General features: G+C 38.3%; 1 protein-coding gene, 1 non-coding gene and 1 pseudogene across 4 annotated transcripts; 2 read left to right on the forward strand and 1 right to left on the reverse strand.

The window, feature by feature from the left end:
* Positions 1-44,373: 44,373 nt before the first annotated feature.
* PDE4D (phosphodiesterase 4D) lies at positions 44,374-973,305 on the reverse strand. 3 transcript variants are annotated; one of them, XM_036761379.1, is made up of 15 exons: positions 972,984-973,305; positions 310,974-311,165; positions 271,547-271,583; positions 259,946-260,019; positions 252,913-252,962; positions 113,749-113,861; positions 72,005-72,098; positions 67,106-67,278; positions 66,056-66,154; positions 64,982-65,146; positions 61,542-61,641; positions 52,666-52,820; positions 51,186-51,308; positions 50,589-50,771; positions 44,374-49,384 (listed from the first exon to the last, which is right to left on the reverse strand). In XM_036761379.1, the coding sequence occupies exons 1-15, from the start codon at positions 973,247-973,249 to the stop codon at positions 48,959-48,961; spliced, it is 2,250 nt and encodes a 749-aa protein (XP_036617274.1). In that variant the 5' UTR covers positions 973,250-973,305; the 3' UTR covers positions 44,374-48,958. The 3 variants fall into 3 exon arrangements, with proteins under 3 accessions (XP_036617274.1, XP_036617291.1, XP_036617284.1); XM_036761396.1 differs by lacking the exon at positions 972,984-973,305 and adding an exon at positions 449,112-449,359; XM_036761389.1 differs by lacking the exon at positions 972,984-973,305 and adding an exon at positions 374,853-375,028.
* On the forward strand, positions 594,292-594,394 carry LOC118835017. Its single transcript, XR_005009384.1, has one exon. It is a non-coding gene; the product is annotated as a U6 spliceosomal RNA (small nuclear RNA).
* On the forward strand, positions 826,569-828,670 carry LOC118851836 (annotated as a pseudogene).
* Positions 973,306-985,550: the final 12,245 nt, after the last annotated feature.

Raw genomic sequence — 985,550 nt, forward strand, 5'->3', positions numbered from 1 at the left:
ACCAGCAGGCCTGAAATCACAGGATAGTTCCCAGGTCTGAATGCTTTTTTTTTCGTCCTTCCTTTGCTTCCATTATTCATTTGAATAGCTAGGTCAATATATTAGGCCCACGGCTATTTGCTAACTCTGTGTGTGTGTGTGTTTATCGTTAGTCTTTAGTCCTAATATCCGTGTACAACTCCAGGCTGCTATGATTCAGTAAATTGAATACTGTGACTCTTAGAAAGAACACGGATGGGTCAATACCAATGTTTTTACTTCTGCAAAATCATGCAATAAAGGTAACAATTATCTTCAATTTAAACATTGAATATTAAACTAATGGTGCCAAGCCTGTAAATGGAAGCCTAAAGATGCCTTGCTAAGCTTGCCACTACATGCTCATTACAACTAAACCATGTTGCAGAGAAAATACTTCATATACAGAGTATGTTAAAAGTCAGTGCAGTTTTAGGCTATTAAAGCTTATACCTACACTAACACCACAACAACTATTTTACAGAAACACCATTGTGGTTCATCATCTCCCTCCATCCCCACAAATCAATAGGGCATGTACTTCGAATAGTTTTTCTGGTAGCGGTCAGGAGCTATGCTGAACTCTCCAGGATCTCTTAACCCAGGCCCGCACAACTTGCACAAAGGATGTTTTCCTCTACATTTTTTCACAGGCCACATGAAATCCTTTGCTGGGTCACAGGTTGAGAAGGCCTACCTTAATGCACTTTGCACAGCCAATAGCATACTCAGGGGAGGTGGCAAGGGTTGACCAGGTTATGAAGCAGAAGTTGTTTCAGCTTAAAGGTCTGAATCCAAAACTTTGGCTTTATCAGCACCAATTAATTTAACCAGTCCAGATCCTAAAAGTTCAGGTCTGTGTCATCCCCTTATGTAGTTAACTCCAGCGGCTCCTTATTACCTCCAGGATCAAATATAAAATCTCCTGTTTGGCTTTTAAAGCCTTTCATAACCTGGCCCCGTCCTACCATTTCAATCTTCTTACATTTCTTTCCAAGTATTCTTCAGACCAGTGATACTGCCTTCATCGCTCTTCTGCATAAAAGATATTCCATCTTCCCACTCTGTGCATTTTCACTAGCTGTCTCCCATACCTGGAATTCTTTCTCCCCTTTATTCAGCTTCTTAAATTCCTTACCTTCCTTCCAGTCTCAATTAAAATCCCAACTTTTTCTGGAAGCCTTTCCTAGTTCTCCTTCATGACAGTGTTTTCCCTCCAAAATGACCTTCAATTTACCTCATATATACTGCATCTATGTTATACAGGCATACCTCGTTTTATTGTACTTTATTGCTCTTCTCAGTAGGCAGTTGGAGAAAGTCAAGAGAGAGATTACGGATGGACGAACAAGCTTGAAAACCGCCTGCATAGAGATGATGGTTGAGTTGAGTTGTTTTTTTTTTTTAACAATTTGAAAGTTTGTGACAACTCTGTGCCAAGGAAGTCTATCAGCACCAACAGCATTCGCTCACGTCGTATCTCTGTGTCATATTTTGGTAATTCTTGAGATATTTCACTTTATTATTATATCTGTTATGGTGAATCTGTGATCAATGATCTTTGACATTACTACTGTAATTGTTTTGGGGCACCACAAATTGTGCCCGTATAAGATGGCAAACTTAATTGATGAATGTTGTTAGCGTTCTAATTGATACACTGACCATTCCATCTTTCTCCTTCTCTTCTGGCCTCCCTGTTCTCTGAGATGCAACAATATTGAAATTAGGCCAATTAATAACCCTACAGTGGCCTCTAAGTGTTCAAGTAAAAGGCAGAGTCAATCGATGTGGTAAACTTTATTATTTTCTTATTTTAAGAAATTGCCACAGCCACCCTAGCCTTCAGCAACCACCACCCTGATCAGTTAACAGCCACTAACATTGAGGCAAGACCCTTTACCAGGAAAAAGATTACAACATGCTGAGGGTTCAGATGATAGCATTTTTTAAAGCAATGAAGTGTTTTTAAATTAAGATATGTACATTTTTTAAGACATAATACAACTTCACACTTAATAGACTATAGTATAGTGTGAATATAACTTTTATACACACTGGGAAACCAAAAAATTTGTGTGACTCACTTTATTGCAATATTTGCTTTATCATGGTAGTCTGGAAGCAAACCCACAATATCTCCAAAGTACACCCGTACGTATCTAAGATATACATATCTGTGGCATAGATACCTTGGCTTTTTTTAATCTACCTCCTTCTTGTCCTCTTTTCAGCCTTTTATACTACTGATCCCACTTTTTTGGATGCTCTTTTCTCTCTAGGTTTTGTGCAACATTTATTTCTCCTGGTTCTCTTCCTACCTTTCTAATTGCTCCTTCTCAGTTTCCTTTGCTGGATCATTATTAAGGTCACACCCATTAATCATGGATGTCCCCTAAGGCTCCATCCTGGGCCCTCTTCTCTTCTCTTCTCCAGCTACACTATTTCACTTGGTAATCTCATGAGTTACCATAGATTCAACTATAGTCTCTATGCAGGTGACTTTCAAGTCTATTTGTCCATCTCTAATCTCTCTCTTGACTTTCAGTCTTGTATCTCGAACTATCTATTAGACATCCTGAACTGGAAGTTCCATAGATAGCTTAAACTCAACATGTCCAAAAATGAACTCACTATTTTTCTCCCCAAACCATCCCCTCTTCCCTCTGTACTACCAAGGATACCATCATCCTCCCATTCACCCAGACTCCCAACCTAGGTGTCATCCTGGATTCCTCATTCACTCTTACTCCCCATACCCAATTAGTTGCTAAGTCCTGTTGCTTCTACCTTCATCATATGTCTTGGATATGCTCCCTTCTCTCTTCTGACACTGTCACTACCTTGTATAGGCCCTCCTCCTCTCAATTCCAGGACTATGTATGAGCCTGCTGGTTGGTTTCCCTGCCTCAAGTCTCTCCCCATTTCAGGACATCCCTCACCTACCTATCACGTCGATATTCCTAAAGTGCAAGTCTGATCACGTCACCTTCGCTATTCAATCAACTCTAGTGGTTCTCTATTGCCTCTAGGATCAAATATAAAACCCTGCATTTAGTTTTTAAAACCTTCCATAACCTGACCCCTTCTTACCTTTCCAGCCTTCTTTCCCTTAATTCCCTCTATGGACTCTGCAATTCAGCATCATTGATCGCTTCGCATTTCCTCCAACTAGACATTCCATCTCTCTACTCCAGACATTCTCATTGGTTGTCCCCCATGCCTGAAATTCTCTTCCACCTTATCTCTGCCTCTTGGCTTCCCTGACTTCCTTCAAATCTCAGCTAAAGTCACACTTCCCACAAGATGTTCACAGCCCTTCTTTATCTTAGTGCCTTTCTCTGAGGTTATCTACAATTTACCCTTTATATAGCCTGTATGTACATAGTTGTTTGTATGTCATCTCCCTCATTATATGGTTTCTTGAAAGCAGAGACTATGTTTTGACTTTCTTCATATCCCCAGTGCTTAGTGTGGTGCCTGGCACACAATAAAGGCTTAATAAATGTTTGATAACTGAACTGAGAGTTTTAGAATTGAGAGGATGAGGGCCTCTACTAGGGTAGTAACAGTGTATTATGGTAATTAGGATGGGACTTTTTTACTGTTTTCTCTTTTGGAGCACTTAGGTAATCAAGTGCCTTTGATGAGTCTGGCCTTTGTTTCTTTGATTAAATGGGGAGTCTTTGATGACCTACTTAGGAAACAAGAAAGCCTAGTTGACATAGGTTTGAGTTGCATGGTTGTGATGCCCTTTGACCCGGAACAGGGTATATAAACTCAGAAGTCAGCATTTTGTTTGGGACTCTCACTCATTGTAAGAGTGTTACGTGATCTGACCAGATGAGACTCTGGGTAGAATTCGACCCAAGCCTTCTTTCAGTCCGAGGAAAAGCAAAGTCTATTAAAGATCCGCCTTATTGGGTAGACTCTTAAGGAATCTCAGCACTGGCTAGACTTTTAAGGAATCTGAGAATTTGTGTCACTAATGCAAGTGGGCCAGATTGAATCTGAGCCCTTTCATGGAAACAAGATGGATCTTAGATACAGAAAGACTGTGGGAGGATCTAGGGGGTGGCCAAGTAGTCTAGGGTGACAGGAGAAGGAGTCTAGGGAGGATCTTGATGGGAGTGGCCAGTAGGCTGGGGTGACTAGAGGTCACAAGCTGGGAACCAGGAGAATAGGGTTTAAAATAGGATCAAGAGTGGAAAGTAGCCAGAGGCAATCCAGAGATTACAAAAGGTGAAGGCCTGGGCTAGGTGAGGAGTAACAGGGAATTAGGCATAGGGATAATGAAAGGCCAGTTGAGGGGATTATAGCCTCAGGCTAACACCAGATCAAGTGGGAAGATTCAAGGAGAGTTCAAAGGGGTTTCCAGAGCCTGTACCTCCTAAATTGGAGATACAAGACTGAAAGTCAAGAGAGAGATTAGGGATGGACAAATAGACTTGAAAATCACCTGCATAGAGGTGATCATTGAATCAATGGTAGCTCCTAGATTACCAGGTGAAATAGTATAGATGGAAAAGAGAGGAGGGCCCAGGATGGTGTCTTAGGGGGCATCTATGATTGGCAGGTGTGACCTGAATGATGGTCCAGCAAAGGAGACTGCTTGGTGGCTGAGGTATTATTAATATGTACACTTGACACTCACACCTGATTTAGTCTATATAGATTCATCTACATACCAGAATGCATCTTGTCACCCCTGTGTTCTAGCTGCTGTTCTTTGACAGGAACAAAAATTGATCACCCAGATCACCTCAGGCCACTGTTGTTCTAGTGCCTAGGTATAATCAAATGATGATGTCTATATTTCCAGATGTCATTACTGAAAATAAGAGTGCGTATTTGCTATAAAGGGAGCTATTGATGGAGTCCTCATACATACCAAAATAGAAGAAAGCATGCATTTGAAATTGCAGATTCTTATTTGGAGTAATCATGTTTTTGCTTTGTGTTCTCCTTGATCACTGGTTCTCAAAACATGGTCCTTTGACAGCTGATACATTAGCTTTGGAGCAGGCCTGCAGGCCATTGGTACCAACTGAGGCAGAAAAAACTTCATAATCACTGTTCTGATCATGAGCGATTAAGGACTATAGGTAAGGCAATAGTAAAAACACTTAATCATCTTCTTTATTATACTTTGTTATAGAAAGGCTTGTTTTATTCCATAAATTAAAAATAAAATGTTAAAAAATCACCAATAATTATAGCTATCATTTACATAGTGCTTTAAAGTTTGCAATGTGTTTTACAAATATCATTTCATTGGTCTTCACAACAATCCTGGGAGGTAGGTACTCTTATTATTCCATGAGAAAACTGCAGAAGGTAAATGACTTACCCAGGATCACACAGGTACTCAGCATCTGAGGCTGAATTTGAACTTGGGACTTCAGGTCCATCTACCACCTACCTGGTCTAGTGAGGTGGGACAGGCTGGGTTGATCCCCAAGAAATCAGATAAGACCAAGCAGATCCATGACATTTTCAGGGCAATCTCTGGATCCTGTGGTCTTAGCACCCCTGTACATAGATGCCTTAATCCCTTCCAGAAGGTTTCTGGTTGCCCCAAAAGCTAAAACAGCACACACCTACCTGCCAAGGTCCAGCCCTATCTGTTCAGCTCCTTTGAATTTAAATAGGTCACTTTAAGGCTCATCCACTGTCCTTATCCACTATCTGGGGCCTCTTGTCTACATGAAAATGCCTTAGGGTTCACCATGTGGGACAACTCTGGACACTACTAAACCAGAGAACAGTTTAAGAAGGGCATGCATTAATAAGGTAGAGAACATCTGAAGGGGGATAATAAGGATGGTGAAGTACCTTGAAACCTCGCTATTTAAGAACTGGCTGAGGGAACCAGGGATATGTAGCCTGGTGAAGAGAAAACCTATGGGGGACATACTTGCTGCCTTTGAGTATTTAGAACACTGTCATATGGTAGGGGGATTAGATGTGTTGGTAGTCCTGGGGAGGGGGAGAAGGGTGTGGGGACTGGGGATGGCACAGAATCAGGAGCAATGGATGGATGTTTCAAAAAAGGAAAATTTAAGCTTGATGTTAAAAAATATTTTCTAACAATTGGAGACATTCAAAAGTGTGCTGTGCTGCCTTAGGTGAGTTCTTTCTCACTGGGGATCTTCAAGTAAAGACTGAATAGCCACTTAAGTATATGAAGTAGGAGCTTTTTTTTTCAGGTGTAGGTTGGACTAGAAGACTGCTGAAGTTCCTTTCAGTGCTAAATTTCTCTGATGATTTATTGCTCCTAGAGCTATGGGACTGGAGTCAGGAAGGAGAGAGAGAGAGAGAGAGAGAGAGAGAGAGAGAGAGAGAGAGAGAGAGAGAAAGGAGGAAGGAAAGAAAGGAAGGGGAGGGAGAAAGAGACTGAGAGAGAAAGAAAGAAGAAGGAAAATGATGAAAAGAAGGAAAAAGGAAAAAAGGAAGGAAGGAGGTGTTGACCTGAGAGCTTTTTTAAAGTAGGCAAACAGCTAGGTGATATGAAAATTCATATTGTTTATTCATTTATTCCCTTAAAGCATAGCAGACATACATGTATAGAGACAAAGTCTGGCTGCCTGAACAGAAGAATGAGAAGGTTTAAATATTTTTAGAACAGTCACAATTCAGCATATTTGTTTACTCAATTTTATGATCCCCATGTATGTTTAACCATGATACAAGACAAGGATTTTCCTTAATGTAATAGGTTGTAAATACAATAAGACAAGAGAGTTGACAAAGTGTCAACTGGAATTACAACCCAGCTTTTCTGTGTTTAATTTACCATTAACATTCCATAACATAGTATATGCCCATAAAATATTAAGCAAGATAGTTTCTTGGGATTAGGGTCTCATCCTTTAATGGTTAATAGGTAGAGTAAAGAATGCTCTTAGGTCAGCCCAATCTGGTCTTGTTGACATAGGAAAAGGTATTCTCTGAGCAAACTTCGGAGAACAAAGAAACTTAGGTCCAGGCTCTTCTTCTAGTTGATCATTAATTCAGGCTCTGGCCCTTACTGAAAGTTACAAAAATGATATTAAATGATATTAATGATCATCAGAGGAAACAAAGAAGAAAGAAAAAAAGCCCCTCCTCTCAAGAACCTTGCAGTCTGAAGGATGGAGTGATGAGACAAGGGAAGATACACTATTCTAAACAAACAGGTATAAACAGGATAATTTGAGGGGGAAGCAAACACAGACAACTCAGTAGTTTGGGAGAGACTCCTAGTAGGATGGTTTATGACCTGAGCATTTAACCAGTTACTAACAGGGATTATTTAAGAGGTGCTACTGCATCCATTTCAAAATTCACCCCAGCCATTCTACTGCTTTGGGATTTCAATTTTATCTTCAGAAGGCTCTTCTTAATATGCAAATAATGTCTGTTGAAAGATTATTACATTTGCTTCCCACTTCTCCTGTGTAGATTAGTTTCTTAGATAAGGGGAGAATGGAGATGGAACCTAATGGAAGAAATTAATCTGGAAAAAGTGATATAGAAGAAAAAAGAACCAGAAGTATTACCTTTGCTACGATTCTTAACCTTTTTCTGTGCCAGGAACCCCTGTAGAAAAGTGGTAAAGGCTGTGGATTCCTTCTCAGAATGTTTGTAAATGCATAAAATGAAATAAGGAAATGCATTATATTGAAATAAAGATATATTTCTTTCCCATCCAACGTCACAGACCCCCTGAAATCTATCCAGGATCCATGGCCTTTTGGACCCCAGGTTAAGAAAACCCAGCAGCTTGAATGTATGGGGTAAGAACTGGGAGACTGAGCCAACCCAAAGTAGTGCCAGAAAGCTAAAAACTCTAAGTAGTATAGGGGAGTAGAAAGTACATATGAGGAATGGGAAACAGCTGGTTCAAAGGCAAGACAGTGGAAAGGATGGAGACCAGGAAGCACCGGAGCACACAGATTAGTCTGGCTAAAACACAAAGTGTAAAGACTAATATGTAACAATCCTGGAAAGGTATAGGGGAACCAGGCTTTGTTTTTGACAAATAAAGGCTACCCTAAGAAGAGGAGGGACTCTTTGGTCCACCACTTTCTGGGATCCAGACCTTAGGAAGATATGGATGGCTTACTTTGGGACATAATCACAATTAATCTTCTCTATCCCTTCCTTATTCCATTCCTTGGACCAATCCAATGGAGCCATGAGGTTTCTGTTTAATCAGGGAAGTGCAATTTGGGAAATGGTTCAGGTTCCCCTAATTGGTGGTTTCCTTTTTCTGGGGATGGTTCAGACAACTCTCTGTTAGAAAGTGCTTGAGGGGTATAAAAACAATGTTGCTTGCCACTGCTGTGGCTGTGCAAGACCAACAACAGAATCACACAGAAGGACTGCTAGCACAAGTCCTTTGATCTGCAAGAAAGGAAATATATCTTCACTTTTTTTCTCTTTTTCCAGACATTTTTTTCATACTCATAGTTCATCTAGTCAGATTGAAGCTATTGCAATTATTCACTGCTATCTTCTTATCTTTAACCTCTCTTCTATTTTCAACCTCTGCTCAAAGTACTTGATGGTTTGTCAGCTGGTTCTGATTTAATTCCTATATCAATAACCAGTCATTTATTATTTATTAAGATATAGTTAATTCCATTATTCATGATAATACCTTGTGTTCACTACAACCAGCCCCTTCTGACTCACTCCTTGGAAAAAATTATTTACAACCAATAAGCATTATTAGGTTTCCGAGCAGACTATAATAAGTCCAGTAAGAAATTGTTCCAGTTGCCTCCATAATCCATGACCAGGCAATCATTAAACACCAGGACCTGGGCCATACCCTTTCTTTTCTCCCTCCCCTCACTGTCTGGAACCATAAACCTGATTACATTAACTTTGCCATTGTTCCTGGATGGGATGTGTCAATGTTCTCCCCTTTGGTCCCATTCACTTTCCTGGTATCGTTTTAAAGCATTTGTGTAGGGCCTACAAGCAGCTAGACAGCCCAGTGGATGGAGCAGGAGGCCTGGAGTAAGGAAGACCTGAGTTCCAATTCAACCTCTGACACTTAATTAGCTGTGTGACCCTTGGCAAGTCATTTAACTCCTGCTTGCCTTAATCCACTGGAGAAGGAAAGGGAAAACTAGTATCTCTGCCAAGAAAACCCCATGCACAGTATGGTCCATTGGGTCATGAAGAGTCAGAAGTAACTGAATGACTGAGCAGCAACAAAACATCTACAATGTGCCAGGCACTGTATTAAATGCCTTTTTTAAAAAAAACATCATTTGATCCTCACAACAACTTTGAGAGGTAGGTGCTATTATTTCCCCTGTGAAAATGGATGCCTTGATTTACTTGAGCCCCCAATTATCCAGGTAACCAGGAAGGGCTATATGAGGACTGTCTGTATTAGATAAGACACAGAGTGGCTTGACATACCAACAATCCTTTGTGGTGACTGAGAATAAACTTAGCTGGACATGCAGAAGATCAGCACCTCTGAGGCCAATTAAACTCATACCATCCTTGAAGCAGACCCTGAACCATCTGATGGTGTATGAACCTTCAACAGACATCCTTATCTTCAGAGACTCCCCTCACTGTCGGTTGTGGGGCTCTTGGACACAACTCTCAGGGCCATAGCTCTGACACCTGGAGTACTTAACTCCCCGTCTTGGACCTTCCCCTCCCTTTGAAGGATTCCCACCTTTCTCCCCAAATTCTCTCCCTTCCTTTGTTTGAAAAGTATAAATATCTCACTCTTTCCAAATGGGCTTTGAACAGGGAGTCAGTGTTCTCACCTGTTTCAGCTTGCAAGCTTTTTCTCCTCAGGCAATAAATGCATTTATAATAAGAGTAAACTGTGATCAGACTCTACTTCATTCCAGGTCCCCTTTTTTTGGACCTGGGGTTTCTTCCATTTAACAGTTCATGGAGATTTTTCTTTAACACCCCCATTTTATGTTTGTAGAAACTGAGGCAAAGGTTTAGTGACTTGCCCAGAGTCAACCAGCTAATATCTGAGGCTGAATTTGAACTCAGGCCTTCCTGACTCCAGGCCCACCTCTCAATCCACTGTGCCACCAGCTGCCCCTAAACTTTCCACTCAAGTGCTCCCACCTCCACCACCACTCCCTTATATATTTTACTTCCCTTATTAAATGTAAACTCTCGGAGGGCAGAGACTGCTTTTGCTTTTTTATTTGTATGCCCAACACTTAGTCTGGTGCTTGTAAGAACTTAGTAAATGCATTTTCATTCATTCAGAGCCATCTAGAAAGGTGTCTAGCAGGCTTCCTGTATTGGGAATCAAGATGGGCTTTTAGTACTTATTCAACCAAGTGCCCTTGAAGAGTTGGGCCTTTGTTTCCTTGATTAAATTAGGAGTCCTTGCCTCAAGGGAAAGCTTAGTTTACATGGGTTTGAGGGACATGTTTGTGACGTCAGAGGCTTTTAGACCATGTGGGTTTAAGTCGCATTTTTGTGACAATTTTAGGTCACATGAGTGAGTCGAATGTGTGACTCACCTTTGATTCTGAACGAGATATATAAATGCAAAGGTTAGGTTTCTCTTTCGGATCTCTGAGCCACAGCAGGAGTGGTGAGTGACTCTGAGCCAGCCTTGTCGAACTCCTGGCTGAACTCAGATGTTGATGGTTCCTTGGTGACTATGAATTGTATTTGGCCTGTTCATAAATGTATGTTCGTAATTTGTTTGTATTTGCTCTAAAGTTCAGGGTGCTGTTTTTTCCCCCTGAACTAAGTTAATGATATTGGTATGTTGGATTAAAGTAAGATTGTTAACCCTTTAACATTCCTTTCCTTAGTAAAGCAGATCAAAAGAATTGGGCTTGCAGGGTTCTTGTTGTTGGGCTTGTGTTGGTTTTTCACCCCCGCAGAAGCTGCTAGCCAAATTGTTGAAACACTTCCTTGCTTTAAAATATGTACCCTCCCCTCAACTAGCTAAAATTCCACCATTAGAAATGCAATCCTTTTCATTTTGAGAGATTTTCATCTTCAAAACCTTCTATTAAAATGCAGTGCCTACAGAGGTACACCTTTACACTTTAGGGATGCTGGAGGAAGGTTAGGGAACAGTACAGTGGAAAGAACACTGTATTTATAGGCAGAAACTCTGGCTCAAATCCTTGTTTTACCATTTCCTGCTGCAGGACTGTGGATAAGTCACTTCACCTCTGGGGCCCCAGTTTCTTCATCTGTAAAGTGAGGCTGTTGGACCTCTGAAGTCCTTTCTATCACTAAATGTAATATAATAGAAGGACTTGGTGGAAGGAGACACTGGGCAGTGTCTAGGGATGGGTGTGGCAGGTAGTGGAAGAGCTGGAGACCAGAGAAGGATCTCTAAGAGGGAGGCAGGAGGACCCCAATGTCAAACTTTGCCTTTCACAATTTTGCCCAACTGCTTGTTCTTTCTCTAGCTTTCAAAAAGGCACCAGATAGCTGCTACAGAATCAGGAGAACATGGTAGCTGCAGAACTGGGAGAAGTTCCAGTCCTACTTGGCTGCCAATCATCTTGGGTGCCATATAGCCCACCTACTTTCCCTTTGTGGGGTAATGGCTAAATGTACACCTCCCAGAATTCCTCACTCAGGGATGACCTGGCAAATGTATCATAATAATAATGATAATAATAATAATAGCATTTATAAAGTGCTTTTAAACTATTATTTCATTTAACCCCATAACAACCCTGCAAGATAAGTGCCCTTCCATTTATGCCCATTTTACAGAGAAGAAAACTGAGGCGGACAGGTTAAATCATTTGCTTAACTAAGATAACAGAGCTAATAAGTATATGAGGTCAAATTTGAATTCAGGTCTTTCTGACTTCAGGTCCAGCACTTTAACCACTGTACTTGATAGCTGTTTCTATCTCATCCTTACTTCATCAACATTACCAATCGGCTCATTTGGGCCAAATGGGCACAGAAAAGTTTGGTGGGTAAAGTTTGACTTTAATTTTAAATCTTGACCATCACCGAGGCCCAGAAGGTCCAGCTATGTTTGCAGCTTTAATATCTTGGTGGTGGGTGGAGAAGAGGGGGAGGCCGTCTCTTTATTGGGAAAAAGAAATGTGGAAAATGCTTGATTTTCCTCATGACCATCACAGATTGACAATCATATCCAAACACAGCTGAGCTATCACTGCTTATGCCCTAGTGCAGGCTGAGCCTTTGTGTACTGCTGAGCTGCGGTGCTATTTGCCAGTTGGCCAGAAGAAAGGAGAGTAGTCTTAGCCAGTGGCAGAGCCCTTCCCATCCCCATCTGGTGACTGGGACTGGATGGGGGTATGTGTTCTGTATAATGGACCAGGCAGGTCTTTTCTCCCCTCTGAAGCAATAACTTTTCCTCAGAAACCAAAAAGGAGACTACCTCTTAGCCCGAGCTTTTAGGGTAAGCTAGTCACAGCTGGACTGGGCTTTTGGCAATATGATTTTCAAATGACTTTGTTACTTTTACTTTGGGACGGTTGGATGTGTTGAAGTTATTTTGGGTTGTATTTTGGTTTGGTTTTTTGGAGATGGGAGCAGGAGGGAAGGGAGAACAGGGAAAGTGGAAAAGAAGGATGAATCAGTAGGAATCTTATCTTCTCAGTCAGGCTTTCCATTCAGTAATGTCATTTTAAAATCTCCGGTAGGTGGGAGAATAAGCTTCTGAAACTCGAAATTGCAGCTACAATTTAGCTTTTCACTGTGTATGCCTGTGTGGGGATCTGGCAGCATTTCCTCTTTAAGAAAGCATCTGTCAGTTGGCTCTCACCTTGCTTAGTTTATCCTCAGTTTCTGGGGCCTCTTGGCTTGTTTCAAGGATTCTTAATTTTATCTCTTGTATTAGGCTCTCATTCGTGTGAGATAAATCTGGCATGCTTTCCTGCCACAGTGAATCAACAAGCATTTATTAAGCACCTACTATGTGCCAGGTGGTGTCCTAAATCCTGGATATCCAAAGGCAAAAGAACTTCTCTCAAGGACATCAGAATCTAATGGAGAAGACAACATGCAAACACAACTATGTCCAAACAAGATATAGATGGAATAAATGGGAGATAATCAACAGAGGGAAGGCTCTAGTATTGGGGGAGAATCAAGAAAGCCTTTTAGAGAAGGTGGGGTTTTAGCTGGAATTTGAAGGAAAGACATGGCAATGAGAAAGTAAAGAACTCTGGGCATGAGACACTGCCATGAAAATGGAAGTCCCTTGTTGATATCCTACTTTTGATGCTTATTGCCTACCATATGTGACCTTGGACAAGTCATTTAATCTACCCAGGTCTCAATTTCTTCATGTGTAAAATGGTTGGTTGTTGTCCTTCATTCTTGAAGAGGACCAAAATGACATCACTTTGTTGGAGTCAAGGTACCACGTGTCTGACTGTGGCTGATCAGAGCAGTACAAGCTTACAAGGTTCTACCACAGGTCATGCACAAATAATCCCTATGAACATTTGGGGTAGGTTCTCTAAATTTGCTCTGCTCACATTTCCTTTGAGCTACTTCAATTTTGCTTTGCTTATAGAACATTGAGCCTTCTTTGAAGCAGTCGTGTCATGCTGGCCAGTCCTTTGCCAGTGTCTCCCATGGTATGTACTCGATTCCAGAGCTCTTCAGAGAGAGCTTTTGAGAGTGTCCTTGTAGCACTTTTTGTGACCACTATGTGAGCAATGTGTGAGTTCTCTGTAAAATAGTCTTTTAGGCAAACATACTGCCCATCAGAGTTGTGCTCTCAGGTAAAATAGAGTTGTTCTAGATGGTCACTGATCTGCCTTCTGGCTCTAAAGGATAATCCTATAATTTTTTCTTATTTTAAATGGTCGATTCCTGTAACTCAATTCTTCCATTTCTGGCTTCTCAACTAGATGTTCCAACAGCCTGGTGACTAATCCCTGGTTGAGTGATACCTGTGGACTAGAGACTGTCTGGTTTTTCAGTTTTTCTGGATCCTGTACTTTTAAGCAACCTAAACCATGAAACAAATGAAAAAACTCCAAGAGAAAGAGCTTCTGTGTAATTAATAATCAATTTATTGATTAGGCTAGGAGCAATCAATAAATTGGTAGTCAATGGTTTCTCTTGGTAACCAAAGACTCCCAATAGAGACCCTGAAATATCTTTCTGAAAAGGAATGCCCCTGACAAGTGAAAATCAACCCTGATTGGTGGACATATAATGAGAACATGGGCTAGAAATCTTCATCTCTTCCTGCTGAGAATGCTTGATCATGAGACACAGCCACCTCCAGCAATCTGGACAGGGGAATCCACCTCCAAACAGACCTTTCTGGATGGTTTTTTTCTCTTTAATGAGCTGGGTCATCCTCAACTCTAATGGAGGGGAACTAGGATAGGGGTTCCTTTCCCCAAAGTAAAGACTCACCTTACCTTGGATTCTATTTCTACTGTAAACAAAAGTTAGATCTCCTAGTTGGGTGGGATCCTGCCCAAGATTGAAGAGCATGTTCCTAGATGCCTAAAAATGATCTTATCACTCTGTCTCCACCTTCAAAACTGACTTCAACAAGAGCTGGACCTTAATGAGGAAATAAAGGAGAAAAGCCTGGATCACAAATTAATAATTAGTTATTAATAGAATAGTATAACAATTTATCTCAACCGAAGACCATGCCATCTATTGGTTCTTGGATAAATGATCAATCCCATCTTGAAATAGCAACAGTGATATTTGATAATTTCACATAACCTGGGCTTTGCACATAACAAGTTTCCAAAATAGGAGAGAAAAAAAGAAACCACCATATTATGAAGCTTGAAAAAAAAATCCTTTTTGCCCTGTGGTCTGGGTAAGTGGGTGGATTTAACTAAACCATACCTAGAATCCCCAAACTCTGCTACTCCCTCTTTATGGTTGCCAAAATTGGGGATAGGGAGGAAGGGGGTTGGGGAAAGACTCTGTTAATGCACAGGTTTCACACCATACCAAGGACGAAAATCCATGCTCAAGTCTAATTGCCCCATGTCTTTCCAAATCTCTCCGGATCTCTCCAATTCTGACAGCGGCAGGTCTTTCTCTTCTCTTTAATAAGTGAATAATAAAGATATGACTCAAATCCACAATAGATTGACCCAATTAAATCACCCAAAATGCTCAGTGAGGTTTCAATGGTTTGAATGGATACACGTTTTCAGGAACAAAATATATTTTCTTAAAAAGGAAACATCATCCAAAATCCAAAGGAAGACCTCATCCCTCACTTCATGGAGTTTCTCAGGCTTTCCTGATTAAGCTCCACTTAGGAAAAAATTTAATTGAAATCTTCAATCTCTATACAAACTTAGAATGAATGGTCCCAGTCATAATACAAGAGAAATCCATTCTTCCCGGGAAGAGTAGAGGCTTGAGAGATGAAGGGGTATTTACCATTCTTACCCCTATTACCACACACCTGGTTTGGATGTTTTGATTGAAATAATGGAGCTTTGGACAAATCAGTCCAAGTTTATACCCAGCTGTGCCTTAGTTGACCTTGGACTATATAGCAAAGAAGAATCAATCTGGCATCACTTTTTGAAGCAAATGAAGGAGAAAACAGGGCTGAGGGAGTGGCAGCAAGAAGCCATTTTTAATCATCTGGGCATGAAATGATCATTACTGTGCCAAAACTTTGGAGGTTAAGAAGACAAGAAAGGCTATAGAAAAAGTGTCATAAAATATAAAGAGTCAATTTAATAAACATTCACTAAGCACCTATTTTGTAAAAGGTTCTGCAGTAAGTGTTGAGAATATAAAGGCAAAAAATAAAAAAAAAAGCTCTTTCTTCAAGGATATTACATTGTAGGAGAGGAGAGAGGAAAAAAAATTTTAAATGATAAATTTTTTGTCTGGAGTATGGAGCAGAGGAAATGGTTAAAAAAAGAACTGATATTTTCAAAAGCATTTTTATGCTTCTTTTTTTAAAATAACATAGTTATATTCAGAAATGCCCTTCCCGTCCTCTTCTTCCTAGTGATCTTTCAAATCGGAAATATTTGTTCATATCTTTGATCATTTATCCATTGGAAAATCGCTTTTGGTTTTATACATTTGTATTCATTTTCTATATATCTTGAATATCAGACCTTTATAAAAGATACTAGATATGTAAATTTCCCCCCAATCAACAGTTTCCCTTTTCCTAGCTGTAATGATTTTGTTTGTGCAGAAGCTTTTTGATTTCATGTGATTGAAGTTGTCTTTTTCATCTTAATCTGATTTGGTTATGAATTTTTCCCTTACTCCAAGTTGTTAAAGATACCTCCTTTCATTTGTCTCTATTTTTTAAAAAAGATATAGTTTCTTTCAATGTGGGTTTTATACTCATTTAGAATTTGTTGTGGTATATATTGTAAGACAGTGATCTAAATCCATTTTAGGTTTTTTTATTTTTCCAGCAGTTCTTGTTGAATAATTGGTCCTTCCCCAAGTAGCTTATTTTGGAGTTCATGAAACACTGGGCTATTGAGTTTTATTGCTTCTATTTCTCACTTATCTGTCTTTTCTACTGTCTACGTTTCTAATTTTTTTTAACCAATAACAGGAATTTTTCTTCAGAGAATGATAAGACTATGTGATTCGAGGGTTTTTTGTGCTCTTAATAAGATTAATTATGCTAATTTACTACTGTTGGCTATCCTGACATCCTTGGTATAAATCCAACTTGGTCCTGATGATGTTTTTTGCATACATGGCTGCCATCATGTTAGAAATTTATTTAACATTTCTTTAACAATATTATTAGTGAGTTTGGTCTATAGTTCTACTTCTTCCCTCCCTTGTTAAGACATTTGGATAAATTTTGTTTCACTAAAAATTTTTTTAGGATGTTTTCTCAATTCTGAATAATTTGTGTAAAACAGGTATTAATTGCCCTTTAAATAATTGATAAAATGCAACTGTAAATCTATCAGGGGTGGGAAACCTGCAACCTCTAGGCCACATGAATCCAAACTTCACAGAACAACTTTGTTTGGATTCAGTCAAAGGGAAGCACTTGAGGACCTAGAGGACCACATGTGGCCTCAAGGCTGTAGGTTTCCCACCCCTGTAAGTGATTAAAAAAAAAGACCATAAAATTAGAGCTGGAAGAGATCTTGAAAGCCATCTACTCCAACCCCCTCTTTTTATATATGAGAGAATTGATACCCAGGGAAGTTAAATGTCCTTAGAATTGCCTAAGGCCACGTGGATAGTTAAGTATCAGAGACAGGATTTGAACCCATGTCTTCTGATCTGAGTCAGAGTCTCTTTCACACACACAATATGCCTTTTTATCTAGAACAAAGTTGGTTTGTTTGCTTTGATTTTGGGGGGCAGAATAATTCCTTTGTAGTTTGTTCAGTTTCACTTTCTGCAAAGTTGTTTAAGATATCTATTTCTTGTTTGATTAATCTAGTTTTACATTTTAGTGGTTAATCACCCATTTCCTTTAACTTCTTAGGCTTGCTAGTATATAACATGCTATACTGTTTTTCTTGAAGAACCATCTATTAGTCTATTTACCAATTTCATAGTCTTTCTGTTTTCCATTTGATCTACATATTTCACCTTTAATTTTTAAAATGTGTTCTATTATGATTATTTTAGGGATAAAGATAGAACTGAGCTTGCGATCTCATTGATATAGCTAATTCCCAGGTAAGAAAACTACCTCTATAAATGCCACCTTCTCAGTAACTTATTGTCTTAGAGAGTTACCTAGAATATTGAGAGATTAAGTGACTTGACCACAGTCACATAGCCAGGAAATGTCAGAGGGTAGACTTGAATGCAGGTTTTCATGGCTTCATCTTATCCACTATACCATACCACATTTTATTATTTTCTGATCATTCGGGGTTTGTTAATTTAATATTCTAGCTTTTTTAAAAAAAATGTATTCTCAGTTTACTAACGCTTTCTTTTTCTATTTTATTAATTTATATTTTCAGCTATGTGGTCAGACTCCAAGAGTAATCATTAGTGTTTTGATTTCATCAGGGCAAGAGGTCTATAGTGAAGTGACCCTAGGACCTATACTGCTTAACATTTTTATCAATGACTTGGCTGAAGGCTATTTAACTTTTCTTACTAGTTTGACAACTTGGCAGGGTTTTTGTTGTTGTTGTTGTTTGCTTTTTGCCAGATCTTCGTCCTTGTTATGTCTATTCACCATGGACATCCTCCAAGGCCCTGTCCTTGGTCCTCTTCTCTCTTGTCTCTTGACTATCTCATTTGATAAACTCATGAGTTTTCATGGCTTCGTCCTAGATCTATTTACCCAGTCCTGGTTTTTCTCCCCAGCTTCTGTCTCCCATCACCAGCTGCTTGTTTGACATTTTGAACTAGATGTCCTATAAGCATCTCAAATGCAACAGGTACAAAACAAAATTCATTATCTTTCCCCAAAACCTTTCCCCTCTTTTGAACTTCCTTATTGATACTGAGGAGACCCCCATCCTTCCAGATACCCAGATTCATCATCTTCATATGACTCTTCACCTTTGCTCTTCCTATATATCTAATCAATTTGCCAAATCTTGTAATTTCTTTCTCCATAACATCTCTCCCATATATCCCCTTTTCTTTACCCACATAACCACCATCTTACTTCAGGTCTTCATCACATCTCCCTTAGATTATTTCAATAGCCTTCTAATTGGTCGCCCTGCCTAAATTCTCTCCTTATTCTAATCCATTCTCCATTTAGCTGCCAAAGGAATTTTCCTATAGCGGAGGTATCATCTCCTTACTCAGAAAACTCCAGTGGCTCCCTATTACCTATGGGATCAAATATAAATTCTTTGGAGTTTAAAACTCCTTTCAGCTTGGTCCCTTACTACATTTCCAATCTTCTTACATTCTAATCTCCTCCATGTGCTCTACAATCCAGCATACTGCGCTACTTACTATTCTTTGCACATGACACTCCATTTTCTATCTCCTTGCCTTTGTGTCAGCCGTTCCCCATACCTGAAATGTTCTCCCTCCAAATCTCTGAGTCTTGGAATTCCTGAAGACTTTTTTTAAGGTTCAACTCAAATGCTGTCTCCTTCTAGAGGACTTTCCTAGGAATCTCAGCTGCCAGTGTCTTACCCTCTAAGGTTACCTTCCCTATCTCCTGAATTTATCTTTTATTTTCTGACATAAATCTAATGTAAGTCCTCCATTAGGATGTAAGTTTACTGAGGACAAAAACTTTCTTTTTGCATCTTTGGTGCTTGGCATGGTATCTGACATGTAGTAAGTACTTAATAAGTGCTTTTTGATTCATTGATTGCTTTCAAGGTTGCAAGGTTGAGTTATATGAAAAACAACTACTTTGCTATCTCACTCAGAATCTTGGTCTTTTTATCAGGACTGCTTGGTAGTTCTCTATTATGTTAAAGGTCATTTAACCCCTCCCCCATACTCAGTTTTGCTGGTAACCTTGATTGTAAGCCTAGATCCTTTGCCTTCTGGAATATCATATTCTAAGCTCTCCCTCTCGTTATAGTGGTGGCTTCTAAATCTTTTGTGATCCTGACTATGATTCTTTGGTACTTGAATTTTTTTCTGTCTACCTGTAATATCTTTTCCTTCACCTGAGAGCTCTTGATTCTAGCTATAATATTCCTGGGAGTTTTCATTTTGAGATCTCTTTCAGGAGGTGACTAGTGAATGCTTTCAATTTCTACTTTGCCCTCTGGTTCTAAGATATCTGATCATTTTTTCTTTATAATTCCTTGGAGTATGATTTCTAGACTCTTTTTTATGTTTGTGGCTTTTAGGTAGTCCAATGATTCTTAAATTATTTCTCCTTCATTTGTTTTCCAGGTCAATTATTTTTTTCCTGGGAGATAGATCTTGCATGTTTCTTTTTTTCAGTCTTTTGACTATTTTATTATTTCTTGATGTCTCATGTTGTTATCCATTTGACCAATTCTAATTTTCAAGGATATTTTTCTTCACTAAAATTTTGTGCCTCTTTCTCCAAGCTGTTAATTCTTTTTCTATTTTCTAGTTTTCATTTCTTTTCCCATTTTTTCCCTCTACCACTTTCATTTGATTTTTAAAATCATTTTTGGTGTTCCTCCCTCCCTCCCTCTCTCCCCCCATCCCACCCCCCACTTATTCTAAGTCTTCCAGAATTTCTTGTTGGACTTTTGTCAAAGCTGCATTTTTCTTTGAGTTTTTGCTTGTAGATTTTTTTGGAGTCTTTCTCATCTGTGTCTGTGTCTTGAGCTTCCCTGTTTCCAGAATAGTTCTTTATGGTCAGGTTCTTTTTTATTTGCTCATTCTCCCAGCTCATTTCTTGACTTTAGATTTTATGTTGGTGCTAGGCTCAGTGTACCTCTGGAATGATAGAGGTGTTTGTGGGTTGAGAAGTCTGGTAACTACCCCAGCTCACTGATTCAGGGTGCTAGGGCCTGTTCCTCCAGGCTCCCTGTCTGATTGGTCAAAGTGCAGCTCATGCTGGGCTCTGCTCCACTCCGCTCCCAAGTCCATGTGATAGACCTTACCCCGTGACCATCCAGGCTGTCCTGGGCTGGAGCCCTGCTTCCCTCTGCTATTTGCATAGGTTCTGCAGTTCTAGAATTTGTTCAGAGCCATTTTTATGGGTGTTTGGAGGGACCTGGGGGGTGGGAGGGGAGCGGGATCTCACGCAAGTCCCTGTTTTCCAGCTGCCATCTTGGCTCCACCCCCCAGAAATACCCTATTTTAAAAAGATTTAAGAAAGCCTACAAATATAATCATATATGTAGTATGACAATGAAGGACTAAATAAAAATCAAAAACAATTTTTAAAGGAGCAAAGATATTGGATGTTACTACATGTCTAGGATGAAGTAAACAATACAGGTGGACACAGAATTTGACTCTGAGTTTTGTGTCATATTAAATAAAAAGTGAATTCAGTGGGCTACAAAGCTTTCATTATCTGATAAAAGGAAGTGTACAGACTTAATTTCTTCATCTTTAAAATGTGTATGTTAATAACACCTACTTCACAGAATTTTGGTGAGAATAGAATTATGTATGTATGTATGAGTATAAATATATGTATGAAATATGCGTATATAAACACTCATGCGTGTGTGTGTGTGTGTATAAAAGGCCTTGCAAACTTGAAAATGATATCTAAATGTAAGCTATTATGATTGTTGGCAATTGACCTAAATGTCAGGAGAAATTTGTTATGCAAGTCCATTTTTTTTATCCCTAGTATCCATAGACCACATGAGAGGATGCTAATTAATTATTCTTTATCTCCACAAAGAACAGCTTCCAAAAAGGGTTAAATTAAAGCCTAAGAGATTTATTTAGATGTACTAATTTACTTTATTTTAAGTATTGATAAACATTTGAAAGGAAATATTGATGAATTAGTGTAGATTTTAGAATATCCTCAATTTAAAAAAAAGAAAAAGAAAGAGAATGGTAGCTTCTTATCTGACTGAGACCATTTAAATGAGGTCTTAAGGAGAGAAGAATGGCTTGGAGACCTCTGTGATTCTCTTATCCTAGCCTTAATAAATACAATATGTCTGATAAGGTAGCATTTAAATAATCATGCACAGAGTTATATCCACTATTCTGCCACGTTCATCTCAGATATCGTCATTTCTCTTAGCACAGAGACATAACTATGGTGATAATTGAAAGACAACCAGTCCCCAGATGATACCTTTAATCCTTAAAGTGTATAATTATCCCATGAAAATCCCAGCTGGTTGTTGTCTTCTGGCTATTATTAGCTTTCTTTCAGTTTGATAAGTAAGTACACACTAAAAGTCCTTTGCTGAAAATCACTGGTTTCTCTATCAGTGTGTCTGAAATCTGAGATCTGTGGTGATTCATTTGCTCCTTGAGCTAGAATAAACCACATTCTGGCTCTCCTTGAATGCAAATCGTGATTCTAAATGAACCTAGACTTCACTGTTACTCTCTTTGTGCCCCCAGAAAAATAGCACAACTGTTCTCTTGAACAGTTGGGTTTTTTCCAAGTTTGAGGCTTTATACCATTGACTCGGTCTCACTTCAGCATTTGGGAGGCTTCTGAGTAATTTAACGTTTGGGTATTTCCCATTGTTCGAATCTATCTCAACCCTGCCATTTTAAAGTTTTCTTATCTCATTTGGGTTCCCATGTCTTAATATACTGTCTATTAGACATGGTAACGGATTTCATTCAAAACTGTCTTTCAGTGAAGAGCCAGGTGGTTGAGATAGGGGGAAATTTAATTGTTTCCCAAAAACACAACAAATTTGCATGTGTGTATGTGTGTGTGTGTGTGTCTGCAAGTAGTCACCTGTGTGTGCAGGGATGGTGGTAAACCATAATATAGCTGAACATGTCCAGGATTGTGATGTCATCAGTGATGAAGATCATCCACTGATGAAGATCTCAAACCCTCTACAACTTACGGGAGAACAGCTATAGCTTAAAAAAACATATCACTTTGGGGACAACTTAGTGGTGAGCCTCTCAGAACTTAGGCTGGTCCTCAGATAACATTCAATACTTCATGAAACTCCATCCTCAAAGGTCCATGCTATTGGCATGACCTTTAACCCTGTGGTCACCTTCATGCCACAGTGTAGCATTAGAATAAAATTTTAGTGAAGGAAGTAGTCATAGCTCTCATTTAGGGAGTACTTTACAACTTTCATCACACAAATTGGGTGATGTAAGTAGTATAAGAATTATTAGCCTCCTTTTACAGACAAGAAAACTGAAGCTTAGAAAAATTAATCTCCTTGTTCAGTCACATACCTAGTTAATATTTTAGTAAGGTGTGAGCTTATGTCACGATTCTGTTCTGTTACACCATGCTAAGTAGTTTTCTCTATATGACCCTGGCTAAGGTATTGAAATAGTTAATGGCCAAACCCTAAAACAATAAGAGAAAGAACTGTTCTGTACCAACTCTCCTAATAGCTCACTAGAAATACCATTTGTTAGTTTTTGATACATAGTAAAAATAACCATTGTCTAAATTCTCATCATTTTTAATGCTCTGTTCCAAACATTATCTAGGTGATATTAATACTATTGTGGATATTGATATAGATGTTTAGGCACAAAATTCCCGAGTTCTTCCACACACATGACAACTAGAGATATTAACATTAGCCACAGTTCTCACTTAACTAGTAATTCAGCCCCACCAAATTTAGCTCTCCAGATTATTTTGTCCCTTGAGACCTGCCACATTCTTATCCTGATTCAGCTACAAAATCTATTTTCTCTATATTTTAAATACCAACATTACTGGATACCTTGGGAGAAAAAGAGTTGCAGAGCTAACTTTAGTGACCGATAATTTTTTTCTTCCACTTGGCAATTCTAACTGCCTCATTTGTATCAGCATGAGGAAATAGAGGCCATAAATATTAAATAACCTGTCCAAAGTCACGTAGAAATTAGTTAACTAGTAGAACTGAGTTTTGAACCCACATCCTCTGACTCCAGTTCTGGAATTCTTTCCAATAATCCACACTATCTCTCCCAATAGCCTAATAGAAATACTATTTGTCAGTCTTTGACACTCAGTCAAAATAGCTATTATCTAAATTCTCATCACCTTTAATGTTCTCCTAATGTTTTCCATCCTGTTTCCTCTAAGGCAGGAGTTCTTAACACGGAGTCCACTGACCCTCCAAAGGGTCTATCTCTAAATTTCAGAGCATTTGTGGCTTTTTACCTCTCCCATTTACCTTACAAAACCTTACTCTTTGTCTGCACCATGACCTACAGTAGTCCCTTGACTCCTCATTTATCTCCAAGGCCATTTCCCTTAAAGTGGTCACTCTCTCCTCTTTTCCCCACCTTGGCCCCTTGGTGAACCAATTAAACTCTGCTCAGCTATCATCTTCTTTTGAATCTTTAGTCCCCTTATTGTTTTACCACTTGTGTCCTGCCAAGCCTCAGCCCTGGATCACTCCCATCATTTGCTGCTTTTGCTCCGACACACATGCTGCTGAACAAAGGTGGAGAAAATCATTCATCCATTCTGACTAGTTCTACCACAAATTCATGTTATGTAACCTTAACTGGACTCTCACTGCTGCTATGAAATCCTATTCTACCTTCCTTATCAACTCACAATCCCACTCTCCACAACAGCTCTTCCAAACCTTTTCATCCCTCCTCAAGACTATCATGGCTCCCCTTCCCCCCAACTGAGAACCTTCCCTCATGTTTTACAGAAAAAATTGAGATCATTTGCCATGCTCTCCATCTTCTCCCTCACCTTATATCACTCAGATGCCTTTTACCACTGTCTTCTCCTTCACCTCCATCTCACATGATGAGGTGACTTCATTCCTTATCAAGGCTAATCCATCTACTTGCTCAAGCAATCCCATTCTATCCCATCTCCTCTGACTGATTGCTTCCTTTATCATCCCCGTTCTATCCCTGTCTACTGGATCATTCCCTACTGCCTACAAGCATACCCATGTCTCCTCCATCCTAAAAAAAAAAACTCTTTCTTGATTCTTGTATTCCCATTAACTATTGTCTTATATCTCTTCTGCCTTTTGGCTATGCTCCTTGAAAAAGTCACCTACAATAGGTACCTCCACTTTCTCTCCTCTCATTCTCTTCTTAATCCCTTACAATTTGGCTTCTGATCTCATCATTATACCAAAAGTGCTCTCTCAAAAGATATGAGAGAAAGGGAGAGGAGAGGAGAGGAGAGGAGAGGAGAGGAGAGGAGAGAGAGAGAGGAAGGAAAGAGAGAGCAAGCGCAACTAGGCGGTACATGATGGCCTGGAGTCAGGAAGACTCATTTTCCTGAGTTCAAATCTAGCCTCAGACATTTACCAGCTGTGTGATCCTGTTCACCTTTCTCATCTGTAAAATAAATTGGAGAAGAAAGTGGCAAACTACTCCAGTATCTTTGCCAGGAAAACCCCATGAAGTCACAAAGAGTAGAGCACAAGTGAAACAACTGAACAACAACAACAAAATACCATTATCCCTTCCACATTGTGACTTTCTCCATCATGGTTTAAATATATCATGGATTGGCATAAGAAATTAAATGGGAATTTTATGGGAGTTTTGCAGAAGCCATAGATAACACACAAAAGCCAGAAGACAACACAGAAAAAGTTTAGAAACTCAGAAATGCGCAAAATATATGTATAGTATTATATAATATCAACCCAAATTTTACAATAAGGTACTATAGATACCCCATAAAAGAAAAAGAAAAAAAATCAGACTTCTTCTCTGGTACAAAGGGAGGACCAAAAAATTTTATGTGGATTTTCCAGATAACAGCAGCACCCTCCCCTAACCCTGTGATGTGGAAGGGATAACAGTAGTTCACTGAGCAAGAAGGAGAGGGCAACATGATCAGACTATATTTCATAAAATCACCTTGGCAGTTGAGTGGAAGATAGATGAAGTGGGAAGAGACCTGAGGCAAGGAAACCAGTTACAAGGCATCGCAACTGTGGAGGTAAGAGTTAATGAGAGCCTGAACTAGGATTGCGATTGTATGAGTGGAAAGAAGGAGGTGCACATGAGATATGTTGTAAAGGCAGAAGCAACAAGATTTGGCAGAGACATTCTCTAACTTTGCAACTGAGGACATGCCAGAATGTAGGAAGGTACAGAGATGCTATTGAACTCATGATAAGCTTACTCCCACATCCTATTTCTTCACAGGTCTCCTAATGAAGGGTTCACCCTGAAAAGAACAATTAAGTATGACTAAGGACAAAGAACTAAAGTCTGCTCAAGTAATAGCATAGCCTGAGGGTGTGTTTTGTGTCTTATTTTTCGGTTTTGGCCTATGTAAAGCAATAGATTGTGTAAGCTATCTGCAGGGGAGGGAAGGGAAAGGAAATGATAGGGGCTTTCCATACATTAACAAAAATGTGTGGGAATTCCTTCTTGCAGAATCAAATGAAAATGCTAATTGGAAAGCCAAGGGTTATTGTGAATGAGGCATTGGGGAGGGCCTCAGATGAGGACCTTGAAGGGTATACAAATGAAATACACCTACACAAACTTTTGCTATCCTAGAGAACCCCACAAATAAGCATCAGAGCAGTGCCAGATCTAAAGGCCACTGACTTTTAACTATATGGTCTATAATTAGGTAGTTTTCCCCCTCACACTTTTCTATAACACTAAATGCCTCATAGCATGGTTAAAGGGAAAACCATCAGTAGGGATTAGGAAACGAGAAAAAACTGAGGGGGAAAAATCAAAAGAATGGGGAAAAGGAAAAACAAGCAATTCTTTTGGCTGTCTTCTGAGGCACAATGGAATCTGTGGACCAATGAATGAGGCATGTCTCATGTCCCCTTCCCCCCCCCACATTCTATTCCCATAGCCAGTGCTTTCATACAGATCTCCATCACCTCCCAAGTGGACCACACAATAGAACCTTACCAGACCTCTCAACAGCTCCTCTCTCCTCCCTCCAACCCATTCTTCATACCTCATTCACACCTAACATCCCTTATTCATGGAGCCAGATGTGTCATTTCTCTACTCAACAGTCTTCAGAAGTTCCTCATGATCCAGTGACCTGTTCAAACTTCTTTTCCCAGCATTCAGGACTCTCCATAATTGAGCACCACCCACCTTTTCTTGTCCCACACTTCTCTCATCTACCTAGTTTACTTCACTCAAGCCAAACTGTACTACTCTCTACCCAACCTTCACCCTCTCCACCATACGGCTAATGCTTTTCCACCTGAGGCTTGGATATACTGTTGTCTCTGCCGCAAATATCCTCCTTCCCAATTTTCACAAATATTGCAGCTAAGTGGCACAGTGGATAGAGCGCTAGACTTACCAGGAATTGTTCACTGTTCAATCATTTTTCAGTTGTGTCTGACTCTTCATGACCCCATTTGGGGTTTTCCTGGTAAAGATACTGGAGTGGTTTGCCATTTCCTTCTTCAGCTCATTTTACAAATGAGAAAACTGAGGCAAACAGAGTTAAGTGACTTACCTAGGGTCACACAGCTAGTAAGCATCAGGCTGGATTTGAACTCAAGAAAATGAGTCTTCCTGACTCCAAGCACAGCACTCTATCCATTGCACCATATAGCTTCCCTGCTGTCAGGAATACTTGAGTTTAAATCCCAATTCAGACACTAGTTACTTTACCTCTCTCAGCCTTTTTTATCACCTATGAAATGGGATAACAATAGCACCTCTCTCACAGAGTTATTGTGAGAATCAAATGACATGATTATATGTAAAGTGTTTCATCATCATCATCATCCACTCATTAGTTTCCTACTCAGTTTTAAAAACCCAACATAAATGCCATAGTTTTTGTGAAACAACCAGTAACTTTTTCCTCCCTCTTATCTCTCATGTCATTTTTGTGCCTCTTGGACACACATTAATATATTGTTTGATATTCTATTTATTAATTTGTGTGTATGTGTGTTCATTATCGTACCCTCACCAGACTGTAAGCTCCATATAGTCAGGATTACACCTAATGTAAGCTATATATTTCCCCAAATTCTTAGTGTATTAAATGCTTAATGCCCATGGAGTTTTGTTGCAAATCTGACCATGTGACACCTATTCAATCCAGAGGCTCCCTATTGATTCTAAGATAAACTCTAAACTCTTCTGTTTAGCTGTTCAAACCATTCACAAACCTGATCCCAATCTATCTTTCCAGACTCATTGGACCTTACTCTTCATCTCATACTTCTGGTCACACTATCTCTCTCTTCCTCATACAGCACACTAAACTTACATTTTTAACCGACTAGAATGTACTCCCTCCTCTCCTTCCTCTCAGATGGTCCCTTTCTCCCTTTAAGACACAGCTCATTTCCTGTCTTCTGCATAAAGACTCACAATACTTTCAACTGCTAGTGCTTTCTTTCCCAAACTGATACTTAACTACTTTGCATACGTTCATATTTATTCACATTATACTTATGTGATACATACATGTGTGATGTACGTGTTGTTTTCTCCATTAGAATGTAATCTAGTTGGGGGTATAGATTATCTTATTCAATATATTTGTTTCCTAAGCACATAGCATACATGATAGGTGCTAAATGAATACTTGTTAATTGATTGATAATGATGTCTAGATTTCCCAAGGAGAATCTTCACAGCAGTGATCATATCTTTGTCTCTGTGTCATTGTTGTTAAATTTTTTATTGATTTCATTCACTATGTCATTGAAAAGAGACCAAAAAAATGTGAGGAGAGGTGAAATCTGGTATGGGCCCTCTGGCACCATTTGAAAATCTTTGAGATGAAAAATGGGCGCATATAAATGCCCATTCTCATTTCTTATCCCAAGATGGCACCTTATATATGCACCAGAATTGTCCCATACCTATCCGAGGGGACCTTTTGTGTTGGAATCTGATGCCAACTTAGAAAGGTTGGAAGCCAGAAAAGCAAGAGCTATCAGAGGCAGTATTTTCAGAAACATTGAAGAAACGCTGGGTTTTGATTTAGAGGACCCGGATCTAAAACCTAAATCTGAGATCCATTACCTTTTTGATATGGCATAAATCACTTAACCTCTCTGGTCACCTTATTTGTAAAGCAAGAAGATATAAAGCATCTGTCAAGGAAAGGAGTCAGATGAATGCTAAGATTCCTCCTAAGAATCTTAGATCTAAGATCCTGTGAATCTATTGTATTTACCAATCCAAAACTTGATATTAATATTTTTATGCCATATGTAAATTGGAGTTTTTGTCTTTGAAAGTGGTCTGCCACACTGCTGGGTTGTTAATGGTAAATTTTGATTTTGATAAATTTTTGCTAAATTTTGTAAATTTTAAACAGAAAACTACAAAGAACTAATCAATAAACCTTTTTAAGTGCCTATTATGTGCCAGGCACTGAATTTGGCACTAGAGATATGAGGAAATAAAAAAAAAGAAATACTCCCTGCCCTCAAGGATCTTATAGTCTTTAAAAATGGTGAGGCAGGGTCCTGAAGTAGAAGAATATTAGATTTGGGGTCAGGGTGTCTGTTTCAAATCCCAGCTCTGCTACTTACCATCAAGGCAAAACATCTTCTCTGTTTCAGTTTCCTCTTGGGTAAAATGAAGAAGTTGAATCAGATATTCCATAAGAGCTCTTCCAACTCTGTATCCTACAACCTTGGAGTCTTTGAGAAAAGCCAGCCCTGGATGGAGTATTCTTTGTTTTTCAGTCATGTCCAACTCTGCGTGATCCTATTTGAGATTTTCTTGGCAGAGACACTCCAGATAGTAGTTCACCATTTCTCTCTCCAGCTTATTTTACAGCCAGGGAACTAAGGCAAACAGGGTTAACGGACTTGACGAGGGTCACACAGCTGGTCTGAGGCCAGATTTGAACTTGGGAAGATGAATCTTTCTCACTTCAGGCCCAGCACTCTATCCACTGTCCCACCTACCTGCCCTATGTAGTACAGTATAAAAAGCCTAAGAAAGCAGGGAAAAGAATGAAGGGCTTTGCTAATTGTGGGGTGAGGAAAAAGCCGTGATTACTGACAGGAAAGAGATAAATACTACCAGACTAGAAGAAAAGCATTGAATCAATTGTCAAAAACACTGAGTTTTATTGCCAGCTCTGCCATACCTAGCTGTGTGACTTTGCACCCATCAATTAACCTCTCTGGGTCTAAATTCACCCATTGGTCACCTGAATTCATCTGGCAGGGCCAGGTGTGGTCTCTAGAGGGTGATAGACTAGATGCTTGGCACCAAACATTCATTTACCTCTAAAATTCTATGATTTGCTGCTTAGGGGCAGCCCTGAGGATATACACACATGGGCCATTGTGCTTACTCCTATACAAGACTACTCTTGCTAGGCTTGCAGGGGTAAGTGGCTTTCTCTGCACCCCTTACATATATCTATACATTGGCACCAGTGCAACACTAAAGTTGTGACCATTGCTTGCCCACATCCTGCCCATAGCTTGCCCACCTCCATTTCCAATTATACATTCCTTGAAAAATATCTTTAAAACACCCTTTTCTGAACAAGTCATTGTTGGTAATACACTGCAGACTATGTATTCACACCCATTTCTCTTCTTTGCCTTTTTTGAAGCTCCTAACTTCTTTTGACCAAAATCAAAAGCTCCAGTATCTTAACATAATTTTGCCAAACTATTGTGTCTCAAAGATCTCTTAAGCCCTGTTCAGTCAATCAGAAAGCATATATTATCATCTACTGCATCCTAACCACTGGGGTAGGTGCAGGTGAAATCAGACAAAATGATAGTCTCTGCCTTCAAACAGCTTATATTCTATTTAGGGGAGATAGTACAGATTCACATGATCATAGTGCTACAAGTAAATGTAAGGTTATTTGGCGAAGGGGAGCTGGAGCACTTTTAGCAGCTGAGTGGATTGATTTCATGGTAGCTAAGCCTCAAAGAAAACTAGGGATTATAAGAAGTGACATGAAAGAATGGCCAGTGCGAAAGACACAGACAGAATTTGGAGTATCATGTCTGTAGAAGAGCAAGGACAGTCTGGCTGGACTGTAGAATGCATGAGAATGCATGAAGGAGAGTACTTTATTAAGGGGAGCACTAGAAAAGTCAATTAGGGTTAGATTGTAAAGAGCAGTCAATGCCAAATAGAGAAGCTTGAGGATGACCTTAGAGGTGATCGGTAGTTAACTGATTTTATTAAGTACAAGGAAGTGGCCAGTACTTTAGGAAATCACTTTGGTGACTGTGTGAAGGTTTGACCAGAGGAGGGAGATGTTTGAGGCAAGGAGATTATTTAGGAAACAATTGTAATTGCTCAGGAAAAAGAGGCAAGGAGGGACTGAGCTAAAACAGTGGCCTTGTGAGCAGAAGAGAAGGAAATGGGTGCAAGGCATGCTGGGGAAGTAGGATCAGCAGGACTGGACAAATGATTGGTTGTCTGAGGTGAGGAGGAGAGAGGAGTCAAGGAAGACAGTGATGTCAACAGAAATAGAAAAGTTGGGAATAGGAGGGGTGAGTTGTGAGGGAGAGAAGATAATTAGCTCTGTTTTAGACCTGTTATGTTTGAGATGATTCAAAATGATCAGTGGGCAGTTGATGATGTGGGAGTAGAGCTCAGGAGAGGGATTTGGGTTGGTGCAGCTTGGCATAGAGGTGATCATTAGGTGCATGGGAGATGAAGGGATCACCGAGAAAGGGAATGGAGAAAGAGAAAAGCACTTAGGACTGAGCCTTGGGAGATAACCATAGGTGGCAGGATACAGACCTTTGTGTTATATTCTACACTTAACTAATAGAAAAGCATGATCCAGACGTAATCCAAACATTTCTCAAAAATGTCCTGTTTGTTCTATGGGCAGATAGATTAAGAAGTATCAGGGCAGAAAAGGATATCACCAAGCCTCAGCTCCTTACAAAGCCTCCTGCCTTATCGCTTTGGTCATGTGGGACCCTGGGGTTGACTGAATTCAAGTCAGCAAATATCTGAGTGCCTACTATATGCAAGGAGGTGGAGGTGGAGGGAACTGCCTGTGTGGAGACATTCATTGGCTCGGTTCTCTTCCCTGGCATGAATATTTCTCACTGCCACCCTTCTCCCTCAGCCACCCTCTCCAGGAAATAGCTTTTCTCTGCCTCCTCAGGGCCATGGAAACTGGTTGGGGGGGTTGGATGTTGACATTCTACTCACCCCATGTTCTACAAAGGTACACAATGGACAGGGTGCCTGGCCCAGAAAACAGTCTCCTCCATTCCTGATAGAGACTTTCCACAGAAATGCCCCCTGCCTCATTTTTACCCAGTTGACAACAGAGCCTTTATAATCTGTTCCTCTGAATCATGTCTGTTCTGCCCTCCAAACTCCAGACCAGTCTAGGATGGGGGAGATCCATGGACAAGGCATCTCTTTATTCAGGAAGCAGGGTGAAGTTGCACCATTCCTCTGCTGCCACCCAGGAGGCTTATTTGCATACCTAGCTGCACATCGTCTGTCGGAGCCCAGCAGCTGGGCTGGAAAACAAACAGGAAGCAGCCAGGGAGAGAGAGAGACAGAGACGAAGAGACACGCTATGTGCGACATTATCTCTAGATCCACTCTATTGTGCTAAGAGCCCTTTAGGAAAAATAATATATAGCCCATTCTAAGAGGGTAATCTGGGCTGCCCCAAAGGTCAGAGGGTTCTACTTGTGTGGGGTGCACATGTGTGTGCTGAGGGGGCATGGGAAAGGCAAGCAGCATGGCATGAGGAGGGGGTTGCCAGAGAACTTCTTGGCAGTGCCTAACAGTGTTCCTTTCACTGTGTTAGCACATGTGGAAATAATGGCATAATGAATAATGTGAGCAGAAAGTTGAAGCTTAAAATAGATTCTTTAATTATATATAGTGATATAAATAGTTATATGTATAGATCTATTATTTACACTGGTTACAAAGTCACAGAATTTTAGAGATAGAAGAAACCTCAGTCATCCAACCAAAACCTGAATTAAGGACCCCTACTACTTAATATACTTAATGAGTGGTCATCCAACCTTTGCTTCAAGTCTTCCTGTGCCAGCCCACTCAACTTTTGGACATCTCCAGTTGTTTTTCCTCATATCAAGTCTAAATTTGCCTCTTTGATTCTGTAGGATCAAAGACCTAGAGCTGGAGTGGACCTAAAAGACCATGTGGCTCAGAGCACTCATTTTGTAGATAAAGAGACCAAGGCCTGGTGGGGGGAAGAAGGGATTCGCCCAAGGTCACTTAGAGAGATTCACCCAATGACCTCTAAGGTCCGTTAGAACCAGCCCAATCTCTTTCACATGACTGACCTTCAAGTACTCAAAAGTCCTTGGCCCGGAATTTCTAGGACTATTTCCCAGCTAAGCACACTCTTCAACACTGTTCCAAAAAATAAACATTTAAAAAAATTAACAACGATTAAGTGCTTTTGTGCCACCAAAATACATTGGCTTTGAATCAGCCACCCACTGTGGCTGGCAGGCACAGAATAAGGCTCCACAATGGGATTGGGGTTGGCTGTAGAGCTCCCATTGATATAGCATTTTAAAGTCTGCAAAATGCGTCATGTCATTTGATCTCATTCGCTTCTTACAGCAACTCTGGGTTAGATGTGTTATTGTTATCTACATTTTACAGGGGACAAAACTGGCACGGACATTAAGTGACCTGCCCATAGTCATATAGCCAGAAAATATCTGAGGTAGGATCTGAAACCAAGTCATCCTGACTCTAAGTCTATTTTGCCTCTTCAAATAAAGGTAGAAAAGAGAATCTGTCCAGTTACTTGTGTTCTGATACTCCAATCATTAACTTTATCTCAAAAACAGACATTTTCATATTTAAGAGAAATAAGATTTGGGATTTTAAAAATCCCTGCTAATGAAGCAGGATGGTAAAGTTTGAAGAACTAAAGAAGTAGCTGTGTGAGTAGAGAGGAGATGAGTATGAGGAAGGTTATAGAGGTAGAAATGGTAAAATTTAACAATTTTAGATAATACGGAGTTAGAGAGGGTGAAGAGTCTAGGGTGATGTCAATGCTTAAGAAACCCAGGAGACTGGAAGGGCGGTGTTTCCTTTGGGAAAGTTTTGGACATGCTGAGCATAAGATGTCTCTGGGTTATAAATTTGAAACATATAATCGTCAGTTAGTGATGTGGATATAAAAATCAGGGGAGTGGTGGTGGGGTGGAGCTGGATATATCGTTCTGAGCATCTTCTACTTAGGGATGATGATTAGACCCATGAGAGCTGGTATGGTTCTAGACATACATACATACAAACATACATCTATACACGCAAACATATTTGCATGACTTCAACACACATTCTTTAATTCTTCATCATGAAACCACACTTTTATCACATTGAATATTAAATTTACCTTTGCCAAATGATACATTTTCCCCAAATATATCTTTGATTATAGCCCACAGGTTTTAATGGGGTTTAAATAAGGCTGATTCTCAGGCCACTGAAGTATATGGAAAGAGAGAGAAGAGAACTCAGAAAAGAACTTTGGAAAACACAAATGCCCCCAGTATAATATGTATCACTGGTCCTAAAATGGCTGCCCTGAAGATACCACCACCTCCATTTAAGGAAAGCTTTCACTTGGAGTCAGAAAACCTATGTTCTGTCACAGAAAACTTGTGTCACTACCTTGATCCCAGATAAATCACTTAACCTCTCTGCCCCTTAATTTCCTCCTCTATAAAGTGAGGTAGCTAGACAAAATAGTCAGCTCTAAGTGTATGATCCTTCTTCCTGCTTACAAATCAGACCCATGAGATGCCACCTTTTGTAACATGAGGATGACTCACTGTTGTGAAAAGCATGCTTTGAGTACTTCTTTCAGGGGGTTGATGGAATGACACTGGCCTCTTATTCTGTCTATTCTTTCTCCCTCAACCTCCTTTAAGACCTAGGGCAAGTATTTGCCAAGTGGGTTCAAAATAGTTTTCAATTATCGGGTCTTCCTGAGTTCAAGAATGCCCCTCCATGCACTGTACTACATTGACACTCTACATATAATATATGTACCACAGAAATGTAAGTGATTGTTACTTTCCCCTGACATTTACTACTGAGCAAAGTAAGCCCAAACTCCCCTACCAGACTTTTAAGGCCCACCATGATTTGGACTCATCCTATATAGCCTTACTTAGCCTCTTTGCCCATGTCTCCAGTGAGCCTAGTGCCTGCTGCCCTTCTAAATATCTAAAGACTATTTGTCTACAAAGGATTAAACGAAATGCCTTTGTGAAGTCACTGCTGGTCCAACGCATAGTTATTAATCACTCTTATGAGTAGGCATCATATATCATAGAATTTCTTTATTCCTCAGCACTGAAAACAATGTTAGATCCTGGGAACTGTTCATCAAATATAGCAGTATACAAGTTAGTATAAATTTCAAAAATTAAATTAGACATTCAGCATATTATACAACTAATTAAAAACCTTATAATTGGTTACATATTTAAAAAAACCTTTAACTTAAAATATCCCTTTGCTAAAATACCTTGTTTTATGTGATTTGGCACTGAGTTCACAAGATTTCAATGCACATTCTTTAATTCTTCATGATGAAATCACACTTCTATCACATTGACTATTCAATTTACCTTTGCCAAACGGTATATTTTCCCCAAGTCTAGCTTTGATTATAGCCCACAGGTTTTAATGGAGTTTAAATAGGGCGGATTCTCAGGCTCCTGAAGCATATCTATACCCATATGTTAGAAAAAATAGCTTAACTTTTCATGAATTATGAAAAAAATATCATGGAAAAAAGGCATGTTAAAAGGTCATGTTCAAGTATTCCATCTCTATTTGGGAATTTTTATAATTCCAGAATAATTCTGTTTATTAGAATTTCAATATATGCACCAGAATTCCCCATTCACTCAATGGGGACAAGATATCCAAGCCTACTGAAAGTAACTTCCCCCCTTTCATATTTAGGGAGGAGGATGAATATTTTGCGCTCTGATGAAGTTACTCAGATCTTACAGGCTCACCTGGACTTCTTTTGACAATCATTTTGATATATCTTTGAATGAAATAATGAATTGCATCAGTAAAGATGACCTTTTCCCAATCTTCAGTAATATACTATTCTTTGCATTGTCTTGCCCCTGAAATGATTAACAGCTATTGTTTTGTTTTTGCTTTTTTGTTTTTTACTGGCCTTGTTACTGTTCTTCCAGTTTCAAAAAAGCCTATACAGCAATGTAGAAAATGTTTCATTATGAGCTTGAATGATCTTTGAAATACTTCTGTGCAGCAACGGCCAGTGCAATATCTCAAACAGTCATTGAAGTGTGCTCTTCAAGAGCTAAAATTTCTGCATGTTTCCTTGGAGTAATATCCATTCTTAATAACTACTGAATTAAAAGCAGAACAAAAGGAAGCAATGAACTACATGTATACAGGTAGGAAAAACAAGTTGATCCTATTTCTTCTGGTAAAGGTAAACCAGTATCAGCCGAAATACATCCATACAACCATGGCCATCACAAAGTAAAATCACAACAAAATGATCGTCCCAAGTGTTTTGTACCCCATTATATTTGGTGATTGATCGAACCCATCCAGGAAGTAAAAAGTCAAGTGACAAGAATAGTTCTCTAGCCACCTCCTCAGCCTCTGTCTATTTCCACTGGAATTTCTGCCATCCCTACCTTCCACTAAGTCTTCTACCCTCCTGCTCCAACTGGCACTCCAGGACCTGCCCTAAATTCTTATTCGTTCTGTGCCCAGTTTCTGCATGCTATTTTCCAGTTTTTGCAGCAGTTTTTGTTAAATAGCGAGTTCTTATCCGGGAAGCTGGGGTCTTTGGGTTTATCAAACAGTAGATGACTATAGTCATTGACTGCTGTGATCCACCACTCTACTTCTTAGCCAGTACCAAGCAGTTTTGATAATTGCTGCTTTATAACACAATCTAAGATCTGGTATGGAAAGGCCACCTCTCCTAGAATTTCTTTTCACCTAAATTCTTATTTGTTGAGAATCACTGACTTCCAGGGGTATGCTGCAAACAGCTCTTACAACCCACTATTTTCAATATGAGCATTTACACCCAGAAATAGACAAACGCTACAAATCAGGGCTTAGCTTATTGTTTATTTGATTGTCTAGGCTTAAGACTGTGGGGAAAATGTTAATGACACAGATTAAACTTGAAAGTATATTGTTCTTTTGGGAAAGCTGGTTGTTAAATGTTTACCAGCACTTCCTGTCTCACCCCCAGACCTACCACATTGGACTCTAGCCAACTCTCTACTATGCGTGTGTACCTTTTCCTCCCTCCTTCCATTTTGCAGCACAGTAATTGATCAAAAGTTTTTTATTCAGTAGTTTCATGTCTGACTCTTGGTGACCGCATTTGGGGTTTTTCTTGGCAGAGATACTGGAATAGTTTTACAGATGAGGAAACTGAGGCAAACTGGGTTAAGTAACTTGTCCCAGGGTCACGCAGCTAGTATCTGAGATCAAATTTGAACTCAGGAAAATGAGTCTGTAGGCCAGACACTATCCACTGTACCACCTAGCTTCCCAGTCAATCAACAATACCATTCCTGAAAAGCACCTGCCAGTCAGTAGTCCTAAGATTCCAATCAACATCCCTGTGATTTCTCAGACTAAAACATCCCACCGTGGCCACCACTCATTTGCTGTGTTGTTCTCCCTTTTAAATGCAAACTCCCTAAAGACAAGGGCTGTCTTGCTAACACAAAGTGCTTAGTAAATTTTTTTTCTTCTTTTTCATGCATTTATTCATTCATCTCTAACCTAACCACAAGGGAGAACTTCATGGGGACCTCCATGATATAAATAGACATTCCCAGGATCATTTCATTTAGAGTAGAAAGATCAGCTAATATGATCTCATTTTTATGGAAACTGAGGTCTACACAGGTGAAGTAATATTTCTAGGGTCACAGTATTTAGGAGCAAAACTGGAATTCAAATTCAAATCTAGGTCTCTGTCTCTAGGGTTACTGTTCAGTCTTCTTCCTACCAGGGCAAAGAATGAATGAACATAGATAGACCAAGCGTAGACACTACACTCAGTGCTGGGGAGACAAGGTGAATGAACATTTTTTTAAAAGTGCTTTGTAGGTGTCAGGCACTATGCTAAGCACTGAGTGATACAAAGAAACACACATTCCCTGCCCTTAAGGAACCAGCATCCAAATGGAGAAAACGCTCTGAAGATAAACAACTAGGTCCATACACAGGGTGTACAATGTCTGTGGAAAGCATATTTGACAGAGACACTGCTCTCGAAGACATGAGAACTGAATACAAGGTCCTCAGGTGGGAGGGGAAGATCCTAGGCCTTCCTGAGGCCACTGCTATAGAGGAACCAGGGCAGGGTTGGGCTAGGAGGGAGCTCGCTGGTTGTAGAGGACCCTGGGATCGCACCTGGCCAATGGAAAGAGTCAGCCTTTTTAATCTTCATTGCATTTGGTTCAGTTTAATCCTCCCTAGGTCTACTACACTAGGGGAAAGGTGGCCCATATCCTAGAGGCTTCCCCCTAGATCCCTCAATATTAAAGAGAAGGTAGAGGGTACAAATAGTGGAAGGTGGGGGTTGGCTCCCTTGAGCTAAAGGACACAAGACTATACCTGTGGTGTAGTGGGCTTGACCCTGTCCTGGGAATGGGGCACAGAGGTGAGAAGTAGAAGCTCAAACTAGGTGAGTGAGATATAATGGAACTGTGGTGTAGGAGTGAAGAGAATTGCAAGACAAGGAAAAACCATTTAGGGGAGTGATACCAGAGATGTTGAGTGCCCTGGGTCAAAGTTCTGGTCACCTCACCGCAGTTATGACCCTGGTTCTCATTAGAACTATTTTCTAAGGTTCGCTACCCACTCTACTTTCCTGCCCAGCCCCCTCTCTTCTCCATGTTTGCTGGTCCCTCATGTCTTTATCCTTGGAAAGAAAAGAAAGGAAAAGTAAAGAAAGAGCCAGGCTGTATAAGTAAAACTCCACTAGTAGCTTTCCTCCTCTGCTTCATTTCCTGTTCTCATTAGACAAGTACTCTGCTGTCTCACTGACGCTACCTGGTATTTTCAAATCTCATGGTCCTACAGAGCAGGGATGGTGTCTTTCATCTCAGTCTGATTTTATTATGGTGTCTCAGAGAGTTTCCAACGCCAATGGGTGCAGAGTAAATATCGGGGATTAGATTACAAGCTGAAGAGCTGTCCGGGCAGTTTGTTTTCTTGGGGTCCCTCTGTTCTTTTCCTGCCCCTTGATCCCGCATGATTCTGCCCAGGGCCCTGGCAAACCTCATCAGCATCTTTGACACATTTTTCAGCAGTGGAAAGAGGGGTCTGGGTCTGGAGGTCTCCTCCCCTCTATGAAAAGCCACAAAAACAAAAAGTATTTTGTCTCCTTGTTGGAGAAAAAAATGAGCAAAGTGTTTCAAAGCGCCAAGGTGTGAGACTGAATGGTTTCTTAATTAATGCAGGGCCGAAGTCAGGGAGTCTAAAGCTTCACAGGGTTGGAGGAGTTTCATATGATCCTCGATATGTTGTTGTTTTTGTTAAAGCAAAATAAAAGAAGAAACAACCCTTGTTTCTAAGACACCATGGTTCTGCAGCCAACAGAGTTGCTTTGGCTCCAGCCTTGAAACTTAGTGATTCCTCCTAGTTCAGAAGGGTCTCCATGTAGTCAACAATGCTGAAGAGATAATCTGCTTGGGAACTTACTCCTCTGTGTCAATGTTCACATCTCCAATCTTTCAGCTTCTCCTCAGACACAGGTGCATCTCTAGCAAGGATTCCTGCAGAGACTTGTTTTCAGGCATGCTAAGTCTACCTGGAACAAAGGCCCCTCCTCCTCTTCCTCCTCACCACAGTGCCTTCTTATACCTCCTTCCTTCTCTTTCCTGACCCACCTTTCTCTTTTTTAGATGTTCTTGTCCTTTCTCCTGTCCCATCCTGGGAAATAGTGGGAAGGAATAGGGATTAGAGTTAGGAGAACTTGGTGAGGTTGGGATCTGGGATCAGTTATTTACTAGCTTGTGGCCTAGGGCAAGGTCATATCCCCAAGGTCACAGTCCCATTAGGCTTCAGTTTCTTCATCTGTAAAATGAAGCGCTTGGTTTTTATAATCTTGTTACTGTAAAAATCAAACCTTTCATCTTATAGGACTTTGAATGACTTAACTGATCAACACACTAACCAAACGTGATTCCAAAGGACTAATTGAAGCATGCTAACCACCTTCCAACAGGGAGATGATCTTAAGATGCAGGATGAGATGTATAGTTTTGGACATGACCAAAGTGGGAGTTTGTGTTGCTTGACTATGAGTATTTGTTACAAGGGTTCTTTCTCTTCCTTTCTTTCTCTACTTACTTTTTCTTTCTTTCTTTCTCCTTCCCTCCCTTCCTTCTTTTCTTCCCTCCTTCCCACCTTCCCTCCTTCATTCCTTCCCTTCTTTATTCCCTCCCTCCCATACTCTTTCCTTCCTTCCTTCTTTCATTCCTTCCCTCCCTCCCTCCCTCTCTCCTTCCTTCCTTCCATCCTTCCTTCTTTCCTTCCTTTTCATCAGTAGATTTGGACAACTCCTTCTGATGAGAACTGAATAGGAGAGACCACTTGGAAAAGGGTTCAATATTTTAAATGCTCTCCAGATGTTCCCTGCCACAAAAGCTCACCTTTTAAAATCAATAGTCTCCTGGTGAATTAAGGAATACTGTGGAGTAATGGAAAAGTATATTATGGAGATAAGTAGGCTATGGTATACTGTCACTGGTATGGGGCAAATAAAAGAACATGAATGATCATAAAATGGAATGGGCTTGGCATATAGGAAGAGTTTAGTAAATGCTTATTGACTAACTGTTTTAGTCATATAATGAGACTGATAGAATAACAGATAAACTTCCTGAGTCTTTTTTAAAGAACCAGAATGAAGTCTCCAGCATGTAGATGTGGACACAAGATGAGAAAAGAGGCTTCATCATCACTGATATTAAAACAAAGTATGGATATAGCTTCCATTTGTGTACTGTGTGATCTCAGGTGAATCACTATCCCTTTGAGTCTCATTTTTTAGCTATAAAGTGGAAATCAAAACAATTTCTATTGCTGGTAGCAAAGTATCAAATCATACTAATTTCACTTTAAAGTTGAAAGGACTACATGTATGTATGTATGTGTATGTATATATACATAGATTATGAAAACATGTAAATCTATATTATGTTTATGTGCATACATATATGTGTACATATATAGCAGCTAGGTGGTGCAGTGGACAGAGCATTGGGCCTGGAGTCAGGAAGATCTGAATTCAATTCATCCTCAGACACTTTACCAGCTGTGGGACCCTGGGCAAGTCACTTAACCCCTATTTGCCTCAGTTCTTCATCTGTAAAATGGGGACACACTGGAGAAGGAAATGGCAAACTATTCCAATATCTTTACCAAGAGTATCCTATAGACAATGTCCATGGGGTAACAGAGTCAGACATGATTTAACAATGGAACAATATATATACATACATACACCTAGGTGGGAATGCAGTGTTTTAGATGCCGCTTAGTTTGCCATTACATTGAAAGCTGGCCTCAGAACCAGAAAGATGTGGGTTAAATTCTCCCTTTTATACATACATACTGGCTCTGTGAACCAGGACAAGTTTTTAGTTGTGGAGAAGAGTACCAGGGGAGGCATTTCCTCACTGGTGACATCCCCCTATCAATGAAACCACGGGTATGATCCCTATCCTTGAAATGCTCCAAATATTATGTTATTGTGCATGAAATTAAGAATAGGTACATTGAGTGTAAGAGGGCTCTCTACACAGGCCAGTTAAGGCTGAACATATGCTGATCTCAGAAACAAAGGAGTAGGTAAAGCCTGAGGATCCATAGGAAAGACGATACTAGGGGCCGCTAGGCAGGGCAATGGATAGAGCACTGGCCCTGGAGTCAGGAAGACCCGAGTTCATATCCAACCTCAGATACTTACTGGTTGTGTGACACCAGGCAAGTCATTTAAGTCCAATTGCCTCCAAAACAAACAAGCAAAAAACAAAAACAGAAAAGAAAGTACTATATCACATAGGTGGTATGCTGACACTGCATACATATGTGTTCTTTATCCTTAGCTGATGAGTATTTGTGGTGAAAGGGTCTAACCAGAGTTGACATTTGGTATGTCTATGAAGAGACTTGGAGGTTACCTTGTACTCCTGCCTACTCACAGCAGCTCTGAAGATGGGTTGGTTTAAGGAATTATCTGTGGCTTTCCTTTATTTTTGCCTTTCCTCCTCTAAAGTCTTAAACTGATGACTCACCAAAGCATAGAAGTGACCTGGGTCTTCAAGGCCATGCCACTTGAGTACAAACAGGGAAGGTAAAGCTGTAAAGGTTTTGAGCGTGGGTCCAGTGACCGCTATGCCTGTCATTTTAGCTAGATTTGGGGAGACTCCACCCAAGCTTAGCTTGCAGAGCGGTGAACTCTTCTGTTCCAGTAACTCCTGAAGACCATTTATTTACTGAAGCTTAGAGGGTTACCATCTGCATCAGGAGAAGAAGTACCCATAGAAAATAAATCATGGAGCCAGGTTGGGAGGCATAAAAACGTTCCACAGCTAGCATTATCACAAACCACTATTGCTACTACTGGCAGTCAGATAAAAACAGAGGAAGGAGATTGACGAGCATTTGGCAAAGGCGATGGCTGAGTGGATCTAACACACTTGCTTAATGTTAGTTTTATATACCTGTATGTGTGGGTATGTATATGTGTGTGTGCACATGTGTATATATGTATACAATATGTATATATATATATATGTATGTATGTATGTATGTATATACATTTAACAAGCTCTCATCCAGAATCCAAACAAACAAAACTCTGCCAATAAACAGAATGCTTTCTCCTTCCAGGACTGTATAGTAATAATAATTCATGTACATGGGGTCCTGGAAGCAGACCTGGAATTAGGGGTAGGCAAGGTAAAGAGCCACTCAGAGCACAACACACAGAGAACACCACAAAAAAGAACCCATTTTCATGTTCCTTTTAATAAATCTCTTTAATGCCATAAAATTCTCTCTGAGCCACGTAGGTATTGATTTGATGATCAGTTAAAGTCTGACATGAGACAAAACCCAATGCCCCATTGTGATGCCAGGGGTAATCTCAAATGTTAGGTTTGACCAAAATAAGCAAGCCCCACCAGGTCCTGCCAAACTGAAAAGACTTCTAAAATGGACCCAGAGATGTATGTACTTTATGTATCTGTTGTCTGAAAACCAGTTTAGCTAAGTTCGGAGACTTATCACCAGAAGGAAGGCTGGTAGATGTTATTGTTTTTCCTATATAACAACTCATGAAATCAACTATTAAAGCTTGGAGGGACTGCCAACAACATGGATTGGAAGGAGGACCCACAGTGATGAAAACACAAACTTCTGAAATCCTAAATTACGCAATGTTAGAGCTGCAAAGAGGGGAGCTCTTTGAGGGCAAAGACAATTTGATTTTTGTCTTTTATCCCCAGCACTTAACACAGTTTCTAGCATATAGTAGGTGCCTAATCAATGCTTATTAATGGAGGCTCAAAGGGCTGAAGTAACTTGTCTAAGGACACACACACACACACACACACACACACACACACACACACACACACACACAATGTTAGTTACTGAGTCAGGCCAGTATGAGCCGTAGAATTATATGATGTTAGAAGTAGGGAAAGGGACCCTGGCAACCACATAGTGTAACCCCTTCATTATATGGAGGTGTTCCCTTTGTCTCCCAGGCCTGTGCTTCTCCCACTATGTCATGACATCAGAATCCATTAAACTACAGTTTTAATGTTTTTTTGCAACAAGAAGTAAAAGCCAAATATCCCTTTAGATGACAAGCTCCCATGACTTCTGACCCCTCATAATGACTAGATAGCCAGAACGAGCCCTTTATGACTATATGTGTACATATCTTCCAAAAAGAATGTAAGATCTTTGAGGTCAGGGTTTTTTTCATTTTTATCTTTATATCTCCAGCATCTAGCATATTATAGGAAGAAGTAAAAAAGGAGGGGGGAGGACACTTACTAAGCACCTACTGGGTGCCAGGCACTGTTCTAGGCACATGACAAATATTACCACATTCTATGCACTTATAAGATGCTTATTGACAGTTTAGATAAGACAATGTTCCAAGTGGCCCCCAAGTCTGGGACAGGTCCTCACAAGGGACTTCATAGTCAAACTAGTCCAACCTATACTAAAACAGGAATCCTCTCAACAGCCCTACATGGCCATCTAGTAATCAATCCACTCTCATGTGCTATAGTGAAGGACCTCCAAGCTTTGGATGGATATTAACATGAAGTGCAGCTTTCAAAACTCGCCCAGGGTCCCGGCTCTACCAAAGCACCTGAAATGCCTCCTCAGTTATCACATTAACAAAGTCCATGTTCCTACATTCTTCTTCTTTGAAAATTGGCCATGAGGTATGGCAGTTTTCTCTTTACTTGAATGTTTGATCCACTAGGGATACTCCTCATAAACTAAGACTACTACCTTATTTTGTCATGAAATTAAATTCGTTTGGAGATCTTTTTTTTTTTTAATAAGGCAAATGGTCAATACCATTTGGCTTTGATTATACACAAATGGATAGAGTGCTAAGCCTGGGTTTGGAAGGGTTGAGTTCAAATCCAGCCTTTGACACATAGTAGCTATTTGACACTAGGCAAGTCGCTTAACATCTGCCTCAGTTTCCTTATCTAGAAAATAAGGATATTAATAGCACCTACCTTCCAGGGGTGTTCTGAAGTGAAAGAATTTTTGTAAAGGGCTTCATAAACTTTAAAGCACTATGCAAATGCTTATTATCATTATTACTGTTACGACTAGGTTTCCCAAATCCCTAAAACATCCATGGAATGACTGTAAACAGAATGATCTTTTATTTGCAAAAGACAGAGTCATAAATAGCTAGGCAGAATCAACCCATGCTTTTATTTTCATTGCATATAAAAATTTCATATGAAGGTATTTGATGTACAGTACTATCCCATGGGCTGTAAGAGAGGCTAAGAAACAAGAGAATCATTTGTAATGTTCACACACAAGTTGCCACTCTGAAGACATACCCAAAGGAAAAACCAAATTAAAAACAATGAAAACTGTCCAGGATTTTTTGTTTCTTTGTAGTTATAGTGTCCCTTTTATACTGTTTAAAACAAAAGTAATCAAATTCCTTTGGGCCAGGGCTGCTAAAATCTACAGTTTGTGTCAAAAAAGGAGGCTCTGTTTTTCCTTGAAAAAGAATCTCTCCTTTCACTGAACAGTCACATGTTTTGAGGGCTGGGCATTAGCGGTAGGAAGAAGAGCTACCCACATTTGACACTAGGAAATTCATGCAGCACTCAGGAGTCGGCCACCAGAAATGGTTAAATTCCAAAATTTCAAAATACCAGCTATACTGAAACACATCTTGAAGATGAGTCCTTTTTGCTCTGTGTATTTCTATTCTATGTAACCTCTGTGAGCAGACAGATTCATATACATAAAAGGACAGGTTAAGCTGCTATTTACTAGAGAAAATTCCTGGGCTAAAAAAATAATAATAATAATCTTTACCGTATGAGGAAACAGTGGTTAAAGAATAATAGCTCTTGGAAGATGAAAAAAATAAATAGCTATATGTAAGTATAATTTGTGATTCTCACTTCCCTTAATATTCATTTTCCTATGTGCTATTGAAGTCAAGAAAGTTTCTTATTGTTAGCTCTCTAGTGTGTTCATCTTGTAGTGTTTTAAAATAAGTGAATAGTTTCAAGGGACCGATTGAAATTGTTCCTGATCAACAGCAGAAGAATTGTGTCCACAGTGCTGTTCCATTTGCAAGTAGAAGCTAATATGTCAAAAGGGGGTTAAATTTGCCAAGGTTGGTTGTGGTTTTGTAAAAAAAAAACAGCTATTGCTCATAATCCAATCAGCTAAAAGTAACCTGGTTGGAATGCCCAGCCCTAGCCCCACTGTTACCTTACTTTCAAATGCAGCAAAACAGAAGAAATATTGTTTAAAGTTAAGGCACAGCCCTGGGACCAAAGACCTGCAGCTTTTTAAAAATTTATTTATATAACTTTTATGTATTTTATAGTTTTCCTTGAATCTTCCATAAACAAGCCCTAAGGTGACAGAGACTATGTTACAGGAGGGAAAAACATGTACAAGGAGTATGTATACACACCATTCGTTCTCTCACCAAGAGTTTCCAAATATACCAACACCACCCAGTCATGGGGGATGTTTTAATAAGAACTGATAATTTACAATTAACATTACAGTATATACATTACAATAAATACATGGTTGTAAACAGACAAACAAGACTGTATTACAGGTAAGGTCATTTGGTGAGAAAAAAAATGTATGGCACAAAAAAAAAATAAATAACGCATTCAAAAATTACCATAAAGCTTTCTGTAAAATCCATTTCATTCAAGTTTTTTTTTTCTCTTTGCCATTTGTTCTTACTATACTATCGCATCATGAATTTTAACAATAACACCAGGAAAACAATGAAAATAAAAATAGCATTACTGTGTTAAGTAACTTGCAAGCTAAAGTGTACTGGTTTTAGGCAAACTTGGATTCTTTTCTTCCCCATACAGTACCCAAATGTTCCCCTTTCTTATGAATTTTAAAAAAAAAGAAAGCCACCGATAGAAGGAATTATTTTTTTTTCCTCCTAAAGTAGCCATTTGATGTTAGAGCACACTTTGGCAAGAAGGGGGATAAAGAGGATTGTACGATGCATTAGATCCCTAGCTCTATGTTGTTAGGCCCTTTCAAAGGTATGATTGTCCATCTGTGGTTCTCTTTCACAGCATGGGGGCATTTTTAAAAGTACTTTTTTTTCCTTTTAGTGCAGCTATGTAATTGTTTCAGATCTGTACCTGTTTAGGTACTTATATTGCTTCTTTAAAATTACAGGCACTCTGTGGGGGAAAAGCCCTATGGATTATGGGGATGAAAGGGACGTGCCGGAAAGAGAAGAAACCACAGACAGGATCATGAGGAAGCTCCGCCTGTCCTTCCTTCAGTAAGTAGGAAAGACTTTTTTTTCAAACTCTGAAGCCCAAACAGAAAGCAACAACAAAATGCTATAGGTGCAGTCACTGATCAAAGGGGGGTGAGATTGGAGAACCCTTGCTTTGTTTGTCATTGTTGTGGGGTGAGGTACATGTGAAGAACAGGGTTGATAATCACTTAAGGGGCTGTGATCAACTGCAGGGAAATCTCTCATCCAGAAGGTGCTATGTAAACATCAGGATGGCTCTCTGAAGGGAGGCCAGAGAGACACTGCCCTAGCCCCAGCCCCAGCTAGCACATAAACTGTTGGAATTATTCCTCAGGCCTGCGATGTGACTTCTCATGGTGGTCCTTGTTCAGTTGGATTTTGTTTTATTTGTTTCTTATCCCATCACTGGGCTCCTTCATTCTTCCTTCTCCTTTCTTGGCCATCTATTTATAGATCCTCTTTAAAAACAGCTTGAAGTCCAAGGTGTTTATCGAATACCCATAACCCCAGAATTATTTGACTTTTTTTTTAAACTATAAACTCCCCTTCAAGTTCTATCAGCCTCTCAGAGATCTCGGTGAAATTTCCAAGGGCTGAAGCAACAAGGACCAAGCAGAGATACCTTTTGTTTTCTCATGTCCTACAGTAGGACCTTAATGTCTTCTCTGAGACCCTATGGCTCCTTCTCTGCCTTCACCAAGGGTTAATGCTGACAAATAGGCCATATACAACGCCAACCAGAGGAATCACCAGCTCCCTTCTCTCAGGGGGTACAACTAAGAATTGGTAGATTTCTTCTGCCTTTGCCATTTGTGGCCATGTAGAAGCCCCTTCCTACATTTAGCATGGATTTAAGAAATCTGGCAGGTAGCAAATATCTTTTACGAATTTTTCTTAGCTCTCAATTCAAATTGATGCGGCCTTAAATCTTTCAGCAAAAGTCACAGAAACCAAACTGTACTGGTTCAGTTAGGCCTGCCAACGTACAGACACTTCTTTTAAAATTCCTAATGAGTCACTTAGCCGGCTGACTAGTCATCCCCTTTCTCTAGAAACCTGACGACTTCCCTTTGAGTTCCAAACAATATACAAAACTGAGCAACATGACCCAACAAACTTCCTTCTAAAGCATAATGATTCTACTATCCTGACCAGACAGACCTTTCCTATTTGCCTTGGACAAAGGTTCCAACATGTTTGGAAGGAGCCTGAGACAACAGCAAAGCCTCCATCCAAGGACTGGTAGCTGGCTGTGACAGAATATAAGCATGGAGCATCATCCACTTTAAAGCATGGTTCTTGTGCATTTCAGGAAGGGCTCTATGTCTTGTTTAACACACAGCTCAGGAGGCACATCTCTAGCTTTGCTCCACAACCAACCAACTAATGTTTCTGTGCGGTTTGCTCTCAGAAAAATTAGAGAGCCCATTGAAGGGCTGCACAACCAAGGTTTGCTCACTCTACTATGAAGGGAAGTGCTCAGGGGAGTTACAATTCTGCTCATTTGGGGGAAAAAAATTACCACAAGGGTCTATTACAACTCAGATTTTTGTTTTTTATGGAAGTCATTGGCATATAAAACAATGAATTGCTACAGATAAGTTAATTGCTATGAACTCTAAGGTGCAAAAAAATATTAAATTAGAATTATTTATCCAGTGTAGCACAGATCTGTACTGAAAACTTGCAAGTTACTCCTTAGGGGGAAAAAATAACCAGTGGCAGATGAAGTTCTGAACATATTATTTTTAAATAGGGGATACCTCAATACATTTAATATTAATAAAAGTAAGCTCTACAAAAGATCTTGTTTTACATATCATACAAAATGTAGAGGTCAGTGTAGCCCTTTGAGCCACACTGTTCAGTCATATATAACAGGAAGACTTGAAATTAGAAAATTTTGCAATTTCTGCGGCTCATCTTCCTCCTGGTAACAGACTCCTGCTGTGTCTCATCACACCTTGTTTCCTCCATTAGAACCTCAGTTTGCTCTGGCTGTATTCTAAAAACTTCACAAAACTTCATGTCATGTAATACCATCTTATTTTCAAAAATATTTTAAAACAAAGCAAAATAAACAAAAAAAGAACAAACCCCAAACTGTATCAGCCTTTGGCTGACAAGCAATCTACTCCCACGAAAACATGGTGGAGCAGCCTAGCTGCTGAATCAGCTCTACCAAGCTGAGATCTTGTTAAAATGCTTTTCATGAAGACGTCCCCCTTGTTCTGATGCCATGGAGGTGAAAATCCTGTTTACAATATTCCTGAGTGCCGAGCTGAGTAATCAGGTTCAGTTTTGTTCGACAAACGTGTCCTGGCAGATGACAGTGAGGTGTGACCATGGTTGTGGCATGTGACATGCACTTTGGAAACCATTTTCTACTTTTTTTTCCCTTAAAAAAAAAAGAGAAAGTGAAAGTCTTCATACTGTTTGTTACGTGTCCGGGGAATGCTCATTTTCTATTGCACAAGGTTCTGCCGGGCCCTCTTCCTCCTCTTCTTCCCCCACTGCCTCCTCCTCCACCTGCTCATCAAGAGGGATTTCAGTGGACTCCGAGTCTTGAGTACAAAGAGTTTTGGAGTCACTGCAACTGGTGTCTTCCTCCACCGGACTGCCACTGTCCTTTTCTGTATCTGACTCGCCATCTTCCTCCAAAGTCAGTTCAAACTGAAATTTCTCAGTCTGCCCTTGCCTGCCTTCCTCCTGGTCATCAGGGGCAGGAGAAGGGCTCTGAGGAATTGTGCTCTGGTACCATTCACGATTGTCCTCCAATGTATCCAAGATGTCCTGTGCATCGGGATGAACGAGGTCTGCCCATGTCTCCCAAAGAGGATGAACGATGTAGTCTATGAATCCCACCTGTTTCAAAAATATGATATAGAAATTATTAGTCAAGAGGAAAGAGGGTGAAAAATCATTTGGATTATGGCCTCTAACCCCTATTCCTTATAAGCTAAATAACCAACTATCATAGCCCAGTTCAAGGGCCACCATTCAAATATTTCGCAGGTGAGCAAGTGGAGGTATCAATGCTACTCGGTAAATCAGTCAGTCCATCCATAAACATTTGTTAAGTGCCTACTGTGTCCAGGCACTGTGTTAAAAACTCATCTAAACAATCAGATCGAGTGCTCTTATAAGTATTTAGGAGGCTGCCACATGTCGGCATGGATCTCCACAATGGGTGGGTGCTGCCAAATAGTCTACCGTACCAGCAGCGAATTCAGCTCCATCGCTTCAGGGGGTATAACTAAGCAATGATAATTCTCTTCTGTGCTTAGTAACATCACAAGCATTACTTGTTCAGAGCCTACGGTATGCCAGACAAAAAGTGAAACAGAATTTGTCCTCAAGGGGCATATATTCTATTGGGGGAAACATACATATACAAAAGGAGATAGAAGACAACGTATGCATGGGGAAAGGGGAAGTCTAGGTGGACTTTGTGTAGAAGGGGGCACGTGAACAGAATTTCGACGGATAATGAAAATTTTTAAGAGGCAGAAGTGAGGAGGAAGTGCATTATAGGCAAGGGGGACAGCCATGGGGACAGAGGCACAGAGATAAGAGAACCATGTATGATGAACTGTTAAAAGGCCAGTTTTGGTGCATCATAGAGTATGTGAAGTATGAGTATGTACAATAAGACTAAAATGGTAATTTGGGGGTAGATTGAAAAGAAATATGAATGCCAAAATAGAGGTGTTTATGCTTATTCCTAGAAGTGATAGGGAGCCACTGGAAATTACTCGGTAGAGTATGGGAATATGGTCAGACCTATGCTTTAGGGAAATCACTTCGGTAGACTGGAAAAGGGAGAGACTTGAGTCAGGAAAACCAATTGGACCTGGGCAATTTAGGGTATTCAGGATTAATGCCTTTTTCGTTTCTTCATGAGTCAGAGCAGGTAAATGAGGTCACTGAATCATAAGCATGTACGTAAAATTTAGCTTGCTAAAAAATATATTATTAAAAAGGAAAGTTTATGTTTTGGGTCTGTAGAAGAAGCATCAATATGAGAACAACAACCTCATCCAATGGTATGTCTCAAATGAATGATTACCTGTGACTTTTCTACCGAGGGATTGTGCTTGTCACACATGGGACTTATTTCCATTCCCCTTTCCCGTTCCCGGTCTCCCTGGCGAAAGAACTCCTCCATTATCCGGTCTGTCCACTGGCGGTAGAGCTGAAGAGGCTTCGTTGGATTGCTTAGATCTGCACAGTGCACCATATTCTGTAGGACCTAAAATAGATAAAGATATTCTCTGCTCAGCACCGGCTGCTACCTGATCACACTGGGAAATCAAGTTTTCTTTTCCTCCACTGGCACATTCAATGACTGTGAAGCTTCAAAATACATGTAGTGTAAGATTTCTTAGGAATAGCAAAACCATGATGCATCTGTGTGGTGTTCACACCTGCATTAATAGACACAACTCATCCCAGATATGCTGAGGGAGAAAATGTTGACGGGCAGGATTAAGACCAGAGATGTTTATATGGTTAGGAAAGGAAAATGCAGTAAATCCAAGAGATATCTCAGAGTTAACCTTAATTCTCAGGAATAAGATCCTGTAGACAGACTTTGCTTTGAACCACAAAGTAAGGTGAAGAGAAAGAGGAGAGATGGACAGAAAGAACTAAGATGCTATCTTACCTGAATCCTATCTGAGTAATTATCAAGAAGAAGAACCCCAGAGCTTGTAACTTTCTTGGTTTCAACCATCGTTTTCAAATCAGCCAGTAGATTCATGTGTTTAGACATGTCTGTTGCAAGTACCTTAAGGGAGAAGAAAATATTCTATTAAACATAAAAGTATGCAAAAATATTTCACCGTGCTCTTTTTAAGGGAATTTTTCTTTTCTCGTGTGTGTTGTGAAGCCCTAGATAACCACTAGGGCAGCCACCATATAAACAAGTTAGTTACAATATAAGCGGGGAGAGGGGGGCGGGGCGGGAATCCACCTTGCTGCAGAGAACCATCCAACAAGCCAATGCTAACCACTTCTGCTTTGGAAAAAGTGCCAATAATGTGCATGAGAAATATTCACATTTGCTTTGCAATTTCTATCATCCACTGGATTAGGAAAATGTTAATGGAATATAAAACTATACAACTACACTGAGACAATAAATTCTCACTGTATAGAACTGTGGAAATGCTAGGCCTGGCAACTTGAGCTGACTGCTAAAATCACAAGGCATTGCATGGAAGGCCATCCCCACTTTGAGTGGACTTGAAAGTCTGGATACTGGCTTTTCTTGGCATCTGCCCCTTACTTATATCAGAATATGAAGGAAAAAACCTCTGGGTAAGTGAAGTTTCTAATGAATGTGGCTCTGCCCAGGGAAGGGAAGATTTACAATACACAAGGGCAAAAAAAAAGTAAATGTGAGTTGCTCATAGAATGGATAACAGAATTAGTAATGAAATAACAATGATTTTGTTGTTCAGAAGTTTCAGTTGTGTCTGACTTTTCATGACCCCATTTGGGGTTTTCTTACAGAGATACTTGAGTAGTTTGCCATTTCCTTCTCCAGCTCATTTTACAGATGACAAACTGAGGCAAACAGGGTTAAGTGACTTGACCAGGGTAACACAGCTAGTTAGTATCTGAGGCCAGATTTGAAATCAGGTCTTCCTGACTCCAAACCCAGTGCTCTATCCACTGAGTCACCTCTAGTGTAATATGAAATGATAATAACAGCTAGCATTTATTGAGCACTTTAAAGTTTGCAAAATACTTCATATAATATATGTATGTACATATTTACATGTATTTATACACATATATGTTTCTAATCTCATTTGATCAAAGAGTTACTGCTCCCTGGGCTTGCTTGACATGTCCTTGGGGGATGAAATCTGAATGATGAGTTACTGGCCATTCTTATTCTAAACAATGGTAGGTCTGCTGACTATGGAAAACCCATCACAAGAAATAAGTCAGTATCTGGCAGTCCCAGGTGGCCTCCTCCAATAGAAAGGAAGGACAAGCACAGGTGTGGGAAAGACTGCTACCCAGCATTTCATGAACTGCATTGTCATCTAACTGTAAATGGTTTGACCCTAGACATTAGCATAATCTGCCCCTCTGTTTCAGTCTATTTAGAGGAGGATGGAAGCATTACTTACAATGTCAATGACCATCTTTCTTAATGATTGTCTTTGCTTTTTGGTCAAATTCTGGAAAATGTCACAATTTTCCTCCTGCAGCAACTTGAAGCCCACAGCTAAATGGTGGTTCTCCAGGACTGATGAGTCATTGTACATCAAGGCAAGTTCAGAATCTGGAAGAAAACCAGGAAGCAGAAAGATAAATGTAGCTTATCCCCAGCATACTTTTTATTTTTTTCAGATGTTGATCTGCCTTGGAGTTAGGCCTATCCCCCTCCTCAGCATCCCAGACTGAAAAATCAAGTTAGGGCTTCACCTATCATTGACATAACAGGGCCAAGAATACAAAGTAGTGGAAGAAGTCTTGGGCTGTGCTGTCAGGAGGCCTGGTTCTTAGCATGGTCCCTCCTGCTGACCAGCTCTGTGGCCCAGGGCAAGCCAATTAACTTCTCTTGAGCTTCAATTTGCTGTCTATGAGAGGACAGTGGACAAGGTTATATCTAAGGTCCTTTTTTTCGGTTCTTTAAAAAAACAACCCTATGGTAACCGTATAAGCCCTGTGTGATAAGACACTATTGTTAATTTTTTGCAAGCTGACAGAAAATGAGTTGTTTAGTGCCTTATCATTGGGGAGAGAGCCTTAAATTGTGTACAATGGAGGAATCATGCGATTGGTGGGCTTGTAATCCAACTAATTTAAGGAATTCAAATAGTTACTTTGCACATTTAAATGTTAATATTGACTTTAAGATTTTTTTTTCTCCATTTTAGACACTTTTCAAAGCGTAAGCTTCACCACTGGAGTACTTGTTCTTACAAGGATGATGCCAGGGATGGTAAAGCACCACTACACCGTATTTCCCCCAAGTGGGCTTCACAGAGGAAATCTAGTGTTAAGCTTCCTTTCTATGACCTCATTATTCCTCCTGCTGCAATCACTGGCCTGGACACGTGAATCTTCTGCATGAAGAAATCCTGCATAAATAAACCCTTTCTATAGCTAGTACAGGCCCAGAGCTAAGATGATAGGAAGAAGCTAGGGGCATTAAAGCAAACAAACAAGACTATCAGTGAATATAGCATTCTCTCTTTAGACTTGTGAAGTTTGGGGTGAAAAATTTCCACTAACAACCCATATGAGCACCTTCTCTACAATTTACAATCCATGGGAGTTGCCTGAGGCATCTGGAGGTTAAGTGACTTGGCCAGGGTTGTAGTGTTTGTCCTTCACTTTCCAAGACGACCATAACATCAGGAAAATGATGGCATGACTTGTAGTTGACTTTGATTTGAGTGAAGGAGGGCTGTGCAAGGTCACCAGCCTCACTTTCTCCTCCAGAGCCATCTGGGTCCAGTGGTCTGATATTCATTAGGAGGACTAGAGATGACCCAGGATGCATTAGGAGACCCTGGTCCTTTTAGGCTAAGGTCTTTTCAGGTTCTCACTTTGAGGGAGGTAATGCCCATTCAGTGAATAGGCCTCTTTAAGAAGTGAGTCAAGGGATGGCCCCTTTAATAAGAAAAAAGAAAAAAAAATCAAAGTGGGAGGGGAAGACCCTCAGGGTTGGTGGTTAAAAGAGAAACAGGTACCATTGACATTCACTCTGAGCCAGGAGGGCCCAAAATACAGCTTGCGCGGGGACCTACTGTGGTCCAATCTATGAGCTTCAAAGTGAAATGGGTTTAAGGTTTTTTTTTGAGAAAGAGGGAGGGAGAGAGAGAAGGAAGGAAGGGAGGGAGGGATCTAGTCAGTAAATACCAAGTTAACTGGGGAGCTTCTGGCCATCAAAATTTACCTTCCTTTGGAGGGGAGAAGGAGAAGGAGAGGACGAGCTGAGTTACCCAAATGGCTGGGTCCCCATTCAGGCAGCTCAGACTATCCACCGGAGTCAACTGCAAGTCATGCCATCATTTTCCTGATGTCATGGTCCTCTTCAAAAACGAAGGCCAGGGTTACAGGGTATATGTCAGAGTTAGGACTTCCTGACTCTGAGGTCAGGTTTACTCTATCCACTCTGCCTTGGTGCTGGTGCCTTTCCACTGTATCCTTTCCCCAAGTGAGCCAGAAAACATCTTTCCCTATAGTCTACAAGTACACTTACTTGAAAAACTATCATACTCATTTTTGTTTTTGAGCCATTTCAGTCATGTCCAATTTTTCATGACCCCATCTGGGCTATTATTGCCAAAAATACTGTAATGGTTTATCATTTCCTTCTCCAGCTCATTTTACAGATGAGGAAACTAAGGTAAACAGGGTAAATTGACTCCCCCAGGGTCACAGAGCTAGTAAGTGTCTGAAGCTAGATTTGACCTCAAGAAGATAAGTCTTCCTGACTGTAGGCCTGGCACTCTACTGCACCACCTAGTGCTATCTAAATGTTGAATATTATTATCATTATTAATTACCATTATTCATTTCTTATGGAATGAGAACTGGAAAGGAACTCAGATCATCTAGTCCAGCATTCCTCTTTTACAGATAAAGGAAACTAAGGCCCAGAAAGGTCAAAGGTTTTGCCTGAGGTCACAGAAGTAACAACTGACAAGGCTGGGACTTGCAACCAGGTCCTGTGTCTCCAAACACATAGCATTTTTCCCTTCTGCCTCACAATCCTGCCAACTGCTTCTGGTTGCTCAGTTAATCTAAATTCTATACACCTGGTTAAGATAGGAACCATGGAAAATTAAGACAGATAAACATACTATAAGAAACTAAACAACCATTTAAAATATCATTACTACAGGTTGTTCAAATATAAAGCAAAACCCCTGAGAAAATTATAATTATAATTCAACCCCATAAGGGAAATCTCAATGAGATTTTTCTTAGGACCATTTACAATATTTAAGAACATACCAAATTTAAGCATGTGCTTCACAAAAGCAGGATATATTCATAGCCCACTCATCAGGCTTCTGGCAGACTATGCTAATTTCCTACATTTGAATGGTGAAAATAATTGGTGTGAATGAAGCTGCCAATGCCCTTTGACAGGCCTTAAGTTTTCAATGCCATCACCCTCATTAGGCTGTTGTCTTCTCTTACAGAGACTATCAGTTTTCCAACAAGGCTTCCAAGTTCTGTTCCTTCTAATTCAGCCTATATCCTAACATGTAGCTTTGAGCCGATCACTCTTTAGCTTAAGGCACAAAATCTTCTAGGTAATGTGAGAATGTGAGAATGTAAACTCCTTGTGGGGGGGGATTGTTTCACTCTTATGTCCCCCCAGTGCCTGAAACATAATAGATACTTAATAAATATTTGATCACTGATGTTCTAAGGGCCACAGATATCTTTCCACTTACCTCATAGTATATCCTTTTATATATCTTAAACTGCAAAAAAAAAAAAAAAACCTAACCAAAATCAAAAGCCTACAACTTGGCCTACTCAGTATCCCCCAAAGTATCTGGCATCTGGCCATCTTCATGGCTTTATCTATGTTTTCCTATCTATCTAATTTCAATCTCTGGATGTTGAAATCCTGCACATTCTTCAAGGCTAAGATCAGATGCTACCTCCTCCCATAAGTCTTTCCCTAGTCCCTCTAGCTGAAAGTTCTCTCTTTCCTCTTAGCTACAAAACAGGGCTATGAGAGTTACCAGGAATGCTTTGTAGTGTCACTATTTGCAAATGGTCTTATTTTCCTTACCTAGATTCTAAGTCTTTGAGAGAGGATATGAATTTAATTTATGTATGTTCTGTGTACATAGTGGGCGTTTTGAGAGGAGAAACATGGGCAATCTGGGACTATTTGTATAGGAGGAAACTTTTTCCACCATATAGCTAGAAGGAGGAGAAATGGGGTCAGTGGATGGACACTAGAGGAAGCAGATTTCAGCTCAATATAAGTAATAACTGGAGCGGTCCAACAACGGGACACCTTAAAGGGCTCTGAGATCATCAATTCATTATGCCCATGGCATACTGATTCCCAACTCAGTTCTGTGAGAAGGGCATCTGGGGCAGTGAAGCTTGCTTACAGTGAGTGAAGGCTACCAGCAAACCTAAGGGCCACAAAGAGTTGTTGGCATCTTTTAAAGCCATATTGGGGAAAAGACAAAAAAAAACCAAAAGGACAGTGCTACTGCTCAGGGTCTATGGGATGGTGAGCACAAAGGACAAAATGTAGAACTGCTTGACCATTATTTTGTGTTTGTTTTCTTGGACAAGGAGAACAAATTTTGGACTGGAAATGACAGAACCAAAATGGCTCTCAAAGTGAGTACAGAGAAGGCTGCCATTTATGAGTTCTTGAGACTTGATGTGGTTGCTGAGACCCTGTCAATGACCTTAGAAAAGCTGTGAAGAATCGGAGGGGCTACAGTATTGGGTGAAAGGCCAACAGGCAACCCGAGTTTCAAAAAGAGGAAGCAAATAAATTGTGTGCACTAAAAGTTTGACTCTGATTCTGGGCAAAAATCCTAGAACATATTAAAGGGATGGTTAATAAACATTTAGAAAAGCAAGTAGTGATCACAAAGAGTCAACTCAGCTTCATCAAGAACAGGTCACATCAGAATGACTATGTCTTTTTTTTTTTTGGACAGGGTTACTATAATGGTAAGATAAAAGTCCAATAGTGTTAAATATAGTTTACCTTGGTATAATAAAGAATTTGACAAAATCACTCCTGCTACTCATGAGACAGAGTGATGTGGGGTAGACAACAGTACAATTAGATGGATTTAGGATTGGATGACTAGTTTGGCTGAATCCAAAAAGCAGCCATTGCTGCTTGAACGTAGAATTAGAAGACAGAGATGACAATAAGCTGTGAAGAATGGCTAATAATGATGGAGTCTGGATCCAGAAAAATAATGAGAGCCTAGAACACTGGGCAAAATCTGATAAAATGAAATCTAGTTAAGAATGAAGTAAGGCCTTTAAAAAAATCAATTTCACAAGTACAGTAAGGGAAATGTCTGGCAAATATTAAGGACCTAATAAATATTTTTTTAAATTCATAGAAGATAGGGAGGATATGACTAAACAGCTGTTGATTTGACAGCTGAACACTTATCTCAGTATGGACTTCAAACTCAATATGAATCAACATATTGTAATAAGGTGACCCAGGAGATAGCCTGGACTAGGGTGGTTAGCAGTGCTCAACTCTGATCTGGTCAGTCTACATCTAAAGTCCTCTTCAGTTGTAGGTGCCATATTTTAGGAAGGACAATGATTATCTAGAGAGAAAGGTTCAATGCTACTCAATGACTATGGTAAGGTTTTGGGTTTGAAGGTATGCAAAACATGTGACTAACACACTGGAAGCATGCAGGCCAAGTCTTTACACAAGAAGAAAAGATGGATGCATAGTAGAGAGGGTCTGGAAGATGACAACTAGCATGGTGAAGGGTTTCAAAATCATGCCGTATGAGAAGTGGTTGAAGGAACTTGGCATGTTGAAACTGCGGAAAGAGAATCACTCAGGAGGATGTGACATATGTATTAAGGGATTCCCTCCACAAAAAGCTACTTCCTCTGAATCATCAGAAAGGACAGAATTAAGAAAAATGGGAGAAATTACAAACAAGTAAATGGGGAGGGGAGAGGATAAGGAAAGGGTACATAGAGCTACTCTGAAGTGGAAAGGGAGAGAATGAGCATTTATGTAGTGCCTACTATATTCCTGGTACCATGTTAAGTGCTTCATAAATACTATCTTGTTTGATCTGATTCGTAAAGTACTGAATTACCCAAGAAACACTGGATGAACATGTTTTAGGTATGTTGTAAGAGGGCCTCTGGGTAGGGGGACAAGGGGTATGGGTTGAACTTGATGGATAAAGAATCACAGAATTTCACAGTTGGAAGGGACTCAAATCTTACACTGATGATCCTGAAGTATCAAGTATAGATTAAATTAATGTCGGATCAAAGAAAGAAGCCACGTTCTGCAGTCTTTGATTCCCCACTGCCTTTGAAATCCTTCATCGCTTAGTCATAGATACAAGGTAATATGTCACCTGCTAGAAACAGAAAGGCAGAAAGAAAATGCGGTCCCAGCCCTTACAGAGCAAGCATTCTACTGAGGGATACAACATTTAAACAAATAATTAATTACAAGATAGTTTGAGAAGGGAGAGAACACTGCCAACTAGAGTGATCAAGAAAGGCTTCTTCTAGAAAACAGGGCACTTCTGTTCAGTTTGGAAGCAAGCTAAGAGCTCTAAGAGGCAAACGGAGTTGAAATTTGGACATGAGTGATGGAGGGAATACCAAATTCAAGGGACTTCAGAGTAGCTAGTTGGGTCAGAAGGAGAGGTGTGTGAAGAGTGTTCATACACTTACTCAACAAGTGCTTATTAAGTGGCTCTTACTGTGTGCTGAGGATACAAAACCAAAATCAGAGAAAGAAAGAGTCCCTACCTTCAAGGAAATTACATTCCATTAGATGAGGAGACTGACTCACAGAGAGGCTGAGTGACTTACCAAAGATCCCTCCACTAGTTAGTGTCACTCTTGGTTTAGTGTTATTTTCACTGTTACCTTGCCCCCTCTACGTTCTATAATCATTGGCACTGTAATTTTATGAGTAAGGGAAACCATGAACATGAAACATGTGGACAAAGAGGGTTTACTGTTAATTTAAATCAACCACATAATTCTCATATTTGGACTATGATGTCATGAATTACAGCTAACCCGATAGGGCCCCCATTGTTACCCAACATAGCCAGTGATCCCTTTTATCTCTTGGTGATTCATTTTTTTAAAATGCCATTTCTATCAGTGGTCAAAAGTGAGGAACATAGAACAAGCTATAAAGGAGCAGTACTTGAAGACCACTCAAATATCCCATTATCCATATGACTTTTTCCAGTCCTATTATAGATTACTTCTCAGTAAGTGTTCAACTGAAGTAGAAACAAATGATCCCTACTATGCTAGAGTGATATTTTTGTATTGCTAGCTTTAAAACATTACTCTTCTTAAAAGGCAAAGTTGAATATAAAATGGAATACAATGCAAAGAATAATATTTGGAATCAGAGGATCTGGGTTCAAAACACCTCAACCACTTACTATCCTTTGTGATTTTGGTCACTGGGCCCGTTTCCTCATTATATGATTCAAGAGGGTAGACCCGATGGCCTCTGGGTCCCTTTTGGCTTTAGATCTATGATACCATTGGTTCTTAGCTGACATTTCATTAAAAAAAAAAAGAATCAAAACTCATTCCACAGAGGTGACAGCTCAAATGGCAGCCCTTCAGTGGGTTCTTATTTAAATGTCAATAGCAACCCATAATTGCTCTGAATTCTCAGAACAAAAAAATCACACACAAGTTTAATACTGGTCACAGATGTGAAATAAGGCAATATAAGTCCCATAAAGTATCTTATAAATAAACATATTTTCTTTTGTGTTGCTGTGAGCCATTATCCTATGGTAATACCATATTGTTATTTATGAGTTCTCAGGAAAAGGAGTATTCACATCTGCCATTCCTAAATAGTTTGAATAGTAAATGGTGTTCTGTGCTCCAGTTCTCTCAGCCTGTTCTTCTGCCAGGCTGCTGAAATGCCCTTGCTATCAACACATCTCAAAAATTGGGTGACATTCCCAATCCTCTTTTTTGTGAGTGAGTCACTAAATTGCATTTTGCTATAGGGCAGCCCTGAGGCTATTAAATGATATAAAAATAGATCCAAATAATCCCAGGGTATGTGTTAATCCCTCCCAAAGAAGGGCTAAAGCTGAAACTCTATCTCTAAATTTGGCTGCACTGGTTGGTAGGAAGGATGAATTCCTACTAGGGCACTGAAAATGCTGTAAATATGTGCATATGGGTTATGAGAAGACAATAATCCACAAATTAATCACAGAAATGAAAGTCAGGGAATACCAAAAGCTCATCCAGGTCCTTCCACTTCATTGATAGGAATCAGATCATTTAAAATTGTTTTACATTTTAGCTTCCTCTGGTTCGGTAAGATTAACTAATCTGTCATTTCAGTTTATTAATTTGAAACACCATAGGAATATCACTTCTACTATGACTGAACACCCTTTCATAACCCTGTCATTTGAACAATCCCTGTTGAGAGGATTTCTGCATACCATGCAGGATGGCACGGTAGAAAGAAAAGTAGGTTTGGAGTCAGAAGACTCAGGACTAAATCTTGGTTTTGTCACCTATGATTTGTGTGACCCTGGGCAAGACAACTCTGGGTTAAGGTTTCCTCGTATGTAGTGAGGGGGTTGAGTTCAATGATTTTTAAGATTCCTTCCAGTTCTAAACTAATCACGCTATGACCTCTCAGATCCCTTCCAACTGTAAGACCTAGATTTCTGACACTGGTTATGAGCTACTCAGGACAGATTGCCTGTAGCAAAAGAAAATTATTTGTTAATGAAACAGCATATGAAAAAAGAGAAGCTTTTGTCTGTTTCACCATGAGAAAAGTACCAAATTGGAAGAACACTAATATGAATTCTCTAATTTTATTTTCCATTGGGGACAAATTTCCAAATCTGCACGATTTTATGCAGCAGCTACCTATGTCTGTATCTATCCCCAGGCTTTCCACTTGTGAATAACTAACTCCAGGAAAACAATAAGAAACAGCTATTTAGAGAGGGGTGCTAGAATTCAGCTCTTGCTAGCTCTGGTTCACATCATGTGTCTGGTACAGCATGAAGGTAATTTACATAATTAAATTACATAAAAAGAAAAATGATTAAATGCCATTAGTCACACATCTTGAAAAGCAGGGCCATGTGGAGGGCTACAGAAAACATTTGATTTTCTCATTTTCCACAGAATCGTTCCAAAATACCTAACTCGAAGTAACAAAGTCCTCTTTTCTCTTGCTCCCACCCTAGCATCCCCTTTCAGTCTCCATCCCCCAAAGAAAAGAACCAGAATTGACCATACATACTTGTATTAATCAGGAACTGGTTTGAAACCCCAGGGTGATCCACATCATGTATTGCACTGGCAAAAATTGCTGCAAGAATCTCCAAATCTGTGAACACTGCCTGGAAATCCAAACATAGATAAGATCAGTGATTTAGGCAAAAAGCCTGACAATGATTAGTGGACTGAAAACTGGGTTTCCCAAGAAGGAGGAGGAGGAAACTTCAGATGTTTTAATATGGTGATGTGGAAGGCAGAAAAGGCCTCACTAGCCTATGGTCATTTGTAAAAATATCAGTAATAGTAAGCTGGCGCTGTCTCATTCACAGGATTGCTATCAAAGAAGTACTGGGTAAATCTGAGTGATGACGGTGATAACAATGATACATGCCTGTACCTTTAACTACATTCATGAGGGAAAAAATATTTCAACTCTCTTTTTGTGCTCTCAATGAGGAAATTAATAGAACACTACCAAAAATTGGGGTTTTCACAAAAATAGTTTAAATTGTAGGAATGCTTTACAAAATGTTCCTCGATACATCCAAAAACTATAAAAAAAGATCACTGTATTATTTTCTGATGTGACAGTGGTAGTACTTTAATGAGAAACACTATAGACTATAGAAATGAAGAATGAAAGAAATAACTTTAAAAATAAAAATTAGCAAAATAATTAGAAGTGTTTTTTTTCTCTCTCTCTAAAACCATTTGGAAAAGTAAATTGCTTCACAATTTACTTACATATTTTAAGCTCTTCACCAACTGGCCCATCGCTACATTTCTACTCTATTTTACTCCCCCCCACCACCCCCGTCCAAGTACACTCTGACTCAGCAACTTACCTATAGACTAAATTCTTTCCCAACTCCTTTCCCAGTCTTGCCAGCTGTTTGTGACTGCCCTTTGATCTACTCTATCCTATAAGTATTCCAGTTATTTTACATGTTGTCTCCCCCATTAAAATGTGAGCTTCTTGAGAGCAGAGACTGTTTCTGCCTTTCTCCATATCATCAGAGGTTAGTACCATGCTTGACGCATAGTAAGGGCTTAATAAATGCTTGTTGTTTTGGCTTGATCATTTGAAAGAATTTCTTATTCTAAGGTAAAAATCAAGGGTTGCTTTTTCCAATGCATTTTATAGAATGAGGGAATAAACCATTCATTACTTATCCATAAACTATTATAAAAATTAGCTGCTCTCACATACTGAGAGAGGGAGATAGGGAGAGATAGAATGGGGTGGATTATCTCGCATAAAGGTGGCAAGAGGAAGCAGTTCTGTGGGAGGAGGGGAGAGGGCAGGTGAGGGGGGAATGAGTGAACCTTGCTCTCATCAGGTTTGGCCTGAGGGGGAATACCATACATACTCAGTTGGGTATCTTACCCCACAGGAAAGAAGAGGGAGGAAGACAGAAAAAAAAAATAAAAGGGGGGGATGATGGAGGGGAGGGCAGATGGGGGTGGAGGTAATCAAAACAAACACTTTGGAAAGGGGACAGGGTCAAGGGAGAAAATTCAATAAAGTGGGATGGGTTGGGAAGGAGCAAAATGTAGTTAGCCTTTCGCAACATGAGTATTGTGGAAGGGTTATACATAATGATACATGTGTGGCCTAGACTTCTTAGGGAGGGTGGGTGGGAAGGGAAGAGGGGAGAGAATTTGGAACTCAAAGTTTTAAAATCAGATGTTCAAAAAAAAAAAGTTTTTGCATGCAACTAAAAAATAAGATACACAAGCAATGGGGCGTAGAAATTTATCTTGCCCTACAAGAAAGGAAGGGAAAAGGGGATGAGAGGGGAGGGGGGTGATAGAGGGGAGGGCTGACTGGGGAACAGGGAAACCAGAATATATGCCATCTTGGAGTGGGGGGGAGGGTAGAAATGGGGAGAAAATTTGTAATTCAAACTGTTGTGAAAATCAATGCTGAAAACCAAATATGTTAAATAAATAAATTTAAATTTTAAAAAAAATAGCTGCTCTCTTATAAAGGCCTTTCCTCAAATATATAGGGAACTGAACCAAATTTATAAAAATAAGAGCCATTCCCCAAATAATATATGGTCAAGGGATACAAGCAGGCAGTTTTCAGAAAAATCAAAGCTATCAATGGTTGTATGGAAAAATGCACTATGGATTAGAGAAACGCAAATTAAAACAACTTTGAGAAATAACTCCACACCTGTCAAATTGGCTAACATGACAGAAAAGGAAAATGACAAATGCTGGAGGGGATGTGCAAAAATAGGGACACTAATGCATTGCTGGTGGAGTTGTTAACTGATCCAAACATTCTGGAGAACAATTTGGAATTATGCCCAAAGGGCTATACCACTGTGCATACCCTTTGACTCAGCCATACCACTACTAGATCTCTAGCCCAAAGAGATTAAATAAAAGGGGAAAGACCTATAGGTACAAAAATATTTATAATAACTTTTTTACAGGGGCAAAGAATTGAAAACTGAGGAAATGCCCATCAACTGGGGAATAGCTGAACAAGCTGTGATATATGGTTGTGATGGAATACTATTGTACTATAAGAAATGATGGGTGATAAGCAGGTTGGTTTCAGAAAAACATGGAGAGACTTATGTGAACTGATGCAAAGTGAAGTGAGCAGAACCATGAGAACAGTATATACAGTAAAAGCAATATTGTACAATGATTAGCTGTGTATAACTTAGGTTTTCTCAGCAAGAGAATGATCCAAGACAATTCCAAAGGAACCATGATGAAAAATGCTATCCACCTTCAGAACGAGAACAGATGAACTCTGAGTACAGATTGAAGCATATATTTTTTCACTTAAAAAAAGCAACTAATTGCTACTGGACAAAAAAGGTAAAGAAAACAAACTTTCCTAAGTCCAGCAGAAGATGTCACATCTCCCCTTTTGATGTATGACAATGATGTCAACTGAGTCACTTCAATGAAGAGACAGATTAAAAGTTGAATTTTCCAAATGTGAAAAACTGACTAAAGGGACTATAAACTGACATATAAACCTTAATAGAATGATCTCAAAAATCTTGGCTTTGGTTCTACAAGGCATTTCTACAAAATCCAATTAAAAACTTGCATGAAGTGATACTGAAGTAAAAGGAGCCAGAACAGCAATATACACAATGACTAAGATAAATCTTAAAAAATAAATAAATGAAAATAATTAAAGGCAATTAATTCAGAAAGAGAGCAATGACCAATGCTGAAGCTGTAGGTCAGGAGACAAGAGATGCCAAATGGGACAGATTCAGACAGACACAGAGGATAAACAAGTTGGTTTTGCTTGATTATTTTCCTTTGTTGCAACAGAAATTCTGAGATGTGGATGAGGAAAAGGAAATGCAGAGAAGTGATGATGATGTTTAAAAAAACCCAAAACATTAAGATATTAATAAACAAGGGACCTCAAAATTTAGAATAGAGCTAAATTTGATAATGGAGAAAAAGGAATTTTACCTCCAAAGCAGGCGTGGATAGTAGCACATGAGTGGACTGAACTACATCTGCGGCATGTATGTTGTTGTGATACGCCACATCAGCATGGTAATGGTCTTCTAGAGTCATCAGGTATGTAATTAAAGTATCTACTGGAATTTTGAATGTTTTTAACAAATCCCGTTCCTGGGGAGAGGGGGAAAAAACTGTCAATATATTTTTTGGTTTGTTGTTTTCTTATAAAATTTTTGTTTTTTAATTTTGAAGCTTAGCAAATAAAAGTGATTTGGCCAAGCTCTCAGAGGAAGAAAGTGGTGAGGGTAGGATTCAAACTTCTGGTCCTGTGACTCCACGTTGAGGAGACCAAAACTAATGTTTGGTCAGGAAAGTGGAATCGAGGAAGTCACTGAAGAAGCCCTGGGCACATGAAAACCAAATCATAATTGAACCATCCTTTCTGGTGGCCACATGGGTCCGGGTCAAAGCTCTTTCTTTGGTCTCTGGAAATCAGCTATAGATGCCAAAAGGATCACTTTTTCATTTTAATGGAAGAAGTAACAGGTCATTCCAATTTCTTTAGCAAGAGGGACATACTGCCTGACTCCAACATATGAGCATACAGCTGACCACCCCAGCTCTATAATGTTTCTTGCTATAACTCCCTATGAATATCTAAATATTTGAAGCTGGGTGTTCTCATAATGAGAAAATGAACTGGAAAAAAGGAAACAGGGCATCAAGGATAGGAATAAAGGTCAATTTTGGGGTAATGCAGTGGGGTTCTGTGGAACCTGTTTTATTTTAAGTCAGCTTTCAATTCAACTATTTACAAATTATCTAAAAACTTGATTTTTACTGAGTTTCCATCTTTTCACACCCAGTATTTTATGAAGAGGATAGAAATAACAAAATTGACTAATCTAGGTTTTGCCCATCCTCTGTTCCTCTATTTACTTCCTCTCAGAAGGCGATAGTATGTGGTTAAATACCCCCCAAATGGAAAAATGAGGGATGGCTCAGGGAGGACACACAATTTAGGCCCTGCACAGTCAGCCCTGAGGATAGAGGGCTGTGATAGTTCTCTAGCTGCCGTACCTGAAAAATGGTGTGCATGATAACTGTCAGAGGTCGATTCCCAGAAAATTCTGCTATTTTGAAAACATGAAGACCCCATTTGTTCACGTCTTCTAATTCCTAGGGTTAGAGAAAGATCAATATTTGAAAACCAAGGTTAGAAAAGTAGACTTTTCAACAATCACCACCACCCCACACCAGTTTTCAAAGAGTTGGTTTTCCCTGAGAGATAAACAGACTGAAGGCTGAGAGGAGTGTGAGGCAGGGAAGCCAGTCGAGTGATGAGAAAAAGAAGAGGTAGGAATGAACACTCCTCCAAAGTGCAAGCAACTGTCCATCAAAGGTGTGCAACATGGACTAGAACAATTATTTACTATTATTGCTTGTTATAATATCATTATGATTATTATGTTATTATTATAATAATACTAATATTAATAGCTGATATAGCACTTTAAGAGGCCAGCTAGCTGGCACAATAATGGATAGAGCATTAGGCCTGGAGTTAGGAAGACCTGAGTTCAAATCTGAATTCAGACACTTACTAGCTGTGTGACCCTGGCCAAATCAGTTAACTCTGTTTGCCTCAGTTTTCTTATCTGTAAAATGAGTTGGAGAAATGGCAAACCACTCCAGTATTTTTGCCAAGAAAACCCCAAATGGGGTCATGAAGAGTTAGATATGACCAAACAACCATCAATAGAACTTGAAGCCTTTGAAAGCACTTTACGTGAATTATCTCATTTGACCCTCACACCTGTGAGTACTACAGGTATTATATCATTTTACAGAGGATAAACTGAGGTTCAGAGAAGTTAAGAGACTTGTCCACATTGACAACAGGTTTTCTTTTCACGAAAGCCAAATAATCAAATGTAGGCATGTGCCAAATGGTATCAGCTAAAAATAAAAACAAAAACAATGTATTTTGCATCTGCAAATGCTTTTTCAAGCCTGCAAGGGAGCATATGTGTCAAATTTATTTCATTATCATGCTCAAAAACAGCCACTGCCACCACCACCACCAAACTACTAAGAGGCACGGTGACCTTGGGGAGTTCCTGATCTTACCTTGGCAAGTCCATCTTCTTGATCAGTTTTCACTCCAAATCGTGGGATACTGGAATTTGTTAAACTGGAACTGTGCATCAGCTTCTTGACGCCACTGATCTGGGACATCGGCCTTTTCTTCTTCTCTTTCTCCTTCTGGGTGGGAGAAGGAATCTCTACTTCATGTTGCTTGTCTTTTAAAACAAAATAAGGATACCATGGAGTGAATTTCCATTATCATCAGTAACTCCTTGTGGTTTTTCTCATCTTAGCACACAATTTCCAGCTGAACATGGCATGTCCCACCAAGGGCTTCCAAAAACCCAGGAAGTAAATTCTTGTTTAGGGGATTACACTGAGCAAATCTGTCATTAAATTTATATTCAGTAACCAAATATACAAAAGAGGATATAATAATACACAAGAGATGGTAACTCATAAACTGCATCTCCCTGTACCAGTTTTGAATGTATCAGCTATCAAGTGAACACTTATATTTTAAGTGTGTGTGTATACACATATGTTCACATGCACACATATATACACACACTTAGACATGTACAACATGGAAATAAAATTTGATTTCATTAGAAGTTCATGAATCATGATAATTATTTCACTATTTAAAAAAAGGAAAAAAGGCAGAAAATAGAAGCCTGAATATACTTGATAACAAATTGAAATATTTTGGAGGAGTTGGGGGTAGTGGTAGCACAGGGCTCCTTCCTTAGGCTTTTTCCAGATTTTAAACTTGTGAATTCATTTTTTAAATACAAAACCCTGCATATGTGATAGATAATTATGTTGCTTTTATTCTTCAGTTCAATAAATATTAATAATGTACCTACTGGGAAAAGGATTTGTGGGGAAAAGCATAATACATGCTGGGCTCTAGGTAGCGATAAAAAAGTTTATATGAACAAAGTTTAGATAAAACAGAGTCCCTGAGTTCATAGCTCAGAAAGGGGGATAGGGCATATATAAATGGAAAAGATTGCCACCAAAGGGGGGGGCGAGAGAGAGAGAGAGAGAGAGAGAGAGAGAGAGAGAGAGAGAGAGATCCAAAATGAATGTTGTTGTAAAATAATGAGTATGGCTCAAAAGGAGAGATACAAGAAGACATTCCCACTCCTTTGTAGAGGTGAGGGGTCCTAAGTGTTGTATATTTCATATATTGTCAGACTTTTTCACCATACTGATCAGTTATCCTGACTTTAGTCCTTTTTGGGTTTTTAAAAAGTACAATCTGCTATATGGAATGGCTCTCTGAGGAGCAGAGGAGTAGGGATACAGAGGAAACTATGGTGATATTTTAAAAAGACATCAGTTTCTTATTGGCTAGAAATTATTTATCATCATCATCATCATCATTATTATTTTTATCATTATGTCTTAGTATCAGGAAAGACTTCGTGATGGAGGTGGTATTTGAGATGGAGGTTCAGGATATATACAAAAATCCAAAGGCAGACATTTTCTCACTTGATCAAAGAAAAGTTACTGTTTAAAGAAAGAGAAGTCTCAGAAGCAAGACTGAGTTGGGAACTGAGTAAATCAGTGCTAATGAAGCACAACATGATGGGCTATTAGATATAATTTTGTCTAACTGTGCCTATTACACTTTCGGACTTCAGTATAACTCAAAAGTTGGACAGGACAAAGTGAATGTTTTTTTAAAAAAAATTGATGCTGGACCTTTTTATTATTTTTTAATTCCAATCACTGCATTGAATGACTGTACTTTAATTTTGATTTAAACTGATAAATCATACATTAGGATAATTGGATCCTAAACTGTATTCTGCGTGTGATTCATATGAAAAGGATTTTGTGTTTTGGGTGGGATGTCCGTAGAGATTATTCCTGTCATTAATAAGCTAACAATACTAGAAAGAGTGGTTGCTGGTAGAGCTTTCCCTCCTGTTTATCATCCTCCAGGGCTTCCTCTCCACTCCTCCACCCTCACCCCCATTTGAAATTCAATTAGTAGTTTCAAAATGCCCTTCCCGCTTGAAAAAAGCTCGTTCACAGTTTGTGCTTTCAAACAGTAGAACATTCTTGAACATAAAAAAAGGAGAGCGTGGGCTTTGAAGTCAGTTTACTGGAGAGGGTCACATGATGGGAACAGAAATTGCATTTTAGATGAATTCAATTTCACTTCTGTTGCTTTATATTTCTTAAATGAAAATACCCAATACTCACTAGAACTTATCACGAATTCTCTCCAAAAAGGCCATTCATCACTGAGTGTTTAACCTGTATTTTTTAAACTCCTTATGCTCCTTCCTTTGGATATTTTTTAAAGGGGGCATAGCCAATGCACTTTAATAATGGCTAAAGTTATGTAAATCTTGATGTTGATGGCTCCAGTCATGCTCAAAATCTCCTTCCATCAGGGAAGAGGGACTTTTAAGCTGATTTGTCACATTTATTCAATCTGCATAAAGCATACATGCCTCAAAGATTCCCAAGACTGTCAGAGAATTCAAAGGCATTTCCTAATTTAAAAAACAATGAGAAAAGATTTCCTGGATAAGGAGGGTGGGAGTCATCTTGTTAATAAAATCGTTGGCATTATGTATTACCCTTTCCCTCAAAAACAATCCCCTCAAAAAGTACACTACTCCTAAAAGCAAGAGAAGAATACCATTTTACAGATATCATTGCCTTAGCTCCTAGCAATTGTTATTTACATACAAAAAAAAATGCTCTTAAGAATTCAATGGAAGGGCAGCTAGCTGGTGCAGTAGATAGAGCACTGGCCTGGAGTCAGGAGGACCTGAGTTCAAATATGACCTCAGATATATACCAGCTGGGTGACCCTTGGCAAGTCACTTAACCCCAATTGCGTCAACAACAACAACAAAAAAACAGTCAGGTGTTACTGTCATCTTTGTATGCTCCACAATGCCTACCAAAATACCAAAAAAAATGTTTGTTGAATGAATGACTGTGAACTAATTTTTCCATTTGTCTAACTTCCTGAAGGAAGAAGCTGTATAGGGAAAATAAGGCACGTGAAAAGAATGCTTTCCCCACCCTAATGGTAGGCTTTGAAAGTATGATTTATATTCCATGCTAGAGCCAACATTTTTTCTGAAGCACACAACTGAAATTATAAGAGCTGTTCCCTGATTTAATATCTAATATTTTAACGGCATATAAACATAGAAAGGCATATTGCTCAACAAGGTTTTGAATGAGAACAGCTTCTAAAGCCATTTCTACTTTTCCTAGTAGATGGCGCAACTATAAAGACAAAAATCTTTTTGTCTTCTTTTCACTGAGTTTTTCTATGGCACGCTGTCATGTCATGTCATTCCCCCAATCCCCTATTAAAAGGAAGGGCCAGCCTATGCGGGGACTATCTCATTTTATGCTTTCACAAAGGTCCTAAATCTGACCCAATAAAGGTGCTACCTTTAAAGCTAACTTCAATGTTAACCTGAATCCATAGACTGCTGATCAGTCTTTTTCTTTCTGGACTGAATAATAGCACTTTATGTGGTGGATTGGGTTTGTTTTTTTTTTACTAGAAAAGGAACTACATTTTGGCAAACTTTTCTCAAAACCAAGCCTGTTACCAATACAAGGTCAGAGATTCTTAGCTGAAGACATTTTCATAGCAGTGGACTCTTCAGAGCCTGAGTCAGTATAGTTTATCAACTTTTCTATCTCTAGACAGGAAATTTCAATGTACCGTTCATTCCCAGTAATCTGTGTCAGTGGGCTTTTGTTATTCAAATTAGATTTCATCAAAATAAGAACCTTAAAATGTGTACTAGATATTTTCTGTAACAGATGGGATTTTCTCACACTAGATGTCTACTGAATGAACAGAATGAGTAAGGATTTTTAGAAATACATCTTTAGTTGGTTAAGGCTAATGTATGACAAATTATTTTTCCTCACAGAGTGATTGATAAATATTAAAACCTTACTCTGATTATGTTCTTTCTCTTGCATGATGACACTGTTTAGTTGTTGAGAGCATTATGTTGACCATACCCACATGACTTCACGCCTCCCAGCCTCAGTTTCTTTGTACATAGAATAAGAAAGTTGATGATTTCTTACATTTCTAAATATTACAATGCTATTATTTAATCCATATAGAAAATATACTCAATTACAGATTGCTAAGTTAAACTGGCAATAAGGACAGGACCTGTGATTTCACAGATACAGGGAATTTGCAGGTAAGGATCAAAGCAGACCCCAGCCTTCCCTGTATCTTACTGTCTTAGAGAGAGATATCTACACTAGAGCACAGAGAAATGCCTTGCTCAGGCTCATGAGGCCAGTATCAGAGGTAAGACTTTAAGCCCAGGTTTTCCTGGTCAGCTCTCTAGCCATGATGCCACATTGTCTCTCAATTTAGAGTAACCTATACAATATGTAGTTATATGAAAACCCAGCAATACCCTTTTAAGTATTTTTACCCCGAAGTACAGCAAAGTGGTAAAGTATACAGAGTGTTGGACCTGGAGATGGATCTAGAGACAGGAAGATCTGAATGTGAATCCTGCCTCTGATAACTTACTGGACAGGTGACCCAGGGGCAAGTCACTTAACCACTGTCTGCCTCAGTTTCCTTATCTGTAAAACAGAGATAATAATCACTTCAGCCTCAGAGGGATGTTATGAAGAGCAAATAAGATGAGATAATATATAGAAAATGCTCTGCAAACCCTGAAGCACAATATAAATGCTAGCTATTTTATATTAAGTATACATACTCAAGAGAAGACAACCCACAATGGAAGGTAAATGGAGATTTGACTTCTTCACATTCCTTTATACTAAGAGGGCAATATGATGAAAGAAAATAAATGGAACTGTTTCTTCAATTGTTATCTGAAGGAACTGAGTCCAAACTGGAAAGCACAAATGAACAGAGTCCCATATTATTGGTCTTACCTAAAAATGTATTTGAGATATATTCGGAGACTTGATTTCCAGATCGGCTCATTTCAGAAAGGTGGGTAAGCTCCCGGTTGAGCATTCTCTTAAACTGAAAAACAGAAACAAAATTATATATAAGTATTGAGGAAAAAAACATAAAAATCAAGCAACAATTTATATGCCATGGGGACGGCATCCCCACTCTGGCACTGAGCTGCTGGACACTGTGGACCAGTGATATGTTTTTGCAGAGGTTTAATTTCCTCAACTGTAAAATAATGATTCTAGACTAGATGAACTCCAAGAATCTAAGCAGCCCTCAGATATTATAAGTCTAAAACAAATCAATTCTATGTCAATATGTCTATTGCATTTTTAAATTGTCTAAGTTTCTCAAAAACATGAAAAGCTAAAGTAGGAAAGAAAAACAAATAAAAGACAAGCCCTAGAGTATACATACATATTTTAAGCCAAATTCAGAGACACTGAGGCATTTCATATAATGGTTAGAGTCAGAAAAGGTAAAGTCCTTTTGAACCTAAAGGTTCAAATCCTATCTCTAACGCTCCTTGTCTATGGGACCAGAAGCAGGTCATTGAACCTATCAGTGAACGCCTATGAAGAACACTCTAAGATCAGGGTTCTTAACTTTTCTATATCTGTCCTGGACTCCTTTGGCATTATGGTGCAACCTATGGGCCTCTCTCAGAAAGTTTTTAAATGCATAAAATTTAAAATACACAGAATTATTAAGAAAACCAATTATGTTAAAATAAAGATGTATTTTTTTTCCCTATTCAAGCTCACAGACACCCAAGTTAAGAATTCCTTCTCTAAAACATTAAGTTCCAGAAGAGGTGCTGCATTGGTATGAACTGAGTACACATATTACTTTTCCTTTACCAATGAAATTGCGAGTCTGGGTAAAAAAAAATACAAAACACGAGACAGTTCATCTACTTCATTTTCATTGTTAGCTTAAATAGACTGTGTACAAATAACATAAGAAAAACATTTGGTCTGTTACCTGAAAGTATAAATTTTTTTTTAGAACAAGCACAATTGATTTTTGACTTATTGTGTTAGTTATTAGACTTATTACATGCATTAGTTTCAATCATGTAAAAGCCAGCTTAATGTTTCACTTGAAAAAGTAGTATACATATAACATAATACTCCAGTAGCTGGAATATAAGGATGATGATGATGATGATAACCACAATAATAGCTAATGTATTAAATGCCTACTATGTGCCAGGCACCGTGCTAAGCATTTTACATCTGTTGTCTCAATTGATCCACACAACAACCCTGGGAGGTAAATGCTATTATTAAAAATTTACAGATAAGGAAACTGAGGCAGAGGTCAAGTGACTTGCTAGTAAGGCTGGATTTGGAATCAGGCTTTCTTGATTTTAGGACCAGGGTTCTATCAAGTATGTGGATGAAGTGTTAAGATTTCATAACTTATTAAAGAACTTCATTTGCTAGAACTTACTGCCCTTCTTCCATAACTCAAATATCTAAAAATCACACATACAGAGTCAATTATTTCTATACTTTACTATTCTTTAATGTATTTCACTGGTTCCAGAGTGCCTGGTTATCCAAAAAGGATATGAAGTAATACATATGAAATAAGAAAAGGGTTCCTGGAATCTCCTACTCCAGAATGGCCTTCAACAGTCCTCTGATCTGATGGGGCCTACCATCTTGTTGTACTCTAATGCCCATTCAGAATCATCAGCTTTCTTGTTCTCTCAACATTCCTTGTAATTTAAATGAAATAAAATGAAAACAACTGGACAGAGTAGGCACTCTAGTATTTGCTGAATAAAGGAAAAGACTTCTCTAATGTCATTTTTTGAGTCACTCTTTTTGTAAATACATCTGTACTCCACCTGGATAAAAAGAGGTATGTGGGTGACTGAAAGACTAGATTCTATTTCTGGAGGAAACTAACTTAAAATTAACAATAGCTAACATTTAGAGAATTCTTTGAGGCAGCAAGATGGCACAGTGGATAGAGCGCCAGGCCTGGAGTCCAAAGGACCTGAGTTCAAATCCAGCTTCAGACATTTACTAGCTATGTAACCCTGGGCAAGTCATTTAACCCTGTTTGCCTCAGCTGTTAAGGGAAATGTCAAAACCCTCCAGTATCTTTGCCAAGAAGACCCCAAATGGGGTCACAAAGAGTCAGACACAACTGAACAACAAAGAGAATTCTTTAAAGTTTGCAAAGAGCTTTATGCAAGTTATCTCATTTGATCCTCAAAACCAAGTGAAATAGGTGCTATTAAACCCATCTGACAGATGAAGAACCCTGAGGCTTGGAAAGGTCAGATGACTGGAACAAGCATTTAACCCAGTATTTTACAAGGATTTGAACTCAGGTGTTCCTTACTCTAAGTCCACAGTTCCATCCACTATTCCAGCAATACTCAAAGTATGGCTTAGGGAACCCCTGAGGATCCCAGAGACACTTTCAGAGGGTTTTATGAAGTCAAAACTATTTTCATAATAATGTTATTTGGATTTCTAATGTATTGATATCTATAATCCACAATAAAAAAAGCTTTTTGGAGTCATAAATAATTTTTAAGAATATAAAGTCTGAGAACCACTTCACTATATCATCCTGCCTCCAACAAATTCCCTTGGCAAATCACAGTTTTCATTTTTGATCCGTACGTGCCCCCAAATTGAGTAAAAGAATTTTACTATAACCACAAAATATTGTAGTAAGCTGCTAAAAATAAAATTCGGTCTAAATCATTAGAGTAAAAACCAAAAAAAATGATTACTGTTACCACAGTCTCTTCTGGTAATAAATGTTATATGGGTTGACTCTCAAAAGAGCCAAAACATTTGTTGCTGTGATTGTGAACCTCTTAAAAGAACGATTTCCAATTTTTGATGCCTTCAGGGAGTCTACTCATCAAATCATTTCTAACAGAGTCTAGATATTTTTGCCCATCTTTCACAATGTCCCATTTTCCATTGGAGAATCAATAAGCTATTTTTGAAAAAGCATTACTGAGTACTACTATGGGTCAGGCACTGGGCTATGTGTTGAGGACATAAAATAAAAAAAATAAAATAAAACTGTCCCTGATCTCAAAGAGTTTACAACTGGTGAATACATGTAACAATGATAAGTTTTTGCCAAATAGACTCACAAAATTATGGATTTAAAGCTGGAAGTGACCTTGGAGGGCACATACAATGCCCTTATTTTAAAAACGAGGGAATTGAGACAAATTAAGTGACTTGTCCCAGGTCACACAGATGGTAAGTTATTATTAAGAATTAGAACCTAGATCTTTCTGATTCCAAGTTCATCACTCTACTCAGTATACCACAGTGCCTAGATAAATAGAATGCACAGTATTCCTTAATTAATTTCTGTGCCCCTGGTTAAATACTTTGTCAAAGACTAGAAGATACAAAGATCAAGTACCTGAATATATTTGCACCAGTAATACATGCTCAATGGGACCCCCTCCTGTTCCACATCCCTTAACATTTCCACAGAGCCTCACATAACCTTTAAACAGAGGTCTCTTCTTTAGTCCCTGTAATTCATGCTAAGAAAATTAATATCTTCAGTTTGATGAAGCATAGTTTGGTATATAGGATCTGAAGCCGGGCTGACTCAGGTTCAAGCTCTTGCTCTAACTCTAGTCATATGATTCAGGAAAAATGACTCAATTTTGAGTTTTCTCTTCTCTTTAAAATGAGAATAAAAACACTTATTGATACATACTTCACAACGTTGTTGGGAAGGTACTTTTCCAATTGTAAAGCCTATCTCGCTTTATTTCAAACATACTCACTTTCTTAACCAAATTCTATGTGACAACCTCAGAAGCAGGCATCTGAACTGAATCTGCTAAGCCCATTTCATTCATCTTTATAAACTAAGATCTGTAGGTAGTTTTGAAGAAGGTGAGAAGATGCCATGCTAATACAGAAGCAGCTACATAGTGATCTAGGACTCCCGAAGGGGATACAGGACAACCCAGGAATAGGAGATAGACACATCAGTTCTCCCAAATCCTCCCTTCAGGTCCTCCTCCTATCCCTCGATGTCATGAAGCAACACTGTCCAGTCTCTAAGTAGAAGCAAGCCTAGCTTTTCCACAAAATCACTTTCTGACCTTTAGCCAACACACTCGTACATAGTCAAGCATTCCTTCTGAAATACATGAAAGTACTCCATGACTTTATTCAAGGCCGAATTTATATAAGCAGAAATGCTTAGAAATGTATCACTTTTAGGAAGATGACTAAGTTAAAGAATTGGGTGTAACTGTAAATGTAACTGGCTTTTCCCTGAGCTATTTACACTTTCTTGGTAGGCTTTTGTACATTTTGGGGCTATGTACATGACAGCAAAATATTTTTTAAATGCAGTTCAATGAATGAACAGGACACTATATTCACAGGACGCATTGAATAGGATACTACATTCAAAATAGCCATTGACATAATGAAATTCCTTTTTTTCTTTTTTGCTGGCTGTTTCTGCATTGTGTAGGCATGACCCCCAAGGGCTGACTGTGCTTGTGTCCTAAATAACAAAAAGAAAAAAAAAGGAGAGAAAACTCTTTTACTACATGACAGTCAATTTACCAAGACCATGGCTTAATATGCCATAATGGAAACAATATTCATTCATAATATATTTTTACATAATTGTTGGTGACCTTCTAGCAAAAAGTTTTAATAGTCTGAAAAAACAAACAGGATTACTTCCCAAAGACAAGACAGATTCCCATGAATCAGTAACATATAGCTTTGATTCTAATGTGTGTGTGTTTGTGTGTGTGCACAAAATTTTTAGACCAAAGAAACTTAACTACATATCCAAACAAAACATCCTCTGTGTTCACTTCTGCAGGCATTTCCCATCAGAGCAGATACTACAAAAACTAGCTCCTGCATGTTTCTAATCATTCTGTAGGGTATCCTAAAAGTGTTAGTGGACTTTTAATCTATTAAAGCTTAAAACTGCACTAAGGCTTTTGGGACAATACAGTATGACAGTGTACTAAAGCTTACCACAAACATTTCTACTCACAGATGGATATTCATACCTCATTAAAATAATAGCACAAGCATATAATTTAATTCCTCTTTCTGTCTTGAGAAAAGTGAATAAAATGGGGACTTTTTTCTCATGAATTTGGTGTGTCAAACCTGGTTACAGTTTCGGTCCAATAGATTTAGGTAAATTTGCCCAAAAGAAGTTACCAAGGGAACAATAAAATGTATCGGGTATTTGCTATTGTTCTAGAAAACTATCCTCTCCCCAGACTATTTTCTGTATGATTTAACATGATTATTTCTACTCTTGAATATGCTGAAGACATCATGGAGAAGTAAAGCTGCAGCAAAGAAAAGGAGGGCAATCTGGAAGTAGAGGTTTTCAAGTCCTTTGTTCTATCATGCATCAGGCTGTCAGTGCTGCACAGCACCTAATGAATGAGGTAAGGTGAAAACACACCCATATCGGCATATCATTTTGCTCCTTAAACTCAGAAAACCTAACTCATTTTTTCATGAAGCAAAAATTCATTACTCATTCTAATGGAAGGAAATGGCTATGTAAATGATATGTGTGTTACATGTGTGTGTCTAGTTAAACTGTGGGACAAACTAACATATTCTTGGATTGAGATCTCTGGACCACTGTAGCTCCATAGCCATGCCTTGATATACAGCACATACTGTATAGTATCTTGATATACAAGGAAAGAATATTCAATTCAAACATTAGAGACACATTTCTTTTTTGTTCATCTGAATAGACTGCATTTGTAACATTGTACAAATAAGAATATAAGAAGTGCTAATGCACAATACTATCTGAATAACTGGTACATCACTTTATTTTAAATGAAGACATCATGGTTTAGTAGACTTTTTTCTTTCTTTTTAAAAACAGTTTTGAAAATAATATAACTTAGAGAATTGATACACAGAAATAACAACTTCCCAATCAGTATTTTCTTCCTTAGAGGTAGTTTTTGAAAGTGATGGCCTGAAAATCCTTTCCTTACTCAGGTTTTTAGAAATAGTGTTTGTAACTTGTATTTCTTCCGAGTTTTGCACGTATCAAGTAGAAGCAGGTTAAGGCCCTGAGGTGATTTGAAAGATTCAAACCGAAATTCCATCTATCTTAAAATCAACAAGAAAACAAAATTTAAAGGGTAGGGGAAGGAGGGGGTGGAGGCGGGGAAACAAATGTTATCTACTTTGGCAAGAAAAGCCAAAGGAAGTCCTTCTTGCATTCTAGGAAATCTAACCACAAAGGGGAATCTTCCATTGAAAGAGCAATGAGAGAGATAGAAAGAGGCTTGGAGGGGGGATGTGGAGGGAAAGGGGGGAAGAGTTGGGGAGAGAGACACAGACAAGAGAGACAGAGAACCTTTTAAGTTTCATGAGCCCAGGGTAAAGAGAAACTGTTTTTGGTTTCCAGATGAACTGTGACTAGTTCAAAATATAAGAACATTAGTTTCCATAGCAATGTTTTCCTAAGAAAAGATGGGCAAAGGGATTCAAAAGAGTTGTTCCACCTCTGGCTTCCTTTATTGAGACCAGATCACCATGTTATTATTATATCCTACAACAAAGGATTCAAGAAAACCTACTAGGCATGAAAATGCCTAGGCTTCCTTTAGCATATCAATTTATTTCCTTTTCATTATGATTTGGGATAATACATAATAATAACAATGCCATAATGCTTTACAATTTTACAATTTACAAGAGTTACAGTTGCAAGGTAGATGGGAACAGATTTTTATTTTAGCAATCTATTCAGAAAATTTCAAGATAACCTGGATAAAAAAAAATTATATGGCTTTAAGCCAAAATAAAACAAAGAAAAAAACAGGAATCAGTGTTCTTCATTATGCTGTTTTACTGATTTCATATCCCATCAGTGTATATGTGAATGCACTTAGGCTTAAGGCTGAATTCATTCAACAGCACAAATAAAGTGGTCTAATAGTTTTCTGGGGGAAGGGTCTCAAATGAAGATTTACTTTGGCATTTTACAAAGAATAACTGAAATCTATAATGTTTGACAGAGAGATAATGTCTCATCTTTCAAAAAAAGTTACTTTAACTATATACTGTAGTTGAACCCACTAAGAGTTATGTAATAAATTGCTCTTTTCCTTTCAAACTCTTTAATCCTATACTTCTTTGCACATGGCTAATGTACCAAGTTAAATTTAAGGCATATGTAGCCAAATCAGGTTGCTTAGAAGCTTAGACAGTATAATCCTTATGTCTTTGTCAAATTCCATATAGTCTCTTTTTTAGAGAAAAAGAGCAACTACCACACAAAATTATATACATTATTGTCAAAATTCGAAATCATTATCCTTTTTTGTAGTTTCTCTGCACATAAATCACATAACTATACATAAGTTATGTATACCCACAAATTACAATAAAAATGTAAAAAATTGAAACAAAAAATCCTACCTTTATGTAGCCCCAAGACACTGACAGTAAATAGTTTGCTTCAGGCATTTTTGATTGATTATTTATATTATTATTAAGTTCTGAAATATTTATTCCTTTACAATACTCAATACTCTCAACCTCCACAAACCAGAGTGCTTTGTTGGGTCGTTAAATATTTTTTATAATTAAGTATATATAAGACATTCTGGCATAAAATCCCATTGTGCAGTCTTCTGGTTGAATAAATGCCATTTGTAAAAGTCCGAAGTGGAATAAAACGCAAGAACTAGACTGAATAAAGAGGCTGCATGAGTTGAAGAAATAGCTAAAGATCTAGGGGTCTGCATCTTTCCCGGAGAACCAGGACTCAATGAATAATGTATGTCAAGATGCTTGGCTGCTGGGAAGACTTGCTCTGTCAACAGCTACCAAATAAGGACCTGCAGGGAAAGCTGTGAACAGTGTCAAGAAATCCCTCCCAGAAAGCCTCAACTAAGAGCCAATCACATTTCATGCTAAAATATATAGGAGTAAGGATATAGATTCAATGTATGCTACTTTCTGATTGGCTGGCAAAGGGTGAATCTCTTGGGGGTGGGGAGGGAAGGGTATTTTCTCCTTTTCTCTGGTAAATGCTATGTAATAATCCAGGGATCCCTGCAGCAGGGAGGTTTCCAAAGAAAGATCTCTCTTGTCAGGATGAATAATGTCCTTAAAAAACCTAGAAATATTTCTAAACAATTCATTCTTCATCAGGAAGGATTCCTAATAATGTTTGCAGAAGGAGATGTTGACAAATCTTTATATTTTCTTCTCTTGCCTCAAAAAAAAAATCAAGTCCTTTTAATATATGGCAGTCAAATGCTCTAATGGTGGGAGGGGAGGAAGTTCACCACCACAAAATAAATAGATTTCCCTGACAGTGAAGTTGGCTCCCCAAAGTCCATTACTTAATACACAGGGTGACTACACAGTAACAAGACTAGTTCCCATAAACCAGAGAATGGAAAATCATTCTCATTAGAGCACTTTATGGTCACACCTCATATGGGTGTAATAATTGTCCAATTTTTCCTAACGACATACAATTATAATCCAGAGACTTGAAGTAGAGTTTTGCCCTGGGATGGCTGGGATCATAGGTACTGATTCCATCTTTAACTCCTCTTCCTTTTAACCCCACTCTAATGCCACTGACTTCTCCTCTTGCTCTTACCCTAAGTAGTAAATGAGGAGGGAAATCTGCTGCCTCTTAATGTGAGTCAAAAAGAGGGCAATGTAAGGAAGAGGTAAGAGAAAAGAAATTTCAGTAAAGAGTTTTATGGCAACAGATAAGGGGAAGGGAATAAGCATTTATTAAGTGCCTACTACATGGCAGGCATTATGCTTGGTGCATTATGACAATTAGCAAGTATCTGAGGCTGATTTTGAAACTCCAGGCCCAGAGCTTTCTCTACTGGGTCACCTGGCTGTCTTGAGGCAACAGGAAATAGAGTAAGGGCATCCTGGAAACATTTGCCTCCATTTACATACTTTAGGAAATGATCCTGGTTTTGTTAAATGCCCTGGAAGCTAAACAAAAATCCTCTGACTCACACTTGACCTCTGTCCTTCTCAAAAAAAAATTTTAAAGCTAAATCCAGGTAACAGACTTAATATGTAGAATGAAATATACATTTTTGGATATGGCTGATGTGGGAATTTGTTTTATTTGACTATGCATATTTGTTATAACGTCTTTGTTTTTCTTTTTTTCCCAATAGAGGGCAGGATAAATCTAATATTGGGGAATGACGGAACATTCCTTTGAAATGATAGTTCTCAATTATCAAAATGGCAGAGAAGGAATACCTCAGATAATTTGAATAATGTTTTTTTTTTCTTTTTTGCACACTGAGTGGTTTACATAATTTGTAACAGCAGATCTGGCTCTTCATTTATGTTTGTTAGAATGTTAGGGTTAATTTGCTCTAATGTTAATTTATCTGCATACAAGCCTACTGAGGGAGCAGGGATAACCCAAAGCAGAACTATCTAAGTGACAAATACCCAATCTGTAAACGTCTTATGAAGATGGCACCCAAGACAGCAGTCAAAAAAGCACTGAATTTGGGAGTCAGAAGACCTGGGCTCAGGACATGACTCCAGCATTTGCTAACTGGGTGAACTTGAACATTTTTGTCTATGAACTTCCATTTGAGGAGACATGGAAACAGAAATAGCTAGTGACTGATGACTCTATTAAGTACAGCCTTTGACACCAAAGGGATGCTACCAATCTTTGGCCTAGACACAACTGGTATATTCAGAAGTGCCCATGTTTCACATACCCTGAAATGGAACACTGGTAAAGGGCTACTCTAGCTGTTTTTATTGACCTTGGCATAAAACCCCACAGATCCTAACCTCCTTAGGTCACCTAAACTTAGCCTACAAAGCTCTGGGCAGGGCCAATATCCTGCTTCATGTCTCCAAATTAGAACCAATATGGAGGTCCACAATGGTGGTGAGGTGGTACACAGGCATCTTCTGCACCTTCAGTATTCTTTGTACACTAAAACAGGTTATATGCTCAGAATAAACACCACAGTTATTAGTTGATACTAAGGGCGTCTCTGAACCTTGAAATTCAGGACTTATGTGGCAAATGTACATATGAGCGGCTAGTTATACAATACAGCAGTAACCCCACTCCTTAATAAACAAGCTGTCTTGAGCCACTACAACAGCCAAATGGCTATTAAAGAGAATTGACATTTTTTCCTTATATCTTCCTTCCTTCTACTTAATCGCACCTTTGGCAACTTCTCACACTTACACACACACACACACATGCACACACACACGCATGTGCATGCGTGAGCGCACACACACACACACGCGCGCGCGCATGCATTAACCCTTTTACTCTCCATCACCTTCACCTCTTAATTCTAACTCTTGCTAAGTTACTTCAGAAAAATCACTTTCCCTCCCTTTCATTCCATGTCTTGGCCCCCAAACGGCCACAATTACAGCTGATAAGCGTGCGTAAAAGTAGTACTAGTGATATATCTGTATCAAAGAAAGGAAAGCTAGAAGTTTTTAAGTGAAATTAGACATCGTAAATGACCAGAGCCAGTGACTTCTGCAGTCCTTAATGGTCCAGAAATCTTCAAAAAAACCAAACAATCCTCATCTATCTTTATCTAATTCCTTTTTTTTTCCATTCACAAGGACCCAGTGATTGTTTCTCTCTTTTGGTAATTACTTATGTTGCAATTTGAAGTGGTTTTCAATAATAAAAGCATAATATTTCAAGCTACATCGTGGCTTAAATAAACTTTGTTAGGTTAGTCTGGGTACCTAATCACCAATGAAAACATTTATGTGGGAAAATATCTATTTCAAATTCTAAACAACTGCCTTATCAAAACCCTTTTTAAACCCAGGTTTCATATAGGGCTGATAGTACTCTCAGGGATTCCTACACCTATAAAAATGTCCAATTTAGCCTCAAAATACATACATGTACACACAGAAACCACCACGTTGCTTTGAGCCCCTTCGAGAGGAGGGGCTACTCATGAATCATCAGCTATGTCCTATTAGCTCTGTGTGCACTCTTAGGTGCATAGAGAACTTATAAACATTTCTGTAAGATTCCTGGGTCCCATGGAAGGATATGAATAAATGCAGCATGAGAAGGAATGGAGGTGCTACAGTCAGAAACAGGGGACATGCACTAATAAGATCCTGAATTTATTGAACTAAATTGGTGCACTTCTTATTTTCATACTTAATTACTTTAATCACTGATATTTTAGAGGGAAAAATAAATGTAGTGTTTACAAAAATCTAACTCCTTAGTAAAAGTATGTTTGTTTAAAGATTATACTTATATACATTTTAAAAAAAATATTGTATTTTAATCATGCATAAAGAGAGACTATTTGGATGGCAATGAAGAGGATTAAAATGAAGCAAAATACATTGAGTTGGACGTGCTAAGAGCTGAGGGGCCTCAACATATAAGGACAGGATGAAAAAACAGAGGATGTTTACCCTAGAAAAGAGAAGATGTAGTGGCTACATAACAACTGTCTTTGAATATGTAGAGGGGTGTCGCGTAGAAGAGGCCAGCTAGGTGGTACAGTGGATAGAACACCAGCCCCGAAGTCAGGAAGACTTAAGTTCAAATCTGGGCTCAGACACTTAAAAGCTATGTGACCCTGGGGAAGTCACTTAACCCCATTTGCCGCAATTTCCTCATCTATAAAATCAGTTGGAGAAGGAAACGGTGAATTGCTCTGGTATCTTTGCCAAGAAAATTCCAAATGAGGTCACAAAGAGTCAAACAAGGCTGAAAAACAACTGAATAGAAACATATAGAAGAGAGACTAGATTAGTTCTAGCTGGCTCCTTAAAGGGGACTGCCAAGCAATGGATGGAAAGTGTAGATGGGAAAAGCAGGCTTGATATAAAGCAAGATATAGTAGTGATTAGAGCTGTTTGGGAGCCCATTGGGAGGTAGTGGCTTCCCTTTCATTAGACATGTTCAGGGAAAGGCAAGATGACAACTGTTTGGAGATGTTATAAAGGACTTCTATCATCTATACTCAGCACTGGCTAACTGTATACATCTTGAATGCTCAAATTCAGGATGCAGTCAGTGAATAAATATTAAGCAACTATGATGTGTCAGGCACTGTGATGAGTCCTAGAATTCACTGAGGAGTTGGAGACTGGAGTTCTGAAAAGCAACAGTGCTTTTCATGCAAGGTGGAAATTGGATAAGGTTAAATTGTGGCTTTTAATAGAAGTAGTTTACTCAGCCTCCACAGAAGCCCCACACCATATGCTTCATCATGGGGTAGAGGTGACCCTGAATTCCCAAAGCCTACATCATTAAAGCACCAGCTCTGAGACATCCTACATCAAGCTGGAAAGGCTTCAAATATGGGCCTACTGTGTGTGACTTGTGTGTGTTTGTTAAATGAGGACCCTCCTAGCTAAGTTCAGAGACCCTCAGCATCAGAAGGATGGCCATCAAGGGCCATTTTTTTCTGGCCACAGAAACTCACAAAACTATCTATCTAGTAATGATTTTTTAAATGTATTTTATGTATAAATGTTTCCCTGGACAGAATGTAAGTTTCTAGAAGACAGGGACTTTTCACTTTTGCATCCCTCGTGCCTAGCACGCAGGGCAGCTAGGTGGCTCAGTGGATAGTGCCAGGCCTGGAGTCAGGAAAACCTGAATTCAAATTCAGCCTCAGACACTTACTACCTGTGTAACCCTGAACAAGTTACTTAACCCTGTTTGCCTCAGTTTCCTCATCTGTAAAATGAACTAGAGAAGGAAATGGCAAAACCACTCCAGTATCTTTGCCAAGAAAACCCCAAATGGGGTCATGAAGAGTCATACATGTCTAAAATGACTGAAAAACAACAACAAAATGCCTAGCAGAGTGCCCAGCACACAAAAGATAAGGGACTGGTCTGTGACTTCAGTGATATAGGCAATTCCCTGATAAGGAAAGTCCCTCTACTAAGGTCCACATCTTCTCTGCAACCTAAGAGTACTTAGAGAGTTCCCCAGGGCACTGAGAGGTTAAAAGACTTATCCTGGGTCTCTCAGCTTGGTGCATTATCAGAGGCAGGGTGTGAACCAAGGTCTTGTTACCTGTCTGGCCTCTCTATCCACTGTGCCCCAATGAGCATACACAGGCACTTAATAGATGCATGTTAATCGACTGGAGCTAATGGACTTGTTAATTGATCTGTGTTAGTAGCCAGAATACCCACAAAGACAAAATCACAGATCTTTTTAAGTAAGCATATTCTACAAATGTGAAAAGATTTTTTTTTCCTTGATACTCTAATCTCCCAGCTTTTGTTCCTAGAATGCTTTCCCTCCTCATCTCCACCTCTTGGCTTCTCTGGCTTCCTCCAAGACTCAGCTCAAACCTCACCTTCCGCAAAAAGCCTTTCCTGGTCCCCTCCATCAATCACTTCCTATTTGCCCTGTACGTGTCTTGTATTTCCTCCTGCCATGAGGGAATTGCTGTCTCTCCACCCTTCTTTGTTGTATTTTCATAAATATGCAAGCTTCTGTTTGGATTTTGGACTCTTTGCACGTGCATAGGGCTCCACATGCACGTTCATTTCTCTTGTAACAAACCCAGTTTTTCACGTATGTTTTGTGAAGTGATTTCCTGCCGACAGAACATAGGTGTTTGTATGTTGTCTCCCTCCTTTAGAATGTGAGTTTCCAGAGAGTAGAAACTGTTTTTGATTTTCTTTGTATCTTCAGCTCTTAGCACAGTGTCAGGCACATAGGAAGCACTTATTAAATCCTTATTGACTGAATTCATTCTAGAGCAGGGGTGGGGAAGTGGCCCTCTAGGTCCTCGAGTCTAAAGGCAGCACTTGAGGACCTAGGGGGCCACATGTGTCCTCGAGGCCACAGGTTCCCCACACCTGCTCTAGAATGAGAAACGATCTGGGCCTGGGCAGTAGGTAGAAGTGCATTTCTTATTATTCTTATAAATAAAGAGAAAAAAGAAGTTGGAGAATGAACTTGCTGCATGGACCAAATATTTTAAATTTGTCAGGTTGGCCTGAGAGAATGTATTTACTTTTTTAAGAAGTTTGATGGCAATGCAGCATTCTTATACTTTCTTGTCATACACTCCCCTCCTTGATTCCCTGCAAACTCTTAGAACCCTCTGCCTCTACTGAAAATATCCTCTCAAAGGTCATCATTTTATTGTCAATCTTAATAAGCTTTTCTCCATCCTCGACTTTCTTGACCTTTCTGCACCACTTGACTTCTGAGACGACACTGTCCTGGTTTTCCTCATTTCTTTCTAGTCGCGCTTCTCTGTCTTTATCAGTTTCTCTTCTTCACCCTTTAAAGATAGTGTTCCCCAAAGGGGCTCTGTCCCCAAACTCTCTGCTCATCTCTCTCCTCTTCCTCCTCACCTCTAACCGTGATGTCTAATGCTAGGATGACGTATCTATCACCTTTATGCAGACTCCCGATTCTTGCTTCACCCTTCTCCCAAGCTACAGATCTGCATGCACCATGGACTTCCCTATCCAATTACCTTGCTCATACTTCAAGCTCAACTGAGCTGCTCAACTGAGCTCAGCCTCCTTCAATAACAACAAATCTGACCTTCCTTCTTGATATTGTTACTTCTGTTCCTGGCACCACATTTCACCAAGTCTTTCATGTTCAAAACCTTGGCATTTGAGGCGATACACTGGATGGATACCGGGCCTGAAGTCAGGGAAATCTGAGTTCAAATCTGGCCTCAGACACACACTAGCTGTGTGACCCTGGGTAAGTCAGAGCCTGGGTTTCCTCAACTGTAAAATGAGGATAATAAAAGTACTTGCCCTGTGCGGTTATTGTGAGGATCAAATGAGAAAATATTTGTGATAAAAGGCTTAGCACAGTGCTTGGCATGGAGTAAGTGCTATATAAATACTTACTCCTTTCCCTTCCCCTTGGTGCTATCTTTTTAACTGACTGAATGGAGGAGAAGAGGGGAAGGGAAAGTTAAGAGTCAAACACACATCAATTCTCTGCAGCGTGTCTAACCCTCTCTCTTTCCACTAGCAGCAAGATAGACTGGAGGAAGGAAAAAGTCAAGGTAGGCACCCTCATCAATTTAGATATGAATGAATGCCTCTCAGGAGTTCTTTAAAAAAAAATATTTAGCGTTTTTATTTTTCCCAGTTACATTCAAAATTAATTTTAACATTTGTTTTTAAAACTTTGATTTCCAAATTCTTTCCCTTCCTCCCTCCCCACCCAACCCCCTCATTGAGAAGCTATCAGGGGTCCTTAACCTTATTAGCCTTTTAAGTGTGTGTGTCAAGGCTTGGTAATCTGGCAAAGTCTATGGATCCTTTCAAAGAACAATGTTTTTAAATGCCTAAAATAAAATGCATAGGATTACAAAGGAAATCAGTTATAATGAAATAGCTATCAAAAAATTTAAAAAGACAAATTCACAGACTACAGCTGAAAAACAAGGCAACTGTTTTCCTGCCTTTCCTCTCTCCTCCTTCAATTTAAGTTCCATATCATTATCAGATTTTCCTGATACACATGTCTGACTAGGTCACTCTTCTGCTCAGAATCCCTCCATGGCTCCCTACTTTTTAACGACTAAAGTTCAAACTGGCTGGCCCGCCATTCCAAGCCTTCTAGTGACACAGCTAACCTTTCCTTTACCTCAACCTTATCTCACAGTACTGCACTCCATGTGGGCTATGACTTAAATAAACTGGATTATTTGTCATCCCTTCTTCCATATATTCCATGAGCTTTCTCACTTCATATTGTACTTTGCTCCTGCAACACCCAGCATAACTATTTAATAAATGTTTCCCTCAATAGAATGCTGGGATTTTTGAGAGCTAGAAAATTAACCTTGTTAACATGGGATTGTAAATATTTACACTTAGTGCAGAAAATACAGGCCTGATGCTTTACTCAAATAAATGAAACCATTTACATGTCTATTATTGTTACTGATGGTTGTGCTCCTTCCATCATATCACACGTTACTGCTGCCTTTTGAAAACATTCCTTAAGTATCTATGATTAACCTGTTCATCCAAGATGGGTCAGCTCCCATGATAACACAATGTTTAGCTTCATTAGTTTGGGGAAGTGAAATAATTTGGTTTCTTAAAAATTAAATCTAAAAAAGCTAGCTTTAGAATGTATGGCGTCATGTATGTCTTTATATAGCACCTCAGTGTCAAACTGGACACAGAAAGCTACAGTAATCTCTGAGCTGTGATAATAAGGGAGTAGGACCCTGTGAAAATTAAGGATGTAGTAGTTTTACTTTTTCTGGAAAAACATATTAGTGATATCATAGCATTCTAGTTATGGAGATTTTTCTCCCTAAATGGGAAGGATTCTTGCTAGTCAGGAACAGCTTACATGATTTTCTTTCTTAAAGAACTGGAAAGAGCCATCTATTTGACATAGGCAAACTTGGGTCTGAACTCTGACTCCAGAACTTATTTCCTGATTATATGAGCTTAAGCAAACCATTTAACTTCTTTCAATCTGTTTTTGCACCTGTAATGAAGCCTCATCCTACCTCTAACAATTTCCGGTAGGAGCAAATGAGACTTAATGGACTAATTCCACAATAAATATTTATTAATTGCCTACTGTGTGCATTAGGGGCAGCTAGGTGGCACAGTGGATCAGGAAGACATCTTCATGAGTTCAAATACAGCCTCAGACACTTACTGACTGTGTAATCCTGGACAAGTCACTAAACCCTATTTCCTCATCTGTAAAATGAGCTGGAGAAGGAAATGACAAACCACTCTGTCTCTTTGCTAAGAAAACCTAGATGGGATCACAAAGAGTTGGGAGTGACTGAAATTACTGAACTACATCAAATGTGTCCTATGAACAGCCATATATCTGCAGATGATTATCTGAGCGGGAAAGACAGTATCATTCAAAACAACAATTCTCTTCATCTGACCTCTGGAGGCCATCCATTCCTAAAGACAAAGGAAGGGTGAAATACCAGAAAGAGAGGTCCTACATTCAGATTCTGCCTCTGTCATTACCTGTGTGTCATTAATCTCCCTGGTCCTCACTTTCTTCAATTTTAAAATGATGGGATTAGACTAGATAGTCTGTTAGGACCTTCCCAGATTTGTTTAAATCTATAACCCCAATGACAAAAATAACAAATATAAATCTACATACAGCAAACCAATATCAAAGTTTCAGTCTTTGAGTTCCAAAATATGTCTGACCTTTTGACAAGTGGGTTTAAATATCAACGTATTTGGTAAGACTGACTTCAAATCATTACTTTTGTCTATACTTCTATAGATGACCTACAAACTACAGGTAAAATACTATAAATCACTTGACCAAGTTCCAGATTCCTCTTCTGCAAAATGTAGATAATCTCTGGATCCCTATCTCACAAAATTGTTTTAAGGAAATGGTTTCACAAACCTTAAACCTTAAAAGTGTTCCCAAGATTTGTGATTATTATGAATTCTAAGGAACAATTTATATTCTTTTGCTATATTGGAATCCTTATACTAAACATGCTTGAAAAAGTGACTCATTCACTAATATTTGGAAATCTTTTGGGTATAAAATCTGTCAGTCGCTATACATTTATTAGGTGCTTATGTGCTAGGCACTATGGTAAGCACTGAGGATACAAAGAAAGGCAAAAGACATTCTCTGCTCTTGAGGAACTCACAGTCAAAAGGGGGACATAGCATGCAAACAACTATGTACAAACAAGCCATATACAGGATGAATTGGAGGTAATCAAACAGAGGGAAGTCACTAGATTTAAGGGAGATCAGGATAGGCTTCTTGTAAAAGATGGGATTTTAGCTGAGATTTGAAAGGAGCCAGTAAGCAGAGATGAGGAAGGAAAGCACTCCAGGCATGGGACAGGGGATGTGAATGTACCCTAAATCAGGGCACAGAACGTCTTGTTCAAGGATGCCACTGATCGTAGAATACATGGAGAACTGGGGGAAGAAGGTTGATAATTTAATCCTACAAGCAATAGGGAACTACTGAAATTTATTGGGGGTGGGGTGACATGGTCAGACATGTGCTTTAGGAAGGTTACTCTGGCAGGTGAGTGGAAGATGAACTGAAGTCAGGACAGACTGGCTGGAGACCAACCAGCAAAGCTAATGCAATAGTCCAGGCACGAGGTGATAAGGACCTGTGCCAGAATGCTGGCAGCAGTCTAGCACAGAAAAGGCCTAAAGAAAAAATGTGCAAAGGATTTTTTGTTCCAGAGGCATTTGTTTCACCATCTAAAAATTTCTTGTTTGTAGTATATATGATCTAGATTTGTTATTTTACACCTTCCATATATAAGCTATGAGAAGGTATTGAAGATATTATGGACCAAAAGCCAAAAAAAAAAAGTGCAAATCAAGCTTTCAGAGAGCCCTACCATATGGACCGCTAAACATGATAATGTGATAATGAGTCTCAATTTTAATTTGCTAAATTTCCATTTTTCATTTGTGTGTGTGCATGTGTATTTTAAAGAGGAGAGGATTATGGGCCAGAGTAACACTCAGCTTTTAAATAACATAATTACAAAACACTGCTCTCATGAAAAAAAAGCATACCCAAAGAAACCTGTCATTTTCAGAGATGTGTATTATAACCATTAGTTTATCGTATTCAAGAATTAGTTTTCAACTGGCAAAGTAACAAAAGCTTATCTCAATAGCTACATAATAAAAACTTCTATTAGGAATTTTTTTGAATAAATCAACACCTAATTTTTTATCTTATAAAAGTCACTTTCTCGTGTTAATGCTAATGAGATTTTAAAATGAAATCTATTGAATCTTTTTGTTTGTACTGCCCTCTAGCGATGACAAATCCCAGGCAGATGTACCCGGATTCATACAATGGAGACATTCATAAAAATTCAGCAAGCTAATCAATTTCTGTTATGAGAATGATATTTAAAAAGAAATATTAAGTGGGTAATTATCCCTGCATATAAAAATAATTGTCTATCGGGGGGAATGAAAGGGACCATTGAACATTAACCTGAACTTTTATGAATTAGAAAGGAAAATGCTAAAGGAAAAATCTTCACCATTGTTAAGTGCTTCTAGCAATCTAAGTAAGGCTTGCATGGTCTGATATTTATATTCACGGGTTTTTTAAATATTATTCTGTTTCTATCATCAAAGTGAATATTTTCCAAATTTTAAGTTTCTATAATAAAGGAACTTAAAGTCTCATGTTTCTCTGAAATCTTACAATGTCTAATATACTGTTCTGAATACCCTGGTTGCTCAATAAATGTTTATTGACCATTGCTCAACTATTCCATTTGTTAATTTTTTTCCCTTTTTAAAAATCACGTATTCAAATGTGACTGTAAAGGTACATGTGAAATTGAAATGCTGTTGGCCAATTTCAGCCTGTGGTTTTTAATAACATTCCTAGGAATAACTGAAGAAATTACTTCATCAGCCACTGAAATGAAAATAAGACATAGAGAGAAATGCAACTCAAATACACATTTTTTCCCTCCAAGATTGTAAGGCACTGGATAGAAGGCCAGCTTTGGAGTCAGGAAGACATGGGTTCAAGTACCCCTCCCTCTGCCACACACTGTTTTGTTCAAGCCAACAGTGTTACAACCACTTAGTGCCACAGAAAACAGTCTAAGACTCTCAGTTACAGTACAATATACTACAGAGACCAAACGGTGTAACTTTTTCTGAGAATAAATTGTGTTAGATAAATAAGTTTTCCAAATAAATTCTTTAAGTACAATTTAAAATAACTTCAGTTATGTCTGACTCTTTGTGACCCCATTTGGGGTTCTCCTGGAGTGGTTTGTTATTTCCTTCTCCAGCTCATTTTACAGATGAAGAAATTGAGGCAAACAGGGCTAAATGACTTGTCCAGGGTCATACAGTTAGTAAGTGTCTAAGGCCAGATTTTAATTTGGGAACAGGAGTCTTTCTGACTGGGCCCAGCTGCAGATCTTTCTAAAATGCATTAAAAACAGCCCTACTTTCTTAAAATTTACAGAACATTATATAAGATTTTCTAATTGATTCAGGGTCATTATTATGAACTATTTTACTATATTATGATACTGTTTTCAGTGCATTTGCTAAAAACGAATTCATGTCATTGGTGCTGAGTCCAGTTAAAGGGAAGTAAATACAAATGAACCAGCAAGGAAAGTATGCTAGAAACTTAAGCACATGCTTCCCACCAAATGGCCTTAAAATACTACAAAGCAGTTACCCCCAAAATACCTCCAGTACACTGTAAGTTTTCAAATGCTGCCTCTAATGTGAATGCCTAGCCAAACCAGGGTCCCTAGCCCTGACCTCTCTTCTGAGCTCCAGTCCTCATTCTCCAAAATTTCTACCAGATAGTTCTTAGATGCTTAGCTAGCAGCTCAAATTCAACATGGCTTAGGTTTAATTCATTATCTTCCCTATCCTGATCTCCCCCTCCCTGACACTCAAGTGAAGAATCTCAGAGACGGCTCATCTCACAATTTTGCTCATCACAGCAGCATCCAGCTGCCATTGCTGGCTCATCTTGAGCTCTGTGTAGTCAACTGAAAACAAACAAAAAACCAGGTCTGTTTGCTAGATCGTTCCCTATCATGTAACTGTGTAATCATATATAAAAATATAAGAATATATAATATATTTATATATGCTATATAACGTATTAATTATATATAATAATATATATGAGGGGAGAAAGAGAGAAAGGGGAGCAGTGGGGGAGAGATCGAGCAACTAGGTGGCTCCACAGCTAGCTAGGTGGATAAATTGCTAGGCCCAGTCAGATAGACTCATCTGCCTGAGTTCAAATTCAGCCTCAGATACTTATTAGGTATGTGACTCTGGGCAAGTCATTTAAAACTCCTCATACAATAGGATCTCAAAACATTCACCCTTTCAGCACAGTCCTCTGGAGTCAGGCTTATCAACTCAAGCCCTTGCAAGGAATCTCCCAGGGCCCCTACTATGGGCCCCAGGAAACCACTCCCATCACTTTCACCAGCCTGTTTTCCTTCAGGCCTTTGTTGCTCCTGGGGCTCCACAGAATCATAACCACACAAAGTACAAAGAGCAATCCAAAAACTGGGAAACATTCAACCACCCCAGTACCCCAAAATGCCGTACTTTCCTTTTAATCTGCAGATCCTGCCATGACTATGACAACAATCAGCACACAGAAAGCTGCCAACACAGGTTCTTTTGATCTGCGTTACTAAGGAAAGTAATGTTAAGGGGTTAACAATCTTATTTCGATCCAACATACAAATATAATTCACTTAGTTCAGGGGAAAAATCCAGCACCCTGAACTTCAGAGCAAATACAAACCAATTACAAAATCAACAGACAGACCTTGTCTGGTTCAAATCTCAATACATAATTACCAGGGTTTAACAAAGTCCCAACATCTGGGTCTACAAGCTGGAGGGCTCTGAACTACAGCTGCCCAGAGTCTCCACATCAACAGACCTCCAAGAGTGAGAGCCCCCAGCAACTAGCTCTGTTCTTTCTTTTTGTACACTCTTTAGCCATCATCAAACGTCATCTGAGCGACCAGAACTCAGGGTCCTACTATTGGCTCTGATCTTAGCAACTCCCCGTAGGACCCTGAGGGCTTTATGCCCACATAGGCTTAGCACCTAGTAGGTAGGAGTTTGGGCCTGGGGATTTGTACCTAGTAAGCCTCAATCAAAGATACTTAATTAATCCATCATTCTAAAACAGTAAAAAAGTCCCAACTTAATTGATATTACACCCTGGTTGCCTCAGTTTCCTCATCTGTAAAATGAGCTGGAGAAGGAAATGGTAGATCACTCCAGTATCTTTGTCAAGAGAATCCCAAATGGGGTTACAAAGAGTCAGACACAACTGAAAACAGCTAAACTGAATACACACACACACACACACACACACATGCACGTGCATATCTTTACCAAATTCCTGCCTCCTCTTTTACACATTTTTTAACCCCCATCTAATTAGTCACCAAGACCCATCAATTTCAACTCTTTCTTTGCAGTATCTCAGCCAACCACCACTCCCCCACCCCAGTCTATTCTCATTGATAGCAGCACTTGTAACATCACCTTTGTATGACTATAATGGGCAAGTCACTACCTCTTTGGGCCTCAGTTTCTTCATTTGTAAAATGAGGAGATTGGACTAGATGGTCTCCAAAAGGTCCCTTCCAGCTCTAAACATATCCTCCTATGAACAGCCTCCCAACTTGTCTCTTTGCTTTCTCTGAACTCGTATCTGTTCTACACCCCTAACACCATATTAACATTCCCTAAAGATATACTAACATCACTCTCTCCTCATAACATTTAATAATTCTTCAGCATTTATAAAACTCAAGTTTCTTGACTTTAAACAGATCAGAATAGGGACCTTCAACTTGTTTCCAGGCTCATCAGCCATAAATTCCTCCCTTACTTCTCCCCCTGTTGATTATGGCCAGATTGGCTACTTACCATGGCTGCAGGATTCCCTGCAATAGTATTCCTCCATCTCCTCTCCACTTATTTGAATCCTACCCATTTTTCAAGACCTAGGTCAAGTCCCAAACCGGACCACCCAAGATTCCTTCATCTTTCTCCCTTGAGCTCTTAATTTTATTGTCTTCTCATGCTGGCTATAATTCTCTGAGCAGGAACAAAGTATGTGCCTTTTTTTTTTTGGAAGCATGTGTTTCTTAATACCGTCCCTCCCCACCTGCATTTTGCACAGTGCTAGTCACCTCAAATCAAAAGATACAGGATTATAGATTAAATAATAATAGCTAGCATTTGTATAGCGCTCTAAAGTTTGCAAAGCACTTCACAAGTAATTTCTCATTTTATGCTCACAACAACCTGAGAGGTGGTGCTGTTCCATTATTTGTCAGTCCTGTCCGACTCTTTGTGACCCCATTTGGGGTTTTCTTGGCAAAGATACTGGAGTGATTTGCCATTTCCTTCTCCAGCTCATTTGATGGATGAGGAAACTAAGGCAAGCAGGGTAGCAGCTGCTGTGGGAGTGAAAAACCAACACAAGCCCAACAACAAGAACGCTGCCAGCATAGGTTCTTTTGATCTGTTTTACTAAGGAAAGTAACATTAAGGGGTTAACCATTTTACTTTAATCCAGCATACAGACATCATTCACTTAGTTCAGGGGAAAAAGCCAGCACCCTGAACTTCAGAGCAAATACAAATACAAAGATACATTAGAAACAGATCAAATCACAATTCATAGTTACCAAAAAGCATCAACCTCTGAGTTCATGAGCCGGGTCGCTCGACAACGGCTGGCCCAGAGTCATGAGCCACTCCTCCTGTGGCTCAGAGGTCCAAGAAAGAGAAAGCCAACCCCTGGTTTTATATCTTTTTCAGGGTCAAGGGTGAGTCACACACTCGACTCACCCACGTGACCTAAAATCGTCACAAAGAGGTAACTTAAACCCACGTGGTCTAAAAGCCTCTGATGTCCCAAACATGCCACTCAAACCCATGTAAACTAGGCCCTCCCCTGAAGCAAGGAGGTCACCAAGGACTCCCAACTAATCAAGGAAACAAAGGCCAAACTCTTCAAGGGCACTTGGTTGAACTGAGTGCTAAGAGCCCATTTTGACTGCCAACACAGCAAAGTAACTTGTCCAGGGTTGCACAGCTAGTACGTGTCTGAGACTGGACTCTAGGCCAGGTACTCTATCTACTATACCACGTAGCTACCTCATTTAGAGCTATAAGGTACCTTAGAGGTGAGGGAAATGATTATTAAATGACTAATTATTAATATTGGGGAGATCCAACTTGACTTGTGTATTTTTTGTCAGAAGCATCTAGAAGCAATTTATAACATGCTAAGAGGTCTTCCTTATTTAAATTGATCTCCCACACTATACATTTTGGCATTTTCCTTCTAAACACAATGCCTTTCTGTTTATCTGTGAAGATCTTCAAGAACACGTGTATTCTGACCTTATACTAGTATAGACAGAATTCATCCAGAGATCAGATCAGCACACAAAAGTCAAATGAACAAAGCAATTCAGTGGTGTAAGATAACCCCAAAAATGTGTTTTAGGAAATTGATCAAGAGCAGCCAGAAAAGCAAAAACTTAGATTTGTGGTATGATCCACAAAGGAGGCAAGTTCTAAAAGAATCTTTTTTTTTGCACATCTGTTGGGAGCATATATTAGGCTTCATTATGAGGCTTTTGAAATGATATAGTCTGTTGGTTGAAGATTATTAAGAGTTTGAATCCTGTGAGACATAGCAGGTATATGTGTGAAATCAAATCTACTTGACTTTTTCAGCCTTTTTCATTGTAATTTTTATATAAAATAAAGCCATTCATTGACATTTCTCAAAAAAAAAAATACTGGGGAGATGCAGGATTTTTTCCCTTCCTATTTCCTCATTCTCTACTAGGTCAAATCAGCCTCTGAATAATAGGATTGATAATGAGATTGCATTTAACATTCTCCTTAATCTTGTTCAGAGACTCCACCCAACTGGAGAAGCCCATTGTGTTCTACTCAGGCTTGGGGAGTAGGGGAGGGGTGCGGGGAGGAGATGAGGAGAGGAAGGAAGAAGAAGAAGAGGAAGAAGAGGAAGAAGAGGAAGAAGAAGGAGAAGAAGGAGAAGGAGAAGGAGAAGGAGAAGAAGGAGAAGAAGGAGATGATCAATTGCCCAAGGCTAGGGGTGGTCTGGGTGTAAGAATGACATAATCAAAGTCACTACACCCAGCTCCTCATTAGAATAGGCCCACCTCTCATGCTGCCTGTCAGTAATACCCATTCTTCCAAGGCATATAAGCTTCAAGAGGCTGCCATGATCTTGGTTTACGAGAGATGGCCAAATGACCCATCCTTTTATTAATTATTCACTAGCCATAATTAATAAGATGATTAATTACCCAGAAATTATGTCTCAAACTTTTTAATATATCACAGAGGTCATCAAGTTCAACCACCCCCTCACTTTACATGTGTTAAAAACTGAGCCCTGGAGAGGGTAGCTCAGGGGTGGGGAACCTGCAACCTCAAGGTCATATGTGGCCCTCTAGATCCTCAAGTACCACCCTTTGGGGATTTGTTCTGTCGCATTTGGATTCAGTTAAAGGGCCACCCTTAAGGACCTAGAGGGCCACATGTGGCCTCGAGGTCACAGGTTCCCCACCCTTGGGTGAGCTGATTTGCTGAGAGTCACAGAGCTAGTAAATGCTTGCAGCAGGATTCAAAATCAGGTGTTCTTGACTTCAAGCCCAGAGCCCTATCTACTACACACACCATTTAGCTACCATAATGGCTTGACTAAACAAAAGCCTGGATGTGATTGTCTTTATAGGAAAGCTTTAAGAGCCTTGGGTTTCAATGTCTCCAGCAGACTGAAAACACCAAAGAAGATCAAACAGAAGAAAGCAGAGCGTCAATTAAGGCAGCCAGGACACACCTGAGCAAAACATTTTATCTGTTCTAAAGAGAAATATTGACTTCAGGTGCCCATTTCCTGCTAATGCATCTTATTGAATTCCAACTACCACAGATTTTTAGTCACCCAGGAAAATTAAAATTTTAAGGTAACTGCCAACCAATACCAAGAATCCCAGGAGCCTGCTTGTTCCGATGTCATAGAAGTGGACAAAAAAATGATTCTGCTTAACATCGCACTAAGTAATATAGAGCACTACATCCCCACTGTAATCAGGGTTAAAAGGGGCTCATCTCATCTCAGCCCTAAAACAAACTACACCCCTAGGGAGTTTCTTCTTTGGCTCAGCCAATATGCCAACCATGAGGGACACTAAGGCCTGATCTAAAGCTGGGATGGATCCAAAGGCCATCTTGTCCATTTCCCTGCTTCTCAGCAAATGGGTAGAGAAAAGGGGGATGGGGTCTGTTTTCGGTTCTTATTTCCTCTGCCCTCAAGAAGTAATGCTAAGTAACTATGATTGATATTTGACACTCAGTGATCACATTTTCTATGTCATAAGAAAAACGCAAAGTCCTTTCCAGGAAGGATTTCACTTATTTTTAAAACATTTTTTAAAAATTAAAAACACACAAGCAAAGCCATCAGATCGTTTTACAAAAGTTTTCTAGCTTGGATGTATTCACATAAATTTTTTAAAGGATATTATGATTAGGTAGTTAATGGCTATGTAAATAAGAAAGTGTAGTCACAGAATGCTAGGTAACCTAGCTCACACTAAAACAAACTCAGTCATGCAGGCAGGAGATAGTGAAATCCCATAAATCATCATGCCTGGAGATTAGCAGTTCAAAGGCACATGCAAGCTGTTTCACCCAGGCTTGTAGCTTCAGGCTCTACCTGCACATAACTATCTTTGTGGCAGGGCAGCTAGGTGGTAAAGTGGATAGAGCGCTGGGCCTAGAGTCTGGAAGACTCATCTTTCTGAGTTAAAATCTAGCCTCTGACGCTTCTTAGCTATGTGACCCTGACACTTAACTGTTTGTCTCAGTTTCCTCATCTGAAAAATGAGCTGGAGAAGGAAATGCCAAACCATTTCATCCTCTTTGCCAAGAAAACTCCAAATGGGGTCACAAAGAGTCAGACGCAAGTGAATAACAACAATAATACTTGTGGCATCATATAAGTCAAACCTTAAAGTTTATTAATAGTTCCATCAAGGTTGGAAAGGACTTATACCTAGAAAGTGAAATGTAAAGTTTACCATAATCCAGGTGGGCAAAATAGGATTAGGTTGGGGGTGGGGGGAGGGGGTGATGCCAGTGGTTGACTGCTCCTCTGGCCCACTCCCCTTTCCTGCTAACCCATTTAACCTCCCATCCCACAAGAAAACTATCCACTAAAGAGTCAATGTATTTTCCTTATCCTCAATGTCTGGTTTCTATAATCTCCCATATAAAGCCTTCTCAATTCCACTCCCATCCTACCTAATTCTGTAGCTGCCTCCTTATTACCCAACATAAAATTTGGCCCCTTTGGCTAACTCCATTGTCTTCCCCTGCAGTGAGCCTCACTCCCAGCCCAAACTAGACTACAATGCATATTCTATCAGGAATCATAACAGACTATGCTCTTGAACTTTAGAAGGGTCTCATACTCCTGGCTGCAAAATATCAAAGATGCAACAGGTCAGGGCATGGAAGGGGAAGTGGGAAGGAGAGAGGCAGAAAGGGGCTGGCCCTGTCAGTGGAGGCTAAAAAAGAGTCTAGTAGAGTTTCATTCCTTAAAGTCAACTACCTCAATCACCAAGATAATACCCAATCTCTACTCTTTTTTTCCTTTTATGACTGGCCTTCATTTTTATTTTATGTTATTTCACCTGTATGTGCACATATGCATATGCCTATGTTTGTGCATACTGATAGACCCACAGGGATTTTATGGAACAGAGAAACAATGGGTGAGCCATGTAAAACTTAAGATCCTGAAGGCCAAGGATGATGTCTGTCTGCATGTCTCTCTCTCTCTCTTTCTTGTCTTTGTAAATGCGGGACCTAGCATAGTAGGTTATTAAACCTTAAAAGGTTTGTTGAATTTAATTCAAGGTAACAAGGATAGCAGACAATAGGTAGCCTTGGAAACTAGATCCCAGGGGACCAAAAGAATGGGAGATCCAACGCTCAATGGAATGAGTTTCTCAGTTGTTTAGAGAGAGATGAAATCTACTATGCTCATATTCATTACTCTTGAAATACTCAAACACAGTAGAACTTTCATTCTCTAAGCTCCCTGGGTCAGTGCCTCTTCAAAGCAGACCCTCTGCCTCCCTCCTTTTAATATCTTTATACTTGCTCTTCCTCATTCCCCAAAGTCAATCCCACAACTAACCCTTAACAAACCCTTTTAGTTGTTTAATCTAAATGAGTTCCTCCTTGAAATTACTCCTTTCTACCTCAGAACAGTGCCAAACCTGATGCTAGGTGCCCAGCCTAGCACTGATGGATCTCTCAATCCTACTTCTTTCCCCATGCAGCCTCCACAGTAAGCCCTCATCTTTCCTTCACTCTGCATGTATCCTCCCCAAAATCATAAGTCTGTCCAGCCCCTGCCACTACTCCCACACTGTGTGGTTCACTCCAGCAGGTAAACTTGTTGGCATGCCCAACTAGGGTCAGCTCAAAATCCAGTGTGCCATATAGACAAATGCAAATCAAAGCATGTATCTTTGTGTTGCAAAATTCAGGCCTAATATGCATAGAATCCCTTCGATGAAATGAATCTTGCTGAAGTTACTGTTATTACTTTTTCAGGTTCAGTATTCACCTTAGAGAAGAAATGATTATTTTGTACTTTTAAAATGCCAACTGGGAGATCACTGTAGTTCTTCCATCTCCTTCTTCATTGTGCATATTTACACTTCATACCAACCTAAAGATTTATACCTAAACGTAACATCTTTAAAACAATATCTCCCATAACAGAAATATTCTCTGTACATTATCTGAAGGAAAGAGGGTTTTCTCCTTCTGTTTCTGCGGCATTTATACCAGCTGTGGTAACTGACTTCTCAAATATAATTTCAAAAGGAAAAAAAAAACGCAAAGGATGGGTAGTTTCCCAGTGTGGGGTTGCACCAATGCAGACCCAATTGTCACTGACTTAGTCAATAAATTCTAGGAAGTTGCCTGAGACTCAAAGGTTAAGTGCCTTGTATACAGCTAGAAAGTTTCAGAGGTGGAATTGGACCCCAGCTATCTTGTGACTCCAAACCTAGCTCTCCACCACTAGGTCTCAATCAGGCACTTCTCTCTCTAGGTTTGATTCCTAACTCAGCTGCTGTTTGAACTTAGACACAAGTTGCATCTTTTGGAGTCTCAGCTTAATGCATAAAATGAGAGGGTTGGGCTAGAGTACTTCATGTTCCCTTGTAGCACTGTCTGCCTTTTGAGCCCTATTTTAAACCATTCCCGTCTTCATACTCCAACCCTCTAACTTAATAATGCCTCATTTTCTTGCCTTGCTGTCAAAGTTCCTGGGATGCTTCTCTGATTCCTCTCTGTTAGAAATGAACTTGAAAACTTCCCTCAAACCTAGAGAGAAACTCTGCATACACTTCTGCATACATCTGTGTTAGCATGTGTTTATGTGCTGTTCTCAAAGGAATGTAAGTTTTGATCACTGTAACCTCTCAAGGTATCTTGGGGTTTACATGTTAGATTTCTTTCTTAAGGACCATGCCTTAAACCCAAATCACTCTGGCTCTCATTGTTTAGCCAATAATAGGTCCTTGACTAACCCCCTACTTGGTCTCAGCTTAGTCCCTTATGGCTCAGAGTGAATGTAAACAGCAATTGTTTCTGTTTTGGCCAGAAACCTTGAGGGTCTTCCCCTCTCAGACTGATTTTTCTTTGGACTAGGTAAAAGAGGCCATTCTTTGCCTCATTTCTTACTTAGTCTCAATGTCTGAATGAGCATTGACTCATTCAAACTGAGACTCAGGAAAGTCCTTAACTTAAAAAGGCCAAGGCCTCCCACTGCCTCCAGTGCCATCTCCAGTTATCCTGGTCTATATCCTGTCACTGGACCCAGATGGCTCTAGAGGAGAAAATCAGGCTGGTGACTCTGCACAGCCCTCCCTCACTTAAATCCAATTCACTTACAAGTCATGGCATCACCTCCCTGATGTCATGTTCCTCTTCAGGAATGAAGGACAAACAACAGCAGGTGTTTCCTTAAATTAAGGTGCCAGCAATAGCAGAATGAGCCATCCAACAGCAATGGGAGCAAACAGGTGTAGCTACTAGGAGATCAATATGTAGGAGAAGATTGGGATGCTTGGGAATCTGGGTATGCCCACTTAGAAAACTGCATAGAAGTTTTGGGAAAGGCAAACATGGGAACCTGCACAAAACACTCGTTTGATCTGGCCTGGGGAGAATGCCCAGTATGTTATTTTTCGCTTGAGTAAATAATGTCCAGTAAAAAAGTGAATTAATAGCATTAACTCAAAATTTTTATTTGAGCTCAGTTAATACATATATCTTAAAAGCAGAGGTATAAGGGATGGTATGTAATTTTTATTTCCCACCATGGGCACAGAACGAGCTATCTATTTCTTGCCTCTTTCTTACAAACTTCTTACTTAAACTAACCAAAAGGGAGACCCAAAAAATACTTATCTAAGTATGGGCCATATTAAACCCTCCCAAAAGCCAGGATTTAAATTTTAAAAAAAAAATAGTAATTAAAAAAAAGATGTGAGATTCTAGGGTATGAATATCTTTGTAAATCAAAGAAGATATTCTATGTCTTAGCATATCTAGACTATAATACTTGGAAAGCAATTCTGCACTCAGCTGAGACTTTATTAATTTAACCAACTCCAGAGCATATATTGAAAGTAGTTGGGCATTGACATAATTAGGAAAGTAGTAGTTTAAAATTGACATCTTATTTCCCAAAATTTGATTTGTATATTGTATAAAAGTGTAGCTCCTCCGTTGAATGGACTCTCATTCCCAGCCCCGCCCCTCAGCCTCCAAAAAGCATATTTCCTCCTCAACACAGAAATAGAGGAAAACGGAAAAGGTTATAGGATCCAGAACACTAGTGTAAAAATCTCTCAAATGTAATTCAATTAAATCCATTTCAACAAACACTTATTTAGGTCTAGATTTTAGTACAGGTATAAAGAGAGAAACAAACTACTCAAATCATCTCCATCATTGTCTCAAAGAATAAAAGAAAGGAAAAATCAGTTGGCTACACTGCTTTTATAGGTTCAAACTGGGACAAAGAGGACTGACCTTCTCTCCACTAAAGTTGAATATTATAGAATAAAATTTAATCTACCAGTATTAAAGAAATGAGATTTTAAAGGCTTTATACTACACTAATATTTCCAAAACACCTGGAGTTAATGTGATTACCAATAATGCATAAGCTAAAAAAGGATTTTAAAAATCTGAAATCTTAGGTCATCAAAAAGCATTATGCACAAGATGTCCCACCCCTCTCCCCATGCCTATAATGTATTCTCTTCCCATTATCTCCACTAGCTACTGGTACTTCCTCCTTCAATTATCTCATATATATTTTGTTTATATTTCAGTGCATATAGTTTACTTCCCCTGACAAAAGGCAAGCTGCTTGGGGCCAGGGACTATTTCATTTTTGTTTTTATATGCACACTGCCTAGCAGAATATCTGTCACATAGCAGGAACATAAGTTTGCTGACTGAACCTATGTATATTTAGATGAAGAAAATTTTGCTCAAAAAATTGAGATGCCACAAAGGATATAGAGGAATAAATTCCCTAAAAATTCTGTTTTTTTAATGTAAATGCAATGGCATTAAATATCACTCTTGACCACTATAAATAATCTTGACATTCCAACAAATTAAGAATGAATGAATGAATAAATGAATGAATGAAAAAGCAAAATTTAAGTGCTTACTATATGATACATAAAGCACTGTTCTAAATGGGGGAGGGGCATGGTGATGGTTTAAAAATGAAAAAGCAAGATCTGGTTGGATCATAAGCAAATTAGAGGAGCAAGGAAGAAGTTACATTTTGGATCTATGGATGGAGGAGCAGTTAATGAGTAGACTAAAGAAGATAAAATGGACAATTTTGATCATACACTATTAAAAAGTTTTTGTGGGAAGAAAACTAATGGAGCTAAAATTTAAAAAAAAAAAAAGAAAGCATTAACTAGGAAAAGAACATTTGATGCAAATTTCTCTGAAAAACCTCTCATTTCCAAGATAATGAACAGATTCAAATATATAGGAACACATTGAATTTTCTTCAACTGATAAATGAGCAAAGATTATGAGTATACAGTTTTCTAAGGAAAAATTTCAAACTATCAATAACCATACAAAACAATGCTCCAAATCACTAATAATTAGAGAAATACAAATTAAAGCAACCCTCACAGCCATTATATTGGCAAAGTGAAGAAAAAAAGGAAAATTATAAATGTTGGATGGGCTGTAGAAATACAGGCTCATTTAGTGAACTGTTGGTGGAGCTGCAAAGTGGTCCAACCATTCTGAAAACTATGGAATTATGCCCTCAAAGTTATTAACTAATGCATACCCTTTGACACAGTAATACTAATACTAGGGCCTATACACCAAAAAGATGAAAAAAAGATTTTTCCAAAATGCAAAACATGTGAAATGCAGAGGCCAAAAATATTTATACTGGCTCTTTTTGTAGTGGCAAAGGTCGAATCAAGGGAGTTTCCATTAACTGGGAAATGGATGAACAAATTATGATATACAATATTAATAAAATGGAGTACTATAGCACTGGAAGAAATGACAAAGGGAATGGGTTTCCCTGGGGAGACATGTATGATCTGATGCAGAGTGAAGTCAGGAGAACCAGGAGAACAACTTCATATAACACTGAAAATACAACTTTGAAAGACTTAAGACATCTGATCAATGCAACGACCAGCCATGAATCCAGAAGACCAATGATAAAGAATGCTACCCACCTCCTAACAGGAAGGTGATGGACTCACTCAACATGAAGAGTAAAACATATACATGATACGTGCATAAATGCATACACAAATATATGTGTATATATGTATATGTATAGTTTTTTTAACATACCAATTTTTTCTTGACTTTTGCTACTAGGTAGAAGGGAGAGAAAATAAAGGTTTGTTAATTGCAAAAAATTAAAATTAAGGCCTCAAGGAGTTCATATTCTAATGGAGAAGATAATACATATGAAAGTATAGCTGCAGAGGAGACAGAAAGACCCAGATGACTCCACTATAATGAAAGCAAGACAGATGGTAGCACATCTTCTTTAGAAAATCTCAGAAAAGGTTTAACCCTAGATAGAGTGATAGAAAATCTAATGGGATCCAGAAATTATGTGCATTGGATTGATAATCTTTCTTTCATCTTTTGAAGTCTCCACAAAAAAATTTCCTATAATGGCCACTGTGGACAGGACTCTGCTTTCTAGTCCTTCCTTGTAGATTTTAATACTGCTTCATTCAAATACCATTGATTTTTTGTAAGTTTCTTTCCTAAATGGCTATTTCATGGGAAATGTTTGAAATTAGTTTCTTTGCTGATTATCTAGGATTTTCTAAGTAAATCATCATGTCCTCAGCAAACAGTATAGTTTTGTTTTATCTTTATGTTTAACTGCTTTCTCTTCTGTTATTACTACTGATATTATTCCCAGGACTACAATCAAATAACAATAATGAAAGGGGCTTCCTTGCTTTACTCCTGCACATATTGGGAAAGCTTCTAGTGTTTCCTCATTGATAGAAAGCTAGGTCTCACACAACATATCCCAAAACCTGTTCTACTCTCTTAACTGTTCCTCTCCCCCTGCTCCCCACCTCCTCAATCTAAGTAGAGAATTTCTCTCCTCCTCCTCCATTAATTTCTCTGTTATCCACCTTAATATTTCTTTTTATCTCAATAAATCTTATTCCTTCCTTCCTATCTCTGAGAAAGTGCTAAGGCTAAATTTCAAGCTGTGCTCCCCCTCAGTTATCATTTTTAAAAGTCTTACACCTTTATTGTTTTTCTTTTTACTGGATTCTTCCTCTATAAATTTATACTTAAGTTTCTTTTATCCTTAAACACATTTCTATCAACACTAGTACCTTCCTTGAAATACTCTTCATATTTCTCTTTCCTTTCACCACTAAACTTCCAAGAAGGATTTGCATTCCCCCATTTACTTCACAATTCACTATTTTTTATTAGACCTTTGATTTCATTGGTGAAGGATCTCCCAATAAGGAATTCTCTCTATCAATGCATATAGACTCCTATTCTGCAGATTATAGTAGTAGAGAGTTGCTTGAGGCAACATGGAGTAGTAGTGGTGGCCTAAACGGATAGAAAACTCACTGCTGAGTATGGAAAACATAGATTCAAGTTTTACCTCTATGTGACTCTGAGTAAATCAATCATTTAACGTTTCAGTTCCCAAGTTAACTCTCTAAGATCTACAACTTGAAATGTGGCTTCTGCTTTTACCATTCAACTAAAACTGTTATCTAGGTTATCAATAAATTCTTAATTGCCAAATCTAAAGATTCTTTTCAATCCTCCAAGATATCTCAGTAATATTTGACAATAGTAACTAATGTTGTTAACTCATTCTTAAAACTTTTTCCACAACTGGTTTCCATTATATTCCACTATCCTAAATGGACTCCTTACCTTTTTAACCTTTGAGTTCTATGTCCTTAGCAGATTCCTATGTAGCTCTTGATTCCTATCTCTAGTCTCTCCTCACTGCCCTGCAAGTTCAAGACTTGCATTTCCAACTATTATACAACTGTATTTGAATGTCAGCTCTTCCAGTATCTCAAACTCAGCATATTCAAACTAATCTTAAAAAAAAAATCACCTGTTTCCCTGCCCCCACACCATTTCTTCCTCTGGACTTCCCTATGTCCATTCGTGATGTCAGTCAGGCTTAACATTTCTCTAAAATGCATTTTTTGTTCAACAAGAGTGAGGAACAACTCGATTTTTGAGAACAGGCCTTCTCTTTGCTGATGAGTTAGCCACACTTACTGTTGACAGAGAAAGGAAGATGTAGAGTGGCAAAAGTAAAAGCTTTCCAACTACATCTTTTAGTAAGAAAATTCTTGCTGCCTATCAACTTGAGAAAGCCTAAATTTTTGCCTTAATAAAGATTTGCTTTTTTTTTCCTTTTGACAAACCGCAATTCTGGAAGAAAAAAAATCTTATTCCTGCATTGCAATCAGCATCAGACAATGTACAGCCTTTTTGATAAAAACAAGTGTGGACATCTATAGTTACTGCTAACCCTAAGCTAGACTGAAGCTACTGGTACTATTAATGGTTCACTGGCAAACCCCTCATTATTCCTAAAAACATGGAACCCACAACCAAAGCAGCAACAAGGAAAAGCAGCATGATTTATAAGGGGAGTGTTAATATAGCCAGGGAGAGAGGTGAGGATGAAGTTATCATATAAATTAATAATCTAATTCAATTTATTTCAGATTGAATGCATCAGAAATTTTTGTTTCTTACCAAAAACAAGAGTAAAATTTGCTTTCTTTTCTGGAGAATGAAAGCAGCTCCCATTTTTTATATTTGTAACTTCTCTGTCAAAACTGGCATGAATTCTGAAACAAAGGGCTCAACCATCTCTGCATTTCCTAGAAAGATCAGAGAATAAGTGGGAGCCAATTAAATGATCACATCCACTGGCCAGCTGTGATGCCAATGACAGCTATTATTACATAAGTAATGCTTTCATATCACAAACCACATAGAACTGCAGATTCAACCAACAGCCCTTTGTTGCTGAAAAGTAGCTTTCAGATCCAGTATATTGCAGAAGAGAACTGAAAGTTATGGTTTTAACAGATTCCTTCTTCAGTATTTCATGTCCAGCATATCATTTAATTTTAAGTAATAGCTAAAATCTAAGGGACTGACATTTAAATCCTTTAAAATTGGATGAAAGTATTATCCATCCTCCTCTCTAATTGGAAACAGGTTAATTTAATCCATCACTACATTAGAGGAAAGGATGCTATTTTATCTTGGCCTAGCCTTGTACTTTGGAAAAATGTAATAAAAAAAAGGAGCTAGCTATTAAACTAAAGCATATCGTCCTTAACCAAAGCATGCTGCTCTTAACCAAAAAAGCACTCCTCTCCAGAGATGGTCCTTTTTCCCTATGATTACTAAGTTTATACTAAAGGATAGAGACACTATCAATTTAAAAGTGGATGCAATCTCCCTAATAATGTTCAATCAGCCCTCTGAATCATGAAATTAAATACTTCAATTACAATCTGTGATATGAAAACTCATGGTTACCAACTCCTGAAGGTGCAGCTAAGTTTATGATAACACAGCCAAGGAAAGATTGTTTTCTTCATTTGTAATAAATTAAAATCAGGAGCTTTAACATTCAGAGAAACAATATTAAGTTTTTATGGTATAGTCACTGTTTAATAATTGGCATTATTACTTAACTTTGAAGAAAAGAAAGAAAAGATAAAAGCATTCTTTTGCTTTTAAAAGCAATGATTATTAGACCTGGTGAAGTCAATCCAGAGTAGTCTGCAGATATCCCAAAGGACATTACTAAATTTTGAAACAAACAAACCAAAAACCCTTAACAACATGTAATTATTTTAATGTGCTATTTTTTAAAATTTAAATAACCAAACATCACTTTCAGTAAAGGAGTCGACATCCTTTCATAAAACAATGGATATGACTCTTGAAAAGACTGGGAATCACTAGTACGCATTTCCAGGAAGAAAAATGTTCTCTTTAGGCAAGTTGATTGGTTGATTCACTCTCCAGAACCTACAGCCAGAGAGGTATAATTATTTCCTGAGGGAGGGAGGAGAAAGTACAAGAATTCTAGCTGAAATGGCACTGTGATGTAGCCGCATGTAGGGAATCCCCAAACCTGCCCTAAAAGGCTTATTCATAATCCCTTTCCAGAAAGAGAGTTCTAATGTATACTATGCATTGCTTCTTACAAAACGGCAGGGGGAGCACATACCTACTATACACTGGGAAAAACTGCAGAAGTCTCAACTATTGGCAATACAAACAGTGGTGGATTGTTCGTTTAAAAAAAAAAAAGAAATCAATCCCTCCCCCCAAAAACCCCTTTCATAAATGAGGTATGGCCACATTTGCAAGACTATCCCTAAATAGTTAATTTCTCTGAAACCCAGGAACAAAAAGGAATGTTTTAAAGGCTGTCTGAAATCCTACTTAAAAACCCCCTTTTAACTTGCAGTGGGCTAAGCTTGTTTATGGCTTTACTCAGTCTATAAATTGCCCTAAAACAGTACTGAGACCAGGAACAAAATTCATTCTGAGGGTAGCTTGCTGCTTTGCAGGACTCCAAGTGACCTCACTTTCATAATCGATAGTTAGTGCACCATCACAAATATCTTTGATGACTGAGCCAAGTGTGTTCCAGGTTACAGGAGGATAAAGTTTATATTGGTCTAAATAACAGTCATCTATGTTCTGTACATACTTTAGTTCCTCCCAACAAATTTCCATCCATCCACCTCCATTTATCTTTAATAGGAAAGGAAAATAAGTCTTTTGGGAATTAGCTGGTCTTTTAATATGTGATTCATCATAATCTTTCCAGAACCTGCCTCCAAGAATTCAGGCTCACCTCCCCATTTAGATGAGGCTCAAGGACAGACAGGTGGTTACCAGGTAGTGAATTTTTTTTCTAGCTACAGAAACTCATGAAAATAAATAGGGCACCAAGGGGTTACAATGTCCATCACTAGCAGGGAGTACTCACCCCAACAAAATCATGAATCATTGACACAGGAAAGGTCAACGCTATCATGTTTGTTTGAAAGAACAAGCAAAATTCAGGAGTGCAAAAGAAATTGCACAGGTAGATGGTGGCAAGGAGGAAAGCAATGAAGGGAGGAGGGAAAAGACACTTCACTCTTGAAATTCTGCACTAAAGATCTATGGTGATGCCTTATTGTGGCATTCAGGTGATTCTCCTTTCTCAAAGACTATGGACAAGTACAAGCTCTGGCAGGTCCTAACAAGCTGGAAAGCAGTCAAGGACAAGCTGATGACAGACTCCAAGAACTGGCCTAGCTAAGTCTAGAGAGGCAAAAATCTCTGCAAGTCTGGATCATTACCAGGAGATCAATCTTTTTCAGCTAGAGCGACTCATGAAGGTCTGCAAAGGCTGCAGTTTGTGTTGGTGCCATGAGCCACACTTGGAGATCCCTGAGATCCTGAAGTAACTTGTGGATTGGAGGACCACAGACCTAGACCACAGAGCAAGGAAGCTCACTAGGGAACCTATCTTATTTTACAGATGTGGAGAATGAGGCTCAGGGAGGTTAAGTGACTTGCCCAAGGTCACACAAGATTCAAGAACTCTATTTCAGCTTTAAGGTAAAACAATGAAAAATGAATTCATCTAAATTCCCTTTGCTGGTTATTTGAGCACTAGCAACTAAGGAAAAAAAAGACTACAATACCAATTCAGAGTAATTTGTATAACTATAGACATGGTCATTGTTGGAATCTCAATTAAGACTGACAATGAGCCTGTCTACATTACACCAATAAAGCTGGCAAACATTAAGATTATTTGGGCATTTGGGCACCTAGGTGGTGCAGTGGATAGAGTACCAGGCCTGGAGTCAGGAAGACCTGAGCTCAGATCTAGCCTCGGACACTTCCTAACTGTGTGACCATGGGACAAGTCACTTAACTCTTTTTGCCTCAGTTTCCTCATCTGTAAAATGAGCTGGAGAAGGAAATGCAGACCACTCCAGTATCTTTGCCATGAAAACCCCAAATGGGGTCATGAAGAGTCGAACATGACTGAATAATGACAACAAATTTAGGCGTATACTACTCTACACTTTCAAAATGTGAAATTCAAAGGTTCAAAGCAGCAGTCAAAATACACAGAAGACCCATATTCCTTAGTTAACACAGGCTTTCTATTAACTTGCATCCAAACTCAAAACAGCTTTTCTAAGCTTGGTCAGATGCAAATTTGTACAAATTATCTCTGGCAGATTAAATGTGTTTATGGGCTTAAATGTGGTGGATGTAATTGTTCAAATAGAATTAGATCTGGAATCTTTTGCCCCATTTTGCTTTGCCACTTTTGCCCACACAGCCTATGCTGCAGGGAGGGTAGGACCAAGGAGGAGAAGGTGTGCAAGTTGGGAGAGGAAAAGGAAATCAATTAACTTCTCTGTCTCAATTTCCCTAACTACATTTATTTATTTATTTATTTATTCATGTATTTCTTTTTTAGGGAGGGGAGGTTTGGTAAGGCAATCAGAGCTAAGTGACTTATCCAAGATCACACCTCTAGTAAGTGTCTGAGGCTCTATGTTTACTGACATAAGGCTATTGTGAGAAATAATTCATTATTGCTTCTAAATCACAATATTAAAAACTGCTAATTAGTTTGGTTCTCCTTCAATGTGTATTTTAGGCACAAATGATACCATTCTTAATTCAAGTATGTTACTGTAAATAATTAACCCTTCCCCCTCCCCAAGTCTAAAGTACAACTTCATTTCCATTTTGAACATTTTTGATCTACTACCAACAAAATAATTTATTGATCAAGCATAATAAGTTCTTATTATAGTCTTTATGGAACATTAAAATGGTTCTATTTTTCTTAGATGTTTTCAAATATAAATACAAACTCTCAAAATCACCTGAAATAGATAGAAAAAAATATAACTCCTTCCAAAAACACAAAGGTAGCAAATCTGGAAGGAGAAATCCTTAAAAAAAAATTTGAATACTGTATAAATTTCTCATTTCAGGTTTAAGGTAAGGCATCATTCTTGCTGACCTTCAAATAAGTTTTGTCAACTCAATTTATTTCTTGGGTTACATTTTACTTGTAGCCTAGTTTTTCAAAGTCTCTTTCTTTTTTACTTCAATACACATAATAAAAGGATTGTCCTCTAAGAGAGCCATGTAAAACCGAATGAGCTTTTTGTAACTACATATATAATACTTAAGACATTTAAAAAGCCAAGTTTAATCAGGAGCATTAGCTTAGGATGACAGCAGTCAAAAATCATTGTATAAAATATAATCAAACTTAAAATAAAGATTGACCCACTAGAATTATTTAAAGTTGACCTTTCATTCACAAGACAAAGTTCTCTCAATTTCCAGGCACAAGACACCTTTACTTACTATATTAAGAGCATTCTATCCACTCTGAGGCTAGCTTCCACAGGACAAATCTAGCTTCCAATCCAAAACAGTGACTTCTCTTGAGCATTAATTTGAAGGCCTACTCCTGTTTTATCTATTGGCTTTAAAAGGGTGGAAGGTTTCTAACCAAATAAAACCCAAAAAGCATCTCCTTCCATCCACAAACAGCTCAATCAAATGACAGCTTACAACATTTACAGTATCAGCAGCGATGGGACTTTTAAAATTCACAGTAGAGTTATCCTGGCAAAGCCATAGGACTAATGCTATGGATTTTCAATGAAGGCCATCTGGCCAATCAAGTTCCTTTTGCTTAAACAGTAAGTGAATGACTATTTTGAAAAATGAAAGATGAACACTAGATTATTCTCTAAATGCTCCTAATAACCCTTAAGGTCTAGATTTTCTGTTATAGGACACAGCATAAACAAGGGGTCACAAATAAATGAGAAGAGGAATATCTCAATGGTGCTGCATGGAGTGAAACCTGATCAGTTGGACAAGGAATAGAAGATACTGCCATGGTGATGGGAAGGATGGATTAATTTTGATGGTAAATTTAGAAATGGTAGACACACTTTAAAAGACTAAAAGTTTTTAAATCACTGTCTTATGCAGATACGTATTTGAGGGAAATCTGAGTATAGAGAATATACTAGAAAGACCACTTAATTTTACTGAGTAGCAATTTTACGTGAAGAACAATACACAACCAGCAAAGAGAAAAAGGTTACAAGATAAAATCAAGTAGTTGCCAGGTTATGGTAAAAAAAAAAATAAAGCATACTGGGAAGAGGGAGGAGGATGAAAGAAGAGATGGGGAGGGAGGACGAGAATATTTGCCTGGTTCATAGAAACTATGATAGAAAAAATGTGAAATAGTGTATCTCCTTACTTTCCAACCAGGTCAAAATTACTTAGTTGAAATTTCTTACAGGGTGACTATGCTTACTTCACTGAATCCTTACAAATCAAATTTCCAAATCATGACTAGTTCTTATTGGCTGAATCCCTCAACCATCTGCATCCAACATGTGCATACCTCCGTTGCCTTTTTCCTCAGCCAAATATTCACAAAGGATAGGACATAAAAGCAACTCTGGACTCATAACTAAAGACCAAAACATGAACCTAGATTTCTTACCAGTCTTGCCTCTAATGGATTACTTCACAACCATAAACTCCATTAACAAACATGGTTACAAGGGCATACGATCCTCTAGTGCATGTGGCCAAAAAACCTAATCAAAGCCATCATTATTACTAAATAATCCAAGAAATTAAACTTTATTTTGTACTAAAACAGAAAAAGCTATGATAAAGTTTTCTAAATTTCTCTTTGTACCAAGATGATTACTTGATTTCTTATGGCCAGACCATATGTTCTTATGACCAAGATTCTGTTTCATTGTGTACACTAATAATTAAATGTGGACTATTCTGCTGCCAATCCCCCCCCCCCCCTTTCTGCCAATGATTCTCAGCAGTTTGTTCAGGAATTTGCTGGGTTTTTTTCCTTGAAAAAACACAACAATCTAAGTTAATTCAATGAATGACTCGAAAAGTGTTTTGCAGAAGGAGAAGAAATTCAGGCACCAACCCTCATAGAGAATGACAAAAACCCTTTACCTATCAAACTTTGCATCTACGGGCCAAATGACAGTCTTGGCTCAAGTAGCAGAAGCCAACTGTTACTTAGAGAGAATAAAACAGGCCATCCAATGTGACCTTAGGGTGAGGTAATTAATCAATAGCAAATATGCCTTTGCAAAAAAGAAAAAAAAAAAAGAGAGGGAGAAGGTGAGCTCAGGAAACTCTCCAAGGGAGTTGAACTACTCCTAAAAGGATACAGACATTTTAGCCCCACACAGATGCAAAAGGCTGGGTGGTAGGGGGCATTTTAACCTGTGTGAAAACAAACAGGAATAATGGAGAGGGGAAAGCATGCAGGAATCCTAGCCACTTTTTGTGACATCAAAGGTTGGCAAAACGAGAGGGTTATCCCTTACCTTGTTTGAGGCCATTTCACTGACGGAATGCCTGGTCTGCAGGGTCTCTAGCTGGTCCAGGCACCAGTCCAGCTCCTCCAGGGTCTCGCTGGCCAGTTTCTGGTAAGCCTCCTCTGCGAAGAGATAGGGAAAGGGGTACTCAGTTCTGAAGCGCTTCACGGGGCTACCAGCCATCTCCAAAGGGGCCATCCTGCCATACCCAGCCATGCTCGGATGCCCAGTGCCCACACATGAGTGCTGCTCCTTCATATTGTTAAGCCAGGCACCGGGGGAAGAGAAGACTTTCTGCTGGGGAGGCAAACAGCCTCTCGGAGGGAACCCCAAAGTCTCTCCAGCTTGGCGCCCTCCAAGTTCAGGTCCAGAGAGGGCTTGGAAACTCCAGCAAATAGTTTTTATTTTGTTGCTTTAGTTGGGTTGGGTCTGGTCGGGGTTTCTCTCAGGATGCCTTTTAGACGGTGTTGAGGGCACCAAGTCTCAGTCAGTCATCTAACCCAATTTTAGCGTACAGGGCCGGATGGGAGGTGCTGGGGTGCTGTTTTGTTGCCAGGGCTGTTTGTCCTCTGTCTATCAGAAACTTGCTTCTTTGTACCCAAAACTAATCTCTGCTCCCTTTCCTCCTCCTCCTCCTGAAAGAGGTCTGGGTGATGCAGACAGTTTTCCCTAGCCTGGAGACCGGCTACACCTCCCCTTTTCCTCTTCGACTATCCCCTTCTCCCCTCCCTTCTCCTCCTCCTCTCTCCGCCCCCCCTCCAACCTCCCCCCACCTCCCCGCCCCCCGGCCGCCTTAGCGACTTCAGGGAGGCACTTTCAAGCAGAAATGAATCAGCTGCTGCCGGGTGTAAGCGGCCACCACGTTTCCTGTTTTCTTTCTCAACTCCTCCTTGCAGCAGCGTCTGCGGCTGCCTGGGCTGCTGCGGCTTTCCCTGAAAGCTGCCCTGTCCCCTCTCTTGCTGACCCCACCAGCCCTGCCTCAGGCCCTCCTACTACTTCACCCCTCTACCCAAAGAAAAGGAAGGGTAGGGGAAGTCAGAATTGCAAGAAAGTCCCCTTCTGTCCTCCGGGATCCTTTCTGCTTGGGTCTCAGTCTCAATTGGCAAGCGTCTCTACGGGGCATATCCTAACAGTGGCTGCAAGCAGAGCATCCCAGCTGAGCCCGTAACCTCCCTAGGCATCCTTTGAACCAAGACAGAGAGGGATTCTGTGTGTGTGTGTGTGTGTGTGTGTGTGTGTGTGTCTTGGGGCGAGGAGGAAAACCCGGCGTGGAACCAACAGTAGCCTTTGCCAGTTGCCACCTCAAAGCTGAATCGGACAGGCGCGAGCAGACACACGCACACAGGCACATATACACACGCGCACTCGCATGGCTCCTGCCTGGCAGAGCACGAGACAAAAAGCACCTGCTCCAGGAAGGTACCCGGAGTGCTCCGAAGATAGTTCTCTGTCTTTCTGTGTCACTCTCCCTCTCTCTGTCTACCTTCCTCTGTCTCTTTTGTCTCTCATCTTTCTCCCTCTATCTCCCTCCCTCCGTCTCTTGTCTCTGATCTCTCTCCCTCTTTCTCCTTATCCTGCTCCTCATTCTCTCCTCTCCTCCTTCTCCCTCGCCTCCGCTTTCCCCCTTCTCCCTTCTCTACTCCATTTCACCTCAGCTAGGAAAAGTCCATTATTTCTCCATTTCCAGCACTGCTCCTTGGGAGTGCCTAAGAAGCTTCACAAATATTCGAGATCTGTACTACCTTGGATCTTTGGTTTTAGGTGCCCCAGTTTGTTTGTTTTTGGAGTGACTGTTCCAAGCCAAATTTCCATGCTGCAGGGATGTTCTGGACTAAATGCTTTCTTTCCTAGATAAACCTTCCCAGAGAACCCTAAGATCCTTAAATAGCAAAGAGAATCTACTTGAGGTTCGAGTCTCAATGCCTTTGAATGTCCTCCAAGCAGTTGTATTTTACGTATTTTATATAAGCATATATCATATAAATATATTCATACATCTGAGCACTGCATATCAATATAGATGCTTCTGATGAGGCAGGGGAAATTTTGAACTTTCCCCCCATAGTCTCTGCCCACCCCCTTCCCACCTGATCCTATACCAAACAGATTTTCAAAGAAAAATAGAAATGTTTAAGTATTTACTATCGCTACCATTCATAGAATAATTACAAACATGACAAAATGAGAAAAAAGAAAGAAAATATCTAAAAGTCATATTGCAGCATGTTTTCTTACCATTTTTAGAGGCTGATCCTAAGGAAGAGAAAGGGGGTATATGTATTCTTTCCTCCCAGAAACTGATCAACTGCAGGAAAACCTGACTACATTAGCAGTGGGTGAGCAAACCCATTCAGAGAAAAGAAATCCAAATTCCCAAGGTGAAGATTCTATTTCATTGAACTTTTTATTCTCACTTAGAAAGCATCATTTGAAAAGGCCTTATATGACTTTTGTGGCATGCCTTTTTTTCTTCCCCAAATTAGGCTACTAGCATAGAAACAATTATAGAACTTAATTTTTTAGACCCTGGAAATAAACAGTGAGTGGCACATTAAGGAAAGGATCTTATGCAAATGAACCTCAGAATCCTGGGACCTTGATACTTCCTTATAATATCACTGGCAAAATGTTAAGAAATATTTTAAAAGTAATTCTAACACTAAGACACAGCACCGTCTGCTTTTCCCTGGGGGTACCCTAGAGGAGAAGAGAGGCAGTCAGTTGTAGCAGGAGCAGCATTGATCTTGAAAGGTTAGGGGATGGTGATTCTAATCTTGGTCTAATACTGACTCTGCCACTTACCAAGTACATTACCATGTTCAAATTATTTCACCTTTGTGAGCCTCAGTTTACTGGCGAGGTGATTGTGAGAAGCAAATGAAATAATATACGCACATATAACTTTATAAAGAGGTAATGTGATTCTGTGTATATAGTGATATATCATTTAATTTATCAGAAAAAAGAAATCTGCTTAAATTAGTTAAAATAATACCAGGCATAAAGTGGGGGATTGTTAAAGAAAAATCTACCTGTTTTCAGCTAACTTACGGGTACTTATTAAACTGGTGATTAATTGGATTTACTTCAGCAAACAATTATGCTTTAAAATCCAAACATCTAAAATCTATTCCTGGATTCAGGAAGGCAGTGTTCAAATCTTCACCCTAACATATGTAGCTGGGTGACCTGTAAGAAAATCATTTAAACTATCAGTGTCCATGGGAATTTTATATGGGAGCTACTTTGTTGGAGAGACCTTCCACATAAGGACTTCTCCACAATGACAAAATTACATATTCCAAGACCCTTACTCTGGTATCAAAAAATCAAACAAAAAAACACAAAACACCATGCTTCATGGATTGGGGGGAGGAGGAATGGGGTAAGGTTAGGGATAAGAGTCTCCTTGCCCAGGCTGGAAGTATAGGGGACACTTAAGGACTATTACCTTCACTGATCAGTGGAAGCTTTGAACTGCTCCTGTTTCCCACTTGGACCAGTTCAGCCCTTACCATATTGATTCCTGACACAGTATAGACACTATTCAGTTTATCCAACTGCAGCTCAGAACTCCCCAGCTTAAGCAATCCACCAGTCACAACCTCTCTAGTAGCACGGATGATAGGAGTGTGCCACCACTCTTGGTCTGCTGAATGGACTACTAAACTCAACCTTCAGTATCTAGAATGCATTCACTTAGGCTATGTCTAGTGTCTAAACCAGGAGTTCTTTTTTGTAGTCATGGACCCTTTTGCAATCTGGTAAAGCCTATGGACCCTATCTCAGAATAATGTTTTTAACTATATAAAATGAAATATATATTTCTACAAAGGAAACCAAAAAAATATAGTCTGTAGCCAGGAAGACAGTGACCACCTGCAATCTAGCAGTAGGGCTAATAATTACAATAATTTTGAAATAAGGGCTATAAATATTTCAAGATATCTACAAACACGATAATGTGACATGAAAACACATCATTTCTATTTGTGACAATATTTGCAATTGAAGAAAATGCCAAATTTTAGTTAGAGGTTAGTGAAAATAAAGAAATATTTTCCCCCATCCAAGATCATGGATACTCTGAAATCTATCCATGGAAACCTGAGGGGATCTATGGACCCCAGGTTAATAAATCCTGTGCTACAACATGACTAATGTGGAAATGTTTAACATAATAGTACATGTATAGCCTATATCAGATTGCTTGCTGTCTCGGGGAGAGGGGAATGGAGGGAGGGAAGGAGAAAAAAATCAGAATTCAAAATCTTATAAAACTGCATGTTCAAAATTATCTTTATGTGTACTTGGAAAAAATAAAATACTATTAAGTGGGAAAAAAATAAATACTGCACTGGTTCAATAGTTCTCAAAGGCGGATCTCCAGACCAATCTCTCCCACTTTAAAAGTGACCAGAATTTAGGTATGGGGAAGTGATATAGGACTTCATTCATGAAATCACAAATCCAGACGAGTTTATATGTAAATAGATAGAGATGGATAGATACATGTATATGTTTGTCTGCGTGGGTACCAGTCTGCTTCACACAGTTTTTTGTTTGTTTGGTTTTTTTTTTTAATTGTGACAGGAAGAAAGAAAAGAGAATAAGTTGCTTGAGTTCAAGAACAGTGTTTCATTTCTTTCTTCATATACACAATGTGTGCCATAAAACCAATGTTTAGTAAGTACTCACTGATTGGGATAAGCCTGGACCCACGACTACATTCATCTAAGGAATGTCCTGATGAGTAAACTCACTCTGCAAATGCAGGTAGACATATTCTTTGTAATCTACAGTCTTAGAGAGTTCCCTATAGCACTGAGAAATTAAGTGATTTGGGCAAGGGACACATAGTCAGTGGGTATCATAGGAAGGAAGTTAATTCAGATCATGGCTTCAAAGCCACTTCTCCATCACACTACTTTCACAAGGAGATAGCATTTAACAACAGGGCAAGGAAGCAATTTGCCTTTGATGCTGTTAACCTACAGACCAAACGTTCTGCAGCTTATATTAGCTGGTCAGTAAGCAGAATGCTGATGCTGAGAATCCTACAGAACTTTCAGAGTTCCCTCCCAGCCCTGACTTCTCAGTGGATATCACTGAACCTTACTAAACCACCAGCAAATTGACTCTAAAATTCTTAGGATTATAATAAGCACATTTAGACAACGTCAAGTATCCTATATCATCATAATGAGTCATAGTCATTCTAGTATAGACAAAAATTATGAAATTTATTTTTAGATTTTACAGAACACTTCTCTACCACCATTAATAAGCTAAAGAATCCAAATATTGTCTCTGGAACGAGGCTCAGAGAGTCATCACTTAGAAAGCGTCTGTGAAAACCCTTCTATTTTAAGTGCCCAAAAGATTTGTCAAATAGCAGTTATTGAGAAGACAATTACCAGGAACTCAAATATGATAAACTACAGTGGATGTAGGACAGGAGCTCTGGAGGGACCCATTCACAATGGGTTACACTTGGCAAGTATTCTTCTAACCACACTTGTTTTTTTTCTTTTTTTTCCCAAAGCACCAGGGTACTACATAGCAACCCACAGGACTGCTTAATGATCTTACTAGCAAGCAGTCTTTAACTTTTCTGAAATTTAGATTCCCTTCCCCTCCCACCCCCCACCCCAGTTCTTAATGATCTGAAGGGTTCTCTTGAAACACTTCCTGAAATGGTGCCATGGCCATCCCTAAAAGATGCCAAGGAAGCAGCCTCCTTTTGAAAAGAAAAAAAAAAGACCCTCCGGTTAGCAGGAGGTGGAGGTAATATATCCTTGTGAAATGTTTGTCAAACTTTCTTCCTATTCTGTTTGGAGACTAGGAATATTTATGTTGACCAACTTGGTGCCAGTATTCTTTAATTAGGTGCACTTAGCAAGATGAATGTGACTATTGGGATGCTTCTCTGCCTGGACTCCAAGAGTTTGAGTTCAGTAACAGCTTGAACTACTTCTACCTGCCTAAGTCTCAATGGCATGGATATTTTCCCTTGCTCGGGGTATAGGGGGCTGGGGTGGGGGAGGAGAAATGTCTATTGGCAAATTATTCTACATTACTATAAAAATATGAACTCTACTATCAGTGAAGGCCATGTTTTAAAACTACTGCAGAAATTCTGAAGAACTTTGCTAGCACCAGATAAAAATCGTCTGCCTGATAAGGCTATCTTTTCTTTGTTTATTAACTTTCACTAAATATTTTCTAAGGTTAAGCAATGACAGATTCCTATACCAACTTTTCTGACCCCAGCTTTTCTCATCACTCCCTCCCACTAAGTATCTACTCTGAGGAGGAAATGAAAAAGTTTTTAGATGTTGGTAGAGCTGACAGAAAAGAAATTGCATTTGACCATGGGCATGGCTTGGTCCTCAGAGAGCTCAGTAGAAGACTGACGGAAGAGAAGTAGCTTATTTCTAACTTTTCTCTGGCTTTTAAGATATTCCTATATACATGTTTATCTGATGGGAAATACATGAAGGCATTGGCTTTACTTTCAGAGAGCACATGTAACAGGTTTAAGCAGAGCTTGCCAGTGGCAAGTTACTGTCTAATTTCTAGGTATTTTCTGGCATCAAGTCCTTGTTTTGAAGTACTTTAAAATCTCCTAAAAGTGTAAAATTGCCTTTGGTACTTCTAAAGTTCCAAAGGGAGGATATATATCATTTTTTTCTGCAAAAGTTTTAATTTTTTTTTGCCTCCTCACAATCGACAAATAATTCTTTTGGGATTGCTTGAAGCCCTGGTAGGATTTTATTAAAAACTTAATTTAATGAAGACTGATATCTTCTGATGGCCTGTAGGTCATCAACTAAGATAAAATTTTTCAGTAAGGTTTGACTGTCTAAGTTATGTAATGATTGCTTTGCTGAAGATTATTCTTATCTTAAACAGCTAACATTCAAATCATAAAGAGGTGGCAATATAATTCTTTAATTAAGTACCCACAGAAGGCTTGGCATAAAGCATTACCCAAGGGCTGGCTGCTTCCTGTAATCTGAGGAGGCTGGGAAGATTCCTCAACGCCAAATATCTCTCTCAACCTGTCAGTCACTTAAATTTCACCATTAGTGATTCATTGCTTTGGGTTCTCTAATGCTTTTCATCTTGGAGAGTCCCTGGTTAAGATGCAAATACCTCTAGGCATAATATCTTAGCATAATGTGTAAACAGGTTGGGGAGGGGTAGAGAAAGTGAAAAAACCTGACTGTGGGGGGAAGGAGATACCTAGAGATGGTTAGGAATCTCTGAAAGGCAATGGGGGTTCAATTTCACCCATTTTTTGTCTGGAATGTTCAGTGCCATCCAGAATTTACAAAGGACATAAATAATCCACCTTCTTTCTATATTAAACAGCATCCATTTGACATCTATCTTATTTATAATTGAAGCTGACAGTGACTTCTTTTGAATAAAACAATGGATGGGGAAGGCAGTTCCTATCTTGGAGCAATATCACTAGCTGATGACCAACTGGCCTAAGAGACTTTTTAGTCCTTTCCAGTACTTTGTTTATATAGAATTGAAGAGGATTGCTGACAAAGAGGGTTTTGCTGGAAATTTCATTTCATTAAAACAAAACCAAACATTTTACACAGCAAAAGTGGGGGAAGAGAGGAGGGGGGAAAAGGAGGGGCGGGAAGGTAGTGAAACCACAGCCAGTAATCCAGCTATTAGCATACTGTTGTCTGCTTTCCTATAGAAAACTGCTTTGAGGTATGAGACTTTGGGGCATTTTTTTTTTGCCTCATAATTCCAATTTCGAGTTACAAAAGCAGCTAGGCAATGCACAGAATATTTTACCAATAAAATAAAGGGGTTGTACTAGGGTAGGGGTTCTTAATGTTTTTCTTTTTTTTGGTCTCATAGACCTCTTTGGAAATTTGGTGAAGCATATAGGTCCTTTCTCAGAAGAATGTTCTTAAATTCACAAAATAAAATGCATAGGACTACAAAGACAACAAATTATATTGAAAGTTATCTATACCTATATTAAACAAGTTCATGGACCCCAGATTAAGATCCCTTACAAGATATGATTTCTAAAATCTATTCTGCCATTTTCTGATTTATGTTAACAAAGTGAACTCCTGAAGGGCCATGATTATCTTTTGCCTTTCTTTGTATCCCCAGCATTTAGCACAATGCCTGGCACGTAGTAGGCATTTAATAAATGCTAGATGACTTGACTTGATTCATTGTTCATGGGGTTGGTTGAAATTGATCTCAGCTGAACCAGGAGAACATTGTACACTGTAACAGCAATACTGTAAGGATGATCAACTGTGAAAGATTTAGTCACTCTGATAAAGACAACGATTCAACACAATTCCAAACGATCCATGATGAAAAATGCTACCAATCTCCAGAGGGAGAAGTGATGAACTCTGAAAGCAGACTGAAGCATACCTTTTAAACTTTATTTTTCTCCTTTTTTCATCTGTGTTTTCTTTTGCAACATGGCTAATATGAAAATATATTTTGCCTGCCTTCACATGAATAATTGATATCAAATTGCTTGCCTTGTCAAGGAAGGAGGAGGGAAAGAAATGAGGGACAGAATTTAAAACTCGAAATTTAAAAAAAATAGACGTTAAAGTTTTAGCATGTAATTGAGAAATATTTAACCAAATAAATAAAATATATTGAAAAAAATGAAATCGATCCTGATTTCTTCTCTCAACTCATTTCTTCAAGACCCAGTTTAATTTCTACTTCTTCCATGAAGCCTAGCTTTATTATCCTGAGTCTATCAGGCAGAAATTCTCTCTCTCTCCTTCCCATAGGACTTTGTACCTCTTATTCCATTTTCATATTCTGTCCAATATTTTAGTTATTTGTGTAAAGAATTTATCTTCCCTATTAGGCTACAAAATATGCATCTTATTTGCTGTATCTCCAAAACTCACAGAGTAAGAATAGGACATAATAACCATTCAATCAGTATTTGTTCAAAGAATAAATGGATTGTTCTTGATTGACCTTGATAAAGTCATCTGACAGGGAAGTTGTAGAAGGGAATCTTGCACTGGGAAGGAGCTAGAAGACCTTTAAAGTTTCTCCAATGCAAAATCCTGTGATTTTAAATCATATAAATTCAGTGTCTGTTTTCCAATTTGTTAAATGGGGAAGCCGTGGCAAATTATAAAATTAATAAATATAAGTCTTTTAGACACGTCAATACTCCCTTTCTCACTTTAACCCCCAAAATCCAACCCCATATCTGCCCCTTGGCATTGTAGATTTGCCCATTTCTTCTCTGTTTTTATGATTACTATGCAACTCATCTCTATATTTTATTATGCTCAAAAACTATACAAAAACCCATGAGCTGGTTTCAATTTTAGTTTCAATTTCTTCTCCTTCCAATTCAACGTATATTGTCATTCAGTCATTTTTCAGCCATGTCTGACTCTTTGGGACCCCATCTGATTTTTTTTTTTTTTGGCAAAGATACTGAAGTGGTTTGCCATTTCCTTCTCCAGGTCATTTTATAGATGAGGAAACTGAGGCAAACAAGGTTAAGGGACTTGCCCAGGGTCACATGGTTAGTAAGTATTTGAGGCCAGATTTGAACTCAGGTCATCCCAACTCCAGGTTGAGCATTTTAAACACTGTGCCACCTGAAAACAATTACAATGCAGAAAACTAAGTGTCCTTTGTTGATGTAGGCAACTGGTTGCCTTGATCCCTTGTTTATCAAAAATCCTACATTCCCAGGTGGTATTGCTCAGAGAACTTTTGGAAATGAGTCTCTTTGAGTAGAACATGTCTTTGGCCTTGGCTCAGTAAATGGGCAATTCAGTTATTTTATAGGAATTTAAATATAGGTTTAAAAACTTAAATGAGCTTCCAAATGGAGTCATAGGATCAGCACTTTAGAGCTGGAAGGGTCCTTGAAATCCAACCCCCTCATTTTATAGATGGAGAAAAGTGAAGCCTAGAGACACAAAGGCAATAAATAAGCGGCAGAGTGAGGAAGTGATGCCAGATTCTCTAAGTCCAAAACCAACATTCCTACTACTATAATCAGGGATTTTGACACCCCTGTTTTGTTCTATGATCAGCCTCTTCAAAAATACAGCATTGTGTGTGTGCATTGGCGGAGGGGGGCGGGGTTGGTCCTAAAGACCATTATATCTCTATTTACTTTTTAATTCTTATTATTCATGCTTTAACATATTCAAGCTTGTTAAAAACTAGTGGCCTATTAGCAAACTTGTATTTCTTAACACGTGTTTGCGTTTCACAACAAGCCTACATTAGAAGATATCTAAAATGCACCCTCTCTTCTGGAGTGTTCATCCATTTGCAACCTTACTAAGTACAGAAAAGTACTTTTCTGAGTTTGCAAAACAACCTCTTGGTAGATGAGGACCCGGGCAGCAATGCACTTACCCAAAGGAATGCATGTAACAATTTGTCAGCCTGACAGAAGTTGACGGTCAGGTCGACTTCAGAATTCTTTAGACTGAATTTACTGCCATACACCATTCCTCTCTCAGCTCGCTGATGCTGGGCAGGTGGGAGACTAGAATCCAGGAGGTAGAAGGGAACTTGGGAAGTCACAACCACCCCTAAGTCACCCAACATGCTGCTCTTTCCTTGATCTTAACTGGCCTCCTTGCTGTCCCTCCTATGTGATATTCCATCTCCATCTCCGCACCTGTACATGGACCAACAGGTATTCCTTCCTCACTTCCAACTCAGAATTCCTAGCCTCTTTCAAAGAGCTACCTCCTATAGAAGTTCTTTCCTGACCCCCAAAGAGACTATTCCTTTCCCCTCCCCACCCCACTTCTGGAAAATTACTTGGTAATTATATTTTTATCTACTTTTTTTTTTTTTTTTTTTTTTGCTTTTTGGCAGGGCAATTGGGGTTAAGTGACTTGCCCAAGGTCACACAGCTAGTACATGTGTCAAGTGTCTGAGGCCGGATTTGAACCCAGGTCCTCCTGACTCTAGGGCCGGTGCTCTACTGACTGCGCCACCTAGCTGCCCCCTATCTACTTCTATGTATGCATGTTTTCTCCCCTCCCTTCTGTAGCATGTTAGTGGCTATATCTTTATTTTTTGCCTACTGTCTCCCAGTGCCTGGTATTGACAGACAAATAATAATAATAATAAATGCTTATTAATTGACTGAATCATTCTAATTCCAAGTTCAAGGCCCTTTCCTAAGTTTAGATCTGAGGGAATTGGCTCAAACTTATCATGTTCAGAGGCCTCTGACTTGAGCTAATTCCCCAAATCCATAGACCTTGAGGAGCAATGTGGTGAGAAAGGAAGGCACGGCCCTCTCAGCCTCAAGATCCCCAGTGATGGACTGGAATGTACGGAGCAGCTTGGAAGGGGGTTAAGGTTGAAGTAAGAGCCCACATGTTCCCTGATCTTTGTCATCCTAACCCACTTCTGAATATATCTAGAGTCTATCGGAGCAAGCTACCTAGGTGATAACTTTCCCTAAATTAAAAAAAAAACAATTAAGATTTTGAACCTAGTAGGGGCTATCTTCCTAAGGATATACAAAGGGAAATAAGTTATTTGGTAGTGCAGATGAACAAGGGACAAGAGCTGGAGAGGGAGGTTTTGCTAAAAGGTCTTCATTTCCAATCAGGGAAGCTTTGGGACATCACCCAGGACTCTGGCTCCCTCATATCTCCTGAAACACAGACTCAGAGAACACATGACTGTAAGGGACTTTAGACATCATGTAGTCTAATCCTCTCATTTTACAGGCTAGCAAATGAGGCTTAGAGCAGTTAAGCTACTTGCAAAGAGTCATAAAGCTACAACATGTGAAAGGCAGGCAGGTGGCACAGAGGATAGAGCGCAGGACCTAAAGTCGGGAAGACCCCCCTTCAAATTCTGCTTCACATACTTATCAGCTGTGTGATCCTAGGCAAGTCATTTAATCTGTCTCAGTTCATCTTGAAAGATGAGGATAATAGCACCTACCTCCCAAGTTTGTGAGGATCACATGAGATGACGATATTTGTGAAGCACTTTGTAAACCTAAAAGTGCTATTAAATATTAGAACTGGAATTTGAATGCTTAAATCTGATTCTCCATCATCTGACTCCCCAACAATCCTTTCAGCTTCTTTTCTTATTGCTGCCCAATATGTGTCCCCTAACTGGATAGTACAGTTTTATGTGTTGATTAGTCTCCAGAGTATCTCTTCGAGAACTCCTGTTTCTCAGTAGCCTATTTCTATTTTCACTACGCATTCTATAAACTTTATAGTACTAAGTGAATGTATTATTATTAACAATAATAATATTATGCTGTGTTGCTTACCTCCCCTAAAGGAATGAGTTGCATGTCTTTTGTCAGGAGGGGCAGCAAGATCCCTTCCTATTTTGTCTTGTTATGCCATTTTACCCAGTATACAGCAGACAAAACTCAATGAATGAAGGAAAATACATACATCTTACCTATAAAAAACAGTTCTGCCTAACTCAAAAACAATTCGCTGTCTAGAAGAAACCTGATAATTGGATGAACCCAAATATGCAAAAAAGATGGAACTACTTTTGATTCCCTGTCAAGTGTTCTTTATGTTTCATTTCACTTGCTGGTAAGAGCCCAGGGATCTTTTTTTTTTTTTTTAAGGAGAAAGACCTTGTCTTTCTGTCAGATATGTAAATTTATGTTAATAAAAACACAATATAATTACTAGGGTTTCTGTGGACTCTAAAATTCACTCAGTGCAAGCTCATGTTTCTATAACTTCCTCAGACAGCCAGGACAAGGCCACTTTGTGCTTTAGACATGGTTTAAACATTGTGTTTCCCTAGTCCCTACATTTAAAAATTTGGTTTGCCCTCCCTTCCCCTTACTGTGCTGATCCCTCAATTTAACAGATGAAACCTGACTTAGCATAAAATAAGGACATAGACACTATGGAGAACACAATTTTATGTTCTACCACATAATATTTATGAAATAATATTTTAAAGTCTCCCTCATTATGATGTTGTACCCAGAGTGGCTGGTCACTCCATTGCCCGTCTCTAGTTCTCACTCTGCTCCCATATTGAATTTCACCAAAATCTCTTAAAAACTATCAACGTGCCCATTTGAAATCTTTTATCCAATTCCATTTGGATTAGACATGACAGGCTGAACCATAAATCACATCTAAAATATTTCTTTGTGCCCTCTAGTACTGTCCCAGATTTAATGAAAATCAGTCAACTCCTTCACAAGTCACCATGAAACACACATCCACGTGTAAAATGCCACGTGGTAGAGGTTTAAACCAAGACCTCACTTCAAACAGTCAATTAACTTGCAGGAGCAAAGTGTTCTCTAAGGTGCTGACAACTCTGAACTGTCTGCCATGGCTGAGCACTAGTCCATTACACCTCTTTCTATATAAACAAAGAGAGTGAAAATTGGGGGGTTGAATGAAGGTGGTAATTGATGCAAATCCTATTAAGTCACAGTGCTAATTAAATTCTCAAACAACAACAGGCTATGCTTTTTCCTTCTTTTGCCACAGTACACAGGGATATATTTTTGTGCTAAAAAAGAGAAAAAAGAAAGAAATGCCATATACCATTTGAAGTCCATGTTTGATTTAAACTAGGCAAGAATTTAAATATAAAGATCTTGGGGTGATAGTTTTTTTTAAGGGACAGCTATGGAAATTACATCATGTTCTGCAACAAATCACCATGGACCACCAAGGAAAAGTAGAAGTAAAGGCAATCAATCAATCAACAGACATTTATTAAGAGCCTACCACAGGATTGGGGAACCTGTGGCCTAGAGGCCACATGTGGCCTTCTAGGTCCTCAACTGCAGTCCTTTGACCGAATGCACACTTCACTTTGGATTCAGTCAAAAAGCCGCACTTTGTATTTATAGATGCTGATGAGAGCAACGGCATAAGCATTAAGGTGATAAAGGTGATAAAAGTAATCATTATGATCATCAGTCACCATCCTTCTGTCTGTCCATCCATTATGTTCCTTGGAGTATCTGTCCATGTAAGACCCTCCCATCTTACAGATGAGTGAACTTAAAAAAATTGTCTTAAATTAAAGTAATCTCCATTTAACAAAGATTTATTAGGTGCTGTAATATGCAAGCTACTGTAATTTCTTGTGGGGGAAAAACACAATTCCTCAGAACACTATTAATTTAAGAAATGACTGATTTGGAGGTAGCCTGAAGGAGGGGGAGTTGGAGGGGGACTTCAGGACCAACTTTAGGGAGAAGAAGCCCCAGAGCTGAGTTTCACAGAAGGATGGTAATGAGATCAGTTAGGGTTGGGAATACATTCCAAGCATAAGGAGGTAGAATGCGTGTGTTCAAAGGTGGTGGAAGGATAAATGAAAGCTGGCAACAGTGACTTATCAAGTTTAGTTATAATATCATACCCAGCTAAAAGAATACCATGAAATATGGCTATAAAGAAGGGGTGCAGCCATACCATAGAGTGCCTTTAGGGGCTCAGTTTATGTTTTTTTGTTTTGTTTTGACAATAGGGAGCCACTGAAATTTTCATAGCCAGGGGAGCAACTTGCTCTGACCTGTGGATTAGGAAGAATATTTTGGAGCCTATCTGTATGATAGCTTAGATCACAACGAGTCCACTTTGGAAAACCTCACAATAGTCTGAAGAAAAAGAAATAAAACCTTGAGTTAATCCAGTGACAGTGGGCATAAATAGGGTCTATGGAATGTAAAAAACAAACTGGCCACTCTTCTCAATTCCTCTTTTCTCCCTAAATATATGGGATTATTTATTATTCACCTTAAGTAGACAGATCCCCAGTGAGGAATCATTTGAGGAGCTGTGGTCTATTCACAAATATTTTCCTCAGTGGCCTAAAATTTCCATTGTTTAAATTAGTCAAAAATTCTATAACAAAGCAGGGAGCATTTCCCCTCTAGGAAATCAAAGTTAAAATGGACATAATATTTATTCTCCTCTACCTGTGTGAAATTTCTGAATGGAGGATGAGAAATCAAAATACGAAATAGTCCACCACTGCCAATATGAAAACATGATGAAAACTGAAGTATAAGATAGCTGTGAACAACCATCCATACCCATCTCTTCCCCAGCTGCAGGCCCTAGGGACAGAATGAATCCCAGGTAACAACTTTCAAATTCTGAAGGCAAAAGACATGAGGAAAAAGTCAACAGGGCTTCCATTCCAGTTGTTACACATAGAGAGCCACTGAGCTAGATACTACCTATGATTCGTTCCTTCATTTACCACTGGATTGTTGCATTTCTGTCTCTGTATCCCCCGCACTTAATATAGTGCTTTATACAGGTGCCTGATTAATGCTTGTTGCTGTTGTTCAAGGTACCATGCTGGGAGACCTCTATACAGTGGAATGCAATCTTTTGTCCCTCTGAAAGGCTGTTGGAGTTACAATGCTCTCTGCAGGGACTTTGGAAGCAAAGCTGTAAAGCTGGTCTCTGCTAAGTGCCTTGCCTACTTTCAGGGACCTCCTTTTGTAGACTCCTAATGCAATCAAGGTTAGAATTGGATGGTCCCTGTTTTTGTCTTGTTCTTCCTCCCCTTCTTCGCCAGGGAAATTTGACAACTTGTATATTGTTTTGTTAAGACCCTGATATTTCTTTGGAATACTGGGGGAATGGTTAATTTTCCTGAATGTATTATGGCCTTTCTCTAGATACCAGTTAATCCATAAAGAGTGATTCTAGTGCTGGGAATTTCAGGTAAATCCATGGGTATCAGGTGCAACATTTCTTAAAAGCACCCTCTTAGGAGATAGGGAAAAATAGGCATACTAATACACTGTCACATCTGTGAACTAGTTCACATTCTGGAGAACAGTTTGGAACTTTGCCCAAAGGACCCAGCAATACCACTACTAGGTCTGTACCCCAAAGGGATAAAAAAAGGGAAAAGGATCTACATGTGCAAAAATATTTATACCAGTTCTTTTTTATGATAGCAAAAAAGCAGAAACTGAAGAAATAACCATTAATTGGGGAATGGTTGAACAAGTTGTGGTGTATGGTTGTGATAGAACAGTATTGTGCTGAAAGGAATAAAGAGGATGGTTTCAGAAAAACCTAAAAAGACTTATATGAACTGATGCAAAGTGAAGTGAGAAGAATTAGAACATTGTACATAGTAACAGCAATATCGTAACAATAATCAACTGCCAAAGACTTAGCTAATCTAATCAATACAATGATCCATCACAACTCCAAAGGATTTACACTGAAAAATTCTATCCACTTTCAGAAAGGGAACTGATAGACTCTGAGTACAGACTGAAGCATACTTTTTTTCTTTCTTTACTTTTCTTGCCTGTTCTTGTTTGTTTGGGTTTTGGGGGGAGTTGGTGGGGGGCGGGGAGTGAAATGTGGCAATATTTTGTATGACTTCCTACGTATAATGAGTATTGCATTTCTTGCCTTCTTATTGGTTGGGGGAAGAGGTAGAAAGGAGAAAATTTGAAACTGAAAATAAAAATTAAAAACAAAAACAAAAAACACCCTCTTAGTACCTCTTAAACCACAACATCTAGGCAGTTGTCTATGCCATCTATAATCAGAGTAAAGTTGGCCTCACTTCTCAACCTCCTGGAGCAAAAAAATAAAATAAAACAAAAATACAAATAAAAAATAAAGAGGTCACTACTCCTCCAAACCTGAGACTTGCTGAAATCCACCTGGTCAATGAAGAATCTAAACAAGGATTGTTATTTATTTCTAGCCATGCTTTTTATTAGCATATATGGAATATCAGAATTTTTTTCTTCTGTGTTCTGCATACTGTACTCTGGTTTTCCCTTTTCTTCTTATTTATAGGATGTCAGAAAGGAGCACAGATTCCAAGTAATTTGATAGATGGTCACCCCCAATACTTCTTAATTCAATTAGTACTAGCATTCCTGGAAGGCTCAAATTATGTAAATGAGTAAATAAGCAAACAAACAATTTTAAATCTAGAAATTCTGATTTTGAATAGAATGACACTGCTGAGTTCCAAAGAACAGTTCAGATGGCAGAGACAGGTTTCCTGAGTGGAAAAAAAAATAGTAATTTGGGAAACAAGTTTTCTGGGCCAAGAGTGGCTAGATAATTCAGTATTGGAGTCTTTGTTATTTTACTATGCTATCTAGTATTAGTAAGGGAATCAGGGAAAATTTTGGTTACCACTTTGCAGGACTTCCTTATAAAGATATTGGCAAATGTATTCAATTTGTGAAAAGAGCATCAGAAGTTAATCCTAGAAATGTTCCTCTCTTGTGACAAGATCAGTTTTAATCTTATTTTCCTTCCAAGGCTTATGATAAGGTTTTACACTTAGGAGTAAGTGCCTTTCTCTTTTACAAACAATTATGCCTTACATCCTGTGTTTTTCAGTTTGTTTTTGTTTTTTTAATTGGAAATTCACCACCCCAGGACTTGGTCTTCTCTGACATTTTTCCACAGCCTTTAATAGGCTCTTGATAGTCAACTGACCATTTCAGTAACTCTTGACTAACAGATGTATGTACTTTACACCTTATAAGCATTGCAGTTATGGCTTTCTGTACTGCTTTTTAGGCCAGAATACTGTGAAATCCATTAAAAAGTATAAAAGCTCACTCCTTTCCCCTTTTGAATATTTCCATCCTTGAACAGAGTTTATGGTGCAGATTAATCTACCTTCTTATAAATGGTCCAGTGCTAGTCAAAATCTATCAACTCTGTCCACTTAAGAGTGAAAGAGTAACAAAAATCAAATGCTACTGGTGAGGGTAGAATGACACCTTAATTTTATCAATAACAATCATTTAATTTGTTCTTTTTATGACCAGGATATAATTGTAGTTGGCTTTAGTTTCATTTAATGAAGCAACATGTTAAGGTAGCTCATGCTTTCAAGAACATTTAGAAAAATCTTGTTTAGATTTCTTCTTTGAATCTAATTGGATTAGAGATCAGGTCCATACATGCCATTTCTATATTTATTGACAAGAAAAGACTCCCTCTGTGTCAGCAAAGAATTATGCACTCTTGACTTTGTCTCCTTTAATCCCAGGCATTTCAGGAAAGTTAAAAGGAACTAAACTAGTCTCCCCCTCCAACCCTTTTCAAATCTTCCTATTAGTATCTATTAAATTTTGGCATACTTGCTGGTACACAATCTTGTTAGAACAAGTACTTGTGAGACTTCTGCGCTTTCTCGCTTTCTCTCTCTCTCTCTCTCTCTCTCTCTCTCTCTCTCTCTCTCTCTCTCTCTCTCTCCCCAAAAGTTAGAAATATTCTTGAGATTCCAAGTTTTATTTAGGTGGGAGTTTGTAGGAAAAGAAAGAGACCTAAGCAAGCTAACTCCCCTACCTACTTCCCTAGGTGGTATAATGAATAGCATGTGGAATTTGGGAGTCAAGAAAATCTGAGATCAGTTCTCCCCCTTAGACACTTACAAACTTGGTGGCCTTGGACAAGGCACTTAACCTTTTCTAGTCCCACTTTTTTTATCTGTAAAATGACAGGGTTGAGTTTGATGATCTCTAAGGTCCCCCTTCCACCTCTACCACCAGGATCCTATGAACTACTGTATGTAGCTTAAGAAAATTATATCAATAGCTTTGCAAAACCATGCAAACTATTAAGTTTATAAAAGACCATCACTAATGTTGTTGGTGGTGTTCAGTCCTTTTACCATGTCTAACTCTTCATGTCCCCATTTGGGGTTTTCTTGGCAGATACTGGAATGGTTTGCCATTTCCTTCTGCAGCTCATTTTACAGATGAGGAAACTGAGGCAAACAGGGTTAAGGGACTTGCCCAGGATCACATTGTTAGTAAGTATCAAAGGCAGAATTTGAACTCAGAAATATGAGTCTTCCTGACTTCAGGCCCATTATATACCTACCACCAGTAACGGAAATCTTATCCCCAAATGGTCCAGTGCCATAGCTTACTCCTGTCAACAAGGAGCTGATTCATTCTTAAAAGACCTGGCTGTTAGGTGACTGATTCTCACTTCACTAAAGATTTTTCTGATCGTTGTGGAGCCATAAATTGTTAGGTGAAAGCCTGCTACAAGAATGTGAGGAACTAACACCTGAAAATCATCTGATTAAAAAAAAAAGGAAAAGAAATCAACCTACACTCCACAAAGAACTAGCCTGGAGCCTTCCAATACAGACATTTGCATTACCAGTCTGACTTGGAAGTAAATCAAGCCTGGAAGCTGTTTTGATGGCCCTAAATGGTGGTTTCTCCACCAGAAAGAATAGCTGGCTTTCTTGTTAAGAATTTTTAATTCCACCAGACCTTTGCCTCCATTTGTTTACATATTCTAACATATGGATGTTTACATATGTGTTCCTGTGATTCAATAGTCACAGCACACATTGCTCTTGTTATATCATTAAGAGCTGGAGGGATTTTTTTTTCCGCATTGTTTCTTTTCATGAGCTGTCAGATCCCTCCTTAACCCACCCCACTCATCACTTCAGTGGAAACCATGTATAGTATAAAGGTTTATGCATTTCTGCATTGAGGATATGTCAAAATGGCCTGAGTATTTCCAAGTGTTCTCTATTTTGAAGGCCAAAAAAAATTGTTTTCTGCATACATACATACTTACAAAACAGATAACACAAGGAAATGTTGCATAGGTGGGTGATCCCATGATATAATCATAAAGATTACAGATGTACAGAATGCAAGGCCTACCCTAAGGACCACAATATCAGTCTGGATGATAGTGTACAGGGTTTATAGGATAAGTGTCTAAAAACTCACATATAGAAGCCCCTAAAACCAGTCAGTTTTTAAAACTGAAGACTAGAAACCAAGTACAAATTGTTTAGGCCAGTTTTTTTTTTTTCAGATGACCCTCATATCTCAATAAAAATAAACTTACACAGCATTTTACATGTTGGGTTTTTTTTCCCCCTAGGTGCTATTTTACAGAAAAGTTAACTGAGACTGGAGAGAAATCAAAGTGACCAGCTTTGCCCATAGACCACAAATAACAAGTGTCTGAGGCAGGAAGTGTTGCAGGCCACCAAGAAAGACTGAACAAAGAGGATGAGCATAGGGAACGTAAAAATTTCCCCTATTTTTACTTACTATTCATTCTTTCAACAAGCATTTATTAAAAGCTTTAGTCTATCCTAGGCCCTTGGGATAGAAATCTTCCTCAAGGTTTTTATACAAAAATGTAGTATTGTTCTACTTTTGACTTTACATGTTAGCCAACTTTATGCTTGTGAACTATAGAAAAACCGAGGAATCAAGGATTTGCTGCCAGACAAATGTAATAACTAGTGAAACAATGTGTCTTAAGAATCTGTGAAAAGATCTAAGCAAAGATTGTGAAAATACATCGTCCTGTTGCTCTTTGGAAACAAAGCTACCCCCTTTTGCCCTGAATTTCAAATTGGATTTAAACTAGTTCATAGAATTGAAATTTATTAACAAGATATTCTTATACCACTGTAAAGACAAATGGATCGCTTAAATTTTGTCCCATAGGAAACCAGGCCAAAACTAACTCATTTGGAGCCAGGGTTTCAAAAGTGGTGACCAGGCAGAAAACCCATGCTTTGTTTTGAACACACTGGGTGTTACTGATCTCCTGGCTGTGAAAGGTGGTTCATTCTCTGAGGAGGTGAAGTTTTCACTTGCCTGGACTCTCTGATCCATGCCAGGGAGGTCTCACTGTGATTGGCCAATGTACTAGATAAGTCATTTCTGTTTACAGCAGAGAGAAGCATTAGTCACACAAAGGATCGGCCCTAGACATCATCTTTCTGAGTCACCAAAGTTCCCATTACACTTCCTTATTATATTGCCTCAGGAAATTATCCTCCAGGCTACTAAACTTTGAGCCTGTATTCAAAGGATCAATCTGTAATTAGCCAAGTAAGTTTCAGAGAAAAGGTCTAGGTTAGTGAGTACTTTAAGATGAAAAACAGGTAATTAAACTTGATATCCATCATCAAACAAACCCATAAAACAACTGTAGTTGCTCTATCTGTCAGATTTAATTTGACACAGAGAAGATCAGCCTCTCCAGCCAGTCAATTTCCAGTCATTACTCTATTAAAAGTCAAGATAATCAGTTCTTTGACAGGAGTTGAGGGAAAGAATAAGGAAGTAAGGGAAAAGAGTTAATAGTTGAGCAGGAATAGGGCTGTCTCAATCCTTTTCCTGTGGAATTGAGGTCTGAATTTTATAGAGATGAAGATCATTCAGAAATCTGAAAAGGCAAGGAGGAGACAAGAACAGGGTGATGCATTAGGGAAAGAAAAGAAAAGAAAATGGATCCAGTCAGGGAACCTAGATTTGACTCCTGGCTTAGCTATTTACTAGCAGTGCGAAATTGAGCAAGTCAATTAAAAAAAAAATTAATTTAACTTTTCCAGTTAGCAAAAATCTATTTTTTGTCTCCTCATCTCTCTCCTCTGATTGAAAAACAAAAGCAAAGCCTTTGTAGTAGATATATATAGTCAAGTAAAACAAATTACTGCCATTGGTCACATCCAAAAACATGTGTGTCACATTCTGAACTTTACCTCTCCATTAGGACTGGAAAATCATTCCATACCATGTCCTAATCCTTCAAATGAAGTGGTTGGGCTAGGTGACTTCCTCTTCTTCAAAGGTCCTTTTTAGTTTTAAAACCAAGTGATACTTTTTATATCTCCTTCTTTTCTCTTGGAACTCTGCTCTAGGAAAAAAGAGCTTATTGTCTATACTAAGAGGAAAATTTTCTACTCTTCCTACCATCTCATTATACTGAATTCTGCTCTAAAAGAGATAATTTTATAGCAAAATATTCCAGCATGGAGGTGTGAAAGGGAAAACTTGCATGGCATATACAACAATAGCTAAAAGATAGACAAGAGTCAGAAGTTTTAGAAGGAAGAAAATAGAAATATGGACAATATTTTGCTCCAATTAGGACACATTCAAAAATATAACAAATTATTACATACCACATATCTAGTTTACAATGATGAAAATAAAAGTAACCTGTCAATTTTCTTGAATAAATAAGTCTAGTTAGTATCTGCAAATCATAGCTTCATGTTGTGGGCCAGGATAAACTAGAGATCTGATTTTAATAAATTTGCCACATGGTACATTTTTTTTCATCCATGTAAAATTTGGGGGAAAATATTTTACCCAATTATACAGAGGGCAGAAGCTATTTTTTTTTCCATTTTTTTTTCTTTGTTTCCCTAACAACTAGCACACAGTGGGTGTTTAGTGAATCTCAACTGATGTTGCCACTTTTTCTACTCCACACGTACAGGGCTAGGCCACAACAGAAATACCAGAATTAAGGTAACGAGCCACATAGCTTGAGTCTCTTATAAGCTTGAAATTTTTTTAAAATGAAAACAGAGACTGTGAACAGATAAAATATTCTAACTCAATTAAGTCATTTCAAACTAAATTGAATTAACAAATATTTCTGGAACATTTATTTATTAACAGTACTGTACAAAGCTCTTGGTGAATAAATGTGTCCAAGTTCTGTTTTGCTTTCTCAATTCAAAGGAAATTTAAAAACCCAAACAGCAACACCCCCCCCCCCCAAAAAAAAAAACAGCTGAGAAGAATACAGGACATCCATTTTTTCTATTTCTATAATAATGCTTCTTTATCAGTGATACTTATTAATTGAATATGGTTATACTCGGCTGCTTTACATGTGAAATTTTTGCTGCCACTGTTCAGTTGCATCAGATTCCTTGGGACCCCATTTCAGGGTTATAATGAATCTAAAACTCAGTAATATTAAAACAAAAAGGTAATCAAGAGAACTAACAAATTATGTTTCTAAAAACTTAGGCATGGTAAGATGGGTGTACATGACAGGTAGCATGGAGAATTATCTAGATATCTGGCCTTGGAGTCAAGACTTGATTTCAAGTATCGCCTCAGACTTATGCTGACTGTGTGATCCTGGGCAAGTCACTTAAGTTCTGAGTGCCCCAGGCAACTCTCTAAGACTGTATGTTATAGAAAAGCTGCCTACCTCCATTGGGAGAGGGAGTTTTCCTTTCTAAGAGTTCTCAATATGAATGAAATGTCAGGTCCTGTCCCTATTCCCAACATTTATTCATATTCCTTATTAGCAACCAGAAGAAAAATATCTATATATTGTTGCTTTTTATCTTTGATACTTCTAGGACCAGTCATCTTGGCTTGGGATCCAGTGCTTAAAATCAACTTTCAAAAGGTCTTCCTTCAAGACTCAGTTCAAATCCCACATTCTTCAAAAGGCCTTTCCCAGGACCTCATACCACTAATGCCCTTCCTAGATCATCTCCCATATTACTCTGTATATTTCTTAAGAAAAAAATATGTATATGGTTGTTTTCCTGTTGTCTTCTCCATGAGAACATGAGCTCTTTGAGGACAGGAAGGAAGCATGTTTTTTTGTTTGTTTTTCTTTATATCCCCAGTGCTTAGTTTGGAATCTGGCACATAGTAAGCACTTAATATTTGCAGAATAATTTTATTTTTAAAAAATCATAATTGTCTTATAAATTTAATAACTCAAAAATTCATAGAAATTGAAGTTGAATGCCAAATGATATATCTAATCTGAACTACTTATATTTAAAAATAATATACTTTCAAAAAATCTGCATAGTACAGTTTTTATTTATTTAAAAAAATATATAGTTGCTGTATATATTTGTTCTGCTGACGCTCCTTTCAGGTAATTTTATGTATGTCTTCACATTTCTTTTTTTCTTCATATTTGCATTTTTACGTCATGGCAATATTCCATTGCACAGGTATCCTTTTTAAGTCTAATTCAAATGTCACCTTTACCAGAAAGCCTTCCCTGATCAAACCTTTGTTGGTAACATAAAACCTTGATGCTTAGTTTGAGCACTGTACATCTTATTGAGATCTCTCTAAAAGTTTAAAGAATCCATGATTTCATCAGAGTAGGCATAAGCTCAGTGAGAGAGATCACTACCTTTTCATGCATCATCAGATGGTCTGCGAGAGTTCTTTGAACTAGAGGTCAATCTTATAATGACAAGCTGCTCCAGATTTAGCTAGGAGAACCCCTGTCTTTGAAAACAACTGAAATTTTTATGGTGATTTCCAGTTTCTAAAGCATTTTTTCTACATTACTTTTGAGGGCTTTATGACCTAGGCACTACAGTTATCATCAACCCCAATTTTTTTAGAGGTAGAAATTGCACTTCATAGATATTAAGTGATTTGCTATGATTGTGATTAATAAGTACTAGAGGAGACATTTGAACACACGTCTTCCTGACTTCTAGCCCAGCCCTCTATCCACAACACCATGTTACCTTCTACTTCAAGGCCATTCCCTTGGTAGGACCAATCAAAATTTGCACAAAAACTCATGGCTTCCATGATAGGGTGCTAGAATAGGACTTCTGTGGAGGCTTCCTTACCCCACTTTTGGCTCCTTGAGGTGTTATTTTTACTTCGGAAAATAGATTTCAAGGGACCAAAAGTTGGTATAGGGAGTGGATGCTCTCACCACGATTTCAATCCTTATATGTCACCCCTCACCCTCAATCTTCCCAATAAAAATAAATGAATGAATGACGGAATAAATGAATAAATAAATAAATTATTTTGAAAGTTCCTCTGTTCTCTCTATTGATTTTGCCATGGAAAAGGGAGCTCATTTTTCTTGCTGATGGGAAACCCATTCCTCCCCCATGGTTCTGTCCATGAACAGTACCAATAACAGCAGGCATAACCAACATATTGCATAAGACACTCCGTGTGACTCACTCTTCCAGATGGCCCTTGTTAGGCTTCATCCAGATTCCACTCTTGGCAATACTAAAGTGATTTAGGGTGTTGGGGGGATAAATAACCTTCTCTGTTAAGATGGGTGATTTCAAAGCACACTCAGTTGTCTGTGGTTGGTCAGGCACACAGTGATGAGTCAGCATACAGGTCATGAATTAATTAAGGCAGATCTGATGGAGTATAACTTCAGCTCTTCTGAACATTCCACCAAAATAACTAAATCAGACAAATGGACTTTAAAAGCTTCCACTCTTCACTTTTGCTGGGACAATGGTGAGTGGGTGGGTGGGTGGGGGGTGTAGCTGATTAGTTAGCGGAAGAAAAATTTCTCCCTTGAAAAATCTTACAAATTTATTAGGGAGTTGTATGAAGAACATTCGTTGCTATTATATATGTGTCTCTGTAGAATGAGTATGGAGCAAGGATGATGGTTAAGGCACATGGATGATTAGGACTGGGATGAGACTGGTGGTGAAGCACATAGAAAAGAATGGGTATTGGATGGTGGGGCCTTGAGAAACAGAACAAAGAAATAATCATCACGCCTCACTGTACATGAAGTGGAAAGGAGAAAGAAGAACTAAAGACGGATCCAAGGAGAACTAGAAGGCCCAGACTAAGCAAATTCCCACTGTTTCAGTCAACTGGGTGTCTCATCCAGGGCATAAGATTTCAGGAATTCATGCTGCCTTATACAATGAAACCAAAGGAGTCATAGTTGAGCAACGGTGCCAATTTTCACCATTCCTTCCCAGAAAAAAAATATATCAATGTCTTCTGGGATAGTTAAAGCAGCAGAGGGCTAAAACATTCCATCAGTGATAACCACAGGAAAGCAGGAACAATAGATAAGAGAGGGAGCCTTCTCTTGGTCATCTTTAAGTGTCTGAGGGGACATCCCAGTGATGTTTCATAACAAATGAGAAATATAGGATTGGATTCCAGACGAGAGCTAGTGCAACGAGGGTTTCTGTTTCCATAGGTGGTCAGTTGAAGCCAAGTAATGCACAAGTTCTCCAAGACCAGTTCAATTCAACGATTATTAAGCATCTGTTACGTGCAAGACATTGGGGATTCTAGCACCAAAACAATTCCTGATGTCCGTCAATTGGGGAATGGCTGAACAAGTCATGGTATTTGATTGTAATGGAATATTTTTGTGCTGTAAGAAATAGCAAGCAGGATGATTTCAGAAAAACCTGGAAAGACCTACATGAACTGATGCAAAGTAAACAGAACCAGAAGAACATCGTACGCAGTAACAGCAATATTGTACGATGTAGAATTGTAAATGACTTCGCTATTCTCAGCAATACAATGATCCAAGACAATCCCAAAGGTCTAATGATGAAGCATGCTATCTGCCTCCAGAGAAAGAACTGGTATGGTTTGAATACAGACTGAAGCATGCTATTTTCATTTTTTTCCTTAATTCTTTTTCTTTTGAGCCTTTGTGCACAAAATGACTAATATGGGAGTGTTTTACATCATTGCATATGTATAACCTATATCTGATTGGGTACTATCTCAAAGGAGTGGGGCTAGAATTTGTAACTCAAAACTTTAAGTAATAAACAAATGTTTAAAAATTGTTTTACAATGTAATTGGGGGAAAATAAACACAAACATATATACCATCTCTGACCCCAAACACACACACACACACACAATACTTGACCTCAAGGAGCTTCACACATCTACAGAGAAAAAAAAAGACAATGTAACTTGAGGAGGGAGAAGGCACCAAAATCTGGAGAAGTCAGGACAGATTTCACATAGTCTCTGTATTGGAGGAAGCTAAGAACTCTAAAAAATGGGAATGGAGATAGCAAATAGACTTCTGAAGATTTCTGAGCAGGGAGTCATATAATTAAGAAAGTAAGTGTGGTGAAAAGAAGAGTAAGAAACCTAGTGAATATATGCAAATAAATGGGATAGGGCTATCATGATTTTAAACCTTTATAAATAAGAAAATGAGAATGTCCAGATTGGTGGTAGAAGAACTGGGAAGGAGGAGATAGAAAGTATTTTATTCAAATAATAAAGGGAATTGTACAGTACATGTATCTGATGACTCACCTCATATTGGCCTAGCTTACAATATCAAATTTATTCCCTGGTAAAATTCCGTTAAACTCTAGATTGAATTGACTGAGCTCTTTCCATTTTATGTTCTGTATTCTTTTCCCTGTTTTTCCATTTGCTTCATGGCAGCAGACAATACTTTGCTCTCAGAAAGGGATGTCTGGCATAAATCAGAAATATTAATCAGCTTCTTTGATTTCTTTCTGATAGAAAACTTAGGCAAACTTAATCAAGCTCCTTTTATTTATAGTTCTTTATGTGCCTTTATGGCTTCAAGAAGAAAAGACTTTCCATAACTCAACTCATTTTCTCACCGTTAAGACCATCTACCAATGCTTAGCACTCTGTAGAAAAGATATCTGTCTAAATAGTCTAGGTTTTTCTTTGGCTTTCTAGGTAATTTGGGATGTTTATTGCTGACCTGCATGGAAAGAGCTTCCTCATTCAGGAGTTCCTTTTACTGATCCTCTAGTTCCTTCCCTATCCCTTTGGTATTAATGTAGACACAGAGCATATAAAATATTCTTAACATTCTTAAGGCCAGTATTAGATAGATATAGGTGACAAATTAGTAGCACTTCATTTTTTAAGTTTTCCTTCCCATTTTTGGAAATTTTATATTGATTTTTTAAAAACTGCCATCACTTCCCAATAATTCTATTCTGACCTTTCACCCCACTGAAACTTCCCTTGTAATGATGAAATAGAATGAATTAAAACTAATTCACAGATCTGAAAATGTATGCCGCATTCTGTACTTAATGTCCATCACCTCTCTATTGAGAGGTGAAAGGGGAAAGGGAACTTTTTAGATGCCTTTGTGCCAGGCACTGAGCTAAGGACTTTACAGAGATCACATTTGATCCTCATGACAACCCTGAGAGGTAGTTGCCTATTATTACCCCTATTTTACAGTTGAGGAAACTGAGGCAGACAAACAATTAAGTGATTCATTGTCAGTTCTCTGAAGTCAAAATTGATCACTACACTGATGAGAATTCTAAATAAAATCTTTTCATTTTGTTTTCCTTTACCTTACTGTCTTTCAAGTTGGCCTATTCAGTTATATGAAACTGTTTTCATTTTTTTTTAAATGAAGACCTTTTTTTCTTATGGATATCTACCTAAAATAATAGCAATGTGGGTGTGTGTTCAGTGACAGGAGATCACTACCCCTTTCCATGTCTTGTCAGATGGTCCATAAGAGTCGTTTGTACTACAGGTCAGTCAACCTTATAGTGATGAGGTGCTTCCAACTTAGCCAAGAGAGTCCCTCTAGTAGAAAATAACTGACATTTCTATGGGGGTTGAGGTGGGGGACACAAACATTTAGCAGGCACCTACTACATGCCAGTCACTGTGCTATTCCACTTTCAAATATTACCTCATTTAATTATCACAACCCTGAGAGGCAGGTGCATGACTATCTCCACTGTACAGTTGAAAGAACTGAAGCAGAGATAAAGGACTTACCCAGGGTGACACAGCTAGTTTATGTCTGAGGCTGGCTTTGAGCTCAGGTCTTCCTGACTCCAGGCCCAGCACTCTATCCACTAGGCCACCTAGCTTCCTCAGGCTTATAAAGCGCTCTCTCTCTCTGTCTCTGTATGTGTGTGTATATACACACATACATATACATATATATACACACACACATATACATACGCATATACATGTATATGAATATCTGTGTATATACACATACATATATGTACATCTGTGTATAAATGTATGTATGTGTTTATATGTGTATGTACATATGTGTGTACATATATGTACATACAGATATATAGATATAATACATATATGCATATATGTATATAAATGTGTGTTTGTATATAGATATGTATGTGTTTATATGTGTGTATGTATACACACACATGCACATATACACGTGCACATATATGCATATGCATACACACGTGTGTGTATGTGTATGTGTGTACATATTCCCAGTGAGGACCCTGTGACTGAGGTACTACAGTTATTATCACTACCAATTTACAGAAAGAAACTATGTCTAAGCGATTAAGTGACTTGCCTCTGGTCACAGAGTTAATAGGTTAAAAAAAATACCATTTGAGGTTGGGAATCAAACCAGGCCTTCCTGACTCCCAGCTTAGCTCTCTATTAAGGATCTGTTTATTACACTGTGTTGCCTTCTATTTTAACCCTTATTTACCTATGTAAGGATTACCAAAATGTTCACCGTATTGGCATCTCCTTTAGAAACACAGGGCCTCCAGACCATGATGAGGCATCAAAGCAGGACTTTCCCAGGGTCCCCATCCCAATTTTTGGTGCTTTGAGGTGTCGGGTTTTTTAAAATTCTCCTTTGAGAAACAGGTTTCAAGGGATGAAAAATTGGTATGAGATTCCTGCTCTTGCCACTAGCTCAGTTCTTATATCCACCCTCCCCTCCCTCAGTGGCCATTTCTCCTTCATTTCATCACCATTCCATGGCTCCTCTTCACTTCCTGATGTTCCTAAAAATTGTTTCAGTCACCGTAGCAGAGCACGATTCTGAAATTAGTCTGCTTTTCTGCAGCCCTCATGGAGTGATCATAGATCTGAAGCCAGAAAGGGCCTTAGAGATCATTTAATTCCACCTCCACTTGAACACCATGCTGAGCGTGAGCCCCTGGAATAAGCTGCAGGGAATGGAGAGAATCCAATGTCAGCTTCTTGTGGTTCAGGCTCCCCTGGCTCATGTTTGAAGTTCCCTCTTATACATCATTCCTTTGCACTCCATTATAGTATGTGCTTTATATGGATGTTTATAAATATGATGAAATTGCACATTTCTTTGATGCTAAGTGGAACCCCTGGAAAAATTAAAGGAAACTTCATTCATATGAATAATGCCCTAGAGGCTAAAGATTGAGAACAAGTATTTACAAACTTAATAGAAAATCCCTAGTATTTACCCTGTGCAAGCAATTAGGCTTGAGTATATCACTGCACAACCTCTGAGAACATCAATACTCTGAAAAGCTCAGCCGAATTGTCTGAAGCCCTTAACCAAATGAGGAAAAATAAAAACAAATATAATACCAGCATTCAGCAATCGCAAATGGAACCTGGGGATCACCAGGTGATCATTTTATAAACAGTTATGAGTTTGACAATTTGTGTACAGTTTGTTCAATTTGGGTGGGTGATAAATATGATTACTGCCCTAAAGTTGAAACAAATGTCATTTGGTAAGGGCAAAAATTTTTTACTTAGCAGATGGTATCACTTTCCTTGCCAACTCATTCATGAAACTCCTATGATGCACTGACAGAAACACTCTGGAACCCAGATGTGTGTGTGTATACACACACATATACGCCCCACACACATAGCCGAAGTTTGTATGTAGATATATACCAAATGGATACAAGGTAGGTTTTGGTGGGGAGGAAGAACGGATGATGATAGCAGAAAGGGAAGATAAGACCAGATAAGTCTTAAAAGAAACTAAGTATTCTAAGAGGCTAGAAAGAAAGGAAGTTCATTTCAGGTATGGGGAATGTAAGGCATAGAAATAGGAAATGGAGTCTCATGTATGAGAAACAGTAAGAATGCCATTTGGACTGAACTGAACAGTACATGGAAGGGACGAATTCAATCCAATCAACATTAATTAAATGCCTACTATATGCCAGGCACTTTGCTAAACATTGGGAATACATTTAATAAAAAAGGAAGACAGCTCCTGCCCTCAAGGAGATTATAATCTCAAATCTTAAAACTAAAAGAAGTATAAAGTCAGAAAATGTAGGTTGAGGTAAGGTGGGAAATGGCTTTAGATGCCAAACAGAGGCATTTGTATCTGCTCCTAGAGGTATTAGGGAGTCACTAGTGTTTAACTACTAGAGGAACGACTTAAAGGTTGTGGCCTTGGCACTGACCCCGTGTCAGTGGCTCCAACTTTGCATGTCAGCAAGGTTTCAATGTCTTATAAAATGAAATTTCTTTTCAGATAGAATAATTTAAAGTACAATGCCCCAAATACATTTATATAGTGGTTTAATGCTTACAAAGTGATTTTTACATGTATCTCATTTGAGCCTCACAATAATTCTCTGACGTAGGTACTACAAATATTATTTAATCACTCAATCAATAAGCAATTTTAAAATGTTATTTAGTTTTCATATATTTATTGCTAAGTACCAGGTACTGTGGTAGGAGCTAGCAATATGGAGAAAAAAGATAAAAGTCTTTGCTTTCAAGACATTCTATCTGTGTGTGTGTGTGAGTGTGTGTGTGTGTGTGTATAAATTAAGGCTCAGAAAGGTTAAGTAATTTGCCTATGGTCACAAATATATTCATACTAGGATTGCCACTACCATACAAATTAGCAATTGGTAAGATTCTCCCAGCTAGAAACCTAGTAAGATTTTGTTTCACCATATCCTTGTGATTTGGGTGTGGAACATTTAAACAGATTAGAAAACTACTCCCAAAATTTGTAATTATAAAGGCAGGGCTATCATGTGGTGCAACTATGATAAAAGTGGATATAAGAAATAAAAAGAGCTGTCCCATTTACTTTTCTAAACAAAGGTTCTCATCTGAGTTCTCTCATATTTGCTTCCGGCTTTTAAAATGTCACAAGGGATGCTATATCATTTGCATTTCCTTCCATATATCTGGAAATAGCATTTAGCCCAAAGTTGACAAAATCCATGGCTTCTCATATAGAAACCCAAAACCTAACAACTTTAGGAATATGTTGTTTAAGGAAATACTCTTCTTAGGAGCTTCTGAAACTACTTAAGTCTTTCTATCCCAATTGACACCCACCATGTTTCCCGAGAAGTCTTCTTGTGAATACCTAATGACCAAATGATTCAGTTGCCTTCTCACCCCGGAGCATCTCTGTTATGCTGGTCCCTTCCCCAGTGATGAGTTCCTATAGGACCCTCCATTGTGGAGATGGCCCAGGATGGTATTTCTCTGGGCTATGCTTCTGACTCTCTATCATGCTTCCTGGCAGGGTACCTGCTTATACCCAACCCCCATCTTTTGAGGTCCTTTTTACATGTTGTCATCACCCATTAGAACTTAAGTTCCTCATGGACAAAGACTGTCTTTTTGCTTGTCTTTATATCCCTAGCCCCTGACACAGTGGTAGGTAAGTACTTAATGAATGATTTCCATCTCTGAAGCTGATTCATTTTAAAGTCATGGGGAATATAGAGCCTGTAGAAAGATAAGCATAATGCAAAGATGGGGGCAAATGTAAAATAAGATAATGTGCTCTAGGAATATACAAGATGATAGATTTAGACCTGAAAGGTACCTTAGAAGTTATCAAGTCCAATTCACTCATTTTTTTAGATGAGGAAACAGAGGTCCATCCAGACTCAACCAGTAAGTGTCTTATCTCAAGTAAGATCTGAACCCTGGTCTTCCTAATTCCAAGTTCAGCGTTCTGTCCACTATGTCATAATGAAGGAAAGAACACAACTGACTTAGATGATTAGGAAAATTTCCTAGATAATATGCCACCAGGGGTGAGCCTCAAAGGAAGGGCATGAATCTTAGAGGCAGAAATGAGGAAGTTATATATTCAAGACTTTGGGACAATACTATATGACAATATAATAAAGTATAGGACATGATCGCTATTCCTAATGCCAAGAAACTTTATAATGTTGGTGAGACAAGATTTACTTCCATGAAATAACTAAAAAAAATACGAAATAAAATAAAGCAATAGAAGGTGGCAGAAAATGTTGTAGGAGACCAGAGTCAGGAGAGACATGTGGAAGCAAGAGTTGGCGAAGAAGATTCTATGGGGGTGGGGGGGGGGCGTAACTTCAACTGTATCTTAAAGGATGAGTTGGAGATAGAGAGAAGAGAGGAGAGAATGTCAAATAGAGGGAGGAGAATCAGTAAAGATTAAGAGATGGGTATGGAAGGAGGGCAATCGTATTTGAATTTGTGGATGGAATGAAAAGGGGAGAAATGTGAATAAGTTTAAACAGGGCCAGGTTGTGGAGAGATGTAAAGCCTTCTACCGAGGGATGAGAAACTCCAACTGAGGCTTGGGTTTTATCTCATCAGCAAAATCATTGCAAAATCACAGAATTTCAGAGGTAGAAAGAACTTGACAGGCTACCTAGTCCAACTCATACCTGAACAAAGTTTGCATTAGGAATTCTACGATGAAAGTGATGCTTTAGGTAGGACAATTACTCTGGTAGGATGAGTAGGATGGATTAGAAGGAAGAGAGGTTGGGAATAGGATACAGATCACAATCACAGTAATCTAGGCATGAGGAGATGAAGGTCTGGACTAGAGCAGTGGTGAATGATTGTGGGAATGAACGAAAGGATCCAATCTTTTCTTTCATTACTCTTCCACATGAAGTCTCTAATCAGGCTCCCACAGCCAGGAAATCTCACTACCCCTATTCCTACCTTCCAAACTATCTTCAAAAAACCAGGTAAATTTCTTACATCATTCTCTTTTTTTGTTCTTCCTTGTATCCTGAAATGTTCATGTTTAAGTTCAGTTCATATTAATAAATAAAATTTAATTTAAAAAAATTCCTAGCATTTCACAACCACTTTGGGGGTTGGAGGGTGGGGAATGCTACACACCATGAAGAAATGATAAGCTCAATGGTTTTAGAAAAACATGGAAAGACTTGCACAAAACAATGAAGAGTAAAATGAGCAGAGCCAAGAAAACACTGTGTACAGTAACAGCAATATTGTTTTAAGAAAGGCTTTAAGCAAATAAGTTTTGTCTATTATAAATACCCATATTAACTATAAAGGACATATGAAGATAGGTGCTGTCTGCATCCAGAGAGAGAACTGATAAAGAGAAGTATGTATAGAATAATTATATATATATACATATCTATCTATCCATCTATATATCTACCTATTTGTGTCTAATTGTAGCTATCTACAGTGGGGGGGGAGAAAAAAAGAAATTTATATGATAATTTTGTTGTATATTTGAAAGGAATAGCAGGTTATACGTAGTAGATTTGTAGTTTCATGTACAATCTTTTTATTGCACTATGTTATGGAAATGCTTGCTTTTTTCCATAAATTGAAAAAAAATAAAATAAATCAGCAGTGTAAATGGAAACAAAACAAAAAAAAGAAACAGCTCTGTTTCATTATGATGACCTGGTTCGGCCCTAGAGAAAGGCTGAGAAGAATGCACCTCTCTCTCTTCATTGCAGAGGTGGGGGACTTCAAGTGTGGCATACTGCACATGCTTACAGACTCAGTCGATGTGTCAGTTTTGCTCAAATGTTTCTTTCTCCTTGTCTTTGTTACAGGGAATGACTTGCTAGAGAGTAGGGTAGAAGGGCTACATTTTGAAATGAATGTGATTTAAAAACCAAAACATCAATAACAGATTTTTTTAAAAGAAAAAAAACCCCAGTTGAAGTAATAAAGCACTGCGAAGGCATTAGACTCCTGGAGTTGATCTCTCTTCCTTTTGCCCTTCTTGTCTGTGGCATATATGTGACATTTCATTACACACTTTCCAACCTTGGTCTCTGTTTCCTATAAAGTGCGCTTGTCTACCTTATGAAACAATAAGCTTTATAGGGAGCAAAAGCTGGCTCTAGTAGGCCTCCTTTTATGTCCTACCGTACTGTGGGCTTAACACAAACTCTCTAAATTGAGCTAACTTATTTTGCCCTCGGGGAGATGGTCCAATACTCAGGTTATTTATGCATATGCATTCACTTCTAAAGAAGCCCCCTGGTGTGTGGAAATCTTGAGACTGAGTTAACAAGCCTTTGGGCAAGGTAAAGTTCTTCCTGTGTAAATGTGCTCAAGGCATGGAATTTGTGAACTCTCTTCTAATAGAAAGGAGGAAATTTCTGTGGGTCTAACCCTTCAGTTCAATCCTAATGGTGGCATTGAAGTCATTAAATCAAATCAACATATTTTTATTGAGTGCTCCCCATGCACAATTCATCACCTGTGTTTCAGAATCTTTAGGAGCTATCAGCGATGTTCTCCTAGATGACAGATAAACAACTGACTTGAGTAAGAAATGCAGGTAAGACATCTCCTGGAAAGTCAACAGGAAAACAGAAGACTGTTTTTTCATTCTAAGTAACAGATTGCATTACCTGAAACTAAAAGAGAAATTCAGTGGCACAGCCAGGTGGCACACTAGATAGAGCACCAGAACTGGAGTCAGAAAGACTTATATTCCTGAGTCCAAATCTGGCCCCAGACACTTATTAGATGTGTGACCCTGGACAAGTCACTTAACTTTTTGCTTCAGCTTCCTCATCTGTAAAAATGAGCTGCAGAAGGAAATGGCAAACCACTCCAGTATCTTTGCCAAGAAAACTCCAAATGGGGTTATGAAGAATTGGACATGACTGAAATGATCAAAAAATATCAACAAAAGAAAAATTAGAACAGTGAAAAAAGAGGAGAAAAAATAGATTCTGGTTAAGTTTGAGAGCATGGTGACTTTTTCCTGTGAGCTGGGAGGCTGGGTATTGTAATAGAGTGAGCATTGGCCTTGGAGTCAAAAACAAACCTGGATTCTGTCTCTTACTGACACATGAACTTGGGAAAGTCGAATAGCCTCTCTGGACCTCAGTTTCCTCTTCCATGAAATGGGGATAATAATTCGTCAGTTATTTTCCATATATTGTTTTAAGAAAAGTGTTACCAAAGTATGAGTTAATGTTATCAGATAAAAATTGATTTGTAGGACAAACATTAAAAGGAGGCAAGGAAAAAAGGAGTCAAAATTGTAATTGTTTGTATACAAAGTCTAATGATTTTAAATGATCAAAACCAAATACATTTTTGATGATAATTTAACTAGTTTCTAGTAGAAAATGGCAGATACAAAATACCGATGTTACTTGCTTATTAAGAATGCCTTACACATCTGGGTCATTCCAATGAGGTTTAGACTATGGAAACCCCCTTGAGCCCCACCCACTTGATCTGGCTTTTCAGGCCCAAATAGCCTAGCCTAGCCTTCTGTAGTCAGGTTTCCTCTGGATTGTCTTCTGGCTGTTTCCCACTCTTGATTTTGATCAAAATATTTATACCCTAGCTCTGTTACCCTTGCCCTCTATTGTCTGTCATCTCCACGCAGCCTTCAGCTATTTCCCACCCTGGAGCCTGACCTCACCCCAGTCACCCCAGTCTGCTGTAAACCCCTCTTCTAGTCATCCCAGACTACTCAAGACCACCCCTCCATCCCTCCTACAATCTTTGTGTATATAATCTTGCCTCCATGAAGGCTCTCAGATTCAATCTAGCTCAGTAGATTGAATCTGGCCTGCTTGTGAAAACAAGCATCACAAATGGTGAGATTTCTTAAGACAATCCAATGTGGCAAATCCTTAATAAACTTTGTTTTTCCTTGGCTGAGAAGGCTTGAGTTGAATTCATTCGGCAAGGACCCAGCATGCCGGTATTTTGTGGTCTCGAGCACCCCTCAACCCCAGACATCAACAATTCTTTTCAACTTTCAAACTACTTTCATTTATTCTCTTGTATATAATCCTGGGACTATAGATGGCAGATTTTATACCCATTTACAAATGAAGAAACTGAAACTCAAAGAAGTGAAAAGGACTTGCCCAACCAAGGTCACTCGACTAGTCACTGTCAGAACCAAGAATCGAACCCAGTTCACCTGTGTCCAAGACTAATGGCATTTCAGTCTGATGCTGAGTAGGTATCATGAAATCTGTATATGTCATCCCAGAGTTTGAAGTTGGCAAAAGGCAGCATTTAATCAGACAAAACAATATGGGGAAAAGAACTGTATAATAGCTTACCTTAGTATTATTAACATTAGTTAAACAGTAGATGTTGACATTTTTAATTTAAATACATTTAAATAAATAACCCTGTAGCATGTTTGAGGAAGAGTAGAGATAATTATTCTGGTCTCCTGACTCACAATCCTGTGTTCTTTTCACTTTTCCCATCTTTCATCATCTATTGATACTGCTTTTGTACTCCCCAGACTCCTATGGCCAGACTTCAATGCTTGGAAAGGTATCCCCTTCACTGACACAGACCACAACCATTTTGTGTCATTGTAGATGGCTTCTGCTATGGCCAAAATATATTCATGATTCCATGGTCAACCTGCTATTGTCTTTCTCTGAAATTAGCTAGGCTAGTGCTCGGATGTGAGATGACCGTCTCACCTAAGCTGTAGATGAAGCCTTTCTTACAAGGCAGGGCCTGCCAAAGCTTGTACTTCACTGCCACAGCAATCAGACTGGGCTGTTAGAAGGGAATTATACCCATATTAGGACCTAGAGTTGGAAGGCCTGGGTTCAAATGCTACCTCATTCACTTACTAGCTGTGTAACCAGGGGCAAGTCATTTTATCTCAAAGAGTCTCGATTCCTTAACTGTAAAACTGAGATAATGTGTATACGACTGACTTCATAAACTTGCTGAGAAGAAAGTGATTTCCAAACCTTAAAGGGATAATAAATGTGTTATTATTATTATGACATACAGAGTTAAACCAAATTATTTTGCCTTTAGGGACTACCAATGCTTTAGCAAATGAGGAAGCTAGCACAGCTTGTAAATATGAAGCAGGATTCGAATTCCCCCTTCATTCTAGGCACAGTGCTCTATTCCCAACACCTAGAGGTGCAGATAGAATTTCCATCATGCTGCAGATGTAAAACTATGAAAATTCCATCATTTTGCACAAAATCATGAGTATAGAATTCAAACAGATGATTTATAAGTGAAATGCATATCTGATAAACTATTTAACCAGTAACAATGAAATGCGCCTTAGTGACATTTGGAATTGGAGGGCCAACACAAAGAATCCAATAATCTGAGGGCTCCCTTTTTTTCTTTAATGTTAATTTTTAAAATGACATCTTTTGTTTTACATCGCCTTCTTTTCTAAGTATAGAGTCCAAACTCATACTCTATCTCCCTTACTTAAAGTCACAAAAAATAGAGAAAAAAAACATTTTAGCAAAATTAGCCAACACATCAACCAACTCTGACAGTACATACAATGTGCCCTACCCATAGTCTACCACTGCTGCAAAGAAGCAAAAAAGGCTTCTCATTCTTTAAAAAAAAGGAAGTAGTTTACATTTTTTCACCATTAAAAACAAGCTAACAAATACATAAACAAATAAAGCCAAGAAAGATGTTCTTCGGTATTATATATAGCCAAATTTCATTCATTCAAAAAGTCCTTAGAACTATCCAATTTCATGAATATGCACATTGGGCTAATACTTATATGATCTTTCCTACAAGTCCTCCTCCACCACTGCCCTTGCAGTCTCTGCTCTATGCTATCCTACCCCCTCTTATGCAATAGTCTTCCTACAGCTACAGGAGACCCTCAAGAATAGAGTAATTGTAAATAGATGATTCTACAGATCATTCTCTGGCTTACTCTCTTTTACAGAGACTACATAATTTTTCCCTATGTATGTATCCAGCATCTGCTGTATGTTTAGCTTTATTGCACATAGCTACCTGCCTTGAGGACTTAACCTTTTCTCCTCTAGCATTCCTGCCCTGCACTTTCTCCCCCCAATGCCCCACACCCACGCCCCAACTGGCGAGTTCCAGACATGCAATTCACCCTATCAGGTCAGCTACTCTAGCCATGCTTCAGTTAACTTTCCCACTCTCTTTTTATTAGCTACCTCGAAACCATGAATCAATGTACCTTGACCTCCTCTCTTCCACTTTCCAGTTCTGTAACCATAATTAAATCAATACTGTCAATATTCCTAGAAATAGTGTGTCAATCTACTCTCCTATGGCTCCAGTGACCATCCCTATAACTTTCCTAACCAAAATACCCCTAGCTGGCTCCCACTTTGGAGACCAGTGTTACTAGAAGCTGAAAGTTTTTGAGTAGGGGGAATGATCACAGGGATGTCTGAAAAAAAGATTAATTTAGCAACAATATGTAGGATCAATTTCAGAAAAAAAAAGCTAGCAGAAAGGGAGGCAAGTTAGGGGACTAATACTTTGGAAATGAGGTGATAAAAACAAGGAGAATAAAGGCTGGGGAAAAAACTGAGAAAAAGAATGTCTTGATTAAAAGGGGCCTGCAGACCTTTAGTATAATTGTGTAGAATGTAAGCCTGGAAATTTAATTACAGGAGGTTAAGTAGGAAATGGCTGGTGAGGAAAAGGAGGTAGTTGAGTATAAACTGCTTGGTCAAGAAAGGAAAGAGAGTTTGAGGGAGGCAGTAGCAAATTGCAAAGTTCTGTGGTTGGATTTCCCCCCAAAATTTGTAAGTCCTGGCCATGGTTTTAGGCAGGCCAGAGAAAAATGGGAGACACTGAAAATTTCAGTGACAAGTAAGTTAATGGAGAGGATAACATCTTGGGAGTCATGAGAAATGAGCCGGGTTTTGAAATTAAGCTGGGAAAAAAGATCAGAAGGAAAAAAATAAAAGATGGGTATAGGAAAAGATATTTCGAGGTGAAAAAGATATTTTGAGATGGAAAGGAGTCGATATGGAAATTCATGTTGGGTGGCCTTAAGCTCAGTAAAGCAGGTGCAAAGGTCATCTTCTATAATTGGGCTTTGGAAAAAATCCCAAACAATTGTAATGGCAAGTATAATGGGGAGAACCAAAAAGATGTAAATAAAAGAATTGCTAAGTAGCAGTGAGAGCACAATTAAAGTTAGCCTGAATTTTAGTGAGGTAGGTATAGAGAAGGGGATCCCTGCTGATCATTTGTTACTAGTTAGCCTCTTTACCTTTGAGGTCAACACTTGCTTCTAATTAAACTATCCCTAACTGGATAGGGTCAACAGAGGAAAGAGGTTTCCATGTGGAGATAAATGGCCATATGTTATCTGACTGGTCTTGAACACAGGAATCATGGGTGGTTTTTCTTCAGGCATCCATATGAGATCTGTCTGTGAATGCCATTACCCCACAGAAAAGGAGAGGCAAAGGTAAACTTACAAAGAAACCAAAACCAAGTATAAGAGAAATGTGATGTAGTAGACAGACAACTGAGAGTCAAGAGATCTGGATTCAAATCCTAGCTCCAGCACTTATTTGCTGTGTGACTGTGAGCAACTTAAATTCTTTGAACCTTAGTTTTTTCATCTTTAAAATAGAGACAACAGTAAGCATTCTTATCTACCCTTGGGTTATTGTGATGAAAGTACTTTTAAATAATGAATTATATAACTGTGAGCTGTGATTAATAATATTAACAGCAATAAAAATACGTGCTTATAAAAGCAGTTTTCATGGTACAGTGATGAGGCCATGATTTCATCCGTGGTCACTGCATCTATGGAGGTTACCTTTGTTCTTCCAGAACCTTGCCATATCCTGTGTCATTATTATCCATCCTATGCCATGAATTTTCCATAAAGGATCTATGCAAGAATATATTATGCTTCAGCCAAAGTACAAAAAAAGAAACAAGGATAGCAATCCTGATCTCATACAAAGCAAAAGCAAAAATAGATCTAATTAAAAGAGATAAGGAAGGAAACTGTATCCTGCTAAAAGGCACCATAGACAATGAAGCAAAATCATTACTAAACATATGCACCAAGTGGTATTGCATCAAATTCTTGGAGGACAAGTTAAGGGAATTAAAGGAAGAAATTGACAGCAAAATTATACTAGTGGGGGACCTCAACCTCCCCCTCTCTGAACTGAATAAATCTAACTGCAAAATAAACAAGAAAAAAGTTAAAGAGGTGAATAGAATTTTAGAAAAGATCTATACAGAGTGCTGGAGGCCTCTCTCTGGAGCTTTCAGTATCTCCAAGTTTCAATGTGACACTTGAGCAGTCCATCTATTGTCTCATCTTTGATATATGATGAGTTCACATCCTTTTCTATTTATTCAGGCCCGTGATACTGTTATTAATGAAACAAGTCATCAGTAACATGGCACAGATTTTTGTTGTTGTTCAGTTGTTTCAGTCATGCCCTACTCTGCAGGACCCCATTTAGGGTTTTCTTGGTAAAGATACTGGAGTGATTTTCCATTTCCTCCTCCATCTCATCTGACAGATGAGGAAACTAAGGCAAACAGGGTAAAGTGACTTGCTAAGAGTCAAGTAAATGTCTGAGGCCAGATTTGAAGATGAGTCTTTCTGACCACGGGTCTGGCACTCTATCTACTGCACCACCTAGCTGCCCATGCTGCAGATTAATTATGCTTATCAATGTGTCCTTCGGTTGAGTTCTTTCTTGGAACCTCCAAATAAAGAAGTACTAGAACTCTTTTGGCCATTTGCTTGGGAACACTCTTCCTGCTCCCTGACTCTGAGAAGCTCCCCTTTTACATGTTGTCTTCAGGTCTTTTCACCACTAGAATATAAGCTCCTTGAAGGCAGGGATTGTATTTCTTTTTATTTATATTCATATTCTCAGGGTTTAGCACAGTGCTTGGCACATAGCAAACATTCAATAAATGCTTTATTTAATATATTTAATATAGTTCATTATAGTCTAATTATTCTAAGAGCATTGTGTTCTATGGCTTGACCGTGATAAAATTGGTGTTAAAAATGATGACAAAAGTAGGTTCCGAAATTTTAAAAGATATGGCAGAGACATTTTAAGTACTGTTTTCTTAAAGTGCAAGGGTCTAGTTTATTACAGAACACTGATCACTTTTCCCTTGCATTAGGGCTATGACTAAAGGTAACCCCTAGAGAGTAAATATGTGGCATCAATTCTATAGTGCATGTGTGTAGAAATAATTATGTCAATTCAACCAACATTTATTAAATGTCTACTGTATCTAGAGCACTGTGTTCATTATGAGGGAGATAACAAGTTTAGATAAGACAAGGTCCCTAACTTCTTGGGGCTTACATACAACCAAATGTGGTATTCATAAGTGTCTAAGACATGTAAAGTATTGTCTGAAGTCTGATCAAAGAAACAACGGTGTATATGAGCAATGCCATTGGGAAAGAGATCAGGAAATGCTTCCTGGAAGAGGTGGAATTTCAGATAATTAAATAGTCTCTTGTACCAAGACAGCTGTCTTTGAACATCTCTACTATGCAACCTCCTCATTTCTGGTAAACTAATTAACAATAAATAAAATCTGTCAAATGATTTTTTTCTATTATCACTTCAACTGTTGGGTTCTCAGTACAGTAACCTTGACTACCAATAAAGAAGAAGAAGGAGGAAAAAAAACCACCACCACCACCACCACCACAACAACAACAGCATACTAGTGTTCCTGCCAATTAGCAACATGGAAAAATCCTTCCTTTACTTCACTTACATAATGTGGTGAATGTTTCATAATGTCCACACATTTGTTTTTTGACTATATGGCCCTCAAGTATATTACGTATTTTACCAATCTGCAAAATGAGAAAAGTAATAATACTTTACCCATGCACAGGAAAAGAAATAAACATTGGAATAAAAATAAGGAGTGTTTCAAAGAGAATGAGGCAATTATGCTTTTGGATCTGTTCATCAGTATGACAGATTTAGAGCTATAAAGGACTTTAAAAGCTATCTAGTCCACTTTGTCCCATTTTATAACGGAAGAAACTGAAATGAAACGCCTCGCTCGTGGTCATGTAGATAGTCTCAGAGGTGAGATTTGAACCCAGATTCTCTTATTCTAAAACTGGCATTATAGCAATCGTTTTGAGGATGTTTCTAAAAAGAGAGAGATCATTTTGATTCCCCTGAAAATATATTCATTCATTCGCCCCAAAATACCTGCTGACAATTTGTTATGGTTAAGTCATGGTGCTAAGTACCATGAAGGGTACAAAGGAATGGAAGATAGGACCCTGCCCTCAAGGAACTTAATAAGGAGGATAGCCAGGTATTAGAGTAGGGGGCCATTCGCAGAGCAAGCTGCAAGTGATACAGCTAGAGGAAAGAAGGGAGGCTCAGAAGTGACCTTGTGTTCCAAATCCACTGTTCTGGGAAACTTTTGGGGCCTCGGAGATGGGGTTTGAGAGCAAGAGCTAGCTTGGAGGTTGACTGGGAAGCCTTCAAGATGAGTGGGTCACAAAGAACATTCAGAGTCTTAAGAGATGGACAGGACCCTAGCTTTATCTAGTCCAGCATCTTCCCTTTAAAGAAGATGAAACTGAGGTCTTGAGAGACACCTGGTCACTGCCAAGGCCAGGACTAGAACCTTGGTCTCCAAGCTCTCAGTCCACTACAACATACTGATGGGTTATGATGACTGTATTAGCAGGACACCCTACTGTAGCTGGAGTATAACAAAAATAATGATAATTGATAGCTACCATTTATAAAGGGCTTACTATGTGCCAGGCACTGTTCTAAGCATTTTATAAAATATAATCTCAATTGACCCTTACAACAACCTGGGAGGTAGGTGTTATTATTGTCCCCATCTAACAGTTGAGGAAACTGAGGCAGAGAGTGAATGACTTCCCCAGAGTCACATAGTCAGTAAGTGTCTAGGGCTGTATTTATAACCAGGTCTTCCTAACTCCAGACCCAGCACCCTCTCCACTATATCACCTAGTTGACTCAGTTATAATATTGCCTGTGGTTCAGCTAACATCATGCTATGAGGTACCACAGTATGATGAGGAGATAGCGAGGTTAGGATGACTATAAAAGAAAGAAAGTGTAGCACACATGAGTATTAGGAATTAGGTTGCCCTACAAGTACAAGTCAAAGTCTTTAGAATTGATCATATATAAATATATGTATATATGCATGCATGTGCATGTATGTACATGCGTTTTACATATAAAAACACATTATATGCAAACAAATGGGAATGTGTCTTCAAAAGCCTGCAAGATGATTTCTTGGCTAATAAGAAAGGAAGACTGGGTCTATGTTGGCTACTGTATGGTAATAAGGAAGGAAAGAGATCTTTATGCTTTTGAAAAGGAACATAGCACTGGCAACCATGGGGAAAAAATACGATTACTGACATACATCAGTTGGTAAGCAAAACCAAACCAAAGTAAACAAAAAAGAGAAATAATAAGATTCAGAGAAAAATGTGACCACATGACTGTCAAGTGTCTTGGTTGTGAATAACCACAGTTTAGCAAGAATTTGTGGTTGTGTTTCAACTAGCAAACAGTCTCACATTATTTAACCAATAACAATCTTTGATTATCTGGAAATAGTCTACAAATTTCTAGAAAAGTGCAACATAAAAGTTTGGAATAGGGACGTCTGAATGTTTGGAGTCATCATAGGACTGATTGTTGACACAAACTTCCAGTCACTAATGTTTAAGAACACAATCAAACACCTACCTTTCCACTAAATTAATCAATCAAAATACAGTATAACACTAAAGACTGAAACAGTTGGCAATGGGGCACTACTGAAACAAATGGAAGCAGGATTTAAACATTGTCTTACAGAGTGAACTTGTACAAATGAATGATCTCTTCTTTGTGTAGAATTTGTAGACCAACACCTAGGTGGCCTCCTTCTACTAAGTTTGTTCCTCTTCAGTCTTTGGCACAACAGTGAGCCAAGCTTTTATTTATTTGCTTTAAAGATGGAAGAAGAATCCATGCAAGGGAAAACTACAATGATGAATGCCTACTGATAAAATCTTCCAGATGGGAACTGTTTTTAAGAAAGGTCAATTACAAACCCCTTGTCAGTCCCTTTAATGAAACACTTTAATGACCTCCTTCCTTTCCCCACAAAATTTAATCACAAAAACAACTTAGTCTCTGAATGACCCAGTAATCCTGATGCTCACATTGCAATGACAGACCCAGAGATCAAAGTGGAGGTGTTCTGAGGAGCTCCACTTTCCCTCTTGCTACAGACTGACAACTATGACCTTGCTACTATCCTAAGATCAAAAGTGTTTCCAGCTCCCTAATCCTATTTCTTAAAAGTAAAATGTGCACATAGACATACATTCATATACCTCATAGCTTTATTGACTAGAAAAATGCCTAACTTCTCCTTCCTCTACCCTGATTTCTATCAAACATAGAAGCAGAACCTCTAAGTTCCATATATGTTGGTACTTTCATATATCCAAGTCCCATTAAGTGACTTGGCAAATTTGTGGCTCTCTAAATTACTAAAACTGGAGAAAGGAGAGCTGTGACAAGTGCTAGTTTAAAAGGCAGGGCTGGTTAAAAAAAAAGTTTTGGTGGGTCACATCTTTTAAACAATGAAAAACAGGTCACAATCAAGGAAAGGTTCCACTTGATGGTAAGTGGTCCAAAATGACTGGTGATACAATGCATTTTCAGTGATGATGTGTCTGCATGTAACCACAAGTACAAATGCCAAACCAAATTCCAACTAGGTCAGGAGCCCTAAATCAGATTTCAGTGACTTCTCTTGCTTTTACCTGTGTCCGATGACGCAATTCTTCACACTGTAGGGTTTACTGTCAGAATTGTGCTCATTAACACCAGCTTCCGTCCTGCTGGGCTACCAAGGGAAGATTGTTATTTTCAATACAAACACCACAAGTCCATTCTGCCTCATTCCATGCAGGTACCTGTCTACCTGATCACTACACAGCCAAGGAAAAGCTGCGATAGTTCTATAAAATGACAGCAAATGATGCAGCTTGCAGGAGGGCAGAAAGTTACAGATTCTAGAACAAAAAAAAGTGCATTTGTCTCTTTTGAGTAGACTACTGTTTGCAAGTTAAAAAAAAAAGCAACAACAACAACCCCACACTTCATTCAATAAAGTTGGCTTCCAGTCAGGTCCTACTCAGATACCTCCTCAAGGCGTGGAAGTGACCCTGGGTTCCTATATAAATGTTTTATTAGTAAAGCACAAGCTCTAACAGGCCCCACCATGTTGGAGAAGTCTTTGAAAAGAGGGTAAGAGGCAGACTCAATGTCTATTTTCTGAGGTCCAGACTAACTTCTTGGGAAAATGCTTATCACCAGAAGACTGGCAATCAACTGATAAGCATTTCTGGCTACTGTGACTGTTGAATAGGAGCCATCAAGTAGTGAAGAGAATACCTACACCTGGGAAATAACTTCCTTGGAAGTGCCCCAGGACCATAGCTGTTGCACTATTCCAAAGTAGAATTATACTGTACTCTCCAAATGGATTATTTCATTACGTTTCATGATTATTTAGATAAGGCTTGAATGGTCTTGTTTTCAGTTGTGCTGTATTTCTATCTTAGAGCAGAGGCTTCAGTTGTCCATCTGCAAAATACATCACTTGGTGGAGCTCTCTTTTGCAAGAAGCATTGCCTAAATACCCTTAATCCATCCTGACTACTCCTATAGTCTTATAAAGTTTATTAACTAGTTTTACACTTATTATTTTCCCTTGTTTTTATTCTTTAGCTGTTTCATGTATATTTGGCTTACATCCCCAACTAAAAACCAACTAAGTACCTTGAGAGCAAGGGCTGAGTTTTCTTTTGTGCTCTCCCATAGTACCCAGTGTTTGTGGAAAAGCAGCAAAGGAAGCTTTTTCTAGTCTCTTCTCCCTTATCTGTAGTAAACAGGCTCCCTGTGAAGTTACAATATGGATTTAATGCCTTTACTGTAAGACAATCCATGAACTTGCTTATATACTTTTTTCCTTTTCTTTTTCTTCCTGAAAATTATTTTGGAAACTGTATTTCAATATAATTAGATTTCTTTGTAATACTATCAGTTTTATTTTACTCATTTAAAAATGTTACTCTGAGAAGGGGACCATAGGTTTCACCAGACTGACAATGGACACACACACACACACACACACACACACACAAATTTAAGAAGCCATGCTGAAGAGCATCTGGCTCTCTCACCCCAACATTCTCAGTCCTCTTCTATCTCATACCCTCTACCACGTGCTCTGTGATCCAGTGACACAGGACTCCTTCCTTTGTCTTGAAGAAGAAACACCATCTCCCAACTCCAAGCACTTCAATGCTGTCTTCCATCCCTGGAATGTATGCACCCCTCCTCTCCTCTTGCTGGCTTCCCAGGCTTCCTTCAAGTCCCAGCTCAAAGCCCACCTTCTATAGGAAACCTTTCCTGAGCCCCCTCAATTCTAGTCGCTTCCCTCTGTTGATTATTTCCAATTTAACCTGCGTAAATTGTGTATGTACATAGTTGTCTACAGGTTATCTTCCCCATTAGCTTGTGAGCTCTTCCAGTGCAGGAACTTTTTTTTTTTTACCTTTCTTTGTAGCCTCAGCACTTGGGACAATATCTGGAACACAGTAGGTGCTTGATAAATGTTTATTGACTGCTAACTAAAGCAAGACCTGACTTTCGTTTATTCCGTAACCAAGTAAGAAAACACCTGTCCCTTCTGATTATGTCTAATACTAGAGATTAAAACCCTCAAATTTACAAGATTAGATAGGAGGAGGAAGGGATAAACATAGTATTAAATGGAGTTAAGCTGTTATAGGCCACTAATTTGTTAGTATCTTCCATTAGGAGTATAGAGAAGGACATCTGACTTTCCTGTTGGATTGAAATAAAGAGAACACATAATAATCCTATTGCCAAAAGCCTTCCCATCTGGATGAAGAAGTGACTAGAATTAATTCATCAATTCCCTTAATTTTTTAATGTTATATCTACATTGGCAAAGGGAAGTCGACAACTAAAGCAATTAAACCCATAATTCAAACCTAAAACACATTTGCCTTCAATCCTCAAACAACTGAAGGATTCAAAAGGGAACAAAAATTATTCAGATGATTCCTGCTATTCTCTACCTTTCATCTTCAGGGTGCAAAGGGGCTGAATAAAATTTGAGGGATTGAAAAGAATTGGGTATTGAAACAGAGGTTGTGCAAAGAAGTGTCCTGGGTGAGGTCCCTGAACCTCAGAGACTACAGATTAAACTGCTGCTATCTTGAAGAGCCTATTATCTTAGGGGATGGCTGGGTGGGGCAGTGGATAGAGCACCCAGCCTAGAGTCTCAAGACGACTTGAGCTCAAATTCATCCTCAGACACTTACTAGATGTATGACCCAGGGCAAATTACTTCATCCTGTTTGCCTCAGTTTTTTCATGTGTAAAATGAGCTGGAGAAGGAAATTGCAAACCAGTATCTTTACCAAGAAAATCTCCAAAAGTGGTCATGGAGAGTTGGTTGGACATAACTGAAATGACTGAACAACAACCAACAACAAAAATATTGCAGAGGTCAAATTTGGAAGAATGTTTCCTAAGTGGTCACTAAAAAACCATTTAACTTTCTGAGAAGAGGGGGCAGGTAAATTCTCTGTACAGCTTACTAAAGGGTCAGAGGAAATGTGTGTGGAGGGTGAATAGAATGGACTAACTAACTTTATTCCCAATAGCAAAGGAAAAAAAAAATTATGACGCTAAATTGTATGTAATTTGGAGAATTCTGAGAATATCATAATGGATGAATGGGCTTCTTCTGCTTCACCCAGCCTATTTAATAAACATACAAAGACTCAGCCAACAGGAAACTCAGCTTGCCACTGCAGACGAGTAAAACACTTTGAACTACAGGCAGCCTGCACACCCAAATTACACAGTGTGACACACACACGGTCTTTGAGCGGTTCCACAATGCAGAAGCCAATTATTCTTGGCACATACTCCCATCTCGCTGTCCAAGTCAACATCACTCACATGTGGAACTTTGCCACATCAAATGAACCAAGCCATAAATTCCATAAATCCTTAGAGATGAAAGTCAAGTATGTGGAGAAAAAGAGTTTTCACTGCACATAATATATAGAATAAAAGGCATCATGAAGTCAGTTTGAAGGTGTTACCGCTATGTCTATTTAGGAGAAACCAGGAAAGCAAAATTCTGACTTTGGAATTTTCCAGCATAAACTCCAGTTTTCCAATGTAAGGCACAGGTTCTTTTAGAGAAAAAATACAATGTATTTACAGGTTGTGATAATGGTGCGAATTAATTTATGTTTAATTCATAATAATTGAATTTTACTATTTCTCTAATGAGGAGGGGGCACAGACAAAAATGAAGAGGATAGGATAGTGCTAAATGTTTCCTAAAATGAAAAAAACAACAACAAAAAAAACATGCTTAAGGGTTTGGGTTCTTGGGTTTAAAGCTTTTCAAGATTTATTTCCATATTTATCTTGGCCATTGTTAACTTCAGCCAACTTTTGATCAACCTATAAAAATGTGAAAAAAAAAAGACGCAGAAACATTTTTTTTTGAAATGCTACTCATTAGTAATTTCACTGACAGATGTAGATACATGCAAATACATCTAGACACCCATAATTCTCACAAGTTCTCTTCTGAACTAATTTCTAATGTGGTTCCAATTTGGGTATAAATAAAAGGAGAGATGAATAAATAATCCATTAAAGGGATAGGCTACTTGTGGATAATAGAAAATTGTCTTTATTTCTCTCTCTCTGTTCTGAATTTAAAGTAGGGGAAACCAAAAGATCTGATCTTATTACTGGATGTACCATATTCTCCAACAAGCTTTGGGTGAGGGGAGGGGCAAGGTTGAGGTTCCTGGTACCTTCCACTGAAGTAAGTATAATTTGAGAAACTGCTGTTGTGGGCTCAGTGACGGGGCTAGAAACCTTCCTCTGTTTGTTATCCAAAGAATGTACTCCAAAAAGGCTGTCCTTTTTACAAGTAAGCTTTTAAGAAGGAATGATCTCAATGCTTTAGTTGTACCACACCAACCAAAATGCTGTTCCTTCTTCTGAAAATGAATTAAATTAACAAAAATACTCAGCTGGATGGCACAGCAGATAGAAGGCTGGGCCTGAGTTCAAATCTCATCTTTAGACACTTACTAATTCTGTGAACCTGTGCAAGTCACTTAACCTCTATTTGCCTCAGTTCTTCATCTATAGGATGGGGATTATAATAAGCCCCACCTCCCAGGATTGTTGTAAGGATCAAGGGAGATAGTAACTATAAAGCACTAAACACAGCATTCGACGCATAGTAAGCACAATATAAATGTTAGTTATTTTTATTATTCATTATATCGGCTATAGCGTAATCATGCTACTGAGATTTTTTTCTTTTCTTCACAAAAAAACAAACTTAGAAGCATGAATTCCCTTTTAAAAGCCTCTTGTTTTCATACTCACTGTACTAACTCTTTCCTACACACAGTGTACCTGGCACAAAAGAAAATGCAAATGAACCTAGATTATACATACTTCATTACCGTAATGAAGGTCAACTCATTAGATCACTGCATATTATGAGTTTTCAAGGCTGAACACTCCAAACCCCAAAGTGAGAGATTTCCTCTGTGAGTTTTTCCATAGTAATTCTCTGGAAACTGCATCTGGGTGCCTAGGTTTTACAAGCTGAATATGTCTGAGGGGAATGAGCTACATGCCTTTCTGTAAGGTTTGGCAGGCAGCAGCAGGCTGGCTTGGTGTATGTATAGGTGTGTAAATATATGTGTATGTGTTTGAGGGAAAGAGAATGTGTACAGCAAAGAGAGAGCAGGAAGAGTCCCAGATAAACAGAACTACTTAAAAGGAATTCATTTTTTTTTTTAGTTCTAACAGTGGCCGTAACACAATTGTGTTGTGAGGGGCAGCTTGGCATAGCGGAGAGAGAGCTGGCCTTGGAGCCAGGAGGGCCTGGGTTCAAACTCTACCTGTAGACACAGGCAAATACTTAACCTCCTAGGACCCCAGACAACTCAGGGGCAGAATGGCTGCTGATCTGCATTGATAGAGGGGGTCTATGGTTATCACTACTCTTTTAGTTACAGAAAAAAAAAAGAACCAAGGTAGGTGTCCATCAATTGGAGAATGGCTGAACAAACTGTGGTATAGTAATACAATGGAATTTTATTATATCATGAGAAATGATGAATAGAACAAAATTTTATAAAAATACGGAAAGGCCTGTAGACAAGATGCTAAGGAAAACGAGCAGAACCAGGAGAAGAATTTACATGATGATCTCAATTTGAGGGAAGACTTTGAAAGACTTCAGAATTTTGATCATAGCAATAACCAATCATTACTTCAAAACATTGATAATGAAATGTATCTCTCTCCTTCCAGCCAAGAGATGATGGACTAGAGATACAGTGGAACACATGCATTCTCAGATATGTTCAAAGTGCCTGTTTTTTTTCTCTTGACTAAACAAATTTGTTATATGCGATGAGATATAGGGATGGGATGGGTTTGAGGAGAAGGTTGATTAGCAGGTAATGATATTCCCCTAAAAACATTAATGAGACTTTCTTAAATGCACGGAAAAGCTATACAGAAGCAGCAATGTTGTTACTACCTCCTTAAACTTATTACAATTCTTAAAAAAAAAACACAGAAAAACTACAGATTCTTACGCAGTTCTTTGCCATTGGAATGTTTGTGTTTATTGATGATTGTTAAGTTCACAATAAAACTTTTTTTTAAAAAAAAGATGCACAGTAATAAAAATGAAGAAAGATCTATTAGCAGACCACTCTAAAGCTGATCTAAAAAAAAGCAAAACAAGCTCTGGAAAACAAATCAGTTTGTCAACCTAAAAAGATAATTATACAGCCCCAAATCACCCCTGTGTTGTGGCCTGGGAGTGGAGGAGGGGAGTCAGGGGTGGGAAGGTACAAGAACAAGTGCTTTGGCTGAATCCAAACTTCACAGAACAAATCTCCTTAATAAAAGGATTTATTCTGAAAAACTGGGACTCAGTTAAAAGGCCACACCCAAGGACCTAGAGCACTACCCCTGACACCCAGGTGTTACTTAGGCACAAAGAGACCTTCCCACCCCAGGATATTCAGGGATGGGTGATGTGATCTCACAAGCGACCACAACTAGAGATCAGGAAGCTTTGGCCCCTAATGAAATAAAATCTATTAATTTTCACATTTGCCATTCTTTACATCTTCATCACCACCACTATCATCATAGCTAGCATTTATACAGCACTTTAAGTTTTGCAAAGCATTTATAAATATCATGTCATTCAACCATCACAACAACCCTGGGAGGTAGGTGCTATTATTTATTATACTCAATTTACTGAATACTCCATTCCATTCATATACCATCTTCTGTTCGGCCATTCCCCAATCTTTTGGTACATGCTGGGAGACTATGTGGTAAGATAGAAAGGGTACTGGACTCGGAGTCACAGGACATGGGTTTGACCTAAGCTATGTCACTGATTACCAGAATGACCCTGGATAGTTCCCTTCTCCACTTGAGTTTCTTCCTCTATAAAATGAGGAAAAGATAGATGAACTCTAAGATCCTGTCTAGCTCTAAACCCATGGTTCTGTTTTGCTTTCAGCTTTTGTTTATCACAAATAATGCCACTAAGAATATTTTGTATATTCTAGTTTTTTCCTGCTGTCCACAACCTCTTTGAAATATATTTCCTGTGCTAGAATCTTTGAGCCAAAGAATGTGACAGATTTTTTTATATGAATTTGAAATGTTTTAAGCAATAAGGACCTTTGGTAATAAAAACTGATGTGAAGAAGGGAAAAAAATTGCTATGGAACAGTATATATGACAGTAGGATAAATTAATCCTCAATTGGACAACAATGCAATTTAAATGTAGAGGGGATTAGGGAAAATTAAAGACCCTTATCAACAAGATGGTGGCTATGGCGACCATGGAAAAGTCTGGACTTGTTTGTGTCTAAGGATCATAAAAGCAATACACACTTTTTTAATGAAAAGTAATTTTAATGATTTAATCAATGAACCAACAAATGTTTATTAAGCATTTACTATATAACGGATAGTATGAGGGGTCCTGGGGATAAAAAGCTAAAGAATGAAATAATCCTTCATCTTTTAGAGCTTCATTGGTTCATAAGGGTGCCTTCCTTGAGAAAAGCCTCTCTAGGTCGACTAGAAACTCTCACTAGGGAAGTAATAATGTGATGATAAAACAGAAACAAAGCTGAGCCTGTGATGCAGTACATAGAAATACTGAAAATGACAGATGTTCTTCCTGAGAAATACGGAAATGTTGTTGTTTGTCAGCCTCGGTTAAGAAAGCACAGGTGGATAAAGTTGTCACAGAGATGTCCGAAAATATGCAAATGAAATCAGTGGATGGTGGAGATGAAGTCAACATTAGACACCAGAAGTAGTCAGAGAGACATCAAGAAAACCAGAAGAGTTTCTGCACATGTCTAGTATCTGCAGCACACAGTGACTGCTCACCCAGTAGAGAAGTCACATGATCCATATAATAATTTGAGAAAGGAAAGTTGAATGATAGCAAAGTAGATAGAGCTGGTGCATAGGAGACCAGTATAATGTTTGCATTGTTTTAAAAGTAACTGATGAAAATTTTATTGGTTTGTTTGAAAAAAAGAATTTGACTTTTTTGTGTTTCAGAAAGTACTTGGCAGGGATGGGGACTATTTTTCCAGTAAGGAAACTCTTTATGAATGCAAGTTGATATTTTTTCCCTGTACCTTAGAGGTCAACAGAGATGCCTAGAATATTAAGAGGGTATGTGACTTACCTAGGGTCACAAAGCCAGTAGGGGTCAAAGGTACAACTTGAATTCAAGTTTTCCTGGCTTTTAAGGCTAGCTCCCTATCTGCTATTTGAAGCCACCTTTCAAAGTATACCTAAGCTGGTAAAAATGATTCAGAATAACTATTTACTAACATGACATATGAGTAACTTAAAATGTGCATTAGAGTAACTCACTGAACAGCATTGTGATGTTGTGGATAAAATGGTAAACCTGCAAACAGGAAGACCTGGGTTCGAATCCTGCCTCTGAAGCTGATTAGCTGTATGACTAGTTGAGTCATGTGATTTCTCTGAACCTCAATTTCCCACCTATAAAATGGGGATAAGAATACTTCTACTCCTGCTTCACAAAGATGCTACGAGGTCCAAATGAGATAATACATGACAGTACTCACCAACCTCAAATAATACAGGAACAATTTATAGTACACATAATAATCACTATGTGAATGCCAGTTATCATTGTCACCATTGTCATTAGTAAAACACAAATGAACAGATTGGTCTGGGTATGATAATTGTTGGAACTGGTTCCTATATTGTCAATTCTTTTGGACCCTATATTATGTATTTTTAAACTTTCTTTATGCTAGTGTTATACCGTGATGGGCCCAGAGCAGGCACTCAGGAAATACGTTTTATTGCTTTTTAAGCCAAAATAGGTGATCTGCCTTTCCTTGAAAATCCTGTCAATGGGAAGAATCGATGAGAAAAAGACTTGAAAATAATTGAGTCAAAATGCGACAAAAAGAGATAACTGCACATAAAGTGAAATTTTAAAGACAGGAAGCACGTCAGGGACCATCTTGTTCCCTGTCTTCCACCCTGCCATTTTACAGATGAGGAGACAGGCCCATTCTTCATCCAGGACTTTTCACTAGCAGACTGAGACACGTCACCGAGGGAACTCTTCACACGCTCCTCATACAACTGTGTGAGCACCTCCTTTCTTCTACTTTAGAAAGTAACCTCAGGGTCACTTTTTATACACAAGACCCCCATGCCATCAGTCCTTTTGGTTTTCATTTAAAAACCACGAGAGATAGGAGCAAGCCACACCACCAGCCACAAGGAGCAGGGATAAACCCCCCCAGAGGCAATGCTGCCATCTTCCCTTCTTTTTGACATTGTTCTAGATGCTCTGTCTTACCAGGGGCTGGTGGAGAGAGAGGGAATGCCTAATAAGAAAGTAGAAAGGGGAGTGGGTTGTTTGTCTGAGCATTGGGGCTACTTTGGTGTTCCCACAGAAGCTAAGGCTGGCTGGTGCTGGGCATGTAGCCTGCCACCACCGCTGAGCCTCCCTCTCGACATCTGGAGTGAAAGGACAATGATCACACCTTTGGCTGTATACCACAGAGAACTGAAATGACGTAAAAGACCATTCATAAATCAAAGGATAGATTCAGTGTGTACAAAAAGGAAAGCTAGCTCCACCGAAATTTCTTTGGGGACAGGAGAAATGGAAGAGGTTTAGGAAACAGGCTTAATTTCCATGTTTTGACCATCAACACAGCTTTTTCTAGCTTCTTCTTGGTGCCTGCTTGTTGCTGATGTTTCCCTCGTCTCCCTTCCTCTAGTCTTCTGGTACTTCATCCAAACCAGTTAATGATGACTAAGCCATGAGGCTTCAATCATTTCCCCCTTGTGGCTTACTCCATGGTTTCACAGGGAATAGTTCCTGCATGAGTTTTAATTTATTTCCTTTTAGGCTGTGACTCTTTACGAGAGTGATTTTGAATCTACAAAGTGGTCAACAAAATGTGAGTTCCTCCTTGTAGGGAAGGTTTTGCTGGTTTGTAGGGATATGTTAGAGAGGTATTTGGCATCCTTTAATTCACCAGGAAGCCCCTTAGAGCATGGCCACGCTCAATTCAACTCAATAAACACCAAGTGCCTACTATGCGCCAGGCATAGTTTCAGTTACTGGGGATACAAAAATAAAAAAAAAACAAATGGAAGGTGGGCAAGGAATACAATAGATACAGAAATAAGTAATTATAAAATCATCTGAGGAGGGAGAGAGTTGGAACTGAAACTAGGGCAGGCCTGCTGGGGATTTCTTCCAGGTGCCAAAAAAAAAGGGGGAATACTTTCTCCTCTTTGTGTGTACATGTGTGCATGTGTTGGGGTGGAGACAGTATACATCTTCCTCTTTTCACACTTTTTAAGTCTTCCACTAGCCTTCATTCTGATCCATGGGGCAGAAGGAGAGAGTGATACAGTGGGATTGCTATATGGGGAAAGAGAGGAGAGAGAATTGATGCAGGTATAGGTTACTTTAGGGTTCTCAGGGTTCTGGGATATAGGAGTTTGACTATCATGGAATGCAGAAGGGCTTCACTCAATCAGATACTGCCCAAAGAAAAGGTGAGCTTAGCTCCTAGGGAGCCCCAGGACTAGCCTAAGGGTCAGCAGGATTCCTGAAGTTTAAGGGCAGGGGTCAGGCAGTGAACTCCTAGAGGAAAGAGGGAGACAGAGGCAGGGAGATCTCAAATTGCAAGTCAGATGTTTATTAACTATGTAACCATGTCACTTAACTTTTCTCAAATTCAGTTTCCTTGTATGCAAAATGGGCTTACTAATACCCATAAACTTTATTTTACAGAGATGTTTGTTAGCATGGTTTGTATCCCTCTCCACCATCATCATTCCCTCCACCCCCTCTCCTCTCCAACCTACCCTCCACCCTGAAAAAGGGAAATTCATCATCATGGAGTCTTCTCTAGCTTTGGTACTCACACCTCATCAGAACCTTCCACAGCCTCTGCCCCAGTGATTGGATGGCTGGAGAGTGGAGCAAAAAAAAATTCATTCCAAAGACTCCATATAAAGAGGGTTCAGAAACCCAGCAAATTCTTCATTTCCCATCAGCTACCCCAGCAATGGGTACTTCTCCTTCCCATCTCTTTTTGGGTGCTGTCCTCCTCCCCCGCCTCCCCATAAACACAATGGATTACAAATTCCTTGAAGGCAGACTGTCTTTCCTTCAATTTGTATTCCTAGCCCTTAGGACAGTGCCTGGCACATAGCAGGTACTTAATAAATGTTTATTTTAGTGGATGTTATAAAAATCAAATGAGATAACTATAAGGCACTTTGCATACCTTAAAGCACTATAGAAATATTAGCTATTTTTATCTGGAATATATATGTGTATGTATATATATATATATATGTATCTAGAATACATGTATATGTATGAGTATGTATTAAGATGTATGTGTATGTATTAAGATACACACATACACATACATATACACACAAACAAGCAACAGAGTGGGTAGAATTCTGAATTTGGTGTCATTAAAACCTTAGTTAAAACTATGCCTTTGACACTTACTAGCTGCATGACTCTGGGCAAGTCACTTTCTTATTTTATTTCTTTATGCCTCAACACCCTAGGTCTTATCTAAGATCAAGGATGGACTATTATCTCTACTTATGGAGAGAATTCTCACACCAGGAGTTTCCTACATTGATGGAGTCACAGATTCATTGTGTATTTCATATTATCCTCTCATATTATCCACCCACTATGGGAGTGGGTGTAGAGCTCAAAGAAGAATTGGCTGTTGAATGGTGGGGGAAGGAGGAGAGTCTGGAAGTGACAGTGATAATGTAGAAATATGCCTCCTCACCCTCCTGGCCCAGTGTGCTGCAGGGCATGAAAGATTCTACATACAATATTGGAGGGGAGAGGCCAGCGATGAACTGGATTCAGGGTGAAACCAGGTCCCTGTGAGGGCAAAATAACGGAAAGGGGCATGAGAAAAAGAAATGGACCATGAGAAGAAGCTTGTTAATGACAGAATGGTGGTTCTGGAGGGCACAACTGAAAGGAAGAGACAAGCAGAATTAGAATTCTAGGCAGACTGAGCTGAGGTTAATGAGTGCAGGTGAGCACGGAATGAGATCTGGGGGAGCCATGTTTTTGCCTAGGCAGCCCCAAAACTCTGAATCACAGGAATACAGACAGGAGGAGAAAAGGCCTTGCCAGCCACAGGATGGTGAATTTTTTCACACTTTGCCTCTTCTTATGCTACTCCATATGCTTGGGATACCCTTCCTCCCTGACTCACTTGTGGAATTCCTAGCATCTTTTAGAGCCCAACTCAAATGCCATATCTTCCATGACACCTTCTCTGATACCATCATGTGGGTACCAACCTTCTTCTTTGAAATGCGTGGCTTTGTTCCATTAGCCTTCCTGTGAGTCAAGTTCCTGAAGTTTAGCATGCAGATTTTGTGACATAAAGTTGGGCTGCTTAGAGGCCTTTTAGCATCCTCCTTGTTTCTTGGTTATGTTCTAGATCGGTAAAGTTGTCACATATCTTAATTCATTATCATAGCTGATATACAGGGTGTTCCTAAAGTCTGGACACATGGGAAATATGGAGTTATTGCATCAAGTTCATGTGAATCTTGCAAAGCGCATCAACCTTTGCATCACAAATGATGGAAATCATATTGAAGATGTAATTTGTTAATAATCCAATTAAATAAAATGTTCTTGAAAATTTCATTCATTTCATTTCTTGAAAATATGCATTTTTGCCTCTGTGTCCAGACTTTAGGAACACCCTGTACATTTACTATGTAGTAACATACTGAAAAAACCTGCTATAACTCCACCAACATATTGACATGTATCAATCCTATTTCACAAGACCAGTGTTAGGAAGGGATTCTGTTTATTCAATATTCAATTCAAGTATTCTCATCTTCCTTTATAATATTGATTTACATAATATACAAAAGAAGAGACAGTAATAGTTTTTAAAATGATATTTTAATTAAGCAACATGCATTCATTTTGTTGCTGCTGTTCAACCACGTCCAGCTCTTCCTGACCCCATTTGGGGTTTTCTTGGCAGAGATACTGGAGTGGTTTGCCATTTCCTTCTCCAGCTTATTTTACTGATGAGGAAACTAAGGCAGACAGGGTTAAGTGACTTGACCAGAATCACAGAGCTAGTTAAGTGTCTGAAGCCAGATTTGAACCCATGAAGATGAGTCTTCCTGGTTGCAAGCCCCTCCGTTCTATCCACTGCACCACCTAGCTGTCCCAAGTACACAGTACGGACTTAATAAATGCTTGGGCAGCTAGGTGGCATAGTAGATAAGAGTACTGGGCTTGGAATCAGGAAGACTCATCTTCATGAGTTCAAATCTGGCTTCAAACATTTAACTACTTCTGATTCTGGGCTAGTCACTTAACCCTGTCTGCCTCAGTTTCCTCATCGGTAAAATGAGCTGGAGAAGAAATTGGCAAACCACTTCAGTATCTTTGCCAAGAAAACCCCAAATGGGGTCATGAAGAGTTGGACATGATTGAAATGACTGAACAACAACTATGTACTTGCTGGGCATTGAAATGTTACAAAATGAAAGGAACTTATATTCTGCTGGTTTCATTGAGCCCCATTACAATATAAATAAAAAGAACTGAAAACCCTACGTTGTTTAAAATTTTTCTCACAGAACTTATGTCCTAACTCCATTATTTGCTTTATGTAGACTTACAACTAACAAACTGAAACTATATATAAAAAATTCAATGGCAAGAAACTGAGAACTGTGCCCAAACTTGTTACTGGCTTGTTTTTATCTCAGCTTAGAGAGTTGAGAGACTGCACTGTATGTACTTTCTGGAATGGGGGCAAGGGGAGTCCAAAGAGTTTAAGTGGCTTCATGTATACAATTACCGCTAGCGAAATCTAAGCCAGTTAGGAAAGAAGACATCATTTTCAGAATTTCCATCATTTCATTATACTCAGTCACTCTGAGGCTATTTTTTTTATGGAGATGCTATATGTAATTACTCTACACAGTAAGACTTAAAACCAATTATTTTGGTTTTTAACTTGGTTAACCTTGATTTACTAAACTCTGTGAAAACCTGCACAGACAGGTTTAGAAAAGGCTAGTTGCAAAGGACATGCACAAACCTGTTTAGAGCATCTATGGACATATGATTTCCTGCTTTCCCCCTCTTTTCTCAATTTGAGTTCCATAAATATCAGTTTAACTGTAATAAAGAGAAGCCACGATTATTCCATTGTGAAGGCACAAAGAGATATGTTTATGAGACACCACTCGAAAATGATTTAAGAGAGTGAGAAGGAAGGTGCCCTGCACGTACTGCATGACAGCAGGAATTCTGGGGAAAAGTGATACCAGCTACAAATGTTTGGATGGTAACTTGTATTCACGTACAAGATGTAGGAGAGGAACAACTCGAAAGCCAGCTTGGCCAGCAGGAAAAACCAAGATAAGGGAAGGGAAACACAAAACACGAGAGGAAAAGGAAAATGAAACAACAGGGATGAGCACATCAGATGGCCTCATCCTATCATAGAGAACCCATCGACAAATTACTAGCAAGTTTTGAAAAACTTCAAAGGAAAAAGAAAACATTCTGCTAAGCTCCAAATTACCCGTAATTTTCTGTTAATAATAATAATAATTTACACTTAGGATCATAGTTTTAGAGCAGGGAGGGATCTCAGAAGCCATCTGGTCCAACCCCTCATTTGAGAGAGGAAGAAACTAAGGTATAGGAAAATTAAGTGATTTGCCCAGGATTACACAGGTATCAAGTGCTGGTGGCAGGAATAAAAACCAGAACTTCTGACTCAAGATCCTGGATTCTTTCTGTTGTGTCACACTGCCTGTAACAGCAACAACAACAACAAACAACAACACCCCACCAAAGTCCATCACATTTCAGTCATTTCAGTTGTGTCTGACCCCATTTTGTGTAATATTTTGCCATTTGCTTCCCCAACTCATGTTACAGATGAGGAAACCAAGTGACTTGCCCAGGGTCACACAGCTAGGAAGTATCTAAGGCCAGATTTGAACTCAGGGAGATGAGTCTTCCTGACTTCAGGACCATCTCTCTATCCACTGTCCCATTTAGCTACCCTTCTGTCAGCACATTATTCATGTTGTGGCAAGGGCGATGGCGTGTGTACATGTGTGGTATGTGTGTATGTGTGTATATGTGCTTGCATAAAACAGTAAATTAAAGGAGTGCCAGTCAGGGTGATATATAGTGGGTACTCTATCTGGCCCAGAACTACTTTAGGGACTATGAAGACCTGGCAGGATCTTTGAAATACTGGCCAATGGGCTTTGGTGATACGACTAACCCCATTAGCAATCCTGCCAGTGTCTGAAAACCTCTCCCATGAATCTAAAAACCAGAGGGGGTGCCATAGAGTTGGAAGCTGACACTACTCAAATCTGCCACGATGAACAGCTTGATTAGGAAGACAATAATTTTAATAATAGTTTTAAGTTCTCATACCACAAGAAGGCAAGATAAGTTGGAACAAATCAGAACTAACAATACCCTACCCTCTGAAATGCTTGAGTGTTGATGGTGAGAACCATTAAAGCAGAAAATGAAGAATCCACATGAAAGAGACTGAAGACACATGTGTCTTTAATATGTGCCAGTGCTACTCAGAAAACAAAAGACTATCTGAAATTCTTAATTTTCTTAATAACAACTGAAAGCAGAGCCCCAAAAGGTTAAGGTGATATAAGAAGCCAAAGCAGTTCAAAGAACAAAACAAACAACTTAATATCATTCAAAAATTATGCTAGAGAAGCTTGAGAAGCAAAGAAATTAGAAGAGATAGAACCCTAAAAGAAGGATGTAGAAAATTTCTAGTTGTCTATCTAGACAAGATGCATCTTCCTTTTTTCTCCACTTTTCTGCAAAACTGGAAAGTCACAGGTTTGGATAAGATCCATGATTACTGGTTCAAATGTTCTGTAGCAGTGTATAAACTACTAGCAAAGCATTTCTTAGTTTTCTTTCTGATTCAAATCTGATCTCATCTTTTTTAAAAGAAATCATCACATTTATTACCAAAAGATGAGAATAACTGTGACTTCCCCAATAAAAGTGAATTATATGTTTATGTATGTTATGGAAAACACTAAGCTTATAACATTAAAACCCCCTATAAACATACATACACACACACACATGAGCGCGCACGCACACACACACACAAACACACATACACGTTGGTCAAAGAGCAAAAAAGGTTGCAGAGATGCCAACCCTAAGCACCATAACATTTACATGACATTTCTTCATTATTACAAAAGCAGTAGTTCCACAGTCAATGCTTAAGTTATGTACTGCATATTATGTACATATGTAAATACATATATATATATATATTAAAATTCAAGTATACTGAGAATGCTAGCACCTTTTACATTCACACGGAAAATTGTTCTCTTTTGAAAACATGCTACCCACACAATAGCATGAAGTACATCTGATATAAAATGTGGTTTTTTCTAGAACACAGTTTAAATCTGATATGATTCTACTAAGCATTAAATCCATGATCATTCCTCTTAAAGAGAAGTGAATATGGCTTTTAAATCAGAGGGAGTTCTGCCCAAACATTACCAAAATATTGTATTAAACACTTAATGTATATGATTCGTCAAGTTACATAACCCCCATGGAAAGTATATTAAATGGCTACTTTATCCCAAAGAAACTTTTTTCCAGCAATAACAAAATGCCCCTTGGACTTGATAGGTGGTGAAATTTTTAATGTGCACCAACGAAGAAGAGAGACTGAAGACTTTAAAGCTTGAATCTAGAGGTCAAATTGGATAAAGATGATACTTGATTTCTCTAGCAAAACACATTCAGCATAAAGCTATCTAGGAGAAAGTTGATGTTATGTATATTTAAAAAAGAAAAGAAAAAAACTGACAGGCATCCTGAAATCAAGATGAATGTGAAGAACCCATTTAAAATCATTAAAATTTATGCGATACCAGCATTAACATACACTTTTAGCATAGTAAAATAGACAACAGATTTGTGTTCAGATAAAAACCCATACAACGTTAATGATGAACTAAAAACTCATCAACCCATTGCGGCTATAGAAATGATCAATACTTCCTCACCAAAAAGGAAATTTAAATTTTTTTTTAAATTTTATTTCATAAAGAAACTAAAAAAGCACAAAACAAGTATACAATATGTGGCTGGATTTGAACATAACTGAAAGTGGTTCATCTCTGAAAAGAAGTTATGAAATAGTTAAGACATAGGAGTGGAATAAAAAATCTATTCAACAGCGACATCCATGTGAATTCAAGAAACTGGAACAAATGGCTGAATTTGTTTATGACAGTAATTCAGGAATAAGTCATTGCCACCAGAAATTATAGAAGAGCTATCCTAAAGATATCCAGACCAGGACAGATTGTGCAATGACATTGTAGAAACTGTGCAATAATACATCACTGAAGAGGCAAAAATTTAGCATCCACTGGATGCCTGGAAAGATGTGATCAAGGCTATACATCAGAAACTCACTATTCTTTATACATGAATAGATAATAAATATTAATTCCACAAATACAAACCCTGAAATACCATTCAGAATTCAACATTTCACTCCTCTGCTCACAAACCTCTTGTAGCTCACCATTACCTACAGAAAGAAGTCCTAATATTATAGACCTTTGGCAAACACACACACACACACATATTTAGATATTTATTTTTGCCAAATGATGTGGAGTAGAATTTGGTATGATATGAGTCTGCTTTGGATGTTCTTCAAGGGAATTTCTTAGCATAAGTGTGAGAAAGAATCTGTTAAATTCATTCAGAGACTGAGTGCTATACTAGAAAGAGTAAGAATGTGGGCTTAATTCCTGCCTCTGATACTTTCTAGTGTGTGACCTCAGCTCACTTAGTCTTTCTAGACCTGAGCTCAGTTTTCCAATTCCAGATCTAGACTATATTCCCGGTGACCTCCAGTGAGAAATGTCAGGGCATGGGCCCTCAAAAAGGCCTTGTTCTATCTACAACTTTATCCAGACCATTGCTGTTCTCCCCTTCTCTGTCTTGAAGTCTAAATCATCATCCTTTATAACCCTGTTCAGTGACCATTGTTCCTTTTTGTGTCTCCATGTACTTATCACTGTCTCTCTTTTTTTCTCCTTTAATCCCTACCTTAGCTAGAGAGATTCTATTTCGTAAAAACAAATAAGAAAAACCTGACCATGTTTGTAAAGATCTTCAATCTTGAAAATTACACCTCCCTATTTGCTTTGTGTTGTGGGGGAGGAGGGGCCCTGAAGAGAGAACATAAGAGCTCAGGGAGGCAGGTTGGGCATGAAAGGCTTGCTGACATCATAGGGGTTAGGCGAGTGGGGGAAGGGGAAGAGGACAATGAAATAAAGAATGGTGAAAACTGATTGTTATAGGAAAAAAAAAGATAAAAACATAAAAAAGAAAAGAAATTTACATAACTATTATATATTTTAAAGGGATAGCAAGTTGTACATCATAGATTTACAGTTTCATGTACAATCATATTTTTTATTATACTATGTTATGGAAATGCTTGTTTTATCCCATAAATTAAAAATAAGATAAATAAATGGGAAAAAAAAACATCATGGGAAGAGAACTGAGCTAAGAGTCAGCAGAGTCCTGGGTTCTCCACTACAAAATCAAAAAATATTGGCTCCACAAATGACTTCAAAGGACATATGATGTAACTTCTTCCTTTTCACAGATGAAGAAACTGAAGCCCTGACAGTACAGTGATTTCTTTAAAGTTGCGTTGCTGACAACTAACAGGGCCAGGAACTGAACCCAGTTCTTAGGACTTCTAGAGTCTAGGAGTCATAAAGAAGTCCAGAGCTCTTTACATTCTGCCACATAGCCCTTAATGGACAAGGCAATTTACCTGAATCTCAGTTTCTTTTTCTGTAAAACAGGGATAACAACGCCTTCCTTATCTACCTCTTAGAATTGTGTTTGGGTCAATTGTGATGATGTACATGCAACTATTTTGCTAACTATAATAAGCTATGTAAAACCAAGGTATTATTATTAAATCCCCAGATTCTCCACAGCGTTTCACTACCTCATCCCTTAAGATATATGTTCAAAGAGTATCTAGGCTTCACTACATTCATACAGGTGAATTTTTGTCTGGATTGCCTAAATTCTATGGCAAATGACATTTAACGCATCAATAAGCATTAATTAATTTTAAGAGTGTGTCTGAAACATTAGGACCTAATTTTCATGTATCAAAACTTGCCATTATTACTGGCGTGTGTTGGGCCTATGTGAGTTGGACAATGATTGAGATATTTTGGACCCCAAAACTTTTAACTTGAATTTTCTGGAGAGTCCATGCAGCACAAATTCATTGGATTCCTATTCAATCCTGCTTCAATTTTATGAATGGTATAACTGTCATAATACAGACCAAAGTGAATATTGCTTAAGATATGGTGAATTTTGGTCCATCAATGCTATCTTCCAATAAACAAAATTAGTCCAGCAACTTGCCCATTGGAGGCAATATGGTAGAAAAGAAAGTGTGCCACACTTATAGATGGAGCACAAGCAGATAAAGCTCTGCTCTAAAAGGGAATATCAATTCCCAAGAAGCTGAAATATCTTGAAAAGCATTTCATTCTACTACATTTAGTTTATTTTCAGCAAACAAGATTTGAAAGTGATAAATGAAATAGTAGGGACCTTAGAAGAAAAGCAAAAACGAAAATATTGTTTGCTACCTGTGACAAAAAGAAACTGAAACGTTTGGACCTAATTTTCATGTATCAAAACTATACACACACAAGCACAGATGCACACACGTGCACACACACACACACACACACACGCACACACCCCTGAAAACATCAACTGACTATAACATTGGCTAACATTTATATAGTACTTTAAGGTTTGTAAAAGCACTTTCCAAATATCTCATTTGATTCTCATAACAACCCTGGGAAACATACGCTACTACCCCATTTTATAACTGAGGAAACTGGAACAAAGATCAAGTGACTCATCCAGGGACCCACAGCTAGTGTCTGAGATAGGATTTGAACTCAGATCTTCTTGACCCCCAGGTCCAGCACTCTATCCACTACACAAATAACAGGTGACTTTCATATGGTATTTCATATTTCAAAAAAGCACCTCATGTATATGATCACATTTGGTCTTCCCAGCAACGCTATAAGCCTATGGGACTAATTTCCATTTTACAGATGAAGAAACAGGCTTAAAAAGGCTAAGCTGGCCAAACTTGCCAGTATCAAGCAAGTGGCAGACTCAGAACTCAGGCCCAGTTTGGTCTCTTTTCACTATAACAGGTGATTTAAAACACACACACACACACACACATACACACACACATAATTTTTTAAAATCCCCATTTAATCCTAGTGCCCTAGAGTTATTTTTTTTCTTATTTGAGGGGATTTCACTTCATGAGATATTATTTGTAAAGTGGTTAATACAGCACCTGGCACATAGTAATCACTATATAAATAAATACTTATATCTTTCCCTCCTTTCTTCTTCATCTTCTAATTCCTGTCCTTCATTTTTCCATTGAATAAAATGGAATTCAATAAATATTTGTGAATCATAAAAATTTGTGAATTTACTATGTACAGGGTGCTCTACTAAAGCCCTGATCCACTGTTTCATCATTCAGGGTTGATAACACTGGGTTCTCTAAGGCTGAGCAAATAAATCCCATGCCCTATCAGGTCCTACCAATGTGGAGAGGCTTCAAGTATAGGCCAGTAACCTTCAATAGCTTTTTTTAATGTTGCTTAGCTTAGCCTCAACCAGTAGTGGAGGCATTATTTTCTTCATGATCTGACAGAAAACCCAATAATCAATTAAAAAACCAATCATATCCATTGGCAGTGGCCCAGGTAACTCTCTAAGACTCTAAATTGTACATGAGTTGTATATCTGCATATGTGGATGAAGGTGACATTGGAAGTCAGTGTGTCAGCCAGTCAAACATTTAGTATGTACCAGGCACTATGCTAAGTGCTGGGTATACAAAAAGAAACAAAACCAAAACAAGGTCCATGCCCATAAGGATCCCTCATATTCCAATGAAGGAAAAAGTATGACAATAATTAGTTACATGAAGGGGAGATTGAATGGTACTAGCTACCAAGGGCTTGTGGGGGAAGGAGGGACCCAGTAGGAAAGACCTCATGCAGAATAGGAGGATTTGAGCTGAGTTTTGATGGAAGCCAGGTAAACTAAGAGAGAGAGAGGTGAAGGAGAGCCTTCCGAGCATGAGGGGAGCCAGTGCTAAGGCCCAGAGATGGGAGATGGAGAGGGCCATAGAGCTGAGTCACAGAGTGAAGTGTAAGAAAACTGGGAAGATAGTAAGGGGACAGGTCATAAAGAATGCTAAATACAAAACACATGTCTCTGTAAGTAACAGGAAACATTGACGTTTATTAAGCAGCGAGGAGTAGAAGGATGTGATCAGACCTGAACATTAGAAGAATCGCTTTGGTAACTCTATGTAGGGCAGATTGGAATGAGAAGAGATTTAAGGCAGGGAGAACAATGAAAAAGTTTTTGCAAGAGTCTAAAAGAACAGTGACTCGGGCCTGAATTAAGACTGATAGCTGTGTAAATGGAGAAAAGGGGATATATTCAAGAGATGTTGTTAAGATTAAAAATGACAAGATTTGACAGTAGAACGGATGTCATATGCAAGAGTGAAGTTGTGTTTGTCCTTTGCTTTCGAAAGGACCATGTCATCAGGGAAATGTTGACTTTGATTTGAATGAGGGAGGGCTGTGCAAGGTCACCAGCCTCACTTTCTCCTCCACAGCCATTTGGATCCAGTTGATGGGGTTTAGACTGTGGGAACCCCCTTGAACCTCACCTTGAATCTTCCCACTTGATCTGGCTTTTCATGCCCAAATAGCCTAGTTTAGCCTAGCCTGGCCTAGCCTTCCATTGTCTGGCTACCTCTGGATTGCCTTCTGGCTGTTTCCCACCCTTGATCCTGATCCAAATATCTACACCCTAGCTCTATTACCCTAGATCTCTTATTGTCTGTCATCTCCAGGTAGCCTTCAGCCACTTCCCATCCTTAATCCCATTCTCTTGGTTCCTAGAGTCTGACCTCATCCCAGTCCCATCAAGCTCCTCCTTAGACTCCTCCTCAAGACCCTCCCTAAACCCCTCCTCCCATCACCCCAGGACCACCCTAGATCCCTCCTACAATCTTTGTGTATATAAGTTTCATCTTGCCTCCATGAAGGCACTCAGATTCAATGTAGCTCAGTAGATTGAATCTGGCCCACTTGTGAAAACAGGCATCACAAATGGCAAGATTTCTTAAGACAACCCAATATGGCAAACACTTAATAAACTTTGTCTTTTTCCTTGGCTGAGTCTAATTCTTTCAGCAGGACCCAGCATGTCAGTATTTGGGGTCTTGAGCATCCTTCAACCCCAAACCTCATCGCAGTGACCAGATATTCATCAGGATGACTGGAGATGACCCGGGATGCAATGGGAGACTCTGGAGTGAGGTAACACCCATTCAATGAATAAGCCTCTTTAGGAAGTGAGTCAGGGGATGGCCCCTTTAATTAGAAAAAAAAAATCAAGCTGGGAGGGGAAGACCCTCAGGGTTGCTGTCCCAAAGAGAAACAGTTACTTTGGACATTCACTCTAAGCCAGGAGGGCCCAAAATACAGCCATTAAGTGAAGCTTGGACAGGGACCTATTGTGGTCCAATAGCCTGGGAGACTGGAAGGATGGGTAGTACCTTGATAATTATAGGAAAGCTGGGAAAAGGGTGGGGGGGTGGGGCTTGAGCAAAAAGATGAGTCTTGTTTTGGACATGTTGAGTTGGACATGCCTACAAGATATCCAAGTCAAGAGATCCAAAAGGACAGAGACAGATCAATGAAATCACAGATGTGGGTGTAATGGCAAGCAAAATGAGACAGGTTCAGGGGGATCTTTTTTGTCTTGGAGTGTTTCTCAGCACTAAGACAATGGAGAGTCATTGAATTGTATATGATGTGGTGCTGGTGGTTGGAGCTTTCCCACACTCAAAATGGTGAGCCTTGGAGCCCTGAGGGGCCCAAGATGGGTATATAAGATTCAATGTTGGTGTTTGACTTTTGGGAGTACACTCACTGAAAGAATATGGGAGATGAGACTCTGGGTAAGCTGTTGAACCCGCACACTGCGCCCCCCCCACCCCCATCGTTTTTGTAACCCAGACAGATAGATGTTGGTGCTTCTCTGGTAACTACGAATTGTGATTTGAATCAGACAAGGTCTGTCGATGTTTGTAATTTCTGTTGGTATTTGCCTTGAAGTTCAGGGGCAGTGATCTTTTCCCCTGAACTCAGTGAATGATATATGTATGTTTGATTAAACTGAGATTGTAAACCCCTTAAAGTTGCTTTCCTTAGAAAAGCGGATCAAAGAACCTGTATTAGTGGCCTTCTGTGTGCTGGTTGTTGTTGGTCTTACACAGCCACAGTAGCTGCTAGCAGATTGTTGCTACAGTGGGAAAAAAACAAACAAGCCCTAAAATTAGTGAACAGTGGCCTCTTGGAAAGTGGAATGGTGTGATAGAACAAGCATTGGATTTGTGTTTAGAAGGTAAAGATTTGGTGCAAATGCTAACTTTTCCCCTAACTGCCTGTGTAATTTTTTGCACATCATTTCTAAGGACCACAGTTTCCTTATGTATAAAATTGTGGATTTTGGACAAGATGAACATTAAGGACCTTTCCAGCACTAGATGCTTTGTGGTCCTTTTTGCTGTGCTACTTTCTGTAAACCCTCTTTTCAGTCAAATTCTACAGCTTTGAGAGTTGATGAACGTTGAATCCCCTCTGCATCTCATCTCCTTTGTTCAGTCTCCTACCTACATATCTTTCTTTAACATCTGCTCTCCATGCCAATTCAATTCAAGAGAGTAAACCACTTTCAACACATGTTATCACTTTCCTTTTATCTCCTTCCCATTATGCTTATGTTTACAAATCCTCATTTTCCTTTCCCAATTTCTCTAATTCTATATTTTCTTTCCACCTCCCAATACCATATATCTTATTCCTGGGTTGCCTGACATCATTGTCATCATCATAGCTCATAGCTTGTAAAGCAATTTCATCATCATTCATTTCAATGTTTTCCATTTCTCCATTTCATTCCTATTGCTATCACAAATGCTCAAATCTTCCCATTTCATCCTTTAAATAAACTTGCTCTCTTAGTTTTTGCAATTAATGTTGTAAAACATTGCATTATTCCTGGTAACCTCTTCTCCCCAAACCTAGACACTCCTTAAAGTTCAATGCAAAAGCCATCTCCTTTATGTAGGCTGGCCTAACCACCTCTGCCCCGATTGGTAACTCCAGGCATCATCTCCTTTATTTTCTTCCTCAAAACTTCCCCCCACCTCACCAACAACTTGGACTCTTATCTCTAGAAAAAGCCTAAGATTCAATAAGCAAGTTTTTTTTTTTTTAATCTTGCCCAGAGTCAGGGCTATACATTATTTACTAGCCACAATTTCCAAACCATTTTACACATAAGGAAATTGATGCTGAGAGATGTAAAATGTCTTGCTCAGGGTCACACAACTAGTGTATGAGACAAGCTTTGAACAAAACTAGGGTTTTCCTGACTCCAAGTCAAACATCCTATCTACTACACCTAGCTGACCCTAAATGTCAATTAATATTATGTACTAAGAACTAAGCAATGTCATATGTCGTAGTGGTAGTTCCAATTACAAAGGGAAATACTATATTGTGAATGTAGTTAACCAACACCCAGAATTCCTCCTCAATATTTCCCATCTTTGGATAAATCACAGCAACTACAGTTTGGACAGGGTGGTTACCTTACTTCCATAGCTGCCTACCCCATGGTTAGATGAGCACACATCATCTAATTCTTTTTTAAATTTAATTTATTTATTTTTGGTTTTCAACATTCATTTCCACAAAATTTTGAGTTAGAAACTTTCTCCCCATCTCTACCCTCCCCCTACCCCAAGATGGCATATATTCTGATTGCCCCTTTCCAGTCTACCTTCCCTTCTATCACCCCACTCCCCCTCTTATCCCTTTCCCCCTTACTTTCTTGTATGGCCAGATAGATTTCTATACCCCATTGCCTGTATATCTTATTTCCCAGTTGCATGTAAAAACAATTTTCAACATTTGTTTTTAGGACTTTGAGTTCCAAATTCTCTCCCTTCTTCCCTTCCCACTCACCCTCCTTGATAAGGCAAGCATTTCAATATAGGTTATACATGTATCATTATGCAAAACACTTCCATAATAGTTATGTTGTGAAAGACTAACTATATTTCCCTCCATCCTATCCTGTCCCCCATTTATTCAATTTTCTCCCTTGACCCTGTCCCTTTTCAAAAGTGTTTGTTTTTAACTACCCCCTCCCCCAATCTGCCCTACCTTCTATCATCCCTCCCCTTTATTCCCTTCCCCCCTAGTTTCCTGTAGGGTAAGATATCCAATTGAGTGTGTGTGTGTGTGTGTGTGTGTGTGTGTGTGTGTGTTATTCCCTCCTTAAGCCAAATACGAGAAGAGTAAGGTTCACTCACATCATTTAATTCTATCTTTTATTCCTGTTCATGCCTTACTAAATTAGGTCAGACTATGGGGAAAAGAAAGATTAAAGGCATCCCTAATCCCCAAATCCCTGATAATTCTTCTTTTAAGGAAACAACTAATTTGTGAAGAATTTGTTTCTTTGTTTTCTAAATTATTCCTTTACTCTTAGTCTCTACCGTATGTCAGTTGATCCCCTTCCCTTCTTGTTAAACTGCATCCCTAGTCCAACCTCCTAGCACCTCCTGGTATAAATATACTATTATACCTAGCTCACTCCAACCTGACATCTCCAGAACATAGCCCGGGCTACTGAGCCCCAACATGTAGCTTTATGTTTTGGTGCCAGAAAGGGGTGAATATTCCTTAAATGGAGGAAATGCTTAATCAAATTAAAAAGGCTCTGTGGCTGAGGCACTCTCTTGGGATGCCAGAAAAAAAATCACTAGAGAGAAGGAATTTGTAGGTAGGAAGAATTTGGAACCATTGCAGGGCTAGAGTGAAACCGAGGCATCAGGGAAACAGTACTCTGTTGGGGGAAGTGTGAGGGTCTAATTGGAAGTTCATTCTCCTCCAGGACCTTACATTTTTATATGCCATATAATGGTCTGGATAGCCCTATTTGCGTAAGATTCCCACTTGTGGCTCTGGAGACTTCGCATATATAGGAGTAGATGGACATGACTGGATCAAAGAGGCAGATTCTTGGGATTAGAGAAGAGAGATGGAATGATGTGGCTGATAAATGGAGAGAGCAGCAAAGGAAATGAAAGTCATTGGCAATATGATCTATGTCTGATGGGAGTAAATTTTAGAGGCAGTCTCAACACTGTTTGAAGTCAATGAGGGTTCTGCATGTGAGCTTCAGAGAAAATTGAAAAAAAATAGGCTCACATAACTGAGCTTTACAGATTTCCCATGTCCCATTTCAATGCACAATGAAACCCCTATGTGGATTATGTATTATTTCACTCCTATTTTTCTACACAGAAGATTGGGTTAAGTAAAGACCATAGATGTACTTTGCTTCCTTTATTCACTTCTTCACAAGAGATCTTAGAAACCCATCGGAAATCAGATTTGACTCTCTGTTGACTAACACACTATAGAAGAATTCTATCTAAAGTATTTGTAGATATGACAGTAGATATGCTTAGCTTTCCTTTACATAAAATGGTAGTAAAAGCCTTGGTTTTGAACCTCCCTTCCCCTGGTTAGCTGTGGGCAAGACAAAACCTCTTTTGGAGCCCTCCTTTTGTAATTTGTAAAGTGGGGATAAAGAATATTTGCATTCACAGGGGGGTTGTGAGGCATACCTATCAGGATTATAAAAATGTGATCTATTGATATTGTCTCCCTTATCTAGTCCCCCCATGCCAGTCTTTTTAAGCAAAGATTTTATATGCAATTTATCGAATCTACATTTCCTGTCCAAATTTTGTTTTTGTATGCACATAGACCCATGCTTGTTCATCTTGTGAGATATATTTGAGACTGTGAGTGAATATGCTTGTGCTCAGATTTCCACACCTCAGAATTGGCCTTGTCTAGAACCTCTGAGCAAGGCTATGGATGTGCAAAGACAGGTTTACTTGATTGTATGGGCTTGGGATCCTGCCAGTGCCTGCTCTAAAGTAAAAGTACATTATACTGCATATCGTCATGAATCCACACCAATACTATGTTACTCTTACAAAGATTTGGAAGAGCCTGATGCTGGCAAAGAAGGAAACAACTGGGACTGGAGAGAGGGGGAAGACCAGCGGAAAAGAGAACAATTGACACTACGAAGCTGTTTTTGAACTCTCTCTCTCTCTAACCTCAACAAAATTTTCCTATCCAGGTAGCTATTTTCACTTACGATGGCTGCTGTTGTTCTTGGATCTGGCTGTGTTTGTGAAACCAGACCAACTGCACAGCATAGACAGTATTCCCTTCCCAAAAACAATAACTTTATTATTTTAATTTTACAATTAAAACAACCTTTCTGAGGGCACAGTGAATTAGTATGACATTTGGGGGAAGATCCCCTTACAAGCAGGTCTTCTGGCATATTTTATATCTCTAGTTAATCTATTCCTCCACATACACACAGCTAAAATGTATCTTTTTTAGCTCAGAAATTTCATTCTCAGTGGCTTATATTTTCTCCTGTGGCTCAGGGCCTCTGTTCAATATCTGGGTGGCATGGCTCATTTTCCCTGAATTCAGATATTTTGACAAAATTAAATTATCTTTTACTTTGAAGCTAGTGTGAGCTTTTAAGTTTCTTCCTCAAACACATTCAGGGGTGGAGGGAGATAGGAGGGAGGAAAAAAGAGAGGAGAGAAAGAGAGGGAGGGAAGGGGAAGGATGGGAAAGAAATAGATGGGGGAGAGAGGAGGGCAAGGAGGGAAAGAGAAAGGGAGGAGAGAAGAGAGGGAGAGACAAGGGGAGAGGGGGAGAGGGAGGGGGACGGGGAGGGAGAGAGGGAAGAGAGAGAGAGGAGAGGGGGGAAAGAGAGAGAGAGAGAGAGAGAGAGAGAGAGAGAGAGAGAGAGAGAGAGAGAGAGAGAGAGAGAATGAGAATGAGAATGTTTTAAAATACAGGAAATGCACAGAAAATGTAGAGTTCAGCTGGAGCCACTGCTTCCCCATGTTCTTTTCTCCCTCCCCCCAGCACCAGCTTTTAATTTTCAAAAGCTCTGCAATTGCTTGGTGTGGTTTCAAGAGCAGGGGTGCCATTCTGCCTGATGATGGCTCTGCTGACGTCAATGGCATTCTTATCATGCTTAGTGCGACATCAGAAACCAGCCCTCAGAGGCTACTCTTATTCAGGGCTTGAGTTTTCAGTAATCTGTGGAATGGAATTCTGAAGCAAAAGGGAGTCAGTCCTCCTTCCCCTCCTACCACCCTATCTTTAAGCACAGCACCAAGTAAGCCAGTAAGTCCATAGTCAAAAGTGCAGCTTGATACAGACAGGGTCAATGCTACAGAACCCTTTCAGGTACTGAGGAGGACACTGGAAATAATGGTGTCAGGAAAGAAGAGGCCCCTGAGAGAGGGAAGAGGGCTGATAGAAAATAATTAATTAGCTTTCATAGAAGCTAAATACCTGCATGTGTATGTATCTCTCTCCCAGTCAAACCTAAAAGAGACTCCCTGGTGAGATCAATGAACACTGCTTCTGATTATCCACTAGTTTCTGCTAAGAAATGATCTATGGTTAACCCTCCAGTGCACTGCATAATCCCCAGTCTTCCAAACATTCCTAGCTTAGATCCGAAGGACACAGGAGTCAGGACTAGCTCCCAGAATAAAGTCCAGATTCATCTCTTCAGAGTGCTACAAAGCCCTTCTTTCTGATTTTTCATGAGGATGAAGGGGGAGAAAAAGCAGTAGCTAAATAAGAGATTAACATTTAGCATTTTTAGTAAATACTCATGGAGCTTTAAGAAACAGTAGCTTAAAAGATGCATTTAAGAAAAAATAACAATAGATGCTATATCTGCTGTTCCATTTGTTTTCATCAATTTGAAAAAAATGATTAAAAAAAGGCAAGCATATTTTTCCTTAGGGTGAGAATAATTTCTTAGTCTAATGTAGGGATTATTAACCAGGGTGTATTGACAGATTTCAGGGGTTCCATGAATTTGGATGGGGGAAAAATACATCTTCATTTTTCTTCACCTCTAGCTGTAATTTAACATTTCCTTCAATTAAGAATATGGACAGCAAATATTATGAGAAGGGGGCCAAAGATTTCACCAGACTGTCAAAGAAAGGGAGACTGTAATGCTGTTTTGATTAAGAACTCTTGATCTAATTCCACACACTAAAACAATTTTGGAGATAAATAGCTGTATTCCAATCAAGGTGGTTTTCAGATTTTCAAGGTTACTGCAGGCAGAGGTGGGATGGGCTGGGGATGTGAATATCCACTTTGCAGCTGTCTCTGCCTCATATCCCAGGTACAGAGAAATCAAACGGGACTCTGGAAGGTTCTAACAAGATAAAATCTACCCCTAGGAGAAGATGTATCTAATTGTGACAAAGGAGAAGGCTCAGACTTCTCTGGCTTTGATCCTTAGCCTCGGGCATTATTGTGGCTCAACACAATAAGACTGCTTTCAATTGGTTTGACATTCGATTCTCTTTCACTAGCCTATTAAAGAAATTCTTTGGAAGCTATTATCATGCTTAGGAAAACTGAGGACTAAGAGTCCACAAAGGTCTTGCTTTCTAATTTTTACCCTAAAAACAAGCCACATCTCAGATGCAGGTAATTAAGTCATTGAAGAAATCATTTGTTATATGAACTGTGTAATCCACAACTCAATCAACAACAATTTATATTCTTGGGAGTTTAATGCTAAAGAGTTCAACAGAATTAGAGTTGAAAGGGACTATTTAAGATCATGCATTGATGGCTTAGAAGAGTTGATTGTTAAATTCTCAGTATGGGCATCTACACCTTAGAAACAAGCAAATATTAGAAATGAAGGCTTAATTGTTTTGTTAATTGTTTAGGCTTAAGAAAGTGATGGGAAAATGCAGATTAAATTTAAAAGTGTATCCTTCTCACGTTCCCCCCCAGAGAGCTGGTTGTAAATCATTTACCAGCATACTTCTGACCTAATACTACCTCCTTATTTAATAGATGAAAAATTGAGGTCCTGGGAGAAGTTAGTGGCAAGAGAGAGGATTAAAACCAAAGCCAACTAAGCCTCAGTGAATGGTTTGAATTTTTTTTTTCTTGGCAACACTGTCCTCTGCAGCCATTACCCCACCTTATACTGCCAGTCAGCATCTGTCCTGGGATAGGCACCTAGGTCCCTTAAAGCCCAGTCCAGCATCCCTTTGTCTATATCACATTGCCTTATCACAGGCTTTTTAATTTACATTGGAATGATCATATATAATGGGCTGCTAGGTGGTGCAGTAGAGAGGAATGCTGGACCTGGAGTCAGGAAGACTTTTCTTCCTGGCTCAAATCTGGCCTCGGACACTTACTAGCTGTGTGACCCTGGGCAAGTCACTTCATTCTGTTTGCCTCAGTTTTCTCATCTATAAAATGAGATGGAGAAGCAAATGGCATCTTTGCCCAGAAAACCCCAAATGAGGTCATAGAGAGTTGGAAATGACTAAAAATGACTGAACAACAACAAATGGAAATGGAGGAAAGGACCAGGTTACGGAGGGCTTTAAAAGTCAAAGGATTTTCTATTTTATCCGGGAGGTAACAGAAAGCTACTACAGTTTGATAAATGGGAGGGATGATTATGATCAGTCTTGCACTTTAAGATCAGTTTGACAAGGAGATCAGGGGGCTCATCAGTGGCTATTGTTATAGTCTAAGCATGAGGTGATGGGAACCTGCACCAGGATGGTAGAAGTGTAAGAGGAGAGAATATGTAAGAGATGGAAAAAAAAATAAGACTGACAAGCTTGGGCAACAGACTGAGTGTACAGAGTGGAGAGTCAAGAACCAAGGATGATGCCCAGCTTTTGAAGCTGAGTAACAGGAAAGATGGTGGTAGCATCTTCCTAGCTCTAGGCTGAATTGCCCAAACACTCCTTCAAATCAATTTAGCTTTTTAGTCATCAACTGAGCTGTGCCTAGGTCATAACTGAAGATGAAAACCTTGTATAGTAGAAGAGTCTAGACTTTTTTTTTGTTTACTAATGGTTCCAGTTTTCTTAAATGAGTTTCAATTTTGTGTCTAAATCCTGGGTAATCCTTCCACATTGCTAAATTAAAATACATTGCCAAGATCTTTAATATAGCTGAAGGCTGAATGTTGCTTTCTTTTTTGTTTTTAGGGAGCTTTATTCTATTCCCAGGAAAAACATCATAGTGGAATGAAAAGAAATGAGTTAGGCATAGAAGTTGGATGGTCAAAAATAATAAGAGAACCTGGCCAAAACTGAATTTCTTTGGGCTCTATTTATTTGAACATAAAATTCTCATTATTTGCTTTCATCCCCCAAACATATTCTTTTTAGGGAAGAATACTATGATATTAAAATAATTAAAAACACTAATAGTCAGAATTTATATGGTACATTAAGGCTTGTACAATGCTTTACATATGCTACCTGATTTATCCTCACAATAACCCTGGCAGTTAGGTGTTATTATTATCATTCCCATTTTACAGATGAAGAAACTGAGGCAATGATGTGACTTGCCCAGGATCACACAGCTAGTAAGTATTGGTTATCAAATTTGAGCTCAGGTCTTTCTGAATCTAAGTTCAGAGCTCTCTCCACCAAACCACAATTTCCTCCTGTAATTCATGTGGCAGCTTCCATGTTGGTTCACTTATACATGCAGGTGACATAGTGAAGTGGGACAATGGGGACAGATGGAGAAACAGAACAATTAGTTTTCCTTCCTCGGAATAAAGGAGTGATTTATTCATCGTGTTATTAGAGCTGTTCAGAGTAGAACAATCATTTTTAATGGATCTTCCTAGAAAATCAAGGAAATGTGAACAAATTGTGGCTCTTCAGTCATCACTATGAACTTTTATGGAAGATAGCAGGAGCTGATTTTACATGGAATGCTTGACTGATGAATATCAGGTAGATGAAGGGGCATGCTGGTAAATGTTTAACCACCAGCTTTCCACAGTATAGCACACACTTAAATTTAATCTGCATTATTAACATTTCTCCATTACTTAAGTCTAGAAATCAACAAAACAATAAATGAAGCCCTAATTTGTAGCATTTGCCAATTTTTAAGGTATAAATGTTTACGATGAAAATTTAACAATCATCTCTCCAGCCAATACATGCTAATTCCATTGCATCCTTTGGTAGACATGACAGTTCTGTACTCATTTAACTGCAGCATTTGGGGTATTATTTTAAAGTTGCTTGATGAGAACAACCAGAGAACTAACCAGTAATTTTTGCACCAGGGAAAGCAGCACCTCGGGGCTGTTTGAAAGTACTAACCTTAAGTATCACAGCTGGGAAAGAAAATCTACTAATGGCAGCTTCTCATTTAACACATTCTTTCTAACCAACAGCTGCTAAAAAGCTTTTGTTTCTATTCTGCCTGAAGGACTGTGAGTGTTCTAAGTGCCCAGTAAATTTCAATGCCCTGGGAAAAAGTCTCAGTCTCATTGCCCTAGGGAAAATTCCCAGTCTCACTGCTCTAGGTAAGGCACCACGAGAAATTCTGTAAATTAATGACCATTGCTCATCCACTGTGAATGGACTAAATTAAAACAATTGATAATTTGCACTCTTAAGGATACCTTCCCCCTCCAAAAAAAGGTATTTGTAACACTGAAGATAAAGCAGTATAAGGATCTTAAACTTAAACCCTGACCTAGATTCACAGAACATAGAATTAGGTTTCAGTGCTTTGCTGGTAAGTTTGGGATAGTAACCCTGCAAGTCATAGAATACATAACTTTGGAACACTGTAACTATAAAATAAATACTCTACTTTATCATCCATAGCAAAAGTTGGCTACTAAAATGAATCTTCTTTGCTCAGCAGAAACTAATAAATCCATATTTTGTCTTGGAGTAGAGTTTTTCGTGTGTGTGTGTGTGTGTGTGTGTGTGTGTGTGTGTGTGTGTGGAGGGGGGGAAGGGGGAACCCCTTCTAGTAATGTAAACTGTCACCTGCTTTGCAACTTCCTGTCTTAGAGACTTCCCAGGAGTCCTGAGAGTTTAAGTAGCTTGCCTCAGATAACACAGCCAGTGACTCCAGGAACATAACTTGGACTCAGGCCTTCATGACTTCAAAGCCAAGTCTCTATACATGCCTCTCTAATAATCAACCAAATCAATAAGCTTTTATAAAGTGCTTTCCATGAGCTTTCACAGTAAAAATTTCAATCTAAAACAAACGATGGTCACATCTGCTTAAATATGATATTGTGAAATTTCCAGAGTAAATGGACAGTATGGTTGAGGCACCCCTTGGTTGAGCTGATTTTTAGGAAAATCCAAATATCGGAGTAGGCTGGATGTTACCATAGAAACACCACTCTGGGGACATTAATACCAAACCTGCTTTCTCTGACCATGGCATTGTGATAAAAGTTCTTGAGTCTCCCAACAAAATACTTAAGGCTTGATCACCTAAAAGACAATAAAAATACTTCCAAACATTTTTCACCATACTAACTTTTCAGGAAGGTTTATATCTGTGTTTCCACTGAGAAAAAGTTCTACTGTAACTCAGATCAAACTATTAGGTTGTGTTATTGCATCATAGTAAATAACTTCTTGGCTGTAAAGAAGAGGGAAGTATTTTCAGAAGTGAATATACATTGTACGTTATAAAGTACTTTAACTATATCTTAACAGAATGTGGTATTTTCCCAGTGCTTGGCCTGGTTTCTATTTGTACTTTCTTCCTCCTTACAGTCACTCCCCCTTCTACTGAATCATTTTTTTTAAAAATTTCCCCTTCCTGTTATCATCCCTCACTCTGCATTAGCCTCCCCTCCCCTCCCCCAATCAATTCTTTAATTTTCTATTTAAATATTCCAACTCTACACAAGGGCTTATGTGCTTTAGGATGAAAGACTTAGCTGAATCCAACAACAACAAGAAATACCACTATTACTACTATGACTATCACTACTACTACTCCTACTCCTACTCCTCTTTAAATTTAAGCATCATGTAAACATCCTAACAGAAAAACAATGTCAGAAAATTGGTGTTGCACATCAAATAATTAAAACTAAAGCCATAAATAGGGTAGAGTGACTTGGGCTTTACCCACAGGGCTCTGAAATTTTGAGGGCACTGAAAACATTTGGACTCTTTCGATAGGGACTTGAAATTTATTTAGTAAGAATAATTAAAATAAGATGAGAACTGATGGTGGGCTTCTTCCTTCAGGTGGCTGCACTTCTGATGAGCTCTCTTTGGCATGGCATGTTCCCTCTCCAGCACCACTGGGAGACCCAATGTCCTGGGATCTCTTCCCATATAGAAAAGCCCCAAGATTCAATGTCTCTACCTCTCTCTGCCCCTAATTTCCATGCTGCTTGCCCTAGGCATGGTTTATGGTACTTGGTAGAATTGCTACTTATTGTTCTGGTGACAGCACTTAACACAATGTGACACTTGGGAACAGCATCTCATACCCATGTAAGATGAGGCAAAGAATCTAGAGCCACGTTTCCCACTCTGTATAACTTCAGAATGTGGTGTTTAGATAGAATCATCTCAAGGTTAACATATGCAACATGTGTACTTCTGGTGATGAAGCATCAGTCCCTCCTCTCTGTGGGAAGAGTTGTCTCAGAATCCCAGTTATACCTGCAGTAGTCTAAGGCTATGGCATTCTTCCAGGATTAACATATCTGCCCTAAGGGAAAAAATAATATTCTTTTCTCAACTCTGTTTCCAAAGTATTAATAAGCCCTTTGCCACCACGGAGGCAGACCACCAATGAAAATTTTCAGAAATGATGAAACACATTAAACATGCCCCATGAAACTTGACGGCACCAGCTCCTGCAGGAGCACAGCTAGCCTGTTCTACTGAAGGGTCATCATTGGACTGGAACAGGACAAAACTGTTTATTACATCACTGCGTACTACATGAGTCAAGGAATGTATTGGCTTCTACCACTCTGTTTATCCCTTTGGCTTGACTGGAGACTCTTTTTCCATTCCTTTCTTCCTTGTGAATTAGGTGTATACCACAAAGAAAACAGTACTTAAAATTTTCTATGTTGCACGAAACCCAGAAAAAACAAGGGAATTACATATTGTAGGTCAGGTAGGAAACAGAGGAAGCCCCATGGCAAACATTCCTCCTTAGACTCTAATGGAAGTATTGTACTAGATTCTTTACGGAGACTGAAGATTGGATGATAAATCCCATTGCCTGAAGTGGCGATAACTGAGACATCCGATGTAACTCCCTGAACTCATCAGTGCTGATGCTAGTGAATGCAGAATATGAAATGACAAAAGGAGGGAAAAAATATAGAAGGGTAAGACAGTGAGAGGAAAATGAAATAGTAATAATAATACAATAACAACGATACCTAGCATGTATATAGCACTTTGCGGTTTGCAGAACACTTTACAAATGTCTCATTTTTCTTGTTGATCTCAATATTATCTCATTACCTCACAATAACCAAGGGACCATGGGGATACCATTTTAGTATCCCCTTTATTAGCTGAGATAGCTAAGTGATCTGTCCTAGTAAATATTTGAGTCTGAATTTGAACTCAAGACTCCCTAATTTACAGTAAGATGAATTAGATTTTTGCTCTTACTATCCCCATGACTTCCTATCATCATGCTTGCTTCCTGGCTACTACCAGTTGGTAAGTACTTAGTGGTTTCTAAGGCCACTGAGTATTTCCTCTCCCAACACAGCACTAAGGTATGACTGAAAGAATATCTGGAAGAAGAAGCTTTCTGCTCTGAGGACAAACTATCATTAGTTCTTCACTGTGTAACTTCAATGACAACCTTGAATAATATAAATGCTGTCCTCCTACCACTGCCTGCAGGAAAGAGGTTTTTTTTTTCCTTTGAAAAGCTATATTGCTTTGAATTTTGTTTACAATGTGGTGGGATGCCAAAATACAATCTTTAAAAGCTGTTCTCTCCTCCTTCTACCCAATCATCCCCATATTTGGTGGGGGCAAGGAGAATAAGTTCCATTTTTGCATCACAATACATGTCTAGTTCTGTTGTCTGGATTTACGTACGTAATTGTTTGTAACTGCAGTTTTCTCCCAATATAGAATTCACGTAGGGCAATATATGAATTCACACATTATAGGACCTGGATCCTCTCATCCCTCCTCAATATAATGATGATGGTCTTTAGCTTCGGTACCTCTGGAAATCATCATTCTTAGACTTATGGAACACTTTCTTTTTTTTCCCTCAAGGCACTGCATTTGTAAGCTCTGGTTAGGTTTTCAGATGTTTTTTAACCCTCAGTTTCAATATTTTATTACTGCATTTCACATAAGGACATTTGCTGAATTGGCTTCTCGCAGGTGGTTTGGTTTGTGGTCTATTTTAATAGCTTTGAGCCCAAAGACTCAGCTTTTGGTTGAGATGAGTTACATAATTCATGTGCAATTCAAAGATCTAGCAAGAGGATTTTCCTAAAACCTAGAATGACCTGGGATCCAGTCATACCTAAGAGACTGGTCTCTCACCTAATTTCCTGTGACTTTCTGTAGACAAGACTGACTGGAATGATCTTATCTTGGAAATGAACTCAAAGTCAGTGGCAGGGCTTGAATCCTTGGAACATGTTCTTCTTGGTGGTCTGTGAGAGAGTGTGCCTGGTGATCATCCAGTTACATGTAAGGCACATTTATTTCTGTTGGTATTCAGTTCATTTTATTTTGGTTTGGTTTGTTTTTTTGTTCCTAGCAATCAAGCCATTTTATGAGTACTTTGGCAAATGGCAGTGATGGTTGTTTTCTCTAGGAAATTTTTAACCTTTCATACACAGTAGAGAAGTCAGAGACACAATATATTCACGTAAGTGTGGTCCCAGCTCTCGGGCAGCTGTCATAACCTTTTTAGTTCTCCTGTTCCTCCTCTCTAATTTTCTGTGGAACAAGGAAGGGAGTGCAATGAGTCAATGATAGTAAGGTTAGTTTAAATTTTAGGTCACAAAGTAAAACTTTGCCAAAATCCGCCAGCCATCTTTCAGTCTACCCCTTTCAGAAGCTCCTGGGTGCTCTGGGGGCCCACCCCAAATGTGGAGTTTTGCCACTGGCTACACCTTTGAGTCTTGTAAGTCAATATCATGTTCTCACTTTCCTTAGAATTCTGGTGAAATGTGTTCCAGGAGGAATGACAGATCAGGTTAGCTTCCACATCTCTATCCTGATAAGAAAGAAGACATGTGAAAGGAAAACTCCCGTCATCTGCTTTCCCTACTTTTCCTTCAGAGCTACTGACTAGCATTAGAAGACATCATAAAGCTGTGTGATTGAATACACTAGAAATTCATTATTCAAGCTCATCTGAGTCCTCACTATATAGAAATCTCTTTTATTAATTTTTGATAGCCACTCCATCACACTCCACATAGTAGCTAAATCTATCCTCAAGTCATACCCCATTTAATTTAGTAGATGACCTTGACTCCTACATTGTTCAGAAAATTGAAAATATCTTTTGTGGGTTTAGTCCTTGTCACAACACCTCAAAACCACTCTGAAATAATGGATCATCATCCATTCTCTTCCCCTTTGCTCTATTTTCAGAAGAAGAAGTGACCTCTGCTAAGGGCAACCCCTCTACTTGAGTCCTCCATCCCATTCCTTCCCATATCTTTTGAAAATTTGTCCTGTGAACTATTAGACCTCTTCCTTCCTTCCTTCCTTCCTTCCTTCCTCCCTCCCTCCTCCCCCCACTTACTCCCATTAACTTTTCCTCTGCTATTTATAAACATGATTGATTTCACTTAAAAATATAGATTCTTTAAAAAAAAAACTTCAGAATCCTTTAAAAAAATTTTCTCTTGCCATCCCTTCATGCTATTATTTTGTAGCTCTCTTCTCATTAACTTAGAGTTGTCAATATTCTCTGCCTCGACTTCTTTATCACCTCATTAGCTTGCAACCTGGCCCCATCACTCTTATTGAAACCGCTTTCTCAAAGGCTATCAAAACCACATAATTAGTAAATCCACACCTTTTTCTCAGTCTTCAAACTCCTTGATTTTTCTGTAATATTAAAAAACTACTAACCACTTCCTTTGGATAGATACTCTTTTCTCCCTGTGCTTTCATGACACTTGTCTCTCCTGGTTCTATTATCTTTCTGAATATTCTTCAGTCTCTTTCACTGATTTATCTTTCATCAATTAATGAAGTGTGGGTATCTCCCAAGGCTCTCTCTTAGACCCTTTTCTCTTCTTCTTATCACTCAGATGACATCTAAACTTCTACATCCAGCCTTAATCTCTCCTCTAAATTTGATTCTCACTTCTGCAACTTCCTGCTGGACATCCCACCTGAATGATACCCCTGTATCTTAAACTCAACATATCTCACACCGAACTGTCATCTTCCTGCCTCCCCCCCACCCCATAACAACCCTTCTTCCAAACTTCCCCATTCTACATTTCTTTAAGTAGTACCACCACACTCTCATTCACTCAGGACCAAAACTAGAGTGTCAATTCTGATTCTTCCTTTGCCAATGCTCTCAAATTCAGTAAGTTGCCAAGTCCTGCTGTTTCTATCTCTAAAACATTATTTTACATTTATTGCCTCTTCCCCATACATGCTACCACCATTCTGGTTCAGGTTCTCGTTAGCTCTTGTTTGGACTATTGTAATAGCTTCCCAACTGCTTCCAGATTACAATTTATCCTTTTAAAAAAATTTCATTGGTGATCTTGCCACCCCTCTGTAGCTATTTCTCTCCCCCTACAATAGAAGTATCCCTTGCAATAAAGAAGTTGAGTTAAGCACAAAATCAGACAGTAGTCAGGTCTGACAATGCATGTCTTATTCCACACCTATAATCCATGACTTTTTTGATGAGAGCTCCAATCCATTCTTTGTGGATGGTAAGTACTTAGTGGTTTCTAAGGCCACTGAGTATTTCCTCTCCCAACACAGCACTAAGGTATGACTGAAAGAATATCTGGAAGAAGAAGCTACCAACTACTCTTCCTAATGCACAAATCTTATTACAATGGAATCAAATCTTTAACAATGGTTAAGTGTGATAGTGAAAAGTTGCATAGAGTTAAAATTACCTTTGTAAAAGTTAAAATTACCTTTGTAAATTCCTTCAATTGCTCGTTAAATATAGTATGGTATCTTATAGCTTAAAAGAGGTTACAGTCTCTTTTGGGATAGCTAGGGGGCAGTCTTTTGGGGAAGCTAGGGTAGAGTGTTGGATTGGAGTCAAGAAGACTCACCTTCCTGAGTTCAAATCTGGTCTCAGATACTTACTAGCTCTGTGACTATGTAACTAGCATGTTAAATCAGAGAAGAACTTATAAAGGTCCAAAGCCAAATTACATAGAGGGCTGAGAGAGCTAAAACTATCATCTCTAGTCAGACACAAGAGACTAGCTATGTGACTTGTTAAGGGCAAATCACTTAACCCTGTTTGCCTCAGTTTCCTCATCTGTAAAATGAGTTAGAGAAGAAAATGGCAAACCACTCTAGTATATTTGCCAAGAAAACCTCAATTGAGGTCAGGAAGAGTCAGCACAACTCAACAACCACAACAACAGCAACAACAACAGAAGGCAGTCTACTGAAGAGCAGATGGATCTGAGACAGTTGACAAAGCAACAATTTAATGGAAATTTCTGTCACAACCAGCTGCTAAGCTATTGATGAGGGAGAGAAAGAAGTCAGGGTTTCTACTTGAATAGAATAAAATGAACACAGGTAAATACTATCGGATCAAAATAATGATTTGAGGGAAAAGGATTTTGAAAGCATTTCACAAATGAGAGTTATTATGTTAGAGGGTGAATATACCACCACTTAACTACTTTTTCTTCTTGCTTTATCATGAAGCAAGATAGGACCCACCAGAGTTAAAAGGAATGCAGTAGGGGCCTTCCAGCTAACCTAGAATGCTGTGAAGTCCAACTAAGGTGATCCATCTCATTAACTCCACCAGCAGAAGCAGAGTAACACACTATGGGTATGATGAAGAGGATCTAAAATCACATTCAGCACAGACAGATTCTCACTTTGTGAAAGGCTATTAGGAACTGAGACTGACTGAAGCAACAACAGAATCACATCTATCTCCTATCTCACACTTGCTCTAGGGTATAGAGTCATTGAGTGGACTGGCAGGCAGGAGCAGTACTTTTTAGCATGAAGAATTCTATTCATGCAAATTCAGTGTCCATATAGGAAAACTATGGTGCTGCCCCAAAACTTTCAGTATTTCATCTAATTAAAAAGAGAAATGTCTTTGTCTCTGGTAGGGAGACTCAGTTTTTCCTCTGGCCAAAAAAGAGCACTGAAGCAACAGCAGTCTGGACAAAAATGCCGATTTAAAAGACAGGAATACAGGGTAAGTAGGTAAGAACAATGGCCCGAGTTCCTTAGCTTACTTGTTATTCTAGTTAAAATCTATGTGCACATTAAATCAGAGAACTTATGAAGGTCCAAAGCCAAATTAGATAAAGAACTGAGAGAGCTAAAACTATCATCTCTACTCAGACACAAGAGCCAGAAAAAGACTTAATTTTAGTCTGAGACCATGCCATCTGGCTTTTGTTAGCTGAGTATAATAGCTATGACTAAAGAGCCGGGAGCTGGCCTTTAACAGAGATAGAAGTTCTAGCCATCAGGCCCTCAATGAATGGAGCTGAGGGCACCAGGAGGTGGCTCCAAAGAGATGAGACCAGAAGTTGGTCACAAGAAGCAATGCCCAGAGAAGACTATGTACCCAAGTGGCAGTAGCTACCACAAGACCACCCAAAACCAGTGGAGAAAAAGCCATCTGTGATAGTGACTAGTAGTCCCTGTTGTCACCATGTGACCTAAAGGAAAATAACTATCATAATAAAGCAGGCCCAGTGAAAACCATAATGATATCACCAGAATACTTCCATGGTCCAGCTTATCAGACGGTATCCATGGTTCTATAATAGCAGGGGTCATGAGTTGCTCTTCAACACACAGGTCCTATGAGTATGTTCTTCATATAAGATCCTTATGTGTACCCAATTTTTTTAGATCCATGGCACAGTGGATAGAGTGCCAGGCCTGAATGCAGGAAGACTCATCTTCCTGAATTCAAATCTGGCCTCAGACACTTACTAGCTGTATGATCATGTGCAATTCATTCAACCCTATTTGTCTTAGTTCCTCATCTGTAATATGAACTGGAGAAGGAAATGGTAAACCACTCCAGTATTTCTGCCCAGAAAACCCCAAATGAGATCATGAAGAGTTGGACAAGACTGAAATGAATTAACAGCAAAAATCTCTTCAGTGACAGGGTATATATTTGTTGGAGAATGTGGCCTGGGGGTGAATCTCTTTCATGAAGAGAATGTTCTATTGAGATTTCTCTTAAACCATTTCACTAAAGAGAGAACCAAGTTTTTGCTTGCCAGTGGGGGCTTGTAAGCCATGACTTCAAGTAGACACAGATTGACAGAGTACCTTCAACCTGTAATTACTATTTTGGTGACCCTGTGTATGAGGAGAGGATACAGCAGGTGCTACACTGACATTTAAAACCCTTTATAAGCTGGCTCCAAGCTATCTTTCTAGTGTTATTCCACATTCCCCTTTCACACACGCCGCATTCCAAATCAAACTGAACTAACAGTTCTTCAAACAAGTTGTGTCCTGCTTTTGCACATTTATGCAGCCTTTCCATTATACCTACAATGTATTCCTTCCCTCCATATCTCCAAGAATCCTTTCTGTTCCTTCAGGACTCAGCTTATGCACCACCTTATCCATATTCTCTGATGCCTCCAGTGCAAAATACTATTTTCCTCTTCAAACTTTCCCGGAGTACTTCAGTCTACATCTCTTTAGACTCCCTTAGGCACTAGCTTATATTATACTTATCTGAGTATACATTGTATTCCCTCTGTTAGACTATCAGCTCCTTGAGGACAGAGAATGCCACTTTTAATCACTGTATCTCTGTAACAACAATGTGGCTAGCAACTGCTGCTGAGGTGTAAGACCCAACAAAACCAGCAACAAGAGCTGCCAGCACAGGTTCTTTGATCTGCTTTTCTAAGGAAAGCAACATTAAGGGGTTAACAGTCTCACTTTAATCAAACATACATATATTATTCACTTAGTTCAGGGGGAAAAGCCAGCACCTTGGACTTCAAAGCAAATACAAACAAATTACAAACAGAGACAATATAAACAGAGCAAATAATACAATTCAACAGACAGGTTTTGTCTGAATAAGACATCACATATATAGTTACCAAAAAGAGAAGCACCAAGATCTGTTTTTCTTTTTTAAAGCTGGGGGGTGGGGGGGGGGAGGGGCGGAGTCCAGCAGCAACCCAGAGTCTCCACACCAATACTCTTCCAGTGAGTGAGAGCCCCAAACAAAACACTAACCTCTGAGTTTACATATCCTGCTCAGGGCAGGAAGACTTCACACCTAATCATCAAAAGGGTGTGGGCCTGGGGTTAGCACCTAGTAAGACTTAATCGAAGGCACTTGATTACTTTAGCATTCTCAAGGAGAATACAGTAAAAAAAATAAGTCCCACCCTGCTTAACTTTACAATCTCCAGGTACACCTTACAAGGCACTAATAGATACCTATTAGATAGGCACATAATAAATATATGACTTGAGTTGAAACAAGATGCAACAAGTAGCAATGGCTACAGGATATCCCAGGATTCCCAATCAGAATTTTAAACAGCAGCAATCCCTGACCTTATATGTAACTTTTCAATATTAGCTCAGTATGCAAAGGCATATATGACAGCACATATTTCTGGCTACCCAGACCTTGTACATCTCTCATTTTTGTTTAGACTTTTAATTTTCTCCGAAAACAAATTATTTTTTGCATATATTGGACCTTTATTTCTGTCTTTGGCTTACTCAGGCATATGCCCAGGAGAGGGATTGTTGGATCACAGGCTACGAACACTTTAGTCCCTTGCATTATTTCCAAAGCAGTTCATAACCACACTAGTATTAGATTAATGTGCCTGTATTCCCACAATTCCTCCAACCTTGGCCGTGCATATTTTTGGCATCTTTGTCCATTTACATGGTATAAGGTGATACTTCGTAATTTGCATTTCTCTTGCTATTAGTGATTTGAAGCAAGCTTTCATATGGTTATTTATAGTTCCAATTTGTTCTTTTGATCATTCCATCATGTCATATTTATCTATGTATTTTCCTCAGCATTCAATACCATAACTTTTTCACATAGTGGTATTCAACAAATGTTTGAATTTGAACTTGATTTGACATGAGCATTAATATCTATCTCAATTAAACAATTACTATTAAATATCTTTAGGCAAGAGGGGTGGAGAGGGGGATCAGAAGTAGCCCCTTTTTCTTCAATGTCCACAAAAGAAGCTCTTGTTATGGGTGGACATTATCTCCTAGAAACTCTCATGGTCTTGTTCCCAACAGGGGAATTCTCTGTGTCTAGGGTATCTGTGTTTCAGGATCATATTACAGTCAACACCTAGTTACATGTGGTAATAGGATACTGGATAAAAGAAATCTACGGAAAAATTCTAGAACCTCATTTTAGCCAACAGTTAGTCAACACTCAAACACCTACTAGTTCTGTTGAAAGATAGTAATGTCAAATGATTAGACCCTTTTATAAAAGTAGACATAAATGAAAAGTGAATGGGTAGGTAAAAGAGTAACACAAGCCAAGAGAAGGAGGCTCTGTGAATGGTCTGGATTACCATGAAGTCATCAGTCCAAGAATACTATGATACCAAAAATACCAAACTATTCTCTTCCAGGCACGCCTCATCAATTGACCAGGAAACACAACCTTTTAATGATATTCTTTGTCATTCTTTAACTTCCTTCCAGCCAACCTCAGATAACTCTAATGGAAGTGTAAGCATCTCTTTATGTTCTTCTCTGCCCTCTAAATGCACAGATACTTGAGGCATAAAAACACATACTAATAAAAAAAATATGTGTGGCTTTAGAAATCATTATCTTTCTATTTCACTTGAAATATTTATAAGTAGAGGAAGAAATGAGGCTTTAGTTTAGGTTGTAAGGTGGCAAAGTCACAGGACCACTAGAAGGCAATAATCTGTATACAAATTGTGTATACTAATAAAATACAAAAGCATTTAGTAGCATAATAAAAAGTGTTCTTACCCCTTCTCCATAGCATTACTCTCCTAATTTCAGACTGAACATTGGTTACATATGCCTATATGTATATGTATATATGTCTCTCTCTCTCTCTCTCTCTCTCTCTCTCTCTCTCTCTCTCTCTCTTCCCTCCCTCCCTCCCTCCCTCCCTGAGAAGTTGTGAAGTTGTGGTTGCTAAGACCAAAAAGTCCAGGACCATTCTCTCTGCCAACAATAGGTGCTATCTGTGACTCACCACCTCATGAAAGTCAAGCTTCATTCTTTCTTCTGCTTATAAATATTTAAATGAAAGATAATTATTTATGAAGCTGCACAACTTTTAAAAATTATTAGCTATTTTCACATTCAGATCTAGAGAAGCTATACTTCTCTATACTTTTTTTTCTCTACATACGCACTAGAAAGAAAACATACAGCTCCAATTCTGCATAATAATAGAGCTGAGCTCTCAAGAGGATACAGCTACTCCCAGCCCCCATCTTATCCTGGGTTTCATTTCAGATATTTTTTTCTTATTTTTAAAAATTATTTTACCTTTATAGTCAGCATAATTTTTCACAATTTCAATAAATCAAAAATCATTTATTAAATATGTCCTACATAGCATGTAGTATGTATACAATGGAATAAATGTTAGATTTAGAGGTAAAAGTCCTGAATTCAAACCTTACACTCCCTTTGGAACTTTGGGTGAATCACTTCATCTCTCTCAGGCTTTGTTCCCTCATATGTAAGATGAAGTGATTGTACCACATGACCTTTATCTTCACTTCCAATCTTTAAATCTGTGACCCAATGTACCTGGCACTGCTATTTATTGGGGAGGTAAAGACCAAAATGAAATCTACTGTCCTCAAAGAGCTTAAATTCTACCAGAAGAGACAATATTTACATAGATTCTTTCAATATGATATCTCTTTCACAGAGTCGTTGTGAGAAAAGTATTTTGTAAGCCTTGAAGTGTTGTATAAGCAATTTTATGATTCTTTATGAGGCTCAACAAGGCAGCTAGGTGGCACAGTGGATAGAGCACTCAGCTTAGAGTCAGCAAGACTCGAGTTCAAATCTAGCCTCAGACACTTACTAGCTATGTCACCCTTAGTGGGTCACTTACTTAATCTCTGTTTGCTTGAGTTTCCTCAACTGTAAATCAGAGGTAATAATTGCATGTAATTCTCAAGGTTGCTATGAGGATCAAATGTGATGATATTTGGAAACATAGTTCCTGGTACACAGTTGGCACTTAATAAAATGCTTGTTAATAAATGCTTTCCTTCCTGTCAAAGTGTTTCATGCCTACTTCTCTATGTATACTCATAAGGCAAGGCTATAACACAAAGAAACCCTTGACTATATGCTAGCTGGTATGTTCTCCCTTTATTTTTTTACATGTAATTAATTCTTTAGATGATAAAGAGACTGTGAACTCCTTGAAGTCGGGACTTGTACCTCATGCTTTTATTTAAAATTCTATTTTTATTCAGAACTTTAAAAAAAATCACAAACATGAACATTTTTATGTGCAAAGAAAAAAAGGATTATATAAGAAGCCATGAATTCTTATTATGTATAGCATGTTTTATATATTTTATAATTAAATTTTTATTTAACATTTATATGTGAATATGAAATGTTTTGTAATTTAAATATAGTTATTAAATTTATGTATTTTAAATATAATATTCAACATGATAGTATGAAAATTGTCTTCTTGTCCTCTTCTGAATTTCTTGCTGTTTTTTTCTGTATTTTTTTGATGTTTGTATTAACACTTTTTTCTTTCTCTGAATCTTTTTGTTTTATATCACTATTGTAACCCATCCCTTTCTCCCCAAATAAAAGATCCTCCAGTTGCAAATGAATATAGTTAAGGAAAACAAGGGGCAGCTAGGTGGATAGAGCACTGAGCTTGGAATAAAGAAGACTCATCTTCATGAGTTCAATTCCAGCCTTAGACACTTAGTAGCTGTGTGACTCTGGGCAAGTCATTTAACCCCATTTGCCTCATCTGTAAAATGAGCTGGAGAAGGCAATGGCAAACCATTCTATATCTTTGCCAAGAAAACCCCAAATGGTGTCACAGAAAGTTGGGCATGATTGAAAAATGACTTAACAACAAGGAAAACAAATCCACTCATCATTCACGTCTGGAAATACACACACACACACACACACACATATTATATATGTATAATTCTGCACCTCCAATCCATCATCTCCCTCCTAAGAGTTGGTAAAAATGTTTCATCATAGTCTTCTTGAGTCATTATTGGTTACTGCACTGATCAGAGCTCTTAGGAATCTAAAATTAATTTTCTTCACATGATGGTAGTCATTATTTAGATTGCTCTCCTGGTTCTGCTCATTTCATTCTCCCTCAGTTCATGTCAATCTTGACAGGTTTGCCTGACACTCTCTTTTTTTCATAATTGTGAAACCTAGAATCATAATCCCTTGGATTTGTAGACCGTAATTTGTTCAGACATTTCCCAACCTGCTTTGCTTCCAATTCTTTGCTACATCAAAAAGTGTTGTTATGACTAGTTGGGTATGGATGTGTCCTCTCCCTCTGTCTTTGATCTCTTTGGTGTATGTGCCACCATGTCTGTGGGAATGCATGGTTTAGTGACATTTGGGCATAGTTCCAAATTGTTTTCCAGAATGGCTGGAACTTTTGGTAACTGCACTAGCAGTTTATTTAGTATTTCAACTTTCCAACTGTCATTTTCCCTTTTTGTCATCTTTGCTAGTGCCCTTATAAATGCCAGCACTTCCCTTAGTGACTACATCAGTGCAAAATAAATTGTAGATTCTCAAAAATTCTTGTCTATTTACTGTAGGTTATAGAGAAACTTCTATTATTATTACTAATACTAATAGTTATTATTGTATTATTTATAATAAGGGGCAGCACAATACAGGGGGATAGTGAGATAGCCCTGGAGTCAGGAAGATCTGGGTTCAAATTCTGTCTTTGACACATACTGGCAGTGTGACTTTGAGTAACATAACAGAACATGGAGTAACTCTCTAAGATTCAAAGTTGACAAACAGTTGCTGATCTGTATTGGTAAAGGTGTTTTCATCACTCAGAGTTCGCTTTATCAATGAAATCACACTCTATAGCCCTAACTATTAATAAGAGCTTTTGTATACTACAGAATTGTTTTTTGATAGAGAAGACATGGCTTCCTTATTTAATTCTCAAAACAGAAATTACTTTCTCTTTTAATGTTTAAATTGCCCATGAAGTGATGATGATTGGAAGAAACAGAGAAAACAACTTTACTTAATATGGAATAGCCATTGAACTCTTGGCATACTCATATTCTAGATATCCTCAATCCTTCTTTGCTTAAAAACAACACTGAAATTGTCCAGGATGGACAGACACATCCAGATGGGCTTTACTCTGCATTGCTGGGGGATGACTGCACATCACCTGGAGTTTGGGGAAAGGCTGCTGAGTAAGCAAATTAGCCCCAAGCCCTTCCTATTAAGCTCTGATAGAAATAATATAACTTTTTAAGAATGTGTCATCTTGGATAATAAAATTAAACAAAATAGCCTGCTGATAATGTAAAACTGGGTTAAAATGAACACTAAGGACCATCTTGATGGGGAAAGGAAGTCACCAAAGAATAGCCTGAGGAGTGCATGTGCAGAATAATAACAATACTAATAATAGTTAGCATTTATAGAGTACTTTAATGTTTGTAAAATGCTTTGCATATATAAACTCATATGATACTCATGATATCCTTATGAAATAGGTGCCATTATTATCCCCATTTTACAGATGAGGAAACTGAGGCATAGAGAAATTAAATGACTTGTCCAGGAATACATAGGTATTAAGCATCTAAAGCAGGATTTGAACTCAGATCTTTCTGCCTCCAAGTTTCTCGCTCTATCCATCGTGTCACTCAAATGACATTATATAGGGCTTTAATGGTTACAGACCACCCTATTATTGAATTTGAAAATTTAAGAAAAATTGTGGCTCAAGGAGCCTAAGAGAGATTTGCTTCTGGTCACACAGTGAGTACCAGAAGCAGGAATCTGAAGGATTCAAGCCCAGCTTGCCCTGAGTACAAGTCTACCATTCTAAGTCTCACATTCTTCTGGTAGAAGCGGTGTGAGGCAATCCTGCCATTTGCTGGGTGCCTTAACCCCACCCTTAAGCCTATAGCTCAATGTGGGTATGTCGTTATTGTCAGTCATTTCAAAAGCCCATTTTGGGCTTTCTTGGCAAAGACACTGAAGTGATTTGCCGTTTCCTTCTCCAGGCTATTTTACAGATAAGGAAATTGAGGCAAAACAGGGCTAAGTGATTTGCCCAGGGTCCCACAACTAATAAATGTCTAAGGCTAGATTTGAATTCAGGAAGGTGAGTGTCCCTGACTCCAGGCCCAGAATTCTACCCATTGTGCCAACTGGCTGTTCCCTGGCATATAGTAGGAAATTAGTAATGTTTGTTGACTTGGCTTGACTTGGGGCCTTTTTTATAACACCATTGGAAAAAAAATCAATGACATTTCTCCCAATAGCTGCAAGGGATTCCTCAAAGTTCTGATCAAGGTGAGCAATTCAATGTCTAGTGCCCTTCTGATGCTAGGCACACTCTGAGGACAGTTCCAACTACAATCACAGAACTATTTGCTTTCTGACAGAAGTAGCTTTGCCTGTGTGGTTGCAACCCCAACCTTAGTTCAAGTCTTCATTACTTTTCAGCTGGACTATAAAAATAGCCTCTAAACCGATCTCCCTGCTTCCATTATCTCTCCACTTTAATCCATCCTCCATGCAGCCATCAAAATAATCTTCCTAAGGCATAGGTATGACCATGTCACTCACCTGCTCAGATATCTTCAGTGGCTCCCTATTTCCACTAGGACAAAATAAACATATCTCGCCTTAGAACTGAAGGGCCTCTGGTTCTAACCTACTTTTCTAGCCTCATTTATATCAGACTGGGATATCTGAGTTCCTCAAACTCACATTGATATAGGCTGTCCCTCATGACTAGAATATACTCCCTCCTTTCTCATCTCTACCTTTTCTTATCTTTATATGTCTTCAGAGCTTAATTCAAATGTCAAATCTTTTATGAAAGCTTCCCTGATCTCTTCAGTTTGCTAATGTTCTCTCCCTTCTTAAAAGTATCTATGTTTATCTATGGACGCATCAAATCTCCACTGTCCAGTATCAGCTCCTTAAAAAGAAGAGACTGCTCTGCTTTCATCTTTAGATGCTCAATAAACATTTTCTGAACTTAAACAAAACTTCCTTCTGCTATAGCTAGGATTAGGATGAAGGGATCAGTTAGAAAAAAAGTGATCTATGAAATAATGTCAGATAAAGGAAAATATTAGCAGATAAAGCTAGGTGGCACAGTGGATAGACAGGCAGACACTCATCTTTCTGAGTTCTAATCCTGCCTCAGGCACTTACTAGCTGTGTGACCCTCGGCAAGTCACTTAATGGTTTGCCTCAGTTTCCTCTTCTATAAAATGAGCTGGATAAGGTAATAGCAAGCCACACTAGAATCATTGCCAAGAAAACCCCAAATGGGGTCATGAAGAGTTGGACACAACTGGAAAACAACTGAACGACAACCAAAAAAAAAGCTTAGGAAATACTGGATTAGATAACTCAATCAAGTATGGTTCTTTGCCTAGACAACGATTTCTTTGAAAAAGATCAGGGTGTTTGACTTAACTTAATATATGTCCACAATGTAACAAGACAACCAAAAAAGCTAAGGCTATCCCAAGTTGCAATTAGGGGGGCACCTGTGCCCAGAAGGAGGAAAAGGAGATGATAGACCCCATCAGCAGTTTACAATCTAAAAGGTGGAGTAATTAGTAATACTAGTAGAAGCAGCAGTGACAGCAGTAGTAGTAATACTAGTAGAAGCAGTAGCAGTAATAGTAGTAGTAAACAATCACACAGCATTTTAAGATCTGAAAAGCACTTTACATATATTATTTCGTTTTACCCTCACAACAGCCCTGGTGGTGATAATATGATCCCCCGATTGAATATGCAGAAATTTAATCACACAAAGGCTAAGTGACTCGCCCAAGGTCAAGCAGCTAATTAATTAGTGTTGGAAGCAGGATATGAATCCCTATCTTCCTTATCAGAGAGTACAGCAGTCCTCTACGCCACCTTGCAGCCAACACAGCCTCACGACACTCATGTTTAAATCTACATCCTGTATTTTTGGAATGATTCACACAAACCTAAGCAGGTCCAAAAAAGACATGACCAGAGTAGCAAGTGAGCTGAAGCCTATGCCATAGTGGGACAGGTTGAAAAAGCTGGAGACTTTAGCCTGGCAAAGGGGCTATGAGATCTCTTTTTCAAGTACTTATAGGCCTGTCACTTGGAAGAGGGACTAGACTTGGTCTGCTTGGCCCTGAAGAGCCAAACCAGAAGCACTGTGTGGAAGATGCAAAGAGGGAGACAGTCTCCTCTCCCTGAGGACCAGGCCTGAGGGATGTTCAAAACCAGAATGTGCCATTTGGGAGGCAAAGAGTACACTTCTGAAAACAGGCTTGATGGGCACTCATCAAGGGCATGACAGAAGTGGCTCCTTGGTCAGGTATGGGTTGGATTACTTGGCCTCTGATTTCTTTTCTACCTCTTGAGTTTCTATGAATTTGTGGCTGAAGAAAACGTTCAGTAACTGGACTTTTTCCATGAATGAGAGCATTCAGTTGGGAATACTTGGCTAACACAGCTAAAGGCTTTAATTATTTCTAGTTACAAGGCACAGTGAGGTTTTCTAGCAAGCAAAATAATCTCTTATTCTTTGAAATGTTGAAGTAAAAGTCCTTGGGGAATCTCTTTAGTTACAATTCCCACATCAAGATTGAAGCCAAATGTCAGGACCAGTTACTGTTCTGAGTTTGTTCATGAAAAAATGATGCCTTCTCTGATTTGAGAATCGTATGCCTGATGCAAGCCATCCTGAGCATATGTTTCTCATGATGGCTTTGGTACTTGTTTCACAAGGACACGCGCACACGCACACACACACACACACACACACACACACACACACACAAAACACACGCAGAGTGACCATCTCATTGAAATAAAACTAGCACTATTTGGTTTGGCGACACTTTCTGAGACTACAATGAAAATAGTGCTCAGTTCCATTTATCATTGGAGCATTGATTAAAGCTGGAAAAGGCCTTAGAAGTCATTTAGTCTAACCCTCTCATTTTACAGATGAGAATACTGAGACCTAGAGACATTAAGTAAATTGCCCAAGGTCACACAGTAGCAGAGACAGAATTTGAACTGAGGACTACCACTGTTTCCACTGTATTATACTGAATCTAGAATAATGCGTTCCATTATTTCTAAATTTTCTTTAATCTTTTCAAGTGTTCAATTATTTTCTTTATACCTTCTTTCAATTCTGAGTCAGGAGTTAAAGGTCAATCATTTTTGTCAGTCATTCACCTTTAGCCTGTTCCTAATGGGTAGATGAATTAGGCTTTGATAAAACCTACTCACTCATCACTGTAGAGGGCAACACCATCCTCCCAGTCCCTAATGCTCATAACCTAGGAGGCATCCTTGACTCTCTACTATCTCTCATTCCCCATATTGATTTTACCTTGGCAAAATCACTTGAACACTTCTCCTTCTCTTCTATGACACTGTCAACCATGCTGGTACAGAGCCTTATCACTTCATGCCTAGACTACAGCAATAGTGGGGCTGCTCATCTCAAATCTCTCTCCACTCCAATCCATCCTCCATCTGGTTACTAAAGTGATTTTTCTAAAACTCAGTTCTGCCCATGTCACCCCCCTGTTCAATAAACTCCAGTGATTCCCTATTGCTTTCAGGAACAAAATAGAAAATGCTCTGTCTGGCATTCAACATCCTTCATAACATAGCCCCTTCCTACCTTTCCAGTCTTCTTACACCTTGCTTGCTGCCAGGTATTCTGTGATCCACTGACAATGGCCTCCTGGCTATTCCATGAACAAGACCCTCCATCTTTCTGCTCGGTGCATTTTCTCTGGGTGTCCGTCATGCCTGGAATGCTCTCCCTCTTCACCTCTGCCTCCTGGCTTCCTTTAAGTGTCAATTAAAGGCCTATCTTTTACAGGAAGCCCAACCCCTCTTAATTCTAGCACCCTCCCTCTGTTAATTATTTCCTATTTATCCTGTGTATGGCTTGTTTGTATGTATTTGTTTATTGTCTACCCCATCAGATTGTGAGCTGCTTGATGTCAGGGGCTACATTTTGCCTCTTTTGGTATCCCTAGTGCTTAGCACAGTGCCTGACACATAGTAGGTGCTTAATAAATGTTTCTTGATTGATATGTGTGCACACACATGCACAGGAAGGCTAGTTTCCATCTTTTAAACTATTTAATGTTATTAAGAAACCATTGTGAAAATGTGTGCAACCACAGGCCACATAAAAATAAACTGTTATGTGGAAAATATATATCCCCTTTATAAAGAACTATTCCAGTTCAGCTGACACTGAGATGTTGGGATCAAATATAAACCATCTCAGATTTCACTCTGACAATGGATGAAAGCAGTTTTACATGCTGCAGTTCTATCAAGTGATCCTGTTGCTTTAAAATTTTTAGACGGTGCTCAGGGTCTGAGTACACTTCCAGCCCAATGCCTCACATTCTTGGCTTGCAAATTTTAGTCATGCCGCATCCCACAACATGCATTTGCATACTGTTATGTCATAAAAATATGGGAATTAGCTGATTCCTTGAAATAAGTAGTTGCTTGGTTCCATAATGTCTCTCTTGATTGGAATAATAAAGTTATGTCCTAAAAGCTCGCTCGGCAAAAATACCTTACGTAAACAGCAATGGGAAACCTTAATAGCTCCTGAATTTTCCATTGTGGTAGGCTACCTTCTGTTGCACTATTGTCAATTAATCAATCAATCAGCAGGCATTTCCTAAGTCCAAACCAGACCCTGTGCTGTGCTGAGAATGTCAAGGAAGGCAAAATTCAAAAATGGTTCTTGCCCCTGAGGGGTTTACAGAGTAATGGGAGAGACACATGAATAAATAGATTCATGTAACATACATATGGAAATGGAAGAAAATGATCTTAGTGAGGAAAGCTCAAATGTCTAGAGGGACCTTGATGATCAGTCAGAGAAGATTATTTCAGAGAGAAAACTTAGCAAACAATTTAGCTCCTTCATTTTATTATTTTCTCCAATTATTGAATCAGTTTTCTCCAAAACAGTAAGAAGTTTGCTGCATTCTAACAGTTGTGTTTTTTTTACCCCAGTATGTCATTAATTATTTTGGTGAGGGTGGGGGGTAGGAAATGGTAAATTACAGAGACCTTATCATTGTGGCACAGATAATCTCCCAGGAGCTGGAGAAATATGAATATTTCACAATGGTCAATAACATTATGCTTTTCATTATAAAGGGTCCAACCGATCTCAACTGTATACACATAAATTTCAAGTTCTCAATTGCACTTTTTGCAGGCAAAGGGACAGGTGGCAACTTATATGAAATTATTTCAAGAGGCTCTGAGAAAATCCACATCTTTTCCCCCATTCCTCCAGTCCATCATGTATTGATCACCTAATCAGCTGATATCGGTAATTCCACAACTAAATTCCTTTCACCCTGCAAAAATACAAATACTACTTGCAAAAATAACACATAAGGCCTTATTATTTGCATACGCCTTTCCTGGAATGAATTTATCAGCTCTCATTTGAAAGAGAGAACGATGAAAGCAGCCCAAGTATGCTAGATGCCTAGAACAATAAGTATAGCAACAATTCCAATTCATACAGAGTGAGAGTTTACAAAGTACTCTCTTTATAACAACCCTATGAGGCAGGCAGCGTTTTTTTTTTTATCATCCCCGTTTCTGGAGATGATGAAATTGAAACTCAAAGGGGCCTAGGAATTTGCACAGGGCCAAGAGAATTGCGATTAGGATTTTTTGTGCACATGGCAAGTTTCACAAACCATATCTAAGGGGGAGGGGGGGCACTATCCTATAAAGAGGTAGAAGCAGAGACCTTGGAATACAGTTGTGAAACCACTGTTAGGGAGGTTGCTGTTCAGGAGCAGGAGATTTGAAAAGGAATGAGGAGATGCCCACTCCAGCCCTCAGTCTAGTACCTGCCAGAATGTGCTATGAGCATTCTCAAAATTAGGCACCCTGGGGCAGCAGGTGGGAACAATGGACTGAGTGCTGGGCTTGGAAATAGGTAGACCAGAGTTCAAATCTGGCCTCAGACACTTGCTTGCTGTGTGACCCTGGGCAAGTTACTTACCCTCTGTTTGGCTCTGTTTCCTCAACTCAAAATGGGGATAATAATAGCACCCACTTCCCAGAGTTGTTTGGAGGAACAAATGAGATACCATTAGTAAAAACATTTAACCCAGACCCTATTACATAGTAAGTGCTATATTCCCTTCCCTTCCTAGAGCAAAGTTCTAGTTGTTACTCTTCTACATGCCATAAAGCTAGCAGTTATCACGTTCTGATTCAGAAGACTTAGTTTCAAATTTGAACTCTTTTTCACTCATCATGTGACTTTAGTTAGCCAGCTGCCTCACATGTCCAATGATGCACTGGCCTAGATTATTTCTATAATGTCTTCTAGTTCTAAAATTATTTGAGTGATGATGGAATGACAATGTTATAACTGCATGTCAGAAAACTTACTCAGGCAACGGAGGGATAGAGAGATGGGGCAAAGAGCCGATTTTAAGCAGGAAGACTAGTGCGAAGGTTATTACAGTAGAATGAGCAAGAGATGATTAGAGTATGAACTGGGCTGTGGCATTAGTAGCGAAGAGGAGGCAGACACAAAAGATCTTATGGCGGGGAATGAACAGAACTTGGCAAATTGTTTGATGTAGGAAATGTATGAAGGAAAGGGTTGAAGATGATTAAGATTTTGAGCCTGAGTGACAACAAGGAGGATGGTGGTATTGTGGGAAAAAAAATTAGGGAATTTAATTTTACAAATGAACTATAGGATTCTCAACTTACCTCCAAAATCTTGTTAAACTCAAGACTCCAGTTAATAGAATTGGACCTTTTTAGCAAAATGTTAATTTCTGGGATAACTATTTTATAACTGCATAAGGACCAAAAACATTTCTAACACACTTGGTCAAACTTGCTCCAAGAGACTTATGAAACAACAAACATCTCAAACTCTTTCGCAGACATTTAGGCTTCAGCCAAATCTTGAGGGCTTGAGCTGGGCATCCCAGATCTATAGTTAGAAGAGATCTCAGAGGTCATCCAGCAAGATGGATTCATTTTGCAGATGAGGAAACTGAGGCAACTTGCCCAAGGTCACACAGATAACAGACTGGGTTTAAATTCAGTCCTTTTGACTTGAGAGTTGGTTTCTTCTGTACTGTACCATGCTGCCTCCTAGTCATTTCTAACTGTGTTCTAAAGTCCATAGACATCCACAAGCATTCATATGACTCAAATTAATTATAATTATCTCATGAAAATTGTTTTGCTTTAAAAAAAAATACAAACTATTTTACTTCCCAGAAGTTAAAAGAGCTTCCTTTCATTTCCCACCACACCCACCCTTTCTTATTACAACCAAGAAGTCCTATTTCACTAGTATTGAAATTGAATTTGAATTCAGAAAAGTTGGAAGTGAATGCTAAAGTCTGAATATAAAGGATCAGAAGGAGGATAAAGCAAAATCAGTCAAAGAGACATAAAGTACCCTCCTATGCTTTCACTTTCATTCACTTCCAGGATTCCAGGCCCTTTTGTAAAGCACCCGGCAGACACAACTGTGAGAATTGCCAGAGATTTCTCAATGACTTCTGCAAAAGGAACTTCCTTAAACATCAGTACACGTAGCAGAAATATCACAAAGACACGGAGGTGACTCATTCAGAGGATTACTTCATTGGAAGTAGACAGGAAATCATTTTTGCCTCAGTCCTTTTTCAGCCAAGTCTGGGATATCTTCTACAGACACACCAAAAGTTGTTGAAAGGGCATCAGATGACTGTCTTAGTCTCTTTTTGAATTCTTGTACTTAGTTAGCAGAGTGCCTGTACACAATGCACACAATAGGTGCTTAATAAATGTTTACTGATTAGGTGTCAGGAATCTTGATTTTTGGACCCAGTTCCATCACTAATTAGCTGTGTGACCTTGGGAAAGTCACTTGGTTTCTCCATTCCTGTTTTCTCATCCATAAAATAATCAATTTTCACCCACTGCTCCTAGTTTTGCCCTCTAAGGGATAAGAAGAAGGCAAATCCTGCTTCCACATGGCAGTCATCTGAATTCTTGAGGACAACTATCATGGTTGAAGGAACTGAGGAATGGGAAGACAAAAAGTCATGGATGGGATCTGAATTTGGATTCTTGCCTTTTGATTTCAGCCAGTTTCCTCAGGGACCCTGTGTGGTGTTTTCTTGATTTTTTTACTATATTGATCTTCTATTTTTCCCATTTTTAGGTTATCTGCATATATAGCTATTTCTTAAATGCCTTTTCAACTTCGCAATTATTTGTTACAGGCATAGCATTTTACAGGGCCTAAGTATTATAAAGCTATTAATAATGGGAAGAAGACTTATAGTGTTCAAATTCAACACTATCTCTGTTTCCAAGTAGCTTACATTCTACTGACCAGACAACAAAAAATGATACATGAATGCAATAAAACATAATTATTCTGTAAGAAATGATAAAAAGGACAATTTTGGAGAAACCTGAGAAGACTTGTATGAACTGATGCAGAGTCAAATGAACAGAACTAGAGCAATTTAAATAACAATAACAGCAAAGTAAAAGTATCACTTAGGAAGGTGGATAAATGCAATGAACATTTATGATTCTAGGTGGACCAGTGATAAAGCATACTATCAGCCTACTAACAGAAAGGTGATGAATTCAGGCTGCAGAATGACCTATATATGTTTTGGACATGGCTAATGAAGGAATTCATTGTACTTCATTATGCAGACTTGTTCCAATTAATTTTAAATTTTTCTCAATTACAGGTAAAAAATTATTTTACCAATCTTTTTTAGAATCTTGAGTTCTAAATTCTCTGCCTGTCTCCCCTCCCTCCCTCTTCCTTGAGAAAGCAAGTAATTTTATGTAGATTATATGTATGTAGTCATGCAAAACATTTCCAGATTAGCCACATTGCAAAAGAAAACAAAGACAAAAAAACCTAAAAAGAATAACGTTAAAAAAGTGCGTTTCAATTTGTATTAATATACCATCAGTTCTTTCTCTGGAGGTGGATAGCATTTTTCACCATATGTCCTTCAGAATTATTTTTGGATCAGTGGTGAGAATAGCTAAGTCATTCACAGTTGATAATCATACAATATTGCTGTTACTGTATACAATGTTGTCACTTTGCATCAGTTCACATAAGTCTTCCAAGGTTTTTCTGAAGCCACCTGCCTGTCATTTCTTATAGCACAATAACCACATACCACAACTTGTTCAGCCATTCCCCAATTGATGAGCATCCCCAATTTCCCATTCTTTGCCACTACAAAAAGAGTTGCTGTCAGTATTTTTATACATATAGGTCCCTTTCCTTTTTCTTTGATCTCTTTGGGGTATAGACCAGTGGAGGCATTACTGGATCAAAGAGTGTGCACAGTTTTATAGCCCTTTGAACATAGTTAAAATTGCTCTTCAAAACAGCTGGATCAGCTCACAACTCCACAAATAGTGTCTTAGTGTCCCAATTTTTCCACATCCCTTCAAACATTTGTCATTTTCCTTTTCTATGATATTAGCCAATCTGATAGGTGTGAGGTGGTATTTCAGAGTCATTTTAAATTGAATTTCTGTAACCTATTGTACTTTACTATGCATATTTGTTACAAGGGTTTTGTCTTTCTTTTTTTCCCCCAATGGAAAGGAGAATGGAAGGGAGAGAAAACAGATTTTTATTCATTGAGAATTTTTTTTTAAATGAGACACATGGTGAGTATAACTAAGGCTACAGCATATTACCAAAATAACTTGCCTGCAAGAAGCAGTGTACGAGCTGCCAGGCAAGAACGTAGATTCAGAAAAGGAGAGGCACAGTCTTTTGATCTCCAAAACAGCATGGCCAACATGTATTGTTGTAGAGGTAGAATCAATATCAGTCATATCTGTCCCCTTCTCTTCACTCATGTTGTCACTAGCTCAGCTCAGGACCTCATCAACTCTTCCTTGGACTACTGGAATAGCCTCCTATTTGATCTTCCTATCTCTAGTCATTCCTGTCTTCATTCTGTCCTCCACAAAGCTGCCAAATTTATATTCCTAAAGCAAAGATTTGACCATGACTTATCTTAACCAAAATTTTCAGTAACTCATTACTGCCTCTAGGATAAAATACAAATTCCTGTGCTTGATTTTTAAAGTCCTTCAAAAATTTCATTCAACTTCTCTTGTCAGCCTTATACAAATGATGGCAAATACATCATTCCCCTTTACATACTTTTCATTCTAGGCCAATTGGCCTAGTAGCCAATTCTCCAAAATTGACTTTCATTTCCCATCTCTGCCCCTTTGCATAGTCCATCTTGTGGCATTCCTGGGATGGACTTTCTTCAATTCTCTTCCTCCTGTAACTCCCAGCTCCCTTCAAGGTACAACTCACTAGATACTTCCTACAAAAGGCTTTTTAAAATTCCCCCAGTTTTTTAGTACTTCCTTTCTCCTGCTCAATCACTTAGTATTTATTTTGAATTTTTACTTTACTTATCTGTGTATTGTCCTTTCCCCCTCTCCCAGGTAGAATTAAAGTGCCTTGATAACAGGGATTTTCATTTTAAGTTTTATGTCCCCAGCTTAATAACTGCTTATTGAATTTAATTGAACAATCAAGGTCCAGTAAATTGGAAAGTGTTCCTAGTGAGTAGTACCTTGCCCTCAATTTCCCTGCTTTTGGTTACAATCTTTAATCAGGTCTGATATACATAAGAGAAGGCTGACAGATGATTTTTATCAATTTAATCATTGTTGATCATTTTCATACGTGTGAAGTTATGTTGAAGTATCTGACCAATTTTTCTTTAAGAGCAGAACAATAAAAAATGGGCTTAAACTCTGGTAGAAGAAGTGAGTATTTAATACAAAGGAGAAGTCCTGCTAATATGGAAACATTTTTACATGATAGCATGCATAAACTATATCAAACTGCCTACCATTTTCAGAAGAGGAGAGGGAAAGGAAGGAGAGAGAAAAATTTGGAACTCAAAATCTTGTAAAATGGAAGCTAAAAATTTTCTTGAGATGTAACTTAAAATTAAAATACTAATGATGATTTACTTTAAAAAAAAAGAAAAGGTCCCTAATAACCTACTCCAGAAGCACCCCAGTGCCTCAACTGAAAAATGCACAGATGGAAATATCTACAGTCACCTTGGAAGCATCTCATCAAATATCATCATCATCCAGTTGTTTCGTCATGTCCAACTTTTCACAATCCCATTTGGGGGCTTTCTTGGCAAAGTTACCGGAATGGTTTGCCATTTCCTTCTCCAGCTTATTTTACAGCTTAGAAACTGAGGCCAACAAGGTTAAGTGACTTGCCCAGGGTCATACAGCTAGTAAGTATCTGAGGTCATATTTGAACTTAGGTCTTCCTGACTCCAGGCCTGGTGCTCTATCCACTGCATCATCTAGCTGCTCCATCATGCACTAAATGAAAACTAAGTCTTGGAGTATATCATTGTACCTCTGGGCAAATCCTTAGATGTTTTTAATTAAAGTAAATATATTTTACAATAATGAAAGAAAAGTAATATGCAAAGTTAGTATAAGAAATATAACACAATTTAAAAAATATTTCCTTCCCCCCCAAAAAGAAAGAAAAAAAGTACGGTGAGAAATAAGGTAAAAAGAGTGACTAAGGAACATTTGGTTTTTGTTTTTTACATGATCCTTCTACACGTAATTAAAGCAGACACAAAATCTTTGCATCCATGTGTTCAAAAATTGTCCTGTGGTCTAGATGTGTTATTAGAAGAAGCAATGGAGAACAGCTATTTACAATAGTGGGAGAAACACTGAAAATGCATATAAATGTCTTTAATACTAAGAAATTAGTTTTTTTACGTGGAGGAAAGGGTTAATAGGTGTGTGTGTGTGTGTGTGTGTGTGTGTGTGTGTGTGTGTGTGTGAGAGAGAGAGAGAGAGAGAGAGAGAGAGAGAGAGAGAGAGAGAGAGAAAGACAGAGGCAGAGAGAGAGCATGTTCAAGAGATCACAGAATATACAGCTGAAAGTGATCTTGGAGAGCATCTACAAAAAGTGGGAAACCATGTGGCCTGCCACATGGTTCCCCACCCCTGAATTCTAATTTAACTTTGAGTTACAGAGGAATAAACAAATTGGGGCTAGAAGTAAAATTACTTGGCCAAGGTCACAAGGTGATGAATTACACAACTGGAATTTAAACTCAGATCCTTCTAATACCAGAGCCATGCTCTTTTCATCATACTATGAAAATGGCTACACTCTGTCTTATCCAAATTATATAACTACACATGAGGCAAATTGTTGAGAGATGTTATGCATTTATATTTCCAAATAAATTTGGACTGGTTTTTCACATTGAGATGCTATTTGGAATTGAGCAGTAGGATCCTAGGTTGAAAACATAATTGGATATGGCTCCCTGCTGGAGAAAGTACATGAAAATAAAATAGAGTGCCTTTTGTTTGCATATGTGTCAATTTTTTACATTAATAAAGTAGATATGAATGTTGAGGTTCATAACCTTCAGAAGTAAAAAAGTATTTCTTCAAGTTAGAATTATAGGAACATTTCCATCCTCTATCCCCTTTATCACTATCCTTTCTGTATAATTTCTTAATTTAATTTAACTAGGGTACCTACATATTCATTTATTTATTTTTTAAAACAAAGGATTTCTTTTTTATTTCTGATTGACAAATCCCTAGAATAATAGGGAAAAAACAAATAGAAAGTCACAAGTGAAAAGGAGGAAATTGAATTCATGTCAACTTTAGGAACTTTTTTGGTTTGAACTGGAAAACAATGACTGTATAAAGAAACCATCATTTCTTGAAAATTTATGTCTCATTGGGGAATAGCTGGGGGAAAATGTGATATATGAATAGAATGTTATTATTCAGGAAGAAACGATGAATATGTGGAATTTAGAAAATCTTATAATATGTTTGAACTGATGCAGAATGAAGTAAGAATTGGAAAACCAATACACAAAATGACTACAAAAAGGTAAACAAAAACGTTCCAAAAAGAAAAAAAATTTCTAACTTACCAAAAAAAAAAAAAAGACCAAAACTCCCAAACCCAAACCCAAACCCTGATAATGGTCCTACAGAACAGATCATGGAACACAACTCTCTCCTCAGGGCAGAGAGTCATGGGCCTACTAGACCCAAATGGTACATGCAATATCAGATGTGCTCCCTGTACTGGATGTTTTTGCTTTAATGTTTTCCTTTGTTCCAATGGAGGGTTCAATCTAGATGGGAAAGTTTTGCTGTCATTGTTTTTCAGAAACTGACTGTGAGGTAAAGAAGAGAGGCATCAGTAAAACAAAATTTGAAAGAAAGAAAGCTTATGTCCCACGACAGTGACTAAGTATCCCTAAGAATAAGACTTGTTTAACAATTTTGAATGATAAACTACTCCCTACTGATTCAGGTAAACCACTAGTTCAGCTACATTTTTTTTTCACTCAATTAACATGATTGAACTGAACAAAATACTTCGTTTTAAATTTCACTCAAATTCAACAGTTTAATCGATTGTTTAGTGATTTCAATAATCTCTTATCATTTTTCACCTGAAATTACAGAGTTTTCCAAAGAACTAAAATGACAAGTAATCCAGAGGGTAAGACAAAGGGGCCTGGGCTACACAGTGTGTCACTGATGGGGAGTTGGGGACAAGAAGCAGTACAGCAAACAGTACCACAATGTGAAACGAGATGCCAGCTCTAGTGGTTTGAATCATAAGAACACTAACACACATTTATGAAGCACTCTGAGCTTTGAAAAATCACTTCCCTCACAATGAGCCTATGAGATAGATAATGATAAGCACTATCCCCATTATACAGATGAGGCAAACTGAGTTTTGGAGAGGTGATACAACTTACCCAACATAAGTTGTTAAACAGAAAGTGTCAGAGCTGAGACTTTAACACAAGTCTTATTGAGTCCAAGTCCGGCATTCTCCCCACTATACTTTACTGTCTAGTACACCTGAAGAATTAAAGGAATGAAAAATCTGTAGACCTCTGAGCAGACTGCCTATGGAGCAGTGATGGAATAATATGGACAAAAATCACACAGGATAAGAAGTTGTCGACAGGTCGTGATCTGGGGCAGTGGAAGGGGCATCCAAACTGATGAAGTCACTTATTCTTCAAAATATCAAAGTAAATGAACTAAACATTCTTTGTGGCACCAAAGATAAGTCTTTATAACAGAGGTAGCTTTGCCTCATGGTGGATAAAGCACTTGGCCTAGAATACGGAAGACTTGAGTTCAAATTTGGCCTCAGAAACCTATTAGCTGTGTGACCCTGGACAAGCCATTTATCTTATGTCTGTTCAATTTCCTCATCTGTTAAAAAGGGCATAATAACAGTACCCACCTCCCAAGGTTGTTGTGAGCACCAAATGAGATAGTATCTATAATGCACTCTCTATATGTCTTAAAAGCACTATTTAAATGCTATTATTATGATTATGATTATTATTAGAGCTTCCGGTGAGCATCAACTACAAGTTTTTAAGCTTCCTTATTTATCGATCGAGTTTTCATCTTGGTTTAGTTGTCTTTAATAAAGAAAACAAGACCTTTGGCTTAGTTTCTGCCTTCTCCCCCGCTAACTCTCTTTTTTCTTCTGTAAACCCTCCCATGAAGCTCTTTGACAGCCTCCAGGGAGATGAAGTAACCAGGTTATATTAAACAGCTCTCAAAAAAAAGTACCTTCCTTTGTATGTTTGGGTGCAATTTGCTCCTCTACATCATTTAATTCTCTTGTCTCTTTAAGAAAGAGAACTAACTACTCTAGGCCTTTTACACCATGTTTTTTATTGGGTTTACTTAACATGTGATCATTTTCAGATGGCTGTCTGATCCAACAATCACTTGTGTAATTTGGAACTGAGTTATTTCCTGTTTCCTTAGCACAATGAATGAGTTGGCACTCAGAGGAACAATTCCCATCCTTACATCCTTCGCTCAATGATTTATTATCTTTACTCACAGGGAGAGTCCATCCTCAGTTTGAAGGAGCTGAATAAATGTCATTGTACTGTGTGGATTCCAAATTAACTGAATTTCCTATATCATCTGTTCTTCCTAGAATAATTTTTTGTCAGTGGGTCGCATGTAAAGAACCCCTTCCTTCTGGTCTTGCCACGATACACACAGAATTAGGGTTCCATCTCAATGCCTTGACACTTACCTACCGCCCATACAATTCTTGCATTTTCAGTAGGACTTTGGATGGTTCTAGAGCTATGCATTTTGCCTGATTCCTATTTAAACATTCTCAATAATAACTGGATGCTTTTTGGACAAAAATAGGAGAGACGCATTGTATTAGAATCTTTTCTTCATTCTTCTAGATTGATTTAATAGCCTATAGAAAAAAATCAAAAAACGAATATCTTTCTACTGCTATGAAGACAATGGCTCAAAGACATCGATGATGCTTTACAAATACAAAATCAAAAACTTATCCTTAACAGGACCTGTAATTCTTAGGTGGAGTATGGATGTTCACTAGAAGATACCCGATCTATTTCTTCATGACAGTTTGTATTTAATCCCGGACTTACCATAAATTTAAAGGACTAATGTTTTGGCCAAAAAAGTAATTCTTTCTCCCCTGTTCTGCTAGCAGAGTATTCCCACAAATATGGTATAGAAAAACAAAAGTAGAAAAACATGTTAGAAAGGGGTAGTAGAAACACCTGTGCATGGATGTAGGTACTATGAAGTCGGAATCAATAGAAAACTGAAAGGTAAGATGAGTAACATTATGTTCTTTCTATATTATTCAGACTTTAGCAAACATTAGAAGGATCCTTGTAAGTAAAAAAAAAAAAAAAGGATGCTGTTTTGATCACAGTCTTCCTCATCCCTCCTCCCTGCCAACTATTTCTCCAGGAATGAGTGCTGCACTCTTCATTAGTGCATTCAATTTAGCTTTCAAACCATAGAGAAGCTGATTCTAGCATCAAACAACACCATTAAAAATACCACAAGGCAACCTTGGAGGGGCTCCAGATACAAATAAGAGCCCAGGGACACGTTGGGATGGTTCTGAAGCCCTGGGAGGGAGCTGAAGCAAGGATTTTAGTTCTCAGACCCATGGAGAATTTCAGGGACACGGAAGAGAAGTCTTTCACGTCATTCTCTTAAGGTCCCAAAAAAGCCTCTCTTTGACTGCTCATGTGAGTGAGTTGGTTGTATGCCTCTCAGCAATGACCCTATCCCATGAGTAGGTCCTCTGTGGTTTTGTAGGCTAGACAAGAAACAGAACATTCCCTTCCAATTCCCTTGGATTCATCTTTGTTCACATTTAAGACTAAGAGTAACTACCTCAAAATTATTTGGAAAAATCAGCCCCTCCCTCGCCTCTTTGCATTCATGCTTGATGAGGGACCACAGACCCATTAGCATAGTTTTTTATTACCTGTACATCTTTATTATACCATCTGAAGCAATTACTACATACTCTTCAGGTGAATTACTGACTCTAGGGGACTTTATATATACATACATTATAGGCACATTCACACACATATACAGTAATCAACAGAACTACAGCTACTCAAGGGGCCTGGGGCAATTTAAATTTACACAAGCATTGTGGAAATCAAACAGGTTTAGTGGGCCGGTAGACTATTTAGTGCTTGCCATGTGGGAGGTCTGGATTAAAGAGCCTTCTAGCTTGTGACAATGGAAGGGCTTTGGAGAGGGAGGAGCAGTAGAACAAGATGAAGCATTTGGCAAAAAATAGGAGAAATACCTCTTGTGCTCAGTCTTGTCAGCTCTCCTAGACCAGCCATGATCTTTCAGACTCATCCCACATTGTCCAGATCATTGGCCTTCTCTTCCCTGCATTCCAGATGCTGAAGAAACAGATGATGTCAGATAAGGAAGGCTCTGTTGCTGGCCTCTCTCAGGCAAACTGTGAAGTGCTATCTATTTCTCTGTGTGTTACCATTATCAAAGTAAGCTAACACAAGGGCTTTGTGGATTACAGGGAAAAAATCCAAAACACTAGCTACAGAGTCTTTCAGAGTGCTTGGTACTTTGCTCATAGTTAACACTAGAAAAGGTAAAGTGGTATAACTGAGGGAAAAAAATGATCATACTGCTTTGAAAAGGGGAAATGAAGACTCTTCCATCTTACCCCTTAACCTTCTACACCAGTTGCCTGGAAAGATGTTTCAAGGAAATGTAGCTCAGAGTTCAAAACCTAAGTGTGTAATTGGACTCTTCTTCATATCTTATTTTCTGGTCTAGGAACCCTAGGGTTAGATTGCTCATGGCCTAGAATTTACTCCCTTGAAGAGCCACATTCCTAGAGAAGAGTATTAGTTTGTAGTCACTAGAGGCTGTGAAGAGATTTGATTAGGGTTCCTCTAGGCAGGAAGCCTCTTTAAAACCAAACTGGCTAAGCTCCTTGAATGGAACTGGACCGTAACATAGAAGGTCTGTTGGGTAGACCCTCCCCCAACTTTACAGGCAGTGAATTACAGACACAACTCTGATCTGGGGAGGTAAGTAGAAGGTGAAAAGCAAACAAAAGCTGGAGCCTGGAGAGCCAACCAGCCAAAGAGAAATGAGAACAGAACAGAAGTCTCCGGGGAAGTGGACAAAGCACTGGGCCTGGAGTCAGGAAGATCTGAGTTCAAATTTAGCCTCGGACACTTACTAGCTGTGTGACCTCTGTGTTTCCTTCAGTTTCCTCAAAAGAGGAAATAGGGCATATAAATAGCCCCATATAATATAAATACAAAGGGAATATAAATAAGAATAGTAGTAGCACCGACCTCACAGAGTTGTCATAAAGATCAAATAAGATAGTGATTTCCAAGTGCTTAGCACAGTGCCTGGCACATAGTAGGGACTATATAAATGCTAGCTATTGTTTGTTATTGCTGGTGTTGTTAAAAAGAATCATGATACTTGGGGAAGGAGGAATAATGGAGAAGGGGAGGAGTGATTTGAGAAAAGGGGAAAAGAGGGGCTTAGACACAGAGGTAGGAGAGGAAAATATGGTATATTCTGAAAACCTAGGTTTCAATCCATTTTATGATACTGGGGAGTTATGTGACTGGGGCCAGTTGTAATGTTAATGCAATAGGAAGATCTTTCCCATCCATTAATAGGCCAGGGTGACCTGCTTGAGTCACAAGAGTCTGAGTCACATGAGCCTGTGGTGGGAGGAGCTTGCTGAAGGGGTGGGGCAGGAAGGGGTGGGGCAGGAAGTTGGAGTGAGTTGGAACTTGGAAAGAGAGAGGAGGCAGAGAGGGCAGAGCAGCTAGCGGGAGTGAGAGAGGGAGTGATTTTTCTTGAGGGTGTTCATTTGCAGAGAGGCCGGAAGAAGGGAAGGCTTGGGGATGGCAGTACCCCTTCATTGATAATGCATATAGATTTCCTTGTTCCTATGAGGGATTTGTCTTTCTGGTGTTTGAATAAATGTTTTGGTTTCGTTTTCAATGGAGAGAGTCTGTTATATCTTGCAATTCAAACCTACACCAGCATGTTCATAGCAGCCACTGTGGGTATGGCATTGATGATATACCAGTCCATAAAGCTATGTATCAGCCAAAAAGCATTTGTTAAGACCTTGCTATGTGCCGGGAACTAGGTTATGTACTGAGGACCGAAAGAAAAACAAAAACCTGCCACCTGCCCTCAAAAGGAGATCACAATCAAAGGGAAGACAACATGTAAATTATCTAGGTACATACAAGATATACACAGAGTAGATGGAAGGGGATCACAGATGGGAAGGACCAGGCACAAATAAGATTTACATTGGCTCTTTACAAAAGCCAGGATAGCTGAGGCTGAGGTGAGGAGCAAGAAGTTCTAGGCATGGGGCACAGCCAGTGCAAAGAACCACTAAATGTGGAGTCAGAAAGCTAGCGACACAACTTAGATAAGTCTCACTGAACATCAGCTTCCTCATTGGTCAGATGAGGCTTCTCCTCTCTTCCTCTTCTCCCTTCCTCCCTACCTCCCTCCTAGTATTCCAAGGTCTTTTCTAGCTCTAAATACGTGGATTCCAAGATCCTTCCTTTCTCTAAGCCTCTTTCTCCTCAACTGTAAAATGGAACCAATATTATTAACACTGCCTACAACCTCACATGATTATGAAGAAATTACTTTTAAATGTTAAAGACAGTATATAAATGAGAGCGATTATAATTGTTGTTAAAGAGTGAACATGGGAGGGGACGAAACAAGAGAAAGGAGTGGGAGGAAAAAGAGGGGTACGAGGCAAAGGAGAAAAGTAGAGAGAAGGAGAGAAGAATGTAGAAAAGGAGAGGAAAGAGGAGGATTTTAAAGGAAGAAGATGGAAGAAAGGGAGAGAAAGTTAGAGAAAGAAACGTTTACGTGTAGAACTTGAGAGCAAAGAGGACGTAGTAGAGGACCAAGAGCATTCCTTTCCTGATGTCATAGAACATATCTCTATATATCTTATCTGTTCTCTACTCACTCCAAGTAATAAAGTTTGTAACACTGAAAAGCACTATCATAATGTCTCATTTTTCTTCTCTTACGTAGTATGAAAGTATCTTAGAAATTCAAAGACTTCTCTAATATTTCCCAACTTCCTACTTGGGAATGGGGAATGATTTTGATCACATCTACATTGGCCAATGGACCAATCATCCAAGGCACCACTTTGTTGTCACTGGGTTTTCCCTCCACTGTGAGAACTGGTTGTTTGATTTGACAGAAGTGACTGGTTATTTTGGCAATGTGTGGACTCTGTCGTAGGCACTGGGGAAACAGTCCCAAATGTATTTGCTGACGCCTTTCCCCACTTCTTTCCACAACACAAACCACTTCCCTTTATTTGAAGTCATTTTTGCGCTTCTCATTACTACCACAGCTGTGGTGGTACAGGGATGGGGGTGTTAGGCTAAGCAGAGAGCAATTAAAGGAGTGCTCAGTCCAAGACTAGGGATGACACAACAGACTTGGCCCAAAGCAGAACAGAAAGAACACATCAAGTCTTTCTTCCTTTTCCTGAAATTGACAAAACCAAAAAGTGGAAGGGTCAACTAGATTATCAGAAAGGTTACATCAAAACTGAAAGGAAAAAGGGGAAGAATCTGAAAAACAATTATTAGAAAGCATGCACTACATAAACCATTGGAGGACACACACTGTTCCACACTGCTGTGAAGGTGATTGAGTCATTTCCTTGGCATGCTAGTAACCAAAACTTCAAGTGAAGCAAATATACGCCTTGGTGGCCAAGTAATAGGCCACCATGGAGTGAACTGTGATTGATCTATCAAGGGCAGCAAGGTCTTTGGACAGAATTTTACTGGAACAGAAGAAGCATGTGCTGCTGGTAAATACTGGTCAGTGAAACACAACAGCTTAAGCACTAATCAACCCAACCACACTTTTCCCCCCATGTTTTGTTCTTTTAAAAGTAAATTAAGAATACTTTCTCCCTCCTGATGCAAAAATAGAGAAGAGGTTCTCAACAGGAAGAACCTCAGTAGCTTGGTTTGTACTCGTTTTAAGCATTGCTATAAATTCTAAGGGCACAAGTAAGATCATAAGGTTCATTTTACAGATGAGGGAACAGAGTCATAAGAGTAATGTGGTTAACCAAAGATCACACAGGTCATAAGTAGTAGAGCTAGGGCTCAGATTGAGGTCCTCTTTTTTCTTCTTTTTCAATGCTTCCTTCTTTTTTCCCATCCTTTCTCCTCCTTTCTTTTCTTTTTTTATCTTCTTTCTTTCCTCACTTTCTTCTCTTACTTTCCTCTCTTCCCTTCCTCTTTTCCTTCCTTTCTTCATTCCCTCCCTTCCCACCTTCCTTCCCTCCTCTTTCTTTCCTCTCTCCTTTTTTCTCTTTCTTATTTTTCTTCTCTCTTTCATTCCCTCTCCTTCCTTTTCTCTCTTTTCTTTTTCTTTCTTCTTCTTTCTTTTTTCTTTCTTTCTTCTTTCTTCTTTCTTTCTTTCTTTCTTTCTCTCTCTCTCTTTCTTTCTTCCTTCCTTTCTTTTCTTCTTTCTTTCTTTCCATCCTTCCTTCCTCCCCCCTTCTTTCTTTTTGACCTATTATTTTAGAGGATGACAAGAGTGTCATAGCTCACCCTAAATCATCTACTTTAACTAGGATGATATGCAAAACAACCCAAAACAATCTGAATATTCCTTATGAATTAAAAAGACAAGGTGACTCTAGTTACAGAGAACACAGTACATTCTTCCAAGAAAGGGCTAAAATTATAACTCCTGATGAAAGTGAGAAAGTGGAAGAACAGTAGTACTGGACTACTGAATATCCTAAAAGGGAAGACAAAAGACTTTAGGAAGGTCATAAGATGGAGAGTCATCTGAAAGAAGACAGGATCATAGACAAAGCACCAGAAGGGATGTTGGAGACCACTGAATTCAACCCTCTTGTTTAGAGAAAAGGAAATTGAAACTCAGGAAGATTCAGTGACTTGACCATGGTCACAAAGATAGTAAGCATCAGAAGAGGAACTCAAACCCAAGTCTCTTAACTCCAAAGGCAATGTGTTGTTGTTTTTCCACTAAGCCTCTTCGGGTATTGTGGGCTGAATTTGTCTGATATGGGGTGGTGTTAATGTAGAGAAAGAAAGAAAGGAGAGGAAATTGCTTTTAAAAACATTTTTTAAAAATGTTAGCGAGGAAAAGGAACTGGGCAGAGCTCTCCATTACTCATTCTCAGAATCAAGCTCCCTAAACTTAAATATGGTTTAGCATCAGGAAGAGCATGTGCAAAGGACTGAGTCCCTATTGGCCAGTCGCCAGTTACACTATTACATCCATTCCACCTCATCCCCACCCCACAAAGTAGAAGACAAAGCACTTGTCCTCTTCTTTTGTACTTTATGACTTGTATCCACCCTCCCCCATCACTGAAGAATATAGATGTCAATTGTGGTGTTTGTATCTAGAATGACAAGTTTCTGGGGTTTTTTTATACAGTTTTATACAGTTTCAGTGGGTTTCAGAGCACCTACCAGTCAGCACAAAGGGATGTCAGCTAAAATTGAGTGCATCATTAGCCCATGGTTGTTGTCTAAGTAATTGAATGACAGTGGATCAGAAGGACATCAAGATCTAAGGTCAAATGAGTTTCAAATGTTGACTAAGTTATATGAATTCTACCCTATCCATTACGCCAAAGCCAAAGATGATAGCAAAGGATTCAATGCCAAGTTTAAAACAGGTGCCATAGCTACAGGAGTGGAGGCTCATCATTACTGTGCAGAGGCTGATCTTGATCCCTCTACTTGAAGTTACTCAAAGACTGTCCTTTAAATACCTAACGTCCAAATGAAACAATCCAATTTTACAAATATTTATTAAGGGTTTACTACACGCAAGACATTCTGAGCTGCTAGCCATGTCATACCCAATATATATTAAAGAAAAATGTGTACGATTATTAAAAATAACTAGACCTGTGAAAACTGGCAACAGGTCTATATGTTATAGTTTTAAAGAAGAGATTCTTAATATAGGGTCTGTGAACTTGTTTTCTTTTTTACTTTAATAACTGTTTCAAGATAATTATTTTCCTTTGTAACTTTATATATTTTATTTTATGCATGTAAAAACATTCTTCTGAGAGGGAATCTATAAGCTTTACCAAACTGCCAAAGAGATATGTGATTCAAAAAGTGTTAAGAACTTTTGGCTTTGTGAGTTTCCTGTGGCATCAAGAAGTTAAAGGGATTTACCTGTAGTAACTAATAATTAATATGCATCTGGGGCAGACCTTGGACCAGGTGTCCTGGTTCAAAGACCAGCTCTTTATTCACAAGACTAGATTGTACTGGGTCTTAACCTTGTTGTGAACTTCATAAGACTTTACAAGTGGGAGTAACAGTCAAAATAATGTGACATAAATGTGCCAAATCTGTGCTGTTTGTTAGAACACCACTGACCACGCACATAATTAGGATGAAATTTAGTAAAACTGCCAGAAACAAAGGCTTTTGAGAAGCAAGGCTTGAGATGAAACTTTTCTTCCCAGTTTTCACCTGTGCTATGACTGAAGAGAAATAAAGCCTCATGATACAGGGAAAGCAATAAAGTCATCAAACAGCTAAGAAAGACCAGAACCATGGAGAAGGACTGAGGAAAGAAACAAGGAATCACTTCAGGATTTAAGGGGTTCTTTGATAAAGAAAACTGAGCAAAATTCAACAAATAGAAAGGATTGACTGCAAAGTGGAGGAAAGAAAAGATATGACACCCTGCCCCGAGATATTCTAGTATAGAGAAATTTGTGTTCAACTGGGTCTCCTGAACAAAAATATGGCAGCAAGGGGCAAGTCAAACGCAGAATAATGAAGGTTCCAGAAAAAAAGATAATTAAATATACTTCCCTCTTCATTACAGAAAAGTTGGGGGGGGGGGGCAGGCTACTGGAACAGAAGCATGTTATAGTAGCAATTTAGACTTGAAGATTTTTCCCTCCCATTAATAGACCATGTGACTTGCCTGCATCACAGGAAGCCTAAGTTACGTGTGGTGGGAGGAGCTTCCTGACAGGAAAAGGAAGTTATGTCACAGGAAATACAGAGAGTGAGAGAGAGAGAGAGAGCGCAGTTATGGCTGCTAATGTGCTAATGGCTACCCTCATGATAGTTAGAACCTGAACAAGCTGATTTAGCTGTACTGTGAGTTTGTTTGGGGGAAGACCCCAGAGAGGTCCATGTTGTGATATTGTGTATGGAATGTTCTACTGCTCTGATAGACTGGTTAAATAGCTTGTGGGACATGGTCCTCTGGTGTCTGAATAAATGGTTTACTTCTTCTACCTGCTATGTGCAGAGTCTGGTATACTTTACGATACAGAACAACATAGGCATCTTGACAATTATCACCTACATTGTTATTATTACCTTACTGATACACATGTAAACACCATCAGATATAGTCACTGTATCTCATTTTCGCTAAATTGTTACTCTTTGCCACAAGGGAGGATTCAAGTTAGAGGGAGAAGGTACCACCCTGGTCTCTATGACTATGACCTAAGGACAAAATGTCTATAAAGATAGATCGCTAGTTTCAGTAATTTCATTTTAATAATTCAGTTTTACGGGAAATCTATGATGTATAGTTAGAAGAAATTAAAGGTAGGTAGTATAATATAGTTGACAGAGTGCTAGACCTGGAATCTGGAAGACCTGGGGTTTGAATGCTGCCTCAGGGACATATTAGCAATGGGAATCTGGGCAAGTCACTTAAACCCTCAGCCTCAATTTCTTCAGCCATAAAACAGGGATATCAATAGTACTAACCTCAGAGAGTTATATGATGAGGAAATGGTTCATCTATGTAAAGTGCTCTGCAAACACTGATGAAACTGTCAATCCAAATAGAAAAGCCTAAAATTCCTCCTTTCTGTGAAGAATCAATAAACTAATTGTTTTATAAGAATATTCTTAGGAGGGGGCTCGTTTGGGTGTTTGTTAAAAGGTGACTGTTGTGCTAAAGCACAATATATCAAAAATGTAAAAGACAAAATTAGATTAATGAGTGAATAAATGAATGGATGGATGAATGAAATGAAAGGTCTCTGACCTCTAGAAGCTTCAACACTCTCGATCACCTTTTACTTTTCATAGGTTAAACTTTTAAGAGTAAGGACACTTCCTACTCTTAGAATTATCCTGTCTCTTTAATTCTCTGACCTTTGTATTGTAGTAGGCAAAATAATAGGCACCTTCAAGGCACAGGAATAACAGACAGGCATAGACAAATGCCTCTGCTAACTTAGTGTGGGCTCTAGTAAAACTGGAAAAGGATTCCCAGCCCTGAGTCAGCCATATAATCAAAAGTCTCTGAACACGTTGCTCTCCCTAATATTTTGTTGCTGTAGGCAACCATCAACTCCACATGAAGACTCCTGCCAACTGGAGACGATGGCTGGCCGATAGAGCCAGGATTTTTCTTTAACTATTTGTTTCCCAGCCAAATTATAAATGCAGAATGGAAAATAGCATCAAAGCTAACCCATGCAATTCCAAACCAAGAAGTATAACAGTACCTTTCTATCATATGTAAATAAGTGTATTTTCTTTTAGTTAGGTTTTCTATAAATGTAGTTAGGGAGTAACGAGATAACAATCTATAAACATTTAAAAGAATTACAGAATTTTACGAGCTAGGAGGGACTTCTGAGATAGCCTTCTCATTTGACATGTGAGGAAACAGGCCTAGAATAGCGGAAGTGACTTACCCAAGGTCAAACACAGCTCGTTAGTGGCACAGTGAGAAGGACAGCGCAGGTCTCCTGGCTCATTATTTCCAATGGTTCTTCCACACATTTCAGACACTTGGTGACAGATGCAAAATGAAAGCATTTAAACAATGATGCCCCATGCCTCCTCTAAGAGATGATAGTTGAGGAAAATGGCCAGGATTGGTGCTATCAAGGCCAATTTTAAGTCAGCAAGGCTAGTGCTTGTCTATTCATCATTCCCATGACAGAAAACTGAGTCTCTTATTGTTCCTGAAAATAGTGCATACATTACTGAGTAAGGTACTCTCTAAGATCTGTAAAGTAATCAAAACCCAATTTAAATCTCCCCTACTTAATGAATCTTCTCTGATTTCCCCAGCTGGAAATGAGCTCTACCTCCTAGGAGCCTCATAGCCCTTACCGTCCACAACATTCACCTGATATTTACCACTTACTGTCTTTATTTTTAGGTTTCTTGTTTCCTCAAAGTCACTCGTATAAATTCCTTCAGAGTGGGGACCGTCAATCTTTTTATCACCCAGAATGCCTAACACAGTGCCTCACGTAGAGCAGTATTTGCTAGGTGGGCCTGAAGTCGGGAAGACTACTTTTCCTGAGTGCAAATCTGGCCTCTGACAATTATTAGCTGTGTGACCCTGGGCAAGTCACTTAACCCTTTTTGCCTCAGTTCCTCATCTATAAAATGAACTGGAGAAGGAAATGGCAAACCACTCCAGTATTTTTGCTACAAAAACAAACAAACAAACAAAAAAACCCAAATGGAGTCACAGAGTCAGAGAGGGCTGAAAATGACTGAACAAGCTGACTGTCTATCAGACTTGTCACTGTTGTTGAGTTGTTTCAGTCATGACTAACTCTCCCGTTACCCCGCTTGGGGTTTCCTTGGCAAAGATAACAGAGTGGTTTGCCATTTCCTTCTCTAGCTCATTTTGCAGATGAGGAAATGGAGGCAAAGAGGGTTAAGCAATTTGCCACACAGCTAGTAAGCGTCTGAAGCTGGTTTTGAACTCAGCTCCTCCTGACTCTAGGGCCTGCCCTCTATCCACTGTGCCACCTAGCTGCTTGTTGATCAGATTACGATGTTTATATTGATTACTGCAGTATAATAGCATCTTACTTATCTGAAAATCTCTTACATCACTTTACCTCAGATATTCAATGAGAACCCAGAAGTAAATTTGAAAAAAACATGTAATTGAATGGCTCAAGTATTTATTTCTTTAATAAAAGAGCTTCTTAAACTCATTGCTCACAATGATTAAGTATATACTCTTTACTTTTTACACACAGTCCTAACAAGTAGAGTTATTTGGTTTCCAAGAATACAGTGGATCATTAGAAGTCTTCCACTGGAAGGTGGGTGGGGGCACTGCTAGAGGGAGGCATAGTGACATTGGCTGCATGAAATAACAGCTAACCACCACTGCCAGCAGGATCAGGGTTTTCACAGCTTACACTTGACAGCTCCTCAGCTCATGGTGCCCTGGGGCCTAGGAATACAGACATGGAACAGAATATAAATGGCCTTCAGAAACTCAGCTGGCTTCTCTATTCACAATAGTCACTGGCTGCAGGAGTGATATCCCCTTGAGTCCTTCTACATCAGAGCCTTTGGAGCCTGACACAGGCAAGACAGGTCCTCCTGAAAGAGTCCCTCAAGAGAGCCAGAAACCCTGGAATGGGTGGTGGAAGTCCCTGCTAGTCTATCTATCTGTAAGCCAGTGAAGTGACGTGGACTTGTCTAGTTGCTAAGGGTGACAGCCAGTCAAGAGACAGGGCCCTGGATGAGGCAAACTAGGCTCTTATCTGACAGTTCTGCTTGAGAGATTTTGTCATCATAAGTTAGGAGAAACACCTAAGGAAAGAAAACTGACTCTCTCTGACAAAGGAGAAGAAAGGAAAACCATCATAATGAGATGCAAAAAAAAAAAAAAGTATAACAGTTTAGAGTTACCTAGTATGGGGTAGATCCAATCCAGCAACTTTTGATTAAGTATATACTTAAATATAAGACCAGGCACTAAATGCTGGAGCCGCAATGAAAAATGAAAAAAATTTAAGTCCTGCCCCTAAGAAGCTTATATTCTGGGCGGGGAGGGATGCAATGGGCAAACAAATAAGTATATATTTGACAATTTGGGAAGGGGAAAAGGAGAGTACTAACAACTATGGAGATCAGGCATCATTTCCGGTGGAGATAGGCCATGTGAGCTGAGCCTAAATATCAATAACCATGGAGATATTTTTGGCACAGTACAATAACTGATTACGCAGTATGGTGCAATGATGAGCCTGGGTCATCTACACAACGTTAAGACACATTAATGGGATTCGCAGTTTAAGAAAATATGGAAATGGGAAATGCATGTTTAGAAAGGCTTCTGTGAGGATGGTTAAGAGCCTCAAGGAGTAAGAAATACACTGCAATGGAAAGAGAGATGAATTGGGAATCAGAAGATCTGGGTTCAAAATCTGCACTTATAATGATGAGTAAGTTACTTAGGCTCTGTCCATCAGGTTCTTCATCTGCAAAAAGGGGGAGCAGGACTAGATGAGGGGACCCTAGAGTTTGCCCACTGCTCTGAAGCTAGGATCCTGTCTTTGTTATCTGGAGAATTCACTTAGTAAAAGACCTCATTCCTGAACAATGCTAGCTAAAGAGGCATTTCAGTATTATTACCATTTTGTAGATAATTGATACATAGAGACAAATTACTTTCTGAGGGTCACAAAGTAAACTAGTGAGAAATGTAGGGTTAGAACACAGAACTTAATCTATTTTTTTCTCTGATACATTATGAGGATTTTGTGGTTTCATCCATACCCAGGTTCATCTGAAATCCACTCACTCAAGTAGCACAATTGCCAGTCTTGGCAATTCTTCCTTAGTAAATATGTCACAGGTGTCCTTTCCTTACCTTTTCTTTCTTTTTTTTTAAAAAAAATGTTTATTTAATTTTTAATTTATGGAATAAAAAAAGAATTTCCATAACACAGCATAATAAAAAGATAATTGCACATGAAACTGCAAATCCATTATGTTCAACTTGCTATTCCTTTTTAAATATATAATAAAGTTATCATGTAAATTTCTTTTTTTCCCTCTCCTACCCCACTTTAGCAATGGCTGCCATTAGACACAAATATGTGTGTATGTATGTATATATATATAATGTATATGTACATATGTGTGTATGTATACATATGCATGTATATATGTACATGTATGCATATGTATGTGTATCTATCTGTATCTCTATTTACGTAAAATTATTCTATACATACTTCTATTTACCTTTTCAACTCTCAGTACCCTAGCTTGGTACCATACCCCTTCATACTAACACAACTGCAAGTTTCCTAATAAGTCTCCCTGTATCCAAACGTTTTTCATTTCTAGTCCATTCTTTACAAAGTTAATCTTCCTAAAACACTGCATGCAGTCATTCCTCCCCTTTACCCACTCTCAAACTTTCAGAGGTTCCCCAGTGCATATGGGTAAAAATCCAAACTCGTTGGCCTGGCTTGCAGGGCTTTCCATAGTCTCATTGTGGCCTATTTTTTCTGAACTTTTCCATGATGGGTGTAACTATTCAATTCAACAAACAGTTATATTATTCCTCTACTATGTTCAAGGTACTGGGGACAGAAAGAGAAAAACCAAATGGTTCCTGGCCTCAAAGAGCTTATATTTTATTGGTAGGAGTAACCAAGGAAAGCCTGCCATGCTCCTCACATATTTTGCATTAAGATGGACCTTTGGTGCTATAGTGGGCTTGGTTCCCTTAGACCTCCATTGCTCTTCTGAGAGCCAGAAGCAGAGAAAACCTGTCAACAGTCTGACTCCACCCCCAGTGTCTATGTGAAGACAGACTGGGCTATATTACACACAAATGCATGTTAAGCATGCAGGTGTAATCACCCTCCAATTAATAACTGTATTTTGTAATTGCATAGCAGCTTTCATCCAAAGATTTCAAAACACTTGGAAAATATTAACTTAGGAATCTCTTTTCAAATCCTGTGAAAGATATGTTCCATTCATTTTATGAGCTAAGAAACTAAAGCAACAAATAGTGGTGATCCTGTCAAAGGCCCATTGAAAATGGTATATATATATATATATATATATATATACAGGCTCAAAAGCCCAGCCATTCCAGGGAGCTCTTCCTCCAGTATGTTCATGTTTACAAAATTTTAAGCAAAGTCACTACTCCATTCATTCCCTTTGGTGAATTCCAAGGTTCCCAGCTCTCCGGCGTGGGCTCTGTTTGCAACCTGGAGATGCATGGAAAAGCAGTGATTCTGAGAAGTCATTATCATAGTGATTTCATTGAACCTCACTTTGTAGTGACCAACCTAAAGGAAACTTATAGGCAAATCAGGCAAAGAATAAAACAGCAGCTTGTCATCCTAATCTTTTGCATCCTTCGGAAACTATTATTGCTCAAACCTGTAGCATTGAAATGTTTCTCCAAAAAGGGCCACAAACCAATCTCTTTCCTGTTTACCTCTTCAGTCTTTTCTCACTCTCCTTCCTTAGAAGGACTGATACAACCCCAGATAGCTGAATCTCAGAGATATATGAGGGGCCTTCCCAATTTTTCTATGTGCTCACACAGTTTAAATCTCATGTGAAATAAATATGGCTCACATTTGCATGAGAAATGTCCATCAGACTATATTTGGCATTTTGGTGTCATATTGATTTTTTAACTGCCCCCATACTCTTCATCCCCTGTTTCTTTGATGTTGCATTTTGACTGAGTTTTTTTTGTGACTACTCCTTTCAATCTACCTCTTTTTTTTAATGGTATACAAATTAAATTCGAACAAAATGAACAGCACTCTCATATTGTTTCAAAATCAGGCATGTTCCTGTGATTTGCCTCAGATGGAAAGCAAAGCCTTCCAAAGGGAGGAAGTTTTAATTGCTTGCACATGAAAATATAGTGACTAAGTTTGTGTGCACAATTAGGAATTTAAAGATGCCAAAAAGAGCTGGCCATATCAACAGGCAGACATTTCTTCAGGCCTGTACAGTGGCTATTGCATAGAGACAACAAAACACAAACAGGAGATAGGAAACCATGTATGGCATGCGAAATGAAACCGACATTGCTTCCCTGGGCTTTCTCTAGGCTTAGCTTTCAATTCAAGAGGAGGTAGTTTCTTCATTTCTCATGTTCTAAGTGTCATGGTATACATGGGAACAGATGATGCTCAACCGTTCCTTTTCCTAGAAAAATACAAGCAAACCTTTTAAAATAAATATTACCAAGGGAGATAGGTCTCAGTCACTCTTGGATCATGAAGGTCTAAAGGCAGCACACGAATACAAGCCTTCTTTCCATATGGACAACAGCCCTGCCCAAAGACTCACCTTGCCACAACCATGGGAGTGTTCCAGCTACAGCAGTCACTGCTTAAGATCTGCTCTTACTCTTAACTGCCTTTGCAGTGAGAATGAAAGATCGCTGGTTTGGGAGTCAGAAGATCCAAGTTCAAATTCCATTCCTGTTGTTTAATTACCTACCTTTGGCCAAGTTAGAGAGTTCCCCTCTCTCAGTTTCCCCACCTATAAAATGAAGAGACTGGACTAATGACCTCTAAGATTCCTCCCAGAATGAAACTCCTAGGAATCTCTTCCATGGTCACTTTACGCCTTGTCTCACTCCCTCACCCGTATTTTGGCCCGTCGATATTTCATGGAAAGATGCCTATTTTTCTCTCCAGGAGCTGCTGCCTCTATTCTTCTTCCTTCCTTTTCCCAATCTCACTGCCTTGACTGCAAGAGTGTGGGGGGAGGAAGTAGTGGGGAGGGAGGAGGGCCTAAAGAATCCAGTTCTCACAGGAGATTTGAATGGAAGGAGCTACATCTCTGGTGTCCAAGCTGAAACTCAGACAGAGTTTTCTCTTAGACACAATGTTAAACATTGTAGCTAGGTTCTATAGTATGAGTTCAGCCTTATTGGTTAAATGGCCTTTTGTAGAATAGCTCTGAACCCTAAAAACCCTGTTCTGAATGTCAAACGAGGACATTTCAAACTTTGAGAATAAAACCTGTTTATAAACTGGAAACTTGGCTGTATTTTATTCTCAGAGACCTCAGGATATTAAAAAAAAGTCATTTTCTCATCTCTTTACTCCTATCTCTAACTACTACAAGGAAAACTAATTATCAATGATTTGTTAGACAGGGGTCAATTTATATTACTATTAAGCTACAATCACAGGAAAAACAAAAACAAAACGTATCCCTCTCTTTGATTCCTACCTCTGTAAGCAAATTATATGGCAAAACAGAAGAGGGGCCAACCTGGAGTCACAGGACTGGAATGAAATCCCTGTATCTGCCATTTACTATCTGTGTGACCTTGGAAAAGTCACTTAACTTCTCCACACCTCCGCCTCCTCATCTTTAAAATGAGGCCAATGAACTAGATGTCCTTTGAGGTTCTTTTAAGCTCTAGATGGCAGCTCTATGGCAGCCAGATGGCACAGGAGAAGATAGAGCAATGGAGCTGGAGTCAAGAAGACTTGAGTTCAAATCCAACTTAAGACACTAGATGTGTGACCCTGGGTAAATCACTTAATCTTTGTCAGCCTCAGTTTCCTCATCTGTAATATAGAGTTAAGAATAGCATCTACCTCTCAGGGCAACTGTAAGGATAAAATGAGATAATATTGGTAAAGCACTTTGAAAACCTTGAAGCACTATATAAATGGGAGTTATTATTATTGTTATTATTGAGAATGGGGCTTGGAGAACCCAGATAACATAGCCAGGAAGTACTTAAGAGAATAGCAAAAATTCGATGACAGCTCATATCTAGGGGATCTGATTTGGGGACGCCTCCACCGGATTCAGCTAAGCTACATTTCTGCCACTCTGAGAAAGTAGGTTCTCTCCTGGTTCTGCAGGTGAGAGAAGCCTATATGAGCAGCTGCCCAATTCTCTAAATCAAAGATCTTACTTGGGGCCTAATTTCTATAGAATTCTGTCCTAACTCACTAAATAAAGGGAGGGTAATGCAGCATTGGGAAAAGAGCGCTGGCTTGGGAGGCAAGCAAACTACGTTTAAATACTACTTTTGCTACTGGCTCCCTGTATGACTTGGAATCAAAGCATTCAATCTTTCTAGGTCTCAGCTTCCTCCTCTTTAGAATGAGTGGAAAGAGAGAGAGGGAGACATTGTATTTGATGATCTCTAAGCTTCTTTCCATCTTAAGCCTATAATTACAATTGTTTTTCCTTCTTTAATCTTCTCAGGGCTTGCTGTCCTCCACCCTTATTCCCAAGTTTACTTTAGGGAGTGTGGGGAAGTAGAAAGAACATTGGACTTGTAGCTAATATACCTGTAGACAAATCCTATTTCCACAATTTACCAACTACGTGACCTTTAACTTACTTAACACCTCTCTTTCCTCACATGTTTGGGGGAACAAAAGGATACTATCTACCTTGACCTCCTCACAGAGCAACTGATCAAATTAGTCTCTTCCATTCTCATTCTCCCTTTCCTTCTCCCTCTCCCTCTCCCCCTCCCTCCCTCTCTCTCTCTCACTCTCTCTCTCTCTCTATAATATATATATACATACACATAATGCATACATATGAATATACATATAAAGTATGTGTATATATGCGAACACATGCACACATATGTGTGTTCTCTAACTTTAATATACTCTAGCTATTTTTCATAAGGTCATAGATTTAAAGCAGAAAGGGACTTTGATCTAATGCTCCATTTCACATATGAGAAAACTGAGCTACAGAGGAGAGGAAACAAATAACTTTTTCAAGTTCACACAGTAAGTGGCAGAGACAGGATTTGTGCTCAGAGCCTCTGACTCTAAAACTGGATACCATCCTCCTGCACTGCCTCTGTTTTCTTCTCTCTTGTGCAGCTGGACCCACATATCATTCCCCTTAGGGGTCTTAGTTTTCTCTGTATACCTCGGCACAAGCACAGTGCCATGCACATAACCGGCACTCAATAAACGATTATTGATTATGATGTGCATAATACAAATAAGAGGTATCTATAACTCAAAAGCTTCCCTTAAAATGGCTAAGTGAGAGAAATAGTATAACTATTATCATTCCTACTTTATAGATGAGGATATTGAGGTTCGGAGAAGTTCTGTGATATGACATGCCTAAGGACACAGAACTACTAAATGGCTGAATTTGAAACCAGGCCTTCTCAGTCCAAATCTCCTGCTCTTTCCCTCACTTCATGAACTCTCAGAATTCCCCAGAAGACATATACAAAGGGAGTGTCTCATTTCATAGGAAGGAGGATTTTACTCTTTCTATGTAAATATCATAAAAATAATCAGAGAACCTAATTAAAGCATCTGTTTTATGTGCCAAGGCCCAACATTTCTAGCTGATTTATATAGACATCATCCCTGTTTACATTCTAAGAGGGAAGACATCCATGTGGTAGTGCGTCAAAAATAATAGCAAAAGACAACAGAATTAAAATCCTTAAAGCTCGAACAATAAAACAATTCACAGTGTGCATGTCAAGGGTGGTTACGTTTGGGGGTTGGTGAGGCAAGGAAGTAGCCATGGAAGTTTCGTGCCCAGACAGGGCGAGACCAAGAGAAGCAATCATAAACACATGTAGGACGCTGAGGTACATATGCCATGAGAAGAAGGGAAGGCCTCACCATGGAATGGAGGTGATCCTGGGTCTGCAGAAGCTAGGACTGCAGAGCATAAACTCTGGTACATCCTCTGGAAAAATGTCAGCTTCAAGAAGGTACAGACCCCTTCCCTTTTTGTCTCTAGAGCCCCAATGCTTAGCACAGTACCAGGTACACAAGAGGTACTGAAGGAATGCTTGGTAAATTATATAGAATTGAATCCTACCAAGATGGAAAAAGTGTGCATCTGGCAATAGCAACCTTAGTGTGTTGGTCAGCTGAGCCAACCTAGTCAAGGAAAGAGTCTTATCAGCATAACCTTAGCTACTGGGTAATTGTATGGAATCTGCTTTCATAGAGGGAGTCCCTGGATACAGTGAAAAATATGCTGAAATTGGGGTCAGAGGAGCTGAGGTCAAATTACAGCTTCGTGATATTGGGAAGGTCACTTAATCTCTCTCTGCCTCAGTTTCCTTATCTGTAAAAGGAGGGGGGTAGACTAGATGGCTTGTAAGGTCCATTCCAGCTCTATATTTATGATCCAATGAACATCTGTGAGATCAACAAATCCTGCCTGTGTTGCTTCCTACACCTGTGTGACCCTTAGAAAAAAATTTCACCTTTCTTTGCCACAGTTTCCTCATCTTTAAAATGAGGGAGTTTGACTATGAGATCCCTTCCAACTCAAGGTCTGCAATCCCATGGTCCTATGGTCCTTTAAGTGCTGAAATAAGCATGAGGCACAAAATTACTCACCAGCCTCCAGGCTTTAAAAGACAAAAAATATCTTCATTTGTGCCAGTGAATGGCTGACCAAGGCAACTGGTGAACTTAGGACTGTCATTTCCAGCAACTCAAGTGACCTTGGAAATTGAGCAAGAAGTCTCGCTTTGGTCAATTCTCCAAGAGTGTTGCAACCTCTGAAGTACTCAGTATTTGAAGAGGGTGGCTTACTCCAATCTTATCTCCCACAATGGTTAGAGTTGGTGGGTGGTGGGACAACTGTAGTCATGCTGACACATATGTGTCAGGAGAGAAGATTTCAAAGTCAGGGAGTACTCTAGTTGGAAGAGACCTTGAGATGTCATGTAACCTATGATGGCTTTGAGATTTGTATTCCTTTCCCACTCTCCCCCTCCCTCTTCACCACCACCCCCATCATTCCTTTCCCCCCAGCCCTACCCGATGCACACAAAGAATCACCAAATACTGGAGCAAAAATAGATAAACCAGATGCCATCCAGTTCAGACCATTTTCCAAAATATGAATTCCTTTGATAATAGCACAAAGTCTCTCCTTGAAGCCACCTGTCCATAACTTCCACTCACTTGTCTTAGTTTTACCCTTTGAGGCCAAGTCTAATCCCTCTTTTATGCAGCCTTTCAAATATTTGAAGACAGCAATCATGCTTCCCTTTGGTTTTCACTTCTTCAAGCTAAATATGCCTTGCTCCCTCATCTGATCCTTTTGTATGGCCTGGCAGATGTGGGTTGTTCCAGAGAAGAGGAGAAAGGTAACCTATAAGCAAATGACTTCTGAGATGAAGTGTGTCATTTTAGAAAGAGGAAAAGGAAAGAAGGAAGAAAGAAAGAAAAAGAAGAAGAAAGGAAGGAAGGAAAGGAGGAAGGGAGGGAAGGGGAGAGAAAGAAAGAAAGAAAGAAAGAAAGAAAGAAAGAAAGAAAGAAAGAAAGAAAGAAAGAAAGAAAGAAAGAGAGAAAGAAAGAAAGGAAGGAAGAAAGAAAGAAAGAAAGAAAGAAAAAAAGAAAGGAAGGAAGGAAGGAAGAAAAAGAAAGGAACAAAGAAAGAAAGAAAGGAAGGAAGGAAGAAAGGAAGAAAGGAAAGCTTAACATAGCCATTTGGCTGTTTTCAGTATTTTCTAAGGGAGTGAAAGAAGAGAGTGAACCTCCCTATTTCTTTATACAATAAAAATTCTTAATGCAAACATCAATCATTGGAAGAATACAGAAAACAGCAGGAAAAAAATTGGACAAAGAGCCATTTGAATTGTTTTGCCCCACCACAGTCATTGTGTTTCTCAGCATGTTGTGTGTGCAGAATACTTTGTAAGTAATAAAAAAAAAAGGGTGGGAAATTTTGTGGATAAAGAGAGAAATTAAAGAATGCATTTTTTTTTAAAAAAAAAGCAACTTGGTACTACGTCAGAGAAGACAAAAAGTACACAGTAACTAAACATCAAATTTCCCAAACTGCCCCCTCCACAGAGAGCCGGCACATGATACTTAATTTTCTTTCTTTGTGCCTAGGAGGAGAGGATAAACTCATCCAATTAGAACCAGGCACATGTTTTGAATGACGATGATGATGACGAAGGTGATGACGGAAATGACAGTGATAATATTGTCACCTTGTATATATTTTCAACAATCTCAAAATATTTTACACATATTATCTCATTTATCCCAACTGCCTCATTTTGTTAAGTAGAGGTTAGAAACCATCATGCACATTGTACAGGAAGTCTTGGTGCCTTCTCAGCTACAAAATGAGCCAGTGGCTACAATGAAAGCACGAAGGACTCTGGGTCTAATAAGGCTATGTTCCAACTCTGTGCCATGTAGAAGGTATAGCAAAAGTATGGAAGGGAGTAAAGCCCAAGCCCCCAAGCAAAGTAATGTCTCTGGCTAGTTAATCAGTAAGTAGGAAGCTGATTTTAAAAAATGATAATAATAAACTGTTCAGTCACAAGCTCAGGAATGCACAGATATAACTTCATTCTCTTTACCATCTCCATGCAGATGATTCTCAGTTCTCAACATCTAGCCCTGATGCCTCTTCTGACTCCTATTCCCACATCACCAATGATCTTCCAGACATCTCTACCTGGGTGTCCTGTAGGCATCTCAAACTGAACATATCAGAACATTGTCTTCTCATTGCCTTCCCTCCCCCAACAGACCCTCCTCTAAACTTTCCTATTTCTGTTGAGAGTGATACTGTACTTCTGGATACCCAAGTTCACATCCCAGGAGTAATCATTGACTCTGGACTTTCAATCATCATTTATGTATAATCAATTGTCAAATCTTGTCCATTCTACCTTCAGTAATATCTCCTGCATTTGTCCTCACTCATGTGGGCACAACACTAGTTCAGGACCTCATCATCTCTGCCAGGATCACTGTAACAGTTTTCTCTTGGTCTCCTTACTTCCAGACTTTCACCTCCCTAATCCACCCTCTATATAGTGATCAACATAATTGTCCTAAGCACAGATGTGTCCCTGACACTTCCCTGCTGAAGAATCCTCAATGGCTCCCTAAGAGTTGTTAAGTTAGAATAAAACTCCTCAACTTTGCATTTAAATCTCTTCACAGCTTGGCTACAGACCAACTTTCCACACTGATTTCATTTTACTTCTGCATATACTATCTATAGTCTAACCAAATCTTCTTCCTGTTTCCTGAACTTGGCATTCCTCTTTTACTTCCATGCCTTTAGGGTGACAAGCTTGTTCCTCATTCATTCCTGGTCCACTTTCCTCTTTCACCTCTATCTCCCAAATCCTTGCTTTCCTTCATGATTCAAATCCCGTACCATTTCTACCCAAAGCCTTTCCTGATGCCCCTAGTTGTCAGCACTGCCTTCCCCTTATAAACATCTGGTAGTTTCTCATCTGTGTACGTGCTAGAGACCCCCAGCATTTGCTCATCTGTGTACATGTTACAGTCCACCAGTGGAATGTAAGTTCTTTGAGGACAGGGCCCACTTTTGGTTTCATATTCCAGGATACAACTAGGATAGAACTTTGAAGATAACATGGGTTTCCCAGGTGCTGGTTGAATTGATAGCTCTTCCCACAGGCCAAAATTTCAAAATGCAAATATAAAATATCCCATGATCATAATCATTAGATTTTCAAAGTTCTTCCCATATGACCTAAGACCTCCTAGTTTAGTGCTAAACCTCAGAGGCAGTAGGGCCAAATTAAGGTAAATAATAGCTTACAACCCAGTCATCTACATTTATACAAACCTTCCCAATCTGCCTAACGTATATCTCATTTGATTCTTACCTGTTGAAGAGGATAAAAGAAAAACTATCTCACCCATTTTACAGATGAGGAAACTGAGGCTTGGAAAGGAGAAGTGAATTTTGATAGTCCCTTAGCTGTCTAATGACTGCTGGACGTGCGGTCGAGACCCACATCTTCTGAAGACAGAGCTGCTTTTCTTTCCATTACAATCCAACTCCCTAGTAGCTTTATAAGACTGAGATGAAACAACATGGCACCATAGACCCCAGAGAATTCCCATGTATTTGATGCTGAGCTAATTAACCATTAATTCTATGCAAAATGACACATGAATGTGGCTTTATTTTATGTTTAGTCAACAACTCCACAAGGTTGCAGAATTGCTCCTGTTTCTCTTTCCAGTGAGACTGTCAATGACCTTGGTTTACCTGTCTTCCATCAGGGAACAGGCCATTATCTCATACTGGGTCCTTCTCTCCCCCACCACAGTCCCAGGTCCCAGAGGTTTGGTCAAGGGAGAGCAGCGATGCTTTATGAAGAAATTTATCAAAGAACGAGAGAGCAGAAAACTGCCATTTACAGAGAATCACCTCCCCGGATAACTAACCAAACAATACCTTCTCACATTTATATGGTATCTCATGCCTTAAAAAGTACTTTGTTATGGAAATGCTTGTTTTATTCCATAAATTAAAAAAAAGTACTTTCCTCACAACAATCCTGTGAGGCAGGTAGCACGTGTTACTATTCCCATTTTAGCATTGAGTAAACTGAGGCCCAAGACAACAGATGAGTTGTGTAGTCACTAAGCTGGTAAATATCAGAGCCTAGTTTGGAATTTGAGTTCAAGTTCTTCATCCACACTGTCTCTCATAACAAAACCCTGCTATAGCTAGGTCCCAATCAGAGTGAATAATTAATCCCATGAAGTGTCCAAATTATTTGAATTCACACTGCATATTTCCATTGCACTTGAATTAATTATCATATTTTACATAATTATAACTTTGAATAATCCAAATTCAGGTACATGTGACCACTTCTTGACAATCTCAAATCAATTATCAGATACAAACTTTAGAGGAATTCTCACCTGAAAGAGTCTGGGATTTAATTGTTTTGGCATTAATTAAGGAAATTCTTTAACAAGCCAAAAAAAATGTGCTTCACTCTGAATTCATTCATTCATCTTCTCTGTAGTCAAGGGCTAAATGTCTCTTGCCCAATCAGGGCTGAGTATTAGGGGCTCTATCACACTTCTCTTTTAAAGTGATACACACTATTCTGCTTGGATTATATCTGTGGCTCTTAATTTTGTTTCTCTCTCAAGAAACTGCTGCCATTTTTATTATCACATGTGAAGCTACGCTGCTGTCCTCCTCTCTCCCTCCCAAAATGAACCAGATAGTTCAGATAGTTTAGACATAAATGAAAAAAAAAAACATTTTTCCTGAGACTGTTACAGTCATTTGGTTCCCGGTCAAGAAGTCACTAAGTTTTTTGTTTTGTATTTTCTAAGTAATGCAACTCTATTTACTCAAAAAATCTATTTCAAAAAAGTCAGCTCCTTCCACTTAAAAACCATAGAATATCTTTCTTGTCCCCACAACTAGAGATATGACAAAGATCATAGATATAGAACTGGAAGGGACCCCACAGGCCATCTGGCCCAACTTTTTCACTTTGCAAATGAAGTAACTGTAGTCCAAGTTCATGAAGAAACTTGACTGAGGTTATCTAAATAGCAAGAGTCAGATATACGATTTGAATCTAAGTCCTCCAATTGTAGAGGCAGGGCTCTTTCCAATGCATCAAGCTGCCTCCCTAATTGCAGAGTCACAACAAAAACAATTAAACCCCAAACCTTATGCTCAAATAATAAACTTGGTTAAGTATATTGAAATAGGTTTGTCATCAGTTTTTTTGTGATGGAAGTCCAAACCAAAAAGTAAGCCTAAATACGTGATGTTTCCTTCCAATAGAATGCTGGCTGGTTGAGGGCAAGAATAGCTCTGCTTTTGCCTTTGTGATCCCCCTAGCACAGTGCCTGGCAAACAGCAGTAGGCACTTAATAAAGGCTTGCTGACTTGAATGGTTCCTGGTGTTTGGTGACATTTAGAACAATACTTTCATGGCACTGGTTTGTTTCCGTGTCCTCTTTCTTCACTCTAAGTCCTTTAGACATTTTATCATGGTAGCTCATGTAGTCTCCTCCTACAGACTTTTCTGATTACCTCTCTTATGTCTTTGCCATTGCATGTTATTATTACCTGTCTTTCCCGTATTTATAAAACCTATCTTTTCATCTCTGATCTCATTTTACCATCAGACATTCAGGCAGTGTGATATAGTGGGACAAGTATTAGAACTGGGTTCCTGCCTCTGACATTAGCCATGGAACCATGGGCAAGTCATGTAACCACTGTGAGCCTCAGATTCCTCATCTGTAAAATGGGGATAAATAATATTTGCATTACTTACTTCATAGAATTGTTTCAGGGAAGTTCTATGAAAACATGAGGTTTTGATTTTTTTAAAAAATCACACCAAGATTATCATTGGGGAAGGGGAGAGAAAGAAAGGGGGGTACATAATAATATCCTAATAGCTTCATACTTCAAATATTTATGGTTTCATTGGTGTGAATACTTCCTCTCTTGACATAGACTACTTGATAGATGGTGTTCCAGAGTTGTCATGGGCAAAGAAGCACCTTACTCTGAATCTAGGCCTATGATGAACCTATCTGTATGTAACTAGACTACTCCTCTAATGATAGGCCCCAAACTCACACTTTACCAGTTTAGTAGAAGATGCCAGAGCTTCTGATCTGCTGGTGTAACAACAAGGTTGCTAGCAGCTGCTGTGGGGGTGAAAGACCCAACAAGACCAGCAATAACAGCTGCCAGCACAGGTTCTTTGATCTGGTTTTCTAAGGAAGGCAACTTTAAGGGGTTAACAATCTCACTGTAATCAAACATATATATATATATATATATATGTATATATATATATCACTCACTTAGTTCAGTAGGAAAAGCCAGCACCCTGAACCTCAGAGCAAATACAAACAGGAATTACAAACATACACTATATAACAGAGCAAATAAACATGAATCAACAAACAGATTTCTGACAAAATCGCAATATACAGTTACCAGAGAAGCACCAATACACCAATATCTGGGCTTTTTTCATAACTGGGGGCTCTTAACAATGGCTATCCAGGGTCTCCACACCAACACTCTTCCAGTGAGTGAGAGCCCCATACAAATTGCTAACCCCTGAGTTTATATACCTTTCTTAGGGTCCAAAAGCTTCACATGTAATCAGCAAAAGAATGTGGGCCTGGGGCTTAGCACCTAGAAAGACTTAATCGAAGGCACTTGATTACTTTAGCATTCTAAAACAGAAAACAGTAAAAAAAAAAAAAGTCCCACCTTAATTAATATTACAGCTGGCATAGTTAAGAATCTAGTGTCACTTCCACTATTTAACTTTAATGGGAGAATCTATCTTAATGCTGAGTTATATATTAGATGTGTTGAATTTGAGATGCTGATCAAACCATCCCAGTGGAGATCTTCAAAAGGCACTTGATAATGCACTAATTCAAGAGAGGGACTAAAGAGAGATATATAGATTGTGGAAGCATCTTGGAACATACCCCAGCTCCAGATTCAGAGGAGGTGAGTTCAGATCTTAGCTCTGACAATTCCTACCTGTGTGACCCTGAGTAAGTAATTTACCTTCAATTTCCTCATCTGTGAAGTGAGGGTATTGGACTAAATGGTCTTTGAAGTCCCTTCCCTCCCTAGAGCTGAGATGATCCTATCTAAAGAGAAAAAGCAGGAACTGGGCTAAGTGATTTCTAAGGTCCATTCCAGCTCTAAATCCAAGATTTTATTCCATTTAGCATAATTGCCACTGTATGTTCCATATCTCTACACCTGTGAAGAGTGAATAAGCCATGCATTTATATTCTCTGTGGAAAAACATGGATTTTTAAAGTCAAAGATCAAAAGCTTCGCATTGGGCTCTCTCATACTTGCTCTTCCCAATTCCCACAACCCTCACCTCATCTCTGCTTTCCTCTCATTTCTCTCTCTCCACACACACACACACACACACACACACACACACACACACACACACAACAAGTATATTGTATAAATATTTTTTTTTAGTTCTTTAAGGGTCTAGAGCAAGTAATATATGCATATAATGCACTTTTATATAATTTACAAGTCAACGGTGCTTTGTAGATTCTGAGAAGTCTGTTATATAAATAGAAAGGACTTTGTTCTAACCTGAGTCAACATGGTGTAGCAGAAAAACTATTGTACTATGAATCATCCTGAGACCTGAGTTTTAGACTTGTTTCTGTTACTAACTGGCCATGTGACCTTGGTTATGTCCCTTTGTTTCTCAAGACTTCATCTCCACATCTGCAAAATTAAATGGTTGGATTAAATGTTACTCTCCAGCTCTAACATTCTATGAATCTATGAAAAACACTGCACATCTAGAACCACGTATCTCCAGCAACCTGTTACTTCCAAACAATGTAATGATAAGCTGATTCATTTCTCATTTGGGCGCCATCTCCAGACATCCTGATCTATATCTAGCCAGGGTTCAGATGCTTTCAGAGGAGAAAATGAGTCTGATGACTTTGCACAAGCCCTGTCTCACTTAAATCCAATTCACTTGCAAGTCATGGCATCACCTTCCTGATGTCATGGTCCTCTTTGAGAACAAAGGATTAACATCTCTCATTTTGAAAGACACCTCTTAAAGCAGGTTCTAATAGGTTCCATAATCTTATTTATCTTAATTTATAAAATATTTTTATATTTATATTTTATTTATTTATTTTAATAGTTATAAAAATGTTTTAACAGAGGGAGCCTGGTGTTGGGCAACGAGCTGTAGATTCAGAATTAGTAAACCCAAATTCTCTTTTTGATCCTGCCACTAACTAGCTGTGTTTTGACGTTTAGCCTTTCTGGGTCTCAATTTCCTCAACAGTAAAATGGAAGTACTGGATAGGATCAAGGGTTCTCAACCTAGGGTCCTTAAACTTAAAATAAAAATTATTTTGATAACTGTATTTTAGCACAATTGGTTTCCTTTGTAATCCTATGCTTTTTATTTTATTTAAAAATATTATTCTGAAAAGGGGCCCATAGGCTTCCTTAGACTAACAACCTCCCCCTCCCAATTCTCACCCGCCCACCCACCCACAGGCCATTATGTTACAAATCCTTGGATTAAAAGCTCTCCAAGGTCTCTTTCTGTTCTAAAATCTAATGATGCCTTAATTATCAAACAAAGGAAGAAAGGTGTGAATGCAGTGTATTTGGGAGTTTGTTATTTGAAGATTGTTATTAGTTATCACATCATAGGATATCGTAGAATGGACAAATGATGATTTTTGTTGGTTAAAATCAGTCAAGAAAGAGATGCTCAAAAAACACTGTCTTCAAAGAACCATGGGGGCAATTTGAAATCAGGCTGGCACTGCTTGAGGCCATCTAGACTAGAGCAACCACCATGAGTTGTTCATCTTCTGTTCTTTGCTGCCCCCTCATGTTTCAACACATACTTTAATTTTTTTACTCCTATCGTAGACCAACACACGGGTGTCTTCTTGCTTTCTACAAAAGCACATTCCTCAAATATCATGTGTAATACTTAAAATAATAATAATGAATAATAATAACAATACTCTGTCTTAAAACATACAAGGGAAGCTTCATGTTTTAAATACCTCTAATATTTTCTAGCTTCTAACAAAACTTTCTTTCAGATCCTTTATTCACTCTTAAGTTATAGATGACTGAGTACACATAACAGTCTCACATTTTACCTCAGGAGAGAATTTAGAGGTGTGGCATGAGGGGCTCAGTCCCTTAAGTCATAGTGGTGGGAAGCACTGTTTGGGCACCTACCTACAGGACAGAAAGTTAGCCATGCCAGGACCTCAGTAAGTTCACAACAATGGCCAGTACCCCGGACCTACATAACAAACAGGCTCCTTTTACAGTGAGTGAGTGAGTGAGAGAGGGAGAAAGAGAGAGAGAGGCACAATCCTCTCATTTTAAAGATAAGAAAACTGAAGCCCTCACATAAGAAGTAGATCATTGAAAGGCCACATTAGAAGGAAGTGGTAACCAAGATAATTGGGATTTGAACCCAGGTCCTTGAATTCCAAATCAAGGATTCTTTCCACCATGCAATCAACACAATTATTCATTTGGGGGGGGGGAGGGGAGAAATGACTTGCCTAATGTCACACAGCTATTAAGTGTGTCAAGTGTCTGAGGCCACATTTGAACTCAGGTCCTCCTGACTCCAGGGCTGGTGCTCTACTCACTGCGCCACCTACTTACCCCAACACAATTATTCTTTAGCAAATAGGAGGGACCTCTGTATTCTGTCCCAATAACATGTCCTTGATGCCTATAACTATTACTCCTCCTTATAAACAAACAAAAACCTCACTTGGACTTATTTTTATTCATAATTGCTATAGACATAAATTTCTCATAAGTCTAAAAATATGAATGCTATGATTTGAGATCTATAATATATAGCAAAAGAACACTGATATTATTCCATAAATTTCTAATAGCAAAAGAAAATAACAAGGATTCAGAATCTGATAACTTAACAAGGACTTTAAATGAAAATACAGGCAAAGGCCTCTGATAAACCCCTACATGGATCAGAGGTCTATCTGAATCAAGTTCTCTCACACACTAATATATACTTGGAAGACAATAATACAGTATTTCATGGTTGTACACTAAATGTCACCAACTTAAACCTTGCTTATAGTCTAAATCTCTTAACCTCTGAAGACCCAATCCCAGAACAACCTAAAACACTACCTTCTACTACCCAGATGTTAGATATCATCAGCATAGCAGGAAAACATCAAGAGGAGGGACATTTGTTTTTTGACACACCAAGTCTTCTGCTCATATGCTTTTATTAAGCCAAAATCCCTCGTAGTTCAATACTTATCAACATAAATGACACCAAGACTAGACATATCATTTTAGAGACTAACACTGATACTGTCTCTCAAAATACAACTGTTGGAAAGCCAGCAGCAATTATTGCAACATGGAAGGAAAAAGAAAATTGCACCTATAAAGAATTTCATTGAACAAGTATTCCCAAATACCACCTTCTAAGGAAACAACTTGAGCTGACCAAATAGTAAAAAAAAAAAATAATAATAAAGCAAGAAGGAAGTGGCTTTTTGCTTTTAGTTTTCAAGAATTGCAGTATAATTTTTTTTACACCAGTTTTTTTGGAGGTCAAGTGTCTTTCTATATACCCTATTTTAGATCCAAAGAAATTAGTCTTACCTGTTATAGTTGCTTTGTTGATGGATGGTTGGTTGCACATGGGTGATCTTCTGGCGGAAAGAAAACAAAATTAAGGATTAAATATGTGGTAAAAGGCAATTTGTGTGTTCTCTGAGTCATTTCAATGATAATATTTTAGTTTAAGAATTATGTTAGCATACACACACTGGGACTAGAATACATAGGCTTGCTTAAATGATGCTTTCTCTTGTAGTGAGTAAAGTCCCTGTTTGATTTCTACGCTGCAGTTCTTGTTAGGCATGAGAGAATAGGAAAATATTAGGTCCTACAGTGCTAGACATACGGGGAAAATCAAAAGCTACTGTACTTGTCATCTAAAGACTTGGTGGAGGGAAAACTGTTATCATTGGCTTCATTCTATAATAAATGTTGGTTAAACTCCATTCAATTGAGGCAGAACCCAGAGAGAAAATCTAGAATTTCTATTTATATATAAAAAAAACCAGAGTAGGCCCCAGAGTGCTTCTATACTACTGACTGGTACTAACCAACTTCCTTTTTTGTAAATTTTCACTAGTGCTTTGATATTAGTGTGTATTCATTCATTTGGTTATTAAACATCTATTAATGCCTACTGTGCCCAGGACACTGTGATAAACCTGGGGGAAATATGTTCCAGGGAAGTTATTAAATGTAATTCTATCTGGAACCACAGCTTGATCAGAGAGGAAGTGTCTCATGGTGGGTAGTTATTCTTAACCTTTTTTGTATGATAGCCCCTTCTGACATTCTAGTGAAGCCTATTAACCCCTTCTCTGAACAATGTTTTTAAATTCAAAGAATGAAATCTATAGGATAAGAAAGGAAACCAATTTTTGTTGTTTTTCAGATGCTTTTTCATCATCATATATGACTGTTTGTGACACTACTTGGGGTTTCCTTGGCAGAGACACTGGGGGGTTTTGTCATTTCCTTCTTCAACTCATTATATAGATAAGGAAACTGAGTCAAACAGGGTTAAATGACATGCTCAGTGTCACACAGCTAATAAGTGTCTGAGGCCAGATTTGAACTCAGGAAGATGAGTCTTCCTGACTCCAGGCCCAGTGCTCTATACACTGAGCCATCCAACTGCCTATTGAAATACTTATCAAAATTTTAAAATACTAAATTTAAAACTATTAAAATTAAAGATATCAATATTTAGACTTAAAAATATTAATTAAAATTTAAAATATTTTATAATATTTTGATTTTAAATACTTATCAAAATATTTTTTAAAAAATTTTACAGACTCCCATTTTAAGAACCCGTTGCCTTAGATGACCCAGGACTCAGATCCTGACTGGAACATACTAGTTTTGTGACTCTGGGCAGTTTTTCCCCTTTTAGTGCCATGAATGACTTTCTAAGGTCACAAGTGAAGAACAGTTGCCTATCTACATTCACAAGAGGGCATTTCCTCAGTGGGAGGCTCCATGCACGGATGAAATTATAGGCCCAAACTAACTGGAATCACAATACCTTGCAAACAATGTTTACTGTGCTAAATACTTGCTGCTGAGCTGACTTGTATCAATATTGAAGTGTGATATATATTCATGTCATTTTATGTCTTTAGATTGGAAGGAGATGGTGCTATCATGAGATGATATGGCGCTTTTTCAAAAAGTGGTCTCCTTTTTCAAACACGATAATGGAAACCTTTTTTTGTTTTTACTTTCCTCTCACCATCTATAAAAATCTCTGAGGGTTTCCTTCTCTTGACTCCTCTTCATAAAGCTGGCCTTAACTATATGCTCAAGGATGAATGATTTATTCTGGCTGTATGACTACACACCACCGTTCTGTGACTTGCACAGGTCACCTAACTCTCTGAGCTTTTATTTCCTCTTCTATAAAATAAAGGGTTGGACCAGATCAGGGACTTTTACTTTTTTTTGTGTCACAGACTTCTTTGGCATTCTGGTGAAGCCTATAGGCTTTTTCTTAGAGTAATGTTTTGAACTCACAAAATAAAATATACAGATTTACAAAAGAAATCGATTATATTGATGTGCAGCTATACAATAGGGCAGCTAGGTGGCACAGTGTGTAGAGTGCTGAGGACCTGAGTTCAAATGCTGCCTCAGTAGCTACGTGATCCTGGGCAAGTCACTTAAGCCTGTTTGCCTCAGTTTTTTCATCTGTAAAATGAATCTAGAGAAGGAAATGGCAAACCATTCCAGTATCTTTGCCAAGAAAACCCTAAACAGCATCAAGGAGAGTTGGACACAGCTTACCAAAAACAATAATAACAAGGGTTATACAAAAACAAGTTAACAGACTCTAAGTTGAGAATTGGTGAAGGAGAAGATCTCAGCTCAGAAGACATGATTGTCCATAGAGATATTTCCACCAATAACAGAGATCATAATCCCTTGAAAGCTGACAAATTTATCACCAGGGACAATTCATCTAGTGATGATGATCTCTGAACTTAGCCAGACTCATCATCAAATGACAGGCAGACACAGTCTGTTTCTAGACCCATCACTAACACTTAACTGGCTTGAAAAGACCATTAGAACTTGTGCTCACCTCCACAGGCCACAATGAAGTACTAGATAGGACGTTAGTGGACATTTCTTCTAGCTACTGCTATTGTGTGCAGCTAGGGAGTGCAGGAGTTAGAGTGCTAGGTCTGGTGTCAGAAAGACTGGAGTTCAAATCCAGCCTTACTAGCTGTGTGACCCTAGGCAAGTCACTTAACCCTGTTTGCCTCAGTTTCCTCATCTGTAAAATGAGCTGGAGAAGGAAATGCCAAATGTCTACAGCGTCTTTGCCAAAAAACAAACAAAACAAAACCCAAAAAGAGTGATGAAGAGCTGGATATGACTGAAAATGACTAAAACAAGAAATGACAAGTGCTATTGCTAACCTTTCAGTGACCATCTGAACTGATGCTAAATGCAGGAATCTGGTATGAAGACCCTATTAAATATACTCTTGCAAGGTATCCGATGTCAGGTAAAGAGGCATTACGTGGAGGACAAAGAGCATGGGACTTAGTATCAGAAGACCAGGATGCATCCTCCAGCATTATGGGGAAGTCATTACTCTTATTAACTTCTATGGACTTCAGTCCCTTTATCCAGTAAGTAGGGGTAACAATACATGCACTGCCTAGCTCCACAGGGTTGGTGTGAGGAAATCATTGGGTAAAGTACTAAAAGGATTGTCACTAGAAAACAAGGCAACAGTCCAAGGATTTTACTCTGCCCAAGGTTCAGAGGACCTTTTCTCATAATTCATAGGCACTCTCCTCTATAGAGCACTATACTTCCTTTTAAGTTTTATTTGATTTATTTTTAACACAGATAAAAGTTCTCTTAAGTACACCCTGACTGACTTCTGAGGGTTTCTTTAGTTTCATATGAAATAACAGATGCTGCTAGTGGCAATCTACTTTTCAAACAGGAGAACAAAAGTGATTTGAAAGCATAGTATGAACTCCCAAATATTATACTTTTGCTACTGCTTCAAAATACATTTGACTGACACAAGAGGTGATGTACTGTCTTAAATTTATAGATAATAATAATAGTCCTAAAACACTAAGAGCTAATATTTCTAAAGAGATTTAAGGTTTCCAAAGCACTTTCCATACATTATCTCATTTGATTCCTATGACTTTCTGGGGTAGATGCTATAATTATCCTTATTTTACAGATGAGGAAACTGAGGCTGAGAGAAGATGAGTAACTTGTTCAGGGTCACAAAACTGGTATTTGAGGTAGGATTTGAAATCAGATTTTCTGGACTCCTAATCTATCACTGTACCTGCTACATTACCTAAGTCAGGTCAACATCCTCTGCCTCCCAAAGGATGTTCTTTTACCCCTTTGATTGTTCAAAAGAATGGTTTTCTCTAAGAAAGGTACTAGACATATTTGAAAACTAGAATATACTAGTTTTGAGTTATCAGTTTATACCTGGGAAGATGGAATTATTGGCTATATGCTGTCTCTCTCTGAAATTAACTCCACATTCTCTCTACTTAAAATAAAATTCCTATCTGAGACCACAGTGAATGTCAGTACTTAATCACCGGATATTTCAATATTTCAGCACACCACCAAATTAAGCTTTTGAACCACAGTCACATATCTCTTTCTGGAAAATGAAATGAAACTGATTTCCATTCAGAAGAAAAGCTTTGGAGAACAACAACAAACAACAAAAATCTAACTTAGAGAGACTTCTTTCAGCCACAGTTTGTACCCAAACCCAACACCAGACGACAGTCATATTTTCCATGAAAAAAAATGTTTTAAGCATAAAAAGATGCCACTACCAAGACAAGGAAAGAATGAAGAAAATAACAGAAAGAAAACAAAGAAATCAACCTTAGTTCCATTTAATGCTATCTCTTTAGGCTTCCTGGACCTCCTTCTTGTATTCTCAGAAGCTGGATGAGACAAGGGAGACCATAACCAGTTCCCACTGTCTGTGGAATTCTGGGGTAGAGTTGAAACATTCCAGTGACACAGCTAATGGCTAACCTCTGTAGGCCGAACAGGTGGCATGAACAACTTTGAAACTTTGCCATGTGATGGGACTGGCAATCCATCTCTGACACTCTGAGAGGCTGTGATTTCTTATCAGTCTAGAGGATAGATCTAGAACAGGTTGTAGGTAGGTCCTTCTGCAGGAAGACATAAAAGGCCGATCCAAGTACTCACCTGAAGTTTGCCTTAGAAGCTAACTTGGTTTTAAAGTTAATGTAAGAAGGTTGAAGTCCACTGCAAGGAGGGTCTATGGCTCAGACACATGACTGTGTCTTTCCTTTGAAATCTTTATGTCTTTGTAAGCCAGATGGGGACTAAAATACCATTCAAATTTCTGATTTATAGAGTATAGGCATCCAAACATCCTTTAAGAAAAAAGTCTAGGTACCATCATATCTTCATAACTGGATGACCAAGCCTGTGCCTACTCATAAGCTTTGGTGGAATTTCAGAATCAGAAAGGAACTTAGAAACTATGTGGTCCAGGGGTTCTTAACATGGGGTCCATGAACTTGTCTTTTTTAAAAAAAAATATTTTGAAGATCGTATTTCAATATTATTGCTTTCTTTTAAAATATTGTATATTTTATTTGGGGGATTTAAAAACTTTCTGAGAAGTTCACAAGTGTCACCAGACTGCCAAAGTGGTGCAGGCTACAAAAAAGGTTCAGAACCTCTGATCTTGTCCAACTTTCTTATTTTATAGATGAAGAAACTGAGGCACAGAAAAGTTAATGGACTTGTCCGAGGTTATATAGCTAAGAAATAGCTGAACTTGAACCAAGATCTGCATGTCTATGACTATCTTCCTTCGACCAAACGATGAAGCTAGCCTAAAGCTATCCTCTAAATTAACCTAAAGGCATTTGTAAATTTCTTAATTACCATACTCTGTGATGAGTTTCAGAGACAGATTTTTTTTTTAAATTTAATGTCATATTACCATTCTTGGGTGCATCTAGGTAGGGCAGTGGATAAAGCACCAGGCCTGGAGTCAGGAAGACTCATCTCCCTGAGTTCAAATCTGACCTCAGACTTTAGCTGTGTGACCCTGGGCAAATCACTTCACCCTCATCTGTAAAATGAGCTGGAGAAGGAAATGGCAAATCACTCCAGTATTTTTGCCAAGAAAATCCCAAATAGGGTCACAAAGAGTTAGACACAACTAAAACAATTCAACAACAACAAAGCATTAGTGTTTAACAAAATTGGGGAGTTATTATTTTCTTGATTATAGTGAGGTTTCAGGCAGGGCACTAATCGTATATTTTCAGATAGCCTAGAAGGATGGACAGATTTCACAGATTTTAAACCTGTAAGTGCCCTCCAAAGTTATAGTATATGTGTGTTGATAATTATTATCTACATCATATATTGTAGGCCTTCAGGTTCTATATACTGTTTTAACCATTAGTTGGCTAAAATATCTACCACAAAGTACCCTTTGTCTTCCTTCTCCCTATACATGGCATTTGAAGAATAAGCTATTTGCCCTGATATCTTCTCCAAGGACCTCACTTCTCTATAATAGAGAGGAATGTAGCTATTGTAAAATGTGATAGGGTTAATTTTCATTCCTTTGTAAGAAAATGTGGGTCATCTAGTTCAGAATACTAACCTTTAGGAAGTAAGAAGTAGCTCAAATGTGAAACTATGTAGCATTAATTTTAAATCTGAAGAACATTTAGTTTCCTGTTTATGTTTTCTTGGCAAATCTTTAGAGATACATGCCTAACTTAAAAAAAATTCTTTCATTTGTGATTTCCTGTGTCTTCAAGTTTATCAATCTTTAAGTAATGAGCCATTTCTCAAATTATTGAATTATTCAAATTATTGAAATGATAGTTGCATATTTTTAGTACCAGGGGCATAGCATAATTTAAAATGGTTTATTAGTCTGGGCCAAATGTGATTTTACCATTGATCCAGTTTCAAATTATACCAAATACATATATGAATTAAACTTGAACTTAGGCATACAAATTTTTTCATTTGATCCTAAAAAATTGGTTCTGCCTTTTAAAAATTTAATTGTCAGTAAAAGACATCATTTCTAAAGGCCTCTCTGCAGTTTCTTTTCCTTTACATTCCATGAGAGAATATAAAGCTATGATATAAATCACAACTAAAAAAAACAAACAACAAACTACACGTATGCTTGCTCATCTGATTTTGAATTCAGTCAAAGGCCCAAGGGATCAATTACTAATGGTTAATTTATAGCAAGTCAGAAATATAAAGTTACCCTGAGTTTAAATAACTGGGCAAAGAACAAGACAGGCCAAGTGACTGCTGACAGATGGAATCCCTGGGTTCAGAGGTCATATTGTTCCACTTCTGCCATAGAACCATCACTGCAAAGTATTTATAGAAAATGGAATGGCTGTCATATGACTTCATTTGAGTAGGTGGCTAATAATGGAACAATGTCATGAAATCCAATCTTTTACCTTGGGTTCAATCAAGTGAGGAAAACGTTCATTCAAAAGTACAATGAGGAGTTGGAGAAAGTACAACTTACTTGCTAGGTGCTCGGTCTTGTAAATTGGTTAATGCAGCAAAGTTATTCCGTACAGTACGCAGGCTGGCCAGGACCTGCAACAGAAAAAGACAGTTGTATAGTTTTAGTACCAGGGGCATATTATAATTTAAAATGGTTTATTAGTCTGGGCCAAATGTGATTTTGCCATTGATCCATTTTCAAATTATACCAAATACTGAACCTGAGTCTCTTAGCACTGAAGCTATTACTGCCTGTTTGAAGATGGGAATCAGTCATTTTTCAGCCATGTCCAACTCTTTGTGAACCCATTTGGGGTTTTTCTTGGCAGAGACACTGGAGGAGTTTGCCATTTCCTTCTCTAACTCATTTTACAGATGAGGAAACAGAGGCGAACAGGGTTAAGTGACTTGCCCAGAGTCACACAACTAGTAAGTCTTCGAAAACAAATTTGATCAGGAAGATGTCTTCCTGACTTCAGGCCTGGTGCTCTGTGCACTATGGCACCACCTAGCTTCTCCACCATATATTCCACTGAGATACATTTAGCTCAGACTGTAAGGGCTTCCTCTGACTTGTTGTCAGTGGAACTGCTTTCACCATATTTCTGGGTTCCACATCTACCTGGCCGTTGCACAACAATAATACATGCTAGCAATGCCAACCAATGCTACTGTCTCTGATCACAAGAGGCAGAATGGCAAAGTAGAAAGAGCTGGATCCAGGGAAATGAATCCCACCTCAGACACTCACCAGCTACGCAGCTAAGGGCAAGTTATTTAATCTCTCTGAGCTTCAGTTTATTCATCTATAAAATAAAGGAGTAAACATTTTTTTTTAATTTTAGTAAAATAAATTAAAGAGTTGGAATCCAATATCTTCTAACTTGAAATCAACAATCCAGTGATCAACATCCCTTCCCATAATTTTGTATTTGGGTGGAACTGAAAGAAGGACAAAGAGGTTGGAAGCCATATTGGAATGAGAAACAAGAGTCAGATAGCTATCTTTTTCTTCTTTCTCCCACTGGCCTTCTTCTGTGTGTCCCAATTTCCACTAGAACTGGGTCCAGTTTAAATGTGTCTTAAATGATCTGCATTCAAGAAAGAGATGTCTTAGCTTAAAAGTTACAGCAGTGATAATTGTGGTACTATCAAGTTGGAATAATGTTTAGTCACTTAAATCGAGATTTTCCTTTATCATTTGTTGACCATGGTGTGAGGGACACACAAATTTCCAGATGTCCACAGGATCCCAGGAAGCCTCCCATATTTTCAGATTCAGGAAAATGGGTTAAGATCTCAGCTCAGATTCTAACTAGCTACATGATCCAGGGAATATGATTTAAACTCCACTGAAAGGAGCATGAATTCTTCAAGGTCACTAAGGAATTGCTGACTTCATGGGCATAGTGTTGCAAAGGAGTTATCCTTTATAAGAATCGTAAGAGGCTCGTAAAAGTGCCTATTTTATGGCCATGATTAACTTGGATACTTTCGAGAATTGGATTAACATTCAAAATATTGCCAACTCTGACCTGCTTGCTCCCTGAGTGACAGTCCTTACGTCACCCATGTCATGCTACGCATTTCCACCTGGATGTCCTAGCTGGCTACCCAAATTCAAAATACAGACAAATGAAGTCATCGACTTCTTACCTAAATCTTCCCTTTCCCCGGCTTCTTTAACTTTTGATGGCAGTCACCTTGGCCATCTTGAGTCATCTTTGATGCTTAACTCTTTCTTTTATTCCAAGCCCTAGAAAACTACCTCCAGGCCAGCCCCTCTGCTCCACCCACATCATCCTCACCCTCTCTGCTTCCACTGTTAGCATCTGCTTCAAGTTCTCTTCACTTCTCGCCTGAATCACTGTAAAAGCCTCCTAACCATTTGTGATTCCTCCAGTCTTTCCCTTTCCAGTATAGTCTTTAAACAGTGGCCAAAATAATCCTCCTAAAATATAGGTCTGTCCACGCCACTCCTCTGTTCCAAACCTTTTTGGTGGCTCCCTTCCTATTGGCTATAAAATAAAATATCAACTCCAAAGGCTGACATTTAATATTCTCTATAATCTGACTCTGAAACACTTTTCCATAGCCTCATTTCACTGTGCTCCCCTTTACACATTTTATATTCCTTGTATGCCCTCTCCCACCTTTATATATTTGGACAGGCTGTTTTCCAAGTCTGAAATGTATCTTCATCTGTCCCTATTGAAATCCTTAAGTTTTTTCAAGGTATAGATCTGCTGTTACTGTTTCCACAGAGTCTTCCACTTTTTTCCAACTCCCAGCTGCACCCTGACCTGTTCATCCTCCTTATCCCCAATTCAAAGTGGTCATTTTCCTTCTCCAATCTTGCTAAAATACTCTGTATCAATTGTTCCTTCTCCCCTTATATTATACCTTGCATTTTACTTATTTTTGCATGTCACATCTAGCTGTTCATCGTCCTTAAAAAGTTATAAGCTCCTTAAGTGCAGGGACTGTTATTTTTTCCCCATTATACTTCCAGGATTTAGCATAGTGTGTCTTCCATATGGTAGATGCTTAATAAACATTATTTACTGAATGAATGGGTATATCCCAACCCTCAGAAATTGGCTTATAGGAGATAATTCAGATAACTAGCTACCTTCTGACATCCAAAAGTGTAGATCTGACCATGTCCTCCTCTTGCTCAAGAAACTCCCGTGGTTCTCTATCTGCCTCCAGGATCAAATATAAAATTCTCCATTTGGCATTCAAAATTCTATGTAACCTGATCCTTCCCTACAATTGCAGTCTTCTTACAGCTTACATTCCCACTGCCTTTCTCCTCCCTCCCCCCTCTACAATTCAGTGACCCTGGCCTCCTTGTTCCTTGCATAAGATACTCCACATCCTGACTGTGCATTTTCACTGGCCATCCCCCATGCCTGGAATGCATTCCCACCTCATCTCTGCCTCCTGGCTTCCTTCATATCCCAGCTAAAATCTCACTTTCTATAGGAAGCCTTTCCATACCCCTCTTAATTGTAGTGTTTTCCTATTTTTGATTATTTCCAATTTATCTTGTATATAGCTTGCTTAGAAACAATTATTTACATGATGTCTTCCCATTAGACTGTGAGCTCCTTGGGAGCAGAGACTGTCTTCTATCTCTCTTCTACCCCCAGAACTTAGCAAAGTGCCTAGTATATAATAGGTGTTAAATAAATGTTTATTGATTGCCTGAATCAAATAACTTCACTTCTTGGACATAAAGCCTTGACTGTTGTAAAACTAATCCATATAAGTTATTCTGTATCATTGAAGTGTATATTTTATCAAACAGTCAGTGAAGAGTTCAGAATATAACCATCCTACCAATCTGTAAGTCCCTTTTCTAGGTAAATATTATTATCTTGATATACTTATAGTGCCTGACTAGCAAATAACTGCTAAGAGAACTTAAATCACAACTGGATGAATACTATAATAACATTTTGCATTTGCATAGTCCTTTGCAGCTAGACTTTACTGAGTATGGGAGCAATGTCAAATTTGTGCTTTAGGAAAACCACTTTGGCATCTCAGTGGTGGATGGATTGGACATGAAAGAAACTTGATTCAGGGAGAAGATTTAGGACTGCTGCAATAGTCCAGGGCAGAGGTAATGAAGTCCTGGTCCTGAGCAGTAGTTATTTCAGTAGACAGAAAGGGATAGATGTGAGAGATGCTGTTGGGGGAGAAACGATAAGACTTGGAAACTGATTGCAAATGAGTCCTCCATGAGTATGTATCACTATAGAAGCAGGGCAAGCAATTGCTTATATCTCTAATTCTTGAGAGAGAATAGGAAAAACCTAGCCTGTGGCTAGACGAGGTCTCTCTCTCCTCTTGAATGAATCCCTAGAGCATACACATGACAGCTTCTCCCCTCTATTTTCCTTCAGTGTCTAATGGCTACTGACCAAAAGGGATCACTCAACTTTTCCTCAATAAAAATGAAGTTTGAAAAATTAAGGCTCTTTCCTTTCCATCTCTCCTTTCCAAGGAGCAATGGGAATAAGTTTTCAGCGTCCTGGGAATAACAAGGCTGACAAACACATTAGGAAAGAAATACTCAACAGAGTCATGGAGGATCTCTGCTCACAGACGGCTCACACTCCCATGGGGAATGGCTAATTTAACTATCATCATTTAACAGATATAGCCTGAAGCCTCTTTTAGGTACAGAATTTTCTTTGGTAATGACAGAAACAAAAATAAATTCCCTATAAAAAAAGAGAACTGACCCAGGTTCCATTGAACAACTAAATAATTCTAGGCTCATTTTTTATAGCTCAGTGGCACAGTGGATAGGAAGTTGAGCTTTGAGTTAGGAAAACCTAGGTACAAGTCCGTCTTCAGATATTTCCTGGCTGACTGATCCTGGGGGCAAGTCATTTAACCTCTGTATTCCAAAGATTTTTCTCATCTGTAAAATGGGGATATGAATAGCACCTGCCTCGCCAGGAAGTTTTGAGGATTAAATGATATATCATAGATGCAATGATATATAAACTTGAAAGACCTATATGAATGTTACCTATTGTTATTATTGTGAAAAGTAGAATTATTTTAGTAAGGAATTTATAAAGACCCTGATAGAAATCTGGCTGAAAATCTTTAAAAATATGTTGAAAAAGAACAATTATGCAATTGTAGTTCTTGTAGTTACATTAGACAGTAGTCTCATTGTAGTTACCACACAGAGTGGTAAGTTAGATTTGGGGTCAGGGGAGCAGGGTTCAGATCATGCCTTTATAAACTTACTGTCTGGATGACCTTGGTTCCATGACCAATTACTTATATGGTCTTGGGCAAGAAGCATAATCTCTCTCGGTCTCAGTTTCCCCATCTCTAAAGTTAGTGGTTTGGAGCTAGGTGACTCCCAAGATTCTTAGATCTAACATCCTAGGACCTACTTAAAGAAATAGCAGCTCTGTAACATATACTCTGTGCAGAATTTCAACTCTCTGCCACTAGATGGCTTCCAATCACACACCATGAACATTTAATATAACGGAAGTAGAACAGGGAGGCAGGGGATGCTTTTGAAAGAGCTGATTTCCTTTTGTATCTCCAAATAGATGCAAAATGTGGAAATAGCATCAATTGTGAAGGGGAGGACATCTTTGTGATTAGAAACAAACTCCATCATATAGATACACACAAGAAAGCTATTTAGGAGGTGTAGGTATAATTGGACAAGGCACTGGAATTAAGAGTCAGAAAGGCCTGAGTTTACATCCTTCACAAGACATTAATGAGCTATGAGACCCCGGTCAAGTCATTTAAGCTCTATATGCCTCAGATTCCTCATCTGTAGATTGAGGGAGTCAGACTGAATAGCCATAACATTCCTTCAGAATTCCTTTAGAAAGCTAAACTGATAATCTTATGATTCTACTTTAATTAATTTAATTAATTAATGTATCTTAAAACATTAAAAAATGTGTAAGTCATGACTTCAGCAAACATCACAGCTCTTAGAACTAGAAAGGACTTGGTGATCAAACAGTCTCATGGCTTCATTTTAGCGACGAAGACATGGGGGCTTAGAGAAGTTCAGTGACACACCTACTCACTAAGTAGGAGAATTAAAATTTGAACACAGATCCTCTGACTGCAGAACCACTCTTCTTTCCATTGTACTAAGATGTTTAGGGTCAAACCAAGCTGATTCTTGTCAGGGTCCTCTTCCATAATCTATCTGGGTTCATTTCAGTCATTTTCAGTTGTGTCTGACTGTCCATGACCCCATTTAGCGTTTTCTTGGCAAAGATACTAGAATGGTTTGTCATTTCCTTCTCCAGATCATTTTACAGATAAGGAAACTGAGTCAAACAGGGTTAAGTGACTTGCCCAGGGTTACACTGCTAGTAAGTGTCTGAAGCCAGATTTGAACTCAGGAAGATGAGTCTTCCTGACTTAAGGTCCGGAGTACTGTGCACTATGGCGCTACCTAGCTAGGTAAGTCTATTTAAGGTGGCAACTAATTGTATTTTTTAGGCTATTTTAATTAATGCTAAAACTTTTCTGTGGACTTAAAAAGTTCTCAAAACTCATCCTGACAATGAAAAGGGCAGTTATTGGGTCCTTATCATCTATATTCTATTTCCTGAGTCCTGTCTCTGAAACAAACTGGCTATATGACCTTAGGCACATTACTTACACTCTCGATGCCCTGGGCAATACTTTAAAACAATAACATACAGTAAGCCCTGACTTTCATTAATAGAGAAAAGTTCCTCTCCTGGGAATTCCCTACATCAGTGAATTCAAAGGTTTTGTCCAAAAAACAACCTATATTTTCAAGTCTTCATTGATTAAATAATTTAAAGGCTTTCCCATTAATTCAGAAAAGTACTTGGATGTCCCTTCCATCTGCCTTGATCAAAGGCTCAGTTTCATTTGGCATTGCAAATTCCCAGACAGGAACTCTAAAGAACTGATGGGGTGTTTGTTTTTGTTTTTGTTTTCATTTATTTATTTATTTATTTTAGCTTCATGGTTCCCCAAAGAGTTTTATGATTTGAAATGAAAAATAAATACAAGGTAGTCAGACTGTAACAACAGGACTGCTGAGACCAGGGGCTGCCAAGTACAAAGAGGCTTTTCTTCCATTTTCATCAGCTTTGTGTCTCCCGGAGGCTTCTCTATGATGCCCAGCCAACTTACCATCATACTTCTGAAGGGAAAATGCCAATTTCAAAGCAAGTAGGAGAGCTGTGGGATTTATCAGAATGACACTTAGATTCTTCTGTCTGGGGAATTACCTGCTGAAAGGTCTCTATCAGAAACACCAGGAGAATATTTCAGAAAAGGAATCAGCTAAAATATTTGATGGGATATTGTCAATTTTTCTAAGGTTTAAGGTGATTTTGAGCTTCCACAGGAGATACTTGGAGAAACAAAGAAGGGAAAGAGGAAAGGAATTTTGTTTAAACCTTGGGAAGCTTTTTCTAACCTTGACTGTTGCTTAAACATTTGGATACTAGTTAACACTTACACAGCGCTTACAAATTCACCTTAAACATAAAACTCTGCGAAGCAGGTACTGCAAATATTAGCTCCATTTTACAGAAGAGGCCAGTGAGACCAAAAAAGATAAAGTAACTGATGTGTGATCTCCCACCTAGAAAATGTTACACGTGGGATTGAAACTCAGTCCTTCTTGAACTTCAGGTCTAGCATTCTAACAACTGTATCACGCTGAATTTCCAAATTACTACCAAACAGTCTATAATTTTCTCCAAGTGTCTTCCTCTATCTGGAGTGTTTATGGTATGTACTGTGGTCCTCTCCAGAAATAATGATGATAATATCAACTCACATTTATATTATGCTTTTTGTAGGGGTATAAACTCCAGATCAGTGCTATCAAACTCAGATAGAAATGGATCTTTGTCTGGCTACACACTGCCTTAACACACACACAAACACACACAAACACACATATACACACACTAAGATGATCTCTGTTGTGGTGTATTTTTGTATATTTTGCTAAATATTTTCCAATTACATTTTAATCTGGTTCCTGCATACAGGAGTTTTGCGGACTTCGTGTGGACCTAATGAGTTTACATGTCCTTTCAACACTATGATTTTGTTATTCTTCATTCAGTAGGAAAGGATTAGGAGAGGAAACATTTCATGGTGTACACAAACACCTAAGCTTGATGACTGTAAGGGAAACTTAGATTACAAATGGGACTCCTTGGCCAGAAAATAAATATAAGATGGATTTAAAAGATTCTTAACCAGGGTGGGGAACCTGTGGCTTCCAGACCACATGTGGCCCTCTAGGGACTCAAGCGTGGCCTTTTGACTGAATCCAGACTTCACTGAACAAATCCCCTTAAAAAAGGATTTGTTCTGTAAAACTTGGACTCAGCCAAAAGGCTGCACCCAAGGATGAGGAGGCCACATGTAGCCTCAAGGCTGAAGGTTCCCCACCCCTCCTTTATCTTAACTGTGATTTCTTTACAATGGATAGTAAAAACAAGGTGATGGTATTAGAGATAATGATAGTGAATTTCTGTTGCCTGGCAGAGGGAACAGAAATCTCTTGGTATGACTTATCTGTGACTGGACAAGTTTCTCTAACATTCACAAATTCAGCTAGGCTAGATGTGGCCCAAACTAAGGTGTTCACTAACTTGGAGATAAACAACTTGCTTTCATCACTACCATATTTAATACTGGTCTGAAAGGTCCTGGAAGGTAGAATGATTTCTATTAATCACTCTTTGTAAAGTATCTAGTGACTCAGGCACTTTATAAACACCCACTTATCTCAGACTGTAAGACCACAGTTAGAATTCTATCTGTTTTATCTGTATATATATGTTAAGTACAACTGAGAACCACATCAAGCATGCTACCCACCTCCTTACTGTGATGGGATGGAGTCAGGGAGAAGAAAAAACAAGGCATACATTTTGAGGCATGGCCAGTGTGGGAAATTTGTTTTGCTTGACTATGCATACTTGTTATGAAGGTTTGGTTTTTCTTTCTTTTTCTTTTTCTCCAATGAGGAGAGATGCGAAGGTGAAATGTTTGTTAACTAAAAATAATATTCAAGTTTGTATGTTGTCTCCTCCATTAGATTGTGAGCTCCTTGAGAGCAGGGACTAGCTTTTGACTTTTTTTTTTTAAGGTATCTCCATCCTTTAGCACAGTGCCTGGCACATAGTAGGTGCTTAATATATGTTTGCTGACTGACAAGTAGAGCCAGATCTGCTTTATCTGTACTTTGATACACTCTAAGATTATTTACTCATTATCTTAGATACAAAGTAGTGGTCTTTTCATCTCCTCCATTTTCATAATATATCCTTTTATTTACTGATTGCCAGAAGGTACTCGAGACCAGGATTGGTCATACGACAAGAGCAAGGAAATCAGACGAACCAATGAAGGTTTTTACTACTCCCCCTGGGAATGTTAGAAGGTGGCTTCTACCAAGCTGGGTGGATCATATTCAGAGGATTTACAGGAGGCACAGGGACAAGAAGTGTTCAAGATGAGAAGGTGCCAATAAGCTTTGATATTCACCGTTTAAGGGAACACAAATATTGATAATATCTTTTTATCTTGGCTACTTGAGTACAATGAAAATGGAATGACCATAGTTGAAGACTTATATGATATGTTTTGAGTTTTGAGTTTTAATCAAGGGGCCATCCCTTGATTAACTTCTTAAGGAGGCCTATTCACTGAATGGGTGTTACCTCACTCAAAGTGAGAACCTGAAAAGACCTCGGCCTGAAAGGGCCAGTCTCCTAATGCATCCTGGGCCATCTCCAGTTATCCTGGTGAACATCAGGCCATTGGATCCAGATGGCTCTGGAGGAGAAAGTGAGGCTGGTAACCTTGCACAGCCCTCCCTCACTCAAATCAAAGTCAATTGCAAGTCATGTCACCATTTCCCTGTTCTTAGAGAACAAAGGACAAACACCACAACAAGTTCAGGACGTGACCAAATCACAAAAAAGTGAACTTTCTTTTTGACAATGAAACATAGTACTACATAGGCCTTCAAGAAAATTCCTCAAGCATATGCAAACTTATATGTTTATAAGTGATACTTAATTCTACACCAGATTTAAAATGTACTTGAGCATCATAGGAAAACACAAGGTCCCACATTTCTTTCTGTTAATATTAGATATTCTGGGCTTATTTCAAAATAGGAAAGGACAAAAGCAGCAACATGGAGTAGTAGATTGGGCACGGAATTGAAAGAGAGGAAGACTTGGATTCAAATCTCACGTTAAACACTTACTGGTCATGAGACCCTGGGTCATTTACTAAACCAATCTGTGCTTCATCTGTAAAAGGAAGAAGTGAATTTGATGGTCTCTAAGGTCCCTTTTAGCTCTAAATCTATGATTCTGTGAGAATAAAAGACAGTTTGGGACTTTTTGAGATAAAAAGCTTTTGGTTTGAATAATAATAATAATAATCTCTGAAGAATTCAAAGGATTGGGATGACAAGCTGCTTTATTTGCTTGATGTTAATATCCCTTTAAAACTAGAAGTGAGGCCTTAGTTAAGTTGAAAGAACAAATACCAGATTCTACCTGGTATAATTAAAAGAATGCTCAATAGGGATTCCACAGACCTGGGTTCAAGGCACAGGGCTGCTTCTAACTCACCTGTAAATTATTTTATATCCTTGGACATAAATTTTCTCATGAGACAATCTCCAAGGGCCCTTCCACCTATAGTTGTTGAGATGATTGGAGAGGAAGTGTTGATTTCCTTTTTTCTAGTTATGCCACAAAGCAGGAAAGATTAAACCATCAGAAATCAATGTGTATCTTATTCTCTCTCTAGTGCCTCAAGAGATGGATGACTTGTATTCCAGGGATTAATAATGATTATCATTAACTTGTTTCCTAAAGGAGTTTATATCTATTTCCCACCCCTCCCCCATTTTTTTTTTTTTTGGTCTTTAGACATGACATTAATCACCATCCTGTGTTAGAACAACCTTGTATGATTTTTTTTTCAGACAATTTAAGGTCAGCTTATTGGACCTAGATTATTCTGGTTTATATGTGTGCATATCTATCTTTCCATCTATCTATCTATCTATCTATCTATCTATCTATCTACCTACCTATCCATCCATCTGCCTATTTATCTGTACTTGTGTGTATATGTATATATATGTATATGTGTATGTATATATGTATGTGTGTATATACATATGTATGTATATGGAGAGAGAGAGAAGGAGGCAGCATGATCTTATGGGTAGATAGTGGACTGGTTTTTGAATCAGGAAGATGAGTTCATGTCCTGCCCCTTAATTATACTAGCCATGTGACCATAAGATGACAGGTTTCGTCAGAGGGAACAATTTTCATTTGTGGAAGAAGTTTCCACACCCAGAGTTTCTCATACTGATAAAAAAAAAATCAAAGAATCATAGCTCTAGGAATGGAAAGAAAGTCAGAGGCCACTTAGTTCAACTTCTCACTTTAGGAATGAGGAAACAAGCCTTGTTAAATGCCTTAAAAAGGTCCAAGAAGTAATGTTAGAGGCAAGAAATCACAAGTCTGGATCAAAAAATTAAAATTTTTAGAATTTGAATAGTGATAACTAGTGATTTAAGAAAAATCTTATACTGACCCCTTCTGGGTAAAAATGATGTCTTAAATGAGTGGAAGCAAAGTGCAACTAAAAGTAGCATAACAGTAAAAATAAGTACATTTATCTTAAGCTGTGTAAGTTGTATCAATCTCTGATCTAGCTTTCTATCTCTTATGGTTATAGCAGAAAAGCAAAGAGAGCTCTGTTGGTTAGATACAATGTCCTTGTTGCATAAATCATTTTGAGGAAAATGGACCTCCAATATCTTGGTTCACATAAAAATAAATGAAAGATTAACTAAAAGTCTTCTGATATGGATAAAAGCTATCACTAAGGTCATGCTCTTTTGTGTTCCTTTTTCGTTATCTAAATAGTATCCTATTTAGTTATCAAATCCATATTTAAAAACAAAGAATTCCTTCCCAGTCTCAATTCTAGCTCCCAAATTTACTTCCAGGTTCCTAAGAAATCAGGTCATGGATAAAATCTCCACAGAAGTTGTGCTTACCTGAGCAAATGGAGTCACGATCAAGTCATCTCCATGTCTGAAAAATAAACCAAATTCATATTAGAGATTAACAATGCCCTTTTGGCTCTTTTTCAACATGAAACTACAAGTTCCAATTATCCTGAGTCTTCTTAGTCAAATGCCATTGTTTCGTTTCTTTAGCATCTGCCTTCCCTAGCCATTGGGTGTATGGTGCAATTGGAGTGTGGACAAAGGGTCATTAACCTTCCTATGTACAGAAGATATTAAAACAATTGTCCAGCCTCCCCACACCTCCATGAAAGAATGTAATTTCTGCAAAAATCCAAACAATTTCAATACAATTTATCAATCAGGTGGAGGAACAGACGTACAAGGTGTCAAACGGCACAGGCGTTATCCAAGCCATTCTCTTGGCCCCATATTCTTCTCTGCAAACACATCCAATTATTCTTGGCATTGACAAACAAGGGGTGCTTCTGGAGTTGGGTGGGAGCACCCACAGGGCCAGGGAACATCTAAGTATCGGAAGCGATTAGCCTTGAGCTTTCCTAGTTATCACTCGTGAACCCACGGATGAGCTAGTAACTGTAGATGACTGGGGACTGCATCATGGACTAATAAAAACCTAGTAAAACTTTTGAACTGACTCACATACCCGCTGTTACAGCGAGTGTTACCTAGTGTGTGCTGTTGCTGCAGCAACCTAAACCACACCATGCCCGGTGATGCTGGCGCAAGGTGTCAGCCTGACGTGCCTCGGAGGGGGAGAGGGAACAGACGGGGAATGTTTCTGATTTATTTCGATTGTGCAACATACTACTTTGTGGAAGAGGGGTCACTTGGTCCCAAAGCTATTTCATAATCTTTCCACACCCTGCAGAGGCTGTCTGAAGGATCTCAAAAATCTACATGGGAATTCCCCTCTCCTCCTCCTCCCCCCTCCAACTTGGCTACCAGGATTTGGAATTCCAAGGAATGACATCAATATACAAATGTAGTTATTCTTTACAGCAAATTTCACAGACATGATAATTAAATCCCTTAGCTCACTGAGGAACAATTTGAAAAGAACTTAGAATGACCTGAAAACCGCTCTCAAAACTCGGTTATAGGAGAAACGGCACAACGATGATATTAACGTAGGCACACAGTTGTTGCGTTTATTGGCAAATCACATCAACTTCTCGAAATTAAAAATGTAGAAAATAAAAATCAGGAAAAGGTCAGAAAACTATATAAAAGAACAGTTAAGATACTTATTTTTTTGGAGCAAGCTAAAATGACAGCATTAGTCTCTACAAATGACCTGCCATAACAGATGGTTGTTCTACTTGATAGTTTAGTAGTTGGTTACATATATATGTATATCACAAAAATAAAAATCTTAAGGCCTTTGGCCTAATCAAGAAATTGAATATGTCTATTTAATGAAGATACAAATATAATAATAGGAAATCATCTATTTAACAAGCTTAGGAAATTGAGAAATAAGAGCACTTATTAATAAATTAATTTTAACATGACAGAAAACGGGATAAGGAGTTTTTCTAGTAAATGTAGGGAATCTATTTACATATACTCAAGATCTCTAGAAGGACAACTTAGGGGAAATTGTGAGGAGAAATTATGGAAGAATTAAACATTGGGAAACCTATACTCTGCCCATATATATTTGTTCAGTCACTTCCAACTTTTTGTGACCCCATTTGGGGTTTTCTTAACAAAGATTTTGGAGTGGTTTGCCATTTCCTTCTCCAGCTCATTTTACAGAGGAGGAAACTGAGGCAAACAGGGTTATGTGACTTGCCTAGGGTCACACAGCTAGTAGGTGTCTGAGGCCAGATTTGAACTCAGGAAGATGAGTCTTCCTGACTCAAGGGCTGGCCCTTTATCCACTGTGCCACCTATCTGCTTGCCCCATGGATAGGTGGAATTAATGTAAATGCAGCTAAGTGATTTAGTGGATAGTGCACTGGTCCTACAATCAGGGAGATCTGAATTCCAATACAGGCTCAGAACTTTCTTGCTTTGTAACCCTGGGGAAAATCACTTAACCTTTACATGCCTTAATTTTCTCATTGCTTAAATGGGCTAACAATGGCCACTGTCTCTCAGGGCTGTTGTAAGGATGAGTTAATACTTTTAAAGTACTTTGCAAACTTTAAAGCACTATTTAAAAGCTAGTTATCATCATTAATATAGTAAAAATGTCAATATTATCTGAGTTAATATAAGCTAACTTCAATTTGAATACTCCAGTGTTTATAATAGCAATACTACACTATTTAAAAATACTACAAGCTAAGAAACAATAGAATCTAAATAAAATAATAATAACACAAAACATAAAAACACAAAAATAAAGAGGTGAGAATCTCAAGAGGAATTATAAAAGCATAAATTAAGGGATCTTGTCTATGATATTTTAAAATGTCATAAAGCAGACATTATCAAAACTATACGTAAACTAGAAAAACAGAAAAATGAGACAGAATAAAGAAGACCCAAAGAGAACTAAGTATCCATGAGAGATTAATTCTGGATCAAACCAACATCACAAGACACTGAAGAAAGGAATTATTCAGTAAAAATTACTGGAAAAAAACAGATAGCAGGATGATGAAAAAATGAATTTTGAAAGGAATCCTAGTAGCCACTGAATCTAACATGAACAAAAGAACTCAATTTATAATACAAGTAACAAGTGGTCATAAAGCCCTTGTTTAAAGAGGAACCCTGCACCAAGGCAACCAACCCTTTTACCTTCTTCCTAACTGATTTCTCTGGGCAGTTAAGTTGTGCAGTGGATAGAATGCTGGGCCTAGAGTCAGGAAGACCTGAGTTCACATTTGTCTTCATTTCCTAGCTGTGTGACCCTGGGCAAGTCACTTAACTCTGCTTGCCTCAGTTTCCTTTTCTGTAAAATGAACTGGAGAAGAAAATGGCCAACCACTCCAGTATCTTTGCTAAGAAAACCCCAAATTGGGTTCGGGGGTCACAAAGTTAGATATGACTGAAAACAACTTGACAGCAACAAAATTAATTTTCTATCCTGCTTAATAAAGCAGTTGTTGCAAATGTCGTAAGCCCGCCATAGCAGCAACTCTCAGCTGAGGACCCCAGCCCCTTCCTCTCCCTTTTTCATCTCACAACCCTCTCCCCTCACCACTTTTCCTCATACAGGGAAGTATGTTCAGCAGGAGGGCAACTAGTAAAGGGTCTTGACTTCGGTGTATATGAAGATGCTTGAAAGGACTTTATTTCTCTTCATGTCCTCTACAGCTCTCTCCATCCTTGTCCCCTTACACTTCTGATGACCCATCTTCTATCCATTTGCCTTTATCTGGCTGTCTCCCATTCCTAGGGTGCTATACCTCCTCATTTCCACTTACGATCCCTGGGTATTGTAGAGACTCAGCTCAAGTGCCACCTACTAAAGGATACATATGTATGCATGTATGTATGTATGTATGTATATTTGTATATATGTAGACACACATATATGTGTATTTATCTATAAATACATGTGTGCATACATACACATGCATGTGTACAAATTTTGGGATCACATGTCATCCTGGTATACAATTTTAATGGGACAGAAATATGTACATATGCAAGGATGTATGTATTTAGACTCACACACTTACCTTCCAAGTTTTTTATATATATAAATGAACATAACACCTCAGAAATGATCTGCCCAGGGCAGAGAACAGAAGAACTATCACCTCCTTGTTCCTGTAAGCTAACCTCCAAGAGAAGATTACATTAGCTTCTTTGACTATGGGTTTCCACCCATATTTCCTATCATATAACTATAATAACATCGAATTAGATTAGAAGTTCTTAACCTGAGGTCTGCTGACTTGGAAAAAAAATATTTTAGTAACTTCTGCACTTTGGTATAATTGTTTCCTTTTGAATCCTATGTATTTTATTTTATGCATTAAAAGACATTCTGAGAAAGAGTCCATTTTCTGGGAGAAGTGCATATACACACATCTACGTACATGTTGTCTGCTCCGTTAAAATTGTATACCTGAATACTATATGATTGCAAAATTTGGTAACTATATCAGATAAAATCTAACACCCAAACTCTGTAATGAATTGATGCAAAATGATAAAACCCCTTCTATAATGGATAAATGTTTACAGGAGATAGAATAAGATAGAACTTATTCTACAACGGATAAACAGTCACAGGAGATAGATAGCTCATAGTCATTCAGTCATGTCTGACTCTTCATGACCCCATGGACTACAGCATGCCAAGCCCTTTTATCTTTTACCATTTCCTGAATTCTGCCCACGGCACTATCTAGCCATTTTATCCTCTGCCATCCCCTTCTCCCATTGCCTTCAATCTTTCTTCAAATAAGGGTCTTTTCTAATGAGTCTTGTCTTTTCATTGTGTGGCCAAAGTATTTAAGCTTCAGCTTCAGTATTTGTGCTTCCAATGAGGGGTCTAAAACCAATCAGTTGTTCCATGTTCAGTTCTAACTGTGGCTTCTTGACCTACATACAGGTTTTTCTGGAGACAAGTAAGATGACCTGGTACTCCCATCTCTTTGAGGACTTGCCACATTTTGTTGTGATCCACACAGTCAAAGTCTTTAGCATAGTCAATGAACCAGAAGCAGATGTTTTTCTGGAACTCCTTGCTTTCTCCATAATATATCAAATATTGGCAATTTGATCTCTATTTTTCATGTGTCTTTGAACAGGAGGGGAAAGATAGATGAGTAGAAGGATAGATATCTCCTGTAACCATTCGTCACACACATACATAATGTACATATATATGCATATTTGTATACAAACTACATGTATATATTGTGACATATAGATCATATATCTAGGTATATAGCATAACATGAATATTTGTATATTCACATCCCATGTGTACATATTAGGCATACATGTACAGTACAATGCATGCATGTATGGTATACGTATGTGCACGCATATTGTGTGTATGAGATATGTATATGCAATGCAATGTATATGTATAGTTTTGTGTAATATAAACACACGAACTGACCATTTCCGAAGAAGAAAACACAAATTGTTAACAATCAGTTGAAAAACTGTTCAAACTCTTAATAGAGAAATGGAGAAATGCATATCAAAGAAATTAATGGACAAATGCAAACACTTATGAGGTTCTGCCTTATGCTACTTAAAATGGCAAAAAAAAATTAAATTATAAAACTCAGGAATGGCAAGGCTGTGAAGAGACAGGCATACTTTTACACTGTTGATAAAGCTAGGAATGATATGGTCCTTTTTAAGAAAAATCTGGCATATATATCAAAAGTCACTAAGCTGATCAAAGGCAGTGTGATGGGATGAAAACTACAAAAGACAAAATCAGAAGGCATGGTGGGAAGGGGAATTGAGTTATGGCTCTGATGCTGAAAAATTTCCTTGTGTGTGACCCTGAGCAATTCCCATAAGCTTTTAAGTACAATATTTAAAAAGGGCCTAGCAGGACTTTGTACTGCCCACTACAGAGGGTTGTTTGGGGACAGTGTTGCTAAACCTTAGAGGTTATATGGACCTGGTCTGATAAAATAATATCAGATACTTTGACCCAGTGATACTCCTATTAGGATGATATCCTAAACATGTTATTAAGAAGAAAGAAAGACTTATCTATTTAAAAAAAAGGTACCTCTGCTTTATTTGGAAGAGACAAACATGGAACAAACTATTTGTCCAGAGGCTAGAGAATAATAGCATGAACTGTGGCATGCTAACACAACGGAATATTATTGAGTCTTAAAACATGACCATTATGAAGAATACCAAGAAGTATAGGTGCTTAGCAAATATCTGAAGTGATTTAATGAAGAAAGCAGAATTAAAACACGTACACTCTGACTATAAATAATAAGATAAAATGTATTTATGACTTCAAGGTTTGGAACGCAATTTACATGGTACCTTGTTTATTGTTATTATTATTGTTATAATAATAAATATAACATTTATAGGTCACTTTAAGGTTTGCCAGATGTTTCACAAATATTTAATTTTATCACAAAACAACCATGGGAGGTGGGTACCATTATAAGAGTCCTCATTTTACAGATGAAGCAGACAGAGGTTATGTGATTTGCTCAGGGTCACAAGCTGATGGGACTGAGCCTGGATTTGAACAGAGGTATTTATTCTTGACTCCAGATCAATCTAGCACTCTATCTGCTGTACCATGTAACTTCATGAGCCTCATAACAATCCTATGAGGGAGTTTGCTATTATTATCCTTCCCATTTTATAGACGAGGAAAACTGAACTTGAGAGAGGTTAATTTATTTGTCCAGGGTGACACAGTTAGTGTGTGAGGCAAGATTTGAACTAAAGTTTTCCACACTAGGTCTGAATTCTCCATTCTAGCCACTACAACCTTCTAGCAACCAGTAACCAGTATACAGATAGGCAAGGGACTAGAAGAAGAATGAGTAAAAGAAAAATGTTACTGCGCTGTTAAAGTTTATTATATGTATATTTAATAAAATGTAAAAATTTGGAGTTTAATGTTTTATTTGAGATTTTATTCTTCACATCTATTTACTTGGTTAAAATTAGTTGAGATTGTTTTATTTTTATTTTAAAATTATTTTAAAAGAATGCACAAAAAAATTTAGGGATATACAGGATGTCCTCTGAGTATTTTTATTGGAAAAGTAATCATACAAATTAGACAGCACTTAATTAGATAATTCAGTTTCTCCTCCTCTATCCCAGTAAGTCCATAACCCTTTTCACCTAAATTAGTCAGATAATTAAATCTAAAGTGCTTTTATCTGGATCATCCAAAATAATTGACTCAATTTATCCCTTTTCTTTATAATGCATAACCAGAAAGAATCTGGAGACAAACTTATTTTGTCAGTGGCTTTGTAAAGAACCCTAGAATTGCATCCTGGTCTCCAATTATCCAGTTCCTTTCAAAAGAAATGATAAAATTATTCCATAGATGTTGAAAGGAAGGAAGGAAAGAAGGAAAGAAGGAGGAAGGAAGGTGTAGTATTAATGTGATGGAAGATCTTCTGTGCCCCCCCTCCCCCATTCAATAGCCCTCAGGTGGGCCTAAGTGGGCAAGCTTGATTATACCTTTGTTTGTAAGTAGACCTAAAGCCCTTACTTACTAGGTGTTAAGTCTGTGTGGGCATGAAGCCCTCAGGGCTCTAAGGGGAGTTGCTAAGACCAGAGCCAATAGTATGTGCACTGAGTTCTAGTCAATCTTGAATTCAGCCAATCAGAGACCTGAGTTCTAGCCAATCGGACTCTGGCTAGAACTGTATAAAAGGAGAGCCCAGACTTGGAGAGGAGAAGAGAATTGAAGAGCAGCAGAACTGAGAGGAAGACATTGAGGCAGCAGACATCAAGAGGGCACTGAAGAACAGACATTGCGAGAGCCAGTGTCCTCAGGGCTGCAGAAGACAGTGCTGAGCAAAGAGTTAGGATTCCTGAGTGATTGTTTACAGGAAGGCTCTAGCAGGGGGGAAGGTTACAGCATGACTTGGTTCCTTGCTATAACACTGTGCTATAATTTCCTTGTCACGACATTGAGGTGGGCTTACTGGTTTTGGAATATAATTGCTACTATATTGAATTGGGGATATTGGTTCTTGGATTTGATCTTCTGGAGTCTAAATAAATGTTATATTTCCTCTACCTTCTACATAGAGAGTTTTTCATACTTTGCAATTCTGAACCATTCAGGCATGTTCGTGGTCATCCTTGAGGTCATGAATCTTGCCTTAGTGATATAGAAAGAAGGAAGGAAGGAAGGAAATAGAGGGAGAGGAGGAAGGAGAGAGAAGGAAAGAGGGAGAAAGGAAACAACATTTACTAAGCACCTACTATGTGTCGGGTACTATGCTAAACACTACAAATATTTTCTTATTGGATCCTCAGGTAGGTGCTATTATTAGCTCCCTTGTATAGATGAGGAAACTGAAGCAGACACAGGTTAAGTGACTTGCTCAGGGTCACGCAGTCTGAGGACACATTTGAACTCAGGTCTTCCTGAATCTAGGATCTGCATTCTATGACTAGCTGCCTCTAAACAAAGGCATGATTTCCCAAGCCTAGCATGAGTAAATTTCATTGACCTGCTGAGTAAATTAGTAATTGGGATAAAGGGATGAGAAGCCTTCCTTACCTGATATTTAGGAAAATAACAATAGCTCAGATTTATTTAAAATATAGAAATCATTTTCTCACAAAATCCTCATTAGGTAAATAGTATAATTATTACAGTCCTTTTTTGTAGATGAAATGACTAAGACCTAGAGATGTAAAAGGATATGATTTGTTCAACATCACAAAAAGAAACAAAGAACACATTTTTTCAGCCTACCAAAATGAAATACTTTCCAAAGCAGTGGTACCCAACAAGCAGCTGACACCAAAACTGGTCTTGATTGGTATTGTTGTGATAGTCAGCATTGCCTTGAATACTGACAATTCCCATCAAGTGCCCCACACAAAATATATAAAAAAAATCTTTTTAAATATAGATCGTTTCCCCAAAGTAACAGTGTCTGGGTAACAATGGATAAATTACTTCATTTTCCTGTAAGTTGGTAGGGATTGGAGTATGGAGATAGTCTCTGAGGTCTGTCTTAGATGAGGCACTCTTGGCCCTCTGATTCTGGATATAATCTAATTTTTGCTGACTACCTGATTTAAATTTATATGCTTAAAAATTATCCAGACTGCCCCTATTGCTATATCAGCTTGGTCCAGAGGCACCTGATCTGCTACCAAGGTGCTTGGCCTCATCCTGTTTCTGTCTCTTACATCCATCACTGGTTTCTGAGCCCACATGTTCTCATTTCATTTTGTTGGCTCGTTTCTGGGCAGTTTTCCTGGTTTCTTCAGCCCTGGCTTGTGAAGGAGCCAAATCTTTCCTGTTCTGATCATCTGACATTCTAGTCTCTACTCCTTCCCATCCCTGACCCTACTGGTACCTGAGCTGACATCCTTCAGGTAGGAGCAGACAGCAGCAGTCATTCAAGTAGACTGCTGCTGCCCTCTGCTGGCCCCATGGAAATCTAAGAGCACTGGACAGCACTCTAAGTTATTACCATATCCAGGAGAGCTTCACCTGAAGGAAGGCAAGCAGGGGCTTTGAACGTGGGAAGACATCCTCAGGTTGTAGATAAGGAAACAGCCCCACAGGGCTGTTACTAAGATCACACAGGTAGCCAAATTATGTAAATAACATGTCTTTGAGTAATGATGAGACCATGTGCTCTAGGGAAGAGAAACTGGATTTGAAGTTAGAGGACCTGTCTTTGATGTCCTGGCGTTGGCGGTAGCTGACTGTGTGACCCTGATGGCATTTTCCCATTTCTGTGGTTGTGTGTGGAGGAAGAAATTGAATTAAGTGACCTCTAGGTCCCCTTTCAGCTAACAATCTCTGATCTTAACCTTGAATATAGTTTTCTTCAAGCAGTTATGTTTTGACAAGAGTCAGAGCAGCATTACTACTTATGGATTAAAGAAGAAGCCTGCCCGCAGGGAGCATTCATTTTGGTAGGTTAAACATATGTATTCTTTGTGTCTTTTTGTGATGTTGAACAAATCGTATCATTTTACATCTCTAGGCCTTAGTCTTTTCATTTACAAAAAAAAATGACAGTAATAATTATACTATTTACTTAATGAGGCTTTCATGAGAAAGTGATTTCTTTATTTTAAATAAATTTGAGCTATTACTATGTTCCTAAGTATCAGTCAATGCAAACTGCTACTCTGATTCACGACTTCAGAGTCATGGTAATTTTCTTTTTCCCACTAAGTGAGTATTTCTCAGGTCATGATGGAAAGAAATAGAGAGAGACCACATCCTAAAAGCAGAAGGAATCACAGAATTAGCTGTGTCATTCCTCTTTGGCTTCAAACACATTAATATTTAGAAAAGGTCAGGGCAGCTGCTTCCAAAACAAATAAAACAGAAAAGGGAGGATTTAAGCTGGTTTCAAGGGGCTAAAATCCAACTGCCTATTAGACTGACCACTTATCACTGGGATAGTGCAGGCAAGGACAAGAGAAAAACTGATCAATCCCTTCAGGGAGCAGTCCCACAGGCTGATAAGAGCTGATACAGATAACATTCCAAGGTTTGAGGAGTGTTTTACATGTTGTCTCATTTGATCTTCACAAAAATCCTGGGAAGTAGGTGCTATCATTATGCCCATTTTAGAGATGAGGAAACTGAGGCCAACAGATTAAGTGACTTACCAGGATCACACAACTCATAGGAGCCCAGGGTAGGATGGGAACTCGGGTCTTCTATTCACTATGCAAACTGTTTTCTGTCATTCTCACATAGCTTTTTTTTTTTAATCTCTACATTGCATATTTATATAGTTAGAAATATTTTAAGAAGGCGGGGCAGGGAGAGAAAACAAGAGGGAAAGTCAGATAGCTTCCTCCACTGGCCCCCAAATTCATTCATTCTCTTTTTAAAAAGCATTGATCTTGGGATCTGGCAGATTTTTCACTCCTAAGGTGCCCTATTGAAGGCAAATACCTCTGGATCTTTTGAAAACCTCTTCTGTGAATTAGTTAAGCTTTAGTTGAGGTCAGCTACTTGACACAGTGGATTAAAGTGCCATGTCTGGAGTCAGGGAGACTCATCTATCTGAATTCAAATTCAGCCTCAGACACATATTAGCTGTTAGCTTGGGCAAGTCACATCAACCTATTTACCTCAGTTTCCTTGTCTGTAAATTGAGCTGGAGAAGGAAATGGCAAACCACTCTGGTATGTCAGCTAAGAAAACCCCAAATAGAGTCATGGAGAATTGGACATGACTAAGAACAGTTGAGAATATGTCCTAGCTGGAGTGGGGAACCTGTGGTCTCCAGGTTACATGTGGCCCTCTAGGTCCTCAAGTGAGGCCCTTTGGCTAAATCCAAACTTCACAGAAGAATTCCCCTTAATAAAAGGATTTGTTCTGTAAAACTTGGACTCGGTCAAAAGGACACACCCAAGGACCTAGAAGGTCACATGTGGCCTCTCCATTATAAAATTTTACTCCTGGCCTCTTATGTTTTATAATCAAACATTACAAGCTTTACCTTCCTAGGACTCAACTCTCAATTTTTATTTAGAGACCTATCACCAACATGTAGTTAATTTCTGTGCTGTAGTTAGCCATTGAACTTATGTGAAATCAATTTGGTTCTATGGTTTTTTCAAAGAATTAAGATGAAAAAAAATGTGGGCATATTTAATAGCAGTTACAACTCTTTTTGTAGCATTTCATTCCTAAGAGTATTTGTTTCCTCATTAAGGCAGAGTAGGAACAAAATATTGAGGATGATGCCAGGGCAACAATTCTCAAAATGTAGTATTGGTACCCCTGAGGATAGCAGGTCACTGAGACCTTTTCAGGAGGCTGACTGAGGTCAAAACTATTTTTATAATACTACTACGATGTCTTAATTTTTAACATGTCAAATATCAATAGATATAACCACACAAACAAAATCTCTTTTGAGGGGGGCGGCGCTGTCCTCAATTTTTAAGAGGAATAAGGAGGTTCTGAGACCAAAAAGTTCAAGAACTGTTATTCTAAGGCATCTTACTTAAGACATTACCAAAAGATACAAGTTGCTTAAATTTTCTCAGCCTCCGTTTCTTGTAAAATGAAGAAGATGGACTGAGTCCTCTATAGTCCCTTTCAGGTTTAAATCTATGATCTGATGATTTTTTACAATATTTAGTCCTTTTAAATTGTGTTTTATTTCTTTTTCCAAGTGTAAAGGAAACTAACCAAACCCAGCCTTTTGTTGCTTGTTTCTCATTATCTGTATGTTGTTTTATATTGCTTTTTAAAGATTTTTTCATTTTAATGTAAAGGTAAAAAAATCCCTTCTATTTAAATTATAATTGATGGAATTAAATTTCTGTCCCCAATAAAGACTTGTTTTTAAAATGTACTTAAAACTTTGAATATATTATGACTTTACAATGTAAAAAAATAAACCTTTATCTAAATTCTGAATTCAGCTCTTAAAAAAAATACCGATTTTTTTTCAATCAGAAATGCTAAAGAATACAGAAAAAGTAAACATGTCAACATGTTTTGAAAATATATACATATGAGCGCCTGTTTCAGTTACATCTTAAAATGTGCTTCCGATAAAAGAAATTTTGAATGGGTATTTAAAATGTACAGAAAGCTCTTTTTGGTACATGCTGTTTGACTTTTGACTTGTTCATTTGCTCCCTTAGAAAATGAATGATGGACTATGAAATTGAGGAATTAGGAATTAGCATCCCTGGACACTGAATGATTTCATTATATATATAATCACATCTACTTATCCATTCCTAACTTCTCTGCTGATTCCCAGCCTCACATCTCTAATTGCTTAGAAAACTGCATATTCCATAGACATTTTATACTCACCGTGTCCAAAAGTGAACTCACCTTTCCTTGCACCAAATGCTCCCATTTTCCCATCTTTCCCATTATTGTGGAGGGTACCACCATCCTCCCAGTTCCCCAGGCTAACGATCTAAGTATTGTCCTTAATTCCTCACTCTCTCTCACCTTCTATATCCAATTTGTTGTCAATTTTTATCTTTGTAACATCTCTCATACACCTTCCCTTGTCTCTTCTGATATCACGACTGATACCCAGTGCGGCCCATCACCACTGCAATAGCTTGCTGCTTGGCCTCATTGCCACAAGTATCTCCCCACTCCAGTCCATCCTCCATTCAGCTGCCAAAGTGACTTCCCTAAAGAGCAGTTCTGACTGGTCAGCCCTCCTCCACCCCTACTCAATAAACTGCAAGGGCTCCTTATCACCTGCAGGATCACATACAAAATCCTCTGTTTGATGTTCAAGGCCCTTTATAATCTGCCCACCCCGCTTCTAGCCTTCTTATACATTTCACCTTCCTCCCCACAGATATTCCAGGCATTTTCTCTGGTTCCCTCTGCTCCCTGCCCACTCCCACTCCCCCCACTCCGTGCCTGCAATGCTCCTCCTCCTCCTCATCTCTGCCTTTTGGCTTCCTGGGCTTCCTTTAGGTCCCAACTAAAATCCCATGTTCTACAGGAAGGCTTTCCTAATCCTCTTTAATTCTAGGTCCTTCCTTCTGTTGATTATTTTCAACTTAAACTGTATAGAGTTTTACATAGTTGTTTGCATATTTCCTTCTCCCTCCCACACCCCAAATTAGAGCAGGCCTGCCTTTTGCCTTTCTTTGCATCTTAGCACCTACCGAAATGCCTGGCCCACACTAGGTATTTAAGGATTGTTTTTGATGGATAAATTGAATGATTAATTTCTTACCATTTAACGGAAGAAATTTTCTGTGACTGCATTTCGTAGTACTAGAAATTTCTGATTTCAATTCAATTCAATCCTTTGATTTCAAATCTTACACAGCTATGCAGTCAGTGCTGGCTAATACCAACTAAGCTCATGGTTCTAGAATGACAAGGGCTTAAGAGCTGTCTTATGAGGTAAATTCCAATGAACACACCAATGTCAACTGGGTAACATGGAATTAAACCCAATGTGAGGGACTTCTGATCTGGAGAAGAGAGATTCTTCCTCCGTTAGGGAATTTAGCTAACAAGCTCCAGTGATATATTTTAAGAAAAAGACATTGGGTTTGGGGTTGGAATGAAGAAGATGCAGACATTGGGTTACTGGTGCTGCATTTTGAGTATCCCAGTCATAGTGGATCATCAGTTCTCTAGCTTCATGACCTGGAAGTTCATCGCTTTATCCTTGCTACTAGGAGTGGCAAAATCAAAAGTAATCAAAGGTGTCATGCTTCCTAACAAAGAAACAGGGCTCCTCTATTCCATTGAGTCTGGCTGACAGGACGTATGGTGACCTCAATAAATGAACCACTGAATCTCTTATAAAGGAGGGAAAACAATCATTCTCAGGTTCCTGCCACTCATTTTTTTTCTTCAGCTGGAAACCGAAAACTGACCAAGGAACTGAAAAGAAGCCCTCCAGAAGCAGCAGGAGATAAATCCAAAAGAAATGTCCATTTTGGTGGCTATGCTCCTGTTTCATACTTTAAAAAGAGAAGGCCCTTCATCACCTGAAATAGCAACCTTCCAAGAAAAGGATCTGAAAATAGAAGTTCACGATCTAGTTCATTTCATAAAATGTAGGGAACCAAAATGGCAAACCGACCTTGCTACTTAAATGCTAAGCTAGAAACAAGCCTATTAAACATAGAAAAGCATTTGGCTAAAGGACAATTTATGATTTATTGGTCAAAGAATGCTTATGAATTGAAAGTACTACCTACTTGGGCTACTAATGCTATAGCTAAATATCAAGTATTGTAAATTCCATCATGTGAGAAAGGTAGATTAATCTATTACATTACATGGGGCAGCTATGAGGTGCAGTGGATAGAGTGCTGGGCTGGGAGTTAGGAAGACCAGGTTCAAACCCAGCCTCTGACACCTACTAGTCATGTAACACTGAGCAAGTCACCACCTCTGTTTGTCTCAGTTTCTCCCTCTGTAAAATGAAGTGATAATAGAGCCTACCACCCTGGGTTGTAGTGAGGATCAAATGAAATAATAACCGCAAAATGCTTAGCACACTGCCTGGCACATGGTAAGTGCTATATATGGTAGCAATTATCACTAATAATAATAATAATATTACTACTACATTGGATAGGGAGATGCCCTTGAGCCAAGTTCTTTCTCTCTACTTCAATTTTGCCATCTGAGAAATGAGGCAGACACTATCCATCATAGTATCTCTTCATAGGAACGTAATTATGATTAGAGGACCAAACAAACAAATGAAAAAGCAAAAACATCTTAGGCTTTTCAAAGGTAAATATGATATAAATAATAATATAATATATAATATAAAATATAATACCATTTAGAGTTCCATAATGCCTTTCTACCCAAGAAATCCAAGCACTCCTATCACTATCACATATGGTGCTTAAAAACTCAGAAGATCACAGATGTTCCACAGGAGCACAGATTTAAAGATGGAAAGGACCTCGGAGGTGATTTTACAGATGAGGTAAGCTGAGTCCACCAGAAGATGAAGTTCTGGTCCAAGGACATATGGGTATAGCAAGTGGCTGAACAAGAATGTGAACCAGTGTCTTCAGACTCCAGATTTGTGCTTTTTTACTCACCATGATGGAAGGTAAGGAAAGATAAGTATTATTTACTCCCTCTAAAAGATAAAGACATTAATTCAAAGAGAAGATTCTTGACAAAGGCACAGAGTTAATGGTGGGGCCCCGGCAGGGGTATGTTGGTGAATGTTCAACAATCAGCCTTCCCCAAAGCAGGACATACCTTTAAGGTTAGTCTGCATTATTAATATATTTGTCTAGACAATCAACAAATCCTCAACAGAAGCTTGGATTCAATCAAAGGGCTGCTCTTGAGGATCTAGTGGGCCACATGTGGCTTCACAGGTTCCCCATCCCTGGTCTAGACCATCACAAACCCTCAACAAAGTCAAAAATTAAACAATCTAGTGTTTGCTGATTTCCAAAGTCTAAACACTGACACATTATCTCTCCAGGGCAGAGAGAGAGCTGTCTGCAGCCCACTCCTGGACCCAGGTAGCTTGATTACCCAGCTCGATGTGCTTCCTACCTGTGCCAGCTACAAACAAAAGGTACAGCACAGTATGACAGAAAGAGAATTGGCAGATGACCTCTCTTCAAATCCAAACTCTGATGCTTATTACCTGGACAACTCACTCAAATTCCCTAGGCTAAAATTTCCTCATCTATAAAAGGATGGGGGTGGGGGAAGGGTTCCATAGCGGGGGTGAACCAGACAGCCTCTGATATACCTTACAATTCTGCATCCATGATCTTAAGTTATTGCATATTTATAAAACTCTGGCACAGTGGATAGAGTGCTGGGCCTGGAGTCAGGAAGACCAGAGTTGACATCTGGCCTCAGGCACGCATTAGCTGTGTGACCCCTGGCAACTCACTTAACCCTGTTTGCCTCAGTTTCATCATCTGTAAAATGAGCTGGAGAAGGAATTGGCAAACCACTCCAGTATCTTTGCCAAGAAAACCCCAAGTGGAGTCACAAAGAGTCGGACACAACTGAGACAACTGAACGACAACGTTTGAACATTAAGCTTTGCAGGCTTTGAAATTTTTAAGTCGATCTTAATTTGAATTTAACATAATGACTAGTAATGTAATTTTAAAGGGAAGATGATGTGAAGTGGACACAGTGCAAGGCACTGTGGGTAACAACGTACAATAACAAGAGCAAACGAGTGACATTTATACCTATCAAAATAGCACGATGATCCAAATGCAGGATGAGGAATCAGGAAGATCTGAGTTCAAATCCATACTCAGACACTTACTGGCTGGGAGACCTCAGCCAAATCCCTTAACCTCTATCTGATTTGGTTGCCTCACCTAGCTCCCACTGTTGCTGTGAGGATCAAATAAGATGTCTGTAAAGTGCTTTGCAAACTTTAAAGTACTACTTAAATACCAGCTATTTTAAATATTATTATTTATTACTATTATTATTTAAATATTATTTGAATATTATTATTCTAATTTTACAGATGAAGAAAGTAGAGGCTTGGAGTGTTTCAGTGACTTACCCAAGGTCAGAGACGGGAATCTAACCCACACCATTTTATCCCAAATCCAGTGTACTTTCCACAATGATACAATAGTCACTGACCTCAGGGATCTGGTAGAAGTGGGGCAGAAGAAATAAATATACATAAAGAAATATAACAGAGCAGTAAGTGGAAAGCAAGAGTACAAAGTAGCATACAGACGGAGAAGGAGAGAAGACTACCAGATGCATTGTGGTTGGACAGCAATCAGGACCCCATCTTAAAATCTCAAATTTATTTAAGGAGCCTTGATTGGAATATAGTCATTGTCAATAAGTATTCAGTAAGCATCTACTATGTGCTAGGTAGGCCTTGTGCTATACACTGGGGATTATTACTAAAAAAGACAAAAAAAAAACAGGCTGCGTTCTCCAGGAGCCTAAATTCTAAGCAGAGGTTCCCAAAGTGGGAGATATCACCTCTGTGGGGGGGGCACTAGAATGACCCAGGGAGGTGGGGATAGCATTGGGTACAATTGTGGGTGTTGAATAAAAATATGGGGGGCAGTGGAAGCATGAGAAGAGAAGAGAAGACCATTTGTGTGACAGAGTTAAAGTTCTAGCGATTACATTATTTTCCAAATAAACACACAAAACACAAGTTATAATCCATCAGTGGTCAAGTTTGCTGACAGGTCTTAACAAGCAAGTGTTGGCAGGCAAGCGTGCTGCTCATTGCCAGGAAGGCCAGCATGCATCGGCAGGAATATGTGTAATGTGTAATGACTTGTTCACAATCCCATACTATATGGTTACATGATGCAATATTGCATCATCAAAATTTTAATGCAGAAAAAACCAAAAATTCAAAATAAACTATTAAATTTGAGATGCATCATTAAAAATACATTTTTGGAAATCATACAAATTTCAAAATAATCATTAAAGAGTTAAAGAAAGTAGATTTCCAGGGGAGTGCTGAGTGATTTTGTTTTTTAAAGGGGCAGTAGGCCAAATATGTGTGGGAACCTCTGGTCTAATAGATGACTACATGTAAATAACTGTACAAATGATAAACACAGGGGCAGCTAGGTGACACGGTGAATAGAGCACCAGCCCTGGAGTCAAAAGGACCTGAATTCAAATCCGACCTCAGATACTTGACATTTACTAGCTGTGTGACCTTGAGCAAGTTGTTTAAGCCCAATTACTTTGCCTTCCCCCCTCCAAAAAAAAACCCCAAATGATTAATACAGAGGCATTAAGATTAAGGAGGACTGGAGAAAACATTCTTCAACAGGTTGGATTTCAGCAGAGATCTGAATAAAACAGGAGATTGAGATCAGAAGGGAGAACATTCTGGGCAAGAGCTATAGCCAGTGAAGACTCATGGAGTCAGGCGATAGTGCCCTCCTGAAGAAGTAGCCAAGAGGCCAATGTTACCATGTCAGAGTACATGGAAGGGAATAAAGTATAAGAAGTCTGAAAAAGCAAAAGTCGTCAGGTTTTCATTAGTTTTTATTACATCTGAAAATGGAGATTCTCCTTAATCTTCTGTTTTCTGTATTTGCAGCAAAGAAGCTATTAAAATTCAGGGCCCTTGAGCATCTTAAATTCCTTACCTTCCTGGGAAAATATTATCACTTTGTGAATTTAAGATTTTGTTGTTGTTGTTCAGGCATTTTTTCAGTTGTGTCTGACTCTTCATGTCCCCATTCTTGGTAAATATACTGGAGTGGTTTGCTGTTTCCTTCTCCAGCCCATTTTACAGATGAGGAAATTGAGGCAAACAGGGTAAAGTGACTTGTCCAGGGTCACACAGCTAGTATATATCTGAGGCCAGATTTGAACTCGGAAATATGAATCCTCCTGACTTCAGGTCCGGCATTCTGTCTACCATGCCACCTAGCTTCCCTTAATATAATTTTTACTGAGCTTTATTCTCAGGAATCTGCACATAAACAGATAACTTCTACTCTTTCACTCCCTTTTTTGAATTCTAGAATGTATCTCCATGTCTCTTTTGTTAATTTTATCTGCAGGAATATTTCTGGTCTAATTCAATTTTATAAATTAATAAATGCTCTCTAATTCATTAACTGAAGCATTATTGTTCACACCCCCCTTTTTTTTAAATCTCCAAGCTTTTAGCTGGTCCTTTTAAAGAGAATCAAACTGGTCTGAAATTCTCAATTGCTTAATTAACTTCCCTGGGTTAGCAGCAATCCTCTATCTAATATCCTTTGTAAATCCTTTATAGTGTCACTTGCTTCTACTGGGTGTCATTAAAAGGCTATAACCAACCTTTATTATTTCTATGTTAGTTCACATGGAACTTTAACTGGGGTACACCTGTATAGCATTAAGCAGCCTAAAAATGAAGATGTTGTGATAAAATTCCTATTCAAAACTAGAAGCACATCTTCTATCATTTTTACACTGTAAGCCCTTTACTGTTATGAATAATGCATATAATAATTCATGCAGAAAAAAGAGAGTAAAAAGTAGCTATCGATTTCTAAAATCGAAAACACTAATTAAATGATTTTTTCCTTTCCTTTCTCAGTGGTACGATGATTGACAGATGAAGCTGTCAAAATTTCGGCAAGGCTACATAAATCTGAGAACACAAGTCAAGTAGAACACAGAATTCTAAACACAACTGCAGCTGTTAACCTTTATAGACAGAAGCCATGAACTACCTTATAATCACTGTATACTAAGAAAAAAACAACTGTAAAACATCTTTTTCTCAATAGGGAATCTCATGCGCATGCTCTCAACTTAGATCAGAGCACCTTGATTTTCTTCCTTCCTTTTTTAAAATGAGAAAAAAAGCTTTAATGACCAAAAAAAAAAAAAACCAACAACAAACTCCACAAACTCACTTCACTACTATCAACTACACTTAAATGACTATTTCGTATATCTTCAAAATGAAAATGTAGTTTTGAATGCATATTCTAAAAGAGACAAATTATTTTGATGCATATTAGTGACTTTATAGAAGCCATTCTCTCTAACTTTACCTCAGTTTCTCCATCTGTAAGATGAGGGAGTGGGACAAGATGATATCAGCACACCACGTTGAGCTGGCTCCAGCCTGGGCTTCATTCCATCCAGGTATCTACACGGACACCAGGGCCTGCCATATTTTGTCATTTGCTCTGTTGTCGCCCATCTTTCCTCACCAAAAGTAGTGACCTTCCAGACCCAACCTCCTAAGACCCAGCCCACCCATCCCAAATGGGGAGGGGAATGGAAGAGAGTTAATCCACTCAACTGTGGGACTCATTCTGGGGTGAAGTGATTATAGACCTTTTATAGGAGGTTCTTTGAAGTCTGGGCTTAGGCCAAGCATTGTTATTAATGCAATATAACACACAAAAGCATCTGGAGGACCTCCTCCATGACACAACATGACTTTGGGGAGCGTAAGTTTCCCTGTCGCGTGCCTCACTTAATATCAGCAATCAGAGGCAGATAACAAAGGTACCTCTGTCATTAATTTTTACAGGTATCTGGAGATTTCATACCTTGATGCTCTCAGATTTGTGTCACCTGCAAAATGGATTTCTTTTGTGTGTACTTGGTCTAACTTAACTGTTATTCTTCAAGCCTTTTTTTCAGTGTCATTTCTATTTATTTATGCAATACATCAAGGGCTAAGGTGTTAGGGTCCATAAGTGGTAGCTCCACTGCCATTGGCAGAGAAAAATCTTTTAAAGGTTTTTGTGGATCTTTTCCTTTTTTCATCTGTTTGTTGGCCTCCTTCCTGTATCATGCTTAAATTCTCTTGGGATGATCTAGTTTGACAAAATTTTTATAAACTCATTTTTCCTTCTAATACCTCTCACTGTTTTATACAGAGATGCTGCTAATTTTTTTTCTACCACCCTCTTTGGCAAGATTTTTACAAATGGGTTTATATTTTAAACTGGTATTGCTCTTGGCTGCTGCAGATCTCTACTTGGCAGTAAATTCAAGAGTTTGCTGGCAGAGGTGCTTTCTGGGCTTTTTTGGCCTTCTCATTATGGCAACAGATTTATATTGACTTAATTTTTCTTAGGAAAGTTGATAGTCTCTGGGACTGTATATAGACAGCTTATTCAGAAAGGACTCATTAATAACCAGTCATTTCTTGCCAGTTAGAAGACAATCAATTTCCTTTTTTGTGATATTATTTAGTGCTCACTATGTCTAGTGCCTCCTGACCCTCTTCTTAAAGTATTCATAACGCGGATACAAGGCTTTTTATAGTCTATAAGCCTTTAACTTCTCTTCTTTCTTTCTCTATATTTGCTAATGTGTTTTTATCCACCCTCCCTTCTGCACAGAAATTACCAAGCATTGAAAAATATGGTTTCATTCAGCCCCTTACTGCATTTTTGATAGAATTTTTCTATCTCCTCATTTTCCTGCAATGGATGGTGGTGCAAAGATCACAATTATTTCCTTATTAATTTTTCTTTTTGGAAAATATTTATCATTTGTATTGTAATACAAGATGACCAAGTATTTCATGAAGCAATGTTCTGTTGTTTTGAGGATGCACAATAAAGCCAATTCTACCAATTCCTTTATCCATGTTAGCAAGGAAAACCTGTGAGTCTTTCTTCCATTTACAACTCAAGGACATGTAGCTGTCTTTGATTTTTTGATGAGTTGTCATAAGGTGGAAAAAATAATGGACCTGGGAGTCAGAGGACCTTGATTCAAATTCTACCTCTGCTAATTACTAACTTTGTGACTTTAGGAAAATCACTTAATTGCTGTGGGACCCCCTTACGTCATTTATAAAATGAGGAGGACGTGAACTTGATGGCTATTATTCTATGAATAGGGAATAAGCTTGTTTTGTTTGAAGGAAGAGAGGAGGATGAAATCAGGAAAAATGAAATGAAGTTGCAAAGATGAAGATTTAGGCTAGATGTCAGAAATAACTTCACAATTCAGCTCTTCCAAAAGTGGGATAGGCTGCCTTGGAAGCTTGGATGGGGGGTCTTGCTCACAGGAGAGCTTCAAGAAGTGGATGGGTGACCACTTATAAAAGACATTATACTGAGGATTTGGGTTGCACAAGGCAGGGACCACTGATATCTTTTCCAATTCTACTCAATGTAGGATGTGTATGTGCATACATTTGATGGAGGTAAAATTACTTAATCTTGTCCTTCAGAAAGAATGTCATAATGGCTAGGGTTTAGTTCCTCCAACAAAGGGATCAGAAAAGATTCCTCACAGGGGCATTAATGTTACACAATTTTGGTGGCCAAGGAGAAGCTAAGACCTATGGACAGAGAATATTGAAGGGAGGAGGGCAGAAAGACTAATGTTACTGAGAAGCATCTGAAAGTACTCTGTATGTTCTAGGGGCAAATTCCTACTCTACTTGAATGGATTAAGGGTTTATGAAGCACCTATTTCATGGACGTGTGCAGCATAGGAGTAAGGCAGAGAAGGTATATGATGGGTGTATATCAGGGCTGGAGTTTGGCAAGGCTTAAGTACTGATAATACTTAGAACAAGAGATGTCAGGGAGAAGACAGAACACAGTTGAACTGTTTAACTATATAACTATGAGGGGACAAAAGTTAAAGCAGAGACAGTGGTCCAGGAGAGTAGAGAGGGGATGAAATGATGGAAATAATGAAGAGGTTTAGAAAGAGTGGAGATATAACAATTCTTCAATGATCACTAAAGCAATTTTGCCCAGGTGAATCATCAAGACACTCGATGTACTGAACAAGTGTAGTTTTGGATCACAGTTAAGATATTCCATCTCCTTGATTCACCCAAAGGTGCACCAGGACCTACAATCAAGTGCCAATGTCCTCCAAATACTTGCCAACTGGCTGAGTAAAATCAATCACTGGACTCCTTCCTTCCTCCCACCCCAAGCCCAAGAGCATCTATCAGAGATCAACAAAGGAGAAGATAAGATGTGCTTTGCAAATAGATGAAATTATAAACTTAGAACTTCATCCCATGGCCCTTTTCCTGTGAAGGCTAAGGGATAATACTTCTACATTCTTAGCCTCACTTTAAAAATGAATTTCTCAAGCATTTGAAACATCCAGTGTCCCCCATAGTGAGGAGACAGCCATGTATGTCTGTAAAATGGGAAGAGATAGAACCAGTACAACTAGAAAGGAAAAAAAGTATTTCAGTAAATAAATTGAATTGGAAGTGATTTTTTTCACATTTAGAAATAAAAACAAAAGTGAGTAGAAGATTAAGAGAACTGTATCTCAATAAAGGGGGTTGGAGGGAAGCTTTCATCTAGCTTTGTAAAAGTCTGCTAGCAATACTGGGAACATTGCAGACTGAAGTCCGGAAATATATGTGCACAGGAAAAGAGAAGTGAGCATTAAAAAAGTGAACATGTTATCAATAACATATTTGCTATAATTCTAGGCAAGTTGACTTTTTAAAAATCACTTTGGGAACTTTAGAGCATAAATTAGAAGGCAAATGTTCTGGCAAATGCACTCATCTTCACTGCCAGTCACATGCAAAAAGTTTAAATGTGAATTCTAAAAACACAAAAACCTCGTTTAGTTTGACTTAGCTAAGTACAAAAGAAAAAAAGTCATAAATTTCTGGGCAGGCAGCTTCAATGAAGCTGTGTTAGTCAGCCAATAAGCATTTATTAAGCACCTATTATGTGCCAGACACCGTGCCAAGCAAGGTTTAGCTTCTTTTGTATCTGGGAGGGGAAGGAGCTGCCCAAAGAGACCTCAGACCTAGGATCTCATTCCTTATCAGAGAATCTTTCCTGGCCTTACTAGAAAACAGTGCTATTAACTAAACCACAAGAACTGCTTCCTCTTCCCTACAATGGATCTATTCTGTCCTGTTATGCTTTTATTTGTTTGTCTCCAAGGGAGGGGACTACAGGAGTCAGTGCCTTAGAGAGGGTGGCTTGGGACTCATTGAAGCATGTTACTTCTGACCCATGGTCAGGAAAGTCCCTGAAACCCAATAACAACTAGGGAAAAGGTGATCTAAAGCCTGCTAAACAGAAAACCAGAAATAGAGATGGAACAACTGGGTAGCTCTTTGTTTGTCCTTTATTCAGATGTGAGACCAACCATAGAGTACACCATAAAGCTGATTGCATTATGTGTCTAGAATAGCTCTAAAGCTCATATTCCAGTAGTGGCTTTTTGCTGTAATCTGGTTTCCACATCTGTTAAGTTTCTCTTATATTTAGTAATTTTGTAGAGATGAAAGAATACCACATTAATAAAAGTCCTTGGTTTTAAATCTTATCTCTGTCATTTACCAGCTCTTTGATCTCAGCCAAGTTGCTTAACCTTTATGAGTTTCAGGCCCCTCATCTGTCCATAGGAATCAAGTCACAGAATCATGCCAACTCCTTCTTGCAGAATTGGAAGCAAACTCCGAGGTCATCTTGTCTAACACCTAAGTATGAATCCTGTGTCCAAGATGCTGAACAAGCAATCAGGCAGTCCTCTATCTGAAGTCCTCCAGGGACCACAGTGCTCTTCCTCCTCATCTCTAAGCCCTCCAGTTTTGGCAGAAAACAGCATATTTCACTTTTGAATGGTTCAGATAAAGAACAATAAAGAAGAAAGAACATTGAAATTTGGAATTGTATGGCTTGCATTTCAGTTCTAACTACTTTCCAATTGTGCGACATTGGACAAGTGACTTTTACTGCTCTGTGTCTCAGTTCTCTTTCCTGTTCAATGAAGAGGCTAGGTTAGATGACTGACAAAAACTTTTCTAATTATAAATCTACTGTCCAAATCCAGGTCTTCTGACTTCAAATCCAGTGCACTATCACGGCTATAGTATTGTGAATTTTCTCTTAGTTCTTAGTTGTTTTGGCTGTATCCGACTCTGTTATCCAATTTGAGATTTTCTTGGCAAACATGCTGGAGTCGTTTGCTATTTCCTTTTCTACCTTATTTTTACAGATGAGGAAACTGAGACAAACAGGGTCAGGTGACTTGCCCAGAGTCACACAGCTAGTAAGGGTCTGAGACCAGATTTGAACTCAGAAAGATAAGTCTTCCTGACTCCAGGCTCCAAACTCTATCCATTGCACCACCTAGCTGCCCCAGAATTTTCTTTAGTAGATCTTTTTAAAAGTACAAAAGATTTTTTTAAAAATTCACTTTGATGTTAAGAATATGCTGAGTAAAATTTTGGCCCCAAAGTCAACAAGTAAATGATCTGTAAAAACAAAAACCTTTTAAAGAAACTGGACAGAAGAGAAGATAAGCTCTGGAGTCCAAAGAACTGGGTTCAAATACTACCTTTGACATTTGCTTTCTGTGCAGAACCATTGAGTTCATTTAGCCTTGTTGGGTGTGAGTTTCCTTATTTGTGAAATGAGGAGATTGGACTATAAAGCCTTCAAGGTGCTTTCCATCTCTAGATATACAACCTTATGATAGTCCTATGTATAGGGAGCGAAGAGAAGCTACATCAAAACAGGCAGATATGTGATTTGCATAAATAACACATTCCATGATTCCAAAAAGTCAGAATTGTCCTTAAAACATTCAATATTTTGTTTAGAAGCAGAAGAATGTGTGAATGACATCCCAGAGCACAGTAATGACTCCAGTAGTAGGAAGGAACTGCCACAGATGTACAAATGGTAGAGAACTCCAATTACACCACTTCCATGGAAGCATAAACGTAGGAGGGGTGCAAAGAGAACGTGGTCCTGAGAATTCCATCCTAATTGACAACATCAGTTTCTTAGGGCATTAGGTCCTTCTTGGAATGATCCAGGGGACTCGCCCTTGTCAAGAAAACAGTTCATGTGAAAAATACCTCTGGGCGACAGTAGACTATAAGGTCAATATGAGTAAGTCATATGATTGAGGGAGCCAAAAGAAAAAGGGAACCTAGGTGAATCAATAAACATATATTGTTCCAGACTGGGAAGATGATGGTACTTGTCTACTATGCCCTGGTGAGGCCACATCTGGAGCATTGTTTTAAGTTCAGGTAGCCACATTTTAGAGGGAACAATGACAAACTGGGGTGTGTCCAAAGAAGGGCAGTTGGTCAGTACAGCAAGGAATTTAAAACCAAGCCAGACAAAGATTAAAGAAGAAACTGTGGTTGTTTATCCAGGAGATTAAAAGACTTAGAGAGGCTTTGACAGGGATGATACTGAAAAGAATTTTAGATTTGTTTTGTTAGGTTTCAAACTTCAGAGGACGAATGGCAAAAGATTTCATCTCTACTTAAGGAAAAGCTTCCTAACAATGAGATCAAAGGATTTAGATTTAGAAGGATCTTTGACATTCTCTTTTCCTACTCTTGCATTTCACAGTAGAGGAAACTAAAGTCACATAGTTCCCTAAATAGCAGAGCAGGGATTAAAAAGACACAAATCTTCTGTCCACAAATTTGATTTTATTTTCACTATCTCACATGTTTTCTGAATTGTCCAAAAAATGAAATGAAGTGCTATGGTAGATAATGAGTTCTCCATCTGTAGAAGTCTTCTAGTGTCAGAGGACTGGATGACCACTTGTCAAGTATTTTTGATCAATTAACTAATAAGCATTAAGTGCCTACTGTGTACTAGGAACTGAGTGAGACACTGGACTGTGTACAAGATTCATACTTTGGCTAGAGGCATGACATAACCTCTGCATTCCCTTCAGGCTCTACAAAACTATGATTCTATAATGTTATGCCTACTCACAGAAATTGAAATTATGCTTTCTCTCAGAATATTTCCCAGAAACCGCCACCATCAAGATATAATGCAAGATGGATTTTTATTTAGTTATGTATTAGCTTAGCTTCTCTAACTTCTTTTATAGAAGAATTAGAGGGAACAGGAGAACGGGACAGAGCAAGACAAAGTAGACTTACACACCACCGTCTCTATAAATTTAATTTCATATGTTTCCATTTCAATGGGAAATAAAGATCTTGGACACTTGCTACACACAGGCACAAAACAATCAAGTTTTGGGGAAGCCTTTTAATTCAGCCATTGGAGCACACGATTACCATTAGGAACTCTTTCTTAGTTACTTTTCCAGCCACTTTCTTTGAAATCAGGTCTCTAGATTTTTCCCCCTCTTACAAATGGCTCCCAGGGATAATTTTGTTTGTTTGCTTTTATTACAATCAGGCCAAATTACTTCTCTCTTCCTTGCCCTATCAATCTATCTAACAGAATTCTCTGCAGCGACATAGGGGAGCTTTACACAGGAAGTAGAGAGGGCAGGTATTTGGTGAACCTAAGGGAAGGTCACATGGCTTCGCTAGAGACACCCAAGGGAATATAAAGGAGGATATAGGGATGGTGAAAATGAGGGATTGCGACAGCCTGACCACATTTCAGAATGGAGCAGAGACTGAAACCCCAAGGGTGATAATGAGAAGGTTAGGGAAGGGATACCACAAAGCTGTCTGAGAGCTTGAGGTACAGTGGTCTGTAAGCCATAGGAGGAAATGGAAGTCCCTGAGGGCCTTGTAGGAGGTTCTAGGTCACAAAGGTGGGAACCTGCAGCCTCAAGGCTATACGTGGACCTCTAGGTCCTCAAGTCTGGCCCTTTGACTGAGTCCCAACTTCACAGAACAAATCCCCTTAATAAAAGGATTTGTTCAGTAAAATGGGGACTCAGTTCAAAGGCCACACCCAAGGACCTAGAAGGCCACATGTAGCCTCCAGGCCACAGGTTCCCACCCCTGTAGGTGGATGCACATAGTTACACTAAACTCAAAGGAATACTCCTCCTGAATCCTGTCTTCCCTCCAACTGGATCAGGGCAGCTCAGGGAGCAAAACAGCACAAGTATTTTCTAGTTAAGTGTAGGATCCTTTCAAGCTAATCTGATTGAAAGCTAGAATTTTCTACCATAGAAGCTTCCATTCCCCAAAGACCAAGAAATAGGTATTTGGGGCTGGGGGTAGTGGGGGAAGTGTTGCAGAGATGGAGCAGAGAGTGGAAGAATAGGAGGAGGGGGAGTGGCTACGGTATAGACATATTCTTGGGCAGAGAAAGACAAGGACAGAAAAACCAGGCATTTTTCTAGACACTGCTACAATTCTAGTCTGCTTACTTTCGGGCAGGGATTCTACATTATTTAGATTAGTATATAAATGGATTTATTTTAAAATGATTTAAATTGAGACCTTTTAAAAAAACTCATGGATCAAATTGGAGGGTGGTTGATGGTTTGGATAAAAGTTTTATAATCGCGTCGCTACACAACTGTCTGTTTCAAACCCTTATCTTTACTATTAGGTGATATGAGACGGATCACAGAAGTGTTTAGTGGGGGGTGGGGAGCAGTGAAGCTCCCTCAAAGAGGGAACTGATAAAAATAAGGTATCAGGTGGACAAGTAAAGTATAAAAATATTGAAGTGATGAAAAGAATGTCATGAAATCAAGAAATAAAAAAAAAAAAAAAACAGATTAAATACCAATCAAACTTTCTTGGCGTGAGACCTTTCAGACTCCCAAGAGTCTTATCAAAGGAATGGCAAATGGAGAATGCCCTCTAATCAGGTATTATTTTTTCTTTCTTGTGCAAGTGCTTTTCAGGCTTCAAAATACTTTCTACTCTCCAGGAGGCAGGAGAAAGACTGTTTTTGACTCATTTTGCAGAGAAAGAAATTAGAAAATGTACATGATTCATTTCAGCCAATTCTGGGGCAGAGCTGGATCAACAATTCACATTTTCTTACTCCTCTCATTTCGCTTAAAAAAAAGAAAGACACATAGGAGTTCTCTCTCCTATGTGATTAATCCTCCAGTTAATCATCAGCCCTAACTATTTTGAGCTTAATTCTTTAGACCTCACATCACAGGGGAAAACCTGGCACTGTCAGGAGGGGCAGTCCTGACAAGCCAGTAGATATATTCCCATTAGATTAGTTAAGACTTTTTTTAGCTACCATCTCTGACTGTGACTACTTTGTCATTGAAAATGAGTGAACAGTAGGACATAACTAAAGGATTATGGGATTTGGGAATTAGTACTAGAAGGGACCTTGTAGATTATCCCAACCAATCCTCTCATTTTATCGATGAGATTAAGGTCCAGAGAGACTTGCCTATGGTTGCACAAGGAATAACATGGTAACCCTCTCTCTCTCTTATCTTCAATCTCTCCCAGTCTATTGATTGCTTCCCTACTACCTACAAACCCAACAAGTCTTCCTCATCCTCAAAAACCCCTTCCTTGATCTGTCCAACTCCACTAGCTATCATCCTATCTCTGTCCTCCCTTTCACAGTTAAGCCCCTTGACACTGCTAATCGATACCTCCATTTCCTTTCTTCTCACTCGTTGCTTAACTCTTTCTTGCTTAACTCTTAACTCTCCTGCTTTCTGGTTTCCAAATTCATTATTCAACTGAAACTGCTCTCTCCTAAAGTATCACCAAACCTAACAACCTTTTTTATCAGCCCTCATCTTTTCTGACCTCTCTGCAGCCTCTGGCACTGTTGATTGCCCTTTCTCCTCAATACTCTGTTCTCTCTAAATTTTTTTTGATACCCCTCTCTACTGGTTCACCTCCTGTCTAATTTCTCCTTCTCTGTTTCCTTTGCTGAATCTTCATCCAGGTCATGGCAGCTTTCGAGAGTTATCCCTCAAGACTGTCCTGGTATTTCTTCTCTTCTGTGCTGATGATGCTTAGGTCTATTTGTTCAACCATAACGTCTCTCTTAGCCTCCAGTCTTGCATATCCAACTGTCTATTAGACGTTTCCAACAGGATATCCCTTAGTCGTCTGAAATTCAGCCTGTCTAAAAGTAAACTTATTATTTTTCCCTTTAAGCCTTCTCCTCTTCCTAATTTTCCTGTTCCTGTCATGAGCACCACCAACTTTCCAGTCACCTAGGCTGACAAACTAGGTATCATCCTCCACTTCTCAGTGTCTTTCACCCCCCACCCATCACTAATCCATTGCCAGATCCTGCTTTTCTTACCTTTGTGATATTCCTTCAACCAATCTCCTTTGACACTACTACTACTCCCATACATGCCCCCATTATTACTGTTTGGTCTCCCTACCTCAAATCTCTATCCCTTCAGTCCATGATTCACTCAACTGTTAAATCAATCTCCCTAAAGCTCATGAGTGACCACGTTACCCCTCATTTGATAAATTCCAATGGCTCCCTATCACGGCCATGATCAAATATAAAATTCTCTGTTTGGCTTTTAAAACCTTTCATAACCTGAAGGAAGGCCTCTTTCTATCTTTTGAGTTTTCAAATAACTCTCTTTTATCCACATATTCTACAAACTAATGACACTGGCCTCATTGCAGCTACTTGAAAAAGGCTCCTTACTATGGGGATTTTCAATCATCTCTCCTCCATGCTTGGAACTCTCTCCTTCCTCAACTCGGCTTCCTGGCTTCCTGCAAGTCTCACCTAAAGTCTCATTTTCTGCAAGAAGCTTTTCCTGGACCTGTCTTTCCTCTGAGATTACATCCAATTTGTCTTGTAAATATGTAACACGTTACTGTTTTCAGGTTGTCTCTTCCATTAGATAGTGAGCTCCTTGAAAGTAAGGAATAGTTTTGTCTTTCTTTGCATCCCCAATGCTTAGCATGGAATCTGGCACATCTGACTTTTAAATTTTGCCAAGCATTTTATATCTATTACTATACCTCTATCTATTATTTAAATTTATTATAGCAATAATAATACTTATTGAATGTTATTATCTCCATATCCATTGTCATATCAATTATGTTGATGTGTATATTTATGGGTAGGTTCTTAATAAATGTTTGTTGTTTTGATCAGCAATATGAACCCAGATCTTATATTTCCAGATCCAGGGCTTTTCCTACTATACCACACACACACACACACACACACACACACACACAGAGTGGCATATATGGCATATATAAGTACATATATATAGACAAACATATTTTCTTTTTCAGGGCTAGGAACAAAATAATGAGGACAATGCTTTTTGATTCAATATAAGACCAGAGCTCTAGAGCTTAAAGTGACCTCACTGCCCCATTTTGTGGAGAAGGAAAATGAAGCTACATGAGATTGTCTTATCCAGAGTCACCCAGGAAATGTCAGAGGTGAAATCCGGACGCAGATCCTCTGACTCCAAAGCCAGAGCTCTTTTCATTGTACCAATGCTCCCCCTAATGATATCATTCTTCAAATGTGTTCCTTTTTTCCCTTCTACTCCATACTACTAGTGCAATTAGATATCCAAAATGTCATGAGACTAGGTTGTCTGTCTCCTAAATCATTTCTGGATACTTGATCTAGACCACAAACACTTCAATTGCTTTCATTTCAATTCAAGGCAATAAATGTTTATTAAATATGTATTATGAATTAGGTATTGTGCCAAATACTGGAGAGGTATAAGGATAAGTGAAACCTACTCTTTGTGGACAAAGGCATAAATGCATTAAATTTAAAAAATAAATTTGTTGGCAAATCACTACAAGACATCTGAGAGACAGATCACTTTTGGTTGAGAGAAATCGTAGTGGGCTTCAGCAAAGAGATAGCACCTGAGCTAGGCTTTTTAAAGGCTATAGCTTGGTATTTCTGCTATCCAGTTTCATAAGTGCCATTCCCTCTTTTCCTAAATATCATGGAGGGACTTTGCTTGGGTCAGAACAAAATGTACTCAGGGAGTAAATTCTGAAGAGCTGTGCGCCTATGGGTTATTTTAGTCTTCAGGTGGTTGTCCACAAGAAAAAGTCCAAAGATACAAGGAGAAGTGAATAATATTTATGATAATGATAACAACTCACATTTCTATCCTGCTTTAAGGTTTACAAAGCACTACTTTCACAACAAACCTATGAAGTAAGTAATGATGTCCTGCTCTGCCCATTGGCCGGAAATCATGGGAATTTTCTTGGCCTGAAAGATAGATGGCCCAGAATGATCCTGGAACTAAGTAATCCAACCCAATGAGATTCAAATACAAACTGCTAATTATTTAAATGCCTACTCCATGTAATATAATGTGATAGATACTGGGTATACAAAGACAAAACTAATGGATCTTGCCCTAAACGAACTTTTGTTCTACATGAGAACCAAGCAGAAATTGACCAAGTTTACTGAGGTTAAGAGGAGGAAGGTGGGATGGGAAGGAAGAAATAGAAGGAAGGTGGGTACTCTCTTGCCTAATTTTTCTTCCTTAATCTAATAATCTAGCATAAGACACATCCCTGTTGTGGTGGGTGGTATTATTCCTTTCCTTGGTTGCATATAACCCTATGAAAATATAAGTAAGGAAGAAGGGCAATCTAGATTTCTTCCTGACTACATTTTGGTGATTTTGGGACCAACTTTATCTTCAACAAATTCAGCATTCATTTATTTAATGCCCCATATCTTCAGAGCCCACAACCATGAAAAATGATAAAAGTTCCTGCCCTCAAGGAATTGACAACCTAGTAAGAGATGAGATGTATACACAGAAAGCTACAAAGAAGTTAGAAAACTTAGAAGGATCAAACAAAGTAGTTGGGAAACTGAGTAAGGAAAGATCCTTTCCAAATGGTCCAAACACTAAGAAGATTATGAATTTCTGAATCAACCTATAGCAATAAGAGGAAAGGCAAACTCTTCTAGAGAAAATAGCATCCACAAAAGACTAAGACAACAGCTAGTCTATTTAGATTATTAACAATTTTATAACACTTTCTATAAGAACACATTTCTGCCAATTCTGAGTTGTTTTTTTTTTAATAACAATCTTGATTCTGTTTATAACCTATCTGAAACTTGACTACATCGAACCTAGTGGCTTCTAATCTTTATGACAAAAGTACTCTTCTGAAGGAAATATGACTCAGCCCTTAAAGAAACGAAGACTCACCTTTGTTCAGCCTTTTTGCAATTGCTGAACCAAGCCCCTTAATCCAATCATTCCTACTCTACCCAAGGATCTGGAACACCCAATTTCATATTTTTAATGAATACAACCTATGAATTAATTTTGCTAGATCACATGCTTTTAAAAATAACAGTTCAATCTAACTCAATAGTACTTGGATAATTTCAGGGTAAAGAAAATGAGAAATGTTTCTTTAAAAATAAATCAATGGGCTGGTGGTAGAATGGAGAAAAAATAGTTTTCAGAAGTTGTTCTAAGGATTTTCAGAGCTTAAAGGGCTGAAAAGTACTATGGGGTTATTAAATCAATTTATAGAGGGAATCCTGCTGCTTAAATCTCTTGCATAATTTCTTATTCACCCTGTAGTGAATATCTCCATTTATTTTTAACTACATGAAGTACCCTTGTATACGTTGCATTTGCATACATACATATACAGTTGGTTTTGTCAGGGTGAAATGCAGCAGCAGCAGGAATCTCATATAACTGTAGGAATAATTTCCAAAAATACTTGAGAAATCACTAAAAGGAAAAAAGCCACATAAAATTCTATAATTACCCATGACCTTCTATGCTAGGATTTCCATGAAATCATGGGGAACCAGTCAGTTGTCTAACTGTCCTAGTTTTTATAAAATGTTTGCTATTATTTATAATAGCTCAAAATTGTCCTCTCAATTTCAGGCTCTTAATGTATTCATACTAGAAATTAATATTTCCTCAGACTTCCTTTTCTTTATTTTTAATACAATTGTATTGCTCCTTGTATTCAAGTCTCTATGAAATATGCCGGGGTAACCATTAACCTCCTTTTTTGCTTGAAACTATAGAACTTACAATTAGTAGGATTCTTCTAATGAAATACCTGTGTTAGACACTGAAAATGGTTCACAAACCTGCTTCTTTATTTTCTTTTAATGTTACAAGCAGTCATTTTACATTTTAAATAACTATTTTTTTTACAATTAAAATGAAACTAAAATGAGTTTTAGCTATTTCTAAATAATTTGGGCAAAAATATTAATAAAGACATTAGTGTCACCAATTATTTTGGATGTTTTGTTACAAAAGCTTACAGGGCCAGTCCTAAAATTTTTGGAAACGGTAAAAGTGGAGAAGTACTGAACTTAACATTTATTGACTATCCCACAACAAGCTTTAAATGGATCTTGCTAAAGCTTTGGTGGAAAAGCTAAATTATAGGGCATTATAGAAAAACTGCTTCTGAAAACTAGAGAGGATTATACATGGAAAATGGTATTTTTCTGCGCATTAAAGAAATTATATTTAATTTTCTTGGCAAAGGTACAATCTTCCTTCTGTTCCCAGATTTACATCTCCAACTGAGAATTTTGGAATAAGAATTCCAAGCTTCCGTTCCTGAACTGGTCAATGAGTTGTTAGGGAGGTTAGGGTGGTGACTACAATGGGTGTAGCCCACTCAGAAACCATGGAAATATTGCAAGGGGGCCACAAATTCATATGTGAATCTACAGAGGAATAAACATGCTTTTTGTAGACAGAGTAGATGTTATAATTAATAAAATTTGTATTCATTTAAAAGCATTACTGAGTCCATAGTAGGTTTAAGTCATCACATATTTTCTCAATTAATAAACTGATTCAAGTCAACAAGCATTTATTCAAGTACCAAGCACTGTGATAAGTTCTGGGAACACAACTGCAAGCAGAAAGAAAGACAGTCCCTGCCTTCAAGGAGGTTACATTCTAATGGGAGAGGAGAACACATAAAAGGTAGCTGAAAAGGGGTTAGAAGGATGATAGAGAAAGTCTAGAGTGTCGAGGGTGGAGCTTAGAAAGGAATGAAGACATGGCTTTCCTGGGTGCTCTTCTTAAAATGTAGATTGGGGAGATACTGGCTAATCAGAGTAAGATGTCACAGGAGCAAAGTATCCTTTCAGTGTGAGAAACCCAGGGCTGGAGTGAACTTCCAGGGCAAGGAGGTTTCTGTGAAACTATAGCTAGGTCCCAATTAATGTAAATAACGAATCCAATGAATTATTTTTGAACTTGAATTTGCTCACATTTGAATTTGCACTGCACATTTCCATTGTGATAGAACCAATGACTTTATTTTACATCAGTATGAATTCCAATATACGTCACCACTTCACAGGGTCGCATTCATATTTACCCATTTTTAGTCTTTTATGGAAATTCTCTAAGTTGTTGTAGTTGTTGTTTTCAATTGAAGAGACGGAGAATCATTGTGCATCTCAGTTTCCCCACAAATAAAATGAGGATGAAATAAAATATAGCAGATATGAAAGTTAACTCCACTGTACAATATTTATCGACCTTACTTCTAATCATACTCCTCTTTTCTCCTCCTCCTCTCATTCCTCCTCCTCCTCTGTCTTACAACCACAGACTATTAACTACTTCAGATATTTGTTAAATGGGGATTAAAACCATTTTTGCTCTTGGGTATGGCCGGAAATTACTTATGATGAATTGAATTGCCAGGAAAAAATTGTTTAAAATATGGTAGCAGTTATAATTGAACCTGTTAATTATTTAAGTATTTATAAAAATATTCATATGTCCTTAATAAATATCACAGCTTATATACCACCAAGTTTTCATGGTCACATATGTTTAATTATTTACTAATTCATTCCACTAATCTCTCTTGAGTGACTGCTATATTCAAGTGCTTATGGGGAATATTAATAAGAACATTTATCTAAGATTTTATATGTACAAGATCTCTCACACATATTTCTTTCATTTATTATCACAACTCCCTGATGTCTTTTACCGAGGAGGAAAATGAGGATCTGATAAGATTAAGTCACCCTCCCAAATGCAATATTTCCTTTTGTCAGGCCTGTGAATATACAGAGCACCTAGTCAGGAACCTTCCTCTACCAAAATAGATTGTCGTCTGGTCTACAATTGACAATCCTAGAGATTTGTCTGGGGGTACCAAGAGTGACTTGCCCAGCATCACACAGTTAATGTGTGTTAAATGAAGGACTTGAACACACATCATCGTTATGCCAAGGTCAGCTCTCTATCTCCCACACCACACTGCCTCTCCAAGTACCTGTAGCCATTTCTAGACATTAGCATCCTCCTTGAGACGTGGTGGCTCCAACTCTACCCATCCTCCAAATGTGATGTAACTAGGGCAGACTAGAAATGTATCTGGAGCAGCAGTAGAGTCGTAAGACCAACCACAGTGTTGTTATAGTTTATCTATGGAAGCATCATCTAAAGCAATGGGGATTTCCTATCCCAAAGAAGCGATGTGTCAAACCTGTTGCAGCAGAAGCAATATTAATGCAGATGGAAGTGAATAATAACATCAGTAATAAGCACAAGAAACAACAGTCACATGAAAATGTAAAATTCATAAAGTTGAGAAGCCTCAATATAGCAATGTATATAAATGACTATATATGAATAATATATATAATAGGCATGAGCATACACATATCACATGTATATGCCTGCATGGACACATATGTATATATACACATGTGTCAGACATCTATATTTATGTCTATCTCATATATACATAATTATCTGCATATTGTTGTTGGGGATAGGACCATGTTTTTGTCTTTCTTTGTATCCTCAGTAATTAGCATAATGCCAGACACATAGGAAGCATTTAATAAATGTTTGTTGATTAAATGACTGATTGACACCTATCTTGCCCATATGAAACAAGTAGGAAGATCATGAGGTGACAAAGCTAAAGAAGTAACAGAACCTATAAACAGCAAGCAATTGTTAGCTGTTCACCAAGATGTGTGCCATATCTTAGATGAGCTTATTATTAACCCACTGTTTTCAGCATCTATAGGAAATCTATTAAGGTGGAGGGTGTAAATCAGCCCAGCTACCAAGGAGATTTTCGTAGGGTGTGTGTGTGTGTGTGTGTGTGTGTGTGTGTTCATGTCCATGTTAACAGCAGCAATAGCAGTGTTCAAATAGTGAGTATCATGCATGTAGTAAGTATTCAATGAATATTTGTTGAACAGAATTAAATTTAATATCTTATATAAATTCTAATGATGGATGTGTATATATATGTATATATATATATGAGATATTACTTGAAAGTGTTTTGCAAACTAAAAAGCAAAAAGAAATAAAGAAAAAGCAAAAAAGAAAAGCAATAAAGAAATTTATCATAATTTTATTGTTGTCATCTTATTACTGATCTGACAAACTTCTACTAAAGAAAGGTTGTTGTAGTTTTTTGGTCATTATTAATGCATTCATTCCTATGAAACATTTTGTCTTATAAGAAATGTGAGCCAGATCTGATGAACCTAACAAGAAGAAATGGAATAAAATGAAATATAACAACAGAGAGACAAAGAAATGATAATTAGATAAAAAATATGGTAACCAGATATTTACATCGGCTATGAACATTTGTTACTGTCATTGGTACCATGATTCCCTGACAACATTCCAAGAGGCAGTGGACAGAGCATTAAAGAGAGAGCCAGAATCCATACAACTCTGAACCACTTACAATACTTTTCTAAATCTCAGTTTCTCTGTCTATAAAATAAGGATAATAATTTCTGCCTTGCCTCTCTCTCAGTGCTCCTGCCAAGATAAAATTAATTTCTGTACGTGAAAGCACTTGAACGCTGTTAAGTTTTATATAGATGTAAGCAATCATTATTGTTATTTGTTTTTCTCTCCCAGTAGAATGCTTAAATTATTCAAATAAAAAACGCTCAAAATTTGTTTTTGTGCTGGACACTAAACGTAATAAATAGACTTGGCTTCAGGATGGAAAACAGCTAGGCAATGTGGTATAGAGGAAAGGACACTGACACAGCAATCACATTTGATACCAGTCTTGAAAAAGGAATCCTGAATCCTAGGCCACCATGGTGCCTGAGCTTCAGCTATGCATCTGAAAATAAAAGTCCCAGAGCCACTGGGAAATGAAGAAGAAGAAAAACTGAAGAGAAATGAAGACACAGCACAAAACAGAGTGAATACTTTAAACTGAAATGTGCCATTCAAAATCCATGGTCAACTCATACCTACTCATCATTTGTAAAAGAATAAGGAGAGATGGGGCAGCTGGGTGGCACAGTGGATAGAGTGCTGGGCCTGGAGTCAGGAAGACTCACCTCCTTGAGTGTCTGAATGACCTCAGGTATTTACTAGCTGTGTGACCCTGGCCGGGTCACTTAATTCTGTTTGTCTCAGTTTCCTCATCTGTAAAAATGAGCTGGAGAAGGAAATGGCAGATCACTCCAATATCTCTACCATGAAAATCCCAAATAAGGTCACAAAGAGTCAAACATGACTAAAATGACTGAATGACAACAAGAACAAAAGGATAGATTCCTCAATCTTTGCAGTGCAATAGATTAGAAGGATGTTCAATTTGTATTGGCTATCTCAGCAAGCTCATAAGTCCATGCATATTGTGGAAGAATCTGCACATTAAGATGTTTGTTCCTAATTTACATGTTTTATATCTCAGCATCACGGAACCATCCCATGGCACTCTACTGGGATGTTACTAAATTCCAACTTGATTTTGGGATGATAGTAAACAGACTTTCATGTTTTATAGGGCTTAATTTTAAGATAATAAAGAAGTATTGTTGCATAATGGTTAGAGATGGCCTTGAAGCCTGAGATCAAACTCATCCTCTGACATGCACAGGCTCTGTGACCCAGGGCAAGTCACTTAACCTCTCATTGCTCTAGGTACCTCTTTAAGACTAACCCTTGCAAAGCAGGTGTCTGCCTGCATTGGTGGAGGGAATTTCTCACCTGGGATATCTCTACACCAAAGAAATTACGAGTCTAATTCTATCCCTTTTCCTAATTGTAAAACATCCATTTATTATTTGGATATTGCTTCCAGGGATATAACTTGACAAAGTCATTTTTAAAATATAATTTTATGCATTAGTGATTTTCAATCTGAAGGTGTCCCTGGGTGCTCTCTACCGAAGACTTTCTCTCATAAAAAGCAAGGGTAATGGTGCTAGAAGGAAGTAGGCATGCATAGCATAAAAAATATGAATTGTAGTGGGGGTGGAAGGGTCAGTAATAGTTACCAAACTAAAAATAAATTCACTTATTACATGTAGATGGTACTATCAGTTTTGGTTGGATTGAAATGATCATTACTAGGTTTTCAATTCTGATTTTTCTAGTATTGATTCTAGAAAGTAAACTTGAGATGATTAGGAGTAAGGAAAAAAAAATAGTTTCCCCCAAAAAACAAAACATTACAGGACTTAGTTATCAGACGGTATGACGTAGCATTCCGAATTTCAATATATGTTTAAAAAACCTAATTTTACCAACCTAGGCCACAGAGTCAGTAAAGAATGTTTATCTCAAGTCTTTTCAGTGATTTGACCAATGAAGGCTGCAGCTATACAGGCCATGGCGTTGGGGACTTTTCAAATGATGCTGCTCTCTAAAGAAGCAATTACAGTGAGAGAGATCGTCTATTCAAACTGGGAAGTTTACATCTTTTCAAAATATAAAGGAAAATGACCACATGGCAAGATGATACAACTGGAAATAGGATGATAACTAGAGCTAGAAAAACATTTTTTTTTTAAAGAAAGGGGTTAGCATTTAAAACTTTTATCAGCTAGCGATCTTCCTTGAGAAAAATGCATATTATCTGATAAAATTGTCAGTGTCACCACAAAAATGTGGTGCCCATGCCAATTCATAAACAAAAATGCTCAACACATGTCCAAAGAGTCCTTTATTTCTCATTCTCTTGAGAATATTCTCAAGTTGAAGCTGATGTTAATTACCCGCATTAATGTACTCTTATTTATTTCCCCCCTCCCCAAAGAAAGAATTCAGTTGGATACAAATGGCAAAGATTGATCAGGTGGTATTTGGTCCCTGGTCCTCGCAAAAATTTCATGCTAATCATTGACAATGTTCTCATGTCCTTCACTGTAAAAGACTCATCCCCACACTTACATATCACTGGCAATGGAGGAGTTCCTTGACATGGACTTTGGAGAGAGGTCATAGTCACTGTCTGACCGATACAGGAAGGACTCCCGGCGTTGGCTGTGGACAAAATTAGCCTGGAGAATTAGCCCTGATCCTGGGCTTGTCATGGGATCCAAGGGACTCCGTCCCGAAGATGTGCCATTGTCCACGTCGAAACTGAAACAGAAGGAGAAATATTTACATTGCTATGTGCCCTTGGAAAGCAGTAATCAGACTAGCAAAAAGAAGTCGTCAAAAATCATCAGTGGGAAAATTTACAGCTGATGCATGTGTTCAGAAAATCAATAACAGTGGTTTTGATAACACTGAAAATGTGTTGTACTTCAGTGACACTCAAGAAAAAGAAAAAACATTATCGACATTTTTCCCCCCGTTCTCCTAAGCTTTTGGAAAAATAACTTTCCCCTGAAAAAACACAAGTCATAAGGCATAATGCAGACCAAAGCTGTCAAATACACAGTCTGGACTGCAATGTGGCCACATTGAGATTAAAATATAATTGAGAAATATTTAACAAAATAAATGAAAAAAACAATAGAACATAATGTTAATATGTGGTTTTCTAAGTCAATAGGTGGCCTGCAGAAATCCTTATGTAGAGTTTATTTTTCCCCATTTCCGTTTGATTTTGACACCACTGGGAAAGATGTTTAGCAACTTCAAGAAAAAAGGAACTACTGTAACAAAGAATACTACTACCTAACAATCCTTGCAGAGAGATACACTTTGTGTGCCATTCTTTTAAAAGAAAAATAACAAAGTTTCAACTGAATTCATTTCAACAAATATTTGTTGAATACTTCTATAGACTACAGAGTATACACTGGAATTATAAGACCTTGTCCTCAAAGAGTTTACATTATTTAGTTCTAATATCCATAAAATATCTTTGCCAACTAGACTCACCTAAAATCAAAGCATAGCTAGCCTAATTTCAGAAAATCATAGTAACAGGGCAGTGGGGGGAAGGAGAAGAAGAAGAATAACAAGGCATATCGCAGTACTTTGTGCAAATTAGGGGAACGAATGGGAAGACATTTACTAATTGTTACTATATGCCAAGAACTGTGCCAAGCGCTTAGTATAGAAATAGGGGAAACGAGACAGTTCCTCCTCTCAAGGAGCTCAGATGCTCACATTCTAGGTGGTGGGAGAAAACTTATAAAAGCATTCAGTTGGAAGGCAGGTAGGAAGGCAGAAAAGTCCTGAGGGTTCATCTATGGGGCAAATGGTAGGGTCCAGAGGAATGAAGGGCAGAGCAGGAGGACAAATGGGAAGGCTGTGAAGACTGTGGGATGCAGTGGCAAGGCAGGTGAGAAGGCTTTACAGTACTCAGCCTCACCAGAAGACTTGTAGTTAGCTGGTGACTGCCGGCTCATCTAAGCTCCAGGAATATGGCTCTTTTGGCCAGCCTTGGGTTTACTGGGGAGGAACAAAGGGAAGGCAAAGGGAAAAGACAGTCCCACAATTGTAACTTTTCCTACCTGATCAGCTTCAATGAGATGTGGCTAGTTGTGATTCTCAGGGGAAGGATGGAGGGAAGATAAATTATAAGGATGCTTCCAAGGGCAGTTACTTCTGTCTGGCAGCCCAGATGGAGCCTTAGATGCTTAATAAATACTTGAATGAATGATGAAATAACCCTCAAACATTATTTTACTCAATAGTTAATCAATTCGCCCTGCACTACAACTTTCAGCCAAATATTTAACACATCACTCATTGATAATAATAATAATAATAATAATCCTTTGTTTTCTTTAGTTCACACTGAACAGATTCACTGTTGATGAAGGAAAACAGGAAGACAGATACTTCACCAATGATAATTCCCAAAGGAGAATGTTGACTAAGAGACAAGAGCGGCTAGTAAAAGGTGAAAAGCTATTTTCCCTTCCCTATACATACAATCTACCTTGATCAGTCACAGAACAAACATTCCAAAGTAGATGATGATGATCCCAGGTATCTTGAATTCGGTACTTCTTTTTAAGTAGAAAGGTGGGGCTATTTTAGCTAAAATAAACAAGCTTATGGTTTCTTGTAGATTTCTCTCATTTTAGAGTCATATTAAACTGAATTTAATAAACACTTATTAAGTACCTGCTATACCCTCTCCTAGGAGTAGATGTTAGGAATGAGAAACAAGACAGAGTTCCTACCAAAAGCTTCAAGACTAGAGATCTCATGTTCCTCTACCCCAATGCAGGATGCCCTACTTCCCATTTGCTTATCTGGTACTACAACATGTCCTACACACTACTGTTCCCATAATTTCTTTTCTGTCACTTGCCCTATATGTAATCTCCTTTAGGGAAATCTTTCCCTGCTTTCCAAGATGACAATTAGCCAATAGCATAAACTAATTGGACTAATGTGCTAAAGGCAAAAGACTCTAGGAGTTTTTGAATACTATTCCTCCATTGCCCAGTCCATACAAGGGCCATCTAAGGATAATAGTGTTTGTTTGGTTACGGTATTATATTCTATTAATTTTTTATGTTAATTCTCAATAATGGAGAGAAAAGTTAATCAGCATAATAAATGTGGGAAAGCCTTCGTTAGCCACTCATGTCTTACTATAAGTCAGAGAATTCATCCTGTTAATAAATTATCATGTTACATAGGCCTTTATCCAAGTCACTCAAAGATGTGATTTTAGTTTTAGAGAAAAATCTGGGGATTATTATAATAGAACAGCCTATTGGTCAATCAAATCAAGAAGCATTTATTAAACTCAGTAACGGTGATTAACATGTCCAAGTTCACAAAGTCAATAAAAGGCAGATTGAGAATTAGAATTTGTGACTTCTGGATACTATCACCAATTTTATATGCTATATCATTCTGCTTCACCATGTATCTATACAGTCTGCTCACACATATCTCACATAATAACACTAATGGACTGGAAATTTGAAATGCCACAGCAGTTTCAAAATATTTAATTCAAAAATCCTCATAAAATGGATAGAGGAAATCTAAGGGGAGTTGTGGTACACACAGGATTTTTGGCAAAAAATAAATTATATTTCCTGGTGGTTGCCATTATTCCAGTATATATCATACACTTGTTATAGTTGAAAGTGGCCTTTAAGCTCATTCAAGTCCAACCTTTTATTTTATAAAGAAGGAAACTGAGTCTCAGGGAATTTAAGTGATTTGCTTAAGGTCATACAGGTAACAAGTGATATAGCTAGTACTTGACTCTAAGTCAAGACTCCAAAACTAGTTGGGGTTCATATACTTGCCAGATACACTAAACATGTCCTACAAGTTGTGACCAGATTCCACAACTAGTCAAAGATGAAGAAAGGTGGCCATAGCAATTAGTCTCATTCCTTCACTCACTTTGTGGTTTCCTCTCAATTTCAGCCCATCCCAACATGGAACATCCCTCTGTGGTTTAGGAGCCAAGTCACAAAGAGTTGAATAAGATTCAAAGAAGGAAGTGACTTGCTCAGTGTCATAAAGCTTGTATCAAGAATGGATTTGAATAAAAGTCTTCCTGATTCAAAATCTAACTCTCTCTATATACTAACCATATCATGTTTTAAAGATATTTTAACTATTTGTTTCTTTAAACGAGGAAGCGATGCATAGTGAATAGAAAGCCCATCCGGAGCTATCATTTTTCCTATAACACAAAGGTTCTGAAACCCTGGGCAAGTCACTTAACTTCTTAGTGTCACCAAGCAAATCTCAAAAAACAAAACTTGTTGCACAGATTCTCATAGGTAAAAGGATTTTCCTTATTAGAAGCTCCTCATACCAACAACATTGTAGATTTGTACAAAAAAATCCACTTATGGCATATATTATTTATTAAAATATTTTTAAAACATAATATCATTAGTTACTAGAAATTAAACTTGCTTTGGGGAGTGACTGAACAAACTGTGGTATATGATTGTAATGGACTATTACAGTGTTTTAAGAAATGACAAGCAAGATGATTTCAGAAAAACCTGGGAAGACTTACATGAACTGATGCACAGTGAAGTGAGCAGAGCCAGAAGAACATTATACACAAGAACAACAACACTGCACAATGAAGAACTTTGAATGACATGGCTATTTTCAGCAATACAATGATCCAAAACAATCCCATAGGACTCATGATGAAAAATAGCATCCACCTCCAGAGAAAGAACTAATATTGTTTGAATATAGACTGAAGTTTTCTTTCTTTCTTTCTCTCTTTCTTTCTTTTCCTTTTTCTTTCTTTCATTCTTTCTTTCTTTCATTCTTTCTTTCTTTCTTTCTTTCTTTCTTTCTTTCTTTCTTTCTCCCTTCTTTCCTTCCTTTCTTCTCCCTCCCTCCCTTCCTTGCTTCCTTTTTTTCCTTCCTTTCATCTTCTTGCACAAAATGACTAATATGGAAATGTTTTACATGATTGCACATGTAAAATCTATATCAGATTGTTTACCATCTCAGGGAGGGGGGAGGAAAAGGAGGAAGGGAGAGAATTGGAACTCAAAACTTTAAAAAAAAATAAAAAATATTTGCTGATTGAGCAAAAAAAAAATTACAACTGCTTAAGCAGGCTGTTATCCATTACACTGAGGAAAGTTGGAGGTGGAGGCTTCTTTGACGCTTTTGAACTTATCTCTACGGTGAATACATTTTGTCCTCTAGGAAGGAGTCATTTTAGAAATAGCTGAAAAGTCTATTAAAAAGTCATTTGCAGGACTAAATAAACTATTTCCTAAAGAAGCATGAAAAGCAACCTCTCACAAATCATCCTGCAGAGATAGACTGGATAAAGTCAGGAAAGAACAAATGGCCATGAGAGATTGGTTGCTGATAGGAGAGCATTGTCTGTGTGGAAGCTTTTCAGTTTCATGAAATCAGTTATTTATTCTGTCTTCTGTAATTGTCCCTGTCCCTTATTTGGTTAAGAATTTATCTCCTAAAAATCACAATTGATTAGAGAAATGCAAATTAAAACAGCTCTGAGATAACACCTCACACACCTATCAGATTGGCTAATGTGACAGAAATGGAAAATGATAAATATTGGAGGGGATGTAGGAAAACTGGGACACTCAAGTACTGTTGGTAAAGTTGTGAACTAGTCCAACCGTTCTGAAGAACAATTTGGAGCTACACCCAAAGGGCTTTAAAACTATTCATATCCTTCAACACAAAAATACCACTACTAGATCTGTATCCCAAAGAGATCAAAGAAAAAGGAAAAGGACCTATATGTACAAAAATATGTATAGCAGCTCTTTTTGTGGTGGCAAAGACTTGGAAATCAAAGGGATGCCCATAAACTGAGGAACAGTTGAACAAGTTGTGGGAAATCTGGGGATACTTATATGAACACATGTAAAGTGAAGTGAGCAGAACTAGGAGAAAAGCATATACAGTAACAGCAATATTGTATGATGATCAGCTGTGAATGACTTAGCTATTGACAGCAATCCAATGATCCAAGACAATTCTGAAGGACTTATGATAAAAAAAAAAATGCTATGCACCTCCAGAGAAAAAACTAATGAAGTCTGAATGCAGATTGAAGCACGCTTTTTAAAAAAAAACAAACTTTTTTCTTTTTGGTCTGTGTTTTGTATGACTTTGCAAGTATAATCTGTATCAAGTTGTTTACCTTCTCAAGAGGCTGGGGAGGGAGAAAAATAATTTAGAATTCAAAATTTAAAAAAAAATGAATGCTAAAAAATATTTTTACATGTAACTAAGAAAAAGAAAAGAATTTATCTCCTACCTCTAGCTGCAAGAAGGTATATGATTTGCTTCTCTCTTAAATTTTTTATGGTATGATCTTTTATATTAAGGTCTCATCCATTTAGAATAGATTGCAGAATATGGTGTAAGGTACTGTTTAGGCCAAATTTCTGCCAGACTGCTTTCCCAGCTTTAAAGCCAGTTTTCATCAAATAGGGAGTTTTTCCATGACTAATTTATGTGTTCCAATTTATTGACTACTAGGTTATTGAGATCATTGTTTCTGATTCTCCCTTATCTAGTTTGGTCAACTAATCTCCTGATTTTTATCTACTGAATCCAGTGTGTCAGGCATCTCTCCCTGATGAATGTCATAAGCAGTTTGACAAACATGCCAGGTAGTCTTTATTCAAGATATTCACAAAATTTTTAGACAACACACAGATAAGAAGAAAGTTCTGGGCCATTCCATTAGAGACTTCTTTCCAAGTTAATATGAAACCATTAGAAAATAATAGCCATAACTACTACTTAAGACTGGTCATTCAACCAGTTACAAATCATGTACTATCAATTAATCCATCTCTTTCCATGAGAAAACCATGAGAGACTTGGTTAAGTACTTTTCTAAAATCTGGCTAAACTATATAATCTTTCTCTTATCTACTATTCTTGGAACTTGGTCAAAAAAGAAATGAAATTAGTTTATTCTTGAAGAAGTCATGATGTGTCTGTGTGATCAATATTTCCTTTTCTGGCTGTTCACTAAGCATTCCTTTAATAATAAATAACATTCTTGAGACATTGAAATCAATCTCCCTAACCCATGATGCGCAGATTCCATTCTGTTCCTTTTTTTTTTTTTAACCTGGACTTAAACCCTATTCCAATCCTATGGCACCTCGTTTGTTCTTCATAAATCTTCAAAGATTAATGAAAGTGGTTTAGCAAATGCATTTGCTAGGGTTTGGTTTTCAGGTTTTTTTTTTGGTTTCTTTTTTAGTATCATGATACTAAGTCTAACGACTCAGATACATCAAGGACAGCCAGGTAGCCTCTTACTAACTGCCTCCTTGCCTCCTTGTCTTGAGTTTGTATTTTCAGAGCTTAGCACAGTACATAGCATATAGAAGGTACTTAATGAATGCTTGTTGACTTGACTTGACAGCCATGGATAAGTGGTTTGATCCTAAGAGATGGAGGAAGCTTCATGTAGAGGAGGAAAAGCAAGAGATCTTAGCCATAGTCTGCTAAAGTGGAGAGATTTGTCCTGGATCTAGAGAACAAAAGTCCTCAGCTACTACCAGTAGCTATTCAAATGCAAATGGAAAGGATTTGTCTAACAACCCAGGGTTCATTTTTCTTCCAAAGGTAGACCATTTAGCATAACACTACAAGGTGGCACAGTGGATAGAACACTGGGCCTGGAGTAAGGATGACTTGAGTTCAAATCCAGCTGCAGACAACTGCTAGCTGTATAACCCTGGGCAAGTCACTTAACCTGTTTGCATCAGTTTCCTATCTGTAAAACAAGCTGGAGAAGGAAATAACAAACTACTCCAGTATCTTTGCCAAGAAAACCCCAAAAGGGGTCGTGAAGAGTTGAAAATGACTGAAATGTTTCAACGACAACAAAATAAGGTGGGAGACTTGTACAAGGCCTTGAGGCACTTTTAATGTACAAGAATATAGGAGTGTGCTTCCCAAATCCCAAGTTTATTTCCTTCTTGTGTAGGTTCCCTTAGGGTAGTGTTAAAAGATTCAAGGTCTAAATAGATCCTCACAAATATAAAATAGGATTCATCAGAAAGCGGGAAATGAATCATATTGATTGTTTATAGGTTACTGTGAGCCTTTTTTGTGGCCTTTTCTGTGGTATGAAAAAAAAAAGTTTAGCTTTTCTCTTATATACACTGATATGTTACCTAGAGTGTTCTCACTGGACCTGAGGACTCTTTTGCCCATATTTATGAATCGATTCTGAGGTTGTCCTAGGAAACTCTGGGTGGGGAAAAAAATGAGCCCAACAAAAGGTCAAGATTGAATTCAGTTCTTCTAAGCATGTAGTTTGGAATGCTGGGCCACAGGCTACCATTGTCGTTCTCTACGCAATATTAAATGTCTTACTCATTCTAACTAAGAGCACAACCTGTTGTTTAGAGGAAAGCCCAGTGATATTTTCTGGTTTTAGATTTCTCAGCAGGGTCAAACAGCTGTTCTGGAGAATTCCCACCATGTAAGTTCTTGACTAAATCTCGGAACTGAATGACTATCTTGTGATAGTCGAAGTCAATCTTTCATTAGCAGCTTTTTAGGAGTGAGCTATGCAGATGTTTATCCTGCTTAACAACTACAAGTGTCTTGCCTCCAATCTAAATAGGTCACTCTTGAGAGGAGATGATCTTTCGCTGCTTAAGGGGATTATACAGTTAAGTGATACTATGCATGGTAGGCTGCCCTAATGCGTATATTCGCACGCAGAACAGGCATCTAAGAACAGGAACATTTCGCCCTGTGTTTTCACAGATGGCTTTTATAAACAACAACACTGTTAAAGTTGGCACCAAGGTGAGGGGTGTAAACTTCTTTACGAGTAAAAATATCAGGTGACCTTTGGAAACATACTTGTTACGACATTTGGTTACAACTTGTATGCTCCAGAGTCACCCAGTGTAATAAATAAAGACGATGCACACGAAAAAGGGGAGCTAAGTTGGATATCCTGGCTGGCGCTTTTTCAGAGAACTGTTTTGCAAGTAGCAGTGAGGAGTGAGGTAGGCTTTGCTTAATTAGTAAAAACAAAAGCAGTTGGTGGATGGCCAATTCCTGGAACGTGCACATTCCATTGCAAAAGAGAAAAAGTAAAACCTCAGGCAAAACTATGAATTCCCATACTTGAAGCTTGGAGTTAGATTTGGGGAGTGGGTATGGGAGAGAGGAAGAGAGGGAATGTTATTATTACTTTTTTAATTAAAGTTTCTTTATCATTGAAGAAAAGGCAGCTAGGTGGATCAGTGGCTGGAGTGCTGTATCTGGAATCAGACAGTCAGGAAGAGGAGTTCAAATTTAGTTTCTGACACTTAAAGCTCTGTGACCATGGGCTCTTAACTTCTGTCTGCCCCACACATGTACTTATAAAAATGAAAGAGTAATCAAAAAAAGTGATCATAAAAGAGAAAAAGTGAAAACGTGGGCAGAACAGTGAATTCCCATATTCAAGGGCTGTAGTTAGACTGGGGGTAGGAGTGGAAATAGAGGAAGTAGGAGGAAAGGGAATGATTTCTATTTCTTAAATTAAAAATAAAATTCTTATTATTGAAGAAATAACCAAAAAATAGGACTCCTCCATGTGTTGGGGGAAGAGAGACATTAAAATGTTGTAGCACTTAATGAGGTGCCTCCCCTATGAAGTGAGGTAAGATTATGGTTCCATATTTGATTATCATGGATTCTTAACCTGGAGTCTGGGAACTTTAAAAAGAAAAAAAAACATATTTTGATAACTATAGTTCAATATAATGTTTTCTTTGTAATCTTACATATTTTATTTTATGTGACTAAAAACATTATCCAAAGAAGAGGTCCACTGGCTTCATAAGACTGTTAAAGGAGTCCATGGTACAAAAAAAGTTTAAGAACTTTTGATTCAGATCATAAGACTATTTTCACCAGTAAAATCAAGCTGAGAAGTAGTGTGTCTTAGTAGACAGAGAAGTTCCCTTGAAGTCTGAAAGACCTAGATTGGAGTGTAGCTTCCAACACACTGCTTTGAATCTCATTGTCTCAGAGAACAGCAAGGAGCAACTGAGAGCTCCAGCTCTCAAGTAAAAGGTTGTGTTTATCCTTCGTTCTTGAAGAGGACTGTGACATCAAGGAGATGATGACATGACTTGCAGTTGACTTGGATTTGAGTGAGGGAGGGCTGTGCAAGGTCACCAGCCTCACTTTCTCCTCCAGAGCCATCTGGGTCCAGTGGCGTGATATTCACCAGGATGACTGGAGGTGACGCAGTATGCAATGGGAGACTGGGGCCCTTTTAGGCTCAGGCCTTTTCATGTACTCACTTATGGTGAGGTAATGCCCATTCAGTGAATAGGCCTTTTTAAGAAGTGAGTCAAGGGATGGCCACTTTAATTAGAAAAAAAGATTTTAAAAAAATCAAGCTGAGATGGGAAGACCCTCAGGGTTGCTGTTCCAAAAAGAAACAGTTACCACTGACATTCACTCGACCTACCTCTGACACTTATTCTGCATGTCTCCATGGGCAAATTGGTCTTTGGGCCTCAGTTTACCTCTTCTGCCTCTCTGAAATGAGGGGGTTGGATTAAATGGTCTCTGAGGCCCCTATCAGCTCCTAATTTATGATTCTGTGATCTTTAATACCCATAAGAGGCAGAACAAATACCATTCGACAATAATAAAGTTTTCTGATTCCTTCATGAATAAAATCTCTGGTCCAGACTCTCATCCCCTTCAAATAAATATCCAAGTAGCTAAAACAAAATCTCATTTTTGGAAGTAATTATTCTGAATACTTCCTCTCTATTAAATCCTGGTTATTTGTATTAACTCTAAACGAGTACAGTCAGAAATCTACTAGAGAATTCATCTTAATGCAAGAAAGACCTTCTTAAAAATAAAATTTTACATTTACATAGTACCATACATTTACCATGCCCTTTTCTCATCTACCCTTTGAGACAGGTAGTACAATTACTTCCATTTGCATATGATAGATGAGAGAACTGATCATTAGAGGCATAATGTGAATGTCACAATGTCATATATTCCTAATGTTTATAATATTCATGTCCTTTTTTCAGAAGCACCAAGATGAAAAGAACACATTTAAAGGCTCTCACAAAATAGCAAATGACACCCAAGATAATGTATTTATTTATCATATTCAGTTCAACAAGCATTTCTGTACACCTACTACGTGTAAGTCCTGACTATTTATAAAGGCAATTCTAATTCTGGTTCTGATTTAATGATGAGTTCGAAACAGGGGCAGCTAGGTGATGCAGTGGATAGAGCAAAAGGCTTAGGGTCAGGAAGACCTGAGTTTAAATATGGCCTCAGACACTCCCTAGCTGTGTGACCCTGGGCAAGTCACTTCACCTTGTTTGCCTCAGTTCCCTCATCTGTAAAATTAGCTGGAGAAGGAAATGGCAAACTACTCCAGTATCTTTGCCAAGAAAAGCCCAAATGAGGTCACAGACACAACTGAACTGACTGAACAACAATCAAAACAGGAGCTATTTCATTACTTGTACTATAATTCTCTCTAGCAATTTCTAACAAAGAGTATATATTGATATGTTTTCCTTGAAATGTTTTGAGACCTTGGGATAGTCTAAAGAATGTTATCCATTGCCAATTTTAAAGAATAGATTTATATACTCTTATATTTGAAATGATCCAGTTATGGATCTGAAATGTGGTAAAGAACCATTGAGTATCATAGAAAATTATATCAAATTTGAGTTTTTACATAAACAAAAGCAATGTAACTTGAAGAAGAAGAAACAAAGTTGTCAAATGGGAAAACAACTCTACATAAAAGCCAAGCCACACATCTAAGATATGTAGAGATCTGACAAAAATATATAAAACAGAGAGCTATTTTTCAGGAGATAAGATGTCAAAGGACATGGATATTTTTCAAGAAAATTTAAGCAACTTGGCCAAAATGATGAAAGATGGAAATAGTACTTTAGAGAAAGGAAGAAGATAGGCATAAAACACAATTTTGGTGGAGTGTGCATTGCTTCAACCATTCTGTATAACAATATGGAATTATGTGAGGAAAGCTACTAAATTGTTTATATATGTTGACCCAGTGATGCCAGTGCTAGGCATATAACCCAAGAAGATCAACAACAGAAATGCTCATACACATAAAAATATTCATAGCAGCACTTTTTGTGGTAGGAAAGGACCTGAAAACAAAATCCAAGCCCATTAATTAGACACTGTGTCAAATCACTGAAGACTATAGAAGGGGATGTTATCACCCTGTAGGAAATGACAAATAGAGACAATAGGAAGTACTCCAGCAATATGATGTAGAGAAAAGAAAGTAGAACCAAAAACAATATACATGACTTCAATAATTCTAATGGAAATGACATTAAAAGGCAGCTAAATTCAGATGAAATACAATGACCAATATTGCTTTTTCCTTCCTCTGGGGGCAGACAAGGAATTATAGATGTTTAATTTTGCATATGGCAAAAATCACCATCACTGGGTCCACTGGTTTTGCTTATCTCTTTTCTATCTCTCCATAATGCCCCTCTTTAGGGATATTATTGGCTACTCTGGGTTCAGTGATCATTACTATGGAGACAACTCCCGAATCTCCTGCCCAACTATCTTCTCTGAATTCTTTTCTCATAATACTATTCACCCACTGTACATTTCCCTCAGACATCCCTCAGGCATCTCAAACCCAACATGTCCAAAACATAACTCAATATATCTTCTTCCAACCTCATCCTTCCTACAAACTTCCCTACTTTTGTTGATGGCACCAGCATCCTTCTAGTAATCAGGTTCACAGGTTTGGAGCCACCATGTCTTTTCCACCTTGATCTATCAACCACTATTTCCAATCAGTTGCCAAGGCTTGCTAATCCTACCTCCAAAACATATCCCATGTCAGTACTCTTCTCTCTATCTGGTTGAGATCCCTTTCATTGCTTGTCTGGATGATTAAAATAGTTTCCTAATTAGTTTCCTTGACTCTTCTTCCCTCTCTAATCCATCCTCCACATAGCTGGCAAATTGATAGCCCTAAAACACAGATCTGACCCTATCACTCTCATCCCTAACACTCCCCCAAAATTGAGTTATTCAATGACTCCCTATGACTTCTAGAATAAAATACAAATTCCTTAACCTAGCATTTAAAGCTTTCTACTATTTGGCTCCCATATTTCTTTCCAATCTAATTTCAGATGACCTCCTTCACAAATTTTCTATTGTAGTCAAACAAGCCAGCTGTTGATCATCTATGATATTCCATCTCCTCCCTACATGTATTTGTATAAGTCTCATGTCTGGAATGTGTACCCCTCCTCATCTCCACCTAATATAATTTCTAATTTCCTTAAAAGCATATCTTAGATATTTTCTCTTCTATAAAACTTTTCTTCATCCCCCCAATTATAAGCCCTCTTTCCCCCTTAAGAGCACATTTTATATACACGGTTGTGTATGTGTTGTATTTTTCATCCCCAGAAGAATCTTCCTGAGGGCGGGGGTTGTTTTCTTTTTTTTTTATCCCCTAGAGACTAGTTCAGTGTTTTGCACATAGAAAGTGTTTAATAAATATATGTTGAAGTAAATTAAACAGATTCTTGGGGTTCTTTACTTGGTGGAGGGTATAAACACACAGGGAAATAACCATGGTATTAAAAGATTTACTTGAAAAAAATCTCATAAAGACACACAGTAATATTCATGTTCCTCTGACAAACTGTTAAAATCCTGGGTTGCAGTATAAAAAGTGACTTATACTTTTTGAATGAGGAATCCAAAATGGCACTTGGAGCTCTAAGTATACTATAAACAAAGCTATCTGGGATAACAAGGTCTTCAAAGCAGGAAAGATTTTTTTAACTGATTATATAGATCATGCCAGAAACCTCAGATGTTCTGCTTCTAAGTTGGAAATGAAAATATGTTGTTGCCATACACATAAAATACCACCCTGAATTACAATTTTAGAATTTGGGAGGTAGTTTTCCTGCAAAAATAATTTCAGCCATCATACCACTTACACCAAATTAACAATAGTCATTAATAATTACTTTTTAAATACGCCCATTGTCGCAATCCAAAAAAAAAAAAAACAAAAACAAAAACAAAAAGTGGCCATGTTAATTAAATTACATGTCGCTATCTTGTGTTAAAATTAAATAATCTAAAAAAAAAAACAGATGAACATTTACATTCGGATTTAGATGTTTTGGGTTTTGTTTTTTTTTTTTTTAACCCACCAAGATCAAATACTCTGGAATTCTTCCATTTTCTACATTTCTATAAACTTCCAATTATATTTTTTCAGTCACCTTCCACAGCTTATATCTTTAGTTATGTAGAGTTTCAATCTTTTAACTCATCTACTTTTTTCCTATAGTAACCCTCATCACAAGAGTATAAACTGAACTGCACAAAGAAAGAAAAAAATTCTTTCTAGGCCACATCTGTGCTTGTGTTTCCTTTGGCTTCTCTGGACAGAGTTGCCCTTTAAACTTGCAATATAATTATGAGTTCTGAATAATGTGTGTGCCACCATTCCCACTAACCCCACCTCACCCTGCCACTCGGACAACGCACCACTCCTAAAAAAATAATATTTTGGAGCAGCAGATGATGTCTTTCCCATCTGGCATTCCCACAAACTGCATCTATTACTCAATGATGCATTAAACATTTGATGGCTTGTCATTTTAATTACAAAGGAATTCAGTTTTGACTGGCTTTAGAATAACCATCTAAACAAAAGATTAAATGTCTTGGATTGGTTTTAATCTTGCCAAGTTTGAAACCAAAATGGATTTTCACTTGAATGTTTCAGAGGAGTACTAACTTTGGAGATGTTATCTATTTGCAGTGAGTGTGATGTCCAAAATCTTTGTAAAGTACTTGCCACTTGGCTGAGATGAATATGTTTACATGTACTTAAAAACTTAAATGCGACTTTCTAATGGAAGACCCCAAACATAGCAACTAGGTTTAATAATCTTGACTTTATCCTGTCATGATACAATAAGACTGTCCATTCTCAGTGACACTGAGGGAGAGATGGCACATTGCCAGGTGCTTAAATCCATTCCAATCTGTCATGGTTCAGGTCTTGTAAAAGACAAGATTCTCCCATTTCATAGCCTACATTAGGAAGACAAGGACAAAAAAAAATGCCCATTTCCTTGAGGAATGAGGAATGAGGAATGAGACTTTGTATTATAATACAATTCCAATGAGAGGAATTAACCCTAGTCTAGGGCAATGGATTGCAAGTCAGATCACAGCTTAGGCCAGTTCTATGAAATTCGGATACAGTCAAAGGGCCACACTTGAGGACCTAGAGAGCCACAGGTGGCCTTGAGGCCCAAAGGTTCCCCACTCCTGGAGCCTTAGTCTGTCCTGGGCTACTTAACAGCCGGCCATGGAGCTTCAGGCAAACTACTTATCTTCTCTCAGTTTCCAATTCTTCCTCTATAACATGAGAGGTTAGGACTAGATGAACTCTAAGGTCCCTTATAATTTGATGGCATTTAGTCAAATTTTTTTAATATTATTTTATTGATATCTTTTATTTTGAGAAGTAGTGAGGCATCACAACCCTTTGAGTCAGGACATCAGTCCAAGTCCTACTCCTGATGCATAATAGCTTAGTAACCCTGGACAAGTCACTTATCCTCTCAGTGACCCAGGTAACTTCCTAAAATTATAAGCTATACAGAGCATGCCAGTCTGCATTTGTAGAGGGAATTTCCCATGCTAATTAAACCATAGGTACGGTTCATTTCTCACCTTTTATTTCTTTATTTTTTTGAGGGGGGAAGGCAGGGCAATTGGGGTTAAGTGACTTACCCAAGGTCACACAGCTAGTAAGTGATACTTGACAGTCTAAGGCTGGATTTGAACTCATGTCCTTCTGACTCCAGGGCCAGTGCTCTACTCACTGTGCCACCTAAGTGCCACTTTATTGTTTTTAAAGAGGCAATTAGTGTTAAGTGACTTGCCCAGGGTCACACTGCTAGTAAGTGTGTAAGGCTGGATTTGAACTCAGGTCCACTGCTGTGCCACCTAGATGCTCTGCCTTCTATTTTTAAATCACATTTATCTTACATATTTTTCTTCTCCCTCCCCTATAGAGGGACCATGTCTCCTAACAAAGAAATAAAGTTCTGGTTCATCCAAACTAACCAACACGTTGACCATGTCTGAGAAAACATGCAGCATTCTCAAGGGAGGATGGGAAGCTCAGCTCTAATATTTGAATGTTCTAATTGGACCCAGCTATCTTACCAATCACTATATTAGCTTTGTGCTTTGTATACTCCAATTGCATGGAAATTATCATCCTTTACTTATCCAATCTTTCTTGTCCTTTTTTGCCTTCATACATTTTTACACAATATTAGTTAAATTTTTTAGTCATTTCCAGTCTTGCCCATCTCTTCATGACCCCTTTTGGGGTTTCCTTGGCAAAGACACTAGAGTGGTTGGCCATTTCCTTCTTCAGCTCATTTTAGAGATGAGGAAACTGAGGCAAACAGGTTTAAGTGACTTGCCCAGGGTCACACAGCTAGTGTCTGAGGCTGGATTTGAACTTAGAAAGATGAGTCTTTCTGACTCCAGGCCTGATGCAGTAGCTCTCTATTAAAAAAAAGAAGAAGTAACTTTGAGAAACATGAGGGACCATATTATTCCTATTTATTAGGTAAATGAAGATTTCAAAGCTGCCGTAAAGGGTGCTTATAAAACAAATCCTAGATCATAACAGTATAAGGGGAGCTTCTGGGGAGTGTGTGTGAATCTGCACGTTGAAAGAAAACAGAAACATGAATGTGTAGGAATCTCCAATCACAATGGCATTGTTGGTCCTAGGAATCAGTTGTTGTATGAGTGTCTGTATGAGTTGGGTGTATGAGTGTGTGTAACTGAAAGAAAACCAGGTCATGTATTATTCATTTAGCAGTGTGGTTACTGTTGATGAAATCTGTTTATTTGGGGTTTTCTGAGTAATAAAAGAACCCCCCCCCCAAAAAAAAAAAGTATCCTGGAGCTAGGAAATGGCCCTGGCTTAAGGGTAGCTTAATTGTATACTGTATTATAATACAAAGTCTGTATTCCCACTCAAATTCCTCACATGATTCATAGATGGCTTTGACCTTCAGACTGATACTATCACAGATTACAGCATTTCAAAATAACAAAAACACTTCCACTGTGGGTACTGAGGTTTACACTGCCCCTTACCACCACAAGGGTCCTATTTTGGGCAATGAGGATTATGGGAAATCACCTCTAGATACCATATGTTTCCAAACTAAAAATCTAACCATAGGGGGCTGATGGAAAGACAGCAGGTTCCCTGATCATTCTGACGGCAGGTGGGCCCTTCTTCAGGACTTTGACTGGATCTCCCCATGGAAGGTATGGGGCATACCCGTTGACAACTTCGCTAAGGCAACTGAGAATGTCTCCCAGGCATTATGCATAGCTTGGTTGGCTCAGGCTGTGTGGGGTGGAACCACTTCTTTGGCTAGGCCTATAATAGGGAGTTTTCATTGCAGAATCAGCCCTTTCCCCTTCTTTGTGGGGAACCAGAGAAAGAGCTAAGAACAGAGCCCAGACAAGAGCCCTGAGAATAGGATTTGGTCCCAAGATGTCCTGAATGACAGGCTTCCCCCATCTCTTTTCCCTCTAACCCCCAACCTAGGAATGACCACAGTTTGCTCTTAGGTCTTTGGTCCCAGTGTGATCTCTCATGATCCCCTCTCCCCCTTTCTCTTGTCTGTGAACATGGACAAAGACTGATTCTATGATTCTGCAATGAAAGTTTCTGTTTATAAGCCCATCACAAAGGAGTGGCTGAAACCTGCAATAGCTAGAGCCAACAAATCATTCCTCTAATGACCAGGAGACGTACTTTGTCCTCTTAAGGAAGTTTTCAAGGGCTGCATCTCCCATGTTCCCAGCAAATTCCCAAACAAAGGCTCAGCCTTCTATAATCTCATCAAGTTGACCAGGGAAGTTCCCTAATGTATCCCTTACATAACTTTGGGTATAAAAATCTACTAAAATAGTGACTTCTTTTCAGGGAAGCTACGATAACAAAAAAGAAAATTTATCGCAGGAGAAGTTATCAAATAAACTTGCCACTTGGGCTCTAGGATGCGAGAGGGGCTGTCTGCTCCAGGGTTAACCTCAGTAACCCTCTCCTATTGTCATCTTTAAAATGGGGGATACATGACCTCTAACATTCCTTCTGACTATAACGTTCTATGAGTCTATCAGTGCTGTTCATGTACGCGTGTGCATATGTATGCGTGTACGTATATGCATATATATGTAAATGTGTACATTTCTGTGTATGTGTTTAGAATATCCTAAGCTGTCATTACAGCCTCAAATTCTGACCACCCACTAAGGGAGATGAAGTGCTTCCTTTTAGCACAAGAGTTCTTAATCTGGGGTTGGTGAACTTGTGGATATGTTTAGGTGTATGTGTATGTTTACATACATACATATATATATATATATATGTACACACACACACACACACGTGTGTGTGTGTGTAATAATTTTTACAATAAAATTGGTTTCTTCTGTAATCCTCCCCAAACTACTAAAGGGGTCAGTCGAAGAAGGAAGTTAGGAAGGAAAGTTAGGAAGGAAGGTAGGTAGGTAGGAAGGAAGGAAGGAAGGAAGGAAGGAAGGAAGGAAAGAAGGAAAGAAAGAAGGAAGGATGGAAGGAAGGATGGAAGGAAGGAAGGAAGGAAGGAAGGAAGGAAGGAAGGAAGGAAGGAAACAATCATTTGTTAAGTGCCTATTATGTGCGAGATGATACATTAAGCTCCTTACAAATATTATCTCATTTAATTCTCACAACTCTGGGAGGAAGGTGCTATTATTAGCCTCATTTTAGAATTGAGGAAATTGATTCAAACAGAGATTAAGTGACTTGCGCAGGGCCATACAGCTATTAAGCTTCTGAGGCCAGACTTGAATTTAGGCCTTTTAAACTCCAGGCCTACCTGGCACTCTATCCACTGTACTACTTAGACATTTAGAGTGGTGGTGACATAAAAAAGGTTAAGAGCTTCTGGTTTAAATGTGATACATCTTCATAAAACTTCTAAGGAGTTTGATTAGGGAAGTATAGAACATAGACAAATGTGCATATAGCTGTAGTAAAGAGAGAGATGGAAGGACAGGATGAAGAGGAGAAGCAGCGAGGATCCTGCCATAGCTGAAGATTACCTACTGCTGAATTGTTACTGTATTGGATATCTCTTCCCATTGAGGATCTGGTACTTCCCAGCTTTACCTAAGGTTCTCTTAACCATGGTTATAATACCTGGCAAAACAACTTTGTGCCTTTCTCAGACAAGAATAAGCCCTTCTCTCCTAAGGACACTGGTTTCACTTTAGTGATTTTAAATCCTTGGATTTTGATTTTGACCTTCAGCACCACACTGACAAGTGTATTGGTTCTAACCTTCTGGTTCTTTCAAGTGACTATACTACTAAAGCAGAAGAAGAATAAGGCACCTCTAACCTGGCAGGGCTAGGGAAGAGGGAAGACAAAAGTCCATCCTATGGCATGAATACTGAGGACAACATTATGAGGAAATGTTAGTATAGAATAATGATCATTGCTAGCTCTTCCATTGGCTTAAACCAACATCTCCTTAGGTGTGTATACATACATACATACATATTTTTTTTCAGGGGAGCTGTGTGTATTTGACAATCCTCCACTTCATCCAACTTTGTTGCCATCTCCAAACACCAAGCCTCATTTGTAAAGAGTGAATGTCTTAGAGAAAAGACAGGGCAATCACACAGCTTCTCATGGGGAGAGAAAGCAATCTTGCTATGTTGGGAAATTTGTACACTGCTTAGGGGATTGAGAGCTTATTCCAGTCAGCGCCTGGGGCAACCTGCCAGCTCCCAGGAGGGGAGAATGCCAAGCCCTCTACAAGGGAAGACTCTAGTTTTTTGAACAAGATTGTTTCTCCTTCAGGCCTGGCCATCATTTCCCCCAAATTTTGCCTTCTGAATTTTTTTTTCTCAGATTTTGTAAATGGCAGAATTACTGTCTTATTTTTAGAACCTCTCTTCCCCCTGCAGGCTAGCCTAGCCTTAGTTTTCTCACTCCAAGGGAAATGTGCAACCCTACAGGGCAAGAAGCACTCACTGTCCTAATTACATACACGTAGCATAATGCAAAGAACTCTCAACTTCAAACACCTAGACCCATCAAAGGATCTAATCGAGTAGTTCTGATGGCAAAGGCGGCAGAGTGATCGCAGTAGACATACCGATGATTGTTGGCCAGGCCCCAGATCCCTACCAACTTCTGTCCTGACCACCATGCAAGAACAGGGATTAGTCATCTCCCTGGCTGCCGTTCCCTCTCCGCACGAACCACCAGCCCAGGACCAAGAATCCTGGGGCAGAACGGATGTGGTTAAAGCCTAGAATACTTCAAACATATCTTGGCCAACTACACTCTGTAAGCCACCAGGCCTCAGGACTTCACAGATCCCTGCATTCACAACCAGGTGGGGACAGAGATTGGCCATCTGTCCTGACACCTACACATCTCTGCACCTCTGCCTCCCTTTCATTTCTTGCTCAGTGACCAATAATCAAATCAACACTACCGCTGGTTTCATGAAAAGTGTCACAATCCATTGCCCCATGGTTCCATTAAGTTATCCTTGTGCCCTCGGTCCTCGGCTGACTTCTCTGGCCATTACTGCCTCTTCCCTCATGTCCATCCACACCATCCCCACCTCTCCCACTCTACCCTGTCCTTCCACTGTGCTTTCAAGAACCCATGTTCAGTTATCACTTCCCTTAATATTACTTGTACTCACGACCTTGGAAACTACTTTACATAGGTTTAATATTTGATTTGCTACATATGCGTTGGCCCCTCCAGTAGGATATTAGTTTCTTGAGGGCAAGAACAGTTTCATTTTTGTCTTTGTACACACAGTGCCTGACACATACCAGTGTTTAACAAAGGCTCAATGAATTCAATTGAGATGTCATAGCACACCACTACTACCTGTAGTGTTCTAAAATCCATCACAATGTCCTTTGCCAATCACCCCATTACAAGGCTGAGCCTATGCAACTAACACATATCTGTATGCCCAGTGCCAACCACAGTGCCTTGAACAGAAAGGGTACTTCACTTAATAAGTATTCACTGAAATGAAGTGAATCTCTCGAAGATAATTTGAAGGCCTAGAATGCCATGGATTATCTTGTTATTTGTAGGTATGTCCTAATTTAAAAAGAAATATATATATAGGATGTAAAAAATTGATTTTATGAAATAGATAACATAGCAAATGCTTAATCAAAGTACAGATAATTCACTATAAGGATTCTTTTAAAAGGTTTTCTCTTGGTAACCAGAACAAGGGAGATGACAGTCCTTCTATATTCTGCCTGGGTAAGATATTATGTGGATGCTGGGTTTTTTTTTCAATTCTGGCCATCATATGTTAGAAGGTAGGTGTGTGTATGTATGTGTGTTGGGGGTGATAGATTGAAGGGTTGCCCATAGGAAGTCATCTAAAATGGTGAGGGGACTTGAAATCAAGCCATAAGAGGACTGGGTTGAAGGAATTGAGGCATGGAGAAGAGAAGATGGCATAAGAAGACTCTAAGTATCTGGAGGTCTCTGCATGGAACAAAGATTAGACTCACTCTTCTTGGCCCCAAGAAGAAGAACTATGGATGGAAGTTGCTTCACATTGTGGCACAATTTGAGGAAGAGGAAAGTCCTCACAATCTGTACTCCCTCAGTAGGTATTGGGGACTCTATTACCTGAGGCCTCTACACTTAGATCTGATGACCATTATTTGCGGTTATTGCAGAGCAATGTTGTCAAACTCAAACAGAAATAGCTCCCTCTAGGCTGCATATTGATGCTGAAAACCATAAACTAACATCACGTATGTTGCATTGCAGTTGGTTTTTTTTGTTGTTAAACATTTTTGAATTACATTTTTAATCTGATTCTGGCTGCACTTGGTTGTTTTGCTGGTTACTTACATGAGCGTATGATACCTTTGTTGTACAGGATATGGCTCTCTCCCAGCACTGAGATGCTATGATTCTACATGCTTCTTATAACTGTCTTTCATCTAACACCATAATTTGAGAAACCAATGAACAAAGGCCTTGGACAACTCAGGGCAGCCAGATGGAGCAGCGGATAGAGCACTGGCTCTGGAGTCAGGAGGACCTGAGTTCAAATGTGGCCTCAGACACTAGCTGTGTGACCCTGGGACAAGGCACTTAACCTTCTTCTCTGCCATTTGTTCCCTCATCTGTAAAACTAAGAGGTAAAACCAGATGGCCTTTTTAGTTCTAGATCTAGGATCCTATAGAAGATTAGCTGCAATTAATCACTAGTCCTGAAAATTTAAAAGATGTCTAATCCAGGTGTTTTAAATTCCTACATGAACCAAAAGGAAGCAACATATGCCTTTACTAAAAAAGGCAGATTTCAAAAATTCTGTTAAAATTCTGTCTTTTAAAGATACACAATCAGTGAAAAGAGGAATAAAATTAGAAGTTCATTAAGGAAAATAAAGTTAACACTAAGAATTAAAGTATTGTTAAAATTAATTAAGGGAGAAGTAAAATGTCTGATTCTGGTATCTCAAGATGATTCTGCTGAAATATTTGCAAATTACTCTTTTTAACATTACTCCCTTCTGGTTGGGGGGGGAAGAGGGGAGGAGGATACTAGCACTACACCACTGTACATGCAGTGGGCAGCCCTTGGAAGTTCAAGGTAACCTCACATTCTCTCAGGTATAAATAGCAATTGTACTGCTTCCATAGCAGTCACTACCAAGTAACCCAGGAGTATCCTGGCCAAAAGAAGAGGAGCCACTTTAGATCCTCCAAAAACCAAAGAGCTATTGGTTTTTAGCATCATGCTGAAGGAGTCAAGTGCTAGTCTAGTTTGGACAGATAGTTTGGTGCAGAGGAAAGAGTGGAGGACTTTTCTTAACTTCAGTTTCTGGTTCTGCTCCTCATTGGCTTTGTGAACTTGGGCAAATGACTTCACTGATCTGGGCCTCTGTTCTCCCATCTGCAAAATAGGATCGATAATATTTATATATTCTACATCACAGGGTTGTTATAAGGGCAATGATTTGGAAACAAAGGAGTAATATAAAAATGGGAATGATTATCACTCTTACTTGTGGTTAAAGTCCTCTACCTCACTTTTCCCAAGGTTCAAGGTTCAAACTTGGCTTTGCCAACTCAAGACTTCAGAAAAAAAGGCATTTTACAAACTCTTCCAAAGAGTACTGGAATTACTTGGTTTCATCACATATGGCTGGAAACAATAAGGCTGGACCTGGTTTTAAACTCTGAGGTTATAAAAACATTTTGTCAAAATTTTCTTTTTCACATTGAGATACTTTTAGAGACTGTTGCTACTATGGAAAATTTCCTCCATAAACAGGCACAGTTTATAATCAATTGAGTTTCTGTAGGCAGGTAGAAGCACAGAATTTAGAGTCAGAAAAGACTTTAGAAATGATCTAGGTCTGTTACAAAAAAAAATAACACCAGATATCGTTTTCAGTTGTGACAAAGAGTCTTCGCTAATTTTAGCAGCAGAATCTAAAGCATGTTTTATTTCTGGAAGGTGAAGATGTGTTATTGCAGAAAGGACCTGAAATTCAATTACAGGCTCCACCAGCAACCTAAGATGTTCAATCAGCTGCAAATAGATACCGGGCTTACAAAATTCTGCTCCAAATTTTACAGATGTTTTCTTGCTAGAAGAGGAATTGAGGAGATTCAATAAGTAATTTGCTGCTGCTAACAATGATGATAAATAATAGTAACTGGCATTTAAATAGTGCCTATTATGCGTCAGGCATTGTGATAAGTGTTTGCAAATATTATCTCATTTAATCTTCAAAATGACTATGTGAGATAAGTGACTTAAGGAAACAGAGGCAAACAGAGCTTAAGTGGCTTGCCCCAGGACACACAGCTAGGCAACGTTTGAGCTCAGGTCTTCCTAACTTCAGGCTGAGACCTCACTTAAATCAATTCACTTGCATGTCATGGCATCACCTCCCTGATGTGATGGTCCCCTTTAAGGACAAAGGACAAACAACAATATCCTAATTATATATTAAGATTTACAAATCATGCACATACCAAAAAATAAAGAAAGTCCTGATGTTATTGTTTCAGAAACCATGTGAGCATCAAGTGATTTCACTAGAAGGCCCAAAATGTAACCCTATGAAACTATGTTGGTCTAGTCAGGACCTGATTTCAACATTCCTAAAAAGTGATCATTTACAATTCAATGACTGTTAAAGTTTTTGAATTTAATTTTTTAAGTTACTAAATTTTGTTACAGTTGTTTTAAAAAAATCTCTATTTAAAAGTCACTCTTTAGTCACTCTTTCTTTAAATAAAAATTTTCCTTATACTTTGGGATCTCAAAAGGCACATTATTCAGTGTTGGTAGTCTAGGGGAGGTGGTGGGTTATGTAGCACCCAGAATTCTGAGGTTGTAATCCAAAGATACTTAACTTCAAATCCTCCTTTGTGATAGTTTAGGGACATTGGATCTTGCCCAACCACCTCACTTTACAGTTGAGATAACTGAGGTCCAAGGGGATTAAGTGCCTTGCCCATCATCACACATAGTGTGTGTTCAATATGAGATTTGAACCTATGTCCTTTTGATTGCAACATCAGTGGTCCTGGCTAAAATCCCACCTTCTGAAAGAAGCCTTTCTGATTCCCACTTAATGCCTGTGCCTTCTTTCTGAGATTAGCTCCAATTTATACTGGATATAGCTTATTTGTACATAATTGTTTGCATGTTGTCTTCCCTCATTAAACTGTGAACTCACTGAGAACAGACTCTTTTTTTTTTTTTTGCTTTTCTTCATCCCCAGAGCTTAGCACTGTGCCTGGAATACAGTAGATGCTTAACAAATTCTTGTTGACTTGACTTCCACTAAATTACATGGTGGGCTCAATTCCCTGAATACTGCCACATATGCTCTCTGGGGTCTCACCTCTGAAATGAGGTCTCACCAATACTATTTCTCACATTCTCTTTAGCTTAATTAAAGTCCTACAATCACGAGCCATTGATTCTCATGGATAACTTAAAGAGGTGGCAGGTAATCGATTGATTCAGAACAGACATTAGTCTAGCAGATTTGTATAGTGTTTGAATGGGCAAGTAACCAAATATGCAATGAGTTTGCAATGAGCTGGTGGAAATAAATGGTCAAGAGACCCAAAGAGGTGAATTTTACATCAGTCTCCTCACAGTCTACTGTTTTTCCCTTCTGGAATCAGTGTCAGCCTCTCAGACACTAAGGCAGCCAAGAAACTGTTTTCTGTTTACCTCAAATTTCTTTTTATAACTGCACCATGCAAGCAAAAGTAGAAAATGTTGCTTTTAAGTGAAAATTTAAGCTGGTAACAAACTCTTCATAGAATTGAAGCATCTTAAGAAAGGCTTAGTCTTAGTATACTTGTCATATTACATTGCAAACATTTGGAGAAGCATATTTTTGGGATGTATACATATACATCAACTTTCATCTTGCTGATAACTCAAAGACTTAAGGAAAATGCTAACACATTTGGACATATGTCAATTATTAGAACCTATGCAGTAGTTGATACAGGAAATAATAGCACAAGAAAAGGAAGGGATAAACAAGTTGTGGTATATGATTGTGATGGAATACTACTATGCTATAAGAAATGACGAGCTCGATGATTTTGGAAAAATATGGAAAGGCTTGCACAAAATAATGAAGAGTGAAATGAGCAGAATCAAGAGAACATTGTATACACCAACAGCAATATTGTTTTAAGAATGACTTTGAGCAAGTAAGTTATTTTTTCTATTATAAATATCCCTAATTAACTATAAAGTACATATAAAGAAAGACATTATCTGCATCAGTAAAAGAACTGATAAATAGAAGTATGTATAGAATAATTTTACACATACATACATATATGCACATATATGTATATGTGTATGTATGTGTGTACATATATACATATATACACATACATATATACATATATATGCATGTGTGTATATATGTGTATATATATGTGTGTGTATGTGTGTGTGTGTGTGTGTGTGTGTATACATACATATTTGTGCCTAATGGTAGCCATCTCTAGAACAGGGTGGGGGGAGGGGAAGGGAAGGAAAAAAATAGCATGATAATTTTGTTGAATATTTGAAAGGAACAGCAAGTTATGTATAATAGATTTGCAGTTTCGTGTACAATTATCTTTTTTATTGTATTATGTTATGAAAATGCTTGTTTTATTCCATAAAATAAAAGTAAGATAAAATAAAATAAACCATTAAGAAATACCTTTGATATTATCCGTGGGATTTGTTTAACTGAGGATACTCACCCATACTAAACAAGACTGCAAATATTTTTGCAGAATCATCCATGTTTGAATAACACAGTGACATGGAACCTAACCAAAATGTACCAGTCTTTTTGTCCCTGGATGCTGAGATGAACCTCTCAGACAAGGAATGCTCAATGGTTTCTTTTAAACCACTGGCCATAAACATGTCCCTCCCTCTGTTTTATCTCATTGTGTATACCTCATAAACTTATGTTAGAAAATGAAAAGAATACTTGACATTACCAGGGCTTGTTAAATGAAGAAAAAGTCAATATTAGTTGATTGTAAAGTTTCATGATCACTTAGCACAGAAGACAGCTCGTAACTTTTTAGTGTTCATCCCTATTGTTTAATACGTCACGTAAATAGCTAAACTATGTAGCAGGGCAATTGGCCATGTATTTGGCATTGGTTTTCTAACAGTGACCAGAGCCTTAGTTCCATTCAAAAACCCCTCCTGCTGATGACACAGCAAATCAGAACAAATATTAGTATGAGAACTCCATGTCTGTGGGGCACCTAATAATGGACAGCAACCTTCTAGCAGGAAATTTTGCTAGCTTTAGGTATGCATGAGAGGCAAAATAATCTTAAAAGAGACACAAGAGTTGAAGTGGCTCACTCATTCGTGTCAGAGGCAGGCTTTGAACTGAGTTCTTCCTGACTCCAAGGCTGGCCATCCATTGTGAACATAATACAAGCCTAATTTTCTTCCGTGTGCATTCACACATTCTTGTTAGGGTAATAATAATGCCATTTCTTTGTAGATGACTTCTCACTTTTCAAAATGACCTTACATATGTTATCTCATTTAAACCTCACAGCCCTCAGGTGAGATAGTCAAGGAGAAAATTATTAACCCCATTTTAAAGATGAGGAAAAAGAAGATCAGCTGTGATAAGAGACCTGTCTATGGCTATTAAGTAGCAGATGAAGAATTAAAACCCAGGTCTCCTGACCTTTAGTCCAATACTCTTACATATGACAATACACTTTTAGACCCAAAAGTGACTGGAGGAGTGCAACAATGATACAGTTTAAGGAGGGAATTCTATGTTCCACAGACAAGGAGAGAGAGAGGAGCTTCTATGATTCAGTATTGCAGAGACTTTGCAAGGAAGGATAAGATGATATAAGGTTGAAACTCGAGCTTAGGGTAGGGGTGAGGGTGCATAAGATAGGGTAGCTTTGGGGTTCAGAGGGGAAAGTCCTTTCTTGGTGGGAGCCTAAGGGACCAGGAGACACTTTCCTAGGCTATATCTAGGATTCAGGGTAAAGTATACCCAGTTTGATTAAGCTATGGGTTTATGTACAGAAAGGTCCTGTCTAAACTGCATACTGCTGCACCCCGATAATGAGGGCTGAAAAATATTTAATGGGCTGAGATGCAGGCAGACTAGCCTAGTATATCCATGAAGAACTTGGCTAATATCAAGGTCAAGACCAGAAAGAAGAAATCTGGGACCCAACCTAAGTCAGTTACATATAAGGTAGGAGGAAGTACAAGAGTAAGCAGAGATATCTGCAGTCACTATTTATACACCAAGATTAAACAGTAAGACAAGACAGGGGGAAGCATGGAGGTCAGGATCAGAGGGAAAATAACAGTTTTCCTCTGAAAACAGTGATGGTAATGAAGCCAAGAAAGAAAAGGTGAATGGGAATGGAAACTCAGTAAAGACCAATAGCTGGTTGAGTTGAGACTGGATGACGCAAAGGTGAGGTGGTATTACAAGGCTGAGGTGTGTGCTGGGAACAGTTAGGGGGTGGGAGACAATAACTCTCTTTAGCCCTAAGTCCTAGGAGAACCCATAAGTCAACAGTAGGCTACAGCAACATCACAGGATTGTATCTTCTGTGCAAGTCAGGCTCTACCTGCAAATTCTGATGTGTAGGCCAAAGTCACCTGCCTTCAAGCGACCTTGGCATGCACTATAAGCTATAATACAGTTTTTTTCTACATGGACAATTTGAAGTTAGCTCACATAATCAGAGCTGGCAGCGTTTGTGTGCCCTGGGTGAAATTGCAAAACTGTATTTCCTTTGTTCCTATTCTACTGAAATGCTTTGTCCCTTACCTTGACTTGTCACAAAATAAACACTTATATGTCACTGACATATCCCCTTCAGGATCCACCTCCCTGGGAAGGGATTAGGTGGAGGGATTAGACTAGTTCTGTTGGCCCCAGGGGGCAAAACCAGAAGCAACTGGGGTTGGGGAGGAGGAAATACAAAGAAGGAAATTTAGGTTTGATGTCAGGAAAAGCTTCCTAATGATTAGAGCTGTCCCCAAGGTGGAATAGACAGCTTTGGGATATGGTGGGTCCCCCCTCATTGGTGGTCTTTAAGCAGAGACTTGTCAGGACCACCTGACAAGTGTTTTATAGTGGGGATTCCTTTTATGTATGAGTTGAACTAGATGGCTGCTCTCAAATACTGTAATGCTGAACATGGAATTTCTGACATTCAAAATAAATACATTTATAAAGAGTAATATTTCAGGATTCTTACAAGAATCAAAATTGCAGGTGATCCAAAGGGTAATGGGATAATGTATGATGGTACAAGTTGACTGTAGCATATTACCCCACAATCACATGTATGCAATATCATCAAGAATATATATGGCCAAAAAAGAGAGTGGCCCAGAAATGTAGCAATGAGTGAAGGAAAATATATAGACAGCCTGACTGTCACACTAGTATCTACCAAATTTTAAAAGAATCAGCTCTCTAGCTCATTGGATAGATCCTTTTTGGAGGATATATAGAAGAATTTGAACAGGATGAAACAGCAAAAATAGGTTATTATCTATAAACCCATGGAAGAAATGACTACAGTGATGAGATCATTGATTTATTTTTTAAAAAGGACACTAAGAAGTATCTTGTGTCCTCCCCGACCACCCCTCATCACTGCCACCCCTTCACCCATTTGTTGCACCCTTAGTAGTAATCTACCCCAATGGTAGCTTTGAACACAAGCAATCAAAATAAAATGGGAATCAACCTTGGTGCTAGAGCAGAGGTAGTGGGATGCCCTTCTCACCTCACTAGAGGTGAGTGAATAGGGGTAGGGGATGTTGGACGTGCTGCAGACCTGGGGTAGTTTGGCTGAACTGAGTCTGTCATAGACATCTCAAACTCAACATGTCCAAAAGAGAACTCAGCATCTTTTTTCTGATGCCCACCCCTGTCCTGAATGCCTCCAGTTCAATCAAAGGCATCACCAACCTTTAGGATACTCAGCTCCCCAACCTCAGAGTCAACCCCCATTCCTTACTCTTCCTCATCTCAAATCAGTTTCCAAAGTCTTATCAGCTTTAATTCTGCAACCCCTTTTGCATCCATCCTCTTCTCTCTCTCCACACAGATTCCATTGTAATTAAGGACTCTGCAACCACTTGCTTGGATTATTGTTACAACCTCCTAACTGGTTTTGTGGCCATTTAGCCTTTCTCCTCTCTAATCCATTCTCCACATAATTGCTGAAGTGATTTACCTAAAGCATAGTTAGGGCCCTGTCACTCCTCAACTCAATAAACTCCAATGACTCCTTATTATCTCTATGGTCAAACACAAACTATTCTGTCTTTTAAAGCCCTTCACAACCTGTCTTCAATCTATTGTTCTTGCCTTATTATATATTATTATTTTTACATGTTTTGTTGTCCCCCCAAACTACCCTCCTTGCTGTCCTTCACACATGCCTTCATCCTGCATGTCCTGGATTGTCTGAGATACCTATAGTTTCTTATATTTTCAGTATATACGATAGATCAAAGAGCAAAATCTACTTTAAAAATAAAAGGACAACATCATGAATATCTACAAAAATGTAAATTACCCAGATTAACAGAAGAAGAAGAAAATACTTAAATAATCCAAACTTAGAAAAGCAAATTGAACAAGCCATCAATGAACTTCCTAAGAAAAAATCCCAAGGGCCAGATGAATTCACAAGCAAATTCTACCAAGAATTTAAAGAACAATTAATCCCAGTACTATAGAGACTATTAGGAAAAATAAGTGAAGAAGCAGTCCTACTAAATTCTTTTTATGACACAAATATGGTGCTAATACCTAAACCAGGAAGAGCCAAAATAGAGAAAGTTATAGAGCAATTTCCCTAATGAATATTGATAAAAACTTAAAACACTAGCAAAGAGATTATGGCAATATATTACAAGGATCATACACTATGACTAGGTAGGATTTATACTAGGAATGCAGGACTGGTTCAATATTAGGAAAACTATCAAAATAATATGGTTATCTCAATAGATGCAGAAAAAGCCATTGACAAAATACAACATCTATTCCTATCAAAAACACTAGAGAGTATAGGAATAAATGGAGCTTAGCTTATCTCAAAATAAGTAATATTTATCTAAAACATCAGCAAGCATTATCTGTAATAAGGATAAGCTAGAAGCCTTCAGAATACAATCAGGGATGAAGCAAGGATGCCCATTATCACAAGTATTATTTAATATTGCACTAGAAATGTTAGATATAGCAGTAAGAAAAGAAAAAAAAAGAAATTAAAGGAAATAGAATAGGCAATGAGGAAACAAAACTATTCCTCTTTGCAGATATGATGTTATACATAGAAAATTCTAGAGAATCAACTAAAAAACCACTTGAAATTATTAACAACTTTAGCAAAGTTGCAGGATACACAATAAACTGATGTAAATCATCAGCATTTCTATATATCACCAGCAAAGTCCCAGCAGCAAGAGATGGGAAGAGAAATTCCACTTAAAATATCTGTAGACAATATAAAATACTTGGGAGTCTACCTGCCAAGACAAACCCAGGAACTATATGAACAGTTATAAAACACTTTTCACACAAATGAAGTCAGATATAAGCAATTGGAAAAAATATCAACTGCTTATGGGTAGGCCAACCTAATATAGTAAAAATGACAATTCTCCCTAAAACAATCTATTTATTCAGTGTCATACCGACAAAAACTATCAGAAAATTATTTCATAGAGGTAGAAAAAATAATAGCAAAATTTATATGCAAGAACAAAACCTCAAGGATATCAAGAGAAACGTGAAAAAAGAAGGCAAAAGAAGGTGATCTAGCCATACCACATCTCAAACTATATTATAAAAAGGTAATTATCAAAACAATCTGATACTGGCTAAGAAAATGGTAGATCTGTGAAACAGATTAGGTAAATATTACATCATAGTAAAAGACCGTATTAATCTAGTATATGATAAACCTAAAGATCCAAGCTTTTGGAACAAAACTCATTCTTTGACAAAAACTGCTGGGGAAACTGGAAAACAGTATGACATAAACTAGGAATAGACCAACATCTCATACCATATACCAAGATAAGGTCAAAATGAGTACATGATTTATATCTATAGGATGATATCATAAGCAAATTAAGAGAGCATGGAGTAGTTTATCTGTCAGATTTATGGATAAGGGAAGAATTTAGGATCAAAGAAGATATAGAGAGTATTATAAAATTGATAATTTTGATTATATAAAATTTAAAAGTTTTTACACAAATAAAACTAATGCAACCAAAATTACTAGGAAAGCAGAAAACTGGGGGTAAAATTTGAAACAAGTATCTCTGATAAAGGTCTCATTTCTCAAATATATAGAGACTGAGTCAAATTTATAAAGAATACAAGTCATTCTTCAACTGATAAATGGTCAAAGGATAGGAAGAGGTAGTTTTAAGACAGAAATCAAAGCTATTTATAGTCATATGAAAAAATGCTCTAAATCACTATTAATCAGAGGAAGGTAAATTAAAACAACTCTGAGGTACCATGTCACACCTATCAAAGTCTCTAATAGGATAAAAAAGGAAAATGTTAGATGTTGGAGTGGATGTGGGAAACCTGGGACACTAATGCACTGTTGCTAGAATTATGAACTGACCTGATCATTCCAGAGAGCAATTTGGAACTATGCCCAAAGGGCTATAAAACTGTGCATATCCTTTGATCCAGCTAAAAACCACCGATAGGTCTATATCCCTAACACATCCAAAAAAGGGAGAAGGACCCGTTTGTACAAAAACATTTATAAGAGCCCTTTTTCTGGTGGCTAAGAGTTGGAAATCAAAAGGATGTCCTTTAATTGGGGAATGGCTAAACAGGCTGTGGTATATGATTGTAATGGAATATTATTGTGGTATAAGAAATGACAAGCAAGACGATCTCAGAAAAACCTGGAAAGACTTAACATGAACTGAGGCATAGCAAAGTGAACAGAACACATTAAGAGCAATTTTGTTTGATGAAGAACTGTGAATGACTTAGCTATTCTCAGCTCTACAGTGATCCAAGACAATCCCAAAGGACTAATGATGAAGCATACCATCCGCCTCCAGAGAAAGAACTGATATTGATATAGATAAACAGATATAGACTGAAGCATGCTATTTTTCACATTCTTTCTTTCCCTTTTTCCTTTTTATTCAAATCTTCTTATACAAAATGACTGATATGGAAATGTTTTACATAATTGTACATGTATAAATTATATCTGATTGCTTACCATCTTGGGGAGGGAAAAAGGGAGAGGGGGGAGAAGGTACAAAATTTGGAACTCAAAACTTTAAATTAAAATGTTAAAAAATTTAAAAAAATAAAAAAGGACATCATTTTATTGCTAAAGTGAATGTTTCTATGCCTGGAATGTACTGCTTCTTGACCTCCATTTCTAATTTCCTGGAATGCTCAGCTCAAGGACTAGCTTCTATATGAGATCTTTCCTGAGCCTCCCAATTGGTATTGTTTTTCCCATAAAAAAGGACAGATGTATATATACTTATTTAGGTACATATTTTTGCCCCAGATAGAATGTATGCTCCTTGAGGGTACTATTTCATAAAAATATATATCCTGTTTGATTGGCATTTTGTCATAATAGAGGATCTGATGGGCAGGGAGAGAGGATACATGAAATAGTGACTGGCATAAATAGCAAAAGGAAGAAATACAATTTTTAAAAGTTAGAAAATGAGTTTACAAGTGGATCACAATTTTAGACATATTCTTAATACCTTGTTGTGGGTTTGTTTTATTTTTTCTGTAAATGTCATCTATGAAAGCTGCCACTGGTTTCTACATATTGGTTTTCTTTGTAATCGGTGATTTTAAAAATATTCAAGTGGTGAGGCTGAAACAACTCTGAACTGGAAATTTAGAGAATATACAATAGAAGTCAAAGTTGATCTCTTATATTTCTAGATTTAATTGAAATAACATGGAATCTTGAAAAAAAATATTTATTTAAAGTTGAACCATAGTGAAAAAATATGATTTAATACATATGTTCATTTGATAGAAAAGGAGTAGGGAACCTTCTGTTATAAACTATGAAGAAGTGACAACTTCTCATAAAGACAGGCTGCTTTTCTGTGGAATGACAAATAGTCTTGCTAAGCCCATTTCCCAGTATGAAAGGCAGTGTGCAGTAGTTGATGGAAAGCTGAGCTTGGAGCCAGGAAGATCAGTTCAAGACTCACCTCTGACATGTACTGGCTGTGTGACCCATGTCAAATCACTTAGACTTTCAGTATTGTTGGGTAAATCTCTAAGATTATAAATTGCTGACTTGCATAGGTAAAGGGAATTTCCTCATCTGGTAGTTCCTTACACTAAGCAGTCAGTCACATGTCTTGTCCTATTCCCTATCTATGCTCCCTACATTTCCTCCCTAAAGCTTTTTTCTCATAAAGCCTCTATACAGGCACTAAATTTTATACATTGATAATTTTGGCCTGTGTTTTAAGATCGGGGACCACAAGACACAAAACCTAGCAGAACTCTACGATGTCCTGCCATTATTCACAGCTATCTTGCCAGGTCATGCTGTTCCGCCATTCAGCTGTGGGCTTGTGCTCAGCTGTCTGTAGTAATGTCGCAATCAGACTGTAAATCAGTGCAACTTCACGTTCCCTAATCAAGTTTAAAATATAAATGTCAGAGAATCCTGCTATTCTCTTTTGGATAAGACAGTGCCGGGGAATCTCAAAAGTTGTGCAACGTCAAGTGGGGACACTCTGCCAAAGGAATTAACCATTACTCCACAGCTGTGAAATCTCTATTTCTTTCAAAAACATCATCATTACAATGAGTGTCTACACTAACAAAACTAAATAATTCTTCTGCCAAAAAGGACATTTATAGTGAATGCAATGGAATCTTAATCTCACAATGCAAGACATCAAATCAAGTTTTGTTTGTTGCAATCACCAACATAAACGAGGTCAGGAATATAATCCTAATGGGCAATCTAATTTTATATGGAGCCTGCAATACTTTGTTGGCTGAAACTTTACTAATTTTATTTCCAGCCATTCTGTCATTTTCTTCCCCTCTTCCCAGGCCCTAATTACAGGTAATGATCAAGGAAAAATACACTTGGTTCCTTTTGTGACTTTTCATCCATTTCTGTCTTTTTAGTTTTAGGGATGGTTTTTACCTTTTCATCCCAACTAAACTGTGCTGAATCATTCCCAAGAGAATGAAGGAAAATCAAGGCACCTCTTTTGCCCTTCTTAAAAACCTCACCTAATGGCTGTAGACATAACCTTGCCCATTTTGAAATTAGAAGAAATAAAAAATGGTGAAGTTTTTCATATTTAGTTAATGTATTGGTTTTTCCTATTCAAGTTCAAATTTTCCTAAATTACTCTGTCTGGATCTCTCCTTTGCATTTAGTACATTCTGCTGTTGTTTACTTATTTTTCAGTTGTGTGTGAGTCTTCATGACCCCATCTGGAGTTTTCTTGGCAAAGATACTGGAGTGGTTTGCCATTCCCTTTTCTAGCTCCAGATATGGAAACTGAGGCAAACTGGGTTCAGTGACTTGTTCAGGACCACACAGCTAGTAAATGTCTGAGGCTGGCTTTGAACTCAGGAAGGGGAGTCTTCCTAACTTCAGGCTTGATACTCCATCCACTGCACACCTAGGTGTATATATTTCTATTTATCTATTAGAATGCAAGGGCCTTGTGGTCAGGGACCATGTTGATTTTAATCTTTACTTTCCTAAAACCTAGCAAAATGCCTTGTGTCTAGTAGGTGTCTTTAAATAGTTTGACAACTCTCACAAAGGATATACAAAAATATTTATAGCTCTTCAATTGAGGTGGCCAAGAAATGGAATCTGAGGGGTGCCTATCAATTGGTGAACTACTGAACATGTCACGGTATATAAATGTGATGGTATACTATTGTGTTATAAAAACTAATTAATACTATTTTGGCTCATAAAAAATGAAAAAAAGGCACTGGGTACACTCATTATTAACAGTAGGTTGGTAACAGAAAAGCACATCTTACAGTAATAATCAATCTATTTTGTCCTAAGATAATAAATGAAGTCAAACCAGAGCAACTTGTTACCTTCTGGAATGTCACAGGAGAAAGAAGTTTATATGGCTGACCATCTTAACAGTGAAGGATGGTAGACATGAGGGCACAGGTCAAGAACAGATCACTTGGATCATCATTTCCCTGAAAATTACCAAGAACATACATTTCTACTCTTAAGAACAAAATAGTGGTGACCCAGATCTGAGTCGATATTATGAAGAGTTTTATGCTGGAAGACAATCAGGATTTGGACTGTAGATATATCATCAATAGGGCCCAAGATTGGTCAAAATTTGCAATTTCCAGGGATATAAAGCTATGGTTACCCCAACAGCTATAAAAATTCACCAAGGCTCAAGCTTAATGAAAAGAAAAATGCTAACATTGATCTAAAGAAGGTGTTCTTAACTTGGGGTCTGGGAATTTTTAATTATATAAATATATTATATAATATTATATAAATACATATACATATATGTACACATAAACTATTTCAATATGATAGGTTTCCTTTGTAATCTTACGTATCTTATTTTATGCACTCAAATACATTATTCAAGGAAGGGTCCATAGGTTTCATTTGTTTGTCAAAGGGGTCAATGACACAAAAACTTAAGATCTAAAGTCTTATCTAAAGGCTAATATTTCCAGACAGGTCCGATTTAAATCAAAGGTTTTCCTAAGCAAATAATTAATTAAAAAGCATAAGAAGTCCTTTTTATGGAAAACTAAAAAAGCAAAAACTTAATCATTAAATCTTCCTGGTGATAAGTCATCAGACTTCATCAGGTGGCTGGTTTTCAAAACCTCTATATAGTGAGAATGGCCCCGCCATTGTAGTAGTCATAGAGGAAAAAGATCAAGAGAACTTCAGCTCCAATTAAGATGAAAGGCAGGGCATTCATCAGAGAAAACAGAAAAATGCAATGGTGCTCAATGTTACTATGTATCTGTGTGTGTGTGTGTTTCATTCTGCAAAGAGCTCTCCTACACTTGAGGTTCTCCTTTGGTATATTCATCCACTTACTTTTTTCTAAACCCTCTGGTTCACAGAGGAAGTTTTTGTAGGTGTCTCTTATCATGGAGTTTTCTTTATTACTGAACAATTTTTTTTGGTATGGTCAAGGACAAGACTTATAAATCTTGACTGATAGCCAGAAGGAGCCCTATGTGACGATCTAATCTCAACCTCTTCATTCACCAATGAGGGAACAGAGAAGCAGAGAGTGGAAGAGACTTTTCTGAGGTCCTCCAGCCCATGAGTGGAAAAGGCAGGATTTAAATTTAAGACCCCGACCTCCAATTTCAATGGTAATTTGTCTAATTTATGTGCATTTAAAAATGAATAGGGTTCCAGCTTCCACAAAGTAGTGAGTTCCTCATCACTGGAAATGTTCAAATAGATCCCAAAATAATAGAAGCATGAATTTTGACATGCTGAATGACAGCCTGCCTGGGATATAGTGTAAGAGATTTTTGCTTTAGGTAGGGCAGGAGCTAGATGGTCTTCTTATTTTCTAAGACTTAAAACATAATAAACAAAGCTGAAATAATTTGGATGATAGTCTAGGCAATGATCTTGGATTGAATCAGAATTTTCATTAGGAATAACACCTAACTTACTAGTTAGGAAGTCAGTCAACAAAGTGCTTCCCAAAAAAGACAAAAACATTAGAAAATATTGATGAAAGTGCCAGATAGAGGAGAGTAAATGGTATTTTTTTTAATTTGAGACTGATGTTGTTTATAGCTGGGGCAGCCAGGTGGTACAGTGGATGGAGTACTGGGCTTGAAGTCAGGTAGATGAGCATCTTTCTGAGTTCAAATTCAGTCACAGAGACTTACCAGTTGTGTAACCCTAGGCAAGTCACTTAACCTTGTTTGCCTCAGTTTCCTCAACTGTAAAATAAGCAGGAGAAGGAAATGATAAACCACTCTAATATCTTTGCCAAGAAAACCCCAAATGGGGTCACAAAGAGTTGGACATGACCAAAATCACTCAATAACAGAAAGTTTTTCCACCAGGCCATATCATATCAGCAATTCATCTCTAACTTGTAGTCTTAGTTGTTTAAGGCAGTGGTGTCAAATTCAAACAGAAACAGTCCTGCTGGCAAGATACTGACTTAGAAAACCACAAGTTAACATTATCTATATTGTTTCATATTTTTATTTATTCTGTTAAACACTTCAGAACTACATTTAAATTTGGTTTGGTTTGTGCATGCAGCCCACTGGCTGAAATTTGACCCCTCTGGCTTAGAATACCAAGAAATTAAGTTACTTGCTCATGGGGCTGGCCCTCCATCCCTTACCCCACATTGCCTCTGGGTTAAAAACAAAGTTTTAAAAAGATCAATATTGGTTTTCACCGACCATACTAGGAACATGTTTTTACTAAATTTTCATTAAAGTTCAAATATTTATTTAAAAGAAACATTCTGACTGATTTTTAAAGTGAATAGTTACGGTGTTCAGGCCATATCATATATAGTGTTTATTAGCATTTCCATCATTATTTTTCTTTCAAAGCACCTCATTACATGATATGTTGTACATACTGGAGAATGTATTATAGGAATATCAAAGCTTCAAAATTTACATGGATACCCTTAATATGGAAGCAGCTAAAATTCTTTAATAACCAAAACAATAAGCCCACCATCATGATCACTAAAAACTCAGTAAAACATAGACAAAAAGATACCAAGCAGATTTTCCATCAGTTTTCAGAGTTACAAATTATTTAAATCAAATCTCAATTGTAGATGACCCTTTACCAACCAGGCCCAATATTCATCCTTCATACTGTCTCAGATCCTTTTGAATATTTACTAGTTCAGCTCTGTGATGTTCTAATATATAAAGAAACATAAGACTACCTGAACAGTCAATCTCTGGGAGATTTTAGCAGGTCCTGTTTGGCCCCAATGTACCAAAAACTCCAAATTCCTCAAGAAACAAGTCCAATGATCTAATACAGAGCATAAGAATAGTTCAGTCTAGCTACCTACAGGGATGTGGGGCACCCATGTTCTGTACTAAATTTCTGGGTCAGTTTCTCAAGTATGTCTATCTTAGTACGCATGATTATCTTTGCATTTTATAAAGGCATTCTTGGAAATCTCCTAAAAGATAAAACACTTCAGAGTTTTATTAATGGAGTCCTAAAATCATTAAATTTCAATAAAATTCAGCTGCTCAGTGAAGACAGTGTTTCTGCCTCATAATGGCTAATTCAATTTAATAATACATATCTCAAGTGATTAGGTCCCCCAAGACATTTTGAATCATAGAATCTTGGAGTTGGAATGTGCTTCTTTAGTCATCTAGTCTAAATTCCATTCAAATCATGATTCTTTTGAACAACTAGACCAACAGTTGTCTTCCAGCCTCCACTTGAAGTCCATGAAGCACATATATACAAAACTAGACAAAACTCACTATTCCTCAGGAAGAAGCCCATTTCATTTTAGACATCTCTAAATTTTCAGGAAGTGCCTTAGAAAATCTCTGAATCTTAAAAGTGGAGAGTCTTTCAAAATTATCTATATCATGGGTCTGTAAATTGTAGCCATGGCTCAAATTGGCCTATAGAGGGCTGTTTTTGTTCAGCCAGAAACCAATCTTAGCTCATGGGTCATACGAAAACAGGTGGAGGGCCTTATTTATGCTTGGCTGAAGTTTGCGGATCACTGATCTCTACCAATCCCTTTATTTTACATATGAGGAAAATAAGGCATACAAACTTTAAATGTATGGGAACAGGGGCACCTTTTATCAAGGCCTATGTGTCTGGTATTGTGCAAGTGTCAAGGATACAGACTTTAAAAAGAACCCATTCCCTGCTCCCCACCCCAGCTTACACTCAATAGAAGAAAACAGCATATATAGGGGAGTGATGACCATATGTCATAAGATATGTTTTAGCCTGGGAAGTCAAAGATATAGTGAATGGATTACAGGAAAATTGATTGGAACATCTTTTTGAGAAATAGTTCTGTTGATGTAATTACTGTTCTCAAGGAAAGAGGTAGAAAATGAAAGGGTGGGAGGGAGCCCCCAGATGGCCAGAGTGGATTGTGGGTCTAGGGCAACTTGATATGGTGAACTCTCAGCAATCAGGAGTACAAGGTCTCAGGACAAGATTTGCCCAACATCACAAAGATAGTAAATAGCAAAGCTGGGGACTCCTTTTGAGCTTAAATCTGCCTTAGTATACTTTTTCTGGTCTTTCTTTTGCCTCTTGGGACAGGTAAAACAAGCCTATACCCTCTTCTACATGACAGCTCATCAAATATTTGAAGTCTGCTTATCATACCTGCAATAAATTATTTCTTTTCCTTGGTAAACATCCTTGGTACTTTCAACCTATCCTATGGAAGACTTTTATTTCTCTTCACCAGCCTAGCCCCCCACTCTAGACATGTTCCAGCTTGCTTACATCCCTTGGTGATTGTTGCTTGCTTCATTTTTAGGATATGAGTCTTAAACATGGCATTTATATACAAATACAAATAATTCCTTTTCCTAGTCAGTATGAATACATGTTAAGCATACTTAGAATTACCTGGCCATGGTTTTGACTTCCTCCTCCACCTGCCTTTAGAAGAATGACTAACAGGATCCCTATCTCCTCTTCCATCTCTTTATTTAAATCTATTCCCTCAAGAGGCATAACTACAGCAATATGTTTTTGGGAACCATCATTTTTCTCTTCTGATAGTTTTATATTCTGTATCTGGGTCCTAATAGGCAAATAAACTCCAAGTAGAGCTAGAAACATCTTTGCTCTAACAGAGTGTTCAAGAAAAATTAAGAGATTCAGTTGCTATTCAGTACAAGAAATCCTTTTAGGAAGTCAGAAATGCGTGGTGCATGTTATGCCCTTATGTAGTCAGAAACCAGATAAGCAAGCTTGAAATCTGTAATGAAATTTGACACTGAAGGAATTTTGCATTTTTCATTTTACTCATTTTGGCTCTGACCATTCTGGCATGTGTAGGCCTGTAGTCTTCCTCCTACACAAACATGCATACACACACACACACACACACACACACACAGATATACACAGAAATATACACATAGCACATATCATGCTTCATTTTATGAAAAGACGTTACTATTTTGAAGGGAAAGCACTGTCTCTTAGACCCGTGTTTATTCTTTACATACTGAAAATCCAAGCAAATAACTAATAATAATGCTATCGAGAAAGACATTCAAAAGTTCAGTGAATATTTATATGCTTAGAGCATCTTCTATATATACAATTATACTCAAAAAAATAACAAAGAAAGTCATAAAGTCATAAAGTGAAGAAAAATGGTAAGGTTTCTCCTGGTACAAAAGGCCATTAAAAAAAGTTATAGGTCATTCCATGTAAGAAGATATGCCCGGTGTGTGAAATACTGAAAAAGGGATAGAGACATGAGGATGAAGTTAGTCAAAATACAACTAACACATACAAGCATTTCCTGACTCTTAACTGCTGGCTGTATGAACTGTTGCCTAATTCTATGATGTATGTTCTACAATGATATTGTAGATTTATAAAACTGGTCACTGGATTCTAGAACAAAGCATCATTCCCTATATGAATCCAAATACTTAGTCTATTGTGCTCTAAAGAATCATAACAGAATTTGGTTCTTTGGCAGGTTCCTGATTATAAAATGCTTAGTTCACAAAGAGAATGATTTTTTTCATTTTCCTATGATATTCATAATCTTTAAAAGGAAGAAAATCATTCTGAAGTAGGATGTGATTACTTATGGACTGGACCTTTAATTTCATCAGTACAGTATAGGATGCTCTGATGGGGTAACTCCCTCTAACAAACTAGATCAACACATAACCTGCAAATGTACAGGGTGTCCCTAAAGTCTGGACCCATAGGAAATCTCATTAATATCTCATTAACCATTTCATCGAAGACTGTGTTCAGTGACTTCTTTTTCTGGGGTATGCTAAAGGAGAAAGTGTACTCAATGAAAATCACAGATGCAACACACAATTCAATGCATAAAGGGTGAATGTGCTAAAATTGACTGCAATATGGAGTTATTGCATTGAGTTCAGGTGAATCTTGAAAAGTGCATCAACCTTTGCATCACGAATGATGGAAATCATATTGAAGATGTTATTTGTTAATATTCCAATTAAATAAAATGTTGCTGAAAATTTCATTCATTTCATTTCTTGAAAATGTGCATTTTTGCCTGTGTCCAGACTTTAGGAGCACCCTGTACAGTCTTTGAAAGATGCCTGGGTCACTGTCAGGTTAAGTAACTTGACCAGGGTCACAGTGCTAGGGGTAAGTCAGAGATGGAACCTGAACCTAGGTCTTCATAGTTTCAAGGCCAACTCTCTATAACTATACCAGGCTGCTTCTCAAAGTAGGCCATAACTTTTCAGTTAAATGGACATCCCTTTCCAACTTCTGTGCAGTATTTAAAGTAAAGTTGACTGACATGACACCTGACATTAACTATGGATTCCAGTCTTTGCTAATTAGTACAAAAGGCTTCATGAGATTGCTCTGAGACTTAATTGCCTCATAAATGCAAATATAGACATGAGGGAGTAAGTTGTGTTCAACAACGTAACAGCATAGTCGGTTTATTTATAAAGCAAGCAAAGAAGTCTAGAATTGCTGGTTTCTGAAAAGACAAAGCTGGACACACCAAGTGGTTAAACACAGTCCTCCAACATCAACAATTTAATTTAAATAGCACCTATTTTAAAAAAAGGAACAGGGTTCTGGAGCCCATTTTTGACAAGTCATTTGGGCTCCAGATTAGATTTTGTTAAAGGTTAGTTTTATGAGTCACATATGTTTAGAATTGCCTAGTCCTTAGCTATCATTTTCTTGTCTGACTTTTGTTGGCTTGTTGACCACACTTAAAATTTCAAACTTCTAATTTACTAATTTCGTAACCTGCAAAGTGACATAAATTGAGCCCAAGATTTTGGAGACAAAATGGACTTTGGTCAGTTTTCCAATTTACTTTAATCAGAAATAGAAAGCCAATAATAATTAGCTAACATAGCCTTGCATGGGAGCCTAATTAAACATAGTATCTATAGAGTGAAAACATGCCTCTAGTTGGGGGTGGGGAGGGAGAATGAATTTTGGCTTAAAAACGTGTGTGTGTGTGTGTGTCTGTGTGTAAAATTAATCATATAAATCAACAAAGGTTTTGTTTTTTCTTCGCATCTTCCCACACTTAATCCAAATGTAGTTGGCTGGGGCAGTGGGTGGCAGGGAAATCACTAGCTATCAGGAAATAATGAAGAATATATTGATTTTGCATATACTATATTAAGTTGTCATTTAAGCAAAAACATCACCATGTATTTAAATTGTGCCCCTCCCTCAATAAAATGAATTTACGAAGGAAACCTTTACCTTTTATTAGCTCAGAGATAAAGAGATGTCTGGATCCTCTGCAATGCAATGATGGTGAGTGACGGTAGGGGGGTAGGGAGGAATTTACACTGATGGAAAGAGAAACAGTCTAGTACAAACTTATGGTTATCCTGAGTGCTGCATATTGGGCTCCAAGCTGCTTCCTTACCCAGGCAACACAGAGATTGATAAGGTATAAGCCCTCAATAGCTAGAGTCACGTGGCTGAGATGGCTTTAAGCTTCAGGGTACAGTTGAACTGTGTATCATTTATGTCATTCATTGCAGAGGTTTAGGGAAACTTTGGTCTTCGGTTAAACACGATAACCTATAAAGTGCCATTTAGCTGTAAAAGCTACATGATTTTATAACAAACTATGAATATCCTTTGTTGGATTAACAGAATTCCTGACTGAGCACAAGGCTAAAGCACTAGTATGTGGCACTCTGCTTTGTATTCTCTTTGTACAGAGTTGCATTTGCCATGGTAGACTTGTAAGCTCTCTGAGGGAGGTCAGGGACTATGACAGGTCTTTGTCTTTGTATCTACAGGATCATAGATTTTTGAGATGGAAGAGACCTTAGAGGTCAACAATATAACTTCCCTCCTTCAATTTACAGATTGGAAAACTGAGGCCCAGAAAGGCTTGAGAGACTCACAAGACAGAAGTGGAATTTGAACTCAGGTCCTTTAACTGCTTCTAACTAGTTCAAATCTGGCCTCAGACACTTACTAGCTCTGTGACCCTGGGCAAGCCACTTAACCCTGTTTGCCTTAGTTCCTCATGTGTAAAATGAGCTAGAGAAGGAAATGGCAAACCACTCTTGTATCTTTGTCAAGAAAACCCCAAAGGGGGTCACAAAGAGTTGGATACCCCTGAAATGACTGAACAATAACTTCTAACTGCAAATTCAATTCTCTTTTCATTACAACAAACTCTCTACTCTATATCCAAGGACTAGCACAGTGCCTTTACATATAATAGGTGTCAAATAATTGCTGTATCAAATTAAGTATAAGCCAATGATGGCTACTAACAGTTTAAATTGTATTTGCATTAAATAAGGCCCTGTCTTTCATGCCACAGACCCTGATAAATTAACAGGTTTTGCTAAGCTCTGTGATGATAAGTCTGATGACCATGATAACATTTATTCTTTTGGATAGATTTATAAGGCAAAGGGAGTTATTAATTTGTTAATTAGACTTCCCAGTAGATACTGGTGAACACGTGGTCTTCGGTTATAACATAGTTAAATAAACAAGCTCTTGCTAAAAATTATACCTCAATGGGGAGAAAAAAACAAAACATGGTAATAATTAAAAGAATTAAGTTTCCAGTCAGTCAATAATCATTCATTTTTAAAAATTTATTATCAGCCAATAACTGTGCTAAATGATGTGGAAACAAAGAAAGACCAAAAAAAAGAGGTTTCCTGCTCTCTTTTAAGCTGGAAATCTTTCATATACTGCTAACTCGGCCATTACTGGCTGCTGTCTATCATATAAACACCAATACGGCACTCTTCCTAACGACTCCTCACAAGAAAGTTTGTGTAATGGGGGAAGACAACACATAAATGGGACCTAGAAGTGGGGAGGAGGAGGGGGGAGGATGTGCTGTGGTCTACAGCCTGCACAATATTACTATCCATAGTTTGGAAGTGACTGAGTCAATGGAGGCCTAGGTTGGGCCAAGATGAAGTGAAAGCTCATCTATCAGAAAGTTCATCTGTTCATCACAACAAAGTTTGTCAGCAGGGAAAGACTTTTCTGACTGAAGTTACTGAGCCAAGTAAGGGGATGGGAAGACCTGCTCAAACAGATGTTAGCACAAATCCTTGAAAAAGTAGAGCAAGGATCTATTTCTTGGAGTCACAAAGACAAAATTCTTTTAAGAGAAAGTCTTTCCAAAATTAAGTCCTTAAAATATTTATTATATTATAATTATTTGATGATACAAAATTAGCTAAATTAGGATTTTTTAATCACTCAAGAAATATTTTAGGCTTTTTACAAAAATAAGTGTGATTTCATTAACTGGTCACTATTAAGCAGGACTGAAAAACCTCCCCAAAGTAGATGATGGAGGATGCAAAATTTGTGAGAGTCAACTCTGTGGAACGACAATTAATACTATAAATGCCCTGGAATATTTTTTCCAAGGTTCTCTATCTCAAGTTCAGTCACATCTCAGCCTCTGGACCATACTCTGCCTCTGAGACACCAGGTTCTGATGGATGAGCTTTCACTTCATCCCCCACCTCCATCCCCTTACTCCTAGGTCCCCTTCATATGTTGTCTTCTCCCATTAGAATACATAAGCTCCTTGAAGGCAAGGACCATCTTGTTTTCTTGTATTTTTATCCCTAGTGTTTAGCACAGTGTCTAGTCATAGTAAGTCCTTCATAAATGCATACTCTAAATACACTGAACTACTTAAGAGCAGGGACTGACTTTTTCCTTTTTTTTCCCTCCTTAATAACCCCAATGCATAATACAGTGCCTGGCAGTTAACAAATGTTCATTCTCTCTCTCTCTCTCTCATTCTCTCTCTCTCTCTCTCTCTCTCTCTCTCTCTCTCTCTCTCTCTCTCTCCAACCCGCCCCCCATAAAAGTATGAAAAAGCATCACTTGGTTTCCTACTATTGTAGGTTTTATCCTTCTAAGTACTAAATAGATATTTATGTTATGATAATATAATTTCTCTATCTCCCTACTGTGCTCCATTTTTGTCATTTCTGGCCATTTTGGCCTAGTCCCTTGAGGCGTCTCAGTAATACTGATTTGCATAGAAATACAAGGGAAACCACTATTGAAATACAATTATCAGAATATTCGTTAAGATAAGATCAGGGAGCCCAGGTTAAGAACTTTTGCTCTAAGGGGGATGGGGGAAGTATGCACTTTTTTTGTTCGTTCTCTATGACAGGAAAGAAGGGCGTGTGGTTAAGTTATCAGGCTGGAACTGAAAAAGGCAGATCAGGATCTTGTGTGAAACAGGCCAAGAAAAATCCAGGTCTGGGTAACAGGAAATTGGGGTAGGAAAAGCACTATCATTTCAGCTTCAGAGGCAGTGTCAGAGTAAATAAGCCTGTGGAGGGAGGCTATTAGCAGGAACAAGGGCACCTGGGAATCTCAGATATCTATCTGCCCCAGGAGTATTGGTGAGGATTCTGGCTCTCAGATCCCATACCGTTTCCCGCAGGGTTCTGATGTTATTCTAAAGGTGTCACACACAGGAGAAAGAACACTATCCTGGAACTAAAGAGACTGGATTTTAGTTGCAGCTGTATCACTGTGTAACTCTGAACATATGTAACCTATAATACCTCTCTGAAACTCAGTCTTCTCATATATAAAATGAGGTGGGTGGATGAGATCATCTATAAATTCAAGCCCAGCTGCAATGTTCTATGAAACTGAGAGGTCCTACTACCAACAGATTGTTCCTTCTCTTAGGCCAATAACTCCTGTGACCAAATTTCAATAGAAGTCTACTCTCCTTCACATCACGCACTTTACAAGGTTTTGCTAGCCATTATGCCTGGTGAAATTGTGCCCATGGCATAAATGCTCTGCTCTGGGATAAGCCAAAGAGGGTAGCATCTTCTGCCAGGACAGTGATTAACCTTCTGGATGAAGAAAGGCCTGTGGTATTTTTGTCACAGAGTTTCCCTAGATTTCTCTTATTTGAAATGTCATAAATGTGATTCTTTGATCCTTATACATACACCTTGTCACAGAAGTCAGCTATTTCTTATTGATACCTGTGTACACCTATAACTCTCAAATAAGCCATAAGAAGAGGGAAGATGTGGAATAAGAGAGAGAATGTGAGAGTTAAGATGACAGAGACCTAAGTTTAAATTCCACCACTGATACCTACTTGCTGTGAGCCTCATCCCTTACTTGTCTGAGTCTCATTTATGAAATAGGAATACTAATGCCTATAATAACTCTGTTAGAGAGCTGTTGTGCAATGAAAATATTTTATATATATAATGTTCCTTCGAAATGTGTGTGTGTGTGTGTGTGTGTGTGTGTGTGCATTCCTTTGAAATCATTAACAGGTTCTAAAATTGTCGGTTATCATAAGGTCAACCTGCTGAAACCATTTATTATTTTATGCATCTTGAGTAAGCTCTACAGATGGATAATGAGCTGGATGCAATACAGAGAAGGAGGATATGGGACTGCATTGCCCTGTATGAGGCAGCTTGGTGGTACAGTGGATAGAGCGTTCAGCCTGGAGCCAAAAAAAGACCAAGTTCAAATGTGATCTCAAACACTGACTGTGAGACTTTGGACAAGTCACTTAACCCTATTTGTCTCATTTTCCTCAGTTGTAAAATAATCTGGAGAAGGAAACAGCAAACTACTTCAGAATCTTTGCCAAGAAAATTCCAATGGGGTTGTGAAGACTCAGACACAACCTAAACAACTTAATAACAACAATAACATTGCCCTGTATAGACCTTTCCTTCCATCATCCTAATGGGACTCCATCACATGTGCCAGTCACTTCAATGTAAAAAAATTTCCAATGATGTGAGGTGCCTGGAAATTATGGAACACTAGGATCTCAGAAAGGGCAGTCCCAAAGAGCAACGAAAAAGCACATAGTGGATGTAAGCTGGCTACAGCATGTTACCAGATGATTTGCGTAAGAAGTAACATAAAAGTCACTAAGGATATGTTTGGTCAGAAAAGGAGGAGATCCAGTCATGCAGTAAAAATGAGAGATAATAGAGGATCAGTGGTCAATCAGTGGGTCAAATAATATTTATTGGGTGCCTAGGACATGCCAGACATTGTGCTAAGCACTGGATGACACACTGGTAATATGGAGATTGCAAAAGAATGCTATAAAGGAATCCAGACCATTTCCATGGAGGGCTTACTGGAAAACACAGACAAGAATCACACAGAATGGGAAGTGTGGAAGACTTCAGAGCCTCATCTGTAGAGAGAGTTCTCACACTGAGGAAACCATTTATCTTTTCAAATATCAAAGTAACAGAAGGAATGCAGAGCAGAAATACAATCTACTGAAAATCCTTAAATCTCATTTCAGTGACTAACTTCCCCACCAATTTTTTTTTCATATATAGGAGGATCAATATAATTTCCAACTCCATTCCTCATCCACCTTATGGAGAAATTTTAGAGGGAAGTTAAATGCTCCAAGAATAAGAAAGAAAGGTAAGAGAAGGGAAACCAGCTCTAACAGCTCAGGGGAGTCACTTATTAAATTTTTAGTGTTAGCATTTAGACTTTGGAAGTCTAACAATCAAGGATTTAATTATTGTGTTGTTGATGGTTTAGACTAAAGAAAGTGATGGGAAAAAGTTAAAACTAAAGATTTAACTTAAAAGCATATTGAGTATACATACCTCCCCTACCCCTATCCCCTGTGAGCTGGTTGTTAAACATTTACCTGTTAAACGTCTCTGAGGGAGACTCAGCTAAAGTCAATTGGCTGAACAAGTGAAGTAACTAACTCTAAGAAATGAGACCTATACTCAGACCCATCCTTCCACATCACAGCAAGACTTCCTCTATGCAATTCTGGTACTTAAAGGCAGAAAAGTATGTTTCAGGAAGGGAGTGGGACACAGAGCTGGAAGGAAGAGTATGAGGGTGGAATTCAACAGTGTAGAATTGATCAGAGCTGGAAGTAAAGAGCTAGAAAAGGGCCTAAGAAAGAAAGAGCTGAACATGACCCCTGCTTGCTGCTTTGGGGAGGATCCTGAGATGGAGGGCTCAGTCAAAGCAGCATTACATGGCATGAGAGAGGCTGTCTCAGACTATGAAGGGCCTCTTAGCCTTGCAGACCTCTAAAAGGAAAGGCCTGTTTTTAAGTGATAAACTTGTATCAGCAGGGGCCGTACAATACATGTATATACGTATGTATATTTGTATTTTAAGGTTCCAGTGTTACCAAGCCCTCCACCACCACCTGCTTCCTCTGCATCAGCTCTTCCTTTCACACCCATTTATATGAGATAATTGCTCTTTTTTACCTTTTCCTTCCCAATGTTGTTTTTTAGAATGACCTGACTACTCAACTCAGCTCCAACCTTTCTTTCAAACTACCCTAGTATTAATGACAGTCTTAAGAATACTGATAACATTTTCATATATAAGAAGTAAACAGTGACCTTAATGAATCCCTTATAATTAGTCTTTAATGTTTTCCTTATATTTCTTCTGGATATATATACATACACAGACGTGTGTATGTATACACACACACATACACACACCCATGTATTCCATTTAATTCTGGTCTTTTTGTTACAAATGCCTGAAAGTCTTTCAGTTCATTAAATATCCATTTTTTTTTCATTCAGGATTATACTCAATTTTGCTAGATAAGTTATTCTTGGTTGCACCCCCAGCTCTTTGAAATATAATGTTTGCATCTGTGTCTGCCTCAATAGCATAAGTTAAATGCCTACAACATTCAACTTGAGTGTCTAGCTAAAACAATTTGAGTCACAAGAACTCTCACATACAAATAGGAAATGCCCTGCCACAGAACAATGTAGTGACATCAGAAATGATAAGAATTATTTTCTACCTGGTAGTTTGGATTTCTGTTCTATCTAGGTATAAACAAACAGTAGACTCATTTCATTAAAAAAAAGAAAGAAAAGAAAATCAATATGATTGTGCCATTCTTGAAAATGATTAATTAGACCAGAGGATCAGATAAACTCTGACCATTCATCTTTGGGAAGTCTCAAAATAATTACATGTTGTAGCTATATTATTTTAGGGATGCTCTACTTTTAACCAGTCACTCTACAATCCTACTGGTCTTCTCGTAGTTCCTCAAACAACATTCACTCTCCTATATCTACATCTTTGCACTACTTGTCCCCTGTGCCTGGAATGCTGTCCCTCTGCACTTCTGCCTCTTTGTTTCTGTGGCTTCCTTTAAGACTCAGCTCAAACCCCACCTTCTGCAAGAAGCCTTGCCCTGTGTCCCTTACAATGCCCATTCCACCTCCAATCCCCTATTAGAATGTTTGAGAATAGGGGTAGGGGTTGTTTTGCCTTTATATCCCCAATGCCTAGCATAGCACCTGGCACATAGTAGGCACTCAGGGAATGCATTTTGACTCATTAACATACAGATGAATCTGGTCATAAAAAAGCATTTTTTTGTTGCATGAATTTAGAAAAGGTTGAAGGATAACTTGAAAAAATCTTCAGTTATTACATCCAGCTTTTCTTTACCCTTACTAAGAATTAGAAGGAAACAGTTTGAAACTTAAGCAATAGAGATTTAGGTTAGATAGGTGCAAGATCTTAAATACTTGGGTTATAAAACAGTAGGGCAGGTTTCATTAAGGAAATGGTGAAAGTTTTGATTGTCAGTTTCCTCCTTCCTCTTTTCCCTTATCACTCAAGCTGTTCCTTAGTAGAGAGTAAATGAATGCAATGATATTATTCACTGACTCTGCCCCTATAGAATATCACTAATTCTTTGTGTACTGTGGCTTCCTGGGAAGGGCCATGGGAATAATAAGGAGAGGCTATACAAAACTATTGACATCCTCCACTGCTCGGAGTGATGTGACACAACAAAAAATGTTAACCTGGTCCATTTCTGACGGGCCTTGGGCTCCATCAAACACAGAACTTGTAGGAACTGTCTTTCCTTCACTCTCAGTTCTTTCCCAGGAGTGCCTCCTTCTCTTACTCTGTCCCCTGAAAACATTTGGTTCCAGAGGAAAACCAAGTTTAACTACAAGATACAGAGGAGACTAGACAGGCCCATCACGAACACCACCATGTTCACTTTATATAGGTGTCTCCATGTCTTCACTCTCCTACTCTTCCACTCCTCTTTCCATTAGGCCATGACCTAATCTATTTTATCTATTTTATCTATTTTACTCCATTCTTCTCTTCCCTCTTCCCAGGCCCTGAGTCCAAATATTATATATTTTGTCCCTCTTTTGGTCTCTAGAAGAAGTCATTTCCCATAAGATCTGTTTCTATTACATTCTAAAACTGGAAGGGACCTTGGGGATCACCTAGTCCAACCTTCTCATGTTAAAGATGAGATAACTGAGGACAGACTGGTAAAATGATGCCCCCAAGACCACACAGGCCACAGCAGAAACAAATTCAAACTCAGCTCCTCTAATTCCCAAACCCGTGCTTTGTCTACTCAATTCTGGCCAAAATTGTACTGCTTGCACATTCATTTCTCTAATAAACTCAGTCGCTGTCCCAGGGAAAGTTGTTCTTAATTATTCTACCTTATTCCTGTTTTTCTCCAGCTCTCACATAAGTCCTCTGAAAACTTCTGTCCCTGTGCCCCATACTTTTAATCACCTCTCCTCCTCCTTTTCTTTCTTCTTTTTCTTCGTCTCCTTCTTCCCTTTGTCCTTCTCTTCCTCGTTCTTTTTTTTTTGAGGGGGGGAGGCAAGGTGATTGGGGTTAAGTGACTTGCCCAAGGTCACACAGCTAGTGTGTCAAGTGTCTGAGGCTGGATTTGAACTCAGGTCCTCCTGACTCCAGGGCCGGTGCTCTACTCACTGTGCCACCTAACTGCCCTCTCTTCCTTCTTTTATTTTCATCATTTTTAAATTAAAAAAATATATATATATATTTTTCATTAAATATTTCCCAGTATTATTAAAAAAATTTTGACATTCATTTTAAAAAAAATTGAGTTACAAATTTGCTCCCTTCCTGCCACCCCTCCTTCACCCCTTGAGAAGGTAAGCAATATGTCTTTAATCATCTCTTCTTTAATGATCTCTCCACTTGTTTTCTGTCTGTACATTTTTCTCTAAAAACACCCTTTATTCTCTCTATTGTCATCTTCCTGATCTTACCCCTAGTATTATATCTCTGTGTCTCACTGAATATTCACATATGCACAAAGAATATGAGAAATCTGTCTTGGGGGTGGAAATGGATTTTGGTGGGGGAGGATTGTCATTTTCCAATTTGCACTCATTTTAAGGAATAGGCATTGTGCTCTTTATATAAAATTTGATAATGTCTAGAAATTGTCATTACTATCGTTTTGACCTCCTATGTAGCACTGGATTTGGTGGGATGAGATTTATTCCAAAGAACAATATAGGCAAAGTGGTAACATTGCACATTAAGATGACACACACTTGTGAGGAAATCAGGACCAAGAAGAGGAAGTGGGGAAGAGATCAGTGAAAACAGAAATATCACAGACCACCTAACAGAAAAAGGACATAGATTGGAAGAATTTAGGAAGTGGATGACAATTACTCTTTTCATGGAGGCAAAAAATCTGGACACTGAGGGGATGCCCATCAATTGGGGAATGGCTGAATGAACTGTGGTTTATGAGTGTAATGGAATACTACTGGTCTACATGAAATGAGGAAATAAAGGACTTCAAAGAGACATGGAAATGCATATGAACTGATGCAGAATAAAAAGAACAGAACCAGAAAACATTTTATACTATAACGTCAATATAATAAAAATAAATTTGAAGAATTGTATAAACTGATAAAAAATGAAATAAGTAGAACCAGAAGAAATTACAGAACAGCAACAACTTTTAACATCTGAAGAACTCTGATCACACAAACACAGAGACCATCCCTGATTCCAGAGGACCAATAATGAAGCATGCTATGTGCCCCGACAAAGTAATAGACTCAGGATGCAGAACGACATGTGTGTTTTTTGGAGGTGGCCAGTAAGGAGATTTATTTTGCTAGACTATGCACATTCATTACAAGGAATTTGTTTTTCCTTTCTCTCCCCTGCCCCCAGCAGATTTGGAGTATGAGAAAATATAGATTTCTATTCATTTAAAAAAAGAAAATTTAATTAAAAAAAGACAGTAGCAAAAAAAAGGGAAAATTTAGTTTTAATGTAAGGAAAAGAGGTCCTAAAAATGTGAGTTATCCTAAAAGTGGAGTAAGCTGCCTCAGGAGAAAGCAAGTTCTTTCTCACTAAGAAGTCCTTAAGCAAATGCTGATTAATCATTTGTAAGGTAAAGTGTAGAAAGGATTTCCTCAGATGTGGAAGGTCAGACTAGAGGGCCCCTGAGGCTGCTTCCTCTGACAAGCCAGAGTCACCAATGAGCTGCTTGCTCTTACCATCAATATTGTGTTTAATTTTCCCAAGTTGTGAGTCCCTAAGTGCGCTGCATGAAAAGATAGCTGATGCTGCATGAGAAAGAATGCATGAAAACTAATCATTCCCTATAGAGTTTGCTGTTCTAATCAAATAAAATCCACAACCAAAGTTAATCTGACCTCTGTTTAATCATACCCATAATCATTATTGGACTGTATGACAACGAGGCATAAAAGGTATTTACAGAAATGACTATAATTAGCATTCCTGACTCACCAGCCAAACCAATTTAATTTTTTTTTTATGTTTTGTCATTTCTTCATTATCTACTATCAACATTCATGCTCATGATTCTCCCTGAATCCATACACTGCTCATCACAAGCCCCTGAACATAGTAGGCACTTCATAAATGGTTGCATTGAACCCAAATAGATCATTATTATCATCACCTACTAAAAACAAAGATTCCCCCAGGGGTGGGGAACCTGCGGCCTTGAGGCCACCCGTGGTCCTGTAGGTCCTCGAGTGCAGCCCTTTAACTGAATCCAAACTTCACAGAACAGATCCTCCTAAATAAAAGGATGTGTTCTGTAAAATTCAGACTCAGTCAAAAACCCAAGGACTTAGAAGGCCACATGTGGTCTCGAGACCACAGGTTCCCCACCCCTGTCAGGTGGTACTTCCTAACAGGTGGAATTCCCTTGCCCTTCTGTTCATCCTTTAGGACTGAAAAGCGTACCCTTTTTTGAGGTTCATGACTGATATTTCTTCATAGTCAAAAGCTGATATACTTTATTTTATTAGACACCTAATATGTGCCAGGTCCTGCGCTAATCGCTGGGAACGTAAATACAAAAAAGAAAGACAGTCTTTGCCCTTAAGAGCTTAAAATCTAATGGGATAAAGCCACACACAAAAGAAAGCTGAAAAGGGAGGGTGAAGGGAAAAAATCCTATTTTCATCAATTGAACACTGTGACAATATAAGATGGGTAATGTGTAGGCTAAAGTGGGCCACAGTACACACTACAGTCTGTTTCCCACATTAAATTAAGCTCGTTACATTGCTAAAATTTCTTGTATGCCTATATAACCAACTCTCAAGTTCCATAATTAGAGTAACCAAACTGTTAAATATACTTCATTCACAAATGAATCAGCTGTTTCTGAATAGCTGACAATCTGTGGACTGTGTATCTTGGTGAAAACCCTCATGAACAACATGCTGCAGACCATCAGAAATCATGCACCACAGAAGCCAAAAGTGTCAGAAAAAAAAATACTGCTTTAAAGATCAATCACTTAGAAAATACCTACTATCTTTAATAAGTAGGCATAGCAAATGTGTAGGTTACTAGAGCACATTAAAGTGAGAGTACCCAAAAAGAGATCTCAAAAGTGGTCAGTTTCCACTGGCAATTTACTAATACATTTTTCTGGCAAGCAACGGGTTATAAATGCTAATGGACAGAAAGCTTTATTCATTTGTCAAGGTTCTACTATAGCTACTAGAAAGAATTTCCCTTTGATTTCTTAACGCTACTATTCATGGTGAGGCCCAGTATAATTAGAAAATAAAGATTTGCATTTTTAAGGAATTGCATTATATGGTATCACTCCATTTTAATATCACTCATAACCACATTTCCCCCTTCAGAAGATAAAGCAACAACATCTTTGGTAAAGTGAAAATGCTGGATTTGAAGATAAGAGAACATGAGTGAATCCTGGGATTGCCACTTGCTACCTGGGTAATGCTGGGTCAGCCACTTAAACCTCTCCATTCCTAAATCTCCTTACCTGTAAAATAAGAGGACTGGAATATATAATATCCAAGATCCATTCCAGCTTATCAGTGATCAATGATTCTTTCTAGTTCCCGCATGTCTGATTTATTTAAAGATCAATAATTAGAAAGAGCATTTATTAAGCACAATCTATTATATGTCAGATACTGTGCTAATAGCTGGGAATACACACACAAGAAAAAAGAAAGCTCCCCCACCCTCAAGCAGCTTACATTCTAATGGCAAAAAAGAATACATAAAGACTGAAAAATGGAGGCAAGGTGAAAAAGCAGTCCAGACATTCAGGGGTTGATCTGGCTAGAAGGGAGCACGGTGCATGTGGTTATTTCCTCAAATGCTAGCTCTGCCTAATCTGAAAAAGAGGTCATAGAGTGGAGGCCTCACTAGCCTAAGAAGGCCCCTGGGTCAGAGGTGGACAAGAAAGTATTACTACACCATTCCAGAAATTGCCATTGACAGAAAGCAAGTCAGATATTCATTTTTTCTTTTCCTAATTTCATTACTATCATAGTGTTTTTTATTTGTGTCCTACCTTGGTAAATCAGCCCAACTTCAACATTTGTTTTCTTTCTACTTGTGCTTAACTTTCTTATGCAGCTTTCCACACATCTTAGAAGGGAGGTGCTGTCAATATGTTTGCAGAATTTACTGGATTGGTTTGACTTATGAAGGCTATAAAAGGGTCTTTCTGCACATTTCAAAGGCAAACTTGAAAAGTTAATAAAAGCCCTACTGTTATGTCCATTTCTCATTTTTAACATTAATATCTCATTCTCCTTGCCTTGTTTCATCTACCTCAGTGTTTGTGATCCTTCATCTATTACTACCTATGTAATCTTAGGCTAATTACTTAAGCTTTCTAGGCCTGTTAGATTATTTGATGTAAATGAAGGGGATTTGAGAGAAAGGACCTATAGTTACAAAATTATTTATAGCAGTTCTTTTTGAAGTGCTAAAAAAAAATAGAAATTAAGGGAATGCTCACTAATGGGGGAATGGCTGAACCCAAATGGTATACAAATGTAAGGGAATATTGCTGTGCAATAAAAATAAGATAGAAGAGATGATTTTAGAGAAACCTAGAAAGACTGGGTACTGAAGCAGAGTAAAGTGAGCAGAATTTGGAGAATGAAGCAGATATTTTCAGAATGGCCAATATGGGAATTTGTTTTGCTTCAATATTTGTATTTGATAGGAGAGTTTTGTGGAAAGGAGTGGAAGAGTTGCAGACATAGAGGGGTGCTAAAGATATGGTTATTAAAATTTTAAAATAAAATAAAAATCCAAAGAACAGGAGGAAAATCAGTATGTAATTCAGATAAGAAGGCCAACTTTGAAAATAATTCTGATTGTGATATATGACAAAGATCATACTCTATGACCAGGTGGGATTTATATCAGGAATGCAGGACTGGTTCAACATTAGGAAAACTATCAGCATAATTGACCATGTCAATAACAAAAACAATAAAAATCATATGATTATATCAACAGATGCAGAAAGCCTTTGACAAAATAGAATACCTACTCCTACCAAATGTCCTAGAAAGCATAGGAATCAATGGAACCTTTCTTAAAATGATAAGTAGCATCTGTCTAAAATTGAGAACAAGCATTATCTTTAATGGGGATAAACTTGAAGCCTTCCCAATAAGATTAGGAGTGAAGCAAGGATGTCCATTATCCCCCTACTAATCCATATTGTATAAGAAATACTAGCTAATAATGAGAAAAAGAAATTGAGGGAATAAAAATAGGTACTGAAGAAGTAAAACTATCACTCTTTGCAGATGATATGATGGTTTGCATAGAGAATCAACTTAAAAAAACTAGTTGAAACAGTTAACAGTTTCAGCAAAGTTGCAGGACATAAAATAAACCCACATAAATCATCAGCATTTTTATATACTACCAACAAAATTCATCAGGAAGAGATAGAAAGAGAAATTCCATTTAAAATAACTGCAGACACTATATAATAGCTAGGAGTCTAGCTGCCAAGACAAACCCAGGGATTATACAAACACAATTACAAAATACTTTTCACACAAATAAAGACAGATCTAAACAATTGGAGAAATATTAATTGCTCGTGAACAGACTGAGCTAGTATAATAAAAATGAAAATCCTACCTAAGTTAATTTACCCATTCAGTGCCATACCAATCTAACTACCAAAACATTAGTTTATAGATCTAGGAAAGAAATAGCAAAATTCATCTGGAAGAACAAAAGGTCAAGAATCCTAAGGGAATTAATGGAAAAAAAAGTTAAGGAAGACAGACTAGCAGTTCCAGATCTCAGACTATTACAAAGTGACAATCATCAAGACAATTTGGTACTGGCTAAGAAATAGAGTGCTGGGTCACCTGAACAGACTAGGTCCACAATACACAATGGTAGATGACCATAGTAATCTAGTGCTTGACAAACCCCCGAACCTAGGCCTTTGGGGTGAGAACTCAACGTTTGACAAAAATTACCAAGAAAACTGGAAAGCAGTTTGGCAGAAACTAGGCATTGACCTACGTCTCACATTGATTACCAAGATAAGGTCAAAATGGATAAATGATTTAGACATAAAGGGTGATATAATTAAAAAAAAATGGAAAACTGAACCTGTCAGATTTGTGAATAAAGGCAGAGTTTACAACCACACAGAGAAGATTACAGAAAGTAAAAGAGATAATTTTGATTACGTGAAATCAAAAAGCTTTTGCACAAACAAAACTAATGCAGTAAAAATTAGAAGGAAAACAGGAAACTGGGAAAAATTTATAGTAATTTTCTCTGATAAAAGCATCATTTCTCAAATATATATGGAGCCAAACTTAGAAAAATAATAGCCATTCCCTGGTTTGTAAATAATCAAGGATTTGAACAGACAGTTTTCAGAAGAAATAAAAACTATCAATAATCACGGGAGAGAATGCTCTAAATCCCTACTACTTAGAGAAATACAAACTAAAACAACTCTGAGCCCCCCTCCGCCATGTCTTTCAGATTGGCTAACATGACAGAAAAGGAAAATGACAAATGCTGGAGGGAATATCCAAAAATTGGGAAACTAATGCACTCTTGGTAGAGTTGTGAACTAGTCCAACCGTTCTGGAGAACAATTTGGAACAATGTCCAAAGGGCTTTAAAACTGTTCCTAGCCTTTGACCCAGAAATAACACAACTAGGACTCTATGCCAAAGAGATCAAAGAAAATGGAAAAGGATTTATCTGTACAAAAATATGTATAGCAGCTCTTTTTGTGGTGACAAAGAACTGGAAATTGAGGGGATGCCCATCAATTGGGGAATGGCTGAACAACTGCAAAGTGAAATGAGCACAACCAGTAATAGCAATATTGTAAGGGTATTTCAACTGTGAAAGATTTACCTATTCTCATAAAACAATGATCTAAGACAATTCCAAATGACCCATGATGAAAAACGCTATCCACCTTTACAGAGAGAACTGGTGAACTCTGAATACAGATTGAAGCATATTTTTTTAGACTTTCTCTATTTTATTGTTTTATTTTGCTTGTGATTTCTTTTGCAACATGCCTAATTTGGAAAAATGTTTTGCAGGACTTCACATGTATAATTGGCATTAAATAGCTTACCTTCTCAAGGTGGGGGGAAAGTGGTAGGAGGAAGGGAAAGAATTTGGAACTCAAAATTTTTTTTTAAACAACACTTAAAAGTTTTTTACATGTGATACGGAAATATTTAATGAAATAAAAACAATTTTAAAAAGAAAAAGAAAAAATAATGTTGAATTTATTATATTCTAACAAATGAAAAGGAAGCTATAGATAATATGGATTCACATCTTCATGTTCAATTCTTTCGCTGTTCTCTTTTATATATGGAAATGTTCACCTTATTTGGTGTTTGCTAAGAATTTAAAAAGAAACCCGCCAAGAACATCAATAAAACTAATTAAAAAAACTAAAATAAATTAATTAAACAAGTAGCTTTGATAAGAATGCCTTTGAAATCTTTTTCAGCTCCAAGTCTATGAGCCTATGATCTTTCCCTGCTTCCACTAAAGTTCTATCTAATCATACTGTGGAGATACCCAGTGTGTCCTCGAGTGCTATACCAGTAGACTTTAAGTTCTGACAGGTCCTACTTTGAAAAGTTGGTGACCTACTATGTGTCACCTGAGAACTCTGACTGAGTTCAAAGAGAGTCATCACCAGAAAGTTTGCTAGTAGGTGATTTGTACATTTAATTGTTTATTTTTAGCTATAGCAACTAATGAAACCATATCTTTAGGAAACATAGGGTTATGAGCTGGGTTTATAGGATTTGTCCTTAACAATGAAATCAGGGATCTTTTCAAGTTCTTATCTATATGCAACTTTCTCCAAGTTTACTAAGATACCCTCTGAAGACCTTATAGTCAACTTATCTCAGTTTTATTCCCCTAACATTTGGATGAATTCCTGACCAATTTCGTGACATTACCCCTTTATGATTAACAATTATTTGTTCTAGGATTAGATAAAAAACTGTCAGAAAGTTGTCTAGTGACAAATGTCAATTCTTTTACTTTTACAGAAAAGTTAGACTAAAGAATTTTTCATTCTCTCCATACAGATAAACAAGTCCATCAGTTCTATGTGTTTAACATTAGTATGTCTCAACAGGATAAAATTTTCAAACAAACGAAGTCTAAAATAATTTTTTAAGGGGAAAAAAAAGAAGACAAGACTACCTCAGTTACACAAGTAAACTTGAATGTCCTCCAACTTTTTCTCATTTGAAACTTCTCTGAAACTATTCTGAAATGTGAAGTTTCAGAGTAAAAGTGAGTCTACCATTTTGTCCAGATTTGTAAACCAATATCAAGAGTATGCCAGAATACCACTGCTAGGTCTATATGTGAACGACATCCATAAAAAGGGAAAAGAATCTATTTGTACAAATATATTCATAGCAGCTCTTTTGGAGAATTGGAAATCAGAGGGATACCCATCAATTGGTAATGGCTAAACAAGCTGTGGTATGTGATCGTAATGGAATATTATTGTGCTATAAGAAATGTCAAAGAGGATTATTTGAGAAAAATCTTGAAAGACTTATATGAACTGATGCATAGTGAAGCAAACAGAACTGGGAGAATGTTATACACAGTAACAGCAATATTGTTTGATGAAGAATCATGAATGACTTAGTTATTCTCAGCAATACGATGATCTAAGACAATCCCAAAGAACTCATGATGAAGCATACCTTCCACCTCCAGAGAAAGAACCCATATTGATTTAATACAGACTGAAACATGCTGTTCTTCCCTTTCCTTTTTTCCTTTACTCAAGTCTTCTTGAACAAAATGATTAATATGGAAATGTTTTACATAATTACACATGTATAACCTATATCTGATGGCTGAGCATCTCAGGGAGTAGGGAGGGAGAAAAAGGACAGAGGGATAGGATTTGGAACTCAAAACTTTAAGTAAAAATGTTTTTAAAATGGAGAATAAAAGAGTATGCCAGCCACTTTCTGAGATAAGGGAGGAAAAAACAAACATGAGTGGCCTCATAACCACTCTATTTTTCAATAACTTTCTAATAATGCTAAAATGATCTTTATCATCCTTCAAGATTTATAACAACCGGCCAAAAGATATGCATCCTGGGTTCATTTACATAATGATTGTAAGACTCACCCTAATAATATGATCATAAAAGATTACAACATTGTCACAAGCCTAAACAAACCTTGAAAATAGTTACTTACTGACACAATTCTCAATTTATGCTGAGCAAGTACAAACAATTCAATACTTTTTTAACTAATAAAAACTTTTTAATGTTTGCAAGATGGGAAATGTTTGTACTTATTGGTATAGCTAATCTAAACCAGCATAAATATCATAGAACTCTTAATTCTAATGGTACTTTAAACCAGAAGGTTTGTTATGTTTAAGGGTACAAAAGAAAATTATCCAGAAAACAAGTGAAAATACGATACATCCATTAACTCAAACTAGGTAAAATAACCCTTTGGTTTTTGCAATCAGCAAGGCTCATATTTTCTTCCCCATAGGGAAAAGGGGGACAACATGTCCCATCTTTGTAAAAAGCCAGTCTACTGTAGTCAAATTCATACACATAATCCCCATAAGTACTCTGACCTCAGAATTCTGCAAATACCAAAGCTATTATTCCTAGAAGAAATCCAAAATGAGACAAATTCTTCTCTCCTTAATTAGGCAACTTTACTAGAGTTCCCTGGATGTGAACATAACACTCATGTTCATAAGGACAGCTAGGTGATCACGTGGCCCGGAGTCAGGAAGACCTGTGTTCAAATCCTACCTCTGACACTAACTGGGCAAGTCATTTAACCCTCTTTGTCTCAGTTTCCTCATCTGTAAAAGGCACTGGAGAAGGAAATAACAAACTATTTCATTATCTTTGCCAAGAAAACCCCAATAGGATTATGAAGAGTCAGACATGACTAAAATGACTGAACAAACAACAAATTTGTTCACAAGTTTCTTCCTATTTAACATTTAAGTGCTTATTTTTTATAACAGAATTTTATAAATCTTTTTACATAATTATTTTTCATACCTATTCATGATTGTCCTAAACTATATTATTTTTGGTTTTTTCGGTATCTAGATTTAGTAATGATAATAAATAGCATTTATACAGCACTTTAAGGTTCATAAAGTGCTTTAAAAACATTATTCATTTGACCCACACAACAACTGTGGGAGATAGGTTCAATTATTATGGCCATTTTGCAGATGAGGAAATTTAGGTAAACAATGGTTAAGTAATTTGCCCATAGTTCCACATCTGGAGCATACTTTAAACATAGATCTTCCTGACTTTAGGTCCCAGCATTCTATCCACTGAACCACCTAGCTATCAAGATACCCAAGTATATAAAGATACCAAATGTACTTTATACCTTATCATCTCTTTCTCACTATAGTATTTATAATAACAATTCAAAGTAGCCTGGTCAAAAGTGGAAAAATATCTAATGCCTAGAGTCAGTAAGAACAATTAGCAAATCCATGAAGTAGAGTTCTTTTTATATTTATATTAGAATAATCTTATGTTAATCTAAAAAAAAATCTCTACCCGTTAATTATATTAAAAAGGTAATTGAGCCTGGACCTTTGATGTGAAATGCAAAACATGAAATTCAAACATACTTAAGGAAATTGTGGACTCTAATGTAACATGCATGTAACAGATGAAATATCTTGTAATTAAAAAAAAATAAACACGTATAAGCAGGACCCCAATTCCTAAGTCTGCTAGCTGTTTTTTTCCTGCAATTGACACAGATAGTATAGAGATATATACATGTATCCTTGAATGCCCTCTATTGTACAGAATACAACCCAGAACATTTGAAAGTACTTTGAAAACAGTAAGGTTTTATGAAAATATAAAGGATTACCATCACCATCTAGATGAGATGACCCACGAGAGGAATTTTGGTGAGGAGATGGAGCAAAAGAGTTGATTTGGGAGATTTTTGTGGAACCAAACTCAAGGACCTATGAGTACATATAATGTAGGTACTCATAAAAGAGACATTAAGTAAGATTAGGCAATGTTTCAATTAGGGTTTTACACAAGATTTAAGTGCAGTGCGCAAATGGATAATTTGTTATTTATTCTATATAAAAGCTGAGAGTGGGATGCCGTGGTGTAATGGTCAGCGATCTGGTTTTGGGAATCAGGAAGACCTTGGTTCAATCCTGAATCTGACACATTCTTGTTATGTGACCATGTACAAATCACACAATCTCTCAGTCCCCCAGGCAACTCTAAGTAACCAAGAAGTTGTTAATCTGCACTGGTGAAAAGAGGTTTCTTCCCCCCCACCCCCCATTCCAGGAGTTTCAGAAGAAAAAAAAATAGGGCTGAGGAAATAGTGATAAATAGCAATTCCACTAAACAAATGTTAGAATTTTGACTGTCAATCATTTTATCCCTATCATTTGTGTGTATACATGTGTGTGTATGTGTGTTTGTGAAAGAGAAAGAGAGAGAGAAAGAGGGAGGGAGAGAGAGAGAGAGAGAGAGAGAGAGGAAGAGACTGAGTGGGGGAAATAAATAAGGACTGGAGGGGTATGTAAGTAGTTATATTGACACCTATTCCCCCCATTCTAATTTTTTTCTTTATTGACTTTATTTCAGACTAAATAGGAGAGGGGCTAATAATTATTTTTAAAATCAATCTAACAGGATTGGAAAGAACACGGACTATGTGGAAGTTACAATGAAAAGAGCATAGACATACAATCAGAAGACCTGGGTTTAAATCCATCTTCTGACTCTTACTACCTGTATGACCCTGGGCAAGTAACTTAATGTCCTTGTACTTCATTCCTCATCTATAAAATGATACAGTGGGACTAGAGAGCCTTTAAGATTGCTTCTAGCTCTAGAGTCTAAGAAATGACATAAACGCAATTACAGAAAGCTTTATAAAACTTATATAAAAACATTCTGTAAGTGACTGTGAAGATTCTCAATAAAAATTTTGAATGTAAAATTAATCTACTTTGTATTATGATAGAAATTTTCAGTTAAATGATGTCTAAAACTTTCTATAATAAATACAAGGAATAGATTTTTTAAAAAATCATTAAAATATGGGTTAGATACACAAATAATACAAAAAGTTTGATAAAAGGATAATTACATATTATTTCATCACCATACATTTGATTAACCATTAGGGTCATTCTTTAATTTTGTTATCTGAATAACTTGTACTAACAAAATATCACTTTCAAAATTTGTTAGGATGAATGTCTTGGAAGAAGAAAATAAGGCAAAGACTTGTCAACTACCAAGCTGCTTAGGCAGCAGGAATAAAGTTGAGAGAACAAGTAACCAGAAACAGACAGTGAAAATGATCAGCTTCACTTTCCCCAAAGGCAACATATATCTGCATGATTCCTTTCTGCTTTCAAACTTAAATTATGATCAAATGTCACATTTCATAGGGCGCCTCTAGGTCCACTGGGCAGCTAAAAGCAAAGAGCGAACGCCACTTTGCATAGAGCACATGGGACTGGGCACCAAGCAGAGGGAATCTAGGAGCCTGTTACCTTTATCTCGTGGTACAGACTGTTAAAATTAGATCTAACTCTTTTGAGCATCTCCCATAATCACTCGGCACTCAGTTAATACCTCAATCCTGGAAGGAGAGCAAGGAGATAAGTATGAAAGAAAAGCATATTACCCAATTGCCTCTGTAGTCCTCAGGGAACTAGTAGACCGGGATCTCGGTTTCATAATAATGCTCATCGTGAAAAGAATGCCCCAAAGATTTTGAGTCATCGATTTCAGGGGGTCTCGCTACCAAGAAGGCTTTATACATTCCATTTCGACGACTGGGCTTGCTGAAGAAATCCAAGGGTCCTGAAGCCCACAGCTCCTGCTCCCAGACTGATTCATGAAGAGGAGAACCAAAGCATTGTAGCACCATTCATTCTTATATTCTCTCCCCCCGCCCCGCCCCCCCTCCAAAGTGACTCCCGTGCTAGGCTGTGCCCAAGTGACAGAGTTTCTTTTCACTCTTGTATGGCCTGGGGAGGAACTGAATTTTGAATCTATTCTTCATCTAGGTCACAAGGGGAGCCAAGATAGCTGAAAGAACCACTTGATCTTTCTCCCTCTCCCTCTTCCTTTCTCTCTCACTCTCAATTTTTCTCCCTCTCTCTTTTTGCAAGCTGCAAGCCTATAATAACAGGTTTCAAGGTTGCCAGCACTGCAGAAGCACCTTTGTACAGGAAGAAGGAATAAAAAGTCTGGAGGTAAAGTAACGCCAGCGAGCTGTTGGGGAAGTTTCACTTCAGTACTAGTCCACTCCCGAGGAGCAAAGAAAACAGCAGGGGGAATTAAACTGCAGACACTTGAGGCTTGCCAGCTGCTTTACCTGCTCCCCCCCCCCCCCCCCCCCAAAAAAAGTGTGTCCTTTTAACTCCCTGCTTAGACCCTGCCTCCCAGTCTTGGTAAATGGGAACTATCATTCAATCTCACCAGGCAGAAAGTATTCCTTAAGGGCTTTATGACGTCTGTAGGAAGGCAGTTCAAAACTGCCTGGAAGTGAGAGAGAGGAGGGGAGAAAACCCAGAGCTTGTCGATTGCTGAAATGATAGGAAGCTAAGAGACCGGCAGCAGCCAGAGAGTACAACAATAAACCAGGAACGTAGTTACCCAGACCTTTGGAAACACATAAAATCCTTTCCTTCACTGGGTGGGCACATTGTTTGTACTGGTTGGGAAAAGATTTGGTTTTTATAATAAACATTCCCTCTTGTGTGATTTATTTTAATTGACCTAAAGCACTGGCCATCCATTTCCCACCTTGGACCAAATTTTCTTTTCAGAAACTATGTTGGAACGGTCTTGGCAGGTTTCCAAGTTGAAAAGATTTAATGAAAAACGGCCCATTTTTGGCCATTTGTAGATGTGTGAACAGCCTCTTAAAGAACGGGTAAAGATTCAGGAGAATCTTTTTTGGCATTAATGCATTAGGCAGTGTTGGAATGTTTAAACTGAAAATCCAATGCATTAGTTAATGTTGGGCAAGTGGCTATAAGCCCTGGAACTGTGATCCTATCTTAATGTTTTCAAATCTCTATTTCTTTTGATTACAATATATGAACTTCCATAGAAGTTCCTTTCAGAGAGCACTCTGCATTTTATCATTTATTTTAAGAGTTCCTAGGTTAAAAAAAAAATCAGACTAGATACATAGGAAAACCCTTTTGTCCTGTAAAGGCTTTTCTCTCCTATCCTTGTGACAGGAATAACTTTTATTAGGGTTGGAAACAGACTCATGCTGGCCAAAAAGGTCCCACAGGACAAGGGCATCAGACCACCCTCTCAACTAGGGAACAAAAATTAGAAAGGATATGTTCCCCAGTAAAAGCCAACCCTAAAATTTTAACATATGGATGATCAAGCGAAACAAGGTTAAGCATTTTGATTTCTGAAATGACATTAGTGAGTATGGTGGTGCTTCAGTCTGACGTCAACTGGGTATTTATTTAGCATTTGCAGACAGGATGTTGGAGTGCAATTGTGACCCACCCAAACAACTTGGAAAACTAACGTACCAAGGCATTTTGCCAGGGGCTGAGGCTACTTATTACATCAAACTAAACCTCAACCTGGTGTCAGATCCCACCTTGATATACAATTTTCATTTAGACTTCTTTAGGTGACCCTAAGACCCTTGAAGACAGGTGGTAGTGAGCTTGAAACAATTAAATACTCTGCCTTTGTTTGGGTTGTACTTCTCTGATTCTTCCTTTAGGATTTTTGCTTTTTAATCCATATAAAATAGTCTATCAACTTTCTCCAGGGGTAAATGGCTCATTCTTTGCTCTATCACGTGCTTGCTACATTGCTGATACTAAAGAGTCAGGAGGACCTGATTTCAGATCCAGCCTCAGACACTTAATAATTGTATAACCCTAGGCAAGTCACTTAACAAATAGCAAATTTTCAGAAATTTCAAGAGAAAGTTTGGTGAGAGAATATGGCTAAGCCTTTTTCTTTTTGGTCTTGATTTGCCCCTAGCTCCAGAAAAAAAGAATCTTGGGTGGGGTGAGGGGAACTATGTAAGGCAAACAAATAATGAACACCTTTTATGGGTAAGAATCTCTTGTGAGTACAGTATCAGAAAAAAATGTTAGTAGTTAGAACACGGTATCTGGATAACATGATCTCACACCACCCTACTTACCCAACCTTCTCACCCCTCTCCAATATACTCTTCTGTTCTGGTCAGGCTAGTCTCTTCATTTTACTTTCTGCGAATACCGTCTTAAAACTTTTGCCACAGGACCTGTGCTCCTGTAACCTCTTCAGCTTAGAATGTTCTCTCCTATCTGCTTCATGGTTTAAACATTTAGTAAGATCCAAATCAATTTAGGTCTCCTCCAGAACTGTTACAATTTTGTGTGTTATTGTTTTTTCTTTCTCTAAGTCCTTTTATAGTCTTTGTTCTCCAGATCCCTGGGGGCAGGGAACATGTTTTACTTAGCTATGTATAAATAAAATTCCTACAGATAGCTCCATAGGCTCCTATTTGCAGATAACATGAGCTCCATAACACTATAATCCTTCTTCAATATGGTCCACAGTTATTTAAAAGAAATATTTTGTCATCCACAAAAGGAAAAGTAAATGGGTTAAGAATTCATAAGAATATGAAATGTGGGCCCAGATTATGACATGCAATAACAATGGATATTCCATTGAGTTGGTTCATTAGTTCAGAAATCTCGGACAGGTACAGTAGATAGACAGTGAGCTGACCCCAAAACTGAACAGGAAAGACTAGCATACACTGGAATGGGCAATTATTTTCCATGATCCTATGTGCTTGCTTCTATAGAAACCCACCTTTTCCCCCCATCTTTTAAAACCAATCTTCTCCTGGTGATACTATACAGTTTCAAATCATAAAACACTTTGATCTCCAAAGAATCAACATTGAAAGTGACCTAATAAGCAATGGAAAGCTATAGGTAGATAGAAGTAGGTTACAGTTTAGTACCATTAATGACTTGAGTAAAAGAAGGGGTACAAAAGACAGTGTTAAGGGCACAAACGGTAGGAAAAAAGAGTTAGGTCAGTTACATAGTATCAAAAGAGCTATAGGAAAGTTCCAGTGATTGGATGGTCCTATCTATGGAAGATTCCTGGAAGACCATGAGAAAGACTATTACAGGATGAGAAAGTGTAGTTTGTCTGTAATCCTTATTATTTAGGAGAGAATATCAACACCGATGAGGTTGCAAATTCACTGAGGCGTCATTTTCATAATGATGGACTGGTTGAATCCTAAGATCTTGTGTAATTTTTTTCTCAGCAAAGTGAGACATAATGCTGCCTTTATAGAGGAAGAAGGAAAAAATACTAATTCAGGGGGAAAAAAACAATATTAAAGACAAATAAAAAAAAATACAGAATGTAAGCTGCACTAAGATTGTTGGGACACACTGTACAAATCCAGCTCTCATGACTCTAAATGTGAGTGGATTAAACAATCCGATAAAATTAAAGAATAATAGATTGGATTAAAAAAAACCCTCCATAATTTGTTGCTTATAAAAGCACACCTAAAAAACAAAGACATATAAAAAATAAAAATGAGGGCCTAGGAAAAGAAAAAAATTACTATTCACCATGTGAATCCAAAAATCATGCAATCATGATTATCAGTCAGAACAAAAACAAATATTCACAATATAAAAAGAAATAAATGAGAAATTACATTATGCTAAAAGGAACCATAGACAACAAACCAATGTCAATGTTAAATTTATTGTTCCAAATTTCCTAGCGTCTAAACTTATAAAGAAAGAGTAACTGAAAAAGGCACAGAAGACTAAACAGTAATAAAACAATGGCAAGATATTTTTATTGTTCCTTTCTCAGTTTTGGATGCATCTAAAAGATACATAAAAGGGAAACAGGGAATTGAACACACTGCTGGAGAAACTAAAGCTATGAGACTTGCAGTGTCTTCTAAATGAGACTGCTAAAGAATATACATATTTATTAGCAACACAGAGAACTTTTACAAAAATTGAATATATATTAGGACACAGGAATCGTTCAAATAAATGTAAAAAAGCAGAAGCAGTCAGTGCAAAGTATGAGTTATGATCATAAAATTTACTAAGAGGCATTAGTTAAACAGAATGCATTACACACAACAAAAATAAGCATAGATGACAGGAATAAGCACAGTGGATAGAGTGCTGGGCCTAGAGTCAGGAGGACCTGATTTCAGATCCAGCCTCAGACACTTAATAATCGTATAACCCTAGGCAAGTCACTTAATTCTGTATGCCTTAGTTTCTTCATTTGTAAAATGAACTGGAGAAGGAAATGGCCAACCCCTCCAGTATTTCTGCCAAGAAAACCCCAAATGGTGTCACAAAGAGTCAGGCAGGACTGAAACAACAACAAACAATGCCTAGGATAATAGGTACTACATAAATGGTAGCTATTAATATTATTCTAAGAATGACCAATTCCACCATATTATTACTTAGATATCTTCATTATTTTCTTTGTATACTACCTGAGTAACCCTGAACAAGTTATTTGACATTTCTGTCTTTTAGTTTCTTTATCAGTAAAACAAAAGGGATGGGACTAGATGATGCCTGAGGTCCCTTTTAGCTCTTAACAGTCTATCATTCACGTGCACTGTTCCAAATCTGTCCTAAGGTCACCTTGTGAATTGCAGTAGAGAGCTGGCCATGTTACGTCTTGCAAAAATTCATCCTGACTGTACAATAGGATCATGTCCAAGAACTTTCTTATTCTTCAGGTCCCACCTGCATCAATAAATTCCCTAACAAAAGAGGTTACATTCTTATAACTTGGCAGCGATAGGCAGGTAGTGGAAGGTGTCATGAAGTAGGAAGCCTAGATTCAAATCTTGGCTCTCACATGCTACTTGGAGGCAAGTCACAGAGGGTTGTGACAACCATACTCTTTCAGCCAATATGGCAGCAAGACAATGCCTCTTAAAGTCTGCCTGGGGCTATGGAATCTGAAGGCAGTGTTAGGTGAGCAAGCTTACATAGCTCCTGATGTATTATAAAGCTGAGGCTCTCCAGACCTGAACAAATTACCATTATGGCAGAAGATTGTTGTCCAGCACTAGGGGATAGACTTTTAACTCATACAATAGAGTTCATAGGCACACCATTTCATCACTCCTCCAGGGGGCTGATGCAACAACAGGAATTCAAATAACACCTCCTCCCCGCAAAAAAGATTAAAACATTGGATTTTCACTGACATCTATGAGAAGTTTCCTTTTTTTTTTGGCTGCTTTATAAAGTATCACTAGCTAACAGATGATTTGTGATTCAGAATTAGTTAAAAAAATTGTTAGATGCAGATTTTATTATTTGTCTACAAATTATCTTCTCTGGCAAAAGGTTCTGAAGACAGCTTACCCAGAGCTCATATTTCTGCCTATGATCAGAAATGATAATGTGAAATGCTGTTTGGAAAGGAATTTTGGAACATTTTGCACAACAGCATATAATAAAACATATTAAAACAAGTGAAGGGCCATTTCAGGAATCCCAGTGGCACAGTGGTTCCAATGCCCTTTTCTTCATCTTCATCCTCCTTGACTTCTGCAGCTTGTGATGTTATTAAATACGTCCCTTCTGGATTTTCTCTCTTCCTTTGGCTTCTGTGATATTTCTCTTCCCTGCTTCTTTTCCTGCCTGTCAGACCCTATTTGGGGTTTTCTTGGCAGAGATACTAGAGTGCTTTGCCATTTTCTCCTCCAGTTTGTTTTACAGATGAGGAAACTGAGGAAAACAGGGTTAAGACTTGCCCAGGATCACACAGCTCTAAGTATCTGAGGCCAGATGTGAACTCAGGAAGATGAGTCTTCCTGATTCCTGACCCAGAGCTCTATCCACTGTGCCTCCTAGCTGTCCAAGAATTTTGATAGTCAAGAAAATATCTAGAATTCATCCCTCTGATTATTTGTTGATCTGCATTTTATTAGCAAAATTTAATTTGCCTGAATAATTTGTGTCTGTCTATTTGTACACAGACAGACACACACAGTTTATGAGAGGCCACATGGCACAGTAGATAACAAATTGGCTTCAAAACCATGAAGAGCCGGGATCCCCGCCTGCCTCCGACCCAGACTGGTTAGATGTTCCTGAGGAAGTCACTCAGTCTCTTAGTACCCTATTCAACTCTAAACTGCAGAGAAGGTGCCAAACCGTATTAAGGGGGAGACTTTCATCATCAACACAGTTGCCTCTATCAGTGAAATCACAGGTACAGTTGTTAATCCTCTTTGTATATTTTAAAGCTGTTACAGGAATTTTTAAAGGGATATTTAGTTTTAAGAGCCAGAAAGAAGTAACTGTTTTGCTTTTTTTTTTCTTTATTAGCTGAGTATGACAAGTGAGCTTGGAAAGGCCGTGCCAAAATATATTCCACTCTCAAGGCAGATGGTTATTACATACAACTGGGTAGAAATTTTTTTTTAAAGTTTCCCATTCAACACATGAAATTTGAACTTTCATTCAAATCCACCGTTCCCTATTCACAATGACTCAGATTCTCCTAGTGCCTAAGCTACTCCCTAGTTGAAAGAAAAATTTTCCTTTGAACACTGTCAGTTATTTCTTGTGTTGTGCTATGGAAGTATTTAATACATTGAAATGGCAGAGGCAGGAGATTTAATTTAGTGACTTAAAACTGTTCTCTCAGTTTTGGGAGGTGCAGAACTACCCACTAGATAATACCAAAGGTACTACAAGAAGCAAATGAACAGCCATGGTGGTGTGTTAGTCATGAAGGGAGCAAACTTGAATATTTTGAGAACAGTAGTGGACCATTTAGTACACTGTCTTGTACTAGGTGGATAAAGCATCAGGTCTGGAGTCAGAAAGACTCATCTTCCTGGGTTCAAATAAAGTCTATGATACTTACTAGCTGTGTGACCCTGGATGAGTCACCTAACCCTGTTTACCTCAGTTTCCTTATCCATAAAATGAGCTAGAGAGGGAAATGGCAAACCACTCCAGTATCTCTATGAAGAAAACCCCAAATGGGGTTATGGAGAGTTGGACACAATAAAAAAATGACTGAATACAACAACTTGCTAACACATTAAGCTATATCTTTACAGGTAGCCAAGGTCAAGTCAGGAACTGAATTAAATGCTTATTTACCTAGAACTATACAAAATGGGGATGAGGGGGGAAAGGGGGGGATGGGAGGTAGAACTAAAATCAACAGACTCCTCCTTTGGAGTGAGCTTAATCTAATTGGAGGAAATAACATGCATACTTGGAGATCCTGTCTCACATTAGCACATCAATGAATGTGTCTCAGGCAATCTTTAAGACAAAAACCTCAAAGCAGCTGCCTGGCCACCCTTCTCTATATGGGTTGTCTCTCCATTAGAATGTGAGCTTCTTAAGGGAAAAGACTTTCTTGCTTTTGAATTTATATCACTAGCATTTAGCACAGTGCCAGACATAATAGTGAAGGTTTATGTTCAATAATTCTTCATTCCTTCATTCACACATTCATTCATTCACTGGATGAGAATTTCTTCACTCTCAAGTTCCCTACACTAGTGAAATCATAACTCTGGACCAAAAAAAGAAAAGAAAAAGAAACCCAACCTCTGTGATCAGGTTGGTTTGAGTTCTTCCTTCACCGATGCAGCCAACAATCTTTTGGTCCATTTCAACGGGACAGGTAGGTGACCCAGTAGGTAGAAAGCCAAACTTGGAGTAAGGAAGGCATAAGCTCAAAACTGCCTCAGATACTTAGTTAGCTCTGCGACTTTGGGCAAATCGTTTGACTTCTCTCTGCCTGAGTTTCCTGGTCTGTAAAATGGGGATAGTAAGAACTGTGTGTGTGTGTGTGCGTGTGTGTGTGTATGTGTGTGTGAGTGCACTTTAATATATGTTAGAAACATTCCCATAGCTAGGTGGCACAGTGGATAGAGTTTTGAGCCTGAAATTAGGAACACCTGAGGTCAAATTCTACCTCAGATACTTACTAGTTGTGTGACCCTGGGCAAGTCACTTAACTGTTTGCTGCCATTTTCTCATCTGTAAAATTCACTGGAGAAGGAAATGGCAAACCACTCCAGTATCTCTGCCAAGAAAACCCCAACTGGGGTCACAGAGACAGACACGACTGAAATGTCTGAACAACACCATCAAAAGATAGCACTGCCATTATTCAAGCTGCCTGCTATCTATTGCTCTTGAACTGGAGCCTATGTGGCCTAGTCTATGCAATTAAAAACATCAGAATGAAAAAGCATCAGAGTCCTTCTTGTAGATAGGGACCATTTAAAATTTGGTTCTGTGCCCACAGAGCCTAGTGTCTTGCATACAGCAGGAGCTTAATAAATGTTTGTTGGATTAGACTGGAATAGATCTAATGCTTTGTAATGCTTTGGTGTTGAAAATAAAGATTTTGTAGTACTTGACCTAAGTGACTGTATAAATCAAAAGTTAAGATGGTTTAAAAACATACGATCATCAAATTATTTGTGTAGCACTGTTCTGAGAGGGCACAGACTTTAGGGATGGTCTTGGTATTGACCCAACCAGTCAGGTCCACTTCTGCTAATACAGGATATATAATGGGAAATAAAAAGAGGGTATTTTGTGAGGGATGATGGTTACTTATTTACTATATTAGGCCATTTTTGTGCCATCATTCACTTGTGCTAGGTACCTTTGGAAGTTGTAGCTTCCCCTTTAAGCCAGTGTGACATCGTGACAAGGGCACTAGACTTAATGCAGGGACATGAGTTCGAATCTCAGAACTAAGGTTAGGCATGTAGTCCCAGATGAGTCACTTAAACTCTTTGAGGTAACTTGTCTTTGAGTTCCCTTATCTGTAAAATGGGAATCATATAATTTGTGGTAACTATCACACAGTATTGTTATGAGGGAAGGTATTTTGTAAACCTTAAAGCACTATATAAATATAAAAGATTAAATGAAATTCTTGTCTTTATACTAAGTTAAAAAACTCTTCTGTCTGACATCTAAAGCCCACTGGGGTCTGGTTTTTACAGGACTTGACTAATTTCACATTACTCCTTTCCGAGTAATTTACATTTTAACCAAAGTACCATACTTGCTAGCCCCTGTACTTAATGTACCATTTGCTACCATTATGCTTTACAAAGTGAATTCTCCATGTCTAGAATCCACTCCATCCTCATCTCTGCCTCTTGAAAGTCTACATCACTTTAAGGATTAGCACAAAGGTCACCTCCTGGACAAGGCCTTTTCAGATCACTCAGTTGCTAGTGCCCATGGTAGGTACCTCCTACCCTGAAATTACTTCATATTTACTTTATATTTTGTATTTGCATTTTTGCATTTGTATTCATTGTTTAGACCTGTTCCTTGAACATAGTAGAGTCTTCATAAAAGCAGTGTTAGACAATTTATTCACTCTCAGGTAGATAAATATTGGAGTTAATTTCCTTTTCAGAGACAGAATGCTCAAGACAGAGAAATGTTAAGGTAATTTTCCTAAGGTAGGACAAGTCCCTGCAATGAACTTATAGGATATCTCCCTTGCCACTAGACTACCATACACAATAGACGAGGCCAGAGTTTGTATTAGAAGGAAAAAGGATTTAGGTTTTCTAAGGTCAAATGGAGTCTTTTGCTTTGTAAGCAGCACACAATTCAAATGATGCATACGTAGCTCAATGCTTTCCTTTGGGGGAAAAAAAAAGCTACCAGTATTGCAAGGAACATGGCTTTTTTGTTCAATGTAAAAATGATGGAATTATTCTGAATAAGTAAAAATGTGCAGGGTATTTGAGTACAGATATACCGCATACATTTTTCAAAAAGCCATGAATACATCAGAGTTTCTCCTAAAATTCAATGGAAACCCCTGGAAACAAAAACACAACATTTGCCCCAAGGGTGGCAGTATCTACTCCAAGGAGTCTGAGTCACTCATTTCCACCAAAGCTCATCATTAGTCTATTCCAGGGTGAGAAACTTATGAATATCACATATCTCCAACTATTTACAGAGAGAATATTTCTAAGAACATTTATCTTTGAGAGGTGGAGCCAAGACGGTGGAGTACAGGCAGCAACCCAGCTGAACTTTTACAATACTCCCCTCTAAGCAACTTTAAAACAACTGCTCAAATCAAATTTTGGATTGGCAGAGTCGACAAAAGGTCAGAGTGAGACATTTTTTCCAGCCTAACACGACTTAGGAGATCAACGGGAGAAGTCTGTGACGCCGGCATGGGGGATGGCCCAGAGTGCATCAGCAGCATAGGACAAAAGCAGTGGCAACAGTGGCAGCAGCAGCAGTTTTGGATGTCTCAGCCCAAATACTGTAAGGGGTTGGACAACTGTTCAGAAAGAGATTACAGATTCCTTTTGCAGGCATAGTTGATGCTGATCGGCAACTCTACTGCCAATACACAGTTGCGGGTTACAGTGCCAGAGTGGAGAGGAGGGCCTGTGGTTGGTCACAAGAGTGCAGAGACTCTGGCCTCAATTCCGAGGCAGAAAGGCATGCTAGCACTTGTGGCTGGAGAAGAGCAAAGACCTGGTCACAGTTCTAGGGCCGAGAGAAATGCTAGAGCTTGCAGCTGCAGGGAAGCAGGGGCCCTTCCTGGGTGAAGACCAGTCCAACCATTCTGGAAAACAATTTGGAACTATGCCCAAAGGGCATGGTCTCTGACCCAACAATATCACTACTATGTCTGTATCCCAAAGAGATAAAAAGAAAAGGACATATATGCACAAAAAGATGTATAGTAGCTCTTTATGTGGTGGCAAAGAATTAGAAATTGAGGTGTTCTCATCAATTGGGGAATGGCTGAACAACTGGTGGTATATGATTGTGATGGTGCACTACTGTGCTATAAAATATGACCAGGTCGGGGCAGGTTCAGGAAGAACATGGGAAGACCTATATGCTGAAGCAAATTGAAGTGAAAAGAACCAGGGGATCACTGCACACACTAGTAGCAGTGTTGTAATGATGATCAACTGTGAAACACTTGACTATTATGATCAAAGACTCATGATGAAAAAAAATGCTATCCATCTTCAGAGAGGGAACTGTTTGAATTCTGAGTGCAAACTGAAGTATCATTTTTTTTCACTATCTTTAATTTTTTTTTTGCTTTTTTATGATATAGCTAATATGGAAATGTCATATAATTTCACACACATAATTGATATTTTGCTTGCCTTCTCAGTGGTTGGGGAGGGCTGGAAAGGAGAGATCTTGGAACTCAATTTAAAAAGAAAAGAATGTTAAAAATAAATAAATAATGTTTTTAAAAGACAATGGTTATCTTTAACAGCACAACAGAGCTATCTTCCTTTAACAAGACCACAAGGAGAATGAGTAGAGATCAGCCTGATAAACCTAGTTAGCACTACCCCTCAGTCACGTAGAGGAACTGGATGGCCTTCACACTAGTCTCAGTGTGACGGTCAGAAAAGAGGGTGTCACTAAGACCCTTGCTTTATAAATCAGGCTAAGAAACCTCAGAATAATGTGAAGAAATAAAAAAGAAAGTAAAGGAAACTTTTAGAGATGAGAACACAGCATGATATCTTCCTTGCTCAAACATCAGTTATTGTGAAATAAAAAAGACAATCCTAGTCGCATATTTGAGACTATTTATGACCATAGGGAAAAATTGATATTTATTTAAAATTTTACAATAAAAATTTGGATAACATAGAAAAATGAAAGGTATGACTATTTGTCATCAAAGAGATCATTTTGCATTTTGTGAGCCTTGTCTTAACAATTTCTCTCCAAAATAGAGCACTACACAGTGGAAAGGGAGCTGGGAAACTGTAACATATTCTTCAACCATTACAAGAACACCGATGTATCAGGCAGCTTCATCATTCACTATCCCTCACCCTGTGACTGTCCCCCAATCCCCCCTACCAGTCATATATGTCAATTTCTGATGACATCTTTTATGTCATTCCTCCTGTAAAATTCCTCATTTGTAAATATATTGTCTGTCCGTTGTATGTGGAACTAATTTGGAACCAGTCCTTTATTCCCTTCAATTCATTGGCAAGGATGAAAGAATGCCCATTGATACGGGTTCTAGAATAGATTTTTTTTTTAACGATGTATAAAACAACCAGTATTTATTAACCAACTGAATATACCACGTACCCTTCCACTCTCACCCTCCAAGCTTGGGATAGTTTAACCTCTCAGTTCTCAAGAGAAGTTTCAAAGACTATCAAGTTCAGACTCAGGCAGTTATCAAGCTAGGCAGTTTTTTGTTTGTTTTTGCCAGGAGCTACCCACACCTTTGAAATGACATATCCTGATAAATCAAAAAAGAAAAATAAACAAACCAACCAGAAATGGAAAGGATATAAGATTTAATCTTTGCTCTAAAGAGAATTGCAATCTAGTTAGGAAGATATGACATATACCCATGAAAAGTTAACTGATAATACATGACAACATTGATACATAAGTGGCAAATGATGCAGGCAACTGTTATAGTAGGGTAGAAGACAGAGACATATCATTGTGGGATATATGCTGGGCAAGGAAAGTTTCACAAAGCCTGTAAGAGGGGGCTTGAAAGTAGGACTTAAAGGCAGAAAGAAGGGGAGGAGGTCTTCAAGGAATCATTGAATTATGGATAGAGAGCTAAAAGGATTCTCAAAAGCCATGTATACCAAAATCCTCACATTTTACAAATGGGGAAACTGAGGTCCAAAGAGGTTAAGTATCACATTGGTAATAGGTGGCATGGGCTGAATCTCAGGGAAGAATAGTATAAGGAAAGATGGGTTTCTGGGAATGTTCAAAGCATAGTAATACTTGGAGAGGTATATACAGTTTAATCATTTCCCCTATTCACATCAGTACCAAAAGTTTTTAATGAGATTTAAATGTCATGCTAATCCAGGCTCAACATTTTAAAAGGAAAATGCAATTAGCTAGAGGACAATTATCCTATTGTGATATGACCATCACATTTACATCCCTACTGTGTTGTAGCCATAAGTTAGACTATTACTTCACCACTTCAGACTTAGAAATGTTAATTGACAATGACATTTAAGAGACATTTCTTACAGAATTCAAAAGACATTAGTCATTTTGTTTTGAAAGTTTGAAATAGGGTAAAGGCCTTTTTTAAAAAGTACAGAGTAATTAATCAGCATGCAAAAATGCTTTTTGTCTCCCACTCCAAAAGCTTCTACCTATAAGACTGCTGAAATAAATATTTAAATACATATTTGGAGCCACATTCGCTATATTTCAAGTCATCTCATCTGTGAATCAAATACATTCTCAGTACGAAAGAACAATATCACCATATTCCATTGGTTTGACCGATATGACCATAATTCAAGCAAAGTATTTTTCTTTCCTTATGAAAAATATGCAGGTGTCTAACTTAAAATATAGATGTAATAGTAATAGTAGCAAAAATACCCCCCCCAAAAAAACAAATGGGGAACCTTTTGTAATGTAACTATTCTTGGTTCATAAAACAACTTTTTATCAATCATGAGATTAATGTGGGAGAATATACGGGAAAAGAGAAAAGAGACTGTAATACTTTTATTATGTTCCTCCAGCTTTCAAATCTTTCCTTCAATTCTTCAGAATGCAGAAAAAATGGATTCTGTTGTGCTGGTAAATGTAGAAGAAAAGTTCAATAAAATTACACATTGCCCACCTGGTACTATTGAGCCAACAAGAAAACTACAAACTTGGGTGGCAAGGATTCTCCATCTATCAGAACAAAGTACTTGCTGAACTAATGTAAATGCAGAGCTACTATAAGAATTGACTTTTACATAGGTCACAGCCCTCCTGTAACAAGATTTGCACACGTTAAGTGAAATAACTTGAAGACTGCTGAGATTTACAAGACAAAGAAAAAGAGCCTCAACTGATTCCAATTGTCCATAATCAAGTCTTTTTAAACTTGTCCCCTTTAGTCCTTTCTAATTTTCTTGGATATTTATGAAAGGAGGTGCTCATAGAGGGGTATAATGAGACCTCCCTCATCCTTGACAATATCACAGTTAACAAGTGAAAGTTCATTGACTCCTTGAATGGGAGGGGACAACATCTCCTTTCGGTTTAGTTCCAGCAACCAGTGTCTAGGTGGTTGACTAAGGGGCTGACTTTGTATTATGAGATGGGTAGGTCCCCTCTGATTCAAAATCATCATCTCCAAAGAATCATGTGAACAGGGTTGAGGATGTAGGTTCCTGATCCTGAAAATCCTTAATAAAAACAAACACCTTAGCCTACAGACTGCAGAATATAGAAAGCAAATTATTGCCTTGGCTAATGAACTAAAGAAAAGCCTTGAATCCTAGCAAAAATCCTCATGTGACTTATGACTAGAAGCAGGCAATGAAGCTTCAAATGGATCTTGGATGCGTACATGCATACAAGAACTCTCCTCCTTTCCCTTCCCCCCAGTTCCCTTCTAGTCAATGAAATAAACTACACCATTTGGGCCATAGTCTGCCCTAGTTCTTGGTCTTGGTTTTCTCTTTCAGATGACAGACATATGGGGAACATAGCATTTGCTCAACTTCTCCAAGGGCAAAGATGGATAGAAAGTTACTATTCTAGAAAACAGTATCAAGTAGTTTTTGCAGTTTGAGGACCTGGGTTCAAGTTTTATCTCTGCCACCTGTATGACCTTAGGCAAGTAGTTTAATGTCCCTGGATCTTGAGTTCCTCATCTGTAGAATGACTGGGCTGAATTGGGTGATATTTAAAGTCCCTTCCAAGTCCAAAGCTATGATCCTTTCATTCCTCCTCTTTTGTGCTCACTGCCAGGAGCTGGGAGGTCTATAACACTTCATGAATCTAGGACAGGCATCATTTTTGCTAATCCATTGTGATCCTCTATTTTTAAAATAATTTTTATTGATATCATTTGTTTTTATAGCACTTAAATTTTGAGGAATAAATTATCTCTTATATTTCAAGGATTGTTGTTTATTCTATTTTTAGCTCATTGGAATAATTTTTTTATTTGTGTATTTGTAATGAACCAGTAATTTCTTCTGGCTTTCTTTGTGCTTTGTGAGTTTCAATTATTGAGCTAATAATTTCCCTGTCCATGTGCTTCATGATGCCCATTAAATCTCAATTTCTCTGCTCTTCTTTTTTTCTCAATGTCCAGATCCTAAGAGTACTAGGCCCTAAAGACTTAGGGTGTCATCAAGTTCAGTAAAATTGCTAGTGGAGGGGAGAAATGCCTCTTCTTGTCTTAGGATATTCAATAACAGGTGGTGGGATAATGGAACAGGGAGAGAAGACTGATTTTGTTGGGCTCTGACTACAGTTTTGATGAGTAGCTATGCCTTTTATAGTGAGGGGATCAGAAAAGGACTACTAAGAGTGAAGGCATTCTTTAGTGTATGTGTGTGTGTAATATAGCATGTATTTAGTGTGTGTATGTGTAATATATATGACATATAATATACGGCACACAAACACATATGTACACACATATACATAGAAATATACAGACATATACACATACAGACAGAAATATATACATATATACACATACATATACATATACACAATATGCATACATAAAACTACACATATATACATATGCACATATAATAAAACATAGAACTGAAGAGGTTTTTTGATCATTCAATGTGTGCCTAATTTTCAAAGAACTGATACGATGAAAGGTATTGTATTTGGAATCTAAATGCCTGTGTTCCAGTCTTACTTCAAACAACTTCTACCTGTGTGAGCAAAGGAAAGGAAGGTGTTTAATCTTTGTGAGCCTCAAATTCTTGACTAGTAAATGAAGCACCTGACATTGAAATTGAGAAGCCACATCTCATTGTGGATAGATAGAGCACTGCTTTAGTTGACCTTTTCCTAGGTTTTTGTTATTGTTGTTTTTGTAGTTTAACTTTCTCGGTGATCTTGTAGACGTGGGCAGTCTGACATATGAAGCATTGAAATGGGCCTTACATACCTCTGAATTTTTTAGTCCTAGAGAGAGGCTGAAATTTGCATTTAAGAATAAAAAAAACAGTACCCTCCTCCCTCCTCTCCCCATTCCAGACTCATCTGGCCTTTTCTAAAAGCAGCGATGAATGATACTTGCTGTGGTTTTCTCTTTTCAATTTTTATATTAAATTTTCTCTCATTTAAGATAATAACTTTGAAGGAATGGTTGACAGTGGAATTCTGAGTCTGTGGATTTTATCACCAATACCCAGCTGCTTTCTCACTCCGGGACCTCAGTGCCAAGGCCCTTCTAACCCAACCATCCCTTCCTGCTTTTGCTGATTTTTTTTCCCCTAGGGCCTATACGGTTCTGGAGGAGAAAGTGAGGCTGGTGACTTTGCACAGCCCTCCCTCACTTAAATCTAATTCACTTGCATGACATGGCATCACCTCCTTGATGTCAAGGTCGTCTTTGAGAACAAAGGACAAACAACAACCACAACAATCTTCTCCAGGGCCTCTTTACTGGGGGAGGCCCCATTTCCCTTCCAACTCTGCTATTTGTTTTCAGACTTTGATACCTCCTTAACACACTTTTACCTTTTGGCTCACTGTTGTGTTTTGACTTCCCTCATCAGAATGTAAGCTCGTGTGGGCAAAGTCCACCTTTCTTTTTGCTTATATTTGTATCCCCATTACTTAGCATAGTGCTGAGCACATAGTAAGCATTTAGTAAATGCTGGTGATCTGCCGGCTAGTTGGAAGGGTTCTTGAGTTGTAAAATAATTAGCTGTGGGAATAGCCACCTTTTTTACTACAACAATCATCAGGGAGTGACTGCTTTTGTTTTGGAAGTAGGAGAAAATTCCCTTCCCTGAGAACTCTGAAAGACCTTAGCTTTAAAAGGCCAAGCTTTCCCATGGCATTCTGGGCCATCTCCAGTTGTCTTGATCTGTATCTGGCCACTGGATGCAGATGGCTCTGGAGAAGAAAGTGAGGCTGGTGACTTTGCACGGCCTTCCCTCACTCAAATCTAATTCAATTGCAAGTCATGTCATCAACTTGCAGATAGAATGGTCCTCTTCAAGAATGAAATACAAACCACACAACCACAATGTTTAAGATATAGGCTAGTTTTATCTTAACTTTCAAAACTAAATAATATAATACTGACTATAGTACCTTTGGATGTAATTTCACTTTTGGTTAAAAGTGCCATTTTCTAAGGAAAAGAACTTATTTATGCAAAAATATTTATAGCAGTCCTTTTTGTGGGAGCAAAGAATGGGAAACTAAGAGGATGCCAATCAATTGGAGAATGGCTGAACAAGTTATGATACATAAATATGACAGAATATTATTGCGCTGTAAGAAATGACAAAAGGAATGATTTCAGAAAAGCCTGGGAAGACTTATGTGAACTGATGCAAAGTGCAGAGAGCAGAACCAAAAGAACATCCTACGCAATGAAAGCAATGGTATAAAGGTAAACAATTCTGATTTAGCTACTCTGATTTAAAATGATCCAAGACAATTCCAAAGGACTCATTATGAAAAATTCCATCTACTCCAGAGAGAGATTTCTCTGCTTTCTGTTAGATTAATCTAAATCCAGAGTTTAAGAAATCAGAGTAATTACTCCTTTGCTTGCAGAACCTGCTGCTATGTATTATTCTACTGTGACAATGAAATTCCTGTACATGCTGTTTTATTGCATTACTTTAGTCAGGAACAACCTTGTATCAGAATAAAGGATTTTACATCTCTGAGAGTCAGTTTTCTCTCTATAAAATGAGAAAGTAGTCCCTCTATTATTCACCTCACAAGGTTGTTGTGGGGATCAATTAATATGCTTCATGTAAAGTTTTCTGCAAATTTCAAAATGCTATGTAAATGTTGGTGATTATTGAGTGATAGAATTTGAATTCCCTCAATTCACAGTGTTGAGAAAAAAAACTAGTTTTCAAACCATAAAGCATTACATATGAACTACTGTTATTACATAGTAATATGGATAGAAAATTCATTCAAATTATATGTTGCAACATTTTCAAGCCTATTGACTGAATGAAATGGGGAAAAATATTTGGAATCAGATGAAACAATCAAGTTTATGAAATTCAGAGAATGATATTCATTTTATTTATTTTTTATAACTTCTAGAATTTTTAATTTAAAAAATCTTTGAAGGGATCAGCTCAGGTAATTTTTCAATATTTAATGTTTTTCTTTAAGTTGATTTCATTCATTAAGCAGTTGCTGATGATGTTCTTGGTAGTATGAATACTGGTGTCTCAGTGAGGGAGAGGATAAAAATATGGGGTTAACAACTCAGATATAGGACATGGCAAGAAAATTCCAGTATGCCTGGAATGATTTATTCTTACTCCTGGTTTGCACATATAGCCATCTTTAGCTCTGATATTAGGCTATCATGTTTTCAAGTCAACATAAGCAGACAAGAAGGAGAGGATACGTTAACATGTTATGGTCTGCTGGGTTGGCAGCAAGGAAGACATCTTGCCATTTTATGCCACTTACATCAAAGATAGCTCCACGTGATGATCTCTGTCATGGAATTAGTGTATGTTATATCTCTGTATGGAGGAAGGAGGAGTCAAGAAAATTAATTGTTGTTGATGACTCTCAAATTCGTCCTGGTAACTAGACTGAGGGTAAACAGATGTCTGACCAGCTGCAAGGTACATGTTGGCTTTAGTTGAGTTAAGCTGATGGTATCCCTGCATATGGGCAAGGCTGAGATCTGACACTGCTAGAACAAAGGCTACTTTCCTCTAGGAAGCAATCTCAGATTTCAGGTTTGTTTGTTTTGTTTTGTTTTGTTTTTCTCAACATGCTGTGAGTATCCTTTTGACTATAAATTATTTCTGAGCTGTCTCCAAAACAGTGGACACTTAATAAAAGCTCTTGGCTAAACATCAAACAAATACCATCACCCTTAGCTGAGGGCCATGGAATTAGAGCAGAATTAGAGGTAGAATCTGAACTCAGATCCTCTGATTAGGAGCCCCATGGTCTTTCCAACGTACCACATGGCCTAGGGAGCTGTGTGAAGCACATAGAAGTAAATTGCTGTGGTTAACATAGCTAATAGGTGTCACAGGCACAATGTGAAATCATATTATTCCGACTAGAAACCCAAGACCCTATGTCTCATGCCAAGCTGACTCTATGTCATTAGAATAATCGGTATTTATTGAATAAAAGGTATTTCTTAATTTAAAGTACTTTTGCAATCTGCATCTTAATACCAAGGAGTAGATTAGGTCTTGGGAGAATTTCATTCACAAGTCACAATTAACTATAACATATAGAGTGTATGGATGCCAGGGAGGTAAAGTAGATCATCCCCTATGAACAAGCAGGCATGAAGCACATTGCTTGTAGGAAGCAGGATACTATAAAAATATTTTTTTTTTGCTTGCTTGATTTTCCAGTTACTTCCCTTGAGGTTTTGCAGCTGGACATTTTCAAAGCTGAGAGCAAAGACTGGCTCGTAAACTAGTCGTTATAATTTCAGAGATTCTCTTCTCCAGTGTTATGACATTTGATTCAATTATTCCTCAAACCAAAGTTATGCTTAATCTGAACATTTGGGAGCCTGGAATGTCTCTTCTTAACCCCTAAGAAAGCAGAAAGGTCAAAGAAGTTAGAAGAATTTTTGGTTGACATTTGAGCTAACTGTGCTTTAGAAAGGGAAGGGAAGGGAAGGGAAAAGGAATGAGGACCTTAAAAGAGCTTGCTATATGCCATACACTGTGCTAAGCACTTTTACAGATATTATCTCATTTGATCTTTACAACGATTCTGTAAGATAGTGCTAATGTTATCACCATTTTACAGTTGAGGAAACCGAGGCACATGGAGGTTACATGACTGGCTCAGAGTCACATAGCTAGGAAGTATCTGAGGCTAGATTTGAACTCAGCTCTAAGTTCAGCACTCCAGTTACATCAAGTAACTGTTTTTGGAAAATCTCCATAATGGAGTGATTGATGTTGGATAAGTAGTAAGAAAGAAAGAAAGAAAGAAAGAAAGAAAGAAAGAAAGAAAGAAAGAAAGAAAGAAAGAAAGAAAGAAAGACGTATGCCAAAGTCAAACTGGCAAACTTTTTGTATGCCTAGATGGACAACAACCACTTTCATTTCCAACCTGGGTTTAGGCACACAAGGGGCGATCCCTACATATTACTTGACTTAACAGCAAAACCAGATCTACCCAATGAAATCAGCCTGTTTGACCCTGCAGAATGCAAATTTCTAGCCAAGACATTTAATTAGTTAGAACAATCACTAAATCTTCCTGATGAGTGAGTGTAAGAGTTGGTCTTACTTAAACAAGAGATGTCCTCAGGCCTCAGGCTATCATTAGTGGCATCAGATCCAAAGGTGAAAGCCAAAAAGTCCTGAGCCGGATGGATCTTCACAAGTATGGGGACCTTTAGAGCCACTCAAGTTTGCTCTACAGGGGGATTCCTCTTAGGGAGCAACAAAAACATGACATAGCTTGGGTGAGCTTCCTGCTTTAAGCAGTGCCTCTCTGGGGCTGCTGGACACTTCAGGCTTTGACAGCCGTTTAATAAGTTTCTAGATAACAAGGAAACAGGAAGAGCATTGGTATGGATCCCAGTTCTGGCACTTGCCAGAAATCACTGAGGCAAATCATTTAACCTGTCCGCCTCTGCTTCCTCATCTGTGAAAATAAAGGGGTTGAACCAGGTGATCCTGAAGCGCCAGCTCTAATGACTATGAAATGGAAAGGAGAATGGATAGAGTATTGGGAGTCAGGAAGATTTGGGTTCAAATCCACCCTCAAACACTTAGTAACTTTGTGACCCTGGGCAGGTCACTTAACGTATCACCCTTTTTCCTCATCTACAAAACGTGGATACTAATAGCATCTACCTCACAGGGTTTTGGAGAGGATCAAATGACACATTCCATGGAAAGCTCTGTAAATCTTGTAAAGCACTATAAAATGTGGTTATTGTTACATTTCTAATGCAGAGAAGCCTTTTATTAAAGTGACAGTGTAGGAAAAGCTGTCAATCTGAAACACAAGGAAAGAAACGGAATCCTGGAAGAATAGATGTAAAAATCAAGACTGATCACTCTTGACCTTGGCTCTTGGATCTCATCAAGTTAACTGACTGCTTTGGTGGAAACGGTCCATATTGACAGTCTCCTTCTTTCTCTTTTCATTGCTCTTTTCCAGTCCTCGAAATTTCCAAGGCTGATTACAAAATTCTCAGATGGCCATAAACTACTTCAGATCAATACATATAAGTTTTCCAATCTGCAAGTCCCTAAAATCAAGTAGTAGCCAAAACCCACTACAAATGGTCACACAACAGGCATATTCCAGTGGAAAGCAAAAGTGGTCAATAAGATAGTGTGAGGGACCCCAATAGGTAAGAGATGGTGACCCCATTAACCACAGTCCTAAGTTAACACCATGGATCTTTGGGCAGGAGCAAGGGCATGATTAGCTGATTCCTAGCTGCAATTAAGCAATCTAGTCAGAAGTAAAAAAAGTCAAAAACTCAAACCCATGTGGGGAAAAAAAAAATCGTTCTCTCATTTTTTTCATCACCTCTTACAAAAAAAAAAAAGCAATAGAGAGACGGGAAAAATCCTCTTTGGTCAAGATCATAGAAACATTTATCTCATCTAGCCAGATCATAAATTTAGAAGGTTATTGCAAGTCCTGGTCCTTGTATAGTAGAAATATACCAAGAAAGTAAAATTTCTCTCTTTGCTGCTAATATTATAGTAGCTTATAGAAGTCTGTATTTATCGACAATTTTGTTATAGCTGAACTTGTATAATGTCATCAAAGACAGCATTATTAGAACAGGAGGGAAAAAAAAAACAGCCTTCCTACTTTCCTTCTTTCCTGCCTGCCTTCTATCCTATCTCTCTTTCTCTCCCTGTTTATTTTCCTTCTCTCCCCTTTCCCCCTTCTCTTCTCTTTTTTTCCCTTCCCCATCTCCTTTCCCCCTACTTCTCTTCCCCTCACTCTTTTTATTCCCCCAAAGGAAAGTAAACCCAATCAAAAAGGGGTGGGGTTGAAAACTATGCACACATGAATTTTGATTTGGCTCTAGACTCAGGCTCTCCAGGACTGTTATTATAATTTTAAAGCGAATGGAACCTATCATGCATGCAAGACTTATCTCTGACCTTTAATGGTAATTTTACAGATTGAAAAACCACCAGAATCCTCAGTTGTGGAAAGGAAAAAGACATTTGCTCACAGACTGTCGCTCTGCCTTGGCGGGTGGTAATTTTCCATAGATGAGAGGAAAAAAATCATGGAAATTGCACAGTTATGGTTGGCTCTGGATTGAACCTATATAAACCTACTGCCAAAACTTTATATTTATCCTTTTGTGTGGATAGGATATCAACCTAGCACATTTAAAGAAGATGTGACTAATTTTCTGCAAGGTGGCCTGTGATCCCTAAACTGACATAGTCTGGCTTTCCAGAGATTACTTCATGCCATCCTGGATGCATTTGTAATGGTATAATCAGGAAACCTCCTTCACCCTAGCCAAAGTACATGGTAGTGTGTGTGTGTGTGTGTGTGTGTGTGTGTTATGTTTAGCTCTATTATACATTTAAATGAGAATAATGTCAAATTTCTGTTGGGAAAAATTGCAAAAGCATTTGATCTAAAATGATGCCCAACAATTACTGGTGGTGGAAGCCATAAATATGAGCTCCCTGACATCCCCTTCTAGTCAAGGAGGGTCCTAACAACGTGCTTTTCCAGCCTCTAGTTGGGGGTGGGTGGTTTGGGGACTGAGGTTTTCCATCCCTGATTGGGGTGGAGTACCTTTCAAGCTATCAGCTACTTCCAATAGGGCTTAAAAAAAAAAGTGAAACAACATCACTTTGAAAGTAACCTAGCAAAACTTTTGCCAGGGGACATAAAGGAGCAAACAAATCCACACCCATAAATACCAGGTGAGTGTGTGTGTGTACCTGGCAGCTTTTTCTCTGTCCCACCCCCAACTATCAATCTCCCCTCCAGGTCTCTGTGCCTGCTATTTTTGAATGCTATTCTACTCTATAGTAGCACAAGTCCTAGCTGAAAGGCACGTTTGTGTGTGAGCTGGGCTGGAGGCAGGTAATAGGATGAAAATGAAGCCCTCTGGATTTTATGTAGGCTGGCCCATTCTTTATAAGGGGAGAAACTGGCTGACATTTTCATTTAAGTGGATTTAAATTAAAAGCATGGAGCACATAGCTGGCACAGTGGATAGAACATTAGGCTTGGAATCTGGAAGGCTCATCTTCCTGAATTTAAATCTGGCCTCAGACAGTTTACTAGCTGTATGACCCTGGGCAAGTTGCTTAACCCTGTTTGCCTCAGTTTCCTCATCTGTTAAAAGAGCTGGAGAAGGAAATGGCAAATCACTCCAGCATCTTTGCCAAGAAAATCCCAAATAAGGTCAGGGAGAGTTGGATATGACTGAAATGACTCAACAACAGCAACAACTTATAAGTACTTATTTGGAATTATAAGAAGGAGTAATAATAATTGTAACTGAAATATATTCTTTACTCACTTGATAATTCACATTTATAAAACTCTCTTAGACTTAGCATTTAACTTACAACAACCCCGTGGAGTGTGAGGTACAAGTATTATTGTACATACGTATTGATTGTACATTGTAAATATGACCACACATTGTACCGTACCCATTTTAAACCCGAGAAAAACAGGGCATAGAAGGTGACTGGCCTAGGGCCACACAGTGTCTAAGCTTCTCAGATATAAATGAACACACAACAAGCATTTATTAAGCACTGACTTTTTGTACAAAACACTACGGTAATGTATAATTGATACTGAATGAAAAAAATTTTAAGAAAAGGAGAATCCTGAATCACTTCTCTAAGATTAACAAAAAAAAGAAATGCTTCTTAGTAGAAAAGCTCTAGGGATGGCCAGTTGTAGATATAAATCTTGAAGGAAGCCTGTGTAGGGATCTAATTAAAAGATAATTTCAGAATTTACTATCAGTGATTACTATTCAACATCTGAAATCTTTGGAATGTGATCCCATTTGCCAGAACCAGAAGAAAGGATAATGATGAAGAAAATGAAGCTTTTATTTTCATGATGGAAAAATCTAATGAAAATGTGGAAAGAAATTCTTAAAAATGCTTAAAGGTCAATTATTAAAAAAAAACAACTAGGAGATTTTACAGTACCAGGAAAATAATAAGCATCAAATAACTACTTACTCCTTTATTGATCTGTTGATCTCATAACAAAACTATTTTATATCAATTAATAAAAATAAATTCATTGAGAATTTTTATCAACTAAATAAGTAGAAGAAATGACTGAAGTCATAATTGAGGGATTTGATCATATACAAGAGTTGTTTTATTTTTGCTTTTGTGACATATGATTATGTCTGCACCTAGAGATACACAAATGCACATATATCTACATGTATCTATATATCTGTGTCTAGTAGGTATAATATGATATGACATATGATATAAAATAACATGACATCCCTTTCACGTGTTCCTATCTCTCCGCTCACATAGCCACTAGGCCTTCATCACCTCTCACTTCAATTACTACAATAACCTTCTAACTGGTATCTTTGCTTTCATCTCTCCTCTTTCCATGTCATCTTCCACTCAGTTGGCAAAGTAACTTCCCTAGAGTGGGTCTGGTCACATGACCACAGTCTCCAACTCAATAAACTCCAGTGGCTCTTTTTCTTTTTTTTACCTCTAGGATCAAATATAAAGAAAGACCTTTGTTTTGTATTAAAAGTTCTTTATAACCTGGCTGCTTCCTACCTCTCTAACCTTCTTATATTTTTCTTCCTTTCATGAACTCTACAATCCAGAAACATGGGCTTCCTTGCACTTCCACGCCATCCTCTCCACATGACTCTCCATCTCCCATCTTGATGCCTTTGTAAGGCTGTTTCACTTATCCAGAATGTGTAACCTCTTAGTCTCTGCCTCTGAATTTCCCTGGCTTTAAGACTCCCCTCCAAGGTCACTTCCTCCACAAAGCTCTTCCAGGTCCTCCCAAGGCTCTCCTGGATGGCAGCATAAACCCCTCTAAGGGTACCTTCTATTTACTCTGTATTTATCCTCCATCGTCTGATTTATATATATTGTCTCTACCATTAGAATGTTAGTTCCTTAAGATCAGGGAATATTTTTTTTTTCCTTTTGTCCCCAGAGCTTAACACAGTACCTGGTGTATAGCAAATCCATAATAAATGTGAGATACATACACATATTAAATTAATCAAAGGAGTGAGACATCTGCTTTATGTCCTCTTCCATAGTCTTTTTGGTTTTCTTCTATGAGCTACAGAATGGATTCTCAGAAATGGCCAGCATCTTGATATATTTTGCTTGTTTATACCTATTTGCTAAAAGACATGGTTTTAATTTGGAAGGGTGGTACTAGTGGGTTAGAGGGTAATACTGGATATATAAGAAAGAGCATCTGTATTAAACTTTTAAAGATCACCATGGACACTGCATAAAATCACAACTTTTTGCCTCTGTGCCTTTTTTCTGGTTTTCTTCCATGTGTGGAATGCCTTCCTTCCTCACCTTGGCTTCTAGCTTCCTCTAAGACTCAGCTCAAATCCTACCTGCTTTAGGAAGCCCAAGGCCCTCTAGGGATAATGTCAGATTATCTTCATCTAACCTGTATATACGGCAACTAGGTGGCTCAGTGGATAGAGTGCCAAGTATCTAAATTCTTTCAAAGCTGTTCTCTCTATAATGTTGTCAATGTATAAATTGTTCCCCAAGTTCTGCTTATGTTGCTTTGCATCAGTTCATAAAGGTCTTTCTTGTTTCCTCTGCAGAAAATAAAAAACATTGCCATTTAAAATGATAAATACCAGGGAATTTAGAGATCAACAATTAGTAATTTTCAGTAAAAGACTCAGAGGTAGCTAGGTACTACAGTGAATAGTGTGCTGGGCCTGGAGTCAGGAAGACTCCTCTTCCTAAGTTCAAATGTGTCTTCAGACACTTACTAGCTGTGTGACCTTGGACAAGTCACTTAACCCTGTTTGCCTCAGTTTCATCATCTGTAAAATGACCTGGAGAAGGAAATGGCAAACCACTCCTGTATTTTTGCCAAGAAAACCCCAAATTAGGTTACAAAGAGTCAGACACGACTGAACAACTCTCTCTATATATATCTTTTATGCTCTTAGTGACATAAATGTCTTCTTCTCCATTTGAATATGAGTTCTTTGGGGGTAGGAGCTATGTTTTTACCTCTTTTTTGGCATCTCCACAATTTAGCACCATGCCTGGAATACAACAAGCACTTGGGGTTTTCTAGGCACCATCATGGGCACCTGTACAAAATCTCACAGGCTCCTAGAAATTTCTCCTTCCTGAAAGGAGAAGGAGGCTCAGAGAACAGAAGAGAGAATGTCTATATTTTATGCCTGTGAACTTGTCAAAGCAAGTTATGAACTTATGTTCCTATAATAGGAAACCCTCTGCTTCCTTCATTTTCATGTATTTGATATCAAATGCTGGGACAATGGGAGCTGTGGGCTGAATGCCAGCGCCACTTTAACACTATACAAGTCCTGCCAATTCTCATTATGTGTGCAAGGAGATGATAGGTATAATCAAGAAAACTGCAATCCTGCATGGTCTCAAATAATCTTCTTCAGAGATTATTTTTTTGGGGGGAAGGGGGAGAGAAACAAAAGTAACAGGATTAAATTTCATCTCTATATAACCCTGGCAATGCCATTTCATCTCTCCAAGTTTCATTTTACTCATCTCTAAAATGTAATGATTGCAGGATAAGATGGCTTTCAAGAATCATCTCAGTTCTGAAATGTGACCATTTGATGAAACATCTCTCTTGATCCCCTGTAGAAGATCATTGTCTACAATCAGGTTTTCAATAAATGTTCACAGAATTGTATTGTGAGGCCTTCCTCCCTACCCTATCCTCTCTACCACTACAGAATGTGAGGACAAAGCAGGATGAAACAAGATCATCAGTTCTCTGGGCCTCAGTTTCTTCATCAACAAAATGATTACGTTAATGATTACATTGGATTAGATAAGCTTAGAGTCCCTTCCACCTGAAAATCCTATTACTCTAAGATTTTGATGATAGACTACGCATTACTTTTAGTAAATATTTTTCCAGGATTTATATTCTTAGGCCAATTTCCCATGGGCCACACATAGTTTTATAGCCTACTTTTTTCATAAAATTTTAACAATTCAAAATATTTTTATACACATGGAGCAACTACATTGCAAGCAATGCTTTGGAGATGGGGAACTCAAAGAGATAGTATCACAAAATTCTCCAGTCAGATGAGTCTTTGAACTTTCTAACTGTTTTATTAGCTTCTGAGAAAGAAAAGTCTGAAGATCATCCATCTTTCCAATTGGAGGGGTGGACATGCCTGATGTCTGTGTGTACGCCCTCCTGCTCCCTTCCTCCATGACCCTCTGAGCTCTAGTTGAGGACTGCGGGATTCATAAGCAGAGGAGCAACTCTTTCCCGGCTCCTTCTCCCCACCTCCCCCACCCCCGACCCCATCTTAGTATAAGATAGGGTTTGCAGTTTATCAGGAGGGAGCTTTGCTTCTTTCCTCATTTTCTGTTAAAGGAGGAAGGAGAGTTAGCTCAAAGTTTGTATCTGCATAAAGTTGGTGGGTAATTTATTCCTTGGCCCTTCCTACCTAGAGAAGAATGTAGAGTTTAGATGCAGGGGTGGGGAACTTATGGCCTTGAGGCCACACATGGCCCTCTAGGTCCTCAAGTGCTGCTCACAGAACAAATCCTTTTATTAAGAAGCTGCTTCTTTTCCTTATTACTTGCAGCTGAGGCAGCTGCTTCCTTATAAATGATTCCCCCACCCTCCAATTGCTTACCCTTTTTGTTATTCTTTATGAATATTTCAGCCTTCCTTTACATTAAAAAAAAAATCTGGTCAAATTCTTATCTGGTGTGACGAATGACAGCAATGGGTAGAGATTCAGGAAGAGGTTTTCATCCCTAGAGAGAGAAGGGAAATGCATCTCTATTTCCACCAAGAGGGAGGGAAGACAGAGGGGGAGGAGTAGATACTGATTCCATCAGGAAGTTCCAAAAGCAGGGAAGGCAAACTGATATCAGACCCCAAAGCAAGCACAGACTTTCATCAGCAGAAGAACTGATAAAGAGAGAGAATAATATAGATATAAATCCATAGACCAAGCGTTCTTAACTTTTATCTGTCATAAACCTCTTTGGCAGGTACCTGAAACATACGGATCTCTTCTCAAAATAATGTTTTTAAATGCATACAATATGTGGGATTGCAAAGGAAACCAATTATGCTGAAATAGTTACAATTTTTTTTATAAATAAGATAATTGATCCCAGGTTAAAGAAACCCCATCCTACATGTAAGTGAGATAAGTCCTCCAATCAAAAGCAAACCAAGTCTGGACAGGACCAGTCCCACAAAAGATTATCATGCTTTTAATGGGATTTCCACCCCCCTAAAAACCAACACATATGTCTTCTGTTAGTTCAACCTTTTACACACACAGTCATATTAGAATTTGTTGAATTATTGTTCATATTACAAAGGGCGGCTCTAACTTTTAAAAATAGGGATTCATCACCGATTCCTGCAAATAATTAGCTCTCTTGTAGTATTTGAAATATTAATTAAACTAAGGAAATTACTTACAATTTTAGGGGAATTAATCCATTCCATTATTATATCAATACATGCAAGACTCAGGAAATCTTCGCGGAGAAAAACATAGAGAACGAGCGAAAGTGTCCTTATGATCCCCTTCATAAGGTAATATTAAGGAACTATCTCAATAATACTTTGTTATATAGTTATTTTCAGTCATATTAGATTCTTCGTGGCCCCATTTGGGGTTTTCTTGGCAAAGATACTGAAGCGGTTTGCCATTTCCTCCTCCAGCTCATTTTACAGATGAGGAAGCTGAGGCAAATGGGGGTTAAGTGACTGGTCCAGGTCACAGAGCTAATCAGTGACTGAAGGTAGATTTAAACTTAGGAAGAGAAGTCAACTCAAAATAACACTTAGCCATCTTTTAATCATGTCCTTCCAAAATTCCATTAACAAAAGGTCAAGGACCTATGACGTCATATCAATAAGTAGTCTCAACGTTTCTACACTGCAACGGAAGTATGTGAATATGAATAGGACACAAAGGTGCTTAGATGATCAACTCTGTCATGGTCATTATATTTACAAAAATGGATTAAGTATCTTTTAACTTCCACAAGTAGTTGTGATTAAGACTCCCCAAATAAAATGCTAGTTCACTTTTCCCCTGTGTATTTTCTGGTTTGAGGAAAAGAAAGATGTGGAGAAATAGGAGAAGATCTAGAACTTCTTTGATGCTCCTTGAGTGGGGGGGGAGTGGGGGGGGGAGAGTTCTGGGAATAATGACTATGAGGGTATCTATAATACTTCCTTTTAATTATGTTATAAATCATCACAGCAACAATGTCACTAGGACAGTCTTCATTTGCAAAAACCAAAATAGTTCTTGTACACACACAAAAAAATGGACATACACTGCATATGCAGAAACAAATACAGGAACATACTAATATAAAGAGTGTGGCTAAGCCTGGCTTTAGACACTACAGACAGACAGACACACACATACTATATATGTATGAATATACACATGTACAAATACATGTGTGTATAGCCACACACATGTATGTATAGTATACATGTCTTCCCCAACAGAAAATAAGATTTTTTGAAGTAAGAGCTGTTTCACTTTTGTAAAGTCCCAACTGCCTAACCCGGAATTCAAGGTCATCCACAACCTGACCTCTGTTTACCTTTTCAGCTTTATCTCCTGCTGTTCTCACTATACGACCCTTCATTTGATTCACAGTGATCCATTCATTGTTTGTCACACATGCCTTGAACCTTCCCAACTATTTCTTTCCATTAACTTGCTTTCACTCCTTTCTTTTGGCATTCCCTTCTTTTCACCTCCTTAGAAAAATCCTCTTCCCCTTACCACAGTCATCTTAAATTCTACCTCTTTCCTGGAGTATTTTGTGACTCCTCCAGTGAGAAGTAATACATCTCATCTCTGAACTTTTATAACACTTATTATCTATACTACTCATATGACAACTAATACATTGTTTTGTACTATTGTCATGACTTGGCTCCTCAAGTTTTTGGAGACTCAGAGTCTTACATTTCTGAGTATTTTTCATCATGCTTGCCACAGTGTGTTGTCCATAACAAGTACTCAATTAATGTCTGCTAAATGCATGCATGTATGCATGGATGGATAGATAAATGAGTGAATGAGTGAATGAAGAAATTCCCCTCCTTAGAGGTCAATATAGAAAAAGGAAACAAAATAAAAATCACCTCAGCACAAATGGACTTGGGTGCTTCTCCAAAAAGAAGCCCACACAATGGAAATGGCCCCTTAACCCTGCAGTGCTTCTATCGGAGGGAAAGGTGCTAGCATGCATGTGCCTTCTAAAAAAGTTAAAAATACCTCACGTGTCTGACTTAACGGACATGCCATTTTTAGCTGTCTCTGTCCTCTTTGTGATGCCTTGACTGGGTCAATAATTAGCTAGGCAGCCTCTAGGGCTGAGCAAAGGAAAAGTGTGGGGAAGAAGTGCAAATGAACTGCTCAAAAAAAGCCCTGAGGCACAAGTCACAAGTGCACTTGAGGCTTACTCTATCAAAGGAGATCACATCAGGTGGGCAGAGAAATGAGAAACTGAAGATTAATGAGCTGGAACTTGGCCCAGTATGGGCTGATTTAATGAAACCCACCGTTAATGTAAAACATTTTCGCCTTTTGCTTTAGCCAGGCACATTTTAAAACTCTGATGGTGCCTCAAAATTAAGTCCTCCAACTGCATCAGTACTCTGCCTTTCACTCCCAGCTCTCTTTCAGGATCTGGAGAGAAAGAAAGAGGGTGACAAGAGCTGAATGAATAGAGAGAGCACCAGCCTGGAAGGCAAGAGACCCAGGTTCTAGCCTTTGCCATTATTTCCACTGCGTGACCTTGGTTAAGGTATTCACTTCCCCGGGTTTTGATCTCCTCATCTATCTAATGGATATAATAATGATGTCTGTCTTACCTACCTCATCTGGTTGGTGTGAAGCCTGGAGGAGATAGTGTGAACTTAACATAAAAAATTATGTGCATTTCTACATGACAGAAACACTAAAAGGGGATTACGTATGGCACCATGAATTTCTTCCAAACTCCGTACTTTTTACAATAAGTATGTGATAAACTATATAAATATATTATATGATAAATATAATGTAATAGACAATTAATAATGAATATTATATAATTATAATAACATAATAAACCTGTTGTTTTCAAAATTGTCCTGTTTGTGCTTCCTTCTGTATTCCTCTGTGTACCTTAAAAAATGGTTCTGTGGCCCTCCTCCATTTTTTTTCACTCTAGTAGATAATGCATTCTAGAGTATTTTGAAATATAGTACTATCCAAATACAAGAATATTGTGAAAATTCTGTTATAATCTCTATAATCATTGTGACTTGCAAACGAATCATCATTCTTGCTGGTGAAACACAAGTTTGGGTAGGCCCTCCCAGCTCTGAACATTTTTGTGCAGGGGCTTGGGAGAGAGATTGAATGCAGTCCAGCATAATTGATTCTGGTCCAGCATAACTTGCTCTTGAGAAACTCACTGTCACTAGAAGGCTTGCCATCAGGGAATGTTTTTTTAGGCCATGACAAGATTGGAATAGGGAAGGAATGGGATTGGCTTCCAAGGAATTTCATTACTCTGACATCAGAATGAGAAGTGATAATCATTTAAATCAATTTAATTACTTCAATAAGGGCCAGAGCCTGAACTAATCAACCAGAAGCAAAGCCTGGACCTAACAGCTTCTTTGTTACCTGAGTAAACTCAGAGAATACCACTTCTTATGTCAACAAGCCCAGATGGGGCTGACTAGAGCATTCTTTCCTCTGTCCATGGCCATTAAGGATGAGACCCTTAACCCAAGACACTATCTTGAATAATGGGACTTTTTCTTATCTTAATATTTTATATAAATATATCATGTTATGGTATGTTAATGATAAAGAAATGATAAAGAAACAGATGTCCTGGATCGTAATTTCAAATGACATTTTGTCAGCTCTCTTAGCTTACTGTATTTACAACCTATCCAATTAAGAAATTCCTTTCTTATACTGTGATTAAACATGCATGGAGATCATAAATTTTGAGTGATACAGACATGCTGAGTTAGGACTCTTCTGAAATGCATTTAAGTCTTCTCATTCTTTTGTTCAGACAGTCAGGTTTCATCTTGTTCCATACACGTGTGTATTCTGCTAGTTTTAAAGGAACAAACGATACGAATTTACATATCACCTAGCTTGCTTGCCTCCTTTAACCAAACTTTCAGGTCGACAGAAGACATGGATGAGTTGCAACCGGCATTGGTGGATCGAATACCCACATCACTAACATCACAGATGCTTTGAGGTACTGAACTGCAGCAAGTAATATTTGGAACATGAGCAGAAGCCGAGTAGTATAACATGTGTTGAACTGGACTATCTATACTCACAAGGAATTATAGTATAAACAATCCAAAAATCTAAATAATACTGAAGTCGGAATCACAGAATTTGAGAATTTTTTAAAGACCCCGACAACTAGATAGTTCATTTAGGCTGGCTTGGGGACTCCTACTATTGTGTATATGAGTTGGGCAGGAAGTGGGTGGTGGTGGTAGTGAATTTATCTTCCACGTCATAGGATAATAGAAATTAATTTTTTTTAAAAAATATGTATTGTTATCTTTTGTTTTTATAATGCACAGTCATTTCCCTTTAACCGCACACCCACCCTTAATGAATTTATCTTAGTAATGAAAGAAAATATTTAAGCAAAGCCAACTAACACAGTGACCATTTCAGAAAATATCGGATTTGACATCTCTACTTCTCTGAGAACCAGAATGTTCATTAGAATTCATCAGTATATGACAGCTTCTTGGCCTCTCTGCAACCTCTGACATTGCCAACCTCCCTCTTTTCTCTTGAAACTCTCTTCTTGCTAGGTCTTCATGACACTCTTCTCTTATGATTCTCCCCTACAAATCTAGACTGTTCCTTCTCAGCCTTCTTTGCTGGATTTTCATCCAAGTTTCACCAACTGGGGGTGACCCACAGAGATCTGACTTTTCTCTTTTCTCTCTATGCTGTTAAGGAAACTGAGTCCTAGAGAGGCTAAATGACTTGCCCAATGTCATACTGCTAATGAGTAGTAAAGTCAGGATCCAGGCCTGTAAATAAAATGAATTTTCCATGATATGAGATTGCTCCATAATTTCTGGTAGTGAGCCAATGTCTTCTGTGAGCTTCTAAATGTTATCTTTTTATCTGAACTACTCTATGCCTAAAAAGATCCAGGATTGAAAATATATGTCCAATTGACAACTAACATACCCTTTTCTGTCCTGGATCATATCTTTTGAATATTTCTGTCTTTCATCTATGAGGCCATGGTCATAGATCCTCTCTAAGGCAACTTTAAAAGCTATTATGACATCTAATGTATACCAAAAAGAAGTGATTTACTAATTCAGTGCCTTCTTCTGACCTAAGAGAGAGTTGGGTGAAAACAAAATGTCTTTACATTGTCTGAATTAGATTTAATGGACTATAAAGAAAACCATCCCTGAGTTTTCTATTGCAATTCAAACTCTGCTACCTCAAACTGCTTTAAGCTGCTTCTTTTCATTTTCTGTTCATTCATCTGCTTCCCTGACTCAACTTCCCTCATTAGAAGGGCAAAGAAGAGAAGAAGCACTGAGCTGCAAAGTCACTCTTAGAACTCATGGCAGGGAAAGAAAACAAAACAAAACAAAAATCTTCCACATAGAAAGTTGTCTGTCAGTCAAGACGCACAATTAAACTTAACCCGTCCGGAGTGCTTGAAGGTAAAGTATTTGAATGACCTGAATTTTCTTGTTAATTAAATTAAATCCTTTTTCTTTTGTTTTTGTTTTTATAAACTCTCTTTGCTAAAAATCTTTGGAAAATGTATTTGTTGCCTTACTGAGTAATTGGATTCTTTGAGGGACCTCTGACCTCATCATTGTGAATGGACAAAAGACGCAGGTAAAAGATGTCCATGTGCTTCTCTAGATCCTAAACCCAATGTTCTGGAATCCTTCTTCTGGTCCTCTTGACATTGTATAGAAAGCAATGAAGTCTATCAGTTAACCCCTCTGTCTCGATATAGCTAGCCCTCCTTTTTCAATCATTCAGCTTCCTGATGGGGTTGTTTTATGCTGATTCTCTAGCACAGTTCTTAGTGGGAAATGCATTAGAACTTATTCACACCTACCACGTATCTTTCCAATGCCCTTTAAATAACTCAGTTTTAATTCTTCATAGACTGAGGTATTCTGTGACACAGGGGGCCTACAGCATCACTGCAAAAAATATTGCATCAAAAGATGGGCCTTTAGTATAAGGAGAACTTTAGGGTTACTAAAAATACTGTGTAATTTCCCAACGGCAATCCAACCCACTAGCCAACTCTTGTTAAATTTGAGGTCCTCCTTCATTGTCCAATGAAGGTGTCTGTTTGAAATAGGGATCTCGATGGATCTATTCTTTGGTTTTCTATTCAGTTTTTCATGGTAGCCTAAACAATAGGTATTCTTAATCTACTTAGCTTTTCCAGGGCAAATGTCAAACCAAACTTGTCACAGTGATTGTAGATCTCATTTAGGAAACTGTAGATGGTGAGGACTTCTAGATATTTTTGTTTGTGGATGACACTGTACTTGAGTGAGCTGAATTATAAGGACCAAGCTGGGTCCTGAAGAGGAGTTAGGAAAATACAACTTGCTCTCTTCTTTGAAGAGGTGGGGATCTATGCATGTGAAATACTATATATGCTATCAAACTTGATTGATATTGAATAATTTTGCAGATTCTTTTTTTCCTTCTTTCTTTTTTGTTTTAAGGATGTCTCTGGGAGGTGTGGGTGAAGGAGGAAAGATATACTAGTAAATGGAAGTTACATAAAAACAAAGATAGTAATTTTTAAAATGTATAGTTGTACATAAGTAATGGTCATTACCATTTTTATTTTCTGGTAGGGTCATGAGGAGGAGGTTAGGAAACTTCCAGTGAGAAAAAAAAAACCCTCCACCTATCCTGATCAATGAATATTCTATAATTTATAGTCTTGTTGAGCTGCCTGGAGCACTGGGAGGCTAAGAAACCTGCCCAGGATCATACATATAGCCAATTTTTGCGAAAGTCATGCTTGAATCCAGGCCATCCTGAACCCAAAGCAGTCCTCAATCTACTCTGCCATATCCTTAATTGCCTATCAAAATCAAATGAGTCAAATCTAGTTTGTAATTAGCAAACATTATGTTGTCTTCTAAAAGCTGTTGCTGTTATGAGTAAATACCCTGGATAAAAACCAGAAGTCCTATTTTTAATATGCTTTTCCCATTAATTAACCAAAAACATAAATAATTTGTGAGCAGTGAATACGCCTAGCATTATAACTGAGGAGCAAAAGGGCAACGGCACTCACTAAGTAACATAAGGCAAGGCCAAAAAGCTTTCCTGTCTATGAGTTAGACAAGTAATTCTAGAGCTTTTGATTTTCCTCAGGAGACAGCATTTAAGCTAATCTGGTGTAGGACTGAAATATTTCATTGAAGTCAACTTTTCCTTCGTAAGTGAAATTCTACCCCTTCCACAGCTCCTAGGCAAAAATGTGAAGTGGGTGCTCTTGGTCTTTGGAAGTCTAAACCCTCCCTTTTCTGTTTCTGGTTTCTCTCTCTCTAGTATTTCCCCCTAATTTTCTCTTAGAATCTGAGTTTCCTTTAATGGTTCAACCCAAGTGACACATCCTATCAGTAAGGCCTTTTTCTGGTTCCCACCGCTGCTAGTGTCCTACCTCATCTCAGAAATGATTTTGTATTTACTTTGTAAGTATTTCATAGGTATTTATCTGTGCGCATAGTATGGTTGTTTTCCTTCAACAGGATGTAAGCTCTTTAAGGAGACTGTTTTGGTGCTTTGAAGGAAGGAAGGAAGGAAGGAAGGAGAGAAGAAGGAAGGAAAGGAGGGAGGGGGAAGGTGAGAAGGAAAGAAGTAAGGAATTTGACACCAGTTATCTATACTGGTATGAATTTGTCTACTTGAGTTACTTGCATTTTGAGACATCTGATTATACCCTGTTAGACAATTTTCAAGTCATAGTTATCAGGAAAGGGAGGCGTTTGTTCACAAAAATATTCTCCCCAACTGCCTCCAAAATAACTTCACACATGTATGTAGTAAGTTGATTTTTAGTGCCATTTTGGGGGGCTCTCTTAATTAGAAATTAGTCAATCACGAATCCACAATAATCTAGTGGATTGGCAAAGCAAGTGATTCAGGGTTGAAAATGAGCCCCCTCCTTTTTTGGGGGGAGAGGAGAAAGGTTGTTAAATCATGTAGACAGAACTCAAATGTTAACTTTACATATGAGAGCTAGCAATGGTGTGTCCAATCCCCCGATCATGTGTCATTCAACTTTTTTCCTTTTTTCGGATTAGTTAGATACTGTTGATTTGTCCTACAGGGACTTTCTTTTTACAATACTAATATGTGTTCTCTTATCATTTCTTGTGATCTCTGTCATATACCTTTGAAACTAGATAGGCACGTGGCTTGGGAGGCATTATGGTATAGTGAGAATTCTTCTGGATTTAGCATCAGAAGACCTGGGTTCAATGCCTGAATCTGGCATTTACTACCTGTGTGAGCCGGGGCAAGTGACTTAATTTCTCGCAACCCCTGTTTCCTCACTTGTAAAATGAGGAAATTGGAGTAGCTGATGTTTAATGTATTTTTTCTCTTCTCAGTCCACAACCCTGCCATGGAGGGGGAGGAACATGGGACTTAGAGTCAAAATTTTGGGGTTGTCTTCTCTCTGTCATCGTCTGCCCTTGGTTACATGGACTTATCCTCTGTGAGGTTTAGTTTCCTTCATCTTCAACATGAAGGGGTAAACTAGATGAACTCTTTATCAGCTCTAATGGTGGCTGTTGATGATTCTAATTTGGCAAGTGAAGATCCAGAAACAAAGAACCTTGAAAAAGTTTGCTGTGATTCACATTAGCGGAGCCTATAGGCTGGAATATTCCTACCTTAACATCTCCAGCATTAGACCCATTTTCCACATTTTTCATTATCTATGCCTGACACATCTCACTATTGCTGCTTCTCCCCTCTCTCTTAAGCAGTTTGACCCAGGATGCTCTGTGAGTTGGAGTAAAACACCAACGAGGCCAGGGCTAGCTGTCTGGTCCTTATATAAGCCAGTTAGTTTTATACAAAGAAAGACTGTTTCACAGCAGCAGGCCATACCCCTAATCATGGCCAGTCATTGTTTTTTTTTTTTTTTTAAGCATGTCTAAAGTCAGTCTAACTGTCTCTGTGCAAACCTGTCATCACCTCTAACCAAACCACAGAATGTGAGAGCTGAAAGGAACCGGAGTAGTCATTTAGTGTATCCATCTGAAAGATGAATAAACAGCCTCAGAGAAAGTAGGTAACTTTCCTAAAAGTTCACTCAGCTGGGATTTGAACCAGGTCCTATAGCTCCGAAATGCATCGTTATTACCACTGTATCACAGTGTCATTTTAAAATCACCTTTTCTTTGCCTTTTAGGTATCATCATTGATTTGCCTCATTTTCTTCATCTGTAAAATGAGCTGGAGAAGGAAATGGCAAACCATCCCAGTGTCTTTGCCAAGAAATGCCCAGATTGGGGGAAGGAGGGGGTCAGACACAACCGAAACATAACCGAACAACAACTGTTACTCTCTATTTGAAATAAAGCATAAGAGACCATTCAATCAAATGGAAAGAAAAATTTGGACTATTTCTTTAAAGTCACTACCTAAAATTACTGAGCTCCATGAGGGGGAAGGCCAACATTTGTATGGTCTCAGACTCAGGTATGAGACACAGTTCAAAGCGCTGAATGAAACAGCCATGACAGTGCTTGAAGATTCCTGAGATTCTAGTTTTGTTTTTTTGTTTTTTTAAAGCTAACTTTTATTTTATCTCTAAGCTTAAAGGCTGAATAGAATGGGCATTTGCATATACACAGTAAAACAAGAGGGGACAGGGTCTTATGTGGAACTGTTGTTCTTTATTGTACAAAACTTGCTATTCTTTTTAAGTCTATAATGAGATCATTTATGAGTTTAAAGGTTGTTCTGCTTTGCTGGCCTTCTTCCTGGCCTTCCTTCTGTTCTTTTCTTTCCATTTAAAATGCCTTAATGACCACGTCTTTCTTCTATCTTTCCCCTTTTCCTTTCTTTCTTTCCCTTTCATTTTTTTTTTAATTTTTTTTTTTTTTTTTAACTCTCCTCCTTTTTTTTTTTTTTTTTTTTTGCCTTTCCCCTATGCTCTCACCCTCCCAATCTCCCACTGGAAAAAAAGAAGAAAAAAAAAAAAAGGAAATGAAAGCCCTTGTAACAAATATATATTGTCGAGAAAAACAAGTTACTGCATTGACTGTGTCTGACAATATGTGTCTTGTTCTGCATCAGATTTAGATTTTGATCTTCAGGAGTAAGAGGTACCATTTTTTTTAATAGAGAATCTCAGGTTACAGTCTTGTCAAATCCCAAAGTGCTCTAATTAAATTAAGGAATTTCTCCTGTGTCTGTTAGAACAATATTCTCCTCTAATGCATATGCTAAGGTTATTTCAAAGGGTAAATATTAGCTTTACCATTTAGTATTAAGGTAACATTTGTACTATGAACACATTCTGAAGCCCTTACTCAGCAGTCATATTACATAAATGCAAATGAACATAAAATCTATTATATTGAAAATAACAAGGTTAATGGACTATTAGCAAGAATGTACATTTTAGGACCTGAAGGTTGTCATTATACACATTCACGGTTGTAAGCTTAATTAAAATTTAACCTTACTATTGAGAGTCAATGTGGGAAGCCTTGGGTTCAAGTTTACATCTGATACACTGTCTGTGTGATTGTATGAAAAGGTCTCCCTTCAGAGGGAATATAGTTTTTAGTCTTTTAGTGGCCTGAGGCAATCCAGACTACAAACTGGATTCCCTCTGAAGGCTGTCGCATAGATGAATTTTAAAAAGTACCTTCCTACTAATTTGATGAACAATCTGTAACAACAACATTGCTTGCCACTACTGTGGCTGTGTAAGACCAATAACATCAACACACAGAAGGGCTGCTAGCACAGGTTCTTTGATCTGCTTTTCTAAGGAAAGCAACTTTAAGGGGATAACAATCTCACTTTAATTAAGCATACATATATCATTCACTTAGTTAAGGAGAAAAAGTCTGCACCCTAAACTTCAGAGAAAATACTAACAGAAATTACAAGCAGAAATTATAAACAGAGAAAAATAACATAAATCAACAGACAGGCTTCTATCTGTCTTACCATAGCATTACATACATAGTTAACAGAGAAAGAAGCACCAGCATCTGGGTTTTCAAAGCTGGGGGCTCCAATGGCTATTACCCAGACTCTTCTGGCCAAATCACACAACACTCTTCCAGTGAGGGAGAGCCCCCAAACTAAATGCTAACCTCTGAGTTTATATACCCTTCTTAGGGCCCTAAGGCTTTGTACCTAATCACCAAAAGGGTGTGGGCCTGGGGCTTCACACCTAGTAAGACTTAATCAAAGGCACTTGATTACTTTAGAATTCTAAAAGAGAAAACAATAAAAAAAAAAGTCCCATTTAATTACCATTATACCATCCTTTTTTAAAAGGACAAAAGATGAACCTCTTTCTATCTGAGCCCAAGAGTTCTATTTTCTGAGTGGAAGAAACTTTTACTTCCTTACCACCACCCACCCCCTAAGTACCAGCTCAAGGCTTTAGCCTCGTCCATCAAGTAAACACTAGGAGCAGGTAAGTGTGCCGTCCTTTCAAAACTCAAATGCTCTCCTAGGAGGGGAAGAACATTGACACTAAATTGTATATTACCTGAAAAAATTAACTGATTCATTCAGCAAACATTTGTCAGGCACCTACTAGATATGATAGTAGATGACTGGGACAGAGGAGTGGGGGGTGAGTAGAGGAAAGAGAAGCAGAAGCAATCAGATTATTTTTAATCCTAACATTGAACATTAACAATTAATATATCCTACAAAATTTGGGGAGATTTGATGAGAATAAGAGAAGGATAACTTTGGAATATCAGGTATTTCCTGGATGGACACCAAAAACAAAATTTGGACAAAGAGAAGCATGAGATCAGTGGACACCTCTCCCACAGGGAAGGATTGTGTTGGGAACTTAAAGAGTCCTTTAGGAAGAAATGGGAAGGTACCCAAGATAAACTCAACCTACTCTGCAGTTGGTAGGAATGACTGGCCTCTCATCTATAGGGTTGCTTGTCCAGATGATGGCTGTGTCTACAATCAGGACATGTGTTGCCACTCCCAGGGCATCTATCTGAAGACAAATGAAGAATGGACTAAATCCCTACTCCAGTCACATTAGTGAGAAAATCGATGAAACTGTAATCAAATAAAACACTTCAAGATAATCAATGCTGCAGCCTCAGGTTTGGGGATATGATACTAAAGAAAGCTAATTTAGGCTCTGAAATTAGTATCCTGCTCCTGTTTGGAATCAGTAGCTGTGAATTCTAAAGCAAGTATCCTACTCCCTCCAGCTGTCCTTGACAGAGACAGAGGTCAAACAGATTCAAACCATTAGGAAGGAGACAAACTAGAAAGGCCATGCATGGTTCAAGGAAAACAATTGTCAGAATTCATGAACAGAAAACAGATTCTATTTTCTTCCCTTATGCCATTAATGAATACAGAGGGCTAATTTAACATGGTTTTTTGGCCTTTTTTCCCCCTCACAAACATTATGTTCACAACCAGTATCTTAATTTTTATGGTATACGCTTTCTTTAGTCTCTTCTCCAAACTTTTCTGAGATCGGTTTTAATAAAAGGTAGTTGTCCAATATGCCACTGGGCATCAAAAAATTCCCTGTATATCATCAAAGATGAAAAAAAAGATGGAAACAGTCAATATTGGAAGGACTGTGAGAAGTTAGGGTCACTGATACCCTGTTGAAACTGGGAAGTAACCATCATTCTGGATCTCAATTTAACATTCTGTAAGAAAAGGGACTTAACTGTCCATACGCTTTGACCCAGCAATTCCACAACTAGTTATATATCCCAAGAAAGATAAAGACAGAAGCAAAGATCTAATATATACCCATATAATCATGGCACAACTCTTAGGGGTAGCAAAGGACTGGAAACAAAGTGGGTGCCCATTAATTAAGGAATGCCAAAAACAAAACAAAATAAACAATGTATATACATATATATATATATATACATATATATGTGAGAATACAATTTTGAATATCACTGTATAGTAAGAAATTATAAATATGAAGAATTTCCAGAAACATGGGAAAATTTATAAGAATGATATAAGGCAAAATAAACCAAATCAGGAGGACAATATACGATATGACTGAAATAATGTAAATGATCAAGAAAAAAGAAATTGAACTCTGAATTGTGGAAAAACCAAAAGAGATCCTAGAAAAGAGGGGATGAGATACACTTCCTTCCTACGACAGAGAGGTAGGGGACTGTTGGGACAGAATGTTTTTATTCATTCCCAGATAAGGTTTCTATATTTGAATGTTTTTGTTTGATGGTTTTTCTTTATCACAGGGGAAAATTCAATTTTGAGGATGACAATGAATTGTACTAGGAAAACAAAAAGCATCAATAAAATGAACTTTGAAGCATTTTCTGAAAGAATAAAAATAGAACTAAATTCAGTATATCAATACACCAAGCTCCCTGGTCTACAAAGGAGTGATTTGACAAAAAAAAAAAACAAAACAAAACAAAAAAACTAAATGAAAATCTGTACTGTCCATTCAGGTTCAAATCCTGGCTTTATGATTTTACCAAAAGGATCACAAGCAAGTCACTTAAACTTCCTGGTCCTCAATTTCCTTGTTTTGTTTTGTTTTGTTTTTTTTTAAAAGGGTGATTTATACTACATTTCCAAGGTCTTTTTCATCTCTAAGTTCCATGATCTCTCCCTAGAGATTGTGAAAGATCTGACTTTTAGGGACATATGGACTATTATTAAACAATCTTTTCAAAAAAAAAGGATTGTTATTTCTTATTTTACTTTATGGTTATGTAAATACATATTAGAACAGGGTTTTTTTTTTGTTCTTTCAAGGTGAATTTTCACATTTAAAAATCACTTTTATGACTTATAAGTATATTCCTTACTATATGACTAAGAGAAGAAAGGAAGGGAAAACACGTTTATTAAGTATTTACTATGGGCTAAGCAGTTTACAAATACTATATCAGTTGATGCTCACAATAATTTTGAGGTGAGTGCTATCATCACTCCCATTTTACAGTTGAGGAAACTGGGGTAGACAGAGTTTAAGTGACTTGCCCAGAGTCACACAACTAGTAAGTGTCTGGAGCTATACTTGAGCCCCAAGACTAGTGCTTAAACAAACAAGGGACAACAATAACAACCACCAGCTTCTTACAGCTTCTGCCCCATGGAGACATTTTTGTTCATATTCCTGAAACAAACTCTTCTGAAAGAAAGGCTTAAGTTCACTTTATTTATTGATTACTATTTGTATTACTTCTGTAAAGTTATGCTGAAAAACAGTGAGAAATGTATGTGTTTAAAACACTCAGTATACCTATGGTCTTGGAGTCAGAACTCCTGCATTTATATTTATGGGAAAGTGGAGACACCATTGGAGTCGGAGTCAGAAAAACCTGGGCAAGAAAAATCTTGCCTTAAATTGGGAAGATTTCTAAAAGTCTTCTCAGTTTCCTCATCTACAAATGAATGAATATTATTACTTATTTATTGATGAATATTTGTAAATAAATGAAAAATAATTTATTAAGTACTCTGTATAAAGCACTATGTTGCAAAAAAAAAACTATGTGTTGCAAGAAAGAAAAAAAAAAACCTAGACATCCTTTACTATCAAGGACCTCATATTTCTTTTGGGGGAGACAACATATAAAAGAGGCTTCAACTAGTCAGGTAGAAGGTCCCATGATCCTTAGGGTAAAGCAGCAAAGCTGGTTGCAACCCATCTTTTTAAATGTCCTTTCCACTGATAAAAACATATTCATTTCTGGTGCTGCAGCATTTGACAGTGCTCAGGACTTTGGTGGCAAGAATCTTTTCTCTTGGGTTTTCATTATAAGGATTACAATCGCACCTACCTCACAGGGTCACTGTGAAAATCAAATGAGATAATATATGCAAATCATTGAGTACCTTATGTTACATACAAGTTGTTGCCATCATTGTAATTATTGGCTATATGACCATGGCCGAGGCATGTAAACTTTATGAAACTTAGTTTCCCCACATTAAAAAAAGGAGTAAGTATACACCCACTCTGATTTCTCAGAGTTGATATGAGGAATAATGATGAGATGTTGTTAGTGTATAGGAGGTATATAGTCTATGAGCTGGGTATTTCTGCTTTATATTGAGGAGACTAGCATATCTGAGATTTGAGTCTAGGCTTTTCAGTTTCCAGCCTGGAACCAACAATCCCCAATCCCCATTCTACATGTTTTAAAAGATGGTGTATTCCTTTCAAAGTCACACATGCACTATCAGAGAATTATCGGATTTCTGAGCTGGAAGGCACCTTTGTCTACTTTAACATATACACAAGAACAGAATTCTACTTTGATGCACTGGACAAGTAGTCACTAAGACGACTTTCTTTTTTTTTCCTTTTTCCTCACTAAAAGTCTTGATTTCCATCTGTCTTAATGATTCTAAACCAACTCTCTGTGTGGCTAAGGGTATGTCCATCCGCTGGTTGGCTCTGATTGGAGATAGAGATTCTCAGAGGTTTGCTTTCTTCATCATTGAAATGGAACGTGTCATTCACTCCGGATTACGGTGAACAGGACTGAGTAAACTCAGTCCTGAGTGAGGCCATTAAATTTCATGGTTGATTAAAACTGTTCTTCACTGTGTCCTACCTTCCTGGAAGTCACTCTGCCTCTTGAAGGTTAGGCCAGTGGAGTAGAGGTTTTGATAGATTATATCACTACACAGACAACAAGTGATTCTCCAACTTACTTTTTCTTTTTCCCTTAATAAAATGTAAACTCCTTGAGGATCAGGTAGGTAGTGTAATGAATACAGTGCTGAACTTCCCAGTTCAAATCCAGCTTCAAATACTTAGCAGCACTAGGACCCCGGGCTTAATCTCTGTCACTTAATCTATGTCTCACTTTTCTCATTAATAAAACAGGGATAATAATAGCATCTACCTCTCAGGATTGTGAGAGTAAAATGAGATAATATTTGTAAAGTGTTTTGAAAACCTTAAAACACGATGTAAATGCCAGTAGCTATTATTGTTATTGTGATCACTATTATTATTGATCTCCATCACCTAAGTGGCTGGCATACAGTAAACATTTAATAAATGTTGGATGATTGGTTGGTTTTATCAAACTTGAAAAATTTTGAGTATGGGAAGATCGATTTTGTATGTAGATAATCTAAGAATGAGCCTGACTAAATTCAGAGAGAGTCATCGCTGGAAAACTGGTCACGATATGATGGATTTATTTTGGCCACAAAGACTCATGAAAATATTTAATCCAGTGAGGAGGGGCCTGTCATTTGTATCAAGGGAGGGATTATCAATGCTGATGAAATAAAACAGCCATGGATCTTTTCAAATTCTTGAAACACCGAAGATTCATGCTAAATGTTGCCCCAAAGTTAAAAGGTTAAGCTTAAAATAGCCTCTTGGAATTTAATTTCCTAAAGAAATGCATCCAGGCAGTGAAGCTATGTGGAAAAACATTTCTAAGAGCCTTCAATGGTTTTTGTCAAAATAGGGGCATTTTGAAAAATCATCACAAACCCAACAAAAATAAATCATATGTCTTGGCTTCTAGAAGTAATTAGATGGCAAAGGTCAATGTTCATTTATTTATTTATTCACCTATTTATTTATTTATCTATTCATCCATTTATTTATTTATTTATTTATTTATTTATTTTTGCATATCTGAGTACAGAATGGATATTAGGAGACATTGGATAAGAATAATAGCCATTTATATTATGTCTTACATACATTATCTCATTGGAGCCTAAGAGCAATCTCGTGAGTTAGGTAAAATAAAAGACATTATTCCCATTTTATAGATGAGGAAACTGTGGCCAAAAAAGTTGAGACTTCCTAACGGTCATAGGGCCTGCCAAGTCTGAATTTGCACTTGGGTCTTCCTGACCTCACACTAACAAAACAACTCTATCCACTATGCAAGGCTGGTCAATTAAGGAAAATAACATTTTCTTTTTCTCTTTGTCCACTAAACTTCAAGATTAGCATGCTGAGTTTGACTGAAAGTGATTGCATCATTTCCTGTCCATTATTCTGGGGGTAGTTAACACCCACACTTAGTGTTTACCACAGACTGGAGTGACAGGATTTTGCATGCCAAAAGAGGTGTCACTGCTGCAGTTCATACATTTGTTTGTATGAAATGAACAAAATGCTATTTCAAAAAGAAACAGAATTAAGGCTGCAGAAGGTTTACATTCAATTGGCTGAAACTGATCATTCATCACCGTGAGCATTTTATTGCCCTTCAGTAAAGTTTTGTATCCATATTCAAAAGCAGGAGTCAGGGCCAAGGGAATTCATAAATCCCACCATCTTGGTGTCAGATGCAACATCTGATGAGGAGCTGTACTGAAGGGTGGGATGTATTTGTAAATAACAGGAAAGGTTAAGAGCACATAGGAAAGACCATTCATTAGACATGGAACCTGAGTTCTTTTTCCAACTCTGCTACCAACTCACTGTGCAACTTTTTGGAGACCACTACATTTCCATATCTATAAAATAAAGAGACTGTGCTGAATCATTTTCAAGGTCCCTCTCTTCCATACCTTGATCTCTGGATCAAAAGTCATTTTTTTCCCCCAAACTAGAGCTTCAGACACAAGATGATTCTAAGTAGACATGAATGTTAGCTAATGGTGGACATATATAAAGTATGGGCTCTTACAAAGGAGATAAACGAAACCCACTTTAGCCCAAGGGTTAGCTTTCCCTGATGTTTCCCACTCCCAATCTTTAAGATCTAGTATATTAACAAGGGGCAGGTAGGATTTTAGGTGGGACTTGAAGGAAGCCAGGGAAGCCAGGAGGTAGTGATAAGGAGGAAGAACATTCCAGGCATGAATCATGGCCAGCGAAAATGTTGGGAGTTGGAAATAGAGTGTCTTGTTTGAAGAATAAGGAGGCCAGTGTTACTGGACTGAAGAGTCTGTGGGGAGTTATAAGGTATAAGAAGACTGGAAAGGTGTTTGTCCAGGTGGGAGGAGCAGGTTTTGAAGGACTTTGAATGTCAAAGGATTTTAGATTTGATTCTGGAGGTGATAGGGAGCCGCTGTAAATCAGAATGGTGTAGCAAATAAGAAATGACAAGCAGGATGATTTCAGAAAAACCTAGAAAGACCTACATGAACTGATGCAAAGTGAAGTGAGCAAAACCAGGAGACCATTATACACATTAACAGCAACACTGTAAGATGAATTGTGAATGACTTATTCTCAGCAATACAATGATCCAAGATAGTCCCAAAGGATTCAGGATGAAAAATGTTATCTGCCTCCAGAGAAAGAACTGATATCTAAATACAGACTTAAGCATAGTATTATTCCTTCCCTCCCTACCTCTCTCCTCCCTCCCCTCCTTTCCTTCCTTCCCTCCTTCCTTCCTTTTTCTGTTCGAGTTTTCATGTACAAAATGACTAATACAGAAATGTTTTATGTGATTGCACACATATAACTTATACCAGATTGCTTACCATTTCAGGGAAGGGAGATGGGAGTGAGGAAGGAATAGAATTTGGAACTCAAAACTTAAAAAAATGTCAAAATTGTTTTTACAGGTAATTGGGGGGAAACAAAGTATTAAAAGAATGGTACAGCAAATTCATTTCAAGGAGAAGGACTGATATAGGGAACTCAAAATGACCTCTACCAACGTGGGTTGGCACTTTCTCTCCAGTTGAGTTTTAGACAGTCGCCTATAACACAGAGAGGTTGCATGATTTCCCTGGGGTTACACAGCCAGTACTGAACCCATATCTTCCTGGCATTGAGGCCAATTCTCTGTCAACTATATCACATTGCCCCACAGTATAATCCTATTTGTTTTCCATGTCAAATCCAAAGCAAGTAAGAATCTAAAATATTTTGTAGAATACTTTTGAACAGTTAGATGTTATTAGCTCTCAAGACGCTGCAGCACATCTTATTTCAGATAGCAAACTTCTTTGAACTGAGCAGGGAAATATTTTTTGAACTCTAGATAACAAAAGCAGAGATGACATAAAAGCGAAGTGATTAGGAGGCTATTTGGGGACCTCCAGCCGCTGTATCATTGGTTTCTAGGTTACCAGGGAAGGTGCTGAGCACAGAAATACCACTGAGTATCAACTGGCCACTCTAGGCTACCTCCTCATTTGGCAAAGTCAGACTACTAAATTAAAAATTAAAAAGACAGCTCACCAACTTAAGACAGATATTTTAAACCACTATAAATCTCTCATGCCACTGCTCCAGATATTCATGCAAAATGTATTTTCATAATCCCAAAAGTATTTGTAGCATCACTGATTTAAAAACTGTTGGTAATAGGAAACATTTTCAATTCATGGATGACTTGACATTTTCTTGTGTTACTTGTTTTCTCCCATGATTGCTAGCAGTGCCATGGAAATTTTGAGGGTCTCAGACATGGTACAATTACATATCAGTTTCCTAGGAACTACCTTTAGAAGCCATTTATAGCATAATACCTATTAATCGAGTGCAACTTTATTTAATTCAATAAAAATTTAATGAAACACCTAATATGTACTAGTAGCTACGGTAGGGATGGGGCCAGGAGGACAAAAGGAATTCATTTCTGCCCTCAAGGAGCTTAAGTGTTTTATGTTCCCAACCCTGAATCCAGGGGTGAGAAATCTGTGGCCTCAGGTCACATATGGCCTTCTAGGTCCTCTAGTGTGGCCCTTTGACTGAATCTGAACTTCACAGAACAAATCCCCTTAATAAAAGGATTTGTTCTATAAAACTTAGACTTAGTCAAAAGGCCACACCCAAGGACCCAGAAGGCCACATGTGGCCCCAAGGTAGAAGGTTCCCCACCCCTACATAATCTTTGTCCATTATCATCTTCTCTGATCTGTTCCCAAGGGAGTTGAGTCAACCTCAAAGTAGACTGCTAATGGTCTCAAAAGTTTATACCAAGTAAATAAGAAAAACCAAAAAGAGAGAGAGGGAGGGAAAGAGAAAGGGAGGGAGGGAGGGAGTGAGGGAGAGAGAGAGACTTATAAATCCTTAAGCCACTTCCCTAGCCATGAATCCACAAGTTATACATGTCTACAGGAGACTTGCAAATATCTATTAAAAGGGAAGCAGATTTGGTTTCTCAGCTGATTGTGATTTCTGTAACTTCTGTCTTTGAGAAGCATCATGGCACAGTGGGAAGAAAAAAAAAAGGTGTGGACTTGGAATTCAGAAACTTAAGCTCAAGTCTGGCCTAAGAACATTTACTAATTGTTTCTCCTCAAACAAGTCAATTCCCTTCTGTGAGCCTCATTTTTCTAATGAATAAAATGGGAGGGCTGGACTAGATGACCTCTAAGGCGCCTTCCAGCTCCAATGTTCTTTGAAGGCTTTTGTTTTTTTTTGAGAATGAGCTAATAATTCTGAATGCTTAACTATATTTCCTATCTACATTTAAATCTCTCTTGGTGGGAAGAAACCTTTAAGTTCTTGCTAGAATAATAGTGAGAAGCACAAACATAAATTATGCATTTAAAAAAATCTTTATTTTATAGGATTTTGTTTTGGAACCAGAATCTTGATAAGAGTTGACTTTGTACTTCATTTTTTGTACCATTTGGCTAATACTGAAAATATCTTTCCTTGTTCTATGGAAAATCCACAGAAAAGCCTTCACTGTAAACTTTATCTGTGACAAACACCAGCCTCTAGAACATAAGGTGCCTCTTGATCTGTCCAACTCCAGTTGTCTTGTTCATTCTTTCATATTGATATTAGTAGTCTCCTAGCTGTTGAGATGACAAATGCTTTTCTTCTATATGCCATAAATAACTACAATCCTTGATTTACTATTTCAAACAGCTTGTGGACTACTTTTTTTTTTCACTTCTCTCTCCTCATTTATATGTCTAACTGTAAAAGCAATTTTTAACATCAAGGTGGTATTTCCCTTTTAATGTCAGTTGAAAAAAATACAGCTACTGTAACAGTGGTAGAAGCACTTGACAAGCCAGATCAAGTAGGAGTGAGTATGTTACCCTCTACCTGAAAATTATACATGGTTAGCTCTTTAAAGGTCAGCCGGGTACCATTTAGTTAAGTACAGTTCTGCACCAAAGCCCTAAACCAGTTATCACATCATTTAAATGTAGCCAGGGGACAGTTTACTTACCTAATGGTTCTGGACTAGCAGTTATTATAAAGTGCCTTTTATTCCATGAACCTCAAACTCATATTTTTTTTTTCAGGGAGAAAAAAAGGATGTTCTAACAAGACTGAAGTGCTTAAAGTGAGGAAGCTAGAACCCAGGCTTTCTGACTAAACCCCACTACCTCAGTCTATGCAATGGTTTAAATGATTTCTACGTAGTACAAACCCAAATGAATGGGAAACCTACATCAGGAATCAACCTTAACTTAAAAAGGCCAAGGTCTCCCACTGCATCTGGGGTCATCTCCAGTCATCCTGGCTTATGTCTTCCCACTGGACTCAGATGACCCTGGAGGAGAGAATGAGACTGATGATTTTGCACAGCTCTGCCTCACTTGAATCCAATTCACTTGCAAGTCAAGGCATTGCCCTCCTGATGTCATTGGTCCTCTTTGAGAACAAAGGACAAACAACAACAAACAAGCTATCCCACTATAACAGATAGGCACACTAGGCAATTTTCTGCCTGTCTTACGTAGTTGGTCCTCTATAGTGCTACTGTTCTTTGCAGTGACCCATGCTTCAATACAGAGACTGATTAAATTCCAAATTTCACAGCATGGCTTCTTGGATAGGGACTTCGGAGGAGAGTAGTCTGATTAAATGAATTCATTTTTTTAGGTATTACTGACTTGTTTATGGAGATACATACTTTAAAAGAGCATTTAATGCAAATGAATGTCTAATTCTTGGTATTTTAGGCAGTGAGTGGGATGTATTTGTCTTTACTCAGCTATCAAGAATAAGTCTAGTTTTTCCAATCACTGCTCACACAAACATACATATCCACATCACATGTGTGAAATATATATGTATACACACATTTATTTATATACATATGTGTGTATATGTGTATGCATATATATGTATACATATATATATATATATATATACGTATATATGTATATATAGAGAGAGAGAGACAGAGAGAGAGACAGAAACAGAGAGAGACAGACAGATAGAGACAAAGTCAGAGACAGTTAGAGATAGAGGGAGTGGCAGAGACAAAGAATGTACCAGAAAGGATATGAAAGGACATCTAGTCACAGGATCACGTATTTCCACTTGGAAGAGACCTTAAAGATTATCTAGCCCATTCAATCTCATCTTGCAAAAAAAGCCAGACAGAATTCAGATTCTCTGGGATCAGAGCTTGGGTTCTCTGTCTGTCCTGTACTCTACCACTCTGATTTTCACTGATAAGGAAACAGAGGCCCTGGGAGAAGAACTGAGATGCCCACGGTGACCCTGGTGGTTGGCAGGATAGTCAGTGTTCTGTTCTCAATTCAGTGGATTTCAAATCTTCCAAAAAATAAGTAACTGCCTCTTTTTATTATATTTTAATTATATATATGTAATCATGAGGAAAGTATCTTGTGAACACAAAAATTATTTCAACACTGGTATCTTCTAATAGCAAACAAAATTTATAATCCAAATAAGAAAGTAGTAATAGTATTTGATATTTGTAAAGTGAATTCAAGTTTATGATTGTATTATTCTACAGGTATTATCACATTTGAGCTTCATAGCTCAGTCAGCCTGACCCCAATTCCAGCCTCCTATCCATGACACCAAATCCAATTTGTTTGTATGGTGAGTTGGAAGCCAAATGGTTAAAAAAAATTAAGTTCTCAAACCGGATTTTTGCCTAAGAAAAGCTATATATGCTTAGATTATTGACTTCTTATGACACAAAATAACTGTTTACATAGAGGTTGCTGGGTTATTTTTTTAAGGAATATTTTTAAAGGAATTTATAGTATAAACATTTCCTTTGGATTGAGAAGTTCTCTCACAATGACTATAAATAAATATTTCAGGGTTTAGACTAGCAATAGAGGGCAAAAAAATGAATAGGCCCATCCTTTTCTTAATATAATTTACTGTTAAGGTGCCAGAGGGTAAATGAAACATCATGAAGAATGATGCAATAATCAATAAAGTCTAACACATATTTCAATGATGCTAAAGTATTAACTGATAAACATCATATTCTTTTACTATTATTCTAAGATACTCATGAGTTTTTCTAGGAGCACACTTCTATTTATTTAACAAATATTTATTGGGCACGAGTTCAGGGTAAGGTACTGTGCCAAGCACTTTGGGGAATGCAGAAAAAAATCATATTCCATCCCTGCTGCCTTCATGGAGTTTCCAATCTACTCTGGCAAATCACAGGGTCATAAGGTCAGAGATTTAGAGCTATAAAGGGCCGTAAGAGGTCATCTCATCCAAACTCCTCATTTTACAGGTGAGAAAACTAAGATCCCAAGATGAATTTTTCACTTAAGAAACAGATACATATGACTATATTTTTGGCTTCAAATGATACCAAAATAAATGTTAATAGAAAAGTAGCGTTCTTTTTCCAGGAGTTATAATTCCAATATTTTCTTTTGATTTGATTCTCAGCTATTTCCAAAGAAGTTATATGACTTGCTTCCAAGGTCACAGAGGTAGTAATTAACAGAGGTGACATGCGAACCCATGTTGTTTGGACTCCAGTGTCAGTGCTTTGCCTGTTCTACACATGTGCAAATAATTACAACATTAAAGTGGAATGAAAATGCAATAGAAGAGGCCAAAGTAGATTGGAAATTCATAGGAAAGAAATATTCCTGGGGGTAGTAGCTGGGGTGGAGGAAAGCAGGGACAGGATCAGGGAAGGTTACAAGGCACACATCTCACAGGGGAAGTAGTTAAGTTTGGCTGGAGCATCATATGTGAAAGGAAGTAGTAGGAAACAAGGTGAGAACAACAAGTCAGATTATCGAGGGTCCACCATTGTAGGACACAGAAGCAACATGAGGAACTTTGGGAAGGTTTTTGGCCTAGATCTCCCAACTATCTCACCCTGACTAAATACCATGGAACATCATTATCAGATTAAATACCTTCTAGTACGCTAAGATTTCCAATTGTTAGAGTCTACACTGCCACCCCGATCCCCCAAATTATTCTGCATTGACTTTTAATATATTTTGTATGTTTATTCCTGTGTTTTTGTTATTTCTGCCAATAACATATAGCGTTCTTAAGAGAGTAAGGGCAGTTTTGCTTTTGTCTTTGTATCCTCGGGTCCTAGCACAGTGCCTGAATAAATAAATAAGCAAACAAATGAATAAGTACAAAGACAAATAAATAAATGAAAAATAATTAAAAATTAATAAGTATTTGATTATTTGATTGATTTACCCTTAGATTTAACAGTACATTAGTATAGCTTACTGAATCAGTCTTATTCTGAAGTGTTGAAAAAAAAATTCTCCTGGCCCCTGACTTAGTATTACTTTCTGAAGTCTTCACCTATAAATTGCCCAAGGAGAGATTCATTATGGGTTTTTAGGAGATTGTCAAACAACTTTCTTGGCGGTTAGAAATTTTGCTAGTGTCAAAATATAACATTGGGATATTGCTCTATTGGATACATATTTGGAAGAAGATAGTGAGTCCTCCCTAAGCTTCTCAATAATCTTCTGGGTCTGACTGATGTTATAGTAATGAGACCAATGAAGTCTAAGTGGTCTCCATGGAAGTGAGAACTGGAGTGCACTGGAATGCCCTAAACAGATGAAAGGGGATTTTCTACTTGACTTCATGCTAAGCAAACCATTTGTAACTCATGCAAAATTTCCATATTGAAAGTTATAGACCTCAAAGTTTGAGGCTAGACTGTCTGATACAATATTCTAAGGGATTCATATGTATTTTTCTTCCTTACCCACTAGCAATATAAATTCTAGGTGAACAGGGCCTTCCTTTTCCATAACCTAGAATTTTTAGTACAATGCTGGGAATACACCATGTAATACATGGGAATACACCATGGGAATACACTAGGTAATGTTAACACAACTTGAAGATCTTCCCCACCACTTTATGGGCTAATGTGACCTGCTTTGAACTTGAGTCACATAGAAGCCTGAGTCACATAAGCCTGGGTCATGAGAGGGTTGTGATGCCCTCTGGCCCTAAAGAAGGGTATATATACTCTGAGGTTAGCATTTTGCTTTGGGGCTCACTCATGGGAAGAGTGTTTGTGTGATATAGCCAGATGAGACTCTGGGTAGCTGTTAAGGAGCCCCCAGCTTTGAAAAACCCAGATGCTGGTGCCTCTCTCTCTGGTAACTATGTATGTATTGCTTTTGGTCAGACATTCGGAAGCCCTGTCTATTAGTCTTTGCTGTTTGTATTAGCTCTGTTTATATAATTTCTGCTTGTAATTTCTGTTTGTGTTTTCTCTGAAGTTCATGCTGCTGACTTTTCCCCTGAACTGAGTGATATATATATATATATATATGTATATGTATATATACATACATATATATACATAGATAGATAAAGATATAGATATAAAATGTTTGATTAAAGTAAGATTACTAACCCCTTTAAAGTTGCTTTCCTTTAGAAAAGCAGATCAAGGAACCTGTGCTAGCAGCCCTCCTGTGTGCTGGTGTTATTAGTCTTACACCCTCACAGTAGCTACAAGTAACATTGTTGTTATAACCTATTAATGGACTGAAAAAGTAAACCAACTTCCTTCATTTACCACACATCTTTTTTTTTAAACATTTTTGTTTGAAGTTTTGAGTTTCAAATTCTAGCCCTCCCCTCTCTTTCAGAAGGCAAGCAACCATATTTAGGTTATGTGTGAGCACAAAACATATAAAACTTCCATATTAGTCGTTTATATGAGAAAGACTCAAACAAGATTAAAAAAATGAAAGAAAGAAAGTGAAAAATAGCGTGCTTCAGCCTACATTCAAACAATATCAGTTCTTTCTCTGAAGGCAGATAGTGTGCTTCATCATTAGTCCTTTGGGATTGTCTTGGATCCCTGCATTGCTGAGAACAGTTAAGTCACTCATAGATCTTCATCAAACAATATTGCAGTTATCACCTACAACAGGGCTGTCCAAACTTAGTTTATATTAGGGCTGGATTAAAATAAAATAATTATTCGAGGGCCGCACCCAGAATAAAAATTACAGTACACTAATAGAAAGTGGGGGAACGCATGTCATCAATATGACAGGTGAAGGCGTGAAGCACAAAAGCAAACACAAAACAACAAAATGACAACACAACAGTATAAAGGTAGGTGCATACTGACTAGTCTGCATCGTACAGACGGAATGCATCCCACAGATCGATTGAAAGTTCCATGTGATATGTTCCGTCCATAATACTGCTTAAAAACACCAAAGAAAATTAACATCAATGAGATTATTTATTAGTGATGGAATTAAAAAATCTAATACGCATTCCATGCAAATTATTATTTTATTTTTTAACTTGTGAAAATTAAAACCCACAGGTGGGCTGCATAAAATTGCACTGCGGGCCGTGTGTGGCCTGCAGGCTGTATTTTGGACAGCCCTGACCTACAGCATGCTCCTGGTTCTATTCACTTTGTTTTGTTCATGTGTGTCTTTCCAGGTTCTTCTGAAAGCATCCTGCTTGTCATTTCTTACAGCACAATAATATTCCATCACAATCATTTACCACAACTTATTCAGCCATTCCTCAACTGATGAGCATCCCTTTGATGTCCAATTCATAACCACCGCATAAAGAGCTGCTATAAACATTTTTGTACAAATAGATCCTTTCCCCCCCTTTTCTGAATGTCTGAGATACAGACCCAGCAGTGCCAGAAATCTCTTAAAAAATATTAATCTCTTTATTCATTGTTATTCCCTAAAATGATATTGTTGTTGTTAAGTTGTGGCTAACTCTTTGTAACCCCATGGACAATACTGCCCATTGGGTTTTCTTGGTAAATACTGGAGCGGTGTGCTATTTCTTTTTCCAGTGCATTAAGGCAAACAGGTCAAGTGACTTGCCCAGGGTCACACAGCTATTAAATGTCTGAGGCTACATTTGAACTCCAGATCCAGCGCTATATCTACTGAGTCAATGATATTTTGCTACGTATTATGAGCCACATTATTTCTTGTACTGGCTAAGCTACTATCTACAGGTAATCTCCTCTTTCTGAAAGAGAAATTCTTTCAAGGTAGAGTCAATTCTTGGAGGATAATCATCTAGCTGGCTGATGATTCAGATTTCCTATTTCTTCCCTCTTCCTGCCTTTGGGACATTTCAGTCCTCGGTCATACTAATACCTAAGAACATGTAGGGGACACTGACAAAGAAAATTCAGTCAGGTAATGTTGTTTCTTATTAATAGCTCTGTCTGCGGAAAAGATTAATGGACTAAGCAACTGGCAGCAGCTAAAAGAGAGATCTGATTACATGAAGAGTTAATCCTGCCCTGTTGAATTCATCATGGAGAAAAAAATAACAATGATGGTTCAAGCAATAATGATAAATGGCATCTGCATGGCGTGTTAAAGCTTCATTGTGCTTTCTATATATTATTTCGTTTGAGTCTTACAACTACCATGTGTGGCAAATAGTTATTATCCTCATTTTAGAGATGAGAAAAGTGAGACAGACAGAACTTAAGTGACTCATCCCATAGAGAGTAAGCCTGCGACGCAACAGTCTGAACTCCACGTCTTCTTTACTCCAATTCCAGCTCTCAGTCCACTGCAGTCCATCTGTTGTTGTTATTCAGTTGTCTTCAGTCATGTCAGAGTCTTCCCAACTCCATTTGGGGTTTTCTTGGCAGAGATACTGAAGTGGTTTGCTATTTCCTTCCCTGGCACATTTCACAGATGAGGAAACGGAGGCAAACAGGGTTAAGTGACTTGCCCAGGGTCACCCAGCTAGTAAGCATCTAAAGTCAAATTTGAAGTCAGGTCTTACTGACTTCAGGTCCAGCACTTTATCCATTGTGCCACTGCACTATACTGCCTCTCTCAATGATTGGCTTAAAAGAAAGAATTCCTTCCCCATTCATCTAAAGGCCAATCAGATGGCCTGAAATTTGCATTGATAAAGCTTCCAAGACAGAAAAATTCAGATTCTCAGCAGGCTCTATGGGCTCTGATCTAGGAAAATACTATACCTGTAGGATTTGGGAATGAAATCCAAAGAGGATACCCTCCTGGGGCTGTTAAAATACATATAAAACTGGAATAAGTTAGACACTATAATTCAACTCTCTCTGGACAAACAACTCCACAATATCTTCACATATCTTGCTCTGTCCCAGATTTCATAATTGACGTGATTTTGACGCTGTTGTTCAGTCATTCAGGCGTGTCTAATTCTTCGTGACCCCATGGACCATAGCACGTCAGTACTGTCCAAGTTTTTCTTGGCAAAGATACTAGAGTGGTTCACCATTTCCTCTTCTAGTGGGTTAAGGCAAACAGACGTTATGTGACTTGCCCAGGATCACACAGCCAGTAAGTGTCTGAGGCTAGATTTGAACTCAGGAAGATGAATCTTCCTGACTTCCGGCCAGTATATTACCCAGCTACCTGTCAAGAAGACCTAAGTTAAAATGTGCTCCCAGACAGTTACTAGCGGCGTGACCTTGGGCAAGTCACTTAACATTGTTTCCCTCAGTTTCCTCATCTGTAAAATGAGTTGGAGAAGGAAATCGTGAACCACTCCTCCAGCATCCCTGCCAAGAAAACCCAAATGGGGTCACAAAGAGTCTGAAACAACTGAAAAACAACAGAACGACTTCCTGACTCCAGGCTCAGTGCTTTATCTACTAAGCCACCTAGCTGCCTCCTTTTGATGTTGTATATCACACTTTAAAATCCATGAAATAAATCATTTTTGGGGCTGCTGTGACTCTCCGTTCTGCTCTATCAGTATCATGGAAATGAGGCAGGCATCCAAGCAGCAACTGACATCCGAAAACTTTAGTAGATGTTTCTTTTCACAGGGATGTTCGCTAAAGTTAATGATGATATTTTGACATAGCATAAAGACTAACTTGTTTATTTAATGTCCTAGAGGCCTAAGATACATCAACAACTGTTTTGTAGTACTCCTTAGAGAACAGTAATAACAAACCAACAACAACATCTATTTGGGATTTCAGGTTTGCAAAGCACTTCACAGATTCATCTCATTTGATCTTCACAACCACTCTGAACTCTCGGTGCTATTATTATGCGCGTTTTACAGACGAGGAAACTGAGGCAGAGAATGGTAAAGTGACTTGGCCCAATGTCACAGGGCTAGTAAATGTGTCTGAAGACACGCGTAAACTCTGGTGTTCCTGACTCCGAATCCAGCACAACCCCCTGAAACAACTAACCATTCTCATTAAAACAAAAGGCATCAGTAAAACTTTAAAGTTTAAAACAAACGGAAAATGCTTGTTGAAGCCAACACAAAAATTTAGCCCTTTAAAAGACTCCCAAATCCTAAACTCGCCACTTCCATTTCCTTTCTTGGGAATTTGTCAAGTTAAGACTGTTCTTCTCTACCATGTTCCCTCATTGAACTTAGCTCTGGATTGGGAAGAAAAGCCCTAAGTGTGCTCTGGTTGCTGAATATCTCAACCAAGGAAGAAGTAAGTAGAGCCCACAGCTGGATACAGGGACTCTTGTGATTGATTCATTAAACAGCAAGTATTTAATGAGCCCTTCCTTATAATGTGCCAGGCACTATGCAAGGCCCTGAGTCTACAAAAAACAAAAGAAAATCTTTAGATTAGCAGACAGAGATTGTCCAGGATCATGTAACTTGTAAATGTCCCAAGTAGGACTCAAACTCATGTATTCCAGAAGCCAACTCCCTGGTCTATCCAGGACAACACCTTACTTAAAAAAAGAAAAAGTGATTACCAAGTAAAACACTCTAAGCAACATTTTTCAATTTTTTCAGCAAACTATTCTAACCAAGAGCTGAAGAAAGTATAGAGGGAATACACCTTTTTTTTTTTTTTGCCTCCTTCTATGGGATTGACATACATTGGGTAATTAGAGGAATGTGCATATTTACCTTTCAGTTCTTCGAAGATCAGGATTGTGCATCAGAAAGTTTGATTTCTGAAGAAAGGATGTGTTCTTTCCACTAATCCATGACATAGGTCAGAGCACTACGTTAGTGTCATCAGATAAGCTGAATTTCTGGTTGCAGTTGCAATACTTACCAGGTCTAATTGGGCAATCACTTAGGTTCAGTTTTTGCATCTATGAAATGAGGATAACAAAACCACCCCTGCCTCAGTAACAGATATACTACATGGAATAAATGGAAACCTGTGTGCAAAAATTCTGTGTAAATACACAGAAGGGCATAATTATCTTCTTATGTATTACTATTGTGTTCACACATCAACAGGAAGAATAAATTCCATTGTTTGAATATGAACTGGAAGCTGGATGACTGATTTCTAAAGTGAAAAGCAACTGTATTGATTTCCCAGCATGCAAGCATATTAAACACTTCTTTTTTAGTTTGACTCAAAATATTATGAATCATTTTTTCTGCCTAAAGTCCTTTCTAGGCTTTTCCCATTTGTAGTGTGCAAGAGGTCAAGACCTGTAGAGACTCCTGGAAAAATGGATTAAGGGTGGTAATACCCAAATGTGGGCAGCTAGGTGATGCAGTGCTGGGCCTGGAATCAGGAGGACCTGAGTTCAAATCCAGACTCAGACACTTACTAGCTGTGTGACCCTGGGCAAATCACTTAACCTGCTTCCCTCAGTTTCTTCATCTCTAAAATGAGCTAGAGAAGGCAATGGCAAACCACTCTAGTACCTTTGCCAGGAAAATCCCAAACGGGCTCATGAAGAGTTGGTCACAACTGAAATGACTAAACACTAACCAGATTTTGAACAAGATATACCTCATTTAGTTAAGATCCGTAATTTCCCCATTCTCTGATGGAATGACCATCGGTACCCACTTAAGGACAGGAAACCTTTCGCATTCAAAGGACATTAGGGTATTGATCATGTGAAGTTTACTTTGATTACTGGGCGGGTGGTGGAGAATTCTTGAGTGACAAAGGAAGAAACTGAATAGGTTTAGGTGATTATCCTTCTATTAAATGTAAGCCGAATGAAACTGAAATAGTAGCTATCATTTAAACATATAATGGCTTTATGGTTTGCAAAACACTTTATATATGTTATCTAATTTAATTCATTTGACACATCTGGGAAATGGGGGCAACTATTTTTCCTATTTTATATATGAAGAAACTGAGACTGAGGCTAAGTGACTTGTCCAGGGTCTCACAGTTAGGAAGGTCTCAGACTGGATTGGAACTCAGGTTTTCTAGTCTCTACATCCAACATTCTATTTACTGAGCCATCTAACTGCCAAACTCTATTTTAGCATAACGTAATCTTTCCCTAGTTCAAGATTGCTACAAATGTTACCTCTCAGACTGTCTTCTGGTAGATATCTGAGGGAGATTGTCAATTTGTATATTTCTCTCTCTGAGCTAAAAATGTTAGAATTTATTATAATGTTCAATAAATAAAAAAATATTTCTGGCACTCACGCCCAAAACATAGGCTATATTATTAATACATATATATTGATACCAACCTCTGCTTTTCCCATTGTACTTTTCAATAAGGAGTGGAAAATGTATTTCCAGAATATCCCTGTCCCTGTTCTCTGGGAAAGAGTTTGATGACATCGAATTAATTACATAATGGGATAGGGCAGGTCAATGAACATTTATTCAGCACCTACTGTTTGCCAGGCACTGTGCTAAGCACTGGGGATACAAAGAAAGGAAAAAGATAGTCCCTATTTTCAAGAAGATCACAGTCTAATGGGGGAGACAATCTGCAAGCAACCATATATATATACAATATACGCTCAGAATAAATTGGACATTATCGACAGTGGGAAGGTACTGAAATTAAGAGGGCTTTGGAAAGGCTTCATGGAACAGAAGGTGGGATTTTAGCTGGGACTTGAAGGAAACCAGGAAAGTGAGAAGGTGGAGATGAGGAGGGAGAGCATTCCAGGCAGAAAGGACAAGTGAAATTAGCCATAATTTATGGAGATGAAATATCTTGTTTGGGAAACAGCAGGAGGCCACCGTTATCACCCCTAGATTTAGAGTACAAGGCTCTGTGTGTGTGTGTGTGTGTGTGTGTGTGTGAGAGAGAGAGAGAGAGAGAGAGAGAGAGAGAGAGAGAGAGAGAGAGAGACCGGGGTGGGGGGAAGGGTAAAAATGTAAGAAGGCAGTAATGAGTGCTAAGTTTTAATGTTGCTATTAACTGCATTTAGCCAATCTCCATTTTGTCCAGTTACTATAAACACTCTTATTAGCCAAAGAAAAGAGAAAAAAAGTTTGAAAAGTTCAGTGTATCTTATTCTCCTAAGCAAAAGTCCTCCCCTGTGCCTCACTCATACATGTCCTTACCATGTCTTTCCTTACCATGTCTTTCCTTCTTTCTTTTTCTTTCTTTCTTTCTCTCTTTCTTTCTTTCTTTCTTTCTTTCTTTCTTTCTTTCTTTCTTTCTTTCTTTCTTTCTTTCTTTCTTTCTCTTTCTTTATTTCTTTCTTTCTTTCTTTATTTCTTTCTTTCTTTCTTCATTCCTTCCTTCCTTCCTTCCTTCCTTCCTTCCTTCCTTCCTTTCTTTCTTTCTTTCCTTCTTTCTTTCTTCCTTCCTTCCTTCCTTCCTTCCTCTCTTTCTTTCTTTCCTTCTTTCTTTCTTTCCACACACATATATACATACACACATATACCTATACATATCATCTATCGTTGTAACTTTATGTAGGCATAGTGGTTACTAGAGCTCATGTGTTACACTCATCTAATCCCTCTCCCCACTCCACCCCCCCCCCCATGCTCTTCATATAAACTCCTTAGGGGCAGGCACTGTTTAGTGCTGGGATTGGAATCAGGAAGATTTCCAGATGCTGTCCTGGGTCCTCCTCTCTTCCTCCTCTGTACTTGTTGATTTTACCAATTCCCTTGGGTTCAATGATCATTTCTATTCAGATGATTCTTTTTACCCAGGTCTAACCTCCCTCCATACTGCCAGTCTTGCATCACTAAGTCTTAATAAAGCATCTGAGACATACAACATGTTCAAAACACAACTAATCATCTTGTTGTCCTCATCCTTTCAATTCCCTCACCCCTAAGCATTCTCTTCATCCCAGCATCTTCTATTACCATCGAGGGCATCACTGCCTTCCCAGTCACCCAGACTCAGTGTCATCCTCCGCCTCTCACTTGCATTCACCCCACATGGCCATGTTGTCATCGTCTTCTTGTTTCTATTGCACCATCTGTCTTAGACATCCCTTATCACCTTACCACCTCATCCTTGTACTGTTACATTAGTCTGCTGGTTTGTTTCCCTATCTCAAGTCCATCTATCACTCAGCTGCCAAAGTGACCTTCCTAAAGCATAGGCATGACCACGACCTACCCTCATCCCACTTAATAAACCCTAATGCCTCCCTGTTACCCACAGGATCGAATATAAAATCCTTAGTTTGTCTTTGAAAGCCTTTAACAACCTGGCCCCTTTCTACCTTTTCAGTCTTCTGACACTTTAGTCAGTTCCTCATATTCTAGCCCACATCATCATGAGCTGACTTGTACTCTTCACACCCAACAAGCACACCATTTCCTGACTCTGAGGCTGGACTCTTGGGGAAGGAGGAAGCTGTATCCCATGCCTCCAATGCTTCCCCTTTCCATCTCCTTACTTCCTTCAAGACTCAACTCAAATTCCATTTCCTGTAAGAGGTCTTTCCTGGTACCTCCCCTCTGAGATTATGTGGCCTGCATTTTGTACATACATAGTTGTGTGCATGTTATCTCTTCCAATAGAATGTGAACTTCTTGGGGGCTGGGACTATTTTTGCCTTTCTTTGACTCTTCAGGGCTTAGCACAGTCCCTGATACATCTTAAACTCTTATGCTTAAACAAATGCTTGTTGACTGTGGACTCTGAGTCCCTGCCTCACACACTTACTAGTTCTGTAATTTGGGCAAGTCATTTAATCTCCATCAGCCTCAATTTCTTCCTCTGTATAAAAGCAGATAGTAGCACTCACCTCACAGGGTCGCTGTGAGGATTAAAGGAGATGACATTTGTAAAGCGCTCTGCAAACCCTGAAGTGCTATGTGAATGTCAGCTATGATTAGCTGTTATGTTCCTGGCACCTATCATGCTACCACACCCACAGAAGGCATTTAACAAATGTTTGTTGTACCGAATTGAATGAATGAATAGAAAAGATAATTTAACAACTGCAGCAGATCAAATAACAAGGTCTAGAAACAACATTTACAGGCACCTTAGCCATAATTTGGTTTAGCTAGGGGCAGCTAGGTGATGCGGTGGATAGAGTCAGGATACAGCCTGGAGTCAGGAAGACTGATCTTCAAATCTGGCCTCAGACACTTACTATTTGTGTGATTCTGGGAAAGTCACTTAACCCCGTTTGCCTCAATTTCCTCATCTGTAAAATCAGCTGAAGAAAAAAAATGGCAAACCACTCTAGTATCTTTGCCAAGAAAACCACAAATAGGTTTGTGAAGAGTTGGATATGACCGAAAAGGACTGAACAGCAACAACAACTCATAATTTATATCATAAATAGCTTAGTCTGGCCAGCGTTACTTTGAACCCATGTTTTTTTTTATCATCTGTAGGATTAATTTTTTGAATGCTCTATGTTTGTATAAACTCACGAAGGGTGGTTTTTGGAGGCAGATGTTAACAAATTTATTGTGCCCCCCCCCCCAAAAAAAAAGCCTCCTGCAACATACATAATGCTGCTGTTAATTTTTATTCCTAAACTTCGTGATTCTGTGATATGTTCTACATTTTAATTGACTCTATTCTTCCCTGTGACCCACATACTTTAGTTCTTAAGCTGACATACGAGGCCAAGATGTACTCTGGGGTTCACTTAAACCTTCATCAGATTCCTTTTGTGATTTAAGTTCTCAGGTCTTTGTGAATGTGATAAAACAGAAGGCCAATTAACTTAGTGGGTTGAAACATGATGTAAATGAGTCGAACATAGATTAAGAGGCCAATCTCCATAAATGCCAGTTCATTTTTTCCTATTTCTTTGCACCCAAATTAAACACTTTTATACAACTCTGCCAATCACTTCACAAATTCATTCATGTGAGCACAAAATCCTAGAAATTAAGGCTGGAGGGGGCCTAAAAATGATTTCACTGATTCCTCTTCATTCTGCAGATGAGACAACAGAAATACATGCAACCAGAGCAATACATGAAGCAGAGCAAGGACCAGGACCGAGGCCTCCTGATTTCTAGTCCAATGTCTTACCCTTTGCATCGTACTGCTTCTCACAAGGGAGACTAGATTTAGCACCCACTTGTCACCACTATTGGAATGACTTCTATTTGGTTCTTGAAGGCTAGGCCAGCAGGGACAAGCTCAGGCAGGTTCTAAAAATCTGAAAAGATGTGCCAGCCTGGCTAAATACAGAGAGGCTAAATACAGCATGCTGACCACTTGGTGATGAATTCTTTGGCCCCAGGAATACATGAGATAAAGGAAAAATATAAAATGGGCCTCGGTCATCTATGTAAACCCCCATTCTTCTACAATGACAGCAATACAAAAGAAGAGGCAGAAAATGCTAAGAGTCACACAAATTTATCAGTCAATAAATATTGACGTAACTGTGGTTTCTCTATGGATGAAATCCTTGTCCTATCACCTGGTTGATTTACTCCCATAATTGATTCTCCTTTTTGCAGATCACATTGTGCTGAATGCATCAATCCCTGGAATATTATAAAGCCTCCTTAGGGAGAGCATCCACCACTCTTAAAGTACAACTATCCATGAGTGGAGGCAGAATGCCTATTGTCCACATTATGCTATTGATTATGATACACTTTTAAATGGGAAGCCTATTAAGCTGGTCTATCAGTATGAATATCATGGATAAAATCTATAGGAAAATAATAAGCTGGGCCCAAAATTGAATGGGAGGGAGAAAGAGGGTGGATTGCATCAGAAAAACTGTATGATGTTTCCAGTGATCCCAAACTTTCCTCAGAAACCAAAGTTCACTCTAGTATTATTCTGGTGATAGGATGTTCCTGCAAATCATGGACCACCTTAAACTCTGAAGAGTCCAAATTGAGAAGAATTGAAACTGGGTGACATCCCTAACTTATTTCTCTCCTTCACTTATTGCCAAATCTAGACATTTCTACTATTACAACATCTCTAGAACATATGTTTTACCTCCAGTCATAGAGGAGAGGGAGGAAAAAAAACAACCCAAAACATTCTTAAGCACCCACTATGTGTTGGGCACTGTGCAAAGCATTATTTGTAATTATAATATCATTTGATCCACACAAGCCCTAGGAATTAGGTGCTATTATTATCTTCATTTTGCTGAGAAAAATGAAGTAGGAAGAGGTCAACTGATTTGCCCAGGGTCTCAGAGCCTCAGTGTCCCCGCATTTCAAATAAGAGTAGTTTTACGGGACCCCTCTTAATCAGCTCCTAACACTCACCAGCCTTGAACTTAGGCTGTATATATACGTACGTGCGTATGCGTGTGCGTGTGCCTGTGTGTGTGTGTGTGTGTCTAGGGCTATGCTCATTTCTTACTGGAGAGTCTGGAAAGTAGAACCAGGAAAGGAAAATCTCAGCTGTGTATTTCACAGAGCTGATGAGAGGAAGGTGCTTCATAAACTTGATAGAGCCCCAGAAACAGGAGCCATTAATATTAGATACAGTTGAATGAGTGTTTTCGTGACGTACACAGGAGTTCTTACTTAGACTGGGCAGTCTATCTACTACTCTGGCCAAGTTCTGCCTTCCTTCATTTTACTCCATTACTTCCAATTTCACTCTTTGGAACTTAGTTAAAGCACTCATTGTCCTTAGGATATTTGCCTTTTGAATATTTTAGGTTTAACTTGATCCAAGTGGTACAGGCTATGTTCAGCTCATACTCAGTCCTTTTTTCTTTTTTCTTTAACATTTTGATTAGTCCCTTCCAAATGTTAGCCTTTCCCTGGTAATAAAGCATAAGGTTTAACTACTTTTTTTCCTTCCTCTTCTAAAAGATGGAACCATTGAAGATTTTTTTTTTTCCTTAATGAGCCCTGCTGAGGAGGGCAAAAGTTATTCTTAGCCTTAAAATCCCCCCAAATCTGAAAGAAGACCATGAGCAGTTCTCTGAGGCATTTTGTTTTGGGAACCAGGATATAAAGATGTTGAATTATGTTGGTAAAGTAGGAAATGCAGGAAGAAATACTTCTGGAGTAGATAGATTAAGGACAAGGTTTTGGAATAGAACTTAAAGGTCACCTGAAGGTTGGGAGGTGGAACTTCAGAACTGGTATTCAAAAGCAAACAATTACATGAATAAGCAAAAAATAAAGTCCTATACAACTCCAATCTTACAGGTAAAGAAAGAGAGACTCAGTAATTTAAGGGAGCTAGCTGCTCACAGTCACATAGTAAGTACATTTTAGAATTAGTATTAAAAGGAAATCAATTTTATGAACAAAGGAAATAACACTTATTAGTAATAGCTATTTAAAATGCCAATTTTAGGTATAAACATTTCTTAGGGATTCATTTCAATATGAGTTTCTTAGGTACTTACTATGTTCTAAGCATTGTGCTTGGTCCTATGAATATCAAGACAAAATAAAGCAGCCCCTCAAGGATCTTACATTCTAAGTGAGGAAACAAAATGGAGGCTTTTTTTCTGAGTTGGTAAACTAACATTCCTAGTAAGGAAAGTTTAACTTTTCATTGCTATGACAGAATAATTAGGTCTAAAACAGGATGGAGCCAACCTCTCTACTTCAGAGCATCCCTCACCTACTCAGTGCAGAAGGCAAAGGAGAGTTTTGGCAGTAATAACCATATGACCAATTCTGTCCTCCAGATGGGAAGGGCCAAATGGTAGCCCATGGAGAATAAGGAGACTGCGTCAGGGCAGCACAGATGACAGAACATCTCTTTTTAGATTTTCATTTCTTAACTAGAAAGAGATTTAGTTGTTTATATTAAAGACTTTTTTAAAAAAAATCAGCCTATTCTTTCATGGTAGAGAACAGGTAACATGTGCTTTGAGTATCGTTTAATTTCTCCAAAGCTCATTTTTCTTTTGAGATCTGAATGTGTCCCTGAGCTTTTAAATTAAATCACTAGGTTTACCTAATTGTCCTTTCTCTCTCACTCTCCTTTCTCTTCCCTTCCCTACTTCAATCTTGTGGTTCAATACTTTTTTTTCAGTTGTGTCTGATTTTTGTGACCCCATTTGTGTTATTCTTGGAAAAGATACTGGAATGTTTTTCCATTTCCTTCTCTAGAATATTTGACAGATGAGGAAACTGAGTTAAATAGGGCTAAGTGACTTTCCCAAGGTCACATAGCAAGTAAGTGTCTGAGGCCAGATTTGAATTCTGGAAGATGAGTCTTCCTGAGTCCAGACCCAGCACTCTACCCACTGCCCCACCTAACCCTTGGATTTTAATCTGGACCTTTGATTTCATTGATATAGTGAAATCTGAACGAGAATTTTCTTTGCCAATGTAGATCTTCATCTGCTTGACAACTTATCATGTTATACAGTTGTTTGGAGAGTGAAGAGTTGACCAGGATTATACAGCCCACATGTGTGGCAGGCAGGACTTGAACCCAGGTCTTCTTGTCTTGAGGCTAGCTCTCTATCTCATAGCAGTAATAGTCTGTCAGACAAATGCTGTCACCAAGTCAATATCTGCATTTCTTAATTTTCATGGAACTACCGTAGATGATTACAGTTAAAGGTAAATAAATTACTAAGCAGTTACCTTCTCAGTTCTGCTAAAGATTTAAAAAAAATTTCTTTCATAATTTCTAATCATTACTGATACCACAAATATTGGAATGCTCAACCGTTCTCCTTTTTGTTCACCCTTTGATGCACTGTATGCAGAGGGAATAGATTTGCTTCTTAACAACTTTGAAAGTTCATAGTAACATCACTAACAGACACATTTTGTCATACTGCCCTGTATGTGGCCTGAACTTCTTGGCTGTGGGATCAGGATGCCTCAGCAGAAATGTGGAGAAGCCATCTTTGTGCTGTCGCCAATGTAATAAGCATAAGTTCGATTAATATTTATTAAGCATTGGGACATAAAATAATGATAACTCATATTTATATAACAATTTGCATAAATTCAATTTAATTCAACATGCATTTATTAATGACCTTTTCTGTGCCAGGCATCATTCTAAGACATGCAAAAATAAAAATAGCCCCTGAACTCAAAAGGGCTACATTTCACATTTATTAGGTAAGGTGCATATGGATGATTTACAATATAACATAATCCTGGGCAAAACATTTAACTTCCCAGAGTTTTAGACAATTCTCTAGGAATAGAAATTGAAGAAAAGATAACAGCCTTAAATGGTAGTGGGAGTCTCTGTACCTAAGAGTTACTTGTGCCAATGAAATCCTAATAAGTCCCTATCTCTATTTTGAAAAAAGCTTTGTTGGGGTAGGACAGCGATTATTTTCCCCAGATTATAGGTGAGTAAACTCATCCACAAAGAAGCTCAGAGGCCTGCTCAAGGTTATATGACTACTCTGGCTGAGCCAGAGCTCTACCGCAGGTCTTCTAACAATCCAGTGTTATTTCCACTCCATCATACAAATTCTATCACTACTTAGCCCTATCAGTATTCTATTATAAAGATGCTAGAGACATAGCCTACAGGAGATGGAACTCTTTCTACTGAGTTCCATTCACTATCTAAAAAGGAGTTACGCTATTATGAAAATGGGCTGATGGTGGTGTCTCCCAAGGTGGAGGCCCCTCAGGTGACTACAGTAGGCATACCAACTGGAGACTCTTAAATTTCATGGTCATATATCAAATTTATTTTTTCAGTATGTAGAACGAAGTTTTTGGTTCCACATTATCAACAGTCACTTTCCACAAAAGTAAAGCATTTTCCATTTCCTCTATATTTTGTGTTCTTCAAGATAACATCAAATTCCTATTGTGAAAGGTAAGGAACCAAACAGGAGAGATGTTTCTCACTGCTTTTTATGTTGGTGACAGGAGGGATTGCTTTGTGTGAGACAGTATGGAAGAGATGTAGACAAGACTCATCTCTACTCTTGCCATGGTGGTCCATGAATCAGTCCTTTGCAAAAAAAAAAAATTCCCAATGTCTTACTAAGGATTCATAAACTTTGATACCTGACTTCCAAGGGGTTCCAAAATCTGCTCTGATACCACCTATCCAAACTCACCAAGGGAAGCAACAGGTGAAGGTGAATATTAGATCAGGCATCAGAAGACTAGGGTTCCAGGATCAAGTAATCATTAACTGGTTGGCAGGATTTATCTTCTCTGTTCCTTCATTTTCCTCAAATAAAAAAAGGAATGAGTTCATAGAGGTGGGGAAGAGGTAGAGGGAAAGGTATAAGCATTTCTATGGTGCCTACTCAGTGCCTGGCACTGGGCTAAGTGCTAGGTGATCTCTGAAAACTTTTCTACCCTTAAAATTCTAAATTCTACTCCCCCAAATCTGATAGGTCATACCAAGCTGAAAAGGTTTGGAATAGAAGCCAGGCAATGGGTGATAAATTTTTCAGCCATTGCAACTATGACCGTTTACTATTGAGGCCACTTATAGACTCGTAGATAGAGCATCAGGCCTGGAGTCAGCAGGACCTAAGTTCAAATTTGGTCTCAGACACTTATTAGCTGGGTGACCCTGGATGAGTCACTTAACTTATGTCTACCTCAGTTTCCTCAACCACAAAATGGAGATAGTATTAGCACCTACTTCCCAAGGTTTTGTGGGGATCAAATGACATAAAATTTGTAAAGCACTTAGATGATCAACCCAAGCTGCATTGTTGGAAGGTATACTCATACTCAGTAATTAGTGAAGCATTTAAGTATAAATTGTGAAGTATTTAATATCTAGGTATTTAAGTTTTGAAGTATTCTAAATTGCATCTTAGTAGATTAAGTCCATTGTTTTACCCTGTTGTGATCTTCTTGGATCCTCATTCTGTCATCCCATGTGCTACCTACTTCTCAAAGCTTTGTATCATTTGCAAATTTGAGTTATTGCTCAGAAGAGGGCTGAGGACAGATCCCTGTGGCATCCCACCAGGGAAGTAGTTCTAAACCTTTGCAAGTATAAGAACCCTTTTTAATTAAAAAAAAATGTTATAGATCCTTACCTGGCCCCATGGCATGTTTGTAGTTGTTTTATTGGTATCCTTGGATTGAAAAAATATTTTATGACAAAAATTACTTTGCTAATTCCTTAAAGTAAGTTGTAGTTTTGGTAAATCACAATAGTATCTCTATAGATGCAATAATATATCTTTTAAACATATGTATATGAGATATATATATATATATAAATATGTGTATATATATGTATATATACATAGAGGGAGAGAGAGGGAGGGAGGGGGAGAGAGGTAGAGGGAGGGAGGGAGAGTGGAGAGGGGAGAGAGGGAGAGAGGAAGAGAGAGAGAGAGAGAGAGGGAGAGAGAGAGAGAGAGAGAGAGAGAGAGAGTCAGAGAGAGATTTATTTAGTTCATAGAAGACATCTTTATTTCCTATACTGAGTCAAACTGTTGTGTTGTTAATAAAAATAAAAATGAAAAAGCTCAGTGCCTATGAATTTGTGGACCTTGTACAATAATTTTGTAAGCCACCCTACCCTTCTATCATAGACTTGAAAGCACTGTATTAGAGACTTCTTTCCAGGTTAATATTAATTCACTGATCACTACTCTAGGTCTGAGCACCATGTCTAGAGACAGGCAGACTTAAGTTCAAATCTGGCCTCTGACATTTAACCCTCTTTATTATTATTATTTTTTATTTATAATTTTTTATAATTTATATTATATTTTAAAATTTATAATTGTATTTATTTTATATTTATTATTATTAACCCTATTTGTCTCAGTTCCTCATCTGTAAAATGAGCTGGAAAAGGGAATGGCAAATCATTCCAGTATCTTTGCCAAGAAAACCCCAAATGGGGTCACAAAGAGTCAGACAGTACTGAAGTGGCTGAACAACAAGAAGAACATGTGTGTGTGTGTGTGTGTGCATGTGCGTGTGCATGCGTGTGTGTATGTGTGTGTGTGTGTGTAGGACACAAGTGAAATGACTCAACCACAACAAAAAATCCACTTTATTGTACGATAATTTACCCCACACATCTTTCTAACCTATCAGCAGGATAGCAAGACAGGAGGAGTCACTATGCCAAATTTTTAGATGAACTAGATGAAACTTTTAGATGAACATGGTTCTTAAGAATCACTCCTTCTGTTTCTAAATGTTCAATAAATATCCCTTCAGTAAGACACTCTAGAATTTTACCAATAATCATAAAAAGTCATATAGTATACTCATAACATAGTCATATGATAAAGTCATAATATATAATTAGTTTAAAGAATCTACCTTTTTCATTTTTTTTAAACTGAGACACAACCATTTCCATCACTGCAGGTAGGTACCTTTCTCCTCTTTGCTATGATTTTGCCATGATCACTAAGGGAATCTCAGCAATCACAGTCACCATTTCTTTCAGTGCTCTTGCAGGTAGTTCACCTGGGCCTGCTAGCTTGATCCTTTTGGAGTTCTGGGTTCTTTCACCATCTCCTCACTTGACTCTCAGTTTTCATAAAATCACAGATTTAGAGACAGAAGGGACTTTATAGCTCAAATAGTCCAAACCCCTTATTTTATACATGAAGAAAGTGAACCCCTTAAAACTTCAAACAGATTGACCAAGAACTGATCAAGAATGGCCTGGTAAAAACTGTAGAGCCAGAATTAGGGGTTACCAGGTCACTGGCCTCCCAAAAGAGAGTTCTCACTCCTACAACATGTTGATTTTCAGTTCTCTATTTACCGTTTTTTGTTCTCTCTAAACTCCATGGCTTCCTATTGCCTCTAGTATCAAATATAAGCTCTCGTATTTTGTGTTTGAAGATCATTACAATTTGGCCCCAATTTACCTTTCTTACCTTATTCTACATTACTCCCTGTCCCATACTCTACTGGTTCATCAAGCCACATCTTTACTTTGTTTCTTATATATGTGTATTTATTATATTTACCATGAAAGTCCACCTCCTATATCTCTTCCTTGCCTTTGTACACACTGTCTATCCCCCATGTCTGGAATACACTCTGATCTTCCTTCTGATTCTTAGAATCCACTTCTTTCCTTCAAAACTCTGTTAACAGGTCACCTTACAAGTGAAGTCTTCATTATCTCTCTAGGACCCATTCTCCTTTCTATGCCCACCCCTATTTGCCTTGTATTTATTTTATGTGTGCTCATTTACGTACATGTTTTTCCTCCCAATGGAATATATGCTCCTTGAGGACAGGGACTGTTTCATTTTTGTCTTTGTATCCCCACATAATAGATGCTGAATAAATGAAAAATGGATAAATAAAGGATGCTGAAGAAATAATGAATAAATGTTGATTGATTGATCTTAGATCAATACACTTCTTAGAAACTTAATAAAAGCCATTCGTATGACCTTGGACAATTCATGATACCTCTCTGGGCCTCAGTTTCTTCCTCCATAAAATTAGGGCATTCAACTGGAGATCCTCTAAGGTTTTATTCCAGCTCTAAATGTTATGACCCCATGGATCTAAAGTACCCAGTGACCTTGATTTTTTAGTTGACTGGGCACGGTGGCTGAAAAGATATAAATGGAATCCTAATGGCCCGAGAGAGTTACTAAGCCCCCTCCCCCATTAGAAAGTCATTTTGTCCTGGCAAAAACAGAAACCAATTTATGTTAGACTATCTAATACGGTGGTGAAAGGCCGAGGTATTCATCACATAGTGACTATTTCAGATTTCAGACGACCCGTTCTAAACACATACCTTTTCAAACACTAAGCATCAATCTTACCACCTTGCTGGGAAAATAGCAGGCATACAATAAATCCTCACAGAATTGAATTAGATTTCAATTCTAATAAATGAAAACTTCAAAATATACTAAAATATTAAGTCCAAATAAAATATATCCACTACAAAGAAAATAAATGTTTATTAAGAAAATGAAATGTTTAGCATTTGGTTTATTTTAAAAGGTTAAAGGTATAGTGCATTCATTTTTTGATTTTGAGAATTAGGGAAAAAAATCAAGTTACATTTATATATCATATAATAAATAAGTTGTATCCTTTGAATCGCCTGATGTTTATTTTCTAAAATTGTAACAATAGACAAAATTTTACAGTCAAAATTAACAATGTAATGTACAAGAGATCCTTATGATGAAGTTAAAGAAATAATCAACTCTTAATCAATTTCATAGTGCTCAGACATAATCAGATCCAAGAGTTATTGCTGATGAAATTTAGGAAATATTGCTTTTTACTCAGGAATTACAATCTCAACCAATATTGCAAACTTTCAAGATGGAGTTACCCTATTCCTAAATTATTTTCCAAAAAACATACATTATTCTGTCAGCCCTAATTTGTCTATGGACTGTGGCTGCCCAACCAGAAATCTAAACTGTGTTATATATCAATATTTTCATTCTTAATGCTCAGTCCACCTTAGCAGACACAAAAAGTATACTTATTTCCACAAGATTCTTCTGTATCTAGTGGTTTGCTTTAAGATAGCTGTAAACTTGATAATTAAATTACTGTTTTACTATTTTTCACTTTGTCCAGAGGAAATGGCAGTGGAAGTGAAGCTTTTTCATAATATTTCTAGAATCCTTCTGAGAACGGAAGATTAAAATACTACTTTGAAATCATGGCTCTTACATTGTCACTGTCAAGCATAACCCAGCTTATGAAAAAACTTTGATTCCCTCCCATATGGAGATATCCTGGACAACTTCAAAACATACTTTCTCAAGTTCCTTTTCATACCTGAGGGACTGGAAAACCTTCCCTTTCTTTTAAAGGTTTATTTAAAACTGACACTGCCAATTTTACATCACACTGGGCTTGATATACACCTTCATTTCCAAATGAACAATAATGTGACTTTTTTAAGTTCAAAATTTTAATTTTCATCAAACTCACCATTATAATCACTCACTTCTATTAGTCCATTCCAACATAATCAAGACTATCTCAAAGACTGTATTTTATGATCTCATATATACATTTTGCCAAATGCTATATGAGTTAAAGAAGGAATAGCATTTCTTCTTTCCAACATGCCAAAGGTCATCTGCAAAGACCCAACAGCTGCAAGTCAGCCAGAGAAACACTCTCCCAGCTACAACAGGGAATAAAGGTACCTGTAGGATTTGGAGAAACACAATCTCATTTTGGATCGTGGAGACAGACGGGGGATTGAAGCTCCAAGGGGATCCGAAACAAAAGCCATTTGTAGAGATAGTTCCAAAACAGCTCGGAAGAAATGGTCATTCGCAGATGGTGCCCAGTCCTATGGTTGGCCAGGGCCCCCGTTCCCCGCATGAAGCGCTTGTAACTGAGTAAGGGAGTTTCCTCTGCATGACTGGCTAAGCTGCCCTGCCAGAGAGGTAGCCTGCTCAGCTCTGCTCAGGGGTTGGAGGGGATAACCAGGATTTCCTGCTGCATGACACTTTCTCTTTGCAACAGGGATTGCTCCATCCCAAGCCCTTATCTCACCGTTAATGTGAGAAACACTCCCTTGCAAATTTGTTTTTGAATATAATGCTGATTAAAGAGTAAAGCTGCAGTCTACCCCCGAAAAGGAGAGCAAAAAAACCCAGAAGGTCAAAGGCACAGTCAGTTGAACTTGTAAATCCAGCGTGAATCTTGAAAAACAAAATTAACAGATGACTTCTCTTTCAGACTCATGATGGGGATGGTCTGAATTTCATATAATATCATCTTCATTTACGCCAGTCTTAGAGTTTGTTTATATAGTTATTTGCTGCATTTAAAAAAAATGGTGTGATGATCAGAGAAATACCAGTAGCTATTCTGACTACTGGCAAAGTTAATAGGAGAATATAAACAGTCTGGTTACTTTCAGACTTTTTCCTCAAGCAAGCAGTATCTCTGAGGATATTACAGTGACTGTCTTGGATAACTAAGACCCATTTCCTATTCCTTGGCACCTTTAAACTTTCTAAGAAATCTTTTCTTGCAGATTATGAGACTGATAAAGGCAAACAAAACTTCTCCCTGTTTTTATTAAGTCCAAGCTAATTTGGGGTAGGAACATTTTAAGATTCGGTACAGTCAGGCACCAAGAAATCCAATAAAATCACTAAGGGGCTTGTTCACCCTGGGGATTTCATAGTGCGACAGCTCATGTTAACAGCACATCATTCCATCAACCCCCTGTTCAAACACCATTCTGCTAGTGACCTCAGCTGTAAACTAAGAAATAGCTCCACTTCTCTTGGATAAGATTAGAACGGGCTGGAATGCAGAAGAATCATTTAGCCTTCTCTGGACTGTAGCAAATCCACAATTAGGGAAGCTCAAATGCAGTGAACACTCATCTGCCTAATTCAAACAGTTTCCCCTGCTCTCTTACATATTAAAAATCTGTTCCCCTACTTTCCTTAGTAACTAAGACCAGGATCATATATTGCCTATTTCTTAAAAGTAGGTTACTCTCTTTTCCCAATTAAGAAATTTTACCTCCTCCCAAACTTTTCCCCTTTATCCTTTTAGCTGCTATTCATGGTTGGCTTCAAATATTGGCAGACTAGGAGATTACATACGTGGTATACTGGAGTGCTGGGGAGGGAGGAGAAGAAAGTCCACATCTTCTCTCATGTCCTCCATAACAATATATGAAATTTCACTATCATCACTTCATTCCTTTGTGTTCAACACATCTAGGTACTAAGATTAGTACTTAGACACTTACCTGTTTCCTCCAATAAAAAGCAAACATCCCTGAGAAGGGTAACACATCCGCAATGAAAATATCATGTGAATTAGTTTATCCATTGAGATCTCCCATAATATTAAAAAGGATCTCAGAAATGATTTAGTCCAGACCCCTCATTTTACAGATGAAAAAATGAGGCCTTGGAAGTTTAAGTTACTTGCCCATGCTTATACCTAAGTGAATGGTAGAGACAGGATTTGAACCCAGATCCATGGACTGACTTTTTTTCAGCATTCTTTCCACTGACCCAGGCAGCATTCACTTGGAAGCAGAGCAGCTGAAATCAGGAGCAGGGAAGTTGTGGTGTACTGTGATAGTACTGAAAAAGGAAAAGATGGCCTGCCAAAGATGGACTACCTCCTTTTTTTTTTCAAAATATAAGCATCCCCATTTTAACAATTCATCAACAGTAACTGAAAGGCACCCCGTTAGAAGACCAGCCTAGCAGTCAAGAAGACGCGGGTTCAGATCCTGTCTTTAACACATGCAGATTCTGTGACAATCTGCAAATCACTTAACTTCTTACCACTCCAGGTGACTTTTAAAAGTGGAGAGGGTTTCTGATAGAAATCATGCCCCGTGATAGTGAAATCATAGTTCTGAAGTAAACACACAAACGTACACTCACACAACCACAACAAACAACCCCTTTCACCCTCAACATATACACAAAAAACTATTAATATTTGATAGATGATGGACACTTCACAGGTTTCTAATATTGAAGATTGTATCTCATTTGACTAATGTAAGAAGTCTTACAGTATGATTATAATTTTATTTTTCTTGGTAATATGAGCCCCAAGCAAGGGCATTTTTTGAATAATAACTAGCTACCTTGGTCTCTGGGACAATGCAGTAAACTTTTTATAAAGGTTTTAATGCTAATTAAGATGTGAATGGTTAACTACTACCTTTAAAACACAAGGCTCTAACATCCAGAAGGGAGACATAGACAGAAAGTATCATGTGCTTACTTTTCAAAAAGGAATATAGAGTTCGGGAAAAAAGGCCAAGTTTTTCCTATTACGATTGCCAAATATGTTACTTCTTTCAAATGACTTTTAGAACACAGACCTGGTGAACAGCTAAGCAAGATCAAAGAATATCTACTAACATGGAATTATGCAAAGGAAATAGGAGCTTAGCCAATTTTCTCCTAATGAGAAACTAGGTAAAAGAACAGAACCTTTCCCAATGATTGTTTTTCTAATTTACTGCCCCCCTCCCCTTCCCACCTCCTTCATAATATTACACATAATCTCTCTCAAGTTGCCAGGTCTCAACAAGGTCATAGAAATAAGCTACTTACCATTGAGATTACTCATGAGGAAAGCTAAGCCTTGATTTCAAATATAAATACCACCATCACTTTTTCAGGGACTGTCTGGATCATTGCAGAATCATGAGAATTTATGCAACTAGAAAAAAAGTTCTAAAGGGAAAACAAAAAGGTATTTTCCCAGGCCATAGTGTTGCCTTCATTGGGGTTCCAATCAGCTATTTTTAAGTTCTACTTTGTGGGTACCAAAAGTTACAAAGGATAAGAAGTATAAATATTTCGATTACTTAGAATACTGTCAACTTTTAAATCATTTATTTTTCTGAGGGATTTTAATAAACACAGAGTTGAATGGACAGAAAGAATTAGTCTGTATACAAGGACAAATTTTTTTTCCCCTAAAATCCAAACCCAATTTAAGAAACTAGGGAGAAGTAGCTTCTAATGAATGCTGAAGGTCCAAATCTCTCCTAAAAACCTAAAATACAAATATTTTGTGCTCTTGTAGCACAGTTTGGTAAATGGGGTGTCTTCTATCTTTCAAACTTTGTGGGACTTTGGATCTGAGTCAATTGCTGTCACAAAGTGACCAATCAATCAAGGATCATGTATTAAGCTCTTGCTAAGTGCTTGGCACTGTACAATACACTGGGGATACAATCATGGTTTCTGGGATCCAGCAGGAGGGGCAGGACTCAAAACAGAGAAGTCAGCTCGAGAAGGAGAGTCCAACGAGAGACACTTTCTTATAGTAAACACAAATCACTAATGCCAGAAAACTCCACTCTCTGTGGCATGCAGATATTTATTTTGTGATAAGGAGAGTAACAGGTATGGCAATGAATGTTCAAATCTGCCATGGGGCAGCAGCACTCAAGGGGTGTAACTGTCAAGACTTGCCCAAGGTACACAGATGAGAAAGACCTCATCTAAGATTTGCCCAACGGAAAGATCCCTTACAAAAAAAAAAGCAGAAAAAATAAACTGCCATGTTGCAAATTTATTCTCATAAGGAAAAATAAGTGGAAGGCAGGGCAGGGCAGAGTTTCTGAACATCCTATACATAATTTCTAAAGAACTAGGCCTCTGGACTAGTACTGTTGTCATTAGGAAAAAGGGGAAAGCAGGAGATTTTCGTCTTTAGCAGAACTTCAGGGGACAAAAGGCTGACCCTAGAGGGTCGGTTATGTTGAAATATATTGCCTCAGGAAACCAAAACAGGCAGAAAGATGGGTTTGAGGATAATGCCTTATTATGAAATAGTGGTTGATAGCGGTGCATGACAGATAATGAGAAGCTGAACCTCACCTATATTTGGGTTCAATTTGGCAACACACAATTAAAAAAAATAATTTGACAAACTCCCTTTGTGTGAGGCTTTGCTGAAAATAAGCGACATTGAAAAAATAAAATAAAAGGTTAAAAAATTTTCAAAAAATATATATAAAATTTAAGTGAAAATAAATGACATTTATAAACCATTTGAAAGGTACTAAGCACTTTCTAATACATTACCTCATTTCAGCCCCACAAGAATGCCATGAGGTAGATAACTATGGGTATCATGATATGTGTATAATCTCCATTTCACAGGTGTAGAAGAAGAATGAATTGTCCATATGTTAGAAGAAAAATATGGAAAACCAGGCCTTTCTGAATCCAAGTCAAGCTAGTTACCTACTCCACAACAAACAGCCCCAATGGATTCTGTCACAAAGAAAACAGACAATAGGCCCAGTAGGCAAGTGAATAGTAGGCCCAGTATTCACCCAGTACAGGTAATGGATTTGCAAAACAAGGGTCTTCATTATACTAACTAATGCCCATAATCAACTGCAAAGCATTTCCTGTGCCAATCTGAGGGCTATACACAGCTAAACCCCAGTCAATGGTAAGTGTGTGTTGTTTCTAAATACATCTGCAAAATACAAGGTTTGTTTATTTAGTTTACAATTCAATTCAGCCCTATTTTGAAAGGATGTGTAACTGTATCCAAGTTTCTAAATACCCAAGAGTCTTGCATCTCGGGTTGGATAAGAGCAATGATGTCAGAAAAGCATAAAGCCAGGATTTGTGTGTTTATACACCTTTGACCTTTAAATTCCCACTGAGGTGAATGAACATCTTCAAAGTATTCCAAACTAGGTCTGTGGTTTTGAACTTCTAAAACATCCTTCTTTGATTCTGTAGGATTTAAAGTCAAACAAATTTAAGTTAAACCCAGCAGGTCCCACCCTCCCCAACCCTCTCTCCATTTTGCTACAGGTGGGACAAAGGAAGAGGAGCTAGTCTCCTCTCCCAGGATGATCTCAGTGAACATAGGATCAGATGGTCCTCTCAGACCCTATTGATGTGTAGGTGAAAGGGAAGGAAAAGAGTACTCCCAAAGATCCCACCTGGTAGAACAACTAGGATTATAAAAAAGCACAAGCTTCAGATGCAAACATTATAGTCTCCTACTTTTATATCCTTTGCAAATGGAAGAAGGATTAACTTTGGAGCCAAAGGACCTGGCTGTGAATCTAGCCTCTGTTAATTATTACCCAGGACCTTGGCCAAGTCATTGTCTCTCTTTTGGCCTCAGTTTCTTTATAAAATAAAGGGGTTGGACTAGATGACCTCTGAATTCCCTTTTCTCTCTAAATCTATGGCTCTGGGATCCGACATAATTTTAAGGAAGTAATTCATCAGATAAAATGTTAGTTTCCTTTAGTTCTTGTTTAGTTGTGTCTAACTCTTCGTGACCCCATTTGGGGTTTTCTTGGCCAAGATACTGGAGAGGCTTGCAATTTCCTTCTCCAGCTCATTTTACAGATGAGGAAACTGAGGTAAACAGAATTAAGTGACTTGCTCAGAGTCACACAGCTAGCTAGTAAGGGTCTGAGGCCAGATTTGAACTCAGGAAGATGAGTCTTCCTAATGTCAAGCCCCCTGCTCTGTGCACTATGGCGCCACCTAGCTTCCTTGAAGACCTTTAAGTCACAGCTAAAATCTCATCTTCTACAGGAATCCTTTCCCTTAATCCCCTAATCTCTCTTAATTCTAGTGCCTTCCTTATCTTAATTATCTCTTCTTTATTCTGTATATAGCTTGTTGAACATACTTGTTTGCTTGTCTTCTCCATTAGATTCTAAGTTCCTTAAGGCCAGGGTCTGCCTCTCTTTGAATCCCCAGCTCTTAGCACAGTGTCTGGTACACAGTAGGCATTTAATAAATGTTTATTGACCGACCGATTTAATATTTCTTTTTGCTTAATTGCTCCCTTTACTTCCCCAAAATGATGGCTGTTGTTCATCAAATGAAACAAGACCAGAAACATCAACATTATCCTGATTGAAGAATAAACTATAAGTCCTTGGACATACAGGGCTATTCCTTAATCAAGCTTCAATAACAACAACCAAAACTCTGGGTTTTTTAATTTGACAAAAGGGCAGTAAGTAAATGGTTGCCTTTTTACAACAGCAACAAACAACAAGAAGAAGGAGCTAACTTTATATAATTATTGGAGGAGGAAATGGCAATCCATTCCAGTATCTTTGCTAAGAAAACCCCAAACAGAATCGTGAACAGCTGTTTATCAATGAAAAACAACTGACTGAAACATTATAGGGCGATCTGATTTTCTTGAGATGGAGCAGTAAATTATATTTTAAAATAGTTAATTCTAAGCTAATGCTTTTAATTAATCTGAGCAGCAGATGAAAAGGCGGTGCGTGTTTATGTTATGTCCTAATTTGAACCTTGTTTATAGGAACATAAAATGTAAGAAAAAAAATTGAAAGGAAAAAATTAACTAAAAATAACTGACAGGCTTCTTCTCAATAACCAATCCTGAGCTCAATAAATTTAGAAAATTTCCATTTATTTTCCAACAAGTTATGAGTTCCTGAAAACAGGTTGTTTAAAGAGAAAACATTTCACAGCCTTAACAGTAGCACATGTTATTAGGAATGCTGACTCTCTACCAAATAAGCATACACATGGCTACTTAGGGCCTTTCAGAAATATTTTAACAAACAGCCAAGAAGTGATGGAATTACCAGGCAGAGAAACCAAAAGATTCTCTAGGGAGAAGAAAAAAAAAAGCAAAAAAAAAAATTAAAAATGAACAAAAACAACAAACACCAAACCAAAAAACAAACTACCAAAGAATCTCTAAATAAAAACAAACCATTTCATGGATTAACATTTGTTGCCAAGAAGTTTTTTCCATGACCATGTTTGGTATTCCTCCATATAAATAGAAAAGGGGCAGGGAAATATTTGTTATAACATTTTAAGATATGTAAGCAGAAGGCAGTGTGATATAGACAGGAGAACAGTCAGAATTGCTGCAAGAAAGAATCTGGGATCTTTGAGGTGATCCAGTGTAACCTTCTCATTTGGAGGTTTATGGAAAGGCCCACAAGGCAAAGTGACTTGGCTAAGGTCACAGAGTGAGCTTGTGGTAGGGCCATGACCAGAATTCAGGTTTCTCAAGCTTATGCTTCATCTTTTTAAAGAAAAAAAAATATTTAAAGGTTTTATTGCTGTTCTCTCCTAAAACCCTCCAATCTCCAAAAGAAGTCTTTTACAGCAAAGGGGTTCAGTTTAGGAGAACAAGCCAACAGTATGGAGATGTCTGAAACCATGTGATTCATTCCACATGAGGAGAGTATATTTCCTCATCAGTCCTTCCAATGCTATTTCCACAATGTGTTTTATCCTGGGGCATAGTTCTGGTTCCATCATTTATTAGCTGTTTACTTGGGCAAGAGAGTGAGGGATGGGGAGAAGAGAGATGGGGAGAAAAGAGGGGAAGGAGGGGTGTACAGGAGGAGAGTGAAAGGGGGAGGGGGAAGGTCAGAGGGGAAGAGAGAAGAAGGAGTGGAAGACAGAAAAAGAGAGAGAGGTAAAGACAGCGAAAGAGAGGGGGAAGGAGGAGAGAGAGGAAGGAGAGAAGGAAGTGGGGAAAAGGGAAGGAGAAAGGAGGTAAGGAAAAGGGAGAGGGAGAGAAAGAAGGGAGAGAGAGGGCGAGAAAAAGAGAAGGAAAGAGAAAAATGGGAGCAGGGCACAGAGACAAGAAACAGACAAAAACACTATAGACTGGTTATTCCTTTCTGCTGAATGGAGGGGAAGTCAGATGACAAATCATCTCCAAGAAAAACAGGCTAAATCAGGGACAGATGAAGAGTAACAGGTGGGCTGGTGGGAGATGCAGAATTCAAGGTCAGAGGGTAGGGGGTTGCTGAATTTGACAACTTGAGGTAGGTGGGTGCTTAGTGCTCTGAGGAGTGAGAGTCACCTCAGCCACACCTCTCTCTTGATGTTCTTGTGTGAGCACCAGAAAGAGGGGAAGTTTAATCCAAGTTATGAAAGAAGTAGGTTGTGCACTGGTAGAATGTGTAAGAGAGCAAGCAGAATCATGGAGGCATGAATGAACAGCGGAAGGTGGCAAGCTGGGGGAAGAAGAAAGAAATGAGCTTGCCTTGGAGGGGAGAATTCATGTGGGAAATAAAATGAAGTAGGTCAAGAAAGATTATAGTTGTTGAAGGGCCTTGAAATCCAGGATAAGAATGGATATGTCTGACATAATAGGTCACCACTGATTCTTGTTCAGGGTTTGCCAATTTGTTAATTTAGGATCATGAGTTTTCTAGAGAGGAAGGAAAGAGGGACAACACAGTAAAGTCAGAAGAAGCAACAAATAGTGAGTGAAAATAACAATAGATTTGGAATCAGAAGACCTAAGTTCAAATTCTGTTTCTGTTATTTACTTTCTGTGCAACACTAGTCAAATTCACTGATCATACTGCACTATGGAGGTCACATTCTGGTTAATTTGATATTGGGGGAGGATGTGGGGTAGAAGGGGAGGTAGCTTTCAGGATGTACATCTATTGCTTCTCATTAAAAAAAAAAAAAACTGTTCGATCCATCTGATTTTCTCGCCATATATGTTCTTGTGAATACGTCTTGGGTCATTTTTCATGGTCAAGTTTTCCCTGGTAATATGCTTTTGTGTCAGCCCCTACCATGTGCCTTTTCATTGCCCTTTGGGAAAACTACAGTTTTGATTCCTCTGAGATCATAGTGTTCAATGATTCAAGATCAAATAACATCAGTGGAAGAATGTTGACATTTAAGAGATGAGAATATTCCACATTAAACTGGAGGAAAGAGATAATGAATCGGAAAACTTTTTAAATCACAAAGCCCCACGCAAATGTGAGGCATTATTAAGCTTAATGGGATAGTAAAAACCAAGACTAAAAAATCAAGACTGGGCTATAATTCTCAGTGCCCACAATATGAATGCACTAATGATGCTTTAGAAATAATCCAGGAACTCTTATTTACCATATTACTAATTTGGAGTCTCCTTTGGCAACGATGAATTATTGTAACATGGGTGGAACAAGTGTTTGCTTTAGACTCATAGGGCCTGAGTATCAATCCTACCTCTGACTGCTTACTCCTTGTGTACTCTGGGGCAACTCTTTTGATTTTCCTGGGTCTCAATTTCAGTAAAATGAGGGAGGTGAACTAAATGACCTCTGAGGCCCCTCCTAGTTCTAGCTCTGTGATCTTATGATCCTAATAGGGCTTATATATTATAACAAAATTCCCCTGAGTATATCAAATGTCTAGCTATGATTTTATAATTGTTTTCTGCTTCAGGGGGTAGATGAATTGCAAAGGCTTTCTGTTTGTATAGCAGTTCAGTCATTTTTTTCAGTCATGTCTACCTCTTCATGACCCCATTTGAGGTTTTCTTGGCAGAGATACTGGAGTGGTTTGCCATTTCCTTCTCCAGCTCATTTTACAGATGAGGAAACTGAGGCAAACAGGGCTAAGTGACTTGCCCAGAGTCACACAGCTAGAAAGCATCAGAGGCCAGATTTGAACTCACAGAGGAGTCTTCCTGATTCTAGGCCTGGCACTTTATCTGCTGTGCCATTTAGCTGCCTTTCTATAGTGGGGATATCAGCAATTATAAAAATAATATGGAATAGTCATTCACAAGTGAAGAGACACTGACAATGGACACTGAAGAAAAATTACTTTTGTGCATTTTGTGCTTTCACATTTCTCTAAGTATAGTAAGTTTAGGTTTAGTGAAGTAATCATAACTGTGATTTACTCCTTTAGTGCTTTCCCTCAGTTAATTATCACCTATTTATCCTGTATATAGCTTGCTTTGTATAAATTTATTAGCATGTTTCCCCCTCCCCATTAGAGTGTAAGTTCCTTGAGGGCAGGGATTGTCTTTTGATTCTTTTTGTACCCCCAACATTTAGTACAATGCCTAGCTCTTAGAAGGTGTTTAAAAATGTTGATTGCTTGGTTGACTGGTAATAGGAGATAGCAGCTGGGCCTGTGATTTCTCTAGTATGGAGAGCTCCCAGGTGAGGAAATTCCCTCTATCAATGCAGGTTGGCACACTCTGCAGCTTATAGCCTCATAGGGTTGCTGATAGCAGAGAGACATTACACAGACAGTATGTGTCAGAGATAGGTTTTGAACTCAGGTCTTGCTGGCTTTCAGGTCACACCTCTCACCTCCGTAGTGTGAAAAACACAATTATAGATTATACTGGCTGTCAGTTTTTGTACTCACTGGCCTACCACATCCCGAGGTTACTGATGGTAGAGAAATCCAAGTATGGGATTTGTCAACTATGAAGGGGCATTACTATTGGGTGTCTGTTTTAATATCAAAGAAGCACTTTGGCAAAGTGACCACCACCAGGCAATAAATGCTTCTTCTCTAACAAATGGAACAGAGTCACTTTCCAGAGTACAGCATTCTCCTGTGGTTGCTGAGGGTTGGACTGCAAAAGTCAAAGCTGATATACACTCCCTTCTTCCTGGATGGTGACCCCCTGTCAAGGGCAACTGATATCTCAAAGGCAGCAGGAGAAACCTAATTTTAGTCTTCTGGAAATTGAAGAGCTCATGCAAATGATTACCAAACACTTCTGACTCCTGTTTGGGAGCAGCCTCCTTGAAAGGGAATTCAGAGAAAGGGAAATTGTTAGAGAGACACAGGGAGGAGGTCAGAGCCTCAGGGTGCAATGAGTTTGTTCTGGAGGATTTCACATTTGAACCTTGGTCAGTGTTAAATAGATGCCTGGTGAATCAATATAGGTCGTACTAGGAAGAAACAACTTTTCCAAATCGGTAGAACAAAGATGCATCATAGATACATCTCTGAGAGAACCATATAAGGATCTGTGTTAATTGCTAGTTAAAAAGTCTATTTTAATGCCACAAATGCTGCTCTTGGATCAGATTATTCCTTAAAAACATCTCTTGTTTAAAACAAATTGTAATGGGCTTCCTCAGTCCAACTGTCATTTATTGTTTTGATTGGGTTTTAAGTAGTAATCATCCAAGAAACCTTTAGAATTCACATTCAAATGGACATATGCTGCTCTAGGACAAAGGCCATGAGGGACAGGGCTTAGATGCATTAGAACTTGAGACCTATGATTCTGTGATATTAAGTTAAGAATCAGATGAACCTCTGAGTGTGAGTAAGGAGACACTGATGCTCCCTCCATCCCCTGGAGCCATAGGCAGAGTCAAGGCCCAGGGGAAGGAGTCAGAAGGAGATCCCTGACTGCAAAGAAACAAAGATCAGTGCCAGGGGGTAGGCCTAAGGGAAATCTTCTCAACTTCTAGCAAATAGAGCTCTCCAGGCTGAAAGGAAGTCAGTTGTTTTATTCCCTCTGCTGAGCTGGTACTAGAGGTGTTATGGATGGATAACTCTTAGAATGCTGCACTGCTAAATATTTTGATACATTCCTGATTACAGATCACAGAAAACAAATGGAATTTTTTTGAGGGTGAAAATTTTGTTTAATCTAAAAAGCCAGTAGCCATTTTTTTCTCTCACCTGCTGTCCTAACTCTTTATCTTCCATCCTAGAAATCAAGTTTTATCACAACAAAAACAAATGTGTCATTGTAATGGTAAAGTAAATGGGAAGATCTTTCCCATCCATTAATAGGCCTATGTGACCTGCTTAAGTCACAAAGAAGCCTAAGTCACATGAGTTTGAGTCACATGAAGCCTGTGGTGGGAGGAGCTTGCTGAACAGGTGGAACAGGAAGGGGTGGAGCAGGAAGGGTGGAGCAGAGCTGGGAGGAAGTTGGTCAGAGCAGTCAGAGCTGGGAAGGAGAGAGCAGGCAGAGAAACTAGAGTGAGTGAGAGAGGAAGTGATTTTGCATGAGGGTGTTTGTTTGTGGGAAGGCCCTAACAGGGGCATGGCCTTGCCCCCTACACTGTTATCGTGTATAGATTTCTTTGTTGCTATGTTGGATTTGGCATTCTGGTGTTTGAGTAAATGTTTTAGTTCTGTCTTCCATGTGGAGAGTCTGTTATATTTTGCGATTCAGAACTACGCTGACATATTCACAGCTGCCGTGGGTGCCGTGAATATCGCATTGGCGCTACAGTCAATTGATACAAAAATATAATTATTTTACTTTGAAATAAAAATTTTCTTCCCTCTAGCTGTTATTTTCTTTGCCTTATGGATTGAAAAGAAAAAAAGCACTGAAACAACTGACCCAGCTTGGTCCTTCAAGTGATTCTTAAATCCTAGTTTTTCTAGGGTTAACAAATGCACTCTCAGAACAATGAAAGAAACAATCACATCAAGACCCTTCCCAAGGTTTCCATTAAAAAAATACTGATGTTATGTGACCTGAAAGGGACTTCAGAAGTCATTTGGTACCTGAACAACAATCACCTTCAATAAACGCTCATCCAGACATCAATAAAAAGCCTCTACTGAGGGAAAACCTATTATCTGCCAAGGCAATCCATTCATATCCAAAAGGTCAAATCTAATTGTTAGAAATTTTTTTCCTTACCTCAAGTCTAAACTTGCCCCTCTGGAACGCTAACCACTGATCCCAGAAGTGTTGGCTGGAGTCAAGCGGAATGAGTCCAATTCCTCTTTTATACATAGCACTTCAAATACTTGAAGATAGTAATCTTCTGTCTCCCTTTCCCCCCAACTATCCTCTCCACTTCTACTCTCTAAATATTCTCTTCCCTTGTGAAAACATTGTCATTTCCTTAAAATACTTTCTGTACAATTCTTCATCATTCTGACTGCATTCCTATGGACATTCGCCAGCTTGTCAATGCCACGGAATCTAGAGGCAATTGATTGGTGTAGTAGATAAAGCTCTGGATCTAGAGTCAGGAAGTCCTGAGTTAATGTGGCCTCAAATACTTCCCAGTGGGTCTGGACAAGTCACTTTTCTATCTGCCTCAGTTTCCTCAACTGTGAAATAGCGGTAATAACACCACTGTTTTCCCCCTGGTTATTGTAAGGATCAAAAGAGGTAATAACTGTAGAGTTATTATCTTAACTCTTAAGTAAATCTTAAAGCACTATACAGATGTTAGCTACTAGAATATTGTTGTTCAGTCATTTTCAGTTGTGTCCAACTCTTCACAGTCTGGTCTGGGGTCTGAAGTTTTCCTGGCAAAGATAGTAGAGCAATTTGCTATTTCTTTCTCTAGTTCATTAGCTTATTAGCCACTAATAATTGATTTTAGTGCTCCAGATATGATCTGTCCAGGGCAGACTACAATAGGAATACTACATCCCATGTTCTTAAAACTTCCTCTCCGTTGACACCACACCACACACGCTCTCTCTCTCTCTCTCTCTCTCACTCTTTCTCTCTCATAGTGTACACAGACTATCTAGTCACGTTTCCCCCGTCCTGTACTTGTGAAGTTCATTTTTTGGCACTCAAGAAGTGAGTTTTCCATTCATCACAATTAAATATCGCCTTATTGGGTTCAGTCCACTGTTCTAGCCTCTCAAGATGTTTTTTGAATCCTATATGTTGGCTATCCCTCTCAGCTTTGGGTCATTTGCAAATCTGACTTTACAGAAGACTTTACAGAAAGGCTTCTTCTAAATCATTAAAAAAAACCTATTAGCATAAGGCTAAGGACAGATCTCACGGTGATCCACTAGAGGCCTCCTTCCAAGATGACATTGAATCATTAATGATTATATTTCAAGTTTGGCTACTAAAGCAGTTTAGAATTCACCGAACTATATTTTCATTTACAAGATCACATCATTCCACTTTGTCTACATTATGAACTAGTTTATTACATGTTTTGGTAAAATTGAGATAAACAAATACCCATCGCATCATCATGATCTACCAATCTAGTAACCCTATAAAGAAAGGGAATGAAGGAAAGAAATGAAGTTAGTCTGGCATGATACCTAAATTAGTGTTCCTTCCTTTCTCAAATTACATAGATTATTTACCACATGTTGTATGCCTCCGTTAAGCTCCTCAAGGCCAGGACCGTATTTTTTTTTTTTTGTCTTTGTTTCCCCAGGGCTTTGTACGATAAGGGCTTAAGAAATGTTCTTCAGACTGAATTACATGATGTGTTCTTCATGAAGCCATGAGGATTCATAGTGATCACTGTTTCCTTTTCTAGGTATTCACAAACCACCTTTTTAATGAGGCATTTTATAATTTTGCCAAGAATCATACTCAAGCTCACTGACCTATAGTGTGCATAGTCTACATTCTTTCCTTTTTTGAAATTAGAATGACATCTCCTTCTTCATTCTAGCTGTATCCCTCTCTCTCTCTCTATGGTTTGTCTGTCTTTCCCTCAAGACCTTTCAATGATTCTTGATAATGCTTCAGCAGTTACATCCATTGGTTCTGTTAGAACTCTGGGATAAAGCTTGTCTTGGACTGGTGGCCTTTATTAACCACATTTGATTTGCCGGTTCTAGCCCAAGAATCAGTCTCCTTGGCAGAATTCATCTAACATTTTACTTAAATATGAAATACAATCCTATTCACAAACTGTTACTTGAAATTCAAATCAAATTTATTTCAAGTTTTGAAAAACTTAAAATTCTTTTTTCCCTGTTACATGAAGTATCACATATTACTTCATGGTTCTTCTGAGAAAAGGAAAATGAAGAGTTAAAAATAAAAAGGCCTTTCCAGTGAGAAATACAGTCTAGTGAGATGCAGATATCACATAAGTGAAAGGTAGACATAGTTAAAATAACCAGCATGATTTGCTCAGGATTCCTTTTGTTCAAAACCTTTCCAAACTGCCCTTTGTATTGCTTAGTGAAGGAAGAGTGAACTCCTTAGTCTGGCATACAAGGCCATTAAACATTCTGGTGACAGTCTGATTATCCTGTCTTATCTTACCCAGTTCCCTTTCATATATTCTATACTCCAGCCAGACTCAAACACTTGCTTATTCTCTTTCCAATGTCGCACTTATGTTTATGCTACTCCCTATGCTTAGACTATATTCCTGATATTCCTACCTGTTGAAATCCCTTCTCAACTTTTAAGACCCCGGTCGGGTACCATATCTTCTACGAATCCTTCTCTGATGCTCTAAGCTGGAAATAATCTCTTTAGAGGTCTCATAGCAACTTGCTATGCCTAGTCCATGGGAGAGGAACCTGTGGCCTCAAGGCCATATGTGGCCCTCTAGGTCCTCAAGCGTGACCCTTTGACTGATGAATGTCTAATGGGTATTGCAGTTATTTATGCATCGAAATTCTTTCATGTTAGGATATAAGATCCTTGTGCATCTTAATATTCTGTGTTATAGAATCATAGATTTCAATGTGAAAGGGACTTCAGAAATTACCTTGTCCAACCCCTTCACTTTATAGATAAGGAAACTAAAGCTCAAGGGAGTTAAAAGTCACACAGGCAGAGCCAGAATGTGAACCCAGATTCTCAGATTCTCAATCCAGCATTCTTTCCACTGAATATCCCATGGCCTTAGCACAGTACAGGGGCATGATGAAATCCAGAGGAGTGAGCCAGACTGAAATGATGAGATGGCTGCCCTGGGTCACCCCCCTTTAAAGGGAGGATCTCAACTCACCAGAAGTCTACTCTCCACCTTCTCCAATCAGAGGGAGGGAGGGGTCATAACATCAGGGTCTACTGAGGGGGTTAAGTTTCAAGGTTGATATGATCTTGCAGAAAGATGAGTTTCTGGAGACCATGATGAAGTACAGAAACCAAGCAGGGTGGGAAATGAAAACACAAGGCCTCCTCTAAGAGAGCAACAGTGATGAAGAGACATGTGGTAGTTAAAAGCAGAATCACAGGAGCAAAGATCTAGACCTGGAAAGGACCTCAGAGTCATCCTTGTCAAGTCAAGTCAATGAGAATTTGTCGATCACCTAGTATGTGTCAGACACTGTGCTAAGCTGAGGATCCAAGGACAGGCAAAACACAGTCCCTCTTCTCAAAGAAGTGAAGGAGAATTGGGTGGGGCGTGGGTGGGTGGGAGAGACATGTACATAACAAAGTACAAACAAGATATAGATCCAATAAATTGGCCTTGGGCCTTAGGGGCCTCCCCCTTAAACAAGGGCTTAAGGAGACTTAAGGACTTCTGGCAGAAGGCAAAACTTTAGTTCAGACTTGAAGGAAACCAGAGAGCATAGAAGATGGAGCTGAGGCGGAGAGAGTTCCAGGCATTGGGGACAGCCAGAGAAAATGCCAAGAGGTGGGAGATGGTACATGAGGAACAGCAAGAAGGCCAGTGTCACTGCATTGCAGACTACATGGGTGGTGGAGAGAAGCAGGGTGTAAAAAGACTGGCAAAGAATCCAGGTTATAAAGGGCTTTAAAAGCCTAACAGATTTTTTTTTTGATCCTGGCAATAATGGGGAGCCAGTAGGGTTGCCTAAACAGGTGAATGCTACAATCAGATAGCCAACTAGTCCAATCCTTCATTGTACAGCTGAGGGGACTGATGACCAAAGAGGCTGCCAGTGACTTGCCCAAGGTTCACACATTTGAGGTTCAGAGGCAGGATGTAGGCTGAAACCCATCCCCACCAACAACTTTCGAGGAAATAGCATAAAAACCTCATTGAGAACACATAGGAACAGAAAATGAGGTGGGTCACTTGTGTAGTGAGAACGAGAAATAACAAACAGAAGGACCATTAGAGTTCTGCCCCGGTATTTCTGAAATGTTAGAAAAGTTTCAAGAAATTCAAGAAATTTCAAGAAAATTTTAAAAATTCAAGAAAAGTTTCCTTCGCTTCCTGTGATGGATAGATTATCTATGGAGCATTTATGGAAGGACATAGATTAAATTTTCACAGGATGAGAAAACATTGAATAAAGTATTGGTTGGAATCTTCATGGGTGAGACAGGGCCCACGCCATCAATGAGATGTAATGACAACAGCTAACACTTACAAAGTACCCCCTATGTGCCTGGCACTGTGCTAAGCACTTTGCAATTATTATCTCACTTGATCCTCACAACACCCCAGTGAAATAGGTGCTATGATCATTCCCATTTTACAGACGAGGAAATTGAAGCAGACAGAGGTTAAGTGACTCACTCAGGGCCACGAAGCTAGGGGAGTGTCTGAAGCCACATTCTCACTCAGGTCTTGTTGACTCTAGGTACAGGACTCTATGCACTAGGCCCTCTCGACAATTCAAGTAGCAAAATGAAACCTGCTATTATTCCCTTCTGATCAATGACTTTAAAGAAACCTCATGGTACCTTTGTTTTTGTACCTATAGAAGAGAATTAATACCTGCCACTTAACTCACTCATACCTGCCTTTGAAAGTTTTCTGAGAGCTCTGGGAATTTAAAACACATTAGACTGTTTCATATGAATCAATTTTCATTTGTCATTTGAGGATATGAACTCATGGGTTAAGTTAATTTGCTAAAAGGGAAAGGCTCATGAACGTCAACATTGCATTAGACCATCAGATGTACCTATAAAAGAGTATTAGTCTACCGTAAAAGACTTTCTAAACAGATGGTTAATTCAATGCATTTAACCAAAAAGCCTATTAAAAAAATCCATCGAATTAGATTTTTTGACTGTCATGACTGACTAGTTGCCAGGACATCAGAGCCAATCAATTTCTCAAGACTATCATTCTGATAGAAATGTAGGCAAAATCTCAGATGATGAAATAAAATAGTCTTCTTTAATCATTGAAGGAAGGTAGCATAGGAGAAACATAAAATTCACAGACATTTCTCAAATGCGTACTATATGTGAGCAAGAAAATGGATTTCCTTCCCGACAAAATTTGGAGCTTTGAATCATATAATATTTAAACTATTAAAAATGAAAAAAGAAGAATTTCTATACAAAAAGTATAAGACAAAGGCTGACTCTGAAAGCAGGGACTTTATTTTTCCTTTCTTCATATCCCTCACACTTAGCACAGTGCCTGGCACATGATAAGTACTTAATACATGCTTCTTGATTGACTGATACCTGAAACTAGTCACATTCAGCCCCTGAGTGAGCACCATTTATTATGTCCCTAACAAAAAGGAGTCAAGGTCCTTCAGATGAAATTATGTTTTAAAGCTACCTCTAGACCCACACAAGTAAAATAAGGTTAAAATTAAAATGAAAGGTCAATTTAACAACAGCCAGCACTTATATTGCACTGTAGGGTTTGCAAAGCAGTTTGCACAAACACACATTCATATGTGTGTGTGTGTGTGTATTTTTTGTTGTTAAGTCATTTTTCAGTTGTATCTGACTTTTTATGACCCCCCCCCCCCCCGCCCCACTTAGGGTTTTCTTGGCAGACACTATAGTGATTTGTCATTTTCTTCCTCATACAGCTAGTAACTGTCTGAGGCCAGATTTGAACTCAGGAAGATGAGTCTTCCTAACTCTGGGCCTAACACTCTATCCACTATGACATCTAGCTGCCCATATGTTCCTATCTGTGTGTCTGTCTATCTAGCTATCATCTTAAAGAAATCTCCAAAATAGGCATTCTGAAGTTGGGATATTTAAAAGAGAAACTGAGTTATAGAGGTTAAGAATCCTGGACAAACCTTAGTAGTCACTTTACAAGTGTTTGGTTCTCAATTAGCCTACTAATATCACTCATCAGTCGGTTTATATCATATTATGTGGTAGCTATAGCTATGGGAAACGGGTGACAGTGAGGGTAAGAGGGAAGGATGTGGCTCATGGTCTCATAGCCTTAGGTCTATTTCAGTAACAGCTAGCCCCACTCTCAGCTACCTTTCTTCTGTATCTCTACCTCCCCCTTACTTCGGCCAACCTTCTCTCTCACTGAATCACTTGCCTATGTCTCCCAGCCGCAAAGACTTCCCCTGGCACAGCTGAGAAGAACTAGATCACCAAGAATTCACCAAGCCCGGGGGATGGCCCTACATTTTACAATCAATAATACAGTGAAAATGGATTTCCTCATGTACAAAATACTATCATTTTCATGTAAGGTGACAAACTCTTGTCTTATTCTCATGGTCCAGCAATGACCTGAAGATTGGTTGTCGGTCCTTAAATGTTTTTCCAATTTAAAACTCTTTAATTAGATTATACACACACGCGCATACATTAAAAGTAAATTCAAGTACCGTTAGCATCATCCTATTTTAAATCCCATGAAACCTAATACAAAGAGTAATTATTCTTTTGAATTTAATATTAATCAATTGATTAATATTTAGAAGAAAAATCAGTAGAAAAGAGCCTTGGTTTATTTATTAATAAAGTGTTTCTGAATGGGTGTAAGGAAAAAAAATCCCTATGCACCCATCAGTGCCATAGATGATGAGCTGCATGCCTCTACAGTAGAGAACATCCATATGCCTCTAATTCCATCAAGCCATAGGTTAACCACTTCAAGTTCTTGTGGCTGATGAGGTCATTGGATCTGCACGACTAAACTTCAGACCCATCACGTATACTGAGATTATAGAATTCCTCTTGAGGTCACTTTTTCAGAGCTTTGAGACTCTAGGCCTTTCTCTAAAATATACTTTTGTGCCCTCTAGTGGTAAAACATAAAAACCAAAGTGTTCATTTATCATTACTATTATTATTTTCTGCCATTTCTTTGCTTCTAAAATATATTTAAGCAACTACCATTTTATTATGATACAGTTGTCAGACTATTTTGGCACTCATCAGTGGAAGTCATTACTAATTCAGAACACAAATAGCTTCAAAATGATAAAAGCTTTACTCTTCATTCAAAAGGGTGGGAAAAGATTGTTTCATATTTTAAACAGAAGAAAAAGCACAAATTCTGCTATGTATACACACATATACATATGCGCACACATAGATATGTCTATATGCCTGTACGTATGCAGGTATATGTGTGTGTATGCTATGTTAATCACACTAACAGTGGAAAACACAGACCTATGAGCCTGAGAAAGCAATATCCTTAAAACCGGTCTTTTTCTCCTATCGCATACATGCACATATATATGCATATTCATACCCTAGTGACACAAATATAACAGTTCAAGTTTACTCAAGCATCTCAGCATTCAAATTATACAATTTTCATACATTGTTCCTCAAACATTAAAACACTTGATTTTTTTTTTTTGGGGGGGGGCTGATGATCAAATTCTAGAATGAAAGAATAATGATCAAAGTCATTAATTAAGAGCCAATGTCTGTCATCAATCAATCTTTCTAACTTCCCTCTTTTTGTCCAAGGACACCACCATCTTTACAATCACTCAGATTCACAATCTGGGCTTCATCCTTAGCTCTTCATCATGCTTCAGGCTACGTATACAGTCAATTTGACCCTCACAACCTCTCTGGAATCCTTTTCTTTCTTTCCCTTTTCATTCTGCTACCATCATTCAGACCCTCATCATCTCTTTGTAGGACTTTTACAATATCCTCTTACTGCTATCTGAAAAAAATCAGCTAATGTCCTTAGATGTGACAAGTTACACAAGCATTTCAGCATATTCACACTTTGAGGCAGGAACTCATATATATATATATATATATATATATATATATATATATATATGTATACATATATATATAGAGAGAGAGACTCATAAATATAAAATCGCCATTTCTGATGATTATACTATTTAAAGTTATGTGCAAACAGGACCTCGAATTTTTTCCCCAACTTTAGCCTCTGTTTAAACTTCAGCTATAATAAATCTTTATTTTTAACAGGTATGTGATTTCATCTGGGTAGGGAGCTCCAGGTAAGGAACTTCCTCGACCAAAAGAGATCATCACCAGCTCTGCAATTTCTAGTCTTAGAGAGGGTTGCCTGGGGGTGGCTAGCCTAGAGAAGACTTTTGAGAGTCCCTTCGACAGCAAGGAGATCAGATCCTTAATACTTAAAAGAAATCAATCCTATTCGAAGGTAAAATACTGAAGCTGAATCTTAAATACTTTGGTTATATAATGAGAAGATGGGACTCACTAGAAAAGACTAAAAGATGGTGGTATTGGAAAGACTGAAGGCAAAAGGAAAAGGGGACAGAAGAGGATGAGATGGATAGACAGTGTCATGAAAGCAACAAACATGGGCTTGGACGGACCTAGGGAGATAGTGGAGGAGAGAAGGGCCTGGTATTCTATGGTCCATGGGGTAACAAAGCGTTGGATACCACAACAACAGCAACTGCTTTGTTAACTCACATACTTAAGATCTGCCACTCAATGATTTACAGCCTGAAGCAGTTTGCAAACATTGTTTTTTTAAAAAAAGTCTCTCTTTACGTTTCATGTCCACCATCTGAAGCAATTCGAATAAAAATGAAAATGATAATATTCATACCTCTTTTCTGTAGGCAAAGAAAGAAAACATTTCCAAACTTACCTGAAAAGAAAAGCAAGAAAAAGAAAGTTACTACATTTGTATCATTAACCAGTGCTGTGATTTTTATTTTTCAGCAAGATAAGAATAAAACAGGCATCAGACAGGCAGGCAGTCATCTCTTAATTGTCTGATTATCCACAATAAACCTGCTTTTCAGTTCTTGGTAATGCAAATAAAAATGTAGGAGATAAAGTCCTTGGAAGGCCCATTCAATACATTTTGTTTATTCATCTTCCTCTCCCTCCACTCCCCACCCCCTACAAAGTTGGAGAGGTTTTAAGCCAAAATGCTTAATTACATCGGTAACTCCCAGCAGCACACAATTAATAAGTTAGAGTGTGGAGGGTTCTTAGCATTCCAGCTCCATTTTTGACCATGAGGTTCCTTGCTGGGAGGTGATTTCTGTTTATTTTTAGGACAGTGTGAAGTCCAAGGAAGATCTCACAGGATCACAGTTCTAGAGCTGGAAGGGGCTTTAAAAGGTCATCTAGTCTAACCTCTTAATTTTGCAGATGAGGAAACTGAGGCCCAGACAGGTAAAGTGACTTGACTTGCCAGATCTGGGCACAATATAATCTGGAAAAACTGAACAACTTTCAAGTTTCTCCAGCTTCAGTTCTTCATAGTGTGGCTGAATTACTTTCTTGGAAGTATTATTAACTTCTCTAAACATTGGGTGTATTCACATACAGATGCTGGCTCAGTAGTACATCCTAGAGCAAAACAGAAGTTAATTTTTAACTACTCAGCATTGGGTGTTATCTTTGTCATAGCTTCCATTGAATAATGCAAATTATTCAAAATGTGAAGATACATTTTAGAGGCAGGAGAATTCATAAAAAAGTAAGATATTTGATGCCAGACTCAACAGAACCATTGTCTTTGCTCTCAAATCAACCCTTTTTCTGACCTTTCTTCAGTCATCAAAAGCCAGACTTCCATTCACCAAGATTTGCAGTTTAAGAGACATCCTTGACTCCTCCTCTTCCTCCTCCCCATAAGTGTTGTTGTTTGTCCTTCATTCTCAAAGAGGACCAATGATTTCATGACCCATTTAATTAATGCCAAGTTCTGTCATTCCACCTTCATAATATCTCTTCCATTCTTTGCTTTCTATACCTACACCACTTCCTACATCTCATCCTTTCTTTCCACTCCCTTGACCACTACTCTAGTTCAAGTCTTCATGATTTTTCTCCTGGACTCTTACTATAGCATCCTAAGCAGTCTCTCTGGCTCAAGTCTCTCTCTTCTGCAATCCACCCTCCATACAGCTGTCAAAGTGGTCCTCCTTTAAAACACAAGTCTGACTATGTCTTTCCCAGCCTCAACAAGCTACAAAGGCTCACTATTGCCTCTGGAATAAAATAAAAACTCCTCTCTTTAAGGCCTTTTCTGATTCCCTCCCCCTCCCCAGCTGTTTCCACCTCCCCACAGCTGTTTCTGCTTCACCCCCATCCATAAGGTGTGCAAATGCCCTTATCTTTACTTTGAATATATTTAGTGTAGGCATCTAGGTGGCTCTGTGGTAAAATATTAGGCCAGGAAGACCCAAGTTATAATCTGGCCTCTGACATTTATTAGCCGTGTGACCCTGGGCAAGTCACTTAATCTCTGCCTTAATCCACTGGAGAAGGAAATGGCAAACTACTCTGGCATCTTTGCCAAGAAAACCCCACAGACAGTGTGGCCCTGGGGTCATGAAGAATGAGACACAACTCAGCAACAGTATTTAATATTTACTTATGTGTACACTTGTTTCTTTCGATGGAATATAGATTTCTTGAAGGCAGCTCTTAGTGTATTACCTGGCAAATAGTCAGGGCTTGATAAATATTTTAATTGGTTGACCTTAAAATTAGTAGTCTCTTGATAAATTGGTGGCTGGTACAAAGAATAAATTTGGGTTTTATAATTCTGAGGTGAATGTTCTATTCACAAGATTAAATTGCTTTATATATATATATATATATATATATATATATATATGTATGTTTATTAGACAAATTAATCTAGAGAGTAGAACACATACATATGTATATATGTGTATATATATGGTATATATATATATATATACACACACACATACCTATATGTATGCACACACATATATTATATACAGTGGGCCAATTTACAGCACTTTTCCACCTAAAATCAAAGTCTTAGCAACGTGACAATCAAGGAATTTGCATTCTGCCTTTAATCTAGAATCTTATGCTTTGATCCTATAATCTAACCACGTGCCTTTCCTTCCCTAGAGTATTTTAGAAGACCCTTTAAATCCCCAACAAAACAAAAACAAATCGATTGCAGAAAGAAGCAAATAAACAAACATAAAGAAACAAAACCAAAATCCAACTTACAAAAATACAGCTTTAAAGTGGCTGGAATCAACAATAGCCCAAAGCAGTATTAATCTAATTGGGTCCATTTTACAAGGAGGCTAACTAGGTGGCCACTTAGATTTCAAAATTTGTCCTCATTTTTCAGAGCCTGGGATTTTAACCTAGGTTTTCTTGACTCCAAGTAGAGTGGTCAGCTGCTAATCTGTGCTGCCTCTCTATTGCCCTGCCTCCCCTCCTTTTCTTTTGTCTTTTTATTCCCAGTATCTAGCCGTCTGTGATATACAGTTGATGCATAACAAATTCATGTTGATTGACTGATCTTTATTTGTTGGTCACTAATTTTTGTTCTGTGATGTTAATTTTATTTGAGAATTAAAAATGTCATTTTAAATAAATCATTAATTCAAGCAAATTTTTAAAGTATCCATTTTATGTGAACATTTAAAATATACGCATACATATACATATACACATACACACACACATATATATATATCCATACCTTGTACCATGAGCTGTTATCTTTAACCTAGTTTCTTTTTGAATGAGAAACTCAATTTGTCCAGCAGATGTCTCTCTATATTTCTGAATATGATTTCTAGAAACAATAAGGGTTCATAATACAAAATACTTATTTCTGACATGCCCTCTCCTATTTAAAATAAGAATTTTTCTTTATACATTATTACTATTCTTCTTCTTCTTCTTATTAGACAGGCACATGGAGAACTGGCCCCAAAGCCAGGACTATGCATACTTAACTCCTAATTGTGCCACATATCGTCTGAGTGGCCCTAGGTGAGCTACTTAACTTCTCAGTGCCCCCTTGAGAACTCTCTAAAGACTAAGTGTTGTAAGTAATGTACTGCCACCACATTGGTAAAGGGAGTGTCTTCACTCTGGAGATGCCATACCTATCCCAATCTTTTATTGCCATGATGGATTAAAAAACAAACAAAACAACTGACCCTGACACACATCTGTCACCATAAAGGTAACAAATCTGATTAATGGATGAAACATTCATTTGCTCACTCAGCGATGGCTGCCATTTTTTCAGTACCTCAAGGTTTGCAATGTACTCTACACATCTTATCTCATTTGATTCTTACAACAACATCGTGAAGTAGGCAAGGAAAAGCTAGGAGACTTTCTTAACGTCATATAGCTAACAATTTTCTGAGGTGGAATTTGAAGTCTTATCTTTTTTGAGGTGAAGGCTAGCATTCTCTTGGCTAAGCCCATGCTCCAGTTACTGAGCTCAATCTGATCATGTAACTAGCACTGTGCTGGGTATGAGTGGGTCACAAAAACCTTTTACCTTTGAGCATCTTACGATTTAGTTGGGAGAACAAGGACTATATGAAAGAGTTGAGCCACCATTCAAGGCAACCACAACAGCAACAACTCACATTTGTAGAAAGCTTTAAGGTTTACAAAGTGCTTGCCATGTAACAACCCAATGTTATAGATGATGAGGATATTAAATTTCATGCTTTGCAGAAGAGGAAATAAGGACTGAGACATGCCCAAGGTCCCAGAGCTAATTAGCATTCTGGTTAGGTCTTCTGACTACAAGGTCAGTGTTTTATCCTTTGTGAAAATGTGCTATGAATGATTACTCTCAGTTACCCAGAGCTTGGAGCAGTAGTGGCTATACAGGATGACAGCTTCAGGATTCAAACAGATACTCAGGCTAGAATAAAAAGGGGCTGGAACCAATAAGATAAAAGTCCTATACTCACATATAAAAATGATATATGCCGCTCAAAGAGATCTGGCTTAAAAGCAGTTCATGTGGAGAAGGGATTTTTAATGGCCTGCAAATTCAGCATGAGTCAATAATATGATTTAGCTGCTCCAGCATGCCAGTTTGCTCTTAGATTTCATTAATAATGATACCTTGCCCAGAAACAAACAAACCCATAAACAAAAACAGAAAAAAAGGAATAGTTTTACTAACTCTGTATTCAGCACTGGTCAAGCCCAGAGGGGGAAGTCACAATCTTCTTTTTTCTTCTCCCCATCCTCTTCCTCCACAAAACCCTGCCAGATTGTCCATTCCCTTGCCAGGCACACCCCTTTCAGAGGGTATCATCTCACCTGCATGGGGAAGACTATGCTCTCCATCCCACTCCAACAAAGCCATCTGGATTGGGGACTACTATTCCACATGGGATATCAGTGTAGGATCAATTGGGAGAAACAGCTAGAAAGAAGGTTTGCTGCTGGGCTCACTATACTCATGGCCTCCCTCTTGTGTCCTCTCCCCATCCCTTCCCCCATAAGTAAACAGTCCTAGCTCTCTTCCAGTCTATACACTCATCTGCCTTCCTTTTCATTGCGCCCTTCATAATCTTCCTCTGTTGGGATCCAATGGAAATAATGTTTGATTTGGAGTTGTAGGACCAAAGTTAGAATCCCAGCTCTGCCACCTACCACCTATGTGACCTTGGCTAAATCGCTTCACCTCTTTGGGACTCCATTTCCTTGTAAAATGATAAGATGGGACTACATGATCTCCAAGGTCATTTCCAGATCCAAATCCAATAAACCTTAGATATCTTTAGATGTACTCACTGAAGTCTCACCTTTATCTGAAGGCATCATCCCATTCAAGGGTTTGGCTGCTCCTCTCCTCCTCCCAACACATAGGCCAGGAGGATGAGCTGACACTGACCTTTCTTCCCACTGCCAATTTTTGACCCGCCTTCTGCCGCTACTCCTTAGCAACCACTTCTATTTTCACTCCATCATGGGTGGATTCTTGTTACTATGGACTTCCAGGTCACTCTACCTCCTCCCCAACAGAAGTTCAGTACTACTCTCACAGACTTCTCCACTAAACTCTTTTCAAGAATTTAGCAAACTCCTACTATATGTATGAAGATAAAACAGAAAAAATCCTTACTCTTGAGAAGTTTATCATCCAACCCAAGGAAATGACATACACATATACTGTTGTTGTTGTTTAGTCATTTCAGTCAGGTCTGATGCTTTGTGACCCCATTTGGGTTTTTTCTGGCAAAGATACTGGAGTGGTTTGTCATTTCCTTCTTCAGTGTATAGTTATATACAAAATTGATATGAGGCATTAGCACTTGGTGGGATCAGGAATGACTTCATGTAGAAGTTGAGCCTTGAAGGAAACTAGGGATCCTGAAAACATCCACAAGAGTGGTCAAAATTTAACATTTCCCCTTGGTAACTAAATTGCCCCAAGTGTTAGAATTCCTAGAATTCCCAATCAAGTCCACATCTGGGATATTTTGTCCAGTTCTGTCTGGAGTACCTCTAAAAGAGTGATCAATATAAAAGATTTTGGAAATCATGCTTTATGATGAGTAATTGGTAGAACTGAGCACGTTTACCCTGGAAAAAGGAGAAAAGACATACCAGCAAATTGGTTGCTGATGCTACATGGCTCATGTTGATGAGCAAAAATACCTCCAGTGCATTAATGCCTGTTCTCATGACTCTTCTGAACATTTTGGTGTCATGAGAGTACCAGATCATCTAATTCACATAGTTACAAAGACACCATGTGCCAGCAAAGCCTACTAAAGGGGCAGTAAAAAGATACCTTTTCCCTCCCATCCAATTACTATCAATTTCTTCCATGTACCTCATTATTTCTATTCTATGACGTTATCCAGTGCACTCATACTGCGTCTCGCCTGGGCTTATAGTGAAGTAGACTTGTAAGATTAACGGATGCCAAGGACATCACCTCTGCAGCTGTTGGCGAACTAACCCTGTCCAATGACCTCATCCTGTAAAGTTGCTGTGTGAATACTCTCTCCAGTGTCAGAGGATCTTGTCACAGCCTCAGGATAAGACTGTCTTGTCTATGTGAATGTGGGTGATTAGGTACTTTCATGACATCAAGATGCTCAAAGGAGTCATGTGAACAGGCACAAATTCACTGAGTGTGTGCCCATCAATGTGTTCCAGATAGCACCAGCAACCAGGATGCTGGCAAGTCTCTTTTTTCCAGGGTAAACATACTCAGTTCTATCAACTCCTGATCGTGAGGCAAGATTTCCAGACCTCGTTATCGTATTGATTCAAGAGTAGGGTACTATCATGAGACTCCGGTAGTCTTACATGTTACACAGGATCACTGGTCTTCAGGGCTTAGGTAATCCTGTTGTTACCAGACTTTATAGCAAATATTGTTGGCTGATGATGAGGGAGGTCACACAGACCACTGTCTAAGGTAAAGCTATGAGAGAGCAGTGATAGAGTGGATCAGTTGCTAGATTTGGACTAAGAACCAGGTTCCAATTCTGTCTCAGACACTTACTAGAAGTCACTTAACCTCTCCCTGTGCTTCAGTTTCCTTCTATATAGAACGAGGAGATTGTACTAAAAGCTGTCTAAGGTACTTTGCGCCTCTACATCTATGACTTCTTATAGAAAGTAGGATTTTAGCTAGGACTTGAAGGAAGCCAGGCTGGACAAAAGGCAGATTATGAGAAGTGAAAGAATTTCAAGCATGGAAGATAGCCAGTAAAGAGTTGGCAGGTTATGTATGGTCAGTAAAAACAAAGGTGAGGGGGTGGAGGGTCAGTGGACTGGAAGCTCCACATAAGGCAACAATAGTGTGATATGTCAGTCAATGGGGCCATCGCCAGTTGTCCTGACCTATGTCTTGTCACTGGACTCAGATGACCCTAAAGGAGAGAGTGAGGCTGATGACTTCACACAGCTCTGTCTCCCTTAAATACAACTCACTTGCAAGTCAAGACATCACCCTCCTCGTGTCATTGGTCCTCTTCAAGGAGCAAGGACAAACAACAACGTCAGTCAAAAAGAAGAATATGCTCTCAGGCTGCATTATGAGAGACACAGCATCCAGACCTAAGGGAGGGACAGTCCCTCTATATTCTGCCATGGTCAGACTCCATCCCGTGTTTTGTGCTCAGTTCTCAGCACCCTATCCTAATAAAGACAATGAGGTACTTGAGAGCAAGCAGAAGACAGAGGTGAAATGCCCTCAGATCATGCCAGAGGAGACTTACTGGAAGGACCTGAGGATGTTTCACTGGGAGGAAAAAGACTAAAGGGAGACTTGGTAATTGTGTTCAAGTATACGAAAGACCGTCCTGTTGTAGAGGGAGGACACTTCTTCTCCTTGACCCCAGAGGGCAGAACTAAGAACAATGAGGAGAAGATGCAGAGATGCAGATTTAGCCACAGTGTAAGAACAACTCCCCAACAGCTTCCTGAAAATAGAATTGGCTGCTTTGAGAGAGACTGATTCTGGGTGCTCCCCTCACCTAAAGAGGCCTTCAAAAGAAGTCTGGATGATCATCACTTATTGGGGAGGTTACACGTCATTCCTTTGAGGACCTTTCCAAATTTAAGATTGTGTGGGTGTGTGGGGGTGTGTGTGTGTGTGCGTGACACCTGCATATGTTCACTTTTATTTGCCTTTACCTCTTAAGGGCTTAAATTTTTAGACCTTACATATTCATTTCCTCTCACCAAAGTTCATTTTACTTTCCACCTCTGGAGGTCTGGATTGCTTTCCTTAGAGGCAATAAAATACAGACACTTTATGGCTGGCAGGATGACCCATAGATTTCTCCTATCTCTCTCTGACAGACAGAGGACCGACTGAGGGTGGAATGGAGTGCAAAGCATATGTTATTGGTGAGGCCTCTGCAGGCTTAAAAAAATGGATGTGACTCCAAAGTATTCTGCAGGTTCATTGCCCATCTTCATTGTCATTGTCATGTTCCACAGGAAACTGGCAAATCACTACACATGGTGGGCAGAATCTGCCCCCTTTGCCCAACAGATGATTGCAAACATCACCTCACCACTGGCAGTCCATGGGCATCATGTCTCTTTGTTTAAAACAGGCTTTGGAGCCAGAAAGGTCTGCCAGATCTAAACCCTCTTGCCCGATAAGTGTGATGATGATAATGATGACCATTAATATTAAATTGCATAGCAGAGCCTGTAATAATTTGCATTCAGAGTGACCATGCACTAGGGATGGACTATGAAAAAGAAACAGAATGGCACACAGTTTATTGACTATATAATCTGAATTATATAGGCCAAAAGAACTACAAAGAGAAAGCAGTCATGTAATTGTTGGCAACTTTTTTTCTTATTCCATATCTACTAATTTCCATCAATAAGGCAAAGTTCAGAAACAGCACAAAATGAATTGTACTCACACACACACACAAAGGTTGCTTTGAGCAAGGTTTTGAAAGTCAACGTGGTGGCCTAACAGAGGAGGTAAAATAGAGAGTCTTCTCGCTGATAATAGCAAATGCATGTGAGTGTGTACTATTAAACCACAAGATTTTTCTTGCTGTTCGCTCATTTTTCATTCACGTTCAACTCTTCATGACCCCATTTTGGGTTTTCTTGGCCAAGATACTGGAGTGATTTGCTGTTTCTTTCTTCAGGCTCATTTTATAGATGAGGAAATGGAGGCAAACAGGGTTAAGTGACTAGTCCAGGATGACACAGCTAGTAAGTGTCTATTGTCAGATTTGACCTCAGGAAGGCTCTAGATCCAGCACTCTATCCACTGTGCCACCTAGCTGTTGGTCATTAAAATTGGGGAGTAGAAACTAATAAGGTGGATCATAGGCTAGCTCCAAAGGAGGCCAATGCTGATTAGGATGAAAACCACACAGCCAAAGTTATACCAACACCCAAAACATCACCTTCTAGCTCCTTTAAGCTTAGCATTTCCGTGTCTTTGTAAAGCACCTTATCTTATCTTGATACTCAAAATGGAGAGAACAAAGCTCTCACAGAAAACCTGATCATTTCTGAAATACAGGAAAAAGGCAAGATGTTACATCCATTCTCCCTTCCAAATTCCTGTAACATTTTATAAGCTGAATAGGCTTATATCCTCCAAAGCATGGAGGATTTGGGCAGCCCTCTAGAAACTGGTTAGAGTGCGGGGTGGGTTTGGTACAAGCCGAGAGAGTCAGTGTGCATCTTCTAGTTAATTTAATCCGAATAACTTTAGCAGGTGCATTATGCACAAGACATTGTGCTAAACCATCAGCGGGATAGAAAAAGGAGAAAGCTAAAGAACAAAGCAGGAAAAGCTTGAAATGTCCTGAAATATTTCCTGTCAATCTGAAGTATGTCTCAAGCACCCACATCAGGGTCTGACTCCTACCTACAAAGGCCAAAAAAGCAATCTCGGGGGAAGGTGGGACATCTACTCCCTCTGCCATTTGTGACTGTTGTGGTCATTTCAGTCATGTCCAACTCCTTCTGACCCCACTCGGAGTTCTTCTGGCAAAAGTACTGAAGTAGTTTGCCATTTCCTTCTCCAGCTCATTTCGCAAACGAGGAAAGTGAGGTGAACAGGATTAAGGGACTTGGCCAGGGTCACACTGCTACTAAGTGTCTGAAGCCAGATTTGAACTCAGGAAGATGAATCTTCCTGACTCCAGGCCTGGCACTCTGTGCACTATGGTGCCACCTCACTGTCCCATAGTATATTAATATTATTATTGTTAATAACAGCAACAACAGAAACGATAGCTATATTGAATTGGAAAAGGTCAGACTATCTTCCAAAGTTCAATTCAATTGAATACTTCAACATGTGTAGTACCTAGAATCCTGGACTTTAAGGTAAGAAGACCTGGGTTCAGATTATATCTCAGTCCTGCCTGAGAGGTCCTAACTGTGGGACCCTAGGAAAATCACTTCAGTGCTCCTTGCCTCAGTTTCTTCATCTGTAAAACAGGGTCAGACTTGATGACCTTTAAGATCCCTTCAGGCTCTAAATTTAAGATTTAAATTTAAGAGCTATGTAAAAATACCCTCTTAGGTGCTGAGGGAGGATGCTAAAAAAGGATTACACAGTCTCTTTGGGGAACTCTGCCACGCACACATGAAATGATTAAGCAATAATGCCATATGTATATGATAATTGCCAAACATCAGTGGTATGTTCCAGTTAGCAAAGAGAGACAATCATGCAATCTGGAGTTGGTTAATGGTGGCTTTTGACTGGGTCAGGACTACTTTCAGCAATCTAGAGAAACCTATAGATTCTTTCTCAGAATAATATTTTTCAGTATATAAAATAAAATAATTAGGATTATAAAGGAAATCAATTATACTGAAATACTATTATCAACATTAAAAAAGATCACAGACCCCCTGAAATCTACTTATAGGTCATAGTTGGGGGGGTATCTGTATACCTCAATTTAAGAACTCCTGGTCTAGGTAGAAATTAGGCTGGGTCTGGAAGGATGATTAAGATTTGAATAAATGGAATGGAGTAAAAAGGCATCCCAGTAAGGGAGAACATCAGCAAAAGCTCAGAGGTGGGAATGAGAATATTATGTTTCTGGGATGACAGGAAGGCTAGAACAGGTAGAACAGAGGGAGCAGAGGATAGTAAGGTTAGATGAGTGGGTGTGTGGGGTCAGACTGTATAGGCTATTGAATTCTTCCTCCTTTTGTGTGCAAGCACACATATACACATATTCTATCTCTGTCTATCTCTCTTCCTCACTCCCTCCTTCCCTCCCTCATTCTCTCTCTCTCTCTCTCTCTCTCTCTCTCTCTCTGTCTGTCTCTCTTTCTCTCCTTGCCTCTCTCTCCTTCTCCTCCTGTTTAAATATCTGAATTCTTTTTCATTATTCCATTCCTAAAAGGTTGCCTTATTGTATGTAGCATTTTCTTACCCTGTGCTAAAACTGGGGAAGAATTCATCCTAAGAGTTTTCTTTCCTCTGTTGGAAAGGACAAAATATTAATTAACAGTGAGGGATCTAGCACTGCCCTGTGACATACATCTTGCTAGTCTATCACTTTCTGTCTAATAATGCCCTTCACATCTAGTCATGGTCACAATGGTGCTCTTGCTGCTGTCATTGATTGAAACTGACAACAAAAAGGACGAGTGAACAGCCCAGGAGCTGTTCGTCATCACTGCCTGGCAACAGAAATAGTGTCTCCCTGGGGGAAAAAGCCAGGGAGTGGCATGGTTTTATTTATTTACTTTTCTGTAGGCACATCTATCTTCCAGGCAGACCAACAGAGCCATAAACAGAATGAATTCCCTGTTAATTAGAAAGCGATTCTACTGGGCAAGAGACAGGGTTGCTCAGCCAAAGTAAGGACTGCTCACAAGTGGGTGTTTTTTCAGTCAACCTCGTGAAGGTCAAAAGGATTTTCTGGATGCTTTTCAGGCAGAGAAAACATGCAGAGGGGACTGTGCCATGGTAACTCAAAATAGGAAGTATCGCTATAAAGTACTGAAACTGACTTTATGAGCTACATGTGGGAAAATTTGTTTGATTAATTTAAAATCACACTGCATAATCATACTTCATTTAGGTAACAACAACAATAGCAAGAATTAACTTATTTAAAATATGAACTAAAATGTCTCCAGTAATAGTTTATTTCTTTATGACTTATACCCCATCTATTTCTAAAAGAACCAAGAGCACATGGTGAAATCTAAATGTATCCTTAGAATGGATGCTCGAAAAGGACTGTATACTCTATTCCGAACAGCACATTACATATTATTGTGCCCTGTTATTAAATAACATCTCCAGGTGCATAACCTTGGGCATACCTGGAAATCAGGTACAATGGTGCCTGCCCTGCCTACATTGCAGGGTTGTTGCAAAAGTCAAAGGATATGATGGACGTAAAAGCACTTACAAACTGTAAAATGCTATATAAATAGGATGGGGATATGGGGACTGGATTGATGATTATTATCAAGAACTTGCAGGGAAAGTCCCTTTACCAATGCAGGTACCAATTTTACCAATGCACCTTTTCACAATTTATAGTCTTGGAATTGCCTAGAGCACTGATAGCTTAAGTGTCTTGCCAATGGTCATATGGACAGCCAAGGTGTGAACCTAAGTCTTTGTGGTTTCACAGCTGGCCCTCTTCCATCATATTATTCTATTGCTTGTCATATAAATATGTCATTACTGTTGACAATGTTACTACTGTGGTCTGGGAAGATTTTGGGTATGTCTAATATTAAATTATAAATTGTATATTCTTTTCACTGCTACTCCCCTTCTCTCCTCTTCAATTCTAATCCATCAGACTGACTCCTGGATACCACAGCCCACCACACTGGAGAAATTTTATCAATTCAGCTTTGTAATTTCTTCCTAAGACTGACACACCCTGATTGATGACCGAGTGCAAACTCATCTAAGTTCCTATAACTAGTTGGCCCCAGAATGTGCTTTACATCCTATCCATCTACAAGGAAATGAAGGCCTGTTTGAGCAATTTGCCATATTGTTGTTACCAAGCTTGAATCCTGAAAGGACATGGTAGTTAATTTCTTATGGCTCCACTCTAATTCCCCAGATGAAAATTCTCCTTTCTGGCTACTACTCCCCTGTAGGTATCATCATTCCCATTAGAAAGTAAGCTTCCTGAGAAGAGGGACTATCTCACTTCTGTGTTTGTATTCCCTCTGCCTAACATAGTACACGGTAAGTACTTCATATCTCACTCCTTCATTTATTCCTCCATTCCAGTAAACTATTAACAGTTAAAGGCTAGGTACAGATATGCCTATGAAAATAGTATCTGGACAGTTTGTTCAGTAATGTCAGTCATGTCTGACTCTTCATGACGCCATTTGGGGTTTTCTTGGCAGAGATACTAGAGTGGTTTGCCATTTCTTTCCCTGGCTCATTTTACAGATGAGAACACTGGGACAAACAGGGCTAAGTGACTTGCCCAGGTCACACAGCTAGCTAGTAAGGGTCTGAGGTCAGATTTGAACTTAGGAAGATGAGTCTTTCTGAATCCACGCCTGGCACTCTATCCACCATACCGCCTAGTTGCTCTCTAGTTACTAAAGTAAAAAAAATATTTGACATATTTTTAAGTTTTGCCATTTTTACTTCAAAAATTATTCATGGTGTTCATTACTATGAAATGTCAAATCTTTAGAAGTATTGAACTTCCATGACATCCTACTATGATTACACACCGTAGCATGGAAGTGATCCTGAGATACCAAACTCTTGCCAGTACAGGCCAAGCCTGCAAGTCCTACCCACCTGAAAAAGGCATCTATGATAGTCCTGATCAACCATTATTTATTGAGTGCCTACTGTGTGCAAAACACATGATACTTAAAATACCTAAAAAGGTCAAAAACGCAGTCTCTGTTCTTAAGGAGCTCACACATTCTAATGGGGAAGACAGCTTTAAAACAATGAGAACAACAAAACTTTACATACAAGATATACACCCATGTGCTTTATGTTTTGCAAAGTGTTTTATATATAATAGTATCCAATTTCATCTTTATCTTCACGAAATCTATAAGGTAGCTATTACTATTATTATCCCAATTTAATAGATGAGGAATTTGAGGCAGACAGAAGTGACTGGCTCAGGGTCACACAACTAGTAATGTCAGAGACTACATTTAAATTCAGGTCCGGAGCTCTGTACCAATGGGCCATCATTGAGCTGCTTGGAAGTGGAATGCAGTCGACAAATATCTAAAGAGCAACTTAGGTAAAGTTAGCAATGGTCCATCACCAGAAGTTTAACCACCAGGGGATGAAATTTTTTAGCCACAATTACTCATGGAATCCTCTGGGAAGGTGTGAAGGGCTTGTGATCTGCACTGGTAGAGGAATAACTACATGGAGGGTATTGACCTTTCCAAGCTTAGAAGATTAGATATGTGGATTGCTTCACATATGCTGGAAATCTCTTCTAGTCTGTTTCGTACAGAGGCCAAATCTTTGCTTTACAATAGCCACAATTCTTTCTAAAAGAAAAATTAGAGAAAGGAAGAATGGAGAGGGCTTAATTTTTTGTGAGGGATGTTTATAGGCCTCCACAGGATATAAATACAAAGACAGTTACTACACTGATTCCCTCTGATAACTTAGCAGTAGCTGTAAGAACAATCCCTGGTACCTTCTAAAAAGTAACAAAACAGCACATAATTCACGTTAAACAGGACATTTTTCTCTCAATTACAAAATGTCACCATATGTTACACACAACCCAAGCACTCTGAAGGCTGATGCTTATTGTCTTTGCTAACACATCGAATATTGAAATATAATAACAAAGACTCCAAATTAATAGGAAAGGAGTTTGAAGAGTCAAATGGCATCAAAAGGTTTTTCCCTCCCCGTCTACACTCAAATACCCACACATACCATTCCCAGAACACATACTGGTGAGATGCAGATATGAAAGACCCATTCACAAAGGAAACTGAAGATGTTGTGAACAGCCTTTGCAGGGAGCCAAGATGGAGAAGTACAGGCAGCAAAACTCTCGACATTCCCTGCTTTTAAAGTAATACCTTAAATCAAAATTTATAGTGGCAGAGCCAATACATCTAAGAATACCTAACCAGCAAAATTAAATATAATCCTTCAGTAGAAAAAATAGATATTTAATCAAATAAAGGACTTTAAGCATTCCTGATGAAAAGACCAGAGCTAAATAGAAAATCTGACATGTAAACACAAGACTCAAGGAAGTATAAAAAGGTGAACATGACAGAGAAATAATAAAGGACTTAATATGTTTAAACTGTTTGCATTCCTATTTAGGAAAATGATACTTGTAACTCCTAAGAACTTTATCATTATTAGAGTCTACATAGAGAGAAGGGCAACCAAGTGGTACAGTAGATAGGGTCCTGGATTTGGAATTAGGAAAACTCATCTTCATAAATTCAAATCCAACCTCAGACAATTATTAGATGTGTGACCCTGGGTACATCACTTAACTGTTTGCCTCAGTTTCTTCATCTGTAAAATGAGCTGCAGAAGGAAATGACAAACCACTCCAGTATTTTTTGCCAAAAAAACTCTAAATGGGGTCACAAAGAATTGAACACAACTGAAAAATGACTCAACAACAAAAATAAACAACACATAGATAGCGAGAATGATTGTGAGTTGACTGTGTTGGGACAACATCCAAAAAAATGAAAGAATGAGAAAGAGGGATGCAGTCGGAGAAAGGGAAAGGTAGAGGTAGAATGGGGAAATTTTTCTCACATAAAAAAGGCAAGCAAGAAAGCTTTTTCACTGGAGAGGAAAATGGGGGGGTGAGCAATGCTTGAATCTCTCACTGGAATTGGTTCAAAGAGGGAAGACTATATATATACTTATTCAGTTCAGTACTGAAAACTATCTGATTCAATAGAGAAATAGGAAGAGGAGGGGATAAAAGACATAGAGGTGGGTTGACAAAGGGGAGGTCAATTAAAAGTGATTAAGGGAGGCAATGGTCAGAAGCAAAACAGACTTTTGAGAAGAGACAATGTAAAAAGAGGGAGAGAAGAATAACAAAAAAAAAACCAAAACTGAAGACAGCAAAATGAGCAAAACCAAGATAAAATTGTATACAGTTACAGCTTGTTTTAAGAATGATATTGAGAAAATAAGTCATTTTGACTATTATAAATATCCAAATTAACCATAAAGGACATATGAAGATAGATGCTATCCACATACAGAGAAAGAACTGACAAATAGAAGTTTGTATGGAATAATTTTACATGTGTATACCTATTTGTGTCTAATGGTAGCCATTGCTAGGGTAGAGGAAGGGGTAAAAAAGGCAAAGTTAATAATCATGAACTCAGGCAAAAGCAAAAATAAACCTAATTAAAAGATAATCAGGGAAACTACATTTTGCTAACAGGTACCATAGACAATGAAGTAATATAAAAAATTTACATCAAGTTCCTCTGATAAAGACCTCATTTTTCAAATATATAGGGAATTGAGTCAAATTTATAAAGATAATAGCCATTATCCAATTGATAAATGGTCAAAGGATATGAACAGGCAGCTTTCAGAAGAAGAAATCAAAGCTATCTATAGTCATATTAAAAATGCTCTAAATCACTATTGACTGGAGAAATGCAAATTTACAAAAACTCTGGGAGACAATCTCATACCTGTGGGAAATGACAATTGGTGGACAGACTGAAGGACAGGTAGATTAATAAACTGTTGGCAGAGTTATGAACTAGTCCAATCATTCTAAGGAACAATTTGGAACTATGTCCAAAGGCTATAATATTGTGTATATGATTTGACTCAGCAATACAACTACTAGGTCTATACCCCAAAGAGATCTAAAGAAAAGAACCTATATGCACAAAAAATATTTATAAGAGATCTTTTTTGTGGCGGTAAAGAATTAGAAATTGAGGAGGGGCCCATCAATCGGAGAATGGCTGAATAAGTTGTGGTATATGAATGTGATGGAATACTGTTGTGTTATAAGAAATGATGAGCAGGTGGATTTCAGAAAAACTTGGAGAGACTTACATGAACTGATGCTGAGTGAAATGAGTAGAACGGGAAAACATTGTGCAGAGTAACAGCAACATTATGTAGTGATCAACTTTGATAGATCTAGCTCTTCTCAGCAATACAATGATCTAACACAATTAAAAAAGATTCATGATGGAAAATGCTATCCACATCCAAAGAAACAACTATGGAGTCTGAATGCAGATCAAAGCATACTATTTTCTCTTTTTTTTCTTTTCTCTTTCTTATAGCTTTTTTCTTTTTGTTTTATTCTTCTTTCACAGTATGTCTAACATGGAAATATGTTTAATATAATTGTACATAGCCCATATCAGATTTCATGCCATCTTGAGGAGGGGAGAGAGAGAACAAAATTTGGAGCTCAAAATCTTATAAAAGTGAATGCTGAAAACTATCTTTACATGTAACTGGAAAAATGAAATATTATTAGGCAGGAAAAAATAATTGGAAATTGAGGGGATGCTGATCAACTGGGGAATGACTGAACAAGCTGTGGCATATGATTGTGATGGAATGCTACTATGCTATAAGAAATAATGGGGGGGGATTCAGAAAACACATGGGAAGACCTATATGAACAGATGCAAAATGAAGTGAGAAGAACTGGGAAATCATTGTGCACAGGAACAGCAATGTTGGAATGACACTGGCTGAGAAAGATTCAGCTATTCTGATCAATGCAATGATCCGAGGCAGTTCCAAAGGACTCGTGATGAAAAATGCTATCCACTTCCAGGGAAAGAAATGATGAAATCTGAGTGCCAACTGAAGTATAACTCTCTAGCTTTCTTTCTTTTTTTGGATGCTTTTTTATTTTTGCAATAGGGATAAAATGGAAATGTTTTGCATTATGTATAATGGATATAAAATTTGCTTTCCTTCTCAGTGGGTGAAGAAGTGGGAGGGAGAAAATTTGGTACTCAAAATTTAAAAAAAGAAGAAATAAAAATAATATACATATATTTTTAAAATAGCCTTTGTGGGACTTAACTAGTTTTTTTCTTTTCATAGGTTGGAATCCCACATATTCAAGAACACAGATTTAGAGCTAGAAGGGCCATTATAGGCCGTCTATCTAGTCTAAGCCTATCTTTTTACAGATAAGGAAGCAGAGTAGCCTACTGAGTGATTTGTCCAAGGTCCCAAAGGTCTCAAACAGCAGAATCAGGATGTCGTCTCAGGTCCTCTGACTCCAAATTCGGCATCCTTTGCATCAGACCATACTGCCTCCCAGAGAAGTTAAGTGACCTGCCCCAGCTCACAAAGGCCATTAGCTACAGAGCTCTCATCTGAACTCATGCCCCCTGGTTTCACAACCAACATTTTTTCCACTGCCTCATGCTCTTCTCTTCTTCATCTCACTTAGCAACTCCCCAGTACCAGGGAGCACAAGTGCATGGCTTGTTGTGCTGAATGATCAGTTCATGGAAAAATATTAATGATTAACTCTTGTTTAAGCAGTAGAGCAAGAAATAGTAACTTTCTACTGATATTTCCATGTCTCAACAATGTGTTTAACTGACATACTAAGCAATTACAAGGCAAGAAAGGAAGGAAATGTTTAGTTGATTCTGGTTTCTCTCTTCTAATTACTTCATCCCACCACTGTAAGAGCCTCATATATTCCTGACCCTGGTGAAGAGTCATAAATCCCTCGCTTGACTTGGCATGTCCACTGTCATGCAAAATTAAAGCCTTCCTTGTCTGAGTGAACTCATAATGAGTGAGCAGAAGACAATGCACTATGTCTCAATATGTTTTTTTTTAACGACACTAGATACTGTCAAGTCTCTTTCTCTAAATGAGAAACTACCTATTTTAACTATGCTTTTTTTCCTCCAAATCCCTTTTATTCAAAATGCTATTGTCCATCTTCTTTTTGTTTTTTAATGCATTAGGAAAAGCCCTGATCCAATCTATAGCCCATGTTTCAATCTCATCCCACATCAATTTTGTTCAACAAATGCTTATTCAGCACCCATGATAAGAAACACTGCGATATAGTGGAGTCCAGGAGACCTTGGTTCAAGTGCTGCCTCTAGCATTTATTAGTTGTGTATCGTTGGACAAGAATGTCTCTGAGCTTCAGGTTCTTCATCTGTCAAATGAGGGTATCGTGAGGCCCAGATGAGACAAGGCAGGTAATACACTCTGCAAACCTCTCAGTGCTCTGTAAGTAGCTACTAATACGGCCTAATGCACATCCTAGAAAGCAATCAAAGTCTGCGCCTCTCTGGATGTGTACTGGATGATGCAACTGTGAGGTTAAAGCTGAAGGCGAAATAAAGAAGAATGCAAGGTTCAGCATTCATTCACCTTCCCTTGACCTTATTACAAAAATGTCTTCTTTGTCCTCTCCTCATCAGACTGGCCCAGAACTTGAAATTGAAGGGATGTCCATCAATTGGGGAATGGATGAACAAGTTGTGGTATATGATTGTGATGGAATACTATTGTGCTGTAAGAAATGACAAGCAGGATGATTTCAGAAAAAAAAAACCTGGAAAGACTTACATGAACTGATACAAAATGAAGTGAGCAGAACCAGGAGAACATTGCATATAGTAACAGCACTATTGTAAAATGAACAACTTTGAATGACTTACCTATTATTCACAATACAATGATCTAAGAAAATCCCAAAATACTCAAGCTGAATAATGTTATCTGCCTCCAGAGGAAGAACTGATATCTGAATACAGATTGAAGGATACTATTTTTCACTTTCTTTTTTCGTTTGAGTTTTCTTGTACAAAATGACTAATATGGAAATGTTTTACTATGTATAAGCTATTGTTTATTGTCTCAGGGATGGCAGAAGGAAAGGAAGGAGCAATAGAATTTGGGACTCAAAATTTAAAAAAAATGTTAAAATTGTTTTTACATGTAATTGGGGGAAAATAAAATATTTAAAAAAAAGAGTGGGAGAGGATTCTGGGAAGATGGGGAAGTAGGTCAGCAAATTCCAAGCTCTCAAGATTTTCCCCCACCAAAAAGTTAAAATAGCACCTTAGAGTGAACAAAGTTGGGTGGAGACAAAGAAGAATAGGGGCACAACCAGGATCTTCCAGGGACAGTTTGAGAAGATCTGAAGAACCCCAGGACTAGGTTTGGTCCGGGTGAGGAGTAAACACTTCCAGGCTAGGTTCCATTTTAACAACAAGCAGCAAGCCTTGGGGTTAGTTGGTTTGAAAGGCTGCCTTAGCCCCAGCCACTGGAACTTTTTATCCCAGGATAGTGAGGGTAGTAGTGCCATTTGAGCCCAGAAAATTGCGGGAACCTCTCCTGACGAGGAACGCCAGAACCAGTTGTGCTGTGAAGAGCGGTGGGGGCAAGAAGGAACCAGCACACACTGGGTGAGTGCAGAAGCAGTGGGGCAGAAAGCCCCTGTCTGTGGGCACTTACAGGAGGTTGGAGTTTTGGCTTTGGTTCCAGGCTAGAGGAGAGAACTAAAGATCTGGGGCAAGAAGCACCATTTCCCATACCTCAGGGCTAGAGGTGATTATAAAAATCAAGTTAGTACCACCAAAAAAAATGCATAGGCAAAGGAGAAAGAATCCAACCATAAGACTCAGCTGTGTTGTGAGGAGTGGTGGGAGTGAGAAAGAACCAGCACACACTGGTGAGTGCAGAAGCAGTGGGGTAGAAAGTCTCTGGCTGTGGGCACTTAAAGAAGGTTGGAGTTTTGCCTTTGGTTCCAGGCTAGAGGAGAGAACTAAAGATCTGGGGCAAGAGGCACTAGTTCCCATACCCCAGGGCTAGAGGTATTACTACAGAAAAAATGCATAGGCAAAGAAGAAAGAATCTAACCATAGAAACCTATTATCGGAATAGAGATGACCTCAGTTCATCTTCAGAGGAGGATATTGAAGAAAAGAAACCCCCAAACAGCAATGTCAAATGGTCACTTGCCCCAAAAGAATTTATAGAAGATCTCAAAAAAGACTTTAAAAATCAAATGACAGAGATAGAGGAAAAACTAAAAAAAAAAATAATCCAAGAAAAACAAGAAGGTTGTGAAAGGAAAATCAACCAATTAGAAAAGGAGATCCAGAATCTCAAGGAGGAAAATGACACCTTGAAAATTAGAATTGGGCAAAGTGAAGCCAGTGAAATTATAAATTATAAATCATGAATAATGAAAAAATAGAAGAGAAAGTGAAACATCTTACAAGAAAAACAACAGATTTGGAGAATAGATTAAGAAGAGAAAACATAAAAATAATTGGAGTACCTGAAAATCATGATCAAAAAAAGAATCTTGATACAATAATACAAGATATAATTAAAGAAAATTGTCCTGAAGCATTACAACAAGGCAGGGAAGTAGAAATAGAAAAAATCCATTGCACACCACTTAAAAGAGATCCTATGAGGAAAATTCATAGGAATATCATAGATTCTAGGACCCCCAGCTCAAGGATAAAATATTAAAAGCATCAAGATTTAAACAATTTAAATATGGTGGCACCACAATTAGAATCATACAAGACCTAGCAGTAGAGACATTAAAGGACCGCAGGTCTTGGAACACAATATATCGAAGAGCAAAAGACCTGGGGCTCTGGCTGAAAATATCATACCCTTCAAATTTCAGTATTATCTTGAAGGAAAAAAAATGGACATTTGATAAACCCTCAGACTTTCAAGACTTTGTTAAAAAATTCCTCAACTTAATAGAAGATTCGACATACAAGAACAAAGAGAAACATAAGGTACACACCAAAAACTGACTATAAGGGATTCATAAGAACAGACTGCTTACCTTTTATATAACATAAAATGTAAAATATATGTCTAACATTCATATTAATAATTATTGAGCTATGACTATGACATGAATTTAAAAAGTAAAACCATTTAGAAACAACTAAAAACAGTAACTATTTTATACAAAAGAGGTGCAAGAAGAAGAAAGGATACAGAGGATTTAGATGAGGGAAGAAGGCTGGTAGTTCTAGTAACCTACTTTCATCAGGAATGGGTTAAGAGGGAATAATACATATATATTTAGAAGAGTATAAAAGTCTTCTAAATTTAGAAGAAATAAAATGGTAGGGATTTAGTGGAGGGGGAGAGGACGAGGGAGGGATTAGGACAAAGGAGGGATTTTTAGAAGGGAGAATGAGGGAAATGGTAAAGGGTGTTTAGATTAATGGTAACAGGAGGATAGGGGAGGGATCCTTGGAGAGGGGGAAGGCAAGTAATAGGAGGACAGGGTGGTTGGTGGAGGAGGGAGGTAGGCAAGTAATAGGAAGATGATGTAGCAGGTAGAAGTTCAGTAGAGAAGGCAGGAAGGATAGGAAACAAAAGATATGTACAATATAAAAAATAAAGATCAGGAGTATATTATGTTTGGGAAAGTATATGTCTATATGCGCATGTATATATGTATAAGTGTATGTATATATTTGCATGTGTATGTATATATCAAGAAATATCTAAATTACATTGTAGCCTTCTGGGGGGGTTGGGGGGAGGGGAAAAAGAACAAAGTTAAAAAGTGCACAGCAGAGAACAAAAGAAAACACAAGGAAGAAAAGATGGACAACTCTCAACACAAGGTATATTATTTACCATACAGGCTTTCTTGAAATGAAAATTTATTGTTACACATTTTGAATCTTCTCCTATGTTCTGCTATGCACATGACATGCTTTTTTCCCCTTTCTTACTTTATATTTAAGTTTCAATATTTAAGTTTATGATATGTTTCTGTTTCTTTTCACTATTTTGTATTTGTTTTGGTAAAATAAAATAGAAAACTGTTTTAAAAAAAAGAGTGAACCAGACCCACTGACTAAGTAATACTTAAACCAAACTGTGTTACATGACCATAATGGAATAATATTATTCTATAAAAAATGAGGTGTGATGAATGCAGAGAAGCACGGAAAGCCTTATATGAACTGATGCAAAGTGAAGTAAGCAGAGTCAGAAAAAAAAACCATACACAATGACTACAATAAAGTCAATGAAAAGAATCACCACCAGAAAACGATCAAAACCAAATGCTGGGAAACTAAAAAGAACAAGCCAGCCTCCAAAGAAGATATGTGAATGATGGCCTTCTCCAGGCCATCAGGGGGTTAGGAGCCACAAGTGTGGCAAAGGGAATTCAACATTGCATGTCAGATTTTTTTAGAATGTGCTAATTCCTTTCTTTTCTCTTCCACTTAAAAATGTTATGAGGGACGATGCTCTATGAAGAGAGAAGGGAAAAATATGCCAGAGGAAATCTAGTTAAGAAAACAAAAGATATTTTAAAAGAACCTATTTTTAAAAATCCAGTAAGACAGCAAAAATCATTAGTCAATTTGAGTACAAAGAAGGGATGATGCATTGGGTTTTGTACACTTGAGGTTTAGCATGTTCTTTCATTTTACTGGCTATTGCATACCCAACCATAATAAGTTGTGAAATTATATATTTCTTGTTTTCCTTGGCTCCTAGGGTAATTTAAAGTAAATTATTTCAAATGTTTTCAAAATTCCTACTGATGTTTTTTATTAGACTATTAGCAAACCTGCTTTTGGAAGCATGTTTAGAAAACACACATAGGAATACACTGTTTCCCACTCCAAACCACATATTTGGAATAAAGTGGGCCACACAAAGTCTCATAAGAACAATACTGTATTCATTGCAGTTGACTTTTAAATCCTTTTATTGGGTGCAGGGGCTTGGCTTCTTCCAGCTAAACCACTACAGCATGATTAAGTGGAGTCCATAATGCTACTAGCAGAAAAAAACAGGGAATATGGGGGATGGCACGAGAAACAAAGAGCTCAAAACCCAGAACAAGGTAGACACAGCAAACAAGAATTGAGGTCAGAAACACAGATGATGAGTCAGGGTGACAAATCAGGCCCAGCTCAGGTGGTCAGAGATGTCAAATTAAGGTCAAGAATACCAGAAATCCCCTGTAGATAATTTCTTATATCTGCAGAGCATCTAGAAATACTTTTATAATCATTTATCTCACTTGAACTTTGCAGTGACCAGGTCAGGAACACAAGAATGCTATTAATTCTCCCATTTCATGGATGAAGAAATGAAGGCTCAGAAAAAATTATTCACCTTTTCAAGGTCACATAGTTTTTCAGTTGTAAAGCCCAGATTTGAACCAGGGATTCTTTCTGTTTGTTTGACTCCAGAGTAATGTTCTTTTATGTTGTTCTGGATGAAAATCTTTTTTTTTAAATTGCATTATTTACTGAATACCTCTTACTATATTAGGCACTGAAGATATAGAGACTAAAATGAAATGATTCAGTCATGAGATTAGAGCTCCTTTGGTCTTAAGAAGTTTACATTTTATCAGACAAAACAACATGTACATATATAAGTATATACAAAAATATATACATATATACATATATATATATGTGTGTGTATATATATATGTGTATATATATATATATATGTGTGTGTGTGTGTGTGTGTGTGTGTGTGTGTGTGTGTGTGTGTGTATTTTTTTTTCAGGGCTGAAACTCATGTTTTTGAGCCAAAGCCAAAAACAAGAGAATGCAATCAATTTGCTAAGCCAATTTTTTAAGGAGTTAAGTAACTCCAAGGTAACCATCAGCAAAGGGAGGGGAGAATAGTCTAAATTTTAAAATATAAAATATAGTGAAATCAGAAAGTACTTTGAAATCTGAATCATTTGTCCACACCATGTAGCATTTCCCCACTCCCTCTCCACACAATCCTGTCTGTTTCTCTTTGTCACCCCTAGATGGTCCTGACGATTTTAACACTGAAGATCTGGGAGAAAAGACACACTAGTGTATTATAGCTTTTTGGTCTAGATAACAACAGGAAGATATTAATTCAGAGAGCAAGCCTAATTAAACATATCACCAGTTAACCATAATTAAAAATCTAGACAAAGTCTACTTTTACGCAGAAAAAGATAAAGTCTAATGAAAATTTACAGGTCAATGATAAAAAGAAACATCCCATATACATCAAAATATTTATAGTAGCCAAAGACCTAGGAGAAAAATGAGATGTCCATTGGTTGAAGAACAGCTAAACAAATTATGGTGCATGGATGTAATGGAATATTACTGTACTTTAAAAATGAGTATGATGAATTCAGAGAAGCATGGATAGACTTACATGAACTCATAAAGGGAAGTAAACTGAGGCAGAACAATAAACTACACAATGACTTGAACAACGTACATGGAAAGAACAAAAACAATAAAACAGTTTAAACTTGATGCAAAATCATGACACATATTATTGCACCATCAGAAATGACAAAAGGAATAATTCCAGTGAAACCTGGGGAGACCTGTATTAACTGATAGAGGAGTGAGCAAAACCATGAGAACAACTTATACAATTACAAAAACCACATTAAAGACATAGGACTTTGAAAGACTCAAAGAGCTGTTATCAACGCAGTGGCCAACCACAACTCCACAGGAATGATGAAACACGCTGCCCACATTTTGGCAGAGCAGTAATGGGCTAGAGGTACAGAACAAGATGGACATTTTCATACAAGGCTAACATGTCAGTCTGTTTTGCTTGATTAATAAGGGTTTTGTTTTTCTGTTATCAATGGGAGATAGGCATTCCAGAAGGGAGGCAAGAGATAAGGTTGCCAAAAAAAAAGGAAGAAAGAAAAGAGAGTCATTGCAACATTTAAAACAAAATGCACAGAAGAAAGGAAGGGAATTTCAGAAGGAAACACAGATAAGCTGGACAGGCTTGAAAGTAACAGAACTTATTATATACTTCTGAAAAAAAGCAGGCTACACTTATTTAATAGAGATTCATGGTTTCATGCACATCTCTCTATCCTACTCTGTATTTGGGAAAACTTGGTTTTTTGGAGGGAGGGGGGATGTTTAAGTGCCAAATTTTTTTAAAAATGACTGTATTTAGCTCCAAAAACATATGAAAAATCTCCTTACCACTTCTGATCCCCACCTAATTCTTTGCAAAGGTGAGTGACTATGGGTATTGAACAATACATACAATATAATTTTTCCATCTGTGGATTGGTTTTGATAAACTGTTTTTCCCCTCTTTTTTTTTCTTTTTTGGTGTAAGGGATTTCTCGCTAGGAGGGAAAGGGCGAAAGAGAAACACACACAGTGGGAAGTGCAGGTGATGAAAGATAACAATTAAAAAGTATTTTAAAATTTGATGACATGGGGCACCTAGGTGGTACAATGGATAGAGAACTGATCCTGGAATCAGAAGGAACTGAGTTCAAATTCAACCTTTAGACACTTACTAGCTGTGTGATCCTGGGTAAGTCACCTAGCCTCGATTGTCTCAAAAAAAAATAGGCTCAAAATATCCTAGAAGGCAATGAGGATTTGCATTTTGGTTTTTGTTGAACCCCATTTTTCTTTTTTTGCTCCTTTCTAGGGTTGAAGCAGTTCACTTTTGCTCTGAGATTTTTCCTAGTGGACTTTGTGGCCCAACTATTCATACAGTAACTCCCCCAGCTTCCTGCTACAACCATCATCTGAATCAAAATACATAAGAAGCTGGCTAACAAATTACCATTTAAGTATGGAATTAATGCTATAATAATGTGTGGGAGTAAAGAGGGAGCAAAATCAGACAAATTTGAAAAAAAGTGTCCAAAATTCCATGAATTATCTTTCTTTTTCATTCAAATCAATTCAACCAATATATATTAGACACCTGATTGGGCAAAGTGAAATTCTAGGTCTCATCTGGATACAAGGATCCTCAAGGAGCTTATAATTTGCTTGGAGGAGATGATAAAATTGTACATAAAAAGCAAATAATAACATAGTTCAGTGGCAAATGTAAAAAGAGAATGTAGAGTTAAGTACCTAATGCTTAGTAGTCCAAAAAAGCATAGGGGACCATCGAGATAATTGGGTCTATCCCTTTATTTTTATAGCTAAGGTCCCAAAAAGCCAAGAGAGGTAAGGTGACTTGCCAAAAGCCTCACAGATTACAAATGGCATTGTAACAAATGAACCGATGGAGGATTTAAACCTTAGTCCCTCTGTCTCCAAAAACCAGCACTCTCTCCACTACAATAGATACTTCATATGTGGTTTCTACATAACACTAATACTATCATTTAAGGGCAGAGCTAGGACTAAAAAGAGTCCAGGTCTCCTAATTACCTAACTAAAGCTATTTCCACTATACCATGTTGCATAATAGAATTCTCTGGGTTTTATTTTGTTAATATTTTGCCTGTGACTTTTCCAATTGTAAATGATGCAAAAATCGGTTGCTGTCGTGTAACCACAGAGAAGGGAACACAGAGGTTAGAAGATAAGAATTCAACTAGATGATTCAATTAATGGAAGCATGGACTGGGAGAGATTCTACCATGCTTCCCTTCCTTCCCCTGACACTCAATATGTAGGCTTTAAGGAGGAGTTATACTAAGTAGCTGGTCTTTACTCAGCTAAGCGGCCTCTTGCTTTGCCATTATCTCAGCTTTCCAGTCTTGCTACACTCTTTGACAATTAGAAGGCAAAACAATCCAGTTACAAGTTTTTGTCTTTGAAGCTTTTCTATTTGTTTCTTTCTCCTAGGAGAACTTTTATTTTCTACAGCTGTTTTATGTCCCGAGGCAACAAGTTCTGTCATCTACTGTCAGTCACAAGCTAGAATTGACCTTATCAAAGTATTCCCAGTGAGAATACGCCAAGTCCTCTGCAGAACCAGCTTGTTCATAGTATTTTGCCATTCCTTGAACTGTAAAAAACAGCTGGCAACAAAGAGGAGTTTTCTCCACAGCCCTCAGAGAAAGATTTTCAAACACCACTTCATAAGCTAAAGAAATATTCAAGCGTACACTTGTGTTTCTTATACCCTTATGATGCATGCCATCTGGTGGTCAACGTTCTCTCTTCCTGGAATGGTCTCCCATCTTTTTTCCTATTTGCCTTTTAAATCTCAACCCAATGTGAAGACCCTAAATTCTTCCCAACAGCCTTGCCTGATACTCCTAGCAGTCAATAAGTTTCTCTGTTGGCCTTGTCTTAGAATTTTGTGCCTAATGCATTAAAAAAATATATTTTTTTTACTCTGAACTTAAAAATCACCAAGAAAAGTAAACATTTCAATATGCAAAGAACAAGGAAGAAGATTATATAAGAAACTAAGCTTTTGTTACATTGTTTTTGGAATAAGTTTATATATATTAAATTTAGTGGACAGTAATAAACATGCCATAAAAAGAGCATCAACAAAACATTTTTTAAATGCACTGAAGAAAACCAAGAAATAGAGAAGAGGATACAAATGAACTTGTCTTTTCTCTAAATTGCAAAGTACATAACTACAGAAACATATCCTTTTTAACTTTAATATCTTCCCAACACCTAGCACTCTTCTCCGGCACATAGCAAGCCCTTGATAAATGTTGATTTATTTGGTTTAATGAGGAAAGTGAAGCCTAGGTGGTGTAGTGGATAAAATGCTGGGTCTATAGTTAGGAAGACCTGAATGTGAATCTGCTGTCAGATACTTACTAGTTGTGTGACCCTGGCTAAGTCACTTAACTATTGTCTACCTCAGTTTTCTCAACTGTAAAATGGAGAAAATAACATCATTTACCTCCTGTGGCTGTTGTGAGAATCAACTGAGACTATCTTTGTAAAGCACTTAGCACAGTGCCTGGCACACAGTAGGCACTTAATAAATGCTTGTTTCCTTCATTTCTTCCTTCCTAAAGAGGTTAAGTAATTTATTCAAGGTCATCCAATGGTAGGGAAAACATTCTGATATTTTGATAATGCAGATGTTTTACACTGTGCAAATGCATTTAGATTAATCACTCATCAAGGGAGAAACAGAAAATTCCCACTATCTGTGTTCTACTGGAAACTGTAATTTAAAGAAAATGAATATAACAGTTGTCTAGTCATCACTAGCCTCTAGCCTTTAGATTATCTTAGATAACTGGATTTACATTAAATCTAACTACAAAAATGCTGCTACAATTTTTTTTAAAGCAAACAAAACCTATAATAAGTAAAAGACTTTCAAGCATCAGCTTTTGGCCTACTTTTTTGAACATCATTTGGTAGCAGAATTTAGTACCACAAACTAATCTGATCAGCCCCTTAATTCATTTGTAATAGGATTTGATCTGTATTCTTAATGAAAATTTTCAAGTGGAGCAGATGCTCTTAAATACTTCCATGTGCTGGAGATAGTGAGCAATAAGTTGACTGTATATTCCTATTTGCCAAAGGTAAAACCACACAGTGCACACTATGTCCCAAGGACACATGGACTACAGTGAAGTATGGTGCTGTAGAGAGTATACTAATAAAGTCCTTACATTGATAAGATAATTAAAAACAAAACAAAACAATTTCCTGATGAGGGAAAGGGAAAGCTTGGGCCTCTAGAGTCAATGGTAAACACATACATTAGGAAGGGCATTAAATACCTTTTAAAACAGCTTTAATAAATACCCAAGCTCCAGGGACAACAACGTCTCTAGCTACTGATGAGAGCATCTTCAAAATGATTCAAAACCATCCATATTTAGAGAACAACAAGATATTTCCATCTGGGTGTTTAGGAGTTGTCATTTTTAAAAAAAAATTTTTAAAGCTCTTTTTAACATTTTTGCACCAGTTGAAGCAAATCAGGAGAAAGAAAGCAGAGGAAACTCAATTATACAGCTGACTTTCATTGCCTGGATCCCAATGCTAGGTTCATGTAACTATTCTTCCCGGGAAACTGATAAACAAATTGTTTTCACTGGTCATCTCTCTTTGTTCCTGGATAATCTTGAAATCATTTAGCTCTATTAACAGTGAATAAACCTTCAATTGTGAGCATCTACTTTGACTTCCCCATCTTCTTGGTTCTGGTGCAGTTTAAGATTAGGTACACATTTTTTTCTATTTAATATTTATCAATGTGAACATAATAAAGTACAGATGCTCTCCTATCAAGCACTCAGCATCTGTTCATCAGTAGCTGGTTTTTAATATTTACTTTTTGTAAGCCATTTGTTAGTTAAGTTTTAAGATCCAATAATCCAATAATGACTATTTGACTTGGCTTTTATTTCAAATTCGTGCAAAGTTGGGGGAAAAATGAACGTAATTCTGCTGTATACTTGTTACTTGAGTATCTGAGAATTTACCATGGGCCTAACTGATCTTACCAATAAAATATTCAGAAACAAGGGCTGATTTTTTTTTTTTGGTAAATGACTGATGTTCCATTCAGAGGTTGGCACAGTAGTACCTACCACTGAAGTGAAAGTGGAGCTGAGGTTTGAAAATAAATCAAATCCAGGAACAAGCCAGCATCGATTGATTGCTACTTTGAGAAATAAAGCCTTGAGTACATCTAAACTTGAACTTCAATTATACATACTCCTACATTTTGAAATTAAATACATTTCATGGCAAGAAACTAATTACTGCCTGGGACAAAAATAAATGAATGGACTTCCCATACAGTCTTTCTTCATGATCTAGTATAGGCCTACAAAATGTTTGAGATTCAAAAGCTCAGGGTTGAGTATGGGTCCAGGCTATTCATTTGCTTTGTTTTGTGACAGTGATGTTTCTCAGGCTCAGTCCCTATAAGAAAGTCTTGGATGTCCTTCTGATGGATGGGTTTTATGTTAGTCATCTGGATAACCACTTATTTCTGTGGGAGTATGATGGGGACATGCATATCAGGGGGTATGACTGGATCACTGCCTTGTCCTGGAAGAGGAGCTTCAGTAGCTCAATGAAACAATGAGCTATCATGTGCAGGATTAACCAAGGCAGACAAGTCATAGTGGAGAGTTCTGACAAAAGGTGATCCACTGGAGAAGGAAATGGCAAACCACTCCAGTGTATTTGCCAAGAAAACCCCATGAATGGTGCTAAAATGCTAAAAGATGTAACACTGGAAGATGAGCCCCTCAGGTAGGAAGGTATCCAACATGTCGGTGGAGAACAGAAGGGCCTGGTGCATACTATGGCCCATGGCATTGTGAAGAATTGGACACAATTGAACACCAACATAGTAATGGGGTTCTGCCTCACTGGAAATTAAATCATGGCAGAACCCTGAGGCTATATGGTACCGTGGGAAAGGTGCTGGCTTTGGGGTTAGAGGATTTAGCTTTGAATCCTGTCTTTGCCACTTATTACCTAGGTGACCTTTGGCAAGCCATCTAACCTCCCTGGGCCTGATTCCTCATTTGTAAATTGAGGGCATTGGGCTAGATGACCTCCAAGTTCTAAATCTGTGACACCATATTTATATAGTAGAAGTTAAGCTGAATTGAAGATTGAAACACTTCTGCTTATTGCCACACAGACAACCATTAGCAAATAAGTTGGTTGTCAATATTTATTTCACCAGAGGGTGCATTTTCCCCTGCCCATGGCAGCTCCAACCTTAACCTAGCCATTGTTTGTGAATTTCAGGCCATTGTTTTTGGCCTTTATCTTTTAGGTCTTGGGGGTAGAGAATATATTCCAATGATATTAAATTGTCCCACTGGTTTAATGCAGCAGGTAACTTACATCAGGGTTAGTCTTTGCCTAATGACCTTAGAGCTTGAAATGTGGTTTTTCCTATTATTTTGTTCTTGTTATTCAGTTGTTTCATTTATGTCTGATTCTTTATGATCCCTTTTGGGGTTTTCTTGGCAAAGGTGCTGGAAAGATTTGCCATTTCCTTCTCCAGCTGATTTTACAGATGAGGAAACAGGTAAATAGGGTTAAGTGACTTGCCTAGGGTCATACAGCTAGTAAGTGTCTGAGGCTACAATTGAACTCAGGTCTTCCTGACTCCAGGCCCAGGGCTCTACCCACAGCACCACTAGCTGCCCCTCTCCCATTAGAGATGTGACATTAATCTTTCTGTTCTGCTATATAATAAGGCTAATTCTCATATCTGGCCTCAGATGAGACATCACGGCCACAAGGATCTGGATTAGCTGATATAGATGGAATGGACCGTATCTTAAAGGAGAGGTTGATGAGTGATGACAACAGAGCTACACTTGACTAGTGGCAGGGAGAAGCAAAGAATGTAACTATTCTTCCCACTGACAAATCTATTGGAGAATGTGAGTGAAATATTGACCATCACTGGAAACAGTGGCTAGTGATTCAGTATCTGCTGGAGAAAGGCACATTTCCAAACCTGTCCATGTTCCAAAATTTCTTTTTTTTTTCCTCTGGAGAGAGCACTAGCACCCTCCTGGTCAGCTGGGTTTGTAACCTTCCAGTTATCCTTGACTCTTTTCTCTCCCTCATTCCTCCAATCCAACCAGCCATCCTATCTTTTAAGTGCTTTATCAACAGTAATCTTCCTCCTCCATTCTTCTGATAGGCCTTCATCACCTCTCTCCTCACTTCCTCTAGCTTACAGTTTGTCCCCTTTCTCTATTCTCCACACAGTGGCCTGAAGAATTCAAAGGCACAAGCCTGATCATATCAACCTTCACCTCAAAAACTTTTAGTGACTCATTACAGGAAAAATCCTTAGTCTGACATTTAATGACCTCTACAATCTGTCTCCTACCTCTTCAGTCTTATTTCACAATGCTTCTTTCTAGGAACTTTCCATTGCAGTCGAAGTGCACTACTAGCTGCTCACCAAAATGGGGATTCAAATCGTTGCCTCTGTGCATTCACAAAAGCCCTTGCACATGGACACACTGTGCTCCCTGCCCCTGTCATCCCTTCTTCTCAAAAATCTTGTTTCCCTTTCAAATTCAATCTCAGGTGCTATCTCCTCCAAGGAGCATTTCCTGATGCCCCATGTAATGACAAAGTGGGACGTTTTGCTGTTTTTTTTTTCTTTCAGAGTGCTTCTTAGCACTAAGGCAATCAAATGCTTTGATTGAATCTCACCTTTGATTGTAGCAAGAGTCTTTGATGACCTACCTAAGTCACATGAGTTTGAGTAACATGGTTGTGATGTGATGCCCTCTGACTCTGATGAAGTATATATATATATATATGTATATATATATACACATATATATGTATATATTCACACACACACATTATATATATATATATATATATATATATATATATATATATATATATATATATACACACACATATATATGTACTCTGAGGCTAGCATTTTGCTTTGGGGCTCACTCAGTGGAAGTGTGTTCATGTGATTTAGCCAGACAAGACTCTGGGTAGCTGTCAAGGAGCCCCCTAGCTTTGAAAACCCAGATATTGGTGCTTCTCTCTCTGGTAATTATGTATCCATTGCTATGGATGGATAGTTAGAAGCCCGGTCTGCTGATTTGTTATTTGCTCTGTTTACATAATTTCTGCTTGCAATTTCTGTTTGTGTTTTCTCTGAAGTTCAGGGTACTGACTTTTTCCCCTGAACAAAGTGAATGATATATGTATGTTTAATTAAAGTGAGATTGTAAACCTCTTAAAGTTGCTTTCCTTCAAAAAAGCAGGTCAAAGAACCTGTGCTAGCAGCCCTCCTGTATGCTGGTGTTGTTGGTCTTATACCTGCATAGAAGCTGCTAATAATATTGGTGTTACACTCACTCCCAAACTGGGGGGTTCTTCCTCCTGAATTTTCTTTATTTGTGTACATATTGTGTTGCTCCTCTAGAGCACAAACTCCTTGAGGGTAGAAATAGTTTTATTTTTGCCTCTCTAGCATCTGGGCAGCTAGGAGGTACAATGGATAGAGAGCCAGGCCTGGAGTCAGGAAGACCTGAGTTTAAATCTGGCCTCAGACAGTTAATAGCTGTGTGACTCTGGGCAAAGCACCTAATCCTGTTTGCCTCAGTTTTCTCATCTGTAAAATGAGCTGGAGAAGGAAATCACAAACAATTACAGTATCTTTGCCACAAAAACCACAAATGTGCTTACTAAGAGTCTAATAAAACTGAAACAACTAAACAACAACCTAGTACCTAGCACAGCACCTTGCATGAGACAGTCAGTTAATTAATGTTCTGTAGAATTGTGCCAGCCCACATATTGAAAGTTTCCAAACTCACAGAAATCTCTGAAAGAAGAGAATGACATGTATAGGTCAGTGCTGTAGGGTCAAGATCCAAGGAGGTGTTTGATCTATGAACATTGGGATTTACAGCTTTGTTGTGACTACAGACAAGGATTCAAGGACACTGATAGCTTGCCACCACAGGACCACACTGGAACCAGAGGGTTCAGGTCCTGGACAGAGGCTTGACATTCAGAACTTTTTTTGGATCATAGGTTTAAAGCTGCAATGGACCTTAGAGACCAGTTAGTTCAGTCTCCTCACTTTAGGGATAAAGAAACATGCCCAGAAAAGTTATGTGACCTTCCTAAAGTCACACAGTTACCAAACAGAACACCTGAAGTTTGAACCCAGACATTCTCATTCTAAAGCCAATGCTTTCCCCAACATCATGCTGCCTCCAAGAAGACTTCACTGACTAAATACCATCCTTTCAGAGGAAAAGACATAACCTCTACTTTTCCAAATATACTACAAGTTGCCAAAATGATCAAGAGTTCTTTTGTTAGAAGAATATGGAAATTAAGATGATAAGGAGATATACTATTGTTTTTTTTTCATTTGTTTATATCCATGGGTCAAAAAAAGAACTTGGGGGTAGGAATGAGTGGAGAGAAAGAGAGAGGGAGAGGGAGAGGGGGAGGGAGAGAGAGAGAGGGAGAGAGAGGGGGGGAGAGAGAGAGAGAGGGGGAAAGAGAGGGAGAGAGAGAGACGGAGGAAGGGAAAGAGAGAGAAGAGGAGGAGGAAGAGGAGAAGGAGCATGGGGGAAAGAGTGAAGACAAGAAAGAGAGGGAGAAAAAGAAGGCAGGAAAGAAGAAAACAGAAAAGGAGGAGTGAAATAAGAGAGGAAAGAAGGAAATAAAGGAAGTCAAGTCAGGAAGGAAGGATAGGAAGAAGGCAGGCAAGAAGTAAGAAAGGCAGGGATGCAAGCAGGAAATCAGAAAAGAAAAGAGAAGAAAGTCACAAAATGTGCAAAGCTGTTAGTATTCATAATGTTCTTGCTATATACATGATAAATTACCATGGTAACACTAGTATCACAGGATACACATATTACATCTGATCCCAGCGTACAATGTTCAGAAATAACAGCACAGTCTGTGGTGCTTGTATTTTTAGCCAGGGGAGGGTCAATTAACAATTTTGCAAAATTATGTATCCACCCAAAGGGTTTAGGGTATAATTCCTGACTGTTAAAAAGGATTTTGAGGACTTTTTAGCTACTAAAAAAATTAAAACAAAAAGCAACTCTAGGGCCTGAGTAACTTTAGTACCAATCTATGACTCAATGAGGCATGTTCACATTTAAAACACTCCACACCTCCCTATGATCTGAAGGTTACTTTCTTCTGAGCTAATTTCTTGTAAAATCTATGTCTTACTCATATATTCCAGGTAATTCTTGTAAAATCTATGTCTTACTCATATATTCCAGGTAAACTCTTGGTTATTTGGACCTCTAAGGAAAAGCAGTTTAGTGGAAACAACATGGATCCCTTGGGAATCAGCAGATCTGGATTCTAGTCCCAACTACTTATTTTCTGTTTCATTTTGGACAAGTCACTTATACTCTCTAGGTCTGTTTCTCAATCTATAAAGTGACAGGGCTGAAATATTTAAGAGTTAATGATTGGCAAAGGGAGACAACTGAATCCTTCAACTTTTTTCTTAGAGCAGTGTGTGTAACACCCGTGTAAACTTCAACCTCTTTAGTCTACATGGACAATTTTCATTTTCTAAACTCCCACTGCAATTATTTAGTAATTAATTGGCATCTAATTGTACAGTACATTTAAGTCTTATCTCCCCAACTACTCTGTCATTTCAGCAAGTGTGGTGCCATCTCTAATACTTCTTGGGATCTCCACAATGATGCACAATGATGCCCATGTGCTGAGCTTAGGTCAGAGCTTGAGCAATTCAATTCATCTTCCTGGACCTATCTGTCAAATGAGGGAATTTCACTTGGGATCTTCAGTCTCTCAATCTACCAACCTCTTGATTTTGGTTGATTGAAAACATCAGAGAAGGTAGCTTGCAAGGCCTGCAGAAATTTCAGCTTCTAAAAAGCTTAGATTAGTGAAACTCTCTTTGGGGTAAGGCTTCTCATCAATCCACTACAAACACAGATAAGATAAAAACACTCAATTGCTATTCTTGCAACCAGAATCCCAGAATTTTAGAACAAGATGGGACCTTAAAGATAATGTAATTTCCTCTATATTCTCAGTAGGACCATCAACGTCTATGTCATTGAACCCACAATAACAAACCTAAAAGTAATATCTTTACTTAGCACATCTAACTTGATCCCGTTTCCTCCTTCAAAATTCCTCTAAAGTCCTACAGCCATAGCCTACATTCCAGATTTAATCCTAAATTGCTTAGACCACAGGTGTCAAACATGTGGTCCATGTTTCCATAACTCTTATAAGAGCTGCCCAAACCAGATTAAAATGTAATTTGGAAACATTTAACCAAATAATTAAAATAAAATACAATATAGATAACATTACCTTTTTAAAACTAACTCAGTATGTGGGCCAGTAAAGGTTCTTATAAGTGGATTTTTTTGTTTGCTGTTATTAGATTGTTTCAGTTGTGTCTAACTCTTTGTGACTCCATTTGGGATTTTCCTGGGAAAGATTCCATTTTCTTGTCCAGCTCATTTTACAGGTGAGCAAGCTGAGGCAAACAGAGTTAAGCGACTTGCCCATGGTAGCGCAGCTAGCAAGTGACTGAGGTGAACTCACCAAGAAGAGTCTTCCTAGCTCCAGGCCTGGCACTCTGTCCATTGCACCACCTAGCTTCCCTATAAAACACTCTTTGAATGACTTTTGTAGCAAAAGCAATTCCTAGGAAATTCATTTGTTCCATAAAGTAATGGGAGAAGTAAGGAGAGTAATTTTGCCGAGAGGAGTAAGGTTTTTATTTTAATATATGCAATTATGCCCAGAAAAGTGACTAATATATAAAAGTCATCTTAATTTTGTCATTCCTCTTGTCTTCTGATGACAATGAGTAATTAGAGTTAGAGTACTTCACTTATTTCCATACCTTCACTTTCAGCCAAGGAGAGAGAGACCAGAAGGGGTGATTCGTTGACAGCCACATGCTGAATCAATTCAGAAGAAAATTAGTTGGTTGATCTTTATGATTGGTGTTATCAAGTCTTAGTAATGGATTAGAAAATGGAGATTTTTTTTCTCCAACTCATATCAGAAAACATGGGCCCTCATTTCAATGAAGCCAAGTATGCAATGATGCAGTGCACAGAGGACACACAATTTTTAATTACATCTACAAAGAACAAATCCCCTACTCAGAACTGAGCTAATCCAAACATTTTTTTTTTCTCCTTGAAAGAAAAATTGATGTTTTTAATCATTTGAAAGTCATTATATCTTGTAACTTAATGGTTCAGGAAACAACTCTTAGGCCTGGCACCAAGGCGTGATGTCAGCAGTGATGGGGGACTTCAACTATCCATATATCTAGAGGCGCTTTGCTTTCTAAAGAAAGGAAAGCAATGAACAATTTCCTGATTTGCATCAATGACAATTTCATCTATCAAAAGATAGGGGAAGCATTGAGGAGAAATGTTATTTTGGACCTGATTCTGGCCAACGGGGAACAATTGGTAACACAGAAGCTGTGAGAAATTAGGGGAAAAGTGATAACTATATTAGATTTTGTGAGAGAAGGAAGAGAGAGGCAGCATGGTCTGATATGGATACTGTATTTTGGGAGAAGAGATTTTAAATCACCCAGAGAACAAAATTCTGCTGGTCAAGTCAGCCTAGATGGGAAGCTCTCTAGAATTAAATCCTGAAGATGTGCACAAAAGCACTTCCAGGGAGGAAGAAAAAGGGAGCTGTCTAAAGACAAGAACCTATGAAAGGAGCAACCTACTGACTGTGATTTTTAAGAACTATATATGGGAGGTGGCAGCATATGGAACCTGGGTATAAAGAAAGGGCACCATCCTATGCAAATAGGGTCACGTAACACCGAAGCTCAGAATGCTTAGGGCACAGCTGGCAATGACTTCTATGTACAACAACAACAAAAGGGTATTTTTAGCTGTGTTGTGGGTGAGAGGAAGAGCAAAGGAGGGCTAGGCTCATTGCCCATCATGAATGAGATGATGGTAGCCAACGGTAGAGGGATAGTAGAACAGGCTGCTTATTTTGTTTTGTTTTCCTATAAGGAAAACTTAGAGAAAGTTTTCTTTCCCTAAAATTTTAAGAATTATCGGGATACAATTAAAATGATTGACAGGGAGTTGTTTCAACAATCCAGCTAGCAGCTTCTGTGGGGGTATAAGATTCACTCACAGCCAGCACCCAGAAAGCTGCCAACAGCACAGGTTCTTTCGATCTGCTTAATTAAGGAAAGCAAGGTGAAGGGGTTGACAAGCTTACTTTTAATTAAAATATCATTCAGTTAGTTTAGGGGAAAAAAACCAGCACCCTGAACTTCAAAACAAAATGCAAACAAATTACAAACATCAACAGATTTTTGTCTGATTCAAGTCCCAACAGATAGTTACCAGAGTTCAACAAAGTTTCAACATCCAGGTTTAGAAGCTGGAGGGCTCCTTAGCTACAGCTGCCCGGAGTCTCCACATCAACACCATCTCCAGAGCCCCACACAAATGGCTCTGTCCTCCCTTCTTATAGGGCTTCAGACATTAAACATCATCTGAATCACCAGAGCTCAGGCTCTGGTGATTGGTTCTTGAGTTGGCCCCTCCCCTTAGGACCCTGGGAGGTTCACATCCACGTGGATTACATTAACACCTAATGGGGTTTGGGTTTGGGGCTTAGCACCTAGTAAAGCTCACTGAGATAAATTGAGTCACTCAAAGAAAACAAAGGCCATTCTGGTTACAGGAGTTTAAACCTGTTTAGACATTGAGGAGAGTGAAGAGAGCAGTGTGTTACCCGCAGTAAGGTTTACTTCATTACCCGTAGGCGAAGTAGATCCAGACATGCTGAAGGAACCAGTCAATGCAATGACTGAGCCTCTGCCAGTGATTCAGACATGGGAGGCAGGTGAGCTAGGAGTTGATCACAGGCAATCAATTAATTAACAAGCATTTAGTAAGAACCTATTTACGTGGCAGACACTGTCCTAGGCACTAGGGATGCAAGGTACAAATGAAATATTTCATGTCTACATTCTAGAACATATCATTAATGGGTTGGCTTATTAGGATTCCAAAAGAGAAGCAGTGATCATGAATATCTGGAATAGTTTCACTAAGAACAAGTTACTTTATGCTAACCTCATTTCCTTTTTTGACAGTTATTAAAATAACTGCCCAACCCATAAGCCCTCTGTCCTCCCCCTGCCCTCCCACCAGATCACAGGAGGGCCTGGCGTGCTATTGTCCATGGGTTCACAAAGAATACGACGTGACTGGACAACAACAAAAATTAAACCAAAAGATAAGAGAAATGCAATAAACAGTTCGCTTAGATTTCAGCTCTCTCTCACACGGTCCTTATAGATAAGGTGGACAGAGGCAGGTAGGGATAGTAGTAGAAAGAGCGCTAGACCAGGTTCAAATCTTCCCTCAGATATGTAGCTGTGTGACTTTGGGCAAGTCAACCAAGCTCTGACAGACTCGGTTTCTTCATCTGTAAAATGGGGATGATAACAGCATCTTGGCTATTGTAAGGATCAAATATTATATGTAAAGTGCTTTGCAAACTACAGGGTGTCCCTGGACACATAGGGAAAATGCATATTTTGAAATATTTGGAATATTAACAGACCTTAGTCGCCTTGACTTCTTTTTCTGGGGTATGCTAAAGGAGAAGGTGTACTCAATGAAAATCACAGATGCAACACACTTGATTGAATGCATAAAGAGTGAATGTGCTAAAATTGACAGTAATGTGAAATTATTGCATTGAGTTCACGTGAATCTTGCAAAACGCATCAACCTTTGCATCACAAGTGATGGAAATCATGTTGAAGATGTTATTTGTTAATATTCCAATTAAATAAAATGTTGTTGAAAATTTCATTCATTTCATTTCTTGAAAATATGCATTTTTGCCTGTGTCCAAACTTTAGGAACACCCTGTATAAACCTTATGCGCTAAATACATATTAACCAGAATTATTATTCTTAGACAAGAATACAGTTATGTATATTTAGAACTGTTTGAACCATAGTAACAGTAGCCATTAATGGGTCAATATCTAGAAGACAGTCTCCAGTGGAGTGTCTCAGGGGTCTGTCCTTGGCCTTATATATAATTTAACAATTTAATCAATGACTTGAATGAAGGCAAAATAATCTATTATCAAATCAGCAGAACATACAAATGTAACCTTGGTGTCAAAGACTCCCTTCTAACATGAAAGGTCCAGGTACATTTATACCTAATATTGCCTGGATTACTGCATGGCTTTCTAATGGAATCCCTGACTCTAGCCTTGCTAACACCAGCCCCTCTTGAGCTGGGAGGTTACTCTTTCTAATACCTGGTGACATGCTGAAAAATTGCAGCACTCCACAATCAGACACCAACCTGCATTTCCAGATTTATGTTCCATTACTCCCCAACACTTCAGTCAAATTGGTTTACTCACTTTCCCCTAAAAATGTCATGTACTTGTTTGCTGCCACCCTTTTATTTATGCCATTTCATTCTCTGGAATATCACCCCTACCCCACCTAACTGAAGTGTACACATATTTCAAGATGGACCTGAAATCTCATCTCTTCTATAAAGCCTATCCTGACCATTTGAATTTAAAATGATCTCTGTCCTCTCAGCTCTTATAGTAAATATTCACAAAATTAATTGGAAAATTATCATGTACACTCCTCTGATGCTTCTTTTATCACCATCTTGACATGTAATATGTGACTTTGCTCATACAGGTTTTAATGTATTTGTCTTGTCCCAACAATATTATGAGATCTTTCTTTTGTGTTCTTATTTCTTTGCATGTCATATATGCTCAGTGAATATTTATGGACATCTTTATACCTAACTTAGGTAAAAGTTTTGGGGCTGGTATACACGACAGAAACATCTTTGACGGACATTAGATACAAAACATTTTCACTGTTAATTTGTATTTTTATTTTTTAAAATGACAAGTGAAATGGTATTAAATTCATTGCAGGGTTGGGCCCTTAGGTAGACTGTCAAAAGGCTTTTGTTCAGCCACCATGGCCCTGGGAACATATTAAACCATTAATAAACACTTGATGGTGGATTAATAGAATGAGTCCCCTCAAGATGATAAAAACAAATATTTTGAAACAAATATGGAAAAAAGATCAGGGCACAGCTCCCATAGGATTACCTATGTACCTCATGCACTATTTTATTGACTGTCAAAGAGCTCGGTGGGACTGCAGTAGACATGAATGTAGTGTTGCCACAGTCAGAATATCAGTAACCCTGCACACAAGCCTATCTCTGTTTGGAATCACAGTGCTGTAGGTCTGCGTTAGTTTATATATCCTGTGTATTGAAGAATGCCATGTAGATTCCCAGGCATATGCTTCCGAAATTCAGACATTAAAACCAACCATACAGCTAGGTCCCAACAAGTGTGAATAATGGTTCCCCTAAAGTGGTTACATGTATTCAAGTATGTGCTTTTTGAAGTCATAATTGTGTAAATATAGTAATTGGTTTCAGCTCAATGGAAATATGCAGTGTGAATTCAAATAATGTGACCATTTCAGGGGATGTGCTGGTTATACTAATCAGGACTGAGTTGTATTTAATCATAGATTTTAAAACAACTTTTGGAGAATTTTCCCTAGATCAAAGACAAAATAAAACATATAAAATAGGATTTTCCTTTTAGCTGCACTAAAAGATAGCCTCTGATTATTTCTTGGAAAATTTTTTTCTAATCCAAGTTGATGCTTACATGATGCCTAAACATCTAGAAAGGAAGTGAAAAAAATGCAACCATTTACAAGTGAGGCCTTTGGAATCCATATAGTTTGTGCAGACAGAGATCAGATTTGTGGTTTTATCCATATAGGAAATTCCCAGATGATGAAATTCTCTCTATCAATGTGGGTCAGCCCCTTCTCTGAAATTTATAGTTTTAGGGAACTGTCCAGAGCACTAAGAAGTGAACCAGGGCCACAGAACCATTACATATTACAGCTGGAATTGAACTCAAGGCTTCCTGGATTTATGACCACCTTTCTCTATCCACCAAGCCATGACTGCCTCCACTAATTGAATTAATAAAATCATTGGGATGTTCTCAGCATGCACCATGATGTTTTTAGCCATGCTTTCTGTAGCCAAAACTTCTGAGATCTGAACCATTCATTGAGATTCTTCCTGAGAACTGAAATGACCCATTCCTCTGAGTCTGACCTTCATGGAGATTGGTGGCAGCAATTATTACAAATACAAGTCACAGAAAGATCAGTTCTTGTTCAACCCAAACCAAGAAGTAATTATTAGTCATTTCTGAGGCTCACTGAGGAAGTTTGAAAAGCTCTGTTTAGTGAACACAGAGGGCCTCACTTGGAAAGGTTATTCCTCTCTTTACCCTACAATTTTCTGTTTCTACAGTTTGCTATTTGGCATTTATGTTGCATTAAGATTTGACAAATACAGACACATGGACACACAAATACACACAGAGGTTTGGTCAAAGTTCCACAGAAAATTGGCCTAAACAGAGCTGATAATGTATCCTCTTAATATTAATGAGTTTCTACCTATTTATTCTCTCCCCATCCCATTAAAAGAAAACAATACTTATCATTTAACTTGGGGCTAGCTAAGAAAGAGGCCATTTATTCCTACTCTTTTAAGAAGATGGCACTATAGATTGTAAACAAATATTCATTCTGGGAAAAAATCTCTGCCTACTGAGAACAATTAAAGACAGAACGTACTGAATTGGAAAAAAAATGCTACAAATTATTTTAAAATATTTGCATATTCTTCAAATTAGAAAATTGAATTAGAACTGAATTCTGAATTAGAAATTTTTAAAAAAGATTTTAAAAAGATTTAGAAAGTTTTATACATATGTATAAAATATGTATTTTTATCATATACAATAACTAAAACCAAGCTAAGAAAAAATTTTACCTAGTAAATGTCCTTAGAGGACTTGATTAATCAAAAAATAAAGTGACTAATAATTAGTGTGCCATATATAAATGATGATTCTATGATGTCTCAAAATAGTGGGTTTCATGATTATAACTTCAACACTACTAATTATTTATAAACACGCTATTTTCCTTAGATGGTATAAAAGTAAACTTCAAACTCAGACACCCCTCTTTAAAGGATAAACTACCAATCAGTTGAGCTTTATTTAATATTTTCTCTATAATCACCAAATTTTTCTTTTCCTGGAGTATAAATCCAAAAAAAAATGAAAGGTATAGGGAAATGACTGTCATATCTGACTAGGAAAGAATTCATCATTTCTCCCCAAAGAACTTGCAATTAGCCCTTTACCACTTTTAATAGTCTTTTCCCCTCTCAGAACATAAAGTGCTTTTCTGTTAATTTATCATACCATGAGGCAATGCCAGCCGTCAGTATGTTCAGACTCATTGATTGAATCTATTTTTATGGACACTGAGGAACCACTAATCTATGAATCACAAGCCATTTCTTAGCTCCCGCCACTGTCATTACTAACGAATCATTTCTATGGATACCATTTGGGAAAATGAATAGCTTGATGATTGGGCAGGAATCTAAATAGATGTTGTATGCTTTTCCTCAAAGAGAAAGATGTCTTAGTAATAGATCAGTGTCTTAATTTCAAATTTGGCAACTGCTAAGCCATCTTCCCTTATCCTTAACTGGGGGTGGCACAGAGAATCAATCCAAAGACCCCCAATCCTCACCTATGGTATCAAAGAAGACTGTTGAACTAGGTCATCTTCAAGGCCCCTTCCAGCTCTGACATTCTATGTTCTTATGATACCTCATTTAGAGTTGGTTGGTTCTGGGAGGAAAGAGGCATTACTGGAATGATGGAAGTAGGAAATGGGCCATGGGTTACTTAGAAGATTTCTACCATGTTCCATTTTGTTGGGCTGGTCATGATTCAGCTCATGGTCCCCAGTCTCTGAAGCTCCTGTTCTATCATCAACAGAAGGGAGGCTCTGATCTCCTCCCTCTTCATCTCTATTCTCAGTTCAGGTGCCTTTTCTGATTTTCTTAACTGTTCACTTTCTCTCTCCTTATTCAAATTCCTTTGCGTTTACTTCTTTATGTACATTTAATGATTTGTGTAAACAGGCACCATGGTGCAAAGGAAAGAACATTAGATTTTGAGTGAGGAAAACTGAGTTCAAAACCTTCTCTGACTCTTGCTACCTGTGAGAACTTGGTCAAGTCATTTAACTTCTCTGGGTTTCAGATTTATCTTTTGCTTCTACAAAAAGAGGGGGGTGGCTTAGGTGACCCTACAGTCCCTTCTACATCTAAATATATGATCTTTTGTCATATCCTCCTACCCCAATACCCACCCCTAGTATAATTCAAGGTTCTTTAGGTCAAGAACTGTTGCTTTTTCATCCATAGTGCCTAGTCCAGTAATCATAATCAATCAAGAAGCATTTATTAAGCACTTATGATGTGTCAGGTACTGTGCAAGAAGCTAGGGATACAAAGACATAAATGCTTTCAAGGTGTTCACATCCTACAGGGAGAGATAACATTTTTGTCATAATACATACTTAATAAATATTTAATGAATATAATTGAATCTATGTGATAAACACAAAGAAATATTTTCCCCTGATTCCATATTGTTAAAAATATTAACTACTATTTATATAGGCTCTCTGAGAAGAGGGTGAAGACAGAGTTTTGCAATTTGTGGAAGCCATTAAAAAATCTTAAAAAGATAATTGAAGTTGATTGATTTAAAGATATAGCCAAGAATGATTTGCAGAATCACAGATGGTGAGGCTGTCCTCTTATTCATCAGCATTCAATTCAGCTGAAGATTTAGTAATGCTAACTGTTTGGATAATAATAACCTCAGTGAAGCTCTTGAATTGAGTATTCAGTTCAAATAAATGGCTGTGTTATAGCCATTTGAATATAATATGCCTCTGAATCTTCAATTTAGAAGGTACTTCCCCTGTGTTCAGAGAGAAACATTAGCGACTTGTTCACATTATTCTGTCAGTGAGTCATTCTTGTTTAAGGATGCACTTGGATTTAAGCTGAGTTCTATTTTGCACATGTAAGTGAGATTTGCAACTCCAGCCTCCACATAAGTTTTAGGGGAACATCTTGGTTCTCTGAATCCTTTCAACCATCCTCTTCACTGAGGAGGGTAAAAAAAAGAGTAGCTATTTCCAAATAAATAATTCTCAACCTTTTTGCAACTAGAAAGGTAATTCCCTTTATGGAAAAGCACAATGCTGAGAAAATAAACTTTGGCACACTATTTCTGATATATCATAAATAAGTCCCAGTAAACATCCTGAAAAGCATCCTGGGTAGAAATCAATGACCTTCCAAACATAATGCCTTTAGGATTTTCAAGCGGTCTCATTTCAAATGAAGTGTTTTCCCAGCAGATATCACAAATGCATCATTTCAACTACAGGTTTCAAAAATAACAACTTATACAGTGAATTACTAAATCCTAAAAGGAAATTTTTTTTTGAAAATTTCTCAGTGATGTTTCTTTCTTTTTTCTCTTTATTTATTTTAGGAGTCAGATTCAAAGTGGGCTATTACCAAAGCAATATATAACTTGAAAAGACAAATGAGGATCTCATATATTTTAAAATTCCAAAATCTGTTTAGCTTGCAAAATAGCTGTGGAAAACATCTGAATCTCTGACTTTTTCCAGTATCTGAGGCAGGGGGATCTTAATTAGCCTAGACATTCTTGCTTTATCCAGATTTGAGGATAGCCCTGTCGTATATGAGCACATAAAATGATTTACATGGCTATTGCTCTTCCACAAAATAGAAAAATTGAGCTGGGTGACATGTAATACCATGGTATGTTCATTGCATATGAGTTTGTAATATTGGGCTGTAGAACCTAAAAGGGATCTGAGAGGCTGTGAATCTACCACAAAAAGGTTACTAGTGTTGTGGGTTAGAGGAAATAGTTTCCTTTTTATTACTTGTCTATATTGCTACTGCAACACTATACTATATAATACTATATTGCTGCTGCATATTAACATAAATGTTTCCTGACTGCTTTGAGGTACTAGAATGGAAAAAAATGTCTCAAGGTGGAGCAAAAACGGAATAAATGTCCTCCTTCCACCAAAAAAAACCCCAAACAAACCAAAAACCAAAACTCTAAAACATCAGTGGTTTCACCTTAAATGATCAGCCCTTCCTAATGAAGTCAGAAAGCAGTTTTCACAGTTAAGAAACAACCTCTCAGTCATTTTTACAAATTGGACAACAAACTTTGGCCATGATCAACTACTTGAATATGCTAGCTCTATTGAATAGTGGAACATGTACAATATAGCACATATTTTAAAATGTTATGTGTGTGCAAAAGGAGGAGCAAGGAAATGAGATACTAGTTTTTCCTCCAAAATCTGTGAAAAGAGGGGGAAATGATTTTTTTAAGTCCTTGCAACTACAAGTCTAAAGATCTACCTGGCTAATGTAAGTAGCCAAGACAGGTCCAATGCTCTTAGTAAAGTCATGGCATCATAAAACCATATGATATAGAGTTAAAAGGAACTTTGAAGGCCATCAAGGCTGAACTCCTCATTTTACAGATGAGAAAAGAAGGGCAAGAGAGGTTAGGTGACTTTCCCAAAGTCTCATAGCTAGTATCTGAAACAGAATTTCAACCCACACCCTCCTGACTCTAAGTCAAATGTTCTATCAGTGCTAGAAGAATGGTCCATTCTAAAATTCTGACATCTTAGATTAAAGGTAAGCAACCATTGAAGTCCATGACCAAATATAGCTAGCCTGCCCTAATATTGTTCAGAAAAAACAAACAAACAAACTTGGGAACAAGTGAGAGAAATTCATTCGTGGGCATAAACTAGGTTTGTGTCTTTCTAGTAAGCAAAATCTAGCTCTCAACTTTGCAATTCTTCATTTCACTAAATACGGCATGCAGAAAGGTAGTAGATGGAAGCAGGGCTATGAGAGAACAGATGCCTGGAACGCTGATCCAGAAATCACTATTTTGTAGGGGGAATACTTAACACTTTCCCATCCACTTAAACACAGCAGTGGTGATATGAAAATGAATGGTTCTGAAGAGTGTATGTTCCTGAAGCAACACTGTATAATATGACTTATCTAACCTAACAGCTGGGAAGCTGGAATTAAAAACTAATTATGAATAACACTGCTTCATCACGTCTCTTGAAAATCTTTTTCTCAGGGGGATGGCTGGTGGATCTCCAGGTCCTAGGAACCACAGCTCACACAAATTCAGAAGCTTCAGGGAACCAAAGCCCAGGAAAATGGCTAAGTTTTCCTCTTTTTCTTAAAGGGGTCAAATTTTCACTTGAGCTAAAAGGAAAGGATTTTTCCACTATCCCTCTTCAGCTAATTGTTCTCAGTTCTCCACTAGTGCAAAATTGTAAAACTGCCATTCACCACAAGCCCCAAATTAGCAGACTTCAACGTTGAGAAGTGGGGGGGGGGATTGACAGCACAAGATTTCCCTGACAATTATAATAAAGGAAAACACATTACCGTCTCCTCTGCTGCTTAATATCAATTGGCTTGTTGATAGCATAAGGTGATCCATGAATATAAGCACTCCGGAATCTGGCCACCTTCTCCAGAGTCAGGTGCTCACAGCTAGATGGTAAACTCATTTTATCCAAGCACAAAGGAATAAAAAAAAAAAAACCCTAATAGGCAAAGAGTAACATTTCCTGGAAAAGCTGGGAATAAGATGCCAGATTATGGACTTCTTTCCAGCTGTGCTGCTCACAGGTGGCTTGGGGCTCTTTTGCTCAGAAAGCCAATTCAGCTTTCTCTCAGTGCCTAGATGCATTAGTTTGCTTTTTTCCTTATGGATACAGGAAGCTCATTGCTTTTTTTTTTCCTACTCGGAGTCAAGCTTCAACCAATTATTGGCTGAGCAGATGAAGTCGAAAGTGCCTGGCTTCACAAAAGCCTTCCCTCCCTCCCAGTCCTGTTTCTGAGTAGACAGTGAGCCTTTAGTCCATTTTTGTCTTGTCTCTAAAAGAACACCAACTAAATTTAGCAGCCCTTGGTTAATCGGGGGTATTTATCTATGCATCAAACATACCTCTGCTAGAAGGGAAATGATCAAGTCAGTGGTACATTTTCAGAAAACTAAATTACTTTTCAAACCCATTATAGACATTCAGAATGATGAAACAGGCACATGGAAATAATTACAGGTAGTTTTCCAATTTTCTGGTCAAAAATTACAAGTCTAGGCATTTGAGCATTTGCTGGCTGTTCAAACAGGAGCCTTCTTTCATAAATCACTGCTGTGTATAATTGCACAGCCATCTGACTTCTAACACAGCATCCCAAGCAATAATGCTTTCATCCTGACATTCTGACACAGATGCTTAGCTCCTCTCCTAAGAAATGTTTTCTTTCTAAACATCTAATAATCAAATAGTAATAATAATAACTGCTAATATTATTACATACAATTATATCTAATGCATAATATTATATAATAATAATAGTACTTTAAAGTTCACAATATGTTTTATACTCCTTATCTTATTTGATTCTCAACAACAACACTAAGAAGTTGGTACTATGGGATCTATTATCTGCATTTTATAGATGAAGAAGTGAGGCAGAATGTTTCTACCCAAGGACTTTTCCATACCGTGAAGGGGGAAGTCTTCATCAACTTTGATATAAGCTGAATGTTCATAATAACAGATGCAAGCTGGGGGAAAAAAGGAGTGGGGAACAAAAAGTCCCACCTAAGTCTTTTTTTTTTTAATCCTACCTTCCTTAAACAGCCATTCATATAGTTTAGTTTTAAATATCCACAGTGTCCTGGTCCTCCTTCTTTGTCCTTCCTAAACTGTGGTGTCCAGAAACGAACTCTGCTCAAAATGTGATCTGACCAGAACATTTTACAGTAAGACTGCTATTAACTTCCCTTTTTCTAGACACTCTTTTGCTATTGCTAATGCAAGAGAGCACATTAGTATTTTTGGTAATCATGTCACACCACTAGCACCTTGCAATCCCTTTAATTTTTTTCCCATTATTTTCACATGAATTACCTAGCCACATCTCCATTATTCTGTTTTTGGATTGTTGATTTTTTTAAACTCAAAGCAGGACTTTGCATTTATTCTTAATAAATTTCCTCTTATTATGACTGGCCCATGAATCTATCCTTGAGGTCTTTCTGAAACCTTACCCTGTCACCTAACGAGTTAGTAATGTCTCCCAGCTTTGATTCATCATCTCTGTCTTCATTCAAGTCTCTGAGAAGAGTGTTAAAAAGATCAGGGCCAATGTCAGAGTATTGTGGAATTCCAGTAGAATCCTATCTCCAGGGTGAACTCAAGCCAGTCCTAGGTCCAATCATTCGACGAGTCAGTCAGCTAACATTTTTTAAAGCACCTACTATGTTCTAAGCACCATGCTGAACCATTTGGGATACAAAGAAAGATTAAAAATAGTGCTAGTTCTCAGTGAGCTCATGGTCACCTGCATCTACCTAACCATACAAAAATCCAGTCTCTATCTCCATACCTTGCCTACAAGGATATCACAAGAGAGGCCATCAAATGCCTCGCTGAAATACAGATATACCGTATCTTTCTGAGGCATTATGGTTCAGCACAAACTGAATTGGACTTGGAGTTGGAAAGTCTTGGGTTTTAATCCCACCACATTTTACTAATTAGGGCGATCCTGAGCAAGTTACTTCATCTCTCAGTTTCCTAATGTGTAAAAGAAGATAGTAGACTGTCCTACTGTTGTAAGATAGTATATATTAGGCACTTCACAAACCATTACAGTAATGTATACATATCCATTATTATCATGGTCGTTATTATCCTCTCTGGCATTCTCCTGATTTACCAGTCTAGTAACTCTGTTAACAAAGGAAATTAGGTTAATTAGTTTGACATGAATTGTTCTTGATGAATCCATGCTGACTCTTAATGATCACCACTTCCCCTCCTAAGTACTTAACAAATCTCTGAGAGATTATAAATAATATTTCCTATTTTTGGAAACTTATTCCTCAGTCACAGTCTTCTTTAAATTTGACCTTTTTATTTTTTTTTTACAGGTTAGGGAAAGTAGCATGTACTAATCTGCCAATATATATTAATAGTTTACACTTTTAACATTTGTTGACTTCTGGCCATGTCAAGATTGAGGAAGATAATTTGGTATTTAAGATTACTTTCTGTTCGGCAAATTTTCAAGAATGTGTAAGGGAGAGAGTTTCTATGCCATCTTAATGAAATCATAAAGTTCAGAAATTTTTATTAAATGGATCAGTCAAAGGTATAAACCAGATGCAAATAAGCCCATAATAAATTCAAGATGAATGAAGTTCTCTGATCTTTAAATAAAGACAGATGATGCCACGTAGGAAATATTTTGTGACTGGCTAAAAGAATCAGACACACTTCTGGACCTTTATGTAACACAGCAGGCCAGATCAGAATTACACATTCCAACAGCGGGTCAGCCTAGTAGTATAGGAACTCCAGCCAAGATCCCGAGAGGAAAGCACCCAGAATAATATGAGTTTAGCATGTTTGCAATGCAAGGGATTGGGACCACTTGTGATGGAGAGAAGTGGAGGATGTGGACAAAGTACACCAATCCTTAGATCCCAGCAGAAAGCTATACATAAGGGACATTTCATGAGGACTCTATAAAATGAGAAAAGGAATCCCAATAATAAGGTGCTGCAATTAATCATTTGCCATGTGTTATTTATTATTTATAATAATATATAATGTAATAATTATATATATATAATTTATAATTAATTTGCTATACATTTTCTCTACACATATTCCTGATTATCACTTTACTTTAAATTTGAGCCCATTCTGTCCAGGGACCCTGTACATACAAGGGCAAAATATCCACCTGGTTTGGGAGTAGGAGGGATCATTTCTGTGACAGCTTTCTTTACTATACCTGTTTAATATTCCTTCTAAAAACCTAGTTGAGGTTACTGACTGATAATCAATGGCAGGCATCTTCACCAGGGACTCTTCAGAGTTACCTATAGAACCCTGAAAAGATGAATAGTTAACTTCCCCCTAGAGACCAACCCCACCAATGCAGATTGGAATTGGAATAGTACATCCTCATATTCCACTATGCATCCACATATCACAAATTTGAGACAACTGGCTTTTAAAGGCAACATAATAATTCAGTATAGAAAATGGGTGAAATGCAACACAATGATCCAAGACAATCCCAAATGACTCATGATGAAAAATGTTATTAGTCTCCAGAGAAAGAACTGATATTGCCTGAATACAGACTGAAACATACTGGTTTTCACTTTTTTTGAGTCTTCTTGTACAAAATGACTGAAATGGAAATGTTTTACACTGTTGCACATGTATAACCTGATTGCTTACCATCTCAGGGTGGGGGAGGGGAGGGGAGGAAGGGAGGGATGGAATTTGCAACTCAAAACCTAAAAAAAATGTTTAAAATTTTTATATATAATTGAAGGAAAAATAAAATATTTTTAAAAAATTTTTTGGAGGGAGGAAGGCAGGGCAATTGGGGTTAAGTGATGCGCTCAAGGTCACACAGCTAGTAAGTGTGTCAAGTGTCTGAGATCAGATTTGAACTCAGGTCCTCCTGACTCCAGGGCAAGTGCACCCCCAACAAAATAATTTTAAAAAGAAAATGGGTGAAATTTTTAGACTAGATATTACCTAAAATTATGTTAGAGTCAGTGTTCTTATAAAAGGAATGACATTTTGAGTGGTTTTATAGACAGCTAACTGAAATAAATCCCTGTTTTCCACATTTCAATCCATCAAAATAATTTATTAGAAGGAAACTGGAAAGAAGGAAGGAAGGGCAGAAGGAAAGAAAGAAGGACAAAAGTAGAAAAACATGCAATTATTGTGTCTATTATGTGCCAGGCACTGTGCTAAGTTCTTTACTCTCATCTGATCCTCTTAACAATCCTGGGGGGTAGGTGGTATCATTATCTTCCTTTTATACATGAGAAAACTGAGGCAGATTGAGATCAGTCACACAGCTACCAAGTGTCTGGGGCTAGTTTTGAATTTAGGTCTTTCTGACTTTGGACCCAGTGCTCTACCCACTGTGTAACCTAGCTGCCAATATAAGAATTATATATATATATATATATATATATATACACACACACACACACATATAAAACACATGGAGAGATACATTCAATCAAGCATCTTTTAGTCTTGTTTGCTTCTATTTTTTATTTAGGAAACTTCTGGATGGTGCTACAGGGAGCTCAGGGCAAGACGCAAAGAAACAAAAAGCTAATATGCTTAGCAGGTTGATTTATTTTTGCTCTTACACATAATAGAGATACTCTGCATCTTCTTAGCATTCACAGTAGGCACTTGGACTGGGAAAGGGATATATTTGCAATCCTAGAACTCCCAGAAAGCCCCTGGGCACTGACTGAAATGAGAAAAGGCAGTATCTCTATTAGTGGAAACTGAACTGGTATAATTTTCATGCATGCTAGGATAAAGTCCTAGGGCCATAAATTTAGAATTAGAAGGGCCATCTAACCTAGAGGTGTCAAACAGCCAGCCAGCCAACAGTACTCCCAAATGCAGCAGAACTAAATTAAAATGGAATTAGGAAATTAAGAAAATAAATAAAAATTCAACAGAACTTAGATAATGATGATTTGTGGCTTTCTAAGTCAATATGTCATTGTAGGAATCTTTATGTACAGTTTTGTTGTTCTTCAGTCATGTCTACCTCTTGGTGACCCCATTCAGGGTTTTCTTGGTAAAGATACAGGAATGGTTTGCCATTTCCTTCTACAGCTTATTTACAGATGTGGAAACTGAGGCAAATAGGTTTAAGTGACTTGCCCAGGGTCATACAGCTAGTAAATATCTGAGGCCACTTTTGAGCTCAAGAAGACAAGTCTTCCTGACTCCGGGCCTGGTGCCCTATCCACTGCACCTCCAAGATGCCCTTCTGGACAGTTTGGTGATTCCCAATTCTGAGCTTGAATCCACTTGGTCCATTTAGCTGCTTTAATTTTACATGAAATCTGAGTCTCAGAAAAGTTAGGTGCTTAACTGGATATCACATAGGTGTTTAGGGTAAAAGATGATTTAATCTCAGTTCTTCTAACTCCAATCCTATCCTCTGGACAAACCATATCATATGTACCATGTTGCCACCTACAGTTGGAAGTCCGAACAATTTGCTTAATGTACCATGTTTTAATTGGTCAAAGTAACTCACACCAAAAGAATAAATTAAAAATAACATGTCGCAACAACAATGTTACTTGCAGCTACTGCGGCTGTGTAAGGCCAATAACATCAGCACACAGAAAGGCTGCTAGCAAAGGTTCTAAAGAAAGCAACTTTAAGGGGTTTACAATCTCACTTTAATCAAACATACATATTGTCATTCACTTAGTTCAGGGGAAAAATTCAGCACCCTGAACTTCAGAGAAAATACAAACAGAAATTACAAGCAGAAATTATATAAACAGAGCAAATAAACACAAATCAACAGACAGGGCTTCTAGCTCTCTGACCAAGACATTACATACATAGTTAACAGAGAGAGAAGAACCAACATCTGGGGTTTTCAAAGCTGGGGGGGGGGGGTGTTTCTTAACGGCTCCCCAGAGTCTCATCTGGCCAAGTCACAGGAACACTCTTCCCATGAGTAAGCCCCCAAAGCAAAATGCTAACCTGAAAGTATATATACACTCTTTAGGGCCCTAAGGGCTCCACACCTAATAAGTGAAAGGATGTAGGCCTGGACTTAGCACTTAGTAAGTAAAGGGTGTAGGCCTGGGGCTTTCTTGTGATTTAAGCAGGTCATCAAAGACTCTTGATTAGATCAGATTGAATCGAAACAAAAGCAAGACTCAAAGGCACTTGATTGCCTTAATGCTGAGAATGTTAGAAGTATTACCCCTAGTGCAGGAGTTCTTTGCATTTTTGTCTGTTCTGGACCCTTTTGGCAGTCTGGTGAAGCCAATGGACAACTTCTTTATTTTATTTTATTTTTTAGAGGGGGAAGGCAAGGCAATTGGGGTTAAGTGACTTGCCCAAAGTCATATAGCTAGTAGGTGTCAAGTGTCTGAGGTCACATTTGAACTCAGGTCCTTCCGACTCCCGGCCTGTACTCTACTCACTATGCCACCTAACTGCCCCCAATTAACCACTTCTTAAAATCATGTTTTTAAATGCGTAATGTGGAGGATTACATATAAAGGATTACAAAAGAAACTAATTATACTGAAATAGTTATCAAAGTTTATATACATATGTATGTGTGTGTATGTATGCATACACACAAACACAAACATACATGCACACGCACACACACAAGAACCTCTGTTCTAGGGTATGCGACGTCACAAATTAAAAGAAAAAAATATATACACGCAAACCCACTGAGTGCAGGGCCTGCAGTCAGGAAGATTCATTTTCCTGAGTTCAGATCTGGCCTTACTACCTGTGTGAGCCTGGGCAAGTCACTTAACCTTGTTTGCCTCAGTTTCCTCATCTGTCAAATGATTTGGAGAAGGAAATGTTAAACCACTCCAGTATTTTTGCCCAGAAAATCCCAAATGGGGTCACAAAGAGTTGGACATGATTGAAACAGTTCAACAGCAACAATACATAAGATCGTCAAGTGAAATGGCCTAAAAGAAGAAGAGGAGAAGGCCCATGGCATAGCCCTACATGATTCCCATGGTTAGTAGCCATGACATAAATGAAGAGCCAGCAAAGGAAATTGAGGAGTGATCAGAGAGGTAGAAGGAGAACCAGGAGAGAGTGGATCCAAATCTGCCACTCTTTGCAGTAAGCAGGCTTCCACTGTTAGGCAATATCTCACTTAGTTTAACCACTGTGACTAAGTTAATTTATCTATTCACCTTTTTTTTTTTAATTGGCCAGATTGGTTATTTAAAGAATTTACACAAAGCACATTATTTATTCAATGATTTGCTTGCCAGTTATATGTGCTGACAGTGGCTTTTGGGGAAAACAGCTTTATGTTTCTCATTAGTTAGGTCCTATGTAGAGAAGATAGAATTTGAAGATGGTAAAATCTAAGAAAATAATGACTTATTATGCTATGTGACCTTATCCTCAAATCAGTACATTTGAGAGCTCGAAAGGACCTTGCAGCGCCTAGCCCAGCCTCCTCTGATGGGGAAACTGAGGCCCACAAGGTTTAGTAGATTTGCATAAAGTCACACTGATGGTGCAATCAATGTTAAAATCCAGTAGACTTCTACTAATCCTCGTTTTCTCTTCCATGCTGCTTCTCTCTCTCCTGAATCCCAAAGCTCTCCCTTAAACTATTCTAATGCCAACAAGGATGATATTTTGCTCTAGAAAGTATGGATGAGAAAACAAATGATTTTAACACAATGCTCTTAGAAAAAAAACCAAAAAAACAACCCAACCTAACCATATAGATACTCCAAAACCTCTGCTTCACTTCCCACACATCTATCCCACCAAGAATTCGCTCTGGCTGCCAAGATGGAACTACTGCCAACATTCAGCATAGGGAACCTTCAAGAGTGGGAGCAAATAGAATAAATTAAAGTAACTTAAAAGTTACTTTACAGAAAACCAAATGTTTTATACTATTATAAACAAAAAGTAGAGGAACTAAAAGTTGAACTTACTTATTAACTGGTCACAAATAACAATGGTATATTGGGTATAAAACCTGTTGTGTGTTTGGTGCGGTGCTCTTTCATTTTCCTATTAATTAATTCCATTATTTCTTTATTCAGATCTATAACTAAAGTGAGGAGGTGGTAGTGATAGCTAGGGTTTTGCGCAAAGGGATACTGTTTTGAAAGACCTAGAAACAATAGGGCTTAGCCCCCCACTTAGTAAGAATAGGACAGGGATCCTAGAAAACACTAGAAAAGAAATAGCCACCAGTTGATGGGCTAAGGTAAATTTTCTCCACTTCTCCTAGTTTCTATTTGCGGTACTCTCCCCAGGTACAATGAATTCCTAGTTAACTCAAAGTCTCTACTTATGCATTTATGGAACATTTACTTAGCCTATACCATGCATTAGCTAGCTGCTGCCTCCAAAGAGCACCAAAGGATAGTGAATATGTATGTCTCACTTTAGGGGTTGAAGAGCGCTTTATCCATATTCTCCCATTTTATCTCAATTGAGATACTATAGCTATGTATTTGGTGGCGGTGAAGCACATCAAACTGTGGACAAATAGGAAAATAACAGTCATGGGAGTCAGATGAAACTTCCTAGGAAAGGTGAGTCTTAAGCCAGGTTTGAAAATTAGGGTGACTAGAGACTGGTGAGGAGAGCATTATAACAGAAGGCAATGCTTTGTAAGCAAAGGTCCTTTGGTGGAGGTGGTGGTGGTGGTGGTTGAGTTGTTCAGTTATGTCTGACTCTTTGTGACCTCATGTACCATGGCACACCAAGTCCTATCTCTCGAACTTTGTCCAGGTTTATAATCATTGTTTCCATGAGACTATCCATCCATCTCATCCTTTGCCATCTCCCTTTCCTTTGGCCTTCATTCTTTCTTAATATCAGGGTCTTTTCCATTGAGTCCCATCTTCTTATTATGTGGTCAAAGTATTTAAGCTTTAGCTTCAGTATTTGACCTTCCACTGAATAGCTTGAATTAACTTCTCTAAGTATTGACTGATTTGATCTCCTTGCTGTCCAAAGGACTCTCAAAAGTCTTCTCCAGCACCACAATTTGAAAATTTTGATTCTGTGGCTCTCAGCTTCTTTAGAGTTCAACTCTCACAGTCATACATTACTACTAGAAAAATCATAGCTTTGACTATATGGACCTTTGTTGGCAAGGTGATGTCTCTGCTTTTTAATATGCTGTCCAGATTTGTCATAACTTTCCTTCCGAGAGGCAAGCATTTTTTAAAAATTTCATGGTTTCAGTCACCATCTGCTGTGACTTTTGAGCCCAAGAATATAAAATCTGAAACTGCTTCCATTTCTTCTCCCTTTATTCACAAGAAAGTGATGGGACCATCAAGATTTTAGGGGTTTTTTTGATGCTAAGATTCAAGCCAGCTTTTACACTCTCCTCTTTCACCTTCATCAAGAAACTTAATTCCTCTTCCCTTCCTACCATCAGAATTATATCATCTGCATATCTGAGATTGTTTATATTTCTCCCAGAAACCTTGATTCTGGCTTTTGATTCATCCAGCCTAGAATTTCACATGATGTACTCTGCATATGAGTTAAATATGGTGACAATGTACAGCCTTGTCATACTCCTTTTCCAATCTTAAACCAGTTGTTCCATGTTCGGTTCTAACTGATGCTTCTTGGCCTGACAAGTAAGATGACTTGGAGGCAAGTAAGATGATCTGGTATTCCCATCTCTGAGGATTTGCCACATTTTGCTGTGACCCACACAATCAAAGGCTTTTTTTGTGTAGTTAATGAAGCAGAAGTAGATGTTTTCTCTAGAACTCCCTTGCTTTCTCTATAATATAGCAAATGTTGGCAATTTGGTCTCTAGTTCCTCTGTCTCTTCAAAAACCAGCATGCTCTTCTGGTAATTCTTGGTTCACATATTGTTAAAGCCTAGCCTGCATAATCTTAAGCATGACCCAGCTGGCATGTGAAATGAGTGAAACTGTTCAGCAATTCGAACATTCCTTGGCATTGTCCTTTTTTAGGATTGGGGTGTAAACTGATTTTTTTTTCCAATCCAGTGGCCACTGCTGAATTTTCCAAATTTGCTGGCATACTGAATGTAGCACTTTTACAGTATCATCTTTTAGGGTTTTAAATAACTCAGCTGGAATTCTATGGCCTCCACTAGCCTTTTGGTTAACAATGCTTCTTAAGCCCCATTTGACTTCATTCTCCATGATGAAGACAATACTGCAGAGCACCAAAAGGAGACTAGCTTGACTGGTGCAGAGAGGACTATTTGGGAGGCAGCAAGAGTGGAAGTGGGGTAGATATTGGGTGGGGATGAGGTCAGTGACTTTATACCTTGGATTTTCTGACAAAACCCTCATTTCAAACAGTCTGTCCCATTGTCTAAATTGGATCAAATGACTCTAAGCATTCATTTTTTGTTCAGAAAATAATGGTCATCATGACCATAGCCCCTAGAAAGCCTGAGCATGCTTTGATTTGACATACACATTTCCCTCTTGTGAACAATTTTTCTGCAACAATGAATCATTTTACTCATATATATTGACCCCTTCTTCCATTTTCATAGTCATCAGAGAGAAGAGGTTATTTGTTGCCCACCTAAATCTAGGTTCTATCTTAAACAACTTCAAGCTCTGAGATGATACCTGATAGTGTAATGAACCCACCCCAAGTCCTCACTCTAATTCTATGCGATGTTTATGTCTACATCTAAATGAAGGCAAATCTTCCAATTACTAACAAAGTATTCAGGCAAAAGTCCAAAAAAGACAGCTTGCCTCAGATTTTCAAACCTCTTTCTAGGACTCTCAAGTACTGATTTCAAAGGGAGGAACAGTAGATGATGCAGATAGAGGCCAACCTGTAGAAAGATGGGTTATTTCACATCCTCACCAAGATAGCTAGACAACCCTGCCATGCCTTCACCAATTATTGCCTAATAGTCAATCAATTGTCTCATGACCAATCAACAAGTATTTGTAAGTGCCTACTCTCTGCCATGTTCCATGCTGGGCACTCTAGATACGGAGACAAAAAATTTGACAGTCCTTGCCCTCAAGGATTTACATTCTATCTGGGAGAGAATACACACACATTATAATTAAAATAAATATAGGGTGATATTTGGTGGGATGGGGGGAACAAGGAGGGTACTACCAGCTCATGGGAAAGGCTGCACATGAAATATTATGCTTTAAGTGAATTTTGAATAAAATAAGGCATTCTGAGAGTTAGAAGTGAAGAGGACACTCCATGAACAATCAAAATATTCAGATACCACTACTCTAGAGCTTCATAAAGTAAACCATCCTCCCTGATAAATTTTACAATTTAATTAAATTCCACAAACATTTATTAAGTATCTTCTACATGACAGATATTGGGACTAAGCACTGGTGATAAAAAGCAGAGAGAGAGAGAGAAACAATATCAGTCCTCATTCTTATCTCCTTAACCTCCCTGTCTCTCTGCAGCCTGACACTGAATACTCTCTGCTCTCTAGGTTTTGGGACATTGTTCTCTCTTGGTTTTCCTCAGATCCCTTTGATCACTGTGAGACTTCTTTGCTAGCTGTTTATCCATTGCCTTTAGGATCAAAAATTAAGTCCTTTGTTTGGCCCCCTTTCTTGCCTGTTCTACACACTTCATTCTCTAAACACTGGCCTATACCATCTCCTGAAACCTCCCTCTCCAATCTCCATGCTTTCTGCACTTGCTGTCCTCAACATCTGGAATCCACCAAGGAAATCCACCTCTGGATTTCCTTGACTTCTTTCAAAAAATCAACTTAAATTCCAATTACTCCAAGAGCCTCTTACCTATTCTTTCCTCTCCAAACCCTCCAAGATGCTAATTGCTTTCCTTTTCAGACTGTTTTCAGAATGTTTTGTAAATATCTAGTTGGGGCAGCTAAGTGGCACAATGGATAGAGCACTGGGCCTGGAGTTAAGATAGACCTGAGTTCAAATCCTGCCATGGATAGCTAGGTGACCCTAGACAAGTCACTTAACCTTGTTTGTCTCAGTTCTTCATCTGTAAAATGAGTTGGAGAAGCAGAGTGAAAACCTCTTTGTGAAGAAAAACCCAAATGGAAAGTCAGATACAACTGAATAACAAAGGTCTTATCTATGCCTAAGTTTTTAAACTGTTCACATGTTATCTTCCTCATTAGAATGTAAATACCTTGAGGGCAGGAACTGTCTTTTTGCCCAGATTTTTATACTCAGCTCTTTAGAGTAATGCTTGGCATATTGTAAACATTTAATAAATGCTGATTGACATTCCAGGGGATATCAAGCTTCTCAATTTGCCTTCCAATGGAATGAAAAAAAAGATCTAACTCCTCCAGTTTGTACATTTAGGTCTTTGTTGATTCAGTGATCTAATATTATTCAACCAATAATAATCCCAGGGTATACTAACAACTAAATGATATTGTAGTTCATTTGAAAACCAAAGAAATGGCTGTTCCTAAGTGACTAGGAGGGATTTTCTTCTTAAATCTGATCAAATAATCCCCAAATGCAGGTAACATATAATTTGAAGACATTTATAGAAAACTCAGAGTGTCATTGAATAAATAAGAGTAAATTAACTGTAAGTGGAATATGGATGTTATGAACAACTCTGATTACTTGCCAATAGGAGGCAAAGACTGAGATTTTAAATAAAGGAACCTTTTTATTACTCCCTCCCCTTAATGACAAATAACCAGCCCTATTCACATTTCTTCTTTTAGCAGTCTGCCTTTTGCTAGTGTCTATCTTGGGCTCTCCCACTAATATGAGATTTGATATCCTCTTAGTTCATAAGAACATAGATTCAGAGTGGTAGAGTGCAGAAGGGATGTTAGAGGTCAACCTCATTTGACAGATAAAGAAACTGAGTCCTGGAGGAGTAAAGGGATTTGTTCAAGGCTATATATACAGCTTGTGGGAACAGAATTTCTGTGTAGGTTGGTTTTGGCCAATTTACAGAGATAGGTTTATTTGCAAATAGGCAGATTATCTCAGCCCAAGCACAAGGAAAATAAATAAACAACTGTGTTCCTACTACACACAGCATGTTTTGTTGAAGTTGGCTTAAATTCCAAATCAGAACTAGTTGCTACCATCTCCCTGTGGGAGATTTTAACCATGTCCCAGTTAAAGCAGAGTCACTTCAAAGGAAAAATAAGACATAATTTTTTCCAACTTTTAATACTTTTGGGTATCTTTTCTTTTCCAGAATGTTGAGTTGAAGAGGGTAGGTAAGCTTCTGGATGGAGGATGAACTTTGGTAAGTGGGCTACCTTGAGGAGGAGAAGATGTAGCTGTGGCTTATAGGCATACCATCAACAAGGTCCTTTTAAATTCAGACAGGCACGTTCCTATTTTGAAAACTTTTAGGTTGTCAAGCTAAATTCTAATAAAGACATGTTTATTTCTTTAAAATATAAAATTTAATAACATCTAGCATTTATTATGGCACTTCAAGGTTGGCAGAGTTGTCCATGTTTTCTCAATTCATCCTCACAAAAGAAACCTGTGAAGTAGGTACTATTACTGCAGAGGAGGGCTCTGAGGCTGAGAGATTGACTCACACATCTTGGTGCTATCTGAGGCAGGATTCAAACTCAGATCCTTCTGACTCCAAGTTCACCACTCTAACTACTATAATACCCTCGTGTGATTCTGGGCATGTCATTTAACATCTGTCCGTCCATTTCCTCCTGATCGGTACGGTGAGGATAATAATAGCATCTGCACATCAAAGAGCTGTTGTGAGGAGCAAGTGAAATATTATATTTAGGAAGTGTTTGGCGAACCTTAAAGTACTGCGTAAATGTCAGCTATTATTATTAATTAAGCAAGTTTTAGATTGATGTGACGTAAGTAACCAACACAGCATTTCTCATCACTGGGTCTGAAAAACAGACATAAGCAATAAATCTTTCTCTGTGAATTTTAATGTGTGAGCTACTATGACCTTTGTCTGGAACAGGAAAGATCAAGCCAGGTATAAACCATGAGGCTGGAGTCCAGTCAAAAGGGTTTATCAACTGCTACTCTATATGTTTATAGTATAGTATAGCATGGCACAGTATAGTATGGTATAGTATGGGGCACAATGGAAAGAGGACTTGGTTTAGAATCAGGAAGACTCACCTTCCTGAGTTCCAATCTGGCCTCAGACACTTACTAGCTGTGTGACCCTGGGCAAGTCACCTAACTCTGTTTGCCTCGGTTTCCTCATCTGTAAAATGAGCTGGAGAAGGAAATGGCAAACCCCTACAGTGTCTTTGCCAAGAAAACCCCAAGTGGGGTCATGAAGAGTCGAACATGAATGAACAACAAATAGTCTAGCCTAGTATAACATACGATAAAAGAAGAAGAGCAGGGAACAAGAGAACAGCAGTGTGTGTGTGTGTGTGTGTGTGTGTGTGTGTGTGTGTGTGTGTGTGTATAGATATGTATGTGCACATAGACATACACAAATGTATATATATATATATATAATATATATGTATATATATATGCATGTGTAGTATGTATTTATATATCCCTCTTAGGTAAGAGATATTATCAATGATCACTACCATTTCCCTGATGAAGAAACTGAGGTTGAAAGAGGGTAAGGGACTTGCATAAGGTCACAAAATTAGTGGCTAAGGTAGGATTGGAAATCGTGTCTTGCTGTCTCTAGGATTAGGTGAGCAATGAAAATTAACCAATCACAGTATTCAGTCACTCAGCTGATAAGAATTCACTTATTAAGTACCTACTAGGTGCCAGGCACTGTGCTAAGCAGTGGGGATGCAAAGAAAGGCAAAAGACAGTCCCTATTCTCAAGATAGTGCAGCTACTTTGTACAATGGATAGAGCGCTGGGCCTGGAGTCAGGAGGATGTGAGTTAAAATCTGGCCTCAGACACTTAGTAGCTGTGTGACCCTGGGCAGGTCACTTAATCCTGTTTGCCTCAGTTTTCTCATCTGTAAAGTGAGCTGAAGAAGGAAGTGGAAACCACTCTAGTATCTTTGCCAAAAAATCCAAACCAAACCAAAACAACAACAAAAACAAACAAACAAATCAGCAAAAAAACCCAAAACAGATCACTGGAAGTCAGAAACTGCATGAAACTCCTGAACAACAACAAAATCCTAAAGGTGGTCCTTATCTCATGGGGGCAACAACATGCAAAACAACCACGCTTAAACAGAATATATACAGCAGTCTTTGAGAGTGAGAAATTACTATGAATGAGATAAAATAATTTGTAATAGAGTAAGGGAAATAATAAAATCTTGGAAGAAGGAACGAAATCAAAGTAACACTTAGGGAAACCAAGAAGATGTAATTTAGGCCAAACGAGGCTGAGGATAGACTCAGCTGGTTTCTTCAAAGCTCAGCTCAAACATCACCTGTATTGTGACTCCTTTCCTGATTCCTGCTACTGCTAACAGCTCCTCCCCTACTATCTTATATCTACTTTGTATCTATTTTGTATATATCAATACGTTCATTATCTCTGTCAATTGAGTATTAGATTCTTTAGCACAAAGACAATTTCATGTAGTCTTTGTACGCCCCACCCCCACCCCTCACAGTGCCTGACAATGGGTAGATACTTAATGTATGCTTGCTAATTAATTGATTGATTGATTGTGAGGAAAACAAACAGCCACGTTGGAGAATGATTGTTCAAGTATAAATGTGAATTTAATAATCATAATTTATATGTCACTTTAAGGTTTCCAAGGTGCTTTACACACATTATCCTAAAAAAACCCTCCTGATCTGAATGCAGAGCAAAGCAGACTGTTTTCTTACTTTTGTTTTGTTTTGTTTTTTCTTTCTCATGGTTTCTCATTATAATTCTTCTATACAACATGACTACTGTGAAAATACGTTTAATAGGAATGTATATGTAGAGCCCATTTCAGATTGTAGGCCTTCTTAGGGAGTGGGATGGAAGGGGAGAAAATTTAAGACTTATGGAAGTGAATACTGAAAATGAAAAATAAATAAATTAATAAAAAGAAAACAAAACAAAAAACCTCCTGGGAAATAGATTTTCTTCTCCATCTCAATTTTACAGAAGGGTAAACTGAGGCAACCAGAGGTTAAATGCCTTGCACAGAGTCATACAGCTAGTAAGTATATGAGTAATATATTAACACTGAATCACTGCTTTAGCTCTTCAACTTAAAAGCAATCCTGACACTGGAAACTTGGAAGTCGTCTAGTAAACTCATTTTTACAGATAAGAAATCTGAAGCCCAGAAAGATTAGAGACTAGTTCAAAGTCACAGGAGTAAGTGGAAGAATTCAGATGTAATCTTTCTATTATTTTCAGTCTTTACTAGGTGTCATATGATTCTAGGTTCCATAACTATAAAGAAACATTTAGAAAGCTGTCAAAGATGAAAACGTATCTTATAAGAACAGTTAAAACATAAAAATTATTTAGCCCAGAGAAGACTGGAAAGGAATTTAGTAACATGATTTGGGGAAATTTTGTGCTTTTTATTTTATCCCCAAACAAAAGGTATTATTCCCATTCATGGGAGAATAAGCAAAAGAAGGTGTGTTTAGATTATGACAGGAAAGGATTTAGAGTAGCTTTGAGAAATATCTTGATAACAATGAGATTGATTATAAAGAATAAACTTGTAAATGTGTTGATAAGTCTAAAAAAAAGGGTAGGGGCCACTTATTTCACCTACTTGTCAGGCTGACCTTTCTGAAAGGACATCTTGTCCAAATCTGTCGTTTAGGGAAACACATACCTGTGTTAGCTAGGCCAAGAACAAGATTCTTAACCTACTTAAAAGTTATATTTGCCTTACATTCTCTGTGGTGGTTGTTGTTCAACTGTGTCTGACTCTTCATGACTCCATTTGGAGTTTTCTTGTTTTGCCATTTTCTTCTCCATCTCTTTTTATAGATGAGGAAACTGAGGCAAACAGGGTTAAGTGACTTGCCCAGGGTCACACAGCTAGTAACTGTCTGAGGGCACATTTGAACTCAGGAAAACTGAGTCTTTCTCACTTTAAGCCAGGAATTCTACCCAGGGTGACATCTACCTGCCCTTTATATTCTCTACTGAACCAGAAGCAACAAAATTTCTTTGACCTACTTTGCAATTTTCTAGATCTTAAAAATATTAATAAAGATGTTATTATTGAGAACTTTCAATGAGTTTAGCACTGTACAAAGCTGCAATATATAGGAAAGAAATCTCAGAGGTGGTGTCTTGTCTTCAGACTGCTTGCTGTTTCAAAGGCAGCATAATGGAAAGAAAAACAGGCTTGAGACCTGAAAGTTGGAAGTTTCTGATACTGCTTCTTACTAGCTCTAAGTCAATGGACAACTTTTTTTTTTTTAACTTTCTGAACCTTGATTTCCTCAACTTTATAAAAGTATTTACAGTTGCCCTACCCAATTCACAAAGTTCTTGCAAGGAATGTACATTACAAAAATAAGAATAATTATATTGTATATTATGTATAATATTATACTATATATTATATATATTATAAAAACAAAAATAAGAAATTAAATGAGAAATGTGAACTTTTATCATGCTGAGAAACAAAATTTACATAAATGAAGTGAATAGAGAGTATTAGAAAGTATACAATCAAGTCTTAAGTTGTATGGTTCAGACATTTGAAGGGAGGGTCTGAATTCATGATTTTCATTTTCATTGGCACAGGAAACTTCAGGTAAGGAAGTTCCCTCTACCAGGGGATACTAGTAACTGTTCTGCCACTTCGAGCCTTAGAGAGCTGCCTGGTGCTCTAGAAGCTTGAGTCCAGCATCACACAGTGAGTCCATGTCAGATGTAAAGCTTGAACCCAAATCTTGCAGACTCCAAGTCAAGCTTCCTACCCCTATGCCACACCACCTCTTAGTGACTGGAGGTGTAATGTTCTTTAGATATTACAGTCATTAGCTTCTCTAATAGGCCAGGAAAAATTACTTTGGTACAGATCTCTGGAAACCTCTCCAATTTACAACAAATTTCTAAAGCCAATTTCAGTAGACAAGAGAATTTTTACTCAAAATAGACTCCTATTTGTTCTTCGAGTTATGAGCAAGACTCGTATAGTTGGTTTCCAACTGGCATCGAAAAGCAGATAACAGTAAACATTGTGTCCAAAAAGCTGATGAGCATCTATGCCAAATGTAGCATATTTTTGCATTTTTAAAATTTACATAAAATAAATGGCAGAATTCCTGAACCTTGTGTACTGAGTCTCATCAAAAGCAGTAGTTCAGTTGCTCTTCCTTTGCAATATGAGAAAATCAATAGAATATATAGAGAAGGAGAGAGTAGAGGTGATCATCTGTTATCAATGTCACTGCCATCATTACTGATGCTAGAGTGAAGAATCTATAATCTCTTTCTGTATGATTATTTTGCTAAATTTTGCTTAGTTATATTTTTCCCTTTTGTTTATTTTTTGATAAAAAAGAATGGTTGGATTGCATGAGGAAGGGGAGTCATAACTGAAGGTGATATAAAAATCTACTAATAATTTATGTACATGAAACATATTTAATTTTATGTGTATGTGTATACATGCATATGCATGTATATAGATATATATGTATATATACATACATACGTATACATACACACGTATATGCATATCTAGCTAGCTAGCTATCTTCCGTCTTGTTATGTGGCAAATTGGTGTAGAAAATATGAAGACCTTCTCTCCCTCTTCTTAATCTCCTGATCTAACTATCCTCTTGTCTAAAAACATTCAGATTATGATCATTATCTCTTCCCCAAACCTACTCATTCTTATGACTTCAAGATTTTGGTCACTGGCCTCACCCATCAACCAAGTCACCCACCCCTATCCAAACCTTAATGTTTGGTTCTTTCTTCTCTCTCACCACACATATCCTATCAGTCACCAGGTCTTGCCTATTCAAAGTCTCTCTGCATCCTTTTTCATATTCGCCTGCTATCACTCTTTTTTTGATGTTGCAAAAAAGTTAAAGTGATTTTTTGTGTCTTGCAATTATCTCCAAATCAATCTTACTGCTTCCTATCCTTTTCTCCTCTGGTCCATTCTTTCTATTATTACCAGATTTATATTCTTTATGCAACAATCTAGTCACATGATTTCTTTGATCAAAATCTCCAGGGGTCTACCAAGTTCAGCAAAAAAACTCCTTATTTATTATTATTATTTTTGGTTAGCATTTTAGGCACTTCATGATCAGGCATGACAATATGTTTCTCACCTACATTTGTATCATCACTTCCATACTGCATTGCAGTCTAATTGGATAAATGCTTCCTCCCACATTTGCCCCCTGTGCTGTCCTGGTTCGATGCCGTCCTCGTGTTCCCTGTGCCTAAAATGGTCTCTATGTCCCTACCCCTCCTGCCTATTCAGGCCCTTCTTCTTCCTTACATGCTCAATTAAAATGCCGTCTTCTTCAAGAAGCCTTTTCAGATTGCTCCAGTTGCTAACAATTTTCCCTTTGGGCATCACATAACATTTTACTTGAACTTCTCATTCAATTACTGTATGCTATACTTATACAATATGTATCTTGCGTATGTAAGGACACTCTCAGGGTCTCTCTCAAGAATTTTGGAATTGATCGTGTGACACGGGAGACATTGGCACAGGACCACTCAGCATGGTGAACCCTCATTAGAGAAGGTGCTGTGCTCTATGAGCAAAGCAGAATTGAAGTAGCTCAAAGGAAATGCAGGATGCCCAAGTTTGGAGTATGCACTCCAAATGTTCACACAGACTATTTGTGCCTGACCTATGGTAGAGCATTCTGAGCTCTCATTGGCCTGATCAGCCACAGTCAGACATAGTGAATCTTGACTCAAGCATAGTGATGTCGTTTTGGTTCTCTTCGAGAATGAAGGACAGCAACTATACATATGTATCTTATTGCCCTCCTCCTTTATCAGGCCTAAACTTTGTACTGCCTCTATTCCAGGCATAATATACTGCACACAGTAGGCACTGAATATATTGAATTAAATGAAAAAATAAATTTTGTGCATGTGTCAGATGCGCTCAGTGTATTGGTTCTGTTAAATTGTTCTTTCCATCTTTCTTTCTTTCTTTCTTTCTTTCTTTCTTTCTTTCTTTCTTTCTTTCTTTCTTTCTTTCTTTCTTTCCTTCCTTCCTTCCATCCATCCAGGAAGGTTTCTGGGAGTTAGAGGAGGCATATGTTTGGAAATGATTATAAGTAACAACTAAAAGACATTAATTAAAAAAAATACTAAATACCCCAATGTCTAAGATTTCAGACTTTTCCCTTCTTCATTATGCTAAAGAAATTTTGTTGGTAACATCAGCTACGGCCTACCTTCAATGCTCTTGGGTGAATATCAATTAGTCAGTCAGTCAATAAGCACTTATTAAGAGTTTACTGTGTGACATGCACTGTGTTAAACCCTAGGGTTATAAATACAAGCAGAAATAATGACAGACCTTGCCCTCAAGAAGCTTACATTCTAAAAGGAAAGACAACACTTTTGAAAAGTGGGGTGGGAGATGCGGCATGACAGAGAAAGTGCAGAGTACATTCTGGATAAGAATGCAGACATGTCTGCCCTAGGGGCACTCCTTAAAAGGAGGTTCTATAAGGTTTGCTTATCCAATAGGAGCAAGAAGCGCCAGGGTCAGAAGATATTTCCAATGGGTCAGTTCCATGGCTGGAGTGAGCTTCTGGGATGAAGAGATTTCTGGAACGTGTTAGAGAAAGTCCAGAATACAACCTGGAGAGGAATGAGGTAGCGATTTGGCAGAGTGGGTAGCCTGATGGATCTGGAGCTAGGAGGATGTGAATTCAAAGCCTGCTTCAGACAGTTACTGGATGTAAGAAAAAGACAGGTTATTTTTCTTAGCCTGTTTCCTCATCTATAAAATGGAAACAATAAAAGTGCCTACCTTACAGCATCATTTTGAGGATCAAATGAGACACTTAGACTTTGCCTCTAAGTACACTCACTAGACACTCCTCAGTCACTTACCAGCTGTGTGACTGGGTAAGACACTTAAACTCTCTCAGCTTCAGTTTCCTATCTGTTAAATGGGGTTAATCACAGCTAAGGTTTTTGTGAGGATAAAATGCAATAATATTTGTAAAACAATTTGTAAAACTTAAAGCTTTATATAGATGCTTGCTATTATTAATATTAAGTGAGATAATAGATGTAAAGAATTTTGTAAATTTAAAAAGTGCTGTACCAATGTTAGCTATCATTATAGACATCAGAAGGCCACAACTAATTTTTTTCAATGCTGATTCAGCTTCCTTGTCAACACTATCTTGGTGTGTCTCCATGTGTCTCTTCTATTAAGACTCATATTAATCCTTCAATCTGATAAACTTCTTCATTAGAGAATTATATAATTACATTATAATTTTAGCAGATTCAAAGAATACAAATGGTCATGGTTCTGCCAAGGGTTTATCCACAGGAAATCTGGATTGAAATGATTACTCTTTGGGTAGCCATTTCCCCATGGATTCTTGCTTGAATCAAAAAGCAAAATATCTAGTATAACTTATTTATTATTATAACATAATAAAGTCAAAGAGTAACTTTACATTTCTGATCAATGGGCCAGCATTCTTGATTATCATTGCCCATCTTCCTCCCCAAGATGTCCAATCCAGTCTATATTGGACTGAAAGTAATTATTTCCTGTCTGAACTTATTCTGAACCTTAGAATTACTGTCTCTGAGTCTAACCATATATGAAACAAACAAACAAAAAAATTGACCTGACAAGGATAAGAAAGTTAAGATAGAAGGAGAAACTTTACAAATTAATGATTAACTTTCAGAGGTCTAAATAATTTCTAGAAATGTAGGCACAGTCTTCTGGGAAAATGGAGCCTTCCAAAGACAATATAGCAACAGACAGTTGACAGGATGAAACTAGCTAGTCTTAACTGCCTGACCAGGTGGTTAAAGGACTGTTGATCTCATCTCTTGGCTTTATGAAAATTGTTGAAGGGACAAAATGGCATGTTGGATAGTGCATTTGTAGTCAGTATGACATGGGTTCAAATCCTGCCTCAGACACTTAGTAGCTCTATGACTCCACGTAAGTGATTTAACTTTATTTTCCACATACATGAAATGAAAAAGTTACATTCAAGGGCTTCTGAAGTCCTTTCCAGTTTAAAAATCTACAATTTTATGTTCTTATAGTCCTGGCAGAAGTATTGTAAGAAAACATCAACTTATTAAGTTCTAAAGACTTAGCAATTCTTTTATGCTAACCTTATCATTTACAAAAAAAGACATAAAGAAAGAGTAACTTGGCCATTTTGAAAGAAATATTATGGGATTAGGAGCTATAGTTTACATGGCATTGAGTCCAAACTTCACATTTTAAAGATGAGGAAACTGAGGTACAGAGAAGTTAAGTTATTAGTCCAGGGACACATAGAGTCTAGGGCAGAATTAGTACTCATTCTTCTTGACTGCAATTTCAACACTATCCACTATGCCACCTAGTGGAAGGCAGGAAGGAAGGGAGAAAAGAAGGAAGCAAAGTAGGTACGAAGGAGGGAAGGAAGGAATGAAGGAAGGATGGAAGGAAGGAAGAAGGGAAGGAAGGAGGGGATGAGGAGGGGAAAAGGAAGAAATGGAGGGAAAAGAAAGTAAGGTAGGAAGGAAGAGAGGAAAGGAAAAAAGGAGGAAAGGACCAGAGAAGGGAAAACCACTAAAACAGATCCTAAAGGTGATCACTTTGGTTCAGCCATTAGAGAACAGAAAAAGTCCAAGTTTTGAGACCCCCATAATTCATCGTGTGACTTCTATCAGAGGAAACATAAAGGCAAAGATCTCCATGGATGCAAAAACAAGTTATTCTACTTAGGTTTACAATCCCACAATAGCATTTCTGAATTTCATAGATTGTAAAGTTTTTCCAAGATGGGATCTATTAACTCCACCCCACTGATTTTGTCTATCAGTACATATATGTTGGGCAGATGTCACAAATTGACACTGGGCTAGCAGCAGAGCTGAATAAGGTGGGGAGATCAGGCTGGATCTCATTTGGGAAACAGTATAGTCTATTCAGTGGTCAAGAAGAGCTCAATGCAATAATGTCTCATCTTTTTAAGGCCAATATTTTCTTGGCTATGCTATGGCTACAAATGATGGAACATTACCTTTCAGGACAATCACAAATACAAATGACTCAAAATGCAACTGACTGATTTATTATGAGAGTAAGCAGACTTCAGGATCCTTCCAAGGTGAGATCAGAGACATGTATGACTGGAAAAGGAGATGGGTTGATCACCCAAAGAAAGGTAAAGATAACAGACAGGCACCTCAGGTATTGTGTAGGTATCAGTGAAATAGCAAAACAAAACAAAAGAAAAATATTGTAGGAGAGCCTCCAAAGCATTTGATAAATCTTCCATGGGACACCTAGGTGGTACAGTGGATAGAATACCGGGCTTAGAATCAGACATCTTCCTGACTTCAAATCCAGGCTCTGATATTTACCTGCTGTGTGACCCTGGGCAAGTCACTTAACCCTGTTTGCCTCAGTTTCCTTATCTGTAAAGGGAGTGGAGAAGGAAATGGCAAAGCACTCCAGGGTCTTTGCAAAGAAAACCCTAAAGAGGGGCTATGGAGAGTTACTGAACCACAACAAAGTAGAAAAACAAATCTTCCACAGAGAATTCATGGAAAAACATGGATGAGAATTAGGCTCACAAGATTAAAGAATTTGGAACTTCAAACAGATCATAGAGATCATCTTGTCTAACTCTCTCATTTTACAGATAAGAAAATTGAGACTTGGAGAACTTGAATGGCTTGCCCAACAAAATAAGAAGAGGTTGCAATCTGTACCACTGGATGGAATACATATAATAATGAAGCCATGGATCCAATGAAGCTTTTAAGATATATTGTCTCTTCCATGTGAAATGGGACAAAACTCTAGGATTGCAACCAAGCACCTGTCAAAGTGCTTGAGCAGATTCAAGGCTTTGGGGTCAGGAAGACCCAAGTTCTAATCCTGCCTCAGAAACTATATGACCCTGACCAAAAGGTTTAACTTCTCTGTACCTCTTTTTCCGCAATAATCTTAGCCTTACTTACAGGTACCCTTGTGACCTACCACCGCAAGGAAGTAAGAAAGCTTCCAGTCTCGGTAAGCAGTAAGTCTGGCTTCTAAGCCTTCAAAACAAGATGGTAACTCTCCCTCTTTCAGGCATGCTATTTGGAGCAAAGAGATCCCTTTTTAGTCAACACATTAGGAACTCAGAATTTAACCAAGTATTGATTATAATTCAACACTCTGAAAAGGCTTACTTGGAAATCTGATGTCTGAAGGAGTCCTTTTAATGAATGTGTTAACTATTTATTACCCTCTAGGTTCTTTCTATCAAGTTAAATCATCAAAAATTGAAATTCCCCATTCAGATTACTATATTTCAGCTTCCTTTACAAATGCCCTCACTGAGGTATGATGTAATTTTTCCCTTGTGTTTTTATGGAAGATCATTATTGGATGTGTGCATCTGTATAAGCTTTTCATCTTCTGTAAAACCAATTTTTAAAATACTGTATACTATGATACTAGTGTCCTTGAACAATAAACGCATATGATAAATTCCCATGATATGTCACTGTCAGGAAAAAGACTTTCTCTCTAGATGATCTAGAACACAGGTGTCAGACAAATAAATATCCACAATACTAAGTGCTGCCTGAACCAGATTAAAATGTATTTGGGAAATACTTAACAAAAAAATACAATAGAACATAGATAATGTTTTCTAAGTCAATATGTAGCCTATAGGGATCCTTATGATGGTTTAGAGTCTCCTGTTTCTATTTGACTTTGACACCAATAATTGAGAATGCCTTCTTTTATTCAACCATAACAGCAATATAACACTTTTTACCTTAGCTGTCAAAAGTCTCTGTGTTAAATTCAGTGTTCCATTGCAGTTAGTTACCATTGGTGGAATCTGTTTCAAAGTTCCAAATGTTGTCTCCCACCTCAAATTTTCTCAAAGGACTCAGTGTATCTCCTTTGCCCTTACAACGCTATTCTTAATGAGTTTTTATTTTAAAAATAAATTTAAAATGTTATTTTCAAACAGTACTATTTCTATTTATCATTTCTATTATTATTGTCACTAAAAATAACTAGAATATCATAACAATGTTGCTAGCAGCTGCTGTGGAGGTGAAAGACCAACACAAGATCAACAACAAAAGCCCACAGGAAGGCTGCCAGCACAAGTTCTTTTATCTGCTTTTCTAAGGAAAGCAACTTTAAAGGGTTAACAATCTCACTTTAATTAAACATACATATACCATTCATGTAGTTCAGGGAGAAAAGCCAGCACCCTGAACTTCAGAGAGAATACAAACAGAAGTTACAATCATACATTATATAAACAGGGCAAACAAACAAGAATCAGCAGACAGGCTTCTAGCTGTCTGTCCAAGCAATACACAAACAATTACCAGAGAGAGAAGCACCAACATCTGGGTTTTCGAGTCCAGGGGAGGGGAGTGGCTCCTACGGCTACCCAGAGTCTCGTGTGGCCAAATCACCAACACTCATCCAATGAGTGTGCCCCCAAAGGCAAAACACTAATGCCTGAATACACACACACACACACACACACACACACACACACACTTCTTCAGGGTCAAAGGGCGTCATAACCACGCCACTCAAACCCATGTGAACTAGGCCTTCCCTTGACATAAGGAGGTCATCATAGACTCCCAATTCAATCAAAGATTCCTCAGTGCTGAGAAGCTCTTCGAAACAAAGACAACAAAAGTCTCACTTTACCTGCCCTATTCAAACAAAGGCTAGACATTAAAGGCACTTGACTGCCTTAGAATTCCAAAAGAGAAGACAATAAAAAAAGTCCTACCCTAATTACCATAACATATATAAGTGTGTGTATACATATACATATACATATATATACATATACTTACACATACACATACACACACACATACATACATACATACATACATACGTATGAAAGATGACTGGTCTGGGCCCTTCCTTAAAATGAAGGCTCTGAGGTGACTTTATCAAAGTGATTCTAAATTATTGTGCTTTGGTCTGCACCTCCACATAGAGTGCTCAAAAAGGTAAGAGGATATTGATGCCTTCGTTGGGATGAAGGACAAATAGAAACCTGCAGCTACAAGCTTGGAAATCAGCCTCTAGGAGACACCTATGTATGTATGTATGTATGTATGTATCTATCTATCTATCTATCTATCTATCTATCTATCTATCTATCTCTACTTTGATCGGTGTGTACCATGATACCAAACCTTTTAAGATAAACATGGATTTAGAGATAAAGGACTGTGGGTACAAAATATTATATATACATCAGACTCAGTTGATACATATGATGATTTGTTCTGATGAACTACTTTTTTCTGTTTTTTTTTAACTTTTTGTTATTGGGGATAGATGTAATTAGTACCTTTAAAATATAGTCCTCTTAGCAATATATCGTGGGTGGATTGATATCTATACATAAATAGCTATAGATATATGATAAATTTAGGATATATACACATATACATACATATCTACATCTAAAATCTACATATGGATATCTATATATAAAATAAAACTATTATACATGTACATATAATTTATTTTATATACAGCTACAGGTATATGTATATATACACATATCTATATACAAATAGCTGTATAGAAAATAAATTTATTATATATACAAATCACATATAATAATTTTATTTGATACATAGCCACATATATGTATGTATGCATATCTACACAGGAAGTTATATATAAAAATAAATTATACGTATATGCATGCTTATATAATAAGTTTATTTTATATGTGTGTATAAGTACATAATAAATTCATCTATATTACTTTGCTAAGAGGACTATATTTTAAATTTACTGACCTAGAACGGACTTAACCCCCAAATTGGCAGATAGAAGGCATTTATTCATCCTTGCTGAGAACTAATCCCTTAAAATAACATAAGTTGTTTGCCTTTCCTGGTGACTGAAATGCAGAAGTGAAAGAAGAATCTGCCTTTCAGTTATTAAAATAAAGGGCCATGTCACTGTGGGTGAAGCTAAATCAGATGGGGCTGAAACATATGGTCAGTTTGATTTGCCACGACTTGTCTGCTTGGCAGGGACCTAGACATAGTGTTCCCAGCACTTGTGTGTCATTAAAGTGACCCTGTGTTGACTAGACCTACTAAATGTTTTGGTCCAGTTTCAATTTGGCTGCAATTGTGAAGATTCAGCCCAAATGATTTTTAAAAGGCACTTTAAGACTGAGCCCGTGTGGCACCAGACCATAACTGATTCATTCAAGCCAGCTGTTTGACGTATGTGCAAAAAAAACCCAATTCATTGATTGATTCCAACCCCAACACCTGTCCCTGTTACCCCCCCTGCCCCCCAACTTTTGAACCAAACATTTGGACAATGAGTAGGCCTAATGGACATATGAGTTATTTGGTCTGCCTTGTTCTGGCTCTGAATACTCACCACCAACAGATTTCACAGGTTGATGGTTATGCAGCATTCTTTAAAAATAGTTATGTAAAAAAGACATGAATCACTAAGATATGAAAATAAAAGTCATTTCTGCCTGACAAAACTATCCACCTTTAATGAATAGAGAAAACAAAGGGGATGAAGGATGGTACCCAGTGCCACTGATTTCTAAGGAAATATCTAATGTCATCCATCTTCATTACATAAACCTTGTTATTAATTAATTTAAGGAAACTCACTTTTTTTTATAAAGTGTTATGAATAGTGGCATACAAATATATACATACATATATACATTCTGATCACCAGTACTTGTTTTTGATATTTTGTTTAAAGAGAAATATTAGTTTCTGAAAAATATTACACACCATGTTTATTTCTATATTTATGTCTATTTCTACATTTGCATTCATAACTGTGCTAATGGCATCTAGCTTGGGAACACTAAAAAGCCTCTTCAAATCCAAATTCTTTTAAAAGAATTTTATTTATATCTTTTGTGTTTTTTTCAACAGCTTCATTTCCAAACATATCACTCCTTACTCTCCTACATTACAAGCTAAACTCTGTAACCAAAAATTTTAAAAAAGAGAAGAGAAAAAATTAGTTCATGAAAATTAATCAAAAAATTGGCTAAATCTGACAGCAGTTGCAATACACATACGCACATATATTATATATACATATATATATATACACAGACATTTAATAGCTTAAAACTGTACTAAGACTTTTAGAACACCAAATATATTTAAATATACACACCATGAATAAACTAAGCCAATGAGCTGCTCTTGTCACTTCCCAGTCTTGATATGGAGATGGAGATAGAGGTTGGCAGGTAGGTAGATAGCTAGTCAGCTAGCTATATACATATACACATTTCATTTCAGTCATTTTTCAGGTTGTGTCTGACTCTTTGTGACCCATCTGAGGCTTTCCTGGCAAAGACACTGGAGTGGTTTGCCAATCCCTTCTACATCTCATTTTACAGATGAGAAACTGAGGCAACCATGGTTAAGTGACTTGCCCGAGGTCATCCAACAAGTAAGTATCTGAGACTGGATTTGAACTCAAGAAGATGAGTCTTACACACACACAGAGTTCTGGCATTTTCCCCCTCAGCCCTCTCTCTTTCTCTCTCTTTTTTCTTTCTCCCCATTCTCCTTATATTTTCACATGGATATGTATTACACACACATGTGTATATGTGCGTATCTATGTAGGTATGTATGTTCCAAAAATCTTAGGGCAGTTTTAATTTATTAAAGCTTAGAATTGCCTAAGTCTTTTGGGGCTTTTTGTAGATATACTTTATGTATACACAGATACACATATACATACATATATGCACATATGGTCAGTTTGATTTGACACGACTTGTCTGCTTGGCAGGGACCTAGACATAGTGTTCCCAGCACTTGTGTGTCATTAAAGTGACCCTGTGACAGTGAACTGGGCCCAGAATTGAATAGGAGGCAGGGAATGAGCTGCATCACATTTGAGAGAAGGAAGAATGATGCTGTCAGTGATCTCTAGTCGTTCATTACTGCAAGAGCCCCTCTTTTGGATCTCCATAGTCTCCCAATCATAGCTGCCTCACAGATATTACCATCTCAGAAGATTGTAAAGAGATTCAAAGAGCAATGGAAAACTATAAGCAGACACTATAGTACCAAGGGAAAAGTTTTAGACTTGGCCACACAAGGCCTGGGTTCAAATCTTGTTTCTGATGTTTACCATCTATGATTAGGGGCAAGTCCCTGAGACTCTGTTTCTTCAACTGTAAAGTGAGGATTATCTTCCTTCTTAGGTGGTTATGAGGAAAGGCTTTTGTTTTCTTTTCTCTTTTATTTTTCCCAATTGTATGTAAAAACAATTTTTAAAAATTTGTTTTTTTAAGTTCTGAATTCTCTCTCACCTTCCCAACCCTTCCTTCCATTGAGAAGGCAAGCAATTTGATACAGATTATACATGTATAGCCATACAAAACCTATTTCCACATTGTTCATGTTGTGAGAGAAAACACAATTAAAAAGCATGAAAAAAATAATGTGCTTCAACATGTGTATCCAGACTCCATCAGTTCTTTCTTTGGAGGTAAATAGCATTTTTTTATCATGAGTCTTCTGAAACTGTCTTGGATTATTTTATTGCTGAGAAGAGCTAAGTCATTCACAGTTGATCATGGTAAGATATTGCTGTTACTGTGTACAATGTTATCCTGGTTCTGCTCACTTCGTTTTGCATCCATTCATATACATTAGAAAGCACTTTGTAAAACTTCAAGGATGCATGTCGTTTAACCAAACTTCAAGGAAACTCATAACGCCCTAGTCACTAAGAGTATAAGTGGCAAGACAGGGTCTCTTTGCATTTAGAGAAGAAATTTCCTCTCTCAGAGCTCTCTACACTCCTGAAAATCTTGGTCTGAACAAAAACAGATCAACTTAAAAATATTATGTGATTATCAATTATGTAAAGCACATCAAGAAAATGTATGACAAGAAAAAGGAGGCATATAAGTCATGCTGCAAGTATCTGAACTTACAATGTAGTAGCTACACTCCTTGAAAGAAGATAGGAATGAGCTATCTAGGTTAAGGAAGTAAAATGTGGAGGGGTTGTAATCGGCACACGTAGAAAGACCACCCATATTGATGAGACCATGCATCTATCAAAGTGTTGAAGGATATATGTTTGTATAAATACATAAAAATATGTGTTTCTACATATATATTTGTACGCATGTAGATGCATACATGTATTGGTTTTGTAAAGGAAGCTTGGACTGGTTGTTATACAAATAGGTGGATAAATATATATATATATATATATATATATATATATATATATATATATATATATATATATATATATATATGCATATGTGTGTAGCTTTCTTGGAATACTGCTGTACATTGGCTCCTAGCTATGTATTTGATACTGGTGTATTTAGATCTCTGTGTGTATGTGTGTCTGTCTGTCTGTCTGTGTATACACAAGGTATATCTACAAGATGTCCCAAAAGACTTAGGGCAATTTTAAGCTTTAATAAATTAAAACTGCACTAAGAGTTTTGGGACATATATACTTACATATATACACATATATGTGTGCATGTGTATATTATATATATGTACAAAAATACATGGTGGGTAGGGAGAAAGATGAAAAAAAGAGGGAAAGAGAGAGGGGTAAAGGGGAGAATGCCAAAACTAGAAACCATAATCTCCTGAATCCAATCCAGTGAATATGTCCTGTTTCACATAGGAAAAACAGGGGAATCTTAATAAGAAGAAAATCACAGAGTTAGACCTAGGGTCCAGAAGATCCAAGTTTGAATCTGGTCTCAGACATTTCTTAGCTGTTTGATCCTAGGGGAGCCACTTAACCTTTTAGCCTTGGTCTCCTCATCTGTAAAATACGGATGGGAATAGTAGTTTGGATTTAGTTATTATTTTGGTAAATCAGTGATTACTTAACTTCTCATGAAATAATACTCAAAGGTAAAATGATCAGTGCTTCCTCAAAGTACTTAACTTTAAAAGACATTTTGAATATTTAGTGTTGATTCTCATTTCCCCCTTCCACAGCTTCTTTTCTTCCTTATGTCATCTCCCCCCCTCACTCCCATCATTTTCACAATTTTCATTTTCTGGCACAGTTTATATGATACCTAAACCAAACCTAATGAAGGATGACAGATTCTTTCCAACAGCCTTAGGATGCCACCTACCCCTGAGAGGACAGCATGACAAGGAGAAGCCATCTTTTAGGCTGTCATTGGCCCTAGAGAAGGAAGGCACTGCATATAGCCCTTTATGGTATATATTCTTCATAAGAATTATCTCAAGGAGGAAAAAAAAGAGGAAGAAGAAGAGGAAGAGGAAGAAGAAGAGGAGGAGGAGGAAGACAAGGAGGAGGAGGAGGAAGAGGAGTGGATTCCTCATTGCAAGGTCTTTTCAAGAATAGGTTCAATAGGGTGTTCATGCTTTGGGTAGGGGTTGGGCTACATGACCTTTGTGGTCCCTTCCAACTCTGCTATTCTCTGAGTTTATTTCTTTTTAACTTTCTTCAATTCTTCATTTCCTCTTGGCTTTATCTTTCACAGTGCCTCAGCCACTCCCCATAAGCCTTGTTTGGGGAACATGAGAAAAGGCTGAGGATGAGAAATGTTTGCATTTAAAACATTAGGGTGAATCCCGTGTATGGAATCATTGCAGCAATAATTCGTAACATTCATAGCTGCAGTGATTGTGGTGACGAATCAAAGTTATTTTTCCATGAGGATAGAGATGACTACTGATCAGTCAGTTGTTTTGGTCACACTGGAATATACACCATTGTCAGCAATAGATTCAAATATTAATGATAAATACAAGCATAGTGACATAAAGCATAATAAATAACTGAATGGGCTGAAAATATTAATGTATCCTCCCTCCAAGGACTCTCAATTATTTCTAGGGAATGATAAAACACTGGGGAGAATATAGTTCACTGAAAATCCAATTTGAATGGGAAAAAATAGATAACTTCCACTCTATCTCAGGACCAGAATTTACCCAGGCACCAATGGGCAGGGAGATGCTAACTTCCCAGGAGGTGGGGATTCCTCTCCAAGACAACCACAGTCCCCTGTGTTATTATTATTAGGTTCTCCTTGGAGGTATAAGGTTCAAGTACTCCTCCAAACAGCGCCACTGAATTCAGACTATCTGTGGACCCTATACCAAACTCTCTCTTCTCAACTGGACTGTTCTCTGTGCTTGCACAGACACCCCTAACCCACTCTATTTACCCCAGGCACAGCTAGCAAGTGTCTGAAGTAGAATTTGAACTCTAAATACTATACTGTATTCACTGAGCCACCTCATTCTTTGTATTTGAAATCCCAGCCATAATCAGGGTGTCTGGCATACAGTAAGTGCTTAGTAAATGCTTGTTGAATGATTGATAATTTCTCTTCTCTGTCAATCATATTCTACGAGCAACCCAGTCACCCCCAGGCAAGATCAAGGAGCTTAATTTGAAGAAAAAGTGACATGAAAACTCTCTGATTCAAGTTCAAGGCCTTGATTGGGTAGACCCCTTGAGGTCCCTGAGGTCAAATAAATTTGTATAATAATGCTAAAATGCTTTAATTTGAATATTGCAAATATGAATAGACATAACCAGGGGTGTGCTGGAGCCAGCTCTAACTGGCTAGGGAAAGCCTATTCATGAAATTTTCAGTGTGAACACATACACTTCAGATCTGGAAATAGCTACAAAATCAGGGCTAGACAGTTACTAGAAGCTAACAACAACAATAGAGATTTCTCTAGCACTTTAAAGTTTGCAAAGTGCTTTATATCCATTATTCTGTTTGAGCTTCACAGTACCCTTGGATATAACCCACATAAACAAAAGCTCTTTGAGGACAGTGTCCTCAATAATTTTTAAATGTGTAAACATGTCCTGGGATGAAAAAGTTTGAGAATCAAAGGCCTAAAAGAGCTCTAAGCTCTCTTGAAGCTCTAAGTCTAATGATCCTATGTTGAGTAGACAAAACTTGAACCAAGAGACAGAGAGGGAAGATATCTGAGGGAAGACAGTCCAAAAAAAACAGATGAGTTTCTTTGGACTATGTTAAGGGATTTTAATGGAAATTCCCACAAGGAGATGAACTTGTTTCAGGTACCCTATGGATCTTGAGGAGAAAAAGTATTCCTTTATCAAATGACTCAAGTTTTGACTGTGGCAACTGGCCAAACAACCAGTAATTAAGTAAAATCTGCTGATTAACTCCCACTAGTTAATTAATTCCTGGCCCTATAGGGCAGCTATGTGGTACAGCGGAAAAAGTGCCAGAGTCAGGAAGACTCATCTTACTGAGTTCGAATCTGGCCTCAGACATTGGTAACTGTGTGACCTTGGACAAGTTACTTAACCCTGTTTGTCTCAGTTTCCTCATCTGTAAAAGGAGTTGGAGAAGGAAATGGTTAACCACTTCAATTTCTTTGCCAAGAAAACCCCAAAAGTGGTCATGAACAGTTGGACATAACTGAAAATCACTGAAAAACAAAAATGTAAACAAAGGCTAAAAATTCTCAATAAGAAAAAAAATCGTGGTAGAACCAGTTTCCAAAGAAATTAATTAGGATCCACTGAGGATTTTTAAGGAAGTGCTTATTTTCACACATATAGTTTCTTAAGGAGAAAGCAGCCATATTCTCCTAATCTCACTGTTTTTTAGTAATATCATACGCAATAAAATGGGTGGGAAATGTGTACAAATTAATTGTAAAGCATTGTACAAACATATAACTATTGCGGAGGTTTGTAAGTGAAATGAAACATATAGTACTTAATTTAAAAATCTGATGCTTGAAAACCATGAAAAACAGGTCAATGACTTGCTAAAGGAGACCCAAAAAATACTGAAGAAAAGAACACCTTAAAAAACAGACTAACTCAAATGGCAAAAGAGCTCCAAAAAGCCAATGAGGAGAAGAATGCCTTGAAAGGCAGAATTAGCCAAATGGAAAAGGAGGTCCAAAAGACCACTGAAGAAAATGCTACCTTAAAAATTGGAGTGGAGCAAGTGGAAGCTAGTGACTTTTTGAGAAATCAACAGAACCAAAGGAATGAAAAAATGAAAGACAATGTGAAATATCTCACTGGAAAAACCACTGACCTGGAAAATAGATCCAGGAGAGATAATTTAAAAATTATTGGACTACCTGAAAGCCATGATCAAAAAAAGAGCCTAGATCTCATCTTTCAAGAAATTATCAAGGAGAACTGCCCTGATATTCTAGAGTCAGAAGGTAAAATAGAAATTGAAAGAATCCAACAATTGCCTCCTGAAAAAGATCCCAAAAAGAAAACTCCTAGGAATATTGTCACCAAATTCCAGAGCTCCAGATCAAGGAGAAAATACTGCAAGCAGCCAGAAAGAAACAAGTTGAGTATTGTGGAAACACAATCTGAATAATACAAGATCTAGCAGCTTCTACAATGAGGGATCGAAGGGCTTGGAATATAATATTCCAGAGGTCAATGGAGCTAGGATTAAAAAAAAGAATCACCTATCCAGCAAAACTGAGTATCATGCTCCAAGGCAAAATATGATTTTCAATAAAACAGAGGACTATCAAGATTTCTCAGTGAAAAGACCAGAGCTGAATAGAAAATTTGACTTTCAAACACAAGAATCAAGAGAATCATGAAAAGGTAAACAAGAAAGAGAAATCACAAGGGACTTACTAAAGTTGAACTGTTTTGTTTACATTCCTACATGGAAAGATGATGTGTATAATTCACGAGACCTCAGTATTAGGGTAGCTGAAGGGAATATATATATGTATATATATATATATATATATATATATATATGTATATATATATATATGTATATATATATATACACACACACACATACATATATATATATATACATACACACACACACACACACACACACACACATATATATATATATATATATATATATTTTTAGACAGAGGGCACAGGGTGAGTTGAGTATGAAGGGATGGTATCTAAAAAAAATAAAATCAAATTAAGGGATGAGAGAAGAATATATTGAGAGAGGGAGAAAGGGAGAGATAGAATGGGGCAAATTATCTCGCATGAAAGTGGCAAGAAAAAGCAGTTCTGTCGGGAGGGAAGAGGGGGCAGGTGAGGGGGAATGAGTGAATCTTGCTGTCATCAGATTTGACCTGAGGAGGGAATAACATACACACTCAATTGGGTATCTTAGCCCACAGGAAAGAGGGAGGAAGGAGATAAAAAAGGGGGGACAATAGAAGGGGAGGCAGCTAGGGCGAGGAAGTAATCAAAAGGAAACACTTTTGAAAAGGGCCAGGGTCAAGGGAGAAAATTGATAAAGGGGGATAGGATAGGACGGAGCAAAATATAGTTAGTCTTTCACAACATGAGTATTGTGGAAGGGTTTTGCATAATGATACACATGTGGCCTATGTTGAATTGCTTGCCTTCTTAGAGAAGGTGGGTGGGGACTGAAGAGGGGAGAGAATTTGGAACTCAAAGTTCTAAAAGCAGATGTTCAAAAAGAAAGTTTTTGCATGCAACTAGGAAATAAGATAGACAGGCAATGTGGCATAAACATCTATCGTGCCCTACAAGAAAGTAAGGGAAAAGGGGATGGGGGGGAGTGGGGTGACAGAAGGGAGGGCTGACTGGGGAATGGGGCAATCAGAATATATGCCATCTTCGAGTGGGGGGGGAGGGTAGAAATGGGGAGAAAATTTGTAATTCAAACTCTTGTGAAAATTAATGCTGAAAACTAAAATATTAAATAAAAAAAGAAAAAAAGAAAAAAACCATAAAATCTGATGCTTTATGGATTTTCCTTGCCTTTTCTGACAAATTTGGAAATTCTGACAAAAATGAAAATCAGCCCTCTGATAATCCCATTTTTACACTGAGTCAGCCATATCATAGGAGAAAGAATATCAACTTTAATACTGACCAATTTTGAGGAAAAACTTTCATATTTTAAAAAGAATAATTTGGAGTACAATGAGAGGAAATATAAAAATAACTGGTTTGAGTCCTTACTGTAATGGTATATATTAACATTAGATATGTGAACTTGAGGTCTCCTTAGGGTCTCTGTTTTTCCAATTTAAATAAAAAGATTGACCCAAATAATCTCTAAGATTTCTTTCATTCCTGGCCTGGAAATCAAGGGACCTCATAAGGAGGAGGGAGGGAGAGAGAGAGAATTGGGGGGGAGGGTAGAGAGAAAAAGAAAGAGTGAAGAGAAGAGGAGTCAGGGAAAAGAGGGAGGGAGGGAAAGGAGACAGGGAAAGGAGAGAGGGAGAGGGAGAGAAAACTGAAAGAGACAGAGTCATCCAGGCACACAGAGATAGAGAGAGAATGAGAATGCGCTCTCTCTCTCTCTCTCTCTCTGTCTCTCTCTCTCTGTCTCTCTCTCTCTGTCTCTCTCTCTCTGTCTCTCTCTCTCTCTCTCTCTCTCTTAACGCCAGAAGTAACTTTTAAAAAAAATTAAATCCACTTTATTTTCTCAGATGTAAACAACTGTATACAACTTGTAACATAAATGTAATGAAATCTCTAGGAAAAAGGGCAACATTTTTACCTCTTATTCATTCCTCAGGTAGAGGGGACTTTTTTTAAATGGGCATACTGTGAGATTTAAGCTAGAAAAAATGGATATTTAACTGGTTAAACTGACTCTATTTCAGCCAGGTACAGCACAATAAATATAGGCTGCATCATTTTTTTTAAACAATTGTTTTACCTTTAACAACTACTATTAAAAAAATAAGATCGGTCCTTACATGTGAAATTCTAAAAGACATGGTTGTAGAATTTTGTTGTAGTCAGAGATAAAAAGATAATGAGAAAGTGTATGTTAGGAACTAGGGATACAAATACAAAAATTAAATGATCTGTATTCTCAAGGAGCTTATATTCTAATTGAATGGGAGAGATAACAAGTACATTTAAAAATATATGCAACATTGACCAATAGTGACTCTAAAAGACTGATGAGGAAGTATGCCTCCTACTTATTATTATATAATGAATTTAACCTGTTACTTTCAAAAATGCATGCAACAGTAATATAATTTAATAAATACAAATACATGCAAAATAGCTAAACATAAGATAGTTTGGGAGAGAAGGTATTAACAACTGGGAGGATAGGGAAAGACCTTGCAGAAGATGGTGCCTGAGGTATATTTTAAAAGGAAGAGAAGGACATTAGGACATTAGGAAAGGGTCATTCATTCCAAATGGGGGAAGAAACTGGTACAAAGCAAGGGGACAGGAGAGAGCATCATGTGTGAATATCAAAGAGAGGCCAGTTTGGCTGGATCACAGAGTGCAGGAGGACAAGTAATGTTGAATGAGGTTGGAAAAGTAATCTTGAGACAGGTTGTGCAGGGCTTTAATAGCCAAACAAAAGTTTACATATTATCTTAAAAAGAGTTGGGAGCCATTAGAGTTGGTTCAGTAGGGGAATCATGTTGTCAGATACGTGCTTAAAGAAAAATCACTTTGGCAGAATGGACTGGAGTGGTAAGAGACTTGTAGAGAAAGACCAATTTGGGGGCTATTGCAATAATCTAGGTGAGAGGTAATGAGGGCATGAACCATGTGAATAAAGAAAAGGGGCCAGATGTGGCAAATGTTGCACAAGAGGCAAGATGTGGCAAATGATTGGCTTAGTGTGATGTGGGAGGATGAATTTTGAACCTGGGACGTTGGAAGGATAGTGGTGCCTTCTCAAAGGGAAGAACTTTGACAACTGCATAGAATGTCACATGAAAACAGATATAAGAAAGGAAATTCCAATAAGGTGACTGTCTAATACCCTTTTAAGCATGATGTAGAGAAAAATGTAGCACTAAATAAGAAACTGGATTGATTACCTCCAAATCCCTTTGCAACCCTAAAATTCCAAGGCACTACAAAATGCCTAAGGCAGCCCTATAACTTTGACTCTTAAAGATCATGTTGCAATGGACTGGCTTAAGGATAAGAGCGTCCATTCTAACTCTGTGCTACCTCTATCAATAATCTAAGTGTTTTGACCATTTGGATTGAAAAAATCAGTCAGTTCCATAAAGCAACAACAATAAAAAATGACCTGGTCCGTTCTCTCCAACAATCAGTTTGATACCTTCACTCCCCCTACCCCGAATTAGGAATTAAATGTTGCCACATCTTCCATGATGCCTTTTTTCTCTAACCTGCCTCCCTCAAGAAAATTATTAGTGTTCTATTTTTGAATTCTTCCATATTTCAGTCAGTCAATTAATTGGCTGAAACATAATTCTATAGAGTTATAAGGACCCAGGGGCCATGTAGTCTACTTTATTTTACAGATGAAGAAACTGAGGCTCAGAGAGGTTAGGTAACTTACCCAAAGTCATATAGAAAATAAGCACCCACCCTATCAAAATCTCAGATCTGAGATAATCCAATATGGAAGACAGCCCTGTTACTTGGATTATTTTCCATCAACAGAGTACAGAGCAGAAGTTCTTCACCTGGGGTTAGTGAACTTGTTTGTCTTAAATTGTATTTCAAAATAATAATACTTATATTTTTTTTAAAAATGGTTTTCGTTGGTAATCCTATGTATCCCATTTTATGCATTTAAAAACAATATTTTGAAAAGGTGTCCATAGGTTTCACCAGACTGCCAACAGGGTTCCTCTCTCAATCTCTCTCTCTCTCTCTCTCTCTCTCTCTCTCTCTCTCTCTCTCTCTCTCTCTCTCACACACACACACACACACACACACAGGAAATGAAAGGAATATGGGTTAGTATGCCCTAGAATGTGTGAAACTTGTAACCTCCTTCCCTTGCCATATGATGAATATCACACTAAGCTGGGCTGCTCTTCAGATCACCTGGAATAGACCAACTGCCTTTTGCATCATCTGATAAATCATTAGCTGCTTTAGAAGAGCAGAATTGCAAACAAGGGCAAAATGCTGCATCAGACTATGGGTGAGGCATTCTTGTGTTCCATCACCTCCTTTTCATATAGATTTAACATACACATATTTAAATGCTTTTCTGTATCCATCTAGTTACCATATAAGCAGAGAAAAGGACTGAAGTTTTGTGAATTATCCATTCAATTCAATTAATATTTATTACGCATGGGGGTGGGGGGAAACCGCACTACATCAGTCAGAGGGGAAGTATGGTGCAAGCAAAGGGATGACCCTGGGAGGTTACACCTGGGCTCTGTCATTTGGAGGTAAGACACTGTTGTCATTAATTTGGCTTCTCAGATACAAAAAAATATGATAAAATACAAAGAAAATGGAATTTGTTGAAATTAAATGGAGAATGGATAGATACAGGTTTCTATCACGTAGGAAAGCAAGTTGTGCAGTACAAACATGCCTACCCTGCAGGCCATTTCCATTTCCCCCTATCAGCATGAACCCTTTCTGTTTGTTGGAAATTCAAAACCTTACAGATGGTAGATGTATCTACAGAGAGAAACTAGAAGTGAGATTTAAAAAAAAAATTGGTGATGTATATAAGTAAAACCACAGTCTTAAATTTGGGGGGAACTTTAGAGTCCATCTAGTTCTATCCTTCTCAATGTATGGCAATAAAATGGAGACCCAGAAAGATTAGTGACTTGATTAAGGTCACAGAAGTAGGAAGTGGCAGAGCTGAGATTTGAACTTTGCTCCTCAAACCCAGTGCTCTTTCTATGGCATCTCAGGCACACTTTCTTGGCAATGAAACAAAGCAATAGCTCCTTATTATTAAAATTCACTAAGTGTGCCAAGGCGCCTTGGGAAATTAATTTTGAATGTTCTTGTGGACTACTCAAGGGTGTCATACCTTCTCCTCCCACTGAATTATACATTAATTAAGCTTTTTTTTCTCCTTAATTCAGGTGACCACAGATTCATCTCTGACCTCAAAGGAGTCCCAGGAAACAAGGATGATCATTCCCTTTGTTTTGATTTTCCACTGCTCCCTTGTCATCTGCTATACCTCAGTTCAATTAGCTTAGGGGAAGATTTTGCCAGGAAATCGTTCTGTGCTAGCTGGGCCAAATTAGCAGTTCAACTTTCAAGTTTCAGCCAAAAGAGGTTTTATTAAGTCACTGATTCAGTGTCTAGAATGTATTTAGAACCTTTAGAGGTCTCTGAAGCACATGCTGAAAATTTTCAGGAACCACATGTATAAAAAGATAAGGATAGAGACTGGATTCACAATTTTCCTCATAGAGGGTACTCCCAGCTAAGGAAACTCCCTCTACCAATGCAATCAGCATCTTCTCTGCCATTTATAATCCTAGAGGGCTGTCTACAGCATTTGTGAGATAAAATGATGTGCCCAGGGTCACACAAGCAGGGCGTGTCAGGAGTAGGACTTGAATCCAGATCTTCCTGGACTCACATGTAAAAAGATATGTGTTAAAAACATGTTCAGTGTGAGAGAAACCTAGAGCTATACTAATCTTGGCCATTCATTTTACACACAAGAAAACTAAAACTCAGAAAGGGTCTATGACTTGCCTCGAACAACACAGGTAATATGTGACATAACTGGTATTTTAGTGCCTCCAACTGCAGTATCCTCTCTAGGAACTAAAACAAGACTTAAATTACTATAGAGTAGCCTGCGGACTCAATTTTAATTTGGTAACAGGATCCTAAATTGATTAACTTTTTAACTACCTAGTGGCCATCAATGACTCTATGCCTTTCCCCTGAGAAACCTCCTTCTTATCTCCAGAAACTCTTATTTGGGTATTTTCCATAAACCTAAAGTATCCCATGTTTTCCATGGCTTAAACATTTAACTGTTTGTGGAGGTCACCATCCCCATTCATTCATTAACTTACCACTGGCAACTAGAAACTTTGGCATACCTTCCAGTAATGAACTAGGGCTGGATATGGAAAGTACCTGACCCCTGGTCATTGTTCTAGGCAATGGAATCTTCAATCAGGGGAGAAAGGACCTGAATTTAGCCAGTTGTGGCTGCAGTATCATAGTTCTGTCTTATGGTCCCTTTTTTTTCCACCTAATAAGGCAATAATTTTTGAAGTCCCAGGTCTATATGCTGGGAAAGGATGCAAAATTAAGCAGAGGATGTGATCCCTGCCCTCAAGAAGCTTACATTCTACCGAGAGAGGTAGAACTACAATATATAGGTAACATTAGACAGTATTAATTGTACTGAGTAGTACCAACCCAAAGAGTAATACAAATTCAGAGGTTTGAAAGACAACTAGTGGCTAGGGTAGCTTGGTAGACAGCTTCATGGTAGAGGTATGGCTTGAGCTGGGCCTTGAAGTCCCCAGATCCAAGGTAGGATTTTGATTGGAAAGAAACAGAAGAAAGCTATCTTAAGGGAAGGGAACAAGCTGGATTAGCATACAATGAGTTCAGGATGGTACTTGAGAGAGAACCTCTAAAAACCCTTGCATCTCCCCTTTTTGTCATCAAGTTGTATGTGGTTGTATGGTTTGTCCTTTATTCTCGAAGAGGACATGACTTCAGGGAGATGATGACATGACTTGCAGTCGACGTTGATTAAGTGAGGGAGGGCTGTGCAAGGTCACCAGCTTCACTTTCTCCTCCAGAGCCATCTCGGTCCAGTGACCAGATATTCACCAGGATGACTGGAGATGGCCTAGGATGTATTGGGAAACCCCGGCCCTTTTAAGCTAAGGTCTTTTCAGGTTCTCACTTTGAGTGAGGCAATGCACATTCAGTGAGTAGTCCTCTTTAAGAAGTGAATCAAGGGATGGCCCTTTTAATGAAAAAAAAAATCAAACTGGGAGGGGAAAACACTCAGGGATGCTGGCCAAAAGAGAAATAGTTACGATTTACATTCCCTCTGAGTCAAGAGGACCCATATTAAAGAATATTTATTTGTATCCACAGATTTAGATATCAAATAAACTTCACTTAACATTAAATAGATAGAGTATGTTTTAAAATGATAGCCTTGTGAGTAGGCAAATAAGAATTTACATAACATACTTGTCATGCTTATTTAACCCTTTAACACAACAGAGTCTCCAATAAATTGGTCATGCTATCAATATGAGTATTCCTTCACTTCTCACTATAGTTCTTCCAGCCCATCCTGATTATAAAACTCACGAAACCAATGGATATACAAAGAGTGTATCAATAGCAATGTGCTAATAAATGTTTAACAAGCAGCTCTTAGGGAAAAAATATATGCAAAACACAACCACAAATTTAATCTATATTATTAATATTTTCTCCATCACTTCTTTAAGTTTAGAGTCCCAGGAGTGGGGAGGTTGAGGCCTCCAGGCCATATGTGGCCCTCTAGCTCAAGGGTAGCCCTTTGACTGAATCTAAACTTCACAGAATGAAGCACCCCAATAAAAGGATTTCTTTTCTGTAAAGCTTGGACTCAGTCAAAAGGCTCCACCCAAGGAGCCTGTAGGTTCCCCACCCCTGGAGACAATCAACAAAAAAATAAACCACGCCCAGATTTTTCGTTTGCTGATTTCCAAGATATAAATGCTTGCACTGAAAATTTAACAATTGGCCCTTTGCAGCTGATCCAAGCACATCCCTGCATATACCCTACAAAGAGCTCTGAGGTAATCGCAAATATCACTACTTTTATTTAAAATGCATCTACAGTCATTTTTTCAAATATACAGAGGCAGAGGACCTTATGCAAAGGAAGAGACACTAGCTGTAAAGAGTTCAGGCTAACTGGGTTAGGGTTGAACAGTCCTCTCTTATTGCCCACCTTCTGCTTACTTGTTCGCAAAATCCTTAAAAATTCTTTTGTATTCAATACACAACATGCATTTATTCACGATCATTGTGTCACAGAATTGCTCAAGTGGATAGTTTCAAACCTATACAGAAGAAAATTAAAGGAGGGAGGAATTTCCATTTTTAAAATTTCTAAATCATTTTCAAAACCAAAAAAAAAAGCACCTCAGTAATGTTCACATCTGTTTCCGATTGGGCCTTTTTGAAGGGAGAGGGGGATGAAGAAACAACATTTAGGTGATTAATTTCCAGTCTGGGACTGAAGAGCAGGCTCTGTACTGTGGGTTGTTCATCTAGCCAATAAGCAGGTGCAGATGAATATTTCATGAACATTTGCTATAATCTGCTCTTTCCTCTCATAACAACAAAATCCCCAGTCTCTCTTCCTGTAACAGTGGTCCCTGTCATCACGAAAACAAGATGGGGGAGGGGTTAGAGCATCATCTGGGAATCTTACCAGGGTCGTGTACTTCCTTTTACCTTCTCGCTTTTTTACTTTTTTAAATAAGCATTTGCTATATCACAGGCAGGTGCACTTTTTTCCCTTCAGCATTAAGGAAGAGGAACAGGAAAAGTACTTACCTAAAAGAAAAAGACAAAAAACAAAAAGGGAGAAAGGTCAAATTGAAATCAGAGACAGGAATAATTACCTGAAAAAAGAACAGCACACTATTCATATGGCTGCATCCCATCACCCCACTAAGGTGAGAGGAGGCCAAGGTACACAAATATACCAAGAGCACGAAGCTTGGGGAGTTAGAAGTGACCATTTATATACTTTTAAAAGGGAATATGGTTTGTTTTCTTTTCTGGCAAAGATGGAATTGTTGCTGAAAGATTTGTCTTCAGTCCCAGGAAGCTCACTCTATAATATCTGCAGAAAACCCAGCAAGCACCGATTGAGCAAATACTTGCTTCTTCCAATATGGTAGCACATGGCAGAAGATCTATATTCTCACTCCAGCTCTTCTTCCAGATCTAAAGTTTGACAGGTTGTTAGATTTTGCTTTCCTCAGTTTGGCCATATGGCTATAAACAGAAGGCAGCTTCACTTTCTCCTTTATTCTCACTGGAAAGCTATTAGATAAATGATGGACTCTCTGAGGAACCATTATCATTATCTCATCATCATTTAACATATTTTCTTCTATATGAACCTATATTGCACTACCGTGCCATATTGCTGCAGGTAATCTTGCCCCCTTCCCCTTCTAGGTGTGAGAATGGTAATTAAATCAACCAGACCATATCAGAATGACAGGACAATAGCTTCCTCTAAGACTTCAATCACTGCTCTCTCTGACCTTCCAGTCTAAAATATTTCCTCCTGGCTCCACACCCCTACATGTATTGTACTCCTCTATTAGGATATAAGCTTCTTGAAGGCAGAGATTGTCTTGCTTGTACTTATATCCCCAGCACCATGTGATTAACACATAGTAAGTATTAAATCTTTCTTTTATTTCATTCATCTATTCTTAGACTCAGAGTTGGACAGAGTTAGACTAGAGTTGGACGGAGCACAGAGGTCTTCCCAATTGAACAGAAGCTCCAAAATGGTTTTTGACTTTGTGTTTGTATCTCCAGGGCTTTGTATAGATTGGGTTCTTCTTAATTGCTTGCAGAAGGGAACAGAATCAGCCCTGATTTAAATCATGGATCCTCTCTACATTCCCAACAAATGGACATGAAGAGCTGGTTGGTGGGCTTCCAGGAGGCAGGGAAAAAAAATCAGTTTTCTTTGTAAGTCTGCATGCTAACACAGAACACTGAATTTGGCATTAGGAGATCAGGGTTTGTATCCCATCTCTGTAATGTAATATTAGTATGATCTTAGGGTAAGTCATATCAACTTTTTTGGGTATCAGTTCCCTCACCTTTAACATGAAGAAGACAGTCCTGCTTGTCTTTACAGGATGGTTATGAGGACTGAAGGAGAAAATATGGTATCTAAGCACCCTGGGAACCATAAATTACTATGCAAATATAAGGTATTACTTTTATTATGTCAACACAGGTATACACACAAACAGATGCAGTAAACACAGAGAAAAATAATTCCACAGAGGTAGAAAACAACGTAAATGAATTACAAATGCCTAAATACTTGTGGTAGGAATGGAATGTATATGAATGGATGCATATGTGTATGACAGCAATAGAAATAAACTATCTTGTAGCTGCTGCAATATCCCAAATTCTCTTTAGTGGAGAAGGTAAGAAGCATGCTTGTCAAAGGGATGGAGGAGGAGAAAAGCTCAACACTAAATAGTTTGAGGAATAAGCATTAAAGTTATGGAATTTTTCAAAATGAGCTACCAAAAATGTCCCTTCCTGACCACTGACTCTCTTGTCCCATTCCTTAGGGTAGCTGTGCTTTGACAGGTGAAACCAAGCAACATCGACTGACCAGCTATAAGAAGGGAATAATTTTACATCAAGGGCCATGCTACAAAGTCCAGAGGCTGACTGGTATTCAGAAACAAGAAAGGAAAACATATGTTGGCAACATTAGGAACTGTAGTTTTCTTGCCAGGAACCAGGCAAACAAACCTGTATGAGGGACTGAGAGCTCTGCCCACACCAGGAGTAAGGAGGACCTGAGTTCATATCTGGTCTCAGACACTGTGGACAGCGTGTGACCCCAGGCAAGTTACTTAACCCTGTTTGCTTCAGTTTCCTCATCTGTAAAATGATCTAGAGAAGGAAATGGCAAACCACTCCAGAACTTTGCCAAGAAAACTCTAAATGGGGGTCACAGAGAGTCAGACACGACTGAAACAACAACAACAACAACAAAGGATTGAGAAGGTAAAAGCTGTCCTTCTTTAGGGGGCACCAGTCTTGACTTTATATGTGTCCTTGCTTCATATTATCTCAGAACTGAAAGCAACCTCAGGGACAGGAGCAGGAGATTCCCATCTTTCACTATGCTGATCTTTCTCATCAGCCGCTGGTGAGAATTTTTCAAGAAAAAAAAATCTATTATTTCTGATTGACCTTTTCATTAAAAAATAATAAACTTCTTTTAATGAATAATCTTGAAGGCAGAATACAAAATTTTATTTTCCAAGCTACCAAATATTTTATTCCTGCTCATGAGATGCAGTCTCTTCTTCAACTCATAGAGGGCAGTCTTATCATTTTAGCTCATGCTGTGGACAAATGACTGCACTAAACTTGGAGAAAAGTAAACTAGAAACATGAAAAGATACATTATTGTTTACAGTGAATTAAGTCCTGAAATAGCCTCAATTATCACGTAGTAAAATTCATTGTGGGGGATACTATTATTACATATGTCTTCATGTATTTCAGTTCTTACTATTTGTATAAGAAGGTTTGTTTGGGTTTTTTTTAAACACATAACTACTTTACTGATACAAACTGTTACTGGGGTTTCCTTTAAAAGATCTGAATTTGAGCTTTAGTATGGTCGCCTGGCAGTGCGTAGAATTACAGCTTAAAAGAATTTTTGAGATCATTTAGTCCAGTTCTCAAACTATAGCCCATGGACCTTTTGGAGTTCCCCAGTTCAAAACTATTTTTAGAATAGTACCAAGATATTATTTGCCTACTAAAATACTCCTATTTCTAACTACATATCTTTGTGATGCTAGATTTTCTTCACATACTTCAACCAAAACAATGTATTGCAAAAAAGTGAATACAGAAGCAAATATGAGAACCAGCTATCTTTAATTAAGCCAGACATTAAAGAGATTTGCAAACATATGCAAAACAATGCCACTCTATTTCTTTTAAAAAATATAGTTGTTTTTATAAAACATATTATCATGGAAGGGGGTTTAATACTATAATTTTAAAATGAATAAGCCAATACTTTAAAATTTTTCATTTCTAATATGGTCAATACCAATAAATATAAGCCACACAAACAAAGTTCCTTGGAGTCTTTAGAAATTTTTATTTTACCTATGAGAAATCTGATGCCCAGAAAGGTCAAGTAAGTAGCCCAAAAGGAATGATCTGAACCCAGGTCTTTCTGACTCTACATATAGCACTCTATCTAGTACTCCATTCTGCTTGTCTTAGACACAAGGACAGTAAATACCAAAGTGAGGATCTGAACCCAGATCATTGTTTTTAATATTCTATTGATGCCTTAAACAAACACCATAGTCACTTCCTAGTGACTCTCTCCTTTTCCATCATCTTACCTCATAGCAATGAAGTACAATTAAGACGAAATAACAAATAAATCGACACATTAGCTACGTAGGACAATATCATTCATTTTTCTCTTCTAGTCTACTACCTCTATAGGGGCAATAGGTCTCTATTTACCATCAGACCTCAAGTCACCCCTGGTAGTGATTAGAGTTCTGGAGGCTTTCAACCTAATAACAACACTGACAATAATAATAGATAATTAGAGCTAGCTAGCATTCCTATAGCAAGGTTTGTAAAGCACTTGATGGGTAACTAGGTGACACAGTGGATAAAGTGCTGGCCCTGGAGTCAGAAGAACCTGAGTATAAATCCAGTCTCAGACACTTACTAGCTGTGTGACCCTGAGCAAGTCACTTAACTCTGTTTGCCTTAGTTCCTCAATATGTAAAATGACCTAGAGAAAGAAACGGCAAACCACTTTGGTATCTTTGCCAAAAGAAACCTCAAATGGGGTTAAAAAGAGTTGGACAGAATGGAACAACAATATTTATCATTATTATTATTAATTATTCATAGCCCATGTGATTGTTGTGAGTAAAGAGCTTTATAAACCAAAAAGCATTGTACGAATATGAGTTGTAGTTCTTATTTTCATCTTAGTGTTTCTTTTCTAGTCTGGACAATCAAAAAGGGAAATCTGAGTCTTTTTTTTGCACTTTTTATACTCTAACATGCCTCTGTTCACAGAGAGTGCATGAGCCAGAGAGCCTAAAAATTATGTTTTAGACATTCAGTGCTTATTTTACTTCTCTGGAGTAGAAAAAAAAATAATTACATCACAGGATTAGGCCAGATTGCCATACTACAGGGAAAGAGATCATCTTCCAAGTCAAAATACTCTATGGCATAAGGAGAGAAGAATTAAATAAAAAAAACCATCTAAGATGTCAGGAGAAGACGGACTTAAATCACTCAGCATGACTATTTAGAAATTTCAGCGTAAGGTATGTAAGGCTTGATCTTGCTTCTATACGATGTGCCGATTCTTTAGGACACTCACTTTTGCAACTGCGTAATAAACTTGACTTTTAACTTCACCCCTCCCTAGTCTGAAGAAGTTATTTCTCACAATTAGTATTCTGGCTTTATGCATGGAGACAAGGAGACACATCCAAGAGATAGTGTATAGACAGAAAAGACAAAATGAGGCGACTAATTAGCTATGGAGGGGGTGACAGGGAGCGAGGAGTCAAGAAGAGGGAAGAAGGTCTGCGATAGTTGCTGTAACAAATGGATTACACAATCAGGGAGGACTAACAGGATTGTCTTATGAGAGTGAGGCCCGGTAGAGAGTGGATGACAAATTTGTAGTGGAACTAGCCAGCCGTGTTGTGTGATTTTCTCTGGTTTTCTTCAACAGCGCACGGGTAGAGATGGATGGTGAGAGCTGTGCAGCTGTGGTTTGGCTCTGATAGAGCAGCAATAGGGCAATGAAACAAGGGATTCATGTATTTGAGGGATGATCATGGGGAAGGATTAGAATTGGTTGTTTGGGCCTCAAAAGTGAAACCAGAAGCAATAGGTGGGAAGAATCAGAGAGGCAAAGGTAAGCTTGATGTCAGCAAAGTCCTCCTAACAATTAAGAGCTGTGTCAAATGGAAGGGGATACATGCTGGGTCCCTCCCTCACTGGAGGACTTCAACATGGCTGGACAACTCCTTGTCAGATACGGTACCACAGGGATTCCTGTTGGATATGGGTTAGACTAGGTATCCACTGAAGTTCTTTCTATCTCTAATAACCTGTGTAATATTTATCCCACTATTTGTTCATCTCAGAAAATATCTACTTTTCGTAAAAAAATTTATTTTCATTGAAGTGTCATTCATGTTAACATGCAACAAGTTTATTACTCTAATTTTTAAATGAATAAATATTTTAAAAATTCATTAGTTTTGTTTTTAATATGGTAGATATCAAGAGAAAAAAAACTATATAAACAGAAGCTTTTTGGAGTCCTCAGTGACATTTAAGAGTGTAAAAGCATTCTGGGGTCAAAAAGTTAGAAACCCACTAATCTAGTTTAACCCCCAGTTTTACCTGTGAGTAAACTGAGGCTTAATGAGGTTAAGTCACTAACCCAAGGTCACCTCCTAAGAGGCAGAAATGAGAACTGGACCCAGGTCCTCTGGCTCCAGGCCTAACCTTCAGAGGTTTCATGGCTAAGAACAATAAGGGAAAAATGAGTTGGAAAAAGAAGACTAGAAGAAAGGTAAGAAGACAGGCAAAAAGACAATATCTGGGGGAGAAATGGGTCAGGGCAGGAGATATTGGCAGATGGTATTAAATTCAGGCGCCAATAAGTGCCACTGCTCATGTTCTTCAACTCACAGTTCAATCTATACATTCTTGTTTATATCCAATACAACAAGGGCTTCCATTTATTCCATAAACACACGCACCCTTCCTTGTTCATATACACAATCAATTTAATTCAACAGATAATTTTTAAGCTCTTAACTTGGTGCCAGACAAGAGGCAACATGACATAATGGAGAGAGACCTGACCTCTGCTTCATGAAACCCTGCCTCTGACAAACACTGGCGGCATGGCTGCAGGAGAATCACTTAACCTCTCCATGCCCCTGACAATTGTCTAAGACCAAATCATAAGTCATAGAGCAGCTCTGCAGAGGTACAGGGGTTCCCTAGACCAGTGAAATAGAAGGTCTTGGCCAAAGAAACAAAAAAATTGAGCTAGACCCCGAGGATGTCAAGCTGAAAAATGACCCCTGACCCTAAGATGCTTACACAACACACACACACACACACACACACACACACACACACACACACAGCAGAAAGACAAAAGGATTGGATGCCACGGATGGGTCTAGCCTGTGGAATGTAGAAGATAGTGAGTTTTTTAAAAAATAAAATAATAGGGGAAGCTAGGTGGTGCAGTTGATAGAGCACCTGCCCTGGAATCAGGAGGACCTGAGTTCAAATGAGGCCTCAGACACTAGTGTGTGACCCAGGGCAAGTCACTTAACCCCAGTTGCAGAAAGAAAGAAAGAAAGAAAGAAAGAAAGAAAGAAAGAAAGAAAGAAAGAAAGAAAGAAAGGAAGGAAGGAAGGAAGGAAGGAAGGCAGAAAGAAAGAGAGAAAGAGAGAAAGAAAGAAAGGAAGGAAGGAAGGAAGGAAGGAAGGAAGGAAGGAAGGAAGGAAGGAAGAAAGAAAGAAAGAAAGAAAGAAAGAAAGAAAGAAAGAAAGAAAGAAAGAAAGAAAGAAAGAAAGAAAGAAAGAAAGAAAGAAAGGAAGGAAGGAAGGAAGGAAGGAAGGAAGGAAAGGAAGGAAGGAAGGAAGGAAGGAAGGAAGGAAGGAAGGAAGGAAGGAAGGAAGAAAGAAAGAAAGAAAGAAAGAAAGAAAGAAAGAAAGAAAGAAAGAAAGAAAGAAAGAAAGAAAGAAAGGAGGGAGGGAGGGAGGAAGGAAGGAAGGAAGAAAGGAAGAATTCAGTGGTTCCTCAAACTTCATTTAAGGAGAGGGCACAAGCCTGGCATCTTCTCATTTCTCACCTGGTAGACTCAATTTCCCTTTCTTCCCAATCCCTATGGTTTTCAGATTTTTTTAAATGTATTCCCGCCCATTAGACTATAAGTTCCTTTACATCAGGGACTGTTTTTCTTTTTATATCTGTATCCCCAACACTTAACACAGTGCCTGACATATAGTAGGTGCTTTAATAGATGTTTATTGATTTCTAAGTATTGACAGTTTTTCTAACACAAATACCTAACATTCCTTCTTCTAACACGAGCATTCCTCTAAGAGGCAGGATGTGCAAGTATGACTATCTTCACTCCATGTCTAGCACTCTCTCACCTCTGCCATGTTGCTGCTTCAATCTGGGACAGATTTTGGCCCTGAGGCAAGAATAAAAAGGAGGCAGCATGTTGTAATAGAAAAAGCCATAGAATCATAGCCAGACAATCTGGGTGCTAGTCCCATGTCTAGCTAGAACCTCAGTTTCTAGGTCTGTAAAATGAGAGGCATGGATTGCTGAGGTCCTTTCCAGCTCCAGGAATCTGTGAGTACTTCCATGAGTTGTATGACATACCACGGAAATAACAGCTTGAATTTGCTTTTTGTCCCCTAACTAGGCTGCAAGCTCCATTGGGGCGAGGGCACATTATTTGGAATTTCTATCTCTTCCAAAGATAGCTTTAGAGTCCCTTTGAAAGCAGGAGTTGTTATATTGATTCAGATGCTTCTAATACCTAGCCTACTGTCCTATATTTGTTGCATGTATAGTATAGGTTGAAAAGATGAAAAAGGTAGAGGTTAAGAGGAAATAGCAAAAGGTGGCACAGTCAATAATAATTCTGAACCAAGGGTATCATATCTAATGTTTCCTCACATTAGAAATCATTCCCTTAGCTGAAACACCTCGACTTCATAGGATGACAGTGTTTTAAAACAATGTACCCGAAAAGCTGCTTTAGCTCTCAGCCTCATCATCTGATGTGTGTCATTCATCCCCAGAAAATGCATGAGTGTGACCTTTATATCACCTTGCCTTTTAATTTCCCTTTCAAAATAGCATTTTGATGAATTGTTGTGACAGGTCACATGAGTCTCTAGATGCCATTCATAAGACTTGACTGTCTATCTACAGCACTCAAGGCAAGATTCCTTATCCATTCACTACTGTCAAAAGATACCTGACTTAAAATGTCTCTTTTGAAGAAGAAAGGCAATCCACATGAGTTTAACTTAAAAGGCTAATATTTCACAGAAGGGTAGATTTTCTCTGAAACTAATTATAAAGTTCCCTATGCCAGAATTCTTGTTAACTGTTTTTTTTTTATTTTTTTCATAGCTGTACAGCTCTTGAAATGACCAGACAATAGAAGAATAATTTGTCATAAGCTGAATACTAAGTAAACTGTGTAATTTCACTGTAGGGGAAAAAAACCCAAGAGACAAGAGCTATATTAAAAAGAATGTTCCCCCAGCATGGGAAATATATTGTTATAATCCGCAGTGTTAAGACACAGTAAAGTAAGTGAAGCAGAGGGAAAAGTATTGGAGTGGGATGGGTGGGAGGAGGGGGAAGTGATCCATCTTTTCTTACCTTTTTGATCCAGCTATCTCAATACTGAGAACATAACCTGAGGAAGTTGAGGAACGGAAGAAAGGCCTGACATTCATCAAAGTTTCCTTAGTAACCCTTTCTGTGGTAAACTAAACAAACAAACAAATGGTGATTCCATGGATTGGTAGATGGCTGGACAAACTGTGGTATGTGAAGGTAATGGAATATCATTGATTAAGCTAAATACGCTTTAAGTCAATTTTCTGGTCTAGGTAGCAAGGCATTTAGCCTGGAGAAGGCCAGGGACTGAATGACCCTATAATGTTATAACCCACTTTGTAGGGACATTCCTTCATTAATTCATTCAATAAACATTTATTAAGTGCTTATATATGCAAAGTACTAGGGAAGCAAAGAAAAAACTTCCCCTGCCCATAAGGAACTTAAGTTATACTTTGTTGTTGTTGTTGAATGGTTTCCAACTCTTCCTGACCCCATGTGAGGTTTCCTTGGGAAAGATATTGGAGTGCTTTTTCCTTCTCTAGCTCATTTTACAGATGAGGAAACCGAGGCAAACACGGTTAAGTGACTTGCCCAGCTATGTTCACATAGCTAGAAAGCATCTGAGCCCAAATCTGAACTCAGGTATTCCTGATTCAAGGCTCAGCACTCTATCCATTATGTAACTTAGCCGTCCACTAAATTATACTAGGAAGATGCAATATTTACCTAAACACCTATGTTCAAACTAACTTGAGGAAGGAGGGGCCACCAACAACCATACTTGAACAATAAAGGCTGTCATAGCTCCTGAGCTGAGCCATGAAGATAGAGTATGTCCCAGATGTTAGTGTTAAGTGGTAAGAAAAGAAACTGATGAAGACCTAGAAATATATGATTCACACATGTAAACATTGGTATTTCCATGAGGATATTAGCTTCAGTACTTTCTAAATAATGAGCTCCAATTTCTCATATTCCTGTTATTTTAACTATGGCTGCCTAACATAACTATTCTTCCAAGATAAGATCTTCTTTGACTGTCAAGTTTAATAGCAACAAAAGTCTCCATGAAGCAATGCTCACTTGGGACTGCATTCACTTGGAAAAATTTTTTTGGTTTCGATTTTGTAGAAAACCTCTTAGCAGGTGTCCAAATATACATCTGTCTGCCAGTGCCCTCTCCCCTCCTTCATACCAATTTCTTGGCATAATGCATCACAGCACCTGGGAGAAGGGCTTCAATGAATACAGTCCTAACGGAGCAAGGAACCAAAAAGGAAATATATCTGCTTCCCAACATTTTGCATTATTTTTCTTTCCTAAGAGAAGAAACTTGAGTCTACTGCTTGCAAACTGTGCTTCCTAACAGCATTAGAAAATGTCTGTAACAATAAATCCATTTAGAAGGTAACTGACATTGCAATAAGATTTAACAATTTGTAGGAAAATATTAGGAGGAAATAGTGACACGTGAAAAGGAGCAATCAGAATATCAATCTGCAGTCACTAGCTGGGGGGGAACACAGCAATTACACAATGATCTGATGTGATAGTTGGGGGAACATTTTAAGACAGCTGCGGAAAACCACCTACGGAAAATTAGCATGAGAATATTAATGCTGCTATTGAAAAAATTCCAGTGGCAATATTGAGATGTACATTTCTGCCAGCTGCTTAATTTCTATGACTGACTAGGAGAAATGATGAAATTCTGCATGACTGCTGTGAGATGAAGAGATGGGTATTTGTGGTTAGTAAATGCACAGTTTTCCTTGAAAAAAAAATCACAAACTTGATTTGCACCTTGTGGTAGAAGAGTCAGGCTCTATGGGGGATAAGCATACAACAAAGGCATTAATTACTGACTTACAGTGCAAAGTCTATAAAAGAGATGATCAATTTGAAAAAAGAAGGCTTTCAAACTGAGGACTATGCAAGTTATTTTGGATATAAGAGGAGATCCATCATAGGATGCCCTCTTTTACAAACCAATAGAATCAGGGATGGCTAAAACAAGGGTATGAGTTAATTGAATTGGGCAGGCACTTGAAACCAACCTTCGAAGTGAGGGCAGAAGTATATGTGGGCACATCTGGTAATTACCATCATATAAGGTTTCCTCTCTTTAAAAAAATATTCCATCACTGCTTGCTGCCGCATACAATTCTTTCATTTTTTCCCATGAACATGACAAATTCAGAAATTTTATGATAATTCACACATGTGCAGGGTTGTGTTTAATCTTCATACTATATATGAAAAAGAGAGTTTTCTAAGAACATTAACAACTTAAATTTAGTATTGAATGAACAGGAAATCAGGGCAGTAACTTTTTTTTTTTTGCATTTTCAGTCCATAGCACAGTGTTTTGCACAAAGCTCTGCTATGTAGGATAATAAGTCTAAAGTAGGAATAATAAAATAATAAAAGTGGAAAGGTACCTCATAGGTCCCTAAGAGTCCAACCCCATCATTTTAGAGATAAGGAAATTGAAGCCCAGGGAGGGTAATTGACTTGACCAAGGTAATACAGTGAGTAACTTTTAGAGGCAGCACTGGTTTCAGATGCTCTGTAACCCTCACAAAATCACTAAACTCTGTTTGCCTCAGTTTTCTCAACTGTAAAATGGGGACATATACATAATATATAACACCTATATATGTGTGTATATAGACATACATACACACATTCTCTGTGTATATATACATATATATCTATATCTATAGATATATATGTGTGTGTGTGTGTGTGTGTGTGTATAAAATAGCACCTCTCAGGGTTACTGTAATGATCAACTGAGAAAATATTTGTTAAGTGCTTAGCATACTGCCTGGCACACAGTGGGTGCTTAATAAATGCTTATTTCTTTCCTTTCTTCCTCAATAAATATTCCTCATTGCCTTTTGAAGATTTAAAAGGAAGTATTAGAACTACTCAAGAGAACAAACCATTTTCTAGAACTTTTGACGCATTCAACATGGATAGAAATAAAAACCAAAAATTTCATAGCATTCTTGTTCTATTAAAGTAGCCACCTGAAGGACTTCTACTTGAACCCATTGTTAGTAGTTTGAGATACTACATTTTAGAGGAAAATTAAAATTTTCAGGTTTTCTGTCAATTCTAACAGGTCTGCTTCCAGACAGGGCAAATCGCTGAAGTTTTAGTAATAATGGATTGTAAATCAATATCATGAAATAGGCAGGCTATCTTTTAATCTGGTTAGCTAAGAAATTATAAAAGGAAACAAGAATTTTAATTTTGAAAAGATAAACTTTTATGTGACATTTCCCTAAAACAATCATATATGCTAATATATATTCCCAAGTATATACAATATATATAAAAATTTTCAAAACCAAAAATTGTCTTCAAAGGAAGTTATTAGAGAACTATAGTTGTTTCCCTCCAGGGATGGGGAACCTGTGGCCTCAAGGCCACATTGGACTCTCTTGGTCCTCAAGTGTGGCCCTTTGACTGAATGCAAACTTCATAGAACAAATCCCCTTAATAAAAGGATTTGTTCTATAAAACCTGGACTCAGTCACAAGGCTGCACCTGAGGTCCTAGAAGACCACATGTGGCCTCCAGGCTGCAGGTTCCCTACCCCTGTGAGTAAACCTTTCTCAGTGAAGGAAGAACTAAATGGGCAACCATTACAGGAATCATTCGCTCTGACATTTTCTAGGATGTCATTGAAGAAATCCTTATTTAAGTGAGAGTAGGACTCCTTGAGTTCTGAGGAGCCTTCCAGTTCTAAAATTTGGTGAATCTGAGGTTGCCTCCAGAGAATAAGCCTCTGGAAAAGTCTGTATTCAAACAGCAGAGTCGTACACCTCTCTAAGGTGTTTCCTTCATTCTGGTCTTGAGTCATTAGCAGTAACCAAAGGCATATGTAAGAAAATCCATCACCTAGTCATGGCAGGTACTTTCTGTGTGTATATGTCAAGATTTTTTCCCCCATACTGAAACAATTTATTGGTGTGAATAAAGCAATGCCTCTCTCAAAGGAAACAACAGTCTGTTCTAGAGGAGGCTGGTATTGTTTTTTTGGGTTTGTTTTTTTCCCCTCAGATTTGCTAAAAGACCCAAACTGTGCTGTGGTATTTCAAAATCTGAACTCACTAAAAAGGGTAACAATACTGAGTAGGGCTAGCTTTGCAGTTATTTTTCTTCCCATTTTCAACACCGGTCACCATATTTCGTAGTATATTATATTGTATTCCCCTTGGGGGAGAAAGATCTTTTTAATAAGAGTATGCATTGAGTATCTGTAAAATGTGGACAATTTTTGTATATTCACATAAATGCTGTACTTGTCTTCCTCTATAGCATCTGTAAGCTCCATGGTCACTGAGGTATTTCATTTCTGTCTGCAAGTCAAGAGGAAATGGATTCCAGAACTGCCTCTGCCATAACCTGGCTGGTATGGTCCTGGGCAAATCAATTAATGTCTTGGTGCCCCATTCAGGTTTTTAGGGGTTTAAGTTGCAGAGCAGGTACAGACTTGCATTGTGGGGGTGGGGGGGTGGCATTTCCCTACTATCAGTTCTCTATGTGAAGGCACAGGGACCACTAAAAACCAAAAAAAAAAAAAAAACCAAAAACCAAAAACATGGAAAATTGAACCATTGCACTGAAAGTTGTGAGAGCTGGATTGGAGTCCCCACAGTTACAAGTTATGTACAGTTAGGGAAGCCACTTCACCACTCTGAATCACATTTTCCTCTCCTGTAAAATGGGAAAAATACCTTCACTACATTCCTCACATGGTTTAAGAGGAAAATTTTTTGGCAAACCTCTCTGTTACATATAAGCAAGAGATTCAGCTTTGCCTTTTGCTAAGTGTGTAACCTAGGAGGCAGCTGGAACCTCAGTGGATAGAGCACTGGCCCTGGAGTTCAGGAAAACCTGAGTTCAAATTCAGCCTCAGATGCATACCAGCTGTGTGACACAGGGCAAGTCATTTAATGTCTGATTGCCTGACAAAATGGATTCACAGGAGAAGGAAATGGCAAACCATTCCAGTATCTTTGGCAAGAGAAACCCAAATGGGGTCATGAAGAGTCATTCACAACTGAAATGACTGAACAAGAAGTGTGTAACCATGAGCGAATCTATTTAATCTCAATATCTCATTTTCCTCACTTAAAAAATTGATGAAGATTAGAAAAGGTCTCTAAGAAATTTTTTTAATTTTAATTTTTTAATATTCTTTCCAGCTCTGGTTTTATGATGACCTTCTCTTGGTCAAGTACCAGAGGTTTCTTCTAGAACTCTCAGCCACTATCTGACAGCACTGACTACTCTCTTTATATTTAATTTTTCTTTCCCATGACACTATGCTCTTATGATTTTCTTTTTTATTTTTTTGTTGGGTGCTACTTTCTCCATTGACTCAATAAATATTTCTTAGGTATTCACTATGTGCAAAGCACAAAATCTTCTTTAAACACTCATTGATTGCCGATACCCTTCAAGAAAGCTCATACCTAGATTTCTTGCTCCCACTACATCAGGGGTTATTAATCTTTCTTTGTGTCATGGACCCCTCTGGTAGTCTGGTGAAGCCTACCAGGAAGGAAGATTCCTTTTCCAAATAATGTTTTAAAACATTTAAAACATGAAATAAAATGCACAAAATTACGAAGGAAAGCAATTATAGTGAAATTATTAGATTTTTTTTTTTGAGTGTGTGTGCCTGAGTGAGGCAATCACATAGCTGGTGAGTGTCAACTGTCTGAAGCTGAATTTGAAGTCAGGTCCTCCTGACTTCAGGGCCAGTGCTCCAGAATATTTTTTCCCTTGGTTCCTAGGTTAAAAACCTCTCTACTTGATTTGATTTTCAGAGAATTCATCTACTCAGATGCTCTGAAGTATCAGCTTCATGTATCTGACTTTAAAAATGCCTCCCCCTGGTTTTTCTTATCCTCCTAACTGCTGCCAAACTGGGGGAGAGGGTACTGGGAGAATGGCATTTTCCCATCAAATGTATTCTTGTTTTGCTTTTATATTCAAAAGCCCATATACTAAACAAACATCGTGTCTGTGGTAGTTACTAAGGAAGACAAAAAATTTAGATAAGACCTGGATCCTGCCTTCGTAGAACTCTTATACTCCTAGTAGAATGAGACTCAAATATAGATAACTTTAATACACAGTAATACATGAGAATATTGGAGGGTATAGGTCTTCCTGATCTGGGACATTCAAGGAAGGCTTCATGGTGGGGTGATATTAGAGCTCATTTTAGAGTGTGAGTAGGCATTTGAAAGGCAAAGAGGGGGATGCAAGACATTCCAGGTGTAGGAAACTGCAAAGAAGTAGAAAAGGGGCATATTCATGGGTAGAATGGAGATGAGTATGGTGTCATAAGTAAAAGGGAAAAACTGAGAAGTCAGGGAGGTATCACTGGTGGAGGGCCTAAAACGCCAGGCCAAGTAACATGAACTTTATTCTCTAGGTGAAAGAAAGTTACTGAAGGAACCTGAGTAGACTGACCTGGATAGATCCATGTTGACAAAAGGATGTGAATGAGATTACTAAGGAGGAGAAGAGAGAGAGCAGAGAAGAAGGACAAACTTGTGGGGGCCATCTACATTGAGGCCTTTAAGAAACTGAAAAGAATATGAAGAACCAATAAGAAACAGAAAAACAGCAGTTAGAAGAGTAGGAGCAGAACCCAGAAAACATGACTAAGATTTGATGACCTCTGAGGTTCCTTCCAACTCTGGGATTCAGGAATTCTGTATTATCTTTGAAACTACCGATCTAGGAAAATTCCTTTACTCTTTGAAGAGTACTCTTCCAAGAGGATCAAGAGTTTCAAAATTACCAAAGTGAAGGAAGAAGGAAGGGGTGGGAGGAATTGGATTTAGTTATTAGGAGGTAATTGGTGACTGTATCCTATTAAAACATTTTGGAGAGCAATATTGCCATTTGCAAAGAAGAGTTGTATAACTGATCACACATTTTGAATTAGTGATTCCATTGCTAGGACTTCATCCCCAAACCATCACAGAATAAGGATATTTTCATACAAAATTATTCATAGTCATTTAATTATAACATTAAAAATATTAAAAATTACCTATGTGTTCAACAAGTAGAGAATGACAATGAATTATATCATAACACAATCAAATATTATGGAGTCATAACATGATAGCTATGAACCTTTCATAGAAATATGGAAAGACCTATGTGTAGTAATAGAAAGTGAAATAGGCCTCTTAGAACAGTATGAACATTTACTACAACAATATTCAAAAGAAAGAAAGTGAGAGGTAGCACAGTTTCAGATAGAACTGGGAGAGGACAAAAAAGCACTGTTGTCTGTTCTATGTTTGGTGCTGCTATTTTGTGGGGCCAAGTGAGGACTTATGCAAGATTTTACCCCTTATTTTGTGTGTTTGCTAGATTAAATGGTTTTCTTGATGGTAAGATGAATAATAAAAACTTTTCAAAACTGTATTTTATTATTGCTTTGTATAGGACCACTTCAAATATATCACTCTGAGATTTCCATTGTCTGACATTGGATAGTCAAGATTTTTTATGCTGAGTACTGACGTAAGCAGACAGCCAGAATTTTTTTTTTTAAAGATCAGTGGACTTTTTTTATCTTAAAATTTAAATATTTTATTATGAACTTAATTATCGACAAACAGAAATGTTCAAACAAGCAAAAAACTATTGAAAGGAGTGCTGTATATGAAACTGTGAGTGTCTGTTGTATAGCTTGCTTTTTTCAAAGTGACATTAAATTTAACAAGGTAGGAACAAAATTGTTGAATTTCTTCCACCTCTTTGCTTTCTCTTGTGTACTTTTAGATTTTTTTTTTTGCATCTGCCACTTCCCAATAATTTACTCCACTCTTCAGCTCAATAGACATTCCTTTGTAACCAGTGGCCTTCTTTTTGCAAGTGAAAATTATTTCTGAAGATCGAGTTAGCATTTTTTTACTAAAGAATTAGTCTTAAGAATGCCTAGAAAACAAATATTGATTTTAAATAGTTATTAGGAAATCACTATTTAATAAATATTTGGTCCCTTTTCCAACTCTTATTCTACAATGAAATAGTAATTAAGTATTAAATCCCCAGACTGTGGGGTTCCACAGGATCACAGGAATGGTATCCTTCTTGTGTACATCTATCCTAACACTAGACCCATCACATGTGTTTGATCAAACAGGCTTGAATAGATTCAAATACTCCTAGAGGCTGGATCATTTCTAAGACTTCATTTTTTTTACAGGAATTCTATAGAATTCAGCCTGGGGCATATCTGAAAACATAGTTTCACTCAAAGTGAATCTTTCTGCATCCAGTTAGACCTGAGGTCACCCTAGGACCTGGAGGGCTCCTGAGCTGTCACCATTTGGCAAGCCTAATCTGGGATCATGTTGATGGGTCTCATCTGTACCCAGGGCCAAATTGCTTTTCTGGCTTAATCTATTTTCTTTTACACCTGAGGCTTTTGAATTGCAGCTAATTTGCCAAGATGTAATACAGGATCTAGGTTCACAATGATTATTTTCTATGTCCAGCATATAATGGGACCTGGAAAGCTAAAACTAACCATCCATCAACTGTTTCTAGGTTTAGCCTGACCTGACTTAGAAAAATGATTTTGTCTTTGACAGCTATAGACTATATAATGATCTCTATTTTCCACCAGCATGTTCAAAGCAGAATCCTAATGAGGTAGTCACAAAGGTAGTATGTTTGTTTGTGTGTCTGTATGTCCGTCTGTACATATGTGATACAATATAAAGAGGGATGGATTTGGAATGAGAGGACCTGGGTTCAAATCCTGCCTCTCTCTGCTACTTATTACCTGTGAGACCTAAGGCAAGTCACTTAACATTTCTGGGCCTCAGTTTCCCCACATGTAGAATGAGTTGGTAGGAAAACATGATCTCTAAGGTCACGTACAGAATTAAACATGTTATGACACTTCTAAATCAAAACAGATAAACTGGTAGAATTAAAATGTGTTATTCTGTTTTTTGTCCTATCCCCTTCCAACAGTGAAAAACCAAGGCTACTGCTCCAGCCATGCCAGGATATCAATCCTTCACCTGACTGTTATTTTTTGATTCATCTGATGATTCCTCAAACCTACCACCAAAGAAATGGAACTTGTATGTGGACTCATCAGTCACTCATCATCAAGACACCGTGGTATTAGAAGACAAAAAAAAACTTCTCTCTGCAATGTCTTTCCACCACAAATCTTAAAGAAAATGTCAAATTCTTGTTGCCATTTCATACTAGAAGTGTCTTTGTCAAGATGTTTACCCATGCACCATTAGTTCCATAGGACCACAGATTTAAGACAGGAAGGACCTTAGATGTCTAAGTCCCTCAAGTTTTTAGTTAAGCAAACTGAGGCCTGGAGAAGTTGAGGGACTTGCCTCACAGAGGTAAGAAATAGCAAAGCTGGGATCAGAATGCATTTCCTCAACACTGAATCAGCATGTTTTACTGATACCATAATGTACTGAGAAAACAATAAAAATTCAAAAAGATACTTGTTAATTAATTGGCTGATAGGTATTATGTTGATAGTCTGGACCTCGGATCTAATAAATGAATCAGTGATGAGTTTAATTTGGGTCAAGTATCAATAATCTGGCCTCTGTTTTCACAGCATGATTTTGCTGGGTTTTTAGAGGAGATGTCTGACACTAGTCAAATAATTTTGGAGAAAGAAAGAAAAAAACAAGGCCAAGAAATTAACACCTAGCAGTATCTATAAAGCAATGTTTTAGAAATATTGTCTTCCCTTGACAGTTGTTCGCTTCCAGAGAATAACTAAGCTATTGTTCCTGGCATATTTTTACAGTCACACTTTAGTAGTTTGCAAAATGAATATCCAGCCGCAGTAATGGATTGTCTAAAGCTATCTGCAATATTCCCAAAGAATTACTTTTAGAACAGAAATAGATTTTTTAAGTTGTAGAAAGAAGACACACATTTACAAACACACACACACACACACACACACACACATACACACACACACACACACACACACCATGCTTTCATTTTGCAGGAGACTAGAGCCTAAACTGTCAGAAAATGATTAACGCAGAGATGTCCTCATTACTTTCAAAAGAATGCACAGAGAAGCTGAATGCAGAATTGCCTTGGGCATTCCCAGTGCTCTGACGTCAATTCATATCAAATTCAGATAACTTGTTCTGTCAGCTGCTTGGTTCTCTTGGGTTTTGTGAGAATCCAGCTCTCTTTAAAATTTCAGTCTACACTGCAACGCCCTGGTACCAACTTTGAAATATTGGTAGAAAGGGTTTGCAAACCTTCCTTAATCTCTTTTCTCATATCATTATGGAAGATTTACATAATATGACAGACTCCCTTCTTATTCCCTTCAGTTACATTTACCATTTTTATGCAAAGGATTATTCTGTTTTGTTTTTGAGGGGGGAGGGGGATTATTTAACTTGGTTTTAGGAATAGAAAAAAAACAGCACCCTGCTGAAATTGAACTCATATAGATTCATGAATGTGATTTAGTTGACAAATCTATAACATGTGCCACCTATGGGTTTCTCAGAGGACTGTTGCCTAGGAAACCATATTCCTTGATTCCTCCATTTGCCCTCCCCTTCTCTGCCTCACCATCGTATGTGACACCATCAGAAGGAACAGGGTTTCCATGGTTGCTGCTATCAAACAAAGGAAAGAAAAGAAAAACGGAAATGGGAAAAAAGTGAATTAAAGATAATTCCATTAAAGATCACAAATGAGAAAGACATTCTGTTGTTTGACAAAGCACCACATCTGAATCCACAACTTGGCAGTGCAATCTTATTATATAGATGTTGCCTCTGTCAGATTAGAGATTCTTTACAAACTCCCTGGGAGCTCCTCTGGTATCTGATAAAGGATACAGCATGAAAACCCCAAAGACCTAAAAGTAATAACGTCATTTCTTAACATTAAATGCCCAATATTTAGAACATTTAAATGAAAGCTGTCAGTGAACATTTATTAAGTAGCTATTGTGAAACAGACATAGAACAAGGAACCATGGGGGAAATAAGAACACTCCAGAAGACATGGTCACCACCCTCAGGAAAGGGATGATGTAATGATAATTTTATTTTTCATAACCTTGAGAGTTTACATTGGATATTCATTTTTACAGTTTTCCATGCCACAGACAGTCCAAATACCAAGAGCCATTTAATCAAATAGCAAAGTAGGACTAGGTGTTGGCCAATTCTGCAATTGCCTCGGGCATTGCATGCAGGGGGCATGATGAGACAACTTTTAATACAACCTTTTATAAATGCACATATTTTTATGAAGGATAATTTCACCCTCCATGCCATCTATTTTCTGATATCATGGGTATGGGTGCAGGTTCATAGTGGAGTCTCAAAAGCCTTTGGCTGATAGCAAGCTATTAGGGGCAGGCACAATTTCCAGGTTGGTCTACTTTTCCAATTGTGTTTGAGGCACCAATGCCTTGTCCCTCCTCTACCTACTGATGCTCTTACAAGGACTTCCTTTCCCAAGAAGTACCAAGAAAATGGGGATGATAACCACATTTTGGGCTTTTTTTCTTACTAGTCTTTCTGAGCAGCTGGAATATTTTCTAACATTGTGTTTTGTGAAGAGCCTAGAAAACAAGTGATGCTTGATTAATATTGTGTATTATCAGCCTATGATTCTTTCCTCATCCTAGGGCTAAGAGAAAAAGGCTTTTAGTTGCTTAACACAGAGGCTGATAAAGCCTTTGGTTTGTATGGGGATAAAGAAGGAAGGAAGGAAGGACTATAACAGAAAAAGACCAGAGGTACTTTGACATCACACAGAGTGCTGGATTTGGCATCGCAGGGCCTTGGTCTGGATCTGAGCTCTGCCTGTATGCATGCCCAACATCATATGAATGTACCTCTTCATCAAGAGGTTAGAAAGTACATTGATGAATTCAACATCATGCCCATTTCCTCTTCTTTAAAATGAGAAGGTTTAGATCAAATGACTTCTAAGTTTCCTTCAAACTCTAAAAGCATTTCTGTGACTTTCTGTACTGGTCACTGTGAGCTAGTGTTTGCTGCTGTTTACTCCATTGATAATCTAGGTTGTTAGAGGAAGACGGGTTTCTTCCTTCTGAGGCAATTATTCATTAAAGTGGTATTCTAGATGAGCAATTCTCAAAGTTTTGATCTCAGGATGCTTTTACACTCTTAAAAATATTGAAGATCCCAAAGAGCTTTTTTTTAATATGGGTTATATCTATCAACATTTACTGTATTAAAAATGAAAACTTCTTAGTATTATTATGGAAATCATCTTGATGTCATGGGCCCCCTGATCTAGGCTATGCCTTTTAAATTTTCCCATCTTCCTTCCATGACTTCCTTTTGGCAATTTCACTGTTCACTGGATGGCAGGACATCTTAGAAAGATTCCAACAAAAACAAACAAGATCAATGAAAAAGAGAAGTTTAAAAGATATTGCAATTCATTGTGCTTTTGTTATATATTTTAATTATATATTAAACATTTGAATCATTTAACTAATTAAAAGCAGAGGAATTGTAAAGAACTATACAACCTACAAGATTTGAAATAATGAATTTCAAATAATTTAATCCACATAGTACAAAATAAGTATGCTGTTTAAATAGAATCTGAGAGCATCTCCAGTGGAAGCAACATTTTTCTCTCAATGTGGTCTACACTGTACTTTTGCAATAAAAGTACTGATGGTGGCATCAATGTGTGCATGGAAATGGTCCATTAAAATCAAGGTATTTACTTCTATGAAAAGCACTTGGATTTATTTCGGCAGAAGGGTAGATCACAGCATTGCTGATATGGAGCTGGAAGGGAACTTATAAATCTAGTGAGTTCAACGTCTTTATTTTTCAGATGAAGCAGTTGAGGACCAGATAGGGAATGGATGTTATAATAAAATATAATCATGGAAAGCAGACAAAAAGAATTGTATTCAGACCTTTCAAATTGCCCATGAAACACTCTATAAAACTAGTTTCAGGAAATTAGGATGCACTTGAATACGAAAAGAACGAATTGCCAAGATGGGATATTTTTGGATACATTAGGATTGATAGTTCAGCTGGTATGTAAAATTTAAGGGTAAGTGGGAGGGGAGCAGATGTAGAAAACATCTGTTTTTCCATTGGAGATGAATCATAAAAGGAGAAAGATGGATTAACCTTTTTTTCTGGTAGTTATACTTCTGTGTGTTTGTGTGTGTATTAGTGCTAGCCAGTTTATGTGTTTTAACATTAGTAAGGCCCAGTGGTCCACTTCCCCTCCCCCACACTTTCATCTCCTGTGGTCTCCAGTTAGGTTGTTTTGTTTTGGCACAGTAATACAACCCTGAAGAAAAATGTTTGTAAGTGTGTCTCTGTTAATGTCAAAATAGTTCTTTAATTAACTGCAATCTAAGTAGAAGAGATGCATGGAAACGGTTCATTTTTAACATTCTTCTGAAGGCTAAGGAGGGTCACAGTGGGAGGCTTAAAAATTATAACCAAGGAAATCTCTAGTGCAAAATAAACAGAGCTACTATCTAATAAGATTTTGAATTATTGGTTATTTTAACAAATGCCCATGTTCATCAAACAAATGAAGTCCAGGGCTTGCGTCTGAAGGGAGAGGAGTTCAAAGGAACAATAGAAAGGGGTGTCTGTGTGTCATTATGCTCATCCCATGGCTCACTGGGAATCCTGAGGCTTAAAGGAAGGAAAAGAAACTGACCTGCCCTTCCTCCTCTAGAACTAAGGTTTGGGGACCTTCCATTGGAAGGGGCAAAAAACTTTCAGTTGCTGGAACAGCCCTTTTCTGTTTTTAGTGTTGCAGAGGCTATAAGAGGTGATTAATCCTGGGGATGAAGATGTATCAAGGCCAAGGCATGTAATATTTCTGAAACACCTCCTTAAGGCAGCATTTATCCAAGGAGTAGGGTGAACAGAATTACAGTGGACAGTGACTAAGGTGCATAGAGGAGCAAGAAAATGACAGAGAAGTAGCAGAACAATGGAACAGCTTCATATGGAATATTACCACTAGAGCAAAAGAATAACAGAAGACAATGGCTACAATAGTAGAGTATAGGGGCAGAGATAGTAACTTTAGCATATGATGGTTATGATAATGTAGCATCAGAGTAAAGAACCATGGAAGGTAGAATGCTGTAGATTCTGAAAGGAAGAATCTTTTAGTTCTGATGCAAGAAAGATAGCAGAAAGGCTAAAACCCTTTCCATCTCTGGAACATGAGCTTTCTAGGGGGTCACTCCTTTCTCTGTTAGTGTGTGAGTCTATGACAGACTGTATCCACTTTTGCCTGGGGCACTGGGAATGATTCTATTGCTTATCTTCCCCACTGTAATTTACTTTGATTTTCCTTCTTAAATAAATACCCATGGTAGGCTTTTTTGTTTGTTTGTTTTGTTTTATTTTTAAGTGATTTAGTTTCCTTCCTGTTCTAGGTAGAGTATGTAGTTGTCAGAGCACAAGCCATACATTTTTCTTTTACTAAACCCCAATAATGGCATGATTCTAAAGTTGAGTGGAATACCTTACGTACTACCCTAACCCACCTATTATTTGAGATCTTATAATACAAAATGTTTTTTTTTTCAGTTTGTTTGTTATGAGCCAAAGATTGACTCATAACATTCAAAGTTGTTTCAAACAGCATGGGCATGTCCTCCGGAATTATGAGGCTTTTCTATATTAGTGACTAACCCCCTGCCCCCTTTTATTCTCTCATTTTAGTGATAGGGCAGGAGGTAACAAATTGTGTTCTTACCCAAAGGCATACATAGGGCTAGAAACTGCCGGAAACAAGAGGTAAAAAGAAAAAGAGAAATAGCAAATAAAAGGGAAGGAATATGTTCAACACAGGGAGGTGAAGGATTCCGGAAGTACTGCCTACATTTTGCAGCAGGAAAATGGCCCAGAAATAGTGGAGAATCCTAAGGATACCTTGTTACCTCATCTGAAAACCTGGTAGATCAACTGGCTATGCTATGGAGCTGAGAGGGTAATACATATTTTTGTTGTTGTTAAGTCATTTTCAGTTGTATCTGACTCCTCATCATCCCATTTGGGGTTTTCTTGGCAAAGAAACTGGAGTGGTTTACCATTTCTTTCTTCAGCTCATTTTACCCATGAGAAAACTGGGTCAAACAGGGTTAAGTGAGTTGCCCAAGGTCACATAGCTAGTTAAGTGTCTGAGGCTGCATTTGAACTCAGAAAGATGAGTCTTCCTGACTCCAGGCCTGGCATTCTATCCATTGTGCCACCCAAAATGAATGAGAATATCCCTCTAAGTATAAGCAGATAATTTCTGTCAAAAAAATCTTCTTAGCTAATACTCTGAAAAGATAACATTTCTTTTTAATATATGAAAAAGTCTAAAATGCAAAATACATATATAGCAATATTGAACTTCTTAGGAGCTTTGGAAAATATATTATGATTTTTGTTTTTTTCCATGTTCCTTTATGATTTTATTAACACAGTCCAGTTACTCTTTTGGTACCCACACAATTTTAAGAGAAGCAGAGTAGGCCTGCAGCAGGTTAGGGGGAGACCTGTGGAGGATTTATGGGACAGCCCGGATAATGGTCCCATAGAATGAGAAAACTCTTTTTGGAAGGGGTAACTACACAGATCAGATCTCTTGAAACCTCAAAGTAACAAACTCGTTTGCTAAGGGAATAGCTGCTGTTGTTCGTTGTTTAACAAGGAGATAGATGCCTTCTCATTTAACTGGTGATAATAATGGTCTTCCCAGCTATAAAAGAAGGGATCTAAATTTTTAAAGTATGTGTTTAATAAAACTTCTGTTACTTCTCTTATGATAATGAAACAATAAAAACAACATTTATCAGAGTAATGTACTTGATTATGACTATAAATGGAATCTAGATACAATTTCTCAAGTATTTCTGTACCTACAGGCACTTTTCTACACCGAACAAGAAACTAATTAGTTACTCATAAGTCAGATACATTTTTCTTTCTTTCCTCTCTCCTAACTTAACTATTCTAAAAGTAAACATTAGATTGAATCATGCATATGTATGTGTACATATATTTTCTAAATTATACATACATATATTATGCATGTGTATATGCGCACACATATGCATACATACATATACATACATATGTATATATGCTAGCCATTTAGTTGAAATACTTAACTTAATTCAACCATTGGTCTTTTCTCCCCAACATTATTAATTCCCTCTTTGATTGAATTCAACCAGTCTAAACCAAATTATGTGTATAGAAATGTATTCAGCATTTACAGCAAGTAAAAACATTCAGATAACTGTAGAAACCACTGGTACTCTTCTAAAATTAAACTAAATGTTTAAAGATTTGTATAAAATAGACCTTTCAATTTGAAGTTGATTCGGCTCAGTGGTTATTTACTGACCACCCTGACCTGTGAGGCATACATACATGGCCAAAAATTGGTTCCTATTCTCACAAAGATTGCAGTCTAGTTAAATCAGTTATAATAAACTTAAAAAAAAGCAACAGCAGCAGCTAAAAATACATTTTAAGAAATTTCTATATCTACCACATAAGTTCTTGAAAATAATGTTTAAATGATTTGGAATATAAGCTGTCTCAGGCCAGGGACTGTTTTCTTTGTTTTTTCTTTATTATTATTAATATTTATTATTGTTTTATTTATCGTTATAATTTTTTCTTTGTATCTCCAGATACTAGAGTATCTGTCACATTATAAATGCTGACTCAGTGTTTGTTGACTGAATGGAGGACGTCATGGTATTCCTTGGATATGATGTTCAATTACCAGTGTTAAACAGGGGAAAGTTTCTTCAAGGTCACTGAATCCAATGTTCTCATTATACAGGTGAGGAAACTGAAGCAAAGCCAAGTGAATTACCCGTATCACGCCAGTCAGCAAGAAGCAGAGCTGGTATTTGAACCCAGGTTCTAACTGCAAATTCACTGTCTCTTCCATTATACCACTGCATATTGATTAAGTATTACTTGAGTTTATATAATAGAGCTAGATGCATCCCACTATCAATGAGGTTGAAAATAAATATTGTAACAAATCCATCCCATGTTTTAATAAACTCTAGCATAAGGAAACTGAGCATGCATATTGTTCTCTAAAATAATTCAACTGCAGATATGGTATTGCCTAAGAAAAAGTCTTCCTCATCTTTGGTGAATACTTTTATCATTTTATCAAGAATTTCACATACTGTTAAAAATATATATACATACATACACATACTGTATATATATACACAAGTGTGCATATATGCATGTATACATGTACACATACATACAACACACATGTATTATATGTATATGTGCACACGCATGCATACACATATACACTACGCGTACATGCATACATACACATACATATGTACACACACACATATATATATTTATATGAATGATATATCGATACTGTGGAATAGGCAGAGCAAGTGTGACCCCATTTTAAAGTTGAGGAGTCTAAGGATATGAGAGGCCCAGTGATTTCATTCAAGTTTTCATGGCTATGAAGTGCCTATGAACTGTTCCAGGAGAATATAAACTCCTTGAGGGCAGGGACTTTTTCTTTCCCATTCCCCCCAGTGCACCCCTAGTTTCTAGTACATTGCTTTGCTAACCCTAGATATTTAATGATTGTCTATTGAATCAAGTTCAACCCAGATCTTTGGACTCTTTATAAATATTTCTATCATGATATGTTTCCTTGAGTTTCTTTATGTTCTTGATTTGAATAAGGACTTTTGAAAGCATCTATTTAAAATTCAAGTAACCCTTAGCACTTGAAAAGATGAACAACCAGTATTTTGGAGTACCTTTTAATGTCATCACTTAAATGCAAGCATGAATAGGTGAGTCTCATGGGACCTCCTTTTTCGTAGCTAAAGACTACAGCGTTATTATACGCATGACTTCTGTATTTGTTAGGAGCTTAGAATATACTGAAGCAGTCAAATTTGGTATTCATTATTTTTTGGCAGGTAAAAGAAAAAGGCACTAGAAACAGAATTCTTATTTGCTGTTGATAAAGGATATGAGAATAGAAAGAAAAATTAGCTCCTTTTATTAAAGCTCTTCCTCTGTATCCTGCTATCTCTTTTCTTTTAAAGAATACTTGGTTGGGGCAGCTAGGTGGCACAGTAAATAGAGCACTGGCTCTGGAATCAGGAGGACTTGAGTTCAAATCTGACTTCAGACCCTTGACACACTAGCTGTGTCACCTTGGGCAAGTCACTTAACTCCAATTGCCCTGCCTTCCCCCCTCCAAAAAATAAATTAAAAAAAAAAGAAATAAAGAGTACTTGGTAGACCTTCAGACCTAGGGGTCAGTTACACTTAGAGTATATTTAGTTTCTATATATAATTAAAAGTGTGATTCCTCCAGTGACTCCTTAGGGAAGGCCATTCACTTCCTCAGTCACTGAAATATCCTTTAAGGCTGCAAACAGATCCCCTTCTCAAGCTCAGATTAGCTTGGGAAGCTACCTGGAAAAAGCCACCTCATGTTGTGGAATTATAGCATTCTGATGCTAGGAAGATATCAGTATCAGTAAAGTTCCCACTCAGGCCAGCCAATGGCTAAAGAAAGGAAGGTAGGTCAAAAGAAGTTTTGTTGTTGTTGTTCGGTGGTGTCTGATTCTCCATGACCCCATTTGGGGCTTTCTTGGCAAAGATGCTGGAATGGTTTGCTATTTCCTTCTCCAGCTCATTTCTGAGCTGGAGGGCCACACAGCTAAAATATCTGAGGTCAGATTTGACCTTAGGTTTTCCTGACTCCAGGGCAGTTAGGTGGCACAGTGGATAGAAAGCTGGGCCCGGAGTCAGGAAGATTCATCTTCCTAAGTTCAAATCTGTCCTCAGACCCTTACTAGCTGTGTGACCCTGGTCAAGTCACTTCACTCTGTTTGCCTCAGTTTCCTCATCTGTAAAATAAGCTGGAGAAGGAAATGGCAAACTACATCAGGATCTTTGCCAAGAAGACCCCAAACAGGTTCAGAGATTGACTGAGAAAACAACTGAACAACAACCAACTTCCTGACTCCATATTCTGCCTCTATCCATCGAGCCACCTAGCTGCCCACCAAAGAGGTCATAGTCACACCCTAGAAGGCCTTCTCGCTCCTTCACACCTGACACTCGGTGAGGTCACCAATACCGAGTCCACAGTTTGTCATTACCTATGAAGTGACTAGTTGGTTAAAAAATTCATAAACTGCATTGATTGGTCGATGATAGCATTTATACATTATGTTACCAGTGTGCATCCTAATGAACATCTAAAAAGAAAAAAAGTCACCTAGACCTCTCGATGTATTAGGTTAATTCATTTATACCAATTTTGTATTTACTTTACATTAAATATGATGCTTCATCTAGTAGAATGGAAGCTACATGAAGGAAGAGACTGTTCATTTTTATCCCAGTACCTAGAACAGTGAATGATGGATATCACAGTTAATAAACGCTTATTTAAATGAGTTGTTGACTTGAATGAGGGATTCCAGATCTTAACCCCAGTCATCACTCTGCATCACTCAGGGAAAAGTTCTTTGGTGTGCCCAAGCAGGAACTGAGCGCATTACTAAAAATCCACATGTTTTTGATGGCCTAAATTAGGCTCCATCACCTCTTGCCTGGACTCTTGTTACAGTCTCCAAATTGGTCTCCTTGTCTCAAGCCTCCTGCCACCTGAATTCATCCTCCATATCAAGTGATTTTCCCTAAGTGGAGGTCATTCCCCTCTCAATAAACTCCAGTGGTTCTCTATTACCTCCAGAATCAAATATAAAATTCTGTTTGTCTTTCACAGCTCTTCACAATCTGGTTTCAACCTACTTTTCCAGCCTCGTACACATTCTCCCCAGCCATATTGGACTTCTTGCTATTCCTCATCTTTAAGGTGTGTGTGCCTTTGCTCTGCTGTTGCCTCATATGTGGAATGTTCTCTCGTCCCTGGCTTTCTCTGGTTTTCTTCAAAACTCAGTTCAAATGCAACCTTCTATATGGGATTTTTCCATTCACTCCTTGGTTCTCTCCTCCCAACTAGCTGCTAGTGCCGTCCTTGCCAAGGTTACTTTGAATCTATTTAGTGTCTGCTTTGTACATATCTACAATGTACATACCTATACATGTGTGGCTTATCTTCCCCCATCAGAATGTAAACCCTTTCAAGGCAAGGACTATTTAACTTTTGTCTTTGAATCCCCAGCACCTAATATAGTGACTGGCACATAACTGGTGCTCAATAAATGTTTGTCGATTGATTGGCTGATTATGGTATCTTAGGTATTATTGTACATATATGCTGCCCAGAATATCCTGGGAATGGGCTATCCCCACATAGTGGTACTGGCATTTGAAGTTGCCTAGAGCTGACCTCCACCTGGTAGTAGGTAGAGGTGAGAAGTCCAATAAAGTCCTTTTTATCTTACTTGCTCTATTTCCTGCTTCGAGTATTTGTAACTGTATCTTATAACCTACTCTAATCACACTCTGCTACAGAGATAATCTATTAGTATATACCCTACTCAAAAAAACTGGCCCCAGTTGACCTTCCTCTCTATACCCATTCCCATCAATCTATACACCTCAATGGTTTCAGCTTTAGTGTATATAGGGACCCACTCACCACCCACCTATGCTCCCTAAAAACTGTAAATCCACACAGATGGAATCAGCCAAAATGGTATGATTTTCCCCTTTGGTGTCAGCTTGACTGCCTTATTGCCTAGAGCTTACTGCCAGCTATGACAATGGAGATGCAAGCATCCTTCAAAATCTCCCAAGGCAACTTTTTGTAAAGGCAATCGATGGCTCTGAAAATATATTGTATACCACAAGCTGTCTCCCTAACTATTCAGCCACTTACACCTAAAGCATTTTTTTCTGTTAAAAATGTTGTATTCAAGTATGTATATGTACATATACATCTATCTATCTATCTATATACCTACCTATCTATCTATCTTTTTGAAAATACAGGTATAGACATATTTTACCCACCTACCTCAAATATGATAAAATGGTTGTGTTAAAATATACTTGCAGAAGAACAGGGGCACTTGAAAAGAATAAGAATCCTTTTTTGAAAGTAGGTAGCCTTCTATGCAACATTTGGAAAATTAAAGTAATATTGGAAATTATTAAGATCTCATTCTTTTTTTTTGCCATTCTTATTCCACAGCTAAAACAATTATTAAATAGCCAGTCTCTTTAAGCTATAAATAGAGAGCAAATGATTTATTTCTCTTACAAAAGAGCAAATCCACATGCAAGGGACCAAATGGTAGATGCTCTAGTGATTTAAATGTATAATTGGAATGTTTTATAAGCATCTTTAATGAGTGGGCAAATTACTAAGGGCTGAGACACAAGGGACAGCTACAGATTAATATAGCAGGGTATTTTAGGATCCAGTAGAGTGGGAGGGTAGACAGAATCCATGTTTATTTTTGAAAATACACTAGTGTAATGTTTAAGCTACTTCATAAGAACATATTACCCAAGAAGGGGATACTGATTCTCATTATACTACGGCATCATGAAGACAAGTAAAAACATGTTCTTCTTATTGTCCTTTAAGCAGTGACCCAATCACATTCAATCCTATTACAAATCACTATCTTTATAATCTTAAAGAACAGTGCTGTCAAAAACTAAATGGTTGAGCATAAGCATATGGCAGGCAGCCCTGACACTTACAGACCCAGTTATGATGAGAGAAATGTTTCCATAATGGAAGACTATGTCTGCAGTATGAAGCTGTAAATGTAATAGGACACAGTGAGATACTATAATGATGTAAGTGTTGCTACCTGGTGAGCTGTTAGAACAACAATAGAGAAAAAAGCATCTCAGTTGTCATAAGCCCTTGAACTAGAGCTGCAGATATAATTGTGTGTCAGGCATGTACTAAAGTAGTGTTTCAGAGGCTGAACAGCTGGTAAACTTTGGAGGGGCTGCCATGCTAATGTGATAATGAATTATTTATCTCAACATTAACCATTAGCTAGAACTGGGTTAGATTTTCAGACCTTGACCATCTGCTGGGGGAAAGTCAGTGTCCTAAGTAAACACACAAATTAGACATGCCAGCCTAGACACAAGACCTGAAAAGCTCCTTTAAAAAAAACTCTTAAGTTGGCTTGGATCCAGGAAGACCTGAATCCAGCTCCTTCCTCTTGACACTTTATAATCTGTGTGACAAAGGGTAAATCACTTAACTGCTTTGTGTTCTAGTCAACTTTGTAAGAATATATATTAAAGAGCAAGTGTTAACCTGCATTGGTTGAAGGCATTTCCTCAAAGAGTTTGCTATATCTTTTTTTCTTTCCTTTCTTTTTTGAGGAGGGAAGGCAGGGAAATTGGGGTTAAATGACTTGCCCAAGGTCACAAAGCTAGTAAGTGTGTCAAGTGTCTGAGGCCGAATTTGAACTCAGATCCTCCTGACTCCAGGGCCAGTGCTCTACTCACTGTACCACCTAGCTGCCCCATGAGTTTGCTGTGTCATTGAAATCACAGATACAACCCTTATGCTACATGGAATGTAAAAAAAACATGGAAAAAGAAGAAAGATCAAATGAGATATTGGAGTTTTTCTTTTCTTTTTTACCCACAATTTTCTTATCTTTGATTGGTACTGATCAGGCTTGCCTAATATCCCTTTCTGTGTGAGCACCTCTAATTATTACAAAGAATCATATGTCATTGCCAATATTTTACAGCAACCTTTTCAAATAGTAACAATCACAATTCAGATCTTTGAAATCCCTGACAGGAAAAGCATTAGAGAATTTCTAATGTTCTAAAAATCCAACAGCCTTCAACACTAGGAAGACCACAATTTAAGAATACCTTGAACGGCTAAGGTGTGTCAATTGTTGAAGTGGATTTGTTTACCATAAGACAAAGAAAATAGAGATACTAGGATGAAAATGTTTATTTCAGAGTAAAATTACAATATCTGCTCATAATTATTTGTATTTAAAGTGCATTTTCACAGACAGAAGAAAGCAAATACTTATAATCAAATATATTTTGCTGTTACTTGATGTTTCTGGTCCTTCTAGATTGGAAAAAAGAAAGATCACTGGTTACTGAAGTCATTAGACTAATGGCCAAACCAAATTGATGTGGAAAAATCAAAGGATGTCAATTGGAATTAAAAAATAAAATAATGCCACCTCACAACTTCTCTTTGATTAAAAAATTACAGTATTTTAAAATAAAAATCCATTAGAGATCAAATTTCCTTACCTGCTAAATAATCAGTTCTCACTGAAGCACAACTGGCCAGTGAGTCCACTTACCACAACTAGGAAGACTATATTTCTACATAATTTAAAGAAACTTCTGGAAGTCAGTCCTATTTCAGGCAACATTGCCCATATACTGAGACATAAACAGAATTTACCCAAAACAGTGTCACCCAATTAACATGGAGAACAAGTACAAAAAAGATTAAGAAGTATTTTGTTCAATTTGGATGTCAGTTGAATACAGATTGGAATAATAGGTTAAATTCAGTTAGTGGAATGGAAAGGGCTAATTATATTTTGTACTCCACTCCTTTTATCTCACAAAGGCGCTTTTCTACTTTGTCTCTCTCTTTATGATATCCTCCACAGAATACCACAAATATTGTTCTCTGCTGTAGAAACTGAGGCACATATATCAATTTTAAGCTAGGATAGGTGCTCTTAACCCAGAGTCCATGAACTTAAAGGAAGCTTTCTGGTAACTATATTTCAATAGAATTGGTTTTCTTTGTAATCTTGTCTAATTTATTTTGTGCATTTAAAATCTTTATTCTGAGAAGAGGTCAGTCTGTAGCCTTTACCAGATTCCCAGAGAGTCCATGGAACAACAAAAAAAAAAGTTCAGGAATGTCTGATGCTTGCTTTGGCAGCACATATGCTAAAATTGGAATGGTACAGAGAAGAGTAACATGGCCCCTGTGCAAGGATGACACACAAATTCATGAAGCATTCCATATTTTGAGAAGAAAAAACTCAACCATAGGTAACTTCTATGGGGATAGAGATGATCTGGGTTCATATTCAGAGGAAGATAATGGAGCTAAAAATGTAACTATTTTTCAGTGAGAAATATCAAAAGGTCCAAAGCACAAAAAAGAGTTCTTGGAAGAATTTAAAAAGGACTTTAAAAATGAAATAAAAGAGATTGAGAAAAAATTAGAAAAAAAAATAAGACCAATCCAAGAAAATCATGAAAAGAAAGTCAACCAACTTAAAATAGGGAATCAAAAACTTAAGGAAGAAAATCATTCCTTGAAATCTATAATTGGGCAAGGGAAAGCTGATGTTTTTTTAACTTTTTTTTTATTTTTAGTTAACAACACTCAGTTCCACAAGCTTTTGAGTTCTAAATTTTCTCCCCCTCCTGCTCCTCTTCCCTTCCCCCAAGATGGCGTTTAATCCTATATAGATTCTACATATACCTTCGCATTAAACTTATTTACACAATATTCAAGTTGTAAAGAATTATAACCAATGGAATGAATCATCAGAAAGAAGAAACAAAACCAAAAATGAAGAAAAAAAAGAGAGAGCAAATAGTTTGCCTCAATCTGCATTCAGACTCCCTAATTCTTTCTCTGGTTGTGGATAGCTTTTTCCATCATGAGTGTTTTGGAGCTACCTTTGAACTCTGTATTGCTGAGAAAAAGCCAAGTCTATCAAAGTTAGTCATCACAGATACTGTGTGTCTGTAATCATGTATAATATTCTCCTGGTTCTGCTCCCCTCACTCAACATCAGATCACATAAGTCTTTCCAGGTTATTAAGAAGTTCATCTGCTCCCCATTTCTTATGGCACAATAATATTCCATTACATTCATATACCACAACTTGTTTAGCCATTCCCCAATTGATGGGTATCCCCTTGATTTCCAATTCTTTGCCACCACAAAAAGAGCAGCTATAAATATTTTTGTACGTACAGGTCCCTTTCCTACTTGTGTGATTTCTTTGGGATACAGCCCTAGAAGTGGTATTGCTAGGTCAAAGGATATGCACTTTTTTATAGCTGATGATGTTCTAAGACACCAGGAAATATTCAAACAAAATCAAGTGAATAAAAAAATACAAGAAAATCCACAACATCTCATCAGATAACAACAATTGATTAGGAGAACAGATGGAAGAAAAATAATATAAGAATAGTCAGACTACCAAAAGTGTGATTTTTCAAAAAAGAATCTTGACATAACATTACAAGAAATTATCAAGGAAAATTGTCCTTAAGTTTTAGAACAAGAAGGTAAATTAGAAATAGAAAAAATCTACCAACTGCTACCTGAAAGAGATACCAGCGAGAAAACTTACAGTAATATCATAGACAAATTTCAAGGGTCCCAGGTTAAGGAGAAAATACTTGAAGCAATAAGAAAAAAAAACAATTTAAATATCATGGAGCTACAATAAGGATTACCCAAGACTGAACAACTACTATGTTGAAGGACAGTATGTCTTGGAATACTATATTTCATAGAGCAAAAGAACTGGGGTTATGACCAAGGGTAACTTATCCAGCAAAGTTAAGTATAATCCTGAATGAAGAAAAAAGACATTTAACTAACTGAAAGACTTTCAGATATTTGTGACAAAAACATCAGAACTGATGGCAAAATTTGACATATAACATCCAGGAGAAACATAAAGTAAACATTAAAGACCAATTATAAGGGACTCAATAAGGTCAAATTGTTTACTCCTTATATGTGAAAATATTATCAGTATTTTTATGACTGTAATCATTATTTGGGTAGTTTGAATGAAAGGCTTGGCCTGAGCAGAGTATGATGGGGTAATTCTAAAAAAAAAAAAAACTGTAGGGAGAGATAACAAGGAGTAATTACCTCATACAAATGAGGCACAAAAGGAAAAAAAAAACTTATATAGAAGAAGCTAGTGGGGGGAGGGCGGATAGTACTAGAACCTTACTCTCATTGGTAATGGGTTAAAGGGGGAACAATATATGTATCTAGAAGGATATAAAAGTTCTAAATTCAGAAAGAAATAAGAGGGCAAGAGGATGGGGGATGGGCAAGGGAAGGATTCTTAGAGGAATGGGTAGGTTAAGGAATGGGAAGGCAAGGTAACAGGCCAGGTAAAGTAGAGGAGTGAGGAAGGATAGGGTAAATAGGGTGAGAAGGATAGTGAGGAAAATACACAACAAGAATGTGAATGGGATAAACTTATCAATGAAACAGAAATGGATAGCAGATTAAAAAGTTGAATCCAACAATATGTTGGTGTCAAGAAACACAATAAAAATGAGAGATATACGCAAAGACAAAATAAAGGTTAGGAGTAGAATTTATCATATAACAAAATTTGAGTAGAAATCATTGTCTCAGACAAAGTTAAAACTAAAATAGATTAAATCAAAAGAGAAAAAAAGTAAAACCACATGATGTGTCAGCAATATCACTCAATATTGTTTTAGACCATTTAAAATAACTTGACATTATAAAATACCTGAGAGTATACCTTCCAAAACAGACCAGGAACTATATGAACATAAACACAAAATACATTTTATGCAAATAAAGTCAGATCTAAATAAGCTAAGTAATATTTATTGTGCATGGGTAGGTAAAGCCAATAAAAAATGACAGTTTTACCTAACTAATCTATTTATTTAATGCTATTCTCAATTAAATTACTAAAAATTATCTTTTTTGAGATTAAAGAAAAATAATAACAAAGTTCATATGGATGAATAAAAGGTCAGGAACTTCAAAGAAACCATGGGGAAAAGATGTAAAGGAAGTAGATTCCGTGGTAGCAAACCTTAAACTATACTATAAGGTATGAACATTATTGAAATGTAAAATAGACAATTTTGATTACTTTAAATTAAAATTTTCTTGTATAAATAAAATCCATGCAGCCAAGAATAGAAGGAATGCAGCAAATTGGAAAAAAAAAATTCTCATAAACAATCTCTCAGATAGGATGTGATTGGGTGGGAATACTGCTATGGTGTAGAAAAGGATGAGCTGGTTGATTTAGAGAAAAACATGGAAAGACTTGGAATTATGAAGGGAGAGGATCTCCACCTCCAAAGAAACAGATGATAAGTGGAAATAAGCATAGTATGGTCTTACACATATGTGTATATATGTGTATGTTTATAGATATCTACATATGTGTATATATACATATATATATATGTGTATATATGCATGTATATATGTATGTGTGTATCTGTGCTTAATTGTATCCTTCTTTAGGGTGGGGTGGGACAAGGAAGGGGAAAAATAAAGTAAAAAGTACACAACAGAGCAGCAGAGAACAAGAAAACCTACAAGGAAGCAAAGAAAAGCGGGGTAGCTTTGAAAACAATGTGTAGGATTTATTATAGAGATTTTCTTGAAATGGACATTAATTGTTTTATATTGAATCCTCTCTTCTGTTCTGCTATGTACGTGGCAATTTTTTCCCTCATTTTGTATTTAAATTTAAAACTTATTAAAAAAAAGAATGTCTGAACTTGGGAGAAAAGATCTGAATTAAACTCTAATATGTATTATTCCTAGTCTGAAATCACAATCTCTTAGAGGGAATCCAGGTAATTTATGAGCACAACGAAGGAATAGGTTGCTTGCCACTAAGACATTTCATTTGACAGCTGTGGAAGATATTTTACTAACTTTTTTTTTATTTTGAGTGACATATTATGAATGTTATACATTAGGAAAAAAAGGATCTAGAGACAACTAAGGTATTTTTGATTTGTCACAGAAAGTTAAGATTGGGAATCACTAAAGTCTGCCTAGCCCTCACTTGACAGTTAAAAAATGTGAGAAAACCTAGTCCCAGAAAGAAATGAATTACCCACAGCTATATTACTAATAAATGACAGGGTTAGAATTAGAATTCAGATCTTTGGGTTTTGTGGAAAGTCTACCATACATATCTGTGGAGTCTTATAATAGCATAATGCATCTGAAAAAGGAATTAAAATATTACTCAGCTATGGAATACTCTGAGCTTGGGTTATCATTCAGGTGAAGGAGAAGAAATACTACTCAGGCTGAGTTTTAATGGCAAACTTTCAAGAAGCTAAGTTACTCAAACCTTAGAAAGCCTAATTTTATGCGCAGGCAGTGGCAAAAGTTCAACAGATCTGTCATCCTTAAGCACTTCTAAGAAAATTACAGTTGAGGTTGTGATTAGAATTTTAAAAACTAGTGCTTTCAAGCAAAAAGGAAAATGACTCCAAGGAACTAACCAAATCAATGACTTTGTTCATCCCTCAGGAGTGTAGTACCACATCTCATGGAATCATTAGGGAGACACTTAAAAATGGAGGTGCTACAGTCAAACACAGTTCTTAATATGGAAGGGTTGGGGAAAGGGATCAGACCTATGATTTTCATTGGTGTAGGGAACTTGTAGAAGAAGCAAACCCTTCTACCAGCATGGTTTAGTTTCCCAGAGTACTGAGGAGATGAAGACATTTACTAAGGGACACACAGTGAGGATGTGTCAGAGGTAAAGCTTTATTTAGCTCAGATGTTCTTGGCTCTCTATCCACTATACAACATTGCTTTTCTTACATTAATAACTAGATTAAAATGACAGCTAAATTCCTATGTACTAAGATATTAGGGTTTTTTTATAAAGAAATTATTTTGGCTGGAATAGAATGTACCTTATTGTGTGTTCAGAGGGTTATTTTTATTATAAGTAGTTCAAACAACTTGAAACTTTGCAGCTCAAACTTATGAAACTCTCATATTGTTTTTGCTTAGTTTTCAGGACTATGTTTTTTCCTTATATTCTGATTTTTCAGGGAGCAGAACCAAGGCTAAAGTAGCACACAAAAACCTGAACTCTTTTCTAAACATCATCCTTACCAAAATATGGTAATGATAATTTTAAAAGAAGAATAAAGGATTAAGAAATAAAGAATTAAGAGTTTCTTTTTAATATAACTCTCCACAAAGAACCTTGATGCCTAAAACTCAAAAAGGAAAGTACCATTAGACCAAAGCTCAAGAGTTGGAGGCCACCTTATCCAATTCCATTATTTAACTGTTGAGGAAATTGAGGCCAAGGAAAGTTAAGTGACTTACCCAAGGTTACACAGGAAATGGCAGTGATTGGAACCCATCCCTTGTGACTCCAGAGTCATGTTGGGACCATTCACTATCACAACCTCTACTATTATCACTTACAAAGCTATGTAATTGCAAAGAATTCAATTAACCTCCTAGTGCCTCCACAAGAATGAAAATTACAAATGTGATGCCAATTTGCATCACTGGGGGTAATTTCCATTCTTGGAGCTCCTTTTACTGGTGAATTCACTGGTTTTGACCAGTAGAGATAGATGATAGGTAGAACATATTATTTCACAATTTAAATGAGAAGAAGTTATCACTTATATATATATTATATATATATATATAATATATATATAAAACTATATACACACATTCAGTTCATTTTCCCTCCTCTATGCAAGGCTATTTACTTAAAATTACCCTGAAAGTAAAATCAAAGCCGTGTCTTCTGAGATTTTAGAGTGAAAACAAAAGATAGACTTGAATGGATTCGATCAAACAATTAGATATGAATTATTTACAAATCAGTTGTTACTAAGTTCCAATGTCGAAGGAAAAAAAAGTTGCTTGGGCATTCCCCCTTTGTTTTATGGTCTCACTCCCATGATGTTCACTTCCATCACCACTAGCTCTGTCCAGCTCCCTCATTCCAAAAATTCCTTCAAGAAAATAGAAAGCCTAGGGAAATGGTATGCAGGAGGTAGTCAGAGGAAACTACAGGTTCAATACAGCTGGCAGAACTTGAGGGAGATTTTAATGGTGATATTATTATTAACAGTGATTGAAAACATCCACCAGCTTAATTCTAAATTGGTTCTGGCATCAATAGTATTCCTGGATTATGTTTAAACAGCATTATTAGCATAGGGTGCTGAGAAGAGCCAGAAACTACTCTTCTTTACACCCACCTTTGATTGGCCTCTTACAGAGAATTAATATAAGGGTATGTGGCACCATTTCTGAAGTGAATGTCAAGGAAATTAGCATGGACAGGGAAGGAAAAGATTTTCAGTGCCGAAAGCTGCACATGTTAAAAAGTTGGGAAACCAATGTGGAACTTTACTTTTCTTTCCCCTGAGCTGGTAATTTCTTGTTTCTTGGTAATTTATGAGCCTTATACAGCTTCTGAATACTGGCCAGTTCCCACTGAAGCTAGGGTTCTTAACCTTTTCTTTTTTAAATAACAAACTCCTGTCAGTCTAGTGAAACTTGAGAACCTCTTCTCAGAATAATATTCTTAAATGTCTAAAATAACATGTATGCAAGTACAAAGAAAACCAATTGTACTGAAATACTTGTCAAAATACTTTTTAAAAAATAATGTTCACAGACCTCAAGTTAAGAACTTCTGCATTGAAGAACACACAGTTTTTTGTTGTACTAGAGTTCAAGAAAAACCTTACTTATTACAAAAAAGATGACTGGTATAAGCACAAAATAATGTTTTTTTTTCAGTCACAGAATCACAAAACTGCAGAATTGGCACCAATGGCCATTGGGTCCAACCCACACCAAAAAACAAAACAAAAAAGCAAACCAAAGCCAATTCTCTCCACAAAACAGCCTTACAACTGGTCATCCAGCCTTTGTGTGAGGATCCTCAATTTAGAGTTGAATAAATATGCAGTTATATGATAGCAAGACAAGTGAACAAATACTTTTTAAATTATTAATAGAATTTGGAAACATAGTGACGAAGCACCTATTTACTTCTTACAAGTCACCGTGACAGACACTGTGGGTGATATAAAGAACAATGAGAAGTGGCCACAATCCATAAACTTATATCCTTGTTGAGAAAACAAGACATAAATTTGTGATGAATTTTTCAGGATTTTAAAATGTTCTTCCATTAAAGTAATGCAACTACCCTTTTATGGTAAAATCAATAAGCAGTACTAAAGCTATGACTTTTATTTGAAGAATTTAAAGTCTGCCCTCATGCTCTAATGTTATGCATTTTTTCATTTGTTGTAATAAATTTGTAAGTAAAATGATGCATTTTTTGGCTATGGTCTTTTTCTTTGACATGCTATCATTTTAGACCTCATCTAGTCATCACCAACTTAGAGAAAAAGAAATTATAACAGCAAACAGCAGGGGGTGCTCAAGGACAATTTGGACAACAGGTAAGAAGACCGGAAATGGGACAGAGGCAAGGAATAATTGAGAGACAGAGGAATATGGGGACTAAATATATGAGAGTTAGAAAAAAAAAGTTTAAAATGCAGTTTAAAATTCCATGAAGGAAGCTCAGTCTACATGATGCAGTTATTCAAATAATTGCCTCCCCCCCTCACATTTTATTAAGCATTTGGTTTTGTGTAAGCATGGCCTCAAATTGCATTAATACCAAGAGAAGGAACATATGCAGAAAATTTGAAAACAAACACAATTATCTGGTATAAAGCTGACTGAAGGGCACTGATTACAAATCTAAATCTACAATGTACTTTTCTGATGACCTTTTATTTGGTCTATGTCATCACACATATTCAAACCCTGAAGAAGAATGACATGAATTTTGAAAATTAGAAGGCACTGAGATGACATATAGAAAGATTAAGAAGCTTTTCTAAGACATGTGATCTTTTCTGTGAGCTCATCAAAGTGAGTACTTTCTCCATTGACCATTTCAGAAGCTGAGCTAGATAGCTATTTTTACGTTGGATTGTTACCTTGTTTACCTTTTAAAGGTAAAAAACAAACAAACAAAAAAAGACAAAACTCAAGATAGTTTATAAATTTCAAGTGCTTAAGAAGTAGTTGTCACAACACCCCAGGGAGATAGTTAAAGCTTAACCAAGGATTAATATGCAGTTCCTTCCAATTCATCACTAGCTGCAAACAAATCATTAAAACATGAGTACAAGAGAAAGTATGTTAATTCTCTGGAAAACTGCTAAGGAAAAGATGTCCATTTTGAGAATGCAAGAATCATTTAGGTAACTCTAGAACAAATGGAAAACAATTAAGGGCAGAAATAGGTCAAAGTACTATCAATGAGGGGAGTGGAGAAGCTAGACAAGGAAAGGGAAACAAAGAGGAGAGGGAAGGAGGGAGGGAGAGAGGGGGGAGAGAGAGGGAGAGAGAGAGAGAAAGAGAAAGAGAGAGAGAGGGAGAGAGAGAGAGAGAGAGAGAGAGAGAGAGGGAGGGAGAGGGAAGGAGGGAGGGGGAGAGAGGCAGAGAGGGAGAGCTTACAAAATATATAAATGGTGATCATAACTATTCTTTCATTATAAAAAGCAAAAGCAGAAGAATAAGGAAAATGTTCCTTCTACTGACAAGAGAAGGAGACTTCTGAACACACACAACAGGGATTTTTACATGTACAACTTTAACTTCTTTCTTTAACTTTTGTGTTAACTGAAAAGATCAACTATTACCACTTAGTCTAAGTGTCACTTGCAACTGAAGGATTAAAATCAAGCTAGATAAGAAACAAAGCAGTCAAGTACTCTGAAAAGCTAGGTGTACTAAAATCTACAGTATATGCTGATGTTCATTGGGAGTTGAAATACTATTGTGAAATTTCTGGCATTACTTTTGAAACTTCACTGAAAGCATGAAGAATTCCTTCAGAATAGAAAACATTGTGTTCTTTAAGGAAAAAAAAGCAAAAACCTGGTCATTGTACATATATCCTTTAACACAGGTTTTTGAAATATTAGGAAATTAGAAAATCTACATTTTCTCAAGGGCCATATGAAGTGATGTGAATCAATATCTATGGCTTGTATTCAGCTGGTGTAAGACTAATTTAAGTTTCTTCACATGAGAGAGGCACAGGCTATAAAGATCAAGACAGAATCAGCACATAAGGAAGCATTGCATACTGGAAAGAATATTATATCAAGAGTTAAAGGAAATGGATTTGAACTACTTAGTATCTCTGTGCCTATGGGAAAGTCATTTGACCTCCTAATTCTAACAAGAGTTGGCCCCAAGAAGGTCAAAGAAAGAATAAAAAGTCCTAAATATACCAAAATATTCTCAGCACTACTTTTTGTGCCAGCCAAAAATTAGAAAGAAAATAGTTGTCATTTAACTGGGAATTGACTGAGCAACCTGTGGTATATGAATGCAATGGAATATCATATTGTATAAGAAGTGGCAAATATAAGTAATTCAGAGAAACATGAGAAAACCTGTGTGAACTAGTTCAGATTGAAGTAGGCAGGACCAGGAAAAGCTAATAAAACCACACAAACAAAAACAATGCTAAAAGGCAGGGATGTCAGACATGGTCCCTGGGTTGGCTGGTTTTACCTAAATGATTTTCTTTGTTACACGAGCAGGTTCAATGGAAGGTAAGGGGGTGGACAGATTGTTGAGGTAGATATTCAGGAAAAACAAATGTGGTATAAACAGAGGGGGGAATAATAAAACTAAAAATACATTAAAGTAGAGCAAATAAGATGAATCCAGAAGAACAACACCTATGACTACAATAATACAAATGAAGAGAACACTACAGAGTAGCTGAACTTAGTTTAAAGGCCATGCATGACCAATGCTGGATCTACGGGAGAGATGATGAAACAAACTTCCCTGTCCTAAGTAGACAGGTGGGGAAGATGGGTGCTGGAAATTGCTTACAGTGATCATACATGGTCATTATATTGGTTTGTTTTGCTTAACTGTTTCTTTGTGTCTGAGAAGGCTATATAGATCAGGTCTGTATCTATAGTATTAAAAAAAGGCATCACTAAAATATTAAAAAAATAAAATAACATTAGGGGGTTAGATAAGAGCTTCTCTATAGACTGCTCCAGCTTTAAATGCCAACAGAATCATGGAATAGCAGCAAAAAGGCCTTTTACCCTAACAAGTACAGGTGTCCTGCTTTTGCTTAAAGACCTCTTTGGTTTTAGGTGGGATAAACTTGAATAATGCTTTGGTTTCCATCTCATAGGACATTAAAATTTCAATTTAGAAAGACATAGCCTTAAAAAAAGAAAGACATAGCCTATAAGATTGGATTTCCAACTGTTTCATAAATTCCAAATTTTGGAATGCTTGTTGAAATACTGAGTCCTTATGAGGCAGCTGGTGGTACAGTGGACAGAGGGGTGGGCCTGGAGTTAGGAAGAGCTGAGGTCAAATCTGGCCTTAGACACTTATTACTGTATGATTCTGGGAAGTCACTTAACCTCTGTTTGCCTCAGCTATCTCAGTTGTAAAGTTGGGGTAATAATAGTACCTACATTGCAGGGTTGTTTTGAGGATCAAGTGAGATATTATTTGTAAAGTGTGCTTAGCAGAGTGCCTGATACACAGCAAATGCTATGTAAACACTTAACTCTCTTCTCTTCCCTTTCCTTATGAGACCAGTTGCAGGGCCAAGAGAAAAGTAAAGATTGCTGTGCTAGTGGATTAAAACAGTACAGAAGAGTTTCATGACCTCAGAAAATCTGAATGCATCTATCTGAACTCAATGACACAGCTGGTGGAAGGGTAGCAGATAAGCATAATTATCAGCAGCTCATCATTGACATGTTGGATAGAAGAATTAAATCTCTAAAAGAGGCTACCACATTTGTGGAATCTCCATCTCTAAAGGTCCTAAAAATATTGCAATAATCTCTGAAAGGTGGCTTAAGTAATCTGTTGCCAACAAGAAGAAAACTATGCCTGATGATTTGGAGATTCCTTACAACTCTATCTAAATTATGAAATAATGAAGAGCAAAATGAGCAGAACCAGGAGAACATTGTATACAGTAACAGCAATATTGTTTTAAGAACAACTTGAACAAAAAAGTTATTTTGACTATTATAAATACTCAAATTAACTATAAAAGACATATGATGAAAGACACTCTCTGCATCCAGAAAAAGAAATGATAAATAGAAATATGTACAGAATAATTTTGCATACGTGTACCTATTTGTGTCTAATGGTAGCCATCTTGGTGGGAAGGGAAGAAAAAAAGAAATTTACATGATAATTTGCTGTATATTTGAAAAGAAGAGCAAATTCTGCAAAGTAGATTTGCAGTTTCATGTGCAGTCATCTTTTTTTTTTATTGTAGTCTGTTATGGAAATGCTTGTTTTATTCCATAAATCAAAAACAAAATAAAAAGAAACCAAAAAACTCTATCTAAAAGAGGAGTTATAACAGTGAGTCAGTTGATGCCAAGAACTTTTAGAGATACTCTTCATCCTTTGTTTCAGGACTAGAGATGAAATTTAGTAGCTTGTGAATCTAAATCCTTAGGGAAAAAAGTGAAAGTTTTTTTAAAAATATTCCAACTTAAAATAATTATAAGACCACAAATTCTTCTCAGGGAAAATGAAGGAAAAAATCAATATTATTTTGTGCATTTAACATTGGATTTTCCATTAGAGGTTAGTCAGTCAAAAAGCATTTATTAAGTGCTTACTTCATATTTATTACCATGCTAAGCACTTGGAATACAAGGAGAAGCAAAAACAATCCCTGCCCTCAAAGAGCTTACACTCTAGTGGTGGAATAAAAAACGAGCATAACTTGGTGAATACAAGATATATACAGAGCAGTTAGAAGGTACTGTCAGAGGGGAAGACCAGGAATACATTTGATACAAGGTAGGATTGGAGCTGGGTCTTGGAGAAAGTTGGAAATGCCAAAAATTGGAGGTGAAGAAGAGCATTCCAGGAATGGAGGCCAATCAATGAAAAGGCACAGAACCAGGAGATAGATTATTGTGTGTGAGGAATAATGAGACCAATGTGGCTGATTCTTGAAGTTCATGAAAGGAGCAAACTGGAAAGGTAGCAAGGGTGCCAGGTTGTGAAGAAGTCCCAGAACAAAGAAGTCTTTTTTATCCTAGATGTAATAAGGAGTCACTGGACTCCTATTGGGGATAATACGGTCAGAATAACACTTTAGGAAAATCACTTTTGGAAGCTGAATGGAGGATGGATTGGAGTGGCAAGAGACTTACGGGAGGGAGGAGACCAATTAGAAGGCTATTGCAAAAGGCAAAAGGTAAAGAAGGTTTCAAACAGCCTATGATTGCTATTTGAGAGGAGAGAAGGAGACATTTTAAAAAATATATTTTTCTTTATTTCATTAAATACTTCCCAATTACATGCAAAAAATTTAATATTAATTTTTTTTAATTTTGAGATCCAAATTCTTTCCTTCCCTGTGGCTTCACCTGCCCTTTGAGATGGCAAGCAACTTGACACTGATTATCCAGGTGAGGCCATGCAAAACATATTTCCATATTAGCCATGTTGCAAAAGAAAACACAGATTAAAAAAAACACCAAGAAAAATAAAGTTAAAAAAGTATGCTTTAATCTGCACTCATAGTTCATTAGTTCTCTCTTTGGAGGTATACAGTATTTTTCATGACGGATCATTTGGAATTGTCTTGGATCATTGTCTTAATCAGAGGAGCTAAGTCTTTCACAGTTGATCATCCTTAAAATAATACTCTTATGGTGTACAATGATCTCCTGGTTCTGCACACTTTATCCTACATGAGTTTATAAAATTGAGAAGCGGACATATACAGGGGATGTTGCAATAGTAGAAACAACAAGATATATTAAGAGCTTGGATGTAAGGAGTAAGAGGGAAGAGTCAGAATGACACCAAGGTTATGAATGTGTGGGATAAGGAAGATGGTAATGCTTTGAAAGCTACAGAAAAGATGGGAATAAGGAGGGTTTAGGGAAGAGAAGATAAGTAGGTTCAGACATGTTGATTTTGAGATGTATAGGGGGCAACTAGCTCAGGATGTCCAAAAGATAGGTGGTAAAACAAGGCTGTTACTGAGCAAAGAGATTAGGGCTGGAAATAAAGGTAATGATCTGAGCTGATAATCGAATCTATAGGGAAACAAGAAAAAGGCGAGGGATAGAACCTTGGAGGACATCTATAGATGTTAGGTGTCTCCTAGAGGTGGCTACAACAAAGGAGACTGAGAAGAAATGGTTAGGTATGTAGGAAGAGAATCAAGAGAGAGGAGTATCATAAAAATCTAGAGAGAAGAGAGTATCCAGGAGAAGGTGATCAATGGTGTCAAAAACTACAAAGAGGTAAAAAAAATTAGGATAGAAAAACAGCCATTAGATTTGGCAATTAAGAGATCACTGATAAATTTGGAGATGGCAGTTTCAGTTGTATGAGGAGATAGAAAGCTAGATTGCAGAAAGTTAAGAAGGGAGCTGGAAGAAAAGAAGTGAAGGCGCCATTTGAATGGAGCCGAAGGCTGGAGAGTTCCTAATCCTCTTTACCCAAACTCCTCCATTATCAGTCTTATTAATGTAGAGTACAGGTAATATAGCATTTACTGGAATAGGTCATGGCAAGGGCTGGGCATGGCATTTACATCCGTTGAAAGATGCTATAAAAATTTAGGCTATTGTTCAAGTTTGGATAAGGGAATCTGCTCCAACAAAAACTTATTATCAAAGAAGAGCAATGTGACCGTACAAGCAAGAATGAAACAGTACCAAGGACAAACCAAAAAAGTTATTTCTATTTTTGGAAATAATCTAGGTTATGTAAAGTTTAATTAGGTGGAGAAAATAATGTCAAATAAGGGAACTCAAAGATTTTGTTTGCATTGTACATACATTTTTTATTAGTCAGATATGTCTATATTCTTAGTAATTTCAATTGTACACGAGGATCAGGTCTATAAATATAATTGAGGGGCACATGATGAAGTTTAGAGACAAAGTATTAGGCAATGCATGGATTACTAACCTTGTCTCTCATGCATCTGATGTACCACTATATACATGAATAAAAAAGGATAATTTTCCCAACATCTCACCCCCAATTTATCTTAAAAAGTGTACCACTCAAGGGTGGCAATGTAGAGTGATTTCATGGTATTTTCTTAATCCTTTTATCTTGCCTAAGTTAATCTCAATATTTTCAACTATAATTAAACCAAGAGAATAAGCAAGGCTATTAAATATTTCAAAACCACAGGCATTGAAAAGGAATAGAGTCTGATTAAATGCAAATGGCATCGAGAATAATATTAATGCAAGCTAGAGCTTCCAGGAAACAAAATTTTTCTGGATAGTCTCATTTTATTGATGATTATTCAACAATAGCTTTTTTAAACTTGGAGCTCATATATGTTTTAAAAATATTTTGATAACAGCATTTCAATTAATTGCTTTCCATCATAATTCTATGTATTTTATTTTATGCATTAAAATTATTCTGAGGAGTCTATGTAGGTTTCACCAGATTGCCAAAGGGGTTCATTACACAAAAACAGTCAAGGACCCCTAGTTTAGAGGGAAAATAGAGCTTCTTTGTCCTGATTAATTATGGCAATGTTCTCAGAAATTCTATTTATAAGGAAAATACTATAAATTCCACAAATATTTATTAACTGCCAACTGTATACAAATAATGTACTGTGTAAGGTATGGGGGATATGAAGCCAAAAATGAGAGTCTCTGCCCTCAAGGAGCATACATTCTAAATCCTAAATAGTCCATCATTTTCTACTGCTATTGAATAAAGCACTTTACACAGAGGAATAGAAACACATGACTCTGCAGCCAGAAATGAACTTTGAGATTATCTTGTATAACCCACTCATTTTACAGATGAGGAAACGGGTAATAGGATGACTTGGCAATTGTCCACAGCTGGTTAATGCCAGTTAGGGTGTAGCTTATAAACTCTCAGGCAATAAAAACACATACATATATAAAAAGAGGGGCAAAAGAATTGCGTGAGTAGAGAGCTGACCTTAGAGTTAGGGCAGTCTGGTTTCAAGCCCTGCCTATGAAGTATATTACATGTGTGATCTTGGGCAAATCACTTTCACTCTCAGTGGCTCCAGCAACTTTCTGAGACTTTAAGATAGAGAATAGGGGCCAATCTACCAGAGCAGAGAATTTCCTTACTGAAACTTCCCTGTAACAATGAAATCAAGTTCAATGGTACAATGGAGAGTTCTAGGCTGAGTGTAGGGAAGTAAAACCTTATAAATAAGATGACCCCCTGCCCCCAACCCCTACAACTGCTGGAAACAACTTCTGTACTCTTTTGTAGATGGTTTTCATGAGGTTGCTATGGCCAAAGAAATTCTCCATCTGGTGATCAACCTTCAGGTAATGCCCTCTTTAAATCTATACAGTTAATCTTGCAATGGAACTTGGATAGATCTATTAGCAAAGCCTTCAAGAATCCACGATTATGTTCATATTGATAAATGGTCAAAGAATATGAAGAGGTAGTTTTCAGACAAAGAAATCAAAGCTGTCTATAATCATATGAAAAATGCTTTAAATCACTGTTGATCAGAGAAATGCAAATTAAAACAACTCCAAGGTACCAACTTACACCTATCAGAGTGGCTAATATGACAAAAGAGGAAAACAGATGTTGGAGGGGATATAGGAAAACTGGGACACTTATGTACTGTTGGTGGAATTGTGAACTGATCCAACTATTCTGGAGAGCAATTTCGAACTATGCCCAAAGAGCTATAAAATTGCACATACTCTTTGATCTAGCAATACCACTGCTAAGTCTATATTCCAAAGACGTTCACAAAAAGAGAAAGGAACTATTTGTACAAAAATATTAATAACAGCTCTTTTTTTTTAAAGGTGTTTTATTTATTTTTAGTTTACCACACACGGTTCTACATAGTTTTGAGTTCCAGTTTTTCTCCCCTCCCTCCCCCCTCCCTCCCCAAGACGGCATGAAGTCTCATATAACTGTCATGTATAACTTCGCATTGAATTAATTTATGCTCTAGTCAAGTCGTGGAGAAGAATTTTGACCAATGGAATGAATTATGAGAAAGAAGAAACAGAACCAAAAAAAAAAAAAAAAAAACCCAAAAACAAAAACAAAAGAGAAGCAGAAAAAGCGAGCATGTAGTGTGCCTCAGTCTGTATTCAAACTTCGCAGTTCTTTCTCTGAATGAAGATAGCATTCTCCATCGTGAGTCCCCTGGAGTTGTCCTTGCCCTTTAGGTTGCTGAGAAAAGCACAGTATGTCAGGGTAGGTCCTCACGGAATCCACATATCTGTGGCTGTGCACAACGTTCTCCTGGCTCTGCTCCGCTCACTCAGCATTATGTCGTGTAGGTTTTTCCAGGTTGTTATGTAGTCTGCATCATCCCCATTTCTTATGGCACAATAGTATTCCATCACCTTCATATACCACAGCTTGTTCAGCCATTCCCCAATTGATGGGCATCCCTTTGCTTTCCAATTCTTGGCTACCACAAAGAGAGCTGCTATAAATATTCTTGTACATATGGGTCCTTTTCCCGCTTGCGTGATTTCTTTGGGATACAACCCTAGAAGTGGTATTACTGGGTCAAAGGGTATGAACATTTCTATAGCCCTTTGGGCATAGTTCCACACCGCCCTCCAAAATGGCTGGATCAGCTCACAACTCCACCAGCAATGCAACAATGTTCCAATTTCCCCACATCCTTTCCAGCATTTATCATTCTCCTGATTTGTTATTTTAGCCAATCTGACAGGAGAGATGTGGTATCTAAGAGTTGTTTTGATTTGCATTTCTCTAATCAGCAGCGATCCAGAGCATTTTTCCATATGCCTGTAGATAGCTTTAATTTCTTCCTCTGAAAACTGCCTGTTCATATCCTTTGACCATTTCTCATTGGGGAATGGCTTGTATTCCTATATATTTGGCTTAGCTCCCTGTATATTTTAGAGATGAGGCCTTTATCAGAGATACTAGTTGCAAAGATTTTCTCCCAATTTTCTGCTTCCCTCCTAATTCTTGTTGTATAAAAAAGCCAATGAAATAACAGCTCTTTTTATGGTGGCTAAGAATTGGAAGTCAATGGGATGCCCTTCAATTGGGGCATGGCTAAACAAGCTGTGGTATATAATTATAACGGAATGTTATTGTTCTGTAAGAAACGACAAGCAGGATGATTTCAGAAAAACCTGGAAAGACTTACATGAACTGATGCATAGTGAAGTGAACAGAACCAGAAGAATGTTGGGGAATAACTTGTGTTTTTTATAAATTTGACTCAGTGCTCTATATGTTTGAGAAATGAGTCTTTTATCTGAGATACTTATTGAAAATCTTTTGCCCCATTTTCTGCTTTCCTTATAATTTTGGTTGCGTTGGTTTGTTTGTGCAAAAACTTTTAAGTTTTACATAATTGAAATTACCTATTTTACATTGTGTAAAGCTCTCTACATCTTCTTTGGTCCGAAATTCTTCCCTTATCCATAAATCTGACAGATGAACTATTATTACATGCTCTCCTAATTTGCTTATGGTATCACTTTTAGGTGTAAATCATGTGCCCGTTTTGACCTTATTTTGGTATATAGTATGAGATGTTGGTCTTTATTTAGTTTCTGCCATACTGTTTTCCAGTTTTCCCAGCGGTTTTTTGTCAAATAATGAATTTTTGTTCCAAAAACTTGGATCTTTGAATTTATCATTTAATAGATTATTATGGTCTTTTAGTGTAATTTATCTTTCCATTGTCCATATTTAATGTAATTTTTATTGCATTATGATCTGAAAAGGATGAGTTTAGTATTTCTGCTTTTCTGCATTTGGTTGTGACACTTTTATGTCCTACACATGGTCAATTTTTGTTTAGGTGCCATGTATTGCTGAGAAAAAGGCATATTCTTTTCTACTCTCATTTAATTTTCTCCAGAGATCTATCATATCTAATTTTCCCAGAATTTTATTCACCTCCTTGGCTTCTTTCTTGTTTATCTTTTGGTTAGATTTCTAGTTCAGTAACAGGAAAGTTGAGGTCCCTCACTAGTATAGTTTTATCATTTATTTCCTCCTGTAACTCATTCAACTTCTTCAAAAATTTAGATGCTGTAGCATTTGGGGCATATATGTTTAGTACTGATATGACTTCATTGTCTACCATACATTTCAGCAAGATATAGTTTACTTCTCTATCTCTCTTAATCAGATCTATTTTTGCTTTTGCATTGTCTGAGATCATGATTGCTACCCCTGCTTTCTTCGCTTCATCTGAAGCATAATAGATTCTACACTGGTCCCTTGTTTTTACCTCGTGTGTATCTATTTCAAATGTGTTTTTTGTAAACAGCACATTGTAAGATTCTGGTTTTTAATCTATTCTGCTATCTGCTCTGTTTCATATTGGTGAGATCATCCCATTCACATTTATCGCTATGATAACTGTGTATTTCCCTCCATGCTATTTTTTGCTTGTTTATTCTCCCCTCTCTGTTACCCCCCCCTTTCCCCTCCTCACAAGCGTTTTACTTCTGATCACTGCCTTCCCCAATATATCCTCCCTTTTATCAGTTTCCCCTCCCCATTCTAGCCCATTCCCTTTCACTTACTTATGGTATGTATGCTATTCCTCCTTTATGCCAATTTCCATCAGAGTAAGGTTTAAGCTTTACCCGCCACCCCCACCCCCACCATTTCCCCCTTTGTTATAATAGGTTTTTCATGCCTCTTTTATAGGGAGATGATTTACCCCATTCTATTTCCCCCTTTCTTCCTCTTTTAGTGCAATTTTCTTTCTTACCCCTTTATTTTGTGTTTGGGAATATCATCCCATCAAAGTCATCTCATATCCACCCTCTGTCTACATATGCTCTTTCTAATTGCTCTTATAGTAATAAAGTTGTTAAAGAGTTAGAAATGTTATCTTGCCACATGGAATTATAAGCAGTTTAACATTATGAAATTTCTTATGTTTTCTCTTTCTTACTTCTTTTTTACTTTTTATGTTTCCCTTGAGTCTTATATTTGGAGGTAATTTTTTTTTATTCAGATCTGGTCTTTTAATTAGAAGTGTTTGAAAATAGTCTATTTCATTAAGTATTCATTTTTTTCCGCTGAAAGATTATATTCCATTTTGGTGGGTAGGTGATTCTTGCTTGTAATCCTAACTCCTTTGTCTTCTGGCATATTATATTCTAAGCCAGGGGTGGGGAACCTGTGGCCTCAAGGCCACAATCCAGTTGGATTCAGTCAAAGGGCCACACTTGAGGACCTAGAAGGCTACATGCAGCCTCAAGGCCACAGGTTCCCCACCCCTGTTCTAAGCCATCTGATTCTTTAATGTGGAAGTTGCCAAATCCTTTGTAATCCTTACTGTGGCTCCAAAATATTTGAATGGTTTCTTTTTGGCTGCTTGCAATACTTTCTCCTTGATCTGGAAGCTCTGGAATTTGGCTGTGGTGTTTCTGGGAGTTTTCATTTTAGGATCTCTTTCAGGCAGTAATTGGTGTATTCTTTCAATTTCTATTTTTGTTCTCTAGTTCTAATATATCAAGGTAGTTTTCTTTGATAATTTCTTGAAAAATGTGGTCCAGATTTTTTTTTTTTTGGATCATGGCTTTCAGGTAGTCAAGTAATTCTTATATTATCTCTCTTGGATCTATTTTCTAGGTCAATTGCTTTTCCAATGAGAAATTTCATATTTCTATTTTTTTACATTTTTTATTTTATTTATAGTATCTTGAGTCATTAGTTTCCACTTGTTCAATTCTAATTTTTAAGGAATTACTTTCTTCAGTGAGCTTTTGTACTTCCTTTGCCATTTGGCCAATTCTATTTTTTAAGGAGTTATTTTCCTCACAAAATTTTTATATATTTTTTCCCATGTTATTGCCTCTTGTTTTCATGATTTTCTTGTATTACTCTAATTTCTTTTCCCAATTTTTCTTCTACTCTAATTTGCTTTTAAAACCCCTTTTAAGCTCTTCTAGGAATTCTTTTTGGGCCTTAGAACAAATTACATTTTTCCTTGAGGCTTCACTTGTTGCCATGTTGACTCCATTACCCTCTTTTAAGTACATGCCTTGATCCTCCCTATCACTGTAGTAACTTTCTATAGTCAGGTTCTTTTTTTTTTTTTTTTTTTTTTTTTTTTTTTTTTTGCTTTTTACTCATTTTTTCCTGCCTTTTTTTGTGACTTTTTTTTTAATATGAGAGTTGGGCTCTGGTCCTGCATTGTTCTAAGCTTTTTGTGTTGAGGTTCTTGATCCTACTGCTGGCTTTTACTGGGTTTCAAGGCTTAGCTGCTTGCTTTCTCTGGAGGGTAGGCTTCGCTTTTGGATTCTACTGGGGGTGGGGCCTCCCTTGGTGTGAGGTTTAGCTGTTGGCCTGCTCCAGGGGTGGGGCCTTGCTGCTGGGTTGCTAGGGAAACAGGGCCTGTCTGCTAGTAGGTCCTGGAGGAATAATTTTGTTACTGATCTGCCCCATGGGTGGGGCCCTGTTCCTGGATTGCTATGGAAACAGGGTCTTTCTGTTGGTAGGCTCCAGGGGCAGGGTCTCACTGTTGGCCAGCCCCAGAGCTGGGCTTCACTACTGGTCAGCAGGGGGGTCACTGGTGGCTTATGCTGGGGGTGGCTTGCTGGAGTGGGGCTTTGCACAGACTGCTCACTTGCCTAGGGGGCTGCTGGTTTGCATGAGAAGGAGGCCTGCTGGTAGACTGCTCCAGGCTTGGAGATTTGCTGAAAGCCCCCTGCCATGAGGCTGGCTGCTGCTACTGTTGGACCTCACTCCCCTCCCACCTCAGTGAGACAAACCTTTCTTGCTGGGCTGGTGAGCTGCTTCCCTGCTCCTAGATCAATCGTGAGGCTGTTTTCTAGTCATTTGGAGGGGAATTTGGGAGGGCATCAGAGGATTCCTTCCTTACTTTGCCATCTTGGCACTAGAAGTACTACTTGCCATTTTTACAATAGACATAATGATCATTTCTTTCTGGCAGTGTCAGAATAACATATCTTACAGTGGTCATTTGGAACACTCCATAGAGACTTTGCTGCCAAGATTATTTAACAACATCAGAATTGTAGGAAAAAGCATAATGCTAAGACCATTTGTAAATATGGGATAGGAGTACTTTTCTCTCTAGACTATGAATTAAACACTAAGCTTTTTAATAATAAAACATCCCTCTTGTTCCCTACTGAAATTAAAAACAGACTAATTTTCGAAGTTTTTTATGAATGATTATCCACTATTCATGCATAATATGATTATTCTGACCAATATAGATCAGTACATATACGTACATACATATGTATGTTGACAAGAGTAGATAATCATTCATAAAAAATAAAATTAAATTAATCTGGTCTTCTTTTAACATCAATAGAGTATAAGATGGAGGAGATATGTGTGTACTTGTGTGTGTGTGTGTGTGTGTGTGTTTGATAATCAAGTGACTGTTAAACCAAGAATATCTATAGGCTTGATTAGTATTTGCCTATTTTTTATGTACCTCTACTTCAATGATTAATTATTCTCACCAACATTGGTAAATGTGTACTGGTTTTATTGGTGGAAAAGCATTGGTTTGGGCTTTGAAAATTAAAATGGTATTTCCACATATTCCTTGAATGTGAATAAAAATATAAGAGCGAAGCATTTCTTGCGTACCACCGCTCTCAGAAATTTGGTTTTAGTCTATCACATAAACTATCTTGAAGGTGATTTATGATATGAAGAAATCTACTGCCAAGCATTTATTATGCACTTACTGGGAGCTCAGAAGATCTTATATTCTAACTGGGAAGACAAGACTAATTCACAAAAAATAGTGACTGATAAAAGACAGTTATGTGCTAATGCATAATGGTACCAAGATTTTTAAGTCTTTTTAAGTGTTAGGAGAACTCAGAGGAAAAACAGTGATGATTGAGGACTGAGGTGATCAGAAAAGAAGGTGGGATTTCTACTAGATGTTAGAGGATGGTTGGAGGGACCCAGGAGTAAAAGAACATGAGCAAAGGCAAAGAGGTGGGAATGAGCAGGCAGGCACATCTGTGAGAGTAATTCCAAGTACCGTATAAGTTGTTAAGATCTGTCTGTCCTGTTTTTCTGTCTGCTATGTATCTGCCCCTTCCTCTATCTGTCTATGTCTAAGGATGTGCTTTCTGACTTCAGCAAATTTACAGATCATTAGAGGCAAGTTATAGAAGCAGAAAGAGACATGGAGGCATAAAGGTATCCCATTCATATTACACTAGCACCTTTTCACATGTGAGTGAATCATTCTACACTTTATAAAAGAAAAGGTTGTAGCTCATTTTCATATGAGAAAGCCAGCCTAGGCAAAGAACTTCCCCCCACCCCCCCACCCCAGGATATAGGCTGCCTCTGTACATTTTGCTTAGCCACTCACTGAAAGAACCTTAGAATTAAAAAAACTGGGGAAAAACACTGGGGAACTCTGAACCCCAAAGTCATTTAGTCACTATAGGGCAAATGGCCACTGTCTGGTTTTGGCCTAGTTTGCAGAGGTGATGATTTGGGAAATGTACTAGATAGTATCTATAAGATAGGGTCTAACCTGGAGAAACCAGCCCTGAGCCAGGAGGAGCTGATGAAAGAAAATGTGTTTTCTCACCTCCTGCCTCAAAAACAGTAAAATTTAGAGCCAATGCCTTGGGGAAATAGAATTGAAGAGGCAGATCTGCCAGTCTTAGACTAAGGGTCTCTTCTCCTTCTTAAAGAAAACAGTACTATCCCTCAATGAAGGGTTGTACCTAAAGCTGGATGTCATAGATACTATAGCTGACCACTGAAGAGTAGGGCCAGGGAGGCCAAAACATCTGCCCAGCAGAGCATCAGTACACTGTGCTGGGCAAGCCTTGCTGACCAACCTGTTCAGATGTCATACTGAGTGGGAGATGTACATGTTCCTTCACAAACCTCACTAATGTTGTGACCACTCTTTACATTACATTACTTTAATGACCACTCTTCTCACTACTCTCCCCACAAACTTGTGTATTTTAGGAAGATTGTTCCCCAGGTTTATGGGAGAGATGTGGCGTAACTACTACTACTCTGCCTTTCCAAAGCCTCTGGCTTCAAGGTTCAGGTCAGGCACCATCTCCTTGGTAAGTTTCTCTGATCCGCATAGCTCCAAGAGTTCTCTTTTCGTTCCCTCACTATCCTGTATTATACTCATCTGTTCATTTGTGAGAGTAGAATGTAAATTCTCTGAGAATAGGACTTTGTCATTTTGTGCTTTTGCATCCTCAGAGCAATGCTTTGTGGGTAGTCGATACACACACACACACACACACACACACACACACACACACACACCCCCCGAACTGACCAGAACTTTATAGTTGAAAGGGGCCTTAGAGATTATCCATTCCTATTTCCTTAATTGAAGCCCACACAGGCTAAATGGCTTGTTCAGTTTCACAGAAGTAGAGAGAAAGAAAGTTCATGGATTAGAAAAGAAAGCTCATTTTTTTTTACTTTATAGCTTTGTTTTTACCAATTTGGCTAAAATGTTATTCTTTAATTTTCAAGAGTCTACATTTTGTATTTTTCTCACTTGATTTGTTGTCTTATTTTGGTGCAAAAAGATAGACCTACACTCTTCTTATTACCAATGAAATTGAGAGAGAGAGGGAGAGAGAGAGAGAGGGAGAGAGAGAGAGAGAGAGAGAGAGAGAGAGAGAGAGAGAGAGAGAGAGAGAGAGAGAGAGAGAGAGAGAGAATGAGAATGAATTTCTCTTGGAGAAATGAGGGAACATAATTTGCCTGCATCATAGGAAGATTTGAACCTGATAAACTAAGTTTGATGCTGTGTACAATGTTTAGAAAAATAGAAGTCTCTTTAGCAATACATGTGGAACTTATATTGCACATCAGCTGTAGCTGATACCCGTGGACCTAGAAAACACTGAGTAAATAGCAAGGGGGTTTAAATGAGAACAGGGAGGTAGACACACAATCCACATTTATGTAATTCAGTTCCTAAAACATTAAATGCCATCATGAGAAAGCCTTCCAAATTAAAGGGCTAATTTGATCCAAATTAAGTTTGGGTAAAACATATTTGAGAATTAATTTCTCTACTTAGAGAAAACATTGAAAATTGAATTACAAGAGTTAGTCAATTGAATGAATGCCATTTAGATATATATCCCTGAACTCTGATTAATCATGCAAAGGTGAGATAAAAATTGAGTTAAAACAAGGGTATTTATTCTGATTTCTGTTTCAAAGCCAGGAATGTGAATCAAAGTCAACATGAGTCACAGAAATGCCTTATCATGTTAAGCATAATACAGTAATGAAATGTCCTTTATTCTTCCAGAAACCCACATCTCAGATTCATATTAGCTTTCAACTGTAGACATAGAGTAGCATATTTGATAGCAATGGTATTGCAATAACTTTCCCCGAGTTTTACACAAATAGAAACCCAGTATCAGCTAAGAATGTTGCACTATCCAGTAAGTCACAGTCCCTAGATTGAAGTTACTCCCTGGCCTAAACTGGCTATTTCTGGAGTCTAATTAACTCCTTTTGGCTATCAATATGCCATCTGGCAGACTGAGTGTATAGCCAATGAATTATCTTTCCAATGAGTTGCCCCAAAGTGGAATGGACTGGCTCAGGAGAAAATGGGTCTCTGTCCTAGAGTTCTCTAAGCAGAAGGTCCATAAACAATTGTTGCAGATGCTGTAGAAGGGATTTTTGGTCAGATGTGTGTGTGTGTGCGTGTGTATGTGTGTATGTGTGCGTGTTGTGTGTGTGTGTGTGTATGTGTGTGACAGACAGACGTAGTCAGAGAGAGACAGAAAAAAAGACAGAAACAGAGACAGAGAAAGGCAGACAGACACACAGACACCCAGAGATAGAGAAAAATGTAATGGGTTGTGTTTCAAATTAAAATATTTTTTAATTTATTTATTTATTTTTAGTTTTCAACATTCACTTCCATAATATTTTGAGTTCCAACTTTTCTCCCCATCTCCCCCCCCACCCCTAGACAGTGTGTAATTTGATATAGGCTCTACATATACATCATAGCAAACCTATTTTCACATTAGTTGTGTTGTAAAGAAGAATTAGGACCAATGGGAGAAACCACGAGAAAGAAGAAACAAACCAACAAAAAGAGAGAGAGCAAATAATATGCTTTCATCTGCATTCAGACTCCAAAGTTCTTTCTCTGGATGTGGATAGCATTTTCCATCATGAGTTTTTTGGAGTTGTCTTAGATCCTTGCATTTCTGAGAAGAGCCAAGTCTATCAAAGTTAGTCATCACACAATGTGGCTGTTACTGTGTACAATGCTCTCCTGGTTCTGCTCACTTCACTCAGCATCACTTCATATAAGCATTCCCAGGTTTTTCTGAAGTCCACCTGCTCATCATTTCTTATAGCACAATAGTATTCTATTACATTCATATACCACAACTTGTTCTGCCACTCACCAACTGATGGACATCCCTTCATTTTCCAATTCTTTGCTACCATAAAAGGAGCTGCAATAAGCATTTTTGTACATGTGGGTTCTTTTCCATTTGTATGATCTCTTTGAGATACAGCCCTAGAATGGTATTGCTGAGTCAAAGGGTATGCACATTTTTATAGCCCTTTGGGCATAGTTCCAAATTGCTCTCCAGAATAGTTAGATCAGTTCACAACTCCACCAACAATGTATTAGTGTTCCAATTTCCCCACATCTTCTCCAGTATTTATCAATTTACTGTTTTGCCATGTTAGCCAATATGATAGGTATGATATGGTACCTCAGAGTTGTTTTGATTTGCATTTCTTTAATCAATAGTGATTTAGAGCATTTTTTCAAATATTGAATTTGATCTGTGAGGTAATAATATCCTTCCTCCCCTTTCTTCCACCAAAGTACTCCCTGTCCCACACTCATTGCCTGGGGGCTGTTGGTATTCTCCAAGTAAGAATATTTTACAAGTACAGGATAAGCACATTATTGTAGATAGTTTTAATTTCTTCATCTGAAAACTGCCTGTTCATATCCTTTGATCATTTATTGATTGGGGAATGACTTGTATTCTTATAAATTTGATTCAGTTCTGTATGGATTTTAGAAATGAGGCCCTTATCAGAGACACTGGTTGTAAGATTTCTTTCCCAGTTTTCCTCTTCCCTCCTAATCTTGGTTGCATTGGCTTTGTTTGTGCAAAAACTTTTCAATTTAATATAATCAGATTCTAATCTTTAATTTCACTTGTGTGAACTATGTGATAAAACTATCAATGCAAGTTAGCAAATGTTCAACAACATGTAGTCTTACTGCGTTGCTTGGGGGCACTGAGAGGTTAAGTAGTTTGAGGTCACCCAGCTGACTTGTGTCAGAGGTGATTCTTGAATCCAAGTCTTCCAGACTCCCACCCTAAGACTGGCTCTCTATCCACTAGACCATTCTGTCTTTGGGGTGTGTGTGTGTGTGTGTGTGTGTGTGAGTGAGTATGGGTGCATATGTATGTTTAAAATTATATACAAGGAATAGAAATGGGTATACTACACACACATACATATGTATAGCAATATATTTGTTGTTATTATATGTAAACATACATATATACACACACATAATTATATATAAAGAAAATGAGTTATTTTGAAATGAACACTAAATTTATTTTATTATGGAACTAACTTAATCAAATGTTAATAAATAGATATACATGCACATATATATGTATATATGTAGAGAGTCATCAGTAGTGTATGCATGAACAGACATATGTATGCATTTTCACATATAGTGCATATCTATACAGATACAGACATGTGTGTACATATGTGTGCATGTATATACATACTCGCACACAATATAATTGTAGCTTGAGTGATATTTTATGTTTCTAAGAAAACTGAATAAATGGACAAAGAATAAACCTCAAATCTTGGTCTCATTAAAGTGTGAATTCATAGGGGAACTCCCTTTCATCCAGACAGTGAGATAATAACTCACTTGGTGGTCTCACCTTCCTAGGGGCTGTCTTTGGTCCTCGAAGAACCTACCTTCACAGGCTGACCATGAACCATGATTTTAGGAGGACAAGTTAGCTGATGTGACAAAACAAGAGCAAGAAAGCTCAAGGAGTGGACAGTGAGCTCAGGGTCATGAATATGGTGTGGGAATGAGAAAGGTCAACCAGATCATGGAAATGAGCACCTGCCGTTTTGAGACTCTAACTCCAAGCAATTCAGTAGTTATTAGCCTTGAAACAGAACATCTTCTGTCATTATTCATGTGAATACTTATGAAGTACCATCAGCGAAATGAACATACCACTTGCCCAATTAGCTTACAATTTAATTAGGCTTAAATGAAAGTTTCTCCCCAAAGCCAGGGGTAGCCAACCTATGAAGTGTGTTCCAAATGCAACAAGTCTTTTTGGCATTCACCTACTCCCTACTACAACTTCATCTCCTCCTCCATCTTTTCTTCTTCTACTCCTCCTTTTCCTCCCATCTTTTTCATTTCTTTCTCATATTGTCTATGATTTAAGACTTCCACTGCTCCTCATAGGTATTGTGTTTAATGTCATCTGAAGGCACGCTTCATGGTCAGCCTGTGAAAGTAGGTTCCCTCAGAACCTTCACAACACCTAGGAAGGTTAGACTCCTCTGACCATTAGATATTTCAGATCATGAATAGAAATATTGTAAACCCATTTTCTGTGTTATACCTATAGCTATGAAATATAACAATGTAACTATACCTATAACTATAGGATAAATAAGCAGAATCAGTGTTTATCACATTCATTCCAGTGATACATATAACACTCCAATACTAGATTTGGCCTGTGAGGTAATGTCCTTCCTCCTTTCTCTTCCACCAAAGTACTCCCTGTCCCACATTCATTGCCTGGGGGCTGTTGGTAGTCCTCAAGTAAGAATATTATTCTACAAGTACAGGATGAAATGTGCTGGCATGGTCTCCAGGAGAGCTGTAATAAAAACACATCCCTACAACAGCCTGGCAGAGCCATTTGGCCAGCAGTCACCGACCGGTATGACCCCATGCTTTGACTTTTACCCAGTTCAATACTGAATGGTTCTCCAGAGATGGACAAATCCAATGCTCAGCTGAAGACTCTAAGGAAGACAAGATCAGCTCAGAAATAAGAGTACCCTCTAAAGTTAACTCTATAAGAAAACCAAATTAGGTGTTCATTGTGATGTTACAAAATTCTGAAATTAACTCAAATTATATTCCTCCCATCAGATTACTTTGCAAAGATTAAAAAGAAATCTCTACAATGCTTTGTAAAGTGGTATTCTCTTCTCACTCTATACAACTTTACTTGGTGACATCATCAGTTCCCATGGATTTAATTATCAGCTCTGTGCTAATGATTCTAAAATCTACCTATGCTGCCTCAATCTTTAGACTGACTTCCAATCTTGCGTCTTTAATTGCCTTTCTGACATCTCAGTATGGATGTCCAGTAGTCATCTTAAACTCAATATGTCCAAAACAGAATTCCTTATCTTTCCCTCTATACATTCCCCTGCTCCTACCTTCCCTATTACTGGAGAGAACAACACCATTCTCTCAATATCTTATGCTTACAATCTCAACGTCACCCTCAACTCCTAACTATGTGTAACTACATCCCCATATCCATGCTGTTGCCAAGTACTGTCAATTTGATTTCTCTTATCTCCTGTGACACTGCCACCACTTTGGTACAGGCCTTCATCACCTCAAGCACGGGCTGTAGCAATAGCCTACTGCTGGGACTGCCTGCCTCCACTCTCTCCCCACTCCAATCCATCCCCCATTCAGCCACCAAAGTGGCTAAAGCACAGGTCTGACCAGGTCACCTGCCTCCTCAATAAACTCCAGTGTCTTCCTATGGATTGTAGGATCAATTATAAAATGTTCTGTTTGGCATTCAAAGCTCTTCATAACCTAGTCCTCCCCTACCTTTCCAGTTTTCCTCCTTATTCTCTAACATGTACTCTTCTACTCAGTGATACTGGCCTCTTTGCTATTCCACCAACAAGATACTCCATCCACTGGCTCCAAGCATTCTTTCTGGCTGTCCCCAGTTCTTGGAATGCTCACTCTCCTCCTCTCTGCCTGCTGACTTCCCTGACTTCCTTTTAAGTTCCAATTAAAATCCTCCTTCCTATAAGAAGTCTTCCCCAACCCTTCTTAATTCTAGTACCTCCCCTCTGTTAATTATTTCCTATTTATCCTGTATATACCCTTTTTCTTTGCATATTGTCTCCCTCATTGGTTTGTAAGCTTCTTCAGGGCAGTGACAGTCTTTTGACTTTTTTTTTGTATTGCCAGCTCTTAGAATAGTGTTTTAATTGTTCTACAGAAGCCCAGCCTCAAATGATAGCTAGCTATCCAACAAGTGAGTTATAAATACTCACACAAAGACACATACGCACACAAACACACAAATTGGCACAAGGTGGCCAATGGACAGAAAGCCAGGCTTGACCTTAAGACAGTTTCAAAAACTGTCTCTGACGCATAAGTAATGTGGGACAAGTCACGAACCCCCTTATGCACCAGGGGATTCTCTAAAACCACAAATTGTACAACTATTGCAGATGTGTTTTGGTAAAGGTGATTTCCTCACCAAGAGTTACCTACTCCAGAGGTGTCAAACAGGTGGCCACAGGCCCTATGTGTTCAGCAACACTCCCAAGTATGTCCCAAACCAGAATAAAATGTAATTGGGAAATACTTAACAAAATAAGTAAAAATACAATAAAAGATGACATTACATTTTTACATGAGATAGTGATGTCATTTCTAGTTGATTTCAACACAACTGTCATACATCAACAAAATCACAGGTATGGATTTAAAACACAAACATATATACCCATAGTCAGTTCAACATATGCTTGGCCGAGAATGATTTCTACAACTTCCTTAACAAATAGTTATCTAGCTTCTGCTTAAAAACCTCCAATGAGGGAGAACCCAGGAGCTTCCAAAGAACCCACTGCATTTCTGAATAGCTCTATCTCTCATTTTAGAAATAACACATTAAGCTGAGTAAAGCCAGGGTGTGAAAGGATCTGAGTGACAGACTAGAGGCCTAAGATCTTTCCCTCTTCCATTGCTTTGCTTATCACAGAAGAATTTTATGGACAGTAATTAGTGGGCCTCATGTGCTTAAATCACCAGATTTAGACCTGAGAGGAACCTCAGATATTATCTAATCCAAATATTTCAGAAAGGAATCAGGTTGAAGACCTAAACTATACTTGGGGAGGGGAGTATGGGATATTATTCAGTGAACTCTAGAAACCTGAAATGAGAATGTATGACTACATTTAATTTACAACCAGAATCAAGCCTAGAAATGATAAACTTCTATAAAAGGGAGGGCATTTATATAGGCATTACCAAACAAAATCTTTAGTCAGTCATTTGCAGTCATGTCCAACTCTTTGCAACTGCCTTTTGGGGTTTTCTTGGCAAAGATACCAGAGTGGTTTGCCATTTCCTTCTTCAGCTCATTTTACAAATGAGGAAACTGAGACAAACAAGTAAGTGACTTGCCCAGGGTCACACAGCTAGTAAGTGTCAGAGGTCACATTTGAACTCAGGTCTTCCTGACTCCAGGCTTAGTTCTCTATCTATTATGCCACCTAGCTGCTTCAAACAAAAATCTACCAGCTCACAATTTCTACCATGTCAGAGGGGCCCAGTGCTTATTAACATAATGTTACACATGGTAACTACTTAATAAATGCTTACTGATTAACTGGTTTATCAAAGTGCTTGTGGTTAAAAAAAATCTTGCAGACTGCCTTTCCATTTCCTGGGATGAACTATGCAGCTGAACATCTAGAATCACTCATCTTGAGATAAATATAAGCAAATAATTTGACAAAGCAGATTTAGATTCATATGGAAGGCCAGAGAACAGCTGCAGTAGGAGATACTCAACAGCCCTTCCATGTCAGCAATCATGATATTAAACCAGAAGAAAACTGATCATCATCACCATCACCATCATCATCATCATCATCATCAGAACCATTGCTTTTAATGGTCTGATGTGTATAATACTTTGGGAGATGCTTCTCAGTGACAACTGAGGGTGATGGAAAGGTAGAAAACTGACTGAGAATTCCCACTTGACAGTTACTTCTCTTATGATAAGATTCTGACTAGATATCACTTAAAACTGTGTACCATAGTAAAAGAAAAACAAAACAAGAAAGCAAACATGCTTACTGTAACTATGATCACTGCAGTGGATAAAGAGCGTACCTCAAGCCAGAACAAATTGGGTTCATGCCCCGCTCATAACACGTGTGGGCTCTGCGACCCTGGGCAAGTCTCTCAACCTTGCTGTGCTTTAGGCAACCCTCTGAGAATATAAGGGGCAGAAAAGGTGCTGTCCTGCAGTGGTAGAGGGAGTTTCCTCATCTGAAAGTTCCCTTTATTAATGAAATTTTAGGTCTAATCCCCATTCCTCTCTGGAATCATTTCTGTGTTTTTCTTCTTCCTTTGTTTCATTCTTTCATCTCAGGTAAACAAAGGGAAACCTGATTTATTTAGGATGGTTTTTGTTGGTGGTGTTATACCAAAAACTAGTGTCTTTAATAAGATAAATATACTTGTTATATGGTGCCTTAGGAATCTCAAATATTGACAGATCATTAAAGATTTGAAAGCTTTTCCTCTTAACCATAGATCTCTTCATTTCCAGCAACACCCAGTAATTCCTGTACAACTCTCCAAGACTATGATGTTGCTTTGTTGGGTTTCCCATCTTTTATTTATTTATTTGTTTATTTTCACCCAGAGCTCCCTACAAAGTTAGAAATCACACATCTTGGATGAATGAAGGAAAAAAAATCAATCTTTAAAAAGCTAAAAACCAGAGTGAATTCGTAGTGTTTTTGTTTTGTTTTGTTTTTGGAACTAACTCATCCAGATATCAAAACAGCCTTAATTGTCCAGAAATGCTTCTGCCTCCCCAACCTAAACCTGGGGATCAGTTTTTGACAAACATTAGTGGTGTGACACTAGGTAAGAAACTTGATCTCTTAGAATTCTCAAGCAACTCTCTAAGACTATGCTATTGCTTTGCTGCATTTTTCATCTTTTTAAAAAAATATTGCTAGTTTCTTCACCCAGAGTTCCCTATAAAGGTCAGATCACAGATCCTAACAACAACAACAACAAATAATCCTCTGGGAGGTATCTTAAGGCATTTTCATTTCCCAGAGATTGCTTTTCACTACAGCTTGTTCATTCATTTCCCATGAATTTGGGGGTGAGACATTTTGGATAGTTCTAAATGACTTCTTTTCTCTTCCCTTTAGGTGGTTACTTGAGGCTTCTGATTCATTTAAAATATTTTGTGCAAGTGTGTTCAGCGCAGAGTTGAGGTTTTTACAAAGAATTCTCTCTTCCTGTCATACTTTGGATATGGATATATTTGTTTCTAGTGGTGTTTTTGAAGTTCAGGATTTAAAAAAAAGGAAAGCATTTTATTTAAACTTTCAAAGACCATTCAGCAAAAGACAAATTCACTTAAAAGCCTGCAGAGTATGGCAAGGCAAAAGAGAGATGATGCTTGTCTATAAGAATCTCACGAAAACTGTAGGGAAAGGAAGTGAATGAGAAAAGCAGCAACTAAGTTATAATTCTTCCAGCATAGACAAAGAAAAGTCAAATATCAAACATTTTAATGTCTCAGCTTTATAAAGAGTAAAACAAACAGCAAACAAATTTTCCTTGCCCTACTTGTTAATCACAGTGCATCTTTATACAGCTTTTTCATTTGTCAAGCCCTTTTTAGTAGGCAATCTCTATACCTCCTTCACAATTATTCTATGTTCAAAAAACTGAGGGGCCTAAATCAGGAAGGAGGCCCTGTGGTGGCCTTGCCTCAGAATCACACACCAATTTCCCCACTCCTGCTTCAGCCGCTTCAGACATTTAATTAACATCAGGCACTGTGGCAAAAGATTTGTCTATAATTTCATTGAGTCATCCATTTGTGAGTCATCTACTTCTAATTTGTTTTAAAATCAAGCTCAAGATTCTATGCTGCCACAACAATCCACATCAACTTAAAGGAATAAATGGTGTATATCCTCCTTAGATAGACCCCAGCATCCTCTTGGCCTTCCATGTTACAAATGAAAATGTTTCATCCCAAAATAACCTTTATTAAGTACCCACCTGCTAAACTCCTGAATCCCTTTCATTACAAGCCAATAGCACTTATAAAGCCAACTGTAAATAAGCACTGAATAAGGAAAGTGAAGTTTCCCAGTAGAATGGAAGCTCCTCGAGAGCAAGGACTGTTTTCCTTGTGTCTTGGTATTCTTAGGACCTTGGCCAATTTCCTGCACCTGTAGTAGGCATCTAATTAACATATTCTAAAATGGGACTTCCTATTTCAAGGAGTTTACAATTAAGTGTGGAAGTTTTATTCAATGAATATAATTTTAAACATACACAGGCACAATATTTAAATATATAGGCACAAAAAGATCCAAAACAGGTAAATTATGTAACTCATGTTACTAACCACATTACGTAAGAAAGCATTCAGTGTGTCAACTACGGAGAAAGTCAGAGATTGGGAGAGATGGAGGGGAAATGACCTGGGAAGGCATCAGGAGTATTTGATCGATTTTTTCAGGGCATGGATATGTCTTGATGAAAGAGTGGTTCAGAGGAAAAAATTTGGAAATGGATTTACATAGAAAGGAGAATAGGGAGGATAGCAGAAGATAAAGATCATGACTGAGAGGCTACTTGGTGGGGAATATTAACGCCCACGACTAGTACCATCAATGCTATTTTAAAAGAAATCGGCCATCCTTTCAGAATCAGAGGATGACCAACATGACCAAAATGAAACTCAAAAAAGATGATAATTGCATTGTGTAGATTCAAAAGAGAAAAGAGCCTTTACACTGCTCCAACCAAAGTCAACAACATTGGCTGAAGCTATTTGTGTGTCATAGGCAAGAGGTCATAGTTTCATAATTTGGTAAAATTTAGAGGGAGATGCTAAAAACATTCTGAATAGCTAAGGCAAAAATAGCAACAATCATGTAAGTAAATTGATAAGAGGAATAGCCACAATGCCGTTTTATCAAAGCTTGTACCCTAATAATGATGGATCATTAGCTACCTCCACAGATGTAGGACACCAGTATTGGCTTTGGTTGAGTGATCTAACATATATTATAAAGGAATGAAACTACAATTCTTTTAAAATATTCTATGATACATATTGTCTTTCTTTCTATTTTTTAACTGAGTCATATTGAACTTCTCTCCACTTGATCTGATTTAACGAGGTATGACTGAGTTTGAGGGCAGTCTACCTAAATGTGTCAAAATATTGAAGAGATCTAACTAGATACATTTAGAAATGATTTTCTTCATCTCCAGCCTTCTTTCTAGATGACAACTTTTACTTCAAGAACTTAGACATTTTTGCTCCAACCTAAATTAATTGTTATTTCTGTGTATGTGGTATTGTCAGTTTTAGTATCTGGCATTTAAATAAATCCTCTCACAAATACAATGCCAATCCCATCATCTATAGTGCTAAAAAGCATACAATCTGCCTTGCCTAAAAGTCCACAGAAAACTACATGGCTTGATACAACATGGCCAGCTTTGGCACAGTACTCAGCACAGTGCAGATCCATACTGAATTTTATCCATGGCCAGAGTACTGCTCTAAGTCTTGACAGGGCCTCATTAAAGTATGGTCTTCCTTAGACCATGGACACAAGAACAGAATTAAAGCAGGTCCTGGAGTAAGATAGTGTGTTCCTCAGTGCCTAGGGAATGTTTCTCTATCAAACCACTGACTACTTAGTGACTTCAAAGTCAAATAGGATTTCCTTTTTTGGGGGGGTGGGGAGGGTGTTACTACTAATGGCTCATTAATGCAAGATTCTACTAAATGGCATTGTGAGTTTGTTGTTGTTCAATTGAGTCTGATTCTTCATGATCCCATTTGGGGTTTTCTTGGCAATGATACTGGAGTAGTTTGCCATTTCTTTCTCCAGCTCATTTTACAGATGAGGAAACTGAGGCAAACAGGGTTAAGTGACTAACCCATGGTCACATAGCTAGTAAGTATCTGAGGCCATATTTGAACTCAGGTCCTCCTGACTCCAGACGTGGCACTGTAACCACTGTGCCACCTAGCTGTCCAAAAACAATAATAGCTCTGGATTTTAAAGTGGTACAAATTTACATAGTTCTTTTCATAAAATGAACTGTGGGGGAGAAAGTTGAAGGAATGTGTCTTAAATTAATAACACATCATTTTAGAATTACAGAAAACAAGCCCTTGAAATGGTTAGTATGATCTATATACTGGGCATAAAATGTGTCAGAGTTCAGGACAGGGACTCTCATTACTGAGAGAAAAACAAACAAAAAATCCTTCAAAAGTCTGTAACAAGCCAAGAATACAGAAAGTACTATCTGAATGTGTTGGCTTTATATATGCCTATGAATATAAAACGGGTTAGAGATAGACTCTAGGATGTTTGGTGGCATAACAAAAACTGTCTATGGCTAATATCTGGTGAAGGGTCATAACTATGCCTGTGTTGCTATGAGAGAATGATGCTTTCCTGGATGAGCCAGTGGTTTCACCCACTGTACTGTGTTTCCTTATTAGCTTGTGATCACCTTGAGTTCAGGGACTGTCTTTTGCCTTTCTTTGCATCTCAAGGACTTAGCACAGTGCCTGGCACATAGTAGGTGCTTAATAAATGCCTGGCACTTAAGAGGTATTTAAGAAATATTTGTTGATGGACTGTCAATTCATATCTTTTTCTGTTATGCTCTGTTGGTCCTGAATGTAAGAGCTAGTTACTCACTAGTCTGGCACATATGAAAACAGGAACCAACTGCACCAGAATTTCAAAGGCTTGGGATCTAGTCTGAGATTTGCCACTTAATCTATATAATCCTGAGCAAGTCACTTAACCATGGTAGAAACCATGTGAAAGGCTCAGCTGTTTAAAATCTCCTCTGACTAGAAAAGTACAGGCCTCTGTCTATGTTAGTTTCATCTGAGTCACAAGGCAGAGTGAGGTTTCCATCACATCAGCAGGTTCTCTAGACTTTAGCAGGCTCATCTACCATGCTGAAGAAGGTATTAATGGGAACACTAAAGCATTGCTAGGTAAACTGTAAGCTCTTCAAAGGCTGGAACTGTGTCTCATTTAACTTTATATCCCCAGCTGTGAGTACAGTGCCTTCCACAGAACAGGTATTTAAGGCATGTTTACTGAATTGACTTATTAGGTAGTCTTTTCAAGTTTTTCTTCCATTAGTAGATCCTTCTCTGGTGCTATGAAAAATTTGGTGCCTTAGTACGGTATTTAGACCAGACTCAATAGGTCTAGGGCTCCAGATTCTGTGATTCCAAAACTGTGTGCTATTAATTTAAAACAAAGATGGTTAACTGTGGGGTGTTCAACTCTTGGTAAGGGTCAAATTCAGCCCATTTTGTACTGCCTGTGGGCTAGGAATGGATTTTAAATTTTAAAATAAGGTTTAATTGCATTTTAAAATGAAAAAAAAAAACCATCAACTGATATTACCCTCTGCTGTAGTTTGCTGACCCCTAGTTTAGAACATAGTCCTTTAATCTTTCAAATACAGTTATTGAGTTTGTAAGGTAAAACATGATGTTTGTGATTAAAGAGAGGTCCCTTATCTTTCTTTGGGTTATGCGGTGATTGAGGGAATGGCTAAATCAAATACACTATATGTATATAATGGAATTTCATTGTTCTATAAGAGATGAAGAACATGAGTTTAGCCCTGTCTTGCAAACCACAGCAATGCCAGAATTAACAGCGTCAGAAATTTTGGTGAGAAATTCTTGGAGACTGTATAGTAAAGGGATTGGCTATCAGTAATAGGACTGATTCATGGACAGCTCTGGGAAGGAGGCAGAAAAGGAGATAAACAGAGTTTGAGAGGAGTAAACATGCTTTGTATTTTGAGGGAAAGAAACAGGTGGAAAGAAGGTGTTTTCTACTTTGCATTTACATTAAAAAAACACTCTGAGAACCCCAAATTGTAGAAGTGTGGCATAGGAAGTGATCACTATGGGGATCCCCAAGGGGTCCATGAATAGATTTCTGGGAGTCTGTGAATCGTGAAAAAATATATCTTTATTTTCATTAACCTCTAACTGAAATTTAGCATTTCAATCAACCAATAAATATCTATTAAGCATCTACTGTGTTCCAGGAATTATACTAAGTGCTGGGGATATCAAAGTAGGCAAAAGACAGTCTCTACCTTCAAGAAGCTTACAATCTAATGCAGACAGATCTGGTCTAAAATAAACAATGAGAGAAGATCCAGCACTTAGCTTCCTGAGAAACTAGCCTTCGGCTCCAACATGGAAGTCAAACAATGGACCTCCTATATGAATGGACCAACGCTGGTGAAGGATTGACTGTGAATGCTTTCTGCAATGGTCCAGAAATGATGATTTATAATCAAAACTGAATTTCCTCTAGACAATCTACATATCCTAATGAGCCCAATAACCAAAGATAACAGCACAGGAAGGAATGTGCTACATGTCTGGATTTCCTGGGCTACTCTCCATCTGGTACTTGACCCCACTTCAGTAGTGTATGCAAAATGCAGTATACTACACGATAAAACTTAAATGAACTGATGCAAAGGGAAATAAGGAATACAAGGAAAACAACATACCCAATGAATATACAATTTACATTATCATTAACACAACAATTTGGACTAAATACTATGAAGTTATAATGATAAAGTTTGGCCCCAAAGAAGAGATGTGAGAAGGTACCATCACTATTTCTTTGCAAAAGTGATGGAACTATGACTGTGCAATGTTGTATACAGTGTCAGACTTTTTCAACAATTTGGTTTTTCTAAACTTTAAAGAAATCTTTAAAAAACATTTTTTTGTTATAAAGTATGTCTCTCAGGGTGGCTAGATGGTACAGTGGATAGAGTACTGGGCTTGGAGTCAAGAAGACTGATCTTCCTGAGTTCAAATCTGGCCCTAGACATTTACTGTCTGTGTGACTCTGGGCTTAACCTCTGTTTGCCTCAGTTTCCTCATCTGTCAAATGAGCTGGAGAAGGAAATGGCAAACCACTCTAGGATCTTTGCCAAGAAAACCTTAAATGGGGTCACAAAGAGTCAGACAAACCACTGAACAACAACAAACAACATGCCTCTCTAGAAGCAAGAGGGTGAGACTATCCTGAGAAAAGTATGTGATATAAATATATATATGTATATATACATACATATATATATATATATAAAATGCCATAAATATATAACCAAATACATAAGCAAAAATATATAACCACACAACACACAAAAATAAAGACAACTCAGTATAATGGGCACAGGGCTGATCTTAGAGCCAAGAAGACCTAGGTTCAAGTGATATCTCTGATACATATCAACTTTGTGACTGCACAAGTCACAAGTTCTAGGTGACTCAAGGTAACTTTAAGAGCATAAGTGATAAGCTGCTATAAATGACAGCAGAAGAGTCTCTGAATTACATCGGTAGAGGGAGTTTCCACACTAGGAACTTCCTTACACCAGTGAAATCACAGGATGACCAAGTGGGGAAAAATCCTATTTAAAGGCAATTCCTCCCGTGCATAGAAAGGATGTGACACTTTCTTGTGACAATTACAAATATGTCACCATGATCACAGGATCCAGAAAGGAGACTGTGTGTATGAGAAAAAGATGCCGTTAGGCAGATCCAAAGTGAAGCCTTTGAATGACAGATAGTAATCAATGATGACTCTCATACACCTAAGTACCAAAAGATGCTAGTGGTAGGGTACAGGCCCAGAAATATGGTAATGCCAGAATAGATTGTTTCCCTAGGAGATGAGTAGGAGTGGGGCAGCTAGGTAGCGTCATAGTGCACAGAGTGCTGGGCGGGGAGTCAAAAAGGCTTATCTTCCTGAGTTCAAATTTGGCCTTAGACACTTACTAGCTATGTGACCCTAGGCAAGTCACTTAACCTTGTTTGGTGCCATTTCCTCCTCTGTAAAATGAGCTGGAGAAGGAAATGGCAAACCACTCCAGTATCTTTGCCAAGAAAATCCCAAATGGGGTCATGAAGAGTTGGACATGACGAAAATAACTGAATAACAACAATTGTCTCCCACAGTCTTAAAGTTATTTAGCCAAATTTAAGACATGATAATCGAAAAAATTCACATCTTTGCAAGTCATCCTTCTGATCTTTTAGAACTCAATAAGCTCACATTCTGCAGCTCCTCTGGCAACAATATTGGTGCATGAAAACATTTACTCTCCCTACGATGAAAAGGTCTTATTTCTTGGAAAAAAAAAAAGAAACATCAATAGGTCTTCTTTTTTCCTTTTCCACTTAGGGCCTTTAAACTTATATGCCTATGTTTACTATGAGTTTTAAAAGTTGAATTTCATATGCCACATTTCAGAAAATCTACAATGATAAGATCAGTAATTTTTTTTACTGGCAATGTTTTATTAAATGTACAAAAGTAAAATAAGAAAACTATCTCAATATAAATGTGGTCAGCTTCTGTAAGAACAATAATTCACTCTTATATAGTACTTTAAGGTTTGCTACGTATTTTCATTGCAATAGACTTAGGAGGGATAATGCATCCCCATTTTATGGATATGGAAACTGGGGCCCTGAAAAGTTAGCATACCACCCCTAATCACATAAGCTATATTAAATATTCAAAGTGAATTTTAAACCCAGGTCCCATGACCCCAAGGAGCTCTCTCAACAGCAGTCTGTAGTTTGGAAATATGGGGATATTTGGTATTACGTAGACCTACATATTTATTATATAGAGAGTTCGGTTGTGAAAATTATTGGTATAACTGCTGGCTGGCATCTTGCCAGTTTATGCCGCACCATGTGGCATATTTTAAGAGCGTTATTATCTTTCCCCCAATACCTAACTTACAACTTGAGTTTAGGCTCTGGCTAAAATGGAGTGAGCCTGTATGGCATAATGTCACATCATTAGGAAGCAGACTCCTCTGCTTCAGTTTTTAAAGTTTATACAGAGATATTATCCTATTAAAATGAAGAAGTGACCAAAAAAATGGTTTACAATAGTGCTTAGAATAGTACCGTATGCAAATGAGTGCTTAAACCTTACTAAGTTATAAAACACTCATCAAAATCAGAGTAAAGTGCTGGTGGCTCTGAGGAAAAGCCTATAGCGTTACAATGTAAGTTGCTCTCTGAGGAAAGACCTAGAGTGTTACAACGTAAGTTGCTTGAGAGCGGGGTTATTTCATTGTTTTTATTTGTTTCTTCAGTCAGAGCATTTGCCATGTAGTGGATGTTTAATGAATGCTTACTACATTAATACAGAAAAGTAACCCAGATTACTAACCTATGTAAATGACCAAAGTCTTAAAATGGGGAATAATCATAGTAATTCTTTCAAAAACAACCCAAAATTTCACAATTTACTTTAGATAGGTTTTTGGTGTTCATTTGTGGCTGACTCTCTGAGACCCTATTTGGGGTTTTCTTGTCAAAGATATTGGTGCAGTTTGACATTGCCTTCTCCAGCTCATTTTTCAGATGAGGAAACTGAGGCAAACAGGGTTAAGTGATTTGCCTAGGGTCACACAGCTAGTAAGGTCTGAAGTTGGATTTGAACCCAGGTCTTCCTGACTCTGGGCCTGGTGCTCTATCCATTGTGCTACCTAGCTACCCTCTGATTATTCTTATCATTTTTTAAAGATAGGTACAAGTTAACCAATGAGAGGTCTTTCTAGCTGTGTTCAAAGATCAGATTAAATAGCACCTTCTACATAAGATCTTTACTCCAACCATTAGTGCTTCCCCCTCCCAAATTACTGTATATTTACTTTGCACATATTTTATATTTTCTTATATGTGTACATGTCCTTTCCCATGGTGCAATGTAAGTTCCTTAAGGGCAGAGAGTGTTTAATTTTTGTCTCTGCCTCCTCAACTCTTAGCACAATTCTTTACTAGCTCTTCCTTTACCCTGGTCTTGGCATAAAGCAGTGGTTCTATTTGCCAATCATCTCTGCTAGCTAAGATCCTGTAGTGTGCCTCTCTTTCTTGTATAAAATCTTTCAGGAAGCTGACACCTCCACTTCCTCTCCTTTTATTCAATTCTAACCCCTTCTGAGACCTCATCATTCAACTGAAATGCGCTTTCCAAACACACCAATGATCTCTTGTCAGATCCAATGACTTTTCCTCAATCGTCATTCTTATTGACCTCTCTGAAGCCTTCAGCACCGTTGGCCACCCTTTCATTGCGGATCTCCTCTCTCTTCCAGGTTTTGGTGACATTGGCCTTATCTACTGACTCTTATATACTGCATAGTTGGCTTTTGGTAGGTCACTAAATCTCTCTGGGCCTCAATTTCTTCATCCATAAAATAAGGGGGGGGGTGGACTAGATGGTCTCTGTGGTACATTCCCACAAATTCTATGATCCTATGAGCAAATAGATTAATAGCTTCTTGATTTTCCACCACACCATAATGCCTGTCAGTTGGATCAATGCAAAAAGCTAATACTTGGTAACCAGTTTGTATAATTTGAGAGACCATTCATATACTGTTAACTCAAATTCAGTACAATTAGAAAAACCTCCATTTTCACCTTAAAATTGACTCAACTGTCACCAAAAATTATTTGGTATTCCTCTATAAAAAAATTCAAGAGGTTAAATACCATGGTAATTCATAAAGCCCTAAATGAAAGCTATTTATTCCTTTCTTTTATTATTTTTCTCCTGAGATAGAAAGAATACTCACTGAAGCCACAGACTTTCTTCTTTGGCATTGCAGACTAGGAATTCCTTTGTATCTCATAGTGCCTGGCACAGAGAAGATGCCTAACAAATGCTTGTTGAGTAGTCAAGTAAATGGGCACATGAACATACTGAGGTGTTTGTCATGATTTGTGAGCCCCGGCCCAGGACTTAGGTGATATAGGTTATAGTCTGGGATTTGTTAAAACTGGCTGGATAATCTTGGTCAAGTTAGCACTCCCCTGTGCTTCATTTCATCATCTGTAAAAGTGTGTGTGTATGTGTGTGTGTGTGTTATACTGATTGATTTTTAAGCTATCCACTAGCTCTTAAATGCTCTTATTTTATCCTTCAATTTTAATAATCTTTGATATTATATGATATTATAATAGCTATAGCTTCATGTCAGGTTGAGAGTGCCAAGAAAGAAGTCAGATTTCCAGGCTACATGTGTAAGTGCAAAAGGTCCAAGGCCTGAGATTATTGCCAAAATAATACTGAGTGGGACAGGAGTTCTTAACCTGGAGTTCATGGGTAGGTTTCAGGTGGTCTGTGAATTTGTTGGTTTTTCATTTTCAAATGTTTTGATAATTGTATTTCAGCACAATTGACTTCCTTTGTAATCCTTTGTCTTTTATTTTATTCATTTAAAAACATGATTCTGAGACAGGGTCCAGAGGCTTCACCAGACTGCCAAAGGTGGTCCATGACATGAAGAAGGTTAAGGATTCTTGATGAAGGAAAACAAGGTAGGATGAATGGTCATACATCTTTGTAGTATAAACTAAAGATCTAAAACTTTGTTCTTGCCCAAGACAGAGAAGAACACTGCATGTAATGCAGATGGCATCAGGGCTATTCTTCTATAAAATGAAGCCACCAAGAACTGAGAGGTTTTTCCAAAGCACAGGACTCCTTCCAATATCATTTCTTAATCTGTTATCTCTTTTCTGTTCTCACTTCTTCCTTTTCCTCTTCTCTCCCTCTTCCCCCTCTCTCTTCCTCACTTTCTCCCTCCCTCCCTCTCTCCCCCTCTTCCTCCCCCTGTACCTCTCCCTCTGTCTCCTCCCTCTTCCTCCCCATCTCTGTCTCTCCCTGTCTCTCTCCCTGTTTCTGTCTCCCTCTCCCTCTGTCTCTGTCTCTCCCTGTCTCTCTTATCAGTTTACTGCTGCTGTGCAGATTGAAGGCCCCACACCAAACAGAACAGTTATCTCTAAGGGATACCATATTACCTCTTATTAGCCATTAACACCTCAGCATTAATTTCATGGCCCATTCTGCACTAACATCTCAGTCCTTCTGAATAGCCGGAGTGGGTGCTACTAATGGATAAAGGCAATGGGAAGGCAGCTAAAGTGGGTCTTAGAGGAGCACAACACTGGTTGTGGGGGGATCAAGGGGCACCTCTGGGGATGTTGAATAATAAAATTGAAAAAATCCAAAGGCATCTTACGACAGCATCCAGACCGGTTCTCAAGGCATTTGGAAGTTACGTCAGCAAGACAGCCAGAAAATGGCTCCACATTCTGAGAAAACATGCTCTCTCTAGATAAAACAAAACAAGCCTACCCCAGCAAGATATTTCTCAAGTGCTAGTTGCATCAGAACAAGTTTGGCAGCTTTCTAGCTACAAGGTGACAGACATATAGGCTATTCATTCCAATAATGGACCTTAAAAAATATTCCTTATGTTGATTTGCCAGCAATTTGCCAGAATTCTAATTATTGGCCTTGCTATTTTAACATTTTACTGTAGGAAAAAAAATTCCACCAGGAAAAGACAACTAAATATTTTTATTTAAAACAGATTGATAGGGAGCATGGTCTAGTGGATAGAGAGCTGGTCTTGAACGTGAAGTCTCTTGCTTTGACAAATAATGGCTGTGTGACCTTTAAGCAAGTCAATTAACCTCTTAGAGTTCCAGGCAACTTTCTTAGACTGTAAGATGGGGGGTAGTCTGTATTGGGTGATAGGATTCCCTTTACCAATGAAATCACAGGTTCAGCTACTTGTTTTAAAAGCACAAAGGTTATGCAAATTTAATCTACATTATTTGTCACCTATTAAAAAAACATTCATGGCTACAGATAGAGAGAAAAGGATCAGAGGTAGTTCATGCAAACTCAAAAGTATTTCCCTTCCTCAAGACATAGAATTTTTCTAAACAACCTTCTCCAGAGTGATTGATCATGTTAAGACTGAAATCCCAAGGGCATTGTGAATAGTAGCAGGTATTTATAAATATTTATTAAATGAATGTATAAAATTGAGGCAGGATGTGATTCACAGATCTGTGTGTGTGTGCGTGTGCGCGTGCACGCGTGCGTGATATGTGTATGTATACAGAAAAGCTATCTCTAAGGTAACCAAGATATTATGCATGGACTTTAGAATTACAAAGAAGAAAATCTAGGTAAGTGCAACAGGGCACTTACCCTCCAGAAACTCCTTCAAAAGAAAATAAAAAGGGAGGAGAAAAGAAGGGCCTGGAGAACCAGAAGGGAATCAAAGTCAAAGGTGACTTTTATAGAATTAAAAAAAAAAACATTAAATCAAAATGGCTGTACAAAATCCACTGTGCTACTGAATGTCATGAAATATTGCACCTTAAGAAATACCAAATAGAAGGAGCTCAGAGAAATATGGGTAGGCATTATAAAAGCAGATACAGAGCAAAGAAGGTAGAATCAAGAAAACAATAAACATGACCACTCTAATGACATAAAAGAAAATAACACTAAGAGGTACGCTGATGCATATTAATTTAATTGCCCACTCTCGGTACTGGAGGACAGATGATGAGGTACGCTTGTATTTTGTGGGTAGCAAGGCAAGAGACTACAGGTTTTGAATGGCACCTAACAAGGTCACTGGGATTTGGTTAACATTTCTTTGATACAAAGAAAAAGTCATACGTCATACTGAGAAATGACTGATATGAAAAAAAGATACAAACTACAATTCTTTTGGAGTACTATAAAATTTTTGTGGAAGCTCCGTGGTTTTTTTTGTTGTTGTTATTTCATTAATGCAATCTGTTTATATAATATTCATCTCCAAATATAACCCTACTCCCTAACCAACAAACCTTTCTCCCACAAAAATTGAAAGAGAGGAAAAAAAGTTTACCAAAAACCAGTTTACTCAGTGGACACTTTGACAGCATCTTTTTGACATGTGACATTCCATACCCATAGTGGCCCACTGCTCCAATGAAAGCAAGGAAGTATATTTTCTCTTTTCCAGAACCCAGCACAATCATTATAATTACACAGCCTTCAGTTTCATTTTATTGATCTTTTTCATTATATTATAATAGCTATAGGTTCCTGATTTGTTTGTTGGTTGGGTTTTTTTTTTTTGTAAACTCTGTTTATGTCTTCTTTATATATCTTCCAGTGTTTTTCTAAGTTCTTCAAAATTGATGTTTCTTATGATACAACAATATTCTATTATATTAATGTTTCTCATTCTCCAATTAAGGTATATATGCATTGGTTCCAAGTCTTTGCTACTGCATGAAGTGTTGCTGTTACTATTTTAGTATTCATAGGACCTTTATTTCTGTCTCTGAATTTCATAGAGTATGTGCCTGACATTGGGGTCAAAAAAATGGATGTTTTAGCCATGTTTTAAAGTATAACTCCAAATTCTTTTGTGGAATAGTTAGATCAGTTCTCACCTCTACCATCATATTCTGCTAGCCTTCCTGGAAACTCTCAAAAATTGACTCATCTATGATCATGTTTGCCAATATGCTGAATATAAAGTAAAACGTTAGATTTGTTCATTTTAATTTCTATTGTTGTTAGTGATTTGGAGAAATCCTTCATATGGCTAGTAATGGCTTATTGTTTTTAGAACTGTTTGTTTGTATCCTCTAATACTTATCTGATAGGGAATGTTACTTAGTCTTATACATTTGTGTTAATGCCTTATCCATCAGAAAACTATTACCAGAAATATTTGAAACATTTTTCCTATTTGGCAATTTCTCTTCTAATGCATTGATTTTGTTCTTGCAAATGCTTTTCAATTTCATGTAATTTAAATTATATCCTCTCTCACCTTCTCTATTTTTTTTATTTAGTTAAGAATTCTCCCTATAGCCATAGGATTTCTTCTATTAAAAAAATGATGTGACTTTTCATATTTAAGTCGAATATGTTTAGAAATCAATTAAAATCTTAAAAAAAGAGAGGATGAGGTGAAAGAGGAGAACACTGATTGCAGCCAGTCAATTCTGGTTTCTCCTTCATTCTAGAACAGGACAACGACATGAGGAAGATGATGCCATGACATGTAAGTGAACTGGATTTAAGTGAGGGAGGGCTGTGTAAAGTCACCAGCATCACTTTCTCCTCGGGAGCCATCTGGGTCCAATGACCAGATACAGATCAAGACTATGTGCCAGATATGGTGCTAAGTGCTGTATACTGTGGTAAACAAAAGGAGGGTACATATGAAAGAGAGAAAACATTGTAATGAAAAGTTCAGCAGATGGAACTTACTTCATTTTGACCAGCAAGGGAATATTTAAACAGGGTCATAGAACTAGTCACTTCGGGGTATACTGATATAGAGGAAGGACAGGAAGAAAGACCAAAGCATAAATACAGAAAGATACCAGAAAAGGGAATTATGAGTCAATAAACATTTGGTAAGCCCCCACTATGTGCCAGGCATTGCAGACCTCCACTTCCTCATTCCTGAAATGAAGGTATTGAAGGAAATACATTCTAAGGTTCTGACTGCTCTGAATTTCAGTGATTCCCATAGAAATTGCTTCCTAGCTCATCTTGTACAAACTTAATATATGAATTACAAGGGAAGCTCTAGCTGCTGTTTCAGACTTGTAACCTGTAAACATGGATATCTAGGGCAGCTAGGTGGTACGGTGGAGAGAGTGCTGGGCCTAGAGCTAGGAAGACTCCTCTTCCTAAGTTCAAATTGGCCTCAGATACTTACTAGCTGTGTGACCCTGGGCAACCCTATTTGCCTCAGTTTTCTCATTTGTAAAACGAGCTAGAGAAGAAATTGGCAAACCACTCCAATATATTTGACAAGAAAACTTCAAATGGGGTCATGAAGAGTCAGACATGTCTGAAAATGACTGAACATCAACAGATATACATGTCTATTTCTATTTCACATTTCTCAGGTCAACCTTTTTTAAAAAATTATATTTAACTCTTTCTACCTTTTTCAGGTACCTTACAATTGAGCTAATGGGTTTTGGGGAGACAATGATAAAGCTTCAAATTTTTCTTACTTGACTCACTTTAAATTGGCAACTTCTTTCAAAAGATGCTCAGTTCCTGCACATCACAGAAACTGGTACTATGGAAATGTACAGATAAGCTGAATTTTCTGTAAACTGCTATCTCTAATATGCTGACTGCAGCATACTTAGACACCGGTGCCAATATTTAGTTAGAAATTGCTTCAGTTCTAATTATGACCCTTCTACTTTCATTCCAGTCTGCCATATTTATTTCTTTCATTCCCCTTATACTGGTATATGGACTATTTGATAAGCTGAAAGAGGAAGAGTTCACACTTTCTGAAGAGCCAACCTTAGCTCTATAAAAATTTTTTTAAAAATAAACAATATTTCCCTGAGCTGCAAAGTGCTAAAAGAAACAGTTCTTATGTTGACTATGACTGAATACTCTACCAATTATTATTTCAAGTTAACTGTGCTGATTCCCACTTCTTTAAGGCTTCATAATCACCACCTCTCCCCAGTGATTCCCTTCTTTATGGCATGTCTCCAGCTTCTTTATTTTGGTCTAAATATAGGTAATATTTAGGAAAATATGGGAAATGCTTCATAATGGCTCACTATATAAAATGTTATGTATCCCTGTACAGGCAAAAGAAGTATTTACATATACTCCTGGACAAAAAACAAAAAAAAAATCAGGGTCCCTCTACCCACTTCCCAATCTGGCAAGCCTCTAACTTCCTACCAGAGTGACTCAGAATCCTTTATGTTACAGGACCCAATAATAATACTGACTCATATCCTTCCAGCTTTTTGCAGTTATAACATGCATTCTATACAACCACTCATTTAATTTTCAAAACAAGTCTGTGAGGAAGATAGAATAAATTCTATTATCTCACTGTTAAGGGACTATCTTAGGGCTGTGTAAAGAAGTAGTAAAATTTCGAGTTGGGATTTGATCCATAATCAGAAGGTGGGGATTGTAATGAAAAGCCATTTCAGTATTCCTTTTTTTCAAATGCTCATATTTATATGGCAAGTCACTATTTAGAGATACTCCTAGGATTGCAAATGTAGAAAGGCCTTTAGAAGTCATCTAGTCTAGGTGGTGCCCAATAATAAATTTAAAAATCTCTCAGTATTGTCATGTCTTCATTATAGTGTGCTGCTGTCCCACACTATCTTTTCTTATGGAATCACCAAATGTTAAAGCCACAAGAGACCCTGGAGATCATCTAGCCCAACTCCCACATTTAACAAATGAGGAAACCGAGGGCAAACAACTAGCCAGGGGTGGGGAACCTGTGGCCTCAAGTGTGGCCCTTTGACTGAATCCTTCTAGGTCCTCAAGTTCACTAGAGTGATTCAGGCAAAGGGACACACTTGAGGACCTAGAGGGTCACATGTGGCCTTGAGGCTACAGGTTCCCAACTTGCCTATTAGGTACTACTTTTTTTGCCCATCAGACAAACATTTAGCTATCATTGTCCCCCTGATTCTTTGGCTCTGGGGAATTTGACCCTTCTCAGGGTCTATATGGATTTTTATGACATGAAAAGCCATGGAAACACCCCTAAGAAGGAGGTGTAGTTCAGGGCCATGATTGACATCCTCACACTATGTGATACTAAGACAAAAAGCTGTACATGTTGACAAAACAGAAAAAGATGGGGCTGGGGCAGAAATTTCAACAGTTAACCCAGAGCAGTACTCCAAGCCTTTCTTTTTTTTTTTTTTTTTTTTTTTTTTGCTTTTTGGCAGGGCAGTTGGGGTTAAGTGACTTGCCCAAGGTCACACAGCTAGTACATGTGTCAAGTGTCTGAGGCCGGATTTGAACTCAGGTCCTCCTGACTCCAGGGCCGGTGCTCTACTGACTGCGCCACCTAGCTGCCCCACTCCAAGCCTTTCAATGCATTCATATCTAATATCCTGATGTAGTCCCCTTCTGCCTTCAGCTGGAGCCAGACTGCTGGGGTAGGATCAGGAGAAGAAAGGAGGAACAGGTGGAAAGTTGAAGTGTGGTGAGATGGGTGAACTTCAGAGGGGAGACTAATAGAATAGAATCAAAAAAACACATCATGAAGCAGGTAGGATTGCACCTGAGATGAACTGCTCTGAAGCAGTAACAACATGGGCAGCTGTCTATGTGGTATGATCTGAGGAATGTCACATATTGCGTGTCCCAAAATATGTCCCATCAGCATGGTCTCTAGAATTAACAACAATAAAATGACTCCTTTTGGTTGGGGCCTTCACCAAAATACGTACATATGTACATATACATATACACATATATACATACACACACGTACACAGAGACACACATATACACATACACACACATGCATGTACCCACACACATATATCTTGGATGGAACAGCAGACTAAACCATTAGTACCCTCTGAATACATTAGCACAAATTCATCAGATTAGCCTGTTAATATCTATCGGTGAGCTGGGTTCTAGTGGATTAGGATAGAGGACAGACAAGTTTTCAAAGAAAGAAGGTTGCAATGAGTGGTCTAGAACAGGAGTCACAAACTTTGGGCCATTAATCTTGCTGCTGCCTGCTTTTATATAGCCCACAAGCTTCTTAAAAACCATTCCTAGCTCAAGGGCCTTACATGGTCCACCGGCTGAAGTTGGCAACAGAGGTTTTAAATCACAAGTGCAACACTCCCAAACATGGTAGAACCAGAATAAAATGTAACTGGGAAATATGTAACAAAATAAACAAAAATACAATGCAGCCCAGAAGGATCCTTATGTATGGACTGGTGTCAACCATTTCTATTTGAGTTTGATGCCACTTGCCTATAGCATGAGATACTGGCAGAGGAAAGGAGGTCTTGGAGTAAGAGGGACTAAGAAACCAAAAAATAGCATGATGGTACTAGGAACCTTGGGCAGCTAGGTGGCGTAGTGGATAGAGCACTGGGCTTGGAATCAGGAAGATGCTTCCTGAGTTCAAATTTGGCCTCAGACAATTACTAGCTGTGTGACCCTGGGCAAGTTACTTAACTGTGTTTGCCTCAGTTTCCTCATCTGTAAAATGAGCTGGAGAAGGAAATGGCAAACCACTTCAGGGTCTTTGCCAAGAAAACCCCAAATGGGGTCACAAAAAGCCAAACAGGAATAAAATGACTGAATGACAATACTAGCTAACTTAAGGAAAAACATGAAGCTCAGAAGAAAGCATTGAAAAGGAAAATGGGAAGTATTGCAGACAAATTCCACCCACTAACTAAAAACATTTACCGTATGTTGTTGCGATTGGTTAGTCAGTAAGACTTGTCTATTTCTAATAGTAGCCTCCCTCCTGTACTTCAATTATTGCTGAAAGAAATTTTATATTTGTAAGGAAAGGCCTACAGCTGGTTTTAATTAAAATGAAAATAAGGCCAGTATAGGACTTGTGGACCTTAGAGATCATCTAAACCAAAGGTGGGGAACCTGCAGCCTCGACACCACGTGTGGCCCTCTAGGTCCTCAAGTGTAGCCCTTTGACCAAATCCAAATTTCACAGGACAAATCTCCTTAATAAAAGATTTGTTCTATAAAACTTGGATTCAGTCAAATGGCTGCTCCCAAGGACCTAGAAGTCAACATGTGACCTCAAGGCCTGGTCTCGGATATGTTGAAAAGATTTCAATGCAACACCACATGTGGCTTCAAGGCTACAGGTTCCCTGTCCCTAAATCAATTCTCTCATTTTAACAAAATGAAGATATTAAGGCCCAGATAAGTGAAGCAACTTCCCCAAGGTTATACACATAGCAAGTAAAAGAGCTGGCTTGAAACTCAGGTCCTCTGACCCCAAATACGGTGCTCATGAAGAAGAAATAGACTCTTCTGAGCATATTTGATGCTAATCAGCTTTCCATCTGACTAGTTGGATTCTTTCTGACTCACAATTTTTCCTTATTTCATAATGATGTTATTTATATACCCACAATTCAATTCAACAAACATGCCTAGACTACCTACTAAAAGAAAAGCACTGTGCTAAATGCTGGATGAACAAAGATGAAACACAGTCTTCTCCCTCAAAGAGTTTTCGATGCACTAAGAAAGATATGGCAGAAACAGAAAGAAGTATCATATGAAGTAGAATGAGATAGGAGAAGAAGTGAGATAAAAAATATTCTATGAAGATTTAATAAGAGAAAGGTTACTTTTATCTGGGAAGAATGGGAATCATGGAAGACCTATGGTTGATTGCCCATTTAAAAAAATCCTTTAATAAAACTTAAAATTACAGGGGAAAATTTAAAAATGATGACTAATTCATTTGGCTGTTCAAAACTGAACAAGAATTCTTTTAGCTTGTTATTAGCTCTTTTTCTCTAGAGTTTGTAGAAATTCTCTTGAGTTCTTGCACCAGATAAACAGCATTGCCTAAAGATTTCTTTTCTAGATGAAATAAAAGCTTCCAAAACAGTTACTCCAATTGGTAATTGAAATCCTATTGCTAGAATGCAGCTTCACAGCCTGGGGATGGGGGTGGGCAAGTTGGTTTCATATTAGGTGTCATGCTCCTCCAGAGGTTGGAAACCTAATTTTTCCTCTGGCTATTATTCAGCCATCTGGTGGCCCCTCACCAGGAACAAGTTGTATTTTAAATATACCTACATATTTCCAGGATATGGGAGAATAAAGGAAAATTATATTTTCTACAATTTCCTAACTTATGCAGGTAATAGATTTTAGAGCGTAAATCCATCCTTAGTTTCTTTGTTGGTTGTTTTTCCCTCCATGCTGGGATGACAATTAACAAGGATTTATTAAATATCACAGAAGGGAGATGGAATATTGCATGTGACAAACAACAAGAAGGCCACTGAATAACCTAATAACAGTTCAACAAATATTTATTAAACCCCTACTATGAGCAAGGTATCTCTGATATGGGAAACTGAAGAGAAGGCACAAAGATGAATGAGGCATATTTTCTGAGCTCACAGGGTAGGGATGGGGCACGAATAAGTGAAGTACTAAAAAATTATCATATAATATTTCATGCTCCCAAATACAATAAATGTCATAAGAGAGGGACAAAGAAAAGTGCCATGAGGATTCAGGGAAAATTTATCTGATTAGTTGGCAGACAATGTTTCTCAAGTTAGTCCAAATGCTATTTATTTCCATGGGGAACAGGTCAGCATCTCTGACACTCCCATAACACTTAAAATTGGCCTTGCCCACTCATTAAGGGAGGAGTAATCATTGCAATCATTTACCAAGTGGAAGGAAAAGAATATCTCAACCTCAGCATCTTCCCTGGCAAAGACTATGGAATCTTTTCCTGGGATAAGAGAGGCCTTATAAACCTAAGCTCTTTTTATGTCATGTACCACTACATTCTTAAGTACTTAAGTTCATTCTGAGTCCAAACATCATCATTTTAATGTTTCATGACCCACACATAGGATATGTCAATTAGCTGTCAGTCTGTTAGGTAACTTCATCCTTTTTTATATAATTTAATGACTACAATCCAATCCTTGGACAGTTTCAAAGATATTTGTCTCCTCTTGACCATTCAAGGAACTGAAGTAGACATCCTTACACATTTAAGGAGAGAATTAAATTACTAAGATTTGGCAACTCGGGGCTTCCAGAAAGTAAAATTAGTTCTCCACAGATTTTTTTAAAAATGATTTCCTTGAATATGATGAAAAGGCCAAAGTTCTTTTGTGTTTCCCACCTTAGAAAAGACTATATGTCTAGACAGAATGTGGGTAAAGTTTTCCATGAGATACTCTTTCCCGCTAAATAAAAGTACTTGGGTTCTCAGGGAATTATACAAGTCACTCTCAGTATCCTGCTTCTCCCTTAAATCCAAAAGAAAAAAAATATTAGGTAAAGACAATGCTGACCTAGATCTGCCAAGACTCCAAGTCCAGTCATGGCATCTTTCCCTGCCTTCTCCATCCTCCAGCCCCCATTCAAATTTCCAAAGGCTGTCAATTACGCAGGACAGTTCATTTTTAAAAAGGACCTGACTGGTTAAGTCAGTCTACATTTGCCCTGTAGCATTCCTTACATATTTGGCTTGGAGCAGTGTAGAGAATTGTGTTTCAGTCTGTGCAGGCACTCACTGGTAGTCTGACATCTACCACTCCCCCCTCCTTCTCTTCCTTTTTTGTCAATGTCTAACACGGTGCTGCTGTCTAAACATGTGAGGCTCATACTCCATGCTGAGGTTTGACAGCAGCAAGGAAATGGGGTTTTCTTAAGAAAAGAAGAGAAGTGAATTTCTATAAGTCCTAAAAACTAAATGGAAGGGGACAAAAATTACTCTGGGGTCACTTAACTTTCAACAACCAACATGTTTTATTTAAATCAGGCTGCTTCTGTTTTGGAGCCAAACTGCCAATTAAGTTGGTACAATTAGTTGGGAGCCATTTCTTTTTTCAATCTGAAGATAATGTAACCCTTTGTAAACTCTGAACAATAAGCACCCACACAAAGATCCACTCCATGTGCTTAATGGTAATCAGAGATATATTTATTTTTTTCTATATCCTAGCTTCTTATTTGCCATCTATCTGATCCTAGCTCATTCTCTATTTCCTGGACATACAAAGAAACTGGCAGATTTGAGATCCAGTGACATCCTGACCCATTTAAAAGTCCTGTTGATTAAGCCCTTTCTTTTTTTTTTAATGCAAAACTGTGATTTCATCTGTGTGGGTGTGGAAATTACCTCCCCTGATGCAAATCAATAACAAATAGAGAAGCTCGGGCTCTCTCACGCTCTCTCTCTCTCTCTCTCTCTCTCTCTCTCTCTCTCTCTCTCTCTCTCTCTCTCTCTCTCTCTCTCCCTCTCTCCCCCTCTCTCCCCCTCCCTCCCTCCTTCCTTCCCTCTCTCCTTTCTTCCTTCCCTCCTTCCCCCCTTCCTCCCTTTCTCCCTTCCTGCTTCCCTTCCTTTCCTTCCCTTTCTTTCCTTTCCTTCCTTTTTTGGGGGTCTATATCCTTAGCATCTTGCACATAGTAAATTTAACAAATGCTTGTTCACTGACTGAGATCCTAAGACAATGAAATGTTGAGACTGGACCCTGATCACATAGCCCACACATATGATAGGCAGGATCTTGAACTTGGGGGTTCTATCCACTTTATCACACTGCCTCTGAGATTATAGCTATAAGAAAAATGATCAATTTCCTTCTTTAAACACTGGGGGGGCAGGATTTTTTCCTAACCTCCATGAATAACATATCCTGTTTACTGTTTAGTATATTTTGCATCAGAGGCCTTTTCATTAGCCTTGAAGTTCTATATTTTGATACTTTCGAGAAGAATAAATTGAAGACAGGTTCTTGAGTTGCAGCTGAAGCTCATTCAGACTCCAGTCTCAAATTGGAGTTGGTTGAATTTAGTTTTCTTTTGGAGATATGTTATTTCATTCAAACTGTGATTCTCCTTGGGAAGCTCAAATATACTTCAATTCTGGCACAATCGAAAATAAGGGAAGGGCCCAAGAGAATGGGCAGGTAAATGGTACTGCCTTCTGAGTGGATACCTGAGGAATTCATGGAAACCAAAGATGTGGTAACAGCACAGTCTTCTGTAGATTTTAACATAATCATGTTAAAATAGATGGATAGGCTTTAGGGATAGGGGATTGCAGATGTGAAGAAACTCCCTTGGCACATGCATATCAGCCACTTGTCTGTGATTCATAGTCTGAGGGAGGTACCTGAGTCACTAAGAAGTTAAGTGACTTCCTTAGGGTCACACAGCTAACATGTGCCAGGGGCAGGTCCCCTTGACCAAAAGGTTTTATCCAATATACCACATGGCTACTCTATTAAAGCAAAAAGATAACAAGAATAAAAAGAACTTTAAAAGAAGCCCCCTAACCCACATATTTAAGGCTATGCAAATAGCCTTTCCTAATTCTCTCCCTCCAAAAATGGATGGACAGGGAAAATTTACTTCCATACATATAATATATAAAAATGAAGTACATCCCTGTGAAAAATGATGTTTCTTCACTCTCTTACTCCTCAAATATGACCATCAGAGAATTTCTAACAAATGCAGAGAACAGATAGATATTTACTTTCTGAGAGTCAAATCTCAAGCCTTATATTTTGTTAATAGTCCAGACTGTAAAAAAGAAAATTTTTCACTAAAAAAGATATTGGCACTATATAGGGAATGCCATTTTGGCCCTTGACTCTCACTCTATTCTGTAGAAAGAATACATGAACATATACACAAATTTTGACTTTTCTCTTATTAGATCAATGATTTCTTTTAAAAAGGACAGACCACTAGGCTCTCCCCCTAGGTTTATTTAGCAGCTCATCAAAGAAACCTCTGTACTCTTCTAGAAATAAAAAATCAAGAAATACAGTTCCCTGCGATTGCATCCCCTCTTGTCTTTTCCAGTAAATCTTTCCCCCCTCTTTCTTTCTTTTTCTTTTTGGCAGGGCAATTGGGGTTAAGTGACTTGCCCAACGTCACACAGCTAGTACATGTGTCAAGCGTCTGAGTCCACATTTGAACCCAGATCCTCTGGACTCCAGGTCTGGTGCTCTACTCACTGCGCCACCTAGCTGCCTCATACCCCCTATTTCTAATCATTACTCTCTCTGTTGCCTAAAATTGGATTCCTCTCCCCCATCTCAAGGAAAAAAAAAACTTTCAAAAGACCCTACCACCCTTTATAGCTATTGTCTTGTATCTCTCTTCCCCTTTTTCCCTGCTAACCTTCTTGATTAGACTAATGACCTTTAAGGTCCCTTCTAGCTCTAAATCTATGATTTCCTGACTTGTCTTCCTTTGGTTTTTAACCTCTGATGAGACATCATAGATTACACTATGCCCCTGTCTTTCCAAGGCGGGACCTTTCAGAGAAGTCCTCAAATGAAGAATTCAAGGTGATCCTCACCACTGAGAAACATTAAATATTCAAATAATAACAACCACAAAAATAGAATGATTAGTACAGTCTCACTGCTGATGAGAAACGTGAGACTAACCAGTTTCAGCATTAAATCTTTTAAAGGTTTGCTCTGCCATTTTTTTTGCACTAAATTTCAACTTTATGGAAAATTGCCTCCAACTTTCAACCTTACATGTAACTTCCCCTGAAAACCAACTTTCTTTTTTAAATATTAAAAAGGGCATCCATCAGATTTCTTGGCATTGCCCCTCCCCCTCCCCCAGGTGCTACACACACATTCTGTGTTTATAAAAGACTAATTGAACAAACATGTCCTGGGGTTCTGTTTAAAATACAACAGCAGTGGATCAAGATACAGAAGCACACTGCCATCGTCATCAGCCATTCATGTAGGGCCAACGCCTTGAGTGCAGTGCAGGCCCAGAATGCTGTGCATCAGAACAAAGACAAACTAGAATATTGCCTTCCACTGTGCTTAATTAGGAGCTTAGCAAAGAAACCTCCGTGCCTTTTCTAGAAATGAAAATCAATAGAGAAGAGCCATCCAGAAACCTTTAATGCAACCAGTCCTTCTACTGCTGCCAGCTAATTTACAATCCATGACAGGCAGCACTAAGTAAGAGTTATTTACATTTGTTTTCTTGGCATCATGGAAGGGAGGAGAGTGAAAAGGATCTGCTGAATCAGATCATGCTCAGATGGGGAGAGAGAGAGAGAGGGAGAGAGGGAGGGAGGGAGAGGGAGAGGGAGAGAGGGAGAGAGGGAGAGAGGGAGAGAAGGAGAGAGAGAGAGAGAGAGAGAGAGAGAGAGAGAGAGAGAGAGGAAGAGAGGGAGAGAGGGAGAGAGGGAGAGAGGGAGAGAGGGAGAGAGGGAGAGAGGGAGGAAGGGAGAGAGGGAGAGAGAGAGAGAGAGAGAGAGAGAGAGAGAGAGAGAGAGAGAGAGAGAGAGAGAGAGAGAAAGAGAGAGAGAGAGCGTTTTCTCCAATTAATAGCCAGCTGCTCAACTTGAATTAATGCCCATGGGTGCCTGCGTCATTGAGTGACACTGAAACAAATTGCCCTGTACTCAGGTGTTGGCCAAGGCTGAAGGGAATTAGTCACTCCAATAAAGGAAAAGGGCTCTCATGCCCCAAGTTTTATGGGTATATTTTGAAAAGAAATTTTGTGGAGATTGTGTCTGTGTTAATTTTTAAAGCTTAGCAAAAGCTTCATTTAATGTGGAAGTTGCTGGAAGGGCACATCAAGGTGACATGGGCTGCCTTTGGGATCATCTCACTGATCCCTGATTGCCAAACTTTAGAAATCCTCCACAGATCCTACCATTTCTGAAAACCATCATCCTATACCTCTCCTCTGCTTCGCCAAACTCATAGAGAAAGCCATCTTTAGGAAGTTCCTACACTTTCTCTGCTCTCTACACTCTACAAGCTGGTTTCATACCCCATCATTCAATGGCTATTTCTCTATCCAAGTTACTAACAATCACTTAAAAGCCAAATCTGAAAGTTATTTCTCAGTCCTCCTGCTGCTTGAATTCTCTGTCTAATTTGAAATGGCTGACCACTGTCTCCTTCAGGATACTCCCTCCTCCCTGGCTTTTCTGACTCTACTCTCTCTTGGTTCTCCTCCTACCACACTGGCCCCTCCTCAGTCTCTTTTGCTGTTTCTACATCCAGGTCATCCATATTCTCCAAAGCTTCAGCTTTGAGCCATCTATCTCTTAGAGACAGTACACTATCCCATTTGGCGATCTCATCATCTCCCATAAGTTCAATCATCATAGGTATGTAGATGACTTCCAAATTTCTAAATCCCACCCTCCTTGCACTCGTGAACTGCAGTCCTATAGTACCAATTGTAAATTGGACAATTCAAACTGGATATCCTACAGGCATCTAAAACATAACATGTACAAAATGGAACTCATTATCTCTTCCCCAACTCTTCTCTGCTCTAAATTTTCCTACTGAAAGGGCAACCACCAGTCTTCTAGTGACCCAAGTTCAAAAAATTAGTGTCATTCCTGACTCCTCACTCTTACTCTGTCTGCTAAATCTTGTTGTTTCTATCTTCACACATATATTTGCTTGCCACTCACCCAGCCACCATACCAGTTATGGTCTACATTACCTCTGTTGTGGACCAACATAAGAGCCTTTTAATTGGTCTCTGTGTCTTAAGCTTCTCCCCTTTCAAAACCATCCTTAACTTAGATGCCAGAGTGATTTTCCTAAAAATCTACTCACCTATTCCTAGCTCAGTGAATCCCTATCACTTCAGGAAAAAATACATAAACACACACACAAAACCACAGAAAAACATACACATTCCTCCATTTGGAATTTAAAGCTCTTCACCTCCTCCCTCCACTCCAGTCCCTTCCAGTTTTTCCAGTTTTCTTACATATTATTCCTGTCTATGCTCTCTGTGTCCAAGCCATACTGACTAGGTATTCCTCACTCATTATGGTCTATTTTTCTTCTTTAAGTCTTTGCAGTTGGTCTGTCTCCTATTCCTGGCATAATCTCCTTCCTCATCTTCCCCTTTTAGCATCTCTGGCTTCTTTGCCTCACGTGCCACTTTCTGCAGGAATTCTTTCCGGGTTCCCTCAGCTTCTAGCACATTACCCTCTTAGACTCCCTTATATCTCCTTCTTTATGGATAAGACATATGACTATATACAAATGTCTTCCTATTAGAATATAAGTTCCCTGAGGGTAGGGAGTATTTTTGCTTTTGCTTTGTGTCCTCAGGTTTTTGTTTTGTTTTTCCAGAGAAGAATTTATTTAACGCTGCTGTGGATATTGGTGATTATTGTATTTACCCTGTTCCCATCTTTTACCCTCAGGTTTTAACATAGTGCCTGGCATACATTAAGTGTTCAATAAATGCTTGTTGATTGAGCATCTATTAGTCTGCTGATTGACTCAGCAAGTGGCACTGGGGATACAAAGATTAAATGACATAAGGAGCTTCCATTTTAACAGAGACAAGGCATTTTGTCAATCTCAACACCCTAACTAAACGTAAATTATCATTTATTTTTCAGGCTAGACTCATGATTTCATCTGTGTGAAGAACATAGAGTCTGGAATTCCCTCAACCAATGCAGATATGCAATTCATTCATTACTTGTGGTCTTAGAGAACCATGTGGGACATCAACAAGTGAAGTGACTTGTTTAGGGTCCCAGAGCCAGAACATGTCAAAAGTAGAACTTGAACCCAGGACTTCCCGAGTCCAAGGCTTGGCCCTCCACACACTATCTAGAGAAGCTGCCTTTGAGTTATTATCATTATAGAATAGCACCAACTTTCCTTAGAGCTATTCAGGAAAGCTGTTAGCTTTACAAATAAGTAAATAATCTAGTTGCTGAGGTTAGCAAGGACAGATGCCCTTTTGTACAGACAGTGGAGATTAGCAAGGACAGCTGCTGTGACTTTTCTAGCTGGGTGCTTGCCTCAGTGGCCACACATCCATGTGTCTCCTGGCTGTTCATCCACATTCCCATCTGTCTGAATGGAAGGCTGCCCACCCGCAAGCTGGTTATGCCAGACCATTTCATTATAGGAAAATTCCCAAGGCACAATGTCAGGCATGTTTAGCTCACCCATCAACTTCATGGAATGTTTCTTGGATAGGACCTTCTTATTTAAACATTCACATTAATGCACCACCAGAAAAGAAATACCCAAGTAATGAGTATGAAACAAACAAAACAAAGTATCCACAGATTTTGTAGGTTAATATACCTCTGAGTCATACAGCCAGGACATTAGGGGATGGACAGAAGAAATAGCTTGGGCCCTGGAAGTACTTAGTTATCTCTTGTATCCCCAATTATGGAACTGAGGTCTTGGAAATTTAAACATGCAATTCTTAACACCAAAAAAATCATCAGGAAATAATTATTTTTTTAGTTCTACAAATATTGTTTGGTGGGAAGTAAATACTAAAGTAACTTCAAGATATATATAAAAATGAACTATTACTAACTTGAACCATGTACCACAGAGAAAATTTTCCATGGGGACCAGGACGCCAGTAGTAAAGGTGCTGTGTCTTGTTCATTTCATCGCTCATATCTTTGTGATTTTGCACCGGCTGTCCCTCTTGCCTTGAGTGAACTTTCTTCCTTACCTTTCCTGTCTTAGAATCCCCAACTTGCTACAAGGCTCAGTTCAGACTTTCTACAAGATCTCTTTCCTTATCCCACTACATGTTATTTCTCTCTCCCTCCTCAAATTATCTTGTTTGTGCTTGGCTGCTCATGCATTGCCTTCCCTCAGTGAAATAGATTTTTTGATACTTTGCATCCCTAGCACTTAGCTTTGTGCGTTGCACATAGCTGGAGTCGATAAATGTTTGTTAAGCCAACTTCCTTTCAGGACAAAAGGAGCTTGGGGATTGCAGGGCTGAACTGATGCTCCTCCTACTGACACTAGAAGATGAAGGGGGAAAAATTATCACAGGCTGCAGTTTCTTTGAATTCACAGAGCTCTGCTCTCAGCAGCCAATTGTTCTCTTCTTCTCTCTGCCTGTGGACGGAAAAGTGGCAGAGCACATATATAAATACTGTTAGAGATGTTCAGCTCTAAGTCTGACAATGAGAGTTGCCATCTTGACATCTATTTTTGAGAGTGGCTCAGAGGACTCGATTGCCAGGAGCTGGCTCTGGACTTGCTTCAAGCCCAAATGAAAAGAAAAAAAAAAACAACTTGGCTACGTGAATCTGTGGAGAAAAATCTTTGCAGCAGCATATAGAACAAGGCAGGGAGAGGGGGGAATGACAAAGAGGAAACCTGCTCCAAAAGGTGCAGGGGTGGGAACCTGTGGCCTCAACCACATGTGGCCTTCTAGGTCCTCAAGTGCAGCCCTTTGACTGAATCCAAACTTCAAAGAACAAAAATGTTTGGTTTCAGTCAAAGGGCTGCACTTGAAGACCCAGAGGGCTACGTGTGGCCTTGAGGCCACAAGTTCCCCACCCCTTAGGTTCAAAACACAACAGAGCTAGGTTTCTGAAGCCATAGGATATCCTGCTCTTCTTGCTTATTATAGTCACTTTGGGAGAATCCAGTAACCTAATCTAAGGCATTAACCTGCAGGTTTTCTCACTATCAGGGAACTGTGGGACTAATATAATGGTACCTGAATCAGCTATGTCTTTTCTCAAATATCTCCTGCAGTCTTCCCGGCACTTGCTGAGTCAGTCACTATATCCAGAAATTCTAGTCATATATACACACATACACATATACACACACATACATACATATACATGTATATACATACATATGACATATATGTACACACATGCACATACACACATAATATGGCAGTGCTTCTCAACTAATAGCCTATGTCATTAGCCACTTTGATATAAAATGATGAATGCTATCTTCACGTTATATTCTTTGGACTTGAAGAACCCTAACATTCCAAGTTCAGGGGTTTGTGTACCAGTGGAGAGGGGCCAAAGAATGAATGACTGTGACAGAGAATACAAGAAAAAAGCTTAAATAACAACATATTAAGAGAAAAAGGGTCAAGAAAAACCCAGTGTACAAGGAGATAAACTAGCAGAAAGAATCCCCAAAATGGAACAAATGAGTAAAATGTCAAAGGGAAACAAAGTAGGTAAAGTACGTACTACAATGTGCAGGATAGGAGCCAAAGGTACCTGATGAAAGAATTGTGTGGACTTCCCAGAGATAATGTAACAATAACAGAAAATGTTTAAATAGTTCAAAAAAGAAATCAAATTCAATTTGTCCTCTCAGGCTGCATGTGTATACTATGATACATATTTGATGAAAAATAAAACCTTCACCAACAGTACCTAACACATACTAGGTATTCAACAAATACTTACTGAGATGAATTTATTTTTTTAAACACATCTTTATTTTTAAGAGCATGATTTTTTGGGAATATTCTTTAATGGAGAAAAATGAAATGACTACATAGAATTATTCCCTTTTAGAAGTACTATCATATCTGTACTTTTTAATCTCTGCTATTTAAAGGCTGATTATTTATTTTATGGCTTTTTAGTTCTTCTCTGGAGTAGACACCTAAGTTACTTATCAGGAAAAGCAGACAGAATTCACTCACTTTGCTATTTGTTAGCAGTTTCAGTACAACGTTTTGCAGGGAAGGAAGAAGAAACTATTGGTAAAATGAATCCACTACTTTATTAAACTTAGCACAGTGCTATATTTTCTGAGATTTATCAAGAAATATTTGAATAGTAGATTCTGGATTTCTTTTTATTCATTGCTACCTCTGTTCCTTATTATTTGAGATCACAGGTTCATAGATATATAGATAGAAGGAATCTTAGGGGTCAGTTAGTCCAACTTTATCTTATAGATGAGGACACCAAGGGCCATGGAGGCTGAATGACTTGCTGCAAAGGAACTGGGTTTGAATCCATATGCTCTGACTCTCTGACTCTGATCTGTCATGCTTTCTCCTATACCATGCTGCCTCTCACAAAATTAAGGGCTTTACATAGAAAACAGAAAGTAAGACATACAAAAAAGGTGATGAGGTGACTCTAGAAGGTCTAACTACAGAAATTATTTTTGCCTTTATTAAGAGTAGTAGCAATGTCTTTTCTCATTATACTAATCCTCATGTTCACCTCAAAGACAGGAGAAATACAGTAACAGTCATCTTATTAAAAAAAACAACTAAAAACCCGGGTGTTTATTCCTTTAGGGATTAAAGCTTTTCCTTACAGTGTCTTTACAATGCAAAAACAATCACAATAATACTTCCTTTCACAGAATTAGTCATTCATTTGAAAGCTCCATGCTACAAAGAACAATCATTTAGATATGTTTTTTGAGGGGGGAAGGCAGGGCAATTGGGGTTAAGTGACTTGCCCAAGGTCACACAGCTAGTAAGTGTGTCAAGTGTTTGAGGCTGCATTTGAAATCAGGTCCTCCTGACTCCAGGGCCAGTGTTCTATTCACTGTGCTACCTAGCTGTCCCAATCATTAGGTAACTTAAAAAAATCTGCCCTAGGCATTAGAAATAGTGTCTTAAGCTGGAAACCCAAGCAAAGCCTTCAGGTGGAGGCAATGTGAGAAAGAAAGTTAGTCATGTGTCTCTGATCTGCCAAGCACTGCAGCCCAACTTCTCCACGGAGAATCAGTTGTAGTTGCCTGATAGTGGTTGTATCTTTAACTAAGAAAAAGTAAGAATCAATTTCTTGACTGCCACATTCCTCAGTTTCACAGTTTAATTTATCCAATTAAACTATTGATTTTCACTTTTGTTCACTTAGTGTGTATAACTAAAACCAAGACAATTTTGGCATCTTCCAGCCTGGAGATGACAATTATAATAATAAGAACTACAAAAATAATTATAAACGTATTAAACACACCATTCATTTCATGGAATCTTTCCCCAGTGAATCAAACTGTCATCTAGACTCATTAAGTATTAAATTCTTAATATGAACCAAAGAAAGGTAAACAATGAAGATTTTGTGCTTGAATATGAAGAGCACATTGGACCAAGGGATATAGATGCTTTGGTCATCTTCAAGTAAGACATAACCAGCATAAAGCTTTCAAAGAAAAATCTATGTCTGAAATTGTTAAGAGATATACTGGAATCCTGAAATCAAAAATGGATGATAATGCATTTAAAGCAATTAACAACTATGCTATACCCATCCTTTTTTTTTTAACATGAAAATGGAACTTTATTTCAGGGAATTTCTAATATTGTCAGAGTGGCATTTTTGTGGTTTAAAATTTTGATTTATGATTCTTTTCATCCTTATATAAGTAATGGTCATAATTTTATTAATAATCTAAGTACATTAAATTTAGATGGATCAAATTGAGCACATTCTAAACATTTTAATATACTACTAAATTATTTTTAATTATTACTTTAACATTCATTTAAAAAATAGTTTCAAATTCTTTCACTCTCTCCAGTCCCTCTCCAAGCAACGTGATATCAATTGCAATAAAAATCTTAACATGAGTTTTGAACACTGAAAAATGTACAAGAGAGATCTGGAAAGTCTCTCAACAAAAATTTGTACAACATTGACAAGGCCCATAACTCTAAAATACCTAAAGCAAAGTTAACACTTTCTAGTCAGCAACGAAGAGTACAATTTATAGACATTCTCAGAGCACATGATGAACAAATTAAAAAGATTTTTTTAAAAAAAAACTATAAAATACTTCTGGAACAAGTGAACTGTGATCATTTCATTATGCAACAGTCAAGACCGATAAAGTACATTCCTACTGGATTTGCCTAAAGTAACCAAAAGTAGTTTGCCTGTGGTATGGCTGAGATCTAAACTGGAATCAAAAAGTCCCTCTATGGAAGCCATCCACATGATCTCAGCTTTGTCAAGAAAGGGTGGACATGTGGATTACAGAAAAGGAGGAAGTTTATGATGGCAATTCAGGACCTGATCATTCCCACCGGAAAATACAGAAAGGTTATCTTTAAGGTGCTTAGTGATTAATGAGGAATCTGCAATAAATCACAGCAGGCTACAAAAATTTAGTACCAACCAAATAGCTAGCAAGATATGGTCTGATGATCACTTTCATAGACTGACAGATGATGTATCCCTACACTATGCATACAGAACTGAGAATGTTCTGGAACCTGACCAATAAACCATATTGGAACCAAAGTATTATCACACTCCAAACAGTTGAACATGAGAACACGGACATGACTGAGGCATAATACACTTGAGAATGATATTTTTAAAAAATGTTTTTATGGGTGTGCTAGCACATATTTAACCAGCTTTCCAGAAACCTGGGACACATTTTAAAGTTTAATCTGCATTATTAATATTTTCTCCATCATTTTCCTGAGTCTAGACAATTAACAAAATAATGTGTCAAGCCTTTTTTTGTAGTATCTGCCAATTTCCAAGGAGTAAATGCTCACACAGAAAATTTAACGAAGTCAGTTCAACCTGACTCCAGCACTCCCCTGGATGTTACCATGCCATATATTTATAATCTCCAAGCTACTTGAATTAAAAAAGATCTCAAAACATAGAGACCTAGAAGAGGAGATCAAAATTATATGGGAACAGGATGAATTACATATCATCCCTGTTTTCTGATTGCTATCAGTTATGCTGAATATGCTTATAGGGAGCTTACAGAGGATGAGTTTATACTAAATCAATAAACATTTATTAAGCACCTAGTTTGTTCCAGGTATTGGGCTAATGTTGTTGTTGAGTTATTTTCAGTTGTGTAGGACTAACTGTGACTCCTTTTGGTGTTTTCTTGGCAAAAATACTGGAGTGGTTTGCCATTTCCTTCTCCAGTTCACTTTACAGATGAGGAAACTGAAGCCAACAGAGTTAACTGACTTGCCCAGGGTTATACAGCTGCTAAGGCCAGGTTTGAACTCAGGAAGATGAGTCTTTTTGACTCCAGGCCAGGCATTCTGTCCACTGTGCCACCTACATGCACTGGGGATACAAAAAGAGGCAAAAGACAGACATGAAAGTTCCTTCAAGAAGCTTACCATCTAATGAGCTAGGATATAAAGAAAGTCAGGGAGGTCAGTAAGAATGAAGGAGGGAGAACGTTCCAGACACAGGAGACAGCCAAAGGAAACTCCTGGAGCTGAGAGATGGAGTGGCTTGCTCATGGAACAGCTGGGAGGCCAGTGTCACTTAAAGATGTAAGGAAATGTAAAGTTATGAAGGGTATAAATGTAAGGATGCAATGTTATGATGGGCTTTGAAGGCCAGAACATTTTGTATTTGATCTTGGAGGCCATAGGGAGCCAGTAGAGTTTACTGAGGGGGTAGGAGGACAGAGAGAGAGGGAAGGAGGTATGGAGGGAGGGAGGGGGAGAGAGAGAGAGAGAGAGACAGAGACAGAGAGACAGAAAGAGAGAGAGAGGGACAGAGAGGGACAGAGAGGGACAGAGAGAGACATAGAGAGAGAGAGACAGACAGACAGAGACAGAGAGACAGACAGCATGATATGATTAGATCTGCATTTTAGGAAAATCACTTTAGTGGCTGACCAGAGGACAGATCGGAGTGGAGAGAAATTCTGAGGCAGGCCCAGTCACCAGCAATCTGTTGCAATAATCTAGGCATAAATTGATGAGGGTTTGCTTTGGACTGGTGGGAGGGTCAGAAGAGAGAAGGGGGCGGAGGGAACACATATAGGAAAGATGTTGCAAAGGTAAAATCGATAGGCCTTGGTAACAGATTGGATGGGGGGGGGGCGGTGAGAGAAAGTGAGGAGTCCAGGATGACATGATTATGAACCTGAAGGACTGGGAGGATGGAGTTGCCCTGTGTAGTAATACAGAAAATTGGAAGCGGGGAAATGTGGAATTTGTTTTGGACATGCTGCATCTAAGATATCTACTGGACACCCAGTTCAAGATGTCTGAAAGTAAGTTGTGGATGCAAGACTGGAGGTCAGCAGAGAGTTTGGGGCAGGATGGATAGACTTGAGAATCATCAGCAGAGCGATATAATTAAATCCATGGAAGCTGAGAAGATCACCAAGTTAAGTAGTGTGGAGGGAGAAGAGAAGAGGGCCCAGGACAGAGCCCTGAGGGATCCCTATGGTTAACATTTTTATTCAAGTACAAAAAACCCACCCATGCAACAGTGTAGAGAATAATAACCTTAAAAGAATAACAAGGCAGTGATTTGTCACAATGCCATTTCTCTCATAATCCCAACTAGAACTATGAGACTAATGACAATGATAATACCTTATTCTTTTACTACCCAACTAAAAAATTCTGTTGTTTTAAAAGTCAGTAAAAAAGAGAATTTTTTTTTTAATTTCAGAATTTCCATTTCAGAAACAGAATTCCGTATTTCTAGAATAATTCCTGCTCCCTTCATTCCTCTCAGGGCTTCTGTTTCAGTAATATTTGGAGGTCAATTAAGTCATGGCATGTCCTGGTTTAAACATTACAACTGGCTTTTTTTTTTCACCTTATTTTCACCTCTGTTAGATATTTTGAACTGGATTTGAACTCCGTCTCAGCCTCAACACATTCAAGACAGAATTCATTACCCATGGAAGGGCCGAAGTAAAGCCCACCCAATAGTGTACCTGCCTGCCTGGCTCTTGATCTATGTACTCCAATACAGAAGACCAATAATAATATTTTATGCAAGGGTGTGTGCTTCTTTTAAATTTTGGATAATTTGCAGAATGAGCAAGTAACTGAGACAATGAGCAGGAAGGGTGAGTTCTTTTCAGATGTGAGTGGATCACTCCACTCCTAGTAAAACTACTAAACATGCTTTGGGTAGTTTATTTACATATGAAAAGTCAGACTGAGACAACGAAATCGATCCCAGACCACGTTAATATCTTTTCCTGTACTCATTGACAAGGCAAACAGAAGAAATTAGAATGTTTTTAAAAGGTGGCAATTTGAAGGCCATAGTTGTTTGCTGTTCTGTTGTTTCAATTGTTTCCTACTCTCCGTGACCCCATTTGGGGTTTTCTTGGCAAAGATACTGGAGTGGCTTGCCGTTTCTTTCTCTAGTTCATTTTACAGATAGGAAACGGAAGCAAACAGGGTTAAGTGACTTGCCCAAGGTCACAAACTAGTAAGCGTCTGAGGCTAGATTTGAACTCAGGTCCTCCTGACTCAGGTGTCAGCACTCTATCCACTATGCCATTACTGGGCAGATTGCTATTTCCTGGTTAGGACATTGCCTGAAGAATGAAGATTCAGGAAATACGCTAGATGGTTATTATAAGTTTTGCTGAAGTTTCTTACCAATGGGGACCAGTCTTAAACCCAGAAGAGCAGTCAGAAACAAAGGTGAAGTTTCTTTCCTCTCACCTTCTCCCAGAGAAATATCAATCCTTACAGCAGGACTGGAAGGCTTCTGCCAGTTTTAGACAAAGGGCCTCTGCCCTCTCTGAAAGAGCATAGAAATACCTCAGCTAAGTCTCCCAGCTGCACCTAAAGCCAGAGTAGTCAAGACTCTAGTTGCCATTAGGGAGTAAGCCCCAGGCAGTACACACCAAGCCCAGCTTAGCAACATGTTGATCAGATATGCCAGATCCTGTGAGGAATAAGCACAACCAGCTTAGGCACCACGCCTGTCCATGAACTTTGTGAAGACTTTCCAGAGAGTGAAAAGACGTCAAGGTCTTTTAGTACCAGGAGCTGTGAGTTTCTCTGGCCACACCTGTTCCTTATAGGTAGGCTGAACTACCATAATACTTTGTGCACCCTCCCTACAGAGCTGAGGCACATTTATGGGATCAAGGACCAAAGATTACGAGAGGAATGTTTTGTAGCAAATGCTTTTTATTACATCTTCTTAGTAAATTCATGTCCTTGCTTAAGGCTGATTATTTCTACTGGCTGATTGGTAATGGGAGGTATAGCAGTAGGGCATTTGTAAACTTATAATAAGGCCCCACAGGATTATCCCTAGAACTCTGCAACCCTTTTCTGACCCAACTTGCCAGTATGAATGAAAGTTAGAGGTATCACTCAGAGGAGTGATACATTTATTTCTCTGACACTTAGAGGTTTATATAGTACTCTGAATAAAATATAAAATATATAAAGTGACTATCGAAAAAAGTGCTGGTCCACATATTCTGGGGAGAAACTGGTACAGGTTATTGAATTTTTAACTAGAACATCCAACCTAACAGGAGGCTTTCTAAAGTTTATTTTTGTCACAATAATCCCACTCTCATTTATTACAAAGATCAAAACAACGAACCTTTACCTTTTTCTTTTAAAATTAACTTATCTGCTTGTCTTTCCTTAATGAAAGAAAGGGATAGAAAATTGGAATTACTAGAGCTTTTTCATTTTCTTTTTCAAATGGAGGAATATACTGGAGTAAATACTTCCCTGTCTCCCTTCAAGTAAAGCTGTTCTGTACCATAAATAAACAAATTAAATTATTTTAAATTCAAATCCTGATCAAGGAAAAAAGCCAAATAATTTAAATGACAAACAAAGAGGAAAAGCTCAGGGAAGATGCCATGACTTAACCAACCTCCAAATTTTACTGAAACAGAAGCATCCCTGAGAGGAAAGAAGAAAGCAGGAGTTATTCTAGAAATATGGAATTCTGTTTCTGAAATTTAAATTCTGAAATTAAAAAAAAACACATTCTTTTTTCACTGCTTTTTGACCAAGAGAATTTTTTTTGGTTGGGTGACTGGGCATCACATCTTTAGTAAATGTCTGGACATCAATCAATCAATATTGTCTAGGCTTACATCAGTCATTGACTCATTATTCATAATCATAACACTCAAATCACAAGGTCCATCATCCTCACTTCTATTTCCAGAGGGTTTCACAGTTTGCAAAGTGATTTCATGTAGCTGTATCTCATTTGTTCTTCATTATGGGACTTAGGAGAGCAACTTCTTGTACTATGAGGCAGGTAATGCAGTGTTCAACATCCTTATTAATTCAGAAGGAAGTTGAAACAGGATGTTAAGGAGACTTGCCTTGGTTCACAGGGCCAGTAAAAGGCAATGTAAACAAAATCCAAGTCTTCTCCCAGTCCACTCTGAGGCTGCTGTTCTTAACCATTATAAACTCTTTTCATGCCACCCGAATACAACAATAACAGCAACAAATAAATAAGAAACTTGGGAAACAATTTCAAAGAGTGACACAACCTGATTGCTTGTGTCAGTTTACTCATCATCCAAGCTACTGGGGGTGATGATACTGATGATGATGCTAATGATAATAACTAAAACTTGGAAGGGCAAAAAATGGCACAATGTGATTGCCTACATCAGTTTACTTATCTCCTGTGATATTGCGGATGTTTCAATAATAACAATAACAACAGCAATAAGTATAATAAACAACTCCTAACCTTTATATAGCGCTGTAAAGTCTTAGGGCAGCCAGTGCCAGGCCTGAAGTCAGGAAGACTCATTTTCCTGAGTTCAAATCTGGTCTCAGACATTTCCTAGCTATGTGACTCTGGGCAAGTCCTTAACCTTGTTTGCCTCAGTTTCCTCATCTGCAAAATGAGCTGGAGAAGGAAATGGCAAACTGCTCCAGTATCTTTGCCAAGAAAACCGCAAGTGGGATCTGTAGGGAGTTGGACACTAAACAGAAACAAGATAAAAATAAAATTTTTGCTGTTGTTAAGGAATTAGTACTTAAGTTTTACCTGACAGTACAGGATTTCTAGTTCGAATTCACTGTGAAACTCTTTTGGTGGGGAGGGGAGTACAGGCAATTTCAGACATCTACACAACTCTCTGAAGTGACACCCTTCTTCAATGCAGATTGGCTGATAGTCTGCAATTTAAAGAGCTGCTTAGGGAACTAGGACTTTAAAATACTTGTCCAGGGTCCTTTAGCCAGTATATCTCATGGGTGCAACTTGAACCCAAGTATGAACATCTCTTATATGACTCTAGAGCAGGAGTGGGGCTCCTGCAGCCTCTAGGCCACATGTGGCCCTCTAGGTCCTCAAGGGCAGCCCTTTGACCAAGTCCAAGTTTTACAGAACAAGTCCTCTTATTAAGGAGATTTGTTCTGTGAAGTTTGGATTCAGTCAAAGGGCCCCACTTGAGGACCCAAAGGGCCTCGAGGCAGGTTCCCTATGCCTACCCTAGAGGATAAGAATTAGCTAAAGAAATTTAAAAATTCCAGAAATAGATTTGCAGTATATCTGGTTTGAGCCAGGAGGACTAGAATTTGAAATGTCTATCTGGTTGACCTGATCAATCTCTTCAATGTTAAGAAAAAGAGCATCAATGGCCAGTTGTGGGGGGTATGTGGTTTTGAAGGCAAAGTCGGCTTCTACACTCTTTCTCAGAGGCCCTTTGTGGACTTAGTTTTTGACCAGATGCTTTACAGTTGAAGGGAAAAGTAAACGGTTTGCAGAAGAAATAAAAGGCCAGATGCCTAACAAGTAAGGGTACCAACTGGCCCATCAGTGAGATAATACTAGGAGGCCAGGAAATCATAGAAAGTGTGAGGAAGCCTTCCCAAAAGGAATCTAAGTGCAAAATCAATGAGGAACTCCCAGGGATGCCAAACAATGTTGAAGTCCAGCCTTATCATCCGAGGGGGTTGGGCAAGTTTATTATTATTTTTTCTTTAGGTAAATAGCCAGTGGGAAAAGGATACTGAGTTTTGGGGCACAGATTCTTAACCTGGGGATTCAGTAGATAGATTTCAAATGCTCTAAGAAATTGGATGGGGAAAAATATATCTTTACTTCAATATACTTGGTTTCCTTTGCAATCTTATGTATTTTATTTTATTCATTTTAAAACATTATTCTGAAAAGCGGTTCATAGGCTTTACCAGTGTGCAAAAGGGGTCCATGATACAAAAGATACTAAGAACCCTTGCTCCGGGGACTCATCCTTACTTTCCTTGCACTCTCTATTTGGCAGGATGAGGACTGCTGACTAATTTTGCAAAGCACCTGGAGCTCCTCAGGGCAAAGGCACTATGTCAACACAAACATTAAACAAATAGCAAGAATTAGCCAAATCCTATGGTGGACTAAGGCAAATAAAATATGTTCCTTCCTGGTAGTTCAACACTTAGAAATAAATGGCTGCTGCCAGGACTTAGCACTTGGCAACATGGAGCAGATAAAAAATATGGCCAAACATTTGTAGTCATTTCTTTGGATTTTCAAATAAGACATTTCAATATTTGTACCATATATTAATATATATGCTCACAATATTAGTCCCTCTGAAAATTTAGCATCACAAACAACCACTACTTCCAGGTGAATATTTTAAAGCAAATTAAAATTGACATCTTTCATATAGGAAACTAAATAACCTCTTGACACATTATATTTATTTTCAGCCTTTCCAAATTATTACTTTAGTAAGTAGAAGCATTTGAATTATGTTTATTAGATGGTAAAAACAGAAGAATCATCTTCTATTGTTCCATATGATAATACTACTCATTTAACTCTGGCACCTATTCTATTTTCCCTAAATCTTCCTTCTTTCTCAGTTGTCTACAAGCTTGCCCAGGTGTAAGCAATCTTAAAAAAAAACTACCCCTACCCCCCAAAAAAACCTCATGCAATCCTACCATCCCCATATATATCTATATATATCCCTATATCTCTCTACCCATTTCCTCAGTCAGTCTCCAAGGAAGTGTTATGCTATCTACTCAAGTTTTATCCACTGTCTGTTCTCTTCAATTAATTCTCAACTCCTTGCAATTTGGCTTCTGATCTCCTCACTCTACTGAAACTGCTCTCTCCAAAGTTACCACTGACCTTTATATTGCTAAGTTTTCTGGTCTTTATTCAATATCATGCTTCTTTACCTCATTGATGATGTACTTAACATGATGACCACCCTTTTGTACAGGATACTCTTTCTTCTCTGGGGTTTCCTGGCACTTTTCTCTTTTGGCTCTTGTACCCGTCTCTTGGTAACCATTTCTGGATCATCATCCATATCATACTACATTACTGTCTACCTCTCACACTCTGTTCTGAGCTCTCTTTTCTTTCTCTTGGTAACCTTATCAGTTCCAATAGGATTCAATTATCATGTCTAAGTAGCTAACTCCAAGATCATGTTTAGTCATAGTCTCTCTTACCTTTGAGCACCATTCCCATATTACCAATGGCCTTTTGGATATTTCAAACTGCATGTGCTGTAGTAATCTCATATTCAAAATGTCTAGAGCAAAATTCATTACTTATCCCTCAAAACCAGCCATCTCTAGAACCTTCCTATATCTGTTTAGGGAACACTACCCTCTAATCACTGAGGTTCTTATTTCAGGATTGTCCTCAACTCCATACTTGCTCCATGTTTCCAATCAATTTCCAAGTCTTGTCAATTTCATCTCCTTGTATCTTACATCCACTCCATAGCCACCACCCCAGTGGATGGCTCTTATCTTGACTCTTCTGGTTCCTAATTCGCTTTCTTACCTCTAGTTTCATCATTTTTCAATCCATCCCATAAGGGGCTTTCCTAAAGCATAGATATGACCATGTCATTTCCCTTATAAAACTTTGGTGGTTTCAAGGTCAAATAAAAATTCTTCCATTTTTCACTGATACCTCTTTGTAACCTCTCTCCGGCCTATTTTTCCAGTTTATTATACATGACTCCTCCTTAGGCACTCTATGCCTTTGTGCTTGTCCTCATGGAACTCCACCATGCTGTATTATGAAGGCAGAATTTATGATTTCAAAGAGAATCATATATATGCCTGACAGGTTTGGAACCACAGGATATAAGGAATTCTCTAGGTAGAAGGCAGAAGAAATAAAGCATGTATTTAAACTCCACAGTAACAGAACTACAAACCAGCATCCCCATTTTGATATTTTGATCAAAAGCTTCCAGGCCCAATAAGTCCGCCCCACAAGAGTAACCAGGAGGCCACAGAGAAGCATGATGGTATAAAGCAGAATCGTGTACATGCTTCCCCTCTATGGTAAGAAGATTACCCACTGGCCTCAAGTCCTTGCTCAGCACTCGTCGCTCCACACGTGGGTCAGCTCTGCTACTGGCAGCTCCTGCGTCAGCTTTGGCTGTAGGCGTCTCTGGCTCCAGCGGAAAGGAAAAAAGGGATCTTCGAGCCATCTTCTCCACTCTTATAGAGTTTTTGACATCATCAAGTGCCGCCTGGATGACCAGGGCCGATTGGTTCTTGAGTTGGCCCCTTCCCCTAGGTTAACACTCAATAGGGCGTGGCTCTGGAGTCAACACCTCCCCTCAGCCGGCCCCATGACTCATCACACAGGAAGTTCTTTGCTCCCAGGCATGGTCTCTGTGCTTCCTGCCCCAGAAGGGGAGCAGCAGGCCCAGCATCCAGCAAGGCCCAATGAGACAAACTGAGCCACCCAAAGAAAACAAAGGCCATTCTGGTCACATATGCCTATATCCAGGCCTGCGCATTGGCTCCATTCATTTGTCTGGAACAGACTCTCTACTCACCTTCACCTCTTAGTATATTTAATTTTCCTTGAATCTCACTCAAGTGCTACCTTCTATACTGTCTTTTTCCTGATTCCAGCTGCTAGCGCTTTTCAAAACCAAATACCTTGTATTTATTTCATTCACACATCTCTCTGATCCTTCCTGAAACTATGTTTCCCTGTTAGAAGGTTTTAGAAAGCAAGGATCTTTACAATCCCAGGGGCTAGTGCAGTGCCCAGCACACAGTAAATGCTTGATTGGTAGTATGTTTCACAAAATAGTATTATTGGTGTGCCAGTAGTTTCTCTAGTTTCTTAATTTGCATTCTATTTGAAAATAGTAACAAAATACAAAGTGATTTTTATGATCCTGGCTAGCTGATGAAACAAAAGCTACATATAATAAAACAAACATGATTATAGAATTTATCTCCTACTAATCCAGAATTCCCTGCAGTGAAACTGACCTAATCTAATGCCTACAGAACTAAAAAAAAAATCCTTAAAAGTTAAGCAAAATGGGGGAAATCCCACAAGTGCACTGGAGTTTGGCTTTCTCTAAATACATAAGGATGGATAAGGATAAACCCGGTTTTATTCCCTTTCGATAAGGTCCAGTGAGTATATTGTTAGCACCATTGCTTTTTAAAAAAAAGTATAAGGATAAATTTGCAAAATTTGATTCATCTTAAGGAGTTTACATGATCCGAAGGTTCCTCAACAAGGCAAACATCTCCTGCCAGCTATTGTCATGGGCGCCTGACATTTTAACCCTTAAAGATTGATTCTTTGGGATTTTCATGGATTTATGTTTTTCAAGAGTACTCCTATTCAAAGGCATATAATTCTGAGAGGTAAACATGATAAATCAACAATTTTGATTGATTAGTTTACCCAAGGCCAACTCCCTCAAATTTCCGGAGTAGATAGCAACTTTTTTTTTGTTGTTGTTGAATCATTTTAGTTATGCCCAACTCTTTGTGACCCCATCCGGGGTTTTCTTGTCAAAGATACTGGAGTTGTTTGCCATTTTTCTTCTCCAACTCATTTTATAGATGGGAAAATTTAAGTTCACAGGGTTAAGTGACTTGCCCAGCATCACACAGCTAATAAGTATCTGAGACTGAATCTGATCTCGTGTCTTCTTGACTCCGAGCCTGGATGACTGTACCACCTAGTTGCTCTTAGCAACTTAAATTATTATTGTGATTATTATTATTATTATATTTTAGCTTATTAATACCACTACTATTACTAGCTAACATAGAGTGCTTTAATGTTTGCAAAGTACTGCACAAATATTTCATTTTATCCTCATAACAACCCTGGAAGGTAGGTGCTACTATTATTCAATTTTGTAGATGAGGAATCTGAGGCAGAAAGAAGTTAAGTGACTTGCCCAGGGTCACCTAGCTAGTAAGTGCCTGAGGGAGGATTTGAACTCAGGAAATCCTGACTTCATGTCTAATGTTCTATCCACTATGCCACCTTGTTTCCTCAAAATATCTTCCCCATTAGTTACCTTAAGACTCCAGGAAGATCTGTAGAGCTTGGAATCTTCTGAATTAGAAGGATATTTAGCCTTCATATTTGAATCCCCAGTTACTTAGGAAATCAAGCGTGATGTCATTCATAGTTTTATAACTATTTCTTCTCTTAGTTGAGTCAAAGTCAGAGCAATAGGACAGGACATAAATTCATTATTCTTTTCAATAGGATGCTGGGACTTTTTACTACATGTTCTATTCATTTGGCACTTGACCTATGCTTGTTTTTATCCTGATTTATATTTCTATACACTTGTCTTTCCAACTAGACAGTAAGCTCAGTGAGGGCAGGGAGCATATTTGATGCTTCTTTTATTTGAAATCAGGCAAAATTGCCACGAGGTGGTGGTGGTATTTTGGTTGTAGCTATTAATTCCAAATGACGGTTTTGCTTATGGTTTGCAGTCATGGAAATATTCACACTTGTCCCCGTGTAAGCAAAAACAGGACCTGTTAACACAGTGAAACCCAAGGAGTAAAAAAAAACAACCTTAAAGGAAAGAAACACCTAACAGGTAGGTAGGTCGAGCAGTGGATAGAGCAGAGGAATTGGAACCAAGGATAGCTGGGTTCAAATCTTACACCAGATATTTATTCCCTGTGTTACTCTGGGCAAGTTAATTAACTACTTTGTGCTTGAGTTCCCTTATTTGCAAAACAGGGATGATGATAGCACCTGCCTCTCAGGATGGCTATGAGCATCAACTGAGTTAGCATATGGAAAGTACCTTCCAAACCTTAAAGCACTATGTAACTGCTACTTATTATTGTTATTGCTCTCATCATAATTATTATTAATGTAATATATTATTATTCTCAGCATTTCTGATTATGACTCCCAATTAGTTCTTCTCTATGTTTTTTTTTCTCCTCACCAATTTAAATCTCCTTACTTGGACTTATTTTAGAGTTAAAGTCTTTGGAACTATGAGTTATGTCTACAAATCTCTTTTACTAAATTAACTGAGGATGAAGTTCCAGGGAGGAAGGGCAAGATATATCTTAGCTCCTAGGTTCCACTTCTATGGAGCTCATGAGAGATTTTCATCATATTAATGTGTTTCAGTACTAAAGGCATGTATCCCTGTGACTGTTTTCTCCCCATCTATCACTTTTCTCTTAAAAAGGGAGTGAGAAATACATAAACTCACTAAATAAGAATTCAACTCTTAGTTGCTTAGGTAGGTAACCCATGAACCTTAAATACAATTGTAAGGTTCATGCAATAAATATATCTCCTCTGATTATAATGGATTTTTTATAGTCTGATTTGGATACAGAGAGTTCTTAGAACTGATTGTTAAAAGGACAAGTACCTTGTCAGACAGATCATCACATTCTGAGCAACATTTAAATGGAAATATAACAAAGCTTCTAAATAGAAACACAAAAAAAGGGTTTCAGAATACCGACAAAGAAAGACTTAGGGAGTCACTGTGAACTGCACTTTTGACTTGATTCGGAACATAGGGCTGTTTGTTTTCTTTTAAAGGCTAGTATAATATTAAAGTAGAAAGGTAATGTGGAACTGTGGGGAGTCAGGAAACCTGGGCTTGAGTCTCAGTTCCACCACTTACTAGTCATGTGGTTATGGGGAAATGCATGCTGCTAGTGATGCAAAATGAAAAATGAGAGAGCCCCTGTCCTTAAGGAGCTTACATTACACTGTAGGGAAACCACACACACACAGGTGTACAGATGCAGAATATAGAGACTGGACCTGTGACTTCACTGACTGAGAAAACTCTGGGGAGAAGATAGTCCTTCTACCAGTGCAAGGCAGAACTTTCTCTTCAACAAATAGTCTTAGAGAACAGAGAGTTTAGTTAAATGACTTGTCCAGGATTACAACACTAGAGGCTCTTAACCGATAAGAAGGTGATCTTCCTAGTCAGCTCTCTACCTACTGGCCATGCTGAGTCTCAAACAGAAAAACAACAAAACAAAACGAAAACCACATAGTAGTTTGGGGAAGGGGAAGGGAGGATGGACATGGAGGGCATCAGAAAGTCTCAGGTAGGAAGTGGCATGTGAGGTAAGTGTTCCAGGAGGAAGAGGTAAGAAAGTATAGAATATTATTACTATTATGATTACTACAATACTTAGGAACCAAGGGCAACTATAACAGAATGCGTTCCCCACTGCTTCTTACATCTAATGGTGGAAGACAAAGAAGACAGGAGGATCCATAAACTTTTGTCAAAAAGATAAAGTTCACTGTTGTTAGAAGGAAGATAGGATCTTTTTTATTTAGTTAGTTTTATTTAGTTTTCAGCATTGATTTTCACAAGAGTTTGAATTACAAATTTTCTCCCCATTTCTACCCTCCCCCCCCACTCCAAGATGGTGTATATTCTGGTTGCCCTGTTTCCCAGTCAGCCCTCCCTTCTGTCACCCAACTCCCCTCCCATCCCTTTTTCCCTTCCTTTCTTGTAGGGCAAGATAAATTTCTACGCCCCATTGCCTGTGTATCTTATTTCCTAGTTGCATGCAAAAACTTTTTTGTTTGAACATCTGTTTTTAAAACTTTGAATTCCCAATTCTCTCCCCTCTTCCCTTCCCACCCACCCTCCCTAAGAAGTCAAGCAATTCAACATAGGCCACATGCATATCATTATGTATAACCCTTCCACAATACTCATGTTGTGAGAGACTAACTATATTGTGCTCCTTCCAAACCTATCCCCCTTTATTGAATTTTCTCCCTTGGCCCTGTCCCATTTCGAAAGTATTTGTTTTTGATTACCTCCACCCCCATCTGCCCTCCCTTCTATCAATCCCCCCTTTTTTATCTTCGTCCTCCTTTTTCCTGTGGGGTAAGATACTCAAATGAGTATGTATGGTATTCCCTCCTCAGGTCAAATTTGATAAGAGCAAGATTCGCTCATTCCCCCCTCACCTGCCTTCTCTTCTCTTCCTACAGAACTGCTTTTTCTTGCCACTTTTATGCGAGATAATTTACCCCATTCTATCTCTCCCCATCTCCCTCTCTCAATATATTCCTCTATCAACACTTAATTTGATTTTATTTCTTTTAGATATCTTCCCTTCATCTTCAACTCACCCTGTGCCCTGTCTCTTTCTCTCTCTCTCTCTTTCTCTCTCTCTCTCTCCCTCTCTCTCTCTCTCTCTCTCTCTCTATATATATATATATATATAATATATATATACACATATATACACATACATATATATATAAACACACACACATATATATATACATATATATATACATAAACATATATATATATATATATATATATGCATATTCCCTTCGTCTACCCTAATACTGAGATCTCATGAATCATATACATCATCTTTCCATGTAGGAATGTGAACAAAACAGTTCAACTTTAGTAAGTCCCTTGCAATTTCTTTTTCTTGATTACCTTTTCATGCTTCTCTTGATTCTCATGTTTGAAAGTCAAATTTTCTATTCAGCTCTGGTCTTTTCACTGAGAAAGCTTGAAAGTCCTCTATTTTATTAAAAATCCATGTTTTGCCTTGGAGCATGATACTCAGTTTTGCTGGGTAGGTGATTCTTGGTTTTAATCCTAGCTCCATTGACCTCCAGAATATCATATTCCAAGCGCTTCGATCTCTTAATGTAGAAGCTGCTAGATCTGGGATTATTCTGATTGTGTTTCCACAATACTCAAATTGTTTCTTTCTGGCTGCTTGCAGTATTTTCTCCTTGATCTGGGAGCTCTGGAATTTGGTGACAATATTCCTAGGAGATTTCTTTTTGGGATCTATTTGAGGATCTATTTTGCCCTGTGGCTCTAGAATATCAGGGCAGTTCTCCTTGATAATTTCTTGAAAGATGATATCTAGGCTCTTTTTTTGGTCATGGCTTTCAGGCAGTCCAATAATTTTTAAATTATCTCTCCTGGATCTATTTTCCAGGTCAGTGGTTTTTCCAAGGAGATATTTCACATTGTCTTCCACTTTTTCATTCCTTTGGTTCTATTTTATAATATCTTGATTTCTCATAAAGTCACAAGCTTCCACTTGCTCCAGTCTAATTTTTAAGGTAGTATTTTCTTCAGTGGTCTTTTGGACCTCCTTTTCCTTTTGGGTAATTCTGCCTCTTAAGGCATTCTTCTCCTCATTGACTTTTTGGAGCTCTTTTGCCATTTGAGTTAGTCTATTTTTTAAGGTGTTGTTTTCTTCAGTATATTTTTCAGTATTTTTTGGGTCTCCTTTAGCAAGTCATTGACTTGTTTTTCATGGTTTTCTCACATCCTTCTCATTTCTCTTCCCAATTTTTCCTGTAATTCTCTAACTTGCTTTTCCAAATCCTTTTTGAGCACTTCCATGGCCTGAGACCAGTTCATGCTTTTCTTGGAGGCTTTTGTTGTAGGCTCTTTGACTTTGTTGACTTCTTCTGGCTGTATGTTTTGATCTTCTTTGTCACCAAAGAAAGATTCCAGAGTCTGAGACTGAATCTGGGTGTGTTTTCATTGCCTGGCCATATTCCCAGCCAACTAACTTGACCCTTTAGTTTTTCAGTGGGGTATGACTGCTTGTAGAGTTAAGAGAACTATGTTTCAAGCTGGGGGGATGTGCCAGCTCTGCCACACCAGCACTCCTCTTTCCCCAAGAACCCCCAACCTGTACTGGGCTTAGATCTTCAGCAGGCTATTCACTCTTGCTCTCATCTGCCACTTAATTCCTCCCACCAGGTGGGCCTGGGGCTGGAAGTAACTGCAGCTGTAGTTCTGTAGCTGCCCCACCTCTGCTGCCCCCGGGGCAGTAGCCGAACTGAGAACTCCGTCCACTCCCGCAGCTGTTCCCACTAACCTTCCCTGTTGTCTTTGGTGTTTGTGGGTTGAGAAGTCTGGTAACTGCTGCAGCTCACTGATTCAGGGCACTAGGGCCCGCTCCGCCCGGCTCCTGGTCTGGTTGGTCCGTGCCCGCACATGCTGCGCTGTGCTCCACTCCCAGCTCCGTGCAGGATAGACCTCACCCAGAGACCATCCAGGCTGTCCTGGGCTGGAGCCCTGCTTCCCTCTGCTATTTTCTGGGTTCTGCAGTTCTAGAATTTGTTCCGAGCCATTTTTATGGGTTTTTGGAAGACCTCAGTGGGGAGCTGACGCTAGTCCCTGCTTTCCAGCCACCATCTTGGCTCCGCCCCCCCCATAGGATCTTTTAAGAGTTCAAAAAGTCAATAAAAGTTAGTATATAAACTTTTGGATGTGGGGGTTATTAAAGAATCAACTAATTAGTGAAAAATTCTAGTTTCTGGAAGGTAAATTCTTCAGTGGAAAGAGTACTGGATATGGAGTCAAATGACCTGGCTTAGAATTTCAGGTCTTCTACCTTGAACAAGTCATCAAAACACTCTAAATCTTAATTTCTTCAATTGTGAAAATGAGAAGGGAATAAATATCCTGTAAAATAGCTTCCATCTCTAAATCAATGCTTGGATCCTTAATAGAAAATCACACTTGGCATCATAATAATAAATCATTGGTGGAGGAAGTTTCAATATTTATTAGCATGTCTTTATACTAATCAAATCACAAATCTGGCAAAAATACCCCCAAAAACCTTTGAATAGTCTCGGAAAATATCCACAAAGATAATTATTAAGGATTAAAATAAGACCCATAAGCAATGTCTAAAAGAGGATAATTCAGGCTTGGGAAAACAAGGTTGGAGAAGTGCAAATTAACACAACTCTGAGGCTCTATCTCACACTCATTAGGCTGGCAAAGGTGACAAAGAAAATGGTAATTGTCAGAGAGGTTATTGGAACTTGGACACCATTCTGGAAAGCAATTTGGAACCATACTCCAAGAGTCAATAAAGTATACACACCTTTTTGACCCCGTGATATCATTAATAGTCATATGCCCCAAAGAGATCAAAGAAAGAAAAAAAAGGGCCCATGTATACAAAAGTATCTGTAGCATTTTTTAAATAGCAAATAACTGGAAATAAAGTGGTTGATAGGTGAACAAATTATGTTATACGAATGTAGTGGAAAATTATTTCACAGTAAGAAACTGTCAGTATAATGGATTAGAGAAACCCAGGAAACTGTGTATGAACTGATGCAGAATGAAGTGAGAGTATAGTAGAACTATTTATACAATTACTACAATAATGTAGAGAAAAACACCTTTCAGAGACTATGATCAATGTAATGACCAGTTGTGACTTAAAAAGACTAATTATGAAGTACAGTTCCCACCTTTGGAAAAGAGGTGATGGACTAGAGATGTAGAATTTTCAGACATGATCATATCTGAAATGTATGGATTTATTTTACTTAACTACAGAAGGAAAAGCTTTCTATTGGGTGGGCCGAGATTCCTTGGGGGAAAGAGGAGTAATGATAGTGATGCAGAAAGGGAAGAAAGGAAACAAGAGTTCCATTGAAGCATTAAAAATACACCCAAGAGAGCAGAAAGAAATCCACAAGGGGATACTAACGAACATGGCACTCTGGTTACTATGATGTTAAATTTAACACATACATTTAAAAGAAAACAAACGATATAATAGTTCACAGTTTCTTATGCAGTCCTTTTGCTCTTTGTATTCTGAAGTGTTAATTTTTTGTGTTTGAGAAGTTCGTGATAAAAAACTTTTTTTTTTCAAGAAGAAGACAGTAATGAGAACTTTGATATCAATGAAAGGTGGCAATACATATGGCACCCAGCTGTCTCATGTCTCTACTACAGAACAGTTATACCCATGAGATCACTGAAGCCTGGAAAGTCAGGATTAGGTTTCATTTCTCAAGTCAGGCCAAGTCTGCTGACAAGAGGAGAATATGAATTTTATGATTCTTCTATATGAAGCATATCAATATAGTTTGATAGAGAACAGCTCAGTAAATATTCCCTCACAAAGGAAAGGTTTAAAATTCTGAACTCTAGTGTTCTTCCAACCTCCCACCCCACCCTACCCCCCAGAACTCTCATAAGTAGAAGGAAGTAGCTTCAAGTACAGCTGTCATAGACTACTTCACACATATATGAAAGGGGGAAAAATAAGTAGAATGTGAAGCATTGCCTAAGAGTAAATTTGCTTACAGAAAAATTTGGCAAAAAGAACAAAACAACAATGAGTTTCTCTGGCAACTGCTAGGACCTTGAATGAAAGCCATCCTGGCTGGAAATAAGACCCTCTCTGTACCCTTCCCATTTAAAGTTTTAGACTGGCTTCTCCTATCCTATGGCTATGAATTTGGAGTGATCTGACAGCTTCAGACAGGGAATTTTCTGCCTTCAAATTGCTTCAGCTCAAAGAGATTTGATAAACATGACAGGGAGTCCAAGTATTGAGAAGTATTGCTAGACTCCAGCATAAAAATCATACTAACAGCTCACATTTATATGCTGTTATCTGCTTTCCAAAGTACTTTACACATACTACCTAATTTGATCCTCATAACCACTGAAGGACTTTGGCATAAATCTCTCCTTTCCTCCCTTTCCCTTCCCTTTCCTTTCCTCCCTTCCCCTCTCCTTTCCTCCCCTCCCCTGTGCTCCCTTCCTCCTCTCTTCTCCTCTCCTCTTTTCTTCCCTTCTCTTTCCTCTCCTGTTCTCTCCTCTTCTTTCCTTTCCTTTGTTTTTCATTTCTGGTCATTTGAACCAGATGTGTGATTTCAGGAAATTCATTCTCTCTCTCTCTCTCTCTCTTTCTGTGTGTGTATGTGTATGTGTGTGTGTGTGTCTCTGTCTCCCCCTCTCCCCCCCCCAATACTGGAGGAGGCTTCTAGTGAGGGAGCATCTACCAACTCCAAAAGAGAGCTCATTCATTTTGTACAACTTTGTGCCTTTAGGAAAACTTTCCATATATTAAGCAGAAATTTCCTTTTTTGCACCTCTCAGTGTTTGCTCTTTCTTCTTTCCATTGGGGCCAAGCAGTTAGATTGCACAATGACTAGAGTACTGAGCCTGAAGTCATGAAGACCAGAATTCAAATCCAGGCTCAGACGCTCACTAGCTGTGTGACCCTAGGCAAACCACTTAAATGCTATCTGCCTCAGTTTCCTCAACTGTGAAATAAGGATAATAATAGTAGCACCTACCACCCAAGGTTGAAGTGAGGATCAAATGAGATAATATTTGCAAAATGCTTAGCATAATGCCTGGCAGGTTAAAAGTGCTTAATACATGCTTACTTCAACTGTAAAATGAGTTGGAGAAGGAAATGGCAAACAGTCCAGTAACTCTGCCAAGAAAACTCCTAAGGGGGTCACAAAGAATCAGACATGATTGAAACGACTCCATGAGTCTCCTATGAAGGTGGTACTTGAGTTGAGTCTAGAAAGAAGACAACAGTACCAAGAAGCAAAGGTAAAGAAACAAAATCATTCCAGTTGGGAGGACAGACAGAGGAAAGAATTGGGTGCTCTATCTCATATAGCGTTGTACCACTCAAAATTCAATTCTAATTTGTTATGTCCTAGTTTAGAAATGATGCATATATACTTGCCAAGTGAGGTATATAAAATAAAGTACATATCATTAACAGGGATCAATATTTTACTCTATAAATTTGTTTGTGTGTAGACATCGAGGAACCAAGGAAGAAAAAAAGAGCAATTACATCATGCCTAAACCATCTGATAATGGAATAGAAATGAACCAGTGGTCACACAAAAAGGAAAAAACAAATTTAACTCTATTTGCAAATAAAATCATAAGAAGGTTCAAAGGAAATGCACATTTGTGAGAGGCTAGGTCACCTTTGTCAGTACTTGGATGGATGGGTCACTTCACTTTGGAGGAAAAAGGCAACAGGCTTACCCTCTAAATCTCAGGGTGGTCTGTATCCTCCATCCCATTTATTTAGAAGACAATCACATGTGTATATGATCCCAATATATATGCATATATATATATTTGTATATATGTATAAGCATATGCATGTACACCTATGTACAACATATATGTATATATGCACACCTACCCACACATACACATATATATGTTAGAATGACTGGGTGACTTTATGAAGAACTAAAAGCAAGCAATTCCTCATGATATTGTGTTGCAATTATAAGCCTTAGCAGGACAATGAAGGATAGGTGCAGTCCTGTGAACTGAAAGCCCCCTTTCTCTGTGTGCCTGGTGAACTTTAGTCTCTTACAATCATCAATATGAGTTTTCCAACATCTCAGATGCCAACAGAACAAGTGCCCATTGGGGAACAAAACTCACTCACACATTGGCTTTGTGCTCTTCACTCTAAAAAGAGACACTTGGAGCCTGGAATTGGGTTTAGGGAAAATGAAATAGAAGCTGGCATATCTTGACTTTCTAGTTTCAGGTATATTGCACAGTCTCACTGCTTCAGTTCAGCACTGAGAAATACTGGACAGGGGAAGAGGATTGATTGCTGACCTGGGATATAGTGAATTTTGGAGCTATTTGTGGTTCTGACAAAGGCTTACAACAGGCATCCTGGGATTCCATTTCACCTCTTTATGAGAGAGTTCTCTGCTTATCAGATGTAGGTTATCCTATTAGTTCCAAACCTTATGGGAATATTTTTTGGTTGAAAATGATGATACATATGGGGTCATTTAAACTCTCTGAACAAAAGCTGCTGAAGTAATAAGATTTTTATTAAAAAAACACTAAGAGAAAGTCTGGTGTAGCGGATAGAGCCCTAGCCTTGGTGTCAGGAAAATTTGGGTTCAAACCTCGACACCTACAAATGCTAGATGAGCAACTACAGGTACACTACTTAACCTCGGCACCCCTAAGCAACTCACTAAAAGGTTACAGGCAGGTTGCTAATCTGCACTGGTGAAGGGACTTTTTTTCACCAGAGAGTTCTCTACCAGGACTTCTTAACCTAATGTCTGTTAGTTTGTTATTACAATATTTTGATAACCGTATTTCAATTTAATAGTTTTCCTTTGAAATTCTAGGCCATCAGGTGGCATATGGTGGTTAGAACAAAGGGCTACTTTACACACTTACTAGGGGAGTCAAATAAATGTCGTCTGCCTCAGCTTCTTCATCTGTAAAATGTACTTCATAATAATAGTATTCAGTTCCCAGGGTTGTTGTGAGTATCCAATATGACAATATCTGTAAAATGCTTTTCAAACCTTAAAGGGTTTGAATGCAAGCTATTCTTACTGTTCTATATTGTCTTTTATGCATTTAAAGATATTATCCTGAGAAGGAGCCCATCTAAAGACTTCACAAGCCTGCCGGAAGGGGCCATGGTGTGTGCATACACACACACACACACACACACACACACACACACACACAAGATAAGAAACCTTTTTCTCCACTAATGAGATGGAGCCACAGGTCAGGCCCAATAAAAAAAATGTAATCATTTTCTTAATAAGGTATAGAAAATTTGCTTGGGGCATGGAGAGGTTAAACAATTTCCCCAGAGTGTTACAGTCAGAGGCACGATTTCAGTTGTACAGTTGTCACAGTCATTCTGATTTTGAGAACAGGTCTCTATAAGGGTACTGTGGGATTCCAAGCTGTTCGATACCTATGTATTATACCATTCTATCCTTCTAAGACTATTCAGTTGTAGAGTGGGGTTAGAGCTTTTTTTTAATTGGTGGAGGGAGTTTCCTCACCAGAAATTCTCTATACCAACTAAATCATAGGTCTATTTCCCCCACCCATTTCTTTTCCCAAAAACCCTACTTATGAACACATATATTCAGATTTTAAAATAAGCCAAGAAATGATAACCAGTGGTAAGCACATCATCTTTCTATTTATTAATCTTACTTGTACCCTCTCAGCCAAACAAAAGAAGTCTAATCCCTGCTACATATGACAGCCCTTCAAATACCTGGAGACAACAATCATATTTTCTCTAAGCATCCTCTCCTTCAAGCTAAATACCCCCAATTCCCTTAGGTGAGCCCTGTATAGTATGGCCCTGAGCTCTCTCACCATCCCAGTCACCCTCAGCTAGGTACTGTCCACAACATCTACATCATTATGAAACATGGCATTCAGACCAGAACTTCCATGACATCTAGAAAAAGTGGAATCTCTGAGAGGACAATAGCAGCCTCATTCAGAACACACTACAATTCACAAAGGTACTGATGGTAGCCATTTTTTTCCTGAATGACTATCAATGAGGAGCAGGCATGCTATTTTAGGGCCTCAGCTATGTGGTGGCATACTTTATCTGGCTAAGCACATTCACAAAGCTCTTAGTCTGGAATCCTAAGCACCTGCAAATGATTTACACTGAAACAACCTCACATGCCAGCCTTGATTCATACAACTTCTTTGCCCTGTAGGTCAATGGATCTCTGTATTCTCTTACAGACTCTATAAGTGATACAGATTATTTAAGCAAGGTGAGAGCTCCAAAGAATGAGGAGAGGTCCTTCTGAAAGGCAATGCTCTAAAACATTTGTATTTATTTGTGAAACCACAGGCTTCAGAAGCTGATTTTTTAAAAGTGGACCTGTAGTGTAGGGAGATCCTGATAAGTGGCTTCCTCAACCAAGGTCAATCAGGAAGTCAGAAAGACCTGAGTTCAAGTCCCAACTCTGATCCATATACCAGCTCTATAACCCTGGACATGTAACTTAATTTTTCTAAGTTGTCCAGGAAATTCTCTCCCAATCTTTGTTGTTGTTGAGTCATTTCAGTCATGTCAGACTCTTTGTGACCGTATCTGGGGTTTTCTTGTCAAAGATTCTGGAGTGGTTTGCCATTTCTTCCTCCAGCTCTTTACAGATGAGGAATCTGAGTCAAACAGAGCTAACTGACTTGCCCAGGGTCACCCAGCTAGTAAGTGTCTGAGGCTGGATTTGAACTCATAAAGATGAATCTTACTGACTCCAAGCCTGGCATTCCAGCCACTGTGCCACCTAGCTGCCATATGTGCCATGCTCATATAAGTACCAATTGTTTCTTCCATTAGAATGTCAGCTCCTTGCTGAGTAGGGACTGTTTTATTTTTTGTATTCTCAGCTGCCTAGCACAAGGAAAACAAGCCAATGTTGATCAACCAATTTCATCAGTGGGAACTCCCTGTATTAATGGAGAGCACCAACTCCTCTGTAACTTATAACTTCTCAGGGCACTGAGATATTAAATGATATGCCCATGATGCCATGGGAGTTGATAAAGATAAGACTTATCCAGATCTTCCTGACTCCAAGGATTGTCTTCTAACCACTCTGACACACTAGTAATCTACTATAGATGTAGATGGTCCAAATTTAAGTGTATATGAAGCTACAATTCTAGCTTGGCTACATAGCCAAATCTATATCATGTTATCTCAGTTTTCCCTTTTAAAAAACAAGGTGATTTCATCATTTGCACCAAATCACAGGACTATAATGTCAATCAGCAGTGTAAAAGCCTAGCCTTGTTGCTTACCAAAGAAAGGTAATTTCAGTACCTTTTAACATGGAAGTGCTTACCTAGTTGAGGACTCTTTTTGTAAACCAAGAAAATTACTTCTTTCAAAGAGACAGGGTGTGGAGAATTAATGCATTTGTTCTATTTACTTTTAAGAATATTTTAAAAAGTAATTGTCACACTCTGATTATAACTAAAAGGAGTTGGGCATTTCTAAAGTTCAGAATGAATAACCCATTCTTTGAAGTGAACTGAAAGAACACATTTACGTATTAGTTATTAGCTCTGTTATGACTGATGCTGGCTGGACTCAGAACACATGCCATGGCACCAGCCTGTCTGTGCTCTATTGTAAACAAAGGTTCAGAAGAGTGCCAGAAAGGAGAGGAAATGGTCCAATGACTATATCTACATCTGAATTGTAAATGCTACCACAGGGGAACATTTGGAGGTTTCATTCTCCAGATAAGCCATATAGGTCTTTTGTATCAAGCCTGGTGTGGTTGTTAGCAGCCTAAAAAGGAATCTGCTGATGCTTATAAAACTGGGGTCATTTATTCGATTTGAAATTTGACATAGATGACTTCTTTGGAGAATATGCTATGTTCAAAGGCTGTCCAGGATGAATATAAGAAAACAAAGATGTCCCTGAAGGAAATGTTACCTGGGGTGTCCAAATTAAAATTTGCTTAGAAAATCTAAAATACTTTCTTCAATTTTTTCAGACTTAGTTGGGGAGAATCCCCATTTGGAAGAGGTGTAAGTAACCCTCTCAAACTGCACAAAAAGTGGATGACAAGAGATGTTATGACCTGAAGGCCACTTCCATGGAAACTAGTAAGATGGAAACCACCATGAATATAAGGGAATACTATTGTGCTATGAGAAATGATGAGCAGGCAGACTTCAGGAGAACCTGGAAAGACTTATAGGAACTGCTGCTGAGTGAGGTGAGCAGAACCAGGAGAACATTGTACACAGTAACATCCGCAGTGTGCAAGAGCTGATTTTGATAGACTTAGCCCTTCTCAGCAGTGCAAGGACCTAAAACTTTGCCAAAGGACTCATAAAGGAAAATGCCATCCACATCCAGAGGAAGAACTATGGAGTTGGAATGCAGAATGAAGCAGACTCTTTTCTCTTTTGTTTTGTTTTCTTTCTCCTGGTTTCTCCCATTCACTATAATTCTTCTACGAAACATGACTAACGTGAAAATGTGTTTAATAGCAATGTATGTGTAGAGCCCATATTGGATTGCATGCTGTCTTGGGGAGGGAGGGAGGACTGAGGGGGAAAAAATTGAAAACTTATAGAAATGAATGTTGAAAACTGAAAATAAATAAATTAAATATTTTTTAAAAGATGGAAATCACTAGAGTTTTTTTTTTATTTTTTATTAGTGAAGATTTTTTTTTTCCCACATGTCCTAATTAACCTCAAATGAAGTCACACTTTGAAATAAGGAGCAAACATATTCTTCTGGGCAGGCCTAAGTTCTTCCTTAACAAAGCAATTGGACTTGTTTGGGGAAAATGACACTTTAAAATATAACAGAACCTCATTATGACAACTTATTTTCAGCTCTCTGTGTTATTGTGAGAAAGATAAATTGTTCTTTACTGTACATAAATGGTGCAGGACTCCTATTATAAATAAACCCATGGTATATAGTGAGGCAATTTATAATGGAGTTTTCCTATAAAAGGCTTTGCTATTTTATAAGCCTTGTACATGTATTTTCCTGAATGAACTGTTAGTCTGATCTTTTCTAGGTGATTATGGACCTCAGTGAGAAGCTCAGAGCAACATTGGGCAGTTTGATACAATAAGCACAATGCCACTTCAGATGGGAATGTGATCTAAAGGGTTTGCACACAAGGTGTTCTCCATGATGGAGGCAGAGAGTTTGGGCTACCTTTGTCTCTCTAGCTTATACATTGCTTGGCATTAATAATCAGTGGGTAAGAACTGAAAGGAGTCATATTATAGGAATGTGATGGAACACTAGGGTGCTATAATAAATGAAGAAAGGGATGATTTCAATAAAACCCAGGAAGACCTGTATGAATTAATGCAGAATGAGGTGAGCAGAACCAGGAGAATAATTTATATAATAACAAAAATATTTTAAAGATAAACACCTTTAAAAGACTTGGGAACTTGGACCAATACAATGACCAATCATAATCACAGAAGACTGGTGATGAAACATGTTGCCCACATACTGATAGACGTGATAGACTCAGGCTGCAGACTCAGACAGATTTTGGACATGGCCAATGCAGGAATTTATTTTAACTGACTATACATATAACAAGGGTTTTGTTTTTCCTGCTTTCTCAATGGATAGGGGTTGGTGGGGGAAGGTGAGAGGAAGAGAGGGAGGATCTTCTGTCAAACATAATTTTAATAAACAAATAATCAGTGGATCGCTTAACAGAGTTAGTTCAGTGGTTGCATTTATCAAGGACTCTTGTGTGATATTCATACATGAAACATTCCTTTTTGGAAGAGAGTTTTTAAGGCTTCTCTTTGCTCTAGAGAGACATACATACATACATACATACATATTAATGCCAAAAAATTCTCCACAACTTACAACTGTGTCATGGTAAAGACTTATCTGCACAGGTTTGTTTATGAAAATATGTCTGCTCCTTTCTCAGGCTAAAAGGATGAAAAATGCTTCGTATTCAGCCTACTACATGTGGTTGGATGGCAAGTAATTGAGGCAGTCCATGAGTACATATAACTGAGGTTAAGACTATAGATGAACAATGAGCTGGTTCCAATATTGAATAAAAGGAAGAGAGAAAAGAGTAAGCTGGTCTGTGTCTAGGAAACTGTACCATGCTTTTAATGATGCGAAACTATTTCTTGGCAAGTCATTCCTTTTCAACTTAAATATTCTCCTGGCAATGCTCTTGCAATGGTTGCAGATCTTGAAACATCAAAGTCTCTGAGAAATCAAGGCTATGGTAAACCAAAAGGTAACAGAGAAATACATAGTAGGCACAAGCAGATATCTAATGATGAACTAAAAACAATAAACGGCATAAGGAAAACTGAAGGAAAGCATGATTAGGAAAGTAGATGGGCTAGTCATGGTGAGTGGGAGGAGTCAGATCTCTACTGATAGACACAAAATATAAAGAAGACCTATAGACTAACCTCCAGGACATTGGGCTGTGGAGGACCCATAGGAAAACATGAACAATGACTGAATAGGTATGGATGGGTTGCAATCTGCTCTAGTGGGTACCCACCTTCAGATGCATTGATTTAAATCAATGATCAGAAACACATTTTACGATAAAGAAGCACATGTGTTGAATTTAGCAGCCTTTTGTAGACTGTTCAGCAAAGAAGAAATAAAAATACGTGATTTCTTTTTCGCCTCTAATGTAAAACATAAGGGTTGAATTTATGATTCTAGATTGTCCTCTGGAGTGCTTGAGGCAGGTAATACTAGACTAGTTGTTCCAATATCAAGGTCATCAAGGTCAAATGTGGGTAGGAAAGAGCACAGTGGAGTGGCAACAAGCGTCCAACATAAAGCTAAGGGGATGATCTCAATAAGACCAGAGGAAAGAAGAGAAGGGTTATCACATGAAGTGCTTAGTAGTAACCCCAGTGGTATTACCACATCAAAGAAATTAGAGCTGGAAAAGATCTAACAACATTTCAAGCGTATGTAGCAGGAGCAGCTGGTCCCTGAGTGATCAAGTCAGGGCTGGCATGCAGAATAGCAACACTGACAGCAGGGTCAGCTGCTTAAACACATGGCTTTCAAATCAGAACAAAGGCATCTGGAGTTGTAGCAACAAGTGTAAGTAAACTCCCAAACAAGGAAAACAACTCTGGAAAGAAAACTTCAATGACTCAAGGAGTACTTACTGAGTGCCTCCTAGTGTATGGGGGATGCGCAAAGGAACAAGACCTTGCCCTTGTGAAGTTTGCACCTAGCTTAACGCATTGAAACTAGGGGTCAGGAATGTGGGGTCAGGAAGATCTGAGTTTGAATTGTGCCCCAGATATCTACTAGCTGTGTATCTCTGGATTGGTCATTTAACTGCTCTCAGACTCTGTTCCCTTATCTGAAAAATGAGGAAATTAAAAGTATCTTACCTCATAGGATTATGAAGATTAATAATGATAATAACAACAGAAGTAATAGTAGCCAGAATCTACATAATGCTTTAAGGTTTGAAAAGAGCTACACTATCTCATTTGATCAGCATAACAATCAATCAACATTTATGAAGTGTCTACTACTGGCCAGGCAATGTGCTAAGTACTGGGAGAGGCCAAAGACAGTCCCTGCCCTCAACTCTGTGAGATAGGTGCTATTATTACCCCCAGGATAAGAGAGGCTGGGGGACCAGCCCCAGATCACACAGCTAGTACCTAAGGTAGATTTTGATCTCAGGTCCTCCTGACTCTCAAGTTCAACACTATATCTACTGTATTGATTAGCTGCCAACTAGAATTAACTGAGAGAATAAACTGAAAGGATTTTTGCAAACTTTAAAGTACTATATAAATGTTAGATGTTATCATCATCATCATCACCACAGCCTATTGGAAAAACAAGACATACCACCAAAGAGGACAAAAAGATGAGGCATGATCACTGCCAAATGAGTAGCATGAGTCAAGGTTGACATAAGTTTAGAAGAGGATAAAGTTTTTTTTAGACTGGAAAGGTCAGGGAAGACATTATGGTAGAGATAATGACCTTGAAATGGACTTTGAAGACTAAGTGGGCATCAGACGGTGAGGGGAAAGTGAAAGTACAGCATGTGAAATATACCAAAGAATTATCTTGTTATTTCTGGATTTTGGGTAATTACTCAGGAACATCGGTGAGGTGGAGAACAGACACTCTCCTTTCTAATAACTAGAGAGTCTCAAAGTCAGGAGGAGAGACAAGGCGGACAGCTGGTCTCATTTGCTTTCATATAGTTATTCCCATACTTAAAATGGGTCCGGAGAAAATTGAGACTCAATTTCAGACAACACCAGTTCAGAAGAGTTGGAAGAGTTTCAGAGATTAAATAGGTGAACAATGAATATAAGTTCCTTGAGGCCAGGGACTATTTCACCTTTGTCTTTGTATCCTAAGTGCCTGGCAAAGCACCTGCCTATTATTGGATTTGACAAATGCTTGCTAAGTAATAGATTGATGGACTGTGACAAAAGCCTAATGAGAAAAATAGATGAACTTGCCATAGAAGAAGCTCAAGGGTAACCTAAAGACCAGTGCCAGTCACAGTAGCAATATCCTTTTAATCTGGAAAAATGCCATTGCAAACTTAATGCCTTTTTTTTAAAAAAAAAAAAGCTTTTTTCTACATGCTTATTTTCTCAGTCTATAATCGTTTTCATAGTCTCTAAACACAGGAGTATTATTATGGGCAACAGAATGGTTTCCATAGAAAAGAGACCAAGGGATATCTACTGATTTAATATCTCCTATGGTACTTCCTCCCCTACCATCCTGAAAGACGAATGTATCAATGAGAGAGGTAGCAGCCAAAATGATGTAATTTCAGGGCCATGAAACCAAAACCCCTAGTTTCATATATACAGCTCCTCACAGGCTCTTTCCCAGTGGGCACCCTTTCCCATCTGTCCTACATTTCTTACCACTGCAATTGCTTCTTTGAATCGCCTAACAATTTCTTTGGAAGGCTGTTTAAAATTCAAGCATATTATCTGAAATAGGAATGACATTCTAGCCCTGTCTCAAAATACATGCGCAGGACCTGTTCATCAGATTGGTCCAATGTTACTCCAGGACCACCTTATTCTACCTCCCTAGCTGCTCTGCTGTCTAAAAATGTTCCTTTGCTGTACAGCGCATGAAAAAAAAATCTTTGGATTCACTCAGAATCTGAATTCATGTCCTTGCTCAGCCTCTTATTGTGTGCATAACTTTGGACCAATTTCTTCATGTGCAAAATAAGGTGGTTGGATTTTACAGCCTCTAAGGCCCCTTCCAGGTCCCAATATATGATTCTAAAGTCCCAAGAACTCTTCCCTGGTCCCGAGCTGCCCTACTTGGTGGCTGCCTCTCACATGTTTCACGTCACCACCCACTTTCTAGCCATTCTCTCCTTATTCTTTTTAGCATCCTTTATCTTCAGGCCCCTTTCCTTCCTTCCCATTGTCCTCCAGTTCTGGAACCATGAATCAAGATCAAATCAATTCTATCACTTCATATATGGAGTGTGTCAATCAATTCACCTGTGGCCCCATCCATTATCCCTTGTAAAGAAAAAGAAAGAAAGAAAGAAAGAAAGGAAAGGAAGGAAAGAGAAATAAATCTATCTAGTAAACCCCAAGTTAAGTGGGCAGCAAAATTTACCTTCCTTTGGAGAGGAGAAGGAGAAGAAGAGGTATACCGAGCTGCCTGAAAGGGGACCCAGCTAGCTGGGTAACTCAGCTCATCCTCTTCCTCTTCCTTTCCCTCTCCTTTTTCTTGTGTCCTTTAGAGTTTAGCACAATACTTGGCACATAGTAAGCACTTAGTCAATGCTTGTTGACTGAAGACCTGCTTCATAGAATTGTTGTGAGGACCAAAGAAGACAATACTTGTGAAATTGTTCTTAACTATAAAAGTCTGTTGCAAAGGAAAGGCATCACTATCACATGTTATCACATGTTCTTAGTTATCCCTTTCACAGACTTTTTTTCTCCTTCCCCCAACCCCTCCCTCCCACTGCATCTCTCTGTCTCTCTCTCCACTTTCTTCTCTCTCCTTCTTTGTCTCTCTGTGCCTCTCCCTCCTTCCCTCTCTCTCTGTCTCTCGATCTCTGTCTGCTCTTTCTGTCTCCCCTTCTCTCTCTCTCTGTCCCTATCTGTGTCTCTGTCTCTGTCTCTCTCTCCTCTCTCTTTCTTTCTCTCTGTTTCTTTGTGTCCCTCCCTCCTTCCCTCTGTCTCTTTCTCTCTTGTGTACACACACACACACACACACACACACACACCCCACCTCAAAAGAGCAAAATGAAAGGCAGTGAGGAGGTCAGAGAAAGTAATAGGTAGGGACAGAAATAGAAGCAGAAAGACAGAGAAAGAAACAAAGTGGGAGGGGAGAATAAAAGGCATAGGAGGGAGGGGACAGGCATGAGGGGAACTGCACTCTGAGACTAGCACTACACCAAATTAAAACGTTGAAAATAAGACAAAGCATGATCTGTGATTTTCTCTTAAAGGAATTTCCCCTTACATTAGGAGAGCTGGAGTAAGGGAGGAGGAAAACAAGAGTTGGGGGCTGTGAGGTAAAGGAGGAAGTTGTTAAAGACACACCTGATCCTTCTGACCCCTTGGCCTAAGATGCACCTCCCTGTCTTCCTGCTGGACCTAGGCCAGGTTTCAAGACAAGATAGGGTGTTGTGGCTTTGGACAGGTTCCCTTTTAGAAAAGGGCCTAAAGACAAAGACAATGTGAGGCGGGGCCAGTTTTCTTTAGTCACTAGGGGAAAATGGATAGACTTTGTTCCTGTCAATTCTTCTGCTAGAAATTTCCCTGCATTGGCCTTTAGCTCAATTTAAAATTACTTGCAAATTGGAAGCATATAAAGTATGAGTTTATTTTTATAAGTAGTTTAACATCGTTTTACTTGGTCCGCTTCTGGGAAGCGTGACTCACTCATGAAAATAATAACAGTAACAAAAACAAAAGCAAATGCGGAAACAGTAATGAGAGTGGACATGTTTATTGCAGTTTAAGGTTTTTAAAGAGTCTTCATGACTGCATTTGATTCTCACTACAACCCTGGGAAGTACGTGCTGTAGGCAGTAGTATTACATATCTACAGAAGAAGAAACTCGAAGTTGAGACTGGTTAAATGACTCGTCCGCAGGGTTACACTTTTAGTTAGTGGGTTTTTGAGGTGACGTTGGAGCCTAGGTCTTTCTGGATGCGTGTATAGTACTCTCTGAGCAATCTTCAGTCCATCTTGGCCCTTACCTGCTTCAAGAGAAAAAATGCTGTTTTGACAATCCTGAAGCTTAGGCCCTGCTTGCCCACAATTAAAAGGATCTAGTGAATTAAAGTGTGGCCAAGCCTTCATCTTCCAGGTACGGATCACACAAGCCTCTGCTCCCCTGCAGCTTTCTGTCGGATGGATATTTTTTCGATCTCTCCTTAGTGGGGGTGGGGTGTGTATGAAATTCAAATGTCCATTTTCTTACTACAGCTTTAGACTGGCAGCTCTGATTGCATGATTGGGAGAGGAGAAGGCTGACACCTATGGTAAAAATGAGGGTATGGAAATTTCAGTTATCTATTTATTGTTACGAACAACAGAGGGTTGACTACATCATATGTTCATTCTAAGTTTTTTTTTTTCATTTGCAGCAAAGGACTGGCACACACTAACATAATCATCACATAAGCCATATGGTCACACATTTGGAAAGAAATGAATGCTGAATTTTTCTAAGGCTTTGGAAAAAATATAACCTGTTTCAAATCATTATCAAGTGCATAGGGATAACTGAACAACTCCTTTGTTTGCTTTTTGCTACATAATCTTTTTTTTTCTTATTCCAGAACCAGTTTTCTTCAGCAGAAATTAAGACAGGGTATGGCCACTTTGCAGAACAGGTTCTTTCTGTATCTATTTGTGGTGATTCCTATTGGTGTCTTTTCAAGCCCAGACATAAATTATTCTGAATACAGTTTCTGGAAACTTGGGAGGAAATCCTAATCTTCAGATATATGAATGTATATGGCTAGGGTTAGTCACAGCCATATTTTTAAAATGGTTGATTGATTTTACAGCCAAGGGGGAAAACAAGTTTTGCCAGCTAATGGCAGGAGAATTTTAATTTGCCAAGACAGATTTTTCCTTTCTCATAAGCCAGAATGTGATCTGTTAAAAACAAATGTTCACAGCATACAAAAGTAGAATGCAAACTCAAGGGCAGGACTGTTTTATTTTTGTTTTGTTATCCCTAGCACCTATGTAGCATAGTGCCTGTAATACTGCAGCATTGAAATTTTTAAATAAATACTTGTTGAATGAATTGAATTGGTGAGCATTCAGGATCTTAATCTCTAACCCAATTTAACTTCTTACATACCTTCAGAAAATATTTGACTTTGTTACACGTCATCAAATTGAACTACCTTATACTGTCAAGGAGTAGCCTAACATATGACTCACTTGAAAAAACAATGACTAAAGGGCAAGAAACAATTTGCTTGGATAAACAGTGTCTGGTTGGAAGTATTAAGAGTACAATGGGAGGAATCACTGAATGGTGTTTCACATTTGTCTCTGTTTGGATTGTTTTACTATAGAGCGCAATCCTAAAGGTGAAAGACTACATTGTCCAACACTTATCTGAGATGTCTCAAGCACACAGATCTGAAAAGGGTAAATTACCTGTTGAATGTCACAGGCGGTAAATTAATGGATCATTGAACCCAAATTTGAGCTATTTTGGCATAAGGCTTGTTCCCCTACATTCTAGCTGCTTTTTACTAGATAAGAAAAATGTTCATGAAAACAAGTTATGTAAAAAAATACATTTTCACTATCAATAAATTGGTCAAAATAATCACTCACTCATGATTATTTTTTTTATCTCCGAAAGTCTCCTTTTTAATTCCTGCCTGCATGTGTTCTACTTAATAAATATAACCTCCATGAGGGTAGTAACTGTACCTTATCTAAACTATGTATCTTCCCCATTACCAAATACAGCACTGCCCATAGATAGATGCACAATTGCATAATGTTCATAAATGAACCAACAATGGAATAAATGTCGTTCTCCTCACCTGGAATAATCTCCTTTTTCCCCAATCAATATTCAAATTCTATCCATCTTTCAATTTCTATGTTTTCCACGAAATCGTGGTATGGTAGAAAAACTACTAGATTTGGAATCAGGGGACCTGGGTCAGACAATTATCATCTTTCTGTCCTGGGGCAAACCACCCAACCCATCTGTGTCGTTAATTTTTTCTTATCTGTAGAATGAAAGGGTTGGATTTGATGCCCTCAAAGGCATTTTTCAGATCTAAACCTGTGATCCAAGGAAACGTTTCAGTCCCTGCTGATCTCTACAGCTCCTCTGAACTCTTATGCTACTTGCAGTCTTGCACCAAATATCTTAGAAGTTTGTTTGATTATGTCCTATTTGGTTTCAATTCAGGTCAATTCAAACGAGCATTTATTAAGCACGGAGGTACTGGGCACAACACTTGGTATAAAAATAGTCTCTGCCCCCAAGGAGCCTACATTTTGTTGATGGAAAGATAACATGAACACAAATAAGTGAATATAAAGTACTTTGCGGGGAAGAACACTAAGAACTGACAATTTCAAGAAAAGCCTCATCTGGGAACTGAATTGTAAAGGGATCAAAGACTTCTAAGAGATGGAGGTGAAAAGGGAGAACATTGCAGCGATAGGGGACATGATGAAATGTTGTATGCCTTTTCTCTCCAATTAGATTAAAAACTCTAAGAAGGCAGAGTCTATGTCTTCTACTATATGCCCAACATTGTGGTAGATTCTATAAGTGATACAGAAGAAACACAGAATGATAGTTCTATCATTTTTCTGTATCTCTCATAGAAGGCATCATAGTGCTAGCCACACAGAAAGCAGTAAATAATTTCTGATTGTTTAATTAGTTATACTACATAGAACTACATGGATCCTTCTTCCCTCATCACTATATCAGGTCCAGAATGCTAAAAATAGAGCTGAGTCAATAGAGGGTCCTTTGTATTGGAGAGAATATTTTGTGTTTCTGTGTTTGCATTCCAAAATCAAACCAACATACACTTTGTGCTATGGCCCCTCTTGTATTTCTGTCCCTTTCTTCCCCTCTCCATTAATCCTAACAATTGAGAGGTGACTTTTCTACATTGCTCAGAAAATTTTTAAAAACTTTGATGAGTATAGCATTTTACTAGCAAAGAATCTCAAATTAATTTTTAAGTGTATAAAACAACTTTAGATTCAAGTAATGTGCCAGTGTGTTTTCTGATAGATTGCAACACTACCTGCCTAATCAGTTATGAAAAGCTGTTAATTGGGTTTCCAAAATTGAGTTCCTTGAAAGCAGAGACTGTCTGGCTTTTCTATATGTATCTCCAGCATTAAACATAGTGCTTCCCACACTTAGACACTTAAATGCTTTTTCATTTGTTCATTCATTCATTCATTTATTCCTCTTCCATATCACCCTACCCACTAGGACCAGGCTTTGCATAGATCTAATTATGACACCACCATCCCTATACCCATTTAATAACCCCTTAATAATTGCTGAATGAGCTTTAATCTCTTTGGTCTGGCATTTAAGGCCCTCCAACAACAGTTACCACTCAAATTTTCTTGTTTTACTCATACTACTCTTTTCCACCTAGTTTGCGCTCCAGCCATAATGAACTACTTGCCAACATTTGTACTCACAGTTTCCTTTAAGGCCAACTCATATGTCACCTCCCCCAGAAAACCTGCTCTTCTCCCCATAGAGTCAATAATGAGTGACTTTTTCTCCCTGCACCCTATACATTACTTTCATTATTCATCACTTATTTACTTAAGAGGTACTGTTTTGCATTTGTGTTGCATCTGATTATAGAACTATCAGTCACAAGACAGAAGAGACCATGTATTACTTAAACTCTTAATAATAATAGTAATAATACTTTAACACCTACTGAATACCCGGGAAGACATAACTTAGTAGCTAGGATTGCACATCAGGAACACATTAACATTCAAGAAATGACAGACAACAAATCTCCAAACCACAAATACAGCCCTTGAAATACACTGGAAAACTCAGCCAATAAACTATATTGAAATTGGATCATTATCGCAGACCCTACTGTTGGTCACAAGGACACTGATGTGTAAAAACTTAAAAGCAATATTTCTAATAGATGTCACCATCCTCCCAAATACTCACAATCTCCAAGTTCTGTAGAATGAAAAACTTCAGAAATATGGAGCCCTACTTGGCAAGAACAAAATCACGTGGGAACAGAATGAGGTGCATATTATCCCAGTTTTCTTGTCTGCTACTACAATTGTTATAACAACAATGTTGTTAGTAGCTGCTGTGGCTGTGTAAGACCAACAACAACAGCACACAAGAAGGCTGCTAGCACAGGTTCTTTGATCTGCTTTTCTAAGGAAAGTAAATTTAAGGGGTTAACAATCTCACTTCAATTAAATATAGATATATCATTCACTTAGTTCAGGGGAAAAAGTCAGCACCCTGAACTTCAGAGAAAACACAAACAGAAATTACAAGCAGAAATTATATAAACAGAGCAAAACTAACACAAATCAGCACACAGGCTTCTAGCTGTCTGTCCAAGCAATACATAAATGGTTGCCAGAGAGAGAAGCACCAACATCTGGGTTTTCAAAGCCCGGAGGGCTCCTTAACAGCACTTCACCCCTCTTGAGGGTTTCACACCTCTCCTAACCTAGTTAACAAAAGGGTATGGGCCTTTCTACAAAGGCAAGGCTCCATCAAAGGCATTTGATTGCCTTAGTTACCACGCAGTTACCTTACTGCTGAGAAGCACTCCAAAACAAAAGACAATAAAAAGTCCCACTTTGCTTGCCCTTACAATTGTATTAAGGATGTTTTCAAGGAGCCTACAGAGAATGAGATTATATCCTCTTACTTTTATTCAACTAGAAAAGCTATGATTTTAACCACCTGTGCAGTACCCTCTGCAAAACAATATTAATAAATAATAGCAAGACAGGAACGTGTCCCAGGGAAGGTTCTGCATTAATTCATTAAAAAAGATAAGAAGGAGATGATAATAATAATGATATTATTGATGATAATGAGGAGAGTTGATTCTTATGTAACCCTTTAAAACTTACATGACGTTTTATGTGCATTATCTCATCTGATTCTCATAACAGTTTGTAAGAAAGATGGCACGAGTAGTGTTTTCCCACATTTCAGAGTTCAGGAGAAGGGAAGAGACCTGCCCCGGGCCACACAGTTTTGTGTCAAAGGAAGAATTCAAACTCAAGTCTCCCCCGATTCCCCTAATAATATGCTCCTAAATCCTCCACAGTGCCAGCTACACAGTGGGAGTTTAATGTGTACTTTTCAATATGTTGAATTAAAAAGCAAAGCAAATAATATATCACACCTTCTTTTATAAATGGAATCAATGACAATGAATGCACTTTTACAACTGTCCAAGAATCTTTACTCTACCAAAAGTAGTGGAGGGAGGGAGAATCCAGTCCTCAAATATGATTCTTTTAACTGATACAAGAACATCAAGGTCAAAGTTTTCTGGGTCATCGTCAAGGCTTTCGTCAAAATAAGGTCTACATGAAACCACCAAAATAGGCTTCATGATCTACCCTTCAAACACGTGACAGTAGATTAAAATACAGTGCTAGCCTTGCAATTCAACTTGCATTTGATCATTGTATACATGTTTAGCATATTATTCTTACTTAAATAGAAATGTTACAAGTTTGCTTTTGGCATCTTCCAGTTTATTCTTGATCCATAGTCCAATAAGTCAAGGCCTAGCCAGACTCAACTTCTTGGATAACGTTGATAGAACTTGGGTAGTCTTTCACTATTCTCTATAAACCAAAGTTTTCCTCTTTGTCTGGTTATACAGGGGTACAAACAAAAGGACTGAACAGAGGACGGGAAATGATTAACTCTTCAGGGGAAATAATCAATTCTCCCAAAGAGCTTTTGGCTTGGAGTACTCTGTACAACATATCCTCTCCATATTTAGCACATAATACTCCTTGCAAGCACACTATTATATTGTAAAAATTGACCAATTAATGATTGAAGAGCACTAAAAAATTACAAGTGGCAAAACTAATTTTATAGTAGTTTTTCTTTTTGCATATTAATAACCATTTTATCACTATCAATAATAATTACATGCATTATTAATAACATTGTATAATGAATAATAATGCATTATTAATATAATCCTTTTACAAACTCAACCCAGCAGAGATAGAAAATAACTGAATGCATCTAATGGAGCTAAAACTATGGTAGAACAGAAAACAATTCTACTATGGGTACAATTGTGCCTGCAGAAGAGGTGACTGCCTCTTCCTGTCCCTCTCAACCAACACTCTCCCTCCTCCATTTCCATACACAACATATGTGAACTTCTTGAAGGCAGGAACCATTTCATTCTCCACACCTCCCCCTCCCCCCGCCCATTATCTTGCTGAATTTACAGAACACAGAAGATGCTGAGTAAATATTTGCTGATTGAATTCTCAGGGAGTCTAGCTTTCCTCTACTCATTCCCACAGAAAATGAGGGGTAGGTGTGGGCAATAGGACTGGAAAAACTCTGTGGTGAAGAGGGCGGTCCAAGAGTATTTGTGCCACAACCCAGCACAGAAGCCTTTGAGATGAGGCATGGAGGTGGTAGTGGCTATTAAGAAGAAGAATACCGTCCAGGGAGAAAGCCCAGAATACGGGCACCACAGGGCAAAGTGCCATTCACTCCAAGCTTGTTGTGGCTCTGGCAGTTAAATTTCTTTGAAATGCAAATTCCTGTATTTAGTCAACAACCAATAAAAATTTATTTAGTACCTACTAAGTTCCAGGCACATTTTCATTCAAAAAAAATTAAACCATTCCTGCCTTTTACTCCAACTACAATATAAATGTGGAGAAAATGAGGTGTGCAGAACACTGGAAATCAAAAGCTCTTTAGAAGAAATGAGATTATAGCTGAAGAGTTGCTATTTTAGAAAACCATGAGGCACATCATAAAAAAGAAAATAGAAATGTTATAATTTAAAAACTCTTAGAGCTGAAAAGGACCTTAGATGCTGTCTAGTTCAACTTCCTTGTTTTATACATAGGGAAGATGATGCCCAAAAGATTTGCTTGGGTCATAGGCCAAAACCAGAACCAGAATCCAAGTGTCCCAAATCCCAGCATTCCATTAAAGGAGAGAGGAAGAAATTTTGGAACTGAAAATAAACTAAAATAATTTTTAAAAACCCACAATAGTTTCAAATAAATGGAAACATAAGGTATGCCTTTCATCTGGGGTATGACTAAACAAATCATGGTACATGAATTATTGCACTATTAGAAATGATAACAAAAATGTGTTCATAGCATCTTAGGCAGACTTATATGAACAGATGTAAAGTCAGAATAAGAACCAGGAGAACAATTTGTACAATGATGATAACGTTGTAAAAACAAACAAATTTGTCAGACTTAAGAACCCTAAACAGTGCAAGGACAAATCTTGACTGTGGAAGCTGATGAGGAACCATACTATCCATTTCCTGACAGAGAAGTGAGGGACTCAAGTGGCAGAGTGAGTAATATTGCTCCAATTTGGAAATGGCAAATATGTAGATTTGATTTGCTTGCCTTTGCTTATTTTTAACAAGGTTGGGGGTGGGGGGAAAGCCCACAATGATTAGGCTGCTACACTGAGTTAATGTGTTGAACAATATTCAAATGCTATTCACTATACCTTAGCATGTTGTTTTGCTGTTGTTTGAAAAGTCTGCTATTACAATAAAAAAGAACACTCAAGAAATCTGCCTCTTTGGATAAGGTTTGGAATATTTGCTATTTTAGGGTGAGCACAGTGTATGTGAAATTTTCAATTATCAGAGTGGGGGACAAGACCTTAGGTGTCCTAACTATTCCACTAGTAGTCTTTCTACCATGTAATTGTGCAGTCCTACTGAAATTCTAAACTGTAGATAACAATAAGCAACCAAACTATCACCTTAGACCTAAAGTTTCTTAGTTGTATAATTCATATAATTTAAATAAAGATGAATGTCAATCCAATAATATTAAAATAAAACAGATTTAAACAATAAGCCAGATTTGAATAATTACAGAATCAATAGATGAAAATCCAATAATGATAAAAATATATTCATTAAAAGGATATTTTACCAAATGATGGAAAAGATCAATCAGCATTACATTTAAGTCAATTGACCATGGGAGGGATGTCCATTTGTGATATGTGCTTTTTACTTGATTTTTTTTTTAGAGCAAAAGTTAATTACTATTCCACATTATCACATTTTCAGAAAATGGATGATTTTCAACACAATAAGCTGCTAATCTCTGACAGATAGTTGGCTAAGGGATGATAATGGAGGTAAATGAGAGGTTTCTTTATGTGGAAAGATCTCTGAACTGGGACTCACAAGACTAGTCCTGGCTCCACTACTATGGCTTGACTTTGGGCAAGACACTCAAACTCAGCTAATCGTTCAGTCCTTATCTGTTAAATGGGAAGATTAGATAATAAGATGGAAACACAGTGGGGGGGGGGGGGCGGGGAAATTCAAGTAGACAGCATTCAATATCTGATTTGTGGTGGATTTCCTCAATAGACACTCCTTCAGATAACAGCTGAGGACACTTGCTGCTTCTATCAGAGGACTGACAAGAATTTATCAACTACTGAATAAATTAGCTACTGGGATTTAACAATGCACTGGTAAATGTGGCTCCTTCCTTAGGCAACACCTACCTTGTAGAAATGCTAGGAATTTTAAATTCGTGAATAAGATACTGAAGAGATGATATTTTCATGTGCTGATGGGCATCTGAAGAGAAAGGCCAATATGGAAAGTCAACAACTGATTAAGAAGATAGTCTGTAGAAAGAGGATCTGGATTACTAATCTACAGTTTCCAATCAAGAATGTTGGACTCTTGGATAGAGTAATCTAATCTAGAGACTTGAAAGAATATATTTTCTAGGAGAGTAGGATGTCTTTAAACTAAAAACAGAGGTAGAGGGAAAAAACTATGCAGTTGTATATGTATGCAGTTGTATGCTAGCTATCAGTGATAGCAATAGGTATGACACAGGAAGAAAAAAATATTAGGAGAGAGGTTCAATAATTTACAGGAGAGAATAACCAAGAAGAAGCAGCATTAGAGAGCTTTAATGTTCACAAGTACTTAATGTGAATTATTTCACCTGTTTCTCATAACAGTCCTATTAATTAGGCACTACAAATATTATTAACCTCCTTTAATAGGTGGAGAAACTATGGCTTAGAGAATTGAAGTAACAAGCTCATGGACACACCGCTAGTAGCTGGGATTAAAACCCAGATCCTGATTTCAAGGCCCAACCCTCTATTTATTAGGCTGCCACTAAGAATTCTTAGTAAAAGAAGGTAAATTCAACATGGGATGTGTAATTAAGAATTGGTAGGAGGTGACTCATGACTAAAACACAGCCATGGAAAGTTATGCTTTCTTAAAAAGGATCAATCTCTAACCCTTTTGTGTCTAACATTTGTAACAGTGATTTAGGTAAAAACGTATTTTATAACATATTTATCAAATATGTGAGTGGTTCAAAGCTAGGATGAACAACTGATACACTAAGTGATGGAATCAAAATCTAAAATAGTCATTCCAGGCCACAACAAAAAATAAAATCCATTAAGATTTAATTTAGCAGAGATTGATGTCAAGTATTATACATAGGATCAAATAATCAATGGCAGAAGTACTACATGAAACAAGTATGGGTAGATTTCTGTTTCTACGGGAGTTGGGCAGTGGTGGTGAATAAATTTAGAGTATTACAACCTAATATTAGTTAACAAAGGCTTAAGTGATCAAAGCGATCAAAGGTTATGTATTCCCAGAAACACAGTATCTAAAACAAGAGTGCTACAGTCTTTCTTTCCTGATCTGTATTCAAACCCCCTCCTACTGAGGTAAGTTATGGGCATCACATTTTAGGAAAGTCATTGATAGACTGGGGACATATCCACAGAAAAGGAACCAGGATAGTAAGAAGTCCTGAAACCACATCATACAGTGATCACTTGAATAAAGCAGAGATCATTAATATGGAATAAGCTACCTTTTCAGAGGATTGAGGGGAGATCGGATGAGAAAATGGGAGTTTTTTCTTTAGTTTATCTTGTTTATAAGATTTTTTTTTAATGGAGAAAAGATTTAAGAAAGATGGGATTAACATTTGTCTTCAAATATGTGAAGAGCTCTCCCATGGAACACTTGCCCCCATTCTCACCCCACCAAGGGAAGATCTAGAGGGCAATTCATGGAATTTAAAGAAAAGCAGATTTCAGTTTGATATAAGGGGGGAAAAACCTACCTCACTATTAAGATTGCACAAAATAGAACAGGTTACAACTAAGTGGAGGTCTTCAAGCAAAAGTTGGATGACCACTTATTAGTGATACTATACAGGCGTGACTATTTTCTCACGAGTTAGAGTAGATGGTCTTTGAAATCTCTTCCAACTTATGGATGCTGTGATCTTGACAAAATGAATTCTGAGGTTCCTTCCAGATTTAACCTTCTATAAACCTAGATATTACATATAAATGTTTCACTGATGCAAGTCATATTATCAAATGTATCAGAAGTCTAAGAACATTAGAAGCTGAAAATAATGTGCTCATTACCATACTCAGCAGTTTTAGAAAGCACTTAGCTGTGATGAAGGAGTGTGAAGAATCAAATACTAAAAGCCATTTCTTCAGGAATTTAACATAGCACCCTTTTTTTCCTATCATCCACTGCTGTCTCTGTCTTGATTGAAGCAGTACAGAAAGTGGGGTGAGGATGGGGGAGGACAGAAGAGCAGAAAAATACAAATAGCTCCCATTGCTCTAAAGAGACTTCAACTTCCATGGCGAATAACAACAGCTCACATTTGCTGAGTGCTTTAAGGTTTGCAGAGGGCATACATTATTTCTTTTGATCCTCTGTACAACCTGTGAAGTACATGCTATTCTTACCCATATTTAACAGATGAAAAAACTAAGGTAGCGAAATGTCGAGGGACTTGCTCCGGGTCACACAGCTAAAAAATACCCAAGGTTTCCCTAATTCTAAGACTACAGCTTTACACACTATGCCTGCAAAGCTGTGTTGTGGTAGGAGATCACCTCTAACTTACCCTGTCTCGTTATGTTTGTCCTCCATTCTCCAAGAAGACCATGGCATCAGGGAAGTGATGACATGACTCGTAGTTGACTTTGATTTGAGTGGGGGAGGGCTGTGCAAGGTCACCAGCCTCACTTTCTTCTCCAGAGCCATCTGGATCCAGTGGCCAGATATGCATCAGGATGACTGGAGATGGCCTGGGGTGCAATGGGAGACCCTGGCCCCATTTTACTCTGGAGCTCACAAATAGGACCAAAATAGGTCCCTGCCCAAGCCCTACTTAATGGCTATATTTTGGGTCCTCCTGGCTCAGAGTCTATAGTAACTGTTTCTCTTTTGGCAAGCAGCCCTGAGGGTCTTCCCCTCCCAGTCAGATTTTTTTTTTTTTTTTTTTTACTAAAAGGGCCATCCCTTGACTCACTTCTTAAAGAGGCCAATTTACTGAATGGGTATTACCTCACTCAAAGTGAGAACTTACCCTGTATATCTCTTGTGCATATATGATGTATCCCACATTAGAACGTAAACTCCTTGAGGGCAGGGATTGGTTTTAAATTTCTTTGTATCTGATCTTACATATATAACCTGTATCAAATTACTTACTGTCTTAGGGAGAGGGGAGGTGAGGGAGAAAATTTGGAACTCAAAATTTTTAAACGAATGTTAAAATGTGTCTTTACATGTAATTAGAAAAAAGCAGAATACTATTATAAATGAAAAAAAATTGAATCCCCAGTGCTTAGCTTAGTACCTGGCACACAGTAGGTACTCAAATGCTTGTTGACAAGACTTGACTTCTTGAGGTATGTATAGTGGCATTAGGAGTCAGTGTCTATAATGTATCTAAATTTTCTTTTATTCGAAGGTGCTTTAAAGCAATAGGTCTCCTTGAGGTATAAATATGATAGGGCAGGGAGAGTTGGGAGAGGGAAAGTCTGATAGGTCCTATGTAGACATTACATATCTTTACTTCCAGAAAAACCACCAGACTAATCTCTCACCAGAACAAGGCACTTACTTAACAACCTTGAACAGCTACTGTTTCAAAGGATTGGAAGAAGAGATAATGAGAAAGTGGGGAAGTCTGTTGAGGCTGCTACCTTGTGCTCCAGACCTTTCCTAAGCTTTTTTTTTTTTTAATTATTATTATTGTATTCATTTCTTTCTGGGCAGCCAAGAAATTCCAAGAGGAAAAGAGAAGAGCCCTAAATAGAAGATCACTATAAAGACAGTTCAACCGAAATGGCCTCAGAGCTTTAAAATTCCCAGAACCCTTTGCATATATTCACTTTCTAGGCAGCATTAGCATTTGATCATCATTCCCAAGGTATGCCTCTAGCACGATATTGCATTTGTTGGTGCTGAATTTTAAATTTAGGAAAAGAAATAAGAAAAATTTTGACTGTGACTTTGTAGTTCTGGTGTGACAGTTCCCTCGAGCAAAAGCCACACCTGAACATCCCAATAATAAGATAGGCACTTTTATACTAAGTTCAAGAAGAATATATTCTAAGATTCCAAGCCTGCTTAGGAATAAACACAAAAGCTCCTTATATTTTCTGTAGTCCTTTTTTCCTTTAATCTATTCTCAGAGAAGTGAGCTTGCCCTTATCCTTTCTCTACTTCTGCCATTGAGCCTACCTCCTATATCTTTGGTTTTGTTTTTTTTTGAGGGGGAAAGGCCAGGCAGTTGGGGTTAAGTGACTTGCCCAAGGTCACACAGCTAGTATGTCAAAGTGTCTGAGACCAGATTTGAACTCAGGTCCTCCTGACTCAGGGGCCTGTGCTCTACTCACTGTGCCACCTAGCTGCTCCTACCTCATATATCTTTAAGGAGCTTGCACCATCAATCTTCACTGCCCCTGTCACCTCACCCCACCCCCAACCCCACTCCATGTCATCTTCAATGTTTCCCTACCTACTAGTTCCTTTTCTACTGTGGCCATGACCAGGTTTCCCTTAACCTTCAAAACAAAACAAAACAACAACCTCCCTTGACTTCTTTATTCCCTTTGGGTATTGTCCTATTTTTATGTCCCTCCTCCCCTTCACACTCCTGGAAAGAGTAATCTACACTTGCTGCCTCCACCTCCATTCTCAAGTTTTCATTACTCAATTCTATCAAGTGGCAGCTTCTCATCAGGCACTGGGTAGCAGAGCTAGCATCTTATCACACGTTTCCTGATTCTAAAGCTGGTGTTCTTTCTGCTTTTCCATACTGCTTCCATATTTCTGCTTGGGAAAAATACAAAGTCTTTCTCCTGGCTTTTTAAGACCGTTTTCTGTTTGGTTCTAATTTACCTTTCTGACTTTATTTCATATCACCATATTTCACTCATTTTTTTTGTCCCAGGCAAACAGAATCATTGGTTGTTCCCAACATGCTGTATCTCTGCCATCAAATCATCATGTGGACCTGCCCCCTTCCTGGAACATCTATACTTTTCAGGATCATTGACTCAGCTGAAGTACCTCTTCCAAGACTTCTTGGCTGAACCCTACAAATATATAAGTCTTCTCCATCCTCAAATTTCCCTGGACTAATTCTGTGGGGCTTTCTCCTTTATCCTGATCACATACATACTACCTTGCACCTTACTTATTTGGACACATGTTATATTCCTTATTTCTGCATCTCCAGCTGCAACCTACTCCCCAGCCTTACCAAATGAAAGCCATGTGAGGAAAGGAATCATGACTGTCATTTTTCATCTTGAGTGCTGGGCCTAAAGTAAGGAAGATTCATCTTCCTGAGTTCAAATTTGGCCTCAGACACTTAGTAGGTGTGTGACCCTGGGCAAGTCACTTAACCCTATTTGCATTCAGCTTCCTCATCTGTATAATGAGCTAGAGAAGGAAATGGCAAACCACTCCAATATCTCCACCAAGAAAACCCCAAATGTGGTCGTGAAGAGTTAGACATGACTGAACAACAACAAATCTGTAATTAAGTACTAAACTGTGTGGTTTAGGTTGTATCTATTATAGGAATTAGGAAGGGAGGTATGAAGGTGGAATAGACTAATGAAAGATGGCTTTTTGGAAGACATGTGACTGACTGAAATAAAGATATGAGCAGGATTTAGAAAAGCAGAATGAAGGAGGAAAAGCAGCTCAGGCAAGGGAAATCAAAGAAGAAAAAAGTATTTAAATAGTGGGAATTAGCCTGACAAGGAGAAGGAATGAGGAGGTGATTAGCTCTGATAGATGTTACATAGAAGAGGGACTTCATGTTAAAAAAAAAGAAATAAGGTAGGGTTATTATTATGACAGGTATTGAAAGCCCAAAAGAAGAATTTACATTTCATATAGCAGGACATAGGGAATTACTGTAGGTTCCTTAGCAAAGTTTTAAAAAGATGAAAATTATATGTAAGCAAGACTGTATACACAGGATGAACTGGAAGAGCTGAAACTGTAGTGAGAAAGATCCATGAGGAAGTTAATCTCAACGTGAAGTTAACAAAAATGTAGAACTTAAAATATAATTGTAAAATTTACACATTCAAAAATTATTACAGATAGGTCTGTCACCATAATTCTGGAAAAATAACGGAAGAGTTGTTGTACATATCACAAGACAAACTGGCTATAGGTTTTGAATACAGTCTTCTTATGTTAAAAAAAAAAAACTAACAGAGAGATCTGAGCAACAGATATATTCTGGCAATAATCCCGTTCTTAGAAATAGTTCAACAGGATGGGTCTGGAGGCTTTCTTTTCTAAATACATCCAACTCCTCTCTCCTACATGATACAATACCACCCCCACCCCCTCCTCAAATTCATGAGAAGTGTCACGTTCTGAATTCCAATCAGGGTGGTTCTATCTAAATGTCACATTTATATTTTATCTAAATGCCTAATAAGATAATAAATATTTATTGAATAAATTACACACTTCCTTAGAAAAGAAAAAGCAAGACCAAGAGCATTTCAGAATAGATTACTAAATTACCTGCAACCAACTGAGGTAATTCAGTGATAAAATAAGAAAAAGAAAGGAGGAGGAGGAACCAGCATTTATATATTCCTTTAAGGTTTGCAATGCACTATACAAATAGTATCTCATTTTATCATCATAAAAACCCAGGCAGACAGAAGTTAAGTCACTTGGCCAGGGTCACACAGCTAATGAGTGCTTGAGGCAGAATTTGAACTCAGGCCTTCCTGACTCCAGTTCTAGCATTCTCACTGCACCACCTAGCTGCCACCATTACCTCCTATTAGCCAAACTAAAACCCAGCTGCTTCTCCACAGCATTCCAAATAAAGACTAAAAACAAGGACTACATCTAAAAATGGACACCTCAAAATATACCACAATATGACTAATGTCATGAGCCTTCAAGCCATAATTGGTGAACTAACCCTTTAAAGTATAATTCTCTGTTCAGTGGTTATATTTTGGTCGACAAATATTCAATATAAAACAGTTTACAGATACAGAATCACAACATCTCATAGTTGCAAAGGACTTCAGAGACCATGTACTCTAACCCATATCTGAACCCATTCCTGCTACAGTACCCAGCACAGCATAGGGATAGGGACAGGTCCTGTGATAGCATTGACATATGGAACTCTTACAAAAGGAAACTCTCCTTACCAATTCAGCTAGACAATTTATTTTCAACTTATAGTGGTAGAGAGTTGTCTAGAGCACCTGAAGGGTAAATGGCTTCCCCAGAGTCACACAGCCATTATGGGTCAAATGATGACATAGGAAATCCTTAATAAATGCTTGTTGTTTGCTTATTTAATAACAATATACCTGACCTCCATTAACAAGTGGTCATCTGGCCATTTTTTGAAGACCTCCATAGAAAAGGTATCTACTGCCTCCTGAGACAGTCCATTCCACTTTGCAGAGCTCTAAAAATTGTTAGGAAGCTTTACCTGATATCAAGCTTATATATGAATTTAGGTGAATGTGCTCTCTAATACTTTTTACTGAAAATCATAGTTATTCCTCTAGTAGGAAATGCATCATACAAGAGCAAGAAAGGAATGTGTGTCATTTGAATTTTGTGTCTCCCCATAACAGCTAGGATCAAGTTCTACATGCAACAGGTATTTAATAAATGTTGTTTGAGCAGGATATTGGAAAATGTGGCCAGAGGTCCTGGGTTTACTGGTTCACGTAGCTTGGAGGAGAGACCTCGGCTACTATGAGTATTCTATGCCCAAGCTACTCTTCACCCATACTGCTGAGTAGGAATTAGAGAATGAGAATGAATCAACTACAGGTGGATGGATGGATAGATGAATGGATGGATGGATGGATGGATGAGACTCAACAATTTATCACACGCAGTCTCCATTCAGAAATCTTAGGCAAGCAAGACATGTTTGAATCACATAATCAAGGATTTAGAGCTGGAGGTTATAAAATTCATTAGGCAGTAATTGTCAAGGAGGAATATTTGGGGAAAATCTAAACATGGTGATTATAAGATCTGATTGCTGCTGTTGTCTCTTGGTGACTCTGCTTTTTAGATCATCTCCACCTTGATATTATTACCTGAAGCACATGTCAAAAACTGAATTCATTATCTTCTCCCCAAATCTACTCATTCTATTAATTTACTTATTATTCTTTGATGGCGCCATCGTGCTTCTATAAGAGTCAGCCAGGTTTGAATCACAGTATCATAGATTTGAAACTGGAAGAGATTTTAGAGGTCTTTTAGTCCAAACACCTCATTTCATGGTAAGGAAACTGAGGTCAAGAGAGTTCACATGACTTGCCCTTAGTGTTCCAGGTATTAAGTGGCAAAGCTGCAATTCAAATCCAGTTTCTCTGACTCTGAATCCCATGTCTACCCCACCTCCCCACTCTGTAACAAGTTATCTCTTGGAGAAATTTTTGATTTTTCTTTCTTCAACCTCATATTCTGCCAAACTCAGTCAATTCCACATCTGCAATACAACTCCTACCCATCTTCTTTTCATTTCTCCTGCCACCACTCTTATTAAAGTTCAAATTAATGCTTGCCTGGGTTATTACTGCAACCTCATACCTAGTTTCCCTACTTTTAGTCCTTTCTCTCCATACTCCGTCTTTCTCAGTGCTAGGTTCATCGCATCATTCTTCAGAGAAACATATCTGTAAATATATGGAGTACCCATAAGTCATGGAAAGCTAGGAGAGTACAGCAAAGACAAGGTCCCTAACGTTCAGGCCCACAGACTGAGTTAGAGAGGTCACTGCTAGCATGTCACTGTCAGAAATGGCTATTGTATTGGGTGGATACTTGGCAAGAGACAGTCATTAACCAATGGATACTCTATTCTTACTTCTGACCACCCCTTGACTTTTGGAAATGTACTCCAACCTCTACTGTATGTTTCATCCCTAGTGCTCTGGTTTTATTTTCCTTTAAGTCTTTAGTTTGACTCAGGAATAGCATTCTGTTTTCCTTTCACATCACCATAACACACAAGTTTATTACCCCTTTCTTTCCTTATTCCTTCTTCCCTTCTTCCACCTTTCTTCCCTCATTCCTTCCTTTTTTTCCTTTCTTCCTGTATTTCTCAATTATCCCCTTCTTCCTCCTTCACAAGTTAATAGAATCATAAATCTAGTGTTAGAATGACCCCCATAGTCCAAATACTTTATTTCATTTGAAGAAATTAAGGCCCATGGAGATTAAACAATTTGCTTAAGGTCATAGAGATAGTAAGTTTAGGACTCCCCTCCTTTTCTGCTTAAATGTTGGTTACATAAAAAGGATAGAGAAAAAGTACATATTTTCTCAGAGAAGTTGAGATTGGAAATGTTTACAACAGGGTAAGTATATGGAAAGTAGGAGGTCACCTTGTATATGAGGGACAATTTACTTCCATCAAACAAACATATATTATGCTTCTATTATCTACATAGAAAATTAAGCAACAAATGCTCATTGAACAACGAAAATCAATTTTTTATTCATTGGGAACCAAAGATACTTTCCTTTATAAAAATTATAATCTTAAACAGCCTCAAATTTAAAAATTATTAATTATAATATATCTTTCAGGTCTTTCACTTTTTATTACAAAATATTTTGTGTATAATAAAGGAAAATGCTGTAAAGTGCATTTCTTTGATACTATCAATTGAATCGGCATCAAAAAGTCTCTTTACCTTGCCATGACAAATTTCATAAAACTGTTCAATGTTTTCAATTCCATTTCAATGAGAATTACTTAATTATGTTTTAGGCATCAGGTCTATATACAACATTTGCTTTAAATGTATGCAACTCAGAGTTTAATTCTGATTTCAGGTAATACCAATACTTTTCCATATACTATATAAAGATTCTAAAGTCTTATTCTTATGGTGAGTTCAGCTTTTCAAAGAGAAATTATTGGGGTCATATTTGACCCCAAAGTTTCAGTATCAAGAGAGACTTTTTTTTACTCTAAATAAACTATGAAATATTTTCTTATTCTTCAAGAAAAATTAAATGATAAAAAAATGGTCCCATACATCAGGCCTTGTGCTGACTATACTGTCCTCTTTAACATGGCAGGGTTTCTAGCATGCAGTTTTTTACTTGCTGCTAACTTAGAGCAGTTTCATTCATGTGACTTGCCCAATTGTGTCACTGACTAGTTTTGCCTTTTTCAAGAGAAATTTAGAAGACATTATTGGGTTACCAAGGATCAGTTTAGAATTTCGAAACAGAAGGAAAAGGACCTTAGGGAGAAGTCTGGAGAAAAGCTTCTGCAAAAAATATCAATGTGTTTTTATCTTTGAAAATGAAATGAATATATACATATATTACATATGGACACATGCATATGTGTGTGCATGTATACATGCAATATACATGTGTACACAGTATACATACATGCACACACATATGTATACATGCATGCATATACATATACATACATATCCCTCATACTTCAATTTTTTACCAATTATTGCTGACATTTTTTCTACCAGAAAATACTTTTACAGATTGTTTATGAGTTTACTCTCATAACCATGAAGTAGATGAATGTTCATAATGTTAATTTTTAACTGACAAGAACAGAGTTTTCTCAAGGACACACTGCACATTAATATCAGAAAGCCTAAGTTTTGATCTTCCCAGACAACATACTAACAACTTGCTTTTAGCAATTCATACATGAAATATAGCCCAGATAGGAAACTAGCCTGTTTCCTAGTTGAAATGCATCTTCTTAGACTGCAATCCCTGAGGGCAGTCCTTGTACCTTTGTCTTCTACAGAGACCTGTACTGGAGTGATGCTTAACAAGACACTAGCTATGTACTTTGAGAGGTTGGGCCAAGGTCAGTGGGTCTGGATCCCTACCAGTGCAGGCCACCACAACTTCTTTAGGCTTTAGTGGAAACTATTCTAGGGTTGCTGTGGCTGAAAAGCACCCTCATCATCTGGTGGCTGGTTTTCTGGAGACAAGCCTCTGTAACTATGAACAGGATCAGGGGAATGACAGCAGCATGCTAAATCTTAACATTCTTTAGCGCAGTCTTCTGTAACAGGGATCTTTTAACTGACATAAGATTCTAAAGTCAGATGCTGGAAATAGAACAACTCTAAAGTATGATTTAATCATCACATCAAAATATCATCATCTCAAAGTGTAAGACTGTAAATGTGAGCAGCTACCTACTAGATCTTCAACGAGAAGCCTAATTTTTATTCCTTGTTTAACAAATCACCAGTTATGTTTAAACTTTTTTTCCATTGGAAAAGTACAGTTCTACAACATTTATTTTCTTATATATAAAAGAAACTTTAAGTAATGAGAAAACTTAACTATGAACATGATATGAACAGATTGTCTTAAGCCTCTTAATAGGTATTCTCTGTTTTTTACTCTTGGTACGGTAAGAATATTTAATATTACCATAACAATTTAAATGTTGTTTTGAATTATGGCAGCTATTATGGCTTTTCTGAATGGGGTTTGTGTAATAGTCCTCTTCAAAGTACCATAATAATTCTGAAAAGAAATGGTATTGGAGATTTCCTGCAGAAAGTTTTAGAGCCCAGTTCTGAAAAAAATGGTAGATGATACTTTCCAACTTGGGGGGACTTGCTAGAGAATGGGATTCTCTTCCATTGCCTTTGAGGGAGCCCAGAGTCACGTCCAAGAGGAATCAGAGAAGCACTGCAGCAGTTAGTGTTCTGCTAAGCCAAAGTCCTAGCTAAAATTCCACTTTCTACAGGCAGCCTTTCCCGATATCCTTTAATGTTAAGTGCCTTGTCCCTGTTGACTATTTCCAATTTATCCTGATGTATCTTGTTTGTAGATACCTGTACTCATGTCATCTCCTCCATTGAAACTATGAGTACCTTGAGGGTAGAGTCTGTCTTTTGTTTTTCTTTGTATATCCAGTGCTTATCACAGTGCCTGGCACACAGTAGGTGCTTAAGAAATCTTAACTGACTGTTGACTGAAAGAATCAACTAAACAAAATTAAAGGAACAAATAGACTTAACAAATTACTTATAACTGATAAACACATTAGGCCCTAAATTAAAAAAATATAGTTTGAGTACAAATGAAAAGTGGCCAGTTTATATTCAAAGGATGTGGGTTTGAATCCCAGGTCTGCCACTTTTGACCTAAGATTGAGCAACTCCTTAATTTGTTTGGGCCTCACATCCTCATCTGAAAATGAGGGGGTTGGACTAGATGACCTACAAGATCCCTTCTTGGTCAATATCTGAGATTCTACGATGTCCTGAGTATTAATAGTTGCAGTGTATTTTTGCTTCGTTTATTTTATTCAGAGTGGGGAATCAAGGGACTTTTATTTTTTTAAACATATATTTTTTATATACTAGCATGCAAGTAGGAGAGGGGAGAAATTGGCTAATTTTATTCTTTTATCTTTTCACTTCTAAAGATCTCTTCCTTTCCTCTTAATGTCTGATTCTCAGAACTGCTGCTACTTTCTCAGGGTTTCTGGAAATAAGCCAGGTCAAGCCAGGCAAAAAACATGGGTAGAGTTTAAAGAGAAACTTATCCACAAATACTCTCCTTACTATTTCTATACACTTAGAAGGATTTTCTCCCTTTAGCTCTACTATAGATATTTCCTAAAAATTTCCTCCAAGAAAGCTTGGCTTATTTCAAAAATGTCTCAATGTTTTTTAAGTGTTTTGCTTCCTCACAGTTTTTAAACTTTTCCTTTTCACCTCAGATTTCCAGTTGCTTACAAGACATCTCCATCTGGATGTTCCACTAACAACAGAAACATACAGAGTCAAATATGCTCAAATATTCTCCCTTTCCCAAATTAATGCATCTGCTCATCAGTACGAACTCAAAGTCTTCTAAGCTCTTAACAATTTAGTGCTCTTTGATCCCTTTCCCTTTATAAAACCATAGCATTAGAGCTTAAGAGTTGGAAGATACTTCCAGAGTCATCCAAGCCAATCCCCTTATGCTAAAGACAAGGAAATTAAGAGTCTGAATGGCGTCTCCAAGGTCATACAGCAAGGTATAGAAGTGAGATTCAATAATAAAGTCTGATTCCAAATCCAGAGATCTTTCCACAATCAAAACAGATTAATTTCATTTTCTAAATTTTCTGGATTCTTAGGAAACGTGAGATTGAATTACTCTGATCTATTCTCCAGGGCTGTCCCTTGAATGTACATATATTCCAGTTTGGATTCCCTGGCTCTGGAGGGAAAAGAGCTGGGTCCAGATCTTGCCTCTGATAAGTATGACCTATTTAACTTTGTACTAGGCACCCAAACTCTAGGGACCTCAGTTTCCACAACTCTATGAGATGGTTTTTTGCTTAGTTATTTAGTTTACAATAAATATCTAGGACTTAAAGTAAGACATGGCTGAAAGTTGAGGCCTTGGGGAAAAATCATCTAGAAAAACCAGTAACACATGTCTTCTCCAATATTTGAGTCAACACTATTGTGTGTTTTAAAACTGATCTAGCTCAGCTTCCACAAAGAAGACAGCTGGATTTGCCTGTTTAATTTTCCTACCCTTTTCAATGAAGTAGCTATATAGTATCCAACTTACCACTAGGCCATATCAATTCCTGTCAGGTAAGAGGTGTGCCACGTTGACTCTACATCCATAGAATAGGTTCCATTCCAACCAGCAACAGCATTAGGGCTATTACTCACTCTGGAAGATCCATGTAAACAGTACAATGTGGAATGACCAGGTAGTGTAGTTTTAAAAGTTTTAAGTATGGTGTCATAGGACCTCAGTTATACAGGAGGTTCCTAAAGTCTGGAAACATAGGCAAAAATGCATATTTTCAAGAAATGAAATGAATGAAATTTTCAACAACATTTTATTTAATTGGGATACTAACAATATGATTTCCATCTTTTGTGATGCAAAGATTGGTGTGCTTTGCAAGATTCACACGAACTCCATGCAATAACTGCACATTGCCATCAATTTTGGCACATTCACTCTTTATCAATCAAGTGTGTTGCATCTGTGATTTTCATTGAGTACACCTTCTCCTTTAGCATACCCCAGAAAAAGAAGCCAAAGGGAGCTAAGGTCTGTTAATATTCCAAATATTTCAAAATATCCATTTTTGCCTATGTGTCCAGGCTTAGAGACACCCTGTAAATTCCCAGCTCAGCTATTTAGTACTTGTGTGACCTTGAGGTAAGTCATTTAACCTCTCTAGATGACCATTTCCTTGCTACAAGATGAAGAGATTGGACTAAATGGCTTCTCTTGGTCTCTTCCAATTCTCATTGTGTGTTCTCATGAATCTGTGATTGCCTCAGTGAAAGAGAAAGGTATGATACTTGTGGAATCTTATCATTTCACTTTGTGAACCACTGATAAAATTAGTCAATGAGGATACGAATAGAAAAATTACCTTCCTAACCAACACGTTTTGGAGAAAATAAAGGCACTGGGTTTCATATGCTACCATAGTAAGTATTTCCTTCAGTATCCCTTTGTAATGAAATGCAGTTCAGGGAAGTCCCTAAAGAGAAGACCCCTCACTTAACTGCAACTGAGATAATTCCTCCATCATCAGAGGAAACAGAGGCAATTTGGAGGTAGGTGGGTGGGTGGGCGCAATTGGGGTTTGGTGACTTGTGTAGGGTCACGTAGCTAGTGTCAAGTGTCTGAGGCCACATTTGAATTTAGGTCCTACTGATTCCAGGGCTGGTACTCTATCCACAGTAGCACCTAGTTGCCCCCAAAGAAGCAATTTTTAAGCAAAATTCATACCCCCTAGGATGAAAAGCCTTTTCTCTCTTTCTTTTGCTACTGGTCATGGGCACCAGGATCCTCTGACCTCTACTTAGTACGATGTAAATTTCAACTATATCATGTCGTCTCTTTTAAACAAAAAATTTTTGCTTGTAATGGATGGGCAATCTCAAATCAATTTTAAAAAATTCCAAAGGAGTAACTACAAATTAGGACTTTTTCTTACCAACTGTTTATTAGCAAGCTTTGAAAAGAAGAGAGCTAAAAGTAAACACACCAAGAAGGAAACTTATGAGTTTAATAGAATCAATACTTCACCTAAAGCAAAATATATGCTGTGTTTCATCCAAAGTTGTACGACTGCCTTAAACAATGCCTAAGAGCTGCTGACTCTAATATGGAGCCCCAGGGATTAGTGAGCAAGACAACTTTGTATAATTATCATCTCCATCTGAACTTTATTGGCAATAAGTGGTTACAAATGAATTGCATTTGGCCCAAGTAGAACACAGAGCCAAGCTGGGAATCTGCCGCTTGTCTTTTGGGGAGATGCTTTGGCATCCAAAGGCAGAACCATTGCTTCTGTGAGATCGGTGAAGATGTTTGGAACATATTTGAGGGAAGCCAAGTCTCTGACTGGTGATTAGGAAACCCTGGGAGAAACTGGTAATCAATCAACAAATATTTGTTAAGCACCTACTATATGTAGCAAGGCAATGTGCAAGGTGCTAGGGATACAAAATAAAATTTGAAACAGTCCCTTCCCTCAAGGAGATTGCATTCAATGCAGAAATCAAAGCTACATTGGAAAACTGGCTTTCATATTCTAGCCTGTCATTCAGTCATTTCTAAATTAAGCTTTTTTTTCTGACTTCAGCCATTAGGGTCAGATTTCTTTCCCTGTAAACTTGAAGAAGACAACTGAAACTCACATAATGGACTAATATCAGGCTAGAATACTTTGACGTCCTGGAAGCCAAAGTATAATTTCTCACTAGTTTAAGATGAGTCCTTTTAAGAGGCTCTGCTTGAATCCTAATCCTAAGTGTTTTCTGTGGAAAGGGTGGTAGCAAAAATCTACAGGTGAAAATATTTGAGGGTCTTTGAGAATTAAGAAAAGAGGCATTTCCCTTCCACTGAGAGTAGGTAAGACCACTCTGTTCTCCTCATCCTCCACTTTCCTCTAATTGGGTCCCCTTGGCACTCCAGTTATGAACCTCTGTAAGCCTGATAAGAGTGGTTAGTAAGAGGAGTGTTTAATTAAGTCCTGGAAGTAAATGGAAGAATTAACCTCTCTTCACACCTCTTCAAACATGACTTTCAAGTCTTAAGTTGGCACCCTATTGAAAAGAACTATTTTAGAGGCACTTCAGAGTTTGACACTGATGAGAACCCTTTCTTTTCTTCTGCCCCGACATTTGTTTTCCAGATTTTAGTGGGGAACTGGGATTTCCCCAAAATTCAGTGTATTGCCCAATTTTATAAAGCATTCTCTCCCCACTGCCTCACTTTACTTGAGTAAAATTATCTTCAAAAGTAGAAATGTTCTAAAACTTTGAAAACACATGAACTTTCAACATGGCAGCCAAGCTCTTGACTCAGAAGTAAGATTATTTTTGTAAATTGGACTATTCATGAAAATGGAATTCTTATCTGAGAAGTAAGAAGGTTGAACTAAATGACCTCTGATGAGCCTTCTAACTCTAAAGAACTGAGTCTAGTATAAAGAACAAAAAGCTTATTACCCATTGAAATGAAGTTATTTGTATATTTTTGTAACAAAGGCATAATTCCACGTCTGCTTAAATGGCACAGTTGTTACTGTTCAAATTAGGTCAGATTTTGAATGACTGAAAAGATATGATCATCCATTTGCCACGTTACATTAGCTTGCAGTACTTTTTTTCATTTAATTTCAAGACATATAAGAATAAAGGATACTGGATCTGGAAAGAACCTTCAGAAGGAAAAAAAAAATAATCCATATCTTAATTCCTAGAGAGTGGAAGTGAATTTCATGTTTTTTACAATGATGCAAAAAACCCCATTCTTTCCTACATTTAACATTATGTCCTTGTAACTAGCTAAATTGAAAATAAAAAAAAAGATAGGCAGTGGTTATTTGTCCAGTGTGGCAGGAAGAAATAAGATATTGCACTTATCCCTATTTGATTTGGCACTACAGAGGCTAAAAAGTGTAATGGAAAGAAGGCTATGCAATCAATCCTACAAACATTTCTAATGTAATTTTAAGTAAAAAAGCTGTAATACTTAAGTGCATTCTTTATACCACTCTTTGCATACTCAAGAGCTAGTGTTCTATTAAGACAAGTAAAAAGGCCATTTATTAACTTGAACTCAACAAATAAACAATGACTTTATAATACCATTGCTCAGTGATCAAAGCTCTCAACACAGGGGCAGAAGGATGAGAGTCCAAGCTGAAACTCTGTACTTATGTTTGTACTTGCATAATCAGCTTTGGAAAATTTCTAAAGTCAACTCCAGACTTTCTTTCTCTCTCCTAACTTTCCACAAAAGGCAATAAAAGAGGCCCAAATTTCATCCTTCATCCTAAACTCCTCCTGCACTAAGGGGTTAAAATCCTTACAATATGGACCAGCTCATGTTCAGAGAACTGAAACTATACATCTCATCCCTTTGAAAGAATTTATTTTTTCCCAGCCCTGGTTGGCTGCCAACTTCCAGGGGTGAGGTACCTGCGGCCTCAAGGCCATATGTGGCCTTCTAGGTCCTTGGGTACGGCCTTTCGACTGAGTCCAAGTTTTACAGAACAAATCCTTTTATTAAGGGGATCTGTTCTGTGAAGTTTGGATTCAAAGAGCCACGCTTGAGGACCTAGAGGGTCACATGTGGCCTTGAGGCCACAGGTTCCCCACCCCTGAAGCCACTAGGTCTTTTGGGAGAGAAAGACTGCATGTGAGTACAGAAAGAGGATCTTTACAAATGAATAAAGCGTAAACCTTTACAAATCCTTTCCTCAACAAGTAAATTCATGATTACTACATATGGCTGGATTGGTTTCTTAAAGGTATAAAAGACTTCCTATTACTTTAAGTCTGGAACTCTAGTGGAGAGAGAAGCAGCAATTAAAAATGAGAAATATCAGTTGGTTGGTTTTGAACCAAGAGTAACATAAACTGGGTCACCTGGAAAAAAAATTCCTCTAAGTTCAACATCTCACGAATGAATCCGACCAAAGAACTCAGGTAAGAATAGATATATAGAAAATATACATTCTCTACAATGTCTCAAGCTGGCAAAAGGAAAAACAAACAAACAAAGAACTAGGATGTCATGTGGGTAAAATGTATGGAGGGTTTTCTAGGTATGGGCACAAAAGAAAAGCATCATTGTTTTCTATCTCCCTAAATCCTGTTTGAAAATATGTACCTTACAGATCTTGGAGAGCATGAATAAGCAAATGTGTACGGTTCCAAAACTGGATAGGAGAAAAGCTATGTACTCAGCTCCAGCTTTTGGACTTTAGTCATGTTTTGTTTTTCATTTCAAAAGCAGAACTAAGGTTGATGAAAACAAAATAAAACTTGGTTAGAATGTAAGGTGGTCAGATATTTCAAAGAATATGGTAGGCACAGTGAGAGAAATGTAGACATGAAATCCGTGTAATATACCTAATGACTTCAAGAACTCTGGTACTACATGTCGCTGGTAATAGGGGTAGTAGTAGCTGGAAGAATGTCCTTAGGCAGAGCAAAAATTGCTGCTTTGGGCATGAACATATTTATGGGAGCAAATATCCTCATTAAAAAAAGGAAAACATCTTGGGAATTTGACCCACAAATATGCTTCTTAGGGTTGAAAAATACACATTTTCTCTGTTCCAAAACGTCCTGTCAAATTCTCAAAGAAAAAACAAAGCCATCCTATTACTAAGTGACTTGTGTTGCACTATGATCAGAGAAGCTCTTTCTGTTAGAAACAGTAAAGTCTGGTCTTATAGAACCTTGCATTGTTTGGACTTTTCTGGTGGTGTTGGTTCTGGAGTGGGCTGCAGAGGATTTGCAGTCATTTCACCCCACTGATGCAGACTGGAGTCAGGAGAAGGTGGCACTGGACAGCAAGGAAGGAAGCAAGATGCGCCACAAGCATGAGCCACCGTGCATACCGAGTACCCCTGCAGGGGCACCGAAGCTGTCACCCACCCATCACTGTGGCTGGTTCTCAGTTCAACAGCAGAAACCTTCCTGACATACCAGATGATGATTCCTGGGGTGAGGGGTGCTTTAAGGCTTTGGGAAACCTTTTATTTGAGATGATGTGATGAGGCACTTGGAAACAATAGAAGAGCAATGTTCAGATTTTTGCTAGGGCTAATAAGCAAAAAAAAAAAATAACATGGAGAATTTACTTCCAAAATCATGTATGAGCAGTATCCAAAACAATGCTAAGACAATGCCTTTAGATAGGCACATATTGTACATTCATAAAGTTCCTGCTTTCAAAGCCTATACTCCAGTCCTTCCCTAAAGGTGTAGTAAAGACGTATGATTTTGTAATAAGAGGCTTTCCTCTAACTTACATGCCACACACAGACACACACGTATACATATATACACACTGATTAGTTCATCTATGCTTTCCAATACAGGCAGCATGACACATGATGTCACAGGCGCTGGCACCTTCACCCATTATATCAAACTTCAATACATTGTAAGATATCAAATACATTGAGCAAGTACTCAGAAAGGGTTGGTTTGCAATGATTCAGGTGTTGACTTCTAAGGTACTTCATGAGGGTGGGAATATTTCCTAAACAGTTGGAACAATTCTTAAATTCATGACACCTACACATTATGTGTGTTAAATTAATTGTTAACATTGCAAACTCTCCCTTCACCTCTGTTCTGAATTCAGCAAGATCTACCAATTTTTTTAAAGACCCAAATTGATAAAGGATATTAAACGGGTCTATGCCCTTCTCTTTCCTCTTGGGAATTCTAAGACATTGACATACATACACACACACACACAAGAAACACATACACACACACAAACCCAACATTCCTCTTCTTTAGTTTTATTAGGTCAAATCCTTGCATGAATTGGTCGTCAAGCATTAGGAACATAATTTCCTATTGGCTTCTTGGTTTTGTGATGCTGGTCATTAAGAACTATGATTCTCATTTTTTATATTTATTTTTATATAATCAATAGTGACTCAGGCAGAATCTGATTTTACATATATTTCAGTGATAAGCTTTACTTGATTCAAAAGACTCAGCATCTGGTAGCTGTCACAATATTTTACAAACATCATCCTGAGCCTTACAGAGAGAAGGGAATATTGATTACTCACCATATCCAGGAATGCCTCCTAAAGGGGAAATTATTCACGTGCATCATGTTCGCAGGTCTTCTAACATTAGTATTTTCCCCGCCTTAGACTTTCTCTGCTCTGTTTTTCATTGATGAATTCTAACTCTCCAGCTGGAGCTGCCACCATGGGTGATTATTGCAACAAGTACTGTCTTCTCAAATGCCCCCCCTCCCCCCTGAAAGCTAACCACAACTACAAGAAGCCTTCCAGGATTTGAAGCAAGATTCATCACAGGTCACTGCAGGTATGTGTCCATCCATTAATGTTACAACAGCTCATCAACCCCCCAAGAATCATCAGTACAATCCGTGAGATCCTAAATGACAGAAAATATTGTCCTGGTTAAAAATCCAAACAATTCGAGTAGAAATTAAAGCATCTTCCTAGGAAGGACTCTGGAATGTGGGAAAAGGTTAGTCAAGAGGCAGTGGCTTGTTTTCTTGGTTAAAGGGGTATTTGGGGGGAGATACAAAACTTCAGATCGCTTTGCCATGCTGTCCTTTAAGGAGCGAAATTGCTTTTTCTTCTTTCTCAGACACATATTCCTGTGTGGTCACTTGAATGCAGTGCTCTGTTCTCAGACGTATTAAACAAAGAATGGGGGGATAGGGGTACTAAAAAAAACCACGTATAACCAAAGCAAACTTCTCTTCAAAATTTCTGGTCATTGTGTTTTTTTTTTCCTCTCTTTTTTTTTCCTCATCTGCAAAAGTAGTAGGAAGGCAGTGAGTAATTTGGGCTTCGCATGCCAGGATCACCATTAGCTCCTATCAGGCTTTCTGAAGGGGCTTTCATGAACAGATTCATTTCTGCTGCCTAACTCCATAATAAGGCTGTCTGCTCTCTTTAAGTAAAATGACTAAGCTATTGATCCTCTCACTGCAGACAGAGCCTCCTTTAATTTGCTGTTCCCCAGACCACGCGAGGGCTTTTCGTATTTTGCTTTGAAAGAAAACAAATCTCGCAGCTGTTAAGTCAGACGTTATCTGAGAATTTCGTCCCAGCTTTTTTTTTTCCTCCTCTTTCCCCCCAATTCAGCTCCTCATTAGTTGTCATTTACTCCTGGGGCGCTGGCATCCTTCAGAAAGGTTCCTGAGCCCAAGCTGTAGAGACCTCTGGCATGCTTTTAAAGCACAAAGGCAACGGGCTCCCACAAAGGCTTGCCGAATTTCCAGTGGAGCCCCTTGAAATCCCCGGAGCCTTTGCTGACCCTGCCCTGGCGCTCTCCGGTTCAGCAGCGGCTCCGGACACTCGCAGACTCGGTAACACTGGATTCTTCACACTCTGCAGCAGAATCATCAGCTCCAAGCTGCAGTGGATGCTGCCCGACAGGGGATGTGCTGGCGTCAAGGGGGCCCTCTAGGTGGGTTCTCCTGACACAGCAAAGCCTGCTGAGCTCAGTGGCTTGGCTCACCAGAGTCCAAAGAGAAGGAGGAGGAGGAGAGAAAAGAGGAGGAGGCGGAGGGGAAGAAAGGAGTGAGGGAGGGAGGAAAGGAGACAGGGAGGGAGGGAAGAATGGAGGGAAGGGTTAAAGAAACAGTTCCATTTGCAAGAAGGCTATTTCTTTCAGTAGGTAATTACAAGGCAAGAAAGGCTAAGCAGTTAAAAAAAACCTGTAAATAACCTCAGAGGGGGCAAAAGACACCTTGGACAAATATGTATTATTACCATAAGAGGTGTTGTTTTTTTTTTCTCTCCTTTCCCCTCCTCCTCCCCTAGAGTAAAAGTGGGGTAGGGGTGGGGGTGGGGAAATGCCTAGAGAGAATTTGAAAACGAAGTGTTTAAGTCAGGTATTCTTCATCCTTAGAGAGTTTGCTAGGTGATGGGTGAGCCCTCAGCTGCAAATGACTACCCAGTGAATTTTTGGACAGGAAATCCTGTAGAAGCCGGTCCGGGGGGCAGCCAGTTATAACTTCAGTTACAACCCTACATGCGGAAAAGCTGCCTGTTTGATTAGGGAGTGTGCTGATCGAGGAGTGTCTAGATAAAACACTGCAACACATACTGTTTATATGGTGTATTTCCTTATTAAGGCTGACCCTTTTGTTGTAAGACTCCTCTCCTACAATCCCCTGAATGAGCCCCACCACTGTGGATGCCATATTGGAGCAAGAATAAAATAGTAAACTATTTGAGGCTAATAGTGGGTTGACACTCTAGTGCTGTGTTTGAAATTAGTAAGAGAAATGGACTTTCCAATAGTGAACAGTGCACTAAATACTAATGGATCACTTTTAACCAAAGTATTTAAAAGGCTGGCTGAACAAAGTGCAATTCCTTGCTTCATTTTCAAGGGAACACTGAAAGCTTTGGATACACACCACCCCATGGGCTGCTTTTACTGAAGCGTTCCCTCAATGAGAGTCAGTCCCCAGGGAAAACAGAAAATAGTTCATCTTTAATGCCAACTAAAAAAAAACCCCTATATTGAATTAAATTAAGCTTTCACAAATTTCCAAAAGATACTTTCACTCTAATCCACTCCACTCAGGTGCCCAGATTCTGGACACCTGGATCAACTTTTCTTAAGGGAAAACTTGAAAATGGTCATTCATTTTAATTCTCAAATAGAGATCTTAATGGAAAGTTCTTGGCTGAAGTGATAATAGGAATAGCTGGCATATAGTAAGCACTTAATAAATGCTTATTTACCAGTTAAATAATCAAAAGCAAACTGGATGTAAAGAGTCAGATAGGAGGAAACTACCTTAGAAGGATGACAGAAAATAGTGATTTTCCAAGTCCACAAAGCCTCAGTTATTCTTTATTATAGGTCATGGAGGATACTGAAATAGTCTAATTAAGTATCATGAAACCATTTAAAAGTAGGCATATTATTAATAATAATAACAATAATTACATTTTATAATTAGAATAAGACACTATCTTACATTTACCTAGTACTTTTAAAAAAAATCACTCACATTGATTATTCCACTGTAGCACATAGGATTATTATGAAGTAGGTAGGCATAAGGCAACTGTTTTACAAATTAGGAACCTGAGTCACAGATTAAATAAATGACTTTTTCAAGGTCACATGGCTACTAGTTATCTTCAGAACAAGAACTACACTGTAGGTGTTTTCCTGGGGCTCAATGATGATCATGATGATGATATGACAAAGAGGCTAAATATTTCAGAGTTGATGCCTAAGTCATGATAAAGGGTAGAAATGACCCCATCAAGATAGGGAAACATCAAATATTTGATAAGAAGAGTAAACAAGCTTAACTTCTCCACTTAGAGGATCACATGCTCTTTACTGGATATGTGTCCCTAAGATGACCAAAGGACTCACAAAGAGTAGTGATCCTTGCTTCACTTACTCCATTTCCTCCTTATCTCCATACTCCTTTACCCATAGTGATCATATCGATGTTTCCTTTATGAGTTCTATGATAGTCAAAATTCCATTGAACCAGTTCCTAGGAAGCACCAATTACATGCCAGGCAATGTGCTAGGTGTTGGGGATATGAAGACAAAACCTCATAGTCTTTGCTTTCCAGTAGGAATGTGTTTCCCTGGGGATTATAATAATGTGAGGGGCTTTGAGAAGAGAGAAGAACCTAAATAGCTAGGGGGATAATGAAAGCCTAAATGAAAGGGGAAAAAAAGGATTCTAAGAGGCTATAGGGAGAAGGCAGAACCCTTCGGGAATGAGAACACAGTCTAAGGGCCCAGATGTGAGAGGGGGAATGATGAGTTCAGGGAACGGTAAGCAGGGCAATTTTTGGCCAGAACACACAAAGAATGAAGAGAGTTAATGTAAAGTCTGGAAAGGTGAGTAAGACAATAGGTGAGTAATCTGGAAAGCAAAGGAATATGATGGGAAGAGCCTAACTAACTCTCTGAATTGTAATGTGCCTGGCACATCTTAACACTCCATGAATATTTTATTAATAATAATCCCATTTGACACTAGCATGGCTAATTAATCAAATTAATCAATGAAGCACTTTGCAAACAGGAGTTTAACAAAATGCATTTAAATTGTCAGGCCACCAAAATAAACTTTAAAAATCACACAATGTTCAAGCTAAACATAGATTTCTAATGAATTTTAACAGTAACCCAGATTTTTTTTATGGTTTTCATTTTAATGACTGTGTGTAATATAGAAGCATAAATTATACCCAAGTAGAAACGAAAGGTATTATTGGTGACTGTTAATGTATAAATTCTATGCTCAATTTCCTATTAGATTATATATTTCACCTTTATAACCCAGCACCTAGTACATTGCCTTGCACATAGTAATGAAATACCTAATGAATGCTTCTCAAATTAAATATAAAGAATGAAAAATTAACATATCCAAAGCAACCAATGGAAAAAATTGTATCATTATATATGACCTTCTGAGTTTTTGCAACTAAGAACAAGAACTAATGAGTAACATAATAGAAAACTCAAGACAAGGGATTATGAAGCTCAAGGAATAGAAATGGATGTAGGTTTTTTCATCAGTTAGAATATAAATCAGGAGGGCTGTGACTAGGTGTTATACTTGAAGGGTATTTCTTATTTTAATAATAATAATTTAATTTATTAAAATTTAATAATTTGATAATAATAATAATAATATAAGTAGATTAGGTAGAGTTACTGGCTATTAGAGGCAGCTGGTGGCACAGTACATAAAGGGCTGGGCCTGGAGTTAGGAAGACCTGAGTTCAAATTCAGCCTCAGACACTTCCTAGCTGTGTGACCATGGGCAAATCACTTTACCTCTGTTGCCTGAGGATAGTAATAGCACCTACCTCCCAGGGTGGTTGTGCGGATGAAATGAGATCATATTTGTAAAAAAACACTTAGAACAGCATGTGTCACATAGCTGGTGCTTAATTAATGCTTATTCCTTCCATTTCTCCCTATTTCCCAATACTCCTCTAAAAGTGTGAGGCACCTACCTCTGCATAGCACTGCTATGCTTTCATCTTTATCAGCAGCTTTTCTAGGGAATAATGTTTACTTAATGCCATACCATAAGAGATAAGCTTTCTATAGAGCACTGAGAATAATCTTAAGAGACAAGGCGAGGCCTCTATTAGTTTGGTAAAGGATTAATATTTATGTAACATGATTTAAATTGACTAATTCAACTCATGCTTTAGTATCAGAACAGATTTGGAATATTACTTAGCATAAATGACATCTTCAAAAACAACTTGGTATAATGAATTGATGAAATCATAGACTACTTTTCCTCTGATAAGTATAAAAATGAAATTACAAGGACAAAAGTCACAGTTGTTTGAACTCCGTGTTGAGAAACAGAGGCAAGGAAGATAATTCTGGAAAATGACTATTAGCCAATATTTTAACAGACTTTTTGCCATCCTCTGTGTGACCTTGGATAAGTCATTTAAATCCTTTGGACTTCAGTTTCCTGAACATTCAATGAGGGGGATAAATTAGATAAATTATTTGGTTTCTTCCAGCTCTACAACAATGATCCTATGAAGATTCTCTCTAGATTCTGGAGAACTTTTCTGGAATGAGAAAGAGATTGTTTTACTTTATTTTTACATTCTGGGTCTCATTTCCCTTTCCTAGTCGAAAATAACAAAAACCTATTTACAAAAAGAGCATTTTCCGGGGGGGCTGTTACAGTGATAGTATGGCAGATGTCTTCTGAGATGGATGTATAAAGGGAATGAGGCTTCTCTAGGCTGAGGGACAAGACAGCTTGCAAAGGCATCATAAGGTCAAAGATGCTTCTTTGCTCATCTGTCATTTGTACTGCCATTAAATACAGTTGGCTCTCCCTTGTGTGGGTCAAGATTCTTCTCCTTCTTCTGTAGGTTTATATTGTTTCTCTTGATGGCTGTTCAGTTTATGATAAAAAAGGAGATTTTAAAAATTGGCAGGTTAATGACAGAAATCTTGATCCAAAGTCTACCTGGCCAATGTTTAGACCATCATATCCAAGTGAATACAGGTTAATTGGCTACAAGTGAGTAAGGAATAGTGAATAAATTTCATAAAAGTATCTGTTTCCCCCTTTATAGAGATATTTGTAATAGAATAAACCATGTTTGGCAAGAAAAACTGCCTTTTGAGTTGTTGTTCAGTCATTCAGTTGTGTCAGATTCTTTGGGATCCTGTGGATCACAGCAAATCAATACTGGCCATGGGGTTTTCTTGGCAAGGAAACTGGATTCCTTCTCCAGTGGATTAAGGCAAACAGAGGTTAAGTGACTTGCCCAGGGTTACACGGCTAGTAAGTGTCTAAGGCCAGATTTGAACTCAGGTCTTCCTGACTCCAGGCTTAGTGCTTTATCCACTAAGCTACCTAGCTGCCTCCATTTTTGAATTATCAGTGTAGAATTATTCATACCATTTCACAGATGTACAAACTGATGTATTCAAGGTCATCCATAGTAATAAATTATATATATATTGGGATTTAAAGTTCATAAATCACTTTCCTCACAACAAACTTATCACGCAGATAATGCAGGTGTTATAATTTCCATTTTTAAAATGAGGGAACAGTCTCAGAGAAAAGTGATCTGATCAGGTAGTAAGTAACATATCCAGGATTCAAACCCCGGATCTTGACTTTGTTTCCAGAGTTTGTTCCACACCACCAAGTTTTCTCTCAGGCTTAAATTCTTTTCCCTTGGGAGTACAATGTCCTAATCAACTTTAATCAAGGTTCATGTGCAAATTATAAATAATATTTTTTTACATCGGATTTATCTGGCTTAGCCAAAGAGCTTTCAAAGTCTAGCTGCAAGTCTGTCTTGAACCAAAGCCTTTCCTAAGAGGTGATGAGAGAACTCACTTTAGCTTTCACATTTTTACCCATGGACAAGCACAGCATGCTGGTATCTGAATGTTCTAGCTCATCTGTCTTACGTTGCCCAGGTTGAAAGCTCCTTGAGGACAGACAGTCTGTTCTATCTTCTAGAAATTTGCACGTAGTGATAAGTAGAAGACAACTGATAAATATTAGATAAGGGTTATTATGAAGGTGATGATGATGACAATGAGACAGGGTAAATTCTCCAGGCATGTTTGTTAGCTATCAGAAAAAAAAGGGAAGGCTCTGTGAGTAGGAAAATCTGTACTGAGGTGACAAATAAGAAAACCATTTTTTAGTCTAAAATTCAGCAGAAAAGTCCACAAGACTCTATTTTACTCCTCTTAAAAACTACTCTTTTTGCAGAATAGCAGTTTCCAGTTCACTGAGGTTGGCATATATTCTATGTGACTGCCACAAGCACACGAGAAGAGGTTCATTTTTTATCGTAAGTACTATCCAGAAGGGGCTGTATAAGCCATTATACAGAAAGTCAGGCTTCAACTTTCTGGTTATTTAAGAGCTCGCTCTTATGAATATGGCTTCTAATAGTAAAAACTCATTCTGAAGATTCACTTGACTTCTGTTCAATAAATATTTATTGAATATCTACTACATGCAAAAGACAGAGCTACGTGCTAGGGATAGATACAAAATTGATGCCAAACTTGTTTTTACAGCGCTTATCTTCCATGACAGAGACAGAAATTGATGAAAATCAAGATACGGTATGATGATGTCAGGGAAAGCTGCAAACAAAGTGGGCCTAGAAGTTTAGAGGAGTGAGAGAACACTGTACAAACATGGATTACTCATTACAAGACAAATGAAAAGATTACTAAAAAAGAAATTGAACTCTGAGTAGCTGAGAAACAGATAACAGTCCTGGGGACCAAATACTAAGACCTAGCTTACTCCTCTCTCATCAGAGAGCTGGGGAACTTTGAGGGGAGAATATAGTATACACTGTTAGATGTGGCCATTGTAATGGGTATCATTGTCTTATGCCTTTTCTTTGTTTTGAGGGGGATTTTATTCCCAGGTGGTAAGAAAGGATCTGTCTCTGGTATACCCAGTGACTATGTTAAAAGAACAAAAGGCATCCGTAAAAATAAATACATTAAGAAAAGAAAGACATCAATTGCCTTGTGAATCTGCCTATTTCCTTGCGCATTCTTGTCAAATGGTTAAACACATTCTATAGGAGGCTTTTAAGGGAAGTCTCCCCTAGAAAGCATTCCATTTGTTCAAATAGAACATCTAGCTACCTCTGCTGCTGAACACTAGAATGTGCAAAATTGCTGTTCACTGCCCTCGATGAAAAGAGATGAATCAGTCTTAGGGATATTCTTGTGTACTTGACTTCTTGCCTGAGGACAGCAAAGAAACATAGCCTTTGGATCAAAGAAACAATAATAGCTGTTCCTGGATTTCTGACAAGAAATAAACACTTACATGGAGGTTGTTTATACTTTATCATACATGTCAGTCAGTAGGGAGATGAAAATAGTACTCCAACATATGTAATGAGTGCAAGACAAGTAGGTGTTCTCTGGCACTCCTGCTCTATCCTATGATCCATTTCTGCTTTATAATCCGAGGCAGTCAGGTGGGGCAATGGATAGAGTACTGGGATAAGGAGTCAGGAAGACCTGAATTCAAACTTGACTTCAGACGATTACAAGCCTGGGAAGTTAGGGTAAGTCACTCAATCTCTGTTTACCTCTATTTCCTTGACTATAAACTGGAGATCTTAATAATACCTACCTCCCAGGGATCAAATGAGATACTATTTGTAAAGCACCTTAGCGCAGTATTTGCCACATAGTAGGTGCTAAATAAATGCTTATTCCCATCCTTTTCCTTCTGTTTTGAACAAACTACCCTTTATATTAGACCTGTGGCCTTCCTCTGGAAATTACCTCTGTCTTCTCTCCCTCTTTCTTTCTCTCCCTCTCCCTCCCTCTTCCTCTTTCTCTCCCTCTCTCCTTCACTGCCTCCCTCCCTTTTTCCCTCTCTCTTTTCCCCTCCTCTCTCTCATATGTGTGTATTCATATATTCTAATTATTTATATATGCCCATCTTGTTTCCTCCCAATAGAATGTAAGCTATTTGAGAGTAATGACTGTCTCGCTTTTCTTTGTATCTTTAAAGCTTGATACATAGTAGGCATTTAATAAATTCTGATTGAACTGACTTAAATTGAATTCAAAAGAACATTCTTCCTTTATATGATCAAATCCTTCCCTTTCCCCCCTCCCCCACCCAACCACCTACCCTGAGAAAAAAATCAGCCATCTGGGAAAACTGTGTCTTCCTCTGCTTTTATAACACCAAGTTCATTGCTGGCACTCAGTAAATGTTAACTAAGAATTTGTTGCTAGTGATGACTTAGCGTTTCTGGGGTGTTCTATCTGTACACAGCCTGGGCTCTACGGCTCAGCACATTTGTAACTGAAAGGAAAGAAATATAGCTTGTAGCAAAGGTTTAAATTCTTTCAAGTCAGGAAAATGTCAAGTCACATGTATGTTTAATTTCTAAACTATAACTAAACTATCCCAACAATTAGTTGAAAAGGGAAGAAATTTGCCAAGTGTTTGGTCTACATGACACTAAATAATTTATTTGACTGATTTTCTCGCTGATACGAATGAATCTACCACTTATCTGAGACAACAAACAATCTTTATTTGATCCTGTGCTAATTCCCAAACATAGACATTCACAAAAGGAAAAATATTACTTACACGGTCAATCACTGAATATTTCAGAGCAGAGACTTAAGCATGCTCTTTAGATTGATCTATTAACATGTTTAAGAACAAAGACATTGGAATTCTAGATATTATATTGCAAAAATTATTTGTATTATCCAAACAAACAAGCAAATTTTGGAGGGGTAAAACCAACCTAACCAGGAAAAAAATTACCATTAATAAATCATTAAACAAGTTATAGTTTATAAAATTTAGGCAATCGTGTAAACTATTAGAAATTATTTTTCTATTCTGCTATTCATTCAATATATTAAGATTTCTTGAATTCTTCATCTGGTCACAGATTGACTGAATAGGGATGAAATCAGGACAAAATATACAAAATGTTTTTATAGGCTCTTTCAAGAAAGGAACAAACCCAGAAAAAAATGACTTTTTTTTTCAATTTTACTTCATAAAGTCAGGAGTTCAAAAAATAGCTACAAATCTACCAAGGAGTCAAAAAAGATAAATTGTCAAATGGCTTCTATTATTTCTTGAGGACGAAGAGACTCAAGCATAGTCACCATCTACATGGAACTGGGATGAGACTGAAACTATGATTTCATTGCTCTCTGGAAGCTGTGATGAGGAAACTCTTTCCGATGCAGGTCAGCATCTCCTCTGCAACTTACCCACTTAAAAGATTGCTGAGTGGTGGCAAGTGGGGTGGGCTTTTGAGAAGTCAAATAACTTTCTCAGAGTTACAAAGTCAGTACATGTCGGAGTAGAGGCTGGAAAACCCTGGTCTTTCTGACTCGCAGACTTCGTCCACTATGCTACCCTCCTTCTACATATTATAATATAAATCTCATGTTTCTAATGCATTTTGTCAGGCTAGAAGACTTAAAATTGAAAGAAATCTATTTACTGCTTAATAGAAGTGAGCAATCAAATCCGATGCATGGAATTTTAGAGTTATAAGGGAACTTTAAGATCACTCATCCAATGTCTGTACTTTGCAGATGAAGAAATTGAGATTAAAAGAGTGATTTCAGAACTGCCAGTTAATTTTTATTAAGTGCCTACTATGTGCCAGGCATTGTGCTAAGTCCTGGGCATAAAAAGAAAGCCTACAAAGAAGCTGAAAAATGGTGAGGGGGATTTGGGAGTGGAAAGGGCACTTTTGGCTTTCAACCTCAAGAGAGAGAAAATGGAAGATGACAACCCCATTTCAGGTTGCTAAAGGAAAAGTCTCTGGCAAGAGGCTGGTGTGAGAAGAGCTGCATGTCTCCATCATGTCCCTATTCTTGACATGCTACACTAGAAATGTGGAGGAACTTTCTCTTGGGTGAGATCTGGTACTCTCTCTCCCTTGGTTGAGCTGAGGTATCTCCCTCCCAGCGGGAGAGTACCTTCACTTTGTACTGTTATCTGTTCTCCTTTGCATATTTTCTCTGATTTTCTGTTTTGCTTTAACTTGGATAAATGGGTTTCTCTGCTACTCACTGTATGCATTCATCGTAGAACTGATAGTTGGTGGAAAAGGGAACAAGCTTTGGATATAAAGCTTGGGGTCCCCATTAATGAAATCATGTTCAAAAGTTAGATTTAATCTGACAATAACATCTCCTAGACAAACAATATTTAGGGGAGATAATAGACATAATTCTAGCCTGGTATTTCTCTCTAAGGAGAGGAGAGTGGTCTGCCTCTGGTCTCAACCTCCTACTTCCCCTCCTGGCAAGAATTAAAGTCTTCCTAGGAGAAAGATAAGAGGAGAAAAGGCTAGAGAAATCTATTTTGCTTCCCCTTCAAACCATACAACAACACCCCTTCTACGTGTGGGGGACAGCCTTCACAACATAATAACAAAAAAACAGTATAAAGAAGTAGTGTGGCTTAGTTGATAGAGAGCCAGTCTTAGAGTTAGGAAGTCCCAGATTCAAGTCCTGCCTCTGACCCAACTGGGTGTGTGACCCTGAGCAAGGCATTTGATTTCCCAGTGCATCATACAATTGTCTATGGCTAGGTGTTGCAAACTCAGTCCTGATCTACATTGGCAGGGGGAGTGTTTAATTGGGAGTTCCCTACATAGAAGAAATCACCGGTCTGATTCCCATCATCCTCCTCACACCTACAAACATAAGAATGTACTTATGTCTGTGTCATATTTTAAGTGATGAAGATTCCAAAATAGCCCAAATTGGGTCATACCCTGGTCTCTATATCTCTGTTCCTGAAAGTGGCGCTGGCTGACAAAAGACATGAACCTGCCTCAGTGGTGTAATTATTATCCCTGATATCCACCTCAACTGTTTTAATGATTTCTTACCCAAACATCCTAATCCCCCTCATTACTACCTTAACAATCTTGGGAAGGAATCTGAGGTCACTCATTTATCTATTCTCTTATCTCTAGGCTAAACAATCCTAGGTTCTAACCTTTTTTCTCTTGAGCCTTTCATGTTCCTCTGCAAAATTCTAAAATTGTGGACACAAAAATGAATTTCTTAGTGGCTTTCGAAAAGATTCCATTCCCCTTTAGCTCATTTGTGATGCTCTGAATTATAGAATCATGGGATCAATCACCCACTCATGAGTGGGTCCACAAGTATCCCAAAGCTTACTATTTCATGTGATCTTTGCAAACCATTTATGAAAGCTAAATTATTTAATGGAAATAATAAAAATGTATTTGCTATGGTTAAAAGTTGTGCTTTTTGCTTTTCAAACTCCTGTTTGTATGTATTAAACTGAATTACTATTTTATCTCCTCCTAATAGTTATATTTTAAGATATTTCTGAAAATCAATCTATCATCTGTAGGTCCTAGGAACAATATTACCAAACATTTAGCATACTCTGTTTTCCTGTTTAGTCAAGAACTCACTCCTGCTTCTTCCCACCTGAAAAAAAATTAAATTCAGCCATTTCAACTAAATTAGACTACATGTACTAGAATTGCTCAAGGTGATTTCATCTGAACTTAAATGTAAGTTTTTTAAGGTCAAGAACTGCCTCCCTTTTATTCCTGTGCAACCAGTGCTTAGTAGGACTTTTGGGGCAGCTGGATGGCTCATTGGATAAAGTGCTGGGCCTTGGAATTCCAATCTGGCCTCAGCTACTTGCTAGATGTATAACCCTGGGCAATTAACCTAGCCCTGTCTGCCTCAGTTTCTTCATCTGTAAAATGAGCTGGAGAAGGAAATGATAAACCACTCTAGAATCCTGGCCAAGAAAACCCCAAAAGAGCTCATGAAGAGTCAAATATGATTGAAAAACAACTGAACGTATCCTCTTGCATGTTAACTGCACAGCTATTTTCTTGCATTCCTTAGTAATAGGATAATAATATCCTCATAAAGGATAATAATAATACTAATACCCTTGATAGGCCACCACTGTATATTGGGAATCAAGATGGGCTTTTAGCATCTATTCAACCAAGTGCTCTTGAAGAGTTTGGCCTTTGTTTCCTTGATTAAATTAGGAGTCTTTGATGACCTTCTTGCCTCAGGGGAAAGCCTACTTTATATGGGTTTGAGTGACATGTGAGTGACATGACATCAGAGGCTTTTAGAAGACATGGATTTAAGTCGCATTTTTGTGACAATTTTAGGTCACGTGGGTGAGTTGCATGTGTGACTCACCTTTGACCCGGAATAAGATATATAAAACCAGAGGTTGGCTTTCTTTTTTTGGAGCTCTGAGCCACAGCAGGAGTGGCGTGTGGCTCTGAGCCAGCCTTGTCAAGCTCCTGGCTGAACTCAGATGCTGATGGTTCCTTGGTAACTATGAATTGTATTTGGTCTGTTCATAAATGTATGTTTGTAATTTGTTTGTATTTGCTCTGAAGCTCAGGGTGCTGGCTTTTCCCCCTGAGCTGAGTGAATGATATTTGTATGTTGGATTAAAGTAAGATTGTTAATCCTTTAACGCTGCTTTCCTTAGTAAAGCAAATCAAAAGAACCAGAGCTTGCAGCACTCTTGTTGTTGGTCTTGTGTTGGTTTTTCACCCCCACAGCAGCTGCTAACTGAATTGTTGCAACACACTGACAATTCCTATTAGCTCTGTGATGACTGGCAAATCAGCCTCTCTAATAAGCCTCACATTTCTCATCCAGAAAAGGGGAATAATTCTACCTTGTAGGACTGTGATGAGGCACAAAGGACATAAGGTATGTAAAGTGTTTCAAAGTGCTGTAGAACTGTCAGTACTATGACCATCATTTCAATTGACTTCCCAATGATGCTGTGAGAAATATTGGGCAGGGATTGCCGCCTCTTAAAATCTCAGGAAACAAGTTCTCATGACTAGTAAATTGCAGGGTTGGAACATGAACACATGTTTTCTGGCTCCTGGATCAGTGTTCTTTCCATAGCACCCTAGGTTCCCAATTTTTTTAAAATGTCAGTGGAAATAATTCTATAGAGAACATAATATTGAATAATGAATGCTTTGTTGCTCTGAGAACGTTTCAAGGTCCTCGGAATTGGGATAAAATGACAAGAGGCCACTAACTCATTCTAGAAAAAAAAAGATGAAAAACAGTAAAGAAAAAACAATTTATTTCATTTACTTGTTTCAGAGTACCTTGCACTTAGTAGTACTTAATAAATGTGGACTGAGTAAACAGATGAATTGACAGTATCTGATAATTTCATTGCAAAATGACAGGGAGAAAGAGAAGGAATAAGAGTTACATCTGAATCTTCACCCTCTGGACCCTTGGCCATCTTTGTCATGAGAGTGACACCTCAAGGCTATATACTTTGTGGTTACAATGTACCTTACCTAAATTCTCTCATTTCATCCTCCAAACAAACCTATGAGGTATGATTATTCCTATTTTACAGAATGAGAAACTGAGTCTTTTAAAGGTTATATAATGTAACTTGTCCCAAGTCACAGAGGTATAGGGGGGACAAAGACACATGCAGATACACAGGTACATTTGATCTTAGGTAAATGATACAGGGAAGTCTTAGAATCTTGTGACCCAAAGTTCACCATTCTTTCAAGTACTTCTATGAGCATCTTTTAGAATTTCTCACTAAATGGAAAAGGAACTCATGTACCATTCAATAATAAACAGCAAAGTCAATTGAAACCAATACCTCTCAATTATATATACAATATGTACATACATATGTATAGATGTACTTTATTTCTTTTTTTCTGAATGGTTGCCACTTCTGTTAATGAAGTTCAGGCATCTGAGGCAGCCCCTTATCCCTGGTGGCATCTCACTGAAGCAGCTATGTGTTGGAGAGTGGAAGCTGTAAATCCAAAGAAAGCAAGGAAGATAAAGGAGTTTGGATGTGGGGAGGGAGGTGAGAGAGAGGAGTGAGAGTTTACTTGCTTTCCCTAATTCCCCAGCAGAAGAATCCAATTGGCTGCTTCTTCAATCTACCCCTTTCCACTGCCCTGGCAAGGGCAGAGCACAAGCCATCTGGAGAGGATTGTGTTGATAACACAGCAGTTATCACCTAGCAGAGAAGAACAGGAGACAAATAATGCAGGAAGACTTTTTTCTCCTTGATTTTCTTCTCAAAGAGGGAGGCAAAGTTGAGGAAATATAATGAACTATGGAGGGGCATTTACATAGAACCTATTGTGTGCCAGAACTACATTAAGTGCCCTTGATCCTCACAGTAACTCTGGCAGGTGAGTGTTACCATTATCCTCATTTTACACATGAGGAAACCAAGGCAAAGAGATGTTAAGTGACCAGTCCGATGTCAAAAAAACTAGTAAATGTCTGAGTCTGGATTATCCTGCCTCCTTCACTGTGGTATGAGAGTGATCAAAATCAGATTTGTAAAGTACTTGTACTGGCCTCTCCTCCCGACAAATCAGTGCTCATCTGAAGATATCATGAATAAATGCAAACATATCAGACACTCTCACATTAATCATCAACCCCAAATATTTATTGTTATCCTGGCTAAACCACTTGTAAAATACACAGTTGGTTTGGACAGTAACAAGAAGCTCCTATTTCCCCAATTTTTTAAAAAAAAATCGTATAAATCGATGCATAAATCCATTTGTACAGCAGCAATCCCTGTTAGTGAATTGAAACAATTGTCTAGATGACACTGAGATCCTAATTTTTTTTTTTTTTGGTAAATAGAATAAAATGCCATATTTTCAAATCCAGGATTTGCTTGTGCATCTGAATTCATAAGGAACATTTGTGGTGAACCCAGAGAAGGTTTCTGGACATGGCATAAATATGCCAATATCCTGGAAAACTCTCCATTTTTAGCCAGATGATCTGTGTGCCTACCTCTTCCTCCAAACCCCTACCCAAAATCTAATTGCATCATAGGTTTCAGACAGTTTCAGAGTGTCAAGTAAATAACTATGTCACTCCGCTATGGTATATCTGTGGGTGTCCTTATGGTAAATCACTTTCAAATAAACTTTTGCTGACTTATTTACTGACAACTCTGTTTTTAGACTAGCATATTCACAAGAAGAGCAGAATAAATGAGCTGATTTGTAAAAGAGCAGATGGAATTTACTGAATACATGTGACCCAAACTTATATCATTGTCCTTTGTGTGCCAAGAAGATACCAGGCTCTGCAAGTGGTCTTGTTATCCCTGTCTGTGGGTATGGATAAGCAGATCAAGGGGAGTGACAATGCTTTGCTGGCAGCGACCTTGTGAAGACCGACCTCTTCTTTGTTGGAGGCCACAGGGATGATGAGCAAAGTGACTGCCATTGCTACCTTCACCTCGTTAGCTCGCCAGCTGAACAGCCCAGGCCATAATGAGCAGCCCTGCCTTTGATTGCTGTATACATTTTCCCCTCTGCTGCTGGTTACCAACGGTTCATGGGGCTAGGGTATTCTTTGAAATTGTACTTTATTGTAGCCTCGCCATGTATCTTTTGTCTTCTCTATTGCTGCAAAATGAGGAGTCTAAGTTTATCTTCAATAGTCCCTAAGGGTGCCCCTACCCCTCTGAGAGCCCATCCAAGCGTGACAATGACCTGTTGTAAGCTGTCTGTGGCCTACAATCCAAATGGAGTACATTTCTGGATGTCGGCAATTGGGGAATTTGTTTTGTTTGATGATGTATATTTGTTTCTAAGTTTTTGTTTTCCTTTTCTATTTCTCTTCCTTCGCTTCAAAGGTGAGGGAAGTAGTTAGGAGGAAAAAATAATCATTTATTGATTGAAAAAAACTAAAAAGTAAAATTTTTAAAAATCCTAATGCAGCTCCCTGTCACCGAAATCTTGACAATGGTACATTCACACACACATACACACACACACACACACACACACACACACACACACCTTCTCTACCTATGCCTCCATCCCAAATGAAACCTCTCCGACGGTATTTCCCTTTGGCATATAATGCCCTAACTAGCTCATCTAAGAAACTGATTCTTATGGATGCAGTAATGGGAAAGGGCTAGGAAAGATTACTGGGTAAGTGTTCTGAAGACAGTGCCAACAGCAGAGACTTCAAATTAGTTTGAAGATCTTCGTCTCTTGGTCAAAGAATATGCCAACAGCATACCAGGTATTTGTAAAGAGAAACAGAGATTTAGATAGTGGTGCTACAATTGAATGCATGCTCTAAACTTAAAAGAAATATGACATTTAAGTTTGAGACCATGGGTCCCACCCACTTACAACTCTAGCTGGGAGATTTTGAAGTCAGAAAGTAGCGGATGCAAAATTTATGGACAAGTAAGGTTATTTAGCGTCCCTTAGACCATAAATGTAGCTGACCACTGACTTGGACGATACATACGAATTGCCCTGCCTGTCTTTCATGACCCTGCTCAGAATAGGGAATCTAGATGATGGGGTTGGTCTCACTCGTGGTACAGTGAAATCTGAGAGTTTTATGAGAATTCCACAAAGATTGGAGGCACAAGATTTGTCAATAATAGAATCACAAGTCAAAATCATCCAAAACCAATGAATAATCACATAGATCGATAGCTAGCATTTATACATTTAAGGCATGCAAAGCACTTTACCAATAGAATCTCATTTTATCCTCACAACAACCCTTGGAGGTAGATTTTATTATTATCCTCATTTCACAGATGAGGGAACTGAGGCAGGCAGGTTAATGGACTTGCCCAAGGTCACACAGCTAATAAACATCTGCTGCAGAATTTGAACTCAGGTCTTCCTTAGGACAAGTCCAGTATTCTAGCCACAATGCCACATGAAAATCAAAGTCTTGGCTTGTTCAATCAAGAGGCAGTTTGAGAAATCATTTAACCAGGTGAGGCTTAAGCTGATGCTTAATTCAGATGGCCCTCTTTTCTTCAATAAGGCTGCATGGACCTGTGGGTGGGGAAAGGGCACTCATTGTCTGTCAGAAGTTTAATTCCCAGAAGTCCAAAGACAGACATTACAGAACATTTCCCTTCCTCCAGGGGAAGTCTGATTACTTAGCTATAAAGGTGAAGAGCAGAAGGCAATCAAGAATAGGGTTTTGGGGCAAGGCTATCACAGCTTGACTTTCCTGGGCACTCTGCTTTCTTCAGTTTTGAGTCAGCTCCTTCCATTTACGCATCGGCCCTGCCTCCCCACTGGGCTTGATTACTTGCAGCTGTTATTGTCACTGACAGCAGATATGGCCCTGTCAGCTCCTCACATTTAAACATCTGATATTATCCAGCCTCTGAGATTCATGATGATATAAGGGCTATGTGCCTTGGCTTTGTTTGTACTCCCTAATCACCATTTCATGTTAAAAATAGATCATATGTGTTATTAATGACATGGTTCAAAAAGAAGGCTTTAATGTGCGTGTTAGTCTCACAGTCCTAAAGAAGAATCAGATGTAGCCCTGTTTCACAGGCCACCAGAAGGACGAGGTGACATTTTTATTTAGTCATCGCCTTCTTTCTATCAGCACAATGTTTATAGATTCTAAACTCCCCCTAAGTTAACTTTGTAGTATGGAAAATAACTCTAGTCAAGCATTCAGCCACATCCCCACACAAGAAGGCCACATCATCACCTACCTTATTTGTATGTATAAAAGATGATATAGACATGCATTTGTCAATGTTTCTTTTGACTCACCAGGATATAAATAAGGGTGTATTGACAATTGCATATTAAAATATTTTTCTTTCATTTAAGAAAAAGATCTTAATTTAGGGTTTCAGTTTATATTTGGGGAGCATCCTATATTCAGAGTAATGTGTTGTTTTCCCTTCTTAAAGGAGAGTCAACTGAGGCTCAAAATGATGGCAAGTTCAAGGTCACAGTTACTAAGAATTCAAACTATGCCTTTTTGACTCCAACCTTAGCATTCTTTTCTTTATATCACAATATCTCTCCTCTAACCTTTCAGTGCTCAACTTTTCTGATGAGTTTAATGGAGAGCATAATGTTTGCTCTTTTTTACAATATCATTTTATATTATAGACAAAGCACTCCCTAGACTCCAGGTTCAATTCATCATTAAGACAGATCTAGCATTGGAAGGGGCCTTCGAGGCCTTCTAGTCAAAACCCCACATTATATTGATGAGAAAACTGAAAAAGGAAGTGGGGAAAGGGTTTACAGTTAAAGAAACTAAGGAAAATAGAAGTCACTTGCCCACGGTCACACTGCTAGTAAATGTCTAAAGCTGGATTTGAAGTCCAGTCTTTCTGACTCCAGGACCAGCACTCTATCCACTGAGCCACGTAGCTCCCTCACAGAGGTGAGATAAATGCTCAAATCTGTTATTATAAAGCCCTGTACATTCCACAGTACCATGACACCTTCCCAATATAGATTGTGCTGAGTTCCTCACAAGGTAGTTATATTACTATTTTGATTTTTTTCTTTGAAAAATATATTCATCGAAGCTGATTTTCCATGTACCCTAAATGGTGATAAATGGACATGATCACACAAGACTGAGAATGATAATGCTATAGATTGATCCCTAACCTAGTCAGTGACTTATTATGCAAAGTTATGATTACTTGTGGTTGAGGATGAAGGAGGAGGAAAGAGTTGTTTTTCAGTCATTTCAGTCGTGTCCAACTCTTGGTGACCCCATTTGGAGCTTTCTTGGCAGAGATACTAGAGTGGTTTGCCATTTCCTTCTCCAGCTCCTGTTACAGGTATAGAAACTGAGGCAAACAAGGTTAAGTGACTTGCCCAGATTCACACAGCTATGATGTGTCTGAGGCTGGATTTGAGCTCATGTCTTCCTGACTTGAAACCCAGGTCGCTATCCAATGTACCAACTAACTGCCCCTAAAGTAATGAGACTGCATCTTTATTCTTGGTGGCAAATTAAGAAGCTATTTCTCTCCTTCTCTGATGCACCCCACTCCAGCTTGCACCCTGCACCTGCACTGAATGGTGTAACAGAACTGAAGCATCCAAGAGATCCTACCTTTCCAATGATATGAAGCTGCTCTAAGAATCTCAGGAAAGAGAATTGTTTCCAAGTGGTAAGATACTGGTGAGGGGAAGGTCTGATCTATTCCTAACAACAGGGTTTACAGTTTTTAGATCTACAAAAGGATAAGTCAATGAACAAAGACAAGAGAAAATGCCTCTTCTCTTTTTGTAGATCACTGAACCTACCTTGAGTATTTTAACATTTATTTATGTGCTGTGCTGTGTCTTACAGATAGATGCTTCTGAAACTCCAAGCAGGAACTGACTTCCTCTTACAGAATTCTAATTCTTCTTCTAACACTTCTCATTGATTTTTCTTTAGTGGGTCCAAAGAAACCCCTGCTGTATGAATTCATATAGCTCTGACCATGATGGATTTTAACGAAGGTCCTCAGTCACTGAACCATTGCATCTAAGAGTCAGACTTCCAACACTTTATATACGTACTTATGGATTTTAAGCCTTCAATAGCATCCGATTTGAACAGGTCCTCTGTACACACAACACCTAGCATTGACAAGCAGGCAGTGATTATCATATGTATGTATATATATCTTTGCTATTTTATGTGTATCACATATGCCAGGACATGTCAATGATAACTTAATCACAGGTTGGTTGTATAGTAGCTGAATGTCACTAATGAGATTATTCTATGAAAACTCAAATGTGACCAAGGGAATAAAGAGGGCATACATCAATGGGATAAAAATAAATATTGATTTGTACATAGGGAAAGAAAATTATTCTTAATTAAGGCCTTACCTGGGTAAAAGAATTTAAAGTTTTATTTGCCCAAACACTCAAACTTCTTATAAAGAACATCTATTATGACAGCCCATTTCCACATTCCACATTGCATTGTCTGGTATTATCTGTCTTACATTGTTCCGTTTATGACTTGAGAATTCAACAATCTTTAGGGAAAGACGTTGTTATTCCTTGGCACGATTTCTTCTATTGTGAACTGCCACATACACTCAGGGTATTACATAAATAGTATGATATATCCAGTATTTTAAGATTCAGTGACTTGGACATTAGTAAAGTAAGGTTGTCTCTCTGTAAGCCAAAGGCAATGGGTCATTGATGCAAATTTGTGCTAGCTGAACACAATTTAATTTACTGAACATTTAGTGCCCACTTTTTGCTAACTATGGGTATATACAGCATAGGATCATAGCTTTAGAGATGGAAGGGACCCTAAGAAAGCCACTGAGTCCAATGTCTTCATTTTTATAGAAAAGTGAACTGAGTCCCAGACGGAAGAAGTGTCTTGTCCAGTCACTCAGGTGGTAAGTAGTAAAGCTTGGATATGAACCCAGAACAAGTTATTTGACTCCAAGTCCATGATGCTTTCCATTGTACATAATGAAAGGGGCTTATAGACTAAGAATCTGTTAATGAAATAATGAGGTCGAGTGGACAGCAACAGCTGTGGTAGGTAAGGAAATCAAGGCACAATTCAACCCCACTGGATAATTTGAACCATTAAGGGAAGAATAAAGATTTAAAAGAGCAGCAGGGTCCAATGATGCTATTATTTGACTTAAACATAGGCAGATCAAGTTTAAAGGCAGAGGGGAATGGAAAGGATCCAAAGAAGAGGAAGAGAATGAAAAATTCTGGAGGGGGAAAACATAAATATTGAACCAAGTTCTCTAAGGAAGTGAAAACAGAGAAGAGGCGGGGGAGGGGTGGAAATAAGTATTTATTAAAGATCCTCCATGTCCCCAGTGCTGTATTGAGCACTTCACAAATATTATCTCATTTGATCCTCACAACCCTGTGAAGTAGGTACTATTACTCTCCCCATTTTACATTTGAGGAAACTAAAGAAGACAATGGTTCAATGACTTGCCCCTGGTCACACAGCCAATGAGCCTAGATGTCTTGGTCTACTGCTCTATCTACTGTTGGGCTAGATCAGAGAACGAGGGATATCAAGCCCTCATAAACTTCCTGAAAGGATAAATGCAGAGATTCAAAAGCTGACTCATATTGGTTGTTTTGAGCCATCAAATTTTCTAAGTTGAACACAATACTGTTCTCGCTCACTCTGTTTTGTTTAGTTGATGCTCTGAATTAAAATCCAGTCAGAATTAAATGACCACATATTCCTTGCAACTGTGTACTGGCTCACAGACAACACCTGGGGAACCTTGATCCAATCTGGAGGGCTCCTGTCACTAAATATATCCCTTCACTAAAGGCATCTGTCATTATTATTCAAACTCCTTTGAGGATGTGCATTGATCTTTCATATTCAGCTCTCCCTACAGTATTTTGTTCTGAGGTATGGAGGCATGATTTTTTTCCTCCAATATTACAATACCTCATTAAGACTTTTTTTTTCTTTTCCCATAAGCCTGTACACTTCTTCAGAAAAAGGCTTCAAGGATCACCAAGGATCTTTGGCTGCATATAAACTATATTTAGTACTTTGAAAGCACTGCCAGGGCAGGTACACTGTTGATCTTGAAGTATATCTCAGAGAGCAATTAATAGAACATAAATACCTTGATCGATGTGAAGTGGGAACTAATGCCCATGTTTCTGATGCTAACACACTTTCGGGTCAGACTAGACTGCTTCCTGTTGGAAGGTGATTCCTTACTTTAGAGGCTTCGCATAAAACAATACTCCAAAGATTTTTACTCCTTAAATTTAAAAAATAAAATGATAACAAGGATGTCTCTAGGTATAGGGCAGAGGTTTATTTTTAACATGGAGTCCATAAACTCATTTAAAAACATTTTGATAACTGTATTTCAACATCATTGGCTTCCTTTCTAATCTTATGAATTTTACGTTTAAAAACATTTCTGTAAAGGAATCTGTGGGCTGCACCAGCCTGCCCAAGGGGTCCGTGACACAAAAGATGTTAAAAACCCTTTGAATAGTTAATTTTGGGTAATCCACAAAGGAGACTGTACAAAATGACTTTAAAATTGGCTATGAAAAGTGTTCTTGCTCTTACATCAGAATATGGGTGCTGGAATAATTTGAGAACTTCCATTTCAAACAAAATAATGTTATATTATGGTGAACTGACTAATGAAAATGTGGCACGTCATCCAAATTTCCCATATTGTCCCATTCCTAATTATCATTTCCTAATCCTTCGTAGAAAAAAGATATTGTAAAAGGCAAATCTAAGTGCAGCTGTTCACGTTATCCCCATTATATGACACACGACAACTTGGTATGATGGAAAGAGCATTGGATTTTGGGGTCACGGGACTTAATTTCAAATATGACATCCGTCATTTTCTACTTTTATGACCTTTGACCAATCACATAACCCTCTCTGTGCCTGTTCCCTCATATATGAAATGAAAGGGTTGAGCTAGATGCCTTCTGAGGCCCATTCCAGTTCTAAACGTAGAATGCTATGACGTAAGCTTTCTGTTTCACACTATCTCTGGAAAAGGAAACATTAGTTATATAGTCTGGTTTCAAAGGCTCACTCTTTCACCTCCTGATGGACTAAGAATAGCTAGATATAACGATACTATCATGAAAGGGATTAACTAGAACAGAGTAGATGATATCATAAATATTAAATGAAAAGAAAAATTCCACACAACATCCATGTTTGGTCATCAAAGAGAGGTAGATTCTAAAAGAGTAGACGAGATCATGGGACAGTGTTTTTAACCTCGAATGAGGCAACCAAGAAGGTATCATCAACTACTAATACGCTAGCTTTCTCATCAATAGAGAACCATTATGAGAATGGTCAATGCAGGCATTGACAGTATCCTTAAAAGAAAGTAAGAGAAGAGAACAGATAGGCCTTTATAGCTTGTTTTAAATACAACTAAGAGGTGTAGATAATGTAAAATCTTGCTGTGTATGTTGATTTTTTTAAAAGCATTTGGGTAGGTTGAACAATATGCAGCTTTGAAAGCTTTCCACAGGTAAGGTAACTGCCACACGTACAGATCTGAGAGTAAAATCACATAAGACCCAACAACAGAAGAGGTTATGGAGATAGTTTTGTTTAATGAAAGACTATTGCCATCAAGTAAGAGATAAACCAGGAAGATGTATACCTACTGAGGCTGTTCAACAACACCATGGATGACACCTGACACTTCTATTTGATGGGAAGATGTTTCAAATGCCTTCCTTTCATTACTGATATTGCATTTATTGTTTCAATCTCCAGAAACACTACAAATTCTCCTTTGTGAATTCTCTAACTAATGAATAACCAATCAAATGAAGTAGTAAGTGACTAGGCCGCATTATATTCAGAAAACTAGCTCGTGCTTTCAAAAATCTCCTTGCCACAGACTGCTCCCAGCTACAAAAGAATAAGCATTTCTTTAAATATTCTACTGGTGATACTCTATAGGTCGAATGGTATCCATACACTATTAAAATATCAACATATTTGGGAGAGCTCTTATGAAGGATTTAAAAGAATTTTAAAGGATGAAAAATAATGGATGAGTTGAGATTACATTCCTTAAAGAAAAATGTTCCCATCACAGAGCCATCAATGTCATAAAGTTACATAAAGATGTCAACTTGTTACAAATTAGGGAATACTTCGGGAATTAAAATGAAAACAATCATAATTGGTATAACTTACGGTATATTATAAATTATTTTTTCATTTCAATATCTAGGACAACTGACATTGGCAAAAATGAATGAAAGATGCCTATATCCCAAAGAAAGAAGAAAAGAACCCATACATACAAAAATAGTGATAGTGGCTCTTTTTGTAGTGGCAAAGAACTGGAAACCAAGGGTTGTCTATCAATTGGGAAATGGCTAAAAGAATTATGGTATATGAAAATCATGGAATACTATAATTCTATAAGAAATGATGAAAGAAACAATTTCAGAGAAATCTGAGGACTATGTGAATGAAGGCATAAGAAAATGAGCAAAACCAGGAGAACAATTTAGATATTAACAGCAACACTGTAAAGGAAAAAGAGTTGTACAGGATAGAGAATTTGAAGTGGTAGAGAGTGTACACCTGTGAAATCAGAGATCCACCAAGGTACCAGTGAAGATGAGGCTGCCTTGTAAGGGTGTTTGCAGACCTAACTACTCCTCTACCAAATAGTAAAAATTGCTGATACAGTCGGCCATTATTCAAAGACACAGAGATAATGGCTCTGTTAGGACTAGAACACTGATCACCTGGCTTCCCATCCAACCTTTTTTCTAGTGTATTACATTGCCTCTCATTGAAGAGTTTAATTTTTAAAAATCATATTTATCTAACTTTTAGATATAACGTGATTTTTTTAAAAGCATGGGATTTTCCTTCTTAATTATAATTTGATATTGACACTTTTAAATATAGCTTGTTTTCCTTGAGAAGGTGAGGTAGGGCAGTATGATATAGTATAGTCATCCTCAAAGTACAGTTTGAGGACCCTGAGGGGTCCTCAGGACCTTTCAGAAGATCTAGAAGGTCAAAATTATTGTCATAATAATGCTAAGATGTTTACACATTTCTAACATGGTGGCATAGTGGATAGAGTGCAGGGTCTGAAGTCATCTTCCTGAGTTCAAATCTGGCCTCAGATACTTACTAGCTGTATGACCCTGGACAAGTCACTTCACCCTGTTCACCACAGTGTCCTCATCTGGAAAATGCGCTAGAGGAGGAGGATGTGGCATACCACTCCAGTATCTTTGCCAAGAAAACCCCAAATAGGGTCACAAAGAGTCAGACATGACTGAAAAATGACTGAACAACAATAAAATAACCTATGTAAAGAAAAGATCTTTGGGGCGGGGTCCTCAATAATTTTTAGGAGTAAAAAGGGGAACCACTGGTGTAGTAGAAAGAACACTAGATTTAACATAGGAGGACATGGGTTTGAACCAGTTTCTTCTTCTCTAAAAGGACAGGATAGATCTAAATCTTAGGATCCTACTTCAACTGGTGATGGAAAGAAGCAAATCAGTCATAGTGAATGAAAGAAGAAAAATAGTCTGGACTTAAGAACCTTCCCACAATTAATCGGAATTGATATCTATAAATAAGAAACGATTACATTTAGAAATCCAACATGCTTTTCAGAGTTAGAGTAAGGATGTTTACAATTGATGTCAATTTTAATAATGATATTAACCATTGGTTTTTATTTAATAGCTACTCAGCTATTTAGCATTCTTTTATGTGTAATCAGGGGAAAAAGAGTTACCCCTGCATATGGCATTGCATTGTTTTTATAAATGCTCTTATCTCTAGTTATCAATTTTATGCAATTCTAGCCCAAGTCTTATTCTTTTTCCTGATATAATTTATTGGGCATGAAGCATGTACTAATTTAAAAGAAAACTGTATATGAATCAGAACCATGAGAACCAGTCCTTTCAAAACGCAAATATATGAACTCTTTATGAGCTGAACCATAAAATGCATATGCAGCTGTAAGCAGTAAAAAATGTTTTGCTCTAATTATAGCACTAAGGGTCTAAAAAATGCTAGAGTCTTTTGTATAACTATATTGGATATATACATATGTATATGCATATACACATATATACACATATATGTGTATATGTATACCTCTTTTATATATATATGTATATATATATACACACACATTATCTGAATAAATTGCAGCTTCAGTGGTGGAGGTAAAAGATTGTAAGACTACAGAAGGATAACTTTTTGAAAAAAATAAATGTAAATCAGATAATTCTTTTAAAAATATAGTACATTGCATTAGCATCAGTTCAAGGGAAGCTATTTAAAGATTGAGGTTGGTGCTGCCTAGGGGAAAGGATTATTTCAAGGGACTATGAACCCCAAAGTCATTCCCCTGATCTACTTTTAATCATGAAAATTCCCTAAATACCATTCCATTTGTTTTCTAACACCAAAGTCCTCCACAATTCATTTATTTGATTAAAATGGTATACACTTCACCAGGAGAGTTAAATTTGGGAAAGCTAAAGAACAAGCATCATCCGTGCATTCACAGGTGTGGATGAGAATTTCAAAGCCAGAAGTCTTTTTTCAGCTTTTTCTTTTTTTTTCTTTTTTGCTTTTAAATAGGCTAATCTTTGAATCGATTGTTCCTCAGGCTACCATGGAGTCACTGAACTCTGGTTCTGAAAATGAGGTCTGGGAATATTTTTAGTGTTGTACATTCTCAAGCCTTGTTGCAGAGTCCTTATCTGTATGTCATTCACATTTGTAAATGTCAGAATATTAGAAATGGCTCAACCCTTGGGCTTCCTAGGGTTCATATGAGAAAAGGAAATGGAGCTATTGTAGGACTGAGTTCCGGATAGTTCTGATAAATAATTCTTTCTGGGTCAAAGAAAAAAGGCCTTAATGCCTTCATAGACCTTCAGGGTTTCTCTCCAGAGTCCCCACTGATGCAATAACATACTGACGAATGTAATGTAAATTAGTTATAATCTTGATATTTTGCTAGGTCCATAACTTTACTGGGTGGGTATTTCACTAAGTAAGAAAGCAATTATATGAGCTATATCTGTGACTTCATTCACTAATATAAAGAATTCCCCTGTGAGAAAACTCTCTCACCAATGAAGTCTGATACCTCCTTTGCAGTTTATAGTCTAGGGCCATCTACAATACTGAAAAATTAAGTGACGTGCCTAGAATTCACATAGCCCATATGTGTCGGAGCACAAATTTGAACTCAGGTCTTCCTGGCTTTCTCAGTCCACTACCTAGATGATTCCCTATTTCTTTAAATTTGATCTAAATTTAGGTGCTAAATTTAGGCAATCATAGAATCTCAGAGTGAAAAATGGACCTAGGAGATTACATTTTCTCTGACTGTCCCTCTTTCATGTAATGCTTTACTTTCTCTGCTCTGACTACTCTCCCCCTTGGCTTCCTTGAAGTCCCATCTAAAATCCAACTTTCTATAGGAAGACTTCCTCAATCCCTCTTGATTCACATGCCTTCTCTCTGTTAATTATTATTTATCCTGTACCTAGCTTGCTTTGTATATATTTGCTTGCATACTGTCTCCTCACTTAGACTATAAGCTCCTTGAGGGCAGGGGTCATCTTTGATGTCTTTTTGTATCCCAAGAGTTTAACAAAGTGCCTGGAACGTAGTGGTCACTTAAATGTTTATTGATTTATTGAATAATTGGCACGCACCCCTTTCTCACTTCAACCTCTTAGTTGTTCACTAGTTTTTCAGTCACATCCAACTCTTCCCTTCTCCAGCTCATTTTACAGATGAGGAATCTGAGGCAAACGGGGTTAAGTGACTTGTCCAGGATCACACGGCTAGTGTCTGAGACCAGATTTGAACTCAGGAAGATGAGTCTTCCAGACTCCCGGCACAGCACTCTATCCATTGGGCCACCTAGCTGCCCTTAGAATCTCCCAGCTACTGGTGCCTTCCTCTCTAAAATTACCTTGTATTTTTTTTCTGTATACATCTTTATAAATTTACATATACATGTGCCCGGCCATAGAAGCTCCTTGAGGGCAGAGACTTTTCTTATCTTTATGTCTCCAGTATTTATCACAGTGCTTGACACATAGTAGGCACTTTAGAAAAGTATGTTTACTGTTTGATTCATTGACTAGTATAACCTGTACATGAATAAGAATTCCTACCATGGCATCCCTGATGATGATGATCATGATAAGAGTAATAACTTACATTTATACAGTGCCTTCTATATGCTAGGAACTGTGCTAAGTGCTTTATTGGTATCTCATTTGATTCTTGCAACAATCCTGGGAAGTAGGTGCTTTGTTATCCATGTTTTACAGATGAGGAAACTGAGCCAAATAGAGCTTAAGTGACATGTTCAGGGTCACACAGCTAGTAAATCTCAAAGCTGAATTTGAAATTGGGTCTTCCTGACTCCAGGCCCAGCACTCTATCCAATGTGCCACCCAGCTGTTTGATGAATGGTCATACAGACTTTGCTTGAACACCTCCAGTGAAGGGGAAACTAATAAATCACTTGAGACAACCTATTCCACTTTGGGAAATTGTATATCTAAGTTGTATGGTGGACCAAGTGTGGAACCTGGAGTTAGGAAGATCTGGGATCAAATCCTGCTACTAACACTAGTTGTATGACTCTGGGCAAGTTCCTTTATCTGTTTGCCTTGGTTTCCTCATCTGTAAAATGTGGATGATAATTGCACCTATGCTTTAAACACTATAGAAATGCTAGCTATTTTAAGTATTATAATTTAAATTATTATTATACCTCAAGACTAAATTGGCTCCCCTGCAACTTCTACCCATTTGTCCTGGATGGGCCACATGGTGGGACCATGTAGAACAGGATGGTATAGTAGAAGAATGGTACAATGGGAAGCAGGCTGGATTTGGATTTGAAGCGCTTAATTCAAACACCCCAACTCTGCTACTTGGTACCTGTGTAAACCAGATAGAGTCATGTGATTTCTCTAAATGAGGGTATTAGATAGACGGCCTTTCAGATGTCTTCTACCTCTAAAATATGATCCTAAGGTCCGAAGATAAGTCTAAGACAGTTCTTTAAGTATGTGAAGAAACCATCATGCCTCCATGGAATCTTTTCTATATCTGGCCCAATATCTCCAGGTCAAAGGATTCTCAAATGAGAGATGACACACCATAAGGGAAAGACACGTGGATCGGAAGTTAAAGTATGTAGCTTTGACTCACAGTTTTTACTATTTGTGTGACATCAGGCAACTCACTTCACCTCTTGGGGTCTCAGTTTCCTCATCAGTAAAATGATCTCCATATATGGAGATCAGTAAAGATCAATGATCTCTATAGTTTATTCTAGCTCTAAATCTGGAAGCCAAAGATATGAGAGCATGTCTTAATCTCAAGGACATTTATGGTACCGGTTGACCTTCCAATGCTCTCGGGCTTACCTGCATCCTTTCTGAAATGAGATACCAAGAAATGGACACAATACCGCAGTGGAATCAGACCCACCGGAAGATGCAATGTGTCTACTTTTCCATAGGCTGTCTTCACAACTGAATGAACAGCTGGAAACCTGAAGGGACTGGTTGACAGTCTTTTTGAGTTGGTACAAAGAACTGACTCTTGATATATTCTGGTTCTGTGGCAGGCTTAATTCTGATTCATCTTGGTGAGCTGAATTCTCTTTATTGTCTCAGTCATATCACATCATAACTGGTAGTGAATTAGCAGCTCAAGGAAATGTATTAACTCTTTTAGGTCACAAGGATGCTATTTGGTGAACTAATGAAGTAATTATTTAGCACTCTGTAAAACATTTCAGGGTATCGTAATTGTAAGAATGATTGGGATTTGGAAACCTTCTTTCTTTGATTCAAAACTACTTTGAGCCTGAATCTCATTCTCTGTTATAAAAATGATTTAGAATGGAAGGGACCCCAGAGGCCATAAAGCTTAGCCCCCTCATTTTACAGATAAAGAAATTAAAGGCCAGAAGGGTTGAGCTACATCCTCTGAGGTCCCAGCTGTAGCATATGGCAGTTCCAGGATTTGAACCAACTATCATTGACGTTGAACCCAGTCCTCTTTCTACAGCACATGTTTTGCCTTTGTAAAGCAAGGTGGCTAGACCAGGTGGTTTCTAAGGTTATTCTTGGTTCTGGATCTATTATACTGTGATCTCCAACTCTTTTTCCCAAATACTTTTTTCTTTGAACTTCTAAATACAAGCGTTCAGTAATTGACTTATTCATCTGTCATATAGTACGAGCTAAAATACTAGCTTTGCTATAAGGTTATCCCTGCTGTCTATGCTGTGGGGCTGTCTACTGGGTAAAACCACCTTTAAAGCAGTTTTAGTCATGCTTCAGAAATGAATCTTTCTTGGCAAGAGTCTAAGATAGGGATACTTTTGTGAACTCAGCTCTTCAGTCAATGGTAAGACACTAATCGATATTTGATTGTGCTTGGTAAATTACTATTGAAGTCCACAAAATTATCTGACTCGGGCAACTAGAAATGTGCTGCCCTAAGGATGCATCTTATTACCAGGGAATGAGTTTGGCAATGGAGAGAGCCTGGCTTAATATTCAAATTGAACGAGAAGTACATTAATACAATTCCCAATTCAATCCAAGTATGCAATGAAAAGTGCTGATCTTCTGAAAACAATATTCTCAGCATCATGCTTTTTGATAAATCTTAAATAATACAGCCAATCTCACTGGACTGAATCTTCTTATTTCACTTGATACCAGGATCAGGATTAAGTGGATCTTTAAAGAATTCAGTACTTTCCTTTATCAGCACTTTCCATTTGGAAACTGAAACAGATACACAGGCCATCAAATCTATGACTCATCTAGCCACTGTAAATTAGAGGTATAATAAATACAATATAGTAATTTTCCCAGCAGGCAACTCAAAATGAATGTAAGAATAGGAGCTACATAATGGAAAATATCTCTAAGTAACCATTTACAATAAGCTTGTTTGTAACTGATGCCTTGGTCAGCAAGACAGGTAAAAGTGATTCATTGGCACTGAATTTTTCATATCTTATTGGAGAAAACCAAAGTGAACAACTCTAAGTTAGTCCAAAGCTAAGAGTAATGCCAAATTCTATAGGGTACTGTTTACCAAATGAACCTATATATTTTTTATAGTTCATGCCTCAAAGATATTTCAAGAATTAAATAAGGAATCATATCAACATACTGCAACCTGAACACTGGTCAGTAAGCCTCCATGTGAATGGAAGAGAATGATGGCTTTATGAAAAAGGTTGGGAAAGTCAGATGATATAGCGGATGTTGTAAATGACTGCATTCATTTTAACCTTAATTTGCTTAGGGTCAGTCTAATTGATTGTCATATAAACCAGCTGCTCCCTTCACACTATGTCCTTTGCAGAGATGAAGCCAAACTCTCCAAACTTCTGGTGCCCACAAGCAAGCAGAATCTGGGGAAGCGGGCAGGGGAAGCACACAACTGCAGACAAGGACGTACTCTGCATCCTGAACCTGTGTTCACATTTCAAATTCAACTGGTGGGCCTGACATCTTGTGTCCAGTAGAGTTCCATTTCATACATTTAATACATTGCATTTAGTTATTATTAGTTATTAAGTACTAGACACCGGACATACAGCATGGCATGGTGGATTCAAAGTTGGTGCAGGGCCCAGAAGACCTGGGTTCAAGTCCTACGCCTGCTACATATTGGCTGTGTCACCCTGGGCAAGTCACTTAAACTCTTTGCTATCCTACGCAAATCTCTATCTATTGACTGCAGGTGGATACTGTCATGCACTGGCTTTGGCAGTTTCTTCAGGAAGAGTTTCCCTATGCTAATGAAACCAAAGGTCTTGTCAAAAAGTGTTCCAGGAAGTAGGATACAAAGACAAGAAAATGAAAACAGTGCCTACCCTTGAAGAGCTTAATTTATACTGGTGGTAAACATGATGCATACACAGATAAGTAAATATAATTTAATCAGAAGAGAGATAGAATATTGAACAGTGATGGGGGTCAGGGAGGGATAAGAGAAGGCTTCAAAGAACCAGAAAGAAAGAAAGTTCCTGACACACAAAGATAAGAAGGGAGTGCTAAGGGAGGAGAATGGCTTGAGCAAATGCACTGAGGTAGGAGATGGCATATCAAGATCAGAGAACAGCTAATTAACTTTACACAAATTCAAATCTTACTTAAAGAATTCTGAAAGAAATTAGCATTTCAAAAAAACACCCATGCTAACTTTACTGTATAGTACTGGACTCTCTGTCTCTCTACTCCTGCCCCTTGTCTGTAGCCCTCCCCCCAAAAAAATTCTGAAAGAACTGGCACCAAGTGAAAGCAGAACCAAGGAGTAGAGAGACTACCACTCATGTCAGGGGCTTGGCTTGAGACCTCCAGTGCTAAGAGGAACCTTGGCTCCACTCTGCCTCTCCTTGTGAACCTCTCTGTGTTCCTGCCCTCCCTTCTTCCTCTCTTTCCCAGCAAGGCCCCAACATGGCTGGCCCTGGCCCCTTCCTGTTTCTCCTCCTGCTCTTGCTTCTCTGTCCCTGGACCCCACCTGTCCTTAAACCCTGTGCCAATCCTCTACCTCCACATTCCTTCCTATCTCCCTCCTTCCTTCCCTTTCTCATGTCTGTGGGTAACTTTACATTACTCAAACCATAGAGGTCTGAAGAACTGTCCACTTACACAAAGTGAGAACTGTCTGTAGTCTTGCTTTTGCTCAAACATGAAATGCCTGAAGGCTGTAGACTGAGGCTGGAACCAGATTGTGACGTTCTTTAAATGCCAGGCCAATGAGTTTCTATTTTTTAGAGACAAGAGAAGAGACCACTGTGGATTTTTAAGGACAGGAAAGAGAATGAGCATTTATGTAGCACCTACTACATACCAAGGCTTAGATATGGCGATGTGACAGTATCATAGATTTTGAATTTGAAAGGGACCTTGGAAATCATCCAGTTCAAGCTCTCATTTTACAGATGAAGAAAAATGAAGCCCAAAGAAACTCAGTAATTTGTCCAAGGCCATAGTAATAAGTAGAGTCAAGATTCAAACCCAAGTCCTATGTATCACTCTCTGTGCGCTGACCACTCCAGCACATGTCTTTCAGCTAATTGCTCAGGTCCCATGACTAATAAACAGTACAATCCATTTCAAACTTGGGCTAGTAATAATTTAATAAACATCTGTTGAATGACTCCAAATTTAGAAGCTATTTTACCATACCACATAATTCTCTCCGTTTCCTTTTCTGTTTTTCTCTCGTATACACAAAACTATTCTGAAAGTGAAAATATAACATAGCAACTTCCTCAGTATCCCTTTTAAAGTATTCCATATATGGGGTTAGCAACCCTAAATATTTATACATCCAATAAAATGGCTTTCTTTCTTTTTTTTTCTTTGTACTTTCTTTTTGCCTAAGAATATCTATCAAGTTTGTGGCCATATTCCTAGGTTGCTAGCAAAGATGGCTAGGAAAACTAACTAAAAACAATGTGAAGGAGAAAAATAAGTTATCTTGTTTCTAAAGTGTTTAGGGTGGAGAACCTTCGATCTCAAGGCCACATGTGGCCCTCTAGGTCCTCAGGTACTGCCCTTTGACAGAATCTAAACTTCACAGAAAAATCCCCTTAATAAAAGGATTTGTTCTGTAAAACTTGGACTGGGTCAAAAGGCCACACCGGAGGACCTAGAAGCCCACACCAGAGGACCTAGAAGGCCACAAGTTCCCCACCCCTGGAAAGAGTCTGAAGCAGAAGTGGTAAAGGAAGTTTCTTTATATGGAATGGAGTCCCAGGACCATTTAAAAAAAAAAAAAACCTTTAGCAAATCATAAAGCACATACCCTAAAGACAGAGATGCTCAAACCTTTTTAACAACGAAATCTCTTTTGCATGTCTGCTAAGACCTAAATTTCTTGGCAGCTAGTCTCTAAATCATGTCAACTTTACTTCATATGTTCCTAACAAGTTTGTTTTCTAACTAGTGGCTACTGTCGGACAATGATTTTCTGTTAAGTCTGATAGAGTTTAGCTTTGAGACACAAACATTCTGTGAGGATGCTGCCTGACATGTTAGGAGGAGGTAATACTCAGCTAAAGTCTCAGTAGGAATGAAAAGTTAAGATCTCTTTCCCTCAATCTTGTGAGTACTTAGGTTACTTTTCTGCAGCATGAATTTGAGGTTTTAATAATTAATTCCTTAATTTTGGATCCCATAAAACAAGCAATATCTACAGAGAAAAAAATGAGAATTTTGACCCATTCTCACTTATATTTAACAGTTTAGATATATTCTTCCTTTCCAGATTTCTTTCTTTTTAAAAAAATGTCTTATTATGTTTCTAATTTGTAAATATTTATTTTCCCTCTCTTTTACTTCTCTTGCTTCCAACTAAACAATTAATAAAAAAGGAAAAAGAAAGTCCTCATTACACTTTGGTCATCCTTTGGAGATTTCTAGCAGATGACTTAGGATGACCCTTTTAAAGGAAGTCCCACTTGCAGTATGACTTTAAATGGAGCTTGGTTTCAAATGCTGTCAAAAAGTGAAGAAACATCAGAACAAGTCTTTTATATCAACTCTTTTAAAGTTAATACAATATGGAGCAATGATAATTTAATGGCAAAAAGATGAATATTATACTGTTTAGCTCACAGTAGTGAAACATACTAAAAGTCATCCTATTCACAATATAAAAATGAATCAATATTTTGATTAAACAAATTAAAGTAACAATTTTATTAAACAATGAACAGAAATACCCAAATGGAATGATAGGAATTTGAGAAATGCTTCTACGTTTTTCCCCTGGGTACAATAAAGCAGATGTGAATTATAATCAATTCCATGCTATAGAAAATTGTTTGCTTTAATCCATTTTATTACTCTGCTCCTACATCAAGCTCTATAATGAAACTGTAGTACAACAAAAGGATGGATTTGGAGTCTCAGCATCTGAGTTCACATCCTTACTCTGTTGCTTACTACATGTGTGTATGCACACACAATTCATATATATATATATATAATATACGCATATATACACACATAATATATAATACAATGACATATCACACATTTATGCAACGATATATCATCTATCACGTATATGATATATGCAATGATGTATGGTATATCACATATATAATGACATATGTCAAAGATACACATATTACTAATTTTCAAATATATGTAATATTATGATAATAATATTGTGATTGTTAATAAAAGTCATGTAAAAGTATCATAAAATTGACAGTAGCTTTTTGTCATATTTTTTCTTTTTTTTTAGTTATTTTAAATTTTAAATAAAAAAATTTCAAGTAACAAGCATTTATTATTACCTCCTTTCTACTTCATCCCTTTCCCCATTATGAGAAAAACAAAAGCCAAATGACAAACATATACACAGAGTCAAGCAAAACAAATTTCTCCTCAGGCATGAAGGACAGAAAGTATAAAGGCAAAGATAAGGGAGATGGAATATTGAATATGAGAGATACCAAGTAGGCCAGTCTGGATGCAATGGAGAATGTTTGAAGAAGGGTAAGATGTAATAAGTCTAGACCGGTAGAATAAAACCATATTGTAAAGAGCTGTAAAGAGAAGTTTGACTTTTATTGTAGACACCACAAGAAGTAACTGACAATTTTTAAGCATGAGAGTAACAGGGTCAGACCTATATTTTATTGGAAGGTATGTGGTGAATAGATTAAAAAAAGGGAGAAACGATGTAGGGAGACCAGTTAGGAGTCCACTGGAATTCACCAGGTGAGAAGGTGATGAAGGCCTGAAATAACATCTGATGTAGTGTCATTTCCTCTGTATCTATCTTGTATGTAGCTAGTTATTTTAATATTTATCTCCCCCACTAGAACGTAAGCTCCTTGAGGGTGGACACTGTTTTACCTTTGTTTGTATCCCCAGTGCTTAGTGTCTGACACACAGAAAGCAATTAATAAATGACTGTTGAGTGACTTACTGAAACTGGAATTTTCAGGGCAGGGAAGGTAATTACACATAGAATTATATTTCACTAAATAAATAAATCAAGTAGGTGACATTACTTTCATTTTTCAAGAACAATCTCAAGGTGAATGATTCAATTTCCAAAGCATTAGAATAAATTGTCTCTGAAAATAGTTCACTATTTCACAGGATTTATCTCAAAAACGCAAGTCAGAGGGGGAAACAAATTGAACTAAAATAATTAGGTAAGCCATTCCAAATCCAAATTAATGAAAGGAAATCTAAAAGTATTTAATTACCTCAAAGAAGTTTGTTGGAATATGCCATATTAGGTTAAAAAAGGCAATGAAGTGTTACAGTCCCAATTCTCAAGGAGCAAACAATCATGGAAATATATTATAGGATGTGACCAATTTTTAAACATCCATGTTATTTCCAGTCAATGTAAACAAATGCTCAACCTATTTCCTGAGTGTTCCTTTGGCTGAATAGTTATAAATTTTGATTATGAGAATGCAGACTACAGATCCCTTTTCCTACTTAAGTTAAAAAATTAAGAGACAGTCTCATTTCCCTATTAACAGTTCATATTTCCCCATGATTACTATTTACCTCCAAGTACAAGAACTCTTGGAAATGGCGTCAAAATAACTCAGTAAAATTCCAAACAGAGAAGTAAAGGGAAAATCTATTGCAAACACAATCTATTAAGCAACACTGCATGTAATGAATAAGTTTTCTAAGACACATCTCTGATTACTCCTCTACACCATAAAATTGCGTTCACCTACTGTCTATCGAATGAAGCATACATTCCTGATCTTGGCATTTAAGACTCTCCCTGTTGTGGTTGTAAGAACCAAGCCTTCAAGCCTTATCTCAAAATATTCACTCTTTTATACTGTGTTATAGAAAACTGGGTTGGCAATGTTTTCTAAATTTCAGTGTCTTGCATTAGCATCTTATTCTCTCCCCTTAAATAATTGTTTAGATTGAAACTCCAAATTCCAAACCATTTCTGGGCTTCTTGAAATTTTGAGTTCAGTACTAATGTTCTTGTATTTTCCAAACTGATTATTCACAAGTGTTGCACTGAGTTGTATGCATAATGACTTATTCTAAAATAAAACAAGTCATTTAGAAACTTTTAATGGCTTCAGTTCAAATGAAACGCTTCCATGTAACTTAAAAAGCTTTTGATATAAAACTCTAATGAGATGACAACTCACTAATAATATATATGTCATTGCATTGCATCACCTTATTGGGAGGAAACTCATTCTGCTAGATTGGGCCCTTTTAAGGCAAGCCAATATGTACAATATTACTAAATGCTACATATTATTTTGACCTTTTAGCATTCTTTGTCACAAGAGCTAAAGCTAGAAATTACTTTAGGGACTCTTTCATCTAGTCCCTCATTTTACAGATGAAGAAATGAAGACCCAGGGATATGAACTGCCTTACTTAAGGTCACGCAGGAAATAAATGTCAGAGAGTGTATTCAGAGTCAAGTCTTCCAACTCCAAATATGGCATGTTTGGGACTAAACCACACTACCTGCCAGTGATTTTTTGGTAATAGGTACTGGTAAATATAAAGCTTATGTCCATCAAGCCAAAAATATGATAGTAATGTTGAACTATGTATTTTTCACAAGCTGTCCAAAAATTATTAAGTCTAATATTTTACTACTAACCTGCCTATAATGACTCGGGTTTATTTCTTAGGCCAGCTGGAAATGATCATTGCATATTTGTTTAAAACCCTGGACTTCTGTTAAAAATTGTTCCAATTATATTTAGAAATGTGGATATCATTTTATTTGGAAACACATGGAAGCAGGAGGGACTGATTCCTTTACTACTTTTCAACCAGCAACCTAGCATAATAGAATATATCATATTACAAGTACCCTGAACGATATGGTTCATTGGACACATTTTCTGAAATAGGTGCACATTTCAGGTACTGTGCATGCATTCAACAGCACACCTACATAATGGATTTTATTTGAAAAATTGTGGACCCCCTATTTTCTAAGTGTTATTCCTATTACTGTTTTTAATTTTTCTCTAGCCACATTTCTATTTAACGTGCATTTAAATCATATGCTAAGTGACATTTGTACTCTACCCTACGTTGAATATTATATTTCTATGCAACCAGTGCTTAGAAACTATCCGTAATTAGCTTATTTTTAACAGGACCATGCTTAACAAGTTACATGAGACCAAAGTCCATAGATGAATCATCTGTAGCCAACCCTCACTTGGTTGAACAGGGGAAAAAATTATAATGTAAAATTTTTGTTGCAGAATCAATAGCAATTACCTTAATTGGTGAACTGCTAATAAAGCTCCATTTACATGCTATTAAAAAATCCTGAATCTCTTGCCAATTTAATATTTAAAGGAAAAAGCTTTTTTATAAAAGGCCAATATAATATACTCTCTACCACTATGTGTGTCTACACAGTGAGATCAGCTGTTTTTACTCATTTGATTGATGGAACATCTGCTTTTATCTCTTCCTCCATCTGGGTTCTTAATCCCATTCCTTCTTCACTCTTTCAGGATGCAGCTCTCTCATTCATTTCCCCCCCTTGCTTCTCCTCTCTTTCCTTCCTTGCTGACTCCTCATCTGACTATGTTATACTTTATTCTTCCCACCCTAAAAACAGCCCCCTTCCAACTCTGTTATCATTTTAAGACATTCTTTGCTCTCTCTCCTCCCTTTTACCAAAAAGGGTTTTGAAAGAAGAGCCTGAAGTTGCTCAATTCAATAACCATTTTTAAAGTACCTGCTAGTACAGGTAACATGTGATGTGCTGGGAATACAGAAACAAAAATGGGGAAAAAAAGAATTTTCACTTTAAGGACCTTTCATCCTACTGGGAGATACAACATGGATATATTCACTCCACTTTCTCAGCATTCACTTACTCTAATTGTAATCAATCTATAAACATTTATTAAGCCCCTACTATGTGCGAGGCACCCTACCAAGTGCTGGGGATGCAAAAGGAGGCAAAAGACAGCCCCTGAGGAGCTTACAATCTAATGGGGAAGACAACAAATATATACAAGCAACTATGTACAGGATAAATAGGAAATGATTAACAGAAGGAAATGATTAACAGAAGGTTGAATTAAGAGGGCTGGGAAAGGCTTCCTGTAGAAGATGGGATTTTGGTTTAGACTTGAAGGAAGCCAAGAAGCAAAGATGAGGAAGGAAGCATTCCAGGCACAGGATACTAATGACAGAGAAAATGCCTGGAGCTGAGAGATGGAGTGTTTTCTTTGTGGAACAGCCAAGAGGCCAGTGTCGTTGGATTGAAGAACATGTGTTAGGAAGTAAAGTGTAAGAAGAATAGAAAAATAGGAGGGGATTGGGTTATGAAGGGCTTTGAATGTCAAACAGAAGATTTTGTATTTGATCTTGGAGGCAATAGGAAGCTTCTGGAATTTATTGAGTAGGGTGTGTGTGAGAGAGAGGGAGGGAAAGAGAGAGGGGGAGAGAGAGAGAGAGAGAGACAGAGAGAGAGAGACAGAGACAGAGAGAGAGAGAGAGAGAGAGAGATATGGGGGACAGATTTGAGGCAAGCCTAATCATCAGTGGACTATTACAGCGGTCCAGCCATGAGGTGATCAGGGCCTATGCCAGAATGGTGACAGTGTCAGAGAAGAGGAGGGGGCATTGTGGAGAGATGTTGCAAAGGTGAAATAGACAGGCCTTGGTAAAAGACTGGACATGGTTGGGGGGTGGTATGGTGAAAAGTCATGAGGATCCAATGATGACACCTAAGTTTCTGGCCTGGGAGTATGGTATTGCTCTCTACACTAACAGGAAAGGCAAGAGAGGGTAGAGGATTTAGGTTGAAAGATAATGAGTTCGATTTTGGATAAATTTAGTTTTTATAAGTCTACTGGAGATCCAATTTAAGACGTGTGAAAAATCTAGCTTCTAGTTTTATTATTCTCCTAACAGAGCTCTCTCAAAGGCCGTCAATGACCTTGTAATTACTTTTAAAAAAAGACATTTTCACATTCCTCATCCCCCCTGAACTCTTTGAAGCTTTTGACAATATCTGACTTCTTGAAATTTCCTTTGTACAGTGATCCCTTACTATTCTGGTTTTCGTATTACTCCTCTAGTTGCTTATGTGCCTCCTTTATTGACTCCACTTCCTCTCTCTCCTATCAAACATAGCCATTTCTCAGGGTTATGTTTTTATGCTTCTTTTCTCTCTTTCTCCCCTACTTCACAACCTTGGAACTATCAATGGCTTCTCCCTCTTCCTTAAACACCATTTCCAGTGTCATCAATTCTTGTTGATTCTACTGAGGAGAGGCCCTGATGTTCCCGGAGCTCCTCCTTCCTCCTCACCATGACCACCCCTCAAAACAGGAGAAGAAATCTATGCCTCTGAGGGTCTTGGTGTTACTCTAGTTCATCCTAGTTCTGTGAACTTCAAAGATGTGATATCGTCCATGACATGGAGCAGACTGAAACTTTGAGACATCATCTTTCTGAAGGAGGAAGGAAAGGATCAAGAGTTCTGGCTTTTGTATTTCTCCACATCTTTTGGCTTTCTCCTATTCTTTTATATTTTTACCTTAGTATTACCCTCAAAAGGAGGACTATCTAGTTGTTTAAATGATAGAAGGTCGTTTAGAAGATCATCAGGACCTCGCCACCAAGGGGTGCCATATGGTAGGACTGCATTTTCTTGATGCAATTTCCCTTACTCTGACACAGGTTTCTTCCCACACAAAACCTATATACAACTTCTTTGGGCCCCAGCTTCCCTAATGGTTTTCCTGGTGAAGCTTCCTCCCCTCATGAAACCTAATTGGTCTCAGCTTCTCTGACATGGCTCCCTGGCCTAGGGCCATTAAAAAGCCCAAGTCATGGGAGTTCCATACTTCTCTGATTGGATGGGTGCCTGAGATCACACAAGTTGCTATCCCTGATGACTGACTGACCAGATGCATGTCCAGATGGAGATGAGGGAGACCACATTCAGAAAATCTAAGCACCTCATTACATTTGCTGCATAGTATTGTTGCATAGCCTTGCTGGGTTAGGGCAGAGTAAACCTCCTGTTTTGTTTGAGATTTAGTGACTCATGAGTACCTCATTTCATCCTCATATTGAACCTAAACTAAGAGAGAGCCACACCTACAACACTTTGTTTATTTTAACCAGCCCATTACCTTGTATTCCAAGTACAGCGTGTAGGCCCAGGTCTCATTCCCTCGTCTTGGCATTCTGCCCTGTACTTTAGCTTCTTTAGGAGTGAGGCCTGGCCTTCCCCAGGACAGGTGCCCCACCTCAGAGTATTAGCTTCTATGACTAATTCCTTTCAACCTGCTGCCAAGATGGCCATCATACCAACTGTCTACCTTCTACACTTTCACTTGTCCTTAGCTGCCTGTCAGCTCTGATTATATGCTATGCCCATCAGCTGGGACATCTACCTGCTGCCCACTGCTGAATTGCACTAATGTCTTCCTTGATCTCTTCCCCTGCAGTGGCTTCCTCCTGGCATTCACTGTTGAACCCTAACTACCTTGTGCCCTGTGTAACTCTCTAGGTCCTGGTCATCGTAGTCTGGTTTATTCCCCTTCTGTTTTAACCCTGATATTGACACTTAGAGGGGGAGATGTAGCAATCACATATGTTAACATTTACAAACATCCTAATTTTTTCACTGTACTTGTAATATTGATATCATAGTATAACTTGTTCTTTTGGTTTGGTTCACTCCAGTCTCCACCGGTCTTAGAAATTGTGTATTTTTTCTTCATTTTTTTACAACATGAGGGTATTCCATTACATTCCTTTAACACAAATTATTCAATCATTCCCCAGGTGATGGGCACCCCTCTAGTTTCCAGGTTTTTTTTGCCACCATGAAAAGAATTTCTATCTGTACCTAGAGGATGTTTTCCTTTCTTCGATGTCTTTGAATTATGATCAACTAAAGCATCAACCATGATTGCAGATGACTAATAAAGAAAAATACTTTCCACCTCATGAATGAAAAGACACATGGTGACTACATGCACATCAGGTCATGTTACCAAGAATGTCCTGCACATGAAAAGTGTTAAAGAAGACATTAACAAAAATACATAGGATCTGAAAAGAAGGTAGGCAGGCCATGTTGTAAGGGTGGGAAGCGGACACCAGAAGAGCAACCCAAGTGATGTGCTTAGATCCATGAAATATTAAAACAACTAGAAAAAGATCACCAGTTCATTAGGTAGATTGCCCATGGAAGAATTAGGGAAATTGATGCAAATTTAGTAAGTACCCATTGTATGCTAGACACAAAGCAGCCAAATATTTTAAAACAACACATTCCTGGTCCTCCTTAAATCTCAGTGTAATGTAAAACACAAAGAAGAATGGTACAGAACAAAAAGACATAGAGGGCTATCCTCTCCACCAGTGGTGTCAACCTCCAATAGAAATGGGGGTATGTGTATAATAATCTGTACATTAGGATCCCTGCAGACTTCATATTGACTTGGTCTTAAAATGTAATGTTAACTTTGTCTTTATTTGTTTTTATTTTGTTAAATATTTCCCAATTACATTTTAATCTGGTCCGGGCTTCCCTTCTAAGTGTTGGACCACATACTTGACACCTCTGCCCTACACCAACCCATGGTGTATCGAAACGACATCATCTGTCCATTGAAAACTTGAAGCACTAGTAAATATTACCTTCATCTGAACGATTGTAGTGACCTCTTGACAGATTTTCTCACTTCTAGTCTCTCCCCACTTCAATCCATCCTCCTCAATGTTAGTAGACTAAACTTTTAAAAGTACAGCTTTGATTGGGCTACTTCCATGCTCTAAAACCTTCAGTGGCTACCTGTTTCCTATCAAATGAAGTCAAAATTCCTTAGAATGTCATTCCAGGTGCTCTATCATCTGGTCCAATCCTATGTTTTATCTCCCATCATTCCTTTATATGTTACCCTCCAGCCCAAAAGAACAATTCATCTTCTCAATGTACTCTGTGTTTACCTTTGTTAGTGGTTTTGCTTATCCTATTCTCTCTGCCTGGAATGATTTCCCCCCTACATCTAATTGTTGAAATTCTATTTGTCATTTAGGGCCCAGTTCAAATGCCACCTCTTTTTTGGTCCCCTAATAAATCCCTCTCCTAGCAACAGTCTAATTCTCTGATTCTACAGAAATAGTGCTGGATTTGTCAACAGAATTCGGGCTCTGTCACTTACTACCCATGCAACCGTGGACAAGTCAAATTACTTTGGTTTTCCCACCTGTAAATGGAGGAGGTTGGAACAGATGACATTGAAGGTCCATTCTTGCTTCTACATCTATGATCCTCTGAATGCCTAGGACAAGTTATTTGTACAAAGCTTACTGTAGTTATGATATTCTGTCTTGTATTTGTATATGTCTCTTATCTACCTTGAAATAATGACAGTGTCTTCTTATAGGTACCCGGCATGGTTCCACGAATGTAATAGATGCTCAGTACATAGTTGTGGAATAAATGGATGCACCCAGTCAGAATGGATCTACTCCATGGGCAAGCAATGCTTGTATCAAAGGCACCATGCTTTGCACAGGGTCACCACAGAGTGTTTGTTTGCAGAATGCTGCACGAATGAAGCGGGTGTTTTAAGCAGGCCATAATTAGCTTTATAATGTGTCTGTGTTAAGATGAAAGTGAAGCTTGCCCAAGTGAATGGGGCTTAGGGGGGTTGTTTTTTCGACCCTAATTATCCAGCTACTTGATGGTCTTAACCATCTGGGTTGCAGGGCCAGTATAGTGGTGGCCATGTACTGGTTTAGGTGAAACTAAATAATGATCGAAAGGGATTTAACTTCTTATTCTGACAGCAGTTTCTCAAGCCGCCTTATAATTTCTACCAGGCTTAGACGTTGGCATCGTTCTATTACCTCCCTTTCACACAGGAGTCCTTAACCTGGGGTCCGTGAACATTTAAAAATATAATTTGATAATATATTTCAATATAATTTGTTTCCTTTGTAGTCTTAATGTATTTTACATATTTAAAAACATGATTCTATTTCTTTGGTGACAGCAATATTGTAAAGAAGATCAATGGTGAAAGACTGAAACAGCAATCAACACAATGACCCACCACAATTCCAAAAGACTTATGATGAAAAATGCTATTCACTTCCAGACAGAGAACTAATAGTCTCTGAGCATAGATTGAAACTATTTTTTCTCTTTTTCTTGTTGTTTTTTGGTGGATGGGGAGGACATGGCTAATGTGGAAATTTGTTTTGTGTGACTTCATATTTACAGTGGGTTTTGTATTTTTTGCCTTCTCAGCGGGTATTTGAGGAGGGAAAGAAGGAGTCCATAGGCTTCTCCAGATTGCCAAAGGACACCGTGACACTAAAAGGTAGAGAATCCTTGCTTTAGCAGCTATCTCACTGTTCATACTCCCTTTTCTATGAAGATGACCTCACTGGAAGAGAAAAGTAAGAAAAATCATTAAAAAACTGAGCTTTGACAAGAACTTCATGAAGCTCTGCCTCCCACCTTCCCCTGTGGCAGGAAGGGAAGCCTCTCCATTACCAATCAACATATTGAGGAAACAAAAGAGACAAAACCTTGATAATAGCAGGGTCAGAGAGAGTGGAGGCAAGAAAATGCACCGGAGGGAGTAGCAAAGAATAATAAAAGAAGTTCTATGCAAGTTAATGACCCAGGATTTGGATAACTCCGACCAGAAGCAGCCTTGTTAGTTGAGGTAGCTCTAGGTGTTCATTTATTTATTTATTTAGTTTTGTCTTGCAAACTCACTACCCTGAAACAACAACAACAAAAACCATGTTCTCTTCAACATTCCTCATCTCAACAAATGGTGTCATCTGGCCTCTATCTGGTGAGGTCATATCTGGTGAGTTGCAGTATAAAAGGGTCACTGTTCTCAAGAAGTTTACATGAATCTTTGAGTGCAGATACCCTCAAATACTAAATAAGTCTATACTGTGTTAGCAACTGGACTTTTAAAATAGGTTATTTTTGTTCTGGGTTGCATGGCAAAAAGGCATTTTCTGGCATTGCCTTATCTTTTAAATTAGGCTCAAGAGAGAAGGCACAAAATAGTAGAGTTTCTGTGTCTTTGTTTCTCACATAGTTACTTTGATATTCAGCCTAATTTTGTTTCTGAGGGCAGACTGATGAAAAATGAGGTGGAGGAATTCTAAGTGGGGGAGGAGTATAAATTGTATACTATTTCTTAAATCTACCTGCAATACATAAAATCAGTATTTTAAAAAAATAGACCTGTTATCTCATTTGTTTGAGGAAATCCTGGTGAAGAAACTCTATCAAATCAGGCTGCTATCTGATCTCCAAAATCTTAGAGAGTTGCTTGGGGCACTGAGAAATTAGATGATCTGACAGGGTCACATAACCAGTATGAGTAAAAGGCAGGACTTGAACCCAGGTCTTTATAACTGTGAAACTGGTTTTCTATCCACAGTTCCAGGCTGCCTCTCATTTTACTTTAGAAACATGAAATAGCGATTGTTCATCAAATCCTAGCTTTAAAACTGAAAGACTCTTAGAGAACATGTAGTTGAAATCCTTCATTTTCCAAATGAAGAGACAAATCCAGAGAGGTAAAAAAGTAACTTGTCTAAAGCCACATAGCTAATCCTTGACAGAGCTGAAATTCAAACAAAGGTCCTATGCACAAGATATCTAAAAACACTAATTCTACTGCATATTTCAAAAAAGTTCTCTTAGGTATGCTACATCATGATGGTAATGCCCAAAGTTCTAATACCATCCAAATCTACAATTTCCTAATTTTTCCACTAATCTCTATAAACATTAATACTAATAATCTTATTGATTTCACGTTGGCATTATTAGTCATGTTAATTACAGTAAACACATTTTAAAGGAATTGGCTACTGTTTTAAGTGCCCACAGGTCTTAGATTTGGGGAGGAGGGACAAAACAGGGTTTCAACAACGAAGAAAAGGAAGCCAACTGAAAATTAATCGAATTCTAAAATATATAATTTTGCCACGTAGGCTGGGAGGACTTTTACTTCATGGAAATAAACAAAAGCAGTAAAAGGAAATGTGAAGAAATTTTCATACTGCATAAGCTGTCTAATCAAGACTTTTCATGTACAAATAACATTTATCAAAACTTACAGCTAAGACAAAAAAGGGAAATTTTATCTATAGATTTTGTACTATCCCCCTCCCCCCCTTTTCTTCCATATAGTGTCTTTGAAGTTTCTTTAAAGGAAAGTTTAAAAAGCCAGTCATCTCTAACTGGACAAGGCAACAACACTAGATAATAAAATAATTAATCTAGAAGATAGTGAAATGAGTCAATAAAATGTTGCAGGAAAACTAAGTTCTAGCAGGGGCTTGGACAACTGAGAGACAGATGCAGAAATAAATAAAGTGGAAACAGGATGAGGGTTCTTTCTTCTTCACTGTGTAACATTGCTCTTCCTAGGCCTTCATGCATATGCATGAATGGTGATGAATTTTCAAAAAAAGAAAAAAGCAGGCACAGTTCTGAAAGGAATGGGGTAAAACAAATATAATGAGAAGACTGTGATATTGGACATCTGAGACTCCACAAAGCTCAGAGTCATTGCTTTCACCCAGCCAGTGCCTGACAGTCTTAGGGACCTGGGGGAAGGAAGGAGGGAGAAGATCAAGAAAACTTTATCTTTTGTAACCTTCCCTCCCCCAAGTTCCCCACCCAGAGTCTAGAAGCCCCAGATTTTATGAATTCCTGGACATTTGTTTATGTACTTATTGATGGACACTGAACTTTGTGAGTTTTCTGCAGGGTCCCCAAAATCCTTCCCATCTGAGAAACTGTTCTGTCTTCCTGCTCTAGGAAGCTGTTACTGTAAAACTTCAATTTGCTTTTTCTTCAGCACATTCTATTTACAAAGGGCTTTATAATGAATGGGACTCAGAGAAATATGATGGATGATCAGCATAATTGATGTGGCTTTTCTCGAAGTTGCTGCTGCTGTTTTTGTTTCCTGCGTCTATGATCCCATCTTCTCACTTCTTTGAAACCCAATTCCATTCTGCACTGAGAATCAGGAGACCTGCTTTCTTGCCCCAACTCCGTCATTAACTCCTTGTGTGATTTGGAGTATATCGCTTTCCTTACATAAGTTTCAATTTCTTCATCTATACAATGATCCCTAAGCTTCCTTCCAGCCCAAAAATAAACCAAAATAAAATTTTATCTTATTCCTTTATCTGTTAGCTGAAGTGAGAACAGAAGGTGCCACCCCAAAGGGGAGGGGAAGTAAGAGGGACAGCTGGTACCCTGAAAGAATCACCCTACCTCTGGGGGTTGGATGTAATAAGAATGAAGACAGACAGACAGACAGACACACACACACACGATTGTGTGATTAGGAAAGTAGGAATGGTGTTTTTGTACTGGCCTTGTGTAATAGCAATTTAGATTTGAAAATCTTTCCCACCCATTAATAGGCCATGTGATCTGCTTATGTCACAGGAAGCCTAAGTCACATGTAGTGGGAGGAGCTTCCTGAGAGGAAAAGGATATTATGTTACAGAAAATGCTGAGAGAGAGAGAGAGAGAGAGAGAGAGAGAGAGAGAGAGAGAGAGAGAGAGAGAGAAAATATGGCTGTTAATGGCCATCATGACTGTTAGAGCTGAGGTAACGCAAGTTGACCTCTGATAGCTAAACAGACTGACGCCTGTACTGTGAGTTTGTTTTTTGGGAAGACTCCAGCAGGAGGTCAGAGAGGTTTTGGGATGGCCAGGCTCCATGTCGTGATATCATGTATTGAATGCTTCACTGCTCATGGGATATGGTTCTCTGGTGCCTGAATAAATGGATTGCTTCTTCTACCTTCTATGTAGACAGCCTCATATACTTTGCGATTCAGAACTACATAGGCATTTTGACAATTATCATCTACATTGTTATTACTGCCTTACTGATACACCTTGTTACTCTGATGCTACAAAGTACTTGGGTAAAAGGAAGTGAGAACTGGGAAGGAATTTTCTGACGTGATGAGCCATGCTAGCTTCAGTGGCCCAGAATTCTATAGGAGTCTTTTCTTCTTCTGCATCTCTTATGTCCTGAATTTAATAAGACAAGTCTCATTTTTCCACATCCATATAGGCAAGCCCATGGGGAGGAGTTCAGGCTCACCAATGGGGAATCTTGATAACTACTAAGTGATCCGTTGGGTGCCATCCTCCTAGTATTTCCTTTTTAGGCCGCTTTTTTAATTTCTAAGGGCGGACTTGTTATCCAGACAATATCTTCATGACAATTTAAATCACCTAATTCTGCCAGGTCCTCTTTAGAAATCTCTTATCTATCTTTTTTTCTTCATCTTAGGCATAAGACATGACCCATTAATAAATACACTTAATAAGTACTTACTGGATTATTTAATTGCATTTCTGTTGTCCCCACTGTTATCCACATGTCATCATTCCTATCTAACTAGCTGGCTGCTCTGACACCAGCGTCGTCCCAGCCAATCCATCCTGAATAGTGCTTCCATACTAACCTTTCTAAAACTGCTTTCATCATCACACACTTCTCAAACTGGCTCTATATTTCTAGCTAAGAAAGGTCTAAACTCCTTTAGCTGGTCTTTGAATTTTCCATAACCTGCCCCTCCCCCCAAAAAAGCCTCATCACTCCGTCTGCCATGGAAACTCTCAAGAGGAATGCAACAAATTACAGAGAAGTTGCAATCTGTGGAGGTGGAGGGAGTATTCACACTAACAAAATTGTGAATTCTTGAAGTACCGAAGTGTATGTATACTCATAAGGAGGAGAAGCTGCCAAATTTTCCTTTGGTTCTCAAGAATGTGATCAATGATTAATTAGACCCCTATTTTATTCCAATCAATATTAATCAGTTTGCTATGATTCCATAGGGGTAGTGATTATAAGTTCTGTATATTAGGCCATAGAGCTGTGATCTGAAGCTTGTAAGGTCACTTTCTTAATCATAGGAAGCTAAATAGGAGACCTCAATCCTTGTATTTTTTTTTTTTGCCTTGCTCTGTGACCAATACCAGCTTGGCGGAGGTGACTCAACAACATGGAACATCCCCCTACTATTTTGTTGCCCTTCCATCCCTCATCATCCTTCTATTGCCCAACATGGGGAGATGGTCATGAGCATTTGGCCAATAAGTGACCCTATTTGCTGGCCTGTGGCCTGCTTTTCTACCACTAGCCCATCATTTCATGTAGATGTTTTGACATCTGCTTATCAGCCCAGCCCATGGGTCTGCCTGTGGGCTCAGTAGAACCTCCTGAAAGGTTAAGATTGGTCTGTCAAGGTCTGCTCATGGGTTTATTTGTCAACCGATGAGATTCTGTGTTTTGTATAGAACCTCCTGGGGGGTTAAGGGCAAGGTCTATCCACAGTGAGACTCTTTTAGTCTGCTTCAACTGTATTGTTGGGGTATCAAGTACTATAAAATGAAGGCCCTGGAAGAAGGGGTCATCTCAGATCTAGAGGAAGATCTGAGGTCCACTTCATTAGAGGGGGCCATGGACCCTTTAATAAAATTCTATTGGCTTGGAAGTCTACCTCAGGTTCTTCATTGCAGATTGGACAATTTTGGACCCCACAAGAACAACAAAAGAAGGAAGACATTCACCAAATTATGTACCCACATTAATAAAGATACACTGACGTGAGGACACATACACATATGTACAATAATGAAATGTGTGTATCTGTCTGTCTGTCTGTCTATCTACCGGCATCTAGGTGGCACAGTGGATAGAACACTGGGCCTAGAGTCAGGAAGATTCATCTTCCTGAGTTCAAATCCAGCCTCAGATGCTTGCTAACTATGTGGAAGTCAATCCTGATAGTCTCAGTTTCCTCATCTGTAAATGAGCTGGAGAAGGAAATGGAAAACACACACACCCATGTACATACATATCGTATTTTTCTATTGTCTCCTCCATTAGATATCAGATCTTTGAGGTGAGGGTCTCCTTTTGCAATTCGTATGCCCAACATTTAGTATAGTGCTTGGCACATGCTTTTTTCATTTGTGCATTCTAGTATATATGTATGTGTACACATATATACTAAACATGTATAGATAATGACCAGAATATATATGACCCATTATATAATATATGCAAGTTGTATATTAAATACATTCATATCATGTATATGCTAGCCATTTCTATATATTAATCTATATTTAATACATGTTTAAATAATATACACACACACAGAACTATAACTCTCCCTCTCGCCCACACAGGCATTTATGCCACAGGCAGCTGACTCTCCTTTCCCTCTCTCTTTTGGCCATCTTTCATGAAATAACTCTGAACTAATCTGAATAATAATAATAACAATCATTGGGATTTCTTTGGACTTTTCCATGTAAACCTCATCATTTGGAAATCTCATCATCCTGCAAGATCAGATCAGCCTTGGTACTCCCACCTACCTCATCTGTACCCTGGGCCTCTCTGAATAGAGGGTGGAGCCAGGAACTCCCAAATACCCATTTAAGGAAGGGTACCTTCATCTCCTCTTTTCCCTCTTGATTCTTTGGACTTCTTTATAACCAGCCCCTCCACCCATCAGCTTTTCAGTTCCCTTTTGTGTTGTCTCCCCATATTAAATTGTAAGCTCCTTGCAGGCAAGGGTAGTCATTCTTTTTTTGTATTTGAGTGCCCAGCTCTTAGCACAGTGCTAAGGTGATTAATAAATGTTAGGTGATTATATTAGGTGATTAAAATTAGGTGATTAATAAATGTTTATTGGCTGACTGAATGACTACTCTATTGCTGCTGCTATTACTACTACTACCACTACTACCACCACCACCACCACCACTACTACTACTACTACTACCACTACAAAATATGGCAGTTCAAATTTCTATAGAGCTTTAAGGTTTGCAAGGTGCTATATATTTTATCTCATTTGATCCTTATGACAACCCTGAGAAATAGCATATGATATTGCCTTAGATGAAGCTCCAGGTTTTGGAGCTTCATTTCCTTTGTATAGATGAGGAAGCAGGCAGAGAGAGAAGTTAGATGACTTAGCAGGTCATACAGCTCGATAGTTTTAGGATCTTACTCCAAGTCCAAAGCTTTTTCTGCTCTGCCATCATGCCTCCCAGGTCAGTTGCCCTAGAGGAAATAGGGGAAGGGAAAGAGAATAATAATAACAGCTAGCATTTCAACAACACCTACTATATACCAGGCACTGTGTGAAAGACTTTACTAAAATTACTTCACCTGATCTTCACAGAAACTCTATGAGGTAGGTAGTATTATTATCTCCATTTTATAGTTGAAGAAACTGAGGCAAACAGAACTTAGGTGACTTGCCCAAGGTCACCCAGGTAGTAAGTGTCTGTTTGAAGACGGATTTGAATTTCAGTCTTTTTGACTACAGACCTAGTGCTCTATCTGCTTTACCCCCTAGCTGCCCTACTATAAAGAGGTAAAATGACCTCTGGTAGGGAGAGCATGGGTGCTCCTTCCTATGTTTTAAGAATAAACAGAAGGTGCTGATGTGAGTAGTGTGGGTGTGAAAAGTGCCTGGACACCGGAGGACAGAGAAATGAGTAGCAGTAACTCATTATAAGCCTGTATAGGGGGCTAGAGACAAAGACAGAGTTGGAATCACAAGAAGCAGCATTTCCCATGGCCTCTCCCAATATATCTACTGTCCGAGACTTGGAGATACAGGAATCCATGTATGAAAGATGTCTTATGTACACAGACGTGAGAGCGGTTTGGTTTTGTTTTGGGGGGAGGAGACATGGTTATTAAAAAAATCCTTAAAGATTTGTCCCATATGGGGCATGTGAATAAGCTGGTTCCCCAGGGAAGGGGATGAGCACCATCTGCTGCAGGAAAGCCAAACTGCAGGGAGCAGCAAGAATAGCTGAGTGGCAAAAGGCAGATGGAGGAACCATTTGCTAAAGAAGAGATCTGTGCAAAGAACAGAGCTGAGTGGCAGAAAGCATATGGGTGACAGACTTAATCTGTTAGAGAAGAGCTGAATTGCTGAAAGCATGGAAGCAGTGCTAGGTAGCAAAAATCAGGATCTTCAGAAGACATATATAGGGGCAAGAGGATTACCACTTCCCCAGAGCAGAGGAGAGCCATAGTAGAAGAATAGAAAAGGACAAATGATAGGAGCATTGGCAGAATGCCATAACTAACAACATCTGCTTGGAGATGAGGAGAGCTGCAGGAGGCAAGCAACCCAGCAGAGGTAGAGGATCAACAGCACTGAGTTCAGCCCACTCCAGACTGGAGCTTCATCCTGGGCAGTATTGTAAATTATAGATGGAATGCTTCTTTCTAAGAGAGGCATTAACTTTCCACTAACACTTATGTATTAAGCCTTGTGAACTGCTATGCTTGTAAGGAGACTGGGTGAATATTCTTGGGAGTGCTAAACACTAAAATTTTTGGATCATCTTGCTGTAATAAACAAGCCAGAGAAATTAGAAGTCCCTGAAGAACATCTAGGCCAATGTTTCTGTGTACATTTAGGTATGAATGTATATATACATACACACATACACACATACATATACACACACACATACAGACATGCACATATATACATATATACGCATACACACACATATATACATGGGGGTTGTTGTTCAGTTGCTTTTCAGTCCGATTCTTTGTGATCCTATTGGGATTTTCTTGGCAAAGGTAATAGAGTGGTTTGCCATTTTCTTTTCCAGCTCATTTTACAGAAAAGGAAACTGAGGCAAAACAGGGTTAAGTGACTTGCCCTGGACCACATAGCTAGTAAGTGTCTAAGGCTGGATTTGAGCTCAAGAAGATGAGTCTTTCTGACCCCAAGCTTGGGGCTCTATGCACTATGCCACCTAGCTTCTATCTAATACATCTATCTATCTCTCTCTCTATACACACACACACACACACACACACACACATACACACATGTACATACATACATATATGTATATATATATAATATTATATATTATACGTGTGTCTTTAACATTAATGTCTTGTTCACAAACCACTGACAAGGATATGTGCTTTCCTTGGAATACAAATCCTGACATAAAACTTACCCCTTGAGAAAGGGAGGCACATTTGTGCAATTTAAACCAGGCAAATCATGTAAGAGAAAACAGTAAGAAGACTTGAATTCAAAGCAACACAAAGAATAAAGACCAATCAACAAAAACGAACTTGTCCCCTTCCTCACCCAAATCAAGGAATCTTTAAGCCATTTTATTTTCGCTAAAAGAAAAAAAAATTCCTTTGAGTCTATTTCAAAACCTAATTTATTATTCCATTTGGTTTCAAATAATTTCCCATTAATTTATCAAAGGTAACAGCTTATCTCCATTAAGAGGTCAGCTGAACTGCTGAACACTCAAGCTGCTGCTCCATGACATCTCTCTCTGCCCACTGACCTATTCTGACAGCTTCTAACCTCAGGCTGATTCACAGACCTATGAACATTCTTGGCATATTTTCTAAACAGCATGTCCTTCTATCACATTCTTCAGTCACCTTCAGCTCCATAAAAGCTGCCTGATGTATGTGGAAGCCGGTCAGTCAGTTGCATCATGCCATTTGTAGATCAGAAAACATTCACTTCTCTGATTCAAACAAAGGATTTTTGCCTTTCTCTTTTCCCACAACCCAAAAAGCTTTAAAGTTGATCTTGACTACCACTTGATTTGGATGCAAACAATTTTTCTGGATTTTTTAGAAGCTACCCAGAAGTTAGTTTTGCTTTTAAATTCCTTTAGGCTGAATTCATTCAGAGGGACTGATTTTCAGGAGGAACTATGGCAGTGTAGAAGGGAAAACAATAGAGAACATAAGCAGTCCCTCTACTATGTCTGGGAGCAGTGGTGGGATTCAGCCAATTCGGACTGGTTGGGGTAGAACCGGTATCTAATTTTAGGTCGCGTTCCCGAACCAGTTGTTAGCGAGATCAGGGCCTGTGCCTGCCATGTCAGTGGCGAGGGTGGCGCCTCTGCATGGAGAACGAGTTGTTAATTCATTTGAATACCACCACTGCCTGGGAGGTTCCACTGGTCATTTTTTCTGTTGTGTCCAACTCTTTGTAACCCCATTTGGGGTTTTGTTGGCAAAGGTACTGGAGTGGTTTACCACTTCCTTCTCCAAGCCATTTTATAGATGAGGAAAGTGAGGCAACCAGGGTTAAGTTACTTGCCCGGGGTTGCAGAGCTGGTAAGTACCTGAGGCTGGATTTGAACTCCAGAAGTTGAGTCTTCCTGACTCCATGCCTGGCATTCTATCTAACCACTGTTCCACCTAGCTGCCCCTGCTACAATGGAACATTTCTTCAACCTCCTCCCTAATTCCTCCATCCTATAGACACCCCCAAACTTCTATGTCTAAGAGGTCAGCAATGGCTGAAATGAGTAGCAACTGATTGTGTGGGTTCTACAGCAGTCATATTTCAGGGTGCCATAAAGTGAGAAAGGGGCTGAGGGGCTCACTGGACCTTGGAGAGTGGGTGGGGTGATTTCAGATGAGAAGCAGAATGTTGTTGGGAGAATCAGTACAGCTACACTACCTGCAACATTTATTCTTGGGTCTTTCTACTCTGATCATGACAGGGAGCACATTCATAGGCTTGTCCAAGGTCATGACTAATGCAACTTGAGAACCCACATGTAGCCTACATCAGAAAAGAGGTGATGAAAGTCACATTCAGAGTCAGCCTAGATATGCCTGTGTGAATAATCCCAGCTGCCCTAATTATGATGCTTAACCCTTTTGGAGAAGGGTCATTTTGGTGTTGAAATCTTCAGGGTTGAAGTTACTATCTTAGGTTATTTAAAAGTTCTCCCTCCTTGTCTCTGCCGGCAGGCTTCCTTCAAGTACTAGCTAAAATCCCTCTTTCTATAAGAAGCCTTTCCTGATTCCTCTTAATTCTAGTGCCCTCTTTTTTTGTTGATTATTTCCAATTTATCATGTATGTAGCTTGTTTGTACATATTTTTTCATGTTGTCCCCCCCATTAGACTGTTAGTGTCTTGAGAGGAAGGGACTCTCATATTTCTTCATATTCCCCATCACTTTGCACAGTGCCTGACACATTGCAGTTGCTTAATAAATAAATGCTTTTTGACCAAATACAAAGAAGACCAGCATCCTTAAGGAAAATGCAGGGATTTTTCTCTAAAATTACTCCTCTTCAGCTGTTGGTACTATACAGAAGAGCATTGTATAAAATCCCCTGATGGAAACAATGCTTGATTTTTTGTAATATGTTCAAGACACATTACCATTCAACTTCAAAAGACATTTTAAATGATACTTGGAAACAGCAAGGTACAAAGAGAGTGCTGGGAGTCTGGAAGACTTGGGTTTGAATCCTAGGTTTATAACTTCCGGCTGTGTGATCTTAGACAAATCATTATATTTCTCTTGATGTCAGTTTCATCATCTATAAAAGGTGGGAGGGGGGTGGGATGAGGAAGAGCCAATCTCCAGGATGCTGCTCAGCTGCCCCATTCTGTGATTCTGAATGCCAGTGAGATCGTAGGATTAAATCCATTTTTGTATTGTGATTCAACAAACACATATTAGATGCCTACCATGCAGAAGGCACTATTAGGTTCTGGAGATAAAATGAGTAATGAAGCTATTCCCGTATTCACCACCTTCTATTGGATTAGAATTAGAAAGAACTATGTAGCCCAATACCTCATTTAGTCGGATAGTGACTAGGTCAGCTAGCTTGTACACAAAAGAGTCAGGATTCAAACTCAGCTCTAGCTACAAACCCAGTGTTCTGTCCACTATATACACAAAGAGGAATCAACAGAGACTCCTATCGACGTACCCATTCTGTTTGGATCTGCCCACAACTCTCTATGCTGATCCACATATGTCAGGAAGGAGGAACTTTATTTCATACTAATGTACCAGTAATGTGGTTAATGCCATGCAGCTATTTAAGTTTGAGGAGGCTGAATTATAGTGTTAAGTCCAATAATAGCCTGAGGAGACAGATCGATGTTATTAATTCCAATAAGGAGGATGATTACATGATTGAGCCACAGATGGTGAAGTAGAACTGGGAAAAAAGCCTCCGGCTTCATTCAGATCTTGGCTCAAATTCAACAGAAGGTGCTGCCTCAAGGTCCTGTGAAAGCTACCAGTTCAGTAGTATAACTGATTAGAAGCCAGGAGACAAAGCTCACAGGCACCAACAGCATTTATTTCTGGGCATTTTATACAAGGCAGGACTGAGATGTAAATTCTATAAGCCTGGCCACATTTCTGTTTTTGGCCTATTTTGCGTGGATCAGCAATTTATGACTGGGGCAAGTCTATCTCTATATTGACTTATTTTCACTGCTTTACATGAGGTAAAACAATTTCTTGGCAGCAAAAGGGCTTTAAAAATTATAATGCATCAGTGTAAGTAATGCTCTATTGATCTAGAGTTAAACTGATCTGAAGGTCAGACTTCTAGGATTTCTCTCTGCCAGGCTTCCTGAATCAATTGTCTTTAAGAAAGACCTATGTTTGATATCCTGATATGATTGAGTCACAACAATAACAAGCCCCCCAAAATTTAACATCATGTGGGCTACAAATAGAACCAAATTAGGGCTTTATTTTTTTTCTCCCTTATAGATTATTTCTGAAGAAAGTATCACGGTCAAATGGTTTTGTTAACTTTATAGTCCTTCTCAAAATATAAACTTATGATACTCTTTAAGCTTCCTCCCCACCCTCCATTTATTTCGAATTTGTAACCTAGACTTTTTTCAAGCTTTAAGGTGAAATTATTTTATCCTTGGCCGTGTGTTTGCAATATTGGTTCTGTATTGTTTATAAGACATTAACTGTACCTTTTTAATCATCTGCATAAAAAATACAGATAGTCTGTTGGTGAATGGGGCTTTTGTTCTAGGCTATAAAACTCTGCTTTGTGTTTTAATATCAAATCAAGAGACTTCAGCACAGAGGGAGGAGTTGTTCTCATTTACAGGGAGCTGATAAGAAATTTTAGTTTAGTATTATAACCAGGGAGGAAAAGCGAATATGCTATCAGGGAAGCAACTCCCTCATGAACCACAAGCTACATCAACAAAAGCTTACTTCTTACCCCTTTCTTGGACATCTTGAAGTTCAGTGAGCCCTGAAATATAATAGCTATGAAATGGAAAATGCTATCACTCCTCCCTCAGGATGGAAGAAGGTCAGTGCTACTGGGGAGAGAGCTAGTTTCTTAATAGAATATTGGTCACCAACAAGAACTTAGTCATGCAGAATTAAAAAAAAGGTATGTGGATGAAACATTATGGAAGGGGGGCTAGACTCTAGCAAAAAGGAGAACCCCATCTATTTGACTGAAACACCAGTTTCTTCCTCAGTCTGAGGATGTCTATGCAGTGTAGTAGGGGCAGCTAGGTGGCACAGTGGATACAGCGCTGGACCTGGAGTCAGGAAGACTCATCTTCCTGAGTTCAAACCTAGTCTCAGATACTTACTAGCTGTATGACCCTGGCAAGTCACTGGACTCTGTTTGCCTCCGTTTCCTCATCTGTAAAATGAGCTGGAGAAGGAAATGGCAAACCACTCCACTACTTTTCCCAAGAAAACTCCAAATGGGGTCACAGATCAGACACAACTGAAAAATGAGTCAACAACAACAATGCAGGAAATTAGCATTAGATCTAAAGTCGGAGGACCTGGATTCAAGTTCCGCCTTTGACACTTATCATCAGTGTGATGTTAGGCAAATCATTTAACTGTTGTGGGCCTGCCTCAGTTTCCTCACCTGTAAAATTGAGGATGCTGTATTAGATTGCCTCTGAGATTCCTTCCAGCTTTATATTTAGTACTCTATATTACTGAGATTTTTCCTGTCTATCACTGCCCTCATTCTAGGAAAAGTGGAGCCAAGTGTCCACATACCTAAATACTCTTCACCAATACTGGAATCTACCTATAATTCTGTGGCTTAGTCTAGTTTGGCAGAAACTTCTAGTGAACTACTTTCTGGTCATCCCCAACAATATTCTAACCTTTAACGTATCTCTGATCTCACCAGTTTGGCTGTTTCCTCACTGATCCAGACATGACCAATCCATGCTTGCCCTTGCTCTGGGATTCCTGTCCTTGTTCTTCCACAAATTTGCCGCAAGGAAGTAACCCCAATGTTTTGGGGGATTGCCTCATGTTTTCTTGACATTGCATAGATACCAAGAGAGCATGTAGGCTGTATGATAGCTCTTTTTCATGTAGACTATCCTCTTGTCTCCTCACAAAGTGAATGTGGAGACACCCTATGTTTTTAGTCCAGTCATATGTTTCTCTGTAATGTCCTTACTACTACTTTTCCTGCATAATTCCTCATTTGTAATATATTGCAGCGTATCCATGTTCACCATCCATCTCTGCCTTGCCCTCAATGTGCTGAGATACAATAACATTACAAGGTCAGTCTGTCACAGTAAACACCAATGCACCATTCAAATTTGTTAGACTCACATCACATACTTTCCAAAATCTATATTTGATCTGAATTAGCTTCCTAAGAGTTATTAATATATCCATAATTCCCCAATCTTACTTTTTACCACAAACAAGAAACGTGTAGTTGATTCCTTCAGTTTGTGACAATGTATTGGGAACATCTGCTTATTTAAATATTTAGAAGGTGACATGTAAACAAAGATTGCGAGTGGGATAGGTTGCTTCTAGAACACAGAAAGCAGTCCTGCTACCAAAAATGACAAAATATATAAACAAAATGTTTAACAATTCTGACACACCTGAACTTGACTTTAATAACCCTTCCTATAAAACAGGCCCTATCTAGCCTATTCACAGACTCAAACAGAAGTCTTCATTAATTATGCTGAATTATACTGTCTAAACCACACCTAATCAAAGAGAGTTACTACAAAGCTGCTGTTGTAGGCAATTAGTTTTTATTGGCTTATATGTTCATATGTTGAAAAGATATCAGTAATTAAACCACCAACTAAACGCTACCAAACAAAATACCAGTATCAAGAGAGAAACTATGCTTGTGAATTTAAAGGCACACTTTTAAAATTTGTAGGACTTGGGTTTTTTTTGTCCCTTTTCCTTATAAAGCATTTGTGAATATATGCATACACTTCTGGGGAAATGGACTATAGTTTTAGGATTCCAGAAAGGTAAAGAAGATATATATTTAAAATGTGTTCTGATATATGACATAAATGTTAAGACAACACAATCTGTTTAAGTTAGAGAAAGTTACATAATAAACTCATTAATTGCTAAACTGGTAATAAAGAGAAAATACTTTCACAATTGTTATTGTGGAAAAACAATAATTTTGGTGAAAATACCTCCCTTTAAAGTTGGAGTTCTTAACCTGGAGTCCACAGATCTTGACTTCAGAGGGCCTATGAATTTGAATAGGAAAATAAATACTTCTGTATTTAAAAAATAGCTAATATTTATGTAGTGCTTTACGTTTTGCAGACCATTTTACATACGTTATTTCATTTGATCCCCACAACAACTCTTGAGCTAGGTATTATTTTACCTACATTTCACAGCTGAGGAAACTGAGGCACAGAGATGGTAAATGAATTCCTCATGGTCACACAGCTAGGAACTATCTGTGGAAGAATTTAAATGCAAGTCTCCTTGACTCAAAGTCAACACTACCCACTGAGACGTCTCATCGTCTCTTATTTCAGGAGAAGTGGTTTTCTTTGCAATCCGATGTATTTTATTTCGTGTACTTAAAAATATTATTTTGAGAAGGGATCCTTAGATTTCACCAGACTACCAAAGGAAATTCAGAACAGAAAAAAAAAGGGAAGAGGGTCTGCCCTAAAAAAAGAAGGTGGCAAGATCCTACAATACAAGAGTGTTTATTAGCAAATAAAAAATACAAACAAAAAAAGACACTATATAAGACCATCTGAGCTTACAACACTGATAAATTGGAGAATTATAATTCACATTCCAAAGTTTACTGCAGGGGATCATTAAACTGAGAACTCCATAGGACATTACAATATGATTTATTTGGTAAACATTTAGTTTCCACTTTTTCTTTTCAGAAACAAAAAGTGTGATACACCTAAACTCTTAAAATAATTGCTTCTCTTTTCAAACAAAAAGATTAAATGGTTTTCATTGAAATGGTGGGGGGAAGATGTAGTTTTGGGTTCAGTATAATTTCCTAATACCGTCCAGAATAATCAGAAGAAGAGAGAGAGAGGAGAAAATGAAAGATTTGATCATCTCAAGGAGAAAAATGTGTTCTAGGGACACAAATTCACTGAATAACTCCCAGAGCACTCATGCATGAGCAATGTGAAAAATCTAAAAATATCAGACAGTGACATCTCAATATGGCTTCAAGCAACTGGCCTCCCTAACCATAAAAGCACAAATCATGGGCCTTAGAAATCTTTAGTGGGACTTTTCATTTTTAGCATTTTATTTGACAAAAAATTTCAATCTATAAACATGAGGGCTTACTGTCACTTAATTATAAAGAGGAAGACTCACCGAAAATAGCTGGGCGATTTTAAGTCCATCATTCCTCTACTAAAATTCTCTTATGTTGCTTTGTCATGGCACCAATGTGGTTCAGTGTCTCAAAGAATATATTAGCAAAGTCCAAGGTTCCAGGGGTCCTACTTACAAAACTGGATGAGCTTTGAATACAGATCCAGCAATGGACTATGCATCAGTCACCCAAGGACCAGACTAGTCAAATTCTCCTAGGCTCATGACTAATTCAGTTGACCACTGGATGCCATGGCCAATTCTTTGGCTCTGACAACTACTGAAATGTACAGGGGTTGTGAGCTATGTAGGTGGAAGGAGACTACATCAGTGACATCAGAGTATCAAGGTGTGGCTCTCTTTAATGAGAATGTTAACTACAGTAATGTCAATTTGTATTGACTGTTGTAACTTGGCACTGAAGAATATGTACCTTGGGATAGGGCAGCTAATGAATTTAAAGTACACAGGTAGATAGTTGGACATGATAAAGTCAGTTGCAGGTGTGGTGCTCAAACATTAAAGAAAAAAGCCAGTAATTGTTTTAGCTCCTAGTCAACATCATCATACCTTTGAGGTCATTAGGATAACATGAATTTAGGAAAAGGTCACCAAAATTAACTTTAAAGAGGAACTTAAAGGACAAATAGGAGATGATTGATTAGATAATAGAAAGTTAATAAAAGACATAAAAAGTAAGAGTTTAATGCAAAAGTACAATGAAGAACCCAAGGTGTGGCTATTGGATAGCTACAGGATAGCACCTAATGATAAGGATCTGGAGGCTTTCTTCCCAGGTTCCTAAAGACATCTCTCTAGTGAAGTGAGATGATGCAATATTCATGGAAGTACTCTGAGTTTTACAGAAGAAAAGCACCATATAAATCCAAGGCATTTTCCTATGCTGGCTAGGTGAGAGCTGTGAAAGGAATTCAGGAAGATAATAAACAAGAGGTAAGCAGGAGGGCAGAAGGGTGAAAGACCTAAAAGAGAAAGATAAGGAATTTATAATTGGTTTGGAATGCAATGGGGAACTGGAGGGATTTGAAATAGTGAGTAATGGGGAGGTGGGAAGATTAGGAAAGCTAGGGAGATTACCATAGATGCAGCATTTGGGACTTATTAGAGAGGATAAAGGCCAGGGAGAAGATTGCACAATCTAGATAGGAAGCAAGTAAGACATGGATAGATATATCTATTCAAAGCTTAGGCATAAATACCACCCAAGGAGCCCTGCATTGCAGGAGAGCCCAAGAAGGGAATTGGCTTCTCTCTAACAGTTATCTCTACAATTTATAATGAATACAAGCAGAGACTCTTCCTGTATTTGTGAGCTAGCAGACTCAGAATTTAAACTAATATATTGACTTCAGGGATGGGAGGGTGGTTGGTACAAGAGGAAACACATTTACTTTGGATTCAAAGGACCTGAATGTGAATCCTGACTCTTCCACTTAATACCTATGTGACCTTGGACAAGTGAACTTCCCTAGGCCTCAGTTAACTCATTTTTCTTAAATAAAGGAGTAAGACCTCTAAGCACCCTTGCATATCTAAATTTGTGCTAAATATATAATCTGGAGTTTATAAAATGGTTAGAAAACTCATCTCTGCTCCTGAGTATAGCTCTATGTGTCAAATTTAAAATACATATACATATGTATATATACATATATGTTATGTCTACAGATATATGAAAATAGCTGAATAAGTTGTGATATTTAGATATAATGAGATATGATCACATTATAAGAAACTGAGAATATGCAGAGTCAGGGAACCATAGTAAGACATATATGAACCAATATAGAAGGAAGAGAGAAAAAAAAAGAGAGAAAAAGGAGAAAAAAAAGGAGAAAAAAATTCACACAACTACAATAGTAATATAAAGAAAAAACATTAAAATTCAGGCAAATGCTAATTAATTGTAATGACCAATCTTTTGCAGAGTACAGAGGATAAAACGTACTTCCTTCTTCTTGGTAGAAGGTAAGAGAGCTACAAGTACATAATGTATCATACACTATTATATGTAGTCACTCTGACAGTTGAGCTTTAATGTTTTCCTTTGTTATGACATTGGTACATTAGAGGGTATTGATGTATCAGGAAACTCCTGGAATTAAAAAGAAACATCATCAATAAATCCTTAAAGTACAAATTCCCTTAGAATGTTCAGGAGTGGGGTTGGGGGGGGGATGGTGAGCCAAGATAATGGAGAAAAGACAAGGACTCCCATCAGCTCTCCCTAAAACTCCTCCAAACAACTCTGAATAATCCAAATAGTGCCTCAAAACAAATTCTGGAGTGGCAGAACCCCAAAATGACAGAGTGAAACAATTTTCCAGCCCAAAACAATTTAGAAAGTTGGCAGGAAAGGTCTGTTGCACAGTCCTGTCCAGTCTCTGCCCCAGCAAACCAGCAGCAGGCCCTGGGGATGGCTGAATCAGTAGTGGCAGAGGGGATTCTGGAATACTCAGCCCACAGATGGTAAAGGGGATCAGACTCGAGGTCAGAGGAGAATACAGGGGTCTCTTTACTGGCACGAGGGGCAGGACTCTGTTTCATTGCCCATACTTGGATCTGGATTGCTGTCCTGGATCTCAGTTCCAAGGCAAGGAGGAGCACTAGCATATCAGAGCATGCAACTGCAGGGGAACAGAGACTGTGGTCACAATTGCAAGACAGAAAAGAGTGCTTGTAGTCACTCACAGACCAGAGCAGTAATAAACACACCTCTTCCTAGATCATACCACCTGGGAAGAACCAAAAACTTACAAGTCCCCAGAATTATCTCCTAAAACAGCTGCACAAAAACCTGAAGCTTGGGACGGTGCCCCCTACACTCTGGAAGAAGAGCCCCACTTTAGCATTGAATTAAAAGTCAAGAAATAGGCTGAGAAAATGAGCAAACAGCAGAAAAAGATCCTGAATACAGAAAGTTACTATGGTGACAGGAAAGCTCAAAACACGAACCCAGAAGAAGACAACAAAGTCAAAACTGCTACATCCAAAGCCTCAAAGAAAAATATGAATTAGTCTCAGGTTATGGAAGAACTCAAATAGGATTTTAAAAATTAAATAAGAGAGGTAGAGGAAAAATTGAGAAGAGAAAAGAGAGTGGTGCTGTAAGAAAATCATGAAAAAAGAGACAAGAGCTTATTAAAGGAGGCACAAATAAATACTGAAGAAAATAACACATTAAAAAAAACAGAATAGACCAAATGATAAAAGAGGCACAAAAATCCAATGAAGGGAAGTATGCTTTGGAATGCAAAAGTGGCCAAATTGAAAATGAGGTATAGAAGTTTGCTGAAGAAAATAATTACTTAAAAACTGGGCTCAGGCAAATGGGAGCTAATGACTCCAAGAGATGTTAAGAAACAATAAAACACAATTAAAAGAATGAAAAAATAGAAGAAAATGTAAAATACATGAAAGTTGTTGTATGTGATTGAGATGGAATGCTATCGTTCTCTAATAAATGATGAGCAAGATGCTCTCAGAAAAACCTGGAAAGACTTAAATGAACAAAGTGAAATGAGCAGAACCAAGAGAATAATTTACACAGCAACAGCAATATTATATGATGATCAGCTGTGAATGACTTAGCTATTCTTGGCAATACAATGATCCAAGACAATTCTGAAGGACTTATCATTGAAAATGCTATCCACTTCCAGAAAAAGAACTAATCAAGTCTGAACGCGGGCTGAAGCACACTTTTTCTTTACTTTCTTTCTTTTTCTTTTCTTGTCTGTGTTTTCTTTCATGACATGACTAATGTGGAAATATGTTTTGCTTCACTGCACATGGATAGCCTCTATCAGATTGCTTGTCTTCTCAATGGTGGGAGGAGGGGAGAAAGGGCAGGAGAGAATTTGGACCTCAAAAATCTTAAAGGACATATGTTGGAAATTGGTTTTACATGTACCTGGGGTTGGGGGGAGAAATAATATATTTTTTAAAAAAGTATTCAGGAGTTAGTTACTTCCATCCATAACATGAAAAGAATAGCAAGAAAAATACACTTTAAGAGGAAAAAAATGTCAATGCATATTTCTACTATGAGTATGTTTTTTTTTTTCCTGGTTAGATGAGTCAAAATAATTAAGCATGAAAAAATTCATGTATTCATGTATTTTCACAAGCACTTCCCAGGATTTTAAATAGCAAAGTTTAAGAATGGAAAAGAATGAAAAACAAAAAAATAAAAAAATCTTTTGGTTAAAAATACATTTTGCCCCCATTAGTGAATGAAGTGATTCTGGATGGTGATAAAATGAGAATCCTTTTTATTTTTAAAATTTATTTATTTTCAGTTTTTAACATTCATTTCCACAAGATTTTGAATTCCAAATTTTCTCCTTGTCTCTCCCCTTCCCCACCCCAAGAGAGTGTGCATTCTGATTACCTCTTCCTCCAATCTGCCCTCCCTTCTATCACCTCCCCCTCCTCTTATCTCCTTCCCTTCTATTTTCCCATAGGGCAAGATAGATTTCTATACCCCATTGTCCGTATATCTTACTTCCCAGTTGCATGGAAAAACAATTTTTAGCTTTTATTTTTAAAGCTTTGAGGTCCACATTCTCTCCCTTCCTCCCTCCTCACCCACCCTCATTGAGAAAGTAGGCAATTCAATATAGGTTATACATGTGTAGCCATGCAAAACACTTCCATAACAGTCATGTTGTGAAAGACTAACTATATTTCCCTCTATCCTGTCCTGCCTTCCATTTACTCTATTTTCTCCTCTGACTTGTCCCTCCCCAAAAGTATTTGCTTCTGATTACCCCTTCCCCCAATTTGCCATCCCTTCTATTATCCCCCCTCTCTTAGCCCCTTCCCCCCTGCTTTTCTGTAGGACAAGATAGATTTCCATACCCAAATGAGTGTGTATGTTATTCCCTCCTTAAGCCAAATCCAATGAAAGTAACACTCCCTTTTTCCCACTCACCTCCTCTGTCTTGCCCTCCAATGTAAAAGCTCTTTCTTGCCTTTTTTATGAGAAATGCTTTACCATATTCTATCTCTCCCTTTCTCTTTCTCCCAGTACATTCCTCTCAACACTTAATTTTATTTTTTAGGTATCATCCCTTCATATTCAGCTCACCCTGTGCCCTCTGTCTATACACACACACACACACACACACACAGAGAAACACACATGTATAGATACATAATGTATATATATATACACACACACATATATACACATACAGACAGACACACATGTATGTGTATATATGTATGTATGTATGTATGTATGTATGTATTCCCTGTAACTACTTTAATACTGAGAAAGGTCTCATGAGTTACAAATATCATCTTTCCATGTAGGAATGTAAACAGTTCAACTTTAATAAGTCCCTTATGGCCTCTCTTTCCTGTTTACCTTTTCATGTTTTTCTTGATTCTTGTATTTGAAAATCAAATTTTCTATTCATCTCTGGTCTTTTGAACAAGAATGCTTGGAAGTCCTCTATTTCATTAAAATTCCATTTTTCCCCCTGAAGTATTATACTCAGTATTGCTGGGTAGGTGACCCTTGGTTTTAATGCTGCCTCCTTTGACCTCTGGAATATCATATTCTAAACTCTCTGATCTCTTAGTGTAGAAGCTGCTAAATCTTATGTTATCCTGATTGTGTTTCTATAGTACTTGAATTGTTTCTTTCTGGCTGCTTGTAATATTTTCTCCTTGACCTGAGAACTCTGGAACTTGGCTACAATATTCCTAGGAGTTTTCCTCTTGGATCTCTTTCAGGAGGTGATCGGTAGATTCTTTCCATTTCTATTTTACCCTCTTGTTCTAGAATACCAGCGCAGTTTTCCTTGATAATTTGTTGAAAGATGAAGTCTAGGCTCTTTTTTGATCATGATTTTCAGGTAGTCCAATAATCTTTAAATTTTCTCTCCTGGATCTATATTCCAGGTCAGTAGTTTTTCCAATGAAGTATTTCACATTGTGTTCTTTTTTTATTTCATTACTTTGGTTTTGTGTGATAATATCTTGATTTCTCATAAAGTCATTAGCTTCCATTTGCTCCATTCTAATTTTTGAGAAAATAATTTCTTCAGTGACCTTTTAGACTTCCTTTTCCATTTGACCAATTTTGCTTTTTAGGGTATTGTTCTCCTCATTGGCTTTTTGGATCTCTTTTGCCATTTGGGTTAGTCTATTTTCAAAGGGGCTATTTTTCGGCATTTTTTGGGTCTCCTTTAGGAAGCTGTAGATTCGTTTTTCATGATTTCCTTGCATCACTCTCATTCCTCTTCCCAATTTTTCCTCTACTTCTCTTACTTGATTTTCAAAATCCTTTTTGAGCTTTTTCATGACCTGAGACCATTTCATATTTTTCTTGGAGGCTTTGGATGTAGGAGTTTTGATTTGGTTGTCTTCCTCTGGTTGTATGCTTTGATCTTTCTTGTCACCAAGGACATAAAATTCCTCTGCACCAAGAAAGTAACCTTCTATAGTCTTATTTTTCCCCTGTTTGCTCATTTTCCCAGCCAATTACTTGACTTTTGAGCTCTTTGTTAAGTGGAGGGTGTACTGCCCCAAGTTTCAGGGGTTTTGTGCAGCTGTTTTCAGAGATATTTCTAGGAACCTATAAATTTTCAGTTCTTCCAAAGTGGTATGATCAAAGGAGAGGTGTTTACTCCTCTCCTGGTCTGTGCTCTAGTCCATGAGCAACCATAAGCATTCTTTTTTTCCTTGGAACTGTGAGGAGGGAACTGCCCTCTCCACAGCCACCACAAGGTCCACCACACTAGCACTCCTCCTTGCCCCAGGACCACCACCCAGGACTGTGACCCAGATTAGCTGCTCAATTTCTCCACCATCTGTAGTCCAAGAGCTCTAGAAGCAGCCGTGGCAGTGGCTGCTACCACCCTGGGGCTGGGGCCAGACCATGAAGTGAGAGACCTTTCCCATTGACCTTCGAAGGTATATTTGGAGTTTGTGGGTTGAGAAATCTGGGAATCACCACAGTTGCCAGTGATTCAGAGCCCTGAGGCCTGCCTGCTCCAGTCCCATCTGTGCTGGTGTGGCACAGGCTGGACTGTGCGCCACCAAAAGTATGGTGAAATAGACCTTTCCTGTTGACTTTCTGGATTGTCTTGGACTGGAAATCCATTTCACTCAGTCATTTTGTGGCTTCTGCTGCCCTAGAATTTATTTAGAGTCATTTTTACAGGTATTTTGAGGGGTTGGGAGAGCTCAAGCAGGTCCCTGCTTATACTCGGCCATCTTATTGCAGAAGCTAAGGAGCTTAAACCTTCTCTAAATGGGGCCATCCCCCGAGTGAAGGAAGTCAATTCTCATCAGCAATTTCACGTGGATTCCTTAGCCTCAACAATGCTTCTGAGCACTCTAGTCTGCGTCTAGTCAACTGAAACTAGTTGGTGGTTCTAGCACCAACAGAAAATAGCTGTCTTCCTAATGGAGTAGGGGGGACACCCTGACACAGGAATGCATCTCCCTTTTGGCCATTCTCCATTATTTAAAAGAAACTTTGGAAAGAGTTATAGAAGCCTCCAAATACCTTGTGGAAAATGTACAAATCTCTTTGAACACTTCAAGTTTTCTAGGTTTTTAACTTTTTGTTGCTAGATGGTTAGTATTCTCAAAGCCAGAATGGACTTCATGTCATTTATTGCAAACACTAAATGAAAGCAGGAATCCCCTTCTAAAGCATACTTAATAAATATCATGAAAAAAGTATGAAATCAGAAGTCTGAGCCCAGTGTTTGAATTCTGACCTTCAGGTGACCTTGAACAGATTCCTTAACTTTCCTTGACATCATTTTTTGCATCTGTATAATCATCATAATGTCACTAGTAATTTTGTCCACATGAACAATAATTTGCAAAACCAATATCCATCTTTATCTATCTTTATCTACTGAGGGTCTATCTATCTCTTTCTACACTTATCTTTCTATCTATCTATCCCAAATATCCCATTTAAGAAACATTTTTTCTTCCTTCCTACGTTTATCCATCCACTGAAAGAAAGAAGAAAGGAATGAAAGAGGGAAGGAAGGCAGGAGGATGGGAAGGCAGGAAGGAGAGGGAGATAGAAGGGAAGGAAAAAGAGGAAGAAGAGAAGGAGAAGAGAGGGAGAAGGAAGAGATAGAGAGGAAGAAGAGAAGAGAAGAGGAGAGGAGACAGGAAGGGGGGAGGAGATGGGGAGTAAGAGGAAGGGAGGGGAAACACTGCTACCATAGGCCTGGTTTCCCATCTCCTGACAGCTCTGACCACCCTTCTCCTCTGCATACACTAGCCAGTTGATATCCTTAAAAATATATGAAGCCTAGAACAGGATATATGCAGTACTCCATATGGGACTTAACCAGGACAGAGTTCAGTAGGACTGTTAACTCCTCAATCTGAATACTATATCTTTATTAATACAACCTAAGATTCCATTTACTTTAGGGCTACTATATCTCACCGCTGACTCATTGGGACTAAAGTCCACTAACTCCTAAAGCATTTATCTTGACATAGTGTCCGGTTGATAGGCAGTTAGCATCATGTAGACAGGTTATCAAAGGTGAACATTTCTACTCTTTCATATATGCAAGCCGTTTGTGTTAATACAGAACAATAATTGTTGACTATAGTGCCACCTAACTAATCCACTTTGATTTTGAGTTTTTGAAGGACACTGCCTAGCTGTTTTCATTTTAAAAGGCAACTTTCCCTAATGTGTCAAATAAAAGCAACTAAACTTCAGAAAAATGAAACTGAATACTTTCTGAATTTTCTCTTTTCTCTCATTGATAACAACATTGATATATTCCCTAGGCATATTTGTGCCATATCCTAGGTACTGTCTTCTAGAAGTATAGTTGTTGATAGCACTTCTAAAAAATTTAGGGAAAATCAGAACAGAACGTTAACTTCAGAGAAGAATAGAACTTTCAGATACTTTCTTCAATGTTTTTGTTCATTTGTGTCCAACTCCTTGTGACCACATTTGGGGCTTTCTTGTCAAAGACACTGGAGTGGTTTGCCATTACCTTCTCCAGCTCATTTTACAGATGAAGAAATCAAGAGAAACAGGGTCAAGTGACTTGCTCAGGGTCACACAGCTGGTAAATGTCTGAGGCCATATTTGAAGTCAAGAAGATGAGACCTGCTGGCGCCAGGTCGGACACTCTATCCACTGTACCATCTAGCCGCCCTTTGCTGAATGTGCAAAACTCGTTCTTAAAGTTAATTAAGTTATGAACTTGCTTAGAAGAATAAGTTCTTGAATGTTTTAAGGAACCCCTGATTGAATTTGAAGTTTCCCTCTGTCTACTTCATCCTTCCTGAGTCTTTATAGTGTTGCTAATTGCAACTGCAATAGTTCCATTGCGGCCAGTTTCATTATTTCCTCTCTAAAGACTTAATTCTTGGTCAGAGGAGAAACTGAAGAACCTTATTGTTAGATCCATCCTTAAAAACAACACCATCAACAAAAACATTGAGACAAATGAAAAACTACCAAAGCATTGACTTCTCCATCAAATCTCCCTATCTCAACAACAAAAGCAATTGGAGTCCAAGGGTCACTTAGAATATTACTTGAATCCAGGTAGAGGGGTGTATGTGAAATAAGGCCGAATTTTAGGAAGGTTGTGCGGTAGATAGAACACTGGGCCTAGAGACAGAAAAACCTGGTTTAAATCCAGCCTTGAATACTTACTAGCTGTGTGAGCCTGGGCAAAATACTTAGCCTCTGTTTGCTTCAGTTTCCTTGTCTGTAAAATGGGGGTAATGATAAGCTCTGTCTCCCAGGGTTGTTGTAAGGATTAAATGAGGTAATGTTTGTAAAGTGCTGAGCATAATGCCTAGCACACAGTAGGCTCTATATAAATGCCAATTATCATTATCACATTTTTGGACAAAACAACTAGATTTAAACTTTGTCTTGTATAAAAAATGTGATCTGAGACAAGCAATTCAATGTCTCTCTCTCTCTCTCTAAAGGAACTAGACTAGATCACGTTCTACATCTTATGGCAGAGAGGCATCACGTTATCATGGACAGAGTGGTAGATACGGAGTCAAGAAGTTCTACATTCAAGGCCTGACTCTGATACTTACTAGCTGTTAAAACATGGGCAGCTTGCTTAACCTCTCAGAATTCCTTTGTATATAAAATAGAGATAGTAGCCTCCATGGTACCAAGCTAAAAGGGTCGTTATGAGGTTCAAGTGTCATAACATATATAAAATGTTTTACCAACCTGAAAGCGGTATGCAAATGCCAGTAGATTCCACGAAAGATGGGACAGATTAATTTTTATCCTGGTGTTTAGCACAAAGTGTGGCAGATAATAGGTGCTTAAGAAGTGCTTTTTGATTTGCTGATGAAGATAATTTTATAATCATAGGATCAAAGATATATATATATATATATATAGTATATATAAATACTTATATGTATGCATATGTATATATATATATATATATATACAGAGAGAGAGAGAGAGAGAGAGAGAGAGAGAGAGAGAGGCGGGGGGGAGAAGAACTGAAAATAAAAATCTTATTATTTGTGGATTAAATACTTGAATACTTTAATGATATATAATTTTGTCACTGTGAATTCTCCTTCCTCCTACATCGACTTTATGTAACTCTTTTATAACTTGGTAGATGGTCTTCAAAAATTGCTATATCCTCCAAATTTATCAATCAGTAGACAATTTCATGCTGAACTTCTTCAAATTTAGCTAGATTCCCCCATGGACAATAGATACACAGTTCATCCCTAGACCTTCCCAACTTCATAGGACCTCTCAAAGTTGGCACTCTCCTGCTGTAGTGACTCAGGATCACCTCCACACCCCAATGAGAAATCATAGAAAGTCTTTAGTTGAAGCAAATTAAAATCAAGAAATTAAATGGTACTACCTGTCTGAAATGACCTTCTCTACTTTAACTTCAACATATATATGTCTTTTCTGCAGTACTCTGATGGATTCAACATACACTATTTTGTAATGTAATAGTCTGTGCATTTATCACCTCCTCATTCTAGACTGTCTATTTTATGAGGACAAGAAATGTGATTTCTCTAAATTTTATACTACCCTCATGACCTACAACTTGAATAAAGCAGGCATGTGATAAACATTTGTTTTTATTGTTGTTCAGTCATTTCAGTAGTTTCTGATTTTTCATGACTCCACTGGGGTTTTCTTGGCAAAGATACTAGAATGGTTTGCCATTTCTTTCTCCATCTCATTTTACAGATGAGGGAAACTGAGGTGAATATGGTTAAGTGATTTGCCCTGGGTCACACATCTAGTAAGTGTGAGGCTAGATTTGAACTCAGACCTTCCTGACACCAGGCCTGGTGCTCTATCCTCTGTGTCACCTAGCTATGCCAACAAACATTTACTAAACTGAATTAACTTGTTCCACCAGGAAGAAAAGTAAATGAGTGCAAATATCTAATGCAGAGATTCTTACACCGGGATCTATTTCTATTACACCGGGATCTATTAAATTGGTTGACCTTTAACTGAAATTTAGTATTTCCTTTAATTGTTTAAAATATTACTCTGAGAACAGGTCCACAGAAAGGGATCCATGATGCAAAAAACAGGTAAAGACCTGTGATCTAATATAAGTTAGCGTGGGCTTGGGATGCAAGTGGACTTGAATTTTATTTCTTGCCATTGCAGTGCTTCCCTTTGTAGCCTAGGAACCTACCTTACTTTATATTTAAAAAAAAAAATTATCCAAATACCAGTTATTGGAATTTTCAGTTATCCAAAATAAATTTGAAGACCTGAAATAACTGTAATTAAGATTGAAATGTCACATCCCAAAAGCTATTTCAAGGCAAACAAAGGCCGCTTCACAAAAGCACAAATTTCTAACCCTAAAATCATTCTTCAACACTGCAAAAACAGACTGCAGGGAAAATAGAGCTTTATTTCAAAATTAAAGACTTGAAAATAAGCCATTTGTTGTTTATTGTACAACCTCAGAAAAATTTTCAGCGAGCTGATTGCTTTCCTGCAATTAGGTATTAATCAGAACAGGGAATGCCACGAATTGTGTGCATAACTGTAATGGGATTATGCTTTCTGATTCTCAGAATAAAGGCTATATCATAGGAAACTGCTCAGTATGAGTAAGCCTAGGGGGTGGGGTCAGGGAGAAAGAAAGTAAAGAAAGGGTTGAAGTACAGCAGAGGAAGTTCTATGAAGTGTCTTGTGAGAATAAAACATGTACCAAAGGCTAGAGATAGCTAGAATTTTTTTTTTATTTTCAAGTAGATATGTGTATCAGAGAGAGAGAGAGAGAGAGAGAGAGAGAGAGAGAGAGAATAAAATATGTCCCCAAGACAATAGACATGTAGGACTTTTTATTTTCATATAGACATATTTGTGTATATATGCGTATATATGAGTTTACATGTGCATATATACGTGATTTTTTTCATTTACTCATTTATTTGTTTATTTGTGGGGCTGGGCCACCTCACAAAGTCAAGAAGTACAGTGGCCTCTTATGGACTCAAAACCCACTGCTCAGCAAGTAAACTGACCTGCTCCAGTTTTGAACCAGCTTATTGACCCCTCTTTCCACAGCCTGGTGCCCACCCCACCATTCCAGTGGCTCATTCTTTTGTTTCTGGGCTTAGTATGGCTACCCAAATGGTTCAGAACATCTGAGCTCAAGAGTAGCAGGGATTGTAGGTGTGTGTCACCAAGCCTGAGCCATTTTCATTTTTACTGAAGAAAGAAAAACAATGTTGCAAAAGAACATTCCACCTATACAGCGCTGACATTTTTATAACACTTTAAAGTTTACAAAGCTCTTAATGTAAGTGTCACATTTTATCCCCACAGTAACCTGTGAGGAAGGTACTACAGGTATTATTAACCCCATGACCAAGATGAGGATGTTGAGGGTCAGAGAGGATCACAGATATGCCCCTGGTTACATAGTTAACATGGATTAGAAATAAGATTTGCATCTAGGTAAGTCTGAGTCTAGACTCACACTATATCTTCTCTGCCACTTGCAACCTTTCCAAAGTCCTGGGACTTTCTAAACTTAGCTAAGATGGGCCTTAGATGATGCACACTCCATCATTGGGTCCATACTTATAGACCTTTTAGCTTATGTTTCATTCATTCCATCTGTGATGACCCTTTTATCTCATGATCAGGGAGGCATCAGAGAAAAGATCTAGTGATATTCTTATACATAGCCACATAATAAATGTTAGTTGGATTTAAATGTGGAAAACCATGTAAAATTTAAGACATTATGACAACATCTTTTATTGGAAGCTCTCAGTGAAGAGTCATGGTCATTAATCAATTAACTGACACATATTTATTAACCACTTACTATATATCAGACACTGTGCTAAGTGCTGGGGATAAAAAGAAGGGAAAAACAAAACAAAACAAATCTAACAAAAAACAAATAATAAAAATCATCCCCTGCCATCAAGAAGCTTACATTCTAATAGGGTAGATAATTTTTTTCTTTGAGAACAAAAGCTTATAATAGCATTAAGGCTAAAGGTCAAATCGTATTCTAATACATGTCAAGAGAAATTTCTTGTATATGGTATCCTTATACATTTTCAAACATTTTTGATATATTGATTTTGCTAATTATTTTTTCTTTTTCATTTTTTCCCCTTTAGAATATTATTTGAGGGGCAGCTAAGTGGTGAATTGAGTAGAGTACTGGCCTTGGAATCAGGAGCACCTGAACTCAAATCCAGCCTCAGATACTTGACACACTTACTAGCTGTGTGACCTTGGGCAAGTCACTTAACCCCAATTGCCCTGCCTTCCCCCTTTCAAAAATTTTTAAAAAAGAATATTATTTGAATACGGGATGGCTCACTGAGAAAGGAAAAAAATAAAGGATTCTAGGAGAAACTCTAGTAATGTAAAAAAAACCACAACAAAATTTACTTTAAAAATTAAAAAAATAAAGTACCCCCAGAAATGAGTTGTTTTGAGATTTTCATTGGGATGTATTTGCTATCATGCAATTTTACTTTTTAAAAAAAATTATGCACATACATGCAAGCCTTTCCTAAAGGATCTAAAGAATAAAAGTAGTCAGGTTTTGTAGGCAGCCCCACAAAGGTCTTGGACCTGACATATTTTGAACTTCATTCATTTTTTTGTATTTATTTTTTCTCCAGTAGTAATCAATTGGGATATGGAAGCTAATTACTTTTTCTGATTACTTTAGCAGCACTGATTTCCTCCTAATAAAAAACAACTTGACCTACATGATGGTATATTCCAATACAAAGGAAGCATACTAAATCAAGATAATCCAAAAATTGAATAACAATGGGAATACCATTAAAGTCCTAAACTTAAACCTGAACTCATAGTGGGTGACACTTTCTCCATCCTCCTTATGTCAAGAATTATGATTTTATCAGTTGGGTATAGCCTATAATGAACTAAATCATCTGACTCTCCACCTCCATGCCTCATGGAGGCTTTTTGCTCACTGCTTTTAACACGCACAGAAATCAGCCCCTGGTAGAGCAGAGAACCTTCTATTGATGGGCCTCTCTGAAGGAAGCCAGGTTAGTCCACAGACAAAAGATGCAGAGAATGCTGCTGAAACCATTTGGGCCCATGAATCTTTCATCATTAGGAAGAAGTTACCAGACCTTACACTATGGTCCATGAGGTACCAGGGTCTCATCTATGCCATGATGAGGCATCAGTGTGAGATTTAGTAGAGACCAACTATTTTATTTTCTGCCATAATTTAAAGGAAACAACACATTTTAAAAAGTGACAGCAATGTGGTTATGACCCAACTAATCAGATAGGGACAAGTTAAAAACAATTTAAAAACACTAATGATTAAATGGAGGTATCCAGAAGGGGAAATGGAGCTATTTCACAGTATTTCTTGATTATCTGTTATAATATCACAGAGTCAGAAGAAAATTCAGTTGCCATGTGCCTAGTCTTGGGGGTTTTCATTCTTCTTCATGTGTATTACCAACCCTTTAGGCAGTCAACTAGAGCCAATAGAACTCTTCTCACAATAATGTTTTTAAATGTGTAAATAAAAGGATTACAAAAGAAACCAATTATAATTAGTCATAAATATATTAATTAAATATAATTTCACATGAATGCTTACATGAATAAAATGGAGAAAGAGGAGATCAATGAATTGGGCATTCAAATGAAAAAGCTAAAAAAAGAACAAATTGAAAATCCCCAACTAAATACCAAATTAGAAATATTAAAAACCAAAGGAGAGATTAACAAAATGGAAATTAAGAAAACTATTGAACTAATAAATAAAACTAAGAGCTGGTTTTATGAAAAAAAAAAGCCTCGTGGAGGCTTTTTTTGGAGGCTTGGTTAGTTTGATTTAAAAAGAGAAGAAAACCAAATTACTAGTATCAAAAATGAAGAGTGAATTCACCTCCAATGAAGAGGAAATTAAAACAATAATTAGGAATTATTTTGCCCAATTGTGTGCCTATAAATTTGCCAATCTTAGAATAATTAGAAGAATATTCAAAAAAATATAAATTGCCCAGATTAACAGAAGAGGAAGTAAAATACTTAAATAACCCCATTTCAGAAAAAGAAACTGAACAAGCCATCAATGAACTCTCTAGGAAAGTGAATTCTATTAAACATTTAAAGAACAATTAATTACAATACTATAAAGACTACTTTGGAAAATTGGCAAAGATGGAGTCCTACCAAATTATTTTTGTGATACAAATATGGTACTGATACCTAAACAGGGGAGAGTCAAAAAGAGTTTTACTCTTTCTGATTACTTTTACCCCATTTATTCCTTTTAAAGTTATTGTAGACATTAAGAAAAAGAAAATTATAGACCAATTTCCCTAATGAATATAGATGCAAAAATTTTAAATAAAATATTAGCAAAAAGATTACAGTAACTTATCGTGAGAATAATATACTTTGATCAGGTAGGATTTATACCAGGAATGCAGGGCTGGTTCAATATTATGAGTATAATTGACTATCAACAACAAAACTAACAGAAATCATATGATTATCTCAAAAGATGCAGAAAAAGCTATTGACAAAATAGAACACTCGTTCCTACTGAAAACACTGGAAAGCATAGGAATAAATGGAGCCTTCCTTAAAATGAACAGTAGCATCTACCTAAAACCATCAGCAAGCATTATATGTAGTGAGGATAAGCTAGATGCATTTCCAGCAAGATCAGGGGTTTAATAAGGATGTCTATTATCACCATCAGCATTCGATAAAGTACTAGAAATGTTAGCTTTTGCAATGAGAAGAAAAAGAAATTGAAGGAAGTAGAATAGGCAAAGAAGAAGCTAAGTTATCACCCTTTGCAGATGATATGATGATATACTTAGAGAATCCTAGAGAATGAAGTAAAAAAAAAAAAACTACGTGAAATACTAAACTTTAGGAAAGTTGCAGGATATATAAAATAAACCCACATAAATCATCTGCATCTCTATATATTACTAACAAAGCCCAACAGCAAGAGATAGAAAGAGAAAATTAATTTAAAGTTACCGTAGACATTATAAAATATTTGGGAGTCAACCTGTCAAAACCAACCCAGGGATTATATGAACACAATTACAAAAAAAAAAAAAAAAACTTTTCACACAAATAAAGTCAGATCTAAATAAGTGGAAAAATAGCACTTGCTCATGGTTAGGCTGAGCTAATATAATAAAAATGACAATTCTACTGAAATTAATTTACTTTTTCAGTGCGATACCAATCAAACTACCAAAAATTATTTTGTAGAGCTAGAAAAATAATATCAAAATTCATCTGGGAGAACAAAAGGTCCAGAATATCAAGGGAATTAATGAAAAGAAATTCTAGGGAAGGTGGCCTAGCCATATCAGATCTTAAATTGTACTATATACCAACAATCATCAAAACCACTTGGTACTGGCTAAGAAATAGAGGGGTAGATCAGTGGAATAGGTTAGGTACACAAGACACAGTAGTCAATGATTATAGCAATCTACTGTTTGATAAACTCAAAGACCCAGTTTCTGGGATAATAACTCACTGTCTGACAAAAATTGCTGGGAAAACTGGAAAACAGTATGGTAGAAACTGGGCAGAGACAACGTCTGACACCGTATACCAGAATAAAGTCCAAATGAGTACACAATCTAGGTATGAAGGCTGATACTATAAACAAATCAGGGGAGCAAGGAATAGTTTATCTGTCAGATTTATGGAGAATGGAGGAATTTATGACCAAACAAGAAATAGAGAACATTATAAAATACAAAATGGATAATTTCTGTTACACTAAATTGAAAAGTTTTTGAACAAAGCCAATGCAACCAAGATTAGGAGAGAAGCAGAAAATGGGAAATAATTTTTACAACCAGTGTTTCTAATAATGCCCACATCTTTGGGGAACTGAGTCAAATTTACAAGAATACAAGTCATTCCCCAATTGATAAATGGTCAAAGGATATGAACAGGCAGTTTTCAGAGAAAGAAATTAAAGCTATCTATAGTCATATGAAAAAATGTTCTAAATTACTATTGATTAGCGAGATGTCAATCAAAACAACTCTGAGGTACTACATCACACCTATCAGATTGGCTAACATGACAAAACAGGAAAATGATAAATGTTGGAGAAGATGTGGGAAAGTTGGAACACTAATTTACTGTTGGTGGAGCTGTGAGCTGATCCAATCATTCTGGAGAGCAATTTGGACTATACCCAAAGGGCTATAAAAATGTGCATACCCTTTGACCCAGCAATACCACTTCTAGGGCTGTATCTAAAAGAGATCATAAAAAATGGGAAAAGGACCCACAGGTACAAAAAATATTTATAGAAGCTCTTTTTGTGGTTGCCAAGAACTGGAAATCAAGGGAATGCCCATCAGCTGGGGAACGGTTGACCAAGTTGTGGTGTATACATGTAATGGAATACTACTGTGCTACAAGAAATGATGATCAGGAAGACTTCAGAAAAACCTGGAAAGACTTTTATGAACTGATGCAGAGTGAATTAAGCAGAACCAGGAGAACATTGTATACAGTAATAGCCACCATGCATGAGGACTGATTTTTGATCAATTTAGCCCTTCTTAGCAATGCAAGGACTTAAAACTTTTCCAAAGAATTCATGATGGAAAATGTCATCCACATCCAGGGAAAGAACTATGGAGTTGGAATGCAGAGCTAAGCAGACTATTTTCACTTTTGTTTTGTTTTCTTTCTCATGTTTTCTCTTCTTTGTTATAATTCTTCTATGTACCCTGACTAATGTGAAAATGTGCATAATAGGAATGTATGTGTAGAGCCCATATCAGTTTGCATACTATCTTAGAGAGGGAGAGGGGAGGAAGAGGGAGAATATTTAAAACTTATGGAAATGAATGTTGAAAAGTAAAAATAAATAAATAAACAAATAAAAAATAAAAAATGTATAATTTCATAGACCCTGGCTTCAGAATCATTGATTCTAATCTAATCCATACCTGAAAAATTAATTCTTACTACATCTGACAAGTAGCCATCCAGTCTCTGCCGGAAGGTCTCCAAGAAGGAGGAACCCATAATCTCAGAGACAGCCCACTGCATTTGGAGGAATTTTAATTGTTGGAATGTTTATCTTAGATGCAAACTTCAATTCACCTTTTTGAATCTTCTACCCATTTGCTCCTGGTATGCTAGCCTCTGGGTCCAAGTAGAATACTCTAATTCCTCCTTCAGGATGGCTAGGTGGCCCAGTTGACAGAGATCAGTGGAGGAAGAGCCCAGTTTAAAGTCAGGAAGACTCCTTTCATGAGTTCAAATCCAATCTCAGACACTTAGTAGCTGTATGACCCTGGGCAAGTCACTTAACTGTTTCTCTCTGTTTCCTCATCTGTAAAATGATCTGGAGAAGGAAATGGCAAACCACTCTAGCATCCTTGCCAAGAAAACACCAAATGGGGTCACAAACAGTCTGACATGACTGAAAAATGACTGAACAACAATTCCTCCTCCACAAAACAGGGTGAAGACAGTTGTCTTTTCTCCAAATACTCAAAAACAACTCTCATTTCCCTTAATCTTCTCTTTCTAAGCCTAAACATTCCCAGTTCTCCCAATGAATTTGATATGACTGATGTGACTTGGACTTAAGGTCCTCTACCATCCTGGTTACCCTTCCTTGAATTCATTCCAGTTCATAACTTCCTTCTTAAATTCTATTGCTCAACATCACAATAGCTGATACCAAAAATGTACTTCAAGAAGTTTTAACTTCCTTTCTGGTTTTTATAATATTATCTTACATTCATACAGTGTGTTTTACAGTTTTCAAAATACTCTATATACATAATTTCATTCTCATTTAATAACAATCCTGAGGTGCAGGCTGGAAGGTTGGAAGGATAACATTGTATCCACTTTGTAGAGGATGGAAACAGAAGCACAAAATGGTCAAATGACTTTCCCAAAGGCCAGAAGATGAGTAAGTGGCAGAGATAGGGCCCACCTGATGACTTTGTGACTGCTAATCATTTGTTTTTCTATTTCTAGAGAACTAAACTGAGAACTGAGTTAGGAGACTAGGATTTATTGTAATTTCTGCCACTTATTTATGCCATTATCTCTGGCGACTTGTAGATTTTCATCAATAGTCCCCAACCCTCTAAAATGGGAATAATGATGTCTGATGCTTTCCTGTGGTTTAAAGTCTTAGTTTATAAGATCTCAAATAAAAAGTTACGATGTCTCCTTTCTAAATAAATAATGTTGTTTTCACTTATATTTTATGAGTTCCTGCACTAAGAATGCTCTTAACCTTTGTGTGTGTGGGGAGGGTGGGGGGGACTCCTTTGGTGGTCTTATGAAGATTCAGAATGATGTTCTTAAATCTATAAAATACACAGGAAATGAAAGAAACAAATTATACCGAAATGCAGTTTTCAAAATACTTTATAAAGTTCACAGGCTCCAGTTTAAAATCTTTGCCTTATAGAATTCATACAATACACATAATTTCAAATGAATGGGAAGGTCTGGGACTTTGCATTCAAAAATCTAGTAGAACATTTAAGAAAGGAAGTATTTTGCTAAAAGCCTAACACTAATGTTTAAACATGTTCTTTCCTTAAATCCAAACTCATGTTATTATTTCATGAAACATTTCAGTATAAATACAAATCTATTCATTTTCTTCTTAACAGCAAATATTGCTTATATCATATTTCAAAATAAGAATATTTTGAATAACAATTTCATCATATAACTATTATGGTTAACATTTGTCAATCTGACAGCACTCAAGTAGTGATTATCTGCTATTCTTTTTATCACATTACTATGTCCATTATCATTCTAAATAATTTTAAATTTTATTTATGTCCTAAAATTCAGCTTAGAGAGCAATCTGGAATTATGCCGGAGGAGTTATTAAACTATTTATACCCTTTGACTCAGCAATACTCTTATTTGGTATATTTCTGAAGATAATTATGGAAAAAGGAAAAGAACCTACATATTCTAAAATGTTTATAGATGCTCTCTTTGTGGTGGCAAAGAACTAGAAATTGAAGGAATGGCCATCAATTGGAGAATAGCTGAACAAGTTGTGGTATTTAATTGTGATAATACCACTATAAGAAATGATAAGCTCAGTGATTTAAGACAAATATGGAAAGACAGGAAATAATGAAGAGCAAAATGAGAAGAACCAAGTGTATTAGGAGGGCAGAGTTTATAATCTCAAAGAGGATCATAAACATGTCTGAAACGTTCGGAACCGCCGGATATAAGAAACTCTCAAAGTAGAAGGCAGAAGAATCAAAACATTTATTTAGGCTCCACAGTAACCAACCCATGAACCAGCAACCCCATTTTGATATATTGATCAAAAGCTTCCAGGCCCAATAAGTACGCCTTGAAAGAGTAACCAGGAGGCTACAGAGAAGCATGATTGCGTAAAGCAAAATCATGTTTCCCCCTCTATGGTAATAAGATTACCCACTGGCCTGAAGTCTTTGTTCAGCTTTCTCCCGTAGGTCAGCTCTGCTACTGGCAGCTCCTGCTTCAGCTGTGTCTGTGGCTGTGGCTGTAACTGACGTAACTGTCGTAACTGTCGCTGTAACTGTCGCTGTAACTGTCGTTGTAACTGTCTCTGGCTCCAACCGGAAAAGGAAAAGAGAGGATCTTCCAGCTGTCCTCTCCCCTCTTATAGAGTTTTTGACATCATCAAGCACCGCCTGAACGACCAGGGCCGATTGGTTCTTGACTTGGCCCCTCCCCCTAGCATAGCCGTTAACACCTCCCCTCAGCCAGCCCCATGACTCATCACACAGGAAGTTGTCTGCTTCCTGGAATGCCCGGGCCTCCTGCCCCGGAAGAGCAAGCCACAGTGTCCAGAGGCTCAATGAGGTAAGCTGAGTCATTCAAAGAAAACAAAGGCCATTCTGGCTACACCAAGAGAACACTGTATACAGTAACAGCAATACTGTTCTAAGAATTATTTTGAATAAAGAAGTTATTTTGAGGGGCGGAGCCAAGATGGCAGCTGGAAAGCAGCGACTTAGTTAAGCTTCCCCCAGGTCCTTCCAAACACCTGTAAAAAATGGCTCTGAACAAATTCTAGAGTTGCAGAACCAACGGAATAACAGAGGTAAGCAAGGCTCCAGCCCAGGAAAGCCTGGATGGTCATGGGGAAGGGTCTATCGCATGGAGCTGGGAGTGAAGCAGAGCACAGCCCAGCCTGGGTTGTGCCAGGACCAACCAGACCAGGAGCCAGGTGGAATAGGTGGTAGGGCCCTGAATCATTGAGCTGTGGCAGTTACCAGACTTCTCAACCTACAAAAGCCAAAGACAACAGAGAAGGTAAGTAGGTAGAACTGCTAGAACAGAGTGAAAGGAGTGCACCTTAGGCCTCAGCCCCAGGGGCGCAAAAGTGGTGCAGCTCTGGGGCTGTCTCCAGCTGCAGTTGCTTCTGGCCCCAGGCCTGCCGGGTGGGAGGAATTAAGCATCGGATCAGAGCGGGAGTGCAGAGCTTGCTTGGATCTGAGTTGTGGTCCAAGTTGATGGTTCTTGGGGGAAGAGGAGCACTGGTGTGGCAGAGCTTGCTGTGTAGAAGTAGCTCTGAAAACAGCAGTGCATCCCCTCAAGCTTGGGACAAAGTACTCTCTACTCTACAAGCAGTCATACCTTTACCAAAAGCTGAAGGGTCAAGTAGTTGGCTGGGAACGTGAACAGGCAGCAAAAATGGACCCAGATTCAGACTCAGACTTTGGAATATTTTTTTTGGTGATGAAGAAGATCAAAACATACAGCCAGAAGAAGTCAACAAACTCAAAGAGCCTACATCAAAAGCCTCCAAGAAAAATATGAATTGGTCTCAGGCCATGGAAGAGCTCAAAAAGGATTTGGAGAGGCAAATAGGAGGGGTGGAGGAGGGATTGGGAGGAGAAATGAGAGTGATGCAAGAAAATCATGAAAAACAAGTCAATGACTTTCTAAAGGAGACCCCAAAAAAATACTGAGGAAAATAACACCTTAAAAAATAGACTAACTCAAATGGCAAAAGAGCTCCAAAAAGCCAATGAGGAGAAGAATGCCTTGAAAGGCAGAATTAGCCAAATGGAAAAGGAGGTCCAAAAGTCCACTGAGGAAAATACCACCTTGGAAATTGGATTGGAGAAAGTGGAAGCTGATGACTTTATGAGAAATCAAGATATTATAAAGTGGAAACAAAGGAATTTTAAAAATGGAAGACAATGTGAAATATCTCATTGGAAGGGCGACTGGTCTGGAAAAGAGATCCAGGAGGGGTAGTTTAAAAATTATTAGACTACCTGGGGGCCATGATCAACAGAAGAGCCTGGACACCATCTTTCAGGAAACTGTCAGGGAAAATTGCCCTAATATTCTAGAGCCGGAGGGTAAAATAGAAATTGAAAGAATCCACCAATCGCCCCTTGAAAAAGATCCCAAAAAGAAAAGTCCTAGGAATGTTGTCATCAGATTCCAGAGTTCCCAGGTCAGGGAGAGGGTACTTCAGGCAACAAGAAAGAAACAATTTGAGTTTTGTGGAAACACAATCAGGATGACACAAGATCTAGCAGCTTTCACATCGAGGGATTGAAGGGCTTGGAATATGATGTTCCGGAGGTCAAAGGAGTTGGGATTGAAACCAAGAATCAGCTACCCAGCAAAACCAAGTATAATGCTCCAAGGCAAAATATGGATTTTTAATAAAATAGAGGACTTTCAAGCTTTCTCAGTGAAAATACCAGAGCTGAATAGAAAATTTGACTTTCAAACACAAGAATTGGGAGAAACATGAAAAAGTAAACAAGAAAGAGAAATCATAAGGGACATACTAAAGTGGAACTGTTTTGTTTACATTCCTACATGGAAAGATGATGTGTGTAATTCATGGCACATTTCTCACTATTAGGGTAGTTGAGGGGAATATACACATATATAGACAGAGGGCACAGAGTGAGTTGAAAATGAAGGGATGATATCTAAAAAAATAATATTAAGGGATGAAAGAGGAATATATTGCGAGAGAGAGATAGAATGGGGTAAATGATCTCACATAAAATTGGCAAGAAAAAGCAGTTCTGTTGGAAGGGAAGAGGGGACAGGTGAGGGGGAATGAGTGAATCTTACTCTCATCGGATTTGACCTGAGAAGGGAATAACATAAACACTCAAGCGGGTATCTTACCCCACATGAAAGTATGGGGAAGGGGATAAAAAAGGGGGACTATAGAAGGGAAGACAGATAGGGGAAGAAGTAATCAAAAGCAAACATTTTTGAAAAGGGACAAGGTCAAGGGAGAAAATTGAATAAAGGGGGACAGGACAGGATAGGATGGAGGGAAATATAGTTAGTCTTTCACAACATGAGTATTGTGGAAGTGTTTTACATAATGATACATGTGTGACCTATGTTGAATTGCTTGCCTTCTTAGGGAGGGTGGGTGGGGAGGGAAGAGGGGAAAGAATTTGGAACTCAAAGTTTTAAAAGCAGATGCTCGAAAAAGTTTTTTTTTTTTTTGCATGCAATTGGGAAATAAGATACACAGGCAATGGGGCATAGAAATCTATCTTGCCCTACAAGAAAGAAAGGGGAAAAATGATGGGAGAGGGAGTGGGATGACAGAAGGGAGGGCTGACTGGGGAATGGGGCAACCAGAATATATGCCATCTTGGAGTGGGAGGAGTGTAGAAATGGGGAGAAAATTTGTAACTCAAAATCTTGTGGAAATCAATGCTGAAAACTAAAAATTATTAAATAATAAAATATGGAATTCAGAAGAAGTTAAATTTACTATTATAAATTTCAAATTAACTATAAAGGACATATGAAGAAAGATGTTATCTGTATCCAGAGAACAACTGATAAATAGAAGTATGTATAGAATAATTTTACATATATGTATATATAGAGATATATGTATGTGTGAGTGTGTATATGTGTGTGTGTGTACACACACCTATTTGTTTCTAATGGTAACCATCTCTAGGGCAGGGAGGGGGGAGAGAAAAAAAGAAATTTACATGATAATTTTGTTGTATATTTGAAAAGAACAGCAAGTTGTACACAGTGGATTTGCGGTTTCATGTGCAATCATCTTTTTTTTTAATTGTACTATGTTGTAGAACCAACCTCTCTCCAGGTTGACTTTATTTATAAGCACTGTGTTTTTTTACAAAGCACTATGGATGCCATTGTTTTGGTTCTTTCTTTGTCACTCGCCGTGACTTCATTATATAATTTTCCCACTTTCCGTGAATTCCTTATATTCACCATTCCTTACTGTACAGTGATAATCCATTAGCTTCACATACCATAATTTGTCTAGCCATCCATTTCCCAGTTGTTGGGCACATGTTCTGTTGAATCCCTTGGGTCCCTCCAATAATCCATTAGTGTGATCTAGGCACTTTTTAAATTTAGTTCCGTTGAACATTTATTAAATGTCTACTCTGTGTTAGACGCTGGGGAGAAAGAGTCCATGACCTTGAAGAACTACTATTCTATTTAAGAGGTAAAACACATACCCAGATATATGAATGCAGGAGTTATACAGATTGATGTGTTTGTCCTTCGTTTTTGAAGAGGACCATGACATCAGGGAAATGATGACATGACTTGCTGTTGACTTTGATTTGAGTGAGGGAGACTGTGCAAGGTCACCAGCCTCACTTTCTCCTCCAGAGCAATCTGGATCCAGTGACCTGATATTCATTAGGATGACTGGAGATGACCCAGGATGCCATGGGAGATCGTGACCCTTTTAGGCTCAGGTCTTTTCATGTACTCACCTAGAGTGAGGTAACCAGGACTTATACAACCAAAACATGAAGATATTTGGGAGTGCGGTGGTGTTGAACTCCAATGCTTTGGACCCCCAGGAAAAGTCTTGAACAGGAGGTGGCACCTGAGCTAAGCCTTGACACAGAAGTGAGGAGGTAGAGTGTTTCACCTATGGGGGGCAGCCTGTGAAATGGTGTTGAAGGAAAGAGATGAGAAACCATATATCAATAGGTCAGTTTATCTGGAATATGAGCAGGGGGTGATGAGTGGGAGTAATGTGAAGTTAGTTTGGAAGAAGAGATTGCGGATTGTGAAGCACTTTCAATTATGAATGGATGAGTTTGTATTTTATCTCAGTTACAATAGATAGTGCCTGAAGCCTTCATAATAAGGCAGTGACATGATCAGATATGTGATGATGATGGTGATGATGGTGATGATGATGATGATAACTAGAATTTATATAGTGCTTTAAGGTTTGCAGAACATTTGACAAATATGATCTCATTTTATCTTCACAATCACCCTGGGAGGTAGGTGCTATTACTTCCATTTTCACTGATGAGGAAACAGAATTTAAGTCATTTTTCCAGGATTACAGAGCTAGTGAGTAACTGAATCTTGCTGATTCCAGGTTCAGTAGTCTATCCACTGTACCATCTCTAAAGAGACAGCTCCATGGAGGATAGAATCCAGAAGGAGAGATACTGAAAGAAAGGAGACCAGTTGGTGGGGAGGGGTAAGGGTCGGGGGTACTGATGGTGTAGGGGGAGCCAGTGCAATACTCTAGACAAGAGGTGATAGGATTTGAAATCTGAGTAGCAGCCACGTGATCAGAGTGAAGGAAAAGAAAGATATAAAAGATGCTGTGAAGGTAGAACAAAAAAGATTTTTCTATTCATTAGATATACTCACAACAACGTCAATGACTCACATTTATATAACACCTACTATGTGTTGGACACTGTGATAAGTGCTTTACAATTAATATCTCATTTGATCCTCACAACACCCCTGGGAGGTAGGTGCTTGTATTACTCCCATTTTTACAACTGAAGAAATTGAAGTAAACAGAAGTTAAGTGACTTGCCCAGGGTCACACAGCTAGTAAGTATCTGAGGCCAGATCTGAAGACAAATCTTCCTGACTCCAGGATCACTGCTCTATCTACTTCATCACATAGCTGCCTCTAATATGGAAGATTTGGAGAGAAGAGGATGAGTGAAGAATTGAGGATGACTCTGAAGCAGTGAATCTCAGCGACTGAAAGGATGGTGATGCCATTGGCGGAAATAAGGAACTTAGGAGAAGGAGTAGATTTAGAGGACACGTTGAGTGTGAGATGACCATGGGATATCCAGCTGAAGATGTCAAGAAGGCTGATGCAGGACTGAATCTCAGAGTCTCAGAGATAAGCATGCATACATGTATAAATGCATATCGATGCATAGATGTATATACATATATAGATACGTGTATATATATATATATATGTGTGTGTGTGTATATGTACGTGTGTACATACATACATACGCACAGTGTGCCAAAAGTTTTGATGTAGTTTTAAACTGTTAAGAGGGGCAACTAGGTGGCACAGTGGATAGAGTGTTGGGCTAGAGTCAGGAAGACTCAACTTCCTGAGTTCAAATATGGTTTCAGACACTTACTAGCTATGTGACCCTGGACAAGTCACTCAACCCTGTTTACCTCAGTTTTCTCATCTGTAAAATGAGCTGGAGAAGGAAATGGCAAATCACTCCAGTATCTTTGCCTGAAAGAGCCCAAATGGGGTCACAAAGAGCCAGATACGACTGAAAACAACTAAACAACATCAAAGCTATTGAAGGTTAAATAAGTTAATGAAGGAGCAGCTAGGTAGCTTAGGACAGAATGTCAGGCCTGGAGTCAGAAAGACTCAACTTCTGAGTTTAAGATTGGCTTCAGACACTTGCTAGCTATGTGACCCTGGGCAAGTCACTTAACCTTGTTTGCCTCAGCTTCTCATTTGTAAAAGGAGCTGGAGAAGGAAATGATAAACCACTCCAGTGTCTTTTCCAAGAAAAGCCCAAATGGGGTCATGAAGAGGTGGGCATGACTGAAATTCCTCAACAACAACAAGCTGATAAAGCTTAAAACTATGCTGAGACTTTTGGGACACTGCATGTGCATACATACAGAGAATGAGGAAAAAATATACAGAGACTTGAGAGTTAATTTGCAGAGTTAATTAAATCCAGGGAACTAATTAGATCAAACTTCATTTCCCCCACCAAAAAACAACAAAAAAGTGAAGAAAGCAGGGAAGATGACCCGGGATAGAGCCCTTCAGTATACCAACACACAAAGAAGGGGCATGAGTAATGATGAAGAAAATGATACTGGGAAGAAGTCATCAGACTGCAGATTGTGCTTGTCCTTCATTATGGAGGATGAGTATGGCATCAGTGAAATGATGACATGACTTGCAGTTGACTTTGATTTGAGTGAGGGAGGATTGTGCAAGGTCACCAGCCTCACTTTCTCCTCCACAGCCATCTGGGTCCAATGACCAGATATTCAACAGGATGACAAGGAAGAACCTGTCATAGACAACAGAGAGAACAGGATCTTCAGAAAGAAAAAAATAGTCAGCAGAGGTGAAAGAAGCAGAGAAGTTGAGAAATGGGAGTACTTAGAAAAGCCAACAGATATAGCAATTAAGGGGTTTTTGTTAACCTCAGGGAGAGTAGTTGGAGCCAAGTGGTAGGGTTGGGAAGCCAGACTCTATGGGATTAAAATGTAAGCAGATGATAAAATGAAGACAATGAATTTTTTTAAGAGTTTGGTAGGGAAAGGAAAGAGTTGGAAGGGTAAATTAAGAGTTGTTATGTGGCTTATGTATAAGACTAAAGGGAATGTGTTTGTAGGAAACATAGAAGGAAGGAATAAAGAGCGAGATTCAAGATGGGAACGAAAGAAAGGAGATGAAAGAAGGGGCAAGCTGCAGGGGGAAGGAAGGTCTGTAATTAAAGGGTCCAAGCTGAGAGTTTCGCCTAGGCAAGGAGAAGGTCTATATCTCCCTCAGAGTATATAGCAAAGGCAAAATGTAAAGGGAAAAAATTTTAAAAGATTATTGAATTATGAAATTGGGGAAAAGAAAGAGTTCATGATAAGTGACCTCCATTTTCCTGGTAAAGTATGAGACAAGGCGTTTTGCTGAACAGCGGGGAAGGAGACAGTGTATGGGTGGCCTGAGTAAAGAAGATTTGAAAGAAATGATGTTGGGAATAAAATAGAGCCAAATAAAGAAGAGTAAAAGGATTGCAGAGCAGCAATGAGGGTTCAGATGAAATTAATGAATTCATAGAGGACCCAGTTAGCACAGTTGTGCTGGCAGCAGCATATAAGTAGAAAATGAGATGGTAGATGGTGGGGAGAACTCAGGCTTGACGCTTAGGGAGGCAGGATAGATGAAAATGCATGACAAGGATTGATAAAATTATTTATTTATTAGTTATTTATGCATTTTTGGTCAGGGGCGGTAATTAGAGATTCAATGGTCATTTTAGCTGTTTGCTAACCTTTTCTGCTGTTTCTCCCTCCGAAGGAAGGGGCACAGTTAGAGAGCCAGGGTCACTTTAATCAATTTTGCTTTCAGTCAAGGAGCCTGCTGTTTCTGATAGATGATTTAAAAAATTCTTGCTTTATTTATTCCTTTTTCCCCCAGGGGTAAAGGCCTATGAGGATTGCTTCTTTAATTTTTCCTTCAGGAAAGCAATTTCTTTCTTTCCTAAAATTGAAAACCACTTGGCTGGATAGCAAATTGCTAGGCTTGACTGGCCAAAGATGGTGGTTTTGTTTTTGTCCTTGTTTTCTTGCCTTTCAGGTACTGGCACCAACTCTCTGTGTCCTGAACTGATGTGGAGTCAGAAGATCTGTGTTCAGTCCTAAGCTCTGAAACTTATTTATGTGACTTCAAACGAGTTGCTAAACCTCTCTGGGTAGAATGGAGGAACTGGACAAGATAAGGAGGTTCTTAACTTGGGGTCTATGAATTTTAAAAATATATATATGTTAATAATTGTATTTCAAAACAATTGGTTTCCTTTGTAATCCTAAGTATTTTATTTTTTATTCCTTTAAAAGCATAATTAGGAACAAGGGTCCATAGGCTTTAGTTGCCAGGCAGAAGGGTCCATGACCACAAAATGGTTAAGTTTTCCTGGTCTAGATGATCTTGGCAATCTAGAGTTCTGACAATCTATAGTTCTGAGTATAAAATGAGTATAAAATTCATGACCTCTTACACTGAATTCCAAGGGATCAAGTTACTATTAGGGTAAAAATTATTAAGTGAAAGTGTAGATCCATTTTATAGGTGAGAAATGAGCTGATGTATTTGAAGAGAGAACATGTAAAGCTGACCAAAAGGCTTAGAGGAATGTGCCTCCCAAAGACAGCAACAAAGAACTCTACTCAGAAGAAGATGCCATGTCATATATCTCTTGGACCCCTCCCTTTTAAATACATTTGGTGGTTTCACTAAAATCACCACAATTTTTTTTTTTTTCAGATAAAACTGAAAACACACGGTAATCACCATAGCTATGGTATCCCCTACTGGTCAATCTAATTCATAGCTAATGCCTGAAGGTTAAGTTGGAGAAATAACTTCATTAATGTGCCCAGAGCAAGCAGCTTTTAAAATCTGTTTTTTATTGCAAATGTATATTTCTGGCTTTTTAAAATATTTGTCTTTTTTGAAGCTGATTGCATTTATAATCAACCATAAATGCAAATTTATTGTACCCTTTAAAAATCTCTAAATTTCTATTGATTTAATAACATCTCCCCCCAAAATTATATAGTTTTTGACTAAAATTTAGTCATTTGCATTCTTAATATTTCCTCATCTCAGTGTTATCTTGCCTACAGGAAAACAAATACCAAATTATGGTTGAAAACTCATCTCCATTCGATTGCTTTGATTCCTAAAAAGGCTATCACCATAGTGTATAGATAGGATTAAAGAGTATGCTATGGAAGGTGCCCTAAATCTACTGGGCACCAATGGTACTGAAGTATGTTGGTGACTCTGGTGACACATTGAAATTATCTGGTCCTTACTTTAAAACTTTTTAATGACATTGGCTTGTTCATTCATTCAACCCATATTTATTAAGCATCTGTCATGCACATCAAATTTTGTTATGTGCTAAAGGAACTCCAAAGAAAATTAAGACATAGTCTCTATACTCCATAAGTGTGGTATAATGGGACTGAGACTCAGGTCAGACTCTGGCAGTACCTGTACAGTCTTGGGAAAAATTAGTTCAACCTTCTGAGTCTCCATTTCATTTTCTATAAAACTAAAAGAAGGGAGTTTGACATGGTGGCCCACACCTGTAATCCCTGCTTCTGGGAAAGCTGAGGGTGGTAGATGACTTGAACTCAGTCGTTCTGAGTTGCAACAAACTAAGCTGATCTGGTGTCTGTGCAAAACCTGACATCTATACGTTGAACTTTGGGGAACCCGGAGCTGCCAGGTTACCAATGGAGGGGAACCTAGCCCAGGTCAGAAACAGAGCAGGACAAAGCTTCAGGGTCAATCAACAGTGGGATTAGGCCTGCAAATGGCTACTGCACCTCTAGCCAGGGTGATATAGGGAGACACAGTCCCAAAAAAACAAAAACAAAATAAGCATTAGGAGAAGAAAGCAAAAAAGGTCCCTTCAAACTCAAGCATCCCATGCTCCTGTGAGTCTAAATTCACCAGTAGATTGCATTTAATTTGTAGTTCCCCCTCCTTGAAACAGCCTGAAGATTCTCTGTTGAAGTGTTGTGACAACTGTTACTGAAACTTAAACCCAGAAGGGCGGGCAAGACTAATTGAATCTAACCCCCTCATTTTACTGATGAGGAAACTGTGACCCTAAGTGACTTACTCAGGGTCTCTCTGTAGGGCTTGATTTGACCTCAGGTTTTCCTAATTCCAAGTCCTTATTCACTATAGCACTCCAATCTCAGCTGTCATTATTTTTCCTTCAATGTGGGTAAAAGATCTTGATAAGAAACACTTAGCTATGTGTACACTTTCTAATACTCTTTGCCCTTCTCTGTCTCTCTTCCTCCCCCTCCCTCCCCCCCGATCTTGATAAGAAACACTTAGCTATGTGTACACTTTCTAATACTCTTTGCCCTTCTCTGTCTCTCTTCCTCCCTCTCCCTCCCTCTCCCTCTCTCTCTCTACCCTCCTCCTCCCTCTCCCACCCTCTTCCCTTTCTCTCCCCATCCCTCCCCCCTCTCTCTCCCTCCCCCTCCCTCCCAACCTCCCTATCTCTCTTTCTTCTTCCCCCTCCCTCCCCCCCTCTCTCTTTCCAATCATCCCTGATGCAGAGGTATTCCCTGAAGCATGCAGAAAGCAAGGAAAATCACATTTTTGTACCAGGTCCATCCTTCCCATTTCATCCTCAAGAAGGATATGCAGGTAAAACCAGGGGAAAAGAAACACCGAAGGAATACTTAAGGGACATTAAAACTGCAAAAGGACAGCATGCTGCCTTTGTGGGTTCCCAGGAGGTGTTGGCGGCAGGGCAGTAACTGGAAAGCAGGGGGTCAGTCCTGCTTTGCCTTTGTGATTTTAGCAGGCAATACACTGATTGTGTCTATTCATGTCTGTTACATATTTATGAGTTAAAAAAGGCCATCTCCTTTGAAGACAACGTGGAAGATCTACCTTCTCTCATCCCTCTTCCCAAGGGCATGTGTGTGTGTGTGTGTGTGTGTGTGTGTGTGTGTGTGCGCGCGCGCGCGCATGTGTTCACAGAAAAGCGTATAGACAGATACTCTGGTTACAAAACCGGAGACATTGTCTAGTTTCTTGGTCACAGCAGCACAGAATACAGAGGACTCCCGATTGCCTTTCCCCTAGTGGGTGGGTCAGCTTGCTCTCCTCCTCCACTTTTCTCTACTGGACCATCTTGACCAATCTATTAAAATAACATAGGAAGAAAAGAAAATACTTATCTAGCAGGGAACACTTCCACATGTCCTTGTGACAAAAATCAAACGATTCCAACGATTTTGGGGAAAGGATATATGGCATTGAGTGAGTGACAGTGAATACAGGGCAGATGGTCACTGTTCTGTATAAACTGCACAGATACCAGGTGTCTCTAAGGATAAATGACTCAGCCCACATTAGTGTTGTCTGTCTGCTGAATAGGGTTCGAGTACAGCCATGTTCTTTCCTTGTTTCTTTCTCATACAATTAACTTTCCAGTCTATTACTTTACAGAGACTTCAAATGGAACACCCTGGCACCTCCACTCGTCCCCCTTGCTTTGTGTTGTGGCTAGGGACATTGCTTTCTGTCCTTTCTTTGTCTATATATGCTGTATAGACAGGAATTTTTCTAAAACTTAAAAAGACCTTCTGAATTCTGCACAATGGGATGCTGCTATCCATGTGTCCACCATGTGTAAAAATTTAATAAGGAAAATCCATCTAGGATTTCATGGTGGTATGTCTCCTTTTGCAATGTAAAACAGCAAAATGGTCTTTTCCTAAAGCCCAGATTTACAAGGAATAATACCTAGAAATAAAACCTTGCAGTCATGAAAAAAATAACCAAGAGATCCTTTAAAGTAAACTATTAAATATTTCTTCCATTTCTTTTCCAGGTTCAGCTGGAAGGAGCATTTGATTTGGATTCAGAAGATCTGGGTTTAAATCCTAGTTTTGTTGACTATTCATGCATTTAATTTTCTTGTGTGTCAAATGAGTGGATAGAACTAGATGGTCCTTGTCAGCCTTCTAAGAAGGCTTCTAATTCTAAAAACTATGATCCTGCATCATTTCAGCAATCCGGGCCCAGAGACGGCCTCAGACAAACAGAGGTCAAGAGATAGCTAGTAAATATCCAAAGTTGGATTTGAATACAGATCTTCCTGAACCCGACTCAGCACTCTAGCTACTAAGCCCTATTATTTTTACTAAGCATATTCGATTAAAAACAATAATAATTCTTCCTTCTGAGAAATGTTATTTACATTCATATTCATCAAAAACTTTGAAAATAGAAGTCTTAACCCATGACAAATCTGAGATGTCGGGAATTTAAATACTCTTATTTTAAATTATCAATTAATTTCTAGTCTTTGATTAAATTTTGCTGAGCATCTTTCCAGAATTCCTTAAAGTGCTATTTTTTTAACTTCAGAAACATGCATCTTTAGAAATTCATTTGTGTTTTCATGCAATATTCATTTGCTTGTTGCTACTGTCTTTTCTCCCAATTATGGATCCATTTAAAGTCTGTTTTTCCTCATAGTACTAAAACAATATTTAATTATTAAAAATACTTCATTAACTCTGTCTGCTGGTTGCTTAGAGATACTATGAATTACCTAATATATATACGTCTCCCTATTATTCTTTGAACAGTCAAATGGCCATTACATCAGTGTTAGCCTACTACAAACACTTCGTATAACTCCCAAACAATAACAAATTATATATATATATATATATATTGCTGTATATCAATTATGTTTATAGTTTCACCAGTGGAACTAAACAACTAAGTAACCACCACTGTCATAGAAAAAATGTCAAGATATACAGTGGACAACATGAAAATGTTCAAATACTTGCCCAGCTAATGTCATAGAAAGAGCACTGAACTTGGGAATGGGAAGACCTGGCTTCAGATCTCCTCTCTGATATCTCTGTAGGACCTGTGGCAAATTACTTCATCTCTCTAGGCTCTGCCTTCCTCATTTGCAAAATGATCATCCATTCATCTCCTTCCAGTAACAACATTCTATAATCTTGTAGTAAAAATAAACAGGCCAAATGTATTACAAGACAGTATTATCTCCAATTCCCCTCTTTTTCTGATCTTGAAACCTAATATTCATAAAAACTGTGTCTTAAGGTGATGAAATAGAATGGATAGAGCACCGGCCCTGGAATCAAGAGGTCCTGAGTTCAAATCCAGCCTCAGACACTTAGGAACTGTGTGACTGGGCAAGTCACTTAACTCTGTTTGCCTCAGTTTCCTCATCTGTAAAATGAACTGGAGAAGGAAATGGCAAACCACTCCAGCATCTTTACCAAGAAAACTTCAACTGGGCTCATGAAGAGTCAGACATGACTAAAATGACTGAACAATAGCATATGCCATTTGTAAGGAATTTCAGAAATATCAGCATGAAAATACATTTGGAAGCAGTTGGGTAACCTGGTGCTCTAGCATTAGTTCTAATTGCCACTAAAATTTTGTTATCTGAGATAATGCACAAATTCTACAGGCTAAACTATGCAAATCCCATAAAATTTCATGACAAAGCTGGCACTGGTGGCTAGGATAATACCCATCTCATGGGCTTTTCTGTTCTAGTGAGAGAGAAGATACTCTGGAAACATCAACTGAGAGGTGAAATAATCCAGTTAGTCACAGGGTATATGGGCCTGACTATTAGGCAACCTGGGTTCTGATCCTGACTCTGCTATTATTTGACATTGGAGGAGTTATTTACCTTCTCTGGGCCTGTTTCCTCACTTGTAAAATAAAGGGGTTGGATTAGAGAATCAGTAGTATTATCTTTTAGCTTTAAAATGATGCAGTTCTATGATATTCTATTAATAGGCTTAGTTATCAACCAAAACAAAATAGATAATAGCAATTAAAGGCATTCAAAATCAGATTTATCTACTCTTTTAGAGTACATAAGATTCCATTTGAAAATAATACACATAATCCTACCATTTTTAGACATTGTTATATTTAGCAAGGCTGGAACCTTTAGATAGAGGTAAAAAGTCATTTAGAATGCCTCTTCCCCCCCCCCAAAAAGCGTGATTTAGGCCCTGAGGCATAGGATCCACAGATTTCCAGTGAATGCCCAGTGTAAAACCACATGGGACATAATATAAAGATCTTTGGATTTAGAGTCAACGAATTCCATTTATATCATAGGATTTCAGGATCATGGATCTTGAGTTGGAATAGACGTCAGAGGACATCCCATCCAACCTCCCAGCTTCACAGAGAGAACACAGTAAGCCTCAGAAGTGGAATTTTATTTCAGGTCCTCTGAATCCAGAGACTGCTTTTTTTCTGCTGTACCATACCAAATCTGCTACTAACTTGTAAACTTTATAAGTTTCCACTATCTAAAATAAAAGTGTTAGATTAGATTGGCAGCAAGGTGCAATGGAAAATAGGCCTGATTTGGCATCAGAAAATCAGTTTTCAAGTCTGGACTTGGCCACTCACTTCCTGAACTACCTTGGGCAACAGTTGTTTTACCTCTTTTGGCCTTGCTCTCCTCAACTGTGAAATGAAAAGATTGGACTGGACGGGATGACCTTTTAAGCGAATTTTGATCCCAAATGATCTCTGAGATCACTTCCAGCTCGTAAAGGTCTGATCCTATGTAGGTCAATGTAGGAATGTGTTTTGCTTGACTGCACATTTATTTATTTTTTTTTCTTTTCTTCTCTTTTCAATGGGGAGAGAGGGAGTAGGGGCAGAGGGGAAAATGATACTTGTTTATTGGGAAGAAAAAGAGAAAATTTAATTTTAAAAAGAAAAAATTATAAGTTTTACTTTGGTTATAAACTTCGCTGATGAAAAGGCATGGACAGGGCCTTGTGTCTCTCAGTAGGTACATATCCCATACTGTGACTTCTGAACATTAGACTATCAGAAGCTTCATAGACATTTGCTGAATTGAATTGTGCTCAAGAAGAGCCCAGACTTAGCCCCAGGCTGATTTCCACACTGTTGGATTTTCCTGCTCTTAAATATCTCAGTTCCTAACAGAACAGAGATCCTTAATTTGCTGTCTTTAAACTTGTTTCTAAAATATTACATATAGTAGGTATTCATTGGACAGCTAGGTGATATAGTGAATAGAGTACCAGGGTTAGAGTCAGGAAGACTTGAGTTTAAATCTGGCCTCAGACACTTACTAGCTATGTGACCTTGAAATTACTTAACTCTGTTTGCCTCAGTTTCCTCATCTGTAAAACGAACTGGAGAAGGAAATGGCAAATCACTCTAGTATCTTTGCCAAGAAAACCCCAAATGGGGTCATGACTGAAACAAGTGAACAACTTAGTATTCATATCATATAATTCATTTATAATCCTAAGAATTTTATTTTGTGCATTTAAATATCATTGTAAACATCATCATGATGATCGAGACTGCTAGATTTAGTATGGGCACCTAATCAGAGTAACCCATTGTACTCCAGAGTTCAAGAAATCCACCAGCCTCAGTCTCCTCAGTAGAAAGGATTACAGGCGTGTACCACCAGGCCTGGCTCATTTAAAAACATTCCATCCAACTACCAAGAGGGTCTATCACACACTTACACATATGCATGTTCACATTAAGAATTTCTGCAATAGAGATATAGGAAAACCCTGATTTTGATACTCTCCATCCCCTGCCAAATTGGAATTATATGTTCCTTGGAAGCAAATAGGGGCTGCTCTTTCCTGACATGTATTTCAATGGAGTCCCTAATCACCACGGATGCTATTCCTAATGTTTTCCTGGCCAGTCAGAATGCAAAACTAAAAAGAAAACTTGGCTTTGCCCACCAAAGATACACTCCTTCCTCCCCTTGCTATCACTAGGGAGACTTGCTGTCACTGACTAGACCAACTCTAGATGACATGAAGACAGAAAATGGCTCAGAATTTCCAAGCTGAGCTCCTGTCTACTAAAATTCTTCTGTTCCCACTTGTCTTACAGCCCTACGAGTACATTTTTCCTTCCTCAGGTCGGTAACACTTCTCCTCCACCTCCCTGCCCCCCACCCCTCCAACGTAACATATTTCTAGCCAAGAGGCAATTTAATACCACTTAGGAGAAAGAATTTTTTTAAATGAACTACAAACAGAAGAATCCTCCTTCTACCAGTCCTGCTAGCAAAGTCCTATATAATTACATAAAACACTCATGACCTATAGAAATAGATATATGATGAGCACCACTGAATGCCTAAGTAGAGGCAGCCTGCTGATGACCTAAATTGTGATCAAGACTCTCCAATGATAAGAATTAAAAAGACCTAGGCCTACCATCATCTGAAACTAGTCAGGGTTGCATCACATAAGCTTTCTCTTAATATGAAGCAAGCCTATAAACACAACTGAGATTTATATAAGCACAGAGTCCCATTCACTATACCATGCTGCCCCATGCTGTTCGATAAGGGTGTTGTTGTTCAGTCATTTCAGTCATGTCTGACTCTTTGTGACTCCATTTGGGGTTTTCTTTGCAAAGATACTATAGTGGTTTGCCATTCCCTTTGCCAGCTCATTTTACAGATGAGGAAACTGAGGCAAATAGGGTTCAGTGACTTGCCCAGGGTCGCACAGCTAGTAAGTATCTGAAGTCAGATTTGAACTCAGGAAAATGAGTCTTCCTGACTCCAGATCCAGCACTCTATCCACTGTGCCACCTAGCTGCCCCTATGAAGAGTGGACATATTAGTCCCAGTTTGTTTTGTGTGTGTGTGATGGTGATAAAAAGTTGGAGACAAAATACTTCCCCAACAAGTAGGGAATGGTCAAAAAAATTATGGTATATAAACCCAATGGAATATTATCATCCTGTGAGGTATGAGGAATATGAAGAATTCAGAGAAAACATGGGAAGAATGGACTATAAGGATGGAAAATAGAGTCCAGATAGATCTAGTGATAAGATACAGTGAAAGCAAAAACGCAGGTAAAGCCAATGTGGAGAGGAGATAAAATTCTAGTGACATACAGTAGTCAATGTTTTCATGATCTCATCCATGCTAAAGGACACATCCTTAATTCTAGTGGCTTCTCTGTATTGATTATTTCCTACTTATCCTGTATCTATCTTGTCTGGACATAACTATTTGTATGTTGTCTCCTCCATTGAACTGTGAGCTCCTTGAGGGCAGGGGCTATCTTTTGCCTTTCTTTGTATCCTTAGCGCTTAACAAAATGCTGGACTTAGGAGCTTAACAGATGTTTACTGATTGACTTTGTGTGCAGAAGATACTTTTTAAAGGAGGGCATGGTGGATTTTTTGATGGTTTGTTGGGAAGTATGCAAAATATTTTTTTTGTTCCTTCCTTCCTTCTTCCCTTCCTTCCTTCCTGTTTCATTCTGGCGTTCTAAATTAGTTAACTGTGGACCTTTCTGATGGCACATCTTGATCAGTGAATTTTTCTACCCTGATAGGTACAGTAAGATTGCAGGGGATTTTCCCAAAGGTGCCTGCATAATTGTTGTTGGGAGCTTGATGGTAGAAAGGAGTGAATGAGAGAGTGTTAAGTTGTAGCAGATGAAGAGAGCATGTGTGGTATGTTGCAGATATGACCTCTGTTTGGGATGTGATACATTTTTCTACCCTTTGATTGATCATACACTCTTTGGGATCATGTCCCATATGCATACTTTGGAGACCACTGGTCTAAAGACTTTCCATCATTACAATTGGAGCTAGCACCTAGAGAAACAGGAAAATGCAACATATTTTTGGTCTTCTGGAAAAGAGGGTTGAATGTTAGGTTTTAACAAGACCTTCCAAAATGAATATAAAAGGTCTCGACGAATAACAATATTTCACAACCCTCAGGAATTCTTCCTCTCTCTGCTCCTGATTTTTGGATTCCAAGGGCCTAGAGGAATGAAAGTGATAGTTTATAATTAGCTCAGTTGTGTTAGAAGCATGACAAATGCTGCAGGGCCAGCCCAGACAACATCAGAACCATACTCATATCTTCCTTGTTAATATTCCAGCTCCGTTCCAGTTCCAGCATGACAAAAGACATATTTCCCCTCTAGACTGCAGACATCTAGCACTGCTCTGTACAGTAAAAGCACATGAAGCAATGCTGAGGTGACATGCAGATTAATATTGCATCTTAAACATCTGTTTAGGTCATGCAACAGCCGAGGAAAGATGAAAGAAACAACTTTAAAAAAAACAAACAAAAACAAAAAAACCAATCAAAAACCAAAAATCAAATAAAGCAGTTTCTCTTGAGAAAAACAGAAAGCCAGATGGGTTATGTTGTGTTCCAACGTGACTTGATATCAAGTTCAGTGATTTGCTTTGCTATGTAAACACGATTAAGTAGAAAATACTCATTGTTATGGTTTCACCCAAAATCTTCACCCAGCTTGCCCAGCTTCGCTTCAGAATGGTCTAGGATATAATATTTGTTTGGCTTGGCTCTCTTCTAAACTCTGCTGCCAAGCTTTATCAATTGTATGATGACTGAAGCAGAGGAGGGCAAGGGAAGAAAAGTTAATTTCATATTGCACAAGCTACCATTCTGAGGTTTCAAATTTATTTTGTATTCAATTTAAAAACATTAAATGTGTGTGCATGTGTAAAACATGTTTGTGTGTATTTATGTATGAGTTGTGGAAGAGATGAAGGTAAGTTGATATGATCACCCCCTCCCCTATTTCTGATTGAATTTACCCACCTGCCAAAGTCCATCAATCATGATGATGCCATAGTTGAGAAAAGTTGCTCTTTGACCCCATGGTTTACTGTGTCGGGCTGTAGCATGCCACTAAGTGAGTCCTAGATCAAATGCTTATATCAGATCACCATCTCACAATGTTTCCACTGGTAACCTTTAACGTGGGAATCGGTATATGTGATATAACTTTCCATGGCAAATACTGACCTAATCTGCATTAGAATTAGTTATGCATATTTAAAAATAGATACCCTAAGTGCACTTAGGCTCATTTTTGAATGCCTACTGAGTAGTACTTATAGATGTCAAAAGGCTATTAATGGCATAACACATTAGTAACTGTTTGCTCTTTTAAAGTCTGGGTGTCAAAGCCTTTTCCCTGTCCCACCCCAGCTACAGAATCCCTGCCAGATGGAGAACTCTTGTATTTTTTTTCTATTCTACTCTAAAATATTTAAATTATTTAAAATATTGTACATATAGAAATTTTGTAAGGCCAGGCTTGGGGTTATTGGCTTTGCCTCTGGGAACACTGGCTTTATGCTTATCAGAACTCCCCTAGATGGTTTAGTCTTGAGGTCACCACAGGATGACAGAGACTTGCAGTCTTGCAGCACTCAGTGCAAATATTTCACCTTCTAGAATCTATCCTTTGCCTCTGCATCACTCATCCTGAGCCCTAATGGCTCCTTCTCAGATCCTTCCCTTCCCTGCTTTTATTTGAATGGGTACGTGTCTAATAGAATCGGTGACCAACATCACACTACACTGCCCTGGAATTCAGAAAATCTCAGATTCAAATCAAACAGCTGGCAGGGCGTTTAGAAATAATATATTTTAAATGGAGCCTTCCTTAAAATTATAAATAGCATCTATCTAAAACCATCAACAAGCATTATTTATAATGGGGGTTAAGCTAGATGCATTCCCAATAAGATCAGGGGTGAAACAAGGATGTCCATTATCACCCCTACTATTCGATTTGGTACTAGAAACGTTAGCTGTAGCAATAGCAGAAGAAAAAGAAATTGAAGAAATTAGAATAGGCAAAGAAGAAACTAAATTATCACTTTTTGCCCATGATGTGATGATTTCCTTAGAGAATCCTAGAGAATCAAGTAAAAAACTACTTGAAATAATAAACAACTTTAGCAAAGTTGCAGGATATAAAATAAACCCACAAAAATCCTCGGCATTCCTATACATTACTAACAAAGCCCAACAGCAAGAGATAGAAAGAGAAATTCCATTCAAAGTTACTGTAGACACTATAAAATATTTGGGAGTCTATCTGCCAAGACAAACCCAAAGCCTATATGAACATAATCACGAAATAGTTTTCACACGAATAAAGTCAGATCTAAACAAATGGAAAAATATCAGTTGCTCATGGTTAGGGCTAGCTAATATAATAAAAATGACAATTTTACCTAAATTAATCTATCTATTCAGTGCCATACCAATTGAACTATCAAAAAATTATTTTGCAGAGCTGGATAAAATAATAACAAAATTCATCTGGAAGAACAAGAGGTCTAGAATATCTAGGGTATTAATGAAAAGAAATGCCAGGGAAGGTGGCCTAGCCATACCAGATATTAAACTGTACTATAAAGCAGCAGTCATCAAAACTACCTGGTACTGGCTAAGAAACAGAGTTGTGGATCAGTGGAATAGGATAGGTACACAAGATGGAGGAATCACCCAACTATAGCAATCTACTCTTTGATAAACCCAAAGAATTCAGCTTTTGGGCTAAGAATTCACTATTTCACAAAAACTGTTGGGAAAATTGTAAAATGGTAGGGCAGAAACTGGGGGTAGACCAATATAGACCAATATCTTACACCATATACCAAAATAAAGTCAAAATGGGGTCATGATTTAGGAATAAAGGCTGATACTATGAGCAATTTAGGAGAGCAAGGAATAGTTTACCTATCAGACTTATGGAAAAGAAAAGAATTCATGACACAACAAGAGATAAAGAGCATTACAAAATGCAAAATGGATAATTTTGATTATGTTAAATTGAAATGTTTTTGTATAAAAAAAGCCAATACAACAAATATTAGGAGGGAAGCAGAAAATTGGGAGAAAATCTTTACAACCAGTATCTCTGATAAAGGCCTCATCTCTAAAATATACAGGGAACTGAGTCAAATATATAGGAATACAAGTCATTCCCCAAATGAGAAATGGTCAAAGGATATGAACAGGAAGTTTTCAGAGGAAGAAATTAAAGATATCTTTAGGCATATGAAAAAATGCTTGAAATCACTACTGATTAGAGAAATGCAAATCAAAACAACTCTTAGGTACCACATCTCTCCTGTCAGATTGGCTAAAATGACAGAACAGGAAAATGATAAATGCTGGAGAGGATGTGGGAAAATTGGAACATTGTTACATTGCTGGTGGAGTTGTGAACTGATCCAGCCATTCTGGAGAGTAATTTGGAACTTTGCCCAAAGGGCTATAAAAATGTTCATACCCTTTGACCCAGCAATACCACTACTAGGGTTGTATCCCAAAGAGATCACACAAGTGGTAAAAGGACCCATATGTACAAAAGTATTTATAGCAGCTCTTTTTGTAGTAGTTAAGAATTGGAAATCAAAGGGATGCCCATCAATTGGGGAATGGCTGAGCAAGTTGTGGTATATGAAGGAAATAGAATACTGTTGTGCTATAAGAAATGGGGAAGACACGGACTTCGTAACAACCTGGAAAAACCTGCACAATATAATGCTGAGTGAGTAGAGCAGAACCAGGAGAACATTATATATAACCCCAGATATATGGATTCTGTGAGGATTAACCCTGATAGACTTTGCTCTTCTCAGCAACACAAGGTGCAAAGACAACTCCAAAGGACTCATGATGGAGAATGCTATCTACATCCAGAGAAAGAACTATGGAGTCTGAATGCAGATTGAGGCACAGTTTATGTTCGCCTTTTTTCCCTCTTTTTTTCTCTCTTTTGTTTTTGTTTTTGGGTTTTTTTGGTTCTGTTTCTTCTTTCTCATGATTCGTTCCATTGGTCATGATTCTTCTCCACAACTTGACTAGTGTGTAAATAAGTTCAATGAGTTATACGTAGAAGATATATCGGATTCCATGCCATCTTGGAGAGGGAGGGGGGAGGGAGGGAAGAAAATCTGGAACTCAAAATTTTGATTTAAAATCCTCATTAAAAATTAATTTTTACTGCACAAAGCAAGTGTATGTACGTTAGGAAGTCAGCTCTGGACTTTTCCTGCAAGTAACTACCTGAAGTGTAGTCATTTAAGCTCAGGATTATAGCCCCAGGTCAGTAACAAAAACAAACAAACAAAAAACCACTTATGAAGTGAGAGTGACTAAGGCTGAAATGGAGCTCAGGCTATCAGTTCTGAGTGAAGAATACAGAGCTGGGAGTCAAAAAGATAAAGGAGTATCAAAAGTCCAAACAACAAATCAGACAGAATATGCTGATCTCTAGCACAGAGAATTTCCACTGTCTCCACGTTCTCAGTCCTAGCCCAGCCTCTAAGCTTAACCAAGTGACACTCTTTTGGTTTATCCTTCATTCTCTGAAGAGGACCAATGATATCACAAGGCTGATGTCTTGACTTGCCAGAGTTGAGCTGCTCAAAGTCTCAGCTGCATTTCCTCCTCCAGAGTCGTTAAAGTGGCAAGTTCAAAGTCAAAATGACAGGTGATAGCCTGGGATGCAATTTGTTAGGCTCTAACAATACACAAAGAAGCACATATGAAATAAAATATGGGTCATAAGAACAGAAAAAAAAAATAGAATACTGGCCCACTAGTTGTTTTTCTTTTCTTTTATCTTCTTTTTCTTTTAGAGGCAAATGAGGTTAAACGACTTGCCCAGGATCACACAGCTAGTAAGTGTCTGAGGCCAAATTTGAACTCAGGTCCTCCTGACTCCAGGGCTGGCATTCTACCCACTACTGTGCCACCAAGCAGCCCCACAGTTGTTTTGTCCAAATAAACTATAAAGAGAAAATATCAATGCAACTGTTTCTCAATTTTTTTTGAAATCCTTGAATCAATCAGTCAACAAATGTAAAGTATGCACTTAAATATGAAAAAAAAATAAATGTGTGCACGATGAGGTAGAAGGGGTAAAATGCATACTTTAAATTTTAAGCACTTACTACATGCCCAGGCGCTATGCTAAGCAGTAGTGATACAAAGAAAGGCAAAAATAGTCCCTGTCTTCATGGGGCTCATACTCTAAGGGAGGAGACAACAGGTAAATGTTATAACTAGGTACTGGCAAGATAGAGGAGTTGGAAAACACTAGGGAAAGGGCAAGCACTTGCAGCTGGAGGGGCTGGGGAAGGCCTATGGCAGGATGTAGGACTTGGGCTGAACCTTGGAGAAAGCCAAGGAAGCTCAGAGGTCGAGGTAAAGGGACAGAATATCCCGGGCATGGATGACAGCTGGAGCAACAACACAGAGAAAGGAGATTCAGGGCCCTGTTCAAGGAATTGCAAGCAAGCAGTTATATCTACAACACAGAGTATATGGAGAGAAGTGTCAAATTCAAAAGACAGAAAGGGATGTAGTGGGATAAATGGTAACCAGAGGAAGGGGAAGGGAGCCAGCATTCATTAAACACCTGCTATGTGCTAGGCACTGAGCTATTTGCTTTACAAAGACTATCTTTGATTCTCACAACTACCCGGGGAGGTAGGTGATCTTTTTTTCCCATTTTACAGTCGATTAAGCTGAAGAGGACAGCAGTTAAGTGACTTGAAACTAGATTTGATCTCAGGTCTTCCTGACTCTAGGTCCAGCACTCTAACCACTGCACCATTCAGCTGCCTCCTAAATAGAGGACTCTGTATTTGTTCCTTGAGACTAGACCTCACTGAGGGAATGGGCAGGAGGGGAGAGACAGTCATAAGGTTGAAGCTCTGCTTTTGAAAACAACTAACATTCAACTAAATGCTGGCATGACATTTTCCAGAATCCCTCCCTCCATGACCACTACCTCTAAAGAAACCCTTTTTGGGGTTACTATTTCCCTGATCCTTTTCTTGCTATATTTAGTAGGAGCTGAATGGCTACAATCATCTATCTTTGGAGATAATTTTTTTTTCTTGTAATCATCACTTATACCTAGATTTCAGAAAGCCTTCTGTAGGAAACAGAAGACTTAAGTAACAGAAGGAGACATAAGTTTATTTTTGCCAGCAACAAAGAACCCAGTACTGAGCAATGTGCCAGGACCACACAAGCAGATATTACATGGCCAACTTAGGCTTGTAATTCTTTCTCCAAATAGAAGCTACTCTGATTTTTTCTTTAATTGAAGCTAGAGAAAGATGAGGAGTGGCCCATAACAAAACTATTATTCTTCAGATGCAACTAATTGGTAAAAACCCAGCAGGCACTTAACTACCGCCCACAGTCACCTTACCTCAGTACAAAGCTATGCAGGGGAAAACCTTGCATTCACAAACATAGAAACAAAGTTTAAGGGAACAAAACATATTAGATATGATACTAAGGTACTTTTATGTTTCTTTTGGAATATTTATGTCCTTTCAATGCTTAACACAGTTTTTCACAAAAATGAGGGGATTTGACTAGAAGGAGCAAACCAAAGGTCACTTCCAACTCAAAATGTACGACCTGAAGAACCTAGTGAGGAATGGATGAAATGCCTTGACAGAGGTTATTATTGCAAAGGGGTTGTTCGCCTTTTTTGGTGCCATGGATCCCTTTGGGAGTCTGATGAAACATGTGGATCTCTTCTCAGATTGATGAGAATATGAATTCATAAATAATAGTACACAGAATTACAAAGGAAATCAATTATACTAAGATACAATTATCAGAATATATCTTTAAAAAGTTCCCAGCCCTCAGAGAAAGGAGTGCCCCTGTCATGACCCCAAATCTAGCCCTCTTTCCCTTGTACCACCTTGTCTCCTCACCCTGACCTAATATTCACACGGGTTCAACACTAATAATAAAATGCTCTCTTATGTGGAAATATATCATTTGTCTTTGGTTTTTGTAACTTTCATGAAACTCTAAGTTTCATGGGAGACATGACTTTCCATCCCACTTCCTCAGCCCTCTTTGTAAAGAATAGTACTTGCAGAGTATCTTGGGGAAGTGTGATGACATCTAGTGATCGGTTAGGAAAACACAACTGTATGCTATCTTCTGGACTGGCTCTTTGCAGGGGCCAGAATGCAATGGGCCACAGTGATAAACTGAATCACATCAATTACAACCCAAGCTAATCTAAAAGAAAATATTAGTATTCTTTCAGGTCAGGGACTTCACTAAATTATGTCTTGTGTACAGTGCCATACATGCCTAGTCAACAAAAAAACAGGATAATACCAGAAAACAACATTAGTGACATTCCCAGTTTCCTGGGGTCCAGTTCTTAACCAGCCAGCATCTCAACTCTGCATTTTTCTGTCTGAAAGAAAAAAAAGCATTTATCCAAAGAAAGGTAATGCAATGTTTATATTCAAAGGCACATTTCAATTAGCTGAAGAAACAGTTAATATCCAAAGTTAATGGCATCTAAAAAAATCCTAAAACACATTCTTGTTCATTAAATTCCTTTTTAAATGACACACTTAACACTGAGTTTTTAATATAAAAACATAGAAATAATCACAAGCCCATTGTTTTATAAATATAGATCTATGTTTCAAAGTATTCACCTAACAAATACTCATGAAAGCACTACAATAATAAAAGCATAGAATTAAAGGAACTCTACATTCCCAGATAAAGCACCTAGTTCTGTTTCTAATTAAACAGATAGGATTGCACAGGTAGCAGTTCCATTTTGAGGATACTCCCTCTCTATCTGGTTTTTTTTCTTATCTGTGGACTTTGAGAATGTGCTTAGGCTTCCCCATGATTCACATCTCCCTCTATCAATTTGTTCTCAAGGATTGGCGCTGAAGTGGGAGAGGACCTGTATCTATCTGTCGATTAATAGATATAAATAATTGTATAGCTATAGCTATATGCCTTCCCCCTCATCTTTTGGGAGCATTCCCTTTGCCGGAAGCACATTGACATCTCTTTTCTTGGTCACACTCAATTCTGGACTCTCTGCAGTCTTGAAACACCCTGATGTCAGTGGGTGTCCTTCCCCATACATTGTACTACCAACAGGCAGTACAATACAGTAAACCGCACACTTCTTTCAAATGGACAGGTGTGCCTTTCTGTCCTTGATACTAGTGGAGAAGGATTGTGGAAGTATTTATCACCACGCTCACCATGTGGAAGCCAGAGTCCCCTGAGGAATCTGTGCAATTGCAAAAGCTCTTTGAAGAAGACTCAGGCTTCGAGATGACAGACAAGAATCTAAGAAAAGAGGTGCACTCACGGACTGTGTGATAATGAGGGATGCAGATACCAAGAATTTTAGGGATTGTGGTTGTGTTAAATATGCCAGAGTGGAAGAAGTAGATGCCACCATGAATGAAAGATTTCACAAAGTGGATGGCAGAGTTGAATCAAAGAGAGCTGTTTGTAGAAAGGACTCCTTTCAAAGACCTGGTGACTTTCAAAGATTTAGCTGTGAAAAAGATCTTTGTGGATGGCATTATGGAAGACGAACATCATTAAGAAACTACTTAGAACAAAAGGAAAGTTTGAAATGACTGGATTCATGACTGACTGAGGCAGTGGCAAAGAGAAGGGCTTTTGTTAACCATGACTCTGTGGGTAAGATTGTTATGCGAAAAATACCATACTGTGAATGGCCTCAGTTGTGAAGTAAGGGGAACCTTGACTAAACAAAAAATGTCATGTTTCATCCAGTCAAAGAAGGACAAGTGGTTCTGGAAGCTTTGGTGGTGGTCATGGAGGTGACTTTGGTGGACATGACAACTTGGGCCATTGTGAAAACTTCAGTGGTTGAAAGGGCAGGTAACATGCTGGTACTAAATGGCAGTGTGAGATTTTAAGCCCTGCTCTTCTAACACCAAACTATTGTTCTGTCCACAGTACTCTGCTGTCTACATGGATTTAAAGCATGTCTCTGGTACTAGTTAGATGCGTGATCTTAGGAAAGTAATTTCCCATACTGGGGCCTCAGTTTCTTCATCCTTAAAATGAGGGGGTTAGGCTATACGATGTCTAAGTTTCCTTCCAGCTCAAAATCCTGTGCTTCTATGAATCTGTAACTGTGCCTAGTACAGTTCTAGACTTATACAAAGTAGAGCTAGGATGCTGTAAAAGTGTGTGGGGGGTGGTAAGTTCTGGAAGAGGAGGTCTAGAGGATTGAGGACTTCCTGGATAACGTAGAACAAAAGAGGTTCTTGGTGGTTTTGGAGAAAGAGAATAGTTCTAAAAAATGAAGACCTCTGGGGGAGGGGCATTCTTGAAGGAGGGTGTCCTTGGAAGGCAGGAGGGGTTGATTCATACCTACCATTTAACTGAACTGAATTGAAAACAGGTATATATCCCAAGGAGATCAAGGATAAAAGAAAGGCCCTGTATACACCCCTCGATTACTCAATAGGCATCTAATAAGTGCTACTATGTCCCAGGAACTGTACTAAGCAGTTGGGATTGTTCCAGTGGCATTTTTTCCAAGAACTGAAAACTAAACAGCTACTCGTTAATTGAGGAATGACTAAACAAATTGTGGTACATGGATGTAATGGAAAATTTTTTTGGTTAATCAACAATGAATAAGAAGAATTCAGAGAATCATAGGAAGATGTATGAACTGATATGGAGTAATCAGTGCCAAAAACACACACACAATAGCTACGACAATAACAAAACCTTCAATGCTGAATACTTATAATGATCACTTGGGACCCAGATGAAAAATTCACCTCCCTCCTTTCATTGAAGAAGTGGTATACTAAGGGTGTCAAATATTGCATATTCAGTGGATTTTGTTGTTCAGGTTTAATTTTACTTAACTCTTTCCCTGCCCCCCCTTTCTTTGTTGTGATTCCAAAGGACAGCTTTCCAGGTGCGGATAAGGAAAAGTATGTATTGGAAAATTAAGGTGATATAAAAATAAAGGATATAATTTTTAAAAAATAAATTGAATTGCAAGAAAAAAAGAAAATTTCAGTGGTCATGGTGGTTTTGGCAGCAATCATGGTGGTGGAGTATATGACAGGAATGGAGATAGCTACAATGGATTTGCCAGTAATGGAAGCAACTTTGGAGGTGATGATGACCCTGGAAACTACAACAATCAGTCTTCAAACTTTAATTTCACAAAAGGAGGGAACTATGGAGGCAGGAGCTCTGTTCTTTATGGTGGGAGCCAATATTTTGTTAAACCAAGTAACCAAGATGGCTATGGTTGTTCCAGTAGTAGCAGTAGCTAAGGCAGTGGCAGAAGATTTTAATTACTATAAGGAAACAAACCTTAGCAGGAAAGGAGAGTCAGATAAGATAACCAGGCAAGATGCAGGTTACAACAGAATTATGGACCCAGCCCAAGTCGGTGGTAGCAACACTAGACACTACAAGAAGACAGGCTTTTTAGTTGCACTCTCAATTCATTGATCTGATCTTTATTTTCTTCAAGTAGGAATTTAGAGAAATAAAACTTCCCCTAAGTACTGCTTTGGCTGCATCCCATAAATTTTGGTATGTTATCTCATTGTTGTCATTCTTTTTAATGAAATTATTGATTGTTTCTATGATTTTTCTTTGACACACTTATTCTTTAGGATTAGATCATTTAGTTTCCAATTAATTTTTAATCTACTTTTCTACTGTCCTTTCTTCAATGTAATTTTTATTGCATTATGATCTAAAAAGAATAATATTTCTCCCTTTCTATATTTGATTCTGAGGTTTTTATGTCCTAATACATGGTTAATTTTTTGTGTAGATGCCATGTGCTGCAGAGAAAAAGGTATATTCATTTCTATTCCCATTCAGTTTTCTCCAAAGGTTGGTCATATATAACTTCTATAAAATTTTATTCACCTCCTTAGTTTCTTTGTTTATTTTTTTTGTTGGATTTATCAAGTTCTGAGAGGGAACAGTTAAGATCTCCCACTAGTATAATTTTGCTGTCTCTTTTCTCCTATAACTCACTTAACTTCTCCTTTAAGAATTTGGATGCTACGCTACTTGATGAATGTATGTTTGCATTGATATTACTTCATTATCACGGTACCTTTTAGAAAGATATAGTTTCCTTATCTCTTTTTATTAGTCTATTTTTGGTTTTGCTTTGTCTGAGATCAGGATTACTATCTCTTTTACTTCAGCTGAAGCATGACAGATTCTGTGCCAGCCCCTTACCTTTACTCTGTGTGTGTGTCTCTCTGCTTCAAGTGTATTTCTTGTAAACAACATATTATAGGATTCTGAGTTTTGATCCACTCAGTGTTTTAACAACCCAGCTAGCAGCTTCGATGGGGGCGTAAGATCCCTCCCCCGCTGCTGGGTCCCAGGGGGCTGCCGGGATGCCGGGAAAGCACAGGTTCTTTTTATCTGCTTAAACAAGGAAAGCACGGTGAAGGGGTTGACCAGCTTACTTTAATCCATCATTCGGTTAGCATACAGACAACATTCATTTAGTTCAGGGGAAAACGCCAGCATTCAGTTAGTTCAGGGGAGCATACAGACAAGCATCAAGAGACAGACCAAATACAGATTCATTGACTTACTTCAGGGGAAAAAACCAGCACCCTGAGGTTCAAAACATTCATTTAGTTCAGGGGAAAACAAACCACCACCCTGAACCTCAAAATCAAAATACAAACAAATTACAAATATCAACAGACAGACCCAATACAATTCATAGTTACCAACATCTGGGCTCAGCCCGAGAGCAAGGGCTGGCCCAGAGTCACGCTCCCCGCTTGCTCCCACACCAACCGGAAAAGGAAAGAGAGAGCTTCGAGCTGTCCTCTCCCCTCTTATAGAGTTTTTGACATCATCAAGCGCCGCCTGAATGACCAGGGCCAATTGGTTCTTGACGTGGCCCCTCCCCCTAGCGTAGACCAGGTTCTGGAGCTAACACCTCCCCTCAGCCAGCCCCATGACTCATCACACAGGAAGTTTTGATTCCTGGTATGGTGGCTGGACTTCCTGCCCCGGAAGAGCAAGCCACAGCATCCAGAGGCTCAATGAGGTAAGCTGAGTCACTCAAAGAAAACAAAGGCCATTCTGGTTACACTCAGCTATCTGCTTCTATTTTATGGGAGAGTTCATCCCATTCACATTCAGAGTTATGATTACTAACTATGTATTTTCCTCCATCCTATTCTTTCTCCTGTTTGTCCTCTCTCTCCTTTCACCTTTCCCCTCCTCAACCGTGTTTTGCTTTTGTCTACTGGATCTCCTGGTCTGCCCTCTCTTCTGTCAGCCCCCCCTTCCCTCCTCCCTTCCTACTTTCCTGTCAGGTAAGATAGATTTCTATATTTAACTGACCGTGTATATTATTTCCTCTTTGAGCCAATATTGATAAGAGTAAGGTTCAAGTGATACCCGTGGCCCACCATCCCATCTTTCCCTCCACTGTAATGTTTTTCATGCCTCTTCACGTGCAATAATTTACCCCATTCTGCCTCTCCTTTCCTTCTTCACCCAGTGTACTCCTCTTTCTCATCCCTTAATTTATGTCATTCTCTCAAATTCACCTTACTATATATATTATTTCTCGCTGTACCATTAGAGGTACAATTTTTTTTTTTAAATGCAATTTATTTCTTTAACATATTTGGTTTTCAGCATTGATTTTCACAACAGTTTGAATTACAAATTTTCTCCCCATTTCTGCCCTCCCCCCCCACTCCAAGATGGCGTATATTCTGGTTGCCCTGTTCCCCAGTCAGCCCTCCCCTCTATCACCCCCCTCCCCTCTCATCCCCTTTTCCCTTCCTTTCTTGTAGGGCAAGATAAATTTCTACGCCCCATTGACTGTGTGTCTTATTTTTTAGTTGCATACAGAAAGTTTTTTTGTTTTTGAACATCTGATTTTAAAACTTTGAGTTCCAAATTCCCTTCCCTCTTCCCTTCCCACCCACCCTCCCTAAGAAGTTGAGCAATTCAACCTAGGCCACACATGTATTATTATGTATAACCCTTCCACAATACTCATGTTGTGAAAGGCTAACTACATTTTGCTCCTTCCCAACCCATCCCGCTTTATTGAATTTTCTCCCTTGACCCTGTCCCCTTTCCAAAGTGTTTGTTTTGATTACCTCCACCCCCATCTGTCCTCCACTCCATCATCCTCCCACCTTTTATTTTTTTTTTTTATCTTCCTCCCTCTTCTTTCCTGTGGGGTAAGATACCCAACTGAGTATGTATGGTATTCCCCCTCAGGCCAAATCTGATGAGAGCAAGGTTCACTCATTCCCCCCTCACCTGCCCTCTCCCCTCCTCCCATAGAACTGCTTCCTCTTGCCACCTTTATGCGAGATAATCCACCCCATTCTATCTCTCCCTATCTCCCTCTCTCAGTATGTTACTCTCTCATCCCTTAATTTCATTTTATTTCTTTTAGATATCTTCCCTTCATCCTCAACTCACCCTGTGTCTGCTCTCTCTCTTTTACATATATATATATACACATACATACACATACATACATATACACATAGATACATACATACATACACATTCACTTATATATATACTTAAACATATATATATATATATATGCATATATATATATGCATATTCCCTTCAACTACCCTAATACTGAGGTCTCATGAATCATACTCATCATCTTTCCATGTAGGAATGTAAACAAAACAGTTCAACTTTAGTAAGTCCCTTGCAATTTCCGTTTCTTGATTACCTTTTCATGCTTCTCTTGATTCTGTGTTTGAAAGTCAAATTTTCTATTCAGTTCTGGTCTTTTCACTGAGAAAGCTTGAAAGTCCTCTATTTTATTGAAAGTCCATATTTTGCCTTGGAACATGATACTCAGTTTTGCTGGGTAGGTGATTCTAGGTTTTAATCCTAGCTCCATTGACCTCCGGAATATCGCATTCCAAGCCCTTCGATCTCTTAATGTAGAAGCTGCCAGATCTTGAGTTATTCTGATTGGGTTTCCACAATACTCAAATTGTTTCTTTCTGGCTGCTTGCAGTATTTTCTCCTTGATCTGGGAGCTCTGGAATTTGGCAACAATATTCCTAGGAGATTTCTTTTTGGGATCTATTTGCAGAGGCGATCGATGGATTCTTTCAATTTCTATTTTGCCCTGTGGCTCTAGAATATCAGGGCAGTTCTCCTTGATAATTTCCTGTAAGATGGTATCTAGGCTCTTTTTTTGATCATGGCTTTCAGGTAGTCCAATAATTTTTAAATTATCTCTCCTGGATCTATTTTCCAGGTCAGTGGTTTTTCCAAGGAGATATTTCACATTGTCTTCCATTTTTTCATTCCTCTGGTTCTGTTTTATAATATCCTGATTTCTCATAAAGTCACTAGCTTCCACTTGCTCCAATCTAATTTTTAAAGTAGTATTTTCTTCAGTGGTCTTTTGGACCTCCTTTTCCATTTGGCTAATTCTGCCTTTCAAGGAATTCTTCTCCTCATTGGCTTTTTGGAGCTCTTTTGCCATTTGAGTTAGTCTATTTTTTAAGGTGTTGTTTTCTTCAGTGTATTTTTCAGTATTTTTTTGGGTCTCCTTAGCAAGTCATTGACTTGTTTTTCATGGTTTTCTCGCATCCTTCTTATTTCTCTTCCCAATTTTTCCTCTACTTCTCTAACTTGCTTTTCCAAATCCTTTTTGAGTTCTTCTATGGTCTGGGGCCAGTTCATGTTTTTCTTGGAGGCTTTGGTTGTAGGCTCTATGACTTTGTTGTCTTCTTTAGGCTGTATGTTTTGGTCTTCTTTGTCACCAAAGAAAGAATCCAAAGTCTGAGACTGAATCTGGGCGCGTTTTCGCGTCCTGGCCATATTCCCAACTAACTAACTTGACCCTTGAGTTTTTCAGTGGGGTATGACTGCTTGTAGATTACAGAGTTCTATGTTCTACGTTTGGGGGGGAGGTGCCAGCTCTGTCAGAGCCACACTCCTCCTTCCCCAAGGACCCCCAGTCCAGACTGGGCTCAGATCTTCGGCAGGCTGTGCACCCCTGCTGCGATCCGCCACTTAATTCCTCCCACCAGGTGGGCCTGGAGCCGGAAGTAACAACAGCTGTAGCTGCCCCACCTCCGCTGCCCCTGGGGCTGGAAGCTGAACCGCGAACTCCTTCCACTCCCGCAGCTTTTCCCACTAACCTTCTTCGCAGTCTTTGGTGTTTGTGGGTCGAGGGGTCTGGTAACTGCCGCAGCTCACATATTCAGGGCGCTAGGGCCCCCTCCGCCCGGCTTCCGGTCTGGATCGTCCACGCCGCTCAGGCTGGGCTCTGCTCCACTCCGTTCCCAGCTCCCAGCTCCCAGCTCCCAGCTCCGTGTGGAATAGAGCTCACCCAGAGACCATCCGGGCTGTCCTGGGCTGGAGCCCTGCTTCCCTCTGCTGTTCTGTGGGTTCTGCCGTTCTAGAATTGGTTCAGAGCCATTTTTATAGGTTTTTGGAGGGACTTGGGTACGGAGCTCACTCTAGTCCGTGCTTACCAGCCGCCATCTTGGCTCCGCCTCAGAGGTACAATTTTTTAAAACTACAAGTATTCCCATGTAGGGCTGAGGGAGGTTATTTGTTTGGACATGTCTACTTTGAGGTATCAGTAAGACATCCAGGTGATTTATAGTAAAATTATGGAAGAAGAGAAGATTGCCAGGTAGAAGGCAGAGAAAGAAGAGAAAAATCAAGAACAGAACCTTAGGGTACTGCTACATTAAGGCATCAGAAAGATGACAAGAAGACACAGAGAAAGCCAGATAAGAAAGCTTTAGAGAACAGACCTGGGTGACAGGTCAGGAGAAGAACTGGAAGACTATGTCCTTAGAAGAAGAGGAAGGCTGGAGAATCAAGCAAGAACTAGTGGTCATCAGTGTCAATGCTAAACTTGCAACCATTTGTTTCTTTAAATCACTTATCAAACCTATAGATGCCAGAATAATAGTCCGCAGAGAGGGTCCTTAGCCATCTTTGTGCTATGGACCCCTTTGGCAAGCTGGTGAAGCCTATGGACCCCTTCTCAGAATCAAGTTTTTAATTGCATAAAATAAAATACATAGGATTGCAAAGGAAACAGTTATATTGAAATATAATTATCAAAATATTAAAGAAAAAACAAGTTCAAAGATTCCAAGTTAAGGCCCCTTGCTCTAAAGAATGCTGTATATTTACTTCTTGTCTTTCCTTCCTAAATAAGAATTCAAACTAATTCAGGATTTCAGGCAGTAGTCATTTTAAAGATCTTTTTTAAAATGAATATTTCCTGCTCCAATAAAAATGAAAAAACTAAAATGGCTCATATTATATCCTGTGATGTTTTAAACAGCATGAGTTTCAACACCCACAGCATTTTTTAGACATTAGTAGACAATAAATCTGCTAGCTTTCAAACTCATAACACCAGTTGCTTCTGTGAAATATGCTTGTGATGAGGATTACTAATTTAGAGCCTGCATAGAAGTGGATGCTGTTACAGAAAGCGAGCAATGTCGCTTTAATGTCTAGGAGATATTCCTGGGCTTTCTGTTGAATCTGCAAAGCTGGTCTCACTGACTTTATGAATTTACAGAGAGAAGAGTGTGATTTATTAGGTTATAAGTTTACTTGGGCTTATGTATTCATCAATATGAACAGTTTGCATTAATATCTTAGGGAAGGTTAGGAAGCCCACAAAGATTAAGGAGACAGCTATATTCACAATAAGACGAACATATTCTTCTGGTTTGTGAAGAGCAAAGAAATATCTAAGCAACCAGACTTCCAGCTGCCTCTGTTTTCCCACATACGGAAAAGATTACCAATTATGCAGAGGGTTTTAATTACTGCTACAAAAGGTACAAGGGTTTCTTTAATACACCCACCCATATGGTCATGCACAGGACCCTGAAGAGTTACCTTGGAGATGAATTCTAGGTATTACCTTTATCTCTATGGTTTGAATTCAGGGAGGCTTTTTGGAATATTTAATAATTTGTTTTTCAAATCTGTGATCTGGCCACATAAACACAGGATTCGTCCTGGGAGTTGAATCCAAATGGGGCAATTTTCTTTCTTTGGCTTGCTGCTTTCATCTGGAGCTGCTCCAGGAAAATCTATTATACTCATGGTAAAAGTTCATGTCAAAATTTTCCCAAATGTGGATAATAAGCATTTCTCATCTCCCATATAAGCACTCATGCTATTACATGCACATTGGGTATAGGACTAACCTTATTTCACCTTAGTAGGAAGTGTCATATGAGACTTGAAGGAAACTATGGATTTAAGAGGCAGAGGTGAGAATCCACCTGGGGAGGATAATAAAAAGTTATGGATGTGGGAGATGGGATGCTAAATTCTGGGAAAATGCAAGTAGGCCTATTGTTTGGCTAGAACAGAGACTATGAAGGGCATTGTTTGATCCGTGGAGGCAATGATGCTTTGCTGACTGTAAAACGTGGTTGGGTCCTGACTCCTAGATTCATGGGGCTAACGTTCCCAAGACTGGAAAATCTACTCTCTTCCCTGGATGATAATGAACTAAGTAGTCACTGTAAGGGCAAGCAAAGTGGGATTTTTTACTGTTTTATCTTTCAGAGTGCTTCTCAACAATCGAGTGCCTTTGAGTGAGTCTTGCCTTTGTTTGTAGAAAGTCCCACATCCTTTTGCTAATTAGGTCTCCAGAGGAGTGAAGACCTCAAGAGTTGTGAAGCCCTCAGGCCCTGAAAAAGTGTATAGATACTGTAAGGGTAGCTATTAAGCTAGAACTCCCAGAACTGTGGGAGGAGAGATTTTGCTTTGGGGGCTCACTCATTGGCAGAGTGTTGGTGTGGACACTCTGGGTAGTCATTAAGAAGCCCTCTGGCTTTGAAAACTCAGATGTTGGTGCTTCTCTCTTTGATAACTATGTATGTATAGCTTTGGTCAGACAGCTAGAAGCCTGTCTGTTGATTTGTGTTATTTGCTCTGTTTATATTTTCTCTGTTTGTAGTTTCTGTTTGTATTTGCTCTGAAGTTCAAGTGCTGACTTTTTCTGAACTAAGTAAATAATACAGGTATGTTTAAATAAAGTAAGATTGCAACCCCTTAAAGTTGCTTTCCTAAGAAAAGCAGATGAAAGAACCTGTGCTAGCAGCCCTCCTGTGTGCTGGTGTTATTGGCCTTACACAGCCGTAGTAATGGCAAGTAGCATTGTTGTTACAGTCACCAAGTGAGGCATAGATATTGTAGTTGTAGTTGTAGTTGTAGTTGTAGTTGAAGCTGACTAGACTTTCTGAATGCTGCCCAATAGCCAATCAAAGAGAACTTTCAACACCTGAATAGCCAATCAGAACCAGTCACAGAATGTCAATACGTGCTCTACAGTCAGTCCATCCAAGGTATTTTTTCTATACACCATCATGATTCTCTTGGAAGCAACTCCCTAGAATCTTCCACAAGAATGGATATGTCATCTTCTCCTCAGGGTCCTCCATGGGAATATGATATCTGAGGCGCTCTAGACATACTCCAGACCAGAAGTTTCATTTTGGGGATGATGGTTTATCCACTAATAACTGTGATGTGAAAACAATATAACTTATTTTTTAAAATGCTAAATTAAGAACTTTGTACTTTATCCTAAAAGCAGCAAGGATCCATTGAAAGTTTTGGGGGAGAAAAATGATATTGACAGACCTGTGCTTTAGGATGATATTCTGGCAACTGCATAGAGGGTGAATTGAACTAGGAAGCAAATAGGCCATTTAGGTTGGCTTTAAGAGTCAATGGATTCTTGTAATGGTCGAAGAAAAAAAATTAATGAGGGCTAGAACTAGAGTGTAGGCTGTGCCAGTGCAGAGGAAGCAATGGATGCAGCCACCAAAGCTTCTTTTCTCTTTTATCCAAACAGGTCTGACATAATAAAGAAAAGGGTCATATCAGAAGGAATGCAAAGCCTTGTATTTAGTATATGAACACCCATGCAAATATCTTCTACTGCCCGTTTTTTTTTGTCTTAATATTACTTAATTCCTAAGTCCAGACTGGTGTATCTCATTTTATTCAATAAATGTACTCCTGCAGAGTTGCATGTATATCCAATTTTTGCTAATCAAAACTTTAAATGCACAAGAAGAGCTTGCCATTTAAAGGAATTTTACAGTGAATATTTTCATTAAGTGAAGAATGATTGCAGAAAGTGCAAAAGCACTTCTAATTGATGAGGTTTTGTTCACATACAGTAAAGCCTTGATTAAATAGAACCCTATTTATTTGACCAATGAATTAAATAGATCAGAAATCATGGATGTAGAGCTGGAAGGGAATTTCAAGAGGTCATCTAATTCATCCTCCTGATTTTATTGATGTGGAAACTGAGGCTCGAGTAAATGATTTGCCATGAGTAAGCATCACAGCGGGGAGTTGACCCCAGGACCTAACCCCAGAGTCAGTACTCTTTCCATTGTAGCATGTCAAAAATGTATATATGCACACCCTGCATCTGACCTTTAGAGTATCAGGACTTTGTTTTTAAAAAATTGGAATCAATGAACATTCAACTCAGTCACCCATAACTTCTGTACTATGTAATCAAACATTGTATTCAGAGTAACTTGATACAACCTGGCATCCTCAGCCATGAAACAACAACAACACAGATTAATTTAGGTTCAATAGGTGGTATTCACTAAGTCGGGAAATGTACTACTGCATTTCTCACTTCAGGGCTCCAGAGAGGTATAATTTTGGTGGAAGATAACAGTTTCTCTATAAATGAGGGCATGGTTTTCATTACACATTGTGAATGAAAAATCCAGCACCTTTTGGCCAACCCAATTTCTTTAGGTTGGTCTGTGGCCACTAGTCACAATTCACTACTGGACCTATACTTGAAACTTTTACAATTTGGTAAGGACCATCAGAGCTTGGGATTTATTTGCATTGCCTAAGAGAGCCCTGGATCACACCCATGCCATGATAACACATTGGATACACTTTTTAGTGGAGAGGTGGGTAATACACATCAGAATTTTCAAAAATAGGATTTGAAACAAAATAGGGTAATGAAGTCAGGTCAGTGAAGAGAAGAGATTCAGTGTCCTAGGGCTTTTTTCTTTCCCGTTCTTTCATTTGGCTAGATCCTAGGTTGTTAAGAAAGAAGCTATATCAATATTTGGTAGCAAAAAATTGGAAATCAAAGGGATGTCCTTCAATTGGGGAATGGCTGAACAAGTTGTGGTATATGAATATAATGGCATACTATTGTGCTATAAGAAATGGGGAAGACACGGACTTCATAATAACCTGGAAAGACCTACATGATATGATGGTGAGTGAGAGGAGCAGAACCAGGAGAACATTGTACACAACCACAGATACATTGCTTCTGTGATGACTAACTTTGATAGACTTGGCTCTTCTCAGCAATATAAGGTTCAAAGACAACTACAAAGGACTTGTGATGGAGAGAGCTACCTATCTAGAGAAAGAACTATGGAGTCTGAATGCAGATTGAGGCAAAATTTTTGCTCTCCTTTTTTTCCTTCCTTTTCTTGGTTTTGTTTCTTCTTTCTCTTGATTCATTCCATTGGTCATAATTCTTCTTTACAACTTGACTATTGTATAAATAAGTTTAACACAAAGCTATATGTAGAAAATATACTGGATTCCATGCTGTCTTGGGGGGAGGGGGAAAGGGAGACAGGGGAAGAAAATCTGGAATTCAAAAACATGCAGAACTGAGTGTTGTAAACTAAAAATAAAAAATCTTAATTAAAAAAAAGAAAAAAGAAAGAAGCTATATCACAGATCATTCAGGACTTTGCATTTAATTGCAAGGCCACCTTATTTAAGCCCATCAAAAGAGGACCACAAATTTAAAAATGAACTTTACAGATGGGGAAATTGAGGTCTAGAGAACTTAAGCGACTTGCCTAAAGATACACAGGTAGTAAGAAGCAGAAGCAGCATTTGAACCCAGGTCCTCTGAATCCAATTCCAGCACTCTTTTCACCAAATGATTCTGCCTCCCATGACTTAACCATGAAACAACTGAAAATCTAAACAATCAGAATCTGTTAACTTATCAACAAACACAAATTAATTAAACATTGATTATGTATTAGGCACTGAGAATACAAAGACACAAGTGAAATACTCCCTGCCCTCAAGGAGCTTATGTTCTGTCAGGGGAAAATGCATGTATTGTGTATATATGCACACACATACATACACAAAATAAATTCAAAGAATTGATTGTGGGGAGGAGGAAACACTAACAGATGAGAAGAAATTTGGTATCTGGCTTTCAAAAATTGAGGTACATATATAATCCACAAAGGCAGAAGATTAGCACCACCTGCCCCCAAAACAATAACAACCACCACCACCAGTAGCTGATGTTTGGTTGGGCCATATTAAAACCTTTCACTTAGTACCATAGGAACGGAGAAAATGGAATTCAATCTATGTGGAGTGCTTTGAGTATTTTTCAAGAATTTGTTATACTAATTCAAATTATTGCTATTATTTTTGGCATCTAAACACATTTCTGAAAGCAAATATCCAACCATATCCCCAGCCCTGTAATGATGTAGTGTCAATTAGAAAGGTCAATATACCCATATTGGCTAGCTTTGATAAAGAATACTCAAGAGGCCTTTTCCTGCTTTGGCAAGAGTTTTGGAAACATTACTAGAAAGATGTTTACAAAATCTATAAGCATCTGCTGTTTATTCTAAATGTACCTGGGTGGTCTCCTCAGCCACAAATAATTAAAAACAGAACTAGAAAAAACAATCTAAATATGTAATCAATCACTGGAAAGAGTCATGCAGATTTGTCATAAATTTTCGACGTTACATTTCAAATTGGAAAATATTTCATTTTCAATGCTCTTTCTCTAATTTAGACAAAGATAATAGTCATAAACTTGATATGAATTCAAGATTCTTCCAGAAAGTCAGGGATCCATGCTGTTACTTATAAAACCTTCTTCTTTCTCAAGAAACTATAGATTTTCAGTAATTTTCCCAGTAAATGTAATTGACTACATGACATCCATAATGTCTGCAATTACAGAAAATGACATATAGAGATGAGAAAAAGCTTCACAAATTCAAGTCCCTTGGAAGCCTCAACAGTTATAATCTTCAGTAATTAGTCTAAATGACTTGTCAGTACAAAAATAAATGACAAAAGGGTAAGTTTGAACATTATGCACATTGGTCAGAGGAGAAATCAGGTCCTATCAGAAAAAAAAAGGATTAGGCTTTAGATCACTTGGATGATTTGGGGCAGCATTTGAACATCATTTTGAGCTTAAAAGAAAGCTCATCTTCCTACTTGGATTGAGCAGGATGCTACTTTTTAGACATTGTTCTTTTAGACCATCAAACACAAAGAACAGTCAGGTGCAAAATGAAGGTAAAAGGAAGTCATATGACTACTATCCTTGTTATTCTGACTCCCCTGGTTGTTTGAACAAATGCTGAAAAGGGTAAGGAGTGTTTACCAAAAGTAGCTGGACCTCATTAAGTAGATAACAGTTATCATGAGTCATTATCATAAGTCATACTAAGAGGAAGCATAGTATAGTGACTAGACAGCCATTCTTACGGTCAGGATGACCTAGATTCAAGACTAGCCTCTGACACATATTGACTGTGTAACCCTTGGTGTTTCTGCAGGCAGCTCTCTAAGACTATATGTGATAGATCTACATAGGTAGAGAGAATTATCTAAGTAGAATCTCCTAACATCAATGAAATAATGGTCAGGGTGCATCCTTCCCAACACCTAAGTCATCATAACAATAGCCTAAGGAGAAACACTTTTGAGGGACAACAAATCAAGTATTTGGAAGTATTGGAATGTCAATTTCCCAACTGTGATCTGTACCACGTGGACTTTTCTGAAACGCTTTAGTATAAAAGACAATGGCAAAATGACAATGCTTGAACCCTTCCAAAGTCACTAGAGAGATATCAAGGACTTGTGATACGGACTTTGTGAAAAGCACTTTAGTTAATTTGCTGAGGACAGCAAATGGCTAACTGCAGAGAGAGTATATCAACAGAGTAAACTAGGAATCAATGAATTTCCAGAGAGAGAGAGAGAGAGAGAGAGAGACAGAGAGAGAGAGAGAGAGAGAGACAGAGAGAGAGAGAGAGACAGAAAGAGAGAGAGGAGAAGGCGAGGGTAACAGAAAGACAGAAACCCTTAATTTGACAGGATCATGGGGCCAATGGATAAAATACAAAGTTTGTGATTGGGTACAAGAATCAGACATATCCTGAACTTATATGTAAAAACACCAAGTGAGTCCAGTAGTAAAGGAGAATTCTAAGCTTGGTAGTATCTTGCAGGTGCAAACCACTTCCACCTGTACCAGAAGGCATCAAGAGGGGAAGGGAGAAGTGATCCCAAAGGGACTGTTATATTCTCCATCCTCTCACCTGGCCCCATGACAATATTATTGAAGAAAGTGGACCAGCAATAGACAACATATCTGGCTCAGAGCAAAAAGTGGCCTACATCATACCAAAGGCAAACACAAAGTTTCCCAAGAAAAGAAGTTATATTTCTCTCCTCCCACCACTCCTGTCTTGAAGTTGACAAGATTAGTGTCCTATTCAAAGTACCATAACAAATTATAAAAGGAAATTAAACAGGAAATTTCTGCAATAGGTTTGTAGCTCAGGGTTGACGACTTGATCAAAGGTAGCTACCATATCTACCACCAAGCTGCCACGTATCTGTAAGCATATCATGCTTCTTTTTCCTTTGTGTTTATCCTTTCCTGATCTTAAGTGAAGAAGTATTTCCAAGATGGGAGGGGTCAAGCAACCTAGTCATTTCAGGAGAGCCAGAAGGTCCCAGTAGAGGTCCTACTGATGACCAGAGGTGATGACACAATCGCTAATGGAACAATATTGGTGGATGATGGAAAAAGAACTTGAAGACAGATGTGGAAAGTCACTTGAGGAAGGTGACATCCGCAGGAACTGAAACCCCCTTTTGGCACAGAGAAGGGCTGTCTGTGGATCAGCAGAGGCACTGACCCTTGGATCCCAACATAGTATTGCTCTTAAGGGAACTTGTTGAGGTCTCTGCAAGGAGAAAAGGACTTCCAATAGCCAGGAACTGGGAGATATCCCTTTGCCACATGAATTCTGTTCTTGTGTACCTCATCATTATTGTACTTAAATTTGGACCCTACCTTCTCTACATACCTTGTGTGTGCATGAGAAAGTGAGTCCTGCCCAGCTAGGGAGGAATGTTTTGTACCAGCTCTTGTTACCATTCTATCTTCGTAGATACCTTTTGTAAATGCTAGTTAAATCTGGATGTCAGGTTGTTTGAGATGCACACTGATGGGGACTCATAAGCAACAGTGCTAGAAACATAGTCCCTCGACGTGATATAACCTCAGGAATAGTGGTGAGCTACCCTCTGGAGATCCATCTGGCCAGAGATATTTGGGGAAGTGCCACAGTAAGGGGGTGTTACATTGCTATAAATGATCGTAATTTCTATGAAAAGCAAATTGCCCATTTTAGCCATTTCTGGACAAAGAATATAGGAAAGTTTTTATATAATGATTTATATTTATATAATTATGGCTATATAATACTATGGTTATATAATATATAGTTATATAATGATTTGGAGACATAGATAATAAAAAAACTCATGACCACCTGCAAAATTATCAATATATCTGGAATATAGAGCTATTTAAGCTGTACAGCTGGACATTCACTCAGTTCTAGAGTCCTTAGCAAAGGTGACCTTAGGACATGAAATACAATCTACTCAAAGACAGCTAAGAGGTATTTGTACACAATCACAGAGTATGAGAATTAGAAGTGATCTCAAAGGAGCCATTTAATACACATTTACTAAAAACAGCTAAAAACAATAACAATGCAACCCTTGAACCAGAGACTACCATGGCACAGAGGGTTTGCTGCATTCAGAAGAAAGACCCCAGATTTCAGTCATCAGACTTAGTTCAAACCTCAGACTTGCTGTTTCCTAACTACGTGGTCTTAGTCAATTTATTTAATCTGAGTCTCAGGGTCCTCATCTAGGAAATGGGTCCAATAATATTTCCACTACTTCCTTCAAAGAATTATCATATGAAAAGTGTTTTGAAACTTTAAACTGTAATACGAAAAGAAAATAGTTTTTCAGGGGCAGGGATGGAGGGAGGGAGGGACGATCCCAATAACTGCTTTAACAAAAATGAGCTTAAAAATAATTTCCCTTATATGGTACTTTACAATTATTTTATGAGCATCAATGCTTCTGAAGATCAAAACTTCTCTAAAGGGGAATACCTTCATTTGACTAAGAAAGAAACTGACACACACCCCCAAAAAGGCAATTTGTTAAGGTCACAGACATTAAATGTTTTAGGAAAAATGCAAACCCATACGTTGTTTTAATGGCAGAGGAAATAGTATGAGCCAAGCCTCAAAGACAAGAAGACAACAAATCATGACAGATATTCCAGTTTGCCAGCAGCCCTGAGCATGCACGTGTTGGAGAAGAGTAAGAAATAAGGATGGAAAGATAGGTTGGCACCATATTGCTTGATCATTTCCTCCAATTCAGGCTTGGGTCAAGACGCATAATGGCAGCACACAAAATCACAATATCTTAGAGGGCATTTAATTCAACTCCCTCCCAGTTTCTCTACAACATCTCTGACAGGCGTTCATCCAGGGTCAATTCCCTTGATCCTTTGCAAGATCCCCTCCTTTAATGTATGTCAGTTCATCTTCTAAACATCTTTTCTAAGATGACAAATTAATTACTTCCCTTTTGTCAGGCAGAAAAATGAACAGTGTTCTTTTTATTTCAGTGAGGTATTTATGCTTTCTAACTGAGAGTAAATTCTTCATGTTTCATCTAAAATATTGGCACAATTATTCCTTCCTTCTTCTATCAAAACGAAAGCTTCGCTCTCCAAGTATTTAGATTAAACACAGCATTTTATACAATTTAAAATAATGGATGTATTTTTTCTGCCAAAGATCCAAAATAGATGACAAGTGTTAAAGATATACTCAGTTATCTCTCCAAACCTCATCTTGAATAAAATAATGGCATCTGTTGAATCATGATAAGCATTTCATCCATTCTCTGCTCTCCAAGTATGTAAATCGGCAGGAAAAGCACAACAAAAAGACTTACCAATCTACAGAGCTTCAATAAATGGTACTGTACTTACCTAAAATAGAAAGATAAAAGAGAGAGAATATTAGCAACCAAGTGTTCCTCACAGCAAATATATTTTTAAAACACAAACTACAACAGCAGCCCCAACATCTGCTCCCCAAATGGTGGCCTGGGCACTGCCATATTCACACTGAGTTCTGGCTTTTCAATTAATAGTGATGAGGTCAGATGGGGCTGGTGATCCCATTGACCAACATTAGTCCCATGTGGCTAATGAACAATCACTTGAGTAGGGCTTAGCTCAGTGTAGACACTCAAAAATAAAATTTTTGGTAAGGATCTGTGATTTCATCATTTTAGGAAACAATACTGGGGAGAGCATAGTATAATGGATATGTTGCTGGCCTTGGATTTAGAAATCCCACTTCACTTCAGACACAAACAGACACAAACTGTGTGACACGGGATAAGTTATTTAACTTTCCTGGGCCTTCATTTTCTCATTTGTAAAATGATAGATCAGAACCGATAACTTCTAAAGTCTCTGCTAGCACTTAATCTATGGTCTTAGGAATGTGTGGACTCCCAGGGTAGAAACTCCCTCCGCTAGTGTAGACCATTAACTCTTCAATCACTTATGATCTTAGAGGGTTGACTAAGGGCACTGAGAGTTATAATAACTTATCCCTGAACACAAAACTAGTATATATCAGTTAGACCCTGAATCTAAGTCTTCCTAACTCCAAGGCTGACTTCACTATCTCTTAGGCACTTAAAGCATTCTTTTATTCATTGAGCACTTTACTTTCAAAGTATTGTACTAGACGCAAAGGGAGACACAAATATAATTAAGCTAAGGTCTTTATGGAGTTTTCAGTGGGAGGGTGGGGGTGGAGAGGAGAACGTACAATATTTTCTCAAGGCCGTAAAAGGGAATAAATGATGCTTATGAAGTAATTATATAATAACCTACCCAGGATGGCAGGGTAGCCAGAAGTCCTGATACAACTTTCCCTTTTGCTTGGTCTTTCCCCCCCGCAGGCTCACACTGCTTAGATGAGCTTGGATGACTCTCAAATTAAAAACTATTCTTTCTAATAAGATAGAAAACCACCAGGTCTTACTATCTACCCTGCTGTTACATCTTAAGGTCTTTCAGGCCTTACTATATGTGTCTATGCCTTGCAGTCCCCTGGCACTGTCACGTGGGCTGCTTATGTACCCGAGCACTCTTGGTCCTTGCCATGCACCCCACTTGATGCCCCCTTTGGACTTTTGGGCCTTCCATTGACCTTGAAGCTGAATTTTCTTTCATGTATTTTCTCAACAAGTTAAAATAAAATCTCCTTGAAAGCAAGGGCCGTCTCTCCTTTTCTATTTCTATCCACAGTGCTGGACGCATAATAAGCACCACAAAGTACTTTGCAAATATTTGGCTCATTTGATCTTAGTGGCAGTCCTGGGAGGGAGGCCCTACTATAAATCCAGGGCTGTGCTGGTAAATGTTTAATGACTGGCTAGGGGGATGGTAATGTACCCACAACACACTTTTAAGTTTAATCTGCTTAATTAACATTTTCTCCATCACTTTGTCTTGATCAATAAATCAATCTCTGATTTGCAGCATTTGCCAATTTCCGAGATATAAATGCTCACATTGAAAATTTAACAATTGGATTTCAAGAGTTGATACAAGCTGGCTCTGGCATACCCCTGAACCCTATTTTATAGCTGAGGAAAGAGAGAGAGAGAGAGAGCATGCTCAGATAGAGAAGTCTCACAACTGACATGTGATAAACAAGTCACTTCAACTTTCAGTGAACTAGTGTGCTCATACCAATATACCCCTGACCCAAATACCAATGAAATCAGAGGTCTAAATTTTTTAAATGAGGAAACTGAGATCCAGAGATCCCCATGGTCACATAGCTAACAAATACCAGAAACAGAATTTGAAGCCCAGTTTCTACTGACATTGTGTCCCAAGCTTTTTCTGCGATACCATACTGCCTTTCAAAGAACAAGAAAAATACAAAGGAATATGTGAAGTGAGAAGAAGGAAAGTTCTTTTATTCCTGAGGGAATGGGGGTGAGGGGTGTGGACAAAGGAAGGCTTCCCAGATAAGAAAGTTCTTGATCTAGTCTTGAAGAATAGGTTAGGATTTTCATGTTGCAAAGCCATCCAAAAATGCTCATAGATGAAAGGATCATGGGGGTTAAAGCTGGAAGAGACTTTAGAGGATATGCAGTCCCAACCTTTCATTTTACAGATGGAGAAATTGAGGCTCAGAAATGATATGCTGATGCTCAATCGCCAAGCACTTACTTCAGTGCTTCCTATGTGCCAGGCACTATGTTAAGCTGAGGGAAGGAAAGAGAGGCAAATACTCAAAAATAGTCCCTGCCCTCAAGAAGCTTAAACAGTAACGGAATGTAAATGATTCAACCAGAATTTAATCATTCAAAGAAGGAAATGTGGTCATCTGTACACCACACAGAGAGACACAGTAGAGGCAGTAAGGGTCATAGATTCCTAGACCATGGAGCTAGAAGGACCCTAAAGCCTGGTCATGTTTTTTAATCTTTTTTTTTTTCTTTCAGAGGGGGGAAGGCAGGGCAATTGGGGTTAAGTGACTTGCCCAAGGTCACACAGCTAGTGTGCCAAGTATCTGAGGCCAGATTTGAACTCAGGCCCTCCTGACTCCAGGCCCGGTGCTCTACTTGCTCCGCCACCTAGCTGCCCCATACCCAGTAATTTTACAGATGAGGAAGCTAGGGTACAAAGTAATGGGGCAGGGGGAAGGAAGTCCTGCTCGCCTCCTTTTTCCCCTTCCTCTGAGTGTAAGGAGCATTTTCCAACATGTGCTGCCCACAGTCAGCCCAGACCTGAACCACGGTTCCCATTCTGGGTGTTCTTTTCAACTCTAGCTGTAAGAGCAAGCTGGAAATGAGATTCTGAAGCTAGCAAATTCTGGAGGAAATATCTCCTGTATGCTCACTAAATGCATTCAGCAAAATCTCCTCACGTAGCAAGCACCTGCCCAGAGAAGCAAGGTGGCTAATGAGGTCACTCTGCACTCTCTCAGATGACCTGCCCACTGCTCTGCTGATTCCAAGAGGAGGAGAATCTATGGTGGAGGAAGGGATATGCCTGAGGATTGTGTGAGCAACAAACCAAATCCAAGGACCTTTTTTCAGTCAACTTTTTTTTGTGATCTCCTTTCCTGAACACTCTGGACAAGGCAACCAACAGACCAAAATGCACAGTTCTAACTGTTTAAAATTTGCTAATTTGGAGGGTGGAGCCAAGAGGGCCATACAAGCTCCGTCAGATACATATAAAAAAGTGAATCTGGGCAGATTTAAGAGCATTAGAAACTGTGAGCAGTCTGAGTGGGGCAAATTTCCAAGCCAGGAGAGTCTGAAAGGTCGATGGGATGAATCTGTAGGTTGGGAGAGCACTCAGCGTGCAGAGCTGCTCCAGACAACACCAAAGCAGAAGAAGCTGCTGAAACCAACCAGTGAGACAGGCTGGGAGAAAGCAGGGAGCCCAAAACCGGCAGAGATCCCTGATGGGAGTCTGTGGAAGGGACCAGAGACAGCAGCGCAGGGCCACAGGCCCTGAGACATCAACTCCTGAGGTTTGTAGCCCAAAGGTATAAAACGTGTCTTCTTAAACTTCCAGGAGACATGATGGCCCGGTGAAAGGCTCTAATTGCCCCCCCCCAAGAATTCCTCAGGAAAAAACACTGTAATAGAGGAGACAGAAATGGGGCTTCAGTGGCTGAGCAGTGGGAGTTCCTGAGTCACAGAGGGGCAGAGCCAGCAGGGGTCAACACCAGGAGCCCAGACATACCCTTGCACTCCCAGGGGAAGTGGCAGATAACAGCACAAACAACAAATAGCTGAGACCATTGCTGAAGAGCAACAGTGCTGGAGAGCAGCCCCAAGGGATAGAGGAGACTTCAGGAAGCCAGACCCCTCCCCCACACCTCAGGAAACTGAAGGTTATAATATGCAAAGCCAGGAACTAGACTCACGATCCCCAGAAGAAGAAACCTGGGACAGAGAGCCCTAGGCCCCAAAAGCAGAAATTTACTGTAAAGCCAGGAAAAAGCTGACCAACATGAAGAAAAACACAAAAAACCTGAGGACCATTGATTCGTTTTATGGAGACAGGCATGATCAAAATACAATTTGGAAGAGGATAGCAATGACATTGTACCCACATCTCATACCTCAAAAGAGAATGAGAGCTAGTCTCAAGCCCAAAAATCATTATGGGAAGAGCTAAAGGAGGATTTTAAAAACCAAATTAGGGAGGTAGAAGAAAAAATGGAAAAAAAAGGAAAAAAAATCCACTGACGAAATCAAGTCCTTAAATATTGGCAAAATGGCTATGGAGATTCAGAATCTAAATAGAGAAAATGACACCCTGAGAGGTAAAATCAACCAACTGGAAAAGGAGACTCAAAAGCAAAATGAAGACAGCAACTCATTAAAAATTTAGAATTGAGCAAGTGGAAGCTAATGACTCTATGAGGCATCAAGAAGTAGTCAAACAAAACATAAAGAATGAAAAAATAGAAACAAATTTGAAATATCTGACTGGGAAAACAACTGACCTGGAAAATAGATCCAGGAGAGACAATTTAAGAATTATTGGTCTACCGGAAATCCACGATGAAAAAAAGAGCCTTGACAGTATCTTTGAAGAAATTATCAAAGATAACTGCCCAGAGGCCCTAGAACCAGAGGGTCAAATAGTCATTGAAAGAACCCACCGATGACCCCCTAAAAGAGATCCCAAATTGAAAACCCCAAGAAATATTATAGCCAAATTTCAGAATTACAAAGTCAAGGAGAAAATACTGCAAGCAGCCAAAAAGAAACAATTCAAATATCGTGGAACTATAGTAAGGATCATGTAGGAGCTTTCAGCTTCTACATTAAATGACAGGAGAAATTGAAATATGATATTCTGAAGGGCAAAGGAGCTGGGACTACAACCAAGGATCAACTACCCATCAAAAGTAAGCATAATTTTTTCAGGCAAGGAGATGGACATTCAATGAATCAAAGGAATTCCAGACCTTCCTGATGAAAAGGCCAGAACTCAATGGAAAATTTGATCTTCAAATACAAAACCCAAGAGAGACATAAAAAGTGGAAAAAACCCCACAAAACTTATTAATCAATAAGGGCAAATTATTTACATCTTTATATAGGATTACATCATTTTATGTATGTTATGTGTGTGTGTGTATATGTATATATATATATATATATATATATATATATATATATATATATGTATGTATCTTTGTCAATCTTGAGAATAGTACGGCTATCATGACAATTGAAAGGAATACACATAGACTATGGATGTCTGTATAAAATAACTGATATATGGGAGAAGAGGTAAGGAGGTAGTAGAAAAGGGTAAATGAAATCAAATGAGGAGGCACAAAAACACATTATAGTAGAGGGAAAGAAGGGAGGGAGAAGAGCAGTATTTGAGCTTTACTGTCATCTGATCTGGTTCAAGAAGGGAATAGCATACTCTGATATCTCTAAATGTTTACATGAATAAAACAGAGAAAAAAGAGATCAATGAATTGGGCATACAACTGAAAAAGTTAGAAAAAGAATAAATTGAAAATCCCCAATTAAATACCAAATTAGAAATGCTGAAAATCAAAGGAGAGATTAATAAAATTGAAACTGAGAAAACTATTGAACTAATAAATAAAGCCAAGAGTTGGATATATGAAAAAAAAACAATAAAATTGATAAACCTTTGGTCACTTCGATTAAAAAAAAGAAAGAAGAAAATCAAATCACCAGTATCAAAAATGAAAAGGGTGAGTTCACCTCTAACGAGGGGGAAATCAAACACTAATTAGGAATTATTTTGCCCAATTGTATGCCCATAAATTTGACAACCTTAGGGATATGGATGAATATCTACAAAAACATAAATTGCCCAGGTTAACAGGAGAGGAAGTAAAATTTCTAAATAACCCCATCTCAGAAAAAAAAATTGAGCAAGCAATCAATGACCCTAGGGAAAAATCTCCAGGGCCAGATGGTTTTATGCATGAATTTTATCAAACATTTAAAGAACAATTAATTCCTATACTTTATAGACTATTTGGGAAAATAGGTAAAGAAGGAGTCCCACCAAATTCTTTTTATGACACAAATATGGTACTAATACCCAAACCAGGTAAAGTCAAAACAGCGAAACAAAATTATAGACCAATTTCCCTAATGAATATTGATGCAAAAATTTTAAATAAAATATTAGCAAAAAGACTGCGGTAATTTATCACGAGAACAATACACTATGACCAGGTAGGATTTATTCCAGGAATGCAAGGCTGGTTCAATATTAGGAAAACTATCAGTATAATTGATCATATCAACAACAAAACTAGCAGAAACCATATGATCATCTCAATAGATGCAGAAAAAGCCTTTGACAAAATACGACACCCATTCCTGTTAAAAACACTAGAAAACATAGGAATAAATGGAGTCTTCCTTAAAATTATAAATAGCAACTACCTAAAACCACCAACAAGCATTATTTGTGATAGGGATAAGTTAGATACATTCCCAATAAGATCAGGGGTGAAACAAGGATGTCCATTATCACCCCTACTATTCAATTTGGTACTAGAAATGTTAGCTGTAGTAATAAGAGAAGAAAAAGTAATTGAAGGAATTAGAATAGGCAAAGAAGAAACTAAATTATCACTTTTTGCAGATGATATGATGATTTCCTTAGAGAATCCTAGAGAATCAAGTAAAAAACTATTTGAAATAATAAACAATTTTAGCAAAGTTGCAGGATATAAAAATAAACCCACATAAATCCTCAGCATTCCTATACATTACTAACAAAGCCCAACAGCAAGAAACAGAAAGATAAATTCCATTCAAAGCTACTGTAGACTCTATAAAATATTTGGGAGTCTATCTGCCAAGACAAACCCAGGGCCTATATGAACATAATTATGAAACACATTTCACATGAATAAAGTCATATCTAAATAAATGGAAAAATATCAGTTGCTCATGGTTAGGCCTAGCTAATATAATAAAAATAACAATTTTACCTAAATTAATCTATTCAGTGCTGTACCAATCGAACTACCAAAAACTTATTTTACAGAGCTGGATAAAATAATAACAAAATTCCTCTGGAAGAACAAGAGGTCTAGAATATCTAGGGTATTAATGAAAAGAAATGCCAGGGAAGGTGGCCTAGCCATATCAGATATTAAACTGTACTATAAAATAGCAGTCATCAAAACTACCTGGTGCTGGCTAAGAAACAGAGTTGTGGATCAGTGGAATAGGATGGGTACACAAGATGGAGAAGTCACCCAACTATAGTAATCTACTCTTTGATAAACCCAAAGAATCCAGCTTCTGGGCTAAGAATTCACTATTTCACAAAAACTGTTGGGAAAATTGTAAAATGGTAGGGCAGAAACTGAGCATAGATGAATATCTTACACCATATACCAAAATAAAGTCAAAATGGGGTCATGATTTAGGAATAAAGACTGATACTATAAGCAATTTGGGAGAGCAAGGAATATTTTACCTATCAGATTTATGGAAAAGTCACTTCATCTTGCTTGCCTCAGTTTCCTCATCTGTAAAATTGAGCTGGAGAAGGAAATAACAAACCACTCCAGTATTTTTGCCAAGAAAACCTCAGATGAGTTCACAAAGAGTTGGACACGAATGAACAAGATGAAAGCCAGAGCCCCATCTAGGTAAGGTGAACTACATCTTTTTGAAGAGCCTGTTGGTAGGAAGATAAAGTTCAACCACAAGACAGCAGAAAGAAAAATGGAATATACTAGTGGAATATTATAATTCAATTAAGAACATACTCCCCTTCCAGGGGCGGAGCCACGATGGCAGCTGAAAAGCAGGGACTTGAGTGAGCTCCCTGCCAGGTCCCTCCAAAAAACTATAAAAAATGGCTCTGAAAAATTCTAGAACTGCAGAACCCACAAAATAGCAGAGGGAAGCAGGGATCTAGCCCAGAACAGCCTGGATGGTCACTGGATAAGGTCTATCGAGCACGGAGCAGAGGGGAGTGGAGCTCAGTGTGGGCGGCGGCAGGACCAACCAGACCAGCAGCAGGCTGGAACAGGCCCTAGTGCCCTGAAACAGTGAGCTGTGGCAGTTACCAGACTTCTTAACCCACAAACACCAAAGACAACAGAGAGGGTTAGTGGGAAAAGCTGCAGGGGACAGAGTTCGAGGTTCAGTCACTGCCCCAGGGGCAGCGGGGGAGGTGCAACTACAGAACTACAGCTGCAGTTACTTCTGGCCCCAGGCCCACTTGGTGCGAGGAATTAAGGGGCAGATCAGAGCAGGAGTGCAGAGCCTGCTTAAGATTTGTGTCAGGTCCAGGTTGGTGGTACTTGAGGAAGGAGGAGTGCTGGGGTGGCAGAGCTGGCTGTATAGAAATAGCTCTGAAATCAACAGCGCATCCCCTCAAGCTTCGAACAAAGTACTCTTTGCTCTACAAGCAGTCATACCCCGACGAAAAACTCAAGTGTCAAGTAAGTTGTCTGGGAACATGGCCAGGCAGCAAAAATGCACTCAGATTCAGTCTCAGACTTTGGAATCTTTCTTTGGTGACAAAGAAGACCAAAACATACAGCCTAAAGAAGTCAACAAAGTGCAAGACCCTACACCAAAAGCCTCCAAGAAAAACATGAACTGGTCTCAGGCCATGGAAGAGCTCAAAAAGGATTTGGAAAAGCAAGTTAGAGAAGTAGAGGAAAAATTGGGAAGAGAAATGAGAAGGATGCCAGAAAACCATGAAAAACAACTCAATGACTTGCTAAAGGAGACCCAAAAAATACTGAAGAAAAAAACACCTTAAAAATAGACTAACTCAAATGGGAAAAGAGCTCCAAAAAGCCAATGAGGAGAAGAATGCCTTGAAAGGCAGAATTAGCCAAATGGAAAAAGAGGTCCAAAAGATCACTGAAGAAAATACTACCTTAAAAATAAGATTGAAACAAGTGGAAGCTAGTGACTTCATGAGAAATCAAGACGTTATAAAACAGAACCAAAGGAATGAAAAAGTGGAAGACAACGTGAAATATCTCATTGGAAAAACCACTGACCTGGAAAATAGATCCAGGAGAGATAATTTAAAATTATTGGACTACCTGAAAGCCATGATCAAAAAAAGAGCCCAGATATCATCTTTCAAGAAATTATCAAGGAGAACTGCCCTGATATTCTAGAGCGAGAGGGTAAAATAGAAATTGAAAGAATCCACCAATCACCTTGTCAAATAGATCCCAAAAAGAAAACTCCTAGGAACATTGTTGCCAAATTCCGGAGCTCCCAGATCAAGGAGAAAATACTGCAAGCAGCCAGAAAGAAACAATTTGAGTATTGTGGAAAAACAATCAGGATAACACAGGATCTGGCAGCTTCCACATTAAGGGACTGAAGGGCTTGGAATACAATATTCCGGAGGTCAATGGAGCTAGGATTAAAACCAAGAATCACCTACCCAGCAAAACTGAGTATCATGCTCCAAGGCAGAATATGGATTTTCAATAAAATAGAGGACTTTCAAGCTTTCTCAGTGAAAAGACCAGAGCTTAATAGAAAATTTGACTTTCAAACACAAGAATCAAGAGAAGCATGAAAAGGTAAACAAGAAAGAGAAATCATAAGGGACTTACTGAAGTTGAACTGTTTTGTTCACATTCCTACATGGAAAGATGATGTGTATGATTCATGAGACCTCAATATCATAGTAGCTGAAAGGAATATACATATATATATATATATATATATATATATATATATATATATATATATATGTGTGTGTGTGTGTGTGTGTGTGTGTGTGTGTGTGTATGTATACATATATATACATATGTGTATGTCTATGTATGTACATATGTAGGTGGGTGTATATATATATGTGTGTGTATATATGTATATACACACACACACACACACACACACAAAAGGCACAGGGTGAGTTTAATATGAAGGGATGATATCTAAAAAAATAAAATCAAATTAAGGGATAAGAGAGGAATATATTGAGAGAGGGAGATAGGGAGAGATAGACTGGGGTAAATTATCTCACATAAAAGTGGCAAGAAAAAGTGGTTCTCTAGGAAGGGAAGAGGGGGCAGGTGAGGGGGAATGAGTAAATCTTGCCATCATAGAATTTGACCTGAGGAGGGAATACCATACACACTCAATTGGGTATCTTGCCCCACAGGAAAGAAGGAAGAAGAAGATAAAAAAGGGGGGATGATAGAAGGGAGAGGAGATGGGGGGAGGAGGTAATCAAAAACAAACACTTTCGAAAAAGGACAGGGTCAAGGGAGAAATTTCAATAAAGGGGGACAGGTTAGGAAGGAGCAAAACATAGTTAATCTTTCACAACATGAGTATAGTGGAAGGGTTTTACATAATGATACGCATGTGGCATATGTTGAATTGCTTGCCTTTCTTAGGGAGGGTGGGCGGGGAGGGAAGAGGGGTGAGAATTTGGAAAAGTTTTAAAAACAGACGTTCAAAAGCAACAACAAAGAAAATGGTTTTTGCATGCAACTAGGAAATAAGATACACAGGAAATGGGGCATAGGAATTTATCTTGCCCTACAAGAGAAGAAGGGAAAAGGGGATGGGAGGGGAGTGGGGTGACAGATGGGAGGGCTGACTGGGGAATGGTCCAACCAGAATATACGCCATCTTGGAGTGGGTGGGAGGGTAGAAATGGGGAGAAAATTTGTAATTCAAACTCTTGTGAAAATCAATGCTGAAAACTAAATATATGAAATAAATTAAATAAAAAAAGAGCATAGTAGAATTAAAGCATTAGCTGAGTTATCAAAAAAAAAAGAGCCTACTCCCCCCTTCTCTCCCTCTAAATCCTCAGGCTCCTGAGGGGCCACAAATCACTTAGTTTCAGTGATGCCCTGATTTCTTCCTCGTTATGTTATATGCTTTTTAAGAGAACCTATCATGCCTATCTTTGGTATTTCCAGATGCTCTCACAGTGCCTTCCACAGAGTAACAGCAGTGATATTAATAACAAGAAACATCTATTAAGTGCTTACTTAGTATGTGCCAGGCATTGTGCTAAGCACTGATGATACAAAACCTGGCAAATCCCAGTTGGTCCCTGCCCTCAAAGAGCTCACTTCTGAATGGAGACAACACATTAAGTAAATGGAAGGTAATTTCAGAAGCAAGAAATTGGGGGGGGGGTGAGGAGATGGGGGAGGCCTCCTGTACAAGGTGGGATTTGAGCTGAATCTTGAAGGAATTCAGAGAAGTCAGAGGTGAAGAGGGAGAACATGAAGTGTAGTGTTCCTTATTCTGCATTCGAGGAACCACAAGAAAAGAGGCACTTAATTAATAACTACTGAATAATTATTGAAAACATAGCTATCGGTTTACTGAAATCACATTATTTAAAACACAGAAGATTTTTCTTAAAAGATTGGCCCTGGAACCTACTCAGCAGGGAGGCCTGGGGATCAGTGGGGTCCCTCAGGATCAGAGGCTGTTGGTGCCCACCCCAGGAGGGAGGCCAGGACGTGGCAGTGGCAGACAGCGGCTTGAGAGGCAGGGAGCCTTGTGCCAGCCAGAATGCCATTCCGTGTAGAAGACACTATGAAACTGCCCTACTCAATTTTAGAGAAGATAAGATAAAGGCTTCCTTTCAGCATCTGAGGAAAGGAGGACTAGTGGTAGAGGCCGCTGCTTTTGGGGGGGGGGGGTTAGTGGGTGGCCCCTCAGAAATAGTTATTGTTATTGGGGAGACAATTGGTGGCTTACTTGGTGCTTGGAGGAATAGTGGATAATTTAAACCAATTTCTCAGATCATAATGGAACTTTTTATGATTTGAGGAATTGGTTTTAAACTTTTAGATTCAATTTAATTTAAGTTGGTTTGAACTTTCTAAAGAAGCCTTTGCCATTATGAGAAACTTGGACTATATGGATACAATAGAAGTTGTCATCAGTGGTAAATTATGTCACACAAACTCCTTGAGGAGAAGTATAGTATGAAGATGAGTCCTCTCCAGTAAATGGTTTTTCATGTGTAATGAAGGGATTTTCATTTGAATGATTTTAATGACTTTAGTGTGGAAAAATAGCTAGTAATTGTTGCTACTTATGCTTGAAGCACCAGCACACCCTCACTCTGGGTAGGTTTCTCCAGATTCTTGATTCTTGAGTCATCCCAAATTGGGCCAAACCACCTAACGTATATATTAAGTTATTGAGGAAATATTGTGCATGTTCCCAAAATTATCTATAAAACAACCGTGGTGCCGGGTCCTACTCAAATTGATGTCAATTGACATGCTTTTGACTGTGAAGTTGTCAAAAACAAACACACACAAAGCCTCATTGACGGAAATGTTTGCTTATTGAAAACATTAAACACACTTTACTAAATTCATTTCATCTCTCATAAAGCTGTTTAAAAAGATGATCATATGTACTTCATTGCTTTTTGGACTGCTTTTCATTTTTCCTCCCTATAATCACTTTATTTGTAGCACCTGGGTACTATTTTCTTGTTGGTGCCCCCTCTCCCTTTACAATTTTTAACAGGAAGCAGTTGTGAAAATGTGTTTTATTTATTTTTCCCTGTCATTGTATACCTACCTTGCTTAAGAATCTGAATCACCTTGAAATTCTTAGCAAGGGGGAAGAGAAATATAGTGATTTCAATGCAGAAGAAAGAAATGTAATAGAGGCTGTTCAGCACTTGTCCCTAAGTCCCTCGACCTCTCTGTGACTCACTTTCCTCATCTATAAAATGAGGATAATTTTTAATTTTTAAAAAATTGAAGTGATTATTTTCAAAGCAAATTCTTGTTAGTTCCTTCTGGGGATCATGAGCCAACTCTCACAAATGTTTCTTCTGCCTTGCTAATTGATGTTGATCTTCAAACATTTAGTAAGGAGGCAGTTCTGACAGCAAAGAAAAAATACAGATTAATCTTTTCTGCATTAACCCTTTTCCTCCTTTATTTCAGGATGACCATTCTGTAATGCTTTCCAGGGCAGTTTACCAGATGAACTAGATACCACGGAGACGCTGGAATTAAGGATTGTGCTGTAGCATATAAATCATCCTTTTATACTGAAAACACATACAACCAAACTTCCCTAGAGATGGTATGAACTTATCTTAGAAACACATTTTTAGAGAAGGTTAGCCTTCCTTATATGGGTTGCTGCTGGGATGTAGGTGTAGGTCCCTCACTGCTCCATGCCCCCTCCAACTTCTAGGATAAAATCCCAGGCCCTAAGGGCAAGAATAGAAAACTGGGGTGATGACAGACCTTAAGGATTAATGTGTTATGCCTTTGTCCAGGTTTGTCACTGCTAAGAACTGCTGCAGTGATAAAAAGATGGTTAATCTGTGGGTAAGTTAGCTGCTTATAGTTTCAGTTTTTGGTTAGTTGTGGTTTTTTTTTTATTGTTTGAATAAAGAAAAATTCAGGCTAACCCAAAGTCCATGTTAACTTATATCCATGGTATAGAAGAAAGTCAAAGCTGGAAAATACTAAAGATGAAACTACATTTTAATGGGCAGCTAGGTGGCTCAATGGATAAAGTGCTGGGCCTGGAGTCAGGAAGACCTGAGTTCAAATCTGATCTCAGATACTTCCTAGCTGTGTGAGCCTGGGCAAGTCACTTCACCCTGTTTGCCTCAGTTTCCTCATCTGTCGAATAAGCTGAAGAAGGAAATGGCAAACCACTCCATTATCTCTGCCAAGAAAAGCCCAAATGGGGTCACAAGGAGTTAGACACAACTGAACAACATTGGAATGGAGACTGTACTTCTCAGTGAAAACTTTCTTCAAAATAAGCTTTCTCTTCCACATGTTAGAATACCATATCATAGACTATTTTCCTACAGGTTGTATTCTATTTTTCCCACCTATGGGCCACTGACATGACATAACAATGATCACATTTAAGTGGAGTTTTTATATCATGTTAGACATTGCTTCATCCTTCCTGTTTACTTCTAGACTCCTAAGTGCAATCACTAAGTATTAGTATTACCAAAAGTCAGAATTTAAGTTGTGTAATTTTTTCCCCATTTTTAATAAACTAGTATATTGCCTTTTTTTCTAAATGGAAAACTTACCATCTAAGTTTGATTTTGAAGAAAAAATAGAGATCTTTTAGTGTGCAGAAAAAAAAAGATTGGTCCTATTCTTTTGCTAAGCCCTACAGAAAGGCAAACACATTTACACACACATACACATTCATACTCTGTATATGTTGCATGTAGTTTTTTTTTTTAATCAATGGTGAGATCCTTGATAGCAGGCACTAACTCTGTGTATAGAAATATATATATACATGTATGTGTGTATAAATATAATAGAAAGATACATAGAGATACATATACACATGTGCATATGTATACATATATATGTATGTGCACAAATTGGCATCATAAATGCTTGATGTAGAAGAAATTTGTCAATTTCTTGTTCTTTCATATGAAAAACCATGGTATCAACGAATGCTGGGTGGACTTTTTTTTAAAAACTATAATTTAGTCATCTATTCCTTCAACATAACTTTATTGAGTGCCAACTATGTATAAGATACTGCACTGGCACTGTTTTTGGTTGCACAGTAAAATGTGGTTACTAAAACTGTATCAAATCACATAACCAGAAAGATGGCAGAACAAAAGTTATCTACAAATCTCTCCTACCATAAAATCTCAAAAGGAATTATGTGCAACATGGGGTAGTCTCAGCTGATGCCACAAAATAAGATAGTTTCACCCCAATAAGGGAAAACTCAATGGGTTAATATAACTCCAAAGCAGTTTAGTGCTTAATGTTCTAGTTCAACATTCTTACCCCCAACTGATTCCATATGCTTGCTTCAGTGACTCAGGGTCCCTCTGGACCTGCTGAAACTGCTGAAAACCTCATCCTATCGCGTAAGAAGCTGCAGATATTGAGCCTGTGCAACCATGTAAAGGAAAGGAATAAGGAGAAAGTGGAAACATACAGGGTTAAAAACATCCCTCACACAGCTCAGCAGCTAGCGGGTAGGGGCAGAGCATCAGGCTTGGAAAAAAAGGGGGGACTAAGCACTTCCCTAAGGCTAGCCTTCTTTTCCATGAGAACCTGACCAGCAGATCTCTATATCACCCAACTCCCAGAAGGAGAGGCCTCCCAGCAGTTGCGATGGGGGATGGGGGATGCAGTGGGGTGGGGGGTCCTATGTCACAGAAGAAGCATCAAGATGTCAGGAAACAAGACTGCACAAAAACAAGTAGATAACCCAACAGATAGGATCTTAAAAACATAAAGAAGAATAAGTAAGGCCTTAAAGATATAATCCAAATATATTGAACAAATGTTATAAAATGAAAGAAAATGAACCAATATTGTCTGATAAAAGATTTAAGACTCTTTAGTTTTGTAGACTCTTCAGAGATCATGAATAATAGGAAGAAACTGCAGAATGATTCAAAGGAAAAATAAAATTCATAAAAGGAAATTATGAATGAATATAGGTTAGAAATTAGTTTTTCAATTCATGACAAAATCACATATAACAAGGTAGGAAAAATTGAATATATGATAGAGAAGAAGTAGAACCCGTGTGAAAGAGATTACAGATTTAGAAAAAGAAAACACTGAAGTATAGAAAATTGGGAAGAAGAGAAACAAAAAGGGATTTTTCTTTGTTAAAGGAACACATGAATTCTATATAAGCCAAAGCAAGTGACTTTGAAGATGGATGTAAAGAGATACCTTAAGGATCATAGGTCTCCCAGAACAACATAATAATTTAAGAAAAAACCAAAGTAAAACGAAACACCTTAATATCATAATCTAAGAAATAACATAAAACTTTATCAAAAAAGGACTTCCCTTCTAAAGGTTCTAAAGTAGGTGTTTTTAACCTCATGACTACAAATTCATTTTTAAAGGGCAACTGTATTTCAATACAATAAATCTGCTTTGTAATTCTATATATTTTGTGCATTTAGAAACATTGTTCTAAGAGAGTGTCTATACCCTTCACCAGACAGCCAAAGGGGTCCATGACACAAATAGGATTTAGAATCTATGTCTTCCAGTGATTATCAGAGATGTCCTGAGACCACCTGGGAGGGAAGCCCTTACTAAATAAAATCAAGGCCTAACAGGATTTAGAGCTGGAAGGAGAATAATTCTACCAATTGAAAACTTAGGCCCAGACAGATTAAGGGATTTACCCAAAGTCAAAGAGATAGTAAGTACCTGAAAGAGATTTTAAATGATAGCCCCTCATTTTCAAATCAAATGCTCTTTCTACTATAATGTCCTGCCTTTCTTTGCTTAATAATATCTACTATAGACTGTCTCACCTTGAGAAGACTGAAATGCCTCATGTGAAAGTGTATTTACTTACTTAGCTGCTATATAGTTCTTTTCCTTTAAAGGTCCTAGATGACTATGAATATTTGGTGAAGCAAATACCATCTCCTTTCTTATAATCATAATTTACTTTCAAGATAAAGCCAACTGATTAAAAAATTTAACCTTGATTCATTGTTTAAAAATTGATGTGGATCTCCAGGAATGTTAAAGTCATTGAGAAATATTTCCAGGAGAAGAGGTGCTTGGTTTGAAATTTTTCACAGAGGTTTGAAACATAGCAGTGAAAGAAGGCTTTAATTAAATGCAATCCTCAAATAGCAATGACTAGAAAGTAATTTTCTTTATCGGTTGCTTTGTGATGCCATTCAGCTGGCTTTCTGTCACAGCCTCCTATAGTACCCCTAGGTGAGTAGGCAGAAGGAGATTTCCCAAGTAAGAGAGACTTTAATCAACTGAGCTAGGTTAAACCTAAAGCAATCTTCATGCATTGAATTAAGATTTATGCTATTGATCAAATATACATACAGAAACATTTAAAGAGATGAAAGGGAAAGGAACAGAGTCCTTCAAATTACATGCTTTTGTTATTGGGACCCAGTATGTCTTACTGGCTAGATTGATGGACCTGGAGTCAGGACACCTGGTTTCAAATGCAACTTTAGTCACTTATTGGCAAGTGGTTTGACCTCCCAGATTTTTGTTTCCTTAATGGGGATAATGATACCTACCGTTAGACTTCATAGGGATAGTATGAGGAAAGCTCTATACAGATATGAGTTATTATTATTGTCTACCAAAATTAGGATCTTATTTTCACAGAAGGTTGAATGGCAGAGGTAGGGTCATAATTAGAATGAGGCCACCAGAGCTTTGCAACCAGGGTACCTAAATGAAGACACTGATAATATTTCTGCTACTTCATCAGGAAGAAATAAGTAAGCTTGGCACTGAGTTATCAAAGCTAATCAGTTAAAAAAAGAAAGCTACCAGACAGTTCACTTCCTCCTCTCAGTATCTGCTCTCCTTATAGATTCTTCCCTGGTCTGGTGTCACACAATGATGAAGTATCTGAAGACTAGTTTGAACTCAGGTCTTCCTGATGAGCTGAGTGCTATAGCCACTGGAACACCTAGATGCCTTGGGGAAGTAGGAGGGTGAAAGGAAGTGAGGATGCAGGGATGACCTCTAGATTGCAAGCCTAGTGACTAGGAGGATGGGAAGGTAGGAGGAGGGGAGGGTTTGGGGGAAAGATGATGAATTCAATTTTAGACATAATGAATTGAAGATGTCTACAAGGCATCCAGTTAATGATGTCCAATAAGCAGTTGAAGACATGAGACTGGAGGTCAGCAGAGAGGTAAGGGCTAGAAAAATAGATTTGAGGCTGCTCACAACTCCTAGAACTACAGTGTATGGAAATCCTTTTTTCCCTTCATAAAGTCTTCCCACAGGTCCCCTTGGGCACATTTCTTCTGGGTAATTTTCAAGGTAGAACCTAGAGTCTGTTTCTCTCCAGAGGTTCTGCTTCTTGAAATTGCTTGCTTCTTTGGATGACTCTCACTGGGATATTTTTTTTGCCATTAAAAATATCTTTCCCGTGAGAGTCTATCTCCCTGAAGTCAAAACTATACGGCCAATGTGGGAAAGAGGAAAGAAATTTCATTCTTTCTCCCAGTCCCTCCTGGCATGGCTGAATGGCTTTGACTTCCTTTATAAAACCCAAGTTTATCTGATTTGTTCTTTCAGCCTATCCCTTGTTTCCTTCTTGACTCAATGAAGGAGAAGTTCACATGTGGATAAAGGATCCCATGTATATATGCAACTTTATAGTTCATTTTAATGTATACATTATAATACTTCATTTATTACTTTATAATTACATTTCTTAATTTCTGTGAATTTATCAACTAGGGAAGAAGAAGTTATATTTGCCATCCCTTTCAGTAGAAATACAAGCTAGTGGTCTGAAGCATGTGGTACCAGAGAATAGAAAGGAAGGAGAAAATGCATGTCAGAATTAGGCATCCAGTGGTGGTGGGAGAGCTAGTAATTACAAATATCTGAACCCAGATCTATGGACAAGGAAGGTTTGATAAGTGTGGTGCCTGGAGTCAAGGCTCATGGATCAGGACAGGAAAACAAGTTTCAGGTTCTAGTGTTAGGGTCTGTTATTAATTAGTTGTGTGCCTTTGCGCAAGACAATTCACCTCTCTGGGCTCTCTCCATCTATAAAATTAATCAACTAGATTTTATTAACCACCTACTATGTACCAGGTATTGCATGAGTTTCTGGGGATATAAGATAAGAAAATATCACAGTGGTTTCCCTTGAGTCCCTTATATCCTAACGAAGGAGAGTGTGTAGAGAGTTGGTAAAGCTGAGTGTGTCACCTCCAGAAGCAGCATTTCTAAATGACAGTCTTTATTCATCCTCCTTTTCCTGCCATGGTCTGATGAGATCTGATGGCCTCCATGGTTGTATATTCTCCTTGTTGCTCTGGATCCTTTGTGTCTTATGTGGCACCTCAAGCTTTCACTCATATTAATTAAAAGGTGATACAAGAAAGGACTCTTACTTTAAGTATTTTGGGCTTGTCCGATTTGGAGGTGGGGGGAACCTTCCTTTATACGTGTACACTGTAACAATGCACTAGGAAAAGACCCATGATTGGATTTGTCATAAAGCTAGATGGATTTGTTACATGTCTAGATGGTCTACATTAGTGGGGGCAATCTTGGAGTTTCACTTCTTGTAGTATATGGTAACATTTGGTGGTGGGGAATGGGGCTGGGGTGTTAGAATGTGATTTTATCAATGTGGGTAACATTCCCCATCAAAACAATATAAAAGCTGTACATGAGATTAAAAGCTCCTTGAGCACACAGAATGTGAGGTTTTCCATTTTTGTATATCCAGAACCGAGCAAGAAGCTTTGTAGAGACAAGGAACTTAAAACAAACTTCTTGAATTGAAATAAATCTGAGAACATTTCCCAATACTAAGTACCTTTTCTTATGACAAATTCTGCCCTAAGAGACAGGGCAATTAGTGAACCTGACCCAGTTGGAGAGATTATCTAGGGATTCCAGTTATCCGTGTCAATGATCCCCTTAATTATTATGAATAATTGAAAAGGAATTGTTATTTCCCAGTTCTCTCCTATAAAGCAGAAACAAATTCACAAGAGTGTAGGTGGACTGAAGACATTGAAAACACCAAGTATGGCCAAATTTTACTACAACAAATTATCCATAAATTCTTTGATTGTAATGGAATTTTTTCATAATTGGATATTGTGAAAGAAGAAGGGCAGCAGCTAGAGTTTGGAAATCTTGTTTTCCAGGTTTGGTTGCAATGCAGTGTGGTGCAAAGAATGTGACATAGAGTCAGGATAATTTAATGAATTCAATTCAATAGACATTTTTTTTAACCTCCTACTTCTCAGGCATTATGGTGGATACTAGGGACACAATGGGGAAGCTAAGAGGTACAGTCGATAGAGCACTGGGCCTAGAGTCAGGAAGACTCATCTTTCTGAGTTTAAATCTGCCCTCAGACACTCAGTAGCTGTGTGGGTCTGGACAAGTCACTTAACTCTGTTTGCCTCAGTTTCTATATCTGTAAAAATGAGCTGGAGAAGGAAATAGCAAACCACTCCAGGATCTTTGCCAAGAAAACCCCAAATGGGGTCATGAAGAGTGAGACACTACAGAAATGACTGAACGACAAAAGGGCACGATGATGAAAAATTGCATCCAGGCCCTCAAGAAACTTACTGTCTAGTAAAGGTGCAAGACATGCTTGAACTATTATAATGAAAGTAAGGAAATAATTAAAATCTTAGAAGAGGTCAAAAGTAGCCGAGAGATAGAGTCAGTCAGTCAATAATCATTTATTAAGCTAGGCACTGCACCAAGCATTAAGGATACAAAGAAAGGCATAAGACAGAGCCTGCATTCAAGGAGTTCATATTCTAATGGGTGAGACAAATGTGAAAATAACAAGGCTATATAAGATATACACAGAGTAGACAGAAGGTAACCTCAGAAGAGAAGGTGGTACAGCAGGGGGGATAGGGAAAGGCCTTCTACATAAGGTAAGATCTGACCGAAGTCCTTAAAGGAAGCCAAGGAAATTAGGCGGCGGAGGAAGGAGAACATTTTAGATTTGGGGAAACGCCACTGTAAAGACGCAGGGATGGGAGACGGAGTGTCCCATGCAAAGGAAAAGAAAAGTAGGGAAATAATCCTACATAAGTATCTGTCCATTAGTAAGTCACTGAACTTTGAACCTCATTTTTTCATCTGTATAATGTTGGTACTCAGGTCCATCTCTAATCAAAGCTGTAACTGGCAAGGTGCCCCGAGCAAGCAACATGAAACAACACCTGGTAAGCTGCCCTAAACAAGCCCCCGTGTATGGAGGACAGGGAGGACACTAATACAAGTTCCCTGGCACAGACCTTGGGGCAACTGTCCCATGGACAGAGACTGTGGTGCACCTCAGTAAGCCAATAGCCCATGAAGGAGCAGGATAGGTCAAAGCCAAAGAGAAGGCCTGCGTGTTGTAGTCATGGAGGGGTTGGGGTGTGTTGGGGTGTATGTACATGTGTATGTGTGTGAAGAAGAGTACCATCTGGTAACATCCTAGTTTAAACTAGTTTAAATAATTATCTTTGATCATTGGACTCTATGATCCCAAACTTTAAAATGTAGATGTAACAAAATATACTAAATTGCCACAGTCTCTTAAGCGTTTCCACTAAATTTCAGTGATATGAGACAAAACCTTTGCTGTTCTACCTGAATTTTGACTCTTTCTAGTAAATGTAAAATTTAGGAGGTGAACTAGACCAACAACCCTAAAATTCTATATGTCTATGGGATTGGTCTTGTATTATGAGGGCAGAAATACTTGTGATCTCTGACCATCATAGAGAGAAAACACCAGAGATTCCTTCTTTGAAAACCAAAGCCCCAAAGTGGGCAAGCTGCCACAAGTTGCTTTATCAATTCATTATGAGAGAAACTGAGGACAATAGTTTTTTTAAGTCTAAATAAGGTAGGGTTTACATTTCAAAATTAACACTCTACTTCAACTTTGATAAACAATATTTTCTGCCTACTGTGTGTGAAATACCATGTTGGGAACCAGGGAAAATATAAAATGAAATGATCTAATCTTTATGAAGTTCATAATCTGTCAGGGTGGTAGATGAATGTGCTTACAGCTATAATGTAAAATTGCATAAGATTAGGGCATGAAAGAGATATAAAATAAATGCTATACAATAGAGAAACATGACATTATGAAAGAAATGACCCCAAACATGCTCAATATACCACCTATTTCATCCAAAAAATTCCAAAGGACCAGGGCTTGGACTGCAAAGAATACCTGACTGTCCCCCTCAGTTTACATATTTTTCCAAGACACTTGGAATGTTTCTTTTATGAATAATGATAATGATAATAATAATTAGTAGTAATAATAATTAGATAGCAATAATAATATTGGTAGCAATCATAATAATGGCTAACACAGAGCTTTAATGGGTAGCTAAGGCAAAGCGGTGAATAGAGTGATGGATGGGTCTGGAGTCAAGAAGACATGAGTTCATATGCAGGCCTAGATATTTGTTAACTGTGTGACCCTAAGCAAGTCATTTAACTCTCTTTGCCTCAGTTTCCTTATATATAAAAAGAACTGGGGAAGGAAATGGCAACTCACTCCATTATCTTTGCCAAGAAGAACCCAAATGGGGTTATAACTGAAACAACTGAACAACAGCCACAAAAAATGCTTCAATGTTTGCAAAGTGCTTTCCATAAATTATCTATTTTGATCCTCGTAACTTCAAGAGACAGATGCTATTATTATCCCTTTTTTATATAGATGAAGAAACTGAGTCTGAAAGAGGGGTTAAATGACTTGTTTAGGGTCACACAACTAGTAAATATCTGAGTCAAAATTTGAACCCAGACCTTCAAGACTTCAAGACTTCAAGATCAGCTCAGAAAAGAAGTCAGTTCTTATTAACTAGTTTCTATGGTTTACATGGAGACCCCAGTTTCCTTCAGTAAGAGAACACATATTCTTGATTTTTTTTTTTAGTCCACACCTCTACCTGCTCCCCACACTGCACTTCTACATCTGTCGTGTCTTCCATTGGTTGCAGGCAAATTTGAAACTACACTTGCAAACACAATTTTTTGGGGTTTTTTTTTTGCAGGGGGGAAGGCAGGGCAATTGGGGGTTAAGTGACTTGCCCAAGGTCACACAGCTAGTAAGTGTGTCAAGTGTCTGAGTCTGGATTTGAACTCAGGTCCTCCTGATTCCTGGTCTGGTGCTCCACTCACTGCTCCACCTAGCTGTCCCTCAATTTTAATGGTAAGGATTTGAATAGAAGAGAAAAATGATATTAGATGAGCCTACAAAATCTAATCTCTGATCACCCACAAAGCAAATAAAAAAAAGGCAAGAGACCAGAGCAGGTGCCTAAGTGACTAAAAAGGGAGGCTTCACTCCACACTTCAGGCTGAAGAGAAAAGAGCCTTCCAGAAAAAAAGAAACAGTTAGCTTGCTCTGTACACTCTGTCCCCACTACAGCTCCTATTTTGCCAAAGCGGAATCAAAGGGCTTTCAGGGGGATGGATTTTTGAAATTTAAAATCTTGAAGAAACAAAGGCCTGAATGGCTTACCTCCATACAATTCAATTGCCTTTCAATTACCATCTGAGAGCATTTGAGCTTTGATAACTCAGTAAGGAAAAAGATATTTTCCTAAGGTAGACAGCAGGTGTTATATTGCCTGTATGGGGGATCGTGTTTTATGAGAATTTTTTATGCCAAAGGGAATTGCTTTTGTTGGACGTAGGAGGTTGGGAGGACTGAGCACCAAGTGCTCAAGGCATTTAATTCTGGTGATGATTTATAGCTTCCTACCAAGCTGCAGCAAGAAATATACCAGAAAATATAATTAGTTCTCTTAAAAATCTTCTTCCAAAATGACAGCAAAATGTAATTAAAATAACACATTTATAGAGCATTTTAAAGTTAACTAAGTGCATTCTTCTTTACAACCCTGTGAAGCGGTTAGCTGTGGTATAATCATCCCCTTTTTCAGATGAGAAAACTAAAACTCAGACAAGTCAAATGACTGTCCTATGCTCACCCAAATGATAAGTGTTGCAGATGAGATGCACACTCAGATCTCCAATCTACAAGGACAGCACAATTTCTACAATACCGTATTGCCAACAAAACCAGAGATTACCAAACCCCTAAACCAAATGGCAGGCATTGGCAGCTGTGAAATTCTAAAATTGAATGTTTCAATGGTGAGGGTCCTAGATTGATCCTCTCTAGCTTCCCCAGTGCAGATAAATCCAACCTCAGCTGAGATGCCTAGTTGAATGGAATCTTGCCCTTTGAAATGAATATGCTAACTTAATCAAAAGGTAAGAACCTTTTGGAAAACATAAGGTCTGCTTCTATCTAGAAGCGACTGATTTAAAGAAAGTTATTAAAGTCTAAGCTAATGCCAAGGAAAGTGTGAAGGGATACCTAACTTGAATCAATAACAACCAATGGCATACAGTTTCAAGAGTCTCACTTTTCTGAGAAGAAGGCAAAGCAGAGAAGATATTGGGACAAGAAGCTAAAAGATGCTGCTGCCAACAGCCCTGAAAAAAGGACACTAGCTTCTCTCCTACTCTGAGCCTGCTACCTACAGAGAGAAGAAAAGAGAGTGGAGACAGAGTCTCTGCCCTGGACTATGCCAGGCTGGTCTTATCTATTTCATTGCAAAGCGTTTGACTTAAAAGGAAGTACAGATACTGAGTCAGGCGAGATCTCCTGGTAGAAAAGCAGAGCTTTCCCCATGTGTACCCATATTCCTCTGTGTTTTCTGGGGAAATTAAATCTTGTGTATTATGCTGTGAGCTGTCAAAGATCTGAGACACACAGAATACAGAAAGCTTTGTGCAGTGATGTATCTGTCATATGGTAGGTAATAGCTTCATCCTCATGACACCTCTGAGCCCATGGATATACCTTTGTCCTAAAAGACCCTTGTAGGATGCTTGATATTTTCTGAAACACATGGAAAGCTACAGCTTTTTGAATACCTTTGGAATAATGAAAATGGAACAATAACCTAGAGTTTGCAAAGCACTTTACATAAAGCACTCAGTTGACATGCACACTCTAGAAGATAGGTGTTAGTATTATCCCCATTCTACAGACAAGGAACTGTGGGTCTTGTAGCCCAACCGGAAGTTTTCACTACTCTGTACGGAGAATGAATAATTACTACTGACTAAAACCTCAACAATGGGTACTTCCTTCTCACAAAGGCAACAACCTTTGAAAACCCATTTATATCCAATGGGTATCCAGTGTAACGAGGCAGTGGCTAAAGACTGGTGGCAAAGATGACAACAGCTAGAAACAATGTTGGAGTTTTTAAAGAAATATAGAAACACTAACACACTGTTGGTGGAGCTGCAAAATGATCACCATTCTAGAAAGCAATTGGAATTATACTTTAAAAAGTTATTAAATTTCCTAGCTGTGTGACCTTGGGCATAATAACTACAAGAGAATAAATGAAAGAATAGCAACAGTAACAAAAAAGATACTAACTTGCATAATTGTAATGACTAAGATTGGAACTGGAGAAGAGTTGGAGAAATGCACTCCTCGCCACTTTTTGCAGAGGTGGAAGACTAGGGGTATGAAATATTCAGTTAAAAATGGTTGATGTGTTAGTTGATCTTAAAAGGGTTATTGTGCTGGGTGGGGTAAAAGGGAGGGATATATCAGAAATCAGTGTGATATAAAAACAAAGGTATCAAAAATAAGACAGAAAAGACTTTAGAGAAGTTACCCTTCAATGGGCACAGACGCCCAATTCAGCTTCTTTGGTCACTGGCACCTCCTTACATTCTCTTCTCTACTCCTTTCTCTACTGCCCAGAATGGAAATTCATCTCTCACTTGAATTATTATAACTTTTGATTTGAGACAATAGCCAAGTGTTCTCCAGCTGTGCCTACCACCACTGCCAAAGTCATCCTCTCCACTGAGAGATCCTGATCCAAAGAACCCTGGTCTTGAAAGTCACTGCCCTTTAAGGCTGCCTAGTATAGGAAAAGGAGCACATCCACCAGGCTCAGCCTGTCTTCTCTTATCTTGGTGCCTTTTCTCAAACTATGTCCAAGGCCCAGAATACCCTTCCTTCTTCCCCTACTTTACCTGTTGGATTATGACCTACGCTATAAAGATTAATTATAATTTAGCTCCTCCATCTTTGACTTCCATCAGGCTTACCTGATCCCTGAGAGGCAGTATGCCTGAATGGATGGAGTACTGACTCAGGGTACCTGGGCTTGAATTCTGCCTTGCCTCTGACATATACTAATCATCACTTCATCTCTCCAAGCCTCAGTTTGCTCACTTGTAAAAAGGGGATAATAATAGCACCTATCTCACATGGTTGATATGAGGAACAAATAACATCATATATGTCAAGTGCTACATAACACATAAATTACTCAAAAGCAGAGACTATTTCATTTTCCTCTATGTATTCTGTCCTTTGGTTCTGTTTCATAATATCTTGATTTCTCATAAAGTCACTAGCTTCCACTTGTTTCAATCTAATTTTTAAGCTATTATTTTCTCAGTGGTCTTTTGGACCTCCTTTTCCATTTGGCTAATTCTGCCTTTCAAGGCATTCTTCTCCTCATTGGCTTTTTGGAGCTCTTTTGCCATTTGAGTTAGTCTGTTTTTTAAGGTGTTGTTTTCTTCAGTGTATTTTTCAGTATTTTTTGGGTCTCCTTTAGCAAGTCGTTGACTTGTTTTTCATGGTTTTCTCGCATCCTTCTCATTCCTCTTCCCAATTTTTCCTCTACTTCTCTAACTTGCTTTTCCTCAGAAATCCTTTCTGAGCTCTTCCATGGCCTGGGACCAGTTCATGTTTTTCTTGGTGGTTTTTGGTGTAGGCTGTCGCACTTTGTTGACTTCTTTAGGCTGAATGTTTTGGTCTTCTTTGTCACCAAAGAAAGAATCCAAAGTCTGAGACTAAATCTGGGTGCATTTTCGCTGCCTGGCCATATTCCCAACCAACTAACATGACCCTTGAGTTTTTCAGTGGGGTATGACAGCTTGTAGACTAAAGAGTTCTATGTTCCATGTTTGGGGGGGATGCGCCAGCTCTGCCACACCAGCACTCCTCCTTCCCCAAGAACCCCCAATCCAGACTGGGCTTAGATCTTCAGCAGGCTGTGCACTCCTGCTCTGATCCGCCACTTAATTCCTCCCACCAGGTGGGCCTGGGGCTGGAAGCAACTGCAGCTGTAGCTGCCCCACCTCCGCTGCCCCGGGGGCGGTGGCCGAACCGCGAACTCCTTCCACTCCCACAGCTTTTCCCACTAACCTTCTCTGTTGTCTTTGGTGTTTGTGGGTTGAGACGCCTGGTAACTGCCGCAGCTCACTGATTCAGGGCGCTAGGGCCCGCTCCGCCCGGCTCCTGGTCTGGTTGGTCCACGCCGCTCCCAGCTCCCAGCTCCGTGTGGGATAGACCTCACCCAGAGACCATCCAGGCTGTCGTGGGCTGGAGCCCTGCTTCCCTCTGCTGTTTTGTGGGTTCTGCAGTTCTAGAATTGGTTCAGAGCCATTTTTTATAGGCTTTTGGAGGGACTTTCAGCCGCCATCTTGGCCAGCAACACTGTTTTAAGAACAACTTTGGGTGACTAGGAAATCATATTAGTGTGAAGATCTGAACTTGTCATATCTACATTTACACACACATTCTCATCACACAGCTATTAAATGGCAAGTGTCTGAGGTCATATTGGAACTCCAGTCCACCTGACTCCAAGCCATGTGCTCTATTCAATGGGCCACCTAGCTGCCCCACACAGTCTCTTAAAAAAAAACAAAACAATCTTCAGTGGTTTCCCATTGCTTACTGAATAGGTGAGTCCTGGATATTCTTAATGTCTTCCCTTTGGGATTTTCTGCTATTTATCCTGTATATAACTCGTTGGTACATAATAGTTTGCATGTTGTATTCCCCATTAGACTGGGAGCTCTTTGAGAGAATGGACTGATTACGGTTTTTGCTTTGTCTGCCTTTCTTTTATCCCTAGTACTTCACATAGTATGGGGTGCATAATAGGTGCTTAATAAATGACTGTTGCCCAACTGAACAAAATGTGAACTCCTTAGCCTGCTATTCAAGGCCTTTATGTTACAGCTCCAGTCTTCCTTTCCAGTTGTGCTGAACATTATTTCCTTACAGTCACTCTTTTCCAGACACTTTTAACTATTCTTTGACCCCTTCATTCCTTGCACTTGTACCTTTCTTAGCAGTGACTCCCATGGTTGGAATGGCCTTTCTTTAGATGGGAAGAGGAAAGGGGAATAAACATTTATACATACCTACTATTGTGCCAGGCACTGTGCTAGGTACTTTTTTATTTTTTTACAAATAATATCCCATTTGATCCTCACAACAACCCTGCCAGTTAGGTAATATTATTATCTCCATTTTACAGTTGAGGAAACTAAGGCAAACAGAGATTAAGTGACTTGCACAGGGTCACACACACACTAGCCTGCAGCTAGATTTGAACTAAAGTCTTTCTGACTCCAAGCACATCAATATATGGACCATGCCACCAGCTGCCTCAGTCTGTCTGGATATCTCTTTCAAAATTTGTCATTTCCCTTCATGGCCCAGTTCCAGTACCACCGTTTTCTGAGCTCTTTGGCTAGAAGCATCTCCAGATCTCTCCATAATCTTTCACAGTACCCTGGACAGCTTTATGGGAACTGGGTCTATTTTGTCTGTTCTTGCTACTAGACTGTGAGTTCCTTGAGGGCAGGATGTATGCAAATCCTGTTTCATCTTTGTGCCCATAACATCTAGCACAAAGTAAATGCTTACTATATGTTTGCTGAAATGAACCGAACTGATTTATTTTTCATTTTAATAATTCCATTCTTTTCTTCACAGCAGCAGGGTCATCATCATTTGGTGTTGTCTCTAGGCAATGCCTTCCCCCCAGTGCAAAAGTGATACTGAATGCTTTCATGGGCAAAGTACTTGGATCACTGACATTGAACAACAGAAACTGACAGCAGACCACAAAATGAAGCTGAGCAATGCCTAGAGAGTTCATATTTTGGTGACCAAATGAACCAGAACCAAACACTTAGCCACTCTGTTCTTGAATGGTTCTGTTCTGAGCGGGGATTGCCAATTGTTCTGGGAAGCATCAAGCATGACCGGCCTACTCTCCAGGGGGCTGGTTAGCTGGAGGTAGTTCAATGGCTTTCTGCCTCTTCAGTCATTCCAGGAGTGTCCTTTCATGTTTCATTTTCTTTTTATGAAATGAGTCTACTATATTTCTTTGGCCATGAGAGTTTCAGTTTAATGACACTGTGGGCTCGAAGGAGCCAACAGACAAATCTGGAAAGGATATAGACTTACTCTCATCTTTACAGTTAAACAGGTAGGTATCATTTGTTCAGATTGTCAGGCATACTGGGTCATTTGATTCATATTAATTCCACTTCCTCTCAAAAAAATCCCAATAAAAATTCAAACTCAGCATTGCAATTTAAAAAAAAAACCATGGAATTAAGAGCAGCTGAGGGAAAAAAAACAGAGATCCAATGTATACAGCATATAGCTCTTACAACTTGGTCAGGTGTTTTTCTTGTTATTGGGCTTTTTCTTTCTTTCTTTTTTTTGAGTTGTAACATTTTTTTTTGTTTTTTGTTTTTTGTTTTTTTAGAGTTCTTACTACCTTTATTATTGCTACTTTTTTTTTAAATTTAAATTTATTTATTTAACATATTTGGTTTTCAGCATTGATTTTCACAACAGTTTGAAGTACAAATTTTCTCCTCACTTCTACTCTCCCCCCCACTCCAAGATGGCATATATTCTGGTTGCCCTGTTCCCCAGTCAGCCCTCCCCTCTATCACCCCCTTCCCCTCTCATCCCCTTTTCCCTTCCTTTCTTGTAGGGCAAGATAAATTTCTACGCCCCATTGCCTGTGTATCTTATTTTTTAGTTGCATGCAAAAATTGTTTTTTGTTTTTGAACATCTGATTTTAAAACTTTGAGTTCCAAATTCTCTTCCCTCTTCCCTTCCCACCCACCCTCCCTAAGAAGTCGAGCAATTCAACCTAGGCCACACATGTATCATTATGTATAACCCTTCCACAATACTCATGTTGTGAAAGGCTAACTACATTTTGCTCCTTCCCAACCCATCCCACTTTATTGAATTTTCTCCCTTGACCCTGTCCCCTTTCCAAAGTGTTTGTTTTGATTACCTCCACCCCCATCTGCCCTCCCCTCCATCATCCCCCCCCTCTTTTATTTTTTTTTTATCTTCCTCCCTCTTCTTTCCTGTGGGGTAAGATACCCAACTGAGTATGTATGGTATTCCCCCTCAGGCCAAATCTGATGAGAGCAAGGTTCACTCATTCCCCCCTCACCTGCCCTCTCCCCTCCTCCCACAGAACTGCTTCCTCTTGCCACCTTTATGCGAGATAATCCACCCCATTCTATCTTTCCCTATCTCCCTCTCTCATCCCTTAATTTCATTTTATTTCTTTTAGATATCTTCCCTTCATCTTCAACTCACCCTGTGTCTGCTCTCTCTCTTTTACATATATATATATATATATATATATATATATACATATATGTATATATATATAAACATATATATATACACATACATACACATACATACTTATACACATAGATATATACATACATACACATTCACATATATATACATAAACATATATATATATGCATATTCCCTTCAACTACCCTAATACTGAGGTCTCATGAATCATACACATCATCTTTCCATGTAGAAATGTAAACAAAACAGCTCAACTTTAGTAAGTCCCTTGCAATTTCCGTTTCTTGATTACCTTTTCATGCTTCTCTTGATTCTTGTGTTTGAAAGTCAAATTTTCTATTCAGTTCTGGTCTTTTCACTGAGAAAGCTTGAAAGTCCTCTATTTTATTGAAAATCCATATTTTGCCTTGGAACATGATACTCAGTATTGCTGGGTAGGTGATTCTAGGTTTTAATCCTAGCTCCATTGACCTCCGGAATATCGCATTCCAAGCCCTTCGATCTCTTAATGTAGAAGCTGCCAGATCTTGGGTTATTCTGATTGGGTTTCCACAATACTCAAATTGTTTCTTTCTGGCTGCTTGCAGTATTTTCTCCTTGATCTGGGAGCTCTGGAATTTGGCAACAATATTCCTAGGAGATTTCTTTTTGGGATCTATTTGAGGAGGCGATCGATGGATTCTTTCAATTTCTATTTTGCCCTGTGGCTCTAGAATATCAGGGCAATTCTCCTTGATAATTTCTTGAAAGATGGTATCTAGGCTCTTTTTTTGATCATGGCTTTCAGGTAGTCCAATAATTTTTAAATTATCTCTCCTGGATCTATTTTCCAGGTCAGTGGTTTTCCCAAGGAGATATTTCACATTGTCTTCCATTTTTTCATTCCTTTGGTTCTGTTTTATAATATCCTGATTTCTCATAAAGTCACTAGCTTCCACTTGCTCCAATCTAATTTTTAAAGTAGTATTTTCTTCAGTGGTCTTTTGGACCTCCTTTTCCATTTGGCTAATTCTGCCTTTCAAGGCATTCTTCTCCTCATTGGCTTTTTGGAGCTCTTTTGCCATTTGAGTTAGTCTATTTTTTAAGGTGTTGTTTTCTTCAGTGTATTTTTCAGTATTTTGGGGGGTCTCTTTTAGCAAGTCATTGACTTGTTTTTCATGGTTTTCTCACATCCTTCTCATTTCTCTTCCCAATTTTGCCTCTACTTCTCTAACTTGCTTTTCCAAATCCTTTTTGAGTTCTTCTATGGCCTGGGGCCAGTTCATGTTTTTCTTGTAGGCTTTTGTTGTAGGCTCTATGACTTTGTTATCTTCTTTAGGCTGTATGTTTTGGTCTTCTTTGTCACCAAAGAAAGAATCCAAAGTCTGAGACTGAATCTGGGCGCGTTTTCGCTGCCTGGCCATATTCCCAACCAACTAACTTGACCCTTGAGTTTTTCAGTGGGGTATGACTGCTTGTAGACTAACGAGTTCTATGTTCTACGCTTGGAGGGGAGGTGCCAGCTCTGTCAGAGCCGCACTCCTCCTTCCCCAAGAACCCCCAGTCCAGACTGGGCTTAGATCTTCAGCAGGCTGTTGCACTCCTGCTCTGATCCGCCACTTAATTCCTCCCACCAGGTGGGCCTGGAGCAGGAAGTAACAACAGCTGTAGCTGCCCCACCTCCACTGCCCCCGGGGTTGGAAGCCAAACCATGAACTCCTTCCACTCCAGGAGCTTTTCCCACTAACCTTCTCCACAGTCTTTGGTGTTTCTGGGTCGAGGGGTCTGGTAACTGCCGCAGCTCACATATTCAGGGCGCTAGGGCCCCCTGTGCCCGGCTTCTGGTCTGGATGGTCCATGCCGCTCAGGCTGGGCTCTGCTCCACTCCGTTCCCAGCTCCCAGCTCCGTGTGGAATAGACCTCACCCAGAGACCATCCAGGCTGTCCTGGGCTGGAGCCCTGCTTCCCTCTGCTGTTTTGTGGGTTCTGCAGTTCTAGAATTGGTTCAGAGCCATTTTTTATAGGTTTTTGGAGGGACTCGGGTACAGAGCTCACTCTAGTCCCTGTTTACCAGCCACCATCTTGGCTCCGTCCCCTTTGAGTTGTAACATTAACAAAACAGTTCATGCTGGAAGCTAAATGTGATAGAAGCTTACCCTCAATGATAGCAGTTCTTGTTCTGGGGTCCTTGAACCTGTTTTATTTCTTAAAATATTTTGAAGAATGGATTTTGATTTAATTGGTTTCCTTTGTGATTCTATGTATTTTATTTTGTGTATTTAAAAACATTTTTCTGAGAAAAGGTCCAAAGGCTTTACCAAAAGGGTGCATGATACAAAAAAAGGTTAAGAATCCCTGATCTAGAGCAAAGAGTTAAATGTCTAGAAAGAATAAGTGGGTCATACAACTCACAGAGAGTAAAAGCTCATTTAGATATGGAGGCACAGTCACACTGAAATGACCAGTACTGTTCAAGTATCTGTTTATTTTTAACTTTTTCAAGCAGGAAAAAATCTTCATTATAACTGGAGGTGGAAATTTTTTTGAAATGTAAATCTCCTAATTACCACTTGATGGTTTCATTAAATATATCATGGAGAACCACAGGTTGCAATAGACTCCAAAGGATCAAAAATTAAGGAAAACAAGTTGTACATAATAAATTTGCAGTTTCATGTACAATCATCTTTTAAACAATTCTACTTTATTACAGAAATACTTGTTTTATTTCATAAATTAAGAAAAATTTCTTTAAAATGAGTATCACACAGAGTGCAGGTACATGGTGGGTAAGAACAGGTTGCAATATGTAATCAGCAAGGAAGTCTGAGAACAATAGGACTAATAGATATCATTAAGGAATATGATAAAAAGGGAAGACAGGTTGATAAGAATAAGTAAAAATGGATAACCATAATTCCTCACTGAAACATCTATAATGCTGGGAAAATGTAAGGAAGGCCTTTAGCATAATAGGTAGACTCAGGATCAAATTATGGGAAGGCATGAGACATAGACAAGAGTCACATAAGATGGACGTACAATATGGTTGAAGCGTGATCTGTATCAATGAAGGTTACTTCCAAATCAGTGAGATGACAAGTCTGTCTGAGTCCTGAGTTAAATAAATCTCTATTGCACATAATTTGTCTGCATGACAAACATTCTTAAGATGAAGAATTCAAAGTTTTGCACATGTGTAAGAACTTTGTTTCTAGTTAAAGGTAGAGGTTTCACTGAAATCAATGTAGCTTATCATGAGGAAACTGTTCATTATTGCATGAACCTGGAATTTCAAGAGCTCCACAATCTGTCTGCCACCTATCTGTCCAGATGTTTCATATTTCTCTTCTTAATTCTTTCTATGTTCCAGCCACAGTGGCTTACTTATATTCTCTCCATCTGATATCCACCTCTTTACATAGATTGTCCCCCTTGCCAATTTACCTCTACCTCCTAGAGGCACAGCTCATGGCTGCATTAGATAAGAAGGCTCTCCTATTCCCCTTGGTCGGGACAGCTCCTGAAATTGCCTTATGATTATCTATGAGTTCACGGTATATCTTCTTCTCTCCAGTAATGTATAAGTTCCTTGAGAGCAGAAGTTCTTTTGTTTCTGTATCCCCCAAACTTAGCACAACAATAGCTGGTACTTAATAAAATATCTACTGAGTTGAGTAGAACAAATACAACTTTGGTCCAACGTTGCAGAAACCTAGCTCTCATTCTCTCATGATCAGCTAAAGCCCTCCAAGAAGACAAATATTTGATACTAAAAAAAAATGAAGCTCAACTTAAAATAGAAAATGTCATGTAAAATTACCCATCAATTCTTATTAATTTTAATTAAGAGAATATTTTTACCTTTCAAGTGAGTACCTCTACTCTGCAACTATACAGCTTGGTTATATAAAAAGATTTAATAAATAATTTCAACATTAGCTGGCTAATCTTAACATTAGCCAGGACATTCTGCCCATGTTAAATCTTTTAAAAAATGAAGACAACAATCTCCAAACTACTTCCCTTTGGAGGCAATGTAATCTGATGCTTAAAACTACGGCGCTCACTTTCTGGATTTTTCTTTCAGCCTAATCACTCTCATACAATATTGCATAGATCACATTTTGTATTATCTTCATCTTTTTTTCTGATTCCATTTTTTAAAAATAGCACCTGACCCAATTTAGCTACATTACCCCTAAAAAGAGTCAGATGAGTCAGTGACTTCTATTCACCACCATGCTTATGTTACTTTCTGACAGTATAGGCCAAATGCCTGGGAAGCCTTTTTTTCCAGTCTGCCATGTCTCTATTTACTTCTATTCCTTCTCTGTGGCCTAGATTACTTAGAGTAGTTTGTAAAAGTTCTACCCCTCCTTCACTAGCTAAACCACAGAACAAGCAGGCACCAGTTCTGCCTTGGTATGTGGCCTAAAATTCTTTTTTACCAGGAGGAAGATATTAGTGGCATTTCCAGCTTTATGACAACTTAATCCAAGGAGATGAAAGAAGGTTAGCTTCTGAATTAGAGAGAAGTAGGAGTTTTTATTCTCTTAGAATCATTGGTTTTGGGCTGGGTGTGGTATCACATGCCTGTAATCACTGTTACCAGGGAATCTGAGGAGAGTAGATCATTTGATTTTAGGAATCCTGAGCTGCAATGAATTCAGCCCATCAAATCTTTGCTCCTTTTGGGACTGGGAGCCACCAGTGTGTGTAAAGATGAGTGAACCATCCCAGGGTGCAAACAGAGTGGATCAAAGATTCCATGCTGATCAGCAAAAGAGTTGGCCTGAGTCTCTGCTCCTCTCCTTCCAGCTTGGCTAAGGAAGGATACCCAGTCTCAGAAAAAAAGAAAGAAATTTGCATTTGAAAGAATCTTGAAGACCATCCAATCCAACCCATACCTGAAACGTGAATCCTCTCCTATGCTTAGTACAATGCCTGGTGGGTGCTTAGTAAGTGGTTATTAATTGATTTACTGAATGAATTCATGAAAGAAGAGTTTACCAAAAGAGTTTGCTGTACTCTCTGTTAAGTGCCAGAGATGCAAATATGTGAGATTGTCCTAATATTTAAGGAATTTATGCGTAGAGGAAAGGGGTCTGGGGATGGATACTTTGCTTTGGAAAGTCACAGGAAGGATGAGTGGAGCCATAATGAAGTAGAATGGCACACCTTTCCAGGAGTTATGGTAACACTAATTTGCTTATAGTCTCAGATCTGGCAAGCTGGCAAGATGAAATGCAATGTTGTGGAGCAAATAGTGATCAGATGACTGGGTATAGAGTTAAGTGCATCTGGCCAAAGTTCAGTGGGCTGGGTGGCATTCACTAATCATAGTAGCCTGGCCTCAGCGCGGGGGGGGGGGGAGGAGGTTCTAGGTCTAATTGGAAAAGTACTCCAGGGCATAGTTTCTGGTCCAGGATGGATCTTGAGAAGACAATCACAATGGATCCATTATGGTATCCCTGAAAAGTAGTTATCCACCTTGTGCTTGAGGAAATCTAGTGATTTCTAACTCACTTCTTTTATGTGATCCATTCTATTTCTGCATATCTCCCATTGTCAGGAAGCTTTCCTTTATTTTGAGCCAAATCCACCTGTTCTATAACTTCTACACATGTCCTCAGGGTAAGCAGCACAAATCTTATTTCCACATGACAATTTTAAAATTTTTGAAGCAAGCTATCATTTCCTTGCTAAATTTTCTCTTTTCCAGGTTAAACATTTTCAAGTCCTTTAACTGATCCTCATATGGAACCACATCTTGTCACTTTATGGTCCAGGTCTCCCATCTTTGTTTATGCTCTAGTTTATCAATGAACTTTTAAAATCACAGTGCTCATAACTAGTCAGAACTTCTGACTAGGGCAGAGTACAATGAAATGATCACCTTCGTCATTTGAATCTAGGGTTTCTTAACCTGGGGTACAGGAACTTGTATTTTAAAAATATTATAACTATTTAATATGATTTAATTATAATATGACAATATAATATAGTTGGTTTTCTTTGTAATCCTATGCATTTTATTTTATTCATTAAAAATATTCAGAGAAGGGGGCCATAGGCTTTAGCCAACTGTCACCAAAGAGGTTAAGGACTGCTCATGTACACAATATAAATAGATAGATAGATAGATAGAGGGAGGGAGGGATAAAGAGATAGATAGATAAACAGATAGATGGAAAGATAAATAGATATGTACTTCGCAATCAAATTAGCTTTTCTGAGTTTATTCTCTCCTTAGATAATCTGATACTTATTTTGTATTAATTCTGCATGTACTTCTACATACAACCTATCTCCCCCAAGAGTTTTCAAGCTAAGCTCCTAGACCCCAGGGTCTAATTAATTTTTTTTTCCTTTATAACACCAACCCCTAGCAAATGGCCTAGCACATAGTGGCTGCTTAATAAATGCTTGTTAAATGATTTGCCAATGGCCACATCCCACTAATTCATACTGAGCTTATAGTTCCCAGATCCTCTGAACTACTTTCTAATCATACCTCCCTAACCCTTTACTTATACAAGTCATTTTAAAAAAACCTAAACGTAGGGCTTTAGAACTACCTCCAATATATTTCACTTTTTCCCCTTTAAGTTTGACCCATTGTTTTAGCCTGTTGAGATAATTTAAACTCCAGACTATCCCATAGCATCATTATCTATAAACTGAAGGGTTTGGACAAGGTAACCTCTGAAGTGCCTTCACATTCTAGAGCTACGATCATATGACCTGTTGTAATCCACCTCTGATGCTTACTACTTCTGCAACCTTGGGAAAATCATCAAACCTCCTGTATGATAGATCATTAGAGAAGATCCTCCATATTACAGTGTAAGCCCAGCAGTATGTGTCAAGCTCCCTGCCCCCTGCAGACCTTTAGACTCTCCAGCTTGGAGACTGATAGGCCCTGAACAAAGAATAGAATACACTCCCACTAGGAGACTGATAGACCCTGAACAAAGAACAGGAAATACTGTTTTTAGTATCTTTTTTTAAAATTTATTTAATATATTTAGTTTTCAGCATTGATTTCACAAGAGTTTGAATTACAAATTTTCTCCCCATTTCTACCCTCCCCCCCACTCCAAGATGGTGTATATTCTGGTTGCCCTGTTCCCCAGTCAGCCCTCCCTTCTGTCACCCCACTCCCCTCAAATCCCCTTTTCTCTTCCTTTCTTGTAGGGCAAGATAAATTTCTATGCCCCACTGCCTGTGTATCTTATTTCCTAGTTGCATGCAAAAACTTTTTTTTTGTTTGTTTTTGAACATCTGTTTTTAAAACTTTAAGTTCCAAATCCTCTCCCTTCTTCCCTCCCCACCCACCTTCCCTAAGAAGTCAAGCAATTCAGCATAGGCCACATGCGTATCATTATGTATAACCCTTCCACAATACTCATGTTGTGAAAGACTAACTACATTTTGCTCCTTCCCAACCCATCCCCCTTTATTGAATTTTCTCCCTTGACACTGTCCCTTTTTGAAAAGGTTTGTTTTTGATTACCTCCTCCCCCTATCTGCCCTCCCTTCTATCATCCCCCCATTTTAATCTTCTTCCTCCTTCTTTCCTGTGGGGTAAGATACCCAATTGAGTGTGTATGGTATTCCCTCCTCAAGCCAAATCCGATGAGAGCAAGATTCACTCATTCCCCCTCACCTGCCCCCTCTTCCCTTCTTTGAAAACTGCTTTTTCTTGCCACTTTTATGCGAGATAATTTACCCCATTCTTTCTCTCCCTTTCTCCCTCTCTCAGTATATTCCTCTCTCATCCCTTAATTTGATTTTTTTTATATCATCCCTTCATATTCAACTGACCCTGTGCCCTTTGTGTGTGTATATATATACATACATACACATATATATACATATATACACACACATATACATATCTATCTATCTATATATATATATATATATATATATATATATATATATGCATATTCCCTTCAGCTACCCTAATACTGAGGTCTCATGAATCATACACATCATCTTTCCAAGTAGGAATGTAAACAAAACAGTTCAACTTTAGTAAGTCCCTTATTATTTCTCTTTCTTGTTTACCTTTTCATGCTTCTCTTGATTCTTGTGTTTGAAAGTCAAATTTTCTATTCAGCTCTGGTCTTTTCACTGAGAAAGCTTGAAAGTCCTCTATTTTGTTGAAAATCCATATTTTGCCTTGGAGCATGATACTCAGTTTTGCTGGGTAGGTGATTCTTGGTTTTAATCCTAGCTCCATCTACCTCCAGAATATCATATTCCAGGCTCATCGATCCCTTAAGGTAGAAGCTGCTAGATCTTGTATTATTCTGATTGTGTTTCCACAATACTCAACTTGTTTCTTTCTGGCTGCTTGCAATATTTCCTCCTTGATCTGGGAGCTCTGGAATTTGGCAACAATATTCCTAGGAGTTTTCTTTTTGGGATCTTTTTGAGGAGGTGATCTGTGGATTCTTTCAATTTCTATTTTGCCCTGTGGCTCTAGAATATCAAGGCAGTTCTCCTTGATAATTTCTTGAAAGATGATATCTAGGCTCTTTTTTTGATCATGGCTTTCAGGTAGTCCAATAATTTTTAAATTATCTCTCCTGGATCTATTTTCCAGGTCAGTGGTTTTTCCAATTAGATATTTCATGTTGTCTTCCACTTTTTCATTCCTTTGGTTCTGTTTCATAATATCTTGATTTCTCATAAAGTCACTAGCTTCCACTTGTTTCAAACTAATTTTTAAAGTAGTATTTTCTCAGTGGTCTTTTGGACCTCCTTTTCCATTTGGCTAATTCTGCCTTTCAAGGCATTCTTCTCCTCATTGGTTTTTTGGAGCTCTTTTGCCATTTGAGTTAGTCTATTTTTTAAGGTGTTGTTTTCTTCAGTGTATTTTTCAGTATTATTTTGGGTCTCCTTTAGCAAGTCATTGACTTGTTTTTCATGGTTTTCTCACATCATTCTCATTTCTTTATCCAATTTTTCCTCTACTTCTCTAACTTGCTTTTCCAAATCCTTTTTGAGCTCTTCCATGGACTGAGACCAGTTCATGTTTTTCTTGGAGGCTTTTGATGCAGGCTCTTTGACTTTGTCGACTTCTTCTGGCTGTATGTTTTGGTCTTCTTTGTTACCAAAGAAAGAATCCAAAGTCTGAGACTGAGTATGAGTGTGTTTTCGCTGCCTGGCCATGTTTCTAGACAACTTACTTGACCCTTGAGTTTTTCATCATGGTATGACTGCTTGTAGAGTAGAGAGTACTTTGTTCCAAGCTTGAGGGGCTGCACTGTTGTTTTCAGAGCTATTTCTATACAGCCAGCTCTGCCACACCAGCACTCCTCCTTCCCCAAGGACCGCCAACCCAGACCTGATGAAAATCTTAAGCCGGCTCTGCACTCCTGCTCTGATCTGCCACTTAATTCCTCCCACCAGGTGGGCCTGGGGCCAGAAGTAACTGCAGCTGTAGTTCTATAGCTGCACCACCTCCGTGGCCCCCAAGGCAGAGGCTGAACTGTGAACTCCTTCCACTGTGTCCCTGTAGCTTTTCCTACTAACCTTCTCTGTTGTCTTTAGTGTTTGTGGGTTGAGAAGTCTGGGAACTACCACAGCTGACTGATTCAGGGTGCTAGGGCTTATTCTGCCTGGCTCCTGGTCTGGTTGGTCCTGCCTTCCACCCATGCTGAGCTCTGCTCCCCTCAGCTCCACTCCACTCCCAGCTCAGTGCATGATAGACCTCACCCAGCCACCATCCAGGTTGTCCTGGGCTGGAGCCCTGCCTCCCTCTGCTATTTTGTAGGTTCTGCAGTTCTAAAATTTGTTCAGAGCCATTTTTTATAGGTTTTTGGAGGGACCTGGCAGGGAGCTCACGCAAGTCCCTGCTTTCCAGCCGCCATCTTGGCTCCACCCCCAGGAAATATTTCTGAAGTTGCTTTTTTGAGCACCTAGCCAGTTCTCAAAAACAAAATGACTGATGGGATCTTCCCCTCCTGAGGAGAGTGGCTACCCTCTCTGGCAGAGAACATCCAGGACAGTTAGTAGTAAGTCTTCCTTGTTCAGGACACTATAAAAGTCACCATGTGGGACTGGCACATTGAAACCTCACCCACAGAAAGGATGCTTTGCCTCGGATTATGTTCAGAAGGACCAACCAGGGATGCTGTAAAGGGGTTCCCCGGCTTCGGAGAAGCCTTGGGTGTAGGTACTGAATGTGAAGTGTATGTTGTATGTTGCGTGTGTGTGTGTGTGTGTGTGTGTGTGTGTTGTCATTGTCACTGCATTTGTAGAAAAGAGAGGGATTCCCCAGCTTGGAGAAACCTTGGGCAGCGGTGTTCCTCTGAACAGGTGTTGCCTCTGTGTGTCTGTGTCTCTGTCTTTGTCACTGCAATAACTGTGTAGTAGGAATTGTTAAATAATGTGGTTGCGGGATTAATAGAGTATTTCCCCGTCTTTCAATAAAAACTTTGTTCTGTTGGGATTGTGCCTTATTGCCAGCGCGAATCCAAATCCAAATCTAACCTAGCTTAATCGAACACTTCCTTGGGCCTAAAATGAGAAGTCTAGAATAGATGGCCTCAGAGATCTCTTCAAGCTCTAGATCTAAGGTCTTATCACTTTAATGCATTAGCTATCTCTTCCAGATTTACTTTCTCAAAAAAAATTGAGAAGTATATTTGTATAATTCTATATCACCACCCAAGTGACTATTCCCCCCAGCCAACAGATCTACATTCACACAATCTAAATGAACACATGTTTATTCTGCATATTGTGTCTAAGCAGTACAGCAGCTGGATTCCAAATCTGCTACTGAATAAGGTCTTTAGACTTTTACATTAGATGAAAAATTTAAAGGTAAACAGAGCACAGCCTGACTTAGAAGTGAAAGAAGTAGGAACAAATGACAGTAGTCAACTTATCTTCAATGAGACAACAATACTTTTCATCCAAACATCTGCATATTTTGGCTGAGCCTTTTAAAAATTCTGTTGAACTGAATTGAAGCAACTACTCTAACTCCAGAAATTATTCAAAGCTGTTTTAAAAAATCAAGCTCCCCTTATTTACGAAAGGCAGTTTTCACAAGACAGCTATCAAGAATAAACACTAACCCTGAGAAAACGGAAACCTTTCCATTTCTAGCCTTCACCAGAGTAAACAGGCTATATATTTAACACAGCTGTTTCTGTGCGAGGTTTTTTTTTTAATTTTTGGAATTTAATACCGTGCTCTTGTGGAGGTAATATAGCAAATGAAAGATTGTTTGAGGCTTGATAAGAAGAGATACCAAGAACAATTGCTCCCCTGTGTTCTCCCTTCCTTAATAAGAAAACTGTTATCTGTGGCCTCAGGAATAGGAGCCTATTATTTGTCATGTCAATTATCCACAAATAAAATGTCCCCTTACTTTGCTCACCATCTAGCTTAAACTGTGTGAGACACAAAACCAACAGGGAGACTGCCACTCAGATGAAATCAAAGTCAGAAGACAAACCACAAAAATAAAGAGAAAAAAAAGAATCTAATTCCCCACATTTCCCTTTTTTCATAGGGCATTGAGGCCTGTTTGCAAAGGAATTTTTTTATTGTATGTACATCCTTGAAAAGAGAGAAACAAATTCTATCAGCTTTCTCCAGTCATGATACAAACACATCATTGCACACTTTATTTTGTTTAAAAACAATACCAGACACATTTTATCACCATTCTTTAACAGATCTGAGCTATTTTTCCATCTAATAACGATGGATACCCTCATACTTCAGCGGATGCATAAGCTCAACAAACTGGCATTCCCTCCTACATTGAAGACCGCAACCTACCCAGACCTGCCCATCCTGGGCAATTCTTGTCCTAGTCCTCTCATAAATTTCAACTTGGGGTTGCATCCACTGTGGTGGGGGCTTCCATGATTTCCAGTGAAATCTAAATGGACAGCATTCAGGTAATTTTCCTATCCTTTGCTCCTCTCTTCTTTCCTTTCTTATATATGTTTGGATATATGTATGTATGTGTGCATGTATGTACGCACAATGCATGAATGTACATATGCCCATGCATGTGTATATGTACATATATATATCGTATACTTATTTATCCTTAACTTAATAAATATAACCCCAAAGAATATTTCCATATGCAGAGCAATAAACAAGAGGATTGCATATGAAACTGTGATGATTTCATTCCACTTTTTATATGCAGACACATATAAGCACATACATATGCATACATACACATACATCTCGATTTCAACCCATTACATACAAAACTATACTATTGATACTCCTGAATTTCCTTCTGTACTACTCTGTACACTTTTTAATATGTTTCAATGACCTTTGGCTGGGGGTGAGAGGTGGCAGTGAATCACCATCACTACCTCTTCTCCCTACTCCATCCTCAAAATTAAAAACAGAAAACACACACACACACACACACACACACACACACACACCTTGAAACAAATAAGTACTCTGAAGCAAAACAAATACACACGTTGGCCATGTCAAAAAAAAATGTTGTCTCATTCTGTACCTTGAGTTCATTACCTCTCTGCCCAGGTAGGAGGTAATTTGTTACTCATAGGTCCTTTGGGGACATAATTGTTTATTGCTTTGATTAAAGTTCTCTAACCTTTCAAAGTTATTTTTCTTTACACTGCTGTCATTCTAGGAATTGCTCTCCTGGTTTTTCTCACTTCACTCTGTATCGCTTCACATCTCCAGGATTTTTTGAAATTACCATTTTCATCATATCTTATAGCACAATGATATTCCATCATGACCCTAAATCATAATTTGTTCAGCAACTCTCCCTCACCTTCAAGTTATTTGATTTAAAGAAGCCCCTTTAAACTCTTCTTCAGGATCGGGAGTTTGTTTTGCATTTTTCCCCTAGTATTAACAATTTTGAAAGTGTTGCGACAAGAAAGAGGTATTAACTCTTATTCTGTTGGGTCCAGAATAACAAAAATGAGACTAATAAGGGGAAGTTATAGGGAGATTTTGGTTTAAATTAAGGAATGATTTTGTAATGGTTAAAGGTGTCCGGAAGTAAAATGTAGAGTTAAATCTGGATGGGACCTTAAAGATCATTTATTCCAACAACCTCATTTTATACATAAGAAAAATGAGGCCCAGAGTAAATAAGTGACACGTCCAAGGTCATAGAAGTTGCAGAGACAAAAATTTGAACACAGATCCTCTGACTTTAAATTTAATGTTACCTCTTATGCAGTCTGTTTCTTCCTTTAAAAAAGATGCCTGGGGAACTACTGAGCTCTCCATCACCAGAGAGTCTTAAGGAGAGCCAGATCATTATTTGTTTGGAGTGCCAATGATACAACTTAGGACTTGGATTTAGACTCCATGATTTCTTCAGTTCCTTCCAAGTCATATGCTTCTAAAACTGAATACATATGTGTGCACACAAATAAGGTGAACATGTACACATGTGTGCATATAAACGTGTACATATTCACACAGGCATGAGCATATGTGTAAGTATATGGTACATATAATAGTCTTAGACTCATATATATGTATATACACAGATTGACATATACCCACAAACACATAGCTTGTGAAGGGCTTTGAACATCAAACACAGAAATCTGTCTTTGAATTCAGGGATACTGGGGAGCCACTGAGGCTTTGGGAGCAGGGCAGTGACATGTGCAGACCTGCACTTTAAAAATAATCACTTTGGTAATTTTGTGCAGGATAGATTAGAGAAGGAAAAGACTTGAACTTGAAGAGAAATTTTGTCTTTAGCTGTAAACAGTTTCCTCCTTTTTCCTTTGTGGTTGGACTATACTAAATCCTTGGGTCCCATTTGCTTTATATCCCGAGAAGAAGGGAACATAACCTCATTCATTTTTCCCTCTCCCTTCCCCATTAGGAGAAAGGAGATTCTTAAAGGCTGCAGGCCTCCTCCCCAGACCCATCCCTCTCATATATTTTAAACATATTTAAACAAAATAGAAGAGTTCTTTAAAATAATAGAATGGCTTCCTCACATTATTCAACAGGAATTAGTTTGTGAAAGGCTTGAAATGCCAAACAGAGGAGTTTATATTTGGTTCTAGAGGCAATCAGACTGAGTCAGGCCTGCCACCCTTTCCCCCACCCCTCCCTGGGAGGTAACAATATCAAAGATGCCCAAGGGCTTAAACACAGATATTGTTCACCACTGCTCAGCTCCTTAGTAGGGGAGCCCTAAACAGCTCTGACGTCTCTTGGCTCCCAATGGTTTTTTGAGCTTACAGGCCCCATAAAAGTGTTAAAGTGGCACTGGGGTTGGAACTGTTTTTCAGTTTAAAACTTTAGATTGAATCAGTGCGATACTTGATAATAGTTTCCTAGAAACAGAAAGTTCAGAGTCCCTTTAATGTAGACCCCTTTATCCTGGGCTTGAACCTCAAAACATCCTCTATGTTCTGTGAAGTCATGTTATTGCAAAGGCTGAAAGGCTTAGTACAGAGCCCTAGGGTTATCACCAAGTCTCTGCTCTTTGAAAAACAAAACAACAATCCAAAAGGGTCATGGGAGCTGGGGAAGAGAGGAGCCAAGAACTCCTTACCCTGCAGAGTAGTATCCGGAGAGCAAAAAACATAGTGGGGTGGGCAGCAAGGGGAAGAACCAGGAGGGAAATCTCCTCAGGCACAAACTGTGTTTGCAGACACTTTTCTCTGAGGGCCTGGAAGCAGATGAACACAAAGAGCAGCCCCAGGGCTCAAAAGGCCAGCTCTCTGACTGTGGATAAATAGTTCTACTTCCTCTTGCTCTTTTCCCAATCTCTGGCTTGTCTGAGTTGCATTTTGAGAACCGAAGACTCAATCTGCCCGTGCACAGCATCATAAATTTGGAGTTAAAAGGATACTTAGAGGGAAGGCATCCAGTCTAACTTCCTCATTTTAAAGATAAGGAAAAGCAGGTCCAGCAGGTAGAAGTGACTTACCTATGGTCCTAAAAGCAGTGGAGGAACAAAGTGGTAGTCTGAGAATCAAAAGATTACTGTTTTATTCCTCCATCTGCCACTTAGTACCTACACAATCTTGGGCCAAGTCTTTCCATTTCCCCAAATGTCAGTTTTCCTATGTGTAAAATGAGACGGTTACACTAGATGAACCTCTGAGGTCCCTTCCATCTCCAGAGCCATGATCCCCATAATCTTGTAATAATGAGAATGGCTATCATTTACCTTGTGCTTACCATGTGCTGGGCATGGTGCCAAGTGCTTTATAATTATTATCTCATTTGATCCCCAAAACAACCCTGGGGGGAAGAGGCTTTTATTATTTCCATTTTGCAATGGAGGAAACTGAGGCAGATAGAGGTTAAGTGACTTGCCCAGGGTCACACAGCTAGTAAGAGTCTGAGCATTTGAACTCAGGTTTTCCTGCCCTGTTAAACTAAGCTCTTTGAGAGGACAGACTGTTTTTTGCCTCTTTTTGTAGCCCCAGCACATAGCACAATGCTTGATGTGTGGTAGGCATTTAATAAATGTTTATTAATTAGCTGCTTCCAGGGCCAGGGTAGGGGGTTTTATCTGCTGCACCACCTAGTTGCCTATGACTTTAAGGTCCCTTCCAGCTATGATCTCAATGGAAGGGCAAAGTCAAATTCAGGTATTCAGAATCAGCTAAAAAAAACATTGATGAATCTCTTATGTAGAAGCACTGAGGAAACAAAGAAAGGGGAACTATAGTCCTTTAGCTTAAGAAGCACGTGCTCTAAAGGAGAAGACATTACGTGTCTTCAGGGTAATGAGACCTAGGTTAAAGTACCTTTGATAAGTGCTGGTTGTAGGCTACTGGGCAAGGTGTTAAAGGTCCCTGGTCCCCAGGCAACTGTTAGACATCTTAACTTGCAAAACAGTTACCTGACTTGATCGAGGAAGTCCTTCACCTTGCACTACCAACCAACAATTACCAACCAGCAGGTGAGTCTAAAGCAGGGGTGGGGAACTTGTGGCCTCCAGGCTACGTGTGGCTCTCTAGGTCCTTAAGTGAGGCCCTTTGACTGAATCTAAACCTCTTGGAACAAATCCCCTTAATAAAAGAATTTGTCCTGCAAAATTTGGGCTTAGTCAAAAGGCCACACCCAAGGACCTAGAAGGCCACATGTAGTCTCAAGGCTGCAGTTCACCTCCATACCCAATGGAGGCATTTTTCCTGCGTTACATGTTGCACTTTGTTGTCTAATCTATCTTTAGATGTCTCAAAGGAATTCCTACTCCTTAATATTTGGAAAGTTATTATACATTCCAACAAATTACACTCCCAGGAATTATTTTTTCTCCCCAGATAAGAAGTCAGTTTTGTTGAACTAATTCTAATTATAACTCCCAAAATCATTATAAACTTCTCTGTCTTCACCATCTTTAAAAATCAATCACTACCTCCCTAAAGATATGTACCAAGATGTAAATTTTTTTTGGTTTATGTTCTGTTCCTTAATCATATTTTCTGCTAGCATCTGTACTCCCTTCAAATTGTCTGCATTTTTTTCTCCCTAGGCAAGAGCTGTTATGTTAGAAGTCCTGCCCCCAAACCTAGTAGAAAATCCATGGCCTTAGTGGACAGCTTAGCTACCCCTTCCCAAGGTTTCCATAATTCATTTGCATTTTATTTAATATGGATGAACTATGTAATATACAAGGCAGGGCACTGAGCATGCAAAGATGAAACTAGAACTGTCTCTGGATTGCAGAATCTCACAGCTGGAAGGAAAAGCCATGGAGTCCACTGCACTCAAAGAAGAAATCCTCTTCTTCGCTCCCCAGTAGTCACAATGCAGTCTTCATAAAGACTTTTTATGGAGGAAGCCTATTTTGTTTTTGGATGCTCCTATTGTTGCAAAGACTTTCTTTACTCCTAGAAGAAATTTGCTTCTCTTCTACTGATTACTCCTACTCCTGCCCTCTGGGCCAAGAAGAAAAGGCATACTACTTCTTGCTCATGACAGGCCTTCAAGCACATGAAGAATGACATCAGACCCTGCCAGTTTCCTCAAGTCTTTTCTTCCCTAGGTTAAATATCCCTGATTCCTTCTTGTAAGTTGCCAAGTAGCACAGTCAATACTGTTGGATTTGAAGCAAAGAAGACTAAATATATGACTACAGTTATCCCTTCCACATCATGGAGGTAAGTGGTATGCCCCTCTCCCCCCATCTGGAAAATCCACATAAAATCTTTTGGCCCCTCCCTTCATTCTAGAGAAGAAGTCTGAATTATCATGGTATTAAAAGATAAAATATGTTATTATATAATACTACACACATATTTTATGCATTTCTGAGCTTCTAAACTTTTTCTTTCATCTGCTGGCCTTCACATGCCATTCTACAAAACTCCCCCCAAATTCCCATCTAATTTCTTTTTATTTCCTTTTTGGAAAGGGGCAGGCAGGGCAATTGGGGTTAAGTGACTTGCCCAAGGTCACATAGCTAGTAGGTGTCTGAGGCCGGATTTGAACTCAGGTCCTCCTGACTCCAGGGTCAGTGCTCTACTCACTGCGCCACTTAGCTACCGCCCCATTTAATTTCTTATGCCAACCCCCAATATACTGAAACCACAATGTCACTATGTGGAAGGGAAACTGTATACACTTACCAATTCACTTAATTTGTCTCAGCCCCTCTTACGTCCTCTATACGACAGGGATAATAAGACTACCTGCCTCATAAGGTTGTTGTGAGAATCAAATGAGATAATATATTTAAAGTGCCTTGCAAATCTTAAAGCATGATACAAATTTTATCATGCTCATTATCAATATGGCCCAAGCCCTTCTTTTTGCGTCTGACTCAGTTTGCTCTCCTGCTTGCCAACGTCCTTTCTAAAATATGGTGCTCAAAACTAAATACAATCCTCTACATGGGGCAAAATACAATGAGATTATGGTCTGTTGTATACTGGACACAAGATGCTGCTCTTAATTCAGCTCACAATCACATTAGTTTCTTCGGCTGCCATGTTAAGCTATTGATCCATACTGAATCCACAAAACTTTTTCACCTGAACAGTAGTCCAACTGACATGATGCTCAAGCAGGGAAGCTAGGATATGCATGAACATAACTAAAACACAAGTCAAAATATGAACCCCTAGGAAAGGTCCAAACATATCCAAATGGCATTTCCATTTTCCTTGTAAAGTCACTTTTAAGTTGTCAAGTTGACATGACTTTATTGCCTCCTACTGACTCTTCACCGCTTATTGGTACAGGAACAAATGGGGAAGATTTGCAAATAACTTTCCAAAAGCTTCTACTGGACAGCAGCCTTATCAGGAGGTTGGTTGGGGAAGGAATTTAGAAATAACAATGAACACAGACTATATGGACCAAATGTGGATTTTATTCATCAAAGTTTTTTCCTTCTTCCTTTAGCACCAACAATTGAATCTCCCCTCCACTTATTAATTTCATTTCCTGAAGTATCTGGCCTCTAGCTCTTTTTGTAATTGCTTCCCTATGTGACTCTGAGAAGCTAGTAGCTAGAGTGCCATGCCTGGAGTCAGGAAGACGTGACTTCTCAAGTTCAAATCTGGCTTCAGACACTTACGGGGCAAGTCATTTAATCCTGTCTGCCTCAGTTTCCTCATCTGTAAAATGAGTTGGAGAAAGAAGTGGTAAACCATTCCGGTATTTTTGTCAAGAAAACCCCAAATGGTTTCACAAACAGTCAGATGAGATTGAAACGACTGAACAGCAACCTGAAATGTGACTTTGATTTTTAACTTCTGAAACTCTTGACTTATCTTTAATAATGGATATTCTACCTTCTAAAGGAAGGCAACGTAGAGAAAAATTCAGATTGTTGGCCTTGGAGATATGGGTTCAGATACTCGCTTTGATTAATACTGGCTGTATAACTCAGGGAAAAGTCATTTAACTTCTCCATGTTCTAAAAAGCTCTCTAAGACTCTAAGTTGTGGATGAGTTGCTGACCTGCATTGGTAGAGAGCATTTCCTTGCCCTGGAGTTCCCCACATCAATGAAATCAGAGGTTTAATCACTATCTCAATGGTCACTGACTTTTTTACTCTTCAGAGGGAAAAAAACCAACAAAAAAACCCAAAACAAAACATCTAATTTGCGTAGGACAACAGCACTGTGCCAGTGACTAAGAATACCTTCAATTTAGTCTTCATCTCAGCACAAGACCCATTGAAGATATCTTCTTGATAAGAATGAATTTTTTTTTTGTAAAGAAACTTCTCTCCTATCTGATAAACCCATTCATCCTTCCTGGCTTGTAGAGTTACTTTCATTCTTTGACCCTGTGGTTCATTCATGATAATCATCTGTATTTATGGAGAGGTTTTTTTCTACAAGCATGTGAAACACTTTTTGAAGGCTGCTTCATTTACATACTAAGTACATTTATGACCAGGAAAATAATTCCTATTACTCCATATTTTTGAGTCCAATTTTTTGGAGTACAGAGATTTGAAGCCATTTTTTTGAGGCAATTGGAGTTTAATGACTTGTCCACAGTTATACAGCTGGTACTCCTTTGAGGGCAAATTTGAATTCAGGTTCTCCTGACTCCAGGGCTGGCCTTCTATCCACTATGCCACCTACCTGCCCCACCCATTTTGAAATAAGTCCTAATTGAGGGCTGATTCATAAGTCATATTGCACGGTGACGTTTATTTTCGAAGTATTTCATAAAAAGTTACTAATTAATTTTTACAGTTGCTGAGGTTGGAGGATTTTGGCAAGTGGCCTGATTGAATAATTAGAGTGAAGTTCATGTTAACGTATGTTACTCTTCAGGACAGGAGCTCATGTCAGAATCATGGTGCCTTTTATCCTAATCTGAAACTTCACTAATTATGGTTAAGATAAGAATGGGCTTATGGGGCCAGAAAAGAGCTACTATTAATACTCAGTCTATTGCTGAGAGACACATGACTCAACTGGCTTCCTTGATCTTGCTTCCACCTTGGCACCCCCAAGGCCTGGCTCCCCTGATCCCTTTGGTCTTACTGTCACCACCCTCTCTCCCCAGGTTCCTCTAAGCCAGTACACAGTATGCCAAATTCTTCCTTATTCTGTACTCTCCAGGACAAATGCATCAAATGCATGACTCTTCTTTCCCTAACTCCTCAATGTTTTCGTTTTCCTTTTCCTTCATCTTCTCCTCCTCTATCTCCTTCTCTTCTTTCTTCTTCCTTTTTATTTTTAAAATTTTTAACTTCTAGCGACTACAGGGCAACATATCTGCCATCCTTTTCTTTCTTTTTTTTTAAATTTTTGTCTGGATCTTTGGAATTCCAGGTGAGGAAACATCTTCCACCAAAGCAGACCGGCAATTTTTCTGCAACTTATAATCTTTAAGTGTTACCTGGAAACACTGAGAGGTCAAGTGGCTTGCCTGGAGTCACACACACACAGTATACATCAGAGTAAAGATTTGAACCCAGGATTATCAAGGTTGACTCTCTACCATGCCACTCTGCCTTTCTCTTGTTATTGTATGCTAAGTAAAATAACAAAAAAAAGAAAACTTGTAAAATGTGATTAAAAAAAATACCTAAAGTTAACATCCATAGCTTGGACTATGACAATAGACTCTTAGTAGTTCTACTCACTTCCATTTCTTCTCTTGGAAATCGAGCCTCCACATAGTCAAATTGATATCTCTAAAATACAAGACTTGGACCCCTACTCCAAAATTTTCAGTGGCTTCCTAGTACCTCAAGGCAAACCCTGAATTTTACATTGTTCTGTACCTGCTCTTCCTGATTTATTTTATGTCATTCCTGCCCCCACCACACACACATACCCTGTGCACTCTTTCAGGCTACACTAGCTCATGAGCTGCTCCCAAACTCAGAAGTCTTCCATCTCTGTGCTGCTGCACAAGCTGTTCCCCATTCCCGGAATGTACTCGCAGCTCATTTCTACCCTTCAGATCCCTAGTTATCCAGGGAACTCTCCCTCTCTCTCTTTCAATTACTTTTAGCTACTTATCTGGGGTGTGTTGCATCCCTTCAAGAGAATGTCAGCTCCTTGAGGGCATGGGCTGAGTCATTTCTCTTAGTATGACAGCCTAGCAGAGGAGCTCATACGCTTTGGGGGTGAAATCTGTGATTTCATTGATAGAGGGAATTTTCAAGAAGGAAATGCAGATAGGTGTCCCAGTCTACATCTGAAAGATGGGGCAGGAAAGGATGTGTGACTTTGCCAATATTCATTCAGAGATTATACTAGAACATGTATGACCAAATACATGTATGAATGTGTATATATATATGTGTGTGTATGCATACACATACACACACCCATACATATGGACCATTTTTATTCTGCTTTACTATTTAAACAGTAAAAACTGTAGCATTGGAAGGGATCTTGGAGGTAATCTAGTTCTTCATTTTCATGATGAGAAGGGAAAATGAAGGCCAGAGAAATGAAAAGACCTTACAGCTGGTAAAAGCTGAGCTTCAAACCCGGGCTTCCCAACACCAGGTCTGTGATAATTTCTGCTATGCAGACATGCCTCTTAAACATAACTGAATTCGGAAAAATAATACATTAAAAGAAGAAGTGAAGTGATATGGTGTGAACTGCACCTAAAACTGCCTGGGTAATTTTTCTATGTATGAGGGTTTTGTATGATTATATTTACATGACAGATGTCTGCAAATTGGTTAAAATATTTGCCAAAAGCATTTGTTGAACCAATAATGGGATTTAATTATTTGATTATGAGGTGAATGAAAGGGCACATTTTAAACTGAATATAATGAACTATAATTATGGTGCATTCATAACACCTGATGAACTATTAGGCATTCAAACACAAATGAATATGAAATGCTGATATACACTAGAATATGTTATCTCATTTGTAAAGGAAACAGTGGAGGTGGGACAAGGGGCTGTTGGAAAGAGCACAATGAGAGAAAGGACAATTGCTGGTCAAGATCTCCCCAGATATTGGTATGTATCCCTAATTCACTAGCACAGGTGCAATATGCTTTGAAGCCAATGGAAACAGAGAGTCATATTAAGGGTTCACGTCAGTTCTTGGACAAAGAAAATTAAGCAAGTGATTGTGCAAATCTTTGAAGATTCAAGCTGAATCTATGCATGGAAGACAAAATAGGGTTTACGCTGGCTAAATCCATTAATGGTGGCTTCAGTGATCAAATAGTTAAGAGTACTGAATTCCATAAACTGAAACAAAAACCTGAAATGGATCTGTGGTCTTCTAAAAAGATGTTGTTATGAGGATGCACGGTTCACCTCATTCAGGTGGCCTCTACTCAAAAATGATCTTGAATTTTCTCAAAATTTATGGAGTATTTTTCTTCCCCCTTCCTGTATGCCTCCCCCAACAACTTCCAACATTGGAAGCATTTCTATATTTCAAAAAATACCCCAGAGTGCTTTGCACAGAGCCTGACATACAGTGATTATTCTATAAGAGAGAAACAAAGTACACTTTGGAAATGTAAAATCAAGCTTGCGTAACTGGAAAATGAGGTGGGCTGGTTGTTAAGCAAAATAAGAGGTGTATGGAGTGGTATGGTGGACTAAACTTGCTGGTAACCACAAAATACTAAAGACCCAGATGAGAGCCTCTACGGAATATTTGTGGGCAGAGACATGCACGAAAATTGCACGATCTCAGAAGTCAAATGGATTCATGGGGATCTGTTTCCCTGGAGCAAATACCCACATGGATGAGATCAATAAATTGAAAAGTATTTATTTATCACCAACTATGTTCCAGGAATTTCAACGGGCTGTGGAGATACAGAGACAAAAATGAAGGTCCCTCAGCTAGTTTACAATCTGTCATCTAAGTACTAAGTGCTAGTAATAAAAATAATAAACACTTATATAGGACTTTAAAGTTTGCAAAGTGTTTTACAATTGAGGTGAGGAGACAGGGGCAGAGATTAAGTGGCTTAGTGGCTTGGTGGGAAGTGGTGGAAGAGTGTCACTGGTAAGCATCTGAGGCAGAATTTGAACTCAGATCTTCCTGACTCCAAATCCAGTGCTTCATCAGCTATGCCCTCTGGCCCTCCACAATAGCACACTTAGGAATTCTCAAAAAAAAAAAAGATTCATTCATATAAGTGTCCACTTGCTACTCTTAGCAAGGCACAGACCTCAAAAAAAAATTCCTTGATTCAAAAATATTTATTGAGCTTTTCTACTCTTAGCAATAAGAAATGTTCTTCTTCCTGCTTTTCCTTTCCCAATTGAATCACCCTGATTGGCACCAGTAGATTTCCCCAATGCTCAGCTCCTTTAATCAAGCTGTTGGTTCACCTCCAGTCACCTCACTGGAGCCAGTCCCTCCCCTGCCCAGAAAGGCTATTTCATTCTAGCTTGGTAAGGCACTCTTATCTCTCACTCCAAGGAAGTATTTTAATTCTCTCCCTGTCAAACACACGTAAGAGATTTATTTCTTTTCCTCTGCCAGGATAACTGCGACTCCTTCAAAGAGCTGAACACCAGAGGAATTCCAAGGAAATTAACACCATTTGCATTGACTCATTTCCATTCACAACATACTTAGTATTTGCACAGGCAGTTTGTTTAGAAAGTATCTGACTATAACTTGTTAGCAATGGATTTGATAGGCAGAACATCAACTTGACATAGTTTTACAATGGAACCCATTCCCATAGTAATATTAAAGACCTCATTCTCTTTTTTTTCCCCATCCCAGGAGCCTTAATGATATTAAGTTCACAAGAGGATACATTTGCAAAGGAAAAATAAGAAACATCATTGCGTATAGGAATAAAGAATCAATGCTTAGCTAAGATTTAAAATTGATTTCTGATTGTTCCATCACATTCAATCAAAGGGCTGGGAGGGATATGAAGAGATACTTTATTCTATCATTTCGGCCCCAAGCTAATAAAAAATAAATCATCCCGGATCAATTAATCCCAATTTTAAAGACGTGTTGAGAAAGTGATTCTTTGGGCTGTCTCAGTAAACCAGTGCCTAACAACCGTCCACATGAGGGAATTCTTCCTTATGGCAGATCAAAACCTCTCATGTTCTACAAATATAGGTTCTCAAAGTGGGTGATATTGCCCTGTGGGTATGTGTCCTGGAACCATCCAGGGGTGCAGGAGGAGACCCATGTGCAATTGGGGGGGGATGTTGAATAAAAATAAGGGGGTGGTGGAAACATAAGGAAAGAAGAGAAGATAAGAAAACTTTGAAAAACCTTTTGTGTTTCATCTGTTATGTAACAGAATTAAAGTAGTGGTGATTACATTATTTTCCAAATAAACACACAAAATACAAGCTATAACCACTGTAACAAGTTATAATCAGTTTTAATATAACTAATTGGCTGCCAAGTCTGTCCATACGTCTTAACAAGCAAGTGTTGTGCATTGTTGGGAAGTCCAGCAGCAATATGTGCATGTAATGACTTGTTTACAGTATGATAATATATAGTATAAGGCCAATCTGTAAGTGATTAGAGGCAGGCCCACACCCTTTCACTAACATGGGGCTTGAGGCCCCATGCCCCACACCTTTTTTGCTAAGTAGATGCTGAGCCCTCAGGGCCCTGAACAGGGTATAAGAGCTCTGAGGTTGGTGTTTTGCCTTTGGGGGCACACTCATTGGAAGAGTGTTGAAGATTTGGCCAGACAAGACTCTGGGTAGCTGTTGGAGCCCCCCCACCCCCACCTTGAAAACCCAGATGTTGGTGTCTCTCTCTCTGGTAACTATGTAATTCCCTGGTCAGACATATAGAGGCCTGTCGATTTCTGTGTATGCGTTTGTTCTGTTTATATAATGTGTGCTTGTAATTTCTGTTTGTATTCTCTCTGAAGTTTAGGGTGCTGGCTTTTTCTCCTAAACTAAGTGAATGGTATATATATATATGTTTAATTAAAGTGAGATTGTTAACCCCTTCAAGTTGATTTCCTTAGAAAAGCAGATCAAAGAACCTCTGCTAGCAGCCTTCCTATGTGCTGGTGTTATTGGTCTTACACAGCCACAGTAGCGGCGAGTAGCATTACTGTTGTATAAGGTTACATAACACAAAATTGCATCATCAAAATTTCAATGTAGGAAAAAAGCCCCCCAAATTTACAATAAATTAATATTTTTCTAAATGATGTGAATTTCAAAAAAAAAAAAAAAAGTTAAAGGGTTAAAGAAAGTAGGTTTTCCATGGGGGTGCTGAGTAACTTTTTTTAAAAAGGGGGTGGTAGGTCAAATAAGTTTGGAAACCTCTACAGCCAAGTGGAGTAAGTTCAGCAATAGCAGTTGGAGATCCTAGATTCGACTCTGTCACTTACTACTGTTCGACCTATGGGCATGTCACTTTTGCCCCTCTAGGCCTTGGTTTCTTCTACAAAATGAAAGGGTTGGATTCTATGGTTCTTCCCAGCTCTAGATTCCAAGCTTTAGCCTGTTTGCTATTATTTTGTCCTCAGTGGAGAGAGAATACAGCATAATAACCCATTATTACTACAGAATCAGGACTGAAAATGAATTGCCCAGCTGCCTTTGATATTCAGGAATTTCCATATGTACTAATGGACTGAACAACAGTTAGCATTATCTGGACTCACAAAGGACAAACAATGGTGGCTGTGAACACTGCATCGACCATTACTCAGAATTGTGTCCTAAAAATGTTGCTTGATGCTTAATAACTGGTTTCCTCTGACATATAAGACAGAGCTGTGAGCTGAGAGGATCCTCTCACTGGAAAAAATAGAGGTGCTATTAGAAATATCTTTGAATGGTTCTCAAATAAAATGTTTCATTTCCTTATTTCCATAAAGGTTAAGAATAGCTTTACACAGAAAGAAAAGATTAAAATAATCCATTGTTTAGCCCATCAATAGCAACAAGGTCTCTAAGAAACACATTGATAATATTTTTCCTGATGTCTACTTATGGTTTAAAGTATTTAGTTTCATGAAAGAGAAAAACCAGCAATGATTTTAAGTGATAATAAATGTATTTAATTATTCACTTCTTAGGATAAACCTTTTGTTTTCATATATTTGCTTTAATATATAATATCTCCTATTCCCTCTATCACCAGTGAGTCATCCCTTGTAATAAAGAAAAAAGCTAAGTAAGACCACTGAGACTGCGACAATATTTGACTGCATACGTGACATTTTGCAACATTAGTCTCTCACTTTTCTATTGAAAGAAATGAGGTACTTCCTTGTCTCTTCTCTAGAGAAAAAAAAACCATCATTACAATTACTCATTGTCCATATTTATTTTTTGTTCTTTTTATTTATGTTAATATCATCATTATGTATAATGCTCCCATTTCTATTAACTTTGAATTAATTAATACAGGTGTCTAACACATAGTAAGCATTTAATCAATACTTTTTCATTCTCCCATTAATTAATATTTCTTTCCATTCTTTATATTTGTCATTTCTTATAGCACAAGCAATAAATGATCAGGCTTTGGGCAAAAGATAAAAACCATTAGGTTTTTAAATTTTTGAGGAACTTTTTTTTGGTTTTTGTTTTTGGGAGGGGGGAAGGCAGGGCAATTGGGGTTAAGTGACTTGCCCAAGGTCACATAGCTAGTAAGTTTCAAATGTCTGAGGCTGCATTTGAACTCAGATCCGGTGCTCTATTCACTTTACCACCTAGCCACCCATGAGAAACTATTTTGTACAAGGGATATCAATAGAAAGTAAACGAGCATTTATTAAACCCCCCACTATATGCTAGGAATTGAGTTAAGTGCTTTATATATATATTATCTTACTTAGTTCTAACAACAATCCTGGGAGGTAGGTGCTATTATTATCCCCATTGCAGAGTTGAGAAAACTGAGGCAAATAGCAATTACTTAAGTGACTTGTTCAGGGTCACAAAGCTAAAAACTATCTGAGGGCAGATTTGAACTTATTTTAACTTCCTGACTTCAGGCTCAATACTCTATCAACTGCATCACTTAATTGTCTTTAAATATAATAAAGAAAAGAATCAGAAAAAGACATTTTTTTTTCTGTGCTTCTAACTGAAGCTTAATACTAATGTGGAAGGAAAAAAAACTTCTTCAGATTTTTGGTCTGGTCAATCAGATACCATTATATGCAATGAATGGCCCAGACCGAAATTTCTCCCCAAATTTGATTTAAACAAATTTTTTTTTAAAAATCCAATTAGAATGTAAAAATTTATTTACAAAACATTGCTCACTTTAAAAAATAATTTTCAATAACATTTCTTTAAATTCTTCTCATGAATTTAAAAAACAATTCATTTCACAACATTTCCATTTATCTACTTTTTTCTTGGAAAACACCTATTTTATAAAGCTGGTCAAAATAAACAACAGAAGAGGAAAATATCTGAATTCCAAGTTTAAGAGCACCAGAATAACTTGTTTTGTTTTGTAGTCTGGTGGGAATATAAGCTAGACAAAGAGTTGCAGTGTCAGCATTATAACAGCAGCCCATGTTCCACTATGTACTATTTTGGACTTCTTTTAGTTCAATGATCTTGAATGTTTTAATATTTGTTACTGTAAGACATCAAAATATTGCTAAATCATAAGTTATAAAATATTCAAGAGTACCAGATGGACATGATAAGTTCTCAAAGTTCCACTTATTTTTTATTCTTCTTTGGAAAAGTTGACTATAACGACCTCTAAGGCTACTATGATAGAAGACCTCTGCCCCTTCAAAAATATATCTTGTCTATTATGTTAAGATCAGATCCCTTGGTCAGACTTTCTAAGTCTTTAATAATCTCATGATACTCTATCTCTCCACCTCTGTTTCTCTAGTAATTCTTCAACACATTATTCACTGAAGTCAGGTAGATTTTTTCACTGTGTCCCACATGTAGCACGCTCATTACCACCTCTTGGCCTTTGCACATGCCATTCATCCCCCTTCTTTGGATACCATCCTTCAATCCCAATAAATCCTATTAACCCTTCAAGGGTCTACTTTCTCAATGAAACCTTCCACCACTTTGGTCAAGACATGATGATCTCCTAAATCCCTTCCAGTTCTAATACTCCCAATCACTGAAATGTTTTAAGGATGACACATTTCATCTCTTGTTACATATACTAAATGTGTTGGTCTCATCATTTCCACTAAACTTTTATAAGGTCCTAGAGGGAAAGGCTTTGGATGGATGGATGGATGGATGGATGGATGGATGGATAAAGAAAAGAATCTGAGTGCCTACTACATGCAAAGCAAAGGGCTAAGCAGTGGGGATACAAAAAGAAAAGCCAAGACAGCCTTCATTCTCTAAGAGTTCACATTCTGAGAGGAAAGAAAACATTTGGGACAATCAAGCTTCAAGGCAGATGTGAAGCAATGCTAGTAAATGTTCTTCAACCTGTCATTTCCATAGATAGGACCCTTTCTGTTTCTAATTTTGAACCCTTTGACAGTGTCTACGACTTTGTTGGTAGGAATTTGTTTTTCTTGGCCTTTGGTAGCTGTAGCTACTAGAAGGCAGATCTGAACCACTTTCAGAAGAATTCTTCAGTTCCCATCTCTGTAAAGGTTACGTATGATGGCTTTGGGGGCTGGTCTGAGAGAAGGATTGGTGGTCTGAGGGGTCCATGATACTCCTGGGCTCAGACATGTGGACTGTCTACCCTGAGATCTGTGAAAGTCAGGATCAACAGGCCACATCTTGTCTCTCCCTCAGGTTACCTTGCTACTTTAGCTAGGCTGATGCTCCCCTCCCTCCTTGTCATTGGCAGCTTATTGCCCTCCTTTCCCCCAAGCTATAACCAAATTTGCTACAAAAACAAGAATTCCTAATTATAGCTCTGGCACCAATTTGTCAACAAGTATTCATTAAACCCCTACTAAATGCCTAATAAATGCTGTAAATGACAAAGAAGAATTAGATAATATAGAGAAAGTTCCAGCCATGCCCATCACTGATCTGCCATCCATCTACAGGTATTCCAAAGAACCAGGAGCATCTATTTTTACCTGTCAAGTCTGTATCACTGCCTCCCACTGATTAAAAACCTTCTATTTGCCTGCTACATTCTAATACCATGACATATGTAGGGGAACAGATTATTCTGGTAGCAACAGCAAGATTTGGGTTAGTAAACCTTTGACAGGACTGACCTTCCTTCCTTCCTTTTTGTTTCTTTTGGAATTTTTTTGTTACTCTCAATGGGATTAAGAATTTAAATCCAAAACCTATTGCTCCAGGAAAACATATTATGTGACACTTCTATTTGTGGAGCACCTTCAGTTCCTCACTTTTGACACATTGGTAACTACAGTGAAAGGTAAACCATTTGTGAGATGAATCCTTCATAGAGAAAGACTGTGCTCAGCCAGGATTCTCTTTCTTTATTTGAATTAAATATATAACAATATTCCTTGATTATTCCAGTCGGCTGGTTATTGTAGTCAAATTAACCTAGCTTCTTATCTCAATCCACATCCGGGAAATCTTTGTTTGAGAAATTTGCTTAAATGAGAGTAACTTTTTTTAAAAAACATTCTTTTAAAAACTCTTTTGAGTTTCAAACTCTTTCCCTTCCTCCAACCCCTCCAGACTCATTGAGAAAGCAAGCAATATGATACTCTTTATACATGTGAAGTCATGCAAAAGATTTCTATATTAGCCAAGTTGCAATATTTTTGAAAAGCAAGAAAGTAAAAGACAGCAATGCTTCAATGTGTACCAATACCACTTTCCTGAGGTGGATAGCATTTTTAATCACAGGCCCAACTTTCTGGTAAAGTTGAGAGGGGTGGAGGTAAGAGGACACAAATATACCAGAACGTGCTTTTATCTTAATCAGAATCACTCCCTTCTGAAATGAGCTTAATTATATTTGTCAAACTTTATTACCCAGATCCTGTCTAACTGCAGCAGCAACAGACATTGTACAAGGGTAATAAAATATGTCCTGTTACTCCCACATCCTAAAATTAGTCTTCATCAAATCACAAGAATCCTTGCATAATCCCTTATTCCAGATAAGATTCTAATAAAGTAAGGAAACGTGACTTTAGGACATTGAAAGGAAATAGGCTTCATTTTCTTTCTTTCTATAGAAATGGAGATGTTCTCAATACGTCTACAAATAATGAATGTGGAAATCTCTGACACAGACTTGACTAAATTATCCTTGTCTTGAGAAAGGTACAACTTTAGTTTTTAAATGCTTTGGTGCTTGAACAACAAAGGAACTGAAAATTCATGCATCAGTAGTACTGGAAGATGAGATGATGCTAAATCTCTCTAAATCCAGGGTTTTTTTAAATCCTGGGATTCATGAACAATAGAGATAGATGGATAGATAATAGTATTTCAATATAATCCATTTCCTTTGTAATCTTATGTCTTATTTTATTCATTTAAAAAGAAACACTGAGGGCACACTTAGGGCAAGGTGCTATCTCATCCCACATTTGTTGGGGGAGTTAATCAAAGAAACAGGAACTGAGCAAATGGAGAGCCAGGAAGGGCATTAGAGGCACATGTGCACCTCCCCTTGTCTGCGATGGTTACATAAACACCAGAGTGGACCTGAAGAAAATCAGAGAGTCCTCTTCCCTTAATATCTATTGCCCATTTGGAATATTCCTATGAGAGCCAAGCTCCACTGTAAAAATGTTTTTTTTCCTTTCTTAATAAAAATACCTTACAAAATATTTCACATCCATTATCTCATTTGATTTTCATAATTCAACGACATAGCGGGAGGACACAGTATTTACATTTTACATTTCAGACAACTGAGGCTTAGGAAAGTTGTGATTTCTCTTACCTGCCCTTCCCCTGCACTTTCACCTCCCCCACTCAATCCACCACTCCACCTTTCTTCTAACGTTTCCTATTTCTGTAGAGGATGCCATCATTTTAGTCAGCCAGGTTTGCCACCTTGGTTTCAGACACGAATCTCCTTCATGGCAAAGATCCAACCATTTGCAGAGTCTTGTCATTTCTTCCTCCATAGCATCTTTCTCACCTATCCCCTTCTCCTCATGCATGCTTACCACCCTAGTTCAGTCCTTTAAAACTTCTCTCTTGAACAATTCTAAAGCCTCACAATTGGTCTCTCAGCCTCAAGTGCTTCCCCATTCTAACTGATCTTCCACACAGCTGACAAAGTGATTTTCCTTCCCTATTCAGGACATTCCAGGAGTAATAGTACATTCCCTATTCCAGCAAGGATTGAACATAAAGCATAGCTGGCATTTAAAACCACTCATAATATGACTCCAACCTACCTTTCTAACTTATTGCATATTATACCCCTTTCTGCATTGCTGTTCCTCAAATATAACACTCCGTCTCCCACCTCTTTGACTTCGCACCAGCTGCCTCTCATGTCTGGAATGCACTCCATCACCACCACTTAGAATACCAAGTTTCCTTCACAACTCAGTTCAAGAATCACAACAATTTTACATGGTTTTTCCTGACTGCTCCCACCCTCATCTTTAGCAGCTGGATCTTCCCCTACAAAAAAAAGGTGTATTTATTTTATAAACCCTTGTATGTACATATTGCCACTCCTTCCCTCTCCTCTCCCCTGCTCCCCACTTAAGCTCTTTGAGGGCAGGGACTATCTTGACTTTGTCTGTGTATTCCCAGAGCCTAACAGAGTGCTTGGCACACAGTAGGTGCCTAGTATTATGACCATGAACAAGCATTTCCTTTTTGCTTGACGTGTGCCAGGTATTGTACTAGGCACTGAAAATACAAAGAAAGTCAAAATGCTAATAACTATCAACAAATGCTTGATTGGTTGATTGATTTCCTCAATCTTACCCAGTAATAAAGAAAAGAACTGGGATTGATAGTTTTAACATCATCTGGTACCACTCAAGATTTTCAGTAAACTAAATGAAATAAAGGAGACAGAAGAAAACACTGTCTAAGAGGTGTCAGATTCAGGAAGTTTGCCTTTTAAAAACATCTCTTCCATTTTGATCACATGGAGTCTGAGACCACATACTCCTCTTTAGATTGTCATGTTCCTTGGGGATCATGCTATTTTCCATTTAAGGAAGAGTTTTCCTTACTTTCCTTTAATTTGGTATGGCATCTTCAAATGCTGTTAAGTGTGTGTTGTTTCTTTGCTATAGTGCCAGCTTCCTGTCTGGAAAATGATGTTTGTTTAATATGAGGCAGACAGAGTGTTATGCTACATGCGCATTACAAAACAGACAATGTAGTCACTATTTAAAGCAAAGAAGGAAAGTTGTTTGCTATTTAAAAAAGAAAAACAAAACACAGTAAACCCCCTGTTTGTTCAGTACTGCTGGGAAATAGGACTCTCTGGTTAACTTTATAGTCTAGTCAGTTCAGACTTGATATATATGTACATACTTAATATATACATACATATATACATACATATATGTGTTTATTATATATATACATGTCTTCTGCACACAGATGATCAACTTCCAAAGGATTAGAGTATAACAAATTATGTAAAACATGTTTTAATATTTCTTTGATGATTCACAAGACACTTTAGACACATGCAGAACCCAGGGATGGGATTCATCATTATAAATATGATTTATTATTTATAATCCTGCAGCTACCCCATGGAAGTTATATCCCAATAGATTATCAAGGTATAGAATTGACTTTGGGTATTTGAAGGCTATGCCAATGAAGAAGTTCTCTGGCAGATGCTACCCAGCTGAAAAAGCTCCAAATCCAGATTGTGTGCCTGTCTGCCAATGAAAGACCAGTATAAGAGGCATATCACCAGATATTTGGGCACGGGTGTTATTTTTTCTGAATGCATCAATTTGTGTAGACTGTTAGGGTAGGAAGTGAGAAATATGGGTGCTCTGTACATCTGTGGGCAGAATAACAGCACTGTGAAATCATAGACTTTTTGAATATTGAAGCAACATTGTAGTTGTTTGTCCTTCATGTTAGAAGAGTACTAAAATGACATCACAATGTTGGGGTCAATGTACAGTGAATGAAGTAGCACAGTAGTATGACACAGGGAGAGTGGTGGATTTGGAGGACCTATACTCAAAACCTCGCTCTGCTACATAATGCCTACATGACCTTGGGCAAACTACCTCACTGGTTTAGGTCTCAGTTTCCTCCTTGTAAAAAGAGGGAACAAGTCAAAATGACTAGTGGGGTTCTTTCTATCTCTAGATACATGATCTTCTAATGCTAAGTAGAATATTGGTAGATTCTGTAATACAACCTGGAAGTTATTTTAAAAATAAATCCCTGAACTTGAAAAACAAAGCATGTTTTTCCTCATAAAATCTGTACCTACCCTCCCCCAAATCTGTTATATGACCTTTCTCATTGTTTTTCTTTTGGATGATAGCTCATTTTTTTTCAGGCAAACTACTAAAATTTAAGCTAAGGTAGTTTTTATTCCTTTTAAAAGGAATGGAAACATAGTAGGAAATTTAACAATTTTCTTAAAGTATCTACCTTGCCCCCCCCCAAAAAGGAATGGATATCAGCTAACATAATCCTTACCTTTGGATGACTAATGTATCTTTTGGTTAAAATGAAGATTCAAATATAATTTTTTAATTAGAAAATACTTGGATATTATTTGGATCTGTATCTAAGTCAGATACAACATTCAAAGAGATCTGTTCGACAAAATGCAATAAGCTAGGTCAGACCTCAGCTTACTGTTCTTTTATTCCCCAAAGGATTCAAATCTATTTTCAGACATGGCTGTATCAAACAATCTAATACATAAGGGGAGTGGGGTATGGGGAAGAAGCAGTACAGACCATGAATTCAATGCTGTGAGAGGTACTTCTTTAGTGAGTGTAGGAGTATAACAAGTTTAGTCTCTGCCACTTGTTAAGGGGACAAGACTACTACATAGAAAACAATGACAGCAACAAAAGGCAACCTTCTATTTCCCCATGTATAAGACATTACCCTTTTTTGAAAAATTTGGGGTCTAAAAACTGGGTGCATCTTATACAGTGGTTGTAGATTTTTTTTACTTTCATTTCCTGCTTTTCACGCTTGTTGTCTTTGTGCTCATTGTTTCGCATTTGTTACCGGTATATTAGGTTATGTTTTGCCACGTTCTGCCCAGAAATGGCTCAGAAAAGATTTTTGTAGAATACTGAATTCAAGTTAAAAGTGATCCAGTTTGCAAAAGTGAATGGAAATCGTGCTGCTGAACTAAGTTTGGTCCTCCTCCAACTGAGAAAACAATCCGAGACTGGCTACAGGAAGAAGAAACCCTACTGAAAACGCCACAGCAGAGGAACGCCATGAGAGGCAAGTCAGCAAAATGGCCTGATTAAGAGAGGGAATTGAAGATATGGATTGAAGAGCAAAGGGCAGTTGGAATTCCAGGGCCCACAAAGATGGTTCAACATGAGGCAAGAAGAATTGCTGATGAAAAAGAAGTTACTGATTAAAAAGGAGGATACAATTGGTGCTTCAGGTTCATGAAACGGAATAGACTAAGCATGCATACATGCACCAGACTTGTCCAAAAGATGCCTGAAAGCTATGAGCAGATGAATAAAACCTGAGTTCAATAACTTTATGTAATATATATTTTTTTCAAATTTTGGGGCCCAAAATTAAGGTGCGTCTTATACATGGGGAAGTACGGTACCATTTCTGAGCAATGTAGGGTGGTGAGTGATAATACCCTCAACTGCATGACTCAGGCTATCATAGGCAAACCATTTGTGAGAATGAATGCTGCTGTAATGTATGTGTGTTCCTCCAGCAAATTCGAATCCAGGTCTATGAATAGAATCTCTGGGGACACCCTCTCTGACGTGAGCAGAGCAGGGATGACGTATGATTGCTTTTCTTTTTTCTTCCTACTTTGAATGAAGAAAAGGAAGATGGAGGGATTAAGTTGTGACAGGAAGAAATCAAAAAATAAGATCTTCCTCCTTTCTAAAAGGATTAGAACCTAGCCCTAGGTAAGAGTGTTATTGTTGTCAGTTGTTTCAGTACTGTGCAATTCTTTGTGACCTCATTTGGGGTTTTCTTGGCAAATATACTGGAGTGGTTTGCCATTTCCTTCTCCACCTCATTTTACAGATGAGGAAACTGAGGCAAACAGGGTTCAGTGATTTGCCCAGGGTCACACAGCCAGTAAGGGTCTGAGGCAAGATCTGAAGTCGCAAAAACGAGTCTTCCTGACTTCAGGCTTGGCACTCTATCCACTTTGCCATCCAGCTGCTCTAGATAAGGGTGGGGTATGTCCCTAAATAAAGACTTGATACCTAGAGGCAACAGTCTGGAACAAGAGGCTCTGTAGCTGAGGTACATTAAGTCCCAAAATATGGCAGCATTAAACCTCTATCAGGCAAAACAGAGAAAGCTGCAAACTTTCCAATCCTAGAGTCCTGGAATGAGTCAATCATAACAGAGAGTCATTGGAAGTGTAACTGTTTAGACACCTCCTATGACAAATTGTAAATAGTGGAACCTATTAGTGACTTCACTAGTAAACAAGGTGCCCTTAAATGATAGCTCAAGGAAGAGTAAAAGCTCTGGGTGAAAGTACTTGGGAATGTGGGATTAGGATTCAGGGAGTTTTCTATGGATGGATAATTTCACCCCTCTGCCTCCAGGGACAGTTGGAGATTAAGATCTTAGAGAGTAAATTTCACCTTTATGTATGTATGGGACACATCCTACAAAGCATCATGTTCAGATTTATATATGGTGGCCATGCTCAAAAGGCTTAGGCAGGGGGATTCTACCTTGGAGGCTCTCAATCTGAAGAGCAGGCCCCAGTAGTTTGCTACTTTGTAGGTCTTCCCTTTCAGGATGAGGCATTTCTGCCAATAAGGACCTATAGTCTAGCCTCAGCAAGGATTGTACAAGTTGATGGCTTTGACTCACAGGAATTCTTGACCTTGGGTCCATGGACTTTTTATTTATTTATTTATTTTTTTCCCCAAGTACATGTAATTTTTTTGTGAGGCAATTGAGATTTAGTGACTTGCCCAGGGTCACACAGCTAGTAAGTGGCAAAGTGTCTGAGGCCAGATTTGAATCCAGGTCCTCCTGACTCTAGGGCCAGTGCTCTATCCATTGCACCACCTAGCTACCCCTTGTAAAAACAAATTTTAACATTCATTAAAAAAAATGTGAGTTTCAAATTCTCTCCCTCCCTCCCCTCATCCCACTGCAATGAGAAGGAAAGCAATTTGATACAGGTTATACATGTTCAGTCAAGTGAAATATAATTTGCATGGACTTAAAAAATTTTATTGATACCTGTATTTTATTATAATTGGTTTCCTTGGGAATCTTGTACATTTTGTTTTACGTAGTTAAAAATAGGATTATAAGGAATTCATACTCTTTATCAGAAGGCCAAAGGACTTCCTGATGGAAAAGAGCTGGTTAGAGCTTCTGGACCTCCAGGTCTGATATCAAAGCAGTAAGAGTCCCAGTTCTAGGGACAGCTAGGTTTTGAAGGAGATAGAGTACTAGCCCTGGACTCAAAAGCATCTGAATTCAAATTTGGCCTCAGACACTTACTAGGTCTGTGACCCTGGGCAAGTCACTTGACCCCAATTACCTTGGGAAAAAAAAAGAATCCCAATTTTTCTATTTATTACTTCTAAGTAACCTTTGGCAAGTCTCTTAACTTCTCTGGGCCTCAGTTTCCTCAACTGCAAGATAAAAGGATTAAATTAGCTGATATCTAAAATCCACGTCTAATTCTTGTCTATACTAATCTGGGCACAAGCAGCTTAGTAGTGCCTCAAGAAAGTAGAAGATGCATGACCTTTAAAACTTAACAGAATAAAACCATAAAGGCCATAATTTCTTAGATCCGGAAGATAGCTTGGAGATGACACCTTGGAGATGCACCATGATGAGAGAGCCTCGTCGACAGTTCATATAGAGTACTATAAAGTGTCACATTGACAAAGAACACACTGAGGAAATGAAGAAGATAAAGAAAATCACTACCTAAATCTAGGAAACCAGACAGTTTTAGGAACATGTTGAATAATAGAAAGTAGGAAGAAAATGTTCTTAAAGAGTCGCATTCATTTTCAAGAAATAAGCTCTGTCATCTGGGGAAAGCCATGAAAACTCTTCATGTTAGCCTGCAAATACAACCATGATTAATTTTTAAATCTCCTGAGTTGAGTTGTGTGGAGAATGCATTTTTAGTCTTTGTTAATTATTTAATATTATATGTAAGTTCTAATTTAAATATAGCTGATAAAGGACCAGCTAACTTGACAGTCAAAATTGTCACCATTCAGAGAGACTCCTGAAGAATGGCAGTCCATGCCCCAAAGCAGCTGTACAATCTGAGTGACCCCCAACATATCCTGTAAAGGTCAAGCCCTATGGGTGCCTCCACGAGGGATCCACCCCTATTATTGTACTTGCCTTTGTATTTGTGTGCTTCTTCCTCCCATGAAAGTAAGCTTCTTAAAGACAGAGAGCACTTCATGACTGTCCTTTAATCTCTAGTACCTAGCACAATGCCCTGCATAGGGTTATTGCTAATGTTAGTTGAACTGTGTGTTGTGAGAGTACAAATAACAGAAACTAAACTCAAATTCGGATCTTCTGTAGACAGAATGTTGTCATGCCCTTTTGCAGCTAGGCCCAACTTTTCCCCAGTTTCCTAAATAAGTCAATTAGCAAGCATTTATTAAGCTCTTAATATATTAAGTATGATGACTGGTTTTGTTAAGGCCCTATGTTTACGATGAGAGTGGATTTCCTTTCAGGGATGCTGCTCAACTCTGTGCATCTGCATAGCGCTACTGCGCTCTGGACACAGGCCCTAAACAAGGGTGGAGAACCCGTGGCCTCAAGGCCACATGTGGCCCTCTAGGTCCTCAAGTGTAGCCCTTTCACTGAATCCAAACTTAAAGAGTCATTTTTTAGCTTGAGGAAAAAACATTTTTTCGTTAGATCATTTCACAGAACAGCGAAGATGTAAAATATTTTCTGCTAACATCTGAATGAATCATAACTTGTAACTGCATTGTCATGAGCTCGCTAGATCCCACACACTAAAATACCATCTTTTAATTATAAATTGTAATGTTAATGCAGAGCTTAAAAATAAATGAATCTAGAAGCAAAATGATATAACTTCTCAATCACAAGATAAATTTTTTCTTATACTATCTGAAAATATGTGTGTATGTATGTATGTATATACGTATGTATAATTATTGTTGTTCAGTCATTCAGTTGTGTCTGACTCTTTGTGACCCCGTGGACCATAGCACACCAGGGCTATTCATGGGGTTTCAATGGAGTGGTTTGCCATTTCCTTTTCCAGTGCTCTGGTGGATTAAGGACAGTAGAGGTTAAGTGACTTGCCTGGGGTCACAGAACTACTAATTGTCTGAGGCTAGATTTGAACTCAGGTCTTCCTGACTCTAGTAAGCCACCCAACTGCCTCTATATACATACACATATAGAAACATATGTGTATATGTGCGTATATATGTACACACACATACATATATACATATACATACATAGATATGCCTGTATATATGTGTGTGCATGTGTGCACAAGTATGCGTCTGCATGTGTGCGCACATGTGTGCGTGTGTGTTTGTGTTCTATTGAGCTGTTGGGAATTTAAGGCTGAGTGATACTAACTAACTTAAAGGCAAATATTTTTTATAAGGGTATAGTCTGGAACAACAACAAACTCAGTCTGTGTCTATTTAAGGGCAGCCAGTAGGAGTAGGAAATTCATTTATTTTGTCATATAAATCAGGTCTATTGACCTCTGACACTGACATCCCTAGGAAAACTGGGACATGTTCAGAAGAAGTTATCAAGCATCCAGCTGTCAGTGACCTCATGGCACACATTAAACACCACTCATTGTTCTGGTGTCTTTGTATCTCAGATTTCAGTTAGCCAGGCACCTGGAAGGGCCCCTTGGGAAAAAAAAGCAAAAACAAAAACAAATTTCTACTACATGATATAGTAGAAATTCACTCATATACTTAGATCAAAATATTCCTAGGAATACAAACTCTACAGCTCTACCTGCTGCAATGATTCCCAACCTGCCTTGGTCAGTATTATGACAAGTCTAATCTCAAATTTATTTCTCCCTACTTTTATTTGTGGACTAGAGGTGGATCTAGCTCATGAGAAAGATGCTGGTGAACTCTTCTGGGACTATACCTGCTGTCTTGACAACTTGCTTACTAGGATAACAATCATGTTGATTTCTTAGCAGCAGAAGTATACAGTACTGGCAATATGTTAGCGTAATTAAATGTTTAATCTTCTCTACTCACTCACATTAAGAGGTCAATACCAAGAAGATGAATTGAATTGTTTTTATGGAGAAAATGATGGCTATAAAATGGTAATTATGAAGCAGTAAGGGGATCTAATAGCTAACATATGGGAGCTGGAGTGAGGAAGACCTAAGTTCAAATCCTGCCTTTGATGCTTACTGGCTTTGTAACCCTGAGCAAGTCACTTGATGCCTCTCAGCCTCAATTTCCTCATCTGTAAGATGGGGAAAATAGTAGCACTTCATCCCTATAGGGGTGTTGTAAAGATCAAAAGAGATCATTTACGTGAGTTCTTTGCAACCTTCAAGGACTGTGTAAACATGAACTATAGAGGTTCTTAGTCAGGACCAAAGCATGTCTGAGATAAACAGCATGCACAGGTTTCCCTAGGTTATGGCATGAAAAGAAAAGGCAAGATAGGAAATCATATTTCACCATTCCTAGTAGAGAACAAAATCAGAAATAGGGGTAAGACAGAGTAGTGGCCAAGATGAAGTGCTGTGCATATACCTTCCCTATTGTTTTACCCACCTCCTCCTCCCATAAGTATATTTGCTTTGACTGAAAAGTTCCTGACCTAAAATTTACAAAGGTATTCTTCCTAGGAGACTTCATCTAGACTATCAAGACATTAAGAGAAGTACAACATATTGAGAGTTCCTCCTTCCCTCTTTCCTTTCTTCTTTCCTTTCCACCCTCCTTCTTTGCCTCCCTCCCTCCTTCCTTCTCTCTTTACTTTCTTCCTTTCTTTCCTCTCTCTCCCTGTCCTCTGTGGGATTTCTGTAGCCATCAGTAATTTCTCAATGAACTTGGGGTCTACAGAAGATTTCTGACTCACTTAATAGACAATGTAACCCTGACTAAGTTACTTACCATTCAGAGTCTGAATTTCCTAATTTGTGAAAAAGAGGATAACGGTGCCTGTCTTACCTAATACACAGGGTTGCAGAGAGGAAAGAACTTCTGCATCTTCTAAAGTGTTATACAGAAAAGAGAAATTAAAGGAATTCGAATAGGTGAATAAGAAACTAAGCTATAGCTCTTTGCAGATAATATGATGCTATACTTAGAGAATTCTAGAGAATCAAGTAAAAAACTACTTGAAATAATAAATGCTAACAAAGCTGCAGGATATAAAATGAACCCATGTAAATAATTGACACTTCTATATATTAATAACAAAGCCCAAAAGCATGAGATAGAAACAGAAATTTCATTTAAAGTTACTGTAGACATTATAAAATATTTGGGAGTCAACCTGCAAAACAAACCCAGGAACCTTATGAACACAATTACAAAACACTTTTCACACAAATAAAGTCAGATCTGAAGAATTGGAAAAACATCAGTTGCTCATGTGTAGGCTGAGCTAATATACTAAAAATGACAATTTTACCTAAATTAATTTGCTTATTCAGTGCCATCCCAATCAAATTACCAAAAATTATTTTATGGAGCTAGAAAAAATAACAAAATTTGTTTGGAAGAGCAAAAGGTCCAGAATATCAATGGAATTAATGAAAAGAAATGTGAGGGAAGGTGGCCTAGCCATACCAGATCTTAAATTGTATTATAAAGCAGCAGTCATCAGAACTACTTGGTACTGGCTAAGAAACAGAATGGTGGATCAGTGGAATAGGTTAGGTACACAAGACACAGTAGTCAACGACTAATCTACTGTTTGATAAACCCAAAGACTCCAACTTCTGGGATGAGAGCTTGCTATTTGACAAAAATTGCTGGGAAAACTGGAAATAGTAGGGCAGAAACTGTGCATAGACCAACATCTTACACCATATATAAAAATAAAATGCAAATGGGTACACAATTTAGAAATAAAGGCTGATACTATAAGCAAATTAGGAGAGCAAGGAATAATTTACCTGTCAGATTTATGGAAAACAGGGGAATTCATGACCAAACAAGAGATAGAGAACATCATGAAATGCAAAATCTATCATTTTGATTACATTAAATTGAAAAGTTTTTGTACAAACAAAGCCAATGCAAACAAGAGGAGGAGGGAAGCAGAAAATTGGGAAAGAATTTTTACAACCAGGGTCTCTGATAAACACCTCATTTCTAAAATATACAGAGAACTGAGTCAAATTTATAAGAATACAAGTCATTCCCCAATTGATAAATGGTCAAAGTACATGAACAGGCAGTTTTCAGAGGAAGAAATTAAAGCTATCTATAGTTATATGAAAAAATGCTCTAAATCACTATTGATTATAGAAATGCAAATCAAAATAGCTCTTAGGTACCAGATCACAACTATCAGATTGGCTAACTTGACAAAACAGGAAAATAATAAATGCTGGAGAAGATGTGGGAACACTAATTGGAGTTGTGAACTGATCTAACCATTCTGCATGGCAATTTAGAACTATGCACAAACTATAAAATTTGACCCAGCAATACCACTTCCAGGGCTATATCCCAAAGACACCATAAAAATGGGGAAAAAAAGACCCACATGGACAAAAATATTTATAGCAGTTCTTTTTGTGATGGCTGAGAACTGGAAATTGAGGGGATGCCCATCAACTGGGGAATGGATGAATAAGTTGTGGTATATGAATGTAATAGAATACTATTGTGCTATAAGAAATGGTGAGCAGGAGGACTTTGGAAAAATCTGGAAAGACTTATATGAACTGATGCTGAGTGAAGTGACCAGTAACAGGAGAACATTGTACTCAGTAACAGCCACAGTGTGCAGTGATTGACTTTGATAGACTTAGCTCTTCTCAGCAATGCAATGACCTAAAACACCTTCAAAAGACTCATGATGAAAAATGCCATTCACATCCAGAGAAAGAAATATGGACTCTGAAAGCAGATCGAAGCATGCTATTTGTTCTCTCTCTTTTTTGCTTTGTTTTGTTCTGTTTTTTTCTTTCTCGTGGTTTCTCCCATTCATTCTAATTCTTCTATATGACATGACTAATGTGAAAATATACTTAATAAGAATGTATGTGTAGAGCCTATATGGTATTGCATGCTGTCTTGGGGAGGGAAAAGGGAGAGAGGCAGAGAAAATTTAAAACTTATGGAAGTGAATGTTGAAAACTAAAAATAAATAATTTTTTAAAAGTGTTGTATAAATGGGAACAATTATTTCACATTCCTTGATTTTGTTTATACAGTAAAAGAAAAGGGAATCAGCATTTAGAACTTCATAGACTTAGCCACACTGCATCACTGTATATTTTATAAAATAACAACAAAATTATTCTACTCTTAAGTTCAGGGTGAAAGAATCTAGGATCAATGTGACAGCACTTTACAAAGGCCATGGAAAAGGAATGAACTAAAAGAAATAAAAACAGAAAACAAAAATAAAAGATGGAAAAGGAGAATTATAACCAATTGCAATTTTTTTTTGCATTTCTTGATCGTGGATAAAATCATTTCCTTTGATCTTGTCTGTTGAAAAAAGTGAAAGCAGGAAAACATGCCTGACCATTTGGTAGCCTACTACAATATAGAAGTGAATGACTGAAATCACATCAATTAACTAATTAGTTAATTTTTGCTACAAGCCTGTCTCATCAAATGTGCACATGTGCTGAGCACTACAAAAGTGACAAAACATATAATATTCATTCATTATTTGTAATTATCACTTCCCTCTGAGAAACAGCTTTTCATATCTGGTGGGATATTCTCACTTAGACATTTTAGCCCTAAATAAAAACAAGAAAGGAACATTTTGATTTAAATTCCAGGAATAGTTTGCTTTTTGAGCTAAAAATGACTCTAAATATGTAGTCAGTCTCTGTGTTTAGTTTTTTCTTATATTATAATTACAACAATAGGCTACCCCTTCTCCCTCTCATCCTGGGAGTAAAATGCTAATGATTAATATCCCATTACCTTTGAAGACAACAATAAGAATGAATATTCTTTTATATATATACATATATATGTTTATATATAAATATATATATATGTCATATATATATATATATATAGATATATATATATAGATATATATATATAGATATGTGATGAAAAATAGCATCTGATCATTCAGACACTGGGCACCTATACACAACAGTGCCAAGAAGAACCAGGAGAATGATTTATACAATGATAACAACATTGTAAAAAAGAAACAACTTTAAAAGACTTAAGATCTCTATCTCATCAACACAATGCCCAACCATGACTACAGAATATAGATAAAGAAGAATCTTCTGACTGAGACATGATGAATTCAACAGGTAAAATAAGACATACATTTTTGTACATATCCAGTCTGGGAATTTGTTTTGTTTGATTATACACATTTGTGATAAGTGGGTTTTTGTTGTTGTTGTTGTTATTTTGGGAGGAGGGCAAGATGAGAAGAAGAAAAAAGTATTGTTAACATTTAAAAATTAATTAAAATTTAATTTAAAAAAAACAAAAAAATCAGATGCCATCATTTTTTTTGAAAAGGGAAAAAAGTAAAATACTATCTTCCACAGAGGCCCAATTTATTGAAATGGGTCTGGAGAGTGGAGGAACAAAACTCATCATTCATGATCATATGACATTTATGCATTTATTCATTATGTCTGATGAAATGTCACAAGTGAGGCATATAGCTTTATTCATAATAATCAGACTTCACTAAAAATTCTCACGGCTTCTGTAGGTGGAACAATGTTTCCCAGCATTTGTGTAGCTAACACTATTTTCCATGGTGTTACAAAAAAGTCATGTCTACATGTCAAAAAGCAAAACAACAAATCAGCTTGAAATTTCGGATTTCTGCACACATCTGTAAGAAAGTACAGATGTTTGATGGAAACTGGGAATCATGACAAGACTCAGATCTAGCCCAACAAACTCTCATTTGAATGACTAATTGAAATTCCTTATTGTTCTAAAAAAAAAAAAAAGGGAGGGGGAGAGAGACTCTAGAAATCACAGAGCCATAGCTTAATTTATTTCCCTGGGAAAATCCTGGAACAAATGAAACACAAAAATTAATTTATAAACAGCTGGAGGGGAATGGGGGTCACTACTACTTCTCTTGGGCTCTGAAAGAATGGGCTAGAAGATGTGGCATATGTTGAAATTAAGCAGTGTGGCATCAGCATAGTCAATCAACAATCATTTGTTAAGTGCTTATTATGTGCCAGGTGTTACATGAAACATATTTTTTAATCAGATTCATTTGGAATGAAATATTACCAACTTGGCAGTAATCCAGTTAAAGATATAAAGTATCATTGTATTAGTATATCTGTTCCCTAGAGTTGATGATAAATAATTAAATTGACCCATATAACTAAGAGTGTGCTGAAATCAGCTCAAACCAGCTGGTAAGGGCTTAATGTCCTATTTTCAGTGTGAGCATTTATATTTCAAAGTCAGCAAATGCTACAAGTCAGGTCCTGTTAAATGTCTAGAATTAAGAAAGTGATGGAAAAATGTTAATAATGTAGATTAAACATAAGTGTGTAGTTCATTTCTGGAGATCTGGTTTTTAAACATTTGTCAGCACACCACTGAATATAAAATAGGGTGGCTTCGCTAGGCAAAAACTGACAAGGGCTCTAGCAATGGCACCCAATGAAACTGCTTTATTTGGCAGGAAGTTCTTGTACGCTACAGAATTGTGCCTGTGGGTGTTTCTTATAGGCAGTAGTCATATACAGTGAGAGTGGCAAAGGGTAGACATTCTTGGCTGTTATCAGAAGTAGGATGGTGCAGACAGGAGGGTGGTACACCTCACCACATAGCCAAATACTCTGAGGAATGGATGAATTACCTGAACTGAAGAAGGATGATTAGTCAATTACATTAGAACTTCTAAAATCATAGTGTTGGTAGACAAGCCTATCACCCCAGCAAGAGTTTAATATTACTATATTGGGTTTTTTATATACTCCTAAATCTGGAGGATTTGAATTGACCTGTGGTACACTTGAGACTCTTCTAAATGTTACAATAAGATTCTACTAAATATCCTTTCTCACTCATATGTTACCATGGTACCAAACAGCCTGTGTGCTCAGCTTAGAAAGTGACCAATAGATATAATTTTATTTACGTTGTGTCTGTATTTTATGTGAGGCACAATCAAAAAGTCCTTGAGTTGCATCTCACTTCTGACATACACGTGATAGATGACAGCAGCCAGGTCAGTCCTCTAGGGCTGCGCTTGGTTTTCCCTGAGATCTTTTTGGGGAGTGGAGGGGGGGGTGGTATGTGATAAGATGTCATTTACAGATTAGAATATTCCTCCCTTTCCCAGCTATCTTCATGAATCCAGATTTTCTTCATATACTTCAACCAAAATAACATATTGCAACAGATTAACTACAGAATCAGATATGAGAATTCAGATATCTCCTATTAATCCAGACATTAAAGAGGATTCACAAAAGTATGTAAAATAATGGTCCTCTTCTTATTTTTTTGTTTTAAAATATAGTTGTTTTCTCAAAAAAGTATTATGTTAGGTAATTTTTAACGAATTTTTAATTAATAAATATTTCTAAAATTTATTTATTTTAATAACTAGAACAGTAAATAGTAATAGTTATAATTCACATAAACAAAAGCTCTTTGGGGTCCTTGATGATTTTTAAGAATGTGAAGGGATCCTGAGTCCAAAAAGTTTGAGCACTACGACTCCAGGAACTCTCTAATACCGGGAGTCAGAGTAGGTGCTTTTTGGCATTGATAGAAGGATTTTCCTTACTAGGCATTCCCTATATTAATGAAGTCATAGTCATAGTTGGGGTATCCTTCCTTTCCCAAATCTATCTGTGTGCAAGAGAATATTAGGAAGTAGTCTTCTGGATTAGTTTAAATGATTTTGTAGTTGTTGCTTGTTTCATTTGGTAAGATGGTTGTCTTCCTTGGACATTTAAATAGAGAATGGCACATAACCTCTAACATCTCTTTTATAAAGATCAATTTATCTGATATTTTCCACTTACATTCAATCAACAAGTGTTTATTAAGCATTTGAGCTGTGCCAATTACAAGTAAAGAAGCAGGCTGTTAAAATTCCACAGAATGATGATGGGATGAATAGCATGCCTCTCCCTACTGCCACCCTCTCCCCCCCATATGTTGTAAGTATAATCTTTTTTGATGCTGTAGACAGGTAGGTTCTTAGATATGTTTGGTACAAAAGTAGAACCTGTGAATGCTACTTTTGTTACTGACCAAAAAACAATTAATTGACAGTAGGCAAAGCAATGAATGGTAGAACCCACAACCTGTGCCAGACAAGGCTGAAGGTAAAGAAATGTGAATAAATACAGTCTTCCCTGAGAGGGTGATCTAGGAAGGGAAGAAGAAGAGGAGGAGAAGAAAAAAATGTATATAATGAAGAAAAGTGGATGGAGAGAGTGTAGTTTGGACGTGCTCCCAGACAAAAGCCTAGAAAAGGAGATTCAAAGGATTCTATATGTAGGAACCTGGGAGGATTGAGCATCTATGCTTGGCTGCACAGGATAGAAATTTCAAACTAAAACTAAGAGGTATGTCTAGATAACTGCTAGCACCCTATCATAGTCATTCAACCTCTAACTGGCAGATGGAGAGGGACATGGATGACCTCAGGAGCATGGGCAATTTTATACTCATCTGGAACCAGGAAGAAGCCCTTTTCTGCCCCCCAAGAACATAGCACTTTCCCCTACTCCCAGGTAGAAATACAGAAGGTTCCTGTGTGCAAAACACTTTTTCCAGGGGATCCAAACCATCCTGATAGAGTTTTCTCAGCCACCAACCTATGTTGCTCATTTAAAAGGTAGCATTTGGTGTCAAGCACAGTTGGCACAATTAACCCCTCAGGGAATAATCCCAGCTACTGCCTTCATTCAGCAACCACTTGTTCTATCTTCCTAGCTTTCATTGTCTGAACCGGCCTATTTAACATGATAGTCACTCTTAAACTCCATTTTTAAATCTATGTCTTCTTCTGCCTGGTTTTCCTGCCCTGGCACTTGATCACTATTTTTGTACCCCCACCAGCACATTTCCTCAGCCCTCACCCTGCCCTTGGTTCAGATTTCAAACTTATCCAAAGCCCATCTGAAATGCTTAAGTATTTCTCTGCTCTAACTAGTCAGGCTGGAAATTTTTTAAAATGATAATCAGTTCAACAAATATTTATTAAGGACCTACCTGTATGAGGCACTGGCACAAAAGCAAAGTATACGTAAGATATGGACAATGGTAATATTCCTTCCTTTGAGTTTCTCCAGTGAGGCTCAAATAAAATAAAAGAACCACAGAATTTCAGCTTAGAAGGAAAGACTGTCACAGACCCTTTAGTTCATTCAACTTCAACCCATAGCCAAACTGTTGCCAAGATTTGCTGATTCTATCTTTCTACCATTATCTCATATATGTCGCCTTCTTCCTCTGAAAGTACCACCACTTTGGGGCAGGTCCTCATCACCTTGAGTCTGGACTACAGTTTGCTGGTTGGTCTGTCTGCCTCAACAATCTCCCCACTCCAGTCCATCCTCTGTTCAATCAGCAAAATGTTATTCCTAAAGGATTATTCTATGTTATGCCCTTCCTCAAACTAGTGGCTTTCTTTAACCTCCAGGATAAATGACAAAAGCATCTGTTTGATGTCCAAAGTCCTTCAAATAACTCCTTACCCTGCCCCCCTTTCTACTCTTCTGACATTTCAATCCTCTCCATATACTCTACAATCAAGCCACACTGGCCTTTCTGCTGCTCCTCAGACAAAACACACCATCTCCCTACATGGAACTTTCACTTGATGCTCCTCATGCCTCAAACGTGTTCCCTTCTCACATCCACTTCCAGGCTTTCCTCCAAGTTTCACCTAAAACTCTACCTTCTACAAGACACCTTTCTAGATTGCTCTTAATGTTAGTGCTTTTCCTCCGAGATTATCTCTAATTTCTGATGTATATATCTTGTACATAGCTATTTGCATATTTCTTAAGTACCTACTGTGTGTACGCCTGCATTGTGCTAAATGTTACGGATACAAAGAAAGGCTAAAACATGGTCCTTAACCCCAAGGAGATTACAATTTAATGGGGAGACAATATGTGAACAGCTATTTATTGCTCTTACACTGCAGTCTTTAAGTACTATGAAGGGGTTATACTCACAGCCAAGCATTCTTTTGGGTGGGGAGGGATATCCCACTAGGATCCACTCTAACAGTTTTTTGAATATCTTACAGAGATGGGCAGAATACTGTCAGAAGTGGCAGCAAAAGTAGCTATCAGTGCAGCATGAGATGATAGAAGTGCTGCCTCTGGAGCGTAGTTTTAGCTAGGCTTAGGGAGAGAGGAAAAGAAGGGCAAGAAGAAAGAGAAAAGAGGCTTTGGGAAAAGCGCGTTCTCCACCACAATAGGAAAAATGGGGTTTCTTAGTATCATATCATGTATGTTCATCATGGCCACTGAACACACTTTTCAATGTAACTGTTTCCACCAGGATCAAATTAGGAGCAAAGCTTCAGTTCATTTTGGGCATCTAGGTGGTGCTGGGCCTGGAGTCAGGAAGATTCATCTTGCTGAGTTCAAATCTGGCCTCAGATACTTACTAGCTGTGTGACCCTAGGCAAGTCACTGAACCCTGTTTGCCTCAGCTTCCTCATTTGTAAAATGAGCTGGAGAAGGAAATGGCAAACCACTCCAGTATCTTTGCCAAGAAAATCCAAGATGGGTTCAGGGAGAGTTGGACATGACTGAAAAATGACATAATGACAAAAATAAGTTCATTCTAAGGTGACGGGTTGGTGGATGAGAATGTCCAGTATTGTAATCTCCTGTAGCTCCAGCATGCCTCTTTTGATTGTTTCCCTCAAACAGAATGTGTGTAAAAATGCCCTCATTTCACAGTATGGACATTCTTCATTCTCTACTTGTCAAATTTTCTACATTAATTTCCCATCCCTACAATCTGATATGTTTAAATAAATGCAGGTAATGATGAAAAAATAGGACTTCTTAGTATCCTTCTCACTGGCTTTGAGGATTATAATTACTTCTTACTTCTGCTTACTTCTTACCATTTATTTCTGCTCTTTAAAATGGAAGCATTATCTTTTTTTTTCTTTTTTTTTTGAGGGGGAAGGCAGAGCAATGGGGGTTAAGTGACTCGCCCAAGGTCATGCAGCTAGTACACGTGTCAACTATCTGAGGACACATTTGAACTCAGGTCCTCCTGACTCCAGGGCTGGTGCTCTACTCACTGCGCCATCTAGCTGCCTGAATGGAAGCATTATCAATAGGGTTTAAGAAATCTGAAAGGTTTTGTTTTTGGTGGTTGCCGTTCATATGAAGGCAATAGAGACAAATTTTAAAAAAACCCAAAACAATAACAGTATAATGAAAACTGAGAGGGAAATTTCTGTCAAATTTGTGGCAGGAAGAACTTCAGCATTAGCTCTTTGATCATGTCCTTATAAATTAATTTTGTTTCTTAAATTAAGTTAAATGAATTTAGGAAGGAAGTATGGTTAATAGTTTTGGTTGTAAGCTGGAGATTTTTGTTCTATTTCTGGCTTTTTATCTGATTTGCTCTTGACCTTGGACAAATCATCTAACCTTTTATCTTTGTATTTCACTCAGAATCTCGCACAGTATAATATATATGTTTGTATCTATTTGTACCTACATGCATACATATATTTGAGGGGGAAAGGCCCAGATCTTTTATTTATTTCATGTTTCAGGAACCATTCCTTTTCTCTCCCCTCTGTAATGTAAAAATGGCTTTCACCAATGAAGAATGCCTATAATTTACCTATAATTTATTGCCTATAATTTATAATCTATTGCCTATAATTTACGATCTATAAGTAAAGAGCTACCTGATGGTCACTGAGATGTTAAATGACTTATTCATGTTCACTCGCCTAGCATGTGGCAGAATCAGGGCTTGAACCCAGGTCTTCCTGACATGAAGACACATCCTCTATCCATTGTGTTGTACTACCCCTCTGGTACATGTCACTCAGTACCATGTGGGACTTAAATGCTTGGGGAATGAAATCCTTTAACATACTTGTACAATGGAGTGACTTAGGAGAGTGAAAGAGGAATAAGGTAACAAATGTAGAAAGCATTTGGAGATGCAAGAAAGGATTCAAGATACAAGATACCTTTGATCTTCAGATCAAAGAAAAATTTGGGCAGGGAAATTAAGGAAAATGGAGCAAAGACACAAGAATTCAGGGTCCATGTCTTCCTTAGCCATACTCTTCTACCACATCTGGGGCTGTCTGTAGTCATCCTGATGGGTATCTTGCCATTGGACCCAGATGGCTCTTGAGGAGCAAGTGAGGCTGGTGCCCTTGCAAAGCCCTCTCTCACTTAAATCCAATTCACCTGCATGCCATGGCATTACCTCCATGATGCCATGTCCTCTTGGAGAACAAAGGACAAACAAGAGCAGCAGCAGCAACAACACTGTGGCAGCTGAAAATAATCAACCTCTCAAATTTTTCCAGAGTACTTTGTCTGGATCTGTCTTTTGTTCTTTCCACAGCCCACTGGAATTATTATTTCTCTGTATGCATATTAAAGCTACACTATTAGTAGTTAAGTTCCTTGAGGGCTGGGACTGTGCTTTTTTTTATTATTTTTGACTCTCCAGTGCCCAGCACTGGGCCTTGCACACAGCTGGTATTTAAGATATGACTGCTAACTGAGTTCAAGTTATGGTAAGGCAGAGGATTAGAGGACATATAAGGAAACTAGACTGAGGACCCAATTTGAAATTGTTGAATTCTTCCTCAGTATTCTTTATAGGGTAAATGGGTACATAAACTAACAGGTCTCAAACAAGGATGAATGTGTTGTCCAATGTTTTGTCATTTTTAACTGAAAAACACAAGGCAATTTTCTACCCTCAAGGATTCATGGATAAGTGTTGAATTCAAGTTTCATTACCCTTGAGGTCCATCTTATATGGACACTAGAGAAGGTCAAACAACCTCATTCCCCTTGGATAAGATCTAATTCACCTTGCTTTATAATGAAACCTGCTCTCTAGAAAGTACTGATATCGGAAAACTCCAGTATAGTTAGATTAAAAAGTTATTTCTTTCTCAAAATAAATGATATTTTCATTTGGTCAGAGTTATTTTCATTTCAATAGCAATACCAATTAGTTAAGGTATTGATTTCAATACTTTAAATCATTTTAATTTCATGCATGTGGATATTCCCTCTTCTTATGCAGATAACAACCTCTATATGCCTTAGTAGATAGTTTTGTAGATTGCTGTTACCAAAAATTCCATCACCTAGTGACCAGTCTTCTGATGATTAGTCCTTAAATACTTAACTAGGGTGGTCCTGAAATGCAGCATGGTACAGTCGGTCAAAAAATATTTATTAAAAATCTATTATTCTAGGCCATGTACTAAGCACTGAAGATACAAAGAAAGACCAAACAAGAAAAAAAAGTCTCCGCTCTCAGAGACCTCTAGGTCTCATGGGGAAGATGACTCACAACCAACTATGTCCAAAGAAGATGAAAAAGCCTTAGATCTGGTGTCAGAGGGCCTAGGTTAAAATTGTTTATCTGCTACTTCCATTCTCTGAGTCTCAGTTTCCTAATCTATAAAATGAGAGATGTGGAACTAGAGTTCTCCCTTTCATATAATAGGGGTTAGGGGTGTGGTGCCCCTGTGATCTGGAAATCCACATAAAACATTTGGTCCTCTTTATGTACCAGAGAAGAAGGATGATTTTTTTTCTTTTTTCTTTTATGGGGTGTTTACATTACCTTATCGTAAAATTTGGGTTAAGTACATGGTCATAGGCTCTGTGTTGTGTGCTGGCCTTCACGTGTCATCTGAGGCTTCCACAAAACTCCCCCAAAATCCCCATTTAATTTCTTATGCCAACCCACAATATATAGAAACTGTGATGGAGAAAGTTGTAACTGTAGCTGACATCTAAAGTCCTTTCCAGTTCTAAATAGCATGAAAGAAGTGCAATCCACTGCTAGGTACGTATTTGAAATCTTTCTAGCTTAGTAGGAGCTCCCAAAACTCATACTCTGCTAGCATAGCTTTTAGAAACTCCTAATGTTCTGGGCTCTGACTGACTCAGGCTAGTACCCTAGTAGGTTAGGTTCGATATTAGAGCAAAATGAGAATAAGTCATTTAACAGTTAACAAAAATTTTTCTTAGCCATTTCGGGAGAAGCATATTCAAGAAGGATAGGCACTGAGAACACCTCAAGTTTTTTTTTGGCTGAGTGAAGGTACCTTACCTGAATTACCTATTATGATCCATCAGCTTGTTTGCTTCTTGTGGCTGTTTTGTACTAAGGTGAAGAGGGAGTGATGTCAACAGTCTGCATCTTTAGTACCCTGAACTAAACAATTCTCCATGAGGGTCTTAATACTTTTTAAAGGAAAACTAGACTAACTGGCATCAGGTTAAAGGGTTAAGATATTATTCCTACAATACCTAGTAGCCTCCACACCATGATGAGGTATCAAAATAGAACTTTAATGGTGGATTCAAGACCTATCATCGGCTCATAGATCTGGAGTTGGAAGAAACCTTATAGGCCGCCATCTCTATAAGGGCTCATTTTATAATTGAGCAATAGGAGGCATAGAGAAGTCAAATGATTTGTCCAGCATTGCACAGGTAGGTGACAAACACGTAATGTGAACTCACATCTTTTTGACTTCAGAATCTAAAGTTCTACAGTCATTTCACACTCAAAATGGCTATTTCTGAAACCCTTCCAACTCTCCAAAACTTTCAGGCAAAAGTAGGATTTGTGATTTTAATTAGCCAGATAATTTTTTTGATTCCTTGGTACACAGTATTTCCAGAAGTGGAAGAGACCTTATACAGGTAACTATATCAAGTGAGATAACATGTTATATTTACAAACTTTAAGGCACCATATAAATGATGCTGCTGCTGCTTCTCTTCCTCCTCTACCTCCTCCTCCTTCTTCTCTTCCTCCTTCTCTTTATCCTTCTTCTCTAGTAGAACTCTCATTTTATAGTCAATCACTGAATATATGCATATTTATTAAGTACCTACCACATTCCAGATACTGTACTAAGTGTTGGGAATACAAAACCAATAAATGAAACACCCTTACTTGGAAGGATATTACATTGTAGGGGAGGAGACAATACATATATATGTGTACATAATTTTATGTATATATATATATATATATATATACACACACATCTATAAAGCAAAACTATATATTCTATACATGCACATCTGTATATATGTATGCGTCTATATACACACATATATACATACACAAATATATACCCGCACAGCATAGTAGATGAGACTATATAACATAGTGGGTGAAACTATGCATACACACACACGTGCACACACAAAGAAGCTGAGCACAGAGGTATCAAGTGACTTGCCCAAAGTCATACAGGCAGTAAGTGGCAGAGATGGCAGTCAAATTCAGGTCTTTATAAATACAATGTATAAATATGATACAACTCAGGTCAGTGCTCTTTTCCTTGAACCATACTCCCTCCTTTCAGGCTGACTGTCGGGACACAGTCAGATCAATATTTTTAGCCCCGTTAATGTTTTGTTTTCACTCAGCCTATCTAATCAACTGCTCATCCATTTGAATTACAGATGATCCAAGCAGCAATTCAACTGCTTTGCTCATGTGCCCATAGTCTTTCTGTGTACATATAGAGTTCATCTATCTTCCCAAAGAGGATGGGTTAAAGGTCACAGCTTTATGAATGATCTGGTGATTATTTTTTAAGTGTTGCTTTGATGAAAATAAATTCCAAAGCCAAGCACACAAACGCAGCCAGATCAAGCAGTTAATTGCAAAATAGTAGTCATATTTAGTTCAATGAGCTTGGAATATATAAGGAAAATCTTACTCATGACAACATTTCTCTTTCTGAGTTCCACTATCATTACCCAAGAATTACAAATTCATTCTGTACACTGTGTTTTTTGGTCATATCATTTTCCTAATTTCTCTTAGGTGCCTTCCGATTGAGCAATCTTGCATTGTATTTATAAACCCTGGAGCCATGCTGTTAGATATCCCACTCCATAGAATATACTGATTGAGCCTGATAGTGCTTACTGTTTCCAAAGCTGTCATTTATGAACTTAAAAACATCTCTTTTTTGTGACTAGTCTGTCACATACAACAAATTGAAAATAGGTGAAAAGGAAAAATGTTTGTAAAACATCCAGCTTGATTTCTATTTACTTTTCAAAATAGTAATTCATCCTGGGTGAAACTCAAATTGAATGCTTTTCCAATTATATTTTGTACATTTCTGATGTCATACTAATACAAACAAAGGGCCCTTAACCAACACAAATGCATCAAATAACTGTCAGTCCTCATCACAGCAAATGCTGACATTCAGTGAAGCTCCTGACAATTTTGAATCTGCTAAGATGGATTGCTACTATGCAAAGGTGATTCAGCTCTTTGTGAGGAAGCTAATGTGTTTCACATTCAACGTTTATGATGCTGCTTTAAAGTAATAATTTTATGGAGCTTTCCTTATATAATTCTTCCTTGTGAACTGAGTGATCTACAAAAAACAATACAATGCATTACACCGAAATACATGATCGCCTTATTACTATGTTTGGTTTCATTTGAGAATTCAAAATGAAGTTAATTGAATTAGTCTTCATCTGCATTACCACCAGTTACTATCACCTCCCCAACCCCCTACTCTGCCTCAAGTAATATATTGACAGACAACACTAGTAGAGGCTGAAACAATTCATTTTAAAATAGGCAATTGACATTTGTGCAAATCGGTGATTCTCAAACTTGTTTGGTCTCATCACCTTTTTACATTCTGAACAATTATTGAGGACCTGGCAAAGAACTTTTATGTGGGTTTTACTCATCAATATTCGCCATATTAGAAACTAGGAGTCTTGGTATTGTAATAAAAATAGTCCTGACCTTGTAGACCCCCCCCAAACGGTCTCAGTGATCCTCAGGGGTACCCAAAATATGAGTCTTTATATTTCAATGATGTCCTGAAAAATGTATAAAGTAATAAAGGAACAGTGTCAAGATCTGATAGGACCTGAAGTCCTTATAGAGTTCCCATTTCCTTACCTACCTTACTCTTTATTCCCTTCTCAATGCTGGGAATAAATAGCTCCACCTCTCTGACCAATGCAATGCACCAGACGGAAAACAAACATAGCTTCTTTTACTAGGGTGTTGGTTGATACCTTTCCACAAGTCAATAGCAATGATTGAATTGTTAAATACTTTTTCAAAGGGTCCAATTTTGCCGCCAGTGCTTGGCTAGCACAAACAGAGAACTGGTTTTTATATCAGCCAGAAACAATTATACACAGTAAATGACAATGCAAATAAAAATCTAACAATAGAATTTGCTATAGCTAAGCTAAAAGCTAAGCTAAAAATTGAAAGTCTACAGTATGTAATAGTTACTAAGTTGTTAGTATAACAGATATTAATTGAAGTACACCACTGCCATTGACACATCAATGTCCCTTCATTTAAAAAATAGGTTATTGAGTGTTTAATTATAGAAGACGAAGTTCCAGGAACTAAGGAGAATATAATGATGTGTGAGGTATGAGCCCCACCCTTCAGGAGTACATGATCTAGTAAAAGAGATAAGACATAGCTAAACACGTGATGGGTGCATGCTGGATGCCACAAGAATGATACAATAAAAGGAGTATATAATTTCTTAAGGGTAGAGCACTTTCAGGGGGTTTGGGAGGATTAAGGAAGGCTTCATGAAGAAGGTAGCATTTGAGCAGGCTTGTGAAGGAAGGATAGATTTTGATAGGTAAAGATGGTGGTGAGGGCATTCTAGGGAGTGGAAATAGCTTGTGTAAAATATGTGAGATGAGAAAGGTCAAGGAAAATCAAGTTCAAATAATTAATTGGACTGGAGCACAGACAACCTCTAGGAGAAGAGTGGAAGGGAATACTAGAAGGGTAGGCTGGAGATATTGATGAGAACCTGGACCAAAGAGCTTGTTCATTATACAGTAAGCAATAGAAACTTAAACAGACACAGACAGACATGCAGACACACACACACACACACACACACACACACACACACACGCATTAGACTTGATTATTATTCTTCCCACAGTGTCTGGCACTTAAGCAAACAGGCATTTATATGCTGTTGTTGTTCAGCTGTTTCAGTTGTGTCCGATTCTTTGCGACCCCATTTGGGGTTTTCTTGGCAAAGATCCTGGAGTGGTTTACCATTTCCTTCTTAAGCTTATTGTACAGATGAGGAAACTGGGGCAAACAGGGTTAAATGATGTGCTCAGGGTCACACAGCTAATAAGTGTTTCAGGCTGGATTTGAATTCAGGTCTTCCTGACTCCAGGCCTGGCACTTTCTCCATTGCATCACCTAGCTGCCCAAACATTTATATAGTTCCTATTAGGTACTAGGTACATTTTACAAATATTATCTCACTTTATCCTCACAAGAACCCTGAGAGATAGATGCTATTTTTACCCCCATTTTATAATTGAGGAAACTGAGATAAACAGAGGTTAAGTGACTTGCCCAGGGCCACTCAGCTAGTAAATGACTGAGGCCAAACTGGAACTTGGGTCTTCTTGACTCAAGGTCTAATGCTGTACTCGCTGTGCTGCCTCTAAGTGACACTTAATAAATGCTTATTAAATCATTGACTCAATGTCCTAATACAGATTTGGAGAAGATACATCTGATCATTGTATGGCAGTTGGATTAGAATACAAAGAGGCTAAATTTTTGACAGTAGATCCCAGAAAATGACTCATTAGTCTGTTTCAATAGTGAATGAGTTCACTTTTGAATACCTATTTTATAGAAACATTTTTATGTGCTTGCATTTCCTGGAAACTTGTACCTTCCTGGTCATAGACATACTTACACTGGGAGAGGTAAGATGTGGGACAAACAGTTTCAAAGTAACTTAGAACAGTTCATAAATTGTGTTCCCAGCAAATACCATGGAGGCCATATAGAAACTAGAATCAGGTTTCTCTGCTTCTTCTGGATGCAATAGCATAGGCTTGGAATGCTATTATATTCCACATGTGATAGGATTGTCTCTGTGTAGAAACAAAGCTGAAATCTTAAATTGTTCTGTAACTAAAGCCCACTGTCCTACCATAAGGCCTGAAAACGTCAATCAAATTGCTAGCATTGAGACATCAATTGTAGTAGCACTTTTGACTTTCTTTCTCTGCTTTCCATCAATTTACTTCAGTTTCAGAATTTTAAAACACATTTCCTGGTGAGATATTGTTAGGGATTTTGAATAAAGGAACCCAAGTATATTTTTTCTATAAATACTGTGATACATATTTTAAAAATTTGGTATCTTTCTTAAATATGTATATGTACATATATGCATGTATGTATGTTTGCGTGTATATGTGTGTATACACACATATACATATAATCATTATGTAATCAATCAGCCCAATTTTCCCAGTCAACGGGCCAAATGTTAGGCTTGTGTAACCCTGGAGAGGCCAGTCTTTTGTAGGTGTATATGGATAGCTAGAAGTATGGGATCCATTGTTAGTCACTCCCTAACTGGACTGGAACATCTGTTGGTTCCATTTTCATTGCTGAAAGAATGAAAAAGAAGTTGTGACCAACCTTAGGTATTCTCTCAGGGAAACAGCTAGCACCAACTCAATTCCTAATCTACATCTCAGGGACATTTGTACATGTGTATTGAAGCTAGCTGTCCTATATAGGCTGCTTGATACTTACATTCTCAGATTTCAGAAAAAGAAAGAGTTTACCAGTACAAGTACTCCTTCACCTGACCCAGAAAACAGCTCTTCCAAGCCCTTGTCAACAGCCTTTTAAAAAAAATTCATTTTTAATTTATGGAATAAAAGTATTTCTATAAAATAGTATAATAAAAAGGATGATTGCATATGAAACCACATATCCACTATGTTCAACTTGCTATTCCTTTTAAAGTTACCATGTAAATTTCTTTTTTTCTTCCCTCCCTCTGCCTGCCCTAGAGATGGCTACCATTAGACTCCAATAGGTATACATACATATATATGTATATATACATATATATATGTGTGTGTGTGTGTATACGTGTGTATACATATGTATATATACACACACATATATGTGTCTGTACATATATATATAAAATTATTCTCTACATATTTCTATTTATTGGTTCTTTTTCTGGATGCAGATAGCATCTTTCTTCATATAGCCTTTAGTTTTAATTTATGCATTTATAATAGTCAAAACATCTTAGTCACTCAAGGTCGCTCTTAAAATAATGTTACTCCTACTGTCTACAATATTCTTTTGGTTCTACTCATTTCTCTCTTCACCATTTCAGGTCTTTCCATGCCTTTTTAAGATCATTGGGCTCATCATTTCTTATAGCACAGTAGTGTTCCATCAGCATTCATGAGTTGCTGTGGCCAAAAGAGCTAACTAAATGGCAGCTGACCTGCTTTGATAATTCTCTCTGAAATCTTTGAATGGTCCTCAAATATTGTACATACACACACATATGTATATATAGTATAGCTAGGTACAAACTATTCATACCTTTCAACCAGGACATTCTAGTAGAGTTTCTATTCCTCCATCACAGACTTTGAGAATCTAGGAATTATCTTCACGTTACTTGGAGATACCAAAGTAGATGTCAACAAAGAAAGAATGCTATGTACCTAATGAAGTATTTGTTTTAAATGTGTATAAGCCATGATTCAACAGAGCATAAGGCAAGAAAGCTAAAAGATGATTTCCTCAAGAACAATAAAGGAAGGAGTAAAATATAATAATGCCTAGAACATTGATTGTATTATCATTTATCAACCTACACTCCAATGGTGATGACTTAAATTTCAATAATTGGTGACCACTACACCTACTGTCTCATCTCCATAAAGACCTTATGAGATTGTTTTATCCATATATCAGGTGTAGCCTTGAAGTTTTCCCTGAAATAGCAGTTTGAGGGCAGTGACTGATTGATTTTTGATTAAGAGCAGGCAGGCTATGTGCTGGCAATTCTCTCTGGTGGAAACATCATCATAAGAACACAAGTGACAGACAAGGGGATATACAGAATCTGAGTTTATTTGTTGATGGAAAAACAAAGTGTGATTCAATAGATAAAAATGCACCTTTTAAGGCTCTTCCAACAAAGTTCTGACCATGAATATGTTAAGAACAAAGAAGACCAAATAAGGTAGGACTGCAGAGATAATATGGTTCAACAACCTTCTGATTATCAATATCGATTCATAAGACAATGAGATATATGTTCCTCAGAAGTGTCCTTTTATCTCACAGAAGATTCCCTGTGCCATCTCCAAGTGGAAGAGTTCCTTTAGAGCAGGAATTTTTAATTTTTTTGTGTGTCATGCACACCTTTGGCACTCTGGAAAAGTCAATTGGACCCTTAATAATAACAGCCAGTATTTATATAGTGCTTTTTTAAGTTTCATGTTCACAACAAATCTGAGGGGTAGTATGACAGCAACGGTGCTAGCAGCTGCTGCTGAGGTGTAAGACACAACAAGACCAGCAACAGGAGCTGCCAGCACAGGGTCTTTGATCTGTTTTTCTAAGGAAAGCAGCTTTAAGAGGTTAACAGTTTCACTTTAATCAAACATACATATATCACTCACTTAGTTCAGGAGGAAAAGCCATCACCCTGCACTTCAGAGCAAATACAAACTGAAATTACAAACAGAGACAATAAAAACAGAGCAAATAACACAATTCAACAAACAGACTTTGTCTGATCAAGACATCACATACATAGCTATCTAAAAGAGAAGCACCTGGGATTTTCCAAAGGGAGGGGAATCCAGTGACTACCCAGAGTCTCCACACCAACACTCTTCCAGTGAGTGAGAGCCCCAAACAAAACCCTAACCTCTGAATTTATATACCCTGTTTAGGGTAAAAGGGTGTCACAATGATGTGACTGAAACCCATGTAAACTAGGCTTTCCCTTGAGGTAAGCAGGCCATCAGACTCCCAATTTAATCAAAGAAACAAAGGCCAGACTAATCAAAGGCACTTGATTCCGCAAGTGCTACAAAAGAAAAAAACAGTAAAACAGTCTCACCTTAATTACCAATACAAGTAGGTGCTATTATTATCCCCATTTGACACATGAAGAAACTGAGGCAAGCAGAGATTAAATGAATTGTCCAAGGTCATACAGCTAGAAAGCATCTTCCTGACTCCAAGTCCAGTGTTTCTAGCCACTGTGCCATCTAGCTGATTTCTCAGAATGTTAATAAATAAAATAAAATGCATAGGATTATACTGGAAACCAAAGGGTAGTGAAAAATAAAGATGTATATTTCCCCACCCAATTCCATGGACTCCTTGAAACTTATCCATAGACCCCCCCCTTGGGGATCCATGAAACCAAGGTTAAGAACCTCTGCTATAGCGGGTAGGGTTATCCAGGTGCATGTATTTGCAGACGATATTGTAATGATTACACTGAAAGCCAGAACACTTCAGGGCCTTCTTAATGAGATCCACAGCCAATGTAAGGAGACTGACCTGCTAATTCACACAGGTAAAACCAAGAAGAGTGTGTATTTTCCAGATTGTGCATTAATATTGGTCTGTGATTCAAATACCTGGTTCTGAGACTATGTACAGGAGTAGTCTGGGTGCCATTGCAAGCTCAAAGGAGCTTTGAGGGATACTTTAAATTTTTAAAGGAAAACATAGTGATATCTGACGTTTGTCCAACACTGTTCAAACTACTAGCTTCAGGGAATTTCAACCTTAAATCAAGCTATATTCCTCTTAACGATGTTCTCAAATGTTTGAGATCGGTTCGGTGTTACTTATACTTGCGGCTATGACAGTCACTTCTCACATTTTCTCATTTGAGCTGCCATATTTCTGAAGCTGGGTTTTTGAAGGCTGCTATGTATTTCACCTGTGTATCACAACAACGACAACAAAACCTAACAACAATAACAACCACAAACAAAGCCAAGTACTGCTTGAAAATCATAGTAGAAGAGGAAAGGAAGGTAGTAGTGTGTGATCTGATTCCAAAGCTGGAGAAGTTTTATAGTACCCAACAGGTGCACACATTCCAGTAGTAATTGTGGTTACATAGGAAAGATATACTTTTAAAAATTTATGTGCATTAATTTTTCTAAAGTGTTATAATACCTAAGCAATTAAGTTGTTTGGACTTAACTCCTTAATAAATCGAACTTTTAGATATTTCTTTTAGTCTATGGATATCATAAAGTAACTGAGACATTAAGAGTGGCTTGAATCAAGAAAGTTCAGAAACTTCTACGTTAGACCACTGGTCATTTATTACAAATACAGTAAATAATAATAGTAGATTGAACTAGGTTTAGAATTGAATTGGAGGAGGAGAGTGGATGGGAATGTATTTAGGACACTTCACAGCACTTCCATTAATCCCAAGCTATTTCCTGCTACCAAACTCATTTTTTTAATTCCCAAGGCAATAGGAGTTAAGTGATTTGCCCAGGGTCAGGCTGCTAGTAAGCATCTGAGGCCAGATTTGAACTCCTGTCTTCCTGACTTCAAGGCTGGTTCTCTATGCACTGTGCCACTTAGCTGCCCCAAATAAGGGGGGTTTTGTTTGTTGTTGTTCAGTCATGTCCAATTCTTTGTGACCCAATTTGGAGTTTTCTCGGCAAAGATACTGGAGTGGTTTGTCATTTCCTTCTCCAGCTCATTTTAGAGATGAGGAAACTAAGGCAAACAGGATTAAGTGACTTGTCCAGGGCCACACAGCTAGTAAGCGTCTGAGGCCAGCTTTGAACTCAGGAAGATGGGTCTTCCTGACTTCAGGCCAGGGACACTATCTACTGTGCCACCCAGCTGCCCAAAATTTTGAAATTTTTGTGTGTTTTTTGTTAATATTTTCCATTTCTTTGTTCAATTTTGTCTGACTCTTCATGACCCCCTTTGGGGTTTTCTTGGAAAAGATACTAGAGTGGTTTGCCTTTTCCTTCTCCAGCTCATTTTACAGATGGAGAAACTAGGTTAAGTGACAGCTATTAAATATTTGAGACCAGATTTGAACTCAGGGAGATAAATATTCCTGACTTCAGGCCCTATCCACTGCATCACCTAGCTGCCCCACCAAACTCATTTTTAACTCTAATTTTCTCCTGGTAATGCTGTATGGCTTTGAGTTCCCAGACATTGGAATTTTAGAATAATCAAAATTTCTGGTGACCCAGAGAGCAGTGGAAAGCTATTGGGCAATGGCTAATTGGGCAATAATCTGTAGCATATATCCGGTGATAACTTATGTTTAAGACTGGCATCAAAGGCAACAACAGCGAAACATCTGACTGGGAAGAGAGAGGTAAGTTGATCATGTAACAAGAATGAAAGATGAGATAAATAAATGACACGTTGAACTCCTAGCAACAAAATGCTAAAACACTCTGAGGAAGACCTCCAGAATACAGAGTAGAGTCTTTCTAGGAAGATTTATTGAAAGACAAAACTTGCACAGGAAAAGAAAAGATTGCAATCTCAGGCCTCCACTATTTCAGAGCCTGAAAACCTCTCACCTGGTCTATGCAAAGAGTCTCTCAATGGGTTTCTAAGCTTCCCTCTCCAAACCATTCAACACAGGGATGCCAAATCAATATTCTTAAAGTGAAGGTCTGACAATGTTACTCCACTGCTCAGGAAATTTCAATGGTTCCCTATTGATTTTAAGATTTAAAAAAAACCCACCTCCTTTATTTGGCATTTACGGTTCTTCATTTACTGGTTCCAACATATTTTTCCATATGACTTAAAACTTTTTCTCCAATGTTGTATTTCATTGTCTATTAGTGAATAGGGATTAAACCTACAATTTCATTAGTATAGTAGATGGCAAGAAAATTCCCTCTATTATTGAAGGGAGCATCTTCTCTCTAACTTGAAGTCTTGTAGAGTTGCTTAGAGCCCTGAGACATTAAATAACTAGCCCAGAACCACACGGTTAAGTTGTTTCAGAGGCAGGGCTTGAAACTAGGTTTTCCCGACTTCTTGGGGAGTTCTCAAATGATTTGTAATTGGAATTTTTATATTAAATTGAACAAAAGTGGCGATAGACACAACTTTTCTCCCCTCTCTTTACATCAGTTTACTACAAAACAATCAAAGGCCTTGTCATGGAGCCCATCACTTCTGGGCCCCTTAGATACCACAAATAAACAGCAGCCCAACTGTTGATCTTTCCCTGGGCTGGGATCATTAAGAAAGACAAACTGTTTTGATGACGTCAGTTATAGCACATCTACAGTCAGTGGAAACATACCAGACGATCAGCTCATAAACAAAGCCTGGTTCATCTGTTTATTCAGGCAACATCTAAATGAACATATCAGGGTTATGAAGGAGGAGGTGGAAGCCACTAACAATCCTTTATTATAATTAAAGCGCAATTTCTGTCCCCACCCCCATTTCTAGGAGGGTGTGTGATACATTCATTTCAAAAGAATGAAGCTAAAGGATCCTGCCAAGGAAAAATGGCTGGGAAAGGCTGAAGGATATACAAAGAACCTAGAGACAATCCACCTCAAAAACAGTTTCAATGATTCTGTATCCCCACACCCTGATAGCTTTGAATCTGAGGCCTACATTGTACAGATCTTAGCTTTTTGAGGGGAAGAACCATCTTGTTTTCACATGTACAAGTCATCACCCTCGTGATGTCATTGGTCCTCTTTGAGAAAGAAGGACCAACAACATCTCCAGCTCTTAGTACAGTGCTTAGTATATAGCAAACAATTAATAAATGGTCTATTCATCTCTCCATTTATCTATCTACCTAATCCACACAGAGGAAGAATGCAATACAAAAGAGTGTTCTTGGAGAAGCCTCTCCTTGTTTTAAAGGAACAGGGAGGGAAGGAGGGAAGTAAGAATGGGATAGTAATATAAAGGAAGGGAGATAAAGTGAGGGAAGAAGATAATTATAAGTAGAAAAATTTCTCCCCTTTATCTTATAAAAATTGTGAGAAGTGATTGCGTAGACAAAAAAGTGAAATACACAGACAAGTATGATGCAACTTAAAACCCTTGAAAAAATTCTAAATTTAACAAACACCAAATAAAAGGAGCATTTCCATATACAGACAGTTTTTGTTTAGGCAGGCTGTGGCAGGGCAGTACCTGCCCAGGCCCAGGGATCCTCTGCTCCAGGCACTGAAGCCACTACACGTTTAAGGGCCCAGAGCCATGGAGGGGGCAAAGACTATGGGGAACACAGCAGAACTGTCTCCTTATGGTAAGCAAAAACTGGCTGTATGTGGTAGAACAGAAAAAGAAGATCGTAAATAAAACTGAATTTCTATTATTGGTTTTCATTTGATGTATATAATACATTCAACATAAGATTTTCAGAACTATCCTGCTTCTTTGTATTTCCTTTGGCCTTTCCTTCTGTTGTCTTCTATGCATTAAAAAAGGTACTTTTTGTAGGAATACTGTAGCATTTTTTAATTCCTTTTATTTTTTGGCAATCCTATGTCTAGCCTCCCTATGGTTCCCTCCTCATCTTACCCCCACTCATCATGTATGTGAGCGGGCACGTGCACGTGTACACACACACACACACACACACACACACACACACACACATACTCCCTTGTAACAAATAGAGCAGAGCCCTCGAAACTGACGATGTAGTTTCTGCAATATTTTGGCAGAGTTTTCCTATGAAAAACAGAACTGGCGCTGCATTTCACATCCATTTTCTTGAAAGGACTTAATAGCAGACTTCAGAAAAACCATTTGTTCTGCAAAGCAGATCTGTGAACTTCTGAGTGCTTACAATTTTTTTTTTTTAAAAAGAAAAGCTCATTAAGATTTCAAGAACAGGTCCCTGTGTCTATTATTTTCTAGCTCCAAGGTGACAGCGGTTAATATTGCTGAACCACCCCCTCAATGCTTCACACTGTCACAATAAAAACCTGAAACAATTAATATGGAAATCAAGAAATTAAGGTGGAAACTGCACATGTATAGATAGCTCTTTGTCACCAATAAAGCACCATATAAGTGTGAATATTTATTTAGTCCAAACAATGAATAAACATGTAATTTATTCCATGGTGATTAAGAGTCTAAAATGTTTCTAATCTCTTAGTTGTCCTGTTGTCCCTGACTGTGAACTGGCCCTGACATGTGACTAGTTTGACAAAGGAGAGACACGGTGGCTTTCTAAAACAAAATGGAAGAAGGAAAAGCTGAGTGAATTTCTCTCTCTTTGCTTATCCAATATACATTTTAAACACAATTATATTGTTTTAGGCTAATTATTTTATGCTAAATTCTTAGATCTCTTAGGTCCTTCCTACCTCTAACATTTCATAAAGTTTGCACATAGAGAACCCAATATGCACAATTTTGCAAAATATCCTGTACTGGTTGCTTTTCAGACTTGTTAAAAAGCATACTAGACTTTTTGTTGATGGGATTGGAATTGGGATTTCCCCACTTGGGGAAATCTGTAATTTATATTTTATATTATAATTATATTATAATTTATATTTATGGAGAGTTATACAGGGCATTAAGAGGTTAAGAGTTTTAACCAGGATAAACAGAAACAGTGCATGTTAGAAGTGGGGCTAGGACCCAAGTCTTCCTAATTCTAATGCTGGTATTCATTAAAAAAATATCAGAAAAAGTTGGCAAACTTCTACCATACTCCTCATACCTCCTAGACTATTTCCATTCTCTCTGGTTTCCTTGTTGTGAACCCAAGAAAGCAATGGAACAGCAATTTTGTTCACTAGAATAAAGACAAAACTTATTAGAAATTAATGATTTTAAAAATATTACTTCTTATCAGAGTATTAGATAAGAAGTCTTCCCTTTATTTATCTTCCTTTGCCATCACTTCTTCCCTCCCATAGAGTAGCGACCACGCTTTTCCTACACTTAGATCTCTGGTGACTTCTCATTCTCCTTATGAAACCTCTGGTCACTGTTTTTTTCAATAAACAGGCCAGGACATGTTGCTATAGCTACTCCAGCTTCGCTCTCCAAGGTTAGAGCTGCAGTCAGTAAGGCTTCCCATGAATGGAATAACCAGATTCTGTGTGATGAGATGATCTCAAAGATAACTTCCTAAGTAGATTAACAATAGTGTCATTTCTGTTCTTGAAAATCTCTCCTTTATTGGAGACTGCCAAACAATTGCAATTCTGTCATTAGAATTAATTGTGATGGGTGGGGAAGGGACACACTTGTAATCCTTGCTAGTGGAGAGGTTGAGGATAGTAGATTGCTTGAGATCGGAGTTCTGAGGTGCACTTGGACTGAAATACTACACTAAGACTGGCACTAATGTAGTTAGACACGTGGAGGAGAAGGTCACCAGGTCATCCAAGGAGGAATGGATTAGTCCCAGTCAGAAAAGGAGCAAGTCAAAGCTTCTATGCTAATCCACAGTAGAACTGGCCTGAGAGAAGTTATTGCACTGCTAGTCTGAGCCAAGTAGAGAGATGTAGTCTCCCAGAAACAAACAACAATTAAAAAATTACTCCCCATCTAGAAAGTTCTTCAGTATTCCATCGTTACCCATTAAAATGAAAATAACTCAGAGCAAAATCTTTTACCTTCTACCCCATCCTGGAATGAGGAGCAGGGTGGACTGTTGTTAAGGCTGTTGAACTTAGTCCAAAGAGAGCTAGATTTATATGATGAGGGAAACATATTCATGTTTTTGTTGATTTACAGATGGAAGGAATCTTAGGGTTGTCTAGTCTAATCCCCTCATTTTACAGATGAGGGAACTGAGGCCCACAGAAGTTAAATGACTTGTTCAAGGTCATACAGGCAAGAAAGGAGGAACTGAGATTGGGACTTAGGTCCTCCGACTCCAAATATACCCTCTTTCTATTGTATCGTGTTGTCTTTAGTCTTATTTTGTAAGCCTTAAACCATGTGATTGTGTGTTATAATTGATGAACAGTTCAGTGAGATTGTTAGACCATTGAAAGAGATCAGACGTTATTGGCCCTATACAGTTTTGCCTATGGCCAAATTTATTTATTTTAATTGAATATTTTATTTTCCCCCAATTACATGTAAAAACAATTTTTAACATTTGTGTTTTTTTTTTAATTTTTGAGTTTCAAATTCTCTCCTTCTCTCTCCTTCCCTGCCCCCCACATTTGAGAAGGCAAGGAATTTGATATAGGCTATAGATATGCAGTTATGCAAAACATCTTTTGACATTAATCATGTTGTAAAAGAAAATAGACAAAAAAAAGAAAATAAAGAAAAAGTATGCTTTGATCTGTATTCAGACTCCATCAGTTCTTTCTCTGGAGATGGATAGCATTTTTCAATGTAAGTAGGGCCTAATTTAGTACTACATATTCACTTCTCATCTTGCCCATTAGGAATTTATCAATTAGTGGGATCTCTAGATCAAAGGGTATGGCAGTCAGTTTTTGGGTATAATTCCAAATTGCTTTTCAGAATAGTTAGACTTATTAACTGATCCCACCTACAGTGTGCTAGTGTTCTGGCTTTCTAAAACCCTCTAACATGTACTATTGCCATTTTTAGTCATTTTTGTCAATGTGCTTGGAATGAGGTACAATCTCAGAGTTGTTTTGGTTTATATATCTCTTCTGATTAATGATACAGAACAAAGTTTCATGTGGATGATAACAGTTTGTAATTCTTTGGAGAACCATTTGTTCTTATCCTTTACCTGCTTGTCTATTAAGGAAGAGCTTTTGGTCTTATATAATTTTTAGTTGCCCATATATCTTGGATACCAAATCCTTGCGAATGATAGAATTCAGAGGTGAAATGGTTTTACCAATAAATTACTCCTTTAATACTACTGATGTTAATTTCGTGCATTCAAAAGTTTTTCAGTTTCATGCAACCAAAATTATATATCTTTTGTGATCATTCCTACTCTTTGATTGGTTAAGAATTGAACCCTTGGGTACAGTTGTGAAAGGTATATAAACATGTCTTCTTTTATTTATTTTTAAAATAATATGACCTTTAATATTTGGGTCTCATAACCATGTTTCTGGTTGTATTTAGTAAGAGTACTAGCCTAAAGTTAGTTTCTACCATGCTGTTTTATAGTTTTTTTTCTAAAAATTCTTGTCAAATAGGGACTTCTTTTATGTTCTTGGGTCTATGTTTGGGCGTTTTTCAAACTCAAGCTCTAAAATGCAGTGACAGTATTGTTAATAATAGCAACAAGACAAGAAAAAAGAAACGTAGGCAAAAAGGAGACAAAATTATCAGTTTCCTAGTGATACGATGGTTTACGTTAAAAGTCAGTAAACTATAGCCTAAGGTCCAAATTCTGCTATGTCAGCCTCTGAGTACATGTAAAAATACTAGAGAATCAAAAAAAGAACTACCATAGAGAACTAATAGCTTCGGTAAAATAGCAATTCTGCAAAATCAATAGCATGAAAGAAAATGCTATGACACAATAGCACAAAATGCATAAATTATCTAGTAGTCGCTACCAAGTTATACTCAAAACCTGTACAGCTATGGTTATAAATTTAAAGAAACAAAGAATGACTCAAATATCTAGAGAAATATTAAATGTTCATGACTGGGTTGTGCTAATACAAAAAAAAATTGCGATTCTGTCTAAATAAACTAACTGACTTAGTTTTATAGTAAGCTACCAGGGGGACACTTTGTAGTGTTAGACAAAATAAACAATTTCATTTGGAGGAACCAAAGATCTAGACTCTCAGGAGAAACAAGGAAAATAAGGAGGAAGGTTTAACACTTGAGACCTCAAATTATACTACAAGATAGTGGTGAACAAAACTATTTGATTCTGGTTAAAAACTGAAAAATGAGTGTCATAGGTGAGATGGAGAAGAATGAGAAACAACTGAACTCCATACCTGATATTTGTCCTTTGTTACAGCGCTATTCATGGCTCTTAATTCTTCTTTTAATAGAAATCTCTCTGTTCTGATTTAACTCATATCAATATTTGAAACTTGTATCACTCACACAGCATCTAAGGTCAATCCTTTAATGTGCTAAGTAGAAGTATCCATATTACTTGTATATTCAAATATTTTATCTTTGTATTTCACTATCTTCAATGCCATAGAAACAACCCCAAAATCACCAGAGAGAAGCAGTATCAGTCTCAGGGTAGGTCACTATTGCCAAGGTGTAATTCTTAACACTCAGTTAAGGCTGGAGGTTGTAAGTGCCTGCCTACACCTACAAGAAGAACTCAAAGGTGAAAATGTCTCATTGGAGATTTGTTGAGGCAAGATAGGTGGTATAAGGAGATACAGGGAAAGCCTTTTAAATATCAGCTGATACTTTCCATCAAGGAAAAAAATAGAGTGGGGAGTAGGAATTTTTTTTATTTTCAGAGTTTCATTGTGATGCTGTGGAAAGGATAATGGCTTTTTAGACCAATGACCTGTAAATTCTGCCTATGTGACCTTGCACAAACTAACCTCTCTGGGTCTCTGTTTCCATATTTGTAAAAGTGGTGGTTGGAATTGATGATCTAAGCTTCCTTTCAGCTCTAAATCTGTGGTCATTGGATTTGCACAAGAGTTCTGCTCTCATGCTGCATTGTGACTTGAAGGTGACAGTAGATTCATCGAGCCTCTGCTAGCGGATGGATTAGCCATGTACTACCCTGGTTAAAAAAAAAAAAACTTTGAGATTAGGGTCCTGGGATGGACTGCTTTTCAAGGTCTGACCTAGCCTCATCATCCATAGAGTATATTCTTGAGCTGCGACAATCCATGAAACTTAGTGCCCAGGAAGGGAGTGATAATGACCACAGAGCTACTTAACATCAGTCATAGGGACTGTATTTAGTTCTAAAAAATGAAGGAAAAACTGCATTCAGTGTCTGTTAACATTCCCAAATGGTAGTGTCATCCTCCTTTCCTTTAATAGCCACTAAGGTATTTGATGAACAGGTACTGTGCCTCCCTCCCCAGATCTTCTCTTCCACAGCTTCCTTTAACCTACATTCACATGGCAAGATCTCCAAGTCCTTCAGCATCCTGCTTGCCTTTCTCATTAGAGAAGGTCTGATTTGATCAAAGCATTCCCCAGGGCAGCTTGAGCATTCTACAACTACTCACCTCTACTTGTTGTTAGACTTATCACAAGTCCCAATCCTGCTCTTCTCTGACCCAGTAGTAATCTGCCCTCTTGTTCTCACCTGTATGACCCTCTCCTCTAGCTTAGTTGTTGAACTTTCCTGCTTCTGCCCCAAAGGAGTAATGATGGCATATACCTCAAAAGGTATCCAATCCTAAAGTGGATTTGTTCTTCTAGGGGCAAAGGTGGGTACTCTGGCTTTATTCTTAGGTTTCTGATGTACTATCTATGGTCCCAATCATCTAAGCAAAATGATGATCTTAACCATTTGGGAGTCTATCTATATAAACCCTTGCATCCACTGGTATATGGGTATATACACCCACACCCTCATTATATATACACACACATATTTATATATTTCTGTATCTCAAATACACATATACAAATGCACACGCATACACACACACACACACACATACCAATGAGCACAAGGGGGGAAAGATGAAAAGTAACAGGGATAGAAAATATTTAAAATATTTGGCCATTTTTGTTGGGACTAAGATATGGAACAAGTAACAGGTAGAGGTAGTACCTTGCCAGCTTATAAATCACCATACTTTTATTTCTATTTTAAACATTAAATAATTTTTTCAATGATTGGAAATCTATTTTTCTCCCTCCCATTAGAAGAAAAAGAAAAGAAAAACAATAGCCTTATGATAAATATGCATAGTCAAGCAAAACAAATTTCTTCATTGGCCATGTCCAAAACACATGTCTCTTTTTGCACTGAGGCTATCATCTTTGTCCCCACATTTTATTTATTCACACTTCCTTGTGCTGATGTGGGCATGGGAGAACAGGGCATAGAAATGCTTCTCTTCTAAGAAGAGGAGGCAATTTTGGAATGGAGGAATCATCTTTGGGCTGACCTGCTGCTACAGAAGTGGGAGGATAGTATTGTTCCTTATGAGGTCTCCATGAATGACAGTGATTGTGTTTTTGAGTTCAATGGTGGATCCAGCTGAGAGAATGCATTATGCAAGGTACAAGTTACTTCAGGTACAGTACTCTTCAGTTAAAGCCTAGGGCCAGTTTCAAAGGGGCCACCCTGTATATACCGAATTTGTTTTTCCAGGAACAAACCATGTTCACGTAAACCTACGTGGGCAAAAGCGTCATCAGAGTCAGCTGGGAGGGACAGGCATGTTCCAGCCAACGCGGTTGTGTGTGTGTGTTGAAACAGGCTTCCCAGGATACAAAGGCAAATCTTTAAGTACTGAAAGGTGCCTGCCAGGGTGACACAGCAATCAGCAAGGCTGGGGCTCTGGAAGAACCAGAGGGCATGTATCAGAAGCATTCCCTGAGAAGGGGCCAACCAATTACAGAGAAATACGCAATCTTAACAGTCTAAGAGGTGCAGCCACTCCCTTTCCCAAAGGGCCCCAAAATTTAAAATGAGTTTGCACATGTTGGTTCTATGGGGCATACTCATGGTGCACAGAAGAGTATGTGCTTCCTAATATAGCAGCCAGCCCACGCATATTGTAAATTGAGTGGGCAGCAGCAGTAGATGAGAACTTAAAATGAAAAAAAAAACATTTTTTTCATTATAATTGTCCCTTCTCAGTAGAAAAAATGGTATATACATACATATAACCACACAAAATAGTTTTATTTTTGCATTTGACACAGTTTTAAGATGTTTAACATCTACATGGCAACGTTAATTGTAATTACTTTAAAGACAATAGTAATACCTACATTTATATTTAGTGTGTATATATATATGTGTGAATAAGTCTATATACGTGCACAATGCATATATACAAGTGTATATATACATGCACATATGCATATATACATGTACAGATATGCATAGTTCCAAGATGAGCTTAGAATGTCTTTCAAATAGAAATTCTTTTCAATTTTTGAAAAGGGTAGAGATCATCTGTTGCATTCATACTTAACAAGTCTTATATTCACTTATATATATATATATATATATATATATATATATAGTATTTATTTATACACGTATCTGTGGGCAGGTAGGTGGCACAGTGAATAGAATGCCAGGTCTACAGTCAGGAAGACTCCTCTTTTCCTGAGTTCAAATGTGACCTCAGACACTTAGGTGACCCTAGGCAAGTCACTTAACTCTGTTTGCCTTAGTTCTTCATCTCTAAAATGAACTAGAGAAGGAAATGGTAAACCACTTCAGTATCTTTGCCAAGAAAACCCCAAATGCAGTCATGAAGAGTTGGGCACAACTAAAAATGACTGACCAGCAGGAGCATACATGTATTTGCTGTTTTCCCTGAAAGAATATAAGTTCCTTGAAAGCATTTTGTGTCCCTTGTACAGAGTTCATTAATTGTACTTGATTGATTGATAAATAGCAACTTCAGAACAGAAAAAATTACCCTAGAGTCACAAATTCATTTATGTAGCGCGGAACCTTGGATTTCTAATTTCTTAACTGTTTGTCCAACTTTTCTGCAAATTTCTGAGGTTCGTGTGTACAACCACAGAGACTGGGGAAAGCCTAGAATTTCAGACCCAGAAAGGATCTTGTAGGTCACTAATCTACCCCCCTTATTTAACTGATCAGGAAACTGTGGTGTAGGTCAGTTTGATTTCATCTATTTTATTTCAAGGAACATTTTTTAAAGTCCTACTATATGCCAGACACTGTGCTAAGTACTGGAATTACAATTACAAACAAAATGATTTCTGACTTAAGTTATTTTCTGCTGGGAGATACATGTGAAACAACTACATAAATGCAAAATAATTTGACAAAGAAGAAAGCTTCTGTGAGTTGTTCCCCTTCACTGAGTTTTGGAAAAAATTAAGGATGCTGAGGGGCAGAGGTTAGAAAAAACTGTGCTCCTGGCACTGCAAAAAGCCTACGGAAATGTACGGAGACCCAGACTGCAATGCTCGGTTCGACGTATGTTTGTATCACACCAAGAAGAACTTTAGAGTTTATGTTTTATCCCAGAGACAACAGGAGACATTGAATTTTTCAGTAGAAGAATGATTTGTTACGTCCTGTGCTGATAAGACTATTTGGGTGGCTATATGGAGAGCAGATTGGAGAGGAGAGAGGTTGGGAAAAGGGAGACCAAATAGGAGGCCATTACCACAGCCTAAGCAAGGGGTGATGAAAGCCTGGATTAGGGTATTGTCCATGAGAGTACAGAGAAGGAGAAAGAGATTTTGCTAAGACTTGGAAATTAACTGAGTGAAGAGAATGAGGGAAGAGTTGAGGAGGACTCTGAGGTTGCAAACCTGGGTGACTATAAGGAGAGCAGTATGTATGGCAGAAATAGGGGAATTAGGAAAAGATAATGAGTTCAATTTGGGGCATGTTCAACTTAAAAGGCTGAAGGGGGATGGGAGACAGCATTGTTCAGTGGAAAGAGGATCTGGGTCAGTGGAAAGAGGATCCAGAGGATCTGGGTTCAAATCCTACCTCACATTTATTACCTATACGACCTTGAGGAAAGTCACTTGACCTCCCTAAGCCTGTTTCTTCATCTGTAAAATAAGAATGTTGGATTAGAGAACCTCTGAAGTCCACACACACACACACACACACACACACACAGATGTGTGCGTGCAGATGTAGATAAATAGATTGTTCTATAACTATGATCCAATCATCTTTGTGTAAATGTCCAATAGGTAATTGGTGATATGGCCTGGACTTTGGTAGAGATCAATACTAGATATATACATTAAATTAGGGAGCCATATGCACGAAGATGATCAACAACAACAAAGGAACTGATGAGATGACACAGAAAATATGCAAAGGGAAGAAGGTCTAGGACAGGTCTTGGGAGATGCTTATGGTTAGGAGGCAGGACATAAATGATGATGCAGAAAAGAAGACTAAGGAGGAATGGTCAGATAGGTAGGAAGAGGACCAGAAAAGAGTAATGTCACAGAAGATTGGAGAGGAGATATAATTCGAGAACAGGAGGTGGTCAACCAGAAGTTAGCAAGTATTTATTAAGTACCTACTATATCTCAGGTACTGTGCTAGATGTTGGGATCAAAAAGACAAAATGAAACAGTCCCTACCTTCAAGAAACTTACAGTTTAGCGGTCGAGCCACCATGTACACATATAAGTATACAGAAAATATATGCAGAATAAAAACAATGTAATTTGGGGAGCCTTTAGAATCTGGGAGGAATCAGGAAAGACTTCATGGAGGAGTTGGTTCTGGAGCTGAGCTTTGAAGGAGTGGTAACAGTGTCAAAAGCTGCCATAAATCTATACGAATGAGAATTGAGAGGGAAAAAAGGTAATTGTTGGATTTAGCCATTGAGACACTGGGTAAACTTGGAACCTGCCGTTAAAGTGGAGTGGTGGGATGCAAAGCTACACTTTAGGCATTTGAGGAGTTAATGAGAGGTGAGGAGGTGGTGGCAATAAGAGTGCTCAGGTGAAGTGATTTCCCCAGGGTAGCACAGCCAGCATGTGACCCGAGGAGAAACTCAAACCCAGGCCTTCTTGATTCTAAGGCCAGCTCTCTATCACATCACACTGTCTTTATTCTATTGCAAAACACTTCTCTAAAAGGTAGAAATATCTATAAATGGAGTTCTATAAATGAAATAGATGATTCCAATTCACGTGTCATTTTTGTGCCGACTCACCAAATTTGATTAATTGTACAGCGATCTGATGATTTAGTAAGACAATCAGGCCCAATGGATTGATGATTCTAATGGAATATTCAGTTTGTTGGGTACAGATGTGGCTTCAAACTTATGGTGCTAATTTTACTATATAAAAGACTTTCCACCTCCTTACTTTCACGTCTAAAGAGCAAACTTTGGGGGAATAGGGCAAGCTCCTTAGTAGTATCTCTAAGACAGTTCCTTTTGAATTTAGAATAATGTTACCACCATAAAGAAATCTCAGCCAAGAGGGAAAAACAGCAACTGTCTCTTAAAAGAAATGGGCCACGTGCTTTCAACTGGCCATCACTAATACTCTGAGCTCATGTCCCATTTATGGAGTGTAGATGGGCATTGGAAAATAAGCAACAGTGACTCAATATAAATTGGATTTGAAAGTAAATATTAGTGAGCTATTTGTTCTACCTTAACTTTTAAAGGTGTTTAATCAATCAGAAGATCCAGTCCCCTTCTTTGAAGATACTAATTAATGACAACATTGGCCTTCCCTGCGAAACATCTTTAGGTGTGAATAACACCTCTCTCTAAACACATTAGACCAAATCCAAATGGTGCTTTTCTGAGATTCGTCTTCTATAAAAGGACATGGGTAACAAGACAAATTCTATTCCAGGCTACTCAAGAGTCCCATATCACCAGGGCTCAAAACTTCTAACAAATGAACCCCACAATATCCTTTGAAGGCAGAAATTGTTTTAAGTTTAACACATTCATGATGGAATTGTTTAAACCCACTTGAGCAAAATCTATCATGATTTGTTATCCCAGAAAACTTTCTGACTGTCAGGTAATTGTGTAGTTAAAATATTCTTGATAAACAGACCAGAAGGGAGGGAATATATAAATCCTCATTCTGATCATGTAATAACGTGGGAAGAAAGGGTAACTAACCACTGAGCAGCTGTGCCATTAGAAAAACACTTAGCACATATAGGCCAGTCTTAAAGGAGTTCACTTTGATCTACTCCTCATTCAACTCATCTTTTGTCAGTTTTATATTTCCTATGTAGAACATCGGGGGGCGGGGGGGAGAGGGAGAGAGAGAGAGAGATTAGATTAGATTCAGGGTAAAAGCCGGCCTTTCATCTAATGGCTAGAGTTGTTTCATTAAAACCAGGACTCTATTACTGTATTGTATTTTGATCTGACTGCCCTGTGAATATTGCTTTTGATCATCCCAGAATGTGAAGTTCAGTGTCTGACCAGGATGAGAGCATTTCAAATCTAGTTTGAAGACTCCTCAAAGAATATCTAGGCCAACCCCCTCATCTAAAAATGAGGAAACTGAATCTCTGGACATGAAATAACCATGGATAAACTGTTCTCCCTAAGCTACTGAGTTCCCTTTTCCCTTCTGAGGCAAGAAAATGATTTTCCCCCATCCCCTCTATTTCTAGCAGTGACATCACTTTTCTCCTCTAATAGCCAATTCAGATGTTTTATTGGGTCACAGAGGTAACCCCAGGTTCTTGAAGGTAGTGCAGGCTAGTTCCAAGAGAGAAAATCTTCAAGTAGAGGTTCAGCAACAGACAGCCTGTCTTGTGAGGACCAGCTTAATAAAGAGGATCATTACTAGAAGGCTTACCACTGCCACCAAATTTTATTTTTAAAAATTTTTTATTTATTGTTTTGCCACAGCAACTCATTATCTACCAGGACATGAAGGAAGTCTAATTTACACTCGGGAAGGCACACATACAAATGACATCCTAGGTCTCAAATGATCACAGGACTTTGAGCCTGAAAGGATTTTAATGGTCATGAAGTCCAGCCAAGTCATTTTATATATAAGGGTCCAGATATGTCTAAGTGGCACAGGTGAGATTTGGTCCTAGAATCCTTTGAATTCACATCCGGTAGATTTTTTTCCTCACCAGCTCTATCAACATTGAGAGAATGATAGTACATTGTAATTTTATAGTACTTCACTCTTTCAAAAATACTTTTGCGAGGATTATCTCATTAGATATTAATGTTATGAAAAGTTGTTTTTATTGACCCCATTTTGCAGATGAGAAAACAGAGGCACAGAGAGGTGAGGAATATGTCATAACTGGTCCTTTATAAACTACAATTAGACCTTTGGAACTCTGTGTCATAATTATTTTTTTTCCTTTCTACACTACTGTGCAATTATCCTTTCTCTTTATAGTTTCCTTCTCTCTGTTTCAGATTAGTTGAAGAAATAACTCCAATATGTCAAAACTAGAAGAATCCTTAAGAAGCATGCTCATAAAAATAAAGAATTAAACTCAGCAATACCAAACCCAACACCCCAAGTAATACTTCAAAAGAGCAGGTATGTTGAATTTGAGGTGTGGATTCTTCAATCTTCACTACAACACATTTCTTCTAACTCTAAATTAGAGAGATTTTTCTTAAAAGGAAGAGGCAAACCTCCAAACACTCTCTCTCTCTACTGATTTATGATATGGCTTGTGGCCACTCTTACGAGGCTGTCTGGTTGAAGGCACTTTCCTCAGAAAGTCCTTCCCAAAGACTGACCTGGTTAATAAAGCACTAAGTTCTCAGTAGCTCAGTGAAGAGGTGAACATGCCTTACATACAAATGATATTTCACTCCTCTGTCTCCAAACAAAAAAAAAAAGCCAGTCTCAGAAGGCGCTTTGTAATGTGACATCTGGCTAAAAAGAAATCCAGTTACTCCATGGCTTTGGACATGCTGGAAGTTGTAGGAAAGGAAGGAGAATCAATGCTCCTAACTAGGGAAGAGAAGCCGGTATAGTCCTGAGAAGGAGCCTGCTCAGGCTGGAAGATGACACATTTACAGAGCTGCATTGATCTTGTGGCTTCACTAGGGACCTCCTTTGATTGAGGCCAACCCATGTCTTACCATGGAGTGACAAGCAACTTGGAGAATATTTTTCCTTCATGTGGAGTGAAAGCATAAAGAAATACCAACTTTATGAGGCAGAATTTAGATATAACTAAATTTGTATATAAATTATACATATTTAAATATTAAATTGAAGCACGTTTAAATAAGTCACTTGTTCACCCTCACCTATCCATTGGACTCCTGCATTTCATTATGAGCTACTCTTAATTAAAAAAGCTTTTTCAGGTTTGCAAAGAGCTTGACTATATCATTTGTTTGACCCAGCCACCTTGTGAAGCACCTGGGACAAGTGTTATTATTTCATTTTAAAAAATGAGCAAATTGACAAGTTAAGAGACTCAGTTGCACAGCCAACAAATGTCAGGGGGCAGGATTTGAACCCAGGTCTCTACTGACTTCCAGTTCAGGGTTCTTTTCACTAAAATGAATTACCTCTCAGGCCATAGGTTCACCGATGCAGAAGAGGCACTGGCCTTAGAGGTCATATAGGGTCAGTGGTATCAAATTCAAATAGAAATTGATCTCTGTGCTGCATATTGACTTAGAAAACCGCAAATTCACCTTATCTATGTTGTATGGCATTTTTATTTATTTGGTTAAACAGTTCCAATTACACTTTAATCTGGTTCCAGCTGTACCCTGGAGTTCCGCCAGCTTCATGCTATCCAGAGCTGTCAGTTTGACACATCTGTCACCCCAATAACCTCATTTTACTGATTTGGAAACCAAGGCCCAGATTTACTGAAGGTTACATAAATAATAAATAGGAGAGCCAGGATTTGAACCCAAAATGAGCTGGAGAAGGAGATGGCAAACCAGTCTAGCATCTTTGCCACCAAAACCCCAAATGGGGTCACAAAGAGTCTGACATGATTGAAAATGATTAAACAACACCCTGACTCCAAATTCAGCACCATTTCCACATACCATGATGCATCTATAACTCCAGAAGTAATTAATACTAATACTATATATGTAAATGTGTGTATTTATGTATAAGTGTGTGTGTATGTTTGTGTCATTCTATTCAAAGGACTTGATCAATGATCTTTTTTCATATTGCAATCATTTTCCAATGATTCTTCCCTTCTGCCCAAGTAGAACTTTGCTTTGTTACAAATTACAGTTTCATATTTTTCAAAGAATTTTCACATCTACTCCTTCTGATCCTTGCATGTCCATGAAATAGGGATTATTATTATTTTTATTTAATTAAAGCCCAGAGCAGTCAAGTAATTTACTCCAAGGTCACACAGCAGGTGGTAGTGCCCAGACCAGAAGTCAGGTTTCCTGACTCTCAGGCCACTCCTCTTTCCACGTGATAATAATACAATCGAGTAATCATTTAGCAAATATTGTTCAACTTTCGCATGAAATACACTTAAATTGCTAGGATATAAATGAAATTTCACTTCTATCTATCAGAACACAAATAAAACTAGCAGAATAAGCTTCATAATTTCACATCCAATTAAAGAAACTTGACTACCTTACTGCGACTCAATTTTCTCATCCAAAACATGGAAACAATAATACCTGTATTAATCACCTCAGAAAAATATTGAATTAAATTGTGCAGCATAAACTAAATTTACTGATATGGAATTCAAACATAAAAGGTAGATATGGCAACCAATAATGTCAAATAGTACAGAGAACAAGGAAGACCGTAACTGAAGAAATATTGTGCATAAGTCATTGGCTCTTGGAGAGTTGTTTCAACTGAGTGGCAAGATAGGTTCTAAATTATGAGAGATGAGAAGTAAATGGATCCACAAGGTATTGGGAGGGAGAATTACGAGGAAGTTAAAAAGTATTTAAAATTACTAGAATAAAGGAAAGAAATTAGCATTTCTCAAGTGTTTCCTATGATCCAGGTACTTGGCTAAGGGCTGGGGTTACAATTACTAGTAGAAAGACAGTCCTTACTCTCAAGAAGTTTACATTCCAATTCACAAAGGGGAGCAAAAAAGCTGTAGTGGGGAGGAACTTGAGATTTAAATGGCAGAGAGAGGTGGGACCTTATAGGACTCCAGGCAGTGGCCAGGTCAAGAAAAGGTTGTTTTAAGCTTGGGGAAACCTGAGTATGTTTATAGGCAAAGAGCCAGGGGAAAAGGTAAATTTAAAATGTATATAAGAGAGGAACATTCATGAAAGCAAAATCCCAGGTGATCAGAGGAAGGGTGAGAGGACAAAAATGAGGACACAGGCTGAAGACACAAGGATCAACCTTGGACTAGGAAGAATGCCATATTTTCCTATGAATCAGGAGTTTTGGGGGTGTATTAAACCAGTGAAGTGGGAGAGCTCATGTTAGATGATCATATTTAGATGATTAAATGATCATATTAAGAGTTTAGATTAGATTGGGAGGGGCACTATTTAAACACTGTCTTAATGAAAACAAAATTCAGAAGTTTTTTTTAGGTGGGTGTCCCCACCCCATATAGTGGAAGGTAAGATAATACAAGGCGAAGACACCTGCTAAAATTGAGGGAAGAGGGAGTAGCACTGACAGTTTGAGAAGAGTGGGAAAATTTTGGAGCACTCACTGTGTAGGAAATGAAACAGGAAGCCGATAAGAGATGAATAATAGCATTGTCAAACAGCAGCAAGGACCCAGCTGGGCATTTATCCGGCATGGATTTTTCATGAACTCAGTGCAGTTACATGACCTGTCCAACAATCTTTGACAGCCCAAGAGTAGAGAAAGCAGGTGGCAGAGGTTACCCAAGGACAGGGGATTGGTCAGGTATACTGTGTATAAGTTAAAGGGGATGAGGTTTTCCAGACATTTTTACTTGGCTTGATTTTCTTTGCACCTTTCAGCCCCCTCTCCTTAGGCTTCTTTTGCTTATCTATTTTCCTAGAGTCTCTGCTCATTACCATTTCCATGTGAAGGAGAGAGAAAACACGCAACAAATTTCTACTTACAAGGCATATTCATATAAGAGAGTGAACCCAGTTCTGAGCCAAATAACCAGGACTTAAGTGGCAAAAACCAACAAAAGATCACCATAAATTGCGGGGGGAGGGGGGGGCATTAAAAATAAGCCCATTTTCTCCTCCAATCCTTGAACTTCTGGGAAACGATGTTTTTGCTTCCCTTGGAGCTGTAACAGGAGAATGTGACTTAAGAACTCTATAGTGAATTGCACTATATCTGTACTTTTGTGCCAGCTTTAGAATCCAGGAAAATTAACCCAGAAAGGTAGAATCTACAGAGTACCATCACCCTGCTGATCACACAGCAGGAGGTGACTGCTGAGCCAGAGTTCAGGACTCCACCTCCCCAGTCCTAGCACAGGTAAATACTCTCAGGTCTAAAGCACCATGCAGGAAGAAATCCCTCAGGAAGTGCAGCCACTGATTAAATCAAGAGAAGTCACAGCAAGAGAAGTCTGGTGAAAATAAAGTCAAGATAATGGCCTCATGAGTCAATAGGAAGAGAGAAAGTTGAAGGTGAAGGACAAAGGAAGATAAATTTTGAGAAAACCAGTTATAGTTAGGGTAAAAGTTCATTATGGCTAAGGAGGAGGATGGAAAATTGGAAGGAAAAAAAGGATGAGTCAGACATCAAACAGGAGTTGGCCAACTCAAAGGGAGTTGGTAATTAGGTCATTAAGCAAACATAAATATGTATAAGGACAATGTACACGTAAGCATGTATGTATCTATGACAGCTAAAGATTAGAGAAAAAAAAGTTATGGGGACTCAACTCAACATTCAACTAAGAAGTAGCAGTATTGAAGAGGCATAGCCTGTGGGAAGAAGCCATTAAATGGTCCCCAGGGAGCATGATTCGACATGGAAATAAACAAGAATATCTAGACATTTGCTATAATACTTCTCCCATTCTGTAAATACGTGTTTGTGTTTTACTAACCCATAAATTCCATGGTTTTTCTGCTTGGCTCTCACGGGACACAAAGTGATAAAAAAGAATCATGCCATACAGAAATTATCCAAGAAAAATAAATACTGCAGGCCTCAAGTAGTAAACAAGAGGAAGTGATCAAAGAATCGTGTCAGTCAGAAAGCTGATTTTTTTAAAAAAGGTTTATAAGATACTCAGAGTTTAAATCCAAAATCTAAAATCAGCCAAATAATTAATGGAAGAAAATCCATAAAATGTCCATCCAGATAACATACATAGGAAGTTCTTTGTAATAATAAATTAATTATTTTAATTAAATTAATTGGAAAATCTTCAATCGAAGTTTCATGGCTTGAAAATGGAATGTTCTAAATGTGAACTTAAGCTGCACTATGAATAAAAGTGACTTTAAAATGCATTCTCAATATGAAGTCTTGAAAATCATTTTTACATTCTTCTGTTCTGAGCTAAGGCCCTGCTTTACTTTATTACGCAGCAAGAGGCATCACTGTATATAGTATGATGCTCACTGGCATGGCAATCCAAAGATGGAATTCTTTTCCTGGCTCTGCCGCTAAACTTCTATATACCCACATATAAGTCACTTTACCTCTGGGTCTCAATTAAAAACATAGAACTAAGCACCATATGGTAGGACCAAAGTATAGGATTGTCCCTGACTGCCCGTGAAGTTTGCCATCTAGCTGGAGAGTTAGGAAAGATATAAATGGGGAAAAAAGAGCTATAATACATGGCAATATATGATGGGTCACAAAATAGAAAATAAGTCCTAAAGGACACAAAAAGGTGGGGCAGGGTAAGTTTTTACAAGGAAGGTGGAATTTCTGCTGTCAAAGATGAATGTAATGAACACAAGGCCCAGCAATTCAGGTTAAACAGATTATTTCAAGAAAGCACAAAAGGACAGGCAGTGGGTCTACACGTAATTAATTGGCAATTGTTCCTGTCTCCAAAAATATCTCATTTTCCTTTCTCTTATCAAAGCTACCATTCCCACAATTTTTTTTCACACAGCTGCCCAAATGTTAAGGCACAGGTCTGACTATGTCATTTCCCTGCTCAAAGTTCCCTATTGCTTGGGGTCTTGCTGTCCTTAACCTTTACATCTGTCATAGGCTCCTCTGCAAGTCTGGTGAAACCCATGGATCCTTTCTCAGAATTGTTTTTAAATGTTTAAAATAAAATACTGAGGATTACACAAGAAACCAATTATGTTGAAATATAAATTTCAAGATATAAAAAAGTCTGTAAACTCCCAGATTAAGAACCCATGTTCTTAAAGTACATATAACAGGTGTTTCTAATACCTCCTGGAAGTTAACTTGGGGAAAATAAATTAGCAGGATAATTGAGGAGTTATAAAATGTATTTAGGTACATATTTCCCAGAATTCCTGAATTCCCTTTTCCTTTGATCTTGTAGAGTGGTTTGGTTGGCCATTTTTTGTCATTCTTTTTATGCATAGATGGCCACATGCCACCTACTGCTAGTTTCCTGTTACTTATTGCAGGAAGGACAAACTGAGTAAGACCTTGGAAAGCTGCAGAAAGGAACATCAAGACCCAGAGCCAGGGAAAAGGCACTGTGGATGCCAGACAGACTAGCAAACACAGGCAAAGAATGAGGGACACTAGAATTATAGCTACTATGAAACCTCAGTACCAAAGAGATTGGTCTAGGAATCCAGTCCCAATCCCTTCTGCTTCCCTTGGTGATTTGTAGATTTGGCAGGTTCTAAGTACGTGGTTCCTTTGATTATTCTTTTCCCTCTCTGCCAGCTAGGAAGAGATGGGGGAGGGGGAGAGAAAATTAGGGAAAACCTTTTTTTTTTTTTTACAGTTTTACTATGTGAGAGCTACTTTATTGAATTTTAATAGATTGTGTGACCATTAAAAAGTTAATTGTCTTAAGTCTTTTGAATGAACTTAACTGTTCAAGAGCAGGCCATTCCCCCGAAGTCAGGGTAGAAAACTAAAAGGCAAATCAAGATTTCTATAATTTTATGATTTAAAGCACCTCCATTTTCTTATTTTTATACCCCTAGTTCCATTTTGAATTTGGACAGCACTGTATGATAAAGCCTTTTAAGCCTTGTGGTAGGAAGGGGAATAGTCTAAGAGTCTGTAGGACAGAACCCTCTCTAAAAATCAGTGGGGACATCAAAGACTTAGGAAAAGCCACTTCATGCGTATCTGAAAGATGATTTGGACTCTAAACTACGGAGCATGCCAAGAACACAATTCAGGAGTATGCTGGTTCTCAAGTACCATGGTTTAAGAATCCAAAATGCTAGACTGGCCACATCTCATTCTGTCTGGTGATCAGTTTGAAGGTTTCTTCCCATCCAATTTTGAAGCTGTTGATTTCAGAAGTATCTTTCTGAAATGTATTTATACAAATGCATTTTGGTGATTTCTTTTGTTTTGTTCTACTGGACCTGTAATTTCATTGCTGTAGGGAGCTCTTAGTGGAAAATTTTTTTCAGCCAAACCAGTTTGATGACACCTCTGTAATGAGGGTTACAGAGGGGCTTACCCAGAATTCCCACTCTGGGCTATCCCCTTTACTTGGAATGCTCTCCTTCCTCTTCTCTACTTCCCAGGCTTCCTTCAAGTCTGAACTAAAATCCCATCTTCTGCAAGAAGCATTTCCTGGTCCTCCTTAAGGTTGATATCCTCCCCCTTAAGACTACTTTTCATATACCCTGTATACATGTGGTATGTACATAGTTGTTTGAATATTAACACTCCCCACATCACATTAGAATGTGAGCTCCTTGAAGTAAAGGATTTTTCCATTTTGTTTTTGTGTCCCCAAAGGTTAGCACAAAGCCTAGCATGTAGCATGTCCTTAATAAAAGTGTGTTGACTGAAAGAGGGACTTGAACACATTTTGATGATTTCTGAGGTAACTACTAAGTTGGGTTCTTAAATTCCATTCAGGGAAGGCAGTGCTGTACAGTGAGTGGGGAAATCCATCGGATTTGGAGTGAAAAGACCTCTGGTCCTATCTGTATTCTGCTGGTCACTAATTCTATTACCTTGGGTAAGTCACTTCAGCCTCAATGACCTGTCAGATGGAAGGTTGGAATAAACAACTTCTACTGACCCTTCTCATCCTTTATGTTGCATAGATTTCCAGGAAATCAGTGACCCAATAGACAAGAGCCTACCAAACTGCTAATGACTCTGCAATTGAAAATATATTTTGTTCATTAAAGGAATGACTCTAATGATGGAATTTCAGGCTATGTGCTAGACAGGGATAGGACTATTTGGGGGTAAAAGACACTATGTTCAGCATTTACCAACTCATAACATACCATGTGCTTAGTAACACACTTTGCTTAAAAGAAACACCAGGTCCTATCATACCACTTGCATAGCCTGATTTTTTTTCTTGTTGAGTCATTTCAGTCATATCTTACTCCTCATGATGCCATTTGGGGTTTTCTTGGCAAAGATAGTGAAGCGGTTTGTCATTTCTCCAGATCATTTTACAGATGAGGAAACTGAGGTCCAGGGTCACACAGATAGTATCTGAAGTGAGATTTGAACTCAGGTCTTCCTCACTCAATGACCAACACTGTAGCCACTTCACCACCTAGCTGCTCTTATAGCTTGATTAACCTGAGGTAAAATACCATCACCTACAGCTGGCTTTGCTAGCCGTAGTTTTGTGGAGTCTCTGACTTATTATCTTCCTGATTTCAAATTCTGATAGAGGCTTTTTTTCCTTTTAGGTGCCTAAAATGATTTTGTTATTTTGTGGATATTAAATTTATGCCTTAGCACAGTGTCTGGCACATAGCAAACACTTAACCAATGCTTGTTTCCTTCCTTCCTAGAGGACTATTTAAAAACCTATCTAAATAGGAATGTATTGGATAGCAATGATACCCATTTTAGGAAAAGGAAGATATATTGAACTTACCTAATAATGTGCACACTATACTAGGGAAAAATAAAAATTATAATCTATATACATAAAAGCAAAACAATCAGAATAATCTTATTGGATCTTTGGATGAGTCATGAGAGTAAGGATCTAGTCTTAGCTAGTCCATTTATTGTCTTTTAGGGTAAGTATAATTACTCTCCGTAACGGTTTCTCCATCTGAAAAAAATGTCTCCTTGATAGCCTACCTTTTTTGCCTTCATATGGTGAAAACAAATGAATGAATGAAAAATCATTTTAAGTAAGGGCTTACTATGTGTCAATCATTGTGATATATCTTAGAGATATAAACAGAAAAATGGAAATAGTTCTTGTTCTCAAGGAGTTCACATGCTTATCCCAAGGGATGACACATAAAAGAAAAGTTCGGAGGTGGAGCCAAAATGGTGGCATAAAGGCAGAGACTCAACAGAACTCTCCCCAAACCCCTTCAAATACCTTTAAATGATGACTCTAAACAAATTCTAGAGCAAGAAAACCCACAAAAGACAGAGTGAAATAATTTTCTATCCCAAGACAACTTAGAAGGTCAGCAGGAAAGGTCTGCTGTACCAGGGTGAGGGAGAAATGCAGTCCAGTGCAGACCAGGCCCCAGCAAACACCAGGCCTTGGGGTGACTGAATCAGTGGCAGCAGTGGTGATTTCCAGACCTCTCAGGCCACGGAAGGTAAGTGCCTACTAAAGGCACTTAAATTAGGCACTCAGTCCACAGACTGACAACGGGTCATAAGGAGATTTACAGGGGTTCTTTTGTTGGCACCAGGGGCAGGACTCTGTTGCATTATCTATACTTTGATCTGGATCCCAGTCCCAGTGCAAGGAGGAACACTAGCACAGCAGAGCTTGTGGACACAGGGGAGCAGGAACCCTAGTCACAGTTCCATCATTGAAAAGAGTGCTTGTGGCCACTCACAAACCAGTACACAGTACAGGAAAGTAGTAAACACACTTCTCCGTAGATCATACCATTTAGAAGAGCCAAAAACTTACGGGTCCCCAGAATTAACTCTGAAAACAGCTGCACAAAAAAATCTGTAGCTTGGGACAATGTCCCCTCCACTCTGGAAGCACAGCCCCACTTTAGCATAGAATTAAAAGTATAGAAATAGGCTGGAAAATGAGCAAACAACAGAAAAAAATTCTACCACAGAAAGTCACTATGGTGACAAGGAAGATTAAAACACACATTCAGAAGACAACAAAGTCAAAATTTTTGCATTCAAATCATCAAAGAAAAAATATGATAAATATAAAAATATGGTAAAAGGTAAACAGGCCATAGAAGAGCTCGAAAAGGATTTTAAAAATCAAGTAAGAGAGGTAGAGGAAAAATTGGGAAGAAAAATGAGAGTGATACAAGAAAATCAAGAAAAAAGAGTCAACAGCTTGGTAAAGGAGGCACAAAAAATACTGAAAAAACCCTTAAAAAACAGAATAATCCAAATGGTAAAAGAAGCACAAAAATCCAATGAAAAGAAGAATGCCTTGAAAGGCAGAATTAGCCAAATGGGAAAAAAGATACACAAAAATTCACTGAAGAGAACTCCTTAAAAAGTAAAATTGGCCAAATGGAAAATTCCTTAAAAGTTAGAATTGGACAAGTGGAAACTAATGACTGTATGAGATATCAAGAAACAATCAAACAAAATTAAAAGAATGAAAAAATAGAAACCAGTGTGAAATATTGCATTGGAAAAACAACTGACCTGGAAAATAGATTCAGGAGAGATAATTTAAGAATTATTGGACTACCTGAAAGTCATGACCAAAAAAAAAGAGCCTAGACATCATCTTTAAAGATATTATCAAGGAAAACTACTCTGATATTCTAGAAGCAGAGGATAAAATAGAAATTGATAGAACCCACCAATCACCTCCTGAAAGAGATCTCAAATAAAAACTCCAAGGAATATTGTAGTCAAATTCCAGACCTCTAAGATCAAGGGAAAAATACTGCAAGCAGCCAAAAAACAAAACAATGCAAATGCAGAACTACAGTCAGGAAAACACAAGATGTAGCAGCTTCTATATTAAAGGATCAGAGAGCTTGTCTAATATTGTGGAAGGCAAAGGAGCTTGGATTACAACTAAGAATCACCTTCCAAGTAAAACTGAGTATAATCCTTCAGGGGAAAAAAATAGATCTTCAATGAAATAGAGGACTTTCAAGCATTCCCAATGAAAAGACTAGAACTAAATAAAAATTTGACTTTCAAATATAAGATGCAAAAGACACATCATTTAAAGGTATTTGGAGGGTTTGGGGGAGAGCTCTGTTGAGTCTCTGCCTTTATTTCACCATTTTGGCTCCACCCCTGAACTTTTCTTTTATATGTTGTCCCTTGGGATCAACAAGTGAACTCCTTGAAAACAGGAAAGAGAAATCATAAGGGATTTGATAAAGGTTAAACTGTATCTATTACAACATCTGAAAATAATATTTATAATTCCTAAAATCTTTCTCATTATTAGGGATTTAGAAGGAGTATATACAGACAGAAAGCAGAGATATGAGTTGAATGTGATGGTATGATTACGTAAAAAAATAAAATTAAGGGATAAGAAAGAAAAATGCACTGGGAGAAGGGGAAAGGGGATAAATTACCTGACATAAAAGAGGCCTAAAAGAGATTTTACAGTGGAAGGGAAAGTGGGGAAAGTGAGGAGGGGAGCACATGAACCTTACTCTCATAGGAATTGGCTCAAAGAGGGAATAATATACCCACTCATTTGGGTGTAGAAATCTATCTTACCACAGAGGAAAGTAGGAAGGGAAGGAGATAAGAGGGAGGGGCAGCTGGGGCAGTTTGAGAGAGGTAAAAGTCAGAAGCAAAACATTTGAGAACGGACAGGGTAAAAGGAGGGAGAGAATAGGATAAACTAAGGGAAAAGGGGATGGAGAGAAATGCATAGTTGGTAATCATTATTATGAAAAAAAAATTTGCAGTGAATTTCTCTGATAAAGACTTTATTTCTCAGACACATAGAAAATGGAGTCGAATTTATAGAAATAAAAGCCATTTGTCAATTGATAAATGGTCAAAGCATATAAATAGGCAGTTTTCACACAAAGTATCAAAGCTATCTATAGTCATATAAAAATCCTCTAAATCACTACTGATGGGAGAAATGCAAATTAAAACATCTCTGAGCTATTACCTCACACTTGTCAGGTTGACTAGTATGACAGGAAAAGAAAATGACAAATGTTGGAGGGGATGTGGGAAAACGTATTACTGGTGAAATTGTACTGTTCAACCATTCTGAAGACCAATTTGGAACTATGCGCAAAGGGCCATAATACCATGCATACACTTTCACCAAACAATACCACTATTAGGTCTCTATCCCAAAGAAATTTTTAAAAAAAGGCAAAGGACTTTTGTGTACAAAAACATTTATAGTAACTCTTTTAGTGGTGGCAAAGAATTGGACATTAAGCGGATGTCCATCAATTGGGGAAAGGTCTAGAGATAATTAGATTATATAATAGGTCCATGGTCTTTGTGAGAGACTGTAGGGCAGGGCAGATGGTAAAGTCTTATGGTCCTCAATCTCACTAAATGGAATGGAGTTGATCACTCCCATCTCATCCAAACCCTGCAAGGTATGGAACCCCTGCAACCTCAGATAGGTTCTGGGATGGTGGATGGGGAGTGAAAGAAAGGGAAGCACAGAACTTCTGTTGGAAGTAGCAATTCCCATCCAGCTGGATGAGAAGGAAAATGTCACCCAAATCCAAGGAATTATTCATATTGTTATCCTACAGTCAAACAGCATAACAAGAAGAAAGAAAAAACCTGAAATGTGTGTAGTACAAAGTAGGAAGGAAGGAAAGAAGTATTTATTAAACACCTACTATGTTCCAGGCACTCTGCTAAGTGCTTTACAAATATTATCTCACCTGATCTATCAGTATCCACATTATATCATTCGATCCTTTAAAACGATATATTTTCCCCAGAAATCCTTTTTAACAACAACAACAAAGCAATTTATATACAATTCACATTATTCCGCAATTATTTCCTGCTTAAGACACATTGAAGAATTTTTAGTGTGAACCCCTTAGAATATCATTTTCAACTCTTTGGGTTTCACTAAATGGACACCACCTGGCTAGAATGTTATCAAGGTCTTTTCTTGTTCTATGTTTCTAAGTGTGATTACTTTTTCTCTTAAGACTTTATTTCATATTTTAAAAGTGATTTAAAGATCTGAATCTTTTCTACTCCTACTCTTAACAGCCATGTACATAAGCTATGCTACAGTGAATGATATCAAAGTGTCTTCCTTGTACTCCTTGCCTCCTGTCCTCTGAAGCCATCTTATACTCAGCTGAGTCACCAAGGAGCTAGCTCTGCCTTGGAACCTCCCAGGGGTGGGGAACCTGCAGCCTCGAGGCACATATGGCCCTCTAGGTCCTCAAGTGTGGCCACTGAATCCAGTCTAATATCCAACTATAACTCCTCCTCTTTGCTTTTAGTTTGGCAGTGGGTAGGTGTGCATTTTAAATTATTCTCCTAAATGTGTCCAGTTCAGTTATCTCTTTGTAAATTTAAAGAATGAATTTTCTTAAGGTTAAATTTAAACGCAAAACTTCTTAATGTTAAATTCCTTTATAAACAGAGAGAGTGCCTGGCATTGCAGATAAAGGGCCAGCTGCAGAAGTAGGAAAAACTTGAGTTCAATATTGCCTAGGACACTATCTTTGTGGACTGTGCAAGTCATTCTGTCTTTTTAGGCCTCAGTTATCTCATCTGTAAAATGAGAGCTTCTCAGAGGTTCTAAATTTATGATCATTTTATGCCTTTCCAATACCTGCCAGAACCTTTAGTTCTCTTGGTATAATCTTTGATAACCTGGGATACCATTCCACCATGCTAAGGCATTGGAAAGGTGCCTTAGCAAAGTGTAAGATTTTTTTAATGAAGGATGTCAAAATAAAATACTTTATTTTGACTCATTTGGCAATTAAAAAATGTTTTATCTTGTAAGTGATGGTTAGGAGAAATTTTAGTAGTTTCCTTTCTATTAAAATATAGCAAAAGAATATTCAAGTTCTCAGACTCAATGCTTTCTTTACAAGCCTTTATGTTAAAAAGTTATCTAATGTTTACATTTCTTTTTTATGTAAAAAGTATTTTTCCAATTACATGTAAAGACAATTTTCAACATTCATTTTTATAAGATTTTGAGTTCCAATTTTTTTCTTTCTCCCTCCCTTCTCTCTTCCCTCTCCCCAAGACAGCAAGCAATCTAATATTGTTATATGTGTGCGATCATAAAATTTATATTTCTTAAAATGACTATTTTTAAATAAATTTGAGGTCTGAGATTAGGTCTGTCTTTAGTTCACAAGTGCCCAACACAAAGAAGGTGATTAAGAGACAGCCTATATTTTCCTCCCCAACCATACAGTAATAAAACCAGAGACTTTGCTACCTCTGTTTTCTGCCTTAAAACAAAGGTTATACAAAATATTATGGTGATTTAACTTTCTTACACATGTCGCCCAGTGATAATTCTTCACCTTTAGTCTTATGGTTTCTAACCATTATAAGTCATAGGATATGCATAGTATATAGATTAATAGATTTATTGACTTGGGTCTTTGTTGAAATCATACCAATCACTGTCTGGAAATACAAAGATAGATTGGATAAATCTAGATTCTTATATTCTTAAGGCACTCATAATCAAATTAAGTCGGAGAAGAGAAATACAAATGACTATGATGACAGGAAAGAGCATGGTAAGTGCAAAGAAGAGGACAGTTCAAAGTCTAGGAAAAAGTCAAGGAGAAAGACAATTGCTTTCCAAATGGCATGTAGGAAAGGTTAACAGGCACATCAGGTGGCACCTGAATTGGGCCTCAAAGGAAGGGCCTCAAAGAGCATGTAGGAAAGGTTGACGGGCACATCAGGTGGCACCTGAATAGGGCCTCAAATAGCATGTGGGAAAGGCTGACAGGCACATCAGGTAGCACCTACAACATGTAGGAAAGGTTGATGGGCACATCAGGTAGCACCTGAATTGGGCCTCAAAGAAAGGGCCTCGAATAGCATTTAGGAAAAGTTGACGGGCACATCAGGTGGCACCTGAATTGAGCCTCAAAGAAAGGGCCTCAAATATCATGTAGGAAAGGTTGACGGGCACACCAGGTGGAACCTGAATTGGGCCTCAAAGGAAGGGCCTCAAAGAGCATGTAGGAAAGGTTAACAGGCACATCAGATGGCACCTCAATTGGGCTGCAAAGGAAGGGCTTCAAATAGGATGCAGGAAAGGTTGATGGGCACATCAGGTGGCACCTGAATTGGGCCTCAAAGGAAGAAAGGAAATTCCAAAGGGGAGAGTGGGGTGGGGCAGAATTGTAGACATGTGAGGTGGCAAAGCAATGGCACAGGAATGAGAGAGGGCATAAAATAACGGCGGTCAGGAGCTTAGAATGCTATGGAGTTAAGAAGGAAAGAGGGCATGAGAGATGCGCCCCCTCAGGAAAGCCACTTCTTCACCTACAGAGGCAGCCAGACAGCAGAGCGGATGGAGAGCGGATTTCGTATCAGAACCATCTCACTTTGAATCCTTCCCCAGACACTTACCAGTTCTGTCATCCTGGCAAAGTCACACCATTTCTTAGCCTCAGTTTCCTCGTCTGTGAAATGGGGACACTAGCAGCATCTCATAATAGTAGCTAACATTTAAATAGCACTTACTAGATGCCAGGCCTTGTGGTCAGTGCTTTACGATCAGTATCTCGTTTGAGCCTCAAAACAGCCTTTCGAGATAGATGCTATGATTATCCCCGTTTAAACAATAATAATGCTGATGGCTAACATTTTTATAGTGCTTATTATATACAGGAAAGCAGTGAAGCACTTTTACAGATTTTATCTCATCTGATCCTCAAAACAACCTTGTGAGGTAGGCGTTATTATCATTCTTATTTTACAGATGAGGAAACTGAGGCACATACAGTTTAAGTGAGTTTCCCAGGGTCACACAGCTAGTAAATGTCTGAGGCAGAATTTGAACTCAGGTCTTGGAGACTCCAGGCCCAGTGCCACCTACCTCATAGGATTATTGGGAGAAAACAGATGGAAAGCACTTTGCAAACCTTAAAGTCCTATATAAATGTTGGCTATCCTTCTCGTTGTTGCTACTATTATTTACCTTGACCTTAGCCATGCTATTTAACCTTTGAATAAGTCACATAAACTTTTGGTCCTCAGTTTCCTAAGGGATCAATACCAGATGATTTCAAAACTCTCTTCCAGCTCTAAATCGATGGCTCTAGGACCTCAGCAACCACTAATGGAATTTAGCGTCTGCACTCCCACTAGAGGACAGGGCGTCACGATGAGGCAGTGGGCTTGGGACTGATGTACATAAACTGATGGTTCAGGACGTTGTTCTGGGAACTATGAGGGTGGGAACGTAGAAAGACAATCAGTAATTTCAGTATGAGTATGTCCTGAGAGTGAGACTCATCTGAGATTCAGGAGTGAATCAGTGTAAGTGGGAGGAACTTGGGAGCCACAGCAGTGTATTTGGTACGATAGCTGGGGAAATGACTTGAGAGTCATGCCACTGAAACCTTGAGATGTTGTACTGCATTCTGGGAGTGGTCAGAGAGGGATAAAGAAATGACAAAAGAGAAGTTGTATAAGGGAAGTAGCATCAACTGTTTTGGGGACACGTAATCCGTTTTAGAGCCATAACTAGGGTGGGGTGATATGACCTTTCTTCTAGGGTACAAAAATTGCAGTCATTCAGCAATGTAGAAACAACTCAGTGTTGCACTTAGTCAACAAGAATAATTATGTCATTTTTATGATTCTTGATTCTGTTTTCCTAAATATTTTTTATTTTCTTACAAATCAGTTTATATATTATATATAAAACTGGTTTGGGTAACGTAAAATTCATAATCCAGTATATATTGTATTTATACAATTATTTTTAGAAAATTAGTTTATATTTTTGATGTTCCAGTAGCAATGAGTAATTACTTGATATATAATGTAACTTAGTTACAGATGATGACATCAAAAAACAGGTGGGAAATCTTTGCAAAGTGTAGTGTATACTAAAAGTGTCCTGATTTTTAGATCATTCAATTCATTTATCATCACAGCAAGATTCAGACTATGTCTTCCATCTGGTAGCAATTATTAGAGAAGCAATAGGTCAGTGCCTACCAGCAAACCCATGTGACCAACAAATTAGGGTGCACACTTATTGGTCTGTAGCTCATTGGCTCAACTACAATTGGTAATCTCAGTATTTGTGTAAAAGTTCTATTGCCCTATGGTGATAGGGTTGATCAGAGTTCTATTCATCTTTTCAGCTTGTTTGCTCATCAAAGTTCCCACCTGTGAAAAAATACCCTAAACCTGCAAGAGACTGGATGTGCCTTGAAAATGCAGTGCATTTCAGCACCTTGTGGAGCCCAAGACCTATTATCACCTATATCAGCCTTTATCTTGTACTAAAGAGGTTTTTTTTTTTAAGCAAATAAAAACAAAGCAAAACAAAAAAAAAAAACCCTCACCAACATCTTGGAGAAGCCAAAGAGGGGATCTTTTATCTTTCTGCCTGTTTCCCTACTATTTCTGTATGTGATGATGATCCTTAGGAAATGACTAGTGGACACTGTTATTGAGCCTTGGCTTCCTACACCTTCCCTCCTTCCCCACCTTTGCCCCTCTTCTCTTTTCATGCCCATCTGGAAGGCCATTGGAGATGTCCTCAGTGGCCTAGAGCTAGAGAAGTTCTGGGTTCCACTGCTGGACATGTGGGAGGGGAAGAATCCCTAATCCCAATGCCAACACTGCAGCAGGAGAGATATATGTTCCTGGCACAGTGGATATATTATCTCATAAAATTACAATTCTAGTCATTGTTCAGGATTTCTATGTGGTGCTATGAATGGTGTTTTATAGTTCTACTCTTCAGATACAGCATGGATTGAAAGGACATTTATGAAAAGGACTGAAGACTTGACCTTGACACTCATTTCAATCTGATTTTCAATGCCTCCATAGAAAGAGATGTGAGAAGAACTGAACCTTTGGACGTGTATACCTCCCTTACTCCCACTTCACCTTGGAGACAGCCCTGGAGTAAGATCACTTCAGTTATTCATTCATTTATCCAACCAATGTGTTTTGGGCAACTGCTTTATATAAGACACTGTGCTACGCACTGCAGGGGATATGAAGATGTGTACATTTAGACCTTGTCTTCCCTGTTTCAAATTGAATAGGAAGATGAAACATGGCAGTCAAAAACAAGACAATCCAGTCTATGGTAAGTGAAATGAGTGAAGAGAAGGCGAGATTACTTGTGACTGAATGGTAACAAAAGGCTGCATGGAAGAATTGGCAGATGAGCTAAGGCTTGAAGGACGTTGTTTGACCATGTGGTACAGTGGCAAAAGCAATGGATTTTGGGTCAGAACAACCAGATTTTTGCCTGCTTTTGCCAATTACTGCCTTTGTAACCTAAACAAGTACCTTCATCTCTCTGGGGCTCAGTTTCACCAGTTATAAAATGAGGGATTGTACTAGGTGACCACAAATGTACTTTCCAGCTTTAAACTATGAGCTGATGATCCCAGTTTTTAATTTTAACTAGCAAAGAACACTAGTGAGGGAGGGCATTCTCATGGAGACAGTACAACAGGCAAAGATCCCAAAGCAGGAAAATACACAGTGACTTTACTCAAAGATAAATAAACAATATGACTAGAGTGGAGAATTTATGTGGGAGAACAATGAGAAAGAAGCTTCACAAAAAATTATATGAAAGAAATTTTTTTAAATCAACATATTTCTGCATAATATTTCACACAGAAACCTGAATAGCAAAAGAAAAAGTACAAAAGGATCTTCAGTCCAAAGATGCCTACAGAGAACGTTAAAATCTTGGTGTTCAGTGAACCCATGTGGAAATAGAAGACACTTTACTTCTGTCTTGATAGATATGTTTCTGTCTTATGAACTCCTCCTGAGGCTATGAGATGTTAATATTTTCTTCACTCTCCCTCTCCATTCCCTATGCCCCCACCCCCATCCCCATTTCTTGTGCCATCTTTCTCCTTCTTTGGCCGGGGAGCAGAGGCACCTAAATGAAATATTGGTAGAAACACTGTTCTTGGAGATTTTCCAAACAGGACCAGAAAAGGAAGTGCCAGAAATTTCAAGAGAAAGACTGTTTTCATGAGATTTCCTGCCCAACTTATATCTCAAGGGGTCTAGATAGTTCAGATAACCTTAAGGTGAACTCTAGGTTGCTTAACTCAAATCAAAATTAAGCCCTGAATGAACTAAGGTCACCCACTCACCTTTAGGTAAAACTTAAAGAACAGGATTCAATTAAGCATCTGAGTGATACCAGACTCTGCATCTTTAAAAATCCAGTCGATTTCTGTTTCAATTCAGTCTGCCCTCCCTGCTATCTCATTGATTTTTATTTCTACTCAATGGCTCTCTTTACTCTTTTCCCCTAATACAAAATCTTTTCTTTTCCTTAGGCACTTGTTCCTTTCAAGTTTATCTGCTACAGTGTATCTTACACAGAGAAAAACCAGCCTTAATGTCCCTTTCCTCCTGGAAAAAAAAAATTAATAAATTGAAATCTCTTTTTAATTATCCTCACAATAGATGGAGGATCTCATGATTTAGAGCTAGAAAGGACTTTGGAGATCATCTAGTCTAAACCACCTATTTTACAGGTGACGAATTTTACAAATGAGGAAACTGAGTCCCAGAGAGGTTAAGTGATTCAACCAAGATCACATAGTAGAGCTTGGATGCCGACTCATGTCTTTTGTGTCCAAACGATGCTTTGTCCATGATACTATATGTTTTCTTATTAGTCGACAAACATTTATTATGCTCTTGCAATGTTCCATATACCGTGGATTTTATTGATAAAGTGAATCCCACTCCCTAAGACTCTACAGTAGTCCAAAGTGGCACTCTCATTTTGTCCACTTCTTTGACTGCATCACAACATTCTTCTTCTGATCTTCCTGATATGCTCCCTTGTATGATGACATCACTACTCTGGATTTGTTTTTTAAAATCTATTTCTTTCTATACCTTTGAGATGTGTTTGCCGATTTATCCCTTACAATCAGATAGTTTCACTTTATTATAGGAAAATGAATAAAATAATTGAGTCCATTTTCTCGTTAGTGGGCTGGATATTAAGTCTTTTTAAATTTTTTTTGATACAGTGTTGGTCATCTTTTGTAATTTGACATAAATTCAATATTCCATATATCCGAAGGTATTTTAAAAGCATTACACATACCAATGTATATCTGTATAATTCGGTACTAGGTATAATGCACAACACCAGACCTCTTTAATGATTGAAGCAAAGAATTCTCTTTCCTCAAACAGAGACTCTCTTCCTGAATAAACCCTCTGCCATTACAAGATTTTAGTTTATAGTTTTTCTTCTCCTACTAAATGTACAAATGGTGAAAAGTGTAAAGAAACCGCTTGGAAACAGAAACAAAAGACAAAACAAGGCCAAATGCAAGGGAGTAGTTCAAAACCTGGATTAAACATTAAAGGTTTTCCATTTTCAAAGAATCCTTACATACCCATATACATACATTGCATACATACCCAAGGTGTGTGCATTTCTGAAAGGTCCCTAACACCTATACAAAGATCAAGTCAGATTTATTCTATTTTTGTTTCTAAGTCATTCTAATAGGAAATATTGAAAAAGGCATAATATTAGCTTCTGGAGCCCATTCCTGCTTAATTAACTTAATTAGACCACAACTTCCTAAACATAATACCTTAATCATCAGATGCTCTTTCATTGTCTGGTTCTCCTTGCCTTTTTTGCTAATTCCAGAGGATAGACAAGCTTTGACCTTCCTATGTGCCAAGATCTCTTTATTTGCCCACAATCCCAGTTCCTAAGTCTTATTCATTTGAATGTGTCCATGCTCACCTCACTGAGGCTCTACTATTCTAAAAATCTACTTCAGCTACTGTGTGATTTTACCCTGAATCCATGATGACATATGTATGTACACACATACATACACACACGCACACACACACCAATCCCCTCTACCTGGTCACTCAGGGAGCAAATAGTACAATTTCAAATAACGTGTGTGTGTTTCTTTTTCCCTTTCCTGGTTCTTTTTTGCTCCGGGAGCTAGAGGGCAAGGCTTATGAAATGTATGGAAGAAATCAAAAAAAAGTCACTGCCTGCGTAAGAGAAACTACATTTGGCTTCTCGGATGCAATTTTCTTGTAGGAACTTGCAAAAGGAAATGAACTTTCAAAGAATTACCCACCCTTAACCATCCAGAGTAACCGTCCTAGGGATTCCTGCCCTGGCTTGGACACCTGTGTGATTTTTTTTTAAACTGATTCAAATAGACACTGTGCCTTGATAACTCACAAGTTAGGAATGATGATAATGCAGAGAACACACACACACACACGAGAAAAGAACAAAGAGCGGGAGAGCTGTGAGCTCCTTGCCCAAGAGCACTTCCTCGTAATCTACGCAACTCTTACCAAGTATGTGCCACGGTGAAACGGCGTTGTTTGGGTATGTTGCTATTCAGAAGCATCCTGCGTAAGAGCCTGGGAGAATTCCTAGGAGAAATCACTGGAGACAGCTTGGGAGACACTGACTTCCTGGACACCTTGGACTTTTCGTGCTGCAACAGGTTTTCCCTGAGGGACTTCACGAGATCCTCATTCAGCCACGGATTTGCACAGTGCGTATTATCCACTTCAGGTACAGCCAAGGTGTCTGGGCTTGAGGTCTGCTGAGCCATCTCCTTTGGTCAACTTTGCTCAACAGGCAGCGGCGGCGAAGGCGGCTGCAGCCCCAGGAGCAAGCTCCCGTGCCCGGGGTGTTCCCCCTTGCCCCAGTGCTTCTCACCAAATCCAATCCAGACAAGCGAACAGAGCTGTCACCCCAGTACAGGTAATTCTGACGGGCTGCCGGCCTCAGTCTTTCGTCTGAGATTGACAAGAATCTCGGTAAAAAGCAAGCAAGCTAACTACTGCACCACGGAAGCCTATTAAACATTACCACACCTCCCTCTCACAGTACCCTTGCCAAAGATCACTTGCTAGCTATCATGGCAAATGAACATGGAAGGAAGTGGCTGACTACGTTAGCACAGCTTTGGTCAGAGCTACAACGCTGCTGCCGGGTAAACTATTGGAACTAATGTGCTGCAGCTGCTTGAGTGACTTCTACTTATGTACATAAAAAGTACTGGGGGAGGGAGGGCTTAATCATCAGATCCCTGTTCATTTGTCTGGCTCTCTTTGGCTTTTGCTTATTCCTGAGCCCAGAGGAAAGAGAAACTTTGAACTTGACCTTCCTTTTTCACCAAGATTTCTTCCTTTCTCTGTACACAAAAGAAGACCACCAGTCCCCAGGTCTTTCAAAAACAAAACCAAACACACACACACACACACACACACACACACACACGAGGGAAGAATAAACAAGGGCTGCCCTAGAAAAGGCAAATATTTCCCTGCCTTGCTTTTGGTCACCTTGTGATAAATCCTAGAAGATTACAAAGGGTTGTTTCTCCTTCCTTGGACAGAAAAAACAAACAGCATTTTAAAATGAGACTTAGAGGACACCATACAGGTTAATGGCTTCCCTAAACTGCCTGATTGTGGCCCCTGCCAAGTCCAGGACAAAACAATCTGGTAATCTGACGGCCAATTGGTTTCTATTACCCTTTGGCATTAAGAGGAAAAACTGCCCAGTGGTGATGACTGTTTTTATGAGGTGATTTTACAAGGATGATAAAACTGCTGTCCCTGTTTATACGGTTTATTCAACAATTCTTAAAAAGTCATAACAAATCTATTTAGTGATTACTTTCTTCAGTGATGAAGAAATCTGACACAAGGAATTCTTTCTCAAGATTCTTTATCTGTCTTTTCATATTCCCTCCCACTCCCCCAATTTAACTTCAGGTACTTTAGGGGAAAGACAGTATGCTTAATCTATGCATTTTACTACTGGCAAAAATATGCTATAACATTTCAAGTTAATAAGTGGTAAAAATCATCACCTATCTCATGATAACAGCTTTGAAACCCTTCAGACTAAATGCAGTGGTGGAAATGAGAACTGAAGCTTTTGAGAAGAGAAACTGCTCGGGAATCCTGGTGATAATTCAGACACTGCAAAATGTCAAGAGACCCAGGGAATGCTCCTTGAATGTTGGGTGGAGCCCTTGGGAAGGATTTATTGAAGGACACGGACAAGAAGTGAACAGGATGAGAAGGTGTGGGTGAGATGCTGTGTGTAGAAAGGTATTTTACCATTATTCTTTTTAATCCCACTGCTTAAGAAATGTCTGGAATTCACCCAATCACCTTAAAGAAGTAAGAATAGGTTAATACTTTAATATGGCTGCTGATAACAAGCATTTTGAAGGTACAGACACACAGACACACACACATACACTTCAAAGTTTGCATCCATCAATTCATTTAATACAACAACCCTGTGAATTATTAATAATAGCTAACAATTGTATTTTGCTTTAAGGTTTGCAAAGCACTTTACAAACATTTGATAAATTATTTGAGAACTTAAAACAAACCTGTGAGGCAGGTGCTTATTATTATGCCCCATTTAACAGGTGGGGGTGGGGCTGAGCTAGGTTAGGTGATTTGCCAGGGCAATAGTTAATAATTAGCTGAGACAGAACTTGAATTCAGGCCTTCAGCTGTTTCCTCTATTTTATAAGTGAGGAAGCTGAAGGTCAGAGATGTTAAGTAACTTGCTTACTAAAGAAAGCATAAGTATAAGTTACTAGGATTGAGCCTAAAGCATCCTAATTCTGAATATATCCACTGCCTGCCCTCTTTTCTTTTCATCTAAGTGTTCACCATCAAAGCCTTACAAAAGATCAATAAGTCTTTTCACTCTAAGAGTAATTTCAATAATAGGATACCAGGAATCTTTGCTAACAGGAGGAGTAAATGTTAGTTAACCTTTACTGACAGGGAGCCAGTGGGATATTGACACCACAGGGAGCCAGGTGCACCCACCTTTTGACAATCCAATATACAAATCCCAAGGCACAAAGCAGGTTCTTATGTGATTACTTGTATTAACAAAAAGTCTTTTAGGAAAAGTGAAAGCAACCACTACAGGATTTCTCAAAACCAAGATCTCTAAGTGGCTTTACAAAAATGCAATATATCAAAATTTGATTTATTTTCAATGTTTCAAGAATTTGGGTAAAGTAAGGATTATAATGGGGCAGCTCAGTTGCGAAGTAGATAGAGCACCAGGGCTGGAGTCAGGAAGACTCAACTCCCTGAGTTCAAATCCAGCCTCAAACACTTACTAGCTATATGACCCTAGTCAAATCATTTAACCCTGTTTACCTCAGTTTCCTCGTTTGTAAAATGAGCTGGAGAAGAAAACAGCAAACTACTATAGTATCTCTGCCAAGAAAACCCCACATGGGATCACAGAGTCAGACAGAATTGAAAAATGAGTGAACAACAGCAAGAGTATAATAACACAGAAACAAATTACACCCTCCTTACCAAATGGTTTCCCTGAAAATGCCTGCAACCTAATAGAAGAGACTAATAAACACATGGGGAAAAAGATAACTTAGTAAGAAAATATAAACAAAGGCAAAGCACTCTGCAAACATCCCAAGTACCTAAGTGGTAAGGCAATGCAGACAAATGGAATGGAAGCCAGGTGCAGTTTGAGAGGGAGGCAAAAATACTTAGTGGGGGTGAGAGTGTGCATTTCCAACTGAGGATAGAAGCAAGGCTTGGGGATGAACAAATTGTAGGTGGAGAATAACACCATTAGAGTCATGAAAACCGAATCAGGCCTCAAAGTTGAAAACTCAAAAATGACATGGAAAAAATACATACATGGAAAAGCCAGCATGGTAGAACTGACTTTCACATTTGTGTGGATTGCTCAATAGGATAGATGACATTCAGCGCCTCCATAAAGGTGTCCATATGCCTGAGTTAAACTTCGGATGTAAGGTAGTATAGTGGAAAGATGCCTGGATTGGGAATCAAGAGATTTATATCCTAATCTTAGTTCATTTGTTAGATGTTTGCATGGGGCTAATCACTTAACTCCTCTAGGTCTCTGTTTCCTCATCTCTAAAATTAGGATATTTGCCTAGTGAATACTTGCAGTTCTAGGGAATCTGTGGTTCAGATTTTTTTCTTGATGTTGTTCAGTCGTATCTGACTCTCTATGATTCCATTTGGGGTTTTCTTGGCAAAAATACTGGATTGATTTGCCATTTTCTTCTCCAGCTCATTTTCCAGATGAGGAAACTGAGGCAAACAAGATTAAAATTGACTTGCCCAGGGTCAAACAGCTAGTAAGTGTCTGAGGCTACATTTGAACTCAGGTCTTCCTGACTCCGGGCCTGGCACCCTATTCACTGCATCACCGAAATGCCTCATATTCTCAGAAACAACCCTTTCCTATAAGTAATGCACATGACATCCTTAACTTGATGGTGGAAGCTGTAAAGGGGTGGCCTCAGGCAACAGAGACTAACATCATTTGTCCTGTTGGATTTTGAATGTGGTAAATTGTCTTGGACTCTTGATTAAATGTGGCCTTTCCCTTTTCTCCCAGTATCTGAAACATCTACTGGATCCTGCTAGGTGGCACAGTGGGTAAGGTGCCAGACCTGGAAATTAGGAAGACTCCTCTTCCTGAATTAAAATCTGGCCTCAGACACTTACTAGCTATATGACCCTAGGCAAGTCACTTAACCCTGTTTGCCTCAGTTTCCTCATCTGTAAAATGAGCTGGAGGAGGAAATGGCAAACTACTACATCTCTTCCACTGACCCTCCACATTCTATTGAGTCCCTGGTCCTGACTCACAATGCTTCAAATTCAAATTTCACATCTGTGAGACAGTAGAAAGCTCAGGAATCAGAGGACATGTCTTCAAATCCTACTCCTGACAAAAATTCCCTCTGTGATCTTGTCACTATTGTTTCTGGATTTCACTTTAACTATCAAATATAGGGGTTGGGCTAGACAGCTTATGAAGTCTCTTCCAGTTTTAGAGAGATCCATGATCCAACTTCTAATACCATGCTCAGGATTCTATACCTTTTGTAACTGAAGTGGGGCTCTGGCCCCCTCCTACTTAAGACTTTTTTACCTGCTTTTTAGCTGCAAAAGCCACCAGTCCCCAGCTACAGCCCCAGGGTGAGCATATTACAACTGTTGTTGTTTGTCCTTTGTTCTGGAAGGGGCCCTGTGGCATCACTGGTGATGTCTTGACTCCTGCATAAACTGGATATAAGTGAGGCAGAGTCACACAAGGTCATCAGCTTCATTTTCTTTTCCAGAGTCATCTGAGTCCAGTGGCAAGACATAAGTCAGGGAGACTAGCAATGGCCCAGGGTGCGATTGATGACCTTGGCATCTTCAATGTCTGACCAGACTCTAAGCCCTCCACAGAAGCTATTTCAGCTGTCTTTGTGGCCGTTGGAGCAAACTGTTTTCATCTGTGGGTTTTGCCACCCCCCCCCCACACACACACACCAACCCCTTCCTCATCGCGTGGAGAAGGGGGCAGGGTGAGAAGTTTTAACATGCTTGGGAGAGATATGCCCCAACCCACCACCAGGTCTGAGGCCCATCAGTCGTCCTTAACCTGGCTTAGCCCATCTGCAAAGACGATTTACCAGGTCATGGCCAATGTGCATTCTACAGCTTCTTGGAGCCACAGAGCGAAAGGTGGACACCAAATGTGGATGAGCAGCTTTGAAAAGGGCTTTGTTGCTGTTGCTTACTTGTTTTTCAGTCATGTCCGTCTCTCAGTGACCCCATCTGGGGTTTTCTTGAGCTAGACACTAGAGTGGTTTGCCTTTTCCTCCTCCAGTTCATTTTATAGATGAGGAAACTGAGGCAAACAGGGTTAAGTGACTTGTCCAGTATCACACAACTAGTAAGTGTCTGAAGTCAATTTTGAACTCTGGAAGAGGAGTCTTCCTTGTTTCCAGGCCTGGCACCCTACCCACTGTGCCACCTAGCAGCTCACCCAACTACCAAATTAACATTTCCTAAAGTGACCACTTCACTCCCTTCTTTAGGCAATATCAATGGCTCTCTATGACTTCCAGGAAAAACAAACAGACAAAAAAATCCAACATTTTTCTACCTGGCATTGAAGACCTTTTCATAACACTTCAGCGCTGGAGCTCGATCCCTGACAACGTTACTTTGTATTTATTCTGTATATATTTTGTATCCCCAAATGTTGATCTTAGTGCCTGGCACACAGTAGGCATTCATTTAATGCTTTTTAAAAGTAAATTGAATCGAATCCTTTTTGCCCCTCTGAGATAGAAATGAATTCTCAATATACCTACTATCCATAAAGTTTTAGCAGGAGGGACATTACTGAATAGTTCATAATAGACTTTTTCCACAAGATTAATCTAAGTTTTTCACATGGATATTGTAAAGGCCTGGGTGTATTGTCAATATTTAGTATCTAAGCTTAGAAGGAAGGGACATTTTTTTTTATTAGACCTATGCTTTCATTCAGCTAAGTGATGCAATAGATAGAGCATGGGGCAAGTGAGGAAGACTCATCTTCCTGAGTTCAAATCTAGCTTCAGACACTAACTAGCTATGTGACCCTGGGTAAGCGACTTAACCCCATTTGCCTCAGTTTCCTCATCTGTGAAATGAGCTGGAGAAAGAAATAGCAAATCACTCCAGTATCTTTGCCAAGAAAACCTCAGATGGGGTAACAAAGAGTTGGATGTGACTGAGAAACAACTGAACAACATGTTTTCACTGCTATAGAGAACCTCCAATGAAGTCAGTCTAGGACTGTGTTCTCTATCTGCTGGTCAATTTATAGTCTTAGAGACTAGACCATGGAATCGAGAGCTTAAGTCACTTGCCCGGATCACAAAGCCAATATGAATCAAATGTAGGAAATGAATCCAAGTCTTTCTGATTTGGTGGTTCACAATGAACACACTAAAAACCATGGTGCCCTTCAGAAGAGACACATATGGGCCCAAATGTTCCTAGGAGCAAAGTGCTAGAAACAAATTTTATGCTTGTTGGTTAGAAAATGTACAACCAAATTATGGTACAGAAATATAACATCACTGCACCTCAGTGAAGGATAACTATGAAGATTTCAGACAAGCGTGGGAAGGAAGACTCATAGAAATTAAAACAGAGCAAAGAAATAGAACCAAAAGAACAACATGTATGATGACTACAAATAATGTAACTTAGGAAAGGCAATACTCCGATCTTTTTGTTGTCACAAAGAATTGGAAAATGAAGGGATGCTCATCAGTTGGGGTATGGTATATTATTGTTATGGAATACTATTTTGCTACAAGAAATGACAAGTGGGATGATTTCAGAAAAACCTGGAAAGACTTATGCAAACTGACACAAAGTGAAGTGAGTAAAACCAGGGTAATGGTGTACACAGTAACAGCAATATTGTATGATGATCAGCGGTGAATGACTTAGCTATTCTCAGCAATACACTGATCCAAGACAAACCAAAGGATTCATAACGAAAAATGTTATCCACCTCCAGAGAAAGAGCTAATGGAATATGAATGCAGATTGAAGCATACTTTTAAACTTTATTTTTGTCTTTCTTTTTTTTCACAACATGACTAATATTTAAATATGTTTTGCATGACTGCACATGTATAACTTTCATCAAATTGCTTGCTTTCTCATTGATGAGGGTGGGAGAGAATTTGAAACTCAAATTTTTAAAAAAACAAATATTAGAAATTATAAACAATTTGTTTTTTACATGTAATTGGGAAAAAACAAAATATTAAATATATTTTTAAAAGAAAAGGCAATACTATAGGACAACAGATCAAACTCAATGCTAATGTTGGTTTTAGATGCTTGATGTTAACACATATTTCTTTTATGTAAATTATAAGAACAAAAAGTTACAAGTGCTATCATCAGTCACAGTTGTTACATTAGATAGTTTATTGTAATACAGTATGTGTATACTGTAATGACTATTTTTTTTTAGAAAGGGTTTTCCGTAATGTGGTTGTTGTTTATAGGGAATTAACTGTTCTATAAAAAAGATCAACAAAATAGAAGAAAATAAGGTAAAAAGAAACAAAATGCTTTTTAAAGTTTTTTTTATTCTTATTTTTTTTTATTGAGACACAATGATAAGTTTGTGTCACGTCTTGGTTTCTCTTTCTGGACACTTCCTTCTCTGGAGATATTAGACTAAGCTTAGCTGTTGAGCATCAGAGGGGACGTCCGTCCAAAGGCTGACTTTGTGGTGTATCTCATCATTGTTCATAGCTTGACCACAGACCCACCCAGGGACCACATCATGACCTCCTGACTGCCTCTTTGCAGCCGGGGCACACAAAGAACAAGATACTATTTTCATGAACCTTACCTGGCTAATCACTCACAAACTGTCACACACATTGCATTGCAAATAACATCCAAGACATGTTTTGAAACACTGACTGTATCTAAATACTGTCTCCCACCCCCAATCCAAGTGTAGAAAGAAGTATTGAGGTTCACCTTTGATGCTCAAACCTAGTTATCTTGCCTTGGCATGCCATATGAAAAACTTAAACTAACCTAGAGTAGAGTTTTTCTGCAACTGCTTTTGACATCCTAAAAATCAGGACAGTGACTGCCAACCTTCTTAAAGTCACCAAACCTGTTACTTTTGGTTTGGTTTCACAATAATCTATGTACTTTCCAACCTCCAATCATGTATTCCATTGTTAATTAACATTTATTTGAATTTGAGAATTAAGTCACATTCCCCCTCCCCCTGAAGTGACTTGCAATACCCTGGGGTATGGCACAACCACAGTAGTGAATCACAGGGTTGTAGAAAATTTAAATAGAGAAGTTTTGAAGATAACAAAGACAACCATAAGAAAGGGAAAGATTGGTCATTTTCATGATAATCCTGCAACCAATGGAGTGAAACTGCTTCCAATAGACTCTAACAGCAGCCTTGTTTTTCCTATTTCACATAATCTTGTTAAAATTAGCTGCTAGGCACTTGTCTGAAAAACACTGTGCTCTTAAGTGACAGCCAAATAAGGCCTTAGGTTTTAACAAGTGGAAATTTGGAAGTGGGCGAAACACTTTGACAAAGTCACCCACGCCTGGAGCAGACAGTAACATTTCTGAACTATGTGAAAGTTTTCCTAGATACCTTCTCATGGCTTTTATTATTTTAGACCACTCAAGATCAATAATGCTTCTGTTCCTGGCAATTGATTTTTTCATGGAAAACCAAGGCACAGAATAGTCAAGGTAGCTTAGAGTCTGCTACCACAGACTGAAAACCCTTCTCATTTCCAGATCTCCTTCTATTGCAATAAATTCTCCATTTGCTTTAGGATTGGAAGGTGGTGGGAATAATTTTTAAAAATTAGACACACTCTTCTTATTTATATGTGGTTTTAAAATTTTCCATACGCATTTCCTACCAATAAATTTACCTTCCTGTTGTGGTTATTCAATTGTTTCAGTCATGTCTGACTCTGTGACACCATTTCCACAGATGAGAAAACTGAGGCAAATGGTGTTAAGGGACTTGCCTAGGGTCACGTAGCCTGAAGCTACATGTGAACTCAGGTCTTCCTGGCTCTAGGCCTAGATAGGTATTCTATCCACTTCACCACTTACAGGTATCTTCCTAAGTATGTTCAAATGAACTTGGTGCATTTAGTGAGCTATATAGGCCCAGATAATACCCTATAAACGTAGAGGTAGTTGAGTAACCTGCTAAGTGACATAGGGAAGCCAATTCTAGCTGAAAAATTCATTGCAGATAGACAAACGGTTTAAAGTTATCTATTTGTCAGCTTTGACTCTACGAAGTTATGGAAACCAAATGTGAAGGCCCCATGAAGGTAAGGGTAGTTGCAGGTAAAATTCCCAGTCCCCAAGAATCGCAAACCAAAGTGTCATCCTGGATATCACCACTATCTCTCATCTCCCAAATCTACCCTGTTGTAAAGGCCTGTCAATTTCACCTTTATAACATTTCTTGAATTCACTCCCTTCTCCTCTCTGATACTACCACTACTCTGGTGCAGGACCTCATGACCTCACACCTAGACTATTGAAATACCCTCCTCATGGGTGAGCCTGTCTCAAGTCTCTCCCCACTCCAGTCCATCCTCCCTTCAGTGATTTTCCTAACATAAAGGTCCAATCACCTCTCTCCCCCAAGTCAATAAACTCCAGGGATTCCCTATTGCCTCCAGGATCAAATACAAAATAATGTTTGGCATTCAAAGCCTTCATAACCTAGTCCCTTCTACCTTTCCAGTCTTCTTACACCTCACTGCCCACCACATATTCTTTGATTCAGTCACAGTGGCCTCCTGGCTATTCCATTAACAAGACACTTCTCTCATTTCAGGGCATTTTCTCTGGTTGTTTCCAATAACTGGAATGTTCTCCCTCCTCAACTCTGCCTGGCTGACTTCTCTGACTTCCTTTGAGTCCCATGTTTCTCTTTTCAGCACCAATAGCTCATTTATACAGACAGGTTAAAATTCTGTAATCATATGGAATATCATTTTCTTCACATTGTCCTTTCTTATTATTTGGTAGTGATTTTGATCTTTGACTTAACCAGGCAATGACAAGAAAACACAGAGAAATCTGATTCTAAAATGTTTCCCAAGTCAGTAACTGTCTATTTAGATACCATCCAATTCCTCTGTGTGTGTGTGTGCATGCGTGTATGTGCGTGAGTGTGTGTAAATGTGATGCTATATACAGCTCACTACAACCCTCACCCCCAGCTCTTTTTTGGATTATAATGTTCATAATATATAGGTCTGAGACTTTTTAGAAATGAACAAGCTCGGGGGCGGAGCCAAGATGGCAGCTGGAAAGCAGGGACTTGCATGAGCTCCCCACTAGCTCCCTCCAAAAACCTATACAAAATGGCTCGGAACAAATTCTAGAACTGCAGAACCCACAAAATAGCAAAGAGAAGCAGGGCTCCAGCCCAGTACAGCCTGGATGATAGCTGGGTGAGGTCTATCATTCATGGAGCTGGGAGCAGAGCCCAAAGGAGCCCAGCTTGGGCGGTGGCAGGACCAACCAGACTAGGAGCCAGGTGGAACAGGCCCTAGCACCCTGAATCAGTCAGCTGCAGCAGTTACCAGACTTCTCAACTCACAAACACCAAAGACAACAGAGAAGGTTAGTGGGAAAAGCTGCGGGGGTCAGAGTGAAAGGAGTTTTTGGTTTGGCCACCACCCCAGGGGCAGCAGGGGTGGTGCAGCTACAGAACTACAGCTGCAGTTGCTTCCAGGCCCACCTGGCAGGAGGAATTAAGTGGCAGATCAGAGCAGGAGTGCAGAGCCTGCTTAAGATCTGAGTCAGGTCCAGGTTGGTGGTTCCTGGGGGAGGAGGAGTGCTGGTGTGGCAGAGCTGGCTGTATAGAAATAGCTCTGAAAACAACAGTGCATCCCCTCAAGCTTGGAACAAAGCACTCTTTACAAGCAGTCACACCCTGACAAAAAACTCAAGGGTCAAGTAAGTTGGCTGGGAACATGGCCAGGCAGCAGAAACAGACTCAGATTCAGTCTCAGACTTTGGAATCTTTCTTTGGTGACAAAGAAGACAAAAACATACAGCCAGAAGAAGTCAAAAAAGAGCCTACATCAAAAGCCTCCAAGAAAAACATGAACTGGTCTCAGGCCATGGGAGAGCTCAAAAAGGATTTGGAAAAGCAAGTTAGAGAAGTAGAGGAAGAATTGGGAAGAGAAATGAGAATGATGTGAGAAAACCATGAAAAACAAGTCAATGACTTCCTAAGGAGAACCAAAAAAATACTGAAAAATATACTGAAGAAAACAACATCTTAAAAAATAGACTAACTCAAATGAGAAAAGAGCTCCAAAAAGCCAATGAAGAGAACAATGCCTTGGAAGGTAAAATTAGTCAAATGGAAAAGGAGGTCCAAAAGACCACTGAAGAAAATACTACCTTAAAAATTAGATTGGAGCAAGTGGAAACTAGTGACTTTAGGAGAAATCAAGATATTATAAAACAGAACCACAGGAACAAAAAAGTGGAAGACAATGTGAAATACCTCATTGGAAAAACCACTGACCTGGAAAATAGATTCAGTAAAGATAATTTAAAAATTATTGGACTACCTGAAAGCCATGATCAAAAAAAAGAGCCTAGATATCATCTTTCAAGAAATTATCAAGGAGAGCTGCCCTGATATTCTAGAGCCAGAGGGTAATATAGAAATTGAAAGAATCCACAGATCGCCTCCTCAAAAAGATCACAAAAAGAAAACCCCTAGGAACATTGTGGCCAAATTCCAGATATCCCAGGTCAAGGAGAAAATACTGCAAGCAGCCAGAAACTTAAACAATTTAAGTATTGTGGAAACACAACCAGAATAATACAAGATCTAGCAGCTTCTACATTAAGGGACTGATGGGCTTGGAATATGATATTCTGGAGGTCAATGGAGCTAGGATTAAAACCAAGAATCACCTACCCAGCAAAACTGAGAATCATGCTCCAAGGCAAAATGTGGAGTTTCAATAAAATAGAGGACTTTCTAGCTTTCTCAGTGAAAAGACCAGAGCTGAATAGGAAATTTGACTTTCAAACACAAGAATCAAGAGAAGCATGAGAAGGTAAACAAGAAAGAGAAATCACAAGGGACTTACTAAAGTTGAACTGTTTTGTTTACCTTCCTACATGGAAAGATGATGTGTATGATTCATGGGACCTCAATATTAGGGTAGCTGAAGGGATTATGCATATGTGTGTGTGTGTGTGTGTGTGTGTGTGTGTGTGTATAGACAGAGGGCACAGGGTGAGTTGAATATGAAGGGATGATACCTAAAAAATATCAAATTGAGGGATGAGAGAGGAATATATTGAGACAGGGAGGAAGGGAGAGATAGAATGGGGTAAATTATGTCACATAAAAGTGGCAAGAAAAAGCAGTTCTGTAGGAAGGGAAAAGGGTGCAGGTGAGGGGGGAATGAGTGAATCTTGTTCTCATCAGATTTGACCTGA

This window comes from Trichosurus vulpecula, chromosome 1 (genome assembly GCF_011100635.1).
Source record: "Trichosurus vulpecula isolate mTriVul1 chromosome 1, mTriVul1.pri, whole genome shotgun sequence".
Classification (NCBI taxonomy): Eukaryota; Metazoa; Chordata; class Mammalia; order Diprotodontia; family Phalangeridae; genus Trichosurus; species Trichosurus vulpecula.

Coding starts and splice junctions, on each gene's coding strand:
- PDE4D (XM_036761379.1), bottom strand. CDS start 973,249: ATGGCTCAGCAGACCTCAAGCCCAGACACCTTGGCTGTACCTGAAGTG. Junction 311,166..972,983: donor TTCACCGTGGCACATACTTG/GTAAGAGTTGCG, acceptor CTTCTGTTTCAG/TTTCGACGTGGACAATGGCA. Junction 66,155..67,105: donor AAGAAGATGGACTTGCCAAG/GTAAGATCAGGA, acceptor CTCTAACCCTAG/GAATTAGAAGACGTGAACAA.